Genomic DNA, 1,153,433 nt, shown 5'->3' with positions numbered 1-1,153,433 from the left:
ACTACCAATGGCACTATTCACAGAATTAGAACAAAAATTTTACAATTCATATGGTAACACAAAAGACCCCGAAGAGTCAAAGCAATCATGAGAAAGAAAAACGGAGTTGGAGGAATCAGGCTCCCCAACTTCAAACTACACCACAAAGCTACAGTAATCAAGACAGTGTGGTACAGGCACAAAAACAGAAATATAGATCAATGGTACAGGATAGAATGCCAAGAGATCAACCCATACACATATGGTCACCTAATTTATGACAAAGGAGTCAAGAACATACAATGGAGAAAGACAGTGTCTCCAATAAGTGGTACTGGGAAAACTGGACAGCTACATGTGAAAGAATGAAATTAGAACACTACCTAACACCGTACACAAAAATAAACTCCAAATGGATTAAAGACTTAAATATAAGACTAGACACTGTAAAACTCTTAGAGGAAAACATAGGAAAAACACTCTTTGACATAAACCACCACAAGATCTTTTTTGACCCACCTCCTAGAGTAATGGAAATAAAAACAAAAATAAACAAATGGGACTTAATTAAACTTAAAAGCTTTTGCACAGCAAAGGGAACCATAAACAAGACAAAAAAACAACCCTCAGAATGGGAGAAAATATTTGCAAATGAAACAACAGACAAAGGATTAATCCCCAAAATATACAAACAGCTCATGGAGCTCAATATCAAAAAAACAAACAATCCAGTTAAAAAATGGGTGGAAGACCTAAATAGACATTTCACCAAGGAAGACATACAGATGGCCAAGAGGCACATGAAAAGATACTCAACATCACTAATTATTAGAGAAATGCAAATCAAAACTACAATGACGTATTACTTCACGCTGGTCAGAATGGCCGTTATCAAAAAATCTCGAAACAGTAAATGCTGGAAAGAGTGTGGTGAAAAGGGAACCCTCCTGCACTGTTGGTGGGGCTGTAAATTGATACAACCACTATGGAAAACAGCATGGAGGGTCCTTAAAAAACTAAAAATAGAACTACCATATGACCCAGCAATCCCACTACTGGGCATATACCCTGAGAAAACCATAATTCAAAAGAGACATGTACCACAAAGTTCATTGCAGCACTGTTTACTATAGGCAGGACATGGAACCAACCTAAATGTCCATCGACAGATGAATGGTTAAAGAAGATATGGCACATATATACAATGGAATATTACTCAGCCATAAAAAGAAATGAAACTGAGTTATTTGTAATGAGGTGGATGGACGTAGCTTCTGTCATACAGAGTGAAGTAAGTCAGAAAGAGAAAAACAAATATCGTATGCTAACGCAAATACATGGAATCTAAAAAAAGAAGGGAAAAAAAAGGTACTGGTTAACCTAATTGCAGGGCAGAAATAAAGAGGAAGACATAGAAAATGGACTTGAGTACATGGGGTGGGAGGATGAAGCTGGGATGAAGTGAGAGTAACATCGACATATATACACTACCGAATGTAAAATAGTAGGCTGGTGGGAAGCAGCAGCATAGCACAGGGAGATCTCTTCGGTGCTTTGCGATGACCTAGAGGGGTGGGATGGGGAGGATCGGAGGGAGATTCAAGAGCTAGGGGATATGGGGACATGCGTATGCATATGGCTGATTCTCTTTGTCGTGCAACAGATACTAACACAGTATTGTGAAGCGATTATACTCCAATAAAGATCTATTTTAAAAAAATGTAGAGCTTGTGTATATGTTTTGAAGTTAAGTTGTTATTTTAAAATAGGCTGTTAAAATATACCACATATCTGATAAGAGATTAATATCTAAAATATATAAAGAACTTATACAACTCAACAGTAAAAAAAACAAATAACCCAATTAAAAAATGGGCAAAGAACCCAAATAGACATTTTTCCAAAGAAGGTATACAAATGGCCAACTGATATGAAAAGGTGCTCAACATCACTAATCATCAGGAAAATGCAAATCAAACCACAACGAGATATCACCTCACATCTGTTAGAATGGCTATCATCAAAAAGATCACAGATAACAGATTACGGCAAGAATGTAGGGAAAAGGGAACACTTATACACTGCTGGTGGAACTGTAAACTGGTACAGCCACTATGGAAAACAGTGTGGAGGTTCCTTAAAAAATTTAAAATAGAACTACCATATGATCCAGCAATCCTACTTCTGGGTATCTATCCAAAGTAAGCAAAATTACTATGTTGAAGAGATATCTGTACTCCCACATTTATTGCAGCATTATTTTCAATAACTAAGACATGGGAACAACCTAATTGTCTATTGATAGATGCATGGGTAAAGAAGATGTGGTATAATTTTACATATATAATACATATTATATATATAAAATTCAGCTTTAATAAAGAAGGAAATCCTGCCATTGCGACAACATAGATGAACCTGGAGGGCATTATGCTAAGTGTAATAAACCAGGTAGTATAAGACAAATACTGTATGATATCACTTATATGTGGAATCTAAAAAAAAAAGTTGAATTCATAGAAATAGAGAGTAGAATGGTGGTTGTCAGGTGGGAAAATAGGGAGATGCTTCTTAAAAGGTACAAACTTTATAATTGAAAAATTTGCTAAGAAAGTAGAACTTAAGTGTTCTAACCAAAAAAAAAAAAAAAAAAAAAGGGAGATGATAGATGTGTTAATTAATTCAATGATGGGAATCCTTTCAGAATGTATACTGCAATTTTGTCAGTTATACATCAATACAGCTTAAAGAAGATTTCACTCATAACACTCCTCCCTTCCCCCTTTTTCTTCTTTAATATTAAAGCATTTTAGTTTTATACTTTTAAATATATTATTGTGCTTTATCAATGATTTTAGAGAGGTAACATTGATAATAGTATAATTAAAATGTTTTTAAAAGTGTTTATTATCTATATTGGATTACCTGCCATATGTTAAATTCATGTAATCATTTCATTTGATCTTCATAACAACTGCAGGAGACATTTTTAACTTAATTTTACAGATGAGGAAACAGGATCAGAGATTATAAGTAACTTTCTTAAAATCACACAAATAATAAGTGGTAGAGCATTATCTAAAGCCGCTGAGTGTAATATCAGAGTTATTTTGATTATATCATTCTTTATCACAACCATCTCTGGAAGTACAAGAAATCAAATTCTGTAAAAGCAGATTTTCTGACAAATTCTTGCCACATTTTGCTTATAATCTCACCTCTCAAAAGGTCAAAAGAGACTAAGGGGTATTGCTAGTCTGTGATTAATTCTAAATAAGAAAGTATTGATTGATGATGTGGAACTGATGTGCAGCTTGAGAGAAAAGTCTGTGTGACACTGAACATAGTCAAGTATATACAGTGGATTCTAGGAAAGAAAATTTCAAAAACTTCAGAAAAAAAGATAGGCATGAGACTATGGTTAGAGACTTAAGTGAAAATGTGGTTCTAGATGGTTGGGGAAGTATGAAATTAAATGCAGAATGTACCATGTACTCTACTGATAATGAATAGGGAGCTGCAGTGGAAGAAACCAATGTGAACAAGATGCTGAACACAGAGTTTAAAGACCACATACAGAAGATGGGAAGAAAATAAATACAAAAAGAGTGGTATGGGCCTGTAACAGTGGTGGTAAATTGGATAACTAAAGTTCATGAGTTAACTTTTTGAAATATGCTACAAATAACTAAAAAATGGAATTAAAACCTATTTTGAGACAGGAAGAAAGAGCGGGAGAATGAAGTAGAGACAGGTTTGCTGTTTGGAGCAGTTAGTGTAGTGTTAACAGATGTTAGGAAAAAGCCCAACTACTCAATGTGTATTTTACTCCTATTTTACCTATTAAGAGGGAATGGGCTTCAAAATATGACACAATCATAATTAAGAATAATTGAAGTCCAATATCAGGTGAGAAGAAATGAAAAGTATCATCATTTCAATGAATTCATCTCTTTGGGTTGGGTGAATTACATTTTTTTACAAATACATAAATAGTACTATTAATGTATGTGATCAAAGAACCATCAGAAACTTTGTAGGAATGCTGAAAAACTTGAGAAATAAAAAAAGCCTAGGTATAATCAACTTTGATTTTTAAGATAAACAACTATAGACAGACAAATTTGATTTCCAGGAAGGGAAAAAGTGAATCCTAGAAATTATAATCCGATAAATGAATTCTGAGAAAAATGTTGAAGGAAGTGTTAATCAAATCATGAAGAGAAAACATATTTGTGCCAAAATGAATTCAAGCCAAATTAGTCTTTCTTCTGCCCCTGCCACTTGCTTTTCCATGTTGAGAAAGATATTCCATGATACAAAGTGCATAGTGAGGTATACAAAAGAATCCTGAAAGCATTGAAACTAGTCTCTCCAATACTGAAAAAACAGAAGTAACATGATAACTGCAAGGTTTTGATTGTGTATAAACATATGACAACAATAATCATCTTCAAGTTTAATTTGAATATAGCCTAATGACCACACATTCTTTTCATGGAGTCTTTTCAGAGGAGAGCAAGTATTTAAAATAACAACCACTTAATGATATTTGTTTTTGTCTTATGTTGATTTATTTACTCAACATACCTTTATTAAATTCACTTCTTAGGTGTCAGACTCTGCTACATGCTCAGAATACAAAGATGAATAGAGCCACAAACCTTGAAGGTTCAATACATAGTGGTGGGGATAAAAATGTAATTATGGCAATATTATAAATATTATAATAATATAATTAATATACTATATTAACAAAATACTTGTATAATAAGTATTATAATAGGACTATAAGTGACCATGGGAATACAGAAGAGGCAATAATTAACTTTGCCTTGATAACTTGAGAATTTTAGAAAAAATTTCAAAAAGTTCAGAAAAAAATGATAGTCATGAAAGTATGTGGGAACATTTATATTGAGTCTTGAAATGTAAATGGTAAAAGGAAAATTGTAATTGCAGGAAAAAGGACTAGGCTATGAAAAGTCACAGCTTGAGATAGAATTGTGTCCTCAGGCACCTACAAGTGGCTTAGTATTGCTGGAAAATAATGTGCATGTAAAGGAGAAAGTGTGATGGGAATTGTGGTAGGAGAGTGGGTACCAACTAGTAACGAACATCTGACATTAAGCATGTTAACAAGTTGCTGGGCTGGAGAAATAATGATGGAAAGATAGGATTACTGCCTTTGAGGGCAAGCTAGTAGAAAGCCCTTGCATACTAAGGATCTTATTTTATAAGAAATAAGGAGCCATTGAAGAATATTAAGTAGAGGAAAAACATCATTTGGTTTCTTTTATAGAAACATCACTCTGACTGCAGAGAAGAGGTTGGACTAGAGGAGGCCAAGAAGGAAGGTAGGGAAACTAATAAACTTTTATAAGAGATGAGTTAAACTAAAACAGTGGAAGGTGAAGAGGGAGGGATGAATTCAGTTTGGAAAATCCACTGGTTTTATTAACTAATTGGAAATGATGTATGATGGAGAGGAAAGAGTCTAAGATAACCAGTAGATTCTTGGATTAAGTTACTAGTCAGATGGTGATGCCACTAACCAGGTAGGGTACATAAAAGAGAATCCTATATTTGGAATAAAATAATAAATTTATTTTGAAAATGTTGAATTTCAGACAGTTGTGGGAAATTCAGAAGGAGATGTTCAATACTGGGAAATACAGGTCTGGAGCTGAATATAGACTTGGGGATCATCACCATGTAAATCCCTAGAAGCCCTGTAGAACAGTATAAAAATCAAAGTTAGAATCAAGGTGAGTGTGTCCATCTGTTTGGTGATAATATTCTAAAGTCTAATATAAATGTTTAAAATATGTATATTGCATTTTGGATGTGTCTCTTTTTCTTTAATATGGAGCTACCTATTTTATTTTAGTTTTAACTTATTTATTTTATTTGTTTATTTTTGGCTGCATTGGGTCTTCGTTGCTGTGTGTGGGCTTTCTCTAGTTGTGGCGAGCAAGGGTTACTCTTCATTGCGGTGCGCGGGCTTCTCACTGAGGTGGTTTCTCTTGGTGTGGAGCACGGGCTCTAGGCACGTGGGCTTCAGTAGTTGTGGCTCGCGGGCTCTAGAGCACAGGCTCAGTAGTTGCGGCACACGGGCTTATTTGCTCCTTGGCATGTGGGATCTTCCTGGACCAGGGCTCAAACCCATGTCCCCTGCATTGGCAGGTGGATTCTTAGCCACTGCGCCACCAGGGAAGGCCCGAGCTACTTTTTTTTTTTTTTTTTTTTTAACCCAGATTTATAGAATTGCCATTACATGATGCTATCTTTTTCTTTTTTTAATTTAATTTAATTTAATTTATTTATTTTTGTCTGTGTTGGGTCTTCGTTTCTGTGCGAGGGCTTTCTCTAGTTGCGGCAAGTGGGGGCCACTCTTCATCCGGTGCATGGGCCTCTCACTGTAGCGGCCTCTCTTGTTGCGGAGCACAGGCTCCAGACCCGCAGGCTCAGTAATTGTGGCTCACGGGCCCAGTTGCTCTGTGGCATGTGGGATCTTCCCAGACCAGGGCTCGAACCCGTGTCCCCTGCATTAGCAGGCAGATTCTCAACCACTGCGCCACCAGGGAAGCCCCCAAGCTACCTATTTTAAATAGTAAGAAAGTCAATTTGAAAAAGTATCTGAATGTGAATAATATAATCTTGTTTTAAGACATATTTTATAACTGTAAATTGAAAAATGAACTCTAAAAAAAAATATGTGGATAAAAGTTATCATATAACTTTTTTTCTTAATTTGATTAAAGGGCATGTTAGTGTAGCTTGTGAAGTCTTAATATTTAAGTAGTATGTAAAATATGTGCATATTGTAAAAATATTTCTAAGAGCAGTACTTCAAAAATTTTTTACATATTTAGAATTTTATATCACAAATAAGGTCATGTTGTTAAATAGTATAACTGATAGATACTTACATTTATTTCCTTTTTAAAGACTCCTGTTTCTTTATAGGCTGGCTTAAATAAATGCCTTTTCTGCAGTTTCCATACAACCCTGAATATAATTTTATCATAGAACCTATATTATTACCTTGAAATGTTATCTTTACATGTCTATCACCAAACATTCTCCTCTGACCCAACCACCACCCTGGACTGTGAGATATTCTAGAACAGTAACTTTCAAATCTTTTTGCCGTCAACCATAGTAAGAAATACATTTTATGTGAGTTATGCATAAAACTGAAATTAAATTTCACAAAACAATATTTATATTTACTATGGGAACTGTACTCTGCTATTTTCAATTCCATTTTTTAAAAACATTGGTACAACTCAATATATTCATTTAACAAATCTCTAATTGGTCTCAAGCTGTGGTTTGAAAAAAATTACTCCAAGGCATGTCTTCCTGATGCTCATATCTCTGGTGTTTAGCATAGGCTCTGGCACTACTGATTGAATGTAGACCCATGGAATTATTTTAGATTGCACCTCTATGTAAATTCTAATATAGGAAAAAAATACTACTTGCACTGTGCCCAGCACAGGATTTTCTAAATTCATATTTTAAGAGGTAGCATATGCCATGAGCCATGAATTGTGTTAAAAATAAAAAGCTATAAAGCCTTACTGCATTGCATTTTTGTGATTCCGCTAATACCAGTGTGATCTATCCACGTGCACCCAGGGGTAGCATACTGACAAATTCTCAATTAATACAAGCATTTCTGAGCTTCTAGCAGGCAGCTCTAGTGTATTAAAAGCTTTATCTCTTTCAACATGAAAAGAACATAAAAGCTAAATGATTAGCGTATATAAAGGAGTTCAAATTTTTAATATTGCTTAAATGTAAGAAAAGTTGTACACTTTAAATTACTAGCCAGAGATAAAATAATAAATCAAGAGAAAATTATTCTTTTTTGGTGTGAATAACACAGTCTTAAAAAAACTGATGAAATATTGAATAAATATAAAAATATTTGTATTTATATTCATAGTGTTTTTATGAACCTGAGTATACATAGGCAAATGAATAATACAAGAATCTATTATGGAATTCATAATATAGACATTTACATTTATATATATTTTTCTCTAGCAGCCTCCCTTACTCTTTTCTCACTTTCACAGCTAAATTTCTAAATTTCAACCTGCTTCAGTTATACTTACTCCCAGTTATACCACTAAAAATGCTTTTGCTTCAATTACCAATAATCTCATTATCACCCATTTCAAAGGACACTTTAGGACCTTATCTTTCTTGCCAAATCTGTTCAGTCTGATACTTCGGTCAGTCTTGAAATTTTCTTCTTCCTTGGCTTCTTTGACATCATTCTTTTCTAGTTTTCCTTCTACACTTTATTGGCAGCTCCTCAATTTTCTTTCCAGGGTCTCCCCATTAGCACCTTCAATGTTTGTACCTACTCTAAATAGTCTTCATGGAAAATCTTATCCAGCTTCAAATATTTCTGGAACTCATATGACTACTAAATCTATGTCATCAGTCCCAACAACTTTTCTGAAATGTATAATACACTCATACATCTATCAAACTACCTCTCAAATATAATTCCTATGTAGGTATCCTAAAGTCTCATCAAACTCTACATGTCTGAAAAAGAATTATCTTCCTCTCCTTGCCCCTCACTCCAACTTGAACACATCTGCTCCATATGTATATCCTATTTTGCTTGCTATAGATTTTCCCTCTTTCACCTCCTCCCCCAATCCAATTATTGACCAAGGCAAATTTTCCTATTAACTATTACTTGAATATCTCCACATCTTTATTCCTATATTGCCCCTCTCAGCTAGTGTGGTGAGGAAAACAGAAACCATTTTAGGTGGAAGGTATTTGATACAGAAAATTAGACACAACACTGTTGGAAGGCTGAGAGAAGGAAGATCAGAAGAAAGTGTTTCTGATAGTTAGGAAATCCAGAAATGCAGGAATCACAGGGAAGTTGTGATTGCAATGCTGAAGCAAGTCCTAAGAGCTCTTCCCTCATTGTAGACGTTGGCTTATCTTGAACACCCCTTGAAACTTTGTAGGATCAATTTCTGTGTATTTAGATGTTGTGTCTCTCTGAGGGCTTTATCTGGCTGTAGGGGCATACTGTATGTGGGACAGGCTATAGGTGGCAGGAAGTGAATGCCTCAGGAGCAACCCTGAGGGACAGCAGCTTCCTTGCCTTAAGTGGGACAATTAAGGCAATTTTGCCTTAAGTGGGACAACTTTGAAATAAGTTCTACCTAGTCCCTTGGAGGGTTTCCAGCAGGATCGAGCCCTAGTTGGCTATAGTTGTAATCCACATGTCAATGTCCTTTTATTGCCTTTCTTTCCTTTCTTATTTTACTTCTGCACTCTTTTCTCCTGCTTCTGGATCAATTCCAAAACAAGCTATTTGGACTCAAAGTCTTGCTCATGTCTAAGACATGTTTTGTACACTGCTTCTGGAGGAGAACAATACTTTTATTTCTCTTCAATCTTCTACGTTTTCTGAAAATGCTCCTCTTTGAAGAATTTAAACCAGAAAATTGCCTGCAAAGTCTTCTGAGAAATGTATTTTTTAGGGTTTTAGTCCTTGTGGTAATGAGGAATGTTTTTTAGAAGGGCAAGGATGATGCTGAACATCTTTGATCACATATTCATAATACAACTAATATCTGTTTAAAAATATAATATGTATTACATTCACATGACACTTGATCTTATATATTATTCTACTGAGTATCCACACACTGTCTAGCACAGTCCACATCATCCATATTTGAACTATACATATTTAGACAGTAGCAACTATATCATGCAGTATAATGCAACTATCCCTTGTGTATAAAAATATCCTCACTATTTCCCCTAAAAGGAAAGACACCAAGTATTTCTTATAGATGATAACTTCTCTTATAGCTTACTCACAGTCTCATCAGGATATCCTGTAAACTAAATATTAAATTGAAACACTCCATTTTGTTAGATGTTAATCCTTAAAAAGGCCTACAGAGTCTTACATATTTTCTTCCTAACCCAGTTTTCCATTCTCATCACACACTGTGCTTTCCCTTTCACTGCCTACTGCAGACACAGAGGCTTTTGTTGACTCCAAAGTATTCCCCAAGCTTGCTCTCACCATACACATTACTTATGGTCTTCCTGAGGTTTCGAATGAATATAACCATCTTCTTCTTCTAATTAACTCATATTCATCTTTCAGATTTTAACTCAAGGGTCATTTCCTCAGGAGATCTCCTATGACCTTGTGATGAAGCCAAAATCCTTTAGTGCAGTGTGTGTGTGTGTGTGTGTGTGTGTGTGTGTGTGTGTACATAAAGCATTTACATGATTTCACAGTTTCTATTTCCTATTTATTTATTTCCTATTTATTTGGAATTGATTGATTGATTGACTGACATGTTTCCTCAGTTAAAGTGTTTGTACCATGATGGCACGATCATTTATTTTTGCTATTTTTTTGCTCACCATTATACTCCCAGCACCTAGCACATGTAAGACCCTCAAAATAATTTTTTTAATGAATGAAAGCAAAGGATTGCTTGTGAGATGAGTTATAAAGATTGCTGAAATTTGCATCATAAACTCTATCACGTTATTATTACATATTATATTCTTCTTAGAATTCTTTTCCTTTCCCAAGCAATGTTTGTTAGTTGTAATTTTCAGTAACTTCAGGAAGGATACTTTTACAAGTTCATCCTCTCTTAATTGTGATTTCTAAATTGCTGCTATTCTTGATTTTAAATTAAAAATCATGATATTTTCATGTCATTTTATCAATGATTTATCAATTTTGGGTTGTTTATTTAATCCAACAGTATGTAGCAATGCATACTTGCATCAACAAAAATATTACAATATTATAGACTTTAAGGCACAGATGGATTCTAGTTTAAGATAACACAGTTATAGCTCTCTTGTTAAATAAGATTAATACATAGTAATGCTCCCCAAATTTGTTTGTAAGTCAAGAGTCAGGTAGATTGGCTATGGGTCATGTACCAGTTAAATTCAGAATTCAGAAAATTCAAATTCAGAATATTTGATAGCTATTTCAGTTTGAGGGTTTAGGTTGCCTCATTCATCTTTGTATTCCCAAAGCCTAGCAAAAGTCTGGGCATTTACTCACTATGTCAGGTTTCAAAGGCTGGTTGAAGTTCATAGATTGGTACACATTATGAATCTACTTTGGATCATTCTCTTTGATTTTCTGCTGAATCAGCAATCAAGATTGCAAAGGATATATATGAATGGACACAGTTCCTCCAAATTTCCAGTTTTTCATGGAGATGAGCACTTAGTTTGATGATCAATATCGTACCCATAGTGTAAGAAACTATAGGCTAGGAGCTACATCAGCCAGGGAAGCAACCAGGCCAGCACTCAATGGTCTACCTACTGCCTTATAAAGCAATACCTTGTTGCACACTCAAGTTTTATTTCTCTTTGTGTCAGGCCAGGCTATAGCACATCACACTTTCCCTAAAATCCATACAAGGTGTAGTTTGTATGACAGAATAGATTTGGGCAGTTTTTTGTGTAATTTAAATAATTAGGCAAAAGGCATTTTAGAAACAGATGAGTATCTAACATAATTTCAGCATGGTGCTGGACTGAAAATACGATATTGGTGGGACTGTTCTATTGAGGCTTTTTTTTTTTAATATTGTATTTATTTATTTATTATTTCTGGCTGCGTCGGGTCTTAGTTGCGGCACGCAGGATCTTCATTGCAGCATGTGGGATCTTTCGCTGTGGCGCACGGGCTCTTAATTGTGGCGCTCGGACTTCTCTCTATTTGTGGTGTGCGGATTTTCTCTCTCTAGTTGAGGTGCAGGAGCTCAGTAGTTGTGGCACGCGGGCTTAGTTGCCCCCCAGCATGTGGGATCTTAGTTCCCCAACTAGGGATCGAACCTGCATCCCCTGCCTTGGAAGGTGGATTCTTTACCATTGGACCACCAGCGAAGTCCCTCTATTGAGCCTTAGCACAATTTTTCTTTGCCAATAGAATGTCGTCTGTGTCAAAAATATTTTTTATTTTTTATTTTTAAGTTTTATTTTAAATGCTCTATATTGTCTGTTGTTATAGTATATACAAAATTGAGAAAGATATCATGTAACTTACTTTTCCTCTGGATCAAACTTTAGGACATAGTATTTAAAGCAAGAAAAAAATTGACATTTGTAGCTATCATTTGTGCACCCCCAAAATGGTCTGCTCTAGAAGTGGGAGTTAATGTTTTCAGCAGCCTTTGATAAATCCTTTATTTTTAAAAATACCCACTGAAGAAGACACCTGAGCAGTCATTACAAACAACCTTTTGTATTTGAGGCTCTACAAGGTAAAGAAAACATAGAGAATATCTTTGCAATCTTGGGGTTAAAGATTTCTTAGACAAGACACAAAAAGCACACACCATAAAAGGATAAGATGATAAATTAGACTTCATAAAAATTGAAAACTTCTGTTTATCAAAAAGATACCATCAAGAAAATGAATAGGGCTTACCTGGTGGCGCAGTGGTTGAGAGTCTGCCTGCCGATGCAGGGGACACGGGTTCGAGCCCTGGTCTGGGAAGATCCCACATGCCACGGAGCTACTAGGCCCATGAGCCACAACTACTGAGCCTGCGCGTCTGGAGCCTGTGCTCTGCAACGAAAGGCCGTGAGAGTGAGAGGCCCACGCACCGCGATGAAGAGTGGCCTCCGCTCGCGGCAACTGGAGAAAGCCCTCGCACAGAAACGAAGACCCCACACAGCCAAAAATAAATAAATAAATAAATAAATAAATTTAAAAAAAAAAAAAGAAAAAGAAAATGAATAAGCATTCACAGATTTGAGAAAATACATGCAAGACAAACATTTTAAAACAATTTTTATCAGAATATATAAAGAATTCCTAAAACCCAATAATAATAGCTTTTGTATTTCTATCTATTCTCCTTCTGAAATTAATTTTTGAGCATTGTGAGAGACACATTTGAAGTTAGTTGTTTTTTTTTCATATGGATATCCAGTTGTTCCAATACCTTTTGCTGAAATGACTTTCCTTTCCCCATTGAATTACTTTAGGCCTTTGTAAAAATCAATTGACCATATAACTGTGTGTCTATTTCTGGACTCTCTATTCTATTCCATTGATCTATTTGTCTACCTTAAGCCAAAATCAGTGTCTTGATTTCTATAACTTTTATAGTAAGCTTTGAAATCAGGTATTGTGAATCCTCCAACTTTGTTTTTATATTTCAAGATTATTTTGGCTATTCCATATCCTTTTAACTCTCATGTAAATTTTACAACCAGCTTTGTCAATTTCTACAAAAAGGAGATTCTGTGCTCTGCCTGGCTTCCACATTTTTGTGCAGTGGTTCGGAAAGTGCTTCCAGACCAAAGTCTGAGCAATTGTGAGACTCACCTGATGAGTTTCCTTTCTCTCATGGATTACGGTTCTTCACTACCTGTCACCAAAAATGTAACATCTGATGCTTCATATATTTTGTTTAGTTTTATAGTTATTTAAAGCAAGATAGTTAATTTAGTGCCAGTTATTTAGTGATGGTTGGAAGCAGAAAACTTAGATAGAATTTTAACCTAGAATTCTACACAAAATATAGGAGAATATTACATGGGAAATGTGACCATTCTTATTTTCTAATTACAAAAGTGCAGAAATGTTAATTAGAACGTAGGATATATTAGTATGTAATCAGGTAAATACTACGCAAACAGAAGTTTAAAAAAATCAAGTGAACTTTTTGGTTGAATAAACTGATATTGTTTTGTATGATCAAGATTTAATTTTTTGCTATTTGACTAGCTGAGTCAGTTAAGTCATTTCTCTTTGATTTAATCAATCAATTAATTAAAAGTAACAATTTCCTTTTTTGTAAAGCTTTGGAAATGTGTGTGGCAATTTGGCTAAAAGTCTATTTTGAATTTGCTTTAGATAAATGCTCTGTTTTTTCTTGTGTTTAACACCAATGACAGCAGGCAATTATTTAATGAATCTACCAGTTTGAGTTTGTAGTGGATGGGCCAGCTGGATAACAGTTTGTACTTTACTGTTGTAAACATGGGGGGGAAGTCTCCCACTTGGGAGAGAAATTTAATTCTATCATTTGAAGCTACGAAATTAGATGTTTCCTATACATCATTTAAAATTGTATAATTTTAAAAAGAAGAATATAGGGTTCTCTGGAATTTGCCCCTACGTAAGTTTTCATGACATCATTTGTATCAACACATTGAATATATTTAATGGTGTTAGGCATACACACAAATTTACCAACACATAAACACAAAGAGTTATGATGAGCCATCAAACATTAAGAAGTTGGTTAAAGTGGCAACTGATTTGGTTTGAAGTATGGTCAAAAAGGTGTCGTTTGAGAGTGCTTAAAGACATGATAGTGTAGTCAATTTAGGGAAATGATGAAACTTCAATGTATTAGAATAACTAAACATAAAATATAATTGCATATCCAGTTACTAGATAATCCAGAACTTCCTATGGGCCACAAAAATACTATCCTAAGATTCTAATGATCATTTTATTGTTCACTTAATTTTGATAGGCAAATACAGAATCCACCCAAGTAAAAACAAAAATAAACAAATGGGACCTAATGAAACATAAAAGCTTTTGCACAGCAAAGGAAACTACAAACAAGACCAAAAGACAACCCTCAGAATGGGAGAAAATATTTGCAAATGAAGCAACTGACAAAGGATTAATCTCCAAAATATACAAGCAACTCATGCAGCTCAGTATCAAAAAAACAAACAACCCAATCCAAAAATGGGCAGAAGACCTAAATAGACATTTCTTCAAAGAAAATATACAGATTGCCAACAAACACATGAAAGGATGCTCAACATCACTAATCATTAGAGAAATGCAAATCAAAACTACAAGGAGGTATCACCTCACACCGGTCAGAACGGCCATCAACAAAAAATCTACAAACAATAAATGCTGGAGAGGGTGTGGAGAAAAGGGAACCCTCTTGCACTGTTGGTGGGAATGTAAGTTGATACAGCCACTATGGAAAACAGTATGGAGGTTCCCTAAAAAATTAAAAACAGAACTACTATACGACCCAGCAATCCCACTACTAGGCACATACCCTGAGAAAACCATAATTCAAAAAGAGTCATGTACCGCAATGTTCATTGCAGCACTATTTACAATAGCCAGGATATGGAAACAACCTAAGTGTCCATCAACAGATGAATGGATAAAGATGTGGCACATATATACAATGTAATATTACTCAGCCATAAAAAGAAATGAAATTGAGTTTTTTGTAGTGAGGTGGATGGACCTAGAGTCTGTCATACAGAGTGAAGTAAGTCAGAAAGAGAAAAACAAATACCGTATGCTAACACATATATATGGAATCTACAAAAAAAAAAAAAGGTCATGAAGAACCTAGCGGCAGGACAGGAATAAAGATGCAGACCTACTAGAGAATGGAGGTAGGGGGAAGACACCGGGAGGGGGAAGGGTAAGCTGGGACAAAGTGAGAGAGTGGCATGGACATATATACACTACCAAGTATAAAACCGATAGCTAGTGGGAAGCAGCTGTATAGCACAGGGAGATCAGCTCAGTGCTTTGTGACCACCTAGAGGGGTGGGATAGGGAGGGTGGGAGGGAGACGCGAGAGGGAGGAGATATGGGGACATATGTATACGTATAGCTGATTCACTTTGTTACACAGCAGAAACTAACACACAGAAACTAACACAACATTGTAAAGCAATTATACTCCAATAAAGATGTTAAAAAAAAAAAAAGTATCCACCTAAGTTTCAGTGTTAAGATACTAACTCTTTTCTTCCCTGCCCTAACTCCTGTGTTAAAAAATATTGAAAACCCTTTTTTGCATAACTTGCTTATACAATTCTGTATTCCTTTGCATCCAAGAGTTTCTGCAAGGCAGTGAAATTGCAGGAAAGAAGGAAGAATGGGTTGAGAAGACAATTTGAAAGTAAAATGAATAGTACCTGTGACTAATTTAATGCTGAAAGAAAGAATGAGAAAGAGAGAGAAGAGCTAGTGCATTCAAACTTTCATTAATTCAGTAATTCATTTATTAATAAACATTGACTGAATTCCTAGTAAGTCTCATTTAGCATGCTCAAACGCTGGGAATAAAAGATGACTAAGACAAGATTTCCTTCCCTAGGAAGGTCAGGCTAACAGATGAGGTAAAAACACATCCAACGAATGACAACACAATGTAATACATTATGTTTTAATACTCTACTACTGGTATATTTAATGTGCTGAGGGAAGACGGATAAATGAACAACTAATTATGCTAGGGAAAGCATCTGTGAACACTGCAGAAAAGAGACAATGTTTATCCTTAATATTAAAAAAATGATCTTTCAGGGAAAGATACGTGGCACAGAAGATTTGGGCAAAGGAATGGAGTAAACAAAAGCAAAAGGTGTGGAATGCAAGTCATGGTTGGAAAAGAAATAGTTTGGTACCAGTGAATTTAAGGAATATATTAGAGAGTAGTGGGGGCTGAGCCTGAAGAGCTAAATTGTGACTGGGTTGCAATGAGTTTTCCAAGTAAAGCTTTTTGAATTTTATTTTATAGACTACTGATAATCAGAAATTTTTAAGAGGGGAGTGATAGGAACAATTTATATTTCTGTTAGATAACCCGAGGTGGGTTAGATTGGGGAGGACTATTCAATTGTATAAGGCAAGGTGATGGGGAAAGAAATGGTGGGGAAATAGGGGAGGCATGGAATATATCTGAGACAATTTGACAAGAGAGTAACTATTTATTCCTTGCTGTGAAAGATGAGACAATTAAATTTCATACATTTATTTCCATCTCAGCTCCTCTTATCCTCCAGATTTTAGTTTTGTGTTATTTTATATTGTAAAGACTAAAATATGTATATTGTGTTATATAACCATAATTCCTACTTAAAAAAAAAAGGCTTGTTTCCACATTGGGTTCTTAAAATGTGTATGTGTGTGTTTATGCACATTTTAAGTATTTAAGATACTTCTTCTCTGATTACAATAGTGGCAAAAATTTAGGAAATAAGTGCTATACTGTTCACTCTCCTCTTGTTCTCCTAACATGCATATATCATCTATTTAAGGTTCTTTGGAGATTATTTTTCACTCCTGCATTTAACAGCTATACATATATGTATTCTCTCTCTATATGCTCCTAAATTCTCACTTGGAAATACCTCTTAGATACTAAATCATTCTAAGGGAGAAATGATGAAACATATTTAAAGAAATACTTATTTTCAAGTGTAAAATTGATCCCATGTTCTGGAGGCATCTCTCAATACTTATACACAAATCTAACTGAATGATTGAGGTCATGCCATCCTGCAATAAAAGTATTAACAGGCTTTTAGCCACATTGAAATGTGCATTGTTCAGATGCTTTCAGGCATAATTGTGATGACGTTGGACTCTTATTCTGAATTGCCAATGTGATGCAATTATCTTAAGTCAGCAGCGTTTAACTGATGTGAGGATTATTCCTATGTTTGCTATTTGGATGAGACTGATAAATGTCTCTTGTCCAGAATATTTTAATGCAAATTTCACGACAGAGTGTTCTGTGATGCCAAATGCTACTCTTAGTTATTTTCTACAAGAGAGCAAAATTATGATATTTCCATCAGTAAAATTATTTTACATTTTTGATAAAAGTTAGTTTGATTTATGTCAATGCAGTTGAAAAAACAACTTTATTGATATATTGTAAAAATATCTCAACTGTTCAGTGTTTTCATAGAGAAATTACCAAATAAAGCAATGTCAGTGAAGACTATATGGGGCAATGAAGTTCAGAATATATCTATACACCTTTTTCAACACACATAATGTCATTATGATAATCACAATGGTTTATTAAGGAGAGACTTTTATGATGTTGTGTAAAGAGAGTGGATTAAGACAGAAAAACATGAGACCCAGTACTAGATCCATTGTTTATTAGCGTGATATTGAGTAAATCACCTAATATCTTTATTTTCATTTCTATCATGTGTACCTTGGGGTTATTTATTTTTTTTAACATCTGTATTAGAGTAAAATTGCTTTACAATGGTGTGTTAGTTTCTGCTTTATAACAAAGTGAATCAGCTATACATATACATATATCCCCATATCTCTTCCTTCTTGCATCTCCCTCCCTCCCATCCTCCCTATCCCACCCCTCTAGGTCGCCACAAAGCACAGAGCTGATCTCCCTGTGCTATGCGGCTGCTTCCCACTAGCTATCTATTTTACGTTTGGTAGTGTATATACCTCCATGCCACTCTCTCACTTTGTCCCAGCTTACCCTTCGCCCTCCTGGTGTCTTCCCCCTACCTCCAATCTCTAGTAGGTCTGCGTCTTTATTCCCGTCCTGCCCCTAGGTTCTTCATGACCTTTTTAAATTATTTTTTGTAGATTCCATATATATGTGTTAGCATACGGTATTTGTTTTTCTCTTTCTGACTTACTTCACTCTGTATGACAGACTCTAGGTCCATCCACCTCACTACAAAAAACTCAATTTCGTTTCTTTTTATGGCTGAGTAATATTACATTCTGTATATGTCCCACATCTCCTTTATCCATTCATCTATCGATGGACACTTAGGTTGCTTCCATGTCCTGGCTATTGTAAATAGAGCTGCAATGAACATTGTGGTACATGACTCTTTTTGAATTATGGTTTTCTCAGGGTATGTGCCTAGTAGTGGGATTGCTGGGTCATAGGGTAGTTCTATTTTTAGTTTTTTAAGGAACCTCTATACTGTTCTCCATAGTGACTGTATCAATTTACATTCCCACCAACAGTGCAAGAGGGTTCCCTTTTCTCCACACCCTCTCCAGCATTTACAGTTTGTAGATTTTTTATAATGGCCATTCAGACTGGTGTGAGATGATATCTCATTGCAGTTTTGATTTGCATTTCTCTAATGATTAATGATGTTGAGCATTCTTTCATGTGTTTGTTGGCAATCGGTATATCTTCTTTGGAGAAATGTCTATTTAGGTCTTCTGCCCATTTTTGGATTGGGTTGTTTGTTTTTTTGATATTGAGCTGCATGAGCTGCTTGTAAATTTTGGAGATTAATCCTTTGTCAGTTGCTTCATTTGCAAATATTTTCTCCCATTCTGAGGGTTGTCTTTTCGTCTTGCTTATGGTTTCCTTTGTTGTGCAAAAGCTTTTAAGTTTCATTAGGTCCCATTTGTTTATATTTGTTTTTATTTCCATTTCTGTAGGAGATGGGTCAAAAAGGATCTTGCTGTGATTTATGTCATAGAGTGTTCTGCCTATGTTTTCCTCTAAGAGTTTTATAGTGTCTGGCCTTACATTTAGGTCTTTAATCCATTTTGAGTTTATTTTTGTGTATGGTGTTAGGGAGTGTTCTAATTTCATTCTTTTACATGTAACTGCCCAGTTTTCCCAGCACCACTTATGGAAGAGGCTGTCTTTTCTCCATTGTATATTCTTGCCTCCTTTATCAAAGATAAGGTGACCATATGTGCATGGGTTTATCTCTGGGCTTTCTATCCTGTTCCATTGATCTATATTTCTGTGTTTGTGCCAGTACCATACTGTCTTGATTACTGTAGCTGTGCAGTATAGTCTGACGTCAGGGAGCCTGATTCTTCCAGCTCCGTTTTTCTTTCTCAAGATTGCTATGGCTATTCAGGGTCCTTTGTGTTTCCATACAAATTGTGCAATTTTTTGTTCTAGTTCTGTGAAAAATGCCAGTGGTAGTGTGATAAGGATTGCATTGAATCTGTAGATTGCTTTGGGTAGTATAGTCATATTCACAATGTTGATTCTTCCAATCCAAGAACATGGTATATCTCTCCATCTATTTGTATTATCTGTAGTTTCTTTCATCAGTGTCTTACAGTTTTCTGCATACAGTCCTTTTGTCTCCTTAGGTAGGTTTATTCCTAGGTATTTTATTTTTTTAGTTGCAATGCTAAATGGGAGTGTTTCTTTAATTTCATTTTCAGATTTTTCATCATTAGTGTATAGGAATGCAAGAGATTTCTGTGCATTAATTTTGTATCCTGCTACTTTACCAAATTCATTAATTAGCTCTAGTAGTTTTCTGGTAGCATCTTTAGGAGTCTCTATGTATAGTATCATGTCATCTGCAAACAGAGACAGCTTTATTTCTTCTTTTCCGATTTGGATTCCTTTTATTTCTTTTTCTTCTCTGATTGCTGTGGCTAACACTTCCAAAACTATGTTGAATAATAGTGGTGAGAGTGGGCAACCTTGTCTTGTTTCTGATCTTAGTGGAAACGGTTTCAGTTTTTCACCATTGAGGATGATGTTGGCTGTGGTTTGTCATATGTGGCCTTTATTATGTTGAGGTAAGTTCCCTCTATGCCTAATTTCTGGAGGGTTTTTTATCATAAATGGGTGTTGAATTTTGTCAAAAGCTTTTTCTGCATCTATTGAGATGATCGTATGGTTTTTATTCTTCAATTTGTTAATATTGTGTGTCACATTGATTGATTTGTGTATATTGAAGAATCCTTGCATTCCTGGGATAAACCCCACTTGATTATGGTGTATGATCCTTTTAATGTGCTGTTGGATTCTGTTTGCTAGTATTTTGTTGAGGATTTTTGCATCTATGTTCATCAGTGATATTGGCTTGTAGTTTTCTTTCTTTGTGACATCTTTGTCTGGTTTTGGTATCAAGGTGATGGTGGCCTCGTAGAATGAGTTTGGGAGTGTTCCTCCCTTGCTATATTTGGGAAGAGTTTGAGAAGGATAGGTGTTAGCTCTTCTTAAATGTTTGATAGAATTCGCCTGTGAAGCCATCAGGTCCTGGGCTTTTGTTTGTTGGAAGGTTTTTAATCACAGCTTCAATTTCAGTGCTTGTGATTGGTCTGTTCATATTTTCTATTTCTTCCTGGTTCAGTCTCGGAAGGTTGCGCTTTTCTAAGAATCTGTCCATTTCTTCCAGGTTGTCCATTTTATTGGCATATAGTTGCTTGTAGTAATCTCTCATGATCCTTTGTATTTCTGCAGCGTCAGTTGTTACTTCTCCTTTTTCATTCCTAATTCTATTGATTTGCGTCTTCTCCCTTTTTTTCTTGATGAGTCTGGCTAATGGTTTATCAATTTTGTTTATCTTCTCAAAGAACCAGCTTTTAGTTTTATTGATCTTTGCTATCGTTTCCTTCATTTCTTTTTTTATTTCTGCTCTGTTCTTTATGATTTTTTTCCTTCTGCTAACTATGGGCTTTTTTTTTGTTCTTCTTTCTCTAATTGCTTTAGGTGTAAGGTTAGGTTGTTTATTTGAGATGTTTCTTGTTTCTTGAGGTAAGACTGTATTGCTATAAACTTCCCTCCTAGAACTGCTTTTGCTGCATCCCATAGGTTTTGGGTCGTCGTGTTTTCATTGTCATTTGTTTCTAGGTATTTTTTGATTTCCTCTTTGATTTCTTCAGTGATCTCTTGGTTATTAAGTAGTGTATTGTTTAGCCTCCATGTGTTTGTATTTTTTACAGATTTTTTTCCTGTAATTGATATCTAGTCTCATAGAGTTGTGGTCAGAAAAGATACTTGATACGATTTCAATTTTCTAAAATTTACCAAGACTTGATTTGTGACCCAAGATATGATCTATCCTGGAGAATGTTCCATGAGCACTTGAGAAGAAAGTGTATTCTGTTGTTTTTGGATGGAATGTCCTGTAAATATCAATTAAGTTTATCTAGTTTAATGTATCATTTAAAGCTTGTGTTTCCTTATTTATTTTCATTCTGGATGATCTGTCTATTGGTGAAAGTGGGGCGTTAAAGTCACCTACTATGATTGTGTTACTGTCGATTTCCCCTTTTATGGCTGTTAGTATTCACCTTATGTATTGAGGTGCTCCTATGCTGGGTGCATAAATATTTACAATTGTTATATCTTCTTCTTGGATTGATCCCTTGATCATTATGTAGTGTCCTTCTTTGTCTATTGTAATAGTCTTTGTTTTAAAGTTGATTTTGTCTGATATGAGAATTGCTATTCCAGCTTTCTTTTGATTTCCATTTGCATGGAATATCTTTTTCCATCCCCTCACTTTCAGTCTGTATGTGTCCCTAGATCTGAAGTGGGTCTCTTGTAGACAGCATGTATATGGTTCTTGTTTTTGTATCCATTCAGCCAGTCTATGTCTTTTGGTTGGAGCATTTAATCCATTTACATATAAGGTAATTATCAATATGTATGTTCCTATTCCCATTTTCTTAATTGTTTTGTGTTTGTGATTGTAGGTCTTTTCCTTCTCTTGTGTTTCCGGCTTAGAGAAGTTCCTTTAGCATTTGTGGTAAAGCTGGTTTGTTGGTGCTGAATTCTTTTAGCTTTTGCTTGTCTGTAAATATTTTAATTTCTCCATCGAATCTGAATGATATCCTTGCTGGGTAGAGTAATCTTGGTTGTAGGTTTTTCCCTTTCATCACTTTATATATGTCCTGCCACTCGCTTCTCTCTTGAAGAGTTTCTGCTGAAAGATCAGCTGTTAACCTTATGGGTTTTCCCTGGAAGGTTATTTGTTGTTTTTCCCTTGCTGTTTTTAATATTTTGTCTTTGAATTTAATTTTTGAAAGTTTGATTAATATGTGTCTTGGCATGTTTCTCCTTGGATTTATCCTGTTTGGGACTCTCTGCACTTCCTGGGCTTGACTGACTCTTTCCTTTCCCATATTAGGGAAGTTTTCAAGTATTATCTCTTCAAATATTTTCTCAGACCCTTTCTTTTTCTCTTTTTCTTCTGGGCCCCCTATAATTTAAATGTTGGTGCATTTAGTGTTGCCCCAGAGGTCTCTGAGACTGTCCTCAATTCTTTTCACTCTTTTTTCTTTATTCTGCTCTGCAGTAGTTATTTGCACTATTTTATCTTCCAGGTCATTTATCCGTTCTTCTGCCTCAGTTATTTGGCTATTGATTCCTTCTAGCGAATTTTAAATTTTATTTACTGTGTTGTTCATCATTGTTTGTTTGCTCTTTAGTTCTTCTAGGTCCTTGTTAAACGTTTCTTGTATTTTCTCCATTCTATTTCCAAGATTTTGGATCATCTTTACTATCATTACTCTGAATTCTTTTTCAGATAGACTGCCTATTTCCTCTTCATTTGTTTGGTCTGGTGGGTTTTTCCCTTGCTCCTTCATCTGTTGTGTGCTTTTCTGTCTTCTCATTTTGCTTAACTTACTGTGTTTGGGGTCTCCTTTTCACAGGCTACACGTTCGTAGTTCCCGTTGTTTTTTTTTTAATTAATTTATTTATTTTTGGCTGTGTTGTGTGTTTGCTTTTGTGCGAGGGCTTTCTCTAGTTGCGGCGAGCGGGGGCCACTCTTCATCGCGGTGCGCGGGCCTCTCACTGTCGCGGCCTCTCTTGTTGCGGAGAACAAGCTCCAGATGCGCAGGCTCAGTAGTTGTGGCTCACGGGCCTAGTTGCTCTGTGGCATGTGGGATCTTCCCAGACCAGGGCTCGAACCTGTGTCCCCTGCATCGGCAGGCAGATTCTCAACCACTGCGCCACCAGGGAAGCCCTACAATTCTTGTAATTGATAAAACTTGTGTGATTTTCTCTTGGCTAGTTCTTTTACCTGTGCTTTTTTGCTGCTCTTCCTCTTGACTCACTGTACTGGCCACACTGATTTCCTTACTGTTTTTTAAGCATCCCAGGCCCACTCCTACCTCAGGGCCTTTGCACTTGCTGTTCCACTCCCTGGAATATGTTTTCCCCAGATATTCACAAGGCTTACTCTTTTACTTCATTCAGGTCTCCGCTCAAATATCATCTCTTCAGCAAAGCTTTTCTTGTTCACTCTAAAAGTGAAAGCTTTCCTTCATAATTCTCTATTCAATTCTAGTTTTATTTTTCTCTGAAGAAGTTATCACTGTCTGACATTCTGTTATTTGTCTATTTACTTTTTGCCTGTTTTTCTTACGACAGAAAGCTCTAAGAGGGCAGGGATTTTTGTCTGTATTGTTTCCAGCTCTATTTTCAGCATCTAGAATAGCACAAAGTAAGGAGCTAAGTAAATATTTGTTAACTGACTGATCCAGTGAATGAACCAGCTGTTAATGAAAGTAGATTCTCCTGAGATAAGAATTAATCATCTTGTGTCAGAATAATCTGGTATAGTTTCTTATTATTAGAAAACTTGTTAACTATGATATGGAAAAGTCATTATTTTTAGTCTTGTACCTAGACTTATCTTGATATGCCCTCTTAAGTGAATTTCCAAGCAATGTGGCAAATTATTCTTAGTCTTATTCTAATAATTAATCTGGTATTTGAAGTAAAATAGGAAACATTAATTTTCCTTTGTTTTCTCAGAGTTTGACTTTATAATATACCCAATAGTTTTTCTCCTCCCCCTTCTTTTTCTACTACCCCTTCATCATAATAATGACACGTAAAATACAAAGGAGAGGTGGGAGCAATCAGTTAGACTCCAGTGATACATTCAATGTTCTACATCACATCAGTGGATAAGTCTTTTTTCTTTTTTTTATAAATTTATTTATTTATTTATTTTTGGCTGCATGCGGGCTTTCTCTAGTTGTGATGAGCAGGGGCAACTCTTCATTGTGGTGCGTGGGCTTTTCATTGAGGTGGCTTCTCTTGTTGCGGAACACAGGCTCTAGGCACACAGGCTTCAGTAGCTGTGGCATTTGGGCTCAGTAGTGTGGCTCGCGGGCTTAGTTGCTCCATGGCATGTGGGATCTTCCTGGACCAGGGCTCGAACCCGTGTCCCCTGCATTGGCAGGCGGATTCTTAACCACTGTGCCACCAGGGAAGTCCCATCAATGGATAAATTTTAAATGGAACACAAGATATGCTGTATTCCTCAAAAACTGACTAATAGGTTGAGCTAATCCGAGAAAAATGATTTGGCACACACTGTAAAGTTTAGCTGACAAAGTAGATGGTTGAAATGGTTTTTTAAATTTTTCAAGATGTCACTTTTAAAATTAATGCTATACATAATAAAATTCTGAGTTCGGAGGCTTATCTTTTTCATGAAAATCTGAAACACGAGCCACTTATTTCTACAATTGTAAACATAAATCGCCATGGCACATAGTATGTTAGTAATCAGAAATGGCCCTTTGAATAAGTGCTCATGCATCAATAGACTTTGAGAAATGTGCTATTTGTGTGTTTTCCCTGATAAAGAGGAAAGGTGACAAGGAGAACTAAATGCATGAAAGTGAGTAAAACTTAGAAAATAGTAAAAACATTTACAACAGGGAAACAACGACCTATGTTGTGTTTACATTTCTAGTTTGTATTTTCAGATTTATAAGAGTACGGTTTTATTTCCAAATTAAACAGCAAACACTGAGTAATGTAATATAAAATTGATTTCATTCATCAGCTTAACTGAGAAGTATTAGAGGTGCCACAATGATATATAGCATTTAATCAAAAGAAAAGCACCCAATTGTTGATTTCAATGGCTCATATGATAATAAATCCTCAATCCATGCTAGAATTTTATGTTCCTAAGCAACAGTAGTCCTCCAGTGACTTCATTATGATCACATTAATGTGTGTTTTTTCTCAAGGGTAGTTTGAGACACAAACTATAACTACTATGAATACTGGAATTACAGGGGAAAATCCCATATATGTTGTTATTTTGATACTATAAATAGTTCTATCCATAACAACAAAGTAGATGAGGTTTACAATAATATCTAGGGCTTGGGGGCTCTTTTGGTATTGTAATTCATGAGCTTTCTAACCTCGGGCTAGGGACATATTTGTAATTTACTTCATTTCTTGTAATTCATTTTAGGCTGGAAAGACTCTCAGGGTACACTTTCAAGGTTTCACAGGTATAATAGCTTGTGATGTATTTGCGATTCTGGTGATGACTTTAAATATTAAAACTGCAACTTACTTATTTCAATGAGTCTGCCATTATTCAAATATTAGCCCTGACTAAAGAAATCCTCTTTTTTTCTTTTCTTTTTTGAATTGTAGTATAAAATACATGAAATCTACTTAACTTTTTAAGTATACAGTATTATCAATTTTAAACACAATGTTACACAGCAGATCTCTAGGACTTTTTCATCTTGCATGACTAAAAATTTACACCCATTGTTCAGTGTATTAGTTAGGGTTCTCCAGAGAAACAGAACCAATAGGGTGTGTGTGTGTATATATATATATATATATATATATATATATATATATATATATATATATATGTGTGTGTGTGTGTGTATATATATATATATATGTATATATAAAATATATATATATATGTATATATAAAATATATATATACATATATATATAAAATATATATATGAAATTTATTGTAAAGAATTGGCTTAGGAGACTATGGAGGCTGAAAAATCTAAAGATCTGCAGTTGGCAAGCTGGAAACTCAGGAAAGCAGATGTGAAGCCTTCAACACCCAAATTATTAATATTTTCTTGTTAAGGATTTTAGGTAACCACAAAGGAAGGAAATGTCTCATTACACTAAGATTAAATAATATTTATCAACAATTCCTGGATAATTTCTTTCAGTCTGTATGTTTCCAGGTATTGTTATGTAAAATGAGTATACAATACCAGTTATGTATTAGTTTTTAGATAGCATGGCTAATTTCTAGACTATCAGAAGAAGAAGATATTTTTTAAAAAATCCAATAATAGATGGCTAGGAAAATTATGGAAGCAAGATTTAAGTTAGATGTATTTCTCTAATATTCCAACTATACGTCTCCCTTTTCTCCCCTACCTACCATAAATTATAATTTTTAATACGTAAGTATTGTAGTGCTATTTGCCAACCCTTGGTATATTTAGTATATATGACCCTGAACTTGCTCAGGGAGAAATATTATATCTTACAGTATCTGTCTGTAAGGGGAGAGCACTCTCTACTGTACATCAAACTTGTCCTGTGAACTGTCCCAGAGTTTCAAGTCCTCAAAAAATCTATCTTTACTTGAACATATTAACTAGCATCGATACTCACCAAACAGCAGGAGAAAAATTCTACTTTTAAAATGTACAATGTCAAATGAAATTAGGAGAAATTTAAGAAAGAAAAAAAAAATGAAAAAGTGGTACCAGTAGTTTCTTCATGACTCTGGAAGTCTTAATATATAGTAATGGCAATCAATACATATTTATTTGTTAATTGGTTGAAAATAATTTTACAGTTCCAGTTGAAGTAAAATAAAGAACTTAGAGCTATGGATGAAATCTGAAAAAAAAAAAAGACTAGAGTGAAAGTGCTGAAGCATGATCAGTAATTGAAATACTTAAGGAATGCTCTACTACTCTGCTAATTTGCATATGCGCATATGTACGTGTGTATATATTTGGGTCTGTGTAACTTCTTATACTTGTAAGAATGTACTGTTACTTTTCTCTGCTTCATTAAAAATGTTAATACGTTCACACTAGGGTGGTAAATAATAAAAACACATTTTATTTTAACTATTAATCAATTTGTTTGTTAATACAATTAGAACATGATTCTCAAAGTGTGGTTATTTTGGATCACAGTAGCATGACCATCATCTGGGAACTTGAAAGAAATGTAAAATCTCAAGCTTCACCCAAGATCTACTGAATTAGAGCCTTTATTGTATGATCATATTAACAAGACTGTCACATGATTTACATGCATGTTCAAGTTTGACAAGTACATTTTAGGACATTTAATTTGGCAACAGGGAGAAGGATGGTGATGAGACACCTTGGGTGGCTTCTTGGCTGGGTCACAGTCTAGATAAATGATACTGAAGGTCTGAACAGCAATAGTGGTAGTGTGAAAAGGGATTGATGAGAGCTATAAATTTAAAAAATAATTCTCCTGTGGGGTCCACTCTCAAATATTCTTTTTCAGTGGATCTGAGGTGAAGCCTAAGTATAAGTATTTTAAAAACCTCCCCTGATGATTCTAAATGTGCAGCCAAGGTTGAGAACCATTGCTCTATGGATTGGAAACTTTAAAATAAGCACGGTAAAAGTAAATAAAGATGTGACATGATAGTAACACAGAAGTATATTAGCTTCTTAATTTTACAAAAAAAACCCTACTTCATTAAAAAAAACTATGATTTAGCTTTTATTATTTTTTTAAACAAATAGTTCTTATTCATTTGGGTCAAATTATCAAATAAGATTTGTCTTCTTCAGATTTTCATTGTATGGAATTTTGGCTCATGCTTTCAGCCTGTCATGCCTTAAATTAATTTTCTTAAATATATTGCCTGAGTTTTAAAAAACTAAACATCCAGAATTAATTGTTTTCTGTGGGGAATCACAAGGCATGAATATTATGTATCTAATTATGAAGTTCAAACTTCTTGTTAACAACCATTTCATTAAAAAGTGAATAGGGGACTTCCCTGGTGGCACAGTGATTAAGAATCAGCCTGCCATTGCAGGGGACACGGGTTCGAGCCCTGGTCCGGGAAGATCCCACATGCTGCGGAGCAACTAAGCCTGTGCTCCACAACTACTGAGCCTGGGCTCTAGAGCCCGTGAGCCACGACTACTGAGCCCACGTGCCACAACTACTGAAGCCAGAGAACCTAGAGCCTGTGCTCCACAACAAGGGAAGCCACCACAGTGAGAAGCCCGCACGCTGGAACAAAGAGTAGCCCCCGCTCGCTGCAACTAGGGAAAGCCCATTCACAGCAACGAAGACCCAACGCCGCCAAAAATAAATAAATAAATTTATTTTAAAAATGTTAATTAAAAAAGTGAATAGGATGTAAGAAATATACTTAGGCAGCTGATTCATGCAGTCAAATAATTTTAATACAAAAGTATTTTTCTTGCTCATTTTAAGATTTCGATTTATTATAAATTGTCAGCGTTACTCAATATTAATATTGGGGCTCAGTATTATTACTGTCTTTAAATATTTTGCTGCACATTTCTCAAACCCAATTAGTACATATCAGCAAGCACTTAGGTTTAGCATTGCTCAGAGTTTGAGTTTGTAGGCTACAAATTTAGAATTTCTTGGCTATTACTTTCACAGGGTACAATTGTTCACAAAGGATATTAGCAATATGAAGTAGTTTTCAGGTTCCAGAGCTTCAACCAATTCATTGTCTCCTCCTCTGGTTCTCAAACTCATGCTTTCTATTTATTTTGTTGTTCAGAGAAGAAAGAAAAGAGCAAATTTTTTCCTTTGAACACATATTACTTTGTCAGACATTGTGCTGGCAGCTTTACATACAAACTATCTAATTCTTATAACGAATTTACCAGGTAGCGTTAAACTCAGGTCTGCCTGACATCCAGCCCATGCACATTTGATTAACTGCATCATCCTTCCTTGTTTAACGTCACAGAGCTCAAGACAGTTGATATTTAACAGTATTTAGCAGAAAATCCTTTTGCTCTTACAAAACATCTTTCTTGCTGTTGCCTAAGTTGTATTGTAAAACCCCTTTTATAAGTTTATACTTTTGTTTATAATCCTCTAGCCCCTCATTGCCTTCTTCGTGTAAAGTCAAGAGAAATCTTACTGTCAGATTCCTGCCTGTATTTGCAGATTCTTCTTCGGTGCACCCACACCCACTTTGGGTCCTGTCAAAACAAATCTACTTTAGTTCTCTGAATCTGCCTGAGTTCTTCTCTGTTCCCCTGTATATGTTGTTGGCTGTGCCTGGAATGCTATTATCCCTTCTTAATCCCATGACAAATTTCTACCCTCTGTATTAGTCTGGGTTCTCCAGAGAAATAGAACTCAAGGAAATATACATATAAAGAGATTTATTGTAAGAAACTGGCTCATGTGGTTACGAAGGCTGAGAAGTCCTGGGACCTGCAGTCAGGAAGCTGAAGACCTAGGAGAGCTGGTGGTATAGTTCTAGGCTGGGTCCGAATACCTGAGAACCAGAAGAACTACGGTATAAGTTCCAGCCGGGGTCCAAACGTAGGAGAAAACATGTCCCAGCTTGAAGACCATCAGGCAGAGAAAGAATTCTCTTTTCACATTTTTGTTCTCTTCAGGCCTTTAGTGGATTGGATGTGGCCCACCCACGTTGGGGAGGCAATCTACTTTAATTAGTCTACCGATTCAAATGTCAATCTCATCTGGAAACACTCTGACACACCTAGAATAATGTTTAACCAAATATCTGGGCTCCCCTGACCCAGTCAAGTTGACACATAAAGTTAACCATCACACTTCCTATAACATTTAACCCAAAGGTGCTCTGTGCCTTCAAGCCTTTTCTGAGCATTATAGGCTGAGTTAATTGCTTTCCAGAGCACCTGTGGCAGAGATCGTTAGCTGTTCAACCAATCCATTTTCTTTTCCTGCTGGGCACTCACCTAGACTACATTATCCAAACTCCCTTGTGCTTTGGTGTGGTCATGTAGCCTTACACTTAAATTTCTCCCACACAATCTGCTCTTCTTTCTTCTCTTGTCCTAGTTTTTTGCTTATACAGACAAGTTATCTTTGAAAGCCATATGTTGAAATGCCAGAGCCTGTCAACTGGGTTCCTGAATGACGGAAGGAATACATCTGCCACTCTTCCGTCCTAACTCAGTCCCACAGTCCTATTGATTGAATTTTGTGTGAGAAATAAAATTTTATTGTATTAAGTCATTGAGATTTGGGGATTTATCTGTTACAACAGCAAGCCCTACCTCATCTAATACACACGATGTAACAGATGTTCTTAATGTCCCTTCCCATATTGTTACATCCTCAGCTTTGAGCTACCTGCACCTGGAGTAGAGAGTTTCTGGCACACTGACCACTTTGCATCTTAAACATCTTCACTTCTCTGCTTCAATGTCAGGGATTTCTCTGGCACCACATGAAGCTCGCCAGGCACAGTGGCAACTAAGAAGAGTGGGAGAGAGCCTTGGCCAATAGGAGACAGATGTCAAGTGCATACAGTGTTTCAGCTTTTCCATCTACTTGTGGGACAATTGTGAAGTATGTTTCATATGGTTGTTAGCGGGTCCACAGTGGGATTTAGCCCCAGTGCCCATAGTGATAACCTGCTTTCCTTTTTTTAAAAAAAAATATGTATTTATTTGGCTGCGCTGGGTCTTAGTTGTGGCACGTGGGATCTTTTAGTTGCTGCATGAGGGATCTTTTAGTTGCTGCATGCAGGCTCTTGGTTTTGGCATGCGGGATCTAGTTCCCTGACCAGGGATCGAACCTGGGCCTCCTGCATTGGGAGTGTGGAGACTTAACCACTGGACCACGAGGGAAGTCCCTAACCTGCTTTTTTTTTTCTTTTAGTTTTTTTTTTTTTTTTTTTGATGTGGACCATTTTTAAAGTCTTTATTGAATTTGTTACAATATTGCTTCTGTGGTGTTTTTTTTTTTTAATGTTTTGATTTTTTTGGCCACGAGGCATTTGGGATCTTAGCTCTCCAACCAGGGATCAAACCCGCATCCCCTGCAATGGAAGGTGAACTCAACCACTGGACCGCCAGGCAAGTCCCCCTAACCTGCTTTTTAATGCACCTTTTATATTGGCCTTTCTACTTTCACTATCTCACTTATGCTTCCTGGTTCAAAATAGACTGCACTCAAGGTCTTCTATCTGGGTCACCTTTTGGGGGACCCAAACAGGGACACACATCTAATATAGCTCATCTCACATTGCTTTAAACTGTTGGTCTTATGTCTATGTTTTCTACCAGATTATAAGAGCCTTGAGGTACTGTGGTATGTAGAGTTCTGAGGCGGCTCCCAAGGTTCCTGCCTCCTGGTGTATTTGCTGTGAATAATCCCCCTCATCTTGAGTGTGGGCAGGATCTGTGAATATGAAGAGGTAGTCACTCCTTTAATTAGATTACATTATATAGCAAGATGATAATTATGTTACATTGTACACAACTCTGCCTTAGCTGACTGCATTCAGAAGTTCTCCTGCTGAATCTTGAAGAACCAAACCACCATGAGTTCTACAGATGCAAGGAAATGAATTCTCCTAACAATCAAGTGACTCTGAAAGAAGACCCTAAGCCTCAGATGAGACTCTAGCCCTTGCCAACACCCTGACTACAGCCTTCTGAGAATCTGATTACCCAGCTAAGCCATGCCCTGACTCCTGACCCATGGAAACTGCGAGATAATAAATGTATGTTGTCTTAAGCCATTAAGTTTGTGAACAGCATAGAAAACTATTACAGACATGTATATATTCTTTTAAAAATTACATAATATTTCAATATACAAAAATATTGGAGAATAATGTAACTAGTATCATGTAAGCAGTATGAAGGTTGAACATAAAATTCATAAAATTATGGATAATGTTGAAATCTTCTGTGTAGTCTTTCTTAATTCTGGTCCCATTACTTCCTCTTGAGAACCCACACTGTCCTGAAGATAGTGTTCAGCATTTTTTAAAACTTTATTTCACTACATATGTCTGAAAATATGTCTGAAAATAACATACTATTGTTTCTTTTTGCTTGACCTCTCCTTCTCTAAAAGAAGTGAATTAAAACTCATTATGATTTTTTGGGTTAATTTTCCTTTGTAATATTGTTCAATTTTACATTGTGGACAAACTAACAAATATTTTGTTAGTTGCTACGACAGGAACATGTAATACTTACTGAACAAGCATGTACTCCATCACACCTGCTAGGCCCTAGCAGTTGGGTCATGCCATGTGACAAATTCTGGCCAGCTGCCTATTAGTGGAAGTCAAGTGTGTCATTGCTGGGCTAAAGTACTGAAGAACTTCTTCAGGATGCTCAGCTTATCTGTTCTCTGTCTTGGTAACCAAGGAAGCTGCCTGTTGAGATGATTGAGCCCAGGATGGAAACAGCCTGAATTTCTGAGTTACCACATGGATGACTGCTGATCTGCACACTTATGAAATTTGCATAGGACTTTTTGTAATAAATAAACCTTTACTGTGTAAAGCCAGTATAATTTATTATTGTAGCATACATAGCCTAAACTACTCTGTCTGATACAGAAGTATAGAAGTTCATGTTATTTTATTCTCATGTTGTGTTCCTTCTTATAGTTTATTCTTATTAAACCCTTTGTGTAATACTGATATTGCTATACCAACTTACTTTTGATTAGTATGTTCCGCTATACTTCTAATCATCCCATTATTTTCAGTCCTTTGTTTTATTTAAGGCATGTCTCTTGTAAGTAGGTGATAACTGGGTACATTTTAAAATCAGATCTAATAGTTTTCTCTTCTTTTAGGTAATTTAATCCACTTATACTATTGGGATTACTAATAGATTTAGACTTATTTCTATGATGGTATTGTTATCAAGCCTTTTGGTTTCAATTTTAAAGAAACAACCACAATTAGTTATCAATTGATATTATAGTCAGTAGCTCATGTAATTTGCTAGCCTATTTTTAAAGAATCATTTCTGTATTCAGCGCTGTTTTTAATTCAAGACCTTTATTCAAGAGGCTTTTCCCTTTGGGTTCACCATTCATCTTGATGAGGTACATACACTGCTTTCATAATTTTTTTTTTAGGTGAAGGAAGGTCTGTAGATAGTAAGCTCCATTAGACTCTTTTATGTCTGAAAATGTCTTTATTTTGCCTGTTACCTTTGAATGATAGCTAGGTACAGGATTAAGTTATTTTTCTGCAGCATCTTGCTGATATTACCTCGCTAACTTCTGGCGTCTATAATTGCTGATGAAAGGTTTGCTCTTAGTTGAACAACCATTCCCTTGTAGATCATTTGTCTTTTCTTTACAGTTTCTTCCAATATTTTTCTTCATCAGACATTCTGAAATTACACTACAATATGTCTAGGATTTTTAAAAAATCTAGTATTTGAATTTAGCTTTTATTCTGAGAGTTCTGGTCTTTAATTCTTGAAAATTCTTTTTTTTTTCAGCTTCATTTCTCAATGAAGCTGAAAAAAAATATAGTTGACAAATATAATTGTAAGATATTTAAAGTGTACATGGTGATGCTTTGATACATGTATACATTGTGAAAGGATTCCCCCACATCAAGTTAATGAAAACATCCATCACCTCATGTATTTGCTTTTTATTTAAAAAACTTTTTTTGGTGAGAACACAAGTTCTACATTCTTAGCAAATTTCAATTATACGAACAGTGTTATCAACTATAGTCACCATGTTATACATTAAGATTCTCTTTCTAAAAATATTTATTTATTTATTTATTATTGTTATTTTTTTGGCCACATCGTGGCTTGTGGGATCTTAGTTCCCTGACCAGAGATTGAACCCAGGCCCTCGGTAGTGAAAGCACAGAGTCTTAACCACTGGACCACCAGGGAATTCCCATACATTGAGATTCTCTTAAAAGTGAAGGTTTGGGGGACTTCCCTGGTGGCACAGTGGATACAACTCTGTGCTCCCAATGCAGGGGACACGGGTTTGATCCCTGGTCAGGGAAGTAGATCCCACACGTATGCTGCAACTAAGAGTTTGCATGCCACAACTAAGGAGCCCACGTGCTGCAACTAAGGAGCCTGCTGGCCGCAACTAAGACCCAGTGCAACCCAATAAATAAATATTCAAAAAAAAAAACTGAAGGTTTGCTCCCTCTCCTTGATGGTGGGATATCTACATAAATTATTTGGAACAATTCTCTGTGGGAGTTTAGTCTCTTCTCCGCATTTAATTATTCAATCATTTTAATAAATAAATGGACTCGATATTTATTTTGGACTTCGTGTGATAATCCAATTATTACTTTATTTCGTTACTCAAATTGTTCCCATGCACTGAATTTATTTTTATCTGAGAAATGGTGACTCGGGGCATGAATCAGATCTCCTTTGCCTTGGCTTCCAGAAAGCTTAGAACCACATTTGCGGCCTTGCAAAAATTGTTTAGAAATTTATGCATTTTTACATTAATCTGATTTGCTACTCTATCCTCTGTCTGTAGCCTCGTTTCCCTCCCCCCACCACTGCCACTCCACTTTCTTCTAATTCATAGTATCTTGCTGTGTTTTACGAAAGTGTCTATATAAGCCACTTTACATTTTTTTTCTGAAATAAGGCCAGAAGTAGCTACCTGTACTCATTTACCTTCCTTCTTTCCACCAATCATCACCTGCCTCTTCCATCCATTCCCACATATTAAGTGACCACTGCCAATGCTCTCTCTGGGATCCCAACGCCAGGATGCTACTTCTGGCAGCTGCTGGGCCTTGGCTTGCTGTGAACGGGCCATGTAGAGCTGCACCAGGTGTTGGGCATCTCCCTGGCTAGGCTCCACCTCTGGCTGGTCTCTTGCTGGCAGGACTGGGGGTTGTGGGGGGGTGTTAGAGCAGGATTTCATCTTCAATTAGGCTCCTTTGGATTTCATGGTCTTTCTTTCCTCATTCTTTCTGTTTTTAAGAAAAATTTATTTATTTATTTATTTTTGGCTCCATTGGGTCTTCGTTGTTGCACGCGGGCTTTCTCTAGTTGCGGCGAGTGGGGGCTACTCTTTGTTGAGGTGCACAGGCTTCTCACTGTGGTGGCTCCTCTTGTTGCAGAGCACAGGCTCTAGGGCGCACGGGCTTCAGTAGTTGTAGCACATGGGCTCAGTAGTTGTGGCTCATGGGCTCTAGAGCGCAGGCTCAGTAGTTGTGGCGCACGGGCTTAGTTGCTCCACGGCATGTGGGATCTTCCTGGATCAGGGCTCGAACCCGTGTCCCCTGCATTGGCAGGCAGATTCTTAACCACTGCGCCTCCAGGGAAGCCCCATTCTTTCTTTCGTAATAAAACATTTTATTGAGGTATGCTAGACATCCAAAAAGTGAACATATTTAATGTATACAACTTGATGAGTTTGGAGATAAATATACATTTGTGAAACCATCACCAAGGCCATGAACTCATCCATCCTCCAAAGGTTTCCCCTCATCCCCTTTTATTAAAAATTATTTTTTCTTTCGTGATAAGAGCACTTAAGATTTACCTTCTAAGAAAAAATTTTAAGTATACAATTCAATATTGTTAACTATAGGTCCTGCGTTGTACAGTAGATTTCCAGAATTTATTCACCCTGCATAACTGAAACTTTGTACCCTTTGACTCACACTTTCCCATTTCTCCCTGCCCTCTGCCCCTGGTAACCACCTGCTTCTATGAGTGTGACAATTTTAGATTCCTCATAATGTGAGGATCATTCAGTATTTCTTCTTCTGTGATTGGATTATTTTATTTACTCAGCTTATGTCCTCCAAGACCATTTGCCATGTAAATGGCAGGATTTCCTTCTTCTTTATGGCTGAATAATACTCCATTATATGCATATAATGGAACATATATGTATTATATATGTATAATGGAATATTTACATGAATTTATATTTATATGAATGATGAGCACTTAAGTTGTGTCCATATCTTGGCTACTGTAAACAATGCTGCAATGAACGTGGGGTACAGATTTCTGTTCAAGATAGTGATTTCATCTCTTTCAGATATGTACTCAGAAGTGGGACTGCCCGATTATATGGTAGTTCTATTTTTAATTTTTGAGGGACCTCATAGTTCTCCATTTCTTTAGGGTCAGTTATTGGAGCATTACCCGATTCTTTGTGATCCTTGTATCCTTGCATTCTTGCTTTGGTATCTGTGCATTTGAGTAAGTGGTCGCGTCTTCCAGACTTCACAGGTGCACTTCAGCAAGGACAGACCTTCTACAATCAGCTCAGTTTAGGTACTGGATGAGTCAATTGGTAGCATCTGGAGGCAGGTGGGGCCTGCTATTCGGTTTCTTGTTGGGTGAAGACACTGCCCTTGCTCTGAGGCGAGGAGATGCCACTGGCTGGGCCCCGGGTAAGCTTCCGAGCCATGCTCTGTATGTATGTGGGGCTGCAGGGTGGGCTCCCCCGTCAGGTTGGGGCCACTAGCTGGGCTCCGCGAACATGTCGGGAGGAGTTGCAGGCCGTGTTCCCTTGCAGGGCGGGGCCACGGGCTGGATTCTGCCTTTGGGCAGGGCTTGGGGCTCCGCGCTCACTCCTGGTTGGACGAGGCGTCAGGCGTACTCCTTGATTGGATGATGCGGATGGCGGGACGCTGCGTTCAGGCGGCGTCACGGGCCGGCTTCTCGGTTGCTGGTGGACGGAAGAGCTGTGCTCTGAGATCAGGTGGAAATGCAGACGGCACCCGGAGTTGTGCAGAACCACAGGTGGGCCATTGGCTGTGCTCCTTTGGTGAGCGGGGACGCTGTAGTGCCTCTGTAGCTGGGTGGGGCTAGAGACTGCTCCCCACGCAGCAGGCTGGGTCCTAGTTCTGGCCTCAGTGTTAGGTGTGGCCGCAGGCCTTGCTCCAGGGTTGGGCGGGGTCACAAGCTGGGTTCTCTATCCCAGCCAGGCTGCAGGCTGCGTTCAGTCATCTGGCAGGGGCCCAATGCTGGGCACCGCTGCTGGGTGCGGTTGTAGTCTGGGCGCCCAGGCTGCTCAGGGTCACTGTTCAGACTCCCTGGTTAAGTGGGCCCAGAGGCCACGCTCAACAGCTGGGCCTGGCTGCTGGCTTGGCTTCCTGCCAGGGTGGCAGGATGTGTTCCACAGCTTCCAGGTGTGTCCCAGAGCGGGGGGACTGGAGACTATGCTCTGCAGTTAAGCAGACCTATGAATCTAAAATGTGGTATAAGTGTAGCCGCTCCTCTTAACCCTTCCAGTGCGGCTCTTCTTGGTCTCTGTGGCCCATGGGAGTGCTTCAGCTTTCCCCTGACCCTTCTGAGATTTTCATAATGGTGTCTTGTCTATGGATGGTTGCTAGGAGGTCTTGTGAGGGGCACTGAAGTTGGAACACCTGTGTCTCCATTTTGAGGATGTTACAGTGACATAGAGTTGTGGATTCAAACACTACCTCAGTTGTTTAGTAGCTGTGTGGTCCCGGGCCAGTTACTTAACCTCTCTGAGGCTCAATTTAAAAGGGGGATATTTAAAATGGAGATAATGAGGCTACCTTAGAGAATTATAATAAGGTAAAGGAAAGTGTCCTGTGGCACATGGCTCTCAATAAGTCATAGTTTCTAAGGAAAGTTGTATTTAATTTGAGTGACTATCAATCAGATGGAAGAGAAAGTTGTTTAGCTATTTAAAAGTCGTTCTCATTTTGCAGATGAAACTTTACAACTCAGAGAGACAGAGTAACTTGCTCAGGTTACTTTCTCACAAAGCTTATAACTGTGACATAGATGTGAGAAGTTGAAAGACATGAGTATGTGTTTCTAAACTGGAAGCCCCTAAAGGAGGCAGGCAAGGGGGGAAATACACTTACTGATGGGGGAGAAATGCCTGATTTGATGAACATGAACATGATGATCATTTCTCTCAAGACTCCTTCGATCCCCTGTGTGGCTGGGACTGTGGTTCTTGACCTTTCTTTTCATCACTGAGCCTTTTGGGCCAGGCTTTGACATGTTCAGATGGAATGAACATGAGGGAAAGAAGGAGATGTCAGGTGAGGCTAGAAGTGGGCCTTGAGGCAGGTCATCTAGGATGCTGAAGGTCAATCTCATTAATCTGGGCCATTGAAGATTTTTGAGGATGAATGGAGATGTTTCTGATTCAGCCAACACTATGTTTCCATGATAGAGATGTGACTCTGGAGGTGGAGAAATTGTGCTGATATCTTCCCCTACCCCAGAGTCCAGACTGGTCTCTCCCAGGAGCTCAATGTCCCACCTGTGCACTGGCAGTTTCCTTCTCTGGCCTTTGCACTAAATGATAAACACACTTCACGTGTGAGCTTTTACAGCCTTGAGGATACATTTTTAGCAGAAGAAGATGTCCTGTGATGGCTGGAAAGACTGGTGAAGTTTTGGTCATGGTTTCTTAGGATCAGTGATCCTGGAACAGCCTAGCTGGGTGGTTCTTGCTTGGGGCATTTCACGAAGCTGTATTTAAGATGGTGGCAGGGGCTGCAGTCTCTGAAGGCTTGGCTGGGGTTGGTGGATCCGCTTCCAGGAAGGCTCCCTCATATGGCTGTTGTCAGGAGGACTTAGTTCCTCACCATGTGGCCTTTCCACAAGGGCTTCTCACAACATGGGAACACACCTTCCCCAGAGCAAGCAAGTGAACAAGTGAGAGAGAGGTGATAGAAGGTTTTAAAAGACATTTTTTTTTGTCTTTTTCTCCTGTGTGTTTTTTCCTTTAACGTAGAGCGGTTTGCAAATGTTTCTCCCTGGCTCCTTGATCCCAAAGATTATTTTATTAACAGGTTGGGGCTCCTTTTTTGTCACATTGAGGATATTGCAGGTTAGTCACCCAACCTGTGGGTGGCTTGACTCATCAGTAGTCAACAGTCTATCCTCATCTTCCTCCTAAGATCACAGTGTCACAGAAGCCATAGCGTCAGCCAGTGTTTTGGAAGCAGCTTTTATCAGCATCATTTTATGAATAAGAGAGTATCATCTAAGTCTCTGTCTTCCATCAGGAATTTTGGCTACACTACCCCACTTAGTGTTAAGTTCCAATGCACCCATGTGCTCTTCCAGTTTATGCATTAGCCATTCTCTTTGTTTGGAAAAGTCCTTTCCAGAATTTCACATGACTTTTTGTTTCACCTCTCTAGAGAAGCCTTTCTTGACTGTTTTACCATTTAAGGTAAAACACTACTGTTCTGTATCTCCCACCAAAGTGTAAATTCCATGAGACAGGAGCTTTGCTGGGTTTCTGTACACCTCTGTTGCCCAGTGCAATGCAGAAAAACTGATCCGTAGTATACACTTAATAAATACTTTTAAAAATAAATGAGTGACTGAAATTATGGCATTGTATGTAATAAGGTTGTATGTGCTTGAAAAGGGAGAAAGGAGGAAGGAAGGAAATTAACACTGGTTGACAGTCTATTATGTGCCATTCATTGTACTGGGTACCTTGAATATATTATCCCATTTAGTCTTCATATACCTATGAGGCCAAGATCAAAGTCATACTGCTAATTGGTGACAGAGATAGATTTCAAGGTCTGAGTATACTGAATTTATATAGCAAATACTTTTGAGTATACAAAGATCACTGACTATTTAAAGTAAGAAAGCAATAAATTCTATTGTGTTATGAATAATATTTTATGGATTATGATTGCAAGCTGTAGACATGGTCCGTTTTTTAGTTTTCAACATTCAGCTACCAAGAAATAGAATCTTGGAAATGTAGATGGTACATGGAGCCCATGCTGGGACAACTCCTTGCCCTCAGTCTATTTTTTTTTCCTCACAGGACCAGTCATAGGAACCACAAACAGCCCTTTGGGGCTGAAAACTTCTTTGGATCAAGTGAATTACTGCTGCCTTGAATTTATCTTCTTTGTAATAAATGAAGAAACAAATTAGCTATCCCATCTTCAAGATAGCCATCAAAAATCCTGGTAGAATTCCCATTATTCTCTGAGCATCAAGGCTTTAAAAGTGCAAATGTTTAAGTGTTTAGGGTATTTAGTTATATACCTTCTGGGAAAATATATCGAAATGAAGTTGTCAGAGGCCTCTAAAAATCACTAGTGAACAAATAATCCTCGAGGCTGTCAGGGTCTAAGGGGATTTTTATTCAGCCTAGGGAGTTATCTTATTGACAGGGGGCTTACTAAACACTGAATAGAAGAAAACCCATTTACAAGAAATGGGCCAGTTGGTGCATCAAATCAGTGGATAATCTAAACCTAGCAGAGAAACACATGGCTTGTGTTAGCTTTGTAGAATGCACATGGGTCATACATTTTCTTTCTCATTTGTTCCAATCACAAACCAGTTCAGCTCCATGGACTGTGTAGTGAAGAGAAATTGAGAAATACTGTGCAGAAAATTTAGATTATATCATCTATTTGGGGAGATACTTAAATATAGCAAATTGTAATCAAGCCCTCTGCACTGCTCTAGCAATGGGAATATAAATTAGTTTTCTTTATGAAAAGTTGTGAAAAGTTTGACTATATGTGTATTATTTTCAGCACTCTGAAAAAGTAATTACTGAATTTGAAATTTCAAAAATTTTATAAGAAATCAAGAATATGGTAATTACTTAAATCTGAAGTAACATTTGGATCTTTTGGAAAGGCAATGCAAATTGAACTCAGTTATGCCACTAATGAAGAGCTGTGCGTGGAGAAACCTTGGCCTGGAGTGGGGAGAGCTCAAGTAAAAGATTGAGGAGCCTTGAATTCCAGCCTTGGTTTTCTCAAACTGTCGTAATTTGACCTGGGTTAACTCACTTCATTTTTCAGGACTCAATCTCCTTGTCTGTGAATGGGGATTTACACCAGATCTATAGTACAAGTTTTTAGGTTTCAGATCTTTCTTCAAAATATTTATTAAAGCATTATAGCTAAGTCTAAAAGAGAAAACAAATTAAAAAATAGGGCTGCTTTGTGTTTGCCGCAGAGTGGTAACTGAGCCCTTACATTTCCCTGGTCCTAACTCACGTTCCCTTTGCCTATGAGGGGTATCCGTGGAAGATAATGGAAACATTTTATTTTTGGTACATAGTTTCTAAAGTTCTTTCTAGCTCTAATGCTTTGAGATTCTGTGCTTTTTAATAATGACAGACTCTTTGGATCAGATTTTGATTTTCAATTATGTAAAATGATCTCTTCGTTCCACAAATATTTATTGAGTTACTATTATATACCAGGTGTTGTTTAGGTGTTAGAGAAGTGAATGAACCAACAAGCAAACAAACAAATATTCTTATACTCACAGAGCCTGTATTTAATGAGGAATGACAAAATAGAAAAAAAAGTATGTCATATAACAGATGATAAGCAGTATAAAGAAAAATAAATGCATGAGGGGGCTGGGGCTTCTGGGATGGTGGCTGTATTTTGATTTCATATAGGGTGGTCAGGGAAGTCCTCACTTGAGTGAAGTAGTGGTGACTAAGGCCTTGGTTTCAATGATGGCGTTCAATAGAAGAAAAAGCATTAGGGAGTACAGTAAATTTTTTGATGAGTTTTGCTCTAAAGGTGAGCAGAGTAAAGGTCATATGTGGTAACAAGAAGTTATTTGTAAGATGGAATATATTACTGCGTATTTGTGTGCAAATGAAGGGGATGATGCCTTAAAGAGAGGAGTGTTCCTAGAAGTTAAGTAGGTAGGTGGAGGATAATGGGATCTAGGGCACAAGTGTAGAGGTCAGTCTAAGACTGGAGAGAACGTGGACTGTTTTGGCAGGGATGCAATATGTGCATAGGTGTGGTGATGGGAGCCTGTGGGAGTTCTGTTTGCTTCAGATATCTCAAGGAAATGGAAGCCAGGTCATAATTTGAGGGTGGAGGTGTTAAAGGTTTGAGGAAAGTGAAAAAGCTGTGAAATACTCACAAGGAAAGTTAGTAAGGTAGGAAAATATACTATGATTGCTTGGGCAAAATAAAGGACCTAATTGAGATTAATGCTCTTGAATTTAAAGTGAGACCAGTCAGCATGGTTATGTGTTTTTCTCCAGCTACTTGTACCTGTGTGAATATAGGTGCAAAGAAAATATGAGGTTGAATTTAATCACAATGGGCAAAATGGTTGAGATGAGATTGTGAAGATGGACTGCAGAATCTGAGGTGTGTAAGGAAAGGGGTTAGAATATAATGGGGACAGTAAGCTGTGAAAAAAATCAAGATTGTAGTTTCCAGTGGGTAGAAGAAATATTGAAAATCTGGTATCAGAGGGAATGGGGAAACATGTAATAGGGGGTGGTGATGAAAGAGAATAATGTTTCAACTTGAGATTGTGAAAGGAATGCAGTTTAGGGCAGCGTGTGGCTTAAGAAGGGTGGAGATCAAAGTTACTGAAAGAGTAGAGGTCAAGGAACTGCATGAATATTAAATCACCAAGAACTATGATAGCAGTAGAGTTGGAGAGAATGATAGTGACTATATCTCAATTACGTTATCAAAATCATGGTTTTTTTTTTTTTTTTTTTTTTGATTTATTTATTTATTTTTGGTTGTGTTGGGTCTTCGTTTCTGTGCGAGGGCTTTCTCTAGTTGCGGCAAGCGGGGGCCACTCTTCATCGCGGTGCGCGGGCCTCTCACTATCGCAGCCTCTCTTGTTGCGGAGCAGAGGCTCCAGACACACAGGCTCAGTAATTGTGGCTCACGGGCCCAGTTGCTCCGCGGCATGTGGGATCTTCCCAGACCAGGGCTTGAACCCATGTCCCCTGCATTAGCAGGCAGATTCTCAACCACTGCGCCACCAGGGAAGCCCTCATGGTGTTTTTTAATTCAACATTCAAAATAGGAATTAAAATAGAAGGACAAAAATCTTTACTTTATAGTGCAGTTTTCACTGAAAGGATAGATTAAAAATTACTGCTCTAAACTACATTTTATTGAAAAATGATTTTACATCTTACAGGTTGTTTGGGTGGAGATACTTAGTAGAAATGACTTCCATACATATACCCTCAGGGCTCCCACATCTTTGTGCTTGGCCATCACCTCTCAAATGACAAAAAGTTACAGAATCCTATTGTGCAAAGAATTATTAAAAAAGTCAAATATTTATTTGAGGAGCGATTTCTGCTAACAAACCATTTATTTTATCATTCTAAATGGATATATTTCAAGTTTACCTGATTTTTCTTGTAGATGAATCATACCCATAAGACATAAATTTATGTTTAGAATTAGACATAATCTGAACAATAATATATATACTAACTATGCATTTCTTGCATTTAATTTTTCAAACAGAGTTATAATTGGACCCCACAAGTGGAAGTTAAATGTCTGTGGTGGTCTGATTTTGGCTTGGCCCTGGTGATAACAGTAGAGACATTTAAACTTTGATCTTCCTACTTCTCAGCTACATTTTGAGGGAAAAAAGAAAGGTCCTTTCAGATTTTGGCATGCAGAAAAAATTCAGAGATATCACTGGGGAAAACTCACTGTCCCGAGAAATTACCTATTATGCAACTTGGACAAATTGCCATTCAGCATCTGTCATTGGCAGTAAAGATTATATGCTAAATTGGTCCCCAGTAAAAGCAATAAACACGCCACATCTTGTCCTATTTCTCCTGCAATTAGTGCCATTGTGTCACTTTTAATTTGTCTCAAGTAGTGTCATTATTTCACCTTCAAAATAGAGAAGAACGTTCTAGGCATTTTCTACTTGGAAGTGATCCTAGAATTCAGTTCAAATCATCTCATTTTACCAATAAGAAAACTGAAGACCAGGAAAGCACAAGGGTCTGTTCAAGTTCACATTATTAATGGGAGTTTGCAATGAGAAATATAGATCTCCTGTATGTACCTACTATATCCAATTGACATTCAAATATTAGTTGTAAATAAAAGTTGGCAAGTTAACAACTTGACACTTGAAAATGTTAATGATTCTTTACCTTAAAAGAGCTTCCTGGGGCTTCCCTGGTGGCGCAGTGGTTGAGAATCTGCCTGCTAATGCAGGGGACACAGGTTTGGGCCCTGGTCTGGGAGGATCCCACATGCCACGGAGCAGCTAGGCCCGTGAGCCACAATTACTGAGCCTGCGCGTCTGGAGCCTGTGCTCTGCAACAAGAGAGGTCGCGATAGTGAGAGGCCCGCGCACCGCGATGAAGAGTGGCCCCCGCTTGCCTCAACTGGAGAAGGCCCTCGCACAGAAACGAAGACCCAACACAGACAAGAATAAATATAAAAATAAATAAATAAAAGATTACTTAAAAAAAAAAAAAAGTTGAAAGAAGTAGGGAAAAAAAAAAACAACAAAAAAGAGCTTCCTAAATTTAGACAGATATTCTGTTCTGTAACCACAGCACTATAGAAGCATAACTGGAGTCTGGGGGAATCTAAGCATTAACAACTATAACAGAGACATTTCTAAATAAAATCTGATTGCAAGTTTCTAAATATGTTGATAATTATGATATAGCATTACTACTAGAAATATGTAAGTAAGGTTCTTTTTCTAAAATATTTGTTTCTATTCTAGATTATAAAAGCATGAGAAGATGCATTACTGCTTTTAAAAATTCATACTAAGGCTTTTAATAGTAGTTATAATATATTCAAAGGTGAAGTATAATACTTCCTTGTAAATAAAAAAGAAGGAAAACTGTATTATGAGTTTCTTGATTAACTTTCATCCTGTTATTCTACATCATAACTCTGATATTAAAACCTTTCAATTTCAAAGGAATATCTCTTTTAAAACATTTTCAAGTTTTTTTTTTAAATTAATTAATTAATTAATTTATATTTTTGGCTGTGTTGGGTCTTCGTTGCTGCGTGCGGGCTTTTTCTCGTTGTGGCGAGCAGGGGCTACTCTTCATTGCGGTGCGCGGGCTTCTCATTGTGGTGGCTTCTCTTGTCGTGGAGCATGGGCTCTAGGCTCACAGGCTCAGTAGTTTTGGCGCACGGGCTTAGTTGCTCTGCGGCACGTGGGATCTTCCCGGACCAGGGCTTGAACCTGTGTCTGCTGCATTGACAGGCAGATTCATAACCACTGCACCACCAGGGAAGCCCCTATTTTCAAGTTTTATTTAGTTATAATTGACAAATAAAAATTGTATGTATTTAAAATATACAACATGGTGTTTTGATATAGGTATAAATTGTGTGAAATGTATTTCACATTGTGTGAATTATCAAGTTAGTTAACATGTCCACCACCTCACATACTCGCATAGTTACTTTTTTTTTTTTTCTTTTTGGTGAGAGCGCAAGATTTACTCTTTTAGTGAATTTCAAGTCTACAGTACAGTATTATTAACTGTAGTCACCATGTTGTACATTAGATCTCTGGGACTTATTAATCATGGATAAATTAAAATTTATACCCTTCAACCAACATCTCCCCCATTTTCCCCACTGCCCCAGCCCTGGCAACCACCGTTCTACTTTCTGCTTTTATGAATTCAACGTTTTTAGATTCTTTATATGTGAGACCATGCAGTATTTGTCTTTCTGTGTCTAGTTTATTTCACTTAACATAATGTGCTCCAGGTTCATCCATGTTGTCACAGATGGAAGGATTTCCTTCATTTTAAAGGCTAAATAATATTCCATTGTGTGTGTGTGTATATGTAGTCCATAGTGTGTATGGAAACATTTAGGTTGTTTGCATATGTATATTGGGTATTGTGAATAATGCTACAATGTACATGGGAGTGCATTAATCTCTTCAGGATACTGAGTTCTTTTGCTTTGGATATATCCCAGAAGTGAGATTGCTGGATTGTATGGTAATTCTATTTTTAATTTTTTTTAGGAACCTCCATACTGTTTTCTATAGTGGCTGCACCAATTTACATTCCCTCCAACAATGTACAGGGCTCCCTTCTCTCCACATCCATGCCAATACTTGTTATCTGTTGTCTTTTTGATAATAGCTATTCTAACAGGTGTGAGGTGATATTTCATTGTGGTTTTGACTAGCATTACCCTGATGATTGGTGATTTGAGCATCTTTTCATACACCTGATGGGTTAAGTTTTATGAATGACACAATTTCTAACAGCCTCAGATGCTTTCCAGAACCAGGTTAACTTCATTGTCTTGAATGAGTTGGTGATTTTACCTACATGCAGAATGTTATATTCAGTATATCCAAGGGAAAAAGGATATTTTTATTAATAACATATGGTCAGTGTGCTTTGGCAGCAATAGCAGTGGTAGTTCAGGTAGGCGTGGCTTTTCTGTTCTCTATATTTGTCACTCTGCTTATTAAAGGGGATTCATCCATAAATATTCATTAATGATTTTTTGCTACATGGCAAAGCACTAAACAAAAAATAGTCTTTTTCTTTTCTCCATAGATGAATTCTTACCATCTACCACAGTTTTAATATATGTTTATTGAAATAAATTAAACCCTTTATGTCCCTGCTCTCTAAGATCTTAAAGCCATTTTCTTTCTTGGGGCAACGTTTGCTCCCCAGTGGCCTCCTATATCGTACACTGCATCTGCTAGTTCCCAGGTTGCTTCCACCTTATTTGTTCATTACTTTTATTAGCACATGCTTTTTAAATTTGGTATTATTTGCTCATTACCACAACAGTTTTGTTTTTATCTTTCACACTCTAGATATTAGTGGTAGGGACTGGGGAGTTTCTTTCCCAGTTCACTCCTTTATGCAATTTGCTGATCTTACAGTAACAAACCAAAAGAAGATATTAACCTCTCTGAACTGGTTAATCTCTGTATGTTGACTACTCTTGGGTATAAGTCCTTTGTGCGTTCACTAAAGCTTCTCGAACCTCATGATAGTCTAACTACAGAACCATCCACCAAACAACAACAACAACAAACCAGGAAACAAACAAACAGCCACACAAAAAGCATAAACTTGTTAACCCTGGTCCGTGTCCATGAAGGGTGACCTTTGCTATTGAGGTGTGGTTCCCCAAGGGCTTTAAACTTCATCATCCTGTGGCTACAAGATCACTTGAAATATTTTGATCACTGTCTTGTTCTCAAAAGGTATTGACCACATATTAGTAAAATTACTCCGTGGAGAGAGGAGTCTGGGACATAGTAGGAAGTCAGTAAGTGTCTGGGTTAAATACTAGATTTTTCATTTTCTATTAGCTATGAACAAATCATATGAGTTATATGTTTATAGCTATGAATGAAGCAGTTATTTTGTTTTTTTAAAAAAAATTAGTTTATTTATTTTTGTCTGCGTTGGATCTTTGTTGCTGCACAGGCTTTCTCTAGTTGCTGTGAGCGGGGGCTGCTCTCTTCATTGCAGTGCGCGGGCTTCTCATTGCAGTGGCTTCTCTTGATGCGGAGCACGGGCTCTGGGCGCGCAGGCTTCAGTAGTTGTGGCACACGGGCTTAGTTGTTCCGCGGCAAGTGGGATCTTCCCAGACTAGGGCTGGAACCCTTGTCCCCTGCACTGGCAGGCGAATTCTTAACTTCTGTGCCACCAGGGAAGTCCCAGTTATTTTGGAATACAGTAATAATTGTAGTAATAGTACCGGTTATAGCGTCCTCATGTGCTGGAGAGTGTGCTGAATACTTTAATGTATAATATCTCTTTTGAGATTCAAGACAGCTTCGTGATAGTTTGTGTTATTTCTTATATTGAAACCTAAGAGAACTTGCACCCATAGACCTCGAACAATGATACTCACTGATGTTGTAAAGAATGCCCTCAAAACATTCCTGTTGTGTGTCAGGCTGTTCTAAGGACTGACCTGCTATCTTGTACTTGGCCCCTCAGAAAAAAGAAGAAGATAAGTAAATCTTTAATTATTTCTTCTATTTGTCAGAATTTTGTTGTTTTAAGAGTTGAGATGATTCTGGGATAATTTTCAGGTTTTTTTCTATGCTATTAACATTTTCCTTATTTCCCCTTAAATCTGGGAGGGTTAGCCAGGAAGAATCCTGAACACTGTAAGGGGACAGTGCACTTTGCATTAGTAAGTGTTGCCGTATTTGTGGTGGAAGGAAAAATACTGAAAAATATAATTCTGCTATGCTTTTGTCCAGTGTGAGGTATCAGACCATGCCTATAGACCTGTGCCTCTTGAAGAAAACCTGTAAACAATAGTCAATGTGTAGGATCTGACTAGGGAAAAGGCATTTCTGTAGCTCTGCTAATTGGTTACAATTAACCACTCTTGTATTTATTGAGCACAGAGTGTTCAGATCAACAAATACATATTGCACAGTAACTATAGTAAACACTATAGTAATTAATTCAGAGTATAAGAAGATGATTTAATACTATGCCTTCAAGAACCTTGCCATCTTGTATTGGGGATGAAAAATATAAAAATATCTTCAGGTAGCTGTTTTTGTATTTTATATATATACACACACACACACACACTCTGTGTGAGTCTGGTTTTAGCTTACTCTTGTCATTAGCAGAAGTCCAGTTGAATTTATTTTATGCTTGAAAAGTATCACGTTTGTTGGAAGGCCGATGTCTGGCTCACTACCTTTGCGGAACATCCAGCTCCCCATAGACATATAAGATGTATATATTAATTCAATTTTTTTCTTTAGAAATAAATTCCTGTGTAGAGAATAACTAAAGGTATACATTTGAGTAAATATTTGTTCTGAAGCTTTGTATTTGGTAGTGTGTGTGTACATATATGAAGGTGTATGTTTAAGGATCGTTGAGGGATCCCACCCCAGTGAGACCAGGTTTGGAGAAAGGGGAAAATTGCTTTGTGGCAGAAATAGAAAGAAATGAATCACAGTCCTTCAGCCAGAATGTTTGATTCTTTGAAATTTTCTAGAAGAGAGGATCCAGATGATATAGTAATATAACTTGTTTTCATTTGGAAAACATTTCATTATCTGTTTATTCTACAAACAAGATGTTTTGTAAGTTAATACCTTAACCATATTGTATTTGAATACAAGTTGATCTGAGCAGCTTTATATGATTATAATGAAACACATAGTCATCTATTGAACACATTACTCTCAGTAACTACTCACTGAAGTCACTTTTGTCTTCTGACGTTTTATTCCTTTTTCATGTATGTTTTAAATAGAAATGCTTTCTGTATGGTTCCAGGGAAATGAAGCTATTACTGTGCCTGACAGCAGAGGCATAGAAAATTGGTCTACTAGATCTTGCAATTTCATTTATTTGTCTTTTTATTTTAAATTGTGGTTTAAACTTTTCATTTACCTTCAGAGCCTTATTATTAAAGGGTAGGAAAATTAAGGGTGGGATGGATGTTGTCTTGTAGAATTACTGAATGTATTCATATGGATTTATTTCTGAGGAACCTATAAGAGGTTGCGTGGGGATTACAAATTACTTTTTGTTAATTACCTTTTCAGGCTTTTTCCTCCATGTAATATTTTTGTCTTATATTGAAAAGATTATGGAGAGAAGATTGTGTTTGGATTTGCTAGAGAATATAGAGTAGGCAGAAGCCTGTGAGTAAATGTGAATGTGAGTGTGTGTGTGTATGTTTGTGTGCATGGAAAAAGGTAAACGTTTACAATTATTTGATATAGGAATATATGTAACTTCCTGAAATTGCTATGCAAGATATATTGGTTTTCTCCTTTTAATCTTTGAGACAAGATAATTTTTTCTGTATTCCATAGCTTGTAGTATGTTAGACTTTTGGCCCTCTGCCATTTCCAAAAATCTGGGATTCAGACCAGATTTAGAAAAGATTCATAGGCTACCTAGCAATTCATATGCTGACCAGTACATTAATCTTCAGTGACTGCCAGGTGTTAAATCATGTGATGTTGGACACCTTGGCAAGAAAACAATTAAGAAGGAAGAAATATGGGAAAGGAAGACCAAAAAAAAGCAGCATGTAATGTCATAATGGTTTGTGATATTAGAGTGCCTAATGTCATCCAAAGCCAGGGGCTAAAAATGGAGGACTTGTGAACTTAACCCTGAATTTCTTTTACTGGTGAAAATTTGATGTACTTAATTTTAGTGTAGTTGTAGAATGTTCATGTTAGAAGAGATAGTCTAATAAAAATGACCGTTTTCAAGATAAGGAAATTAAGATCCAGAAGCACTGTTTTTCTCAAGATAACTTAGCTATTTGGGGACAAATTATTGGTTAAAAAGCAGGTCTCTATGTACTTACTATTAATTCAGGCACTGAAAATTGTATTTTTTCCTGACTATAATTAATAGGCATAATAATCATGTATAATATTTGAGATAAACTAATTTACAGTTTTTATCTAATGTACAGTTTTCCTGATGAAGTTTCTGCTGGCCATTACTTCCTCCCAGTGTCTACTCTAGTTCTTAGCTAACACTCAATGTCATTATGACTTGTGTCCTATCCTTATACTCTTTTATTGACTGCCCTATCTCCTTTTCTTAATCTAGGCAATCTCACCTTTCTTCGGCAGCTATAAGAGACATGAGAAAAGTTAGTTGACTGTCAGGATTGCCACAAAGCCAGTCCTATTCCCAAGTACTCAGAGAGTTACCTCCTCTGATTCTTAGTCTAAGAATTTGCACAGGTGCCAATAGCCAGAAGAGTAGAGGAAGAGAAGCAACAGGAAATCAGATAATACTGATTTATTCACACTGGCTGGCTACTGGCTCAGTGGCAGCACTGAAAGGTCTGCAACCCTGAGATGTTCTAAATAAGCACGCCAGGGTTTGCATACTTTTACAAATACAAATCTACCCCCCTTCATTGTTCCTTCTTTTGTCTCCACAAAGTTTCCCACCATTTCTGCCCTAGGAACAATATGTGCCACTTCCTGGATAGTCCTCAAAGAGCTACTTATTTTATGCCATTATTAGGCTTGGGCATCTACTTTATTATACTACTACTATCATGTCAGTATACTATGGGAAGAGGTTTGGGGTCCCAGGCTACCTTGCTTGGTAACTGTATAGTACTTTCTAATCCTGGCTGGTTTGCTTCCAATACATGGAAACAGTATTATGCATTTTTAGTCTTAACTGTACACAACAAACAAACAAACAAAGCCCAAGCTATTTAAGTTTATCCTAAAGACACCAATTAGCGTTAAATTGACCAATCTATTTTATTCTAGTGTCTTTGTTCTTTGGTTCTGGTTTTGGTACAAAGGAATTCTTCCTTTGATGATTATACCTACTTATCTCTAAAATGTTATTTGAACTTGAACCTATCTATGTAATATATTTTTACAATCATGATATTACTTCCAAGTTTTCTAAATAGTCTTTGTCTTATAATTTATGTTTCTGGACTTCTCTAGAATTCAAGGTCATTTCAGGTATTTATGCCCTTTTTGATATGTAAGGTATTGGTGAAACAAAGCCACATATTATACTGTGTTGGGCTCCAAATAATGGCAAATGATGAGGAAATGTGAGGTTTTACATTGAAAATCCTAGTTAGATTCTACAGGAGGGTGGATTCAGGGTGAGATTTTTCTATCAAATTCTAACTTCCTGGAGATTAGGGTTATTTCATCTTTAGTTACCTTTCTGGATGATCTGAGTTGTGAATAAGGACACTTTGTGTATATGGTAAATTTGGAGCACAGTGTAGATAATTTGTCTTTGTATTATGAGCATTTAACTTCATTGAGTTAGAAATCTATTTAATGAGGACAAGACAAATTTTCAGTGTGACAGAAGGACCTAGTTCTCCTTAAGTAGAGCATAGACCATACCTACCATGTGTTATGAGGTCTAAGAATGGGAAAATAAATTGCAAAAGGAAAGAAAATAATAGTAAATAATGATGAGTATTTAAGCAAAAGTAGTAGAACAAAATGTAAGGTAGATTTATTTATATAGGTGATATGGGAAGACAAACAGTTCAAGGATAGTACTGCCATTGTTAATAGTAAAGTTAACTTGGGCCTGAGGTGAGAGAAAGTTCATGCTCTAATACCATGAAATACTAACAGACAGAATGTTTTGCTGTTACATGTGCTTCATCAGGCTCAAAAGTTAAAATGCCATTGCTTTCTTTGAACTTGCCTGTCATGTTTTATCTAGTGATGAATCACACAATATTACCTTCATAAACAGCATGTGAACTGTGGGGAACCTCTTTTCTCTAGTTATTTGGAAAGATGAACAACTCTTCATGCTCTAAAATAAATGATACTTCTTTAAATTCCAAGGTTTTAATTGTTGAATTGTAATCACGAGGTATAGATGATATATTTGTTTAATTAAGAAAGTCTGATGTTCAGGAGGAAATAAGAAGATGTGTAGCAGTGACATACAAGAGTCAACACCGAGGGCTAAGTTTTTCACGACTGAGTTATCTTTGCACGTACAATTAAATACAGTTCATCTATCATGTCTTATTTAAGGGAGATAGTTTAAAACAATTTATATGTTTATGAACTTACAGTTTACTTGGTATTCATCTGAACCCCTAAAAAACTTGACTTTGAGGTAATTTTCAGTTGTGTAATTTATCAGCAGCTTAATTTTTTTGTCTTTCAATCCATTTTAGTATTTGAATTTAAAATGAATTCAATTAAAGGGCAAATAAACAATGATGAAAATAGAACAGATGTGAGAGCAAATTGTTGCCATTTGATAGAAAGGCAAGAGAACGGAAATGGCTGTCAGATCATGTAAATTCCGGTCCCAGGCTGACTCTCACTCACTATGTGACCTTTATTTCCCTGGACTCCAAAAGACTTTTATTTAAATTAAAACGTACAGATTAGAAAATTCCTGGGGCATGAACTGGATAGTTGTTTAACAAATAGATTCCCTTTTCCTATTGGACATGCAGCCTCCTTTGCATTTACAGGTGCCCATGTGACTGAATTATGGCCAGTGAAATCTGATATAAGTGATGTATATAATTTCCAGTCCTGGCCCATAAAAATTCCCACAGGCAAATGTCTCTTTATCTGTCTGCTGAATGGAGACAACTATAATATAGCACTGTACAAGGGCAGGTCACATGACCTGAATGACTGCATGGACCAGAACTACTTTTGCTGTCTCACATTTGGCTACTGTCTAAGTAAGAAATAAAACTTTTATTGTATTGAGCCACTGAAAATTTGAGGTTATTATTAAACAATTAACCTATCTTACTAATACAGTAGAGAAGTTTCCTTCTAGTTTTAAATTTTGTGATTTGCGAAAAATCACTAAGAGTAAGTTAATACATGTGAAAACACTTTCAAAAGTAAAAACCTTCGTAAGTGTAAGTAAACTTTTTCTTATAGTCAAGGTAGACACACAGAAGTATTCAAAATAATTGAAATTTAACACTTATTTCAATAAGGAAGTTCTTGTTTTACATAATTCCAATGTACATGATCTTTAATTACCATGGTTTAGTTAAATGATACCAGTTTCCCAACAACACAGCTCAAATTTCAGTTACTATAGTATATTAGGTACATAAAATACAGATTTCACTGTTACCTCTTCAGTCCACAAATTACTACATAAATAATAGATGCATATTATGATAAAGTGACTAATCATGGCACTTTTTTCAAAGTCTGTTGGTGATTGTTCAGTGTGCATGTTATTTGATTCATGCCAAGTGTGAAGTTGTGTAACCTCTTTGTAACCCATTGGTAAATCAAGGTGACATTTTACGCACAAATAGATATTTGAAGGAGGAAATAGGCTAATCAAGATGAAAGTGGAGCAAAGAAACAAGGTGATAGTGTTTGACATGAAATTCCAGTTGAACGTAAATGACATTATAGAAGTAAAAGCTGACTGTGGGAATGTTAACAGTGGTCCATTGGAGAGACTCTAGATATGCAGCCAGAGGAACCTGGTAAAGGTAAACTTATCACCATAAATGAGGAAAGTGGTTGTGATGAAAAGATGTCCCAGAGAAAGTGACACTGACAGAAAACAACATTATAGGAACATTTGGAAATATTTTATGACACTGGAAATACAAAGATAAAAAGTTGGAGGTGGGGGGTGGGAATGGGAAGCCAAGCTGTATCTCCATTTTGAAAGTGAAGCCAACCCAGTTTTCTCATTTCCTTTTTGTTTTTTTGGAAAAAAATATCTAGGAATGCTTTTTGAGTTCTTTTCCAAGTTCATATTGAATAAAGATCATATAGTCTCATGTTTTACAAAGTGCTTTGAGACATACATAATTTCATTTGCCTCTCATACTAATCCTTTTAATTAGGTAGCCCAGGTACTATTATGCCCATTAAACAGATGATCATTGGGTAAACTGAGGCCCAGAGAAGTTAAGTGTCTTGCCCAGTGTCACAGAGTGGTACAGCTGACTTTTTTTTTTTTATGTTATTTATTTATTTTGACTGTGCTGGGTCTTAGTTGCGACATGCAGACCTCTTAGTTGTGGCATGCATGAGAGATCTAGTTCCCTGATCAGGGATCGAACCTGGGCCCCCTGCATTGAGAGTGCGGAGTCTTACCCTTTGGACCACTAAGGAAGTCCCTAGAGCTGACTCTTGAGTCCAGAACTTCTAACTCTAAGACCAGTGTTCCTTCACCAATGACCATAAAACCTTGACCTGACTAATAACCTTTATGAAAGAAGAACCTTGGCCACATTCATGGGAGCCGAGATGGTTCTAAAAGAGTGAACAGAACTAACAGGAGCAGCTATTACACAGAACTTTTCTGTTGAGAGCACACCCTGGTCTTTGACTCATTCTTCTCTTTAATTAAATGGGAGAGTGGTGGGAGAGGCCACCGCTCCTGCCCTGTCCCTTCCCAGGGAGTCTGCCTTCTGGAAAAAAAAAAAAAAGAAAATACAAAGATAAAATGGTGGAAGCCAATCCAAACATAGACAGGAATATGACAATTTTCATGGCACAGAAAAGATGCTTGCTCTGTATTGTATTACATGACAAGAAGTAGAAGGAAGCACTGTTCATACTACTTTTGTTAGTACAGATCTTCCTTGACTTATGATGGTGTTATAGCCTCATAATCCCATCATAAGTTGAAAATATTGTTAAGTCAAAAATGTATCTAATACACCTAACCTACTGAGCATCACAGTTTAGCCTAGCCTACCTTAAACGTGCTCAGAACATTTACATTAACCTACAGTTGGGCGAAATCGTCTAACACAAAGCCTATTTTATAATAAAGTCTTGAATATCTCATATAATTTATTGAATACAGCACTGAAAGTGAAAAACAGAACGGTTGTAAGTGTATTGATTGTTTACACTCATGATTGTGTGGCTGAGTGGGAGCTGTGGCTCTCTGCCACTGCCTGGTATCAGGAGGGAGTATCGTACTGCATGTTACTAGCCTGGGGAAAGATCAAAATTTGAAATACGGAGTACAGTTCCTACTGAATGTGTATTGCTTTTGTACCACTGTAAAGTTGAAAAATCGCGAGTCCAATGATCATAAGTCGAGGGCCATGTGTATTATTTTATAAAGAAAACACCTCCTTGGGAGCTTCCTGGGGAACCTGAAATGGGCCCCCATAAACAGAGGGTAGGGAGAGACTGAAGAAGGAGGCAGACCACTCTAGATTGGTAGGTGGCAGGTTTAATAAGCAAGAGAACTTACATCTGAGGCTTGTCTTGGGTGGCCACAATACAAGTAGATCTCCACACCTGTCTGCCAGAATCTTAATAGTATATATAGAGGCTTTAGTTAGGCTCAGTCATGTACACCATCCAGAAGGCCTCAACACCACCTTACTAACTCAAGGCTGTGATCTTGGGCAGCTTCTAGCATGGGGAAAGCAAGCGGAACGCACATTCCGTGGGCAACGGACGGGGTGAGGGAACTCCGAGATTGCCTGGATCCAGCTCACGGGTTATCTGGTGGTCATGTTCTTTCCATTACCTCTTCCAGAACTAATTTATAAATTATAATATGTTGAATAAATATCAGTTTCACTTAAAAAAAATTCCCTATATATTTATAACCAACAGTCAGAGAGTTTTTAATGTTATAACAAACATTTGTAAAGGTCACAAAATAATCGTTTTTTTCCAATTGATTTTTAAGATCACTTACCACAGTTTCAGCTTGCACAATTGTTTTATATGAGTGGATCTTTTCTACAGTTCCATTGATCTAAACACCTAACACCAATACTACACTGTCTCGATTACTGTAGATTTACAGTAAGTATTGAAATCAGGTAGTTTGTCTCCAGCTTTGTTTGTTTTTCAAAAAATTTTTGGCTATACTACGTTCTTTGCATTTCCATATAATTTTTAGAATCAACTTGTGAGTTTCTACAAAAGCATCCTCCTGAGATTTTCATTGGCATATTGTAGAATCAGTAGCTCAATTTTGGAAAAATTCATATCTTATAGTTTTGAGTCTTCTGGAACTTGAAGATGGTTCATCTCTTCATTTATTTAGGTCATATTTAATTTCCTTCAGCAATATCTGTAATTTTCATTTTATAGCTCTTGCATATGTTATTATCTCTAAATGTTTCCTTTTTTATTACATTAGTTTATATAAAATGGTTTCAAACATTCACATAGAATTTTTTTTAAATTTTGTGTTTCACATTAGATTTTCCCCCAGTTTTATTGGGAAGTAATCAACATACATCACTGTATAAGTTTAAGGTGTACAGCATGATGGTTTGATTTACATGTGTCGTGAGATGATTACAATAGGTTTAATTAACATCCACTATCTCATATAGGTATAATAAAAAGAAAAGAAAAAAATTTCCTCCTTGTGGTAAGGACTCAGGATCTACTCTCTTAAAAACTTCCCTATGTATCATATAGCAGTGTTAACTGTAATCATCGTGTTGTGCATTATATCCCTAGTACTTATTTATCTTGTAAGTACTTATAACTGGAAGTTTGTACCTTTTGACCACCTTCCTCCACCTCCCCCTCCATCCACTCCAGACTCTGGTAACCATAAATCTAATCTATTTTTCTATGAGTTTGGTGTTTTTTTGTTTTTTTTTTAAGATTCCATATATGAGTCAGATCATACAGCATTTGTATTTCTGACTTATTTCACTTAATGTCTTCAGGGTCTATCCATGTTGTTGCAAATGGTAGGATTTCCTCATTTTTTAATGGTTGAATAATATTCCATTGTCTTTATATATATTACAACTTCTTTATTCGTTCATCCATCAGTGGACACTTAGGTTGTTTACATGTCTTGGCTATTGTAAATAATGCTAAGATGAACATAGGGGTGCAGGTATCTTTTTGAGTTAGTGTTTTCATTTCCTTTGGATATAGTCCCAGAAGTGAAATTGCTGGATCGTATGATAGTTCTGTTGTTAATTTTTGAGGAACCCCATACTGGTTTCCACATTGGCTGTACCAATTTACAAGCCCACCAATACTGCACCAGGGTTTCCTTTTCTACACATCCATACTAGCATTAGTTATCTCTTCACACACAGTTTTTGAGTGGATCTATCTATCTATCTATCATCTTCAATTCTTAGGGTAAATACATAGGAATAGAATTTTAAGTCATATGGTAAGTATAAGTTCAAATTTGTGAGAAAGTGCCAAACTCAGTACTTTTGAGTTGTATCTTAGAAATTTTGATATGCATTTTTCATTTTAATTAAGTTCAAAATATTTTAAAATTTCCTTTGTAATTTTCTCTTTGAACCATGGGTCCTTTAGAAATATGTTGTTTCATTCTCTAATGCATGGAGATTATTCAGATTTCTTTCTCTTACCGATCTGTAGTTATTTCCATTTTGATCAGAAATCATGTTCTATATAATTTCAGTATATTTTTTATCTCAGTAAGTTTGTTGAGACTTGTTTTATGGCCAATATGTGGTCTTTTTCAATTAACATTACAGGGTATTTTTCAAGTCTCCTATATTTTTTGTCTGATTGTTTTGTCTATTTGTCATACCAATTGCCAAGAGAGCAGCATTGAAATCTCCAACTGTAGTTGTGAGTTTATTTTTCATTTTCGTTCTATCAGTTTTGCTTCATGTATTTCAAGCTCTGGTTTTGGGTGTATATATATTTATATATTGCCACATATTTTACTTATGTTATAAATGTCAAAATACATTATTGTTTTTGCTGTGAACAATGAATTATCTTTACAAGGTTGAAAAATTTAAAACATTTTCTTTTATATTCATCCATAAATGCACTATTTCCATCTGGCATCACTTTTTTTCTGCCTGAAGACTTTCTTTAACATTTATTCTGTTCCAGGTTAGGAGTTAGTGGCATTGCAGTGAAACCATTTATTTAGCTTTTGTTGGTTTCAAAAAAGTCTCTGTTTCATCTACATTTTGGAAAGATATTTTTGCTGAGTCTAGAATTTTAGATTAAGCTTCTTTCATTTTTTTCCAACAATTTAAAGATATCATTCTATTGTCTTCTGGGTGGCATAGTTTCTAATGAGAATTTTACTGCCAATCTTATCTTTGTTCCCGTGTATGTATTGTCTTTTTTCTGTTGCTACTTTTTTTCACTTTATGCCTGGTTTCCGGCAACTTAGTTATGTGCTCTGGTGTGGTTTTTGTTTATTATGCTTGGATTTTGTTTAGTTTCTTGGATCTGTGTCTTTATGATTTCTATCAAATTGGGAAAATTTTGGCCATCATGTTGTCACATATTTTTTCTCCCCCTGCTCCTTCGGAGGCTCCAGTTATATACATTGTAAACTTTTGATATTGTCCCACATTCCATTACCACAACTAACAGAATTAACTGTAATTCTCTAGTATCATCCCTAACTAGAGATACCATATACCAAGTTCCACATGTTATATTTGGTTGTTATATTTCTTGAGTCTTTTTTATTCTGTAAAATCTTCCTCACCCCCTTTTTTGTCTTTGATTTATTAAAGGTTTCAGATCATATGTCATATAGACTAGTGCTTCTTAACTCTAATATTTGAGATATGAATTGTATAGAAGTCTTGTCAAGATGAAGATTCTTTTTCAGCCCTGAGATTTTGCATTTTTAACAAACTCTCAGATGATGTGTATTTTGATGGGCTGAGGACCACACTTTAAATAGCAAGGTTTTATAGGCCATCTAGACTTCCTGAATTAGAATCTGCATTTTATCAAGATCCCTAGTTGATTTATATGCGCATTAAAGTTTGAGAAGCATGGCTATCAAGTGAGAAAGTAGGACCATATATGGTAAGGAAATGATCATTATTTTTACTTTTCTTGTCCCTTCAGAGTAGAGTCTGATTCTTCATAACGAAGAATAATTTTTCCCTGTTGGCAGCAGGTTTGAGTATCTTTGCTTCCTTTAAACACAAGTAGACTAATATGTATTACTGTTATTAAATCATCATCAGATAATTAATAAGTACCTCACGGTTTACACAATTACCTTCTATTACTGATTATAATTCCCTTTCATCTGCCAGTGCTTATAGATAAATTTTAATTTCCTCAGAACATTAGAAGAGAGTATCAACTAATGATGAGGAATTTGATTGCATTTCTGTCTTCTCAAAACTCATACAAGTTCTTGGCTTTTATTTTCTTATTCTCACTGTTCAGGATTTTTCATTATTTAGAAATAAAGAAAATACTTCATGGAATACAGTGGGGATATTTGTTGCAAAATAAAATAGTAATTTCATACATCACCATAAAAAGAGCTAGGCAAATCTTAAGAAACCTTGACATTAACAGCAAAGAGAGATTTTTAACTCTTGAAGATTTTTTAAAACACCAAGATAAAAATATAATTTTAAAGCAGGGCATATTTTAAAAATAACTAATCTAAATATACTTTACTTGCCTAAATTATGTTGTTTGATTTTCTTCATTATAGATATTCTTCTTTCCAGGGGAAAGCACTTTTAAGAACTAATTGTAGTTTCATTTTTGCATACTATTAATTACATTTATATATGTCCATAAGCAGCACATACTGGTTTTTTCATGTGTGTGTTTAACTTCTTTAATATGATCTCTTACTTGTAGGCATCATTATGAGCCATGTCTTTTCTTCATTTAATATTTAAATGTTTCTGAGAAATAACCATGTTTTTATATGTGGCTCTAGTTCATTTATTTTACCTGCAGACTAGTGTACCATTATGAGTATATCACAACATACATGTATATATTTTCCTGTTGAAAAACATTTAATATGTTTCCAAGTTTTGCTATTGCAAAGGATGCTGCAAGAAACAGTCAGGTGTATTACTTCTTATAATACATTTGGGCATTTCCCTATTACAGATACCTAGAGTTGGAATTGTTGGAGCTTATCTGTGGGCAGTTTCAGTTTCATTAGATGATGCAAAATTGCTCTTTGCTCCCTGAGGTGATTTTAACACTGTGACACTAGCAGCATATGAATTCTTATTTTTCTTTAGCCTAGCTTAAAATTGCTGTTTTTTTGTTTTGTTTTGTTTTGTTTTTTGTTTTTGTTGAGGTTAAGAAAATAGTGTTGTCTGGTTATGGTGTCTTGAGACAAGAGACTCTGATGATTAGTTTATTAATGTTTATTGCTTAATTCCATTCTCCTGACTCAATTTGGCAGTCTGTATCTTTCTAGGAAATTATATTTCAAATTTGTTGACCGTCTTTAATGTCCCTAAGGTTTGTTTCATTTTTCATTCTCAATATTGTTTAGTTTCAGCTTTCTCTCTTTTCTGTAAGTCTTGCTGGAGATATGTTGCTTTTGTTAATTAAAAATTGTTTTTTTCTGTGTTTTTTTCCTCTTTTTTTCCTATATAATGTCTTTCATTGTCTTTTTAAAATTTCATCCTACCGTCATGTTGCAGATTTACTTTCTTGTTCTTATTCTAGCATGTTGAATTGAACACAACTCACTTATTTTTAATCTCTTGTTTTAAAATATATGGGTTTATGGCTGTAAATTAAACTCTAATATCACTTCAGCCGAATCCCATGGGTAGTGCTTGCATTGTTTGATTCTTAATATTTTGTAATTGTCATCAAACATATATATGTATGTGTCCCGCCCCCCCCCCCCCGCACCCCCTCCCCCCCACCAGGGCTGTTTTTACTTGCTGACTTCTAATTAAATTCTGTGATCAGAGAATATAGTGCATGTAATTGAATTCTTCGACATCTTTTGACTTTTCCTTTGTTACTTTTTATGAGATCATTTTTGTAAATGGTTCATGTATATGGAAAAAAAGCTCATTGTATGTCTTAGATCACATGTGCTAATTTTGCTTTATAAAACTTTATATAAAATTCGTCCTATCAATATCTGATCTATATGGGTTAAAAATGTCCCCAACTGACTGAGGGCTTTTAAAATTCTCCTTGTATTTGAGTTCATTTTTGCTTTCTCTAGATATCAAGACTGAATGTTTTAGGTATATGTTAGGTATAACATAACCATTATCATTTTGTCTTCTTGAATTGTTCCTTTTCTTATTATGTAAGGCCTAGGAATGTTTTTCTTTTTAAAATCCCTGTTAATGTTTTCTTTTTTGCCTTAAGTTCTGCTTTAGACTCATATTGATATTAACCGCAGTCAGTTTCTTTTCATTTGTATTGTTTGCATATTATGTTTTATTTCTTTTGTGATCCTGCCTGTGAAGGTATTCAGGCTAACAGATCCAATCATTGAGCCAGTGTGCCCCTCAGTACATTCTTAGTTATAAGGCTTGTGCCTGTGACCTCTACCTACTAAGAGAGGCTACCAGCTAGAAGCAATCACTTTGCCAGTCTGGTCCCTGAATCAACTCCAAATGTTCCTGTTGGAATCTCTACTTTAAATCTCTTCTATTTGATATTAATATTTCTTCTTTTTTTCTTAAAAGTTTCTTTTTCTATATTCCTAGTAGAGTTCTAGAATTTCTTTAAGGTTTTTTCTCCTTCCTTCTCCAGCTCTACTGTTTATTTTAGGATGGTGGTTCACAGCCTTGGCTGTGTATTGTATTCACCTGTGGAGTTTTAAAAACTTGAAGTCTGGGTCCCCTACCCTCCAAAGATTATGATTTAATTAGTTGGGGAGGGTGAGGGCTGGGCATCGGGACTTTAAAGTGTTCCCCAGGTGATTCTAATGTGTAACCAGTATTGAGAACGACTATCTAGTTCTGGGTGCTCTCTCTAGACAAACCTCTCTTGTTGCTAAAGCCATTGCTGATTCTGGCTTGGCAAGGGGAAAGAGGAGACTAAAGAGTCTTTTGGTTTAGCTGTAGAATTTACGAAATTCTTTACTTACTTCAGGGCCCCTTATCTTTATATATACTGTTTCTGAGATTTGGATATCTCTGAAATTGCTCTTACCTTTGTATAGTTTTGTCCTGCATTCATTTGGCTGTGGATTGTCTTTGTTTTCCTTTCCCTGGCAATTTATCTTCCTGGAATCCCCTAAATATTTGATCTGTCAATATCACTATTGTTTTCTAGTACTATAATATATTAATATTATATAATAATTATAAATTATTATATAATATATAGTATAGTACTGTACTATGTAATATATACATATTACACATACATTCTGTTGTTCAGGGGACTCTGAATTTGCTCAGACTCTTTCTTGTTCTGATCTTTGCCTCTTCATTAAATTATCTCTTGAATCATTGTATGAACTAATTGAATCCTTTTTTAGTTCCTTATAAACCATGCTCTACCCCTCAGAAACTTGCCTCCTTTTTGAGTTGACCCCCAGATTAGTTATAATTTCCCTGGACTTTCTTCCCTGGGATTTTGGACCAGAGTTGGCCCTGGGAAATTTGAAAAGATAGGGAAAAGATCATTTCCATGGCTCCTGCTGTCACACTCTTGCCACTTTGAGTTCTCTACTCAGAGAGCATAAGATAAATGATTTACATGAAAGGGGGAAGATCTTAAAAGGCCTAGTGTACCATTTAAACAGCTAATTTAATGCTTTAGTTGAAAAGAGAAACCTTCAATCATGAAGTTTTAAACATTAAGTAAGAGGTCAACTAGGGAAGGTAAAATCATCCAAGTAAACTTACTCCTCAGGCAGGGTTAGGGGTCTCCTAAATGTGGGGGTGAAGATATACTTCTAAGGTAATAAATATGTTTTACCTAAGAGTGTGACTAGGGCTAATATGTTTTATTAATTTTATATTATATATTTCTTGCTTGCTCTTCTATTTTTTTGTTTCCTGTTGTGTTAATACCTTAAGTTGCTGTTTATTGTGCTTGCAGAATATATCTAATCCTAGATCCCAGGGAATGTATTTTGATCACTATGGGGAACCATATGATGACAGGTTTATGGATTAATATTGGGAAATAATAAATATTTACTAGATGAAATACACAAAGCAGATAAATAGATTTTGCTCAGTCTTCCTTATAATAGTCACCAAGAGACCGGCTGAAAAATATTAACACTGAAGTATTATTTTTTTGAGAAAATTTATAACAATTGAAAGCAGAACTTTAAGATGAAGTTGCCAGTGCAGTCTTAGAGCATCATCCCTAGATACTGTCAGTAAGATTGAAATTTTTGATCTCCATCATTATTTTCTACATAGTACATTCACAGACTGAGCACAGGTAAATAATATTCTTCAATGAATTCAGTTCATAGTGCCGCTATCTTGAAAGGCACTTTACATCAGTGCTTCCTATTATATGTCAACAGGGGATTACTAGTCTCAGCTCTTCTGATTGTGTTCTGAAAACTCTGTTATTTATCTTAATCCTCTCTCTTTTCCCTTACCCAAGATATCTTTTTCATATCTTTCAGGCAATTTTGCCTCGGCATTTTCTTTGGGGATTACAGTTTCTTTTACATGTCCTGGGGTCTCCTCTAATACTTAGTAGGAAAGGAATTAGGGACTCCAACTTTGTTAATTTGTGTGTGTACACTAGTCCAATCTTGCAGCAGTTTTTTAATATTCCTAATAAACATATCAAGAGCTTTCCTAATTGTGGTCACCTCTCAGATGATTGAATTCTACCAATCAACGGCTGGTAAATGACTTTACTAAGGAAAAAGAAATCACATTTGCTTTCTTTTGGTAGGAGGGAGCCATGAAAACAATCCTACCATTGGAAAATTTTCTGAATAAAACATTAGGGGGAAAAATCCTACTGACTATTAAAAGGAACAAAGTGAAATTCAGTTTGACTGGTTAAGACATAATTATCTTTTATAGCATGAGTCTCATGATAAATTTCTTTATTTTTATGCTTCAATGATTAAAAGTTTAATTATAAAATAAAAGAAATATTTATCTGTAAAATGACCTATTTTTAACCAATAACTTTATTGTGACAATTTAATAAGGGTACCTTAAATTATCTTATTTGTTTTACGATGGAAATTGGACACAATTTCCCTCTCACTTTGTTCAGGATACCCTTAGGCAAAACTGTAGCTAGTCTCTCTCAATATCTTGTTTTTCTCTTCTCTCCCCTTGTTCTTACTTTGTGGTATTGATCCTTCTCAGGAACTTAAAGTTCTTAGGTTTTCTGTTCTTTTGTTTTCTCTTTAAAGCTCTATCTCAAGAAAGTATCTCGTTGATTCATTCAAATTAACACATTTTATTAAACTATAAATTTGCATTTTTAACACAGGACAAAATCCTAATTTTGCTTACACCCATAAATGAAATTCAAATTAGTCATAATTTAGAGTGGGTAAATTTGGAAAAAATTTAAGCTTACCATTGTGATTGAAAATCATCCAACAAATGACTGCTTATAACAGCTTGTGCTGGATTGTCTGTTGTCAACTCAGCACCATCATCATTTCTTCTGAGGTTGGGAACTACATTTCCAAGAATGCTCTGTGTTCCCAACCTCCTTGGAAGCTTCCTGGGTGTAATCTGAGACCAGCGCCCATACTCCAGGGCAAGGAGGGAACAAAGAAAAAGGCAGACCACCCTAGATAGGTAGGTGGTAGGTTTAATAAGTAAGGAAACTTACTTAACAAGACTTGTCTTGGGTGGCCACAAGATGAGAACAGGCATACCTCAGAGATATTGTGGGTTTAGTTCCAGACCACTGCAATAAAGTGAATATCGCAAAAAAGCAAGTCACATGAATTTTTTGGTTTCCCAGCGCATGTTAAATTATGTTTACACTATATTGTAGTCTATTAAGTGTGCAATAGCATTATGTCTAAAAAAAAAAAGTACATACCTTAATTTAAAAATATTGCTAAAAGATACTGTCGTCTGAGACTTCAGTAAGTCATAGTAACATTAAAGATCATTAAAGATCATTGATCACAGATCACCATAAAAAATATGTTACCGAGTCTAAGCTCGTATGCCACACGACAGGCCAATAATTGAGAGGCAAGTTGTTGGGGCAAAGAATAATGACTTTATTGGGAAAGCTAGCTAACCGAGAAGATGGTGGGCTGTACCCCCAAAGAACCATCTTGCCTGAGTTAGAATTCAGGCTCCTTTTATACTAAAAGGGGAGGGAGTAAAATCAGCACTTCCTGGTTCCCATCAGCCTCCGGAGGGGATGTGTTAATTTCTTCCTCTCTGCAGTCATTCACAGGTGGACCTGGTCAGGATGTTTCCTATGAGCTAAACAAAGGTATTTTAGCTTAATACTCATTACCTGGGAAGCAGGGTTCCCAGAGATGGACCATTATGTACAATTTAAGCTTACAGGCAACATCCCTTTAGTGATTAGCTTGTAACAGTATAGGAAAGGTTCTTCCCTATTACAATTCCCCACTGTCAGTGTCCATTCCACGATCTTCTGGGAAGAGGAATGAAGACCATTCTGTTGAATGGAGGTGATGAATATTCCTTAGAATCCTTAGTCAGTCCTTTTTATCCACAGCTATTTGAACCAGATGAAACCTCTTAGCACTGTGTTGTCTAATTCATAATTGAACTTGGGGTTTTGGTTCCAGTTCCCAGTACATATACTAAATTCCTGTGCTATTTATTTGGACAAAATTAAACAAATTGGTTGCCCCTTCTCCGCTACAATGGAATTCCCATCTACTTCAGTTGGATAGGAAGACCTGTTGGAGGCAAACTCATGAATAGTATAGAGCCCAAAGTTTTAATATAGTTGGCAACTGCTAGGTCTTTTAGCATTTATAGATTCTCCTATCTGGGCAGACACCTGGAATGGCCTGCCATACAATATTTTAAAGGGGTTAATTTAAGCCTGCTTCTTCCTGGGAGCCACTGATCCATAACAGGGCAACTGGCAAGGCCTTATCCCAAGTTAAATGTCTCTTGACATATTTTAGCGACTTTCCTTTTTAATGTATGATTCATTTTCTTGGTTTTTCCTGTTGGTGGTGAATGTTGTTTTAATGCCTTAATCCAAATCAGGAGATAATTTCCCTAAGGAGGGCTTTAACCACTTTAGAGATTTTCTGTCTGTGGGATATGCTTCCACCCATCCTGGAAAAGTGTCCACACAGACACTAGCAGGTTATCTGAAATTTCTTGCAATTCAAGGCATTTAAGTAAAGTCTAATTTTCAGTCCTCAGTGGGGCAGGTTTCTCTGTGTTGAGTCCCCATCTGGGGATGTCTGACAGCAGTCTTTGGGTTATTTTTAAGACCTTGGGGGAAAGAGCTCTGTCTCCTTCTCTGGGATTTTCATGAGCTCCATCTGTAGACTTAAAGCATTCTGGTGGGACTCTGATGTCAAGCTATACTGGTGAAAAACTTCAGGGCGAGGTCTGTCAGAAAGTTAATCAGCTCATTCCCCACTGTCAATTTTACCCACGGCTCCTGTGGGGAATTAGGTGCCTCAAGTCCGAGGGAGGCCCTGGGCCTCTTCATTCAGTGTGTTCCTCTCTTTCTACCATATGAGAGGCTCTCATCTTTTATCATTCTTCTTCTGTTTTAGCCTAGGGCAATCTTTTCCAATGTTCCTCCTCCTTACAGTGAGCACATTGTTCCTTCCCCAATGGGGGCTTACCTCTCTTTGAGTTAGTAAGATGTTGATGGTCCAAGGAGAGATTATCAGTGTGAATTTTAATTAGTGATGACGTACGTCAGACCAGAGTGGAAACATAGTTTGGAATGGCTGGTTAAACCATAACACTGGGCATTTAAGGCACAGCATTTTCACTGTGTTTTGCTGTAAGACACCGTAATATATACATTTGCACATAGCATGTAGGTCAATGATTATGATTTTAATGAATTAGTTATATTTACCTCAAGCATTTAATGTTTCATGGATAATGGTTATTCAAAGTAGTTTTGTTGATAGGTAGAAGTTTTGAATTGACAAAGGACATTTTATTCATAATAAGTTGAAGGTATCATAATGCAAGAGAAGCTTATGGGATATAAAATTGATTTTTATTCTTCACTCATACTATAAAATTGAATATGAACCATGTAATGAAAAAAAGGGCTTGGGATAGATTTATTTAAATACCAGGAATGTTATTATTCTAACAAGAGAGGATCCATTCAACTTCTGTGTTACAAAAGCCTACTGAGTTCAGGGCTTTAGAGATCTTTTCTTGCATAATGTACAAAGATGAATTCAAACATTTCTATGTGAACAGTTTTAAGGAGGAAATGATATTTAGGAAGGCCTTGAAGCATGAGTAGGAGTTATACAAGAGGCCATGGGAAAAGGGAGTCCCAGGCAGAAAAAATGAAATGAGGAAGGAAGTGGAAATTCAGTGTATCTGCATGAGGCTGAGATGAACTCAGTTTGACTGAACATCTGTGGGTGTGATAAAGATGATAAATTTGGGAAAATATTATGAGCAGACTTGAATTTCTGGCTCTCAAGTTTGGACTTCTGGAGATAGTGGACAACGATAAAATTCATTTGAGTTTGGTGGAAAAATAAAGGGGTCCAAGCTTTAGAAAATATAACCTGACAGTGGTGTGTCAAATGCACTGTTATCTAGAGAGGAAGGAGATGGGTAATCGGTTCTCTTGTAGTTGTAGCCTATGTGTGTGGTTAGGGTACCATGGCATTGCTGCATTCCGTGTGGTAGGAATGGCTGCACTTTGCTCAGACCTGAGGCTCCCATTTCCTGTGTGAATCCTATGTGAGCTCAGCTATGTGCCACATTTTTTCTATGGGGCCCTTCCTTCATACACAAATTGAAGTTTCTCTTTGCGTGTTTTTAACTTCTTGTTGATGGCAAAGCAACACTGCCTTCATTGTTTTCTAGCCATTTATTGTCGAAGCCAGGAAGTTTACCTTTCTCATTTTGCATTTTCGATTAGTGCATGAAAATTGTTAATTTTCTGGGAATCTTGGTTTTTCTGTTTCTCTAAAACAAGAGTTTTAGAGCCAGGCAGAATTGTGTTTGATTTCCTTTTCTCGCCCTTATTAGGAAGGTAACAATTTTTGAGCCTCCAGTTCCTGACTGTGAGATGGGTGAAATAATACATAACTCAAGGTTTTTGAGAATTGTCAATGAGATTAGTTATGTAAAAAACATAGCTTATTGGCTTGTTCATATGGGTGATCAATAAATAATGCTAGCTTTCCTTCTCATCTTAATTGACTGTTTGTAGAATGGGCATTATTGATGATTTCTTTTTTTTTTTTAAAACGTTCCTTCCTCTTTCCTCTTCTGTAATACCTACTTATCTGGGGGTCTTCTCACACGCCTCTTTGGCCTCAGCATACTCTGCTTTTTCATTAGCTTGTCCCTTTTTAATATATAGCATTTCCTGGAGTCTCATTCTCTGCCCTCTTCTCTCTATGCATATATTCCTAGGTGATCTCCCTAATGCCCACAATTTCAACTACTTTGTGAAAAATGATGTTTTTCAGGTTTTAATATTTAGTAGAATCTGTCCTCTTAGGTTTCATATCCATTTTTCCTACAGCAGGCTAAATGTACACTCCTAGATATTACACAAATATTTGAAACTTAACAAGTCTAAAACGTAGTATATTATCTTCTTCGCTTTCTTGTGTATTTCCTCTTACATTCCCAGTAAATGGTGTCACTGTTAACTGACATTTGCAAGCCAGTATCCTAGGAATTTTTCTAGACACCTCCCTCTGCCTAACCTTCTGCTACTGATCAATTGTCATCTCCTAAATTCTTTTCAGTATGCCTCTCTTCTTTCTGAAAAGGCTGTATTTCAGGTCCTCTCTGCACAGATTATTATATTATCCTTCTGACATGTTCACCTGCATCCTATCTTTTTCCTCTGCAGATTCTCCCAGAGTCATCTTTCTAAATGCATATATGATCTCCATATCCATCAGAGTAAAACTCAAACTTCTTATCTTGACATACAAGGCCACCAGTTGTCAGACCTTTCCTATTTCGTTGGCTTCATCTATCTCACTAAACTATTACACATCTCAGGGTACAATGTTAAAAACTTTTTTGCAGAAATTGTTTTCCCTATTTACCATGTCGTTCCCTATCTTGTTTTCAAGTGTCTACATATCCTTTAAACACTCAGCTCAAAACTCAACTCATTTAATATTCAGAAATTCTTATTAAGCATCAACTATGTGCCAGGCACTATGCTAGTCAATTCTTTGTGAATAATTCCTTGACTCCCAGGCACTTCTCATCCTGCCCTGTGCACATCTCTGTTATCAAATTGAATTGTCAAGAACTGCATATTTATCTGCCTCTTTCACTGAGCCATGTGCTTCCAGAAGGCAGGGAATTTATCTAATTCATTTAAGTGTCATTAGCTCTTGACACAGTCATAGATAATCATTAAATGTTGAACAAATGAATGAATGGTTACTTTAAGCAAAATGTTAATAACAGTTCTTAGGGAGATTTGGAAAAACATAATTTTCCTTGAGCTTAGTAGAACACAAATACTGTTTCCTGAAATTCTAAACCTACTGGGCTAGGAAATGAGTGTTTTAAAATAAATGGAACACCTCAGCATTCTGGTTAATTGGCGTGAATAATTTCTTACAGAAGGTTGAATATAAAACAGCTATCTACTTTGCCTCTCTTTTGTATTTATCATATATGTTCTGATAGAAATTAGCAATAAACCAAAGAGATATTTACTCACAGATACCATTGCTTTTCATTTGGCTGTGGATAATGAACACTGAGAAGGCAGGCAGAGTTTACAGGGAGTAATTGATGTTGATGTTTTGTGCTGTCATGTGGATATTATTAAAAAAAAGAGGCACTAAACTATCATTACATGCCCAATAGTTACAAGCAAGGGCCATGCGGATCAATGATTCTTTAATGAAATGCTGTGTAGCACACACTGTCATTATCTTGTTCTTACAAATAAGAAACAAGAATGAACTTTTCTATTGAATTCTTGGGCAAGGAGGGCTGTTTGGATTGTGTAACCCCAACTCCTCTTTTTATAAATGAGGGAATCGAGGGCTAAAGTTGTTACAGTATCAACTTGAAGTGACAAAGATAACTAGTGTTAGAGGTAGGATAGAAATTAGATATCCTAACTAAAATCTCTTTCAGTTGTTTTAAGTTCTGACAGAAGCTCATCCTCTGTCCACCATGTGGGTCTAAGATTCGTATCGTATTCCTTTTAAACAGTCACATTAATCAGTCTTTAATTATATGCATGTATTTATTGCTCATATGGTTAATATTTATGTGTCAAGTAGCTCATATTTGGTGTTAATTTTATATCATGAACCAAGATTTCACAGATGTTATTTTCCCTTTGTTAGCTCTTGAAAAAAATCAAGATAATGTCAGCTTTTCCTTCATCTCTTCACAGATAAAAGTGATTTGCAGTGTCTAATGTAGTTACTCACCTCAGGGCCTATGGAAGGTCAAGCCTAGGTTCCAGGTTTTATATTTCCATTGGATTTCCTGTATGTCCTGGGAAAGTTGTTAGGAGGAGTTTGTAACAGATGGCCAGGTCCTCAGGAGCTCTGGATTAGAACTTGCCAGGAAAAGAATGTGATATGAAGGCTGTCTGATGGTCTGGGAGTGGACGAAGAGCAGGAGAGAGAAAGAAAGGGAAGGAAGCAGTAGAACAGAGGAGCTTAAGAAAAAAAAAAAGGAAGTAAGGAAAGAACCAAGAATGGAAGGGCAGGAAAGTTAGGCCTGGAAAGGTTTATTGAATTCCTACCTGTTAGGTTAAGATACTGTGCTAGAAAATTTCACTTAGTTAATCCTCACAACTTCAGAACATACAGGTGAGGAAATATGACCAAGTCACCTACTTAGTAAGTGTCAGGACTAGAATTCAAACGCAGATTTAGAATCTTCTCCTGCTGCAGGAGGAAAAGCTCATTAAATGCTTCTCAGAATGCAAATTCATGGCTGGTAAGGACTGCCTTGAAAATTCAGTCCTCACTAGGTTGATTCAAATGGCCTGGTAGTGCCTGCTTTTAGGAACTTCAGTGGGTTCCTTAGCAGAGGACCCTGAAAAAATGAGGCCAGTTGATAAGTCCTGAATGGTCTGATTACTGAATATTATCTGAAAGATGGAAGGGAATTCTTTCATTAGCAGGAGCAAAAGAGTGAGAAAGCTGAAATAGTAGAAATTACAGTAACACAGGACCTCCCAGGAATTAGGGAGTAATGGTTTTCCCTCTTTGGCTGCAGAAATCACTCCTGTAAACAGAGTGGAAACCAGTCCCCAAATGTGGGGGAGGGTGTGTGTGTGTGTGTGTGTGTGTGTGTGTGTGTGTGTGTGTGTGTGTGTGTGTGTGGCGGCTATGGTAGCAGTCCCATTCATAAAACTGGGCTGGGATTTGCAGCCCTATAGAATTAAGATTGTAATTACACTTTAGCTCTTTATTGTCCCCAAATATGGTGTAACTTGGGAACAAGGTTACTAGCAGGTTAAATTGCATTGCACACATTTAAGCACATCCAGATGCCCAACATCTGCATTAAAATATTTAAAAAATCTCAGCTTGAAGTTGATTTAAAAAGAATTATGTATCATTTTCATAAGAATGGAACAGTTTCAATACATATAAAGAACTAAAAATGAAAAATTACAAAGAAGAAAGTAAAAAAATCAGTCAAAATCTATGTAACAGAATGATCACTTTAAATATTTGCTGAATAGCGTTTAAGATATCTCTTTGTGTACATACAGGTAGAAAGATAGATAGCTAGGTAAAAATAATTTTGGAGCAGATGGGATAATACTTTATATGCAATTTTTTTTCCTTTAATCATTTTTATTTTTTTTAACATCTTTATTGGAGTATAATTGCTTTACAATGGTGTGTTAGTTTCTGCTGTATAACAAAGTGAATCAGCTATACATATACATATATCCCTATATCTCTTCCCTCTTGCGTCTCCCTCCCACCTCCCTATCCCACCCCTCTAGGTGGTCACAGAGCACCAAGCTGATCTCCCTGTGCTATGCGACTGCTTCCCACTAGCTATCTATTTTACATTTGGTAGTGTATATATGTCCATGCCACTCTCTCACTTCGTCCCAGCTTACCCTTCCTCCTCCCTGTGTCCTCAAGTCTTTATATGCAATTTTAAATTAAAATGTGACATTTAACATGCATTTAATAAAAACCTGAAACTGAAGTAATTTTTTAACTTTACACTAAGTATTTGTTTTAAATCACAGAACTATATTAGGCCTTGGAGTATCTCTTAGAATTAAAAAAAAATTCTAAAAATTTTAAGAAATTGGGTCATTGCATTTTGTCAACAATATTCTTTCAACATTAAGAGACTACAGATTTGCAGCTATGAATAAAGACATTAGCATACTTAAACTTTTTTCCTTCCTTGATTCCCCTTATACCTGGTTCTTTCAGACATTTCTGAGTTTACTTTTGCCCCATTTTTCTTAAAAACTTTAAATTTCTGCTATCTGGTTATATTTTATGTATTTTTGCACGTCACCCTTAGTACACAACAGGAACAAGTCGGAATATAAATAAATCACACATAAACATAAAATGTTGGAACTTATTATAATTCAAAATGTCGATAATCCTCAATCATGATTTACCAGTAATTTTTCTGTGTTCAGTATGTGTAAAGGTTACCTCTAAATTATATATTAATTACTAAAGGCACAATTTAGAACAATGCAGAAGTATCTCTTTTTAAATCAATATTCACCTATTCACTAATAAGTCTCTTCTAAATTGTTGTGTCTTCAATTTACCATTTATAAGCAATAGGAAAAACTTGCTTTGTTTTGCTTTGCTTTGGTATTGAAATTTTGTGTTCTAGTATAGTGAGGCCATGAGGTGAGTGCCTCCTGGCTTACTGTTTTTTAAATGATAGGTTGTTAAGTAAGACCTGCCAGAATCGGGTCCTAAAAGTGAGTTATTTTTCACATATCAAAATCTAGGTTGAAACACTGGCTTGCTTATTAAGATTAATTAACTAGAGGTAATACTTGCACATTGGCTCATTAACAGAAGAAAAATTGGCCCGCTCTAATCACTCACAGAATTTTAGTAGAAAAGTTAATGATGAATGTAAGCAAACCTCATGTAAATACAACCCTTTTACTGTTTAGGAAAAAAAGAAAACATAATTCCCCCCCCCACCCCATGGTAGAGATAATACCCAGTGTGCAGTTCTCCTGCAGCTGTTTTCTCTTCTTCATATGACCTCTCTTTCTTAGTGTTAGAAATCACAAACTTAACCATTTCTGATCTTGTATAGTTGAGCAGTATTGGATGTTAAAACAATAGTGAAATTAGGCACAGTGGCTCTGTCGTAGGTAGACTTGAACATGGACAAGTTTCTTAGTCCTATGAGCCTCAGTTTCAGCTGAAAAAATGATGCGGGTGAACTAGTAGGTCTTTAAGTGCCTTCTTTTTGTAAAATTTTTCTTCCTAAATGACCTATGTTGAAAATATAAGAGTGCCTTTTTGGGTGTTCCTTGTGTCAAGCAGCATTGCAACAATTTCAAAAATATACTTGCAGGAAAAATATACCGACTTGCTCTAATTTAAGCTTTAAGTGGTTTTGTGAAATAAAACAATTGTAATTGAATGTCCAGTCTCAACAAAGAGGGCTGTCACTGATCATGTTTCTGTGATCAGCAACACATTGCATCTCTGAAGCCCTGTAGGGCTTCAGTCTGTTGGATTCATGGTTAATCTTTTTCAGTTTCCACTATGGTGGCCCTCTTTGAATATTTGGAGAAGGTAAAAGACTAATTGTGGTAAATGAGCCAATCTAGTCATCTCGTAAAACAGTACCTATCTGCATGCCCACTCTATGGTCAGTACAAATCCTAGGACTTTCAGCCGGGGTACACAATCAATGAGACCAAGTATCTTCGACTAACTTTTAGTAGAATGTGTTTTGTTGTTGCTAACAAAGTTAGCAATGATAACGCATGTGTCAAGTTTTGATCATGGTTACTAATTAAGTACCATATATCCTGTATGAAATTTCTTTATAGATCTGTCCGTAGGTTAAATGTAAGTTTTGCAGTGTTGAGTTTTCATATATATTCTGTGTCTTCATAAATATTTCAGTGAGAATATTGTGTTATACTCTTCTAGTCAGATGTTTTATATGTAGAAAACCATGTTGGGTTTTTTAGTTAAATGCTATCTTAATCAGAAAATAGTTCCATGAGTCTTACTTTCTCTTACTAGGTAGAAAATATCAGGCTAGATCATCTTCAGGGCCCCTTAACTCCAAACTACTGTATTTCTTTAACTTATGCTCAGAGAATTTCTCAGTTAAGGGTAATGCCACTCATTCTGAGTCTGTCCAAACTGCTAGATACACATGCTACATGCTAGCAACTACTTCGAGATTACTTTAGAGATGTTAGTAGATTGATACAAACAATTATATATAAACATTTGAAATGATTGAAAGTTACATGTAGTTAAGTCATCATTAGAAAAATAGATTTTAAAAGTTCTCTTCATCATCTGAGTTTAGCAGGCACAGTTATTGTGTCTAGCCTGGAATTTGAATCCTTTAATTCACTGCTTATCATAGGACTGGGCCCAACAGGAGTCATGTGTTTGTTTCTTCACTGAAAAGCTGTGACAGCTTCTTCTGGCAATCTTAGTACAAAGTGATTTCAAGATAATGTTAGTCTGGAAACTGTTGTTCTTCCCTGCCTGATGAGTGAGGAAAACTTGGGCATGTTGCTTCCTGCTGTTGCATTGCTTCCAAAGAACATTGTAATTGTAAAGAAGAGAAGGATTCATGACAGTGGTGAAATCTGCATCTCATTTTAGGGGTTACTTTTTCAAACCCAATCTTTGTTTCAGAAGCTTAATTTTTTGTTTTTTTTTCTTAAGATTCTACTTTTTTGTTGATGGAGCGGTAATATGTGGCATAGTCAAAAAGCATAAGCAGCTTTGAGTTCACCATAAAACTCTATCTACCTATTAGTTTTTTTCATTTTCTTTTGAAAATTATTTAAAAACTCCAGGACTCAGTTTTTCCCTTTGTAAAACTTCGTAATATATGTAATATTTTTAGAAAATGACATAGAGCTTATGAGGAAGTGTTCTTAGATTAGACTGGCTGATTTTGAATTTTGGCTCCAACCCTTAAGAACTGTGTGATTTTGCTTGGTCTACTTAGTCTAAGACTCAGTTATTTCAATGGTAAAAATGGGGAAAATAGTACTAATGAGCTTGTTCTGATCACTAAATCAGATAATCCATGTAAAACATTTAGTACAGTACCTGGCACAAATACATGCTTATTAACTATTGGATGTTATTATTAACTCTTACTAAATACAATGCAGACCCTTGTAGAAAGCACTCAAACTATTATTACTGAGCATGTAAGAGACTCAGTAGGTGTGCTATTAAGCAGTAATTATAGTTAGTCTCTTCTCTCTGTGTATCTATTATCTAATGGCTTCTGAGAAGGTATTGCTGATAGAACATCTATTCAGGCATTAAATTATGGTGGAGATCACTCATGTTTAGCCTGTTCTGCTTTTCCACATCCCTGGATTCTACATGATTTTTCTCAAATTGAATTGTCCTTTTTATTTCTAACCGCACACCAGGTTGCTGTCTAATGCCAGTATTTCTTAACTGAGAAACATCCAATTGGTTCTTATTCTGATGAAGGAACATCTTTAATATTCTATCGTGGGTCTTTTATCTGGGATATTTAACAAGTTCTATGTTTTTTCTAATTGCAAAGGCTATAATGATACTGATTTCATTATCAGTATAGATTTGCGAGCAGCTATAATATAGTAAATAGGGCATTTCCCTGCTTTTTCTAAAAATGAATGCAGTTTAAGGGAAACCTTTTCTCTGAGTGATGGGTGATTTCAGTTATTTAAAGCAAATGTTTTTCCATGGAGTATACACAGCAGTAACTAGTAATATAGCTAAATAACACATAATTTTGCTTACATATTTCATAGCCTAATAGAATTTTTTAAAAGGAAAATGGTGTAATCTGTTTTGGAAGGAATATTTGTCAGAACAATTCCTCTTATTGTCATATTAATGTGGTAATTAAAATTTTTTTTTTAGCTAAGGAAAGAGGATTAAATTTTGCACAGTGTGCATGTATGTATTGAGTTGGCCAAAAAGATAGTTTGGGTGTTTCCATAACATCTTCCATAAGATCTCACGGAAACACCCGAACGAACATTTTGGCCATTATATATATAATATATTATAAAACATGAGGATTTTGACTTTTAAAATGTACCATTATCCATTTTCTCAATTCTCACTCTTAATCACGGAATGTTGTATGTACTGTCATTGTACTTAGGTACTTCACTAGAGACCTTTTCAGGGTGGTTTAGCTCCTGAACTGCAGTTGATTCTTCTCCTGCAGCCACTGGGAACAGGTACTCAGAAGCTCCAAAGGGAGCTGGGAGGAGAACACCCAGACAGGCTCAGATCTTTAACTTCCATACTTGTGACTGTGGATATCACCACCTGTAGTACTGAGATCCATCAAAATGTACTTGCCCTTCATACTGACTTCCTGGAGGGAAGACTAAGGAAGGGAAGAGGCAAAGGGGAGGGTCTTAAGACCCTTTTTGAGATCAGTAAGCCTCCGACATCTTTTTATGTATTCTTTTTGTTTTGTAACTCTAGAGATTTCCCATCCAAATGCTCTTTTAAAAGTCTCATGGTATACTTTATATCATACGTTTATCATTATGGCTTTGACATATAAAAGTGAGCTTTTAAGTATTTGTTTATTTATTTATTTATTATTATGGCTGTGTTGGGTCTTCGTTTCTGTGCGAGGGCTTTCTCTAGTTGTGGCAAGCGGGGGCCACTCTTCATCGCAGTGCGCAGGCCTCTCACTATCGCGGCCTCTCGTTGCGGAGCACAGGCTCCAGACGCACAGGCTCAGTAATTGCGGCTCACGGGCCCAGTCGCTCCGCGGCATGTGGGATCTTCCCAGACCAGGGCTCGAACCCGTGTCCCCTGCATTGGCAGGCAGATTCTCAACCACTGCGCCACCAGGGAAGCCCAAAAGTGAGCTTTTAGAGACTTTATTACTAAAGATAAATCATTTTATGAAAAAAAGGGGGAAAATAGAGAAGTCATTTATCCTCTTTTGAATAACATAGATTTGTTTACTATGTACTTATTTTTTGGTATTACAAAAAGAGAAGATCCTGAGACTTCCCTGGTGGCACAGTGGTTAAAAGTCCGCCTGCCAGTGCAGGGGACACGGGTTCGAGCCCTGGTCCAGGAAGATCCCACATGCCACGGAGCAACTAAGCCCGTGCGCTACAACTACTGAGCCTGCGCTCTAGAGCCCATGAGCCACAACTACTGAGCCTGCGAGCCACAACTACTGAAGCCTGTGTGCCTAGAGCCCATGCTCTGCAACAAGAGAAGCCACCGCAATAAGCCCGTGCACCGCAACGAAGAGTAGCCCCCGCTAGCCGCAACTAGAGAATGCCCGTGCACAGCAATGAAGACCCAATGCAGCCAAAAATACATAAATAAATAAATTTAATAATTAAAAAAACATTAAAAAAATGAGAAGATCCTGCATTGTCCATGTTAATCTCTACTGGTTTATCTTGTGCCCTAGATTGTAGAATAAGATTTATCTTCTGTTTTAGATACATACAGAGATATTTCTCTGGTCTTGGAATGTATTGCTATTTCCCAGGGCAATAAATCAAGGAGGCTGACTGAAAGCTCTAAAATAACTAAATAACTAAGTTGTTGAGCCACTAACAGGCATGTGCAATTCATCACATAAATGATACATGCCACAATAGGTAAGAGTTTGTGAATGATATGCTATTGCCCTCTTTTTGTTTATTTATTTTTAGTTTTATCAGAGTAGGTCACTGGGGCAGAGAATATGAAGAGGAGGATATAGAGAGGAGAGAAAAAGGAAGGAAAGCTTTATATTTTATTGATTTCAGAGGATAAAAGTTTGTTATTTATAGGGCTGGAAGGGGATATTCAGGCATTTTCTCTTTATATTATAGCACCATGACTATGCTAAGGATGTTGTTTTAACCAAGGATCAAGAAGAAAACTTTTTTTTTAAGAATAATACTTTATTTTTTGATGTGGATCATTTTTAAAGTCTTTATTGAGTTTGTTACAATATTGCTGCTGTTTTTCATTTTCTGGTTTTTTGGCTGCAAGGCATGTGGGATTTTAGCTCCCCGACCAGGATCAAACCCGCACCCCCTGCATTGGATGGCGAAGTCTTAACCGCTGGACCACCAGGGAAGTCCCAAGAAGAAAACTTTTAACTGCTGTTAATAAAACGTGTAAGAGCTGTTTCAGTGCATCTTAAAAAATTCAGCTTGGCTAATTGTTCTTAAACTTAATTTGCATAGACATCAGTGCAAGGCTGTTTATTTTTTATTTTTTTTAATATCTATTTTAAAAATTTATTTATTTGGCTGTGCCGGCTCATTGGTGCTGCATGCCAGATCTTTGTTGCGGCATGCGGGATCTTCAGTTGTGGCATGCAGAATCTTTAGTTGTGGCATGCGGGAATCTTTTAGTTGCACCACGCGGGCTCTTCATTATGGCATGTGGGATCTAGTTCCCTGACCAGAGATCGAACCCAGGCCCCCTGCATTGGGAGCACGGAGTCTTAACTACTGGACCACCAGGGAAGTCCCTGAAAGGCTATCTAAAATTCAGATTCTCAGGCTGCTTCTTAAGATTCTGATTCACTCCTGGAGTGGGCTCCAGAAGCTGCCTTTTAAACTAGCGTCCCATGAGATTCAGATGTGGCCGGTTGGCAGTTCCTCTACTGCGTCCTGCCAGAACTTTGGAACGTCTGAAAAATAGGACAGTTACTCTTAACCAAATATTAATAATTACTATAAAAAAATTAAAATTCAGAGCTTGATACCATCTCTCGTTTACTATTAAATCCCTGGTGTGGTGATTGCTTGTGTAACTTTGATGGCATTGTGTTTGAGGCATCTTGGCATTCCTGTTGTTTGAGTCATGGGGTCTGTCTTTGTTGCTTAGAAACAGTAATCAATTGTGATTAAGCAAAAAAAGAAATCAATTCAAAATCGTTCCAAGCTCAGAGAATTGTTGGGAGTTGGAAGAACCAATCTTGGAAAAGGAGCGGGCCTCAAGGCAGTTGTGGGTGGGACTGGGGGACCTGGCAGGAAGAAGTGCCTGTGAGGTTGCCCTGCAGGCAGAGTTTGTGCCATGTCCTGCTGCCGATGCCCATGCCAAGAAGACCCCACTGCAGACATCAAAGTTTGGGGGCGAGTGTTTACAATTTGTTCTGCTCCCATTCCTGGCTGGTTACAAAGACAGGAGAGTAATCCTCAAAGCAGATTTCTGAGATTGTTTTGAATCCTTACATTGGGCATTGCTGATCTCTGCAACTTTATTTCATATAGGATTATAGGTGAGAAAGCATAGATATAAACTACATGATTAATTATTCACACTGACTAGTGCAGAGTCAGTGGAAAAAGCAAAAGGTCATCTGTGTCTAGAAATTCAATTTTTAATATTCTCCTTCATGACATTATTCAAAACATAATATTTCCCTTATTTTAAGATATATATTCATGCAAGTATAAAAAATTCTATTCCATATTATATCCATGTTGTTTCTTTTAATTTTTTTAAAATAAAATTTATTTATTTATTTATTTTTGGCTGCATTGGATCTTCGTTGCTGCACGCGGGCTTTCTTTAATTGCGTTGAGGGGGGCTACTCTTCGTTGCGGTGCACGGGCTTCTCATTGTGGTGGCTTCTCTTGTTGTGGAGCATGGGCTCTAGGCATATGGGCTTCAGTAGTTGTGGCACACAGGCTCAGTAGTTGTGGCAGGTGGGCTCTAGAGTGCAGGCTCAGTAGTTGTGGTGCATGGGCTTAGTTGCTCCGCGACATGTGGGATCTTCTTGGACCAGGGCTCGAACCCGTGTCCCCTGCATTGGTAGGTGGATTCTTAACCACTGCCCTGCCATGGAAGCCCCTCCATGTTGTTTTAATATGAATATAATGTTTAAAATGACTTACTTTCAAAGAAAAGGAATACAGCACTAGAATGAGACATATCTATTTTATTTCACGTATTTCTTTGGATAGTACTGGATATATCTATCCTCGTTTAGGAAGCATGTTCTTAAAGCATGGTATCTACTAAAAATGTATGGCCAAACAGGTACATGAAAAGAGTACCTGCATTGCTCAGCATTGCTAAGTATTAGAAAAATGCAAATCAAAACTACAAACTACAATGAGGTATCACCTCGCACCAGTCAGAATGGCCATCACCAAAAAGTCTACAAATAATAAATGCTGGAGAGGGTGTGGAGAAAAAGGAACCCTCCTACACGATTGGTGGGAATGTAAATTGGTGCAGTCACTATGGAGAACAGTATGGAGGTTCCTTAAAAAACAAAAAATAGAGCTACCATATGATCCAGCAATCTCACTCCTGGGTATATATCTGGAAAAGACGAGAACTCAAAATCAAAAAGATACATGCACCTCAGTGTTCATAGCAGAACTGTTTACAATAGACAAGACATGGAAGCAACCTAAATGTCCATTGACAGATGAATGTGTAAAGAAGAGGTGAGATACACACACACCCACGATGGAATATTACTCAGCCATAAAAAAGAGTGAAATAATACCATTTGCAGCAACGTGGATGGACCTAGAGATTATCACACTAAGTGAAGTAAGTCAGACAGAGAAAGACAAATATCATGATATCACTTATATGTGGAATCTAAAAAAATGATACAAATGATCTTACTTGCAAAACAGAAATAGACTCACAGACATAGAAAATAGACTTATGGTTACCAAAGGGGATAGCAGGGAGCAGGGAAAGGATAAATTAGGAGTTTGGGATTAACATATACACCCTTATATATAAAATAGATAAACTACAAGGACCTACTGTATAGCACAGGGAACTGTATTCGATGTCTTCTAAAAACCAATAATGGAAAAGAACCTGAAAAAGAATTATATATATATCTGAATCACTTTGCTGTACAACTGAAACATTGTAAATCAACTATACTTCAATTAAAAAAAGAACTTAAAAAATATATGGCCACCTTTTTTCCCCCTGTTTATTCATTATATATGAATAAACTAATCAAGCTATGAACCAGAACACTTAGATAACAAAGTGTGTTATTTATTTGTTAAACAGAAAACTCATTTTTTATTTTTAGCCTCATTAAAATTTTTTTTGAAATATTTTCTTGACTTAGACAATATTGGCTGCATGAAATAATTGAATATTTTTTGGTTGATTGAAAACTGGAAGTGCCTTAAGATCCTTGTTTGACTTTATTCAGGAAAGTAAGCACTCCCTGAGAACTTCTGATTATATTTCAAAGTCCAGAGCTATGCCATGTGGCCACACCTAGGTGCATGGTGGGCTGGCAATCTCATTATTTTGAATAGGTGTTGAATGAGCCAATGTACTCCATCTACTGTACTGATAGTGGTGGAGAGCATGTGCAGGAGAGAGACTGAATAGGTGAGACAGAGGGAGGGAGGGCTGAAGGAAGGGAGAGAGAGAGAAAGAGGAAGAGAGAGAATTATTTCAGTGGTCAGTAATCTAGACAAAGGAGTGCACAGGGGGCAGGTGGTGGTGGTGGTAATAAGTGAAACAGCCAAGCAGCATTCTGAAAAAAAAATGTTTTTTTAAAAAGAATTTGTCAGGAGAGAAAGCCTCAACAGGAATTAAATGGGACTGTGTTGAAGGGAATTTAGAGCTGCTGTACAAGCAAACAATAGTCTTTGAATGACATTGACACAAGAAAGTGTTATTATTTTATCTTTTTCTTTTTAACTAAAGTTTTAAAAATACTACAATCAGGTTAGATTTTTATGTTATAGTAGAACTTTGATTGTATAGCTACAATTGTGTTTTTGACCCAGTCTCTTTATGCCAAGTATACTTGCTATTGTAGGTAGGTAATAATTTGTAAAACAGTTTAATTAAACGGTACCTAAAATGGAAGATGACAAAGAAAAAAAGAGTTTTTAAATGAATGCTTTGAAAAGACTCTATAAAGATTCACTTCAAAGATAACTTTTTGTCAAATTAGTTGTAGGCTAGAAAATTCTAAAAGAAAAAAATGTATAAGAATTACAGATTTAGTTGCTTTGCAGGGTTGTTTTCTCTCTAATTTGAAGAAACCATGAAAGGAAATAGTATATGATGCATTGTGAGAGTGATTAGAACAATAATTAAAAAAAAACAAATCCTACGACAAAACATTGAGAAATATTTTATATATTTGTATGTTTAGAGTTAAAAAGAAAATGTTTAAGATTTGCTTGTGGGACTTCTCTGGTGGCTCAGTGGTTAAAAATCCGCCTGCCAGTGCAGGGGACACGGGTTTGATCCCTGGTGCAGGAAGATCCCACATGCTGCGGAGCAACTAAGCCTGTGCACCACAACTACTGAGCCCGTGTGCCACAACTACTGAGCCCACGTGCCACAACTACTGACGCCTGGGCGCCTAGAGCTCATGCTCTGCAACGAAGAGTAGCCCCAGCTCACTGCAGCTAGAGAAAGCCCGTGCACAGCAACGAAGACCCAATACAGCTAAAAATAAAAAAATTTATATATAAAGAAAGATTTGCTTGCATTGGTATGTGTTATTTCTCCTTTTAACTGACATTTTGCTTAACTGATAAACTATCTGTTTTGGTTGTGTTAGATAAGAAGGTACTAGATATAAAGCTAAAAGATGCAACTGCATATAATAGGGCAGTTTAAAATAGGTGTCTATACTGTGTTTGAAAAATAAGAATATAGTATGCTTTTACACATGCACATATATATTTCTAACATTTCAACGTATAAAATTTAGTAAACTTAGCTTCTACCATTAGCTTTTCAGTATATTACTGTATTATAATTATATTCATCTATCACCAATCTGCCATTTTTTGATCCATTTTAAAGTATATTGCAGGCATCAGTACATTTCTCCCTAAATATTTTAGCAATGCATATCATTAACTATAGTTCAGTATTTTTTATAGTTTTTTTTCTCTAGAGGTAAAATGTACATGCAATAAAATTCATAAAGCTTAAATTATGCTTTCTGACTTCGTCAAATGCATTCACCTTCGTAAACCAAATCTCTATTAAGATGTAGACCATTACATTACTCCGGAAAGTATTCTTGGGTCTATTTGCAGTCAATCCCTGTCCCACTTTCCCCCCAAGAGGCAATCATTTTACAAATTGTTTTTCATTTTATAATTTTTAAAAATTATGAATTAGCTTTCTCTTTTCTAGAACTCCATGTAAATGGAATCATACACTGTGTGCACTTTTAGATAAGGCCCTTTCACCCAGCATAATGTTTTTGAAATTCATTTGTGTTGTGGGTATTGTTAGTTTGTTCCTTTATATTTCTGAGTATACATTCTATGGATACACCAGTTTGCTTACTAATTCTCCTTCTTATGAACGCTTGGGTCATTTCCAGTCTTTGGCTATTATTAATAAAGCTATTATGAATATATCTTTTCATTACTCTTAAATAAATACCAATACATAGAATTTCTGGGTCATAGTGTAGGTATACATTTAGTTCTATAAGGAACTGCCAGACCTTTTCCAAAAGAGGTTGTATCACTTTACACCCCCAGTCAACAATGCACGAGAGTTCTGAGTGCTCTACATTTCTGTCAAAATTTTATGTTGTCTTTTTAATTTTAGTCATTCTGGTGGATGTATAGGATATGCATTTTTAAAAAAGATTTTTGTTCCTGGGCATTCCAGCCCCTACTTTCATAGACAACTTCAATATGCCTAGATTACTTGACCCTTGCATGTCTTGCCCTATAAAAGTTGAGTGTATAATCCAACTGACAGTACTAAAGTGAATTTCTGATTGTCTTCTCTCTAAGACAGCCTGCGTGAGTCAACAGGATAAGTATGTTAAGTAGTTTGTGTAACTACTGTTGCACCTCATGAGAAAGGCAGGTGAAGGCTATTCTTCTAATTAGACAAAGAAAGCCCCAGTATCTTGGGGACCTCCAGACTGTTAGAATGGATGCACCTGTACAACTCCACGGTTGGCATGATTGGAATGCAGACTTGAGCAGTGAGAAACAGCAGCTGTTATAGTCCTTCTTTGGCTAGAATTTCTTCCCCACTGGCTCTCAAGAAGATGAGAGGCAACATTAAGGGTAGCTTATGTTATAGCCATAATTTGAAAGTGTGTGTGTCTCCTCTGCAAAGGCTAATTTATTGTGATAAAAAGGAATCTCTCTTAGCCTGATCTCATGAAGTAGGAAATCAATCCTTAGTTAGACTGATATGTTATGATCTACTCTTGGAGAATATATCTTTTGGGTCCTTTGGGAAGCAATGCTGAGAGTGAGTTAGAACTGCAAGAAGTTTGTATTACTCAGCTAGGGCTGCCGTAACAGAATGACAGAGATTGGGTGACAAACAACAGAAATTAATTTTCTCACAGTTCTGGAGGCTGGAAGTCCAAGATATAGGTGTTGGCAGTTTTGTTTTCTCCTGTGGCGTCTCCTGTTGGCTTGCAGATGGCTGTCTTCACCCTGTGTCCTCACATGGCCCTTTCTCTGAGCACACACTACCCTGGTGTCTCTTCCTCTTCTTATAAGGATACCTGTCATATTGGATTAGGGCCACACCCTTATGGCCCCCTTTAACTTTAATTACCTCCTTAAAGGTCCTGTCTGCAAATGCAGTCACATTGAGGGTTGGGGCTTCAATGTATGAATTTGGCGGAGACACAATTCAGTCCATTATAAGCCTTATTGATAGGTAATACCTGTAGAAGATAAAAAGGGAAAGAAGCATTAATTAGGCAAGGAAAGCTTTCAGACCATGATGCAAATCTAACACCTGTGAAAGGAATGGGGGAAGGAAGCAGAAGTAGGTAGGGAGAACCTTAGCCAATAATGCAGATCTTGGCAAATTCAATGGAGAACTTGGAGCAAATACTGTACTTGCCTATTAGGGTCCTGTAATGGGAAGAAATGGGCAGAACCTAGTACCCCTGCTGTGCTCAGTCTTGGCTGAGGGCTTCATGGGAAGAGTATAGCCTTTAGGTTATGAAATATATCCATTTAATACCCTGATGGTCACTTTGCTTATGTGATGTTTTTCCCAGTAAATTTATAGATCCTATGTTTGATTATTATAAACAATGCTAAATCATGTACATCTTCTGCATAACATTCCAGAGATAAGGACTATCCTTTTATCAAATATCAGTATTCTGTTTACCAGGTGGTCCAGTTATCAGCATTTTATAAGGAGATTAGACCAGGACCTAGGCCTTCTGTCTTTCCCCAGGACAGTCACCCCTTCCCAACCAAATGAGGAGGGGAATGAATCCCATCCAGTTGCTTTAACTCCTTTCTCCCAATTGATTAATTCAATTGTTTATTTGACTTATATGTTTATCTCAAATGTCCAGAAAAGACAGGTTTATAAGACAGAAAGTAAATTAGTGGTTTCCTGGGACTAGAGGTGGGAACAGGAATTAACTGTACATGGACATAAGAGATCTTATTGGTGGAATGAAAATGCACTAAAAATAATTTGTGATGGTGGTTTTACCACTTGGTAAAGTTACTAAAAACATTGAATTGTAAACTTGAAATGGGTGAATTTTACTATATGTAAAATATAGCTCTATAAAGTTATTAAAAAAATGAAAGCTGAAAGTAAAATCCTTGTTACAAAGACAGATAAAAACCTGTCAGATTTGGGAGAAAAAGCATATCTGAAGAACATGTTTAGTAAATGCAATTCAAGCTGTCAGGCTTGTAAATCACAAACTTTCTTAACAAACAGTTTTATCTTGAGGTAACTTATCCAGTTATTATATATTCTATACTTTTATAGTATGAATAATTTTTTTAATTAATTGAAAAAAGCTATATAAAATTGAAACTACCTTAAGTGAAAATTGCCCTCCCTACCCCAAATAACGAATGACAAAGATATAATAATTTTCTAATAGTGAAAATAGGTCATTTTGAGAAAAACCATAATAGGTATAAATAGCATCCAAAATTCAAATGATAACAATGGGAGATATTTGATATGTCATGATACACGACGGTTTGAAGAAATGGTCTGGAAGTATTCCACATATATGCAGTACATAGGAGATATATTTGAATCCCACACTGAGAGGATGTTCTGCATTGTTGATCATAAATTGGATTGGTTAAGTAATTAAACTGTGAATTTCTGAAGGTCAAAGACATTGTTTCCCTGGCATGTTTTACTTGTACTGTTCTGTATATATTTAGTAATAGTACATACTGGGCCAATTTCTTAAAGTAATTCAATTATAGTAAATGATAATACTCAACTAAGAGAGTCATTAATCACTTTTCATCTATCTCTTGCAGGCATTAGGTTCTTTTTATGGTATAGACTTTGTAATGATTTAGTTTTAGGCAATAATGCACAAAAATATTTAGTCTTAATTCATAAAGTACTAAAATATTGAACAACTTAAATCAAATCCACAGTAAATTTATTGACTGGAAAAATATAGCATAGTTTCACATATTTTAATTTGAGACTGTAAAGTTTATGATATGTTAAATATTTGGAATTAATAATTTTTCATTCACTGTTACAATTTGTAGGTCTCAGGAGAAGCCTGTTATAGATGCCCTGTTCTCTGTCACTTTTCTACTCATCTCTGGTAGCAAAAACAATTTTTGTAGCACTGGGAATTTTTTTCCTTATGTACCTGCTTGCTATATCACCATCATCATTATCATTACTTTGTTTATGCCATTACAGAATATTGGCTTCAGATTTTTTCCTATTCTCCCTGTTTCTCAGGGAGATTTGAAGTAAGCATCAAGCACCTTATTTTCTAGGCCTTCTAATGTCCTTCCTCACTGTCTTCCGGGTCAAGAAGGGAACGGTGGCAGAATCACTTGCATTAATCGACTTTAGACTCTCTGCAATTTGCTTGAATTCATTTGTTCTGCTTTTCAGTGCCAAATGTTTGAGAGAAAATAGAGTTTGGGGATATAATAAATTACATGGGTAAGTATATACACTTTGAAAGGTATCAATTCATGATTACTTTCATGGCTTGATTGCTGGGGGTCCATGAGCTCCCCTATTCTTTTATCCTTTGCTTAGGAATCTTTAGACCTCCAGTGGACTTTAACTGAATCTTCATCATGGGCATAGTTATCTGTAACCAAGTGTGTTGGAGGGTAAAATCCTTCAATAAATAATGACAGGATCCTTTGTTATGTGGCAGTTTAAAAAAGAAACCAACTTAGCTTGAGATATAGGAAAATATACTGAATCAGGAAGGAATATTTAAAGTCTTTGCTTGGAACTTTCTGGATCTGAAAGCCATATTAGCTCAGACATATTAGGAAAACATTAGCTATATGGGAAGTCTTCAGAATATATAGTGTGTTTAAAGAAAATTCTTATAGCATGGAAGGCCAAATTTAAAATTGAAGGTCAAACTAGACTTTAAAAAAAATCTAGTTTTAAAAATCTTGTTTTTAAGAAAGAAACTGGAAAATAGAAATAGAGATAGACTGCAACTGTGGGAAATAGAAATAGAAGAATTAGTAATAGCATAGTGAGGCCAAATTGGGGTACATTTAATAATTTATAACCCCAACTGAACTTACATAAAGTGCAGGTAGCATGGCAAAACTTGAAGAAAGGAGATCTAGGTCTTATGTGATGGTTGCAGAGGCTATTTCGGGAACTATGAAAGTAGAACGGACACCTAAGGGCAAGGAAAAGCAAGAGCTGAAAAGAGACTTTAAAAAATGGAAAGGGAGGCAAAGACTTTTAAGGTAGATCTTAGAAAGCATTTTAAGAGCAGGTCTAATTCAACGATCTAGGAGCCAAAGTGGTGTGCAAACGTAAGAATCTAGTGAGACTCTTCTGTAGGAATAAGGAGCTAGAGGCCCAAGGAATTCCAAAGCAGGCAGTAATGACAGAAGTCAGGGTGACAGAAATCTGACATAAAAAATAAATATGTGGCACATAATAAATTATGTGGGGAGGGAGATCCTGTGAATGTTTTTCAGATGGCTGCCTGTATTGTCACTATTCTTCACAATAGTGAAGAATCTTTCTCAGAAAAAGAACAGAGGCTGTATCTCTTGCCTGAGTCCACATAATTCAGAATTGAGGTGCAAGAATGTAGGAATAAAGGGGGACATGGAGAGGCTCTCAAACACATTGAAATGTGATGTTATAAGGAGACCTGGGCTTGTTGTAATCATCGTTACAAAAATCTAAATATTTTCAACACATAGTCTTCCCAATGGCAGTATCTAATCCAGTTTTACATTGAGGAACTCCAAAAAATTGAAAAGGATTTTTTCAAGACCCTAAAAAACCTGAAACCATGATGCTTTTCTCTTTTTCTTGCATTCTTGCCAGTCAAATGGAGTCTGATCAGTCAATGAAAAAAAGTCTGTTATTGCATTAGAGAATTGTGCATGATTTGTAAAATACTATAGTATTCATTTGGGTCTTGGATTCAATTCTGTTTTTATCTTTACTGATACGTTGAATAATTATGAATCTTGTATTGTCATTTGTGCCTTGATATCAACCTTCCATCTATTCTAGGAATTTAAAAGTTGGACATTTAGGAGACAACAGGTGAGAGTTTCCACATGGGACTTAGGTCCAGGATCTATATTTAAAGTGAAAGATAAGTGCCTAGTTTGGATGGAGCTATGATGCTTTTGTTGAAAACCTTCCCAGGACAAAGCTTAAGCTCTGGTTTGATTCTGGAATGAAAGGCTTATGGCTTTGGCTAAGCTATGAAAGAAGAAAGGAGAGATCTTTCAATTACCTGAATTAATCTGTGGGAATAAAGGATTTATAGTATTGTTTTATCCACAGAAGAAAAAAGATTTAGTGCCCCAAGTGTCAAAGGAAAAACTAAAAAGATAAATTAAAATGCCTTGGCACGCTTTCTCTATTCCCTTTGGAGTTTTGGGGTAGAAAGAGTGAGGCTACTATAATAGTTTTTTTTCTTTTTTGGAGTTTTTGCTCATTTTTGATTTCTTGAAGTAGTAAAATATTAAAGTATTAAATAATCTACTCCAGCATTTCTCAATTTTTACTCATCAGATTGCAGTAACCTAATGCTCAGTACCTAACACAGAAACAAGCAAACCAGCAAACAAACAAAAGTTTACATGTCAAAAACCTTTAGAAAATAGGAAACACTATACCCCACCTCTTCTTTACATGGGTTAAGTGATGATTTTAAAATCACATTGTTGGTCTGTGTCTTCTCTTAGAAGAACATTTAAGATGTTTAAGTTAGTAAAACTCCTCCATTAGTAGCTTAGCTTGCTCAGTATACTCACACCTTGTCTCTGTTTATAGGAAGAGAGCAGAACTAACTAAAAATTCCCCTCTGGCTAAATATACTCTGGCTAAGTATATTCTCTCTGTTCCTTTCCTCTCTCTCACTAAAAATTATTAAGTACATAATTAGCTGAATGATTTTAACAAGATAAAAATGATGCTCTTAAATTAAGAGTTGTCTTCCTTCTTCCTGGTACAGGAGAGGAAGACACCTTTACAAATGGAACTTTCCTTTGTAAATTTAAATTTCCTTTACAAAAGGGAAATTTATGTTCTGTTTTTAGAGATTTTCCTGCATCTGCTGTTTCTCAATTGCCTTCAGCTCAAAATAATGTGAGAGTTATATTCGAGGTGGCATATTTTGTTTCTCTTCAATATATTTATATAACTATATAATTATTTATATATATAAAGTACAGATACATATATCTGCTGTAATGTGTAATATGCATCTATGCTATCTATCAACAATCAACAAAATTCATTTTGAAACAGAAAATAAATGATTAAATAGTTCTTATCCTCTTCAAGTTTTACTTTTTTTTTTTTTGGTAGAGATTTAAAAAGTTCTTTGGCTAGCTTTTGTCAAAGCAAAAATTGCACTGGATAAAGATAAACAGAGAACGTTATTCAAGGCTGTTGCAATAGGACAGTAAAAGCAAAACTAAGTCTCAACTCCACTGAAACAATGGGCAGGAGGACTAAGGTAAACTAGTGGAAAAATACTGAAGGGGAGGTTGATCAATGGGATCTGTGAACACATTCAGTTATTTCCTGAGTTTGCATCTATTTTTTCTGCTGTGATTAGGCCATCTGTGTTTGCTAATTGGTGCTTATCAAAGAAGTTAGGCTCCTGCCCTCTTCGAGACTGGGAGATAGGGGCACTGTCTTCCTTGTTGATTACATTTCAAAAGGACGGATCCCAGGTCCTTGAGAAAGGTGTTCCTGGGTTATAAAGCAGCCAAGAGGCCTTTAAAAAAAATCTACATCTCAAAGGGGCAAAGAAAGAACTTACAGTTACAAGTTTTCTAAAGCAAATGCTAAGAGAGGCCAGGGCCCAGAGTCAGGAAGAAGCCTGTCTAAAATTTAGCCAGGTCAAGGGGATTGTTAAGGCTCTCTTGGTCAGTTATTTAATTAGAACTCTTTGCTTATAAACCCGAAGTTCCTAATTATACAGAAAATTTTTTGATATTGAAGAAGCATATGAATGGTGTTTTGATCTTCAGTAAGTTTTCTTCTTGTGCTAGACTAGATGATGTAATCAAGTGATAATTAGGGATAATACAGATAATAGAGGCTTGCTTTATGTGAGCTTTTTTGGAATGAACTTTTTTTAGACCACTCCTATGGTGAGGTTTTGATGTATTAATTGATGTGGGTATTTCCTTTGCCTTTTTAAGTTTTTGAGACTTTCCCCCCAATCTTCATCAATTAAATATCTTTATTAGCATGTAGTTTAATTCCTTTTTAGTTGTCATTGAAGTAAATAGGTTGCTTTGATGTGAGAACTCTTGAGTTTCCTTTTATTAACCTACAGAGATGGATTTAACTAAGACCAAAAGCTCTGACTTTCTGAGCTTTTCAAGCTCTGCTTCCGAACATCCAGTTTATAGCACGTTAGTTCTACAATCTTTGTCCTTGCCCCAATACAAGTACATGGCATTTACTCCATTTTTAATAGACAAGAAACATGTTCAATGCCTTAGTCTGGTTGTTTTGTTTTATTCAGTCTTCTTGTTTTAACACAGCTTAGTCTTTCTCCTCAACTACAAGTTTATAACAAAAACTAATTATTTAAAAAAATGAGTGTATCTGAATCTTACTGAGGAAATATAATTAAAAATAAAATCTCCTGCCAACCCAGTGAATCCTCTCCACGAAATGTAAAAAGAATGAAACAGTTTTTTTATTATAAAATCATTAAATCAGACTGTGATGTTCATTATAGGCAATATGCTAAAGAAATTGAAAAGACAAAAAGAAATCATACTCTTTTTATGTAGCCAGGCAGACATAATCCATTATGTACATGTTGATTGTCTTTATCCAAGGAAAAAGAAAACTTCGTTTATCTTCTTGACAAGCAGGAAGTTATAACTCGGAGCCAGGCACCTCAGCTAAACTCCCGAGGAGACAGGGCAACAGGGCATCATCCTCCCTGATGTTCACATTTCAAGGGGATCTATTTCAGGTCCCTAAGAAAGACCTTCCTGGGGATGCAAAACTGGCAAAAGGCTCATTTAGCTTTTAAAAAGATTTACATACATCTCAAAGAGACAAAGAAAGCATTCGTACAGATAGGTCTTTTTTTTTTTTTTTAACCACAAACCTCCTCATTTATGTTTTTTGGGGGTTCATCAATTTCTTTTATTTATTATTTTTAATTTTTTTGGGCTGTGTTAGGTCTTAGTTGCGGCACACAGGATCTTTTGTGGTGGTGCATGGGCTTCTCTCTAGTTGTGGCGTGTGGGCTCCAGAGCACAGTAGTTTTGGAGCTCAGTAGTTTTGGCACGTGGGCTTAGCTGCCCCGTGGCATGTGGGATCTTAGTTCCCCCACCAGGAATTGAACCCGCGTCCCCTGTGTTGGAAGGTGGATTGTTAACCACTGGACCACCAGGGAAGTCCCACAGATAAGTCTTTCAGATAAAAAGTTAACTCTGGTAATAGCTTTCTTTCTGATAGGCCTCCTTTCTTTAGATACGCTTCCTGTATAAATTCTTTTAGATAGTTAAGGGAAAGATAAAAGCTTTTCTTGAGTCTGCCAGGTCTTGATTGCCTTCAGCTGAAAATAATCCATATGCCAAAATGACACATTTTGGGGACTCGTATTCTCCCCTCACTCCCAAACAGGTGCTTCCTTAACTAAAGGCATCCGCTGTGAATTAATGAGAACACTTTTACATTTCACCAGAAATTATTCTTAAAACCTCACAAAATCTGTTTCTTTAAAACACCATAGAGCCGGATCAAGATGGTGGAATAGAAGGACATGGAGCTCACCTCTTCCCACAAACACATCAAAAATACACCTACATGTGGAACAATTCCCACAGAATATCTGTTGAATGCTGGCAGAAGATCTCATAAAACCAAAAATGCAAACACGATCACCATGTAACTGGGTGGGATGAGAGAAAAAAAAAAGGAACTGGGATGGGATCTTGCCCCTGGGGAGGGAGCTGTGAAAGAGGAAATGTTCTCTCACCCTAGGAACCCCCTTTACTGGCAGGGAGATCAGCAGGACAGAAAGGGAGCTTCAGAGGCTCAGAGGAGAGTGTAGCAGCTGGATTGTGACAGGCAGAACAGAGAGAGACCAGCACAAAGGGTCTTGGCCAACTCCCTGCACCCCCCAGCCTGAGACGTGCACCTGCTGGTATGGGCAGGGGCTGGTGCAGAAGTTCAGGTTTCAGAGGACAGACCTGGGGAGAGGACTGAGGTTGGCTACATGGAGACAGCGTGAAGGGGCTGGAGTGTGCTCTGGGCTGCAACCAGGAGTGTGTGCGGGATGGAGCCCGGGTCCGCTATTGAAGCCCCATTGTTAACCTCTGTGCTTGAAGGGAGGGCAGGGCCTGCCACAGCAGCCTCATTTTCACCTGCTCACAGGGGGAGTGGCTTTGCCTCTACCAGTTCTGGCTGCTTGCAAGTGCCAGTGGGTTGCCCACTCGTGGAGGTGGGGCTGAAATCCGAGCCAATCCCCAGGGGCTGTGTGACTTAGGAAGCAGGGCTGAAATCTGAGCTCTCTCCCAACGGCTGTGCAATCCTCAGATTTACACCACCACAGGCTTTGTAAACTCAGCACCTGTGAGGCATCCCAGCAGAATACTGGTGCTTCTGTGGCTGGGTCAGGTCTGGCATTAGCACCTGTGGGCTTTGTGGGTGCAGCCACTCATACACTGAGGCAGAGCCAGGGTCTGGGCTATTTTCCTAGCTCCCACAGTGGGTCCAGGTATGTGACTGCTGTATCCTGGTACCTGACTTCAGTGGATCTGTGCCTACAGATCTGCACTGGTGGCTTTGTGAACACAGTGCCTGAGGGACACCAGGGCCTATTGCTTGCGTTCCCATGGCTGAGGCAGGGCTGAAGGCAGTGCAAACAATAGTGTACTTTGTGAGCCTGCACATTGAGTGACAGGTGACAGCACAGAGTGCACTTCCCAGTGGACAGCTCCTGCGGAGGAATACTCAATGGCTCATCTCCCAGGGGGAGTGTTTGGGTACCACCTACCTCACACCACAGTTCAGAAACAGATCTGGGGGCTTCTACTCTGACATCTGGGGAGCAGACCTTGCCCCTGACAGGGCTGTGACAACCACAGAGCAAAGAGGAGGCCCTGCTCAACATCCAGTGCAGGCTGTGGTCACCACAACACAAATCACACCCCCTATCAAGGGGATAACGGCCAACACACACCAAGGAAAGACACTGCAGGCATCCATATTAAAAACAGCCCTTGAACCAAAAACCGGAGACTCACGCAGGCTACAAAGGGATGCTCCCACATAAAAATAGCCCTCTAAGACCACAGTAGATAAGTGTTTCTCCTAAACTCAGAGTCAGAGAAATATAAGTAAAATGAAGAAGCAGGGGAACCATTCCCAATTAAAAGATCAAGAGAATTCCCCTGAAAGAACAAACAATGAAACAGATCTCTCTAGTGTAATAGACTCTGAGTTCAAAAAGGAGGTAATGAAAGTATTGAAGGAATTAAGAAAGGCCATTGATAGAAATGCAGATTACTGTAAAAAGGAACTAGAAACTATAAAGAGGAAACAAATAAAATTAGAAGACTCATTTGCCCAGAAGAAAGCTGAGCTGAGCTAAAGGCAATAAATAGTAAACTGAATAATGTAGAAGAGCAAATAAGTGATCTGGAAGATAGAATAATGGAAATCAACCAATCAGAACAGCAGACAGAAGGACAAATTTAAAAAATGAAAGCAGTATACAAAACCTATGAAATAATGTAACGCATGCCAATCTATGCATAATAGGGATCCCAGAAGGAGAAGAAAGAAAAAAGGGGAGGCAAAATGTATTTGAAGAAATTATGGCTGAAAATTCCCAAACCTAAAGAAACAGATATCCAAGTAGAGGAAGCACAGAGGGTCCCAAACAAGATGAACCCAAATAGACCTACACCAAGATATATTCTAATTAAAATGGCAAAAGTTAAAGATAGAGGATTCTAAAGGCAGCAAGAGGAAAACAAAGAGTTAATTACAAGGGAACCCCCATAAGGGTATCAGCTGATTTCTATATAGAAATGTTGCAGGCCAGAAGGGAGTGGTAAGATATTTTCAAAGTCCTGAAAGGGAAAAACCTGCAACCTAGGATACTCTACCCTGCAAGATTATCATTTAGAATAGAAGAAGAGATAATTTCTCAGACAAACAAAAACTAAAAGAATACGGCGATACTATACCTATCCTAACAGAAATATTGAAAGGTCTTCTCTAAATAGAAAAGAAGCAAGAATCTATAGGAAAGAGAAAAATCACAATTGGAAAGTAAATCACTTAAGCCAGTACACAGATTAAAAAAATTTTTTTTGTGTGAAAGTGATGATAGCTACAATGGACAGCAAAAGGATAAACATGAAAATGTAAAAGAAGACATCAAAATTATAAAATGTTGGGAAGGAGAGTAAGAAAATGCAGATTTTTTTTTAGAATGTGTTTGAGCCTATATGACTACCAGTCTAAAGCAAGTAGATATAGTAATTGGTTAACGTACTTAAAAAAAACAGGATAACCACAAATCAAAAACATACAATAGATTCACAAAAACCAAAAAGAAGAGAATAAAAACATAATATAAAAGAAAACCACCATACAGCAAAAAGAAAAACAAAAAGAAAAAGAAAGGAATGAAGAAGAAACAGAGAATCACCTGGAAAACAAGTTTAAAAAATGGCAATAAATACATATGTATCAATATTTACCTTAAATGTCAATGGACTGAATGCTCCAATCAAAAGACATAGAGTGGCAGATTGGATTAAAAAACAAGAGCCTACAATATACTGCCTACAAGAGACCCACTTTATACTGCAGTGGACACACATAGATTGAAAGTGAGGGGATGGTAAAAGATATTTAATGCAAATGGAAATGACAAGAAAGTGAGGGTAGCAATACTCATATCAGATAAAATACACTTTAAAACAAAGGCCGTAAAGAAAGATAAAGAAGGACACTATATATAGATAAAAGGATCAATACAGGAAGAGGATAAGACACTCATTAACATATAGGCACCCAGTATAGGAGCACCTAAATACATAAATACTATTGTAGTAGACATAAAGGGAGAAATTAATGGAAATACAATATTAGGAGGAAACTTTTAACACCCCACTCACATTAATGGACAGATCTTCCAGACAGAAAATTAGTAAGGCAACAGAGATCCTAAATGATACAGTAGAACAGTTAGATTTAATTGATATCTTCAGGACATTACATCCAAAAAAGGAATACACATTCTTTACAAGTGCACATGGAACATTGTCTAGGACTGACCACATACTAGGACATAAACCCCAACAAATCCCTTGAGGAGGATAGAAATTATTTCAAGCATCTTTTCTGACCACAACAGCATGAAACTAGATATCAACCACAGAAAGAAAAACAAGAAAAAAATGATTACGTGGAGACTAAGCAACATGCTACTAACAAACAAATGGGTCAACGATGAAATCAGAGAGGAAATTAAAAAATACCTCGAGACAAATAACAATGCAAACACACCATACAAAATCTGTGGAATGCAGCAAGAGCAGTTCTTCAAGGGAAGCTCATAGTGATACAGGCTTTCCTCAGAAAACAAGAAAAATCTCAAATGAACAACCTAATTTACCACCTAAAACAATTAGAAAAAGAAGAACAAACAAAACTTAAAGTCATCAGAAGAAAGGAAATAATAAAGATCAGAGAGGAAATAAATATAATAGAGATTAAAAAAACAATAGAAGAAATCAATAAAACCAAGAGCTGGTTCTTTGAAAGGGTAAACAAATTCGACAAACTTCTGGCCAGGCTCACCAAGAAGAAAAGAGAGAGGACCCAAATAAATAAAATAAGAAATGAAAAAGGAAACATAACAACCGATACTGCAGAAATACAAAAAAACCATAAGAAAATACTATGAGTAATTATATGCTAAATAATTGGACAACCTAGAAGAAATGGACAAGTTTCTAGAAATATACGGCCCACAAAAAAACTGAATCAAGAAGAAACAGATAATTTGAACAGACCGATCACTAGAAGTGAAATAGAATCTGTAATAAACAAAACTCCTGCAAACAAAAGTCCAAGACCAGATGGCTTCACTAGGGAATTCTACCAAACACACAAAGAAGAACTTATACCGATCCATCTCAAACTCTTTCAAAAGATTGAAGAGGAGGGAACACTCCCAAAATCATTCTGTGAAGCAACCATCATCCTGATACCAAAACCAGACAAAGATACTACCAAAGAAGAAAATTACAGGCCAATATCTTTGATGAATATAGATGCAAAAATTCTCAACAAAATATTAGCAAACCAAATCCAACAACGCATGAAAAAATCATACACCACAATCAAGTTGGATTCATCCCAGGGTCACAAGGATGGTTCAACCTACACAAATCAATCAACATGATATACCACATTAACAAAAAAAAGACAAAAACCACATGATCTTCTCAGTAGATTCAGAAAAAGCATTGACAGAATTAAACATCCATTCGTGATAAAAACTCTTAACCAAAGTAAGTATAGAGGGAACATATCTCAAAATAATAAAAGCTATTTATGACAAACCCACAGCCAACATAATACTCAACGGTGAAACGTTGAAAGCCTTTCGATGAAATCTGGAACAAAACAAGGATGCCCACTCTCACCACTTCTATTCAACATATTATTGGAATTACTAGCCAAAGCAATCAGACAAGAAAAAGAAATAAAAATATCCAAATTGGAAGAGAAGAGGTAAAATTGTCATTGTATGTGGATGACATGATACTGTATATAGAAAACCCTAAAAATTCCACACAACAATTACTAGAACTGATAAAAGAATTCAACAAGTTAGCAGGATACAAGCTTACCGTACAGAAATCTGTTGCATTTCTTTACACTAACAATGAAATATCAGAAAGGGAAAGTGAAAAAATAATCTCTTTTTAAATCACATATAAAATTACTTAGGAATAAACCTGACTAAGGAGGTGAAAGACTTATATGCTGAGAACTCTAAAACATGATAAAGGAAACCGAAGATGATTCAGAGAAATGGAAAGATATCCCATGATCTTGGATTCGAAGAATTAATATTTTTAAAATGGCCATACCACCCAAAGCAATCTACAGATTTATTGTGATTCCTATCAAATTACCCATGAGTTTTTCACAGAACTAGAACAAATAATCCTAAAATTTATATGGAACCATAAAAGACCCACAGTTGCCAAAGCAATCCTGAGGAATAAGAACAAAGCAGGAGGCATAACCCTCCCAGACTTCAGACAATACTACAAAGCTACAGGAATCAAAACAGTGTGGTACTGGCACAAAAACAGACATACTGATCAATGGAACAGAATAGAGAGACCAGAAATAAACCCACACACCTATAGACAATTAATCTTTGACAAAGGAGGCAAGAATATACAATGGGGAAAGGACAGTCTGGAGATTCCTCAGAAAACTAAAAATAGAGTTGTCATATGATCCAGCAATCCCACTCCTGGGCATATATCCAGACAAAACTGTAATTTGAAAAGATATATACACCCCAATGTTCATAGCAGCTCTGTTTTCAGTAGCCAAGACATGGAAGCAATCTAAGTGTCTTTTGACAGATGAATAGATAAAGATATGGTGTACACACACACACACACACACACACACACACACACACAATGGAGTATTACTCAGCCATTAAAAAGAATGAAATAATGCCATTTTTAGCAATATGGATAGATCTAGAGATTATCATTCTAAGTAGAGTAAGTCAGAAAGAGAAAGGCAAATACCATGTGATATCATTTATATGTAGAATCTAAAATATGATACAAATGAACTTATTTACAAAACAGAAAGAGACTCACAGACATAGAAAACAAACTTATGATTACCAAAGGGGAAAGGGTGTGGGGGAGAGATAAATTAGGAGTTTGGGATTAACAGATACAAACTATTGTATATAAAATACATAGACAACAAGATCCTACTATATAACAGAGGGAACTATATTCAATATCCTATAATAAACCATAATGGAAAAGAATAGGAAAAAAGAATGTATATATATGATAACTGAATCACTTTGCTGTATACCAGAAACTAACACAACATTGTAAATCAAGTCTAACTTAATTTAAAAAATTAAAAAACACCATAAAAGGACTTAGATGCCTGTTTGGAACTGTGTAGTAATTTCAAATGAATGAGATTTAATAAGTAATTAATTGTGAGAACTTTTATTTGCTGTAGGACTCTCTTTATTCTAGCTGTACACAAATTACAGAGCTAGATTTTCAAAGCCTCACTTTTATTTATGAAATGGGAAAGTTCTAATGGACACATTCCTTTCAAACAGAATCATGTTTAGACTCCTTAAATTCATTCTTTTACTAATTCAAAATTGTTGATGGGTCAAAGCTGTAAAAGGTTTAAGAGTGAGCAGATTGGGGAGTAACAATGGCATTGGTGGTTCAAATTAGGGTAAAGGAATCCAAAGGAGAAGAAAGATCTAATGGAAGGAACAGGAATCATTGCTTTTTGTCAGCTACCTTGCTCAGAGAGAGATGATCCACCTAGGAATAAAATAATTGGAACTTTTTTTCTTTTGTTTCGTTCTGTTTTGACTGCAGGAGATCATTTATCATATGGATAAAATATGCAAAATCTCAATCATTCTGAGAAAAAAACTATGCTTTTATTTAAAATAGTTTTATTCTGTTCAGTGAGTTATTAAAGTTTGCATAAAGAAGGTTGAGTTGTCTTATTAATATATTGCTTGTTACTCTTTAGCTTCAGACCCTTCAGTTATTTTTTCACTGCTTTTATAATAAAGTCCAAAGTCCCCAGTGGGAAAAAAAAGGCCTTCTGTGGTAAAGCCCTCAGCAACTTCTCTTGACCTGTGTGTCCCAATTTATGCTTCCCATTCTTCATCCTAGAGACTTGCTGAACCTCCTGCAGTTTTCTGGGCCTCATTATTTCAGGCTACTGTGACTTTGTTTATTCTTTCCCCATCCTGCCCTCCTGGGAGTGAGTCGGACTTTGTTTATTCTTTCCCCATCCTGCCCTCCTGGGAGTGAGTCGGACAGGAAAGGTTTCCTGAGTGATATGACACCTTAGCAGAAAAGCAGTTGGAACGAATGGTTCTCAAACTTTTGTGTGTTTCAGACTCTCCCAACAAGCTAGCTTGCTAAACTACACATTCCTAGGCCTTCAGGGGATTTCAGATTCAGTAAGTGTGGGAGGTGAATACCAGGAATCTGAATTTTAACAAACACTTCAGGAGATTTCATGCAGGTGGTTCATGTTCATAGTTCTTAAAACCCTGCCTTGTTAGGGTGAGTAGCCCTCAGCTAGGCAGGAAGCAGGCTTCAGAACTGAATAAGATATTGCATAAGAACACCTTGAGCAAAGGCATAAAGGCAGTGAGTGTGCTGGGGCCTTTCATTCTGGCTTGCAAGCATTGGTTGTTAAATCTTCAGGAATTTTGTGAGCTGCTTGTTAAACACAGTCATTATTAAATTATATGAACTTGCAATTAAGTAAATTATATTAAAAGCAAAAGTAATAAACATGGAAAACATCACTTCCTAATTATTTTACTACATCTTATTATTATATATGTGCTTAAGATTATTTATGTTTATTTTATCTAGGTGGTGGAAGTGCTATGTAATTATATACTACTGTGCATCTCTTCCCAACTTCATGTTCAGTGTTGCCATGTTAGTAGCTTGAAATTGGCCATGGTGGGAGTATTTACAATATGGAACTTGGCAAATGTTATAAATCAGTGTTCCACTTACATCCCCTGCCAGCCCCAAGGCAATTTATACCACATCACTGCATAAGGATGAAAAAGAGTTGGTTGCGTGAAGTGGAATACAAGCAGTGTGATACTTCTGGATCTTTAGCTGGATTTAGCTAAATATGAGGCCAAAGAAATAGATATTGGCTGTATCATGGAGTTCTTTGTGGCCCAGTTTTAAGAAGCATGGACTTTATTCTAGTGATGATGGGAAACCATTGTGTTAGTTTGGCCAGAGAGCGCTATGGTCAGATTTAACTTTGGAAAGGTGGCTCTGTGGAGGATAATTTTGAAGGTGAAAAAAGTACAAACCAGGTGACCATTTAGGAGGACATATTCCATATGACAGATGATGATGAGTTGGACAATGGGAGTGAAAATACAGATGGAGGAGAGCGGACTAATTGGAGATATATCTAGAAGTTAAACTTGACAATGATTAGAATTGTGATGAGAAAGAGGAGGGGGTCATGTATGATTAATAGTTCTAACCTGGGTGACTGAGTGTGTGGTGATACAAGCCAGTGAGATAGAGAATACAGTATTGTGGCCCACATATAATCTGTTGGAGGCATGCCACTGGGAAACTTCCATATTGTATTCACTGTCTTCTTCTATCTCTATAAACTCGTAAGAAAGGTTAGGGAAGAGGAAAGGGGGGTAAATATACATATATATTATATACTACATAATATAATGCATGTTGTAAAATGTTCACAGAGCTCGGTTAAGTATTACATTTAATACTGATGTGACTTATTGGAAGTGGGAGAGTTGAAAATGAGACGAAATAAAAGAAGTGGTATAATATAATGAGGTGCTCAACAGATTAGGCCAATTTAGTTTTACGAAGAACATGTGTTCAAATAAAACAGTGTGCCAGAATGGATAGGTTTCAGTTAACATAATGCAATTGGGGGAAATAAAGCTATTTTTATTTGTAATTTTGCGATCTATATGCATTTCAAATTTTAATATTTGCAATGCATTGGACTTCTTTTGGCCATTGATAGTGTTTCCTGAAGAGTAGAGAAATTAAATAAATCTTATTAACTTTACTGTGAAAGTATGGATATTTAACTAAAAAATTGGGAAAATATGTAAATGATATAGATATACTGTGCCTGTAATACATATCCTAATGCATTAGGTCTGTAGAACATTTCTTCAATTTATGATTATATCTATAATATGCAGATAGAAGTTACTGAAGTGAACCCCTTGTTCATAGTGGGAACCAATCAATGAGGAATGAAAGCAACCTTTTTTTGTTTGTTTTTAATCATTTCATATCCTATTTAATGGATCTTTTAAAGTATTATTAGTGTAAAAGAGTAAATATTCCTCTCCTAAAAATGGTCATGTTTACTTTTTTTTTTTTAATAATGTGAGTTTTTTTTTTTTTTTAATTTTTATTTATTTATTTATTTATTTATTTTTGGCTGTGTTGGGTCTTCGTTTCTGTCTGAGGGCTTTCTCTAGTTGCGGCAAGTGGGAGCCACTCTTCATCGCGGTGCGCGGGCCTCTCACTGTTGCGGCCTCTCTTGTTGCGGAGCACAGGCTCCAGACGCGCAGGCTCAGTAGTTGTGGCTCACGGGCCTAGTTGCTCCGCGGCATGTGGGATCCTCCCAGACCAGGGCTCGAACCCGTGTCCCCTGCATCGGCAGGCAGATTCTCAACCACTGCGCCACCAAGGAAGCCCTCATGTTTACTTTTAATTTTGGACTCAGAACATTTTTCTTATGAACGTATTGGGTTAGAAAGGATGTTCTTCATTAATTTTGAGGAAATGTTATATTTAAAAAATTCAGCAGTCTGTAGGTATGATTGCCAAGGTCAATGAGAAAACATAAGGAAGATTAACAAGAAGAATCACACTAAAAACCTATATAGGAACCACAAAGACCTGAGGCCTAATGATATGTCTGCGTGCTCTTACGACAAACCAGCACAGAATGCCTTTAAAGCAACAGGATGTTGGTATGAAGTAATTACTGAGAAGCAGGTTGAGGTGTTAAGTCTGATATATTGTGGTCTTTTCTAACTGTTCCAGTTTGCCTCCATGGTAACCATTGCTACTTCTCCAGCCTGACTACCATCTATCTAGCTGTCAGCATTTTCTTTTAATGGAAGATATTCTTCGTTTGGATGCAATTTCATTTACCCATATGTAGTTGGCTTTTTAAAAATAATAATTCAAAACTTAATTATTGATCTTCAGAGTATTAAGCCACAGAGAAGTTCATGTTGAGACTTGAATTTCTGGCCCCTTTCACTTTATTTACTTTGCTGGAATATTAATTCAATTAAAAAATAATTTCATAATAGCTTTGAACACTTTAGAGAAAACAACTACCAAAACAACTACCTAATGGTCATGCCATTGGCATTATGCGTCACTGGTTCCAAATTTTGCCTTCAGAAAGTTGAGAGGTAAAAAACCATGAAGAATATTAATTTTTCATATTAATCTACTCAGTGTTTTACTTCTTTAATAATATGTCAATAAAGTACTTTTAAAGTTAATTTCTAATTTTTCTCTCATCCTTCCCACATATATTGAAAAATAAATAGTATGCTTTCTTCTGTGAAGAGAACCTGGACTTGCAGGCACGTGATTGAGGTGTGAGCTTTGCCTTTGCCAGATGTTACCTTGGTGACTCTGGTTAAGTTACTCAACCTCTCTGTTCTTCACCTTTGTCATCTGCACTGTTTCGAATGTTTTGTCAAATAGTATCTGTGACATTTCCTAGCACAAAGTAAAAGTTGAGCACATGTTACACAAACTGTAGTTCTATTTTGGTTCAAAGGACAGGGAGCAAAGTTATGATTATCCAGGGTTCTTCAAAAATCATGTATTACTTCCCATTTTATATATTTTATATAGTTTCAAATTATGCAGACACAAATGATTTGAGACTGTTTATGAACACATTGCAATAAAGACAATTCTTTAAAAATTTTTAACAAGGAAAAATTTTAGTTATACTTTCAATGTCACATGAAATTCAGAAAAACTATTCTGTGACAGAGTTTAACAAGAAATAAAATATAAAGTGATGCTTGCAGTATTCAATTCTGATAAGATTTTCTTTTCTTAGAAGATATGAAATCATGAATTTTAGTATTTTTATTACCATTACCATTAAAAGTAAAGCATGTGCTACATGTTGCAAAAAAGAATTGAGAATACTCACTGCCTTTGCTAGTATGATTGAAAGAGAAATGGCACGTAAATCTAGATCAATGTGAAGGGAATTTTAGTTCTGTACCAGTCAAGAAGAAAAATTGTTTTCCACTGACCCAAAATCTCTAGCAGGAAACTTAGATTCCATTTTTTTTTTCATAGTAATTGAATGGCCCATGTAATTTCAGTTTTACCCTGTAACTACATAAGTGAATCTGGGTTATGGGATGGAAAAAATTGAAACTATTTAAGCTTTGCTTCTATTTAATTTCTCCTTCCACAGACAATTGTATAAAATGTATTTTTATGTTGTTATGGAGGAAAATGCAATATTAATTTTTTTTGCAATATTCAAATTTAACCTTTATTCAATGCAGTATTGTATACAAAACTTCTAATTTTTAAAATTTAATTAAAATATAAAACATTTTATGTAGACTATATAACAAAATTCTTGAGGGGGTTGGAAAGTAGAGGAGGAAAGCCCATTAACTAAATAATGATTGTTAGTAAAAAATACTTTAGGTAACTGAACAGAGGAAATAAATATATTGATGTCTGCTCTTGCATATCTTAGAATGATTGAGGTATCCCTTACTGCACTCTTGATCTTCTCTACAAAAATCCATCTCCAGTTTTTTCTATCTTTAAGTGAAACGCCATCCATTTGTTTGCTTAACAGATCTGTGAGGAATCCTTAACCCCATTTTCTCACCTCTCACAGCCTATTAATCAAGTTGTTGATTCTAAGGTTAAAATGTTTCCCTCTCCACATCTGTCCATTTCCATTGCCACTGCCCTAATTCAATTCCACTTTTTTTTTGCTATTATGAATAATACTGTATGAAATTTGTATACACATTTTTGCATGGACATATGTTTTCATTTCTTTTAGGTATATACCTAAGAGTAGAATTGCTTTGTCATATGGTAACTCTGTTAAACATTCTAAGCCATCAAACTGTTTTCTGAAGAGATTCCATCATTTTACATTTCTACCGTCAATGTATGAGGATTCCAATTTCTCCACATCCTCACCAACACTTGTTACTGTCTTTTTGATGATAGCCATCCTCATAGGTATGCAGTTGGTATCTCTTTGTGATTTTGATTTTTGTTTCTCTAATGACTAATGATGTTGAGCATCCTTTCATGGGCTTATTGGACACTTGTATGTCTTCTTAGGAGAAATGTCTATTCAGGGATTAATTCTTAAATATTAACATTCAACCAAGCATGTGTAGGTACAGAGAAAAGCCTAATCCACAAGAATTGAGATAAACATATAGAAAAAAAAGACCCTAGGAAAACAGTAATAATTCAGGAGAAAGAAAGAAAGAAAGAAAACTCACTCTGATAAGCAACCTCAGAGACATATGAGATCTTTTGCAGTCACAAAAGAGGATGCTCCTGAAAAGAAAGTTTGAGCAGCAAAGACTGTCTAGGACTGTAGCTCTAAAATCTCTCAGTGGGGAGAGGGGAGCTCTGAGACTTGCATCTGGAGATGGGAGAGGCATAGGACCTCCTGGCTGCTGGATTGGACCAAAAGCATGTGCTTTCCAATAAATGTGTGTACTAGTGCATAGAGTTGGTTCTGTCTGTGACTGACTAATCTTGGAGGCTGAGATGACAGCAGAGGTCAGCCTGTATTTTGGGGTTTTTCCTGTGCAGAATGTGGTTATAATTTTCTATCCTTGAAATAGCCTATATTCTATATTAACACATCCTATATTAATGTCAAGTATTCAGATAATAAGCATGTTTTGGTTTAAAATGTAAAATTTATAAAGTAAGTTTTATATATATTTGCACATTGGATAAAGAGCTTAAACAATGAAAAAGTCCTCAGCTTCTTATACAATACAGTACAAATGGTGCGGGACTGGTGAGCAATTAGCCTTTTTCTGTTGGTCAGATAATAAGAGAAGGGGCAAAGCCCCACTCAGGGATTGGATTTGCTGTGAGACATTAACTTGTTTGATTATAAGAAGTTTAAATACTAAAAACAGTTAATGTTGCAATTACTTTTTCTGTCTTCCAGATTACCTCTCTGTGGTCCATTCACTAATTTATCCTAGGCATACAGCTAGGGCTGAGATTAGAACCTAGGGAGTCTGATTCCATTTACCATTCTCCTAGTACACTCTGCCGCTTATTCTTTTCCAGGAAAAGCAATGGAGCAATTAAAAATGGTAGCCTTTCAGGGACTGTGTCTTGGTCTAAAAGAGTGGTCACTTAACATCAGTTTTTTGCTAACATATCTATCCTGTGGAAGAATGTCTGCCCTAAACCTAGCAGTAGAGATTGGGGGAAAGGGCACTTGATTTCTCTTTTTTCTTCTTTTTATTCACAACACACAATTAATAGGCCTTTTCTCCTTTTTAGTGCTTGGTAGTATTGAGTGGACTGGGGAGAAATAAAAGGAAGCTCTGTGAAGTAAATAAGTGAGCTCAGAAACAATTTTCTAACACTGCATGATAATGATTTTACTCCTTGGTATCAGGAATATCTGCCATCACCGAGGGTTTTTATAGCTATCAGGGAACTAATAAGAGAAAAAAAATAATCACTTGACTTTGGTGTATAAAATTAATACTAATGATAGTCATCAATAAGAATAATGAAAACTGCATATCATCCATGGATAATTACCTTATGTGTAACAACTATGATGAATGTCATTAATATTTGTCAGATTATTACTATAGATTTTATTTGATTACAACACTAAATTATGTTCAGATATGCCCAGGTTCTTCAGTTCTATGTCTGAAATCTTAAACTTGAATATCCCATTCTTTCATCATCATCTCCTTTCCTTCTAGGTTAATAATCTGGGTCAAACTCACTTTAATTCTTTGAACTTCTGTTTATCCATCAGTAAAATAAACACTGTTACAAAAGGTTATTGTGACAGCTGAATAACAATCACAAAGGCAAAGTGCTTGGCAGCGTGGCAGGCTCATTGCAGACACTGCATAAACATTCCCTTCTGCATTTTTCCTGTTTTTTTGGTCTTCAGATTCTTGACCTTTCAAGTTTCCTTCAGTTACCCTCTTGACTATATCCATAAGCTCCTCATCTCCTTGTTCTTTTAATAAATTACTTCATACTTCACACACTTTTCTGCTCCTATGCCTGAGTGCTCAGTGCAAATAAAATTACATGTTGATGGATTGGTCCCCTACAAGTTCAGTTTTTGTATCATTTGAACTTCCAATACCCTTTATCTATTCTCATATTTGTCCTTGTTTAGATCCCTCTCATTTGCACTTATTATTTCAAGAGTGTCCTCTCAAAATCCTCAATCTAAGATTCACACCTTATCATTCTCTATGGTCTGAGTGTTTGTTCCTCCTTCCCCCCAAATTGATATGTTGAAATCCTAAACTCCAAAGATGATGATATTGGGAGGCAGGCATTGGGAGGTGCTTGGGTCTTGAGGGTGGACCTTTCATGAACCAGATTAGTGCCTTACAGGGGAGGCTCTGGAGAGATCCCTAGGTCCTTCCACCATGCGAGGACACAGTGAGAAGGTGTCAGCTATGAAGCAGGAAGAGGGCCCATATCAAATGTGACCATATTGGTGACTTGCTGTTAGACTTCTCAGCCTCCACAACTATGAGCAATAAATTTCTGTTGTTATAAGGTACCTAATCTGCTATTTTGCTATAGTAGCCTGAACAGACTAAGTCACATCCTAGACAATGAATAACCTCACTGCCTATATCACAGAAAAAGTGTGATGCCTTCAAATCTGACTGTCGTTGACCAACATGGCTGCATTTGCAGAATCCTGTACTTTTTTACTGGTGTCAGGGGAATACATGTTCATCCTTCTGTTCAAGGCATATCTTTCAACTTGTGCTTTTGATGCCATGTTCTGATCATTATTCTTTAGGACCTTGCTCTATCAATTGCTCTCTTTCAGTCTTCTCTCTTTTTGTCTGTCTCTCCTGCATCTTGAGTTTCTTCTTGTCTCTTAGCATGTTCATATTTATTTTAAAAATTTTTATTTTATTTTTAATTGAGGTATAATTGATGTTTAACATTGTATTAATTTTAGGTGTGCAACATAATGATTTGGTATATATGCACATACAGGCATACCTCGTTTTATTGTACTTTGCTTTTGCTCTATTGCATTTTGCAGATACTGCATTCTTTACATATTGAAAGTTTATTGCAACTCTGCCTTGAGCAAGTCTATCGGTGCCATTTTTCTAACAGCATTATTTTTTAATTCAGGTATATACATTTTTAAGACATAATGCTATTGCACACTTAATAGACTACAGTATAGTGTAAACATACCTTTTTTTTTTTTAAAACATACCTTTTATATACCCTGGGAGACAAAAAAATTTATGTGACTTGCTTTATTGTGGGGGTCTGGAACTGAACCCCTGAAATATCTCCAAGGTATGCCTGTATGTAGGTGTGTATATATAAATATATACATATATGTATGTAAAAGTCATCACCACAACAAGTCTAGTTAACATCTATCACCACACATGTTTACAATTTTTTTCTTGTGATAAGAACTTTTGAGATTTACTTTCTTAGCAACTTTCAAATATACATACAGTATTGTTAACTGTAGTCACTGTGCCATATATTACATCCCCAAGATTTATTTCTTATAACTGGAGTTTGTACCTTTTGACCACCTTCACTCATTTAACACCCTCTCTGACAACCGTCAGTCTGTTCTCAGTATCTATGAGTTTGGTTTTTTTTTTTTAGATTCCACATATAAGTGAGACCATACAGTATTTGCCTTTCTCAGTCTGATTTATTTCACTTAGAATAACGCCCTCAGGGTCCATCCATGTTTAGCAAATGGCAGGATTTCTTTCTTTTTTATGGCTGAATAATATTCCATTGTATACATATATATATATATCTATATGTACACGTATATGCATATATTATATCATTCACAGTTTCTTTATATATTTATCTGTCAGTGGACACTTAGGTTGTTTCCATGTCTTCGCTATTGTAAATAATACTGCAATAAACATGGGGGTGCAGATATCAGATATCTTTATGAGTTAGTGACTTTGTTTCCTTTGGGTATATACCCAGAATTGGAATTGCTGGATCATATGGTAATTTTATTTTTAATTTTTTGAGGAGCCTCCATACTGTTTCTGTACTGGCTGCACCAAGGTACTTTCCCACCAACAGTGCACAAGACTTCATTTTTCTCCACATTCTTGCCAACATGTCTTTCTTTTTTTTTTTGCTCTTTCTCCGGATTGGCCACTTGCATTGGCATAAAGGGTGGCCATTGTGAAGTATATAACAATTCTTAACGCCATTAAAAAGAATTTTCTAGAACAGGACAGTCATCTTGGATATCCTTCATTACAAATTGTTACATCTTTTTTTTTTTAAATTTTTAAAAATTATTTATTTATTTATTTATTTATGGCTTTGTTGGGTCTTCGTTTCTGTGCGAGGGCTTTCTCTAGTTGCGGCAAGTGGGGGCCACTCATCATCGCGGTGCGCAGGCCTCTCACTATCGCGGCCTCTCTTGCTGCGGAGCACAGGCTCCAGACGCGCAGGCTCAGTAATTGTGGCTCACGGGCCCAGTTGCTCCGCGGCATGTGGGATCCTCCCAGACCAGGGCTCGAACCCGCGTCCCCTGCATTGGCAGGCAGACTCTCAACCACTGCGCCACCAGGGAAGCCCTGTTACATCTTTAATTACAAATTATTAGAAAAGTAAAACTGAAATTTAGGTTTTCTGTTGTGAAATGATCAAATTATTTTATGCCTAGATAACAAAGGTTCCTTCTTACTGTCAAAATGTTATGTTAACTCTGTCCTTATGGCAAATTTTTAAGACATTTTGATGAATCAGTCCTTATTTTTTATGTTATGTTCCTAAAAATCAGTTACATATTGCTATGCTTTTAAATATTACTTATATTAGTAATTATATCTTGTGCTTAAAAAATATACTTATATTCATGTCTTGTCTCACCTGACAATTTTCTTTACTTTTTTCTTTCCCTTATCACATCCTAAATTCTGAATAATAAAACTGTTAAGATGTCTTGAATTATCTGTGTGTTTTCTGGAGTGGCCACAATGGAACACAAAGATTTGCTCCCTCACCTTCTAAAGAAGAAGGATAATAGAAATAATTAAGTTTGTTTTGGTCTTCTCCAAATATAATTTATTCAAAACAATTGTGATTACCAAATTTGAGATAAAAGAAAGACTGGTGAATCACAAGAAAAGTAGTCTTTTTAGTTTAATTACGTTTGAGTAAAAAGTATGTATATGAATATACTTCGCTGATTGTAATGTTTAAGTTAAAGGAGGCATACTCGTGTTCATGCATAAATACTGGTACAATATCTACCTGTAAAGTGATTTTCTTTCTAGGTTTCCTCAGCCAGGGATAATCACAATACTTCCTAATACAAACCAGAAGTCCTAACAGTTTTTCAAGGTCGCCACTGATCAAAATATGTTCTTACTCCCACCGTAATCTTTGACTTCATTCTTATAAATTAATCGTGTGTTGTAACTTGAGAGAGAATGCTACTCTTCCATTCTGCCAGTGCTGATTAACATAATGCATTAGCCAGAGCTGTTAGGGTTATAACCGTGGCAGGGATAAATTGACTACATTTAAAAACCTGCATTGATGAGAACAATTTACAGAAAACTTAAAGGGATGTTTCTAGTGCCTGCCTACTGATGTAAGCAGGATGTCTTACCTGCCTGCAACGTAATCCTGGCAGAACTATGAAGCTGAGGTAGGACTGAAACCAAAACCTCATTGTTAGATTTAGTCCTAGATATCTTACAAATTTTATGTTATTTTTAAATAGGATTTTCCTTTCACTTTTTCCAGAAGACTGTGGTGATAAGAACAATGTAGTTTCTGGCTAACAGATAAGGCTCTGCAGCATTCTTTATGACTGTGAAAGGAAAAATGGCCTTATAAAATGCAAACTTCCGAATTCTCCAGAGAGCTTCAACTGTTTTGGCCCGAGGTACTCACTTTAGCGCTGGCTGACAATTCATCCTATTCCTTCAGGATCACAAAGGTTGTCTCCATATGAGTTTGTGGCAGCTCACACTTAATGAGATTGAGAATCTCAGTTTTCAGGGTAGATTTCACCCTAGTCTATGTAGACATAGCTAAATATTGTCAAGGTAATATTCTCAGAATATCATCAATATATGGGAAACTAAAAAATATAACTGAATGAAAATGAATGTACTACATGTTGATATTTGTGGGATGATGTCAAAATGGTACTTAGAGGTAAATTTAGAACCTCAATTACTTAGACTAAAAAAAGAAAAAAAGTTATGTGCTAAGTCAGGAATCTAGATTAGAACAACAGACTAAACAACAAAGAAGTAGGAGCAAAGCAAAATAAAAATGAGTAGAAAAAAATTAAAAAGAAATATTAGAAGTAATAGGTTAAAAAAACCAGAAGATGGTTATTGGAAAATATAATTGTGTATAAATCTTTAGCTAGAATGATCAAGGAATGAAGAGAAGAAGCATAGATAAATAATAGTTGCATCACAAAAAGGCAACATGACCTGAAATATATTAACATTAATAAAAGAAATCTTAGGAGAAGTCTATGAACAATTTTATGCCAATACATTTCAGAACTTGGATGAAATAGAAAATTTTGTAGTAAATGTAAATGAAGAGGTTGAACAAAAAATAGAGTAAATCAATAAAATCAATAAAATTGATAGAGTAAATCAATAGAAATTTATAGAATAAATTTACTCTATAAAATTTATAGAGTAAATCAATAAAAATTAAATAAATTAACTCAATAATTAAAGTCTCCCTTAACAAAGGACATCATAACTAGATGGTCTTACAGATTAATTTTATCAAATGTCTTTAAAAAAGATATTTCATATATATATATACACAAGTATATATATCTATTAATTGATATAATTGACATATAACATTGTGTAAGCTAAGATGTAAAATGTGTTTATTTGATACATTTATATAGTGCAATATAATTACCACTGTAGCATTAGCTAACACCTCTATCACAACACATAATTGTCATTTCTTTTTTGTGGTGAGACTATTTAAGATGTAGTCTCTTAGTAACTGTCAAGTATATAAGACAATATTGTTAACTATGATCATAATACTGTACATTAGATCCCCAGAACTTATTCATCATCTAACAGCAAATTTGAAAAAGATACTTCTAATATTTTTATTATGAATACCTATCTATATGTATATGTATATATTCTTTTCAGAGTAGAAACAGCAAAAACTATTCAAGTCATTTAGGAGATTCCTATTATTTTGATACAAAAACTGAATAACTATAGTGCAAGGAAATAAAATTATAGACCAATTTCATTTATGAACTGAAATAGTTTCTAAGTATATATTTACAACTCAAATTCAGGATTATGTAAAAATCAGTAATATGTCTCAATTCAATGATACATACCAGAAATGCAAGAAATTTTCAACATCCATAGATTAAAGAGGGTGAGGGATCATTTCCATAGATGCAGAAAAATGAATTGGTAAGTTTACCATTCATCAGGAGAAAAACCATTAGCAAATTAAGAGAAAAGATTTACTAACCTTCAAAAGTATATCTAAAATTTTTTTGTATCAAGCATAATGATGGTGAAATTGTACACAAATTCCCAGTAAAGTCCAGAACAAGATAAAATGCTATCATTTCTTTTCTTCATCATTGTAAGAGAGGTCTTAACCAATGCAATAAGGAAGCAAATGAGGTATAACATTGGAACAGAAGTGTGTCCGCTTCTTTTTATTCTGATGCTATAATTATTTCTATAGAAAATCCTAATCTATTAAAACTATGGGCTTAGTAATTTCCTGAAGACAAAGCAACATAAAAAAAATAACATCTCTATACACCAACAGTTGCTAACCAGAATATATAATGTGCAAAAATATTCCTATAAAAAAACATATAATTTGTAAGATATCTAGGACTAAATCTAACAATGTGCAAGACCTATATGGAGAAACATAAAATCACACTGAAGGGTGAAAAAGAATAAGCAGTGTTTACCCAGTATGTTAAATAACTCATTCCTTCTCAGTTTATAATCAAATGCAATTACAATGAAAAGTTTCTCCATGAAAGGTGTCAAGCTGTTCCTAAGTAACATGGAAAAGAAAAACGTCAAGAATAGACAAATGTTGTTACAAGAATAACCTAAAAATCCAATAAAGAGAGATCAGAATCAGTACTATGCATAAATATGTATAAATTGATATTGACAGAGATGTGGATATAAACGCATCAGTGGAACTACAAATAAGTAGAAAGAAGAACATCTAATCATTATGTGGTGCCTGGATAATTGATCATCTAAGCTTAAAAAAAAAGACACAATTATCTCAAGCTAAAACAAAGGAATTTTCCAGGTGGAGTAAAGCTTTCAATGTGAATATTTTTTTCTTCAAAAATTTAAAAGAAAATATAAGTGAATGTCTTTCTGACACGAAATTCTGGAGATTGGTTACCTCTGAGAGAGATGGATGCAAAAGTTTATGTGGAGAAGCATACAAATCATTTCAACTAAGTTAATATTCTTTTATTCTTTAAAAACGTTTTAACCTGATCTAATATCTAACATCAAATTATAGCTCAAGCTTTGATAGTTTTTTCACTGTATTATTTGCATTTTTTCTGTATGTTTGAAACACTTAAAATAACAAAATAAAGAATGTACCAATCTGGGATTACTTCCTAGACGAGAAGAATAATTTTACTCTTTCTCCAGTTGGGTAATTCTTTCTGACTAGTGAGATATAATTAAGGCCAAAGGTGAAAAAGTGGGTAGAAGCTGTAGATTTAAAATCGTCCACTTTTTTTTTTTTATAGAACAAATACATATGTATCATATAATTACAGCTTTAAGAAAGTGATAGCATTGCCCTATTATGTTTCATTTAAAATATGACCTTTTAATTATTTATTGAATAGACACAAGAAATAGTGAAAATAGGAAAAAGGTATATGTTTTGAAGGAAATTGTAGCAGATAAAATTGAAATATGAGAAGTACTTAACAATTCATAGCTTATAAATTATATAGGCTGATGTTAGCCACTGAATTGTAACTCCATGAATACATTAATGTTTCTTCTGTCTTTTCACTCAGAAATTTAAGGTGAAATAATATTTTGTTTAGTGTAAATTGTATGTGCATGATACGGATGTTAATTTTCTTTTCAACCATTTCCTCTGAAGTGGATTATAAAATCTATCTCATGAATTTTCTCTTTAAAATGTATTTTTCTGGATCAAAAGAATTTGATCCAAAAATATAGATATTAGATATTTCAGATAAACACTATTCAAATAACAGTTTATCACACATTATTTTTAATGCAACCTTAATTTTTTTTGATATTTATGAACAAAATATTGGTAAGGATAGAAAGCAAATCAAATTTTAGGGAAATAATTGCACATTCCAAGGATGGTGATAGTTATTGTATTACTTTTGTGTCTTCCAGTTGAAGGTGCCAAACAAAAATCTTTATATGTGAATATATACGTTTCCGAAGAACTTTATAGGTGCAGCAAAAAATTGTGAGGATTCTGGGTTCTCATTCCGTTGGTTAGATACCCAATGCACTTTGTATGTTTTTGTCAGTTTACTTTTTGCCTTTCGTATCAACAACTTTATCTGACTTGTCTCCTACAAGATATAGTATGGTTTGTATTTGTTTTCCATTGCTGTGTAGCAAATTACCACACACTTAGTGGCTTAAACGAACACAAATTTACTATCTCGCAGTTTCGGTGGGTCAGGAATCCAGCATGGTTTCACTGCACCCTCTGCTCTGGGTCTCACAAGGCTAAACTCACGGTGTTGGGTGGAACGGGGTTCTCATGTGGAACTCAGGGTCATCTTCCAAGCTCGTTCAGGTTATTGACAGAATTCAATCTTTGCAGTTGTAGGACTGATGGCAACTTGTTTCTTCACGCATAGCAGGAGAATTCTGACTTAACGTCTTCTAAGATGAAGTCTAATATAGCCTACTCAAAGGAGCGACTATCCCATCATATTTACGTTCTACCCACACTCAAGGGAGAGGGATAATCTATGGTGTGCCCACCAGGAGCAGGAATCTTGGGGGCAATCTTAGAGTTCTGTCTACCACTGGGTGTTTTATGTCCTGACCCTGACTTTAATATAAAAACTAATACAAAAACATCAATTAACTGATAATCTTTCTTTTCCTGTCTTTGTGTTATTGTGCCTGAGCAATTCAAAAAACTGTTTTCTGATAATAACTTGCATGGCTAGTGGTAGGTATGTTTCTGATCTTCTGAATTAAATTTGGAGAAGCAGCTAGCTATAGATTAGCTCATGTTGCTTAAGGATGGTGAAATTGTTTCTGCATTTATTTAGAGGTATATAAAATGCTGTGAACCTCATCTGTCAACAATAATAGATCACTTGATAGGAACTAGTATTTATTGAAGTAAGTAAAATTTGCACTTTTAAATAAAATTTTTGGTAATTATATTTGAAGAGCAAAATTAGTAAAATAAATAGTATATTGTCTAGGAGAGATATTAAAATTGGACTTTAAAATTTTATGGAATATTAAGATGAGAAACTCGGGGGAAATTCTTATTGTTAGACTGGATGCCACAAAAATTTATGTTCTTCTCACCTTCTTAAGTGATATCAACCTTTGGTTTAAAAAAAAAAAATGATCGTGAAGTGGATTAGTCATGGAAACATAATGCCTTTATCTTTTTTGTCTTTCTTTTTTGAAGAGCATAGAATTGAAAGTTTTATTTTTTAAACTAGAATTATTTTAGTCAGCAGTAAAGATGGTGAATTGACATAAATCACAGCAATATCTTTTTTGATCCACCTCCTAGAGTAATGGAAATAAAAACAAAAATAAACAAATGGGACCTAATGAAACTTAAAAGCTTTTGCAAAGCAAAGGAAACTACAAACAAGACAAAAAGACAACCCTCAGAATGGGAGAAAATATTTGCAAACGAATCAATGGACAAAGGATTAATCTCCAAAATATATAAACAGCTCATGCAGCTCAATATTAAAAAAACAACCCAATCCAAAATTGGGCAGAAGACTTAAATAGACATTTCTCCAAAGAAGACATACAGATGGCCAAGAAGCACGTGAAAAGCTGCTCAACATCACTAATTATTAGAGAAATGCAAATTAAAACTACCATGAGGTATCACCTCACACCAGTTAGAATGGGCATCATCAGAAAATCTACAAACAGCAAATGCTGGAGAGGGTGTGGAGAAAAGGGAACCCTCTTGCACTGTTGGTGGGAACGTAAATTGATACAACCACTATGGAAAACAGTATGGAGATTCCTTAAAAAACTAAAAATAGAGCTACCATATGACCCAGCAATCCCACTACTGGACATATACCCAGAGAAAACCATAATTCAGAAAAGACACATGCATCCCAATATTCATTGCAACACTATTTACAATAGCCAGGTCATGGAAGCAACCTAAATGCCCATCAACAGACAAATGGATAAAGAAGATGTGATACATATATACAATGGAATATTACTCAGCCATAAAAAGGAACGAAATTGGGTCATTTGTAGAGACGTGGATGGATCTGGAGACTGTCATACAGAGTGAAGTAAGTCAGAAAGTGAAAAACAAATATCATATATTAACACATATATGTGGAACATAGAATAAAGGTACAGATGAACTGGTTTGCTAGGCAGAAATAGAGACACAGATGTAGAGAACAAACATATGGACACCAATGGGGGAAAGGGGGGGTGGGTTGAATTGGGAGATTGGGATTGACATATATACACTAATATGTATAAAATAGATAACTAATAAGAACCTGCTGTATACAAAAAAGTTAAATTAAAAAAAATTAGTGAAGATCACAAAATACAAATGGATAAATAAAAATTCTGTATTTTGTGTTATTGGCCAGTTTCAGGACCTGGTGTGTTAATGGGGAGAGACTTCAAAGAAAAACAATAGAAAAATTCAAGTCTATTTCGAGCATATGTGGACCCTTCAGACATAATCCTGTAATAGGATAGAAGTATGGTCAGAAGAAATGCGTTAAATAAAGAAAAAAAAATTTAGAATTACTTTTGAGGGACAGGGAACCCAGGTGCGAACTCTTGTCAGTCTGGGTAGGTTATTAGCTCTCGTCACATTATCAGACCCATAAAATGCAATGAGTATGACGTCTTCACACCTCTAACCTCGATGCCCTCCTCCTCTCATTCCCAGGAGGGATTAAAAAAGAAGTTGAGATATGAAATTCTAGATGTAGTTCTACTGTCAATGCAGATCCTCTTGCATTTAGTGGCCTCTACTGTAATGCAAATTATAATTTTGATCTGAATGCTTCTAATTTTTAACCAGCATTTATACTTAAGCTGACATGATTTTACAAAAGATTTTAGATTTACCTAACTTCCAAATTTAATAGTATAATTTTTGTAAGGAATAGAAGAAACATCCTTTATCAATGGTGACACAAAAAAGGGATAGTACGTGGAGGGATAATGGATAATTCTACCCAAATAAATTCTCAAGAGTTTGAGATATGCTTACATCCTGATAAGAATGGAAAATGTTGAGATTCTTACTTTTAACACTTTTTATGATGGATGTTATAGACTGTGGTCAATTTTTTTCTTTCACAAAGATTTAGATATCCATTTATATCTGATGGCTATATATGTTTTCACTTTACAGCATTGTACAGAACCTGAATCAGAACTTTACTTTGGTACATTAGTACAGTTCTTTTTGGCACATTATTGCAATTAAATATTTTAGTTAATAGGTGATATAGAGGCAACTATAGATATATTTAGAATCATCTTGGCAAAAAAAAAGTCGAAGGTTTTAAGGAAAATCATATCACTCATCTCTTGCATTATGTTGAAATGACACTGAAGCCATTTGCTAGAAATATAGTAGGTATTATTTATAGATTTCAGTCAATTTTAAGCAATTGATCTTAGTTTTTGTAACAATGACATTTGGGAAGTGTATCATGTATTTTCAGAAATTAGAAATAATGTCTTAAATTAAGCCAAATTCTTTTGAGATATACCATGCTAACAAGGAGACAGGGAATTAATGTTTGAAATAAAATGAACATATTAAAATGTGCTAAGCTGAGTTTCAGTTAAAATTAGAAAAAAGGAATAATAAGGTTACAAAAAAGCAACTACTTTCCTACATATTGAATAATATCTTCAGCAACCCAAACTAATTGGTCTAAGTAACAAACTAGCTAATAAGTAGTTTAAAGATAGAATACAGAAATGCAGATAATTGCTCGTGTTCCTTTGAAGAAGTGAGTGGTATTCTTTTTCATCTTTTTCATTTCCAAAAGGAAATATGCCAAGCTACTTATGTCTGGTGAATTAATCTGAACTCAAAATTAATCAAGCTTTTTTTTCCTTCTTAGCATATTCAATTGTTAAGTGTAAATGACTGGAGTCAATTTTTAAAACCCCTGGAATTAAAATTGGGAAAGTGGAGGAGTATTAATGATAGTGCAGTAGACTTTGATTGGGGCAAAAGTTCAGAAAAAGAATAGCAAGTCCCTGAATTAAGCACTATAACTGGAATGTTTATATTAGCAAGCTATAATCATTCAGAAACATATGAAATCAAGCAAAGTATCTATAAGTTAAGATGTAGTCAGTTAAAATAGCAATACAACTTCTAATGGATTCATTCTCCATTCCACTGCCAGCTCTGTTAGTTATATTTGACAAAGCTTAATCCACCAAAGCAATGTAGTCTCCACTTTTCCTATCTTTATTTTCTGTTATATTGGGATATTGATTGACAAAAGATATATTCCAAAGAATATTTTGTCAAAAATTTTATCATGAAGAGTAGATATGTTTCTGATTTTGCCACTTACCTGCTATGAGATGTTCAGGAAAGGTCTCTCTGGTAAGATGACATTTGAACTGAGACCTGAATGGTGCAAAGAGGCCAGTCCTACAAAGGTCAGGAAGAAATAGTTATAAGCAGAGGGAAGAGACTATGCAAAGTTGAGAATGAACTTAAAGTGGTGAACTGGAAGTCAGGGGCCACATCATGTTGGCTTTTGTGCGTCAAAGTTAGGATTCTGAATTTTATTCTTAGGGTAGTGAGAAGGGCAACCACTGAAAATTTAATGTAGTTTTTCATGTAAAATATATAATGCACATCAAAGAGTGTGTATCTACCACTTAAATTAGGAAATAGAATGTTGGCAAATAATGCTGAAGCCCACTTATTTGCTTCCCAGTGGGACACAACTCCCCATCTCCCCACCAGCCCGAATTTTTTTAAAATTAATTTTTATTGGAGTGTAGTTGCTTTACAATGTTGTGTCAGTTTCTGTTGTACAGCAAAGTGAACCAGCTATATGTATACATATATCCCCTCTTTTTTTGGATTTCCTTCCCATTTAGGTCACCACAGAGCATTGAGTAGGGTTCCCTGAGCTATACAGTAGGTTCTCATTAGCTATCTATTTTGTACATAGTATCAATAGTGTATATATGTCAATCCCAATCTCCCAATTCATCCCACTCCCCTCCCCCACCTGGTATCCATATGTTTGTTCTCTATGTTTGTGTCCCTATTTCTGCTTTGCAAATAGGATCATCTGTACCATTTTTCTAGATTCCACATATATGCGTTAATATTTGTTTTTCTCTTTCTGACTTCACTCATGGACCTAAAGACTGTCATACAGCCTGAATTTAAAATTTTGCATTTCCTAGACTTTCTTCCTAGTTATTTCATATGCTATAATTCGTGGTTTAGTTTTCCATCTTTTGAACTATAAATATTGGATTCACACTGTATATATTCTTCTGTGACTTGCTCTTTTAGCTCAACATTATATACTTGTATTTCATTCATTTTTCTTGCTGAATAGTATTTCATTCTATTACTACACCACAATTTATTTATCCATTATATTATTGATTGATATATGACCTATCCCCTTCCTTTTTTTGCTCTAAAAAAATGAATAAACTGTGTACTGTGCTATGAGTAAACTTGTATACTGATGCACATACATAAGAGTCTTCCTAGAGAATTGTTGGATGTAGCCTATGTGCATCTCCAATTTTATGAGGAAATACCAAATTGTTTTACCAAGTGAATGTATCAATTTATGTATGCATCAGCAGAGGATGGGAGTCCCATTTATCAAATTTTAATTTTTTAAAATGAATTCAATGAAGTAAAATATTAACTGTTTATGGTTTTACACTGGATTTCTCTGAATGTCAATGAGGTCAAGCACATTTTTAATGCTTTTTTTTGGGGATTCGTCATCTTTTCTTAATTTGTAGATACATGTGGTTTTAAGACATATTCTAAATATGAGCCTTTTTAGTTTTATTTGCTGCAGATATCTTTCACTCGTGTGTCTTTTAATTCTGTAAATGATGTCTTTTGGCAAATATAAATTTTTATTTTAATTAAGCCTAATTATGAACGATTTATCTTATGATTAAAGCTTTCATAATCTTGTTTAAAATACTTTTAATACCCCAAGTCATGAAGTTTATTCTGGTATATTACCTTCTAAAAACTTTATTATTTTGCCTTTTACACATATTTACTATGAATCAATTTTAGTGTTTGGCATGAGTGTAACTTTTCTTTTTTGCATGTGGATCTGCAGTTATGTGGCTTTGACTCTTACTCATAATTGATTATTTCCTTGTGTGTTTAGGGATATATTTAATTCAAAAATCACTGCTCTGTTTTCCCATATTTGTTGTAATTCAGTGGTCCACACGCTCAATAATTGTCCCTCCTTTGTAGATGCTCTCTCTCATTTCTCATTTTTTTAGTCTTTACTTTTTGAATTATTATTTTAAAATATTAGGTGTATGTTTCCTTTTTTCTTTTGGAGGGAGGCTTGGGATGGGTTCCCTAAAACTCAGAAAGGATTTGTTATATCAGTTCTGGACAACTTTTGGTCATTACCTCTTTACATAGTATGTTCTCTCATTCTGTCTCTCATCTCCATCTGTCCTCCATTGAGATGTATGTTGACCAATCTCACTTGATCTTCTATATCTTCTAACCTATGTTCAGTTTTTCATCTTTGTCTCTTGGTGAATTTATTCCAATTTGGATTCCAGTTTACTAGTTTCTCTCCACATACGACTAGTCTAGTTAATACAAGCATTGTTTCTATTATCTATTATATGCTTTATTTCTAGATACATATGTATCTGGTTATTTTTCTAATATGCCTGGTGTATACTGATAATCTTTTATTCTTTGGTCTTCTTTTCAACCTCTTCTTTTTATTTGTTTAAGCATATTTATTTCATATTATTTTTCTCATAATTCTAATATCTGCAGTAATTGTGAGTCATTCTATACTGCATGGCCTTTGCTAAATCTTATTCATGATTGTTTATTTCTTTGTGAGTTTAATGATTTTATATACTGTAAGTTTATATGGTAGGTAGAATAATGGCCTCCAAACATGTGCATGTCCTAGTTCCCGGAACCTGTGGCTATATTACTTGACATGGCAGAGGGACTTTGCAGATATGATTGACATTATGGACCTTGAGATGGAGAGATATTCCTGGATTATTTGGGTAGTCCAAGGCTAAGCACAGGAAATTAATAAGCCAAAGAGAAAGGCAGAAGAGAAGGAAGGAGAGATGAAAGATAAGAAGGGATAGAAGCACAATTACTGACTTTTAAGATGAAGGGAATCGTAAACAAAAGAATGCCAGTAGTCTCTAGAGGCTGAGAATGGACATAAGCTGACAACAGCAAGGAATTGTGTCCTTGGTCCTAAAAGAATAACACTATCCTGATTTTGTGTTTATATTTACTTTGGTTATTAAAAGATAAATTTATCATTTATTTTATTAAAGGTAAATTGCTTGGCTTTAGTTCTGTTTTGTTTTTAACTTTTAAGAAAAGGTTATCAGACTTTCAGTTTCTGTTTTTAAAAAACATGTAAAAAACTTGAAAGACCACTTCTACTCTCATAAGAAGAAAAACACTGAACAAACTGAATATCAACAACTATTCTTAGATCCATCATTGGCAAATTTCTGCTCTGTAAACTGGAGAGACAGGTGAATACAGAGAATCATAGCTTATGTGGAGTAAAAACCACAAGAGCCAGTTACTGGTAGGAATATATAAATAGTAATTAACAAATTGCTAGAGGCTAAACATGGACTATCTTAATAAAAAACTCCTGGGGCCCAGCCTTAGGGGTACTTCCACACTTTTGTGAGTTTTACATCCAGGAACCCCATCAAGTGCTCATAATGAAGATTTGAGAAAAATGCTTCCTGCTTCTGACAGATGGAGGTGAAAAGTAACCAGTTAAAAATATGCCCAGAAAGTTCTGTTCTCTGTAACAAAGGCCTGTCCTCAAGGGAAATAATCTACCAGAATCTAATTAACAAAGGGAAAGAGGAAAACCCAACTTTATCCCCATCTAGCCTTTCTGACTCAACTAGGGGGGACAAATAACTGAGAAGCACTTGTGAAGGTCATAACTCAGGGGCCTAGTAAAAGGATGACATCTAATCATATGACTAGAGAACATTTCTCTTCCCCCAAACTTTACCACCACATCAACAAGGCTTCTGTATAATGGAATTATAGCTGAAACTGCAAGGCTCAGACTGTTTAAGACTAGAATATGCATTCTTCTCAAGCTCACATGGAACATTCACCAAGATAGGCCACATTCTGTACCATAAAACAGGGCTCCCCAACCCCCAGGCTATGGACCGATATCTATCCGCAGCCTGTTAAGAACCGGGCTGCACAGCAGGAGGTGAGCAGTGGCGGGTGAGCAAGCGAAGCTTCATGTGCCGCTTCCCATTGCTCTCCATTGCTCGCATTACTGCCTGAACCCTCCCCTCCTTCTGGTGCGTGGAAAAATTGTCTTCCACAAAACCGGTACCTGGTGCCAAAAAAGTTGGGGACTGCTGCCATAAAACACACCTAACAAACATAAAAGAATAGAAGCTATGTAACGTATGTTTTCAGACCACAGTGGAATTAAAATAGAAACCAATAACAAAAGGATAGCTGGAAACTCCAAAGATATTTGGAGATTAAACAACACACAACAATAACACATGGGTCAAAGGAGATATCTCAAAACAAATTTAAAAATATTTTGAACCAGATGAAAATGAAAATACAACTTATCAAAAATTTTCAGATGCAGTGAGAGCAGTACTTAGAGGAAAATTTATAGTTAGAAATGCATATATTATAAAAAAGAAAGATCTAAAAATCAGTAATTTAAGCTTCCACCTTAGAAAAGTAGAGAAAGAACAACTAAATCCAAAGTAAGCAGAAGAGAAATAATAAAAGAGCAGAAATCAATGAAATAGAAAACAGGAAATCAGTAGAGAAAATCATATTTATGAAAAGATCAATAGAATTGATAAATCTCTAGCCCAGTTAATCAAGAAAAAAAGAGAAAATAATAATTACTAATATCAAAAATGAAAGAGGAGGCATCTCTAATAATCCCATGGACACTAAAAGGATAATAAAGGAATATTATGAACAACTCTATTTGATAACCTAGATGAAATGGATCAACTCCTTGAAAGACAATTTACCAAAACTCACTCAAGGAGAATTAGATAATCTGAATAGGCTATATATCTGGCTATATCTGTTAAATGAATTGAATCAACAATTAATAACGTTTAAAAAGAGAAAACACCAGGTCTAGATGGTTTCACTGGTAAATTCTACCAAACATTTAAGTAGGAATTGATACCAATTCTCTATAATTTCTAATGGAAAATAGAAGCAGAGGGAAAACTTCCTAACTAATTCTCTGAGGACAGCATTATCCTAATACCAATACAATATAAATATATTGTGAGACAGAAAAGCTACAGAAAGGTATCTCTCATGAAAATAAATGTAAATATCTTCAACAAAATATTAGTGAATCAATTCTTACAATGTATAAAAAGAATTGTACATCAAAAATGAAAGCCCATGATCAGATGGCTTCACTGGTGAATTATGCAAAACATTCAAAGAAGACGTTTTCTTTCATAGATCTTGCTTTTGGTGTTGTACCTAAAAATTCAACCCTAAATGCAAGGTCACCTAGATTTTCTCCTATGTTATCTTCTAGACGTTTTACGGTTTTGTGTTTTACATTGAATCCTATGACCCCTTTTGAGTTAATTTTCGTGTTAGGTGCAAGGAATGTGTCTAAATTTTTTTTTTTTTGCATGTAGATCAGCTGTTCCAGCACCTTACATTGAAAAGATTATCGTTTCTCCATTGAATTGCCTTTGCCCTTTTGTCAAAGATTGGTTAATTATATTTGTGTGGGTCTAGTTCTGGGCTCTCTGTACCATTGATCTGTTTGTCTATACTTTTCTTTAATGGTACACTGTCTTGATTACTGTGGCTTGACAAGGAATTTGAAGTTGGGCCTTGTCAATCCTTCAACTCTGTTCTTCTCCTTTAATATTGTGTTGGCCACTCTGGGTCTTTGCCTCTCCATACAAACTTGAATATCAGTTTTATAATATCCACAAGATAACTTGCTGAGATTCTGGTTGGGATTTCATTGAATCTGTTGGTCAAGTTGGGAATAACTGACATCTTAACAATATTGAATCTTCCTATCCATAAACACGGTATATCTCTGCATTTATTTATATCTTCTTTGATTTCTTTCATTAGAGTTTGAAGTGTTCCTTGTACAGACGTTGTACATATTTTATTAGATTTATACCTAAGTATTTCAATTTTTGGTGCTACTGTAAATGGTATTGTGTTTTTAATTCCAAATTTGAAATGTTCATAGCTGGTAGAAAATCACCTTGTGATTTTCTACCTGACAGTGATCAGGTGTGTATGATTCCAACCATATAACATTCTGGAAAAGGCAGAACTATAGAGACAGTAAAAAGATTGGTAGTTGCTAGGGGTTCAAAAGGATGAAGAGCAGTAAGGATGCATAATTAGGGTGGAGAAACTATTCTGTATGGTACTATAATGGTAGATACATGACATTATGCATTTTTCAAAATGCACACAACTATGCAACACAAAGAATAAACCTTAATGTAGTCTTGGACTTTAGTTAATAACAATGCATCAATATTGATTCATTAGTTGTAACAAAAGTATCACACTATGCATAACGTTAATAATAGGGGAAACTTTGTGGGAGTGAGGGGGTATGTAGGAACTCTCTGCACTGTCTGCTCAGTTTTTCCCTAAATTTAAAATTACTCTACAAACAAAGTCTATTAAGAAAAGAAGGCAAAAAAGAGTTGCCAGACTACATCTTCTAGAGTTGTTTTTATTCCATGTTTTGCATATGAAAGCAATTCATATTTGACTATTAGATACTATTCCACTGGTGACTGAACCACAGTTTACTCATTCTTCTGTGTTCTTTTGGAAATGTTTCTAGGATTTTTATTATAAATAGTGCTGCTATGAACATTCTTACGTATGTCTCCTGGTCTGTTTTGTGAAGAGTTTCTCATTGTCATATCTAAGAGTTGACTTGCTGGAGTACTATCCTAATTTATACTTCTGCCAGCAAAGCATAAGAAATACTGTCTTCAATTCCTGTAATGTTAGACATCTTCGTTTTTGACAATCAAGTGGTGAAAATGTTTTTTTTTGTTCCATTTCCCTGTTCATTAATGAAGATGACAATCTATACATACATTTATCAATATGTGCTTTTTTCCTCTTCTTTAGAATGACTGTTCATATCTTTAATTAGGTTGCCTTTTTAACAAATATTGTTTTATATGTTCTTAATTCTGTTTTTTAGCATTTGTTGTAAATATCTTACACCTTAGTTTTTAAGTCTTTAAATTAATAGTTCTTAATTTAAAATAAATTTACATATTATTTATTTTAGAGTTAGCACTCCTTTCTGTCATGTTTAAGAAATACCTCCTTACCACAAAGCCAGAGAGATAGTTTTCGCTAACAGTTTTAAACTTTTGTTTCTGACATAGTCATCCCTCAGTATTTGCAGGGAATTGGTTCCATGACCCCCTTGGATACCAAAATCCAAGGATGCTCAAGACCTTTATATAAAATGAAGTAGCACACTCGGTCTTCTTTATCTGTGGGTTCTGCATCGGTGGATAAGAGGGCCAACTGTATAAGTAATTGATTCATCTGGAATTTTTTTTGTGTGTATATAAGGTAGGGATACAATTTCATTTTTTCCCTTATTTATTTTCAGCCTCACTTATAATAGATCCTTCTTCACTGATGTGGTAGACCATCTCAGTTATGTATCAAATTACATATATGCTTATTTCTGCTTTATTGCATTGTTCAATTTGTCTATGCCTAAAGTAGTACTACAGTGTCTCGATTACTATAGCTTTAGAAGAAGACCCAAATCTTAGCAGGGTAATTCCCCCTCTGTGCTCTTCTTCAAAAATGTTTAGCTATTCTTGGTCTTTGCATATCCGTATAATTTAAAAATTAGTTTCTCAGTTCCAGTTAGAAAATACCCTGTTAGGATTCAGACTGGAATTGCATTGTGGGTAGAGATGAGTCTGGGGAGAATTGACAACTTTATAATATTAAGTATTGCCATCCATGAAGACTGTATATCTTTCTTTAATTTTTTTCAGTTTTAGATTTTTCCCACAGTTTATAAACATCTTTTGTTAGAGTTATTCATCAGTATTTGATCTTATTGTAAATGATGTCTTATTTTTGCCTTCTAGATGATTCTTGCTTGTATTTAGAGATGCAGTTGATTTTTGTATTTTGATCATATGTCTAGCCACTGTGCTAAATTCTATATGCACTGTTTTGTGTGTAAGTATGAAGGAAGGAGTGTGCACAGAATGGGAAGCACAATAGAGGTAACTCAATCCATTTTCTTGAAAAAATCCTTCTGAGGTAAGACTTTTAAAAACATTTTTAAATATTAAAAGGAAGACAAGCTAACAAAAATTCAAATTATGGAGAAGCACGTAAAGGAAAGGGACTCTGTATTATATAATTCACTCTATGGAAATAATTATTTACAGTGTATCCTTCTAACGCTTATTCTTTTTCTCTCCCTTACTACACCTTTTGTGTATATATAGGTTGTTAGTAAACTGGGATAACAATTTACAGATTATTTTATTTCAAATAGCTATTTGGACTGTTAAAATGTCAAACTGATGTGCATTTTTATTATGATTCAAAACTGTGATCCATTGCCTTATTCAAAAGCACTCTAGTTTAAGGATCGTAAGTTTTACTATGATCCATAATATGATTCATCATAAGTCTTAAATCATCTACTCTAGTTTCTACTTATCCTATAAAAAGGGAAAATGCTTTGGACAACTGCATCAATCTTGTCTGAGCTGATATATTAGACACAGCTCACCACAATATTATGAATCATTTTATTCCAAGGCAAGACGTTTTTTTGATGCTATGTTCAGAGAGTCACCTTGCCAAAAATAACATAAAGAGAGTTATCTTAATTACAGCCTCAGCCTTTACTGAACATGCCTTCTGGTGCTAATAGTTGCCATGCATTTACTTCTCATCCGATTTGTATCTACCATAACTAAACTGCTTCATGGTTGCCTACTAGTTTTTCCTTTTCATTAATATTCCCTCTTTTCAAAACTAGATTTATCTCACTATAGAATTTCTATTTTCTACTATCTTGTATTTCATATCTGTACTTTTCTTGCTTCACTCTTCTTTTAATCTGGTTTGATTTTTTTGATACTGCTTTGCTTGTGATCATCTGATATAATCTAGTCTGAGTTTGTTTTTGTTCAAACTGAATGCAATTTTTAAAGATTTTTAAAAATGAAAAGCACCAAATTGTATTATTTTAATTGCTCCAAATTACCATGATAATGAATTCTCTCAAATTGGTTTTCAAATATAAAACATTAAAAATATTAATTGTGGAATGATATTCAGATTTTTTTCTGCATTGAGGCACAGAGATAGGAAGATCGTAATTCTTCTTTTTCATAAGAGATTTTTAAAAAAATTACCTATGTTTTTATCTAAAAATATATGTAGACTTTTATTGCAAATGACACTGTTTCCTTTTTCCTGGCAAATGTCAAGAAGTGCATAGAGAAATTTAGAGAAAGACGAGTTATTTATTCATGTGAGACGTTTTAGTTTGTTTTGGTGATATTTTTCAATTCCTGGTGTATGAGAGGCTTGAATGATTTTTTATGACTTTTCTGATCAGATACTAACCAATTAAATACAGAAGTCAAAAGTTCAGCTCACGTTAGATGCTTTCAGTGGTCATAATAGCACTTCCTCTAATTTTAGAGAGCTCAAATCAATACGTTATTTCTTTTATGAGTACTAATTTGATATATATTTACCACTGTATTTTTCTCTTCCTTTTTCAGAAATAGGTATTAATTTACTCTTCGATTAATACATAAATTTTTAATTTTTGAATGTTTATTATACAGTACCAGTTATTAAATTTTCATGACTTTGCTTATGAATATAGGGCATAAATCATTTAGCAATTCATTGTTTTTCTTTTTTGATTGAACAGTATGCATTTATTAAAATAACTGTGCCAGCAGGAAAATACAAAAAGCAGAACAAAATCATATGCCTACCTATCATTTTAATCTTGTAAAAATTTGTATTTATAGAGACAAAGACTAGAATATGAAAATAATTATTTCAAGTTCAATTATGGGTGTTTTTCCCTCTGTTCTTTTATTATAATTATAAAATATAATCATAATAGTGCTATTTCAGAACCTTAAAGCTAATTGAGTTATTTTACAAGTGTGAGAAGCTAAACCTGAATTTTATCATTTAGTAAAAATCAAACTGTCCACATTTTTAAGATGCTGTGTTTTCTTTCTTTCTTTTTTTTGGGGGGGGAACTGATTCTTTTCATTTATTATTTTTATTTTTTTAAACATCTTTATTGGAATATAATTGCTTTACAATGGTGTGTTAGTTTCTGCTTTATAACAAAGTGAATCAGTTATACATATACATATGTTCCCATATCTCTTCCCTCTTGCATCTCCCTCCCTCCCACCCTCCCTATCCCACCCCTCTAGGTGGTCACAAAGCACAGAGCTGATCTCCCTGTGCTATGTGGCTGCCTCCCACTAGCTATCTATTTTACGTTTGGTAGTGTATATATGTCCATGCCACTCCCCCACTTTGTCACAGCTTACCCTTCCCCCTCCCCATATCCTCAAGTCCATTCTCTAGTAAATCTGTGTCTTTATTCCCGTCCTGCCCCTAGGTTCTTCATTACCTTTTTTTTTTTCTTCTTAGATTCCATATAAACGTGTTAGCGTACGGTATTTGTTTTTCTCTTTCTGACTTACTTCACTCTGTATGAGAGACTCTAGGTCCATCCACCTCACTACAAATGACTCAATTTCATTTCTTTTTATGGCTGAGTAATATTCCATTGTATATATGTGCCACATCTTCTTTATCCATTCATCTGCTGATGGACACTTAGGTTGCTTCCATGTCCTGGCTATTGTAAATAGACCTTCAATGAACATTTTGGTACATGAGTTTTGAATTATGGTTTTCTCAGGGTATATGCCCAGTAGTGGGATTGCTGGGTCATATAGTAGTTCTATTTTTAGTTTTTTAAGGAACCTCCATTACTGTTCTCCATAGTGGCTGTATCAATTTACATTCCCACCAACAGTGCAAGAGGGTTCCCTTTTCTCCAAACCCTCTCCAGCATTTATTGTTTGTAGATTTTTTGATGATGGCCATTCTGACTGGTGTGAGATGATATCTCATTGTAGTTTTGATTTGCATTTCTCTAATGATTAATGATGTTGAGCATTCTTTCATGTCTTTGTTGGCAATCTGCCTATCTGCTTTGGAGAAATGTCTATTTAGGTCTTCTGCCCATTTTTGGATTGGGCTTTTTGGTTTTTTGATATTGAGCTGCATGAGCTGCTTGTAAATTTTGGAGATTAATCCTTTGTCAGTTGCTTCATTTGCAAATATTTTCTCCCATTCTGAGGGTTGTCTTTTCATCTTGTTTATGGTTTCCTTTGCTGTGCAAAAGCTTTTAAGTTTCATTAGGTCCCATTTGTTTATTTGTGTTTTTATTTCCATTTCTGTAGGAGAAGGGTCAAAAAGGCTCTTGCTGTGATTTACGTCTTAGAGTGTTCTGCCTACGTTTTCCTCTAAGAGTTTGATAGTGTCTGGCCTTACATTTAGGTCTTTAATCCATTTTGAGTTTATTTTTGTGTATGGTGTTAAGGAGTGTTCTAATTTCATACTTTTACATGTAGCTTTCCAGTTTTCCTAGCACCACTTATTGAAGAGGCTGTCTTTTCTCCACTGTATATTCTTGCCTCCTTTATCAAAGATAAGGTGACCATATGTGCGTGGGTTTATCTCTGGGCTTTCCCTCCTGTTCCATTGATCTGTATTTCTGTTTTTGTGCCAGTACCATACTGTCTTGATTACTGTAGCTTTGTAATATAGTCTGAAGTCAGGGAGCCTGATTCCTCCAGCTCCGTTTTTCTTTCTCAAGATTGCTTTGGCTATTCGGAGTCTTTTGTGTTTCCATACAAATTGTGAAATTTCTTGTTCTAGTTCTGTGAAAAATGCCAGTGGTAGTTTGATAGGGATTGCATTGACTCTGTAGATTGCTTTGGGTAGTATAGTCATTTTCACAATGTTGATTCTTCCAATCCAAGAACATGGTATCTCTCTCCATCTATTTGTATCATCTTTAATTTTTTTCATCAGTGTCTTATAATTTTCTGCATACAGGTCTTTTGTCTCCTTAGGTAGGTTTATCCCAGATATTTTATTCTTTTTGTTGCAATGGTAAATGGGAGTGTTTTCTTAATTTCACTTTCAGATTTTTCATCATTAGTGTATAGGAATGCTAGAGATTTCTGTGCATTAATTTTGTATCCTGCTACTTTACCAAATTCATTGATTAGTTCTAGTATTTTTCTGGTAGCATCTTCAGGATTCTCTATGTATAGTATCATGTCATCTGTAAAGAGTGACAGCTTCACTTCTTCTTTTCCGATTTGTATTCCTTTTATTTCTTTTTCTTCTCTGATTGCTGTGGCTAACACTTCCAAAACTATGTTGAATAATAGTGGTGAGAGTGGGCAACCTTGTCTTGTTCCTGATCTTAGTGGAAATGGTTTCAGTTTTTCACCATTGATGATGATGTTGGCTGTGGTTTGTCATATGTGGCCTTTATTATGTTGAGGTAAGTTCCCTCTATGCCTACTTTCTGGAGGGTTTTTATCATAAATGGGTGTTGAATTTTGTCAAAAGCTTTTTCTGCATCTATTGAGATGATCGTATGGTTTTTATTCTTCGATTTGTTAATATTGTGTATCACATTGATTGATTTGTGTATATTGAAGAATCCTTGCATTCCTGGGATAAACCCCACTTGATTATGGTGTATGATCCTTTTAATGTGCTGTTGGATTCTGTTTGCTGGTATTTTGTTGAGTATTTTTGCATCTATGTTCATCAGTGATATTGCCTTGTAGTTTTCTTTCTTTGTGACATCTTTGTCTGGTTTTGGTATCAAGATGATGGTGGCTTCGTAGTATGAGTTTGGGAGTGTTCCTCCCTCTGCTATATTTTGGAAGAGTTTGAGAAGGATAGGTGTTAGCTCTTCTCTAAATGTTTGATAGAACTTGCCTGTGCAGCCATGTGGTCCTGGGCTTTTGTTTGTTGGGAGATTTTTAATCACAGTTTCAATTTCAGTGCTTGTGATTGGTCTGTTCATATTTTCTGTTTCTTCCTGGTTCAGTCTTGGAAGGTTGTGCATTTCTAAGAATTTGTCCATTTCTTCCAGGTTGTCATTTTATTGGCATAGAGTTGCTTGTAGTAATCTCTTATGATCCTTTGTATTTCTGCAGTGTCAGTTGTTACTTCTTCTTTTTCATTTCTAATTCTCTTGATTTGAGTCTTCTCCCTTTTTTTCTTGATGAGTCTAATGGTTTATCAATTTTGTTTATCTTATCAAAGAACCAGCTTTTAGTTTTATTGATCTTTGCTATCATTTCCTTCATTTCTTTTTCATTTATTTCTGATCTGATCTTTATGATTTCTTTCCTTCTGCTAACTTTGGGGTTTTCTTGTTTTTCTTTCTCTAATTGCTTTAGGTGTAAGGTCAGGTTGTTTATTTGAGATGTTTCTTGTTTCTTAAGGTAGGATTGTATTGCTATAAACTTCCCTCTTAGAACTGCATTTGCTGCATCCCATAGGTTTTGGGTCATCGTGTTTTCATTGTCATTTGTGTCTAGGTATTTTTTGATTTCCTCTTTGATTTCTTCAGTGATCTCTTGGTTATTGAGTAGTGTATTGTTTAGCCTCCATGTGTTTGTATTTTTTACAGATTTTTTCCTGTAATTGATATCTAGTCTCATAGTGTTGTGGTCAGAAAAGATACTTGATACGATTTCAGTTTTCTTAAATTTACCAAGGCTTGATTTGTGACCCAAGATATGATCTATCCTGGAGAATGTTCCATGAGCACTTGAGAAGAAAGTGTATTCTGTTGTTTTTGGATGGAATGTCCTATAAATATCGAGTAAGTCCATCTTGTTTAATTTATCATTTAAAGCTTGTGTTTCTTTATTTATTTTCATTTTGGATGATCTGTCCACTGGTGAAAGTGGGGTGTCAAATTCCCCTACTATGATTGTGTTACTGTCGATTTCCCCTTTTATGGCTGTTAGTATTCGCCTTGTGTATTGAGGTGCTCCTATGTTGGGTGTGTAAATAGTTACAATTATTATATCATCTTCTTGGATTGATCCCTTGATCATTGTGTAGTGTCCTTCTTTGTGTCTTGTAATAGTCTTTGTGTTAAAGTCGATTTTGTCTGATACGAGAATTGCTACTCCAGCTTTCTTTTGATTTCCAATTGCATGGAATATCTTTTCCCATCCTCTCACCTTCAGTCTGTATGTGTCCCTAGGTCTGAAGTGGGTCTCTTGTAGACAGCATATATACAGGTCTTGTTTTTGTATCCATTCAGCCAGTCTATGTCTTTTGGTTGGAGCATTTAATCCATTTACCTTTAAGGTAATTATCGATACATATGTTCCTATTACTATTTTCTTAATTGTTTTCTGTTTGTTACTGTAGGTCTTTTCCTTCTCGAGTGTTTCCTGCCTAGAGTAGTTCCTTTAGCATTTGTTGTAAAGCTGGTTTGGTGGTGCTGAATTCTCTTAGCTTTTGCTCGTCTGTAAAGGTTTTAATTTCTCCATCAAATCTGAATGATATCCTTGCTGGGTAGAGAAATCTTGGTTGTAGGTTTCTCTCCTTCATCACTTTAAATATGTCCTGCCACTCCCTTTGGGCTTGCAGTGTTTCTGCTGAAAGATCAGCTGTTAAGCTTATGGGGATTCCCTTGTATGTTATTTGTTGTTTTTCTGTTGCTGCTTTTAATATTTTTTCTCTGTATTTAATTTTTGATAGTTTGATTAATATGTGTCTTGGCATGTTTCTCCTTGGATTTATCCTGTATGGGACTCTCTGTGCTTCCTGGACTTGATTAACTATTTCCTTTCCCATATTAGGGAAGTTTTCAACTATAATCTCTTCAAATATTTTCTCAGTCCCTTTCTTTTTCTCTTCTTCTTCTGGGACCCCTGTAATTCGAATATTGGTGTGTTTAATGTTGTCCCAGAGGTCTCGGAGACTGTCCTCAGTTCTTTTCATTCTTTTTTCTTTATTCTGCTCTGCAGTAGTTATTTCCACTATTTTATCTTCCAGGTCACTTATCCGTTCTTCTCCCTTAGTTATTCTGCTATTGATCCCTTCTAGAGAATTTCTAATTTCATTTATTGTGTTGTTCATCATTGTTTGTTTGCTCTTTAGTTCTTCTAGGTCCTTGTCAAACGTTTCTTGTATTTTCTCTATTCTATTTCCAAGATTTTAGAGCATCTTTACTATCATTATTCTGAATTCTTTTTCAGGTAGATTGCCTATTTCCTCTTCATTTTCTAGGTCTGGTGGGTTTTTGCTTTGCTCCTTCATCTGCAATGTGTTTTTCTGTCTTCTCTTTTTGCTTAACTTACTGTGTTTGGGGTCTCCTTTTCACAGGCTGCAGGTTCATAGTTCCCATTGTTTTGGGTGTCTGTCCCCAGTGGCTAAGGTTGGTTCAGTGGGTTGTGTAGGCTTCCTGGTGGAGGGGACTTGTGTCTGTGTTCTGGTGGATGAGGCTGGATCTTGTCATTCTGTTGGGCAGGTCCACGTCTGGTGGTGTGTTTTGGGGTGTCTGTGGCCTTATTATGATTTTAGGTAGCCTCTTTTCTAATGGATGGGATTGTGTTCCTGTCTTGCTAGTTGTTTGGCATAGGGTGTCCAGCACTGTAGCTTGCTGGTCGTTGAGTGAAGCTGGATCCTGGCGTTGAGATGGAGATCTCTGGGAGATTTTCGCCGTTTGATTTTACGTGGAGCTGGGAGGTCTCTTGTGGACCAGTGTCCTGAACTTTGCTCTCCCACCTCAGAGGCACAGCCCTGATGCCTGGCTGGAGCACCAAGAGACTTTCATCCACACGGCTCAGAATAAAAGGGAGAAAAAATAGAAAGAAAGAAAGAAGGTAAAATAAAATAAAATAAAATAAAATAATTAAAATGAAAAATAATAAATAATTATTAAGAAAAAAATTTTTTAAAGTAAAAAAAACCAAAACAACAACAACAACAAAGACACGGACAGATAGAACCCTAGGACAAATGGTAAAAGCAAAGCTGTACATACAAAATCACAAACAGAAGCATAGAGATACACACTCACAAAAAGAGAAAAAGGGGGAAAAAAAAAAATCTTTGCTTCCGAAGTCCACCTCCTCAATTTGGGATGATTCGCTGTCTATTCAGGTATTCCACAGATGCACGGTACATCAAGTTGATTGTGGAGATTTAATCCGCTGCTCCTGAGGCTGCTGGGAGAAATTTCCCTTTCTCTTCTTTGTTCACACAGCTCCTTGGGTTCAGCTTTGGATTTGGACTTGCCTCTGCGTGTAGGTGGCCTGAGGGTGTCTGTTCTTCGCTCAGACAGGACAGGGTTAAAGGAGCAGCTGATTCGGGGGCTCTGGCTCACTCAGGCCGGGGGGAGGGAGAGGTACGGATGCGGGGCGAGCCTGCAGCCGCAGAGGCCAGCGTGACGTTGCACCAGCCTGAGGTGCGCCGTATGTTCTCCTGGGGAAGTTATCCCTGGGTCATAGGACCCTGGCAGTGGTGGGCTGCACAGGCTCCCGGGAGGGGAGGTATGGAGAGTGACCTGTGCTTGCACACAGGCTTCTTGGTGGTGGCAGCAGCAGCCTTAGCGGCTCATGCCCGTCTCTGGGGTCCGCGCTGATAGCTGCGGCTCGCTCCCGTCTCTGGAGCTCCTTTAAGCGGCGCTCTTAATGCCCTCTCCTCATGCACCAGGAAACAAAGAGGCAAGAAAATGTCTCTTGCCTCTTTGGCAGCTCCAGACTTTTTCCCAGACTCTGTCCCAGCTAGCTGTGGCGTCCTAATAACCCCTTCAGGCTGTGTTCACGCCGCCAACCCCAGTTCTCTCCCTGGGATCCGACCTCCGAAGCCTGAGCCTCAACTCCCAGCCCCCGCCCGCCCCGGCGGGTTAGCAGACAAGCCTCTCGGGCTGGTGAGTGCTGGTCGGCCCGATCCTCTGTGCGGGAATCTCTCCGGTTTGCCCTCCGCACCCCTGTTGCTGCGCTCTCCCCCGTGGCTCTGAACCTCCGGACTCCGCCACCCGCAGTCTCTGCCCGCGAAGGGGCTTCCTAGTGTGTGGAAACCTTTCTTCCTTCACAGCTCCCTCCCACTGGTGCAGGTCCCGTCCCTATTCTTTTGTCTCTGTTTTTTCTTTTTTTTTTTTGTCCTACCCAGGTACGTGGGGAGTTTCTTGCCTTTTGGGAGGTCTGAGGTCTTCTGCCAGCATTCAGTAGGTGTTCTGTAGGAGCTGTTCTACATGTAGATGTATTTCTGATGTATTTGTGGGGAGGAAGGTGATCTCCGCATTTTACTCTTCTGCCATCTTGAAGCTCCCCCAACCACAGTTCATTCTTTTAAACTTTAATTATATAGCATGTTTGATAGATAATGCTCCTTTATTTTTATCATAGTTAAGGTCTAACCATATTAAAAATATAATATGCCTTTATTTTTTCCTACTTCTTACAAATTACATATGAGGTTTTGAAAGACTTTAATGTCAGAAAATTTTTTCGTATGAATTAATATATTGGCTTTTTCTGAGCAAGAGGTTTCAGTCAGGTATTACCTCAATCATATTGTCCTAACTTGGTGGCTTAAAACGATGCTGCCTCTTACACTTAGAGCTATGTGCAATTGCTGTGCTTCTGACTGTGCTCTGGCTGCAAGTGTGTGAATCAGTCAGGGAAGCTCTGGTCCAAATGCCTTTTGGTTCCCAAAATGCAGGGAAGTGGCTACCTGGGGCCATCTTTTTTGTTTTGTTTTGTTTTTTGTTAACGGTGGTGGTGGAAAGGGTGAGTGGAAGTATCTTAAGCCCTGGGCTTGAAACTGGTACTCTTTCACTTCTGCCTACATTTCAATGGCCAAAACAAGTCACGTGACTTAGTCCAATATCAGTGGAATGGGAAAATGTACTCTTTCCATGGAAGTTTAGGATGAGGAGTAACATTTGCTGAACATCATGGAATTTACCACACTGCCTTTCTACTGTTAATTAATAGCTACATTATTTACAGTAAATGTAATGGTATGCTTTTGTGACCAAATAAAAGTTTACATTTAGAAAAAATATCCAGTTATATAATTCACAAAGAATGCTTTTATTTTCATTTCTTTGTGTTGATACTTGGAACAAATGTTTTGCTTTTCCTGAAATCATGTTCACCAGGATTTTCTCACTAAAATGTATGCTATGTATTTTTAACCTCATACAGCCTGAATTTACAACCTGATCTGTGAGCTTTGTGCAGAGATTAAAGTTGTCATGAAAATAAGATAAAACTGTCAGCGCTTTGTAAACATTGTGTGAAAAGAATTAGTTTTCTAATGTTTTATAGGTCATATAACTTCAGTTTTGGTCTGTGATATCATATTATTTGCTGGGGAAATTATAGACTCAATCACATATACTTTATATATACATTACTTATTCAGTGCAAGTCCTAAACAGTTTTGTGTTGATAAAGTATTTCATCATCTTGTAATTTTAGCGTGAATTCAGTCATATGTGACAGTATCACCAGTTCTCCCCCTGTCCAAATCCTAAAATTTATACAATATTGCTGTGTAAAAAAGAACAGTGTTTCTTTCTTTTCTCCATTCTCAATGATAGGATACATTACTATTTGAAAGTGGAAAATGATAGTGTTTAATAGGATTGTGTCAAAAAGACCTTTCTTCTCTGTTCATCTTTTAATTGTTGGTATTTCTCATGGCTTTCTTTTGGAACTTCTCTTCTTTATAAATTCTCTGAGTAATATAACTACCTCCCATGGCTTCAATAAATATCTGTCCATATCCTGATGACTCTATTATGTACAGCTCATATCTCCTTCATAAGTTCAAAACTCTATATTTACAAAATCCATATTAATCATCACATATGAATATATTATAAACAACTCAAACCCAACATACTAAAAACTGTTTATTTTATTTCTTGGTCAACCATACTCTTCCTCTTGTAATTCTGTTTGGTTAATGGCATTGCTGCTCACATTGTCTCTTAACCAGGAAACTTCACTGGCCCAGAAATGAATAGCCAGGTCACACCTGAACTTTGAGAACGGAGTATCTGCTTTCCCTATTATCAGGATTTATTAACCTAACCACTCTGTGATTCAGTTAATTTCATCATACTTCAAATATCCTTATTTATCAGCTAGGAAGCCGCTCTGTCTTTCTTAATCTTTTTGTTCTAGGTAACTATTGATGGTTACAAACTAACTCACAACTTAATGGCTCAAAACTGTAATGTATTACTATTGCTTAGGTTCCTATAGGTTGATGGACTTAGCTGGGCAGTTTGTCCTTGGACACTCTCATGCAGTTCCAGTCAGATTTTGAATTGGAGTCACCTGAAAGATTGACTTGGCTGGACATCCAAAATGGCTCAGTCACGTTGTTGGCAGTGGATGTTCAGCTGGAGCGGTTAAGCAGAGCACCTACCTGTTGCCTCTCTGAGTAACTTGGACTTCTCACAGTATGGTAGTTGCTGTATTATATTGATCAAAGCAGTCATCAGATGGTGGAAAAATAAACTCTGCTCCTCAATGGGGACAAGATCACTTTGTAGAAGAGCATAGGCCATGGGAGATAGTTCTGCAGCCATCTTCGGACAATACAATCTTCCAGACTTACAAATCTTAGGCTCCAGATCAGTTTACCGAAAGCTTAGTTGTTGAGAGATAGATTCACCAAATGATATGTATTTTATTTTAACACATTCACCAATTTACCTAAGACCTACTTATTTTAAATTATCTTCAAAGTTTATAGTAATATTTAAGGGGCCCTTGGCAGGCTTTGGAAATCCAGGGTTCAAGAGCCTTCAGTCTCTTCCAGTGACTCTCAATCTTACCTTTTTATGCCCTCCTCTACTCTCTTCAGTGGCCTCCCTGTCTACTTTTTCTTCATCTCCCATCTTTTCTGCTCATTTCTTCTGTTTCTCAGCCTGCAGTTTGTCCTTCTCTGCAGCTGTAGCTGCAGCTGCAGCTGCAGCTCAAGCTTGTGTTCAGTGTTGATTGTATTTTCCATCCTTCTCCCAGCAGCTACTCATTTGTTTTTCAACATGGAACTCCTACAGTACTTATCACATTGCTTATTTATATTATTTACCTTTTAATGTCCCTTCCTAGGCTGAGCAACTAGAGGTCAAAGACAGTGTCTTGTTCATCTTTATAGCTCCATTACCAGGCTTGACTCCGAGTAGGCCATCAATAAATGTTTGCCTATTGAATTACTTATGATTCAAAGCATCTTGATAGCTTTTAGTGCAGGTCCAGATACAAGAAGATGAAATTTAACAGCAGTAAATATAAATTTCATTATTTAGTCTCAAATGGTTTGCTTTAGTGCGTTTGAGAATGACTCTGCTTGTTGGCAATTCATGTGAAAAAAGTTCTCATGGGATTTTGGCAAATACAATTTCAATATTAGTCATGCATTAAAAAATATAATACAATGTTAAGCATGATGAAGACCCTAGAAATAACTTCATTTAAGGAAATATAAAAAGGAGTGAAAACAGATGTCTTGGAGAAGACTTGAGAAAATATGATAATTTTTTCAAGCAATTGATAAGAAAGCATGTGGAGATTCTGCCAGCTGCTGAGTATGTCTATTCTAATTATGCCTTTTGGAACTTGGTGGAATAACTACAGAATAGGTTCAGGAACCCACTGAGTTCACTGTGAGACCTTATCTGAAATGCCATTGATCGCCTGATCTCCATAAGCCCCTGCTCTGGCTGGTGGACCACAGTGATGTTTTGGATCCCCTGGAGTTCGTGTCAGTTCAGAGCCACTTTGTCCAGTAGTCCCTGAAAGGTCTGATTATGTTCTTTTTGCCAAAGTACAGTTACTTTGGTAAAAGGCTATAAGTCCCCTTTGGGGAAGGCTGGGAGAAAGATTAACAGTATACATTTCTGGCATCCACTTCATTTAAGAGAGTCTGAGTCTGTAACCTGGCTAATCTGGGAATTAACTGAGGCGTCATGACTCTGTTTTTATGATTCAAGTTAGCCGTTTGTTCACTTGACCTAAGAACTTTTCTCCTTATACAGAACAAGTAAGAATTTAGTGGGCTTCCTATCTATTTCAGTTTTAGCACCACGATGATCAATTAGCCACCGCCACCGGTTTGTGCAAATCAGATTATTCTGATTGTGGCTTTGACTCTGCCGTCCATAATGGTAACCATGCCCACCTTACCCTTGACAGTTGAGTGCTGCCATTGGCCATGCTACCCTGGGATCCATTTACTCCCATTGCATTTAGGTTTCTTGTTACAGTGACTGTAGTTCCCACTGTAAAATCTGGCTTACAGAGGAGAGTGATCACAGAGCTCTTCAAGGATTCCAGGACTCCCCTCACAAATTTATTCCTCATAGCTGTGGTGAAAGGTATGTCTTCTTGACCCTCCCAGTATGGTTGAATAGATCTAAAATTATAAGTCCACTCTCACATTTCAATCTCCCTAAGCCTCTGAATCCCTTCCTCTACGTTAAACCAAAGAAAGTCTGGCATTTCTAACTTGCTTATCATGGGCAACTTTTTGGCCCATGTTTCAGCCAATCAACCAATCAAATTGTTAGAGACCTTTTTGACTCTCCAAGCTGTATTAAATGCAGAATCTCTGCTTAGTGAGTCCATGTCAGCAAATGTAGCCTGATCCAACTTTATGTTCTTTTTACCATTATCCCACACCCTAATATTCATTTCTACACGTTTCCAGATTTCTGTCTATATATTAGAAAATTCAAGTAGTTCTTTTGAAGTGTAGTACACCTTTTCACTGATCACACTTTGTATTTCACAAGAGCCAATAGCATAGTTCCAGTCTGAATGCCAGCAAGCTCAAGACCCAGGAGAGTCAATGTTTCAGCTCAAGGCTGAAGGCAGGAAAAAACAGACTAAATCAGTGCTGGAAAGAAATGAAGGGTGGACTCTGAAGAGAGGCAAGTTTCAGTCTAGCATTTGGAAAAACTTCTGCGGAGTTATAGTTGTAAAAACAAAATTTATTTCTTAAGACTAAATTAGTAAATTCACTTTTATAGAAAGTATTCAGAAGATGAAGACATATGCCTGGGATTTTTAGGATGGATGCCTGTGTTCAACTAGTCATTGTTTCCTCTAACAAACATTTTTCCAGTAGTATGTGCAAGACATACATTATAATGAAAACAATGTGTTTTGCTTCATTATTGCTTTTCATAGGTTTGAGGATTATAGCCTAGAGGATCATATAAAAATGATAATATGATAAGTAATTTAGAGTCAAGAACAGGGGTGGAAGTAATAAGAGCACTTCCTTAGAGGATGAACTAGATGATCTCTAAGATTCTTTCAAATTCTAAGGGACTCTGGTTCTTAAAAATGATATTGGAATGCAAGTAAATTTGTTTTCTTTAATTCCCTTGGCTCGTTTCTTAATTCCTATAAGTTGACACTTTAAGAAATACTTACTTACTTTTGTAACAAAACACGAATTAGTTATGAAAACACTTATGAATGATGACAGAAGTGTGTTGCATTTATAAAAATACCTAATTCATCTTTTAGGCATAGTTTTTTTTGTTTTATTTATTTAATTTATTTGATTTGTTTATTATTTTTGGCTGTGTTGGGTCTTCGTTGCTGCGCGGGCTTTCTCTAGTTGCGGCGAGCGGGGGCTACTCTTCGTTTTGATGTGCGGGTGTCTCATTTGTGGTTGTTTCTCTTGTTGTGGAGCACGGGCTTTAGGCACGTGGGCTTCAGTAGCTGTGGCACGTGGTCTCAGTAGTTGTGGCTTGTGGGCTCCAGAGCACAGGCTCAGTAGTTGTGGCGCACGGGCTTACTTGCTCTGTGGCATGTGGGATCTTCCCGGATCAAGGCTCGAACCCGTGTCCCCTGCACTGGCAGGCGGATTCTTAACCACTGTGCCACCAGGGAAGCCCTAGGCATACTTCTGGTGTATCTAAGAAGATTCATATGTTTTCTTTTCCAGACAAATAATATTTATGAGACTTAGTCTTTCTTTCAGGTTTAATAATTAAAAAAAAGTTAACTGAAAGAGCAGACCTGGGAGATGATGACTTAATTACATCAGTTAAAAAATGGAGTATTTCTTTATTATTTGGGAGTCACAGCTGGCCAGTCCAATAAAAGTCTATAAACTAAGATTGGAGATTGCATTCTGTGAAATCAATTATTGGAAATATTAAACTTCCAGGTTAGAATGGTGGCATAATAAAGAGCTGATTTGCCCTTCTCAACCTCTGAATGGAATTCTAAAAAAGACGTAGGAAAGTAAAACCTACATGGGCATTGGAAAAATGGAGGCAAGAGTTTACTACAAGAAGGATAGGAAATGATAATTCCATGTTCTTTAAAACTGATGAAGATGGCTTCAGAAACATGATTTAAAAACTTCATCCTCTGAGCCAAAACGAAGTTTTTCTGTAGAATAGTTGAGAGATTTCTGTGATCATCTCCAAGGCTTTAGCTATGAGAGAAAGAATCTTAGATCAGGTAGAGGATCAAAATTCTTGAAATTCTTGAAAACTCAAGAATTGTAAGTTATCATATGAAAGGACTTGCGGTGAGTGAAATCGTAAAGTGCAAATATTATCACACAATTAAAGGCACATTTTAGAAATTATTATAAAAAAGGATGATTATATTTTAAAAGGTGAAAATAATAAAAAACATAATCTGGGTCTATATTCCCCAAGTCAGCCAATAGAAAGAAAGAATGGAGTGAGGTGATAAAAGTACTGTAAAACTTCCTCGTATATACTATGTAGACAGGAGTAACTGTTTCATTTTTTACTTTATACTTAAACAACATAGAATGGCATGCATTTCTAAATGTACACCCAGGGCTAGTTTTTGCCTCTTTGGAGAGTTAGACCGTTGAGTTTTTTATTTTGTCCTACTTGAGTTGTCCACTTTTTAGTTTTCCTTATGGTAACACACTCTTTCCTATACCTACTGTCTCCTTTGGAACCCCATTTTACTTGGTGCTGGTTACTGAAAATTCATGAACACAGATATTCCAGCAGTATGCTACTGTATATTCCTTTACTATGTTATATATTTATTCTCAACAATAGCCCAGAAGAGTTTGGGTAATTAAAGAATATTACAATGTGGGAGGGGAAAACTAAACCTGTATGCTAAATATGTCTGTTCTATGGGAAAGCACACAGGAATGACTCTTTATACTGGCTTTCCATTGGTCTAGGCTACTTCCTTACCTCAGTCTTCTTTGCTCAGATCTGGGCCTCCCTGACAGGAAGAAGAAAATCTCATATTGATTTTTCAAATGTTTTCAAATATAGTAACTACAAAATTACTAGAAATTTGGAAATAAAATAACCAGGCAAATATAAATCAAGAAAACAGGAGTTGTAAATTTAATTTCAGGCAAAATACAATTCATGGCCAAAATGTCATACAGGATATACAAAGATATTTAATATAGTTGTGAACATATTTGCAGCCAACAATATATTCTTAATATAAATAAAGCAGGAACTGACAGAACTACAGAAATAAGTAAATAAGCCAATAACAAATATAGGTGGAGATTTTAACATATTCCTTTGAAAATTAGTAAGAAAGAAATAAGTAAAACTGTTTGAATAATACAGGTAGGATACTTTTGCTTTTACATAAATTTATGCCCAGCAAGAAGATGAAATTCTTTCCAAGCACACACATGAGATATTTATAAAAATTGACAGTAATCTAGTTCGCAAAGAAAGGTTCAATAAATTCCCCGAATCAGTTTCATGGAGAGTGTACTGTTTTACCAAGCCCACTGCTGCTGAACTACCCTGGCTTGAAAAAGGAGCTGAGAAGAAGAGTTATGAAATTCTTAGAAGAGTGAGGCACAGCTCAGTCAGATATACTTAGGATCTGTGTACTTTCTGTTATGTGTGTTATAATTCAGTAAGCATTTATTTAAAGAAATAGAGGTCACCCAAATTTAAAAAGAGTAAAATTAAATCCTGTGGGAGCTTTGGTTGGAATTACATTAAACCTTGCAAATAATTTGGAACAGATAAACATCTTTTAAAAATTAGCATTTAATTTTATTTTGAAAAAGTCAATATTTTGACTAAAAATAGCTATTATAAAACGTAGTGTATAGAAGCGATCTAGAATGCCATTCTTGGTAATCATGTAACTTGATTATTTTGAGTTTTCTTGATATTGTATCATTTAAAAGTTGTTTTGGTTAATGCAGTTGTTTAGATAGATCGTGGTACAGATGAGTTCAATGTAGCTTGCATTGATCCATCTGAACTCTTATAAATTATATAAATGGCAAGTTAATATTTGCATTTTATTTACCTAATAAATTTGAGTAAAATTGCTAAGAGACTCTACACTTTGTGTCTAAAGACAATACTTATTTTTATATTTTCTGCCTATCTTACATGGAATAATGTCGATTTTATTGTCAAGCAGATAACAGCCCATACCTTTATTTTGCATATTTTACTACTGTATACTTGAAGGACATTGAAAATTCTATTTGAAAAATGTTGTAGTAGGCATATTTGTTCCATGAGGCTTGTTTATTTCTCTACAGAGAAAATATTTTTTTTTTACATCTTTATTGGAGTATAATTGCTTTGCAATGTAGTGTTAGTTTCTGCTGTATAACAAAGTGAATCAGCTGTATGTATACATATATCCCCATATCCCCTCCCTCTTGCGCTTACCTCCCACCCTCCCTATCCCACCCCTCTAGGTGGTCACAAAGCACCGAGCTGATCTCCCTGTGCTATGCACCTGCTTCCCACTAGCTATCTATTTTACATTTGGTAGTGTATATGTGTCAGTGCTACTCTCTCACTTCGTCCCAGCTTCCCCTTCCCTCTACCCCTACCGTGTGTGTCCTCAAGTGCATTCTGTACGTCTGCATGTTTATTCCTGTCCTGCCCCTAGGTTCATCAGAACCATTTTTTAAAAAAATTCCATATATATGTGTTAGCATACGGTATTTGTTTTTCTCTTTCTGACTTACTTCACTCTGTATGACAGACTCTAGGTCCATCCACCTACAGAGAGAACATTTTTGGAAATGAGATTAGAACTCAACTATGCTTGTTGTAGTAACAATACCAGGAAAAACAGCATAGCTTTTATAGATTAGGTAAGGAAATGAATCAATTACTTATCTATGTCACTTTTGAGAGTATAATTTTTTATGAATTCAGAAATATATTCAGCATATAATCCTGATAATAGTAAATTCCTATTAATCATAATAGTTTATGCATCATTTAGGGGATAATTACACATTATTTATAGCTTTTTTTAGGTCAACTTCGATTTGCAATTTCAGATAACGTAAATGTCTTAATTTTTAAATGCAAAGAATGTGACCTATATCCTTTAATATATTTCCTGACATTGAAAATGTTCATGGTCTTTTTTTTTTAAACCTTTTATTATAAAACAAAATACAGATACAGAAAATTTTCTATACAGAAGCTACAAAACATTACTGTTGATATATTACTAGTCAATGGAAAGAGTCCATATTGTAAAGATGTCTATTTTCTCCAAATTATCTGTAGAGTCAGTGTTATCCCAATAAAAATCTCATGGTCTGTTCCTTACAAATATCTATTTACACTTATAGTAGTAAGATTGTGAAGTGCTGTTATTACCAAGAGAGATACTAGTTGATCCAGATGATAGGATAAATATAAGTAATATAATTTTAATAATAAGCTTATCTGGTTTATTGTTATTTAAACAACTTTAAATCACCCTGATCTGCACATTTTTTTCTTCTTAAGATTAAATTCTCTTTTCAAAATATGTGACTAGAATTTGTATTGTGCATTGTTGTATTGCATTCATGAACTGAAAGAATAATATTAATTCAGTTTCTCTTAAGTTTTTACATCTCTTACAAGTAGCTGCTGATATGAAATTGTTTGCTTTAGTCTTTGCTTAGAGTTTGCTGGTGTTGATTATTTAATTGATTTATAATAAGTATACATGGTGCTTTTCATCTTTTCTAGTGAGAGAGGTACAAGAAAATCACCTTGAAATTACTGAAGTCACTCTTCCTCTGTTGTCTGAAGAAAGGGGTCATAATATAAACATGTCATGTATATCAGCCTTATGCCAGGCTCAATCCTCATGGAAGGGATTGGAATTCTGGGTCCTTGCTATCACCAGAATCAGTCTAGACCCAACGCTGCTCTGGGGTGGCTGCCTGCGCTAGGACAGAGCTGCATCAGTGAAATGAGAGTTCAGTGTTAAAGATAATTCCCTTAGCACATGCTCAGGGGACCATGGTGCTCTGCACAGGGATAGAGTCTTCTGAAAAAAGTCAGAGGAAAGGAATGTCATTATCATTAGGACCTTCCTTCTCTCAAATTCCCTAAATCTCTCATGTCTTACTAAAAATAACCTGAAAATATCATCTTCTTGAACTTTTCTCTTTTTTATTATTTTCTTCAATTGTTATTGAACTTCCTAAAAAGTGAAATTTGCCAAGCAGATGCTTAAACTCAGGCTTGTTAATTATGTCAAATGAATTTTTAATGTCAGTTAATTTTGCACTTAACCTGTTTTAAATTTGTTTTGAGGAAATAAGTATCTGCTTTTCTATTATGTTTTATCTTAAAAAACTTAAATTGGAATTTCGATGACATATTTAAAGATGACTTGCTTCTAATTCAGGAATATTTAATATAGTATTTTAATGCAGAAACAGGTGTGTTTTGATGAGTGATCAGAAAAGAAGTGGGACATGGCTTCAAAGCTTTGGTCCAAACGTCAATATTCCAGCCAACCAGAAGATGTCACTATTGTGTATACAATGTGTAAAAGAAGAAGAAGAAAAAAAAAAAGCCAATAACTTTTCTATAGTCCCATTGTGCCTGTCCTAATCTTGGTAAATTTCCTCTGGAGCTCTTTGAAAGAAAACACTGGGGTGAAATACTGTCTTCAAGCTGACAGGCACCGAAAAATTACTACCTTCATTGGACAGGCAGGCCAGCCAGTCACACTCCTACATCTTTTCATCTGGATAAGAGAAATTAAAGTACATTGGCAGAAAAATTCCACCTCAATTAATAATTTTGTATGGGGCAAACTGGGGATTAATAACCACACACCAGATCTGTTTTACCTCTAGCAAAAGAGTGTGTCCATCATAAGTAATTTAGCACACATTAATTAATAAAAATCAAACTGTTTTGCAGATGCCTGTGATTAAAATAATAGTTCATTTAAAACAGAGAAAATAAGCTGCCAAATATACATTTCTTTGGATTAATTTTGGATTAATGGATGTCACTAAGAGAATACATTTTTAAACAATACATTAGTCTGTTAAATTAGAGGTTTTTTTTTTTTTTTTTTAAAGAAAATGATGTTGACATTCCTGTACATGGTGTTATGTGAGACATTACAAAAGAAGTTTACTTCAGTTCTTTCACGGTTATTTTCCGGTTTAGGCAAGGAACCAAGATTGGTGGGGTAGCTTCTCTGTGGGTGAAGAGCTTTCCTGGACATATCTACTCCAGGAGCAAACAGTGAGGGAAGGCAGGAAGACATGAACTGGATCCCAGTAGCCTGAAAGGCTTAGCAGGGTGATGTGGTCTGAATAGCTGGACTTATTTCGGGTTGCTGGTGGGTTTGACAGGCAGGATATCAGAAGAAAGGCAGCTAGGCAACATCAGGAATGTTTCCCACTGAGTTATTTATTTATTTATTTTCATGAAATGTTTTGTTATCTTACCCTTCTCTTCATTTAGCGCCCAATTGAAGTCTACCTTTAATACATATATTTACGCATTGAGAGATAGTGACTTATGCGTTGAGACATAGTGACTGATGTTTCTGAAATTAGAAAGTATTCCTTTTTCTGGTTTAGGTAGTGAAAGCTACTCGCTAAAAAAAAAAATCTTTTTAAAAAATAAGGATAGCAAATTCTAATTTGTATTTAGCCAGTACTTACTATATATCAGGCATTATTACAAGTCCTTTGCATGCAGTACCTCCTCAATAAATCTGTGAGATAGGTTCTACTAATATTGAAACCCAGAGAGGGTCAGCAAACTATCCAACGTTGCTATAGGCTAAAGAGAGGCAGCGCTGGCATTCAAACCCTGACAGTGTAGCGTTAGAGACCAGTTTTAACCCCACCATTCTATATTGCTTCTCTGAAGTATATGTAATACACCATTTAGCTGAGGTTATCTCTTTTGTAAAATCTGTTGTTGCAACTTTTTGCTGAGAGCAAGTGGGTAAAGGATTTCATGATCCACCCTAACCTACCAACGTAGATGAAAGGAATTGATCCTATTAAAACCTAGGCACTGATTTCATTTTTTAATTCATTTTAACCTATCTTAATATTTAGAAGAGCCAGAGAACATTTAATCTTACTTCAGTGAATAATTTTTTATTCATAAAACAGATGGTCATTTTTAGTGAAGGATCATTAGAACCCAGAGGTTTTTGAACTGTGATCTCATTATTTAAGAAGGGAAAGAATTGGAGCTATTTTCTTTTCTAGCTTTGTGAACAACAGTGCCCATTTGAAAGTCTGTGATTAGGGTGAATATTTTAGCCCTAGAGAATTGCAAAATTTATTGACCCATGTACTACTACAGTGTATGACCTGGGACCTAACATAACGAATAGACACTTTATCAGTTTAAGGCTGAACTTAAAACAGTGTGCATTTTAACATGTATTTCTACAAAGAACTTTTTTTTTTTTGATGTGGACCATTTTTAAAGTCTTTATTGAATTTGTTACAATATTGCTTCTGTTTTATGTTTTTGTTTTTTTTTTTTTTTTGCCCCGAGGCATGTGGGATCTTAGCTCCCTGACCAGGGATCAAACCCACACCCCCTGCATTGGAAGGCGAAGTCTTAACCACTGGACTGCCAGAGAAGTCCTTCTACAAAGAATTTTTATTGTAAAAGAGAAGAGAAACACTTTAAGATAAATATCTGTGCTATTTTTTATATGGTTTGTTGACTCTAACAAGAATTTGAGAATCTTTTGAGATTTCTTAATTGAGATTAGAGTTGATGAATTATTTATTGCCTCAAGGCCAAAGGGATGCAGTAGAGTTTGTACTGACAAATAAAATAGAGATTTCCAGATTATAAACTCACTAGGCAGTTCACTTGAGCCATTTTACTTTTATTGAGATATTATTGACATGTAACATTGTGGAAGTTTAAGCCTACAACGTGTTGATGTGATACATTTATAAATTGCAGTATATTACCAGGGGAGTGTTAGCCAACACCTCTATCATGTTATAATTATCATTTCATTTTTGTGATGAAAACATTTAAGAAGTATGTAATGCATCTTTGAAGTATATAATGCAGTATTGACTAAAATCACTAGGCTGTACATTAGATATCCAGAACTTACTTATCTTCTAGTTGCAAGTCTGTTTCTCTGACATGTCCCCAGTTCCTCAGGCCCCCTACCCCTGGTAGCCACCATTCTCTCTTGGTTTCTATGAGTTTGGCTTTTTTTAGACTGAGTTAGGCTTTTTTTCGATCCCACAGATACAGCTGACCCTTGAGCAACGCAGGGGTTAAGGACGACGACCCTCTGCTCAGTGAGATTTTTGTATATAACTTACTCTACCCTTTGTATAAGAGGTTCCTCATTATCCGTGGCTCCACATCTGTGGATTCAACCAACCTGGGTGGTGAAATACTCTAGTATTTACTATTGAAAAAAATTTTTATGTAAGTGGACCTGCACATTTCAAACCCGTGTTGTTCAAGGGCCAACTGTAGGTGATATCATATAGTAATTGTCTTTCTCTGTCTCATACCTCACTTAGCATAAAGCCCCTAAGGTTCATTCATCTTGTTGCAAACGGCAGCGTTTCTTTCTTTCTTATGGCTGAATAATATTACACGTGTGTGTGTGTGTGTGTGTGTGTGTGTTTGTGTTATTTCACATCTACTTTATCCATTCATTTGTGGATGAACACTTAGGTTGTTTCCACATCTTGGCTATTGTGAATAATGCTTCAGTAAGCATGGGAGTGCAGATACTTTTTCCATACCTTGTTTTTATTTCCTTTGGATATACACCCAGAGTGGGATTGCCGGATCATATGGTAGTTCTATTTTTAATTTTTTGAGCAACTTTCATACTATTTTCCATAGTGACTGAACCAATTTATTTTCCCATCAACAGTGCACAAGGGTTTCTTTTTCTCCACATCCTTGCCAACACTTGTTATCTCTTGTCTTCCTGATGACAGCCATTCTAACAAGTGTGAGGCGATATCACATTGTGGCTTTGATTTGCAGTTCCTTGATGATTAGTGATGTTGTGTGCACTGATCAGTAGCTCAGCAGGCAGAGTAAAGGACTGTGTAGACTGGACATGTTTGAGCCATTTGTTTTAGTCATGTATAACGCCTAGGAGGAGGGCAGGAAAATCCCATCAGAATGCCTTAGTTCTTATGAAATTTATACAATGAGGGAGTGATGCCATTTTGAATAAATAGATCAGTGTAACAAATATTTATTAGTCATTTTACTATCAAGTCAAATAACTTAATGAGGGTTATATGTGACAGGAAAAGTCCTGCTCTTATAAACTGAAATAAGGGAGCAGGGATTGTGCCTATTTCTATCTTGTAAATTTACTGAGTATATAATTCCTCTTATTATTGCCTGCTGTCTTTAGTAGATAATCCTGGCTATAGAGTCTGGTTTCTTATTGAACTTTGGTCTAGTTAAGGAAACAAGTCATAAGCTCTATATTTGTATATCTATGAGTTATATAGACAATCAGATCCATATGCATTCAGGGATGAGGGAGAGATTGCTGTAGACTGCGGAGACCAGAGAGGACTTCATGGGTGATATGGAGCCTTAGCTGGGCCTTGCAAAATTGATAAGGTTTAGAAAGAAGAAATGCCCGAAGGTGCCTTCCAGACAGAGGCAAATGTAGAAAGGCAGGGCTGAGTAGGCAATAGTGTTACATGAGTATCCTTAAGTCAGAAGTTCCTGGAAGATGACTTTTGGTTGACTTAACACAAACCAATTTCTATTGGTAGAAATTCCTTAGAATACACATAATGCTGGTAATCAAGGTCCAGGATTGCCTTGGGTTGAAGAATTTCATATTAATTCCAATTCAATATGACTGAAGGGAAAAACTTCTCTTTTTATTTCATCCTCCTACAGGTGAAGAATATATATTTCCTATTAATTAAATTATGCTGGTATTTAATTTTATGTGTGTGCTCAATAGTATATAGCTCCAGTATTCTGTGATTAAATTTGTGATAAAATTTGCTCTGAAATAGAATCCACTGGAACGATCATGGCTTAGGAATTGATAAGGCTAATGCTCTTTCCTCTGTATTGAGGATATTGTTTGAACAGTGTCTTACTGGAACTGGAGGAAATATTAAAGTACAAAGTGTGAAGATATTTATGGGGTTTTAGTGAAAAATGGGATTTATTAACCTAATGCTCTTTTTTTTATAAATTTATTTTATTTATTTAGTTTTGTCTGCATTGGGTCTTCATTGCTGCATGTGGGCTTTTCTCTAGTTGGTGGCTAGCGGGGGCTACTCTTCACTGCAGAGCGCGGGCTTCTCATTGCGGTGGCTTCTCTTGTTGCGGAGCGCGGGCTGTAGGCGCGCAGGCTTCAGTAGCCGTGGTGCGTGGGCTCAGTAGCTCCGCGGCATGTGGGGTCTTCCCGGACCAGGGATCAAACCCGTGTCCCCTGCATTGGCAGGTGGATTCTTAACCACTGCGCCACCAGGGAAGCCCTCTAATGTTCTTCTTAAATACTATAATGACAAAATAACATCATCCTCTGAATGAGGGAGTACTCGATATAAAAATAGAATTAATCTAAGAAGTAGAAAAAAAGTTTTCAACTCTAACTTGAAATTTGATATTTATCTTTCTGTCATAGGGAACAGTTCCAAGTTTATTTCATAATTACATAATTAGAACATATATGGTGGAAATAATTTTGATAAATAACAACATTGTGCTTGTTACATTCAGTGCACATACTAATAATAAATAACTAAAACTTGAGAGCAGCTGATAGATTGAAATGATTTTAAAATAGGTGAATATATTACAATAAATTTTTTTGTCAGAATAATTGCAAGAATAGAGAATGGATCTTTTGTGATGGAGTAAAAAGATTTCATCTGTATCTCAAAAGCAGACTTCAACAAACTATCACTCTCTGATAGAATTCAATAAAATTTAATTATTTAGTTGCTTAGATGAGAGCTGGGATGAAGGTTACGAAAACATATTTTGAGAAATTGGGTGACGTATTGCAATTTAGGTATGATTACAAGCAAGCATGATTTTAAGTATATTTTTCTTAGCTAAACATTGGTAAAAATTTAAATATTTGAAGACTTTTATCAATATTGAGTCAGGGAGTTATTCTTAAAATCATATGTAGCTTTAAGGTAGTTGCTGTGATAAGTCACAGAACCAATTCTGTCAAGTTATACTCTGCTTAGGACATTATGATGGCCATTAAACATTAGCAGCTCTGGCACTTCCAGGAAGTATCCTTTTGTGTTTCAGGGACTGTTACAGTCCTTGATGTTCAACAATCACATGAACAGAGACTTTGACCAGAAATAGAAATCAGATCACCATTTTTTCTTGCTGTGTTGGCAATATATAAAAAAGGTTATCGGGAATCTTGGCATTGTGATAGTATTACAGGTTTACACACACCCTCAGTTTAAATACAGCAGCCATTTCTCTCAAATGTAGCTTATTCAACCCTTTACTGAAATCTCTGTAATTTATTTAATTTGAAATCTCTGTAATTTTTAGGCCTGACCAAATAGTCTTCATCGTTTGAAATTTTTATTTGACCCTACTGAATCTCTTATCCACAACATTCTGATGGTTTTCGCTTTATGGCCTATGGTTCCTATCTGTTCTCATATTTAATTATTTTCCTTAATTACATGACTATTTATTTTCTTATGTCTGTAGTATATAAGAATTTCAATAAAAGTTATTGAATTTACTTTCTGTCCATAGGTCCCTGGGAAAACAAAAACATATGCACAAGCATACAAACATTTCCTTTCCTTATGAAGTGGTTTACTGAAATTTGACTAAAAATAAAAAATTAAAACCATTTTAATTTTAGTATAAGTTGGCACTTCCTAGGAATTTCCCCAGTATTCAAATAGGAATTGTGAAGCACACATCCCTGAAGGAAATCTCTGTATCCTTGGCCTTTTGTTTCCATGTGGAGGGACTTCATGGAGTATAATGTTCCAGTTTCTATCTCTATCTTCCATTTATTTCTCTGAGAGAGAATGACTCACCTGGTGAGTTTGGGAGGAGGAACTGAGTCACTTTATTCTCCTTCTTTCCCTTTGTCTTGTGTTCTTCAGCCTTCAGCCTGACTGCCGCAGAGTGCTTGAATTTCGGTCTATTTCTGCCTGCCTTTGGGGGGAATCTTGGACAGTCCTGTAGTGCTTTTGCCTGAAGATATGTCTGTCTTACTCAGGGAAAGTATTAAAATTCCTGGCAAAGTTGCAGATCAAACCATATACTCCAACCCATTTCATTAGAAATAAGAGTGACATTTTGTGTGAAATTTGAATCTATCTCTCAATTATTTTCAAAGGTAGGAAGGGAACAAGCAAATATTATTGATTTGACTTCTTAAATCCCCAACAATCATAACATACCCTTTTTTGTTTTATTTAACACAATAACCACTTAAGCTCTTATTTTCAACTTACTGGGGGGAATGTCTTGTTCATTCAGCACTTTCCCCCTGGTTCCAAATGATAAATTTAACTTAGTAGAAATGAAGTACTACTAAAAATCTCGAATCTTTTGCCTTGGAAAATGAAGCAATTCCAAAAGAATCACATTTTAGGTTTATCACCAAGTGAACAAAGAATGACTCCTTAAAAGTGATTTAAATCTTTTGGGATGTTATTAATATTTTATTAGTTCAACTCACAAATTGTAGCAAAGATTGTACATGTACTTTTACAAAAAGATTTTGGCACTTGGAGAAAATGAAAAGTGACTGTGATAATTTAGAATATTTTTCTATGCTTTTATAACTACTTTTAGTTTTGTTTTTTTTTTTCTGCACTTCTGCCGATATTTATCTTATGGCTGGAGATTTGAGGCCTCTCCTTGTGCTGAAAAAAAATGTGTGAGAGAGGTAAAATGACCACATATTTCAGTTTTCCAGATGTAGTCCTGGTATGCTTGTTGTCTCAGTGTAATTATTTTTTTTTTCATTATTTAAAAAAATTTTTATTGAAGTATAGTTGATTTACAATGTTGTATTAGTTTCAGGTGTACAGCAGAGTGCTTCAGATATATATATATGTATCTGGGGCAGAATCCAACTGGCCTGCTCCTTGTCCCATCACACCCCTGGGATGAATCTTAAAGCAATACTGTATCTAGGATTCAAATTCAGAGCCTTGAGACTGGCTTCTTCCATATTCAGGAAGTCTTCCCTCCCCCAACATCATTTTTGTGTGTGTGTGTGTTCCAATAAAACTTTATTTATGGACATTGAAATTTGAAGTTCATATAATTTTCACATGTCACAAAATATTATTCTTCTTTTGATTTTTTCAACCACTTAAAAATGTAAAAATCATTCTCAGCTCACAGGCTCTACAAAAACAGGCAAGTGGGCCAGGTTTCATAGTTTGTCCATTCCTATACTATTCCATGAATTTTTTTTTTTTTCAGTTTACACTGGTTGTCACTATTTTTTTTTTCACAGTACTGTGTTAGTTTCTGTCGTACACCAAAGTGTATCAGCCATATGCATACATATATCCCCATATCCCCTCCCTTTTGAGCCTCCCTCCCATCCTCCCTATCCCACCCCTCTAGGTCATCGCAGAGCACTGAGCTCATCTCCCTGTGCTATGCTGCTGCTTCCCACTAGATAACTCTTTTACATTCAGTAGTGTAGATATGTCAATGCTACTCTCACTTCGCCCCAGCTTCCCCCTCGCACCCCGTGTCCCCAAGTCCATTCTGTATGTCTGCATCTTTATTCCTGCCCTGCAACTAGGTTAACCAGTACCTTTTTTTTTTTTTTTTTAGATTCCATATATATGTGTTAGAATAAGGTATTTGCTTTTTTCTTTTTGACTTACTTCACTCCGTATGACAGACTGTAGGTCCATCCACCTCACTACAAATAACTCAATTTCATTTCTTTTTATGGCTGAGTAATATTCCATTGTATATATGTGCCACATCTTCTTTATCCATTCATCTGTTGATGGACATTTAGGTTGGTTCCGTGTCCTGGCTATTGTAAACAGTGCTGCAGTGAACATTGTGGTACATGTCTCTTTTTGAATTATGGTTTTCTCAGGGTATATGCCCAGTAGTGGGATTGCTGGGTCATATGGTAGTTCTATTTTTAGTTTTTTAATGAACCTCCATACTGTTTTCAATAGTGGTTGTATCAGTTTACATTCCCACCAACAGTGCAGGAGGGTTCCCTTTTCACCACATCCTTTCCAGCATTTATTGTTTCTAGATTTTTTGATGATGGCCATTCTGACTGGTGTGAGATGATATCTCATTGTAGTTTTGACTTGCATTTCTCTAATGATTAGTGATGTTGAGCATCTTTTTATGTGCCTCTTGGCCATCTGTATGTCTTCCTTGGTGAAATGTCTGTTTAGGTCTTCTGCCCATTTTTTAATTGGATTGTTTGTTTTTTTGATATTGAGCTCCATGGGCTGTTTCTATATTTTGGGGATTAATCCTTTGTCTGTTGTTTCCTTTGCAAATATTTTCTGCCATTCTGAGGGTTGTCTTTTTGTCTTGTTTATGGCTTCCTTTGCTGTGCAAAAGCTTTTAAGTTTAAATAAGTCCCATTTGTTTATTTTTGTTTTTATTTCTGTTACTCTAGGAGGTGGGTCAAAAAAGACCTTGCTGTGGTTTATGTCAAAGAGTGTTTTTCCTATGTTTTTCTCTAAGAGTTTTATAGTGTCTGGACTTACATTTAGGTCTTCAATCCATTTGGAGTTTATTTTTGTGTATGGTGTTAGGGACTGTTCTAATTTCATTCTTTTACATGTAGCTGTCCACTTTTCCCAGCACCACTTATTGAAGAGGCTGTCTTTTCTCCATTGTATGTTCTTGCCTCCTTTGTCATAAATTAGGTGACCATATGTGTATGGGTTTATCTCTTGGCATTCTATCCTGTACCATTGATCTACATTTCTGTTTTTGTGCCAGTACCACACTGTCTTGATTACTGTAGCTTTGTGGTATTGTTTGAAGTCAGGGAGCCTGATTCCTCCAACTCCATTTTTCTTTCTCAAGATTGCTATGGCTATTCGGGGTCTTTTGTGTTTCCATACGAGTTGTAAAATTTTTTGTTCTAATTCTGTGAAGAATATCACTGGGAGTTTGATAGGGATTGCATTGAATCTGTACATTGCTTTGGGTAGTATAGTCATTTTCACAATGTTGATTCTTCCAACCCAAGAACATGGTGTATTTCTCCATCTGTTTATGTCATCTTTGATTTCTTTCATCAGTGTTTTATAGTTTTCTGAGTACAAGTCTTTTGCCTCCCTAGGCAGGTTTTTTCCTAGGTATTTCATTATGTTTGTTGCAATGGTAAATGGGATTGTTTCCTTAATTTCTCTTTCTCATTTTTCATTGTTGGTGTATAGGAATGCCAGAGATTTCTGTGCATTAATTTTGTTTCCTGCAACCTTACCAAATTCGTTGATTAGTTCTAGTAGTTTTCTGGTGGCATCTTTAGGATTTTCTATGTATAGTATCATGTCATTGGCAAACAGTGACAGTTTTACTTCTTCTTTTCCAATTTATATTCCTTTTATTTCTTTTTCTTCTCTGATTGCCGTGGCTAGGACTTCCAAAACTATGTTGAATAAGAGTGGCAAGAGTAGACATCTTTGTCTTGTTCCTGATCTTAGTGGAAATGCTTTCAGTTTTTCACCATTGAGTATGATGCTTGCTGTGGGTTTGTCATATATGGCCTTTATTATGTTGAGGTATGTTCCCTCTATGCCCATTTTCTGGAGCGTTTTTATCGTAAATGGGTGTTGAATTTTGTCAAAAGCTTTTTCTGTATCTATTGAGGTGATCATATGGTATTAATTCCTTAATTTGTTAATGTGGTGTATCACATTAATTGATTTGTGTATATCGAAGAATCCTTGCATCCCTGGGATAAATCCCACTTGATCTTGGTGTATGATCCTTTTGATGTGCTGTTGGATTCTGTTTGCTCGTATTGTGTTCAGGATTTTTGCATCTATGTTCATCAGTGATACTGGTCTATAATTTTCTTTTTTTGTAATATCTTTTTCTGGATTTGGTATCAGGGTGATGGTGACTTCATAGAATGAATTTGGGAGTGTTTTTCCCTCTGCAATTTTTTACAAGAGTTTGAGAAGGATTGGTGTTACCTCTTCTTTAAGTGTTTGATAGAATTCGCTTGTGAAGCCATCTGGTCCTGGACTTTTGTTTGTTGGAAAATATTTAATTATGGTTTCAGTTTCATTACTTGTGATAGGTCTGTTTATATTTTCTAATTCTTCCTGGTTCAGTCTTGGAAAATTGCACCTTTCCAAGAATTTTCCATTTCTTCATGGTTGTCCATCTTATTGGCATATAGTTGTTTGTAGTAGTCTCTTATAATCCTTAGTATTTCTGCGGTGTCAGTTGTGATTTCTCTTTTTTTAATTCTAAGTTAATTGATTTGCGTCCTCTCCCTTTTCTTCCTGATGAGTCTGGCTAATGGTTTATCAATTTTGTTTATCTTCTCAAAGAACCAGCTTTTAGTTTTATTGATCTTTGCTATTGTTTTCTTCATTTCTATTTCATATATTTCTGCTCTGATTTTTATGATGTGTTTCCTTCTACTGACTTTGGGTTTTCTTTGTTATTCTTTCTCTAGTTATTTTAAATGTAGGGTTAGATTGTTTATTTGAGATTTTTCTTGTTTCTTGAGGTGAGATTAAATTGCTATAAACTTCCCTCTTAGAACTGCTTTTGCTGCGTCTCATAGGTTTTGGGTCATCGTGTTTTCGTTGTCTTTTGTTTCTATGTATTTCTTTATTTCTTCTTTGATTTCTTCAGTGGTCTCTTGGTTATTTAGTAGTGCAGTGTTTAGCCTTCATATATTTGTGCTTTTCACAGTTTTTTTCCCGTAATTGATTTCCAATCTCATATTGTTCTGGTTAGAAAAGATGCTTTATATGATTTCAATTTTCTTAAATTTTCCGAGGCTTGATTTGTGACCCAGGATGTGATTTATCCTGGAGAATGTTCTGTGTGCACTTGAGAAGAAAGTGTATTCTGCTACTTTTGGGTGGAACATTCTATAAATATCAATTAAATCTATCTGGTATATTGTGTCATTTAAAGCTTGTGTTTCCTTATTTATTTCCTATTTTCTGTTTGGATGATCTGTCCATTGGTGTAAGTGGCTTGTTAAAGTCCCCTACTATTATTGTGTTACTGTCGATTTCTCCTTTCATGGTTGTTAACATTTGCCTTATGTATTGAAGTGCTCTTATGTGGGGTGCATAAACATTTTTAATTGTTATATCTTCTTCTTGGAGTGATCCTTTGATCATTATGTAGTGTCCATCCTTATCTCTCGTAACAGTCTTTATTTTAAAGTCTATTTTATTGATATGAGTATTGTTACTCCAGCTTTCTTTTGATTTCCATTTGCTTGGAATACCTTTTGCCATCCCTTCAACTTCAGTCTGTATATGTTCCTAGGTCTGAAGTGGTTCTCTTGTAGACAGCATATATATGGGTCTTGTTTTTGTATCCATTCAGCCAGTCTGTGTCTTTTGGTTGGGGCATTTAATCCATTTACATTCAAGGTTATTATCGATATGTATGTTTCTATTACCATTTTCTTAGTTATTTTGGGTTTGTTTTTGTGGGTCTTTTTCTCCTCTTGTGTTTCCCACCTAGAGAAGTTTCTTTAACATTTGTTGTAAATTTGCTTTGGTGGTGCTGAATTCTTTTAGCTTTTGCTTGTCTGAAAAATTTTTGATTTCTCCATCGAATCTGAATGAGGTCCTTGCTGGGTAGAGTAATCTTGATTGTAGGTTTATCTCTTTCATCACTTTAAGTACATCCTGCCACTCTATTCTGGCCTGCAGAGTTTCTGCTGAAAAATCAGCTGATAACCTTATGTGGGTTCCTTTGTATGTTAATTTTTGTTTTTCCCTTGCTGCTTTTAATATTTTCTTTGAATTTAATTTTTTTTACTTTGATTAATGTATGTCTTGGTGTGTTTTTCCTAGGGTTCATCCTGTATGGTACTCTCTGTGCTTCCTGGACTTGGGTGATTATTTCCTTTCCCATGTTAGGATAGTTTTCGAGTATAATCTCTTCAAATATTTTCTCAGTCCCTTTCTTTTTCTCTTCTTCTGGGACCCCTATAATTTGAATGTTGGTGCATTTAGTGTTTTCCCAGAGGTCTCTGAGATTGTCTTCAGTTCTTTTCATTCTTTTTTCTTTATTCTGCTCCTCAGCAGTTATTTCCACCATTTTGTCTTCCAGCTCACTTATTCGTTCTTCTGCCTCAGTTATTCTATTATTGATTCCTTCTTGTGTATTTTTCATTTCAGTTATTGTGTTGTTCATCTCTGTTTGTTTGTTCTTTAGTTCTTCTAGGTCTTTTTTAAACATTTCTTGTATTTTCTTAATCTGTGCCTGCTGTTTCTGAGATTCTGGATCATCTTTACTATCATTAATCTGAATTCTTTTCCAGGTAGGTTGCCTATTTCCTCTTCATTTATTTGGTCTTGTAGGTTTTTGCCTTGTTCCTTCATCTGTGACATATTTTTCTGCCCTCTCATTTTTTTTTTCTTTTTTTTAATGAGTGGGATTGTATTCCTGTCTTACTGGTTGTTTGGCCTGAGGCTTCCAACACTGAAGTCTGTAGGCTGTTGGGTAGGGCTGGGTCTTGGTGCTGAGATGAAGACCTCTGTGAGACCTCACTCTGATGAATATTCCCTGCGGTCTGAGGTTCTCTGTTAGTCCAGTGGTTCCGACACGGAGCTCCCATCGTAGGAGCTTCGGCTTGACACCTGGCTTGTGAATCAAGATCCCGCAAGCCACGTGGGGTGACAAAAAAAGAAAAGAGAGAACAATAACAAAGTAAAGTGCTTCCCTGGTTGTGCAGTGGTTAAGAATCCGCCTGCCAATGCGGGGGACACGGGTTCGAGCCCTGCTCTGGGAAGATCCCACATGCTGCGGAGCACCTAAGCCCATGCACCACAACTACTGAGCCTGCGCTCTAGAGCCTGCGAGCCACAACTACTGAAGCCTGAGTGCCTAGAGCCCGTGCTCCGCATCAAGAGAAGCCACCGCAATGAGAAGCCTGTGCACCACAGCGAAGAGTAGCCCCCGCTCACTGCAACTAGAGAAAAGCCCACACACAGCAACGAAGACCCAATGCCGCCAAAAATAAATAAATAAAATAAATAAATTTAAAAAAATGACAAAGTAAAAATAAAATTAGACTAGGAAACTAACAGATATGTTAGAAAGAATATAAAAATAAAAATATAGATGATTCAACAATTGGAAGTTATAACAGTACCATAATAGTAAAAAAGAGGAGGAGGGAAAAGGGAAAAAAAAAAAAGGGGGGAAAGGCCTTCACTGTGGAGGGCGGGGCCTAAGCAAAGGAGAGGTTTGGGTGGTGGGCGGAGCCTATGCTTAGGACCCACAGGGCTGGAAAAGCCCCTTGGGGCTGTGGGGGTAGGGTCTTAGGCTCAAGGAACAGAAGGGGCCCAGACCTGGTCTCAGAGGGCAGGGGACCTCACCTGGGAGCCCAGCAGCCTTCCTGGGCTCGAGCGGGTGGGGCAAACGCCCTCCTCTCCTCTCCTGCCCCTCCTGCCTACCTCTCCTGCACCTCCTGCCTACCTCTCCTGATCTCCCCGGCCTCAGGGGCTCCGATTCTGTCTGGCCTCCACTCCTCCTCCTCCCCTCTGTCCCCCCATCATGTCCTTCCCATCTCCTTGGGTGTCAGTGTTTTTCACCAGTGGCCGGCAGGCGCCCTCATTGTGGGGAGATGCTAACTCGGGGTCTTCCCACACTGCCATCTTGACTCCACCCTCCTCAGTATAATTATTAATAACAATTCTCTTCACTCTGAAAATGTCCCATCAGGATGATAAATTATATGATCACCCCAAGAACAAAGTACATAGTTACTGGTATTTGTGCATGCAATCATTATTTTAGGTGTTTTAATGTTATTTGCTTCATCAATTTATGTTCAGAATTTACCTTAAAAATTTCTGTATATTAACTTGAACTGAAATTTAATGTTTTTAGTTTAATTTTAATATTAATTTTTAACTTTGTTTTGATTAGGAGTTTATACTTATTTTTGTTAGTATATATTTAAGTGGAAATAATAATAGTACTTGCTGCCTAAGATTACTAGGAGGAATTAGCACAAGTGTTTGTGCATCCTCTAGGACAGTTTGTAAATTGTCTATGATGGTGAAATTTTTTAATCAGTGCAAATTCTGCATTAGCTGAACCTCACCTGTAAGTCATGCTGTTTCCGTGCCTGATTTTTGTGTCCAAAATTGCATTGTATCAAATGACATCTAATGTTATTTGACTTTCAGAGTGCTGGTAAAAATGTCTGACCCTTAAGGTGATATGTTCTAGTGTCAAAATAACACAAGTTATCCCATTTCTGCTCTTGTACTCATGTTGAATTTTTAGCCATTATTAAGAAAAAAAATTATGTTTTGCAGTAAGCAATCAAGTCACATGGCATTTTAATACAAGAATTCTTTAAGTTGTTTAATAAACTGTGGCTTTAAACTGACAAGAAAAAACATGGAATATTGGAGAAATGTGCTACTTTAGTTATTTTACGGTACTGAGAAAAGAATACTGGTAGAAGTTAATGTATAAATGATGTTTCTTAAGAGATGGTCAATTTTCATCTCAATCTCATTTAAACATTTCACAGTAGTTCAAATAAAGAAAAGTTTCGGGAGAATAAATTTATCATGGCATTCCAGATTCAAAAGAATCAACTATATAGTATTCATGTGCGTGTGTATGTGTTTACTATATTTTATCGTGGATAGATGTTGCTCAAAGGTTCTGTCTTTATATTTAATGACTTGAATCAATTCATTAGTAGTAAATGTTTAAAAAATACATAATAAGAAATTATTTTTAAATGATTGTTTTAATGTTAATGTTTTTTGGTATCCACTGTTAAGTAGAGTAGCCTATCAAAATAATGCTTTAGTGGTTTAAGTTCAAAAAAAAGCTATGATAACACTAATGTTGAATGAAATCCCATTATGCTCAAAATCGAAGTCAGTTTAATAATATCTATTTACAACTAAACCCATTAATGACAATTTAGCTTCAGAAAATGTTTAATATATCAATCTATTGTTGTTTTTTTTTTAAGATTTAATTTAAGTTTTATTTTTGGCTGCCTTGGATCTTCCTTGCTGCCCATGGGCTTTCTCTAGTCGAATGGGAGCTTCTCTTGTTGCGGAGCACGGGCTCTAGGCGTGCGGGCTCAGTAGTTGTGGCACGTGGGCTCTAGAGTGCAGGCTCAGTGGTTGCGGTGCACGGGCTTAGTTGCTCTGTGGCATGTGGGATCTTCGCGGACCATGGGTTGAACCCGTGTCCCCTGCACTGGCAGGTGGATTCTTATCCACTGCGCCACCAGGGAAGTCCCCAATCTATTGTTTTTCACTTTAAATATTAATTTTAAAATTTGTTTTTGATTAGCCATGTATAACTTATGTGGATGTATTTAAGTCTCATGTTGATGAAATTATTTGTCAACAAAAGGATTTAATATATATTATTTTCTTTGAAAAAATTTTATTATATTATGGATGTTTGATAAACTTCCCTGAAAGACATGAGATGGCCTCTTAATAGAACTGAAATATATGGATTACAGTAGGGACAATACAGTAGACAGTAGAGGCTTCCAGATGTAGGCCTTCCAATTTGAGTTTATGTTTTTTGGCTTCTTTTATTGTTATTTTTAGGGGGGTGGGCTCAATTCATATAATAAGGTGTACTACACTTAAACCAGTTTCTATAGACTCAGGTGGCAATTTTTGGCTTGAATTAAAATGTCTGTCTAATTTACCAAGGATATTGTGTTTCTTTTAAAAAAGATGTCAATTGCTCCTTATATTTTGTGCTTCTAATCTTCAGGCTGATGGAGGCACTGTGTATTTTAAAGGTTAAGTGATTCTGGGTGTGATTACTAGGAAAGACATTATACCAATGGTCTATAATCTAAATGAATATCAACTTGCCAAAGTAAAGTTTAAGACGGGTATTTTACTTCCTTAAGTACTGTTTGGGCATCTCTTTTATGTACATGCATTACAATTGTCATCATACAATATATATGATGTGGTAAAACAGAGACTTAGAGAACACTGTTCTCTGATAATTATTGCTTCTTTTAATTCAATATAGCCCCAGGTTACTGACTTGGAATGGGTTTAATGTATAGAATGCCAGTTTGAAGCTCTTTTAGTAAATGCTTAAAAGTTTTTTCATTGCTAGATATTGAATCTAAAATTTCTAAATTACTTCCTCTGTTGGGTTTAGAAGGTTGAACTAATTCTCTTAACTGTTGGAATACCATTTTGGTAAATGTTAGTGAAACTTCATAAGATACCTGGTGGTTATTAGATTCTTTATAACTGACAGTGACAATTAACATACTTAACATAACTTTAAATTTATGATATATGAATGAATATATAATAATTTGAACTAATAAAGTGATGTGAGTTTTACAAAATCCACAAAGATGATATCTAAGAATGTAATTAGTAAGCATGAGTATTGACTGGTAATTTATCATATTTTTTCCAATTATTACATTGTCCTTTGCTTGGACTTGAAAATAAAATTACAAAAAGCAAAAGAACTAGGAGTAGGACTAAAATTCTTGATCTGTCTGTGGGGCAGAAACTTCTTGCTGTCTGCTCAGTGTTTACTCTCTCCTTTTTCTTTACTAGTAGAACTCTGGTTGTGTGTCTAACAAAAAGTTCAGATCTTCCCATATTCCTCTGCAGCTAGAGATGGATAAAGGCCTAAGGCAGAGATTACCAAACTTTCTTAGTCACTGAGCTCTTGGGCCTCAGTAATTTTTCCACACTGTCCTGAAGCCAAAAGAAACGCCTAACAGTTTTGTTAAGTGGTTCCATCCAAACAACTTAGTAAATATCTATGTTCTAACAAGGTAATACCTATTTGAAAAAATAATACATATAAATTAAAAGAAAAACTATTTTTATTCCGTTCTTGACCAACCAAGATTACATATTAATGGGGGGGCTTGTGCCTTGAATGCTACACAACTTTTCAAATTTTGGAATCAGATTGGACCCGGTTGTCTTCATTTCCTGTTCCACATTGATTTTCGTATGGTACTTATATTTTTTTAAGCAATAGTATTGTCAAACTCCCAGCTTTTCAAAGATATGTCATTTCAGTATAGCATGATAAATGTTGAAACTGAATTTGCTCAAGTTAGTAGTTCACTCAGTGTCTGATAGATGTTGAATATTACTGTGCTTTCCTCAAAAATTTAAAATATCCTGTTATGCCCCAATGAATTTGTTATGACACCATGAAGTAGTTCGGCACATGGTTTGGAAACTATGAGCGCAAGGAAAAATTGCTGAAAGGAACTTCAGGGAACATTTGGAAATAGGCCAAACTCATCTGGCAGGTACCTTCTGCCCTCCATCCTCCTGCTTCTTCCTGCTTATAATGTAGATACAATGTCTCAAGATGGAATAGCTGTCATATAATCATGAGAATGAGACCCTAAAGATGACACAACAGTAAGTTAGAAGGAAAGTGAGTCCTAGATAATTCTTCTGTCAGCCCTGTGGGTTCTGGATTGCTCACCAATGGACCTTTCGTTGCATATGAACCACATTGTGGTACGGTTTCTGCTGAATGCAGCTGACTGCAATCTTAACTGACTTTATCTAAATTTTTAGCGAAGCATCAGATACCAGACTGAACTTGAGGTTTCCATATATACGATTGCCATTTCAAAAGAACAGTCAATATTTGAAAGAATAGAATTTATCTGAAGGCTAAGCAAATTTATTGAGGATGATGCTTTTAATATTCTCAAGGGAAGAAAATGCTCCAACTTTCCCAGTCTTGACAGTGAGTTGGCAAAACTGTGAGGTGTTGCTGCAAGAAGATCTGAGTTTAGTAGTTGAGTTTAGGAATGTTTGTTTAGAAACATGCATGTTTAAAAGACAATCTGACTAACCCTATTAACAGCAACCTTTCCAAACTTTTTCTATGGAAGGCATGGCATTGCAAAGACATTGGGCTGTTGCCATTGAAATAAATAAAAATGCCTGTATCCGTCCATTTGATATTAGCAATGCTGCTTGTCTTCAGTTTCACTTTATGTCCTCCTTCCATGCTCTCTTGCTGTCACCCAATATGAAAAGTCCAAGGACAAATGCTCTTACTGTTATTTTAAAATGGAACTTTGAGTTTGACTTGCATATCGATTGAAAAAGAATACAATTCATTTACAGGCAACGGAGAATCTTTTTGGGACTGTGGGTGAAAAAGGAAAAAGAATCAACTATTTCAAACACAAAAACTCTATTCACAGGTTATCAAACATTTAAACATTAAAGATGTGTGCAGAAGTTCTTAAATTCTTCCTTTTATGACCCTCAATTCCAAAAACCATTTTATATCCTTACCCCTTACCTGCCATTCACCTCTCTACTCCCTCTACCTTCAGTCCAGAGAAATAGATGCATATTATTTCATTTACAAGGAACAGGGAAGGAACTTTATTGTACATGTTCAGAAAGTTTTTGGTGTGTGTTGTGTCTTAACTACTTTCCTTTATTTAGACCCTTTTCTCTTTGTCATTAAGCTTAAGTGGAGAGCAATAATCTTCAAAAATTAAGGAAGGAAATTAATATTTACTGATATCCACCATGCACCAAGTTCTAGAAAGTGCTTTCACATGTATTATTTTACATAATTTTCAGTTACTGCAGCATAAGAATGAGAATAGGCAAGGTGGTATGGTGGAAGGCTTGTAAGTCATCAGACTGGGTTTGTATCCCACCTTTTTCGTTTAGTAGCTATTCGATCTTGCTCAGTACCTCAATGGAGGTACTATTTCCATGTTAAAGATAGAGAGATCGAGTCTCAGGAGGATTTAAGGTTTTAATTGTTTATTCTTTAATAGATGAGCCAAAATTTTTAGGAAAATCCCTCAACTGTCTGAAAGAACTCAAATACTTCATAGAAACCTGCAGCCTAACACCATCTTTTGTAGCACTAGTTTTCTGTTTTTGTAAGACTTCCAAATGAGCTTTAGAATTCTATTCTTACCATTGAGAGTTGAGACCACTTACATCCACATTACTAAACAATTAGGGGTGAGAACTGAGATTGCCTGTGTCAACATGCCTAAATATTTGTTTCAGGAAATTCTTACCCAGGAAGAGGTTGCTCACCTGGGCAAATAGCAAATGTATCAGTAGCAGTTCACTTATGAAGATGTGTTTCATCTTCTTGTGAAGAAAGAGCACAATGCACTCCTCATGTGCCCACCAATCCTAAACTACTATATCATGAACTTTGCCCAATCCAAATTAGTTTCCTGCCTTGAAAGACCAGCCTTAAACCACTTTATCCTAGACCCCCAAACTCTATAAATAGTATTCTGTCTTGTCCTCTTCTTTTTGAGACACTATTATGACTTTGTTAATGGTGATGTTCTCCCTTATTACAGTAGGTCTAAACAATTTAGCTTTGTTTGTTTTCTGGTGGTCTTTCGAGGAGTTGTCAGTCAACACCACCATTGATAACTCTGTGTTTTACACTCTATCATTTGAAAAGTGCTGTGTAGTATAGAATTAACGTTACTCACAGAGAGATCTGGCCTTTGTTCTTGGGAGATACCTCTAAGCCCTTGGATTGATCTGCCTGATAAGAGTGTCTTTGTTTACCTGGGATCTTGGGCCACACTGTGTAATCTAACACTATGATTTATGGTATGGGCTTTTGGCCAACAGTGTCAGCTCAACTTCCAGAGGGGCTGCAAACTTAGGGTCAGTCATGTGGGTGGTCAACCATGTCTATGTGCCTAAACCCCAATGAGGACTCTGAATACCAAGGCTTGGGTGAACTTCCCTGGTTGGCAATATTCCATGAATACTGTCACACATCATTGCCTGGAGGAGTTAGCACTGTCTACAACTCCACTGGGGGAGGACAGCTGGAAGTTTCAGATGTGGAACTATCTTGGACTCTGTCCTTTGTGCTTCTTCCCTTGGCTGATTTTAATTTGTATCCTTCTACTGTAAGAAACCATAACCATAAATGTAACAGCTTTTGGTGAATTCTCTGAATCTTTCTAGTAGATTATGGAACTTGAAGATGGTCTTGGGAACTTGCAATTGGTGTCAAAAGTAAGTGTTGTTTTGGGGACTGCTGAATTTTGTGTTGGTGTCAAGATGATATTAGTTTTGGGGACTCCTGAACTTTGTAAGCAGGTGACTCAGTAGGAATATAACACACTCCAGTTTTAAAAAGACCCTCAGGAATAATTCTAACACTTACCAAATTTCCTTCTTTTCTATGGTAAGAGAAAAGAGTGGAGAAATGTTGAAGAGCAAGGTCATCTAGTTATAGCTTTACTCTCTTAGGATATAAATGAATACATTCTATTTATAGGCTGGAGAGTGTAGAAGAAATCATAATAAGATTATTACTCTACATGTTTCTGATTCCCCAATATTTCTATAAGGAATTTTTATTTCACTAATGAGGAAATTGCGGGCTCAGAGAAATGAAGTGCTTTTCCTAGACCCATGAAAATAATAAAGCCTTTACACCTAGGTTTTCTCATTAAAAATTCAGGGTGGTTTCTTTTAAATGTGTCATGTCTTATCCAAGTTACCCCCATAGAAACTGCAGGTGCACATATACTTTTGTGAAATAAGATTCTCTGATACACATTGCTCAGCAACCTCAGCAGTATATCATTGTGGCACAAAAATGTTTGACGCATTCATATGTGTTTTCTTTTGGTAATTTCCCATTTTCCTCATCCTACTCAAGCAGGCAATCAATTTTGTAATTTTTCTACTGGACATTTTCTGGCCGTGTAGGAGTGGCAGTTGTACACCAGACTTATTTCCTGGATTTTGTTTCCGAAAGCTTCAGCCCACTGAAAAGAATAGGGTCCAGTGAAAGAGAGCCTACAGAGAGGGATTTCCCACAGATTGCAAAGAATTTCCTTTTCTTCTGGGGATAGGAGGGAAAGATCTGTGGGTTTCATGTACCACAGAAATCTACTCCCTGTTCCCTGGTAATGAACCTCAGATGTGGAGGTCCTCAGAGGGAATGGCCACTAGGTACATCAGGGAAACTGATTTTAGTCCAGGAAATCCTAACTTCATTAAAGACTTGGTACCCAGTGTGAACCACAGAAGTGAGAGAGTGAAGAATAGATCTGAAAGGTCCATGTGGGCTGGACTAATGGAAGACTAAGTGATATTCAGTATAAACAAATGATGACTAAAGTAGTCCACCCCCCAATATCCTAGTATTGACTAGGACCCCAAGACCTTAATTCAACCCTAAAGAGGAATCCCAAGAATGGCTGATGTCTGAATTTCATTCCAGCCTGGCAGAATGTAGGCTTGGGGTTAAAAATAAATAAATTTATACAAAAAAGTAAGGAATCATTTAAAAATTTCTTATACACCTAATGTTGTGAACTCAATTCATATATGCTCATCATTCCTTTTCTTCTGTTTCTAATAAGGCTTTATTTAGTATATCTCAGACCATTTGTTTATTTCAATTTTTGGTAAAAATTTAGATGCATCTTTTAGGAACACACATTTCTAGATTTCTAACAAATTTAAATGCCTCTGTCTTTTTTAAAAGACAAATTTTTTAGAGAAGTTTTAGGTTGACAGCAAAATTTGAAAAGAAAGTACAGAGATTTCTCATATACTTACTGCCCCTAAACATGCACAGCCTCCCGCATTATCAACATTCCCCTCCCCCCATAATGGTACATTTCTTACAACTCATGATCCTACATTGACACATCATAATCACCCAAAGTTTACATTATGATTCACGCTTTGTGATGTACATTCTGTGGGTTTGGACAAATGTATAATTTCATGTATCCATCATTATGGTATCATACAGAATAATATTTTCACTGCCCTAAACATCGCCTGTACTTCACCCCTTAAGCCCCGATCTTTTTACTGTCTCCATAGCTTTGCCTTTTCCAGAATGTCATATAGTTGGAATCATATGTAGCATTTTCAGATTGGCCTCTTTCACTTAGTTATATACATTTAAGTTTCTTCCATGTTTTTTCATGGCTTATTAGCTCATTTCTTTTTTGCACTGAATAATATTCCATTGTCTGGATATACCACAGCTTATTTATCCATTCACCTACTGAAGGACATCTTGGTTGCTTCCACGTTTTGGCAATTATGAATAAAGCTGCTATAAACATCTGTGTTCAGGTTTTGTGTGGACAGAAATTCATTTTCAATTCAATTTAATTCATTTGCACAAATACCTCCTTGCTTAGGTATTTTATTCTTTTTGATGTAGTTGTAAATGGAATTGTTTTCTTAATTTCTCTTTCTGATAGTTTGTTATTAGTGTATAGAAAAGCAACAGATTTTTGTATATTGATTTTGTATTCTGCAACTTTACCGAATACGTTTATTAATTCTAACAGGTTTTTTTTTGGTGGAGTTTTTAGTGTTTTCTCTGTATAATATCCATCATCTGCAAGTAGTGACAGTTTTACTTTTTCCTTTCCAATTTGGATGTCTTTTATTTTTTCTTGCTTAATTTCTCTGGCTATGACTTCCAGTACTATGTTGAATTAAGGGTGAGAGTCAGCCATCATTTTTTAAAATAAACTTTCTGTCCCTTTCTCCCTCTCATCTTTTCGGACTCCAGTGATACATAGATTGTTTTTCTTAATGGGGTCCTGTAAGTCCCAGGTTCAGTGGTTAGGGATCAGGGCAGACAGCAGTGGTGGCCAGAGCCAGTGGTATACACACACTTAGCTGAGAGGGCCAGCTGCAGGTGCCTCAGTAGGGGTAGTGCTGGTTGCAAACACACAAATAATGGTGGGATCTAGTGCAAGCAGCAAAGGCTGGGGTCAAATGCAGGCACACTAGCAGTTGCAGTGGCCCTGGCTGTCAGTGTACACTACCGTGGGTGCTGAGTCTTGCTATGGGTGCATGGCAGTAAATACTGTTGATGGGAGTCAGGCTGGGACCATTCAGTTGCACAGCTCAGGGAGCTAGCTGCAAGTGAGCCCAGTGGTAGGAGGGAGCTAGCTGCAAGTGAACCCAGTGGTAAGAGAATGGGTCGAACTGGGGCTCACAAGGAGTTGTGAGGACTTTGGCTCTTGGTGAACATATCTGTGGCTGCAGGATCTTGAAGGCTGTTGACAGGCATCAGGTCAGCATCGTGCAAGTGCACAGCTTGAGAGCCTAGTTCCAAGTGTGCATACAGTGGTGGGGGTCAGAGTGGAGGTCGAGGCTGGTGTCTCGTACTCATGAAACTGTAGAGGGCTTGTTTGGCTGCTGGTGTGGGTCCCGGGCTCTGGCAGGGGTAAGGTAGGGGAGGGATTGTTGAGGAGTCAGGCAGCTGGCAAACATGAAGACTTGTAGGGTAAAAGCTGGTAGAGTCTGCAGGAGGTCCACAGGGTGTGTACTGGCCATTGATTTCTTCAGTGGTGTAACTGTTGGGGCCCTCTTCAGAACTGGCCGCTGGAAACCATGATTGCTTCTACTGCATGGTTGATACTGGTAGTCCTGGCTCTTCTTCCTTGTTCTTAACCTTCTCTATACATCTCAGCTTTGTCTCTGGGTGGGGTGAAGCCAAAGCTGTTCCTTCATATAGTGCCCTGAAAGGCTGGGGAAGCTGGTCCCTTGTCTTGCTTTTCCTTTCCCAGGAAGGGAAATTCTTTCTAGTTGGGGAATTTCCTCTTGGCTCTGAGGAATGCTGGCTTGGGGAATGGGTTGATGCAGCCAAAATGAAGCTGTTCTTTCTTCCCTTTTTGTGTGGTTATTGTCAAGTTCCTTCTCTGTTGAAGTTTCTTAAGTGGACTTCAGAACTCTCGCAGAGCTGTTTTGTCCATGGATAGCTGTATAATTGTTGATCCTTGCGGAGGGACAGGGGTGAGGGTTTCCTACTTTGCCCTCTTGGTGACCTCACTCTTAAGTAATTTGTTTTTGTTTGCATCCAAATTACTCTCTATTGTTCCCAGTTTCTGTTTCTCTGATTCTGGGACTTCCAAGATGCTCAGTGGGAGAAATCTACCCATTGTTTTCTAGGCACTCTTCTCTTTTGCCTGTGTTGAATCTTAGGCTGATTCATCCAACTATCAATCCCTTACATCTCTAATATTCCTGGAATTCCTGAAATCCTGTGGTTGATTGAGGTGAATCCTTGCTGTGTATATATGTGTGTGTGGGTGCACGTGCGCACATGCATGTGTATGTGGGTGCACGTGCGCACATGCATGTGTGTGTTTTATCTACAGATAGTAGATAACAGATAAAAATCTTTTTTACTTTTCTTTCCTTAATTTAATGATAGCTTAGAGGTGGAGGATATAGTCCTAAGTGGCTTAATTCACTCAAGTATCTTCTTAAAACCACTAAATTGAATTTTGGTCAGGCGAATAGCATCTACAGGATTTAGAAGGTATATAAGTGCTGTGCTGTTCTCAAAGGATTTATTTTTCAATCTTTTAATGATTACTACTTCTTTGATCTACTTCCAAATTTCCTACATGCATCGCATATATTTTAAGGTCATAAATTATCTGTATTACTTTAGCACTTTTATTTTGTAGCTTTAAGAAATAATTGTATCAAAATGTTTGGAAACAATTTTCTTGATGTAAACACAGCCTAAATTCATCCCACTTGGGCTACTCTTTAATGACTTGGATTTCAGCTAGATTGACTACACTTAAAAGAATGGCCTGTGTAGCCTCTGATGATCCACTGGTAACTTAAAAGTCAAATTAAAGACCTACAAATCCAGTCATCTGTGACAGTGACTTTAATCACCTCTTGGAGGAATTTACTAGGAACCTAAATTTTTCTAGTTCAGAAAAGAGCTTTCTTATATCAAATGGAAATCTCAGGTAAAATGTTTGATAGTGAAGAAGGAAAACTTAAGAATGTGTCATGTCTATGTTTTCTCATCAGAAATATGATGAGATATAGTTTTTTTCAATTAGTTTTTAAAGAAAGGATATTCATAAAATGACAAAAAGTAAATGAAATACAGTTTATTCATAATATAAAAGTTTCTTGATAAAAATGATTTTCCATTTTAACCCAAATGGTATGGAATGAGTACAATAAATGATAATGCTAATATAAAATGTGTGTTGAATTTTCTCTTTTATTTTTAAATAAATGAGATTATTTATACACAAAGCAAAGCTATTATTAGTTATTAAAATGTAAACAAAAAGAACAAAGAGTGTTGCTCATCATCCCCTTGTACAAAAGGTTATGTCCCAACCCACCAACAGTGTGCCCTGAGGGGAATCCAGGATGGAAAAAACAGGATGAAGCATTCTGTGTTTTGGATATTCGGGTACCTAGATAATTAAATTGCATATCTAAGGAAAATTTCAATGACCCCAGATTTGTGCATACATAGAAAAGCACTAAAATCATTAACTTGAGATATCTGTTCTTTGTGAATAGCAGTAATCTTTTTATGTTTGACTACATGTATTTCACAGCCAAAAAGTGTATATATATATATTGGCTTGTCCCCTGCCTCTTCAGAGCTGTTCCTCAGAGCTGAGAGGCTGTTTCCCGAGCTGTAGTCCTCATTAAGGTCCCCACATAAAACTGAAACTCATTGAACTTGCATTGTATGTTTTCTTTCAGTTGACAAGAACAAGAGCTAGTATTTACTGAGTGTTTATTATGTGGCAGGCCCTGTCCTAGGAGTTGTATAAATATTATCTGAGTTAATCCTCACAACATTTCTATGAGGTAGGATTCATCATCATTCCAGTGTTAGGATAAAGAAGTGGAGACTTAGGGACTTCCCTGGCAGTCCAGTGGTTAAGACTTTGCCTTCCAATGCAGGGGGTGTGGGTTCGATCCCTGGTCGGGGAGCTAAGATCCCACATGCCTCGTGGCCAAAACACCAAAACATAAAAAACAGAAGCAATACTGTAACAAATTCAATAAAGACTTAAAAAAAAAAAAAAAAAGATAACATCCTAACTTATTTATTTATTTATTTATTTATTTATTTATTTATTTATTTATCTTTCTTAGAAGTCAGATTTACTGAGATATGATTTATACACAATAACATTCACTCTTTTAAGTATACAGTTCAATGATTTTTGACAGACACATACAGTTGTGTAACCATCACCACAATCAAGATACAGAACATTTCCATCATCCCAGAAAGTTCCCTTGTGTCCCTTTATAGTCAACCCATAACCCTACTCCTAGACCTTGCCACCAGTTATGTTTTACGTCCTATAGTTTTGTCCTTTCGAGTATCACAGAAATGGAATCAGATAGTATGTTTTGTTGTGAACACATATTTTCATTTTTTTTTTGGTTAAATACCAGGAGTGAGACAGCTGGGTTGTATGGTATAATGTTAATTGTACCAGGAATTCCCAAACTGTTTTCCAGTGTGGTTGTAACATTTTACATTCCCATCAGTACTGTGTGAGAATTCCAGTACTTGGGCTCAGGGCTTTGTTTTCAGCAATTCAAATAGGTGTGTAGTGGTATCTCTTTTTTTTTTTTTTTTTTAACATCTTTATTGGAGTATAATTGCTTTACAATGGTGTGTTAGTTTCTGCTTTATAACAAAGTGAATCAGCTATACATATACATATGTTCCCATATCTCTTCCCTGTTGCATCTCCCTCCCTCCCACCCTCCCTATCCCACCCCTCTAGGTGGTCACAAAGCACAGAGCTGATCTCCCTGTGCTATGCGGCTGCTTCCCACTAGCTATCTATTTTACATTTGGTAGTGTATATATGTCCATGCCACTCTCTCACCCTGTCACATCTTACCCCTCCCCCTCCCCATATCCTCAAGTCTATTCTCTAGTAGGTCTGTGTCTTTATTCCCATCTTGCCACTAGGTTCTTCATGACCTTTTTTTTTTTTTTCCCTTAGATTCCATATATATGTGTTAGCATACTGTATTTGTTTTTCTCTTTCTGACTTACTTCATTCTGTATGACAGACTCTTACTCCATCCACCTCACTACAAATACCTCCATTTCATTTCTTTTTATGGCTGAGTAATATTCCATTGTATATATGTGCCACATCTTCTTTATCCATTCATCCGATGATGGACACTTAGGTTGTTTCCATGTCCTGGCTATTGTAAATAGAGCTGCAATGAACATTTTGGGCCATGACTCTTTTTGAATTATGGTTTTCTCAGGGTAAATGCCCAGTAGTGGCATTGCTGGGTCGTATGGTAGTTCTATTTTTAGTTTTTTAAGGAACCTCCATACTGTTCTCCATAGTGGCTGTATCAATTTACATTCCCACCAACAGTGCAAGAGGGTTCCCTTTTCTCCACACCCTCTCCAGCATTTATTGTTTCTAGATTTTTTGATGATGGCCATTCTGACCGGTGTGAGATGATATCTCATTGTAGTTTTGATTTGCATTTCTCTAATGATTAAGGATGTTGAGCATTCTTTCATGTGTCTGTTGGCAATCTGTACATCTTCTTTGGAGAAATGTCTGTTTAGGTCTTCTGCCCATTTTTGGATTGGGTTGTTTGTTTTTTTATTATTGAGCTGCATGAGCTGCTTGTAAATCTTGGAGATTAATCCTTTGTCCGTTGCTTCATTTGCAAATATTTTCTCCCATTCTGAGGGTTGTCTTTTGGTCTTGTTTATGGTTTCCTTTGCTGTGCAAAAGCTTTTAAGTTTCATTAGGTCCCATTTGTTTATCTGTGTTTTTATTTCCATTTCTCTAGGAGTTGGTTCAAAAAGGATCTTGCTGTGATTTATGTCATAGAGTGTTCTGCCTACGTTTTCCTCTAAGAGTTTGATAGTGTCTGGCCTTACATTTAGGTCTTTAATCCATTTTGAGTTTATTTTTGTGTATGGTGTTAGGGAGTGTTCTAATTTCATTCTTTTACATGTAGCTGTCCAGTTTTTCCAGCACCACTTATTGAAGAGGCTGTCTTTTCTCCACTGTATATGCTTGCCTCCTTTATCAAAGATAAGATGACCATATGTGCATGGGTTTATCTCTGGGCTTTCTATGGGTTTATCTCTGGGCTTTCTATCTTGTTCCATTGATCTATGTTTCTGTTTTTGTGCCAGTACCATTCTGTCTTGATTACTGTAGCTTTGTAATATAGTCTGAAATCAGGGAGCCTGATTCCTCCAGCTCCATTTTTCGTTCTCAAGATTGCTTTGGCTATTCGGGGTCTTTTGTGTTTCCATACAAATTGTGAAATTTTTTGTTCTAGCTCTGTGAAAAATGCCAGTGGTAGTTTGATAGGGATTGCATTGAATCTGTAGATTGCTTTGGGTAGTAGAGTCATTTTCACAATGTTGATTCTTCCAATCCAAGAACATGGTATATCTCTCCATCTATTTGTATCATCTTTAATTTCTTTCATCAGTGTCTTATAATTTTCTGCATACAGGTCTTTTGTCTCCTTAGGTAGGTTTATTCCTAGATATTTTATTCTTTTTGTTGCAATGGTAAACGGGAGTGTTTTCTTAATTTCACTTTCAGATTTTTCATCATTAGTGTATAGGAATGCAAGAGATTTCTGTGCATTAATTTTGTATCCTGTTACTTTACCAAATTCATTGATTAGCTCTAGTAACATCCTAATTTAAAAAAAAAAAAAGAAATGGAGACTTAGAAAGTTTCACTTTTTTGCTATGTTCCCAAATCAATAAGTGTTGGAGTATTAGAATCAGACAGCCATACTCTGAAGATCTGTTTTTCAAGAATATTTAATTTTCTTGGTCCTTGGAATACAACGATGGAACTATTGTGTCTGTATCCTCAAGAACAGTACAGTTTGTTTCAATTAAAGATAATTGTTTTATAGGGGTAATCTGGTTGAATAGAAATGTGAGTATGAGTCTGCCTAAGTAGTTTATGAAGATACAGAAAAGGTAGAGTTTGCACTAAATGTTCTAGAATGAGTAAAATTTTTTTAACTGCTAAAGTGAGGGTTGGCATTCAGGGTGAAGAATTAGTGGGTGATATTCTAAAGATTTATGAGAGCATTGTATAGCTGAGAAAGAAAAAATAATTGATATTAAAGTTTCGAAGCAGAATGTCTTATTAAAAAAAGAAAGTCCTGTAGTTTTGACAACTCTTTCTCTCTCTCGCTCTGTCTCTCAATTTTACACACACACACACACACACACACATGTTACCTGAGAAAAGATATGTTTCAGACTCCTAAATTACTGAGAAATGACACCTCTGTTTTTTCCACTGTTTCTACTGAACAAAATAATTTGGTCTTTATTGGACAGCCCTAAAGGGTTAGAGTGTAGACTTCATCCAGCCGAGCAGCTGCAGTTTTCTCCTATTTTCACTTATCTTCATCCTAAACAACACAATTACAAATAAATGCTGACGCCCAGGCTGTTGCTGACACGGATGTGAGGATAAATACGGCAGCAGCCTGGTAGACTTAAGCATTTAAAACTGTGAATCACCTAAGGTAAGGAATATCCAATTTCAATGGATTCAGCTAAAAAGCAATAACATTTTCAGTGGAAGACTAAAGTAGCTTTAGTCTGGGAGAAAGTTAAACTGTATTGTCAACAGATTATCTTTTGAAAGTCTCTTTCTAGTTGTAAGAAAATGTAAAACTAGTAAGAAGACTGATATATACTGATTCTTATTTGGAAATCTCACAGGAGCATAGCCTTAGTAATTAGAATAATCATGGAACTATTGTAGATATGCATTTATCTCCAACTACATTCATATAATTAAGAATGTTCATGAGCAATTAAAAATTGTAATTTGTTTTCTAGTACAAAATAAAAATATTCTGAAAAAAATTCCATATGGATGGGGAGAAGGGAGGCAAGACATTTCTCACGGTCTTACTATCCAGAGAAAATAATGTTAATGCTTGGTGTTTCTTTTCAATATCCTTATAAATGAAGTATGAGTATTGCTATATTTCTTTAATCTATTAAAAGTGGGCATAGATTTTTAGGATTATAATATGAATAACTTGATAATTATGGCACTTTATGACAGAATTCTTTTTTTTTATTGAAGTATAGTTGATTTACAATGTTGTGTTAATTACTGCTGTACAGCAAAGTGATTCAGTTATACATATATATACATTCTTTTTTATGTTCTTTTCCATATGGTTTGTCATAGGATATTGAATATAGTTCCCTGTGCTATACAGTAGGACCTGGTTGTTTATCCATTCTGTATATTAAAGCTTACACCTGCTAACCCCAACCTCCCACTCCAGCCCTCCCCCCTCCCCCTCCCCCTTGGCAACAACCAGTCTGTTCTCTATGTCCATGATTCTGTTTCTGTCTCACAGATAGGTTCATTTGTGTATAACAGAACTCTTTATATATTTCTGCTTTGAGTGGGCTGGTAATCACCATCAAATCCATGGGATTTTGCCCATAAGCCATCAAATTCTATTCCCACTGTGGCTCCCCTTAGATAAATATCAAATGATGTATCCTTTTTTGATATGTAGCAAATACCCACTTGGGCCAATTAGCATTTGGTAGCTGTGAGAAATTTTTGGAAAGCTAAGGTAGTCTGATTATCAGCTGGGGTCTCCCTGCTGCTTCAGAAGTAGGTATGTTTAGCTTGAGCCTCCATTTCAGACCCTTTAGAGGTTCACAGCCCTCTTCAGCACTTGTGTAAATTCCCTTAGGACTTTCATTCTTCAGTAATCTCTTGCTTTGAGCCTCTGGTTCTGTTGACTTGGTTCAGGTTATAGATTATCTCACCTCCTCTAAAGGTTGGCTCAGACTTGGAATTCATCTCTGTTCTGTGACTTACATCAAGTGAACAAACAAACAAACAAACAAAACTGTTACTCAAGCCATAAGTTTGCCTAAGTTTAGGAGAGAAGTGTGTGACTGAATGAGTTTGGGGGTTTAACATTCTCACAGCGTAACCAACTTATAATCAGATATTTCTGTCTTAAAAGTTCTTTGGCTACCCTACAACAGGGGATTATTAATGGGCATCTCACCTCATACAGCACTTTTGCCTCAAACTAGTTTGCTAAATTCTTTTCCTCTTGTCATTTTCCTAATTTTTTTACCTTATCCCCTTTTCCTCTCTTGCCCCAAGTAACCCCAACTTATTCTCAGTTTTTGCAGAGGAATAAATTCATGTCTTTCCAGCTCCTAAACTCAAAACACTGCATATGCAAACTCATGAAGAAGCTCAGAAGAATGGTGTCTTTCATTTATATGTAGAAAGAAATGCCATAAATAGCATTATTTTCTTTCCATTACACGTTTTTAAAATAAAATAATTCTCATTTTTTTCATAAATTATTGTCAAAACCAAATATCTAGGTCTAGCAATTAGAAAATTAATAAGTGCGACTGTTCTTCTTTTTCTTCTTCCTTTTCCTCCTCCACTTCTTTTTCTTCATCTTACTTATTTTACTTTTTCTTATACAAATAATTCTATAAAGATATTTGTATTTTAAGTACTTTTAAAATATTCTGAAATTCAGAGTTTTGAAGTAAAATACAAATAAAATCATGTGAATTTCTTTAAAAATGTAACTACTTGCTCAGTAACTACGACTAGTTAGTGTATCGTATACTCAACATGATATGGTGTAATATTAATTTTATAGTTATTTCATTGTTCTTATGGATGAAGACAGTTTAATGTGTGATAAAGTTAAGAAGGTACAGATTCCAGATCCAGCAGCAAATTTGGGAATTAGGAGCAGAAATACAAAATATTAGCTGTGGTAAAGATAACTAAGGTTAGGATAAGGTGGATGAGCACGAGGCCTCTGAATTCCATTATTTTGTTACAATATCTTGCAGAGAATGTTCTTTTTTCACCAGTGGCTTGCACTGTATCAATTTTAGTGCCCTCATTTTAAAACCTATACGTTTACAACTACTCTTGGGGTTCTAAAATAGGAGAGACAGTCAAGAATTCAGAGAAGTTCAAGTGGTTCAGTATGGCTGGAACATAGATTAGGAATATGGCAAGAGTCAAGGTTGAAGCTATGGGCAGGGCCCCGTTAAGGGAGTCAGGTTATGCGGAGGAGGAACTTACATACTTCATTAAAGAATGCATACTCTATTCTGTAGACATGAATTTATTCCTCTGCAAAGAGCAGTGCCCTTGGCTTGGAATTACACAGTACCCCTGGCCTGTCGTTTAACTACTTGGACCTTTGAAAGTAACCATTATTGAGGTACTATTGATAGTTATGGCCATGAATAAATTACTACTATTTGTACATGCTTTTTTTTGCAGTTTCATTAAAACCTGGTTGTATACTTGTCAGCATCTTTCATTATATTTCATTACACTTCTCAGAAAAAAAGCAGATTGAGAGTGACTAATGTAGAGAGTGTAGAGAGGCAAGTAGGAATACCAGCTGGAGATCTCAGTTATCTTCACGAAGGATGATGTGACCTGAACTAAGAAATCGTTTTTGTGGATGGAAATTTGGGGATGCATATGAAAATGTCAAGTGGTATAATTAATAGAAAATGCTCAGCAATAGTATGTGGAAAATGAAGAAGAGAAGGGGAGGTAGATAGTTACAACTGTTTTTGTGTGTGATTGATTGCATACTGATATGCAGAGAAATCCAAATAAAGGGTTAGACATTGGTAGAAAACTGGTGTGAGTGGGTTGGCAAACGTTAGTTTTGAACACATTGAGTGTAGATGTTCTGATTCTCGATGCTTTGTGTTTCAGAACCCTCTACTACTTGCTTTAAATTTATGTTGAATTTTCCCTAAAAGAGGAAATTTCATCTTTACAATTTAGCAAAGACAAATGATATCTATGATAATATAAATAATAATTGCAACAGTCTAAGAATAACCTCCAACTAATCTATGCTTCTCAGTGACAGCTGGAAAGATTTTGGCCCATGCCTTCCAGTCATCCTTTATTCTTATTTTTTACTAGCATTATATTTGTTAAGAAATGAGACCTTGTATCTAGTTTAAGGAACTAGGTAAATTTAACAATGTTAAAATTATAAAACTTAATTGTCATTAATTACAACATTCTTTTTTCAAATTATTTTTCATTATGGAAATTCTGAAATATATGCAAAATTAAAGACAATTGCTTAATAAACCTCTTACGCCCAAAACCCAGTCTAAGCAATTATGGCTAATGTTTCATTTAATTTCCACCTACTCCCTTCTTTAACCCTCTGGAATGCTAAAAGCAAAACAGCTTTACTGGATCATAATCATAACCATTTTTAGTGTAAAATTCAGTATCTTTTAGTAAGTTTACAGAGTTGTACAAATATCACCACACCCAGTTGTAGAACATTTTTAATCACACCAAAGAGATTCCTTGTACCATTTTCCTTTACTCTCTTTCCCACCCTGAGCCCTCTGCAGCCACTAACCTGCTTTCCATCTCTATAGATTACAACATTCTTTTATTGGTAATGGGAATGATATTTATTATAGAGCTGTTTTATCTGAGGAAGTTTCTCAAACCATATTTATATCATTTTTGGTAATCTTATGATGTAAGTAGTCATTTTCACCATTTTAGAGATGAGGAAACCTAGGATTAATTGATTAACTGATATACTCAAGATCACATCTTGGAGATGGTGAAGAAGTCATTCGATCTAAACCTGACAGAAACCCAGGCTCCTTTTTCTACACACACTGCTTTATAGCTTATGCCATAGTGCTTACAAATATTCATAGTGTTTCATATATTCAATTATCCATCAAGCAATCATTAGCTAAATTTGTGTATCAGGCATTGGGGTCTCAAACATAGCTTTGTTTCTATTGTTAAGGAACTCATAGTATGTGGAAGAATATGACAAGTATGTGGGGGATATTGACAAATTAGTGTAGTATATATATATATATCTGTGTATCTGTATACGTAGTATATGTGTATGTGTCTGTGTATGTGCATGTATATGTATATGTATGTGTGTGTACAGAAGTGATCAATTCTGCCTGGAGATTCACAAATGGCTTCCCATCAGAGATGGTGTTTAACTTCATGAAAGTGTTCACAAGTTGAACGAGGGGTCTAAGGTCATTCCAGTTAACAGGAAAGGCATTGCAAAGGCACACTGGTATTATTTTGCCCATCTCTCTTCTCATTTTTTTTCTCCTTTTCCTTCTCATTCATGCTCTTCTTTCCTCTCCCCCTTTCTCTCTGGCATATGCTTTGCTCTTCAATTTCTTTTCTCTCTAGTGCCTTCCTCTAGACTTCTGCAAACCCATAGGTAACTTTGTACAAATTTTTAAAAAAGATGTCCTTTCCTGGAAGTATGTAACCCTGTACCAAGATGCAGGAGACAAGTGAGTAAATCTGGGGTTCATCTCCAGTCCCCACTCTCTAGAGGCACATCCTGCACCACCTTATGAGATGAGGTGGCTCTAAACTCCTCTTGTTGCACGTGTCTTCCCTTCCTTTAGTCTCTTGAGATATCTTTCTTTTCTCCTCTTATTCTTTCTTTTTTCTTCCCTTTCTCATTCTTTTTCTGTCCTACTATCTTTTTCTTTTTACCATTACCTCTGCTCTACTGATCATAATATGAAACTTAAGTAGACATTTAGAGATTTTTATTTACTTAACTAAAAATAAATGAGAGTTTCATGCTTTCATTATGTACACGAAAAACACATAAGTAAATGTGCTTTTATATGTGTCCCTGAAAAAAAATCCTTACGATGATTTTCCGTAGAAAAATACTTTCCCTATCTGTATGTTTGATGCTACTAAGAATGGCTAGTTGTTTTCTTCCTGACAGAAAATGTGCTGCCATTTGTCGTGAGCTATGGAAAAATCTGTGAGCAATAGTGTTGCATCAGTCGAAACACTTTCCTTCAGATTGCTAGAAATCATTGAAATGAAACCTGTAATGCTTTTCAGTAGGCTCTGGCATAACATTTTGTAAGTTAAGGCAGCAATGATACGCTTTGTTGCAAAAGTCGGAATGATCTAGGTAGGACTTTTTAGGCAGTTTGGGTACTAGAATGGGAAAAACTGAGAAATCAGTTACCTGACAGTCAGCAAAAATGAAAAGTATCTCTGTAAGCATGCTGCAGAGGGCGAATTGAAATGATCAAATAATGTATACTCTATCAATAAAAAAATCTACATGAAACTCTGGACATGGGGCAGTGAATAAAAAGTTGGGAAGGAGACTCTGGCAGAGAGTGCAGAAATCCATAAGCAAATGGTTATGTTGGATTTGCAGGTTACAACTTAATTCTGACTGCACATGAGAATTACTTGGAGTACTTCTAAAAAAAAAACACCAGCGCCAATGAGGTGCCTGAACAGGGTTTGTCTTGTCTTGGTTTATTTTGCTCTCCAAGTGATTCTGGTGATCTCATGAGGGCTGAGAACCACAATATTACACGACTTGTCCACAAAACTCTTTCCTGTCATTTTTTAGTGAGGAGCAAAAACTACTAGATTAACTGCTTTATATCATCTGTTATAAAACAACAGGCATTAATGGGGAACCAAACCAAAAATACTGAAATTTAACTACGATGCACCTCGCCCCGTCTGAGCTTCATTATTTTAAAACCAGAACGGGAGGAAATTGTGGACTCTTTTCTCTGAATCATACTAATACTAATAGAGAATTACTGTTTTTCTTCATTTTGTGGCATTCCAGGAGGTGTTGTAAAAATATCAGCTATATGTACCTCTAAAAGTTATTGTTCCTTTAAAGAAACTTTAAAAATCTAGTTATTGAAATATTGTTTTGAGGAAGTCCATGTGGGGGAATCATGCATGTGAGTTGTGAACGATAAGGGAGAGACCATAACATCAAATTTGTAGTTACTCATGTCGATGTTCATATTAGTTGTCTAATCTCTGCCAGAAGAGGGACGGTCTCTGTCTTGTTCATTGTCAGAGACATGCCTGGCTCTGAGCCTGGAAAAGAGTAGGTGTTCTGTAAATGTTTACTGAATGAATAGAATTTACTAGAAGGGAAGGAAGAAGCTGATGGTAGGAAACCTGTTAGAGAAAACATCAAGTGCCGAATATATCCATGGCTGTCGGAGAGGGGAAAACCTTACTTGATGTAACAATCTTGGGTGTCTCATAGAATTAGACCCCAGATTTTGGTGGCAGGAGAGGGGCATCACTAGGGTTGGATGAGTCTTGGTGAAGGGGTGTATATATTGTTTGGATTATCAGGCTGATGCCTGATCCAACTCTTTGGGTTCCACCTCCTGCAGAAGCAAGAGAAGCTAGGCCCCAGGAACAGGCAGTCACGATCTCAGAGGAATCACTATTATTTCATTATTTTAATGTAGTATTCATTTTAAGGTAGGAAATACCACAAGAGAATGCTCTGACATAATGAAGAGTGAGAGACTTGGGGGCAAGGGGAAGTTGGAGTTGCTCTTTAAAGCATTGTTTTAAGATGGATAATTTCATTAAATCTTTGTGACTTGGTTGGGATAGATTTGGATAAGCTTCTTCTGTTTTCTCTGAATTCTTACAGTTAAGGGAATACCTGTAACCACACACCACCTAGAGAAATTGTACCTTCATATCTTTCATACATTTCATTTGTATTATGTTTTATTAATTGTATTATATCATACATATTACCTTGCAGTTTGATATATATTACCTCTTCTTGTTCAATTCTGTTTTTTTTAAATGGATTTTTCTCTTTTCAGCAACACAGGGTGAGAGTGAACAGGAAGAGCAATGATAGACTTTTAACGAAAGTTACTGAGCAAACACTATCCAAAATCTGATAATATAAATATAGGAAATGAAAAGTAACAGAAAAGGAAGACAAAAAACCCCCCACATTTTAATCAGAGGAACCTATCATATTAAACATCAACTTTTCCTTATTTACAGACATAATAATTTTCTGTATTTATAAGAAACAGATTTTCCTGCCAGTTGGGTGATAGAAGATACCACTTCAGCTTTTTTTTTTAATTTTCAAAATTCTGACAAAACTTTTGTCAAAATTTATGAGGGGAATTTCAAAAGAAAGTTATTAAACTGTATTAGACAATCATTTAATAATAGAGAAAAAACTGTCAATGTCAGCAGTTAACGTTAGCCAAGTCAGCCAGCATTATAACTCAGTAATTCCAACTTAGGCTAGATATGAAATAGAGACACAAAAGGAAAAACCACGTGTTTTTGTTGTTGTTGTTGTTGTTGTTTGGGAAGTCTTGCCCTTAATTTGAACTCATTTGACTCAAATATAAAATCTTAGGAAATTCAAGCCAGTAGTAATTCCACTTATTTCTTGGGCAACAAAGTAGCACTGTGGAACAGCTGAAAAACACATTTTCATGTGTTTGTAATTTAATTCTCTTCTACCACCTGCATGTGGCAAACAGTTTCCTCACAGTTGCCAATTATAGCTTTGCCAGCTGCTGCACAAAATGGAGGATAAATTTAACTCCTAAAAAACATTTTGATTCACTAGTTATGCTTACATGTCAGTCATATAGACTGGCTGTCATTCTCATTGGTCATCTAGAATTTGCTACTGCATAAGTGAAGTGGGTACTGTAGGCTCAGGCAGTTGGCACTGTGCTGAGATAATAATTGCTGTTTGAAACTGTTCATCAAAGCTATTTAAACTAAAGGGAAAGGATGGGCAAACCTGTCGTAAGTTTCTCTGTGTATCTGATTAGCTGAGACAGTTAAAATAAAGGGAGTGGTTCAGTTGAATAAGTGAATCGACGTTAGAATTCTACATACTTGGATTCGAATTCTGCTTCTTCCTCCTTATTGCAGTGTGACTTAGAAGCAAATTTTATTATCTTTCTAAGTTACAGTTTCTATATCTATAATATAGGGATGTATTTCTACGTTAAATATTTATTAAGCCTTTATTATGTACCAGACACAGAGTAAGTGCTAGGGTTACAGTGCCCAGCAAAACAGCTATGGTTATTGATTTAATGGAGCTTAGAGCATAGAGAGGGAGATGCATTAAGAATATCCACGAATAAATCTATTATTTCAAATTGGGAAACTGTTGTGAAGGACAGTATTGTGAACTATGAAAGATCATAATATGAGAGCCTAATTTAGATTGAATAGTTAGTGAAGTTTTCAACAAAGAAGTTATGTTTGATTTGAGATTGGAGTAATGAATATAGATACTTTGTAAAATGGTAGGAGCAAGGAAGGAAAAAAAAAATTCATTTTACTAACAGGAAACAGCATGTGCAAAGGGCCAGCACTTTCAAGGAACTGACTTTAGATAAAAGAGTGATAATGGTGTGACTCGAGGCTAGAGATGGAGATTATAGAGGGACTTGGCCATATAAGAATTTGAAATTTCATCTTAAAAGCAATATGAAAAAAGGTTAAAGCAGAAAAATGATAAAATCAGATTTGTGTTTTTAAAAGGTCAGCTCATGTACTGTTTTGAGAATGGACTAGGGAAGGGAGACAGTGTAGATGAAAGGAGAATGGCATAAGCTGGGTGGGTCTAGGTATGGTCCTGGGGAAATATGATGGTAGCTTCTAATAAGGTTGAGATGAAAAGAAAGGATGGAATTCACAGACAGTTAAAGAAAACATCATTAGACTGGTGATTAATAGCGCATAGAGGAAGGGGTGGTAAAGATGAGAGACTTGTCAGTGTTGATTCTTGTTCAGTCTTGAGGAACTGAATATATGGTTGTACCATTCAATGAACAAGGAAACATGGAAGTAAACTAGCTTAGGAGGAAAGAACTTCTGGACATGTTGAGTTTGAGGCAACTTTGATCCATTTGATCCATCCAGGAGATCTTCAGATATGTAGATCTGAAGCTGTAGAACAGGTCAAAAATAATGATATAAAATTGGGACTTATCAGTGATTGGATGCTTATTGAAGTCATAGATGTAGATTAGATTGCCTGGGTAGAAAGCACAGTATAGGAAAGTAGAGTATAAAAAGAGAAGAGGGACAATAACTGAGGCTTTAGAGATATCAGTGTAGTCTAGGTAGAACACCAGTTGCGGGTGAGGGTAACTGAGAAAGAGTGATTGAAGATTTAGGAGGAATGTGGTGCGTATATATTTCACTCAGTAAAAAACACTGCTAAACTGTTTTTGAGAATAGCTGTACCATTTCGCATTTCCTGCAGCAAAATACGTGAGTTCCAGTTTATCCACGATCTTGACAAGCACTGGGTGGTGTCAGTTCTTAGCCTTAAATTTTTTTCCCATATTATTAGGTGTGTCTAGTACTATCTCAGTGTTTTAATTTGCATTCCCTAATAGCTAATAAGTTTGGGACTTTTTTTATATGCTTATTAGTTATACATCTTCTGCATGTCGTCTTTGGTGAAGTATTTGTTCAAATATTTTGCCCACTTAAAAAATGGGGTTATTTATTTTTTACTGCTGAGTTTTGAGAGTTCTTTATATATTTTGGATATAAGTCCTTTGTTGGATATGTGATTTGCAAAGTATTTTTCCCCACCCTAAATAGCTTTTCCTTCTCTTGTCAATATCTTTTTCAGAAGAAAAGTTTTTTGATCTTGATGATGTCCAGTTTATCGTTTTGTTTTTTATAGAATCATGCTTTTGCTGTTTTATCTAAGAACTCTTTGAAAAGACCATCATTTCTACACTGAATTTTCTTTGTACCTTTGTAAAAAGTAATTATCCATATAAGTATGGGTTCATTTCTGGATTCTCTGTTCTGTTCCATTGATCTATTTGTTGATCTTGATACCACATTGCAACATTACATTAGATATTGAAATCAGGGGGTGTTAGTCTTTCAATTTTGTTTTTTATCAAGATTGTTTTGCCTATTGTAGGTCTTTTCCATTTCCATATGAATTTTAGAATCAGCTTGACAATTTTTATATAAAAGCCTGCTGGGGTTTTATTTGGAATTGGGCTGAATCTCTAGAACAACTTGGGGAGAAATGGGACTAGATAAGCTTCAGTGGGGGAAGAAATAAAATTCACATTTTGCCTGCAGTGGTTATGCCATTGAGTGCTGGTGTTTGGACTGGTGGGCAGAAGAAAATGTGAAGTGGGCTTTGAGAAAACTAATTGTGAAAAGAGGTAAAATATAGGAAAAGTATATTTGACTATTAGGAATGAAAATCTTGGTAGAATCGAATGAGTGATTATTGATTACTGTGGATTCAATACACATGCAAAAGACATTAGAAAGATATTGAGCGATTTAAATTTGAGAGAAAAGCACACTCTTTTCACATAAAAGGAACATTCAAGTCTTAATGGCTGCTCTAATGGATGCAAAGCAGAGTAATTATTTTAGCTGGGTTGGCGAGAGATTATACCAGAAGAGTTGAACTGAATTTTTGTGCACTATAATTTCTGTCTTAAATAACAGTAACCACTGTGATGCTATCCATTTCCCTAACTCAAATGTCTGTAATTAAGCAACTGAATTCACCCATCCCTACTTACTATGAATGTCAGAGTTTTTAAACCTTAATAGCTTTCACAATGCTCCTCAACTGAGCAAAATTTCACAGACTAGAATAAAAATGTCTCAGGGATATCCAGGAGCTAATGAATAGATGACTTGTTTCCTTGTTCTCAATGTGTTTATTAATAGATACAAAGAGAGCTATATTAGGTGCTTCTCCTCATAGACCTTAAAGTTCCTGCTTTCTTGGCATATTTATTTCTTTTACTATTTTCGTACTCAATACCATTTGAAATACTTAGAGAAGTGCCTTACGAGGTATGTAATGATGCAGAGACCAAGGAGTAAGGGGCTAGTCAAGGAATTAGTATAGGAAGATGCCCATGAGGGTTAGATATACAAACAAAATCCTTTCCTTTTAATATGAAAGTGTGTCAAAGCAGGCTTTGTTGGCTTATCAACACCTCTCCCTCCTGCAATAGCAAAATAGGAGTTAACATTCCAAATGTTTACTTTATAAAAGTCAGGTAGCTAAGGTCAGCTCTAACCCTGTGGAACACTAATTGCTTTGTTTCCCTGCATTTCTCAGGGACACTGTGGTTATGTGTAATAGTTAAAATCAAGGCTTGAGATGAAGTAGAGTCTATACTTTGCAATAATCATCCTCTAAATGTGAGTCATTTTCCTGAAAGGGAGTTTCTAAAGGTCTGACATCACCTTATCATCAAGGGTTTAAAATTATGTGGAAAACCTGTAAGCTTGTAGTGTAGATAATTTGATCTTTCTTCCTAGGGAGTGATCTTGTTTGCCATCCACTTAACACATCTGTAATATCTTAGCACAGGGCTCTGAGGTGTTCATTAAGTGTTTGTTGAATATATTGAATGATTAGAACTGGGACTGGGATCTCAGTTCCTTAATTACTAGTTCTTTTTTCTAATTACTTGAAAAGTAAAATTTAAGCTCCAACAAATTAGACACAGTAAATAAATTCCCATACAAGAATCTGGTTTACACGTGTTTTTTTAAAAAACCTAAGTAACAACCCTACAGCCAACAAACTTACTATCCTTAAGAGTTTGGAAAAGTAGTTAAGATATCCCGCTAAGCCTCCAACAACTGACAAGTTTCCTTCCTCATATTTTGAGTTGCTTCTTCATTGACTCACTGTGACGCCAATATTGCATTAGCCTGCTTTACAAAGGAGTAATGGAGAGATTAAGGAGGTTAAAACTTTTGGAGACATATTTGACAATAAAAATATCAAATCTTTCACTAGGCTACGACAGCATTTGGACCACGCACAGATCAAATCTTGAGGCATTTTGAGTCACAAAATTGAATTAAAAGGGCCAAGAAGCAATGTAAAATGAAACTCTGGGTTTCAACACACGTGGGACTTTTTGATATCTAAACATAGCAGTCTCCACTTTTTTTGCAATACAAAAAATTCTAAATGTTGCCATCAAGATAATCTGGGAGTCTCAAATGATAGAATTAGTTATAGCACAGGAGCTCATTAAAGGGAATTATGAATTTTATTTTAGTCTGTATTTTCACAAATTCTCAAAGGCCTCCAGGGCTGTATCTGTCATCACAGTTCTCGAGAGATGAGTAGTCTTTTTTAAAAATATAAGTTGTGGAGAGTTGTTCGTATAACAGTGGTGAGTTTCCTGTAGGGGTGTTACATTTACCTTTATAATTTAAAAATATTTTAAATTAAATAAATACATAATCATGGTTTAAAATGTCCAATAATGTCCAACATTATTAAAAATGGTCATGCCTGCCACCTCCCCAACACTATCTTACAGTGTTTTGGTTATTACTTCTGGCATTTACTTCCATGTATTTAACCAATTAAATACTGCATTATTTTGCTTTGTCATTTTTGAACATTATTTATTGACTTCCTCCTGCAGTGATTGTAGATTTTACCTCTTTTATGTCCCCCTTTTCTGCTTCTTTAACTGTGTATGGTGATATTAAAATTTTCTGTTAAATCCATAGTCATTCTTTCCATAGTATGATTACGTAAAAAAAGTTAACTGCCAAGCCAAGTAGTGTGCCTTGTTTACATTTCTGTTCTTGTACAACGTTTTGTTTTTCAGCTAAGAATCATATTTTTTCTGCTTTGAGAATTACCTAATTTTCTTTTCCTTTTGTTTATATATTTTTCTTTCATTTGCTTAATTTTCTTTAATCTATGACATCTTGGTTCTTTTATCCTCTCCAAGAGCTCGATAAAATGCCTTTCATTACAGTTTTCCACAGTCAGTCTTATCAGTTACTATATCTGCTCCAGTTTTGTTTGTCTTTGCTAAATTGCTCATAAATCTGACACAATTCCGGTCTCCTCAGCTATAGTTGCTTGCTAAGATCTGCAGAAATGCTATTTTGGGAATTCCTTTTTCCTCTCCCCTTGGATCTCTAGTTTTCCAAATTCCATATCTTTCTCTTCCTTGCTGTATTTCCTCTGGTAGCTTCATGATACTGAATTCATGAGAGGTAAAATTTTGATATGCTTAATGTCAGAAAATGTTTTTTTCTCTACCCTATTTTTTGACTAATAATTTGGATTGATATACACATTAGGTCAGAAATAATTTGGCCCTAGAAATAAGAAAGTCATGTTCCACTGCCTTCTAACCTTCATGTTGGTGTGACTTTTAGACAGATTGATAATGTTATTTCTCATTCTTTTTGTGTGACCTAATCCTTCTAGGATCATCTCTTTTTTCCTGTTGTTCTCAAATTGTATAAGGATGTGCCTTGGTGTAGATCTTTTTACATCCATTTTGCTGGGCACTGTTCAAAGGAGACTCATTTCCTTCTGTTCTAGGAAATCTTCATGTAGTTTTTGTTTAAAATTATTTCCTTTCTTCCACTTTCTCTGTTCCTTTTTTCCAGGAGTGCTTCCTCCTCCCAGCTTAATTGAGATATAATTGACACACGTCTTTGTGTAAGTTTAAGGTGTATAACATGATAAATTTGACATATGTATATATTGCGAAATATTACCACAATAGAATTTCTGGAAATTTTTTAATTCACCTTTGGGATTCCTTGTGCCATCCCATAATTCCTTCATTCTTTTCTTTATTTTCTCTCCCATCCTCTTCCCTTCCTGCTCCTCCTCTTCCCTCTTTTCCGCTTGTTCTCTCTCTCTTTCTCTCTCTTGCCTCCGTCCCTTCCTGTCTTCCTGCCTTTCTTCTCTTTCTGACCATCATTTTCTTTCTCAATACACTCTGTGAGATATATTTGACTTTATCACCTAACCTTTCTTTACTCATGGAAAAAAAAAACAAACTTCATCTGCCATATTTTTAATACCTGAGAACTTTATCTTGCTCTATATTCATTCTGATCCTCGTAGTATTTTTTCTTTAATAGATGCATTGTCATTTTTTATGTCACTGAGAATATTATTCATAGTTTAAAAGTTTCTTCTGTTCCCGCCATTGTCTGTGTCGTCTGAATTTCTTTGTTTTCTTCTTGTTGATTTGGTATGTATTTCCATATGGAGATTTTGCTTGTATGTTTAGTATTTCTTGTCTTTCCATGGATTTTAGAATGAGTCACTAAAACACTAGTGGAAGTTATGTATTGGGTTGGCCAAAAAGTTCGTTCGGGTTTTTCCTTAAGATCTTATGGAAAAACCTGAACGAACTTTTTGGCTAACCCAATACACTGGTGGGCATGTTTAAATCACGGGTTTTTCTCGAGGATCATCAGGTAACCAATCAATATTCTTTTTTTTCTAAAACTCTTGACCTTCAAATGTCGGTATATAAAACCAGGGATTGACTAGTTTTTTCTATAAAGGACCAGTACATATTTTAGACTTTATGAAGGCTTTACAGTCATCATCACAACTGCAGATGGTCCCCACATTATGATGTTTAACTTACGATTTTTTGACTTTATGACAGTGTGAAAGTGATATGCATTTAGTAGAACCCATACTTCAAATTTTGAATTTTGATCTTTTCTGGAGCTATGATATGCAGTATGATACTCTCCTGTGATCCTGGGCAGCGGCAGACAGCCACAGCTCCCAGTCAGTCACACGATCATGAGGGTAAGCAATCCATACACTGACAACCATTCTGTACCCATACAACCATTGTTTTTCACTTTCAGTGCAGTATTTAATAAATTACATGAGATGTTCAGCACTTAATTATAAAATAGGCTTTGTGTTAGATGATTTTGCCCAACTGTAGGCTAATGTAAGTTATTCTGAGCACATTTAAGGTAGGCTAGGCTAAGCTATGATGTTCGGTGGGTTAGGTATATTAAATGCATTTTTGACTTGCAATATTTTCAGCTTATGATGGTGTTATTGGGAAATGACCCATTGTAAGTTGAGGAAGATCTGTACTCAACTCTGCCCTTATAGTGAGTGAAAAGAGCCACAGGCAATATGTAAATGAATGGGTGTGGTTGTGTTCCAATAAAACTTTATTTATAAAAAAAGTAGTGAGCTAAATTTGGCCTGAAGGCTGTAGTTTGCTGATCCTTGTCTGAGAACATTACTTTTAGGGGTTCATTTTCTTTAGAGCTGGTTTCTCCAAATTTTTAGCAGGAGTTGAGGATAAAGCAGGAAATCAGTCTGCTGGTGTTCTAGAGCTGGGTAGGGGAAGGTAGCTGAGGGTTGTACCAATTAATACAGAGATCCTCCCTTAGTGTCTCACCTTTACCCTCTCCTGCTTGATATTCCACAATCCTATGCTCCTGTAGGTAAATTTCTTGATAACAGTGTTTCTCAAACTAATGTGCATGTGAGATACCTGGGGATCTTATGAAAATGCAAGTTCAGATTTATTAGGTTTAAAGTTGGGCTGGAGAGTCTATATTTCTGTTAAGCTTTTGAGTGATGTTGATGCTGCTGGTCCTCATAGAACATTCTGAATAAATAACAGGGGAATAAATACCACATTTCCTATGGATAGAAGAGAGAAGATAATCTAGTTTTCTCTCTAGAGACTTTCAAATAATCCTTATGTTTCCTGCCCCATTTCTCACTCCTGCCTTCCATGGCTCAGATCCCTGAGTCTTTCCAGTCTTCTGTGGGTAAATTGACTAGCTTTTTGTCAGTGTCCTTCTCTGTAGGAAGCTAGATTTTCAATTCCTGTTCTAAGTCATGTTCAACTTTTTTCATTTATTCTCCAATTTTATGTCTATATTTGGGGTTCCTTTCTTGGCTTTAGTGAAGATGGAGTTTGTACTTTGGGCTTTTAAAAAAGCATTTGGAATAATATTTGTGAGGATAAAGAGGAGAACATGTTTGAAATTGAAATTTAATTAGAAAGTAGACCATGATAAAGTATTTTCTTGAATTATGTTGTGGCCATCAGACATAATAACAAATCAAATTTTTATTATATCCAACCTGAAATGTTAAAGGAATTTAAATGTACTTATATAAGTAATTTCTGGAATAATACTTCAAAATGTTTGCTGAGGGACAATCATGATTATTTATTATTTGACTTTGGATTTTGCCAGTTGCTAATTTGTTATTAAAAGGATCCTTGAGAAAAGCTTCATTCCTCCCATTTCTATTGTCTGAATTTATCCCTTGAAATATTTATATTCATAATAAAATGAATTAGAGAAATACACACCTTTCTGTCATGGAATTAACGTATGGCCAGCCTGAAGCAAACTTGGGAAATAGCTGAAATTTGTTTTCATTATCCTAATTCCAAACAAAGATAGCATGCCTTGACGTATCCCTGAAGTTCCACCTTTGCCTAAAAAACTTCTCCTCTACTTTATGACTCAGAGTTTTATGTTCTGGATATTTTCTCTCTATCATTCTTTGGTGTCCTTCCTCATGAATTATGGATTCTGAATCATAATATAATTTACCCGTTTAATAGATTATGGATAGCACATTGTTAATGTAAAATAATGGATCTTTAAATAGTATTTGAGGAGTTATTCTCAAAATAGGCATATTATTGTTCTGCTAGTCCAGAATTATTATCTGAATGCTTCAAATCATAACACTTAATCTGCTCTAAAGGAGTATTAGATTGAAAGTCATGAAGATTGCCATAAACAATAAGACATTGGATAAGTTACTAAATGTCTCTAAAGTATGGCATTAGGTTAGATTCATTTTGAAAATATATGCTATTCTAACTTTATGTCCTTCTAAACATCATATTATATTAGTCATATTAAGGAGATATAAATAAATAAATAAATATATATATATTTATGTATGTGGCTTTTGTACTTGGAAAAACAAAAGCCAAACTGCATTCATATGTAAACTCTTTCTGAGGATTATGTGACTATTGTGTATACTAGGTAGGAAAATATCTTAAAAATTACATTTTTTATGCAGAAATTTTATAAGAAAGTATTACTAGTTTAAAATATTTTATTTTCATGGACTAAAGCTATGGAGAAGTGATACTAGTTGCAGTATATTTCAAAATATACAGGTGACCAAAAGTCCTTTTTATTTCCTCAGATTATCTTTATTATTTCTGCCAATAATAAAATTAATGCATTCTTATAAAAATTCCAACAATATGGATGATTATTTGCAGTGTGGAACCTTTCCTTCCAGAAGTTTTATCCATATAAAAGATCTATGTATGAATTTGTTTACTTTAATATTAAAGGATAACACCATACATAATATTCTGTAATTTGATTTCATAGTTTTTTGAATTGTAGGTAGTAATTCTATAGAGGGCAATAAAATAGTTCACATTATAGAATCTGATTACATAGCTATATCAATAAAACTCTTGTTAGTTATAGAAATGTTACACCCTAATGAGTAAAAGGAATGGTAATAAATTTTGTCTCTGATCCTCTAATTTATCTCTTATTTTGACAAGCATATTTTAATTTTAATCATTTATGAATTTGTTTAATAACAAACTACTGTATGTGAATATTTAAAACTTATTATCTTAACATTATGAGATCTTACTAAAACTGTGCTGTTTTTGGTGAAATGTATGAATTACAATTTGGTGAAATTATGATACTATGGATTAGTAAAAAATCATTAGATATGTGAGCACTGACAGAATTCTACAATTTGAACAAGGATGTCTCTATATTTTTGTGCAGAGGAACTACTTTTCACTTTACTTAAGACTTGAGCTCTTGAGGGGGATGAAAAATTCAGAGCTGAGAGTGAGCAGCAAATTATGCTACCTGTGCATCCCCCCATTGATTGGGAATTCCAGGGATCCACAGAGAAAACTGTGAAATTATCCAGGATATTCTGGTTTCCTGTTTGGGGGCCCATGGGTGGGCAATGGACTGGTGACCAAGGTCCAATCACTTCAGCCTTTTCTAGGGATGTTCCTTTTGAAGAGTTAGTAGAGTGTGTTTGAGAAGAAGCAAAAGTGTATGTTAAAATTATACCACTTGGAAACATCTGGAAAGTATTTCTGAGTTGCTATTTTCTCTTACCTTCCCATTCATATCTTCCTCCACCAGACTCCAACCTCAGCAAAGATAAAGGGTAGTATTTACTGGCAAGAGATTTCACGAAGAATTGATGACATGTCTTCATGGCAATTTTCCATGCTAGAAACATAGTGGCTACAGAGTTGATTGTAATATTTGACTTTATGTTACTCTCAGTAACTTTTTTCATGATGATCCTCTGACCAAGTTATAGAATGGAGGGGCTACTTTACCACTTGCAGACATCTCCAAACATTTGCTGATGATTTGTCAGTTGGTCTCTTGGATCCTAATGGCTTCTAGTCCTACACACCAGGCAGTACTTCATGCCAGGAGAGCTATGTATATATATCAACCAAACAGTAGTCCAAGTCAGGGTTGGCAATTATGCAGCAACCATGCTTCCATTCTCGACTCCTGCACCCATGGCAGACATTGCTAATCCACCTTGGCACTCTTTCTCACTGGGCTTAAATGTGACCTCAGAATTCTTTTCCACCAAGTGTTCAAGAATCTAGTCCCAATTTTTTGAAGTTTGTGTATAAAATGAAAATGAATTTGGTCTTAGGTCCAAGCTAAAGAGACAAAATTCAAAAGAAATTAAGATCACTTCCTTTGAGATCAGTCACTTTAGTATGCCTTCTCTTTCCTGGGTCTGGATTTTATCCTTATGATCTCAGCCTCAGATACTTTGGATTTTAGACTTTATGTGCTTTGCCCTCTTCTTTTTGGTTACTCCACTGATGCAAGCATGCCTCTCTAGTGGAGGAGTACTGTGGTAGTCATTCACAAATGGTCATTGGTTTGAGTCCTGGCTCTGCCCTTTACAAGCTATGTTATTTAAACCTCTTAAGTACGGGTTTCCTTCTTTCCAAAATAAGTGCTGTGATACATGATATATAAGGTACTCTGTGTGAAAACATGTTTCAACTTAACATTACATAAATGTTGGGTATGTTTATTATTGATGAGGATTCAATTTCAATATTCAACTAAAAAGTGGAAACCTTGTACATTATGTTGAAAATAGTGAAATTATATTCATTAGAATACAGCGTGCACCTGTTATTGTTGGTCAGCTAGATTAAGTTTGAAATACTTTACCAAAATATGATAGTCTGATCATCTTGAGTGGCATAAAACTATATGAAGACATACTAAAATTGCTCACTAAACTCAGTCGATCCTGGACTTCTGCTAAAATAGCTGCAAATGTTTAAAGAGATTGTCTTCTGATTTCTTAGCTCTAATTGCTCTACCACTATTTAGACAGCACTACCAATTTAATTCCGGGTGGAAATACTATGCCAGTGTCAATGGAGAAATAGTCTCTCTCTTTTCTTAAATGATAAGTTTGGGAAAGTTACAGTACGTTTTCCTGATACTCACATATCCAAATTCAAAATTGATTGCTCAGTCAGATTTGCAAGATTTGAATTGTTATTGCAAGAACTCACTTGAATTCATTCCTAGACAAGTTTTGTTATGGAATGCCGTATTAAAATAGTCATTCAAAGTAAATGTATTTATATATGGCACAATAAGGATGTCAGTTAATATTTGCTCACATGTTTCTAGCTAAAACATATTCACACAGTCCCTTCTTCCTTGGTGGCCATTTTTATACCTCAAGATCCTATCTCTTGGCTACAGTTAAGTGGACTAGGAATGAGAATTGATGGTAAGAAAAGTACAGCCAATAGATTGGCTTAATAGCAGCCTGTGACTTGTTCTGCTGTAAACAGGTGCATTAGGTCAATCAGATTCTCACTCTTGGGAATTTGAACTGGAAAGCACAAAGTCTGTTAGCAATAGGCATAGCAGCCCAAAGGATGCTTTTAGGTAGTTGCTGCATCGAAGTCATGTACAAACTGAAGTTATGAGGGAGCAAAAACTGGATAAACAGAGGAAACCACATAGCAAAGATGAATGATGTAGGTAAGGAGAGAGAACAGTGACACTAAGAAAGCTAATTTAGCTATTGATGGAGAGAGAGGTTAGCCAGCCCTTAAAGCTGATTCTGGGCCAGTTCCTGTATCATTACAACAAATTCCCTTTAGTTGAAATAAAGTGGATCTCTTTTCCTTGCCTAACCAATCCATGTGCTAATAAACATACATAATTCAGTTTTGTCTTGCAATCACACTTTGTTCTGATGCTTATTTTGAATACTTCCTTGGTAAGAAATATGCGATAATATGGACATGAAATAAAGTTTTACTAGGATCTATGACTTTTAATACTTTACTGTTATATTACTGTTTGGTAAATTTATGGTGGCAATCATGCCTGAGAGATTAAAAAGATTGTTTTTGTTTCATTATAAATAAGCTACAGAAAAGTAGCTTGTTTTCTGTAACATATCTTGAAAGTACAGGGCACCAATTTTTGAAGTGAGCCTTGGGCAGACGTTAGGAATGCCACAACATGATGAGGAATATGTGTTCATTTAGGAATGGCACTGAGTCTGGAGGGAAGGTCATTAGAGCAATAAAACAGATGTGGGGAACATATTAAAGGTGCTGATGGGGTAACTTGAAATGTCCTGGATGGTCATTTTCACTATTCTATTTCATCAGGAAATTATCATGGCTTGAAAATATATTTTTAAAATTGTTATCCAGAAAAAGTAATTTATTTTCTATAAATAGCAAAAGTCACAATTTGAAAATAGCAAGTATGTTACATTTAAGGTAGTTCTAAGAATATGTTGCAATTTTGTTTTACTTTATAAATACATTGCAAAAATATATTTAAAAAAGGGAGACAGACTTCTGTAAAAGCATGCACACATGTGTTAAGGGTAGGCATCTATCAAGAGATATATTCTGGCTCTAATACCAGGGATGTACATATATTTATATTTTTCAACATCTTGGATGTGATTTAAAGGATGTTATGCACTGTGGTTTGGAAATGTAAATTGTTCTGTCTTCTCTAAAGAGAGCTTATCTTTTCAAAAATCTTTCATTCACAATATTTATGACTGATTTTATCACATCTGATTTATGTTATTTTCATAAATTGTTTCTTGGGGTAAAATTGTACTTGGTTAAATAGTAATTTAAAATCTGTCTTCCAAGACTATAACAGAACTGTGCTGGCATGACATATTTTTTAAAGTGTGTTTTACTTGAGGACTATCATATTTCTGAAACTGGCAGTTCTAAATGAAATAACTGTTTAAACTGCTTGCCAGTAGAGAGCTTACCTGGTAAGAAAAATATTGGAACTAGCCAAGCAGGAAGGTGTTTTAATTTATATTTCATTACAGCTACAAAAATGTGTTTTGCTCTTTTAGGAATATTTCTTTTCTATGTTGCCTTCTCCAAAGTTTGAGTCACTTGCTTGCTTTATAACCCTATGGAGTTTTGGTCCATTTAATTCCCTATAACTGATGAAAATTGGGAAGGACAAATGTACCAACTTGTTGCAATTATACATTAATTGATTTTCTTTTTAAGTCAGGAAAACCCCAAATATAATACTCTGGAGACTGCCATCTTAACAAAGGTGGTAAAATAATGATATAGTGTTTTTGCTTTTATTGTTACCTGTATATAAGAAAGTCAGAAAATAAAGAATCCATTTCTATAACTAATGTATTGAGGACATTTAATGAAATTATTTGACTAAAGAAAACATGTTTTTACCAAGTGGAAACATTTATGATTCGACTTTGAGAAGTATTGGATCATACAGGTGTTTAAAAATTTAGATAATATTTTTTTCATATATTGTCTCTGCTATATTTTAGTATATTTTTTGGTAATGAAGTTATGAAATTATTTTCAAAACTCAGGAGCTTTTTAGAAATACTGTGGAGAGCTGGTGAGGAATATAACCTATAATCTATGAATATAGTCTATTTTGAGTTCTGTTTCACCCACCTTTTGATGTATTACTACCAACTTGTGCTTATGAAGAAATAAAAATAGCTGTATTTGTAGACATTATAGTAAGTAAAATTGTTTGAATAAATTATATGATTTGATCATTACAAAAACTTATTGAGGTGGTGGGCAGTATGTTCCCACAAGCTGAAAAAGGAACAATTAACTAGTCTATCCACAAATTTGGGTTCATAAAACTGGAGCAAATCCAGTGTCTTGGGTTCAGATGGAGTACTCTTTTCCTAGAGGTCATTGTCTCTTAACAAGGAATGAAGGCACATTCAGGTAAAGTACTACTTATTTTCTTGGCTTGAGAATAATGTAAATAAAAAATGAACTAAGAACTCCCCAAAGTAAAAGATGTTTTTAATGTCATTAAATAGTGGAAAGAGCAATGCAGTACAAATCATATATTAATTTAAGACATTTTTAAGTTGATCAAGTTTCATAAAAGTCCCACCCTATTACATAAAATTAAAATGTCTTGGGTATAGCAGCAAACATTTGACTTAATATTGAAATTGTGTTGATAACCTTTCCTAGTTTGAAGTTTCAGCCCTTTATGAGTAAAATTTGAGAATTAACTGCTATTACTGGTTCTGTAATTAATCCTAAATGGGGAAGATGGAGGCAGATGGGTCAGTTTCCTTTTAATTGAACACCGTCCTTTATTTGCCATAAATATGTTTCTTAAGTTACAAGGCGAAAAAGTATCTTGAACGAGAATCCTACTCTTCGGTGAATTCGAGCATTTAGTCCAGAGGCAGTTCCAAGAAAAAGTTAAGAGAGAAATTTACTTTTAGAGAACTCATCTCACTGTTAACAAGAATAATGAAAAGAGTGAATCATAGAATGCAATTGGAGCCTGGTTCTGGCAATTATGCAGCCATTTACCCCTCAGTGACAACTTGGAAGCTAGAGCTTCAGCACATTCTGGGTGTTGATTTCCTACAGGGGCATGTTTATGTTGTAGATGAAGCACAGGCTGCTTGGAAGGCTTCAGATGGTTCTATGGGTTGAGGATTAATGAGGTTAAATTAACTCAGTCACTTAATGCACATTTTATTGAAGTTCAAGCTGTTAAGACTGTTGCAGTTAATATAAGTAACCCAGAATGTTGCCAGTTAAATGTAACTTACACATCAGGGATGCCAGGATCATTACTGACAGGAAGAAAGCAATTTTATTTGGTCATAACATTTATCATAAAGGCATTCTCATGTTTTTAAAGATATATGTATATATATTTTAAAAATTTGTTATGTAAAATGTATCTATAGCTATCTTTAAAACATGAGACTGCCTATATGATATATATGTGAAATATATGTATTTATATATATGATATATGTATATTTTCTCCAAAATGTCATTCATTTAGGGGTTTGATTGTCACCTAGGGCAAGATTATGATCTTAGCTTTAAATATTTTTGTCCTGATTTTAGAGAGCAAAATGTTGACTTGAGAAAGGTAAGTGAAATGAACAAAGTTTCCTTCCCCCATGAGTCTGCATAAGAGGAACATGTTGGGATAGGTGTTTTCTCAAACCCTATGGTATCATAAAAACAATGTCCTGAAAAGCTCCCATGTTGAGAAGATATGAGTCAGACACATAATGCAAAACCCAAGCATCCATTCATTCACTAATTCATTCACTCATTGTTTTTTGAGCACCTAATATGTACTACCTCTTATGCCAGTGCTGGGGATAAATAGTTCTAGCTTCCTTACATTTAATATGTGTATTAGCTTCTGCATTTAAGTATGCATATCTTATGTTATCAAGGGCTTTATGACATCCTGTGGAACGTCCACAGGTATACTATTGGCTTTCAAAAAATAATTACTAGATGCTCATAAAGTAAATAAGCCCCCTAGGTGATGGAATCTGATATTCACATAAATTGCTCCATTTTCACTCTAGACAACAAAGGGAGACTTAGAACATCATAAATGACAACACCCTCCTCTACCAAAGGACTGCAAACAGATGCTTTACTGACCTTTTGTGCAGGTACTATAGAGCTCTCACAATGTATAGAATCTCATGACCTATTCTACTTCCTGTTGGCTGAGCTAACACTTGAAATGTCCATTTTACTTTCAGGCCAAGCATAATGACATTGGAAAAACTAATCCAGAGTGCATCTGCAGAAAAGAACACACACACGCACACACTCTGAATAAAGAGCTCATGGCAAGGCTCCAGGAGTCTAAACGCAGACTTGCCTAGCACAACTGGCGCACCACATGTTGCCACTTCTCTCCACCCCTGGCACAGCACTCCCCTGGTTTGGAAGTAGGGCTTTGCCATTCCGACTGAGAACAGGGCACTGGGAAGTGATTGCTAGAGGGAAGAAGCATTACAGTTGCCAACCACCACTGCAGTTTTATTGTTCTTCTTGTCATTTCCCTACTGTTATTTTCTGCTAACTCTCCAGCTTAAAGGCACAAATGGTATTTATTTAATACAACAAATTCTTTTTAACTGCCAAGTGCTTTGTAGTCTCTTTAAGGAATATACCTGACTTTGACCCTTCGGGCATTTGGGGGTGGGGAACAGTAAAAGAGCTAAAGATCACATGAAATCATAGTGATACAAAGCAGTATTTAGTGACATAGCGAAGACACATGTACATCAGGTACTCAAGACCTGATCACAGGTACTCAGTACATTTTAGTTTCTTCTTTGCTAATCTTCCATATCTGCTTGGAGTAGGCTGGGTGTACATAGAGCTCTGAAACAGCCAGAGGTGTTTGTCTTTAACTTGGTCGGCTATCAGAAATTACTGAAACCTATTTCCCTAAGAAAATAAAACCATTGGTATAAAAGGAAAAATTTGGAAATTAACTACTTTTGTGCAATATATGTGATATTATATAAACCTAAATTTAAAATATGCCTGGAGATGTTTAATGTTGAATCATTTTTTCTGGCACATTCTGTATGCCTGAACTTAAGGGTAATGCCTCTAGATGAGTTATTCATTAAAAATGAAAAACATATTTATTCAAGGTTGAGCATTAGAATTTTTAAAACCATATATGTTACAAAGTTAAGATAAAAGAATTCTAAAATAAGAAAAAGAAAAATGTCCAGAGATTGGTGAAAGTTTTACTTTCAGAATATGATAGAAAGAGATGAACAAGATAGACATGTGTTGATGTGTTCAGTTTTCAGAATAAAATATTGAAGTATGTTATAGACATGATGATGGTAGATGTGATATCTCTTCAGCATGCTGAAATTGACACTGTAAAGAAACTTCAGACACATCGAGATCTGGGGACAAAATCAGCAGATTTTTTTTTTTTAATTTTATTTTAACATCTTTATTGGAGTATAATTGCTTTACAATGGTGTGTTAGTTTCTGCTTTATAACAAAGTGAATCAGCTATACATGTACATTTATCCCCGTATCTCCTCCCTCTTGTGATTTATAAGCCTGTGTTACTTTGACATGACAGAAGTACCCTTTATCATTTAATATGGAGCTGAGGGACTCCTCTGGTGGCACAGTGGTTAAGAATCCACCTGCCAATGCAGGGGACACGGGTTCGATCCCTGGTCTGGGAAGATCCCACATGCCCTGGAGCAACTAAGCCCATGCACCACAACTACTGAGCCTGCGTGCCACAACTACTGATGCCTGTGCACCTAGAACCCGTGCTCTTCAACAGGAGAAGCCACGGCAATGAGAAGCCTGCTCACTGCGTCGAAGAGTAGCCCCCGCTCAACACAACTAGAGAAAGCCCGCACGCAGCAACGAAGACCCAAAGCAGCCAAAAATAAAAATACATAAATAAATTTATTTAAAAAATAATAATATGGAGCTGAAATAGAGCTTTGAAAGAAATGGCACATTTTCTTTGATATCTCAGGTTGATTCCCATGAAAATGTATAAATATAAGAATTAATTTTTCCCTTATTATATAAAGTACATTATATATATTATACATATGAATACATATATACTTGTCCTTTATTATTCAAGTAATATTTATGAATTTATTGTTAGTCTCATTGTAGGAAAGTTAAGGAATGAGAGTAGAGTGTTTTGTTAGAAAATAATTGAAAGGAATAAAAGAATATATAGAAAACAAATTAGGAAGAAGTAGAGTATTTAGTGTCAGCTAAGTCCAAACACTTCATTATGGCTTAGGTTTTCAGAATATATTACCTATCTTCCACCTGGTTTTCTGAGCCTCCTCTCCTATATTAAGTATCTTGCTACAGTAAGCTGAATTGTTCATGTCAGTTGTCACTAATACAAAAACAAAAAGAATTTGGCAAGAATTTCAGCCGATAATTTTTGGAGCTACAACTTAAGATCCCTAGTAAAATATTTGAATGATACGTAGGACAACCTAAAGCTGAAAGCTGGTATATTCTAGTATAAGTAGAATTGTCCTGTTACATGCTGAGGTAATGCAAGACTATGAAGATGAATGTTTACTGGGTACTTTCAGTAGACAATCTGATGTGCTCTGCATTACTCAATTGTATTGACAATACAATCTTGGCAAAATAACGTCTAAGCACAAGGGAGGAAAGTGATAATATACTAAATGCAAATCATAGATTGAAATCAAATTGTTTTGGTAGTTCTTCATATAATCTCAGATTTTTAGTTGATTTTGACACTTCATGGGTATACATTTTACAAAAGGGTTACAAATATCCATTATCTTTTTTTTTTATCTCCTGTCCGAAATATGTAAAACTAAAATAAAATCATGTTATAAAAGAGAGCACAGGATGAGACTCTGGAGTGTTAATCATGCAACTGGTACTAAGAAATTAGTTAAGAGGAACAGAATAAGAATAAAAGCTCCAAAAATATGGTTAAAATTTGGAACTTAAAATAACTCCAGAGTTTACTAATTCCTGTGTTCAGGACTGATAAGCTACAAGGTGTCAAAATGTAAATTTTTCTAGGCTAATTTATATTGTCAGAGAAATTGCAAGTCCTCATTTTTGTTCATTCCTTCATTAATTAAATTGATAGATAAATATACTGAGTTCCTACTTTGTGCCAGGTACTCTGCTAGGCCATGGGTTAAGTAATAAATAATAAATTCTAAGTAAATAAGTTCCAAAACAGAAATAGAGTCATGGATGTAGAAAATAAACTTATGGTTACCAGGGGATAAGGTTGGTGGGGGGGGAGGGATACATTGGGAGATTGGGACTGACATATACACACTACTATATATAAAATAGATAACTAACAAGAACCTGCTATATAGCACAGGGAACTCTACTCAGTACTCTGTAATGACCTATATGGGACTAGAATCTAAAAAAAGGTGGATATATGTGTATGTATAACTGATTCACTTTGCTGTACACCTGAAACTAACACAACATTGTAAATCAACTATACTCCAATAAAATTTTTTTTTAAATGGTAAGTAATTAGTAAAAGTATAAATGTGATAATTCTTATGAAGAAAAGATTGGTGGTATAGAGTGCATCATAGGGGAAGTTGACTGATAGTCTGTGCCAGGAAAATCTTCCCCAAGGACGTGACATTTGAGTTGACGTTGAATGATGAATAAGAATCAACTAAGCAAACAGGAGGCAGGAATGTTTCCTGTGGAGGGAACAGCTTGTACAAAGAGTCTTGGCTGAAGGACATACAGCATGTGTTCTGGTTTAAGTTTTGTTCCCCCAAAAGATATACGAAGTCCTGATTCCAGTATCTCATAAAAGGACCTTTTTGGGAATAGGGTCATTGCAGGCATAATTAGTTGTTAAGAGGAGGTCATTCTGGAATAGTATGAGCCCTTAATCCAATGTTACTGGTGCCATAATAAGAAGAGGAGAAGAGTCACCTGAGGGAAAATGTTATGTGACAATGGAGACAGAGCCTGAAGTGCTGAAGTTGCAAACCAAGACTCACCAAGGCTCCTGGCAACCACCAGACTCCAGGAAGAGGCCAGAAAGAGACTGTCCTGATTTACAGCTGTTCGGCTAGCCTAATTATTAATAGCATCTACTTTCACTCTCAAAGGCACTCTGGTCTGGGTGATAAGCTAATTGATTACTCTGGTTATAACTGGCTAGTTACTTCACTTAGAACTTGAAGGAAACCAGAATATGTCACCCTAAAATATACCTCTTTGACCTAAAAATTATTTTGAGCTGAAAGTAATTAAGAAGTAGCAAATGCAGGAAAAGCTCTCTCTACCTTCCTCTTTTTTACCTAAAGGCAGAATGACTCTAGACTCTTATCAGCCCAGATAGGCACCAGAGGAGCCTGCAAACAAATCTTACTCCATTAGTTTCCTCTCTTACATTTACCTTCTCACAGTTTGCCACCCTCGGAAGCCTAAAACCACTTTCCTTTGTTCTGTCATTTCTGTACAAATGTATTCTTCTTTGTTGAAGATACTATTATCTCTGGAGTACTAAACCACCTCTTTGAATTGCTCATTCACTGGTTTCTCCTAGGAATATGTAAGATGCACATGTGCATTTGTTTTTCTCTTTAATCAGTCTTTCATCACAGGGGCTCCAGCTGAGAACTTAGAAGTGTAGATGGAAAAGGACTTTATCCTCCCATATACCTCTTTCCATATTCTCATATTTTATGCTTTGTAGGAGAAATGTATTTGTTCTTTCCCAGGACTCATTCCCTTCTTTCTCACCAGTAGTGCCCCAATTTTCCTTTGAAGAGTTCATACTACCTTCATTTTCATTTATGTGGGTTGATTCAAGGGTGGGTCTCTGTTGGCTTTACCCTATTGTTAAATCCTATTCCATTAGGCACAGTGGTTGGATTGGACATATTTAGGGATATTAAGGGGCAGTGAATTCCAGGACCTTGTATGTGAGGAAAAGAGACTCCATTTCCCTGGATGATGAATTGTTAGTATGTGAGGGCTGGACCAGTGGCAGCCATTATCAATCATAAGTGAATAATTTGAAGCTTGTGTTGGTGGGTGATAAGAGGCAGTGTGTGGCTTCAGGATTAAGGATACCAGTGAGGGCTGAGTAGAGAGTGAAAGAGGAACTGGTTTTATGGTAACATTGTTTGAGCCACTGGATCATGACTAGCCTGAATCCAGACCTGCTACTGGAGCTTTATTCATGTGAATTAAAATTTGTCCCTTATTGTTTAAGCCAGCTCGATTTGAGTTTTGTCACTTATAAAATGTTAAGTCCTAAGTGGTAGGCTATTCTTCCATAATTGATTTTATGTTGTACTATTAAATGTATGTCTTCTTGGGTAGTGGGGTAGGTGGATGGATGTTAAGTAGAATTTGTTGTTGGTTGAATGAAGGCAGAAGATCAAATATTATGCCTTCTGCATTTTTCCCCTCTAGTTGCAGATTGAGGAGGGAACCCTGTGACTTAAGGAGTCTTCAAATTAACTGTATTTGAAAGGAATGAAGATGGAATTCTCTGGCAACCATGCAGAGCAATGCATGCAGAGATATAGCAACTAAGATAAGATGTACCAAGTTACTCAAGTAGCATTTATTTATTTATTTATTTATTTATTTATTTATTTATTTATTTATGTGTTGGGTCTTCGTTTCTGTGCGAGGGCTTTCTCTAGTTGGGGCAAGTGGGGGCCACTCTTCATCGCGGTGCGCGGGCCTCTCACTTTCGCGGCCTCTCTTGTTGTGGAGCATAGGCTCCAGACGCGCAGGCTCAGTAGTTGTGACTCATGGGCCTAGTCGCTCCGCGAGCACAGGCTCCAGACGCACAGGCGGCATGTGGGATCTTCCCAGACCAGGGCTCGAACTCGTGTCCCCTGCATTGGCAGGCAGATTCTCAACCACTGCGCCACCAGGGAAGCCCTCAAGTAGCATCTTTAGGGTGCTCATCCTTTGGCATCATGGGTATTTGGCTCATTTTTGGATCATTATTTTGTCTTACTGTTTATTCACTTCTACAAATATGGACTCCATCTCTAGTATATCAGTGTCTTTTCTTCTAGTATTTAACCAGTCTGATATATTTGGAAATTTAAATATATTCTCTAGGTCCTACCAGAGCATCTATTCGTGCTTATGTTACATTTCCGTAAATAGGGGCGATTTTGAAGGTTTGATTCTGGGATTTCTATATCAGGAATCTATTTACCTTGTATCATATGCCTCTAACCACTGGGTTTGGTACACATGTGGCTAATAGTAGTGAGGATGCTAGATTTATTTCCCCTTCTTTACCTCTTGCATTTCAAGGTAATATGCGTTTTATTATTATGCTTTAGACAGATGCCACACTCAGGCTGGATAATTAAGGAACATGTAATAAAGAAAATATTTATGGTTTAGAGAAAGCAACAACGTATGGTGCAGTATCCTGAAGCTAGTAGCAGCAGTGAGCCTTTAAAGGTACCAGGGGGGAGTGGTTACTAGAACCTGGAGAAAGGGTTTTATGAGGAGGATTCCCTGATGGGGGTTAAAAGGAAATATCAGCTTTCTAGGGCACAGAAAAAGCAAGAAAAGTATAGAGTGAATCTGGAAGTGTAAACAGAAGATATCTAGCTTAAAAGTTGTTGGGGTTTAGGCAGGATTTGAAGCTATGAAACTAAATGAAATCATAAGGCAATGAAAGGAAATAGGGAAGAGCTCCAAGAACTGAGCCCAGAGACTGTAATGTAAAGAAGAGAGAGAAGAGAATGAAGGCACAGTAGATATGGAGAAGAGCATCTAGTGATGTAGAGGAACATAGGGGAGTGTGAAGACCCGGAATCCAAATGAATAAAGTATTTACAGGAGGAAGGAGTGATTAACTGTCAAATGATGCTCACAGGTCAAGTAAGAAGGGAACTGGGAACTGATAATTGAATTAGCCATGTGGGGAATCACCAGCGTCTTTGAATTGAATTTCAGTGGCCGGTCGGGTAGAAAGTTATTGGAGTTGTTTTAAAAGAAGATGGAAAAATAAGAGTTTGAGATGGAAAATATAGACAAATATTTCCAAGAATTTTGCTTTTAAGGGAGCAGAAAAATGGTGGTAGGTGGGGCGAAAAGCAAAGTCAAGTCAAGGGAGTGTTTAGGATTCAAACAATAGCATCCCGCTTATTCACTCTCCTATGTATGGTTCCAGTATTTCACACTGTCAAACAATGTTGCAGTAGAGTAACCTTGTGCATATGTGTTTTTGTGCTGTGTCAGTTTGCATTTTCAAATATGGCCAATTTTTTAATGCTGAGGGAGATTATCTATCATCTATCATCTATAATCAGCAAAATGAATAAACTCCAATTAGCTTAAAGAAAATGTTTCAAAATTGAAGAAAAAAGGAATGCTTTCTGCTGTGTTCTCAGCAGAACAAAGCAACATTTCAGCTTAGTTTAAAAAAAAACAACAAAAAAGAAAAGAAACAGACATGGATTATGCAAAGAAGTGAGAGGATAATGAATCATGAGAGGTAAGAAACATGGAAAGGGAAACTAGGATTGTCACTTCTAAAATGTTTCTTTTGTTTAACTGATGCTTTATTAGCTTTTCTCCTTTCTCTTTCTCACTTCCCCATTCCTATTCTTTGCTAACTGAGATCTCTTCTTAAATAAACCACTTGCAGTTAGTCCTATCTTAGATCAAGTTTTGATGGCAGACCACACACCACAGACACAAATTGGAATTCTTTTTTTTAATTTACCTTTTTTTTTTTTAGGCATCAAATGGCTTCCTCCTAATTTATTAAGTTTATTTATTTATTTTTGGCTGTGTTGGGTCTTCGTTGCTGTGCACAGGCTTTCTCTAGTTGTGGCGAGTGGGGGCTACTCTTCGTTGCAGTGTGTGGGCTTCTCATTGCGGTGGCTTCTCTTTGTTGTGGAGCATGGGCTCTAGGCATGTGGGCTTCAGTAGTTGTGACACACAGGCGCAGTAGTTGTGGCGCACGAGCTTGGTTGTTCTGCGGCATATGGAATCTTCCTGGACCAGGGATCAAACCCGTGTTCCCTGCATTGGCAGGTGGATTCTTAAACACTGCGCCACGAGGGAAGTCCCTTCAATGTTGCTGGACAAAACATTTCCCCCCCCTTTTTTTTTTTTTTTTAAATACACGTATTTATTTATTTGGCTGTGCCAGGTCTTAGCTGAGGCATGCGGGATCTTTAGTTATAGCATGTGGGATCTAGTTCCCTGACCAGGGATCGAACCTGGGCCTTCTGCATTGGGAGCACAGAGTCTTAGCCACTGGACCACCAAGGAAGTCCTGGAATTCTTTAAAAGGATTTTTTCTCCTCACAGTTATAGATACTGATACAAAATAAGAATCCAGTTGTATTCTGCTCTTTCATAAATTTTCATGGGAACAAGAGATTTCTGGGCCATCTTCTTATTTGGAGGGGAGGAACTGGTCCCAGTTTGTTGGCATCGTAATGCACATGAGGTTAGAAAAACAGAGCTCCATTCATTTCTTGTACCGTTCAGGTTTTTAATGGTTTAGATTAGAACTTAGATTTCCATATGTTGTATACAACCTTCCCAAAATAATAATGAAGTCCATTAGGGATGTTTTAGACCTTACATTTAATGTGTACATTTAACAGGTACGATATTTTAAAACTGGGAGTCTTAGTCATTTGAAGGGAATATAATGAAACCTCTTTCAAAACCAAGAGAAATAAGTGCTTTTTGATTATGAAACCAGATTTCTTTAATTGATGAGAGAGATTGAGAGAGGAGAGGGAGAGAGAGAAGGAGATAAAGAGGGAGAGAGAGAGGGAGGCAGAGAAAGGGAGGGTAGGGAGGCAGGGAGGGAGTGGGGGAGAGGGAAGGAGGGAGAGATTCCTTTGATTCATACAGCTTAAAGTGCCTTGACATCATGGGCATATATTATTTCAGAATGTATGAATCTGAAGAGGATGCTATTTGTTTGTAGGGCAGCATGTTTTATGTTATATTTGAGCTTAGTCCCACTCGGCTCACCCAAAGTTGAAGTATAAAAACAAATTCTAACTCTATTCTCTTTTTTCCTCTTTTAGTATTTTGCAATATTTATTTCTGCTGGATTATCTAATTGCACCATGTTTGTTTGTGTGTTGCTTCTTATGGAATTCAACATTTTGTGTGCTTCCTTTGAGCTATTTAGTGCATGGCACCTTTTTTTTTTAAACTCTTGAGAGGATTGCTGCAAAGGCCCCTCTTCAGCCAACATTCTGGATATGTTTTTTTTGGCTTCTATTTAAAATATATAAATCCATTTTTTTCCTATTTATTGTGGCATTCTTCATTCAAGTCGTGCTCTCCATCAAAAGATGCATTATTCATCCAGCAACTATCTAAAAATATTTAGTATGTGCTGAGACCTGTTTGAAACATTGGTAATACACTAATATTCAAATATTCAAATAGTCATTGTCAAAATGGAAAATCTCTGTTATATTATAGAGAATGCATATCTTCTAGAACAGGTCTATTTTAAGCCAAAATGAATTAAGCCTATTTGTAGCAGAAATTGTCAGTGCCCTGCTCAAAGCCCTTCAACCCACCTGAGATTTCACAGGGAAACAAACATGCTAAAATACTGCTGCTTCCTGCATTCTTCTCCCCAGGAGGTGGGAGTTGTCATGATAAGGAGTTACTGTAGTCAAAGAGGAATGGGAATTGGTGAGTAAAAGCCTCAGCATCTCAGTAGGCAAATTCTGAGGTGCATTCTACATGGCCCTCAGAGAGGTCCCCACAGGAACTGAGCCCCAGTTGTCACATTAGCAACTAACATTCTTCATTAACTTTCTCCTTTGTCTTTCTCACTTGCCCATTCCTGTACCTTGTTCATTGGGATCATTTCCCAAAGAAACCATTTGCAACTTAAATCCTATCTAAGGATCTGCTTTTGGAAACCCACACTAAGATATTTAAACTATAAAGTTTTGGTATTTCTCTTTTCAGGTGTTTTTTATTTTGACTATTATTTAGTAGAACAATTTAGAAATGAGACGTTTTGTTGGCTCTCTTTGCAAAAAAATTTTTTGCATTATCTGACTCAAGGCTTCTTCCTGCCTTTGGCAAATTGAAAAATGACTGTCTCTGAAGGGCCAACAGTCACCAAAGATAAAGTATCACTTAACATTCTGTTGCCCCCACCGTATTTCTGTCTCAGGCAAGTGCCAGAATGGAGGGGACAACTATCTTGATTACTGAAATAATAAAGCTGACTTTATTACTTTTCAAGATTATGTATATATATATGGATTTATTTCTCTAGGCCCTGCTTCTTATTCCCCTTTCAGATTTTGTTCTAATAGTAGACTTCTTTTGATACTATTTTTATCCTTATTTGTTCTGTTTTTGGAGTATTTGACTCATTAGATGGGACTGTAGATATTTTTATTTCTTCTCAATGAGAAAGAAAGTGTGATGTGTATTACTGGCAAAATATATTTTCTTTAAACGTTTACAAAATTTTATATATGTGTCCATATACTCATAAATATATACACATGTATTCAGTACTGGTATACATATATATATATGTATCCACACATGTGAAATAGAAAGGAGTAAAAATAAGAAGAGTAAAGAAATATGAAGAATATCACAGTTTCAGTTTCATTTTTCTGTCATTGACACCTGCAGTTAGAACTGGCCTCAAGTATAATGGAGTATCCAATTATAGGAAGAATATTGAAATGCCTATTTTAACCTCAAATATCTTCTTCCTCAGTGCCTCCAAGTTGCTTAAAACTCTCATGAGTATCTTATAATTTAGAACTTATTAAAAACATCTTAAATGTCTTAGAAGTATCTTATAATTTAGAAATTATTAATAAAAAGTATGTGATAAAGTTCAAAGAAAGTAACTTTTCCTTATATTTCATCAAAAGGAAATGGTTTGTATTAAACCATTAATTGGTTTATATTAAATTACATATGCTTATCATTTTAAAGTACATTCTTATAAATGTAATTTCATTATCTGCATGTTCAGGATTAGCTAGTTAATGTGCTAGCATGAGCAAAACAGAACGACAGGCTCACTAGTTCCCATTTCCGAGAGGTCAAGGTTTTCCTAGGAGGCAGTCAAGGGAGGTGGAGTGAATGTCAGAAACTTAAGATGGGGCCAGTACAATATATTGTGGAGTTGAAGATGGTTGAGTGAGGAGGATAATTCCAGATATTCAGGAAAACTGAAAAGAAGAGTGGAAGATAAAAATACCATAAATTATTGAAAACAGATCTATTACAGATTTGTTTCCAGAACCAAGCCTGATGAAATATTAAAGTAGTAACTTATAGAGGGGTGACTATAGTAAAGACAAGGAAATATGAAATTTTGGTACGCATGATAATAGGAATCCTTTGTTTTTTTCAAAACTCTCTTCCTTTTTACCTGTTTTCTTTTCTTCCTCCTTCCCTCCTCTTCCCTCTTCCTCTTGTCTGCCCTTCGTTCCTTCCTTCCATATACTTTTTTTTCTATTAATGTATTATTTTTTAATTTTGCCGAATACAAAAAGGGAATAGAGACAATTGGAAATTTTAAAATGCCATGGATCTGTAAAGGCTGTGATGAAATTTTATCTGATCAATTGTCTAATATTCACAACTTCAATGAAAGAACTTAAGAAGTCACAGATAATACTAAACATTATACAAAGAAAAACCAAAATTTACAGTAAACCTATGACAAGATTTTGGGAACAATTGTCATTAATGGCATGACTAGTGGAATTTATCCATGTTATCTGTACTTTACTGCCAGGACAGAGCAAAGCTGCCAGTTCAAAGGAAAGTGGCACTATGCTTTTTCTGATACTGGTAGAAAAATCCAAAGTTTATATTAAATGAAAACTTCTTTCTCCTGCATGAATGTTATTTTTCTGAGATAGAGAACTAAAAACTGTGGTGCCCCATTTGATATTAATGCTAAAAAAACTGTGGTGCCCCATTTGATATTAATGCTAAAAAAATCTACATCTTGTCAGAGACACCAAAGTTTCAAGAAAGACTACAGGAAATTGGGATATGTGAGAGCAGCAGTGATTTGTAGAGTTACTGGAGATGAAGTCTCCTCAAGTAATGTGGTGTAGGTGGGAGCTGAGGTTTGGAATTGTGTCTTTGTATATGCCCTGTTTATTCTAAGTACTGGATAACCGGTAGGTGGGTATAAGAGATGATCCCAGTTTAGAGCTACATCACCACTCTCGGTGAATGCTCCAAGAGTAGTGGGACTTAGGTTGAAAGCTGAGCATATCAATCTGTCATCCTGCTGTAGATTAGTGAAGTACGATTCAACCATACCTCAAATTATCAATGATTAGGGCCGGAGACATGTGCACACTCTTCATTAGCAAACCCTGAATATAAATAGAAGTCTCCTCATTCAAGGGCACATAAAAATGTACTGACAACTGGTTTGGTTATGTATTGCTGTATAACAAACCACTCCCAAAGCTTAGTAACTTAAAAAACCACAATTTTGTAATTTCTTGTGATCTATTGTTGACTAGACTCTGCACCCTGTGTGTTGTCTGGGGCTGACTCCATCTAGGGGCTTGACTGGGCTTGAACATTGAAGATGGTTCACTCACATGCTTGGCAATCTATGCTAACTACTTTCTCCCTGCCTGTATAGTAATTCTACGAATTTGGTGGCTTGATCCCACTCCTGGCTTCCTAGGAGGGCCTTTCTCCCTTGCCAGTGATTGGTTTAAGCCTGAGCCAGTTAGTTCATGGCTTCCCCATTGATCATGGTGACTAGTTGAGGGATGGTTTAATAAAAGTGACTCTGAGTACTTTTATTTGATGGTTGTAGGAAACAATCTGCTATACCTTTCTTTGGAGCCTTTGTTTGGTGATCCTAAACATCTCACAGTCACTAGGGAAGCCAGTCTAAGTAGGGAGCCAACCAAGAGACAAGTGTAGAGCTGAAGGAACTACAGAGAAATGAAGCTGGAGCCCTGATCAAACATTGCCTGAATCTCCCCTATCTCTAAACATTTCAGGAACAAAAATGAGCCACTAAACCCACTCATTTGTTTAAACTAGTGTGGGTTAGATTTTCTGACATTTGCAAGAGAAAGCATTCTTTTTTTCAGCAGAAGTTCTGGGAAGTACTCCTTGGCGTGAGCCCTCCCAGAGTCCGCCATTAGCCCCACCAAAGAGCTCAGGTAGGCTCCAGTGTTGGGTTGCCTCAGGCCAAACAGCCGACAGGGAGGGAACCCGGCCTCACCCATCAACACTCAAGCGGATTAAAGTTTTACTGAGCTCTGCCCACCAGAGCAACGGTCAGCTCTACCCACCACCAGTCCCTCCCATCAGGAAACTTGCATAAGCCTCTTAGATAGCCTCATCCACCAGAGGGCAGACAGCAGAAGCAAGAAGAACTACAGTCCTGCAGCCTGTGGAACAAAAACCACATTCACAGAAAGATAGAGAAGATGAAAAGGCAGAGGGCTATATACCAGATGAAGGGACAAGATAAAACCCCAGAAAAACAACTAAATGAAGTGGAGATAGGCAACCTTCCAGAAAAAGAATTCAGAATAATGATAGCGAAGATGATCCAGGACCTCGGAAAAAGAATGGAGGCAAAGATGGAGAAGATGCAAGAAATGTTTAACAAAGATCTAGAAGAATTAAAGAACAAACAAACAGAGATGAACAATACAATAACTGAAATGAAAACTACACTAGAAGGAATCAATAGCAGAATAACTGAGGCAGAAGAACGGATAAGTGACCTGGAAGACAGAATGGTGGAATTCACTGCTGCTGAACAGAATAAAGAAAAAAGAATGAAAAGAAATGAAGACAGCCTAAGAGACCTCTGGGACAACATTAAACGCAACAACATTCGCATTATAGGGGTCCCAGAGGGAGAAGAGAGAGAGAAAGGACCATAGAAAATATTTGAAGAGATTATAGTCAAAAACTTCCCTAACATGGGAAAGGAAATAGCCACCCAAGTCCAGGAAGAGCAGAGAGTCCCATACAGGATAAACCCAAGGAGAAACACGCCGAGACACATAGTAATCAAAGTGGCAAAAATTAAAGACAAAGAAAAATTATTGAAAGCAGCAAGGGAAAAACGACAAACAACATACAAGGGAACTCCCATAAGGTTAACAGCTGATTTCTCAGCAGAAACTCTACAAGCCAGAAGGGAGTGGCATGATATACTTAAAGTGATGAAAGGGAAGAACCTACAAGCAAGATTACTCTACCCGGCAAGGATCTCATTTAGATTTGATGGAGAAATCAAAAGCTTTAGAGACAAGCAAAAGCTAAGAGAATTCAGCACCACCAAACCAGCTCTACAACAAATGCTAAAGGAACTTCTCTAAGTGGGAAACACAAGAGAAGAAAAGGACCTACAAAAACAAACCCAAAACAATTGAGAAAATGGTCATAGGAACATACATATCGATAATTACCTTAAACGTGAATGGATTAAATGCTCCAACCAAAAGACACAGGCTTGCTGAACGGATACAAAGACAAGACCCATATATATGCTGTCTACAAGAGACCCACTTCAGACCTAGGGACACATACAGACTGAAAGTGAGGGGATGGAAAAAGATATTCCATGCAAATGGAAATCAAGAGAAAGCTGGAGTAGCTATACTCATATCAGATGAAATAGACTTTACAATAAAGAATGTTACAAGAGACAAGGAAGGACACTACATAATGATCAAGGGATCAATCCAAGAAGAAGACAAAACAATTATAAATATATATGCACCCAACAAAAGAGCACCTCAGTACATAAGGCAACTGCTAACAGCTATAAAAGAAGAAATCGACAGTAACACAATAATAGTGGGGGACTTTAACACCTTACTTACACCAATGGACAGATCATCCAAAATGAAAATAAATAAGGAAACAGAAGCTTTAAATGACACAATAGACCAGATAGATTTAATTGATATTTATAGGACATTCCATCCAAACACAGCAGATTACACGTTCTTCTCAAGTGCGCATGGAACATTCTCCAGGATAGATCACATCTTGGGTCACAAATCAAGCCTCAATAAATTTAAGAAAATTGAAATCATATCAAGCATCTTTTCTGACCACAACGCTATGAGATTAGAAATGAATTACAGGGAAAAAAACGTCAAAAAGACAAACACATGGAGGCTAAACAATATGTTACTAAATAACCAAGAGATCACTGAAGAAATCAAAGAGGAAATCAAAAAATACCTAGAGACAAATGACAATGAAAACACGATGACCCAAAACCTATGTGATGCAGCAAAAGCAGTTCTAAGAGGGAATTTTATAGCTATACAAGCCTACCTAAAGAAACAAGAAAAATCTCAAGTAAACAATCTAACCTTACACCTAAAGAAACTAGAGAAGGAAGAACAAACAAAACCCAAAGTTAGCAGAAGGAAAGAAATCATAAAGATCAGAGCAGAAATAAATGAAATAGAAACAAAGAAAACAATAGCAAAGATCAACAAAACTAAAAGCTGGTTCTTTGAGAAGATAAACAAAATTGATAAGCCATTAGCCAGACTCATCAAGAAAAAGAGGGAGAGGACTCAAATCAATAAAATCAGAAATGAAAAAGGAGAAGTTACAACAGACACCGCAGAAATACAAGGCATCCTAAGAGACTACTACCAGCAACTTTATGCCAATAAAATGGACAACCTGGAAGAAATGGACAAATTCTTAGAAAGGTATAACCTTCCAAGACTGAACCAGGAAGAAACAGAAAATATGAACAGACCAATCACAAGTAATGAAATTGAAACTGTGATTAAAAATCTTCCAACAAAGAAAAGTCCAGGACCAGATGGCTTCACAGGTGAATTCTATCAAACATTTAGAGAAGAGCTAACACCTGTCCTTCTCAAACTCTTCCAAAAAATTGCAGAGGAAGGAACACTCCCAAACTCATTCTATGAGGCCACCATCACCGTGATACCAAAACCAGACAAAGACACTACAAAAAAAGAAAATTCCAGACCAATATCACTGATGAATATAGATGCAAAAATCCTCAACAAAATACTAGCAAACAGAATCCAACAACACATTAAAAGGATCATACACCATGCTGAAATGGGATTTATCCCAGGGATGCAAGGGTTCTTTAATATACACAAATCAATCAATGTGATACACCATGTTAACAAGTTGAAGAATAAAAACCATATGATCATCTCAATAGATGCAGAAAAAGCTTCTGACAAAATTCAACACCCATTTATGATAAAAACTCTCCAGAAAGTGGGCATAGAGGGAACCTACCTCAACATAATAAAGGCCATATATGACAAACCCACAGCAAACATCATTCTCAATGGTGAAAAACTGAAAGCATTTCCTCTAAGATCAGGAATGAGACAAGGATGTCCACTCTCACCACTATTATTCAACATAGTTCTGGAAGTCCTAGCCACGGCAATCAGAGAAGAAAAAGAAATAAAAGGAATACAAATTGGAAAAGAAGAAGTAAAACTGTCACTGTTTGCGGAAGACATGATGCTATACATAGAGAATCCTAAAACTGCCACCAGAAAACTGCTAGAGCTAATTAATGAATATGGTAACGTTGCAGGATACAAAATGAATGCACAGAAATCTCTTGCATTCCTATACACTAGTGATGAAAAATCTGAAAGAGAAATTATGGAAACACTCCCATTTACCATTGCAACAAAAAGAATAAAATACCTAGGAATAAACCAAAAAAAAAAAAAAAAACTGGTAAATGAAAACAACATTTAAAATTGTGTTGTCATTAGAGTATACACAAAGTAATTGAAGCTGTAGGTATAGAAGTGATTGCCTTGAGAAGACATGTATAATAAGGAAAGGAAGCAAGGAAGGAAAGGAAGGAAGGAGGGGAAGAAGGAAAGCAAGAAAGAAGGAAGAGAAGGAAGGGAAGGAAAGAAGAGGTCTTCAAAAATAGGGAGATTTAAGTGGCATTTAAGTAAACCTGCCAAAGGGAGCAGTGGCAATCAAGGGACCTGAGTATTAATTAGGAATGACTGATCACGTGAGTCCCATGAAGGTAGGGATCACATCTGCTTCTCATTTCTGGAGCAGAGCACCTAGCACAGTACCTGGCCAGTAGATGCTCCATTCACAATTGTCCAGTGTTGTCCGTGGGGCAGGAAAGCTACAAATACCATTGGCTGCGGCAACTGGGTGACTGGGGATGTGTGCAAGCTGCATGGCAGGCAGTGAGTAAAGAAATGAATAGGGAACAGAAGTGCCCTTGACCGGTGGGGAGGGCCGCGCTGTGCACCCCTCTGCTCTCGCTGCAGGGAGATGGCTTAGCGACTTCTCCTGGGGAGGTTCCTGGCCTCCATAATCTGCAGGAAGCCCTCTCAGAGTCAGTGGGCGCCCCTTGCCTCCAGGGCCCTGCAGACCCCACAGCGCAGTCCTAATAACCTGACAGTAACACCCAGCCAAGCCCAGTCAATATACACCACCAGAGTCTGTACAATGACCTTTAACATCCAGGATGGACCAGACTTTCAAGACTGAGTTGTCAACAGTGAGACACCAGTGGTTGTGGATTTCCATGCACAGTGATGTGGTCCCTGCAAGATCCTGGGGCCAAGGTTAGAGAAGGTGGTGGCCAAGCAGCATGGAAAGGTGGTGATGGCCAAGGCGGATATTGATGACCACACAGACCTCGCCATAGAGTATGAGGTATCAGCTGTGCCCACCGTGCTGGCCATCAAGAATGGGGATGTGGTGGACAAGTTTGTGGGCATCAAGGATGAGGACCAGCTGGAGGCCTTCCTGAAGAAGCTGATTGTCTGACAAGCAGGGAAGCGTCCTGACTGCCCCTGCCCACCTGGGCCCCGTGGTCCCGGGGGACCCAGATAGAACTCATAGCCCTTCTGTGCCGGCCCTTCCTACCTCCTCCCTCTGCCTGGCCCCTGTGGGTCCGTGCTTTGGAGACCAGGCCTCCAAACACAGGAGCCTCAAGTGCTCCCAACCTGGCTGACCGCCAGGGTGGCCGCCCAAGGAGCGGTGCCGCCACCGAGCTGGGACAGCCGTCTCCTCACCCACTCTCTGCTCCTTCTAGGGCTTGTTGCCGTGCTCCCAGGATGCTGGGACAGAGTCCCGGGGCCAGCCTGCAGTAACAGCTTGGTCTCCCTGCTCCCTTCTGATCTGAACCCCGGTGCCTGGCTCATCTGCCTCCTGCATTTTTCTTTCCTGCTGCTGTTTTGTAAAAAAAAAAAAAAAAAAAAAAAAAAAAAAAAACAGAAGAAGCAAAAAAGAAACCCAGGGCTTCCCTGGTGGCGCAGTGGTTGAGAATCTGCCTGCTAATGCAGGGGACACGGGTTTGAGCCCTGGTCTGGGAAGATCCCACATGCCGCGGAGCAACTGGGCCCGTGAGCCACAATTACTGAGCCTGCGCGTCTGGAGCCTGTGCTCCGCAACAAGAGAGGCCGCGATAGTGAGAGGCCCGCGCACCGCGATGAAGAGTGGCCCCCGCTTGCCACAACTAGAGAAAGCCCTCGCACAGAAACGAAGACCCAACACAGCCATAAATAAATAAATTAATTAATTACAAAAAAAAAACAACCCATAGAATGCAGTACCAGCAGCGGACCCTAATACAATCCACGGTCATTGGTGATAACGATGTGTCAATGTAGGTCCATTTATTGTAACAAATGTACCACTCTGGTGTGGGATGTTGATGATGGGGAAGGCTGTGCATGTGTGAGGGCAGGGGGAGTATATGAGAAGTCGCTGTACTTTCTACTCATTTTGCTAATGTTTTGTTATTTGTAATTTCTTCTTCTAAAAAAAAGAGGATATTAAAAAAAAAAAAAGAAATGAGTTATCAAGCCATGAAAAGACACGAAGGAACCTTAAGTGCATATTGCTAAATAAAAGAAGCCAATCTGAAAAGGCTGCATACTGAATGACTCCAACGATATGACGTTCTGGGAAAGAAAGTAAAAAGATGTGATAGTCAGGGGTCAAGGGTCAAGGCGGGGTGAGGAAGTGATGATTAGGTGAAACACAGGAGATATTTAAGGCAGTGAAACTATTCTGTAGGATACCGTATTGATGGATACATGACATTATTTGTCAAAACCTACGGAACTGTATAACAAAGAGCGAATCCTAATGCAAACTATGGACTTTAATTAGTAATGGTATATGAATATTGGTTCATCAATTGTAATAAATTGTAACTGCACTAAGGCAAGAGAACTAAGAGAGAACTAAGAACCGCACTAAGGAGAAACTGTGAGTGGGAAAAGGAGAGGATATATGGAAACTCTCTGTACTATCTGCTCAATTTTCTTTTTTTTAATTTTATTTTACTTTATTTCTTTATTTCTTTATTTTTGGCTGTGTTGGGTCTTCGTTGCTGCACGCGGGCTTTCTCTAGTTGTGGTGAGCGGGGCCACTCTTTGTTATGGTGCACAGGCTTCTCATTGTGGTGGCTTCTCTTGTTGTGGAGCACAGGCTCTAGGCGCACAGGCTTCAGTAGTTGTGGCACGCGGGCTCAGTAGTTGTGGCTCACGGGCTCTAGAGCGCAAGCTCAGTAGTTGTGGCACATGGGCTTAGTTGCTCTGTGGCATGTGGGATCTTCCCAGACCAGGGATCAAACCCGTGTCCCCTGCATTGGCAGGAGGATTGTTAACCACTGCACCACCAGGGAAGCCCTATCTGCTCAATTTTCTGTAAACCTAAAACTGCTTTAAAAAATTGTTTATTAATTTTGTAAAAAGTGCAACCCATGGCTTGACCAGTTCTGTATATACCACTTTCCTAGGCAGTAAATTATCTTTGCAGAGCGCCTTTGGGCAACAAGCAATGATGCAGCATAGCCCACATAGACAGAAGGGTTTTGAAGACAACAAGCCTTCAAACTCATCCCCCCACTAGAGTGTGAGCAGGAATGACAGAAGGGGGAACAGAAGGTGGTGTGTGGAACCCTGGGTCCCCCTTTTGGCTACAATCAAGGAGTCACTGAGCACATGAAGGCAGCCTCGCAGGGGTAGCACCGCTCTAAGAAACAAGCGACACTTCTGACTTGTTTTACCCAAATAACTTAAATAAGCAAATAATAACCAAGTGATTCATCCTACATGATCTTCAGTTTTCCCATTGATACAACTGACAGTATTATGCATTATAGATGCTGCTGTGTTGTTTTCAAGCCTTCCTTGAAAGCCTTAACAAAAACGTCAAAACATCCTCGCATATGATACTGATGATAAGGAAGTGGGTATGTGTGATCACATATGAGGTATCTTATTAAGGAAAGTGTGGGAGGGTTCTTCTTTAGAATATTTTCAAAAAGCTCTTCTAAACACTAGATATATTTTTTATTACTTTTACTGCTGTTATTCTCCTACTTGTTACCTGAAGTTTTGTCTAAGGACCGCAGGGGTTTTCTTAACCTTACAAGTAAGTTTCTGTTGAGTAGAACCTCGTCATGCTACTTGTTGCTGTTGATAGAGTTTGTTAAGCCAACAGTGAAAGCAATCTGTCCTCTCAATGCATGGTAGCACTTCAATAGTGGAGATTCTGTAATGAATTTTAAAATCAGAGATGAGAAGCATTTCCCCCACCCACCTGGGATTGGAAAGAGAAAATTCAGTAAGACAAAACAGGATGCAGAGCTTAAGAAGTGGGTTAGAGCCCACGAAGTTCTAAGAATCACAACTGTTGAAGAAATATTAAGCAGACCAGAAAATTAGTGAAATGAGTCCAGGTTGAGTGAGACTGAATGCTTTCCCCAAGTCCCACATGGTAACTGCCTTTTTTCTTCTGTAGGGAGAGAAAGAATTGGGAAGAGATTTCAGATTTCTAGAGATTCCCTTGAATAGTTCCTACTGCACTGCTCACTGGGACAATATTCTTTTTCCTCCCCAAGGTGGCCATATGCAGCAGCAGTTCACCCCATCCATTCACTCTCATCACTTAGAATGGAGTTGTCCCCATGCAAACATCGAGCAATGGCACCATGAGAATTGATAGGCTCATGAAAGCAAGGCTGATGGGAGCCCTGGGGTGCACCCCCAAACTAAAAGGACTCAGGTTGCAAGACCTGTCACTTAACAGTCACAGCAGGATATATTTTTGGTAATTGAAGCCTAATTTGGATTGTGTTTTTGGAAAACGATAACATTAGTTTTCTACAAACTAGAAAATTTATTAGGGGGGAGTGGTGGTTCTCTCCAACTCCACTTTGAAGCTAGAATGGCAAACTGTTTGGAATACAAACTTTTTCTTCCCGTGGATTTATGTAGTAGATGTTTCAAAATGACTGGCAAATACATAGAATTCATACAAAGTTAGAGGCAAAAGGGTGCTCCAGAACCCTCTGGTTGAATCTCTTCACTCTATAGTTGAGGAGAATGAGGTCCAGAGAGGCTAAGTGTTATGCCCAAGGGCACACAGCTGGCTCACAAGATGAGACTTGAATCCGGATTGCCTATGTACTGGCCAATGCTCTTCCCTCTCTACTGTGCTCTACTTCCCAGCACCACAAGAGGACACCTACTGTGTCTTGCAGAATCTAGACTATTTTTTGAAAGCTTGGAACTAAACTTGTGACTAATTAGAATACAGTGTTCCACCACCTTTAAGTCACCAGCTAAAATCCACTGCTCCCCGTCGCAGCACGCCCGAGGCCTTCTGGGTAACCAAAGAAAGATTATTGTCTCAACTCAGTTCTCTGTGTCTAGGTACCCACAAAATGGAAATCACTTTACTTGGGGAAGAGCAAGAGGACAAGATGAGATGAAAAGGAAGCATGTTTAAAATGGATAAAAGGAGGCACTTTTTTCCCACTACACACAATTGAACTGGGGAACTCACTGCAGCAGGATATTAAGATCAGTGGTGAAGATTTGTGTTTTAAAAGATTAGACATTTCACATGCATATCATCAACAGCGACACTCAATGGGATGAAAGTAAGATGGTGAAAGTTCTCAAGCTTCAGTGCATAAGTTGATCACCAACTGGGTCAGGTGAAAAGAAAAAAAGTTGTCTACTGGATTAAAATTTCACAGAAAGGCAGATCTGGGGGGTTCCAGTCATTGCTGCTGTGTAACAAACCACTCCAAAGTAGTGGTGTGAACCAACAGGCATTTTATTATGCACATGGATACGGTGGATCAGGAATTTGGAGAGGGCACAGCAGGGATGGCTTGTCTCTGATTCATGACATCTGGGGCCTCAGTTGGGAAGACTTGAACAACTAGGAATGACTTGAGGTTGGGGGCTGGAATCATCTGGAAGCTTCTTTACCTAACCTGGGATGACTTGAAGGCTCACTCAGCTGGGACTGTCAAGTGGAGCATCTATATGTAGGTGTCAAGAGGGAGTGTCCCAAGAAAAAGCACTTCCAAAAAACAAGTGTCCCAAGAGACCCAGGTAGAAGCTACACGGCCTTTTATGACCTATCCATGGAAGTTTTAGAGCATCACTTCCAACACAGTCCATGGGTCAAAACCGTCACAAGCCCACTGAGATTCAAGAGGAGGAGACTTAGGACCTCCTACATCCCTCCCCTATGGGGAATGGCAAGATCACATTGCAGAAAAACCTGTGGGATGGGAGAGGTTTTCGCAGCCATCTTTGGAAAATGCAATCCCCCAGGGAAGTGGTGGGTGATGTGAGGTTACAAGAACACACAATCTAGTGGAAAAAACTGACATATGAACAGAGAATCACAGTACAATAAAATAAATTTCAAGGTAGTTATTTCCCCCTCTTTTACAAGAATTCTTTTTTTTTCCCTTTGATAAGAGTCATCACATTAAAATTTTTTCATTCATTGTCTGTCTTCTACTAGATTGGAATCTCCATGCATTTAGTTTCCTACTGTAACCCCTGTGCCTAAAACACTACCAAGCCCAAAATAGGCACTCAATAAATATTTGCTGAAAGAGTACATGAGTAAAGTGCTGTAATAGAGAAGTAGTGGGAGGGCTGTGGGAGTACAGGCAATAATAAAGCACTCAGCTTGACAGAAATGACATTTGAGTGGGTCTTGAATGCTCTTGAAGGATAAACAACAATTTTTCTGGTGGAAAAAAAAGGGAATAAATTTTTCTCCTTAAATCTCCTCCAGAGACTTCATTAGCCAAGTTTAAGTGGGCAGATCTCATCCTAAGTGTACAGACTGCATGTAGTAGTTACAATGTTCTTGGTTGCAAGTGAAAGAAAACAGGGACTCAAATGTATTAAAAAATAAGCAGCGTATCGTATCACATAACAAGTCTGGAGGCCAACAGTTCAGGCAGCCTCAATGCCATCCTTCTTCACTGGGTCAACTTAGCTCCTTTGTGGTTGCAAGATGGTGCCCACAGTGGTAGGCATCACAGGCAGACAAAACAATACCCAGCAGGGGAGAGGACTGCTTCTCCTTTGGAGTAAGATCTTTCCCATAAGCCCCTGACAGACTTACCTCACACTGGCCCCCACACCACGCCTTATTGGCTAGAACTGTGTCCCATGCATGTATGTAACCTAAACGCTGATAAGAAGAAGGGGAGAAACACGAGCAGTTAGACTAATCACGTGTTACTCCTTGGGGCTTGACCTGAAGCTCCTGCCTCTCCTGAAGCACAGGGCTATGCAGAAAAGGGTGGATTCCCCAACAAAACAGAACAAAACAAATAACGGGGGTTTTGTTAGGAAGGAAAAAGGGGAGATGACTCCTCGGCACATAATCAACAGTGTTTGCAACATTAGGCTTGGGGAAGGTTAATGTTCTGTTTTCTTTGTGGATGACTATTACCTAACAATTTTATTTATTCTTTTTCATGCTTTTTGCTCCTTTCCTTTCTCCTCTGCACTAGTAGCCAGTTGAATAAATCAAGCGCTGTATCAATAGGAAAGAGTGTCATGTGTACAGTGTACATACGAATCTAATTAATCAAAAATATGTTGATTAGACGTGAGTGCACTTTCAGATAAAAACCTTGATTCAGATGCTTCTGATAGCATAGCCATGCCCAGCTGTTCACCACTTGAATCGTGCTCTTTCATGGCCTTGTGCCCGTTACTTGTGCTGATTCCTCTGTCTAGGAAGTCCTTCTCAGTTTCCTTACCTATAGTGGATACTAGTGATTGCCTCTCCAGCGTCCATTCTATCCTTCTAGTAATTTGCTTGAAGAGATGGCAAACTGCCAAACTACTTTTTTCAGACTCCCTTGCAGCTAGGGTCTTGATCTGAAATAAGTTCAGTCAATCAGGTGCACTTGTGTAAGATTTGGAGGCAGATGCAAGGAGAAGGCATCATTCTGTTGCTGTTGCTGTTGGCCAGCAAGGTTTGAGCAATAATGTTAAGAGGCATTTAATGCTGTTGGACTCCATGTCCTGTTTCAGTGTCTAGTCACCAGTTTCATGGGTGTGAAGCGCCCTTGCTGCAGCACCAGCCCAACTTCTGGAACATAGCTACTGTGGTAGGCCCATGAACTCAATAGCCCAGGGGTACCCCCCTGACTTCTGCCCCTCCAGCTCATCAATTTTGTAAGCCTCTGTTTGATTCTCAGTATTAAATATTTCTCTGTTTGAAACACCTAGAGTGGTTTCTTCCTGTACTAAACCCTGACTCATAGATCACCTAATTCATATTCAGCCTTCCAGGCACAGCCTGGGTCTTCCCTGAGCCACCAGGTTGGGCCAGGTGCTTCCTCTGTGCGCCCACCACGTCCTGCCTGGTAAGCCCATGCCTCTTCATCTTTGCACCCCTGGCACCAGTGTTTGGCTCACAGCATGTGCAGCATCAATATTTACCGAACTGAAGCTCCCTCTGCCAAGATACCAGACAGGTCCTGAAATCTAGTCTAAAGGGTGCCCCACCTCATGCCTGGTCTGCAAAGCCCAAAGAACAAGTGGCTCTAGACTTATACTGGATTCTAGATGAATCCAGAGCCCTCAGCTTTTCCGTACTTTAGTCCCCCACACAAGAGGCCACACCAGAATTGAAAAATTGACCTGGTCCCCAGGAAAAGGATGATAAGGAACAAGGGAAGTTGCTTATCTCAAGAGTTACCATCTGGTGGTTTTCAGGACCCTCTACTGCTGGGCCTACAACGAGGCCTGCAATCAATGGCAGCATAGCCTTTGGAGCGAGGAAAACCCAAGTTGGAAGGTGTGTGCCGTTGTGTAGCAAGTTACTTTCTGAACCTCAGATTCTTAATCTATAAAATGGGGTTGATAATATCAACCTCACAGGATTCTTGGGGGTAAAAGAGATTATATATGTAAAATGCTTAGCACAGTGCATGCACATTGGAAATGCCCAATACCCATCAGTTACTGTTACGGCCACCATTGTTGTTGACTGTGCCATCACTGTACCACAATTCTGTTACATATTTTTTACTTCATATACATATACTTTCCTTCAGCCCAAACAGACTCACATGCAGTTAGACTAGAACGTACTTCTCTATACTTTCTCCCGAGGTGTTCCATTTTACAGCATGATGTGATTAACCCTTTTCTGCAGAAGATCCAGCTAGGCCCAAGTTTGGGGCTGTGCTGAGGAAATAACAAAACCATCTATGTCAGTGGCTCTCGACCCTAGCTGAAAATCAGGATCACCTGGAGAGCTAAAAACAAAACGGCAACAAAAAGAAACAAATAAAACGAAACCAAGAAACAATGTCTGGGTCCGTCAGCCAGAGATTCTGATTCAGTAGGGCCCAAGCATCAGTATATCTTAAGGCTCCCCAGGTGATTGTAATGTGCAGCTGAGAGCCATTGCTGAGAGTGGGAAAGATTAGCGCTTCCATCGCCTCTGGGAAAGAAGAAAGAAGCTCTTACTTTTCTATAATCGCCACCACAGTGGAGGAGGGGAGAGGACTAAAGATTACAGTTGAATGATTCCACTTATAATGTGAACAAGGCATTCTTATTATGAACCTGGATAAATGACTCATCATGTTAATCCTCTGATTAGTGTCTGGGTTTCTCATCTAGATGAGAAGAGGAGTTATCAGAAATGCTCTAGGACATGGAAAAAGCTAGTCTGGAAATACCTGTGAGGGATTTCAAGTTGGCTTGTGGGTGTCTGTCCTGTGCCAGCCCTGGGCACACTCGCACACTTGCGGGCTGGTTGCTGATGTCAGGTGTACGCACTTTGATCCAGGGCAAGTGAAATGATCCCTGCTTTGGCATAAAATCTAGCTAATATCTAAATGCTAGAGATAGCTGGTGACAGCTGGGAGTGTGCTCAGACATAAAGTACAGGCATACCTCATTTGATTGCGCTTTGCAGACTTTGCTTTTTCACAAATTGAAGGTTTGTGACAACCCTGAGTTGTCAGATGATGGTTAGCATTTTTTAGAAATAAAGTATTTTTAAATTAAAATATGTACTTTTTTAAAAGACAGAATGCTCTTGCACACTTAATAGACTGAAGAATAGTGTAAACATAAGTTTTATAGACATTACTGGAAAACCAAAAAATCCATGTGACTCACTTTATTGTGATATTTCCTTTATTGCAGTGGTCTGGAAGCAAACCCACAATATCTCTGAGGTATGCCTGTACATCTAAAAAATGTAACTTTTTTCCCATTATTAAAGTGATACACAAAAGAAAATAGAGTGGGAAAACAGAAAAATAGCATGAACCCAGTAGAAACTAATAACAGACTTAAATAGAGTTACGAGGTGCTAGACATGGTTTTAAGCTCTTCACCATATAAATTCATTTACCCCTCACTACAACTCTATGAGGGGTAACTCCACTTTACAGATGAGGAAAGAGGACCTGGAGCTGTTGTGTGACTTGTCCAAAGTGGCAGCTAGTAAAGGAAGAGCCAACGTTTGGACTCATGCTGCATTTAACAGGGTAGGGTCAACCTCAGAGATATATATAGCTCATAAGGTAAGCTTTATCCAAGGATTCAATGCCACTTGCTAAAGTTTAAAAAGTTAATCTCAGTTGCCATTTATTCATCCATTTATTTCACAAATATTTACCAAAGGCATCTATGGGCAGCACACTGTTCCAGGCTTGATTATCAAGATACTGAAGAGTATACAGAGGCTACCTGTCCAGTCATTCCTATAGCATTGAACTCTCAAGTGTCTCAATATGTATAATCAATACAAGTATAGTAAGATTAGAAATGCAATAACTATTCTCTGATTACAAAATCCAAAACCAATACTTCAAAACTTTCAAAATGTCACAGTCTTACTAGATGGAATGTTTGGCATGATCCTCCGTATTTTCATCAATTAATAAGTACACCTTGGACAATAATTTAAGTTGAACCTCATGAATTCCACTTTGTAGCAACACGTTTAATATAACAGTAGTGTCTTCAAGTCAGAAATTTGGTGTTTTTGGATGGATGGATGGATGGATGGCTAGATGGAAGGATAGATGAGTGAATTAATAGCTAAGAATGCCTGGCAATGTTCTAGTTGCTTAAAAATTGCATCTTTAAAAATAATTCAGTGTTTTCCAGTTTGTTAAACAATAACTATGACTCAGAAGAAAATTGTGATTTCTGTCCTTTTCATGGACTAAACATGTAACTTCAAGGAAGCCATTATGATGCCAGTTCCATCTGATTGTTGTGAGGATCAAATGAGCTAACTGAAATGAATTATGTAGCACCCTGCCTAATACATGTTAAACAGCATATTTTAAACTGCCTTTAAAGTGAAATACTATATGCAGAAAAGCAAAAATTCAAATGATACAAAAAGCTATACAATGCAAAATACATTTCTTTTGGCCAAGTTTTCCCGCTATTATTACTACTATTATTAGAGATCTCCAAGCAAAAATAACATCTCCCTGTTGATTAAGAAGGGAGAGGTTTACAGACTAGGAGATAACATCCTTTGAGTCAGAACCAAGTGAAATAACACATGTATTCTGGTTAAATTCCAGCATGAGTGATTAACATTCTCCAACTTCAAATAATTTTTATTATTAGCCAACACTTGTCCATCCCCAATAATACACATGTTGCATACAGGCCACAGAATGAGGCAGCCTCTCTTGGCATGTTCACAATCTGTGCATACTTTCCACTGAGGGTTTCCCTTTCTTTTTGATTGCTATTCCATAGCTTTTCAACTCCCACTACTTTCAACCCTGGGATGTTTGCCAACACTGAGTGCCAAGTAGTTCCAAAAAAACCAAAAAAATATAAGCACCTGTAGAATCCCAGGGAATGAAAGAGGTAAAGTACATTTTAAACGTATTTATTAACGGTTTTGATGTTTGTGAAGAGATTTATATTTATTTCTTTTAACTTTGAGGCTGGGATTAATACACGTATTCCTCATTATTTCTCACAAAGTCTTGTTGATAAGCAGGAGGAAGAGGGCTATTCTGCAATTTTGTCTCCCAGTCTGTGTAAGTGGGATCCAGGACACAAGAACGACTCAGCCCTAAAGTGCAGTCCTGAGTCCCTCAAGAACTCAGGCCCGCCTGCCTTTTTCCCGCCTTCTTCCAGTAGAAGGAAGGGGTGGGGGGAGCGGGAAACAATTCAAACCCTCTTTGTAAGGGGCGGGGCCGGGGCGGAGCCTCCCGGCGGGCATTAGAAGCAGGTGACCCAGGCTGGGCGGGAGAGGCCAGTCAGCCCGAGGCCGTGACTCCACTGCGGCCAGCGCCGCCACCGCCGCCGCCGCGCGCAGTTCAATACCCGCCGGAGGTGGGCCAAAGGGTGCTAGAGCGCGGGGGAGGAGCGGAGCCTGGCGCGTCCCGGGAGAACCGCCACCGCCCCCAGGAGTCCGCTGGAGCGCGGATCCCCCTGCAGGGGAGGAGAAGAGCGGCGGGCGGGACGCGGCGGCGGGCGCGCACCATGCAGTCCTGTGAACAAACACTGGCAGCGATGGGGGAAAATAAGTGTCCCTGGACTTTGGAGTAGATTACAGCCAGATATTCCAAAAGCATCGAGACACTGCTCTCTGCGGCCTCTGAAAACAAATGAGACCCATAACACCCTTGCATAAGCTTTTAAAACATGGATCAGTGCAGCAAAAGGAAAGCTGTTCCCCCCCCCCCCACCTCAATATATTTTTCTCTTCCTCCTCTTCTGAGAAAGCCTATATAGTGATGAGCACACACTTTACTGTTAGAGAATTCTGTTTGCTTTTCTAATCTGTTGAACCATTCCCTCATTTATATATGAAAGCCTATGTATTGATGAATACACACGTACACACACCACGCATACATACTTTACTGTTAAAAATTGTTTGCTTTCCTAATCTATTTAACCATTCATTCAAGAAGAGTGTGAGGCCATTACTGGGGAAGGGGGTGACAGTGCATTGGCCAGCAGAATACCAGTGACCAGGACTGAGTGGGGACTAAATTTAAGAAGCTAAAATGGCAAAAACAATTAAAATTTGAGGATGTCTCCCTAGAAAAACAGCAAGTGTAGGGATTTGCGCTTCATTTATACCAAAGTTGGAAAAGTCAGATTTAAGCCCAGGTCAGTTTTTACATTATGGATATTAAGTAAACAAGTGTATAGTTTCCATAGTGTATTTAAGCACTTTGCTGGTGGAAAGAAGCCTGGTGTTATAGTTTTCATGGACTTTCAGAAGCTATTCACGTTTATAAAAATGCACTGCTCTTACACACTCATCCTCTGAATCAAAATTTCAGTATATTCGACAAAACCTTGTACACAGAGCTACAGAACTTTTTGCACATCTAATTCCTCTACTTGTTCAGAAGCTTCTTAGAACCTTGAAATAGATCCCCTGCCTGAGGGCCAGTTCCTCTCTTGTTTTTCAAATGAGGAACTTTTCTGATCACCTTGACCTCTTCCCTCAGTTAACATGTCTTCCCAGAAAGTACATAGATTATTCTGCTGCCTTAGGTCATTGTGCCTAATTTGGGTTTTTCCTCTTCCTTTTTTTTTTTTTTTTTTTGTGGAGGAGTGTAAAGATGATGCAGAATGTATCTAAAAGTTGTGGGATGATGTGGTTGAAGTGATTTAATTCTTCCTGTTAAAACAACTATTTTTCATTTTGGCAACATACCAAACCTAAAAAAAACAACCAATTTACTTTAAAAAAAAAAAAAGACAGTTAAGACAAAGGATACTAAGCCAAGGAGAGGCAATACAGGTAATGCATTTGGAGGTCTAGGTCCAGGCCAACTCTCAGAGCTGCCTCTGTTTTCAGCCTCTGTTCTCACCGCTGCTCTCCCCCTCCCTTCCCTCAAAGATGAAGCCCACCTGCTTCCCTCAAGTCTTACCTCAGCCACCCCTCCCGCTACCCAGGGCAGAGAAGCCCATCTATTTATGGTCGCCCCCTATTTCCATCTCATATGCTGTTTTCTTCTGATTTTTATTTTTATTAGGCAGACAATCCACACTCATGAAAACAATTATAAACTGGAAGGTTGTGGGGTGGTTTAGCAGCTTCTTCACAGCCAGCTCTGTGATTTTAGTGAGGATTTAAGGCCCAGTTTAGTTTCACATGTACAGCTTTTGGGCTGTCCCTTTCATGGTTCAATTGTAAGCAACGTCTCCCATCACAGATTAGGGGGTAAAGATTTAGAAGGAACTAATATGTGACCTCTCAGTAAATCAGTTGATAAGACTTAGGAAGTCATTTTAATTTATATTATTAACCTCACACTTTGAAGTTGTCTAAATTGGCTGAAAATAAGTATTCTTGGTGCCTTATTGGTTTATCCTTGCAAACCTTTGTCATGTTTTCTCGTAGTCATTTCCAGTGATAAGCCTGTGTGTGTGTTGTGTGTAATTGTGAGCAATGTACAAGCTTAAATAACGTGCTGACACCACTGTTTCCAAGTTGGTATTCATTAGGCCGTTTCCTCCTGGGCTAGGGCTGCACTAATCCCGACACCGGCTGCCAGGAGAAAACCTCATGGAGCCCACACCGCACCTTAATAACAGCATCCGTGACCTGCAGTCTCAAGTACAGAATGGGAACCCCAGAGCTAGGAAATGTAGTTGTATATTTTAATGAACTGCTACCCCTGCTAAAGAGGCTTCTTTCATTTTTGTGCTCTACAGAAAGACCAAGGGGGGTAGGAGGGACAAAGCTTTGAATAACTGCTTTCTAACACCGAATGTGGCCAACAGGACAGAGAACATCACAAATCTAGGCAGGTGTGAGGTACAGTGGCTGAGGATTTCCTGCTCCCCCTGCATGCCCTTTCTTGCCTCCAAAGTCCGATCAAGTGATCCTGGGAAAGAAATACGCCTGGGTTGAGGAGGGTGGTTTTGAAAGAAAAAGCTACCAAGACATTAAAGCAGGGTGAATGAAGGGTAGGCAGGATGAAAGTAACTAAGTAACCTGGCTCAGAACTCTCAAAAGCTTCTAGCAGCTTGATGACAATTACAGGATTTATGTCAGTCTGTGGTACATCATTTGAAGACAATATTACTTCATGTTGTTACAAACTGTATGTATAGCGTGTATGTGTTGTGGGTGTGTATATAAATAATATATATATGAGAGATTTAGTGACTTTTGATACGGGTTTGGTGCAGGTGAATTTATTACTGAGCCAAGTGAGGCACATACTGAGTCAGTAGTTCGAGTCCAGGGCATTCAGTACTTTTTCTGATTTCCATGTGTGTATAGTGCCTGTCCCATGCGGTATTGTCAGTGTCATGTCAAATCCAGAACTCACAAAGCAGAGCCAGCGATATTTTATTTGTAGACAATCAACTAGAATCTATAAAATTATTACTGGCAGATGATTATAATTCCAGATCCCTAACACTAGCAAAAGGAAACCCAGAGCATCTTGATAAGAAGTTTTCTGTTTTTGTTTTGTTCCTGGAAGTCAGTAGAATAGCAGTTGTATGTGGTTATATTAGTGTCAAGATACTTAATTTGCTGACCTTATTATGTCAGAAAAAAAAATTGTATGTATTATATTTGTGGGAAGTTAAAATAATGCTTTGAGATTTTTATCAAATATGGAGAGTAGTTATTTATGAAAAACAAAGAAATGTCTATTTTTGTTTCTTTGTTCCCAATTAATGTAGCTAAATTTTAAAGTGCATTAAAGCAATGGTAAAGCAAATAAGATGCTGTTACAAGTATTTTTCTCATGCTTTCATGGAGAGACACTGTTTTCTAAGAGTATCTGAAGGAGGTATGTGCATTCTAACTTCATGATCAGATTTCTCGGATGTACTTTGAATATAAGTGGCAACGTTTTTATTGATAATAAAATCAAAGAAATTCCAATCACCAGAAGGAGAACTAATGAAAACATGTTTTACCTGAATGAATATACTTCATAGGTTTCTCCTGCTGATCCTGTGATTGTTTCATGATTCACTTGAAGAAATGAAGGAAAATACACATAAGAACAGAGACATTACCTGAGATTGTGTTCTATTTTATCAACCCTCCATCTATACTCTGTACTGAAGCAATTTGGATAGAAGTGCTGCTGTTGTTGTGTGTGTCTGGTTTGCAGTCAGAAACTCCCAAAACTTCATCATTCAGCAGTTAGATCCACAACTTTGTATTAAGGTCTAAATACAAGTCAGGGAACCCAGCTAAGATAAGAGGATATATGGTTCTCCCTCTGTATTTGTGGGTAATTGGTTCCAGTAGTCTCCCTCCCCCCCGTGCCACCCCATACCAAAATCCATGGATGCTCAAGTCCCTTATATAAAACGGTGCAGTATTTACATATAACCTACGCACAATCCTCCCATCTTCCCCCGCACCCTCCTTTATACTTTAAGTCATGTCTAGATTACTTATAACACCAAATACAAATCCTAAGTAAGTAGTTGTAAATACAATGCAAATGGTTGGTGGTGTGCAGCAAATTCAAGTTTTGCTTTCTGTAACTTTCTGAAATTTTTTTCCCTAAATATTTTCAGTCCATGGTTGGTTGAATCCACTGATGCAGAACCTGTGGATACGGAGGGCCAACTGTAAATTGATTTAGAGTTGGCACTTCCCTGACAATCTGGACAGATGCTTAGTAAACCTGAGATAATTAATTTAGCATCAAAGTGAGTACTATGAGCATTATTAGATTGGTACATGTTAGGGCATTTGGGAGAACAGAAAATACAGCAGTTGAGCTGGATCCTGGTGCAAGAGCCACTGTGCCTTACCCGTACAGGTCTCTAGTTGGCACATCTTCCCAATGCTTTCTCATTGTTCATTCCCCCCAGTGGAAAAGGGGGGCACTGTTGGACTTAGGAAGTTGGAGAAATAGGTAATAATGCTTCTTTTAGTGATTTAGTTACAGAGCTCTTACGTGCAACAGAATGAGAGGAAGTAGAATGGTTCTGTGCGTAGATTTGGGAGCTAGACTGATTAGGGATTCAACTCCCAGCTCCATCATTCATGGGCTGTTGATCCTGAACAAATTACTTAAGCTCTTAGTACTTCGTTTGTGTACTGCATCTTAGTACTTTCTCATCTGTGAAAGGGGGATAATGATAGTACTTATATTTTAGGGTTGAGAGGATCTAAAAGATGAAATCAGGTTAAGGTAAGTAAAACAAGGAGGAAGCAGCCATTCAGGCATGGAATGGAAAGGGAATTGAAAGACTAGTTTTCAAATTTGTGTCTGCATAAGAATCATTTGGGGTTCCTATTAGAAATGTAGATTCCCAGGCTTCAGCTCCAGGAATTGAGATTAATTTGGGATCCAAGAATTAGGTCTTTTTGTTCTGTTTTAGTAAACTTTTAGAATTATTTTAGGTTTACAGAAAAGTTGCAAAGATATATCCATTTTGCCCTAATATTAACATATTATCATAGCACATTTGTTAAACTAAGAAGTCAACATTAACGCACTACTGTTAACTCCAGACTTCATTTGGATTTCACCAGATTTTCCACTGATGTTCTTTATCTGTTCTAGGATTCCACATTGCATTTAGAGAAGCTTCCTTTCTTACAGGGACTTTCAGCCCATGAGAGGCAGGTGGTCTGGAGACCACATCTTGAGAAACACTAGGACATGTCAAGGGCTGAGGAAGGTCAAATTGCCCCATCCTCACCACCATCCTGGTGGTGGGGGTGTTGGATATAGAAATTTGATTTGAAGAGTTGGGATGGAATCCTCTCCCTTAGATGAGAGGGGTTACCTTAAGAAGTGAGGCATCTATTCCTAATGCCAGATGAAATGAGTTTTGGAGTTTGGAAGGTGGGGTTGCTGCCTAGCCTGAGGAGATACATCTAGGGTTGTGGGCAGATCAGGGGAGTGAGTGCAGCAAATTGGGAACAACTACTTTGTGGGAACACAGGAGGGCTCAAGTAGTTGATTAAAGGGGATTACAAGGGGCCAGTTAGCCCGTGAGCCATAGAAATCCTGTATTTCCTGGAACCTGGTGATAGTGTTTTAGAAATGGCTCATAGTAGTAACCAACATCAAGCACTGCCACATTGGACACGAGCAGAGAGTCAAAGGGTGAAGCTGAGATGACCTTGTTGAGAGAGGGCAGTGGGAGGTGGACAAAACACTGATGCCCTGCGTTTGGAAGAGTCGGTTCCCACAGTGAGGAGATAAAGGGCCACCATCTGGGGAGCTAGAAGTAAAGGTCAGCAGAATTGAGAACGGTAAGATGAAGGAATAGATGTTGTAAGAAAAAGCTAACAGAGTAATTTGAGGTCTTGAAGTAGAGATCGACATATTCTTGAGGACCTTAGGTTCTGAGGCTGTCACTGACTTCCTCTAATCACATTCAAATTATTTAGCTGCCCTCACAGCAGTTAAGTAATCACCTAACCTGTTCCTTTTTTTTTTTTTTTTTTTAAAGAACATTAACCTCTTTTCATTTGACTCTGGATTTCTCTTAATTTCTATACTACTTCACTTTCCTGGTTCTTTCTGCATGTTAGCGATCCTAAACCATAAACTGGTATTCATAACATTTCTTTCACATGAAGTACATGTTATCTCATCTGCCAAACCCATTTAAAACGGACTAGTGGAAATTGCCTCAGAAGCCAAACAGATTGCACCTGTGTACAAGGGACCAGGTGTCTCTGAAGGGCTCCTAGATCTTTTGTATTCTTGCTGGCACGGTGTCAGGCTGGCCAGGCTGGTGAGTGGCTAACAGTTAAGATTTTAGGTGATCTAATCCTTAACTTGATAGATGCTGGGTGTAATCTACAGATTCTGCATAGAAATTAGCACTTACCCCTGGGAGAGCCCCTACCAGCTGTCAAGTGCTTTACCAAATAGCTCTATACTCAAGAATGCGGCTTCTGGGTGAGGGAACAGTCGTAGTCATTTTACATGTGGTTAGAGAGAAGTCTTGGGTGATGAAAGATTTTAGCTAACCTACACGCTATAGGTAAACATTTCCAAAAACATTGCATAACCTGAATACAGAGTGAATTGTTTTCCAGTAAATACTGGCTTCAGCATTTTTCAAAAATCAAGGAATGGTATATTTTATAGAATGGGAAAACTAAGAAATGAAATTTGACCTGTTGTAAAACTAGGATTTAGTGCTGTTGAATTTCAAGAATGGGCATACAGGGTACATTAGGAGTAAATGTGAAAGCATAGGGTCATGATGGAATCTGATACAGGGTGGAAAAAATTTCTCTTAACCAGAAACACTGGGCCCTAAGAAGTTGTCTTAGGGTCAACCACATGAATTTAACATACAAAAATGGCAATTTAATTTGGTTCAAACATACATTTCAAACTTTTGTCTTTTCCTTGTAAAGAATAAAGTTCAGTTCACGGTATACCAGAGTTAAAATTGCACAGATGTCAGTATTCCAATAGAGAAAAATAATTTTTCTTAAAAAGCGAAAAAATAAAATTTGAGTTCAGGTAGTCAGATATTCTTTTATAGTCTTACTACTTTAGGGAACAAACCCTTCCTCGGTATAAAAATCTGGAAAAAAATGCCATAGTTGCCACCCTATTAATAACTAGTTTCCATGCCCCATATTTGTTGGAGAATCTACTTTGTGATGTTTAAATTTTTACCTTAAGTTGCCTCAATTTCCCATTTATTAAAATGGCTGTATTGCCTCTAGAATTAAAGCTGAAGGGGAAAAGCAATTTTTAGCGATTCCCCTTATTCTACCAACTTGTTCTTGAAGCTACAGTCATGCCCAATGTTCCTACCCCCAATTTTTTTTTTTTCAAACCTTCGACCACTCGAGATATGTCAGCATTTCTGCTTAGTAACTGGCATATTACTACGCGGTGCAAACTATTGATATAAACAGTGACTTGTGGTAGATTTTTTTTCCCTTCTGTACTAAATCAGATCATTTCTCCTCATCAGCAACTTAACAAGAACAAAGTTAAAGATGTGACCTTAGGAAGGTAACTAAGGTGGAGGAAATACTACGGCAATACTATCAGGACTGATGGAATATTGCTCAAGTGCAGTGGCTAGGGTCTAAAAGAAACTTTAGAGATCTGGTATATTTCCAACGGAATGTTAAGTGAAATAGCATGTTAAAGTCAAATTACGTGGCTTGTTTAAAAGTCACCCTCTTAACAGCAACCACAATTCTACTGCTTCCTGTTCTTCCATTTTCTTTCCTGTTCAATTGCTTGAAACCCTCAAACAACAAGTTCTGATTCTACAGTATTCCTGTAATTCCTTTCTCTGTGTATTTACCTACTTTTATCTTTCAATGTGCATTTCCATCTTGGCACCATAACAAACAATTCAAAAATGCCATCTAATGCATGATGCCACTGAGCACTGTAGCCAGTGATTTTAAGTGTACTAGATTATCTTCAGGTTGAAAAGAGTGTAAGCTGAAGAAATAAATGTCTACATCTTAACTAAAGGCAGGGGTCAAAACAACTTATGAATGGTTAGTTGGAAAATGCTTTAAGGCCCGACTATCAGAGCTGACTGAAAACATTTGAGTTAGGCAGAGTTGTAATGTTATGTGAACAGTGAGAAGTGTTACAAACACAGTAGCCATATATATTTTAATTAAAACAGAGTTTATTAGCTTTTCTTTTAATATAAACATGAGGAAGAAAAACCACATAAGTTGTAGCATTCTTTTCAAAATAAAACTGCAATCAGTACTTGAATTTCCAAGCTCCAAACTCCATAAACAATATTTTTTGAGGTGGTAGATTGTAGTATTTTATACACCATAATTTATCATTTATGTCTCTGTCCCTTAAAAATGATGGAACCTGCAGCACTCAGTATAATGTGAAGCCTTGCTATAAAGAGAGAAAGTACTTCTGGCCCAGAAATGCTTTGTTTACAGGCAAAATTCCTAGGATTACATTTGAGAAGGTAGGAGGAGAAAGATTTCACATAGTTGAGAACACTTTTTTTTTTTTTTTTTTAATATTTCAAGTTTAGGTGACATCGTTACCAATCTCCAAAAAGACTGATTACTGGACCTGCCTGCCTTTTAAAGCCTGAGGTAAGGGTTCCTAAGGTTTATATGTTTCCTCTTAAATAGAACTTGAAGTGAGACACCTACAGCCAGGTTAACACACAGGATAGAAAAGCTGTTTCGTATCACTTACTCTCCTGTCACTACTACTAGGGTCCAGTTCTTTTCAATTTATTACATGTGAATTAACACTGTTGTTCATAATTCCTTTACCAAATCTAGAAAAAAGAAACTTAGGTGATCAAGCAGGTAAGCAGCCCAGCCTTGCAAAGGACTATTTTAAAAAGAGGAGGGGAGGTATCCCCTCAAGTCTTAGTGCAATTTTAAGCTTTGATACTTGTAGAAGTATAAATGCCACAAACTTACGAAACATCATTTGAAAGTTTAATCGAATTTCTTCTAAACTCATTTAGTTTTGTAAATTTTAAACGTTAAGCGTTTATTGTTTTATTTTTTATTTTTTAAAATTTATGTATTTATTTATTTATGGCTGTGTTGGGTCTTCGTTTCTGTGCGAGGGCTTTCTCTAGTTGTGGCAAGTGGGGGCCACTCTTCATCGCGGTGCGCGGGCCTCTCATTATCGCGGCCTCTCTTGTTGCGGAGCACAGGCTCCAGACGCGCAGGCTCAGTAATTGTGGCTCACGGGCCTTCCCAAGCCAGGGCTCGAACCTGTGTCCCCAACAAGAGAGCCTGCGACAGTGAGAGGCCCGCGCACCACGATGAAGAGTGGCCCCCGCTTGCCACAACTAGAGAAAGCCCTCACACAGAAACGACCCAACACGCCATTAAATAAATTAATTCATTTAAAAAAATAAAAAATAAAAAAATAAAAGCTTAATGTTTAAAATGTACAAAAGTAAATGAGTTTAGAAGAAATTCGATTAAAGTTTCAAGTGATGTTTTGCCAGTCTAGCATTTATACTTCTGCGACAGTGTTCTGGAGTATCCAAGCACACTATATTAAAGCTTAAAATTGTTGTAAGACTTTTGGGACACCTTCTATTTCATCACCGGCTTGTTAATTACTGGACCACCATGTTGGCTGGAATTATGAAAATATCCTTTAATACAAGTATATAACAAAGAGGAAAATCATCACAAAATCAGAAGCACCATTATAGTTAACAAGAAATGCAGCACGGACCCAATAGAAGGAAATAACCTACTTTCTCTGTTTATGATCGCAAACATGCTAATATGCTAATAAGTACTGCCTGCAAAGAAATTGGATGACATGTGTTATTCAGCAGCTTTTTGGTTTAAATTGATTGCCAATAATGACTAGCAGCTTCAATGATATAGTAGGGAGGAAGAACCCTGCAAAACCTAACGATGCTACAACAGTCTGTTCCGAAGTTTGGCTTTATGAGTTGTTAGGAGTCCCATGGTTTTTTTTTGGGTTTTTTTTTGTTTTTTTTTCGTTTTTGTTTTTTTTTCTTGTTTTTTTTTTTTGTTTTTTTGTGTTTTTTTCTTTTTTTTTGTTTTTTTTCTTTTTTGTTTTTTTTCCTTTTTTTGTTTTTTTGTTTTTTTTGTTTTTTTCTTTTGTTTTTTTTCTTTTTTTTGTTTTTTTGTGTTTTTTCTTTTTTTTATTTTTTTTTGTTTTTTCTTTTTTTGTTTTTTTGTTTTTTGTGTTTTTTCTTTTTTTTATTGTTTTTTTGTTTTTTTGTGTTTTTTTTCTTTTTTCTTTTTTTTCTTTTTTTGTTTTTCTTTCTTTTTTTGTTTTTTTTTGTGTTTTTTTCTTTTTTTATTGTTTTTTTGTTTTTTTTTCTTTTTTTTGTTTTTTTGTTTTTTTGTTTTTTTCTTTTTTTATTGTTTTTTTGTTTTTTTGTGTTTTTTTCTTTTTTTATTGTTTTTTTGTTTTTTTTCTTTTTTTTGTTTTTTTTGTTTTTTTGTGTTTTTTTATTGTTTTTTGTTTTTTTTGTTTTTTTGTTTTTTTGTTTTTTTGTGTTTTTTTCTTTTTTTCTTTTTTTTGTTTTTTTGTTTTATTGTTTTTTTGTGTTTTTTTCTTTTTTTTCTTTTTTTTGTTTTTTTGTGTTTTTTTCTTTTTTTGTGTTTTTTTCTTTTTTTTATTTTTTTTGTGTTTTTTTGGTTTTTTGTTTTTTTTTGTGTTTTTTTCTTTTTTTTATTTTTTTTGTGTTTTTTTGGTTTTTTGTTTTTTTTTTGTTTTTTGTTTTTTTTTGTTTTTTTTTGTTTTTTTTTTTCTTTTTTTTTTTTTGGAGTCCCATTTTTTGATGTTAATACTGCATTGATCCTAAAGGAATATGCAGCAGTATGGGACAGTGAGGCAAGAAAAACATAGAAGTTATATAGTTAGTGTCTTTAAAGTCTAAAAATTTAAACTATTAATTAAAAAACCTCACATAGCTCACAGCTATCAGATATCTGTGCGTGGATTGGGAGCAGATATCTGTGCGTGGATTGGGAGCTTTTAGCTTTGGAGTGGTGTTTGTAACTCTGTTTACAATAAAAAGGACAGAAGAGCGTGTTACATTGACGAGGTCCCGTTCTTTCCTATGAGCATAATCTTCGCTTGTCCATGAGTCTCTTGAATTCAATGTCTTTCTTTAAGGTGAAAATACTAACTTTGCTGGTTTCTGAGCAGGAGAGGTGATATTTCTCCAGGCCTTGTTTCGAGGGGTTTATGATGTTACAACCCCTCACTTCTCCCTTAAGAGAGGATGGCATTGGAGCGCCGAATACCAATGAAATGATCAGCGCTGAAAGACCTTCTCATAGCAGCTCTACACACGTCTTTGTATTTGTCGTCACACAATCTGGAAATGGCCTAGGAAAGTCAATCAGGTAGAACATAGGTATAATTAGGGGGGAAAAAAAATGTTCGGACCTTAAAAAAACAAAAAAAGCATCATTGATAAGCCACACATCTACATTCGTTTAGATAGTTCATAGTTACTGCTACTTTGGATAGCTGATATCTACACTAACTGACAGTTCCCTAAGGTAATAACCTTTAAGGGCTATGATTAGATTGCTGGGGCAAGGGGTAACTTGCCCTAATAACTTAGAGTTACTTAAAAATTGGGTTCCTAATGATAGGCTCCTAATAGCAATATCATCTGTTACCTACACACGTGATCCTTAAACGTAATGGACATACACTTGGGCAAAATCAGTGTTTACTCAGCTATTCAACTTCTCTTCAGTTTTCATTAGTTATTACATACTCTAAGAAAATTTTAATCAGGTAGGTATGTGCTGAAGGTAGGAGAGGTCTAATGACAAGCGTTGAAAGGTGCTATTTCACTTGCACATAAATTATGGTAGAAAAACATCTTATTCTAAAGTACCACCAAGGTACCACAGAAAGTATCAATTTTAAATGTGTTCATTTCAGTTGTGAATTTTGCTGTATACCCACCAAAAATCATAAGCCATAAGTATTACTTTGTTCCATGTACGTTACCATTTATATTAAAAACTCATGTACTTTCTACATCCAGTATCTGAATCCACATTATACCTTCCAAGTATAGGTCTCTCAGGTTAGCCACGGATGCTTTGTCTAATAAACTCATGGGACTGAACTGTGATACACATACACACACACACACACACACACACACACACACACACACACGAACTGCAAGCTGAGTAAAAAACAGTTAAGAGGGAATTCCCTGGTGGCGCAGTGGTTAAGAATCCATCTGCCAATGCAGGGGACACGGGTTTGAGCCCTGGTCCGGGAAGATCCCACATGCCGAGGAGCAACTAAGCCCGTGCACCACAACTACTGACCCTGCGCTCTAGAGCCCGTGCTCTGCAACAAGGGCAGCCACTGCAATGAGAAGCCTGCGCACCGCAATGAAGAGCAGCCCCCGCCCGCCGCAGCTAGAGAAAGCCCGCGTGCAGCAGCGAAGACCCAATGCAGCCATAAATAAATAAATACATTTATTTATTTATTAAAAATATCAAGACAGTAGAAATAGTCCAAAACATCAATTATATAAAAAAAAAAAAGACAGTTAAGAGTGGTAAGTAGATTATGTAGGTACATATGATTAGGGATACAATTTTAAGAAATTATTCATGTATGGTTATATGTAAGTGTAGAGGTTCAAATGGAAAACCATTAAGAACAGATTAAATATGATTTAAAGTATTCTGAATTATGGTTACAGAAGAGACAATTTTTTTTTTTATAATGTGGGATCCCTGTATAAACCATAAAAGACACAGGAAATATGATGCCAACGGGTCAATAAGCTCTTCAAACTGTTAACAGCTTTCCATTTTCCTAATCACTGCTTAATATAATTTAGCTACAGGTGTGGCTTCGGTGGCTGACAGAAAACCCCAGTTAGTGATTTCACAGCCTTACCTCTAAGTTCTGTGCTCTTTCTTTGCTAAGAGGAGTGAATAGAACATTCAGGTTGTTGTCATCTGCTAAGGAGCGAAGGTCAAAGTAGTATTTGGCATACACGCTGAAAGGAACATTAATATTAAACTGAAGTAGCTCCAGGAAGTGCCTTTCCATCTCATTCCTGGGGGAGGAGGAGAAGACAAAACCAACACAGGACAATTTTAGTCAACTGGGCTATCTTCAAAAATACCATTCTGAGCTACTAGGATGGCTCTAAATACTGTTTTGAAACAAATAATGGCTACCCAGCTGGATTAATACCCTAATGTTCAAACAAGGTACAGCTATTTGTGGTCCTTTCTGCATCCCAGCACTTTGAGTCTGGGACAAGGGGGAAGAGGTTATGGCCCTCTTATGCACTCATGCTGCTGACTCAGGGGCTCATTCTTCAGAGTTCCATTAGCGCAGCTGTACGATTCATGCTCCACACTCACTCACGAGGCCCCGCTCTAGTGATCAGATGAAAGGAATGATGTATGCTGTTTATTAGCTCTGAAGAACTTGCAGACGTTTTCACCGGGCTGATGACAGGAAGGGGCTTACTGAAGTAGAGACGAGCCAACAAAAGGAGTGGGCACATCACCACGGCAACAAATGGATCCATCGAGAGCCACTGCTATTATCTCTGAGGGGGGAAAACTCTTGAGGCAACAAGGATTCATCTCAAGTAAATAAATAAATAAGCTACATTCGATGGGAAAGGGAATCCCCCCACCCCCACCCCGTGCATGGGGCTGTGTCAAAGGGCATAATGCAAGTTTCTGTTCACCTTAAAACCTTACTAGGGTGAGTTGTCATCACCATGACAGGACAGGATGCACTTTTTAAGCTTAGGAAGGCAGTAAGATTATGTCTCAGCTAGACTAAACCCACTTTACGATACGACCTCTGATAGAGCAGTTGTTGCCCCCGGTGTTAGGAGAGCAGCCCAGAATGTTCAGACCTACCGCCCCTTGCCAGGACAGACTGCACACGCCCACAGAGGGCGAATTCAATGAAGTGGGAAAGTAGAGTGCTGGGAGCAGGCTTCTGCTATATGACCATATCCAGCCATTTGCTTGCCAAATGTTTAAGTAAATAAATATAAAGTTAGAGTAAATCTTACCACTTTTCACAGCAATCACTTTAGAGAGTTGATTAGATAAAAATGATAAATACCCAAACAAACATGCAAGTGGCTTATTTTACAACACATTTGGTTTCTTGGTTTTAAAGTGTTAATATTTTATCCATTGGATAAATCAACAAATGCTCCATGTTCTCCTGTATGGAGAGCAGAGTATGAGCAGAAATGAGGTTTCTCATTTGTTGAACTTTAAACCTAACTGAACCTACTTCCAAAATTAATTTCCTGTTCATACGGCCAGAAGTCTATAGAAATGTAAATCAGATAATGTTTTGATAATCAGCTAATCAGGACTTAATTTACTACAGGAATAAATGCACTTCACTATCCCTTTTATATTTTCTCCACTAATACATTTTAATTGTGTGGAAATACAGTACTTCATAGGATTAACATGTCTATTAATAGAGCTTTAATCACTGAAGAAAAGCATTATGCCTACAGAATATGCATCTTCTGTGTTTTTTGCTGTTTTTAAATGGCTAGGTGGCTGAAGAGCCTACCACTTACAGGCGCAGCAAACTGTCTGAACAGCAGCTGCTCAGTTTAACTTACTCTTTTGAAGGGAAATATATATTTAACAAGACACAGAGATGTTAGAAAGTTTTAAGGAAAAGCTGATAGACAGCAATTTTTCAATTCAGACTCAAAATGAGACCATTACAAATAGTAGTCAACAGCAGAGGGATGAAACAAATGTGTATTAAACACTTTGTTGTAATGCTTTCCAACTCCCAAAGATCATAAACAAAAGCAGCCTATTATAAACATAACTCCTGGTGATTCTCCGTTCTACACAGAAAAGCGTTGTTTAGAATTAGTCTCTTCATAGCTGGACAGTGCCGCCAATGCTCCTGGGCTCAATGTCTATGAACACCCACACGTTTCCCTGCATGTTCTCGGATGTTGTACCTGGAACCAGAGCCCCAGTCAGCTCAGTTGCAGATTCTGAGAAAATTTCAGCTGCCATCTTGGCAGGGATGGTGTTCACGATTACAAATTTTCCTTCCTTCAAGGGACCAGTTTAAAGACTGATGATAGTGTTGGTCAACGTCACTTTAGTTTCTGCAACTTCCAAAAGTACTTCTATTCATTTCAAATTCATTATCTGCTGTTACACTGTTTGCTAAGATTGCTACCAGCAATATCACCACGACCACCTGGTTTACATGATCGCCAAAGTGGGCATTTTCACCAAAAGCCACTTTGACAGCTACTGACAGTCACTGGTCCCTTCTCTTAGTCACAACTTTCCTCTCTTCAGCTGTAAATATGCACTTTGGTAATTGTGAATTATCTAGAGTAAGGGGCAAAGGTAACAAAAACAAACTCTTGCCCCTGCCTGCCACCTTGATCGGCCTCTGCTGTCCAATATAATCAAGAGGTGTCCTTTCACATTTTCCTGAATGCCACCCACAAAGACAGGTTCACTGTCAAGCGGGCACTTCGAGAGTCTGCTGGAATTACCTCTCTGGCTCATCCTGCTTCCCACCCTTGGGGCCCTTCACCAGAGCCAGATTGGAAGCCTGGCGTTTCATGCCAATGTGAGCGTGCCATCTGTGAGGAGAACCTGCCTAGTTAACTCAAGGCCCCACAAAGTGCCGCTATGTTTGCTGAGTGCCCTGGGTGAGGCCCCAGGGATGCTTCCCGGACTACCTGAGAGGTAGGTGTTTCCTAACTCAGCAGACTTTAGGGGAGGAGACAGGAACACAGGGATCTGAAACCTTTATATGTGGCTACCTGTACATCATAGTTTCTGTAACAACAGAACCTCAGATAAAAAGGAGAAAAAGACCAGCAAAAGCAAATACACAATGTGTGACTCAGGTTGAAATTATAACCTGTCAGTAGTCTAGAGGCCCTAAGACCTTAACAGTGGCCACTTGCTTCAAAGACCAGGCATGTGCCCCTTAAAAATGGACTGGACCTGGTAGACAGCTTTAAGAAAGCTGTCAAGTTACTTACTGTACCATGTTGTTCTGGTAGTGAGCTTGTAAAACGTTTGGCAAAAACCACCAGAAAAATAATTTCAATTTATCAAGCAGAATATTACAACAATAACACATCAAGACCTACCAATTAATGAGGGGAAATACAAATTGTTATACTACAGCTAGATAGAAAGAAGGCTGTAATTTTATGTCTATTTCAGCTCTCTGCACAAGGTAACCTTTCTTAAAATGTAACATTTCTTAAAAATGTAAACTTTATGAGAGCAAATGAGGTATTGGAAAATGGTTAGAAAGTTCACGGTAACCTTACAAACTCACATGTCCTCAACTGTAACGTCCTTGAGGATCTGGCAGTCGTCCACATTCCGTACAGCCCGATCGTCCCAAAACTTGGAGGCAAGAAGAATGGCTCCCAAAACAATTCTTTTCCAGTTAGTGGGGCAAATGTCGATCTCAGCATAAGTTAAAAGCCTTTCTAAGTAAACCTGCAAAAGTAGAGCACTGATCTTTGATTTTAGTTCAGTTTAAGTGCTGTGATAAGAATTGTTAGGAATGACAGATTTCATCTCTTTTTGACACCCCTTTTATTCCTAGGTTCTACAAACACTTTGCTCAGCCAAGCCAAGGCCAGAGGCCAGGTCACAGTTGTAAGTCAGATATTTCTGTTAGTCTGATATTTCTACTCTGCCCGTGTGAATTTCCAACCCAATTTTGGTCACAGGAATGAAAGAACATCTCAGCAAAGGGCATTCTAAAGACACGCATTGTATTATTACCTTCCCACTTGTCAAGGGCAGCACATACAGCCCAGTGTCGACTTCAACTGTTCAGTAAATGCTTGAGTGCCTATCACGTGCAATGTTAACTACAAGACTGGTGGTGGTTGCATGGCGATTTTACATAACGCTTGAGTGTGTAAAATTCTGGTAAGACTGAGCACATCTTTACCTTCTCTTCAGTCACCAGTCCTTTTGTGGCATGAACTTGAAGATAAAAACTGGTGGTCAAGAGAGCCTCCCGGTGGCTGCTGCGTGGCACAGCAGGACAGGCAGTACAAAGGGGCTTTACAACTGTCAAGTATTCCCATATTTTAGTGCCTTTTTAAGGAACACGCATACAAAGGGTAGTCCTTTTCATATCCCCAATTTTTCACATCTCCATTATCATTTCATTATTCATTTCTGTCTTACATAATCTGCAGCTTAGTCAATTCTTTTGGTTTTAAGGTGGGAAGACCTGCCTGTGTCTGTATCCCTGGGGCTCCTCTAAACCTGCCGGTTTGTGAGATGATTTCATGGTTTCTTTTACATGTATCAAATGTCTACCCTACAAAGAACTGGATGGAGTTAACAGCTGAGCAAAGATTAGAGAGGTAAGCTGTGATTTATTGTTACCTCTGTAGAAGAGTGTATATGCCATTTGACAAAAAGAAAAATGTCCAGTTTTAAAGAGTCTGTTTACTCTCTGAAGGGTTATCAGATTGACAGCTCAGATTCGCCCATGCCCTCCAAACTCTACTGTGTTTTCAAACACGGGTATTGAGATTATATGTTCTTAGTGAAATTCGGCTCCCATTCCCCAAAGAACTCAGCACTCTCTAGTACCCTAAGAACGACTCTCCCCACAAGGTTCAACTCTCTACTTTATGGGACTAATCAGAGGCACTGAAACGACACTGGCAATCTCTCAACTTCCTCTCACCTTTGTACTGGCAAACTTGGTACACGTGCCGATATTCATTTATCCCACTTGCCCTCCTGTCTCGGAGGAAGCGAGATTTCTTTCTTTTCACTGAAGCTAACTCTCCTATGAATGAAGTTGATCCCACCTCACTTCTGCAGAGCACTGTGCCCACAGTTAGTCTCTTTTTGAACAACTTCTCCCTCTCTGTCAGAGGCTTCCTCCGGTGTGAATGCTTCCATGTCCCCAGCCTGTCCCCCACTGCCCCTAGACGGCGTCCTCAGGGCTGAGGCCAGCTCCTCATCTCCCATCCTCTCCTTAACCCACTTCAGTCAGCCTCCTGCTGCTACCACTCTACAGAGACTACTCTTGCCGTGGTCACCGGTGCCTTCACACAAACAACCCAGAGCTCTTCGTCCCAGAGCTCCACTCCCCAGGCCTTCCCTCATAAATGAAAGAGCACTGCCACACGCCCAGTCGCTGAGACCAAAAACCTGCACTTGAGTGTATCCTGCTCCAATCTGTTAGAACTTCTTGTTACCTCTACCTTCACTGGTACCCTGACCGCTTTTCTGTCTGTCACTTCTGACTTGTATCGCTGCCACTGCCTAACTTCTCTGCCTCCCAACAGACTACAGTCTGTTCTCCCCAAAGCAGCCAGGAGAGCCTCTTAAATTAAGAGTACTTTACGCGCCTGCTCCAGATCTGCCAGAGGTTTCCCATCAAACAAATACCTTCTTCCCGTGGCCTGCAAGTTACGAGGCCCTGTGCGGTACGGCCTTGTCCTTCCGTGACCTCATCACCTATGCTCTTTCCCTCATTCCCCGCTCGGATCACAATGGCCACCTTGCTTTTCCTTGAACACACAGAACAAGTTCCTGTCTCAGAGCCTTGCACTTGTCCCCTCTGCCCGTAATGCCAGCGTACCTGATCTTCCTCAGTTCAGCCAGGTCCTGGGTTCAAACATTACCTCTTTAAAGAGGCTCTTCCTGAGCTTTCTAGTAAGCCCCTCTAATCACTTTATCCCTATACCTTGCTTTCTCTTCATGGTTTTTTACCACTACTTGAAATAGTCATCTTTTAAAAAACACTCATTAAAAAAAAAACACTTATACTTTGCTATACACCTGAAACTAACACAACACTGTAAGTCAACTGTACTCCGATAAAAAAAAAAAAAAATTTACGTCTTCCACACTTGCTCCATAAAGGCAAGAACTTTATTTATCCAACTTGTTCTCTCCTCCACCCCCCACATGTAGAAAAGTGACACAGAGTAGGTATTCAGTGACATGGTATTTATGACATGAGCAACTTCTTGGTAGCATTTAGCGTTTGGACCATACTCTCCTTCTTGAACCTCTCCTGGTGTCTCTTAGGGTTCTCTGCTGGGTTTCCTACCACTGTAGCCACTCCTCTGGGGATCTGTCCCTTAAGTGCTGACAGTCCCTAGTAGGATCTATCTTCTACCCACTTTTTATTTTACATACTTTCTCTGCATTTGAACAGCTACACTTAATTCCCTCCCTCTAGCTCAGATTCATGCTCCAATCCCATATATTCAAATGATTACTAGACACTGCCATTCTGCTGTCTCGCAGGTACATCAAGCTTAACTTGTCTACAAAGAAATGCCCCTCTTCCAACCCAAATACTCTCCTTCCTGCATTTCCTAGCTCTCCATATGCAAGCACCATTCCTGCCTCTCTCAAGCATGTGCTAAGCACTCCAAGTGGCCTGTAGCTCCAAGAAAAGGCCTGTGTCTGATCCAGTACCCACTGAGGGGTCTCTTTTCAAAAGGACAAGCCTCCTGTCCTAAATTCTGCCTTGATAGGAGCAGGCAGTGAGTGGCCTAAGTATTCCTTCCCTGCAGACCACGCAGCTGACTTTCCCCCCTACAGGTTTGCTATAGGGAGGAGTAAAACAATCCCAACTACCTCTCACTTGAATATGATTTATTATTCAAATGATAAAATCTTACCATAGGAATTAGGAATGGATGACAAAAAGGTCCTTACACAGCTGTAGCTTAGCAGGCTAACTAGAGTAAAGCCTTCTGAAGTCCTACTGGCACCCTAGTCCTGGGCAACTTCACATGCAGGGATGGTTAACACCATTATCCATTATCCAAGGAACAGAGAACTGAGGGCAGTAGTCCTCAGTCAGGACACACATCAGAACTGCCTAGGCAGTACAGTCTGGGACTCAGCTTCAAACTGCCCGGAACCTGTTTCTGCCTGTGGACCAGAGCGCTCAGTAATTGCCCCGCCCCACCACCACCACATGCGTCGTCTGTGTGTGCGTGTGTGCACTGTGCGTGCGTGTGTCCCCTCAGGTGTGGAAGGAGAAACCGGAAATCTCTCCTGCTGCCTTTAATAGCAATTGTTTTGTGATGAGAAAAGCAATGGCAACGTTTTAAATCATAATGATGATTAAAGCTCAAATGTGTATACTTTACTTTCTTTTGATAGGTTTCTCTTAATAAAGTTCTAATGATCATTTCAGGAACCTACTTTCATTTGGGAAAAACAGGACCATACCATGTGTACAAGACAGAAATTTCTACAGATGCTTTATGAGAGAAAAAATATCTTACCAAAGTTACTACTGCACCTTCAGCAGTTAGCTGTGCGTCACTAGAAAGAGCATGAACAAATCTGTAAATGAATTTGTGTTCAGGATCATGCTCGAAGTATTCCTCTGGAATCTCTTCTCGCTGAAAGGAGAAAAAATGCAATTTAAGTATCCATGGAAGAAAAATACTTAAAAGTACCCTTAAGATATAGCAGTCTTCACACTTGGGCCCACGTGCCCCTTAAAATAATTTTGATTGGGTGACATGTCTTGTAGTCTTTTAAATATAAACAATGGGATCCTAAAATACCACAGTGATCCAGTACTCACCACCATTCATTAAAGAAAAATACAGGCACAACCGCAGAAAATTTATGTATTTCCACGTTCCTCCCCACAGAATTCTAACCAAATGTAAACTATTGGGTTGGCCAAAAAGTTCATTTGGTTTTAAGTAAAAATAAAAGACACAGTTTTCATTTTCACCAAGCATTTTATTGAACAATATATTCACTAACCAAACAAACTTTTTGGCCAACCCAATACTTTTAGGCTCAAAAGTCTTGCTGATCACCATATGTCATACTTTTCTGTAATCAACTTTGAAAACACATTTCCAGTGTCCTGTAACCATAAGGCTCTAAGAATGTGCTGTCCTGTACAGCAGTCGCCAGCCACGTGTGGCCACAGAGCACCCGGAGAAGTGAATTTTAAAACTTTGTCATTTTAATTCGTTTAAAATGTAAACAGTTTTCTAATTTTCTTCTTAGAGGCCTTATCATATTAGGTTTATTTACAAATATTTATATTGTTTGATGCTATGGAAAATCATCCTTTAAAAAGATACATTTTCTGTTACTTGGGTATGTTTACTTACCTGCTCACTATTCACACAAAGTGCAACTCGGTTCATATCCATCAACCCCTTATACAACACGCCTTCGGGAAAATGACTAGACACAACATGGCGTGGGGAAGAAGACTTAAAGGAAGATGAATTTGACTTCGAACTGGAGGAAGTAATTTTCTTCTAGTAATTAATTTCAAAGCAAATCAGCATGAAATAAACACAACTGTATAAGAGAAAAATACCACTTCAATAAAACTGACACTTACTGTGAGTGGATGTAATCTCTCATCAAAAATATCCAAGGATCTATCTGCATCTCTATAAAATAAGAATGTGCATTTAAAAAATTAATTCAGGAGTTACTATCTTAGTAAAATATCTGCTAGGAGTAGAGAGAGGGGTAGAGGAAGCTTAACCTTCAACAAAGCAAACAGTTTTATAAATTCTTCTCCTGGATTCCACCCTTAGAAAGGTTTCCTGACCTATTTTTACTCAGCACATCAAGTTCTGTGAAATCTTTTCTACAACAACCAGCCAGAGTTGCCTCTATAAGCACTGACCCTCCCTAACAGGCAATGCTAGTAAACCAATATATTTTCACTCCTCTAACCTCACACTGGAATATGCAAGAACATTTTATAAAGCAGTGGTGGTGGGCAATAAATTCTTCTAACTTCAATCAATGTGAATATGAGATTCATGGTTTTTTCCCGTTTTTTTCTCTTTAGTTCTTTATATTCTTATTGTGTATTTCTTCTTGTCTCTTTTAAATAGTTTGAGTTAAAAATGTAATTGTCTTTTTATTTTAAAAGAAACCAGGCTTTTTAATTTAAAATTTCACCACACTAATACACTGCGCTCATTTGAACAGCGGTTCTCTAAATGTGGTCTGCAGGCCTCTGGGATTCTCCCCTATCCCCTCCTTCAGGAGGCCCAAGAGGTCAAAACTGCTTTTATAAGAATACTAAGACACTACCTGCCCGTCACATTGTGTGACATTTGCTATGGATGTATAAAAGCAAAAGTGGGTAAAACTGCTGGTTTCTGAGCATGAATCAAGGCAGTGGTACCAAACTGAATTAGAAGTCATTCAATTATTCACTGCCACTTGCAGTTAAAAAATCTGCTTTAAGAACATCCTTGATAAAAGAGTAAAAATTAATAGTGTTCTTAAACCTTGGTCCTTCTTTTTAATATTCTGAATAAGTGGAAAGTATGCATTAAGCACTTTTACATACTGAAATATGGCTGTGTTAAGGAAAAGCACTTGTGACTTGGCAGTAAGTCATTTTTTTCATAGAACACCATCTTTATTTGAAACACTTTTTTCATCGAACACCATCGTTATTTGAATGTACAACTGGCACAGTCATTCTTTCAAAAATGAACAAAGTGAGCCTGTCACTTCAAGGAAAATAACTCTAAAGTTATTTGTTGCCAATGATAAAATTCAAGCCATCAAGCTAAAAATATCAGGATTTTTGGGAAACTTCTACCTTCGATTGTGAACTTGACAACTTCTCAACACTTAAAAGACTTTTCTGGTAAGACTGGTGGTGATACTAACAAAAGTGAGTTTTTGACACTGTCTAAAGAAATGTGAACCAATACTTTCCAAATGACCAATGTATATTATAAAGTCAGGTACAGGTAAAAAGATCTACTCAGTATGCATGACAGATCAATGGGTATTAATTTAACATAGTATTTATTACAAGTTCATTGATATGATTTAGAATTCCATTTTAACTAATTTAAGAAACTAGCACATGCAGACTTTTGGTACAGTATCAAAGAATATACCAAATTATCTGAAGGCTTTAAAAATACATCTTTTTCCAACTATATATCTGCAAGCGGCTGGATCTTCTTCATATTGTTTCTTCAAAACAAATGACTGAAGACAGAATAGATATGAGAATCAGCTGTCTTCTATTGAGGAGATACTTTTCTCTCAATATTTTTTGTTGTGGAAAATAGTTATTTTTCATTAAAAAAAAAATGACTTATGTTGAACACTGGGGTTCCCAATCAGGGGTGATTTCGTCCCCCAGGGGACTTCTGGCCATGGCTGGAGACAGTTTTGGTTGTCGTAATGTGGAGGGAAGAAGGTGCTACTGGCATCTAGTGAGTAGAGGCCAAGGGTGCTGCTATATATCCTATAACACCCAGGACGACACCCCACAACAAAGCATTATCTAGCTCAAAATTTCAGTAGTGCTAAGGCAAACCCTGTTTTAACATACAATGGATTTAATTTTTTAAATTCTCAATTTCAATTTCTAATACAGTAAATTATCAATATAACCCATATAAACAAATACTCTTTGGGATGCTCAGTAACCTAAGAATTAAGGGTCCTAAGATAAAAATAAATGATTCACTTCTATATTGTAATAAAAGCACTCTAATAATAAAAGCTTATGCCAGTAACATCTATAGTTATTACCTAACACTAAACTTGATACCTTGTAAATTAATTAGCTGGAATAACAAGATAGGTTTTAAAAGAGCTCACCTGTTCTTTATGTGGTAATATATTGCTAAGGTCATACTGTGGAGGAAAAAAAATACATTGTAATAACTGATTTTTATCATATCAGGCCTGAAGACATTTTTAAAAAGGGGTTAGCAAGGAGGGAAGACCTTCCAGAGGCCCAGTGGCCCCGAAATCCTCGAATTCAGAACAGTACCGCATGGGTGCTTTCCCCCTTGTTTTAGGTTCTTCAGCTTTTAGCAAAATTAGGAGACCCAAAATGCTAGATATGCTGTTAGAAGGCATGTTTTGGTTGATTATTATAATATATAAATTATTACATATTTCCCCTGTCATTTGTCCTTCTACCCACAAAACCTTCTGTCCTGTACAAGTTATATCTATCTATACACATGCTTAAATTTAAGCCATATAGTAGTTTGTGTGTGGGGGTGTGTGTGTGTGTGTGGTTTTTTTGTTAGCCCCTGCATTTCAGTTGATTTAGTTCGCTATCCACCTACCCATCCGTTTTCCATTATTTCCCTAAAAGTAAATAATAAAAGTGCTCTATACCAAAATGATTTCAAATCACTTTTACATAATTATTAGAAAATTTAATAGCAAAATTTTATAGCCACAAAACTGATGATAGGTCTAGCTATCCTGAAATAAGCAGTGCTAATAAGACAGCATAATACTACACAGTATCCTATTAATGACAGGTATTTCCAAATTATTTTAAATAAAGTATTAACGAACAGATAGATACAAGTCCTTAGGTAGTCTTTTTTAAGTTACTGTATTCCTAAGTTATTCACAGATGTTGTATATTAGGCAACAAAGGGGTTCTCTGGTTAAGTTATATGCTCCCCTTTGTTCTCAGTGTCTAAAATGAAACTCAAAATAATTGAGGGAAGGCAAATCTGAATTTTATAATAGGTCTATAGAATCTTAGCACTTGTATAAAGGCCTGTAACACCGTTAGCATCAAAGATGGATACTTCTATAGTGCTTCAAAGTTTCATCTTCAAATTGATTTTAAAATCACAGCATTAGAAGTTTTATGATGGAAAGGACCACTGAACCGTAGATGACATTTAATTAAACAACCCATTTTACAGATAAGGGAACCAAGGCTTAAAACTGACTTACCTAAGGTCCCACTAATTATCAGAAGCAGTTCTCTTTCTCCTGCTCTCTAACCAAATAGTGGCTCCCAAGCTCAGCTGCACACTGGGATCATCTGAGAAGCTTTAAAAACTGCCTGGCTTCTGCTTCAAGATGTTCTGATTTAACCGGCACTGGGTATGACTTGGGCATCAGGACTGTTTTTAAAGATCCCCAGATGACTGCAGCGTGCAGCAAAGTTTAGGGATGAATGAGTTAGGGTTAAGATCGGAGAATCACTCGGGATGCTTTTGTCCATATAATCATGCTTCACATCATTCCCCATCTTGTCAACAGGTGTGTGTGCGTGGGTGAGAGAGAGAGAGACAGACAGACAGACACACAGACACTGTGTCTTGGAGGCGGGGGCAGGCGGGTGGACTTTGTGCATCCAGAAACATATATCTTGAAAAGTTGCATAAGTGATTCTAATAAGGCTCACCTACCCCACTGAGAACAACTACCCCACTGAAAACTAACCCCATGATAAACATTTTCAAAATCATTCCTAAAAGCCAATTGGCCCTATTAATTTTCTCAGTAAACCTTTATTTCACCAATAATGAATGTGATGAATGATCATTTTTAAAACTTCATGAGAGCAAATTAAAATTTACTGTACTTCCAAAAATTAGACTAGGTCGGGAAAAAAAAGGATGAAACCTACTTGTCTGAGCAAGGTTAATCTTTTTTTTTTTTAAATTTTATTTAATTTTACTTATTTTGGGCTGCATGGGGTCTTTGTTACTGCGCGCGGGCTTTCTCTAGTTGCCAAGAGCGGGGGCTGCTCTTTGTTGTGGTGCGCGGCCTTCTCACTGTGGTGGCTTCTCTTGTTGCACGGCACGGGCTCTAGGTGCGTGGGCTTCAGTAGTTGTGGCACACGGGCTCAGTAGTTGTGGCTCGCGGGCTCTACGGCACAGGCTCAGTAGTTGTGGCGCACGGGTTTAATTGCTCTGCGGCATGTGGGATCTTCCCAGACCAGGGCTCGAACCTGTGTCCCCTGCGTTGGCAGGCAGATTCTTAACCACTACACCACCAGGGAAGTCCCTGAGCAAGGTTAACCTTCAAAGTACTTTTGAATTATATACTGGACATCAGACTCTTTTGAATTCAAAAGAAGCTGCGACTCTAGCCAAAGTAGAGTGGTTTTTGTACCCACAGATTCAGTGTCTTGGCTGAATAAAAACATTCAGTGATTATGTGATAAGTGCCCAAACTCAGGACTTTAGAGATGGGGCTCAGTTTTTGCTGAAACATGATTTGACTGCAACTATTATTGTAAGCAAGAGAGGAAAGTTACATTATTATGACTGTGAACTTGCTGTCTTTAATTAAAGTAGAAGTTACTGATAATTTAAATAGCTAAAAAAAAAGCTGGCACATTAAAAACCAATTAAAAATATAATTAGCTTATAAAATTAAGACAACAAATAAAATTAAGGATAAGGACATTAATATTTTCAAATAGCCTTTCCCAAACTGTGTTCTGGAAAATCAACATTCATATCCTAAGGAGATGTTAATGTTTCGTGGACAGCCGCGAGGGAGGAGGCAAGAAGCTCTGCATCCCGTTTGGTTTTTTTCTCTTAAATAAGCTTGAAAGGTTCATCATTAGGGTGTTTTGAAAGTGCATCTCCAATTGTGGACTATGAGGTGCTCCCAGAAATTAAAGAATAGTTTCCATCATCATGACACTGTTCGTGTCTCCTTAAGTATAAGCCTGACCACAGCCATGTTTCCGAAACCTCACCTCTTTTATTGTTCTCTGCTGTGACTGATACAGTGTGTTGGAGATATATTTATATATATAAACAAAAATTAAATGTGTCTATTAAGTTAAAACCTCAGTTGAACAAATTTCATCTACAAAGAAATTAAGCTTGAGTGTGTATTTCTTAAGACTGGTTTGATATATTCTCCCCCTCTTTGGGGGACAGGAAGGAGAAGTAAAATTTCATACAGAAAGAGTGCAGGAAAAAAAAAAAAGCACAGTGGGATAAATCTGACAAACTCCAATTAAATTTAAATGCAGATTCGCTTTGGTGCCAGTGGGGGACAAGCTGTTCCTTCTTCTAAGAGTAGCTTCCAAAGTAGTGCACATTGTTTGAGGACTACAACTCATACAGAAATAATTGTCTCTAGAAACAGCCAATCAAAAGTACCTCTCTTTCTCATTGTGTTCAACAATGGCTTAACAACAGAAACGCGTCAAATAAAGATTTATACTTTTTCTGGGATTTCTTATTTGCTAACTGGCTTTCCCTTCTATCATGTGCTCTAAGATTAAAGTGGAAACTGAAAATTCATATTTAGGTCCTTGAAATCAATCTATAGTTGACACCAGTTTTTTAACCTGATCACTGAAAAGGACAATTCAAATGAATGAAATTATGTATGGCTAGGATGCTTTTAGCGATAAAGGGGTCTGTCACTCAGCCCTTGGCAACCTACTTGTACTCACCATTTTACTGTGGTTCTAAGATTAGGCTGGCTGACCGTGCTGTCATCTAGAAATATTGTTGAGCATGAGCTATACTTTTTAGTAAGCTGCCCTGGAGATACCTGAAGGGGAAGGGAAATAGAAAAAAATGTCACAGTAAGTTAAACCTATAAAGTGTGTTTTTTTCCTTGGTTAAAATGTCAAACGATAAAGCATTAAGATTTTTCTTACACTCCATGAACTGCCTGAGTGTGATATCATGTGCAGCTGTATGGGAAACCTCTATACTCTGACTTCCACAGACGAGCTTTGAGAAATGGGTTATAAAATGCTGCCTTGATATAGTACCTATAATCAAACCTGGCAAGCACCTATTATAAATTACCTTTATAATAATGTAAAAAGTTTAGAATAAGATTTCAGGGTTTTTTCCTTAAGCAATGAAATGCAGCTGAGATTTCCTATTTCTATTCATTTACTACAATAAAACGTAATGCTTTATATAATACCGATGTAGGAGCATTTCACTGCAGTAAATGAACACCAATAATAAATGTATTAGGTTCAGGAGACAGTGTGACGAAACAAACGTTTTCCAATCAGAGGCTGGGCATGCCAGGGCTGCTCTATCACTAAAAAGCTGGGGGCCTTAAGTCTCTCTGGGCCTCAATTTCCTTATCTGGAGGACAAAAAGGTACTGCTTAAAGATTCTCTCGCATCCAAAAAAAACGGATAAAACAACTCTGAGAATTTAACTTCTCACTTCATGTTTAAGTAAGACTGCCGTTACATTACTCAAGTGAGAACCTCAGAGAATACTTGCCATTCATTTCAAAATTGTACTAATTCTGTTCTACGTGTTATTTGACACTCCTGCCTCACCCATGCTGCTCTCTGCCTGCAATGCCTTTTTCTTCCTCCTGTCCCAGCAAGCTTGACCCCATCTTCCTCTAGGATCCCTTTGCCAGCAGGCACACCACAAAACTTCTCACTTTCTGCACACTCACACATCTAATTTACCAACTGTTCCATGGTCTCAGCTGCTTGCATAGTACCACCCTCTTAAGTAAACAAGCTTCTCCAGGTTAGGAAGATTCTTCTCCTACCTCCAGCTACTGAGCACAGAATCTGGGACAAATTAGGATTCGACAAGTGTTTGAGAAATTATTTAAGATCAGTTACAACTGGGGGTAAATCTTACTAAAGGTACAAATTCGTGAGAATTTATCTACAGTGGTGTTGGATAGGTGACAAAGAACTTTTTGAGACCCTCTAGAGAATGAACTATCTTTAAAACACTTTAGAAGTATCCATTTATTTGTGAAGAGCCCATGAACACGGTAATAGTCAAATACTAAAATGGCCTAAACTATGTTAGGACAACTCTCTTCCTTAAAGTAAGGCCAATAACCAAATCCCAATCACTGAAAGCCACTGGAAGGAAGAGTAGCATTCTTTAATACCACAGAATACAAACAATTTTAAAGCTGGGTTTTGTTTTTGGTTTTTGTTTGTTTACTAATTCAGATGAGCCTTCCTTCCTCCTATTAATATAAAATAGTTTTCACCATGCTGTCACACTCTCCCATCAATGTCCTCCACAAATACATGAAAGGTGAGGCAGGGAGAAAATCTAGTTGATGCTTTTTAAAATACAGAGCATTTAAATAAAAATTGCCAGTATCCAATAATCAGAAATATCCAAATGGCATATATAAAACACCATTTTGCTTGTTTCAGATGCTTTATGCAAAGCCACTTACTCCTTATTAACAAAAAGTTCTAGATGTAACATATTTGAAACAGTATCACTATTTGGAAGACTAATTTCTCCTTCAAGCTAGAAATGTTTTAAACTAAAACTCTGATATGGTCCTTAAGCTATTTGGTTAATGTGTAATTTTAGAATCTCAAAAAACAGATACAGCATGAAAAATGAAAATTCACTCATTCAAATACTTTGATTCTAAACGAAGCAGGTTATCTTTTAAGGTCACTACTATTAGGGTATAATATGACATACACTACACGTAATAAAAGTCAATTCTGACCAAAAATCTATATATATGAGGGGAATAAAAATAGTAAGGAAATGTACCAAAATATAGACTAGTTGGTAGAGCTTTGGGTGCTATTTATCCTGTTTTCCTCTATTAAAAACTTTTTTTTCTATTATGAATGTATATTGATTTGTCTTTGGAAATATTACTGCTAAAACATTTAAAATTTTTAATTAGATGTGCTCTATAGTCCTATGGGGGCTCATTTAAGTTGTATCAGCAACTTACAGTCTACTGGCTCGATCCTACAAAAGAAACACTTCCACAGGCCTACTCCTGAAACTATTCAAACTTTCCAGCATCTAGTGTTCACTAAAGGATGGCAGAATTGAAGCCTCTGAGCAAAGCCTAGATATGTTAGCTGCCAGCAGATTACTTTCCTCTCATCTTGCTTGAAAATTTAAGATAACTGTCCTTTATGATTAAAGCCTTACCATTGCTGGCTCACAACCTCAATAAACTGCACTGACACACATAAGGGTATAAAATGCAAATACAAAAAAAAAAAAAAGTAGCAAAAAACACTACTGACAGTTTAATGTTCACAGGTATTATTTCAATTGGTCACTGAAGAAGAGTATTTATCTTCATTCAGCACTAAGGACAAAATACATGGACTTTTACAATCTTTATAAGGGGAAAGGTTGCTTAGTAGACTGCAGGTTTAATGGTGAAGACTAGAAAATAATCATACCTAGGAGGCTAGTAAGTAACAACCCTCAAAGCTTATCATTAAAGGTCAAGTACCTGTTGAAATCCTGCCCCCACCCAATGACTCTTCCCATTGTGCCTACTGCCTCTGATTTTAACCCATTAAAAGAATAAAGCTGGAGAGAGCGAGAGTACGAAGTGCGGCAACCCGAGTCATGGCCGGACAGGCATTTAGAAAGTTTCTTCCCCTCTTTGACCGAGTATTAGTTGAAAGAAGTGCACCCGAAGTTGTAACCAAAGGAGGCATTATGCTTCCAGAAAAATCGCAAGGAAAAGTATTGCAAGCAATGATAGTAGCTGTTGGATCAGGCTCTAAAGGAAAGGGTGGAGAGATTCAACCAGTTAGTGTGAAAGTTGGAGATAAAGTTCTTCTCCCAGAATATGGAGGCACCAAAGTAGTTCTAGATGACAAGGATTATTTCTTATTTAGAGATGGTGACATTCTTGGAAAATATGTCGACTAAAATAAGTCACTATTGAAATGGCATCACGTGAAGCTGCCCGTTCCCCCAATGGCATCACGTGAAGCTGCCACTGAAGTTCTGAAATCTTTCATCCTGTAAATAATTTCCGTGTTTCTTTTATAATAAAGTAATGATATCCAAACTAATGATATTCAGAAATTTCGTTTTCTCTGTATTGATTTAAACATTCCCAAATAAAAGTATATAAATGAAAAAAAAAAAAGACAATAAAGCTGAAGTTCACTTTTTTCTTCCCCCTTTTCACAAGTTTTGGATACGTTTATTAAGAATCAATGACTTTAACTGAAAAGTCTGTAATACTCCATCTATGTTGCACATTAATGGACAATATGGTAGGGTGAGTGGTTTGAATAGAATTCATACTCAAGGCCTTAGTAGAAAAGTATAATATTCTAATTATAGGTATAATCAAAAATATTGTCTGAATTAATATCGTTAATTATATTGAATTAAACTTCAAACTCAGAACCTATATTCAAAGAATAAATCTAAGTTTGAGTAGACTGACCACAAATCTATTTCCTCTTCCCCTTCTTTCAGATATCATCTCATTAGAATTAAAGGCATTTTTTAAAAAAGCTATACATAAGACAGGATAAACAGCAGATGATTTTTAATGTTTGAAAGGTGAAAAGACTAGATAAAGGAGTGGTAACTGACATGGCAGAACAGAGGAAGCACAACCTTGGTACCTACAGAGAGTGACTAGGACAGGAACAAGAAAACCAGTTTGTCTTACAGAACCCAAGGCAGGCTCAGAGTTCAGAGGCGTGGTCCCCAAATCCTTGCAGTGAGGCCCATCAGTTAACGAGTTGTCCAAGTGATGCTTCCAATTAGATCTTAACAGACAGCCAAGGACCATCACACGTTTGAGGGAAGCCCCCAACAAGTAAGAGATCAAAACAGGAAGAAGGAATGGGACTTCCCTGGTGGCGCAGTGGTTAAGAATCCACCTGCCAATGCAGGGGACACGGGTTCGAGCCCTGGCCCAGAAAGATCCCACATACCACAGAGCAACTGAGCCCATGCGCCACAACTACTGAGCCTGTGCTCTAGAGCCCATGAGCCGCAACTACTGAAGCCCGCACGCCCTAGAGCCTGTGCTCCGCAACAAGAGAAGCCACTGCAATGAGAAGCCCATGCACCCAACAAAGAGTAGGCCCAGCTCACCGCAACCAGAGAAAGCCCACGTGCAGAAACCAAGACCCAATGCAGCCAAAAAATAAATAAATAAAATAAAATATAAGGATGCTTTAAAAAAACAAAACAAAATAGGAAGAAGGAATTGATGGGAGTGATAAAAACTCAGGAGCAAATGAAAACTTGAAATTGCATCAGTGAAAAAAAGAATGACAGGATATAAGAGAACTCTATAAATTGAAAATAAGGTAGACAAAACAATATATTCAATAGAAGGATTAGAGCACAGTCAAGGAAATCTCCAGGAAGCAGGACAAAAAGACAAAATGCAAAGCAGGAGGGGAAAAAAGTTAGCGATCTGGTAAGTCTAACACTTCCAACATCTGAATAATAGGAACCTGGAAGAAAAAAACAGAATATCAAAGAAACACACAAAAAAAGTCTATACCAAACCAAATTATGAAATTTCAAAATCCCAGGGAGAGGGAAGGTACTAAAAGGTTCCCGAGAAGGAAGGGATGGGGGAAAATGACTAAAATAGTTAATGTACAATGTACCATACAATGTCAACAGGTTTAAGAGCAACAGTGTAAATGAGAAGATGAGAGGGAAATGTCTTTAGAACGGCAAAAATTAGTTTCAACTGAGAATTCTATACTTTATCAAATAGAAGGAGTTTCAGAGAGGCTAGATCTCTATAAACTTTCTGCCCATGTGCCCTTTTCCCAGGAAAATGTGCTCCAGTAAAACAAGGAAGTATAACAAGACAAGAGGGAAACAGAATCTAGGACATAGGGGATCTAACATAAGAGAGCAGAGTTATGTGAGATGCCAGATGACTTCACACAGATATCCCAGGAAAAGAGGCATAGAGCAGGCCTAGGGGAACACTAGTCTATATGGGAGTAGGAAGACAAAAGATTGGGGAAAAGTGTCTCCAAGAAAAAAATGGAACAGATGTGGCTTAGTAGACGGAAAATATTTTTTGATAGGCATGTGACAAATGTTAAAACATTTGGGGAAAAAAATAGCTGTTAGAAAACAGGCAAGTGAATATAGTCAGGAAATTAATTCCACAGAAAAAATGAAGAATGTGAAAGCAGGGAGACCGGGCAGGGAGCTACTTACTGCATTTGGCTGTGTGAAACCACGTTGGCTAGGAAAAGGGGGATTGGGTTATCCTAGAGAAGTGCAGAAGTGCTCCAATTTCATTAATATTTAAGAAAAAGAATGAAGGGTGTACAAGGAGGAGGCACAGTCAGAGAACTATATGGCTCAGCAATGCACAATATTTGCAGAGTCGTAGTAATGTAAACATTGATTCTGATTTAATAAAAACTGATACATGTTGAGGGAACACAGGGAGGGAAATAACGTCATGGTGGAGCGAAGAAGCTAAGCTTTCACCTGCTATGACAAGAAGTCAATGGACAGTGCTAAAAATTAACTTACCTGTTATACTTTTATTACTTTGGTTAAAAAATAAGATCAAAAAAATAAGGCAAAAGAATTTAAGGCAGATCTTTATACTACAACCGTATTAGTGAAATTTAACATAAATGTCAGAACCCTTAAAAAATGGGCACTACTAAGTCAAAGACTTTCCTGAATACATTTGATAATTAGGAAAATAGAGATTTAGAAAATCTACAAAAAAGAGGTCCATGCTAACAGTATTGGATCCATCATATTTTTAGGAATCATGGCAGACATATTTTTAATTCAAACTATTAATTTCTTAACTTTTCAACTGTTTACTTACATGGTTGAAATGGTTGCTCCTCCTCTTTTCCCGCACTAAGAATAAAAAAAATTAACTGATGAATTCTGATACAAATGCCATAGAAAAATAAAAGTAGTCACTAATTATCTGATGGATTACCAATAACACGAGATAAAATTCCATTCTATTTTTTAAAATAATTTCCAACAAAATATATAATTTAAATCACCCAGCAAGATGAGTCCTATAAATAAAATCTAAAAACTTAGTTTCACTTTTTTGACCTAATAGATATTCTGTATTAGGTACAAATGAAAGACTCCCCATTTACAAAAGAAAAGGACAAAGCAAATTAGGCCAGGTGAGAAACTTAGCTAATAAAAAAATTTACCTGCTGCATAGCTGAACTACTAGCCAGGAGTATTTTCTAAGTCTTCATTTACACACAGCTTACTTTAATTACCACAATCTACAGATGACAACTCTAAGAAGCAGTTTCTGGCCAGGCACTCATCTCCCAACGCACCAGGATCTCTGGAAGCATCCTGAACCACTTAATGGTAACCTACTCAAATACCTTACTGAAAAAATACACAACTGGAAAGTAACCTATGTTAAACGTAAATTTTAAAATGAGTGTGCTGACCTAAATGAACATATCTACAGCACACAAAACGGTTTTGCTCCAACAAAGGCCAGAAGAATAAAAGCCTGAAGAGGGTCTTAGGCCACACTCTTGCTCACATTGCCTCCTTTAACTCCAGACAGGCATCACAGGCACGGATTCCTTAAGGCTGAAGAGAGAGACAGGCATGGGACAGCTTTTCTTTTACTATCTCCAGAGCCCCTCTACATGTGAGCAGCTCTGCAAGAAACTGAGAAATAGAGCAATCCTAACCAGAAATGAGTGGCTCAAGTACACACACTAGAAAAATGCAAGTTAGAAACCCCAGGAGCTTCCAGGTTGGTGAACATGTAGTACCCTTGCAGAGGGCATCAAAGCTCTGTGCCCTGTCCCCATGCCTGGCCCTATGCATCTCTTCCATCTGGCTGTTCCTGAGTTATATCCTTTTATAAAAACCAGTGATCTAACAGAAAAAAACAAAAAGCAAAACAACAACAACAAAAAACCAAACCTCCGTTTTTTATTGTGCTGCATCACTTTAAATATTATGGAATGTTCACTTCTTGTATTCCTGCTCTCGTAATCAACTGAAAAACTTGGTCACGTATGGCTTTTTAGCAAATAAACTAGGATTTAACGTAACATTCAGGAAGACAAGCAGGCAAGCAAGAGTGCAAAAAATTCTACGGTTCTGATTCTCATCTTAAAACAAGGAGGACACAGGAAATTTATATGAGTTTCACATGCTGAGGATAATCTTCTGGAAAACCCCATATGGCATGTTGCTCTTATTACCCTGGCACAGCACTACATTAGGATGAGAAAGTTTTGAATAGCTTAAAAGTTCTGAGTAGCATAAATCTGGATGTGAGATAGGCTCGTCTGGTTGAACACTGTGTAAAACAGGGCCAAAATCACAAGGCTCAATTCCCATATATAACAACTGATTTTTCTGATTTGATCAAATGAAAACCTAACTGTGACCTAAACCCTATCATTTGTCTTTAACATATGTGCTCTTCGGAGCAAGGGGAAAAGGACAAAGTAGCATGGAGAAATAGACCACATCTAAATCATGTGGCCAGTTGACTATGTTGATAAAGAGGTGGCAAAATGTATAAACAGATAGTCTAAGTGTTCTCCTCCCTAAAACACTGACAACTAAAGGAAACTGTATCATCAACAGATTAAAATAAGACAAGTGAATACATAAAAAAGTGAAACATTTAAACCACTGTAAGAGTTTTTCTAAATACCTCCTATAATACACAAAACAAAAACAGTTTTCACTCTTTTTCTCAGGGAAAAAAAAGCATTGCCTTACCATCTGTTTGAGATTTGCTCGGAAAAATGGTGCTTGCCCTTGGGTGGTCAGAAGGGTTTGGTTCCAAAGCTAAGTCTGTATAGGAAGAAGAGAAAAAGGTGTGGTGACTTAGTTGAGTAGAAAAATACATGATTTTAAAGATAACTACACATTGATTGAAACCACTTATTAATAGTCTTGAGAAGAGCTTTTAGTAATGACAAAAAGGCAATTTTAGTAAAGGCACAATATAAAAATTCTATTGGGAAACAGCAAAATTGTAGAAACTCTCCATACATGTGGAATAAAACCATGGCTATGTCTTAGACTTCTTTAACTTGCACCTAAATAATCTATGCCATTTTTAGATGAATCATATATGTGACTCCCCTCCTATTTATCAATTAAAAATTCAGTCACCCTCTTTTAAAGCTGATATTACTAGCACATTCCAGGAACAGTCTCAAGAAGCAAGTTATGCTGTGGCCAACTACTGTCAGATACCAGCTCAATATATCAAATATGCCAAAACGAAGTGAGTTGCTTTTGGCAAATGTTCTTCAGACAATCAAATGGCTAATTCTAACTCCATTCAACAAATGAACTCATTTAATTGGCTGTGGTTTATCTGGGGGCTATTCATCATGGCAGATTTAAGAGGGCTACATAAAAGTTCAATGTTCTAATCTAGAGGAACACTTCCATGAGAGTGATTTTTAACTTTGCCCTCTATTTCCAAAGCTAAACTCACTTCTTCATTCCACGTTGCATGATTAATTTGGGGCTTCAATAAGAGTACTTTCTGGAGCAGATCATAGGGCTACCAGAAAAAAATTTTGGCCATACCTACACGAAAAGGTGGGTCTGCCTGTAGCCCACCTTGCACCAAGGTGGGATAGCGTCTTCTATTTAGGCAGAAATACAAAACAAGCACAAGCTACCACACAGGATAGTAAGGTTGTTGTTTCAAACAAACAAACAAACATAAAAGCCCTATGACACTTCCTCAGCAAAGTCCATCTCAAACCATTTAACCAATCTTCTAAGAAACTGGACCAAGATTCAGATAAAGAGTAATGGTTAAGGCAATTATTTCCCAAACCACATAATAACTGATCTGTTTTTGAAAGATGGCTTTGATGGTCAAAGTGAAATACAAATATATCCCTGCCTCTTAGAGAATCCAAAGAATACACACATTGATATGTTAAAAACTAATTAGTCTAGTAGTGAATTCTGTCTAACCCAGCATTTCACAAATGTATCTACCTAGAATCCCCTTTTCCCACCCAGAAAGAATTTTGCACGAACAGTAATTTTGGACTTCCCGTTTTAACAGGAATCTGAGCCATCCATTTTAATGTCATTGCCAGCACTAGTAATTTACAGAGCTAAACCAACTGCTTTGTTCTTCATGAAAATTCCTTCACTGAATTTGAAGTTTATCAAGCTGCTTTTGGAGAAAATATTCTATTCAACATTTTTATGTAAAAGACCCATATAATTATTTTAAAGTTTTTTTCTCCTACATATTTGAAAAACTAAGACAATGGGAAAATAAATTATTTCAGCTGTACACAAAATGGCAGGCAGAGACTTTCACAGCTGCCTCTAACCTATAGCTTCCGAAAGAATTCATGACTACTTACCTATACCAAAAAGAAAGTAAATAGGCTACATCTGAATCTAAAAAATAAGCAGAAATGTTTGCAAAGTAGCTGTCTTATTTATCAGTGTCTATGGCATGGTAAAACTTAACAATTTTCAATGGAAGTCCAGGAAAATTAAGTGCCAGAATCAAAGAGAAGCAAGCTTTAACACACACACACACACCTGCCAAACCAAGATGTGCTACTACAGATCTAAATACAAAAATCAAGAAAGCTGGGATAAAAGAAATGACAACATGCAAAAAAAAAAAGTAAACTTAGCCCAAGTGACCAGAAAAAAGCTGGCACTCTCCCTACTCTATCCTAGGGGGTTCAAAGGTAGGCACAGGACCCAGGACCGGCCAATCAATCACAGCTGTCCTGGGACTTGCCAAGAAAAGAGAAAGGCAGAACTGTACTCTAGGATCCTTAGCTAGTCTTGAGCTGCTGGACACTCCCCTTGCTATCATGAGGGGAAAGGCTTTTCAGGAGACATCAACAGAGGAGAGCAGAACTGAGGAGATCATTTAACTCCTGGGTCAAGTAGTGCTTAACTCTGTGATGTTCTTTTAACTTGCAACTGAAGGAGACCTGGTTAATCAGCAGTACTGATGATCACACTAAAGGTGGGGAAAGGTAAAAGTCACTTGCTCATTCCTTTAACAAATATCATGAACAAAAATCTGCATGAGACAAAACGATGCTCTGTTTAAAAATTACAACCATTCACAATCATTAACACACAATGATTCACAACCGTTACTTTTAGTTGCTTTTCTTATACGTTAAAAAAAGCTCTAATTAGTGTACAATTTATGTCTTCTTGTTACTAACAAGCGCTCTCCACCCCACTGTTGCATATTTATTGTTTAATGAATACACACTGGCCCATCAAGTGTTATTCCTATACTGGACTTAGCCAATCCCCTATTGCTGGGGATTGGTGCTTACAAAGTTCTATTCTTAAAATATTATGAGGAAAATCTTCATGTACATAGTTTTTTAAAATAATGGTTTTATCTCCTTAGCAAAGATCTTCGGAAGTGGAATGACTAAGCCAAAAGTTTAGATCACTTTCACGGCTCCATGTACAATGCTAAATTGCTTCCTAAAGAAGGTGGGGGGCACATTAGGGTATAATGCTACCAATCATGACATTTTGAGTTCCTACCCTTGCTTTGGATACTTGAAAAAAAAAAAAAAAATTCCTACTGATATGAATGAGGAACCTCACTGTAGATCTAATTTGTATTTCTTTTGATTACACAGTTTGACCATTTTCCCACAGTTATCAGTGTTATTTCCACTTTGGTGAGTTGGCCTATCATTTGAATGTACTGTAAACACCAGGGCCCTACTGCTGTCAGTTTGCATGAGGTTTTCAGAAAATACTAATCTTTTGTTTATAGCCTATATAACTAACAATTTTCTATATAACTTGCACTTTTTGCTAATGAAAAATACCACATCACTATCTTATAGAATGGACATGTGAGCCATTAGACAGTAAACTCATACATACACACAATATTTCTGCACTTCCCATGAACTATCTTCCCAAGAGCCTAAGGAGACTATGATAAAACCTACCACACTCTTCACTATCACAAAGGTAAGACTGCCAACTATTAAGCAAAGCTTTACCACCCACCATCCCTCTCATCCCTCTCCCCACCACATGCACACACAGTAATTTAGAGACTTCAGGAAATTACTGTGCATTCAGGAAATTACATGGATTCTTCCGAAAGTTATTTCTTTAGAAACCTCTAAGAATGTTTTACCCAGGAGAAATATTCTTGAGCTCATGATTAGGGGTTATGATTAAAACTATATTTTAAGACCCATCATTTTTGTATTATCAATTTAAATTGCAACTTATTTGACAGCATGATAGGTCGATGTAGAAAAAGTATGATTAAAAAAAAATTAAACTCGGTCTTAATGTAAACATTCCTCAGAGGAAACCTGTAAAACACCACCGACACTGAATACTGTTTTTCCTCCAATCTAAGATTCTACCAGTTGTTAAGATCCATCTCAATTGCAGTTGTTAAAAGTGTGAAAACATAGGCAACTTAGAACAAATGAAATGCATTACTGAAGGCTAAAAGTGTTAAAACTATGCTATCAAACTGTCGATAAATGATTTTTCCTTGTTAAAATATTAGAGGGAGAGGGAAGTGACCAAGAAAGCATCTGACAGAAGCAGCATATTTCAGAAAGCGATTAATATCGACATATTGATTTCAATATATTCCAAATAAACAGGAGATGTCAGCAGTTTCTGGGCCAACTGCTGAGCACCAGTTTACTTAACGGTAACCACTGCATTTACTGAACTGCCCTAGCATCCCTATACTGTACAGTGTATTAGTTTTATGGCTCATAATACAAACATTACAATCTTTACAATTACCATGTAAACTGATGATTTAATCTCTTTGAGTCCACACTTTCCACCGCAGTCAGGGAGTTCCTGCCAGCCAGCCCTGAGCTGGGCTGCCTCACCAGCGGGTACACAGCAGGCTCCTGCACCTGCCAGGCTACTGCTCACCCAAGCCTTGATCCTGCTTTCCTAGCTTCTGACAATCCTGGCTTCCAAACTTCCCAGCTCTGGTTTCCAACTGCTTCTGTACCTGCCTCTACCCTGGTTCTCAGTTTTGCCTTATTTTAATCCTCAATCAGTGTTACAGTGATCATGACTGAGAGGTGACACATAGGTAAGTACACCTGGCTTTATATATTTCTAAAGAGTACTTTACTCAGTTTCTTGGACTTTTAAGAACCTTTCTGGGTTGCAAGTTACCTTCATTTCATTTCACATTACGCAGTGTTACTGTTTTAACTCTTAAGTTTTATTACTTTAATACACTAAAACAACAACAACAAAAAAGGCTGAGAAAAAAGGTAGTATTCCAAAGAAGCTCACATAATGTCAACAATAAATTCTGTTCCTATATGCCATGCATTTGGAATTTACAGTCCTACTCTCTATCCATACTCATTTTTAAAACTTTGGACAACTCAATTTATACCTAAGAGAAGAATTCCTACACTACCTAACTCAGAACATGGTGAGAATCAAATGAAATGCAAGAGCAGTCTATATACTACAGCCTATTTTAGACCCTTATTAATATCGCTTTTTTGTTCAAGCCACTGTTGGCTCTCACCTGAGCTACCGCACCAGCCTCCTAACTGGTCTCCCTCTCTGCTTCCTTCCACCCTTACAGTCTATTCTCACACAGTAGCTGGTCTGATCTCCCTCCACCCTCTCTACCCCCCTTCCCTTTTTCTAAGAATTAACATCATTCCCCTGCATATAATCCTTCAATGGTTTCCCATTACAATTAGACTAAAATTCATATTTTTTTGTCAAGGCCCACTAGGCATACAAGGTCTTAATCCCCCATATTCCTCCTGGCATTCATTCACTCAGCTGCAGCCACCCATCTTTCTGTCCTTGGCACGCATCAAGCATATTCCCTTCTTAGGAACTGCACAGAAGCCTCTTCTCCCACAGCCTCACATGGCTCTCTTAGGACTGCTCATGGGTCGCTTAAGGAGAGAAGCTGTCTTTAACCACCCCTTGTAAAACTGTCCTCCTCCCCAGCCCATTACCTTCATTTTCTTTCTTAGTGTTCTCACTACCTGATGTTATTCTTGTGTCGTCAGCCCCCAGGCACCTCTAGAAAGTAAGGACCTGAGTTAGGATACAGGTTTTGTCTTGTCTAACCACTGTTTGTCCTGCCTCTGGAATGGTGCCTAATAATCATGTTTCAGTGTACCCAAAACCAGTTAAGTTTCTCCCAATTTTCCCACATCATCTAAGATTTCTTCTAATGCTGTCTTTTGATGTGTCTGTCACCTAAGACCAGAGTTAATTTCAGATCTCTTAGAGTAGTAGTTTAGTTACTCAGAATCAAAGACACAAGACAGGTTACCAAGAACCACGAAAACCTAAAAGAGGAAATCTAATGTTCAGTGAAAAATCAATGGTAACTTTAATTTGGGAAAAGAACATTTAATGTTAAAATACCTTTACTACAAAATGACTCACCCTATGAATTTAATTAAGTCGTAAGACAAAGTGTACAATCAGAATGCTATAGGGAAGTATCAATACAATGCATCAGTTTTTATCTGTGTCCCCTGAATAAAGCATTATAATGGGATTATAAAAGATGCTCAACCATAAAGGCTGGGTAAATGAATTATGCTCCAACCATTCGATGGCACAGTAAACAGTTGGTAAAAGGCAGGCTGTAGAGCTATGCGCAGTTGCATGGAAATACATCACCCTGGAGCACTCTCTAGGTGTCAGCACAGTTCCAGGAGCTTCATGTCGTTACTTTTCTTTATAACAAAAAGTTACAAAGTGGCACATAAAGAACAATCCCATCTTTGTAAAATAAACACAATGTTATGTTTATATGCATACAAAAGGTTCAGGAAGAATCAACACCAAAATATTAATAAAAATTCTGGATATTCTGAGTGTGAGTGAAGGACTTTTCTGTGTTTTCTAAATCTTTTACATCAAATGTTCATTAATACTGTCACCAAAAAAAGGAAAGATCTGTTGCTCAGAGGTTTTTCCACATCATATTGCCAATTCCTTCCCTACCCACTCTTCAGGGGGATGGGAGGTAGGGGTCACTTGAGAGAGCACCTTTCACCAGAAAATTAGCAAAGCTCCTAAGGTCAGAACATAAAGGCTGTATGAAAAGTTGATGAATAAAAATAAAATCAGATAATAGGACCGTAGCATCTTCTTTTCTATTATGACACTACCATCAGTTATATTAGATATACTGTTAAAGACAAAGTAGTAAAAAATTCTTTTGAGTCTATCTGAAATCTATACTACGTTCTTAGGAGTTACTTTTTTGAGATGGCTTGAAGAAATCATGTTCTTCTCCAATGTTTCTGAAGAACAAGACAGAGCATCATTTATGTACGATTTTCTCTAAGTAACCAAATAATTCTTCACTGTAGAAAAGCCAAAATGTTTTATATCTGAGTAGGTATTTCTCAGTTTCCAGGGAAACTGATACAAAATTGTCTGAAATAAAGACATTAAGAGCAAACTTCCAATGTGCCTGTACTTTATATTTGGTGTTCTGACCTTGTTTCTATGGAAACTTAATTAATAGGCAAATGCTGAAATTGAGGTTTCTCTTATCACTTTATCGAATGCCCCCCCAAAAAAGACAAATTGAAATGAAATTTTAACAATCATGTTAAACATAAAAAGGTAAATTCTGTACTCATGAACTCTATTTTTCCAGTTCCTGATTTAGCACTCCTTCCTTATCATACATAGTCGTATGCTAAATGCTTAGTACCTTACCTGCCCGCTTACCAGCTTCCCCTAATGTCCCTCTGTCCAGGGCATTCTCGGCTTCAATTGGATTTCACCAGAACAAACTCTTTAAATTATATCAACGTGTTTACCTGACTGATAAATTTAGGCTATTTCATGACTTCTACTTTTATTCATATCCATTGCAATGTATGTACAGACAGAGAATGGAGAGGTAAATGTTGCTTCTGAGTTGTGTACAATAAACTGGAATGGCAATAATCAAAACTGGAGTATGCTGAGATAGGCCTAACTTATGGATAAATTATAAAATATAAGGTGCACTCTAAACAGTTTCTTAAGCATCCCAAGAACTGAATTTGGCATATCTACCACCTCCCAAGTCTGTCTCTTTTGTTCAGTAGCTGTGTTACACAGTCATTTCAGATCTCTAAGTCTTGGCTTCTTCATCGGCAACAGAGGGAGAATATATACGGGCCTTATTTGTAGATGGAAGGGCCGAGTGAAATACACAAGAAAATGCATTGTAAATCTTAAAAGAATTCTATAAAGGTCCAATTTTCGTCTCTCATCCTACACTAGCCAACTACTAACTGTTTTTAAAAATCATTTAGAGGCTTACCTTATAGCAACAAGCAGAGCAGTTTTCACAAGTACTTACATGCTTTGTGTTTAAAGCTACAATTAATTCACATAATTTGTTCATTCTTTCACAATATCTAACGATTCTGAAAAGGGAGTACTTTCCACTTACAAAGCCACGTCCATCATAAGGGTGAATCCACAGGCTTAATTATTCTAACTTTTAAAGAAATTAAATAAACCCAACTAAAATTTAAATAGAAGAGCTGTAAGACATTTCGTCTATGAAATAATGAAATAATCTCTGGCATTTAAATGAAACAAATGGGCCAGTGGGGCTTTAACATCTTTATGATACAATGTTTTATACTTCAAAGAACAGTCTTTATTAAAGTGCCACTATGCTACCCAGAAATTTTTTTTTTTAACCTAGAGCCATCCCTTTCCAAAATTCTAGAGGCAAAAATCAAACATTTCCTCTCTTCTCTCTCTCCTCTCCTCCCCGACAACACCCACCCCCAGCCACTTAGTCTTCAGAACTTTTACCTGAACATTCTTAAAGTTAAATAGCATTCTACTGGGGCGGGGGGGGGGGGGGGGGGCGGGGCGGAGGAGGGAGCCATGGAGACATTTTTCTGCAGGATGGATGTGGTATGTTAACTCCCAAACCTTTATATTACAAATTACAATCTGAATTTGTTTTTTCTCCTTTGAAACTTCTGTCCAGCAGTCTCAGGAACCACCTCACCCCTCCCTTAGAACAGGCAACGTGCAAAAGAAGTCGGTTAAGGCTGTGCAGCTGAAGACATACTTGTGTCAAAGTGGGAATTTAAAAGTAATCAGAACTCCATGGGGTCTCCTTTGGTAAAGAAAAAAAACCCAACAACTATTCTCTGCAGCCGTGGCAGTAACGTTTCACACCGTTCACAGTTATTTTCAGCCCCTCTCCCACCATTTTCTTTCCTATCGTGTTCAAATTATAGTTAGAAGGGATAAAGTAGCTTCTATCAGGGCGACTGAAAACATTAAAATCCAAAGAATTTTAGTTAAGAACACCACACTGACTCTGTCCATCTCTATTTTGAATTTAAATGACAAATCCTCTAATGTTTGTCTTAATTGTCTCGAGTATCAACTACCTTAACAAATAGAAGTCTATCATCAGGCCCTTACCTAGTTCCTTCGCTTAGGTACCATCTGGATAGGGAGACGGGATGGATACGCCAAAGTTAGAGTATTTAAGTTTGCATTAAGAAAAGAGAGAATACACCAGAAAGTCTCTGCTAAGTCCCACGAGATGTTAAATAGAACCACGAACAGGAAGGGCCGCGGATTGGAGGGTCTCAGGCCGGGCTGGGAAATGGGAACGGGGGAAAGAATTGGGCATTCGGGTAGGGAAGAGGGAAGGAGACTGGCCGGACGCGACTGGTAGAGAATAAGGGGTGGGGACGCCAAGCAGAGCCAGCCTTTGTCCCCGGTGCCCAGCCCTGGGAGAGCCAACTCCGGGCAAGAAGGAGCCCTAGGCGGCGTCTCCCTCCCGGGGGACCCTGGGGCCGGCGGAGGCCAGAGGTAAGCCCGAGAGCAGACGGCGCCGACCCCGGGAGGGGCGAGGCGCGTCAGCCGCTTCTTACCTTCGGGCATCTCCCGGTCGCTGATGTGCTGCAGGTGGTGGCCTTCGCCACCTGCGAAATCCAACTCGGCGGGTTCCACGGTAGCCGCCGCCGGAGCTACTGCCACCGCGTTCCCGGCCGCCGCCTTGTAGACCTCAGACTCGCAGTCCGGCTCCGCTGACCCCCTGCGCCGGCCCGACTTGGGGCTGGCATTGGGGGACAGGCAACAACACAGCGAGTTCCCCATGGGGCGCCTTCACTCCTCGCCGCCGCCGCCTCCGCTCGTCCCCCGACTCCGCCGAGCTCAGAAGCCGCCCCCTCCCCCAACAATGGCGCGGCGGGCACTGGCAGCCGCGGGCTATGCCGGGGCTGTGCCGCACATGCAGACACGACTTCGCCTGCCGCTCTCCTGTCCGCCCAGCCGCCGGGGCCCCGGGCAGGGGTACGGCCCCGGCCGCACCCCCGCCCAGCCGCTGGGCCCCGGGCAGGGGTCCGGCCCCGGCCGCACCCCCGCCGCCGCCTCCCCGGAACCAACTAGTCTGTGAGGGCGGTGACCAGACCGGCTTATTTAAAAGGGCTGGGAACCAGACAAGTGCTGAGACGCGCAGCCACTGAGGGAGAGAGCGCAGCTGGAGCTCCTCCTCCTTCCGCTGCTGCCTCCCGACTGAAAGTAGCTAGCCCGGCCGGCCCTTGCCTACCGGAATGTGTCCTTCGGTTACCTGGTTACGACGGACCAATCACGACCAGAGTTCCCTCCACGCGCCCTCCTCAGAGCGCAGGCATGTGACTCACAATGCCCCGCCCCCGCCCACGGCTGCCCCGCCCCCCGAGCGGCGCGCCCCGGACTCTGGTTTCCATTCATCTCTCGCGCTCCGAGCTTTCCGGTCCTGCGGGAAGCGCTGCGGGAGTTTGTTAATCGAAGCCGTCCTGAGTCAGTGGGCTCTGTAGAAAGCCCCTGTTCGTAAAATGCCAGTTCAGTTAGCAACTCGGTTTCACCGGGTCCACAGTTGACTCATTTGATGTATTGCTCAACGAACTTAGTTTCACCCCAATTTTTGACCGTTTTTTATAACTGAATGCTCCTCCTGTCTTGCCTTCCAAAGAGTGTTAGTTTCCGCCTACAGTTTAACCATAGCAACCCCCGGGGCCCTGGTCCTATTCTCAATAAAGAGCTGTGGCTGTGTCTTGAGTGAGACTCGAGGACACGTCACCCCTCCACTTCCTCATCAGCAAATTAGGGACCGAACTCCTCCCTCCCACCTCTGAGGCGCTGGGATTCAGCAACTCGCTTTTCTCGCCTGTTGCTCTCTTCCACGGCAGGAGTTTCCAGGTTTCCCTACTTTAGCCAACAACAACGCATAAAGCACGATTTTCTCATACAAACTTGAGAGTCACAAAGTGAAGTACCACGGTCTTGATTTGATGAAGATGATAACGATAGTTAACATTTGGCAAACACTATGCGCCCGCCCCCGTTCCAAGTGAGGTACTCATTTAACCCTCGGGAACAAAATCCTCAGAAACCTTCATTTTACAGATTTTACAGACGCTAAGTCACGTTCCCAAGGTCACATGATTGCTCAGGGGTGTGGCCAGGATTTGATCCCCGATTGTGTGGATCCCCAAAGGCACCTTATTGTGATCATCAGAAAATAAAGGTCGAAGTCAAATTTGGTTGGAAGTGGCATAGTGTATCAGGATTTTCTTTTTTTAAGGAGGAACAATTTTTTGATGTGGATTTTAAAATACTTTCCCTTCATTCAACATTGATTAGTCCCTCCTACATGCCAGGCACCCGTGTGTGAAAAATAGTCCTGCCCTCAGTGACCTCAGGCACGGTGAGAAAACAAAGGCTTAGAAAGCCCAATAGTCTGAGGTCACACTGCTGCAAAGTACTTAAACCTGAAATTCAAACCTAGATCTATTAACCCCAAGTAGATGCTGGGGTAAAGAGCTTGGTTTTCTTCCCAGAAACATGAGAGCCATTGAATGTTGTGAAGTTAAGGAGTCACTATCAGGTGGTTTGTAGTGAGGTCACGCTTGAGAATAAGTAGGACTGATGGAAGCAACAAAACCCATTAAGAGACTTTATATTCATCTAAGAGAGGAGTGAGGGCTCAAACTAAAGGCAGTGGCAGAGATTGGAGTGGAGGGAAAGGATCTGAGGTCATCTGGGAGGTAGAATAGAAGTGCTCAGTGACTAGATATGGAGTGGGAAGGGGAAAAGAGAAGCAAAAATGGCTGCTAGGGTTCTGGCTTAGGGAACTATGTAGAGTGTGGTTACTTTTTCTTAGATAGTGCAGGAAAAGGAAGAGGTTTGGGAAGGAAGATCATTTTGGGTTCTGTTAAGCGGAACATGGAAATGGAGCTCTCTGGTTGAAAGTAAGCCTCTGCAGGCTAAGTCCATTTTGTGATATCCCAACTTATGTTTTCAAAAATAACACATTAAATCAATTTAAAAATGTGATTGGGGAAATTCCCTAATGTTGACAGCTAAGAATATCACATTTTTCATGGAGCAACTTGGAATCTATGGTTTTAGTAAATGAGGCATCCTATGTAAAATAAAACTGGTAAATGAGAGCTCTACCCACCACCAGAGCCTCCCATCAAGCCTCTTAGATAGCCTCAACCACCAGAGGGCAGACAGCAGAAGCAAGAAAAACTACAATCCTGCAGCCTGTGGACCAAGAAACACAGTTAGAGAAAGATAGACAAGATGAAAAGGCAGAGGGCTATGTACCAGATGAAGGAACAAGAAAAAACCCCAGAAAAACAAATAAATGAAATGGAGATAGGCAACCTTCCAGAGAAAGAATTCAGAATCATGATAGTGAAGATGATCCAGGACCTCGGAATAAGAATGGAGGCAAAGATTGAGAAGATGCAAGAAATGATTAACAAAGACCTAGAAGAATTAAAGAACAAACAAACAGAGATGACCAATACAATAACTGAAATGAAAACTACACTAGAAGGAATCAATAGCAGAATAACTGAGGCAGAAGAACGGATAAGTGACCTGGAAGACAGAATGGTGGAATTCACTGCTGTGGAACAGACTAAAGAAAAAAGAATGAAAAGAAATGAAGACAGCCTAAGAGACCTCTGGGACAACATGAAATGCAACAACATTCGCATTATAGGGGTCCCAGAAGGAGAAGAGAGAGAGAAAGGACCAGAGAAAATATTTGAAGAGATTATAGTCGAAAACTTCCCTAACATGGGAAAGGAAATAGCCACCCAAGTCCAGGAAGCGCAGAGAGTCCCATACAGGATAAACCCAAGGAGAAACACGCCGAGACACATAGTAATCAAAGTGGCAAAAATTAAAGACAAAGAAAAATTATTGAAAGCAGCATGGGAAAAACGACAAATAACATACAAGGGAACTCCCATAAGGATAACAGCTGATTTCTCAGCAGAAACTCTGCAAGCCAGAAGGGAGTGGCATGATATACTTAAAGTGATGAAAGGGAAGAACCTACAACCAAGATTACTCTACCCGGCAAGGATCTCATTTAGATTTGATGGAGAAATCAAAAGCTTTAGAGACAAGCAAAAGCTAAGAGAATTCAGCACCACCAAACCAGCTCTACAACAAATGCTAAAGGAACTTCTCTAAGTGGGAAACACAAGAGAAGAAAAGGACCTACAAAAACAAACCCAAAACAATTCAGAAAATGGTCATAGGAACATCCATATCGATAATTACCTTAAACGTGAATGGATTAAATGCCCCAACCAAAAGACATAGACTGGCTGAATGGATACAAAAACAAGACCCATATATATGCTGTCTACAAGAGACCCACTTTAGACCTAGGGACACATACAGACTGAAAGTGAGGGGATGGAAAAAGATATTCCATGCAAATGGAAATCAAAAGAAAGCTGGCGTAGCTATACTCATATCAGATAAAATAGACTTTAAAATAAAGAATGTTACAAGAGACAAGGAAGGACACTACATAATGATCAAGGGATCAATCCAAGAAGAAGATATAACAATTATAAATTTATATGCACCCAACACAGGAGCACCTCAATACATAAGGCAACTGCTAACAGCTATAAAAGAGGAAATTGACAGTAACACAATCATAGTGGGGGACTTTAACACCTCACTTACACCAATGGACAAATCATCCAAAATGAAAATAAATAAGGAAACAGAAGCTTTAAATGACACAATAGACCAGATAGATTTAATTGATATATATAGGACATTCCATCCAAAAACAGCAGATTACACGTTCTTCTCAAGTGCGCACGGAACATTCTCCAGGATAGATCACAATTTGGGTCACAAATCAAGCCTCAGTAAATTTTAAAAAATTGAAATCATACCAAGCATCTTTTCTGACCACAACGCTATGAGATTAGAAATGAATTACAGGGCAAAAAACGTAAAAAAGACAAACACATGGAGGCTAAACAATACGTTACTAAATAACCAAGAGATCACTGAAGAAATCAAAGAGGAAATCAAAAAATACCTAGAGACAAATGACAATAAAAACACGACGACCCAAAGCCTATGGGATGCAGCGAAAGCAGTTCTAAGAGGGAAGTTTATAGCTATACAAGCCTACCTCAAGAAACAAGAAAAATCTCAAGTAAACAATCTAACCTTACACCTAAAGAAACTAGAGAAGGAAGAACAAACAAAACCCAAAGTTAGCAGAAGGAAAGAAATCATAAAGATCAGAGCAGAAATAAATGAAATAGAAACAAAGAAAACAATAGCAAAGATCAATAAAACTAAAAGCTGGTTCTTTGAGAAGATAAACAAAGTTGATAAGCCATTAGCCAGACTCATCAAGAAAAATAGGGAGAGGACTCAAATCAATAAAATCAGAAATGAAAAAGGAGAAGTTACAACAGACACCGCAGAAATACAAAGCATCCTAAGAGACTACTACAAGCAACTTTATGCCAATAAAGTGGACAACTTGGAAGAAATGGACAAATTTTTAGAAAGGTATAACCTTCGAAGACTGAACCAGGAAGAAACAGAAAATATGAACAGACCAATCACAAGTAATGAAATTGAAACTGTGATTAAAAATCTTCCAACAAACAAAAGTCCAGGACCAGATGGCTTCACAGGTGAATTCTATCAGATGTTTAGAGAAGAGCTAACACCTATCCTTCTCAAACTCTTCCAAAAAATTGCAGAGGAAGGAACACTCCCAAACTCATTCTATGAGGCCACCATCACCCTGATACCAAAACCAGACAAAGACACTACAAAAAAAGAAAATTACAGACCAATATCACTGATGAATATAGATGCAAAAATCCTCAGCAAAATACTAGCAAACAGAATCCAACAACACATTAAAAGGATCATACACCACGATCAAGTGGGATTTATCCCAGGGATGCAAGGATTCTTCAATATACGCAAATCAATCAATGTGATACACCATATTAACAAACTGAAGAATAAAAACCATATGATCATCTCAATAGATGCAGAAAAAGCTTTTGACAAAATTCAACACCCATTTATGATAAAAACTCTCCAGAAAGTGGGCATAGAGGGAACCTACCTCAACATAATAAAGGCCATATATGACAAACCCACAGCAAACATCATTCTCAATGGTGAAAAACTGAAAGCATTTCCTCTAAGATCAGGAATGAGACAAGGATGTCCACTGTCACCACTATTATTCAACATAGTTCTGGAAGTCCTAGCCATGGCAATCAGAGAAGAAAAAGAAATAAAAGGAATACAAATTGGAAAAGAAGAAGTAAAACTGTCACTGTTTGCGGAAGACATGATGCTATACATAGAGAATCCTAAAACTGCCACCAGAAAACTGCTAGAGCTAATTAATGAATATGGTAAAGTTGCAGGATACAAAATTAATGCACAGAAATCTCTTGCATTCCTATACACTAATGATGAAAAATCTGAAAGAGAAATTATGGAAACACTCCCATTTACCATTGCAACAAAAAGAATAAAATACCTAGGAATAAACCTACCTAGGGAGACAAAAGACCTGTATGCAGAAAACTATAAGACACTGATGAAAGAAATTAAAGGTGATACCAACAGATGGAGAGATATACCATGTTCTTGGATTGGAAGAATCAACATTGTGAAAATGAATCTACTACCCAAAGCAATCTACAGATTCAATGCAATCCCTATCAAATTACCAATGGCATTTTTTATGGAGCTAGAACAAATCATCTTAAAATTTGTATGGAGACACAAAAGACCCCGAATAGCCAAAGCAGTCTTGAGGGAAAAAAATGGAGCTGGAGGAATCAGACTCCCTGACTTCAGACTATACTACGAAGCTACAGTAATCAAGACAATATGGTACTGGCACAAAAACAGAAACATAGATCAATGGAACAAGATAGAAAGCCCAGAGATAAACCCACGCACCTATGGTCAACTAATCTATGACAAAGGAGGCAAAGATATACAATGGAGAAAAGACAGCCTCTTCAATAAGTGGTGCTGGGAAAACTGGACAGCTACATGTAAAAGAATGAAATTAGAATACTCCCTAACACCATACACAAAAATAAACTCAAAATGGATTAGAGACCTAAATGTAAGACTAGACACTTTAAAACTCTTAGAGGAAAACATAGGAAGAACACTCTTTGACATAAATCACAGCAAGATCTTTTTTGATCCACCTCCTAGAGTAATGGAAATAAAAACAAAAATAAACAAATGGGACCTAATGAAACTTCAAAGCTTTTGCACAGCAAAGGAAACCATAAACAAGACGAAAAGACCACCCTCAGAATGGGAGAAAATATTTGCAAACGAATCAACGGACCGAGGATTAATCTCCAAAATATATAAACAGCTCATGCAGCTCAATATTAAAGAAACAAACACCCCAATCCAAAAATGGGCAGACGACCTAAATACACATTTCTCCAATGAAGACATACAGATGGCCATGAAGCACATGAAAAGATGCTCAACATCACTAATTATTAGAGAAATGCAAATCAAAACTACAATGAGGTATCACCTCACACCAGTTAGAATGGGCATCATCAGAAAATATACAAACAACAAATGCTGGAGAGGGTGTGGAGAAAAGGGAACCCTCTTGCACTGTTGGTGGGAATGTAAATTGATACAGCCACTATGGAGAACAATATGGAGGTTCCTTAAAAAGCTAAAAATAGAATTACCATATGACCCAGCAATCCCACTACTGGGCATTTACCCAGAGAAAACCATAAGTCAAAAAGACACATGCACCCGAATGTTCATTGCAGCACTATTTACCATAGCCAGGTCATGGACGCAACCTAAATGCCCATCAACAGACGAATGGATAAAGAAGTTGTAGTACATATATACAATGGAATATTACTCAGCCATAAAAAGGAATGAAATTGAGTCATTTGTTGAGACGTGGATGGATCTAGAGACTGTCATACAGAGTGAAGTAAGTCAGAAAGAGAAAAACAAATATCGTATATTAATGCATGTATGTGGAACCTAGAAAAATGGTACAGATGAGCCGGTTTGCAGGGCAGAAGTTGAGACACAGATGTAGAGAACAGACATATGGACACCAAGGGGGGAAAACTGCGGTGAGCTGGGGACGGTGGTGTGCTGAATTGGGCGATTGGAATTGACATGTATACACTGATGTGTATAAAATTGATGCCTAATAACATGCAGTATAAAACAAAGAAACAAACAAAACAACTAACAGTAAACTTTCATTGGGTTATTTTTATGGAAATATGTTAATATAAATGTTTCAGACATTACATGAAATTTCTAAAAATCTTACATATTCTGGTATAATGTTATAAGTCATAATCCTAGTTATTACTTTAAAATGTATATCTCAGAAATAACTAATTTTCTTGTCAACTGCATTATTATGAACTTTCATCAAATCTTTAACTGTGGTCATTTTTAAGTCCTTTGACATTTACAGACAGTTCTGGGTGTACTCTGATGCTTTTGCAAATATGTTCCTATAAAAGGGTTTCATCTTCAAGAAATTCATGGAAAAGACTCTGACAAGTACAGGTTTCTGGTAACTGACTGTACTGCTGAACTGAATGAATAAGCATTTTCAGAACTCTAATGAAAAACTGATGAACTCATAAAAGTGCTAACAAAAGATCAAGATGAAAAAAAAAATTACATGGGACTGAGTGAACTGATGATGATGAGTATAATTTTTGTGACTTTGTCTGAATTAAAAAAAAAAAAATCCCACAAGGACTCAGAGGCAAAGAACATACAAATCAATTTTCACTGCAAAGTAAAGGAGCTGTTACAGTGGAGGATTACTGGACTGAATGTCAGTATTATGACATAGTATGAGTGTGTTTCATGTTTGGTAATTGCAATCATTGTTGCTTTTGTTGTGGTCATCCATGTACAATGCTTGGTGTCAGTCTATTTATCTCTTGTAAAAATAAAATACAGTGTGTGTGTGTGTGTGTGTGTGTGTAAAAAAAATAAATAAATAAATTACCAAAAAATTATTTATTTATTTATTTATTTAGTTTTGGCTGTGTTGGGTCTTCGTTTCTGTGTGAGGGCTTTCTCTAGTTTCGGCAAGCAGGGGCCACTCTTCATCGTGGTGCGCGGGCCTCTCACTGTCGCGGCCTCTCGTTGCAGAGCACAAGCTCCAGACGCGCAGGCTCAGTAGTTGTGGCTCACAGGCCTAGTTGCTCTGCGGCATGTGGGGTCTTCCCAGACCAGGGCTCGAACCCGTGTCCCCTGCATTGGCAGGCAAATTCTCAACCACTGCGCCACCAGGGAAGCCCCGAGAAAGCATTCTAATAGATAGCCACAGCTTTAAAAAATGACCCGAAAAGGATGAAATAAAAGGTTGGGCATAGTTATGGCTACTTAAGGGAAAATCAATCGATCAATCAATCAACCAACCAACTAACCAACCATAATGTAAATCAACAAAAAATGAGAAAAATAATAAAGGTGATATGATAAATGCAGAGGCATTTGTATCTTAGGAAAGGATAATAATAGCAATAATGATAATAATAACAAAGTTTAAGTGCATACTGTGCTTGCTGTTCTAAGAGTTTTGTGTGTTTTAACTCTTTTTGCCTTTTAAAAAAACAGTATAAAGTAAGCACCATTTTAATGCTTATTTCATGAATAATGAAGATTATGAGGCAAAAAGAAGTGTAGTTACTTATGTAAGTCATCGCAACAGAACCCATATTTTATTATGTGTAATTTAACAAAAATACTCTAAAATTCTTGGTGAATTGAGAAATGTTCTTGGATTATTTATATTGCCAAAATCAATTCAAGAGGAAAGGAAAACTTAGACTAATAATTGTGAAATTTGAAGTTACTAAAATATTACTTCCAAAAAGACTATGGAATCAGATGATTTTATTAGTGAGTTATTATAGAAAACAGATAATCCATTCACAAAGCCATTTAATTTATGTTATGTTACCATAATCCTGCTGTTCAAAGCTGATATCATATAACAATGATAGACTGTTTTATGAATGTAGCCACAAGTGTCCTAAATGAAATATTTTCATATTATGTTCAACTTTACATTTAAATGAATTGCCAGTACCAAATGTTACACTTTCTCTCCTCTATCTAGGTTATGTCAGTCTTATTTTATTTTCTTATTATTCTGTATTAAGTAGATTTCCAGTTTTAAGATCATCTGCTTACATTTCTGAAATGTAATCCACCTTGATTTTTCACGGTGCCCTTCTTAACAGTAGCTATGGTCAATTCATGATAAAAGCATGGCACTTGAAGACATAACACAAAAGGGAAATGTAAAAACAAAGGGAAAATGATCTTTCCCAGAAGGCAATTCCACAGCTTCCCACTGATCCAAGAATAGTGCCTTTATCTTGAATTTCACTAGGTAGTATAACTGCAATGGAGATAGGATGGAAAATGGGAAAACCTGCACTTTCTATGAATATTATATCCCATGCGAATGATTCAGAAATAGGCTCTAAGGGGCACCAAATGGAAATGACTTCTTACACGTATTCTAAATGTAATAACTTGAATTTTTCTTTATATATGCTGCTTTTTAACATGTGAATTTTATGAAAATGCCATGTATTTTAATATTTAAGTCATTATTAAAAATATTTCCTAGGGATATACCTGGGTAATTTCCTTGATATACATCACTGCAAAGAGTAATCTCTGAAAAATGAGCAATAACTAATTACTCCTCCAAGATTATGCTCTAAACCGTAGTTTACTACCCTGTGTATGAGTATCTTCTGAGCGTTACAGTCCAAAGCCCTGTGAAGCCAAGATATATGACTTCATTTGTTCCCCCACATTTATAAGGCTGTCACTGGGTAAAAGGGAATTCAATTGGACTGACATGATTTGTTGTCCACCAAGTCATGTTGGTTATTACTCTGCCTCCTGTACTTTCTAGAGCTTTGCAAATTGCTTGCTGGGGGATTTGTTCCAATATCAGGAAAGATATTGAAGTTAAAGCAAACTGATCTCTAATTTCAAAAGTGTTGTCATAGCCTACCTCTCATCAACTGCTCACCTTTGAACTTTCTCAGTCTCTTAGAAAAGAAGAGGTATACATCACCTGTTCCAGTCCCTTGAAACATATATAGCTCATAGCTGTGAAAATTTTAGTAAAATCCTTAGTTAACCTAAGTCCTATATCACCGATAGTTCATACCTCAAAGTATCTGGCGTTTTGAAGTAATTTTGGACCATCTTCCTCTGTCTTTTGTTACATCACAGATATTTGGCACAAATTTCAATCTTTTTGAGTAATTGTGATTGACCTTAGGTAGTTTTTTTGGGGGGGGGATGCACTTGAAAATCTTCCTAAAATTTGACTATATGAAATGAAATATTTATTGTCACAATCCCCACCCACCCACCTTGGCTTGAAGGTGTGTTCTTATGTATAATTATTAAAAGCAGCATTTTCAAATGAGAAGATGAGCATTCTTATTCTCTGAAGTCAGAATAACTATAGTTACTATTTGTTCCATGAAAAGAACAATAATTCAGCTCACAGCTCAAACAGTCACACAAGTGCTTTTTCTCGAGGCCAACATTATATTATTGTTTATTGAAGTATAGTTGATTTACAATGTTGTGTTAATTGCTGCTATACAGCAAAGTGATTCAGTTATACATATATATTTTGTGTATGTATATATATATATATATATATATATATATATATATATATATATATATATATATATATATATATATACATTCTTTTTTTATATTCTTTTCCATTATGGTTTATTATAGGATATTGAATATAGTTCCCTGTGCTATACAGTACGACCTGGTTGTTCATTCATTCTATATGTAAGCGCTTACATCTGCTAACACCAACCTCCCACTCCATCCCTCCCCCAACCCCCTCCCCCTTGGCAACTATCAGTCTGTTCTCTATGTCCATGATTCTGTTTCTGTTTTATAGATAGGTTCATTTGTGTCATATTTTAGGTTCCACATATAAGTGATATCATATGGTGTTTGCCTTTCTCTTTCTGACTTACTTCACTTAGTATGATAATCTCTAGTTGCATCCATGGTGCTGCAATGGCATTATTTCATTCTTTTTTATGGCTGAGTAGTATTCCATTGTACAAATGTACCACATTTTCTTTATCCATTCATCTGTTGATGAACACTTAGGTTGTTTCCATGTCTTGGATATTGTGAATAGAGCTGCTATTTACATAGGGGTGCATGTATCTTTTTGAATTATAGTTTCGTCTGGCTATATATACCCAGGAGTGGGATTGCTGGATCATATGGTAATTCTATTTTTAGTTTTCTGAAGAACCTCCATACTGTTTTCCAGAGTGGCTGCACGAACTTACATTCCCACCAACAATGTAGGAGGGTTCCCTTTTCTTCACACCCTCTCCAGCATTCCTTATTTGTAGACTTTTTAATGATGGCCCTTCTGACCAGTGTGAGGTGATACCTCGTTGTAGTTTTGATTTGCATTTCTCTTACAATTAGCAATGTTGAGCATCTTTTCATATACCTATTGGCCATCTGTATGTCTTCTTTGGAGAAATGTCTATTTAGGTCTTCTGCCCATTTTTGGATTGGGTTTATTTTTTGGTTGTTGAGTTGTATGAGCTGTTTGTATATTTTAGAAATTAAGCACTTGTTGGTTGCATCATTTGCAAATATTTTCTCCCATTCTGTATGTTGTCTTTTCATTTTGTTTATGGTTTCCTTTGCTGTGCAAAAGCTTGTAAGTTTGATTAGGTCCCATTTTTAAATTTTTGTTTTTATTTCTGTTCCCTTGGAGACTGACCTAAGAAAACATTGGTATGATTTATGTCAGAGAATGTTTTGCCTGTGTTCTCTTCTAGGAGTTTTATGGTGTCATGTCTTATGTTTAAGTCTTTAAGCCATTTTGAGTTTATTTTTGTGTATGGTGTGAGGGTGTGTTCTAACTTCATTGATTTACATGTGGCTGTCTAACTTTCCCAACACCACTTGGTGAAGAGACTGTCTTTTCCCCATTGTATATTCTTGTTGAGGCCAACATTATAGAGTGGGTATTGGCTAAAATTTTTCTATCTTGCTCAGCTGCCCCTTTCCTGGCCTTTCAGCAAGAGAGAGTGGCTTTTCTGGGGCTCTTTTAATCTATGCCTGCTGGTGTTTCCAGGTTCCTCAGTCTGGGATATATGAGACACAAAAGAGAACAAAACCCAGGAAAGTCACTGCCATGTCTCTTTTTGGGTCCTGAGGCCCCTAACCCATCTGTCTTCTTTTCACCTTTCCCCATCTCATGTTTGTTTTGTACATTATGTCCAGGGGATATAGCTGTTAATAGTGGGAGGAATAGAAAAAAGTACAGTTGTTTCTTGTTATTTGTGGTGGTTATTTCTATTAAGTCACCATGAACACTGAAATAGAAAATACTCAACCACTGTACCTACAGGAAATTCAGGGTTAGGATCCTGTGAGCCTCTGGTCTCATTATTTTCATCAAGTGATCTATACACAAACTAGTTTGGTGTTTAAAGTCAGATTACTTAATATATATTATTGATTCTTAACATTCAGCTCAGGGCCAACAGCACTATAACTCAGGTCTGAATAGAGCTTATCTAACACATGTGTTTTCTCCATAAGGGGCACATCATGGCTTCCTTGAACTTAGGAGCACTAGATAGTACCAGCACTATACCCGGTGGCCATTTTAAGTAGTAAAATAATCAACAAAAAGCATAAAAATGCAAAAAGAGTGTCACTAAATAGTCTGTGAGAAAGGCATTTGTTTATAGTATGAGAGCTGAGACAAGAAGGCAGAGCATCATCTTGTTTGATCTCAGCTGGGAGTGTGCACACTGGGTGGCTCAAATTTTTGGCTGCTCTGCACATGTCTGCAAATGACTGCAAGAGTACCATGAGTATTGATTTTGGGGTTACAAATAAATTTTAGAGAGTAAGCCAATTCATAAATAGAGAATTGGCAAATAATGTGGATTGTCTGAAAATCTACTCCATCTTTCCATAAATGAAAGTCAAATCTCACTTTTATAATTTTGTATTTACATTTAGCTCTTTAAACCAAATTTTCAATGTTGTGATTTTAACTTTTCTTTTCTATAGAGAGCCAATTGACTCAACACCTTATAATGAAGAGCCGTCTTCTGTGGACATTTCAAGTTGTTTTCTAATTTCTTTATCACTTTTTTTCTTTAGTAGTAGGAGCGTTATTTTTAGTTGAATATATAGCTGCTTAGAGTAAGACTACAGTTCTCAGTCTTTGGATTAAAATTTTTTAGACTTTTACTTAAAGTAGTAGGCATGCACCCTTCTTTGTTCATTCCTCTTTTGTGCTGGCAGAAATGCGCATGTGTTTTTGGAGCTTTAGTATCAGTCTTGGGCCATAAGTGAGAAACATGTGCTGAGCACACCAGAGCAGCAAGATACAAAAGCCCGGATCTCTGCTGATTTGATAAGATCTTGTATAAGTTTCTGATTGTCTGCCTCTAAATTCCTTTTATGTGTAAGAAAAATTAGATTTTATCTTATGAAAGCCACTGTTGTTTTGGGTTTTGTCACTTACAATCAAACCTAAGCTGACACTCTAGCCTGTGTGTAATGACTAAAAACAAAACAAAGCAAAACAAAAGAATTGTTTTATTATACTAAACTCTACTGTGTATATATATGGTGTAGTTTCTGAACTTCCTATACTGTTACATTCATAATTCTGTAAATGTCTTCCCAAATCTGATACTGTTTAAGATCCTTTATACTTACAGCATGTTTTGTTTTGTTTTTTTTTTTTTGGTATCTGGTAAGATAAAATTCACATAATATTCTTTCTCAATATGTCTTTGGCTAGACTTGTGAATATTCTTTTCATAAATTTTGGAATTGACTTGATTCATTTTCAGAAGAATGGAAGGATATATATTCTTATATCAGGCAACCATATGTTCACCTAAAAGAAAGATGAAATTTTGATTAGATTACATTGAATTGATAAATTCAGTTACAGTAATTGACAGCTTCACAATTAAAAGTTTTCCCATTCAATAAATATACTGCTTTATTTATTGAGGCCTTCTTTTTTGACCATAAGTAAAGTTTTATAGATTGATTTATGTAGATCTTATACAATTCTAATCAGGTTTCCTAGTTATTCTTTAGTTTTGATTGAGGTTAGCCATGGAATGCTTTTCCCATGATCCTTTCTAATTGCGTATTATTCATGGAATAGAAGGCAGCTATCAGTTTTTGTGTGTTGAGTACGTATCAGTTTTTTAATTTACCCTAGTTGTTTTTCATTTATGTTTCAAATACAAATAATGACCACCTTGTTTCTTACTTTCAAATATTTACATTTTGTTTATTGGAGTTAGAACATTAATTGGGATTTCCTATTGATACTTTCAGTGCACCATACCTTGCACTAAGTACTTAGTACAAATTATTTGGCTTAATCTTAACATAAGCACCTGAGGTAGATACTGTGATTATTATTTTTACAAATGAGGAAATAGAGGGGAATTGCCCAGGAGGAGACATTTTGCATGTGGCACAGCAGGCATGTGAAGGTGGAATTTTAACCACTGCACTTGAAGAGTTAGCATAAGAGTGGGAGTCACTGCTCGACTCCTCACTTTAATGGATCTGTGTGAAGGTTTCTCTGTGCATCTGGGAATTGCAGTGAATAAATTGCTTAACTTCAATACATTCCACTACATTTCTTAAAAAAAAAATGTCTAAATAAGCATAAGATTCCCACTGAATTTTTTGCATTTGTTGGGTATAATATGTCTTTTGTCATTTTAATTTGCATTTTTTGATACCTAGTTACTATCTTTTCAGAGTCTGCTTAACTTTTTGAATCCTTCCTTCTGTGAGTTTCCAGTTTGTATATTTAGCCTACTTTTTCTAGTTGGGTTTTCTGTTAATGCCAATTTATAGGCATTCTTTGTTTGTTCTAAACAGTAAATTCTTGTCAGTTTTAGATATTACAAATATCTTTTTTCAAGTTCTAACCTGGCTCTTAAATTTATTTATAGCAGTGGTTCTCACATCTTTGGTCTCACAATTGCTTTACATTCTAAAAAATATTCAAGGCTCCAAAAAGTTTTTGTTTATGTGGTTTCTATTTTATTTATATGTACTTATTACCATAATAGAAATTTAAATGGGAATTTAAAAAATTATTAGTTCATTTAAAAATAAATTATATGTTAGCATTTTAACAAAAAGTAACTATATTTTCAAAACAGACAAATAAAAATTATTGAGAGTAGCATTGTTTTATATTTTTGCAAATTTATTTAATATTTGGCTTAATAAAAGACAGCTGGATTCTTTGATTTCATTTTGCATTCAATATGTTGCCATGTATCAGTTTAGTTGAAGCATCTGAAGAAAGTCTGGTTCCACACAGATATGTAGTTGCAAAAGGGTGGTGTATTTGCATAGTATTTTCAGATAATTTTTGATATTACTTTTAATACTGTACCAAAACTTGACAATGTAGTTTCTTAAAGATCAGTTGTTTTGTGAAATATGAAACCATACTAAAGAACATTTTGTATTTTATTTTATTAAAATTCATTGATTTATCTTGCAGTTAGAATTGGTCTTTTGCCCAGCGCATGATTTTGTGACAGAATTTATTGATCACTTGCAAAATACTGGGACACGGAGACCCGAAAAATGTGGGTCTCCCAAATGTTGATCTATTACTTATAAGATGTCCAAAATTGATTTATTACTATCACTACTAATCTTGTCAGATTATTAGGAATCTAACTTTCGCTTGAAATCCTGTATTTTATTATTGATAACAAATACTGTTGTTTTTCTTGGCTGCACCTGGTCTCAGTTGCAGCATGCGGGATCTTTGTTGCTACGTGCAGGTTCTTCGTTGCAGCATGTGTGATCTAGTTTCCTGACCAGGAATTGAACCCAGTCCCCTGCATTGGGAGCGTGGATTGTTAACCCCTGGACCACCAGGGAAGTCCTGATACTGTTGTTTTTCTTGAAGTGAAGGTTTACTTGGTTCACTTTTGAGAAGATGTCTGCCAGATACTGAAGTCAGAATAACTGTTGGTACTATTTGTTCCATGAAAAGAACAATAATTCAGTTCACAACTCAAACGGTCACACAAGTACTTTTTCTTAAGGCCAACATTATACTTTGGTGTGTAGTAGAAGTGCCTTATACATACTTCCTACTTAGTCATGAGGAATATTTAAAAGAGGTATATGTATGTGGGTAGGATACAGAGAAAAGCTTAAAAATCTTGTTTGTAATTGAAATCTTACTCTTGTTATTTTCTGTGTATCCTTTTTGTGCATGCTGAATAGTGGGATAATGGAAATCAATCTGCATGTGTTTCCTGGTGATACAGTGGGAGATTTTCCAGTTCCACACATGAAGTCATCAATAGTCAATTTCCCACAATTCTTCACAGACTGTGCTTAAAATATGGTATTGTGTTAAGGTACCTTTTTTGTGTTGAGTCAAATTAGTGCATTTAAATGATTTTCATTACCAGTGATCTTGATTTATGGACTAAATATAAGCTTCTCTCATTCCTAATTTTAAAAGAACTACCTCTAAGCTAAAGCTTAATTGCACCTTGAAAAATATGGGGGCATTTTTATAATGCCTTTGGGAAGGTGGCTGTGAATTAGAAGTAAATAAATAATGCTGTTAAATGATGTAAATATACATTTATTTATTTTGTTTGTATAATAACTGTCTCGCAGGAGTTCAGATTTATATATTGTTAAATTCTGATCCTTGGAAAATACTTGTAAGATAGGACTTTTAATTTTCAATTTATAGAGGAGCAAATGTGAGAATGGATATTGTAAAGCAATTTATTTCCCACTAAGGAGATCATCAGTCACCTCCACACTGCCAAAGGCAGTGCATTTGTGTTCATCCTTTTCTTACCAGATCATTCTGTGACAGCTGGCAAATTTTACTACTAATTCATTGAAACTCTCTTCCCCCTCAGCTTTTGTGTAACTGTTTTTTAAAATAATACTTGCCTCATAATTCCTTTTTAGTATTCTTTGTATCTTTTACAAAAATCATCCTTTTAAGTGTCTGTATTCTTGTGGCCTCTGCCCCTGGCATTATGCTCCTTTGAATCCATGTACTCTTCCTGTGTGGCCTCATTTGGAATACTCATGCTCCTAGTGACTTGCTACTTGATGCTGAGTTCTATATTTATGTCTGCAATCTAGAACAGCAGACCTCCACTCAGCTGCTTTCTGAATATCTACATATGATCATCCCTCTGGTGTCTCAAATTTCTCATATCCCAAACTGAACTTATTATTCTCCTTCTAAACTTGCTCATCTCTTTGTATTCCCTGTCTTGGTGAATGATGTGGAGCTGTACCAACTACCCAAGAGAGAACACTGATGGTAATCCTGAACCCCATTCAACCAAATCCAGAGGGTCACCAAGCCATTTTGATTCTACATTCTTAATCTCGTTCCATTCCCACTGCCACTGCCTTCCTGCTGCTCACATTATTAATAATGCTCTCATAATAACAATGATATTTAGTGAACAAGAACTGTATTTGGAAAACTTTACATGTATTATTTCCTTTAAGTTTCATGATAACCTTATGGTGTAGGTACTATTACTATTTCTGTTGTCCAAAATAAAAAAGCTGAGCCTCAAAGAAGTTATGTACTTGGTCCAAGATCACACAAGTAAGTTTGTCAAGTAAGTGGCAAACGCAGGATTTCATGTTGCATCAGTACATGCATCAGTGTCCAAGCTCTTAACCGGCTTGGTAGTTGGCATCTCTCTGCACTGTCAGAACTGAGTCTAACCTAGCCTCTACCCTACTTCACAGAGAAGCTTCTAAAATCTGATGAAATTTGATGAAAAGAAATCACAGCATGATTAGAACCTCCAAAGAGTCCCATTGCTTCCAAGATAAAGTTCAGACATAGTCTTTGATGATGTGATTCCTGTGCATGTCTGTAACATTACCTTCAGTTATTTATTGTCGCATACATTCTCCCCCAGACATACTGAGTCCTAAGGAATCCCTGAATGTATAATGCCACTTCACATTTTTCTCCCGTTCTAATATGCTATTTTCTCTACCTGGAATGTCTTTTCCTTGTTAACTAGCTAATGTCTGTTCATTCTTCAAAGCTCAGTTCATATATCGCTTCTGGTAGGCTTTCTTTGACCTCCCATTATAATTTACATACCCCTCCTGTCTGTTTCCAGTACCTTCCTAGCATTTACCAACTGATACGTAATAATTGATAGACCAGATATTTAAGGGTAAGAATCATGTTTATTTTACATTTACTTCCAGGGCTAGTGTGCTTCCACAAGGCACTAAAATATTTTTTGAATGAATGAGTGATTAAGGTTATTTCAGAATTTGCCTAGTTTAACTTACCTCCACATATTTTGATCAAATTTTGTAACATGTTTTAAAGAATTAAATTAGGTTTAAGGTTTAAAATCCTCTAAAATTTTGTTAGTAAACTTATTCTTTTGCTTTGCTCTTCATTTCATTTTTAACAGTCTATTTCATAAAGAAAATGTAAATATAAGTGCAAATGTAAAACAGTGCTAAAACACTGATAAACTCTAATAAGTTGGGGGGGAATAGAGATGGGTCAAGGCCAGTGGACAGCAAATAAATATCACACAAGAAATTTTTTGAAATTGGGATATAGTTGAACTTTTCCTCAAAAATATCTGTCATGATGTTTTTAGGAGGAAATAATATTTTATTACAGGAGAAGACTAGAGTGCATGGCAATAAATCTAGGTTTCTTTCCAGATTTTAGATTAGTTATCTGAAAACCTTGTGATTTCTCACATGCAGAGAAGTGCAAGAGTGTATTAAGCAAACAATAAATAAAATCACGGAAACAAATAAATAAAACATATGTTCTGTTTGCCTATTTCACAAAATAGAATAAATTTATAAAAGTTTAGCTTTGTCATTATAAAACAGAATAGCAAGAAAATGATCTTTGACTTTAACCCTATTGGAAGATGCACAAATTGTCATCTTGAGGCCTGAATTTACCTTCGGGTTATGATTTGTTTGCTGGCACAATTTTTTTTTTTAAATAGTAATCTTTTATTTATTTATTTTTATATTTATTATTATTATTTTTGGCTGTGTTGGGTCTTCGTTTCTGTGCGAGGGCTTTCTCTAGTTGCGGCAAGCGGGGGCCACTCTTCATCGCGGTGCACAGGCCTCTCACTATCGCGGCCTCTCTTGTTGCGGAGCACAGGCTCCAGATGCGCAGGCTCAGTAATTGTGGCTCATGGGCCCAGTTGCTCCACGGCATGTGGGATCTTCCCAGACCAGGGCTCGAACCCGTGTCCCCTGCATTAGCAGGTAGATTCTCAACCACTGTGCCAGCAGGGAAGCCCTGGCATAATGTTTAAAACCCAGTTTGTAAAGAAGGCATTCTGACTGTGCATGTAGCCTCCAATTCAACCACAGATTACATCACCTCCTGTTATGTTACATCTAGACTTTTCCATGCATTTTAAAAAATTGAAGTATAGTTGATTTACAGTATTATATTTGTGTCCAGTGTACAACATAGTGATTCAAAATTTTTATAGATTATACTTCATTTAAAGTTACTATAAGGTATTGGCTACATTCCCTGTGCTGTACAACATATCTTTGCAGCTTATTTATTTTGTACATTGTAGTTTGTGCCTCTTACTCCCCTGCCCCTATCTTGCTCCTCTCCCCTTCCCTCTCCTCACTTGTAACCAGTAGTTTGTTCTCTACATCTGAGTCGGTTTCTGGTTTGTTATATTTGTTTGTTTTATTTTTTAGATTCCACGTATAAGTGATAATGTACAGTATTTGTCTTTCTCTGTCTGACATTTCACTAAGCATAATACCCTATAGGTCCATCCATGTTGTTGCAAATGGCAAAATTTCTTTCTTTTTTGTGGCTGAGTAATTTCATTATATATATACCACATCTTCTTTTTCCATTCATCTGTTGATGGATGACATTTAGGTTGCTTCTATTTCCTGGCTATTGTAAATAATGCTGCTGTGAGCATTGAGGTACATATATCTTTTCAAATTAATGTTTTTGGTTCTTTTGGGTATATACCCAGGAGTGGAATTGCTGGATCATATGGTAGTTCTGTTTTAGTTTTTTGAGGAACCTCCATACTGTTTTCCATAGTGGTTGCACAAACTTACAATCCCATCAGCCTTTTCCCTACATGCTCACCAATATTTGTTATTTGTAGACTTTTTGATGATAGCCATTCTGACAGGTGTGAAATGATATCTTATTATGGTTTTGATTTGCATTTCTTTGATGATTAGTGATGTTGAACATATTTCCATGTACCTTTTGGTCATCTGTATATCTTCTTTGGAAAAATGTCTATTCAGGTCTTCTGCCCACTTTTAAATTGGATTGTTTGTTTTTTGATATTAAGTTGTGTGGGCTGTTTATATATATTGGATATTAACCCCTTAGTGGTCATATTATTTGCAAATATCTTCTCCCATTCACTAGGATTTTTTTTTGTTTTGTCAATGGTTTCCTTTGCTGTACAAAAGATTTTAAGTTTAATTAGGTCTCCTTCATTTAATTATGCTTTTGTTTCCTTTGCCTTAGGAGACAGACCCACCAAAATATTGCTTTATGTAAAAGAGTGTTCTGCCTAGGTTTTCTTCTGTGGGTTTTATGGTTCCTGGTCTTACATTTAGGTCTTTAATCCATTTGGGGCTTATTTTTGTATTTGGTGAGAAAAAATGTTCTTAATTTCATTCTTTTACGTGTAGCTGCCTAGTTTTCCCAGCACCACTTATGGAAGAGACTGTCTTTTCTCCATTGTAAATTCTTGCTTCCTTTGTCATAGATTAATTGGCCATAGGTGTGTGGGTTTATTTCTGGGCTGTCTATTTGTTCCATTGATCTTTGTGTCTGTTTTTGTGCCAGTATCATACTGTTTTGATTACTATAACTTTGTAGTATAGTTTGAAGTCTGGAAGGGTTATACCTCCAGCTTTGTTCTTTTTTCTCAAGATTGCTCTGGCTATTTGGGGTATTTTGTGGTTCCATATAAATTTGAGAATTATTTGTTGTAGTTCTGTGGAAAATGTCATGAGTATTTTGGTTAGGATTGCATTGAATCTGTAGATTGCTTTGGGTAGTGTGGATATTTAAAAATATTAATTTTTTCAATCCATGAACATGGGATATCTTTCCATTTATTTGTATTGTCTTTAGTTTTCTTTATCAATGTCTTATAGTTTTCAGAGTATAGGTCTTTCACTTTCTTAATTAAATTTATTCCTAGATGTTTTATTCTTTTTGATGCAGTTGTAAATAGGCTTGTCTTCTTTTTTATTTATTTATGTATGTATGTATTTATTTATTTATTTTTGGCTGTGTTGGGTCTTCGTTTCTGTGTGAGGGCTTTCTCCAGTTGCGGCGAGCGGGGGCCACTCTTCATCGCGGTGCACGGGTCTCTCACTGTCACGGCCTCTCCCGTTGTGGAGCACAGGCTCCAGACGCGCAGGCTCAGTAGTTGTGGCTCACGGGCTTAGTTGCTCCGTGGCATGTGGGATCTTCCCAGTCCAGGGCACGAACCCATGTCCCCTGCACTGGCAGGCAGACTCTTAACCACTGCACCACCAGGGAAGCCCCTAGGCTTGTCTTCTTGAATTGTCTTTCTGATAGTTCATTATTAGTGTGTAGAAAAGCAGGAGATCTCTGTATATTAATCTTGTATCCTACGACTTTACTGAATTCATTTATTCTAATAGTTCTTTTGGTGGAGACTTTAAGATTTTTCTATATATAGTATGTCATCTGCAAATAGTGACTGTTCTACATCTTTTTGGATGCCTTTTATTTCTTTTTCTTGTCTGATTGCTGTGGCTAGGACTTCCAGTACTATGTTGAATAAAAGTGGCAGGAATGGGCATCCTTGTCTTGTTTCTGATTTTAGAGGAAAAGTTTTCAGCTTTTCACCATTGAGTATTCCACTTATTTATATTACATGCTTGGTCTTATAAACATTTGGACTAGAGCCTGAAATTTGACTAAAATCTAGCTCTTTGCTTTGAAAACAAAATCCTTAATTAGTGTGAGGTAGACTGAACTCGAGAATGGTGGTAAGAGTTTGTGTTTGATTGGTTGTTTTTTTAAAGAGGGCCAGAATTTGGGTCCGGCTTTTCCATACCAAAATTAATGAGCTTGCTACATTCTTTAACTTCTCTAAGACTTAATTTAAAAAAATCTTTAATGTGAAACTATAATTCTTTACAGATAATTGTGGGAAGATAGTTACAGAAATGCTGTATTGTAAACTATAAATTATTTTAAAATTGGCAGTTGTTTCAAGTTCTAACATAATTCCTGGAACCAGGTGCTTAATAACTGTTGAATTAAATTTCATATAAATGAAAATCCATTTTCACTTCCTGATATACATTCTCTGACCAAAATTGTATTATATTTAAAAAGCAACTTAGTCTTCATTTTATGGGTTACTGTGTTAGTTTGCTAGAGCTGTCATAACAAAATACCACAGATTGGATGTCTTAAAGAGAAGTGAATTTCTCACAATTCTGAAATTGGAAATCCAAGATCAAGTTGTTGGTAGGTTAATTTCTCCTGAAGTCTTCCTCTCTCCTTGGCTTACATCGCTGCCTTCTTGCTGTGTCCTCACATTGCCTTTTCTCTATGTACACTTCCTCTTCTTATAAGGACACCAGTCCTATTGGATTCGTGCCACACCCTTATGACCTCATTCAATCTTTTAATAACCTCTTTAAAAGAGCTATCTCTAAAGTCACATTGGGGTTTAGGTTTTCAACATATGAATTCTGGGGAGACATGATTCAATCCACAATAGTTACTACAGTTTAATGAATGCCTAAGAGGTAATAAAGAGTCAAACATGCACCCCAATGTTCATTGCAGCACTATTTACAATAGCCAGGTCATGGAAGCAACCTAAATGCCCATCGACAGACGAATGGATAAAGAAGATGTGATACATATATACAATGGAATATTACTCAGCCATAAAAAGGAACGAAATTGGGTCATTTGTAGAGATGTGGTTGGACCTAGAGTCTGTCACACAGAGTGAAGTAAGTCAGAAAGAGAAAAACAAATATCGTATATTAACGCATATATGTGGAACCTAGAAAAATGGTACAGATGAACCAGTTTGTGGGGCAGAAAATGAGACAAAGATGTAGAGAACAAACGTATGGACACCAAGCGGGGAAAGTGGTGGGGGTTGGGGGTGGTGGTGTGATGAACTGGGAGATTGGGATTGACATATATACACTAATATGTATAAAATGGATGACTAATAAGAACCTGCTGTATAAAAAAATAAGTAAAATAAATTCAAAATTAAAATAAATAAATAAATAGTCAAAAGAAAATGTGAACTCTGCCAAATTCATGAGTTGAGAGAGTTTAATGTGTAAACATCCAAATATGCCACTATTTTTTTCTCCAGGATTTTCTAGCAGTGTTATGAAACTAAATCAAATTTTCCCTCCCAAATAATAGATTTCTGAGGGAGAGACATGGCATAATTCATCATCTTCAACATGAGAAAAGTGCAGTCCTGATCAAGCTCTAATTCCATACCTAAAGCACCCTCTAATTCAGTCACACCATTTGCCAAACTCTCCATGCCCTCTCAAAACTCTTTGCTACTGTCTGTCTCTGCTGGAATGCTTACTTTCCGTTCCTGGGTAGCTAGCTCCACTTTGATTTGCTTAAATTTAACCTAATCTGCTTCTCTGTGGTCCTCACTATCTTGTTCATAACTCTATAAATGTGTGCATCACACTGCTTAGTAATTTTTTTGCTTGCCTGTCTCTTCACCTTGAGGCTAGGATTGTGTTCCAATTTACTGTTTTCTACCAGTCTGGTATAGTATACCTCATTCATGAAGATGCTCAATGAATGTTGTCAAATAAATGGATTACCTGTTATGAGTTGGAAATAGCTTTCTTGAACACCAAGTAGCTTGTTTTTTTCAGGGAGGTCACAATTTTATAGTACGTGGTGCAGGAAGGGAACTCTCATGGGTCAGAGACAAGGACTTTATTACTCGTACCAGAACAAGCAGCATAAATTGCATGTTTGTGTCAGTCCTCTTTGACTCCTGAGTCCTGCTGGGGAAGCAGAGGGGCTCCAGTGGTTGCTACACAGGCTGTGAGCTTACATTTCAGCTGAGGTACCACAGCTTAGACCACTTCAGTCTTTTACAATGGACTGCAACCCAGCCTGCCCAAACTCCCCAGGGGGAGGCATTATCTTTAGTATACTGGACAGTAAATAAATCTGTTCTTTGCCCTGGAGGGAGACAGTTTATAAGTATCCTTGAAAAAATAGTCATGAATGTACATAACTGTGAGAAACCCATGGAGAATTGTCTGTCAACAGAGCACAGCCAAGCAAAGATGTGGGTTGAAAGCTTTCCAGACAAGAGGTACAGAGAGACACACAAGCCTGGCATGTTTGAGGGAGGAAAAGAAGGTCAGTGTGGATAGAGTGTAGTGAGATAGGAACAATGTGTAGAAGAGGAGATCTGAAGGGTACACGGGGGCCAGGACTTGAAGGGCTCTATAGCCATGGCTTTGTATGAAAAACCAATCCGTGAATCTCTGGCTAGAAAAGTTTAGCTAATTATCTGTAAGAAGAGTTGTTTCCAAAAAATAAATGCAAACATATGTATGTAGTGGGTTTGAAATTATTTATACTTCTTCAAATTTTATTATGTATTCATATTGTGTGATTAAATTTTTCTCAAGCAAATCTATTTCTATACAGAATTTAACTTATGTGTATATAGAACTCTCTATACGTATATGTATATATATATATTTTATAAATGAGAAAATCGAAGATATTGGCTATATGTAAATATATTCAAATCATACTGTTCCCTTACATAATTATCTTACCCATGAGAGAAAGGAATATTTCATGATTTTGAAGCCCATGATTTTGTACCCCAACGATTTTTTTTTACATGCAAATGTATAATCCTGGTAAATCCTGATATATCAAAGACACTGGCCATGGCTCTTTTTTTTTTTATACGCCTAAATTCTTTTTCAGATAAAATTGACTTACTGATACTTCCACATTCTTGAAAAGACCATCTGCCATCAGTCCTTTCCAAACTCTCTGTAGCTTTGAAAACTGAACATAACTTTATGGATGCCTGGCTTTTTGGAGTTGTAAAGAAACTGGGAGATGATTTGCTTTATGACTTCTTTCAAATAAATGAATATTTTCTAAAGCATTCATTCACTCATTCATTCAACAAAGAGTCACAGAGGGCCTGTCTTGTGTCAAGCAGTGTGTCAGACACCAGGGATGATACCAAGATTTAAAAACACCACAGGTTTCTATCCTTAGATGAGCAGATTTTATGCAATCCATCACAGAGAGACAATAGAATAATCAAGGTGTGAATGAAGACCCAGGGGAAGCCAGAGAAGATGAGTGCCTTATTTTTATTGAAAGGTTATGAAAGACTTCAAAATAAAGCTAACAGTTACTTTATCTCCTCAGAGGCAGCTATTTACACTGATGAAAGGCCTCAGTTAAAATTAAGTTTGGTCTAAATATTAAGCTATTATAGACTTCCTTTTAAGTTTCACTCATTGGGCAGAGTTTAGCTCTCTGGAGCATCATCTAAACTCCATTGTGTGGAGTTTAGCTCTCTGGAGTATTACTCCCCTCCATCCCAAAAATGCCCGTCCCCATGGCAGACCTTCTAATTAATATCTGATCACTCCCTTTATATTTGATTTTTTTGTTCCTTATTTATAAAGCTATACAGAGTTTTGTTAAACTTTGCTTTCTTCCTTTATCCCACAACAGTGGAATCTTTGCTCACAATAAAAATTTATTGCTGTAATTTGTTTTACTTTTATATATTTTGGACCATCCTTCTAATAAATACTTTCTTATGTTTCTCCCTCAGAGCCACAGTTTATAAATACTTAGAGTACTGCAGTTAGCGCTCAGTGCTATACTTTAAAAGGGTTGTAAACAAAATTAAATGGTCATAAGGTAACAACCAATGTGCAAAGTAATGGGGAATTACTTCTCTTGAGAAATAAGTGAAGAAGCTAGAGATATTTAGCCAGGAGTAGCAAAGACTAAGGCAGAATCTAAGAGGCCTCTTTAAATATTGGGACCACTGTTACTAGAAAAAAAACTGGTTAGATGTGTTCAAGACCCTCCCAGCACCTCTATCAATCTGTGTGTCAGGAAGGGAGAGGAGAACTGAAAATACTGATGAGCATTTGTAAAGTTTATAAAGATGCTTAGACATATGAATAGGAATTTAGCATTGATCCGAAGGATAGGGCAAATCAGAGAGATTAGGGAAATAATGTAGTTAACTTTTAATATTTATTTAGTATTTGTGTCTGAGTTGTATTTGAGGTAGCGGAGAAGTCATATAAGGTGTGAAAGTGATTTTAGCTTGGCTAGGATGATACACTTTGAGTTGTGCAAGTAGACAACAGAAGTCTCAGCTGGATTACCTATGAAGAAACTCAGGCACTGAGGCTAAGTAAGTGCCAAGGTTAAACAATTAGCATGTAGTTGAGTCAGGTTTGAACCTAGGTGGCTGACTCCAAAACCTAGACTCTTAAGAATTACACCATGCAAAGAAAAATAACAATATACTGTCAAGTAAAAAAAATCAGTTTTCAAAAACTAAGATCTAACTTTTGTAAATGAATTACCTGTCTATGCCTGAAAACTTTGGGTAGATTAACCCTAAAATGTTAATAGTAATGATCTCTGGGCAGTTTGATATGGGGCCTTTTAAAAAATTTCCTCTCTATGCTTTTAAATTTTCACAAGAAACAAGTATTTTCTTTATATCTTTTATGTGCTGAATGAAAATACGTGCCAACCTAGAATTATGTACCAAGAAAAAATATCCTTCAAGAATGTGAGCAAAATAAAGACAAATATAAAAACAGAGTTTGTTACCAATAGACCTTCAAAAATAAAAATTCTGAAGCTTATATATATAGACAGAAGTTAGCGATACTTGATAGAAATTATGAGTTTCCAAACGTATATGAACAACAAGTAAAATGGTAAATCTGTGGATAAATCTGAAGAAACATTAACTCCAAAAAGCAATATAACAATATCTGTGAGGTTAAAAGGAGAAAGCGTTAAAGCTTTTTCTTTTTAAGAAGAAAAATTAAAAAACCTAATACAAATTATCTACAAAAAGTGAAAATATTAATAAATGGATTGTAAAAATATTATCCATGGATAGGGAGACATAATATTGTATTGATATCCATTTCATTCCCCCTGAGCCAGAGAACAATTAAAATCCACTCAAAATATTGATATATTTTTTTGGGGGGTGATAGTATTTGGTAAGCTGATTCTAAGGTTTAAATAAAAGTTCAAAGGAACTCTCTTGAATTGGAAGAACAATGTGGTAGGATTTGCTGTAGCAGATATCCAGATTCATTATAAAGCTACAGTTGTAATTAAAATGGTATGATATTGGCACAAGAATAGACAAATACACCCATAAGACAGAATGGAAAGCTTGAAAACAGACATAATTAGAGACTTATTTGGTTATATCTGTAACAGATGAAGGCAGGTAGTAGATTTTTACAATATATGGTTCTGGCAAAATTGGTTATCTATATGGGCAAAAATTGGATCCATAGCTCACATTGTATAGAAATAAACCAGTTGCAAGTGTATTATTAATCTAAATATGAAAAACAAAACTATAAACATTTTAGAAAAGAACAGAGGGAATATTGTCATGAACTTAGGGACAGGGAAAGATTTAATTCAGACACAGAATGAAAACTTAAATGAAAATGTGATAAATTCAACTGCATTAATATTCAGAATTTCTGTTTTAAAAAATATGTCATAAAGAGAAAGAAAAAGGCATGGCAAGCCAGAGACGTTTGCCATACATATTTAACTAAGAAGTCATATCCACTATGTATAAAGACTTCTAAAATTCAATAAGAAAAAAAGACAGTTTATCTAAATTTAAAAATATATGAAAGAGATACTACAAAGAGATGGAAAATCAAATGGTCAATAAATTTGTGAAAGACACTCAACTTTAATCAGAATCAGGTGTGTAGTAAAGAGTTAACCTTTCCCTCAAGGAGGCCTGACTTTTGCCCTCCACTTCTGGGAGTTAATCTTTAAGCTCTAGGAATGTCATTCCTGATTGAAATGTCTTTGTTTGCCTAGGGGCCTTGTGTTGGATAGTCTAACATTGTCATTTGGGTTGGGAGCTGGCTAAACCAGTTAATAACAGTGTGATTTAGAGTAAAGACCACAGACTAAGCCAGGTGATCACAGTATGATTTAGGGTGGGGCTTTTGGTCATGAAGCCTGACCTCTGAAGCGGTAGAGCCTGAGATCAGCTTGTGGGAAGTCTACCGTTCCTATGTGATGGAGCTCCAGTAAAGCCTCTAGACACCAAGGCTTGGGTGAGCTTCCTTGGATGGCAATAATATTCCACGCCTATTGCCACAAATCAGTTAGTACTGGGCAAGTAACGCTGCCCTGACTCCATGGAGAGAGTGTTTTTCCCTGGATTCTGTCCTATGTGCTTCTTCCCTTGGCTGATTTTAATCTGTATCGTTTCCCTGAAATAAACCGTAATCATGAGTGTAACAGCTTTCAGTTAGTTCTGAGTCTTTCTAGAGATTTATCAAACTCGAGGTGGTTTCCAGAACCCTCAGACTTGCCACTAGTGTCAGAAGTGAGGGCCTTCTTGTGTGGACTAATTTCACAGTTGTCTAAAGTCAACATTATTTAAAAGCCACATGAATATTTATTGCACACCCATTGATTGGCAAAAATTTGCAGTACTGACTTTTGTTGAAAATTGGTATTAATTTGGAAAACAGTAAGGATGGAAGTAAAGTTAGGATTGTAATTACAGCTATGGTAGAGAAAGGTGGATGCACAACATCTGGGAATGGTACCCTAGTAATAGGTTTTATGTACCTTTTTTCTTTCAGTTTATTTTGTATTTTAATGTAAAGGCAAGAATTTAAGTAAAATTTAAAAAGACTGGATAGATAATAACACCATAATATCAATAGTGATGTGTTGGATTATTTAAAAATCTTCCTTTGTTCTTTTCAGTTTTTTGCCACTGAATTGTATTATTTTTATCATAAAAAGAATAATTGAAGTGTGTTTTAAGGAACAAAAAGTAAGGTTTTTGTGAGGTAAATGTGGTGCAAGGGTTAAAGAAAAACTTTTTTAACAAGGATAAACAAGGTCCTACTATATAGCATAGGGAACTATATTCAATAGCCTGTAATAAACCATAATGGAAAAGAATATGAAAAAGAATGTATATATATGTATAACTGAATCACTTTGCTATACAGCAGAAATTAACACAACATTGTAAATCAACTATACTTCAATAAAATAAATTAAAAAAAACAGCAATGAGGTCAGGTCTCCAGCGTTGGGACCCAGAAATAGTTTTGTGAGTGCTCTCAAAGTTGATCTACTAGTTGGGGACAGGTGAGTAACTGGCATGGATCTCTAAATTCCAGTTTTTAAATTCATAATTGGAGATATTTTCTTCCTTTGTAGCCTATCAGAATGCTTCCTTCCCTGAGTATGGGAATGTGGACAACTGAAGGGGTCATCAGAAAGTAGCTTTGGTATACATTCTGCAGGCTGTGGCAACGCCTGATGATCAAGATTCTCTCTAAATAGAGACCTCCAGATATAGGTTGTCACTGCTTTGGAGAATCCTGGATAAGCCCTGGCAAAATACTTCCTGGATCCGTTTTCTAAGACTTTATGTGGAATCCTCTTAGTCACAAATGACTTTGTTTCCTTTTTTTTCTATGTATTTTTCCTTCCACGAATTAAATTAACACCGTCTTTCAAGTCCTATTAGGCATAATTAGATTTGTAGGCTTTGGTCTTCGAATTTTGTCCTAGGCGACATCCCTTCTTGTTAGGAGGCTCCTAGAGACGGTTAATACCATCCATTATGTATTGATTTTGGGAGGTTAACTCTCAAAGGGCCAGGTCCTGTTCTTTTCTCTTTGCTATGCACTCTATCTCTTTCCTTACTCACTATGTGTGATGTGTGATATTTTAAAATTTTTATTTAGCAAGGTAGGATAAAACACTTACTTGTTAAAATACCTTCTCCCTAAGTGGGATTTATTACTGAGTGAGATAAATGGACGTGTTGTTATCATTTCTGCCCCATGTGCTTATAAAGAACATTCTTCTTTTGTGTTAGAAAAAAGGAATGTATTACTTGGTTTCCTTGAAGCTTTTTTTTTGCCCCCAAAATATTTTCTAGGCTACACTAATATGAAGATTTTTCAGCAATTTACAGAAATGGTGCTTCTGAGCATACATTTTCTTTTTACTATTGAAAGGAAACCATGGCAATGCAGTATCCAATTTTGTTTGACAGGATTCTGGTTAGCAAACCACATGTGGTGTGTTTTTGTTTTGTTCTATAGCTGTTTCCATTGTGTTGTGTAATTCATCACAAGGATTTTGAGAATGGAAAATGTCACAAACGAAATATACAAAATTAATGAGCAGTTTACTCCATTGCAAGGGGCAGGTAGTGAACAGTCAGGCAGAACAAAAGCAACAAGAATCCCGGGACATAAAACTGTTTCACCTAATGAAGTTCATGTTTCTGTGTGTGATATGAAGTTCTCAGGGCACTGATAGCCATCTTGCTTAATTTTTAAATCTCTGAAAATCATAAATGATTATTCTTGCATTCTCTTTACATGACTTATCAATTAAGTCTAATCACATGTTTAAAGCAACTAAGAAAAACAGTTGCATACACAGCTATTAGTATTTTCAGAGCAATTTTAGAATGAACTTGTTACTAGCACCCAGATTCATTTCTTTTTAAAAAAAAAAAATTTATTTATTTATTTTATTTGGCTGCGCCGGGTCTTAATTGTGGCTCGTGGGATCTTTTTTTAGTTTCAGCGTGAGGGATCTTTAGTTGCGTCATGCCAGATCTTTAGTTGCAGCATGTGGGATCTTTTTTTGTAGTTGCGACATGTGGGATCTAGTTCCCTGACCAGGGATTGAACCCAGGCCCCCTGCATTGGGAGTGCAGAGTCTTAACCACTGGACCACCAGGGAAGTCCCCAGATTCATTTCTAGTGAGTCCTGTGTTCCTGTGGCAATGTATAAAATGTGGCATCAGGTTTGTTACACTTATGAGCCAGTGGTGTTATGATTATGTTTGCAAAAAGTGAGTTATGGATGTCTCTTACCTAGCTCATTTTGACCGAAACATACAAACAAAAGGAGAGCAATAATAACCAGAGACCCTTGAACTCCAAACTCCTGCTTCTTCACTAACTGCAACATTTTATAATTCTCTCCCAGTTACATCACCCTTCCATTACGAAGACAACTATGTTTTTTTTCCAAGATAAAGTCAGCTTACCTCTGAGTTCTCTACTTCACGTTCAGAAGGGTTTGCACTCAATGGTCTCTTCCTATACTCTTCAGAGCTTTTTGGTTTCTTGTGACTTGAAGCTACAGCTGTTTACCTTGATACCAAAGATGTCTCCTGAGCCTTTCTTCATTTCCATAATCAATGGATTACTTCAAAACCCAATTACTAAAATCCTACATATGATTATGAAAGGATGAAACATTTTAAGACAAGAGGAGCACAGGACGTCATATCTGTTCAAAAGATAAGGAAATTTAGGATGGTATATGGGCCAGATGTCTTCATTTCCTTTCCAGATCGTCCCCACTCCCCCACCTTGCTGTTTCCTGTGGAGAATGACTGTCACTCAGATTTCCCTGCCTTCTGGCTTCCAGCTGGGTTCGGTCCTGGTGAGTTCCAGCAGGAAATAGGGAAGGATGAAGAGTGAGGTTCAGGCATTCATTCTCCCTGGGGTTTGTCAAATCCCTTAAACAAAGATTCCTGATCCTTTCCAGGTCACCTGTTCTGCATGAATTTCTCTTCTTTCAGGTTCCAGTAACTTCTCCCCTCATCTCCTGAGGCTGAGCTCTGCTGCTGCTAGCCCCGGGTCCCTGCTATCCCCTGCCGTTCCCTGCATCCCATCACACTTTGATGATTTAGCCTCTTTTCAGTAAACTCTTCTCGAGTTAACTCATTTTTAGTATGAAATCTTTTCACCATTGAGAACCTGACTGAAACACCCCAAATGGTAATAATGCCTAAATCTGAAGCACAAAGTAAAAGAAATAATAACAAGGCCAGTCCAAAGTCCAAACTCTTGTTTTCTTAATCTAAAACATTTCCTCCAATTTTAACTAGACCTACCCTCAACTGGACAAGTAAAAAAAATGAAATCTAAAAAAGTGAAGGCTAAAAGAAAATCTATAAATGTGCATGGAGTTGCTCTTTCCCTAGAACTTTCCCTCCCACAGCAGTGTATTCTCCTGTTCAAAACTGGACCTAGTGCCTCCCAGCCCCCCACACATGTGCTACCCCAGGACTTTCCCTTTACTGCTTTCCTTCAGTGGATCCACTGCTTCCTGTATTTTATGTCTTTGGTCTTTCACTGGTTTTGTTTTGTTTTGTTTGGTTTGGTTGTGACATGGTGAGATGACTGGTTTTCTGAGACTCTGGAAAGTAGTAGGCAGCGATATTTTTCAGGAACACCTGGGCACTGACTCTGCTTGCCTCTGAGAAAAAAATACCTTTCTAGTATTAAGTTTGGTTTAAAATTTAGGAAAGCTTAGTTTTTCTAAAGACTTCCTTGAACAGAAGTACATGGGTGGTGAGGTTAAGATCTGAAATGGAACTGAAATCATGGTATAAAAGAAGAGTGGCTTAGCAGGAATTTTGAGTTTTACCAGCAGCTGTGTGCCCTGTAGGGATACAGGGTCCAGGAAAAAGTCACACAAAGATATGCTGCATCTTCTTTGTGTGGATATTTCTGTTGAATTCTGTTTCCTTTTCTACAGAAATGAAAACCTTACAGGTGGTCTGAGTCTGTGGTTTATTTCTGTTGATCCCTGACCCAACCTTCAATGCTGCTGTAATATCCACGCCTCCTAAGGAACTTTTAAGAAAAGATGCATGGAAAATTAACTTACTGAGCCTTTGTACATCTGAAAATACTTTCAGTCTTGATGGATGTATTGACTAAACATTGCATTTTAAGTTTCCTCTGTATTTTGAAGCTTTTGTCTCCATTAGTTTCTTAACACAGTATTTTTGGTGAGATACTGGTTTCCATTTGATTCTCATTCTGACTCTTTTGTAGAAATTATAAAAATATTTTTTTATTTTTAGTATGATCTAAAATTGTATGAGCTAGTATCAAGATTTGTTCCTTTTTTATAGCCTATTTTAGTCTAAAGGCTTATTTTTCTTTAGGGCTTGGAAATAATCTTCTATTATTTCTTTATTCCATCCATTCTCTCTGTTTTTGGAATTCCTGTAAGATGAATGTTGAACTCCCTGGATTAATTCTCTGTGTAATTTCCCTCATATTTTCTGTCTCTTTGACTTTTTGATTCATGTTCTGAGAGATTTCCTTGGCCTTTCTTCTAGCCCCTTTCTATCATTTAAAATTTTAGGTACTATCCTCTTACTTTCTTCAGACTTTTTCTTGTTATGATTGCTTCCTCTTTTTAGTATCCCATTCTTCATTTACAGAAATAATGTTTCCTTACTCTTCTCTGAGAATATTATTATACTGTATTCTCTCTCTTTCTCTCTCTCCTCTCTCTTTATTCCTCCCTCTCTCCTTCCCTTGGAATTAGGTTTTCATTTTGCATCATCTTTGTCTTGCATGCTCTTGATTCTCCTCATATACTAGTGACTCCTTGCCCATTCATATTTTAAAAAGAAAGAAGGTAGGTTTTTACTGTGTGTGTGCGTGCATGTGTGTGTGTGTGTGTGTACACATATATGCACTCTGCGTATAGGTATCACATTAGTTTTATTCCCTGAGTTGGCATTTTGACCACGAACTCTATGTATGTGAGTTGAGTGGGGCATGAGGACCATCAGGTTTTGCCTTCAGATGTAGTCACCAAATGCTAGAATGAGAAGAGCTCTACTTTGAGGTGCCAATATTTTCCTTAGAAGCATTAGAGTTCCTCAGGTGATTTTCTGTATTCCTTGAGAGATGAGCCCTCTGTTCTTTGCCTGATGGTAGATGACTGATGGTGGGAATGCTGAGAGCTGGGAGAGATTTTTCCTTCAACATCTTTCCTGATGTCCCCAGACTGCTTCCAGCCCCAGTCTGGGCTAGATGATTCCTCAGCACTCATATTTCCAGATGCAGTTATTGCATTCTATTGTCATTTATCTATGTGTCTTTCTCCTGCATTAGCTTATGACCTCCTGAAGGGCAAGGGCCATGCATTATTATTCTATTGATATCACTTACTTTTCTATTCTTGTATTGTTAGAAAGAAAGAAGGTCTTTGGTGGGGCTAATGGCGGACTCTGGGAGGGCTCATGCCAAGGAGTACTTCCCAGAACTTCTGCTTTCAGTGTCCTTGTCCCCGCGGTGAGCCACAGCCACGCCCCTCCTCTGCAGGAGACCCAGCAACACAAGCAGGTCACCACGGAGTCCTGAGAAGAGTTCCCTGTGCTATAAACCATGTGATTGACAGGGTCTTGGTGCTCTGGCCGGGTGTCAGGCCTGAGCCTCTGAGGTGGGAGAGCTGAATTCAGAACATTGGTCCACCAGAGACCTCCCGGCCCCATGTAATATCAAACAGCAAAAGCTCTCCCAGAGCTTTCCATCTCAACGCTAAGACCTAGCTCCACTTAATGACCAGCAAGCTACAGTGCTGGACACCCTATGCCAAACAAATAGTAAGACAGGAACATAACCCCACCCATTAGCAGAGAGGCTGCCTAATATCATAATAAGGTCCCAGACACCCCAAAACACACCACCGGACGTGGTCCTGTCCACCAGAAAGACAATATCCAGCCTCATCCACCAGAACACAGGCACCAGTCCCCTCCACAAGGAAGCCTGCACAACCCACTGAACCAACCTTACCCACTGGGGGCAGACACCAAAAACAATGGGAACTACGAACCTGCAGCCTGCGAAAAGGAGACCCCAAACACAGTAAGTTAAGCAAAATGAGAAGACAGAGAAATACACAGCAGGTAAAGGAGCAAGGTAAAAACCCACCAGACCTAACAAATGAAGAGGAAATAGGCAGTCTACCTGAAAAAGCACTCAGAATAATGATAGTAAAGATGATCCAAAGTCTTGGAAATATAATGGAGAAAATACAAGAAAGGTTTAACAAGGAACCAGAAAAACTAAAGAGCAAACAAACAATGATGAACAACACAATAAATGAAATTAAGAATTCTCTAGAAGGAATCAGTAGCAGAATAACTGAGGCAGAAGAACGGATAAGTGACCTGGAAGATAAAATAGTGAAAATAACTACCGCAGCGCAGAATAAAGAAAAAAGAATGAAAAGAATTGAGGACAGTCTCAGATACCTCTGGGACAACATTAAACACACCAACATTCGAATTATAGGGGTCCCAGAAGAAGAAGAGAAAAAGAAGGGGACTGAGAAAATATTTGAAGAGATTATAGTTGAAAACTTCCCTAACATGGGAAAGGAAATAGTCCATCAAGTCCAGGAAGCGCAGAGAGTCCCATACAGGATAAATCCAAGGAGAAACATGCCAAGACACATATTAATCAAACTATCAAAAATTAAATACAAAGAAAAAATATTAAAAGCAGCAATGGAAAAACAACAAATAACATACAAGGGAATCCCCATAAGGTTAACAGCAGATCCTTTAGCAGAAACTCTGCAAGCCAGAAGGCAGTGGCAGGACATATTTAAAGTGATGAAAGGGAAAAACCTACAGCCAAGATTACTCTACCCAGCAAGGATCTCATTCAGATTCGATGGAGAAATTAAAGCCTTTGCAGACAAGCAAAAGCTAAGAGAATTCAGCACCACCAAACCAGCTTTACAACAAATGCTGAAGGAACTTCTCTAAGTGGGAAACACAAGAGAAGGAAAAGAGTTACAATAACAAACCCAAAGCAATTAAGAAAATGGTAATAGGAATGTGCATATCTATAACTACCTTAAATGTAAATGGATTAAATGCTCCAACTAAAAGACACAGACTGGCTGAATGGATTCAAAAACAAGACCCGTACATACGCTGTCTACAAGAGACCCACTTCAGACCTAGGGACGCATACTGACTGAAAGTGAGGGGATGGAAAAAGATATTCCATGCAAATGGAAATCAAAAGACAGCTGGAGTAGCAATTCTCATATCAGACAAAATAGACTTTAAAATAAAGACTATCACAAGATACAAAGAAGGACACTATATAATGATCAAGGGATCGATCCAAGAAGAAGATATAACAGTTGTAAATATTTATGCACACACCATAGGAGCACCTCAATACATAAGGCAAATGCTAACAGCCATAAAAGTGGAAATCGACAGTAACACAGTCACAGTAGGGGATATTAACACCCCATTTTCACCAATGGACAGATCATCCAAAATGAAAATAAATAAGGAAGCATAAGCTTTAAATGATACATTAAACAAGATGGACTTAATTGATATTTATAGGACATTCCACCCAAAAACAACAGAATACACCTTCTTCTCAAGTGCTTATGGAACATTCTTCAGGATGGATCATATCTTGGGTCACAAATCAAGCCTTGGTAAATTTAAGAAAATTGAAATTGTATCAAGTATATTTTCTGATGACAATGCTATGAGACTAGATGTCAATTACAGGAAACAGTCTGTAAAAAATACAAACACACAGAAGCTAAACTATACACTACTAAATAACCGAGAGATCACTGAAGAAATCAAAGAGGAAATCAAAAAATATCTAGAAACAAATGACAATGAAAACATGATGATGCAAAACATATGGAATGCAGCAAAAGCAGTTCTAAGAGGGAAGTTTATAGCAATACAATCCTACCTCAAGAAATAAAAAACATCTCAAATAAATAACCTAACCTTACACCTAAAGCAATTAGAGAAAGAAGAACAAAAACCCTCAAAGTTAGCAGAAGGAAAGAAATCGTAAAGATCAGATCAGAAATAAAAGAAAAAGAAATGAAGGAAACGATAGCAAAGATCAATAAAACTAAAAACTGGTTCTTTGAGAAGATAAACAAAATTGATAAACCATTAACCAGACTCATCAAAAAAAAGGGAGAAGACTCAAATCAATAGAACAAGAAATGAAAAAGGAGAAGTCACAACTGACACTGCAGAAATACAAAGCATCATGAGAGACTACTACAAGCAACTATATGCCAATAAAATGGACAACCTGGAAGAAATGGACAAATTCTTAGAAAAGCACAACCTTCCGAGACTGAACCAGGAAGAAATAGAAAGTATAAACAGACCAATCACAAGCACTGAAATTGAAACTGTGATTAAAAGTCTTCCAACAAACAAACACCCAGGACCAGATGGCTTCACAGGCAAATTCTATCAAACATTTAGAGAAGAGCTAACACCTATCCTTCTCAAACTCTTCCAAAATATTGCAGAGGGAGGAACACTCCCAAACTCATTTTATGAGGCCACCATCACCCTGATACCAAAACCAAAGATGTCAAAAAAAAGAAAACTACAGGCCAATAGCACTGATGAACATAGATGCAAACATCCTCAACAAAATACTAGCAAACAGAATCCAACAGCACATTAAAAGGATCATAACACCATGATCAAGTGGAGTTTATCCCAGGAATACAAGGATTCTTCAATATACGCAAATCAATCAATGTGATACACCATATTAACAAAATGAATGATAAAAACCATATGGTAGTCTCAATAGATGCAGAAAAACCTTTTGACAAAATTCAACACCCATTTATGATAAAAACCCTCCAGATAGTAGGCATAGAGGGAACCTACCTCAACATAATAAAGGCCATATTTGAGAAACCGACAGCCAACATCATTCTCAATGGTGAAAAACTGAAATCATTTCCTCTCAGATCAGGAACAAGACAAGGTTGTCCACTCTCACCACTATTATTCAACATAGTTTTGGAAGTTTTAGCCACAGCAATCAGAGAAGCAAAAGAAATAAAAGGAATCGAAATTGGAAAAGAAGAAGTAAAAGTGTCACTGTTTGCAGATGACATGATAATATACATATTGAATCCTAAAGATGTTACCAGAAAACTACTAGAGCTAATCAATGAATTTGGTAGAGTAGCAGGATACAAAATTAATGCACAGATATCTCTTGCATTCCTATACACTAATGATGAAAAATCTGAAAAAGAAATTAAGGAAACACTCCCAGTTACCATTGCAACACAAAGAATAAAGTACCTAGGAATGAACCTAACTAAGGAGACAAAAGACCTGTATGCAGAAAACTATAAGACACTGATGAAAGAAATTAAAGATGGTACAAACAGATGGAGAGATATACCATGTTCTAGGGTTGGAAGAATCAACATTGTGAAAATGCGTATACTACCCAAATCAATCTACAGATTCAGTGCAGTCCCTATCAAACTACCAATGGCATTTTTCACAGAAGTAGAACAAAAAATTTCACAATTTGTATGGAAATATAAAAGACCCCAAAAAGCCAAAGCAATCTTGAGAAAGAGATACAGAGTTGGAGGAATCAGGCTCCCTGACGTCAGACTATACTACAAAGCTACAGTAATCAAGACAGTATGGTACTGGCAGAAAAAGAGCAATATAGATCAATGGAACAGGATAGAAAGCCCAGATATAAACCCATGCACATATGCTCACCTTATCTTTGATAAAGGAGGCAAGAATATACAATGGGGGAAAGACAGCCTCTTCAATAAGTGGTGCTGGGAAAACTGGACAACTACATGTAAAAGAATGAAATTAGGACACTCCGTAACACCATACACTAAAATGAACTCAAAGTGGATTAAAGACCTAAATGTAAGGCCAGACACTATCAAACTCATAGAGGAAAACATAGGCAGAACACTCTATGACATAAATCACAGCAAGATCCTTTTTGACACACCTCCTACAGAAATGGAAATAAAAACGAAAGTAAACAATTGGGACCTAATGAAACTTAAAAGCTTTTGCACAGCAAAGGAAACAAGATGAAAAGACAACCCTCAGAATGGGAGAAAATATTTGCAAATGAAGCAACTGACAAAGGATTAATCTCCAAAATTTACAAGCAGCTCATGCAGCTCAATATCAAAAAAACAAACAACCCAATCCAAAACTGGGCAGAACACCTACATAGACATTTCTCCAAAGAAGATATACAGATTGCCAACAAACACATGAAAGGATGCTCAGCGTCACTAATCATTAGGGAAATGCAAATCAAAAATACAATGAGGTATCACCTCACACTGGTCAGAATGGCCATCATCAAAAAATCTACAAACAATAAATTGTGGAGAAGGTGTGGAGAAAAGGGAACCCTGTTGCAGTGTTGGGGGGAATGTAAATTGATATAGCCACTATGGAGAACACTATAGAGGTTCCTTAAAAAACTAAAAAATGAACTACCTTATGACCCAGCAGTCCCACTACTGGGCATATACCCTGAGAAAACCATAATTCAGAAAGAGTCATGTACCAGAATGTTCATTGCAGCTCTGTTTATAATAGCCAGGACATGGAAGCAACCTAAGTGTCCATCGATAGATGAATGGATAAAGAAGATGTGGCACGTATATACAATGGAATATTACTCAGCCATAAAAAGAAACAAAAGTGAATTATTTGTAGTGAGGTGGATGGACTTAGAGACTGTCATCCAGAGTGAAGTATGTCAGAAGGAGAAAAACAAATACCATATGCTAACACATATATATGGAATCTAAATAAAAAAAGAGGTTCTGAAGAACCTAGGGGCAGGACAGGAATATAGACGCACATGTAGAGAATGGACTGAGGACACGGGGAGGGGGAAGGGTAAGCTGGGACGAAGTGAGAGAGTGGCATGGACATATATACACTACCAAATGTAAAATAGATAGCTAGTGGGAAGGAGCTACGTAGCACAGGGAGATCAGCTTGGCGCTTTGTGACCACCTAGAGGGGTGGGATAAGGCGTGTGGGAGGGAGACGCAAGAGGGAGGGGATATGGGGATATACGTATACATATAGCTGATTCACTTTGTTATACAGCAGAAACTAACACACCATTTTAAAGCGATTATACTCCAATAAAGTTGTTAAAAAAAAATTATGCCCAGTGAAAGAAGCCAGACACAAAAGCCACATACTATATGATTCCACTGATATGGTAGTTCAGAATAGGGATAGAAGGTAGGTTAGTGGTTGTGTAGGGTTGGGGGTGGAGATGGGAAACACAGACTTGATAGCTAATGGGTGAAGAGTTTCTTTTTTAGGGAGATGAAAGTGTCCCAGAATTGACTATAGGTATGGTTGCACATATCTATGAATATAATGAAAACAATGAATTGCACACTTCAGGTAGATTGTATATGTGAATTATACCTCAGTAAAGCTGTCAAAAAAAGGAAAAAAAGAAAAGAAATATAATTTTTATATTATGTCTAATTCTAAGAAAAACTATCCCATAACTAACACTTAAAGAAGTCTTATTTTGTTCCAGAGTTTGTTCTATGCATTATACAAATATTATCTTGATAATCTTCACACTTCCTCACTATTTCCTGATTTTCAGAAATGATAAGGCACAGAGAGATAGTTACTTGCTGATAGTATAATACATAACAGATGATAGAGTCACAATCTGACCCTTTGCGATCTGGATCCAAAGGAAGATAAGGAGCTTGCTCTTTTTACTTTCAAAGCAGACATCATCACATACCTTACGATAATGACTGATTCATGTCTTTGTATGATTATGAATAAACTGTTTTCCTTTTGCAAAAAAAAACAAAGTTTTGTGACATTAAAACCACTTTTCATTGTTGTTCAAGTAGATATTTTACAATGTCAATTAATATTCAGTGAGACACTCAAATTATGTTTTGTTCCTTTAATGGTTTTCCTTGCACTATTTTTTCAGAATTCGGTATCTTCGATAAAACAAGTATTCCTTGATTTCGTGGATACTGACTTTCCTCCATGTGATTTGTCTTTGTCAAATGAGTCAGTTTTATATGGCTCATTTAGTGCATTTTACTTGTGATCACCTTTGGGGGGAGAATTATGTAAAATGAATTTTTCTCCTTTTTTTTTTTTTTTTACGAAGGAGGAAAATAAGTATAAATTAGCTTCATAATACAAAGACCTAGACATTAGAGTACAAGGATTGTTTTGGGGAACTGATTTCTGGTCTTGGTGTGGTAGACACGGGGGTGCACTGCCCAGATCCCCTTCAAAATAAGACTTACTGCTCAGATGTGGGTAAGGAAGCAGCCTCTGACTGTCACTTTTTCAGGATCAGCCTGTACTGCCAAGTGCTGCCTTATTCTACCTGAGGTCCTGCACTTCCTGGGCAGCCCACATCCCTTGATCGAGGAAGACAGAGGTAGAAAACACCCAGCCATTTCAGCCTATCACGGGGATTTTAGATGGCAGTACTTTCTCCAGACTGGAGCTGGGTTGGCTGAGGCTTTGTGGCATCTACATTGTAGCTCAGCTTCTTCTTCTACCCAGTGCTTCTTTTTCTCCCTTCCTTTTGTAGATATTAATCCCCAGTAAACCATCTTTCACTCCAAACTCCATTTCAGCACCTGTTTTGGGAGAACCCAACCTGTGACACCTATACTCTATAGACTATAGTTCCTTCCTATTGTAAAATGATGGGGTTAGACTTTACTCTTTATTATGTAAACATATTATTGTGGTAATCATTATCAAATTTTCATATATTTTAGGTAAAGAAATCAAGACATAGTTTTGTGTTTGTAAATATGATAAACCACTTGGCTTCTAGCCCCCTCAACTTTCTAATCCCCATACGTGAACTCTACCTTTGTTTAGGTCTAGCAGCCCAGTTCTGTTCATGGCCAAGGAGACTATAAGGAACATGGTCTTAGTCATTGAACAGCTTAAGAAGTTGCCTTCTTTGTTGTTTTCATAACAAGTAGAGAGTGCTTTCCACATGCCCGTCAGCCTCCCCTTCCCTAGCTGTTATTGGGATCTTGCAAGAACACCAGCTCTGTTAGTTGGCCTTACCTCTGACCTCAGATACAAATAATTGAAGCTAATGGACTGACTAAATCAGTTGATTCTTTTTCATGATGTTGACTCATACTGAAATTTGTCTTTTTCTTATTGCTGGGGTTTTTTTGGCTTCTAACACTTCTTGAAACTTACACACACATATGTGCATGCACACACGCGTGCACGCACACAAACTTTTTGCCAAATTTTTATGCATAAGGAAAAGCTTATAAAAGTCTGACAGAAAGCCTGTGTATCTCAAAAGAACTAACAAATTGCAAAGTGCCTGCAAAAACAACTTCCTCTCCACCCTCAATTCCCTGAGTGCTACTGTGATGGGGATTCTGTTTCTCTGTAATCCATCTATGTCCTTATACTTGAATTCCTTAGAGTTATCTAGAATTCAAGAGATAAAGTAAAATCTTCCTTGCATATTTTTACTCTTTTGTACTTTTGTTTCTGTCTCTTTATTTATTTTGTGGTATGTGTGAGTTTTTTTAAACAGAATCGGAACAAAATACCACCCTTTTTTTTTTTTTTTAACAAAAGCCAAATCTCGTGGGTGGTAATTTATTGTTGAGTTCAACATTTTGTTTTATGAGAAACAGTTTATATAACTGAGAGATTAAGTATTACAGTGTGGTTATAAATAGGTAAAATCATTTTTCTGCTTTTTATTGATATAAAAACAATGACAGTCTTTATTAATTTACCAGCTAATGTCTAGACAGTTCTAATAAAAAGATAAATGGGAGTATTAAATATCTCATCATTGTAATACAGAAGCATTTTAAGGGAGATCCTCAAAATACTAAATGAAATTTAGATCTAAGCATCCTTATGGATCATCAGATGTGATCCTTGTATAAAATGAGTGTTCTACCTGCTGAACCAGAATATTTTAAAGCCCAACAACTTCACTTTCAAGTTTCTTTCTGCTCTACTAATGTTAAAGGTTACCTTTTCTTCCTAACCATGAAAGCTATTACTCCCCAGTGGCAGGGAAAATGCTAACTTGTTAGTTCCAGTACAAGTGTATTCAACAGCACGTTTTTTCTTCATAATAGCATATCTACTTTTCTTATGTCATCCCACAGGGAAGTCATCATAGGGAATTTGAGATACCGTTAAAAAAAATAGGGGCTTCCCTGGTGGCGCAGTGGTTAAGAATCCGCCTGCCAATGCAGGGGACACGGGTTCAAGCCCTGATCTGGGAAGATCCCACATGCTGGGGAGCAACTAAGCCCGTGCGCTACAGCTACTGAGCCTGCGCTCTAGAGCCCACGAGCCACAACTACTGAAGCCCGTGGGCCTAGAGCCCATGCTCCGCAATAAGAGAAGCCACAGCAATGAGAAGCCTGCACACCACAACGAAGAGCAGACCCCGCTCCACGCAACTAGAGAAAGCCCGCGTGCAGCAATGAAGACCCAACACAGCCAAAAAAATAAATAAATTAAAAAATATATATGTAGTAGTCCATCTAAGATCACAGCAAAGATAGAAACCTGAATGGACCTTGATTAAAGAACTAGGTAACTTCCTGTAGATATTAGCTATTGAACTTTTAGTGTGAGAATGTTGGAGTCCTGGGATGCCGTAGGTTGGTGTATATCTCAATGAACAAAATTTAAGACTTCCATAATGTAGCAAATGGTTAGACAAAGGCTAAATGTTAGTAAAATAGTTGCTTGTCTTCACTGGCAAGCAGTGAAGACAGTTTTCCTCTGCCTGGAGAAGGCAATGGGAGGGAGGTCTGTGAGGGAGAATTTTAACACCTCCCCCAACCTGTGAACCCTGACCACTGGGAGGAAAGGTGGACTAGGGGCTTCTCAGGGCTATAATCAGGGAGAGGGAGTTTAACTGGTTAGACATGCACTTGGGGAGACTGCTTCATTTATATTTGATTACATTCCCCAAAATTCAGGTAATTCCTACCAGTGAACATGCTGATGCCAAGCTATAGACCAGAGAAAAGATGTTTAAATTTTCCTCACTTATTTCCATCATATAAATATGAATGTAGCACTGTTTACACATACATAAAGTTATAAATATAAATATTACTCAATGAGTCATAAAGTCTTAGATTTAGAAAGACAGAGATCTTCTAGTGCAGCTTCCTATTCACTATGGAAAATTCTTTCTTTCTGACAGATGTTCAATAGATATTTACTAAGCACCAACTTAGTGAAAGAATAAAATATAAATAGGCACATTCTCCTCCCTTTGAGAACAGAAAACCTAGTTGGGCTTGAAGTAAGATACCGAAGATAGCAACAATTTGGACCTTCAAAATTATGGTTTTTTTCCTTATAAATTATGCTCTTAGATGTTGATGTTTAACTCTATTCACCCTGAATTACAGATTTGGTTCTCTTAGAGAACTGATAGCATTTAATGTGAAAATATATTGGGCTAGTCTAGCTTTTGGCTTTCAGAAAAAGCCATTCACAGGACATCACCTCTGCTAAGTAGGACTTTTTGTGCTTTTCAAACGTTAATGTACAAGCAAATCACCTAGGATTTTAGTAAAATGAAGATTCTAATTTATGTAGTTGGAGTGGGACCTGAAACTCTGCATTTCTAATGAGCCCCTTAGATGCCATGCTGCTCTTCAGAGGGCCATTTTGGACAGCCTACTGCTCTTGAGCTTTTCTCTTTACCCAGTTATATTATTATTTTCCAAAGAAAGATAATGGTAGTGATAAAATTCCAATCCCATCAATGATTTCTCTAATCATGGCAAATCAAACCTGATTCTAGCATTCTAGTCAGTTTTATTATTGCTTATAAAGTTCTATAATTGATTTGTAACTTGTGGGAGCATCTTAAATTTACTTTCAAATGTTCTGGTCTTTTAACATCTCAAGCACTGATAGTTTCCAATTTAGTTTTCTGTGAAAGGCAAATAGTTTTCCTTTTCCTTTTTAAAGGAATAAATTGTGGAATTTTAACTCTTAGGCACTTTTAACAAGGAGGTCTTTAATACATGGTTATCTATTGAGAAAAATGATTTTCAATATGATAAATATTATGAATTAAAATAAATTAATTCTTTTTTCTGCCTTGCACTATTTCATTGGTGTCTAACTGGCCTTTAACATGGTATTAATAATTTTTATATTTACTTATACTTTTGAATTTTTACATATATAAGAAAGAGCACCTGCTTGTTATGTGGAGAATGAATTCCTCCAGCATTGCTGCTTCCTTCCAAGTGAAGGGAGCTCCTCTTAGATAAACCTTCTGTTTTCTCTCCACACCATCACTCATTCCTCTGGAAGGAGGAAGAACACCTTACTTTATTGATGATTTAGGGTAGATAATTAGCTGTAAGCCAAGCCCTTTTTCTTTTCTTCCTCTTTGTTAGCTGGCTTTCAGCAGAGAGCATATTATCTGCTTTGTCCCTTTAGGCCATGAGATTTATAAGGCCACACCCCCCTTCCTACCATAGAGATGTGACCAGATGGATATTTGTGTAATTGTAGAGGTCAGTATCAGAGAGCTCACTTAGCCACAGGTATGAATTATGTCCTGCAATATTGGCTGATTGGTAATACAGTTGATATTTTAATTTCTATAAGCTGATTACTTTGTCTGAATTGGTTCAGATTTGGGTAGAAAGAGAGGTACATTTAAAAAAATATATTGTCATACTGTAATGTTACTATCTGCCTTTCATTTATGTAAGTCATGCCTAAGTAAAAACAATATGAGACAAAAATAATTGCTATAGAAAATGAAAACACTAGCTTGAAAAGATATATGTACCCCCATGTTCATTGCAGCATTATTTACAATAGCCAAGATATGGAAGCAACCTAAGTGCCCATTGATGGATAAATGGATAAGGTAGATATGGTATATATATGCAATGGAATATTATTCAGCCATATAAAAGAATGAAATCTTCCCATTTGCGATAATACGGATGAACCGGATGCATTATGCTTAGTGAGATAAGTCAGACAGAGAAATACAAATACTGTATGATATCACATGTGGAATCTAAAACCAAAGCCCAAAACAAAACCCAAGCTCATAGATACAGAGAACAAATCAGTGGTTGCCAGAGGTGGAGATTCAGACATGGGCGAAATGGGTAAAGGAAGTCAAAAGGTACAAACTTCCAGTTATAAAATAAATAAGTCGTGGGGATGTAATGTACAGTGTGGTGATTATAGTTAATAATGCTGTATTGCATATTTGAAAGTTGCTAAGAGAGTACATCTTAAAAGTTTTCATTACAAGCAAAAAAATTCTGTAACTGTGTATGGTGACAGATGTTAACTAGAATTATTGTGGTGATCATTTTGCAATAAACACAAATATGGAATTATTATTTTATACACCTGAAACTAATATAATGTTGTATGTCAAATGTAACTCAAGAAAAAAAAATTGCTATAAGACAGTCAGAAAAACAAGAGACACCTTCTGTATAGGGGAAGAGTTAATGGAAAATTGAATTGGGCCTTAAAAATAGTTTTTAATAGTGTTAAAAGGTGGTAATAAAAAGTCATAATATTTCAAAGGAGATAATTACATGAGCAATCACAGAAATATAAAATTAAAGTTCTAATTTAGAGAATGATAACCTTTAGCTAAAAGATAAGTTATATGCAGGGTATGTGTGTGTGTGTGTGTGAAGGGCAAATTCCAGGAAAAGAGTAATTGTACTTATATTTTTAGGTGTCTTGAAAGTCTGCTGAAAATTTTATTTTGAAGAACAATTGAAGATCTGAGTAAGAAAATGACTTGATCTGATCTGTATTTAAAGGAGATAACTCTAGAAACTTTAGGAAGGCAGAAATAGAGTGGAGGAGATAAAAGATCAATTAGAAATAAAAATTAGAACAGGTTAAGAGTAATTGGAATTTGACCCAGGGCCTTGGAAGTGGGAATATAAAGGAAGGAATGTTTATGAGAGACTTTGAAGAAGTACAATCTTTATTGCGTAGCAACTGAATAAATGTGGGAGAAATGGGGGAAAATGATAACCATAAATAAAATTTTATGCGTAGTTATGAGTGGAACTGTAATGAAATTAAATAGAAATATGATTTCAGAAAGACTAATGTTTAATGGAAAGTTAAAGTTAAATGTTTAATGGAAAGTTAAAGTTAAATGTTTAATGGCAAGTTTAATGGAAAAGATAAGTGTAGTTTTAGATATGATGAGTTTTTAGTGCTCTTGAGACATCTAAGGCATCTACAGAATAAAAACTGAATTTGAGGTTGTAGTCAATTGACACTTCAGACCTTTGGATTTTGAGAATTACTGGTAGTGAAGGGTGAAGCTGTGGAGGTAATGACTTAAAAATAGAGAGTATATTAACAAAATATTAGGAAGAATGGCTGTGGAAACAAGCTTAGGGAATATATTTGAGTAATTGGACTAGGGAGAGATAAACAATTATGGACTATAGAAATGAGCTTTGCATACACGTTTGTCTATATAATTAATGAAATTTGAGGTTGGTGTTTATGTTAAGAAACTTCTAAATGTTACTCAAACTTTATGATTTACCAAATACAATGGGAAGATGGAAAAGACTATCTCTTAATACCTCAAACAAAAGTACTGAATTCATTGCTTGGTAAGCAATGGCAAGCTATACTTGGAAGGTTCAGTTTCCCCCCAGAAAGCAACAACTAACCTCATAGGGGATTTTGGGGGTGTGGCTTTAAGAGATTAGCAAACATCAAAAAGTAGGAGGGTTTATAGATTGATTACATGATTACTGGTGGCTTGCTTTTATAGGTTTGGGGACTGATGTAAAATGGTCTGAAATTGATTCTGGGTCAGCAGGTGTCTTCGTGGAGAAGTTCCAGCACACTGTTGGAGCAAAAAAGATACAAGTTTGGACTCATTGGAGAGGGTAAGAGGAACAGTTTGATTTTACTGGCATCATTCCTCCCCTAAGGTGGCACAACTTAGGTCCAAGAGAGATCTTCTTGGACCTTGATTTCTCCCATGGGGGAAAGTGAGAGTGTGTGAGTGAGCTCCCAGCTTCCCAAGCTATGTGGAACACTGACAAAGAGACTCACTTCTCTTTCATCCCATCCAGGGTACTGATTCATGAGCTGTATTACTAGGGATTGGGACGAGTCTGAGAGAGTGGCAGCTAGGGCTCTCAGAGGGCATTAAAGAAGCACAGATCCTATTAAGTAATGACATCAACAACTCCATCAAGAAGCCGATCAATGAGCCTTTAGGGATGCCTCACCTGCATTTTCCAGTAACTGGCCCACAAGCATCCCAAGCACTCTGTGCCTCACATACATGCATTCCCATCCTCTAGCTGACTTGCTGTGTGCACTCCCAATGGTGGTGTTGAGAGCAAGCTTTGGGAGACAGCTAATGAGCAAACAGAGAATGCCAGCTCAAATCTGCAGGCCAGGAGAGACCACAAACATGAGCTTTAGCACCACCTTTGGGAAAACAAAAAGGTGTGTTGCTGGATTGAGAGGAGGCATACTTGCTTACAAATTTTGCCACAAGAGGGAGCAAAAATTGCAGAGCAGGTGAATTCAAAGAAGGTCTGAGAAAGCATCAGAATACTTAACAGGGATGAGGGAAAATATTTCTCTCCTGAGGCAGTTAGTAAAGACTGGAGAAGGTGACTGCTACTTAAAATGTGAAGAGAGCAGTGCAAAACTTCAAGGAACATGAAAAATCAAGGAAACATGACACCATCAAAGGATCACAGTAATCTTTCAGTAGTCAATCCTAAAGCTATGGAGATCTGTGATTTACCCAATAAAGAATTCAAAGTAACTGTTTTAGTGAAACTCAATGAGCTCCAAGAAAACACAGAAAGGTAATCCAACAAAATCAAGAAAACAATACACAACAAAATGAGAAGTTTAACAAAAAGATAGAAATCATAAAAAAGAACCAAATAGAAATTCTGGAGTTGAAGAATAAGATGAATAAAATGAAAAATGCAAATGAAAATGTCACCAGAATGTTTTCAACAGAAGAAAGAATCTGTGACTTAGAAGAAAGGAACTTTGAAATTATCAAGGAGAACAAAGATAAAAGAATGAAAGAGTGAAGAAAGGCTATATGATCTATGAAATACCATAAAAAAAATTGCAAATTGTTGGGGTTCCAGAAGGAGAAGAGAGGGAGCAGGGGGCAGAAAGCTTATGTAAAGAAATAGTGGCGGGACTTCCCTGGTGGTCCAGTGGTTAAGAATCTGCCTTCAAATGCAGGGGACATGGGTTTGATCCCTGGTTGGGGAACTAAGATTCCACATGCTGTGGGGCGGCTACACCTGCGTGCTCTAGAGCCTGCGCACCACACGGAGAGAGCCCACGTGCCGCAACTACTGAGCCTGTGCACCACACTGGAGAGAAGCCTGCATGCTGCAACAAAAGATCCTGTATGCCTCAACGAAGATCCCACATGCTGCGATGAAGACCCAATGCAGCCAAATAAATTAAAAAAAAAAAAAAGAAATAATGGCTGAGAGCTTTCCAAAGCTAGGGAGAGATTTAGATATCAAAGTTCAAGAAACTCATAGGTCACCAAACAAACTCAACTTAAAGAGATCCTTTCCAAGACATGTTACACTAAAACAGTCAAAAATCAAAGGCAAAGAGAGAATCTAAAAAGCAGCAAGAGAATAGGAGCTTATAACATAAAAGGGACCCCCCACTAGGCTAATAGTGGATTTCACATAAGAAACCTTACAGGCCAGTAGAGAGTGGGATGATATATGTAAAGTGCTAAAAGAAAATTAAAAAAACAAAACACTGCCAACAAGAATATTCTATACAGAAAAGTTATCCTTCAGAATTGAAGGAAATGATCCAGCAATCCCACTTCTGGGAATATGTCCAAAGGAATTGAAATCAGGATTTTGAAGAGATATCTACACTCCCATGTTTATGGCAGCATTATTCACAATAGTCAAGATACGGAAACCACCTAAGTGTTTGTCTATAGATGAATGGATAAAAAGATCCTGCCGAGGAAATCCTGCCATTTGTGACAACATGGGTGAACCTTGAGGACGTTATGAAAAATGAAGTAAGTCAGAGAGAGAAAGACAAATACTGTATCATATCACTTATATATGAAATCTAAAAAGCCAAACTCATAGAAACCAAGAGAAGAATGGTGGTTGCCTGGGGCTGGGAATTGGGGGAAGTGGGGAGATATTGGTCAAAGGGTACAAATTTCCAGCTATAAGATGAATAAGTTCTGAGGATCTAATGTAATAGCATGATAATTATATTTAACAATACTGTATTATATACCTGAAAGTTGCTGAGAGTGTAAATCTTTAATGTTCTCACCACTAAAGAACTAGTAATTATGTGACGTGATGGAGGTGTTAGCTAACACAACTGTGGTCATCATTTTGCAATAAAAGTATATCAGATCAACGTGTTGTACCCCTTAAGCTTACACAATGTTGTATGTCAATTATATATCAATAAAGCTGGAGGTAAAAAGTACACATGGGAGTTGAGGAGGCAGTTTTGGAAAGATAATGATTTTTGGAGAGAGGAAGGTTAAAAAAAAGTGAAATGGATACTACATTTCAAGGAAAAATAAATCTGGGGGAAATCTTAAAGTTTGTGGAAGGCAAAAGAAAACAACAGAATTTGGAAGGACAGACACATACACTCCTCAAAAGGCCACCTAATAAAGAAAGTGCAGTTTTATACACTAACAGAAGAGATTTCTCTTGAAATAAGAGTCTTGTGAGCTACTCCAAACCACCAACTATGTTTATCAAATGTGGCAACCGGGCAGTCTTCACACAACTCTACACAAAACTACTACAAGAATAAAACTGAAGAGAATAAAAATATTTTACCTAATAAAAATTCCCGGGCTTCCCTGGTGGCGCAGTGGTTGAGAGTCTGCCTGCCAATGCAGGGGACACGGGTTCGAGCCCTGGTCTGGGAGGATCCCACATGCCGCGGAGCAACTGGGCCCGTGAGCCACAATTACTGAGCCTGCGCGTCTGGAGCCTGTGCTCCGCAACAAGAGAGGCTGCGATAGTGAGAGGCCCGCGCACCGCGATGAAGAGTGGCCCCTGCTTGCTGCAACTAGAGAAAGCCCTCGCACAGAAACGAAGACCCAACACAGCCAAAAATAAATAAATTAATTAATTTAAAAAAAAAATGATGTTCTGAACAATAAATGGAAAGACAACATTTAAAAAAAAAAATTCCCTTCCCTGCACAAAAAACAACTATGAAGCAAATGGCTGTTTTAACACAAAATACCAAGCTGAATTAAATATGTTCAAACAAAAATTTGAGGATATAAAAACAAGCAGGATTTAACCTTAGTTTTTACTAAGAAGAAAAAATGGACAAAAAGAGGAAAAAATTAAGAGTTTTGTATTCTAAAAAAATAGAAAAATCATAACAGGAGAAAAATCATAACAGATTTGAAGACTAAATTACAGATGCTCAAGTAAAAATATACGCCAATGAAATTTTAAGAATGACTTTAAAGGAAAAAAACTGAACTGTGATCATGTTGTACACCTTTATTAATGGAAAGACCAATGCCCTGCCATATATAGGCCCACTGGGTCTTTGCTCACATGGAGGAAGAGCACTCACCATGTGGCATGCTGATTTCCACACTCTTAAAAGATGGTGGCTAACTAGAATCCTCTAAAATGCCTTTGCTGCTGCTGCCTTTGCCTCTGTTTCCAAAAATGGTCCTCCTTCTCAGGGTTGTAGGTAAAACACACCCAAGACATTATTGTGGTGTAGTCAAGGATAAACCCAGCATAAGCCTGTGATTCTAAGCCCAATAAAGCCATGGGAACACCTTTAACCCGGACAATAATTATTTGAGACTCTCTGGAGTGGGAAACTTGTAAATATTAGCAGTATAGAGAGGACACTCTCTCCCTTAAGTATATCCATGAACTACCGCAAAAAATTCAAACAACAATAACAACAACAAAATCCCCCAAAACCCTAGGTACAGGAGGAGGAAACTCAGCATTCAAACAGAAGCCCACAGTTTGACCCAATTGGAAACCAAAATTTTCTAAAATAATGCCCACAACAAAAAGGTAAAAGGGCACTGGTTGGCATTTGTGCCTCTACAACAGTTTTTTTTTATTTGTGTTTTTTTGTTTTTTGTTTTTTTGGCTGCGTTGGGTCTTCGTTGCTGTGCACGGGCTTCCTCTAGTTGTGGCGAGCGGGGCCACTCTTTGTTGAGCTGCACAGGTTTCTCATTGCTGTGGCTTCTCTTGTTGTGGAGCATGGGCTCTAGGCGCAGCGCACGGGCTTCAGTAGTTGTGGCTCGCGAGCTTAGTTGCTCTGCGGCATGTGCGATCTTCCCAGACCAGGGCTCGAACCCGTGTCCCCTGCCTTGGCAGGCGGATTCTTGACCACTGCGCCACCAGGGAAGCCCTACAACATAGGTTTTGAATTAACTTTAACATATGCTGAAATGCACCAATTGACAAAAGTTAATGGTCTTAATTATGGGCCTCCATCTTTCCTGGAGATGTGACTAAATTTAAGTGAGATGCGAACTAATTAACTAACATTCACAAACACTCTGTCCCCAGACAGTAGAATAAATATGTAAGGAACAAATACTAAGACAGAGACAATATTCTGGGCCATAATCCATGTCTCAATAATTATTAAAATATTCACATCATAAAAAGTATGTTGTGTGAGCATAGTGGAATTAAATTAGAAGTAAATAATAGAGAAAATCTAGAAACCGTCAACATATTTGGAAATTTTTTTTTCTGACCAAAACATTTAATTAACCAAAAAATTACAATGGCAGAGAAAATAATAACAATAAAGAGAAATTATAAGAAGTGGGAATCAGGGTAGAAAAAATGCAAAGGCCTTGCTCTCTAGGAAACCAGTACTGCAGCTGGGCTGGCCTCAGCCCCAGCCCCTTCTGAGCTTTCTTTGGCTGCTGGCGTCTTGTCTTCCCCCATGAGACGCATGTTGTGCTTTTCCCGGAATTCATTTAGTTCCTTTCCCTTTGCCAGAAACCGCTGTGTCAGTGCCTCAATAATCTTCTGTATCTGCTCCTGGTTGTTCTCCAGGGCAGGCAGCACCTCTTTGACAGTCCACTCTACCAGCACCCTCCAACCATGCGGTAGCACTTGCAGGTTTCATCTGCCTCCTTCAGAGTATCAATCACTAGACGGTGCTCATTCAACTCCGTCTCCAAGTCAGCTGCTTTGGAGGCCAGGCCCCACTGTTCCTGCCGCAGGCGATTGAAGCCAGCAATTACCTGCTCTGCTGACACCAACCCCCTTCCCCGAGCTGCTCCGGCTGCTCTTGCCAGTGCAACCACTGCTCTCTGCCATCTTCATTGCTTGCTGGGCTTCCGATCTGCCCATATTTGGAAATTTAAGTACGTAATTCTGAAAAGCCCACCAGCAAAGAAAGAAACAACAGAAATTTTAAAGTATTTTAAGCTGAATGAAACAAAAAAAATTTATGCACCGCAGCTAAAGAGTGCTTATATAGGAGTTTATACCACTAAATATTTAGATTAAAATATAAATCTTAAGACAATAATATAAACTTGATCTTAAGAAATTAGAGAAAGAAAAATGCATTAGGCCAGAAAGTAATCATAAGACAGGAAACAATAAAGATCAGAGCGGATATCAATGAAACAGTAAACAAATCAACAGAAAAAACTGAAGAAACAAAAATCCATTTCTTTGGAAAGATCGTTGAATGTATAAACATTTGCTACAACTGATGAGGAAAGCTAAATAAGACAGAATTACCCATACCATAAGAGAGAGGGCATCACTATGGATTCTGCAGTTTTTAAAAGGAAAATAAGGGGGAAATTATGAACTATTTTATGTAAATAAATTTGACAATTTGTATGAAATGAACAAAGGTTTTGAAGAATAGAAACTATCAAATCTCACTCAGGAAGAAACAGCCTGAAAAGCCCCAAATAAATGAGAGAAAATGAATATGTAGTTAAAAAGCTTTATGCAAAAGAAACTCTAGGTCTAGGTGCGTTAAATGGTAAGTTCTACTAAAGATTTAAGGAACTAATAACTCCAATACTATACATACAGACAATAGAAGTGGAGGGGACATGTCCCAGCTCATTTTTTGAGGCCAGCATAAATTCTGCAAGACACAAAAATATAGATCATTAGCTGTTATCAACATACACACAAAAATTCTTAATAAAATTTTGTCCAATTGAATCCACCAATATATAAAAAAGATAACACATCATGATCAAGTGGATTTTATGCAAAGAATGCAAGGTTGGTTTGATACTAAAAAAATCAATCAGTATAATCGTATTAACAGGTTAGAAAAAAATATAGGTTAGATAAACCAACCTATATTTGTGAATAAAAGTCTAAGTCATTTAGGAATAGAATATAACTTCCCCAATATGATGAAGAGCTTTTAGAAAAGCAAGAGCTAACACCATATTTAGTGGGTAAAAACTGGTTGTTTACCTCTAACATGGAGACAGTGGCAAAGATATCCTTTCTCCTCACTTCTTTTTACTCTTTTGCTGGAATTCCTACCTATTGTAGTAAAGTAAGGAAAAGAAATATAAGACATATAGATTGGAAAGAAAGAGGTAAAACTGTTTTCTATTTGTGGAATATCTAATTATGTAGAAAATGCAAAGAAAGCTATGAAAAACCTACTAGAACTAATTTATGAGTGTAGTGAGGTTCCAAGATATGTAAATGTATGAAAATCTCTCCAAGATATGTAAATTTATGAAAAGGAATGAGAATGTTCATTGCAGAATTATTCGCAATAACCAAGATGTGGCAACAGCCCAGTGTCCATGATGGGACAAGAAAATGTGGTATACACATACAATGGAACATTATTCAGTCAGAAAAAAGGGAGATCCTATCACTTGCAACAGTATAGATGGATCTGGAAGACATTACGCTATGTTGAATAAGTCAGTCACAGATGAACAAACATTGCATGGTACTGTTTATGTGAGATATCTAAAATAGTCAAATTATAGAAGCAGAAAATAGAATGGTGGTTGCCAAGGGATGGGAGGAGAGGGGGAAATGGGGAGTTGTTGTTCAATAGATATTAATTTATAGTTATACAAGATGAATAAGCTCTAGAAATCTGCTGTGCAACATAGTACCTGTAGTTAACAATCGTTATGGTGCACTTAAAAATTTAAGTGAGTAGATCTAATGTTAAGTGCTCTTACCACAAAAAACCAAAAAGCACCCCCCGCACCAAAGGGACACAAGGAAACTTTTGGAGGTGATGGATGTTTATTACCTTGATTGTGGTGATGATATCACAGCTGTATGCATGCATATTTCTGAAGTCATCAAATTATATACATTAAATATGTGCAATTTAAAAAATATCAATTATACTTCAATAAACCTGTAAAAACTAAAAAATCTATGTGATTCTATATACTAGCATTGAAAAATTCGAAACTGAAATTAAAATAAATACTATTTGCAAAAGCATCAAATAGAGATAAATATGAAAAAGATATGAAACTGAGAACTACAAAACATTGCCGAGAGGTATTAGAGAAGACCTAAGTAGAGGAATATATCATATTAATGTATTGGAAAATTCAATCTTATAAGACCAATTCTTCCTGAATTTTTCTAAAGTTTTCAGCAATCCTATTTAAGATTCCAGTAGTCTTCACTACAGAAATTGACAAGCAGATTCTAAAACTTACATAGAAATGCAAATATAATACAGTAGCTAAAATGATTTTGAAAAAGAATACCAAAGTTACTCGTCACACTGTCTGATTTCAACACTTATGAAAAATCTGCATTAGTCATGACAGCTTTGTATTGATATAAAAATGGACATATAGACCACACATATATGATCAATTGTGGTTTGACAAAGGTATCAAGGCAACTGAGTGGAAAAAAGAAGATAAACTTACAACAAATGATGTTAGATAGCCATAGAAAAACAGATAAAAGCCCAACCCTTACTTTACACTATATTCAATAATTAACTCAAGGGCTTCCCTGGTGGTGCAGTGGTTGAGAATCTGCCTGCCAATGCAGGGCACACGGGTTCGAGCCCTTGTCTGGGAAGATCCCACATGCCGCGGAGCAGCTAGGCCCGTGAGCCACAACTACTGAGCCTGCACGTCTGGAGCCTGTGCTCCACAACAAGAGAGGCCGTGATAGTGAGAGGCCCGTGCACCGCGATGAAGAGTGGCCCCCGCTCGCCGCAACTAGAGGAAGCCCTCGCACAGAAACAAAGACCCAACACAGCCATAAATAAATAAATAAATAAATAAAATTTAAAGAAAAAAAATTAACTCAAAATGAATAATAGATCTAATTGTGATAGATAAACCCTTTAGAAGAAAGAGGAGAAAATTTTAGTGAGCCTGGATTTGACAAAAATATCTGTACAAAAAGACACACAAAGTACAAAGTACAAAAAGAAAAATTGCCAAACTGGATTTCATCAAAAATATAAAAAATGCTCTTCAATAATCATTGTTACAAAAAAGAAAAGACAAGTTACTGACTGGAAGAAAATATTTGCAAACATTTATCTGACAAAGGACTTCTTTCTAAAATATATTGTACAGCAAACTTACAACTCAAAAATAATACATACAACCCAATTAATAATGGACAAAAGTTTTGAACAGACACTTCAGCAAAGAATATGTATGGATGTAAATAAGCACATAAAAAGATGCTTAAGATCATTAGTCATTAGAGAAATGCATATTAAACCACAGCGAGACACCACTGTATCCCTAGGAGAATTGTCAAAAATCAAGTTTGGACCATACAAAGTGTTGGTAAGCATGCAGAGCAACTTGAACTCTCATACACTGCTGGAAGGAATGTAAACTATTATATTGACTTTGGAAAAATGGTTTACAGTTTCCTGAACATTTAAACATATGATTTTTGTATAACCTAGTCATCCCCTGCCCATTGTATATCGAAGAGATATAAAATGTATGTGCACACAAAGACTGGTGCACAGTTTTTTGTGATGCTTTATTTTTTAGTAACCCCAAACTGTAAGCAACCCAAACATCTATTAACAGATGAATGGATAAGCAAATTGTAGTATATCCATATAATGAAATACTACTCAATAATTAAAAAAATATTGATTCAGGCAACAAGGATGAATCTCAAAATAATTATGCTGTTTACAACAAGCCAGGTGAAAAAAGGGAACATAAATATATGTACATTTATTTAAAATTCTGGGATATACAAATTAATCTATAGTGACAGAAAGCAGATGAGTGGTTGCCTGGGGAAGGGAGTGGAGATGGTTTAAACTTTTGGGACAATTGATATGTTCATTACCTTGATTTGCAGTGATGGTTTCATAGGTATAATGATAAATCAAAAATTTTCAAATTGAATATCTATCTAGTTTATTATATTATACTTCCATTATACCTTAATACAGCTGTAAAATATGAATGATTCCCCACGAGTAATTTGTTATTGTAAGATTTCTTCATTTTTTTTATATTGAGCTTTTAAAAATTTAAGCTTAACTTTGATTCTAATCAAGTAAAAGGTATAAAGAATTCCACAAAATTCACATTATATTGATTCAGTATTTAATTTGTTGTTTCATTCATCCATAAGCTATGTGTAATATTTGTTTCATTCATCCATAAACTATGTGTAAACTATGTGTAATTTAATGATTATTTCCATACTGTCACATGATATAGGAATTAGAATATTTTCAATAAATTTAGATTATTTGATGAATAAATCTTTTAGTTTATCAAAAAATATTCTCTTAAAATAAATGAGCAACTAGATTATTGCTTTTTCCTAAAGAGGAATTTGGAAGGAGCCCTGCCGCCTTCTATATTTATTTTCTCCCAAGAGATAGCATCTAGTTTTAATTCATCAGAAGGAGGTTCCTCACAATTAGGGACTCTCAAAGCTCTGGGGACAGAAAGAAGAATTTTCTAAACGAAACTAATTCTGATATTTGAAGGCATTTTAATTCAGTTTTATTTTCTTATAGATACATTTATTTTGTACATAACCTGCATCTTCTTCAGTGTTACTGTATCTTTCCTCATGAACAACAAAACTGTTTGCCCCTCTTTTAAGGGATTTTAGAGCAAATTACATTTATATCTCTTTTATGAGCTGCCTGTTTGCCCTCCCCCCTTCCTTCCTTGCTTCCTGTCTTCCGCCCTCCCTCCTCTTCCTTCCCATTCCCTCCCCTCTCTTCTCTTCCCTTTCCTTCTATTTCTTTGCTTTCTTTTCCTTAATTTATTTCTTGTCTTCAGTGTATGAGAAAGAGGAAGCTAGACAAAGACTGCAATATTGCATGTTTTGTTACTATAAAAAGAAAATACTCAGCTGCACTACAGTGATGCCAGTATACCACACTATTACAAATGCTGCAGCTACACAATGTTGATATGCTTTTCCCGATGAGCAGAAAGCTCCTTTTGCTTTGAAGCAGCTTTAAGGCATAAAAACTCACAAACAAAATACAAATTACTAGACTAGCACAGAACACAGTTCTACATAGTGATAATACTGAAAACCCAAGTCACAATGTGATAGTAATAATACTTCATTATACATCTCTGGAAATTTCTTAATCCGTTTCCTGGGAAGAAGTTGAAATACTGGACTCTTCAGTTAAAAACTAGATAATTGCCAATCTTATCATCACCTCTGAATGGGCCACATCTGCAGAGGATTTTGATTGTTAGGATCTGGACTTTAAAGGAGCTCTGATGTCATTAACTGACTTTTCTCAACTCACTAAATAAATTCTGCTCACATACTGTTCACAGTTTCTATTTTGCTGTGCAAATGGAATGGTCATCTGCTTTAAACTTTAAAAAACATCAGAAAGAATATTGGTCGTACATGGCTCTCTGAATTTGGTCAGGGTCCATCTGGCGTAATTTGCAAATGGACAGGTTTCCACATATTGGCTATAATACTTTTGAAAGCCAACCTGTAGATGATTTTACAATCTGCAGATGGGAAAGCCAATTATTGCCACCTGTTCTTATCTACAGCATAGCGTATTTCTTAATGAAATATTTCTCTGAATACTTGAGACTCTTTTTTTTTGCTTTTATTTAATGGTTGTTTGCTTTACTGTACCACTGTTTTTATTCCAAGAGAAATATTTCATTAATAACATTTCAATAAGTATTCTTTCATTTATGTATAAAAATAATTGCAGCAGCATGTCCTTAGCTTATTTAAAACTTAACATGAGAAACAATCTCATGTAATTATGGAATTCTCTTTGTTAATATGAACTCTATTTTTTAAGATTTGCTAGAACTCCTGATAAGTTATTCAGGGTTGCAATTAAGTGATTATTGTGATGACATTTGGATAGTGAAAGTACAATTTATAGCAAAATTGTCAATAAGGCTGGTGTCAATAATTTATTTAATGTTTTTTCCTATGTACCCCAGAACATGTTTCAAACTATTTTTTAAAATGTAGAACACCATATTTAAAATTAGTATTCAAAAGTTCAGTGCATAAAATAAATGAGTGTAACAGCTTTTCTGCCCAGGGTCTTCCCCACTCACACTACCCATTCCATGTCTTACCTCCATGGCCACCTGGAGTTATCCCCGTGATATTTCTGATGTTCAGTGGACTCTTAGTTTCAAGTTATGGCACAAGATCAGGGTGAGAAATGGAGATTAGTCCACCATGTTGTGTAGTGGCAATTAAGTGTAGTATTTTAGAGTTTGATATCCTCAAGTTGCCTTTTCAGTATTTTCCTTGAGTATCAAGGATGTTTTGAGAAATATAGAGCCCTGGCAAAGTGCCTTAGGGATTAGGTTATATCCCTAATATAGGAGCCTAGGATGGTGGGAGAGACATCACAGCCCCTCTGGCAATAAGAAACAGCAGCATTTGTTAGGAAAGCAGACAGTAAGGTTGAAGTCATAGGAAACCCCTTCCTCAAGCCACTCAATCTAAGGTAATTTATAGAGAGTTAAAACATTTAAACAGAGGCTACTCAAATTTTTGCTCATCTGGCATATGAGGAATCAAACTGCTTTCACCTTAATCTGGTGAGGTAAAAAAGATATGATCACACATGCAGTAAACTTTATGAAGCAGTTCATGCTCAATTGCGCCAGCAAACTTTCTAAGTGACTTGTAGCAGCAAATAAACTGAGGCTTGCTTTAGGATTCCAAATGGTTGAGGAAAAGTTTTTCTTTCTGTTAATTCATAGTAATAGAAAAGTACTTCAGTTTGTGAGGCCACAGATTCAGAGTCTTTTCACATTCATTAAATCATTTTCCATTAAAGTAATGAAATAATCCAGTAACAAAAGCCTGTAGATGAGGGTGTAAACAACTTAGTATAACTTTTCCACTGTTCATCTCATGTATTCATTTTCTTGAATTCCCATTTCTGTTTGTTGCCAGGATCAGATCTTTATTCCACGTTTTGCTTTCAGTTTGTGATTTAGGTGAACAAACAAAGTTTGGGGGAAAAAAAAGCAGTTGCCATTTTGATGTAATTTAAATATTTAAAATTTCTTGGTAAGTTGCTTTGGAGCTCTTTTAAGTGCATGAGGATTCCTTTCCTCCTAGTCAACAGAATGCCTGCTCCTTTCTTTTTCTGCTTGCTGGAAGGAGTAAACTCTGAGAGCACCAAGAGTGCCTTCTATTCCCCATGACACACTCCCTCATATCGTTCCTGCCTTGGTTGCTGTGTTAACTGTTCCAGACAGATGAGGGAGCCAAGGCAGGCTTAGGAGGATCTTGATGTTTGCCCAGGTACTCTTCAAGCAGAGCTTCCGATTATTTAGCGCCCAGCACCCACCTTACAACTGTTACATTACTGCATTGTGAATATTCAGGCAGCAGAAAACTCTGCCTTTTGGGGCACTGTGATAAACACTGTAGTAAGTCACCTGCAGTTCTAGTCAATTAAGTTTTCTGAAATCTCTCTGTATTGTGTTTTCCGTCATGAATCATATATTACACTGTCACAAAGTTATGTAGTGCAGTTTCGAATCTCTGAATAACCACTGAACAAAACTGCAGGGTTCCTTGTTAGGAATCACAAAAATGATTTCTTGTTCAGGGATATCACTCCTTGTGAGGTAAAACATGTTGTTAAATAATATTGAAAGTATGAAGTGATTAATGACAGGGAAGATTTGCTATTTGATGTTTTCATGCAGGATTTCTTTTTGTTTGTTTATTTTTAAGGATTATAGGTTTAATATTCTAGATTTGAGTCTTTTAATGTAAAAATGTATAAGATTATATGATGACTATGATACTTAAGAAAGGTATATCATCAAAACGTTAGATCACAGCAGTATGAAAAATAATGAACTACCATCTCTATAACAATCTAAACAAAATGCAAAATGTGTACTTACTAAGAATATATTGGCATATATTACCACAGAAAGATATATCATAATAGAAAATGAGCACAAAATTTCCCATTTATTCATCTATTCACTTGTATATTAGTTCAGTAAATATTTACAATATATGATGGTGGTAATATTAAAAATTGAGACAGTCTTGATAGGGTCATAGCAGTGAATTTTTTTTTTTTTTTTCGCTTAAACAACAGAAATTTATTTTCTCACATTTCTGGAAGCTGGAAGTCCAAGACGAAGGTGTTGGCAGGTTTGGTTTCTCTATAAACCTCTCTCTTTGGCTCGCAGATGATTGCCTTCTTACTGTGTCCTCATAAGACTCTTTCTCTGTTTATACATTCCCGGTGTATCTCTTCTTGTAAGGACATCAGTCATATGGATTAGGGCCTCACCCTAATGGCCTCATTTTAGCTGAATCACCTCTTTAAAGACCTATTTCTAAATATGGTTACATTCTGACATACTAGGGGTTGGGACTTCAACAAATAAATGTGATGGGGATGGGGGGGTGTAATTCAGCCCATAACACCATGTGTTTATTTTGTATTACATAATTGTGGAGATAAAATTAGGGACTTATGGGGAGAGAAAGATTTTAATTTTTATTAAGATCATCTTTCATTGTTTATAATCCTTCTAGGTAAAATTGACAGGTTTATTTAACAAGAGGGCAAAAATATATCTATTTAAATTATGTTTGGAAGATTGACAAACATACCTTTTGATCCAGCTACTGTGCACACTATTTGTCTGTCTACAAAGGGAAGGAGAGGTCTGTAATATTTAATGAATACTTTGTGAGTAGTACTATGAGAGTTCAGTGTTAACCAATGCTACTATCTGCCAGGCTCATAGCAGTGAATTTTGAAGGAGGGAAATACAATGAATGATATGGCAGTCAACTGTATTTCTTCTTAACTAAAGAAAAATTGTTCTTCCATGAGTATAGGAAAGCAACTGATTTACTTACCTCACTATATTCTTAGGTTGTGAGCTATATTTTTATATAAATTTAAATTGCTCACATTTGTGAATTCAAACTCTATTAATGATTCTGAAATTAGACAGTATAATAGAAGAAAAAAATAGTTCCAGTGATGATAGCAAAACTTTGGCTTTCGTCTCAAAGGGATGTAGTAGTGTTACAAAATGTTGGGAGTGGATTTAGAAGAATATTAGATCAGTGGGGGAGATTGTCTAGTCTGCTGGTGAGTGCTTGTGAATATAGGTAGGCAGATAACCTATAATTTTGCTAAATTTGAAGCCCTGTCACATCTTCTTTTTTATATTCTGTAAAATAGGTACTACTTGCTTTGATTTCAACTCAAACAAAAAGGTCTTTTACATAGAAATATAAAATTTCAAAATTGGCAAAAGGGCCCTGGAAACTGTCTAGTAAACCTGTTAAAGCAAAAACTGCATTGGATGTTGTTAAACAGGCAAGGATGAGTTTATTCAAGGCTGTTTTAGTAGAGGAGAGGGACCAGAATGTAGTCTAAATTCAAATCCACTGAAACAAAGGGTGGGAGAATTTTAATGTTTGCTAATTGGCTTTACCCAAAGGAAAAGTAAACTTTCATATCTTCATGATAAGAGGTAGTTTCACATCTTGAATAAGTCACCCCTGGAATTAGGATCCTCCCCTTCCGCAGAGACTGGGAGATAGAGACACTGTCTTCCTTGATGATTCCTTTTCAAAGAGATGTCTTCCAGGTCCTTGAGAAAGACATTTCTGGGTTGTAAACTGGCAAGAGGGTTTTTAAAGATTTACTTCTCAAAGGACTGAGAAAGAATTTACAATTGCATGTTTCCTATAATTGCTCTAAGAAGAGGGAAGAGGGGACTCCTGTGGTTAAGTCATCTGGGCACATAAGGGCAGGTGTTGGAGGCAGGTCAAGGAGTTTAGAGTCAGGAGGAAGGCTGTCTAAAGTTTAGTCAAGCTGAGGGAAAATTTGAGGCCATCTTGGTCAACCTCCTTAACTTTAAAGGTAAAGATAATGAGAACCAAAAGGAGAGGGGAATGGCTTTGGGGAATGTCTTGGTCATGTTACAGGGCAATTGGTATGAAAAACCAAGGCTAAACCCAAAGCTTCCAGTTTAGTACTAATGGGGCTCAGTTGATTTTAAAATTCAGTTAATGAAAAGGAAAAAAGATCAAATTGCTTGCTGGAATTATGAAATCAGAATAGAAAGATACCTTGAATATTCTTCTCACTTTAGCAAGGTCACACCTAAACAATTCTAGAGACAGGAGTTTCCTGCTTCTTTAAAAATCATCCAAGAAATGAGATTTCAGTTTCCTTTACAATCTGCTTCTCAATTCCAATCACTATTTTCCAGTAAATTTAATCTTAATTGTTTCATGCTGGAGATGAAACCCTTTCTTTTTTACTCCTAACAAAATAGAAAATAGTTACTCAAAAATCTATAGTTAGAAATTTTAGGTTTGAAATAAACCATTTTATCCCCAAGGTAACTGAATAGGTAGAATAGGTGACTTTTCTAAATTTGCACAGTGAATTATGGACAGAGATTGTTGCATGCAAGTACTCTATTAACATAATTTTAAAATTCTCTCTCAGAGCCTTTCTCATGAATGGATTGAGTCAGGTAATATTAAGCAGATGAGAAGCAAGTTAAAAAGTGAACAACTCTGAGCTTATCCTATCCTAGGTACTTCTGATGGTCAACTACAGGAATTAAAAGAAACAAAACCCATTATTATATACAACAAAACCATCTAGCATATATAACATATCACCTCCCTTAGCTAATGTAACCCTTTAATGAACAGAGAAGCTTATCTGAGGCTGCTGCGGAGTTACTATAGTAGTTATTTAAATAGCGCGTGACCCCTTTTCATCTTTCGGTTGTAGCTGAAAAAAACAATGTATATATGTTAGATATTTCTTGAGAACTTGCTTCTAATAATTTCATAGTTTTAAATCATACTTTTAGAAATGCCTTTGAAAATGATTTACATGGCAATGGCACTGGTCCATATGCACTATGGATTCTATATGGTGAAGGTCCTATGACATAATTATGGTAGAAGTAAAAAACAGCTAATTTGAGATTATCTCGTGATTCTTGGACATGATCAGCTTTGTGATAAAAATGAGCAAACGATATTTACAAACAGCGTAAAAATGTTCATATTTAACTTTTTTTGTTACGAATAAAACTGTATGACTTTTTTGATAAGAGCTTTTTCCTTCCAGTTTTATTGAGATATAATTGACATACAGCACTGTTATAAGTTTAAGGTGCATAGCATAATGATTTGACTTACATACATCATGAAATAAGTACACAGTAAGTTTAGTGAACATCCATCATCTCATAAAGATACAAAGTAAAAGAAAAATATTTTTTCTTGTGATGAGAACTCTTAGGATTTTCTCTCTTAACAACTTTCATATGTAACATCCAGCAGTGTTCGTTGTATTTGTCACGTTGCACACTACATCCCTAGTACTTATTTATCTTGTAACTGGAAGTTTGTACCTTTTGACTGCCTTCATCCAATTCCCCACTCTCCTAACCCCAATTCTGGTAACCACAAACCTGATCTTTTTTTCTATGAGTTTATCTGTTTGTGTTTGAAGTCTAATTCACCTACAACACTATTTTTGTTCCTGAATCACAAGTAGTGATTCAGTATTTCTATACATTACAAAATGATCACCGTGACAAGTCTAGTTATATCTGTGACTTTTATGTCCTCAGTAAAGTATAAATAAAGTGGTTTAGGTGGGCATTGGCATGCAAATACACTTAGCAGCTATTACTTCTGTTGTTTTTCTCTGGAGGGGCAATTTGAGCAACTGGAAAATTCCTTGGCTAGTTCTCCAAAATTCCTTCTTAAAGCACTTTTGGTCAACCAGTAGGAATTATTATTTCAACCTGGTCATTTGTTTAAAAGGTATTAGGTAAACTCTCAAAGGCCATGATAAGATTCTTTACATAACTACCTTGTACCCAAGAAATTAAATGGGGAGCCATTACGTATACATGAGAAAGCCTGGAAATTAGTAAGTTGCTCATAACTGAAGCCAAAGTATCACTGTTGCAGTAGAGGCTTGCGAGGGTGTTAAAAACATTCTAAGGCGTTTTGAGAAATTCTCTGAATTATGTAGAATAGGCTTGCTTGTGCTGCAGGAAAAAAAAAAAAAAGATCAAACCCCGACGCCTTTGTAAAACAGAGATTTGTATCTCACTCCTGTGAAGTCTAATAAAGTTTGGTTGGCCCTTCTCTGTCTTGCAGCCAGGCCATCTGGAACACATGACCTCCAAAGTCTACATAGCAGGATAAGAGGAGTTGTAAGATTGTTCAGGAGGTTTTTAATCACCAGGTCTTGAAGTGGCTTACTTTACATCCACCATTATCCCATTGGCCAGAACTGTCTCAGGCTCAGCCTTCCAGGGGCGAGAAGTGGGGAAATATGGTTTTTCTATGTGCCTAGGAAGAGATTACAATGTGATAAACTCCTATCATTGAATCTGCCGTAATCCCCCCACAATAACATTCTTCCCTAACTTCACCTCCCAAATTGTGTCACGAATCAGTATTCATTAAACATTCAGTGCATTTGTATAAATATGTTCAGTACCTTGACTTGAAGTACAGTGATTTACAGTAGTTACAATATCTGCGTGTATTCTGTCTACTTGTAAAACATAATTTATTGAGTTTTTCCAGCCCTACTGCCAAACTATTTATTAAATCGGGCTCTTCCTCTTAAATATCAGGTTCTCTAATAGGCTGTTGCAAACACTCAGTTGTGTTCAATTCATGGTTGAATTCAAGGATGAATACTATAAGAATCTATATCCTGGGTTATTATTTAAAGATAAGTTAATGTGTACAAACCAAATATGCAGCTTGTAAGGATGACGTGCTTTTATTATGGTGCGCTAACTCTAACAGGTCTATCCCAGTATGTTATGAGTAGGGGTCCATTTTCCTTATAAGAATTATTTCTAGTTATAGGCTCTGGTGAATAACTTTCAAATACATAATTTCAGGACATGTGAAATATAATTCTCTCAAAAATATATTGATTGCCCTCTGGAATGAAAGTGTGACTCTCACATTTAAAAGCCATTCTTTAGCACCAGATTCCTCACTTAGGTAACTTGTGCATAATTTATTCCCTTTATTCATATCCAGTTCCAGGAATAATTCACTATAAGGCCTGCATAGTTAGTACAAGTCCAAAGTCTCTTATTTGATACTCTTGGGGACAGATGTGATTGGAAATTCAGAATTTTTACTATTTTTTGGCGGGGGAGGGGTGAGTTAGGGCTTCTCCAATTTTATATGTATACGCTATGTGAATCTGTCTTACTCACTGTTTTGCCTTTTACTTAAATGTCAAAATCTGGGTGTTTGGGGCATTACTAAGCATAAGTAGTTTTATTCTATGAATAAGCAGGCAAGGAGAAATCCTGTGCTGCTTTGGGAATAAGTTCCTAAGTAGCATGGACCCATCACATTGCAGGCTCTTTGGTAAAAGAGCATAAGTTGCCTTTTCCATGTTATATCCACTGTGTCACACAATGCAATGCAAATGCAACCTGAGATTCTCTTCAACTATCCTCTTAATTCAAGCTGCATGAAGTGAACAGTGACTTCATAATAAAAACTCCCAATGGCATTCTTCTCTGGGGTTTGGGTTTAATAGGTGGACCTAAAATATAACACATGGGCCTAATTATTAATCTGAATAATGGCCATTGTGGATGTTGTGGTTTCCTAGATCCCTGTTCCAGTGGCTGGGAGAACGTCTCCCCCTTCACTGTCTATTTCTTCATGCATGCCTGCTTTGACAGCCTTCATGGGATTCACCAACACACAGATGGTCTGTGCACAGGTCCCTCAAGCACAAAACAACATTTCTGTACTTGTTGTCAGGACCTTAAGTTGCACAGTATTCTATCTGATTATTTTCAAATTCTGGATTTGCTGTAGGGAGTCAAATGAAAACTGTTTGCATAAAAGAATTGAGAACACAGGTTGAATTAAAGGGGCAAACATTTGGGCTGAAACTAAATCTTATGTAAAAGTCACTTACACTGGTTTTTTTTGTTTGTCATTGATATTATTTCCCCATGACCTCTGATAATATTAGGCAATGCTTGAGGTGTGCCTGTTGATAAAACAAAAAAAATAAATATGAGGGCTTTTTTTTTCTTTTTCCAGTTAGAATAATACACCAAAGAGCAAATATTTACCTTCTAATTTAAAATTCATGTGATTCATGGAGATAACAATAAGCAATTAAAACTGATGTAAAACCATAATATTTAATTTGATATTTAATCTACTTATTGCAGTAATTTGTCCACAGATTTGTTATGAGAGTTATTTCTATCCAGATATTGCGATAGTGTCTGGGCAAGGTTTGTGGATATTTGAAGAGCTTTTTTATTCAAAGGAAACAGTCCACAAAGCTTTGAAAGAAAGATACATAAACCTATTGGGCTTAAACAGGTTGTTTAATTTGGATTTTCTACTTTGCTCTTGATTTCTAGCCTTTAACTTCTCACTCTCTCGAAGTACTTTGAAATGGAGTAATGTGTTCAACATGCAGAGAAATTAGAAATTTGGCTCCAGCAAAGAAATTATTTCCAGGGGAAAAGAAAGTTGTGAAGAAAATGTTTTAGAAATGAGGAGAACAGCATGTAATGGGAATGGGAGAAGTGAGCGTTTGAGCTCTCATTACCCTATGAATTTTAATTCTGGCCCGAATAGCCCTCCTCTAAGTGCAAGGCCACACTCCACCAGAGGACTTGGTTTTCTGAGTCGTTGCCCTTTCATGGTAATGTGGGAATTACCACAGTAAAACGCATGGCGTTATGAGTCTTCATTGGGTTCCTCACATTACTGGGACTAGATTCACTTTTTCACTTTTACAAGGGGTGTGATGGAAGAAAAGATTTTCAGTTAATTGATTGTATAGGTTTCACAGGTACAGTTTTGACTACTAATGGGGATAGTCCATATAAATTTGGTGAATGGTCACTAGGTCAGCATATGAGAAGACCTGAGAAGATATGGGCAGTGTAGTTCTCCATGTCTTTAGAAAAACTAGCAATTAACTTCTACCAACTACTTTTTATGTTTTTCATTTGTCTTCATTCATCTCTGACTGTAATCAAAGTTGAATTGGATACTAATTGTCTAGGTCTATGCTGTCCAATACACTAGGCTCTAGCAACATGTAACTATTTACATTTTAATTATTTAAATGAAATAAAATGAAACATTCAGTTCCTCGGTCACGCTAGCCATATTTTACATGCACAATAGTCACTAGTGGCTAGTGGATACAATATTGGACAGTTCAGAATGAACATCTCCATCATCACAGAAAGTTCTGCTGGGCGTCGCTAATCTAAATGCTAAATACTGAAGATTAATTATCTTGCTTCACAGAGAAACACCTGAGTAAGTACCTGTTTCCTAGTTATATTTACTATGGAACTAGCTGAGCATATTCTTGGGAGATACATTATTGTAAAATTCTTATTAGATGGCATTAGTTTTTAGCATTTTTATAAATATTCTAAGAGTGCACCATTGGTTTAAATGGGTCAACTCTTTTGCCTAATATGCAATTTTTAAACTTTGTTACAATATCATCATTTATTTTGAAATAGAACATTTGCCTTATTTGGAATAAAACTAGTCCTTGTGGGATGGCAAAATGATCTGTCCTCTAAAGAAATTCACAAGAAGGATGACTTAGAGGCAGAGTAACTGGGAAATTTTTAAGCTAGTCATCTCTCCCCTTTCATTCCTCCCTTATCCAATAATTCCCTGCATAGCTAGGAAACCCACAGGGATCTCATTGTACTGGGGACGGATTTAAAAATGAAATTATTTGTATCCTTTTATTTCTCCCCATCTCTCTTCAATCAAGAAATAAGATTTTTAATTAGAAAACTCACTTAATGTAAAACATTTACTCATTTCACTGGTTAACTACTATTTTATTTTTCTCATTCTTTTCACAGCCCTGTAGTATATTTCTAGAGTTGCCGCTAAATATCCTATCATGGCTATATTTACCTCAGCTTTGCTGTTTAACAATATTATGCATGCATATAGTAAGCTTAATTTACTCAAATAAAATTTACAAGTCTAAAATCCTCAAGATGAAATTCAAGGCTTTCCGTCAAATGAACCTGCCTTACCGCTTAGCTATTTTCTTCACAGTGCTCCCAAAGAATCCTCCATCCTAATGTCACTGTTTAGATTATCATTTTTCTATGACTATACTCAAGTCTCTCACCTGTGCCAAAGACTAAAGGATTGTTACCTGGAGCCATGTAAAGGCATAGAGGTACTCACACTCGTTGCTTGCTCACTGCATCATTCTTAATTCTCTGATGTCTGGTGGATGGCAGCCTTAATTTGTCAACACTCTTAGGAAATCACTACAAAAACTCAAAGTTTGAGAAGCCATATCTGTTTCCTAGACAGACGGACAGAGACTAATATCACCCAGAGTGAAATAAGGATTGGCCTTGGTGGAGGGTTCAGTTTGGTATGTGCTATTGTTTGATGCGGAAATTAGAACATAAAACATTTACCACCCTGAAAACCTTCTTTACAGATCACTGTACAAATACTGACCACTAATATTTCAATAATGTGTTGGAAAATACCAACTCTTGATTTTATACGTTTCCTACTGTCATTTTTTTGCAGAGTAAGATATTTTGAAAAGCATACAAGAAGGAAAGGAGAATAATAAACCATCACGTATTTACACCCATCTCTATCAGAACCTAATAATGTTTTAATTTCACTGACTTCTTGTTTGGTTAAAACATTTTTTTTTTCTTTTGGTTTTGGTTCTTTTAAACTTTTTAAAAAGAAATAGAACATTACAAACATGGTTAAAACCCCCAATAAACATTTTCCAATACCTTTTCCCATCATCTCCCCTAGTTTCAATTTGGTATTTATTAAGTTAGGCCACTTTGAGTAGGTGACACTAAGCAAAGACTTTAAGAAGGTTTTGTTGCTATTGATATAAAAACTTTATTCCAGTACATTTTCTGAGGTCCCTTGTCTGAACAGCAGAATCTAATATTTAATCATTCTTTTCATGAAAGTCTATTGCTCTCATTATTTTGTTCCTGCTTTTAAATGATATATTATCTGGGTATAAAATTTCACACTAACAGGTTTTTCTCTTGGCAATTAGAAGATATTATTTTACAGATTTATGGCTTCTTATAACAGATGAAGCCATCTGTTATATTGCTTGCTAATATAACAGATGCTAAGTTTGTTTGTTTGTTTGTTTTGAATAGTGACATCCCCATAACAGATGCTAAGTTTTTAAAACTTAGCATCTGTTATACTGATTGCTAAGTTTTTAAAAAATTATCTATCTTTTCCCTCTGGCATTTTATACGATTTGTTCTATATTCTTAATGACCTGCAATTTCACTATAATGTGACCAGCTATGGATTTGTATTTATTTATTTATTCTGCTTAATACTGAGAATATATTTTTTATCTGTTGATCACATTCACCTTTGTGCAAAATTCTCAACTATTACCCATCACTCCTTTTGTAACATTTTTTTCTGTAACACCTATTAGATATCCATTTATTTCTTAATTACTTTTATGACATTTCTATCTTTGTCTCTCTGTGCTGTATTTTGAGTGATTTCTTCAATTCTGTTTTCACTTCAAAGATTGGTTCTTTGTTTTTCCTGTCTCTTTTTATTTTTAAATTGGCTTTTCATTTCAGTGATTATACTTTTCAACTATAACACTTCTCTTTTTCCATAGTTCTTGTTTCATTTCTTCCTGTTTTATTTCATAATTTCTTGTTTCCTTTCATAGTTTATAAGCTTCCATTTATCTCTGAGTATTTAAAATCTTTATGTTAAAGTTTGCCAAATTGTTCTATGAAGTTAAATTTCTTCTGGAGTGCACACCTACTTTGATATTGATGTTTGCTGCCTTCCTTAACATTGAGTTTTTCCTTTTTTTTTTTCTGGAATTAGTTTTGTGGTTGCCTTAATCCAACACTCTGGCAACTGGTTGAGAGCCTGATCTTATAATCTGGGTCAGGGAGTGTTTTTAGGTCTGTTCCTAGTCATGTGGTTTAGTTTTGTCTTTTTTGCCTATAGCTTCCTGTCTGTCATAGTTACATTCAGCAGATTGGAAGCAGTTTGGATTAGCCTTCTTTATAGAGTATGCTGGCCCAATTCTAAACCTACCCACCTCCTGGCATCAGGTCATGAGCCTGACTCCAATCCATGTCCCTCTTGGAGTAAATATTGATGTTCATTAGCACACCAGAGCCAAACTTGAGACATTTCCTATCTCTGGATCCATAGGGTAGCACACCTGCTGCTTTGGTCCCATTAGCCAGTTAAGCATTGTTTTGTTTCTGGCTCTCAAAAACATATGTCTTGTATTTGAGCCCAGTCAGGACAGTTTTTCTCTTTTTATATTTTACCTATCATTGTTTTGTTTTTATAGTAGAGAAGTAAATGCTTTAAAACATGAAATCCCTGCCATCTTGACTGGAATTTGCCCTTCTAACAGATTTTTAATCTCAAAGTATTGTGTTTAGAATACTAGTCTCAAACTATTGCACTTAAAAATGTTACAAAGTGTGTTACTTATTGAGACTATGCTCAGAGAGAGGAATTTCTCTCTTTTGTCACTCCCAAATTAAGCCTAGAGTATAATAAGAAAGTTATATTCTCTTAGCTCTATCTTCTGGTTATCTGGGAAGCTATAATAATAGGAATCCCAACTCACACCAATTAATATTGTTACACTGATTATTAGTAGTGCATATTTTAGTACTTCACAGTTTTGTTGTTGACACTCTTGTTTACATAAAAATGCAGTTATTTTGGGGACCTTTTTAGGGTATGTATTTGAGACATTTTTTTCTAATTCTCCCTGATATAGAAGTGAGCACACAGATAAAGCTTTTTAAATAGTTTCTAAGTGAACCATAACTCTTCTAAGAATGACTTTAAATATGATCTAGTTAAACTTTTCATTTATAGATGAAGAAATTTGACCTTGGATAAGTTAAGTGATTTTCATAAACACACACAGATAATGAAGGACAGATAGAAGTTGTCTTAGTTTTCTTGTTTCCATGACTAGATTTGAAGTTCCTGAATGTAATGAACTGAGACACATCTTTGAATGCGATACTACGCATAATAAAAGTATTGCTCATAATAGTTACTCAAAAATTATTAGGAGATAATGATAATGATAAGAAAATTAGTAGTAAAATAATGTGGCTTTGTTACTATTATTTATATTATTGATACTATAATTAACTCTATTCATCCACAAAGCGTGTACCATTTTTTTTTTTAAAACATCTTTATTGAAGTATAATTGCTTCACAATGGTGTGTTACTTTCTGCTTTATAACAAAGTGAATCAGCTACAGATATACACACGTTCCCATATCTCCTCCCTCCCGCATCTCCCTCCCTCCCACCCTCCCCATCCCACCCCCCCAGGCGGTCACAAAGCACCGTGCTGATCTCCCTGTGCTATGCTGCTGCTTCCCACTAGCTATCTATTTTACATTTGGTAGTGTATATATGTCCATGACACTCTCTCATCCTGTCACATCTCACCCCACCCCCTCCCCATATCCTCAAGTCCATTCTTTAGTAGGTCTGTGTCTTTATTCCCATCTTGCCACTAGGTTCTTCATGACCTTTTTTTTTTTTTTTTTTCTCCTTAGATTCCATATATATGTGTTAGCATACTGTATTTGTTTTTCTCTTTCTGACTTACTTCACTCTGTATGACAGACTCTAACTCCATCCACCTCATTACAAATACCTTCATTTCATTTCTTTTTATGGCTGAGTAATATTCCATTGTATATATGTGCCACATCTTCTTTATCCATTCATCCGATGATGGACACTTAGGTTGCTTCCATGTCCTGGCTATTGTAAATAGAGCTGCAATGAACATTTTGGTACATGACTCTTTTTGAATTATGGTTTTCTCAGGGTATATGCCCAGTAGTGGGATTGCTGGGTCGTATGGTAGTTCTATTTTTAGTTTTTTAAGGAACCTCCATACTGTTCTCCATAGTGGCTGTATCAATTTACATTCCCACCAACAGTGCAAGAGGGTTCCCTTTTCTCCACACCCTCTCCAGCATTTATTGTTTCTAGATTTTTTGATGATGGCCATTCTGATCGGTGTGAGATGATATCTCATTGTAGTTTTGATTTGCATTTCTCTAATGGTTAATGATGTTGAGCATTCTTTCATGTGTCTGTTGGCAATCTGTATATCTTCTTTGGAGAAATGTCTATTTAGGTCTTCTGCCCATTTTTGGATTGGGTTGTTTGTTTTTTTGTTATTGAGCTGCATGAGCTGCTTGTAAATCTTGGAGATTAATCCTTTGTCAGTTGCTTCATTTGCAAATATTTTCTCCCATTCTGAGGGTTGTCTTTTCGTCTTGTTTATGGTTTCCTTTGCTGTGCAAAAGCTTTTAAGTTTCATTAGGTCCCATTTGTTTATTTGTGTTCTTATTTCCATTTCTCTAGGAGCTGGGTCAAAAAGGATCTTGCTGTGATGTATGTCATAGAGTGTTCTGCCTATGTTTTCCTCTAAGAGTTTGATAGTGTCTGGCCTTACACTTAGGTCTTTAATCCATTTTGAGTTTATTTTTGTGTATGGTGTCAGGGAGTGTTCTAATTTCATACTTTTACATGTACCTGTCCAATTTTCCCAGCACCACTTATTGAAGAGGCTGTCTTTTCTCCAGTGTATATGTTTGCCTCCTTTATCAAAGATAAGGTGACCATATGTGCGTGGGTTTATCTCTGGGCTTTCTATCCTGTTCCATTGATCTATATTTCTGTTTTTGTGCCAGTACCAAACTGTCTTGATTACTGTAGCTTTGTAATATAGTCTGAAGTCAGGGAGCCTGATTCCTCCAGCTCCATTTTTCGTTCTCAAGATTGCTTTGGCTATTCGGGGTCTTTTTTGTCTCCATACAAATTGTGAAATTTTTTGTTCTAGTTCTGTGAAAAATGCCAGTGATAGTTTGATAGGGATTGCATTGAATCTGTAGATTGCTTTTGGTAGTAGAGTCATTTTCACAGTGTTGATTCTTCCAATCCAAGAACATGGTGTATCTCTCCATCTATTTGTATCATCTTTAATTTCTTTCATCAGTGTCCTATAATTTTCTGCATACAGGTCTTTTGTCTCCTTAGGTAGGTTTATTCCTAGATATTTTATTCTTTTTGTTGCAATGGTAAATGGGAGTGTTTTCTTAATTTCACTTTCAGATTTTTCATCATTAGTATATAGGAATGCCAGAGATTTCTGTGCATTAATTTTGTATCCTGCTACTTTACCAAATTCATTGATTAGCTCTAGTAGTTTTCTGGTGGCAGTTTAGCGTGTACCATTTTAATGACACTTAATATGTAGGAAAAAAATCATAGATTGGTCTCTTTTTCCTCAGAATATCTTCAGGTATTTATCATTTTTACATATAATTCAATTTTTTAATCTGTAAAGCTATTTCCATAGTAATCATTTTGCAAACATTAGAAATGCAAATGTACTTCCACTGTAAGCAATAATAGTGTAACAGGGACTCAATATACTCTCCCACTGCGAATAAGCCACTAGAAAACTGAACAAAATTTACAAAAAAATGATTTTTAAAAATTGGGCAACAAACAGCACAGGACCATGGTCCCTGACCGAAAGAAAATAAGAAGTTTTCTTGTTGAAATGAGCCTTACAATTGTCCCAATTTCATATTACCTGCAAGCAATTTCCAGGTCACAGAGCAGGAAACAAAAACAGCCTGGTGGTCTCCTTGAATTGAAGAGACAGAATGGAATTTGGGGATGTGAAAGTGGTCAGAATTTATGGGCAGAGGACAGGAAAGATGGTATCTGAACAGAGAGTTTCTGGAGATATGTGGAGCTATCCTCCTTAGTCTTTTGCTTTATACTATTAGTATAATCTGCACATGCTTTAGAGGAAACCACAGAGGCCAGGTAAAAAACCAGTGGTAAGCAGTAGTTTGAACAATTGCCAGAGTTCACACAGGACTGGAAGTAAAGTTGCTACCAGCCAGAAAAGAAGATCTTGTAATGTTTATTGGGTAGAGTCTCCTGAAGGGTATTACCTTTGTGGTGGTGGTCAGCGTGGGGTTGTGGGGGGGGGGTTGTAAATTAGTAGTAGGCTAAAAGCTGCTCTAGAACCAATCTAAAAATACTTAAAAGATAGCCAGATACAACAGATTTCAAGTGACTTAACTGGATAACTAACAGATACAAAGCTTTTAAAGGAATGTCAAAACATAGCACCAAACAATATAATACTCACAATATAGAGGATTTGATAAAAAATGACAATGCAAGAAGGAAAGATTGTGATGTGCCCAATATGAAAAACATTAAAGGATCTCAGATTTTGCCCTGATTTCAAACTAACAAGTTAACTTGCTACAGTTTCATAGATATTAGTAGAAGACGCAATACTCCTGGATCAGAGACAATGAACTTTATCGCTCATGCCACAGCAGCCTGCAATGAGCTTTAAGTTCACATTATTTCCCTTGACCCTGCCAAGTCCCACAGGAATTGGGGATTGCAGTAGGAATTGCAGAAGTGGATCCAAGTAGATGCTGTACACACAGTGGGTTTGTGTCAGAGCTGAGGAACACCCAGGGCTTAGGAAACTCCCAATTTTATAAGGCAATGTTAGCAAACCTGCTCAATCTCTATCCCAGAGGGAGACATAATTTATTATAATGGTCAGGAGATAAATCTGCCCTCTTCCCTGGAGGGAGACACTATCTCTATCTTCCAAGGCTGTTTGCTATACAGACGTTCTTGAAAACATAGTCTGGAGCAAAAGCTGATACTAGAAATGTAGAAATGCCATGAATTATCTCTCAACATCCTGAACATAATAGATAGTAAAAAATTTTTGGCTTACGTAACCCTTATAAATATTTCCCCGTACTCTTATGTCTATCTTCTACACATGTATACAGTTTCTTTAATATGGAATTGTTATACTTTATCTGAAAAAAAAGCATTCCTTGAAATCGATGTAAATCATATGTTTGCATAAAACTTTATGTAAACAACTTTTTAAAATCATCCTATTTGGCTTAGGTGCTAATATACAGGATGGATTTCATTAACAGTAGCTTCTATTACTTTCTAGTGGAAATTTGGAAATGACAATATGATAAGACTATGATATTCATATTTAGTCAGAATGACCAAATACAGACTTAAAAATTATTATAAGTATATGTAAATCAAACATAATTTACAAATACTTTAAATATTTTCACTATGGAGATCATCTCAATGAATAATTATATCATAGAAATGTAGCAAAATTATATTAGATATCATCTATCTTACTAATTAAGATGGGTTTTCAAGATGAAAACTGTAATAACCCACAAGTCTGGGTTAATAACCCACAAGTCTGTTGAATAAAGGCTTTGATAGGTTACTCAATGAAACTTTTTTGTAATGTTCAAATTACTGATTGATGATCACTGCTGAAACAGTTAAATCTCCTTTTTATTGTGTTTTGCCCACTAGCATAGCTTAAAAGTATCTGGTTTATATAAGTACAAACCATTCTAGGTCAGGCATGGAACTGAGTCTGAGGCAAGTTTAATAGAATTGGAAATAATAATGGTTATAATCCACAAAATTAGAAATGTCATTTTTATAATTTTTATTAAAAAATTTTCTCTTTAGACTTTTTACATACATTCTTTATCTCATTTAGTATTCACAGAACATCACAAGGTGGGAAATATAATCTCCTTTTAACATATGATAAAACAGACTCAAAGGAGTATTATGACTGACCCCAAATTGTATATATTGCCAGAGCCAGGATTTGAATACATGTTGGTTTGATTTCAATAACCACACTCTTTCCCCTATGCCAGTCTACATTCTTGTGTGCTATTAGTTAGTTTAGAACAGGGGTTAGCAAACTATATTCCATGGGTCAAAGCTTGTACACCACCAGTTTTTAAAAATAGTTATTGTTATACAGCCACACTCATTCACTTATGGATTGTCTATGGCTGCTTTTACTACAGTGGCAGAGTTAAGTAGTGGTAGAGTTGAGTAATTATGACAGAGACCATATGGCTTATAATGCCAAAAATATTTATTAGCTGGCTCTTTTAGAAAAAAATTGCTAACCTCTAGTTTAGAATAGTTACCTAAGTTTATGGATTCATGGCAAAAATAAATGTATCTTATAAAATGAGGATGAATATGAGCCAAAATTCTTCATTATCTCTTGGAGCTTGGAATTCATAAGAAATTATTTTGGAGAGAAATATCTATGAGTATCTTACTGGGGATTTATGCGTAAAGAGCTGAAATCCTAAACAATTGGGCAGCAGCACTTTTTATAAACGGGGAGGTGTGCTCGAGTGATCCAGAGAGGAGAAAGGGCTAAGGAAACCCAGTTGGTGACGGTTTGCAGGGCTAAATTCTGAGGGTTGGTGTATGAAGTAATCTGAAACAGTGACTGGGCACCTGGCTGGGGGAGAAGAAAGTGTTAACAAATGGTAGTGGGTAAATAGAAAAGTTTAGCCACCTGATAATCTTGGCATAAGCAGTACTCATTTTGATATTGAGTCAGAGAGCATCTGCTCATTTAAATAGAGAGTATTTCAGTAAAGGATAAGTACTGATGACTTTGTAAAAATAACCATGAAACTGACTCAAAGGTAGTCTTGCAGTGGCTTCCCAAGAAACAGTATTATTTTGTCAAGATAAAAAATCTCTGAGAAAGTCTATGAATATATTTGATGCCTAAATATTCTTCAGCTAGTATGTCTTACATGAATAGCACAAAGTCTGTGCTAAAGTTAAATTTTCATCAGCTTGTAAATTTGATATTAAAAGCTTTAGTACTCTCCCATCTCCTCCCCAGAGTAATGGGAAAACTAAAGGGATAGCATGAACCCTTACCATTTTATCTTAGAGTAAAAGAACTTAACCCTAAATTAATTTAAATGACACATCAAATCAGAAAGTAATTAAATAACATGTCACAGTTATGCTCTTCTTAGCTCTCTCCTAAAGAAAAATTAAATGAAGATGCTGGACTTATAATTCCTTAGACCTCTAAAAGAAAGGACAGAATTTGAAAATGATGAAGTAGCACAAATATTTCATTCTAATTATTCTCATTCTTCTTTCTTGGCATATTCTCACTGAACCAAAAAGTCATTGCCAGTTCCCTTTGTCAAACATTCATTCATTCCTTCACTTATGTAAAGAAGATCTAAGAAAGATGGGGGCTGAGTAAGTAGGAAAGGTTATAAGCTAAAAATTATCGCAGAGTTTATAAGTTTTCCCACTTTCCTAGGGCCTATCCTTCTTAGAAGATGTTTTATTTGTGCTGCCAGAAGACTAGATTTCTATATGTAATAAAGAGGTTGCAGGATAATCAAGGTAAGATAGGAGAAGGATAGCTGATGAGTTGGAGGTAGAATTCAGACTGTTCTAGGCAGGGAAGAATGAGAAAAGCCATTAGAGCAGTTGCATTGTTGAGCGAATTTTTAAGGGGTTAGTTGCAACACACAGATTTCTTTTTACAAATTTTGCTGTGTATCAGTAGTATTACTGTCAATACTCAGTAATGCTTCTGGGTGAAGATTTTCCTGTAGTTGTATCATCATGGGGAGATGTGCCTGGTAGCAACAACAAAATAAGTATTGAATTACAAGCTATGATAGATGCTAAGAAGACTAAGTACAGAGTGCTTTGTACGGTTTCACATGGATACGTATCCCAGACTTTACATCCAAAATTATAGTACTTGAGAAGGGCTGTACCTTATCCCTAATACATATATTGGCCTGCCTATTTCACCAAATTATTGTGAGGATCAACTGTCTAAAAATTGCATAAATAAATTTCTCATAGAGAGGCAGTGGTAAGATAAAAGCAAAACTTTTATTATCACTTGGAAAGTTACATTTGTGGACACCTGCATCCTATATTTCAAGTCTAATTTGGTGGTAATATCTCTGATAATGAAGTTTGAGAATATGGTCTCTCCATTAGGTATAGGTATTTTTTTAAAGCAGCTGTACAAGGATTCTCATACAAGCAGAAAAATAATACCAGAGTTCCAAACTGGCCGCTGAATAGCAAGAGGAGGAAAAGCTCTTCACATAAGGTAGGCAGGTGTGCTTTCAGACTGAATAAGCATTATGTTGGAACAATACAGGAAAGATGATAGTATCTGGAAACGTACTGTCCAGTATCATAATTAGTTTTCAGGTATTATGAAGTGAAAAGGATACATGGATTCCAAGATGATTGTAATGAAAGACTCCATGCTTAACTTGGCAGCTCGTAGCCACAATGATATTACTAAGAATGGAGACAGAACTACATGATTTTGGATAGCATTTGTTAAAGCGTAGCTCAAATCAGACAAATTACTAAGTTATTATCTTTTTCTGTAATCCTTCATTGGCTACCAAATTAAGTACATCCTCTTCCAAGGCCTTCTATAATATGTTCCAAACTAACTCTCTGACTCTTTTCTTTAAACTTTATGACATCTATCTTGCTAAACTTTTTATAATTCTTCAATCATATTTTGTTCTTCATGCTTTCTTCATTCTTTTTACATAAAATACTCCTTTAACTTTTTTTTCTTTGCCCATTATTCAAGGTCCATTTCAAAATACAAATCTATCTTCTGTATATTGTCTTTTTTTGATCCATCTTTAACTGAATGTGCTCTCCCTTTTCTAAACCTCTCCAGGACTATGTGTCTTTTTTCATCATGTCTTTAGTGAGTACTTAGCATCTACAGGGAGAAACTGCACCCAAGAATTATAAGTAAATTAGCCCTTAGAGTTAAACTTTAAAATCAATGCTAAAGATTCAGTGCAGAGCTAGAAGGGCTCCCAAAGGAGGAGAAATAGTTCCCAGTTCTAAAAGACTTGATCATAATCTGATTGAGCCTGTTAAGATATTGAAAGAATGAATTAGACAACCATATTACATCAGACTTGGATGCAATAATTCAGAGACGTGCCTGGCAAACTTTGGCAGTGACATCCAAAGGAAGTTTGAAGAAGAAGCCTTAGGATCAGTGTTTGTATATTTTAGCAAGCAAGCATATTTCTAAGGTGTTTAAGCATTCTGTGAAGTAAAGGACTTTTAGTAGTATAAACACCCTTTTGGAAAATCATCTCAGTAGTGCGATTCTTGCTACCAAACACAAACATGTGCATACATTTGCATTCATTCTTCCCTTCTTTCTCTTGCTGTCCTGCTTTAATAGAGGAAGTGTCTCTTCTCTTAGCTAAATCAAATCTTTGCACCTATGCCCTGGATCCCATCCCCTTTCTATATTCTCATACATTGTATCCTATCCATTATTCCTCAATCCCTGTATATTTAAATGTTCAATTGCAGAAGCCAGAAAAGTAAGCATCATCCTTGAGATTTCAGTTTAGCGTTATCCAAAGGCAGAACATAAGATAAGGATTCAATAGCGAGAAGTTTATTTAAGACTTCCAAGGAACACCAGTAGAAGAATGAGAAGTGATACAGTGTAGGGAAAACAGCCAACAAAGGGTAGCATTTAAGTCTGCTACCCCTGTGTGCAACCAGGCCTTGATCAGGAAATGGTGGAAAACACATGCCTCAGGATTATCCTACCTAAAGGAGGTACATCAGTGTGATAATGTGAGCAATTTTGTGGTCTCACTCTCCAGTGAAACTGGTGAAAATGATAAAAAATTCCAACCATTTTAAGTCTCTGGACATGGTCCCAAGGGCATGCAGAAAATGAAGAAACATTTATTCGAGAAAATCTACTAAAGTTCGGAAGGAACAGGGAGAGTAAGTGGTATTTGAACTGAGACCTACTTTCTCCCTCCCCCTTCCCAACTCAGTGAGGTGGAAACTCTAGACTGTTGCAGTCAAGAATGCAGTGCTCTCTCTCCCCCCACCTCCCAAGAAAGGAAGCATGTCTTATCCTGCCTCAGTTAGCTGTTATATCTAAGTTCTGGATTAGCAGAGCTGGGGTGGGGGGGCGCTCCCTTTTTCGGTCCATCCCCACTCATAGGATGGAGACTGTACCTTGTGTGTGGAGTGACTGAGAATACTGGGGCCTCAATTGCCCTTGCTCATAAATTTCCATGTTGGGAGAGGCAATCTGAGAAGATGTGAGGCTACTTCCCGCACCCTCCCACCCCACCCTGGTCCACACCAACTAGGGGGTCAGCTCCTAACATGGAGGGTGCCACTCACAGAGATGTGTGTAAATGTCCCTATGCCCAGCTCCAGGGTCATGGTTCAGGGAATCTTCCTGGGTAGAGAAGCAGGCTATAAAACTGGTAGCTCCTAATCTCTTCCCAAAGGAAATGACTTCATTTGTGACCCTCGATGGAAAAGTTCAACACTTGGTGTGCTCTCAAAAATAGTAGAAGTAGTTGTGAAAGACAATTTGGAGGAGATTGGTAGATTCATTGGAAATACAGGCTAAACTTTGGGCCAGTTAGTTTACCCAAGAGCACCTAAGAAAGAGACAGCTGGCTGGAGCCCACTTGGGATCAAAACAAATCTCAAACACTGACCTCAGGAATTAATCCTTTCAAAGGAGCCCAAAATTGTTTATTTTAATTTGTGGAGCAATTTATGCCACACTGCATTGTTGAAAACAATAGAGCGCTCAGCTAGAAATTAGTGGAATTTAGCAGCTTCATGTTCTCAGGGAAAGGGACAATCAGAGAGAGCCCTGCAAAAACCACCATCATCTCAGTATAACTGTGGACATATGCAAAGCTGTACCTTCTGAGTAGCAACATCAGAGGCTTAACACTCTAGGGGTAATACACACTTAACTAAAATAATCCAATCTTTAAACAAATTAACAAGCAAATAAAAAGCCCCAAAGAGAGGTGACCATCTTCCACTCTTGCTATAATATAATATCTATAATGTCCAGTTTGCAACAAAATTTCTGAGACATGCAATGAAACAGGAAAGTAATGACCCATATACCAGAAAACAGCAGGCAACTAAAACTGCCTGTGACCAGATGTCATATTTAACTGACAGAGCCTTCAAAGTCGTCATTATGAATATGATAAGAAAAATAAACGAGACCATGATTAAAGAGAATAAAAGAAAATGTGATGACAATGTTTTGTTAAATAGAGAGTAGCAATTGACTGAAATGCTAAAAAAAGAACCAAATGGGAATTCTAGAGTTGAAAAGTACAATAACTGAAATGAAAAATTTACTAGAGGGGCTCAAAGGAGATTTTAACTGGCAGAAGAAAGATTATTGAACTTGAAGACAGATCGATAGAGATTATGCAAATCCAAAGGACAGAGATTAAAAAGAATGAAGAAAAATGAACAGAGCCTCAGTGAAATGTGGGATAGTATTAAGTGCACAGGTAATTGGAGTACAAGAAAGAAAGGAGAGAGAAAGGAGCAGAAAATTTTCAAAGAAATAATGACTTAAGACTTTCCAAATTTATTTAAAAACAATAGTCTACACATCCAGGAATCTCAATGAATTCCAAATAAGACAAACCAAAAAACATCCACAACGGGCACATCATAGTAAAAATGCTGAAAGCCAAAGGCAAAAAATCTTGAAAGCAGCAAGAAAAAAACCCAAGTTGTCACTTACAAGAATAGCCCTTTAGATTAGATTAACAGGTTTCGTCCCCTCAGAATCAGTAGAGGCCAGCAGGCAGTGGCATAATGTATTCAAAGTGCTCAGAGGGAAAAAAACCTGTCTACCAAGAATCCTATATTCAGCAAAGCTATCTTTCAAAAATGAAGACAAAATAAAGGCATTTGGAGATGAACAAAAACTGAGAGGAATTGTTGCCAATAGACACATCTTAACAAGAAAATCACTGAATTGTACATTTTAAATTGTACACTTTAAACAGTAAATTATACCTCTCTATATTAAATAAGTACATGAATTACATTTCAATAAAACCTTTTTGTTGTTTTTTTTTTTTTAAAGAAGAATATCTCACCTGAGTGGTGGGGATGATTAGACATTTATAACTAATTCCCAATAGTTGAGGGTGCTACTGGTGGTAAATTTCCTGGCACATCCAGCCTTTGCAAATGGGCAGAGCAGCCGTGGTAATGATGGCCATTTGCCTCTGATGGTTACCTGCATCCTAAAGACCCTTGCTATTCCAGAATCCTGTCATTACCAATCATAGTAATTAGTTCAGTTACATCATAGTAGTTCCCTACTGTCCACCACTGTCTGCAAAGGACAATCACAATTGAGCTTCTTACCCGTGCCTGTGCCCCTTACTAACTCATTTCTTATTGTTTTATTAAAGCATCCTTTGGGATTTCAAAGGAAATATAGTCAACTGGTAGGCTCTCTGGTGATATGTATGAATTTATTCTAGCATGCCCACCTCTCTGCTCCTGTCACCAATACTCTATAAGCCAGTTCTGGCATCTCTACCTAATTTACTATGGGCCAACAAAACAAATAAGGATATAAATATAAATATATATATGTATCTATATATCTATATATATATCTATATAAAACTGCCATTTAAAATCGGTTGCATTTTTATTTCCACATACCTAAGTTTGGGATAATAAATCCCGTATGTAGGGTTAACTTTAAATTATCTCTGCCGCAAATTTTAGATGCAAGTTGCCAGCCTCGTGCCAAGGAACAGATGGTGTCTGGACCACCTTCCCCTCTGTCATTGGATATGTGTTTTCAGAATATAAAATCATGCTTTCATTAGCCTTCTCAGTGGATATAGATGTCCATTTGATCCACATATTTTATACAAATATATTAATTCATGAACTTCAAAGTTAAATATGATTCATATCTAAATGTTCTGCTAATTTAAAACATCTGCGCATGCATTCCTTAATTTTTCCATTGGGACATGTAAATGAAAGTTGGCTATTACATTTATAATGCAACTCTTTTTTTTTTCAGTGCTTAAATTGTCATTTGTAAACGTCCTATTTGTATAAGAAATTTTAACATCCTCTGGCATCACAAGTTTCAAAAGAAGTGCTATAGCTGGCAACACATCTCTCAGGACACGTGATATTTAACATAACAGTCAGTGTGTGTCGTTAGTTTCTCTTGGCCAATTGCTTCCTCACATGCGAATAACTTGTGGACCAGCAGGCAGTGAGCAATGTCAGGCTATTGTGCTAAGATTCCTTTTTGTCTAGAAAGAAGTAACCTGCTTGTGTCCCTTCCAAGTCCTGAGCAGTGTGATTTTAACATGTTGGCTTTCTTTTTGTGTTAGGTGAACTAGGAAGCTGTGCATATGTCACAAAATTGAATGCTGAAGAGTTAAGGGCACTGTTGTTTAAAAAAAATGTAAAGGACCCCAAAACCAAAAAAACAGTTTCTGCTCCAGTTGAATGTGAATACTGATTTCAGAGGAGTTGAAAGCTATGTTTTATGGTCTGTTACCAAAATAGCATTTGCTAAAGTTAGGGATAAAACCTCACTGGAGTAATTCAAATTTAAATTTTAGAAACCAGTTTAGACCTCAAAAGTGAGATTCCATAAAAAGAATTATTCATAACGAAGAATGGCATAATTCTTTAAAGTTTATATGTAACTGTCACATCTCTAGGATTTAACACATGATGCCAAAAAGCCAGTTGTTAGTTTTCTAACATTAAATCAAACAGTTAAAACTTAAAAGTGCCAAGATAATTTGGAACAAAAAATATCTGTGACATGCTTAGTTAAAAACACAAGAGCAGGGCCAAATGGAAACTATTTTTTTGTAGCTTAAGGTTTTTAATACTTAACTCCACCATCTTATTCATTACATAAGGATGAAATTAAAATAGAATATCAATCTAAATTGCAGGTAAAAACATGACTATATTTCAGGTATTTAGATACGCTGACATTTAAGTTAGTTCAGATATTTCTGCAAATGAGTGAGAGTTTTGAAAGAGCCAAAGGTTCTGTTTGATAATTTTGGTGATCTATTTAAATTTGTGGTGATCTTAACTGGAAACTTCCCATAAAGTGAAAGGTGATACATGCAAAAATCAAAGACTTATTTATATTTACCCACTTACCCACTTTTGTCTTTATCCTTCATGTTACCTTCATGTTGTGTTAACTAGCACAGTAAAGCAGAAAAAGGAGAGAAATTATACAAAACCATGATCAACTGTCTTTTAAAAGATTAATATATCTGATTCACACATGCAAATTTAAAACGTCCCTGACTTGACCAAAAACAAACCTACAAATAAAAATAAATTCTGTAATCTGGAATTTGATAGGATACTATGCCAAGGTCTACTATCACATATTTAAAATTTACTTTCATAACAAAATCTATATAACAGTGTCACAGAATATTTGGAATTTAAAAATAAATTATGCTAAAATAGCAATTATCATTTTTCTTTTCCATTCTTATTTTCATAAGTGGATTTTCATAATTATGCTAATAGATTTGAACTATTATTTAGATGCTTAAACTCAGTAATTTTTTCTGTTGCTCCATAGATTTGTAACTGTATTATTAAAGGCTGTATAATATTTTGTAAAGTGAATATTTAATAATTTACTTAACAATTGTCATATGATTGTATTTAGTCTGAATTCTCTGATTGGTATAGGTAATGTAATTGCAGCAGATATTAAAGTAATCACCTTTAGTGACTCATATCTTCCTGTGTTTATGCCCTTGCTTAATTTCCCCTTCATGAGGGACTCTGAGTTTGGCCATGTGACTTACTTGGCAAATGGAATATCAGTAAATGTGATGCAAGCAGGGGCTTGAAAAATGCTTGCACATTGGGACTTGTTCTCTTTAAAAGCTACCACTATGTGCAGACGTCCAGGCTAGTCTGCTGGAGACATGTGGCCTAGCCAACAGCCAGCAACAGACTAAAGACATGTGGGTGAGTGCCTTTTAGATCATCCAGGTACAGTAGATCCAACAGATTGGTGCAGCTGCATGAGTGACCCTGCTGCAGACAGCAGAAAAACCACTTAGTTAAGCACAAAGCAAATTGATAACCCACAGTTACAGATAAATGAAGTGGTTGTTTTTTATGCCACTACAGTTTGGAAGTGGCAGTAGAAAACTGACAAAAACAATTGCCTGACTTCACCCTTTAGGCCAAAGTTAGTGAAAGGGAGGACATCAGGATTAATGTCTACACTGCACAGAGGAGGTGGCACGGTGCTGGCTGATAGCAGCATATACAAGAAATTGATGAGGTAGTCTCTGGAAGCAAGGCACAGTCCCAAACATCAAGTCTATAGGAGTTGGCAGAGAATGTGTGCCAGGCACAAAACCAAGGGTATATAAATGCACTTATGGATCAAGGAGTGAAAGGGTTTGTGCAGGGAAAAGTTGGTGATACCCCTTGAGGCAATGGATGAAGTAAGATAGGAGTCTTTTTCTGGAACAGCAGGGCTTTAGCTTGTAGGAAAATTCAGGTTAATAATTGACTTTGACTTGTTATTTTTGGGGGTTGACCCTTGGTAATGAGATCATAGGGTCAAAAACTAGAAATATTCATTATTTTTGGTATATAATATATCATTCTCATTCATTGTTAAATCTTTCTTTTTAATTATAAATACTTCAAACATACAAAAACTAACATAGTAAACATCTATATAGCCCCATGTTAATGTTTTGACTTTGGCTTCATACCAATATTTTTTGTTTTTTGAAGTAATATCATTGATACAGTTACCCTCTATATCTTTCCATTCCCTTTATTGGTCACATGAGTTACAAGCAAGGGTGATAATCAAAATAATTAGCAGCAGTTTGCTAAGAGTGACTTGAGGCCCTCTGCTGGATCATGCAGGTGTCTGGGAGCTCCTGGAAGGGCTGGGAAGGGGTCTTAGGGGAGCTCAGAGCAGCTGCTAATAATCATAACTGGTGCTGAATTATTTTAAATATAGCTATGACTTTCCCAGTGTGTACTAGCTGAAGATCAGCGTTGATTATAAATATCCTCTCCCAGTCTGGTTGCCTTTTTACTTTTTAATGGTGTGTTTGGTGCATTTATTTGATTTTGGTGAATAGAAGCTTTTATATTTAATGACATCAAATGTATCTATCTTTTTCCTTTATAATCAGTGCCTTTTTTGTCTTTGTTCAAAAATTCTTTGTTAAACAAAATATTTCCTTCTAAAATATATGGAAGTGCTCTTCATTTTTAGATCTTTAATCCATGTAAATTTTATTTTTCTTTCCTGTGAGGTAGGGATTTAATTTTATCCTTTACTGTATAGATATGCGAACTCTGCCACTTATTAGAAGTGTGTCCTTGTCCAAGTTACCTGATATCTCTGTGCTGTAGTTCCCTCATCAGTGAAATGGGGTTAATAATAGTCTTTACCTCATAAATTACTGAAGAGATTAAATAAAATAATAAGTGTAAAATATCTACAACAATACTTGTTACATAATGGCCATCCTGCAATTATTAGCTAATAGACCTCCAAACTTGTTTAGCAAAATTTGTTGAATAGTCCCTACTTTACCTAGTGATTTGACAAGCCTCATAGATATATGTGGGTTCATTTCTAAGCTCTGTATTATGTTTCTTGATATATTTATCCCTCTTTGAACTTTTGATTGTCATAATTTTATAGCAATTTTTGATATCGGTGGAGTGCTCCCTAAATATTATTCAAAATTGTCTGTTTTTTTTAACTCTTGATGAATTTTATGTCAAAATTGTTGATTTCTATGAAAATTACTGTTGGAATTTTTATGGGAGTTGCATTGAGTTTACAAGTATTTCGTGTAAAACTATCATCTTTATGATATTAATTCTTATGAATAAACAATACTTCATTGATTTAGGTCTTCTTTTATTTATTATTTCAAAACCTACTTGTATTAACTAATTATACCAGGAGGATATGGAATCTTTGAATCCTAGTGTAGGCTGCTCATTCCCCACACTCCAGAAACCAACAGGCTAGGAGGCAGAGTTGTCAGAATTAGAATTGTTGGCAAATCTCCTCTCTGCTTAAAATTCTTCCATAGTTTCCCACAGCTCATCAAATTTTCAAACTCTTTAATGTGATAACAAATACATTCCATGTTTCCCAGATTTATATCTCTGGTCCAGGCTTCTTCACTAACGGTCCAGAAATGGCCTGCTTTTCATTTGCATTGGATATCTAGGATACACTGGAAACTGAACTCGTCATCTCCTTATACACATGATCTCCTCACTGACTCTGAATGCTCATGAAATGGCATCTTCATCCACTCGGTTGTTCAGGATAAAAATCTTAAAATCATTCTCGACTCTTTTCTTACTCTCACATTCTAGATCAATTCATCATCTTGGTGGCAATTTCTTCGAAACATATCCTGAATCCAAATTTTTCTGCCCCCCCCCACCCCCCCAGCTACCATGCTACGACAAGTCATCATCAGCTCTAATCTGGATTAATAAAGAACCCTTGAAACTTGTCCCTTCTTCTATCCCTTTTGCTCTCTTCTGATCAGTTTTTCACCTAACAGCCTAAGCACTCTTAAAATAAAAACCGTGTCACTCCCATGCTCAAGCTCTCCAATGGCTTTCCATTATACTGCAGGGTAAAAACTCTGCTCCTGTCCAAGGCATCCTTCAAATTCTGGCCTGTGTCCGCTCTCAGACCTCATCTCTGATCACTTTCCCTTTTGGACAATCTGCTTTGGACACACTGGTCTTCTTGCTGTTCCCTAATCAGGCAGACTTATTCCCACCTCAGAATCTTTGAACTGTCTGTTCTCCCTGCCTAGAATGGTCTTGGAAACAGTTAGACTATTGGTGAAAAGTGAGAGCTGGGGAAATGTACATTAGTAATTTGATGGTCAGACTGTTTTCTGATTTTGGTTCAAATTTTGCTAGCTTTACAAAACAAATTCAAATGCTTTTCACTCAAAAGTGCATCCATCTATCTAACAGTTTCAATGGCATAGGAACTAGCTTGTTTTCTTAATTATCTTATTATAGAAAAGTCTAAGTATATATAAATGTAGAAAAAATTTAGTGTAATGAACCGACTATAACTGTCAGTGTTATTAAATATCCAATCACATTTCCTCAGCTGCTACTATTTTTAATACTGCTTGTTTAAATCAGGGATAAATAAGGTCCATATATTTGTACTCGATGAATTTATCTCATTGATCTGCTTTAATTTCTCTCTCTCATTTTTCCTTGTACCTGAATTGTTGAACAACTTAGGTCATTTTCTTTGCTGTATAGTTTCCATTTAACACATTCCTCTTAACTGTGCATTTCTTGTAAATTCTTAGTTAAAGATAGAGGCTGGCTCAGATTCAGGTTCTATTTTTTTCTGAAGACTACTTCATAGATAGCATGGTGTGATTCTAGTGGAAGTACAAAATATATTTTTTTGTTGTTGTTACCACCCATTGATCACCATTGCTTACATCTATTATTTCATTAAGACTTTCAAAATGGTAATATTCTAATTCCATAAACCTTTCATGAAAGAAATTTTTCCTTAACAGCAATTTGGTTACTTTGAGGTAGAGTTTTATAGAAAAGGCAGATATGTTAATCCCAAACTGCCAATTTATCCCTCCCCCTCTGCCTTTCCCCTTCGGTAATGATAAATTTGTTTTCGAAGACTGTGAGTCTGTTTCTGTTTTGTTAATAATTTCATTTGTATCATCTTTTTAGAGTCCACATATAAGTGATATCATATGATATTTGTCTTTGTCTGACTTACTTCACTTAGTATGATAGTCTGTAGGTTCAAAAATAGTAATCAACAAGGACCTACTGTATAGCACAGGGAACTCAACTCAGCATTCTGTAATAACCTATGTGGGAAAAGAATCTGAAAAGAATGAATATATGTATATGTATAACTGAACCACTTTGCTGTACACCTGAAACTAGCACAACATTGCAAATCAACTATACCCCAATATAAAATAAAAACTAAATTAAAAAAAGAAAAGGCAGATAAATGTTTGATTTTCCCCTTATTTAGCAATTTTCAGTAGCATATGTTGGTTCCATAGCATTTTCCATGGGTTGCTACTTATGTTTTAATTCATCCATGTTGTTTAATAACTGGATGAATTAATATAAAATCATTGACTGTGATAGCATAATCGAAGCTTGACAATAAAGGTGAAATCTTTGAAGGAAAGATCACCAGATTTGAATATATAAAAATATTTATGTTGTTAAATATTTTAAGAAATAAAAAATGTGAAGAATAGACTAAGGAATTTATTGGCAAACGACATGGCAAACAATGGGCAAATGGCTCCTGGGCTTTTTTTCAGTTGACGTCTTTTAGTTCTCTGCATTTTTATCTTTGTAAATCCATCTGTTTAAATACTTGAAAACTTTAAAAGAAAAAGAAATGTCTGTGGAAGTGCAGTTATTTAGTAAACGTGAAAAAATAGAAGTGTCAGACATCACTCAATCTTTATTTTCTTCCTCTTAACATCAGAGTGAAATATTTTCATTGTTCAACTATTCTTTTTCTTGAGATATATATTGTTAATCAGTTATCCTGTACTGTGTCTTAGTTTCTCATCTTCCTAATTTTTATATAACCAGTAGAATGTGATTTTCTCAGAGAATCATCTAAATACAATGGGTATAAAGCAATCCCGGAAGAAAGAGGCTATAATTAGGCTTATGATACTTTATAATATGATCCCCACCCTCCCACCCCACCTCCCTAGCACTTTTACCCTAAAACATGATTAGGCTGTTCCTGGTTCTTTCTTTACTGTAGATGTTTGGGAAGTATGTATGTGTATGCTTGTGGGGAGTATGTGGGGAAGGTGTGCATGTGTGTATCAGGGAATGCAGGGGTGCAGGTAGTAGGGTAAGAGGCCCTAATTTTCATTGGTTTATTATTATTTTTTTCTTAAAAGCCTATTAAGTTAGTAGAGTCGTACTCACAAGTGGCTCAACTTTTAAAAAATCTTTAGGGATAGATATTTAATAAACCAGAATCTTCTGGCTGGTTGATATTGACATGTACAGCGATATCTTAGCTTCACGAGATATTTTAGGTCTAAACACAGTTTCTGACACCTACGTGTTTGTATTGCTTTTGCTTCTCTTTTCCAATGGAAGAAAGGTCAGGAATGTTCAATGTGAGGAATTTTCCATACCTGATGCTTTATTTTTGCATCTCAGGTCTACACATTTTGATAATCACAAACAGAACTTTGAAAGTACTAAAATTCACCTTATCTTTCAGTGTTTATTCAGGAGAGTGGAATTATTATTATTTTTATTGGTGTTGCTATTTTCTGTTATTTTATTGTCAAAGAAAGAAAGGGCTCTCAGACCAAATATTCGCCGAAAGTCAGAATGCCGGTTTTCAGTTCACCTGGGGCAGAATTGAATACACTTGTTTGCCAGAAAAATATCAGGAATACACATTAATGTTCACCGCTCTTAGTCCAACCTAAGAATGCATTCATCTAGTATAGTTATATTAGACTCGTGTACTATCGTATCTCTCTTTTGACTGGCTTTATGACACTTACATGAGGAAGGGTGCATGAAAAACTATAATCTGTAAAATGTACTGATGACACTGAGCTTTCTAAGTTCCACTCCTTTGTCATTCTATTTAAAAGTTTTATGTTTAGGATCTGTTCTTTAACAGAATGGCCTGTGCTACCTCCATCCCCCTCCTCATGTATACTTACCACTCTTTGCTAAGAGAATCCATCTCAGAATGGATGTAGAAATATAAGACAAAAGTAATTATAGAGGAGGTGGGTGACCAGTTTTCCAGTTGCTTAGAAGAAATGAAAGAGGTGAACTGTTTTATTGTTTGCAGATTTTGCATTTATCTGCCCAGGAAAAATTGAGTAGTCAAGAAAACATACTTCTAACATTGATTCTGGCTAGCAACTTTGCTCAGTTTCTGGCAAATATAATGATTGCTTCCTGGTCCAGTTTATCATGTCTTGGTGTAAATTATTTTCAGATTACTGTTGTAAATTGATTGTCGGTCCTAGTTTTTGAAGTGGTAAGAGTTTTTTGTTTTTTTCAAGATCCACTGTATTTTATATTGGGGTGTTCAGATACTGCATCAGGGTTGACTCCTGGAGAGTTCATATTTTAAAACCAAACTAGTTCTTGTTTCTTTCTGACAATATAGTTTCTGAAAACTGACTTTCCTTTATACTGTCTCAACTTTATATTTCTTTCTTATGTTTCCCCCAAGGGCCTAATTACGAATCCCTACTAGGCTTCTGAGCGCTAATAGTGTTTAAAGTTTGGTGAGCTCTTTGTTAATGCTTTTCCCAATTGGCTGGAAAGAAGCTGTTTACTTCCTGATCTGTGTGTTTCTACTTCACCTTCGTGGAATAAACCATATTTATGTTTTTTTTTTTTCTTTCTATAGTAAAACATGAAATTCTGAGCTTTCACTGAAGCTACTTATTTGGCTAATTAAATGCTTTTTAGATTTAACATACTCTTTGTATTCATCAATATTGACTAATTAAAATTTGTAAAGCTCAAAATAGACCTAGAGATATATTCTTGATAGAGATCTACCTGCTAGAAGCTAAGGTATGCATCACAATGACAGAAAATTTCAATGACAATAAATGGAATTCATACTGTTATTTCCAGTTTTTTCAGTCAGCATCATTGTGCTCTACACAAGGGGGATGATACTCAGAAACAAAAGGACTGAAACATCTGGAAAATCCCAATGTGATTTGGTATTTGATAAGTAAGGAATGTCAAAAATAGAAGAGTTTCTAAATATGAGAGTTCTATATTGCTGGCGTGCATGTGGTGTTTTCTTGTTGGGAATGTGCAGGGGAAGGAAAATAAATAATTCTATCCAACAGCCTGCCTCTGCTGAGCCTAGGTTTCATACTGAGGGAAGACTAAGAATAGCAGCAACTAGTCTAGAAAGCTTCCACTGTCCCAAGCAGTTCTTTCCCACAGAGAACCACTTTCGTCTGCAACTTTCCCACAGAGATCCCCACTTTGACTGCTACACTGCACATCTTGCTCAGAAGTGTAGTTAACTTTATTATCCCATTATCCTTTTTCACGTATTTGACCTGCCTGTCAAAACTGCTGTGGGAATGAGAAATACTTTGTGCACATTCAGCCTCTCATCGCACCTCTCACGTGTGCGGGGCCTCCTTCTGAGTGAAGTCACAGCAGATACACTCTGTCTTAGAAATAATAGACGAATTGCCTACCCTCATTCGTGAACTTCTGGTATTGCACAAAACAAACTGAAGAAACAATGTAACCCCTCATTTTAAAATTTAATCTTTTACAGCCTGCTGTCTGAGGCAGTTCCTCTATGAATCTGCTGACATTTTAAATTCTACTTTGGAAATTTCCTCTCTATTTCAAATATCCACTCTACTCATAATTTTATATAAAGTTATCCCCTCCGTATACTATCAATATGAAACTTCTTCCTTTCTTTCTTTCCTAAGGCATTCTAAGTCGCTTCAGGAACCAGCTCCCTTAAGAGAAAACCACTAAATCTTGCTGCTTACGCTGCAGCCCCAAATCTTACCGTAGTGCTTTTCAGAGTGAGAAATATTTTCTGTGTAAGCTCCTGCAAGGTTCACAGACTTACTAGATTGTGCTTTCTAGCTAATAGGAAAGAAAAGAAAACTGCAGAAGCCCCTAGAGAACCTTCTGGCAGAAAGTAGATAACACAAAATAAAATCACTCTTTTATTTTATTAAGGACCTTTGTGAAGGTTCATTTAAAACAATTTAGTCTGTCTAACATAATTAAGTCACTAAGCAGCATCAGATAGTAGCCAGTTACAGTCTTGGATTGGTAATGTTTAATTCATTTATAATTACTCTAATACATGTCTAGGAAGCAGGCACAGGATTTTACAAAATGAAATATGATGAGTAAGGACAGTTGAATGATGAATCATAAAATAGATTAAATTGTAGTCATTTGAGCTGCTATTTGAAATGTATGGCTGCCAACTGGCAACCAGAGGTTTTTTTTCTTTTGTTTGTTTTTTGTTTTTGATAAATTAAATAAGTTCAATAAAGCTATCCAGATAGGAAATCTGGAGCTGGAGTATGAGAATTATTTTTTAGCCTTCACCAGTAATGAGTTTTTTGAGATAGGAGCACTAAGGAATGTTCAGGCAGAGTCACTGTGGAAGCAATACTGTGTCCAGCAAGATCCACTCTGGTAAATCCCCAACCCATGAGATCTTAATAATTGATATTCCTCAGTTGGGTTGAACTGAGCTTAATCAATTGGAGTAGGAGAGAAAGAAGGATAAGGGTCAGATTTAGATAGAAGATTTTTGCTGCAGTACAGATCTAAAATTGATCAGGGTTTGAAATGGGTTTGTTGAAGGGGTTAAGAAACATTATGGATGAATAGATGGTATAAACTGAATTGCAGCCCCATTTCTATATTTACACTTGAAATTAAAAGATTTTTTTTTTCCTCTAGAGTTTGAGTAGGAAAGCCCTGCTTGAGCAGAGTAGAATCTTACAGCTTTTCTGATGGAAGAGAAGACAAATTAGGTATTGCAGTATTTCATTGACTGGACACAGGGTTAAATCTCAAGGTAATTCTAGCATCTGGAAATTTGTAATCTCTACATTTCAGAAGCTATAAATGTAGAGCGACTTCAGGATTGCTGAATTCTTACTGATATACTCAGCAAGATTGAAGTTGTTAAGAAATTCCATCTACTTGTCTAGAATCTGCATTATAGTTATTGGTTTAAAATTGTTTAAATGTGTTTTGTGACAAATTGTTATAAACATAGCATAGATGTTACATATTTTTTCAGATTACATAGATTTGAATTTGTTTGATGTATTCACCTATACATTCTTTTGAACTTGGAACCCAAGGGCCTACTATTTTGCAGAACGTTGAAGGATAAGGAAATATAAAACAAAAGAAAACACTGTAAATTATTTCCTTGTTGTGAGTAACAGAAATCTGGAATATACCACTATTTCTGGTTATGTGACAATTAGAAAGATTGAAAGACTTCTGGGAAGAAATAATCCTGGGATTTTAGATGTATTTGGATCAAGATAACAACTGGAGATAAACTATATAAAGAAGTTACATGATTGCTCGAAGTCACAAATTTCATTTATTCATTCAGCAAATGGTAATGAGCCATGTCCCAGGTACTGATTTGGTGCCTGGGATGTGGCAGTGAAATAACAGAAAAAGTCTGTGCCATTGTTTGGACTGAAACTGAGAATAGGCACACCTTGCCAAATTGTGTCATAATTAATGCAGGAGAGAATGCAAAACCTAAAATGCCAATACAAATAATGGAATTGAAATTTACTTTGAGACTTCATGAACTTTGAGAAGCATATGAGTACATAATTTACATTTGCAGGGTTCAACTAGTGTTTGTTGAAGGATCCATTTATAAGGATCCATGGGAGAAATATGCTTAGTACACTGCCAGGGATATCTTGTTTCCCTTAAGAAAAGATATATATATATATATAGCATATAAACACTATAAATTTCATTTCCCTTTCTGCATTGGATGCTGAGAATATCAGTAATAAATTTGAGGGTAACATCTAGCAATCCAATAGGAAATGAATGTGTGTTTTTGTTATTATCTTCCTTTGTTTGTAGAATCTATTTTTAGAAAGACACAGGACATTAAACAAACATAAAAACAATGACAGTCACAATCATGGTTCCATTTGTAAATCCAGCTGAAGCTTTTTGAAGCACTGGCAACATATTAATCTTTTCAATAGATAATAGGACCTGAGCCTACCTCTGTAGAACAGTTTCCTCAGTGTTTAAAAAAACCCTACTTTATTAAGATCAGCCTCCAGGTCCCAGAAGAATATTGTTCCTATCATTGAATAAAATCAGTTTAAAGCACAATCTGTCAGTGTAGACAGATGACAATTGCAAAAGCTATTAGAGGGGTGGATGATGACACTATTGCAGGACATCTTGAGGGAGAGTTTGAATTGAAGCAAATGGAAGCTCTGGGAAACAGAAGCAGAAAATCAGCCAGTTATCATCCCAAAGATCCCCAAACTCTGCAGATATCAACCGGTGCCACAAACCAAGACACTTCTTTTATGCAGTGTGTAAAGAAATAATCCTGGTTATAGATATATTTGGATGAAGGGTAATAAATAGAGATTGACAATATAAAGAGATAATATGATTGCTCTGAGATACAGATGTCATTTGTTCATCCAACAAATAACATCAAATAGCTATGACTGGCAGTAGCATTTTATCTGGAATCAAAAGATAATGGTGGAATTTAAAAATGTACTGAATTTATTTTACATACTTAAAAGTTGCAATGGTAAGAAATAGAGTTTAAAAAACTCTTAGGATTTTGTAATCTACTCCAAAGTCAGCATGAACAGAGAGAATTAAATAGGAATTTCTGTATTTTATATATTTGTTATTCATTGTGTTTGAGTTAAAAAAAAGAAAATACTTTCCTACATGATTTGATCCAACTTTTTAAAAAATAATAATTTTTAAGAAGAATTCAGTGGTCACTGTGGTTATCACTGGCTATACCACCAGTGGGCTGAAACTGCTTCTCCAGGTTTAGTATGTGGAAATCTGTTCAATAAATGATTGTTCAGTTAAGATTCTTCTAAGGTAGAAACTGACAGAAGCAGAAACCAGTGGCTGAGGTGGTGGGTGTATTGACACCTCTCTCTTTTGCTGACAACTGGGGTGGAAAGGGCTATTCTGCATCCTTTGGCAATTTACCAGCATCTTATAAGCAGCCGCTTGGCCAGCTCTGAGCTATGTTTACTGCCAGCTAACATAAGATTTAGAATGAGTGTAATTTTCAGCTTTTGTAAAGAGTATCAAATGATAAATAGAAGAATCAGATCTTTGCCTGTATTGCTTACTGCAGTGAAACATGGATTAAATGTGTAGTAAAAATATCAGTTAATCTGTCCAGGGAGCTAGATATATTCATTTGCTTCCTTTGATCCAGCTTAGTTGTTTCATTGGAAGAGAAGGGAGAAGAGAAAAGATGTCCTAATTATTTATATGTTTACAAGCCTCCCCCTCCCCTTAGGCTACTGCTAAGTTGTCTCACTCCATACACTCTGTGCCACAGCAATTTAATATTTCATTAAAAAAGCATTAATGATAGATCCAGTAAATTTCTCCTATCCAGGCTCCACAATGATAGCGATTCAAGTTAGTGTTGATCTCTGAGTGATGCTCATGAAAACAAAGCCCAAAAAAGGGACAGTTAGAGTGCTACTCATTTTCCCTGCATCTTGAGGTCAAGTTGGAGACCTGAGTCTGACCTGTAATTGTAATTACTGTCATGTTGGCTCTTTTGGAAGAGTTTCAAAGGCTTCTGCTTCTCGGCTTCTGGTTTTAATTTTAAAATAAAAATCAAAAGTTACTCCATGAGAAAATACCCTGTTGCCTTTGAAGCATTGGATCATTTATTTAATGAAACAACACACATTTATTAAATGCCTGTGTGTTTTCAAGTTACTATGGCCTCTACTTTAGAGAAGAGGAAGAGTTCTTGTTCTTAAGGATACGCTTTTTTTTTTCACTTAGAGGAGAAAGGAAAAATTAAAATGAAAGCATAAATATGAACAAAAAACTTTAAATGATGAGGGTCAAATGATTTGTTCTCATAAATAATTAAGTTTGTGTATATAGAAAGGAATTATTTCCAGCAAATATATTAAGAAATTTACATATGATTGGGATTTAAGTTAAAAAAAATTCAAGGATGTAATTTTCATGGTTTGAAAGTGGAGGGAGAGAGAACAGAAGTTTTATTTACTGGAGCAGTGGAATAAGAAGTGCAGAAAATGTTGGAAGCATATTGTAGAGGTCACTAGAATTTTAACTTCTAGGTAATTAATTTTATTATATGAATCACACAAATGAACACTGTAAAAAAAAATGTAGGATTTAAAAAGAAAAGCAAAATTAAAAAGTAACTTGGCCCTGCATCCCTTCCCAAGCAAATGATCTATTTTCATTTTTCTGTGTTCTCTCTCCCTGAAGATCTTTGAACAGTGAAATGACATAATGGAAATTGTGTTGTAGGCCTTTTAGGAAGATTAATCTATCAGTAGTAAGCAAGATGGAAAGTGAAGTGTCTGAAACCTAGAGACCAATTATAATTGTATTGAAGTAATCCAGGTGAGAAGTGATAAGGGCCTGAACAGAAATGGAAAGCAATGGGAAGTTGTAAGAGGTATTGAAATGGATAAACCACTGATTGGAAATGGGACATTAGAGAAAGGTAATCTTTAGAGATAACTGGAGCCTGAGTTAACAGCAATAGTTCCAGAGATAGAAAGCAGAAGTAGAATGATTAAAGTAGGTGTCTGGCTATGAAAAATGATTTATATACATTTTTTAACATATTATATTTGAAAAAAATATGGTCACACAGAAATGATGCTAATATATTTAAAGATGGACAATTGGGATATATATGCATATTTCTAATCTTGAGATCTTTTCCATATTCCAGTCCCTCTTAATCATATAAAAGGGACATTTGGAGTGAAATCAGCATCACGGTGGTGTGAATCATTCCTTTTTCTCTCTCCTTTGATTTACAACTAATCAGACAACCATAACCAAAAAAAGTGCCTTTGCAAAGCACACCAGGACACCTGAGAGATCCATCCATCTATACACCCAAAAGTGGGTGGATTGGATCATGGAGGAGGTGGCAGAGCAAATGAAGTTGCAGTGAAGCCAGCAGTGGCAGAGGTAGTGATGGCGGAGAAGGTGGTAGCCAGTCCAGCAGGGAGACAGCACAGTTTTTCTGGCAGAGGAGGACAGAGGATGAAGGTAGTGAATGGGGGTCTACTTGGCCACGTGTGTGCAGCTGCAGGGACCAGGTGCTGTCTCTGAGGAGAGACTGCAGTGACTAAGGGGGAAGAAAGGAAAGGGAGATAGACAGAACAGAAGGAAAGTGTCTCCTGTTGTCTGCCTTGGAAGGCAAGAGGACTGCCCACTGGCTTCTGGGACCCCCAACTTGAGGATCCTCCTACCAAGCTGTGGGCATACCCAAAGTCCCAAGTGTTAAGTACACATTTCACCCTGCTCTGCCACCACCCTTTGCTTTTTTTTAAGTGCGTGAGCTCCCAACATTAGCCGGAATCAGCTCCAATAAGAAAAGCCAAAAACTTGTGCGACAACACCTCATTCTAGAAAACAGAAGAAAGGCTCCTAACTATCAATCTGTTGAACTATTATAATCGAAGTGAACAAAGCCTTGTCTAAGTAAGAGAAGTGTTTGCTATGTCAAATGCAGCGGCGAGGCACTTCTCATCAAACACCATGAAAAATCACAGTAATACAGTGTCACAAAAATAAAATGACAATTTCCAGCAAACAAACCCAAAGACATGGAATATTGTAATCTATATGATAAGGAATTTCAAATAGCTATTATGAAGAAATCCAACAAACTAAAGAAAATTCAGAAAGGCAGTACAGTGGCCTCAGAAATAAAAACGAACAAACAGAGGAGTACTTTACTAAAGAGATTGAAATTCTAAAAAAGAAACAAATAAATTCTGGAGCTGAAGTACTCAATACATGAGGTGAAGAATGCATTGGAAATACAGCAGATCATATGGAAGAGAGAATTAGAAAGCTCAAGGAAAAAAATATAGAAATAATTTAGGTGAAAGAGGAGTGAGAACTAAGATTTTTAAAAAGTGAAGAAACTCTATGAGAACTGACTCCATTAGAAAAGCCAACGCAAGAATAATGAGTTCCTTAGAAGTAAAAGAGAGGGATAAGGAAGCAGAGAGTGTATTTAAAAACTAATAGCTGAGAACTTCCCAAACCTGGGAAGGAACTGGATATGCAAGGCTATGAAGCTAATAGAACACCTTATTATCTCACTGCAAAAAGATCTTTTCCAAGACACATTATATATATATTAAAAATTTTTTATTGGAGTATAGTTGCTTTACAACGTTGTGTTAGCTTCTGCTGTACAGCAAAGTGAATCAGTTATACGTATACATATATCCCCTCTATTTTAGATTTCCTTCCCATTTATATCACCACAGAGCACTGAGTAGAGTTCCCTGTGCTATACAGTAGGTTCTCATTAGTTATATATTTTATACATAGTGGTATATATATATGTCACTCCCAATCTCCCAATTCATCCCACTCCCCCTTTCCCTCTTGGTATCCATAAGTTTGTTCTCTACATTTGTGTCTCTATTTCTGTTCATTACATTAAAATTATCAAAAGTCAACAATAAAGGAAGAATTTTAAAAGCAGCTGGGGAAAAAAAGACAATAACCTGTAAATGTACCCTCATTAGGCTATCAACAGATTCATCAGCAGAAATGCTACAGGCCAGGAGAGAGTAGAATGACATATTCAAAATATTAAACCATAAAAATTGCCAGCCAAGAACATTCTATCCAGCAAAGTTATCATTCAGATATGAAGGAGAAATTAAGGCTTTCCTACATGAACAAAAACTGAAGGAGTTCACCACTAGACCTGCCTTACAAGAAATGTTGAAAGGAGCTCTTTAAGCTGAAACAAAAAGACAAAATCACACAAAACTCTGATTAAGGTGGTAAATAGAATAGAATACTGTAACTCTTTTTTTAGAATAGTATATTAAACTCTTAACTGTAGCTTAAAAGTTAAAGGAAAAGAACATTAAAAATAACTGTAAAAAAAAGTAAAAAAAAAAAAAAACTGTAGCTGCTACAACTTGGTAATAAAATCACAGCACAAAAAGTCATGATTTGTGACCTTATAGGCAAATGAAGATAAATTGCTATCAGCAGAAAAAAGACTATTTTATCTACGAGATGTTTTATGTAAACCTCATGGTAACTGGAAAGCAAAAATCTAGAGCAGAACACAAATCATAAAAAAAGGAGAGACTGAGCAAACCTCCATAGAATACCACCAACATATAAAGGTGGACAGAAACAAAGGAAGAAGAAACAATGAAGAGACAAAATAACCAGAAGGCAAAATATAAAATGGCAGTAGTGAATCCTTAAATATCAAAAATCATCCTAAATGTAAATGGATTGAACTCACCAGTCAAAAGGCACAGAGTGACTGGATGGATAAAAAGACAAGACCCAAGTATATGCTGCCTAAAGGAAACTAATTTTAGCTCTAAAAACACACATAGGCTCAAAGTAAAAGGATGGAAGATGATATTTCAAACAAACAGAAATGAAAAGTAGGTGAGGGTAGCCATACTAATATCAGACAAAATAGACTTAAAAAAAAAAGAGTAACAAGAGACAAAGAAGGTCATTATATAATGATAAATGAGTCAATACATCAAGAAGCTATAATAATCCTAAATATATCTGCTCCCAACACCCAAGCACCAAAATATATTAAGCGATTAATAACAGATCTTAAGGAAGAAATAGACAATAATATAATAATTGTAGGGAACTTCAATATGCCACTATCAGCAATAGAGAGATCATCTAGGTGGAAAATCAACAAGGAAACACTGGAATTGAAACACACTTTAGAACAAATGGACTTAATAGACACATACAGAATACTCAATCCAACAGCCACAGAATACACATCATTCTTAAGTGTACATGGACCATTCTCCAGGATAAATCATATGACAGGCCACTCAATAAACCTTAGCAAATTTAATAAGATTGAAATTATACCATTTTCTCTCACCACAATAGTGTGAAACTAGAAATCAACAATAAGAGGAAAGAGAAAATCTACAGTAATGTGGAAACTAAACAGCACACTACTAAACAGTCATTGGGTCAAAGAAGAAATAAAAAGTGAAATAAAATTCTCAAAACAAATGAAAATGGAAACATGACATATCAAAGACTGTGGGATGCAGCAAAAGCAGTTCTGAGAGAAAATTTTATAGCAATAAATGCACATATTATGAAATTAGAACGATCTCAAATAAACAACCTAAATTTTTAACTCAAGAGCTAGAAAAAGAACAAACTATGCTCACAGTTACCAGAAGGAAGGAAATAATAAAAATAAGTGTGGAAATAAGTGAAATAGAGACCAGGAGAGCAATTAAAATGATCATGGAAACTAAGAGCTGATTCTATGAAAAGACAAATAAAATTGACAAAACTTTAGCTAGATTAACTAAGAAAAAAGAGAGAAGACTCAAATAAATAAATATAGACATGAAAGAGGAGACATTACAAATGATACTACAGAAATACATAAAATCAGAAGAGACTGCTATGAACAATTATATGCCAACAAATTACATAACTTAGAAGAAATTGATATATTTTTAGAAGCACACAATCTACCAAGATCAGGAAGAAAAAGGAAATCTGAACAGACTAATAATCAATAAAGAGATTGAGTCAGTAAGCAAAAACTTCCAACACAGAAATCTCCAGTAGCAGACAACTTCACTAGAGTATTCTACCAAACATTTAAAGAAGAATTAACACAATCCTCCTCAAACTCTTAAAACATATCGAAAAGGAGGGAACACTTCCAAATTACTCTATGAGGCCAGCATCACTTTGATACCAAAATGAGATAAGGATACCACAAGAAAACTGTAGACCAATATCCCTGATGAATATAGATGCAAAAATTCTCAACAAAATCTTAGCAAATTCAAGAATTCAAGACACAGTAAAAGGATTATACACCTTGACCAAGTGGGACTTATACCTGGGATGCAAGGATGGTTCAACCTATGCAAATCAATAAATATAATAAATCACATCAATAAAATGAAAGATAAAAATCACATGATAGTTTCAATAGATGAAGAAAAATCATTTGACATCCTTTCATGATAAAAACCCTTAACAGACTGGGTATAGAAAGAACATATTTTAATATAATAAAGTACATATGGGACAAACCCACTATATACTAACATTATACTCAATGGAGAGAAATTGAAGTGTTTCCTTTAAGATTAGGACCAAGGTAAGAATGTCCACTCTCACCTCTCCTATACAATATAGTAGTGGAAGTCCTAGCTAGAAAAATTAGGCAAAACAGAGAAATAAAGTGCATCCAAATCGGAAAGGAAAAGTAAAATTGTCATTAGATGATATGATCCCATATGTAAAAAATCCCATAGAATCAGTCAAAAAACCTGTTGGAATTAATAAAGTGGCAGGATACAAAATCAACATACAGAAATCAACTGCATTCCTTTACACTAATGATGAAACATCAGAAGGAAATAAAACCATCCCATTCACAATAGCAGCAAAAAATACTTAGGAGTAAATTTGATTGAAGAAGTGAAAGATTTGTACAATGAAAACTACAAAACTACACTGAAATAAATCAAAGAAGACACAAACAAATGGAAAGATATTTGTTCATGGATCAGAAGAATTAATATTGTTAAAATGGCCATACTTCCCAAAGCCATGTACAGATTCAATGCAATCCCCAACAAAATACTAAAACATTTTTCACAGAAATAGAAGAAACTTCCTAAAATTTATGTGGAACTATAAAAGACCATAAGTAGCAAAACAATCTGGAGGAAAAATAACAAAGCTGGAGATATCACACTTCCTGATTTCAAACTATACTACAAAGCCATAGTAATAAAGAAGGTATGGTACTGCCATAGAAATAGACACATTGACCAGTAGAACTGAATAAAAAGCCCAGAATTAAACCCCAGCATATACAGTTAACTAATATTTAACACAGGAGCTAAGAATACTCAGTAGGGAAAGATAGTCTCTTCAACAAATGGTGTTGGGAAACTGAATAAACACATTCAGAGAAGTGAAATTGGACCCCTATCTCACAAAACTCACAAAAATTAACTTGAAATGGATCAAAGACTTAAACATAAGAGCTGATATGATAAAAACTCCTAGAAGAAAGTCTAGAAATGGAACTCATCAATATTGGTCTTGGCAATGACTTTTTGGGCATGGTGCCATAAGCACAAAAAATGGAACAAAACAAAAATCAAATGGGATTACATCAAACTCAAAAGCTTCTGCACAGCAACAGAAACAATTAAAATGAAAAGGCAGTGTACAGAATGGAAGAAAATTTTTGAAACCATATATTGGATAAGGGGTTAATATCCAAAATATATGAAGAAATCAGTTAACTCAATAACAACAACAACAACAAAATCCAGTTAAAAAGTGGACAGAAGAACTAAATAGACATTTCTCCAAAGAGGATATCAAAATGGCCAAGAGACACATGAAAATATGCTCAACATCACTAATCATTCAGGAAATACAAATCAAAACCACAATGAGATATCATGTCACACCTATTCGAATAGCTGTTCAAGAAGACAAGAGACAAGTGCTGGCGAGGATGTGGTGAAAATGAAACCTGTATATATTGTTGGTGGGAATGTAAATTGGTCCAACCACTATGGAAAACAATATGGAGATTCTTCAAAAAATTAAAAACATATCTACTATACAATTCAGCAATTCCACTTCTGGGTATATAGCCAAAAGAAATGAAAACAGGATATCAAAGAAATATCTGCACTTTCATGTTTATCGCAACATCATTCATAATAGTGCTGGTATGGAAACAACACAAATGCCCATCAGTGGATGAATGGATAAACAAGATGTGGTAGACATATACAATAGAATATGCAGCCATGAGAAATGAGATATCCTCCCATTTGCAACAACATGGATGAACATTGAGCATGTTATGCTAAGTGAGATAAGTCAGATAAAGACAAGTACTGTATGATCCCGTATATGTGTAATCTAAAAAAGTTAAACCTGTAAAAACAGAATAAAATGGTGGTTACCAGTGGGGGTGGGGACAAGAGTGACGGTGTTTAAGGTACAAACTTGTAACAACTAGTAAATAAGCCCCAGAGATCTAATACACAGTATAATGAATATAGACAGTAATTATGTAATGTGATAAATACCACATCAGCAATATACAACATATATATGTATCAAAGTAACAAGTTGTACACCTTAAACTTACACAACGTTACACATCAAACTTGTTCAATTAAAAAAAAGCAGACATCAGGAAAATGCATATCAAAACCACAAATGAAGTATCACCTCACACCTGTCACAATGGCTATCATCAAAAAGACAACAAATAAAAATATTGGCCAGGATGTGGAGAAAAGGGAACCCTAGTACACTGTTGGTAGCAATGTAAATTACTGCATCCACTATGGAAAACAATAAGGAGGTTCCTCAAAAAACCAAAAATAGAACTACCATATAATCTATCAATTCTACTCCTGGAAAAAGAAAATAAAAAACACTAATTCAAAAAGATATGTGCACCCCAGTGTTCAAAGCAGCATTATTTACAATAGCCAAAATATGGAAACAACCTAAGTGTCCATCAACAGATGAATGGATAAAGAAGATGTGGTATATTTATATACAATGGAATACTACTCAGTCATAAAAAGAATGAAATTTTGCCAGTTGTGACAACATGGATGGACCTGGAGGGTATTTTGCTTAGTGAAGTAAGTCAGAAATAGAAAGGCAAATACTGTATGTTTTCACCTATATATGGAATCTGAAAAATAAAACAAACGAATATAACAAAACAGAAATGGACTCAGATAAATAGAAGAAACTAGTGGTTACCAAGGTAAGAGGGATGCGGGGAAGAGCAAGATAGGGGTAAGGGGTTCAGAAGTACAAAGTACTATGAATAAAATAAGATACAAGGATGTAATGCACAGAACAGGGAATATAGCCAATATTTTATAACTTTAAATGGAATATATTTTATAACAATATTGAATCACTATGTTGTACACATGAAACTAACAATATTGTAAATCAACTATACAACTTTAAAATAAATGAATAGATAGATTCAATAGATAAATAAACAGGAACATTTGAAATCACAGATGTGAATTAATTGTGGTGTGTTAAGGAAGTAGATGAGATTATTAATAACTTTTTTGAGAAGAGGAAAAATAATCAGTGAGGAAAGGAGTGGTCAGTGAAGTGGATTGAGAACCCACATGATGATTATCAAAATTAGAGAAGAGAGCAAGAAAAGAGAGAGAAAAAACAAAACAAAACAAAACAAACCCACAACCATATTTAGAGTAGTAGTATAGGGAAGACAAGGAGAATGAGAACTGAGAAAAGGGCATTATATTTCATAACTAAAAGTTCATTAGTGACACTTTAGAAATCAGTGAAGAATTAATGTTTGTTAAACCATTTTCTAAAAGGTTAATTTTTCATTCGACACATTTTTTTAATGAAAGGAGAGAGGGAAATGGAATGGAAGCTAGTAGGTGGTGAAATTAAGCAAGATTTGTTTCCTTCATGCCATTAACTTATAATGTAAAAAATATTTAAATATAAAAAAAGTTTTTTCAATTTTTAAGGCTGAGTAAAGGGAGCAACAGGTAAGTCAAAGAATAGATATGTGAGTATTAGGAAGATCTACAGGGACAGACAGAAAGGGTTTATGGGAGAGTGAAACTAGAGAGGCCAATTAGGGAACTGTTTCAGTAGTCCTGGCAAGGGATGTTGCAAGGTCACTTGAATTAGGTTTGTAGTTGTGGAAGTGGTGAATATTGGTTGGATCCGGTCAATATTTTGAAGATAGAGCTGATCTGATTTGATAATGAATAAGATATGAGATGTGAGAACAAGAAAAATAAAAAATGATGTCGTTTTATTGGCTTAAGCAACTGAAAGAATGGGGGTGCCATTTACTGCGATGAGTGAGACTAAGGAAAATGCAGGACTTTTTTTTCAATGTGTTAGTACTGGTTTTACTCTTAGACATCCACGTGGTGATGTTGTCTAGAAAGTTAGACACATGAGTCTTTAACTAAGAGTGAAGTTCAGGACGTGTAAGTTTGATATTCATCCGTACATTAATAATATGGAAATAAGGAGAAATCAGCTATGAACATTAAGAGTAATCAGTAAGGTATGAGGATCTGGAGAGGGTGATGTCTGCAAAACAAAAGAAAGGATGTTTCAAGAAAGGGCATGTTCAGCTGTGTCCAAGTCTGGTGAGACGTAGAGTAAGATGTGTACACAGAATTAGGGGAGATTTGCACCTCTGGTAGTATCTGAAGTAAACAAAATCATTGATTAGTTGGTTAATCAACTCTTAATTATCTTTTTCTTGGAATTGATTTTTTAGGCAAGACTCTAGGTATTTTGATGTGGAGGAATGGGGTAGTGTTACATGAAGTAGAGTCACAGACAGTGGAGGGATGGCATTAGAACAGGCAGCTCTGGAGGGGGTATTTCTTACATATAGGTCTCTGTGGTGTTCCTAGATTTAATTTATAGAGTGTTAGGTGGTATCACTGCTGGGTGATTTGGGGGCCTGCCATAAACTTTGCTGAAAGGGTATCAGTGCCAGTATAGAGGGGTTGGGCTTATCAAAAGCACTTGGAGATCTGGAGGGTAGACTTAAAGGACACCATTTTTTCTTTATCACTTTTAGTAGAAATACGTGATACAAAGTGTAGCAGTTTAGATCTGTGCAGAATAAAGATGTTATAACAAACACATTGAAAACAGAATTCTCATAAAATTCAACAATTATCTTCTCTTGGTGTCTCTTAAACTCAAGTAGACAGCAAGAGACAGGATGAGGGTTTTCACTGAGGATGAAAGAAATTTGTATGTCTTCTCTTACATTCTTTTTCATATCCCTTTTGCCTGTGGTCATATAAATCTTTTTCTTACTTTAAATGATGAAATCTTCAAAGTCAGAGAGTTAATAACAAAAATAATTACCAATAACTGTCCTATAAGGAAAACCTAAAGATATTTAGTTTTTTCTTGTTAATGATTGCACTATATTGCCAGAAATAGCAGTTCTCTATTTTATCTCCAACACACATTTATGGAGGGAAGGTGTAAGTTAAAAAAATTTTTTTAAATGCCCTATTTTGTTATTTTCATTCATTGTACTTTACAGTTACTTTTTGTTTTTCTTCTCTTGCTTGTCAGTCAATGACAGAACCCAACAAGTCTAAGAAAACTTTATCTGTGTAAATATTGTACCTTGAATCCTACATCTTATTTTTGTCCTTTAATTTTACTATCTGCCTTGCTGAATATAAATACATACAAATATAATGCCTATAGAACTATCTATTAATTATATACTTTTATTATGATAATGATGATGATTATTATTTTGCTGCAAAGTGGGTAAAACAAGGTGGGTAGAATAATGGATATTTTGCCTGATTATAAGAAAATATTGTACTATTAAAAATGGATTCCATGGTTACTTTATATTGTTATACAATTACTGATGAACAAGCTCATTGGCATCTTCTTATATTATTTTGGGAGTTTATTTGCCACTTCTACTATTGCCATGATTTGTATGTCACCACTAACCTGAATTATTTACTGTTTATACAATATACCCACCTTTCCTACAAATTTGTGTTCCTGTCATTGTAGTTCCTAGATGTTTCTCCCTCTCATTTACCTATGACATTCCATTTATTCTTCAGGTTCTGCCTCAAATTTGTCCTTCCTTATAAAAGTTTACTGATGATATAACCAAAAGACCTCACCAATTCTTACTTATTTGTACATGTCCTCTGACAATTATCCCATGTGGGCTTGATGTTTGTGTAAATGCTTTATCTTCTGTATTCCTTGAGGGGTGTCATTTTTTACATTTTATCTTCCACAGTTTTCTGTACAGACCACCAGTTCAATGAGAAGTGAATTTAATTGAGTCTTTGTGTTCGTACCCCTTTCTGTTTCCATGGTAAGGTAGTTGTTACCTCCCTTTTGCATGTATCAATACCTCACACCTGCCTATGTTTGTAGTCTTTAATGAAAATAATGGCTACCGTTTGGAGGGTTTACTATATGCTGAGTATTGTCTTTTAGTACTTTATACACATTAATTTATTACTCCTCATAAAAAAATGGAGTTAACATGATGATAATCCCCACTTTACAGATGAGGAAATTGAGGTGCAGAGAATTTAAGTAATTTATCTAGAGCCATGCAGTTGGTGGAATCCATTTTTAGAATTGAGAATTTTTGCATCTATAAATTCATCAGGGAATTTGGCCTATAGTTTTCTTTTAGTACTCTTATCTGTCTTCGGTATCCTGGTAATGCTGGCCTCCTAAAATGAGTTTGGGAGTGGTTCCTCCTCTTTATCTTTTTGGAAGAGTTTTAGAAGGATTGGCATTAATTCTTTAAGTGTTTGCTGGAATTCATCAGCAAAATCATCTTGTCTTGGGCTTTTCTTTGTTGGGAGGTTTTTGATTATTGATTCAATTTTGTTAGTCATTATTAGTCTCTTCAGATTTTCTAATTCTTCATGATTCAGTCCTGGTAGGTTGTGTGTTTCTAGGAATTTATCCATTTCTTCTAAGTTGTACAGTTTATTGGCTTGTAACTGTTCATAGTAGCCTGTTACGTCCTTTGTATTTCTCTGGTAATAGTTACAATGCCTCCTCTTTCATTTTTAATTTTATTTGAGTCCTCTCTCTTTTCTCTTGGTTAATCTAGTTAAACATTTGTCCATTTTGTTTATCTTTTCTAGAAACCAACTCTTAGTTTCATTGATTTTTTTTTTCTATTATGTTTCTAGTCCCTATCATTTATTTCTGATCTAATCTTTATTTTTTCCTTCTCTCTACTAAATTGGGCTTAGTTTGTTCTTCTTTTTCTAATTCTTTGAGATGTAAAGTTAGTTTGTTTATTTTAGCTTTTTCTTTTTTTTATAATGTAACATTTATTGCTATAAACTTCCATCTTAGAACAGCTTTTGCTGCATCCCATCTGTTTTAGTATATCATGTTTTTCTTTACTTTCATCTCAAGATACTTTCTAATTTCCCTTTTGATTTCTTTGACTCATTGGTTGTTCAGTAGTGTGTTGTTTAATTTCTACATATTTGTGAATTTTCCAGCTTTCTTCCTGTTAGTTATTTCTAATTTCATACAATGGCAAACAAGAGTGACAAGGTGCCTGACCTAATGAAGGAAACAGAAAAATAAACAACACAAAAAAATTTTCAATTGTGATATTTGTCAGAGAGTCATGAGGTAGGAAATAATGGAAGATAGAAGATAGGGTAATCAAGACATTTTCTGAGAATTTAACATTAAAAATGAAGGATGAGAAGTTTGCTGTACAGAGGTCAGAAGGAGGAAGAGGAAATGAGAAAAAACATTCCAGGGACAGAAAACTCCAGGTGCAAGGGCCCTGGGTGAGAAAAGGAATATTTCCTTTCATTTTTTTAAAAAATAAATTTATTTATTTTATTTATTTTTAGCTGTGTTGGGTTTTTGTTGCTGCACAAGGGCTTTCTCTAGTTGTGGTGAGTCGGGGCTACTCTTCGTTGTAGTAAGTGGGCCTCTCATTGCGGTGGTTTCTCTTGTTGCGGAGCATGGTCTCTAGGCATGAGGGCTTCAGTAGTTGTGGCTGGCGGGCTCTAGAGTGCAGGCTCAATAGCTGTGGCGCACAGGCCCAGCCACTCTGCGGCCTGTGGGATCCTTCCAGACCAGGGCTCAATCCTGTGTCCCCTGCATTGGCAGGCGGATTCTTAAGCACTGCGCCACCAGGGAAGCCCCTCCTTTCATTTTTATTATTAGCATGTTCTTTATAATTTGACCATAGTGCTCTTTGTGATTAAACTACAGTAAAATTAAGGAAATGGTCATATGGCCTCATTAATATGCTATCAGTAGTATATATTTATAATAATTGTTTTTAAATCATTTAAAAATACCTGTTCTGTTTCTTAATATAAATTGTACCTGAGAATTGATATCTTCAGTTCCATTTCTCTGTTTTTAACTTACTGATTTTACAAAAAGGTTAAAAAAAGTCGTTTAATTGGCATATTTTTTAACTTATGCAAGAAATTTTATTTTAGCTAAAGAATGTGCATTTAAAAAATTTCAGCGTTATTTTCAACATGAAAATATCTAAAAAGACAGGAGCTGCACAATTGTTTAGTTTTTTTTTTTTCTCTTCTCACTTTGCAGTTTGTGTATAGATATCACCATATAACCTAAAAAAAGATGAATACTATTTTAACAATATTTTATACTTTCTGTACAAAGCAAGGTGAAATTATATTAAACCATTGACTTCTTGTGTATTGACCTTGCACTGGCTCTTGAAAGGGAATGAAAATAGAGACATTCATTGCTAAGAATAAATTTCTTGCCTGAAGTTGTGGGAAAATAAAAGCCCTGACAACCGTGACAGAGAGTCAAAGGTTCTCATCTTTGGAGTAAAAAGGTGTCCACACATCAAGGGCAAAAAATGCTAAAATCTCAGAGGCAGAGAGAACGCGATAGAGAGCCTTCCTGGACCTACTGAGGTTAAATCATTTACTTCATCATGTATTTTCATTCTACCTCCTTCCTCTAGTATTTTAGGGCTGTGAATGCTTTTATTAATCTTAAGCTGTTAAATTGTCCCTTTTAAATTTGCTATATGAAAGCGTTCCCTGTGGGAAAGCATTTTATTGAGCAGAGTTTGAACATTCAGGCTTGAAAGGGAAAATAGTTGTGTCCTTAGTCCATTTGTGTTTAATCTCCTCTTTGTTTCTCCTCCTTGTCCAAATTAAGAAAAACTCATACACAGGAGAAAAGTACATTGAAATGTGTTTTCTTTCATTTTTAATGCTTTAATGGCAGGCAGAATTATCTCCTTTTGTTTTAACGAAATATTTGTTAAATCACTCATCCTTCTATCATTTAGTTCACCTCCCAGAAGTCTTCACAGTTCTTCCAAATGGAAGAAATATTTCTCTTTTTTGTATTTCTATGGTGTATATTGTCTATAGAATGATTTCACAAATACAATTTTTATATTATAGATTCCTCCCCTAGAAGGAACACTCTTCCCAATTTGATCATAATCTGAACATTAGAGTGTGCACTGTGCATCTACTGATATTTCCACAGAATCTACCTCAGTGCCTTGCACATAGCAGACACTCAATGACTATTTCTTGAACTGATTTTTTCATGCTGCATCTAACAAAAGAGGCTTTGTTATTGTTCTTAGAAATCTGAGCAAATTAAATTCATTATAAATTTTAGATTTTCTAGGGGTTCCTTGCCAATTTCCTGTAATAATTCTTGGGTTTTGAATATTTTCTTTTTATTTATTAGTCTTTTTCCTTTATTAGTTCTTTATTAATCTGCTAATCAGATAACTATCTTATCAGGATCACTTAATATTTTTATGCTGGAATTTTATTTCTTTTAAACGGTCAGTTTATTATTAGTTATCTTCCTTTTCAGAAACATAGACCATGGAATCATTTATATCTTTATTGATTAAATCAACAAATATTTATTGAGTGCCTACTTGGTGTCTGACATATATGCTGATTGCAAAATTGTGAATAAGATATTCACAGCATCTGTGGAGAAGGTACATGTGACACATTGAGCTTATAAGTACTATAATGATGGTAGGTGCAAGGTATTGTGGACGCACTTAGAGGGGGCACAAAAACAGTGTTAGGTGTTTAGGGATCTAAGTCATGAGTAGGAATTAGCTTGAGCAAGGTAGTAAAAGAAGGATCTCTGCACTTAAAAAGTGCTTTGTTCTTATTTGCTTGTTTTGATATCTTGCTCTGATCAGGTTGTTGGTTTTAACCTTGGTTCTTATAAATGCTTTCAGATCACTTGATTATATTTTCTGAATGCAGCTTCTCATTGTTTCTTCTTCATTAACCATTTCTTTCTCTGGGTCAAAATTAAATGGAGAGAACCAGTTCCCTTTGTGGTTTTCTCAGCTTCTTAACAATGATATTTTCCCCTGGAAAGCATGTTAAAAATATAATGCCTATGTAACGAATTTTCCAAAGATAGAAATATTTTTTAATACTTCTGATCTCTCTTAATTTTAAGACATCACATAATAGAGTTGTATGAACCTGTACTTCTCCCTAAACTACTTATCTCTCTCAGTGAATAGCACTGTTACCAGATACTTGGCCGAGCGGTAAACTGATTGAAAGTAGATTGGTAGAAATCTGGGAGATATCACAGATACTTCACTTTCCTTAACCTCTAACATGTCACTCCCACAGTCCACCATCTTTACAATTTTTGTTTTATTGTAAGAACACTTAACGTGAGATCTACCCTCTTAGCAAATATTTAAGTGCAGAATACATTATTGTTGACCATAGCTATAATATTGTACAGTAGATCTCTAGAGAAAGCCTGAATTAATCACAAAACTTCTCAATCAGTGGCCTTAATCAAACTAAATACTGACCAAAAGAGAGTAGATCTTATCAACGGACTATCTCATACCTATATCAGCAATTTTGTGAAAGTGTTTTCAACTAGAGGCAGCAAACATGCATTGGAGTCCTAGAGGACAGCCCTACCAGCCAGAAGTGTGCAGGGTGCCATGGTTATCAGCTGTTGCTTGGGTATCTAGAGTTTGTAGAGGTCAGTTAGAAGACGACCTATTGTACTACCAAAGGAAAAAATATGTTCCTTAATATAAATATTGAGCGTCATTTTTAAATGATAGTTCAGTTTCTTTCCTTCCTAATTTAAGCCTTCACACTATATATTAAACTCAGTTTAGTTCAACAAAGGATTACTGATTACCTACTATATTTCAGGATATTTGAGAATACAAAAAAGAATAAGGCATCCAGTCCTTTTATCATCAGAGATCATAGTCAAGTTGGGGAGACCTAAAGGATAGTTTTGAAATGATATGATAAATTCAAGTAATACAAGTATGTATAGGGTGCTATGGTCATATTATTAATAAGGCAGACATAGATAATGAAGACTTTTCTCTAAACCCTTTGGAGTTCAAAAATGAAAACAAGATAATTCAGGAAAGGAAATGAACAAATATTCAAATTCTTTGGGTAGAAAGGACCTATTGACTGTCAAAGATGATTATAAAACCACTTTGTATCTAGACACATCTGATGAGATTTCAGAACTCTAGGTCTAAAGGTAAATGATTTAAGCATATACAGGAAAAAAATACAACCAAATGAATGCAGTTGAGAATGACTTCAAATAACTTATCAACAACATGGGACTGGAAAGTGCAAAGTTCTGAGGGAAATTGAACTTGGATTTTTAATTCTGTTCACAGCCTAAAAGAGCAGAACATGAGATACAACAATGAAGGGCAGCTAAGTATGATCTGATAAGGAGTAGAGAGGGTCAACAATAATTCAGAGTGGATCCATTGAACTTGGATGCTTACAGCACTTGCCTTTGAGCAGGAAGAGTTTTTAAGGGAAATACAACTTAATTTACTTCTGTAGTACATAATAATCTCAGTATTATACTGGCTATTTTTTTCTACAACAATGCTCACAACAGATTTGTTTGTAATAGCCAACGCTAAAAATAAACCAAATGTCCTTAAATAAGTGGTTAAACAAACTAATACTACTCAGCGGTAAAAAGGAGCACACTGTTGACACACACAATGACTTAGATGGCTCTCAAGGGAATTATTCTGAGTGAAAAAGAGCCAATATTGAAAGATTACATAATATATGATTCTATTTATACAACATTCTTTTTAAAAATTGAGGCATAATTGAGGCATAATTGATATATAACTTGTAGCATATTAATTTCAGATGTACAACATAATGATACAATATTTATATATACTGTAAAATGATCACCACAATGTCTAGTTAACATCCATCCCCATATATAGTTAAAAACATTTTTTTTCTTGTGATGAGTACTTTTAAGATCTACTCTCTTAGCCATATTCAAATATGCAACACAGTGTTATTAACTATAGTCAGCATGCTGTGCATTACATCCCCATGAAATTCTTTTATAACTGGAAGTTAGTACCTTTTAACTCCCTTTACTCATTTCGCCCAGTCCCCACCTCTGGCAACCACCAATCTGTTTTTTATATCTGTGGGCTTTGTTTTTTGTTTGCTGGCTTGTTTTTGATTTTAGATTCCACAAGTGAGTGAGATCATATGGTATTTGTCTTTGTCTGACTTATTTCACTTAGTATAATGCCCTCAGGGTCCACCCATGTTGCTGCAGATTGCAAGAACTCATTCTTTTTTATGGCTTCTTCATTCATATCTATCTATCTATCTATCTATCTATCTATCTATCTATCTATCTATATATATATATAGATATATACATATATATATCTCACATCTTCTTTATCCATTCGTCTATCAGTGGACACTTAAGTTGTTTCCATATCTTGGCTGTTGTAAATAATGCTGCAGTGAACATGGAGGTGCATATAGCTTTTCAAATTAGCGTTTTTATTTTCTTTGGATAAATACCAAGAAATGGGATTGCTGAATCATATGTTAGTTTTATTTTTAATTTTTTTTGAGGAATCATCATATTGTTTTCCATAGCGGCTGCATCAATTTACAATCCCACCAACAGTGCACAATATAATGGCTACTTTATCAGCTTTAAAATCATGGAGTTTTTCTATTGACAATACACAGAAATCTTATAGTTAGAGAACCAAAATAAATAGTATAACTGACAGAAATCAGAAGGATAAGGAGAAGTAAAGGTAGGTTCTTTAGCTTTCTAGATCAGCCAATAGATCAGCTTAAAGGTGATAGAGCAAGAAAGAGAGGTTTAAATCGATTATTTTATATTATAAACATAACCACAGTTAGAACTACAAATTATAACTAATACACATCATGAGTTAGGTGGGGAAAATGAGATTTATGAGGAAAATTATAAATTATTCTTTTTTAAGAAGAGGTCTGGTAGAGGATATAAAAAAGAGAAACTGAAAAGTGGTTATATTTTTTTATTAAAACTTTTCTGTATGGCTTGACTTTATTCCTCTAAGTGAAAATATTGCTTTAGAAAAAAGATACTTAATGCATAAAACACAAGATGAAATACCAAAATACTACTGGGTAAGCATTTTAGGAATGACTCCCCTTCCACTTTAGGTTTTATATTTTTCCCCAAATTTTCTATGCACATTACTTTTATAATCTAAAATTCTATAAAATAAATTTCATGTTTAAAAAAATGGTAACATCTGATGTAACACAATGTATTTCAAATAGACATGCAAGTTATTGCAAAAAATCAGATATATCCTTTACAAGGCCAAGTTGCTCACGTATGTTGAGTACCTATGACATAGTTGCAGTGTAACTGTTGATGGTTTTTTAATCTTGTAAGTACTGACTTAAGTCCTGTGCATCACAGATAATATGACAATTCCAAAAATTAAGCTGTAGAGAAAAATTCCTTGTTACTACATAGAAAATCACTTGATAGAATTAAATGAGTCACTCAACCGTGCTGCACAAATTTATAGCCATTATCTGTGGAGAAATAGAGTTAGCACTGACATTAAATGTACCATTTGATTCCTTTATTATAAATTTCATGTTCTGCTCAAATTCTTTAACCACTACCATATGGTTTTCATTATGTTCGTTGCCATTTGTTATGCCCGGTAAGTTAAAAACTTTATTATATATTGATTTACTGCTGTGAATGCCTGAAAACCTTTGTGCTCTTAACACCATCATTGATCAGATATCAATTGTGTTTTACTCTCAGACCACAGAACATATTAAACTGATTCTGGATATATCTTTACATGCTAAAGGGCCTGACCCCAATTTTTCTGTTAAAGGCCTTTTAGCTTCAGTTTTAAGAGCAATTTTGTTTTTTGCAATATTGTGGTGTTCTTGACTAGGATTACTGCTTTTTCATTTATTTGGCTGGAAAGCAGGACTAAAACAGTGTTTCAGATAATTTGTAGAGATGTGGCAGCTGTTCTTGATTTAATCAATGTCCATAAAAATGATTTAGGAATGTCTTATTTGGAAAATGAGTTGTACAGGTGGTCATAAATTAAAGTGCTTTAAAAAAATATACCAGTTAAAAGGAATGAATATGGACTTCCCTGGTGGTCCAGTGGTTAAGACACTGCACTTCCAGTGCAGGGGGTTCGGGTTCGATCCCTGGTCAGGGAACTAGATTTCGCATGCCCCAACGAAGATCCCGCACGTGGCAAACGGAGATCCCGCGTGCCTCAACTAAGATACAGCGCAGCCAAATAAATAAATAAATAATTTTTTTTTTTTTTAAAAAGGAATGAATGCTTTTTCCCATCCTAGATTCTGTTACATATGGTTTTAATATGCCTCTATATGGTGGGATAATCATTGTCCAAAGAATGACAAACTGCAGCTGAATTTGCAAGATAATTTTCTGATTATTTTCCTATTTTTTCTATTTGCTTTGAGATACCTATTCAATTATCTAATACATAGTTGAAAATAAAATGCTGTATTCTAAGTGCAGAAGTCTACAATAATATATAAATATTAAAAAATTTAATCATTGTGACATATAGAACATTAAAAGGTTAACTGAATAATTAATATTAAATATTATCTGAAACAAATTGGTGAATCTGAGTGTTAGAATTCTTCTAAGCATTATTTTCTATTAAATGTGATAGTTTAGCCTACATATGAGTGAAATAGAAACAATAAACTTCTATACAAACAAATGTTAGTGTCTCATTCTATATGAAAATTAGGGATGTTGAAGGGCATTTTGTCAGCCTGAACTCTGAAGTCAGGCAAACCTGATTTTGAAACAAAGTTTTACATGAATTTACTACCTATTGAAAAAGGAATATTACTTTCCTTATCTGAACTGAGGATTAAATGAGATTATGGTTGCATATGAGAAGTTCCTGGTACATAGTATGTAATAAAGGAAAAAAGCTGCCAATTATTTCATGAGATTGATTTACACTAATGATTGTCTAAGCATCTCAATTTATCTACCTTCCTGAATTAGCTGATTGACAGATAAAAATAATCTGATATGCTAAGAAAATAGCTAAAATTTCCTTATTTAGAAATGATGAACAAGGAATTACCACGTTATTTCGAAGTTAATTAAATTTGATTCCTTTTAGCTATTTTGTGTGTGTGTGTGTGTGTCGATTTCAGTTGGCTTTAAGACAGTGCTTTTCAAAATTTCAGTGTACATGTGAATCACCTGGAGATGTTGCAGAAATCCAGATTTTTGGTCAGTAGGTCTGGGGTAGGGTCTGAGATTCTGTTTCTAAAAGCTTACTGGTGATACCAAAGCTATTGGACCACAGTGTGTGTGTGTGTGTGTGTGTGTGTGTGTGTGTGTGTGTGTGTGCTGGTACCTGGGGTAGCGAGATGCTACATAATATATCCACCTGCTCTTTCCTATCATATGCTTCCATAGCACCCTGAATGTACACTCTCGAAATTATTTGTTTTTGGTGTTAAAATCTTTTAAATCTTGTACTCCCTTCCATATATTGTAAGCTCCTGAAAGTGTGTCTTTTACTCACTGCTCTGTCCCAGAACAGCACAGTGCCTGGAGCTTGGCAATGAGTACTCATTTGCTTAGCGTTGGTAAACTACATGCCGGAAATGAAGTCCATGGCTGAAAAGATAATAAGAAGCCACAGATTGAAAGGTTCTGCATAATGGCTGGGTTACAAAATAGTTTTGCAAAATGGACTACTCCACACCCGTAGGTTTAGTTTAATTTCGTCCCCCAGAAATGTATGTATGTGCGTGTGTCTAGTGGGCATGGTCAGAATTGCTGTTTGAAAGACATATTGTATCATCCTGGTAATTAGATACAACATAACGAAATTTACTGCTTTATAAATTTACTTTGACATTGATTCAAGAAGGAGCATTTGAAAAGAGTAACTGAAAACAAAGTCAAAAGAGGGCTAGGTCGCTAAGTTTCTTTATGGCCAAGATGATGCTGCCACCTAGTAGAGTTTTGAGAAGGTATAATACTGTATTGTAGACTGGAAATTTTCTAAGAGAGTAGATCTTAAGTGTTCTCACCACACACACACACACACACACACACACAAATGATAACTATGTAAGATGATGGTGTGTGGGTAAACTTGGTTGTGGTAATCATTTTAAAGTGTATACCTATATCGAACCATCACCTTTTTTCCCTGTCAATTATGTGTCAGTAATTTGTCATAATAGATTAGTTTGCATTTTCTGAGATTTTTATATAAATGGATTCATGTAATACGTACTCTTTTTAGTCTGACTTCTTTCACTCAGCAAAATTATGTCGTTGTGTGTATCAATGGTTTGTTTCTTCCTAAATGGAGCAGAATTCCATTTAATGAAGAGAAAGTTTACATTTTGAAGTAGATGCTATCCAGGCATTCATTTCTCTGCAGGGTGTATGGAAAGAGAAAATTACAAACTTTCAGTTCTGATTGTGTTGTTACGTAGAGTATAGAAGTGGGTGATAAATATAAAATTTTGCCATTCTAGTACTTCACAAGCTAACTTTAATGATTTTATACGTAGGTATTAATGTGTGCATTCATTTTACTTGAAAATAACATATACAGTATTCATATGAGCTAACATTAGCCTGTCAAGTCTAGTTAACTCATGCTCTCAGCACATCCTTACAGGCAACAGTGAACTAATGGGGATTGGGACTGAGAACGTTAATGTTGATTTGTGTCTCTTGGAGTTTTCTTCTTGTACAATCCTTCGTAACAGGTTAATTATGCATGGAGAGACATACCTTGAAAGATGGACAGAAATTTCAGTTTGTTTTCATCTATTGTATCATATTCCTCTTTTGAACGCCTTCAGTTTTTCTTGTTCTCACTGTCTCTGGGGCAGCTGGCCACTTTTCCACTTTTTCGGTTCACACTGCAGAAACAGTATGTGTGACTCTGGTCAGCTTCAGGCAAACACACATGTCCATATTCAACGCTTCTTGCCTTCTGCCACTTGGGATTAATCTTTGAACCAAGGAGTCTGGAGCAGGAAGAAAACATAGAATCATAATGGTACTGTTTTCAGTAAACTCTCAAATACTGCAAATATTAACATGGAATTAATCATGACAGGAGAATGTAAAGGAACAAATTTGAAATTTGAGTAGGTATTTCTTAAAATTCCTAATATGACCATTATGAAATATATTAGAGTAGCTTATAAATTTGCATTTAAGATAAAATAGAAATATTCTTAAATTTTTAATGTCAAAACTTCCAACTTTTCATTTATTTGATAATTACATATATACATATATATCTTTACATATAAATATATTAATAAAAATTTTAAGGTTATTTGGGACTTTTACCCAAGAACTGAAAAACTCTTTTGAGTTTAGGAAGTTTGGTTTTTTTGTTGTGTTGTTGTCCTTTTCCTTGATTCGCATCTTATCTCAAGTGTCTGAACAGAATGCCGTATTTAGGGGATTGATTGCATTTCACATATTAAAGATGAAGAAACCCCAGAAACTCAGAAGTTTTTACTATTACTTTTAGATAGATGAAGAGTGTGAAACGGTAGATATCCTTAGTTAATATTAGGGAACTAAATCTATCTGAGTAAAACCAATTGGAAAGAATTTTTTTTTATCTCAGGCTAAGGGCCTTTGTTCTGCAGTAACGGCGGCCATTTAAAGTAAATTGTCCATTAAAGTACCACTCCAGCTTTTGACAAATTGCATCAAACTGTTTTCTTCCTCCAGGGAAACACAAACCTGAGAACGGTGGTTTTATTTTTTCTGCTTGACATATAGGTTTCCTGAACCAGCGGGCTAAAATGCTTTTAGGTGCTCTATAAGACAACCCAAAGAGGTTATATATGGTCCAGTAGAGCCCAAGTGAGGGCATTGAATACTAGCAACTTATCTTGTGCGATGACAAATAATTGGTCATGCTCTTATATCATTTATCATTTTGAAAACAGTTCTCACTTTTTAATCATGTAATATAAGAACAATGGAACAGAACTGACAAAAGCTATAAATCCTATTTTTGGCTAAAAAGCCATCGAACCATACAAAAATAATTCAAATGACTGTCAAGGTACAAAATCAAAGCACTGCTGTTGTAGGCAGCTACTATCTTACTTTCAGGGGACAAAAGTTCAAGTTGCTAATTATAACTGAGCAAAATCAATTTTGATAGAAATAGTCTTTCAAAAATTAAATTAGCTGTAGTAAAGATGCAAAGATAACTATACAACTGTGGTTTAGATGTTAATGGCATCAATATTTTACTGTCTTTTTAACTTAGATTATTTTAGCTATGTGAAGACAATATCTGAATTGTTATTATCAGTAGTAAAAATAGTTATAATATTCTACCTTTACAGTATATAATAAGAAAAATAAACATTGCCTGTGTTTCTAAAACAAGCTATTCACTTTAGCTTTGATTATCTATATGTTGTGGTTATATAATTTATTAGTAAAAAATCCTTCATTGCAAACTAAAAATTTTAATTCACAAATATGAAAAGAGCATTATGCTAAAATAACTGAAATTTGCTTAAATCCTTTGATTTTAGGGATAATTTTCTAATGTACAGTATTTTGTGGAAAGTATAAAATTCATTATCTCATACTGGATCCATAGACTGGAAAGTTCTGAGTAGTATCAATTTCCTTGACTCTCACAACTTTGACACTTTTGAAGATAACAGGTCTGTTATTTTGTAGACTGTCCCTGAATTTGGGTTTTTCTGATATTTCCTATTGATTAAATTCTAGTTATGCACATTTAGAAAGAATATCACAGAAATGGGGTTATGTTCCTTTCAGGAGGCCCATGATTTTGATTTGTCTCATTATTCATAATGTTAACTTTGATTATGTATTTAAAATTATGTCTGCCAGACTTATCCACTGTACAATTACTCATTTTACTTTTGTAGTGATTAAGAATTTTGTAGAGAAGTGTTTTAAAATGGTGTAAACATTCCATTCTTTACTAAACTTTTGATACATTCATTTATTTGTTTGATTAGTAAATTTACTTATTTTGATGCCCAAATTGTCCTACATTTAGCCAAAGGGAGACTCTTCAATATGGCTTCTGTGTCCTTTTGACATGTCCAAATTGTCCTTTAAGCACTTTATTTCTTTCTGGCATTAGTAAGATTTTCCAGGCCCTTTTTCTACTTTCCCTGACTCAGTCAGCTAGTCTACCAAAGATCTTCAATTCCATTCCAGATGTTTAGAAACTGAGATCTGCTAGCACTTATTAATAAGGTACACTCTTCCTAGGCTCAGTAGACAGTTCTAAGGAATATGTGTATGTACATCCATGGATACATACATACATTTACATCTATATTAATTCTATATTTCCACACATACATTTGTATCTATATTTCTTTCTCTGTCTCTCTCTGTCTTTGTCTCTTTGTATGTATTAAAATACCTGAGTTAACATCAGTGTCTTCAATTCTATTGAAGGATTTGTCCTTGTTTTCTCCCTTTCCCTTCTCTGAGTGTGAGAAACCCAACTCCTACTAGCTTCAGTATATGTACTGGATTTGGTCAATCCCTCTGTATGTAACTAATCTCCTGTTGCCACCACTGCCCTCTGCTGCATAGATGCCTGCCTCATCCTGCTCAGGCTCAGGTACCGTATCTCCCCTCGGCAAGGATGCTCCATTGACTGTTCCTGCTCCGACAGCCCAGGTGAGGCCACTGGCTCTCCTCCACAAGGACACGCTCTCACACAAGTTGGTCTCTGGCATTCTGCAAATGTGCCCTAGTGGCTTCTCCTTTCCCTTGTGATAACGCATTTCCTCTTTTCCTCTGATATCACACACACATACACACCTTCCTGGATTTCTTCTATCTTTGTTTTATTTACAATTTTGTTTTTCTTTTCATGCCCGCTCTCTAGAATTCAAGTTCCCTAGAGCTTCTTCCTTGCTGCCTGCATGATGTGGATCAGTCTCATAGTTTTAAGTTTCTTCTCCATGTCAAAAACTCCCAAATCAGTATCTGCTGAGTTTAAAGCTGATACACATGACTGCCTACTTGGCATCTATGCACGGGTCTCATGCATTTAGATATAAGATGGACAAATGAGAACTCTTGATTCTTCTTGTGCCACTCTTCTTCCTCCAATAAATGACACCACTATTGTTGTATAAGCCAGAATACAGGCATAGTCCTTGATTTGTTTTCCTGACCCACACACATGCAATATATTAGCAAATCCAGCTGGTATTTTCTTCAAATGTTTTCCTTATCTGCTGATTTCCATCAATCTTCATTGCTGCCACCGTGGCCCAAGCCATACTTATACCTCATGTAATTGCCTCCTAACTATTTTCTCCTACTTCTATAATCAATAATCTATTCTTCTGTAATCTGTAATCTATTCCTCTAAAGAAGGTAGAACTATCTTTTAAAAATTAAATCAGACCACATTGTCTCTCAACAGAAATCCTCGCTGCTTTTCCGTTGCACTTATAATGAAATGCAGTCTTCTTGACCTGGTCTACAGTGCTCCATCTGTGGTCTGGCTCCAGTTTATCTCTGTCATGCCATCCTTTACCACTTTTCCCCTCTGGCTTACTAAGAGCTATCTTGTCCTTCTTGTTTTCCAACAGGCCAAGTTTTCCCCAACTCAGGCATTTGGATTTGCTCTCTAGTACACACTTTCTCCAAATCTTCATTTAGCTGACCCCTTCTCATTTGGATCTCACTGAAATATCACCTTCTTAGAGAGGTTAAATTAATTGACCAACTTGAGACCAAAACTCTCAAGTCTGTTAGTGAAGTTCTTGAGTTCAGCAAGGCACTTAGTGATCATTTACAAGTGGCTGCTGAAAGTCTCAGAAGGGGGTTTGGAGTTTGTCCCACATATACGGTTCACAGGAGGCAGCTGAGATTTCATGAATCATGAGAGAGTTTGAGTGTTAAGAGAACCTGTGGAACAGAGGAAGTCAGGAGCAAGAAGATGGAGAACTTTTGATAGATACGTAGGGTCTTGACTTTATGGCCTAGACTGTAGACTTCAGCAGTGGTCACAGGTACCCAGTATTATCTGGTAAAACCATCTACTACAGCACAAGAAGTGCAAAGGAAGGTCAGACAACCAGGAACTAAAGCTATCCTGCCACCCCCCTTAGATACTTCTGAAATACCCAGAAGAGATCTCCCAGATGTGAGGTTTCTTTCCTCAATAGCCCAGAAGACCTATAAATATCTCCTTAAACATATCCGTAGGTATCGTCTTGGGGGAAGGGGTTAGGGGTGAATGAAGTGCTAAAAGAATTATCACTTGGTTTAAAAAGACTGAGGTAACCTGAGAAAATATAAATGGAAGAGATTTGGTTTATGAAACCTAAGCCCACCCAAGTTTCCTAGTGGACTAAGGGTAAATGGGCCATATGATCATTTTCATGTGTACTGCTCATTTTATTCACCTGGAGGAGCTTTAAAACGCTAATGTCTGAGTCTGTCACCCCAGAGATTCTGATTTAATTGACCTGGGGTGTGGCCTGAGCATCATGATATTTTGAAATTTTCCAGGTGCTTCTAATGTACAGCCAAGGTTGACAGACTGAGAACCAGTGTTTTAGACTAAAATAATCTCTATACACATTTCCAGTCGCATACCAACATTTCGTATATGTGTATATATCCTGGTATGAGTGAGATTTAGCTAGGACCCCTAATCCCTGACTCACTAGACAGATTCTGATTAAAAAAGTTTCCAAGGGGTATAAGTACTGAAATATTTCTAGAAAATGAATTACTTTAATCAAGTTAGCTCCATTAAAAAATTTATTAGCTTGAGGTCTCTTTTTGCCCCAATTGGCTTCAGTGGAGTCTGGGAGCATGTCAACTGGCCTCTTTGGACACCTTTCCCCTAGGTTCATACCATCACCTCGACCTTTTACATATTACTATCCTCACCTTGAGAGGAGATGTGGAAAAATTAACTTAGTAAAACTTCTTCCCAAAGGCTTAAAGCAGAGCCGACCTTTGCGATACTTTCTCTTCCTTTCTCCTAGGGTTTGTGAGCAATCATCCTTGTGGTCAGGATCAGTCCAAAAATTCCTAGTTTTATACATTTGGCAGAACTGCCTGGTTATCCTTATTAAAGCAAACAATAATACTAACAATAAAAATCAGATCTTTCAGCTGCATCCTACCTAGTCTAAGAAACACAACTGCGTTAAGTGTTGTGATTAATGGGGCTCAGGAAAGCACCATGGTAAAGCTTGCTAACCCAGCAGTCTTTCGAAATGTGCCATGACATCCTCAGCAATGACATCTTCATAATGTTTCATGAGGGTATGTATTGAGTCTAATGAACTTTTGTTAGCTCTGCTGTTTCTCACTTTGTTCACTTTTGCAGCTGCTAAAATGGGAAAGATTGAGATCAGCAAGTTTCTGTGAGTAAGCTAAAAGAGGAATAATTTTTTTCTACCTACTTAGCAAATTTCTCTTGTGACAATTGGATGTTATTTGGGGTTTCATACTTGGAGGAAGAAGCACAAGCAAATTTCAGTCATTTTAGAGAATAAATATTCTCTGTATATATATTTGTAGCGGTTATTTTCTTTCTTTTTGAGGTTTATGACTGATCCTGGGCATGTGGCCCCTTGTGTATTGCTCTTTTGAAACAGCCTGAAAAGAATTTTCCAAGAGTTATGTGGAGCTTCTCTTTAGTTAAAATTCTGCTTTTTTTTCCTCACTGGAGTATCAGTCTTCAGAGAACCAACATAACAAAGGAGTAAATACAAATCGATACAAAAATATCTATGAGAAGATCACTGAATTAGATTTGTGAAAGCACATTAAAAGTAATTTTCTACTGAAAAATTTAATCAAATTTATTAATCATATCTCTGTTTGCTGGTGTTAAATAAAAATTTAAAAGACAGAAATCAATAAACAGAGATAAAAGCTTCTCAAGAATAAGTGAAAGGAAGTAATAGAAAGACTAACTAAGCTGAAGTGCCTCCTATCAACGGCAGCTGATAAAATATTAAAAGATTTGCCTTGTGTAATGTCTCTGGAGAGCCATCTTGCTGATCTACTAGACCATGATTGACAACTTTGAGACCTTGCTGGAAGCCACAAAAGTATATCTATAATATTATGCTCAATTGCATAGGTCTTTCTTGCTAAATGGGGCTGGAAATAACATACCACCGAACGATGGGCTTTTAAGAAATTGAACATTCTCCTCAGTCCTAGCTGAAGTTTAATTTGCTTAGAATTAGATGTTACATGGTATCTGGAATGCAAAAAACAAAAAAACCAGAGCATTGTACCTAAGCAAGTGTAAAACTGTTTTGGAGGAGTTAAGAAATCAGTGGAGGAAATTTTATGGGGGTGGGCAGGTGATTTCAATGTCAGAATAAATAATTAGTACTATTCACTGACATTTCATGTGCCTGGTACTAACCTCACTGATTTATGTTCATTATCTTAATTAAGTCTCGCAAAAAAAGCCTCACCTATGAGATGTGTAATGATACTTCCTCTTTTCTTGAGATAAGAAATTGAAACTCAGGAAAATTAAGGAACTTGCCCAAGGTCATAGTAAATAGTGCCTTAACTTGTATTTGAACCCACATCAGAGCAACTCCAAGTGACATGACAAACTGAAATTGACTATGAGGCTGGTTACACCATAGGCATCTATTCACAAGAGTGATATGCCTTTTCAATTTCTTGATTGTTTCCTTCACTGTGCAAAAGCTTTTCAGTTTGATGTAGTCCCATTCGTTTATTTTTACTTTTTTGCCCTTGCCTGAGGTGACAGATCCAGAAGATCGATGTTAAAGAGTTTACTACCTATGCTTTCCTCTAGGATTTTTATGGTTGCAAGTCTTACATTTAAGTCTTTAATACATTTTGAGTTTATTTTTGTATATATGAAAATGGTCCACTTTCATTCATTTGCATGCATCTGTCCAGTTTTCCCAACACCATTTATTGAAGAGACAATCTTTTCCCATTTTATGTTCTTGCCTCCTTTGTTGTAGATTAATTGACTGTAAGCATAGGTTTATTTCTGGGCTCCCTATTCTGTTCCATTGATCGATGTGTCTGTTTTTGTGCCAAGACAGTAGTGTTTTGATTACTATAGCTTTGTAATATTGTTTGAAATCAGGAAGTGTGATGCCCTCAGCTTTGTTCTTCCTTCTCAAGATTGCTGTGGCTATTCAGGTTCTTTTGTGTTTCTATACAAAGTTTAAGATTATTTGTTCTAGTTCTGTGAAAAATGTCATTGGTATCTTTTTTTTTTTTCTTTACATCTTTATTGGAATATAATTAGTTTACAATGGTGTGTTAGTTTCTGCTTTATAACAAAGTAAATCAGCTATACATATACATATACATATATCCCCATATATCCTCCCTCTTGCATCTCCCTCCCACCCTCCCTATCCCACCCTCTAGGTGGTCACAAAGCACCAAGCTGATCTCCCTGTGCTATGTGGCTGCTTCCCACTAGCTATCTATTTTACATTTGGTAGTGTATATATGTCCAAGCCACTCTCTCACTTCATCGCAGCTTCCCCTTCCCCTTCCCCATGTCCTCAAGTCGATTCTCTACATCTGCATCTTTATTCCTGTCCTGTCCCTAGGTTCTTCAGAACCATTTTTTTTTTTTTTTTTAGATTCCCTATATATGTGTTAGCACACAGTATTTGATTTTCCCTTTCTGACTTACTTTACTCTGTATGACCGACTCTTCCATCCACCTCACTACAAATAACTCAATTTCATTTCTTTTTATGACTGAGTAATATTCCATTGTATATATGTGCCACATCTTCTTTATCCACTCATCTGTTGATGGACACTTAGGTTGCTTCCATGTCCTGGCTATTGTAAACAGAGCTGCAATGAACATTGTGGTACATGACTCTTTTTGAATTATGGTTTTCTCAGGGTATATGCCCAGTAGTGGGATTGCTGGGTTGTATGGTAGTTCTAATTTTAGTTTTTTAAGGAACCTCCATACTGTTCTCCATAGTGGCTGTATCAATTTACATTCCCACCAACAGTGCAAGAGGGTTCCCTTTTCTCCACACCCTCCCCAGCATTTATTATTTGTAGATTTTTTGATGATGGCCATTCTGACTGATGTGAGATGACATCTCACTGTAGTTTTGATTTGCATTTCTCTAATGATTAATGATGTTGAGCATTCTTTCATGTGTTTGTTAGCAATCTGTATATCTTCTTTGGAGAAATGTCAACTTAGGTCTTCTGCCCAGTTTTGGATTGGGTTGTTTGTTCTTTTGATATTGAGCTGCATGAGCTGCTTGTACATTTTGGAGATTAATCCTTTGTCATTTGCTTCATTTGCAAATATTTTCTCCCATTCTGAGGGTTGTCTAATCATCTTGTTTATGGTTTCCTTTGCTGTGCAAAAGCTTTTAAGTTTCATTAGGTCCCATTTGTTTATTTTTGTTTTTATTTCCATTTCTCTAGGAGGTGGGTCAAAAAGGATCTTGCTGTGATTTATATCATAGAGTGTTCTGCCTATGTTTTCCTCTAAGAATTTTATAGTGTCTGACCTTACATTTAGGTCTTTAATCCATTTTGAGTTTATTTTTGTGTATGGTGTTAGGGACTGTTCTATTTTCATTCTTTTACATGTAGCTGTCCAGTTTTCCCAGCATGACTTATTGAAGTGGCTGTCTTTTCTCCATTGTATATTCTTGCCTCCTTTATTAAAAATAAGGTGACCATATGTGCGTGGGTTTATCTCTGGGCTTTCTATCCTATTCCATTGATCTATATTTCTGTTTTTGTGCCAGTACTATACTGTCTTGATTACTGTATCTTCATAGTATAGTCTGAAGTCAGGGAACCTGATTCCTCCAGCTCCATACTTCTTTATCAAGATTCCTTTGGCTATTCGGGGTCTTTTGTGTTTCCATACAAATTGTGAAATTTTTTGTTCTAGTTCTGTGAAAAATGCCATTGGTAGTTTGATAGGGATTGCATTGAATCTGTAGATTGCTTTGGGTAGTATAGTCATTTTCACAGTTTTGATTCTTCCATTCCAAGAACGTGGTATATCTCTCCATGTATTTGTATCATCTTTAATTTCTTTCATCAGTGTCTTATAGTTTTCTGCATACAGGTCTTTTGTCTCCTTAGGTAAGTTTATTCCTAGGTATTTTATTCTTTTTGTTGTGATGGTAAATGGGAGTGTTTCCTTAATTTCTCTTTCAGATGTTTCATCATTAGTGTATAGGAATGCAAGAGATTTCTATGCATTAATTTTGTATCCTGAAGCTCTACCAAATTCATTTATTAGCTCTAGTATTTTTCTGGTAGCATCTTTAGGAGTCTCTATGTATAGTATCATGGCATCTGCAAACAATGACAGCTTTACTTCTTCTTTTCCGATTTGGATTCCTTTTATTTCTTTCTCTTCTCTGATTTCTGTGGCTAAAACTTCCAAATGTATGTTGAATAATAGTGGTGAGAGTGGACTTCCATGTCTTGTTCCTGATCTTAGAGGAAATGGTTTCAGTTTTTCACCATTGAGAACGATGTTGGCTGTGGGTTTGTTATATATGGCCTTTTTTATGTTGAGGTAAGTTCCCTCTATGCCTACTTTCTGGAGAGTTTTTATCATAAGTAGGTGTTGAATTCTGTGGAAAGCTCTTTCTGCATCTATTGAGATGATCATATGGTTTTTCTCCTTCAATTTGTTAATATGGTTTATCACATTGATTGATTTGTGTATATGGAAGAATCCTTGCATTCCTGGAATATACCCCACTTGATCATGGTGTATGATCCTGTTAATGTTCTGTTGGATTCTGTTTCCTAGTATTTTGTTGAGGATTTTTGCATCTATGTTCATCAGTGATATTGGCCTGTAGTATACTTTCTTTGTGACATCTTTGTCTGGTTTTGGTATCAGGGTGATTGTGGCATTGTAGAATGAGTGTGGGAGTGTTCCTCCCTCTGCAATTTTTGAGAAGAGTTTGAGAAGAATAGGTGTTAGCTCTTCTCTAAATGTTTATAGAATTTGCCTGTGAAGCCATCTGGTCATGGGCTTTTGTTTGTTGGAAAATTTTTAATCACAGTTTCAATTTCAGTGCTTGTGATTGGTCTGTTTATATTTTCTATTTCTTCCTGGTTCAGTCTTGGAAGGTTGTGCTTTTCTAAGAATTTGTCCATTTCTTCCAGGTTGTCCATTTTATTGGCATATAATTAGTTGCGTGCATTAATCTCTCATGATCCTTTGTATTTCTGCAGTGTCAGTTGTTACTTCTCCTTTTCATTTCTAATTCTGTTGATTTGAGTCTTCTCCCTTTTCTTCTTGATGAGTCTGGCTAATGGTTTATCAATTTTGTTTATCTTCTCAAAGAACCAGCTTTTAGTTTTATTGATCTTTGCTATCGTTTCCTTCATTTCTTTTTCATTTATTTCTGATCTGATCTTTATGATTTCTTTCCTTCTGCTAACTTTGTGGTTTTTTTGTTCTTCTTTCTCTAATTGCTTTAGGTGTAAGGTTAGGTTGTTTGTTTGAGATTTTTCTTGTTTCTTGAGGTAGGATTGTATTGCTATAAACTTTCCACTTAGAACTGCTTTTTATGCATCCCATAGGTTTTGGGTCGTCATGTTTTCATAGTCATTTGTTTCTAAGTATTCTTTCCTTTCCTCTTTGATTTCTTCAGTGATCTCTTGGTTATTTAGTAGTGTCTTGTTTAGCCTCCATGTGTTTGTATTTATTACAGACTTTTTTCCTGTAATTGATATCTAGTCTCATAGTGTTGTGGTCAGAAAAGATACTTGATATGATTTCAATCTTCTTAAATTTACCAAGGCTTGATTTGTGATCCAAGATATGATCTATCCTGGGGAATGTTCCATGAGCACTTGAAAAGAAAGTGTATTCTGTTGTTTTTGGATGGAATGTCCTATAAATATCAATTAAGTCCATCTTGTTTAATGTATCATTTAAAGCTTGTGTTTCCTTATTTATTTTCATTTTGGATGATCTGTCCATTGGTGAAAGTGGGGTGTTAAAGTCCCTTACTATGATTGTGTGACTGTCGATTTCCCCCTTTATGGCTGTTAGCATTTGCCTTATGCATTGAGGTGCTCCTATTTTGGGTGCATAAATATATACAATTGTTATATCTTCTTCTTGGATTGATCCCTTGATCATTCTGTAGTGTCCTTCTTTGTCTCTTGTAATAGTCTTTATTTTAAAGTCTATTTTGTCTGTTATGAGAATTGCTACTCCAGCTTTCTTTTGATTTCCATTTGCATGGAATATCTTTTTCCATTCCCTCACTTTCAGTCTGTATGTGTCCGTAAGTCTGAAGTGGGTCTCTTGTAGACAGCATATATACGGGTCTTGTTTTTGTATCCTTTCAGCCAGTCTATGTCTTTTGGTTGTAGCATTTAATCCATTTACATTTAAGGTAGTTATCAGTATATATGTTCCTATTACCATTTTCTTAATTGTTTTGGGTTTGTTATTGTAGGTCTTTTCCTTCTCTTGTGTTTCCCACTTAGAGAAGTTCCTTTAGCATTTGTTGTAAAGCTGGTTTGGTGTTGCTGAATTTACTTAGCTTTTGCTTGCCTGTAAAGGCTTTAATTTCTCCATTGAATCTAAATGAGATCCTTGCTGGGTATAGTAATCTTGGGTTTTCCCTTTCATCACTTTAAATATGTCCTGCCACTCCCTTCTGGCTGGCAGAGCTTCTGCTGAAAGATCAGCTGTTAACCTTATGGGGATTCCCTTGTATGTTATTTGTTGTTTTTCCCTTGCTGCTTTTAATATTTTTTCTTTGTATTTTATTTTTGATAGTTTGATTAATATGTATCTTGGCGTGTTTCTCCTTGGATTTATCCTATATGGGACTCTATGTGCTTCCTGGACTTGATCGACTATTTCCTTTCCCATATTAGGGAAGTTTTCAACTATAATCTCTTCAAATATTTTCTCAGTCCCTTTCTTTTTCTCTTCTTCTTCTAGGACCCCTATAATTCGAATGTTGGTGCATTTAGTGTTGTCCCAGAGGTCTGTGAGACTGTCCTCAATTCTTTTCATTGTTTTTTCTTTATTCTGCTCTACAGTAGTTATTTCCACTATTTTATTTTCCAGGTTCTTCTACCTCAGTTATTCTGCTATTGATTCCTTCTAGAGAATTTTAAATTTCTTTTATTGTGTTATTCATCATTGTTTGTTTGCTCTTTAGTTCTTCTAGGTCCTTGTTACAACTTTCTTGTATTTTCTCCATTCTATTTCCAAGATTTTGGATCATCTTTACTATCATTACTTAGAATTCTCTTTTAGGTAGACTGCCTATTTCCTCTTCATTTGTTTGTCTGGTGGGTTTTTACCTTGTTCCTTCATCTGCTGTGTGTTTCTCTGTCTTCTTATTTTGCTTAACTTACTGTGTTTGGGGTCTCCTTTTCGCAGGCTGCAGGTTCGTAGTTCCCGTTGTTTTTGGTGTCTGCCCCCAGTGGGTAAGGTTGGTTCAGTGGGTTGTGTAGGCTTCCTGGTGGAGGGGACTGGTGCCTGTGTTCTTGTGAATGAGGCTGGATCTTATCTTTCTGGTGGGCAGGACCAAGTCTGGTGGTGTGTTTTGGGGTGTCTGTGACCTTATCATGATTTTAGGCAGCCTCTCTGCTAATGGGTGGGTTTGTGTTTCTGTCTTGCTAGTTGTTTGGCATAGGGTGTGTAGCACTGTAGCTTGCTGATCATTGAATGGAGCTGCGTCTTAGCGTTGAGATGGAGATCTCTGGGAGAGCTTTCACCGTTTGATATTACGTGGAGCCGGGAGGTCTCTGGTGGACCGATGTCCTGAACTTGGCTCTCCCACCTCAGAGGCTCAGGCCTGACACGCAACCAGAGCACCAAGACCCTGTCAGCCATATGGCTTAGAGGAAAAGCGAGAAAAAGAGAAAGAAAGCGAAGAAGAAAAAAATAAATAAATAAAAGTTATTAAAATAAAAAATAAGAAAATATTTTAAAATTTAAAAAAATTAAAAAGCAATTAAAAAAATAGAAAGAAAGAAGAGAGCAACCAAACCAAAAAACATATCCACCAATGATATGGTGGATAACAAGTGCCAAAATCTATGGTAAAAAAAACCCCCAAAAACCCAAAAAATACAGACAGACAGAACCCTAGGATAAATGGTAAAATCTAAGCTGTACAGACAACATCACACAAAGAAGCATACACATACACATTCACAAAAAGAGAAAAAGGAAAAAATATGTATATCTATATATATAAAAAATGGAAGAGAACAACCAAATCAATAAACAAATCTACCAGTGATAATAAACTGTAAATACTAAACTAAGATAAACATAAAACCGGAAACAAATTAGATGCAGAAAGCAAACCCCCAGTCTACAGTTGCTCCCAAAGTCCACTGCCTCAATTTTGTGATGATTCATTGTCTATTCAGGTGTTCCACAGATGCAGGGTACATCAAGTTGATTGTGGAGATTTAATCTGCTGCTCCTGAGGTTCCTGGGAGAAATTTCCCTTTCTCTTCTTTGTTCGCACAGCTCCTGGGGTTCAGGTTTGGATTGGCCCTGCCTCTGTGTGTAGGTCGCCTAAGGGCATCTGTTCTTTGCTCAGACAGGAGAAGGTTAAAGTAGCAGCTCATTAGGGGGCTCTGGCTCACTCAGGCTGCGGGGAGGGAGGGGAACAGAATGCGGGGCAAGCCTGTGGCGGCAGAAGTTGGCATGATGTTGCATCAGCCTGAGGCGCACCATGTGTTCTCCCAGGGAAGTTGTCCCTGGATCACAGGACCCTGGCAGTGGCAGGCTGCACAGGCTCCTGGGAGGAGAGGTGTGGATAGTGACCTGTGCTTGCACACAGGCTTCTTAGTGGCTGCAGCAGCAGCCTTAGCATTTCACTCCTGTCTCTGGTGTCTGAGCTGATAGCCGCAGCTCGCGCCCATCTCTGGAGCTTGTTTAGGCGGTGCTCTGAATCCCCTCTCCTTGCACACCCCAGAACAATGGTCTCTTGCCTCTTGGGCAGTTCCAGACTTTTTCCCAGACTCCCTCCCGGCTAGCTGTGGAGCACTAGCCCCCTTCAGGCTGTGTTTACCCAGCCAACCCCAGTCCTCTCCCTGGGATCTGACCTCCGAAGCCCGAGCCTCAGCTTTCAGCCCCCACCTGCCCCAGCGGGTGAGCAGACAAGCCTCTCAGGCTGGTGTGTGCCGGTCGGCACCGATCCTCTGTGTGGGAATCTCTCCTCTTTGCCCTCTGCACCCCTATTGCTGCACTCTCCTCCATGGCTCTGAAGCTTCCCCCTGCCACCCCCTGTCTCCGCCAGTGAAGGGGCTTCCTAGCTTGTGGAAACTTTTCCTCCTTTACAGCTCCCTCCCAGAGGTGCAGGTCCCATCCCTATTCTTTTGTCTCTGTTTTTTCTTTTTTTCTTTTGCCCTACCCAGGTATGTGGGGAGTTTCTTGCCTTTTGGGAAATCTGAGGTATTCTGCCAGCATTCAGTAGGTGTTCTGTAGAAGTTGTTCCACATGTAGATGTATTTCTGATGTATTTGTGGGGAGGAAGGTGATCTCTACATCTTACTCCTCTGCCATCTTGAAGGTCTCCCCGTCGTTGGTATCTTGATAGGAATTATAATGAATCTGTAGATTGCTTTGGGTAGTATGAACATTTAACAATATTAATTCTTCCAATCCATGAGCACGGTATATCTTTCCACTTATTTGTGTTGTCGTCAATTTATTTCATCAGTGTCTTATAGTTTTCAGAGTATAAGTCTTTCACCTCATTGGTTAAATTTATTCCTAGGTATTTTCTTCTTTTTGATGCAGTTGTAATGGGGTTGTTTTCTTTCTTTTTAATCGAGGTATGATTGATTTGCAATATTAGTTTCAGGTGTACAGCGTAGTGATTCAAAATTTTAAAGATTATACTCCATTTAAAGTTATTGTAAAATATTGGCTATATTCCCTGGGCTGTACAATATATTCTTGTAGCTTATTTATTTTATACATAATAGTTTGTACCTTTTAATCCCGTACACCTTAAACACAGGACTATGCTATTTCTCTTTCTAGTTCCAGGATGTTGGTCTAACAATGGAGAGGATAAAAGTAGATAGAAGCCGCAACATAATTTGAGATTTATGTACAAGCTGTGTGATTTTAGTGACCAGGCCACACAGAATTTGGGAGTGGAGCATTTTCCTTGTTTACTCATCTGTCACAACATACTTTATCTAAGTTTACCTTCCAAAAACTTCTACCACTTCAGAAATGTAAGATTTTTTAGACCATATGTTCCCATTTTATTCTTTATTGTAATTGGTGCTTTTTTTGTAACACATTCTACTTCTACGTGTATTATAAACCCCACCTAATTTTTTAACATTTTTGATTTACACATAATTTTACTTTAAAAAAATTAAAAATGAAAAAACAGTATTTTATATTTACTACCATGTTTACTATGTCTTGTGCTGTTCGTTTCTTTGTAGAAATCTTAGTTTCCATATGTAATCATTTTTATTATTCCAAGGAATTTTAATTAACATTTCTCGTGGTGTTATTCTGATAGCAAAGAATTCTCTTGACTTTTGTTTTTCTGAAACCATTTTTATTTTGCTCTTTTTTTTAAAGCACATTTTTTAATGGGGGGTATAGAATTTTATGTTGACAGGTTCTTTTAATTTCAGCATGTAATGGTATAATTTTGTGATCTCTGACTTGCATAGTTTCTAATTAGAAGTCTGTGTTAATTGTTACCTTTATTCTTCTGTGCATACTCTTTCCCTGACACAAGAAATATACGAAATGAAAAACACCAGGACACAGGGCACTGATGGTTTTTTTTTCTGCTTTGTTGTTAAGACTTCAAGTTCAATGATCTTTTCTTTTTCAGTGTTTAATCTGCTTTTAATCTCATCCAAGGGCAATTTCATTTCAGACATTGTATTTTTCATCTTTATAATTTACATTTGATTATTTTTTATTGTTTCTATTTCCTATCATATTAATCTATTTCTCTATCTTCTTAAGTATATAGAATACATTTAAAATAGTTTTTTGAATGCCGTTTTCTTCTAGTGTCATTCCTGAGTCTGTTTCTATTGGCTTATTTTTCTTCAGGTACTGGGTTACATTGTTTGGTTTTTGGACATGAGTAGTAATTTTTTTATTGTATGTTAGACATGTGAGTTACCTTATTGAGTGTTTGGCTTTTGTTGTCTTCCTTTAAAGAGTGTTTTATTTGTTCTTGTTTGGTCAGGCATTTTAGTTATTGTAGATCATTTTGATCCCTTCAAAGCAATTCTTTAGATCTTTGAGGGCAGAGATATTCCTCACTCTAGGGATAGTTAAAACTTACTACTAAATCTTGACCCTGTTAGGGTTCCATAAATATGTCAGACTGCAGTCTCTATTTCCCTACCTCAACTAGGCCACTAGGTTTTGTTTGGGTTCCCCCTGCATGTTTTCCTGGTCTAGAAATTGCCTCTAAGCAGAAAGCCATAGTAATTTTATAGTTCATCTCATTTATTTCTCTTGTCTCAGAAATCATAGTTCTGAGTTGTCTCTTTTCTGGTCTCTGAAAACAGTTTTTAAATAATTGTCTAGCTTTCCAGTTTTTTACAGAAGAGGTTTTGCCTAGGTTGTTACTGCTCTCTAGCTTGAAGCAGCAATTAATAGATTTTTTTTAAGGAAATGTTTGTTCAGCAAAGGCCTTTTAATGAAAAAGGAGACCATATTTACACATGTGTGAAATATACCAATTTTAATCTCATGAGAATGAAAAAGATATAATGGTAAATCCAAAAAATAAATTATAGATTCATAGACATGGAAGGACTTTAAGAAGTCATTTGATCTAGTTGCCTGAATATTGACATTGGCGAATGTGTCATTAAGGTTAAGTTGACTAAGACTTAGAATTGGCCTGATATATGACAGTATTCCATAAGAACATTTTATTATCAACATGGTCACGATGTTTTTACCCCATAAAATCAGAATATTCCTGTTTTAATTTCATTCACCTCCACTTATTTGGATACTATTATCCTCCCTTTTTCCATTCATATGCAGAAGAGCTGAGGTGAATCTCTCATGTATAAAATATTTAATGGCAAAAGAAATTGTGCATGACAATAGACAAGGACAGGAGAAAATACAATATTGGTTGAAGAGGTGGTTTTTCTACTTCCTAAGGTAGCTATACAGGGACATATTCTAGAGCTATGAGAAAAGCTATACAAAAGTTAGAAAGACATTAAATTTACTTTATAATGATATACATTCTTCATTTCAGAGGTTTAGAGGACATTTTTTTTCCTGTTCCTTTGTATGTATTCACATTTAAAATGATGTAAATAAATAATATCAAACCTATCTTAATACTCACAGTTGTGGTTAGCATAATTAATCTTGATCATATCAATATAAAACTATGAGTATACACTAATAAATATTATAATTACAAGTAAATCACCATACTTAAATTCCTCTTCAATGCTTCTACCTAAAATTTTTTTGTTTTTAAGTAATTACACATTTTTATGATGTTTCAGTATTTGTAATATATTTTATATTTCATTATAACTATATTATACATTGTGGCAAAAGTTTATTTCTTCAGACTCTAATAATAAACCCCATGAAAATTGCTTTATATTATTTTTTGTTATTTGGTAGAAATAATTCTATATCTGAATTTAATTCAACATTTACAAATTCATATTTGTTTTTGTGTATTAGTTGAAGCATTCCATTTATATAAATGTTTCATGGGTTGTTTCCAACTAAACGTCAGATTTTTAAATGTTGTATAGATATGTACCTAAATATTAAGAAATAGCACTTTTTAAGTACAAAACCAAGAATTATCACTCTAAATATATATGAAGTACTTTGATACATCAGAATAAAAATTTGAAATAAACCTTGTTTCTGTTGAACTCTTGAGGAGAAACAAATTCACTTAAGAACGATGAGAAAGGATATGTCAATGGAAAATAACAAATAGCACCACAAGCAAAATAATTTGATGAGATGTGATGAAATATACAGCAATAAAATATTTCCACTGAGAAATCTCACAAAGGTATAGAAAGTTTCTTAATACTGTAAAGAAAAGTAAGTTTACTTAAGTCTCAGATTTGGTCAAAGGTCAGCTTATGATTTTGATGCACGGCTGCAATTTATTCAGTATCAAGGTTCACAGAAATTGCAAATCGGCTTCACACATTGGTTATGAATATTCTTTATCTGTTTCTTCTAGTTCCAGGTAACAAAAAAAATCACAGGTACCATGGAGGGTTTGCTGTGAATTTAATGTCTAATTTTGATGTGTATATTTACATCCAAAGAGTTTTAACCATGAAATTATAAATAGTAATCTAAATATACAAACCTGTATCTACCAAAATTGTATAAAAAATTCCTCATTCTGTTCTTTAGAATTCTCTTGTAATTCTTCCTTTTCCCCCTTTAGTTCTTTTTATTACAGATTTGCAGACAAAATTAAATTCTTGTTGTTATGTGGTCAGAAATTGAGATGAAAAATACAAAGCCCTCCCTTCCCCCCTTTTCAAAATTCTAAGTGACAAAAGAACAGGCACACTGTTGTTTGTAAATTTTCTAAATGTTGCTTCTTCTTTATATGTATAATCTTCATACTGCTTATTTCTTTCCATCATCCTATATAATCAAAAGACATCTAGTATAGTGCCCTGTCCACCAAGGTGTCAGATAGATGCCTCACTAACTGAATATATCACTTGTATTCAGCTTCCTGGAATTAAGTTCTTAGTCATTTTTCTTATTTAATTGTTTAATCTTGAGTTATTTGGTATAATCATATATCATTGTTCATGAAATTGTCTCTTTATGTTATATGAGAAATCTGAGATTGGTAAAATAATTAACAAGTGTTATGCATCATTGCAAGGAGTGTGCAGGTTTCAATAACAGGTTTATTGAATGTCAATAAAAAAGTAATTAGCTTTCTAAATTTTGCCAAAGCAATTTATATAAAGATCTCAAGGCTCTTAAGAAACAAGAGATAAAAGAAAGAGCAACTCTCTTCTGGAGTTGCTGAACTCCACAAGTTGATGAACTTGTGCCTGTAATTTTTAAGAAGAACACATCTACTGATAACTCAATTTGGAAAATAATTTTTTAAACTGTTCCGTATTTTCACTTTCTATAATCAATTTTTAGTGATAGTTTTGGCTTATTTCAGCAAAGTATTAGATGACAGAACTTCCTCTACAATTTGAAATGATTACATCTCTGCCTGTAAAGTGTATTTACAAAAATATCTTCCTGCAACTTGCTTAAAACATTTTTTTTCTTTAAAGCAGTTTTAGGTTCACAGAAAAATTGAACATAAAGTACACAGTTTTCATATACCCCCTGCCTGCCCGCATGTGCAGCCTCCCCCATTATCAAAATGCCACACCAGAGTGGTACATTTGTTATAATCAATGAATCTACATCAACACTCTATTACCACCCAAAGCCCATAGTTCACATTAGGGTTTACACTTGGTGTTGTATATTCTATGAGTTTTGGCAAATGTACAGTGACATGTATATACTATTATAGTATCAACCAGGATAGTTTTACTGCCCCCAAATCCTCTATGTTCTGCCCCTAAAGCCCTGGCAACCATTGATCTTTTCACCATCTCCATAGTTTTGACTTTCCTGGAGTATCATGTAGTAGGAATCATATATTATATGGCTTTTCGTATTGGCTTCTTTCACTTAGTAATATGCAGTTAGTCTCCCTCCATGGCTTTTCACAGCTAAATTGCTCATTTCTTTTTAGTGCTGAATAATATTCTGTTTCCTGTATATACCACAGTTTGTTTATTCACTTACCTATTGAAGTACATCTTGGTTGCTTCCAAGTTTTGGCAATTGAGAGTAAAGCTATAAAATATAAAATCCATGTGTAATGTTTGTGCAGACTTAAGTTTTCAACTCCTCTGGGTAAATACCAAAGAGTGCAACTGCTGAATCATATGGTAAGAGGATGTTTAGTTTTGTAAGAAACTGCCAAACTGTCTTTTAAGGTGGCTGTACCATTTTGCATTCCCACCATAAGCTGTTTTTAATAATGTAAAAATAAATATCCAGAGAACATGAGGTAATTCTATGGAATATGTAATCTTTCAGTAGAGATTCTCCTTGGAACTCCAGGTTAAGGTATCCAATATTTTCATTTAAATTTCTCATGCCTACTTCAGAGCAAAACAGAGCTCTTGATATCCCCACATTTCTACCACATAACTGGTGGTCCTCAAACCTGTTTCACTATCTCAGTAAATACACTCATCCACCAAGATTTCTACCTTGCTGTCACTATTCACATTCTGTGCGTTAGCAAATACAGTTATCTCTTTAAAATGTTTTATACCCATCTATTTTTCTTTAATAATATTCATTATTATTATGATACTGAGATTTTCTTTTCATTAACAAGCAGATGCTATGAGGGCAGAGATCTCACTTTTCCTATTCTTGATTTTGTTTCTGATGTTTAATTCTTAATGCCTGCAACATGGTAGACATTCAATAAATATTTACTTAATAAATAAATTAAATGATCAATGTAGTAGATGTTGTATAATGCTCACATAACATTTAGTGGAATTTCCTCAGTCCCCATTCCTTTCATACAATACCCTCATTTTGTTCAGATAATCCACTCTCCTTCCCAAGGTCCTGTGCTTCATGTAACCAATCATTTAGGCATATGACGTCTTTCTGTACAATGAGATGTGAAGTGATATATGTTATTGGCTTCTAAGAATTGTTTCCTTACTCTTAGTAAGAAACATAAGATTGTCATCTGTCATATTCCCTGCATGTTGTCCTATCTGCTTGGGACATTTGGGCCTGTGGAAGCCATTCCATGGCCATGAAGAAAATGAAACTAGCAGAGAAAACACTTTGAAAATGCCTGAGGAAATGATAGAAAGAATATGGGTCCTTGAAATGTTGAGTTAATGAAACCTGAGTTGCTGATGTTGGTATCTTTTGTGTGGAGTATTCCAACTTACTCATTGTTAGCAAGTTGAGCTAGAATTCTAGCTACTTGCTGCCCAAACCATCACAATACATACATTTACATCAAAAATTTTATAAGAGATATAAGCAAATATAATCTAAAATATATTTTCTTTCTAATATCTGTGCCTACTTATATTAATCCAATAATTTTTAAATAAATAATACTGAGTTAAATTCTGAGATATTTAAAGTTTTCTTGTTTTATCACCTGAATGAATTTCTAGTGCAAGAATAGATTAAATACAAAAAAAAAAAAAAAAAAAAAGAATAGATTAAATGCCTGAATTGTTATTATTATTATTTGGTATTTTATTTTATTACTTGTCTTTTAAAGTTAAAAAATTATTCTTCATTTAAAAAAATATTTTTACCTGCCTGGTGAGAGATTCTGACAGTTTTTTTGTTAAGGAAGAACAAAGAACCTTTGGACCTACTTTCAAGGACAATTAAGACCTTTGGAAGTTTGAGAATTTTGCCATCTTCTGAGTTATTCTGAAACCTTGGCGCTGACTTGTGGTTTAGTGTATGTTGTGACTGATCTTTTCCATTTATTACCACTCCAAAAGTATCATATCTAATGGTCAGTCTGTTGTATACCTAGAGACTTAGATGTTCCTCGAATGAATTTTTCTGTAATGTTATCATTATCATCAAATACGTCCCACAAAAGTGAATTTATGGCCTAAAATTTTTGTTCTAGGGACTCTTCTATGCCAATTTTTATTACCTCAAATCTTCTAAAATAGCCATATCTTAAAGGTCATTTCAAAGTAACCAAAATACTTGTTTCTGAGAATGAGAGAAGAAAAATAAATGATGAAGTCATTATGTACTTTGAATAACAGTGGTCATAATTAAACTAGCATGTCATTTTATCCTATAATTTAGATTATGCCAAATGATTTTTATTGGATGATCTGTGCTTGTTAAATTCAGCAGACACTATGACAACCTATTCCCCTGGTGTAACAGAGTTCGAAGAAAAAAAAATTATCAGTGATTCACAAAAACACTCCCACAGGATTAGATGAAACACCTATCTACTTTCTTTGAAAGCATATTGAAATGATTTATAATAACCAAATCACTAATACTACTAAAATTAGATATCGAATAAATGGTCAAGTGTAGACCATTTGTTAAACTTTTGGGTCAATGGGAACATATGAGACTAGAATGAGAGGTTATTTTTGGAGGCTTAAAAGTAACTTTTTGAGACTAAGTAGAAAAACGAAGGCATCAAAAGGTCAAAGTGTGAAGTTCATTAATTCATTTATCCAACAAATAGTTTTTAAGTGCTTACTATGTGACAAACATTGTTCTCGACTCCACACAATATAGGAAAATATTTTTGCACTCCTCACTCATAGAACTTACAGTATAGTAGAGAAGGAAAGGAAATATCATACATAGAAAAATTGTATGCTAGATTGTGATAAATGCTATGGAATAAAAAGATCAGGGTAGATTGTGAGTGTGGGGTACAGGGTACATTCTTTGAGTTGCAGTTTAAAATAGGGTGATCAGAATAGACCTACTTTGAAAGTGATATTGTTCAACTTGTATCAGATATTTCATTATACTTTAGAACAATCCAATAATAAAAGGTTGACTGATTGATCTTCCAGGCAAATGCACCATGGAAAAGTGAGCATTATAACACCTTAAATGTGTATGACAATGTTTACACATACATACACACAATTCTCTAATGTATATGATGAGGTTGTTACTATTAGCCCATTTTACATGTGACATATTTTAGACAAAGAGAAATTAAATGACTTGCCTGAAGTTAATTAACTAGTTCTTTCAGCCCTAAATTTTGTATTTAAATCATGTTAGTTAATTCACTCTTAAGTTATCCAGTTCTCATAATCTATTTTTTTACCCTATTGGATGGCCATTGTGAGAAATCACAATTTATAATGTCCAGACTTGGTTCAATGTTTTGTAATTACTTTGAACAATGAATTATGATTCTTAATAAGAAGAGTCAAGATGTCATTATTACTATTACTATGACTATAGAGATTCATTTTTATATAACCACTAATACCTTTACCATTTAATGTGCTGATTATGTTAATAAGATTTGGCATACGTAACCCAATTAATTGGCACAGTGGAGAGTCAGCATAGGTATAGAAGCAAGGTGAGTTTCTCTTGATTAAATTGTACAGGGTGCCCCCAACAGAGTCAAGTGTCAGATGTAATAACAATCTCATATTTCTGACTTACTGGCTTATGGACATTATTTAATAGCTTGTCAAAAGTCATTTAAGTAAACTGATTTGAAAAATGGAATTCAGTACAGATTATTCATGTAGAAAGCAACATTTAAATCAGAGTAATAAGCATTTTTGTTTTGTTACACATAATGAGTGAATTTACGTAAATTCCACTACAAGGTCTTATTAAAAGTATTCAGTTTTGATTCCTAGGTGTTTAGCAAGATTTTTTGAAATACATGAAACAGTTAGATGCCGTCTTAAAGATTATAATTGTATGACACCACACAGTTATCACATAGGATCTGACAACCAGAAAATACATATTTTGTTTGTAAATTGAAATGCAAGAAAGCAAAGTTGTGAAACTCACTTTACATAAACAGTTTGTAAGAGAACTTTTTCTAACTAACCTTTTCTAATATATAATTGGTGATCATGTCCTATATGTGAGGCAGGACATAAAAATTAAGAATCAGAGTCTCCATGTTATACTGATAAGAAGTTCTGGTCAAAAATTATTGGTGAGAGAAATGCATGGAGTATGATATGAAACGTCCATCAAGATAGTATAAAGTGAAAATAAAGGTAGGAATCAGACCCTACAGAGCCTTGAAACAGTGTCAAAAAGTTTCACATTTGCCTTAAAAGCCAAGGAAAGTCATTGAGAAGGAGTTTGACATAATCAGATTTGAATTCCACAAGATCCCTTTGCCTGCAGTGTTAAAAATAAATTTAAAAGATATGCAATAAAAGGTGGAGGACCACTTAAGACAAGGGATTAGCAAACTAGGGATCTGTGGGCTAAATCCAGCCTGCCACGTGCTTAGTTTTACAGCCCAGGAGTTAAAATTTGTTTTTACATTTTTAAATGTTTGAAAGAAAAATAGAAGAATAAAATTTCATATCACATAAGAATTATGTGAAATTCAAATATGTCCATAAATAAAGTTTTATTGGAACACAGTCATTCTTATTCATTTCATTAATTTACTGCCTATGACTGCCTTTGTCATTACAATTTCAGCATTAGTAATTGCAATAGAGATCATAATGCTCAAACACCCTAAAATATTTATTTTAGGGCCTTTACAGAAAAAGTTTACTGACTACTGATTTCAGCTGTTGAAGTGATCCAGGTGAGAGCTGATGGTAGCTTACAAAGATAAACAGTAATACATGAATCCAAGAGGGATAATCATACCTCCATTTCACAGTACACTGGGTATAGAAATAAGGGAAAATGTAACGTCAGAGAGGCTCCTGAATTTCTGAATTTCATGTGCATGTTGATAGCATTCATGAGTTAGTTAACACTGGAAGAGGATCACGTTGGCGAGGGAGTGGAGTGAAATAAAGATCTCAGTTTCATACATCTGAGTTTTCAGGTACTTTGAAATTTATAAGAACGTATGTCAAGTAGATAGTTGAATATATATGGAGTTCAGATGAGTGATTCATGTGGGAGCTATAAAGATGTGAGTAACCAATGGGCCATATATAGCAGTTAAACTCATTAGTTTTGATGAAGCATCCAAGGGTGAGAGTGCAGAATGATGCCAGAATATGTTCTAGCACCAAATCTTAAGGAATTGCAATATTTATTGTTTGGGTAAAGTAGGATGGCCCTGTGAAGAAGACAGAAAAAGAGGCGCAAGAGAGGAAAGATGAAAACCAGGAGACTTTAATATCATGGAAAATAAAGAAAAAATGTCAAGAAAGAAGGAGTGCTCAACCATGTACATCCTGCCAAGAACCAAGAAAAATGACTAACTAAATCTCTACTGAGATTGCCAACTTTAGCCATGCTTTTTTTTGGATGGATGTTTATTTCTATGTTATCTATAATAAATATTCTGAATGGTGATCAGGCCAAATAAGTCAATAAAGACAAAAAAACTGATAGTTTGAATTACACAAATATTTAAAACTTCTGACAACTAAAAAGCAAATGCCAAATCAAAGAAAAACAAAAAATTGGGAAAAATAGTGGCAATGCATATGTAAAGATTTATGATACAAAATTATTAAAGGTCAGTAATAAAATGTTGAGTACTGCAACAGAAAAATGAGACAAAAATTGAATAGGCAATTCAGAAAAATAGCAATGCATATGATTGGTAAACTTGAAACAAAATACTCAGCAAATGAACATCTCATTTCTGTGCCTGTAAGGTTGAGAACTAGACCTTACAAAGTGGTAACGCCTCCTCATCTAGGAGATTCACTTCTGCCTTCTAGCTCCCAAACCAATATTAGTTAATTAATTGTACATTCAGGTTTTATAGATTGACTGAACTTTACAAACAGTGATAACATCTGTCTAAAAAATTTTTTTTGAGTGTTCATAATACTTAAAAAATTATAGCCACAAAAGCGTAACAAATGCTATTGAAATTCAGGGTTATACAGTGTAATTGAGGGAAAGCAAGAATGTCTCCCTTTCTTACTAACCAGAAGGAATGTGCAGGTTTTATACTGTACAAAACATAGATGAATGCTTAAATAAGTGGGAAGGGGTGGCCTAGGAGTTGAGAGACTTGTATGGTTCTAGCCTTGTAAATAACATCTCTGTGTACCTTTCCTCATATAAAGAGACTTATCACGAGGAATAAACAAGTTATTTTGATGGAGAAAAATTATTACACATTTATGTTTTTTCTCTGGGGTCAAATTGTATTGTTGGTCAATATGTTATTTACATATTGCTAATTTTCAAGATCCTCTTCCAATGTACATGGAAACATAAACAGAATATCAGCAATGACATTTAAAATGCATTATCTTTATCAATAGAAGTTTATGCTATTTTAGTCATGTCAGGATGATGAATGGCATATAATTCAGAGAAAAATGGCCCAGAGCAGATACACAGAATTCACATAGGATGGATTCATCTGGCAGTAAATCAAATGAAAATTTCAGTTTTATGGTCTTCAAGAAGCTAATCCTAATTTACAATTTATTTGCATGATTTGAATATTTTGACCCTTTTATTTAAACTCAAATTATGTCATCTTTACCTAAACGACCATCATTTTTGTATTATTAAGAGGTTAATTAGTTTTCTAATTTATAGAGCTGAAAGATATCTTTGAGATTGAGATAAATGCATTTTTCTAAAAGAAACAGTTTGCTATAATTCCAGTGTCCCAATTCCATCCTGTTATTCAATACTTCTAAACATAGTTCAAACATTTGATACATTCCTTTGAAAGCATGCTTAAGTCTTATTTACATATGCATGTCCAATATAATTAATGAAATCTAAAATCCCTGGAGTACTGCATTACTGTCCTTTTCTTTTATATTTCCCTACAACAAATAGTATAGTTCAGTGGTGTTCAACCCTGGCTGAGCATCAGAATGATCTGTGAAGCTGTTAAAAATATCTTGAGAGAGGCCAGCCTCCCCATGCATTCCCACTGAGTCTTAAGCTGAGACTGAATCTCCTGGAGTTAGCCCTGTCATTTTTATTTTGAAAAATCTTCACAGATGATAGTGAGACTGAATTAATTAAGACTTTTCAGGTTATAAATTAAAAAATTCCTCTTGAGCTATCTTATAAAAGGGGGACTTATTTTAAGGATACAGAAATCACTCACAGAACAGAGTAGGGATGTGGTTCAGCCCCAGAAATAGACTAGAGCCAGGGCCTGGGAGCATGGAAGGGTACCCCGCAGGGGGCTTTGCCTACAGCCTGCTTTCTGATCCCCCCTTTTTTTTCTTTGCATGTCAACATTATTCATCTCTACCCTTACAGGCAAGCATCCACTGTTTCCCAGATTCTGAGTTTACACTTTCTCTTTTCGAGAAAGCAGTCAGACTGATCCTTGAATCTCTTGGTTCCGATTCTTGGTTTTTGTTTGTTTCATTTTTTAGTCACGTTGTATGGCATGTGGGATCTTAGATCCCAAATTTACTCAGGATAGGGTTCATCTGTTGAGTTTGAGTCATTCCAAATCTTAACACAGGCCATATTCTACAACCATTACTGCTCCCACCGAGGATGGTGTGAAGGAGCTGGGGGGACAAATCTACAAGGTGTGGCCAGGGTTCGGGATCGCTGGATAATTCATTTAAACAACAGACATTTTATAAGCTCACAACAGGTGCCCCACTGGACTGAGAATACAAAATTAAACAGGAGAGATATGCTACCTGCTTTACAAGGTGCTTCAAATATTCTGTTTAATTTTTTCCCCAGGGGAGAGATAGTAGCATCCTGAAGCGACGGTAGTAGCATTGAAGAAGAAGAGATGTGGGCAAAATTGAGATACATTTAAGAAGTAGAATGAAAAGACCTGGTGTTTATTCAGATACAAGTTGAAAGTGAAAGAGAAGAGACAAAGATGATCAAGGTAATCCTATAATTTATTGTCCAAAAGAATATACTTTTGAGAGCGAAAGGGGACACTAATGAAAAATGAGAATATATTATCACCTTAAAGTTGAGGCTCGGGTTTCTGGCCTGGGAAACTGGATGATGATGCTAACATTTTATTAAAGATCGCAGAACAGGTTCAAGTGGGGAGGAGGGCTTCAGTTTTAAACCCATTGAGGCGGAGGTGCAAGTGTGCCATACCAATGGAGCTACCCATCTGGCCTGTAGGCATATGGGTCTAGAACTCTAGAGACATTTTTTCAGCAGAGATATTTATTTGGAGAGTCAATAGTCCATTGAAAATAAATGAAAGCGATGGAGTAGAAAATATCACTCTCACCAGAAGCTTCTATCTTTTAAGTCTTCCTGAGGCAAAACAGTTATTTATTTAAGATCTATATGTTCCTGTCTCTTTACCTCTTTCAGATGTTAACATAATCTGAAGCTACAGATCATATTACTGTTAGTAAACTACCTTTACATTATAAAAGTTCTGCCAAAACTAGATGGACATTTCTACTTTCAGTTTGGTAATCAAATTCACAATAATGATTTGGAATTCACCATGTCTATTTATTTCCAGTGCCTTCTTAATTTTTATTTGTAAAAATATTATGTTTAATTCTTGATGACATTTGGAGAATTATGTTCAATTATAGATTGAGTGACTAAAGAACTAGTGAAACCAGATGTTGAGAAGGGAGGATTTGAGGTTTTGAAAGCCTTGTTCTCTTTGTAAGGTTAAGAATACAGTAATAGCATCTTCTTTTATTTTACTCTCAGTGAAGAACAGTTGATGAGGATAGTGTGGTGTGTGTGTGTGTGAGGGGAGGGGGGAGATAAAGGGAGGACCTAAAAAAAGGAAAGGGAAAAAGGAAGAAGCAAAGGGTTTTATGAGCTTTGCTAAATTCTTCAGCATTCTTATTATCTCATTATATTCTTAGTGGTTCTCACGGTATAGGGCTCTTTCCTTCATTTTATTTTCTCACTTCCCAAGGCTGTGCTTAGGGCCGTAAGTTCTAAGGATTCTGAAAGGCAGTCATCTTTGTCAGTACCAGTGGGCACTAATGCCTGGGGACTTAAGAAATTATTGATTTCACACTGACATCATCTGTTCCTCATTTTGCTGAGTATACACACTGATTCTGTATTGTCAAGACTGTGTAATCTAAGAAACACCACAGTAACTACTTTATGTGACATTAAAACAATTTTTACCTATGATACAAATGTTTTCCCAGGTGTAGAGACTGACAAATAAAATGTGTAATGCCTGAAGAACTAGTGAAAAGCAGAATTTCTAAATCAGAAAAATCTGTCTTTGGTGTATTCCAAAATTATCTTTCAATATAGTCTCATTCCTGAGATTCCAATTTTCAGGTGTCATTTTTATTGGTTTTAAACTAATAACTGATTAGACTGGAAGTGTGTGACATCTTTTCAGGCTCTCTTTAACAATCTAAAACATAAATCTCTAATGGTAAGCTCTAATATCTAAATTAATGTTATGTATCCTGTTGCTATTTTAATCAAGTTATATAAATATAACAATCATATAAGTATTTATTCTAACCAGTTTAGTAATCTGGACACATGTATTCCATTAAGGTGTATTTTATATTAACATGGAACACTTTCAAGACCAGTCAAATATATATGTACTTTTTCTTCTAGTTTTACTGGGATATAACTGACATATACCACTGTACAAGTTTAAGGTTTATAGCATAATGATTTGATTTACATACATCATGAAGTGATTATCACAATAAATTTATTGAACATTCATCATCTCATACAGATACAAAATTAATATTATGACATAGTGTGAGTGTGTTTCGTGTTTGGTAATTGCAATCATTGTTGCTTTTGTTGGGGTCATCCATTTACAATGCTTGGTGTCAGTTTATTTATTTCTTGTAAAAATAAAATACAGTGTGTGTGTGTGGAAAAAAAAAAAAGAAAAACGTTCTGGAGGTGGATGGTGGTGATGGTTGCACAAACAATGTGAATGTACTTAATGCCACTGAACTGTACACTTAAATATAGTGAAGATGGTAAGTTTTACGTTATGTATATTTTATCACTATTTTTTAAAATAAAGAATAATACCTTTTTAAACTCAAAAAAAAAAAATTCAAAAAATTTTTTCTTGTGCTGAAAGCTTTTAGGGTTTATTCTCTTAAAAACTTTCATATAGGACTTCCCTGGTGGTGCAGTGGTTGAGAGTCTGCCTGCCAATTCAGGGGACAAGGGTTTGAGCCCTGGTCCGGGAGGATCCCACATGCTGTGGAGCAACTAAGCCCGTTTGCCACGGCTGCTGGGCCTGCACTCTAGAGCCCGCAAGCCACAACTAATGAAGCCCGCATGCCTAGAGCCTGTGCTCCGCAATGGGAAAAACCACTGCAATGAGAACATGTGCACTGCAGCGAAGAGTGGCCCCCGCTCACAGCATCTGGAGAAAGCCTGCACGCAGCAACGAAAATGCAACACAGCCAAAAAAAACCTTTCATATATAACACACAGCAGTGTTAATTATATTTATCATGTTGTACATTACATCCCTAGTATTTATTTATCTTATAACTGGACGTTTTTTAACTTTCTTTAATGCATTTGTTATTCATTCTATCAAGAAAGCCCTCTTTTTTCTTCTCCTCCCCTCACATCCCAATATCCAATAAGGGGCTCTATAAGTCTGCTTGGGTTTCCATAACAAAATACCACATCCTGGATGGCTTAAACAACAGAAATTAGTTCATCACAGTTCTGGAGGCTGGGAAGTCAAAGATTAAGGTGCCAGTCAGGTATGTTTCATTCTGAGGCCTCCTCTCTTAGCTTGTAGGCAGCTACCATCTCACTGTGTGTTCACACCACCTCTTCTTTGTGTGCTTGCTGAAAGCAAGTGAACTCTCTGGTGGCTCTTCTTGTAAGGACACTAATCCCACCAGATCATGGCCCCATCCTTATGACCTCATTTAACCTTAATTACTTCCTTAGAGGTCCCCTCTTCAAATATATCTACACTGGGGTTAGGGCTTCAACATATGAATTTGGGGAGGGGACCCAAATATTCAGTTCATAACAGGGACCAAGTCCAGGAAGATTGGTAAAGATGATATTTCCATATCTACTATCTTATTTTAGATTCTTTCTGTTTCTTGTTTGAATAATGTTGAAGTCTCTAATCTCCAATCTTTATTTCTCTATTTTATCCTTCTTATAAGTGCCTTGTGTTGATTATAATGTTTAAACTTGGTGATTTTACTTCCATGACTAATACTTCAATTTTTCTTTGGAGTAAAGTATAAGTTGCATGGCACATAAGGCCCTCTATCATCTATCTCTTTTTGCTTTACTCTACAGCATAATACATAGAGTCCTCCTCATGCTACATATGACATAATGTTATTGATTTACAAATAACTCTTCCAAGTATCAGGGTTTTATTCCTTTGTTTATTATTTTTTTCTTCTTGGGAGACCCTTACCTTCATTGGAAAATGGCTACATATTATTATGGTCCCAGCAGACGTGTCAAATCCTCTATGAAGTCTCACTTTTTTCTTGTTCCTATAGAGTGTGCCTAGAAAAAAATAATTTCTACCAATCTGAAACAAAATATATATTAAAAAAGACCTAAAATACCTCTAAAAAACTTTTGGGCCACGCAAGAAATCAAAGCTGTTATTGCAAAAGACTTAGAATAAATGAACAACATAAGCATTCCATATTCAAATACATGGGAATTCATTAAAGTAATGCTTGAGTGAAAATTTGTAGCTTTAAATGCTTATTTTAATAAATAATAAGCTTACTTCAATCAGAATTATACAAATTAATTTGAAAACCTGGTTGGAATGAATGAATTTTTAGGAAAATATAAAACATACATGCCAAAAGAGATACCAAATCCATACAGAACACTTTACATATTAAAAAAATGAGAAAAAGAAAGAGAAAATCTATTTCTGAAATAACACCAGCTCAAGACATTTTTAAACGATTATTCAAAAGCAAACAACAACATGAAAGGAAGAATATCAAAAAGAAATCCAAATTCCAAATCCTTTCAAAGAATACCAAGGCCTGTGAAAGATAGCAACAAATAAGAAAAGCAGAAACCAAGACAATTTTTTGAATGTTGCTACAAAAATGGGAAAAAAATGATAGCACGTGAAAGAATAATAAACTTTGAACAAGTCAAGTTTATACAATAATGAAAAGATGATCCAGCATTAGGAAATCCTAAATCATCTCCATAGTTGCTAATAACATAATTGCCTACATTTAATGAAATTGGGATAGACAGATATTTATTATCATAAAATATATTTACATGTGACCCAATCCAAAAATCACAATTACACTTAACACAAAAATATAGATATTCTTCTGTCATGTCAGGAGTGTAAAAATTATGTTTATTTGGAATATCTAAGAGGATAAGAGAATTTAGAAAAATGTTGGGTATAATATTAATGTTCAGAAATCAATTTTATTCCATATAAATGATAGGCAGTTAGAAGCTGCACTTGAAGACCCCAATAACAATTACAATATGCTAAATGAAATATCTAATCATTGCATAACTTGTCAGTTACAGAATGGCAGCTATTTTCTCCATGTGGGTGGCTTGTTATTTCATTTTTTTATGGGTTAATTCTTTTTCACTTTTAAACATGGAAAAATTCAAATATATAGTGAAGTAGAGAGAGTAGTGGAATGAACCTCTTTCACCCAGCTTTAATAATAATATATGGCCAATCTTCTTTTATCCAAATGCCAACCCATACTCCACACTTCATTGGTTTTCTTTTGAGTTAGGTCACTTAATTTTATATGTAAATATTTCAGCATGTATTTCTAGAAACTTCACAAACAATTTGGACTAGTAATTATATGTAAAATATAGTTAAAAATAATATTGGATTCACCAAAATGTTTGTTCTTTTTTTCTGTAAGATGGCTGTAGTAGCACTTAGTTGACTTTAACTTCATTTGAAACAATTTTGTTAGATTGTATTGTGACAGCTGTCATATCAGCGTGCATTAAAAAAAAAAAGTATCAAAATCGGTGAATTTTTGTATAGCCATTTTACTATTGCAGATGGAAGAAATAAGCAACATTTTCAGCAGATTATACTTTATTATTTCAAGGAAGATTACAAACACAACTGAAACGCAAAAAAGATTTGTGCAGTGTATGGAGAAGGTGCTGTGACTGATCAAATGTGTCAAAAGTGGTTTGCGAAGTTTCGTGCTGGAGATTTCTCGCTGGACAATGCTCCATAGTTGGGTAGACCAGTTGAAGTCAGTAACGATCAAATCGAGAAATTAATTGAGAACAATCAACATTATACCATGCGGGAGATAGCCGACATACTCAAAATACCAAAATCAAGCGCTGAAAATTATTTGCACCAGCTTGGTTATGTTAATCACTTTGATGTTTGGGTTCCATATAAATTAAGCGAAAAACACCTTCTTGACCATATTTCCCCATGAGATTCTCTACTTAAACATACTGAAAACATTCCGTATTTAAAACAAATTGTGATGGGCGATGAAACGTGGATACTGTACAATAATGTGGGACAGAAGAGATTGTGGGACAAGTGAAATGAACCACCACCAACCACACCAAAGGCCAGTCTTCATCCAAAGAAGGTGATGTTGTGTATATGGTGGGATTGGAAGTGAGTCCTCTATTGTGAGCTCCTTCTGGAAAACCAAATGATTAATTCCAAAAAGTACTGCTCCCAGTTAGACCAACGGAAAGCAGCACTCAACAAAGAGCGTCTAGAATTAGTCAACAGAAAACGCATAATCTTCCATCAGGATAACACAAGACTGCATGTTTCTTTGATTGATGACCAGGTAAAAACTGTTACAGCTTGGCTGGGAAGTTCTGATTCATCCACCTATTCAGCAGACATTGCACCTTTGGATTTCCATTTTTTGGGGTCTTTACAAAATTCTCTTAAAGGAAAAAATTGCAATTCCCTGCAAGACTGTAAAAGGCACCTGGAACAGTTCTTTGGTCAAAAAGATAAAAGGTTTTGGGAAGATGGAATTATGAAGTTGCCTGAAAAATGGCAAAAGGTAGTGAAACCAAAGGGTGAATATGTTGTTCAATAAAGTTCTTGGTGAAAATGAAAAATGTGTCTTTTATTTGTACTTAAAAACTGAAAGCACTTTTTGGCAAACCCAGTAATTCTTTTAATATCATCAGTGTTCAAATCCCCATGATTGACCCACATAACTCTCTTTCTTCCTGCCTCCCTTTCCCAATTTATTTATTAGCCAGTTTTGTCTCATAGTTCCTGTTGTTTGAACTTTTTGGATGATATCCTCTAGTGTCATTTAATGTATTCTTACAGATTTTGTAATTAGTGGTTAGATCTAGTGACTGTACAATTCAGGTTTATATATTTATATTTTACTAAAATACTTCAAATATGGTGCTGTACACGTCCATCAGGAAGCATGTATGTCTGGCTGTCTCTTTTTGTAATGTTGGCAGCCACTGATAATCACTGTTAGATCCATATTTTTCATTACGAATGACAAAATAAGGATAATCCAATTTTATCAATTTATTCCAATTAGATAGGCTAAATGTTGTCTGTTGAATAACAGAAATACCTTTATTATTGCACAAATTTTTAATATTTTTGTAGCTTTCATTTTTTGTTGTGATTAAAGACATATACTTAACTTCATTTTTCTAAAAAGCCTATTGTTATTTAGTATTTTCATACTCTGCCCAGCCACTATTGCTTGACATATTTTAACATTACACTGAAAGATATTCATCCTAATCATGCAATTTAACTATTGCCTTAGATTGAATTATTCAGATATAACACTCTGAGGCAGAAATTTTTATGCAGGAGGTTTCTTAGGAGGTGCTTTTGGTAACAATATCTGTGCGCAAGAGAAGCAGACATGGGCAGGAAAGATGTTAAACTCTGATGCAAAAAAAAATTATATGGGAGCCAATTATATGGAGAACTCTGGAGCTGGACAATTTCCAGAGTTGTCTTGGACCAATGGGAGGAAACCAGATCTTATTACCCTGCAGGGACCAATTTTTGGAAGACAAAAGGAGAGGAAGCTATCTGTGGTTAAGGACAATTCCTGGAGAGCAAATCAGAAGTGAGATGTCAACAGGTACTGGCAACTGAGGGAAGATGCCTCAGGCCTGGAGGGCAATTTTGGTGGGGCACCACAGCACCCAGTACAGCCTATTCTGTGCATTCACATCCACTTGCTTCCTGTAGTAAGTTCAGCTCATCGAGAAATAGCTTCTGTAGGATTTGGGGGATGCTTACAAAAAGCAGGTTAGTGGAAAGGACTCAAATCCCAACAACTGGTCTTGAGGACACAACTGATGCTCCTTATGTCCCTCATCTATAACTCATTCTAAATTCCCTAATTCCCAGCCAGGACCTCCTCTAGTCTAGGTGACGTATAAGATGGGGTGAGCCAGACCTTCACACCAGAGGGGTCCAAGCACCTGTTATCATGACCTTTTCAAGCGGGGGCTCCTACACTTGTCTATTTGCTGCCCCAAATAGGCAGAGTAGGGGTACTAAGAAACACCCTGGTGGATCCCAGGGAGACAAATGTATTCTTCTCTGCCTCCAGTGTATAATAACATACCCATCTCCTCTTGATAATCAAGGTTAATTCACCAGCCAGTGTGGTGACTCCTTTCCTTGCTTGATGTTCTCTTGGAACAAGGAACCTGAAGAAACCTATCAGCAGCCATCATTTAATGAGAATCTTGCTGTTTCCTGTGTTATAAACAATCTTTCTGAGAACTGGGACCTCTAGACCAACATCACCAAGAATGGAAAGCACAAAGTCCCCAAGTATTTCAGTACGGTAAGCAAGGCCACTTCCACCCCTTGGTTACCTGACTCTCATAGTCTGTGCAGGATATACCACCATACAATGGTCTTTGAGGATGGAGAGTTGAAACTTTCTATTATTGGCTTGCCACAAAAAAAATTTTTTTTTAATATTTTGGTTGCAAAAGTCTATAAAGTAAGGGATTAAATGTTTATTTGATTCTATTTTAAAAATAAGTCTATATGAATCATTTTTCTCAAAAGCTTTCTTAATTATATATAGCAATATTCTTGGTATTTAGGTTTTCAAACCAGAGCAGAAAATGTTTATTCACAATTTGTAATCAACTAAATGGCTAACTTGCTAATGTCATTGAAATGTGGTATGTGAATAAATTTTTCCCAACCTATTTTATGAAACAGTTTGTGCAGGGAACATAAAGTATGAAAAATTAAGCAAACATGAATGCAGTTAATATAAACATATACTAAATATTAACATTTTATTGTGGAGATAAAATGTGGTAGCAATTGGATTATAATAATACAACAAAGAAAGGCTATCTCAGCTATGTACTTCTAATTATTTTACCAGTTAACTCATTAGGTAGCACTTTACATGTCTAAAATACTTACCTAAGCAAGAAATAAACATAGGGGATAGATGGCTGTAGTTAAGGTGTAGTTTTTTTTTGTTCCATAAACTGAAATTCTTTATGATAACATAGAGTTTTTGAGATTTAAGAGTAAAATAAAATATTGGGACTATAACTATGACCCCCCTTTTTAATAGACATACTTCTCCTTAATATAGCCAAGGAAATATTTTAAATTATTGTCATTTGGGTCAGTCAATAAATAACATCCCAAAACACTGAATAAAATGAAATTACTCATCAAAGTATATGATGGAATAACTTATTTCGTGAGTTGACATTGGAAACAGACCACAGAACTATGTATGATTTTTCACAATTTAAAAGGCATGAACAGGGGACTTCCCTGGCAGTCCAGTGGTTAAGACTTTGCCTTCCAATGCAGGGGGTGCGTGTTCCATCCCTGGTCGGGGAGCTAAGATCTCACATGCTTTGGGGCCAAAAACCAAAACATAAAACAGAAGCAATATTGTAACAAATTCAATAAAGACTTTTATTTAAAAAAAAATAAATATAAAGACTTTAAAAATGGTCCACATCAAAAAAATCTTTAAAAAAAACATAAGCATGAACATATGATAAATTTTTGGTATACAATTGTCATTCTCAGTATCATGAAACTGTAATGAAACAGGAAGCTTCATTATGTGTAAAAATGAATCATTTAATAGAGAAAAAAAAAATCCAAGTAGGTCTCTTCCCATTTCACTGTGTGTAAGTTGGTCACCCTGGTCCACCATCTGAAACTGGAGTTTATAGGGGACCATATGACATTCCATGTATTTATGTCATTTCCGGAATGTATTGGAGAGCCATATTGTGGTATAATTGCATTTGTAGATGTGAAATACTTACTTTTGCGTATTCAAACAATATTTTAGTTTCTTACCCTTTTTATTTCCTTTGTAATAGTCAATCTACTGTCCTTTTGATTTGCAATGATTTTCCTGTATTAAATGGCTTTAGTTATTATGCTATAACTTATGATTCAAGAGACTAGAATAAAAAAATAATGATTTTTTATTTTACAAAGTAGATACATTGCAGGTAGAAAAGTGAGCTGATTCTGTAGCTATTTTCTATAAACCATGACAGCCAATAAAGAATGATTAGCTATTGGTATAATAACTTACAATTTATACCAAATCAATGTTAGGTTTCAGTGTAGTTATATACAGGGAATTTGAACACTCATTACTTTGCCAGAATTTTCTCCTTGGTGCATTAGTCATAAGGGTGTCTATATATATAACGTACTATCTACAGTTTAGCAGTATTCCTACATAGCACATGTTAATACCCCATTACATACTCAAATTGCCATTTTAAACAGTATTTTCACAGGTCATAATTTATAGTTTTTTGTTTGTTTGTTTTTTAAATTAATTAATTAATTTATTTATTTTTGGCTGTGTTGGGTCTTTGTTTCTATGCGAGGGCTTTCTCTAGTTGTGGCACGGGGGGGCCACTCTTCATCGCGGTGCGCGGGCCTCTCACTATCGCGGCCTCTCTTGTTGCGGAGCACAGGCTCCAGATGTGCAGGCTCAGTAGTTTTGGCTCACGGGCCCAGTCGCTCCGCGGCATGTGGGATCTTCCCAGACCAGGGCTCGAACACGTGTCCCCTGCATTGGCAGGCAGATTCTCAACCACTGCGCCACCAGGGAAGCCCATAATTTATAGTTTTGATTACTTCATGAGATTATGCACTCATATCAGCATTTCAGAAACAGAACATTTCAAACTGCAAGGATGTAAAGTGTTTTATTTTTTTAAAACTATCAAAGAAAATTTTGCTTTATTTCCTCATTGGATATTTTCCAGTGTCCATAACTTTGACATGCTCCCAATTTTCTTGACATGCTGAGAACACTAAAGTCAAGCTTTTTATCTCTCTGATATGTATCTTGGGTTCCTGTGGTTGAAAAAAAATTCCTTGAAATCAAAATGTCACAATAAGATTGGTTAAAATGACAAAGTTTTTACTTTAAGGTAACTTATTTTTGTCAAAGCCTTCTACAACTTTTTCTTTTCTTTTTCCTTTTCTTTCCTTTTTTAACTTTTTCTATGTTCTCTCTACTGAAACATATTAGAAATCTTGCTATCTTCATGTATAGGTTTCAAATTGACCTATATTTTACTTCTGTGGAAAAAATTACCTTTCAGAGGCTTTTTACACTTTTCACCTTTTAAAAAAAAAATTTATTTATATTTATTTTTGGCTGGGTTGGGTCTTCGTTGCTGCACGTGGGCTATCTCTAGTTGTGGCAAACAGGGGCTACTCTTCGTTGCAGTGTGCAGGCTTCTCATTGCAGTGGCTTCTCTTATTGCAGAGCACGGGCTCTAGGCGCACGGGCTTCTTTAGTTGTGGCACACGGGCTCAGTAGTTGTGGTTCGCGGGCTCTAGAGTGCAGGCTCAGTAGTTGTGGCGCACGGGCTTAGTTGCTCTGCAGCAAGTGGGATCTTCCCAGACCCGGGTTCGAACCCGTGTCCCCTGCATTGGCAGGTGTATTCTTAACCACTGCGCCACCAAGGAAGTCCTTTCACCTTTTTTTAAATTACTTTATAAATAGCCTTTTTTTTTTTTTTTTTTTAGACAATTTGAAATGCATCCTCTTTCTTTCTTTCTTTCTTTATGGCTGTGTTGGGTCTTCGTTTCTGTCCGAGGGCTTTCTCTAGTTGCGGCAAGTGGGGGCCACTCTTCATCGCGGTGCGCGGGCCTCTCACTATCGTGGCCTCTCTTGTTGTGGAACACAGGCTCCAGATGCGCAGGCTCAGTAATTGTGGCTCACGGGCCTAGTTGCTCCGCGGCATGTGAGATCCTCCCAGACCAGGGCTGGAACCCGTGTCCCCTGCATTGGCAGGCAGATTCTCAACCACTGCGCCACCAGGGAAGCCCTGTATACTTTCTTGATGGTACAGTTTGAAGTGCAAAATTTTAAAATTTTCATAAAATTTAAATTATTTACCTAATTTTTTCTCTTGTAGCTTTTCTTTTTCATGTTATATCTAAGAATGTCATGTCATTGCTGGATTCAGAATCATGAAAGTTTTCTCCTATGTTTTCTTCTCTTAATTTTTATAATTTTAACACTTACATTTAGGTTCCTGATGCCTTTTGAGTTATGTTTTGTATATCGAGTGAGGTAGGGGACCATCTTCACTCTTTTGCATGAGGATATCCAAATGTTATAGAACCATTTATTTGAAAAGACTATGATTTACCCATGGAATGGTCTGGCACCCTTCTTGAAATCAACTGATCATTAATGTGCGGGATTTTATTTCTGGTTTCTCAATTCTATTCCATATACCTGTGTGTCTTTTCTTATGCTAGTACCAGGCAGTCTTGATTACTGCAACTTTGTAGTAAGTTTTGAAAATGGAAAGTGTGAGCCTGCTGACTTTGTTCTTTTTCAAGATTGTTTTGGTGCTTTTCTGAGTCACACGTTGCTGTTTATTTGCACGTGTTTTAGTTTTGTTTTGTTGAGAATTGGACACTTAAGATTATATATTGGAGCAGCTCCCCTCTCCCTGGGGTTTGTTGTTGGTTTATTTGTTTAGTGACTAGCTGGATTATTTTAGTGACATCTACTTGCCCGGCAGCGTGAAGCCTCTGACTCTTGCTCAGAGGTGCAGTCTTGGGTGTGTGTATATTCACCCTGGAGTGACAGTGTTTTGAGCAGGGTTCTCTTTGTCTCCTTTCCTGATTAAACCCAGCTGTTAGACTCCACTAATTGCGCTATTGTTTTGACAGTGCCCTGGAGTGTAAATTGCTCCATTGTCTGATATAATTAAATTCGGCCCCTTTACAGGGGTAGTTTTGGAGGCCAGTGTTTGAGGTTCCAGCTTATCCCATGAAAGTTATTAGTTGTCTGGATACTCGGTTTTATCTGATTAACTTGGTTTTCTATGGCTTAACTTGTTACTCTTGTGAAGCTACCGTAATTGCTTACCGCCAAAACCTTCACTGTTTTTGAGAGGACCATTATCTTTGACCTTTGCCACCCTCTGTTACACTGGGGAGAACTTCACATTTCCCTGCTCTTAAGGACTGCCTCTCTTCTGGCCAAATCTCTTGAGCCCTGGCTCTGGGTCTGGGGGTGGGACAGTGGCCTACTTTTCTCTTAGTGATGCCTCTGCTTTAAGAGCAAGGTGCTGGGCAGGGTGGTAGCCTCTGGTCTTCTCAGCTTGTGTCTCGTGGCGTGGGACCTCCACGCTGTGTATGGGCCTCGGTAAGGATAGACTGGAGCCCAGTTTTCCTAGCCTTTCATGCCTGAGGTTGATTCTCTACCCTATGTGTGGAGACTGGTGGACAAAGAGAGCCTGTGTTATCTTGGCCACACTCACCTGAGATTTAGTTTCTGCAACTAATAGCTGGCAGAAATGAGAAATCCCGGCCGCCGGTTCCTCCCGGGAGGATACTGTAGGGGAGCAAAATTGGCCACCCTGAAATGTCTCTGGCATGTGGTTTATTTTGAGCTGAAAACAATCAAGACCCAAAAGACTCAGGAAAAAGCTTTGACCTCCCCCTTAGCTGCCTAAAATAATTTAGATAGAGGGCTTAATCCCCGAGTAGGGCTATCACCAGAGATACCTGCGAAGAATATGGGCTAGGTGGGGTGGAGGAAGCTCAGCAGGGCCTAGAGATTGGAGTCCACTCTGTGTCCCAGTGTCTCTGCCTGGCCCAGCAAACATTTGTTTACTAAACATGTGCTTTCCCATCTCCATGTGCATTGCCTTCTTCCCCTTTGAAATCCCAAACTACTAGCCCCAACATCCTCTTTGTCTTTAGCTGAAGATGGTGTTCAAGGTGAGGGTTTTGGCCTTTTAAGTGAGTTACTGAGTTTTTCTGGGCTTCCCCCATGCGAACATGTTATTAAATTTTTGGCTTGGTTTTTCTCTTGTTAGTTTGCCTCCTGTCGATTTAATTCTTAGACCAGCCAGAAGAACCTAGAAGGGCAGAGGAAAATTTCTTCCTCCCCAACAATACCATAGCCCTTGACTGGGAGAAGGAACCCTGTACTCTTGGCTGTAGCCACCTTCAATGGAGTTTCCATTAGGCTGAGCTAGGAGGGGAAGGAGGAAGTGGATCGTGTTCAAATACCACAGACTCTCCCTGTTCTTACTGAGTTCTAATAGATTTTCTTAAATGTTTGCTATTTACTTTTTGCCCTTGGAACAGTTTCCAAAAACTTCATTAAAAATTATTTTTCCTACCAGTTATACTTGTTTTGCTAGGAAATATGTCTTTGGAGGTCCTCCCGTTGCCATTTCAGAGGTAGAGTTTCCCTTAATTTTTTTACATAGTTGTTTCAACAGGGTCATAGGGAGATTCTTTCTCTCAGAAATCAGATGACCAGGGCTTTGCAACAGCTTTTTTTTTTTTTTTTTTTTTTCCTGCCACTCAGCTCTTTTCTCTATTAACACTCTTAGTTCCAATGCCTGGAATTAACAGATATGTGATATTTAAAAACAAATATAGTCTAAAGTCCGGGAACCTGATTCTCCAGAATCCGTTTTTCTTTCTCAGGTTTACTTTGGCTATTCGGGGTCTTCTGTGTTTCCATACAAATTGCGAAATTTTTTGTTCTAGTTCTGTGAAAAATGCCATTGGTACTTTGATAGGGATTGCATTGAATCTGTAGATTGCTTTGGGCACTGTAGTCATTTTCACAATATTGATTCTCCCAATCCAAGAACATGGTATATCTCTCCATCTGTTTGTATCATCTTTAATTTCTTTCATCAGTGTCTTATAGTTTTCTGCATACAGGTCTTTTGTCTCCTTTTATTTGTAGTGAGGTGGATGGACCTAGAGTTTGTCATACAGAGTGAAGCAAGTCAGAAAGAGAAAAACAAATACCGTATGCTAACACATATATATGGAATCTAAAAAAAAAAAAGGTTCTGAAGAACCTAGGGGCAGGACAGGAATAAAGACACAGACATAGAGAATGGACTTGAGGACACGGGGATGGGGAAGAGTAAGCTGGGACGAAGTGAGAGAGTGGCATTGACATATATACACTACCAAATGTAAAATAGATAGCTAGTGGGAATCAGCCACATAGCACAGGGAGACCAGCTTGGTGCTTTGTGACCACCTAGAGGGGTGGGATAAGGAGGTGGGAGGGAGACGCAAGAGGGAGAGGATATGGGAATATATGTATACATATAGCTGATTCACTTTGTTATACAGCAGAAGCTAACACAACAATGTAAAGCAATTGTACTCCAATAAAGATGTTAAAAAAAAAAAAAAGACAATGAAATATTTCCAAAAAAACAAAAAAACAAATATAAAATGGCAAGGACAAAACAAATCATTAAAAAAAACGAGGCATTAAAAATTGACTACTATATATCTCAGAGTCTATTCTACTTGAAGATGTTTAGTTTTGTTTATAAGCTATCACCCTTTTTAGAGGGAAATGCTCCAATTTACAGGTTCTGCTGAGACTTTAGTACCATGTGATCCCAAACCTTCTTTTGTACGTTTTGACCAATTTTAGTCTGTCTAGGCACTCATGATTTGTGTCAGTCTCACAGAGATGAGTTGGGATAATTGGATTTATTTGGAATTCTAAGAGGCAAAAAGGGAAGTTTCAGTCGTGGTGGCATCTTGGGCAGGTATTATGAGCTTCATGGATGATTAATAAGCAGAGAGAGCAGACCTATCACAAAAGGAAAAAAAAAAATTCTGGGAACAATACTTAGGAAGAGAGCTTCTGAGAAAGAGTGAAGACAAAATAGGGTAGCTACCTGAATCTTCAACAGTCTTTCATCCTCCTGGGGCCTGGGTGTTGAGTTTTCCTAGGGTTTTTTGTTTTTTTGTTTTGTTTTGTTTTTTTGGCAGATTCTTTTGTTCTTTCAAATAAACTTTCCTTTTTCTGAGTTCCCTTAAATGTGTTTTCCTTTCATGTAACAAAAAGATTTCTAGCTAGAAATCCTGGAATGAAAGTGAGCTGGTATGTTATCAAAATTGATAAGGTTTTTAAGAATATTTTACCATCAGTAGAATATACTCTGTAGTTATGTACTTTTTTCTGTCAGAAAAATCACTTCAGTGGATGAACCCTTATGGGTTTAATTCAATTTTAATTTGTCAGTCCTATTATAAAGTACTTTAAAAATTAAAAAGAAATCCTATACTTTCTCTATCTAGTCTTTTGATTATGAGCATTTACTTATCCTGAATATAATACCAATAAAACTGAAATCAGTGATTCATATGCTATTGGAAAAGAACTACTTTTGTCTTTAGCATATTATTTTGCCTTTGTAATATAGTGGCAATTTTATATAATGTATATTGATAGGATTTTTTTTTTGATAGTGACAAATTCAGAACAAGTCATATTTATAAAGGAAAGATAATTGAATATTGATACAATAAATGGAAATGTATTTATTTCTTTGTATTGTAATTGCTTTGAAAAACAATCAGTTATAAAGGTTTTGAATTAACTATAGACATTTAAAAAAATATTCTCTTTGGGATTAACTGCTTAATCATAAATCCCATCATTTATCAGTTGATTTTAAAATAATTGCAGGTTTCTAAATGGAGATAATAAAATTTCTTTTCTCACTCAGCAGATATGAAAAATATTTTAAATTTATATAAATTTATAAATGTTTTCTAATATGGAAAGAAAAACCACCTAGCCCTGTACTTCATTTTCTTATTTTATGCATATATTTTATGCATATATTAATGGATAAACTAGAAAATTAATAACCAGGCTCTTTAGCTTTTAATGTCAGAAGCAGAACAAAATGATTTCCTCTTTACAGTGTCACTATATACTCAGAACTGCCAAATCCAGTGGTGTTTTCTCAGTCTTTATTTTAGGCGAGGTTCATGGGAAATAGACTCTGAAGTGGAAATTTGTGTGCATGACCTTACTGGGATAGTTCTCTAGAGCACGATGGCTGTTAGGGTGTGAGGAAGGCAAGACTGGGAAGAGGCAGAAGCTGAAGTGCAGCTATGTAGTTACTGCCGGGCCTCGGCCAATTGTACCATGAGCTCTGAAGCTAGAGCCAGAGTTTGTACTCACTCATAAGCAAGTGATTGGATGTCAGATGCCTCTGGAGAAAAGGCATAACCTTGGGTAAGGTAACTCTTTCTGGCCAAGGACAGTTCCTGGGGAGGCACTCAGGTGTCAGCCAACAGTAGGCATCCCTCCCAGCAGCTGGGGGAATTAGTGCCTTGGTCCTAAGCAAAACCTGGTTAGCACATGGCAGCATCTGCTCCTGACCACACTTGTGCCTTTCAGATCCGTAAATTAACTTCAATACATCTGGGAACAGCTCTTCCATTATTCTAGTTGGTTTCTTTTCTTAAGGAAATGTAGAAACATTAGTGGGAGTAACTACAGCCCTTGTCACTACTATGTGGTTTCTGGGCCATGACGACACTCCCTCTACTGCCTTCCATAAGCTAATACCTCTGCTGGACTATATGTCTCACTTGGTGGGGTAATACATACCCTCATCTTTGAAAGTTCTGAATCACCATGTCCTTGCGTTAGTATGCTCTAGCAAACATTTTACATCTGGAAAGCATCTGCCATTGAGAATACTTCTTAGTTGAGTTTGTGGTAACACATTGTTATCCTCCAGGATCTTTCTGACTTTTACTGGAGAGAGGTGTATGAATTTAATGGGGGACAATATGGGGACCGCCACCACTGCATTCTTTTAGATCTTTAAGAGTTGCATTAATTTCTGCTGTTTTCACCAGATGGTGATATTTTTGGTTTAGTAACTTGACAGGAGGGCAGTTTCAAAGGTGCATACTGGACTTGTGCACTATAATAGAACTTCCCCCACAGGCCAGGTATCCATGTGGATATTCTGGCAAACACCAAGTATATCTATTCCAATCACACATTTGTGAATTGATTATATGGCCACTGGGTGGGTCTGTAGACCCTGTGGTTACATTCTGTACTGATCCTGAGTCAAGATTACATTTAAGACATGCTCCCAATAAGTCCCCATTATAACTGAAATTTTGGATCTCTGGGTATTGATGTCAACTTGGACCCATTGTCCAACAGTTCTCAACATCTCCAGGTATTTTCTTTTCTCCTAGTACACTTACCCTTTGGAGAAGACAGGGGGAGTGCTTACCAAATATGTTTTTTATGATTTTATAGGGTTCCTTTTACTGGGGCTTAAAGTAAGCTTGGATCCAGAAATTAGGCAAGGCATCATGACTTTTTATTTTGGTGGTTTTTCCAAGCCTTCTGATCATTGATCCTTCATTTCTTTTTCTTTTTAATTTATTCTATTTATTTATTTATGGCTGTGTTGGGTCCTCGTTTCTGTGTGAGGGCTTTCTCTAGTTGTGGCAAGCGGGGGCCACTCTTCATCGCGGCGCGTGGGCCTCTCACCACCGCGGCCTCACTTGTTGCGGACCACAGACTCCAGACGCGCAGGCTCAGTAATTGTGGCTCACGGGCCCAGCTGCTCTGTGGCATGTGGGATCTTCCCAGACCAGGGCTCGAACCCGTGTCCCCTGCATTGGCAGGCAGACTCTCAACCACTGCGCCACCAGGGAAGCCCTGATCCTTCATTTCTTTTGTAGTAAAGAGTGAGAAATATACTTGTTGGCTGCCATCTATATTGACACTACAGATGTCATGTTCTGTTAACCATCTCTGTAGCTCTTGACCATTCAGGTCCACCTTGTTGCCATTCAAATCTTGCTGCTATTATTGTAATTACACCCACTTTGTTTCTGACTGTTCGGTGCTGCCACTTGATCTCTATTATTTCAGGATTCTATCCTCCACGTTGCATTCAAGTAAGGCAGTTTGGTAGGTAAGAGCGTCTTTCATAGTCATCCCTTGTCCAAAGAGTGTAGCCAACATTGACCTTGTTGGAGGGATTGATGCCCCTCTCACAAGCACATTCTTATTGCTTGATAATTGGAGTTATCTTGACTTTCTCTAGTCTTTCCTGAAGAACATAACCATTTGGTGGGTTTTCCAGTTTTGTGTACTTTATTCCCTTCTCTGCATCTTTTCACCCCTTCTTTCTCCATCTCTCAAGAGTATACTGGCATTTCTACTTTACTTGATGTGGAATATCACTTTCTTCAAGTTTCCAGGATCCTTTCTAGCCGGCACTATTCACCAGGGTCCTTTTCAGGGTGTTTAATCTTGTTTTATGGAAGAATGCTGCCATATGTATAGACTCTCTTTTTCTGGCCTTATAGAGCTTTATGGTCTACCAGGGTCCAATTGTACACATACTACTGGATTCCTTGGGTTCATGCTGTCTAGATTCTGCAGATATTTCAAAGTATAACCCCTTTCCTCCCTTAGGAGGTCTAACACTTCCTTGGTTTGGTAAATTTTTGACTTTATCCTCTTATTTCTATGGTAACCAGAAGAGGATGGTTGGAGGAGATTCCTGAGAAGGTACAGAATTGAAGATGAGATATTTTTCAATGCTGCTAAAGAGGTCCTCTAGCTTTCACACTTTGCCCTGTATTTGTGATTAATTACCCTCCACCATCCTGGGACTTCCTTCAGAGCCTCCATAACACTCAGCAGTCACCATCTTCTGACTACATTAGATCACTTGCAGAAAGAAAATGAGTAGTTCAAGTATTTAAATTTCCAGTCAGTCCCTCATACAGCTAAGACATAGGAAGATAACAAAAGCTAAAGGGCTGTAACAGTTGAATATCAAATCTGAAACTCGACTGCTACTTGTAGAATTTAAATGACAGTTGAATTCACCTTAATTAAAAAGGAGCAGTCGTTTGTTTCACTGAAAAAGAAATTTATCCAAGAGAGAGTATTGCCTTTTTTGGCTACAGTGCTTCAGCTAGCAGCACCATTCAATCACTTATAAAATACTTATTTACTACCATGTTGCTTCACACAGCCTTGCTTCTGATAATGGTTAGCACATCAGCAAAATATATTTTACAATAAGCTTATGTTGACTGAGTTCACTGATCTTGCCACATACTCTATCATGGAAAAGCAGCTGGGGGAATTCCTGGGCCGTCCAGTGTTTAGGACCCCACACTTTCACTGCTGAGGGTGTGGGTTCAGTACCTGAGCAGGAAACTAAGATCCCGCAAGCTGTGCAGCACGGCCAAAAATAAAAAAATAAAAAAATAAATAAAAATAAAGATAAAAATAAAAATAAATTATTTAAAAAAAAAAAGCAGCTGGCATTGCATAACACAGCATCCATTTTGTAGCCCGTGGGTCAAGAAGTAACTTCAACTTTCAAGCCTTATTATTTAGGAAAGATTTCATAGGTTATAGCTGCCATAGATAGTGAATTCTTTGATGGATCTGGGCAAAGCCAATAGAAAACCCTCTAGAAAGGATTCACCATTCCATTCTAAATACCATGAAGAATATTCATGATTTGTGGGAAGAAATCAAAATATCAACATACACAGAGAGGAGTTTGGAAGAAGCTGATTCCAGCTCTCATGGATGACTTTGAGGGGTTCAGGACTTTAGTGGAGGAAGTAAACTGCAGATGTGGTGGAAATAGTAGGAGAACTAGAATTGCAAGTGGAGCCTGAAGATGTGATTGAATTGCTGCAATCTCATTGTAAAACTTTGACAGATGAGGAGTTGCTTCTTATGGATGAGCAAAGAAAGTGGTTTCTTGAGATGGAATCTACTCCTGGTGAAGATGCTGTGGAGATTATTGAAATGACGATAAAGGATTTAGAATATGACATAAACTTAGTTGATAGAGCAGCAGTGGAGTTTGAGAGGATTGACTCCAGTTTTGAAAGAAGTTCTACTGTGGGAAGAATGCTATTAAACAGCGTTGCATGCTACTGAGAAGTCATTCGTGAAAGGAAGAGTCAGTCAATGTGACAAGCTTAATTGTTGTCTTATTTTAAGAAATTACCACAGGGACTTCCCTGGTGACACAGTGGTTAAGAATCTGCCTGCCAATGCAGGGCACACGGTTCGATCCCTGGTCCAGGAAGATCCCACATGCCACAGAGCAACTAAGCCCATGCGCCACAACTACTGAGCCTGCGCTCTAGATCCTGCGAGCCACAACCACTGAGCCCGCGTGCCACAACTACTGAAGACCGCTTGCCTGGAGCCCGTGCTCCATGACAAGAGAAGCCACTGCATGTGAAGCCTGCGAACCACAATGAAGAGTAGCCCCCGCTCGCTGCAGCTAGAGAAAGCCCGTGTGCAGCAACAAAGACCCAACACAGCCAAAAATAAAAATAAATAAATAAATTTATTTAAAAAAAAAAAGAAATTGCCACAGCCACACCAACACTTCAGCAATCACCCCCTGAGCAGTCAGCATCCATCTTCATCGAGGCAAGACCCTCCATCAGCAAACAGATTACAACTCGCTGAAGGCTCAGAAGATGGTTAGCACTTTTTAGCAATAAAGAATTTTTAAATTAATATATGTACATTTTTAAAGAAATAATACTATTATTTGCACAGTTAATACACTGTAGTATAGTGTAAACATAACTTTTATATGCACTGGGAAACCAAAAAATTTGTTTGACTCACTTTATTGCTGTATTCACTTTGTTGTGATGGTCTGGAACCAAACTGCAATATTTCTGAGGTACGCCTGTACTCAGTGAGGTTCCTGCTACATAATACAAGTAGGGAAGGCTATGAATGGAATTCAAGGCATTCTCTGGTGTGTCACTTTAGTGATTCCATGTCCGGCTGTAAAAGTTAGTAGAAGATTAAATGGTTTGGCAGTATCTACTATAACTAAACGTGTTTTCCAAGATCCAGCAATTCTACTTCTTATACATATTCAACTGAAATGAATACATATGTTTATCAAAAGCAATATACTAGAATGTATATATAAGTACTATTTTAATAGGTAAAAATTAGAAATTACCCAAATTTCTATCACCATAGAATAGAAAAGCGAACAATCTAAAACTCCATGAATAATATTGATGAATCTCACAAACACAATGTTGAGGAAAAGATGCCAGGCACAAAAGAGTACTGTGGTGGTTAATTTTACCTGTCACCTTGACTGGCTGCTGGGCACCCAGATTATAGAGGGTGTTTTTGTGAGGGTGTTCTGGATAAGATTAGCATTTGAATTGGTGGATTCAATAAAGTAGATTGTCCTCCCCAATCTGGGTGGACATCATCTAAATCATTGAAGGCTTGAATAAAACAAAAGGTGGAGGCAAAAAAAAAAAAAAAAACCCCAAAGGTGTAGGGAGGAGGAATTATCCCCTTCCTGCCTGATTGCTTCAGCTGGGGCATTCTGTCTTCTCCTGGTCTTGATGTACCTGGTTCTCAGTCCTTCACACTCAAACTGGAATCTACATCATTGGCTTCCTTGCTTCTCAGACTGAATCACACTATTGGCTTTCCTGAGTCTCCAGCTTGAAGACGAAAGACTGTGGGACTTCTCAGTCTCCACAATTGCATGAGCCAATTCATCATTATCTATCTATCTATCTATCATCTTACTGGTTTCTCTGGAGAACTCTGACTAATACAGATTTGTATTAAATTGATTCTATTCACGTAAAGGTTTAAAGTAGGTAAAAGTAAAAAAGTTTGAAGTGTAAAATCAAGTAAAAATTGAATTCAAGATAATGAGTACTCTCAGAGGGGAAGATAGTGAATGGAAGGGAGCATGAGAGAAGCTTCCAGACTGCTGGTAATGTTGATTTTTATCTGTGCTGATTATACAGGTGTGTTCAATTTTGAAAAATAATTTGATCTGCACATTTATTATATGAGTACCTTTGTGTATACATATTTTGCTTCAACGAACAGTTAAAATAATCTATTACAAGGTCATGGAGGATTAAGGCAACACAATAAGACAGGACAATTAATGATTCAGTGAGGATTAGGACAGTCCATTAGTAAAGATCCTTGGCCATATGAGGTTCTTGCTCAGGTTAAAAAAAACAAACCTGTAATATCGCATGGAAATTATAACTATCATGTATGATCAACAAATTATACAAATAGAATTGTATGCACTTATTATTTCCATATTTGAATATCGTAATTATTTTCCTGTTTTACTAACATTTTGTATAAAGTGCATTGTTGATAGATAAATTTAAAATGTAATCTTTGGGCTTCCCTGGTGGCGCAGTGGTTGAGAATCTGCCTGCCAATGCAGGGAACACGGGTTCGAGCCCTGGTCTGGGAAGATCCCACATGCTGCGGAGCAACTAGGCCCGTGAGCCACAGCTACTGAGCCTGCGCGTCTGGAGCCTGTGCTCCGCAACAAGAGAGGCTGCGACAGTGAGAGGCCTGCGCACTGCGATGAAGAGTGGCCCCTGCTTGCCACAACTAGAGAAAGCCCTCGCATAGAAACGAAGACCCAACACAGCCAAAAAAATAAAATAAATAAGTCAGGAGCTCTTAAAAAAAAAAAAAAAAAAAACTAATTAAGAAAAAAAAATGTAATCTTTAATTCTAGAGTATCCAAGTGGACCGAAAGAAGAACTAACATCTTTCATAGTTGAGTACAATGACTGATGAGATTTTGTTTCCCCTTTTTGGGGAGAGGATGAACTTATTTTCATTTGTGTGAGCTATTGTTGCATTTTGCTAGTTAAAGTATTATTTACACTGCTTTTATTGTTGTTGAATAGAAATTTAAATATGAGTAGTGTCTTAGTCCAGTTGGGCTGCTGTAACAGAATACCGTAGACTGGGTAGACTGTAAGCAGCAGAAATTTATGTCCCACGGTTCTGGAGGCTGAAAAGGCCAAAATCAAGGCACAGGAAATTTCAGTGTCTGGTGGGAGCCTTCTTCCTGGTTCATAGATGGTGGTCTTTTTGCTGTTTCCTCACATAGTGGAAGAGGCAAAGGAACTCTCTGGGGTCTCTTATTAGGGCACATTCATGTGGGCTCTGCTGTCATGACCTAGTCACATCCAAAAGGCCCCACCTTCAAATACCAACACATTGGAGATTAGGCTTCAATGTGTGAATTTTGAGGGGGGACACACACATTCAGTCTTTAGCAAGTAGAGAAATGTATATGGATGCTGAGTTGTGGAAGGGGTAGACTGTAACATCTAGTCTCCCTCCCACATTGGTACACCTATACAGGTGTCCCCCACTTTTTGAAAGTTTGCCTTATGCTTTGTTTTTACAAAAGACCTACAATGGTACCTACATGTAGTACCTACATTAGTTTTCACTAACTGAAAGAAGTGCAAAGAGGATTTTCACTTTTACAAAAAAGGTAAAAAGTGAAAATAGCATTCAGTGGTTGTTTTGCAGCCAGCTGTGATAAAGGCAGCCTGTACCCTAAGCGGCAGGAGTGGCACCACCAAGCTCCTTCCCCTGGAAATTCACTCAGCATCTCAGCATCAAGCCGCTGTAACTTTGAACTGTGTCTATGCTTTATCTCATTTTATTTTGTGCATCTGTTAGCAAGATGTGTCCCAAGTTAATTGCTTCTTCACTTTAGGCCATTATGAAAGTTTTCATGGGAATGCTCTACTTTCCGATAGTGGGGGAAACCTGTACTTTCTTCTTCATTGGGGCTGGAAGCCTCAAATTACACTTTCCAGAGTTGCCTAATACTTGACCTCATGTTAGCTTTTGCCAGTGGGAAAGTATAGATGAAAGATTGAAAGGCAGAAAGAAAGCAGGAGCTATTTATATTCTGCTTCTATCAGTGATTGCTGGCAATGAGAGCAGCAGTTGACTGAAAATAGACCCATGTTGCCTTAGGATCAGGGGCAATTCCAACAACATCAACAAGATTGAGGGCTTCTGAATCGTCAGCAGTCCAGTTTTAAATGCAGAAAAAACAAAAGCATCACTTCTGTCATTGCAGTGACACGTGCAGGCTCATAGCTTCCTACCTGAAAGAGGAAGCAGCTTCTAGATATCTCTTTTCCTTTTGTTCCTCCTGTCCCTTGTGCATTTTCTCCTTTTCCTTTTGCTCCTCCAGTTCCTTATCCAATTCCCTGCATTAAGTCTCTCATGCTTGAAATATCTGGAGAGGTTTCTCTTTTCTTGATGGGATACTATACAATTCAACAAGGAAGCATTAATCCAGAATAAGAAGCATGGATACATGCTAGCGCATGTGGGGACTGTGTAGACATTGCAAAAAGGCAACAAATCTAGGTGAAGGAGTTGCAAAAAACTAACATGGTCTTTGGGTAGAATTATAAGAGTTACCCTTTTCTCCAGGGAAATGTTTGTTGCATGGAGCCTGGGTTGGGTTTCCTCTTGCTACGCTAGTCAGGTACTTCAGTGGTATTAACCCCACAAGATAATCTGATGATCCTAAAGAAAAAAGTCTTCAGATTTGGCATCTTTCCTCTTGATGTTTATTTTTGATGGCCTAGCCCCTTAGTTTTAATAAGCCACTTCCTTGGGGACCAGGAAACAAAGCCTTGATTTTAATGAACTATTCTCTAAGGGTCAGGATGAGGTTGGGAGGTTATATAAGAAAATCTCACATAAAGCAAGGAGGGAAAACCTGGATTCAGAGAAAAGAAATATAAATTCAGTAATACAAAGGAAGTCAGGAGGAAAGAAAAAAGATGTATAAAGTATACTGAACAGAAAAAAAAACCCCAATGTACAAAGGAGATTAAATAAAAAACACAAGATATTAGAAATGAATTCAAATACATCCATCAACAGTCAATCCAAATGGACTAACCCTCCAATGAAGATAAAAATTGCCAAATTGGATGAGAAAAAAATGTGATTTTTGCACAATTTACTAAAATCATACCTGGAATATAGGCAGAGAAAACTTGACAGTGAAGGCATGGCAAAAATATATATATATATGTATATATATATATACAAGGAAAAGACTAACCAAAAAGAAGTTTGTACACCTATAGACTTTTTCACAAAAAAAAAAAAAAAATTATTGCTAGCAGTTTTTTTAAAATCCAGTTTATGCTTTTGAAAGATCCAAATTTCCAGGAATATGTAACAACCATAACGTTGTATGCGCTTGATTATATAGACTGAAAATATATAAAGCAAAAACTGACAGAATTAAACAGAAGAAATCAACAACTTCTTAGAAGAGATTTTCACACACTTTTCTCACTAGTTTATGGATTATTCAGACTCAAAATCAATATGAATATAGAAAATTTTAAGAAACCTTCAAACATAACTAGTCCAGTATATGCATATTATGTATATATCTATCTCTGTATCTCTGTATCTGTATGTATCTATACTTACATTGATCTACCATCTGTGTATGTATCTCTCTCTCTCTACCCTAGAACTGGAGAACACATATCCTTTCCAAACAAACATGTAACATTTAAAAATTGACTGTTGGGCCCTAAAAATTTCTCAAAAAATTTGAGACCAATTTGCTGGCCACAATGAAATTAAGTTACAATTAAATAATAAAAAGATAACTGAAAATCCCCTTAAAGTTGGAAATGTAAATCCTCACTTTTTTATAACACATGTGCCAAATAAAAATGGAAATAAAATATTATGACTGAAATGAAACATGAAAATTAGAAATATTTAGTACTGAGTGCTAATGAAAATACTTTTACCACATTTGTGGTATACATAAAAAGGGATATTTGAGGAGAGATTTATAATATTAAATGCTGACATCACAAAAGAAGAAAAGTAGGAAATGGACCAGTTAAACATATCTACACAAAAACAAATCTGAATAAAGAGCGGGTCTAACCAGAACCCTTCCTCCAGTTATGACAATTATGTATTAAAACTCTATGCAATTTATGATAAATACAAGAATTTAAAGGAATCATTCTTTTTCTCTCTCTTATTATTTTAAATAGAAAAAATCTATAAAATAAAAAATAGAACATTAAAAATATATTCTACTGATATAACTTCTTTCTTCATTTACTGAATGGTTTTGTTTTGTTTTTTTTTTTAAAGATTTATTTTTTTATTGATTAATTGATTGATTGATTGCTATGTTGGGTCTTCGTTTCTGTGCCAGGGCCCTCTCTAGCCGTGGCAAGCGGGGGCCACTCTTCATCACGGTGCGCGGGCCTCTCACCATCGCGGCCTCTCCCGTCGCGGAGCACAGGCTCCAGACGCGCAGGCTCAGTAATTGTGGCTCACGGGCCCAGCTGCTCCGCGGCACGTGGGATCCTCCCAGACCAGGGCTCGAACCCGTGTCCCCTGCATTAGCAGGCAGACTCTCAACCACTGCGCCACCAGGGAAGCCCAACTGAATGGTTTTTATAATTTAAAAATGTTATTCTTTTCAGAGGGAAAGAAGATGACGTAGAATTCAGCACTCAGCTTTTCCCTTAAGTAGCTAAAGTAATACTTTTATTTTTGAAGCTGAGCTATTTAACAAATAGGAGACTAAAATCTGCTATTCTCACCTGAGCTACGTGTAAGAAATTGTTGTCTTTAAAAAAGCATGGCTAAACATGATTCGTTTTCTACTGAATCATTTTTAAAATTTAAAGTATTTGTTAAAAATATTTGTCCTGTGTTGAAGTCAATCAAGAGAAGATAATTTCCATCAATATGAAGACAAGTAATAATAGCCTCTTCCTCATTCACAAATGAAATATAATATGAAAATTTATTTTTTCTCTGAGATCTTCTCAATCTTGGTTAGACTAAATTTACTAAGTGATAGGAATATAATTTTATTATACCAAATTTATAACCTTAGTGAGGAATAATTTTTCCTTCCAAATAGACATGCATTTCTCAATGTCAAAGATAGGCTTAAAGGAAATTAAGTAAGGTAAGTCATTTGAATTTGTGATATATTTATAAACAATAGAGTAAATTGAAATAAGGAGGTCTTTATTGTTTCTGATCTGTCAGTTGTATGACAGGTAGAATATAAAGACAATTGTGGTCAGTATGTGTATATAACATAAAGTATACATTTACCAATTTTGTGTTAAAATTATTTTGTGATGTAATCCTTTTCTAGTAATAATTTTTTGATGAATTTTTATTTAAATTTATTTCTTTTTTCCTTAAGAAAACAATTCCTCTAGATAGTTCTTCAAAGCATAATAGCAAATACCATCTAATGATTCACATATCAGCAATTCTTTCTTTGGAAAAGCATTAATACATTCCTGAAGACTTACAAGTGTTTTCTTTCAGGTAGTTTACTCTCTAACCATTACTCTGATCTGAGCTCTGCTCCCTAGTATCAATATTTACCCATTACAGAGGTTCATTAATCACATTTAATAATTTCTTGTCAAACACTTTTGTTTCCTGCAACTTTTAAAAAAATCTATTGCACTTTTGTTGCAAAACTCCCACCTTATTAAAACTAAACAGTTCATCTACACTGAGCCTACCTAACAAGCAATAGAACATTATGAGAAAACATATTATGCTGACTGGTTGCACTTTAAATTTATAACTAAGAATAAGTGGTTGCTTAATATAGCATGGCAATCCTACCATATATCCTGTTTTCTTCCCATTCTCCAAGAATATCACATATATTCACTCCTTCCCACAGAAATCTAATAACTTACTTGCCTTACTCAATCTCAGCTGATGACTCTGCTTTATATTGAGGAAAAAAGTGAACTACCTTTTACAACAAACTCTACTGTTCTACCTGCATGGAAACTCACATCTTGCTGAGGTCGGTAGCCTCCAAAAATGGTCCCCAATGATTCTAACTTCTGCCATTACACCTTTTTGTATAGTCCCTGCCCAAATTGTACCAGGATTGTTCTATGTGACCAATAGAATACACTTTCAAGATTGAGTTATAAAAGATTACTTTCTTCTTTCTCTCTGCACTTGTCCTAGAGAAAGCCAGCTCACGAACAGCCTTATGAAATGACCTGCACTGTGAGGAACTGCAACTTCTCCGGCAAACAAACATGTGAGTATGCTCAGAATAAATTCTTCTTTAGAGACTGTATCCCTGGCTGACAGCTTGACTGCGAACTCATAAGAGACACTGAGCCAGAGAACCCCAGAAAAGAATGCTCCTCAATTCCTGTACCTTGAACACTATGTAAAGTAATAAGTATTTGTTGTTTTAATCTACTAAGTTTGGGAGTGATTTTTGCACAACAATTACAAAGTAGATTTGGTACCAGAAGTTGGGTACTATCATAACAAAAACCTAAAATATAGGAATGATTTGGAATCAGGCAGGGAATGGAATTGGGGAAAGCTGTAAGGATTTTGAGAAGACTTAGTTAAATCATTAAATGTCTTGAACACTGTTTATAGAATTTTGAGCTCTGAGGAGGCTATTGGTGAGGTCTTAAAGTGAGAAAAATGCTACTGGATATTGGAAGAAAGGGGATCCTTGTTATGTTGTGGCATAAAGTTTATCAGCCCTGTTGCCTGTAGTAATGTGCAAATTAGACAATGTGCCCAGTGAACTGTGTGATAATAGCTAAAGAAATTTATAACTATAGGGTTGAAAATGTCATCTTGTTTCTTCTGGCAGATTGTAGCAAAATGAAAGAAGAGAAAGATAAGCTAATAGAAGGATCATTAAATAATGAAGCTGGGACTTGCTGATTTTGAAGGTTACCAACCTTTTCAGGTGGCAAAGAAAGCTAAAATTAATAAATTGTTTCTAAGCAAAGATCAAATTTAACAGTATCCATTGTATGCCAATTATTTTCCATCTTTGAGGAAGAATGTCCATAACATTTATCCTATTCCTGTCTCAACATGTTGAGTGTATGAGACATATAACTTTCTCTTTAGTTTTCAAGACTTCAGATAAAGAGGAACCATACGCAAGTAGCTGTACGTAAGGAACAACACCTATGGGATCTCATTCACACTCAGATTTGATTTAGATGATGAGATTCCAGACTGTGAGCTGACTGTCATGGGTCATGGGTTGAGATATTTAGGGGTCTTGAGAAGGTGTTCATGTATTTTGCGTGTGGAGTGGATATCAATCACTGAAAGTCAGAGGCTAGATTATAGAAGACAGCCTCCAAGATGGCATCGTGATTTTAACCTTCCAGAATTCACACCTTTGTAGTCTCCCTCTCCCACCCACACTGATCAGATATTTTGTAGAATGCCCCTCTATTGGGATTTGTCTGATATTTTTCTGATGGTTAGACTGGGGTTATAGGTTTTGAGGAGGAATACCACAGAAGTAAAGCACTATTTTTATCACATCATGTCAAGAGTACATGTTATCAACAAGATTTATTACTGTTGATCTTGACCTTGATCACCTGGCTGAGCTAGTAGTTTTTCAGCTTTCTTCACTGTAGAGTTACTCTTTTTTCCACCCACTTCCCATATTGTAGTAATGGGAAGGAAGTCACTCTGCACAGCTCATGCCTGAGTGAGGAGTTCACTCAACCTCCTTGAAGGGGGAGTATCTACATAAATTATTTGGAGTTCTCTTACATGGGGTCTTATCCCCCATTTATTTATTAATTCAGTCACTTCTGCATGTCATTGTGGAATCATGGGTATTTAGTTTACACGTTGAGTTGTAACCAATAATTCATTACTTTCTTGTTCAAATAGTTTTAGCTTTGGCCATTGGAAGCACTTTAAATTAGCTTTTATGTCCCTTTGGCAAATCCCCCATCAATGTGTTGCTGTTATTGTTGTTGTTTTTAACACTTCTTTACTTTCTGACACTACAAGATGTTGCATGTTCATCTTGTTTATTTTTTCCCTAGTCCTAGGATCAGCAATAATATTCCTATATTATCCTTTTAAAGTACATGGGATCATCAGTGATGGCACCTCTTTCATTTTAATATTGATAATCTTGTCTTCTTTCATTTTTTCTTTGTTAGCCTGGCTAGAGGTTTATCAATTTAACTGAAATTTTAAAAAATATAGATTTTTTTAGTTTTAATTTTTAAACTAAAAAAATTTAGTTTTAAATTTTGATTTAAATTTAATTTAAAAAATTTAAAAATTTCTCATGAGAGGGCTTCCCTGGTGGTGCAGTGGTTAAGAATCCTCCTGCCAATTCAGGGGACATGGGTTCGAGCCCTGGTCTGGGAAGATCCCACATGCTGCAGAGCAACAAAGCCTGTGCACCACAACTACTGAGCCTGCACTCTAGAGCCCACGAGCCACAACCACTGAGCCCACGTGCCACAACTAGTGAAGCCCGCGCGCTTAGAGCCTGTGCTCCACAAGAGAAGCCACTGCAATGAGAAGCCCGCGCACTGCAACAAAGAGTAGCACCCACTCGCCGCAACTAGAGAAAGCCCGCGCACAGCAATGAAGGACCAACACAGCCGAAAATAAAATAAATAAAATAAATAGATTAAAAAAAAATTTTCTCCTGAGACTTCTTCATTGACCCATGTTTTGCTTAGAAGTGTGTCATTTAATGTCCAAATATTTGGAGAATTTTCCACCTTTCTTTTATTGATTGTTATTGATTTATAATTCATTTTCATTGTGGTCTGAGAATATATTTTGCATGATTTTTGTCCTTTTAAACTGGTAAAGGGGTATTTTATTGCCTATAATTTGGTCTGTTTTAGTGACTGTTCCATGTGAGTTTGAGAAAGATGTGTACTCTTTTGTTGTTTAATGGAGTATTCTGTAAATGTCAATGAGATCAAGTTGATTGATAGTTCAGGTCATCTATATCCCTACTGATTTTCTGCCTTCTTGATTTATCAGTTACTGAGAGAGGATTGCTGACTACAGTGGGTCTCCAACTATAATGGTGAATTGTCTATTTCTCCTTGCAGTTCTATCGGTTTTTGTTTCAAGTGTTTTGACACTTTTTAAATACACACATTAAGGGCTGTTATGTCTTTATGAAAAATTGACTTCCTTGTCATTCTGAAATGCCTCTTTATTCCTGATAATATTCCTTGTTCTGAAATCTATTTTGCTTACTTCAGCTTTCTTTTGATTATTATTAGCATGATATGTTTTCCCCCATCTCTTTACTTTTAATCTATCAGAGTCCTTATATTTAAAGTAGGTTTCTGTAGACAACTTACAATTCGGTCTTTTTTTTCTAGTCTGCTCTGACAATCTGTCTTTTCATTGGCATATTTAGACTATTGCATTATTGATAGTTACATTAATATCTACCATATTTGTAACTGTTTTCTAATCACTGCATTTGTTCTTCATTTCTTTTTCCTTTCCCTCTTTTTCTGCCTTTTCTAGTTTTCATTCAACATTTTATATAATTCCATTTTTCTCTCTCCCATTTTCCCTAATGTCTGGAAATTACTAATCAGTTTACTGTTCGTAATTTTACCTTTTCCAGAATGTCCTATAGTTGGAATCATACAGTTTGTAACCTTTACAGAGTGGCTTCTATCACTTAGTAATATGCATTTTAGGTTCTCTCATGTCTCTTCATAGCTTGATAGTTTCTCTTTATTCCATTGAATGGATTATCACAGTTTGTTTATCATTCATCTATTGAAGATCTTGGTTACTTCCAAGTATTGGCAATTATGAATAAAGCTGCTGTAAATATCCATGTGTAAGTTTTTGTGTGGAGATAAGTTTTCAGCTCATTTGCATAACTACCAAGGAGCATGATTATTGGATCATATGGTAAGATTATATTTATTATTTTTAAGAAACTGCAGAACTGTCTTCCTAAGTGGCTGTACCTTTTTGCATTTCTGCCAGCAATGCATGAGAGTTCTTGGTTCTCTATAGCCTTGATAACATTTGGTATTGTCAGTGTTTTGGATTTTAGCCATTCTAGTAAGTGTATACTTATATCTCATTTTTGTTTTAGTTCACAATTCCTTAATGACATATGATGTGGAGCATCTTTTCATATGCTTTTTTTTTTTTTTTTTTGCCATCCTTGTATCTTCAGGTGAAGTGTCTGTTCTAACCTTTTCCTCACTTTTTTGATTGGGTTGCATTTTTTATTGTTGATTTTTGAGTGTTCTTTGTATATTTTGGATACATGTCCTTTATCAGATATTTATTTTGCTAATATTTCCTCTCAGTCTGTGGCTTGTCTTTTCATCCTCTTAATAGTCTTTTGCAGAGAGTAGTTTTAATTTTAATGAGATCCAATATATACTTTTTTTTAAGGATCATGCTTTTGCTGTTTTACCTAAAAACATTTTGCCATAGAGATAGTCACCTAGATATTCTCCTCTGTTATCTTCTATAAGCTTTATAGTTCTGTGTTTTACCTTGAGGTCTATGCCCCACTTTGAGTCAATTTTTGTGAGAGTTGTAAGGTCATCTTGCACATAAATATCCAGTTGTTCCAGCACTATTTGTTGAAAAGAACTATTCTTTTTCTATTGCCATTGCCTCTGCCCCTTTTTCAAAGATTAGTTGACTATATTTGTGTAGATCTCTTTCTGGGCTATCTGTTCTGTCACATTGATCTATCTCTTCTTTCACCAATACTGCACTGCCTTGATTGTTGTAGCTGTATAATAAGTCATGGAGTCATGTAGCATCTGTCCTCTGACTTTGTTCTTTTTCTTAAATATTGTATTGGCCATTCTGGATCTTTTGCCTTGCCATATAAACTTTAAAATCAGTCTGTTGATGTCCACAAAGTAACTTGCTAGAATTTTGATTGGGAATACATCCAATATGAAGAGAAGTTGGAAGATTTGATATTGTAACAATATGATTTCTCTCTGAAAACTTGTTTTAATATATCTTACGATTCAGGTCTACTAGTGACAAATTCTCTCCATTTTTGCTTTCTTCAAAAAGCATTTCTCCTTCAATTTTGAAGAGAATTTAATTTGGTCAGAATTCTAGTTTGATGGTTTTTTTGTTTCAGTGCTTTAAGTATTTTACTCCTCTTTCTTCTTGCTTGCATGGTTTCTGAAGAGAGGTCTGATCTATTTCTTATTCTTGTTCTTCTATAAGTAAGGTGCTATTTTCCTCTGGCTTCTTCCAAGGTTTCTCTGTTTTGATTTTCTGCAGTTTGAATGTTATATGCTTACCTGTATTTTTAAATTTTTAAAAAATTTTAACTCAGTATTCTCTGAGTTTCTAGGATCTTGGGTTTGGTGTCTGTCATTAACTTTGGAAAATTCTCAGTCATTATTACTTAAATATTTCTTCTGTTCTTTTTTCTCTTTCTTCTCCTTCTGGCATTTCCATTATGTTACACCTTTTGTAACTGTTTTTTCTTTACTCTTTTTCTCACTGAATTTTGATTTGGGAAATTTATATTGACATATCTTCAAGTCTATTGATTCTTTCCTTAGCCATATCCAGTCTACTGGTGAACTCATCAAAGAATTCTTTATTTCTGTTACAATATTTTACATTTTTACCATTTAAAAAAATTTTTATTTATTTATTTTACTTATTTATTTTTGGCTGCATTGGGTCTTCGTTGCTGTGCACAGGCTTTCTCTAGTTGTGGCGAGTGGGGCTACTCTTCATTGCAGTGCGTGGGCTTCTCATTGCGGTGCCTTCCTTGTTGCAGAGCATGGGCTCTAGGTGCGCGGGCTCAGTAGTTGTGGCTCGCGGGCTTAGTTGCTCTGTGGCATGTGGGATCTTCCTGAACCAGGGCTCGAACCAGTGTCCCCTGCATTGGCAGGTGGATTCTTAACCACTGCACCACTAGGGAAGCCCTACATTTTTACCATTTTTGGATTCATTAAAAAGATTTGTATCTCTGCCTACATTGGGTAATGTACCTGATCTTTTGTGTTTTCCACTTTTTCCATTAGAGTCCTTAACATATTAATCATAGTTATTTTAATGCTTACTTTATGTCTTCATACAGTGTTTTCTCTTGCCTTATTCATGCCTTATAATTTTTGGTTGAAAGCAGATATGATGTATTAAATAATTAGAGCAGAGGTAAAGGCCTTTTTTGTGAAATTGTATGTTATTCTTGCTAGGAGTTGTACTATGTTTAGTGGTTGCTGTACCTGCAGTTGCCAGAGGATTTGAATTCTTCTAGTGTTTTTTTTTTTGTCTCTCCTGTTGTCTTTGGACTTCTCTAAAAACTCCTTCTTAAATAGAAATGGGAATTGGCTCACATGATTATGGAGGCAAACAATCCCATGATTTGCTGTTGACAAGCTGTATACTCAAGAAAGTAGATGGTGTAGTCCCAGTCTGAAGGACAGGAAGCTTAAGACCCAAGAAAAGCTAATGCTTCACAAAGGCAGAAATAAAACCTATGTTCCAGCTCATGGCTGTCAGGCAGGAGGGAATTCCCCCTTACTTGTGGGAGAATTGGCCTTTTTCTCTATCCAGACCTTCAACTGATTAAAAGGGGTCCACCCACATTATGGAGGGCAGCCTGCTTTACCCAGTCTACTACTTCAAATGTTAATCTCATCCAGAAGCACTCCTACAGACACAATCAGAATAATGTTTGACTAAATATTATTCAATATTATTCAATATTTAGTCTAGTCAACTTGCCACATAAAATTATCCATCACAGCTATTGCCTGATATGTGTCACTCATTCTTTCACATTGATTGTTGAGGGTCCATTGGTCAGATAACTTGTCTTTTAGTTCATAAGATAATGAATCAAAAGTTGCAACATTCATCTCAGATAGAGATTGTCAACTTTCACCAAAGGATTCTGGACCCTGAACATGATTGCAGTATTGGAATAACCTTTGGGAGTATTTCTTTTGAGCAGGAGTAGAATGCATAATGAGTGTAGGTAAAAGAGTGACCTAATGTTTGGTCACCAGAAGGATAGACTTCTGGCTACTTGGGAGAACTACATCACTCTGTTTCCTTGAGATTAGACATGATCATATCACTTGGTTTGACCAATAAAACGTGAACATGAGTGATCTGTTCCACTTACAGATGGAAGTAATTAACTGAGACTGTGCTTCCACTATCGTCATGGTAAGGGAAGTGAAACTGAAAGTTGAACAGCAGCAATTAAATAGCGGTGTTGCAAGTATTAAGCGAGATACAAAGGAAAGCTATCCAAGATTCGTGTTTTTCCATTATTAATATTAGTAAAAATATATCTCATGTATTATTCTAAAAATGATTGACTCTGAAAGATAATAATTTTCTCCAACAAATATTTACAGATTTCAATATATTAGAGGCAATTTTTAAGGACCAATTTTTATTTGCACAGAACTGAAAAAAGTAATAGATTAAAAATCAAAAGTAAATAGGGCTTCCGTGGTGGCGCAGTGGTTGAGAGTCTGCCTGCTAATGCAGGGGACACGGGTTCGAGCCCTGGTCTGGGAAGATCCCACATGCCGCGGAGCAACTGGGCCCGTGAGCCACAATTACTGAGCCTGCGCGTCTGGAGCCTTTGCTCTGCAACAAGAGAGGCCGCGATAGTGAGAGGCCCGCGCACCGTGATGAAGAGTGGCCCCCGCTTGCCACAACTAGAGAAAGCCCTCGTACAGAAACGAAGACCCAACACAGCCATAAATAAATAAATTAAAAAAAAAAAAAAGTAAATAGTTAAAAGTTGTAACACAAACTCTTACCTAAATTTTGAAATGGACTTTAACTCAAATTAAATTTAGTTGAATCAGTAGATTGATAATAAATCATCCCAGTAACTCTCCCCAGTTGTTAGTCTTCCATGAATAGACTTTTAAGTATTAATAATTTGTAACTTAAAATTTTTTCCTTGGAGAATTAATGTATATCTCAGTAATTAAATGTTCATTTCCCAAAATGAGCAATTTCTAAATAACCATTGCTTTCTTCAAATGTTATCAAAGATGATCAACTTTTAAAAAATTGTCCAATTTTCTAGTTTTGTGCCATCAATAATAAATTAAAAATTTAAAGTAAATCTATGAATATGGGATATAAATAATTTGCATTTCCTTGCAAATTGATCTTTATGATTACTATTTTATAGGCCTGATAATTTTTTAACAAGGAGTATGATATTATATACATTAATTTTATTGTGTGTGTGTATGTGTGTGTGCATGCCTCTGTGTGTGTGCTGTAAAGCATTCTTCTTTAAATACTCCAGAAACCAAGGCTTAAATTAATTTTTCATATTCATTTGACTTTCATATAGATGCTTTTGAAAAAAAGTTTTATATTATTTCTATAATAATGCCTCCCTTTCATATAAGAGAAGATACTTAGAAATGAAATTGATTTAGTGTTTGTAACATGCATTTCTGATTCATGAAGCTTTGAATGGGAATGACTCAAACAACATTAGAGCAAGATAAAATGCCATCAATTTAGGAAATTAAAATGTTTTTTCTTTTTAAAAATTATTTACCTCAGAGCTACAAGCTGCATACTTTTCATAGGTTGGAAATATTCAAGCGTAAGTAAGGCCAGTGACAGAATGTGGATTAAGAACACTTGTACTTCTTCATCTGTACTCATGGCACCAAATATGGCCAAACTATGGTACATTTATTATTGCCTCCAATTAACTGCCTTTATAAAAAACAAGAGATGTAGTCTAGGTCCAGATCCAGAGAGCCTGGATTCTGGAACACATTCCAACATTAAAATTAAAATTAAATATAGATAGTTTTTTAATAGTTCCAAAATTGAAAATAGAACTACCATGTGATATAGTGATCCCAACTCTCTCTCTATATATATATCCATGAGAATCAAAATCAGGATCTTAAAGATATTAGTACTCTCAATGTTCATTGCAGCATTACTCACAATAGCCAAGGTGTGGAAACAACTTAAATGTCCGTTTGCTGATAAATGGATAAATAAAGTGTGGTATGTACATACAGTGGGATACTATCCAGACTTAAGAGAGAAGGAAATTCTGCAATATGCAGGAACATGGATGGATCTTGAGGATATTATGCTAAGTGAAATAAGCCAGACATAGATAAGTACTGTATGATTCCACTTATATGAGGTACCTTAAATAGGCAAATTTATAAAATCAAAGACTGGAATGGTGATTACCAGGGGCTGTGGGGGGAGGAAATGATGTTACTAATCCACAGGCATATAGTTTCAATTAAGTAAGATAAAAGTTCTAGAGATGTGTTGTATAACATTGTACCTATAATCAACAATAAATTTTTTAAGTGGATATATCTCATGTTGAGTGTTCTTAATCACAATTAAATAAGACATCACAAGAAAATAAAATTAGAAACCAATATCTCTTATAAGTACAGGTGAAAAAAATCCTCAATCAAATCTTAGCAAATCAAATTTAATAGAACATTTTTTTAAAGATTTTTTTTTTTGATGTGGACCATTTTTAAAGTCTTTATTGAATTTGTTACAATATTGCTTCTGTTTTGTTTTTGGTTTTTGGCCACAAGGCATTTGGGATCTTAGCTTCCTGACCAGGGATCAAACCCGCACCCCCTGCATTGGAAGGCGAAGTCTTAACCACTGGACTGCCAGGGAAGTCCCAATAGCACATTAAAAGGATTACACACCATAACTCTAGTGGATTTATGCCAGGAATGCAAGGATAGTTCAACATAAGCAAATAAATAAATTAATCTAATAATCACATTACTTGAATGATCTCAGTTGATTCAGAAATGGCATTTGACAAATCCAATACACTTTCATTAAAAACAACAACAACAACAGCTCTCAGAGAACTAGGAATAAAGGGAAAGTTCCTCAACAAGATAAAAGGCATTTGTGAAAAACCCATAGCTAACATCATACTCAGTGGTGAAAGACAGATGGTTTCCCCTCAAGATCAGGAACAAGAGAAGGAGGCCTGCTTTCACCCTACTATTTGACATTGTACTGGAATTCCAGACAAAGAAATTTAGACAGAGAAAAAGAAATAAAAGGCATTCAAATTAGAGAGGAAGAAGTAAACTCATTTCACAGATAACATGACCCCAAAATTGAATATCCTGAAGAATTCACAAGAAAGCTATTAGAGCTAATGCATAGATTAAGCACAGTTGTAGGGTAGGAGATCAATGCACAACAATCAGTTGTGTCTCTATACACCAGTAATGAACAATCAGAAAAAGAAATCAAGAAAAAAATTCCATTTACAATAGAGTTTTAAAAAATAACATACTGAGGATAAATTTAATCGTGGAGGTAAAAGAATGTATGCTAAAAATTCCAAAACGTTGCTGAAAGAAATTAAAGAAGACTGGAATAATGAAAAGACCTCTTATGTTCAAGGATGGAAAGACTTAATATTATCAAGATGTCAATTCTACTCAAAATGATCTACAGATTCAACAAAATCCTTTTAATTTCAATGGTCTTTTTTGTAGAAATGAAAAAATTGATTCTCAAATTCAAATAAAACTGCATGAGGCTCCAAATAGCTAAAATAATCTTGAAAAAGATGACCAAATTTGGAGGACACATACTTCCCAATTTTAAAACTTACTACAAAGCTATGGCAATTATAATACTGGCATGAAGATAAGACATATAAATCAATGGAATAGGATTGAGAGTTCAGAAATAAATCTATACCTCCATAGCCAATTAATTTTTGACAAGGGTGCCAAGTTCATTCAATGGAGAAAGGATATTCTCTTCAAAAGATGGTGCTGGGACAAGTAGATTTCCACATGCAAAAGAATGATGTTGGATCCCTAAATCATGCCATATGAAAAAACTAACTCAAAATGATCAACAACCTAAATATAGAGTTAAAAACCACAAAATTGTTAGAAGAAAACGTAGAAGTAAATCTTCATGACCATGGATTTAGCAATGGATTCTTAGATATGACACCAATCACAAACAACAAAATTTTTAAAATATAAATTGTGTTCATTGCAGCATTATTCACAATTGCCAAAAGGTGGAAACAACCCAAGTGTTCATCAACATATGAATGGATAAAACGTAGTATACACAAAAAATGGAATAATTTTCATCCGTGAAAAGGAATGAAGTTCTTATACATGCTATAACATGGTTGAGCCTTGAAAACATTATGCTAAATGAAACAAGCCAGTCACACAAGAACAAATATTGCATGATTTTATTTATATGAAATATCTGAAATAGGCAAATTCAGAGACAGAAAGTACATTAGAGGTTACTAGTGGCTGGGGGAGGTCAGGTGTAGAGTTTTTGTTTAATAGTTACAGAATTTCTATTTGGGGTGATAAAAAGTTTTAGAAATAGAGACTGGTAATAGCTGTATAACATGGTGACTGTAATTAATGTCATTGAATTATATACTTAAAAATGGATAAAATGGTAAATTTTATTTTATATATATATTTTCCACAATTAAAAAGAATAATGCAATATACCTAAGCCATGGATGTGTGAATTATGTAGTATGTGAATTATATCTTAATGAAGCTGTTAAAAAAAAGTCTGGACTTTGGCATAAAAAACAAATGATTCAACTCCATTTCATCACTTAACTCAAAGACTTTGGAAAATTTACCTAACCACTCTAAAGCTTCAGTGTCTTTCTCTGTATAATGGGGATAAATTGCAGCAAATTTCCAGAGTTATTATGAGAAATAATTAGGTAATGATTGTAAAAAATGAAAAAAACCGAAGAGAACAAAAAGACCCCCCAAAAAACCCACTGTGACTGACACATAGTTAGAAATCAGTAACCAGTAAGTCCTGACTGTGGTGGTAGTGGTGATGATGATGATGACGAAGATGGCTGGGGTCGGATAGGGTAGCAGAGGAGGCTAAGATAGAGGAAGACGCTGATGAGGATATGAACAAAGGTGCACATTTAGGGTGGTACACTTACAGTCAGAAGATGAAGTTGGAATCCTAGTCCTCCAGATTCTAACTATGTAGCTGATGTGTTTCTTAATTGTCTCATTTTCTTATGTGAAAACTGGCTAAGTTCAGATGAAATATTGCTTATCTGAAAACTGGGAAATAACAATAGGTACCATACAGGATTGTGTTTCCACAATATTGTTGGTTAGCCTTTTATCAATATTCTTTGTCAGTGATGATTAACATTTAATAAGGTTATACTATGTGTTCTACGATGCAGGTGCAAGTCCTTTTTTGAGTTTTGCTGATGAAGAAATTAAAACAGAGAGAGTTTTAAAAACGTATCAATGAACAGCCAGCTATAAATGCCAGAGCTGCGATTCAGACCCAAGCCATGTGGCTCCAAAGCCTTATCCCTCACCACAAAACATGGAAACACAACTCTTGATAATAGCCACACTGGATTACCCTCCTCTGCTGTTGCAAACTGAGCATTTTGCTTAAAATATGAAAATTGTGGTTGCATTAAGCAGCTAACATCAAACACAAGGGATTTTCATTTTTTATTTCTTTTTGCGGGGAGGTGGTAGAGGAATTGATTGCATACCTTTACTAGGTCTTTTTTTTTTTTTTAATTTTATTTATTTATTTATTTATGGCTGTGTTGGGTCTTCATTGCTGCGCAAGGGCTTTTCTCTAGTTGTGGCGAGCGGGGACTACTCTTCGTTGCAGTGCATGGGCTTCTCATTGCGGTGGCTTCTCTTGTTGCAGGGCACAGGCCCTAGGCGCATGGGCTTCAGTAGTTGTGGCACGTGGGCTCAGTAGTTGTGGCTCACGGGCTCTAGAGCACAGGCTCGGTAGTTGTGGTGCACGGGCTTAGTTGCTCCGCGGCATGTGGGATCTTCCCGGACCAGGGTTCGAACCCGTGTCCCCTGCATTGGCAGGCGGATTCTTAACCACTGCGCCACCAGGGAAGCCCCTTTACTAGATCTTTGTTCTCATTAGGAAAATCATTTTAGCTCTGAAAACAAAATCTCCTAAAATAGTTTCCAAGGCAACTTGTAATAAACCAATACTACATATTTAGAGGATTATAGTAGAATGCTGTTAATCAGTATGACTTTTTGTGCATTTATTTCATTACGTATTGTTATTATATGGTATTCATTTTCATAGATGATTCTTCTCATCATTTAATAGCTGCATCTGCTCAACACCAGATTATATAAGTAAAAGGTAAAAACCAACATCTTTGTGTCTTGATTGCTCAGAATCTAGATTGTAGTTAGGTTAACATATAGTTAGGTTAGATAATAGTATTTAACGTAAAAAGAATTGAAAGATAAAAGGAACTGCTTCCTCCTATTAATTTTCTCATTCTGAAAACTGCTGTCTGAAGCCCTCTTTTTGCATGTCTTTTGATACTAAGGGGCTTTTAAAAAGAGGTGAAGTACTTCTAGACAAATTACTGTTTGCTAAAGTTACTGTCACTTGAAGACTGAGTTTATTTTTGTTTCAGAGCTTTTGTTAATATACCTCAAAACTCACTTTTCATTTATTCTTTTTTTAACATTTTAAATCTTTTAAGTTGCAGTGTTTTCAAATACTGTTAAGTTAAAAGCAAAGACAGAAAATAATATGATTTGAAGATTTAAGTAGAAAGGATTTATAAAATAAGGCCAGATACAGAATAAATAAAACTCTAAAAAAAAAGTCCAAACAGAATCCTCAAAGGGTATACTAATCCTGTATTGGTTCTACCTAGTGCTTGTTGGTAAATTATTTTTCCAATAATATTATTTACCCCTTTTTAGAAAGCAGTGATCTGCCTAAGATGAATTACCCAGTTATATGTAAAGGAATTGGGCCATGCCAATTTGCTTTTCAGTTTGTGAAAAACAGGGCAAATAAATTCTACATAAATTCCAGATGTATTGACTATATACTACCAATCTATTAATCTAAAATGTATTATTATATATTTTTGGACACCTGTTTATGAAATTTCATCTGAATGCATAGGGATGTTGAATATAATCCTTCATTCCTACATTTGCTAGAGCCTTTATAACTAAATTGTAAATATTATTTTACAAGATCCTAGAGGCAGGGCCCTATTAAATTATCTTTTTATACTAAGGGTTTGGAACAAATCTGGGCATAAAGCAGAAGCTAACATATATTTATCAAATGACTAAACAGTTGACTTAGGTAATTCAGCCTTTTAGAAGAGGACAGATAAGCCCTGAAAGAAGAATGCCTCAGAATTCAGGAAGTACCGTGGGAACATATTATATACAAAATGTGAGTTGAATATAATATTGGGAGTTTGTGTATGTCTCACACAATTCAATATTAAACTTCTACTGTTAATTTGTTTTCAAAAGAATTTCTAATATATTGTTCTTTCAATAATATTTGAGAGCTTTCCAGTGGAATAAATTTGAAGTTTTATTTTGATCTTTACTGTCAAGATTTTAGATGCTCTTATAACTTTGCTTATTAGAAAAATGATGAAAAAACTAACACTTTTAGAGAACAAGAGCATTTAGAATTTTGAGAGCTCAGATCAATTGCAAAAACTTAATTACTATTTTGTTAAAGCTGCTCTGAGATTAAAACTCAGATTTATACTAAAACTCGTTAGGTTCACCTATGATTTAAAAACTGTTTTTTTTTTTCAGATCAAGAATGTGTATATATGCCATACTTTTACATGAGGATGGGTAAAATTATTTGGTCTTTATATTAAATTATACTAAAAATATATATTATTTTTCTGATTGAGGCATAAAATGTATCTTTAATTATAAAAGTAATGGATGCTTATGGGTAGAAAACATGAAAAATAAACAAGGGCAGAAAATGAAAATATCTTATAGTGATGTCATCCAAAGATACTTAATCATTTTTTTAATGTATTTCCTGTTAGGCTTTTTCCTCTCGTCTCTTGCTGGGTACCTTCCTTCCTGTTTCTTTCTTTGTCTTTATTCTTTCCTTGTCTCTGTTTTTTTCTGTCTTTGTTTATGTTTGTCCCTCATTCCTTTCTCTGATTCCTATCTCTGTCTTTTTATTTTTTTGTGTTATTTTCTCTGCTGGTCCCTTTCTGTTCTTTAATTAAAATGTCCACAGTATTTCATATTTGTCACTTTTAGTTTTATTTTTACCTTATTGCTATAACTGTTAAAGACTGATGTAGAAAATAGCAAGTCAACTATCCTCTGGAAACATTCTGGAAGGTATCACATAAGTGAAAAATTCTATTGCTGGAGCAGGGACCACTAAGGGCAGGAACTATTTTTAAGGTCTGTTTCATTTTTAACAGTCTATGGTAAATTGATGAAATCTCATGCTCTATTTCAGTCAGTTTTATTGAAGAAGAATTTTGAACTGGATAAAGTGAAAGCTGGTTACTGAAGTGATGATTTAAGTCATGGACGTAGTTGGAGATAAATGGAGGAATGTTTTAAGGAATATAGCAACACTAAGAGAACCAGGTGTGGAAGTAAAAGTAAGGATAAAAGAAAGAGTAAATCTATTAGTGAGAAGTTGATAGTAAAATCCTGAGGATGGTAGGAGAACGGTCACAGGAAGGGGAAGGTTCAACTTGTAAGGGATAATGGGAAAATAAAAGGAAAATAAAACTGAGACAGGAGAAATGAGAAGATAAAGCAGATAAAATAGAGAATGGATAAGGATTGTTTGTTGAGTGAAGGAATGATAAAAATTTCCAAATCCACTTCTGTACCAAGGGACTGTTTTGTCTTGTTTGTTTTTGTTTGTGTAAGTGTTTAAAGAATAAACTTAATCTTAGTTTCCAGGTTATTGTATAAATCAATATGGACATGATATTTTTATCTTTACTACATAACTTTGTATAAACATGTCAGGGTTCTAAAAACCATATGGGAAATTTACTATATATAAATCTTGAGGCCCAAGTCCAGTTCCATTGAAATAGAATCTGTAGGAGAATTCTATATGATTAACAAGAGGCCAGACTATCTTGTGTGATCACAAAACTTTAAAAACTTATTATAAACTACTCAACCACTAAATTAGAACAATCATTTGACTACTGCAACATTTTTCTCTATGTATGCCCCTTCTAAGTTTATGATGTCTTTGGAAAAACACCATAAAATTTTTCTTGTTAAATATTGTTGGGGAGGAAGAAATTTTTCTCTACTTTTCTAGGTTCTTCTGGCTAGTCTAAGAATTAAATTTATGTGAGATAGATTAACAGGAGAATATCGAACAAAATTTATTAACTTGTATAGGTGGGAGGGACTTGGGAAAACTGAGTAACTCAGTTTTCAAAGACCTCACCTTAAATGTCATCTTCAGCTAAATTCAAAAGAGGATATTGCGGGTAGGGGTTTGGGAGTTCAGAGGGGAGAAAGGCAATTCACATGGAGATGGAAAAGCAAAGGTTTGGTAAACAAATGTTTGCTGGACCAGGCAGAGACACTGGGACACAGAATGGACTCTCATTTTTAGGCCAGGCCTGGAGTTTCCCCCACCACAACAAGCCCATATTCTTTGCAGATCTTTCTGGTAACAACTGTGTTCTGGGAAGAGTCCCTTTATCTAAATTCTTCAGGCAGCTAAGGGAGAGGTAAAAAGAAAGACTTCCCGAGTCTTCTATTTCTTAATAATAATCAGCCTAAATTAATCCTCCCGCCAGAGACATACATTCTGGGGTGGCAAATTTTTCTCCTCTAAAATATCTACCAAAACTTTAAATTCAGACCTAATATAAGAGAAATTGAACTGGAAAAGGGTCGCTTGAAATAGGTTTTGGGTAGTATTTCAAGTTGTTTGCATTTTCTGCATACTCTCAGACTGTGCTGTCCAGTAAGGTAGCCACTAGACGCATGTGGCCATGAAGCACGTGAAATATGGCTAGTCCAAACTGAGACGTCCTGTAAGTATTAGATCACACTAAATTCTGAAGTTAGTACAGAAAAGGAAAAGAATGTGAAATATCTAGAGGTAGTTTAAAAAAAGATATTATTTAGATACACAAAAGCATGTAGAATATAGTAATTTTATAAGAAAATTACTTAAAACAATTTTATGTGTTGACTATATTTGAAATGATAAATGTTGGATATATGGGTTAAATGAAATATAGTATTAAACTTAATTTTACCTGTTTCTTTTTATTTTTTTAAATGAGGCCACTAGAAAATGTAGTATTTTGATGCGTGGCTCATGCTTTTCTAGGTGACTGTGCTGCTCTAAGGCAGCAGTCAGCAAACTACTGCCTTGGGCCAGATCCAACCAATGACCCCTTTTGTACAACAATACACCCATATGTTTCCATGTTGGCTATAGCTGCTTTTAGGCTACAATGACAGAGTTTAGTAGTTGCAACAGAGAGCATGTGATCTTCAAAACCTACAATATTTACTACCTGGATCTTTAAAGAAAAAGTTTGCCAACCACTGTTCTAGAGTAAAAGGAATAATCGGGCAGATTTATTTAATGTTAATCTTTAGATTTTTCTCATCTGCACAAGAAGACTCTGTAGGTGAGAAGAGAAGCTAGCAAATGGAAAGGTATCCTATTTTAGTAAGGGAACCTGCCCATCATTTAAAAAATGTATACATCCCAGGGCCTGAAATTATAGCTAGTTCATTTAAAGAAAAGAAAGCAATGATAATAATATCAACCAGAAAACTTCAATAATCTATACTTCATTAATTTCTCTTTCTAGGCTAGGATGAATATATTTATGCTCCCTTCCTGCTCTAACAACTCCTGTTACATTTTCTTGCTGCCAAACTTCATTGCTGACACTTTTAAGAAACATGGATCATCAACTCTTACTGACTAAAGGGCAAGAAAATGCGTGACCTGGTGATCTCATTGGTGGTTGTAGTTGTTACATGGAGAGGAAAAGTTTAAGACAAAGTAAAACTGAGCTGAGCATTTTGAGAAAAACAGGAAAGAGTAAGATGATGTGGAAAATAGCAATGTCTTTATTTTTAGGGATGGGCTCTTATTTCATTACTTGTTGTTTTCATTATATATGACTAGTTTTACACTGACAGGGAACATTTCCCTCTAGACTTCTTTCAGCCACAGAAAAAAAAGAAAAGAAATCCAGTTTGTAAAACCTTTAAAAGGATAATGCTCAAGGAGCCTGATCTGCGTCTCATAAACTTTGAGCCTGAAGCCATGATCGGTGAGACTTTGAGGGTCTTGAGAGAGGGGAATGAGTTTATTTTGCATGTGGTATGGATATTAGTTAGTGAGACCGAAGAGCAGACTGTGTTGGATTGCTTTGAAAGGTGTTTGAAACAATTCCTCCCATGTCCTCTGCAATGTAATTTTCTGCTCCTCCCATCAAGACTTGGAGTTTATTTCCCTACTCCTTTGAATATTAAGCTGACTTCTGACTTTCTCTGACCAACAGAATGTGATTAGAGTGATGTTACTTGATTTTGGAGGCTAGACCTTAAGAGATCTTGCAGCTTCCACTCTTATTCCCTTGGAATGCTTCCTCCAGGCTATTCTGTGAGAAAGACGGTGTGTCCGTTATCTATTGTTGCGTAACAATATTACCGTAAACTTGGTGGCTTAAAACCACACATGTTTATCACAGTTTCTGTGGTTCAGGAGTCCAGGCACAGCTATGCTCAGTCCTTGATTAGGGTGTCACACAGCTGAAATAGAAGTATTGGCTGGGACTGCAGTCTCATCTGAGGTCTGACAGAGAAAAGATCCACTCCTGTGCTCACACAGGTTGTTGGAGGAATTCAGTTCTTTGCTCCTAGAGGCATACTGTCATTCCTTGCCATGTGGGGCTTCTCCGTAAGGCTGCTTGCTTGCTACCTTAAAGCCAACCAGAGAGAAAGAAACTGAAAAGATAAGTACTGCATTCTTATGTCATGTAATCTCATATGCATAATCACATAACATACCACCCCCTTTGCCATGTTCTATGGATTTTGAAGCAAATCACAGTTCCAGCCCATACCCAACGGGAGGGAATCCCATAAGGATGTGAACAGCAGGGGGTGGCAATCATGAGGCTGCTTCTAGACTCTGTTCATCACAACCAGGCTACTTTACTGGAGGACGAAAGTTATCAAAAACTGAGAATGGTCTGAGATTTTACCCTACTTGTAAGCTACCAAGTGCACTTGCCACAGTTTCATGGACACACAACTTCAGTGTCATAGATAAAGGATATTAGATTCCATAAGATCCCACTCATGGAGTGTGGATGGGGGTGGATTGAAGAAAAGGGGAGGTCCCTTGTAACAGGAATCAGGTTTTATTACATTGTTAAACAAAGAGTCATTTTTACAACACATTTTGTACACACATTACAAATTTATATAAAGAAGTAAATTAAGGCATTTCCCCCAATGTATGGAAACAAACTATAATAACAACCAAAAGTAAAATAGAAGACATAAAAAGAGAAGAAACAAAACCTTTCATTATCAAAGGAAACATCTATCTTGTATTAAAAATTACTTTCAAAAATTGTCAATTTGATAATGAATGCTTTGTGCAAATGTCCAAAGAAAAATCAGAGGTAGGATTCAATTGAAAACTACCTTATTCTCCCCAAATTGACCTCTCAAAACTGTGTGTTGAGGCTAATTTTTCCTTTCTCTCTGTGTTGAAACTTGAGCAAATATGTAGCTTATTTCTTGACTTTTTGCTGGTGTCTTAGTCTCCTTGGGCTACCATAACAAAATACCATAGAATGAGAGGCTTACAAACAGAAATTAATTTTCTCACAGTTCTGGAGCCCAGAAGTCCAAGATCAAGGTTCCAGTTGATTTGGTTCTTCCTGGATTACAGATGACCGTCTTCTCACAATGTCCTACCATGGCCTTTCCTACTTGCGTGTACACGGAGAGGGTGAGAAAGCTCTCCGCTGTCTCCCCTCGTACAGACACTAATTCTATCAGGGTCCCAACTCTTATTACTTAACTTAACCTTAATTACTTCCTTAGAGGCTCCATCACCCCAGAGTCACACTGGGGGTTAGGTCATCAACACATGAACTTTGGGGAGACATTCAGTTCATAACAGCTGGTAAACCAAAAGTTTTGTTTTCTCTTTAGTCTCAAACAATATCAGTTCAGTAATTTTTATGTCTATTCCAGTATAAAATTTAAAAATTATGAACTTCTTTTAAAGTTGTGGCAGCTTCTCTCTGGCTGCATTGCTCTCCTTGTCTTTCTTCTAGCTCACTGGCTAGAGTGAGGGAGGTGTAGAGGGAGGAGAAGCAAGGGACAGGAGTGGTCCAGCCAGTGCCTCGATCAAGGGTCAGTAAACTCATTTCTGTTCAGCTTTGCCAGACATATGGTCTCTAGCGCAGCCACTCAACTCTGCCATAGTAGTATAAAAACAATCACAGGCAATGAGTAAATAAAAGCATGGCTGTGTTCCAGTAAACTTTTTATTTACAAAAATAGGCAAAGGTACACAATTTGCCATTCTCTTTCCTAGAGCCTAAGTTAAATCAAAAAGAGAATCCCATTTTTATTACCCTGTTGCTTGGTTAGGTGTAGTGACACTTGAGAAGCTGCATACCTTGGGGGATGGGATAGGTGCCTTTATTCTAAGGGTGCCTGTCTCACTCAGCATATCCTATTTCAGCATTTGCTGCATGTTAGAAATCTCTGAGACACTTTTAAAAAATCTGATGCACACACCACACTAAAATGAGTTAAATCAGAAAGCTGGGTGGTGATTTGGTACCCAGTACTAATCCAACAAGCAGTCAAGATTAGAAACCACTGCTTCAGTTGCAGTTTATTGAAAAGAGTCAGACACACATAGATAGCATCTTGACCATATAAAAGTTAGTAGGAGTACCAGGGTTTCCATATAGTATTCTTCTAGGTTTTACATAATCTGATTTGGCCTCTCTTTTGGTTCCATTTCTTGAATCTGTGAGGTCACATGATTGGCAACGTATTTTTTGAATATTTATCTCAGTTTTGACCTGAAAACATTTCTTATGCAACACGTGGAGTATTTCTTTTAGGTTCACACTCTGCTGAGGCAAGTAAGAAGCTCTTTGCACTCATGCCTTGCTGCAGCCCATACTTGACAGGGGAACAGGCCAAAGTGTTCTGAAACCCCTTACCCTTAGTCAGGTGTGTGTGTGTGTGTGTGTGTGTGTGTGTGCGTGCGTGCGTGTTGAGGGTTGTTCTGTGATGACTGGAGAGCAGGATCTGAAATTCATCTCCCGTGGCCTCGGCCTGCAGCGGCTTGAAGCAGGGTTTCGGTTCCTGGCCAGTGATTGAGTTCGGGTCGCGGCGGTGAGAGCACCGAATCCTAGCCACTAGACCACTGGTCAGTGACAAGGCCCTGGCCCTATGACTTTGCAGAAATATGTGGTCTCTTATCTTTTATCTGGGCAGGGCCCAGCCTCCTCTCTCAGTTGTCCTGTTATTCCCGTCTCGGAGTGTCGGTCCACAAGGAACAAACTCAAACTGTTTGCCCTGGGGGCCCATCTGTCTCCTGCCTCAAAATGACTTTCTATTCTGTGTCTATTTCCCCTGCCTACCCACTCTGATGACAGCATTCCTTGGACACCAAAGAGAAATTGGACAGGGGGTCAGGTTCCTGACTTCCCAGTACGCTGCCATGGTCTGCTACTGTAGATCCTGCCCTAGATATTTATCAGTCATTTCTCAATGTTTCTGTATTATTCTGTTGTTATTATTTTTAGGTGAAGATATTTGTAGACTCAGCCGTAGCCTCATGGGAGGGAATTAGCAAAATTGAATTTCAAGTCTCTCCATTGGCAGAGGGAGAAGAAAAATGGACAGCTTAATGACAACTATGTTGGTTTAGACTAGTTAACTCCTAGGTGCCTTGAGCTATTGGTTCTGGAGTATTTCATGCCACAATATTTACAGTTACGGCATTCATGGAAGCACTGACAACACCTCATTGTTCACTTTTGAAACCAGGGGGTTGCTGAAGAACATATTAAGGTCATTTTGAAACTTGTCCTTAGTTATATAGTGGTATATTCTATTTTTTCATGACACTAAGGTATTCTTTCTGATCAAGGAAATAACACATTCAGGACATCAAAGAGCTTCCAGGATTAGGCCTATCTAAATAAAGGCAAACTCAGTGTGAGGAGGCTGGTGCTGCCTTTGATCAATTTCATTGTTTCCTTGATACCACTTGGTTGAATCCCATGACTCTTACGCAGTCTGGAAAATTAATACTCTTTACTTCAGCATTCTGTAACTGACACTTTATTACAATTCCCAATACTGTCTCTCTGGTCTCAACTTTATATTTTGCCTTGGACCCTGAATATAAATGTTACCTAATGCAAGTTCCGATACCCGAGACACAGTAAGGCCAAACAAACTCAAACGATGGAGTTTGGAGCAGAGATAGGTTTATTGCAGGGCCAAGCAAGAACAGGTGGCTTGTGCTCCAGAAAACCCCAAGCTTCCCAAAGGGTTTCAGCAAAGCATTTTTAAAGGGAAGTAAGGGAGGGGCGCCCCAGGGTATGTGATCAGCTTGTGCACAATTCTGATTGGTTGACCGTGATCAATCCTTAGGCTATGAAGGTCTGGGGGCTCTGTGCTCTTGATCATCAAGTAGTTAATTTCTTCCATTTGGTGGTGGTTTTAGCAGCTGAAAAACTCAGGATATATGCCTCAGCTACTATTATCTAGGTATTGCAGAGAAGAGCTAAAGCAGGGGATATGGGGGAGGGGTCTGTCTCAGGGAAGGCCCCGTAGGATTCTGCTTGATTACACAAATAGTTCAGAAAATGTTTGAGTTATGTGACACAACTGAGTTTTAGGATAGACTATGGTTACTTGAATTTATGGAGGGTTATAGAATATAATCAATTTCTTTTCAGTAGATTGTCATCTCATCTCACCTTGAATTGAGAATGGATAAATTTAAGATTGTTTTTTCCCATATGATTTAAAATGTGTGCTCCTTTTTATTTTGCATGTTTGTGCTTTTTGTCTTTTTCTCTTGATTAGGTGAGCTAATGGTTTGTTTATTTTATGATTTGCTTTTGTAAACAACCAACGCTTGGTTTTAAGGATTATTTTTTCTGTCTTCTAATTTATTAATATTTGCATTTTTCATTTTAATTCCTTTCATCAAATATTTTTGTTGTTTTCCTTATAATTTCTTGAATTGAGTGTTTAATTAATTGATGTTCATCTTTCCTTTTTATAAATGTAAATATTTAGAACTGAGAATTTTCCTCTGCACTACTCTAGTTGTATCTCAGTACATTTCAGTAATGTTATCTGTAACTTCTGTTTTCATTGTTTCTTTGAACTTACATAGGAATAACATTTTAAAAAGGTTACCTTATGTTAGACAACACCTGAAATTCTAATGAATCTTAAACAGTACAGACACCATTTTGATTATAACATAATAAAACAGAATACATCAAGAAAAAATGAAAGCACAGGCAAAGGCACATATGCAGAATCAATCTCTCTCTTTCACATACGTGTACACAGACACACACACACACACACACCTGTGTTCCTTCCAAACAAGGACTTAAAAGTAATATATAAATAAAATATTGCAAACATTTCTTATGGAAATTTGAAAAAACTTGAACTTAATTGGAAAAAAACTTTTAAATTCCTTGAAAAGCCAAAAATATATATATTTAGCATAAAAGAAAAAGAGAAAATGAAAGATTCTTTTATACTTTCTATGTGACTTGTTCCCAGTGTTTTGTAAATGTTGAAAAAATATTGTAGTGGGACATATAAAATCACCAATGCCTCTTAATTGTTAACAAGGAAAGGAGATAGTAGGAATCAAAAGAAATGTAACACATTTTAATAACTAATATTTTAGTTTTTAAAACTGAAAGAAAATTCTATTCAAAAGAAAGGCTAACCAAGCAAAGATATAATCTACAGGCAACTATTCTGGGATAGTGATAAATTCAACTGAATAATATTTTTGGAAGTTGAACAAAACATTCTACCATTAGGGAAAGAAAATAAATAGTAAATAACTAGATTTAAGAAACCCATTCAGAAAAACATTTAGAAGTAATATAGAAGGGTGTAATTTTTCTCAGTGGGATAGATAGAGATATTAATTAAAAGTAATACAAAATATTAGAGGAGACTGGAACTAGAAAACCAGTGGGAATGAGAAATAAATGTTTCAAGAATTCCTGACAGTACTGAGATATGAGTTAATGATTTTTACAGAGTATCTTAAACATCATTATGCAATAACCTCCAGGCCAATTCAAGCTGATCCATTACACAAAGAAAAGCAATATGAGGTACCCTTAGGTGCCTGTTTACCAAAAGACATTGAAAAAGAAATATAATGAAGATAATCTCAGACATTATAAAGTAAAAATAAATGCCATAAAAATGAGAATAGTAGGAATGTGAATTATGAGAAGAAAATATATTTCTACTTATGAAACTATGATTTAGCTTGGAATTGAAGTAAATTTTATTTCTATAAATGGACTATTACATTAATTCTTTTAATATCCAGTAGAATACTAGATAACAAGGTGCTTAAAATTTCTATTATTTTATCCTTATACCACAAAAATTAAGAGCCCTTCAATAAGCCACTTTATCTGGACTAGAACATTTATTTCTGGATAAACTCAGATTTCTGGAAATTATTCAAAATTTCCAAATGCTTAATTTTATAACATCTTGGAGAGGTTAAAATTTTATATATATATAATATATATTTATATATTTCTATCTACCCATATATTTTTTCTATCCATATATTTTTTTATTATCTATCTATCTATCTACATCATCATCTATCTACCCATCTTCATGACTCTGTATCTGTATCTATCCCCTCTATGAGACTAAATAGAATACATACATTATTTAAATGAAATATGCAATGTACAGAAACATCTATTTAAAAATTTTAATCATAATGTCAGTAAATTAAAAGTGCATTTTTATTTCTTGTAGTTCAATAACAGGCAAAATTATTTTTAAAAGATAAAACTTTTAGTGGATAATTAATATTTTTCAGCATAATTTTTTTTTGTGGATTTAAAAAATAACTAATTTTGAACATCTCTGAAGCTATAATTTTATTTAAACTCTTAATAATTTCTTCTGACTTCAAAAAGAAAAAAACTTCCATAGTAAATTAAAAAATCCCTTGATATTTATAAAAACACATTTTCCAAATCCATAGCAGTTGAAGGATAATGAAACCTGAAACAATTGCATGCATAATACTTTAAGATGTTAACCAAAAATTTCAAAAATGGGTACCTGTTTGAAATAAAGAGGCATTTATTTGCTGTTTGTTAGGCCTGCTGTTTGGGAGAGACAGATTCAAGAAGCACTTGATTTATGTGCTGCCTGACTACAAATTGGGGGAGGTTTATAAAGGCAAAAAACTGTCCCTTATATAAGTTGTTTGTCAATAATTAGAACTGGAGCTGGTAAGAAGTATGGGAGCTTGTTAAGCAAGGATTGGTTGGGGTATGAAATTATTACATAGTTTCAAAGGGGGGGAACTGTCAAAGTACAAGTTTGCAGCTGGTAGCTGCTAGCAGATAGTGTTTTGAAAATGGTTAGTGGTGTCCTAGAGTTTGATACAGTTCAGAGAAAACTCAGGTTCTCGGTGATATAGGAATGTGTCTAAAACCACATCCACAGTGGCCACCCGGCTCCCTTTTGGATGCCTGAACCATAGTTACTCCAATTTGATTTTTAAATGATCTTAAGTATGTCATTGAAGAAATGCCTTGATGGCTTCTTATTTCTCCTCCAAGTTTAGTGGCTGGTGTTTAGCAGTTGATCATCCCTTTGGCCTTCTGCATGATGATTTAAAGACCAAGCTATCCCTTTGAACTTAGAGTCTTCTGTTAGACCCTTCACATCTGGTTACAAAAGAGAGAATGTGTAGATGATGCAAGTACTTTTCATGTAAGTGTGTTACATCCCTTCTTCCACATTTGTTTTTCAGAAATTAATCATGTGGTTATACCTAACTCCAAGGTAGTGTGTGTGTGTGTGTGTGTGTGTGTGTGTGTGTGTAGGTGTACTGTGGCTGGGAGGTGTTTACTGTGTGTTCAGGAGGAAAGCAAAACAAGTGTTAAATACAGTGAACTATATTCTATAGAGGGGAGCTTTTAAAATTAAAACACAAGTCAATGATTTTCTCATTAAGAAACTTCAGTAGAGCTAGAAAATGTACTAGAAAAAACATACAGTGTACAAAAGCCTCAAAAATGAAAATAACTTAATAAGCAATATTTTAGATCTATATGAAAAATTAAGGGATAGTTAGGAAGAACTGAATAATTACAGTCACAGTGTGATCTTGAGATGACTCACTATCAGAAAGGCACTATCTCTCCCTATTTTAATCTATAATTTTAACATGTTTCCAATAATATATCAGTGTGAATTTTTAGTTAGCAAAACTTATTCTAAATTCACATTAAAATAAATAGACAAAGATTCCCAGGAAATTGTGTAAAAATAAAAAGTTGTGAGGAGATACTATCTCTACTAAGTCTTAAAACTAATTTAAACTTTGCTTAATAAAAATAGATTTATCCAGTAATTTCATTCTTGGAAATTTGTCATATAGATTAATACAACATATAAAACTTCTAGAGCCAGTATTTTAATGGAACTGATTCATCAAATTATATGCCCAGTCTTTTAGAATAGATTACCACTGTAACCAACTATTATGAATGTGCTGTGATAAGCACTTGCTGATATCACATACTATTTATATTTATTTCAACAATGTTTATCATACCAAAAAGTCAGAAAAAAACAAAATATCCAACAATACCAGAATTTAAAAAATTGATATAGTAAATAGCCATGATAAAGAAATAGGTAGCATGGTATAATCTCTAAGACAAATTTTTTTTCCAGATGCAAAGAAATATGTACATTATGCTGCTAGTTTTCTTAAAGTCCTTTTATTTTGACATAATTGTAGATTCAAAGGAAGTTGTAAAGCTAGGACCGAAAGACCCCTTGTATCCTTTACCCACTTCCCCCAATGGTTATATCTCACATAATTAAAGTACAATAATATCAAAACCAGGAACTTAGCATTGGTACAATGACGTTGGTGTGTGTAGTTCTTGTCCTTTTATCACATGGGTAGATTTATATAACAACCACTGCAGTAGAGATACAGACTGTTCCATCACTCCAAAGTTCTCCCTCATGCTATACATTTTTAGTCATTTCTGCCTTCCACCCTCCAAACCTGGAAACCACTAATCTGTATTCCCTGCCAACCCCTGGGAAACATTCCTGATTTCCAACTCTTTAATATTGGCATTTCAAGACTGTTATATAAATGAAATCATAATGTATGTGACTTTTGAAATTGGATTTTTTTCACTAAGTCTAATATCCTGATATCCATCTAAGGTGTTGTGTGTATCAGTAGTTTATCCCTTAATATTGCTGAGTATAGGGTATGGGGGTACTGCAGTGTGTTTAACCATTCACTCATCAAGAGGTGTTTTGGTTGTTTCCAATTTGTGGCCACAATTTTTTTAAAAAGCCACTATGAACAATCATGGGCAGGTTTTTGTGAGGGCATAAATTTTCATTTCTTTGGCATAAATGCTCCAAAGAACAGTTGCTGGGTTGTATGGTAAATATATGTTTAGGTTTTTTGTTTTGTTTTGTTTTGTTTTAGAAACTGCTGAACTAGTTTTCCAGGATGGTTGTACCATTTTACATTTTCTCCACCAATGTATGAGAGATCAGATTCTCTGCATCCTTATCAGCATTTGGTTATATTATTTTTATATTTAATATTATTTAAATCATTTAAATATTTTTATATAGGTTGCTATTCTTAAAATGTAAAAATTATCACTTTTTATTTTAGCTATTCTAGTAAGCGTGTAGTGATATCATTTTGACCTTAATGAGTAGTGATATTGCACATCTTTTCGTGTGCTTGTTTGCCATCCACATATCTTCTGTGAAATGTCACTCCATATCTTTTGCCCCTTTTTGAATTAGATTTTTTTACAGTTGATTTTAATAATTATTTATATATTCTAATATGAGTCATTTGTCAGATATATGGTTTTGCAAATATTTTCTCTAAATATATAGCTTATCTTTTCATCTTATTAACAGAGTATTTCTCAGAGCAGAGTTTTAATATTGGTAAAGTCCAATTTATCAAAATTTTTTAAGGATTGTTCTTTGGTGTCATTTCTAAAAACTGTTTACTGAGCCCAGAGATATTCTCTTATGTCATCTAGTAAAAGTTTTTTAGTTTTATGTTTTACATTTAAATCTTTGGTTTATTTTGCATTGATTTTTGTACAGGGTGTGAGACCTAGGTTTTTGTTTGTTTGTTGATGGATATCCAAATGTTTCAGCAGAATTTGTTGAAAAGCCTATCCTTGCTTCATTAAATTGCTTTTGTACCTTGTCAGAATAAGTTGACTGTAATTTTGTGGAGTTATTTCTGGGTTCTCTATTCTATTCCATTGATCTATGTATCTGTCCCTCTGCTAATACCTTACAGTCTTGATTACTGTAACAATAATAAGAATTGAAATCAGGTTGAGTACTTCGTCCTAATTTTTCAGAATTATTTTGGCTATTCTAGTTCCTTAATTAGTTCCTTTGACTTTCCATATCATATGTATATCAATTTGGGGAAAATTGACATCTTAACTATTTAGAATCTTCCAATTCACGACCACAAATATTTCTCTATTTAGAACTTGTTTTTTGATTTCTTTCAACAGAGTTCTGGTGTTTCAGCACTCAATGTTTTCAGCATTGTACTCGTTTTATTAGATTAACATCTCAGCATTTCATTTTTCATGAGTGATTGTAAATTTTATTGTATTTTTAATTTCAGTTTCCATGTGTTCACAGTTAATGCATACAAATACAATTTTTGTGTGCATATATATTGCATTCTGCCAACTTGATGAACTCTCTTATCAGATCTAGGATTTAAAAATTTTTTTGGTAGATTCCTTGGGTTTTTCTATATAGGCCATTGTGTCATCTACAAATAGGGGCAGTTTTCTTTCTTTCTTTCTAACCTGTATGCCTTTTACCTCCTTTCATTGCCTTATTACACTGGCTAGAAATTTTGGTATTATGTTGAATAGTAGTGGTGAAGGTGGACATCCTGGCATTTTTTCTGATCTTAGGGGGAAAACATTCAATCTTTCACCATTAAATGTAATGTAAACTATAGGATTTTTGTAGATACTATTAAGTTGAAGAAATTTTCTTGTATTTTTAATTTCTGAAAGTTTTTATTATGAATGAGTTTTGAATCATGTAAAAAGGTTTTTCCTCATCAATTGATATGATCATGTGACTTTCCTATTTTAGCTTGTTAGTATGATAGGTTACATTGATTGATTTTTGATTATTAAACCAGCCTTGAATTCCTGGAATAAATACTCTGTTCATAGTATATAATTCTCTTTCTATATATTGCTGAATTCTACTTGGTAAAAGTAAAGAACTTTTGCATCTATATTCATGAGGAATATTAGTCTAGTTTTCTTTTTTTGTACTGTCTTTGTCTGGTTTTAGTATCTGTAATACTGGCTACATAGGTTGAATTGGGAAGTGTTTCCTCCTTTTCTATTTTCTGGATGAAATTGTGTAGAATTAATATTAATTCTTCTTTAAATATTTGGTAGAATTCTTCAGTTAAACCATCTGGGCTAGGGATTGCTTTATTGAGAGATTTAAAAGAATAATTTAAATATACTTAATGGTTATAGGGCTATTAAAATTTTCTATTTCGTATTGGTTGTGTTGTGGTAGTTTATATTTTTTGAAGAATTGGCTTAATTCATCTAATTTGTCAAGTTTGTATCTGTATTATTATTGATAGTATTTCCTTATTGTCCTTTTGTTGTCTGCAAAGTCTGAGATATCCCTTGTTTTATTCCTTATTTTAGTAATGTGTGTCTTATTTCTATTTTGTCAGTTTTTATAAAGGTTTATCAATTTCATTGATCTTTTCAAAGACCCAGGTCTATTTTTTATTGATTTCCTGTATTGTTTCTCTGTTTCACATTTTGTTGATATCTGCTTTTATTATTTCCTTTATTTTACTTGCTTTGGGTTAATCTTCCTGTTCTTTTTTTTAGGTTCTCAAGGTGAGAGTTTATATTAACTGACTCAAGACTTTCCTTTTTTCTAATGCAAGCATTTAGTGCTACAAATTTCCCTCCAACACTGCTTTAGCTGCTTCTCATAAATTTTGATATATTTTATTTTCTTTTTCATTTAATTCAAGGCATTGTTTTATTTCCCTTGAGAGTTATTCTTTAACCTATGGATATTAAGAAATTCACTGTTTAGTTTTCATGTATTTGGAGATTTTTCTGTTTTCGTTCTGTTATTCATTTCTTGTTTGATTCCACTGTGGTCAGAGAGCATATGATTTTAAATATGTTTGTTTTGTTTCATAGCACAGAATATAGTCTATCTTGGTATATATTCCATGCTGGGAAAAAAATGTCTCTTCTATTGTTTTGGAGTGGACTGTTCTATAAACATTGATTGGATCCTGTTGGTTGACAGTGTTGTTGAGTTTTTCTAAATCTTTGTTGATATTCTGTCAATAGACAAATATGCTCTATCAATTGTTGAAAAAAGGATATTGAAGTGAAGTCTCCATTTATAATTGTGCATTTGCTTATTTCTCCTTTCACATCTATCAGTTTTGCTTTACATATTTTGCAGCTCTGTTGTTTGGTACATACACATTTAGGATTTCCATATCTTCTTAGTAGATTGGCCCTTTTAGCATTTCAATATGTCACCCTCTGTCATTAATAATTCTCTTTGCTCTGAAGCCTACTTAACTAATATAGCCATTCCTGATTTCTTTCAGTTGATGTGGTACATGCTGTAACTTTTTCCATCCTTTTATTTTCAACCTAAGTATTTTTGTTGAAATCATTTTGTTTGAAATCATTATATTTGAAGTAAGTTTATTTTAGCTAGCATATGATTGGTCAATTTGTTTTGTCCAGTTGGCCAAACTGTCTTCTAATTGGTATATTTAGACCATTGATATTTAATGTAATTATTGATATGTCAGTGCCTAAGTCTGCCACTCTAATTTTTGTTTTCTTATGGTTTGTTCTCACTGTTTTTTTGTGTGTGTATGTGTGTTGTTCCTCTGTTGTCTTTTCTTGCCTTCCTATAGGTTACACAAACATTTTTAAAGAATTCCATTTTGATGTATCTATAGTATTTTTGAGTATATTTCTTTGTGTAGCATCTTTAGTGGTTGCTCTAGGTATAACATATATATTTAACTTATCAAAGTCTACTTGTGTCAACATTTACCAAAGTATAGAACCTACTGCTCATTACATCTTTCCCTCACTTGTAGTTTAGTTGTCTTAAATATTTCCTCTACATGTATTGAGAACATTAGATATGTTAATAAGTTTTGCTTCAGCCAAGAAACATAACTCAAGAAGAGAAAGGGCATTGTATTTTCCCATATTTTTGCTCATACTATTTTCTTTTTTCCTTTCTGTTGTTCCAGTTTCCTTCTTTTATCATTTCATTTTTGCTTAAACAACTCCTTTCAGTTATTATTTTAGGGTAGGCCCGCCAGAACCAAATTCTCTTAGTTTTCATTCATCTAAAAATGCCTTGATTTCTCCTTTATTTTGGAATAATATATTTTCGGCATATCAAATTCTAAGTGGACAGATCTTTCCTTTCAGCACTTGAATTATGTTGTGTCACTTGTTCCTGACGAGATAGCAGCGGTCATTAGGATTGTTTTTGTCTTATAGGTAATGTGTCAGTTTCTTTCTCTGGTTAAACAATTTTTCCTTTGTCTTTAGAGTTCAGAAGTTTGACTAGGATGTGTCTTGGCATAGATTTCTTTGGTATTGTCGTGTTTGGGGTTCACTCAGATTCTTTAAATTGTAGGTTTCTCTGGGGAATTTGGGGGGGACCAAATCTGGGAAATATTCAGCCATTATTTCTTCATAATTTTTCTGCCCCTTCCTCTTTATCTTTTCCTTCTCAAACACCTATGACACCAGTAGTAAATCATTTATTATTGTCTGACAAATTCCTGAGACTTTGTTTTCTTTTCCCCCAGTTTATTTTTATCTGTTTTTTGGATTGGATGATTTCCATTATTTTATCTTTTTTAAAAAATTAGTTTTTATTGGAGTATAGTTGATTTACAATGTTTTGTTAGTTTCTGTTGTACAGCAAAATGAATCAGTTATACCTATACATATATCCACTCTTTTTTAGATTCTATTCTATTCTGTTTTCTATTCTATTCTCTGTTCTTTCTTCTTAATTTTGCTGTGAACCTAAAACTGCTAAAAAAAAACCCTAAAGTCTTTTTAAAATGTAATGGTCATTCATGACGCAAAATAAAATCACATTTAATAATAACATGTAAAATTACTAGAATTACACAACATTACAATAGTAGTGAAGAGATCTTAACACTAATATATTGATGCCTGACAAACTTTTAAAAACCTGTAAGTACAAATAGTCAATATATAAGCAGGAAAGTTAATTAATAAGGTTGTCCTAGTACATACACACTCACACACAGACACAGATACAGACACATATGTCAAATGATTGCTGTACTGGGTCTGGCTCATAGATTGTAATAGCCAATTGTTAGATTAATCTTGTGAGTCAGTTGTTAAATACAGCTATTATTTATTTATATATATATATATATATAAATGTACAATTAAATCATTTTAAAAAACAAAGGTAATAAAAACTGAAAACTCATTACTTCTAATTAGTTACTACATTTTACTATTATTTATGCTTTTGAGTTCATGTTTATTGTATCTTTAGGGCAGAAATACTATATAATGGTGTATTACTACTTATCTCTTTCTACTTCATGTTCAGTGATATTACTTTGGTTGCTTGAAATTGGCCTCCATGGGAGAATTTATACCACGAATATTGACAATGCTACAAATTAGCATCTTTCATTTAAATCGGAGAACTAATTGTTAAATATTTATCGGCACACCATTATATCAAACTATATAATGATTTCAACAGTAAAAATAGAGCAGCTGAACAGAAAAATGGACCAAAAAATAAAGAAGCAATTCAGACTACAAAAAAGAGAATTATAAAAGGCTAATGTGACAGATATTGTTAACGTATCTAATTTCAATTCTCCTTTTTCCTTAGTAACAAAGCTTCAGTTTTGTTTGGGGCAGTTTCTTAGTCTGTTAGGGCTGCTATATAAAAATACCACAGACTGGATATCTTATAAACAAAAGAAATTTGTTTCTCACAATTTTGAAGGCTGAAAGTCTGAGATCAGGGTGGCAGTATGGTTGGGTGAGGGCCCTCTTCAGGGTTGCAGACTTCTCATTGTATCCTCATGTGGTAGAAGGGGTGAGGGATCTCTGTGGTGTCTCTTTTCTAAAAGCACTAATCCCACTCATGAAGGTTCAACTCTCATGACCCAACCTTCTAATACCATAACATTTTGGGGTTAAGATTTCAACAAATGAATTTTGGAGGGACACAGACATTCAGGTCATGGCATTCTGCTTTTGCCCCACACCCCCCAATTCATTTCCTTCTCAAATACAAATACATTCATTCCACCCCAGCAGCTCCAAAAGTCTTAACTTGTTCTAGCATGAACTTAAAAATCTAAAGTCCAAAGTGTCATCTAAATATCACCTAAATCAGATATGGGTGGGGCTCAAATTATGATTCATTCTGAGACAAATTCCTCTCCAGTTTTGAGTTTGTGCAATCAAACAAGTTATGAGTTATGTGCTTTCAAAATACTATAGTGGGGCAGGCATAAGACAGATATTCCAAATTTAAAAGTGAGACATAGTAAGAAGGAAGGGGTGATAGGTCCCCCAAGCAAATCCCAAACCCAACAAGACAAGGCTTGAGAGTAAATCTTCTTTAACTTGATGCTCTGCTCTCTGGGGCAGAGGCCATGCCTTTCAGACCTACTGGGATGGGGATTCTGCCTTCTGGACACACATTCCAGTTCCCATGGCTTTGCTGGGCACAGCCCATGCAGCATCTCTCCTGGTCTGGAAACACAGGCCAGTGGTTCTACTGGTCTGGGTTTGTGGGGGTAGACCCACCCCTGGGCAGGGGTCCAGCACCCATGGCTTGGGTGTTACCACCCCCACAGATTCGGCCGTGGTCTTCCAGTCTGTTGAAACCTAGGCAATGGCTCCTACTTTTGAAACTGAGGAGGCGGCTCTGATGATTTCTGAATCACCTTTGGAATCCTTTTTTTCTTGTCTTGAAGAATATTGCATGTTTGCAGGTGAATAACTCCATGGTCCCTTCTAGTAAAATCTAGGAAATCCAACAATTTCCAAATTCCTTCCTGTCTCCTTCCCCTTCCGTTCAAACTGGCTGTTTTCCTGTTGGGGTGGCTGATTAAATCCATGGTTCCTAATCCCCTTTTCAGAGGTTCGCTTGGCCACACCCAGAGTGTTCCCTTCAGAACATGCTTTCTCGGGTTTTTTTGCAAAACAATGGGATAGGAATTTCCCAAATTTTAGATTTCTGCTTCCCTTTTGATTAACAATTACCTCTTTAAGTCATTTCTCTTCTCACATTTTACTGTACGTATTCAAAAGAAGTCAATCTTTACTTTTAACACTTTGCTTAGAAATAGCTTCAGTCAACTATCCAAATTTTTTCGCTGCTCACAAGTTCTGCCTTCCACGAAACACTAGATTATGACAAAATTCAGGCAAGTTTTTTGACACTTTATAATAAAGATTGCCTTTCCTGTAGTTTCCAGTAACATGTTCCTCATTTCCATCTGAGACTTCATCAGAATGGCCTTTACTGTCCACATTCCTACCAACATTCTGTTCACAGCCACTTAGATATTCTCTGAGAAGACTGAGGCTCTCTCTGCAGGTGTCCTCTTCTGAGTCCTCACCTGAATTGCCTTTAGTGGTCTGTTCACAGCACTATAGGCTTTTTCTAACATGCAGCTCAAAACTCTTCCAGCCTTTGGCCATTGCCTAGTTCCAAAACTACTTCTACATTTTTAGGTGTTTGTTACAGCAGCACCCTACTTCTAGGTACCAAATTTTGTCTTAGTCTGTTCAGGCATATATGACAAAATACCACAGACTGGGTACTTATAAATAGCAGGAATTTATTGCTCACAATTCTGCAGGCTGGAAATCTGAGATCAAGCAGTGATGAATCCAGCTAGATGTTTTTCCCAGGCTTCCTGTCAGTTAACCATATGACAATTCTTGCCAATTAGACGTAAGCAGAAGTGTTTGGCATTTGGAGAAAGATTCACTTCAGGTGCCACACATGCTTTTTTCTTTATACCTGAAAGAGGAACTTGTTTCATAAAGCTATCTATTTCCTGATTGTTATGGCAAAGAAATTAACATCTAAATTCCTCATTTGTTTATTTAACTGTACTGGGAGTTCTCTGTTACATGCTGTCAAATTCGAATCTCTAATACACACACATTAAGAAATAGTGAAGTTCAACTGAAATGCTTGAAGACCTGGAAAATAAGGAGAAAATAATCTTGGGAAAATAAAAAAAACAAAGCCATTGTTTATGAGTATGTGTAAAAAAAAAAAGCATTGTAATTCTCATATGTTTTTATAAGGAGTTTAAATTGGCTAAAACTTTTTAAGATGAAAAGATTTAGATCCATAATTTCACTTACAAAAATTGATCCTCAAGCAATATTTGCATGGGTATGGTTTTTCCATTATATATTTGTAACAATAAATTTTGTAAGAACAAAAAATTTGCAATAGAAACGAAAGGAAGAAAATGTTTCATGCATGTAAAAATACTATTTTGTTGTAAAATATAAAATAATAATAATAAACAATACCAACAACTAAAAAACAACTGAACATATTTAACATTGTTCTAAGAGCTTTACATGTATTGGCTCATTGAATTTTTATTAGAATCCTATGAGTCAGAAAACATTATCAGCATTTTATATACTAGGAAATTGGGCTTTTGAGAGATTTACATAATTTTTCTAGGTGACACAGCCAGTATGTGGTAGAATTTGAATGCAGTGTTTATAATTACAAAATCCATGCTATTGGCTATGTTAATAGAATTTTAGATAGATTTAGATATATAGATATTATATATTTTTTAATGAAAAAGTCCTTTTATAGTTTCTATAGCAAGATCCAATGATATAAACTAATGAAGAGAGAGAAAGAGAGAGATCTAGAAAGACATTTAGAGGAAAAAACGTGAACTATTAATAATGGTTATCCTTTGTGGATAATTTTAATGGAGACCTTCACCAGAACAATATAGTAGGTTGGAATGGTTGGAATTTGTTCTTCTATTAATTTATATTCAAGGAAAACAACAAAGAATATTAAAGTTCAATGAAATGGCATCATTACTCTAGAGAGTTAGAAAGAATGCACTTATAATAATCTAGGACTTTAATGCAGTCAGTCAGACATAGTCTCACAGTGTTCATATTATGGATGCTGCTATGTGGGAGATATAAGTTCCTACTTTGCTCCTGAGGGTGAAAGGCTCATATTGTTTGCAAAATTGACAGGTAATTCCTGGCTTGTATAACGCAAGAGATTGCTTTAAGCCCTATTGTGCTTTAAAGTCAACATGGCAAATACCAAGCTCATCTTTGTTCAGTAAATATTTTATTTATTTCCTCAATTAGATTGTAAGTTCCTTATAGGCATGCTGCTGAGCACAAAATGTATAACAAATGAACAGACCAAGTTTTTGTTTGTTTATTTTGCTTATAGTATCTGTTGCTTCTCTCTTTTCCCATATAATTAAAGTATTACTGCTTATGGGTGAAAATTTGAGAAAATATATTTAAAATTTTAAAGAATATCATCTTAAAAAACTATGATCTTCTTACCCAGAAATGAACGTTATGCTTTATTTTTCTACTTTAGGAAGTTTTAAAAATTTGGTTGCAATCATATTGCATCCTGATTTTTTGTCATTTAACATTACTTTGGAATGCCATTACAAATTTTTTATAAACATAATTTTAATATTTACATACTATTGTATTAAAGCAATGTGATATAATTTGAATAATCATTGCTTTTTCAATTATTTGCCCTTTTAAATAAGACTAGAGTAATTTTTTGTTTATTTGGTTTTTTTGAGTGTGCCTGTCTGATTATTTTCTTAAGAAACGATCCATTTCACAGGATACTGTTCAAAATCAATTATTGTTACTTGAAAAGTAAAGAAAATATTTTGCTATCCTAATAGGTTAATTGTGCTTCATTATTATTTTAATTTGAATAATTTTTATTTTAATGATAAGAAACACCTTTTTTTCTTTGACATTTTTAAATATTGTCTGCCTCGCTACTGGGTTCAAGTCTTAGTAACTTTGTATTAAGGTAAATGATGACTGTAATAGTTGTTTTGATTTCCATAACCACAGTCATCATTGTCATCATCTTCACCACGATATCAAAATTCTGAGAACCCAATTCCTGAATTATAGTATACTACGTTTTTTTTCATTGTAAGCTAATTTAATCACGTTCTCTACAGACCATTTTGTAAATGGATTTGCTCAGGATCAGTGTTAAATTCTCCCCTTTTAAAAAGCTACAGGTGGAAAAGTTGAAGAATATATCCTTTTCCTTCTCTAGCATACACAACTGGTTATTAAGCAATTTTCTCATAGACTACGTAATACGTGTACTAGTCAGGGTTTTCCAGAGAAACGTAATCAATAAGATGTTTGTTAGTTTGATTGCTCATTTATTTAAAGGAATTGCTCATGCAGTTATAGAGGCTAACAACTCCCAAGATCTACAGAGTGAGTCAGCACGCTGGAGTCCCAGGAGAGCCAATTGTGTAGTTCCTGTCTGAAGACCTGCAGCCTCAAGGCTCAGGAAGCACTGATCTTTCAGTTCAAGTCCAAAGGCAGGAAAACGCCAATGTTCCAGTTTGAAGGTAGTCATTCAGAAAGAATTCTCTCTTACTCAGAAGAGGGTCAGCCTTTTTATCCTATTCAGGCCTTCAACTGATTGGATGGAGCTCACCCACATTAGGCAGGGCAATCTGCCTTACTCAGTCTACCAATTTCACTGTTAATCTAATTCAGATACCCCCTTTTAGAAAAATCCAGAATAATGTTTGGCCAAATATCTGAGTAATTCATGACCCAGTCAAGTTAACACAGAAAATTAACCATAGCAATATTCATATTTACTGATTACTGTATGACAGTTACTTTTCTTAGGATTTTACTTGTATTATTAAATACTCATAACAAATCTATGAGTTCATATTACATTCTTTTTTTCTATTTTGGAAATGAAGAGCAGGTAAATAATTTGCCTCAGAGCAAAAAAGCTGAAAAAAGATAGCATTAGAATTTCATTACAGTTTTCTGGTGACAAAAATGGCACTCCTTATCACAATTTAACACTGCCTCTTTAGATTGAACACTTTGGGTTATAAATGCAGTTGTCAAGAATTATCATTTATATCTAGACACTTTCTAGAGTAAAAGGATATGCTAAAAATTATGCTAGGACAACAGACATAAATTGAGACTATCACTCTCAAATAAATTTTCAGTAAAAGAGCTACTGTGTAACTATATAAGATTGCAGGCATATTTTCCCTCCCTTTTCCTACTACTGGTAAAAATTAAGAATAAAAACTCACATTTGGGGCTTCCCTGGTGGCGCAGTGGTTGAGAATTTGCCTGCCAATGCAGGGAACACGGGTTCGAGCCTTGGTCTGGGAAGATCCCACATGCCGTGGAGCGACTAGGCCCGTGAGCCACAATTGCTGAGCCTGAGAGTCTGGAGCCTGTGCTCCGCAACAAGAGAGGCCGCAATAGTGAGAGGCCCGCGCACCACGATGAAGAGTGGCCCCCGCTCGCCGCAACTAAAGAAAGCCCTCGCACAGAAACGAAGACCCAACACAGCCAAAAATAAATAAATAAATAAATAAATTTATAAAAAAAAAAAAAACACAACTCACATTTGCCCCAGCATGCAGAGATGACACGGCTGACTTTTAGTATGAGTTCAAGATAAAAAAAAAAAAAAAAAAAGACAGACTGATTAGTTACAGAAGGAACTGCAGGGCCAAACAGATAACAGTCATTCCCAAGGTTAACAAGTAAAGTAGAAAGCTGGCATTTTGTAAAACACATTAGAAATAGACTCTGCATTGAATATCAACTGGTAAAGATTCACTTCTTAAGTGGTACTTGCAGCATTGAACATACAAAGGCTAAGAACTTAATAGTAAGGTCACTGTAACAAATAAGTAGAATTCTAATAGTGATGATATGAAGAAATAAAAGAATATTAGATCCACTAAAGAGAATCAGCAAAAGTGAACAACATATATAATGCAAACCAGACCAGAAAAGATATCCTTCCCTTGAAAAGGCTGGTAGGTTTACTTTTCACTTGCTTTGTAGAAGACCTAAGATACTGCTATTAGAACCACAGTCTGTATCTCTTACAATTCTGTTTATTCATTTTAGCAGTACTATATTAGTTATATATTGTGCCACAAATTACTCCAAAATTTAGCAGTTTAAAACCGCAAATATTATAATTCTTGTGGATCAGGAGTTCAGGAGCTGCTTAAGTGGGTAACTCTGGCTCAAGGTTTCTCATTATTTTAGTCACATTCTGAGCTGGGCCTGCATTCTCATCTGAAGGCTTGACTAGAGTAGAATTTGTTTCCAAAGTCACTCAGAGATTTTTGGCAGACCTCAGTTCCTTGTGGGCTTTTGGACTGAGGGCATCAATTCATCCCTGGATGTTGGCCTCTGTATGTGGACCTTGCTATAGGAATCTCACATGGCTACTGGCTTCACCCAGAATAAGTGATCTTGGAAGAGGTAAGAATGCACCTCAGATATTTATAACCTAATCTCAGAAGTAAATTATCACTTAACCTTATGTATTAGATGTGAGTCACTAAATCTAGTCCACACACAAGGGGAAGGGATCATGCAAAGACTGAATTCCAGGAGGTAAGATGATTTGTGCTCTCTTGGATGCTGGCTTCCATAATCTGCCCTTTGGGGCCCAATAGTTCACAGCCCTCCCACATATGAAATACACTGTCTTCCTCCCAAGAGTGCCCGAAGTCTCATCTCATAGCATCAGTTCAAAATCCATAGTCTTGTCCTTTAAATTGGGTCCCGGCATGGATGAGGCTCCTCAAGTGTAATTTCTTTACAGCTTTTTGAGCACACTTCCTTTTGATCTGTGAAACTAAACAGATGAGTTATCTGCTCCCCATACACCTAACATACAACGGTGGGGCAGATATAGAATAGCCACTATAGACATTCCTGTTCAAAATGTGGGAAATGGGAGGCTAAAGTTGATCACTGGTCCATAGAATTTCTAAAGTCCATATTGAATAATGCTGGAAGTTTGAATTTTCTTAAGGCTTTGGAATAATTCTCCATGGCTTTGAGCTCCACCTTTTGGGCTCTTTTGAGTGAAGTTTCTTTCTCAGAAAATGTAGCACATGTTCACAACCCAGCGGTTCTCTCAGCCTAATTCAAGTTTCCCATATTGGAATCTGTCCTCTAACCCCATTACAATTGTCAGAATCTCATTCCTTCCCAATTAGTGTCCTAACTTTAACAAAAGAGACCCCACAAGTTTAGGAGTTCAATTTGCTTGTTTCAGTTTTCAGAAGTCTTGGCCCTGTAGCTACAGAAATAAGACTTTCTTCAGGAAAGTCATAGAGGCTTTCACATCCCTTACTTAAGGCCTTGAACTAGGAATTTAAAGGCCCGAGTGCATAATTGTCTTTTCTCAAACCCTCCAGCACAGTTGGAGCAAGCAACCACAGACAAGCAAGCAACCAACCATCTGCCCTATTCTGTTTATGTTCACTAAAATATTCTATGGGAGTGAATACATAATCACACAGAGCCTTGCCTTTCGACACTTGATTACAAGCATCTTAGCATGATAATTTGAGTAACTGTTTTCCTATGCATGTCATAGCTATCATGCCTCCTTTACCATTGGAAGCAGAGTCATTAATGCTTTTATATCTAATCAGATCAGAGATCTCATTCCATAAATCTTAGAACAAATTCATAGAACTTATCCTTATGAGTCTGATCCTCTGGAACCACTCTCAATGTATGTGTCTGTCAAGGTTCAGTCAGAAAAGTGGAACCAACAGTAGGTAACAGAGGAGCCTCCTTGGACCACTAACATTCCCCAACCACAAGCTTCAAAGTCTATACATCATCTTTCCCAAATCAAATCATCTGTAAGAGGACCTCTGTGTCCTTTTGTTAAGGTCACAAAATTCTAACTCTCTCTTCTCTCATGGTCAGTCAATTAATGTCATTTATGATGGTAAATAGCAATAAATGATCCCTTGATCAAAGATACTGAGATCCATCTGACAGATTTGCAGAACTCTGAAGCCTAGGGAGAGGGAGACTGAGTGATTTGCTTCCTTGCTTAATCTTGCTACCAAGACTTCTAGTTTTCTTATACCCTGTATACATAGGTCCATCCTCTTCAGATTCCTGAATATTAATAACAAGGCATAATGCAGTTATGCTGTATTGAGAATTTGTCTTTTTGCACAAATTATTTATTTTATTTAAATTTGTGTAAACTAAGAGCTTCTCAAAGGTCTCTAAAGATTAAAGATCTGTTCCAATATGATCATCTTTTTCTGCTTATGTAGAGAAGTGGCTGGAGGCTTTACCAAACTGAGAAAGAACAATGGACTTCATTACATTTAGTGCAGCAGGAAGAGAGGAAAACATTCGTCCTTCCATGGTCTTAATATTATCAAAACTTCCCCTAGTTCCTTCACAGTATTTATATGATAGCTTTTGTTGTTGTTGTTAGTGTTCTAGAAACAGGTTTTAGAATCACAATCTATATCACTTATTATTCCGGATATTTATTCTTCAGTTTAGTTATTATTAATAACTTCTGCTAATTTCATAAAACTTGAGTAAAAGTCTGTATCAGATAATGGTATACAGAGAAATCTGTATCTGCCCAAACGCTAGAGCCCAGAATAAGTAAAACCAAATATGGAGACCTACTTCAATCGGGTGTCCAGAAAAACCTACAAGATCCATGGAGGGTCCTTCACTTTAAAAAAAATTTTTTTGACGATAGAATATATAATTTGATAATCCACATATATACATATATGTAATAAATATGTGGACATATATGTGTATATGTGCACATGTATGTGTCTCTGTGCACACATATATTTCCTTGGGAGAGTCAGTTCATACTTTTGTCACACTCTCAAAAACATCCATGAGCCCAAAAATTATTAAAAACCACTGATTTAGAGAATTCTGTCTGGGTTGAGCTTATGTTACAACTACAAATAGGCAGTGTAAATTTCTGGATACTAATTAGATGACATGAAGACTGAATTATAAATGAGTGGTGGCAACAAATTAGAATATTGCAAATTAGAATATTACAGGGAGTTTGAAATTGTAGAACACAGGTGATAAATAACGTGAAGGAGAGACAGGACCCACAAACATTTGGTCTGATGCACCCTCCTCTGGGGTCAAGCTAGGGTTTTCCAACTTATATTTGAACTGATTTCTGTCTTTCACCTTAAAATACAAATATAATCTTAAATTTAGAGAAAAAGAAAAATGTTACATTAGGTTGGAGGGGAATTATTGGTTTGTAAACATGTTTTCAAGACTACTAAATAAAATGGAAAAGCGCAGCACAGGAATCTTACAAAAGAGATAGACATTATCTGCCTAGTAATTTTTATGTCATCATGAGTAAAAGAAATTTAAACAGTTGATAGATTGGAGCTCCAATTTAGCCTTTAGTTATAGTTATGGGCAAAATTCACTCTCAAGCAGCAAAGGCATAGATGCAGGCCACTGAGCTGCATGATTAGATCTTGATATATAAGACAATAGGTTGCCTTTTGAAGCTGACTCTGAAAATGTCAAGCAAATATTGTACATTGATATTTTGTTTTCTTTTAATTTCTATGAGAGATAGTAAACCAATATATTCAGTTATAAGAGGTTTTCTGTCTTTGTATTACTTACATATTTCCATTCAAACATTCAAATCATTCATGTTTTCTTTGACTAATGGAATTTTTCCTTCCTATTCTCCTCAGTTTTGAATTTATTGTCAGAGAACTTGAATTTTATGCTGAAACATCAGTTAGTTTACATACTAGTTTAAGACTACTAAAAACATAGTTTGAACTTTTATTGTATTTCTTTTCAAAGACATACATCCATAGATATGTATGTTCCTGTTTATCATTGAAGTATAATTAGCATGCAAGAAAATTTTAAAATTTTTATTGTATGTTTAACAAGCTTTGTCAAATCAAGATATACAACATTCCCATCATTTCAGAAATTTATGCTTTTCCCTTTTCTATCTAATCTCCCAAAACCACCCCAAAGCAATCACCATTCAGACTTTTAGCACCTTAGCTTTGTTTGCTGGTTTTAGAAATTCATGTTAACGCAATTATACATCACGTGCTCTATTTCTGGATTCTTATACTCAACACAGTGTTTTTCAGATTTATCCAACTGTTGCATGAATCAGTACTTCATTCATTTTTTATCCTAGGAGTATTCCATTATATGAGTATACTCCAAATGTTTTATCCATTCTTTTGTTGATGGATATTTGGGTTGTTTTCAGATTTTTTAAGTCAATTTTACCAAGGTAAAGTTTACATAAATTAAAATGAGCAGATTTGAAGACTACAATTTGATGAGTTTTGACAAATTTATATACTTGTGGAACCACAATCTCAAGATAAAAATTACTTCTATAATCATTGAAAGGTCCTCCTGAACTTTTGCTTTCAATGCCCTGGCCTCTGGATAACTGCTGATCTGATTTTTAACACTACAGCTTTGATTTTTCAGTTCTGGAACTACATATAAATTGTGTCGTAAAATTTTTTCATCTGGCTTCTTTCACTCAGCAATGTTTTGGTTTTTTAAAAAAATTCATCCATGATATTTTTTTTTGAATTTTCTGTGGTGTTTCACAAATCAGTAGTTTATATCATTTATTACTGAGTACTATCACAATGTAAGAATATGCCAAAACTTTCAAATTTATTCTCTTGTCAATGGACTTTTGTGTTGTTTCCAGTTTTTAGCTATTATGAATAAAAATGTTATGAATATAAGTTTACAAATCTTTTATGAGTATATACATTATGTACTCTTGGGTATATATCCATGAGTTGCTATCTCTGGTACATGGAATGAATATATGTTTAATTGTATAAGGTTTTCCAAAGTAGTTGTAACATTTTACACTCTCATCTAAAATATATAAGAATTACAGTTGCTCCACATCCTTGTCACCACTAGGCATAGCCAATCCTTTTTATTTCAGCCATTTTATTGGGTATGAAGTGCTATCACACTGTGGTTTTTATTTGTATTTCCTTGATGACTAATGACAATTAGTGAACACATAAAGTGCCAGGCATTCTTCTAAGCAATTTGCTTATATCTTATACTCAAAATAATTCTATAAAGTAGGTATTGAAAGGACTGATAATCAGAGAGAGCTACTTTCTTTTTTTAAATTTTCATAAGATTGTGTATTAGCTGCAACTCTTCCCACAGTTTCCTTCACAAATAAACTGGGCATTTTTCAAGGCAAAGTGCCATATTTATTATAGTATTTATGTGTTTCTTAATCATTTAATGTGTATAAAATTGTACTACTGTTTTATTAGAGTTCCATGTTGGTTTTTTTTTTTTAATGTGTCACTGACAAAGTTTTTGAATGTTGTGCCTACAGCCCTGTTGACCCATAATTCCTGTGGATTTTATTATGTCATTTTGCGTAATACAATGATTTATAGGAACACATATGTCTCATTATAGCAGAACTATCTTTTTTGTCCTTGCTGCATTTAAAATCTTTTTCTTTTTTTTTTCCAGAAATTTTATTATGATGCCCTAAGTATGGTTTTTATCATGTTTTTCCTCTTTGGTGTTCCTAGTTCTTATAGAACATATAGGTTAATGTCTTTTATTGGTATTACAAATTCTTAACCAAAAACCTTCAAATATTTCTTCTGCCCCATTATCTATCTCCTCTCCTTTTACTGTTTTACTTATACTTTATGTTGTACTTTTCCACCATAGCCTGTGTATTTCTTAACATTTTTTTTCTGTAATTCTCTTTTTCTGCTCTGTGTTTTAGTTGGTATATTTGTTTGTGACCTCTCTGCTTGTTCACTAATTCTCTCTTTAGCTATGTCTCTTTTACTGTTAAACTATAAACATTTTTCTTAATTTTAATATTTTCTTAATTCTAGAATTTTTCTATGTAGTCAGTCCTATGGCTACCCTCCCAAATGCAAACATGGTCATATTCATCCCAAAGTATGCACACTCCTGTCTTAGTGTATCTTGAATGTTGATGCAGAGAAATTTTATACTAGCCATAGTCCTTTTTTCTAAAATATATGAGTTGATCTTTTGGCCTAATAACCAAAAATTATTATTTTATTTTAAAAATCTAAATATTTCTCTAACATTTGACTTGGTGTTCAACACTCTTGGTTAATTTTCTCTGTCACAAAAAGTGCCCTTTCAACATCAGATTCTAGTCTATTATTATAGGAGTTTATTGAATTGTATGACTAAACATTTGTTCTCTCCAGTTGTTTTAATATTTTTCTTTGGAAACTCCAAGTATGCATACAGTGGCTATCCTTTCCCTATTCAGTGATAGATTTCTTACTAGTAATTTTTAATGTTTATTTTTGTTTCAGTTTGCTCACTATTTTATTTCTGTCCTTTATGTTCTCTACTTAACTATTAACCAGGTCTGTCATCTCCTGTGTGCCTTAAAATTTTGACTTTGTTTCTGTAAATGTTTTATTTTTCTAAGAAACTGAGTTTTGCCTGTTTCTTAACAGTTAACTTAGTCCTAGAATCTGCTTCCAAGTTTAATTTTTCTATACCAGCTTTTTGCATAAGGGGAGAAGGCAAGAAAGTCACCCCCAGGGAACTTTGTGGGGGCAGTTATTCTCTTTAAGTGCCATGCCAATTGGTAGCTAACCTGCTTCTGACTTTTATGAACTCAGTCATGTTCTGGGGCGCTTCCAGTGCTCTCTAGTTCCTTCCCTGGCTGTTATCTCCAAAATTCCAGCCCCTCCTTGTAAGCTATGTTCCTCTGTTTTAGAAGATGTTTATTCCTCATACCTTATGAGGTCTGCCAACTTTGTGTCACTGGGTTATTTCTACACTTTCTCTCTATCCCTTCACATATGCTCATATCCTGTGCAAATGCAACATGAGGTGAAAGCTCACTTTTGCTTCTGATTTTGGGTATCTGCCATTCAATGCCTTTCACTCTTTCCCCATTCTACTGTCACTCCCATTGCTGCTTCCTGATGTCTCCAAAGTTCTCTGTTGTTTCTGTTAGCATTTAGAATTTGAGGATTTCCTCTTAGCGTGTTCTAGTTTCAAGTGTGAGTGTTTTCATTCTTTCTTTGTTTTTTTTCCCCTGAGAAAGTGATTTTTGTTTGTGTGTGCTTGTGTGTTTGTTGTTAGGTGTGTTGTCCTATGCACTAAGAAAGAACATCAATATTTTAAATGGGAGATTTCAAAACAAAGCTGCTACTTTGTTCATATCAGTGACAATTTTTAAAACTTTGTCTATATTTAGGTCAAGAATTTGTGGGGGAAATTTGGGGAGAATGATAGGAATCATCTGAAAGTTTTAGTTAGGTTGTACTCTATAAGGATACTTTTTCACCACATCTACTGGGTCCTCTCCCTGCGGTAACATGTCTGCCCTCAGGTTTGGTGTCTCCTTTTTTTATCTGCAGGAGTTTTTATTGCTTTCATAGTTCTCCCAAGTGGAAATTTATTTATCTGGTTTCAAGTGTCTTGGGTCAGTAGTTACAAAGGTGCTTCTTTCTCAACCTTTTTTCTCCATTCTGCAACATCTTCAGTCCAGAGTTCTGGTTTGTACAACTAGGTCTCAGAAAATTAAGAAGCAGATATCCTACTTTATTTCTTCCTTCCTGACTACTGTACAGTCTATAATGAGAAACCTAGGGATGATTCACATCTTACCTGCAACAGGCCTGTTCTGAAACTTACATTTACTTCAAGATTTTGTTATTTGGTTACCTAAGAGATGTGCCAGATTCTCTTAGAAAATTCTACACACTCCATGGGAATTGTAAATATATTTATATATCCAGTTCTGATATTTTCTACTAGTTGGTTTCAAAATATTCTCTATTTGGCAGTTATTCATTTATTAACTCTCTGTTTCTCACTTTCTCTCTAATGGACTTTAGTGAGTAACATGATTATCTAGATATTTTTTGCTTTGAATTCATTTAATTTTTACTAAATGAATATACATTATTTATGGACTATAAAATTATTACAAAAAAGATTCTTGTTATATTTTCAGAATCAACATGATTTTTGAATGATTGTGATAACTTAAATAAGCATGCCAGTTAAAATGTTGAACTACTTAATACAAAACAAAAGAAAATATGTGAAAGAGTGCTTTATTCTATATATATTTTACTTATTAGTACAGTTCTTGGAAGCTTAATAAATTTACTTACTATCTGATAATGGGTTTCATTTCCCATTTTTTTGAAAATAAAAGACTAAAAGGACTAGGATAGCAGGACAAAAAAGAAAAAGAAAGAAAGAAAAGCCACAAAAGGCAGATGCAATAGATAATAGAGAAACTGCAGTAAGAAATTATGTCAAAAGTTTATCACAACATCCATCATGTTTTTCCTGTCTGAGCCAGTCATGCAGACTTTTTAATATTTCTTTGAATGTGTCATATGTTCTTGTCAGAGGGTCTTTGTCCACATTGTTTTCTCTGCCTAAAACATTTTCACTCTTCTGTTGATCTTATCCTTCAAACCTCAACTCAATATCACATCCCCAAGGAAACATCTCCTAGAGGTTCTCCTGTTTTATGTGCTCTTTTTTTACACCATCATTTCATGGCAATATTGTAATGTGGGGTTCACCTCAGGGGGATATTCCACTTTGGATATTTCCTCTTTGCAGAAAATAGAGCTTTGGAAATGAGAAAAAGAAATGATGAGTTCTTCTGTTCCTCACCAGTCTTAGGTGAATTCTAAGAGATGAGAGGCAAAATTTTATAGCTAAGAGAGAGCTATTTCTCTGGTAGGTAACATGTTTGATATCTGGAGCAGAACCAGGCATTTGAAAATTTTCAAGCATGCTCAAGTTGCTTTTCATAGCAACTAATTCAATAATCATTAGACTGTTTTGAATTCTATCCTTAGAATTAATAATTAGTGAGCATATGTGCCTTGATTATGACTACTAAGTAACGAAAACTCATTTTAAGAGGAATTATTTATAATAGAACATGCCTTGCCTTTAAATTCAGAAGATATGGTTGGATCTAGACTTTACTATTTACTAGTTAAGTAGCCTTAAGAAAATCACTTAACCACTGAAGCCTGCAGTTCATCATCTATAATTAAGACTAAATGCTTATGTACTAACAGGGTCATTCATATGATAAAAAGTAGACTATAAACATAAACTACAAGCTCTAAAGTTATATTAGAAATATAAAGCAGTAAAAAAGTTAGTTTATGCTTCAGTTAAGTACTCCATTAGCTTAATAATAGAAATGGCCACAAATTAGCAACTATTTCTTTCTTTCTACATTAACTAGTTTTATATATATATATATATATATATATATATATATATACACATATATATATATATACTCTTTATGTAAGGATTTTAAAGAATATAGGCTTCTCAAATGTTAAATATGTAATAAACAACCCTCTAATATTTTTTCTGCTTTCATCATTTCACATTCTGAGCATTTATAACCTGGTATCAAATTATTAAAAACATAAAGGTCATAAAACCAAATTCATAATCCAAGAATTTGTGATGTCTAACTTTCTTTCTCTCTTTCCCTTTCTTTCTTTTTCTTGTTTCTTGCTTGCTTGCTTGCTTTCTTCCTTTCTTACTCTTTCTGTCTTACTTTCTATACTCTATTCAGTGGTCATTGGTATGAAATATTACACATTTTTCAGTAGAGGAAGGGAGTGAACTTGTTACCAAGTCCAAGCTCATACTGCTTGCCACACGACCGGCCAATAAATGGAGGGATGGGTTGTTGGGGCAAGAAATGACTTTATTCTGAAAGCTGGCCGATGAAGAAGATAGTGGAATAGTGTCCCAAAGAACCATCTTGCCTGAGTTTGGATGCTAGTTTCTTTTATAGAACAAAGGCAGGGAGGTGAGTCAAAAAAGGTGATAAGTTGTTGCAGATATTTCCTGGTTCCCGCCAGACTCCAGAGGGGATGTGTTAATTTCTTCTTTCTTGCAGCCATTCACAGGTAAGCCTGGTCAAGATGTTTCCTGTGAGCTAAACAAAGGTATTTTAGTTTAACCTCATTTTATGGGAGGCAGGGTTCCCAGGGATAGGCCATTATGTATACTTTAAGCTATAGGCAACATCTCTTTAGTGATTAACTTGTAGCAAAAACCATAGAAAGTTAAAGAAACAGACCAATATGGAGTCAGAGTCATTCTTCCCTATTACAAACCTTTTTTTACTTTTAAGAACTGGTGTATATTGATAGTTCTGTAAATAGGAATATGACTACTTAAGTATAAAACACTTAAAAAGTATGAAAAAGGGAAAATAGGTTAATTCTATCATTTGTCTCATAGCAGCAGCCTTTGTGAGTCATTATTGACTATTTATGAATTTATTTTTTATTAATTCTATATGTTTCTTTGTCTATAATATAAATACAGGGATTAAAATTAATAGTGTAGGATAATGTATGCAATAAAGGTTACATAATTTTTTCTCTATTCCATAACTCATTTCTGGTCTTCAAATATATTCCTTCTTAGATTATCCTAGTAATAAGTATTTATTTAATAGGGAAATGTAGAGAAAAATTGATTTATCTTTTAGCTATATAATTCAAATGTACTGAAGTTTTCAAAATGGTTATTAACATTAAATGTCCAATTAACAGTGGTAGAATTACAACATATTGGAAAATTCGGGAAAAAAGCAAATAAATTATTACTTCAAACTAATTTGTCTCACATTTTGAAAAACAAATTTCAGATCTGAATGATTAGGTTATTAAGATTGTGAGTTGGCATTTCTATTACCAGATCCAATTTTTGTTACACAAATCAGGCACAGCATCAACTGTGATTGTTTGCTTCAGGAAATGGTATCTGAGCTGTGATTTATGCAACACTATAGTAGAAAAGCACTGGACTTGAAATCAGAAAACCTATGGTCTAGTCCAAGTTTAGGCATTTTTTAGCTTAGCTGACTTGAACACATTAATTGCCTTTCTAAATCTAAGCTATTTTAAATACAAAACACAAAAAAATTAAAACTAAATTAGAGATATTTCTAAAAATTAAATTATGTAGTTATGTAAAAAGAAATTTAAGTGTAAAGCAATGCAAGATTGCTTTCTTTCACCCAGTTGTCCTTTTCTTTGCTCATGTTACCATTCTAGCTAGCAATGCCTTCTCCATTCTCTTTAAGTGTAAAATGTAAACACTATCTGAGTTGCTGACTTAAAGCACTATGTCTCCCCCTGTGTATTCCTTTAGTCTGCATTTAGTCATGAAGTCCCGCTTCCCCAACTTTATTTGAAGCACCATGGGACCTGATACATGTACTCTACCATTATTTCTTTCTCATAATATCAAACTGTAAGGGTCATGATGGGAGGAGGCATACCCATTTTGATCACCATTGTTCGTACTTAGCCCAGTGGCTGGTAGATTCTTTAAAATGTTTTTTGATTGTATAATGAATGTTCAGAACACAATTTAATTGATTGAAATAGAGAGTGTGATATTGTAGAGGGGGAAAAAACCTTTCTCAAGGGTAAGAGAATTGAGGTTCTATTCCTGAATAGCTTTGTTTCTATCTATATAACCTTGGATATGTCACTTAAACTCTGGCTATCTGCTCCTCATCTGTAATACAAAGGGGTTAATCCACAAATTCTAAAATTGTGAATATGTACTTTTTTTAGAAATGTTTACATCCTTTAGAAATGACAGTAAATGATTCAGACAAATGCCTTTAAAATTTTCTTCTTTACTCCCAAACTCCCATAGATATAATTCTTCTCTTTTTTTGGTAAAAACTAACAATTTTTAAGGCTTCTTTAGTAGCTTTCCAGAAGCCCAACATTGTTTCCCTAGAGTGCTTAATTTTCATCTATCATTTGTCTAAAACTGCAGTTTTCCTGACTTCAAGCTCTCACTCCCACACAGCTTTCTCTTCTGTCCTCATTGCATGATAACCTAAGTCATTAACTGCAATGCAGTTTAACCTAAGTCCATTTTATTTTAGAGATGATATGTGCCAGTATATGTTCATGAGGGTTGTGCTTTTTGAGACATTCGATGGGAAGAAGCAGCCATGGCTCTCAGGATACCTGTGAACTCTATATATTGCCCATTGGTGAAGGTATGGCCTCCCTAATAATGAGTTTCATATTCCCTTAAATGAAAGAAATAAGCTTGTATATTCTCCCCAACCTCCACCCTCTGCTGGGATGGACACTTGAATTACTAAAGACCTAATGCCAGTAATTACTGACTTTCCTCAAATCTGGTTGGACTCTATCATGCTTGGGCAGGATTACCAGCAACTTTACATCTGTTAGGGAACTAAGGCCAGGAGAAGTCCCATCAGTCCTATCCTGTTTCTCTCTTAACTCTTCTTCAATGTTTCTGAATCCTTAATTATGGAAAGTAAAGAGTTGGCATGTGGTCGTCTCGCATTAACCCCAACTGTTACCCAGGCGAAAGAGTGCAGTCCATGTGGCATATTTGAGACACAGTGCTATAGACAGTGTGTGAGCAAAAAGGCAGTTTCTGAGCCTGGTCTTTCACTTGAATAATCCTCACATTTTTTCCCAAGAGTAGTTATGATGATTCCCCCAAATAATTTATTTCCTGTTAGCTTTCTTTCTCCATGTGGCTCAATTAGAGACTGAGATAGAATTTTGGTTCCTAACTATCCTTATTTACCTTTAAGTGGACACAAGTGCTTATGCCTTTTGAGCTTTTGTTTCACTTTGTCTTTAAATAATTTTTATAATCAAGATGTGTCAGAATGAAGAGAGAGTAGATCCCAAGATATAAAATTTCTCTTCAGGTGTTAAAGGAAAATAAGTTTCAAGCATCAAATATAATTTTTTCCTAAGCTTATGGTCTATTCCTTTCTGCATCATACCTTATGCACCAAGAATCTTTAAGTCTTAGTCTCTCAAATTACTCTTAGGGATTTTAGTTTTAATTTCTAATTTCTAGCTAAGAACACAGACTGTAAACAAATACATAATATATTATGATGACAAATGTTAAATACTAACCTCCCCAAAATACCACTGAAAAAATTTGTTAATAAGACAAAGGTGAGTCCATTACTTTCTGTGATAAGAGTGAGCACTACCTAGATAGAGTCTTAGCATCTCCAAGGGGCGACACAGAGTTGTGAAATTTATGAATTTTTTGATATTATAGTCTGATGAGGATTGGGTAAAGATTATAATATGATAGTTTAGGCCTCATGGGTACAGCAAAGTGAGAGTTTTGAGGAAAGGGATTGAAAGAGTCTAGGAGATCATATGGTAGTTCTAATTATTCCACTTCTGGGTATTTATCCAAAGAAAACAAAAGAACTAATTTGAAAAGATATATGCACCCCTATTTCATTGCACTATTATTTATAATAGCCAAGATGTGGAGGCAACCTAAGTGTCCATTGATAGGTGAATGGATAAAGAAAATGTGGTATTATGCTAAGTGAAATAAGTCAGATAGAGAAAGACAAATACCATATGATTTCACTCATGTGGAATCTAAAAAACAAAACAAATGAACAACAACAACAAAAAAAAACAAAATCAGACTCATAGATACAGAAGACAAATTGGTGGTTGCCAGAGAAGAGGGCAGTTGGGTGGTGGGCAAAATGGGTGAAGGGGATCAAGAGGTACAAAGTTCCAGTTATAAAATACATAAGTTATGGGGAAGTAATGTACAACATATGAGATATAGTCAGTAATACTCTATTACTTTTGTATGCTGACAGATGGTAACTAGACTTATTGTGGTGATTAATTTGTAATATATATAAATGTCAAGTCACTATGTTGTACACCTGAAACTAATATAATATTGTATGTCAATTATACTTCAATCAAAATAAAACAAGAGTCTGGGAAAGAAAACAATCATTTGAGATTATTGATTAAAATGCTCAGTAATCTGATGTTCAATGAAATAGGTCTCTCAGGAACTGTTCCTGAAATGAATAATAAAATTATTTGTAACTTTTTTCTTCCTGGGCAAGAATTTCCTGGAAAACACACACAAAAAAAGCTCAAAAGCCGTAACTACTTTATGACCACTTGGTTGTGCCGATGAAGATGGTGGAAAACTAGAAGTCATTTTAATATAGATGGTAAGCTCTGTGCGTGTACTAGTAAATGGTTTCAGTTCTCATACATCTTAAAAGTGAAAGAGGGAAATGTAAATAAATTATAGAGAAGTATTTTCTTGAAGTTAATGTGACTGTTCCGTGTGTGTGTGTGTGTGTGTGTGTGTGTGTGTGTGTGTTTGTGGTATGCTGGATGCCTATTGATGTTTATAGCAGAGGAAAGTATTTGTGAGGTCATCTGATATCTATTTGGGGTTGATAAGCACTTGAAAGCAGGAACAGTATTTTATTCATATTCCATATTTGTCTCTGCACTATAAGGACCAATTATCTTTTTCTGCAAGACATATACATGTGAATTATAGTAAAATAAACCAATAAATATCAAAACATAAAATAACACTATGAGAAAATATACAACACTACACGAGGAAGTATGCTTTGTCAGTATTTCCGACTGTACAGAATATGGGTTCTTGGCTCAAGTAGAGATGACTGAGTTTAAGCAGTTAGGACAGGTATCATGGTACAGATGGTGTCTGTTCTGGGACATGAAAGACCCATAGACTTTTAATAATTAAAATCACCAAAGGATGTCGTATTACACAAGAGATGAACAAGGGTGCTAAGGTGGTACCTGGCACATAGTAGGTACTCAATGATTTGAGTTAAATTACAAGTGAGTTATGTGATGGTAAGTAGACTCTTGATCTTTAAATGCAAATTTCCTGTAAGATAGTATTGGGAAATTCGATTGAAAAACTATTTGGGCAAGGTTATAAAAGACATTAAGTAAGATAATGAGTGTAGACATTTTTCTATAGGCAGTGGAGAACTGATGACTCTTGAACAGAGAAATCATTTGAGGGTGCTTTTGAAAGAATAAGCAAGCAGCACTATGCTGGGACAATTCAAAGGAGAGGAGCTGGTGGTGGAGAGTACAGTTAGAAAGAATGTCAATCTGAAATGGAACCAGAGAGTATAAAATGGAAAATGTCATGCATGTGCCCTAAGGAAAACAAAACTTAAGGACTGAGAGACTGATTTCCTATAAATGCCTGATTTACAGATGACTGATAATATTGGAATTTTCTTAAATGATAGGGAGTTAGTTAAGGGTTGCCTCATATCAACTTTGGGAAAGTTTGCTTATGGTTTCCAGAGGCATGAACAAGAAATGAGCCAGGTGTCATTCGTCTTGAAAAATAAGCTGAATTGAGCTTTGTTTATATGTCTGGACTGGTTTTGTCTGCTCAGGGAATTTTCACACCTGGTCTCCATTTGTTTTTGATTCTAACAGACTCCAACTGCACTCTCCCTTCTTTATGCTCCCCGACCATATATAGAGCCCACCCTAAACCCTCAGCGGATTCGCCTGTTTGCATGTCTGGAATTGTAATTCCTCTGCTATTCCCAAATAAACTCATCTTTTTTGATAATTTTGAGCTTCATTTTACCTTAAAAATAACAGAAGGTTATTACAATATTCCACAAATGAGTACATGTTATCTTTGTCGTAAGAGAAATGACAATAAATGGGTATTTAATGAACATTTAAAATATGTGATTCATTATGTTGTATGTTTTTGGAAAATTGTGGTCATTTAACACACAGCACCCACCAGCTTATACTTGAATATGACAGAAGGGATATTACCTGGTAAGATTTTGACATCACTTTTAGGTTATTTACAGATAAGCTGAAATGCATATTAAAAACATAATTTTTCTGGAAATAAAATTATAAACCTAATTCTAATTTATTAGTTATTTACCATTCTATTCTCATAACTGGACATGGGAAAAGGGTGAACATCTTTGCCAGGTTAAAAGGGACTATAAAATGTTTAATTAAATCTAAGCATTGCATTTGATAATTTTGTGGCTAACTCAAGATGCAGTGGTTGTTGTTGGCATTAAAGTCCTAATTAAAGAGAGGAGTACAGCCTTTTATAACATATTAAATAAATTTTCTCTAGTGTGGTCCATATGGTATATGGCTTAGGTAGATATTTTCATAATAAAATCATGAGGGAGAAAAGCCTTTACAGTTTTAACAACAGTAATTAAAACACACAGATTTGTTAGCCAAAAAGCTATTGTAACCTAAGGTATTTAGGTTAGGTTAAAGTTAAGTGGAAATAGATTCTTTGAAGCAGTTTTACAAACATGTTAGTAAGTTTGACTGGTACTATCATAAATGAAAACATAAAAATTATTGAATGTATCATTTATGCTGAATTCTCTGAAATAGGGAGAAGATAACACATACAAATTATGCTTTAAAACATACAAGGTGGGGGCTTCCCTGGTGGCGCAGTGGTTGAGAATCTGCCTGCCAATGCAGAGGACACGGGTTCAAGCCCTGGTCTCGGAAGATCCCACATGCTGTGGAGCAACTGGGCCCGTGAGCCACAACTACTGAGCCTGTGCATCTGGAGCCTGTGCTCCGCAACAAGAGAGGCCGCGATAGTGAGAGGCCCGTGCACCGCGATGAAGAGTGGCCCCCACTCGCTGCAACTAGAGAAAGCCCTCGCACAGAAACGAAGAACCAACACAGCCAAAAATAAATAAATTAAAAACAGAACAAAACAAAACATACAAGGTGGGAAAAATGATCAGTAATTTGAGTTATCTTAAAAAAATCTATCAAATTCTACTTGGAATTTTAGTTATTATCCATGCACATGTCAACTACTTGAAAATAGAGATTTTTGTCTTATTTACTTTTTATATTCCCAATAGTACTTTCTATATTTTAACTTATTAATTACTTAATTATTATTGATAAATTCATATGGGGTATGGAGATTATTCTGATCAAAGCTATAGTAGCTAAGTAAAATGTATTTATCTTTATATTTTGTAGTAAAATTCATTAAAAATTATCTTAGAGCCTGCGTTTTAGGCCCTGTATAAGAAATCCTTCCCACTCCATATATCATCTTAGCTTTATCTTCCAGGGATTTATAATTTTGCTTGTCATATCTGGGCATTTAATCCACCTGGGGCTTATTTTCATTTATGATGTGAGTTAATGATAATAACATATTTTTTTTCTTAAAGTGAGTTAAATTTCCCCAAATAACTTATTGGACATTCTATTATTTTCACATTTATTTGTGATGATACCTCTACATAAATCATACTTATTTCTGGATTCGATTTGGTCTGTTTGTCTATATCAGTTCCTTATTGTCTTAATTGCAATGGCTTCAGCTAGCTTAATAGCTGTTACGGTGCATTTTCCTTGACTTCTCTTATGTGTGTTCTTTTCAATTGCTTTTGCTCACTGTGGGCATTTATTTTCTCATGTAAATTTTAGGACCCCTTTATGAAATTGCATATTTTGTTCATATTTCTTTACATTTATAAATTAAATTTGTTTATTTAAATATATACTTAAATTATTTTGGAGAGAATGGCATGTTTACAGTATTGATATTTTTCATCACTATGAAAATAGTATATGTCTGCATTTATATAGGTATTTTTTTCTGTTCTTTAATTGAATTTAAAAAATATGTATAAAGGTGTTATGTATTTTTTGTTAGGTGAATTAATTAATTAATTTATTTATGCCACTGTGTTATAATTGATTGTTTTTTATATTGAAAAATTTATAAACTCTTCTTGGATCCAACAACCTTTCCTCTTTCTATTAATAGTTATAGCAGTTTGTTTCCATTTGTATCACAGAATTTAAACATTTTAAGAACTTATCCATGTATAGCTTTAAGCTGTATAATATTTTCATAAATAGCACAGTAGTCCCTGACTTCTCATTGATATGGGTCACCCATAAAGTTTCTTAAGAACAAAACTTCAGTACTGAGCCTGTTGCTATTTTTTTCTATAAAAATGTTGCACTTTTCTTCTGTTTTGTTATATTCATTAGTTTATTTTCAACATTTCACATATAAGTGATAACATACAGTATTTGTCTTTGTCTGCCTTATTTCACTAAGCATAAGATTCTCTAGGTCCATCCTCATTGTTGCAAAAGGCAATATTTCATTCATTTTTATGGCTGAGTAATATTCCATTGCATATATATACCACACCTTCTTTATCCATTCTTCTGTTGATGGATTCTTTATGCTTCCCGTACCTGGATATCTGTTTCCTTCTTCAGGTTTGGGATGGAAAACATTGCATTTTTGTTCAGAGTAGAAATTCTTGTTATAGTGAAAAATGCAGAATTTGGCAAATGCTACTAGCTTCCGTATCTTATCATCAAAAGTGCAAATATACAATATCATAGCAAGATATCAGAGAATTTTCCTCTTCCCATTGTGTAGCATCCTTCCCTTTGGGGAATTACTGTCTTACCTGTTATGTCATCCTGGTAAGGCACTTCCAGGTTTTAGGGGAATAATGATCCAGATCAGGCCAATTATGATTTTTCTTTCTTCAACAGTGTTTGTCAAAGAATTAGGCATGTAATCTAAACAGTGCCAATGAGATATAATCTCAAATATTAATTTTAAGAAACAAGGAAAGAGGGAAAAAAAAACCCTCTAAACCTGCTAAACTATGAGATGTGATGTTGAGGCCTCTGATGGTCATCTCACCTATTTGAATGGTGGAAGCCCATCTGTAGAGCTCACAAAAGGAGCCCTGCACAGAAGGAAGCGAAGCCAAGTCAATAGGAGAAGAGAGACCTGAATTCATTTTCCCCTTTCAAAGTCTCAATTTAGGCACTATATTTTCTTTTCTTAGAACTAGTCTGAGATGTATTGGCATCATTTGCAGTCAAAAGTTTCCTAATACTTAATCTGATACTTGCAATTAGGCTGTTACCTCTGACAAGCTCTAAAGTATGAAATTTTTGGAGTTGTCAGAAGGATGGGAATATATTGGGTTAGTCAAAAAGTTCGTTCAGGTTTTTCCATAAGATGTTATGTTTACATAACATAATGAACAAACTTTTTGACCAACACAATACATTCACTAATAAGTGGGAATTTGGCAATCCTTATTTGGTAATAAAGCACCTGGTTAAATTATCTCTTTGTGTGTGTGTGTGTGTGTGTGTGTTGGGGAAAGACATATATCATAAGCCTACAGAGTTTGGATGTTTAGAGAACTAAGTAGAAAAATGTCAGACTGTAGAATTATGTTGACTCATTCTTGTGGCCTTTAATACTGTCTTGAGAGAAGCAGGGAAAAAACTTTACTGAGAAGCACAGACCTTGGAGGGTCATTCAGACCATGTGAGAACTTTGGCTTTTGCTTTGAGTGAGATGGAGAGGCATTGAATGGTTTTGAAAAATAGGATAAGATGATCTGGATAATGATTCTAAGCCTCACTCTGGCTTTTGAGTAGAGAATAGGCATAGAAATGCGAGGAAAGACCAGTTAAGAATCTATAATAATGATCCAGCTGGGAAATGGTGGTGGTTGCTCACAGTGGATGCAGTAAGAAATGGTCAGAGTTTCAGATAATATGTGTCAGTCTAGATATGCTAACTATGAAAGATGATTAGCCAATGGGAAATCTCATACTGATCATCCAGAGAAACTGAGTGACAGATAACCCAACATACCTATAAACACTGACCCCTTCCAGCTCCCTAAAGACCCTTGCCTGACCTTTTCAGCTCACTCAGTGGGAACAGTGCCAGACTGAGATGTTTCAGAGCCTTTGCTCCCTAGACAGCAGAATACTTAAGCATATTTCTCTAGGTTCCACTCAACATGATTTCCTGTTGTCATTCCAGCCAGTAAAGGTACAAGTGTTCAGTGATGCTGTTCTATTAAGGCTATATATTATAATTGTAGACCAAAAGAGCTGACAGATATGTTGTGACTGTTTATAAATGTATCTACTTAAACCTAAAAAATGTTTGAAGTATATTGTCAAATTGGTATTCTATTACTTAAACAGAATTTAAATGTTTATAAGAACTGCATGTACTTTTCAGTCTATGAAAGAGATAATCTATTTAAAGAAAATTTGCTTTTAGCCACACAGCACTATATATTTCTCTCTCTTGAGAATTGCATCATCAAACTCATTCAGTGGGGCATCTGAGAAGAATAAGAGTGCTATATGTTTATAATGAATATAATAATATATAAATAAAATGTGTTGATGTCTCATTAATGAATAATAAGAAAATTAAGAAGGGTTTATGCCACATCTTCTTTATCCATTCATCTGTCGATGGACACTTAGGTTGCTTCCATGTCCTGGCTATTGTAAATAGAGTTGCAATGAACATTGTGGTACATGACTCTTTTTGAATTATGGTTTTCTCAGGGTATATGCCCAGTAGTGGGATTGCTGGGTCATATAGTGGCACATATATACAATGGAATATTACTCAGTCATAAAAAGAACCGAAATTGTGTTATTTGTAGTGAGGTGGATGGACCTAGAGTCTGTCATACAGAGACAAGTAAGTCAGAAAGAGAAAAACAAATACTGTATGCTAACACATGTATATGGAATCTAAAAAAAAAAAAAAAAATGGTTCTGAAGAACCTAGGGGCAGGACAGGAATAAAGATGCAGACGTAGAGAATGGACTTGAGGACACAGGGAGGGGGAAGGGTAAGCTGGGATGAAGTGAGAGAGTGGCATGGACTTATATATACTACCAAATGTAAAATAGCTAGTGGGAAGCAGCTGCATAGCACAGGGAGGTCAGCTCAGTGCTTTGTGACCACCTAGAGGGGTGGGACAGGGAGGGTGGGAGGGAGATGCAAGAGGGAGGATATATGTATACATATAGCTGATTCGCTTTGTGATACAGCAGAAACTAACACACCATTGTAAAGCAATTATACTCCAATAAAGATGTTAAAAAATAAAAAGTGTTTACGCTATGCTTAGTATAGCAAGCATTGTTAATTTGCACTAACATTTTGATTTTCACCTGTAATCTAGTGAGAAAGACATCTTAATGATGTAAAGCTAGATACAAAAAGGGAGTTAGACAATATTGTATTTCTTTTATTTAAGAAGACAATATTGTATTTCTTTTATTTAAGAGTTATTGCTGGATTTATGTATTTTAATGAAGAAAATTATTAATTGATTAAAAACCTATTGGCCAAATGTTTTCCATATTACTATCTAATTAATCATTTGCATTTTCCTTGAGTAAGCACTTTTGAAAGCTATTTTCTTCTGTATACTACTAATTTTTAGCAAGCAACCATATGTAAAACATGGCAAACATTAATTCCATCAAAACCTCACTGGGAGTTCTCAGAAATTGACAGGCTGATTCTCAAATTCATAAGAAAATATGAAGGACCTAGAAAAGCCAAAACATGGTTTGGAATCTACATATATTTTTAAGCATTAAAGCTTTCTGTTTACATATATCCAAAACCATAAAAATAGTTTTTTATTCAGAAGGTAACTAGCAGGGGGTTATCATTTTGAGAAATGAATTAATTATTTACTATGTAAAATTATCCCTTTTATTTTAAAATCTAAAGAGAATGAATTAGACTTTTTGTTTGCTTCACTTTGCAAATCCTATTACTGCTGGGTATACAGCTCAGGTGCTATTTTGCAAGGGCCATTCTCAACTAGTCATTTCCAACTCCATGACTTAGTAATAAGCTTATTCAAAAGTTGCAGCGAAAACTCTGATGTTCAGATTAGAAGATGCAAAGTCTAAAATAATCTTAAACCTGGCTGAAATAGGTGACAAGATCTAGGGAAACCTATCATATAAGAATGTCCCATTCTTCACAATGTTCACTTTGAGGACTAAAAGTGACTCCTTAGAGATCTGGAGTTAATCTTCACCTAAGAAATGATGTGCTTTAAACACAAAGGAACAGATATGCTATATTGTTGCCAATTCTACAAGATTTCTTTATGTGAATATTTTATATTGCAATACCAAATGAAGCAATTCAATTTTTATAAGAATTTTGGTATTATTTATTATACCACATGTGTATTTAAAGCATTAGAATATATTAATATGGCAAGATTATTTTAGGATTGATATTATTCCAACAATATTTATAAGTCCATTCCAGTTATATTTAAATATGTATATGTAAATATGAGTTTATGTATGCTTTTGGATCAGTGGGTCTTATGCTTTTGGATATGGACATGTATGGATGGTTTGAATATGATGTATGTGGGAATGAGAGAAGATGGGAGGTGTCTATAAGTGGATCAGTGTTTACATAGTTGATATAGTTATTTTTAACACTGTCCCCTATGCCTGCAATTATCCATATTTATGCATGTCTGCATGGGAGTGTATGTATGTGTTTTTTAAATCAAATTCTATAACATTATTAGATTTAAATTAATGTGTGAATTTATAGAATTATAGATGAATAGATTTAAATTTAAATATAACATTAATTGGTTTAAGTTCTATTTAACAGGTGTAGTGACAAGTTTTAAAATCATTGTGCTCGTCTGTATTTATTTGAAACACTGAAGGAGATTGAAAAAAAGTCTGATTTATTAGATGTAAAAGAGTTTTTCAAACATTTGGAAGTAGGTATTGCAAATGGTTGAGAGAAATAGATTAAATTTTCAGATGTATGTAGTTTGAAATATCTTAAGGAATTGATAAAATTAAGTTTGTAAACATTGCTAGATATTTAGGGAAATTTACTCATGGAAATGAAAATGAAAATTAATTGGGCATTAAATTTGATTCCACTTATCTAAGGTTTCTAAAATAGTCAAACTCATAGAAACAGAGAATAGAATAGTGGTTGCCAGGGGCTGGGGGGTTGAGGGAAATGGAGAGTTGTTGTTCAATGGATGCAAAGTTTCCGTTATGCTAGGTGAGTAAATTCTAGAAATCTGCTGTATAATAATGCCTATGGCTAACAATAAGGCATGGTGCACTCCAAAATTTGTTAGGAAGGTATACCTCATGTTAAGTGTTCTTACTAAAAAATTAAACAACAACAATAAAGGGACACAAGAAAACTTTAGGAGGTGTTGGATATGTCTACTACCTTGATTACACTGATAGCATGCATCACAGATGTTTGCTGTGTCTAAACCCATCAAATGGCATATTTAAATATGTGTAGTTTTTTGTATACCTCAATAAAGTTGTTAAGAAAACAAATTTTCCAAATAAAGGTATTTAATGATAACCCACATTACTATATTTATAATTGAATACACCAGATTATAAACCGTGTTTAGGAGTTTAAAAGGAAAACAGATTTTTTAATTTGTAAACTGAATAAATTGAGAACTAAAGAAAATACAAGCAACCATAAAAGTTCTTTACCAAACACAGAAACCACACCTCCCCGCCCCCCATACCATAATCTCAAATAATGAGTAGGTAGAAAGCCTGGGAAAATCCTCAAACAACCATAGCCGTGATCAGATGAAAGGTGATTTCTTTGTCTATAAATGGTTTCTTTTTCCTCGCAGGCCCTCCCCAACCCCTATCCTGGATAGCAGGCAAAGGAAAATCAACAAAAGAGCTAGACTTAGTATAGATGATAACTGATTCAAGAATCTTTCAAGGAAACATTCAGTCTCTCTAGGTAAAATGCTTGGTCTCTCAGGCTTCTCAGACTTTGTCTACAAATGACGAGAGGTGTGTGGAAATATGGTTTATGAGATCTCTTATTAAGGTGAGGCACAGAACACGTCTGTCATTCGTATCCTCTGGTTACTGTTTGCCCAGATAGCCTTTGCAATAAAAGTCCATGCCAGAGTAACAGAGAACCTGATCTCCACGTCTTAACAAGTGCCCACTGGCAGCTCTTGTCCCTCTCAGTCGTCCTTTCGTCCTGAGTGGAAGAGGAGCCCTCTCTACTTCTCTGTCAGATTTTTCTTCGGGCACCTGCTTTTTGGGACCCTGCTATTTCAGGGTCCCTGACTACAGACTTGACTCTGAACCAGTCATGTCCACATCACATGGGACTCATGGGAGGCTCTGTTATATAAACAAGGCAAAGATGGCCTCTGTCTATTGGCCCTATGTTGATTATTTCTTCATAGCAGACTGGGGCCCATTAGCTCCAAAGCCCACCGGCACCAAACTCAGATTTTTTTAGATTAGGCCATTTAGAGACTGTTTGCTTTGCATACCCTGCAAAACTGCACTCAACACCTGCTAGCCATCTGTATGATAAACCTCAGTCTATAACAGACCTCAGACTGCTGCTGTCCTTCAGATACTCTGACCTGGAGACTCTCCACTGTGCTGCTGAGCAAAATTACCTCCACTGACACAATTCTACTAGTTAAGTTAGAATTTAAAATATTCTTTTAGAGCCACATGATGTTTGGCCAATCAAATCATTTTTCTCTTTCTTTTCTTCAATAATAATAAGAATAAGAACTCATATTTATTAAATGCTTGTTATAATTGCAGGCATTTTCCTAAGCATTTTACGTATATTAACTTAATCCTCAACAACAAAAAAATCAACTTTGCTATAGGTCCTAGCATTATTCCAATTTAAAGATGAAGAAACTGAATCACAGGGAGGTTAAGTAATTTGTCCAAGGTCACAGAACCAAGATTCAAACTGAGGCATACTTATCTTAGATCCTTACAACCTTGCTTTCATTGAATTTCACTTTACCAGGCCCTCATCTTTTTTAAAAAATAAATTTATTTATTTATTTATTTATTTATTTATGGCTGTGTTGGGTCTTCGTTTCTGTGCAAGGGCTTTCTCTAGTTACGGCAAGTGAGGGCCACTCTTCATCGCGGTGCTTGGGCCTCTCACTATCGCGGCCTCTCTTGTTGCGGAGCACAGGCTCCAGATGCGCAGGCTTAGTAGTTGTGGCTCACGGGCCTAGCTGCTCCGCGGCATGTGGGATCTTCCCAGACCAGGGCTCGAACCCGTGTCCCCTGCATTAGTAGGCAGATTCTCAACCACTGCGCCACCAGGGAAGCCCCAGGCCCTCATCTTTTATTAAAATTATAGCAAGACAAACAGAAAACAAAATCCAAAGCAAAACAATACCCTCTATTTACTTGTTTTAAAAATTCTCTCCAAAAGAGTTCTCCTTATATCACCTTGGATGAACAAGGTAAATATAATAGTTGGTCTTCTTTTCTACATACAACATATGTATATTATGTAATATACTCTAGATAGATAAATAAATGAATGGATGGATGATATATATGGGGGAAAGGTGGGGGAGACATTGACAAAGATAATGATCTTTCTTCTGTCTTGCCTCCCTATAGTTCATGCTGTTAAGAGTAGCCAGTATAATACTTTCAAAATAAAATCAAATCATTGCTCTGCTCAAAGCATGTTATGGTTTCCATTTCACCAATATGGCCTTGTTGTTTTTGGAACATGCTGAGAATGCATTGACATGTATTTGACACTCCACGAAGTTCCTTCTGTCAAACACACTCTTCTACCTTTCCCTGTGACTTTTCCCCTCTCTGTTTTCAGGTCTATGTTCAAAGGTTACTGTGTTGAAGAAGTTCTTCTTGGGCTATTCTATATATAGAACACTTCTCTCTGCCGTATCGCTAACTCTTACTTTGCCCTAATCTTCTTTATAGCATTTATATGGCTCCAGAATGCAACTATAAAACCAGGGACCGTGTCTATTTGGTTTACTGTTGTATCCCCAGTGTTTAAAATAGTGACCAGACAGTTTTCAGCACTCAATACTTATTTCTTATGTGAATAATATATTTATAGCTAACTTTGAAGAGATATTAAACAAGGTGCTAGGTGTTATGTTTAAGTGGTTTAGATATATGATACATAACCACGACAAGAATTTCATGTTATAGAGAGAAACAACCAGCTTATAAGTGGCAGAGATAGGACTTGATCTGAGGCAGTCTGATTTTAGAGACTACACTATTTATCATCATATCAAAGTACCAGACTATGAGAAATTTAGTGTTTAAAACATTATTCTCTTCTTTGAGGTTTTGGTATTGTTCATTCTTTCAATTAAAGAGAGCAAATGCAATTAACATTTATTTTTACCCTGGCTGAGAGACAGTTTAAAATTTGGTTTGTTCTCCAGTCATTAATTTTATCAATGCCTTGGAATATATGCCTGTTCTAAATACTACTCCAAGTCGTTGTTTTTTCTGGAAAAAAAAGTGGTAAATTAAAAAATTATAATTTGCCTTTAGGCTCTCTAATCTGCTGATCTCGTGCTATGCCTTATTTGTGACTTACATTGCATTCGCTGTCTTCTGGGAAATTCTGGGCTTTGATTTTTCCTCCTCAGTATCTTATAGTACATTCATGGTTATGTCACTTAATTTTGTGCTTTGTGAACACTTTTCCTACTTTACAATGTAATTTTAATTCTAATTACATATTTAATGTTAATGTTACTTTCAATTCCATGTATAAACTCCAGAAAAAAATGCAAAAGAATATATGTTACTTGGGCTTTATTCAGGAATTGACAGTATAAGTTGGTCATAAAATTCTGCACTAATTTTTTACTGCTTTCTCACTGAGAGATTGAATATATAAATGGACAATAGCCAAAGCGTTACCAACCTGGGTCCTTGGACTCTATAATCAAATAGAAATTGATAGAGGCCAGACGAGAAACTTAAGCAAGGCTTTACTGGGACTCATGCTTCAGCAAGAGGGAGTGAAAACAAGTAACAGGTGCCCTTGCTTGCTCCCCCAGGGTGAGGCGAGCTGGTTCCTTAAATGGTGTGAGGATAGGGGCAGATGAGTGGGTCAGCCAGAGGGGTAGCTTAGGTGGTCTGCGTACCCCCGTGGTGGTGCTGTGTGCAGGCATCATGTGCTTGCTTTTGCTCCCGGAACCTCAGACGTGTCAGTTGGTTTTTGGCCTTTTTATATCTTACTGTTCATAATTTGCCCCAACTGTGCATGCATGCAGTTATTTTTAATCCCTTATAGTTTCTTTGTATTCTGTTGTTCAAGAAGGAGACGTTTGTCCAGGTGCAAGCACTCCAGTAAAGGGTCCCGGTCCCAGCCTATCTCAAAACCATATATAGAAGTAGAATTCTGACCCTCAACCTGCAGCAACCAGTCCAGGAAGCTAAACAACAGCCTCAGTAGCCATTGGCCCAAAACAGCCAGGACTTGATCAGTAACTGAGGCTTCTCTAATTTTTGCCCCTGCTCCCAACTTAGGATCAACCAGAGAAAGCCAAGTGTGCTCCCCTAACCAATCGTATAGAATACCCCACTTCCAGTTAGTCTGCTTACGGCTTCTCCAGGGCAACAGCCTCCAATCAGAGGATACTGAAGCCTTCCTTTTTTTTTTCTTTCCATATAAAGCTTTCCCATTCATCTGTCTGCCTTTGAGTCTCTGCCAACAAAAGGGTTGATGGCTGACTCCCTTGCTATAGCAAGCTCTGAATAAATCTCATTTGCTCATTCTTATTTGGGTAGTCTTAGTTTATTTCCACAGTTCCTTTATCAGTACCCTGACAAATTTATTTTAATTGCTTCTAGAGTATGTGTTCCTAATCTTATATTTAAAATGTAGACTTCCACGTATTTATACACTGTATTCATGAACAACCATTTTTGAGACTGTAACTATGGAGAGAGTGGCAGTCAAGGACAAAGCCCCCCACTTCTGGGCGAGCCATGTTCATATGCATACCAGCATTCCTAAAGTAGGTGCCGCCATTCAGAGCCCACAGCTGAGGCATATTTTAGGCGCCTCAGCTGAAACCTTGTTAAGATATTTTCTCCTCTCTGACTCAGCACTTTTTCACTCCTACCACATCTCCCTCCCCCTGCTCCTGGCCACCTGGGTCTATAAAAGGCAGGAGGGTGGTTTTGTTTCTTTCTTCTTTTTCAGGATCCTCAGCCTTGAGATGATTTCCCCCACTGCGCTGCATATCATCTGACTGACCCTCTCCCAGTACCCTTCCATGGGGAAAAATGGAACATTGGCTAGCCTGTACTTCTCTTTTTCTTTGCTTCTTGCCTGCACTATCACAGTATCATGGGGAAAATTGTGTCCCCGAACAATTCATATGTTGAAGTCCTAACCTCCAGTACCTCAGAATGTGACTGTATTTGGAAATACGGACTTAAAGAGGTAATACGTTTAAATGAGGCCATTGGCATGGACTCTAGTCCACTATGACTGGTGTCCTTATAAGAAGAGAATTTTAGGACAAAGACACACAGAGGGAAGATCTCGTGAAGACATAGGGAGAAGATGGTTATCTACAAGCCCAGGAGAGAGGCCTCAGAAGAAACAACCCTGCTGACATCTTGATCTCTAGCCTCTAGAACTGTAAGTTTAAACCACCCAGTCTGTGGTACCCTGTCACGGCAGTCCTACAAACAAACAAATACAAACAGTAAGTGAACAAAGCCTTGATTGTTACTTTTGGTTTGGTTCATTGTCCTAATCTACCACCTTGATACCTGGCAGCTCAACAGTTTTTCTCTTCATTGTATAAATAATGTCTTTTGAAGAACACTTTAAAAAAAAAATATTTATTTGGCTGCGCCGGGTCTCAGTTGCGGTATGTGGGATCTTTTAATTGAGGCATGTGGGATCCATTTCCCTGACCAGGGATGAAACCGGGTCCCCTGCATTGGGAGTGCGGAGTCTTAACCACTGGACAACCGGGGAAGTCCTTGAAGAACACTTTTTTTAATGAAGTCTCAGTTTATAGTTTTTTCTTTTATGTTCCATGTTTTGTTTAATTTATCTAAAACATCTTTGTTAGATTACAAATAAACTGTTTTGTTTTCTTTAAGAAATTTTATCACTTTTAGTTGAATATTTAGGTAGGCTTTTCATTTTGAGGTCATTTTTTCTGCATGGCATGAGAAAAGGGAGAATGCTCAATCTTTATGCATACAGATTAAATTTAATTGCTTTGGCATCTTTGTCAGAAACAAATTGGCCCTATATATGTGGCCTATTTCTGGATGTTCCATTTTGTTACATTGATGTATATATCTATCTTTTCACTAATACCAAACAGTTTTGATTTTGTAGCTTTATTCTCAAAATTAGGTGGAATAAGTCTTCCAGCTTTTTCTTTTTATTCAAAATCATTTTTGAATCAGCTTGTCGACTCATATAATTGGAATTGTATTTAATGCATAGTTGAAATGGGGGGAGTTACTATCTTAAAAATACTAAGTGTTTCAGTCCATGAGTATTGAATATTTCTCCATCTAGTAGTCTTTTTTTATTTTCTATCATTAATGATATGTAATTTACATTGTTGAGAAATAGTGCATCTTTTGTTAGACTTTTTCATGAATATTTTATTTTGTGTATAGTGAATGGAAATTTAAATATTTTATTTTTTTAATTGTTGCCACTAGTTAGCAAAAGTACAACTGATTTTGGTATTTTAATCTTTTATCCTTGAATTTTGCCATATTAATTCATAAATTTTAGTAGTTTTTATGTGGATTCCATGGAATTTTCTATTTAAACAATCATACTATCTGCAAAAGGTTTACTTCTTACTTTCCTGGCTTTATCTTTTATTGATTTTTTTTGCCTTATTGCAATGGCTAGGGCCTTCAGAACAATGTTGAACAGGAGTGTTGAAAGTGGGAATCATTACCCTTTTCCTGATTACACAGGGCAAATATTCAGGTTTCCTTCATTATTGAATATCTAGGCTGTAGATTTTTTTTTTAGATTCATTTGATCAGATTGAGGAAGTTTCCTATTTTTTAACAGCCTTGTTGAGTTATCATTTATATGTATGCTGCATGTATTTAATGTGTACAGTTTGATGAATTGGGACATATGCAAACACCTTTGATACCATCACCACAATCAAGGTAATATACATAGCAATACCTTCCAGAGTTTTCTTGTTTATTTATTTATTGTGGTGAGAACTTAACATGAGATCTACCCTCTTAAATTTTTAAGAGCACAATACTGTATTGTAAACTATATGTACTATGTTGTACAGCATATATTCTAGAATTTATTCATCCAGTGTAACTGAAATTTTATACCCATTAAATAACAATTCCCCATTTTCTCCATCCGCCCCAGCCCCTGGCAAACACTGTTGTATTCTTTGCTTTTGAGAATTTGACTCTGTGTGTGTGTGTGTGTGTGTGTGTGTGTGTGTGTGTGTGTGTGTATATGCTATCAATATAAGACACCTCTCTCTCCCTTTTTTTTTTTTACCAAGCGTGAACAAGTGTCTCAATTTTATTTAACATTTTTAATTGACTATACAACTTTCTATAATGCACAGTACAAAAAAAGTGCAAAATATTTACCAAAAGCATGTGGTTATGAAAGTGAATACCCACAGCGGTTGCATCATCAACCCAACTAAGCACTTTTACTCATTTAAAGAAGCCACAGCGTTTTCTGAAAGTTTGTTGGATGTTAACAGCTGCTCTACATTTTCTCCCACTACCGTCTTCAGAACTGGTTCATATTGCTCAGCACATACACTGGGGGTTAAGAAGGCGGTAAAAAGCACCACGAGGGCAATAGCCACCTCTACGGTCGACGCGGGGCGCTGGCGCGGAGGCTCCGAGTGGGCCAGGCGCTGAGCAGGCTGCAGGACAAGCAGGGTCACGCGGCGGCTGAGAAGTAGGCAGAGAACCGGCAGGCGCGGCATGACTTGTTGGCTGAGGCGCAGCAAGGCGAAGACGCGAGGCGAGGTGAGGTAAAGCGAAGTGACGTGAGGCGAGGTTTTATGATATAAGATCTAAGATCTGTAGTTAGCAAACTGGAGATGTAGTAGAGCCAGCCAGTGGTGTAAGTTCCAGACTGAGCTTGAATGCAGGAGAATACTGATGTCCCAGCTTAAAGACAGTCAAGCAGTTAGAAATAATTTTTCTTATTCAGTCTTTTAGTCTATTCATTCCTTCAGTGGGTTGGTTGAGGCCCATTCGCATTGGGGAGGACAATCTGCTTTACTTGCTTTTAACAATTCAAATGTTAATCTCATCTAGAAACACCCTCACAGACCCATAAATATGTTTGACCAAATATCTGGGCACCCCGTGGCCCAGTCAAGTTGACATAAAACTAACCACATCAGGAGCTCAGATGATTTATTTGAGGCAGTTGCTTCTTCATACCTGCAAGGGAATCACAGTGTTGATATTTTAATAGATTGCTTTACATAGTGCAGAAAATGTTTCAATGCATGATTTTATTTTCTTTGCTATGGTGCCCTATCTATCCTTACAACTAAATGAATAGAAGAGCACTGGTTATTGTTAGAGAAGTATCCTTTATTATTAGCATGGTTTGCTTAAACTCTTTCCCAATGCAAGACAACTAGGATTAGCTAGTTTAACTAGATTGCTAGATTTTCAATGTATGAGCTCTAGTAATAATTCCTAACTAGTACAATTGCAGTTGTATATGCAATTAGTTTCATAAATTAGGATGTTTATTTAACTATTGAAGCATAAGCAGGCGGTTAGGTTAATAAAGTAGTGTAGCCAAAAAACTTTAATTTAGGCAGTGGTGATAAATTTAGTTTTACTATTATGATCCATGATAAAAATTATATAATATATAATTTTCTTCCAATAAGAATAAAACAGTTGAATATGGACCAAAAGTTGGTGCTGAAACAAAGTAAACCAAGATAGAATAAAGGTTAACTTTTAGACCAAGACAGGCAGAACTAGCATAACTCAGATCAAGCTAGTTTTTTTAGATTCCCTTGGAAGAATAATAAAACAAACCAAATATTCAATTAAATTTAATAATGAAATGAACCTTCAAAGTTCATGCAAAATGACCAGCCATCATAGTATTGTATCAGAACTTCAGGACCCACAGTAGACTGATAGAACCCCTTAGTCTATTTCAGGTCTTCCCAGCTTCTACATAGATTAAGATTTTGTCTTTACACCCTTTTATACCTATATTTATATCTATATCTATGTGTATGTGTGTGTATATATATATATCAATAAAACTTAACAAATAATATACATATATACTTTTCATACCAAGAGACTGGAAATTTTGTAACATCTAATCCTGAGACATCCATCTTAACTTCGTGTTCCAGTTTTACTCACAATTTGTGACACATAATATGTGTTAAATAAGTTTTCTAAGTGAAAATGTAATGTCATATATCCATACTCTAGAAATTGTAAAAGACAGAATTATGGGATTATTCAGGTAATCTAAAATATGCCAATCTACATCCCATAGTATACTTTCAAATTACTTTAGTTTTAACTTTAGCATTCTCATTTTATAGGTTGTTTCTAACTTCTGATTATTTTAAATATTTTGTGTTATAAGGGAGGACAATTACATTCATTGAAAAAAAATTTTCTAATACTTATGTGCTTTTGAGTGGTTCTCAAAATTTGCAGGCAGGAACCTTTTAGATCTATTGTTTTGAACACCAAAGAAGAGAGTGCTATTACTGAAGTCATTTAACATGATCCACTTTGACCATTGCCAAAATACTGTTTACATGTTTTCTCTCTGCTTCAAAATATACTACTCCTTATACAGATAAGTTTTATAGACACTCACCAATATAATAATAAATTGTCATGACTATGACAAGGAAAATTCTTTACCTATAATGATAAACTATCAAATTAAATAACAAATTTTGACCCACATCCTTAATATGAATTTTTATTTCATTTACCTATGCTTAATGATGATTTACGAGTATTTAAAAAATATTCCATAGAAAATATTTATTCTAAAATTTTAAATTAGTAGACCAGACAAAAAGAACTCATTATATTATATGTAGCACAAGCAGAACTCTTTGCCCATTTGAAAAGATGAATATATTAGTTATGTACCTGGTGTAACACACTCTAAAACATAATTTAAGGGAGTGGCTCTCAAAATTTGCTCTCAGAAACTTATAAAATTCTTAAAAATTGTGGAGACCCTTAATGTGGGTAAATTCTATCTATATTTTTCATATTAGAAATTTAAATGGAGAACTTTTAGAATATTTATTTAAAATAGGTATTGTATATAATATAAAACAATATAATTAAAACAAATATATTATGAAATATTTACAAAATATTCTATATATTTATATAACTATAAAAATAACTTTAAAACACAAAAATAGCAAGAAGAGTGGCATCTTATCATTTTAGAAATCTCTTTCATGTTTGGTTCAATAGAAGAGAGCTTATTCATTCAGTTGTAATATACATCATGTGGTCTGGAATACTTAAGAAAGTCGCATGAAAAAGGCAAACTTGTTCTTCTCTTCCCCCTCCCCCTTCCCTTCTTCCTCTTCTTCCTCCTCTTCTTTTGCTTCATATTACTGTTATTATTATTGAGAAAATAATTTTTACTTCACTGACCATTTTATGAAATATAGAAAACCAAGAAGTGGCCTTTTAAGTTACCCATTAGTTTTCTATAATGTTGTACTATTCGACAGCTATGGAAAAATTCTCCAATTTGTCCTCAGTGTCAGACCTTTGGGGTATAAAAATTCTTACCAGTATGTACCTGCTGGGCATTTAGTAGCTCAAGCAAGTTGACAAGATTGTCAGCACTCTCAGAATACAGAATTTCTCCACAAATAATATATAATGTGGTTTTATATGCAGAAATCTATTTCAGGTGATACAGTAAAAAGATATAGGATAAAATACTGATGAAAACATGCAAGTTGACAGAAATTCCTTTGTAATCATCTCCTTTCTCCGTTAATTATCTATTATAAGCTTTTTTTCACCTATCATTAACTTATTTCCCAAACTTGGTGTGTTAGTGTAATGATAATGACTTTGACAGTTATTCTGTGGAATTTTCCCTTTTCACAGTCTAGCAAACAGATTGCAAATGATTAGCTATGTAGCATTAGGCTATTATTTAACCTTCTGAAATTCATGGTCTCATATCAAGTGGGGCAATAATTCCTTTTTTACTGAGTCCAAGATCATACTGCTCGCCTCATGACAGGCCAATAAATGAGAGACAAGTTGTTGGGGCAAGGACTAGTGTCTTTATTCGGAAAGCGAGCAGACGGAACCAAAAAGATGGTGGACTAGTGTCCAAAAGAACCATCTTACCCGAGTTAGAATTCAGGCTTCTTTTATACTAAAAGGTTGCAGACTTCTTGGTGAAGAAATCCTTTGTTCTTGCAGCTGTCCATATAGGACTCCTCACAATGTTCTTGTAAGCCTCCAAGAAGGCAAATGTTATTCTCTGTTCTGCAACTTTTTATCTCTATATAAATGGAAAAGTGTTATACCTTTAAAGGTCGGAGCCCATCATGTATATTTCAGGCTAAAGGTAACATTCTTTTACAAAGGGGCACAGCCAGCATGACTAAGCGCAGGCAACAGAGCACAAGGGTTAGAGCTAAAGGAATAGATCCAATGTGGAGTCAGGTTTGTTTTTCTCTGTTACACTCTCATATCCATCTTACATAGTTATTAAATATATTAACATACAAAAAATATAATGTAAACTATAAGGTGATATCCAAATATAAGCTATGGTTATTTCAATGAAATATGAACACAGTGCAAGTTCTTAGTCGTTGACATATGTTAATTCAAGACACATACCTGGATCCATGACTAGATGATGCCTTGATCTCTAATATCCAAATATTAGTGTGAAAATATGATTCCAGGTCGATGGTTGAGAAATAACTGTTGGGTAGTTGCCTGGTTTCTCTAGTGAAAATGACATTAGAAAATTCAGTCTAACCATAGATCGTTATAGATTAGTGGTTGCTCGAAAATACAACTAGTTCTGAAGCCCCTTTGGGAAGTTTTAATTTTGTCATAGTAGTCTAATTTGTGATAGTTGATAACTGGGGAAGTGTGTGTGTGTGTGTGTGTGTGTGTGTGTGTGTGTGTGTGTGTGTGTGTAAACTGATGAATTACCTGAAAGCTTCATATTGGAACATACTCTATTTCCACAGCCCCTAGCTGTTCTAGAAACATGGCAACCTCTGGAGATGCAACATAATTTTATTTTTTTGCATCAATTTTATGACTTTAGTACATTTCTTATTTATCATTAAAGGACACTCTGGACTCTTTGCCTACAATGGGAAGTGGAAGTTAACTGCTTTGTGGTAGCAGCAATGGACTGCATTCTGTCACTCAATTGTTATCAGTGACCTAAGTGAAATAAGATAGTTTCTTGGTAGTGAATTCAAAAGGAAAGCACTTAAATGTTTTCCACAGGAATCTTAGTATGCCTTTGTGAGCATAATATAGCTGATATAGTGGCAACCTAATTTCCCTGTGAGTACTCACTTTAGCCATACCAGCTGCTAGTCTCTACCACTAGCAACAGCTTTGATATTAAATAGAGATAGTCATTTTTGTAAAGAAGTAAATTGCTTTATTTATTACTGATGTTGCTTGCCTCATATATTGAAACACTTTGTCACAGCTGGAGAATGCAGCTGCTTTCTTTTTCCTTATACTGCAATAAAAAATAGATCATAAGTGAAATACATTAGAGAGTAAAATAGTTTATTCATTGTTTAAAATAGGCTGTCAGCAAGTTAGAAATATAAAATTTTCAGAAAATGAGTATATAATTTATAGCAAAACATTGATAATGATCAATTATCTGACTGTGTTATAGTATTATTTTGAAACTCTTATTTCTTAGTTAAGACAATACCCTATTTCAAACTTTTAAAGAAATTGAAGCTTGTGAATTTTGGAATCCTTTGTGCAATCATCGATAAAAGATGATCAGATGTAAAATTTTTATAAATATATAATATCATAGCCTGGCACATATTAGCAACGGGAGTCTTAAACACCAAATATAATTGTTCTGAATGATGTGATGAAACTGTTTAGAACGTCAAAATGTGATTTATTGAAACCACACTTCTCAAGTCAATAAAAAACTAAACTCATACACTCTTAGTTGTTCTCTAAGGTCAGGGATATTTAGACTTGGTGTTCTAAGCTCAGAGGAAATTCATGTGCTCCACAAGGAATGTATATAAAACTGTCTTGATCATTAACTGAACTGATTAAACTCTAGTGTATAAAATCTTGTAGTTGATCTGGTAGGAAGTTTCCAACTAAAACTACCTAATAGTTTTCTAATAAAATAATTTTAAAATAAGAGTAAAAATAAAATAATAACTTCCCTTTCCATCTATGACAGAGTAATGAACTGGATTTACCCTTTCTCCTTCGGCAAAAACAAAATCTAAAAGCAGACAAAAAATATGAAATAATTGTTTTTGGACATTGGACAAAATGCAGTGTAAGTCTGTGATCCTTTGAGAAGAGAAAAGCGAACAACATGATCCTGTGATTTTTTCCAAATTATTAGCTGGAAATAGTTTTCTCACTGAAAGGCAAAAAGGGCTTCTAGGTGTGGAGTGGGGCTAGGTGAAATTTTTACCTTTTCCTCATGTTTTTATAGATTATGGAACATCTGCACAAGACTCAATAGTGGAGTGAATATTTCTGGCCTGTGAAGGAATATTAGGGCATTGAGGATATTTGATCTGAATGAAAATTATCTGTGAATTATACAATTCATTAATTTTAGAAAAAAAATTGAGGTAATGGTAAATTTAACTAAAATTCATCAACATACAGCAAAGTAGCTGTTATTTAGAATAAATAGTTGTAAATCTGGCTTTAAATTTTATGATCTATGACCTTGGGTAAGTCTATTAACTTTTTTCGATCTCAGTTTTCTCATCTGTAAAGTGAAATTGCTAAACAAAGTCAGTAGTTGATAATAATTGAGAGTAATAACAGTTATTGAGCATCATCTACATGCCTCAATAATTCTTCACAACATCTCTGTGAAATGGGAATTCTTAGTATCCCATTTTACAGCAAGGATAAGTAACCTGTACCAGGTAGTGGGTGACAGAGAGAAAATATGCACCCAGGTGTGTTTGTTTCTCAACTCTCTGTCATTATTCACCACATTATAATATTTAAATACGGATTAACCAAAACCCATGTGTTTTGACATGTACTCCATAATAGATAATGTAATAACAGAAGTAGTAGATAATTAACATAATAGCAGAAAGGAAGATCACTTATTAATAAGTGATTCACTTATTAATAAGATTCACTTATTAATTTTAACCCCAAGAATATTTTATAAAAGAAAAAAATAAATGCTCCTCAGAGCTAAAACAACTGTTTCAATTTCCCATATCACTTTCCAGACTTCTACTTATATACATGCATATTTATAAATGTTTCTTTACATGTTTTTATATCTGACTTCCAGATTCTTTTCTATGATGGTGATATAATACAGTTCTTTATATTGCTTATATTTCCATCAGTTGTACAGTTATCTTTTTTTTGTTACAGAATACATATTTGTATTTCCATTTTCTGCAAATTTATTTATGTAATTACTATGGAACTGAAAGTTCAGTGATTTAAAAATTATGCTATTTGGTACCTTTAGATATGTTTTTCATTTATCTTTCATGTTTTGTTTATGTTAGCCATACTACCTATTTTACATTATTGTGATTATCAGTTAATATATATTCCTTGTATACTATACTGAGCCAGAGGCTGCAAACTGTTTTACTTATTTCTGTATTACCCAATGTGAGCAGTGCCTGAGACGTAGTAGAAGCTCAGTAAATATTTGAAGCCATCCCTCTTCGTGGCATTCAAGAGCATCAGGATATATATCTAAAATCCTGTGTGCAATTTAATTCAGCTTTTGAGATCATCATCATAGCACTTGTAGTTTGCATATATTGAGGTGAAAAGTCATAACTACCTCTTGTCTCTCTTAACTCAGATCTTTCTGGATGCAAGTGGCAATATTCTCTAAGGAAGCCACTGTGCCCAATGGGAGCAATTTATCTGACTGACATAACATCTTTACATGTTTATTGGGGTAAAAAGAGCTAGTTAACTCTTACAAGAACCAAATTTAACTGATATGAGCACTTCCTAAGTATATTTATTATTATTTTTTATCCCTAGAACTCTTAGCACATTTCCAAATCTAAGATTTTACCTCACGTGAAAGTACCACAAGACTTCCTTGCCATAGGTCCCTCGGCTGTCACCAACTGCCTTTGAAAAAAATCGTATAACTGTTAACTCTGCTTTTGGTCTAAAGTAAACTAGGTGCCTTTCAATATGATTTCCTGGATTGTTTTAATTCTCCAGGGAAGAAATTAGGAATGAGAGGTTAGTTGGGAATATATGTTAATTACTTCATTTGAGCACTCTTAAATTTACTTTGTGTCAGGCTGTTCTAAGAGCTTTACACATTGCAAATCATTTAATTCTCATAACTCTTCCATTTTCATCATATCACCTCTCTAGTACAACTTTCTTGGAATTTCAGTCAGTAAGAATTTTTTTTTTTTTTTTTTTAAAGAACCAACTTTTAGTTTTATTGATCTTTGCTATTGTTTTCTTTGTTTCTATTTCATTTATTTCTGCTCTGATCTTTATGATTTCTTTCCTTCTGCTAACTTTGGGTTTTGTTTGTTCTTCTTTCTCTAGTTTCTTTAGGTGTAAGGTTAGATTGTTTACTTGAGATTTTTCTTGTTTCTTTAGGTAGGCTTGTATAGCTATAAACTTCCCTCTTAGAACCGCTTTTGATGCATCCCATAGGTTTTGGGTTGTCGTGTTTTCATTGTCATTCGTCTCTAGGTATTTTTTTATTTCCTCTTTGATTTCTTCAGTGATCTCTTGGTTATTTAGTAACGTATTGTTTAGCCTCCACGTGTTTGTCTTTTTTACGTTTTTTCCCCTATAATTCATTTCTAATCTCATAGCGTTGTGGTCAGAAAAGATGCTTGGTATGATTTCAATTTTCTTAAATTTACTGAGGCTTGATTTGTGACCCAAGATGTGATCTATCCTGGAGAATGTTCCGTGCGCACTTGAGAAGAACGTGTAATCTGCTGTTTTTGGATGGAATGTCCTATATATATCAATTAAATCTATCTGGTCTATTGTGTCATTTAAAGCTTCTGTTTCCTTATTTATTTTCATTTTGGATGATCTGTCCATTGGTGTAAGTGAAGTGTTAAAGTCCCCCACTATTATTGTGTTACTGTCGATTTCCTCTTTTATAGCTGTTAGCAGTTGCCTTATGTATTGAGGTGCTCCTATGTTGGGTGCATATATATTTATAATTGTTATATCTTCTTCTTGGATTGATCCCTGGATCATTATGTAGTGTCCTTCCTTGTCTCTTGTAACATTCTTTATTTTAAAGTCTATTTTATCTGATATGAGTATAGCTACTCCAGCTTTCTTTTGATTTCCATTTGCATGGAATATCTTTTTCCATCCCCTCACTTTCAGTCTGTATGTGTCCCTAGGTCTAAAGTGGGTCTCTTGTAGACAGCATATATATGGGTCTTGTTTTTGTATCCATTCAGCCAGTCTATGTCTTTTGGTTGGGGCGTTTAATCCATTCACGTTTAAGGTAATTATCGATATGTATGTTCCTATGACCATTTTCTTAATTGTTTTGGGTTTGTTTTTGTAGGTCCTTTTCTTCTCTTGTGTTTCCCACTTAGAGAAGTTCCTTTAGCATTTGTTGTAGAGCTGGTTTGGTGGTGCTGAATTCTCTTAGCTTTTGCTTGTCTGTAAAGCTTTTGATTTCTCCATCAAATCTAAATGTGATCCTTGCCGGGTAGAGTAATCTTGGTTGTAGGTTCTTCCCTTTCATCACATTAAGTATATCATGCCACTCCCTTCTGGCTTGTAGAGTTTCTGCTGAGAAATCAGCTGTTAACCTTATGGGAGTTCCCTTGTATGTTATTTGTCGTTTTTCCCTTGCTGCTTTCAATAATTTTTCTTTGTCTTTAATTTTTGCCACTTTGATTACTATGTGTCTCGGCGTGTTTCTCCTTGGGTTTATTCTGTATGGGACTCTCTGCGCTTCCTGGACTTGGGTGGCTGTTTCCTTTCCCATGTTAGGGAAGTTTTCGACTATAATCTCTTCAAATATTTTCTCTGGTCCTTTCTCTCTCTCTTCTCCTTCTGGGACCCCTATAATGCGAATGTTGTTGCGTTTAATGTTGTCCCAGAGGTCTCTTAGGCTGTCTTCATTTCTTTTCATTCTTTTTTCTTTAGTCTGTTCCGCAGCAGTGAATTCCACCATTCTGTCTTCCAGGTCACTTATCCGTTCTTCTGCCTCAGTTATTCTGCTATTGATTCCTTCTAGTGTAGTTTTCATTTCAGTTATTGTATTGGTCATCTCTGTTTGTTTGTTCTTTAATTCTTCTAGGTCTTTGTTAATCATTTCTTGCATCTTCTCAATCTTTGCCTCCATTCTTATTCTGAGGTCCTGGATCATCTTCACTATCATTATTCTGAATTCTTTTTCTGGAAGGTTGCCTATCTCCACTTCATTTAGTTGTTTTTCTGGGGTTTTTTCTTGTTCCTTCATCTGGTACATAGCCCTCTGCCTTTTCATCTTGTCTATCTTTCTGTAACTGTGGTTTTTGGTCCACAGGCTGCAGGATTGTAGTTTTTCTTGCTTCTGTTGTCTGCCCTCTGGTGGTTGAGGCTATCTAAGAGAAGAATTTTTGAAATAAGATTTTTCTTAAAAATTCCAAAGGTGATTTTATTCCATCAAAATAAAGACTTAAGTTATATGTACTATCAAAAATAATCTCCTTCACAAAAGTATATTTCACTATGCTTTTTTCAACTTTTGAAATGCTTTAAATAGCATTATTAAATTAAACGGCATTCTTATAAGTGCTATAGCATAGAAATGTTTGAGAGCACATTTTTTCTTTGTGATACTGGAAATTTTATAATTGAGTGTTACTTTTGAAAACATGATCAATTTGTAATAACATGATTAATTTGTAATTTAGCTATATTTGTTCCAGTTTTTTTTTTTTTTGCCAGTAAAAGCACTGACATTAAAGTGATAACAAATGATCTATGAAATTTGGGAAGATTAGTAGTTTTGTTCTCTAATATCCTTTTAAGTTAGTAATTACTTTGAACATCAATTGTCTAAATTTACCAATTAAAAGACAAGTTGTCAGATGGGTAAAAAAAATAGACTAAATATATGTTGTCTACAAGGAATTGCATTAATATGAAGACATATATAGGTTAAAGGTAAATGGATGGAGAAAAATATAATATGCTAATACTAATCAAAAGAAGACAGGAGTAGTTATATTAATTTTAGACAGCGAGGACTTCAAAGCAAGGAAAGATATCAGAGATAAATAAGGGCATTACATAATAATAGGATAAATTATCCAAGAAGTATAACAATCCTTAACATGTATGCACTGAATAAGAGAATGACAAACTACATGAGGCAAAAACTAATAAAGTTGCAAAGAGAAATAGATAAACCAATTATCACTGGAGACTTCAACATCCCCATATTATAAATGGGCAGATTCAGTAGGCCGAAAATCAATAAGGACAATCAACTGGATATAACTGACATCTATAACCACTTTCTCCAACAACAGCAGCATATACATTCTTTTCAAGCACACATAATATATTCATCAAGGTTGACTACATTCTGAGCCATAAAACACACCTTAATGAATTTAAAAGAATAGAAATCATATAGTGACTGCTCTCAGAACACAATGGGATTAAACTAGAAATAACAGAAACAGAATAACAGAAAAATAACTAGAAAATCCCCTTTATTGAGTCATTTTTATCCCATTTTAATTCTTTAAACATATATATATGTAAAATAGTTGAAACATTTATCTACTAAATCCAACATCTAGGCCCTCTGAAAGTCCATTTATAGTGCCTGCTTTTCTTCCAGAGTATGGATCATGGTTTCCTTATTCTTTCATATTTCCTAATTTTATTGACAAAATTGTGCATTTTAGGTAATATGTTGTAGCAAGTCTGAATTCTGCTTTATTTTTTGTAACTTTCCTGCATCTCAAAGAATATATCTGGTTATATCTCTTCTCATATTTTTTATTCTAATTATTTTTTAGCCTGGTGTCTAAGAGGCTAAGACTGCAAAGCTGTCAGCCAGTGATAGGGGAAAAGCATGTGCTCCTACAACTCAAGTCCTTAAGAATTTAAACCTTAGCCTAATTACCTGCATGTATGTTGAAATGCATTCAAAATACAGCCAGTCTTCCAGTCTTTCTAGGCTTCCACTTCTCAGATATCTGAAATATCTCAGGGATGAGAGACCTCAGGATATCTCAAGTATCCCTTATGCATGTACATAATTTTTTTGTCAGCCAGGAATGTGTCAGCCAGGACAACTTATCTCACCCTTACATAGTTCTCCAGTATCCAGCCTCTCTGGCTAGGGCACTCTGTACCAACTAGGACTACAAACTATTCCTAGCAGAGTTACAGGTTTTGCCCTTTATTTCCCACTCAGTTCCCTACTATTAATGAAAAAAAATCACCACAAGTTTTTAGCTTTCACCCCAAATCAAGTGTGCCTTTCTGGAAGCAAAGCTTCTGGTTATGGTGGTCAGCCATGCTCTATGAAAACTGTCCTAGCTGATCAAGATGGGAAGAGAGAAGGAAGGGAGCAGCCTCACACCGCTCCCCCCACCGCCCATGCAAAAAACAGACTCTGTTCTTACCTGAAATTATGAATAATCCCTTCCCAATTTTTTTTTGCCATTGGTCTATTTCCAGATTCCTAATATGGTTTGTTTTGATAATTCTGTCTAATTTTATACGTATTTTTGAGGAGGAGGATTCATTAAACTCCTGAAAGCCATAGCCAAAAGTCCCAGCCACAACTTTTGCACATTAACCCAGACAATACTTTGGTATTCAGAGAAAACAGTTTCTTCGTCTTTCTGTAAGTGTTCTAATATTCCTTCCCTTCGCCTTCCATGGGATCTCACTCTGCTAATGGAAAAATAAACTTCTTAATTGACAACATCCTGTTATTCTTGTTTAAATAATCTCTTTTGGTTACATGTTCAGTTATTTAAGCAGTATCAGAGGACAAATAGTCTTTTAGGGATGACTGCTTCAATTGAGCAAATATTGACAGTTGGGTTTCCTCTCTGATCATTGCTCTTAGCCTTAGAGTGGTGAGTTGATCCTGGTAATCTTCAGTCGTTTCAGGCCCTCTAATGACACCCACCAATGAAATTCATCACCCCAAACTTTATTTTTGGTCACAAAGCTTAAAGCTGCCTTACAATTATAATAATGCTTAAATATTCATATATGTGTGTGGGTGTACTTGAATGGGTGCATGTTTATAAAAAATCCATAGCATTGCTAATTTATTTGATATATTTAAGAATCGTAGTGACAGATTTTATAATCGCTATGCTTTTCTTCATGCTTTGTTTGAAATACTTGAGTGTTTGCTTTTTTAAATTTAAAAGTCTGATTTATTAAATTTAAAAGAGTTTTATAAGTGGTAGGAAGCCTTTGTTGTCTAGATTGAGATGTAGATATTTTGAATGCTTGAGAAAAATAGACTAATTTTTTCATATAGCTTGAACCATCTTAAGGAATTTACCTAATGAAATTTGTAAACTGGTAAATATTTAAGGTAATTCTCCACTGTCAAAATGATAAACTAATTAAGTATTATTTGAACAAAGGACACAAGTAAAAGTTAGTGCCTTTAATTTTAACACAAATTTACTATATTTACAAGTGACTATTATAAGTGACAGGTTGTGTTACAAGTTTAAGGAGACTTAGATTTACAAATTGAATAATTGAATACTAAAAACAAAAATGCAAGCTTTGAATCAGTGAATTTTTGGGCCTATAGTACAGGCACTGTATTATTGTTAACTCAGTGCCTGTGTCCCAATTAAATAATCTAACACATTCCAAAAATTTGATCCATTGCATCACTGTGCAACAAAGATGGTCTCAAGAAAAAGAAATAGAAATCAGGGAAACAGGAGTAGGGAAGCAGATGGAAAAGGGAGGTCTAGGAACTGACCATAGAAGATAGGGAATGGAGGAATGGTCAAGAAGTCAACAAAGATTGAGGGCTGATCACTGTTTTCCTCAAAGTTTTATCAAGGGCTCCATCTTGCCATATGCTTAATTTACATCTCAGATTCGTAGTTTTTAGTTGCTTTAATTGAATGTAAGCAGCAAATGAAATTAGATCCTCTTGGATATATGAGGGTGAACTCATAATTCTATGTATGAAGTAATGTGTTAGTTCAGTAATTGGTCTCCTTTCTTCTTTAGGAAAAAATGCAAGTCCAGTATTAGAGTTTGGTATAAATTAAGGAAAAAAGCCACAAAATTTCCTTAGAAATGCTATAGGCCAGCATTTCTGACCATGCTGCAGTGGGAAACTGCACATTGCATTTGGTCATGATATCTCTGTTTTCCAAAAAATAGAGTATGTGATAAAACTATTGACCTGATAAGCTCCTTATTGAAACTGATGCATAAGATTAGCAACATTGGGATAGCTAGCTTTAGGACAAGGTAAAAGAGGGAAGAAGTTAGTTTTATTATGAGGATGTGAAAATATATGAGAAAGGTTTATATAATGCAAATATAAGAAAAAGTGAGGGAAACCTAGTATTTAAAGTCTAATTAATATTGTTAAAATAAGAACAGTGCTACTGTAGAACACTAGTTTGAGGATTTAAAACTATAGTAGAGGTTAGTTTTCCATTATTCTATTTATTGGCCCTTTTGCATCACTACAGTGTATGATAAAGAATATCCATAATAAAGAATTGCAGAAACTGTAAAAGATTGCATTTCTTCTGAATGGTCAATGAGGATTACAATTTCAGCCAGTCAGTTTTACTGCATTTCCATTCCCAGAGTCCAGTTTAAGAGGGTAACAGAAGAACTGTGTCTCACTGCCCACTCATTACTTCTCATCATTGCCTTTTTCACTTACCTTTAAAAACGTTACATCCAGTTGTCTAGGTTTATCTAATGAAATAGGTCTTCCTGTTTTCTGCATTAGATGTGCCTAGTAAGTAACTCTTTTCATTTATTGATGCTTTTCTCAGTTCAGTTATTCTATGTACAGTTCTAGGTAGATATAACATCTTCAGTTTTTCTAGAAGGGTGAGGGTTTTAAATTTCTTTTATTGTGATAGAACATATAATGTTTTTCATTTTAAACATTTTTAAGTGTAAAATTCAGTGGCATTACATTCACAGTGTTGAGGAATCATCACCACTATTTCCAAAAATTTCTCAGTACTCCAAGTAGAAACTGCAACAATTAAGTAGTAATTGTAAGCAGTAATCTCCATTCCTACCTTCAACCCCTGTTCCTGGTAACCTTTAATCTACTTTTTAGGTCTATGCATTTGCCTATTGTATACAATATATAATTTAAGTAGAATAAATATTTGTCCTGTGTCTGGATTATTTCACTTATTTAGTATAATGTTTTAGAGGTTCATTTCTGTTATAGCATGTGTAAGGGCTTCATTCTTTGATGGCTGAATAATATTCCACTATATGTGTATATCACATTGTTTTTGTCCATTCATCTGTTGACAATAGTTGTTCCCACCTTTTGGCAAATAATACTGCAATGAATGTTATTGTATAAGTATTTGAATTCCTGTTTTCAGAGTGGAATTTCTAAGTCATATGGTAATTCTATGTTTAGCTTTTTGAGGAAACACCAAACTTTTCCACAGCAGCTGCAATTCCCAACAGCAATTTAAGAGTATTCTAATTTCTCTATGTCCTGGCCAACCCTGTCATTTTCCTTAAAAAAAAAAAAAAAAAAAAAGTCATCCTAGTATGTATGAAACAGTAACTCATTCTGGTTTTGATTTCAGTTTCCTAATGGTTAATGATACTGCATGTCTACAAAAGCTTATTGGCCATTTTTATATCTTGTTTGGAGAAATGTCTATTCAAGTCTTTGCCCATATTTTAGTTGTTTTTTATTTTGAGTTGCATGAGTTCTTTATATATTCTGGATGTTACACCTTTATCAGATATATGATTTGAAAATATTTAAATATTTTCATCCATTCTACAAGTTGTCTCTTCACTTTCATGATAATATCCTTTGATGCACAAAAGTTTTTAATTTTGATGGAGTCCAGATATGTTGCTCACACTTTTGGTGTCATATCTAGTAATCCATTGCCAAAAATATAAGAACATGAAGGTCTTTTCCATTTATTTAGTCCTTTTAAAATTTCTTTCAGAAACGTTATGAACTTTTTATTGTATAAGTCTTTCACCTCCTTGATTGATTGATTGATTATTATTATTTTATTTAGGTATGCTATTATAGTGGGAATTGCTCTTAATTTGGGGGGTATTATTTATTTTAGGTGTATAGAAATACAATTGACTTTTTGTGTTTATATTCTGTCCTGTAACCTTGCTGAGTTCACTTATTAGTTCTAGTAGCCTTCTTGTGGATTTGCATATTTGGGGATGTCTATTCACATCTGCAAATAGAGATAGTTTTACTTCTTTCTCTCCCACTTGGATGCCTTTTATGTCTTTTTATTGTCTAATTGCTCTGGTAAAAAAAAAAGGTTCTATTATGATGTTGAATAGTAGTGATGAAACAGGGCACTAAAAATCTCCCAACAAAGAAAAATCCAGGACCAGATGGCTTCAGTAGTGAATTATACTGAACACTTAAATGAGAATTAACACCAGTATTCTCAAACTTTTCCAAAAATGGAAGAGGAAGGAACATTTCCTAACCTGTACTATGAGGCCAGCATTACCCTGACACCAAAGCCATGTAAGGACATCACAAGAAAAGAAAATTAAATACTTATTAGTATTTTTATTAGTATTTTAGTATTAGTATTAGTATTTAGTATTTTAGTATTATTAGTATTTTTTATGAATATAAATGCAAAAATTCTCAACAAAAAACTAGCACACTGAATTTAATAGCATATTAAAAGGATTAGACATCATGACTCAATGGGATTTATCCCAGAATGCAAGGAAGGTTCAACATGAGAAAACTAACCAATATGATACACTGTGTTATGGTTTGAATTGTGCCCCCTCCAAATTCATATATTGATTTTCTAACCTCTCTACCAAATAAAGTCACTTTATTTGGAAATAGGGTCATTGAGGATGTAATTATTTGTTGAGATGAAGTTGTAGTGGAGTATGGTGGGACCCTAATTCAATATGACTAATGTTATTGTAGAAGGAACATCATGTAAAAACCCAGACATACACAGGGAAAATCCAATGTGAAGACTGGAGTTATACTGCCCAAAGCCAAGGAACTACCAAAACCTAGAAGACAGGCTTAGAACAGATCCTGTTCTAGTGCTTTCAGAGGAAGGATGGCCCTGCAAACTCTGATCTCAGAATTCTAGCTTCTCAATGGTGAAAAGTGGAAAGTTTCCTATTTTTTGGTCAATCTAGCTAAAAGTTTGTAAATTTTCATTTTTTCAAAAACACAAACGTATGGCTTCATAGATTCTATTGTTTTTCTAGTGCATATTTTATTTTTCTTCATTCTAATCTTTATTATTTCATTTTCTCTGCTAGCTTTGGGTTTATTTTGCTCCTCTTTCTAGTTCCTCAAAGTGTGAAGTAAAGGTTATTGACTTGAGATCTTTCTTCTTTTTTTAATGTAGATGTTTACAGCTATAAATTTCCCTCTGAGCGCTGCCTTTGCTGCATCCCATAAGTTTTGTTATGTTGCATCATTATTTTAATTTATTTTTAAGTATTTTCTAAACTCTTGAGATTTCTTCTTTGACCCATTGGTTAAGAGTATGTCGTTTAATTTCCACATATTTGTGAATTTTCCAGTGTTCCTTATTGATATCTAGCATTACTCCATTGTGGTCAGAAAAGATACTTTGTTTGACTTAGTCTTTTAGAATTTATTGTGATTTGTTTTGTGGCCTAACATGGTCTATTCTGAAGAATATTCTGTGTGCCCTTGTGGATTCTCTTTCTGGGTGGAGTGCTCTATGTGTCTGTTAGGTCTAATCAATTTATAGTTTTATTTTAGTCTTCTATAATACTTATTGATATTCTATATAGAAGTTCTATTCATTATTGGAAGTGGTATATTGAAAAACTGTTTCTCCTTTGAATTCTGTCATTATTTGCTTTATTTATTTTGGGGGCTCTGCTGTTTGGTGCAGATATGTTTATAATTGTTTTATTAATGAATAGACCCTTTTATCAATATATAATGCCATTTTTTGTCTTGTAACATTGACATAGTCTATTTTGTCTGATATTAATATAGCACCCCAGGCCTCTTTTGGTTACTATTGGCATGGAGTGTCTTTTTCCATCCTTTAAATCTATTTGTTTCTTTGGATCTAAAATGCATCTCCTGTAGGCAGTATATAGTTGTATTATTATTTTTTTTATTCTATATGCCTCTGCCTTTTGATTAGAGAATTTATTCCATTTACATGTAAAGTAATTACAGATAGGGAAGGATTTTTCCATTTAACTATTTTCTATGTGCTTACAGCTATTTTTGTCCTTCACTTTCTTCATCACTGCCTTCTTTTGTGTGTTGTTGCTTTTTTTGTGGTGAACCATTTGACTATCTTTTTATTTTCTGTATATTTTTAGATGTTTTATTAACATCTAAAATGTTAATAAAATAACATTATTTTATTACCATACCATGGAGAGAATACATTTACAAATTTATAACATAATTTGAATTGATGTCAACATAACTTTAATGGCATGGAAAATCGCTTTTCTTATACAGCTTTATCTCCTCTTCTCCCCTGTACTTATTGTATGTAGAATACAATAAGTATTGTAAAAAATATATACATGATGTGGCCAATACCATTGAATTATAATTTTAATGTATTTGTCTTTTAAATCCTATAGGAAAATATGGAGTTACAAACCAAAAATTAATAACATTGTCTTTTATATTTGCCTATGTATTTACCTTTACCAGAGAACTTTACTTTTTCACAAAGCTTTGAGTTACTGTCTAGCATCTTTTCATTTCAATCTGGAGGATTCTTTTTATAAATCCTTGTAGGGCAGGTCTAGTGATAACACATTTCCCTCAGCTTTTACCTGGGAATGTCTTAATTTCTCCCTATTTTAAGGACGGTTTTGTTTGACACAGAATTCTTAGTTGATAGTTTTTTTCTTTCAGGTCATCCTACTGTCTTCTGCCACACATAGTTTGATGAGAAATTACCTGGTAATCTTATTGAGGTTCCTTGTAAATGAATGTGAGGTGTCACTTCTCTCACTGTTTTCATGATAGCTTGTCTTTTGACAGGTTGATTATAATGTTTCTTGGTGTGAGTCTATCCAATTTTGAAACTTAGGTTTGTAGATTCATGAGTTTCGATAAATTTGGGATGTTTTGGCCATTATTTCTTCACATATTCTTTCTGTCCTTTTTCTCTTTTCCTTCTGGGATTCACATAATGCATATTTTGGTCTGCTGGACAGTCTCACATAGGTCCTTATCTCATATATGTTCTTTAGGCTCTGTTTATTTTTTTTCATTTTTTTTCCTGCTTCTCAGACTAAATAATTTCAATTTTTCTATCTTCAAGTTCACTTATTATTTCTTCTGTGTGTTTAAATCTTCTGTTGAATCCCTCTAGTGAATTTTCTATTTCAGTTATTATACTTTTCATCTCCAGAATCTGTGTGGTTCCATTTTTTACAAGTTATTTATTATTATTATGATAAGAATGCATAACAAAATTTACCCTTTTAACCATTTTTAAGTGTGTAATTCAGTACCATTAAGTACATTTACAATGTTCTGCAAACATTACCTCTATCCATTTCCAGAACTTTTTCATCATCCCCCAAAGAAACTCTGTACCCATTAATCAATAACTTCCCAATCCACACTCTCTCCAGTTCCTGTTAACATCTATTTGACTTTTCTCTGAATTTTCCGGTTCTGTGTAGCTCAGATAAGTGAAATCATATATTAACCTTTTTTGTGTCTGGTTTATTTCACTTAGCGTAATGTTTTCAAGGTTCATCCATGTTGTAGTGTATATCAGAATTTTATTCCTTTTTAAGGCTGAATAATATTTTATTGTACATTTATACTATATCTTGTTTATCCATTCACCTATTGATGAACATTTGGGTTGTTTCCACCTTTGGCTATTGTGAATAGTGCTGTTATGAATATTGGTGTACAAGTATCTGAATCCCTGCTTTCAGTTCTTTTGGGTATATACCTAGAAGTGGAATTAATGAAATATGTAGCAATTCTATGCTTAACTTCTTGAGGGACTGTCAAAATTTTCCATGGTGGCTGTTTGGTTCCCTTTTATAATTTCTACTTCTTTATTGATATTCTCATTTAGTTCACATATTTTTTTCCTGATTTCCTTCAATCTATGTCTATGTTTTCCTTTGGCTTTTTGAGGATATTTAATATAATTGTTCTATGGTCTTTGTATAATTACTCCAAAGTCTGGACTCCCTCAGGGAGGGTTTCTTAATGTTTATTTTGTTCCTCTAAAGGGGCTATATTTTTCCTGTTTCTTTGTATTCCTTGTGGGGTTTTTTGGGTTGTTTTTGTTGTTGAAAACTGCACATTTGCATATTATAATGTGGTAACTTGGAAATCAGATCTCCCTCTTTTCCATCTTTTTTGTTTTTTTTATGTTTTTGATTTTTGAAGGCTATAGTAGCCCATTTGTTTAGTGACTTCCCCAAACTACATTTTCAGAGGATGTGTTCCTCATCTTCTGTGGTCACTTAAGTCTCTGTTCCTTGTGTTAAGCTAGAGGTTTCATAGAGATTCCCTTGAACACCAGGAGCTAAAAAACATACACACCCTCGTCTGTGAAGATTGGATCTATGAAGGGAACTGCTTCGAATACTTAGGTAGGCTTACACTGAGCCTAAGGATTGGTTTGAGGTGAAAATTTAGGGTGTTTTATATCTTTTCTGAGCATGAGTTTTGTTCTGGGCATGTCCATGGCTTTCTAAATTCCTCTCGTGGGTGCTTTTGAATGCCTTAATTTCTTAATGAAACTCCCTAACTTTTGTTCCAGGGCTTTTGGCATCTGTTTTATGTTTCCATCACATTTTTTTTCCCCTAAGCATCTGTGGGTTGTTAATTTGGCTTGCAGTTTTTTTGAGCTATGCCTACTGCTTTTCTGGTCTGAGTTCCCAGTTAAGCTGAACAGGGACAAGTGCTTTTCTACATTTCAGGCAGCTCCCAGTTTGTAACAGACAAACACAATAATTTTCCAATGAAGTCTGCTCTGCTTCCTCAAAAGCAGGGACCAAGGACTTACACAAGGAATGCAAGTTTCTTTCTTTAAGACTGCTACTGTGCTGGGGAGGGGGTGGGGCAAGGGCAAGTAAAAACATCATAAATCTTTGCTACCATTTGAAAGTTACCTTTTTCTTGATTCAATGTTTGATTAGTTACTATAAACCTTTAACTGTTTTCCAGAGTTCTGAAAAGGTGGGTTTGACAGTTTTTGCTTGTCAGTGTTTCTGTGGGGGGATGGGAACTTCGAGGTGTATACTCCATTTTGCTGCAATCTAGACTAATGGTGAGGTTTTCACAAATGTGACTACCACGTGTTCTGAAAATATGTCTGGATCCATTTTGATTGGCTATTTCTAAGGTAATAAACAATTTTTACTGGAAATTCAACCTCACATTAAGTCTTGATCTAACTTTCTTTTTCCAACTTTCTTTTTCTAACTCAAGGTATATTTTAGCAGAATGCTCATGTGCCTTCTCAGCAATGTATTCAATAACCAAATTACTAAAAAGACGAACATTTGAACCTTATGTATTAATTTTTTGTAATAAAATTTGAAACTTCCCTAGTAAAATTCATTGCTTTTGTTTGTTTGGCCTCACTGCACGGATTGTGGGATTTTAGTTCCCTGACCAGGGATTGAACCCAGGCCCTCAGCAATGAAAGCTCCAAGTCCTAACCACTGGACTGCAAGGGAACTCCCAAAGTTCATTGTTTTTAGAAATATATGTGCCTTTAATATCAAACTCAGTTAGTTTATGGGTCCCAAATTTTCATAGTACATGAGTCAGGAAACTACCACCCATGGGGTAAACCTGGCCTGCCATCTATTTTTGACAAGCCTGCAAAGTAAGAATGGTTTTATAAGTTTTTAATCACTGGAAAAAAATGATGTTTTGGGGTATAAAAATGTAAAAAACCCTCAAATTTTACTTTTCATAAATATTCATTGAATTCCAGCCACATTCACTTGTTCATATATTGTCTATGGTTGCTTTTGTGCTAGCAAGGCATAATGAAATAGTTTTGACAGAGACCATTATGCCCTGCAAAAGTATGATGTTTACTATCTAGCCCTTCACATAAAAGGTTTGCCAGCCTCTGTACAACAGAAACAGAGTCAACAACCTGAGAACTCATTCCCATGCCTTATGGATTAAGAGGTATTCTTCAGAATCAAAAGCTCGTTACTTATAGAAATTTAAGCTACTACAGATTTTATCAGGTAATATGCATTTTTTCCCACTAAGTTATCTAAACAGTCACAAAGTTTCATTTAACACATGACATATAACAGAAGCTTTTCGGGATTAAGGTTTTTCCTAGAACTTAAATTTATCAATAATTTAAACCACTTTTGCCATAATTTTGACAGCTTCAAGAATTCTGAACTTTATGCTTCTTTCTCGAGTTGGAGAAAATTGGAAATCTCCTTTATCATTAAAAACCTTCTATCAGAGAGTACATTAACTCTTATATGTTAAATCTTTAATTAGAGACATATGTGAACCAGCATGCCTTAAAATCAGAATGCATTTCAGCTGCTAAAGATTTGCTTATTTCCTTATCAACTTTTGAAAACATGGATGAGAACTTTGATAAAAAATTTTACACTAAAATCTTCTGTTATGTTAAAAGGCAACCTAAAAGTATGTGATTTCTGAAGCTGGGGAGCATCAGTGGTTTGGACGACATCTGTAAGGATACTTTCAATACCACTGTCAATTTATGCACACTGGAAGAATTAGTTCTCCTGAAAATTTTGATCTGGACCGCCAGTCGTTTCTCATCAACTATCACTTTTGAAAAGGTCTACATCTATAGGGTACATCATTTTGTATGATCTTTGAGATCAAATAATTTATAAGATTATTATAAATAGACTACATTACTAACTGAGTAGCTTCATCATCACTGGAATGTAAAAATTCTTTATAATTACATTTTTTCCCTCTGGAGCTATCTGTCATAACCTCACTGACTAACTTTATTAAAGGAAATTCAATTTGGTAAAACAAAATTTTCTCAGATATTTCTGCTTTAGCACTGGCTACTGTCAAGAAGATTATAGATAAAAGGTACCACGTTCTCTAAAAATGTATGACTCAGCATTAGGGTAGATAGTGATGATGACTGAAATTCTTTACAGTTTGGTCCACCTTTTTTATCTTTTAAACAAGACTTTTAGAATCCAGAGGCAAACATGCTGAACGAAGTTGGATCCATGTCACAAAGTAGCAAGTTAACTGATTTTGAAAAAATAGATAGCACTAGCTATCCATCTTGTTAAGTTTTCCTCAGTGCTTTTTATGTTCTTACAAATAGAATCTTTGTATCTATATTCATATAAGGTATCTATATAAAGGATTTAATAACTTTATTGACCAACAATTTGTGTATTGATGGTATTTTATCCACAGAAGGTACCTTGTCAGAAAAGGGTTTTTTAGTCATGGGGTCATTTTATGTATATATAATATTTTATGCACAATAATTCTTTACTTCTTGATGGTGCTTTATCCATAGTTGGATCTTTTTGGGAGGTGTTTTATAAACTGATGAAATTTTATCTGCAGGTGGTATAGATACTTTTATTTGAACATTCAAATACATCTTTTATAGTGAACCAATCAGTTTCATAGCTGTGTCATAGAATTAAGCTTGAGTTTCATCTCAGTTTGCTAACTATTCTGGTGAACATACCCTCTAAAAATTTAACAGGAAAAATTGAAGTTCATTTTCTGATGGGTAATGAGGGCTAACTGGTTTACTAGGTACACTTTTTGTGGCTTTATCTTCATGGCATGTATGTATTGAATAATACTAGCACTCAGCATCTTCTTATACCAAAATGCTTATCAAACGCATTATCAAAACTTTCTCTCACCCAGGTCTCTAATATACTTCTCTTGCTTTTAATATTTTGCTCAGCATTACAAGAATCATCTTACAGGACACTATGTTATGTTTTAAAAAACATTTTATTTTCTAAGGGAAGTAAGCATAGTTACATCAGGTATAGAAACTTCAGTGCTTGTCCTGGTGAGGTGGTGAGGAAGATTTGGAAATATTGGTGTTAGTTCGAGAAAACACCTTTGACAGAGCTGAAGATACCTTTGCCAGCATTTTAGATCCTTGTTTAGGAATACTAGGCTTGGGAGTTTCTGTGGACAAAGCAAAAAAAGTAGTATAGATATTTATTAGACATTCTAGTTGAGGCAGCCATACTATACAATTGATGATTTAGAATTCAAAAACTGACATTTATAGAATAATTTATGGGATTAAAAAAGAAAGATTCTTTTGATTTGATTCTTCCAACACTCCTGTGAAGGAAACAGGAAAAATATCTCCATTTTTGTATATGAATCTTGGCGAGGTCAGAAACCTTGCCTAAGGTCACATGAAGAGTGGCCAAGCTTGGACAGGGAACAGCGTTCTGACTCTCATGGCATTATTATATGCTGCACTCTGATACTTCGTTAATCAGGTGTACAAAGAATACCTTTCTTTTTCTAGCAGAAACACCTCTGAAAAAGTCTGATGAGCTAAACTCACATGGGAAAGTAACTTTCAACGCTATACAGTGAGGGTGTCTATTTCAGAGTGCTCACTTGAAAACAGAAGTGCATTAAAACTGCTATAATTTCTCACCACTTTGGGTAAATTTTTAGTTGACTAACTTCAAGTGTTTTTTTTTTTTGTCATGTGACAGAAGGCTGTATAGATAATAAAAATTTCCATTTGGATTCATTTTTCTATACCACTTCTTCAGGGCATGGACTCTCAGAATATCATATTATAATTTAACAAAATGAATATTTTACATGTAAAGACAAGTAAATATGTACTTTTCTGAAACTTTATGATAGGATGTGATAGGACATGAAAACACACATGATAGTAAAAGCCCATCTTTTCTTAATTCCAGTACATGCCAAAGTTCATGACTATACCTCTTGCAGTTACCTAGATTTGTCTTTTCTAGCAAGGTAATCTTCTATTGTTAAAGCTAAGATAGCCAACAGCAGATTTAAAACTAAGAAAGCCAACAGAATAAAGAATAAAAATGTATGTTTAGGTTTTTACTGTGCTATAAAAAGGAAAAAGCCAAAATCTGCAGCAGACAAGACAAAAGCATGAATGAAAGAGAAAGATGTATATTCTGAAAAGGCAAGATAAAAATTTTACTAACACAACTGAGGCATTGATACAAGGCTTCTGAAATTCTCATTGGAGAGGTAAGAGTTAATGTTCTGAAAACTTGGTGGCCTTGTTAAAAATGCATATTCCTGGGCATCATTACTCCAGGATGCTAACTTAGCCAGCTAGAGAGGGTCCATTGTACTCACATGCAGTTCCCCCCAACCCCTGTGCCCCTGAGGCACACACAGACTGCCCTGAGGGACCAGGCTTGTTGCTACAATGGGTGCTCTCTCTCAGCAGTGAGCACTGCCTGATGCTGATCAAAGACACCCTCTACTCAAGGCTCTGTTGTGACCTAAAGGGGAAGGAAATCCAAAAAAGGAGGGGATATATGTATATGTATAACTGATTCGCTTTGCTGTGCAGCAGAAACTCACACAACATTGTAAAGCAACTATACTGCAATTAAAAAAAAAAAGACAAAAAAAAAAGTATTCTGGGTGGTTCCAGTATAAAGCAGTTCCTAGAAACACAATGAAGACACTGCCCAAATCCACATTCACTATTAGATGACTGGTGGGTCGCTGGTGTCCTAGGTTAATAGCATCATCCCCAGAGAGAATAGTGAACCCTTGTGTTTATCAGTTAATAGCTCTTTTCACAGTAAAACTTTAAGCTATCTTTGTCATTGAGGATATAATTCTGGGATGTAATGGCAACTATATGGAACCACAATGTAGAGGGAAGAAAGAATGTTGGGTCAGAGTCAGAAGATATGTTTTTGAGCCCTAAAAGGTCTCCATTTGTTGGCTGTATAACCTCAGACAGTTATTTACCTCCATTTTCTCATTTGTAAATTAGGGCTGTAAGACTTGCAGAGGGAATATAATACGGTGTAGGAGATATGAACAAGTTTGGTTTGGTCCATAAAGTGTTTTGCATTACTTGATAAAACCTGAAAGTCAGGAATTTTCACATAGAACTTCCATTTCCAGTTTCTTTTGGAAAATGCTAGGACCTGAATTAGAAGGCCTGGCAACAATCCAGCATGCCAATGACTGGACCTGAGTAACAGCTCCCTTCTTTAAATGGGGCATGCCATCTCCAGTGGACCATGGACCCCTGCTCAACATACTGCTCTTGTTTGTTACCTATCTAGCTCCTGTGAACTGTGGTCATGTTGAATGAGCTTAGGCTTTGAAGTCAGGCAGATCTGTATTTGAATCCCAGCTCTGCAGCTTACTAGCTTGGGGTGACCTTGAGTAACCTACTCTCACTTTCTCTTTAGTAAAATGAAGATAGCTGATACCTATTCAACGTTAGTTCCGTTATCTATTACTCCTTTGGTTTAAGAATTGCATAGTAAACTGCAAATGGAAATAATATCTTACTATTTATATTTTTATATATAGCAATCTCATATTGATAATACATGTCAATACTGCAAGGAAGAAACTACCTATTCTAGGAGTAATGTTAAAAGGATAGTATATTTTGTACCTGAAATGACTTCTTTTGAGGAATTCACACTACCAGGAATATTCTTGTTTCCTTCAACTATGGTGATAAACTGCCAAGACAAAACAAAGTATTAACTGGATCTTTTGTTGGATACTACACACTAGAGATACCTAGAAATCCTCAAGAGATGTAGCATAATCATTACAGCATTTTATATAATTTCTGTGTTCTGCAGTCACAAATAATTATTCTCTGAGACTTAGACTCCTACTTTTTGCCAATTATGATGGCTAGGATTGACCCTTATCATAGATATGGGCCTTGGCTACCAAATGATGATTAAAGGTTCAGGCATGTTAAAAGTGACAAAAAATGTCAGCTCTGTCTCTCCCCCCTCCCCTTTTGGATGAATTGGAGTGAGAAGTAAGTTATAAATTCTTTTCTGATAATAGAGATAAGAGAAGGAAAATGGATGTTTACTATATAAGCCCAATTTCCTTTTATGGAAATTTTAGCGATTTTGGAATCTAGAGAAGTAAAGTGGGTGTGTGGAGCTAGGGCAGGGAACATGGCTCAGGTACTGGTTTTACTCTGTAGGTTTTTATTATATATTTGAATGCAAAGGGAGCAGTTTTCCCAGAAAGGCATAAAATAGCCTGGGACAGGTACCTGGGCTTCACTGTAACTATTCTATAATGCTAGCAATTTAAAAAGTAAAAAAGTCAATGAAGTAAGGCTAAATACATGTAACATAAAATGTACTGTATATAGATTATGTAAAGACTACCAGATATTAATGAGATTTACCACAATTCCTCCAAAAGTACTTGAGGTAGTTTATGTATTGAAATATTTTGAACAGGATGCCTAAAGAATAAAATGGAGCAGAGACTACCTAAAGAATTTATTCTCAGCATTGGCTTCACAGTAGAGTTATCTGTGGAAAATTTTTTAAAAATATGAATACCTGGGTCCCATACCACCACTGGAATTGAAATCCTTGAGGGTGGGGCAGATATTGATATTAAAAAAAAAATCATGGCTCTAATTTGTGAGAATTAGAGTTGATAATCCCTAATCTATAAGTAGGGAGCAGATGCTCCCTACTTATGAGATGAGTAATATGTTTAAGTTCTGCTAAGAACTTCTAGCGTTGCATTAGATTCAGAAGTATTTGCTATTACTTCGTGGAACATTGGTAAAATTACTTAAGGTTTTTGTCTGAAAATTTCAAAATCTTGGCTATGTTGGAGTTGGCATCTCTTGTCCTTTCCCTTGAAAGTGGTAGACATTGTCTTAGTTCTTTGTATGTTAAGTAATATTGGATTGTATCCTGAGCATTTTAAACTATTTATGTGATTCTAAGAACTGTTAAAATCCTTTGTAGAAGGTTGATTTTTTTAAAGTATGTAATTAACCCATTAAGTTTCAGACCACACATCCTACTCTGCCTTCTATGGCTGTGGTTCCAGTGTAAGTTCAGTTTTCAAAGTCTCGGTGGTAATTTTTAGTGCATACCACTATTAAGACTGTAGTTCAAGTTCTCATAGCCTTTTGTCTATAGAACTTCAGGTCAGTTCCTGGCAAGCACATCTCAGGAGACAATTTATAAACAGATTTGGAGGGATTCCTTTTTTGATATCCCTCCTCTCTTTGATTCCTTTTAGTGTCTCTGACTCTCAGCAGTCCCCATTTCTGGTTCTATGCTTAGAATGCTGTGTGCTTCTAGCCTTCCTGTGTGCTGTCTCACACATCCAATGACTGTATCCATGTCTGGGGTAAATTAACAAGAGAAAGCAGAGAAAAAAGTAGCGCGTTTCCCCCTAATGTTCTTCAGGTTACTGGAGCCTTTTTCCTAATTCCTCTGGTCAGAAGGATTTTCTTTCAGTCTTAAGTGCCTCACAGCCTTTGCTGCCATTGTTATGTAGCTTCATGGCTGAAACTTACCTTGTGGCAGGGGCAGAAGAGGGGGAAAAAGTGGGCTTCCCTATTTTCCATTTCATAGGAACTTCTTCCTAATTCTGGTAAGAGAGCAGTGGATTCTCTTGGAGCTTTCTTATTTTATCCATTTCCTCTATATAATTACAGGATTTGAACTGCCCTGTGTCTATGCTAGGAGATGTGAGAGGAAAAAACCCAGGAAACTCATAATGGTATTATTTTTTGAGTTTTGATTTCCCTCCTCAAACTCCTGATATTATTTACTTTTCAGAACCCTCAGTAGTTGTCCAAAGTTTTTAGTTTTAATCAGTGAGAGATACAGGTGGAATGTGCTTACTCCACCTTACTCAGAACTGGACTGAATAACAACTTTAGTTATAGTTTTACCATGGAAAAAGCAGTAAGCAAGGAAAAGGGCAAGAACCAAAAGGGTCCAGATTAGCCTGCAATTCACTTTGGCACAAGGAATGGCCTGTCATCAGACTAGAGATTCATTGTCTCCCCTTTAGTGCCATATGATTTTACTTGGAAAATATGGCCTAAGTGCAGCCTGAGGTTGTCAAATAGATGTTTATGTTCAAAAATGAAGATTAGGTTGAGTGAGGAACTAACCCAGCATCTTTAGATATGTGGCAAAAGTTATCTTAAGTATGGGTTGTAAGATATGGCTCTGAAAATTACTCTGATAATGAGAAGTGATTGGATAATCGATGGACTGTAATATCATGGGGTTGGGGAGATTTGCTTAAAAATGGGATTAAGTTGAGCCAAGAAACAAAACAAAACAGAAGAGGATTTGTAGCTTGAGCACTCATTGGAAGCTTTCTAAAAAGATTTAGCAAAGAGGACACTTTCTGAGTTTACACTGGAGAACAGCTGGGGCTTTTTGGAAAACTGCCTTTAGACAGTCAGTCCTTCGGAATACAGAGAAATAGATGGAATCAGCAATTATTTCTTATAAACTGCTCTCTTCCATTTTTGCTTTTATTTCCTCCCTGCCTCCACCAAGTCCCTCACTTGGGTCTACCTGCCCTAGGCAGGGCCAAGTGACTCACTCCCTCTAGGATTTCCTCTAGAGACTGCAGTAACAGAGTTAAGGAATGGAATTGCAGTTAGGTGCTAGGGAGGAACAGTGGCTTATCCCGTGCACTTAAGCAAGGAATGATAACTTAACCCTAAGGTGACAATTAATGGATTTCTTGGGTACCACCGACAAGTCTCAGCCAGGAGGAGAGATCTGAGCATGAAGAAATTGCAAATAGGGGAATGCTTCCTGATGCCTCTCAAATAGCACCACATAGTCCCTGGTTTGACCTTGAAAATTGGGCTGTGTTCACCTGGACTCCATGTATTCTAATTAGAGGATATTGAAAAATATTTACCTTAACATTGTTTGAATTTTCTGGCCTTCGTTCCTGAGAACTTGCTGTAGAGGGGGGAAAAATAGTATTTTTTCTGAGGCATAGTGTTGACACAAATCTGATCTTATTGTTTTTCACCAAAAAGTCATAGAATTTAGGCTGATAGAAGAAATTATTATTATTTTTAGTGTACAGACAATGTGAACAAAACTGAAATAGGTGAGATCTCTAGAATTCTGTGGCATATCTTAGCCCTTCTTTTAGAAATTATGAAAGATGAAGTGTGATGTAGTAGGAAAGGCAGATTCTGTAAACTTAGTAGGTATACATCTATGCATGGCCACTCAATCCCTACAGGCCTATTTATTTTACATGTAAAATGAGAAGTTACCCTGTAGGTGATTCCTAAGGGCCTTTCTAGCTTTAACACTCTTTGATTCTACATAGCTAATTAAAAGCAGATAATTGGAACAAAGAGGAAGGTGCTAGTCTTATGAAATACTCTGAGTGAAAATCAGGAGAATTTTGAGGCAATACCAAGAAGAAACCTTGTGGAGTTGCACAGAGCTAAAAGTTACCTAAATTTCAGGGGAGGTCAAGACACCAGTAGAAGAATTCAACCCAAGGAGGTAGAAATGGTACTGTGAGATAAGTTTCATAAAGACCCCAGCTAACGTGTTAGGGAGTCAGAAAACCCGAGTTTGAGTCTTGGCTTCAGTACTTAGAGCTGTGTGAATATTGGCAAATTTAATCTAACTTCTCTCCCAGTTTCCTCCTATGTAGAATGTGAATAAGACTATCTTCCTGCCTGTCTCTAAAGAGGACTCGAGATATCTCATACGTAAAAAGTATGCATTTTATAGACATGTGATCATCAAGAGTCAACACATGTGATTACTCTCTGAATTACCCTTTGGGTCAATGTAGGTTCTGGAAAAAAATAGTAAAACCTCAATTAACTCAAATATGATAAGAGCTGATTATCTGACTTATCTGAGAAAATTGGTAAAATTTCATTGTTGGTTGATAATATTTCTAAAGTATCTGACTCTATATCGCATATAGCTGAACTGACTTTTGCTTTTAAGTGACTGAGGACATTTGGGTTTACTACCAGGACTATTATTCCAAACACCAGTTTTTATGTTTCCAGGTTAGATGGCTATCAACTTTCCAGGATATACTAGGAATTGGTTTTGATGAAGAGTCACAGAAAAATTCCTGCTAATTCAGGATCTAACATACTCAGATTTATTTGAGATTTTCTCCCATATTCTATATAAAACTATAAACTAAAATTAGGAATGTATGTGTTCAACCCTAAGCTTGTCACTGAACTCCAGACTGAAATATCCTATTGCTTATGTGACACCTCAACTTAAATATCTAATATCTAATACCTTAACATAACCAAAACAGAATTCTTGTGCACCCTCCTTCGATTCCCATAGTCTCTCCTATTTTACTAACTGCCTCCTCCTGCTGTATGTCTGTTTTAGGCTCTTGGAAATATAGCTGTGATCTTCATGGAGCTTACATTCTAGAGGGAGGTAGTGAAAAAACAATTAATTAAAACATACAGTCTGGCATATAGTAATAAATGCTAGGGAGAAAAATAGCAAAGAAGTGGAATATGTAGTGCCATCTTGAGAATGAGGTTACAATTTCAAAGAGTGTGGTCAAAGAAGATGTCACTGAGAAGGTGACATTGGAGCAAAGTTCTGAAGGTGAGGAGTGAGCAATGTAGATACAGAGGGAAGAGCACTACATGAGGATCAGCAAGTGCAAAGACCCTGAATTCCTGGAATATTTGAGGAACAGCAAGAAGGTCAGTGAGGCCTGAGCAGGGTGAGCCAGAAAGAGAAACAGAGGAGGAGGTTAGAGAGGTAATAGGGGTTTGGAGTGATGTCCAGATAATGTAAGGTTTTGCAAGCCATTGTAAGTTCCTTGGCTTTTGTCCCAGATGAGATGGGAAATATTTATACCTGGAATTATCTTTGATGCCCTGCCTCAAGTTACAATGTAAATTCTTTGAGATCAAGGACTTTGTCAGTTTTGTTCACACATGGGATTTTAGAACACAAAGGAGGTGCTCAGTAAAATCTTTGAATGAATGAATGAATAAACGATTGAATTGGACAGCTGCAATATTACTGAAGGATATAAGAATTAAGCTGGATCATTGCAACAAGGTTGGAAAAAACAAAACACTGAATTTAGGGTCAGGAGCATTGGGATCTAGACTGTTCTGCTTCTGACTCAAAGTAATCTTGGACATTTTCTCACCTTGAGCTTGAGTTTCCTCATGTAAACAATGAGGGGCGTTATAGTAAGTATTTCTGTCCAACTCTAGCAGCCTAGGATTCCATAATACAGGAATCATACAGTGATTATTTTGACCCCTGGTTATGGTACATTTATAGAATTTTGGCATGCTTACTGTTACTCTATGAATCCCATCTTGATAAAAATGATTTCCACTTCCACGTTGAGAGAATATGTTTCTTAAGTAACAGCCTGAGTGAGTTGTATGTTTGAAATAGCCAGGGTAAACCTGTGGTTCAAATTTCAAGGCCACTTTATAGTAAACATGACACTTAACCTCTTGGACATGCTACCATTGTTAGAACCATGTTAATCATCTGAGGTTTCAACAGAGTGCCAAACAGTCCTCACACAAATGTTCTAAGCAGTCAGTACAATTATAGATTAAGAAAACAACAACAAAGTGAGGTCCATACTAGCCATATTTAAATGTAAGCAAATAAATTTTGCTTTAAAAGCCTTTTTTGGGGTACATTTTGATAGGGTTAAGCACAAATGAAGGATAACTTCTCAAAGAAATTGTTAAATCCTAGTATCATGGGTTCTGGTTCAGCTAGAAACTATCATATGATATACCCTGATTTTGTGAATATTTCTCACAGGAGCATGGTAAATATAAATTCATATTATCATACCATATTCTTGACCAAAATCATTAATAAGACAAACTAGCTGACTTATTTTAACACCTGCATGATGTAGTATTGGATCATTTCTAAAAGTAGATAAGCTCATAGGAAAAAAAAATGTATCAACTTCAGGTTTGATAACTAAAAAAACTGATCAAAGCAGTAGAGTGTCCTTTTGAATACTTTCTACTTTAAATTCAAGAAATACAAAAATCCAACCTTCCATAATTTTAGGACTTTTATCTGCCATACAGTCTTCAGTCTCACTAAAACAAAAGAAAAAAAAATTTAATTTTTTTGTGTATTTAATGAATCAAGAAATTACTGGTTAAGTAGAAGAACAATCTGTCAGTCATTCTTCATATGGAAGTAAACCTGGAAGAGTGTATCACTGAGTTTCCAAATTGAATGCAAATTATTTCTAAATTCACTCTTTTTTCCCAACTTTTAAAATTTTGGTTAAATACACATAACATAAAATTTACCATCTTAACCATTTTTAAGTGTACAGTTCTATGCTTGAGTACATTCACATTATTGTGCAACCATCACCACCATTCATCTATAGAACTTTTTCATTTTCCCCAATTGAAACTCTGTACTCCTAAATACTAACACCACATATTCCTCTCTCTCCATCCTCTGGAACCAATCTTCTACCTTCTGCCTCTGTGATTTGACTACTTAGGTATCTCATATAAGTGGAATCATGTAATATTTGTCATTTTGAGACTGACTTACTCACTTAGCATAATGTCTTCAAGGTGACATATAGCATGTGTCAGGATGTCCTTCCTTTCTAAAACTGAATAATATTCTACTGAATGTATGTACCATATTTTGTTTTTCCATTCATTCATCAATGGACTCTTGTGCTGCTTCCATGATTTGGCTATTGTGAATAATGATGCTATGAATATGAGTGTAAAAATATCTGCTTAGGTCCCCGTTTTCAATTCTTTGGGGTATATACCCAGAAGTAGAATTGCTGGATCATATGGTTACTCTATATATTTAACTTTTTAGAGAAACTCTCACACTGTTTTCCATAGTGACTGCACCATTTTAAATTCCCAGCAGCATTGTACAAGGGTTCCAGTTTCTTCACATTCTTGCCAATGTGTTATTTTCTGAAAATTTTTTTGATAATAGCTATCCTGATGGGTGTGCAATGGCATCTCATTATGGTTTTGACTTGCATTTCCCTAATGATTAGTGATGTTGAGGATCTTTTCACGTGCTTATTGCCCATTTGTACATCCTCTTTGTAGAAGTATCTATTCAAGTCCCTTACCCAATTTTTAATCAGGTTGTTTGGTTTTTTGCTGCTGTTGAGTTATAGGAGTTCTTTATATATTCTGGATAGTAATCCCTTATCAGACATATGACTTGCAAATATTTTCTCCCATTCTATGTGCTGACTTTTCACTCTGTCCTTTGAAGCACAAAGGTTTTTAATTTTGGTAAAGTCAAACTTATCTAATTTTTCTTTTACTGCTTGTGCTTTTAGTATCATATCCAAGAAACTATTGTCAAATCCAGTGTCATGGGGCTTTCCCCCTATGTTTTTTTATAAGAGTTCTATAGTTTTATGTAGGTCTTTCATCCATTTTGAATTAGTTTTTATATACAGTATAAGGTAAGGGTCTAACTTCATTTTTGTTTGTGTGTGGTTATCTAGTTTTCCCAACACTATTTGTTGAAAAGACTGTTTTTTCTCCATTGGATGGTATTGGCATGCTTATCAAAAATTATTTGACCATATATTAAGGATTTGTTTCTGGGCTCTTTATTCTATTCCATTGGTCTACATATCTGTCTTCATGTCAACACCACACTGTTTTGATTACCATAGCTCTGTAGTAAGTTTTGAAATTAGGAAGTCCAAGTATGTTCTTCCTTTTCAAGATTGTTTTGGCTGTTAGGAGTCCTTTGAGATACTATATAATTCTAGAATAAATTTTTTCTTTTCCTGCAGAAAAAGGTCATTAAGTATTTTTATAAGGATTCATTTAATCTGTAGAATCCTTTGGATAATATTGAAATCTTAACGGACTATTTCCATTAATCTGTGTCTCCTTTAATTTCCTTTAGGCATGTTTTGTAGTTTTCGGTGTACAAATCTTTTGCCGCTTGGTAAGTCTATTCCTAAATATTTTATTCTGTTTGATACTAGTGCGGATTGAATTTTTCTTAACTTCGTTTTTGGATTGTTCATTGTTAGTGTATAGAAATGCAATTGTCTTCTTCTGTGTTGATTCTATATCCAGCAACTTTGATGAATTCATTTATTTGTTCTAAAAGTTTTCTTTCTTTTTTGTATGGAGTCTTTAGGGTTTTCTACATATAAGATAATGCCATCTTTGAACAGAGCTCACTTTACTTCTCATCCAATTTAGATGCCTTTTATTTCTTGCCTAATTGCTCTGGCTAGGACTTCTGGTAATATACTCAACAGAAGTGATAAGAGTGGGCACCCTTGTCTTTTTCCTGAGCTTAGAGGAAAATCCTTCAGGATTTCACCCTGAGTATAATAATGTTAGTTGTAGTTTTTCCATATATGGCTTTTATTATTTCAAGGTAATTTCCTCTTATTTCTAGTTTGTTAAGTGTCATTACCATGAAAAGGTGTTGAATTTTGTTAAATGGTTTTTCCTCCATTAGTTTAGATAAGAATGTGTTTCTTTTTCCTTCATCCTGTTAATGTCTTGTGTTACACTGACTGATTCTCATATGTTGAACTTCCCTTGTATTCCTGGGATAAATCAACCTTAGTCATAGTGTATAATCATTTTTTTTTAAAGTATTTGTTTATTTATTTATTTATTTATGGCTGTGTTGGGTCTTCATTTCTGTGCGAGGGCTTTCTCTAGTTGTGGCAAGTGGGGGCCACTCCTCATCGCGATGCGCAGGCCTCTCACTGTCGCGGCCTCTCTTGTTGTGGAGCACAGGCTCCAGACACTCAGGCTCAGTAGCTGTGGCTCACGGGCCTAGTTGCTCTGTGGCATGTGGGATCTTCCCAGACCAGGGCTCGAACCCGTGTCCCCTGCATTGGCAGGCAGATTCTCAACCACTGCGCCACCAGGGCAGCCCAGTGTATAATCATTTTAATCTGCTATTGAATTCTGTTTACTAGTATTTTGTTGAAGATTTTTGTATCAATAGTTTGAAGAGGTTTGTTCTTGTTTTGTTTGGAGGAAGTTTACTTTACATCAATAGTTTGAGGAGGATTGGTTTTAATTCTCCTTTAAATGTTTGCTACAATTCACCAATGAAATCATCTGGTCCTGAGTTTTTCTTTGTTAGGAGCTTCTTAATTACTGATTCAATTTCTTTACTAGTTATAGGTTTCTTCAGATTTTTTCATTTTTTCATGAATCAATCTTGGTAGGTCATGTTTTTAGGAATTTGTCTATTTCATTTAGATTATCCAATTTGTTGGCATACAATTGTTAATAGTACTCTTATAATTCTTTTTATTTCTGTAAAATCATAGTACTCTTATAATTCTTTTTATTTCTGTAAAATCAGTTATAATGTCTCTTCTTTCACTTATGATTTTAGCTATTTGAGTCTTCTCTTTTTTTTCCTTAGGCAATGTAGCTAAAATTTGTCAATTTTATCAACGTTTTGAAGAACCAACTCTTGGTTTCACTGATTTTATTTTTCTATTCTCTTATTTTGTTTATCTCTACTTTAATCTTTATTATTTCCTCCCATCTAATAGTTTTGAGTTTAGCTTATTTTTCTTTTTCTAGGTAGGTATTTAAGATGTAATGTTAGGTTGTTATTATAAGATCTTTTTTCTTTTTTATTGGAGTATAGTTGCTTTACAATGTTGTGTTAGCTTCTGCTGTACAGCAAAGTGAGTCAGTTATACGTATACATATATCCACTCTTTTTAGATTTCCTTCCCATTTAGGTCACCACAGATCATTGAGTAGAGTTCCCTGTGCTAAACAGTACGTTCTCAATAGTTATCTATTTTATACATAGTAGTGTATATATGTCAATCCCAATCTCCCAATTCATCCCACCCCACCCTTCTCCCCTTGGTAACCATAAATTTGTTCTCTACTTATGTGACTCTATTTCTGCTTTGCCAGTAAGTTCATCTGTACATTTTTATAGATTCCACATATAAGTGATATTATATGATATTTGTTTTTCTCTTTCTGACTTACTTCACTCTGTATGACCATCTCTAGGTCCTTCCATGTCTCTGCAAATGGCACTATTTTGTTCCTTTTTATGGCTGAGTAATATTCCATTGTATATATGTACCACAACTTCTTTATCCATTCCTCTGTCGATGGACTTTTAGGTTGCTTCCATGTCTTGGCTATTGTAAACAGTGATGCAGTGAACATTAGGGTGCATGTATCCTTTCGGACCATGTTTTTCTCCAGATATATGCCCAGGAGTGAGACTGCAGGATCATATGGTAGCTTTAGTTTTAGTTTCTTAAGGATCCTCCATACTGTTCTCCACAGTGGCTATACCAATTTACAGTCCCACCAACAGTGCAGGAGGGTTCCCTTCTCTTCACACTCCCTCCAGCATTTATTGTTTGTGGATTTTTTTGATGATAGCTATTTCGACTGGTGTGAGGTGATATCTCCTTGTAGTTTTGATTTGCACATCTCTAATTAGCAATGTTGAATATCTTTTCATGTGCTTCTTGGTCATCTGTATGTCTTCTTTGGAGAAATGTCTATTTAGGTCGTCTGCCCATTTTTTGATTGGGTTGTTTATTTTTATAATAGTAAGCCACATGAGCTGTTTGTAAATTTTGGAGACTAATCACTTGTCTGTCACATCGTTTGGAAATATTTTCTCCCATTCTGTGCATTTCCTTTTCATTTTGTTTATGATTTCCTTTGCTGTGCAAAAGCTTTTGAGTTTAATTAGGTCCCATTTGTTTACTTTTGTTTTTATTTCCATTACCCTGGGAGATGGATCAAAAAAGATATTGCTGCAATTTATGTCAGAGAGTGTTCTGCCTATGTTTTCCTCTAAGAGTTTTATAGTGCCCAGTCTCACATTTAGGTCTTTAATCCATTTCAGTTTATTTTTGTGTATGGTGTAAAAGAGTGTTCTAATTTCATTTTTTTTTTTTTTTTTTTTACATGTAGCTGTCCTGTTTACCCAGCACCACTTATTGAAGAGGCTGTCTTTTCGCCATTGTATATTCTTGTTTCCTTTGTCATAGATTAGGTGACCACAGGTGTGTGGGTTTATCTCTGGGCTTTCTATCCTGTTCCAGTCATCTATATTTCTGTTTTTGTGCCAGTATCATACTGTCTTGATTACTGTAGCTTTGTAGTATAGTCTGAAGTGAGGGAGCCTGATTCCTCCAGCTCCCTTTTACTCTCTCAAGTTGCTTTGTTTATCCAGGGTCTTTTGTGTCTCCATACAGATTTTTTTGTTCTACTTCTGTGAATAATGCCATTGGTAATTTGATAGGGATTGCATTGAATCTGTAGATTGCCTTAGGTAGCATAGTCATTTTGAGAATATTGATTCTTCCAATCCAAGAACCTGGTATATCTTCTGTTTCCATCATCTTTGATTTCTTTCATCAGTGTTGTATAGTTTTTGGAGTACAGGTCTTTTGTCTTCTTAGGTAGGTTTATTCCTCGGTATTTTATTCTTTTTGCTGCAATGGTAAATGGAATTGTTTCTTTAATTTCTTATTCTGATCTTTTGTTGTTAGTGTATAGAAATGCAAGATAATTTTGTGTATTAATTTTGTAACCTGCAACTTTAGCAAATTCATTGACGAGCTCTAGTAGTTTTCTGGTAGTGTCTTTAGGATTTTCTATGTATAATATCATGTCATCTGCAAACAGTGACAGTTTAACTTCTTCTTTTCCAATTTGAATTCCTTTTATTTCTTTTTCTTCTCTGATTGTCATAGCTAGGACTTCCAAAACTATGTTGAATAAAAGTGCAAAACTGGACATCCTTGTCTTGCTCCTGATCTTAGAGGAAATGTTTTCAGCTTTTCACCACTGAGTATAATGTTAGGTTTCTCGTATATGGCCTTTAGTATATTGAGGTATGTAATCCCTCATTTCCTCCACTACTGCCTTCCTTTGTGTCACTTGAGGTTTTGCAGAGATGCATTTTGATTACCTTTTTATTTCCTTTCATTTATATTCTATAGATATTTTCTTTGTTACCACACAGATTCCATATAATGTCCTAAAGTTATGACAGTCTATCTTAAATTGATACCAGTTTAACCTCAACATCATACAAAGACTCTACTCCTTTATAGATCAACCCCCATCCCTTTGTTATTACTGTCCCAAATTATGGCTTTATATATTCCATGCCCATCAGCATAAATTTATAATTATTTTTTATGCATTTATTTTTTAAATCCTGTCAAAAATGAAAGTGGAATTATGAACTAAAATTATTATAATACTGTTTTTTATATTTGTCCCTGTGTTTACCTTTACTAGAGAGTTTTATATTTTCATATGGTTTTGAGTTACTGTCTAGCATCTTTTACTTTCAATTTGAAGAACTTCTTTTAGCATTTCTTGCAGTAATGTCTAATGGTAATGAACTTTCCCCGCTTTTTGTTTTATTTTTTGTCTTAGAATGTTCTGATTTCTTTCTCATTTTTGAAGGGTATTTTTGCTGGTTATAGAGTTCTCACTTGATAGTTTTCTTTATTTTAGCCCTTTAAGTATATAATCTACTGCCTTCCATCCTGCAAGATTTCTTCTGAAAATTTTACTGATAATTTTATGGAGATCTCTTGTACAAGTCATTTCTGTCTTGTCACTTTCAAGATTCTCTTTTTGTCTTTGGCTTTTGATGACTGTGATTATAAGATGTCTTAGGTAGTCTCTGTGTGCTTATGCTACTTAGAATTCATTGACCTTATTGTATTTGTATATTCATGCTTTTTCAAATTTGAGGAGGTTTTAGCCATTATTTCCTCAAATAATCTCCCTGCCCCTTTCTCTCTCTCTTCTCTGGAACTCACCATGGTGTGTATATATATATGTATATATATATATGTGTGTGTGTGTGTGTGTGTGTATATATATATATATATATATATGTATATATACTTATATATGTATATATCACTGCTTGATGGTGTCCATTAAGTGCCACAGAATCAGTTCACTCTTTTTTCAGTCTTTTCTTTTTGCTGCTCAGACTCAATAATTTCAAATGACTTGTGTTCAAGTTCACTGATTCTTTCTTCCACTTGATTGAGTCTGCTCTTGAACCCATCTAGTGAATTTCTGAGCTCCAGAATTTCTGTTATTTCTGTCTGGTTCCTTTTTAGTTTCTGTCTCTTTGTTTTTATTTATATGTATTTTATTCATATACTTTTCCCCTGATTTCCTTTAGTTCTTTGTGTTTTTCTGTAGCTTTTGAACATATTTAAGACAGTTATTTTAAAATCTTTGTCATGTATGTCTAATTTGTGTGCTTCTCCATGGACATTTTCTGGGAATTTATTTGGTTTCTTAAAATGTGCCCTAATTTCATTAATATGCATTGTGATCTTATGTCGAAATTTGAGCATTTAAAGAAATAGCTACCTCTTCCAGTTTTTGGAGATTGTTGTAGAAGCCCTTCACTAATTAGTAGGACTCTGAGCCTTGGGAACAGTCTGAGGTAAAGCCTTCAGATCTTACTTTTGTTCTGGGTATATGTCCTTCTGGGCCTACGTATGTACTTTTTTTTTTTCCTTCTTCCATTTTCCTGACCTGCTTTTAAATGTTTTATTTGCTAAGAGTCTCATCATGTTTCTTCTCAGGGCCTTAGCTATCTTATTGTTTTCCCCTGCCTGTAATCTCTTTCCCTCAGGTGTTTGTGCATCTGCAGTCCCTTGTGATTTTCATGCACCATGGCATCCATCTACTGACTTCTGTGGCTTCTAGGCTTAGACCCAAACAATGCCAGCATTCCCAATTTGAGCTCCTATTCAGGTGAGACAGAAAACATTCCCTCAGGCAGCCCACAGATAGGCCCAAACATTACAAACAAGTTCCAATCTGCTCTTTCCACCTCAAGAGAGAAAACTGAGAATTGGCCCATTTCTTCCCAACTGTGCCACATCATGTTGCAGAAGGGGGTTGGGCAAAAACAAGTAAAAGTGTGTGGAATTTCCTGCCACTTTGAATGTGGCTTTTCTTTGATTGGGCATTCCCTTGGTTGCTGCAGTTATCTGACTGGTTTCCAGAGCTCCTATTAAGTTGTTTTAGCAGTCTGTAGTTGTTTATTTTTTGTTCCTACAAGAAAATAAGGGTGTGCAGTTTCTTGGTCTGCTATCTTGCTCTAAATTGTCTTTTATTTGGTATTATCTGTGCCCTCTGTCTTCACTAATATAAACAATAGAGAGGTACCTGCATTACTAATTTTGTATGTTAATATAATCATTACGCAGGAAAAAAGAGGCAATGATTGGCCAGGAAAATATGTCCCAAAATAGTGTCAGTGTCAAAAAGAAACAATTCCATCATGCTGAGTGGGAAACAATTATAACCAGGTAGATTTTTCTCCTATTTATACCTATTGTTTCTCCCACAATAGAAATGCTACCTCTTCTAGGTTATGAATATTCTTATAAACTTAAGAATAATTTTAGACAAGTTCTGTTTTAGATAGTTATTGTTTTAGATATAGTTATTAATTAGATTTCAAGTCTACAGTGTACTTTTTCTCTCTGTCCTCTATAAATGCCATATAGTTCAGACTTTGCTCCTATAGTCATCCGAACTTGGGTTGCCTTCTCCTCATGTAAATGCTGTCCATCTTTACAGGCCCACATCAAACTCCATTGCTTTCTAGAATTCATCCCTGAATGCTTCAGCTTACACTGCTCCCTCTCTTATTTGGATTCTTCTTAGAGGCAGTTATACACACTGGAACATTTAGTTACTTAGAGTTGAGCAGGAACCCTTTGGGCTGAAAGGCACTGGGTCACAATAGAATCTGCACTATCTTCCAGGTAAGAAAAACAAAAAACAAAAACAAAACACACTAGCAAATTCTTCATCCAAGACACTGCTATACTAGGAAGAACATAGAGGCCAGGTAAGTAGAAATGCGGAATCAGATAGAAAGGAGAGGGTTTAGGGAATGTCCACAGTAGGGAGCCAAGGGAGAAAAGGATAAGGAGTGAGGGAAGGTCTAGGGCTGAATACTTGCCCAATCGTAGTTTTACCAGAGACCTCATTCTTCCCATAAGCATTACTTTCATCTCATATTTCTATTTTTATATTGCTTTAATCTCATGTACCCAGCAGATGAAATCAGATCTTCTTGGTTGTATGAAGATGAACTCATAATTCTGTGTATGAAGTAATGTGTCGGCTCAGTAATAAGGTTTCTTTCTTCTTTCTGGAAAAGTGCAAACCATATGTTACATAAAGTAGCGTTTGATATGCACTTTCTCATATACTTGGCATATTCTGCCCTCTAATCTACACTATTATTAGAAGAAGTTTCAGAGATTACATTAAAAATGGATGAACACTGTAATTCTAATTAAAATGTCTCTTTCTAATATAATTCTTTGGAAATGGCTAGTAAAGATGATCTATATTATAATATTGAAGTCTGAATAAACATTAAAGATTAACCTAGCACAAACTTTGAAGAATATAGTTTTCCATTTCTGTACTTAACAAATATTTTAATGAAAACTTAGTTCAAAAAGAAAAAGAACAGATATAATTCTGGTCAATTCAGAAGTTTGTCAAGTCAGTTATCTTAACCGTACTCTGATCTGTTTGTTGGGAAGTCATGTGTGATTTTATGGCTATAACTTTTGTAAGAATACCTTAACTGTTATGTCTATTAGAATCTTGAAAAAACAGACTACTATTATTGGGATTATTGTATATGAACAATAATCCATTATATGAAATCCATTTTGACTTTTGGTATTGTTATAACAATTCTTTAGTTATCTATGAAGCCAGCATTTCTGAGTATGAGGCTCAAGAAAGCTATTCTGCAGACTGCATTTGGTCATGTAATCACACATAGATTCCCAACAAATAGGTCAGAGTATGTGTTAAGATGATTTACCTGGGAAACTTCTGAATTGAAGAGCTGTATCTCTGTTCTTTTTCTCTGGTTCATCTCAGCTTTTGTGTTAACCTAGGAATAATGTCAAATGGATAATCAATAGAATTGTCTCATCAGGAAATCCTGTATCATATACACTTTTCCAAGACATGTTTTGGTGTGGATTTTTTAGACAGGAACCACCCAAAGGGTCACTGAAGTCTAGACCATTATGTTATGTGAGGGGTACGGTATTAGGGACAAGAGCTGTTCCCCATGACGAGAGTGGAGTTTATGGGCTGATTGCAAGGGTGATATTTAAAATATTTTGATTAACTTGTTAACTCTGGGCAAGTTGGCTAAGTAACTTGTAACAAAAAAGTTGGCTATGTAACTGCCCAAAAGATATATATATCTATTAAAGTGAGAGTCAAGATTCAAACTCAGACAATCTGAATTCGTGTGGATTCTTTTTTACCTCTTCCTACCTTGGCCTATTTTCTGGTCCCGCCCTACCTGCTCAAAAGGTATTTATCAGCCAAAATACAAAAGGGCCGGAATCTATTAAAAGATAGATGTAAATAATTAGCTTGCATTTCTCTTAAATAGCTTCCATTTTCTGTTATCCCTGGACTTCTAACTAATATATGTCTCTTTGCATTACCTGCTTTCCCTCAATTGTGTTTTATGGCTTCATCTGTTAGTTATTTCTCTCATACTGTAAATGTTGCCAGACTAAGGAAGAGACTATCTGGAACCATTTTAGTATATTTTTCTGCCCAATTAAGGTACATTCTTGGACAGAATTTCTGAAGATCTCTACTCTTTCCATAGATATCTGGTTATTGACAGTCATATTTCTCACTCACCTTCCTCTGTGGCTTTTCCTCCCAAATAGAATCTGTTTCAGTCAAGGTTCTTGAGCAGGTGGCCATGTCAAGTTTAGCAACAGTTCTTTTAACTTGTCCCTCCTTCGGTTCTATTACATGATTTGAGGTTGCTTCAGTATTTTCAACATTTGCATTGGATGTGGGCTGACAACATTTGCTTAGTGAAAAATTCTTTTTCAGGCTACTTGTGCTTCGTGTTGGCTTGGGAGAAACAACTTTGGTTTCTACTGGCTTTGTGGCTTCTTTCACTTGATCTTCAACTTTTTCTCTTAAGTGTTCTTCTTGTACAATCTCTCTTAAAACAACTTCATCTTCATCAGACATTAGTTCCTCTTCTATGGTACTTTCTGAAACTTCTTGATCAATATCATGAGCTACTAACCGAAGGATAAGTTCTTTTTTGTTCTGAACATCTTTTAAAAGCTCCACCTTGGTGATATCCGGCTTTCTTATATTCTGAAATGAATTTCTGCAAACAGCCTGGAATTGAAGGTATAATGAATATCAAAAACAAATGCCTCAATCACTTTTCCTGTGATTCTATTATAATACAGCTATTTTAGTATGGTTTCTAGTTTCAGTGTTAAAGTAGTATTATCTTCAGATGCCATGCTTACATTAGCAATATTTTAAAAAATAAACATGAAATTTGTAAGAAATATTTGTTGGTATCTATCATTTCTTTTACCTTCAGAGGTTATTTTATTAATCTACCATAATTTACTCCAGAGTTTAAAGGAAGGACTAAAATAGGCTCTTTTTCTTCTTTTTTTGGTTAAACTTCATATTTTGTTGCATCATATTTACTTTTTTGTTTTTCGGTTACTTTGAAAGTTTGTGACAGAAGTAGACATGATAATATATTTTTCTAAAATTGTAGATGAGTTATCATAGAGAAACTGAAATGTACATATTTTCAACAAGAAAGCAAGGTATTATCTGATCCTGACTTTTAAAAATGATGAATAACCAAGAATGTGAAGGTCTTTGACTCTTTAATCCCTATCATTCCACCCCTGATCCTTTGGATATATTTTCCAAAAGAATCTTGAAAACATAAATCTTCATTTTTTTCTCACCTCCCTAGTCAAATCTCACTTTCCATTTTCAATGTCTTAAGACAGATAAAAGACAGTTACAATTAAATAACAGAACTTCCACATTTCAGTAGCCTTTGATGATGCCACAGAACCTCCAAATTGTTTTGAGTTAATAATTCTAGACTTCAACATCCCTGTGTAACACTGTAAGCCAGTTTTTCAGATATTGGTGCCCTAAAAGAATATCTTCTGTGGAAACAAAATATAGAAACAGCCTCCTTAAGAATTTAAAACCAATCAGTTTTGATTTTCTGTGTTAGTGGAGGGGACCAGTGGTTTATAAAATCCAAAATCGTTCTATATGGCTTTGGAATTTGTGACTATATATGGTTTTCATATGTACATGTGTAGTGTGTTGGGAATTTATGGTATCTCAAAACAGAAAATAAAGCCCTTGGGTGAGGCCAACAAGTGTCTAGGTTTGCTGATCTAATCTACTGTTCTTTAGCTTCTTCTCTTGTCCCTATGCAGGAGATTGATACTCAGATTGGTACAAATCATATGTCTTATCAGAGTTGTCTAGGTCTGCTTCTTTGTGTTTTATTTTGAGGATGGATTTTCTTCCCCTTAAGAGGACAGTGGTAATTATGTTGGTTTAAATATTCCCATCCTGCTTTCCTGTGGTCTATAAATGACTTAATGAAAGAGAACTGGTAACTACGAGTAAGATTTGTGACAGACAATTCTACAGGTAATTAAAAACTGCTTTTGACTAATGTTATTCTGTAGTCTGTTCAACAAATTTTACTCCTAAGGGGTTACTTATGTATGAATGAAGACTACCAAATAATATGCTAATGCAAACAATGAGAATCCATGTGGAAGGATAAATTTTAGAGTTTGAAAGGACTGTCATCTGGTTCAAAAAATTTAGGGAAAAGAAGATTAAATTAGTATGTCAGCCCATAATAATCTCAGTATTTGAGTATGAAAACACAAAGTGCCAATTAACATATTTAACAGCCCTGAGACCTCGTTCAATGAGTTGCAGGATAGTGCTGGAGAAAATTTACTTCAAGTTTATACTCCAGGGAGAATGGTTCTATAAAACTTTGCTCATTGTCCAGGCCACAGATTATACCCCTAAGCACACTCAGTCCTCTTATGAGTGAATACCATCAGTAGTAGAAGGGGCTCTGATAAAAATCAAAATGTGTAGTAGATCAGTGTAACTATTGGCCAGACCACCCTTTGTCCTCAGCTGTATAGTTTCCTTGTAACAAGGACATCATTTTGTCATTTTAAAGTCTCAATTAGTTTAATATATTTGGGGCCTAAGTATGGAGCTGCAGGGCAGAGCTAGGGACTAAAGCACGAGGAAACAGGTTCATAAATATGGCAGCAATAAAGCAGCTAAATCTAGAACAAGGATAGAAGAAGAAAGAAACTTGACACTTCTTGAGAGTATAGAAGAACTTGAGAAAGGCTAATATAATTAAAGTGAAATAATAAGAAACAAGTATAACCTAAGAGTTTATAGAGTAGTAGTAATCAGAGTAGTCTGATGTGTGTTGATGAATGTTGTTAAAAGTAAAAAGAGTAGTATTACCGCTGTAGAGCCTTAGGTTTGAGAAATCTATTTTAGATAGTTTTTTCATTATAATTTCAGTCAGCCTGATTTTACTGTTAAGGGTATGTCCCTATATTCCCATTATTTTTTTAAAGCCCGTTTAAACTGATTGTCTTAGGAAAACTAGCCTGAGACCTTTAGAGTGAGCCACAGAGCTGATATGGCAAGTCCCAGTAAGTCATATAACTATACGAATGAACTTGTGCAACCAATTTTCCTATTGGACTAGGCAATAACAACAACAAAAAATACATTCCCATATACCTATTTGAGGAAGGGAATCACAGAACAATCATGGCTCACTTTTTTTTTTCTATTGCTTTTTCACTTACCTCAAAGGGTTTTACATCGAGTCGTCCCGTCTTATTCAATGAGGTACGTCTTTCTCTCTTTAACTGTCCTACAGTAGATGTGTCTGAGGAATAACTTCTTCTACTTATTGATGCTCTTCTCAGTTCTGCTATGTTATGTCCAGTGTTTTTTAAACATTCCACCTTAAGTTTCTCAAGAGGTTGAGTTTTTACAGAAATTACTGCTAAATGTTCTGAGATAATGTTTGGATCTATTTTGAGTGGTTTATTCCCAACATGTGGAACTATTTTAATTGTAGAGTCCTCTACAATTGAATCTTTATTTGACTCTTCTTTATCAAAGTCAGGGATCACTTTAGCATGCTTTTGTGCCTTTTGAACAATTCTGTTAATGTCTAGATCTCCGAAGAGACCAGCATTTGAATACTTTGGACTAACTGTATCTAAGGGAAAATTTGAAACTTCATTAATAATTAAACTGGCCACTTTTTTAGGGAAAACTCCATTTGTACTTTTTATATCATAATAAAGATCTTTATGGGTTCCAGGTTGTTGTAGTACATTACTATAAATAGAATCAATAACCTGAGAAATCATTTCTATACTTTCTGGATTTAAAAAGTGTTCTTCAGAATCAGCAGCAACAAGATTAATATTACTCTTAGAAATTTCAGCCGTCACAGATTTTGTCAATTGAGATGCAATTTTACTTAACTCGGGCTTTGGTAAGTTTTTTGCATGTTTGCTTGAGGCACTTGGCAACCTTACTATTCTGGCCAAGAACAAAGCCAATGCTTCCTCTAAAAACGTGGCATCTAACACAGAACGTTTTTTGGATGAAGACTTTTCCTGGGACTTAAATTCATCAACCATTTTGACCACTTTTTCCATAATTTTGACAGCTTCCAGAGCTAATTCTGAACTTGATAATTCTTCCTCTACTTGAGGTTGAAATTTAGAATTGGAAATTTCTTTCACCAATAAAAAACCTATTATATCAGAGAGAACATTACTCTTACCCATTAAATCTTTAAATATAGAAATGTGTGAGCCAGAGTGCTTTAAAATACTGGTATAAACAGAATTAACTACTTTTTCAACGGTTTCATTGTCAGCTAAAGGTACAGTAGGCAATTCCTTTGCTGGTGATACAACTTTAATCTTACTTTTGGAGATAAATTCTTGTATTGAATTTAATATTTTTGAGATAATTTTTTGAATTTCAGTTTCTAGGGATTTGGGTCTTTCATTATCTGCTTTCGGAAACATAGATAAAAGCTTCGACAAAAATTTTACAGCAATTTCTTCTATTATGTTATAAGGCAGTATACGAGCATGTGATGGTTGAGGCTGGGGAACATCAGCAGTTTGGATAACATCTTTAAGAATATTTTCAACAACATTGTCAACTTCTGCACACTGATATGGAGTTAGCTCTCCAGAAAAGTAGTTCTGCAACTGATTGCCAGTCACTTCTCGTAGAATTAAGTCAACCATGGTTTCTGAGAGAATTCTACATCCACTGGCTGCACAATTTTGTATAATCTCTTGTGATCCAAACTGTGACAAGAGATTATTATAGAGCGACTGAACCACTAATTGAATAATTTCATCATCATTGGGATGTAAGGATTCCACATACTGTATAATCATATCTTCATTTTTGGAGATCTCTGTTGTAACTGTACTTAATAACTTCATTTGAAGGAAATCTAGTTCTGTGAACCAGTTGTCCTCAAATGTTTCTGCTTCAGTGTTGGATACTGTTGAGAAAATTTTAGATGAAAGAGCATAAATCACATTCTCTAAGAATTCATGAGGCAGCATGATGGTATATGGCGATGATGTTTGACATTCTTTGCTGGCTGTTTGAACCACCTTTTGGACCTTTTTAACAACATCCTTAGTTTCCAGAGGCAAACATGATGAAGGTGGAAACTCATCACACGATATCAAATTTAGCTTATATTGAAAAATTTCACTTATCACTGCACTAGTTAGTTGTCTTGCTAAATTTCCCCCATTACTCTTTATATTCTTACAAATGGAGTCTTGAGATTTATATTCCTTCAAAATATTGCACACAGAGGAGTGAACAACTTTGTTGACCAATGTTTTATCAATTGATATTTTATCTAGGAAAAGTATCTTATTCAAAGAGGGTTTTTCAGTCATTTTATGCATATTATCCACAGTTATTTTCTTGACGTTGGATGGTGCTTTATCTATATTTGATTCTTTATGCCTGGGAGGTTCTTTAGGAACTGATGACACTTTATCTACAGGTGGAAAAAACTGATTTTCCTTATCTGGCCTAAATACCTTAATTTGAGCATCTGAAAACTCCTTCAACAGTGAATCAATAAGTCTCAGAGCTGTGTCATAGAGTTCAGCTTGATTTTCATCATCACTTACATTTTGACATCTATCATATGTTTGTGTTTCTGGTGAGGAAGAAAAGACCAATTTGTTAACCATTTCAGTGATAACATCTTCTAAAAATTTAGCAGGAAAAATTCCAGGTTCACTTTTTGGTGGGTACTGAGGACTGTCAGATTTACTAGGTTCCTTTTTAATATCCTTAACTTTTATTTTCTCTTTTTCTCTTTTTTCCCCTCTCTCTTTCTCTTTCTCCCTCTCTTTTTCTATTTCTCTTGCTTTCTCTTTTTCTTCTTTTTTCTCTTTGGCAGGGAGATTTTTGTTAATTGACAGGTATAAATCCTTTGTTGAAATGGACTGTGAAAAATCCTCGCCAACCTCTTGAACTAGAGGCAGTGATATACAACTTGGGAGAAGACTTTGTCGTTTTGAATAATCTGCTGATTCTTGAGAATGATATATTCCTAAGATATTATCATAAATATTTTCAGTGACATTTTGAACACATTCATAATCTGAGCACTGTCCTTCCTTTATATCTATTTGAGCTGGAGAGTCTTTCCTCTCCTCATCGTTTGGCTTTTGGGCAACTGTTTTCTCTATTGTGGTCTTTGTATTTCTTGCTTTGGTTGTCAAAGAAGATAACTGAAAGGGCTTGTCTTTTTTTAATGAATTTTCTCTTGTTTTGTCAATCTTCTTCTCAATGTCTATTGCAAAATCTGGTCCAAGTATTTCCTTTTCACATTCTGTACCATCAGTAGCTACTAGAAATTGTGTGTGTACCTCCTTACCTTGCCCCTCCTTATTTGAAGGTGATATGCTTTTCTTCTCAATTTCACTATTTTTAAGTGTTCCCTTCAAATACGGCTCCTGTTTATCTTTACTTTTCACACTAGTAGTTGGAGAAGTAACTTCTGATACATTATATTTTTGAATTGGAATTCCCATTTTATTTTCATTCTCTTTCTTTTTATTTGCCACATCTGCAGCTGACCCTGATAACAGGTTAACCATGTTGCTTTTCATAATTCTAGTTACAGAGGTAACTTTTGGATCTTGGATGTCACCTTTTTTCATTGATGCCTCCTTAGTTTTGAAACTTTTCTTTTTACTCATTGCACCTCTATCTATTTCCAAAGTATCCAACACATTTTTCTGGTCTGAGATTAGAGATGTGTGTTTATATGATTGTTCTGGTAAAGTAAGTTGGTTCCCTTTTAAGCATCTGTTTATCTGTGTAGAGGTTTTCTGTGGAAGGTGTTTAACCCTTTGGGTGATGTTATCTGGATTTAGAAATGAATAGAAGGTGGAAGACCAGTCTCCTGAAAAAAGTGGTTGAATCTTGAAAGCAGAGATGGCCTTCTGGGCTGAAGCAGCAATCATTTCTGTAACAATGTTATTTTTATCATCCATCTGAATAGCATTAGGTCCATACTTTCCTATGAACTGATCATACACAAAATTGGATATCTTATCAACTGTCTCTTTATCAATTGGTGGAAAAGAAAAAATTTCTTCAGCATTTGGTAGAACTTTAATTTCACTTTTCCTAAATTCTCCTATCAGAGAGTTTGCAAATTTTATAGCCAAGCTCACAATGTCTGGCTCTGGTGTTTCTTTTTTCTTAGAATCTTCAGTAATACTTGAAAGAGAGTAAAACTTGTGAACAAGGTCAACAATTACATCTTCCAAAAATGTAGCTGAATATAGAGAAGGCTGTCTCTTTTCTTTACCAGGTTTAGTATGTACAGAGACATGGTCATAATTAGATAAGTTATTGGAAGATGATTCTTCACCATGTAAAAATGGCCTCAGATGATGATCCATGATTTCCTTCATAATGAAACCAGCTATTTTACTGAGGAATGAGCCTCCTTTTTTGTCTGCATCTTTCTGGACTTCAGCTTGAAATTCAGATTTTTTCAAAATATTATTACATATAGAGTCAACCAAATTCTCAATCACTTCTAATTGCATACTCTCTGTGTTCTCCTCTGCCGGAGCAAGACGGATCTCATGTTCAGAAATTTCTTTGATAATTTCATCAGTTAATTTTGATGCTGCATCCACAAACTCATAATCTGGTGAAACCTCTTGCTCTTGTAGTTCACTTTCAGTGTCAGTTGAAGGAAAGATATGCACTAGAAGCTTGTAAATCATGTCTTCTAAAAGAGAACATGACAGCACAGTAATACATAATGGCAAGGCATGGCTATCTCTCATGATGACATTGAGCACATTTCTGATGATTTTATCAGCTTGAGGGGAAGAGTAGGAAGAAGATACTAATTCTCCTGAAACTAATGACTGCACCTGATAATCATAAATTTCTTCCAAAAGCAAATTATATATTTTTCTTCCAAAACAAGCTGTGTCACTTTGTATAGCCCTATATATTTGAATCAGAGATTTATATTCATCTAATATTTTTTCATAAATTAGGTTGACTGTTTTTTGAACCATTTCTTTATATCCTTCTGAAAAACACATATCATCATCAAAGTTTTCTGAAACTAAAATCTCCGATGTGGTGAACTCCAGAACAATTGATTTTACTAATGTTGTAACAATGCCAGTAATTTTGTCTTTTACTGTATCTGGGTTTTCAGCAGCCAAGACATTATGTGAGAATGCATAAAGAAGTTTACATAAAAGTTCAGAAATTACTTCCTCCAAAAAGACAGCTGAATTCACAATGAAAGACAACTCTTTTTGTTTAGGATCTACTACTTTCTGTTTATAAGTTTGATCAACTGTGGCTGAAAGGAGAGTTTTATCTCCAGATAAAAATAACTGAAGATGATGGTTAAAGATTTCTTTTATTATAAAACTTGCTATTTTTGAAACAGGTATATTACTTATACCTTTTTTATCTTTTGTAAGAGACTGGTATATATTTGAATAGGAAAGATCAGCATAAATGGAATCAACCATGGATTGGATATCTTTTTCTGAAATCATACTATGTTTTTCATTCCCATGTTTAATAATACATATTGAATGTTTTGAAATTATTGACATGATTTCATTTATCAGTTTTATTACTGTATTACTTAAGTCTGATTGAGAAGTATTTGGGTGTTCTGTACTGGAGGCCAATGGACTCATCTGAGATATAAGCTGAGACACAATTTTTTCCAAATGAGTATGTGATAACATAGTAGTATATATTGTTGAAGCCTGTCTTTGGAATCTTGATTTAGTAATGTCACATTGAACTTTCTTTATCAAAATATCAGTACTAAGTTTGGATTGTGATCCAAATGGAAACTTTTCTATAAGATTTGGATGAATTTGGAAATCAAAGGTTTCGGCTAGAATGGTTTTAGTTATCCTTGCAGCCAGTGTCTTTGTGTCATTTAGAAAATCTTTATCAGGCATCATATCCATTTCATATTCTTGCACAACTTTGCTGTACACCATGTCAATAATGTTTTTGACTACATCTCTCTCCACTGGAGGCAAACATAAATTTTCCTCAGCATTCTCTAAAATGCTAACTTGGGCTTTTGAGAATTCCTCTGTTATGAACTGTATGAGTTTTTCAGCTTTATCAAACAGTTCATCTTCTGAATCTGTTACTGATTTTGTTTGTACAATGCCTAACACCCTGTGGAATATCTTGCTTAAAACCCCAGAAATCACATCTTCCAAAAAAGTTGAGGAATAAACACTGGCATAAAACCACTGCCTTTTCTCATCACCAAAATATGTATATGATGAAGAAGGTAATGACTTTCTGTCCACAAATGGCTGAAGATGTTGTTGACAGATATGTTTAATGATAAAACCTGCTATTCTGTCAATAAAAACATCGTTACTGCTTGTGATGTTTTGCTCAACTGATTCTTGAGACTCAGAGTTTGAAATATTTTTGAATACTGAGTCCACAAGATGCTGAACATTGTCTTCTGAATAAACAAACTTGGTTTCTTCATCTTTTGAAAATCGAATTTCATGTTGGGAAATTTTCATCCTAATATCACTGATTATATTTGAAGCAATTTCATTGAAATTAACTTTTGATCTATCTTTTGGAGTTTCTCTGTTTGCAACAATGCTAGATGCAGAAGGGAAAATTCTAGATAATAGTATTCTGATCATGTCTTCTAAAAATGTGTATGGCAGCAAGGTGTTATATGGAGATAAACTCTGACTTGGCTTGGTAGACCTACTGATGTTACTAAGAACATCTTGAATGATATTCTCAGTTGTTGAAATAAAATATGAAGAAGATGACAAATCCCCAGAAAACAATGGATGAAGAAGGTAATCTGAAATAGCTGCTACAACTAAGTTGGTAATTTTTTCCACAAAAATATCACTGTCTTCAGACTCTTTATCAACCTCAGGGTCTAATCCATGCTGTTTTAAAACATTTCTATAAACTGAGGTGACGAGTTCATCCACAATATCTGTATCTACAGAGGGGTAAGACTGTTCTTTGTCATCATATAGAATGTGAACTTTAGCTTTGTCAAAATGGTTATTTACTGAGTTTACTATTTTTTGGGTCAAGTTTTCCAGCTCAATTTCAGTGTTATGCTTTGGACTGAAAATTTTTGATAAAAGTCTGGCAACAATTTCCCCTACAAATGTCTTAGGGTAAATACCTGAGGGTGACGGCATCTGGGGTCTGTGTGACTCTATGACTTCACTGAGAACCTGTTTAACCATACTCGATATTGTATCCGATGGAGTCTTTGGACGAGGTAAACCTTCTCCACACAAAAATGGTTGAAGATGATTTTCAATAATCTCTTGGATAATAAAACTGGCTATTTGGTCAACCATAATTGGGCTTCGACTGACTATACTTTTCTGTATTGAAAGAAGAGAGTCAGTTGTTTGCATAATATTTCTATAAACAGAATCCACCATCTTCTGGAGGTTTTTTCCTGTACATAGATATTGATTATCATATATAGTGAACCAAATTTTATGTTTTGAAATGGCTGATATAACCTTATTTATTATACAGGTAGATATTTCATTAAAATCTGAACTCATGAAATATTTTTTTCCCAAAGAGGACGCCTTACTGGGTGGAGGAATGAGTTGAGATAAAAGTCTTCTGATGATATCTTCTAAAAATGAGTGTGATAACATGGTGCTATAGCCTGCTGAAGACCTAGCTTGGGAAGTAAATTCTCTCAGGTTGTTTTGAAGTTTCTGTAATATAATTTCAGCGTTGAGAGGGTAGTATGAATTATGTAAGAGCTTTCCCTTGAAGCAAGATGGGAGTTGGTAGTCCAAAATCTCTAACAATATGCTTTTCGTTATTTGTTCTGCTATTGAAGTACTGTCACATGCCAGATTACCACCACAGGTCACTTTCAACTTATATTGCTGTGAAACATCATAATAAACCGAGTCAACGATCCTACTAAAAGTTTCTTTATGGATTGGTGGAAAACACAGCTTTTCTTCAGAATTCCGTAAAACAGTGACCCTTGCCTTATTAAACTCATTCACTACATTGTTGACAAATAATGCATTCATCTCATTGAGCTGGGCTTCAGTGATGTTTTCATTTTTGCCCCACAGTGAAATAGAGAGGTTAAAAAACAGTTCTGAAATTATGTCCTCTAAAAATGTGGCTGAATAAACACCCGTATTCACATCTCCTGGATATAGCTTATTATGGATGGCTGTTGTATCCATATCCTTTGTTCCCTGTCTTTTAAGAGGTGACACATTAGCAAAATTTACTGAATACTTCTTGCCAAATGGTGCTTGTATTTTGGAGTTAACTACACTGAGATTATTCAGGGGTCCTGTCAAAGCATTGCCATCATAACTCGTGAGTCCTAAAGAACCTTTACCTTGTCCTAATTCTGTTAACTCTGGCCTTTTTGTTTTTATGAAACTAGACTGTATTTCTCTCGTTCCATACTTCAAATGCTTGTTTGCAAAAGGTGGACTTTGGGGGAGTTGTATACTGTGACATAATTTATCCATCAATGATTTAACCAAGCTGTGGGAAAGAACAGTAAGAATAGAGTCTGATGACAGTAAATCTTGATCCATTTCTGCCAGATTTTCCAAAACGTCTGACATATAATCCCCTTGAAATTGTTCACAGTCCATCGTTCTCTTACAATATTCAAATTCTTCATCTTGTACACTTTGAAGTATTTTTAAAAGTTGACATTCTTCTGCTGATATCTCTTCAGAAAGAGGGCTATTATCAAGAAAGACAGAGTTTGTGCATTTTTCTAAAAGTGTTCTAATAAGTTTCTCACACACAACATTGAGAAGGAAAACTGATTTGGGGGTGAGCCCTAAGTTATTTCCAAGTATGTTATTACATTGCCAATCATTTGATGATGAGAAAAATATTCTTGCTTTTTTATCAGCATCCATAGCCTCATCTGGCTGTTCATCTGGTAAAAATAAATCCAAAACAATACTGAAAACTTTGTTGACTACTTCTTTGGATTCATGAGTTTTTAAGCTACCAGCCAGACTATCTAACTTATGGGCCAGATAACTTAATTTATTTTTTTGAATGATATGATCAGTTTTGTGAGTAGATAATTCCCAGTCTCTGGAAGCTTTCTGTCTTTGCATGGTATTTTTTTTGTTGCAAATGGGCACACTATTGCTTCTAAGCATGGAAAATGGTCTATTTCTTCCACTGTTTTCCAGGTGATGGTTTAACCCTATTTCTTTGGACAGTACATGAATCACACCTATTAAGAGATCCTGAAAGAGATCATCAAAGTCAGCAGCAGCTACTCCTGGGCAGCAAATATACTTTCTTTTTAACGAAAACATTTGCTGTGCAGTGTCATTCTCTATGATGTTACTATTTAAAAGGATTTCAGCAATGATTTCAGAAATACTTAAAGCAAGTTCTCCAACAGAAATTGACCTACTCTCAAACACTTGAGAATTAATTGAAATAATTGTGTTAAATACTGCATGGGAAGCTTTCTCCTTTTCTCTGCTGTCTGTGGTGCTATCAGAAATGCTTGAAATTAAATGGCAAATGACAGACTCAGTGAGATGTTCACAAAACTGATAAAGCGAAGAATCATTGTATATGCTTCTTAGAGGCTGTTTCGATTCATATTTTTTTCTTGACAGTGTGGAAACAATAGACACCTCCTCACTGGAAACTTAAAAAAGAAAACATTACCATTTTAGCATGCATTAAGGGACATATGGAAAATTCTATATATTGGTAGTTATTTACATATGAATTTCACCTTTGGAACACCTCACTAAAGAAAAAGAAAAATCTAGTCAAGAAAGATATTGGGTTTTCTTCAGATACTTATTTTCCCACCTGTGGAATCTTAGTTTTAGCCATAAAGTTGAGAAAATAACCCTGAAGAATTCAAATCTCTAAGTCTAGTGCTGATACCTGTCTTGCTTAGATGGGTTAAGGTGCTCGAAGAAGCTGGAAATCCTGGGGCAGAGAAATGATTTCCAAGTGTGGTGTTACATCTTAACATGTCTGCAGTGATCTCTAGAGACTTCATATAATTATTTAAAAAATATTTTTAGTCAAACATATAATGTTTTGTATTACTTTTAGGAAGCTAAAGAGTTGTGTTGCAATAACAACTTGACTGAAATAAAAGTGTGCTCACTTCAGAAAGGTTAGGGATGGACTGTAACATCAGCAGGACTTTAACCCCTAGATTAGTTTGTCACAAAGATGATGGGCCAACCCAGCCAGGCACAGGACTATATTCTGCTATTCAACAGAGTACTGCAAATCATATACCTACTTGGTATGGCTGATTTCTTGGAGTGGTAGCCAGAGCTACATACTCTTTTTTTCACAAAACTTTCTTAGAATGTAATAACCTATTATACCTCTGCATGTGGAATCAGACAAGACTCAGTGGAGAGGGGAGGCTTTAAGCTGAACTTTGACAGCTAGACAGGTTTTGGCCATGTTGAAATGAAGGGAGGGAGGAAAGAGTGCTCCACGTGGAAGGAACATGAGTGAAATTGCTGGAAGGCCCCGGACATGTCTGGGAATAGAGAAGAGATATGATAGAAAGAGCTGAATACAAATGGGAGGGAATCATGGATCTTCTCTTGTTTGCTTTGTTTTTCTTATTCTCTAAGTTCAATTAGGCTGTGCTTAAAGAAATTCTACTTATAAGCTTGCAATTTCAGACACACAACTGTCCACCTTGAAATCATACCAGTTTTAAGTATAGGAAATGGCCTCATTGTGCAGGTAGGTAGGACTGATAGTATGTGTTCTGCAATTTGAATGATGGGCAAGTGATGTATCTGGACTGGTAACGTAGCAACTAATTACTGGCAACTAGAATTACTGATTCAGTTCAAGGCTATAATAGATTATTAGATTGAATTTTATGAACTTTCCAATAATAGGTTTTCACATATGAAAGTAGCTATCACATATGGTTCAACCTCTAACATATACAGATAAGCATTTTTTAAAAGGGAATGAAAATATATATTAAAATATATGTTTAGAGTATTATACCTAAAAGGAATTTAATAACACTGGAATACAAGCAAAATAAGATGTTTAACATTACTGTTCTTATACACTGTGACTAATAATAGCAACGACTTCAACTGTACACGTTAAAGTTGAATCACAACCTTCAATCAGTTACCTGTACATTTGGTATGATTATAAAGAAGTCATGCATGAGAACTTTAAAAGATCTTTGGAACTCGTACCTCATGTTCAACCAAAATCCCCTGCTTTAAAAAATCACATTTTCTCTCATCTGCAGATATGGGAAATTGAGAGACAGACCTTTTCAGATTCAAATCATATGAATTTTTTTTTTTTTTGTATCTTGATATATTAAGAAGTAATTAAATACCCTCCTAAGGCTGTTTTCAGAAAAACAGTAAATGAAGCTTCTTGGACAGGAGATCTTTTAAATATATCTATTTTTTCTAAATTATGCCCACTTTTAAATATATCTATTGTTTTCTAAATTATGCCCATTCTTGCTTACCTCTAGTTTCAAAGTTCTTGAAATATGTGACCACAGATGTGGTGACATGTCTTGCTACCAAATGAATTTCATTTGGACCCAGTTCATGATCAGCAAAAGCAATGACTTCAACTTCCTTCAGAGTCTTTATCTTCAGGTAACTCTTATTTTCCCATTTTTGCATTAAAGAAAAATCTCCCTTGCTGGCTTCAGGTTTTTTGTTTTCTTCTTCAGGTATACAACTGATTCTTTTATCCCACATTCTAAGCAAACTTTTCTCCTCATTCTTTTGACCATATATTACAGACAAAGGGTTTTGCTCTGATATGAAAAATGGTTTCATTGTTTCTGTGCTTTCATTAATGTGTGGTTGACTTGGAAAGCCGTAGCTTGACAGCACAGTACTGACAATATTTTCTGCAGCTAAACAAATTTTGAGTGGAGAGACAGTTGTCTGAATTTGGTTTGGCTCAACAACTGGTTTGGAGATCTCATAATGAAATACTCTTGGATTTTCACCTTTTCTCATTTCTGTGAATGACATGAATTGCTGTAATGCTGTTTCTGTGGATTCATTTGCTTTCTTTAACAGTTTTTGTAAGACACTCCCTTCCGGGAGGGAGCTATTTCCTTTCATAGCTTGATCAAAATAGCCCAAGTCAGATTCCTTTGGGCTAAAGTCTTGTACTTTGTTTCTAGAGCATGATGGTATGTTTTCTGAATCAGGCCTTTCCATTGGCTCTGAGCTTCTAATTGTGTCTTCTGCAGAGGCTCTGGAATATAAGGGTAAATTTGATGAAGACTTATACCTTTTTTTCTTATCTTCCTCTGAATAAAACCCTAAACCTGGTACACTGCTTTGTGGAGGATGATTCCCGAATCTTACTTCCTTTAACTTTGACATGGGCATTTTCGTATTAGTTGCTAATTCAACCTGATTAACAATGTAGGTATTTTCTACTCCTTGGAACAAACTTTCCTTTGGAAGGTTTTTGATCAGAGACTCATTGAAATGAGTACACTGGTCCATCAGTGTACCAATTATCTCACTTGCTGCAAAATCTTCTTTCAATATGCTAATTGAAGATGGTTCTGCTTGGCTTATTTCTTTGTCCAGCTTGCTCTTAATTATACCAAGCATGTCGCTGACAATATTAATGGCATATGTAAGTAACTCTGAATGGAACGAATGAACCTGTAGAAGGGTATTCTGTACATTTTCCTTGGAAATAACAGTACTTGACTTGGATTCATCAGAAAACTTTTTTAGTGGTTGTAATTTTGGCAACATCTTTTTGCTTAATAGTCTCTGTTGGACAGGAAAAAGGTTTTCTACAGGCATTTTCGCTACTTCAGAAAACTCATATTTAGAGATATGTTTAAACTGTAAGTCTACAAATGACTCTAACAGGTTTAAAATCCTTTCTACAATTTCTCGAATAATTTGGTTGCTAGAGCCCAAAGGACTTTGGTCTTCGGTTTTAGTGTTATATATTGGTTCATTGCTGAGGATGTCCTTGGTTGGAAAACCATATTTACTTTTAGTAGTAATGTGTTCTTTCCTACTTGCTGGAGTTTCTTTACCACGTGGGGTGGGCATTTGGGATAAAAAGCACAGCTGTAATTTTTCAAATAGCATTTCAACAATTTCCTTTCCAAACATATTAATTTGTGCTTTGGTGTCTTCAGCTCTCATAGAAGCTCCCTTAAAACAACTATGAAACCTGTTTTCACAATCCTCAAGATGTGGCAAATTTAAAAGTGAAAGAGAATATTCTAATTCTTTTGCTTTTATTGAAATTTCAGTCAAACCATTTTCAGCTATCATCAAGAGCTTACATTTTTCATTTTCCATGTCATTTGATTCTGCTTGCCATTTGTTAAACATTTTTTTAAATATACCTTCTTTAGGAAAAATCTGTTCTAACTGTGAAGAAACATTTTCCAAGTAAAAACATGCTTGTGGTTTGGCAAGAGACTCTGCACCTATATTCCCCTGTGAAAGTTTGGGATCATCCAGATGACAGAATATAGGATTAGCCAAATTTTGGTTACTTGTAGCATATAATCCTTGCAAAACCGTACTAACTATTTTATTTGCTGCCATGATTTGATCAGATGGTAAAGCTTTATCACTTACCATTGCTCTAATTTGCATCACCTTTTCAAATTCTTTAACAGTTGTTTTCAGGATATTACTTATTATATCCTTGGCATACATTTTTAGTTCTGAAGTAGGCAACTTCACTTCCAGTAAGTTTTTGGCATCTCCCGTTGGTAGGATGTGTGGCAGCCCAATGGCAGTCTTGGACCAGGTGTCTTTTGGAGTCTTCTCTCTAGGACCTAATTTAGTCTTGCTTTTGGCCTTAGTACGACTAGGTCCTAGGTGTGGTTTTGCTCTAAATTTAGGCAAAGGAGTAACTTTTGATCTTGCTTTTAAACTTGTTTTAAAACCTGGCTTAGGGTTGCCCTTAGGGCTCAGTTTAGAAGTGTGTAGCCTTAGAGGTTGCAACTCAACAGAACAACCTTTATGGGACAGGGCCTCTTCTAGATAAAGTGAGGCAAAATTTGTGATCTTATTGAGAACCATTTGGACTAAATCCTTCCCCACTTTTAATGGTGAATATTGTAAAAAAGTTTTTTCCAACAGAGAGACATTTTGACTGCCTGCATAAGGATAAACCTGTGGTAGCATATAGTTAGTGAGATTACTTCCTATTCCTGCTTGTGTAGTTTCTCTGATGCATGATGATTTCTTTGGTAAAATATTTTTGTCAGTTGCTTGTACTTTATTACTTTCATATAACGATGTCACAACTACAGAGTACATTTTCCCCAAAACGCTTTCAATTATGTCACTTGCTACACTGTTAATATGGGATTGAAAGAAGTTTTTTTGTGTTATGTCTAATGTTTTAATTTTAGAGCTAGACATAAAGTGGGGGATTTCATTAAATGAAGGCAAATGACCTATGATTTCCATTACTCTTTGACACACTTTACTTAAAACTTCTTTCACTGCACTGAATAATACAGTTCTTTCTTTTTGTTTTGATTCTTCATTTTTCATTAATATTTCTTCTAGAACAATTCTCTGGCTTTCCCTTTCCAATGCCATTTGGTTTTGTTCTAATGGATACTTTGAAAACAGAGACAGTTTGGTGTGTGTTTCCTGAGCTCTTTGTCCCAGTGATATTTCATTTGATGCAGTTAGTTGTGAAAATAAGTTACGATTGTCCTTTGAGTAAAAACTGATTTCCTTTACAGATCTTTTATTATATAAAATCTTTAAGATACTGTTGACAATTTCACTCACAGTGGTGATTTCTTGGAATGAAATGTTGTTTGGGTATGGATGCATCTTTTGGATTTTGAGGTCTAAGTCATTTTTAATCAGCTTCAAAATGGCACTGGCAATGACGTCAGCATATTCCTTAAGACTAGCTTGTGATAGATGAATTGTAGATCCAAGTTTTTCTCTGTAACTGGTAAAAGTGAAATCTGTGAGCTCTTCACTGAGAACAGTTTCATTTGATATTTTCAGAATATTCACATTTGATTCCACCTGGCTTGATTCACGAAAGATGCTGTCATCTCGTCTACAGTTTTCCAATTCTGGGCTCAGAAATGACTTTTCTTTAGTCTGGAAAGCAAGAGTAATTAACAAATCCATTCTTTCTGTGGCAAATGATTCTAACCGATTGAAAATAGTTTTAGTAATGAAGTCAGCACTTTCCTCACATGGGTCAGGAACAGATTTCTTGGGGTCTTCTTTCTCAACTATAGTTATATGAGTATCATTAGCATAAGCTGAATTCAGATTTTTTGAAGATGGAAAATGCTCTGTTTTTCTTTCACTTTTTGACTCCATAAGAAGAGGCTGTTGACACTCTGCTTTTGGAAACATATCACAAAAGGTCAGAGGCAATCTTGTAGAAGTAGGATCCTTTGAATTTATGCTAAGTATGACAGCAGAACTGAGATTATGAAGAACAATATCTACTATATCATTGGATATCAAAATGACATCTGAGTTAGGAACTGAAAAATTTGGAAGAATTTTATTTGCATCCTCAATGAACATTTCAGAATTTGCTCTGGAATGTTTGCCAGCTATGCTACATTTCAAAGTGGATGTGGCAAATGAGAGATTATTCTGATACAGTAGTTTTTCATAAATATCACATAAGATACTTTCAATGGTATCTTGTATTTGAAACTGAAGTACTTTTTGATACTCAGTCTTAATAAACAGCTTTTCAATAATACCTTCTTGCTGATCTGAATTAATCTCTTTGTCAGAATTGTTTTTGTCACATTTTCCTTTAGATGATACAATATCTAACACTGTGTTAACAATTTGACTTGCAATACTTTCAGAAACCACAATGTTATGAGTTAAGAAAGAATTTTCCCTTTCTTTATCTAATTCATGTTTGATTCCTTGTAAAATTTTTCTGGCCACTTCTGTTGCGTATGTATTTAATTTATTCAAAGAGACTTGATATAATGAGTTGGTCTTTTCTGACATAATATGATCCACTGAGCAACAGGAAAATTGATCATCAGAATACAAATCTTTGGCTGATAATGCTTTGCTTAATGTACTCTTATCCTGCTGAATAGGTAAAGCCATTGGAACTGTGACGTTGATCTGGGGACAAAAGAGAGATTGTACTTTGGAAGTAGCAAAAGTTTCTAAACTTGTTAATATTGTCTGTACAATATCTTCAACTGTGTTTACTTTAGCCTGTTTGTCAACACTGAATCTGGACTGAAGAGTATATGGATTCTTGTTTGGCACAGTGATGGAGGGCTTTTCTCCTCCACTGGTGTGTTCATGAAAAGAAACATTTGTTGAAAAGGTGATGGTTTTATACCTGTTTTCACTTGCATTTCTCCCTGTCATAGCAGCTGAATAAAGTTTATCAAACACAGTTCTAACAACATCATCTGCCACTATGGTTACATCTGCTTCAGACACCATCATTTTATCTATAAATTGAACAGATGTTTGAGCAATTGTCTCTTCAACATTGTGAGGGATGCCACTTAAATAGGAGTGGGAGAGAGAAAGCACATTTAATTGACTGACCAAAGCACTTTGAAAAATTTCATTCAAAATATTTCTTATAATGGGAACAATTGGAGATTTCTGTGGTTCTTTGAGTTTCACTTCAATTTTGTTTAAGGTTCTTTCTAGAACACATTGTTGAAGAGAATCTGATTTAGTTTCTTCTGTAAGTGATCTTCTCTCTCCAATGAATTCTTTCTCTGTATTTGCAGCATCTTCTAGAAATGAATCTGATTCAGCTCCACCAGGAAGAAAATTTCCATAGGTTGGCCTGTATCTATAAGTTTGAATGCCTCTCTCTTCAGATTCAGTTTCATTAAGCATATCTGAGGATACTGCATCTAAAATTAAACTGACTATATTCTCGAGCATTTGTTTGTCAGGTGGTGGTGTTTCCATACTTGTCCTCAAATCTAATGAGTTCATATTTAATTCTGTTTGAATAGCTTTCAAAATAGCACTTGATACCTTCTTTGCATGCATGTATAAAGCAGACTGTAATAGTTCTTCATGTGTGTCCGTGAAAACACTGGGACTTTCACATTCCAAGTCCATCTTACTGCTTTTTTTATTTCCATCATTGATAGAAGCCCCCAGAGTTTCTAAATTTCCATTGGCAAACCCTTCTAGTTTAGCAAAAACCATATTAAGAATATCTGAAGCCACAGCTTTCAGTTTATTAGAATGAATTTCTTTTGTGCTCCCTGTTTTGGAAGACTTAGGAGCAATAGATTTTTCCTTGCTTTTAGTCATCTCTTTATTACCCTTCTGAACCATCCTGGAAAGTATGCTGGAGATTATGTCAGTGCACTTGGCCATTTCCTCAATAATTGAAGTAAACGATAGGCTGTCAATATCAAGAGACTCTGAGACAGCTTTAAATCCTGAACTTACAGAACTACTATCCATGTCAACACTACATAATTTTGCAAGGATATATTCCAAAATTGTTGTGGAAATGAGCTGAATATTAGACTGCATTTCAGTGGCTGTTTGCTGATTCTCATTTGTCTTCTCTCTGCTTAGGTTACTACAAGATGGTTGACAGTGAGGGTGGGCTCCTATGAGCTTGCATAACATTTCATAGAGTGTTTCCCCAATATTATCTAACACTTGCAATCTGGAATTCTCTTTGAGATCTTTTTCACTAATGACACTATGGAGAGCACATGGAGTAGCTAAAAATTTGTAAAAAGTTTTCTTATCCTGTCCACTTGGCAAAATGTTCCCTTTATCAACATTATCAGATCTGCATGATGTCATAGGCTTTGGATTATCTGAAGGGAGTGAAATATTGCTTTGATCTGAATGTCCACTTGATAATATTTCACAAATGCAAGTTAATAATGGAGATGCCATAATGTCATCACTGAGATTTGAGACAAGAGATTCTAATTTATCAGTGTCAGTAAAAAATCCTTCACCTGTAAGGGATTTGGTATGGTCTGTTTCCCTAAGATTTAGGTTTTTCTTGAGTTCCAGTTCATTCTGGATAGCATGCAAAACAATGTTTACCACTTTAGTTGTATAAGTACTAAGTTGAGATTGTAATGAAGATTGCTCTGCAAGTGAAGGTTTGAAGCCCATTTGCAATTTTGGACAAACAAATAACTTCAGCCTTTTAAAAACTGCATTAATGATCTTATCAGTAATGTCATCTATAGGCTTAGGTTCACTTTCTTCAGATTTTAACAGGGAAGGCTTTGCAGGATCTACATCGAGTGAAGATAAATATTTCATTTTCTTTTCACTCTTGAACCATATTTTTAATGGCTTTTGATTTGGTGCTTCTTTGACCATGTGGAGAGTGTCAGGACTCTCTAGAGAAGTTTGATGAACTGATGATGAAATGGAACTTTTGGTGGTATTGGGAATGCAGCTTGCCTTATGAAGTATATTTAATACAGCATCTGTTATTTCTTGAGCCACTGCACTAATTTCTGACACAGAAAACATCTGGTCCATCCATTCTTGATGTGACAGTCCTTGAGGTTTTTCTGAAACAAGAACTGAAGCTTCTTTGCCAGTTTTACTGTCTAAGTGACCAGGAGGAATAGAAGATACGTCCTTGAGCATTTCCGTTAAAATACTTTTAACTATGTTTTCTGAAGCCTTGTGTATTTGATGCTTTTGATCTTGGCTGAAAAACAAAATGTCTTTATTTAAACAGGGATTTTCCTTTAAAATTTTATTCTTAAAAAATGGTAGCTCAGTCTTTAACTTCTGATCATGAAATGCAATTTTGCTTCTTGGAGAAGCAGGCTTTGTAGGTTGTTTGCTATTTCTTTTGTATTCAAGACAAGTGTTTCTTTCTGTAAACCAATGCTCAGGAATCTGTTCTTGTGATTTTGCTTTTTCATCTTTAAAAGATGAATCGAGCACATTTCCCACAATTTTGTCTATTTCTTCATTATCATCTTCAGAATAAAGGACCATGCCAGGAACATTAATAGGTGGAAATGGTCTTCCAGACCCAGGACCATTAGATAATCTAGTGCCAGTGAGTCTGTACTTTACTTCAGTGTCAGAAGGACTTCTCAGTCTAGAGTGTCTACATTTTTGATTATCTGCTTTTACTGGTTCCTGATGTAACTGAGTAAAGATATCATCGAGCAGCTTAAGGAGTACTACTGTTTCATCAGATGCAATAAGTCTCTCATTATTAAGTTCGGTTTGTACATGTCCTAGTATAGTGCTGATTGCTTCCTCTATATAGCCAACCAAAGAGGACTGGGAAAAAATATTTGACATTAAATTTTGTATTTCTTCTTTAACAATTAAATTAGCTGCATCAAGTTCAGGACTACATTTCTTTTTGTTGGCTTTTATAAGGCGCATATATGTTGGGTCTGCCATATGTTGCTGATAGGAAAGTTTAGAAGCATCTTCAAGATGAGGAAGTTCATATTGCTTGCAAGATGCAAGAGTCATCAGTTTTTCTAAAATGGCATGCACCATATCCTCTGCAATATCACACATGGGTTCCACAGTATGAGGCAGTGAATCTATTAAAGGTTTTCCATATGATGGAGTGAGAGATTCTCCACTGGATGTTAAGCTTGGTTTAATGTTGACTGACAAATCTTCTTGTGAAAATATCTGGATACATTTTTTCTCAACTGCAGACTGTAGCTTCTCAAGCATATTTTCCACGATCTCTGAAGCTACTGAGCAGATATCAGCATTAGAAACCAAGTCTCCTTTTTCAGGCTCACTTTGGTCAACAAAAACTTCAGCAGTAACAGAAGAAATAGAAGGAATGCCCTGTGTTAAATCAGACATTATTTCTTGAAAAATGCTTTTCAAAATCAATTCAGTTTCCCCTTTTAAGCGACACTTAAAGTTAACAAAAACATTCTTTAAATTCTTCATTTCATTCATGGCTTTTGTTTTTTGATCAGAAAACAATGGACTCTCTAAGCCATCTGTTTCAGTGGTAGCATCCTTTGACTTTTTTGTGCCCGTTTCAAATGATGCTAGAAGGTGACTATCAGATTTACAACTTCTGAGCTTAGGGTATGTATATATCATGCTTGTTTTATTATATTTTAGTTCAGATGTTATAGGTTGTCCTTTAATGTGATATGTTTTTCCCACAACTGTTCTTTCCACATGGGCAGATGGTGGTTTTGAAGGTGTGGCTGGTCGCCTTACTGATACGTCAACTGCAAGTGAACAGGGCTCTCCCTGAAATGTTTTAGTTGTTGCAGATGTGTAGCTTCCATATGTAAACTCTTCACTGCATGTGCTACAAAAACTCGAACTATCTGAAGAGAGGATGGAGTCATCAGACACTGGGTATGCATTATTTTTCAACCTTTCTTCATACTTTGTGATGGCTGGGTATAATATACTGGTCACTGTAGCCACAACCCAGGTCATTATATTCTGAATTATGCTATTCAGTTCCCCAGAAGTTACCTGGAAAAGAGGCAAGCAGGAATGAAAAGAAAATCATGTTAACAACTTACTCTATTCTGGAACAGAGGATAACATTTAATTTTTTATGTCAAACAATGCATAGCTTGATACCATCATCATTATATAAAGAACACAGTGAAAGAAAATCTATTTAGAATTTCAAATTAATTTCAAGTTGGTTTATTCTGTGCTACAGTAAAATACTTTTTGTATAAGTTTCCATTTGACTCCCATTCCCTCAGAAGTTTTTTTCTCCCCCCCCAACATTTATTGCTAGGATAAATGAATTTCTGGTTTAAAAAAAAAAAAAATCACTAACTTGCTATCCAGGCACATTACAGGCAAGTATTTTGGCAAGAAGAAACATGGCGTCTACAACCCAGCAAAATTACTTTAAAATGAACCAGATTATTTCTAACAAAGCATTTCTCAAACAGATGCAGTCAAAACATTTGGGTGCCTTCAGAGGCATCTGTCTAGCTAAGATGTAAGGAAGGAAAAGAAGCCATCTCTCCTCCCCTTCCCTGCTGCAGGGGTAAGCCTGTGATGTGTATATATGGAAATGACTACAGCTAATTGCTAAGAATCATTTGATAGGCAACAAAAAAGTTCATGCTTTACAGAGATTGAATGGCTTTGTATACAACAAAAAAGTATCAGTGGACACTGTCTTAAGAAGGCTGAGAAAAGGTGATGCACTGAGGGAACAAATGAATTTAGATTGAAAACAAGGGCAATCTAGAACTGAGTCTCAAAGAGTCAGGAAGGCTGAGCAAGAATAGGTGTTGGAGAATCCCTCATTTTGAGATGCAAATAAGAACTCAGGGACCAGATTTGTATGACAGTTTCCTTAGTGGTCAGTGGTGCTGTCCTACATTTAAACTGGACCAACAGTAGAAACAAAATCTATCTATCTGTTTCTCTATACCTCAAATTATGTACTGAAAAAAGATATTTTTAAATTTATTTATTTTATTTATTTATTTTTGGCTGCATTGGGTCTTCATTGCTGTGTGCGGGCTTTCTCTAGCTGCAGCAAGTAGGGGCTACTCTTCATTGGAGTGCGCAGGCTTCTCACTGCGGTAGCTTCTCTTGTTGCAGAGCATGGGCTCTAGGTGCACAGGCTTCAGTAGTTGTGGTGCGTGGGCTCAGTAGTTGTGGTGCGTGGGCTCAGTAGTTGTGGCTCACAGGCTCTAGAGCGCAGGCTTAGTAGTTTAGTTGCTCCATGGCATGGGGGATCTTCCCGGGCCAGAGCTCAAACCTGCGTCTCCTGCATTGGCAGGCAGATTCTCAACCACTGCGCCACCAGGGAAGCCCCTGAAAATATATTTTGGACTCGCAAAACATCCTCTTGCCTATAATAAACTAATAGTATGTTTTAAATTGTTATTACTCTTAAAACATAAAAAGCAATAAACACAAGTAATTGGCAGCAAAGCCTGGAAGGCTGGCATGTAGACAGGAGGATAAACAATAGGATTCCTGTAATGGGGCTGTTCACACCCAAAATATTGCCTTAAGTTAGTTAGAATTATTCCCATTTCAGGCCAACATTGAAAGATAAGTTAACACCTATGTAGCATACTCTCTCCTGACACATTAAAGACTGTTTAGGGGCACCCCAAGGAAAGCCATTTTATTCTGCTCTAATCCCTGAATCTCCTAATACATTTTTGCATTTATTATACAGACAATGGCTAGTGGTCTGAAAAACATATTTTGGGTGATAGCATATGTCATATAATACTTATATAATCACATCCAAAATCAAATATTTTAAGAACAAAGCAACTGTTCTAATCTACTATGACAAATAAACTAAGACATTTAATATATATTATTTTTCTTAGTACCAGAGATAATAAACAGTAGACCTACATTATTACTCTTAGGCTAGGTATGAGAAAAAGTTTCCAACCTTGATATATGAAAGATATTCCTAAAATTTTCTATGTAGTAAAATACGATAAATAGAACCTAGTTTGCAGTTGCTTTCCATTATAATATTAAACTGAGAAATATTCTCTTGAATCAAAAGTTTTCATTTTGCTACATTTTCTATGAATTGAGTTCATGTGAAAAAGTATGTCAGAATATATGTTGTTTTCAAACCTCTCTCTCTTTCCTAACTGGTCTGACTGGATCCAGAATTAGGCCTTATAAAAATACCCTCTTATCCAAGTCTCAGCTCATAGGTGACCAGGTCCTTTTTATGTGACTGGGGTGCTTCCCACAAAACTGGCTAGAGACAAACCCAGGCATCCCAACTCATCAGCCAAGTCTGTGAAGTGATTCTATTAATGGCTTCCCATGACAGACTGGGTTTATGATTATTTGATGGCTAGGTCCCTTAATGACCCTTCCCTGACTTCCTGCTCATCCCCATGAGACATCTTCCTGAAGCGCCAAAATTATATTTTGATGAGAACTTTAGACTACTGTAAAATCTAAGAATTAACTTAAAGTAAACTTATTAAAGAAGAAAAAAAGGGCAAAGAGGGACACTAATATCAATAAATGATTACTCATTGTTTGATTCATAGTTTTTTTCCTATTATGACACATACAAGAGTATAGTTAATATGCTGCTTTATCAATGAGTTTTATGATACATACTTTTTCTTGCAAGCAGTTTTGTAGGAGATTCTGTTGTCTGTAAAGTCAAGAAAGGTTGATGATTTAGTTATTACTTAGGGTCAAGAATTTATGTAGCTTTTTCCAAAACTTATAATCAGTGAATCAGTTTCTTCTCTTTGTATCTAAGATTTTTAAAAGAAATTCAAAAGAATAAACTTTTTTATTGTCCACCCCCACCACCTATTTCTCTTCCTTCTTTGATTTTGGCCCACATGATTCATTACTCAGAGGAGTAGAATTGTGGCTGCTGCATAAAAAATATGTCTATTTGAAAATTCCAATTCTGACCCATGTTAACCATTCCTGCTTTGAGGTTCTCTGGGGAAGGACACAGACTTGGAGGGAGACAGTGAGATAGTCCTTTCTGTTTGCTAAAAGGAAGCCTGAGGTGGCGAGACAATCTGACCAGAGCTTCTGGATAATCCTTAACTTACCCTTTCAAATCCCACAGTCATACCCACACTCTCAACAGTAGTAAGGAATTAAGGTGACTATTTAATAACTATGGGTTAAAATCATAAATTTCGAGCCATATTAAATACCAATTTAGAAGTAGCCCTTTTCTATGTATGACAATATTCTATCATGTGTTCTAATTAGAATTTTTATCATGATACTAATGAAATAACATAGTTTTCTGAATTGTAAAAATTAAAGAACTCAATGAAAAATATAGAATAACACACAGTTAATAAAACAAGATCTGAGACTTTAGTTCTGATTTATTTTTGTATATTTCAGATATTTATTTTCATAAATTTCAACATAGGGCCTTTGCTTATCTTCTTCCTGCTTTCTTAAGAGAAAATTGATATACCTTGTTTACTTTTTCTAGGCCTGTACTTTACTTTACATTATAAAATTAGACACTGAGTTTGTGTTGTGCAGTGATGAGAGCTGGGATCCTGCTCCAATAGCAGTGAGCACCACTGACCTGTGAAGAAGACCACACGCAGAGGAAACAAACTTGGACTGAAATCAGTGATAGCTTACTCATCAACTGTGTTCTCCCAAGATCTCAGAAGAACATGTATACAGTTAAATGGGTTCCTTCAGAAGGGTGGCAAGATGGCCGAGTAGAAGGATTTGAGCTCACCTTCTCTAATGAAAACACCAAAAACACAACTAATGGCTGAACAACCATCGACAGAAAAGACTGGAACCTATCAAAAAAGATATTCTACATCCAAAGACAAAGAAGAAGCCACAGAAAGATGGTAGAAGGGATGCTTTCATAATATAATCAAATCCCATACCCACCAGGTTGGCAACCCACAAACTGGAAACTAATTATATCACAGAGGTTCTCCCACAGGACTGAGAGTTCTGAGTCACACATCAGGTTCCCCAGCCTGGGGGTTTGGCATCAGGAGGAGGAGCCCCCAGAGCATTTGGTTTGAAGGCCAGTGGGGCTTGAGTGCAGGAGCTCCATAGGACTGGGGGAAACAGAGACTCCACTCTTGGAGGGTGCACACAAGGTTTCATGTGCACAGGGACCCAGGGCAAAGCAGTGACTCTGTAGGAATCTGGGCCAGACCTACCTGCGGGTCTTGGAGTGTCTCCTGGGGGTCAGCTGTGGCCCACTTTGGGGGCAAGAACACTGGTGGCAGAGGCCCCTGGGAAAATTCCTCAGCATGAGCTCTCCCAAAGGTCACCATTTTGGCACTGAGACCTGGCCCCACCCATTAGCCTGCAGGTTCAAGTGCTGGGATGCCTCAGGCCAGAAAACCAACAGGATGGGAACACAGCCCCACCCACCAACAGACAGGCTGGCTAAAGTCCTCCTGAGCCCCTTGACACAGGCCTGTCCACCAGAAGGACATGACCCAGTTCCACCCAAAGTGGGCAGGTACCAGTCCCTCCTGCCAAGAAGCCTGCATGAGCCCCTGAACCGACCTCACCCACCAGGGGGCAGACACCAGAAGCAAGAACTACAATCCTGCAGCATGCAGAATGGAGACTACAAACACAGAAAGTCAGGCCAGAAGGGAGTGGTATGATATATGTAAACTGAAGAAAGGGAAAAATGTACAACCAAGAATACTCAAACTAGCAAGGCTTTCATTCAGATTTGACAGAGAAATCAAAAGCTTTACAGACAAGCAAAAGTTAAGAGAATTCAGCACCACCAAACCAGCTTTATGACAAATGCTAAAGGAGCTTCTCTAGGAGGAAAAGAAAAGGCTACAACTAAAAACAAGAAAAGTACAAATGGAAAAGCTCACCAGTAAAGGCAAACATACAATAAAGGTAGGAAATCATCCACACACAAATATGATATCAAAACCATCAGTCGTGAGAAGAAGAGAGTATAAATGCATGATATATTGGAAATGCATTTGAAATTGAGACCAGCAACTTAAAACAACCTTGCATATATATAGACTTCTTTATCAAAACCTCATGGTAACTGTATCTACAATAGATACACACAAAAGAAAAAGGAATGCAACACTAAAGATAGTCATCAAATCACAAGAGAAGAGAAGAGGAAGGGAAGAAAAAAACCCTACATAAACAAACCCCCCAAAATTAAGAAAATAGCAAGTAGAGGTAAGACAGGACTCGTGCCCCTGAGAGGCTGGGGTATGGGGGCAGTTCCCATGCTCGGAGGGGCCCACACATGGAGAGGGGATCAGCAGGGATGGGGAGAGACTTTTGGGGGATCAGAAGGGAACACGGCCAGCATTTTCCCCATTGGCTCAGGGCCCTGGGGTCCCAAGCCTAAACCTTCGCCCTCTGGCTGCGCTGAGCCTAGGCTCTGTCCCCCAATCCCCCAAGGCCTTTTCTGGCATGCCAGTCCTGAGCCTATGCCCTGTCCCCCTTGCCTAATCCCCGACCCCCCACCGAGGTCTTTTCTGGCCCTTTTTTATTTTTGGTTGCTGTTGTGGTTTGGTTTTGCCTTGTTGTTGTTTCAGTTATATTTTTATTTTTTCTAATGTATTTTTTAATTCTAATTTTATTTTTTATTCTTTGTTGTTCTCCTTTTTGTTTGTTGCCAATTTTTTTTTTTTTTTGGCTGTGCCATGCAGCTTGCAGGATCTTGGTTTCCCAGGCCAGGGGTCAGACCTTAGCTCCTGTGGTGGGAGCACTGAGTCCAAACCACTGGACTAACAGAGAACCTCAGACCCCAAGGAATATTAATTGCTGTGAGCTCTCCGGGAGGTCCTCATCTTGGCACCAAGACCCAGCTCTACGCAACTGCCTGCAAACTCCAGTGCTGGATGCCTCAGGCCAAACAACCAGTAAGAGAAGAACATAGCCCCACCCATCAAAAAAAATGAGATGACAAAAAAATATGTTACTGATGAAGGAGCAAGGTAAAAAACTACAAGACCAAATAAATAAAGAGGAAATAGGCAAGCTACCTGAAAAATATTTCAGAGTAATGACAGTAAAGATGATCCAAAATCTCAGAAATAGCATGGAGGTATGGATCAAGAAAATACAAGAAATGTTTAAGGACGTAGAAGAACTAAAGAACAAACAAACAGTGATGAACAACATAATAACTGAGGTGAAAAATACACTAGAAGGAATCAATAAGAGAATAACTGAAGCAGAAGAACAAATAAGTGAGCTAGAAGATAGAATGGTGGAAATCACTGCTGAGGAGCAGAATAAAGAAAAAAGAATGAGAAGAAATGAGGACAGTCTCAGAAACCTCTAGGACAACATTAAATGCACCAACATTTGAATTATAGGGGTTCCAAGAAGAAGAGAAAGAGAAAGGGTCTGAGAAAATATTTGAAGAGATTATAGTCGAAAACTTCCCTAACATGGGAAATAGGCACCCAAGTCCAGGAAGCACAGAGAGTCCCATACAGAATAAACACAAGGAGATACACACCAAGACACATATTAATCAAACTAACAAAAATTAAATTCAAAGAAAAAACATTAAAAGCAGCAAGGGAAAAGCAACAAATAACATACAAGTGTATCCCCATAAAGTTATCAGCTGATTTTTCAGCAGAAACTCTGCCAGCCAGAAGGGAGTGGCAGGAAATACTTAAAGTGATGAAAGGGAAAAACCTACAACCAAGATTACTCTACCCAACAAGGATCTCATTCAGATTCGACAGTGAAGCAAAAGACAAGAAAATTCAGCACCACGAAACTAGCTTTACAACAAATGCTAAAGGAACTCCTCTAGGCGGGAAACACAAGAGAAGAAAAAGACCTACAGAAACAAACCCAAAACAATTAAGAAAATGGTAATAGGAACATATGTATTGATAATTACCTTGAATGTAATGGATTAAATGCTCCAACCAAAAGACATAGCCTGGCTGAAAGGATAAAAAAACAAGACCCATATCTATGCTGTGTGTAAGAGACCCACTTCAGACCTAGGGACACATACAGACTGAAAGTGAGGGGATGGAAAAAGACATTCCATGCAACTGGAAATCAAAGCTGGAGGAGCAATACTCATATCAGAAAAAATAGACTTTAAAATAAAGACTGTTACAAGAGATAAGGAAGGACACCACATAATGATCAAGGGTTCAATCCAAGAAGAAGATGTAACAATCAAATATTTATGCACCCAACATAGGAGCACCTCACTACACAAGGCAAATGCTAAGAGCTGTAACAGGGGAAATTGACAGTAACACAATAATAGTGGGGGACTTTGGTTTCCCACTGAAACCAATGGGCAGATCAGCCAGACAGAAAATAAGGAAACACAAGCTTTAAATGATACAACAGACCGGATAGAAATGATATTTATAGGACATTCCACCCAAAAGGGACAGAATACACTTTCTTCTCAAGTGCACATGGAACATTCTCCAGGACAGATCACATCTTGGGTCACAAATGAAGCTTCGGAAAATTTAAGAAAACTGAAATTGTATCAAGTGTCTTTTCTGAACACAGTACTATGAGATTAGAAATCAACTACAGGAAAAAAACTGTAAAAAAACACAAACACATGGAGGCTAAATAATACACTACTAAACAACCAAGAGATCACTGAAGAAATCAAAGAGGAAATAAAAAATACACAGAAACAAATGACAATGAAAACACAACAACCCAAAACCTATGGGATGCAGCAAAAGCAGTTCTAAGAAGGAAGTTTACAGCAATTCAATCTCACCTTGAGAAACAAGAACAATCTCAAATAAGCAATCTAACCTTACACCTAAAGCAACTAGAGAATGAAGAACAAAGACAACTGAAACTCAGTAAAAGGAAAGAAATCATAAAAATCAGAGCAGAAATAAATGAAATAGAAATTAAGATAACAATAGCAAACACCAATAAAACTAGAAGTTGGTTCTTTGAGAAGATAAACAATATTGATAAACCTATAGCCAGACTCATCAAGAAAAAAAGGGAGGACTCAAATCAATAAAATTAGGAATGAAAAAGGAGAAATTACAACTTCCACTGCAGAAATACAAAGGATCATAAGAGACTGCTACAGGCAACTATATGCCAATAAAATGGACAACCTGGAAGAAATGGACAAATTCTTGGAAAGGTACAACTTTCCAAGACTGAACCAGGAAGAATTAGAAAATATAAACAGGCCAATCACAAGTAATGAAATTGAAACTGTGATTAAAAATCTTCCAACAAACAAAATCCCGGACCAGATGGCTTCACAGGCCAATTCTATCAAACATTTATAGTAGAGCTAACACCAATCCTTCTCAAATTCTTCCAAAAAATTGCACAGGGAGGAACACTCCCAAACTCATTCTGTGAGGCCACTGTCACCCAAAACCAGACAAAGATATCACAAAAAAAAATTAGAGAGAAGATGGCAGAAGAGTAAGATGCGGAGATCACCTTCCTTCCCACAGATACATTAGAAATACATCTACACGTGGAACTGCTCCCACAGAACACCCACTGAACACTGGCAGACAACGTCAGACCTCCCAAAAGGCAAGAAACTCCCCCCGTACTTGGGTAGGGCAAAAGAAAAAAGAAATAACAGAGACAAAAGAATAGGGACGGGACCTGCACCAGTCAGAGGGAGCCGTGAAGGAAGAAAGGTTTCCATGCACTAGGAAGCCCCTTCGTGGGCGGAGACTGCGGGTAGCAGAGGGGGGAAGCTTCGGAGCCACGGAGGAGAGCGCAGCCACAGGGGTGCGGAGGGCAAAGTGCAGAGACTCCCGCACAGAGGCTCCGCGCCGAGCAGCACTCAGCAGCCCAAGAGGCTTGTCTGCTCAGCCGCCGGGGCGGGCGGGGCTGGGAGCTGAGGCTCGGGCTTCGGTCGGATCGCAGGGAGAGGACTGGGGTGGGCGGCGTGAACACAGCCTGAAGGGGTTAGCGCACCACAGCTAGCCGGGAGGGAGTCCGGGAAAAAGTCTGCAGCTGCCGAAGAGGCAAGAGACTTTTTCTTCCCTCTTTGTTTCCTGGTGCGCGAGGAAAGGGGATTCAAAGCGCCGCATAAACAAGCTCCAGAGACGGGCGCGAGCCGCGGCAGTCAGCGCGGACCCCAGAGACGGGCGTGAGACTCTAAGGCTGCTGCTGCCGCCACCAAAAAGCCTGTGTGCGAGCACAGGTCACTCTCCACACCGCCCCTCCGGGGAGCCAGGGCAGCCCGCCACTGCCAGGGTCCCATGATCCGGGGACAACTTCCCCGGGAGAACTCAGGGCGCGCCTCAGGCTGCTGCAATGTCACGACGCCTCTGCCGTCGCAGGCTCGCCCTGCCTCCTCTGTACCCCTCCCTCCCCCCGGCCTGAGTGAGCCAGAGCCCCCGAAGCAGCTGCTCCTTTAACCCCGTCATGTCTGGGCGGGGAACAGACGCCCTCAGGCGACCTACACGCAGAGGCGGGTCCAAATCCAAAGCTGATCTCCAGGAGCTGTGCGAACAGAGAAGAGAAGGGGAAATCTCTCCCAGCAGCCTCAGAATCAGCGGATTAAAACTGCACAAACAACTTGATGAGCCTGCATCTGTTGAATACCTGAATAGACAACGAATCATCCCAAATTCAGGAGGTGGACTTTGGGAGCAGGATATATTAATTTTTCCCCTTTTCCTTTTTTTGTGAGTGTATATGTATATGCTTCTGGGTGAGATTTTGTCTGTATAGCTTTGCTTTATAATAGCTTTACTTTACTTCACTATATTATATCCTCTTTCTTTCTATCTTTTCTCCCTTTTACTCTGAGCCGTGTGGATGAAAGGCTCTTGGTGCTCCAGCCAGGCATCAGGGCTGTGCCTCTGAGGTGGGAGAGCCAACTTCAGGACACTGGTCCACAAGAGACCTCCCAGCTCCACGTAATACCAAACGGCAAAAATCTCTCAGAGATCTCCATCTCAACATCAAGACCCAGCTTCACTCAATGACCAGCAAGCTACAGTGCTGGACACCCTATGCCAAACAACTAGCAAGACAGGAACACAGCCCCATCCATTAGCAGAGAGGCTGCCTAAAATCATAATAAGGCCACAGACACCCCAAAACACACCACCAGACGTGGACGTGCCCACCAGAAAGACAAGATCCAGCCTCATCCACCAGAACACAGGCACTAGTTCCCTCCACCAGGAAGCCTACACAACCCACTGAACCAACCTTAGCCACTGGGGACAGATACCAAAAACAATGGGAACTACGAACCTGCAGCCTGTGAAAAGGAGACCCCAAACACAGTAAGATAAGCAAAATGAGAAGACAAAAAAACACACAGCAGATGAAGGAGCAGGGTCAAAACACACCAGACCTAACAAATGAAGAGGAAATAGGTAGTCTACCTGAAAAAGAATTCAGAATAATGATAGTAAGGATGATCCAATATCTCGGATATAGAATAGACAAAATGCAAGAAACATTTAACAAGGACGTAGAAGAACTAAAGAGGAACAAAGCAACGATGAAAAACACAATAAATGAAATTAAAAATACTCGAGATGGGATCAATAGCAGAATAACTGAGGAAGAAGAAAGGATAAGTGACCTGGAAGATAAAATGGTGGAAATAACTACTGCAGAGCAGAATAAAGAAAAAAGAATGAAAAGAACTGAGGACAGTCTCAGAGACCTCTGGGACAACATTAAACGCACCTACATTCGAATTATAGGTGTCCCAGAAGAAGAAGAGAAAAAGAAAGGGACTGAGAAAATATTTGAAGAGATTATAGTTGAAAACTTCCCTAATATGGAAAAGGAAATAGTTAATCAAGTCCTGGAAGCACAGAGAGTCCCATACAGGATAAATCCAAGGAGAAACACGCCAAGACACATATTAATCAAACTGTCAAAAATTAAATATAAAGAAAACATATTAAAAGCAGCAAGGAAAAAACAACAAATAACACATAAGGGAATCCCCATAAGGTTAACAGCTGATCTTTCAGCAGAAACTCTGCAAGCCAGAAGGGAGTGGCAGGATATACTTAAAGTGATGAAGGAGAAAAACCTACAACCAAGATTAATCTACCCAGCAAGGATCTCATTCACATTTGATGGAGAAATTAAAACCTTTACAGACAAGCAAAAGCTGAGAGAGTTCATCACCACCAAACCAGCTTTACAACAAATGCTAAAGGAACTTCTCTACGCAAGAAACACAAGAGAAGGAAAACACCTACAATAACAAACCCAAAACATTTAAGAAAATGGGAATAGGAACATACATATCGATAATTACCTTAAATGTAAATGGATTAAATGCTCCCACCAAAAGACACAGACTGGCTGAATGGATACAAAAACAAGACCCATATATATGCTGTCTACAAGAGACCCACTTCAGACCTAGAGACACATAGAGACTGAAAGTGAGGGGATGGAAAAAGATATTCCATTCAAATGGAAATCAAAAGAAAGCTGGAGTAGCAATTCTCATATCAGACAAAATAGACTTTAAAATAAAGACTATTACAAGAGACAAAGAAGGACACTATATAATGATCAAGGGATCGATCCAAGAGGAAGGTATAACAATTGTAAATATTTATGCACCCAACATAGGAGCACCTCAATACATAAGGCAAATACTAACAGCCATAAAAGGGGAAATCGACAGCAACACAATCATAGTAGGGGACTTTAACACCCTACTTTCACCAATGGACAGATCATCCAAAATGAAAATAAAAAAGGAAACACAAGCTTTAAATGATACATTAAACAAGATGGACTTAATTGATATTTATAGGACATTCCACCCAAAAACAACAGAATACACATTTTTCTCAAGTGCTCATGGAACATTCTTCAGGATAGATCATATCTTGGGTCACAAATCAAGCCTTGGTAAATTTAAGAAAATTGAAATCGTATCAAGTATCTTTTCCGACCACAACGTTATGAGACTAGATATCAATTACAGGAAAAGATCTGTAAAAAATACAAACACATGGAGGCTACACAATACACTAGTTAATAACGAAGTGATCACTGAAGAAATCAAAGGGGAAATCAAAAAATACCTAGAAACAAATGACAATGGAGACATGATGACCCAAAACCTATGGGACGCAGCAAAAGCAGTGCTAAGAGGGAAGTTTATAGCAATACAAGCCTACCCCAAGAAACAGGAAACATCTCGAATAAACAACCTAACCTTGCACCTGAAGCAATTAGAGAAAGAAGAACATAAAAACCCCAAAGCTAGCAGAAGGAAAGAAATCATAAAGATCAGATCAGAAATAAATGAAAAAGAAATGAAGGAAACAATAGCAACAATCAATGAAACTAAAAGCTGGTTCTTTGAGAAGATAAACAAAATTGATAAACCATTAGCCAGACTCATCAAGAGAAAAAGGGAGAAGACTGAAATCAATAGAATTAGAAATGAAAAAGGAGAAGTAACAACTGACACTGCAGAAATACAAAAGATCATGAGAGATTACTACAAGCAACTCTATGCCAATAAAATGGACAACCTGGAAGAAATGGACAGATTCTTAGAAATGCACAACCTGCCGAGACTGAACCAGGAAGAAATAGAAAATATGAACAGACCAATCACAAGCACTGAAATTGAAACTGTGATTAAAAACCTTCCAACAAACAAAAGCCCAGGACCAGACGGCTTCACAGGTGAATTCTATCAAACATTTAGAGAAGAGCTAACACCTATCCTTCTCAATCTCTTCCAAAATATTGCAGAGGGAGGAACACTCCCAAACTCATTCTACAAGGCCACCATCACCCTGATACCAAAACCAGACAAAGATGTCACAAAGAAAGAAATCTACAGGCCAATATCACTGATGCACATAGATGCAAAAATCCTCAACAAAATACTAGCAAACAGAATCCAACAGCACATTAAGAGGATCATACACCATGATAAAGTGGGGTTTATCCTAGGAATGCAAGGATTCTTCAATATATGCAAATCAATCAACGTGATACACCATATTAACAAATTGAAGGAGAAAAACCATATGATCATCTCAATAGATGCAGAGAAAGCTTTCGATAAAATTCAACAGCCATTTATGATAAAAGCTCTGCAGAAAGTAGGCATAGAGGGAACTTTCCTCAACATAATAAAGGCCATATATGACAAACCCACAGCCAACACTGTCCTCAATGGTGAAAAACTGAAACCATTTCCACTAAGATCAGGAACAAGACAAGGTTGCCCACTCTCACCACTATTATTCAACATAGTTTTGGAAGTGTTAGCCACAGCAATCAGAGAAGAAAAAGAAATAAAAGGAATCCAAATCAGAAAAGAAGAAGTAAAGCTGTCACTGTTTGCAGATGACATGATACTATACATAGAGATTCCTAAAGATGCTGCCAGAAAACTCCTAGAGCTAATCAATGAATTTGGTAAGGTAGCAGGATACAAAATTAATGCACAGAAATCTCTTGCACTTCTATACACTAATGACGAAAAATCTGAAAATGAAATTAAGAAAACACTCCCGTTTACCATTGCAACAAAAAGAATAAAATACCTAGGAATAAACCTACCTAAGGAGACAAAAGACCTGTATGCAGAAAATTATAAGACACTGATGAAAGAAATTAAAGATGATACAAATAGTTGGAGAGACATACCATGTTCTTGGATTGGAAGAATCAACATTGTGAAAATGACTCTACTACCCAAAGCAATCTACATATTGAATGCAATCCCTATCAAACTACCACTGGCATTTTTCACAGAACTAGAACAAAAAATTTCACAATTTGTATGGAAACACAAAAGACCCCGAATAGCCAAAGCAATCTTGAGAACGAAAAATGGAGCTGGGGGAATCAGGCACCCTGACTTCAGACTATATTACAAAGCTACAGTAATCAAGACAGTTTGGTACTGGCACAAAAACAGAAATATAGATCAATGGAACAGGATAGAAAGCCCAGAGATAAACCCACGTACATATGGTCACCTTATCTTTGATAAAGGAGGCAAGAATATACAGTGGAGAAAAGACAGCCTCTTCAATAAGTGGTGCTAGGAAAATTGGACAGATACATGTAAAAGTATGAAATTAGAACACTCCCTGACACCATACTCAAAAATAAACTCAAAATGGATTAAAGACCTAAGTGTAAGGCCAGACACTATCAAACTCTTAGAGGAAAACATAGGCAGAACACTCTATGACATACATCACAGCAAGATTCTTTTTGACCCAGCTCCTAGAGAAATGGAAATAAGAACACAAATAAACAAATGGGACCTAATGAAACTTAAAAGCTTTTGCACAGCAAAGGAAACCATAAGACCAAAAGACAACCCTCAGAATGGGAGAAAATATTTGCAAATGAAGCAACTGACAAAGGATTAATCTCCAAGATTTACAAGCAGCTCATGCAGCTCAATAACAAAAAAACCAACAACCCAATCCAAATATGGGCAGAAGACCTAAATAGACATTTCTCCAAAGAAGATATACAGATTGCCAACAGACACATGAAAGAATGCTCAACATCATTAATCATTAGAGAAATGCAAATCAAAACTACAATGAGATATCATCTCACACTGATCAGAATGGCCATCATCAAAAAATCTAGAAACAATAAATGCTGGAGAGGGTGTGAAGGAAAGGGAACACTCTTGCACGGTTGGTGGGAATGTAAATTGATACAGCCACTATGGAGAACAGTATGGAGGTTCCTGAAAAAACTACAAATAGAACTACCGTACGACCCAGCAATCCCACTACTGGGCATATACCCTGAGAAAACCATAGTTCAAAAAGAGTCATGTACCAAAATGTTCATTGCAGCTCTATTTACAATAGCCAGGACATGGAAGCAACCTAAATGTCCATCGACAGATGAATGGATAAAGAAGATATGGCACATATATACAATGGAATATTACTCAGCCATAAAAAGAAATGAAATGGAGGTATTTGTAATGAGGTGGATGGAGTTAGAGTCTGTCATACAGAGTGAAGTAAGTCAGAAAGAGAAAAACAAATACAGTATGCTAACACATATATATGGAATCTAAGGAAAAAAAAAAAAAAGGACATGAAGAACCTAGTGGCAAGACGGGAATAAAGACACAGACCTACTAGAGAATGGACTTGAGGATATGGGGAGGGGGAGGGGTGAGATGTGACAGGGTGAGAGAGTGTCATGGACATATATACACTACCAAATGTAAAATAGACAGCTAGTGGGAAGCAGCCGCATAGCACAGGGAGATCAGCTTTGTGCTTTGTGACCACCTAGAGGGGTGGGATGGGGAGGGTGGGAGGGAGGGAGATGCAAGAGGGAAGAGATATGGGAACATATGTATATGTATAACTGATTCACTTTGTTATAAAGCAGAAACTGGCACACCATTGTAAGGCAATTATACTTCAATAAAGATGTTTAAAAAAAAAAAAGAAAATTACAGACCAATATTACTGATGAACATAGAATGCAAAAATCCTCAACAGAGTACTAGCAAACAGAATCCAACAGCACATTAAAAGGATCCTACACCATGATCAAGTTGGATTTATCCCAGGGATGCAAGGATTCTTTAATATATGCAAATCAATGTGATACACCATGTTAACAAATTGAAGACTAAAAACCATATGATCATCTCAATAGATGCAGAAAAATGTTTTGACAAAATTCAATACCCATTTATGATAAAAACTCTCCATAAAATGGGCATAGAGGGAAACTACCTCAACATAATAAAGGTCATATATGACAAACCCACAGAAAACATCATTCCCAATGGTGAAAAACTGAAGGCATTTCCTCTAAGATCAGGAACAAGACAAGGATGTCCACTCTCGCCACTATTATTCAACATAGTTTTGAAAGTCCTACCTGTGCTACTCAGAGAAGGAAAAGAAATAATAGGAATTCAAACTGGAAAAGACAAAGTAAAAGTGTCACTCTTTGCAGGTGACATACTATATATAGAGAATCCTAAAGATGCTACCAGAAAAGATGCTACTACTAGAGCTAATCAATGAATTTGGTAAAGTTGCATGATACAAAATTAATGCACAGAAATCTCTTGCACCTCCTGTACACTAACAATGAAAGATCAGAAAGAGAAATTAAGGAAACAATCCCATTTACCATTGCAACAAAAAGAATAACTAGGAATAAACCTAACTAAGGAGGCAAAAAACCTGTACTCAGAAAACTATAAAACACTGATGAAAGGAATCAAAGACGACACAAACAGATGGAGAGATATACCATGTTCCTGGATTGGAAGAATCAATATTGTGAAAATGACTATCATACCCAGGGCAATCTACAGAGTCAATGCAAGACCTATCAAATTGCCAGTGGCATCTTTCACCGAACTAGAACAAAAACTTTTACAATTTGTATGGAAACACAAAAGACCCCTAATAGGCAAAGCAACCTTGAGAAGGAAAAGCAGAGCTGGAGGAATCAGGATGCCTGATTTCAGACTATACTACAAAGTACAGTAATCAAGACAGTATGGTACAGGCACAAAAACAGAAATATAGATGGAAGAAAGACAGTATCTTCAATAAGTGATGCTGGGAAAACTGGACAGCTACATGTAAAAGAATCAAATTCAAACTCTACCTAACACCATACACAAAAATAAACTGAAAATGGATTAAAGAACTAAATGTAAGGCCGGACACTATAAAACTCTTAGAGGAAAACATAGGAAAAACACTCTGACATAAATCAGAGCAAGATTTTTATTGTCCCACCTCCTAGAGTAATGGAAATAAAAACAAAAATAAACAAATGGGACCAATTAATCCTAAAAGCTTTTTCACAGCAAAGGAAACCATAAACAAGACAAAAAGACAACCCTCAGAATGGGAGAAAATATTTGCAAAAGAAACAACTAACAAAGGATTAATCTCCAAAATATACAAACAGCTCAATATCAAAAAAACCCAAACAACCAAATCCAAAAATGGGCAGAAGATCTAAATAGACATTTCTCCAAAGAAGACATACAGATGGCCTGGAGGCACATAGAAAGCTGCTCAACATCACAATTATTAGAGAAATACAAATCAAAACTATAATGAGGTATTACCTCACACCGGCCAGAATGGACATCATCAAAAAATCTACAAACAACAAATGCTGGAGAGGGTGTGAAGAAAAGGGAACCCTCTTGCACTGTTGGTGGGAATGTAAACTGATACAGCCACTATGGAGAACAGTATAGAGGTTCCTTAAAAAACTAAAAATAGAACTACCATATGACCCAGCAATCCCACTACTGGGCATAAACCCTGAGAAAACCATAATTCAAAATGAGACATGTGCCCCAGTGTTCATAGCAGCATGATTTACAATAACCAGGACATGGAAACAACCTAAATGTCTACTGACAGATGAATGGATAAAGAAAATGTAGTACATATATACAGTGGAATATTACTCAACCATAGAAAGGAACAAAATTGGGTCATTTGTAGAGATGTGGATGGACCTAGAGTGTGTCATACAGAGTGAAGTCAGAAAGAGAAAAACAAATATTGTATATTAATGCATTATGTGGAATTGAGAAAAATGGTACAGATGAAACCTATTTGCAGGGCAGGGATATAGATGAAGACATAGAGAAAGCAGGTGTGGACACGGGGGAAGGGGAGGGTGGGCTGAATTGGGAGATTAGGCTTGACATAAATATACTACCATGTGTAAAATAGATAGCTAGTGGGAACCTGTTGTAGAGCACAGGGAGCTCAGCTCAGTGCTCTGTGATGACCTAGATAGGTGGGAGGGGTGGTGGGTGGGAGGGAGGTCCGAGAGGGAGTGGATATATGTATACATATAGCTGATTCACTTCATTGTACAGCAGGAACTAGCACACTGTCAAGCAATTATGCTCCAATTAAAAAAAAAGATTAAATAAATAAATAAATAACCTAGGGGTAGTAGAAAGCATGTAGAAGGTACTCAATTAAGATCCACTGACCAATGAAGGCTTATTAATGAACAGACTCCAGTGGAACTTTTCTGAAATAAAACAATGAGTAAATTAGTATCACCCACATTCAGTGCCCTCTGTGTCTTCAGGTCAACAAGCCAAGCCCTGGGGACACAAATATGAACAAGATGTAGTCCCTGATCTTAAGGAGTGTACAGACTTGTGGGGACACAGATGTGTAGACAATTGTAATATTTACAAAACACATGGACATGTCTTATCTCATTTACATCATGAGAACCCAAGGTAGCTGGTATAACATGTGACTTTATACTCAATGTTTAGAAGAGAAACTGAGGTTAAGTGAGTTGTCCAAGATCACTCCAGTAGTACGTGGAGTTGTAACAAGAACCCAGTTCTGCTGACTCCAAACCAAGGGCTCTTTCTGCTGCACGCTAATGTTCTAGTATAACATGCTTATTTCCCAGTGCCAGTGACGCTGGAGAAATCCAGCTCATGAAAAGCATTGATATCTAGTGAGTGAGAGGCAGGCATTGATGGCATCAAGGAAGGCAGGCTTTGAAAAGCACCTGTGAATAGTTAAATATTTTTCTTCTCATTAACTATAATTTTTCAAATACCAAAAAGAATTTGAGGTTACTTTTGACAAAGCATGATACCATATATATTTTTTTATGTTTAAAAGAACAAAGTAATGAACGGAAATAGAGATGAAATCCCTGTGTCAGAAAATTGAGGGTAAGAATAGGTGGGCATAACTCTTAGCTCTGAGCTTCCTGAGAGACAAAGCAAACTGGGAAGTGACAAGGTTCTTGTATACAAAAGGAGGCGGACTAATTTTAATTTTAGCATATATTATCACCATTTGTCCTCTGATTTCTGAATCACACAGCAAAAATTAGTATTCTTATAGAAAACATTGATTTGAAAGTATAGCATTTTACCAATAAAAAAAGTGAATTTGTTATATTTGTAAATTCTGTGGGTTGATCAGAAGATTTGGAAATTTGGTAACAACATACTCAATAGCACATGATTGCCAACATTAATGGTTTGGTCTGTTCTGTAAAGGAAAATGGGAGAATTGGCATCCAGTTTAGAAGGATCATGCAGCAGAGTATCGGAAATGTAATGGGGCTACGGGGGTGGGAAAAAGATTGCCCTCTTCATAAACAGTACACATTTCAAGTTCTTAACTGAGTGAACTATAGCCAAAATGGCACATCAAACACAAGATGACATTCACCAGCTATGAGGATATTTCATCATTCATTCACTCATTCCACAAACAGTTACTGAGTGCCCAGAGTGGGCATTCAAGCCCTGTCCTTAAGGATGAAGACAGAGCAGTGAACAACACAGACAAAAATGCCTGCCTTCACCAAGCTTTCATGAGGCAAAGCCTAGCATGTAGCACAAATTAAAGATGGATGTGTACTTTGTCTGTGAGAGAGCTGGAGTTCCCACAGTCACACTGGCATCCAAATGAGACATCCTAAAAAGGCTACAGCCCTGTGTTACTGTAGACTGAAACACATGCTTGGTTTTTGTCACAGAACTATCTAGAGCCTAGGGGCAGCTAGGAAGGGAGGTGCAAACAGTGATCCTAACTGCCGTAAAACAGGGCTGAAGAGTAGGTCCCACCTTTTGAAGCTCACAACGGATGGAGGGTGGGCCAACCTTCCCACTGCAGAAGGAGCCAACAAGCACCTCCTTCAGTTTAAGGAAAAGGTCCTCTCCTGCTATAAAAATGGCTTTAAGAAGCAGCTGGGCGGGTGGGGGTGGGGGGGGAAGCTACAGCAGCCACAGAAGCTGTTAGACAAGGTAAAAAATATATATATATATATTTATATATGGTTTTTAAGACCCATGCATGCATTTATTCAACTAATATTTATTAAATCCTCACTACATGTGCAAAAAGCACTGTGGTAGGAACTAGGGAAAGAGAGAGGGGAGTGGGTGGAGACATGGTTCCTGCCCTCATGTCTCTTACCTTCTAGAAAGAGAGTCAGACATTGAACAACTAATCAATTAATTAATTAAAAGTAGAACATCTACTAGGAAGAACGATTGGAGTCTGTAAGAACTTTAAAAGGGCAAATTAACCTAGTGCCAAAGATAACAGAAACCCTTTACACAATCCCACTCACTTTCTTACTCTCTCCTCTCCCTCTCCTCCATTCCGTCCCCTTCCCCATCCCTCCTCTCTCAGACACACATGCACACACACTTGTGTGCACACAGGTGCATACACAGGCACACATAGCTATGATGTAATCAGGTACCTCTTTGTCTTCCTTTCAAAGAGACAACTTTTGAGCTATAAATACTAAAGATATTCATTCTGGCTCTTAGGCCAACACGCTGCAACCCTGGCGAAACCATGCCAAAATTCCTACTCTGAGTTAAGCTGCAGTCAGGTCTAGATGAAAAAAGGAACGTTTCAACTGATTACGTCTTCATATGTTTCCTAGATATTTGAGTTTATGGTTGTGCTTGTCCTTCTTGATACTTAATTAGAATGTACAGGCCTCAGATATGAGCTTGCAGGAGACAGACAGTGTTCAAAATGAAAATGACAGCTTTCCATTGGCTTGTGTGCTGTTCTATAGCAGCTCACTGTCAGGTGTTGAAGTTAAGCTAAACTACATAAAAACAGAAGATGTAAAAGCTAAAGTTGAAAAATTAAAAGTTAGAGTCTACATATACTGAACTTTGGCTATTCAATTATAAAGTCAAGTTGGAAAAAAAGCATAAGAAAAACAAATAAGGAACAGAATTTTGGACAAAGCACTGAGCTGGGCAGATTTTAAAACTTTCCAATTAAGTTATATAACTACAAAACATTTGTGGTAGATAAAAATTAGAAAATACAGGTATATAGACAGAGATAAAAATACAGCCATATTTAATTACCAAAGCACTTTCCATAAAATGACTATATCAAAGTATTTAACCAATTCTTTATTATTGGGCATTTATGCTTTTGCCTAATCTTTATTAACACAAATGTTTTGATGAACACCTTTATATATGCATTTCTGCACATCTCTCATTATTTTCTTATAACAAATTCTTAGAAGTTGAATTTCTTAGCTGGGCAGTATTCAGATGTTTAAAATCAGAATTAAAGCAACAGCCAACTTTAGAAAAAAGAAATCATAAGTAACACAATAACAGTGGGGGACTTTCACACTCTATTTTCACCAATGGACAGTTGATCCAGAGAGAAAATCAATAAGGAAATACAGGCTTTAAATGACACATTAAACCAGATAGACTTAATTGATATTTATAGGACATTCCATCCAAAAGCAGAATACACATTCTTCTTAAGTGCATATGGAACATTCTCCAGGATAGACAATATGTGGGGCCACAAAGTGAGCCTTGCTAAATTTAAGAAAATTGAAACCATATCAAGCATCTTTTCCAACTATAACTCTATGAGATTAGAAATTGACTACAAGAAAAAAAATTATAAAAAGCACAAGCAAGTAGGCTAAAAAATATGTTACTAAAGGACCAAGGGATCACTGAAGAAATCAAAGAGAAAATCAAAAAATACTGACAGTTATTGGAGATTGGTTCAAGATGGCAGAGTGGAAGGACGTGCTCTCAACTCGCTCTTGCGAGAGCACCGGAATCACAACTAACTGCTGAACAATCATCAACAAGAAGGCACTAGAACTCACCAAAAAAGATACCCCACATCCAAAGACATAGGAGAAGCTGCAATGAGATGGTAGGAGTGGTGCAATCATAATAATATCAAATCCCATAGCCGCTGGGTGGGTGACTCACAAACTGGAGAACACTTATACCACAGAAGTCCACCCACTGGAGTGAAGGTTCTGAGCCCCATGGCAGGCTTCCCAACCTGGGGGTCCGGCAACAGGAGGAGGAATTCCCAGAGAATCAGACTTTGAAGGCTAGTGGGATTTGATTGCAGGACTTTGACAGGACTTGGGGAAACAGAGACTCCACTCTTGGAGGGCACACACAAAGTAGTGTGTGCATCAGGACCCAGGGGAAGGAGCAGTGACCCCATAGGAGACTGAACCAGACCTACCTGCTAGTGTTGGAGGGTCTCCTGTAGAGGTGGGGGGTGGCTGTGGCTCACCGCAGGGACAAGGACACTGGCAGAAGAAGTTCTGGGAAGTACTCCTTGGTGTGAGCCCTCCCAGAGTTGGCCATTAGCCCCACCAAAGACCCAGGTAGGCTCCAGTGCTGGGTCACCTCAAGCCAAACAGAGAGGGAACCCAGCCCCACCCATCAGCATACAAGCGGATTAAAGTTTTACTGAGCTCTGCCCACCTGAGCAACAGCCAGCTCTACCCACCACCAGTCCCTCCCATCAGGAAACTTGCACAAGCCTCATAGTCTAATCCACCAGAGGGCAGACAGCAGAAGCAAGAAGAACTACAATCCTGCAGCCTGTGGAACAAAAACCACATTCACAGAAAGATAGACAAGATGAAAAGGCAGAGGGCTAGTACCAGATGAAGGAACAAGATAAAACCCCAGAAAAACAACTAAATGAAGTGGAGATAGGCAACCTTTCAGAAAATGAATTCAGAATAATGATAGTGAAGATGATCCAGGACCTCAGAAAAAGAATGGAGGCAAAGATCCAGAAGATGCAAGAAATGTTTAATGAAGACCTAGAAGAATGAAAGAACAAACACCTAGAAGAATTAAAGAACAAACAGAGATGAACAATACAATACTTGAAATGAAAAATACACTAGAAGGAATCAATAGCAGAATAACTGAGGCAGAAGAATGGATAAGTGACCTGGAAGACAGAATGGTGGAATTCACTGCCACAGAACAGAATAAAGGAAAAAGAATGAAAAGAAATGAAGACAGCCTAAGAGACCTCTGGGACAACATTAAATGCAACAACATTCACATTATAGGGGTCCCAGAAGGAGAAGAGAGAGAGAAAGGACCCGAGAAAACATTTGAAGAGACTAAAGTTGAAAATGTCCCTAACATGGGAAAGAAAATAGCCACCCAAGTCCAGGAAGCGCAGAGAGTACCAGGCAGGGTAAACCCAAGGAGAAACACATCAAGACACATATTGATCAAACTGACAAAAATTAAAGACAAAAATTATTCAACAAGGGAAAAATGACAAATAAAATACAAGGGAACTCCCATAAGGTTAACAGCTGATTTCTCAGCAGAAACTCTACAAGCCAGAAGAGCATGGCATGTTATATTTAAAGTGATGAAAGGGAAGAACCTAAACCAAGATTAGTCTACCCAGCAGGATCTCATTCAGATTTGAGAGAGAAATCAAAAGCTTTACAGACAAGCAAAAGCTAAGAAAATTCAGCAGCATCAAACCAGCTCTACAACAAATGCTAAAGGAACTTCTCTAACTGGGAAACATAAGAGAAGAAAAAGACCTAAAAAAACAGACCCAAAACAATTAAGAAAATGGTAATGGGAACATACATATCAATAATTACCTTAAAAGTGAATGGATTAAATGCTCCAACCAAAAGACACAGGCTCACTGAATGGATACAAAAACAAGACCCATATATATGCTGTTTACAAGAGACTCACTTCAGACCTAGGGACACATACAAACTGAAAATAAGGGGATGGAAAAAGATATTCCATGCAAATGTAAATCAAAAGAAAGCTGGAGTAGCAATACTCATATCAAGTAAAATAGACTTTAAAATAAAGTCTGTTACAAGAGACAAGGAAGGACACTACATAATGATCAAGAGATCAATCCAAGAAAAAGATATAACAATTATAAATATATATGCACCCAACATAGGAGCACCTCAATACATAAGGCAAATGCTAAAAGCTATAAAGGAGGAAATCGACAGTAACACAATAAGAGTGAGGGACTTTGACACCTAACTTACACCAATGGACAGATCATCCAGACAGAGAATTAATAAGAATGTACAAGCTTTAAATGAAACAATAGACCAGATAGATTTAATTGATATTTATAGGACATTCCATCCAAAAACAGCAGATTACACTTTCTGCTCAAGTGCACACGGAACATTCTCCAGGATAATTCATACTTTGGGTCACAAATCAAGCCTCGGTAAATTTAAGAAACTTGAAACCATATCAAGCACCTTTTCCAACCACAACACTATGAGATTAGAAATCTTTTATGGGGAAAAAAATGTAAAAAACACAAACACATGGAGGCTAAACAATACGTTACTAAATAACCAAGAGATCACTGAAGAAATCAAAGAGGAAATCAAAAAATACCTAGAGAAAATGACAATGAAAACATGATGATCCAAAACCTATGGAATGCAGCAAAAGCAGTTCTAAGAAGGAATTTTATAGCAATACAATCCTATCTCAAGAAACAAGAAAAGTCTCAAATAAACAATCTAACCTTACATCTAATGGAACTAGAGAAAAAAGAACAAAGAAAACCCAAAGTTCGTAGAAGAATTCATAAAGATCAGAGCAGAAATAAATGAAATAGAAAAAAAGAAAACAGTAGCAAGATCAATAAAACTAAAAGTTGGTCCTTTGAGAAGATAAACAAAATTGGTAAACCTTTAGCCAGACTCATCAAGAAAAAGAGGGAGAGGACTCAATAAAATTAGAAATGAAAAAGAACAGGTTACAACAGACATTGCAGAAATACAAAGCATCATAAGAGACTACTACAAGCAACTCTATGCCAGTAAAATGGACAACCTGGAAGAAATGGACAAACTGTTAGAAAGGTATAACCTTCCAAGACTGAACCAGGAAGAAACAGAAAATATGAACAGACCAATCACAAGTAATGAAATTGAAACTGTAATTAAAAATCTTCCAACAAACAAAAGCCCAGGACCAGATGGCTTCACAGGCGAATTCTATCAAACATTTAGAGAAGAGGTAAAACCAATCCTTCTCAAACTCTTCCAGAAAACTGCAGAGGAAAGAACATTCTCAGACTCATTCTACAAGGCCACCATCACTCTGATATGAAAAGCAGACAAAGATATCACAAAAAAAGAAAATTCCAGACCAATATCACTGATGAATATAGATGCAAAAATGTTCAACAAAATACTAGCAAACAGAATCCAACAATACATTAAAAGGATCATACACCATGATCAAGCTGGATTTATCCCAGGGATGCAAGGATTCTTCAATACATGCAAAACAATGTAATACACCATATTGAAAATAGAAGATTAAAACCATAGGATCATCTCATAGATGCAAAAAAGCTTTTGAAAAATTCAACACCCTTTTATGATAAAAACTCTCCAGAAAGTGGGCATAGAGGGACCCTACCTCAACATAATAAAGGCCATATATGACAAACCCACAGCAAACATCATTCTCAATGGTGAAAAGCTGACAGCATTCCCTCTAAGGTCAGGAACAAGACAAGGATGCCCACTCTCGCCACTATTATTCAACATAGTTTTGGAAGTCCTAGCCACGACAATCAGAGAAGAAAAAGAAATAAAAGGAATACAAATTGGAAAAGAAGTAGTAAAACTGTCACTCTTTGCAGATCATGATACTATACATAGATAATCCTAAAGATGCCACCAGAAAACTACTAGAGCTAATCAATGAATTTGGTAAAGTTTCAGGATACAAAATTAATCCACAGAAATCTCTTGCATTCCTATACACTAACAACAAAAGATCAGAAAAAGAAATTAAGGAAACAATCCCATTCACCATTGCAACAAAAATAATAAAATACCTAGGAATAAACCTACCTAAGGAAGTAAAACACCTGTACTCAGAAAACTATAAGACACTGATGAAAGAAATCAAAGATGACACAAACAGATGGTGAGAGATATACCATGTTCTTGGATTAGAAGAATCAATATTGTGAAAATGACTATACTACAAAAAGCAATCTACAGATTCAATGCAATCCCTGTCAAAGTACCAATGGCATTTTTTACAGAACTAGAACAAAAAATACTAAAATTTGTGTGGAGACACAAAAGACCCCAAATAGCCAAAGCGGTCTTGAGGGAAAAAAACGGAGCTGAAGGAATCAGACTCCCTGACTTCAGACAATACTACAAAGCTACAGTAATCAAGACAGAATGGTACTGGCACAAAAACAGAAATATAGATCAATGGAATCGGATAGAAAGCCCACAGATAAACCCATGTATCTATGGTCACCTAATCTATGACAAAGGAGGCAAGGATATACATGGGAAAGACAGTCTCTTCAATAAGTGGTGCTGGTAAAACTGGACAGCTACATGTAAAAGAATAAAATTAGAAAACTCCCTAACAACATTCACAAAAATAAACTCAAAACGGATTAAAGACCTAAATGTAAGACGGGACATTATAAAACTCTTAGAGTAAAACATAGAAAGAACACTCTTTGATAGATCACAGCAAGATCTTTTTTGACTCACCTCCTAGAGTAATGGAAATAAAAACAAAAATAAACAAATGGGACCTAATGAATCTTAAAAGCTTTTGCAAAGCAAAGGAAACTATAAACAAGACGAAAAGACAGCCCTCAGAATGGGAGAAATTATTTGCAAATGAATCAACGGACAAAGGATTAATCTCCAAAATATATAAACAACTCATGCAGCTCAATATTAAAAAAACAAATAACCCAATCCAAAAATGGGCAGAAGACCTAAATAGACATTTCTCCAAAGAAGACATACAGATGGCCAAGAAGCACATGAAAAGATGCTCAACATTTTTGCTAATAGAGAAATGCAAATCAAAACTACAATCCTATCACCTATACTGGTATAGGTGATAGTATCACCTATACTGGTCAGAATGGCCATCATCAAAAAGTCTACAAACAGGGAATTCCCTGGCTTTCCAGTGGTTAGGAGCTTGCGGTTCCACTGCAGGGCACCTGGGTTCAATCCCTGGTTGGGGAACTAGAATCCCACAAGCTGTGCAGCGCAGCCAAAGAAAAATGTCTACAAACAATAAATGCTGGAGAGGGTGTGGAAAAAAGGGAACCCTCCTACACTGTTGGTGGGAATATAAACTGGTACAACCACTATGGAGAACAATGGAGGTTCCTTAAAAAACTAAAAATACAACTACCATATTATCTAGCAATCCCACTCCCGGACATGTATCCAGAGAAAACCATACTTCAAAAAGATACATGCACGCCAATGTTCATTGCAGCACTATTTATAGTAGCCAAGACATAGAAGCAACCTAAATGTCCATTGACAGAGGAATGGATAAAGAAGATGTGGTATATGTATACAATGGGATATTACTTGGCCACAAAAAAGAATGAAATAATGCCACAACATGGATCAACCTAGAGATTATCATACCAAGTGAAGTAAGTCAGACAAAGACAAATATCATATGATATCACTTATATGTGGAGTCTAAAAAATGATAGAAATGAACTTATTTACAGAACAGAAACAGACTCACAGACTTTGAAAACAAACTTCTGGTTACCAAAGGGGAAATGGGGCGGGAGGGATAAATTCAGAGTTTGGGATTAACATATACACACTACTATATATAAAATAGATAATTAAGAGGGCCTACTGTATAGGACAGGGAACTCTACTCAATATTCTATAATAACCTATATGGGAAAAAAATCTGAAAAAGAATAGATATATGTATATGTATAACTGAATCACTTTGCTGTACACCTGAAACTAACACTGTAAATCCACTATACTCCAATATAAAATAAAAATTTTTTAAATAAATAAAATAAATAAATAAAATTAAAAATTTCCCAAAGTCTAAAATTCAGTTACGAGAAACAGCAAGACAGAGAATTATATCCTATATCTTGGCAGAAAATGAAAACCTCCCTGGTTTCAGCTCAGACATGAGCTTTGTAGCAACAGTCCATATTCAGACTAGTACCTTTTGCAATATGGAACCTGGAGCCTGAAAGGTAATGTCAGTGACGTGTTTTTATATTTTGGCCTCCTTTATTTTTTCAGGATCTGTTTTCTTAGGTCAACCTAAGCACAGTTTTTGTTTTTTTTTTTCTTTTTGATATTCTGCAACCTAACTCTCCCAGATTCATTTTTCTATTCTCTTCACATTATACTGTAGGCACCAAATGGAACTCAAGGAGTCCATTGTATTAACTGATACCTGTACCTGACTCCAACAGACTTTCTGCCTCAAAGGCATGCAGAAATATCCAAACAAAGAGAAAAGACCTAAGAATAAAAATAATCAAATAACTGGGAAAACTTCAAAGAAGACCACTAGAAAACAACTGTGATAACCAGATAAAGGTTGACATCAGTGAAAATGGCAGAGTAAAGAGCTCTGAAAATTTACTCCTTCTTAAAAGCAATAGGTAAACTAACAAATTTTTTTTCATTATTTTATAGTAAATGGTTTTCATAGTCAATTTTTTTCAGTTTTCAGAACTCTGAAAATTAACCAAAGGCTTTCAGCATTCCAGAGAGTGTTTACTCAAGAAAAATAGCTGATCTAGGTAAGAACGGTGAGCTTTGTGGTGTTTTAACTTGTCCTATTTCCATCCTCTTTCTCACCAAGAGGGTATCTTTGAAAAAGAACAGCTCACAATCACAGTGGCATAGGTTTCTTCCTTGTGGTATCTGCCCAGTATCTAGCATTATGCTTTGAACATAAATAAATTCCCATTTAAAATCATTTGGATTTGGGCCTACTCACTCTAACACAAAATGAAGCCTTTGTGCAGGCCACTAATGGACTTCTATAACTGGTTCCTAGTTTCTTGCCATCAATTTTTCTTATATAATTCTGCTAGAGTTATCCATCATGTATGCTCATTTGACCATACCATTCCCCTTCCAAAACATCAGAGTATTGCCCAATAAGTAAACTATAAATTTCTGACCACAGTATGAAAGTAGCAAGCAGACTTACTGTCTTCTTCACTCTGTTACTTCCTACGTCTTCCATCCCAATAATATAAATATATTCATTATCTAAGTGTAATACGTAATTATTGAAACTGTTTATACCCACTGCTATCATACTTGCTTTGTCTTCATTCTCTTGGTCTTGAATTTCCATGTCTATTTTACAAATGTTTCTGTCTTTTGTATTAACATTAGAAAAAATAGAACTAATCAATAGACGAAAGAGAGGGAGAGATAGGGTGGATGGTAGAATACATGTAATGATTCCACAGTAAAGTCTTACGAAATCTGGAATTAAATCAGAATGAGAAGAATGTGAATGTGTATGATGGGCAGAGTCAGACCAGAAAGTATTGTTAGCTGTGTGTTGTTTGTATTCTGACAGGATGTTAGGCTGGTTGGCTGCAACTAAAAGTATTTTTCCCTGTCAATTTGGGAGGGCATGGTGAAGAATCTCCAGGTAATACACAGAGTTACTCATCTTACCGAGTTAAGATTTTTAATGAAAAAGTATCCAAAATATTTGCTATGGAAGATCCAAGTGACTCTGTAGTTCTATAATGTTGGGTGGAGAAAAATAAAGAGGCAGCACTCAAGACTTTATTATGATCTTCCTCTAACCACTTCTATAAAGAGGCAGGTATTTATATTTAATAAACATTTATTAAATAACCAAAATAAAAATGGCCGTTTTGTACAAATGATCACCATTCTTCCACCTTGTTCTATTTCTTTAAACCAGACTAGTCCAGTTTCCTTCTTTCTGCATCTATTATAGTGCTGTGTATCCTATGAACTCTCAGTAAGTCAGTTAAACTGATGTTCATCAGTCCTAAAGTCAAGATCCTTCCTCCAAGAAAGCTTGGTCTGAATATGTCAACAGCATTTACCACCATATACCACTTAACTCTATCCAACCATTTTCATAGGAATTTGGGGTTTGTAAAGTCTTTCCTGGACCTCAGTTGAGTTATTGATTTTTTTAAAAAAGGTGACGGTGTTGGGTCTAAAATGATAGTCTCTCTGCTCTAAAGTTGAGAAAGCCATATATAGACACCAACAGAAATAGGCTGCCACCAGTTTGAGGAATAAAAATCCCTTAGGCTCCCCAAATTTCTTCTCCAGAGACTTGCAAGTTCCATCATTAGAGATTATTATTTTGGATTATATGGCAAATACACTTTAGGATAGGAATGACTAATGAAAAATTTAAAAAGTAAAACTAATCTAAACTAATCTGTCCTTAGGAAGCCAGTAATCTCAAAAGGTTTAAGGAATGGTAAGTGTTTCAAAGGGGAGAAAGGCAAAGAGACAAGTCCAGATCCTGGAAAGCTACCTGAAGAGGAGAAGACATGGTTGGATATCTTGAAAGTGGCATGAAGACTCTGAATATAGGGCAAGTGTAGAACCACAGCGGGGTAAGGAAATAAGGAAGAACATTAACTTTGTCTACTTTACAACTTAAGCTTAGTGAGGAGAATTTGCAAAAGACAAACGTTTCACTAAATCTAAGTAGAAGTACAAGAATGGAGGATCCCATGTAATTATTTGCTTTTTAATATGACCCACATACTTATTAGAATATTAATTTATCATTTATCATTATACATTAATTTTCTTAGATACTTACGTATTTGAGAAAACACAAGAAGGGAAAATACCCTGGACTGTGGCAGGAGCCCGAGGTCCTATTTACCAGAAAAAGAAAATAATTAGTTTGCATCCTTCCCCAACAACTTGTAAAATGATAATATCCTCTAATAGTTCTTTATTCTCTATTGTCACAGTCTTGTTTAAAAGCCTCCAGAGACTCTCGACAATGAAGTCTAAATTTCTTTGCAAGGCATAAAATATACCATACAATCGATGTTCTTATCTATCTCTCTAGTGTCTTCTCTGGCTAGTCTTCCGTGTGTATTCTATGGATCAGAGGCACAAAATAACTTATTTCCTAAATGTATTATCTTTCCCATGCCTCTGGGCCCTTGTTTTTGCCATTTCCTTTGTCTGGAGCACCCTATGCCCTCTTTTAACTTCTTATCTTTTAGGTCTCAGTCAGCTTGTGTTAACTCTTCTAGAAAGCCTTCCTTGAAACTAAGTAAATATTCTTCTCTAGTGGTCCTAAAGCATTCTACCCCTTTCTATTATAAAACTCATTATGCTATACTGTAATTAAAGGTTTACTCTTCTGTCTCCCTGATTATGATGTAAATTTCCCACTATATCTCCAACATTTATTTTTTGAGAATACTACATAATTAATATGTTTCCTCAACATTTATTCATTGATTTATTGGCCATTAATCTCTTCCCACTCAAACATCATCTCACTCGCTTTGTATGTAATCTAGCTAGATTTCATTACTGGATTTTAGTAAAGATTCTGGATACAGATGACATAGAAAGTTTTTATGCACAACACCTCCACACTGGATTTGGTGTTTGTTAATTATGCAAATACACAAATGAATAAAAATTTTAGACAAAAAGAATGTCCTGTTTACAGAAAGTAGTGTTAGTAATTAGAGCCTGTTCAGTCAAGTTTAAGTGGTAACTCTTGTTTCTCCCAATAAATGACTAACCAATAGGTACCAGTGATGTGTAAAAAAGTCTTACTTAAATCCTATGAACCTTTTTGACTTTGTTTGTGTAGATATGTTTTTTTGTGTGTGTTTAGATTTGGAGAAGCAGTACCTGAAATTAAGAATTCATAGACCTGAGAAATTAAGTGTGAAGATAATATAATTTTAAAAGCAAAAAACAAACTCTTCTGTGGTTTCATTAATATGCTGGAGTAAATATTCTAAAAATATTTTCCTAGAATTCTGTATAAAATATTAAAACCATCCTCTTAAAGACAGCTAAGCTTTCAAGGAGGTAAGAGAAATCTTTGAGAGTAAAAAATTGGGGGGGAACACACATATGGAATTGTAAGCAAATGATGAAGCTGATGCCTGCCCTGTGCCCATTGGCCATAACTGCAAACTTAATGGATAGCCAGGGGATTTAAAACCATATATCAGGCTCAAACCAGATGGGAAATAAAACCTTAGAGCTTGTGAAAATATACTTTATTCCACAAAACTACACCCTTGGTGAAAGAGCTGTCTTAAAAAAAATCATGCCACAGAGGTAGCAGCACAAACAAATTATGCCTTGGCATCAGCTGTGGATAGAGGAAGAAGAGCAGAAAAGAATAATATCTCTGAAGAATTCATAACCACATATTATCTCTTATGTGACTTTGAGGTTCAAATTCACTGTATGGTCCATAAAATTCCAAATGAGAAATTTAAAATGAACCTGTTTTTATAGCTCTCCCAGATGCCTAGCAGTAGCATATGAAAAAAAACTTAACAGCTTTACTGAAGTATAATTGATATTTGCAAAACTGTACATATTTAACGTGTTCAGTTTGAGTTTCTACATAGTAATACATCCTATCAAAGTATGGAATTCTGTCAAAAATGATGCATTTCTGTCAAAAACAAGCTAACATATAACAACACATCCCTGCCACACACACATAGACAAATATGAAGAAACAAACCAACATGCCAGTTATCAGGAAAAAAAAAACATTAAAATTAGACCACAAATATTTCAGATATTGGAATTATCAAATATAGAATATAAAATATGTGCATTTTATATGTTTAAATAAAGTAGTAATTGGAAATCACAGGAATGGAACCTATCAAAAAAGTCCAATCAAATCTGAATAATAATGAGAAATTGTATAATATATATTATATATATATGTTTAATCAAACAAATTTAAAAGTGTATTAAATTTATAGAATAGTAAAATAGATACAACTGAAGAGAGAATTGTTGAAATTGAAGACAACCTCAAAGAAATTAACCAGAATGCAATAGAGAGAAATGGAAAATGTGGTTTTTAGACGATGTATAAGTAGACACACACACCCCCCCCCCACACACACACATGTATATAACTGGAGTTTCAGAAGAAAAGAATAAAGAAAATGAGGAGAAGCAACATAGGAGAGAAAAACAGCTGAGACTTGGCCAGAACTGCTCATCATAGTGATACTAAAGTAAAGCAGATGAAAGATCTTAAAAGCAGCCTGTGGTGTGTGTGTGGCGGGGGTGAGAAGGTGGGGAGGGGGATGTGGGAGGAAGGACCACTTACATAGGAATTAAGTAGAACAGAAAGCAGATCATTTAAGTAAAACAATATTTTCAAAGTGCTAAGAACTGTCCCTGAGAACTGGTATATCCAGCCATAATTATATCCCATAACATGGATAAAATACAGTTTTATTAAATAAAATCTGAGACTTTACTCCCAAAATACATTCATTAATGACATTTCTAAAGAATGGATGTATTTTAGGAAAAATGAAGGTGATTCTATAAAGTATGAAATGCAAAAAGGAATGATGAACAACAATAAAATGGTAAACGTGAGAAAATATAAATAAAACTTGAAAAATAGAATAGTAATTTAATAGAAAAATAGAAACATAATTTCTATAAAATAGAAAAGTAATTTAATTTTGAATTTTTTTACCAGATAAATTATTAGTTAAATATGATATGAGATAGTGAGTAAAAGTAAATTATTCTAACTTTGACTTTTTTTTTTTTTTTTTTTTTTTTAATTTTTATTTATTATGTTTATTTTTGGCTGTGTTGGGTCTTCGTTTCTGTGTGAGGGCTTTCTCCAGTTGCGGCGAGTGGGGGCCACTCTTCATCGCAGTGCGCGGGCCTCTCACTATCGCGGCCTCTCTTGTTGCGGAGCAGAGGCTCCAGACGCTCAGGCTCAGTAGTTGTGGCTCACGGGCCCAGTCGCTCCGCGGCATGTGGGATCTTCCCAGACCAGGGCTCGAACCCGTGTCCCCTGCACTGGCAGGCAGACTCTCAACCACTGCGCCACCAGGGAAGCCCTGACTTTTACTTTAAGTACATGTTAAAATTTAAGGGTAATTGTCAAAAGAAATATACACATAGTAAAAAATTTCCAAAACAGTAGAAGGAAAGCTGAATTAAAAAATACATTTAATATTCTAAAAGAAAGGAAGAAAGGAGAAATTAAATATATATATATATATTAAAAAGGAGAACAAACTGAAAGGAAAAATAAGGCAGCAAAAATCTTCCAAAGATCTGTAATTAACATAAATGTAAGCGGTTTAAATTCAGTTAAAAATCAGAAATTCTAATACTGAATAAAATAAAGCAAAATCCAAAGTCAATCATTTATAAGAGCTACAATTAAACATCTAAAGACTCTAAGATTGAAAGCTGATACATCTATAGTAACATCAGGCAAATTGAATTTAAGAAAGAAAGCATGGCTCAGGATAAAAGTCACTACATAATAATAAGATTAAGTTATTACCTTGGTAATAAGTTACCAAGATAACCCTAGATATGACTAATAACCTCAATCAAGAAATAAAAAAGCAAAAATGGATACAACTACATGGAGGAGCTGAAAAACTGTCTTATCATTCCCGATAATTTTTTGAACAAAGAATTTAAAAAGTAAGAATATAGACTATTTGAACTACACAACTAAACATCTCAGTTGAATGGAAATATTTAGAATATTGTACTTCAAAGTTGACAATATTCATTGTTTTCAAACAGGACATTAAACAAATTAATCACATACACTAAGCCAATAAAGCAATTCTTCAGATACTTCAAAAGGCTGGTAACGTAAAGGTCATGTTCTCAGTCTACAAAGCAATTAGAAATCAATAACAAAAAGAAAAACAAATCCAATATACTTGAACATTTTAAACTCATATATACAAAATAACACACAAAATTGGAATTTAGATATGATTTAGAGAAGAATAAAAATACTGCACATCAAATTTTGCAGTACATTTCAAAATCTCTTTTGTACATATCACCAATTTAGAGTCATACACAGTTCTAAGCACTTGACAAATATTAAGTTATTGAATTGCCATAGCAATCATATGAACAACGTACTATTATTATTCTCATTTTATAGTTGGAAAAACTAAAGCACAGAGAAGTTGAACAACTTGGCCAAACATAAATTTAAGTGTGGGAGTGTGGATTCAACTTAACTAGTCTGGGGTCAGAGTATGTGTTCTTTCCCACTATGCCATACTACCTTTCAATAATCCTATCCTTTCAATATGTATGGAGAGGATATATGATAAATTTATGTCAATAAATTTGAAAATTCAGATGAATACATTTTCAAGAAAAGTCTAACATGCCCAAAAAATCTGAAAAGAAACGAAAAATAGGAATAGTTCTGAATCACTAAAGTCATTGAATCTGTAAAGTTTTTGTCACATAGAGAGCCAGGACCAGGTTATTTTGCCAGTAATTTCTACCAAGCATTTATGAAATATATGATTCTAACTTTAGAAACTTCCAGAAAATAATAAAGAGGTAATATAACTCATAAAGCTAGTGTAAACTTGTACAAAAACCACACCAGAAAACTATGAAAAAGGAAAATTACAGCCGAACTTCTCTCAAGAACCTGGATGCTAAAATCCTACAAAAATTACTAGAAAATCTAATCTAGAAATGTATAATACATGATGAATAAATTTGATTTAATCAAGGAATGAACGATTGTTCTGAGAATAAAAAGTGATCATCTCAACAAGAGATGCAGTAAAAAGTCAACATTTACTGATAAACCTTAGCAAATTAGAAATAGAAGGGCATTTTCTTAACCTGGCATCTACCAATATATTACAGTGCGCATCATATTTAATGGTGAATAATTTTAAAACATTTTAAATCAGAAAGAAGACAAAAAGCCCACTTTCATCATTTTATTCACCATTTCTCTGAAGGCCCTAGAAATGGGAAGAGTACAAGAAATAATTTAAAAATATTAAGATTGCAAATAAAGTAACTAATCTGTCATTATTTATCGGTAATATATTTATATTAAAAAACAAAAGAATCAACAAATAAGGAATAAAAATTAGAGAATTTGAAAAGGTTGCTGGACACATAATCATATAAAAATCAATCACATTTCTATACATTAGTAACAAGTAGTTAGAGAATATATCATTTTTAATAGCAATAGAAATAGTTAGTACCTAGGAACAAATCTAACAAAAAGATGTGTAAGATGCTTCTGGCGAAAATACTAAACTTAAAGAAATGAAATTTCCATAAAATGGAGTGAAAGACCATTTACGCTCATAGGGAGAATCAGTATTGAAAAGATATCTCTTCTCCCCTTATTAATTTACAGTTTCAATGCAGTTTCAGTTAACACCTCAGCTGTGTGTGTTTGCGTGTGTTTCTGACTGGCAGGTCAATTTAAAATTTATATGGAGGAAGATAGATTTACCCAAGGCACTCCCAGAAAAGTAGAACAAAGTGGTAAAAGTGGTAGCAGATGGGAGCTGGTGGATGAGATGTCTTCTTACTGATGTCAAGACATTGTGAATCATCAACAGTGTGATACTAGTGCAATGACAAACTGATCTTTTGGAACAGAATAGAGAAATCAGAAACAGATCCACACATATATGGTATCTGCATATATTAGCAAGCTGGCATTCCAGATAAGTGGGTGAGGACAGGTCTTTCAAAAGAATAGTTCTCAGGCAGGGAGTCAATAGCAATTGCTGGTATACCCACGGTTAAGCTGGGACTGAGAGCAGTACCAACAAAAGTGTACTTTGTGAGCCCCCACAATAGGCGAAAGGGGACACAACAGAGCACACTCACAGGTGAACAGCTCCAGAGGTGGAATACTCAGTGGCTTCTCTCCCCATGGGAGTGCTCCAGTCCCACCTACCTCACATCATAGACCAGAAACACAGCTAAGAAACAGATCTGGGGGCCTCTATGTGGACAACTAGGGAGCAGACCCTGCCCCTGACAGGGCAGTGACCACCACAGAGCAAAGGGGAGGCCCCACTCAATATCCAGGGCAGGCTACAGTCAGCACAACACCAGTCAAACTTCTATCAAAGGGATAGGGCATACACTGAGAAAAGAGGTGGCAGTCATCCATACTAAAAACAGCCCTTGCACCAAAAAAAAAAAAAAAAAAAAAAATTAAACCCAAGCAGGCTACATAGGGATGTTCCCACATAACAATAGCCCTCCGAGACTCCAAGACAGTCTGAGGGTCTGGCATCGGGAGGAAGAACCTCCAGAGCATTTAGCCTTGAAGCCCAGCAGGGCTTGAGTGCACGTGCTGCACTCTTGGAGGGTGCACACAAGGTTTCATGTGCACTGGGACTCAGCATAAAGCAGTACGTCCATAGGAACCTGGGCTAGATCTACCTAGGGGTCTTGGAGGGTCTCCTGGGGAGATGGGGGTTGGTTGGCTGTACCTCAGCGTGTGGTCAAGAGGACTGGTAGCAGAGGCCCCAGAGAATATTAACTGGCGTGAGCTCTCTTGGAGGTCCCCATTTCGGCACCAAGAACCAACCCCACCCAACAGCCTGCAGGCTCCAGTGCTGGAATGCCTCAGGCCAAACAACCAGCAAGACAGGAACACAGCCCTACCCATCAGCAGACAGGCTGCCTAAAGTTGTACTAAGCTCACAGACACCCCAAAACACACCCCGGACATGGCCCTGCCCACCAGAGGGACAACACCCAGCTCCACCCACCAGAGGGCAGGCATCTGTCCCTCCCACCAGGAAGCCTGGACCAACCTCACCCACCAAGGGGCAGATACCAGAAGCAAGAGGAACTATGATCCTGCAGCCCATGGAAAGGAGACCACAAACACAGTAACTTAGATAGAATGAGACAACAGAAATATGTTGCAGAAGGAGCAAGATAAAAACCTACAAGACCAAATAAATGAAGAGGAGATAGGAAATATACCTGAAAAAGAATTCAGAGTAATGATAGTAAAGATGATCTAAAATCTCAGATAAAGAATGGAGGATCAGATCGAGATGATACAAGAAATGTTTAACAAAGACCTAGAAAAACTAAAGAACAAACAATCAGAAATGAACAATACAATAACTGAAATGAAAAATACACTAGAAGGAATTGATAGGAGAATAAATGAGGAAGAAGAATGGATAATTGAGCTAGAAGATAGAATGGTGGAAATTACTGCTGTAGAATAGAATAAAGAAAAAAAGAATTAAAAGAAATGAGGACAGTCTCAGAGACCTCTGGGACAACATTAAACACACCAACATTTGAATTATAGTGGTGCCAGAAGAAGAGAAAGGGCCTGAGAAAATATTTGAAGAGATTAGAGTCGAAAACTTCCCTAACATGGGAAAGGAAATCGTCACCCAAGTGCAGGAAGCACAGAGAGTCCCATACAGGATAAACCCAAGAAGGAACATGCTGAGACACATATTAATCAAATGAACAAAAATTAATACAAAGAAAAAATATTGAAAGCAACAAGGGAAAATCAACAAACAACATACAAGGGAATCCCCAATGGTTATCAGCTGATTTTTTAGCAGAAACTCTGCAGGCCAGAACGGAGTGGCAGGATATGTTTAAAGTGATGAAAGGGAAAAACCTACAGCCAAGAATACTGTACCCAGCAAGGCTCTCATTCAGATTTGATAGAGAAATCAAAAGCTTTACAGACAAGCAATGGCTAAGAGAATTCAGCACCACCAAACCAGCTTTACAACAAATGCTAAAGGAACTCTAGGCAGGTGAGGTTAAAAAAAAAAAAAAAGGCCACAACTGGAAACAAGAAAATCACAAATTGGAAAGTGCACTGGTAAAAGCAAACCTACAGTAAAAGTAGGAAATCATCCATACACAAATATGATATCAAAACCAGCAAACATGAGAAGAGGAGAGTACAAATACAGGAAATGGGAATTACATTTGAAATTGAGAGACCAGCAACTTAAAACAACCTTGTATATATATAGACTGCTACATCAAAACCTCATGGGAAATGCAAACCAAAAAATAGATACACACACAAAAAAGAAAAAGCAACCCAAACAGAACACTAAAGATGGTCATCAAACCACAAGAGAAGAGAACAAAAGAAGAAGGGATGAAAAAAGACCTACAAAAACAAACTCAAAACAATTAAGAAAATGGTAATAGGAACATACATATCAATAATTACCTAAAACGTAAATGGATTAAATGCTCCAACCAATAGACACAGAATGGCTGAATAGACACAAAACAAGACCTGTGTATATGCTGTCTATAAGAGACCAACTTCAGACCTGGGACACACACAGACTGAAAGTGAGGGGATGGAAAAAGATATTCCATGCAAATGGAAATCAAAGAAAGCTGCAGTAGCAATACTCATATGAGACAAAATAGACTTTAAAATAAGAGACAAGGAAGGACACTACATAATGATCAAGGGATCATTCCAAGAAGAAGATATAACAATTATAAATATATATGCACCCAACATAGGCGGACCAATATATAAAGCAAATGCTAATGGCCATAAAAAGGGAAATCAAAAGTAACACAATAGTGGGGGACTTCAAGACCCCACTTACACTAATAGCAGATCATGCAGACAGAAAATTAATAAGGAAACAGAAGCCTTAAATGACACATTAGAGAAGACAGACTTGATATTTATAGAACATTCCATCCAAAACCAGTAGAATACACTTTCTTCTCAAGTGCACACAGAACATTCTCCAGGATAGATCACACCTTGTGTCACAAATCAAGCCTCGGAAAATTTAAGAAAATTGAAATCATATCAAGCATCTTTTCTGACCACAACACTATGAGTTTAGAAATCAATTACAGGAATAAAAACTATAAAAAACACAAACACATGGAGGCTAAACAATATGTTACTAAACAACCAATGGATCACTGAAGAAATCAAAGAGGAAATCAAATAATACCTAGAGACAAATGACAACAAAAGAAAGAGAATCCAAAACCTATGGGATACAGCAAAAGGAGTTCTAAGATGGAAGTTTATAGCAATACAATCTTACCTCAGAAAACAAGAAAAATCTCAAACAACCTAACCTTACACCTAAAGCAACTAGAGAAACAAGAACAAACAAAGCCCAAAGTTAGTAGAAGGAAAAGAAATCATAAAAATCAGAACAGAAATAAATGAAATGGAGATAAAGAAAACAACAGCAAAGATCAATGAAACTAAAAGCTAGTTCTTTTGGAACAACAAAACTGATAAACCTTTAGCTATACTCATCAAGAAAAAAAGGGAGAGGGCTCCAATCAATGAAATTAGAAATGAAAAAAGGAAGTTACAACGGACACCACAGGAATACAAAGGATCATAAGAGACTATTACAAGCAACCATACACAAATAAAATGGACAATCTAGAAGAAACAGACAAATTCTTAGAAAGGTACAACCTTCCAATACTGAACCAGGAAGAAATAGAATATATGAACAGACCAAACACAAGTACTGAAATTGAAACTATGATTAAAAAACTTGCAGCAAACACAAGTCCAGGAACAGATAGCTTCACAGGGGAATTCTGTAAAACATTTAGAGAAGAGTTAAGACCTACCTTCTGGAACTCTTCAGAAAATTGCAGAGGAAGGGAAGGAATACTTCCCAAGCTCATTGTATGAGGCCACCATCACTCTGATACCAAAACCAGACAAAGATGTCACAAAAAAAGAAAATTACAGGCCAATATCACCTATGAACATAGATGCAAAAATCCTCAACAAAATACTAGGCAACCAAATCCAACAACACGTTAAAAGGATCATACACCATGATCAAGTGGGATTTAGTTCAGGGATGCAAGGATTCTTCAATATATGCAAACCAATCAATGTGATACACTGTATTAACAAATTGAAGAATAAAAACCATATGATCATCTCAATAGATGAAGAAAAAGCTTCTGACAAATTTCAACACCCATTTATGATAAAAACTCTCCATAAAGTGGGCATAGAGGGAAGCTACTTCAACATAATAAAGGTCATATACAACAAACCCACAGCAAACATCATTCTCAATGGCAAAAACTGAAGCATTTCCTCTAGGGTCAGGAACAAGACAAGGATGTCCACTCTTGCCACTACTATTCAACATAGTTTTGGAAGTCCTAGCCACACAATCAGTGAACAAAACGAAATAAAAGGAATCCAGATTGGAAAAGAAGAAGTAAAACTGTCACTGTTTGCAGATAACACGATATTATACATAGAAAACCCTAAAGATGCTACCAGAAAAGTACTAGAGCTTATCAATGAATTCTGTAAAGTTGCACGATACATAATTAATACACAGAAATATCTTGCATTCCTATACACTAATAATGAAAGATCAGAAAGATAAATTAAGGAAACAATCCCATTTACCATCACATCAAGACAAATAAAAGGAGGCAAATGCTTGTACTCAGAATAAGTACTGAGTTTAAGCTACTGACAAAAGAAATCAAAGATGACACAAACAGATGGAGAGATATACCATGTTCCTGGATTGGAAGAATCAATATTGTGAAAATGACTATACTACCCAAAGTAATCTACAGATTCAATGCAATCCCTATCAAATTACCAATGACATTTTTGACAGAATTAGAACAAATATTTTTACAATTTGTATGGAAACACGAAAGACCCTGAATAGCCAAAGCAATCTTGAGAAAGAAAAATGGAGCTGGAGTAATCACACTCCCTGATGTCAGGCTATACTGCAAAGCCACAGTAATCAAAACAGTATGGTACTGGCACAAAAAAAGAAATATAGATCAGTGGAACAGGATAGAAAGCCCAGAAATAAACCCACGCATCTGTGGTCACCTAACCTATGGCAAAGGAGGCAAGCATATACAATGGAGAAAAGACAGTCTTTTTAATAAGTGGTGCTGTGAAACCATAAACAAAATGAAATGACAACCTACAGAATGGGAGAAAATATCTGCAAATGATGCGACCAACAAGGGGTTAATTTCCAAAATATACAGACAGCTCTTGCAGCTCAGTATCAAAAGCACGAACAACACAATCAAAAAATGGGCGTAAGATCTAAATAGACATTTCTCCAAAGAAAACATGTCAATGGCCAAATAGCACATGGAAATATGCTCAACCTCACTAATTATTAGAGGAATGCAAATCAAAACTACATGAGGTATCACCTCACACTGGTCTGAGTGCCCATCATCAAAAAATCTGCAAACAATAAATGCTGGAGAGGAGGTGGAGAAAAGGGAACCCTCTTGCACTGTTGACGGGAATGTAAACTGGTACAGCCACTATGGAGAACAGTATGGATGTTCCTTAAAAAACTAAAAATAGATTTACCATATGATCCAGCAATCCCACTCCTGGGCATATATCTGGAGAAAAACATAGTTCAAAAAGATACATGCACCCCAATGTTCACTGCAGCACTGTTTACAATAGTCAGGACCTGGAAACAACATAAATGTCCATAACAGAGGAATGGATAAAGAAGATGTGGTACATATATACAATGGAATATTCTCAGCCATAAAAAAGAACAAAATAATGCCATTTGCAGCAACATGTATGGACCTAGAGATTGTCATACTGAGTGAAATCAGACAGAGAAAGACAAATTATCATATGATATCACTTATATGTGGGATCTAGAAAAAAAAAAGGGACAAATGAACTTATTTACAAAACAAAAAGTCACAGATGTAGAAAACAAACTTGTGATTACTATGGGGTAAAGGGGGGAAGGGATAAATTGAGAGAATTGGATTGACATATACATACTATATTTATATACACAGCGTGTGTATATATATATGGATAACTACATATATATATAAAATAGATAACTAATAAGGACATACTGTATATGACAGGGAACTCTACTCAGTACTCTGTAATGTATAATGGCCTATATGGGAAAAGAATCTAAAAAAGAGTGGATATATGTATATGTATAACTGACTCACTCTGCTGTACACCTGAAACTAACACAGTATTTTAAATCAAGTATACTCTAGTAAAAATTAAAAAAGAAAAAAAAGTTCTCAGGCAAACAGTTATTCATGTGGGGAGGAAGGCAAGGGAGATAACAGTTTTACACTGAGAGGACCTGAAAGGGAGCTCTACTGGTAGACTGGTTTGCTGTAGGTCCTGAAGGTAAGAAAGGGCTACAAATTATACCTGAGGGGAGGTACAGGAATTTTCTCTTAACAGAGGGTTATTTATGATTCTATTCATCCTGTTCCCCTTATGCAGAAATAATTGTGGTTTCCTCTACTTGCTGATTTCCTGCTAATACATAGGCCTAACAGCTAAGGTCATAAAAAACGTATGACCAAGTAGAGAAAATTAAAAACTCACTTAAGAGGAACCCAGCAATCATAGGGCTGAGAACTACATGTGACATTGTCACAAGCAAAACTGATGAAAGACTCAAGCTATGCCCATTCACTGCATATTGCCTATGGCTGATTTCCAGCTACAGTGGCAGAGTTGAATAGTTGCAATAGAGACTTCATGGCTGGCCAATGCATGAATTAAAACCTTAGATCTCTCAAATAAAGAATAGACATTTTTTTGGTATATCTGTGGAACATTAAAAAATATCGATACATATTTGGCCACGAAGAAAACTTAACTTAAATGAAGAGAGATTTAAAGGCTATATTTTCTGATGCTAATTCAAAGAAATTAAAAATAAGAATGTTACCAAAATTATTTATTAGAAATTTAAAAATATACACAGATACCTGTTTTGAAAGAGAATTTAAGAGGGGAAGTAAAATCTATGTGTAAACCAATAAAAAACAGAACAATTTACATCAAAATCTACAGTTGTGAGCTACACTCACAGGAAAATGTTTAGCATAGAGGGTATTATTAGAATAGAATAAAAAACAAAACAAAATTCCACAGTTTTGGAAGACAGAGTTAATAGCTTGGCTGGGAATGCTCTGTCCTTATCTCTATGGAAAAATGGATGTTTGACTTTGACTTTTTTATTAAACTTACTTTTTGCTTACTTATTTTTTTAATTAAATTACAATTGATTTACAATATTTCCTTAGCTTCAGGTGTATAGTAATTCAGTTATATATATATTTTCAGATTATATTCCATTATAGATTACAAAATACTGAATTTAATTCTTCATGCTAAACAGTAAATCCTTGTTGCTTATGTATTTTATGTATAGTAGTTTGTATCTGTTAATCCCATACTCCTCTCATTTGTCTCTCCTTCCCTCCCTTCTCCCCTTTGGAAACCATATATTTGTTTTCTATCTCTGTGTGACTGTTGTAGTTTTGTATATAGAAGTGCTTCTGCTGTATCCCATAGATTTTGTATGGTTGTGAGTTCTTTTTTGTTTATCTTGAGTTATTTTCTGATGTCTTCCTTGATTTCATCATTGACCTATTGGTTTTTTAGTATCATGTTGTTTAGTCTCCATTAGTGTTCATTCTTTTCCCATTTTTCTTTCTGTGGTTGATTTCTGGTTTCATACTCTTGTGGTCAGAAAAGATGCTTGAAATAATATCTAACCTCTCAAATTTGTTGGAGCTTGTTTGGTTACCTTAGTATATGGTCTGTTCTAGAGCTTGCCACGCATGATTGAGAAGAATGTGTAGTCTTTTTTTTTTTTTTTTTTTTGGATGTAGTATCCTGTAGATGTCAATTAAGTCAAACTTGTCTACTGTGTCAACGTAGGACCTCTGTTGCATTACTGATTTTCTGAGAAGAAAAATATCTGAAATAAACACCTTAGCTTTAACAGCTCAAGGAACTAATTGAAGAAGGACAAACTAAGCCCAAAGATAACAGATGGAAGGTAATAATAAAGATCAGAGTGGAAATAAATAAAATAGAGACTAAAAAGAAAATAGGAGAGATTAATAAAAATAAGTACTTTTTAAAAAAGATTAACAAAATAGACAAACCTTTAGCTTGACTTAACAGGAAAAAAAAGGGGGAAAGACTCAAAACTAGAAATGAAAAAAGGAGACATTACAGTTGATACCACATAAAGTCAAAGGATAATAAAAAACTACCATGAATAATTATATCCCAACAAATTAGATAACCTAGAAGAAATGGATAAATTCTTAGAAACATCCAACCTACCAAGATGGAATTATAAAGAAGTAGAATATCTGACAGACCAATTACTAATAAGGAGATTGAATCAGTAATCAAAAACCTTCCACACAGGGAACTATGTTCAATATTCTATGATAAACCGTAATGGAAAATAATATAAAAAAAGAATGTATATATGTGTATAACTGAGTCACTCTGCTGTACAGAAGAGAGTGGCACAACACTGTAAATCAACTATAGTTCAATGAAAAAAATTAAAACCTTCCAGCAAAGAAAAGTCCAGGACCAGATGGTTTCACTGGTGAATTGACCAAACATTTAAAGATGAATTAATACAAATCATTATCAAACTCTTTCAAAAAAAAAAAAAAAAAGCTATAGGCCAATATCCCTGATGAACATAGATGCAAAAATTCAAAACAAAATATTAGCAAACCAATTCAGTAGTACATTAAAAGAATCATATGCCAGGATCGAGTGGGATTTATCCCTGTGATGCAAGAATGGTTCAACATATACAAGTGGTTAACTGTAATACACCACATTAACAAAATGAAGGCTAAAAATCATATGATCATCTCTAGATGCATAAAAAGTATTTGACAAAATTTAGCACCATTTCATGATAGAAATTCTCAATAAATTGGGCATAGAATGAATGTTCTTCAACATAATAAAGACCATACAAGTCCCCAGCTAATATTTCAGTGGTGAAAAGCTGAAAACTTTTGCTCTAGGTCAGGAACAAGACAAGGATGCCAATTCTTGCCACTTTTATTCACACAGTACTGGAAGTCCTAGCCAGAGCAATTAGGCAAGAAAAAGAAATAAAATATAACTAAATCAGAAACAAAGCAGTAATATTATCTCTATTTGTAGATGACATGATATTATAAAGAGAAAACCCTAAAGAATGCACCAAAAAAACTGTAGGAGCTAATAATCGAATTCAGTAAAGACATAGCATACAAAAATCAGTATATAAAAATCAGTTATGTGTCTGTACACTAATAACAAACTATCAGAAAAAGAAATTAACAAAATAATTCCATTTAGATAGCATCAAACAGAATAATATATTTAGGAATAAATTTAACAAAGGAGGTGAAAGACCTGTACACTGAAAACTACAGGACATTGATGGAAGAAATTGAAGATACAAATAAACGGACAGATATGCCTTAACATGGATGGGAAGAATTAATATTGTTAAAGTGTCCAAATGTGATCTACTGATTTAATGCAGTCTATATCAAAATTCCAATGGTATCTTTCACAGAAATAGAACAGTCCTAGAATGTATATCAAACCATAATAGATCCTGAATAGCCAAAGCAATCTTGAGAAAGAAGAACAAAGCTAGAGGCATCACACTTCTTGATTTTAAACTAAATTACAGACCTACAGTAATCAAAACAGCATAGTACTGGCACAGAGGTAGATGGGGGAGAGTATAGAGCTCAGACGTAAACCCATGCATACATGTATATGTATATATAGACATTCAATTAACTTATAACAAAGGAGTCAGGAATATGCAATGCAGAAAGCATAGTGTTTTTAAAAAATAGTGTTGGGAAAACTGGACAACTGCATGCAAAAGAATGAAACTGGAGCCCTACCTTATACAGTACACGAAATTCAACTCAGAATAGATTAAAAACTTGAACGTAAGATCTGAAATTATAAAACTCTTAGAAGAAAACTAAGCCCCCTGACATTGGTCTTGGCAATGAATTTTTGGATTTGACAGCAAAACAAAGAAAATGAAAGCAAAAATAAATGGGATCACTTCAACTAAAAAGCTTTTGCACAGCAAAGAAAACCATAAACAAAATGAACAGACAATCCATGGAATGGGATAGAATAGTTGCAAACATCGTATCTGATATGTGACTAACATCCAAAATACATAAGGATACAATTCAATAGCAAAAAACCCATAATACCCAATTAAAAAATGGGCAGAGACTGAACTGACATTTTCCAGTTTAAACCTACAAATGGCCAACAGGTATGTGAAAAGGTGCTCAACATCAATAATCATCAAGAAAATGCAAATCAAAACTACAATAAGATATACATCCTAATAGGTGTGAGGTGATATAAAAAAGACAAGAGATAAATTCTGGTGAGGATGTGGGTTAAAGGGTACACATATACACTGTTGGTGAAAATGTAAAATAGTACAGCCATTCTGGAAAACAGTATGGAGGTTCCTCAGGAAATTAAAGATAGAACTACCATATGATCCAGCAACTCCACTTCCAGGTCTATACACACAAAAAATGAAATCATTATCTTAAAGAGATATCTGTACTACCATGGTCATTGCAGCATTATTCACAATAACCAAGGTATGGAAACAATGTCAGTGTCTGTTGATGAATGAATGCATAAAGAAAATATATTATCTACACACACACTCACCATCTGGGAAAACATGGATGAAGCTGGAGGGCATATTATGCTAGCTGAAATAAGTCACACAGAGACACAATGCTGCAAGATTACACTTTTATGTGGAATCTTAAAAAAAATGTTGAACTCATAGAAACAGAGCGTAGAATGGTGGTTGCCAGGGGCTGGGATAAGAAGCAAATAGGGAGAAGCTGGTAAAAGGGTAAACCTTTTCTATATAAGATGAACAAAGTCTGAGGATCTAATGTATAACATAGTGTCTGTAGTTGATAATATTGTACTGCATAATTGAAATCTGCTAACGGAATAGATCTTAAGTTTTCTCACAAAAAAATCAAAGAAATAACATTGGCTAGGAAAAGATTTCTTACACAGGACACAGAAATAACTCATCAAAAATAAATGGTAATTTGAATGATAATAACCTGTTCTTCAAAAGCCTTAATAAAAGAGAGAAAAGGCATATAGTGTGAGAATATATTACACCATTATATACAACAAAGGATTCATTTTGCAGAATATTAAAAAAAACCTGCCAACAAATTAGTAAGAAGCAGAGGCACAAACTCATAGAAAAATAGGTAAGGGGCTTAAGTAGAACCTTCACAAAACGAGATATCCAAGTAGCCAATAAAGATATGAAAATTCATTACTAATAAGAGAAATGTTAATTAAAACCTCAAAAACATAACAATCTACTGGAATGGCTAAAATTAAAGACTATAATACCAAAATGTTGAGATGGCTGGATATGAAATCACAAGAACTCTCATTAACTGCTGGTAAAACTTTAAATTGGTGAGACCCCTTCAGGAAACTCTTGAGCATTATCTACTAGTGTATATACATATCCAATGGCCAAGCAGTTTTATTCTTAGATATATATCCATAGAACACACCCACACACAAATGTGCTAGAAAGTTCATAAATATTACTCATAACAGTTCATATCTGGAAAATCCATATATCCATAAACAGAATAAATTGTATGTTCATAAAGTGGAATACTATATAACAATTAAAATGAATTACAATGACACACAAAAATAGTATGAAACTCAGAAACATAATATTGAGAGAGGCAGCCAGAAACAAAGCATACCTTGATTTCATTTAAATATAAAGTTCAAAAACAGGCAGTACTAATCTATTGTGGTAGAAATCAAGAGAATGGAAAGGAGGCAGGATGTTTTGATTTGGAGGGAAAAGAATGAGTGTTTTTGCAGTGCAGATAATATTATTGTTCATATCAGGGGTTACATAGATTTGTGTGCTTTGTGATGATTTACTGAACACAAATTTGTATTTTCTGAATGCTTTTAATTTTAATTAAAAAATTAAAATATTAGTATTAGGATACGTACACAAGATATTATGAATAATTTTATGCTAATACATTTGGAAACTTAGGCAAATTGATAAATTTCTAGAAAAAGATAAATTACTAGACTAACAACTAAATGATCCTATATTTTAAAATGTTTAATTGTAATTAAGAACTATCTAACAGGGGCTTCCCTGGTGGCGCAGTGGTTGAGAATCTGCCTGCCAATGCAGGGGACACGGGTTCGAGCCCTGGTCTGGGAGGATCCCACATGCCGCGGAGCAACTGGGCCCGTGAGCCACAACTACTGAGCCTGCACGTCTGGAGCCTGTGCTCCGCAACAAGAGAGGCCACAACAGTGAGAGGCCCGTGCACCACGATGAAGAGTGGCCCCCACTCACCACAACTAGAGAAAGCCCTCGCACAGAAATGAAGACCCAACACAGCCAAAAATAATAAATAAAAATTAATAAAAATTTAAAAAAAAAGAACTACCTAACAAAGTAACTCCTAGCCCAGATAGTGTCACCAGTAAATTCTACAAAATGTTTAAGGAAAAAATTACCCCAATATTCTACCTAGGTCTTCCAGAAGAAAATAAAGGATGGAACACTTATAAAGATAGTACAACCTTTATGTTAAAAAAGATATTATGAGAAGGGAAAATTATAGGCCAATTGCTGTTATGACTAAATAAGGAAAAAATGTAAAACAAAACAAGCAGATTGAATCAAGGTGCATAGAAAAAGAATAATACATAACGATCAAATGATTATTATTTGAAGAAAAGTCTATAGCAACATTTTAAAAAATGACCATAATTCATTAACAGAATAAAGGAGAAAAGTCATATAATCATCTCAGTAATTGTGAAACAAAAACAAAATCCAATTGAACAAAACTCAACATCCATTCATAATGAAAGATCTTAGCAGGGTAAGGATTTAAGACAACGTTCTTAATATGTTGAGACCTATAAAAAATAATCAGCAGGCATTCTGCTTAATTACAAAATGTTAAGTATTCTCTCTCAGATTGGGAACAAAAAAAATGTCTTATTCAACACACACTAATGATACTAGACAGTTTAAGAAGTCAAGAAAAATAGCTATAGGATTGGAAAGGAAGAAATAAAGCTGACATTTGTAGAAAACATTATTATATATGTAGAAAGTCTAAAATAATTTGTAGATAAATTATTAGTAATAATAATTGAGGTTACCCAGGTTTCTGACCAATATAGAAAACTTAGTTTTATTTCATCAGAGCATCAATAATTATAAAATACAAATTTAAAAGATATTCTTTAAAATATCATAAAAAATCAAGTTCCTAGGAATAAATCTAATGAAAAATATTTAAGACACAAAAGTATAAACATTAGTGAGAGAAATTAAAGGAAAGTTACGTATGTTCTTGGACTGGAAGATATAATACTTTAAAGATGTAATTCTCCTGAAACTGATCTCCAGATTAATGCCATTCCAATAAAAAGTCCCAGTAAGATTTTTTTATTTTTGGAACTCAACAAGCTCTTTTTAAAATTTATATGGAAAGGCAAAGGGCTAAGAATAGTCAACTAGTCAATACTCTAGCTGCTCTACTGGATATCAAGATTTACTACAAGGCTTTTGTAATTAGGACAGTGGAGTATTGGCTTGATAATAAGAAACTGCACAAATATACACAAATGGATATATAAACTATAATATCAGAAATCAAGATAATGACAGTATCTGTGGAGGAGAATATTGATTGGGAGTGAGTATAATGAGGCCTTCTGCTGGATTTCCAATGTTCTATTTCTCAATCTATATTGTGGTTTCATGGGTGTTTTGCTTTGTGATAATTCATTGAGCTGTATATTATTTTGTAGTCTTTTCTGATTATATGTTTTACTTCAGTTTAGAGAATACACAAAAATATAATATGACGAGTGTGATTTATTTCTGAAATGGGAAAATAGTATATGATAGAATCTATCAACATAATCCTTATAAATCAAAGAACATATCATGATTATATCAATAGGTACTAGAAAAGATTTTTCAAAAATTAATAATTTTATTTCATAAATAAAATTCATAATTTCATCTTCAGCCATAAGATAGGAAAAAACACTATTTAAAGATAATAAAGTATTATTTACCAAAAACAACAGCAAATATCCTAAATGGCAAAACACCAAAACTATTTCAAGTAAAACCCAGAATTTAACAGTCATATTGTTAACTACCATGCCACTTAATATTGGAAGTTCCAGTAACTATATTTAGACAGATTATTAAAATTAGTACAAACATTTGGGAATTTAAAAAATTCTCTCATGTAATTGTTTATTAAGAAAAAATGAGATATTAGCAAAAATATTAAAATTAACAGGAGATTTTGGTAAGGTAATTGGATACAAGATGAAAAACTTTACAGTGTTTCTCTAGCATTAGGAATCTATTTATACATGAATGTGGGAACATATTTATAAAAGTGGCAAAAGTGATAAAATTACTTAGGAATAAACTTAAGCACAAAACCAATATTTATCCTGAATCACATATTTATGTGTCATATATATATGTATATAATAAAACAATATTCAAGACAACTTCTAAACAAATAGAAAGGCATTCAATACTCAAAGAAAGAGAACAATTAACATTAAAAAGTATCAATTTTCTCAAAATTGAAATAGCAAATTCCTTCTCATCCTTCATGTCTTAAGTATGACCTATTCTGTAAAGGCTTCTCTGAGGACCCCAGGCAGACCTAGGCACTGTCTTCTCTATATTTCTTCTGATTTGTACACACACCTACTTTCTTTATTGTACTTATCGTATTGGGTTGTGGTTATTGGCATGATTATCTCCTTACTACACTGTAACAGCCCTGGGTAAGAACCATGGGTTTTCTTTGTTCAGTCTTTAGCACCATACCTGGCATGAATCAGGAGCTCAATAAATGTTAGTTGAAAGAATGAATTAATAGACTGCACAATTTACTCAATAGCTGTTGCTGATGTTTACCTGATTCACAGAAGTAGCTTGGTCTCTTTGATCTTTCATTCCAATCAGCATTTATCTCCTTCTACATAATCCAAACAACAAAACAGACATTCTCAAAGGATTTTTTTTTTCCAGGATCTGAACATCAACTATTATTTATATATTTAAAATACAGAGATTTAAGATTCTGAGAACCCTTAAATGTCAATTTTTTAGAAATGCACACATTTTTGATGGTTATAGTACATCTATTATTTACAGAATTCAAAAGTTCACAGTTATATTATAGGAGGGCCACAAGACTATGCACACATAAGGTAATTTGCTAAGACTCATGGGACTCAGAATACAGTTGTACTCACATCTAATATTTATTACAGTAAAAGGATACACTATAGGATAAATAAGGGGGAAAGACATAGGAGGAGTCTGGAAAAATCCATGCATAGTCTTCCTTATGTTCTCTCCCTCCTGTAAAAGGACACATTTGAACATGCTCTTTTCTCCAGCAATCAAAAATGCAGCAACATGTGTGCAATGTTTCAGCCTGAGAAATCCATTAGAAACTCAGCACTGAAGGTTTTTATTGAAGGCTGGTCATGAAGACATCCTCTGCCTAGTGCATATCTGAAATTCTAGCCCCCCAAAAGGAAATAAGATGTTCAACAAAAATCACATTGTTTGCAGAATCTACATACATGCACCCACCCATTCAGTTAGGGAAGTTTCCATATCGGTTAGGGAATGTTAGTAAAGCCAAGTTCCCAAACACTAGCCATAGGCCAATCTTGCAAGCAGGCCTCTACAAAGACAGCAGTCCCAAGCCTGCTATGTTAACTCTTTTCTGTACAATATTATTTATTGTTAAATTATCTTTGGAGTGCACTGATCAGTAAGGAAGTTAACTCAGTGGGACAAATGAATAGGTGTATTTTTAAACAAGGCTAAAAAGAATAAAAGACTAAGCAGAGCTGGAAGGCAGAGAGCAGATTCTCTGAATATATGAGGATTTGGCTCTCAGAGCAGAAAATCCAGTGCAATAGACTTCTTTTTTTCTTTTGGCTGCACCATGTGCTTTGTGGGATCTTAGCTCCTAAACCAGGGATTGAACTCAGGCCCCCAGCAGTGAAAGCACCAAGCCCTAATCATTGGACTGCCAGGAAATTCCTGCAATAGACTTTTTTATTCCCAGATCTGAGAGCTGAACACAGGCCACCAGAAATACATTTTCTGACAGTGGTAGGCTTTGTACAACATGTTGGAAACAGGATGATACTTATCATAATAAAATTCTCATAGTATTTATCATAATAAATTAGATATTTGTGGACATTTAATATTCATTTTAGAGAAATATGGATGGCAAATTTAAGAACATACATATTACTCAAAAAAGGTCAATAATAAAATTTATAGACAGTTTTTAAAGAAGTTTTTCATTTTTTTGTTGTTTTGGTTTGGTTTTTAGTACATGACATAGTCTTTGACATCTGTTGGGCAATATGAGGACTTTAAATGTCAGAGTTGTTAAGAAATTTCTTTTTCATGCTTAATGTGGATATTAACATAGTAGAACACTGAAACGTAAAATACTTGTTTATAATAAAACTGTGCTACAGAGAAGCATATTATAGTAAACATACTACATTTATGAGGTACGTATAATGTAGTCTGTCAATCATTACGCATTAGAGGACACAGAAGATGCCACTTTCTACCCTAATCAAATAGAATTCATTTGGAAAGAATTTAATAAATTTCCAGTTTACTGAAATCTCTTTCAAACCATGTTAACTTTTTAGCACAGTTGATACAGTTAACACTGTGTTACTAATGGAATGGAAGATGTGCTTTTGACTCCTATAATAGCAAGCTGGCAATGCACAGAGAAAAATATCTATATATCTATGTTATATTCAGGAGCCGCACCTGAATTTTTGCTGGTAACTTTTCAACAGCAAGTAACTGTTCACTGGTCAAAAGGAAATGGGGAGAGACAGTATGTCTGTCTCTGAACAATCCATCAGTACTAGTCAAAGCCCAATCAGAGAAGTCTAATTTGATACTTCCTCTGAAGGCTGCACGTATGTACTGTAAACAACATGTTGTAGCTTATATTTGGGAAGACTATCTTAGAGCTATTAAAATTTTATTATGGTATGATTAATTTCAGGGACTGAAGTTGTTCTGTATTGTCATTTCATGAGTGAATTTTTTATACCAATGATGATCATATGATTGTACTTCATTTATTGTTTGCATTTGGGGCAAAAGAAATATATACCTCATCCTTTGAAGGACCCACATAAGACTGTGAAGATCTGGGAAAATTTCTTGTAGCTGAATTCTGAGCTGAAATCATTGAATCTTGAGCTGAGACATGTATCTCTCCTGGAGAAAGACGAGATACTTTTACATATGAAAAGATAATATTGCTGGAACAAGGGTGAATGTTAATGAATAGAACTGATCCAATGTTCTCCCTGCTGAGCTGCCACAATCAGTGGAATACACCAATCAGGGATTTACCTGAGTTAAGGAAGTATCTCTAAGAATAACATGACCTTTTTTGATGTTTAGTGCCCACAAATTTCCAGTGTTCACCACTGCCCTCAGGAACAAGTCTGAGATTCTTAACCTCTGATCCTAATTTATTTAATATTATGCCAGCTTAATCCCTATAACTAACCACAAACCACTGGCAGATTTAACTGTTTGCATTTCACTCAGTCTGTGACGGAAAACCATTCACAACTTGAATACGGGAATAACCAAAACTGTGTTGTAGAAAGATTGCTTTACACCAAAATGTAGGGTGGATTAAAAAGAGGAAGAAGAGGTTGGAGGAAGGTTACTGAAATAGTCAAGGATGGAGGAAAGAAAGGCAGCAGTTGTGGGAATGCAAAAGAGAGGGAAAGAGGAATGAAGGAGGTAGATTAGACAGAGAGTGGCAACTTTGGGATACAAAATTCAAGAAAGAGGAAGAGTCAAAGATAAGTCAAGTTTTGTCCCTGGGTAAAAACAGAAGGATCAAGAAGTTGAAAAATTTGATTTTTGTATTGAATTTGAGGTGGTCATTGGCCACTGGATGGAGGTGTCTAGTATTTTCTATGTGTGTATATAGGTTTTGCATGAGAGTGTTTTTAGTGACTTCCAAAAATCTAACAAGGTGCAGAAAAACTTAGCTATTGTATATTCCACTCAAGGGGAGATGGGAAATAGGATGTATTGTCTGCGGGGAATAGATGGCAGTGCAGTATGAGGACCTTCCTGGGGATATTTCTCTGTATTATAAGCTACTGAACCATAGTATGTCAGTATCTTACTCTACCTATCACTATAAACAGCTACAGCAGAGACTCTAACTTTTCCACACTTTGCAAATTTCAAAAGTCATACTTATCAAGCAATCATTCAAACATATAGGCTAATTATAACATCAAAATTCAAAAACAGTTTTATACCATGCTTTATTTTCCAAAATAACCATGGTTTTTATAATCAGGTATAACAAGTAACTTGAGAAACCATATGGTGAAACCATAATTAGGTACTTAACAAACAACAGAACAATTATGAATGTTTTTTATTTTCTTACCTCTATTATCAAAAATACTTGATTTTTTATTTGTCTCTCCATCTTTCTATATGGTACAACATTAAAGATAAGAACATTCATTAGTAACTTCACTTCTGAAAGAGATTTTACCTTCTACCAATCAACCAAATTAATACAGATTTTCTTCCCTTTTATCTTCTAACTCTCTCATGAAAATTGTCTCAGGGACAATACTTATTACCAACCTCCTAGGACACCTTCCACAGGGATCTCAAATTTCACTAGTTCAAAATTGAGTTTAATATGCAGCCACATACAAACTTTACCCTCTTCTAGTACTCCATATTTTGTTTAAAGACATGGTAATCTATTTAGTGGTTGGTTCTAAAACGTTTAGTCATTCAGTCTGTTTCAGGGAAATACAATCCAACCTATTCTAATCCAATCTAATGCTTTAAAAACACATTGCTTAGAATCAAAATAAAATTTATCATCCCAGACTCTCAATTTACTGTAATAACATTTTTGTATCTGTCTGCCCCATTAGACAATGAGTCCTCAAGGGGAAAGATTATGTCTTATTCTTCTTTGTATCCTATGTGACCAATTTATTCATCTTCCCTTCCTTCAGGAAAAAGTCACAGGGCTTTGGCCAACAGTAGATGCTCAATAAATATTAGATATTGCAATTGCTAAATGTTTGTTTGGATTAGTTTCTGCTAATGAGAGTGAGTTTAGCACAAAGGTAACTCAACACATCTAGGGAAAGGGATCAGTTCTCATGAATAGATCCTAATATCCCTAACCAATCCGTAACACGCTAGAGAGGGAGATGGTTCACAGAAGTAAAAGTTAACTAGATAAATTAATAATCACATACAGAAGCTTGAGACATAATTTCATACCTTTTGTTCAATACCATTATCTTGTACATCTGGCTGACAAACAACAGAAGGTACTGATTTTTTGGCAACATTCTTTGAACTACTTAGAGACCGATGAATGGTGTTTACAAAGGGTCCTAAAAGTAAATGAAAGAAACAGTATATTTTTTAAAAGAACTCACTTAAGTATAATTTAATGGTTTAATTATAATTGTTTGGTTTAATTATAGTGGTTTAATTATAATTAATTATAACTTAATTATTTAAATTGAATGGTTTCCTCAATTTAAAAATACATCTATAACTGTGAAGCCATCACTGCAACCAAAATAAAATTTCTAATACCCCTGAAAGTTTTCTCATCTACCTTTGTAATCCATTTATCTCTTTCTTCCCATCCTGAGACAACACTGCTCTGTACCTCTTACACAAGATTAATCTGAATTTTCTAGAATTTTCTATGAATGGGATCATATAGTATGTGATATATAGTATTTTTTGCCTGGCTTCTTTCACTCAGTATAGTATGTTTTAATAATTCATTCCTTTTTTTAAAAATTTCTGAGAAGTATTCCATTGTATGGATATGCTACCATTCTTTATCTATTCACCTGTTGTTTGGGTTGTTTCCAGTTTTGGCAACTTACAAATATTTATGAACTTACCTGCACAAGTGTTTGTGTGGGCATACTTTTTCATTTCTATTGGGTAAATACCTAGTAGTAGAATGGCTGGGTCATATGGTAGGTATATGTCTAACTTTTAAGAAATGCCAAACTGTTTTCCCAAGTGGTTGTACAATTTCATACCATTCAGCAGTGTGTCAGAGTTTTAATTCTCCCATATCCTTGTCAACATTTAGTAAGCAGAAGAAAGGAAATAAGTAAAGATCAAAGTGAAAAAGAAATAGAAAAACAAGAGGGAAAATAAACTAACAGTTGACTCCTTGAGAAGTTCAATAAAACTGATAAAGCCAGATTGATCAGGAAAAAGAGAAAACACAAATTTCCATCATCAGGGAAATTAGAGATAACAGCATAACAGTCTATAGATAATACTAAAAATAATAGATTATGAAAATGTATAGCAATAAATTAAACTTATATGAAAGGGACAGATTTTCCTCAAAAACAATCAGATCTCACTCATGAATAAATAGAAAATATGAAGAACCTCATATCTATTAAAGAAATGGAATATATAGTTAAAAACATTTCTACAAAGAAAACTCCAGGCTCAAAAGACTTTACTTCTGAATTACACAAAATACCAAAGGAAGAATTTACACTAATTCTACACAAGTTCATCCAGAAAATTGAAGAGGAGTAAACTCCTCTCCCAACTCATACTTTGAGACCAGAATCACTCAGATATAAAAATCATTACATTACAAGAAAAGAAAAACTCAGTCAATATCCTCCTATGAATAAAGATGCAAAATCTATAAATAAATTGAATCTAACAATATACAATAAAAGATAATACATAATGAATAAGTGAGGCTTATTCCAAGAATGCAGGGTTAGCTTATCATTCAAAAATAAGCCAAAGTAATGTACCACAGTAAGAGAAAAGAGGAGGAAATGTAGACGATTATCTCAAAGATGAAAGGAAAAACATGATAAAATTCAACACCCATTCATGATGAAACTTCTTAGTGAACGAGGAGTATGAGGGTATGCCCTTCCTTTGATAAAAGCTATCTTCAAATCTCCAGAACTATATTCTAATTTATATTGATCACTTAGCCTTATATTTTAGAACAAGATCAGGATGTACACGATCACCATTTTGTTCAGCACTGTTCTGGATGTCCTGGTCAGCAAGAAAAAGAAATGAAAGGTGAACCCAAATAAAATCCCAGCTGACTATGTTGTAGAAATTGGAGAGCTGAAAAGATACATACATGCCAATGTTCACAGCACTGCTATTTACAATAGTCAAGACATGGAAATAACCAAGTGCCCATCAACAAATGATTGGCTTAAGAAGATGTGGTGTATCATGTATGTGTATACACACACACACAGAATATTATGCGACCATAAAAAATAATGAAATATTGCTGTTTGCAGTAACATGGATGGGCCTAGAGTATATTATGCTTAGTGTGTTAAGTCAGACACAGAAAGACAAATACTATATGATATCACTTATATGTGGAATCTAAAAAATAATACAAATGAATCTATACAAAACAGAAACGGACTCACAGACTTAGAAAACAAACTTAATGATTACCAAAGGGGAGAGGGAATAAGGAAGGGACAAATTAGTATGGGATTAATGGATACAAACTATATTCATAAAATAGATAAGCAACAAGGATTTACTGTATAGCACAGGGAATTACACTCAATATCTTGTAATAACCTATAATGGAATATAATCTGCCAAAAAAAACCCTGAATCATTATGCTGTACACCTGAAACTAATGCAATATTGTAAATCTACTATACTTCAATAAAAAAAATAAAATTTCTATGGAAATGCAAAGGCCCTAGAACAACCAAGTCAACTTAGAAGAACAACAAATGTTGGAGAACTCAAACTGCCAAATTTCAAGACTTATTATAAAGCTACAGTAATTAAGAGAATGCTATTGAATATACTCACATAAGGACAAATAGACCAATAAAAGAAAAGAGCATGTCCAGAAATAGGTCCAACTATATATGATTACTTCATCTTCTCAAAGATACCAATGAAACTCATTGGTGTTGAAACAACTGAATGTGTACAAGATAAGCTTGGATAGTCCAGTCTTCTCAGATAGCAAGGAAGCTAACAAAAATCACTAGGGTTGTGTCAAAAAGGACTCGAGAGTTATCTTGAAGGGGCTCTCACTGGCCAGAGCTGTCACAATTTCAACATTAGTAAGCACAGTAATAGCAATTTTTAAGTGCATAAAATTTATATAAATCTGTGAATTCATAATGAAACAAAACTAATTGCTCACTGTTAGAAGATGCTACTGAAACAATTCATTATTTTGAAAACTAATAAATGATGGTAAAATATTAAGCATCAGTCTGCTTTTCTCAAGTATCCTGTATCACAATGTAACCAAACAGTTGTTGGGGGAAAGTTTCTTTTTATTAGAAATTTTCTAGCTAGTTTATGAAGAAGGAAAAATATCCCAATTTTGTAACCCATAATTAATTTGTGGATCAAGGCCTTGAACATAAATGGCTGCTAATATCACAAAGAGAAAGACAATGCAATATTATGAGTCTCCTGATGGAAAGATACACCATCATGTATGCATCAGTCTTGCTAAAGAAACTGAACCTGAAAGTGCACAGATTTAACTAATACTTTACAGGAAATACAGAAGAAATAACATATACCATATAGATGCAATCAGCAAAAATTCAGTCACTGAGGAGCTCAATAAGACAAGCAACTCAATTTCTTCAACAAATAAACTAATTTTAAAGAAGAGGAGGGAGGGAAGGAGAGGAATATATGGAAGGAGAACCTATAGATTAAAAGACTCAAAAGACATACAAACTATCGCAGTATGTGTCAATGTAGATTCAAAGTAATGTCAAAATATTTTTGTGACATTTATGAGATTACTGGAAAGCTGAATTGTGATTAGATATTTGATTACATTAAGGAAATATTATTTGTGCAATGTGATCATGGTATTGTGCTTACGCATTAAAAAAATAATCCTTATCTTTTAGGTACATATTGATATGTTGATGGATGAAATAATATGTGTGGGATGTGCTTTAAAACAATATGGCAGCAGGGAGAAGTTGAGAGCATAGACAAAACAAAGCTGTCCATGAGTTGTTGAAGTTGAAAGAAAGGCACATAAGGATTCTGTTGGTTTTTGCTTATGTTTGAAATGTTTAATAAGGCTAAAAAAAGTCATTAACAAAATTATGGAAATATGTGCCACAAATAAGACAAAAGATTAATGTCTTTGCCATATCAAAGAGAACTCATAGAAATGAACCTCAAATAAAAAGTAACAAAGTATACAAACTATAAGGAAAAATGTAAAATTTTATTATACTGAACTAAGAACTTCTGTACATCAAAAGATAAAAAGAGAATAGAAACAAATTACAAATTGGAAGAAGATATTGCTATACCATATATATGTATATAATAGAGTGTGTAACCAAAAAAATCTTTCAAATTTGTAAGAGAAAGAAAAATAACCCAATAAGAAAATGGACAAGAGATTTGAAAAAACAATTTCTCAGAAGAGGGAACATGACCCAGAAATCCCATATCGCGGCATATAACCCCTAGAGAATCACCTGTCCATGAATACCAGGAGATATATATGTATAGAATGTTTGGTGAAATATTGTTCAAATGACAGATACCTCCACCAAAAGAAAAACATATTAAATTGTGGTATATTTACACAATGGGATATTCACACAATGGGATAGGATTAGTACTGAAAGGAAGTAAAATGTCAGACAATACATAGGTAAAACTTTTGAAATATAATGCTGAGTATAAAAAGCAAGTCACAAAACACTGTATACAATATCATATCAATTATATTAAAATATCTTAATAATGGTATCTATATCCATCAGAACCATGGAGAACAACAGTTTTAAAGTTTTGGGGAAAAAAAAAAGCCTGACAATTTATAATTCGATATCAAGGGTAAATAGTATCATTCAGGAATGAAGGTAAAATAAAAATACTCTCAGGTGAAGGAAAACTAAGATAATTCAGTGCCAGATAATTTGTTCTAAACGAGATGCTAAGGGAAGTTCTACAGACTGAAGGAAAATGATACCAGAAAGAAACGTGGGACCAGAAACATCAGGAATTAACGGGCGACCAAAATGTTAATTATTTGAGTAAATATGATAGGCTGTTCTTCTCCTATTTAGTCATTTAAATGATGATTACTCTGAGTGGCTGTTTGGTATATGTAGATGTAATACATAAGATAATTATAACAAAGGAGAGAGGAGTAAGGAGACATATATAGTGGTAAGGTTTCCAAATTCTACATAAAGAGGTAGAATATCTAGTTAGGGTTGACTGTGATAAGCTAAGTAAGTACACTGTTACTTAGAACAACCACTAAAAAATCTGTATAAAGAGACATAGTAAAAACAATAGCCATGGACAATTGGAAATCAAACTTTAAAAATACCATATACAACAGTACCAAAAATGAAGCACTTATGTATACATATAACACAACATATACAAGATTTCTATGCTGAAAACTACAAAACACTTGTGAAAGAAATCAAGGACGACCTAAACATCCTTGATTGGAAGGACCCTGTGAAGATTTCTTTCCCCCTTAAATCGATCTACAGATTGATTTAATATACTTTATTAAAAAATCCTGGCATAATTTTTGCAGTAAAGCTGAGTATAAAATTTATACTCAGGTAAATGAATTAAAATATCCATAAAAATTTTGAAGAAAAATAAAGTTGCTGGAATTATACTACATTTTAATAACAAGCTACAGTAATCAAAAACAGTGCAATGTGGGCAAAGGGGGAGACACACTGATCAATCAGAAACAGAAAAAAGAAAATTAAAAGGCAAGTTACAGACTGAGAGAAAATATTTGCAAGTCACACACCTGAAAAATACTTATATTCAGAATATACAAATAACTCCCAAAACTCAACAGAGCAAAAAGCTTCAACAGATACTTCACCAGGCAGGATTTACAAAAGGCAAACAGCATATGAAAAGATATTCATCATCATTAGCCATCAGGCAAATACAAATGAAAACCACAATGAGATACCATTACATCTATTAGAATGACTAAAATAAAAACTACTGATAATACCAACAGTTACAAGGATGCATAGCAAATAGGGAATGCAAAATGCTATAGCCACTCTGGAAAACAGTTGGGCAATTCTTTATAAACTTAAACATATACAACAATTCCTTGTTCACACAAAAAGCTTAATGTATACTTCTCATCTTTCTATTCATAATCACCAAAATCTGGAAACAAGCAAATTTCCTTCAACTGATGTATGCATAAATAAACCTGGTACATACACACAATGGACTACTACTCAGCAATAAAAAGGAGTCAACTATTGACAAATGAAATAATTTGAAAGAATTTCAAAGGCATGCTGAGTGAAAGGAGCAATTATCAAAAGGTCAAATACCATATGATTCCATTTACAAGGCATTTTCCAAAGGAAAAAGAACTATAGTGATGGAGAACATATCAGTGGTTGCCTGGGCTTATTAGTGGGAGGGAAGATGGTGTGACTGCAAATGGACATTTTTGGGATGTTGTAAATGTTCTCACGTGATTGTGGTAGAGGTCATACAAATTCATACGTGTGTTAAAATTCATGCAATTATATAAAAAATTCCATTTTGCTTTAGGGTAATTTAAAAACCAAAATAAATTACCCCAGGATCTTTTTATGAGAATGAAAAAATACAGAGACAAGATCAGAAGCAGGAACTACAGAGAATTCTGGCCTCTGAACTCTGTTCGGATAGTTGCCAATTACGAAACGTGGGGGCAAACTGCCCATAAGAGTGTAAAGGTTGTGACACTGTATGGAGTTCATACTCAGTTCAGTGATGAGATGGAAACTGAGGAGGTTTGATTATGGTGAATGGGAAAGAGGGGCACTTTTAATATATAATGAATTGTGATATCACTACTGTACATTTCTAAAATTCACAAAAAACAAGAATGATTCACTTGCCAATCTCTTAGAGGGTAGAAATAGATCCTCTCCCCCCCAGATATGTATTAATATAGTTTTAGAATTCATCTTTGTCTCCCAACTATGCTTAATTAAATTTATAGTTTTGACACCTGGACAACTGTCACAGATAGACTGGTACCTTAGTGAGGCTGAAAATCATATTTTCCATCTATCATCCTTTCCTCCAATAACACTGAGATTTTTTTGACATTAGTAAGACCAGTCTGGCCTGCATTCAACATTAGACTTTTAGAAGATCATTCTGCATGAGATAACTGCTTTAGAGACTGAGAATTTAGTTTTATTGTCTACATTTAGTAGATATGTGGCTGGTGTTGTCATAATTGTATGTGTTGTAAGTAACTCTTTGATATTTTATTAAAAAAATCTTTGGACTTTAAAGATGGGACCAAAAAATCTTTGGACTTTAAAAATCTTTCTTTGGTCTTTAAAGCTTAGAGCTGAATTAAGTAAACCTCAGTAGTCCTGAGTGGAAGACAGCCTCAGCTAAGGCAACCCTGTCTTATCCCAGAGACTTTATGAGACTAATCAAATTACACACTCATGGAAGGAAAGATTTTAAACTTTTTCTTTAGAATTTAACTGATAAAGACAAAGGGATTTAATTTTTATACTTTAATTTTTCCCTGGAAATTTAATATGGGAGAAGAATTCATATTGCTCAATTTTTAACAGTCTTATACTTTTGATAGTATATTATTTGGAGGATATTTATGCCGTTGTTTGGGTTCCTGGTCTAATCCAATGAGCTCTAATGGACAACATGAAGTAACATAGAATGATATAAATAAAGAAAGTGATATTTCACTGGGGTCCATAGTGGGTTGAGTGAATGTACATAAACTTAATTTCTGACTCACTTCAGAGTTTTTTTCTTTTTTTTAACATCTTTATTAGCATATAATTGCTTTACATTGTTGTGTTAGTTGCTGCTGTATAACAAAGTGAGTCAGCTATACGTATACATATATCCCCATATCCCCTCACTCTTGCGTTTCAGAGTTTTTAAAAATCAATTTGAGCAATATAAAAATTATCTTGCAATTTGTTACGTTCATGTATTTTTCATTCAGCAGCAATAGATCATTTAATTTGTCTAAAATGATGATAAGTTCAGAACACTAAATCTGTAACTTGAGATGAAATTCTGAAAGCAATAGAGGTTATATCATTGTTTGTAAGCATCACTCTAAATCTGTCATTTGACAACAAAGAACAGAGGAATTATCTGAATTTAAGCAAAAAAGGCCATCCAAATTCAGTCTTTCCCAAAAATACTATTTAATATTTCTTATCACAATACTAAATTACCATATGCTCCTTTATTTGCTTTCTGGTCACCAACAGGATAAACTATCTTTATGTCATCATTACTCTTCTTTTTCTTCTTTGGAGAATAAGCTTAAAGAAATGCAACAAAACATTTATTTTTAATAATGATGATGACAGAATTACCCAAGACAGGCTCTCTTTTCATGCCCAATAGGAAGTGAGCCTACATGCTAATTTCTATTTAGGATTGTGGAGAGGTATTGGAGAAGATGGAGGAATGCGAAAAACGATTACTCTTCAAATATTATCCCTTCAAGTTAAAAGATAGAAGGACAGAATTTTCCTCTGACAGAAAAGCTATACCTGGCTCAACTGTAACACGCCATTTTGTCTATGTAGGGATGGATACCAATATAGCTACTGGCTGGAGACCCACCAGCCCACAGTGACAATTGCAACTCTTGAATGTACCTCACAGCCTAGCATAAGCAACCAAATACATATTCCTCCTTTGCGATAAAGGAAATTATAGTTCCTGTTTCTAACCATTTAGCAGGGCAAAGGATCCTCACAGCATGTGCACTCAATGGGCTTTCATTAAGGCTGTCAAATGTGAGAGTGATCTGTCTTCTCATTGGAGCAGGTTCACCCAATATTACTGTCCTCTCTTACTCTCTCTGTCCCTCTGGAAGCTGTCTACTTAGTGGAAGATGACAACATTATTATAGAGGAATAATTCAATTTCATTTGTCACCTTGATAAAATAAATTAATTTATATCCCACTTCTTCAGAAAAAGGGATTTGAGGCAACAAGTGTTTAAAAATGTCTTCTTGAAACTCTTTTCCTATTAAATGAGAAAGTTAACGGTTGTTGATGCAGGGATGTATATAGTTTCTAAAGTGATTTCTTTTTTGAAGGATGAAATTGCTATCATTATCTCAATGAGCTGAAGAGACTGAATTGGTCCATTCAGTAAGCATGCATGTATACAAACACACACAAAGATATACATATATACATACGATACTAGGTGCTCTGTGAAACAGAAAGGTGGGAGTTACAATATAATAGGTAATTAAGACAGTGGGAAGTATGGAATACATGTATTAAGAATAATACAAAGTACTATAAGTGATTCGAAGGACAGGTATCTTCCAATTACAGTTATCAAGAAAGACTTTTTGTAGTGTCCCTTACAGTGGAGCTTAAAGAATTGCAGGAGTTAAAGAGATGGACAGTGAGCATGTCAATCCAGGCTAGAAACTTGGATAAAGAGAGGCCCAGAAGTATACAAGTTCACTTGTGTTTTAGGAACGGTCAGCAGTCTCGTTTGATTAGACAATGAAATTAATTGAATGCTTACTATGGGCTAGAACTTTTGGGCTCTTTATGGGATTTAGGAGTATTTTCTTCTCAGATGATGAAACTGTGATTCAAAGAGGTTAAATAATTTGTTCAAGCTATTTACATGGCTAGGCAATGGTAAAGCAGGACTTCAACTTCAGCAGTTTGGCTCCAGAGCCTAAGCATATCACCCCTAGATCATATCTGCCTTCTTCAAGGAGGTAATGTGAAATAAAGTTAGGTTTGGGTTTGACCCTAGATGGTGATGAATGGTTGTCTAAGAAGTCTGAGCTTCGTAATGGGGATCTTTAAGTTTTGAGGCCAGGAGAAAAAACTAGCAGAACAGAGTTTTACGTGTAATTATGTAGCAGTGTAAAAAATGGATCTGAGGTAGGTAAAAATAAGAGCCAATGGAGACTAGTTAGTAATCTACTTAAGTGACAAAGGGAGGCTCTCACATAGAAACAGGATTGATGGGACAGAGATAGGATTGATGGGATGCTATGATGATAACTCATGGAAGATTATTATTTTCTTTCCTGATACATTTAGTCACAGATAATTAAAAAAAGTCTACATTTTTGTATTCTGGCCATGAAATTTTAATATCATTAATTAATTTAATAAATCCTACTACAGTCTTAAAATGTTAAAAATAACAGGAAGCTGGTTATACTGGGCATAACAAAGTAATGACTTGATGTTCTTCCTTTAAACTTTCATTTCTTCCCGTTTTTCCTTTCTTTGTTCCTTTCTATCTTTCTCTACCTCCTCCTTTCCTTCTTCCCTGTGTTCTTTTCTGGTACTGTCTATTCTTTATGGCTGGCAAAATAGTAGAACACCATGTTGGTATGTGATAGCAATTATCTTACAAATTTTTAAGGTTTCAGTAGCAAAAAATACATTAAGTATAGGGAAGTTGGTTAGAACTGCAATATAGGCAAGCCTGTCTGCTGAACCACTTGATAAGGTTATTTTAATTTTTACGTGTATGTCTACTTTTCAACTTGAACTATTGATAGGGAAATGCCTAGAACCCTTCCCTGGCACAAAGCAGGTAGCAAGCATGAGCAAACAGAGTTGTGTAAAAGGATCTTTTACATAAATACACAGACAAGCACTTTCTACATAGCTACATCAGCCCATAATGTTCTCACATTCATAATGTGGTCCATCTTGTTCTCTGTAATCAATTGTATTTTTCCTCGTATCTTCTCTTTTAATGCCATTTTCTTGCATTTTTTGTAAATGATAAGCCATTTTTTTCTCTAGAAGGGCTTGTTTCTAAAATATTAAAGAAGTATATTGGTTAACATCAACTTGCTGTTTAGAAATACAAATAAATATTTAAAATGTGATAGTATGTTGGAAATGAGCAAGACTTGTGACTTGTAAGGTTATTCTGAGTACAAATTTGGGAGGGTAGTAAGGGGTAAATTTCCACACATGGTCAAACATGAAGAATATATTTAACCCTTAGATGCAATTTATCTCACTGCACACCTTCAGGGTGTCTAGTTTCAGATCAGATAGCATCTCAATGCATTGCTCTCCTGGTGAATTTAGACAATTTCAAATCATCTTCAGCTGGAGGATTCCTTAACCAAGAGTTACTCATGCCTAACATAGGTAAACATAATATCATACATGAAATTTGACTTCTGTCTGTAAATCTCTGGACTAATATTGACACTGGATGTGCCGGAAAAGAGATAGCTGCACAGAGGAAAACACCCAGAAATCCTCAGAGAATTTCCTAAAGTAGTCAGCAATGGAATGGATCACTATGTGTATGTGAGGAAACTATCCAAGACCAAAGACAGGATCATCCCAAAGGATTAAGAAAACAGTACTTGGCACCTACCTATGATGCCTATTCTCACCAGCCACCCCAGAAAAACTTTGTAAGTCATAGGGCACTGGGTAGAGTACTAAAATGTCTTTCCTCAGTAGTGGGGAATAACTAGTCCCAGATTAAACATGGCTCTGGCCCCATCTAACAACTATTAAAAAGCAAGACCTATAAAAATCAAACCATTTCCGAATAAACTACCTATCTACATTCAAGAAAAAAAGCTAAGGAGTATTTATAAAAAGCTGAAAATATTCAGCACACACAATATAAAATTCAAGATATCTGGCATCTAATCAAAGAATACCAAGCATATAAAGAAGCACAGAAATATGACCCATAAAGTGAGTAATCAATCAAAAATGATCCAGAAATGATACAGCTGTTAGAATTAAAGATAACATTAAAATAGATAAACTAAAAATAGAGTTATCATATGATGCTACAATCCTACTTCTGGGCATATATCTGGAGAAAACTCTAATTTGAAAAGATACATGCACCCCAATGCTCACTGCAGCACTGTTTACAACAGTCAGGACATGGAAGTAACCTAAATGTCCACCAACATAGGAATGGATAAAGAAGATGTGGTGTATATATATATATATATATATATATATATATATATATATATATACACACAATGGAATATTACTCAGCCATAAAAAAGAATTACATAATGCCATTTGCAGCAACATGGATGGACCTAGAGATCATCACATAAGTGAAGTAAGTCAGAGAAAGACAAATATCATATATCACTTATATGTGGAATCTAAGAAAATGATACAAATGAACTTATTTACAAAGCAACAATAGACTCAACAGACATAGAAAACAAACTTATGGTTACCAAAGGGGATAGCAGGGAGTGGGTGGAGAGATAAATTAGGAGTTTGGGATTAACATACACACACTACTATATATAAAATAGGTAAACAACAAAGGCCTGCTGTATAGCACAGGGAACTATATGCAGTATCTTGTAATAACCTATAATGGAAAAGAATCAGAAAAAGCATCTATCTATATATACCTATATATGTACAACTGAATCACTGTTGCACACTTGAACCTAACACGACTTGTAAATTAACTATACTTGAATTAAAAAAAAACAAACATAACTACATTCCATATATTTACAAGGTAAACAAGAGACACGGAAGATATAAAAAGGGCCCAAATCAATTTTTTTTTTTAATGTGTGAGATGAGTAATGCAATGGATGCATTAATGGCAGAGTAGATATTGCAGGGAAAGAGATTAATTAATACGTGTTCAGAAAAAGAAACCATCTAAAACGAAACACTGAGAGAAAAAAAAAATTACAAAATGAGAGGCTGTGGCCAAGATGGCAGAGTAGGAAGACCCTGAGCTCACCTCCTTCCATGGGCACACCAAAATTAAAACTATCTGCAGAGCAACTGTGAGAATGACATGAAGACTAGCAGAAAAGATTTTCCACAACTAAAGATATAAAGAAGTAACCACAATGAGATGGGTAGGAGAGGAAGAGGTGAGGTATAGTCAAGAGCCACACCTTGGGGTAGGTGACCCACAAGAGGATAATCACAATTGCAGAGGTTCTTCCCAAGGAGAAAGAGGTCCAAGCTCAACATCAGGCTCCCCAGCCAGGGGGTCCTGCACCAAGAAGACGAACCACAAGAACATCTGGCTTTGAAGGTCAGCAGGGCTTGTGTATGGGAGAACCAGAGGGCTGTAGGAAATAGTGACTCTGTTCTTAAAGGGCACATGTAAATCTCACATGTTATAAGTCCCAGCACAGAGGCAGTAAGTTGAAAGAAGCCTGGGTCAGACCAACTTGTTCATCTTGGAGAGATTCCTGGAGAGATAGGAGGCAGCTGGCATTCCCTCTGGAGATGGAGATGCTGGTGGTAGCCATTTTGGGAGGCTTGTTCTACTATGAAGACACCAGTGCTGGTAAGTGCCATTTTGGAGTCCTCCCTCTAGCTTATTAGCACTGGGGGATGATCTTCTCACCAGGGAGCTGGCACCAGTCCTGGGATCCACCTGGGCCATACAACCAGCCTCACTGTGACCCACCATATCCCAACAGGTGACTAGTTCCTAACCCAGCCACCAGAGGCCCCATAGCCAGCCTTACCAGGACATGTCTTGCCCACCAGTTGGCTGGCACGAGACATGGGACCCCCTGGGCCTTGTAACCAGCTGCACCAGGACCCAGCTATGTCCACCAGTGGGCAGGCAGCCATCACATGAGGCATGGCCTGGCAGCCAACCAGACCAGGGGCCAGCCCTGCCTACCAGCACACCGAAGTAGTCAGCCCTGCAACTGCAGAAGCAACAGAAGGGCCCATGCAGCCCCCATAGGGGACACCCCTAGAGCATAGAGCTCTCATGACCAGAGGGGAGTGTGCTGCTGGGGGTCACAGGATGGTACCTACATAAGGACACTTCTTCGAGATTGGGAAATGTAACCAATCTACCTAATACACAGAAATAAACACAAAGAATTAGGCAAAATGAGGAGAGAGAGCAATATGTTCCAAACAAAAACAAAACTTCAGAAAAAGAACTAAATAAAGTGGAGATAAACAATCTACCTGATAAAATTGAGTTCAAGGTAATGGTCATAAACATGCTCAAGGAACACAGAAGAAGATGGATGAACCAGTGAGAAGTTCAACAAGAGTTAGAAAACATAAAGAAGAATCAAACAGAACTGAATAATACAATAACTAAAATTAAAAATACACTAGAAGGGGGGCTTCCCTGGTGGCACAGTGGTTGAGCATCTGCCTGCCGGTGCAGGGGACACGGGTTTGAGCCCTGGTCTGGGAGGATCCCACGTGCCATGGAGCAACTGGGACCGTGAGCCACAACTGCTGAGCCTGCGCGTCTGGAGCCTGTGCTCCGCAACAAGAGAGGCCGCGATAGTGAGAGGCCCGCGCACCGCGATGAAGAGTGGCCCCCACTTGCTGCAACTAGAGAGGGCCCTCGCGCATGGATGAAGACCCAACACAGCCATAAATAAATAAATAAATAAATATTAAAAAAAAAATACACTAGAAGGAATCAACAGATTAGCTGATACAGAGGAACAGATTGGTGAACTGGAAGACAGAGTAGTTGGAATCACCCAAGCTGAACAGAAAAAAGAAAAAAAGAGTTAAACAAAATAAGGAGAGTTTAAGACATCTCTGGACATCAACCACACTATCATTTGCATTACAGGGGTCCCAGAAGGAGAAGAGAGAGGGAAAGGGACCGAGAACTTATTTGAAGAAATAGATGAAAACTTGTCTAACCTGAGAGAGAAAACAGACATTCAGGTCCAGGAAGCACAAAGAAACGCAATCAAGATCAACCCAAAGAGGTCCACACCAAGACACATTATAATTAAATTGGCAAAAATTAAAGAAGGAATCGTAAAAGCAGCAGGAGAAAAGCAACTAGTTATGTACAAGGTGACTCACATAAGACTCTCAGCTAACTTTTCAGCAGAAATTTTGCAGACCAGAAAAGAGTGGCACAATATATTCAAAGTGTGAAAGGGAAAACTATAACCAAGAATACCTGGCAAGGCTATCATTCACATTTGAAGGACAGCTCATAAGTTTTGTAGATAAGCAAAAGCTAAGAGTTCAGCACCACTAAACTGGCTTTACAAGAAATGTGAAAGGGACTTCTCTAAGCAGAAAATAGCACAACTAGAAATATGAAAAACACAAAAGGAAAAATCTCATTGGTAAAGGCAAGCATACAATAAAGGCAGTGGATCAACCACTTATAAAGTTAGTAGGAAAGTTAAGACAAAAGTGGTAAAATCATCTATATCCACTATAAGTAGTTAAGGGATACATAAAACAAAAAGATGTAAAATATATCAAAACATTAAAAGTGGAGGGGAGAGTAAAAATGTAGGGTTGCTAGAATGCATTTGAATCTAAGAGATAATCAACTAAAATAATCATATATATATATGGGTTTTTACATATGAACCTCCCAGTAACCACAAACCAAAAATGTATAATAAAACACACAAAAAAGAGAAACAAATCCAAGCATAATATTAAAGATACTCATCAAGTCACAATGGAAGAGAGAAAAAGATTAAAGGAATGTAAAAGAACTACAAAACAACCACAAATCAATGAACAAAATGGCATTAAGTACATACATATCAATAACTGCTTTAAATGTAAATGGACTAAATGTTCCAATCAAATGACAGAGTGGCTGAATGAATACAAAAACAAGACCCATATATATGCTGCTTACAAGTGACTCACTTCAGATCTAAAGACACACAAACTGAAAGTTAAGGGGATGAAAAAAGTACTCCATACAAAATCTGGGGTAGCAGTACTTTTATCAGACAAAATAGACTTTAAAACAGACTGTGACAAGAAACAAGGAAGGATATTACATAATGATAAAAGGATTGATCCAGGAAGATATAACAATTGTAAATATCTATGTAGCCAACACAGGAGCACCTAAATACACAAAGTAAATGCTAACAAACATAAAGGGAGAAATTGACAGTAACACAATAATAATAGGGGACAATAACACTCCACTTACATCAATAGATAGATCATCCAGACAGAAAATCAATAAGGAAACACTAGCCTTAAATAACACATTAGACCCAATGGATTTTATATATACATATAACATTCCATTGAAAAGCAGCAGAATACACGTTCTTTTCAAGTACACATGGGACATTCTCCAGCATAGATCAATCACATGTTAGGCCACAAAACAAGTCTAAATAAGTTTAAGAAGACTGAAATCATATCAAGCATCTTTTCTGACCACAAAGAAATCACCACAAGAAAAAAACCTGTAAAAAACACAAATATGTAGAGGCTAGACAACATGCTACTAACCAACCAACGGGTCACTGAAGAAATCAAACTAAACATACCTGGAAACAAAAGAAAATAGAAACACAATGATCCAAAATCTATGGGACACAGCAAAAGCAGTTCTAAGAAGGAAGTTTATAGCAATATAAGCTTACCTCAGGAAACAAAAAAATTCTCAAATAAAGAACCTAACCCACACCTAACAGAATTAGAAAAAGAACAAACAAAACTCAGAGTTAGTAGAAGGAAAGAAGTCATAATGATCAGAGCAGAATAAATGGAATAAAGACTAAAAAAAAAAAAGGTGGAAAAAAATCAATGAAACTAAGAGCTGGTTCTTTGAAAAGATAAACAGAATTGATAAACCTTTAGCCAGACTCATCAAGAAAGAGAGAGCCCAAATAAATAAATCAGAAACGAAAAAGAAGAAGTTACAACCAACACCACAGAAATACAAAGGATAAGAGATTATTATGAACAATTATATGCCAATAAAATATACAACCTAGAAGAAATATACATTCCCAGAAATGTACAATCTCCCAAGACTGAATTGGGAGGAAAATATGAACAAACCAATTACCAGTAATGACGTTTAACCAGCAGGAACTGAGGGCTTCACTGGTGAATTCTACCAATATTTAAAGAAGAGTTAACACCTATTCTTCTCAAACTATTCCAAAATATCAAAGAGGAAGGAAGGGTCTTCTAAACTCATTCTAGGAGACCAGCATCACCCTGATACTGAAACAAGACAAAGACACCACAAAAAAGGGAAATTACAGGTCATTATCACTGGTGAACCTAAGATGTAAAAATCCTCAACAAAATATTAGAAGTCAGAACTTGACAATACATTATAAGGATCACACACCACAATCAAGTGGGATTTATCCCAGGGATATAAGAATGGTTCAATATCTGCAAATCAATCTATGTGATACACCACATTAACAGTCTGAAGAAAAATCATATGATTTTCTCCATAGATGCAGAAAAAAGTTTTGACAAAATTCAACATCCATTTATGATAAAAAAAAAACTCTCCACAAAGCGGGTACAGAGGAAGCATACCTCAACATAATAAAGACCCTTTGTGACAAACCTACAGTCAACATCATACTCAATGGTGAAAAACTGAAAGCATTTCCTCTAAGATCAGGAATAAGACAAGGATGCCCCATCTCACCACTTTTCTTGAATATAGTATTGGAAGTCCTAGCCATGGCAATCAGACAAGAAAAGTAATAAAATGCATCCAAATTGGAAAGGAAGATGTAAAACTGTCTGTTTGCAGATGGCATGATACTATATATAGAAAATCCTAGAGATGCCCCCCAAGTTATTAGAACTAGTAAATGAATTCAGTAAAGTTGCAGGATACAAAATTAATATACAGAAATCTGTCCTGTTTCTACACACTAACAATGAGCTATCAGAAAGAGAAATTAAGAATCACATTTACAGTTGCATCAAAAAGAATACAATACCTAGGAATAACTCTAACAAAGGAGGTAAGAGACTTATACTTGAAAACTATAAGACATTAATGAAATAAACTGAAGACAAATGGGAAGATATACTGTGCTCATGAATTGGAAGAATTAATATTGTTAAAATGACCATATTACCCAAGGCAATATATAGATTCAATGTAATCCCTAACCCTAACCAATGGCATTTTTTAGAACTAAAACAAATAATTCTAAAATTGGTATGAAAACACAAAAGACCCTGAAGAACCAAAACAATCTTGAGAAAGATAACCAAAATCGTGGTTCCTGATTTCAAAGTATACTACAGAGCTACAGTTCAAAGCAGTATGAAGCTGGCACCAAAGCAGACACATATATCACTGGAACAGAAGAGAGCCCAGAAATAAACCCACACTTATATGGTCAATTAATCTACAATAAAGGAGGCATGAATATACAACAGGGAAAAGACAGCTTCTTCAATAAGTGGTGCTGGGAAAACTGGACAGCTACAGGGAAAGGATCAAACTTATTTACTTTCTCATACCATATACAAAAACAAATTCAAAATTGGATTAAAGACTTAAATGTAAGACCCCAAACCAATAAACTCCTAGGGGAAAACGGGCAGTATGCTCTTTGACATTGATGTTAGCATTATTATTATTACTTTGATCTATCTCCTCAGGCAAGGAAAACAAAAGCAAAGATAAACAAATGGGATTCCAACAAACTAAAACGTTTTCGGACATGTAGACTATTGGCAAAACAAAAGGCAGCTTACTGAATGGGAGAAGATATTTGCAAACGATACACCCGATAAAGGGTTAATATCCAAAATACACAACAGAATCTTACAACTCATCAAAAACAAAAAAAACAAACAAAAAAAACAAGCCAACTTAAAAATGGTCAGAGGACTTGCTCAACATGACTAATCTCCAGGGAAATGCAAATCAAAATCACAATAAGTTACCACCTCACCCCTGCCAGAATGGCTATCATTAAAAAGACAACTAATAACAAATGGTGGGGATGTGGAGAAAAGGCAACCCTCAAGGCACTGTTGGTAGGGTTTTAAATTATTAGATGGTAGCAGCCACTACGGAAAGCAGTATGGAAACTCCTCAAAAAATTAAAAATAGAGCTACCATATGACCCAGGAATTTCACTTCTGGGTATTTAACCAAAGGAAATACAAACACTAATACAAAAGATACATGCACCCCAGTGTTCACTGCAGCATTATTAACAGTAGCCAAGATATGGAAGCAACCTAAGTGTCCATCCATAGCCGAATGGATAAAGAAGATGTGGTCACACACACAATGGAATATTACTCAGCCATTAAAAATATGAAATCTTGCCATTTGTGACAACATGGATGAACTAGAGGATATTATAGCTAAGTGAAATAAGTCAGAGTAAGACAAATACTGCATATCACGTGTAGCATCTAAAAAATAAAACCACCACCACCAACAAAATAAAACAGATTCAGATACAGAGAAGAAACAGGTGGTTTCCAGAAGGGAGGGGGTGGGAAGTGGGTGAAATAGATGTAGGGAATTAAGAGGTGCAAACCTCAAGTTATATAATAAATGAATCACAAGGACAAAATATATAGCATAGGGAATATGGTCAATAATATCATAATAACTTTGTATAATGACAGAGGATTACTAGACTTATTGTGGTGATCATTTTATAATGTTTGCAAATGTCAAATCATTATGTAATACACCTGAAACTAACATAATATTGTACACTGACTATATTTCAATTTAAAAATTACAAAATGAAAAGCATATCAGTGAAGTCTGGTACAATGTCAAGCAGCCTATTATGTCTGTAGAGAGGCAAGATAGGACAAAAAAAAATTTGATAATAACGTCCATTAAAATTGTTTCTGTTCTACATAATACTGGAGGTTCTAGTCAGTGCAGTCAGGCAAGAAAAGGAAATAAAAAGGCATCTGTGTTCAATGAGAAGTTAAACTACTTTTATTTGTAGCAACATGATCATTCATGTAGAATATCGACTGGTACCTAGAATAAAACAACTAGAACTAATAAGTGTTTTTATCAATACAAGATACGAAATGAATATTAAATATTGTTTTTCTATATCCTAACCTCATTGGAATTTTAAATTAAAAATACAAATTGCAATAGCATAAATCATGAAATACATAGGGATGAATCTAGCAAAAGATGTGTAAGAGCTGTACACTTCAAATTACATGAGTACACGAGAAGAAAAATTAAGAAAACCTAAATAAATGGAGACAGGTATTTGGTTCATGAGTTGGAAGACCCAGTATTATCAAAAGATCAATTCTGCCCAAACTGACCTACAGATTCAATACAACTCCAATCAAAATCTCAGCAAAATTTCTTGGCAGAAATTGACAAGATGATTTTAAAATTTACACAGAAATGTAAAGGGCTTAGATTAACCAAAACAACTTCAAAATAGAAAAACAAACTTGGAAGGCTAACATTACTGATTTAAACAATTATTAAAGGTATAATAATCAAGGCAGTATAATAGACAAATAGGGCAAAGAGCAGAAAAGGAGTAAATTTAGACTAATACAACTGATTTTTGACAAAGAAGCTAAGACAGATCTCTTAAAAGTTTTTGACAGCCCTGTAACTTAAGCACATAAATTGGAGTAAAAATACAGATAATATCAAATCTGAAAGCAAAAAATATAAATATATTAAACACATACAAATGAATTGAAAACCTCTCATATTAAAACATGATTCAAAAAAGACAATTTAGAATAGCTGCATTGGAAATATCAATAATTCAAATAGCTCTGCCATTAAGATGCCTCAGGTAGCCTGTGGTGTTACCATGCCTACCATCAGTGGTCATGTTTAATGGACACTCCCAGTGCCATAATTTGATCCACTGCACTAGATGTCACTAAAATTGGCCAAGACTCCTTGAAAAGCAAATGTGATCAGGCAAAAATTAAGAGGAAACCTAGGGCATGCTGTTGCTACACGTCAAAGAGTGAAATTAGAACACTCTCTAACACGATACACAAAAATAAACTCAAAATGGATCAAAGACCTAAATGTAAGGTCGGACATTATAAAACTCTTAGAGGAAATCATAGGCAGAACACTCTTGAACAATATGGTACTATAATTGCAGCAATATCTTTTTGATCCACCTCCTAGAGTAATGAAAATAAAAACAAAAATAAACAAATGGGACCTAATTAAACTTAAAAGCTGGACAGCAAAGGAAACCATAAATAAAATGAATAGACAAGTCTCATAATGGGAGAAAGTATTTGCAAATGAAGTGACCGACAAGGGATTAATCTCCAAAATATACAAACAGTTCATGCAGCTCTATGTCAAAACAAAGAAACAACCCAATCAAAAAATGGGCAGAAGATCTAAATAGACATTTCTCCAAAGAAGACATACATATGGCCAAAAAGCACATGAAAAGATGCTCAACATCACTAATTATTAGAGAAATGCAAATCAAAACTACAATGAGATATCACCTCACACTGGTCAGAATGGCCATCAAAAAATCTACAAACAATAAATTCTGGAGAGGGTATGGAGAAAAGGGAACCCTCCTACATTGTTGGTGGGAATGTAAAGTGGTACAACCACTATGGAGAACAGTATGGAGGTTCCTTAAAAAACTAAAAATAGAACTATGACTCTATTTTTGATCCAGCAATCCAATATAATCCAGCAATCCCCCTCCTGGCCACATATCCAGAGAAAACTATAATCTAAAAGAATACATACACCCCAGTGTGCGCTGCAGCACTATTTACAGTAGACAAAACACGGAAGCAACCTAAACATCCACCGACAGAGGAATGGATAAAGAAGATGTGGTACATATATACAATAGAATATTACTCTGCCATAAAAAAATGAAATAATGCCATTTGCAGCAACATGGATGGACCTAGAGATTATCATACTAAGTGAAGTCAGAAAGAGAAAGACAAATATCATGTGATATAACTCATATGTGGAATCTAATTAAAAAAAATAAGAAACAAATGAACTTATTTACAAAACAGAAACAGACCTACAGATATCGAAAACAAACTTATGCGTAACCAAAGGGGAAACGTGGTGGGGGAAGGGATAAATCAGAAGCTTGGGATGAATACACACACACTACTATATGTAAGAAAGATAACCAACAAGGACCTACTGTATAGCACAGGGTATTCTACTCAATATTCTGTGATAACCTATATGAGAAAAGAATCTAAAAAAGAATGAATATATGTACATGTATAACTGAATCACTTTGCTGTACACCTGAAAACTAACAATGTTGTCAATCAACTATACTCCAATAAAAAAGTGGTGAAAAATTAAATACTAGAAAATAATTATAGTAAATTAGAATAAGCTGAGCTTGCCATATGGGTAATGAGTCCCTGACAATACTTAAAGGTACATGTATGAAGGGTAGAATAAAAGATTACCAACATATTTCAATTTCCAATATTTAAAAAATTATATAGCAGTAGATAGCAGTATAACCAAATTATGTAAATCTTACACTTACATATAGGTTTGTCAACAACATACTACCTAAAATAATCATTTAGATTAGATTATTTTAGGTTAATATTTATTGACATGAAGAGTTGTCAATGTTATTTCGTTAAATGAAAAAGCAGTCTACAAAACAGCCTATAAGGAACAATAACATGAATTTATTTATTGCAATATATAAATATTCATGGAAATATTATGCAATGTATGTGTATGTAGTTGTGTGTGTATGTATACCAATAAATAGGGTGGTGCTGGGATTACAAATGAATTTTCTTTCTCTTTATACTGATTTATACTCTAAATCATAAAATATTACATATTATTTAAGGTTCAAAACAGTTACTCTAAAAAAATTAACTGGTGGGGAAAAATTGAGAACTTTCTCCAAGAAATTCTGATTCTAAGAAAAACAATCAGTTATGTCATTTTTTTCTATAGGAATTACAAGTGTAGTTTATGGTGTGAGATAAAGTCAAAAGTAGTTATATCAAAAAATAGAGAAGTACTTTTTATATTATGGTTGCAATATGACCAAAATATAGCAAAAATTTTTATAACTTTCAGTTCTGTATAATACAAATCATTTGGGGTAACTATTCTATCATCTCACAAAGTGAACTACATTCAAAAATCAAAACTATCAAAAGCTTGTCCTCAAACAGCCCCAATTAGAGGTTAAAGCTCATCTTACCTTCCTGTCACTCTCTTCTCTGCTTTTACGCCGTTGTTCCTCTATCCTAGCTTCTCTTTTAACATCTTCTCCGATCCTTGTTAGAAGTAACATCTCTTTTGTCTTCCATTCCTAAAGAGCACGATGTTACTGTATTCAGTATGTATTCACAATAAACCAACAAGCAAGTTAGAACAAGTCAAGAGCCTAACAGAAATCAGGTCAAGCGTAACTGAAGTCATACGTTGGCTTTAGAATGTGCTTTCTTCACTGCACTCCTATTAGGAATGCAGGGATGGTTATTTTTAACTAAAGCTAAATTTAAAATTTTTGCCTTTCCACACTGAGGGCTATAGGAGAGTTAAACAGTATCTAGTAACTTTCACCATCATCACTTTAAGAGCAGATATTAGCTCATATATGTAGTTTGTGGTGTCATTCTCATTTTATGTAACAACATGCATATAATAGCTATGAAGAAAGATCAATGCGGGTAAAATGCTTAGACTTGAAATGACTTCAAGAAGTATGATGGACAGCTCAAATTATTTACAAATGAAATAACTGTACACAATTTTTCTCTCAATATTTTAAATTTGTTGTCTCTCACCTCTTCAATTTTTCTACGAAGACTAAGTTTTCTTCTTGTGTGTTCCCGCTGTTGTCTTTCTTCTCTATCCATCTGGATTAGGCGTTGCTCTTCTGCTGTGTGCTCAAGATGTTCTAATTCTCTACTTATCATATCCAAATATCTAAGTAAAAAATGAAAATGTAAGTGAAGGTGAATTGGGAGTTTTCCTTATTATGGCATCATCTGCTTTGATAGTCCAAAACTACTTCCTTTCTTGCTTTTTATTTCTTGAGCTACAGGAATTTAACTGTTTTTCTATCAGCTCTGTTCATGGACTTTAAGCCAGCCTGACCCATGAACTCACCATATTTTATTCATTATACAGATCTCCCTACTATATATATAAGAATCTGTTGTTATGGCCAAGACAATGATAAAATGTGGAGTAGACTGATTAAAAACATTTTGTACAGTACATATTCACAATAGGCTTAGGAACATGAGTTTGCGAAGAAGACTGAAATAACTGAAACACTGACTTCAAATCTGGAAAAAATCAGATTTGAATTTCCTTAGAAAAGATGTGTGTTGAGCCCCTTGTAATTTATAAGGCCTTGAATAAATCTTGCATCTATAGTCTGGGTCTCTGGTATGTCAATCTGTATTATGGAACTACCATGGAACATAAAATCAGGTAATGCAGCTTAATTTCTCACCTTAATAGAGGAGGAGGAAAGAACTATACTAAGAAATGGTCTTGACCATGGAAAGGTAATGATTGAATGTAAGTAGATAATATCTAAAGAGCTTGCAGGTTTTTTGTTTTTTTTTGAGATAATGCATGTTTATATTAGTATTAGATAAAGTTATACCAAACCTCCTTTTTTGACTTTGCATTAATTTCCTCAAACTTAATGCTGTCAGCCCTTAAAGAAGACCCATAAAAAACTATTATTAGAGGCATGTGCTAAAGATACTTTCCCACCATCTCCTACTATAGGAAGGATTTTGGATTTGATTAATTCTTCAGTTATCAGCTTGGATTACCTCTTGGACTCCCAGAAACTCTATCTTCTCTAATAGAAATTCATCTTTAGCCTTGGCACCCAAGTTTCCAATTCCTGTACTTCTTGATCTCCCTTCCTCTCCACACTGAAAGAGTGGAGTTAAATAGCATCCAGTACTTTAAAAAATTTCCTACCATCAATTATTTGTAGTATTTTGCAACTTATTTGGGTCCACATTATATACATAAAATATGCATTAACTTCAATCTCACCTGTGCCTTATTAATCGTTCCCGGTCCTTAATAGATGGGGTGCCCTCCTGTAACAACCAATTTTGGAACTGTGCAACATCAGAACGTCCAGGTATTTGATTGTCTTCCTGTAGTTTATTTACTTGTTTTGCAAGCATTTTCTATTAAGAAAAAGTGTGTATCATATATATGTATATGTATGTATATGTGTGTATATATGTATACATAAATTTTTTTAAACATTTCCCAGAAAACTGTCTTTTGATATGCCTTTTTCATACTTAGCGTTTAGTAAAATTCCCATACTTTGTAAATAACTAATTCTGTTTAACTGTATTTAAATCTTTTTTTTTTTTTTTTAAAGATTTTTTTGATGTGGACCATTTTTAAAGTCTTTACTGAATTTGTTACAATATTGCTTTTGTTTTATGTTTTTAGTTTTTTGGCCCTGAGGCATGTGGGATCCTAGCTCCCAGACCAGGGATTGAACCCACACCCCCTGCATTGGAAGGTGAAGTCTTAACCACTGGACTGCCAGGGAAGTCCCTAACTGCATTTAAATCTATTTTGAATCCACTGCAGACATGGACAACTGAACCAAAGTAAAGATTTCTCTCTCTGAAAATAAACGATAAATATTTCAGCTTATTTTTCTACCCAATCTGAAGAAATTTAGAAAAATGGAAGAAGCGGAGGAGAAACTGTAGGCATAGAGGAGGAAATGGGAGGAAATATAGAACACTTAAAAGTACTGGGGAGTCATCCTCATTTCTATACAACTCTCTTGACCTTAGAACATAAACTTGTAAAAGTACATATATGAGCACCTTTCTCATTTTTACCCAACTCTCTTGACTCTAACGCCTGAATTCACTCACACAGGCACACACGTGCACACACTCTCACACAAACTTTGAGTGAAAATGTGAAAGGAAGTCACTAACTTTACCCACTCACTCTATACCAATCATTCCACTTCACCTTTAAGGACATTTTTTACTGTATGGACACAGCCACATGTGTGTGGGTACAAACATACAGTGTACATGTTCTTTGAGTCACCTTTAGGATGTTATAACTATTCATACTGTTCCTCTCCTGTTACTTAAGCTGTTTTGGTTTCCAGCTTAAGAATCTTGCTACTACAATGGACTCTTCCCATTGGCCCCAGCTTACGTAGAAGGGACACATCTGAGTAGTAATTTAATTACTAAATTTTGTCAGCTACCACTGGCATATTAATAGATGACTTGGTCCCTTTCCTTCTCTTGGCACAAAATATCAACCTCAAAATATTATTTACTACTGCTCTAAATTTTTACTTGGAAAAATTAAGTTATCAAAATTCAAGGTAAAATATTATAAGAAAATACTTTGTATACAAACCTTTCTTCCAAACTCTATGTAAAAAATCCAAATTTAAGTATTTAACTTACTTGTTCTCTTATATAGTTTCTTTCAAAGTCTAATTTTAAACTGGTAAGATATTGCCTGTACTTATTCAATTCCCTCAAGGTACATACAATCTAAAAAGAAAATACAAAACAATAATAACAATAAAAATATATAAATACAAATATTTTAAAATCAAAGCAATTACTTTCCAGAGCAAAAATGACATTTTGATATCAAGTAATAAATTACTAACAATTTTGTAAGTAATAGCTCTCTAAAAATTGTTAATCAATAGGAAACTGTTATCCAAATAACATTACTTTATTAATATGACTTATGCCATGATAAGGAATTGACTACACATAATTGGAGCTATTAAAATACCAATGTAATAATAATATTCAACCCCAATAAGAATAGAGTCTATCAGGACTCTATCAGGCTGATTTTGCTAGGTTCTTATTTTGTCTAAAGTTTTTAAAAAGTATACGGGACATAATCCTTGACAAGCATACATGCCATTAGAGACAGAGAAAGAGGACTATGATACAGTTGGGAAAATTATTTGTATATCCTCAAATTATTTGGTAATCATCTTTTGATATTACAAAGAAAAAAGGTAAATGAGAAAGTAGTTTCACTTAGAAAACAACTGTTGTCCGATTTCCTTTGATCCAAATACTGAATAATTTATGGACTTTTCCATTAAGTATCTCTTATGACCAAGTTAAAGGTGATACAGGTCACCCAGTGAGGTACAGAAGCAAGCTTATACCAAGTCTTGGAGGTTTTCAATGATTAAAAAGAAATTATCTTCAACTCACTCTATTATTGCTGGTGATGTAGCCACCTTTCTTTAATCTCCTCAAGATGTCTTTACGCTTATGGTAGGCTCTTAAATGTGGATCATGGAGACTTTTATATTGGTTTTCCAAAAGTCGACAATAAGGATCAGTCAGGTTAAAACCATAAGAAGGTCGGAAAAGCTGCAAACATAGATTTAAACATATTATAAACATACAATTAATGAATTTTACTTTTAATATCAACCTATTAAAACACCAGATTGTTCACTGAAAATAAAGCATGCAAGAAGAATGTGAAGTGGGGAAAAACCAGCAATAGAAGAATTTGGAATGGGTAATGTTAATTGCTCATCCCTACCTCTTTTCTTCACTGACCTGAATTATTCTAAAAATCCACCCTCACTCAATTAATCCACCCCCCCCCATCTCCATCAGCTCCTGACCCAAAGCTAGAAAATGGAGGAGGAAAGGAAAAGAAAGGGAATAGGATAAAATTTGTTTTTAATGTATAAAGTTAATACTAAGATTCTCCCTTTTCCTCCTCCCTCTTCCAGATCAAGGCACTGCATTAGAAGGATAAAGGGATAATATCAATTATCATGATTATATCTCAATAATCTGAAAATGAAGGAAAATAGAAAATCTTTCACAAAGATGCATTGAAACAACTCTGACAAAAAATAGAAGTAAAACTCAGATGTTAAAGATGATGAATTAAAGAGTTACTGTATTTTGAGTTCTTATCTAACACAAGAAACCCAATGATTTCTGAGCACTACAGTCTGGAAAAAATTCAAGGTCTATATTATACAGTTCAACATATTGAAGAACCAATTATGAAGGATATTGATAGGGATTGAGGTTTCTCCATATGTGTAAAGACCAAATACAACCTTATGAAGTAGTCATTAACATATAAAAGAAGGAAAATATGAGCTAATAGTCATATTGCTCTATCTGTTACTTTAGAGGAAGCAGATGAATTATTTAATCTCATCTGTAAGTTAAAACATTACAAAGTGAGGGGGTTTAAAATTTTGGGGGGGATGTGAGTACTCAGTCCCTTTTTCAAAAATTTTTCAATAGCAGGATGGTGATAATGGGTAATGGGAGAACCTCTGAAAGGGAAAAAGTAGAGGATGGAAGCAGGTGTGGAAGTCGTCCAAACGTTGTCTTTGCATCCTATCTTTGTGCTTTCCTCTAGGTTTTCTTGGCCAGAACAACAGAAATTTTAGTCTAAAGTGATGTCAAAGCAGGAATTGGCTCAAGTGAGAGGCAGTTGGAATGTGTGGGAGATGTGGCAAACCTGAGAGCACATGCCCTGTCTGCAGGCATCTAATTCAATTTATATGACCCCACACATTGTGCATCAATCCAGAACTGTCTGGAGGTACCTATTTGTGCTCAGTCTGTGTTCTGTCTGGCGGTAGCCACCTCAGTCAGATTCTGAACACTAAGGAGCCTGGGTTGGGACCCTAAAAAGAGCTCCCTCAAGGTAAGTATGAGGATTCTTCTTATGTCGACAAAAGGGGAGACTGGGGAACCTGATAGGACGCTAGTGTTCCTTATCCATTTAAAAGCTTCCTGGTAAGTTTCTGACCACTTGCTTAATACCAGACTTTAATCTCTTCCAAACGGTCTAAGTTGTAACGTAGAATTCCCTAATTACTAAACCTTCCCTGAGAAGGCAAGAAAAAAAAAAAAAAGGGGAATTCTATAGGGCAATGTCTTAAATTCAGTGAGACCAGATAAGAAGTTCATATCTTTCCTGTAAGGGAAATAGTCAAAAATCATGAGTCAAGGAGTGGATTGTTTCTTTTAGATGTTGATGTTTAGCTGTCAACTTCTTTTAGATGTTGAATTTTAGCTTTGATGGCCTATGTTTCTCAAAACCAGCCCTGGACTAGTGACCTGTAAACAAAGAACACCTTTCATATTGGGTTGCCCAAAAAGTTCGTTCGGGTTTTTCAGTAACATCTTACCGAAAAACCTGAATGAACTTTTCGGGCAACCCAATACAAACCCATTTATTAGTGTCAGGGTAACCCATCTGTTGTCGATTAAAATAATTGGAAAGAAACAACTAAAAGTGTAAATATAAAGCACTACTTCATTGAGGAGATTGATATCCTTCTTTTTCTTTCAGTACAAAGTCAGTCTTCAGGGAAATTGGGCCTAATTATGATTAAATGAAGAGTTTGGGGGAAAATGAATGTAATAAAGAACAGAGAACATCTTTTTAAAAAGTAGTTGACAAGTGAATTATTATTTGACAGAGAAAATGGTAATACAGCAAACAATATTTGAGGAAGCAGACAGAAGACAGGGCTAAGTTTACATAATAAAAAGGAGTGATATAGGTTTCAAGCATGCTTTAGGAAAGCTGGTTTGTGTGTATATGACTTAGTCAAATTGTGTGAGGTTGGCATATTTTTAGTTAACTTGCTGTATTCTAGTAGAAGAGATTTCTTTTTAAAAAGGGAAATTATGTATTTTCCAAAAACAAAATTTACTTTAAGAAATCATGTTTATTAGGCAAGTATCAAATATGAAGGGCCCCTACTCATTTCTGATGACATCATAAATACTAGATGAGTAAGGGGGTAACTCAGAATTCTTCCTTGTAGAATTTTTTGCAATACTGATCAAAGCAACTGCTCAAAAAGAATGTATTGAACCTCCTTCAGTGTTAAGTACTGAATCAAGGAATGGGGAGGTTTGAGAGAGGGGGTCGCACTGAGGACTAAAAACATGAAAGAGTTTGAGGGCAGTATACACTATAACCCAGTAAGATTTGGGAGTTGAGGAGAAGAGCAAAGGGTATGCCAGGTTTGGGAGGCAAGGTGAACAAAGTCACAGAAGTATTAACATGGTCTGTGTGAGTAGGTATAAAAGACCCCAACTAGAAAAAGCAGAGGCTCTGCACTGGAGAAAAGACTGGATGGGGAGGCTGGGGCAAATCACGGAGTCTCCTCAGGGTGACAGAGCCTTGTTTTCCTAAAGTGAGGTTAAAGGACTAAACACTTTAATTCATTTCAACTCTACTCTTTTTCGCACTTCATGTGTGAAACAGAATTCAGCTCAAAACAAAGAGAGGTGTTCTGTAATGAGAGTTCTGTCCAAGTTATTATTGGTTAAAATCATAACATATAATTAAATGCCAGCCAGTACAGATAACCTTCCACCTTTCGACCAAACATATTTCTAAGTGAATTAAATCTCAATAAATAGGTATAAATGAAGTGTTATTATAAAGTTAATTTATAATTTATGGAATCATATTAAGACAGAACTAAGAATCTAAACTTTCTAGCCCATGATTCTGTCCAAATCATACTAGATGAACTTACTTGGTACGCATCCTGAACAATACCTTAGGATAGGATAGGTACGGAACATTAGTGCAAATTCCCTCAATGCACTTCACGTGATGTAGCTAGCGTCTGAATTTAACAGCAGTCGAAAAGGACAAAGAAACCAACGTAAGACAATTAAACATCACTTTACCTTTTCACTTAATTTCGTGGTATAGTATAAAGGGTTGCTTCCTGGGATCACAGGCAGCTTCACCCCAAGAGGCAGATCCAGTAGTTGAGCTGCTCCGACCCCCGGAAAGTGGGTTTTGTGCGCGCCCTGTCAGGTACAATTGGAGAGTTTTGTCTTTCCTTTAGGTATGTTAGTTTAGGCCAACCTACTGTTACTCCAACCTAAGGAACTGAAGGGTCCAGCCCCGCCAGACAGCCGGGAAGACCTCCGCTTCCGGGTTACCAGCTCCCTCCCGCCGGCGCCACGGCCAGTTGCGGCCAGTGCCGCCCGAGCCCCGCCACCTGCTGCGCCGCATGAGGGCGCCAGAAGCTGGACGGTTACGGACCACACGGACCGCACGTGACCGTCCGCGGCACCGCCCCCCCCTACGCCCTCCCGGCCGGAGGCCTGGTAGAGGACGAGGATGACCAGTCTTCGCTGACACTCACGTCTCCGCACTGCTGGCTGTCCGCGGCCAGGCCGCTGGCGGCCGTCTTGGTAGCGGCGACGTTGGCAGCCCTGGAGCAGGCGCTGAGGTACAACTCCATAGCCGGCCTGGGCCCCTCTGCGCCGCCACCGCCCTCCCCTCTCGCTTCCCCTCGCACCCCTTTCCCGTCGTTGTCCCTCAGTCCCCACCGGGCCGGAATGGCCGGTACCCCGCGTTCCGGAGGCCCACCCTCGCGGCGTTACAGGCTCCGAACGTGCGGGCGCCGCAACAGCAGTGCCCTCCGCGAGGGCCGGCCCCTTGCGCCGGAGGCCCGGGCGCCTCAGAGCTGGGGAAATCGGTAGTAGGGGCCTGGTCCCAGCGCGCCAAGGTCGAAATATCTTTTCTCTCTGAACCCTACAGCCCTCAGTCAAACCAACTCAGAATCAAAATGTATAAAGCTTTGCTGGCCTGTTAGCTGGCTAATTTCTCCTGGCCTCCGGGAAGGTTTGGTTCCATGCAAAAAACAAAAGAGAGTGACTGTGCAGCCCAATTTAGGGCCAGAGGCCTGGCTTTCTACATGCCCCGCCCCCCCTTGTAGACTGTGACCATACCGCATCCCCAGGCTCCCATAACCTCTCCCCACCCCACTCCAGGTCCCACAGGACGTACTGTCCTCCTACCCTCCTATAGTTTTCCTCTTTCATTTCTAGCTCTCCTGTCTCTCTCTCCCAATCCCTCCTCTCCACCTCTCTTGCCCTTCTCCTATATGCCTCTTTCTCCTCCTCTCAACCATCCAGCCAAAATTTATAAAGTGCCTGACACCTTTGGGCCAGTCATCTGAGCTGGGTATTAAAGGATACAGTGATGAGAAAAAAATATGGTCCCTTTCTTCAAGGAGCTAACTAGACTGTGGGTACTTTGAAGGCAGAGACTGTATCTGATGTCAGGAATTTGGACTTAGTCTCTTAGATTCCTTGGCACACTCTTATCCTCTTATTTTGGGGCCATTAGTAATAATACCTACCATTTATTGAGAATTTGCTATCTCCAGATTCTGTGCTAAACACTCTCTACATTAACCTTTATAACAGCCTTGTCAAGAAATACCCCATTTTTTTCAAAGATTAAAGAAGAATGACAATCACTATTAAATAGTGGCCCCAGAGGCAGTTTCTTAAATCAGTACACTCTACTTTTACATCTGCTCTATTTGTTTTAATGCCATGCAGATGCTTAGGACTCCTAAATTTGAACGGATGTCACACAATCATCTCAAATTCAATATATTCAAATCTCAACCCACACCTTCCACCATAGAACAAAACAAAGGCCCTATACTTCCTGCATTTCCCATCTCAGTGACAATATCAGTATCTCCCCAAACGAGAAGCTGAGAAATTCTAGATACTTCCCCTTCTGAGCCTGCTGATTCAAGACTGACTGTGTCTTTGCTATGCTGTTTCCTCTGCCTGACAGCCCTTTGCACTTCATTGCTTGGCTAATTGCAATCAGCCTTTAAGACTGCTTAAGTATTCTCTCCTCTAGGAAGCCTTTCTGACATTTCTAAGCTTTTGTCAAATTCTCTTCCTCTGTGCTTCCCTCCATTTTAGCACTTTTCCCAATACATCAAAAATGTCTATTTACCTGTCACTCTCCCTTTAATAGAATGGAAACTCCTTGAAAGCAGGTATTTGCTTATTCAATTTTACATGTACAGTACTTGGCATAGTACCTAGCAAGCATTTAGTGAGTCCTAAGTATATTTTTGTTGCTACATACTAATGATGGCCCTACCCACACAATAGCAATAAAGGTTTTTGCTAGCAAAAATCTTTTTCTATGGAATGCTTTGAGCAGGACGTTCCTAAATTGTCTAGAATTGCTTATGGTAAACAAACTGGAATATAAAGATTTATGCATAATGGTTGGTTGGAGAATGTTATATAATCTGTGTAACCCACTGTAAAATATAAATGTCTCATAATCTAACTGGCTCCTTCTATCAAAGTGAAGTAATGCATTCCTCACAAAAACCTCATCTGTTAACTTGGGCCAGAGTGCATCTGATGTGGTGTAGTAGGACTTGGAGAACGGTGCTAGAGGTCTTGGACCTTTTTTTAAATGTTACCTGTGCCTTATGATTACATATATCCTTGAAATTATTAGTAAAGCTTGATACTGGGTATGAGTCCCTTGAATCTGAATATTCAAGCTAATCCTTTATGTTATCTTAAATTCCAAGATGCATTGATTTCTATGATAGCCCTTCTCAACTTTCATCCTCTTGATTGATTTAATCATTTGATGTCCCTCAGAAGGCAGAAGATGAAGAATTTTATATTGGTAAAGTAATAACTTATGTGGGTAAAAATCTGAACACTAAAATTAATTCACCCTTATTCTCAGATCCCAAGACTCTCAACCCAGAAGCAAACTATTGATATAGTCTGTGTATTGTTATGTATATGCAAACATATCTTATGAAGCATTTAGTGTTCATTTTTACTGAGCAATATGTCTTGAAGATCATTCCATATGAACAACTGTGATTTAATTTAGTTTTTAACTACACATGTAGAGTGTGTAATGCTGTAATTACCATAATTTATTCAACTAGTCTTATATTTATGAATTTTTAGATTTTTTTCTGTTATAAAAATTCTGTAATAAGCATCCTTTTAAATAGATTCCTAGATTAAAGGGTATGTTGTTTTTTTTTCTTACAGATATTGTCATGTTTCCCTCAAAGCAGTTATACTAATTCATCCTACCACAAACAGAGATTTGGTAAGGTACGTGCCTGATGTTATTGTCTTTTTTCTGTCCTGAGTAGATATTTCTCATAGGTTGTGGTTTCAAGTAACGGCTATAACTAGTTTTTATAATTTTTTTTTTGTTTCAGAGACAATATAGATTCTTTTCCCTCAATTTTCATGCTCTTTTTTTTTTTGTCTTGTATTTTGAAACCTTTACTCTGCTAACTTTAAGCAAAATCACTGGATAATTTTCTGTTAATGTATTTAAAGTTATATAAGCTTAGGGAATGAATAAAAGGAAAGTAGTGGCCAAATTGCTTATTATAGACTAACCGGCAAAATATATTTTTTGTCTCCTTTAAAAATCAAAGCAACATTTAGTAATCATAATAAACATATGTGTATATTCAGCCCAAAATATATCACAAGTTAAAAATAAGCTTGAGCTTGTCAGCCTGTGTACAAAAGGGTTAATACACTAGACCTGAGCCTGCTATCTTTTTAGAGAAGCCTGCTTGCAAGATTCTCTCATGACTAGCATCTGGGAACTTGGCAGTTGAACCACTCACAAACTGATTACATGGGTTCACTGTGCCTAGACTGTTTGTAAAGATAGTGTTTATGCTGGACACATGCTTTCTATCTGGGCGTCTGGGATTTTGATATGTGCTAGGGAGCAGGTGCTACCTAATCATCCACCATAGAAACCTTGGGCTCTGTTATGGGCTGAATTGTGTTCCCCTAAAATTCCTATGTAGAAATCCTAACCCTTAGTACCTGAGAATGTTGCCATATTTGGAGGGAGGGCCTTTAAATAGGTGATTAAGTTAAAATGAGATCATCAGAATAGGCCCTAATCTAATATGACTGATATCCTTATCAGAATGGGAGGTTAGGATATAGACAGGCACAGAGGGACGATCATATGAAGACATGGGTCTGTCTCATCACTATAAAATGAAAATTCTTTAGGGAAGATTTGTCTGTCTTGTTCAATGTACTCTTCAATAACTAGATCAGTGCTCAGTAATTATTATTAAATAGAAAAGACAGTAGGAGGTAATCAATAAACACCATTTCAGTAAATGAGTAAATTTAAGAAAAGGGAAATTTTTTTTTCTTGGTTATTGCTTAAAAGGACATTACCAGTCAGGATATTTATGCTTTTGTTTTCATTTTATTTTATTGCATCCATTTCTGAGCAATGATCTTTCTAATTGACACTATCTTCTTTAGATAGCATCCCACATTTTTAATCCCTAAATTATTGTTTTCCTACACGGTGTTAAGAACATGAGCTATGGACCTGGAGATTATCACAGTAAGTGAAGTATGTCAGACAGAGAAAGACAAATATCATATGATATCGCTTACATGCAGAATCTAAAAAAAATGATACAAATGAACTTATTTACAAAACAGAAACAGACTCACAGACTTAGAAAATAAACTTATGGTTACCAGAGGAGAAAGGTGCGGGGGTGGGAGGGGTGGTGAAGGATAAATTGGGAGTTTGGGATTGATATATACATACTACTGTATTTAAAACAGATAACAAGGACCTACTGTATAGCACAGGGAACTGTACTCGATATTCTGTAATAACCTAAATGGGAAAAGAATTTGGAAAAGAATAGATATGTGTATAGCTGAATCACTGTGCTGTACACCTGAAACAACACTGTAAATCAACTGTACTTCAATATATATTTAAAAAAATGAGCTATAGGGTAGTAAAAAAAAACTGTTATAGCTTGTCATTCCTCTTTTTCTCTCATTTAATTATTTATTTAAAGAATAGGTACATCATTAAATTATAGTAATAACTTTCTTGCATACTTTGATTGCATCAGAATATTTTGATTGCAATTGTTCGGCTTTCATACAGTGATACTTATAAAACCTATCAGTATCTGCAGATTAAACAAAGTTCAGGGGCTTACTGATCTGGGTAAAGGTATAGTTATTTTGTTAAATGGAGGATCAAAAACTGTTAGCTACCTATGAAATTAACTCGGTGGATCAAGGCAATATTTTTAAAGATAAACAAAAGAGAAAAGACCAAAAAATAGTTTTTCAGATTTAGCATAAATATTACTTTATGCAAATTTTTTTTAGTTATAGGTTTATAATTGACATATTTTCCTTATATATATGTAATGTGTGTATTATGAATTTAAGGAAGGACAGCCACAAAGTAATAGATTTTGAGCATTTATACTTCAATAAAAAGATTCTAAAACATGAAAATCCTTCAGAATATTAGAACAGAAAATGGTATCGGACATTTAAATGAATACTTTTATTTTACAAATAAAAATGCAGGAAATTAATAAAATGAAATCTTCCCAAATTACCAATAGATTAATGGGAAATTTAAGGTTGTAACTCAAGGCTTATGTCAATTTTTCAAATTGTGGCGCTTAAGAGAATATAATGCTTTATGCTGTTCAAGAATATAACTTTGGATCTGTTCTACTCAGACTGAAACTGGAATCAAGTTAAGATTAATTTTTTTTCAATAAGCATATTTGTTTTATACTAGGCAATCACCATAGAAATGTGGTTGTTCTTTTCAACTTTGTTAAAAAATAGATATTCATTTAAATGTATAACCACAATTAGAGGCATTTATTAATTTCTTAACTTTTTTATCCTTGTAATAATGAATTGAGAAATTTTTGTTAACATGGAATAATTGTCACCTTTTCATGTAGTTGGTATTAAAACTATCCTAATATAAGTGTTCAGAATAAGCACCAGTTAAAAATATTACTACGTCCTATCGTCTTCTGCCAGTTGGTCATTTATATTAATGTTGCAGGGAATCACAGGGTTATTTCCCAGGAAGCAGCTTATCAGTTGCAGGGCTTTTTGTTTGTTTGGTTAATTTTCACCTAATTAGTGAACAGTCTGAAAAAAACTTTTATCTTTAGTATGGTTTCAGAAGTAATGAAGGTGGGAATAAAAAAGACCTTAGAGGACATTGGTAGAAAAAAAAAAATCTCAATTCTTTTTTATTTGACTTTTCTGTCTGAATTTTACCTTGTCTGATATAGGAGCTTATTTCTGTTTTATTAGTGGTGGCATGACAGACATATGCAGTTGCCTATTTCTTTATTGTAAATTCTTCTGAAACACTTTTAGATATATCTGTGACATACAGAAAACAGTTGGGTTTTGTTTTGTGGGACAATTTGAAATTTTTAAAAAATTTAATAAACCCATTTTTACTTCTTAACATAAATATATGTTCTGCTCTGTCAAATTATTTTATGCTGTATTTACTAAGATTCCTTTGGTGACTTTCTTGCTCCCTTTCTTGTTTAACTTTATTAAAGATCTTAACTGCCCTATTAATGCTTCTAGATTTCTTTGATATCTTTAAACAGAAAGTACTAATAAAATTATTTTGAAATTATTAGGAGAGGTTTATATTGGAAAAGATCTTCAAATCATGTAAGTCTGATTTGGAAATGGAATCCTTTGTGTTATCTCAGGGTTAATAACTTGCTCAAGGTTACAGAATTAGAAAGTGATTCCTCCTTCACTCCAGAACACACTATATATTAGCGTGCTCACAGGAATAAAATTTACCTTTGTCACACTAATTTAAAAAAATTCCAACAGGCTTTTGTACAAGGTAGTCCTAAGTTCACGTTTACCAACTCTTAACTGAATGAGCTATGAATCACAATGCCTTAATTCATAAAATGGCAATGATAATAATATCTATCTTAAATAATTATGTTATTAAAAGGTGAAATAGCGTATGTAAAGAAGCTGTGCAATGGTTTGTAGACAGCCCTCAATAGATGTTATTTTCCACTTCTTCTTCTTTATATAATTTTTTCCTCTTCCCTTTATGGAAACAAGAATTATTGTGAGAACTTGAATATATAATGCCTGCCTGTGATCATAAGATTCAAATGCATATTCTGTGTCTTAGGCAACTTTCACTTTCCTCATTAATTTTTTACTCAAATAATGCAGTTTTCTGTAAGTGAGTTTTATCAGATTTCATCAAAAATTACTTCAAAGATAGTATTTTCATCACATCTATTTGGAGACTATTTTATCACTAAGGAGGAAACTCTTATCAATGAATATTTGATTGTCCAAAGGTATTCAGATAACACATTTAAATTCCTACTTTATTTGCAGCTAATCATAAATAAGAACACTTTTTGACCTTTGCTAATTATCATCTTTCTACCATTGCAAAATGCTAACATTGCAAAATCTTAGTCTCTATAACCATTATGCTTCATAAAGTATATTTTAAAACCAAAATTATTACAAGTAACCCTTCCTTTAACCTTCACGAAGTGCAAGAATTTAAAAAAAATCTTTCTTGTTTCAGTAACTCAAGTTTGTTAACTACCTGGTAAAGTTTCCAAAGACTTTTAGAGTGATAAAGGAAGCAGCCTACCTTTATAAATAAGAAGATTGTTACATTAATTAAAAGTTAATAAAGTCTAAGTTTTGCATGTAGAATATAGAAAATATGCTTTCACTGCTAACATTCGTATATTTTGCTTATTATTATAAATTACATCTCTTTAAATTGTTTTGAAGTACTTAAATAACATGTCAGTAAGTTATCCTGTTCTTTAATTAAAAAAATGTGAATGTGGCAGTAAAGTTGGAAAACTTCAATATGTAAAATATCAAAGTGGCTTCTCAGTCAACAAAACTGAGCCATTCAACTTTTATATGAGTGAGGGGTTTAATAAAATGAATTAGAGCTTATACAAAAGCAGGAAGGGCTAGTATGAACATCTGAAATGCTACAGCTGGATGATCAGTGAAACAATAACAACTAGAGCCTAAAGCACTAGAGCAGGAGGAAAAGCAGGTGTTCAAATAGAAATCCAGTTATGCGATGTGTCTAGCCAAAAGGTGGGAGCATGAAGAGAGAGCTCATGAAGAATTCTGCAAAGTCTGCCACAACGGGACAGTGTGAGCTTGTAAAGTCATCTGCAGCTTCACTCTGATTAAGGCACTATGACTGATCTCTGAAAACAATGGCTTTTGCTTCACTTCTCCCTTCCGTATCTCACACAAATTACTTTCACTGGCAAATTCTGACCTAGAGCTTAGGGTAAGAAGATTCCAGAAAAATTAGTTTTTATCCTTACCAAGATTATATTAGAAGACAGGTATAGAAGAGATAATCTAGCACAGTTATAATGTTTTCTTTATATTTGATAAAATAAACATTTATCTTCCTGTTTCTAGAACAATTGATCTTTTATGTGTATTATCATAAAATGAAATGTAAACAGTCAAACAGTAAGTGATCAGAACTTTAATATGACACTCTGTGATTCCTTTCCAACTTTTCCCCCTGGATTTCTATCTTGTGTATAAAAACTCAGTCCAGGTTACAGCCTCTCTTTGAGTATGAATATGCTAATCTTAAAATTCTGAGACAAAATTTTAAAACTGTTTTCTTAGATAAATGTTGAGCATCACACACTGCTGTCAATTTGTGTTTTATCCTTTTGATATTTGTTTTCAAAAGTATTATAACAGCTTCTTTAACTTATTAAAAGAAATAGAAGATTTCTACTGGCTTAGTTCTGTCAGTCTTCTTGGAGCCACAAATTGCAATGAAGCTGACCAAACTGCATGAATTGGGGCTTGATTTCTTGTCTATTTAATTTTTTCTATTGAAGCATACTCTATATCCAGTAAAATGCAAAAATATTAAGCATATATCTCTATGAGTTTTACTAAGTGAACTCACCTATATAACTGTCACCTAGATCAAGATCTAGAACATTATCAGCACACCAGAAGTCTATCAGTGATGTCTCCAAGCAAAATATTCTGACATATATCACTATAGTTGAAATTTGAATGTTTTATATATTACATAAATAGAATCTAACGACATGTATCATTTGTGCTTGGTTTATTTTATTCAATATTATGTCTGTGAGATTCATTCCTGTTGTTGCCTGTAGGAGCAGTTCATTGAATGGTATCCACTATATGGATATAGCAAACTGTACTTTTGCATTTCATTATTGATGGGCATTTTGATCGTTTCTAGTTTGGAGATATTACAAATAATGATGCTACAAAAATTTTTGTACATGCTCTTTGATGCACATGTATATGTATTTCTGGAATAGAATTGATGAGTGGTAGCATGAATATTTTCAGCTTTAGTAAATACTGCAAACTATTTTCCAAAGTGGATTTCTAATTTGCACTCCCACCAGTAGGACAGAAAAGTTCTAGCTCTCCACATCATCACTAATAATTGGTATAATCAGTTGTTGTTGTTATTTTGTTTTAGCCCTCTGGTAGATGTGCAGTGGTATCTAATTTTCATTTCTCTGGTGACTAATGATGCATATTTTCTCATATGCTGCCTGTCATGCTGTCTGTCATTTGTTTATCCTCTTTTGTGAAGTGTTCGAAGTTTTTGACTTTGCTGGCATGTCTGCTTTTTTATTATTGATTTGTAGCAGTTTTTATGGACTTGCATACATCCTTTGTTGTTTTCACATATTGCAAATATATGTCATTTTGTGGCCTAACTTTCACATTCTTAATGTCTTTTGATGGTCAGAATCTTTTTTTAATAATTGTATTTATTTATTTTTTGGCTGAGTTGGGTCTTCGTTGCTGTGTGAGGGCGTTCTCTAGTTGCAGTGAGTGCGGGCTTCTCATTGCGGTGGCTTCTCTTATTTCAGAGCACACGCTCTAGGCATGCGGGCTTCAGTAGTTGCGGCATCTGGGCTCAGTAGTTGTGTCTCCTGGGCTCTAGAGTGCAAGCTCAGTAGTTGTGGCACATGGGCTTAATTGCTCCTTGGCATTTGGGATCTTCCCGGACCAGGGCTCAAACATGTGTCCCCTGCATTGGCAGGCGGATTCTTAACCACTGAGCCACTGGGGAAGTCCCAGAATCTCTTAATTTTTGACATCCAATTAATCTATCTTTTAATATTTTGTTTCTTATATACTTACTCATAAATTGTTGTCTATCCTAGGGTCTTGAAGATAATTGCCCATGTTAATTTCTAAAAGCTTTATTGTTTTAACTTTCAAATTTAGTTTTATAATCTATCTGAATTGCTATTTGTGTGTTGTGGAGGAAAAGATGTATTTTTCACACAGATTCCAACTGATCCAGTACCATTTATTCAAAAAAGAACACCTTTCCTCATTTCAATGCAGTGACACTTTGACGTAAACCAGGTGACAATAGGAGTCAGTATGTTTCTTTCTTTGCTCCATTGAGCTATTTGTCTATCCTTGCACCTATACCACATTCTCTTAATTACTACAGATTCGCCTGTCATTGTACAACATCCAGCTTTCTTTTTCATCTTCAAACCAATCTTAGATTTGTGTACCCTTTCCATTTATATATAAATTTTAGAATAAGTTTGTAAATTTCTACAAAAACAAAAATGTGCCATAATTTTGATTGGAATTGTGGGAGATAGTTAAAGACTATATAGTATATTTCTCAACACATTTTCATCCATGAGTGTTAGTATCCATTGAGGATAGTTGCCTGAAAAAATGGAACTGTTATGTTTACCAAATTTTTATTTGTTTCTGATTCTACAATTCATTCTATTTATGTAGAACTTCTTAGTTGTGATTATACTGTAAAAATGATTCTTCCCTACTTTATTCATTCCCAATATTAGTTCCTGTTTGTTATTACTACTTTTGAAACTTTTATTTAAAAAACCTAGACATTAAATGTGCTCATAGCTTCCAGGTATTTTCATTAGACAGAGCTAAGATACACACACACGCACAAAGAGACCTATATCTGTTTCTTTGTTTACTCATATCCCTTTGTTAACACACAGCTCACACCAATTTATCTAAGTCCAATCAAATGCCACAGGCTTCATTCTTGTCTTCATCTTTCTCATGTTTTAATTCCCTGCTGGTATCCATTATCCTTAACAAATTTACTTAGATTTTTTCGTGACCCCTTTGTTTAACCATTCCCCAATCCTGCCAGTTACTTCTGCCTCAGTCATGTTTGCCTCTTCTATCTTGGTCACCTTGATAAAAGGAAAGAAAATGGAAAGAAATTGAAACAGTTTTCTTTTCTCTTTTTTGAAGAGAAAAGATAGAAGACAAAATGACAGGAAAGAAAAATAGATGAAGTGAGCAAGATGGAGGAAAAAGAGCTTCTCATTGATATCTCACCTCAGCAACAATAACTTGGCAACCATAAATGGGCAAAAGTGCCTTTGTAGGAACTTTGAGATCTAGGTAGGAGGTTATGAAACTTCAGTGGAGTCCAAAACTTAGGAAATCCATTTTGAGAAGGCATGCCTGCTCCCAAGAGGCTGACTTGCCAACTGTGGTCTCAATTAAAGACCCAGAAACAGCTCTGTACCCCTAAGGAGTAGGCTACAGCCCCATTAGCCATGGTCCTGTCACCAACACTGTTTACTAAGGGCCTGGGAGGAGTTGCTCACCAATGCAAGAGTGCATTGATCATGAAGAAACAGGCAAATATACTGCCAAAGGAAACTTTTAAGCTTTAGTAACTTACCCTAAAGAAATGGAGATCTACAAATTAACTGTTTTGAATTCTTTGTCAGACGTCTTAAGGAAACTTAATGAAATGCAAGAGGACACAGATGGACAACTAAATAAAATCAGGAAAAAATGCACTAATAAAATGAGAAGTTTTATAAAGAAGTAGAAACCATAAAGCAAACAAATTCTGGAATTGAAGAATGCAATGAGCATCTAAATATAAAAAGCAAATATTAACAGAACTAAAGAGAGAAATAGACAGTAATATAATAATAGTAGGGGATTTCAATACCTTGCTTTCAATATTGGATAGATCATCCAGACAGAAAATTAATGAGTAAACAGTGGCCCTGAATAATACTTTACACCAAATAGACCTAACAGACATATATAGAACATTCTATCCAACAGCACCATAATACACATACTTATCAATGCACACAGAACATTCTCTAGATCATATTTTAGGCCACAAAGCAAATATTAATAAATTTAAGAAGACTGTAATCCTATCAGTTGTTTTTTTCTGATCATAATATGAAACAAGAAGTCAATAACAGGAAAATGGAAAAACGTACAAATACATGAAAATTAAAACACAACCTTGAAAAACTAGTGGGTAAATGAAGGAATCAAAAGGGAAATCAGAAAGTAACTTGAGACACATGAAAATGAAAACAATAAAATTGCTTATGGGATGCAGCAAAATCAGTTCTAAAAGAATAGTTTACAGTGATAAATGCTTATGTTAAGAAAAAGACCTCAAATAAATGATCAAATTTTATACCTCAAGGAATTTGAAAAAGAAACTAATTCCAAAGTTAGCAATAGAAAGGAAATAAAAGATTAGAGCAGAAATAAATATAACCAAGAAAAAAAGAACTCAAATATATAAAATTATAAATGAAAGAGAAAAAAATTACAATTTACACCACAGAAATACAAAATATCATAAGAGGTTACTATGAACAACTATATGACAATAAATTGTATAACCTAGAAGAAATGGATAAATTTGCTAAGACTGAATTATGAAAAATACAAAATCTGAACATACCAATAATGACTTAGGAGATTGAGCAGTAATCAAACCCTCCCAACAAAGAGAAGCCCAGGACCAGGTAGCTTCACTGGTGAATCCTATCAAACATTTAAAGAATTAATGCCAATTCTTCTCAAACTCCACCCCAAAACTGAAGAGGTGAGAAGTGTTCTCAAAGTGTTCTCCCAAAATGTTCTCTGTTCCTAAAGACAAAATTTCTGTGACACCTGAGTCAGATAAAGACTACAAGAAAAGACCAATATCCCTGGTGAATATAGATGGAAAAATTCCAAACAAAATACTAGCAAACCAAATTCAATGGCATATGTAAATGAGCATACAACATGATCAAGTGGGATTTATCCATGGAATGCAGGGATGGCTCAACCTATATAAATCAATAAACTCCAAACACCACCTTAATAGAATGAAGTATAAAAATCATATGATTCTCTAAATAGATACAGAAGTAGTATTTGACAAAATTCAACACCTGTTCATGATAAAAGCTCTGAACATATTGGGAAGAACATACCTCAACATAGTAAAAGCTGCATATGACAAACCCACAGCTAACATCATACTCAATGGGAAAGTTTGAAAGCTTTTCCTCTAAGATAGGTACAAGACAAGTGTGCCCATCTTTATTCAACATAGTGCTGGAAATCCTAGCCAGAGCAATTAGGGAAGAAAAAGAAGACATCGAAATCAGAAAGGATGAAATAATATCGTTTCTCTTTGGAGATGACATACTATTACATGGAAAACCCTAAAGATTCCACTAAAAAACTGTTAGAACAAATAAACAAATTCTGTAAAGTTTCAGGATAATTCCTCTTATATGGTAGTTCCTATATCAGATCACTTCTTCAGGGCAAGTCATCCTACTGAGAGCTAAAGCACTTTTTAGTTCTGTTTCTTACTCTTCTTTCATATAAATCACTGAAGCTCTTAGATTTTGGCCTGGAAACTTCTGGCCATTATATTACAGAAGCTAAATAAATCATATAGCTACTTACTATTTCTTAAAAAAATCCAAGATTAGACTTTGAGATCTACAGTTGCAGTACTTCTTATAAGCCAGACACCTGATATAATAGTTTACTCTTTAAATTCTTGCTAAGAGGCAAAAAGCATACCTGGCATGTTTCTAAAAATATATTAAAGCTAACAAGTAATTATAGATATGGACAGTTGAGTTGTCATATTTTTAAGCTAGTGTGTACTTGTCAGGACTCATCCAGAGAAACAGAGTCAGTAGGAAAGTGAATATATATATTTGTTTGTTTATTGTGAGGAACTACTGTATGCAGTTGTGGGGGCTGGCTAAACAAGCCCTAAAGTCTACAGGGCAGGCAGCCAGGAAGGGTAGATCATGAGCAGGATGAAATGCCATGAGATGAGCTGAAGCTTACTGTGCACAGATGGGCAACCAGAAAGGAAGATCCACTGAAAAGGAGAGAAACTGCAGATCCAGCTGCTGTTTGTAGTCTTTGATCAGGGAAGTGCTAAGCCCCCTTTTAATGTTCTTCCAACAGAGGGCAGTGGCCAAGATGGTGGAGTAGGAAGACACTGATCTTACCTCCTTCCATGGACACATGAAATTTAAAACGATTTACAAAGTATCAATGAGAATGACCTGAAGACTAGCAGGAAAGATCTTTTACAACTAAAGATAAAAAGAAGGAAACACAACAAGGCAGGTAGGAGGGGTGGAGACACAATACAGTCAAGGCCCATACCCCCAGGTAGGCGACCCACCAACAGAAGGATAATTACAATCGCAGTGGCTTTCTGCAAAGACTGAGGGGTTCTGGCTCAACATTGGGCTCCCCAGCCCAGCAGGTCTGCATTGGAAATATTAGCTTCCAGAATGTTTGGCTTTGAAGGCTAGCAGGATTTACTTTCGTGAGGGCCAGAGGACTGTAGGAAACAGAGACTGTGTACTTAAAGGGCATATGCAAAGTCTCACACACTCTGAGACCTAGTGCAGAGGCAGTAATTTGAAAGGAGCCTGGCTCAGACCTACTTGGAGATCTTGGAGAAGCCTCTTGGAGAGGCAAGAGGCCAATGGGACCCTTTGGAGACATAGACACTGGTGGCAACCATTTGTAGGAGCTTCTTCCAATGTGAGGACACTGGTACTGGTAAGCACCATTTTGGAGTCCTCTTTCTAGACTATTAACGCTGGGACCTTAGCCCACCTACCAGCACACCCACAGTAATCATCCTTGCCACAAAAGAAGAGGCCACACACAATCCATATAGGGAACACCCCTAGAGCACAGGGCTCTGGTGACCAGAGACGACTGTGTTGCTGGGCTCCATAGGATGTCTCCCACATAAGGCCACTTCTCCAAGATCAGGAATGTCAGTAACATCTTTCTAAGCAGAAAAGACCATGACTAGGAATATGAAAATTATGAAAGGAAAAATCTTATTGTAGGGTGGTTAGAATGTGTTTGAATTTAGAGAGCATCAACTATAAATAATCAAATATATTTAAGAAGTTATATATATGAATCTCATGGTAACCAGAAATCAAAAAACTATAATACATACAGAAAAAAAGAGAAAGTAATCCAAACATAACACTAAAGATAGTCGAATTATATCAAATTACAAGGGAAGAGAGTAAAATAAAAAGGAAAAAAAATGATCTACAAAACAACCAGAAAACAACAAACAAAATGGCAATAATTACATGCCTATTGTTACTTTAAATGTAAATGGAATAAATACTTCAATCAGAAGCATACAGTGCCTGAATTGATAAAAAACAAGATCCATGTACATGTGAGTCTCCAAGAGACTCACTTCAGATCTAAAGACACACACAGACTGAAAATTGGCAGATGGAAAAAGGTATTTCAAGAAAATGGAAACACAGGTGGGGTAACAATACGTGTATCAGACAAAATAGACTTTAAGACAAAGATGGTACAAGAGACAAAGAAGTACATGATATAAAGGTAAAGGGATCGATCTAACAAGAAGATATAATTGTAAACATATATGCACCCAATATAGGAGCACCTAGATACATAAAGCAAATATTAATAAACAAAAGGAGGTGTTGATAGTCATATAGCAATAGTCAGGGATTTTAACACCCCACTTACATCAATGGATAGATCATCCAGAGAGAAAATCTGTTAGGAAACCCTGGCCTTAAACAACACATGAGATCAGATTGACTTAATAGATACATAGAGAGCATTCCATCCAAAAACAGAATACACATTCTTTTCAAGTGCACTTGGAGCGTTCTTCAGGATAGATCATGTGGTAGGCCACAAAATTAGCCTCAATAAATTTAAGAAGATTGCAGTCATCTCAAGCATCTTTTCTGACACACTGTGGGCCTAGAAATCAACTATAAAACACATAAACACATGGAGGCTAAAAAATGTGCTACTAAACAATCAGTGGGTCACTGAAGAAATCAAAAGGAAATTTTAAAGATACCTGGAGACAAATGACAGTGAAAACACAATGATTCAAAATATATGGGACACAGGATAAACTGTCTAGGAGGGAAGTTTATAGCAATAAAAGCCTATCTCAGGAAACAATCTAACTTTATACCTAAAGGAACTAGAAAAATAATAAAATGCAAAGTTAGAAGGAAAGAAATGTTAAAGTCAGGGCAGAAATAAATGAAATAGAGATTTAACAAAAGAAGAGATGAATGAGACTAAAAGCTGGTTCTTAGAAAAAATAAATAAAATTGATAAACCTTTAGCCAGACTCATCAGAAAAAGAGGCCCAAATAAAATCAGAGAGAAAAAAGAAGTTGCAGTATGTACTATAGAAATACAAAGGATCATAAGAGATTATTACAAACAAATTAGTTGATTTATACACCAATAAAATGGACAAACTAGAAGATATGGACAAATTACTAGAAATATACAATCTCCCAAGACAGAATCCGAAAGAAATAGAAAATATGAACAAATTACTAGTAATGAAATTGAATCAGTAATCCAAAAACTGTAAACAGACAAAAACCCAGGACAAGAAGGCTTAACAAGTGAACTCTACCAAACATTTAAAAAAGATTTAACACCTATCCTTCTCAAACTACTCCAAAAAAAGGAAGAGGAAAGAATGCTTCTGAACTTAGTCTATGAGGTTTGCATCACCCTGATACCAAAACCAGAAAAAGACGCCACAACAAAAGTTACAGACCAATAATCACTTATGAATAAAGATGCAGAAATCCTCAAGAGATCAGCAAACCTAACTGAACAATACATTAAAAGGACCATAAAACCTAATCAAGTGAGATTTATCCCAGGGATGCAAGGATGGTTCAATATCCAAAAAATCAATGTGATAAAACACATTAACAAATTGAAGAAAAATCACATGATCATCCTAGTAGATGCAGATAAAGCGTTTGACAATTAACATCCATTTCATAAAAACTCTCAACAACACAGGTATAGAGGGAACATATCTCAACGTAATAAAGGCCATATATGACAAGCCAACAGCTAACATCAGACTCAATGATGAAAAGCTGAAAGAATTTCCTCTAAGATCAAGAACAAGACAAGGATGCCCACTCTCACCACTTTTATTCAACACAGTATTGGAATTCCTGGCCACATCAATAAGACAAGAAAAATAAAAGGAATTCAAATTAGAAAGGAAGAAGTAAAACTGCCACTGTTTGCAGATGACACGATGCCATATTGAAATTCCAAATATGCCTCTGCTCAAAACTATTAGAACTAGTAGAAGCATTCAGTAAATTTACAGGATACAAAATACAGAAATCTGTCACATTTCTATACACTACCAACAAAATATCAGAAAGAGAAATTAAGAAGCAATTTCATTTACAATTGCATCAAAAAAAATACCTAGGAATAAAACTATCCAAGGTGGCAAAAGACTTGTGTTCAGAAAACTATAAGACTTCATAAAATACAGACAACAAAAACATGTGAAGCCACACCATGCTCATCGATTAGAAGAATATTGTGAAAAATGACCATATTACCCAAGGCAATCTATAGATTCAATGCAATCTCTATCAAAATACCAATGGCATTTTTCACAAGACTAGAACAAATAATTCTAAAATTTGTATGGAAACACAAAAAACCTCAAAAAGCCAAAATAATCTTAAGAAAGAAGAACAAAGCTGGAAGTATCACACCTTCTGATTTACTGAATGGGAGAAAATATTTTCAAATGATATATCTGATAGGAGATTAATATCGAAAATATACACAAAACTTCACACAACTCAGCATTAAAAAACAACCTGTATAAAAAATGGGCAGAGAACCTGAATAGACATTTTTTCCAAAGGAGAGATACAGGTGGCCAACAGACACATGAAAAGATGCTCCACCTTAGTAATTATCAGGGAAATGCAAATCAAAGCCTCAATGAAATATTACCTCACATCTGTCAGAATAGATATTATAAAAAAGATAAATAAGTGTTGGTGAGGATGTGGAGAAAAGGGAATCTTTGTGCACTGTTGGTAGGAATGCAAAATTGGTGCAGCCACTATGGAAAACAATAGAGAGGTTCCTCAAAAACTTAAAAATTGATCCAGAAATTCCACTTCTATTTTTCTGAAGAAAACAAACACACTAATTTGAAAAGATAAACACACCCCAGTGTTCATCACAGCATTATTTACAATAGCCAAAATATGGATGCTACCTTTGATAGATAAATGGATAAGGAAGATGTGGTATATTTATACAGTTAGCCATAAAAAAACGAAATCTTGCCTTTTGCAACAATATGGATAGATGGAGAGGGCATAATGCTAAGTGAAATAAGTCAGAGAAAGACGAATATGGTATGAAATCACTTAAGTGGAATTCAAAAAAAAAAAAGAACCAACATAATAAAACAGAGTTGTAGATACAGAGAACAAACAGGTGGTTGCCAGAGGTGAGGAGGATGGTAGGATGAGGGAAATATTTGAGAAAAATTAAGAGGTACAAACTTCCAGTTACAAAATAAATGAGTCACAGGGATGAAATGTATGGCTAGGGGAATATAGTCAAACTAATCTCTTTGTATGGTGACAGATAGTAAGTAAACTTACCATGGTGATCATTGTGTAATGTATGGAAATATCAAATCACTATGTTGTTCACCTGGAACTAACAGTGTTGTAGGTCAATTATACTAAATAAATAAATACCAACAGATTAAGTTTGGTGTGTGCAGGATGCTCTCTTTTGATTCACTTAAAATCAACTGATTAGGGACTTTAATATTTATAAAATCCCTTTACAGTGGCACATAGAATAATGTTTGATTGAATAACCAGGAGAAGGTGTGCATATGGTAAAAAATTACTACTGTCACCTTTCTTTTAACTATGTCAAGAAAATATTCCCTGTAGCCTACTCTAATTAGAAATATACTAGGAAGAGAATTCTGGGGAATATTGTTCAGCCAAGTTGACACATCATAAAGCCATCACACAGTCACCCAAAACACCTTAAAACAGGGGAGAGAGGACACATTTCACTAAAACATTTTATTTTCCATTACTCACCTCAAAGTTTGTATGAATGAGTCCAGCTGTCACCTTGATATTCTAGAATCAACAATCAATTGAATTCTAGAATTCTCATATGAATTTAGACCTGGGATCTTTGTGTCAATCTTACTGGACACAAATCTGTGTGAGTTCACAGTGGTATAACGAAGAGATGGTCATAAATATGGTACAGAAAAATTAAATGATACGATGTTTGCTTATTAGTATACAATATGGGATGTTGTATAAAAATTATAACATAAGAATATTGAAGAATGAATTTTCATAATATGCTGCCAGAATACATATGACTTCCTAGGTCACATCCAAAGTGTGAGCAATCTGTCACTCACAAGACTTTCCCTTTGTCTTTCTTATGAGGTTTGTATACCTCTTGGTTTACAGTTCTGCCTGAATGTTTCAGATACTCCAGAAAAGAGTGACTAGGTTTTGTCCAATATGTTTTTGGATTTGTATTTTTAATATTGTATTTGAGATTCAGAAGTTTGACATAAATGATGGAAAATTAAGTTTAGCATATACTGTAATACTCAGGTGATCAGGACTGTTCAATTATTCTTTACTGAGATTCTATTGTCCCCATACTTTTATTAAACACTTTACATGTAATTAATACTAAGGCACATTGTCTATTTTCAAGGAGCTTATTTTCAAGAGATGAGACATTTTAGTCAAGTACTTACAATACAGTATGATGAGTGCTCTTCATGAATACTATGGGAGGACATAAGAGTCTTGACAAAGCATTAGGTAAAAGGGAGATCTTAGCCAGAGAAGGCGTCTAAACGTTTGCAATGGACCAGTAATGAGAAATAGTAAATTAATGAGGAGATAAATAATTTAAGTAATTGGATTTCATAGAAAAAGATGAGCTCATTGAAGAGTTTTAAAGAAGATAATAATATGATTAACTGAGTTTTAGAGAGATTAACCACACACACAAAACAGTGTCTGGTCCCACAGTATATATTAAATACTAGATAAATGAATGAGTGAATGAATGCAATACAGAGAGTGAATCAGAAGAGTTCATTTACAAGAGACAGGTAGCCCAGCTCATAGGCTGTTGAAGTAAACTAAGCTAGAGATCATGGGCTTAACTAACTATTGGCTTAAAGGAGAAAAGGTATAGATTCCAGAAATATTAAGAAAGTAGAACAAGGAATATTTCATTATTTAGTTGTTTAGTATGAGAGTAGATGAAGGAAAGAAAGGAATCAAAAGCAAATATGTGGCTTAAATTACTGAGACTGGAAATGCGGGATGAAGAGAAGATGGGCGTATCAGTGAAGAATAACTCCAATAATATTTTCATTAAAACAAAACCTGTGAGAGGTTTTATAGGATAAAGACACTTCTGTTTTATAATATTCAAGTTTCAGTTAGCAACTATGAAGACTTTAAACACAAGCAGTATATATTTAACAGTACACTTATAATTCAGAATTTAATATGCTGTTTTTACATATTATAAAGAATCAACAAGGTTCTTCTGTGAGTTTCAGAGTACAGCTCTCTATGTTATGTCTGTACATATGGCACAGTTCTAAATGGGATAAATATGAGGACAGATCTTGTGTAATACACACATACCTCTCTGTTATGCATACTGTAATTTAACCAGCTAGTAAATGCAACTAGTAGTTATTTTCATAAGGATTTTTTTTGAAATAAACTTTGTATTTCTAAGAAGTTAGATCAAAACAAAATATTTTTTGTGTTCTCTGAACAACAGTGATGCCTTAGTCTGGAAAATATATAATGCTGTTGTGAACAATTGGTGACTGAATATACTCATGAAAAACCATATTTAGATCTCTCCATTTATATTGATCATCATCATTCTCTTGTAGAACCTGATGTAGGGAACTGACTCTAAATGGGGTCCTTGTTTTATGATAGAAAAGGGTTTTCAGAAGAAAGATTACTCAATATCAAAAGGATAAGCCATTTTTCTTAAAATGTCATCAGACACTTTTAGAGAACAAATATCTTTACAGTACTCAGGTTGGCAGCAGATAGAACCAATATGTCCAAATCATCATGTTTTGTTTTGTTATTTAAAGAGGTAAATTTTACAAAATGTCCATCAATGAGATCTCTAAAATTCCTTTACAGTGTTAACTTTATATAGGTAACTAAATAACATAAGAAATAAATTCACTTAAAATAATTGTTTTCCAGACATTTTGAGCATGGAACCCTTTAAATACCAAAATATTTCAACCATTTACCATGCTAGTATTTGAATTTTCAGACTCAGCTGATTGAAGGAACACATTATGAATAATAAGTATATAGATTCAGTTGTTTAAACATACTATATATTAACCAAAATATTCACTTAATATTTCAAGACTAGTAATACACTTATAATATATATAAATTCATGCAACTCTTGCTGAATTACCATTACCATTAATTACCATTAACCCATCTGGCAAATGCTGAAATAGAAAATAAAATTAAGTCTGTAAGATATTCAAAAGACAAAAACCTTAAAATTACCTTGTACTTTATCCTACTAACTTCTCTCCCAGGGAAATATCTATTGGATATTGAGCTTGCTGCAATACTATGGAATAGGACTAACATCTGTCTGTGGATCTAGATATGGTTCTTACCTTCTTTGAGTCTTTTCTCCAGAAATGACATATTTTTGTCTCTTTGCCCTATGTCATGTCTAATCTGACCTTGACTTCTAAACTGTTACCTCAGCTTACTACCAATTCAACGTTAACAAAACATACTGCTAAATGAGATAAGTCAGAGAAGGACAAAGTCTGTATGATATCACTTATATATGGAATCTAAAAAAGCCAAACTTGTAGAAACAGAGAGTAGAATGTTGATTACTGGGGGCTGGAGAGGGCAGGGAAATCGGAAGATGTTGTTAAAGGATACATAATTGCAATTAGAAGGTGAATAAGTTCTAGAGATTTAATGCATAGCATAGTAATTATAGTGAACAATACTGCATTATATACTTCATAGATGCTAAGAGACTAGATATTAAATGATCTCACCACAAAAAAGAAGTGATACATACATAATATTATAGATGTGTTAGTTAATGCTTTGATGGTAATCATATTGCAATATATAAATTTATCAAATCAATACATACACCTTAAACTTATAAAATATTATATGTCTATTGATCTGTACACGTGAAGGTGGGTGGATTGGACCTCATGGAGGTGGTGGAACTGGAGGAGCAGTGGTGGAACTGGAGGAGCAGTGGTGGTGGTTCCCACAATCCCAGCAGTTCCAGGAATAGCAGTGATACCCATGACCCTGGCGTCCCTGGCAGCAGTGGCAACACCTGCAACCCTAGCTCCCCCAGCAGTGGTTGTGGTGCCTGCAACCCTGGTGACCCCAGCAATGGTGGTGGTGCCTGTGACCCTGGCAATTTTGTTAGCAGCAACAGAACTGGTGACCTCTGTGGTACAAGCAAGGACAATGGCACCCACAACCCCTCTGGCAGAAGGAGTAGAGGGTGGAAAGTGTGCACTCACAAATATAGCTGGCAGCAACTCCTTTAAAAACAAGCAAAAGAAAACATGTGCTATAGTGCCACTTGCTAGAAAACAAAAGAAAGGCCTCTAATTCCCAAGGTAAAGAAGCTTTACCTGGAGGAAGAGAAGATGGCGGAAGAGTAAGACGCGGAGATCACCTTCCTTCCCACAGATATAGTAGAAATACATCTACACGTGGAACTGCTCCCACAGAACACCCACTGAACGCTGGCAGAAAACGTCAGACCTCCCAAAAGGCAAGAAACTCCCCACGTACTTGGGTAGGGCAAAAGAAAAAAGAAATAACAGAGACAAAAGAATAGGGATGGGACCTGCACCAGTGGGAGGGAGCCATGAAGGAGGAAAGGTTTCCACGCACTAGGAAGCCCCTTTGCGGGCGGAGACTGAGGGTAGCAGAGGGGGGAAGCTTCGGAGCCACGGAGGAGAGCGCAGCCACAGGGGTGCGGAGGGCAAAGCGGAGAGACTCCCGCACGGAGGCTCGGCGCCGAGCAGCACTCACCAGCCCAAGAGAGGCTTGTCTGCTTACCCGCCGGGACGGGCGGGGCTGGGAGCTGAGGCTCGGGCTTCGGTCAGATCGCAGGGAGAGGACTGGGGTTGGCGGCGTGAACACAGCCTGAAGGGGTTAGTGCACCACAGCTAGCCGGGAGGGAGTCTGGGAAAAAGTCTGCAGCTGCCGAAGAGGCAAGAGACTTTTTCTTCCCTCTTTGTTTCCTGGTGCGCGAGGAGAGGGGATTCAGAGCGCCGCCTAAATGAGCTCCAGAGACGGGCGCGAGCCACGGTGATCAGCGCGGGGCCCAGAGGCGGGCGTGAGACGCTAAGGCTGCTGCTGCCGCCACCAAAAAGCCTGTGTGCGAGCACAGGTCACTCTCCACACCGCCCCTCCCGGGAGCCTGTGCAGCCCGCCACTGCCAGGGTCCCGTGATCCAGGGACAACTTTCCCGGGAGAACGCACGGTGCGCCGCAGGCTGCTGCAACGTCACACCGGCCTCTGCCGCCGCAGGCTCGCCCCGCATCCGTACCCCTCCCTCCCCCAGGCCTGACTGAGCCAGAGCCCCCGAAGCAACTGCTCCTTTAACCCCGTTCTGTCTGGGCGGGGAACAGATGCCCTCAGGCGACCTACACGCAGAGGTGGGTCCAAATCCAAAGCTGAACCCCGGGAGCTGTGCGAACAAAGAAGAGAAAGGGAAATCTCTCCCAGCAGCCTCAGAAGCAGCGGATTAAAACTCCACAAACAACTTGATGTGCCTGCATCTGTTGAATACCTGAATAGACAACGAATCATCCCAAATTCAGGAGGTGGACTTTGGGAGCAGGATATATTAATTTCTTCCCTTTTCCTTTTTTTGTGAGTGTATATGTATATGCTTCTGAGTGAGAATTTCTCTGTATAGCTTTGCTTTATAATAGCTTTATTTTACTTCACTATATTATATTCTCTTTCTTTTTTTCTTTGTATTTTTTCTCCCTTTTACTCTGAGTCGTGTGGATGAAAGGCTCTTGGTGCTCCAGCCAGGCATCAGGGCTGTGCCTCTAAGGTGGGAGAGCCAACTTCAGGACACTGGTCCACAAGAGACCTCCCAGCTCCATGTAATACCAAATGGCAAAAATCTCTCAGAGATCTCCATCTCAACATCAAGACCCAGCTTCACTCAACGACCAGCAAGCTACAGTGCTGGACATCCTATGCCAAACAACAAGCAAGACAGGAACACAGCCCCATCCATTAGCAGAGAGGCTGCCTAAAATCATAATAAGGCCACAGACACCCCAAAATACACCACCACACGTGGACGTGTCCACCAGAAAGACAAGATCCAGCCTCATCCACCAGAACTCAGGCACTAGTTCCCTCCACCAGGAAGCCTACACAACCCACTGAACCAACCTTAGCCACTGGGGACAGATACCAAAAACAACGGGAACTACGAACCTGCAGCCTGTGAAAAGGAGACCCCAAACACAGTAAGATAAGCAAAATGAGATGACAGAAAAACACCTAACCTATGACCTAACAAATGAAGAGGAAATAGGTAGTCTACCTGAAAAAGAATTCAGAATAATGATAGTAAGGATGATCCAAAATCTTGGAAATAGAATAGACAAAATGCAAGAAACATTTAACAAGGATGTAGAAGAACTAAAGAGGAACCAAGCAACAATGAAAAACACAATAAATGAAATTAAAAATACTCTAGACGGGATCAATATCAGAATAACTGAGGAAGAAGAAAGGATAAGTGACCTGGAAGATAAAATGGTGGAAATAACTACTGCAGCGCAGGATAAAGAAAAAAGAATGAAAAGAACTGAGGACAGTCTCAGAGACCTCTGGGACAACATTAAACGCACAAACATTCGAATTATAGGGGTCCCAGAAGAAGAAGAGAAAAAGAAAGGGACTGAGAAAATATTTGAAAAGATTATAGTTGAAAACTTCCCTAATATGGGAAAGGAAATAGTTAATCAAGTCCTGGAAGCACAGAGAGTCCCATACAGGATAAATCCAAGGAGAAACACGTCAAGACACATATTAATCAAACTGTCAAAAATTAAACATAAAGAAAACATATTAAAAGCAGCAAGGGAAAAACAACAAATAACACATAAGGGAATCCCCATGAGGTTAACAGCTGATCTTTCAGCAGAAACTCTGCAAGCCAGAAGGGAGTGGCAGGATATACTTAAAGTGATGAAGGAGAAAAACCTACAAACAAGTTTAATCTATCAGCAAGGATCTCATTCAGATTTGATGGAGAAATTAAAACCTTTACAAACAAGCAAAAGCTGAGAGAGTTCAGCACCACCAAACCAGCTTTACAACAAATGCTAAAGGAACTTCTCTACGCAAGAAACACAAAAGAAGGAAAACACCTACAATAACAAACCCAAAACATTTAAGAAAATGGGAATAGGAACATACATATCGATAATTACCTTGAATGTAAATGGATTAAATGCTCCCACCAAAAGACACAGACTGGCTGAATGGATACAAAAACAAGACCCATATATATGCTGTCTACAAGAGACCCACTTCAGACCTAGAGACACATACAGACTGAAAGTGAGGGGATGGAAAAAGATATTCCATGCAAATGGAAATCAAAAGAAAGCTGGAGTAGCAATTCTCATATCAGACAAAATAGACTTTAAAATAAAGACTAATACAAGAGACAAAGAAGGACACTGTATAATGATCAAGGGATCGATCCAAGAGGAAGGTATAACAATTGTAAATATTTATGCACCCAACATAGGATCACCTCAATACATAAGGCAAATACTAACAGCCATAAAAGGGGAAATTGACAGCAACACAATCATAGTAGGGGACTTTAACACCCCACTTTCACCAATGGACAGATCATCCAAAATGGAAATAAATAAGGAAACACAAGCTTTAAATGATACATTAAACAAGATGGACTTAATTGATATTTATAGGACATTCCACCCAAAAACAACAGAATACACATTTTTCTCAAGTGCTCATGGAACATTCTCCAGGATAGATCATATCTTGGGTCACAAATCAAGCCTTGGTAAATTTAAGAAAATTGAAATCGTATCAAGTATCTTTTCCAACCACAACGCTATGAGACTAGATATCAATTACAGGAAAGGATCTGTAAAAAATACAAACACATGGAGGCTACACAATACACTACTTAATAACGAAGTGTTCACTGAAGAAATCAAAGGGGAAATCAAAAAATACCTAGAAACAAATGACAATGGAGACATGACGACCCAAAACCTATGGGACGCAGCAAAAGCAGTGCTAAGAGGGAATTTTATAGCAATACAAGCGTACCTCAAGAAACAGGAAACATCTCAAATAAACAACCTAACCTTGCACCTGAAGCAATTAGAGAAACAAGAACAAAAAAACCCCAAAGCTAGCAGAAGGAAAAAAATCATAAAGATCAGATCAGAAAAAAATGAAAAAGAAATGAAGGAAACAATAGCAAAAATCAATGAAACTAAAAGCTGGTTCTTTGAGAAGATAAACAAAATTGATAAACCATTAGCCAGACTCATCAAGAGAAAAAGGGAGAAGACTCAAATCAATAGAATTAGAAGTGAAAAAGGAGAAGTAACCACTGACACTGCAGAAATACAAAAGATCATGAGAGATTACTACAAGCAACTCTATGCCAATAAAATGGACAACCTGGAAGAAATGGACAGATTCTTAGAAATGCACAACCTGCCGAGACTGAACCAGGAAGAAATAGAAAATATGAACAGACCAATCACAAGCACTGAAATTGAAACTGGGATTAAAAACCTTCCAACAAACAAAAGCCCAGGACCAGATGGCTTCACAGGTGAATTCTATCAAACATTTAGAGAAGAGCTAACACCTATCCTTCTCAAACTCTTCCAAAATATTGCAGAGGGAGGAACACTCCCAAACTCATTCTACGAGGCCACCATCACCCTGATACCAAAACCAGACAAAGATGTCACAAAGAAAGAAAACTACAGGCCAATATCACTGATGAACATAGATGCAAAAATCCTCAACAAAATACTAGCAAACAGAATCCAACAGCACATTAAAAGGATCATACACCATGATCAAGTGGGGTTTACCCCAGGAATGGAAGGATGCTTCAATATACGCAAATCAATCAATGTGATACACCATATTAACAAATTGAAGGAGAAAAACCATATGATCATCTCAATAGATGCAGAGAAAGCTTTCAACAAAATTCAACACCCATTTATGATAAAAGCCCTGCAGAAAGTAGGCATAGAGGGAACTTTCCTCAACATAATAAAGGTCATATATGACAAACCCACAGCCAACATTGTCCTCAATGGTGAAAAACGGAAACCATTTCCACTAAGATCAGGAACAAGACAAGTTTGCCCACTCTCACCACTATTATTCAACATAGTTTTGGAAGTGTTAGCCACAGCAATCAGAGAAGAAAAAGAAATAAAAGGAATCCAAATCGGAAAAGAAGAAGTAAAGCTGTCACTGTTTGCAGATGACATGATACTATACATAGAGAATCCTAAAGATGCTACCAGAAAACTCCTAGAGCTAATCAATGAATTTGGTAAGGTAGCAGGATACAAAATTAATGCACAGAAATCTCTTGCATTTCTATACACTAATGACGAAAAATCTGAAAGTGAAATTAAGAAAACACTCCCGTTTACCATTGCAACAAAAAGAATAAAATATCCAGGAATAAACCTACCTAAGGAGACAAAAGACCTGTATGCAGAAAATTATAAGACACTGATGAAAGAAATTAAAGATGATACAAATAGATGGAGAGATATACCATGTTCTTGGATTGGAAGAATCAACATTGTGAAAATGACTCTACTACCCAAAGCAATCTACAGATTCAATGCAATCCCTATCAAACTACCACTGGCATTTTTCACAGAACTAGAACAAAAAATTTCACCATTTGTATGGAAACACAAAAGACCCCGAATAGCCAAAGCAATCTTGAGAACGAAAAATGGAACTGGGGGAATCAGGCTCCCTGACTTCAGACTATATTAAAAAGCTACAGTAATCAAGACAGTTTGGTACTGGCACAAAAACAGAAATTTAGATCAATGGGACAGGATAGAAAGCCCAGAGATAAACCCACGCACATATGGTCACCTTATCTTTGGTAAAGGAGGCAAGCATATACAGTGGAGAAAAGACAGCCTCTTCAATAAGTGGTGCTGGGAAAATTAGACAGATACATGTAAAAGTATGAAATTAGAACACTCCCTGACACCATGCACAAAAATAAACTCAAAATGGATTAAAGACCTAAGTGTAAGGCCAGACACTATCAAACTCTTAGAGGAAAACATAGGCAGAACACTCTATGACATACATCACAGCAAGATTCTTTTTGACCCAGCTCCTAGAGAAATGGAAATAAGAACACAAATAAACAAATGGGACCTAATGAAACTTAAAAGCTTTTGCACAGCAAAGGAAACCATAAACAAGACCAAAAGACAACCCTCAGAATGGGAGAAAATATTTGCAAATGAAGCAACTGACAAAGGATTAATCTCCAAGATTTACAAGCAGCTCATGCAGCTCAATAACAAAAAAACGAACAACCCAATCCAAAAATGGGCAGAAGACCTAAATAGACATTTCTCCAAAGAAGATATACAGATTGCCAACAGACACATGAAAGAATGCTCAACATCATTAATCATTAGAGAAATGCAAATCAAAACCACAATGAGATATCATCTCACACTGGTCAGAATGGCCATCATCAAAAAATCTAGAAACCATAAATGCTGTAGAGCGTGTGGAGGAAAGGGAACACTCTTGCACTGTTGGTTGGAATGTAAATTAATACAGCCACTATGGAGAACAGTATGGAGGTTCCTTTAAAAAGTACAAATAGAACTACCATACGACCCAGCAATCCCACTACTGGGCATATACCCAGAGAAAACCATAGTTCAAAAAGAGTCATGTACCAAAATGTTCATTGCAGCTCTATTTACAATAGCCAGGACATGGAAGCAACCTAAGTGTCCATCATCGGATGAATGGCTAAAGAAGATGTGGCACATATATACAATGGAATATTACTCAGCCATAAAAAGAAATGAAATGGAGTTATTTGTAATGAGGTGGATGGAGTTAGAGTCTGTCATACAGAGTGAAATAAGTCAGAAAGAGAAAAACAAATACAGTATGCTAACACATATATATGGAATCTAAGGAAAAAAAAAAAAAAGGACATGAAGAACCTAGTGGCAAGACGGGAATAAAGACACAGACGTACTAGAGAATGGACTTGAGGATATGGGGAGGGGGAGGGGTGAGATGTGACAGGGTGAGAGAGTGTCATGGTCATATATACACTACCAAATATAAAATAGATAGCTAGTGGGAAGCAGCCGCATAGCACAGGGAGATCAGCTTGGTGTTTTGTGACCACCTAGAGGGGTGGGATGGGGAGGGTGGGAGGGAGGGAGATGCAAGAGGGAAGAGATATGGGAACATATGTATATGTACAACTGATTCACTTTGTTATAAAGCAGAAACTAACACACCATTGTAAAGCAATTATACTTCAATAAAGATGTTTAAAAAAAAAAAAAGAAGCTTTACCTAAATAAGAAAGGTGTCCCTAGGGACTTCCCTGGTGGTGCAGTGGTTAAGAATCCACCTGCCAATGTAGGGCACACGAGTTTGAGCCCTGGTGTGGGAAGATCCCCCATGCCACAGAGCAATTAAGCCCTGTGACACAACCACTGAGCCTGTGCTCTAGAGCCTGTGAGCCACAACTACTGAGCTCTTGTGCCACAACTACTGAAGGCCACGTGCCTAGAGCCCGTGCTCCACAACAAGAGAAACCTGCACATCAGAATGAAGAGTAGCCTCCCGCTTGCCGCAAGTAGAGAAAGCCCACATGCAGCAACGAAGACCCAACACAGCCAAAAATAGATAAATAAACATAAATAAATTAAAAAAAAAAAGGAAAGGTGTCCTTAGTTCAAATGTGCCAGCAGAGGCACATCTTATCAAATACCATGAAAAATCACGGTAATATGGTATCACAGAAAAGTGAATGGCAATTTTCTAGCAGCCAAACTCAAAGTCATGGAAGACTGGCATCTAACTGATAGAGAATTCAAAATAGCTGTTATGAAGAAATTCAGTGAGCTACAAGAAAACTCAGAAAGGTAATTCAGAAAGGTAGTTCAGTTAACTCAGGAATAAAATTAGTGAACAGATGTAATTTGCCAAAAATATTGAAATTGTAAAGAACAAAAATTCTGGAGCTGAAGAACTCAACATATGAGATGAAGGATGCATTGGAACACATGGAAACAGATCAGGTGGAAGAGAGAATAAGCAATCTGGAAGATAGGAATCTAGAAATGATTCTGGTTGAATAGGAGAGAGAACTAAGACTTCAAAAAGGTAAAGAAACCTTATGAGAACTATCAGACTCCATTAGGAGAGCTAACTTAAGAGTAACAGGTATACCAGAAGAAGAGAGCAGAGAGGTTATTCAAGGAAATAATAGCTGAGAACTTCCCAAACCAAGGGAAATAAGTAGACATATAGTCCATGAAGATAACAGATCACTATCTCAATGAGAAAAGACCCTCTCCAAGACACATTACAATGAATCTGCCAAAAGTCAATGATAAAAGACTATTAAAGGCAGTCAGGGAAAAACCTACAGATGAACCCCCATTAGACCATAAGCAAATTTCTCATCAGAAATTCTACAGACTGGGAGAGAGTGGAATGACATATTGAAAGTATTGAAAGATAAAGACTTCCAGCAAAGAATACTTTATTCAGCAAAGTTATCCTTCAGGTAGGAAAGGGAAATAAAAGCTTTCTCAGATAAACAAAAACTGAGGGATTTTACCACTACTAAACTTGCCTTACAAGAAATGTTGAAGGGAGCTTTTCTGCTTAAAACAGTAAGACAAAAATACACAAAACTTTGAGTAAGGTGATAAAGACAGAATCAGAAAATTGTAACTATTTTAGAATAGGATGTTAATTATAGCATAGAGGTTTAAAGGGAAAAAGCATTAAAAATAACTATAGCTACTGCAGTTTAGTAACAAACTCACAGCATAAAAAAGGATAATTTGTGACACCAAAAATATAAAAGGGGGGGGAAAATGATGGAGCCTGTATAAGCAAATGAAGATAAGCTGCTATCAGTAGAAAAAGGACTATTTCATCTATGAGAGTTTATTCAAATCTCATGGTAACCACAAAACCAAAGTCTAGAACAAAAGCACAAAAGGGGAAACTGAGCATATCGTCATAGAAAACTACCAACCCAAAAAGGCAAACAGAAACACAAAGTAAAAACAAACAATAGAGATACAAAACAACGAGAAAACAAAACATAAAATGACAGTAATGAGTCCTTGTATATCAATAATCACTCTAAATATAAATGAGTTAAACTCACCAATCGAAAGGCACAGAGTGGCTTGATGGATTGAAAAGCAAAGAAGAGCAAACTATATGCTGCCTTAGGAGACTCATCTCAACTCCAAAGACAGACAGATTCAAAGTGAAGGGGTGGAAGATGATACTGCAAGTAAATGTTAACTGAAAGAAAGCAGGTATAGCCATACTTATATCATATAAAATAGATCAAGCCAAAAATGGTAATAAGAAAGGTAATTATGTAATGAATGATAAAGGGTCAAGAGAACAAGAAGCTAACAAAGTAATACACTGTGCACTTTAAATATGTAAAATGTAACATGGCAAATTTATCAAAAAAATCAAATCAAAAACAGCCAACAACCTAAAATGTATACATAATAAAATCCTAGGATGACATAATAAAAAAGAAATATATATATATATCTAGTTAAATTCAGCTGTAGACATTCTGGAATGCTTTCACCATTCATATCTTCAGAAATGTAACATTTCTATTAAATCTTATTCTATTAAGACAAAAATAGATATTTCATGTTTTCAAACAGGTATATTTCATGTTTTTTGTATGTACTCAACAGATTATGTATATATATCTTTTGAGTTTCTTTATAGGAACAATTTAAAGTACAATGTAATCTCCCTGGATTGTTTATTTAGGGCAATAGGACATATGGTGTGAAAAATAAAACTAATGCTACGGTTGAGGTCACAGGATAGCACATGATTAATACCACTTGAATAATGTTGCGTGGTATCAAAGAAGTAAGGATATGTGAAAGACTTTGTGAAAGTAGACTGAACCATAAAGAATGTTTGGATTTCATTAAACAGAAGGACTTTATCAATCTGTATTAAGTTTAGTGTGATTTTCAATGTATCAGTATAGTAATAAAGTAACTCAAAAGAATTGCAGTTTTAAATTCAACCTATTGCAAAATATATAACAAAAATGATATACCTATAAAATAATCACAAGGAGCCTAAGATTCATTTATTATTTAAGTAGAAATAATATACAGTATTTCTAAAATCTGGAGTAGATGGGCCATTATTAATTCATAAGTTATAAAACCCATTTGATACGAAAATGAAAAGAAAGAAAAATTGACTCTTGAAACTGATGTTAATCAGCAGGTTAGAGAAAGGTTCATAAAATATTAACCTGTGTCAAAATTTAAGGCATATTTATTCTTGATGCCATATTATGTACAAATGAAGAAAATCATTAAGTCTATTTTTTGCATGTGGAATTTTATATATTGTACTTATTTTATGCACTTATTTCATCTCCCATTCTGTCTCCATAATTATATCTTAAACTTCCAACTTACTTTGATTAAAAAATACTAATTTACCATGAAAACTTTAAAATTTGACAACTACGTAGTAACTGGATTCTATTTTTTACTTATACTGCTTAAGTTATATTTGAGCACTTAAAATCTGAGGTTTTTGCTATCAGAGCCACATGGAGAAATACAGTAGCTGGGATAAGCTTAGGCAGGACTAGATATGTAGGATTCACTTCTCTAGCAAACTATTTACTACATAGTAGACACAATATTCATTTTTCCAGTTTCTCTACCTACATATCCTCTATTAAAATGCCTTACTCGTCTAAACATTTATAAGAATTGTAGAAATGAAAAGGACTACTGAAATAGTTGGACTAATAGAATGGTTGCCTATAGCAGATACACAAATACCATAAATTCATTTGATACCGGTTCAGTAATATAGTTCAAATGAAAGATAAAAGGTCCACAAAAATACTTTTAGGAAGGCTAGCCCCTTTAGTAACTAGCTGATATTTGTGACACTTTAAATGACAGGGTTTTAGTCTGACATAGCAAAGTCTTCATACATAATTGCTGCCAGAATTTGTTGTCGGCCACAGAGGACTAAGCATTGGTCTTTTCACAAATAAGTTATTAATAATTTGGGAGGAAAACAAAACAGAACACTCCCTGGGGGCTCTATAGCTTTAAAAGAGTAGGCTTTTTTTTTTTTTTTTTTCTTTTGAGAGGAGGCAAAAATCGGGAGAATTGATCAACATGGAGTGATTCCCACCATAGTTGCAAAAGTGGCAGCACTGGGTTCCAAAAGCCTAATAGAAATATGTGAAATCTTTGAAGCTAGAGGAACTTTGTGAAGGAACTCCAGGAAACCACAGCTGCTATAAAGTGAGGAAGGAGTCCCTAGTAAGGGAAAAGACAGGAGAAACCTGATTCCTTCATTAACTTAGTCCGTGTTCACTGAATGGTCCCTGAACAAGGCACATGAAGGTCAAATTGAAAGCACATTGCAACCGAAGATTAAGGAATCAAGTGGAAATCTATACTGCCACTCAATGCAGGCATGAGTCAGCAATTTAAGTCTAACAAACTAAAACAAAACATTTGTGTTCTTGGAGAAGTATAAGAGAATCTAGAATGTACCAAACATAGTATTCACAATGTTCAGGACAAAAATCAAGTTAATCACAGGAAAATGTGACCTAGTATCAAGAAAAAGCTCTCAACAAATGGCGATTGCTAATTAACTCAGATGCTGCAATTTTCAGACCAAGATTTTAAAACAACTTTCTTGACTATGTTCATTGAAGTAAAGGAGAATATGCTTGTAATGAGTGAAAATACAGGAAATATCAGTAGAGGAATAGCAAATATGAAAGAAAATTCAATTGAAATATTAGATCTGAAAATAGAGGTGAGGAGCTCCAAATTCTATGTACAAATTCTGATAAATCTCTGACTGACTCTGAAACCATGCATACATGAGGTAGACTCAAAGCACCACAGTTAACGTGATTAGCCATTAAGGAAATGCAAATTAAAACTGCAATGAGACACTACACACATCCATCAGAATGTCTGTTAAAATGACTGCGAACATCAAATGTCAACAACAATGTGAAATATCCAGACCTCTCTGGTTATTGATTGGAATAACCAACCAATATATAGTTGGTTGAATGTAAAATGGTAAAACAACTCTGAAAGACAATCTGGAAGCTTTTTTTCCCCTTCTTTTTTAGTAAAAATAAACTACCCTTTGACCCAGCAGTCCCCTTCTGGGTATTTATTAAAAAGAAATAACTTATTTTCACAAAAAAATAAGTGTAGATGAATGTTAATAGCAGCTCTATTTCATAATAGGCAAAAACATGGAAACATCCCAGGTGTCCTTCAACAGGAGAATTGCTGAACAAATGTGGTACATTCCTACAGTGGAATACTACTCAGAAATGGAAAGGAGCAAACTAGTATTTCACAAGTTTCCAGTAGCTAAATATTCCTCTAAAGTCTAAAACACTTTATCAGCACTTCACAAAACTGTGTCAGCATGACTAACAAGATTTTTCTCTTGTTTTAGTTGGTTTTTTCCTAAAGAAGCTACAATATAAATATTGTGAACCAAAGAAAGACAACCAGTCTGTCTGCTTACCTTCCGTATCTCTTAAGGTCCTGATGAAAGAGCAAAAAAGAAACATAAAGGGAAACCAAAACAAGGTTGGAAAATATGAAATGGAAAAACTACAGTCCAAGATGTTGAAAAACAGACTGACGGAAAAAATAAAAACCAGGGGAAACACTCACCAAAGAGAGCAGAGGAAAGCGTAGTTCTTCCTGAAAGAGCTCTGAACAAACTGCAGCAGAGAAGCAACCAATATAAGGAGCAGGTGTGGACCTCGGGCCCCCAGGCAGGTTAACTACTAACAACATTTATTCATGACAGGTGGCCATGTGGATGCTCCCTCTCCGCATTCCCGGGTTCTGTAGAGTAGAGAAAAGCTTTAACTTCTTGAATAAAACTTGAGAACCACTCTCAAAAGAAAGTTGTTTGTCTAGGTAGCAAACCAGTGTGGGTTGTCAAGCCCAAGATAAAAGAGCAAAGCTTGAGGAAACTCTGGACTTTATATCAGATGCTGAAAAAAAATACCCGTGTAACAAAGTGTTGAAGGCGACTTTACCCAGGAATAAATGCAGGTGTTCTCCCTGGAGATGAGAAGAGCCTTTATTTTGGTAGTTGTGGGGATCCACAGCCTAGCTCCCTCTGTATTCTACCAACACCAAGACCCACTTCCAAAAAACACCCTATTGGTCCTTACGTTAAAAGGAACAGACGGTTAGGAAAACAGGTCTCCAGCAGCAAAGGAAAACCACCCAAGACAGCTACTATATTCATCAACCTAATTCTTCATGGTAACCAGTTGTAAGGGGTGATCATCGAGTTTCTAAGGAAAATTAATAGAATGTGTTAAAAACAAGACAACAGACCCAAAATGGAGACACTTATGCTAAGCCACACGTAGCCAGCCAAGACTTAAACTTAATTACAGCTTCAGCTCTCTGGGAAATGGAATCTTAAACCAGTCAATCAGGAATCACCTGATCAGCACTAGTTAGGTAATCTGTCTGAGTTACTCCTGCCATCTCAAGGAAAGGAAAGGAAAGTAACTTTGTAATAACCAACCTACTTTTTTTGCTTAGTATAACTTCCTTGTTCCCATTCCCCTCTGCCTGTAAAACTTTCATTTTGTACAACTCTTTGGAGCTTTCTATCTGCTATATTGGATGCTGCCCGACTTGAATGAATTTTTGCTCAAATAAATTGCTTAAATTAAAATAAATGAATAAATAAAATAAAATTAATCAGAAATAAAAGGAACAAACTAGTGTTATATACTGCAGCACGGGTACATTGTAAAAATCCTTTGTTGAGTGAAATATGCTTTCTCTAAAGAATGCATATTGAATGATTCAATTTATATGGTTTTGTAGGATGCATGAAACTAATGCTTATGGGGAAGATCATAGCAATACTTACATTTGGAGTGTGGGTGAGAATTGAATGGGAAGGGAAAGAAAGGAAATTTCTGAGGTGATGATAATGTTCTTTATCTTGGATAAGGATTTCGCTTTCATAGGACTATTCGTTCATCAAAACTCAGCCAATGTACACTTAAGATTTGTGCATTTTATTGTATTTGAATATTACATTAAAAAAACCTAAAAACTTGAACAAAAACTTGAACAAATTTTGTACTCTGTCCATACTGCAGTATTCCGGGGTAAATGTAATAATGTTTGCATTTACTTTGAAACATATCAAAAAATATGAAATTAATTATGGGAAAACTAGTTAAAGAGCTGCAGTCAAATAGCCAATTGATTAAAAAATTACAGACAAGAAAATCTATAAATATTTGATTCAAAAGTTTATTTTAGTTTGATGCAGTTTGCTATGTCAGTCCCCCCTGCTCCCCCCCCAGAAAAGAGAAAAAGTTGGTGATAAGATACTGGAGAATTATAAATAATAAAATCATAAGCAAATATTATACATTTTGAATAATTTATTAAAATATATCATGAATTTTTCTTAGCATAACTTTAGAATATTAGAAATATCTATGTATAAGGTAAAAATAGTTTTATAAATCCTCATGATATAGCATACTGGCAGATTTAATACTTTTTTTTTTTTTTTTTTGGCCGAACCATGCAGCTTGTGGGATCTTAGTTTCCTGACCAGGGACTGAACCCCGGGCCCTCGGCAGTGAGAGCGTGGAGGCCTAACCACTGGACCACCAGGGAATTCCCTTAATACATTCTTTATATAGATAAAGGGTTTTATAGTTCAGATCTGTGAGGGAGGGCTCTGGAATGGACAAAATGTATTTGGCTAGAGGAAAAAGGGTCTGGGAAATTGAATTATCTGGGTTCTGATTTCATATCACCTTGAGGTTTCTTGAAGAAAGAAAGTGCTATAGGACTACTGAGTATGTGCATGTCCTCAGGTGGAAGAGAGGCACGCTTGGTGCCCTTTCAAATATTTTAACGAGAGAACAATGTATACGTGAAATTGGTTGCTTTGTTTGCTTTGGAAAGAATAAAATATTGATGTAGATAAAAAAATAGATTTTACTGTAATTATTGTACTGAGGAATCCAGAAAGAAGTTATGGAAGAAACCTTCTGACCTAAGGTAGTCTATGCTATTTGCATCCTGATTTCCAGCGTCTCTGCTCTTTACTACTCATAATCTTGTTGAGAAAGGCAATGTGTCCATTTAAATATCCTCACTTCCTCAGACTCTCCTGCAGCTAGTGTGGCCAAGTATTACAGTTCTGGACAAAAAGATGTCAAGTCAGTAGAAGCGGATTTCTGGGAAAGGTTTTGCTTCCTCCTGCCCTTTTCTTTCTCCTTGGAATATAGATAGCATACTAACAGACTGAAGGCAGAACAGTGTTATTGTACCATGAGGGGAAAAGTCACAGAGGCTCAAATACTGAAAGATAGAAGAAACTCTTTTTTGGCAGCTAAATAAGCTCTGGACTGCCTATACCAGACTTCTAACTGCATGAGAAAAATAAACCCCTATTTGTTAAAGCTTCTATGGGCAGGTCTTTCTTTTGTTTAGCTAAATCCAATTCCTAAATAGATACTGAAAGGATGAGCAAATATCCAGAAATAAGTCCTCAGAAAAAGAAGGGGAGTATAAAGTCTGGATTCCAGAGACTACGAAAAACAGGAATATGATTCTAAGAATCAACACAAAAAGAAGAATACCACATATGTCTAAATGGAAAGTAGTTTTAAAATAATAACTCAGAAATAACTTTCAAATTTACCTCTTGCATCTCGGGAATTATGGTGTAAATACTTATTAGAGGGGAATGTAAACCTAAAAAAATTTTTAAAAATATCTAAGAACTGGATGAGATGAGCTGTACATAGAGTGAGATAATTCAATGTTAACATAAAGATCCATTTCATTGAGAAGGAAATTATTCCTTTACAGCTAAAAGAGCTGAATCCTAAGTTCTTGAGAAGTAGGGTGGGTTGGAGATGTTGACTAATATTAACCAAAAAAATGATCAGCCCTACTTGAAACTGAGATAACTGAACATATCTTGAAAGAAGCAACATTAAGGCTCAAGGAAGAAACTGGCTTGGGACATAGCATATCTGGACCCACTATCTTGCTTTGATTTTCCATTTGCCCCCTCTATTATTTGTTTTTTCTCCTTTTTGAATATTTTCAGTATTCTATGCTATCTCCTCTGTGTATTCCTATCTGTATCTCTTTGATTTATTTTTAGCCATGCTCTAGAGAATGCAATTTGCATCTTTATCCTACACAGTCTACCTACAAATACCGTTAAATCACTTCACTTATAATGTAAATTCTTATAAGGGTATATTTTCATTTCCTTTTTTTTTTTGCTGTTGTCATGTTTTTTCCTGTATGTTATGAAACCCACGATGATTGCTATTTTTCCTTTAAGTGTCAATTGCCTTTTAATGAAATCATAAACTGAAAAACATCTTTTATTATACTTATCCACAATACTTTGGTATTTACTTTGAGTAGATCCAAGTTTCAATGCAACGTCATTTTCTTTCTTCCTGAAGCACATACTTTGATAGTTCTTGTAGTTCACATTTGGTGGCCATGAATTCTTTCAACTTTTTTTCCATGTAAAAAATTATTTTGCCTTCGCTTTTGGAGGATGTTTTTCCTCAGTATGGAATTCTAGGTTGAAAATTTTATTTAAAAATCTTTTACTTTTTATATTACAAATATGTCATTCCATTTTCTCTAGGTATTCTTTTTTTTCTCACAAGAAGTCTTTTAGACATTTTTTTTTTTAGACATTTTTTAACCTTTATTATTCATATGATAGACTGCATGATATTGTCCTACATATAACAAAAGAATTGTTTGTTTTCTACTACCAAGTGAAAGTTTCATAAATTATATTTCATAAATTATATTTTTCTGCTATAGAGTTAACATTTGGTTCTTTTCTAATAGCATTTGTTTCTATTTTCATATTTTCTTTTAATTCTTTATATCTATATTTTTATTTCTTAAAGCATATTTATTTATTTATTCTTAAATATTTATTTATTTATTTATTTATTTTGGCTACGCTGGGTCTTAGTTGTGGCACATGGGATCTTTGTTGCGGCATGTTTAGTTGCAGCATGTGGGATCTTTAGTTGTGGCATGCAAACTCTTAGTTGCAGCATCTGAACTCTTAGTTGCGGCATGCATGTGGGATCTAGTTCCCCGACCAGGGATTGAACCCGGGCATCCTGCATTGGGAGCGCGGAGTCTTACCCACTGGACCACCAGGGAAGTCCCTCTTTAAGCATATTTATAATAGCAGTTTTAATGTTTGTCTTCTAATTCCACCTCCTCTCTCATTTTGATTCTGTTTTTATTGACTGATTTTTTTCCTATTTATGAATCTACTTATGCTGCTTCTTTGCATGTAGTAATTTTCCCAACATTATTATTTAAACAACTTTATTGAGATATTAATTTACATAGCATACAATTTACCCGTTCAAAGTGAACAATTCAATGTTTATAGTATAGTCACAGATATGAGCAATCATCCACAGAGTCCATTATAACACTGTTTCATCACCTGAAAAAGAAGCCCATATATTTTAGGTATCATATCCCTATTCTCTCACCCTCCTCAAATCTACTCAACCACTAATCCTCTTGCTCTGTCTATAGATTTTCCTATTTAAGATATTTATAATTGACATCATACAACATTAGACATTTCATGTTTGTCTTCTTTCACTTAGTGTAACATTTTCAAGGTTCCTCCAGATGGTAGTATGTATCTGTACTTCATTCTTTTTATGGCTACATAATATTCTCTTGTATGGGCATGCCTCATTTGTTTATCACTCATCAGTTAATGAACATTTTAGTTATTTCCACTTATTGTCTATTAAGAATAATGCTGCTATGAAAATTGATGTATAAGTTATTGTGTGAAAATATTTTCTGCTCTCTTTGTTACATACTTAGGAGTAGAATTTTTGGGTCATATGGTAATTCTGTGTTTGACTTTGTGAGGAATTGCCAAAGTGTTTTCCACAGACCGTTTCATGTTCCCCCAAGCACTGTAAGAAGGCTTCAATTTCTGTATATCTTTATTAATACTTGTTTTTTGTTTTTGTTTTTTCATAGTAGCTATCCTATTGAGTGTGAAGTGGTATCTCATTGGGGTTTTAAAGGGTCCTTAATGACTAGTAATGATGAGCATTTTTTCATGTGCTTATTGGCCTTTGATTTATTTCCTTTGGAGAAATGTTTGTTCAATTCCTTTGCCCATTTAAAAAAATATATACTTTATTTTTTTTTCAGAGCAAATTTAGGTATGCAGAGCAAAAAAATTGAGTGGAAAGTACAGTGAGTTCCCACATACGTTCTCACTTGCCCTATTATCCCTCTTTTATAACATATTGCATTACTGTGGTACATTTGTTAAAATAGATGAGCCAATATAGATACATTATTATTAACTAAAGTACATAATTCACATTAAGGCTCACTCTGTGTTACACTTTCTACCAGTTTTGACAAACGTGTAATGACATGAAGTCACCATTACAGTCTCATCCAGAATAGATTCAATGCTCTAAAAATCCCTTGTGATCCACCTATTTATCCCTCCTTTTCTCTATCTCCTCCCCACTAAACCCCAGGAAACCACTGATATTTTTTACAAAATATATAGTTTTACCTTTTCTGGAATGTCATATAGTTGGAAACGTGTAGCCTTTTCAGTTTGGCTTGTTTCACTTAGCCATATCTGTTTAAGATTTTCTTATGTATTTTCATGGTCTGATAGCTCTTTTCTTTTTATGCTGAATGATATTCTATTTTCTGAATATACTACAGTTTGTTTATCCATTCACCTTATTGAAGTTTATCCTGGTTGACAATGATGAATAGAGCTGCTATAAACATTTGTGTGCAGACTTTTGTGAGGACATAAATTTTCAATTCATTTGGGCAAAGTAAATACTAAGCAACTCAGCTGTTGGATCATATGGTTAAATGTATGTTTGGTTTTGTAAGAAACTGCCAAAGCATCTTCCAAAGTGGCTGTAAAATTTTGCATTTCCAACAGCAATGAACAAAAGTTCCTGTTTCTCCATATCCTCACCAAGATTTGATGTTGGCACTGTTTTGGATTTTAGCCATTCTAATATGTGTGTAGTGGTATCTTATTGCTTTAATTTGCAATTCCCTAATGATACATGATGTTGAACATCTATTAGTGTGCTTACCACCTATATATATTCTTGGGTGAGATGTCTGTTTAGATCTTTTGTCCATTTTTTAATTGGGTTGTTTGTGTTCTTATTGTTGAGGTGTTTTTTTGAATTTTGCATATTATTGAGTTTTTTGCATATTTGGGTTACCAGTCCTTTATCATATATGTGTTTTGCAAATATTTCTTCCAGTGTCTTTCACAGTGGAGAAGTGTTTAATTTTATTAAATTTCAACTTACAAATTTTTTCTTTGCTGGCTCACGCTTGGTGTGGTACGTAAGAAGTCATCACCCAACCCAATGTTAGCAAGATTTTCTCTTATGTTATCTTCTAGGAGTTTTACAGCTTTTTATTTTACATTTATGTCTATGATTATTTTGAGTTGATTTTGTGAAAGGTGAAAGGTTTCTGTTTAGATTTCTTGTTTGTTTTTTGCATATGGATGTCCAGGTGTTCCAGTCCATTTGTTAAAAAGACTATACTTTCTTAATTAAATTGCTTTTGATTCTTTGTCAAAAAGCATTTGACCTCTGGAATTCTCTTTCTTTGTAATTACCTTCCCTATAGAACTTCATTCTGGGTAAATTTTGTTGTGGTCAAACTAGATTTCTTGTAGAGATTCACTTAATATCAATCTTCAGGGAAAAAAAGAAAGCTGATTTTTGCATATTTACTTTCATTAATAAGACAAGTTCTCAAATTTATCTATTCCACTAGGTAAAATTACTTGGAGGAAAGGAAAGTGAACTTACAGGACTAATATAGCATCCAGAAAACAAAAAATGTGCTTTTTCTACATAGATCCTAACATTATAGAAGATCTTCAAAATAGATTTTCTATTGTGTTTTTCATTTTAGTTATTTTACTCTTCAGTTCTGATGGGCTCTTTTTTCTATTTCCTAATTCCTTGTTAAAATTCTCACTGTGTCCATCTACTCTTTTCATTAATTCAGTTAGCTTTCTTATTACAGATGCTTTAATAGTAATAGCCCACTCCAGATCACACCTGAAGCCAGGGAATGTCACCATCATTTCCTAGCTCTGAAGTTTTCTTCCAGAAAACAATGGCAAGATAGAGGATGTAAACGTATAGATGTCTTAATATTTAGTTTATTTACACTGATTATAACTCACGCCAGTTGGGAAAACTATAGGGTTGTGATGTTCCATAAATGCTCTAATGCATTTCATTATAGTATAATCTACTTAAAAACCCAAGTCCCCACAATCTTACTTCTATCCCTTGTTCATTACACAATCCCGTGCAGAACACCCTAATTCTTCCTCCGAGTAGAGGTAGGTAAATTGTATGTTGATGTCCATAATGTTGGGGTTTTTTTTGTCCATTGTGTTTCTAATCATCATACAGAAAGAGAAAAAATTGATAAAACCTTGAGATAATTAAAATTAAGTAAGAAAATGTTGTGTATTGTTAGAGAGGGAAAAATCTTCCTAATGAAAACTACAAAGACAGAAACTAAAAAAGGAAATTATAGACAAAGATTTATATGAATTTTAAAAATGTATGGTCAAAACAACAATGAAAAACAAAGATAAAAAGCAAATGCATATCTAATTCAAGATGGCAGAGTACATAATTTACCCTTTCTTTTTCATAAACTCTAATTGAAGTGAGAATTGTTATATACAAAATAGTGATCACAAAATATGTCTGTATCAAAATAAGAAATAGTACCATCAACTGAAGAGAAACACTGACGAATTCCTGAGGGGAGAGAGCAGATGATTTATTGACTGAGACATCTGAGGAGTAGAATGTGTAACTCTAATTTTGCACAGAAGGGAATGCAGTAGAAAATCTGAATGCAGTGATAGGCTTTTGGAGAAGAAATCACTGTAATGAATTAAAGAACTGTCTTTGAAAATGCATACATTCTGTGTACAAGGAGTAACAAGCTGTAGCATATGCCCTTAGCTGGACCCAAGAAATACTTTCTTATTAACCATTCCACAGAAGGGAACTAGTGTGGGAATTGGAGAACAGAGAGAAGTTAAGACAATTTTCAATCCCCAAAATAAACAAGGGAAAAAAAAAGTAGAGGAGCTCAGTGCCACTTAGTTTTGAAATAAGTATTAAATATGCCAACCCCAGAGCAGCTTCCTTGTGATTATAGTGAGTTGGAGAGTCTTAAGCATCTCCCTAATAAATAATTTAAATGGAAGGCTGCTTCTACTTAGAACCTGCCCATTTTGCAAACCTTATACTATTTGCATGTTGTTTGCAAACTTTCACCCCTGCAAAGGAATAAAACGCCAATACCAATACTAAGCAACATATTTCTTTATTCATAAATATGAAATACTAATCAAGGGTGAAAGCCAGGAGCAGAAAGAGAAATATCAGGATATAAAAACTGAACCAGAGATTCCAAAACATACGATAATGTAAAGAATGGAAGAGACATTTTAAAAAATGTAATTAATATTCCTTAAAAGGGTTAAGAGTACAGTATGTCCAGTTTTTTAAGGAACTAAAAAAAAACCTTGAAAACAAAAAGGTTAAATAATAGCAATATTGTCACAGGAAAAATTATAATATATATTACGTTAATTAAAATATTTTAAACTACTATTATAATTTGTTCAATAAAATGAGAAATTTAACAGAAGTACATGTTCATTTCATATATTATCAAAACATCAAGTAATAACTTGAATTTAATAGGCAGTAATATTTGATAAATAATGAAATAGCATGTTGAACAGCAACATAAGGTGAGTGATATTGGTGATATAGAGAGCATGATGATGATGAGAGACAGGCAGCATGCCTCAATGGAAAGAGGATTAGACTAGGAATTATGAGGCTCAAGTTGTAATTTCAGGCCTGCCTCAAATTTATGGTATGAGTTGACACACAATTTTCCCTCACAGGTGACTGTATTTCTCCTCTACAAATTTAGTTTCCATCATGTTAGAGTTTCTATATTATTATCATACAATTCATGACAATGTTTGCATAATACCTTATAGTGTATTTAAATACACAAACTTTATCTAGATATCTAAGAAAGTGAGTTTTAGTTTTTGCCTTCAATGAATATTTTATGCCTTTTAAATTTTCTTTTGTTTTTGTTTTTTTCATCTTTGTGTATTCTTCTGGTACAGCATCTGCAGTTCACATTTTTGTAGTTCATAATTCTTTCTGGCTACTGTGCCATATTTACCTTGGTGCAGCAGCCAGCTTTTCTGCATCTGCAGCTCTCACAGGGGTGGTGGACTGGAAAGGATGGATGAAGTGCCTGATTGCAGCCTTGGCACACTCAAGCAAGCAAGCTTCTCATATTCTTTTGTTTGCTTAACAAATCACAAAAGACAAATTAAAGCAGCCGGCCAAACATGCCTCAGTACTACCCCAGGGTACAGTCCCCATATTCATGCATGGGCACACGCTCCATTGTGACCCTTTGCAATTTGTCTAATGAACTTATTTTCCTTATCCTATGTGCCAGATGTGCTCTAAGCATTTATGACCAAAATTCAAATTCCCTGCAGAAGATAAACAAACTCACATACTTCAAAATAATCCAAGTTTCAATATTCATTTTCTCTCAGTTTGGGGGAGGATAAATTAGTAAATTTTCAGCCCCACATCTTGATTTCAACCAATTATAACTATTCCATGCTGGAAGGTAAATTGAACGAGGCACAGAGAGTGTATTTTTCAGTTACTTGGTGTAGATGACATTTAATGAGTATTTATTGTAAAATAACAAGCTGTCAAATCTCTCCCATTCAGAATCCACAAAATCATTTTGAATTGATATATCATTTAAGCAATTGATGATCAAACTGGTTTCCCAAATAGTGATGTCTCTGGTTCATTAAAGAGTCCCCAGGAGAAAGGAAAGAATCCATGAGAATATTTAAAGCAATTTTTCCATTGTCTACAGAAATAACAAAAAAATCTGCCATGGATTATGAAGTTTATTTTATTTCAGTATTAAATTTCTGGAAACTACCATGCTTTTAAATAGGACACTGATTTAGCTACTTGGGCCATTAAAATATAAGTAAAAAGCTTTTGAAATATGATAGACTTATTGGAATAATTTCTCTATTAGGTATTCTTATGAAAGAAAAATGTTTTTCCTGTCTCTACTTAGACAGTGTATACTCTATATCATCTTAGTTCAGCATTAAATATAAAATAACTGAGAGTTGATGGTCAGTCAGATGGAGTAAACTCTCTTTCCTTTAAAGTCACTTTCAGCTAACCTATCTGGAACAGAATACTTTTATTTTTATTGGACCATATCCCCAAGTCAGTGCTACTTAAACACTAGTGTGACCAAGAATCCGCTGGCAATCTAGTTGGATATGTAGATTCCCATAGACTCAGATTAGTCAGTTATCCCATTAGAATGAACCAATTGTATACCTGTAGAAACATTTTCCCCCTTTCTCATCAGCATTACCTATTCATAAAGATATAACCTCACTCAACTTTTTGTTTATGTGGAAGAAAATTTATTCTAAAACAATGGCTTTAAAACATATTTTGAAATCTGTCATGGCAATTCCAATTCCTGCTTCATGTAGCCAGAAAGGGGAGCTACATGGGTATAAAAAAAATCTACCCTCTCCAAGATCTATAGCTGATTCAAAACTATAGCATCTTCTTACATCTATTTTTTTGAATTTATTTATTCTTTTTTGGCACTTGGTTGTTTCTCTTTATTTTTATCTCAGGTGTATATTGAATATTTTATATTTTATTGCCTCTCAATTCAGTGGATCTGGGCTGGATACTTCATTTCTTATCAAGGTATAGGTAGTATACAACTCACATTGTTTTCTCCCAAAGGTTTCAACTGCTCAATTTTCACTATAATCCAAACATGTATTCTTCATAGAGCTGGTTGTTGCATAGGAATTTTACAGTGTATCCTTATTCTTCTCCATTTATTTTTTCCGACTTGTCTCCATTATATATCCATCTGCAGTTAAAGCAACTTCTATGTTATTTTGTATTTGGGAAACTTTATTTGATTTATTTTCACTTCTTTCCTCTTTATATCTATTTCTTCTTAATAAAATATAGTTTTATGTTTTGAAAATACATCACATATTATCTATTTAAAATATAGTGTTTTCATATGAGGACGCATATGATCTAGATTATTCAGGTGACCTGAGGAATCCTGTCTGACCACATTTTCAGCATCTGGCTTGTTGTATGTGCCGCGTATGTGTGTGTGTGTGCATATAATTAAAACAATTTTGTTAAAGTGTTGAATAATGGTGGGCCCTTGGAGCAAGAACAAGTAAATGTACAAAAATATTGTCTAATGGTTAACATATCCAAAATTATTTTACTGAAAATAGAGCAACCAGTCCTAAGATTGGATGAAAGCAGGAATTAGGGTTATGTATCTACTATAGGCCTGACAAGTATTGTACAGAATATAAAAAAGAAGTCATGGATGTCTAAATGTAACACTTGTATTAATTAATCGTCTTATTCAGTATTTGAAATTACTTCTCACAAGATTATCATTACATTATACATGAGCACAAACAACAAGAAAAATCAAATTATAACTGAATGTATAGTCGATTTTTTTAGAGTCAGGAAACGTTCCCTTTATCTTTGTTTTCATTTGTTTTTTGTACACTAGAAATACCTTTGTATTCATCCATCATTCTTAAAACAATTTGATGTTTGTCATGAGACACAGTTGTTTTTCTTTTTAATCCAGAATGAATAACTTTTCATAGAGTTTAGTGTGGGATCACTTTTAAACTACTTTTTTTCTCATGCTGATTTTCCCTCTTCTTTTTAAAACGTGAGGTGAACATATTAGAACAAAACAAATGATAAAGACAATTCCTTAATTCTTGCATGGCATTTGTTTACAATGAACTATTTTCAAATCTAAGTTCAAAATTATTACATTGTTTATTTACAGCCATTTTTGATAGTAATACAAGCTGCCCATGAATGTAAAGACTAGAATATTTTGTACAGTTTATTTGATATGAAATAAATTTATTTGAAGCCTGAAGCTATGTATGGTGTACTGTCTTTTAGAGTTGATCTCTCTTATTTTTTCCTCATTAATATGTTTGTCTAAAAAGTGGTGAATCATTTATAAAATATAATTTTATATATGTATATTTTCTTTTTTGGACAGGATTACAGAAGTTTATCATTTACCAATCGTGGTATCTAGTAAACATGAGTATATATTCTCAAATATATGTTGATTGATTAAATTATCTCAGAGGCTCAATAGGTATTGCCTTAGAAGAAATCAGCAAATACTGCATTTCTTCATCAGATACAAAGGTATATCAGTGCTCTTAAATGATTTTCTCCATTTATAGCATAAAATTATTTTTGTGTGTGTATTTTGGTTGGTTTAAACTTTATGTTTGAGAAAATAAAACGTATTGAAAAGAAAAATGGATGCGGAAAATTAACAGAATAAATATATGTAGCGTTTTCATGCTTATACATAATTGCTTGCTAATCATCAACTTAGAGTAATAGAAAAGGGCCATCCTGATTTCCTTGACGTCATCATATTTTGGGACAATTGAAAATTATTCCAAATGCATATTCTGATGTTTGGATGCTTACGTATTTAACTTCATGATGTGACTATGTCTATAAAATAGTTTTATAGTTTTTAATTCAAAATACAAAAATTGTTTGTGTTTTATTTAAGAAGACTAGTTTGCATGTGTTCCATCTATTACAGTATCTACTAACCAAAGTAATATGACAACTATATTATTCAACATAATTTCAGACAGTTCATAAAATGACATAAGGAGCAGCATAAGGAATAAAAGACAAGTAAGATGTATTTTTCTTTTTTTAGAAGTGGGCCATCATCGTTCTTTGAACAGGACATTTGTTTGCACAGCTCTAAATTAGCCATGTTGTGTTAATTTAATATTCAATGAATAAATATATGTAAATGAGCATAGAAAAAGGATGCTTCTTTCTCAGGTATCACTGTGTATTGATTAGAAAAAAATGTCTTTGAAATGATGCTGAGTGTGTTGGATTTCTAGAGACAGTGCTGTAGAATGTAAAACTTTTAGATTCTGAGTTCACGTTGTACTTTTTTCTAATATTCCTACAAGATTCCTTCAATAGCATTTACAACTTATTCCTAAAATATTTGGTTAAATTAACAAAATTCACAAATTTAGTTAAATTAACAAAATTCAATTTGAAATAAACCAAATTGAATAATTATACAAGATATAACTGTTTGTAAAACATACAAATACCAACATTTACTTTCCTTTGTTAAAAATTTTATAATGTTCCATGTGATTATATCTTTTCAGTAGAATAAAGCCATATTGATACAAGGAGTTGCATACTTTATATTACATTAGATATTATGAGGCACAATGCATGCTTGTGTTTGGCAATGCAAGTTATACTTCTAAAAAATGAATTAGATCTTGTAGTATGGGGAGAAAGAGTAGATGTAAGAGCAGTATTTCTTTATGGACATCTGTTAAACATATAATACTGTCATGTACTATGATGGGGCTGACGTTCTACCCTACTTGTAAGTTAACAACTTGGCTTCATGGAATATAGCTTGAGACTCCTTTGTCAGAGATGAAGGATTTATTACTCACAGCACAGAAGGCAATATGAATTTTATGTTTGTATTAGTTTACTTTGGCCCCAGTCTCCCAAGTGAAGTGGAAGAGGACAAAGGTGGATGCTGAATACACAGTGGGTTTGTGTTACAACTGAGTAACCCTTAGCTTAGGAAACCCAAGTTCATTATCAGGTTCTGCAAGCAAGCCTGCCCAAACTTTGCCCTGGAGAAAGACATTATCTCTATTATACTGAACAGGAGACAAGTCTGTCCTTTATTCCAGTGGGAGATAATATCTCCATCTTCCAAAATTCTTTGCTATATGGACATCCTTGAAAGGGTACTTTGAAGTTGTCAGTGTCTCTGCAGAAATGCAAGAGACCCCTGAAGAAATGTCTTTCAGCAATATCCACCTCTCATTTCTACACTGTCTTAACCTCTGGTGAATCTTTCATGTGAATGTGAATTACTCTGATTAATCTGATTGACAGGGATTGGGACCAAATTTGTTTCATGCAGTATATAATTAAGGCCACTATCAACAAGACTAGAACCAGCAAGATGAGTCAACCTGCAATGTTGACTTCAACCTTGCCCTGCAGAGTACCAGTATCAACTTATTGAACAAATGCTATACACTATTAGGGTCTAACTCAGAGAGAAATGTGATTATCTTTTTAAGTTTCTGTATTGGCCTTTCCATTTAGCCTAAGGCATTCATCTAGTTAGAGCAAGATGTATTAGTCATTGTACAGGGTTTAACTTGGCCCATGAAGAGGCCATCTGAGCAATACTATAATCTCTATCTATATTGTCTAAGCAATCAAAGCTGACCTGAATAGCTTCCACGGTCAAAACTGTGTCATTGATTGCTTCAGCTAAAATCAGGGACAAATTTTCTGTTCACTTTCTTAATTGAACGACTTCTATTGCAGGGAAAACTGCCTGCAGCATGCACATAAATAAGGGCAGCCTCATCTCGGAGAAATTTCTTCAGTCATTTGAGAGCTACATAATCTGCTTGTAAGTTGCTTATGAGCAACTATATACACACAGAACCTGTATGCACCATTAGAGTAATTATAACTTTACCTTTTGTCCACTTATTTTCTACTGCCACACAGACGTTTCATTCAAAAGAGTGAAGTGCAGGAGACAAGGGCATTTATATAGAAATTAATGAAGTGTTCTTGGATGTAGAAATATGTAAAATAATTCTTCATCTTTGAGAACGTAGAATGGGGCAGCCATTCAGGTGAACAGTTTGGCACATCTTAGTCTAATTAATTTTACTGATACGCTGTATCCTAGCAGTTGTGATCCTAGATATATATTCCACTCTCTACTCTCCTCTCCCACCAAACTTCTTTTACAGTTCAATAATGGGACATGCACTACAATGTCTATTAAAGTGTTACCTGTGCTGTCAACAAGATGGAGAAAATGTCTGTGTCTATTACTGGATTAGAGGATAGTTAAATGACATGTAAGTACAACATGAGTTCTATGCCCCAAATAGAAGCAGTAGATTAGATGGACAGAGGAACATAGATAAATATTTTTAAGTTTATATTAAAAAAGAATTATATATATATATGAAATGTGTAGTTATATATAAGACATATATGTGTGTGTGTGTCACAATACTGTTTCCATGAATCAAAATATATACACATAAAACAGGGAAATTGGAAATAATATTAGGGATATCTAAATCTATACTGGATGCAAGATATAAAGGAGTGGAAGAGGAAAAGTTTAAGTTTACACTGAAACTGAATTTTAAAGGAATAATATAGGCTTTGTTCACTCATTAATCCGTAGTCCACCTAATTCTTAATAAGAATGAGAATGATATAAATAATTAAGTTTTAAAATGCACTATGAGACTTGGGACAATTCTATTGTTCCCACTTCCTTTGTGGATTCTAAACTGACACTCTAAGATTTGCTATCTAATACATAAAGTATAAATTCTATTATATTTGTGCACAAAACAGATAATGCAAGCAATTACAGTGGATATTAAGGGGGCAAAATTTGTAGAGGATTGTGTTTCTGTTGGATTGAACATCCTCCGGAGCTTCCTGAGTGTAATCTGAAACCAGCCTGCATATACAGAAGGCAAGGAGAGACCAATGAAAGAGGCAGAGTACTCCAGATTGGCAGGTGGCAGGTTTTTTTCTAATTTTTTTAAATTGAAGTATAGTTGATTTACAATTTTAAATTAGTTTTAGGTGTACAGCATAGTGATTCAATTTTTTTATAGGTTATACTCCATTTAAAGTTATTGTAAAATATGACCAAATTCTCTGTGCTTTACAATATATCCTTGTAGGTTATTTATTTTATACAGCATAGTTTGTACCTCTTAATCCTCTACCTCTATCTTATCCCTCACTCCTTCTCTCTCAGCACTGGTAACCACTAGCTTGTTCTCTGTATCTTTGAGTATGTTTCTTTTTTGTTTTATTTATGCATTTGTTTTATTTTTTACATTCCACATATAAGTGATAACATAGAGTATTTGTCTTTCTCTGTCTGACTCATTTCACTAGCATAATACCCTCCAGTTATATCTAAGTTGTTGCAAGAGGCAAAATTTCATTCTTTTTTGTGGCTGAACAATATTCTATTGTGTGTATATATATATATACCACATTCTCTAATTCATTCATCTGTTGATGGACATTTAGATTGCTTCCATATCTTGGCTATTGTAATTAATACTGTTATGAACATTGGGGTGCATGTATCTTTTTAAATTAATGGTTTCCTTTTCTTCAGATATATACCCAGAAGGGGAATTGCTGGATCATATGGTATTTCTATTTTTAGTTTTTTTGAGAAACCTCCATACTGTTTTCCATAGAGGCTGTATCAATTTACATTCCCAGCAACAGTGTACTAGGGTCCCTGTATCTCTGCATCCTCACCAACATTTTGTTATTTGTGGTCTTTTTGTTGATAGCTTGATGTGGTCTTTTGATGTAAGGTGATATCTCATTATGGTTTTAATTTGCATTTTTATGATGATTAGTGATGTTGCACATCATTTCATATGCCTGTTGACCATCTGCATGTCTTCTTGGAAAAATGTCTAATCTATTCTTCTGTGCATTTTTTAATTGGAGTGTTTTTCTTTTTTTGATGTTGAGTGTATGAGATATTTATATATTTTGGGTATTAACCCCTTATTGGTCATATCATTTACAAATATCTTCTCCCATTCAGTAGGTAGTCTTTCTGATTTGTTGATGGTTTCCTTTGCTGTGTAAAAACTTTTAAGTTTAATTGGGTCCCATTTGTTTATTATGCTTTTGTTTCTTTTGCCTTAGGAGACATTTCTAGAAAAATGTATTGCTATGATTTATGTCAAAGTGTGTTCTGCCTATGTTTTCTTCTAGGAGTTTTATGGTTTCTGTGCTTACACTTAGGTCTTTAATCCATTTTGAGTTTATTTTTGTATATGGTATGAGAAAATGTTCTACTTTCATTCTTTTATGTGTAGCTGTTCCATTTTCCTAGCACTAGTTATTGACGAGAATGTCTTTTCTCTATTGTATATTCTTATCTCTTTTGTCATAGATTAATTGACCATAACTGTGGATTTATTTTTGGGCTCTTTATTCTGTTTCATTGATCCATGTGTCTATTTTTGTGACAGCACCATACTGTTTTGATTACTGTAACTTTGTAGTATAGTCTGAAGTCACAGAGTGATACCTCCAACTTTGTTCTTTTTTCTCAAGATTGCTTGGCAATTCAGGGTATTTTGTGTTTCCGTATAAATTTTAGGATTATTTGTTCTAGTTCTGTGAAAATGTTATGGGTATTTTAATAGGGATTGTATTAAATCTGTAGATTGCTTTGGCTAATATAGACATTTTAACTATATTAATTCTTCCAATCTATGAATATTGGATACCTTTCCATTTTTTGGTATCATCTTCAATTTTCTTCATCAGTGTTTTTTTATAGTTTGAGATCATAGGTCTTTCACCTCCTTAGTTAAGTTTATTCCTAGGTATTTTATTCTTTTTGAAGTATTGTTATTTTATTTTAAACATTAATTAATTAATGTACTATTTTTTATTGAAGTATAATTAATTTACAGTGTTGTGATAGTTTCAGGTATTTGGCAAAGTGATATATATATATATACACACACACATATATATATATATATATATATATATGTATATATATATATGTCTTTACCATTATAGGTTATTACAGGATATTGAATATATTTCCCTGTGCTGTATAGTAGGCCCTTGCTGTTTATCTATTTTTATATATAATAGTGTGTATCTGTTAATCCCAAACTACTAATTTATCCCTCCCCCACTTTCCCCTTTGATAACCATAAGTTTGTTTTCTATCTGTGAGTCTATTTTTATTTTGTAAATAAGTTAATTTGTATCATTTTTTTAGAATCCACATATGTGATATAATTTGTCTTTGTCTGACTTACCTCACTTAATATGATAATCTCTAAGTCCATCCATGTTTCTGCAAATGGAATTATTTCACTCTTTTTTTTAAGATTGAGTAATATTCTATTGTGTGTGTGTGTGTAGACACACATATATATATATCACATTGTCTTTATCCATTCATCTGTCGATGGACATTTAAGTTGCTTCTATGTCTTGGCTGTTGGAAATAGTTCTGCTGTGAACATTAGGGTACATGTATCTTTTCAAATTAGTGTTTTCATCTTTTCTGGATATATGCCCAGGAGTGGAATTGCTGGATCATATGGTAACTCTATTTTTAAAGGAACCTCCATACTGTTCTCCATAGTGGCTGTATCAATTTACATTCCCACCAACAGTGCAAGAGGGTTCCCTTTTCTCTACACCCTCTCCAGCATTTACTGTTTGTACATTTTTGATGAAGGCCATTCTGACCAGTGTGAGGTGATACCTCATTGTAATTTTGATTTGCATTTCTTAGAGGTACTTTTGACATATTTCATAGATATTGGCAAGCTGTGTTTTTATTTTCATTTGTCTCGAAGTGTTTTCTGATTTCCTCTTTGATTTTTTCATTGACCCATTGGTTTTTTAGCAGCATGTTGTTTAGTCTCCACATATTTGTGTTTTTCCCATTTTTCTTTCCATAACTGATTTCTAGTTTCATACTGCTGTGGTCAGAAAAAAATGCTTGATGTAATTTCTATCCTATTAAATTTGTTGATACTTGTTTTGTGGCTTAGAATGTGATCTATTCTGGAGAATATTCCATGTGTACTTGAAAAAATATGTATTATGCTGTTTTTGGATGGAACACCCTGTCTATCTATTAAGTTCAAATGGTCTAAAGTGTCATTCAATACTGCGGTTGTTTATTGACTTTATGACCGGGTTATTGTCTATTGAGGTAAGTGTGTTACCTCAATAGACAATATTGTGTTAAATTCTGTTAAAGTTCTCTACTATTGTTGTATTATTGTCAATTTTTTCCTTTTATGTCTGTTAATATTTACTTTATATATTTAGGTGCCCTTATATTAGGTGAATATATTCCCTTCTTGTATGGATCCCTTTTTCACTATATAATGCCCTTATTTATCTTTTGTTATAGACTTTGTTCTAAAGTCTATTTTGTCTAACAAAAGTATTGCTATCCCAGCTTTGTTATCATGTCCATTTACATGAAATATCTTTTTCCATCCTCTCACCTTTAGTCGATGTGTGCCTTTTGGTCTGAAGTGAGTTTCTTGTAAGCAGTGTATGGATGGGTCTTGTTCTTTATCCAAACAGCCACTCTCTATCTCTTGATAGGTGCATTTAGTCCATTGACATTTAAAATAGTTATTGATAGGTATGTACTTATTGCCATTTTGTTACTTGTTTTCTGTTGTTGTTTTTTTTTAATAGTTCTTCTCTGATTTGTCTTCTAATTTCTTTCTTTGTGGTTTGATGGGTTTTCTCTAATTAATGCTTGTGTTCCTTTCTGTCTAGTTTTTGTGTATCTATTGTACATTTTTGATTTGTGGTTACCATGGGTTTCATATATTTTAACCTATAACTATATCTACTTGTTTTAAACTGGTAGTCGTTTAAGTTTAAAGACATTCCATGAGTTCTGTGGTTTTTAGTCCCGTCCCCATATTTTGTGTTTTGATGTCATATTTTACATCTTCATATTTATTCCTTCACTGTTTATTATAGTTATAGTTGATTTTTCAATTGTTTGTCTTTTAATCTTCATGCTAGCTTATTTAAGTGGTTGATCCTCAGCTTTTACTCTATATTTGCCTGTATTAGTGGAATTTTTCCTTTCCTATACATTCTTACCGCTTTTTTCAGGTTCAGGAAGTTTTCAGCCATAATTTCTTCAAATACATTTTTAACCCCCTTCTCTCCCTCTTTTCTTTCTGGGACCCCTATAATGCTAATGTTAGTACACATGATGTTGTCCTAGAGGTCCCTTAAACTGTTCTCTTTTTAAAAAATTTGTTTTCCTTTTTTGCTGTTCTAATTGGGTGATTTCCATTATCTATCTTTCAGATCACTCATGTGTTCTTCTTTATCAGCTGGTCTACTTTTAATTTTTTTTAGTGTGTTTTTCATTTCAGTTATTGTATTCTTCAGTTCTGACTGGTTCTTTTTCATATTTTCTAGTTCCTTGTTAAAATTCTCACTGTGTTCATCTATTCTTTTCCCTAGTTCAGTTAGCATTCTTATCACTAGTGCTTTGAATCTCTTTATCTATTAAATTACTTATCTCTGTCCATTAGTTATTTTTTCAGGGCTTTTTTCTTGTTCTTTCATTTGAAACAAATTACTCTGTCTTATTTTGCTTAACTTTCTCTGTCTCTATGAAATTAGGTGAAATAGTTACATATCCTGGTCTTGAAGGGGTGTCCTTGTGTGAGAGCATTTCTATAGAATGTGCATGGGCCCAGAGCTTTGGTGGCAAAGCAGGATCTGAAGTAAGCATGTCTTCCCCTAGGGTGTGCTGGTAGCTATCACCTTGGTGGTAGTTGGGGCTAGAGATGGAGTGGCTGGAGTCAGAGCCAGGTATGAGCCAGGGCTCTTCTTCTGCTCATTGGCCAACACCACCCTATCAGGGGCAGGTTTGGGTCCTACGTTTCTGGAGTCCAGAGAGTCAGGTCTGAGCTGGTTCCATTCTCTCTAAGTGTGCACTGTCATCCTTCTCAGCATTGGCACCTTCTCCTCAAAGGGCAGCAGATAGTAGCAAGATGGGCTGGAGTGGGCGCTGGTGCAGGCCAAGGCATGCGCTGATGCAGTCTGGGTACTAGAGGCCCAGACTGCTCCCCATCTGCTGCCTCCATGAATTCCAGTAATGGCTACCCTCACCCTGCTGAGATGCTATGTTGTGTCTGAGCCAGCTTCATCCCCCACAAAAGTACACACTTCTCAGCAATGGCACCTTTGCCTTAGTGGGGAGCTGCACTGTGGAGCAAGAGGGGCCAGATCAGCTCCCTTGTGTGGGTCGGGGCTCATGCTGGGGTGATCTCAGTGTACCAGTGTTCCAGACTGCTCCTGATATGCTGCCCCCATGAACACCAGTAATGGTTGCCCTCAACCTGTGAGGATGCTGCACCAGTTCTGAGCTGGCTCTATTGTCCACAACTGTGCACTCTCCTCACATGGCAGCCTTCACTCTAGTGTGGAGCTGTGCTGTGTAGCACGAGGAGCTGGAATGGACACCCAGTGTGAGTTGGGGCATACACTAGTGTGGTCATGGGAAACTGACCACAGTTCTGAGCAGTGTCAGTATTCTTCCTCCACCTTGTTTTGGGAATAAGCAAGCATGTGCACACTTGTCATGAGTAGAATATAAGTTTCTTACAGCCCTGCTGTTAGTTCCACTGGTTTTCAAACCACCTAAAGGGACTTGTCTATCCAGTGTTGGACCCCAGGGCTGGGTTGCCCAATGTGTGGTTTGAACAGCTCACTCCCCAGGGAGGATATCTGAGCCCATTTAATCCCTTTCCTCTTCTGTGCTCCCTGCTAGTGGTGCAGGTCCCAACATGATTGCTTCTCTTCCCTTCCTACCTGACTCTGTGTGGACCTTTCCCACAGCTTTGGTTGTCTTAGAGTCTTTCTGCCAGTCTCCAGTTGTTTTCAGTGAGAATTGCTCCACGTGTAGGGGTATTTTTGATGTGTTCATGGGGGGAGGTGAGTGCCATGTCCTACTCTGCCATCTTGATCTCTTCCCAGTGGCCGGTTTAGTAAGCAAGGAAACTTACTTATCAGGCTTGTCTTGGGTGGCCGCAAGATGTGTTGATTTCTGCACTTGCTTGCCAAATCTTAAAAGTTTATATAGAGGCCTTAACTGGGTTCAGTCACATACACAGTCAGGTTGGTCTCAACACCATATTACTGTCTCAAGGCTGTGTCCTTGGGTAGCTTCTAGCTCAGGAAAAGCAAGTGGAACATACATTCCAAGGACAGGAATGGGGGTGAGGAGCCTCTGATTGCCCAGGTCCAGGTCCAATGGGCAGGCACATCTTATTAATGACCTCCTCCAACAGTTTTATGTCCACTTAAGGTATTCAAACATAATTTTTAAACCTCCCATACATGGTAGATAAAACCCATCTATTGCTTGAATTGCTTGGATTCAGCCCTTGCCAAAAATTTGCAACTGTTGGCAATCAAAATGAAAATGCTTTATTAAAATAGAATGTTGAGTTTATCATTTGAGCCAACAAGGGAAATTGAACCACTTGAGATAATCTCAGACTACCACAAAAGGAGACTTTAAGCAGATTAGGAAAAAAAAAAGAGAGAGAGAAGCTACCTGCATTTAAAAAAACTTCCAACCAGCGAAACATCCCAACCCTAGAAGGAAGCCTTGGTAATTAGAATCTGAAGTAGCCAAGAGTTAATTAGGGATTTTAATTTTGGATGAGGAAGTAGACTGCTTAAATTAAGCTATGAAATTAAATATGGGACTTTCAATTTCTGACAGGATGACACACTTAGCAAAGAGTTGTTCTCCTCTCAAATAAGCAGCATTGGATATTCTATCAAAGAAATGGTATGGAGAGGCACACAGGAGATTCTAAAACTATTGTTAATGTTCTAAGTCGTAAACTGGATGTGAGGTACATGGGTGCTTTACTATTAATATTATTGCCATGATATAAAGTGTATACATACATACACATACTTAAAATAAAAATACATAATATGAAATATATAATATTTAGGAGATAAAAGTATACGTGTTTCAGAAAGAGTGAAAAAATGAATGTAATACAGGATATTTTGCATAAATAATGTGCAAGAATTGTCAAGAATTAAAGACAGTTGTAGTACTTTAGGTAGAAAAATAATTGTAGTTATCAAACATAAGTAAGTTAAAATAGGGAAATATTTTGAAATTAAAAATATCAAAAAAGGAGATATTCTAAAATATCAGAAAAATAATGAAAGAAGAATTAAATTGACATCAGACAGCTTCCCAAATCTGGTATATTTGTTTCTTATTGTGATGTAACAAATTACGACAAATTTACTGTAATAATTTTCGAGAACTGTTGTAACAAAGTACCACAAACTGGGTAGCTTAAAACATGTAAATGTGTTGTCTCATAGCCCTGAAGGCTAGAAGTATGAACTCAAGGTGTTGGCAGGGCCAAGCTTTCTGAAACTTGTAGAGGAGAATCTTTCCTTGCTTCTTCTTAGCTTCTGGTGCTTAACTGGCAATCCTTGGTGTTCCTTAGCTTGCAGGTATAGTACTTCAATCTCTGTCTCCAGGAAACATGGTTTTCTTTGTGTTCTTCTCCTCTCTCTGTGTACACATTTCTCTCTTATAAGGACACCAGCCATAATGACCTTATCTTAACTTGATTACATCTGCAAAGATCCTATTTCCAAATAAGGTCACATTCACTAGTATCAGATTCCAGGCGTTGGGACTTCAGCACATCTTTTGTGGGGGCACCATCAATCTCTAATATCTACTACCTTAAAAAATCACACAAACTTATGATCACGCAGTTTCCAGGGGTCAGGAGTCTGGGCAAGGGTAAGTTGTTGGATCTTCTGTTCAGGATCTCACAAAGTTCAAGCTGTTATCCAGACTATATTCTCATCTGGAGCTCAGATTTCTATCTGAAGCTCATTCAGATTGTTGACAGAATTCACTCCTATGCAATTGCCAGACTGAGGTCTCCATTTTCTTGCTAGCTGTTGGTCAGAGATTGCTTGCAGCTCTTTTGATGCCACCCTCAAGTCTTTGCTGTTTGGCCCCCTCTTATAAGATGGTAGTTAATTTCTTCTAGGTCAAGAAGAAAATCTCTAACCAGTAGGTTCTCTTTGAAAGCGCTCACTTGATTAGTTCAAGACCACTCAAGATAATTCACATTTGATTAGCCTGAAGTCAATTGGTTAGGGACCTAATCACATCTTCACTTTTGCCACACAACATAGTCTAATCACAGAAATGACACACATAATGTTCACAGGTCCTGCTGAACTCAGGAATTATATAGACTATGTACTCCTGGAAGCAGGAATCTTGGAGATAACATTATAATTCTGACTACCACACTTAGGTTCAAGAAAATGTATGATTAATCATGTTTATATCCAGGTAAACTGCTAATTAAATGAACAGGAGAAATAAAAGTATCCCTTGGCATATACAACCTCAGAATGTTTATCACATGAAGGCTCCTTTGAACGAATTCTTGGAGAAGTATTCTGGTAAAAGAAGAAACAAATCACGGAGAACACTAGAATTATGGGAAGGATGGATGAATAATTCTAAATCAAGTTTACTGATAGCGTGATAAGCAATGACATTAAGAAAGAAAATATCTAAAGCATTCCTAACTAAAACCTTAAAGTAAAATAATGCTAGAGAATGGGCAAAGTAAAGTAACAGAAGATATGTCTGTAGTTTTCAGATGAAATGTAAACATTGCTAAGCTTAAGAAATGCATAAGTAAAAATAACTTAAAATGGGTTATGTTAGGAGTAATCAGAATAAACAAATAATAATGGAAGTTTTCAAACCAATAAAATATTATATAAATCTTTTGATATATATAATTGAAAACCAAAAGAAAAGTGTAATTTTGGTTAGGTATTAAGTAAACATTTTTCTATTCTTCATAAGAATTTGACTCTTAACTTTCTAGCTTTTCCGCCTGTAAACCTGCTAAAATTGGAATATCAACTAGGCAGTATTACTTATGGTAAAATTAACTACTGGTTAGTAAATTGAAACTGAACTTGGAGGAACTATAAATATCAAGAGGTAACCTGAACTTTATGTTTTCCTGATGATGGAGCTCATGCCTTTCTAAGAGCTATTCTTCTGGACTTGTTACAAGAGATACCAGCTCATGTGTGACTTGAAATTTCCAAGCTAAATGAATCCATTACCACTGGTGGGATTCTGGTCTCCTTACACCTGAACTTACTTGAGAGCTCAGAGAATATCTCCTGGATAGCTATATAAATGCTGCAAACACAATTCTTAACGTAGAGGAAACGATACTTTCCTGATGACAAGCGGTTTTCTCTTACCCTATATACTTTTAAGTAACTCTGATGCAAGATGTGACCTATTTAGTCTTGCCAGTTTGAACATTTGGTTGATACTGAAAAGATTCCCTAGTGAGCATTGTAATGGTAAAGAGAAAATAGATAATAAAATTAAAACTTAATATAATGTTAATTAGAAAATGCAAATTATCAGATTCAATTTTAAACATCTAATAATATATATTATATAACAGATATATAGAAAATGAAAAGGCATGATTATGTAGAAAATTTCAAGGATGGTAAATAAAGACCATAAAAATTGAACCAGGACTACCCTGGCAGTCCAGTGGTTAAGACTCCATGCTTCCAAGGCAGGGGGCACGGGTTCGATCCCTGGTCGGGGAACTATGATTCCACGTGCTGCATGGCGTGGCAAAAAAAAAAAAAAAAAAAAAAAAACTGAACTAGAAGATAGCCAGAGTAGCGATTTTTCTTTTTTTAACATCTTTATTGGAGTATAACTGCTTTACAATGTTGTGTTAGTTTCTGCTGTATAACAAAGTGAATCAGCTATATGTATACATATATCCCCATATCCCCTCCCTCTTGCTTCTTCCTCCCGCCCTCCCTATCCCACCCCTCTAGGTGGTCAGAAAGCACGGAGCTGATCTCCCTGTGCTATGTGGCTGCTTCCCACTAGCTATCTATTTTACATTTGGTAGTGTATATATGTCAATGCCACTCTCTCACTTCGTCCCAGCTTACCCTTCAGAGTAGCAATTTTAATAAATGTCTAAAAGTATTTAAGGCTAAATATCCTAAGGAATGTGAAGAATATTGATAAAATGATTCATAAATTTTAAAAGTATTACTGTGGTTTTCAAAATATTTGTACCTAACAACATAGCCTTAAATATTTATTGACAAAACTGCAGGGAGAAATATAATGTATCACTGGAGATTTTAACACACCATCCTCAGAACCTGCTCGGTAAAGAAAACAAATAATAAGAGCTATGAATTTTTGTATAACATAGTTAATAAGCTCTTGGGGGAATCACGGGGGCCATCCTAGAATTCTCCTACCACAGTCTTACTTCTGGCCATAAAAAATTCACATTCCTCCCACATGTAGCATACATTGACTCCCTCCCAAGGACCCAAGAATTTAGTCCCATTATAGCATCGACTCAAAGTCCAAAATCTCATTTAAATCATCTAAGGTTATGATGAGGCTCCTGAGTGTAATCTATTATGATCAACTCCTGGGACATAATCCCTAGCCTTATGTAGGACTGTGAAACTAAAGAGATGTGTTATCTGCCCCCAAGATTCCCAATGTACAATGGTAGGACAAGTATAGAATAATACAACAGGCATTGATCAAAAAAGAGGGGAAATAGAAGCACAAAAATGTGACTGGTCCAAAATAGTTCTGAAATCCAGCCAGGAAAATGTTGGAATTCTCTTCATTAGGTATTAAGGCCTAGGAATAATTTTCCTTTGCTCTCAGCTCTGTCATCTTGGTTCTAGCTTCCCATTTCTGAGTCATCCTATTTTATCAAAAAAGTTACTGTATCTTTGCAGCTGAGTTGTTTTATCAACTTGCTTCCTGCCAGTAGAATTTTGATGGTCTAACAGCCTCCCTTCACTTTGTACTTTCTCTGTCTCTTTTAGTCCAAGTTGGGAGTGTCTCTACTGAAGCAATTTTCTCAAGAATTTTGGGGGTCTTCCATGGATTTATCGTGTATTTACCCCATTTGGTAAAAGTCAGATCCACAGATCTTTTAGAGTTAATTCCTTCTCTACTATGGCTTCCTGTCGAGATGGCTAAGGGTCAGCACCCTTAAGCTTTAGAGATCCTCTGGTTTGGTTGAGGTCTGTAAGACACATCCTTCATTCCTGGAAAGAGCCCATTGTACACTGAATATCTGACCTTTCATGTTTCTGGGGTTTTAACAAAATGTTATATAGTCACATACATAGTCATTTCTGTATGCCACACTTTCAGTAGCCATTTCTGACTTTTGGAATATTTTGCCACTTGGAGGCACTGCACATTTTCAAAATCATCCAGTCCTGGTTCTTTTTTTTTTTTTTTTGTCATACTATTCTTTTCTCAATTTACCTTTCTTCTCTCACATTTTATTATATGCAGCAAGAGGAAACCAGACAAGCACCCTCAACTTTTTGCTTAAAAAGTTCTGAAACTATATATCAAATTTGTCACTTTCAAGTTCTGCTTTGCACATAATTGCAGGATACAGTTTCACTAAGCTTACTGCCATTATGTAACAAGGATCTCCCCTTCTCCAGTTTGCAAAAGCATATTCTGCACTTCTTTCAGAAGTCTTACCAGCAGCGTTTTTAACAGTCTGTTAGAAGCAATATAAAAAGCCTTCTCTACCACGCTCCTCAAAATTATTCCAGCCTTCATCTTTGCCAGATCCAAAGCCACTGCCACATTTTTAAAGTATTTGTTAGAGCACCACCCCACAGATACCAAAATCTACATTAGTTTTTATTTTAGTGTAGCAAATTCCACAAACTTGATTTAAGAGCACAAATTTAGGGTTAGGAATCTAAGTGTAATTTGGCTGGTTCCTCTGCTTAGGGCCTTGCCAGGCCGAAATCAAGGTATGGGCCAGGATTGTGATATCCTCTGAAACTCCAAGTCCTTTTCCATGTTCAGTTGCTGATGGAATTCATTTCTTTTTGACTGTTTTTTGGTCACTGTTTTCTTGCCAGCTCTTGGGCAAGCACGATTCTTAGTTCTTGGTGACCTAGAAAGGGTGAGAAAAATAAATAACAAAAATTAATTATATTAGGATATGGGAAAATCTAGAAAAAGTTAGAAGGGAACGTAAAGCCAACCTGGGGATATTGCACAGAATACTTTAGTAGATGTGGAAAGCTTAGCAAGAATGGAAACGCAAACTGTTAGAAGCTCAGTAGTGTCTCTTAGGTAAAAAACAAATGTTTTTCCTTGGATTTTGTCATTTCTTGGTATAAATTCCAAGAAAAAAATCTCTTTGTTTTCTTTGACAGAATAGTGTAAAATATAGTGGTAAATCCTTACTTAATTATACAAAAATGAATATAATAGTTAGTTACATTTATTTCTTAAACTATAAGAATTAAATCAACAGAAAGAAAGAGGTCAAGATATTATAATAAATAATATAGGAAAATTAAGGGAATAAAACTAAAAGGAAAGAAGAAAGCAACTGACCTGGAAAAACTTTTTCTCCTATGATGAGGAGAGGGTGTAGAGGGCAGGTGACTCAGTCTAATATTCTTATAAACATTCTCGTAAACATTTACTTGGAAAATAAATTATTTTTCTTATTGGGAAAATTAAAGTTAGGGAATGTTTTTTAGCATGATGCCCATGGACTGATTGCTTGTGTTAAACAAACATGAAATTTTAGATTTATGGGAGATTCTTTCCCAGGAAGACATCAGATAAGCTACATAACTATCTAAATATTAAATGTAGATTTTCATAACTGAGTTAGTTCCTTCTGTGTAAATAAAGTAAACCACCTTCATCACTTAGAAACCTCATCTGGCAAAGAGAAGCAGGACCTGGGAAGATGTGTTAAGAATCCTCGACTACTTCCTGCTCCACCTGTGGCTCTTAATTTCCTCTATCCTTGAAATTATAGTAAAGCTTGATACCGGGTAAGATATCTGATACATGAAAGTGTGATTTAACAGTTTAGTCCTTTGTAAAAGTTCAGAGACCATGGAGGTTTAGAATTGGTGGGATTTTATCACATTTGTATTCTGAAGGTAAAATATCAGAGGAGATGGGAGAAGAGCAAAGAGGATATAATTGGTGCAGCATATTACAAGGGAAGTTAGAAACAACTTCTGTATATCTAATGAGTGAATCTCAAATAAATTGTATCATGTATTGAGAAGTTAATTAAAATGTAAGTAGGGAAGACAGATGCATTTAGATTTTGTGTCATTATTCTCAATTAAATAAAAAAATTGTATTAAACACTAGCTTCCAAAATATTACCTGGAAAAAATGGGAAAAATTCACATTCCCAGGTGATATCCACCCCACTCCCCCAAATTCTGATGCTATAAATTTGAGGTAGAGCCAAAGAAACTTACATTGTAAACAAGCATTTGAGGTGATATTGTTGCAGTTAGTCTACTGAACACAATTTTGAACCTCAACTATGGAAAATTGTGTGAAATACTCCTGGAAATCAAAAAATTTTGTAGTAATTCTGTTACCTACACTATTTTATTTGATAATTTTTCTTGTCTGATAATTTTTGTTAACATTACTGAACTGTAGACTTAGTCTATTTGTTGGATAGTCTAGTGTATTTATCGTACAACAGATAATGAAACATTTATTTACTGTCTTAGGTTTTATAGTACACAGATCCATAGAGATGCCGTTAGTATACTGAGTTTATCCTTGTTGTCTAAATGTGTATTGTTATCATTATAAACTATATATTTCTAAACTTTGAAAACAAATATTTATTGAGTACACACTTAGTACCAGATACTCTTTTAGTCATTTGGGATATATCAGTGACCAAATCAAACAAAAATTTTTGCCTGTCTGAAGCTTATAGTTCAGGGATGAGAGGCAGATAACATGCAATAAAGATAATAAATAATCTAGCATGTTGTAAGGTGATAAGTGTTGTGGAAGAAAATAAACAGTAGAGCAGGAAGAAGGCTCACAAGTTTGTGGAATGAGATATTGCAGATTACAGCATTAAATTTGGTGGTAAGAATAGAACTTACTGAGAAGCTGACTGTTGAGAAACTCCTTGAAAAGAGTAAGGGACTTCTATGCAGATATCTGAGGCTGGAGTGTTGCAGACAGAGGACAGAGCTAAAGTAAAGCTGCAAATGTAGCAGTATACCTGGTATACTCAGAGGCAATGTGGATGGAATGGAGAATGTGAAGAGGTGATATATGGTGGAACTGAGGAGTGGGTGATATCATATGACATCACAAATATTTTGGCTTTTATTTAAGTGAAATGGGGACTGAAGTGGCATATTTTAAAATGATTTTCTGTTAAAAACAGACTGTGGTAGGGGAGAGTGTAGCACCAGGAAGAACTTTAGGGTGCTCTTTTTGTATTTTAAGTGAGAAGTGGTGGTGGCTGAGTGAGATGATAGTTGTGAAGGTGGAAAAAATGGGAAGGAGTTTGCATATATGTTCAGGTAAAGTCAGTGGATTTCCTGATTATTGGATATAAGGTGTAAGAGAGAAATAAAGGAGTTAAGAATGACATTAAGGTTTCTGGCCAGAGCTGTTGGAAAAAATGGAATTGCCATTAACTTTGATGTCAAACATGGAGGGAAGAGTTTATGTTTGGAAATACTGTGCTTGATCTGTCTAACAGACATTCGCATGAGGATGTAGAGTAGTCAGTTGGCAATACAAAATCAGAATTTGGACAGGAGGTCTGGAATGAAGCATATAGACAGTATTTCAAAGCCAGGAGGCCAGATATCTCTGCAACAACAATATTACTAATCTGGCAGTATTAGCCATGCCCCAATTATAGTTTCAGGAACTATTTTTGCAAGGTTACATTTTACCTTGTGCCTTCTGAGCTTTGTGTATTCAGTCTTTTAATTTATTCATTGCAGAGAGCTGGTAATAACTTACTAATATAGTCTTTCCCTAGAATTATTACCATTTTACCCCTCTGTTCAAACATTGCAGTTTTGCCAGCTCATATCCATTTTAGCATCTTGTTTAAAATTTTCCACTCTGATTTTAAAACTCCCCTTTGTTTCAGTTCCTTCTGCTTCCTAACCCTAATGTATATTTCCATGTTTACATCTAATTTATTAATTTTTTAAAATTAATTTTATTTATTTTTGGTTGTGTTGGGTCTTCATTGCTGCATGCGAGCTTTCTCTAGTTGGCGGCGAGCAGGGGCTACTCTTCACTGCGGTGCATGGGTTTCTCATTGAGGTGGGTTCTCTTGTTGCAGAGCACGGGCTCTAAGTGCGAGGGCTTCAGTAATTGCAGCACGCAGGCTCAGTAGTTGTGGTGCGCTGGCTCTAGGGTGCGCGGGCTTCAGTAGCTGTGGTGCATGGGCTCTAGAGCGCAGGCTCAGTAGTTGTGGCACACGGGCTTAGTTTCTCCACAGCATGTGGGATCTTCCCAGACCAGGGATTGAACCCATGTCCCCTGCATTGGCAGGCAGATTCTTAACCACTGCACCACCAGGGAAGTCCCTAATTTATTAATTTTTAAAACATCATACCAGAGAAAAGAAGTTTATAAACACATGCCAGGTTCAGAGTAGATTTTAATGGTCCAGATGGAAAACAGAGTTACATAAACATTCCAGGTTCATATCTGAGTTTTATATCAGAAAATAAAATGCAAATATGTGAATAAAACCCTTGTGATTTTTTTAAGAGAAAATAAACCAAAATAAAAAGGAAGGAAAACACACTTTAACTTTCTATCATTTTGAGTTGTTAGAAAGGATGCAATAAAAATATTGTTTCTGGCGAACAATTTTCCTTAATCAGGTAATTTAAAAGTGCATTTAAATATAAACTAATGTTAAGAAGTTATAGTAAAATACGTCCTATCTGTTCACACTTAAAAAACATAAATCATGTAAGCAGAGCTGAAAAACTCTACTAAGGAATAGGGAATAGTTGAGTAGACATCAAATGTTATTAAAAGCAGAATATATTTGTTTTTCTATCTTTTTTGGGGATGGAGAGATAGATGTAAATACTAATAAAAGTTGGTCCTATTGTAACTACTTGTTAGCATTCACATTTCTACAATTTAATAAACTTTATATATGTATATGTAGAATACACATATGTATATTTTATATGTGTATATGTATAGATAGATACAGATATAAAACCATCATCTAATACTTCAATTTATAATGTTGTGTTAGTTTCAGGTGTACAGCAAAATTATTCAGTTATATATCTGTATAATTCATGTTTATATTCTTTTTCAGATTCTTTTCCATTATAGGTTATTACAAGATATTGAATATAAGTCCCTGTGCTGTAGAGTAGGTCCTTGTTGTTTATCTATTTTATATATAGTAGTGTGTATCTGTTAATCCCAAACTCCTAATTTATCCCACCAAGTACTTTTCATTATCGAATTTGAAGAGTAACTAACATACATTACATATAAACTGAATCATTATTGCATTTTTAGTTTAAACCAGTTTTTGTGCCATCTGTCTTACTTATGGCTGCAATATTGATGTGGTATCTGAACAGTTCCTTCCACAAAAACCAGAAAAAAAGCAGCAACAGTAATGGAGGCAGTGGGGCTCAAAATCAGGTGTTCTTGAGATTTATCTCAGATATTTTCTTAAGGCCTAAAACACCTGGGAATCCCTGTTTTCAAAGGTGACTAGAGTACTTACAACCATGCTGAGAATTTTAAGTGGTTGAATAGACTATCTCAATAATTCCTCAACATTTCTTTTACTTTATTAGAGACACTCCTGATGAAAAAGATGAAAATTCACAATAAACCAAATTTAAAGCGTACTTTTTTGGGGGAGTGTTAAGTTTTATAGAATAAGATTTCAGAAAAATGTGAAAGTCAAATGGATGCCCTTTCTGGATTTGCACCAAATCATGGAGAACTCCTTTGATTAAAAACCCAGACAATGAAATATTCACATTGCATTTAATAAGTTCATATTGATTCATAAATAAAAGTTCATGTTGATTGATAGTTGATTCTAAAATGTAATTGTATGTATACCCATTTTACTGTTTTATTTTGCTGATTAGGAAGCTCAGTCAAGCCAGCAGGAAGTAGAAAGATATTGAGAAAGATAAGCTGTGTAGATACTTGCAGTGAATATATTTTCATTCTCTCTTTACGTATCTGTACTATGTGCACTTCAAATATTGTGACAGATGAAATTATAATGAAAATATCCAAAGACTAATTTAGAATTTCCTTTTGTCTGTATGACATCTGTCATAATCAAAATGAAATCAAACTTCATTTTTGCTGTCTCTTTTTAAAAAAATATATTTTTATACATCTTAGTATAGCAGTTAAGAATCCCTGTGGGAAATATAATTTTGATCTTTTATGGAAGCAGTAAAATCAATATATTCTGAAAATGTTAAAATTATCTATGACTGTTCAGACAACACACTAAATTCATACCAAGTGTCATCCCCCCAGGGGTCAAATGTCATGTTATGGAACTGGCATAAGAACAGTGGAGTAAATGGAATGTAAAATAATAAATGTTGACTTTTAGAAATGTATTTATATCCTTACTTTTTATAGTTTTCTGCTTTATGGACATAAATCAAGTGCTGAATTATTCTGTTAGATTATGTAATAAATATATTGTGATTATAGAAACCATTTTGCTAGTGATAAGGACTTAGTTTTCCACTCCTTGAGCAGTGACTATCTGGGCTTCAAATACAAAGAGGCATTGTACCAAGACATTAATTCCACCCCCCTTCAAATTATAAAAGCTTTTCATCAAATATAACGTTATTGAATGCTCCATAGAAATGATGTCATTTGGTAGTCGATGAATATATAAACTCCATGGGTGTTTCTTAACAGAAATAAATTTCAGTCTTCATTATAATCTATTAATTTATTAATAGGCAATGACAAAATTCACAGATAAAAACTTCTTAGCACAGAGAAAAATACTCTAAGACCTTGAATATACTATGCACATGTTTGAACATACATAGTTATTTTGCAAACAGATCAACTTATCTGCAAATGTTTATATGATACAATAAAAGTTTTATAAGCAAGGGAAAAATATATATGTAGCATTGAAGGCACTAATGTTAAAACTGTTCAATACTGATATTGAGTTTGGGAGATTTGCATGTAAATATCTAGTTAATATTTTGTTTTTGATTAACAGAGTAATAGTAATAAAAAAACTACTAGTGTGAGTCACTTTCTCAATTTGGCCAAAGATTTAATTTCACTTCTTTAACTCCATGGAATTTTCTATTGTATTAAAGTGATTAAAAATAGTATATTATTTTTTAAATCCCTACACAAGATTTTTCTCTTAGCTTGTTAGATTCCTTCATCTAGTATTCTATTTTTGTGCCCATTTGTAAATGAGTCAGTAGTTCATGCTAAGTAATCACTAGCTGAGATATGTATCTGCTAATGTCTTTACCTCATTTTAGGGGTATCTTTGTAGTGACATTCCCAACTTAGATAGAGTTACATGGAACAGCCTTATAAATGAGACCAAGAGATGGAATCTCAGAACTAAGAGTACAATTGAGTGATTCTTTATCATGAGTTTGTCACCACTTAAGTCTTAAGGGACTAATTCTCTGGGCAGTGAGTTTCTTTGGAAAGAGTGTATTTCATCTGACAAACCCTTAGAAAAATGATCTCTTTAAGATCAGATATCTTTTGAAACCTCATGCTACAATTCTATCCACTTCTAGGGTCTTCAAAACTCCCTCACCATTATTAGAGTTGGAATACTCATGAATCTCACCTGACCTCTGACATTTCCTGGGGTGTGCATATATCTGTTCAAAAATCTTGGATCTAGGTAAACCCATGATTATGCTCATTCTTCAGCATCAACCATTCTCCAAAATGTAAACCACTTAGGTCAATTCCAGTCAATATTATCACATAATTTTACATATGACCTTGTATTTCTTTACATGCCCCTTTATTTTATTACTGACATCTCCCTCCTTGTGTCCTACATAAATTAACCCCCACACCTCCCCTTCAGGATTACTTCACAAAACAAGCTTCATCCTTATTCTCATACCAAACCTGGCTCCCCTAAGAGAATGGTAATTTCTCAGAAATCTCTCATGGGTGTCTCGCTCACTGACCTCATATACTGCAGTCCTTAGGTACAGAACCAGCATCAGCACACACCTTGATTTTACCATTTGAGGACACTGAAGATGCCTTGACTGCCACTATGATTTTTACACTCTTTATATTCCTCTATAAAATCTCCTTTTCATTTTGTATTTGTATTTGGTTCTTCCTTTCTCTTTACTGATCCTATTGATACCATCTACTTACGTCCTATCCCCCATACCCACACTTTTCTTTCTTTTGATAAATACCTTTGGAACCAAACTGATAGCTTTTCTTTTAAATTTAAGTAAGGCGGCTTCTCTGCAAAAGTGTAACATTCAATTAAGTGACCTATCTAGTGGCTCAGCCACAATAATTTTCTCTCATTTTGGGTGGATTGCTTCTTCTAGTATTCTAATTGTGTGCCTATTTGTGAATGAGTCAGTAGTTCATGCTTAACAGTCACTGCTACTGTGATTAGACTATGTCTACACGTTACTTCATTCATCCACTCCCATTAATGTGGTTACTTAATGACTTTATAAAAGTTAATAAACCTTCAAACTGGATCCTTTTTAAGAACTCTTACCTAACCTACTCTTCTGCCTCTAGAAGCCAGTCTTCTTATTGTCTTATCTCATTCCCTATGTAGCCTAAATTCCACTGTGCAACACTGTACACAAGTTCTTGCCAGCATCCTTAACATTCTAAATCCCTTGTTTCCATTCTACTGCTTTGCACCAGCAGCCTGGAAGCAATGCAACTACCTTCTCTGCTTGATATCTGGATTATCACTAGCTAATATTTTAGGGAATCTTTTCAGGCTCTGTTTACAAACTTTTCCAAAATCACTTTGCGATCTGTAATTTTTGGACAATTTTTTGGATATTTTTCTCTCTACTTCTCTTTGTGTTAATACTTTTTCAAGTATTTTATTTGATTCTCAATGTACCTTCTTCCATGGGTTTTCTACTTGACTCATTCTGCCAACTTTTATCTCAGGCTACAAACTGGCTCCAATTTGCTTGTAAATTCAACAACTAGCCGGCCTGTAAATGTAGCTAGGTGAAAACGCTGTACATTCCAGTTGTTAGTAATTATTGTATTTGTCACCACCACACTATAACAATTTTTTAAGATATCAGTTTTACTTAAGAATATTCTTGATAAAGCAGAAAAAGATTTTATTAAATCTTAACCCTTGAGTGAAATTATTTTCAATAGGCTGTATGACAAAATGGAAAATATGAAAGAAGCATGATATTTCATGTAAAAATATGGTGGTTGTCTCCAGGAAAATAATTTGATTGTTTGAGTTGTGAGCTGACCTAGTTGTTTATTCATGGAACAGCATTTTTCACTAGGCAAACGATGGCTATTTAGATCTCAAAAATGGATGTAACTTCAAGGAAAACAGTGAAGATATTTTGCCAGTGATAAAATGTAAGATTTGGTTAAAATTAGAACTTTGGAAAACTTCTGTTCATCACCATGACTTTGACAGCCTCCCAATACTTCAGTATACTTGTATGATGAGAATAGTAGTGATATAAATGAATGTAATTAAAAATATTGTGTAATGAAATATATTAACAATTGGAAGGTCTTTATTATTCAGTGAACTAATATTTTCCAAATGACTAATGCTTGATGCTACAAAATTATGCTTGGGTAAAAGATCCATTCAAATTACAAAACAAACCAATGGATTTGTTTTTTCTATTGGAGTATAATTGAGTTACAGTGTTGTGTTAGTTTCTGCTGTACAACGAACTGAATCAGCTATATATATACATATATCCCCTTCCTCTTGGACCTCCCTCCCACCCCCCCATCCCACCCATCTGGGTTTTCACAGAGCACTAAGCTGAGCTCCTTGTGCTATACAGCGGGTTCCCACTAGCTAGCTATTTTACAGACCAGTGGATTTTAATGTAACATCAATAAGGTTTTGGATTCTGCATTGGGAATACATTTCATGAAATCACCATTTATTGAGTTTTGGAGTAGTATCAAAGAATAATATCTGCATAATCGGAAAGACTTTTGAAATACTCCTCTTGTATCCTACTACATAATCTGATGCTGGATTTTCTTCATTTATTTCAAATGAAACAACATATTTGCAAAAGATTGAATGCAGAGCAGATAAACAACCCAGTTGTCTTTTACTAATTTAGATATTAAAGAGGTTTTCAAAAATGTAAAACAGTGCCCTTTCCCTATTTTTTATTTTTCACAATGTAGTTTTTTCACAAAAATGTTATTTAAATGAACATGCAGTTGGTGTATGATTTTATTTTTTAAATGACTTAATAGTTTAAAACTTTTCCATTTTCAATATACTAAATATTAGTAGATGTAGCCCATACAAATTAAAGCTCTTTATGGTTTTCAGTAATTTTTATGAAAGTAAACGAATCTTTAGCAGAAAATGTTTAAGAACTGAATAGTTTCGTTGAAGGTTAAAGAAGATCTTGGGGTTTAAAAGAGGAATTTAGAATTTATTAGTCTAAAATACAAAATTTATCTAAAAGAAAAAAGTACCTGTGAATACCTATAAAGAAAATAATGAAGGATTAAATTAGCTAACATCTGTATATTTGTGTACATGTATTTACATATACTGGAAATTGTATATATTATACTCAATATATCAATCAATATACAAAATTTAAAATTCAGAGCAATACCTCTGAGATGGAATTTTCATCTTATTTGATGAGTTAACTGAATCCTATAGTATTTATTTAATTTGTGAAAATTCACAGCACATGTATGTGACGTACCAGAGACCAGTTATTCTCACACAAAAATTTGTTAATTAATCCATCTTTTTACATTATATGACACTTAATAAAATATACGATAAAATTTCCAAAAGATTTAGAAACCTCTTTCAGATGTAGACATTGAGGTGATAAAGAATGGCATGTTCTCGCCCTCATGGAACTTTGAGGGTTGAAAGAGAAGGGAGGTGAGGAAGACACCTGTAAGATGTAGAAAGTGCTTTGAGGAATGCAAATATACTATGGAACATCTTCCTGAAGACATTGACATATACACTGAGTTCTAAAATATATTTAGCAAGGATATGTGAAGAGAGGGCAGATTAGAGATAGACCAGAGGTAAACAACACCATGAAGAAAACAACTAATTGTAAATAATCAGCAAGATCGGAGCAAAAGAATGGCTGGTGAGAAGGTTGTGGAGGTGATTACTGCACAGTAAACATCTTTGTAAGTCAGATCCAAAGGGCTGTGGAAATCCAATTTATATGTTTTAAGGTGGATTTTGAATGGAAACTCTCACTGCATCGTGGATGGGTCTAACCCTGAGTTTAGGGAGATCTGTTAGGGACTGATAATTCAGAAAAGAGAATAGACATGGACTAAACTAGGTAGTTTCAATGGAGATGTAAAATTTTGAAATATCTAAAAGTTCTTAAGAAGGAAATTTTCAAAGACCCAATGAGTGATTAAGTTTGGATAGTAAAGGAGAGAAAAGATTGAAGTATTGTTGGAGTCCTGGTGCAAAGAGCACCAGGAACACATTGACTATATTCAAACACAGTGGAGTGTATTAATTTTCTGTAGCAAGGAGAATGCATGACAAAGGGAACCATGGAGCATCTTGGTATGAAAGAAATAGAATGGATTTTTTTAGGTGATTTGGGGGAGTGTTCAAAGATTCAGTACTGCCAGAAAGTAATAGCAATTCAATGACTTTATTTCTTAATAATTTACATGTAGGAGGTGGGAGTAAGGTCATGGAGCGAGAGCTGTCTGGTAAAGGATTAGCAGTCATTTGTTTTAGGTGACAGAGGGGACTGTTTGATTATTTTTGTGGCAGCATAGAATCCTTCTCTTTGTATTATATTCAGGCATAATTACAGAAGTTTGTATTCCACCATAGTCATAAAATGATCTTGTTTAATTTTTCTTGACTTTTGTTCAGTAGAGAATACCATAGCCTATTTGATAACTGCTTTCAGGGCCATTTTATTTTCTTTGTATTTTTTTCCTCTTTCTCATTCCTCTCTATTTTGTCCAAGACAGGCCACAGTATATCAGTCTTGTGATCCATTGCCAAGATTCTGTTGATCAGTACATTGTCTGGAAAATGTTAATTGTAGCTAGTTTAGAGTGGTTGCCTCCTGTTCCTTTTGTTGTAGGATCAATTGTTAAATCTTATGACATAATAATGATTGTGAGATAGCATTTAAGATTCTTGTAAGGACTCATCATCCAACAATAATTTAGGCAATTTCCAGAGATAAAATGATTATCAGTCCCTGTAATTAGATTTTGGTGTCAAGGACTTAACCCAGCTCACAAATATGTTTTTGAAATCTGTCTGATTCTCTTTTAGAGAGCCATGTGGCTTTTTCTTTTGGCCTAGGGAACAGTATGGAAGTACTTTTGCCTGTAGATAACAGAAAATCTTTGGAGAATTTTTTCATGTGTTGAAATCCTAGTGATGGTGCGATGGTATTAGGAGATGGGGCCTTTGGGAGGTGATTAGGTCATGAAAGTAGAGCCCTCATGAATGAGATTAATGCCCTTACAAAAAGACACAGAAAGCTTGCTTCCTCTCTCCCGTGCTGTCCTCCATGTGAGGATACTATGAGAAAATGTCCATCTGCAAACCAGGAAGTAAGCTCTCACCAGACACTGGATCTGCTGATGCCTTAATCTTGGACTTCCCAGCCACCAAAACTGTGAGAAATAAATTAAGCCACCCAGTCTATGGTATTCTATTAGAGCAGCCTGAACTGACTTAAGTTAAAAAATATGAACCAGTTGAGTGATTATGAGCATAACGCTTCAGACTCCCTGAGTTAAATGCCAGTTCTAACACTTGTATCTTGTGTGATATTACACAATTTTTTTTAAGTTTTCTGTGCTTCAAGTTCTGTATCTGTATAAAGAAAATAACCATTGTAAGGATATTGTGAGGATTGATAAAATAAATCTGAAAGGCTTGAACAGTGTGTGATGCATAATGAGCATAATAGAAATGTTAGATGATGATGATGATAATGATGATGACTGCCTCATAATTATTTAAATAAGTAATGCTGTCAATTTGTATGATATTATCCTTGTTTACGGCAATAATGCATTCTTTGTATTCTGATGATTGCAAAACTACTCTAAGGAAAAAATGTTTTGAAACATTTTTGGAACAATACTCTTTTTTACATCCTGTCACATAAGTTAACATATGCGATTTATAAATTTTCATTATCATTGCCTTCAGAATAGAAGTACAGATATATCGCCCCAGAAATTATAAGTGTTTAGGCAAATTCCTAACTTGAATAAAATTCAATATCTATTGAAAAATAAAAAATATGTGTTTATATGATAGTGCACAGCGACATGTAATAGATTATCTGCTTCTTAATGTAGAAAGAACTATAAATTCTCTACATTTAATTTCACAAACAGAAAGAAAGTAGAATTGTGGATACATCTGTCAGTCTTCTTTAATGCATTTTTTAAAAAATGGCTAACTGAAAGATATCAAGAGAGATGAGAGAATGACAAGAAAACTGATATTTTTTTAGCTACCACTGTATGGTAGAGGTTATCATAGTCATGATGGTTATTTAAAGCCATTTAATACACTGATATTGTTCTATAAGATGGAAATTAAAGTTTTCGTCCGTCTCACTTATCACTTAAATTCTTATAAAATTATATTGTGTTTCAAATTCTATTCCAATTATATATCTGATTGACTACATTGGACTTTAGATTTTAAATTCCAAGAAATAGTATAACAATAGGAGCTTTTAGGATCTGTGTTAGATGCCATTCATTAATTTTGCAAAATCTCTGCCATTATCTCAAGTTTTTTATTTACCTCTTTCTTTTTCTTCTTCAAAGATTTGAACTACATACATGTCATGCCTTTGATATTGTTCTATGGTTTTTAAATACTCTGTTCTGATTTTTCTTCTTTATTTTTTTCTGCCTGCTTATTTCAGTTTTGATAATTTCTGTTGATCTATCTTCAAGTTAATTGATTCTTCCCCAGCTATGATCATTCTGCTGATGAGTCCATTAAAGGAATTCTTCATCTCTTACATCATGATTTCCCTCCTAGCATTTTTGTTTAATTATTTTTATAGTTTTCAAATTCCCTATACATTAATGTGTGTTTCCCTTATTTTCTGCTGGTTTGTTTGACTTAAAAATCATGGTTATTTTAAAGTTCCTGTGTGATAGTACCAGTAGTAGGATCATCTTTCAGTATGGCTGTATAGTTTACTTTATCTCTTGAAAATGGTTTGCTTTTCCTTGTTACTGTGTCTTTGTAATATTCATGCATTATGCATTATACATTGTATGTGAAAGAAGACTGAGATTACTAATGTTTGTATCCAGAAATGGGCATGCCTCTTCTGTCAGGCCACTAGCATGGGCGATTGATTCTATATAGTAGTACTTGAACTGAGTTTGAGTTTTGTTTTTGCTACTGTTACGTTCAGTTCACTACAGACTTCAGATTCCTCAGCAGTGGGCTGCTCTTATCCTATGCTTAGAGAAGCATCTATGGTGCCAGAGCATTTTCCTCAGTGCTTCGGTTCTTCATCTTCCAGTAGTTCGTATAAGTCTGTGCCACAAATGGGGCCTGGCTCCATGCTCTTGTCCCTCTCCCAGTGGTAGACTGGTGATGTTTGTTAGCTGATGCTTCATTTTCTCTGTAGTGCCTAAGAATTAGGCATATGTGCCTGATTCTTGGGGGTAGGTCTTTCTCAGTATTCCTTCCCTTCTCTCCATGAAAGCCAAGCTCTGTCCTGTATCTGTGGTGGATCTTGGGTGGGAAACAGTTTCCTTCACCTTCCTCAATGGCAGCAGACCTCTACTTTGTACTGACAAAGAATCTGGGGCACAAGAGGGTCCAAGTGGGGAAGAGAATTTTCTCCGTCTCCATGAAACCATGGATCTGTCTCCGGGCATCTGCTCTGCTCTGAATTATTTTCATGAGTACTCAGAAGAGGCCATGGAAAAAAGCCTATAAGTGATTGTGAACTCTGTTTACAGCTGGAGTTATCAGCTAGTCCAAACTGACATGCTATCTCATGCTACTCCTTTATGAATTTGTTAAGATTTTACCCAATTTCTTTTTTTCTGCCTTGTGTGGCAGCCACCTTTCCCTGCTGTGCTTTCCCAGAGCTGAAAAAGTTTGTGGGTGATGTCTTTCTTTTGGAAGGCTTATCACTCTCTGGAATTTAATTCAGTTGTTTGTCTCGTCAGTTCCTGTTTCTTCTGTTTTAATAATAAAAGAGAATAACAAATATTGGTGAGGATGTGGATAAATAGGAACCTTTATACCTTGCTTGTGGGAATGTAAATTGTTTCAACCATTTTAGAAAACAGTTTGGCCATTCCTCAAAAAATTATACATAGAATTACTGTATGACCCAGGATTCTATTCCTAGGTATATACCCCCCAAAATGAAAACAAGTACTCATCAAAAACTTGTACATGAATGTCATAGCTGTACTCTACACAATAGCCAAAAGGTAGAAACAACCAAAGTGTCCATCAACTGATGGATAGATAAAGAAAATGTGATATATATGTACAATAGCATGTTTTTCAGCCATAAAAAGGAAGGACTGACACATGCTACAGCATAGGTAAACCTCAAAAGCATTATTCTAAGTGAAAGAAGCCAGACACAAAAGATCATTTATTGTATAATTCCATTTATATGAAATACCCAGAATAAATAAATACATTGAGACATAGTGCAGGTTGGTTCCAGGGGCTGAGATATAGATGGGGAGAGCAAAGAATGGGGAATAAATGTTTAATGCATAGGGAGTTTTCTTTTGAGGTGATGCAAATGTCTCGGAACTAGATAGATGTGATGATCGCACAATATTGTAAATGTACTAAATACTACTGAATTGTTGACTTTCAACTAACTAATCTTATGGCATGTGAATTTCACTTCAGTGAAAACAAAATATGCAAGTGCTTAAGGAGGTTGGTGTGGAAAGTAAAAGTCATTGATTGAGGAACAAGCTTCTAGAAGAATCAGAAGATGGAAACAAAAGTGTTGACTTAAGATGTTAGACTTGGACAGGAGTGATGCTTATGCCTTGGTATGTGGAGGAAGGTAGATAGGGTTGTTGACCAACTCTGAGATGACTAATGCTGAAGAAGTTTAGATTCAGACACAAGTACAAAGTGTGAGGGCAGGGGTATAGTTCAGGCTTCAAAAAATTTGAAATATTTTTATTAATTAACCTAGGTTCTCAATTCTCTTGGTTCAATATCTAAATAATAAGATTTCCAGAAAGAATTCAAAGGTTGGAATAGTAATCAAAAAATTTTAAATCTTCATAAAGGACAGAAATTATTCTGCAGATTGATATTTTATGCCAACTTTTAATGTCTAACATAAGACACATTCTTGCAAAATTATAAAATTCAAAGGACCGAGAATCACGTGGACTGATTTAACTATTGGAAGCAACTATTTATTCATTGGAAGAATTAAAATAATGGGAAAATGTATTTAAAATTCTGTTTAATTGTATAGTATTCAATACTGACATAAACTACCAATCAAAAATGGTGATGTAATAAAAATGTTTTCAGACACGCAAAGCTTCAAAGTATTTTCTTTCTGTTGTAAATATTTTAAAGTACTTAACAATATTAGACTCCCTTCTTTTTAAAGGGCACCCAGATGACTATACTTCCTACCTCCTTGCAGTTACCCAATGAGCTAGTGGTGGGAATGACATTTGCCACCTTTTGGATTATAAATTGAAAAGCAGATGGTGAATTTCTAGACTTTTCTCTTTCTGTGGATTTCCACTTTTCTCTTTCTCTGGACTTTTCTCAGAGTGCTATTACAACTCCTGGGAAACTTCAGAATTATTAATCTAGCTACATTTAGTGTCATCTATTCTCAGTTGTTTTTCCCAAGCTGTGACTACTACTAACTCCTCTTCTTGATCTCTCAATATAATTTTTGAGCCAATTAATTTTTTTTCAGTGTTTTGCTGCCCTTAGGGGAATGAGCCCTCAGAAAACAGTGTTTCCAGGGACATTTTTTACTTTTAGATTCTCTAGCCTTTTTGATCAACAATTGCTAGACCAACGATAGCTTCAGCACCAAAACCCTTTTTAGGTAGAAGGGAAAATGTTTATGCTTTCCCATTTTTCTTTTATTAATACTTATGATAATATCAAGCTGAGCCTCACTCACATTAAATAATTCACTTGAAATATATAGAGAAATTATAATTTTTTAACTTTTATTTTTAAGAGACTAAAGTAACACTTATCTACTTATGTAAATTATAGATCCTAAATTCATGCACCCTGTGGGAGCTCAATAGTATCACCTCACACCAGTCAGAATGGCCATCATCAAAAAATCTACAAACAATAAATGCTGGAGAGGGTGTGGAGAAAAGGGAACCCTCTTGCACTGTTGGTGGGAATGTAAATTGATACAGCCACTATGGAGAACAGTATGGAGGTTCCCTAAAAATCTAAAAATAGAAGTACCATATGACCCAGCAGTCCCACTACTGGGCATATACCCTGAGAAAACCATAATTCAAAAAGAGTCATGTACCACAATGTTCATTACAGCTCTGTTTACAATAGCCAGGACATGGAAGCAACCTAAGTGTCCATCGACAGATGAATGGATAAAGAAGATGTGGCACATATATACAACGGAATATTACACAGCCATAAAAAGAAACGAAATTGAGTTATTTGTAGTGAGGTGGATGGACCTAGAGACTGTCATACAGAGTGAAGTAAGTCACAAAGAGAAAAACAAATACTGTATGCTAACACATATATGTATGGAATCTAAAAAAAAAAAAAAGGTTCTGAAGAACCTAGAAGCAGGACAGAAATAAAGATGCAGACGTAGATGTAGAGAATGGACTTGAGGACACGGGGAGGTGGAAGGGTAAGCTGGGACAAAGTGAGAGAGTAACATTGACATATATACACTACCAAATGTAAAATAGATAGCTAGTGGGAAGCAGTTGCATAGCACAGGGAGATCAGCTCGGTGCTTTGTGACCACCTAGGGGTAGCATAGGGAGGGTGGGAGGGAGATGCAAGAGGGAGGGGATATGGGGATATATGTATACATATAGCTGATTCACTTTGTTATACAGCAGAAACTAACACACCATTGTAAAGCAATTATACGCCAATGAAGATCTTAAAAAAAAAAAAAGGATGTATTGAATTGAAAAAAATTTATATTTCCTACTTTCCTCTCTCTCTCCACTGTGACAAAGAAGACCTCATTTGGAGATATCAGGGCCACAAGAATAAAGCAGCCCAAATGACTAGTCATTTCTACCTTGGTGACCCGTAGTAGAAATGACATGAGGGATAAGTAAACTTGTGTTGTGTAAAGCCACTGATATTTTTTTATTACAGCTTAACTAAACCAGTTATGACTAATAGAATATATATTCTATTAAAATCTCAGAAAAGGAAAGACAGTTGATAGAGGAAATGAGAATTCCAACAGAGAGGAGTGGGGCAAGGAAACCAGTGGTAGTTGACAACTAATATTGTTTCAAGTAGATTTTTCAAAGATTCTGTATAAGATCTCTATAAGGGAAATTACACATTTTGGCCTATATTATTTGAATACACTGATAAGCATTTAAGAAATCTGTTGGAGAATTTGAAGAGTAATTAATGATAAGTGAAGGAAACAAGAAATTTTTTTAAAAATTGAAAAAATTATTAATTCCAGAGAAAACACAAAAGTATATGGTAATCCCAACTGACCCTGTCATTTATCTATAGGCAATACTTATATTGTCATACAATTGTAAAAATTAAATACTTATTTACCCAAATATTTTGGTATAACTGTATTGGGTGGAAGGAAGGCAGTGAAACTTATTTAGACATTTAGATGTGTGGAGAAGAGGAGATATTTCACATAAGCTAAATAATTTTCTTAATCGAGAGCCAACAGATACATTTGAAAGATAAAGAGCAAGATATACCAGTCAAGTGTTATTATTTAGAAATGTGAGTCTAATAATTGGAATAATAAAAATATTGAGAGTCTATTCTGGGGAGATGGCAGTAGTGACTTAGGAAAATGCTATTTTCCATTATAAGCCTTGAAAACTAGGTGCAGGTGTTGTTATTCTAATAAAAATTTAAAAATTTAATTAAAAAATGATTCTCAAATAATTTTTATGGCTATTTTTTATTGATGTATAATTAATTTATATTATATTAGTTTCAGGTATACAACATAGAAATTCAATATTTTTATAGATTATACTCTATTTAAAGTTATTATAAAATATTGGCTATATGTCCATGCTGTACAATATATCCTTGAAGCTTATTTGTTTTATACATAGTAGTTTGTACCTCTTAATCCCCTATTTTTTTAATGATCACTGGTATCTAGGATTTTCCCTGTATAAACACACTGCTTAAATATGCCAAACCCTGCAATAGGAGATAAATTTTCTGGCAATGCCTGGTCATTAACAGGTGAAAGTATGAAGTTGATATATTAAAATAATTTTGCCACCACATTTTTATGCTGATTCTTTGAGGCATACTGTAGTATCAAGAAAAAACATTTCAATTATAATCTTGCGTCTAGAAAGATTAGTATTTGAAACTGATGATAGTGAGAAGATAGAAGGGTAATTATTTTGTATATATGTCTTATCTACCTTTTTCCTATACTACAGTTTGTAAGGTTAAGGTTAGCGGCTTATTTATCTTCCAGTGTTTAAAAGTGCCTGCCACAGAAATTTAGTAAAAAGTTAGTATCTCTTAGGAAAAAATAAAACAAAACAACTCTTATATATGTTTTGCAACCGGGTTTCTTGGTAGTATAATAGGGCAAATTTATTTGTCACCTATAATTTGAGGCTATTGGGAAAGAAGAATGAAAGGAAAATGCATGTTGTTAAGATCATCACAAAGTATCTGGAAAGCTATGAACAGTTAAAAAACACACTGCAGTTAAAAACAAGCATTTAATGTTACTTAAAAAATAGTTTTTGCATTAAGTTCATGAAAGTCAGAATTATTTCAATATATTTTTATATGGGAGAGGGTTTTTTTGTTGTTTGCTTGTTTGTGGTCTCAGTTCAAACAGATAATGCTAAGAACTAAAAATTTCGCCATCTAATTAGGGAGGGGGAAACTCAGCATGGCCTTTTTTCCTAATAACACATGTAGCTTGAAAATGATTCGATGAAGGCTTTCTATAAAAACCCTTGCTTTTTTTGATACAAGGACAATTGCAGTGAAAGTTACTGCTACAATGCAAGGGGCACAGAAGGAGGGAGAAAATGTATGCATAACTAAAGGAGCAAAAAAGCAAGGACAAATAAAAGATCAGAAAAAGAATGAAATTGAAGATTTCAATAGGAAACTTAGTTCAAAAAGAGAGAGAGAGAGAGAGAGACGCTACCCAACATCTCTTTCAGAGGGTCTAACCTGGTATGAATACCCAGTTAATCCTGGTAAGAGGACGTGACGATGGGGTTGGGAGGGCATGTAGCAAGGTTGAAGGGGGAAAATAAGGCCTGGAATTAATGCACGTTTGGGTGCTTATGTGTTTTTCTGAGGATCCACTCTTCCATAGTTTTCATTACCTCCTCAGACTGTCCCTAATCCAAAGAAAGGCCAGGAACATTGTTCTAAAGATATTTATATCTATACAGGAATATATATATATATTTTTCAGAAGCTACCAGTAAACATTCCCAGACATACAACGTATTGTTTGCATCAAAAATAATTTTAAATATTTAATATTGAAATAAAATTCAGAAACTCGGAAATTTAAGTCTATTTCAAAATGATTCGTTTTGGGAAGTGCAGTTTTTTCAATGAACTTTTATTTTTAATTTATTTAAAATTTTAAAATTTATTTTTTTTCATATTAATGACATTGTTTTCTTTAATTTTATAGGCAATACATATTCACTGCAGGTTTGATAATCATTTTATTCACATGCATTTTTACTGAATTTTTTAGGTCTAGTTTTCTTGTTTTAATTTTGCTTTTCTTTCTCTTTTTATATTTTGGTTCTAGTTTCTGAAAGATTTTTCTAACTTTATCTCTTTTTACTTCTGTTATTTTCTTTATGCCATCATAATGTTTTTTCTAATAGCTTCAGAAATGTTATATTTTATCATGTCCTTTTATATTTCAAAGATCCCACATCTTCTTTTAATTCTGAGGTTATTAATTAAAGGTCGTTTAAATTTTCTTGGCTTTTATGCTTAGTCTTTTTCACCTGACCTTCATCTTCTTCCCTTTTTTTCTCCTATTTGATTGATTTAAGGGAATTTTTGTTTTTTTTTTGTTTGTTTGTTTGTTTTCTTCCCAAGTTGAAGGCCTTGTCAAAATGTCTGGTCCATGACTATCCATTTATATTTTAGAATGAGGGACAAAAGGGCATGGGCTGGCCTAATCAATTGGTGGCTTTTACTGCAGAGTGATCAAGTGGGGGATAAAGATATTTTGATGAATCCCACTGCCAGTAAGTATAGATCCTTTCTTTTAGGCCAGTCAGTTTCTGCAGAGAGAAATCCTGCACACTTCTACTGGGAGTACAGAAGTATAGCTCCAGTTTTTGGATTAAGACAGAAAAGGGAGATGATGGGCAAGGATGATGGGTCTTTATCTTGTAGTCACCTTTTTTTCAATTCAGCACTTCTCCCCTGATCACTATTGTATTCAAAATTTTTAAGTCCAGAATGTGTCTGGTTCAGAAGCTCTGAAGAAAACATTTAACTCATGACAGAGTCAGGAAATAGTAGGTATCTGTTTGCCAGGGTTTGGGAACATACTTCCAGGGATATAACTACTCTCACACAGCACTCTTTTTCTTCAGGATTCAATTCTTATTAACACCTAAGGTATGATTACTGCAATATATCAAAAATATGCCTGAGACTTCAGGTATAATGGTAAACCACCATGCTCCAAATTTTATCAGAACCATATCAGATGCATTTAATGAGTGGCAGACACTTAGAAAATGGGCCTTTTCCTATTTGAGATGCCATGTAAACATCCATAGGAAAAAGACCTACAACAAACTCACATTTGCCTATGTCAAATCTTAGAAGCTATGACCTATTTGATTTTCTGTTAGACAGCATTTACCCTATCCTTCTTCAGAGAGCTAGAATGGGGAAGTTAATCACAAACAAACTTAGACTAAGCTTATACTAGATGGCATTGCACTTTTAGAAAGCTCAGTCTTTGTCTTGTTAATTGTAATTCCTATGGTGTGAGTCTCCAAGCATAACTACTGCAAGCTTGGAAAGTTTACCAGTGCCCTTCTTTCTTGGTGGATCCTAAATTACAGTCTTTCTCCTCAGTATCTTGAGAGTGCCAAAAACTGTTCTGCGTTTCAGTGGCTTTTTCTTGACTTGTTAGCCTCTTGCTCTGCTTAATAAGAATTCGACAAAAGCCTCAAGGGGAAACCTGTTATGTGCCATGCTTACTTCTGTTCACCTCCATTCTCTCAGAGATCAAACCTCTTTCCTTTTCAAGCTCTTGATCTCTTATGTCCTGGTTACCTTAACATTGACCCTCACCCAGCCTATTCTCCTACCCAAGGGACTTTTATATATTTTAGTGACGTCTGCTGTCAGAAATTCCTGAAGAGAAAAGTTGTACACAGAAAATTGGGTTTACCCTGAAAAAAAATCCCCTTCTTCTCAAGATCTTGGCCGTTCAAGCCCTGGAGGCCTCTGAAGTTCTCTGATTCCTTTAAACTAAAAATATTAAATAATAAATATTAAAAAATATATTATTGCTGTTCTTGATCTGAGCATTGTCCTGCTTACACAGTATTCCATCATAGTTGGAAGTTAGGGTAAGTGGTTTGGTTGAAGAAAGAACATGTTTCTGAGCAAAGAGGGTTCGGAAGAGGGGCATGTCTGTGATTTACAGTGGAAAGACCTCAAGGAAGGGGAGAAGAAAGTATAATACGATCTTTGGGAGAAAAGAAAATCAATTCATATCAAAGTCATCACACCTAGGTGTTCCTTGGACTATGCTACTCATTTCATCTCACGTGCTGGGGAGAAATTTAGGAAGACTAAAGTCAGGGACCAAAGGTTATCTATCCTTTGTTTTCTCACCTATAGGAAGAAGTAAAGAGGATTGGGTTAATGATGCATTACAGAACATTTGCCACTTGAAGTAACATACAAACATGCATAGGTCTCCTGATTTATTACAAATATGATATCTCCTCAGAATTCTTTGGTTTAAATGATTGTATCAAGTGCTTTTTGCTTAGCTTTTCTATTGCTTCCTGATGTCTCCATGTGAGGCGAAATTTATCTGCAAAAAGCATAAAAATTATTGTTGTTGCTTCTTTATCTCTTCCATGACCAGAACTCTCTGACATGTTGGGGTTGCTATGGTCCTAAAACTTAACTGAGACTTATTAATTTCCATGAGTGTGGATATTAAGAATAGTATGAATACTTTGTATGGGTTGAGATATTATAAATATTTTGACTAATTGGGGCAAATATCAGATATGATTGTTATAGTCTCCTTGTTTTCAAAAATATGTCTTTATCTTGATACTTTGTGTACCTGTTTTGGAATTTCTTACCTAACCAGCTTAAAAGAAAGAAATCTTGGAAGTGTTTCTGGTTCAAGCTGGTATTCTGGCCTTGTGTTTGTACTTCATCAAGCATAACACCTCTGCATTGGTAAAAGTACAGGCTAAACTGCTATACCAAAACTCTATAAGTCCCTAACAAGCTATTACAAAACTTGGTTAATTCTTGCTTAACAGTTGAGGAATATTGAGAAACTACATGCAGACATACTGTTAGGCTGTTCTGCTTCACACGGTCACCCAAATACCCAGGTTACTTCAACTTGATTGGTCTACCATCTGTGAGGTTACATATCTACTCCATCATCTGCATAGTCAGTGAGGATTAGAATCTATCTCACTAGCACAGTCTTATATTGCAGCTTTGTGAAGGCATAAATAAAAAAATCAATAGAAAAGGGATTACCCATCTAATCACTTTATGGGCAAGACTCATTGTATACATTGCTTTTGCTCCTATTTCATTGCTCAGAACTTAGTTACATAACCAAATGAATCTGTGAAGGGGGCCGGGAAATATAATCTGTAGGTGGATGACATGGGCTTGGTGAAAGCTTAGGGAGTTCTATTCCTAAAGAGTTGAGGGAAGGACTTTATACTGGAAGATAACTTGCAATCTTTGGCCCAGGGTTTATCAGGAATTCTTAATTTTCTTATGTTATTTAGGTGCTATAAAGATTTTAAAGGACTGCTAGACTTTTTGCTTGATCTCTGCAACCAAGAACCTCTCTATTATACCCTCACTGTTTCAGTGGATTTGGGATTTTAAATTTTTATATTTTCAGTCACTTCTGATTCTTACGTGGCAGCAATAGTACTGACTGATAATTTTGGTTTTGTGGTAAAATTGTAAGATTTCTCTCTCATACGGGTCTAAGGCAAACCTGAGTAATTCATTGCTGGCCAAGACCTGTATGGGACTCTGGGTCCTAATGCTGGCTCACAAAAACAGGAAAAGTGAAGGGGGTTTTTAAACTATATGAATTATTGCAAGAATGTCATCAGAAGTTAGATTCCACCAAGTCCAAGTTTCAAATGTACACTCAGACTTGGTCAGCTATTCTGTGAGTACTGGGTAGTGAATAAAATGATTAGGTTAAGACACACATGGTATGCTTGCTCATGAATTTAGTGGAGGAGGCAGATATTAATTAGATTACTGTTAATGGATATATTATTGGAGAGGGACACACTGAAAGAAAATCGCGAGTTTATATGAGGACATAATAAAGGAAGCTGACTTAGACTGGAGGATCTGGGAAGGAATCCTTGGGTAAAATTCATAGCATGGTAATAAGGCTGGCCCAGGCAGCTATCTTGTATGCCGTGTGTGCCACAGAATAGTACCTGTTTATCAGAAATGCATTTCCTTTTCTGCCTGGCAACAGTACTAGACTATGTCCTCTGGTTTCCCTGTAGTTAGGTATGGCAGTGTGACTCATTCCAGCCAATCAGATGTGCGTAGAAATCCTGTTTGCCATTCTGGGCTGATACTGCTAAGAGAGGATGTGGTGCTTCTTTGTTAACTTTTATCTTTCTCCTGGCTAAATACAGTGGCAATGAGGCCATAAGGGATAATGGAGCAATACTATAGAAGGAATTCAGGTTCTTGAATCATCATATAAATAAGAAGAAACTTCTACTGTGTTTTACATTTGGGTGTATTTGTTAAGGCATCTAGCTTTACTCTAAACAATACACCATGTGACCATACTCTTTCTAACAGATATATATTGGTACCTGCACTAGATTAGATGCAGAAGCAGCTCATCCATTAACTGGCCAAAAGCTATGATTTGGTTGGAATAAAAAGAACTTGAGTAATTTAATTGTATTCCTGGGTAGGGCCAGTTTCATAAGTATGTGACCTTTATAGTCCTCATTTAGAAAGACTCCTTCCCTGGTTTATATTCTGCCTCTTGAGATTCTTAATAATTTTTGAAGATGGAGCCCCTCATTTTCACTTTTCACTGGGTCTTTTAAATTATATAGCTGGTCATGCTACTGAAACTGAGTGAATGAGAATTCCCTGCTATGCCAGAGGAATTTAAGTAGAGTATTGATAAGAGAGGGAGTAAATATCATAGTCAAAGTCATTGTAAATTCCATGCATGTTGAGAAAAAGGGAAGCAGAATCAGAAGTCAGTTAGGTGACAGGGGAAATGATAATGTGAAATGGAGGGCCATGAAAGAGAAAAATTAAGAAGTGGCCAACATCTTGAATAAGTTTAGTTTCTGCTCTTCCTGTGGCCTGGGTTCTCAGCTACTTGTTTTTAATAACTTCTTTACTTCCTCAGAAAATTTGACTGCTTCTTATGATCGCAAGAGCTTGATAAATACATGTATCAGGCTATCTTATGTGTTAATTTCCTATCCTACCAAACCATGCTTGATGCTAGGAAATATCATGACTGGAAAGTTGGAAAAACCCAGTTTTTTTAAAAATTGGGGTATAGTTGTTCTACAGTGTTGTTAGTTTCTATTGTACAGCGAAGTGGAGTTCTCTGTGCTATACAGTAGGTTCTCATTAGTTATCTATTTTATACATATTAGTGTATATATGTCAGTCCCAATCTCTGAAATCATCCCACCCCTCCCTTCCCCCCTTGGTGTCCATATGTTTGTTCTCTACACCTATGTCTCTGTATCTGCCTTGCAAACCGGTTCATCTGTACCATTTTTCTAGATTCCACATATATGTGTTAATATACGATATTTGTTTTTCTCTTTCTGACTGACTTCACTCTGTATGAAGACCCCAGTTTTATATCCATAGCCCCAAAGTGAACATCATCATATTCTGGCTACCAATGGAACCGTGCATTGTTAGAGCTACATCCAGATCTAGGAATTTCATGGCTTAAGGTAGAGTGATAAAGGTGGTCCTGGTTGAGCCTGTGTAGTTTTTGAGTTAAACGAATTGTTAGTTCAGATTTGAAATTTAGGTTCCTCATTACTTATGAGAGTGACACATTTAGTATGTGAAATTATGTTAATTGCTTCTTGGGTTCAGTATTCTTAAATTTCCACTGGTTCTTCAACTTATTCATAATATTTCTGTATTTATAGTGTTACCCCTAGTAGTTACTGTGAGAGATCACTCTACCCATCTCCTGATGCCTTGGGTCCCCACCCAAAAATTATCAGCAGCTTATTTAATTAAGACACATTTACCACAAGAAACAGCAGAAAATTAAAGGTTCTTAGAAATGTCACTTATATGCCAAGATATGACTTCCTGTAGTTTTCCAGATTATATCAAAATAATATTTTATTACTTTAAATATAGTAACATACATAGTAGTTTAAACTAAAATAAAATAATGAAATACATATTTAGGGTCAGCTGTATGTATTCATTGGTGTTGTGATTGTAAAGAGTGCAGATATTCTGACTCAATTCTGTTTTGTGAAATATTTTCATTAAACTTTTCTTTCTAATACTTGTTAAGAATCGGGCTTTGCCTACTCATTTTTTTTTTGCCATTTTTTTCTGCTTCTTTATTGGCAAGAAGATTTTGATGGCAACACTTTCAGATGTTCCTTTTGTACTTAGTCGAAGATGGCCTGCTTTTGTATTTGTTATGTATTTTACATGTTGAAGTCTTTGAAATCCTAAACAAAGTGAAGGCAAAATCCATGCCTAATTAATTGCATGGAACATCCTTGATTTCACATTTACCCACAGGAACCCTCTGGCTTAGATTTAGGAAGTACCATGAACTTTCTGACACCTGTTCATTTTTCTCCTTGATCATATTCTTAACATCAGTGTAGTTCAAACCAAAAGTTCTAACCCAGGCTATTTTACCAACTTCAGCCCTCATTATTCCTTCCATTGCTCAATCTGCTCTAACATTTACCAAGCTGGCTAATTATTCATTGATTAGTGCAGGGATATTTCTACCTCAGAAATCTCACACTCTCTGTTCCCTCTGTTTGGGATACTTGTCTTCCATTGCTTTCACCCCAGGTCTGTGTGCAGATATCTTGACATTGAAACTTTCCCTAATTACCCTGCCTAAAATATTTTCTATTCCCTCACTGCCACCCAAACTCTCTATTTCTGTTTCCTGCTTATTTTTCAACATAGTGTTTATTACAACCTAATAATACCTTGAATGTTTATTAATTTCTTGTCTTTCCCCCCAACATAGTGTAAGCTTCAAGAGAACAGGCACTGTGTCTTTTCTCCCCCATACTCCTGAGTCCCTAATAAGTAGAACGATTCATTTTACATAGTAGATGTTTAATAAATATTTCTTGAATGAATGAATAGGTTTTGGTTGTTCCTTGATGTAAGGAATTGTCAAGGAGTTGGAAGGATCCTTTCTAACAAGACTCAGAGCAAACACTAGGGTTGAAATAGAATAAAAAATGCATGATTAAGACAGAGTGAAGTGGTAAATAGGTGGAAATATGAAAAGAATGGGGTCTCCTTAGGAGAGGTATAATTTCTAAGAGTGAATAGTTATCCTACTTAAAGATATCAGAGAATCACTTTATTGTAATGTGCAGGAAATACTTGGGCCTTGACACTTTGAAACTTTCCAAGTCATGTTTCCTCTATAGAAGACTTGCATCATGAGTAAAAAAAAGTTCTAGATAGAATGTGCCTGAAAGAAAAGAAGAAAAGAAAAAAAGAAAAGAAAGTGAATTGTATAAATCAGAATTTACCACAATTCAATTTTTGTAGCTAGGACTTTCTTTTTGAAGTGGACTTTCAACTGCACCAGATTCAGAGTCCAAGATCTATATTCTGATGGGTTTATTAACTTCCAGTCCCACACAGACTGGAGAAATTGTCTTAATGGGATATAGCATCCATGATCTTGAAATGTAAGAATATCTATTTAGAGTCTTGTCAAGATAAATGATGAGTCTCTTCATTTGCTAGACCCAAATATTGCTTCTTTTATCAAGCAAAGAAAAAGAAAATCTTAAGAATATCAGGAGACAATTATAATAGAAAAAAATTTCTTCAGTCCTTTATTTCTACCCAAAATAATTTTGAATAATAAATAAAACATGCACTGATTTTCAAATCATTTTGAAATATTTCATATGCTTTGTCAAATAGTGACAGTATATAAAGCCCAATTTATCACAAATAAGAAAGAATAATTACATGGCAAACATCCAAAATACCCCATACTCTTAAAATAAGATTCTCAGTTCTCTTGAATACCACCAGCAAATGGAAAATTTGCAAAATATCCATAAATAACCTCATCCTTTATATATGGGAAAAGACTTCCCTGTGTCCTTACTGTTTTTTGTTCGGTTGTTTAATAACAAAATTCTCTAAGCCTCTGGATCCCAAGACGACTTTGAAAGTGTTCAGCTTTCAATATTATCCAGAGAAGATTTTTCTTTTCTTTTATAATCAAATAGTGTACATGTTTTGTGCTACAGCTGTTGTATGTAAACAACATTTGGTTTGGCATCATGAGACTTGCATTCAAATGGCAACTGTCCATATTACTGCTATTTGTGTGACCTTGGTCAAAATATATCATTCCTGTATCCATGAGCTTCATTTTCCTCTTTCAGAAAATGAGTTAAACTTGCATAGAATTCATGGGAAACATGAAGGCAATAAAGTATTTGGAAACATACAATACATTTTCTGTGTCATTGCAGATACTCAATAATAGTTAAAATGAATTTATTTCGTTGCTTTTTGTCAACATTAAAAAGTTAGCTTACACTCTGAAATTCTGAAGTTACTCATCCTTTGTTCTTTTTTGCTTTTTTTGGGCCGAGGCCATGCGGCTATCAGGATCTTAGTTCCCTGACCAGGGATGGAACCCACACCCTCAGCACTTAAAGCACGGAGTCCTAACCACTGGACCGCCAGGGAATTCCCTTATCTTTTTTAATTAAAAATTTCAGTGTAGTAATGAAAGCTCTCTTCAACACAAGCATCTTTTATGCCCTCAAAAATATTTCTCCTAACTTTATCCAGGGTCAACCCAATGTAGAAAATATTTTAACATATCGTAATAAAAATAAGCCCAGACTTAAAAAAGGAAAGATTTTATTCAGAAAGACTATGGTAGAGGGAGAATGCTCTGACCATAGAATCTGTGTCTATTAGTAAAGAAAGAAGGGGATTCTTTCTTTTATAAGGAGAAGCAAAATCAGGCTAGAAAAGGACTAGGTGTAGAGGAGTGGGGTGAGCAGGTAGCATTATCAAAGAACTGAACAAAAAATGTTTTCTTTGTGGTCAGCTGATTCTCAGAAGGTGCCGTTAGCAGGACCTTGGTTTTCATTGCAGTGCTTAAGCTCAAGTGTGGGACAAAGTTCAGGGGTCTGGTAAGAGGACAGAAGCCTGACTGAAGTTTGGTCAAGTCAAGTTAGCAGGTGTTTGGTGAGCGTTTGGTCAAACACAAAAATAAGAAACAAAGCACTGAGCAATAGTGTCTTTTTCATAATACTGAATGTCCTAGGGCTGCTGTGGTAGAATAACATAGACTGGGTAGCTTAAACAACAATCATTTATTTCTCGCAGTTCTGGAGGCTGGAAGCCTAAGATCAGACTGACAGGGTGGTTGGATTCTTGGTGAAGACCCCCTTCCTAGTTTATAGATGGCCATCTTCTCATGTCCTCACATGGTGGAGAAAGAGATTACCTCTCACTTGTCTCTTCTTGTAAAGGCACTGACTTTATCATGAGGGTTCCACTCTCATGACCTAAATACCTCCCAAAGTCTCTACCTCCTAATGTTGAGGGTTAGAATTTCAACATACGATGTTGGGAGAATGTCAATACATCATTTGCCACAGTTTTCTCATTTGAAATGGGTAATATTGTGTAAAATATAAGAATTATTCAAATGAATACTCATGAATAACCTAATTTCAAAATATTCTAATAATAAATACAGTCATGTTAGGTGTTCTAATAAAAGTTAAGTTTTTAAAAAAGGTATGGGTATTCTAGAAACTGGCAGCATAAATGTGCCTTACCTAGGCTCCTGCCCTAACCCTATTTCAGTCCTCTTCCATTCTTGGTCCAAGCAGCCGCTTATACCAGTATATAGGTCAAATCTGGGGGATGTGATCAAGAGAACCCCTGAAGGATACTTTTCCCTCTAGTCTTATGAGAGACTGGAGAATAGGATAGGACGCCTACACGACTAGGATCAGAAAGGAGTAAATCCTCCTTGGGAGAACCAGAGAGGTCTTAGACACTTTGGGAAGGGCCACAGTGACTCCTCTGGTTGTACTCATTCCCCCTGACCCTCAAAGGCATGTATGTATGATAAAACTAGTTGTATCAGAGCCTCTGATACTTACACCACTTTATCATCTATAATCATGCTTAAGAATAAATAGGTATGGTAATGAACAAGAACGTTATGTTTATGTTGTGAATAATATTACTAACTTGTCATTTTACATATATAAATGCTCCCTGTTTTCATTTGTATTTATGATTAGAATTTTTACTACATTTTTTCCTGCTTCAGTTATACATAGGATGTTTTTATACCAAAAAATAACAATTGTAGTTATATACAGGAATGAAATTATTTCAGATGAAGAGAATATTGTGTGTGCACTTGTCTGGTGTATAAGTTGTGAAAACTATAGATCCATCTGGAGATCTTTAGAATGGTAATACACTAATCAAACTAAGATATTTTTATGTTAAATTATTTATCCAAGCTCTTTTATTTTAGCTGAGCTTTTAAGGAAAACTGCGTTGTGAACAGTACTTACCTTTAGGTTGAATCTTTACATAAAAGTTGGCCAGCATTACATACAATACTGAAACTCTTCTTGCAGAAGTCAGCAGTAACTGCCACATTGCCAGAGGCATGGCCTGTTTTGTCCTTCATCTCCCTGGTATCCCTGACACGGTTTGCTCATTCGTCCTTCCTGAAAGTTTTTTCTATCCTGCGGTCTGTGAAACCCACCGTACTAGAAATTACTCCTCAGTATTTTAAAGCTTATTTTTATCCTTTTCTTACATGTATGACTCCTCTTACTTAGATAAGCCTTACACAGATAACTCCTATAAATTTACTCTTGGCCCTGTTTTTCATACTCTCCTTTGAGAGACTTTACCTATCTATATATCTTCAGGAGCTACAGCACTTATCCAAGTTTCTATTATGGAGGAGAACTTTTGTTTAGGAAAATACAATTGATATTCACTTGGGATAAAAGATGAGTGCCTTATATAGAGACAGACACACACACAAATATCGTTAGATTTCTAATTGACAGAACGAACAGGAAACTGGGGGTGGGGGGGAGAATAGAAGAAAGGAGAGAGAAAAGAGTGGGATATAGTTAGGACAACATAGATTAGTTGAAGAACCCTCAAGGACAAAGATATGTAATGTTTGACTAATGTTCATTTTGTTTTGAGTTAACTCTCTTCTCTTTCTCCTCTCTTTACCCAGTTACCTAGTTTGACATTCAGGATTAGGCTAGTGTTTTTTTTTAAGTTTAGTTTTGTGTGTAGTAATATAAAGAAAAGAGCTGAGTTCCACATTTGTGTCACTGAAGAAACCAACACTTGCTAGGAGCTGAACAAAGAAATGAGCCAGAGATCACCATGTAAATGTTTTTCCCCGGAAATTTGCAGGAGCTTGTTGAAATCATTAGATTCTTTTTTCACAGGCCTCTCTGCATACCTTTACCGTAACATTCATAATTTTCCAGAACTGTATCACCTATCTATTGTCCCACTGGACTCCAAACTACTTTAGCACAGAAGCTGTGCCCTTTGGTACTAAAATAATAACCCACTTCTACCAAGTGCTTAAAAATGAGTGACTACAGCAATGAAGGACTTAATGTTGGCTGTCACTGGTCTTAAGGGAAAAATCAAGAAGTAGACCCAGCAGCACTGACCTAGTTAAAGAATTGGATGTCATGAGGTGAGCCTTCAGTCCAAATTTCCATGTTCAAGAAATTGTGAAAAACCCAGTTTTCTGGCAGGCAGTGTGATAAAGAGTTAAGAGCGCTTCTTTTGGAGTTATTCAGACTTGTGTTTAAGCACTCGTTCTATCATTTACAGGCTGTGTAATTTGTTTTCACTTACTTAGCTCCTGTGAATTAAAATTTAGTTCATTTTAATTCACAGTGTTATGGAGAGGATTAAATTGTTTAGCACATGCAAAATGAGTTAATGTTCAACTAAGGTAAATTTAATGCCTGGGATGTTTTTCGCAGAAGTGGAAAATTATTACAGCAACTGTAGACAAATTTTGCTTACTCTACAGTTTCACCTGGACCCAGTTGTGCCGTGAGGCAGTCACTATTTATTTATGTCTGAAAGAGTATTGCTGAAGAACTAGAATCAAATTTTATTTTTGTTTAAAGAGCTCAGGTTTTGCTACCGAGGGCATAAAGCCAAATCAAATGGACAAGTGGGAATGGATGCGGTTATGCTCATGCCTGCGCTTGGTGATAGTAGTGGATTCTAGGAACAGTGCAACCTTGGATTCAGCAGAAGTACTCTAACATGCCTTTCCCCCAAGACTTCATGAAATCAACTGTTCATGAGAAAAACAACTTAATTCACTTTCTTAAAAACATTACTTTGTATTAACTTACCCTCTAACTTATAGGAGATGGTGTAATGAAAAAGTCTAATATTTACCTGAAATGTAATGTTTGATTGTTGCTCGTACGAGAATATATCTGTAATTCATTTTGCAAAGCCCATTTCCTCTTACTTGCTACAGAGATTGCTACCACATCTAATTGTGTTTGTGTACTTCCTTAATTTGAATGAAAGAAGATAACATAAATGAAAAACTCAGGAGGACAACTAATTCAGATTACTAGTCCAGGCAAGGTAATTTGTTATTCATTAGATGCTAATGAACCCAGCACCAATATTTTATTTGTTTCACTCTATTTGAGATTTGAAAGGTCTTGTAACATAGTGAAAGTCTACAATAAACAGATATGTGAAAGTAAAGGATTACTTTTCTCTTGTTTCCGTTTGGTAGATATGCAATTATTTCTGGACTAGGAAAACCAAGTAAATCAATATGGAAAAGCATGTTTTCTTTCTGTTTAAGAAAACAAATTTAATAAAATTAAGCTCTTTACATGAATGTTTTCTTCAGTTCCATAGGATCTAGACGTTTTATATATCAGCCTGGAGTCAACCCTACTTTAAAAGAATCTAAAAGTGAAATAGAGTGTGAGTGAAATGAAACCTATTATATGTATGCATATGTATATCTGTGTAGGTATATATATATATATATATATATATATATACGTTACCATTTAAACATTATTTGTTAACAGGTTTTTTTCTCACTATATTTTCTATGACTGATTTCTTTAAAATGAAGCATTTAGAAAGTGATGATTGGCATATGTAATCAGGGTAGGTTTGTTGTTTATTTTTTGGCTTAGTGTTTATATTAATTAGGCGGAATATTCATTGGTGAACTTGGCCATTATGTAGAATTACTGAATTTACTTACTTTTTTTTTTTAGCATCTTTATTGGAGTATAATTGCTTTACAATGGTGTGTTAGTTTCTGCTGTATAACAAAGTGAATCAGCTATAGATATACATATATCCCCATGTCTCCTCCCTCTTGCATCTCCCTCCCACCGTCCCTATCCCACCACTCTAGGTGGACAAAAAGCACCAAGCTGATCTCCCTGTGCTATGCGGCTGCTTCGCACTAGCTATCTATTTTACATTTAGTAGTGTATATATGTCCATGCCACTCCCTCACTTCGTCCCAGCTTACCCTTCCCCCTCCCTGTGTCCTCAAGTCCATTCTCTACGTCTGCATCTTTATTCCTGTCCTGCCCCTAGGTTCTTCAGAACCATTTATTTTTTCTATTTTAGATTCCATATATATGTGTTAGCATATGGTATTTGTTTCTCTCTTTCTCACTTACTTCACTCTGTATGACAGTCTCTAGGTCCATCCACCTCAATACAAATAACTCAATTTTGTTTCTTTTTATGGCTGAGTAGTATTCCGTTGTATATATGTGCCACATCTTCTTTATCCATTCATCTGTCGATGGACACTTAGGTTGCTTCCATGTCCTGGCTATTGTAAATAGAGCTGCAATGAACACTGTGGTACATGACGCTTTTTGAATTATGGTTTTCTCAGGGTATATGCCTAGTAGTGGGATTGCTGGGTCATATGGTAGTTCTATTTTTAGTTTTGTAAGGAACCTCCATACTGTTCTCCATAGTGGCTGTATGAATTTACATTCCCAACCACAGTGCAAGAGGGTTCCCTTTTCTCCACATCCTCTCCAGCATTTATTGTTGTAGATTTTTTAATGATGGCCATTCTGAATAGTGTGAGGTGATACCTCATTGTAGTTTTGATTTGCATTTCTCTAATGATTAGTGATGTTGAGCATACTTTCATGTGTTTGTTGGCAATCTGTATATCTTCTTTGGAGAAATGTCTATTTAGGTCTTCTGCACATTTTTGAATTGGATTGTTTGTTTTTTTTGTTATTGAGCTGCATGAGCTGCTTGTATACTTTAGAGATTAATCCTTTGTCAGTGGCTTTGTTTGCAAATATTTTCTCCCATTCTGAGGGTTGTCTTTTCATCTGTTTGTGGTTTCCTTTGCTGTACAGTAGCTTTTAAGTTTCATTAGCTCCCATTTGTTTATTTATTTTTTTATATCCATTTCTCTAGGAGGTGGGTCAAAAAGGATCTTGCTGTGATTTATGTCATAGAGTGTTCTGCCTATGTTTTCCTCTAAGAGTTTTATAGTGTCTGGCCTTACATTTAGGTCTTTAATCCATTTTGAGTTTATTTTTGTGTATGGTGTCAGGGAGTGTTCTAGCTTCATTCTTTTACATGTAGCTGTCCAGTTTCCCAGCACCACTTATTGAAGAGGCTGTCTTTTCTGCATTGTATATCCTTGTCTTCTTTATCAAAGATAAGGTGACCATATGTGCATGGGTTTATCTCTGGGCATTCTGTCCTGTTCTATTGATCTGTATTTCTTTTTTTGTGCCAGTACCATACTGTCTTGATTACTGTAGCTTTGTAGTATAGTTTGAAGTCAGGGAGCCTGATTCCTCTAGCTCCATTTTTCTTTCTCAAGATTTCTTTGGCTATTCGGAGTCTTTCATGTTTCCATACAAATTGTGAAATTTTTTGTTCTAGTTCTGTGAAAAATGTCATTAGCATTTTGATAGCGATTGCATTGAATCTGTAGATTGCCTTGGATAGTAGAGTCATTTTCACAATGTTGATTCGTCCAATCCAGGAACATGGTATATCTCTCCATCTGTTTGTATCATCTTTAATTTCTTTCATCAGTGTCTTATAGTTTTCTGCATACAGGTCTTTTGTCTCCTTAGGTAGGTTTCTTCCTAGGTATTTTATTCCTTTTGTTGCAATGGTAAAGGGGAGTGTTTCCTTAATTTCTCTTTCAGATTTTTCATCATTAGTGTATAGGAATGCAAGAGATTTCTCTGCAATAGTTTTGTATCCTGCTACTTTACCAAATTCATTGATTAGCTCTAGTAGTTTTCCGGTAGCATCTTTAAGATTCTCTCTGTATACTATCATGTCATCTGAAAACAGTGACAGTTTTACGTCTTCTTTTCCAATTTTGATTCCTTTTATTTCTTTTTCTTCTCTGATTGCTGTGGCTAAAACTTCCAAAACTATGTTGAATAATAGTGGTGAGAGTGGGCAACCTTGTCTTGTTCCTGATCTTAGTGGAAATGGTTTCAGTTTTTCACCATTGAGAAACATATTGGCTGTGGGTTTGTCATACATGGCCTTTATTATGTTGAGGTAAGTTCCCTCTATGCCTACTTTCTGGAGACTTTTTATCATAAATGGGTGTTGAATTTTGTCAAAAGCTTTTTCTGCCTCTATTGAGATGATCATATTGTTTTTCTCCTTCCATTTGTTAATATGGTTTATCACATTGAGTGATTTACATATATTGAACAATCCTTGCATTCCTGGGATTAACCCCACTTGATCATGGTGTGTGAACCTTTTAATGCGCTGTTGGATTCTGTTTGCTAGTATTTTGTTGAGGATTTTTGCATCTATGTTCATCAGTAATAATGGCCTGTAGTTTTCTTTCTTTGTGACATCTTTGTCTGGTTTTGATATCAGCGTGATGGTGGCCTTGTAGAATGAGTTTGGGAGTGTTCCTCCCTCTGCTATATTTTGGAAGAGTTTGAGAAGGATAGGTGTTAGCTCTTCTCTAAATGTTTGATAGAATTCCCCTGTGAAGCCATCTGGTCCTGGGTTTTTGTTGGAAGATTTTTAATCACAGTTTCAATTTCAGTGCTTGTGATTGGTCTGTTCATATTTTCTATTTCTTCCTGGTTTGGTCTCAGAAGGTTGTGCTTTTCTAAAAATGTGTCCATTTCTTCCAGGTTGTCCATTTTATTGGCATATAATTGCTTGTAGTAATCTCTCATGATCCTTTGTATTTCTGCAGTTTCAGTTGTTACTTTTCCTTTTTCATTTCTAATTCTGTTGATTTGAGTCTCCTCCCTTCTTTTCTTGATGAGTCTGAGTAATGGTTTATCAATTTTGATTTTCTTCTCAAGGAACCAACTTTTAGTTTTATTGATCTTTGCTATTGTTTCCTTCATTTCTTTTTCATTTATTTCTGATCTGATCTTTATGATTTCTTTCCTTCTGCTAACTTGGGGTTTTTTTTGTTCTTCTTTCTCTAATTGCTATAGGTGTAAGGTTAGGTTGCTATTTTGAGATGTTTCTTGTTTCCTGAGGTACGATTGTATTGCTATAAACTTCCCTCTTAGAACTGGTTTTGCTGCATCCACAGGTTTTGGGCTGTCATGTGTTCATTGTCATTTGTTTCTAGGTATTTTTTGATTTCCTCTTTGATTTCTTCAGTGATCTCTTGGTTATTTAGTAATGTATTGTTTAGCCTCCATGTGTTAATATTTTTTACAGATATTTTTCCTGTAATTGACATCTAGTTTCATAACATTGTGGTCGGGAAAGATACTTGATACGATTTCAATTTTCTTAAGTTTACTAAGGCTTGATTTGTGACCCAAATATGATCTATCCTGGAGACTGTTCCATGAGCACTTGAAAAGAAAGTGTATTCTGTTGTTTTTGGATGGAATGTCCTATAAATAACAATTTAGTCCATCTTGTGTAATGTGTCATTTAAAGCTTGTGTTTCCTTATTTATTTTCAGATTGGATGATCTGTCCATTGGTGAAAGTGGGGTGTTAAAGTCCCCTACTATGATTGTGTTACTGTCGATTTCCCCTTTTATGGCTGTTAGCATTTGCCTTATGTATTGAGGTGCTCCTATGTTGGGTGCATAAATATTTACAATTGTTATACCTTCCTCTTGGATCGATCCCTTGATCATTATAGAGTGTCCTTCTTTGTCTCTTGTAATAGTCTTTATTTGAAAGTCTATTTTGTCTGATATGAGAATTGCTACTCCAGCTTTCTTTTGATTTCCATTTGCATGGAATATCTTTTTCCATCCCCTCACTTTCAGTCTGTTGTGTCCCTAGGTCTGAAATGGGTCTCTTGTAGACAGCATATGTATGGGTCTTGTTTTTGTATCCATTCAGCCAGTCTATGTCTTTTAGTTGAGACATTTAATCCATTTACATTTAAGGTAATTATCGATATGTATGTTCCTATTACCATTTTCTTAATTGTTTTGGGTTTGTTTTTGTAGGTCTTTTCCTTCTCTTCTGTTTCCTGCCAAGAGAATTTCCTTTAGCATTTGTTGTGAAGCTAGTTTGGTGCTGAGTTCTCTTAGCTTTTGCTTGTTTGTAAAGGTTTTAATTTCTCCATTGAATCTGAATGAGATTCTTACTGAGTAGAGTAATCTTGGTTGTAGGTTTTTCCCTTTCATCACTTTAAATATGTCCTGTCACTCCCTTCTGGCTTGCAGAGTTTCTGCTGAAAGATCAGCTGTTAAACTTATGGGGATTACCTTTTATGTTAATTGTTGCTTTTCCTTTGCTGCTTTTAATATTTTTTCTTGTATTTAATTTTTGATAGTTTGGTTAATATGTGTCTTGGCATGTTTCTCCTTGGATTTATCCTGTATGGGACTCTCTGTGCTTCTTGGACTTGATTGACAATTACCTTACCCATATTAGGGAAGTTTTCAACTATAAGCTCTTCAAATATTTTCTCAGTCCCTTTTTTTTTTCTCCTCTTCTTCTGGGACCCCAATAATTTGATTGTCGGTGCATTTAATGTTGTCCCAGAGGTCTCTGAGACTGTGCTCAATTCTTTTCATTCTTTTTTCTTTATTCTGCTCTGCAGTAGTTATTTCCACTATTTTGTCTTCCAGGCCACTTATCCGTTCTTCTGCCTCAGTTATTCTGCTATTGATTCCTTCTAGAGAATATTTAATTTCATTTATCGTGTTGTTTATCATTGTTTGTTTGCTCTTTATTTCTTCTAGGTCCTTGTTCAACGTTTCTTATATTTTCTCCATTGTATTTACAAGATTTTGGATCATCCTTACAATCATTACTCTGAATTCTTTTTCAGGTAGACTGCCTATTTCCTCATCATTTGTTTGGTCTGGTGGGTTTTTACCTTGCTCCTTCATCTGCTGTGTGCTTCTCTGTCTTCTCATTTTGCTTAACTTACTGTGTTTGGGGTCTCCTTTTTGCAGGCTGCAAGTTCATAGTTCCTGTTATTTTTGATGTCTTCCCCCAGTGGGTAAGGTTCATTCAGTGGGTTGTGTAGGCCTCCTGGTGGAGGGGGCTGGTGCCTTTGTTCTGGTGGATAAGGCTGGATCTTTTCTTTCTGGTTGGCTGGACCGTTTCTGGTTGTATGTTTTGGGGTGTCTGTGAACTTATTATGATTTTAGGCAGCCTCTTTGTTAATGGGTGAGGTTGTGTTCCTGTCTTGCTAGTTGTTTGGCATAGGGTGTCCAGCAGTGTAGCTTGCTGGTCATTGAGTGGAGCTGGGTCTTAATGTTGAGACGGAGATCTCTGGGAGAGCTTTCGCCATTTGATATTATGTGGGTCCAGGAGGTCTCTGGTGGAACAGTTTCCTGCACTCAGTCTCCCACCTCAGAGGCTCAGACCTGAAACCTGGCCAGAGCACCAAGACCCTGTCAGCCACACAGCTCAGAAGAAAAGGGAAAAAAGAAAGAAAGAAAGAAAAAAAAGAATAAAATAAATTTATTAAAATAAAAAATAAAAATACAAATTAAAAATTTAAAAAGTAATAAAAAGGAAGAAAGAAGAGAGTAACCAAACGAAAAAACAAATCCACCAATGATAACAAGCACTACAACTATACAAAAAAAAAAGGACGGACAGAACCCTAGGCAAATGGTGAAAATAAAGCTATATAGACAAAATCACACAAAAAGCGTACACTGCACACTCACAAAAAGAAAAAAAGGAAAAAATATATATATATATAAAAAGGAAGAGAGCGACCAAATCAATAAACAAATGTAGCGAAGATAATAAGCTCTAAATACTAAACTAAGATAAACATAAAACCAGAAACAAGTTAGTTGCAGAAAGCAAACCCCTAGCCTACAGTTGCTCCCAAAGTCCACCGCCTCAAATTTGGGATGATTCATTGTCTATTCAGGTATTCCACAGATGCAGGATACGTCAAGTTGATTGTGGAGATTTAGTCTGCTACTCCTGAGGCTGCTGGGAGATATTTCCCTTTCTCTTCTTTGTTCACACAGCTCCTGTGGTTCAGGTTTGAATTTGGCCCCGCCTCTGTGTGGTCACCTGAGGGTGTCTCTTCCCTGGCCAGACAGGATGGGGTTAAAATAGCAGCTGATAAGGGGGCTCTGGCTCACTCAGGCTTGGGGGAGGGAGGGGTATGGAATGAGGGGCAAGCCTGTGGTGGCAGATGCTGGCATGATGTTGCAACAGCCTGAGGCACGCCATGTGTTCTCCTGGGGAAGTTGTCCCGGATCACAGGACCCTGGTGGTGGCACGCTGCACGGGCTCCCAGCAGGGGAGGTGTGGTCGTGACCTGTGCTTGCACACAGGCTTCTTTGTGGCTACAGCAGCAGCCTTAGCATCTCATGCCCATCTCTGGTTTTTTAATCACAGATTCAAAATTTCAGTACTTGTAATTGGTCTTTTCATATTTTCTATTTCTTCCTGGTTCAGTCTTGGGAGATTGTAACTTTCTAAGAATTTGTTTATTTCTTCTAGGTTGTCCATTTTATTGGTGTCCAGTTGCTTGTAGTAGTGTCTTATGATCCTTTGTATTTCTGTGTTGTCTGTTGTAACTTCTTTTTTATTTCTCATTTTATTGATTTGAGCCCTCGCCCTTTTTTTCTTGATGAGTCTGGCTAAAGGTTTATGAGTTTTACTTATCTTTTCAAAGAACCAGCTTTTAGTTTCATTGGTCTTTTCTATTGTTTTATTAGTCTCTATTCCATTTATTTCTGCTCTGATTTTCATGATTTCTTTCCCTCTACTAACTTTGGGGTTTTTTGTTGTTTTTCTTCCCTAGTTGCTTTAGGCATAAGTTTAGGTGGTTTATTTAAGATTTTTCTTGCTTCCTGGTGTAAGTTTGTATAAACTCCCCTCTTAGAATTGCTTTTGCTGCATCCCATAGGTTTTGGATCATCATGTTTTCATTTGTCTCTAGGTATTATTTGATTTCCTCTTTGATTTCTTCAGTGATCCATGGGTTGTTTAGTGGTATATTGTTTAGCTTCCATGTATTTGTGGTTTTTGCAGTTTTTTCTTATAGTTGATTTCTAGCCTCATAGTGTGGTCAGAAAAGATGCTTGATATGATTTCATATTTCTTAAGTTTATGGAGGCTTGCTTTGTAGCCTAGTGTGTGATTTCTCCTAGAGAATGTTCCATGTGCACTTGAAAAGAATGTGTATTCTGCTTTTGGGTGGAATGCTATATAAATATCAATTAAGTTCATCTGGTCTAAGGTGTCATTTAAGGCCTGTGTTTTCTTATTGATTTTATGCCCGAATGATCTGTCCATTGATGTAGGTGGGCTGTTAAAGTCCCCCACTATTATTTTGTTAGTGTCAAATTCTCCTCTTATGTCTGTCAACATTTGCCTCATATATTGAGGTGTTCCTGTGTTGGTTGCATATATATTTACAATTGTTATGTCTTTTTCTTGGTTTGAGCCTTTGACCATTATATAGTGTCCTTTGTCTCTTGAAACAGTATTTATTTTAAAGTCTATTTTGTCTGCTACAAGTATTGCAACTCTGGCTTTCTTTTGATTTCCATTTGTGTGGAATACTTTTTTTCATCCCCTCACTTTCAGTCTGTATGTGTCTCTAGATCTGAAATGAGTCTCTTGTAGGCAGCATATGTACAAGTCTTGTTTTTGTATCCATTTATCCAGTCTGTGTCTTTTGGTTGGAGGACTTAGTCTGTTTACATTTAAGGTAATTATTGATATCTATATTCCTATTGCCATTTTAATTGTTTTGGATTTGTTTTTGTAGATTTTTTCTACTTCTTTTGTTCTTTTCTCTTGTGATTTCATGACTATCTTAGTATTTTAAAGATATTCAATTAGCTTCATATTGATCATGAAATTTTGCTCTAGATGTAGTTTTATCTCTTGCCTATGATTATTTTTGAATTCTCTTTTTTATAGTATTATGGAACTTCACTCAGATGTGTTCAGCTGTGAATTTTTATTCATTTATCTTACTTGAAATTTTATGCTTTTTTGCATTGAAAAATCTTATCTTCTATTCTGGTAAATTTTCTCTCTGAGTGGGAGTGTATCTCCACAGTGGGTTTTGGTTTGCTTTCATTAGACATATTAGGAATTCAAATGCCAATAACCGACTTTTATGTTAATTTCATGGCTTGGGGATATCCAGGGCATGTCTAGGCTGAACTGAGAATCCTATTTTTTTGGTTTGTTTTCACCTACAGCTTATGCAGATACAGAGAAGTTTGTAATAGTCTCTGCATTTCTCTCTCCACTTACTTTTCCTGGTTTGCAGATAGCTGGGGTTCCTGGTTTATCTTCAGTGATCTTATTTTCTACCCTCTGCCCTACATGGGCACAAGGCCTAGTCTCTTGGGTTTATGTGGATGGAACCCTTTCCTGCTGTGCACTCTTATCCCCGAGACCTCATGCAAGAGCAGTAGCAGCTCATCTGCTTTCCTCACTAGGTTCCAGTGTTCCACCTTATACTTGGAAACTGGAAATTTCTTCTTCTTTAACGTAAGATCAGATTTGAATTTGAAATATGTTTGTTAGTTTTTACCCATGATTTCCAGACGTTTATGGCAGGAGAATACTTACATTTCTTTAATCCACTGTCTTACAATAACCACAAAATATTCTACGTATCAGTCTCTTTAAGCAGTTCAGAAAAGTTTTCTACTTTATTCAAATAAGAGACATTTCACAGTTGTAATTCACAGGAGAAAAGGAAACAAAAAATAATTCCATTAAATCAACATTGGAAACTCTAATTACAGACTTAAAAAGGTATTTCATTTTTAAAATCACTCCAGATAAATACCTTGCCAATCCTTGGCAATTACAGATAGTGCGTATTTTTTAAAATATATTTTTTATGAGAACCATTAGTGTTTATTTATGGCCTTATTTTTTATTATATTTTTCTAGCTTGTTGAGGTATGCTTGATAAATAAAAGTTTTTTATATTTAGGTTTGGCAGTGTGATTTAAGATTTAGGATGCAAATGTGATGATTTAATATACATATACATTGTAAAATGATTACCACATTCAAGTTAATTAACACATCCATCACCTCGCCAAATTTACTAAGACAGTAAGCATTTATTGAATAAAAGAAGAAAGGACACCATAGGTATATGCTTCATGACTCTAAATAGTTAAAAATAATTTTGCTTATTGTGTGGCTGTTATATATGTCATGATGACAATATTCAGTGTTACCTAACTTTTATTAATCAATTCTTCTCCCTTCATATTTTGTAGACTTATAACGGTAACATCTTGTAATTTTGGAAGTTACATGCGCAAGAAGCTTCCATTATGCTTCTAGGAAGAAGCTTCCACGAAAAGCTTCCTATTAGCTAAGGATCATGTAGTGAACTCCTATCCTCTATGGCATTTCCTTCAAATATGAATCGTTGCCTATGAATGCATAATTCTGTCAAGTTGCAGACAGTGTTAGGAAAGTACAGAAAGACCTACTCATCTGAAATAGGAATCACTGAGAATAGAGAAGTGTTCTCTTACTATAAACCTAATATTTAATTAAGTGGAGTGCATAATTGAGAGAAGAGTATAAAGTTCAGCATCACTTCCTATTATAAAATATTTTTTATTTGCAAAATGTGATATTTTGATTCTTTTTCTTTAACATAAACTTCACTCAGCTGAGTTAAATCAATTGATATGCTTATAGGTACTGCTTTATCTATGCTTTCAAATCTTTTGTAAAAGAAATAAAATTAGAAAAACCATCTTCCCTATCTGGAAAAGTTGAACATACCTTTTGATATGACTAAAGCATATTTTCTTTTTTTAAAAACTTAGAAAACTACTTAAGAAATGTTAAAAATGTAAGGGAGCACATTAACTCACATCATTCACTCTATAATTTAAGGGATTTAAAATGGGTCATTAACTATAATTTGACAGTGCTATTCTGAGTGCAGGAAGAAAAACAGAAATGTTACTACAAAGCTTGATACTGTATTCCTTTTGAAAATGTATAGTTATTATACTAACAAAAGCATTTGAAAGGCTTTTTCCTTTGACTGTGAAATTTAATTATATATGGCATCTGTCATAAAAAAACTTTCAGTGAGAGCTTGTAGGCAATTGATATTTCTAGTTTATTACAATCCATCAATTTTATATTATTGAAATTACATTACTAATTGAAAGCTACAGATATTCAGTTGCAATTGTTTTAGGAAAGAAAATATTCATAATTTTAAAGTCTTCTTCTACTATGTGTTGAACCCAAAATAAAGTTGTCATTTTTAGCTCTAATAAAGTCAGTCTGTTTTATCAGAACCCATCTAAATAATAACTTAGACTATTTCAGGAGTTCACTCTTAAGAGAAACATCACATAGCTTTAATAAAAATGGATATTTTACATTCAGATATAAACAATTTATTTTTAATGATATTCCAGCATAGGTTAAACTCTATTTTTGAGATATAAATAATAAAATAATTTATTATTTTTCAGATCTATGGTTAAATCTAGTAAAATTACTTTCTGTGAGTCAATCATTCTGGTAGATATGTAGTGTATTAATTTAGTTTTAATTTGCATTTCTGTAATTACTATGATATTGAATACCTTTTAATTCATTAGTCATTTATATATATTCTTTTGTGACATACCCATTCAAAGTTTTAACCTGTTTTCTATGCAATTCTCTATTTTTAAAATTGTCATGATGTATATGCTGGGTACAAGTCATTTATGCCTCTTATGATCTATAGATAGCTCTTCAAAGTTTATACCTTTCCCCTTCACTCTCAGCACTATTTTTTGATAATTAGACGTTTTGCTTTTTCTTCGGGATTAATCCTCTTCATTTTCTATTTGAAAAACAGCCTTTGCCTGCTTTAGGTTTAGGAAGATATTATCCTACTGCCATCTAGAATTGTTATTGTTGTAATGCAGGTGCTATAATCTGTAATGTTTTATCAGGATATGTGGGAGGCAATAAGAAAACCCATGGAACTCACCATTGTGTTATCCATCATGTTTGGAGATCCCTAAGTTGATTTTCTTCTTCTTTCCATCTATCATAGTCTTCCTGTGCTTGCTTGTGGCAAGAGTGTTTTAGTTGTACAGGGTCTCGAAGAAATAATCTTTGTAGAATCAGAAATCCTCCAGTAATATTTCAGTATTTTTCCCTGTTTTATTTGTACCTATGTCACTGGAATATTAAGAATTATATCTTGAACTGGCTTGTAAAGGACGTGTTTTGCCAGTATTCTTTTCTTAGTTATTTATCTCAAGATGTGCATGTCTTCTTACATTGAACTTAGTTGTTAAGTGGTAGAATCAGTACAACTCTGCTTTTTTAGGCTTGTTGTGGTATATATGCCTATTTTTTTTAGAATTAATTTGCTTGGCAATGAATGTAATATGTTATACTTCAGCATTTATATTCTATAGGCCGTAAAAAGATCAATCGTCATTTTGCATAAAGAGATTTAATACAATGAGCATCTGTAGTGTGGTATGAAAATTTTATCAAATGAATCTATACATTTTTAATATAGGTGCCAACAGTTCTTTCTCATTATTCCTACAAAATGTAATCCTATAAGTCTCAACTATGGGAGATAACTCATAGGGGAACTTTTCTCCATCTACTAACAAGCTGAATTGTTGAAAGCAGGACAATACTGAGAACAGATGTTTTAGTATTCATCCAAAAACTCTGACCATTTAATAGCCATCTGGCCAAAACAATTTTTAAAAGTCCCTGAAAACATAAGTATTCTTTCTCTCCAGGGAATGAATGTGGCTGCTAGGATAGAAAATGGGTTATAAATATAATGCAACATCAGTCAATAATAGAGAATCAGGTTAATTTTATTTAAAAAAATTATTATGTAATAGCACAGTGATAAATATCATACAGGATTTACCTTATGGGTGATGCTCTATATTACTAAAATTCCTGCATGTTAATACTCAGTGCTGGAGAATTCTGCCTGACTTCAGTGCCATCTGTTTTCAGATCAATATGCTGTAATTGACTGATGGGAACTTTAAAACAGAAAATACAGCTGTTCTACATTTGTCCTCTTTGACCAAAAGTAAAATTATCATATTATACGTGTACATAATTACATTTATTTCCACTATAATGTGACCTTGTAGAAGGTAAAGTCTTTAATAATCAGATGACACTTTAGTTTCTGTTTATAGAAATTATATATTAATACTAGAATATCATATCACAAACAAAACAGTGGCACAGATTTAAATCCAAAAGCAGTCCAATTTTAGACCAGTCAGGACTACTGGAGACACTAACAACATCTCATACCTGGAACTAATTTGGCAGTAAAGGGAAGGTTCACCTGCCGCGATGGTAATATATGCGGTCAGCTATTCCTGTGCAGCAAGCTGTACGTTTGGTTTTATCTGTGTTTGTGTTTAGCATATAATGTGTATAACAATACATGGGAAGTGATTCTCACTGTCCCCATGAGGCTGTATAGTACATGACTTTTTCTTTGAAAGAATTTTCCATGAGATACAGGTAATAAAAGATTTAATTCATTTTATTTATTCACTTATCTATATAGTTGTAGTAGTATCATATTTTTATTTTGGAGATCTCCCAAAATGTGATATAACTGACTAAATTTGAAATTTCAGCTATTGATTTTTTTTGGTTATTTGGATGACAAAATTAGGACCAATTAAGGGTAATTTCATGGAAGTATTTCTCTACCACAGTATACATGTTACTATGAGCAACAAGTATTTCACATACACATGCACATGCATACATATACATATATAACAGCAAACCCATACCTAAGGCAATATAAAATGCACTATGTGCTAGAGAGCATGAGGCATTGTAATTGTTCAAAATAACTAAAACACAAGCAACAAATGGAGAAATGGCCAGAGACAAAGCAAAGATTAGCAAGAAACAACTGAAAAAGTTTCATGAAGCAATAACGAATCTGGATTTTATTGAAAGAGTAATAGAATGCTTTTGGACTATTACAAAGGAAGAGTAACATGATATGCCATATATTTAGATATATCACTAAAGATAATGTTAACTGGGGATGCAGATGGAGTAATCAACTCTGGAGGTGATGTCAGTGAGTCAAGTGGCAAGCTGAGACTCCACACACAGTTGACATCAACGCAGAACAAAGTTCTTCAAGATGAAATAGTCAATGCTCTAGTCCTCTTGGTATCAGTGGGATCAAGTGGATATCTGAGGTTCCACAACCAACCAGCATCAGTGAAGCAGAAAGATGTGGAGTGAGGAAGGTCTAGTTGGCACTCTGTTTCTTCTACACTGTCTCCTGGTGTCAGCTGGTCCCAAAGGAGACAAAAGCTTCTGCTCCCAACCTGCAACAACAAAACAGTGTGAGCAATCCTTCCACTTCCACCTTCCTTGTTGATGGTGATATTACCCCACCCCCACAACTAGGAGGCACTGAAATGATATGAGTTAGTGTCCTCTCTCACCAGGAAGGTGTCAGGCTGAACCAAAGGGAGCTGAACTTCCATGTACCCATCTGCAATGAAACAGTATGGGTAGCTGCTCCAATTTTGATGAAGTGGAGTTGGTGGGGTCTAAGGGAAAGCTGAATATACACAACCACCAGGCCAATGTGCTACACCTCACCAGGGAGATGTCCTGCTATAAAAACAAGATAAATAAGAATCAGAGTGTCATACTATCTAAGATATTAAGGATGAAGTTAAAGTCATTTGTCATATCAAGAATCAGGAAAATGACAGCATGAATGACAAAAGACAATCAATAGATGCCAGTACTGATATGAGTTAGATGTTGGAATTATCTTACAAATATTTTAAAGTAATTATCATAATAATGCTTCAACAAGGAATTAGGGATTTTACAGAAGCAAATTAAAACATAGAAAATCTCTCAAAAGAAATAAAAATTGTATATAAAAATAACCAAATGGAAATAATGAGGCTGAAAAATACAGTAACTAAAATAAAAACTCACTGGTTGGGCTCAATAGCAGAGTGTAGATTACAGAGGACTGAGTCAGTGAACTTAAGGACAAATCAATAGAATGTACCAAATCTGAACAATAGAGAAAATAGTCTGAAAAAATATGGACATCTCACAGAATTTTGAGACAATAATTTTTAAAAAGTTAACCTTTTAATCATCAGATTCCCAAAAGAAAGGACACAGTGTTGAACCAAAAATGTATTTAAAGAAATTATGACTGAAAACTTCTCAAATTTTGGAAATGACATAAGCATAGAGATTTAATAAACTGAACAGACACCAAATGCAATACTCAAGGAAATCCACACAAAAATATATCACAATTAAATTTCTGAAAACTGAAGACAAAAAAAAAGTTTTTGAAATCAACCAGGAAGAAAGGATATGTGACTTATAAGAGAAAACCAATTTGAAATGCATTCAGTTTCTCATTTGAGACCATGGAAGCCAGAAGTACTCAAAGAAAACACCTATCAACTGTTTAGAACTCTGGAAAACAGTCAAAGGTTTATAGCTGAATCAAGAAAAAGGGAACTTTAGAAAGGTAGAAAAATGTGGTAGTTTTACTTGACCTTGCCCTAATTCCCTCCCCTTCATTGTGGTGGCTTGGAGATGGCACTCTTTGTTTCTAATGTAGAATCCTGGTCCCTGAAAACAGAGGGATCAGAGCAGAATTTATTATCGAAGAATTATGTCATTTATTCCATCTGGGGCTGCCTGAAGGACTGACTCAAGGTGCTTACCTTTGTTTTGCCTAAATCAGAATTCACTCAGTGTAGAAATGTGGTGGGTGTTTCTCAAAAATAGTTTAAGGTAAACAAACAACACAGAAACCTGCAATTTCCTGGAGCAAAAGGTTACAGTTGAAGCAAACAATGGAACAACTAAAATCTGGGAAAATAAATCTGGGGAAAGAGTTTCTTTGGAAAATTAGAGAATTCAAAAGTGCCCGTGTACACTGAGAAATTTGGAAAGTCATGTGTATGCCCTGGGCAGGGCACATACCCAGAAGAAATCTGAGGGGACCCTAAGATTTTACCTCTTTGCTAGTCTCAGTGCCATCAGGAAGTAAAAGCTAAGGCAGAGTTGTAAACAGCCTAGCTAAGCATCAAAGGAGTCCCACAGTACAGAGCAAAAGTCTGCAATGACTGAGAGTTCTCTCTCTCTCTCTCTCTCTGCATTCTATCATTCAATGAAATATCTGTCAAAACATTAGCTGAACACAAGCTGAAGTAACAGAGAATTCAGAGATTATACATGACAAAGCTCATACATTTACAGAAATAGTTTTGAAGAGTCACTAAATAAACAGAGAAATTAATGAAAAGTCTAAGGAAGAGAATCTACTTTTCATAGGTAACACATTAAAATGTTAAAAATGTCGATTTTTTAGTAAAATATTATAAATCATGTAAAAAACAAACAAACGTGTGTCCCATTTATAGAGGAAACTTTCAAAAAGTGTCCCTGAGGAAACAAAGATGTTGGATTAACTAAATACAGACTATAAATTGACTTTTAAATAGGTTCAGAAAGTTAAAGGAAACCATGGGCAAGAAGTAGTGGAAATCAGGAGAATGATGTATAAACTTGAATATGTCAATAAAGAGATAGAAATTGTAAAAAGGAACAAACTAATTCAGGAGCTTAAAATTGCAATAACTAAAATAAAAATTCATTAGAGAATCTCAATAGCAGATTTGAGCAGGCAGAAGATAGAATCAATAGAATAAGGTAGGATTAATGAACTTGAGGATAGATAATTGAAACTATTTCTTCTGAGGAACAGAAAGCATAAAGAATAAAAAAATTAAACAGACTCTTTTTGAATTATGGTTTTCTCAGGGTATATGCCCAGTAGTGGGATTGCTGGTCATATGGTAGTTCTATTTTTAGTTTTTTAAGGAACCTCCATACTGTTCTCCATAGTGGCTGTATCAATTTGCAGATCTATTTACAATAGCCAGGACATGGAAGCAACCTAAGTGTCCATCATCGGATGAATGGATAAAGAAGATGTGGCACATATATACAATGGAATATTACTCAACCATAAAAAGAAACGAAACTGAGTTTTTGTAGTGAGGTGGATGGAGTTAGAGTCTGTCATACAGAGTGAAGTAAGTCAGAAAGAGAAAAACAAATACAGTATGCTAACACATATATATGGAATCTAAGGGAAAAAAAAAGGTCATGAAGAACCTAGTGATAAGACAGGAATAAAGGCACAGACGTACTAGAGAATGGACTTGAGGATATGGGGAGGGGGAAGGGTAAACTGTGACAAAGTGAGAGAGTGGCATGGACATATATACACTACCAAACGTAAAATAGATAGCTAGTGGGAAGCAGCTGCATAGCACAGGGAGATCAGCTCGGTGCTTTGTGACCACCTAGAGGGGTGGGATAGGGAGGGTGGGAGGGAGGGAGGTGCAAGAGGGAAGAGATATGGGAACATATGTATAAGTATAACTGATTCACTTTGTTATAAAGCAGAAACTAACACACCATTGTAAAGCAACTATACTCCAATAAAGATGTTAAAAAAAAAAAAATTAAACAGAGACTAAAAGACCTGTGGATTATCATGAAGCATACCAACATATGCATAATGGGAATCCTAGGTGTAAAAAAAAAAAGATAAATGGGGCAGAAAGAATAAGTGAAGATATAATAGCTGAAACTTTCTGAATTTTATAAAGAACATTAATCTACACAATAAAGAAGCTTAAAAAGTCAGAGGAAAATAAACCCAAAGAAATCCACACAAAGACATATTGCAATAAGACAAAGAAAAAACCTTTGAAAGAAGCAAGACAGAAGTGATTCCTCATGTATAGCAGTGTATCTTCAATAGGATTAATAGGAGATTTCTCATTTTAAACCACGGCAACCAGAAGGGAGTGGATGATATTTTTTAAATGGTAAAAGAAAAAATTGTCAACCAAGAATTTTATATTTGACAAAACTATCCTTCAAAAATAAGGAAGAAATTAAGATACTTCTAGGTTAAAAAAAAAAAAAAAAAACCTGAAAGAGTTTGGTACTAGTAGACCTGCTCTGCAATAAATGCTAAAAGGAGTCCTTCAGGCTGAAAGAAAAGGATACTAGTCGGTAACTCAAAACCATACAAAGAAATAAAGAACCAGATTAAAAGTAACTACATAGGCAAATATAAAAGCCAGTATTATTGTTATTTTGGTTTTTAACTTCTCTTTTTATTTCCTGTATTATTCAAAAGGCAAATGCATAAAACAATAATTATAGAATATATATTTATAAGTATACTATAGAAAGATGTAATTTGTGACTATCACAACATAAAGGGGAGGTGGAACTCTATAGGAAAAAATTTTGTATGCTATTGAAGCTAAGTAAATATCAATTAAAACTAGATTTTAATAAATTTAGGATATTAATTCCACTCTCCATGTTCTCTATTAAGAAAATATCTAAACAATAACACCAAAGGAAATGAGAACAGAAGCTAAATTGTACACCACAAAACTCTTAGAAAAAGAAGTCACTAATGGAGGTAACACTGATGGAGGGACAAAAAATCTGAAAGACATGTTGAAAACAAATAGCAAAATGACAGAAATAAATTCTTCCTTTATAGTAATTACTTTAAAGGTAAATAGATTAAACTCTCCAATCAAAAAGCAGAGATTGACAGAATGGATAAAAAAAATTATCCAAATACATACTGTCTACCAGAGATTGACTTCACATCCAAAGACACAAATAGATAAAAGTGAAAAGATGAAAAAGACATTTTATACAAATAGTAACAAAAAAAGAGCAGGAGTGACTATACTAATATCAGACAAAATGGACTTAAAGTCAAAAACTGTTACAAGAGACCAAGTCATATATTACATTTTGACAAAAGGGTCAATTCATCAGGAAGATATAACAATTATAAACATATATGCACCAACAACAGAGTCCCAAAATATATGAAGCAAATATCCACAGAACTGAAAAGAGAAACAGAGTTCTAAAATAGTTGTTAGAGTTTTCATTATCACATTTTCAGTTAGGATAGAATATCTAGACAGAAGCTTAGTAAGGAAATACTGGACTTGAACAACTCTGCATGTTTTCTAGACATGTATAGAACACTTATCCAACAAAAGCAGAATACACATTCTTTTCAGGTGTACATGGAACATTCTGCAGGCTAGACCATACTTTAGTCCACAAAACAAGTCTCAATAAATTTAGAAAAGTTGAATTCATATAGTGTCTTTTTTGATGACAAAATTATTTGAATACATAGTTCTCAAAAAACAATACAAATGACAAATAAACAAATGAAATGATGGTCAATATCATCAGTCGTTAGTGAAATGCAAATCAAAACTATAAAAGACTACTTCCTACCAACCATGATGGCTATAATTAAAATGAGAGAATAACAAGTGTTGGTGAGGATGTGAAGAATTTGAAACCCTCATATACTGCTGGTGGTGATTTAAAATGGTGCAGCTGCTTTCAAAAATAATTTGGTGGTTCCTTAAAATGTTAACTATAGTTACTATATGACCCAGTAATATTATTTCTACATGTATACCCAAGGTAAATAAAAACCTATATCCACACAGAAGCTTATGAAGAATGTTCATAGCATTATTCGTAATAGCAAAAAAAGTGGAAACAATCCAAATGTTTATCAATTATTGGATGGATAAATAACATGTGACATATCCATACAATGGAATAGTATTTGACCATAGAAAGGAATGACGTAGTGAGTCAAGCCACAACAAGGGTAAACTTTGAAAACATTATGCTTAGTGAAAGAGCCATTTACTAAAATCTACATATTATATGGTGTAATTTATAGAAAATGTTCAGAATAAGCAAATATATAGAGATAGAAAAGAAAATTACTGGTTGCCTAGGCCTGGGGTATAGGGAGGTAAGGAATGGAGAGCGATCGCAAATTAATGTGGTGTTTCTTTGGAGATGATGAAAATGTTCTAAGATTAGATTGAGATGATGTGTGCATAACTCTGTGAATCTAGTAAAACCCTAAATTTTACACTTTAAGTAGATGGATTTTTATGGTATGTGAATTATTCCTCAATACAGCTGTTAAAAAAACAAACAACAACATTTAGAACTAAATTATGAAGATGCATTTGACTAATTATCAATTAAAGTTTTTTCTTTGTGTAGACTATGAAAAAGGAATTCTATCTTATAACTGCTGATTAGATGAAAGGGTCTAGAAAAAGTTGTTGGAGATAGGGCTGAATTCTGCTGCTTGATGTCCAAACTTTCTGGTGATTGCTTACAACTTTCAAACTCTGAATGTCGTTCATATATTTCAAGTTTCATGATTCACCCATTTGGATTGTCTTGGACTGACCTCATTAATGCTCTCTGCCTTATTGGATGATCACCTGTTCTTGTGCCTAGCTGAATCTTGAACTACAAAGATATAAAAATGGACAAAATTATTTGCTAAAACAAACCACTCATCATCTCTATAACTATCTTTGATCATAGTACTTGAAAAATTAGAACCTTATGAAATTATTTCATATCAGTTTATATATCTAAGATTCAGTTTTTTAATTAAGATACAAGATATTAAGAAATGTAAGTAGTAGATGAATAATGAAAGCATTTATAACTCTATACATACTTAATATCTTTTTCTTTAAAATGTAACATTTTTTCTTTTTTGTTAAAAAAAATTTACATGTCATTTGGCATCAAATATGTGGCTCAAGAGTACTCTATGAATAAAGTAAAACAGGAAAATTCCCTAAAAGAACGAGCCTATTTTTTAATTTGACAACTCAACTTATAAAACAATCAATCTTACTTTCTCATGAAGATTTATCCATGAGATGGCAGTATCATATTAACACTTTCATAATTATTTCCTTTATTGTTTAGCATAAACTAATAAAATTTTGCTCTAAGATTGCAAACACACACACACAGATTAAATGCTATGTGCATATTAAATTTTTATTTATCATTATATGATATTTATAAATGGCCATTTCCTATTGATTACAGGGTCACAAATAGATAAGGAAAAATCATTATCGTCATTACTTGAATATATATTTAAAAAGTTGTCATCTTTAAATATATCTGCTTGGAAATATTACTCTTATAAGTAGCTGAAAAATAAAATACATCTGAAACTTTTATATATAATTACTAAATATTAGAGTTGTTTATTTTTGGAATATATTACAATTTAAAATCAAGAGGCAGGTATCAAGAGTTTTGCTCCACCAATAATATTCTTTCCCTCTCCTTCACTTTCTTTTTATTTCCGAAAAACAGAACCTTAAAAAAAGTCATACTGTAATTCTAGCTTTAAATTATATAATTGATATAAAATAAACACTAATATGGAAAGTATTTTCATGAATTCCATAAATACATGTATAGTTATGATGTCTCATTTTATTATTTTTGCAGATATTTGAGCGAATTGGACAGTAAAATAGAACTTCTGAGGAAACTTTTCCAAACTATGTTTAGCACCCTCTCATTTTGCTATATTGAATGAGGCAAGTTTGGGGTTGTAGTTTGAAAATTCTACACATTTTTAAAGCATATCCCTGATTGAGGTACACTGACATGGACGGACAGTAATAAACTAAAGATATTTTGGTGTCTGTTTCATACTTGTAGTTCTATAGTGAAACATTCTTAGAATGTGAAATGGTATAGAAAGTATTCTTCTTAATACACACAAACAAACTGTAAAATAAAGATTATGATCCCCATTTTATACAAGTAAAAACTGGGTCACAGGAAGTTCAATAGTTAGGTCTCATTCTTTATATCTCTCTTTCTTTTTCTTCCTTCCTTTCTCCCTCCCTCCCTGCCTCTCCTTCCTTCCTTCCTTCCTCTTTCTTTCTTTTTCTTTCTTTCTTTCTTTCTTTCTTTCTTTCTTTCTTTCTTTCTTTCTTTCTTTCTTTCTTTCTTTCTTTCTTTCTTTTTTTCTTTCTTTCTTTCTCTTTCTTTCTTTCTTTCTTTCTTTCTTTCTTTCTTTCTTTCTTTCTTTTTCTTTCTTTCTCTCTCTCTCCCTTTCTTTCTTTCTTTCTTTTTCTTTCTTTCTTTCTTTCTTCTTTCTTTCTTTCTCTTTCTTTCTTCCCTCCTTTCTTTCTTTCTCTTCTCCTTTGTCTATTTCTTTTTCCTTTATCCTTCCTCTTTCTTTTTTTTCTTTCCCTTTTATTCTTTTCTCTTTCTCTGCCCTCTTTTCTTTTCTTCCCTCCATCCTATTGAACGCTTACAATTTTCCAGGCACTAGACTGATGCCTTTTCCAACTTTCTTCTTTGCAATCCTAAAAGCTTGCTTTTGAAGAAGGAAATACTATTAAATCCACTGACAGAAAAATATACTGATTCAAAGAAAGTTTATTCAAGACTATGGATTTAGTACATGGCAGGTAGATGTGCTGTTGAAACTCAATTTGGTCAGACTCCAGAGAGTATGGTTTTTAGTATTTTACCATTCTCCTCAGGTAGTTATTTCCTAATGAGCATACTGCTTCATTAACTAATTAAATGCTCATATCCTTATTCACTATTCACACTCCATCATGAATCAATGGCAACCACTCATCTGTCCCTGTAGATTAGTTTTGCATTTTCTAGAATTTTATATAAATGGAGTCACAGAGGATGCACATGTTTCTGACAGACTTCTTTGGCACAGCATAGTGTTACTGATATCCACTCATTATTACATCAATACATTTTCCTTTTTATTGTTGAATAGCATTCCATTATAGTATATACAACAATTTGTTCATACATTTATCTTATGATGGTATTTGGGTAGTTTACAGTTTTAGGCTATAGTGAACTAAGTTACTATGACCATTTGTATCCCATCTAAGTGTTTGTGGGGAATAGGTTTTTTATTTATTTTGGGAAGATATCAAGGAGTGGAATTGCTAGATCTTATCCTAAGTATACATGTGTTTAACTTTACAAGAAACTGCCAAATTGATTTCCAAATGGTTTTAGTCCTTTACATTCCCAAAAGCAATGAATTGAAGTTCCAGGTGTTCAGCATCCTTGACAGCACTTGATATTTAGTCTTTTCCCTAATAACTATTCTAATGAGTATGTAGTTTTAATATGCATCTCCCTGATTAAAAATATTTTTGACATATTTTTATGCCCTTATAGAACATTTGTTTATCATCTATTTGAGAAGTATCTGTTCAAATTTTTTGTTCAGTTATTATTGGGATTATAGAGTTCCAAGTGTTTATTTTGTATAAAATTCCCTTGTTTTATATATATATATAGTGAATATTTTCCAAGCTGTGTATTGCCTTTTCATTTACTTAATGAAGTATTACAAATAATAGTAATTTTTAGTTTTTATATAGTTCACTTATCAATTATTTTAAATGCATCCCATTTTGAGTTCCTATGTAAGAATTTTAGCCCAATCCAGATTGTGAATATATTTTCCTACTTTCTTCTTTTTCTTCTAGAAATTTTATTTTTAGATTTATGATCTATTTCTGATTATTTTTTGTTGTGATGTAAAGCGTCAATTTTATATTTTTCCCACAGAAGCAGTAGTTCCAGAGCCATATATTCATATTAATGTCCTTTCCCAGTTAAAATTAAAATAGCCATTTATATGGCAATATATTTCAATAATTTATTCTGATCCATTTATCTATATTTCTATCCTTATGCAAATATTGCTCTGTCTTGATTACTGCAGTTTTAGAGGAAGGGTAGAAACCAGGTAGTTAAAGCCCTCAAACTGTGTTTGCCCTCTTCAAACTTCATTAGTTTATTATAGGTTCTTTAATTTCCATATGAATTTGAAAGTCAGCTTACCAATGTCTATACAAAATTTGCTGGGGTGTGTATTGAGATTGCTTTAAATGTACAGATCAATTTGACAGTAGCTATCATCTTTACAACATTGACTCTTTGAAACCATAAACAAGGTATATCTTTCCATTCATTTAAACCTTCTTTAATTTTTAGCAGAGCTTTGTAGTTTTCAATACATAGTGTTGGAAATATTAAACTTTATCATTCTCTTTGTAATTGTGTTTACATTCTTGAATTTCATTTCTAATATTGTGGCTAGTATATAGAAACAAATGTATTTTGTATGTTCATGTTGCATCCTGAAACGTTGCAAAATTGACTTTTTTAATACTTGTAACTTGTTTGTAGATGTTTAAGTAAAAATTTTTATGTTTTATGTTATATGCAGATAAGCGGATTTTGTTTTTTTTTACAAATATGTATGCCTTTTACTTTTTTTTTTCTTCTCTTACTTTTCTGGCTAAGAACTCTAGCCCAAAGTTAAATAGAAGTGGTGAGATCACATATTCCTGTCTTCTGATCTTAGGAGGAAAGCATTCATTCGTTCTCAATTAAATATGTTGTTAATAGCTATACATTTTTCATGAATACCTTTTCTAGTTTAAGCAAAATCATTTTTCCCCTAATTTGCTGAGATATTTTATCATGAATGAATCTAGAGCTTGTCAAATGCTTTTCCCTGTACATATTGAGATGATTATGTTGTTTATTTTCTTTATTCTGTTGATATAGCGAATTAAATGGATTTTTTAAAAGTATTAAATCAAACTCAGATTCCTTGGATAAACTCCGTTGGGTCATCATTTATAATCATTTTTATATATTAGTAGATTCAATTCTTTTGTATGTACTTAAACATTTCCATATATGTGTTAAAGAGAAATACTGGTTTGTGGTATTGTAGTGTATGTATGTATGTGCTTAAATAAAAATTAGGTTGGTCTTATAAAATGAATTAGGAAGCATTGCTGTTATTCAACATTCTGAAACATTGTTGCAGGATTAACATTACTTTTATTTTTAAATATTTGAGAAAATTAGTCAGTGGAGGCATCCTGGCTTGGGATTGTTTTATAGGAAGATATTAATTATGAATTCAAAATCTTTGATGAGATCATCACATTTATTGGCATATTATTGTTCATATGTTCCCATAGTATATTGTTAAAATCTGAATTATTTCTAGTATTGCTTCTTTTTAATCCTGATCTTTTAAATGTGTGTTTTTATACTTTTTTATTAATTAGCCTAGCTGGAATTTTGTAAACTATGTTGATCTAGTAAAAGAACCATCTTTTGTTTTTATGAATATTTCCATTTAACTTTTTTTTTCATTAATTTTGACTCATCTTTATTTTACCTTCCTTCTACTTTCTTTGGGTTTTATTTGCTCTTCTTTATTCTAGTTTTCTTAAGTAGAATCCTACATATTGATTTGAGATATTTTTTCTATTTAAATTTTAGAGCTGTAATTTTCTTCTGAGCACTGCTTATTTCAAATATTTTTCTATTTTTACTTCAGATTTATTCTTTGACACATGATATTTAGTGATGTATTGTTTATTCTGCAAACATTTGAATATTTTAAATATATTTTTCTGGTTTTAAATTCTAGTTTAATTTCACGGTCATCTGAGATACTTTGTATGATTCCAGTTCTTTAAAATGTACTGAAACATATTCTGAGCCTGTTAAATAAGGAGAATTTAAAAAATATATTTAGGGATGCAGATGTGGAAAACAGACGTGTGGACATGGGGGGAAGGGGGGGTGGGATGAACTGGGAGATTAGGATTGACATATACACACTACCATGTGTAAAACTGATAACTAGTGGGAACCTGCTGTATAGCACAGGGAGCTCAGCTCACTGCTCTGTGATGACCTAGATAGGTGGGATGGAGGTGGGGGTGGGAGGGAGGTCCAAGAGGGAGGGGATATATGTATACATATAGCTGATTCACTTCGTTGTACAACAGAAACTAACACAACATTGTAAAGCAACTATACTCCAATAAAATAAAAAATATATATTGGCCAACATATTTATGATTTACATCACTCTCCTTTCTTTTGTGTAGATCCGTGTTTTCATCTGACATTTTTTTTTGTTTTACTACATTTCTTGTAGTGCTTGTCTGCTAGAAGTAAAGTCTATCAGCTTTTTGTTGTTGAAAACGTCTTTAATTTGCCTTAATTTTAGCAGAGTATTTTCTGTGGACATAGAATTGTAGAGTGACATTTTTTCTTCTTTTAATTCTTTAACAATTTCATTCTATCGTCGTCTTGGTTATGATTGTATTAGTGAGACGTATGTGGTATTTTTCTCTATGCAATGTGACTTTTTCTTAGACTATTTTTAGGTATCACTTTTATACTGAATTAGTAGTCAGAAACCCCCTAATAAATGAGAAGCCCAAGACCGTATGGTTTCACTGATAAATTCCACTTAACATTTAAAGATATAATGCCAATCCTTCTCAGACTCTTTCAGAAAATTGAGGAGGGGGAAACACTTCCAATTTCATTTTATGAAGCCAGCATTATCATGGTACCAAAACCAGAAAAAGGCATCAGAAGAAAACTAAAAAACAATATTCCTGATTAATGCAGATGCAAAAATCCTCAATGAAATACTAAGAAACAAATTCAACAGCACATTAAAAGGATCATATATCATGATCTAGTGCGTTTTATCCATGGGATGAAAGGATGGTTCAACATATGCAGATCAATCAATGTGATACACCATATTAAGAGTACTAGGTTAAAAATCACAGTACATCTCAGTAGATGCAGAAAAAGCATCTAACTAGATTCAGTACCCTTTTATTATAAAAATACTCACTGGATTAGAGGTAAGTTTTCTCAACATAATAAAGAATATATATGAAACAACCCACAGCTATTATCACACTCAGTAATTAAAGACTAAAAGCTTTGCCTCTAAGAACAGAAAGAAAAAAAATTTTATTCACAGTAGCATCAAAACAATGAAATACTTAGGAATAAACTTAACCAAGGAAGTGAAAGATTTATACACTGAAAACTCCAAAATACTGCTGAAACACAAATAAATTGAAACATCCCATGTTCATGGACTAGAAGATTTAACATTGTTAAAATTTCCAAAGTGATCTATAGATTCAATGCAATCCCTGTCAAAATCCCAGGGGGATTTTTACAGACATGTAAAAGACAGTTCTAAAATTCATATGTAACCAAGAATGATCTCAAGAGTCAAAACAGTCTTGAGAAAGAAGAACAAAGTTTTTTGAAGTCTCACACTTCTTGATTTCAAAACTTATTACAAAGCTACAATAATCAAGACAGTATAGTACTAGCATAAAGATAGGCCTATAGACAGAATAGAGAGCCCAGAAAAAAATCCATGCATACACAGTCAACTAATCTTCAACAAAATTGCCAAGAATACACAATGGGAAATGCATGGTCTCTTTAACAAATGGTGTTGGGAAAACTGGATATACACATATGAAAGAATGGAATTTGGATCCTTATCTTACATCATACAAAAAATTCTCAAAATGAATCAAAGACTTAAACATAAGATCTGAAAAGATAAAATTCCTTGGAGAAATCATAGGCACAAAACTTCATGTCATTGGTCTTGTCAATGAAACCAAAAGCACAGTCAACAGAAGCAAAAATGGACAGGTGGGGTTACATCACACTAAAAAAATCTTCTGCCCAGCAAGGGAAACAAGCAAAAGAGTGAAAAGGCAACCTCAGAATAGGAGAAATAATTTGCAAACCACATATCTGATAAAAGAAAATATTTGCAAACCACATATCTAATACGATGTTAATGTTCAAAATATACAAGACACTCCAACTCTATAGCAAAAAAGCAAATAACCCATTAAAATGGGCAAAGGACTTGAAAAGACACTTTTCCAAATAAGACACACAAATGGCTAATAGGTTTATGAAAAGGTGCTCAAGATTACTAATCATCAAGAAAATGAAAATTAAAGCCACATGTGATATCATCTCACACCTGTTAGGATAGCCAATATCAAAAACAAAAAGGAAAACAAAATAAGTTTTGGAGAGGATGTGGGGAAATTAGAACCCTAATATGTGATTTGTGGGAATATATGGAAATTTTTCCCAAAATTAAGATAGAACTACCGTGTGATTCAGCAATCTCACTTCTGAGTATATATCCAAAAGAACTGAAATCAGGATCTTCAAAAGATATTTGCTCTCCCAGGTTAATTGCAGCATTATTCATACTAGCCAAGAGGTGGAAACAACCTAAATGTCCACTGACAGATGAATGGGTAAAGAGTATGTGGTATGTGCATACATACAGCAGAGTATTATTAGGCCTTTAAAAAGAGAGAAATCCTGCAATATGCAGCAACATGGATGACATGGAAGATGTTATGCTAAATTACATTAGTCGGTCACAAGAAGGACAAATACTGCATGATTTCACTTATAAGAGATATCTAAATTAGCTAAATTCATGGAAGCAGAAAGTAGAATGGTGGTTGCCAGGGGTGGAGGTGGGGAAGATGGGAGTTGTTCACTGGGTATAATAGGAGTTGCTGTTCAATGGGTATAATGTTTTGTCGTGCAAGATGAAAAAGTTCTAGAGATCTGCTGTACAACATTTTGTGCTTATAGTTAACAATATTGAACCGTTCACTTAGAAATTTTTAAGAGGGTAGTCTCATGTGTTTTTTATTACAATTTAAAAAAATGTATTTACACACAGACTCGATTGTCACTTTATCACTGTGTTTTAGTAATTTGATTAATATATGCCTTGTGTGAGTTTCTTTGTATTTATGCAGTAGATACTGATTGTACTTCTTGGATCTGTGGTTTTATTGTGCTTCACACATTTGAAAAAAAAATGCTGGTCATTATTTCTTTAAATATTTTTCTCTGTCTCCTTCCCTTATCACTTTTCTGAGCTACCAGTTACATGTATGTTAGATTGCTTGCTAATAGCACAGATCAATTGGTTCTGGATATTCTTCCCCTTGTGCTTTTGTTTGCTATGTCTTAAATTTAGTGAATTACAGTTTCTAATCCACTGTTAACTAAAATAAGTTATTTCCCCTATTTTATCTATTTCATTTTTCATATCTAGAAGTATTATTTATTTATTTTTATTTAATTTCTTTTCACACTAAATTAATAATATACTTTAAATATATGGACATATTTAAAATAAATGTATTGAAGTCCATTTCTAAGTCTTTTCTAATTCTTTTCAAATTGGGGATTCATTTTATTTTTTCGTTTCTCCTAGTGATATATTTCTCTGTTTATTTGAATGTACAATTATTTTTAATAAGATGGTCAGTTTTATTGTTGTATATTTTATATTTTCAAGTGCCATATTATAAGTATTTCTTTAAAGATTGTTGACTTTTTTTTGGGAGTTAATTAACTAATGATTGACAGACTTGATACTTCTGAGGCTGTTTTTAAGCCTTTTGTTTTTCTGGGGAAACAAAAACTTTTCTTTATTCTAGGGCTAGCTTAATTCTATATTAAGGTATGAATCTTCTGGAATCTCTGTTGAATGCTCTGGGTTTTCAAAAGGACCCTTAAATCTGGTTAGTTGGAGCTTCAGTGTCTCCCAGCCCTGTGTGAACTCAGGATTACTCACCTTACTTCTCCAAAGTCATTTCTCAATATTGTGAAATTTCATTCTACATATGCATATTTGTATTCTGCTAAGGACCCAAAGTGATCCATGTGAAGATTTATTGCATGCTTCCTCTGCATAGCTTCCTTTTCTCCAGTAGTCTGTCCTGCAAGATCTAGCTGCCTTAGCTTCTCAAAACTCCCATCTTTGTTTTCTCAACTTAGTGAGATAACTGGCTCATCATCGCTATAAATAAATATGTATGTATGTACCTATGTATATGTGTTGTACACACACACACACGTGCGCACACACAGATGTGCACACATACACACACTCAAGGGATGTAGACCTCAGCATCTTCCTTTGTTTTGATACAGGAGTAAAGCATTTGACTTCTGTATGTCACAGTTTGTGATTGGGAACAGGGCTTGTGCTAGACAGCATTTGACATAGCTCCCAGTGGTTCTCACATCCGGGTTTTCCAGCTCCTGTGTAATCCTCTCTTCCTGAGTGTGCACTGAGTGTAGACTTGCTTCTAAAAAATAGAATATGACAAAGGTGGTAGAATTTACCTCTATGATTACTCTATCAACATACTTTTTATGTTGCTAGCACTATTTCTTGCTAGCACACACTCTCTCTCTCGCTGGCACTCTCTTACCTTTTCATTTGGTCACTCTGATGAAGCTAGGTGTCATGTAAAATAATCTATAAGGAGGCAAGCCTAAATAGACATTTCTCCAAAGAAGACACACAGATGGCCAAGAGGCACAGGAAAATATGTTCAACATCGCTAATTATTAGAGAAATGCAATCAAAACTACAATGAGATATCACCTCATAGCAGTCAAAATGGCTATCATCAAAAAATCCACAAACAATAAATGCTGGAGAGGGTGTGGAGAGAAAGGAACCCTCCTACATTGTTGGTGGGAATGTAAATTGGTACAGCCACTATGGAGAACAGTATGGAGGTTTCTTTAAAAATTAAAAATAGAGCTACCATATGATCCTGCAATCCCACTCCTGGGCATATATCTGGAGAAAAACATGGTCCGAAAGGATACATGCACCCCAATGTTCATTGCAGCACTGCTTACAATAGCCAAGACATGGAAGCAACCTAAATGTCCATTGGCAGAGGAATGGATAAAGAAGATGTGGCACATATATACAATGGATTATTACTCAGCTATTAAAAAGAATGAAGTAATGCCACTTGCAGCAACATGGACGGACCTAGAGATTGTCATACTGAGTGAAGTAAGTCAGACAGAAAGAGAAATATCATTTATAAGTGGAGTCTAAAAGAAATGATACAAATGAACTTACTTACAAAAGAGAAAGAGACGGAGTTAGAGAATGAACTTATGGTTAGCGGGGGGCGGGGTGGGGGGAGGTGGGGGAAGGGATAGTTAGCGAGTTTGGGATTGACATGTACACACTGCTATGTTTAAAATGGATAAACAACAAGGACCTACTGTATAGAACAGGGAACTCTGCTCAATATTATGTAACAACCTAAATGGGAGAAGAATTTGAAGAATAGATACATGTATATATATAACTGAATCATTTTGCTGTACACCTGAAACTATCACATTATTAATCAACTATACTCCAATGTAAAATAAAAAGTTTAAAAAAAAGAGGCAAGGAATTAGGGGAGGCCTCCAGAAAATGGCTCTTGAAGAATTGAGGCCTCCGTTTAAAAGCCTGTGAGAAACTGAATTCTGCCAACTATCTCTGAATTAGTTTGGAAAGAGATCATGCGAACTTTGAGACAACTATGTCCGTGGCCCACATTATGTGCAGTCTTGTGAGAGATCTTGAAGAAATGGACCCAGCTATCCTGTGTCTCGATCCTTGACCACAGAAACTATGAGGTAATAAGTGCTTGTTATTTTAAGCTACTAAACTTTGGACTAATCGTTTATGTAGTAAGAGATAGCTAATATAGGACAACACCTTTGTTCCTTGGAATGTGGAATTAATTTTTCTGATTTTATTTTTTCTATGTAGTGTTCTTAATTTTTGGACAGGGCAATGCGTATGAATACCATTTTTACATCTGCTTTAACTGGAAAACAAGTCTTTTTTTAGTTTCAAATAAGTAGAAAATTATTATTTGCATACCAGCAAATGCAAACATTATTTAGTTAATCACAGTAAAATGTTATAGTATGATATAATCAAAATTAAAAGTTTCTAAAATTCAATTTTATTTATAAGGACTTAAAATATCAATAATAGCTACTCTTTCCATGTTTAGTACACATGATATACAAATAAACTATATAAAACCAATTTTTACAGAAGTATATTTATAGCATATCATTGACCAGACCATTTATCAAAAGAGCAAAGTATAGAAACAGGAAATATTTCTTTCACAGTATATTAATTAGACTAGAATAATAAATACAAAATATCTTTTTGCATGATAACCATGTCCAGCATTATTGTGATCTTTGTCCTTTCTTTAAAGTTAAGAAGCCAAATATGTACCTTATGAGAAGATTTTAATCACAAAGCACTTTTAAAATTAATTTTTATTGGGGTATAGTTGCTTTACTATGTTGTGTTAGCTTCTACTGCACAGCAAAATGAATCAGCCATACATATACATATATTCCCTCCCTTTTGGATTTCCCTCCCATTTAGGTTACCACAGTGCATTAGGTAGAGTTCCTTGTGACAAAGCATTTTTTTATTCTTATGGGGATTTAAAACTGATGCTTGCCTTGGTTAAATTATCAACAGCTCTATATTTACATTTAGAGGATACATAATTATTTCAGCATTATTAACAATTAAACACAGAAGGTGTTTTTCAGAATTATTCATTTTATCCAAACATTTCCTTTTGCTCTCCATAGAATTTTTTATGAAACTGCCTTTGGCTACATAGGAAACAGGAAGAATTGACATTTTAACAATTAGAAGTATTCAAATATTTGATGAGATTAGTATTTTATTAACTAGAAAGTTTTAAATTCTACATGACATATTCAAATATATTTTTGCTAACTTTACAATGTATATATTAAACCATTTCCTTTTCAGAGAAGTGGCTAAAACCTATAGTCAAGAAGGAAGTTATTAAGATTTATGTGTGAGTGTTAAGGAATTAAAAGGCTCTGTGGCTATAGCAAATGCTTTTGAAATTTGCTTCAAGCATAGAGTTTATCAAGAGTCTCTTTTTATTAAAAAATAGATTTCCTGTTGGATATAGAATCCCATAGTTCTCATCCAGACTCTTGGCAGCACTTTACTTTTAATAAAGAAAGAAAATAAAAAAGATCTTCAATCTGGGATTTTTATTGCACTTGATTAAACTTCTTTAATAAAACTTAAAAGACATTAAAATTGTGCATAAGTAATATTAAAACTCACTAAGGCACAAACATAATGAGAAGAGAAATGAAATAATCTTGTTGAAACAAATTACTGATATGCAATTTCAATGAGGATCTAGAGAATCTTTGAAAAGCTTATAAATTTTAACATTTGTTTGCTATTGATAAATTTATTCTTCTTATGAACTTAAAATGCAATTGTACATTAAATCTCTATTATTTAGAAATGATTGTGTCCAGGTGTTAGCATGATAACTGCTCTCAGGCTGTCACATAAAGTAGATTAAAAAGAACATCAGGGGAATTCCCTGGCGGTCCAGTGGTTAGGACTCTGCGCTCTCACTGCTGAGGGCCCGGGGTTCAATCCCTGGTCGGGGAGCTAAGATCCCACAAGCAGCACACCGTGGCCAAAAAATAAAATAAAATAAAGACTATCAGTTTACAATAAAGAGTACCTATTTTTACAAGATGCAGTCTTTTTGTAAAAGAATGTTTATGGAGATTTATTTGAAAAGTTTAAGGTAAATTTAAAACTTAAAAATTTTAAGATAAAAATTCAAATTTTTGTAACAAATGGACTTAGAAAATAACAACTCTTGGACTTTTAATATCAGGATATCAGGATTATGATGTAGACATTTGAAATGTATACATATACCATCCTGAAGTGGCTCCCAATGGCCAAATCTGGAACAATTGGCACTATATAATAAATAAATAAAATAAATAATGATAAATAATGGATTATAACCTAACCCATAGAATTATATAAATATCTATGTAGTGATCTAAATAGTGTAAATAATCGAATAAATAAATGGGGAAGATAGACAAACTTTCCCTAAAACTAGAATTACACTTAATATGTGAAAAAGAGAAACAAATGCATAAAGAATGAAGGAAATAGAAAAACCACTGTGGCATATATTGGAATAGTAATGGCTTCAGAAAAAAAAAATCATCAATAGATGAGAAAAGTAGTGGGTGGAAGTATCATGAGGAACAGGATGCTTATTTTGTCCCATAATATCTCAAAAAATACTTAGCAATTACAAAAAGCTCTGGCAGATTTATGGATCCTGGGATAAATGGGAGGCTGAGAGATAGGACTAGGAGTGAAGTACTGAGTTAGAGTGGGGAAAAGTGTCCAAGTTTTCTCTCTCTTCTTCTTGATAAGGAGGTCTTGGCAGAGGTACCTGAAAGAAGACAAGGCCTCAGATAAAGAGACTTAAGAATGAAGCTGCCAAGGCAAGGAATGCAAATATGTGAAGAGCATAACTGGCCAGAGATGCCTGAGACCTTGACTATAACTCTCTTCAGATACTGCAGTGCACCGACTGTGCACTTAGTCTGGTGTGTGGAGGGCAGCTTTTCCCTGAGCCCTGGTAAAGCCTTTGTAATTGTCTATAGACAGGCCTGAAAAATTGCAAATAGGTTTTTAACCAGAAGATGGACTGCTCACCTAGGAATAGAAGTACTTGCATGTAGAGCAGGGAAAGCATTTTCAATATTTCACCGTTACTTATGCTATCAGATGTAGATTTTTGTAGGTGATCTTTTTCAAATTGAGAAAATTCCCTTCTGTTCCTAGTTTACTATAAGTTTTTACCATGAATAGTGTATAATTTTGCCAAATACATTTTCTTTTTCAATGGCAATGATCAAATTATTTTTCCTTTATTTTGGTAATATGGTTAATTATAATACATTGATTTATAGCTGAGCACCAAATATCCTTGCATTCTTGTATAAACTTTTTGTTCATGATGTATGCTATGTTTTATATATTTTTCTATTCACTTGCTAATATTTGGTTAGTGATTTTTGCATCACTGTTCATGGGGAATACTTGGTCCATAATTTTCTTTTCTAGTAATGTCTTTGATTAGATTTGGACAGAGTGAGACTGTCCTTATAAATAATTTGAGAATTGTTCTTTCTTATTCTATTTTATAAAATAATTTTTATTGATTTGGTATTTGTTTTTCATTAGGTGTTATAAAATATTCACAGGTGAATTCCTCAAGTCTTGGAGTTTACTTTGTGGGAGATTTTCATTTACAAATCTAATTTCTCTATTAGATAATAGGCTATTAAGATCTATTTCTTCTTGTGGCATATTTGATAACATTTGTCTTGCAAGTCATTTGCCATTTTATTTAAGTTGTCAAATACGTTACAATAAAGTTTATACACACACACCTTTTTCTTTATAATATCTGTACAGTCTGTACTAATATAGCATTTCTTTTCCTTTTCTTATCCATATAATGTATAGTAGTGACCCCTTTTTCATTTCTAATTTGGGTAATTTGTGTTCTCTCTCCCTCTCTTTAGGATCAATCTACCTACAGGTTAAAAAAAAAAAAACTTCACTGTAGTAAGAACACTTAAAATGAGATCTATCCTCTTAGCAAATGTTCTAAGTATATAACATAGCATTGTTAATTATAGACACAATTTGTAGAGCAGATGTCTAGAATTTATTGATCTTGCATGATTGAAACTTTATGTCCACTGATTAGCAGTTTCTCCTTCCACATACCCAATTCCTGATATCCACTGTTTTACTCTAATTCTATGAGTTTGACTATTGTAGATACCTCATATAAGTAGAACCATGCAGTATTTTTTCTGTGACAGACTTATTCTATTTAGTCTAATGTCTTCCAGGTTCATCCATGTTATTGCGTATTGCAGGATTTCCTTCTTTTTTAGCATGGAATAGTATTCCAGCGTATGTATATATCTCATTTTCTTTATCTGTTTGTGTGTTCATGGACAGTAAGGTTGTTTCCACCTCTTGACTATTGTGAATAGTGTTGTAATGAACACTGAAGTACTGGTATTTCTTCAAGGTGCTAATTTCAGTTCTTCTTGAATAAATACTCAGAAGTGAGATTGCTCAATCATGTGGTACTTCTATTTTTAATTTTTGGTGAACCTCCATACTGTCTTCCACAGTGGCTGCATCATTTTACATTGCTACTAACAGAGTGAAAGGGTCCCAATTTCTCCACATTCTCTCAAACACTTGTTATTTTTGTTGTTGATGTTGTTGTTTGTTTTTCTTTCTGTTTTTGTTATTTTGATAATGGCTTTCCTAACAGGTTTGAGGTGGTAGCTCATTGAGGTTTTGATTTGCATATCCCTACTGATTAGTGACATTTAACATCTTTGAAAATACCTATTGGAATATCTTCTTAGAATAAGACATTGCTATTCATGTTATAGTCTATTTTTTAGCTGGGTTATTAATTATTTTGCTGTTGAGTTTTAGGAGTTCCTTATGTATTTTGGATATTAACCCCTTGTCAGATAAGTGGCAAATATTTTCTGCCATTTCATAGGTTCCTTTTTCACTCTGTTTATTATTTCCTTTTCTGTGCAGAACTTTTTAGTTTGATCTAGTCCCATTTGTCTGTTTTCACTTTTGTTGGCTGTGTTTTTGGTGTCATCTCAATGAAATTATCTAAGTCTGATGTCATGAAGCTTTTCCTCTATGTTTTCTTCTAGGAGTTTACAGCTTCAGGTCTTATGTTTAAGTCTTTAATCTATTTTCAGCTGATTTTTCTCTGTGGTGTAAAATATGGGTCCAAATTCATTCTTTTGCATATGGCTATCCAGTTTTCCCAACAACATTTGTTGAAAAGACTGTCTTCCCCATTGTGCATTCTTGGCACCCTTGTAGAAGATCATTTGACCTTATGGGTAAGGATTTATTTCTGGGTTCTCTATTCTATTCCATTGCTCTATGTGTCTGCCTTTATGCCAAAACTATAATGTTTTATTTACTATTGCTTTGTAGTATGTTTGGTCAGGAAGTGTGAGGTCTTCAACTTTGTTCCTTCTAAAGATTATTTTGGCTATTTGGGTTATTGTGTGTTTCCACAAGAATTTTAGAATTTTTTCTATTTCTGTAAAAAAATGCCATTTGGTTTTTGATAGAAATTGCATTGAATCTAGATCACTTTGAGTAGTATGGAAACTTCAGTAGTAATGTCTTCTTCTTTTTTTAAAATTTATTTTGGCTGCATTAGGTCTTCATTGCTGCACACGGGCTTTCTTTAGTTGTGTCGAGCAGGGGCTACTTTTTGTTGCAATGTGCTGGGGCTCATTGTGGTGGCTTCTCTTGTTGCAGAGCACGGGCTCTAGGCGTGCAGGCTTCAGTAGTTGTGGCACACGGGCTCAGTAGTTGTGGCACGTGGGCTTTAGAGCGCAGGCTCAGTAGTTGTGGCGCATGGGCTTAGTTGCTCTGCGGCATGTGGGATATTCCTGGACCAGGGCTCGTACCTGTGTCCCTGCATTGGCAGGCGGATTCTTAACTACTGCACCACAGGGAAGCCCAGTAGTAATGTCTTCTAATCCATGAACATGGGATGTCTTTCCATTTGTGTCTTCTTTTATTTCTTTCATCAATTTTTTATTTTTCAGTTTATAAATCTTTCACCTCCTTAGTTAAGTTTATTACTAAGTATTCTATTCTTTTTGATGCTATTGTAAGGGAATTTTTCCCTTAATTTTCTTTTCACACAGTACATAGTTGGTGTATAGAAATGCAAATAATTTGTGTATGTTGTTTTTTTGTCCTGCCACTTTACTGAATTCATTTATTAGTCTAACAGTTTGTGTATGTCTGTGTGTGTGTGTGTGTGTGTGTGTGTGTAACCTTTAGGGTTTTCTAAGTATAAGATGAGGTCATCTACAAACAGGTAATTTTACTTCTTTCTTTCTGATTTGGATGCTCTTTATTTCTATTTCTTGCCTAATTGCTCTAGCTAGGACTTGCAGTACTATGTTGAATAGAAGTGCAAGAGTAGGAACCCTTGCCTTTTGCCTTATCTTAGAAGAAAAGCTTTTAGTTTTTCACTGCTGAGTATGATGTTAGCTGTGGCATTTTCATATATGATCTTTATTATGTTAAGATTATGTTAATTTATTTTTATTTCTAGTGTTTTGGAATGAAAACATGTTGAATTTTGTCAAATGCTTTTTTTGCATTTATTATGATAATATTTTGATTTTAACCTTGTTCTGTTAATGTGGTGTACCACACTGAGTGATTTAGGTATGCTGACCCTTCCTTTCATCCCACAGATAAAGTTCACTTGATCATGGTGTATGATCCTTTTAATGTCTTATTGAATTTGTTCATAATATATTGTTGAGGAACTTTGCCTGTATATTTATCTGTAATATTGATTTTTAGTTTTCTTATCTTGTTTGGATATCAGATGAGGGTAACACTGACCTCATAAAATGAGTTTGCAGTTGTTGCCTCCTTTTCAGTTTTTTGGAAAAGTTTGATAAGGATCGGCATTATTTCTTTTTTAAATGTTTGCTGTAGCTCATTAGTGAAGACATCTGGTCCTGGGCTTTTCTTTGTCGGGAGGTTTTTGATTATTGTTTCAATCTTCTTGTTAGTTATAAGTCTGTTCAGACTTTCTCTTTCTTCATGATTCAGTCTTGGTAAGTTGTAGTTTTCTAGAAATTTATGCATTTTTTTCTAGTTTATCCAGTTTCTTGGCAAATAATTGTTCATATCAATATCTTATGATTCCTTTTACTTCTGTGGCATCAGCTATACTGTCTCCTTTTTCGTTTCTGATTTTATTTGTTTGTGTCTTGTCTCTTTTTTTCCTTTGTTAATCTAGCTAAAGGTTTGTCAATTTTGTTTATTTTCTTCAAAAAACCAACTCCTGGGCTTCCCTGGTGGTGCAGTGGTTAAGAATCCGCCTGCCAATGCAGTGGACATGGGTTTGAGCCCTGGTCTTGGAAGATCTCACAGGCCATGGAGCAGCTAAGCCCATGTGCCACAACTACTGAGCCTGAGCTCTACAGCCTGCGAGCCACAACTACTGAGCCTGCGTGCTGCAACTACTGAAGCCCATGCGCCTAGAGCCCATGCTCCACAACAAGAGAAGCCACCACAATGAGAAGCCCATGCACCACAACGAAGAGTAGTCCCCACTCATGGCAACTAGAGAAAGTCCACGTGCAGCAATGAAGACCCAACACAGCCAAAAATAAATAAATAAAATAAGTTAATTAAAAAAAAAAACAGAATAGGTTTAAAAGAAAAAACTCCTAGTTTTAGTGATTTTTCTATTTATTTTGTTTAGTTCTGCTCTAATTTTTATTGTTTCCTTTCCTCTGATAATACTTGACTTAGCTTTTCTTTTTGTAGCTCCTTGTGGTGTAAAGTTAGATTGTTTATTAGAGTTTTTTTCTTTTTTAATGTAAGTGTTTATTGCCATACACTTCCCTCTTAGTACTGCTTTTGCTGCATCTCATAAGTTTTGGTGTGTTGTATTTTCATTCATCTGAAGATATTCTCTAATTTGTCTTTTAATTTCTTCTTTGACCTATTAGTCATTCAAACTGTACTATTTAATCTCCAAATATTTATGAATTTTCTAGTTTTCCTTCTGTTGTTGGTCTCTAGTTTTATTCCATAGTAGTCAGAAAAGATAATTGGTATGACTTAAGTCTTCTTGTTTGTTAAGGCTTGTTTTGTATCTTAACATGTCAGCTATCCTGGATAAGGTTCAATGCGCAACTGAGAAGAACATATATTCTGCTCCTGTTGGGTAGAATGTTCTGTATATGTCTGTTAGATTCATGTGGTCTGTAGTGTTGTTCAAGTTCCCTGTTTGCTGATTTTCTGTCTGGTTGATCTGTCCATTATTGAAAATGGGATATTGAAATCCCCTATTATTAATGTACTTCTGTCTGTTTTTTTCTTCAGTTCTGTCAATGTTTGCTTTATATATTTAAGTGTTCTATTGTTGGATGCACATATATTTATAAATATTATATATTACTGTTAAATTGATTTCTTTATCATTATATATTGTTCTTTTTTCTCTTGTGATGATTTTTGGCTTAAAATGTATTTTGTCTCATATTTCATATAAGTATAGCTGCTTCTGCTCTCTTTTGGCTGCCATTGCATAGAATATATTTTTCTACCCTTTCACTTTCAGCTTGTGTGTGTCCTTAAATATAAAGTGAGGTTTTTTGTTTATTTGTTTGTTTTTTTTGTAGACAGCATATATTTGTATCTTTGGGTTAAATTTTTACCATTCTTCTAGCTTCCCTCAGTGGAAGCCTATTTTTTTTATTTCAAAACTTTCTTAATGTACACTAAAGCTATAAATTTTCTTCTAAGTGCAGCTTAAGATATGTCCCAAAATTTTTAGTAAGTTGTGCTTTCATTGTCATTGAATTTCTACAATTTTCTAATATCCTTTGCAACTTCTTCCCTAACAATCGGTGGTTTAGAATTAGATTGTTTAATTTGCAGATACTCATTGCCTTTATAGATGCTTTATTGATGTTTATTTCTAATTTAATTACATGCTAATCAAAGGACATATCTATGATATTTCTATCTTTTAAAATAAATTTTGTTTCATTTTATGTCTATTTTATAAGAAATTTGAGAATAAATGTTACTTGTTAAGTCTGGCAAACCTACCATTAAGAAACATGCATTATATTTCATATGAAAAGCCAATTTCCACCAAGCCTGCCCAGCAAACCTATGTGATGTCTGTCTAATGGTTTAGAAGGCTCAAATGTTTCAAGTAGTCAGGAAGGTCACTTTCTGCCAGGCCAGGAATCTTACACGTTTTGTGAGACATCAAAGAGAGGAATTCAGCCTCATTTATAAGTAGAGCAGGTGAAATCTGCTGGAGATAAATTTCTTAGTTACTTTTCAATCGCCAAAAAGTAAAGCAAACAATAATAACAGCAATAATAAAGGGAAGATCCATGGACATTCACAATATACTTATAAAAGCTCCAAAGTGAAGTTAACGGAATGAAGATGAAGAGGCATATATATGTATTAAAACCTCTTGTTGCACTTATTAAAAACAAAAACTAGAACAGGCTAACCATAATGAAAGCAGCCTGTCTTTGTGTGATCAAGAATAACCTTTGCAGATTATTTATGATCACAAGAATTACTGTTAGGGAAAAGTTGCCCAAGAATTGGTGATAGACAAGAAGAATTACGGGGTCTTCCTTTGGGGTCTATTGGGTGTGTCTAGCAGGCTCATCTGGGATTATCTGATTCTGTACATGTGTGAGTATCTTTGACTTACTCTTTGCTACTGATTAGTGCATTTTATGATGCTGTAAGGATAGATATTATCCTGTAGAAAACTGATATTTACAAATAGTTTTTGTGTGAAAGCAAAGAAAATTAATTTTGTTTAGTAGAGATGTTAGGAGTTTCTGGGTTTTGTCCAGTTTAGAAAATTACAACCTCAAACCTATGGTTTTATTTTGAATGTAAATTAGAAATCTTACTTGAATATTCTTTTCCTCAACCTTTATATAGGCATACCTTGGAGATGTTTCGGGCTCAATTGCAGACCACCACGATAAAGCAAATTCACAATAAAGTGAGTCAGACAATTTTTTTTTTGTTTTCCACTGTATATAAAAGTTATGTTTACACTATAGCCTATTAAGTATGTAATAGCTATGTCTAAAACAAGTACATACCTTAATTAAAAAATACTTAATTGCTAAAAAATGCTAACCATCATCTGAGCCTTTGGTAAGTCATAGTAGTAACATCAAAGATCACTGATCACAGGTTACTGTACAAATGTAATAATAATAAAAAAGTTTGAAATATTGTTAGAATTACCAATATGTGATACAGACGTTAAAAGTGAGCAAATGCTGTTGGAAAAAATGGTTCCAATAAATTTGCTCTAAGCAGGGTTGCTGCAAACCTTCAATATGTAAAAAATGCAGTATTTTCAAAGTGCAGTAAAGTAAAGCACAGTAAAATGAGGTATGCCTGTAAATACTTCCATTTATCTAATTCCCTTTGAAGGGGGTTTAGTATCCTGCTGGTTCCTTTATATACTAGTTAAGCAAACTTTTTGATGAAGCTTTATTCTAAACAAACAAAAAATGTGGTATTTGACAAACAACTGATGGAGAATCCTAAAAGTAATTTTTAAAAAATAAGAATAGAAAATAGATTTTAGGCAAATGGAAAAAAACAATTTTACCAGATAACAATTAAAATATCAGAATAAATTACAATACTTTTAAATATAATACAGTTTAAAGCTCAAGCTTTTAAAAGGAAAATAATGTCCATAATTTCTAGTGTGGATGTATGGTTTTGGATGCTTGTTATTTTCAATTTTTTTCTTTTATGGAGTTTCTAAATTTTCTATTATGTGAATTTGTTCTGTACATAGTCAGAGAATATTGTTTTAAATCGAATAAATATGGGAAAATGGACAAAATGAAACAGAATGCAATGGAAAGTCTTTATCTTTGACTTTTTTGTCTATGATGTCATATGTTTATTTAAATAGCAACATAGAATGGTAATATAAGTCTATAGTTTATAGGACTTACAGAGTAATCTACTATAATTACTATTGATCAGGTCTTTATTGAAATTTTATTGTCATGATGGATAACTTAGAAACCTAAGAGTGAAAACAATTGATTAAAAGTTAGGGGAAATAGCTCTCTGAGGAGACATTATAGTTTGTAGTTTGACATGATGGAATGCTTTAAATAAATACTGCCTTTCATCAACATCACAGCTGTCTATTTTATCCATGTGCTTATACTGAGCCTATTTCACAGATGAAAAGATTGTAGCTTGGAGGAGTCTTGTGCTAAAGTCATATAGTAAATGAATCACCTATTAGTTTCTGTCAGCTTCATGAAGGATATTCTCATTCTTTTATAATTTTTATATCATTATGCCTTTGAATATAATAGAAATATGTTTATATTGACATCTGACTTCAAATGGAAGCTATATTTTCCATGATTCTGAACCGTTTTGCTGGCCATCAAGTCTCTAATGAAATCAGGGTTATCTTTGGAAAGTCCAATAAGCACAGCGGCTCCCACCCTCACCTGTCTCTGTCAGCCTAATTGTTGGACAAGAGTGGGTCAGGCTGTGAAACCATTTCAGCTGCTTTGCTTTTGCTGCTAGGAGAGGCTCAATTGATGTAGAGCACTGTCAGTTAAAGTGTGATCTTAGTGACAAGCAAACAGGAGAACTGTAGGCTCCACTAGCCTGAGGTTGTGGTTTTGTTTGGTGAAAGCAGTGGACATGTGGATTTGTTGGGGAATTCAAAAGGGAGTTCTAGGTGTGAGATAGCCATATCTTAGCCAAAATTGATGTTATTCCCATATCCTGAGTTGACCAAAAATTGTGTATATACACAACATAGACTATAGTGGGCCCAAGCTACCCACATGTTCTTGGCCAACAGAGACTGTGTGCTCACACAAAGATGTGAGAAAACCCCATGGGAAATAAAATCTCAAGCAGACTTGAGAATGACATGTTGGTCCTTTCTACAACTATATAAAGTAAAATGTTTTTATAATGTTTATAGCTATTGTGAAATTGGGTTGAGAATATTTTGCTTTCCTAAAGGGTTACATTTGGAATAATTATGTTTAAAAAAGTTGATCCTTACTAAGAAAATATCTGTTTCTCCTGAACTTGAAGTGAAAGTGATGGGTGTGTTAATTATATATAATAAAAATATGTTGAAAACGTATTAAAATAAGCCTAATCCCTACTTAACCATTAGCTTCATTTATTTCACTTTAACTTTTTATGTTGAATTTTAAGCAGTTATGGCAGACTGACATTACCCTTGGTGGACAGTCCAAAAACTGCTGCTCACATGATTTCATTACCTCTGACAAGACAAAATGTCTGTTGTAAATAGTTATACCATTCATTCATTACATTGTTAAACATTTAATATAAAGACTATTGATGTATCAAACTGTGGCTAGAATTCTCTGGTTTTAAAGAAAAACTGAGACTGGGAGAACCCAACAAGTGCCAAGAATCAGTAGTAAAGTAAATAGCCAATTATGGAGGCATGGTTGGATTTCAAGTAACCCAAACATGAAAATAATGCATTTTTCACATTTACATTTGTACTAACTCCTAGTGACTAGGACAATGTCTTCTCAGATAGATGTTGTCTTTCTGAGGTCTAAATGTGGAAACTTTCACTGCCTCATCGTGTTTATTTGCATAGGTAGAATAGGTGAAACACCTTATAGGGCTATTCAATTTTCATTCCTATTACCTAGACATTTTTACCTGGATTTTCTTTAATTAGTTTCATTGTTTTGGTGTTTCAGTATAAAATTGCAATAATAATGCATTTAAAGTGATAAAAGAGGAGAACAAAATTAAATACAACAGAAAAATAGTAGACAGTGGGAAATACTATGACAAATAACCAAATACTTTTTGCCATGCACACATATTGCATAAGTGAAAAATGACTCAGATTACTCTTAATGTGGATCAAATCATAAATTGTCACCGTAAGCAGCATCACTTCTAATATTTGTCCAAATCATCATACTGATTTCTCAATTAACTGTAATGAATGTATGCCCTCCTGTGGTACACAGTTGAGGAACACCAGATGAATATTAACTATGATGTTGATTAGAAAGTAGTAACAGCAGAAGCAGGGCTTGTCAGTTTGTCAGCACACTAGTAGAACAACCTTTCCTGTGTCAAAGCAGATCAAATAATGAAATTTAGGAAGAAGTGCTGTACAGATACCCAAACTGTCAACCATGTGTGCTGTGAGCTAATGAAAAACATGTATGCTGATCTTGATATGCTTGGATGAAGAATTGCCAAGAAAAACCACTGTTGCAATTACTCTTCTGTTTATAACAAATCAATTATTGGTAAATAGATAACAAAATGTGGACTGAAAAACTAAGGTAATGAGATAAATGTACTGAGGAATTATTCTAGACTGTAGTTTGAATACAACTATATACTTTCCTGGAACTGAAAAGCTATGTTTTCTTAATAGGATAACTATAAAAATATTTGAAGAGATTTACAAGTATTTTAGACTTCAATCAGTATACTGCTGGAATGCTTTGACAGGTAGATTTTGCTTGTTTTTAATCAAAGGAAATATGTACATAGTTGGATCTTCGATTATGAATGCCAGAAGCATTTTGCCACATAGCAGAATATGTTGAAGAGACATTATGTTAATCTATCAAGGAAGCCTTAACAGACATATAGTACACATATGTAATGCAAGCAGTAGTCATATTCTAGAGTTGTTATGGAATTTGCATGGTATTTTTTCTCATGCTAAAATGAAATAGGATGAGGTTACCTGTGGTATCAGCTTTGTATTGGAATAGTTAAGTCTTCCATAATTTGTGTATAATATGAAACTAAACATTGAAAACCAGTATGTAGCTTTTATTTAATTATTGCCAAATATATTACTTTACAATGAGTTTGTGTTGCATTTAATTATCTATGGGTATAGTGTTCCTAACCTCTTAAAAAATAAATTCTAAGTAACACTTAAAAGGATTTTTCTTTTAAGACCCCATCAATTATTTTTACTCTATTATAAAAAATTTTCAAAGTCTATATAATTTTAACTAGTCTATTAAATCATCATACTTCTTAAAGATCACAGTCCCTTAATTCTTCTCTAACATACAGTTATAACTATCTTAGCTTGCTGCTTTGTTGAACCTCTGGAACTAGATGTCATCTGTCTCCTAGGTTCAATCCTGTTTCCAATATCAGGTTTACTTCCCTGTAAGCCTAGTAAAGGTCATTTAGACTGTAAGATTTTGCATCCTAGAAACCTTATTCTGTTGTCATACTTGATAATTTATTTGAGAATAGGATTCAAAGGTGAAAATAATTTTTTACATTTACATGTTATTCAGAGAGCCCTCTCTATGTGAATATGTGTTTCCTCTGGCTATAAGAAACTTGCATATTGTCCATTTAAAATTTTTCTTTGCTCTATTTTCTCTATTCTCTTTTTGAGATAGGTGCTCTATCTTTTAATTTTTTAAAATAGTTTCTGGGCTTTTTTGTCTATTCTGTGAGATTACTTTTGGATTTTATATCAGTCTTTGATTTTTTAATGTTACTAAGCAACAATTACTAAGCAACAATTAGTAATATCTAAATTTATTTATTTTATTTCAAGTTAATTTTTATAAAATTTGGGGGGTTTTTGGTGGTTGCAAATATTTTCTTTAAGATGTCAGATAATTTATTTTAAATTGCCTTCTGTTGCCGAAATATCTCTTTCCTTGATGTTTTTGTTCTTTCTTTTTTTAAAACCACATTCCTTATCTTTTATGTTGTAGGTTTCCTCAGATTTCTGGTGATCTTTCTCTATTTTCCTATAAAAATAAAATGATATCATAAAAAGTTTAGAGTTCTGTATGTGTATGGGGACTGTTGACCAAAGAACTTGACTTCTTTAAACTGTGGGGGCTGAAGGCTCTGACCTTTAAACTGTGGGATTCCTGCATGCTTCTGTGCAGATTCCTTTCCTCTAGATCACCAGTGGTATCACTTTCAGTCTTAGGTTTCATAGAGCAAATCATTCCAATATTTTGATAGTAACCCTCAAACTTTGAGTCTAGGGCAAGGTTCAGCACACTGTGAAACACAGGCAAAATCTGACCAAACACCTGTTTTTGTCTGTTATTGCTTTCATGCTACCATGGCAAAGTTAAGTAGTTGCGGACTGTGTGTATGGCTCACAAAGCCTAAAATATTTATTATTTCGCCTTTTATTTATGCTACTCCTTGTCTAAAGGAAAAAATGCCTCATTGCTATGTTTTCTATGCTTAGTTTATAAAGGACAAAGATAGTGGGAAGCAATGTTTTACAAATTAGAGATCAAGCTAACTCTCTTTGATCCTATATCTAACTCTCCCTTCTTTGAGTATCCTGGAGTATCCTTATCCTGAGTCAGGTTTTCAGAGAAGATCGATCCCCTTATTAGTTAGAATTCACTCAAGGTAGTAAGTTTTTCTTGTATTCTACAAGTTCAAGGTTCATCAGCTATGACACAAACCACTGGAAGCATAGCATGCATTAGGGCTCCTCTATATTGTCTCGCTGGCTTGGGAGACAAGTAGAACTCATGGGAAAATGCTGATGTTCATGCTGCTTATTGTGCAAAGAGTAATAAAAAGCCGTTTGCCCAAGTCTGTGTCTTCTGCAAGCATCCATAAAACAATAACAGGTTAACATTAGCTTTTAAGTAGAGTAAAATCTCTGACCTTAACAGTTGTGGTGATGAGAATAGGATGCTGACAGAGGGCTTTATGGATGAGAAAATACAAAGAACCCCACAGGGCAGATGAGGGGAATATGAGAAGACTCTCTAGGATCCAGTAGTGAATACTTTTACTCGCGTAGTGTGGAAAGTGGGTAGGATAAGTACCCACTTTCCTACCTCATAATGAGACTGAACAAGCAAGAGGTAGAATTGAATCAAGCTGTCAGAATAGTGCTTTGGTTGTTTTTCAGTCTCCTCTGTGTAAGAGGAGGAAGATATATTATCATGACAGTGGGTCAGAAAGCCCCACATTCCCATCTGAAAGGCGATATAGCTGTGGCTTCTGAGTAAAGACGTTCCTAATGACAAATGGTGTCAGCAACAAAGACTTTGGTATATGGTATAGAACTTTGTGTGGACCAGAAACATTGGAAATTCATTTAGTTGAAGCCAGTCATATGCTGCTGGAAACCAAAAGTAAATTCATAGCCTTGCTTACTGGTGTGGAACTAATCTCTTCTTTCACGTATCTGCTTGTTTTTGTTTTTTGTTTATTTTCAGATTCTACATTAAATGTGAATTCCGTGAGGTCAAGGATTTGTGTCTGTTATATTCACTGCTGTATTTCCAGGACCTAAAATACTATCAAGAACAAAGTAAAAGATCTGTATATATTTGAGGAACAAATCAAAAGAGCATGCTGCATAAAAACAACTGTTAAGACAATATGGCAGACTTAGCCAACATGAAAACTACTCACCTCCTCTTTCCCCACCCTTGCTATGCTACCGCAGACTAAATAGTTATATATTTTCCAAAAAATAAACTAGTTTAAAATGCATTGCCAAGGAAGCAAAATCATTAATGCCAAAGAAAAAAAGGAAAGAATATAAAAATTCAGAGCAGTGAATCGGAACTAGAGATAAAAGAGCTCAGGAGATTATTATAAACAAATGAAAGTGTAAACATCTGGGGCTTGTGTTTAAAGTCCATGTGAGGAGGGAACTTTAGCATGGAGGTTCTATGTATTTAGGTAATTGGAAGTAAGTCTACTACTACACAAAGCAAACAGTCATAAAATCTCTTAAGACATGGACTATTTGACTTAGAGGTACAGTAAAAAGGGATCACCTACAAAAATAGGAATCCTGGTCTTTCACTGTACATAGAAATGAGTTAGAGGTTCACACTAACTGTTTGGTGTTTGGATGCTACTCTGAAAAAGCATCATAAACGCTGGTTTAGAACCAGTGAAATCCACTGGATCCAGGCAGAGGCAAATGTACTGTTGCCTGTGGAAGTATACCCAAAATGTAGAGTCCTCTAAGTTAAAGGAAGCTTCCCTCAACTGAAAAGTAGCTTGCTGTAAAGAAGTACATGAGGAAATAAGTTCTCCTAGAAGAAATACATAATGTATTCTCTGAAGGAATATTTAAAGTAAATAGGATTAAAAGTTCAAAAATAAAGTAGTAAAGAAAGAACAATATGAAAGAAGGCCACATATATTTAGTAAAGAATTCTGGGAATAAAAGGTATATACAATTTATTGTACAGCTGGTGGTTGAGCAACACTGCCAAAGAGAGAATTAATATATAGGAATTTAAGTGTGAAGATTTATCCCTTAATGGAGGGCATGGAATAAAAGGAATGAAGGTAGGACAACAAGAAGGCAGGAAGGAAAGAAGAAAGAAAAAGGAAAGAAACATAGTTTAAAAGCCATGAAGTATAAAAAGACAAGATCCAGCATTTATCTAATAGAAATTGCAAGAAGAAAAAATAGTAGATTAAGGGAAGGGAGTGAGGCCGAGTTCAATATTCAGAGAATTAATATTTATAAAAATGACAAAATTGAAGAAGGTATGACTCTTCAGATAGAAAGAACTTATACAGTCTTGAGCAGCATAGATAGAAATATTTCTATACTTACACTGTAGTGCAAATGCAGAACATAAAAGCAAACAGAAAATGTAGACAGTTGTGAGGGAAAAATATATTGTTTACAAAGATATGACACAATTACAGTAAGCTTCCCATCAGTCACAATATGTGACAGATGAAATCAGTCAATTTAACCTTCTGTACCCAGATAAACTCAAATTATTTAAGATTGAAAGTGCTGTATGTATGCATATGGCTGATTCACTTTGTTGTACAACAGAAACTAACATAGCATTGTGAAGCAATTATACTCCAATAAAGATGTATAAAAAATAAATAAAGTGAAATAAAATGTTTTCTGACATATATACTAAAAATATAACCTGAAAGAAGTATGAAATGATGAATTTGAAAACAAAATGTGGACACTGGCAGGAAGGAGTTGATTAAAGATATTAGTGAAACTGTCATTAAATCTAAATGCATATTGACTCTAAACAATATTATTAATAATTAGGACTAATGAAAGTGTATTTTAAAAAAGAAGATTAGACTCAAATTGCAGATCACAGTAACAGAAAATTGGTGGGGATCAGGAAGAAAATGGGTTCAGGTGGACTTAATCAACTGAGAAGGATGATAGGGGTATTAATTATGGGCTTTGGTAATCTAAGTCTTCAAGTAAAGATTAAGAGAGGATTACTAAATCATAAAAATAAGGGGTAAAACTCCCAGAGCAGAAGAAATAAAGAAAATAGATAAATCCTAAAGAAGTAAGGAAAGAAGGTTTAAAAAAAAAAAAATAGTATGATATCAATACATAGAAAACAAAATTATGTAATTATGTAAATAAGTCCAAATATATCTATAATCATAATATATGCAAACTGAATGAGTAAATAAGTTATGTAAATAAGTCTAAATATATCTGTAATCATAATATGTGCAAACTGAATGAGTTATCATATTAAAAGATAACTATAACTTTGTATAAATGAATATTTTAAAAAAGAGCAGAGGAGCAGAAAGAAAGAAAGAAAGAAAGAGGAGCAGCAGCAGTGGCAAACATAATGAAGTCAAGTTATATGCTATTTACATGAGGCACTAAATGACACAAAACGGTTCAAGAGAGATAAATCAGGGAAATATAACTAAAATGTAGCTTAGATGCTAGTATTTCTATCAACAAAATTTGAATATAGAACAAAAACTTGTATAAAGGTAATATTATTCACTGAATAATAAAAATGTGCCTACCCTATTAAAATGTGCACCAATTCTGAATTTGTAACCCCCTAATAATATAGCAAGATATAGTTAATAACTAACTTAAAGGAAAATCTAACGTATTTTATAAGGCTACTGTGACATACAAACTACAATATGAAGATGTCTTTATTGGAAAATAAAATTATAGACCAATCCAATAAATGCAAAAGTCCCAAATAAATTATTAGCAATTGGAATAATAAGTATCACAAATAAGTACAGCTTGACCAAGGAATTAAAATAAGGATTATCGTAGTAACTTTATCAATGCAATTCCTTACCTTAACAAATAATATAAGAAAAGAAAAAACCTTACACATATCCCTCAGTACATGCAGAAAAAATGTATTTAATTAAATTCACACCTTAGCACAAGAAATGGACAATGAAATGTATTGAAATATTATAGCTAACTCTGATTAAACTTGTATAATTGAGAATTTCATTTAATTTTACAAACATATCTAAGAACACATGCTTTGCTCATTATAGGATGATGATTGGTTTTAAGATAGCACCTTTATTGGTTTCGTTCAACCAAGTACACAAAAAAGTGCTCATTTATGGTATTTTGGAATATGATAAAGAGAATGGCATGTTCCGTAAAGTTTAACAATTTTTTTTTAGTTTCAGTTTGTGTGCTTGTTTTTATATAAATAGAACATTACAAATATGTTTAGCCAGAGTAAGTTAGAGCATTTGATTCTACAGTAGCCCCCTTTTATCCATGGGGTATATTTTCCAAGAGCCCCAGTGGATGCCTGAAATCTCGAATAGTACCAGATGCTATATATACTATGTTTTTTCTGTACGTACAACCTATAATAAAGTTTAATTAGGCACAGTGAGAGAATATCTGAATTGCCAGCATCACTGTTCTTGTACTTTGGGGCCATTATTAAGTAAAATAAGCGTCACTTGAACACAAGCACTGTGATACTGAGACAGTTGATTGTCTGATAACCGAGATGGGTACTAGGTGAATAGTAGGCAGGTAATGTATACAGTGGGTATATGCTGGGCAAAGGGTTGATTCACTTCCCAGGTGGGACATATTTCATCAAGCTACTCAGAACAGTGCACAATTTTAAAACTTATGGATTGTTTATTTCCAGAATTTTCCATGTAATATTTTCGGCATGGTTGAGCACAGGTAACTGAAATCGTGTTTTTTTTAAATTACTCTTAAGTGGAAATATTTTCTATGAGTAATCAACCATTTTTTAATTGAAATTTTATATAACGTTACTTTAAAATGTGGACAAGATACATACCTCTATCTCAGATATATATATATATATATATATATACCTCCCTAGGCTACATGGTTTTATTGGCTAATGTTATGAGTATTTGGTCAGATAATCATATGCTTCTTAATTTTTAAGGTGTGATATAAAGATATTTATTTCATTCTTAATGTAATATTCATTTTATTATAGTGGAACTGTCAATCAAACTCTAATGAATTATCAATTCCAGTGTCAGTCAAGATCTATCTTAGGTCAAGCTGCCATAACAAAAATAAAATAGACTGGGTGGCTTAAGCAACCGAAATTTATTTCTCACAGTTCTGGAAGCTGGGAACTTCAGAGTCAAGGTGCTAGCATGGTCAGTTTCTTCTGATAATTAATTAATAAATCAAACTCTAACGGTTATATTTTAAAACTATAGCTACAAGTGCTTTACTCTTTTAGTGCATGGTACCATTATGCATTCAATTGCCTGTCAGAAAAATTGAGTCATTATTGAATCTTTCTCTTCCTCCACCCATATATTGGCAGTGAACCAAGCCATATTGCTTCCATCTACTCCTTTCCATCCCCGCTGCTACTGCTTACTGGATCATTGAAATAAGATCTGAATTGGTCTTTCCTCTTTTGCTCTTAATGCCATCCCTTCTTCTGCATAGTTGTCAGAATAATAATTCTCAAATCATATCAGATCATGTCAGCCATCAGGTTTAAAATACTTTTGTAACTTCTCTTACATAACATTATAAAATTCAAAAATCAAAATTCTTTAGAATGACAAATATAATTTATGCCCACTTTCAGCCTTTTTTTCCTCTCCTTATATGTAACATGACTCTGCCTTTTTATATGCTTTTCTCTATATGTAATATTATTTACTCCCTCCCCTACTGTGAAAATTATATTCGTTCTTCTTGTTTTCTTAAATATCATTTTTTACCATGATACTTTCACTAAGCAGTTTCATTCATAATCTACTTTCTCTTTAGGGCCAGTCAGTGATATATGTTTAAATGTATTTTTTCTTCTATTAGGATCAGTTTAGTTTGTCTAACAAAATGCACTTGAGTTGTTGATTACCAAAACAGAATGATGCTACTCATTTAAATATCAAAACAAATAACTTTGTCATACTTATCTGTCAAGTTTAAAATATTGTCAAAAACATCTGTCAGATATTGCTATTGGTACTAAATGTAGCATAGAAATTATATTTCCTCTAGGATTCTAAAAACATCCAGTCATTTTTCTTATATCCTGATTATTTGATATATTATTATATTCTTAAAATGTTTGGTAAATGGTATCTTAAAGTAATTTTTAAAAACTGCATTTAAGAAATATTTTGGAGTTTATGACATAAACCTAATTTACAGTTTAAAATCTCTTAAAATGAGGTATTTTAGATACTAAATTTATTTCAACTGGATTTTCAAACAGTACAGCTTTTCTTTATGTCTTTTCTGCCTGATGTTTCAATAAGATCAAAACTACTCAGTTAATTGTAGAATGGATAAAGAAATTTCTCTTAAATAGTCCAAGATTTTGATGATTGTAATGAACATGAATTTTCAGGTTTATTCTCTTATTCATTTATTCAGGATCATTTTTGATCATCTACCTTGTGCTGGGAACTGAGTGAGTTGCTAATGATACAAGGATTAATATGTTCTCTAAAATCAAATAAACATACATGTGAAAGAGAAACAATGTGGGGTGGGAGGTTGTATGATGATGGTAAAAATAAGACAGTATTCAAATCTGCCCGTATAGGTTACCAATAAATTTATACGTAACATGATATGTAGAGTGGACCTTGACTGTATTAATGTATTGTATATGTAAAGGAAAGATTAAAGTTTCCTAAGTAGAGAGACACACACCCACCACACTTAAATATGACTTCCAGTTTTGCCTATGATGAAGTAGCTTACATTGGGTTAACCCTTCTTCTGAAGCAATTATAAGTGTTGGACAGAATTTTAACAAAATATTGTTTAAAGACATTGAAAGAGCATCAATTTAAAGCAGTCTTGAGGGATTACAGTACTTGAAAAAGGGAAACATCAGTAAGGACCACACTCATTTTGGATTTTTTGCTGAGGGCAATTTTTTACAGCTCCAAATTAACTGAAAGGGATGCAATGTTTTTAGACTGAGGGTGCCCAGGTCAGAGTTTGGGCTGAAAAGTGGTAGGAACTCAGAAAAGTGAGTCACACAATTTCCAAAATATTTCCCTCAACTTTTTGGCCAACTCCTAAGCTGCCCATGCCTGGGGGAGGCACCAAGAAACACAGCAGAAAATAGTAGCTGGGAGGCTGAATACCATATTTGAAAAAAACATTTAAAGGTTGGATTTTCAAATTTTGTAAGAATTTCTGAACATGCCTATTAATTGCTAAAAGGAAACCCTATCTGATTTTAAATTAAATGAGTAAATTATAGCAAATAATTTCAAAAGCAATATTATAATCCTGTTTAAACTTACAAAAAACATTTAATTTAATATGGGATCCATAAGAGTCTTCATGCTTTGTATGAAGCAAGATGAAATCTCTAAAAGAAAGAATGTCTTGAACCTTAAGAGTTCTCAAGAGTTCTCATTAGTCATCCCTAATTTTTCTCTGCTAAATTAAAAGATGTATGAGGGAAAATGCAGGCTTTGCTCCTTGAGATTGTAACAATATTGATCTAAAGGAGAATAACCTGTGCTCAGTGAAGGAAAGGTTATGGAGAAAATATAAAGTGGAGGCCTAATTTGTTTATACAAGAAAGAATACTCCAATGGCATTAAAAGGGCAGAAAGATATTATGGTGAAGAAGATGTGTATGATAATTAGGACAAGGAGATAATATTCTGAGACTGTTGCCTATGTTTTGGGCAAAGATGAAAGGCACAGACAGAATGAATTGTCACTCTGTACATTCTTTTTCTGTGCTAGAATGTCAGAAGGATGCCAAGCAATGCCAGGGCTAGGTTTCCACAGTTTATAATTTTCTAGAGATTTCCTCTATCAGTTTTGTGCTTCCTATTTTCCTATTCTGGTATTTTTCATTACATATAGAATGAGGTTATATCAATAAATAAGTTCCAAATGACTATACACTCCTTTACCTATAAATTACAATATGCATATATATAAATGTATATATATATACACACATTTGTAATTTAATTCAATTTTGACTTCAGTGACATTGCTTGTTTTATTTTGGATTCCACATAGCCCCAGATCATTCAAATAAATATGTATATCTCAGCTGTCAGGGAACAAATGATGGGCATCAGCCATCAATGTTCATTAAGTTGAAGCTTTGGCATGCCTTGTATTAGAAAAAGCCAAAATTAATAAATGTCATGTAGCCTGCCAGATGTTTCATTGTAAAATATGATAGATTTTACCAGAATAATGTTTCATAAGCAAGGTCAATTGTATTCAATTAAATTGTCTTCATATGTTCTTAATATCAATTTATGAGAATGACAGTGTTTGATAATTTTGAAACTATAATTTCAATTTTCTATATGTAATTTTCAACTTCCAATTGATCAAAGACAATTTTAGTAGTAAAATGGAGGTTTAGTCTAAGCAATCTAAGAAATAAATGTACTTTAGTATTAGTTAGTTTTTAAAGAAAGTTACCCTAGAATACAGAAATACTTTTCTTCTCTCACCACATTATATTGTTAGTTCCTATGTTCCCTGCTCCTTCTAAACATACAAACAAAAAAGAAAGAAAATATCATTTTTATCTGCTTTAAGTAGCTTTGTTAAGAGCTCAGACAAAAATTGATCATTGATTTGATTCTTTTTTTCCCAGAAATCTACTTGTTAACTATATGAATAACCACTATCAAATTAGGTCTTAAACAGTTATGTAGGAATGCAAAATACAGGTTTAAAAAGTGTCACAGTTTTATATATACATATATGTTATACACACATATTCTACATACTTAATATAAAGTATTTCACAGAGGAATACTCAATTAACTATTTGTTGACTGAAAGAGTGAGTGAATGGGACAGGTATTTTGACTCTATCAATATATTAACTGGTTAACTGAAACTAAAAATTACAAGAAATAATGAAAAATATATGTGAGGAGGGTAAAATTATTAAGAAAGGAAAATCATTTTCCTGAGAAAGAGAAAGAGCTACAATATGTTGATTTATGAAACAACAGATTCCATTCAAGAATCACTTGAAGTTAGGTCCTTTTGCACTCAATTTTTCATCATTTATTTTGTTGGAAATAATTTTGTGAACTATTCAACAATAAAATCAGGAAAACAAATAAACAAAAACAACAATAGCAACGAAAAAAGCAACAGTTTAGTGCTTAAATTCACAAGATTCTGGAATCAGATGGTATGACATTCCTGGCTTGTCTGCTTACTATCTTTCTGATATTAGGCAAGTTACTTAATGCCTCTGTTCCTCAGTTCACTTATCTGATAGTGTTAATAATAACTCTATTGGGAGGAATGAATAAGTTAACATGCGTAAAGTGCTATGAGCAACACTTGGAAAACTGATGTCAGTATGTATAAATTATTGTTAAGATTCCGCATTACCAATTTTTTAAAAGTCTCTTGTATCTTCTTGGATTTGAATTAGTTTCAAGAATCATCACCATTGTTAGGCTTAGGAGGTTATGAAACAAGATGTTAAGCAGGTTAAACAGGAGTTGGTCATTATATTGTCACGTCTTAATCACTTATTCTCTGACTTCACACTTTTATAAATCAACCATGCTCTCCTAATTATCAAAACCCGGATACATATTACTCAACCTTGCTTCAGCGTTTGACTGTGCAATCTACCTTGAACTGCTTGTATCCATCCAATGACACTTCAGTCTCCAGATTTTCCCCTTCTTTTTCTGATTGATTGGGTTTCCGTCCATCAGTCAACTTTCTCCCCATGTTCATTGAAAGGTCTTCCCAAAGACTAAATTTTATCTCTACATTTTCTTGTTTCTAGTATACTTTCTTCTCACCTCTTTTGTTAGCATATCATACTGATACCTCTCAATCTCTAAGATCCAGGCTTAGATGTCAGCTTCCTAATTCACATAATTTTCTGAATATTCTGGAAGTACATATAACTCAATCTGTATAAAACCCAAACTAGCTCTCATCCTTCCTCACTACCTCTTAAAAACATGTCTGTTCTTTTGGTCCATTTCACCTTTGTAAGCCTATCCTGGCCACTATACTCAGAATAATATTTTTCTAAATTCGTATCTTTTTTATGTCAAGCTTGTTCTGCTGCTATGGCAATTACTCAACACTTATTTAAATTGTAACTATTCTAGCTCATGCTCTACTTTTCCTGTTAAGATATTTTTAAAGGCATGAGCCATGCCTTATATGAACTTACACATATCAAATATTTAACACAGTGTCTGGAATATAATGAGTATTATTATTTTTTAAATTTTAACATGATCAAATGCAGATAAATAAATAGTCAAGTGGAGAAAGATTTATAAGACTTATCGTTTAAACATTCACAAAATAAATATTTATGTGTTATTGTATATAACAGAAAATTCACTAATGAAATGTTTAGGTCCTACTTGTGCGTAAAATAGCAAAGCAATAAGTCCATGAGGTAGTGTCCTGAATAAAGTGTAAGCCAAGGGGAGTTGCCAGTTGTAGTAATCACCATTTCCTTTCCAATAAGTTGAGTCTCTAAGTGGCCAGACAATAATTAAACTAATAACATAGCTCATTAGTCAGTCATGAAAGGCTTTGTTGTTGCTGTAATATGATAGTTGTGCAGATAGATGAACCGAGGCAGTATTGAGTGGTACAGGAAGTAATATAGCACTGAGATTTAACTTCTAGATGTACACTTCTGTGCATTATGATTGTATCCAATACTTTCATGTCTTGCATACGTTATTCCTTAGGTTTCCCTGTGTCACTTCAAAATTAGTCTCTAAACACCCACCCTGGCTTTGGACTCACTCTCTAAATTAAAATGACTATTATTAATAAAATATATACATTTGCTTTTGTACACTATGAGTCTAACCCTTCAAATAAAACAAAATTACCAGTAGGTTATATCAGAATTTTAAACTAAAAGCCCAAGAAAAAATGGGTCATTAAAAGTTAATAGGATTGTTCTTACTCTGTAGGAATATAATTCTCTATACTCTTGTCACCTTCATTCTAATCTTGAGATCCAGCTGTTGAATAAATAGACTTGAGATTATCACACAGTATACGTTCATGTGTAAAATAGAATTCCTCTTAAAGTTCATTGCTTCAATAGAAATACGCTTTGTAGCATTTCCTGTGAAGAACCCTGCTGTGGTCTGTCATGATACGCTGAAAACACACTTTACTCTTTCAACTTACTCTTTAGTGCCTGGGGAATGTGTTATTTATTTTATTTTGTTTATTTATTTTTGGTTATGTTTTGCAACATATTAACAGAAATGATACCAATTTTAGCACTACTTAGTGATTACCCTAAAGGGCAACATATAATATTTCTACACTATTTAAACGTGTAAAACCATAGCACAGGCAAATCAATGTGTTTGTGCTGCTGCAAGGAATATTTATGTTTATAAGAATAATTTTCTGAAGCTTCCCCTCTGTCCTGGCTGATCTCCCTGGGGGTGAGGGGGTTTGCCAGGGTGCAGGAACATTTCCTCTTTCACAACTTCCTCCCAGGGGGGCAGGTCCTGTTCCCGATTCCGTTCTCACTTTCTTTTTTTCTTTATTCTTTTGTCCTACCTGGTTAAATGGAGATTTTCTTGCCTTCCCAAAAGTCTGAGGTCTTCTGCCTGGGTTCAGTAGGGATTCTGTGAGGATCGTTATACATGTAGATACATTTTTGACGTATTTGTGAGAAGAGTTGAGCTTCATGTCCTGTTACTCTGCCACCATCTTGATCCACTCCTCCAAGAATACTTTTCTATTCTATATTCTTATAGTAAGAATTTCATTGAGAATAATTTTGATTTTAAGAATTTACTCTAGACAAATTTTAATCATAGTATGGAATAAAGAGACTGTATCCTCATCACAAGGAATAAAGGATTGTTTTATTCAACATATAAGTTCATTCAGATCAACATATAAGTTCATATTTTTTCCCTGATTCCTCTTCTACTTTCCCCTTAAATTTAGACCTCTATCATTACTTACCTGACTTGTGAGAAACATTTTAAGTGTTTTCACTGACTTCATTGATTAACACAACTTTTTTCCTCAATGTTACCAGTAAAGTATTCTTTTTAAGATGTAATACTAAGAATATCATCCTACTGCTGAAAACGTTCATTAGTTTTTCAATATCCATGGTCACAATTTACCCATATATTAAACTTGTACCAGTGATGGGTTATTGTAACAAAATATTCAGAAGAAAGAAGAGTTGCCAAAAGAACAATTCAAAAGATTCTTTGAGAGAGAAGTGAGGATTTTTTTTTTTCCATAAAATTTACCTCCTGAGGAAACAAGTAGGAGAGCTGTACAAAATATTCTTAAAAATCTCTAAGATTTCAGAGGCAATATTTGAAGAGAATAGGGCTTACAATACACCCAAGCTGAGAAAAGATATCATACCCACTACAAAGATTCTAGGATCCTTACAAATTTTAAGAGAGATAAATACAAGAACAAGTACACTAAGCATATAATAACACTGTTAACAACCAGAGTAACAAGAATCATAATTACAGTTTAACTTCAGAGGAATTACAGTAAGAATGTTCCCTCTTTCAAAAAAGCAATGGGAGCCAAAAGACAATGAAATGATATAAAGTTGGCCCAAATGTGAAAGATAAAATAATAAAAGTTTTAGGGAAAAAATTGAATATAGCTTCATGATTTGGGATAAACAGTGATACTTGAATCAGAAATAAGAATTTAAAATGATAAAGATAAAATATAAAATGGGATATATTAAAATTAAGAAATTCTACTCAAAGGACTAAAGATTCAAATCTAAAATATAAAATTCCTAAAATTAGTAATAAAAAGACACAAAATCCAATGGAAGAGTAAGTGCCTCAAAAACATGGTATCTAAATGGTTTAAAATTTTTGAAAAAAAATGCTAAATTTTTAATAGTCATCAGAAATATTGAGTAAAACTAAAATTTAATATTATAAACCTAACATAAAGGTTAAAATGAAGAAAAGGCTGGTAAGGATTTTGAACAATTTGGATTTTTATACATTGCTGGTAGGAATATAAATTGGTAAAACATAAAAGAAAACCATTTGTGTTTGCTAAAGCTGCATGTAGTACCACCCTTAGACCTGTGCAAGCAGTACCCCTGCTATGGTCCCTGCATCTCAGGGGTCACCACACTTTAGAGTACATACTTTATATTTCCAAGTATGCCTTCTGTTCTTGGAACTTGCCGTGATTCAGCATTGCCATCTGCCTCAGCAGCTGCAATGAGGACCCAATCACTCGCTGGTTAAAAGTATGATAGAACACAGACAGACAATGGCAAAAGGTGACAGTGCAATTGTTAAAACTTTCACCAGTGATGAACTGGGATAGTATGGTGTACTGGTTAAAGGAAATGCATTGGCAAGTACAAGACTTCAGACTTCTGAGAGGTCCAGAAGAAATAGTAATTATGGAAAAAGGAATATGAGGACTATTTTTGAAAGACAAGAATCACTGAAGGTGACTAATTACCTAAGTAAATTAAGGTGTGAAAACCAATATATAAAGACACTCATCTCCTTTAGACAGAGAACAGAAAGAGCTGAGGATAAGGCCTGGAGCATATTATAATAATAGCAGTGCTCTGTTGAAGGTTGAGTTATCATTCCCAGCAAGTCTGCTATGCCAAGTATGCCATTTCTGATTGGGAAGGAATAAGACCCTAAGACTTGGCATGTGGACATCTGGGAATTATACACTAAAATACCTTGAATCCCATATTTTTCCTCAATCCTATGAATCCTCTGAAGTGACCACTTCTAAAGACTTGTGCTTTCTTCCTTGCTTGAAAATGATTCAGATATCTGTCTTGCAAGAGAACATTGCCTGCTCAGAATCCAAGTCCTATTCCCCTACTGGCCCCTAGATCAATAAGTATTGTTAAGTTATAACACAACCCAGCCAGGCAAGTTCTGGAACTGCTAAGGGAAGAGATTATAGGTCGAAGGAGCTGAGTTGGAACTATATTCATTTCCAAGAAAAAATATTATATATACAGTTGAACCTTTAACAACATGGGTTTGAACTAGGCAGTTTCACTTATACATGGATTTTTTTTTTCTTCAGTAAATAGATGCTGTAGTACTAACTGCACAATCCTTGGTTGAATCAGCTGATATACAACTGTGGATATGGAGAGTATTGATATATAACCGTAAACTTATACATGTATTTTCAACTGTGCAGAGGGTCAGCACCCCAACCCCCATGCTGTTCAAGGTTCAAATGTATATATAAATATTTTTTCTTGGAAGTGAATATATATATATACACATATGTGTGTGTGTGTGTGTATAGCAAATATATATATTTATCAGGATCTTGGTGCAGGAAAAGTATGCGTGTGTGGGGGAGAGGTGAAACACAAATGTGTTTAATCACATATTGTGTCACTCCCTTGTAAACAGTTTTGATATGAAATGGGCAAGTACAGGAGTTCCAAAGTCTAGGAAGGGATTGTGACCACAGACTCAGATCCCTTTGAGGGGAAGGTCTGGTTACCCCACCAACGATAAGAGGAATCTCAAGTGGTGGCGAAAGATGAAGATGATGAATATCACTTGCAGCTCCAAGATCCCAGGCCCCCCCGCCCCCACTTGAGAACCAAAGTACACATTCTCTCAGCTGCAGAGATTGCTAGGTAGCCGATGGCTCATAATCTTGTTCCTTTCTGTGAAAGCCTTCTGCCAATGGTGCTGCCTCACCCAAAACCATTTTTCCTCCCTGGGAGCATCTTTCTTTTAAAGACTGATAGATGCAGGGACACAAAGGCATAACCTACCCCAATTTGTGACACTTCCGAAGGGCCATCCCTGCTTTGGAGCCCTTGGTGAGAGCTTAGGCTTCTGTCACAGAAGTGTTAAAGTGTGATTTCTCCCTCTACCTAACCCTGCATTACTCACTTCTCTATGGTCTGGTTCCTGAGAACTGTCTCCAATAAACTACATGCATGAAAATCGAGACTAGACTTTCTCCTACAATTTTTTATATACTTTTAAATAAGTATGCTTTATTTATCTTTATAAGACAAGTGGCTAGTGTGATGTTGAGTATATAGTGAGCACACAGAATATTTTTTAATGACTACATTGATAAGAAAATACCTCTTTAAAAATAGATTTATGGAGCATTTCTATAGACTTCTAAAGAAGTATTGATCTTATGAAATAATTTTAAACCAGTACCTATACAAAGGATTTATATAAGATTGTTTAAATTCCCCTGTGAAAAGAAGTCCATTTCCATCCTTTCCAGTTTAGTGGTTTATATCATTACTTGACAATAATGCCATTCTACAGAACAGTGGGAAAAGGGGATTTTTCTTTCAAAAGGAACTGCTCAATTGTAATTTGTTATTAAAGGAACAAATATATCTTTTCCTGACCGTAGACAGCATAAGAGCAACATTGAAGACCTTTTAAAATATGAAGCAACTTGGCTGATCTTTGATGAAATAGGTGATATCAGAGGTGACTATTTTGTTACATGTTATGATACTGTGTTTTGAGTCGTCTGTGGATTTTCCTAACTTGGATGGTTAAGATTATAATTTATTAAAATAAATGTTTATGTATTTTATGTTATTTTTTAATGTAATTTTGGAGTCAAATTGATAAACCTTAAAATATCATAAATTATAACAGTTTTTCTACCCATGACTAGGATGCAGCTTGCATCATATGCAGTACACCTTGTGAGTTTTTCTACACCTGAATTGGTCTATATCCTGTTCACCAAGATGGTTCCAGTAATTGTGTGCTGGGATGCCCTGGTAACAGTTCACAGACCTGAAGTAATAAACCTGCACCATACTTTGTGTAGCACTGTCCTAAAGAAATCAGACATAGAATCAATCACAATCTCCACCAAAATGAAAGTGTCCCTGCTGTCAATTCAACATTTCCTCTAGTCACCACAGTTGCCAAAACTCTCTGTACTGAGCCTTGAAAAACCATGGTCTATTCATCCTCAAATACTGTATAAAAGAAGAATCATCTTACCTATAGTATCCCTAAAAACTAGCAGATGCTGTGTGCAGGATGAAAGGGAACTCTGTGTTCTCTCTGCAACCTTTATCCAAGTTTAAAATTATTTCAAAATAAAACATTTTATAATTATTTTTCAAAAAATTAAGTTCCAAGAATAATAAGAATTTACTACATGTAGAGTACATAATTCCCTATAAGAAGGCTCCATTTGTTCCTGGTTTACAACCACCTCAGATGAAGAAAAGGAATTGTTATGAATCAAGTTATTAATTTCATTTTAATATCATTCTGAGTGTTATCCTAAAATGCATTGAATCTCTGGTCTCTTCCCAATATTTTTCTAGTTAAATTTTCTTTAGTTGTTTTGAATCGTTGTGACTTTCTGCTTGACAAACATAGCTTTGTCAAGTTAGCTAATAGTAAACTATACATAAAAATTTTCCCTGCAGAAATTCATTGTCAGCTAATGAACCAGCCAAAGTGACATCAAGTTGACTGATGTTCATTTTCAAACACAAGTCAGGGTAGTTTATCAAAGCCATTGCAGTTATAGTATCTATGGTTGAGAACAACCAGAAGCCTTGCTTATCTGGCTGTAAATCACAGAGAATCAACATACCCTTTCTATCACTGTGTACTCTCTGCAAATTTCTTATTGTATATTAAGGAATAGAATAATATATCAAAAAATTGAGTGACTTTAACATTAGTAATATACTATACTTGACATTGCACAGCAGCAATATCCTGAGTGACAATTTTTAGTGTGTCTTATATTAATTTGTTTAGGCATTTGTACGTTGATAGAGAATTTAAGGAAATAGGTTATTTATTTTATTCTTTACAAGATGAGTACCAAATGTATAGATTCTCAATAAATAGTTTGTAAATACAGTGTATTAGTCTGATTGCTCAGGATTGTGATTTATTTTCACGTTCTATAACTGCCAATAAATTGAACTCAAAATCTTGGATGCTCTTTAAATATTAAATAATGCTGAGCCTAGAAAAATTTTGAGAAATTAGAGAAGGAAGCTTTCTGGTCAAACATATATAACGTACATATTTCCTTTCCATTAGGGTTTTCATTCTTTCCGCCTAACACTCAGCCCAAGATATGCCAGGTGTTTATGATATGCATACCTATAGACTCCTTTTTAAAAAATCTTTATTGGAGTATAATTGCTTCACAATACTGTATTAGTTTCTGTTGTACACCAAAGTGAATCAGCCATATGCATACATATGTCCCCATATCCCCTCCCTCTTGAGCCTCCTTCCCATCCTCCCTATCCCACCCCTCTAGCTCATTGCAAAGCACCGAGCTCATCTCCCTGTGCTATGGTGCTGCTTCCCACTAGCTAACTATTTTACATTCAGTAGTGTATATATGTCGATGTTACTATCACTTCACCCCAGCTTCCCCATCCCACCCCGTGTCCTCAAGTCCATTCTCTATGTCTACATCTTTATTACTGCCCTACAACTAGGTTCATCAGTACCATTTTTTTTTTTTTTAGATTCCATATATATGCATTAGCATATGGTATTTGTTTATCTCTTTCTGACTTAACTTCACTCTGTATGACAGACTCTAGGTCCATCCATCTCACTACAAATAACTCAATTTTGTTTCTTTTTATGGCTAAGTAATACTCCATTATATGTGCCACATCTTCTTCATCCATTCTTCTGTTGATGGACATTTAGGTTGGTTCCATGTCCTGACTATTGTAAATAGTGCTGCAATGAACATTGTGGTACATGTCTCTTTTTGAATTATGGTTTTCTCAGGGTATATGCCCAGTAGTGGGATTGCTAGGTCATATGGCAGTTCTATTTTTAGTTTTTTAAGGAACCTCCATACTGTTTTCCATAGAGGTTGTATCAATTTACATTCACACCAACAGTGCAGGAAGGTTCTGTTTTCACCACACCCTTTCCTGAATTTATGGTTTCTAGATTTTTTGATAATAGCCATTCTGACTGGTGTGAGGTGATACCTCATTGTAGTTTTGATTTGCATTTCTCTAATAATTAGTGATGTTGAGCACCTTTTCATGTGCCTCTTGGCCATCTGGTGAAATGTCTATTTAGGTCTTCTGCCCATTTTTAATTGGATTGTTTGTTTTTATGGTATTGAGTTCCATGAACTGATTGTACATTTTGGAGATTAATCCTTTGTGTTTCATTTGCAAATATTCTCTCCCACTCTGAGGGTTGTCTTTTTGTCTTGTTTATGGCTTCCTTTCCTGTGCAAAAGCTTTTAAGTTTCATTAGGCACCATTTGTTTATTTTTGTTTTTATTTCTGTTACTCTAGGAGGTGGGTCAAAAAAGATCTTGCTGTGGTTTATTTCAAAGAGTGTTTTCCCTATGTTTTCCTCTAAGAGTTTTATAGTGTCTGGTCTTACATTTATGTCTTTAATCCATTTGGAGTTTATTTTTGTGTATGGTGTTAGGTAGTATTCTAATTTCATTCTTTCACATGTAGTTGTCCAGTTTGCCCAGCACCACTTATTGAAGAGGCTGTCTTTTCTCCATTGTATGTTCTTGCCTCCTTTGTCATAAATTAGGTGACCATATGTGTGTGGGCTTATCTCTGAGCATTCTATCCTGTATCATTGATCTATATTCCTCCTTTGTGCCGGTACCATACTCTCTTGAATACTGTAGCTTTGTGGTATAGTTTGAAGTCAGGCAGCCTGATTCCTCCAACACCGTTTTTCTTTCTCAAGATTGCTTCAGCTATTTGCGGTCTTTTGTGTTACCATATGACTTGTAAAATTTTTTGTGCTAATTCTGTGAAGAATGCCATTGGTAGTTTGATAGGGATTGCATTGAATCTGTAGATTGCTTTGGGTAGTATAGTCATTTTCGCAATATTGATTCTTCCAATCCAAGAACATGGTATATTTCTCCATCTGTTTATGTCATCTTTGGTTTCTTTCATCAGTGTTTTATAGTTTTCTGAGTACTAGTCTTTCGCCTCCTTAGGCAGGTTTATTCCTAGGTATTTTATTCTTTTTGTTGCAATGGTAAATGGGAGTGTTTCCTTAATTTCTCTTTCTGATTTTTCATTGTTGGTATATTGGAATGCCAGAGATTTCTGTGCATCAATTTTGTATCCTGCAACCTTACCAAATTAATTGATTAGTCTTAGTAGTTGTCTGGTGGCATCTTTAGGATTTTCTATGTATAGTATCATGTCATCCACAAACAGTGACAATTTTACTACTTCTTTTTTAATTTGTATTCCTTTTATTTCTTTTTCTTCTCTGATTGCTATGGCTAGGACTTCCAAAACTATGTTGAATAATAGTGGTGAGAGTGGACATCCGTGTCTTTTTCCCGATCTTAGTGGAAATGCTTTCAGTTTTTCACCATTGAGTATGTGGGTTGTCATATATGGCCTTTATTATGTTGAGGTAGGTTCCCTCTATGCCCATTTTATGGAGAGTTTTTATCATAAATGGGTGTTGAATTTTGTCAAAAGCTTTTCCTGCATCTACTGAGATGATCGTATGGCTTTCATTCCTTAATTTGTTAATGTGGTGTATCACACTGATTGATTTGCGTATACTGAAGAATCCTTGCATCCCCAGGATAAATCCCACTTCATCATGGTGTATGATCCTTTTCATATGTTGTTGAATTCTGTTTACTAGCTTTTGTTCAGGATTTTTGCATCTATGTTCATCAGTGATGTTCGTCTATAATCTTTTTTAGCGATATCTTTTCCTGGTTTTGGTATCAGGGTGATGGTGGCCTCGTAGAATGAATTTGGGAGTGTTCCTCCCTCTGCAATTTTTTGGAAGAGTTTTAGAATGATCAGTGTTAGGTTTTCTCTAAATGTTTGATAGAATTCACCTGTGAAGCCCTGTAGTCCTGGACTTTTCTTTGTTGGAAGATTTTTAATTACAGTTTCAATTTCATTACTTGTGATAGGTCTGTTCATATTTTCTAATTCTTCCCAGTTCAGTCTTGGAAATTGTACCTTTCCAAGAATGTGTCCATTTCTTTGTGGTTGTCCATTTTATCAGCATATAGTTGTTTGTAGTAGTCTCCTATAATCCTTTGTATTTCTGTGGTGTCAGTTGTGATTTCTCTTTTATCATTTCTAATTATATTGATTTACGTCCTCTCCCTTTTTTTCTCAATGTGTCTGGCTAAGGGTTTATCAATTTTGTTTATCTTCTCAAAGAACCAACTTTAGTTTTACAGATCTTTGCTATTGTTTTCTTCATTTCTATTTCATTTATTTCTGCTCTGATGTTTATGATTTCTTTCCTTCTACTGACTTTGGGTTTTCTTTGTTCTTCTTTCCCTAGTTGTTTTAAGTGTAGGGTTAGATTGTTCATTTGAGATTTTTCTTGTTTCTTGAGGTGAGATTGAATTGCTATAAACTTCCCTCTTAGAACTGCTTTTGCTGCGTCCCATAGCTTTTGGGTCATCGTGTTTTCATTGTCATTTGTTTCTATGTATTTTTTTAATTTCTTTTTTGATTTCTTTAGTGATCTCTTGGTTATTTCATAGTTCACTGTTTAGCCTCCATGTATTTGTGTTTTTTACAGTTTTGTTTTTTTTCTGAAATTGATTTCCAATCTCATAGCGTTGTGGTCAGAAAAGATGCTTGATATAATTTCAGTATTATTAAATTTTCCAAGGCTTGATTTTTGATGCAATATGTGATCTATCCTAGAGAATGTTGCATGTGCACTTGAGAAGAAAGTGTATTCTGCAACTTTTGGGTGGAATGTTCTATAAATATTGAGTAAATCTATCTGGTTTATTGTGTCATTTAAAGCTTGTGTTTCCTTATTTATTTTCTGTTTGGATGATCTGTCCATTGGTGTAAGTGGGGTGTTAAAGTCCCCTACTGTTATTGTGTTACTGTCGATTTCTCCTTTCATAGTTGACTGTTCATAGTTGACTCTTCATAGTGACTATTTCCTTTTCCATGTTAGGGAAGTTTTCCACTATAATCTCTTCAAGTATTTTCTCAGACCCTTTCTTTTTCTATTCTTCTTCTGGGACCCCTACAATTTGAATGTTGGTGCGTTTAGTGTGGTCCCAGCCGTCTCTGAGTTCTCTTCAGTTCTTTTCATTGTTTTTTCTTTATTCTGCTCCTCAGCAGTTATTTCCACCATTTTGTCTTCCAGCTCACTGATTTGTTCTTCTCCCTCTGTTATTCTGCTACTGATTCCTTCTAGTGTGTTTTCATTTCAGTTATTTTATTCTTCATCTCTGTTTGTTTGTTCTTTAATTCTTCTAGGTGTTTGTTCTTTAATTCTTCTAGGTCTTTGTTAAACATTTCTTGCATTTTCTCAATCTTTGCCTCCATTTTTTTCCTGAGGTCCTGGATCATCTTCACTATCATTATTCTGAATTCTCTTTCTGGAAGGTTGCCTATCTCCACTTCATTTACTTGTTTTTCTGGGGTTTTATCTTGTTCCTTCATCTGGTACATAGCCCTCTGCCTTTTCATCTTGTCTATCTTTCTGTGGATGTGGTTTTTGTTCCACAGGCTGCAGGATTGTAGTTCTTCTTGCTTCTGTTGTCTGCCCTCTGGTGGATGAATCTATCTAAAAGGCTTGTGCAAGTTTCCTGATGGGAGAGACTGGTGGTGGGTAGAGCTGGGTGTTGCTCTGGTGAGCAGAGCTCAGTAAAATTTTAATCCGCTTCTCTGCTGATCATGGGGCTGGGTTCCCTCCCTGTTTGTTGTTTGGCCTGAGACGACCAACACTGGAGCCTACCTGGCTCTTTGGTGGGGCTAATGGTGGACTCTGGGAGGGCTCATGCCAAGGAGTACTTCCCAGAACTTCTGCTGCCAGTGTCCTTGTCCCCACAGTGAGCCGCAGCCACCCCCCACCACTGCAGGAGACACTCTAACACTAGCAGATGGGTCTGGTTCAGTTTCCTATGGTGTCACTGCTCCTTCCCCTGGGTCCCGATGTGCACACTGCTTTGTGTGTGCCCTCCAAGAGTGGAGTCTCTATTTCCCCCAGTCCTGTCGAAGTCCCGCATTCAAATCCCACTAGCCTTCAAAGTCTGATTCTCTAGGAATTCCTCTTCCTGTTGCCAGACCACCAGGTTGGGAAGCCTGAGGTGGGGCTCAGAACCTTCACTCCAGTGGGTGGACTTCTGTGATATAAGTGTTGTCCAGTTTGTGAGTCGCCCACCCAGCAGTTATGGGATTTGATTTTATTGTGATTGCTCCCCTCCTACCATCTCATTGTGGCTTCTCCTTTGTCTTTGGATGTGGAGTATCTTTTCTGGTGAGTTCCAGTGTCTTCCTCTAGATGACTGTTCAGCAGTTAGTTGTGATTCTGGTGCTCTCGCAAGAGGGAGTGAGCGCACATCCTTCTACTCCACCATCCTGAACCAATCAATCTCCTGGTATATCTTTTTGCCTTCTAGATTCCGAGCAATATGCCAGAGATTGCCAGAATTCCCTACGGACTTTTCATTCTTCAGTCTTTAATTTATTATTATTACTTTTGGTCAGCTTGTCTTTTGGTCATCTTGTTATTTTTTTTTTTTTGCTGGCCTCACTTTATTTTATTTAGTTATTAAAAAATACTCTTTCCTTTTGTAGAGAGCCCTTAGGATTTACCATCTTAACAACTTTACTATATAATGTACACAGTATTAATTATATTAACCATGTTGTACATTACATCCCTAGTACTTATTTATCTTTTAACTGGAAGTTTGTACCTTTTGACCACCTTTATCCAATTCCCCCCTCCCTCCCCACCCCCTACCTCTACTAACTACAAATCTGTTCTTTTTTTCTCTGAGTTTGCTTGCTTTTTGAAGTATTATTGCCTACAACACTATGCAAGTTCTTGGTGTATAACATGCTGATTTGATATTTTTATACATTACAAAATGATCACCACAAAAAATCTAGTTAATATCCCTTGCCATACAAAGTTATTAACTTATTATTGATTATATTACCCACACTGTACATTTCATCCCTGTCACTCATCCATTTGCAACTGGATGTTTGTACCTCTTAATTTTCCTCACCTATTTCACTCATTCCCCTACCCCCTCCCCTCTGGCAACCATCCATTTGTTCTCTGTATGTGTGAATCTATTTCTGTTTTGTTACACTTGTTCATTTGTTTTGTTTTTTAGATTTCACATATATGTAAAATCAGATGGCATTTGTCTTTCTCTGTTTGACTTATTTCACTTTGCATAATACACTCTAGGTTGATCCATGTTATCACAAACGGCAAGATTTCATTCTTTTCTATGGCTGAGTAATATTCCATTGTGTGTGTGTGTGTGTGCGTGTGTGTGTGTGTGTGTACACATACATACACATACCCCACATCTTCTTTATCCGTTCATCTAACTAGGGACACTTAGGTTGCTTCCATAACTTGGCTATTATGGGTGCAATGAACATTGGGGTGCATATATCTTTTCAAATTAGTGCTTTTGTTTTCTTTGGAAAAGCACCCAGAAGTGGGATTGCTGGATTATATGGTAGTTCTATTTTTAATTTTTTGAGGAATCTCCATACTGTTTTTCATAGTGGCTGCATCAATTTACATTCCTACCAACATGGCACAAGGGTTTCCTTTTCCCACATCCTCACCAACACTTATTATTTGTTGTGTTTTTGATAATAACCATTTTGACAGGTGTGAGGTGATATCAAATGTGGTTTTGATTTGCATTTCCCTGATGATTAGTGATGTTGAACATCTTTTCATATGTATGTTGTCCATCTGTAGGTCTTCTTTGGAAAAATGTTTATTCAGGTCCTGTGCACATTTTTTTAATCAGGTTGTTTGTGTTTTTGATGTTGAGTTGTATGAGTTCTTTGTATATTTTGGATATTAGCCCCTCATGAGATATATGATTTACAAATATTTTCTCCCATTCAGTAGGCTGCCTTTTGTTGGTTTCCTTTGCTGTGCAGAAGATTTTTATTTTGATGAATTTTGACAAATAACAAGAAGATAAGCTGTTATGTTCAGAGTGGCTCTGAATCAAGTCAGCTAACGAAAACCATGGGAATGGAGCTTTCTAGTGAGCAAGGACATCAGATGTTTATAATTCCTTGGGAATGGGGCTTTTGTGGACCTCCAAATCTGTTTTGCCTCCTCCAGTGGCTGCAAAGACTGTTTCCACACATGCCTCAAGTTAGGGAGAAGGGGAATAAGAATAGTGTAAATAAATTTTAAAAGCTTGTTGTTCTTACGGAGATTTGGCTATTTTTCTTACATAAGTACTACTCAGATTTTTTTTAAAGTATGTAATTCATTTTCAGTGTTCTGAAAAAGTTGATTTTGACAGTTTTGGCAGTGTTCATTGCTTTTATCGAGGAGTGGCTTTTCAAGGTCTTACTATGCAATTCTGGTAATATTCCCTCCTAAATGTACTTTAAAAGTAAATGTTTATTACACACCTTCTACATTAGAGATAATATTTTAATTAATAGAGTTAAAAGCAAGCTAAGACTTGAATTCATGATAGTTAGCAATTACTAAGTGGAAATGGAGTTTCTGGTAAAATGCTAAGTGCATTATTGAATGGTCTCATTGAATTTACACAATTAATCTATAAGGTAGTTTTTATTATCTCCCTTATCTGGATAAGGAGGCTCAGGTTTAGTGATATTAAATTACTTGGCCAAGGTGTTATAGTAGGTTTGGGGCTAAGACACTGCTTGATACTAAGATTAATACTCTTTAAAATATTATATAATAAGGGTAACTTCAAATGCATACATTATGTTGTTTAATTAACAGATTTATGTATACTCAACATTTATATTTCATAAGCTGCTTTCATAAGAAGTTTCGTGAAAAAACTTACCTAGGGATACCCTAGATCAGGTAATATTTTGAAATCCTCATTTAAATAACTCTTTAACACTGTCACACTAGACATACATCAAGCTGTTATCCTCCTGATCTCATTTAAAACAGTTGTTTTGAATGTTTAAAATGTGTTTAAAATGAGTTTAAAATGTGACCTAAAATCCTTTCCTTCATCAATAGGGAAAGATCAAAATTATCTTCTAGAATTTAACTAGGGAATAAAGGTGGATGCCCTTCATAACCTCACTTCTATCTCAACAAGGAAGACTAGAAAATTCATTTTCTGAATTTCATTTGTCTTGGAATTTTTCATTTGCCAATGTTTTATTTTATATATGTTTTTTAAAAATTTTCCCAGATTTTTAATATCAATTTTAATCTAAGGAGCCATAATTCAGAAACATTTAATACTTATGCCTTTCATGATACGTGATAAAAAAAGTGGTATCTTTGGGCAGGGGAGGAAAGACCTGGGAAGTGGCATGTGACAGCTTTCTGAGATGCTGAAAATATATTTTATCTTGACAGGTGATGGTTACATAAAAGCATCATATATAAAAATCAGGCTCAGTAAATTTAAGATTTATATCATGCATTTTATTGTATAGTACTGAAGGATATTTCAAATAAGTATAACAAAAATGTAATTTGTTTTGTGCACAAAACAATAATCTAACTTTCCCCTGTTCCTTTTTGTAAAAGTTCTAAACATCATTTTAAAATTACCATCATTCTTCAAATGTCATATATTCTTTTAGCATAAATCCTGATTTAAAATACATTGTATGGCCACCATGTCCTGCGTGCCGTCTGCCGCACACGGTGGGGTGTTACTACAGGACATTGCTTCAGACAGGTCTGGACTCAAAGAGGGCTAAAAATCCTCAACAGAAACTCTCTGGTAATTAAGCAGCATGCAGCAACAAATGAGCACAGCCATGTGGCTGACAGGGTCTTAGTGCTCTGGCCGGGTGTCAGGCCTGAGCCTCTGAGGTGGGAGAGCCGAGTTCAGGACATTGGACCACCAGAGACCTCCTAGCCCCACATAATAACAAATGGGAAAAGATCTCCAAGAGATCTCCATCTCAACGCTAAGAACCAGCTCCACTCAATGACCAGCAAGCTACAGTGCTGGACACCCTATGCCAAACAATTAGCAAGATAGGAACACAAATCCACCCATTAGCAGAGAGGCTGCCTAAAATCATAATAAGTTCACAGACACCCCAAAACACACCACCAGATGTGGTCCTGTCCACCAGAAAGACAAGATCCAGCCTCAACCACCAGAACACAGGCACCAGTCCCCTCCACCAGGAAGCCTACACAACCCACTGAACCAACCTTACCGACCAGGAGCATACACCAAAAACAACAGGGAACACAAACCTGCAGCCTGCAAAACGCACACCCAAATGCAGTAAGTTAAGCAAAATGAGAAGACAAATACACAGCAGATGAAGGAGCAAGGTAAAAACACACCAGACCAAACAAATGAAGAGGAAATAGGCAGTCTACCTGAAAAAGAATTCAGAATAATGATAGTGAAGATGATCCAAAATCTTGGAAATAGAATAGAGAAAATACAAGAAATGTTTAACAAAGAACTAGAGGAACTAAAGAGCAAACAAACAAGGATGAACAACACAATAAATGAAATTAAAAATTCTCTAGAAGGAATCAATAGCAGAATAACTGAGGCAAAAGAACGGATAAGTGACCTGGAAGATAAAACAGTGGAATACCTACCAGAGAGCAGAATAAAGAAAAAAGAATGAAAAGAATTAAAGAAAAGCTCAGAGACCTCTGGGATAATATTAAATGCACCAACATTCGAAATATTGGGGTCCCAGAAAAAGAAGAAAAGAAAAGGGGGCTGAGAAACTATTTGAAGAGATTATAGTTGAAAACTTCCCTTATATGAGTAAGGAAATAGTCAAGCCCAGGAAGCCCAGAGAGTCCCATAAAGGATAAATCCAAGGAGAAACACGCCAAGACACATGTTAATCAAACTACCAAAAATTAAATACCATAAAAAATATTAAAAGCAGCAAGGGAAAGCAACAATTAACATACAAGGGAATCTCCGTAAGGTTAACAGCTGATCTTTCAGCAGAAACTCTGCAAGCCAGAAGGGAGTGACAGGACATATTTAAAGTGATGAAAGGGAAAAACCTACAACCAAGATTACTCTACCCAGCAAGGATCTCATTCAGATTCGATGGAAAAATTAAAACGTTTATAGACAAGCAAAAGTTAAGAGAATTCAGCACCACCAAACCAGTTTTACAACAAATTCTAAAGGAACTTCTCTAGGCAGGAAACACAAGAGAAGGAAAAGACCTACAAAAACAAACCCAAAACAATTAAGAAAATAGTAATAGGAACATACATATCGATAACTACCTTAAATGTAAATGAATTAAATGCTCCAACCAAAAGACATAGACTGGCTGAATGGATACAAAAACAAGACCCATATATATGCTGTCTACAAGAGACCCACTTCAGACCTAGGAACACATACAGACTGAAAGTGAGGGGATGGAAAAAGATATTCCATGCAAATGGAAATCAAAAGAAAGCTGGAGTAGCAATTCTCATATCAGACAAAATAGACTTTAAAACAAAGACTATTACAAGAGACAAAGAAGGACACTACATAATGATCAAGGGATCAATCCAAGAAGAAGTTATAAAAATTGTATATATTTATGCACCCAACATAGGAGCACCTCAATACATAAGGCAAATGCTAACAGCCATAAAAGGGGAAATCCACAGTAACACAATCATAATAGGGGACTTTAACACCCCACTTTCACCAATGCACAGATCATCCAAAATGAAAATAAATAAGGAAACACAAGCTTTAAATGCTATGTTAAACAAGATGGACTTAATTGATATTATAGGACATTCCATCTAAAAACAGCAGATTACACTTTCTTCTCAAGTGCTCATGGAACATAATCCCGGATAGATCATATCTTGGATCACAATTCAAGCCTTGGTAAATTTAAGAAAATTGAAATCGTATCAACTATCTTTTCCAACCACAACTCTATGAGACTATCAGTTACAGGAAAAATCTGAAAAAATACAAATACATGGAAGCTAAACAATACACTACTAAATAACCAAGAAATCACTGAAGAAATCAGAGAGGAAATCAAAAAATACCTAGAAACATATGACAATGAAAACACAACAGCCCAAAACCTATGGGATGCAGCAAAAGCAGTTCTAAGAGGGAGGTTTACAGCAACAATCCTACCTCAAGAAGCAAGAAACATCTCAAATAAACAACCTAACCTTACACCTAGAGCAGTTAGAGAAAGAAAGAAAAAAAAGAACCTCAAAGTTAGCAGAAAGAAAGAAATCATAAAGATCAGATCAGAAATAAATGAAAAAGAAATGAAGGAAATGATAGCAAAGATCAATAAAACTAAAAGCTGGTTCTTTGAGAAGATAAACAAAATTGATACACCATTAGCTAGGTTCTTCAAGAAAAAAAGGAAGGAGACGCAAATCAATAGAATTAGAAATGAAAAAGGAGAAGTAACAACTGACACTCCAGAAATACAAAGGATCATGAGAGATTACTACAAGCAACTCTATGCCAATAAAATGGACAGCCTGGAAGAAATGGAAAAATTCTTAGAAAAGCACAACCTTCTGAGACTGAACCAGGAAGAAATAGGAAATATAAACAGACCAATCACAAGCACTGAAATTGAAACTGTGACTAAAAATCTTCCAACAAACAAAAGCCCAGGACCAGATGGCTTCACAGTCGAATTCTATCAAACATTTAGAGTAGAGCTAACACCTATTCTTCTCAAACTCTTCCAAAAGAGTTAGCAGAGGGAGGAACACTCCCCAACTCATTCTACGAGGCCACCATCACCCTGATACCAAAACCAGACAAAGATGCCAGAGAAAAAGAAAACTACCGGCCAATATCACTGATGAGCATAGATGCAAAAATCCTCAACAAAATACTAGCAAACAGAATCCAGCAACACATTAAAAGGATCATACATTATAATCAAGTGGGGTTTATCCCAGGAATGCAAGGATTCTTCAATATATGCAAATCAATCAATGTGATAAACCATATTTACAAATTGAAGGATAAAAACCATATGATCATCTCAAGATGCAGAAAAAGCTTTAACAAAATTCAATACCCATTTATGATAAAAACCCTCCAGAAAGTAGGCATAGAGGGAAATTACCTCAACATAATAAAGGCCATATATGACAAACCCACAGCCAACATGTTTCTCAATGTGAAAAACTGAAACCATTTCCACTAAGATCAGGAACAAGACAAAGTTGCCCACTCTCACCACTGTTATTCAACATAGTTTTGGAAGTTTCAGCCACAGCCATCAGAGAAGAAAAAGAAATAAAAGGAATCCAAGTCGGAAAAGATGAAGTAAAACTGTCACTGTTTGCAGATGACATGATACTATACATAGAGAATCCTAAAGATGCAACCAGAAAGCTACTAGAGCTAATCAATGAATTTGGTAAAGTAGCAGGATTCAAAATTAATGCACAGAAATCTCTTGCTTTCCTATACACTAATGATGAAAAATCTGAAAGTGAAATTAAGAAAACACTCCCATTTACCATTGCAACAAAAAGAGTAAAATACCTAGGAATAAACCTACCTAAGGAGACAAAAGACCTGTATGCAGAAAATTATAAGACACTGATGAAAGAAATTAAAGATGATACAAACAGATGGAGAGATATACCATGTTCTTGGATTGGAAGAATCAACATTGTGAAAATGACTCTACTACCCAAAGCAATCTACAGATTCAATGCAATCCCTATCAAACTACCAATCGTATTTTTCACAGAACTAGAACAAAAAATTTCACAATTTGTATGGAAACACAAAAGACCCCAAATAGCCAAAGCAAACTTGAGAAAGAAAAATGGAGCTGGAAGAATCAGGCTCCCTGACTTCAGAGTATACTACAAAGCTACAGTAATCAAGGCAGTATGCTACTGGCACAAAAACAGAAATATAGATCAATGGAACAGGATAGAAAGCCCAGAGATACACCCACACACCTATGGTCACCTTATCTTTGATAAAGGAGGCAAGAATATACAGTGGAGAAGAGACAGCCTCTTCAATAAGTGGTGCTGGGAAAACTGGACAGCTACATGTAAAAGAATGAAATTAGAACACTCCCTAACACCATACACAAAGTCAAAATGGATTAAAGACCTAAATGTAAGGCCAGACACTATAAAGCTTTAGAGGAAAACATAGGGAGAACACTCCATGACATAAATCACAGGAAGATCCTTTTTGACCCACCTCCTAGAGAAATGGAAATACAAACAATAACAAATGGGACCTAATGAAACGTAAAAGCTTTTGCACAGCAAAGGAAATCATAAACAGGATGAAAAGACAACCTTCAGCCTGGGAGAAAATATTTGCTAAAGAAGCAACTGACAAAGGATTAATCTCCAAAATATACAAGCAGCTCATGCAGCTCAATATCAAGAAAACAAACAACCCAATCCAAAAATGGGCAGAGGACCTAAATAGACATTTCTCCAAAGAAGATATACAGATTGCCAACAAACACATGAAAGGGTGCTCAACATCACTAATTATTAAAGAAATGCAAATCAAAACTACAATGAGTTGTCACCTCACACTGGTCAGAATGGCCATCATCAAATAATCTACAAACAATAAATGCTGGAGAGGGTGTGAAGAAAAGGGAACCATCTTGCACTGTTGGTGGGAATGTAAGTTGATACAGCCACTATGGAAAACAGTTTGGAGGTTCCTCGAAAAACTAAAAATAGAACTACCACACGACCCAGCAATCCCACTAATGTGCATATACACTGAGAAAACTATAATTCAAAAAGATTCATGTACCACAATGTTCTTTGCAGCACTATTTACAGTAACCTGGACATGGAAGCAACCTACGTGTCCGTTGACAGTTGAATGAATAAAGAAGATATGGCACATACATACAATGGAATGTTACTCACCATAAAAAGAAACGAAATTAAGTTATTTGTCGTGTGGTGGATGGACCTAGAGTCTGTCATACAGAGTGAAGTAAGTCAGAAAGAGAAAAACAAATACCGTATGCTAACACATATATATAGAATCTAAGAAAAAAAAATGGTTCTAAAGAACCTAAGGGCAGGACAGGAATAAAGATACAGACGTAGAAAATGGGCTTGAGGACACGGGGAGGAGGAAGGGTAAGCTGGGACAAAGTGAGAGAGTGGCCTGGACATATATACACTACCGAATGTAAAATAGATAGCTAGTGGGAAGCAGCCACATAGCACAGGGAAATCAGTTTGGTGCTTTGTGACCACCCAGAGGGGTGGGATAGGGAGGGTGGGAGGGAGACACAAGAGGGAGGGGATATGGGGATATATGTATATGTATAGCTGATCCACTATGTTATACCGCAGAAACTAACACACCATTGTAAAGCAGTTATACTCCAATAAAGATGTTAAATAAAATAAAATACATTGTGTGTTTCAACTTGGTACTTTAAGATATAATTCTGATTTAATTCCCATAAATATATAAAGTGATTTCAATGAATCATAACTTTAAATGTTGTCAAATATATATAGGCTTTTATTTTTTGGGGGGGGCTTTGATTTTTTGGGGGGGGTATAGTTGTTTTACAATGTTGTGTTAGTTTCTACAGTACAGAGAAGTGAAGTAGAGTTCCCTGTGCTGTACAGCCGTTTACATTTGTTATCTATTTTATGCATATTAGTGTATATATGTCAATTCCAATCTCCCAATTCATCCCACTCCCTCTCCTTGGTGTCCATATATTTGTTCTCTATATCTGTGTTTCTGTTTGTGCCTTACAAACAGGTTCATCTGTACCTTTTTTCCAGATTCCACATATATGCATTAATATATGATATTTGTTTTTCTCTTTCTGACTTATTTCACCTGTAAGACAGTACCTAAGTCCATCCACATCTCTACAAATGACTCAATTTCATTGCTTTATATGGCTGAGTAATATTCCATTGTATATATGTACCACATCTTCTTTATCCATTCATCTGTCGATGGACAATTAGGTTACTTCCATGACCTGGCTATTGTAAATAGTGCTGCAATGAACATTGGGGTGCATGACTCTTTTTGAATTATGGTTTTCTCTGGGTATATGCCCAGTAGTGGGATTGCTGGGTCATATGGTAATTCTATTTTTAGTTTTTTAAGGAAACTCCATACTGTTCTCCATAGTGGCTGTATCAATTTACATTCCCACCAAAAGTGCAAGAGGGTTCCCTTTTCTTCACACCCTCTCCAGCATTTATTGTTTGTAGATTTTTTGATGATGCCCATTCTAACTTGTGTGAGGTGATACCTCATTGTGGTTTTTCACTCTTTTGTGATAACTTCTTATTTCCACCTGATATTATAAATGTCTTTTATGCTTTTTACTGCAAAATCAGTTCCAACACAATCTTCTCAAATATGTTTGCTATTCACTGCACTTAGGACCCCTTTGTGATTTCAGTTCAGTCCAGTTAGATTAAATCCAATTAAATTTCACGTTTATGGTGCATCTGCTAGATACTGAGTTCCCTGTTAGGAACTGAGAGATCCATATTTGGGGAGGCATTTTCGGTACACCTGGGAATTTACCATTGTAAAAGGAGAGTGGTATATACATAAATGACTCTAATGTATGGAAGTCTTTGGTTAATGCTGTATAACAGCTGTGAACAGAGTGCTATAGTGAAGCAGAAAAAGCAATTAACTTGACTGAGAAGAGGAACAGGAAGGCTTCATTTTGAAATGACATGTGTAATGAGTATGATATAATATGCCATACATCATACATACAAAAATATTTTTTAAATAACTGTACATAAGTCCTTTCCAAAACCCCAATATACCATCCAGTATTCCCAGTAGTGGATATTTTAACTTGATAATTAGGCCTGTACACTGGTTTGTATGTGGGTCAGGTGAGAATGTGGGGAAGGTGATCTGTTATATCGGTTTGGTTGCTAAATTTTCATTAGAAACATTCAATGATTTGCTTAAGTTATTTGTTTTATATTCTGTTTAGTAAGACTGCACCTTTTCTTTAGGTGCATTTTGTTTTAAACAAGTTGGCAGTTCTTCATGGTAGGGGCCTATTCCTTTAAGTGTGATTCCAAGTTATCGAATGAATGACATGCTTCTTAAAATAATACCCTTTGGAAGTCAAATGGTTGTCAAATGAATTCTTTTACCATCTAAATAATATATCCTCATAATTTAAGTATTTATTTCAGTTGCTAACCATAAGACACATGTTAATTAATTATTTCAATATTTGAAATGCTTGAAAAAATTGCTCTGCTGAAGGTCAAGGAAGCACAAAACCATATCCTTTGGAAGAATCATTAAACAAAACAGCTGGCTCTATTATCCCCTTCTCCCATGATTCCATTTATTATGTATTTATAAACTAATTTTAAGCTAAAATTGCTCCATGAGAAATAGTAATTCATTTTAACAAAGATACTAGAGAGAATTAAAAATAATATAATATACTAAATTATATATACTTAAATATATCTGAACATATAGAACACATTTAAATAGTTAAATATATATTTATATAATTATCAGACTTACATTTGTAGAATCTTCTGCTTTTTATTCTATGCATATTTTACCTATTTTAGTTATCAATATTCTCTTTTAGAAATATTAAATGACAACTAGCCACTGCAATTTTTTTTCACATGGCTTTTCTTATGCTGCAGCTAGGCACCAAAGATTTTACTACATTTTTGAAAGAATTAAATGGATGCTTTGGCATTCACTGAGAAAAAAAAATGATTTCAAGAATACTTTTGCTTTGATACTCAATTGTGTCCAAATAAATTCATAATTCTAGAGAGTCAAACATTCCCCTCTTCCAGACAATGGAGATATTATAAATCCACCTAATAAATTCACTATACACTTTGCAGTACACATAATATGTGGGAGTTACTAAAAGTTGCATACAGAATTACTATGCTGAGTTGTATATGCAGTCATGATGGAGCGCAATAAAATCAAAACAAGCAAGTTATAGTTGAAAGTTTATTTAAAACACATTTGTCTTAATCAAAAGGCACACCAAATCCACAGATGCTCAATACATAGACAAATACAAATACACACGTCCATGCACACACAATGCACCCTTCCTGCACATTATCTTTAAACACGTTTTTGAATATTTATTGACTAATGTTTGTCTTGTAGACAAACACTAATCAAAAGGGGATGCAACTAGTTCACTAAAGGCAAGATTAGTAAGGATATGTTAGTTGTATTGCCATCAGTAAAGAGTTTACCAATTTTAAATAAATGAATATTTCAATGTGAATTCACTTTCCATTTGCTCACATAATTTTTTACTTAGATTGCATCTCAGAGTTTCACTTGGACAAATATGAAATGCAAAACGAAATGAAGATGTGCCTAATTACATATGCAGTCTTACATATGCAATAAAATTAAGTAAGAGAGAAAATATATTGGTTAAATAATAGTGTAATACCTAGTCTGGGAAATTTGTGTTTTAGCTCAGGGCACCAAAGCAATTTAGAAGTAATAACATCTTTTGTGCAGTTTCTATGTAGCTAAACAGACTTAATAAGATGTAAGATATGGCAAACTTCACCAACTGACTGGTTCTTATAACAGATAGCAGAATTAATTAGAATCTGGATAAACTTCAGTATATTTTGTTTTTTTAATTTCAAACTTTTATCACTAATTCTAACAGGCATTACACTCACAATGTCATGGAGATTTCTATTCTTAAAAGTGTTATGCCAAGACCAATACGCATTAAGTATAGTGTTATGACTATTAAAACCAATCTGTAAACTATGTTACATTTGTATGTAATTCAGTGAACCAGACTCAACTAGCTTTAACCATCCGTTAATCAACATAATGCAATTCTGGCAGAGCTTCACCAAGGGAAAATGAATTAATAAATTTTTGTCTGGCAATGGTTCCTTCTATAGTGTTTTTAATTTCATGTTTCTCAATACCATAAGTTTTATCATAAGTCCAGATTTTATTTTTCCTTACATTTCTTCCTCAGTTCACTTCAATGTGTCTTGTATCTTGGTTTGTTGACTACATGTAGATATAGATAGAGACATAAAAATACTGGTAGAATTGTATTCTAATTAATATTGTAATATTTTTATAGTAAGAAAATAGAAATAGAAGAAACATCATGTTACAAACCATTGTATTTTGTAGAAGTAAATATTATATATATTCCTAAAAGTAATTTAATGATAAAGGAAAATCTTTACCAAAAATGCTAGGAGAAAAAAAACGGAACAAACAGCACATAACATTTTGTGTACAGTAGCATATAAAATTGTGTTATTTTGTATACATGTATATACACACCTATGCAGCATACATAATGTGCTGGAAGTCATAGATAAAATAAGTAGTGGCTTTTCAGTCCTAGCTGAGTTCTTTGATGAATTAATTTAGCCATCCTGATCCTCTTTGCCATCTTTGCTTTGATCTCTAAATTCCTTTCAGAGTTATATTTTTATACTCTTCTAACTCTAATCATAGTTTCTCCCTTCCTGCCTTTACACAAATATTACTTACGTCCCTTCTATGTTTTGGAAACATTTGTAGTCCTATTATAGTGGTGAACGAGACAGAGTATGTGTCATCGTGGAACAAGTGCAGGGATCGATAAGCATTTTGTATTAGGGCCAGATAGTAAGTATCTCAGCTGCACAATCTTCTTTGTTTTGTTTGTCTTCTTTAATCTCTTTACAAATGTAAAACCATTCTTAGCTCATGGGCCATGCCAAAGGGGCTGTAGGTCATATTTGGCAGAGCAGGCCATACTTTCCCAACCCCTGTTCCAGGTCAGTGGTATCCTTAGAGGTGGTTTGGTTGTCATAATAAGGACTGGGGCACTTTTTGACAAAAGGTCAAATATGTCAGACATATAGCAGAACAGTCTGAAAAAGTGAAAATTAGTTCTGTGTGTCCAATAAGATTTCTAAATATCCTATGAGTCATATAGTTGAAATACTTGATCACAGTGACCTGGGTCTAAAACCTAGCTTCATCTTACAAATGAACATAAACTATATTTGTAAGATTTTAATTGTTACTAAAAATTTTAAGAATAAAACCAGTACATTAAAAAAAGGAGGATAGTACATTTTTGGTGCTGTTATTGGGGGTCATTACTAAAAATTGTTAATCAGAAACCCTGCACATAGAAATTGAATTACAAATACAGTGTACTTTTATCAGTCTGCATTTATAACTATCACATTCATTAATTTTTTATAGGAGCAGAAATCTATTGCTTTGTTACTTCTAATGTAGGATTGTTTTAAATGATTCTTGTTTTATTTTTTATATTATAGACAAGGAATCATATATTTGCACACCCACCCTTACACACACAGATGTAATTATGTGTGTTATATTATTTCTGAATTTAATTTCACAGTGGGGTTCAGTATTTTAATGTAAATCAGATCCTATCCTGCTATACTTTATTCTAAAATAAATGGTTTTAGTGGAAATTAAAAGGATATAAATTTACCCATCATGATCAGTGAGAAAAAAAACTGATTTCATATTTAATCATTAGATCATTATTTAATATGATCTAAACAAAAAAGTGATCAAATCTCTCAATTGTCTATTCATTTAACAATAAAGCCTCACAAAATATTTTATTCTTACTGTATGCCCACTTTTTTTTTTAACCTCTCTGATGTTAGGTCTCTTTACTCATTTCACCTATTCACTTATTTAAAATTTGTTCGCTTTCTTTCTAGCATTTGTGAAACAAACATACAGTTGTAATGTTTTATACATTAGGGACACTATCACAGATTTTACCATCTTAGAATTATACATGGTTTACTAGGTATCTTTCTTTAAATCATCTCTAATGAATGACCAATAATTTGGGTTGAGAAGAAAAATCATTGACTTTGATATGTAAGTGGTAACTTTAACATTCTTTTTATCTTTAACTCATTAAAAACAAACAAAAAAACAGCTGCTTCCCCAGACCAGAATAAATAAGATCATCTAACAGTAAATTCAACCTTGTCTTTTTCTACCTCTATATTTTATTACTGGGTTGTATACTTCCACTTGAAATTGTGGGGTTTTGGTTGGGATTAGCTTAATATCCTAGCTTGAAGCCTTCTAGTGACCTCAAGAAAGATGAAATTACAAGAAAGCTCAGAGACAAAGAGTCATTAGGTGAAAAAGGACATCAGCTAACGAGACTCATGTGGTTAAAATATACCCACTACTATGAAATTTATGAGGTTAGATTCTTTTTAGAATCCTTCTCTGCTTCAGCTCAGATTGGAAAGAGAATAGTACTGTTCAAGGTACTCTTGAAATTATTCTTGTAACTCATAACTTCTAAATGGAGTCAACTTAATATACATTCCAAAAATTTAAATCATGTTTCTTCTTCCAATAATTCTGTCAGACACTTTTCTAGGTTTCAGCTACACATCAGGGAACAAGAAAAAAAGGGTTCTGATCTCGTGGGACTTATAATTTAGTGTACATGGTAGGAGATGGAGATGGAGAGACATTTAACAAATAAAAATATAATTTAAAAAATTAAGTTTAGCAGTAAGTCAGAAAGAGAAAGACAAATACCATATGATATCATTTATATGTGGAATCTAAAATATGACACAAATGAACCTATCTATGAAACAAACAGTCTCATGGACATAGAGAACAGACTGGTGGTTGCCAGTGGGGAGAGGGTTGGGTGAGGGATGGAGTGGGAGGTTGGGCTTAAGGCAGGTGTAAATTTTTCTACATAGCACAGGGAGCTAGCTATATTCAGTGTCTTGTAATAATCTAGAATGGAAAAGAATCTGGAAAAGAGTTGTGTGTGTGTGTGTGTGTGTGTATATATGTATGTATATAAAACTAAATCACTTTGCTATACAGCAGAAATTAACAAAACATTGTAAGTTAACTATATTTCAATTTAAAAAATAAGTTTAATGGTTTGTGCTAAAAAAAAGTAAATATGAGAGTCTGGAAGGCCTAATAATTGGTCAAGGAAGTTTTCATTGAATTAACAATGTTTGAGCTTAGACCCGAAACACAGGAAGGAACCAGGCCATAGCAAAGCTTCCTTTGCAGAGAGAAGTGCAAGTGCAAAGGCCCCAAGGCAGAAAGAAAAAAAAAAAACTCACAATATTCTAGAAACACTAAAACCTATGAGGTTTCAGGTCACTGACTAAAGTTGAGGGGGGTAGATAAGAAATTTATTTGGAAGGGTGGGACCACAAAGGGCATTGACGAGCAAGGTAAGAAGCTTGGATTTTAAGTAAAATGGAAAGTTATTAAAGTACTTTGAACAGTTGAGTGTCATAATCCAGAAGTGGTATGATGACATTTTTATAGAAGAATCAGAATGGGAAAGGAAAAGCATTTAGTAGTCTCTTGTAGTTATCTGAACAAAAGAAAATTGTGACTTAAGTGGAATGATAGCTCCATGAGGGAATGAATTGTAATTTTGGTCATAGAGCCACTGAAATCTACACATACACAAAATATATAAACTCCATAAAAGAGAAAATACATTAGTTTATAAATATTTGTTAAATGAACAAGTAGTTTAGATACGGGTAATGAGGAAAAAGAAAATTCAACACTAATTCCTACGTTCGGGACTTGAAAAACTATGTGGATGTGGATGATGATGCCATTTACTTAGAATACTGGACTCTTGTAGTTCTTTCATTTTAGTAGTCTGTCGCCGTTATTCCATTGTCTTCTGAATTCCAGAGTTGAAGATACTGGAACTGAGAGACTATTGTATTTTAGTTTTAGAGATAATTTGTTCTCTTGGATGAAAGCTCCAAAGATTTTAGCTTTTTTTCGAAGTTCATGAATTTCATCAGGGTATGGTTAGTTCTAAAACTTTTCACAACAGTCCTGTCTGAAACTAGATTAACCCTTTAAACTGGAAGACTCATATCTAAAAGTAGTTTATTCCATAACTTATGTATGAGAATTAAGAATGGAAAAATTTCAACTAAATGCCAAAATAACTGAACAAATTAACATGTATTTTTACTTGAAGAAATAGATGAACATAACATTTATGTAGTAAACTGCGTGTAAATGAAAAACAATGAGAAATTTATCTTAACAGTATTTTATATATGTATTTAAAATTTTTGAGGCATAAAATTCTTATATAAATCTAAACACTATTAATAATATGAACATAAAACATTAGTAAGATCTTACATATTAAATAAGAATACGGAAGCTAGCATATCCATGTAAAAATGTTTATATATTTACAGGATCTTGTAATTCCATATGTATTGTATAGATGTGAGAAATAGCTGTTTTACAGTTTAAAAGTTTATTTCCCTGAATGAGTTCTCAGAAAACATATTCCCTGGAAGTAATAAGTAGAGACAGGTTGCAGTAGTATAAATTTAATTTCTCCATTCTTCTATTTTTCCTCCAGAAATCCCTTAAATTATTCTCTTTGTTAACGTCAACAAATTGCATGCCTGAAGTTTAGACTTTATGAAACTATTTTGATAGAATATGTTACGCTTTTGCATTTGTTTTTACATATGAAAAATTCCTCCCATATTTTCCTGTATTCTTTTAAAAGAAGCAGTCTTTGAAGAACTCCCCTGTGAAGACAAATTAACTTAGAGATGTGTGGCTTATTTCCTTATTATTAGGTGTATTTAAGTTTATATAACTGGGGAAGACCAATCTGATATTAAGTGTAGCACCTTGGAATGTTTAGCCACATGATTTCATAGAAAACATGGATAACATTGTTAAGTTTTAGAATAGCTGAGACTATGAGGTAGAACAAACATGGAAACATATGTTAGAGAGCAAAACAAACCAGGCTTCTCATTGAAATTGAAGAATTAAGTTGGCAGTTTGGAAATGGAAAGAAATAGTACAGTAGAAGAAAAACAGTTTGAATTAAGAGAAAGGTCATAAAACATGGGCATTTGTTGAGTTCTTCCCTAGCATTTATTACCATTGATTTCCCTTTGAGAAAGTCAATCCTTCTCCACTGTGTCAAATTCAGAGAGTGTGTTGGGGGTGGGGATTGGTGCCGAGCTCAATCAGAGCTACATTGGTTAGCCCCAATTGAGAGAAGAAAATCAATTATTCAACTCTCTGGCCATAAAAATCATTTCAGTTATGGGAAAGTGACCTAATTCAGGTCAATGAGACTAATGGAATCCCACTATTTGCACAGAAGACACCAGAAATATTACCACTTATCCTTCGGATAAGAAAGAAGAATATGCCTCTTGACTGAGGCAACATTAAGATAAAGACAAAAATCATAGAAAGCAGAGCAGAGATAGAAATTCTTTCTCTCTAATATCTTTTAACAACTGTCTCAAAATTGTCAAGATCAGGAAAAGACCTACAATAATAAACCCAAAACAATTAAGAAAATGGTAATAGGAACATACATATCAATAATTACCTTAAATGTAAATGGATTAAATGCTCCCTCCAAAAGACATAGACTGGCTGAATGGATACAAAAACAAGACCCATATATATACTGTCTACAAGAGACCCACTTCAGACCTAGGGACACATACAGACTGAAAGTGAGGGGATGGAAAAAGATATTCCATGCAAATGGAAATCAAAAGAAAGCTGGAGTAGCAATTCTCATATCAGACAAAATAGACTTTAAAACAAAGACTATTACAAGAGACAAAGAAGGACACTACATAATGATCAAGGGATCAATCCAAGAAGAAGATATAACAATTGTAAATATTTATGCACCCAACATAGGAGCACCTCAATACATAAGGCAAATACTAACAGCCATAAAAGGGGATATCAACAGTAACACAATCATAGTAGGGGACTTCAAAACCCCACTTTCACCAATGGACAGATCATCCAAAATGAAAATAAATAAGGAAACACAAGCTTTAAATGATACATTAAACAAGATAGACTTAATTGATATTTATAGGACATTCCATCCAAAAACAACAGAATACACATTCTTCTCAAGTGCTCATGGAACATTCTCCAGGATAGATCATATCTTGGGTCACAAATCAAGCCTTGGTAAATTTAAGAAAATTGAAATCGTATCAAGTATCTTTTCTGACCACAACGCTATGAGATTAGATATCAATTACAAGAAAAAACCTGTAAGAAATACAAACACATGGAGGCTAAACAACACACTACTTAATAACCAAGAGATCACTGAAGAAATCAAAGAGGAAATCAAAACATACCTAGAAATAAATGACAATGAAAACACAATGACCCAAAACCTATGGGATGCAGCAAAAGCAGTTCTAAGAGGGAAGTTTATAGCTATACAAGCCTACCTTAAGAAACAAGAAACATCTCAAATAAACAACCTAACCTTACACCTAAAACAATTAGAGAAAGAAGAACAAAAAACCCCAAAGTTAGCAGAAGGAAAGAAATCATAAAGATCAGATCAGAAATAAATGAAAAAGAAATGAAGGAAATGATAGCAAAGATAAATAAAACTAAAAGCTGGTTCTTTGAGAAGATAAACAAAATTGAAAAACCATTAGCCAGACTTATCAAGAAATAAAGGGAAAAAGACTCAAATCAATAGAATTAGAAATGAAAAAGGAGAAGTAACAACTGACACTGCAGAAAAACAAAGGATCATGAGAAGTTACTACAAGCAACTCTATGCCAATAAAATGGACAACCTGGAAGAAATGGACAAATTCTTAGAAATGCACAACCTTCTGAGATTAAACCAGGAAGAAATAGAAAATATGAAGAGACCAATCACAAGCACTGAAATTGACACTGTGATTTAAATTCTTCCAACAAACAAAAACCCAGGACCAGATGGCTTCACAGGCAAGTTCTATCAAACGTTTAGAGAAGAGCTAACACCTATCCTTCTCAAACTCTTCCAAAATATAGCAGAGGGATAAACACTCCCAAACTCATTCTACAAGACCACCATCACTCTGACACCAAAACCAGACAAAGATGTCACAAAGAAAGAAAACTACAGGCCAATATCACTGATGAACATAGATGCAAAAATCCTCAACAAAATACTAGCAAACAGAATCCAACAGCACATTAAAAGGATCATACACCATGATCAAGTGGGGTATATCCCAGGAAGGCAAGGATTCTTCAATATATGCAAATCACTCAATGTGATACACCATATTAACAAATTGAAGGAGAAAAACCATATGATCATCTCAGTAGATGCAGAGAAAGCTTTCAACAAAATTCAACACCCGTTTATGATAAAAACCCTCCAGAAAGTAGGCATAGAGGGAACTTTCCTCAACATAATAAAGGCCATATATGACAAACCCACAACAGCCAACATCGTCCTCAATGGTGAAAAACTGAAACCATTTCCACTAAGATCAGGAACAAGACAAGTTTGCCCACTCTCACCACTATTATTCAACATAGTTTTGGAAGTTTTAGCCACAGCAATCATAGAAGAAAAAGAAATAAAAGGAATCCAAACTGGAAAAGAAGAAGTAAAGATGTCACTGTTTGCAGATGACATGATACTATACATAGAGAATCCTAAAGATGCAACCAGAAAGCTACTAGAGCTAATGAATGAATTTGGTAAAGTAGCAGGATTCAAAATTAATGCACAGAAATCTCTTGCTTTCTTATACACTTATGATGAAAAATCTGAAAGTGAAATTAGGAAAACACTTCCATTTACCATTGCAACAAAAAGAATAAAATATCTAGGAATAAACCTACCTAAGGAGACAAAAGGCCTGTATGCAGAAAATTATCAGACACTGATGAAAAAAATTAAAGATGATACAAATAGATGGAGAGATATACCATGTTTTTGGATTGGAATAATCAACATTGTGAAAATGACTACTACCCAAAGCAATCTACAGATTCTGTGCAATCCCTATCAAGCGACCACTGGCATTTTTTACCGAAGTAGAACAAAAAATTTCACAATTTGTATGGAAACACAAAAGACCCCGAATAGCCAAAGCAATCTTGAGAAAGAAAAATGGAGCTGGAGGAATCAGGCTCCCTGTCTTCAGAGTATACTACAAAGCTACAGTAATCAAGACAGTATGGTACTGGCACAAAAACAGAAACATAGATCAATGGAACAGGATAGAAAGCCCAGAGATAAACCCACACACATATGGTCACCTTATCTTTGATAAAGGAAGCAAGAATATACAGTGGAGAAAAGACAGCCTCTTCAATAAGTGGTGCTGGGAAAACTGGACAGCTACAAGTAAAAGAATGAAATTAGAACACTCCCTAACACCATACACAAAAATAAACTCAAAATGGATTAAAGACCTAAATGTAAGGCCAGACACCATCAAATTCTTAGAGGAAAACATGGGCAGAACACTCTATGACATAAATCACAGGAAGATCCTTTTTGACCCACTTCCTAGAGAAATGGAAATAAAAGCAAAAATAAACCAATGGGACCTAATGAAACTTAAAAGCTTTTGCACAGCAAAGGAAACCATAAAAAGGACGAAAAGACAACCCTCAGAATGGGAGAAAATATTTGCAAATGAAGTAACTGACAAAGGATTAATCTCCAAAACATACAAGCAACTCATGCAGCTCAATATCAAAAAAGCAAACAACCCAATCCAAAAATGGGCAGAAGACTTAAATAGACATTTCTCCAAAGAAGATATACAGATTGCCAACAAAGACATGAAAGGATGCTCAACATCATTAATCATTAGAGAAATGCAAATCAAAACTACAATGAGATATCATCTCACACGGGTCAGAATGGCCATCATCAAAAAATATACAAACAGTAAATGCTGGAGAGCGTGGGGAGGAAAGGGAATCCTCTTGCACTGTTTCTGGGAATGTAAATTGATACAGCCACTATGGAGAACAGTATGGAGGTTCCTTAAAGAACTAAAAATAGAACTACCATATGACCCAGCAATCCCACTACTGGGTATATACCCTGAGAAAACCATAATTCAAAAAGAGTCATGTACCAAAATGTTCATTGCAGCTCTATTTACTATAGCCAGGACATGGAAGCAACCTAAGTGCCCATCAACAGATGAATAGATAAAGAAGACGTTGCACATATATACAATGGAATATTACTCAGCCATAAAAAGGAACAAAACTGAGTTATTTGTAGTGAGGTGGATGGACCTAGAGACTGTCATACAGAGTGAAGTAAGTCAGAAAGAGAAAAACAAATACCACATGCTAACACATATATATGGAATCTAAAAAACAACAACAACAACAGCAACAAAAAAGTAAATGGTCAGAATAACCTAGGGGCAAGACGGGAATAAAGATGCAGACCTACTAGAGAATGGACTTGAGGATACGGGAAGGGGGAAGGGTACTCTGGGACAGAGTGAGAGAGTGGCATGGACATATATACACTACCAAACGTAAAATAGATAGCTACTGGGAAGCAGCCACATAGCACAGAAAGATCAGCTCGGTGCTTTGTGACCACCTAGAGTGGTAGGATAGGGTGGGTGGGAGGGAGGGAGGTGCAAGAGGGAAGAGATATGGAGACATATGTATATGTATAACTGATTCACTTTGTTATAAAGCAGAAACTGACACACCATTGTAAAGCAATTATACTCTAATAAAGATGTTTAAAAAAAATATTTGTCAAGATCACCCTTATGTATAATTTTCATAGCAGTAAATGTCTTTCTTTCAGTGTTTAAATATATTTGATTAGGTTTCTACTATTAAATGCATTCCATTTTATTCTGACTTTCAGGGAAGGAATATATATATATCCATATATGTACAATACCTATCATCTGTCAGTCTATCTGTCTATCTATCTATCTACAGAGAGAGAGAGAAAGAGAGAAAGAGAAACAAACAGATTCAGAGAGAGACAGAGAGACGGAGACAGAGAATAGTGTGAGGGAAAAAAAAACCCAGGTCATATGTGAGAGAAAAAACATAGGCATAATAACAATGCATTATAGAAAAGAAATAAAAGTGAAAAGTAGAAAGATACAGTAAAATAGAAAGAAGAGTTTAATACACATCATGAAAGATACAAGAAAGATAAATATGGAATAAAAGGGAGTTAGGGTGTTTTACAAACAAGATAGAGAATCCTTCAATATATGTACTCCTTGGAATAGTCGGACATGTGCCTCCAGGACTACTTTGTTTAATGAATTATATCTTAGTTTTTTGAAAAACCTTCATGTCTGATAATTGTTCCAGCTTTTTTCAGTGTTCAAACTAGTCAGATGTTGATTTTTTATTATCTCAAATAAAACAAGGAATGAAACATACCTTCAAGAAGACTAAAATTATTCAAACCTTTTACTGTATTTATTTCGATGCAGTCTTGAACATTCAATAAATATGACTTGTTGTTTATTAGGGTAAGATGTCCAAAGAAACTGGGGTTTTGTACAAAAATTTATCTCAAATTAACAAGTATACCTTTTCTTGATTTGGTAAGCTCCCTATTACAAGAAATATTCAAGATTGATGATGAGTAGAAATATTTATATGTATATATGTGTATGTATACACACATACATATGGGCTGAGCTAGATTGCATATTGTAGTAAAGTATTGAAATATAGTTGCCTACAAGATTTTATTCTAAATAAGAAAGTGATAGAAAAGAAATGCCCTTCACTAACAAAATACCAAAATACCACCGTTCTATTCTGGGCATTAACAGACACCATTTTCCATATCAAGAATAAAATGAGTACAAAGTGCCATATTTTCCAAGTACAAAAGATAACTAGCATGACTCCAGAGCAACACTATCTTCTTTGCTGTCAGCAAAATCAACAGGGGTGTCAGCCAAGAGCACTGTAGCTAGTTAAAAGCATACATGTTTCTAGAAAAGAACATATTCTGAAGTGAGATATTTTAGTTCATCCTGCAAAATTTACCTTCTAAATATGGACTTGAGTAAGTTTGGCTTCACAGAATACTAAATAAAATATGGCAAGGAGATTTGAGACTCTGCATATGTAGGAAAGTTATTAATGACAACAATTAAAATCATTCTAGCAAGGGAGTAATATCTTAGGTGTAGCGCAGAAATTACACTTCAAGGTATGTTGTGTCTTGCTCTAAATTAGAGGTAGCCTTTTAAGTATAACCAAGTGTATTTTATCTGAGGAATCCTGATTGAAAATAAAGGTATATGTGCATATGTATATTTGGACATACATAAATATGCATACATATATAGATATACACATATGTAAATGTACATTATATTCAATATAGTGTTTTATGGAATAACCCACATTTTAATAATTATCTAATCTTATTTTACAATTCATGAATCATCACAAAGTTTATAAAAGGCAGTAGGACAATTAAAATACTTGCCTTATATAGTAATTTTTTAAATATCATAATTATCATAGAGGAAAATATTTCATACAAAGGGAAGAAAATTTTTCAGAAAGATTGATTACTATCATCTTGAGATCGAAAGCACCCAATACTCACTATTTTATATTTGTGTTAAAGCAATTTAAACATTAGTAAAATATCATTATGATTGTAAGTAATAATATGTAAGCATCTATAAAAATTGGCTAGGGACAATAAAAGTGAAGGGAATGGGAAATTTTGAAGAGTCTAAAATAATTTGGGCAATTAAATGTAAGTCTGTACACCCAGATGATGAATTACTTTTTCATGAAAAAAAAAAAACTGGTTGTCTACTTCATACAGCAAATATTTCCAATGTCATAAAACAATATTTTAGATTTCTGTCATTTATATTCTTATTTACTTTTGTGACAGGTCAGTATCTCCAAATTTTTCAATTCTTTCTATATACCTGTATCAGAAATTATACCAAAATAATGGTATAAATATTATCAGTCATTTACTGTTCACTTTCTCCTTATATGACAGTACTTCTTAGTATTTAGTACCAATAAATATTATCTCTTATTACTACTATCATCAGTACTATAAAATAGGCACTTTATGAGGTGCAGTGGGAGGTTAGGGTAAGGAACACACGAATCTGCAGAAGTGGGGAGGAGTGTAATAAGTATATATATGTGTACATGTGTGTGATATATATGTGTATGCATAGGTATTTATATGGAGAAATTGGTCAGGGATATTTATAGAGGGGAAAGATCACTTGGACTTGACGTTATACAGTAATTTCAGAGAAGAATTATAACTATGATAAATAATACATAAAATCAAAAATCTCAAAAATGTGTTAGGGCATTGTAGATCTTACTCTCCAACTCTCCCCCCACCCTCACAACACATACCAGCTATAAAGTTTCAGGTTAATTATGGCAAAGATACAGAATGTACAGACTCTAGGTTGTTATACAGAGCAGAGGCTGCTGCAGATTATATTTGTGAGACTCCCTTGACCTGTTTCCATCTAAGTTACTGTGCTGCAGATTACACTTCCTGCTAGAGTTAAGAAGGAAGCTAATTTTTTGCCTTGCCCTGACATTTTAGACTCTGGGTAATTTATATACTATTGGAGTACTTCACAAAATTCCTCCTTGGACTTGCTCTACCAATATGAACCTCTACTGGCTTATCAAAGCAACATCTTCATGATTGAGAGGATAGGAAGACATATGGACATAGTCAGTGACCAGGACTCCTGAACTATACCTCAGCCTCCACTCTCTAACAGACTCAAAGCTGATTTCCTCACACACAGTGTGCTGCTGGAATGTACAGAATTAGGGGTTGTAATAGCTGAATAGGCCAAATGAGTAATTAAAAGGGGTTAAGGAATTGTTTGAATCTGCACATGATGGGAGCTAGTGTATGTTTTTGAGAAAAGGAATGGAAGGATAAAGTATTCAAAATTAAAAAAAACAAAAACTTTCTCTCATTGTAGTATAGAGGATAAAATGAAAGGAGAGATTAGAAGTAGGGAGAGATTTGAAATCTGTTGATGCTGTTCAGGGTGAGGTGGTAATAGTCTGAACTAAGGAAAAGGTGATAAAGAGAAGGTTATGAATTTGTCAAATTAACACTCGTTAAGTGGAACACAAGGTGCCGGATGGTGAGCAGCGGTTAAACAACAGACCACAAGAGAAGTTGAAATAGAGAATTTTATTACTCACAGGTCCTGGAGGAAGTACCTGGCATGCCTTGAGGGGTCACACAGGGAGGTCAAGGCAGAGTGCAGACAGAGAGACAGACAGGACCTCAGGTACATGCCTTTATTAGGTTCCATGGGTGGAGTACTTGGGGATTCCTGGGCTAAGGACAGATTGGTCAACTCAAACCCAAAGGTTTTGGTAAGCCCCATGGGTGTCTTAATCAAAGGAGCTCATGAGGGGAAGGCATTGATGGCAGGGGAGACTACTCATCCCAAGACTGTTGGAGAAGTCATATCAGGAACTTACATTTACTTGTGACTGCGGGTTGCTATCTAGGGCATTCATAAGCAGCTAGTGTCAGTTTAAAGTCACTGCAGGCCAGTTGACCAAACAAAATGAATGCTGAGGCAACAATACTGTGGAGTAATTTAGCTAAACTCTCTTCAAGGGCAGGGAAATATGTCTGGGTGGGTGTAGAGAGAAAATGGGATAGGCAGTGTTTGGAGGGACATTGGCAAGAGATTTCATTGATCATATAACACACTGGAAAGGCTATGGTGAAAGCTGGGGTAAAGCTGATGATAAAACTTGTTTAAAATTTCAGAGTCTATACTGAGGTCTACGTGTAATGTGCATAATTCTGGCCAAATTAAGCCTTCTTGAAATTGAAGTTCACAATCAGAAGTCCATTTATTAGGATCAATGTCAATTTTGTTTTATTCCTTTTATGAACAGAGTTTTCTTATGTACGGGAATCCAGAAGCTTGTAGTTTTTTTTGATGCAAGAGTGGATTTGCTGGAATTTTATTTTCTGGTACACATTTATTCAGCTCTGGACAAATATCAGAGTGCTGGACAGATTTCAACAGCAGTCACTGGGACCATCAAATTCTCCCATGAAAATGACCCTAGAAATTGACTTGGCTTGTCAAAGACATAAGAAAAAAAGATGTAAAATATGAGACAGTCAAGTTGCTCAATTGGCTTGTGTGCAAAATCTTGGAATAGTCCCAGAATGCTTACATTATAATTTCCCTAGTCCTTTACCTTCTGGCATGTGTCTTTGTATTTTACTATTTATTTAACAAAGTCATATCCTTCATATTTACTTATGGAGGCTCACGGAATGTGTGTGTGTGTGCATATATATATTTGTTTGCTCACTTAGAGTATCAGAAATATAAAAGATCCTGAAATTGAAATTAGGAATAAAATGGGAAATCTTACTTAGATATCTAACCTATATAATTTTCACTGTAAATCTGTGTTTAGAACACTGGGGTCTGATACACAATTGTCTCCCATTCTACTCTTATTTATTGTTTGTACCATTTGTTGAGACTCCTACCTTAGTTGATTCTAATTTGGTCTTTATTCACTCTAATTCTCATACTTTGTTTTTCTATTGCACTTTTAATTTTTGTAATGTTTAATAGTTAAGAATTCTCTCCACAGACTATTTGATCATCCCAGACTTATGTTAATTAAAAATAATCTGTATTGTATTGATGGATCCAAAATTTATTTCTCTAGCCTTGAGTTTCATGTTAATATATCTAATTACATAACTGGGTATTCAAAACTTATTTGTTAAAAAATTATCTCATCATTTAATCCTACAAGAGTTCTGATGGTCATATATGCCCCTAATACTGTATTTTGTCCTTTAATACTAATTGCTCAAATCAGATTTCAGAATACAGTTGACCCTTGAACAATGTTAATGGGTTAATCCACATGTAATTTATAGTTGGCCATCCATATCTGCAGTTCTTCCAAATCCTCAGTTTCAACCAACCACAGACTCTGTAGTACTGAAGTATTTACTATCGAAAACTGTCTTCATATAAGTAGCCCTGTATGCTTCAAAACCGTGTTGTTCAAGGGTCAACTGCTGTTCTAGACTCTACTGGCCTATGTCACTCTATTCAATCAAAATTTTCTGTTTTTAGCTTAAAAAAAATTTTTTTTTTTGATGTGGACCATTTTTAAGTCCTTATTGAATTTGTTACAATATTGCTTCTGTTTTATGTTTTGGTTCTTTGACCACGAGGCAGGTGGGATCTTAGCTCCCGCACCAGGAATCGAACCCACACCCCCTGCATTGGAAGGGGAAGTCTTAACCACTGGACCCCCAAGGAAGTCCCTGTTTTAAGCTTTTATATTGCTTTAATGTCACTAGTTTTACTGTAGTAACTACCACTTTATTTGTCCTTTAACTGTGTTTTTATTAAGAAAAAGTCCAAAATGTATAATAATGTGAAATATAATAAAACTTCTTTCCTAGATAAAAAATTAAAATAGTTGTTTTGGATTAACACATTTTTTTCTCCAGGTTCTAATTTGAGTTTCCAAGTTCCTTACATTTTTTTCTCTCCACAATTTACATCTGGCTTTCATGGTGATTGTTCTCATCTACTTCATGGAAGTGGAAAGAGCATGAAGAATCATTGTGGTATGACCAGAAATGGTGCACACCATGTCAGTTCACACATAAAAAGTGATAGGTAACTAAATATATATGTCTGGGTTTGAAAAGCATAACTACTTACCTGTAGATTTGAAGCATGAAAGAAATATAAAATGTTAAACCAGTGTTGATGCAATAAACTAGCTAGATGTTGTATAGGAAACTGGTATTCATGGCCAGAAGTAAGGCTTCTTCTGGATAAAGAGAACTACAAACATTTTTTTTAGACAGCAAACCTGAGCAAGCTTCATTGATGATGCTAGGGGTATAGATGAGGTTCTCCCACTCATTAAAGTGTTTATTTATTTATTACCTTTTAGTATTATTGTTATTTTCTAACTGAGATTTCATTTTAATTCAAAATTGTTGCCTTCAGAAGGCAGGGGGAAAAATCAGCTTCATTACTAGAAATTAAATAAAACCACTTATTATCACTGCCTCCCTGAATGTTTCTCCATGCCCTTAACAAGGGGAGAGTAATTCTTAACTGTTATAAAGGCGTAATTTTGGATCCAGAGTCCAGAAGGACAGGTGGTAGCAATGGCAAAATGAGTAAAAAATGAAGAATGAGTGAAAGGAAGATGGGGTGAGAGCGAAAAGTTGAGAGAACTTTTTGTCTCAAATAAGCAAATCAAATATACAAAATATAGGAATGTATCTAATAAATACTGAGCCAGTAAAATCAACAATTAGAACAGTAACTGCTCTTAGAGAGAATACACTTTGCATAACATTTGAAAAGATTTTATTTTATTTTTATGGTGTAATTGATATATATAGCATTGTGTAAGTTTAAGTATACCTTGTGTCGATTTGATGCACTTATATATTGCAAAATTATTACCGCTACAGTGTTAGTTAACACCTCCATCATTTCACATAATTACCATTTCTTTTTTGTGGTGAGAACATTTAAGATCTACTCTTTTAGCAATTTTCGAGTATATAATACACTACTGGTAACTATAATCACCATTCTGAACACTAGATCCCCAAAACATATTCACCTTACAACTGAAAGTTTGTACCTTTTGACCAATGTCTCCCCATTTCCCCTATCCCACAGCCCCTGGTAACCGTCATTTAACTCTCTGTGTCTATGAGTTAGGCTTTTTTAGTTTCCACATGTAAGTGATAACATACAGTGTTTGTCTTTCTTTATCTGACATATTTCACTTACCATAATGCCCTCAAGGTTCATCCATGTTGTCACAAATTGAAGAATTTCCTTCAGTCTCAAAGCTGAATAATATAAGACATATTCTTTATTTATATTTAATATAAATAGATGGTCTTTATCCATTTATCCATCGACCGATACTTAGGTGTTTCCATATCTTGGCTATCCTGACTAGTGCTGCAATAAACATGGGAGTGCAGATATCTCTTTGAGGCCCTGATTTCATTTCCTTTGGATATATATTCAGAAGTGGGATGGCTGGATCAAAAGATTTTAAAAATTAAATGTGGAAAATATTGGAAGCATTAAAAGAAACTAATTGTAAGACTTAGAAAACAGTGATTCCTGAAATTAAAAATACAATATATGGAACGAAGTATAGCTTGGAAAAATTAGAACTGAAACTTTCACTTATAATTCCTTGTAGTTATGGGGTAAAGAAATAATGAACGAGCAGTTAATAGAGTTTTTTTGAGACTCCAGTGATTTGTGTTGTTTTCATTCTTTTGCAGTAACAACAATGCTGATGTGAACATTCGTATGCATATCTTGCTGTTTACTTGTGTGAGAATTTCTCAAGGATTTATATTTAGAAATAAAATCAGTGTGTTGTAATATATACTTTTTTCCAAAATTTATAGTATGTTTCTAAACTGCTCTTTAATATGTACACACCAAATTTACATCACCATAGAGAGTGAGATTTTTTTCCTACATTTTAACAGCAATCTGTAATATGAGGGTCTTTTCCTACCTTTAGCAATTTGATGGGTTTAAAGTGGAAGCTCAAGGCTTTATTTTACATAGTCCACATAGGGACCATTAACAAGAATGTGCCATGAATCAAAAAAATATGATTGTTGCAATTCGATGTGCTTGAGGTCCAAAAAATAAATGAGTGAGTTACATTTTCAGCACCAGAATCTAGGAAAAACAACCAGGTAAATCTGAATATATTGAAGGAAATAAATAAAGGTAAGTAAAGACACTAATTAAAAGGAGCAAAGACACAATAAAGCAGTATAAGCAATCCAGAAAACCAAGAGTTGACTCATTGAAAAGCTAATAAAAAATAATAAACATTAGAGATTGATAATTTTAAAAGAATAGAAAAAAAAATGTACTTAATATTATAAACAAAATACTGGAAAACAGTAGAGATTTTCAAAATTTCTTTGTAAAGATTTACAGCAAATTCATGCAGATGAATTTGCAATAAATGGATGATTAAAGTCACTAGACCCAAGCTAAGTTTTACCAGACTTTCACAGAACAGATGATCACTCCATTTAAAACTGTCTCAGAAAGTAGACAAGATAAAATATCATTATATTATAGAGTTATTATAAAGTTGATTATAAGATTTTCTTCACAAGGAAAGCACAAAGGATATTGTAGACAAATCTTGTGAACATAAATATAAAAATTAGCCAGTTGAACCCAGTAGTGTTTAAAAACAAACTATCTCATGTTCAGGAAAGGAAGAAGTAAACTGTCACTATTTGCAGATGACATGATATTAAATATAGAAAACCTTAACCAATATCAAATCACTGGACCAAATCAAGGTGGGGTGGGGGTGGGAGGGAATACATGCAGATTCATAGAAGCCTGTGAAAACATGGGACTTTCAAGAAACTCATCAAATAGAAGGCTGATTAACCCTTGAGAATGAATAGAAATAACTTCTCTGGCTAGCTATCATATCTCAGGTCTTCCTTCTTAGTATTTTTGTAGCAAATAAAAAAGACAAGTGTGGGCACATCTGCCACCTTTACTTAAATCCTCAAGATACCTATTTCTCATTTAGCTATGTTTCTTTTAACGTTTGTCTGGCATATAGCAGGAGTTCCAAAAAATACAGGTAGCATGAATTAATTGATGCTATCAGACAAAACAATTACAAATAATACGAATTACAACTTATATAAGCTTTTTCAGGAATTTTGCTCAGTTCGGCATTTTCTATAGGGCCACCCTGACAGTACCATTTAAAATTTTAAGCACGACATGAGTGGTGGGTACACAGGTATAATCAATTGTCAGATTTAATTGAAAAGAACCCTGGTGAATTTTACTTTATGTTAACTATGCCTCAATATAAAAATAATTAAGAACAGATCGCTATGTCTAGGCCAGATTTTTGTACCCTAAAATACAATATGCAACATGTGTCAGATGTGAGAAACTCTGGACTGCATGAAGAAAGATGTGACTTTACACAGACCCGTCAGCATTTTTTAGTTCCGTTATGTAAAAAAGCTAAAGTTTGGAATCACATCCTTTGCAGTTTGAGAATTGTAGTTTTGCCTGTGCTTTGATAGAATATATCAAATTCTGGTTCTGACCATTTTGTTGCTGGTTCAGCAAAGCCACTTGTTAATATTGAGCACTGGTCTGAGAGGTGTCAGGGAAGCAAGGACCTGAGTCAGCTCTCATATAGGTATTTCTGGCTATGCAGAAATGCAGCTCTGAGGTGTCTTGCCCACTCTTGATTTTGAATACAAGTACATAAATCTAGAAGGGAAAATATGCTGTGACTTATTTCTCTTTTTAAATCCACAAAAAATGCTTAATAAAAGTGGTAGTTGACATTTTAATTATCTTGTAGTTTTAGACATTTACTGAAAGCATTTGATGATTTGAAAAGCTGTGACTGTTTTCTTAGCTGTGTATGAGAGCTGATTGATTTTCAACACTGTTTTTCTTTGATGAAATCAACACTACTTTTCTCTTCATAGACTATTTACATGTCAGAGTGAACAAACATTCCATCAAATGATTGCATCACTTTTCATTTCACTCTTAGTAGAAATAATACATTGTTGAGCGATAAGGTAGGAAAATATTCTAAAAACAACTGTCTTCAACTAAGAGTGATTGAATATATAACTCCATTACCTGCTTTATCCTCTCAATCATATATAAAACTACAATTTCATTCAAACCAGCACTTTAAGTTCTTTATCCCATGTCCTGTTTTTGGAATGAGTTAAAGAATAATGAATATTTGAGAGAGGAAAATAATCAGTTGAAATCATTTGCATAGCTAAGAGCACAGTGACTGACACATAGTAAGCATTACAGGTTTTAAAATATATCCAAAAATATGCATGCATATAGGAATTTATACATATACAAATGCATTTTTATATAGGAACATGTATGTACATATAGATGTGGATATAATCCACATCTGTAGTCCACATCACTGTATTTACATACACATACATATAGTGTACACAATATATATATGTGCACCATATACATGTGTGTATATATATATATAGTGCATATCAGTGTGTTTATAGATATGGTGCATATTAACGTGTGTATATGTACATACATACTCTATACACACATTATACACACACACACTTTCAGAAATAGTAATAACTAGATTTTTATTTTTTAATCAATTAAAAATTGCTATTAACTGTCATTTAAATATAAACAATGTTATTGTTATTAAGGATGATTTTAAACATTTTAAAATCCATAATTGATATTCTTTCTAAACATTGAAAATTACCTGTATAAATTTATAAATTTCTTGGGAGAAATGTATCACTCACACTATTTGGAATGTGTGTGACAATTACATATTTAACTTAATTCCCTGAAACACAGTATTCTCTAATCTATTTAAATAACAAAGTTTAATGTGGCCACAGATTAAATGCATACATACTACACACTTCTTTAGTCGAATTTAATGTGGAGCTAGTCATGACTAGTTGCTCCAGAAATAGCAACCGAGGAAATATATATAATGTTGCAAGAATTAGCGGTTGGAGAAATTACATTTTGGAATGGAAATTTGATTTTAAAGTAAATGCTAAAACCCTTGCTATGACAGATGGACTCAGCAGCTATAGAGTGGGCCCCTGCTGTCTCTGTCACACTCTTGGCTGCCTCGTGTAGGCTCCAGCCCTTAAAGCAATAATGATTCCTGTGGAGGCAAAAGGATAATGCACACCTTAAATAGCTATAAATAGTATGAGCCCAACTAATTAATATGTACTCTCAGATTCTTAACCACTATGAATTCACCTGAAAGTTGTGTCAGCTGCTTAAAAAAAAAAAAAAGACTACAGTAGAATGTCACAAGAGAAAAAAAATTCTGTAGCTTTTATACATATATTACATCTTCAAGTAGACTTCCTTTCTCTGGTTTTCCATTTTTATCTGTAGTACTTCCATTCTTGATAAATAATAGTTCTTGATAACAGTGGAATGTGTGTGTTGCTGTTACAGTGCCAGAATAAAACCATAGTTAACATTTTGGGAAATAAGAGTGATTGTATATGTATATTTCTGAGGGAAAAAGGATTAGAATATAGAAAATAGATTTGTGTTTTGGAGCAATTTAAACCTTTTTTCATATTTTCTATCATATTTACCATCTATAACATAGATACACTACCTCTGTATATATGATAACTGAAATGGTGCCTATACAATGTCAAAACAACTAGCTGATGAATAGAAAAGGGAAAACTAAAATAAGACAGAATAGAATTCTTGACATCTTTGTAGACAAAATAACTGGGTATCTAGATAGAATTTATCTTGTTACAAATAGTTGCCTACCATTAAGTAGACATTTTCTAAGATGTGAGAGACAAAGTTTAGGGAGAAAAAATTAGCCTCTCTCTGATATAAGTATTTAAGAGTACTTTAATTGATCTTTCTTTACTTTTGCTATTTTAATCAATTATGATACAATATGGTCAGAGCAGATACCTAGAATGTGACGCAAAATGATAGATACACATAATAGATAAATATTAGTCATGAATCAGATATCATGGTCTAAGCACTCATGCTTTGTACAAAGGTAGAGGCCCCTCAATCCTCCCAGCATCTCACAGAGAAGTGTGCTGAGGGTGTGCAGTGAGAGGACATGTGTTCCAGTGGCAGATTCTGTGCTCTCTTCCTCTCCTTCTTACAGGGCATTCATATATTTCTATAGGTCATTCATAAGAACCATATTACCAGTGGAGAGAGAAGTGCCCTCATTGGTATCAGACAACGTGGGTTAGATAGCAACTGTTTATAGTAGTTGTCTGAAAAATATCAGACAACTACTGATATTTTGTCAATCCTCCAACCATCTGGATGATTTGATGTATGTGAAAAGCTGAGTTCAAATGAAATTCCTTCACAAGGAGAAGTCAGAAGCCTCTTGTCCAGGTACCCAGAGTGAGCTTCCTGGGTCAATTTCAGGCAACACTGACACCCCTGGAGTAATTAACTTAAACAGTTTAAGCAATGACATCTTTATCATTTATAATTCTACACTACTGATTAAATAATACATTTAAAATATATAAATATGTATAATATATACAATAAATATAAATTTATTTTGCCCTAAGGATATTTGTTTATTTTAACTGCAAGCAAGCCTAAGGCCAACTTGGAAAAGTAATATAGAAGCCCACAATTCATAAAGCTGAGAACACAATGAACAGTACTCTCAGGGAAAAAGTTAAACAGAAATAGCCCCTTTTCCACCCAGAAGAAAGCAGTGAAAGTTACCTTCTCACTGAGCAGAGGAAGGGGGAAATTAACTTACCCCTGAGAATTTTTAATCAGAAGCCAGCCTTAACACAGAGATGCACCCTAAATTCAAATCCCCTGAGTGACCCCCCTCTTTCACCTAAAATCTCAAACTATGAATTTTGTTTAAAGGTGGTAGGGAGTGTTTAAAGGTGGTAGATTCCTCAAGTCTCTGGCAGAAGTAAACCAAATGTTTTCTGGAGGAAGATTGTAATAAGCATAATGATAGACTAAAAGAATGTCTTCAAATAATTCTACAAGGTATATGAGTAGTTCGAGTGTATAAATTAAAGACAACACAAAAAAATAATAAGGCATATGAACAAGAACCATCAAAAACATTCTTAACTATAGCTCTACGAATATTTTATATGCTAGAATTTTAAGATACAGAAAATAATGCATTCAATATTTTAAAAAATAAATAATAAACATGAAAGAAATGGTTGTACAGTTAATAAGAAATAAGATGATATAATGAATTAACCAGGAGCCTGAAAAATAGCTAGATTTATAACTATATAATCTATTTAAATATAATATTTCTATATAATATATGTGTATAATAACTAAACAGACTCCACAATAGGAAAACATAAGAATAGATATTAAAAATTCTGGATTTAATAGCACATTAAATTGAGAATTGGTGAACTGAGAGTAGAGGTTAAGAAACTTCACCAAATGCAGCGCAAAGTGATTGATAGAGTATAGAAAAATGTAAAGAGAAAGCACAGAGTGAAAAATTCTATCTTCAAACTAATCAAAATTCTGTAAAGAGGAAGGAGAAAGAGAAAGAGACAAGACAATGCTCACTCCTGAGTTGGCAGCACTTATGGTGATAGCAAAGTATACTCAAGGGACTACTTGTAAAATAATTTTAATTGCCCAGTTTTAAAGTTAAGAATATCTAACATGGCCTGGAATAGAAAGAGATAATTTTTTTAAGGAATACATTTAATTAATATGGTAAATGAGAGACCTAAAATACTTTTAACTTGAGCTGACTGAATAGTTATTGTATGATCTTGAATAGGAAAGTTAATGGAATGGAAGTCAGTGGGTCCTACCTTGAGGGCATTATGCTAAATGAAATAAGTCAGAGAAAGACATTGTATCACTTATATGTGGAATCTAAAAAAGTCAAACTCAGAGAAACAGAGAGTAGAGTGGTGATTACTATGGGTTCAGGGTGTGGGGGAAAATGGGGAGATACTGGTCCAAAGGTACAAACTTCCAGCGAAAACAGTAACAAGTTTGGGGATCTAATGTACAGCATGGTAAATATGATGATTAACAAGGTGATTATAGCTAATAATGCTGTATCATATAATTGAATGTTGCTAAGAGAGTACAATTAAATGTTATAATCATTTTGTAATTTATAAATGTATCAAATTAACACACTGTACACCTTAAACTTACACAGTGCTATGTATCAATTATATCTCAATAAACCTGGGCGGAGGTGGGGAGGAGTCAGAGTACTGAAGGTATGGGTAGCTCTTGATTTCTTCTGAGGGTATGTTCATGCTAATGAATTTATCGTCATTTTGTAATTTTTAATATTAATCTCAGTTTGTATCCTGAAAATATCCTTGGTTTTAGAAGTTAGATTTATATCAAATTTATCTAATATGTTAATATATATTATGATAATGTACATAATGTTTGTTTTCTTTCCTTTCTCATATTGTTAAAGTGCAGAGACTAATAGTTGATATTTTATATATTAATCTATGTATCAGTAGTACAGATATATTTAGTTGATTAATAGTTCTTCTAACTGTACTGAGACAGCTATTTTGTTCATGATAAAAAAAAAGTAACAAAATAAATAAAGCTTATTATCAGATCTAGCTTTTTTCAGAAATATATTCAGCAGTGTTCAGGTTGTGTTTGAAAAGCAACCAATCTAAAACATATTTTGTGATAATTTTCCCCAGTGTGTGCAATTATAGGATTTTGAGAACTTTGTACAGTAACTTACACTCATTAATTTATGCAACAATAACAATTTTGGCATGAGGTTAGTACTGCAGGCAGATGAAACAGATGAGCAGGCAAATTTTCACTGCCTGTAAAGACAATAAGCCTCAGAGGATTTAAGGGAAAGACTATACTGATAAGTATTTAAACAGAGTGATTTTGACTACAGTTTGTTTATCTGTCCTTTAGGTCGTTTGTGCTGGAAGATTCTCCAAAATAGAATTTACAATTTGTAAAAGTGAAAAAGTTTATATAAAATCATATTTTATGCACCTCCTTTTATTCAGTTTGAGTTGTTTTTTCTCTCTCTAATAATACCAAAATTTCAGTAGAATTGAATAGTAAGTTCCAGAGGAACAAAATTTCATTATAAAAATGTTACTTTTAAACAGTTTCTTTCTTTCTTCTCACCAGGAGGCATATATGGAAATAACAAGTACTATAGAAAATTAACAGTTAAATAAGAATGTATGTGGAGGCAGAGTCAAGATGGTAGTGTGCAAGACGTGGAGTTAGCATCTCCTGACAACTAGGGCACCTGCTGGCCACTGGTGGGGGACTCTGATGCCCAAGGAGATGGGAGGAACCCCAAAGTGAACCGGTAGGATGGAGGGGGACATAATGGGGAGGAGAAGTGAAGGCCAGACAGGATCAGCACCTCTGAGGCCAGGGAGATCAGGAGAGGCAGGCGGGAGAGACTCTCCGGGAAGAGTGGGAGAGGAGAGGAGGGCGATCACCTGGCCCACTCTGGCTGGGGAGCCCACTGAGCTCCCAGGCCGCTACCCCCCCTACAAAGACCCATCCAGGCCGTGTGGGTCCTGGGGGCATAGGAGGGGGGCCGAGGAGATCAGGAGAGGCAGGAGAGAAGGACCCTCCCAAACTGGAGGAGCAGGAGAGGAGAGCAGGTCATTAACCCTGCTCATTCAAGCCCAGGAAACCTGCTGAGCTCCCAGTTGAGGTCCCCTGCCCTCTAAGACCAGGGGTGGGGGGCACACCTGGGCCCCTTCTGTTCCTTGAGCCTAAGCTCCACACCCCACAGCCCCAAGGGCCTTTTCCAGCCCTGTGGGTCCTGAGCATTGGCCCCACCCACTGCCCAAACCTCAGCCCCTGCTTAGGCCCTGCCCAGCACAGCCAAGGCATTTCCCCCCCACTTTTTCTTTTTTTATTCCCGCCTCCTCTTTTTTTACTATTGTGGCACTGATGTACCGTCCAGTTGTTGATTCGTCTATATTTTTATTTTTGTATTCTGCCTAACATATCTGTTAGTTTCCTAGTCTAACTTTATATTTCACTTTGTTTTTTTTTGTTTTTTGGTGTTTTTTTTGCCGCCTCAGGCTGCTTGCAGGATCTTGGTTCACGAGCCAGGGTCCCGCCGAAGCTCCTGTGGTGGGAGCTCTGGGTCCGAACCACTGGGCTAACAGAGAACCTCAGACCCCAAGGATTATTCATCGAAGTGAGGTCTCCAGAGTTCCTCATCTCAGCACCAAGACCCAGCTCTACCCAATAACCAACGAACCCCAGTGTTGGAAGCCTCAGGCCAAACAACCAGTAAGACAGGAACACAATCCCACTCATAAAAAAAAAATTAAAAAGAGATGGTAAAAAAATATATCACAGATGAAGGAGCAAAGTAAACACCTACAAGACCAAATAAATGAAAAGGAAATAGGCAATCTACCTAAGAAATAATTCAGAGTAATGATAATAAAGATGATACAGAATCTCAGAAATAGAATGGAGACACGGATTGAGAAAATACAAGAAATGTTTAACAAAGATCTAGAAGAAATAAAGAACAAACAGAGATGAACATCACAATAACTGAAATGAAAAAGACACTGGAAGGAATCAATAACAGAATGACTGAGGCAAAATAGACTTTAAAATAGACTGTTACAAGAAATAAGGAAGGACACTACATAATGATCAAGGGATCAATCCAAGAAGAAGATATAACAATTATAAATGTTTATGCACCCAACATAGGAACACCTCAATACATAAGGCAAATTCTAACAACCATGAAAGGAGAAATCCACAATAATAGTATGGTAATTTAAAACCCCACATACACCAATGGACAGATCATCCAAACATAAAATAAATAAGGAAACACAAGCTTTAAATGACACAATAGACCAGAGAGATGTAATTGATATTTATAGAGCATTCCACTCAAAAGTGGCAGAATACAATTCTTCTCAAGTACACATGGAACATTCTCCAGGATAGATCACATCTTGGTTCACAAATCAAGCCTCAGTAAATTTAAGAGAATTGAAATTGTATCAAGCATCTTTTCTGACCACAACCCTATGAGATTGGAAATCAATTAGAGGAAAAAAACTGTAAAAAACCTAAATACATGGAGGCTAAACAGTGCACTACTAAATAACTAAGAGATCACTGAAGAAATCACAGAAGAAATAAAAAATACATAGAAACAAATGACAATGAAAACACGATGACCCAAAACCTATGGGGCACAGCAAAAGCAGTTCTAAGAGGGAAGTTTATAGCAATACAGTCTCAACTCAAGAAACAAGAAAAATCTCAAATAAACAATCTAACCCTACACTTAAAACAACTAGAGAAAGAGTAACAAAGAAAACCCAAAGTCAGTAGAAGTAAAGAAATCATAAAAATCAGAGCAGAAATAAATGAAATAGAAACAAAGAAAACAATAGCAAATATCAATAAAACTAAAAGCTTGTTCTTTGAAAAGATAAACAAAAGTGATAAACCCTTAGCCAGACTCATGGAGAAAAAAGGAGAGGATGCAAATCAATAAAATTAGAAATGAAAAAGGAGAAATCACAACTGACACCAGAGAAATACAAAGGATTGTAAGAGACTTCTACAAGCAACTGTATGCCAATAAAATGGACAACCTGGAAGAAATGGACAAATGCTTGGAAAGGTACAACTTTCCAAGACTGAACCAGGAAGAATTAGAAAATATAAAAAGACCTATCATAAGTAATGAAATTCAAACCGTAGTTAAAAATCTTCCAACTAACAAAAATCCAGGACCAGATGGCTTCACAGGTGAATTGTATCAAACATTTAGAGAAGAACTAACACCTATCCTTCTCAAACTCTTCCAAAACATAGCAGAGGGAGGAACACTCCCAAACTCATTTTACAGGCCACCATCACCATGATACCAAAACCAGACAAAGATGTCACAGAAAAACAAAACTGCAGACCAATATCACTGATGAACATAGATGCAAAAATCCTGAACGAAATACTAGCAAACAGAATCCAACAGCACATTAAAAGGATCATACACCATGAGCAAGTGGGATTTATCCCAGGGATGGAAGGATTCTTCAGTATACGAAAATCAATCACTGTGATGCACCACATGAACAAATTAAGGAATAAAGACCATATGATCATCTCAATAGATGAAGAAAAAGCTTTTGACAAAATTCAACACCCATTTATCATCAAAACTCTCCAGAAAATGGTCATAGAGGGAACCTACATCAACATACTAAAGGCCATATGTGACAAACCCACAGCAAGCATCGTACTCAATGGTGAAAAATTAAAAGCGTTTCCACTAAGATCAGGAACAAGACAAGGATGTCCACCCTCACCACTCGTATTAAACATAATTTTGGAAGTCCTAGCCACAGCAATCAGAGAAGGAAAAGAAAAGGAATACAAATTGGAAAAGAAGAAGTAAAACTGTCACTGTTTGCTGATACATGATACTATACATAGAAAATCCTAAAGATGCCACCAGAAAACTACTAGAACTAATCAGTGAATTTGGTAAGGTTGCAGCATACAAAATTAATGCACAGAAATCTCTGGCATTCCAATACACCAACAACGAAAACTCAGAAAGAGAAATTAAGGAAACAATCCCATTTATCACTGCAACAAAAAGAATAAACTATCTAGGAATAAACCTGCCTAAGGAGGAGAAAGACTTGTACTCAGAAAACTATAAAACACTGGTGAAAGAAATCAAAGATGACATAAACAGATGGAGAAATATACCATGTTCTTGGTTTGGAAAAATCAAAATTGTGAAAATGACTATACCACCTAAAGCAATCTACAGATTCAATGCAATCCCTATCAAACTACCAATGGCATTTGTCACAGAATTAGAACAAATAATTTTACAATTCATATGGAAACACAAAAGACCCCGAATAGCCAAAGCAGACTTGAGAAAGAAAAACGGAGTTGGATGTATCAGGCTCCCTGACTTCAAACTATACCACAAAGCTACAGTAATCAAGACAGTATGGTACTGGCACAAAAACAGAAATATAGATCAGTGGTACAAGATAGAATGCCCAGAGATAAACCCATGCACATATGGACACCTAATTTACAACAAAGGAGGCAAGAACATACAGTGGAGAAAGGACAGCCTCTTCAATAAGTGGTGCTTAGAAAACTGGACAGCTACATGTAAAAGAATGAAATTAGAACACTACCTAACACCATACACAAAAATAAACTCCAAATGGATTAAAGACTTAGATGTAAGACCAGACACTATAAAACTCTTAGAGGAAAACACTCTTTGACATAAATCACAGCAAGATCTTTTTTGACCCATCTCCTAGAGTAACAGAATAAAAACAAAAATAAACAAATGGGACTTAATTAAACTTAAAAGCCTTTGCACAAGGAAACCATAAACAAGACGAAAAGACAGCCCTAGAATGGGAGAAAATATTTGCAAATGAAACAACAGACAAAGGATTAATCTCCAAAATTTACAAACAGCTCATGGAGCTCAATATCAAAAAAACAAAACAATCCAGTTAAAAATGTGCGAAGACCTAAATAGACATTTCACCAAGTAAGACATACAGATGGCCAAGAAGCACATGAGAAGATGCTCAACATCACTAATTATTAGAGAAATGCAAATCAAAACTACAATGAGGTATCACCTCACGCCAGTCAGAATGGCCATTATCAAAAAATCTAGAAACAATAAATCCTGGAAAGTGTGTGATGAAAAGGGAACCCTCTTGCACTGTTGGTGGGAATGTAAATTGATACAACCACTATGGAGAACAGTATGGAGGTTCCTTAAAAAACTAAAAATAGAACTACCATATGACCCAGTAATCCCACTACTGGGCATATAACCTGAGAAAACCATAATTCAAAAAGAGACATGTACCACAATGTTCATTGCAGCAGTATTTACAGTGGCCAGGACATGGAATCAACCTAAATGTCCATCAACAGATGAATGGCTAAAGAAGATGTGGCACATATATACAATGGGATATTACTCAGCCATAAAAAGAAGCAAAATTGAGTTATTTATAGTGAGGTGGATGGACCTAGAGACTGTCATTCAGAGTGAAGTAAGTCAGAAAGAGAAAAACAAATACCGTATACTAACACATATATATGGAATCTAAAAAAAAAAAAAAAAAAAAAAAAACGGTTCTGATGAACCTAGTTGCAGGGTGGGAATAAAGAGGTAGACATAGAAAATGGACTTGAGGACATGGGGTGGGAGGGCGAAGCTGGGGCAAAGTGATAGAAGCATCGACATATATACACTACAGAATGTAAAATAGTTGGCTGGTGGGAAGCAGCAGCCTGGCACAAGGAAATCAGCTTGGTGCTTTGCGATGACCTAGAGGGGTGGGATAGGGAGGATGGAAGGAAGTTTCAAGAGGGAGGGGTTATGGGGACATGTGTATGCATATGGCTGATTTGCTTTGTTGTGCAACAGAAACTAACACAGTATTGTGAAGCAATTATACTCCAATAAGGACCTATTAACAAAAAAACTAATATAATGTTATATGTCAATTATATCTCAATTAAAAAATAAATTAAAACCTAAAAAAAAAAAAAAAAAGAGGTCCCAGAGAGCTTCCTCCACCCTTCTACTATGTGAGAACACAGCAAAAAGACAGCCATCTATGAATCAGGAATTTTGCCCCCACCAGACACCGAATCTGTTGGCTCCTTAATCTTGGACTTGCCAGCCTCCAAAACTGTGAGAAATAAGTTTCTGTTGTTTATAAGCTGCCTAGTTTATGACATTTTGTTATAGCAGCCTGAATGGACTTAATACAATATTCAACCACTTAGAAAACAGTGACAATTTCTTAAAAAGTTAAACTACACCTACCATAAAATTCAGCTATTCCACTTCTAGGTATTTATTGAAGAAAATGAAAGCATTTGTCTGTACAGAGTCTTGTACATGAATGTTCAGTACAACTTTATTTGTAATAGCCAAAAGCTGGAAACAACCCCAATGTTTCTCAACAGGTGAATGAATAAATAAATTGTGTTATAGTCATTGAAAAAAAAACGTATGTGATATACATATATACATATATATATATAGTTAATAAAGATGGGTGATAAGCCCAAAGGTTTTTATTATATTTTATTCTATGATTTTTCATATAGTAAATGTATTTTTTATATTCTTCCAGCTTTATTGAGGTATAGTTGACAATGTATATATTTAAGGTGTACAATATGATAATTTGATATATGTATACACTGTTAAATGATTACCACAATCGAGCTAATTAATATATCCATCACCTCACATAGTTACTTTTCTTGTGTGTGTGGTAGGCACACTTAAGATCTACCCTCTTAGTATATTTCTAGCATACAATACAATATATTCACTATGCTGTACTTTAGTACGTAAGTTCCCAGAACTTATTTATCTTACAAGTGAAAGTGTGTACCCTTTGACCAACATTTCCCCATTACCCCCACCCCCTCACCCCCAGTAATCACCACTGTACTCTTTCCTTGTCCCTTTTCCAATGAAACACTGATGAGGTAGCAAATATCAACTGACTGAATATAACATTTTGTTTCTCCCACAACTTTCTCTATGATTTATATCTAACTGTTTACCTTCTTACCTATGTATCCATAATATATTTATATTAACAGTTAATTTTTTTCTTTTATAATAAAATATATTTGTATGCAGTCTTTGAGAAAATGTCTCTTCAGGTCCTTTGCCCATTAAAACATTTTGTAGCTATTAACTGCAAATTAGTTAAATGAGTTATCTCTACAACTAGGTATAAATGCAAAGTCATTTCTGCAGAATTTTGGTCATTCATTCATTGGGAGAGTATTTGTTAAACCATGTGTTGACCCTTTATTAAGTACAGGCAGTATGGCCACTCACTTTAATAGGCTTACATCTGTATAGGAACTAAAAGTTCATTAACACATACTTACAATAAAATGTAGTAAATGCAATGATAGAAATATGTAAAGGTCAGTTAAGGTAATGTAAAGCAAACTTCTGGAGGAAATTGAATGAGTGAAGAGAATAGTGGAATTCATACATTCCAAATGGAAAAAAATATTGAGTTGGCCAAAAGGTTTGTTCAGGTTTTTCTGTATCTTAGGCAAAATTATTAAAGGCACAGTAGTTTGTTCCTGCAAGATAGTATGTAGTATGAAGTGAGTCAAGAACCCATATTGCTGGGGTTGGCATACAGGGGTTGCCATGATACAACCTACCTGTATTTTCTAGGCTGGCAAAGACTTCCTTCAAAATCTGAAGCTAATATTTCTAGATTTTCACTCCCCAGTCATCCCTTGCTTCCAAGATACTCATGAGATTTGGAGCAATGAGAAGCAAAAATTCTTTGAGCAGGGTAGGGGGACTCCTGGTAAAAATTTTCCTTCCAGATAAAATTGAAAGATACCTGAGAAGCGCTGTCTCACCAATTAGGCTGTCCTTCTTCTTTCATTCCTTTGTATATTATTATGTAGGGGCATTATTTGTAGGTTTTGTAACCATGTTAAGACCATGAGTTTGGACACCATGCTGTAGATGGCAAAGCGAAAAGAACACTGTCCTTAATAATAACATCGAGCCTCACATCCAACCTTGCAGCTGTCTTCCTGCAGACTTCTTGCTACATAGGAAAACTAAATGTCATTCGTGTTTAAGCCACTGTGAGCCAGACATTCTTTCATTTCTTACTGAAAGCATTCTAGTTAATACAGAAAGTAAATGTAAATACCAACAGTCTTAACTCAGTGGAGTATAAGCAAAAGATAATTGAAATGGTTTGTTAATACTACATTTAAACATAACTGTGTTTAATCTCCATTTCATATCACTCAGAAATATCTTGGATTAACCCATTCTATTGTCAATTAGATATTTATAAAGTCCAGATCAATTTAGTCCAATTTAAAATGTTAATTTTCTATTTTTTTTAGCCCTAATTTTTCCCCATTCTACCCTCATCTCCCTCACCTACCACCCCAAACACAGGCCAGACTTTGAGAATCAGTACTAGTCTGGGGAGTTGGGCAGTGGGGATTTGTCTTTCACTCCTCCTCTCCTTCCAACAACTCTGGAGGTGAGGCCTGGACAACCAGCTTTGTTACAGGGACAAAGTCCTTTTCACTTCAGAGTGCCCTGAGAGGCTTCACTTCATTGCAAGGGGAAGAAGCTTTTCCAACAGCAATTGCTGGGTGTGTCAAATAAAATCAGGTCCAGGCATAGTTTAGTTGGAAAGACTATTGCAATAGAGACAATCCTCAGCATTCAGGAAGTATCTCAAAATCAAACAGAAAGATCTTTTCTTTCATAGAAAATAGCAAGCATAAAGTAATGCTAAGTTGGGAAAACTAGGGGAAATGACCAACAGAGTCTGAAAAATTGTGTCTGGCCCTATCAGCCAGTTCTCAGGATAGCTAATAAGGAAACATGCTCTGCTTTGAGTGTTAGGTTAGGCTTTGAGGTAAGCAGAATTCAGGGGCCTATGGGGAGGAGAGAAGCCTGACTAAAGTTTGGTCGAGGGAAAGCAGAAGTTACCAAATAGGCAACTGTGAACACTTGGTCAGGTAGGATAGCAGTTGGGGAATCATACATAATAGTTTGCTTAGTTCTCTCCCAGCTTATGCCTTTTTTGTGAATTTTTAATAGTGACTCATTTTGCTCTCAAAACTGTCCCTTGTAGGAAAATAAATTGTACAATCATCCAAATATCAGCAAGTTTGCTGATGCCTTGCTACTAGGCCCTCTGCCTACTTGATTCGCAGGAAACACACAATGGTACCAAAGTAGATGCTATGAATGGACTCAGATTCATTGAGGCCCTTTTTCTCACCCTGCCTTCTCTCCCTAAATTGCCATTTCCTTTATCAAATAGGCACATAGTCGGTCAGTAATTTTGCTTCCTAAGTAGGCAGACATCTAACTCAAGAATAACATACTCCCGTTTCCTTTGTGTCACTCTCTCCAATTCTTATTAGTAGTTTTTTGTTGTTTTTGTCCCTTGTTTTGTTTTTGATTTTATGTCATTCTTCGGAGAATTCTAAAAGTTCTCCTCTCCTTTCTTTTCTAGAATTCTGCATATACAACTTCAGGGGGCTTTGTGGAGATGGGGATAAAATTTCTGGGTAACAGAGCTAATATAACTGCTTTTTATTTAGCCCCATTTAGGAAGTCTGGCTTCCAGTTTTTTAAACCTCTTTTTGGTGTATATAGTGGTTTTTTGCCCTGATTCAGGCACATGTTTTCAATACAAATTAATAAAAAAATACCATTCAAAATTATATGGAAATATACTAGTTATTAGATTATGGATTTTTCAAATAACTTATTTTAACATTATTTTTGAGGATTATTTTGAGGATCCATAAGAAGTTGAAAATATAGCATATTATCAGTTAACAAATAAAAATCAGCATTAAATGCATTAAACTAGATTCTATATGAATTATTTTAGTTAGAAAATTAAACCAATGAAAATAATTATGTGATTGTGTATGTGACTGTGTGTGTGTGCATTAGTGTTTTTGTACTTTAAGGGAAAATCATTAATAATAACTATTAAACCAAGTATATATCCAAGTATCATCATTTTCATTGCATGCTTAAAAACGAATGCAGTTTAGTGACTAGTACTAATTTAATCAACTATAATATTTGATTACTAAAACACAATGTTTGCAACACATTATTCCAGTTGCTTTAAAAAATGTAAACCAAGAATAAACAATTGGCATAACATACTTGTAACTCTTGAAACATGTGCTATTTTCCTGGCAGGTTCAAAACACACCCTCAAATAAGCAGGATGAGTTAAGAGAGAAGCAAAGCAAATAGTATCTTCTAGGGGAGCCCATTCGTCAGCCATTAGCAGGAGACAACCAGCTAAAACCCAGATTCTTCCTTATATTCTTCAGGAACCCACAAAGGAAAGAGTGCAGAAAACTATTAAAGAAGCAAAGAGCAGACTCAGCACCAACAGCTGAGTTAGGCAACTTATCAGGTAACTAGGAAAATCTTGAGTGGTATAAATTTACAAAAGGTTTCTAAATTCATTGTGCTGAGTAGAAAAGATCCCAGTGGCCAAATCCAATCCAATTAGGATGAAAACATTTTCCTCCTTAACTGCCAGTCTTTGTATGAAAAATTGCTTCTTCTCAAACTCAGTCAATTTTAAAATGTCTACTAGCTGGGTTTGCCCAGAAGGAGGCTAAAGCGTCTATTATGCTGACAGATGCTCCCTGCTTTAAGAGTGTACAGAATTTAAATAACTTTTACTTTCCATTTATAACCATTTCAATTAAATTAATATGAAAATAAAACTAAAACTTTGCCAATTAAAACATCCCTTTTTAGATTGTACTTTAAATGATTGCAGACATCACTAATAGTCTATATTTTTGTTAATATGCCAAATTATATTTTTCTGTTTTATATCAGTAAAATGCTTTTAAAAATGTTCATTGTTAATACTTGTTACAGCTTTATATTTTACAGTTTTGAAAAATTTGTGTATTATTGTTATGACAATCAGATGAAGTGGATAGGTGGGTATAATTATATCCAATTAATTATTGAGGAAAAATAATCTTATTTATTTGTTTGTAATTCACTATTATTGTTAAGATGTTGAGTGGTAGAACTAGGACTATTACCCAGAATCTTTCCTGTCTAGCTCAGATTACATCATATTAAGCTCCCTGCCATTGTAAAAATTCAAGTGAAAACATATTCATTATGTTGCATATTCATAAAATGGATAAAAAAATAAATAAAATGAAAGATTTGAAGCAATTGTCCACATACCTAGGAAAAAATTTAGCCTTTTTGGGGAGGGAAGGAAAAACGTTGGACATTTTCATAAATTACTTAAACAGAATCTTTTAATTTATTGTTTTTTACCTATGTATTATTATTTCTGTATATTAGTTTGCTAGGACTGCCTTAACAAAGTACCACAAACTTCAACAGTAGAAAATTCTTTTCTCACAGTTCTGGAGGATAGAAGTCCAAAATCGACAGGGTTGGTTCCTCCTGAGGATTGAGGGCAGCATCATTCCAGGGCTCTCTCCTTGGCTTGTAGATGGCCATCTTCTCCCTTTGTCTCTTTACATCATCTTCCCTCTATGCATATGTCTCTGTGTCCAGATTTCCTCCTTTTATAAGGACACCAGTCGTATTGGATTAAAGACCACCCTAATGTGCTCACTTTAACTTGATTTCCTCTGTAAGGACCCTGTTCCAAATAAGGTCATATTCCAAGGTACGGAGGATTAGAAAATATAAAGGAATAAATGATTTAACCCTATCATCTGTTCCCTAAAATATCATTTTTTTCTCTTTTCCTAGTACATGATCAGTTGTCCCTACTCTTACTGAAAGCCATCTTTACAGTGACCTTGATTTCGTCACTCAACTCTGCTTTTTTTTAATCTTCAAATTTCCCTTTGCAAACTTCATACGTTTTAATATTTTCTTGGTTATTATTGTTTTTTTGGGTTGTTAACCTCTAATTATTCACTAGTCACTGTCCTATCATCTCTGTCATTCTTAACAGTTGAGCTTCTTGAAAGTCATTTCTTATCCCTCATCTCATTGCCATTTAGTTTGTACCCTCACAGTTTCACCAAAACTACTCTGAATAGTCAGCCATTAAAAAAGAACAAAATTAATGTAAATTTTTATTTTTCTTCTCACTTTAACCTTTCTTCGATATTTGTTATTATTGATCCTCCTTTTTTGAAATTTTTTCTCCTTTGTCTTCTACTTTTCTCTTTTTACCTTCCACTTCTCAAATTATCTTCTTTCAATCATCCAGTTACATGGGTTTTCACCCTATCTCCTTGGCATCATGCTATTTTCATTCTAAACAGATATTTTATTTAACTTAGTTCAAACCTTTGTTTGAAGTGGTATCTATGGGCTTCTCACCCCCAAAGTGATATCACCAAATTTATATATCCAATAACCTACTACTAGATATCCACATTTGAAGTTGCAACAATTCCTCAAAATCAGTGTAAAAAAAAGAATCAATCATCTTCCATGCTCCTTTCCAAATCTTTTTCATTTGTTTTTCTTATCTCAGATATGTGTATAATCTTACACGGTGCATGACTCATAACTCTTGCTTCTTATAACTCTCAAGATAGTAGAAACCAAAGTTATTTGATATTCTAAATTTCTTATTCTATCTACCTAGCAGCTATTAAGACATGACCTTTAGTACTGATCCTACTGATAAGGATCTTTTACACTCACCATTTCAAAACCCATAGGAGTCACTTGAAGAGTAGATAAAGTGCATTTTGGAGGTGCAGTGTGGGGAAAGATAATTACATAAAGGAAACGTGAGCTCTCATGGATGATAAAGAAGTAGAGCTCTTCCTCTGCCTCATCAAAATATAGTTTTGCCAAACCATATATCCAAAATATAAAATATATAAAATTATGCTATAGTAAGAGAATAAAGAATGAAATAATCATGTCAAAACTGACCAAAGAAACTTGATAATAAACATTTGGCATTTTAAAGTTGCTAATAGGAAAGATTTTCCTATTAGATTTTCCTATTAGGAAAGTATTGATAAAAACACTCTAGCAGGTAGAATTAGATGGCATATAATTGCTATTTTAAAATTCTGATATATCCTAAAATAACCATGTATCATGTATCATGTATAGAATTTTGAAATCATGTAAAATACTCTATATTGCAGTGAAAAGTGATTTTATTTTTACTTCCCAATCCAAATATGAAAAAAATGAAAAAAATGCTACAACTAAAGCTATGTATTTAAAAACTGGTCTATATAGCGTCATTTATATCTTAAATACTGTTCTTTGCTCTCAATTCTTTTAAGAATAGCAAGTTTGACTCAATACTAGACTTAAAATCCTTTTTTAAATTCCATGTTTTATTGTTTTTTAAAAATCATGCAATTTAATTGACAGTCACATAAAATTAATGCCTAATAAAGGCTATTTACTGATCTGTTTTGTATACCTTTCTTTGGCCCTAGTATTTTTTTTTCTATAAAGTGTCAATTTTCCCTGTCTTTTACTTTGACCCCAAAACATTACCCTGCTTTTCATAATAGATGATGACTAAATGAATTTCAGTACCTGCAGTATAAGTTAAAACTAATAAGAACCTGCTGTATAAATAAATAAATAAAATTAAATTAAAAAAAAGAAAAACTTGTGGTTGCCAGTGGGGAGAGGAAAGGAGAGAGGAGCAAGATAAGGATAGGGGATCAAGAGGTACTCACTATTAGGTATAAAATAAGCTACAAGGATATATTGTACAACATGGGGAATATAGCTATTTTATAATAACTATAAATGGAGTATAACCTTTAAAAATTGTGAATCACTATAGTGCACAAAAAAAGAAACTTAACAGCATTAATCTGTGTTTACAGACTAAAATGTCAAATTAAAACTCTTATTTTGATAAATCCAAGTGGCAAAAGAGCATAGCATCATTTAGTATCTTAGATATAAAGTTGGTTATCCTGGAAATTATTCTATTTTTTTCAGTAATCTTTGCATAATTTGGGAAGCAATATTCAAAATCCAATGCTTTACCCTATGGTCATGTCTACTTTTGAGGTATGTCCTCTAAGTCAAAAATTTACAATTAAAATTTTATTTTATGATATTTTCACAGAATTGTTTAGATTTGGAAATACATATTTGTTTTCTTAGGGGTAAATATTTACTTGGCGGAATTAGGATTTTCAATTCTGGAAGAACAAGAAAAAAAAGATTACTCTGGTTACTCAAAGCAATTTTGCAGAAGAATTTTTAATATTTATAATTTCCAGTAACTCTTGAAAACCAACTGCCTCTTGGTTAACTTTTTTTTTAATTAATTAATTAATTAATTAATTAATAGATCCTTATTGAAGTATAATTGCTTCACAATACTGTGTTAGTTTCTGTGGCACAACAAAGTGAATCAGCCATATGCATACACATGTCCCCATATCCCCTCCCTTTTGAGCCTTCCTCCCATCCTCCCTACCTCACGTCTCTATGTCATCACAGAGTACCAAGCTAATTTCCCTGTGCTATGCTGCTGCTACCTAGTAGCTAACTATTTTACATTCAGTAGTGTATGTATGTCAATACTACTCTCACTTTGCCCCAGCTTCCCCCTCTGCTCCCCCCGTGTCCTCAAGTCCATTCTCTATGTCCACGTCTTCATTCCTGCCCTGCCACTAGGTTCATCAGTACCTTTTTTTTTTTTTAGATTCCATATATATGTGTTAGCATACAGTATTTGCTTTTTCTCTTTCTGACTTACTTGACTCTGTATAGCAGACTCTAGGTCCATCCACCTCACTACAAATAACTCAATTTCGTTTCTTTTTATGGCTGAGTAATATTCCATTGTATATATGTGCCACATCTTCTTTAGCCATTCATCTGTTGATGGACATTTAGGTTGGTTCCATGTCCTGGCTATTGTAAATAGTGCTGCAATGAACATTGTGGTACATGTCTCTTTTTGAATTATGGTTTTCTCAGAGTATATGCCCAGTGGTGGGATTGCTGAGTCATATGGTAGTTCTATTTTTAGTTTTTTAGGAGTAAATACTCCATACTGTTCTCCATAGTGGTTGCATCAATTTACATTCCCACCAACAGTGCAGGAGGGTACCTTTTTCACCACACCCTTTCCAGCATTTATTGTTTCTAGATTTTTTTTTTTTAAGACACAAAGAGCTTTTTAATTATTATTTATTTATTTATTTATTTTTGGCTGTATTGGGTCTTCGTTTCTGTGCGAGGGCTTTCTCTAGTTGTGGCAAGCGGGGGCCACTCTTCATCGCGGTGCGTGGACCTCTCACTGTTGTGGCCTCTCTTGTTGCGGAGCACAGGCTCCAGACGCGCAGACTCAGTAGTTTTGGCTCACGGGCCTAGTTGCTCCATGGCATGTGGGATCTTCCCAGACCAGGGCTTGAACCCGTGTCCCCTGCATCGGCAGGCAGATTCTCAATCACTGCGCCACCAGGGAAGCCCATCTAGATTTTTTGATAATGGCCATTCCGACCAGTGTGAGGTGATATCTCATTGTAGTTTTGATTTGCATTTCTCTAATAATTAGTGATGTTGAACATCTTTTCATGTGCCTCCTGGCCATCAGTATGTCTCCTTTGGTGAAATATCTATTTAGGTCTTCTGCCCATTTTTTAATTGAGTTGTTTGTTTTTTTGATATTGAGCTCCATGAACTGTTTGCAGATTTTGAAGATTAATCCATTGTCAATTGTTTCATTTGCAAATATTTTCTCCCATTCTGAGGGTTGTCTTTTCGTCTTGATTATGGTTTCCTTTGCTGTGCAAAAGCTTTTAAGTTTAATTAGGTCCATTTGTTTATTTTGTTTTTATTTCCATTACTCTAGGAAGTGGGTCAAAAAAGATCTTGCAGTGGTTTATGTCAAAGAGTGCTTTTCCTTTGTTGTCCTCTAAGAATTTTATAGTGTCTGGCCTTACATTTAGGTCTTTAATCCATTTGGAGTTTATTTTTGTGTATGGTGTTAGGTAGTGTTCTAACTTCATTCTTTTACATGTAGCTGACCAGTTTTCCCAGCACCACTTATTGAAGAGGCTGTCTTTTCTCCATTGTATGTTCTTGCCTCCTTTGTCATAAATTAGGCACCCATATAGTCATTCAAGCCCATCTCTGGGCTTCCTATCCTTTACCGTTGATCTGTATTTCTCTTTTTGTGCCAGTACCATACTGTATTGATTACTGTAGCTTTGTAGTATAGTTTGAAGTCAGGGAGCCTAATTCCTCCAGCTCCGTTTTTCTTTCTAAAGATTGCCTTGACTATTCGGAGTCTTTTGCATTTCCATACGAATTGTAAAATTTTTTGTACTAATTCTGTGAAGAATGCCATTGGTAGTTTGATAGGGATTGCATTGAATCTGTAGCTTGCTTTGGGTAGTATAGTCATTTTCACAATATTGATTCTTCCAATCCAAGAACATGGTATATCTCTCCATCTGTTTGTATCATCTTTAATTTCTTTCATCTGTGTTTAATAGTTTTCTAAGTCCTTCACCTCCTTAGGTAAGTTTATCCCTAGGTATTTTATTCTTTTTGTTGTGACGGTAAATGGGATTGTTTCCTTAAATACTCTTTCTGATTTTTGTTGTTAATGTATAGGAATGCCAGAGATTTCTGTGCATTAATTTTGTATCCTGCAACCTTACCAAATTATTGATTAGTTCTAGTAGTTTTCTGGTGGCATCTTTAGGATTTTCTATGTATAGTATCATGCCATCTGCAATCAGTGACAGGTTAACTTCTACTTTTCCAATTTGTATTCCTTTTATTTCTTTTTCTTCTCTGATTGCTGTGGCTAGGGCTTCCAAAACTATGTTGAATAAGAGTGGCAAGAGTGAGCATCCTTGTCTTGTTCCTGATCTTAGTGGAAATGCTTTCAGTTTTTCACCATTGAGTATGATATTTGCTGTGGGTTTGTCATATATAGCCTTTATTATGTTGAGGTAGGTTACCTCTGTGCCCATTTTCTAGAGAGTTATTTTCATAAATCGGTGTTGAATTTTGTCAGAAGCTTTTTCTGCATCTATTGAGATGATCATATGGTTTTTATTCCTTAATTTGTTAATATGGTGTATGACATTAATTGATTTGTGTATATTGAAGAATTCTTACATCCCTGGGATAAAACCCACTTGATCATGGTGTCTGATCCTTTTAATGTGCTGTTGGATTCTGTTTGCTAGTATTTTGTTCAGGATTTTTGCATCTATGTTCATCAGTGATATTGGTCTATAATTTTATTTTCTTGTGATATCTTTTTCTGGTTTTGGTATCAGGGTGATGGTGGCTTCATAGAATGAATTTTTTTTTTTTTTTGGCTGTGTTGGGTCTTCGTTGCTGCATGGGGGCTTTCTCTTTGTTGCTGCATTCGGGCTTCTCATTGTGGTGGCTTCTCTTGCTGCGGACCACGGGCTCTAGGCCCGCGGGCCTCAGCAGCTGCTGCATGCAGGCTCAGTAGTTGTTGCTCACGGGCTCTAGAGCACAGGCTCAGTAGTTGGGGCACACCGGCTTAATTGCTCCGAGGCATGTGGGATCTTCCCAGATCAGGGATTGAACCCGTGTCCCCTGCATTGGCAGGCAGATTCTTAACCACTGTGCCACCAGGGAAGCCCCATAGAATGAATTTGGGAGTGTTTCTCCCTCTGCAATTTTTTGGAAGAGTTTGAGAAGGATCAGTGTTAGCTCTTCTCTAAATGTTTGATACAATTTTCCTGTGAAGCCATCTGTTCTTGGACTTTTGTTTGTTGGAAGATTTTTAATTACAGTTTCAATTTCATTACTTGTGATAGGTCTGTTTATATATTCTAATTCTTCCTGGTTCAGTCTTGGAAAATTGGACCTTTCCAAGAATTTGCCCATTTCTTTGTGGTTGTCCATTTTATTGGCATATAGTTGTTTGTAGTAGTCTCTCTTAATCCTTTGTATTTCTGTGGTGTCAATTGTGATTTCTCTCTTTTCATTTCTAATTTTATTGATTTGCATCCTCTCTTTTTTTCTTGATGAGTCTGACTAAGGGTTTATCACTTTTGTTTATCTTCTAGAAGAACCAGCTTTTAGTTTTATTGATCTTTGCTATTTTCTTCATTTCTATTTCATTTATTTCTGCTCTGATCTTTATGGTTTCTTTCCTTCAACTGACTTTAGGTTTTCTTTGTTTTTCTTTCTCTAGTTGCTTTAGGTGTAGAGTTAGATTGTTTATTTGAGATTTTTCTTGTTTCTTGAGGTGAGATTGAATGGCTATAAACTTCCCTCTTAGAACTGCTTTTACTGTATCCCATAGGTTTTGGGTAAACGTGTTTTCATTGTCACGTGTTTCTATGAATTTTTTTTTTAATAAATTTATTTATTTATTTATTTGGCTGCCTTGGGTCTTCGTTGCTGTGCACGGGCTTTTCTCTAGTTGTGGCAAGTGTCGTTGTGTTGCGTGGGCTTCTCATTGTGGTGGCTTCTCTTGTTGCGGAGCATGGGCTCTAGGCAAGCGGGCTCAGCAGTTATGGCTCGTGGGCTTAGTTGCTCCATGGCATGTGGGATCTTCCCGAACCAGGGCTCGAACCTGTGTCCCCTGCATTGGCAGGCGGATTCTTAACCACTGTGCCACCAGGGAAGTCCCTCTATGAATTTTTTTATTCATCTTTGATTTCTTCAGTGATCTCTTGGTTATTTAGTAGCACACTGTTTAGACTCCATGTATTTGTGGTCCTTACAATTTTTTTCCTGTAATTGATTTCCAATCTCATAGTGTTGTGGTCAGAAAAGATGCTTGATATGATTACAATATTCTTAAATTTTCCAAGGCTTTATTTATGACCCAAGATGTGATCTGTACTGGAGAATGTTCCATGTTCACTTGAGAAGAAAGTGTATTCCTCCACTTTCGGGTGGAATGTTCTATAAATATCAATTAAATCTCTGTGGTCTATTGCGTCATTTAAAGCTTGTGTTTCCGTATTTATTTTCTGTTTGGATAACCTGTCCATTGATGTATGTGGGGTGTTAAAGTCCCCACTACTATTTTGTTACTGTCGATTTCCCCTTTCATGCTTGTTAACATTTGCCTTATGTATTGAGGTGCTCCTATGTTGGGTGCATAAATATTTATAATTGTTATATCTTCGTCTTGGATTGATCCCTTGATCATTATGTAGTGTCCCACCTTATCTCTTGTAACAGTCTTTATTTTAAAGTCTATTTTATCTGATATGAGTATTGCTACTCCAGCTTTCTTTTGGTTTCCGTTTGCGTGGAATATCTTTTTCCATCCCTTCACTTTCAGTCTCTATGTGTCCCTAGGTGTGAAATGGGTCTCTTGTAGACAGCATATATATGGGTCTTGTTTTTGTATCCATTCAGCCAGTCTGTGTCTTTTGGTTGGGACATTTAATTCATTTATATTCAAGGTTATTATCAATATGTATGTCCCATTACCATTTTCTTAATTCTTCTGGGTTTGTTTTTGTGGGTCTTTTTCTTCCATTGTGTTTCCCACCTAGAGAAGTTTCTTTACCATTTGTTGTAAAGCTGGTTTGGTGGTGCTGAATTCTCTTAGCTTTTGCTTGTCTGAAAAGCTTTGGACTTCTCCATCCAATCTCAATGAGATCCTTGCTGGGTAAAGTAATCTTGATTGTAGGGTTTTACTCTTTCATCTCTTTAAATATATCCTGCCACTCCCTTCTGGCCTGCAGAGTTTCCCCTGAAAAATCAGCTGATAACCTTATGGGGATTCCTTTGTATGCTATTTTTTGTTTTTCCCTTGCTGGTTTTAATGTTTTTTCTTTGAATTTAATTTTTGTTAGTTTGATTAATATGTGTCTTGGTGTGTTGTTCCTAGGGTTTATTCTGTATGGGACTCTCTGTGCTTCCTGGACTTGGGTGACTATTTCCTTTCCCATGTTAGGGAAGTTTTTCACTATAATCTCTGCAAATATTTTCTCAGACCCTTTCTTTTTCTCTTCTTCTGGGACCCCTATAATTCGAATGTTGGTATGTTTAGTGTTGTCCCAGAGGTCTCTGAGATTGTCTTCAATTCTTTTCATTCTTTTTTCTTTATCCTGCTCCTTGGCAGTTATTTCCACCATTTTGTCTTCCAGCTCACTTGTTCATTGTTTTGCCTCAGTCATTCTGTTATTGATTCCTTGTAGCGTATTTTTCATTTCATTTATTCTGTTGTTAATCTCTGTTTGTTCTTTAGTTCTTCTAGATCTTTGTTAAACATTCCTTGTATTTTCTCAATCCATGCCTCCATTCTATTTCTGAGATTCTGAATCATCTTTATTATCATTACTCTGAATTCTTTTTTAGGTAGATTGCCTATTTCGTCTTCCTTTATTTGGTCTTGTAGGTGTTTACCTTGCTCCTTCATCTGTGACATATTTTTTTGCCATCTCTTTTTTTTTTTTATGAGTGGGATTGTGTTCCTGTCTTATTGGTTGTTTGACCTGAGTCTTCCAACGCTGGAGTTTGTAGGCTGTTGGGTAGAGCTGGATCTTAGCGGTGAGATGAGGAACTCCATGAGAACTCACTGTGATGAATATTCCCTGGTGTCTGAGGTTCTCTGTTAGTCCAGTGGTTTGAACTTGGCTCCCACCACAGGAGCTTCGGCCTGACCCCCAGCTCGTGAACCAAGATCCCGCAAGCCGCATGGAGCGTCAAGAAAAAAAAAGAAGAATGGAGAACAATAACAAAGTAAAAAATAAAATTAGACTTGGACACTAACAGCTATGATAGAAAAAATATAAAAATAAAAATATAGATGAAACAACAATCGGAAGGTAAAATAGAACCACAATAGTAAAAAAGATGAGGAGAAAAGAAAAAAAGAAAAAAGGAGAACAATAAGAAAGTAAAAAATAAAATTAGACTAGCAAACTAACAGATATGTTAGAAAAAATATAACATAAAAATATAGATGAAACAACAACTGGAACGTAAACAGGACCACAATACTAAAAAAAGAGGAGGAAAAAAAAAAAATGTGGAAAAGGCCTTGCCTGTGGAGGGCAGAACCTAAGCAGGGGCGAGGTTTGGCAGTAGGCAGGGCCTATGCTTAGGACCCACAGGGCTGGAAAAGGCCCTGGGGGGTGTGGGGTTGTGGGGCTTAGGCTCAACAGAACAGAAGGGGCCCAGGTGTGCCTCTGGTCTGAGAGGGTGGGGGACCCCACCTGGGAGCCCAGCAGGCTTCCTGGGTTCAAGTGGGCGGGGCAAATGCCCTCCGCTCCTCTCCTGCTCCTCCAGTCCTTGAGGTGCCCTCTCACCTGCCTCTCCTGTTCTCTCCCTGCTTCCCTCCTATGTCCCCAGGACCAACCCAGCCTGGAGGCAACCTCTGAAGGTGTAGGACCCAGTCTGAGAGCTGGGTAGACTTCCTTGGCCAATTGGGCAGTGGAAACACTGGGCCCACATCGTCTCAGTAGCCCCACGTCCTACCGATTTGCTTGGGGGTTCTTCCCATCTCCTTGGTCATCAGGGTCCCCACCAGTGTCCAGCAGGCGCCCTAGTTGTGGGGAGATGCGCCACCTCTTGGTTAACTTTATCTCATAGAAATGAGCAGGTTGGAGAAAGTGATATAAGAGAATAGAATTTTTCCTTGTTGGATGGTTCTAATTTTATGGTGATAAATGCCAGTGAATAAAGTGGGTAAGGAAGAAGTGTGTTCTGTTGTGGGGGTTTAAGATTTTAAAAAAGATCCTGAAGCAGAAAATAACTGCTAGAGAATAGTAGAAGAGGAAGCAGAAGTATTGTTTGGGGGTATAAATTAAATTGTCTTTATTATTTACTGAGGAAATATCAGAATTCTTTACATATGTATTTTTGGAATATGTTAGTTTAAATCCAATATTATTTAAACAGAGGATCCTGAGATTACACACATTGCTTATGAATATATAGTAGAAGTCACTAACCAAAAGATTAGTACTGATGAACTGCAGATAAATAAGATTATCTTGTGAAAACGCAGTTTTTCTGCCTTTGAAGTAGCGAAACTATAGTGCAGACCTAATAGTCTACTTTGTAAACAGTTATCAAGATTTTTATCAGCCTGAAAATTTCTATTTGATGGAGAAATTCTGCATTAAGCGCTCCAATATGCCTATTTACCTTTGATTTTTGCATAACTTGATTAAGGAAAGTGGTATATCTAAGTTCAAGGAACTATATGGGATACATGGATACATTTGCATAAATATGTGAGCATTATCAGTACTTGGATGTTGCAATGAAAACTTTCCAAAAGTTTCGAGTAAGGAGAACTGGAAGGCCACCATAAAGGTGCAATTTGCTGTATTTGATGATAGGCTGATTGAATGTATTTGCATAGCTAGAGACATGGTGTTCTAATCAGATATAAAAGGTTATTTCAAAAGTAGCTTCACCCACAGAAACAGTATCCATCCAAGCCTTAATCAGGGGATATGAGGTCTTTGCCAGTAGTCTTCAATTATGCTAGTCCAATATTTCAAAACCAAAGAGGAATATCGTTGTATGGATACCATCAGACATATTGATCTACTTAGTTTTATTTACTTTTATCCTATGCTCACTTAAAACTTTAGGAGTAGGAACTGTCTTTTCATGTAATCAGCTATGGGAAGTGATTGAACTGCCTATGGTGAGAAGAATATACTGATAGATTTTGGTTACATTTATAATAATAAGTCTAGTAATTAAGCAACTTCATGAATTTTAGTTATGTTAATCTGTGCCAACAGGTCTTAACAATGTCAGGCTTCTGAGTGTGCAAGCTGGAACAACAAAAATCAAATTACGGTAATTCAATAAAACAGTGAATTTCAGTTTCTGAGATCTCCTGACAAACAGCCTCCCTAAGTGATCCTCATGTTAAGAAAGCTTTATTTTTTAAAAATTTCTCTTTAAATTTTGTAGAAAAATACTGGAATATTTAGTTCAAGATTTTACAAACCACTGAAAGTTCATTTTCCAATGACAGGATTTCCTCTAGATGCTATATTTTGGGATGTTGAACTCTTTTTTATCATTCTTATCTAGGTAACAATATTAGAGTTTCCATAAAACAAAGCAAATCAATTAAAAATACAAAAAAGAAAAAGTAAACAGAGGACCTTTATATAGGACCATTCGATGACTCATCATTTTCTCTTGTGCTTTTATGAACTCACAATTTTTATCTCTCTTGAGCTGGTGGTTTTAACTTGTCTTGTCTTTGGACAGCACCTTAAAATGTTTCCTAAAAAAAGTTTGTCAAGTGTCTGTGATTTAGGAAAAAAATTGTCTAACAACTATTTCCCCTTCAAAACACACTAAATTGAGATACCAGTCCCCAAATTCCATAAGTATTCAAACCTAACAGTTAGCTTACATTTACAATAGTGTAAGTTAACATCATATATTAATAATGTAAAAAGATGTGAAATATGAATACTTTCTAAAAAAATTATAATGTGAGTGTATATGTTTGATCTCCTTGAATGAAACCATATATAAATCCATTTATTCTTGCAACTTATATATTGATATTTATTCATTGAAAGTTTGTCTATCGATCTATCTATCTATCTGTTGATATCTATGTATAATTATCTACCTATCACATTCAAATAGCATGAACAGCTGAATCAGACAAACCAATGATGTAATATTTTTGTTTCACTGTTCATTCAGTCTTTTAAAGTTTAAAAGAGTAGAGATCAAAAAGTATTTGTTGTCATCATATGGATAATTTTCATAAGACTATCTAAATACTCTATGCAATCCTGCTGTAATGCATGTCATAAATCCTGTATTGGATTTGTATAGAATTATTTGTTCTATGTTCAATATGTTTCCTTGCTTAGAACTAGTGATTTTTTTAAATAACTGATATAAACAATAAATAGTAAACTTGAGATTTGAGGGTAATATTGGCCAGGGAATTTCCTTTTCATACTTAGCCACAGATGACATCACTAAAACTCCACAGTATCTTACAAATGTGAAATAGCCTGCACAATAAAAACTGGAAAAGATAATACAAATTGATTAATAGAAGTCCACTGTAATCTTTGGAAAAAATATATTAAAGTATATACTTTATTGAGTGAATAAACATGCTATAATTTTTTCTTACAAGAAAGTTACTTTATAGTCCTTCATATTATATAGTCATAGAATTCTCATGTTATCATTAAAACTTGATAAAAGTCATAAGCTCAAATAATAAAAATTTTGTAACAATGTCAGAAATATTTCACAACTGTGTTCCCAAGTTTTCTTTGTCATTTAATGTTATTTCTTGGTAACAAAATGCTAACATTTAAATGCCAAGTTTTGCTATAATCATTGAAAATTGATATTTAAAAGTCACTCAAGAATTAGATCTAAAGATCAGAATAGTATCAAATTATAACATTAAAAATAACTTTTCCCTACTGACCTTCTAAGAGATATTAGGGAATAACAGAAGCACAAACAAAGAGAATATGTGTCATTGAATGATTTCAAGCCCTCAAAGGGGTGCTAGTTTTTACTACTAGTAAGTACTACTAGTTTTTAAATTAAAGTTTCTCACAAAATTCTCAGCTGTTTTAAATGTCCCAAGCTACCATATCACCCATTATTTTTATCAATATAATGAAGTGTAAGTATGATATGACTTTCAAATACCAACCATCTGGTTTAGCATATTTTTTTTAAATATGAGAATTAATCTCTTGCTTTTCTAATCTGGCAAATTCTTCTTTACTGTAATTCCATGTTGCACATGTAAAATCATTTTCTATGGGCTTCTTCTAGGTATTGGAACCCATTTAAGTTCTCTAGGACAAGAGTAGATTTTATTACTTGTCCACCTCACTAGTACCTCATTACTGAAGCTGTCACATGCATATAATATAGAAATTGAACACAATAGTGGCATACCTGCTGCTGACAGCTGTGCTTATCTGTGCAGCATTCATCGTGACATCTTCACAATTGCTACCTCATCTAGTCTTCAATTAATGTAATCAGGAAGGTGTACAATTCCCAGTGCACAAATCATTGAGAATTGTAACTTTTACCTGTCTTTTCATTGCCTAAAATTAGTAGTGTGCTCTTCACATATTCAATACATCTGCATAAATTTCCATATTATACCCCTCTGGAGTTGCTTTCCTAACATCTTCCCTAAGGGGGTGAATATAAATGCCTTTTCTTTATTGAAATTAGCCATAAGTGTTAGTTAAAAATTTTTTTTATTCTAGAATAAATTAATTTCAGCACCTAGTAGCATCATTCACATTACATGTACTTAATGAAAATTCCAGTAATTAGTAACATATAACAAAGCAATAAGTGCTATTATGTACGTGTAAACTGTAAGTTTTATACTTATTCACCTAGGTTTGCCCTATCTTTTAGTTTCCTTACCTTTTCACATTGCACTTCATCTTAAAACATGAAGAATGAGTTTTGTATATTCTGAAATATCTGGTAATTATTCTAAGACTCATCCAATTCATCTCATTTTTAGAGACAAAAACACTGGAAATTTGCTTAAATCTCTGAAAAAATATTACCTCTCTAATAAACTGATTTGAGTTTTAAGAATATTTACATTTTCAATCCCATAACTATAATTATGAGATTAGCATTATAATGATTTTAAATCTTATGTAAGATGGTACTCTATTTTATTTAAGACACTGTAATTTGTATAAAGACAGGGTTGCTCAATGTAGATCAGTAGACCAAGACTGAAATATAATCAACTTATGTGAACATTTTTTTCTTAATTGTTTCATTTTCAAGTAAAAAAAAATTGTCAAAAAACACTGCTGCTAGAATTCACTATACATTCTAATTCGGAGATTACATTTAACTCATATTTTTATTATTTTTTGCAAAGTCTTTGGAAAATCTTAATTCTAAGCTATTAAAACAAATCTTTGTTCATTGTTCTTAATATTAACAATAAAAAGTTGTGTCCAAAAATAGGCCATTCAGTTAGCTTTCCTTTTTGTATTCGATCTGTTAGGTGTCAGTTGGAGGTGACACCTAACAGGTGTCACCTGTTAGGTAAGGAAACAAGGAAATTACACAAGTAAAAGATTTTTTAAGTACAGTTTGAGGGTTAGAAAAATAAAATAACAATATCTTTTTGTTGAATTTAATCTCCTTTTATCCCTTGCTTCTTTGGTGGGTGGAAAGTGAAGGGCAGGGAACTAAGGTGAAAATAAAAGAAGACATCTGGAAGTGAAGGAGGGAATATGACAGAAATCTTTGGAAAGTGGAAATAAAGCCACCAAAAAAAGAAATTTTATATCATATCCTCATGAATATTTCTATCTCAAGAAATGGAAGAAAAAGAAACAAAATAATTTGCATATAGTAGTGTCCTATAGGTTTAAAACGTGATAACATGGTTAACAGAGAAGAGTCAACTGAAAATGGCTACAATTTCAAATTAATTAGTTATTAAATGTACCTTTGAAGAATAGCAAGCAATGTTTTGAAAATAATAAAAAGACTGTATTTTTAAAAGTACCTTCTTCTAAGAAAAAAACAGCTTTGTATCAGAGAAAGATGGCTAATAAACAAACTGAATTACCTCCAAATATACCCAAAATAATTATTCCATGTATTAATTTTTGTTATTCAGATATTCAATAACAAGATGTTTTAATGTTACTTTTTTATACTGAGATACATGTTATGTTTATCCTTGAAAAAAAGAAAAAACAACACTTTACATTCTGGAATGATTTAGACTTACAGAAAAATTCCAGACACTATAGACAGTTTCTGTACATTCCTCACCTATTGTAATGGTTAATTTTATGTGTCAATTTGACTAGTCCATGGTGTCTAGTTGTTTGGTCAAACATTAGTCTAGATGTTGCTATGAAGGCATTAGGTAGATGTGATTAACATGTACAGTCAGTTGACTTTACTCTGAGTAAAGTAGATTACCCTCTATAATGTGTGTGGGACTTATCCAATCAGTTGATGGTCTTAATAGTAAAAACTGAATTTTCCCACAGGTGAAGGAATTCTGCCTTAATATCTATCATAAAATAAAAGTTGCGCATTAGTGTGATATAAACAATCACCTGCACATTTTGTGTGGGCATGAGTTTTCAACTCATTTGGGTAAACGCCTAGTAGCGTGATTGCTGAATGACATATAAGACTGTATGTGTAAGAAACTGACTATTCAGTGTGTAGTATTATCTCGTTTTAATTTGCAATTATCCAATACATATGATGTTGAGCATTTTTTCATATGCTTATTTACCATCTATACATCTTCTATGGTGAGGTGTCTGTTCTAATCTTTTGCCCACTTTTAAATTTTTAATATTATTATTATTGAATTTTAAGAGTTCTTTGTATATTTTGGATACAAGTTCTTTGTGAGATATGTGTTTTGCAAATATTTTCCCCAGTTTTCTCATTCTTTCAATAGTGACTTTCTCAGAGCAGAAGTTTTGGTTTTTAATGAAGTTCTACTTATCAACTTTTCTCTTTCATGGATCATGCTTTTGTTGTTGTATCTAAAAATTCACCACCATCATTAGGGAATCCAAATTAAAACAACAATGAGATATCATTGCACGACTATTAGATTGGTAAAAATCCAAAACACTGACAACAGCAAATGCTGGTGAAGATGTGGAGCAACAGGAGCTCTCATTCATTGCTGGGGGAGTGCAAAATGGTACAGCCACTTTGGAAGACTGTTTGGCCTTTTCTTACAAAACTAAACATACTCTTACTATAATGAGCCAGCTGTCACACCCCTTGGTATTTACCCAAATGAGCTTTTAAAACCTGCACTTGAATGTTTAAGTGGCTTTATTCATAATTGCAAAAATGTGGAAGCAACCAAGATACCTTTCAGTAGGTTAATGTATAAATAAACCGTAGTACATCTATAAAATAGAATATTATTCAGTGCTAACATGGAAATGAGCTATTAAATCATGAAAAGACATGGAAGAACCTTAAATGCATATTACTAAGTGAAAGATATCAATCTTAAAAGACTACATAGTGTATGATTCCAACTCTATGACATTCTGAAAAAAAAAAAAATAGACCCAGTAAAAAGATCAGTGGTTACAGGGAGTTGGGTGAAGGGAGAGTTGAATGGATAGAGCGCAGAGACGTTTAGGGCAATGAAACTATTCTGTATGATACTTATTATAAAGTGGATACATATTATTATATATTTGTCCAAATCCATAGAATGTATAACACCAAGAGTTAGCCTTAATGTAAACTTTGGACTTTGAGTGATGATGTGTATATAGGTTCATTAATTGTAACAAATGTACCAGTTTGATACAGGATGTTGATAGTGGTGGAGGCTGTTATGTGTGGAATCAGAGGTTATATAGGATCTCTCTGTATTTTACATCCAATTTTACTGTGAATCTACAACTTTACCAAAAATAAGCCTATTTGGGAAAAAAAAAGTCATTACAAGGCCGCCTAGGTTTTCTCTTATGTTATCTTCTAGAAATTTTATGGTTTTGTGTTTTACTTTTAGGTATATGATCCCTATTGAGTTAATTTTTGTGAAAGATGTGAAGTCTGTGTCGAGATACCTTTTTTTTTTTTTTTTTTGCATGTGGATAGCCAGGTGTCCTATTACCATTCGTTGAAAAGAATATTCTTTCTATATCAAAATGCCTTTTGTTCTTTTGTCAAAGTCAGTTATCATGTGGGTCTATATTGTGTGGGTCTATTTCTAGGCACTCAATCCTGTTAAAAGGATGTATCTGTCTTTTCTTTTGCCAGTACCATGCTGTCTTGATTACTATGGCTTTATAGTAAGTTTTGACGTTGTCAGTCCTCTTTGTTCTTTTACAAGTTTGTTTTGACTTTTTTGAGTTTTTTGCTTTTCCATTTAAACTTCAAAATCAGTTATTCAATAGCCAGAAAGTAACTTGTTGGGATTTTGATTGGAATTGCATTGGATCTTTATAACAGGAAAAATTGACCTTTTAATATTGAGAGTCCCTATCCACGAATATGGAATATCTTTCCATTTAGATCTTTTATTTCTTTTATCAGAGGTTTCTAGGTTTCCTCATACAGTTCTAATACATTTTATGTTACAGTTATACCTAAGTATTTAATTTTGGAGGCGTTAATGTATATGGCTTTAATTTAAAATGTCAGTTGTTCATTGCTGGCATATAGGAAATCAATTAAATTTTGTACATTAACTTTGCATCCTGTGATCTTGCTAAACTTCCTTATTAGTTCTAGGAATTTTTTTATTGTTCTTTGGAATTTCTACATAGATAATCATGCAATCTGGAAAGAAAGACAGTTTCATTTATTCCGTCTCAATTAATATTAATATGTTTTATTTTCTTATTACTTTATACTTCCAGTATGATGTTCAATAAGAGTGGTGGAGGGGACATCCTTGCCTACTTCCCATTCTAGGGGGGAATGATTTGTTTCTCACCATTAAGTATGACATTAGCCAGTAAGTAAGGTTTTGTAGACGTTCCTTATCAAGTTGAGGAAGTTATTCTTTATTTCCAATTTGTAGAGTTGTTTTTTTTTTAAATCATGAATTGGTGTTGGGTTTTGTAAAATGCTTTCTCTGTGTCTATTGATATGATTATATGACTTTCCTTATTTACCCTGTTGATGTGGTCAATGTAGTTATTGATTTTTGAATATTTTTGCATTTTACATCTCTTTTATACTAATATATTTTTAATTTTAAAACATACACTAAAATTATCCTAAAATTTAAATTTAAATGTATCAGATTAAAAAATAGAAATGAAAAGTAATTTCTTTTTCCTACACATTTTCTTCCTTTTTTAAAATATAATTGACCTGCACCACTATGTTAGTTTCAGGTGCACAACATAGTGATTCAGTATTTTTATACATTACAAAATGATTACCAACATAAGTCTAGTTACCATCTGTCACCATACAAAGGTATTACAGAATTGTTGACTATATTCCCCATGCTGTACACTTCATTCCCATGATTCATTTATTTTGTAACTGGAAGTTTGTACCTCTTAATTTCTCTCACCTATTTCATTCATTCCGCTCCCAAACCCACCCCATTACCCCTGGCAACCACCTGTTTGTGCTCTGTATCAGTGAGTCTGTTTTAGTTCATTTGTTTTGTTTTTTAGATTCCACATCTAAGTGAAATGATACAGTATTTGTCTTTCTCTTTCTGACTTATTTCACTTAACATAATACCTTCTGGGTCCATGCCTATTGTCTCAAATGGCAAAATTCAGTACTGTGTTTTGAATTAAGCTATTACTTGAATGGAAATTTATTTAGGGCTTATTTCTATTGAGGTGTATCATTCAGTAAGAAGAAATTTCTCAGAACAATTATTGGGCTTCTCTAATAGCTATACAGCGAGTCTTTCTACTACTAAAGTTAATACTTTTTGCTAAAATTATTCTTCATTAAATAGTATTTTATTAATATTATAATCCTCACAGAGCAATCTAATTGTTTTTCAAAAATAATCCAAACAAGTTGCTCAATGCCCTAATGAATCATACTGAAGCTCATGAAATATTTAGGCTTTTAAGATTTTGATGTGTAATCAATTATGTAAATAGCGTGTATCTTGGGTATTCTTCAGTATTAAGTTTTATTACATACAAAAACATTTCTTTAGATTTAATTTATTAGTACAAAAATGAAAAACACCACCTGCTTTAGTTGTGACAGAAATTTGGCCTAAAATGGATTTAAAAAAACTTCATATTACATGTCATAGTAAGAACCCACATGTTTCTGATTTCAACCTCAATTACTCAGTTCCTCAAGAAGAGAACAGTAGCTTATGAAACATTTTCTGATAGTGAAAAACTAATAAACAATAAAAAATGTACCTCAGAAACATGGTAAATAATAATTGGACCTGGCAGAAAATTATATCACTCTTTGTGTCATGAGTACATTTAGACATTTAGATCCAGGATAAGGTGAGATATTTAAAAGTTGTGAATTTAATTTGTCTTTGAATAGGATATAATTTACCTTAGTATATTTAAAATAATATGTCAGACAATTTTAGGGTCAAGCAATACCCCATTGATTATCATTTGAAGATATAAGTAAAACCAATTTCCAAAAATACCCAGGATTTGGGAAATAGTAATTTCTGACCTAAGAAACAATGTTCAAAATGTAATGGAGAAGAAAGAATAAGGGTAGAATGTTAAACTTGGAAATTTTCAAAGGTCTGTAGACTGATATAAAATTCAACATCAGATCAAGTCAGATTACTTTTTCTAAAAATCAGATGAGAGTTCATGAGGTTTAATGTGATTAGAAATATAAATACTATTAAAAGTTATAGTAATATAGTCATTCATTCAACAAATATCACTGAGAATTAAACTCTGTCCTGGGTTTGGCTCTCTGACCTGAACAAGAGAACAAGAACAGAGAACAAGACAGGCAAGTTCCTGTCTTCATGAACCATATATTATGATTGAGGATAAATAAACATAAAATATAACAAATAACTAAAAACAATAGAGGCTGTTATTATGGAGAACAAAAATAAACTCAATACCTTAATGCTGTGTAAAACAATAAAAGTTAAAAGACCATTTAGATCACAGAATGATTTAGATAATCAAAGATTTGAGAAACCTTTGTTTCAATTGTAGAAGAGAAAACATGAAGGTTGTGAGAAGAAAAATGGTCTGCTCTGTTGGAAGGACTGACAGGAGACTCAGGTAAGGAGCTTAGTCACAAGTGAAATGGGGAGACTTGCAAAGATGCCACATAGAACTGTACTGACTGGTCCTCCTGGATTACAAGTATAACATTTATTTTGATTAACTTAAAGATACATGTGTACCAATTTGGAATGATTTTCTTACTATAGTTGCTTAATGAAATAATGTACTTAATATATCCTATATTTGATATATCCTGTATATGAATCCCAAACAAAAGTTTGATAAATAAATATTGTTTATGCTGCTTAAATATATTACTTCATGGACTATAAACAGCTGTGATTTAGTGGATACCATAAGGAGGATAAATAGAAGTCATAGGTCATTATCACAGTAATTAAGTACATGTAAAAAGAGTATTAAATTCTCTTCCTCACAGTATCATTTATCTCTAACTATTTAGGGGTCCCTAAAAATCAAAATGGTGAGAAAAAGGAAACGAAACAAATCCACTCCAGATTCTATTCAGGATGAGTCTATGTAATATATGAATTTCTTCTGTTCATGAACTCCCCAACAGTAGTATTAGCTTTTGATTCAAACTGATGATTACAGATAAGACAACTAAATGAGTCTAATTCTGCTACTCACAGATGCCAAAGTCTCCTGTCACTGGAGATCCAAATTTACTTGGTTGGGATTTTCTAAAGATTGAATTTTAAAATTGAGATATAACTTAAGTTATATAAACCCCAGCTGTGGCAAAGGAATCTTTAATTCAGATTGCACTCAGCATGCAACAGGAGTCTGCCCTAAAGAGTGAAAATTTGAATTTCACTAATGGGAAAGATAGTGAACCATGTAGTTTGTAGCATTGGACTACATATCCCCTTATCAAATTAAAGACTTGTGTCAAGAAAAGTACAACTATTATAAGTCTGAAAATGCATGCTGTATTATTAATACTGAAAATTTTAATTCTATATTTATAGATATAAAGCCCACACCAGAATTACTGTAAAACAAATTTCTAGATTAGTTAATAAAAATAGTACACACATAGTTAAGAATATGATGATGTGAAATGAATACATACCTGTAAGAGAATAAATATGGCTTATAGGTAGAAATACTGCAAAAATTTATATTGCTGATCTAATTATCTAAGCAAAATTAATGAATATTCCACCCAAATATCCTCATTAAAAATTCTTTTTTTCCTACCTTTGGGGTTAGTAAAGCACTCTTTTTTTCATGAAATCTGGTATATTTAGTACTGTCTATGTTTTGGTATGGGAATCTGCTTTAAACCTACTGTTGATTTCTTTGTTCCCAACTATGAGTCATATGCCTAGCACTTCCACAGTTGTTCACACATCATACCAGCTTTGCTTTAATTTATTTTCTTATATCAACTCACTATTCTATGTACCATTTTAGCTTAAAAGGTAAGAGTTATCACTATGGTTAAAAATACAATGTTACTTACAGTGTATAAAAGCTAATTCTAAAAAAGCATAGTGGAAAAATTATGTTATTAAATTCTTCTTAGACATTGCTGTCTGCCAAAGCTTTGAACTTAAAACCTATTTTTCCTTTGTTAAAACGGAGTTTAGAAAACATTAGAAATTTCTCCTTGGTTCAATGTAAAGAACAGAAAAATAGTAGAAATGGATTAAATAGAATTTTGATTCATTACACACTACATTTAAAAATACATAAATATCTGTGACTACAACTGCCAATATAAGTAGAATATTGAAAAGTATTTACCTATATGCATCCCTGATCCCAGTGCTCCTCTCCATATAGAAGGACAAATAAGAAAGAGGGGAAGAGAGAGAGAGAGAGAGAGAGAGAGGTTGAGATTGAGATTATCATCAATAAAAAATTATACTAAGGTATTTTTCAAATTTGGTTGTACTAATTTATATCCCAACCAGTGAATTATGAGGACAGCTATTGATATACATCTGCAACATTTGGTATCATCAGAACTCTAATGTGTTTTAATCAAATGCTTGCAAAATATGGTTTAATTTTGGTTTGAATTTGTCCATATTTCTATTGGGTTGTCTTTGTAAATTGATTTAGAAATATGCGTGTGTGTGTGTGTGTGTGTGTGTGTACATATGTATATGTGTGTATAGATGCTATTCTTCATATTATACCTTTTGTCTGTTATGTGTGTTGTAAATATATTAACAGAAATTTTAATTTTAAATTTAAATTTTAATTTTTTATCCAAAACTCACAAAATTTTTAGAGGTGGTACTTCTGGGTCTAGTTTAAGAAATTATTTCCACCACATACATCAAAAATATATTCACATTTCTTTTTTCACTGCAAATTTTCAAATTTTATAACAAAATTTAAATAATTGATATCATATGTCCTATACAATGTTAATTTAGGTGCTGATAATAAAAATAGATATTCATTCATTTTGAAATTTTAAGAAAACTATCACTTTTCACACTTATGAGTCAAATCAATAATAATGGTATTTTAATAACGCAACTGGGTATTAAAAATATCACATATCAAAATATGTGGAATGTAGTACAAATGAAAATTGAAGAAAAATGGCATTAATTATTTACATAAGAAAAAAGAATGATAGTAAATCAAATGATTGTCCATAGATCCAAGTACCTCTGAAAACATCATTCATAATTCATACCAAAACAAAGTGTGTCAGCGCACAGACACATACTCACGCACTCCTTAGATATATTATATTCAAATTGCTGACACCAAAGACAAAGGAAAATTTTAAGCCAGAGAAAATTGCGTGTTACCTACAGAGCAAAAACTGGATAAGAATTACAGTAGATTTTTCTCAGGAAAAAATGCAAGTAAGAACAAATGAATGATATTTTTAAACAACTGAAAGAAAAAAATTGTCAACTCAAATATAAATAATAGTAGAAATCATCCTCAACAGTAAATGAGAATTAAAGACTCTAAGAAGCAAACAAAAACTGAGTAATCCATTGCCTGCAGAGCTAATCTACAAACAATGTTAAAGAAGTTCTTCAGGCAAGAGGGATATCATAATAAAAATCTTGGATCTTTAAGGTATAATGAAGAACATTTAAAATGGAATAAATAAAAATAAATGAACTTTTAAATTTTTAATAACTCTAAAAGGTAACTGTTTACAGCAAAATTAATAATAATGTATTGTATATTTAGGCAAGGGGTTATAAACTTTATTTCTAACAGACCAGATAGTAAATATTTTAGTCATATGGTCTCTGTTGCAATAAGTAAGCCTTCCATTGTAGCACAAAAACAGTCATGGATAATATGTAACATGAGTGTGGCTTTATTCTAATAAAGCAAAGCCTTGTTTCTGAAAATAGGTGGCAGGCTGGTTTAAGAACTTCTCTTTGAAAGACACTACTAAGAGAATGACTGGGAGACAATACCTAATAAAGAACTTTTATCTGATAAAGGACTTATATCCAAAATATATAATGAAATTTCTGTATTTATTTTTCTGTATATTATTATTTCTCAGGAGTTGGCTTTGATATTCCGTGATAACAAAAGATTTTAAGGCAAGTGTGTGCTTTGAAGAGATAGCTGCCAATAGTTTCAAATATAATCTTGGTTTGGAAAAGACCTTATAGGATGATGTAATATGTTGGCCCTTTGTCATTAAATTAGTTAGCAGATTTGGGCAAATCCCACATTACAGTTGGTTGAGAGGTAACTAGAAGGTAGGGAAATATAAGAAATGTGTGTAAACAATTCAAGCATGACCTTTGGCTGTGAAGAAGAGGGAAAAAAGGCAGTAAATGATGGGGAAGATGAGTAAAACAAAATGTCTTGAAATACGAAATAAAATTAACAATATGAAAAGGAGGAGGTGAAGATATAAATGAGTAGGAGAATAATTGATAATGAAATTTCCTTTGGGAAGAAACAGAGGTTGAGATAGAGTGTACAGTTAGAATATCAGCATGTAGACTATGATAGAATTTTCCTTATAAAATGAGGGAAAAAACAGCATGTATAAAACATATATATATAGTATTCATATATAAATAAAACATATGTGTGTAATGAGTTTGTGTGTCTAGGTGCAGATATAATTTTTTTAGATTTGATGTAAGGAAGTTGTTTTAGTAAACATCTGATGGCATTTTTTCTGTGAAGTGAAAGGCAAGGTCTTTTGCTAAAAACCATTGGGAGTATTGGGGCTTTGCAGAAGTTTTCAGAAAGGGAAAATATTTTAAGACGATTATTATGAAAATTGGAAAACGCTTGAGTGGGACAATAGTAAAAGATTTCTGGGCATTGTTTAGTCACCAGATGAGATTTCTGACAGTAATTTCATGTAGTGTTACTACAGACTTCTGGGTGATTTTATCCAAAACATTCAGCAGTTTTATCATGGGGTAGGGAAAGTAGATATTTAGATTTGTGAAGTGTTTGAGATTTAAGGAGGGAAATGTTAAAATATAGATATGAACAGGGTGAAAGAACGGACCATGTTTCAGAGATGAGCAGAAAGAAGAGGCAACGGATAGCTTATGCATGAGGAGAAAGAAAAGACATTGGCGGCAGAGGAAGAATCACTGTATAAAGAAAGAATTTTCTGGGCGACAAAAAGGAAGAACATTTGAACACTGGAGATTTTAAATTGAGCTCCCCGCTTCCACCCTCAGATTGAGGGGAAAACACTTGTTAAGTATACATTAAGGAAAATACTTGGACATTGGAGCAAAATGAATCCAATAATAAGTGTACCAATTACAGATTTAATAAAATACTTGAAAAAGTTAAATAAATTTCTATTAAATAAGGTTTTAACAACAGAATTCACTCTGGTCGGAGAAAGTATAGTTTAAAATTCTGTGTGTCTTAGTAAGCGATATGCTATATTAAGAAACTTAATTTAGCTGAGGTTGCTCTCTAATAAATGTGAAGAAAACAAAAGACTGAGAATTTTGCCCAGAGTTTTTGGTGAGATATTCAGCTGTGTGAAAAAGACAAGGTTAACACTGAGACATCTGTTACTTCTGTCCAGTTGTTCCCACAACTCCAGTAATTCTTTTGTGCTCTTTTCTGTAGTTGGTCTAAGAGAATCTTCAAGGGGCTTTACTTACAACTTGCTCCTTAAGCTCACCTCCAGCCTTTTATTTCCCCCCTGTGGCCAAATGGTAGGAGTGAATGCTCAGATTTCCAGTGGACTCCCAGTCGTGATGATCTGCCTAAGTGGCTTACCAGTGGTGGGGAGGTGAGAACAGTCAGTTCCTGATACAGTCAATAAAGGAATGCATTTTCTGCAAAGAATTTAAAAACAATTTTAAAATCCAAATAAAATGCCTGCTTTGGCAATTCTAAATAAAGCGATAATAAACCATTCCTCCCTGAAAAATAATTGATGACCTAAGTTCTAAACAGTTGCTGCAATTACTGATTTCTAATACAAGCAGTCCTCATTTTGTATGTTTCTAATACACACAAATTTCAGTTACCATGTTTTAGTAAAATGATACCAGTGTCCCAACAATGCAATTCAAAGTTTAGTTATCAGACTACATTAAGTCTGAGTAGTTGCATGAAGTATAACTTCACTGGTAGCTCTTCAGTCCACAAATCATCATGTAAATAACAGATGCACATCATGATAAGTGACAATTATGTTACTTCTTTCAAAGTCTGTCAGTGATTGGTCATTGTGCAGCTATCATTCAGTTCATGCACAGACAGCAAGGCCTGTAGCTGTGCTGACTCCTTGTCTCACAGAGACAGGCCAGGTGGCATTTGCAAAATTGGGTATTAAAATGAAGCCACTGGCCAACAAAGATGAAAGTTCAGCAAGAAATGAAAAGAGATAATGCTGAAAAAAAGTGAAATCTGAATCAAATTTAAATGCATATATTGAAAAAATAACTGACCGTACGAATGTTGATACTGCCATCATTCTTGAGACTAGATATACAGCCAGAAGATCTCAGTAAAGGCACTTTTAGAAACATAAGGAAGAAAGTGGTTGCAACCAAAAAGATAAAGAGTTCCCACAGGAAGAAACTCTGGCAGAAAACTTCATTTAAAGGAAATCTTGAAGATATTTAACAATATTGAAAGCAAAAATATGAAAATATTTGAAACTGATCGAAAACTAGAATGGACGATGATAATTCCTCAATCTATAGAAAACATGCTCACTTCATATCATAAATTATACGATAAGGCAAGTAATTTTACTAAGAAATAAAATACTTTGATTCTCAATGTTTTAAATTATAGTTAAACAATTTTCTTCTTTTTCTCTGCCTTATACATTTATCACCAACAGTAAGAGAGCTTTTAATGTTTTGACAAAGATTTTAAAGGTCATGGAATAATTGTAAATTTTTCCCATTGAGTATTAACATCACTTTTCACAATTTCAGCTTGCAAGGTCTTTTTTTTTTTTTTTTGTCTCCACTACTATGCAAAGTGAGGACTGGCTTTATTATACCCACAAGTGTTAAATTAAGGCAATACCATTACTTATTATGTAGTAGACATTATAGTTTATATGGAAGTTAATATGGGGAACCCACAGTTATACACAATTACATGTGTTCATTTAAACAAAAAATTCATAAAAGTTTAGAATAATTCAAGCAATATTTTGGACTAAATTTGTTTCTTCTACCCCCATGGCACTACATATTCCTGCAATTAAACAGTAAATTTGAATTTAACAATAATGGCACTATGTTACTTCAACTTTGTCCTTCTTTGTGATCACTTTTAGTTTCTATTTGTGTTTAAATGTTTTAATTGCAGAAATTATCAGATTTTAACTTTTTATTGTTGTAACAGAATATTATATAGGCATAAATTTTTATCTATATTTCAAAAATATCTTTAGTAAATTACTGTTTAAAAATACACATACATGCATATACACATGCACATATGTATTTTTATGTAACATCTTATAGTTTTAATTTCAATAAAATTTAATGTCAATAAATGTGATTTATATCACTTTTGTTAATTTCTGCATAGTATCATATATTATGAATATAGAACATTTTATGTTAAAATCTTTCTATTATTGAACATTTAAATTGTAGTCAATTAGAAAAATCCCTATCTTCAAGTTAAAAAATTAATTTCAACTCTAAATAGCAAAACTAGCTACTTTAAAGTTTACTACCACTTCCATTTCTGTGCTCCTTTAGTTTCCCCTATAATAAATAAATAACTAATAAAAATTAAGATACAAAAATATTGTGCAATTTATAAACAAACCAGCAAGTGAAGCATTAACGTAAATTAAAGGCAGGGAATTTTATTCAAAGGATCTTATTATAAAGAGACTGTGGGTTTAATGCCTTTACCGGTGTTTTCTAAGTGAGTAAAGTGACACAGTAAGAGAGTCTCCATAACTATCAAACAATGAATTAATTGTCACACACACACACACAAAACCCACAAAAAGTGTATTTCCCAAAGTATCTGTTTTCCTAAATATCAAAACTAAAATCAAATTTTATAGAGTGTATTAGTGTAAGACCACTAGTATATGAACATATATGTGATGACTGTATAAAGGTGAAGCAGGAAAGAAGGGGTTTACTGCGGTGTTGCTCTTGTGAGGTTGAGAGGGAGAGTATATTTATAGTAGAGTAGACTTTTAAACTTTGTATTAGTTGCTTGTGGTTTGGGAGTGTCATTTATTTTCTAGTGTGACAGATATGAATTTGTTTCAGATCAAATTATATAATGTAGCCTAGGAAACATAATTTTTCTATAACACACTGGAGCAATATAGAGAGGTTAATGAGGAATTAAAAATAAACTGCAACCAGAGGAGAGAACATTATCAGGGAACAAGTGAGATTAACTCCACTGTAATATCCATTTAGGACTGGATTGGATGGCTCTCAGTCCTTTTTATAACTTTTCACATGATTGATGCCTCTAAAAGTTTTACTCCAGTACAAGATTTAGTTACCAGTAGCCAATTATACTCAGACAGGTATTGAATGTGTTGTATTCTATCATCAGTTGGACTCTGGTGATAAAGAACATATAGGAAGGCAAGATTTAGTCTCAGATCATATATGTATAAGTTTTTTGTATAAGCAACTTTATCTTTAATAGCATAGAAATAATTAACATAACTTTGTAGAGGGACATAAGAAATGTGGAAGAATAGGAAACTAACTACAAATGATTATTAACATAAAAAAGAAGAATCTAGAGATGATTTCTGTCATGTCAGTAGAGCTCATATCCAATAAGATAAAAGCAGTTGGCAGGTGGACTTGTATGTGTACAGATGGAATTCTATGTGATTTGATTAGTAAGGTATCACCAGATCTCTGCTTCCTAAACATATCCTATTTTGGCCTAGAACTATAATAAAAAATTAATCTAAATCACAGGGTTTCCTACATTACACATAAATTATTTTGAATATTCTAAACATGGTGATATATTTACTATTTATATTTATTAAAAATTTATATACAAACATAAATTGTGAAATGATTCATAATCAAGTCTCAGGATGAAAGATCTGAAAAGTGGATCATGATATTAACCACTTTAATGACTAGATCATGTTTAAAAAGGATTAATTAGCATTCTGCTATTTAAATAATGCAAGGAATCAAGTTTATAACAATTGGCACTGTTTAATTGGAATTAGTAATGCTGATTCATTTTTTAAATATAATATCTTTTACACATTCCTTATTTTACAAAAGCAAACAAGTCAATGTTAAAATTGACAAAACAAGTTACTAACCAATAAACTATTTGTATCATTATTTATTTTCTATTTTTCACTATAAGATTAAGTCCCACAACTTCACATGGACTCACATATTATAACTTCATGTTTCCTATTTTATCTTTTTTTTCTGTGGACCATTTATTTTAAAGTCTTTATTGAATTTGTTAAAATATTGCTTCTGTTTTTTTTTTTTTTTAACATCTTTGTTGGAGTATAATTGCTTTACAATGGTGTGTTAGTTTCTGCTTTATAACAAAGTGAATCAGCTTTACATATACATATATCCCCATATCTCCTCCCTCTTGCGTCTCCCTCCCACCCTCCCTAACACACCCCTCTAGGTGGTCACAAAGCACTGAGCTGATCTCCCTGTGCTATGCGGCTGCTTCCCACTATCTATTTTACATTTGGTAGTGTATATATGTCCAGGCCACTCTCTCACTTCGTCCCAGCTTACCCTTCCCCCTCCCCATGACCTCAACTCCATTCTCTACGTCTGTGTCTTTATTCCTGTCCTGCCCCTAGGTCCTTCAGAACCATTTTTTTTTTTTTTAGATTCCATATATATGTATTAGCATACGGTATTTGTTTTTCTCTTTCTGACTTACTTCACTCTGTATGACAGACTCTAGGTCCATCCACCTCACTACAAATAACTCGCTTTCATTTCTTTTTATGGTTGAGTAATATTCCATGGTATATGTGTGCCGCATGTTCTTTATCCATTCATCTCTCGATGGACATTTAGGTTGGTTCCATGTCCTGGCTATTATAAATAGAGCTTCAATGAACATTGTGGTACATGATTCTTTCTGAATTATGGTTTTCTCAGGGTATATGCCCAGTAATGGGATTGCTGTGTCATATGGTAGTTCTATTTTTAGTTTTTTAAGGAACCTCCATACTGTTCTCCATAGTGGCTGTATCAATTTACATTCCCACCAATAGTGCAAGGGGGTTCCCTGTTCTCCACACCCTCTCCACAATTTATTGTTTGTAGATGTTTTGATGATGGCCATTCTGACTGGGGTGAGGTGATACCTCATTGTAGTTTTGATTTGCATTTCTCTAATGATTAGTGATGTTGAGCATCCTTTCATGTGTTTGTTGGCAATCTGTATATCTTCTTGGAGAAATGTCTATTTAAGTCTTCTACCCATTTTTGGATTGGGTTGTTTGTTTTTTTCATATTGAGCTGCATGAGCTGTTTGTAAATTTTGGAGATTAATCCTTTGTCAGTTGCTTCATTTGCAAATATTTTCTCCCATTCTGAGGTTGTCTTTTCTTCTTGTTTAGGTTTCCTTTGCTGTGCAAAAGCTTTTAAGTTTCATTAGGTCCCATTTGTTTATTTTTGTTTTCATTTCCATTTCTCTAGGAGGTGAGTGATAAGGGATCTTGCTGTGATTTATGTCATAGAGTGTTTTGCCTATGTTTTCCTCTAAGAGTTTTATAGTGTCTGGCCTTACATTTAGGTCTTTAATCCATTTTGAGTTTATTTTTGTGTATGGTGTTAGGGAGTGTTCTAATTTCATTCTTTTACATGTAGCTCTCCAGTTTTTCCAGGACCACTTGCTGAAGAGGCTGTCTTTTCTCCATTGTATATTCTTGCCTCCTTTATCAAATATAAGGTGACCGTATGTGTGTGGGTTTATCTCTGGGCTTTCTATCCTGTTCCATTGATCTGTATTTCTATTTTTTGTGCCAGTACCATACTGTCTTGATTACTGTAGTTTTGTAGTATAGTCAGAAGTCCAGGAGCCTAATTCCTCCAGCTCCATTTTTCTTTCTCAAGATTGCTTTGGCTGCTTGGGGTCTTTTGTGTTTCCATACAAATTGTGAAATTTTTTGTTCTAGTTCTGTGAAAAATGCCATTGGTAGTTTGATAGGGATTGCATTGAATCTGTAGATTACTTTTGGTAGCATAGTCATTTTCACAATGTTGATTGTTCCAATCCAGGGTCATGGTGTATCTCTCCATCTGTTTGTATCATCTTTAATTCCTTTCATCAGTGTCTTATAGTTTTTTGCATATAGGTCTTTTGTCTCCTTAGGTACGTTTATTCCTAGGTATTTAATTCTTTTTGTTGCAATGGTAAATGTGAGTGTTTCCTTAATTTCTCTTTCAGATATTTCAATATTAGTGTATAGGAATGCAAGAGATGTCTGTGCATTAATTTTGTATCCTGCTGCTTTATCAAATTCACTGATTAGCTCTAGTAGTTTTCTGGTAGCATCTTTAGGATTCTCTATGTATAGTATCATGTCATCTGCAAACAATGACAGCTTTACATCTTCTTTTCCAGTTTTGATTCCTTTTATTTCTTTTTCTTCTCTGATTGCTGCAGCTAAAACTTCCAAAACTCGGTTGAATAATAGTGGTGAGAGTGGGCAACCTTGTCTTGTTCCTGATCTTAGAGGAGGTGGTTTCAGTTTTTCACCATTGAGAACAATGTTGGCTGTGGGCTTGTCATGTATGGCCTTTATTATGTTGAGGTAAGTTCCCTCTATGCCTACTTTCTAGAGGGTTTTTATCATAAATGGGTGTTGAATTTCATCAAAAGCTTTTTCTGCATCTATTGAGATGATCATATGGTTTTTATCCTTCAATTTGTGAATATGGTTTATCACATTGATTGATTGGTGTATATTGAAGAATCCTCTCATTCCTGGGATAAACCCCACTTGATCATGGTGTATGATCCTTTTAATGTGCTGTTGGGTTCTGTTTGCTAGTATTTTGTTGAGGATTTTTGCATCTGTGTTCATCAGTGATATTGGCCTGTAGTTTTCTTTTTTTCTGACATCTTTGCCTGGTTTTGATATCAAGGTGATGGTGGCATTGTAGAATGAGTTTGGGGGTGTTCCTCCCTCTGCTGTATTTTGGAAAGTATGAGGATAGGTGTTAGCTCTTCTCTGAATGTTTGATAGAATTCACCTGTGAAGCCATCTGGTCCTGGGCTTTTGTTTGTTGGAAGATTTTTAATCACAGTCTCAATTTCAGTGCTTGTGATTGGTCTGTTTATATTTTTTGTTTCTTCCTGCTTCAGTCTCAGAAGGTTGTCCTTTCCTAAGAATTTGTCCATTTCTTCCAGGTTGTCCATTTTATTGGCATATAGATACTTGTAGTAATCTCTTATGATCCTTTGTATATCTTCAGTGTCAGTTGTTACTTCTCCTTTTTCATTTCTAATTCTACTGATTTGAGTCGTCTCCCTTTTTTTCCTGATGAGTCTGGCTAATGGTTTATCAATTTTGTTTTTCTTCTCAAAGAACCAGCTTTTAGTTTTATTGATCTTTGCTATTGTTTTCTTCATTTCTTTTTCGTTTATTTCTGATCTGATATTTATGACTTCTTTCCTTCTGCTAACTTTAGGGTTTTCTTGTTCTTCTTTCTCTAATTGCTTTAGGTGTAAGGTTAGGTTGTTTATTTGAGATGTTTCTTGTTTATTGTGGTAGGATTGTATTGCTATAAACTTCCCTCTTAGAACTGCTTTTGCTGAATCCCATAGATTTTGGGTCATGGTGTTTTCATTGTCATTTGTTTCTAGGTATTTTTTGATTTCCACTTTGATTTCTTCAGTGGTCTCTTGGTTATTTAGTAGTGTATTGTTTAGCCTCTATGTGTTTGTATTTTTTAGAGACTTTTTCCTGTAATTTTTATCTTGTCTCATAGTGATGTGGTCAGAAAAGATACTTGATAGATTTCAATTTTCTTAAATTTACCAAGGCTTGATTTGTGACCAAAGATATGATCTATCCTGGAGAATGTTCCATAGCACTTAAGAAGAAAGTGTATTCTGTTGTTTTTGGATGGAATGCCCTATAAATATCAATTAAGTCCATCTTATTTAATGTATCATTTAAAGCTTGTGTTTCTTTATTTATTTTCATTTTGGATGATCTGTCCATTGGTGAAAGTGGGATGTTAAAGTTCCCTGCTATTATTGTGTTACTCTCAATTTTCCCTTTTATGGCTCTTAGCATTTGTATTGAGGTGTATTAACGTGCTCCTATGTTGGGTGCATAAATATTTACAATTGTTATATCTTTTTCTTGGATTGATCCCTTGATCATTTTGTAGTGTCCTTCTTTGTCTCTTGTGATAGTCTTTATTTGAAAGTCTATTTTATCTGATATGAGAATTGCTACTCCAGCCTTCTTTTGAATTCCATTTGCATGGAATATCTTTTTCCATCCCCTCACTTTCAGTCTGTATGTGTCCCTAGGTCTGAAGTGGGTCTCTTGTAGACAGCATATATACAGGTCCTGTTTTTATATCCATTCAGCCAGTCTATGTCTTTTGGTTGGAGCATTAAATCTATTTACATTTAAGGTTATTATCGATATGTATGTTCCTATTACCATTTTCTTAATTGTTTTGTATTCGTTTTTCTAGGTCTTTTCCTTCTCTTGTGTTTCCTGCCTAGAGAAGTTTGTTTAGCATTTGTTGTAAAGCTGGTTTGGTGGTGCTGAATTCTTTAGCTTTTGCTCATCTGTAAAGTTTTCAACATCTCCGTCAAATGTGAATGAGATCCTTGCTGGGTAGAGTAATCTTGGTTGTAGGTTTTTCCCTTTCATTACTTTAAATATGTCCTGCCACTCCCTTTTGGCTTGCACAGTTTCTGCTGAAAGATCAGCTGTTAACCTAATGGGGATTCCCTTGTGTGGTATTAGTTGTTGTTCCCTTGCTGCTTTTAATATGTTTTCTTGGTATTTAATTTTTGATAGTTTGATTAATATATGTCTTGCTGTGTTTCTCCTTCTATTTATCCTGTATGGGACTCTCTGTGCTTCCTGGACTTGACTAACTATTTCCTTCCGCATATTAGGGAAGTTTTCAACTATAATCTCTTGAAACATTTTCTCAGTTCCTTTCTTTTTCTCTTCTTCTTCTGGGACCCCTATAATTTGAATGTTGGTGCGTTTAATGTTGTCCAGAGGTCTCTGAGAGTGTTCTCCATTCTTTTCATTCTTTTTTCTTTATTTTGCTCTGTGGGAGTTATTTCCACTGTTTTATCCTCCAGGTCACTTATCTGTTCTTCTGCCTCGTTTATTCTGCTATGTATTCCTTCTGGAGAATTTTTAATTTTATTTATTGTGTTGTTCATCATTGTTTGTTTGCTCTTTAGTTCTTCCACGTCCTTGTTAAATATTTCTTGTATTTTCTCCATTCTATTTCCAAGATTTTGGATCATTTTTACTATCATTTCTCTGAATTGTTTTTCAGGTAGACTGCCTATTTCCTCTTTATTTATTTGGTCTGGTGGGTTTTTACCTTGCCCTTTCATCTGCTGTGTGTTTCTCTTTCTTCTCATTTTGTCTAACTTACTGTGTTTGGGGTCTCCTTTTCACAGGCTGCAGGTTCGTAGTTCCCATTGTTTTTGGTGTCTGCTCCCTAGTGGGTAAAGTTGGTTCAGTGGGTTGTATAGGCTTCCTGGTGGAGGGGACTGGTGCCTGTGTTCTGGTGGATGAGGCTTGATCTTCTCTTTCTGGTGGGCAGGACCATGTCCGGTGGTGTGTTTGGGGTGTCTGTGAACTTATTATGATTTTAGGCAGCCTCTCTGCTAATGGGTGGGTCTGTGTTCCTATCTTGCTAGTTGTTTGGCGTAGGGTGTCCAGCACTGTAGTTTGCTCGTTGTTGAGTGGAGCTTGGTCTTAGCCTTGAGATGGAGATCTCTGGGAATACTTTCACCATTTGATATTATCTGGAGCCAGTAGGTCTCTGGTGGGCCAATGTCCTGAACTCGGCTCTCCCACCTCAGAGTCACAGGCCTGACACCCGGCTGGAGCACGAAGACCCTGTCAACCACATGGCTCTCTTTGGGCTTAAGGCATGTGTTTTTATCATTTCCCAGAATCTCTCTGTGAGATTATGTTTCAGTAGCTCACTATGGCATATTTTTCATCTCCTTCCATTTTCTATATTACCTCACCACTTATTTGCCAGTTTTACTCTAATCCTTGTCTCAGAGTGTGTTTCTTGGGAAAGCCAAAATAAGATGGACATACGTGTAAATCAAAATGAGATTCCAAATATGACAAGGATGAAATAAACCATCATGGCAGAAAGAACATTATTCTGAAAAAAGCTTCTTCATGGATACTCCTGAAGTGGGCAATGGATGATGTATAAAACAACATCTATGGTGTCACTGCTCAGGCAATGTCTCTGACTCTTATGTCCATAACAGCTTCTCACTTTTCGAATAACATTTGTCATGCATGATCCCTGTGGAGATGAGCAGCCTTTCCTTTGTTTTCTCCTAACATGGGGCATTAAGCTCATTGCTTTTCATGATGTTTTGCAATCATTCAAAGATTGTTTCAAATCTCAGCTTTAATTTGACCATGTTGGTAAGAACAGAAAACAACAGAAAATAGCTTTCTTTTGCTATGTAATCCAGGTAAATGAAAAAAGTATCCAGGAATCAAAACCACAGCACATAAAGTGGTACACGCATTCCAGTGTTGGAAGAGGAAGTTGCCACCCAGGACAAAGCTTTTCTGAAATGGCCCGGTTCTGTTCGGGGGCAGCACGAACGATTCCTCTTCCTAGCGGTGTGGTGACCTCTGTCAAGGCGTGCACGTGGGTGTGGGCACAGGGGCCACCTGCCTCCTCACGGCCCAACAGGCAAGGCTTCACCCACTCCTGGGCCTGGGGGCTAGTGGGAACCCCAGACCGCCGAGCTGGGCACCAGGCAGGACCCCCTTGGGTTGGGGCAGCTGTACGTGGCCCTCGGGGGCAGTAGCCACAACCTCCTAGGTCTCGTGGTCTCCAGGGCCAGCAAAGCACACCCTCTAAAACCCTTGGCTTAATGGGCCTTTTACAGGAAGGTTTGGATAAAAAAAAATGATTGCTTCTGTTTTATGTTTTGGTTTTTTGGCTGTGAGGCATGTGGGATCTTAGCTCCCCAACCAGGGATCAAAAGCACACCCCCTGTACTGGAAGGCACAGTCCCAACCACTGGACCACCAGGGAAGTCCTTCCTATTTTATCTTATATTTTATTTTTTCCAGCCTTGTCTTTGATCCTGGTACGTGCTCAGTGATGTCTGTTGATATAGGAGGATTCCATGTTAAGTTAAGTTGAGTTAAAAGATACAGCTGTCTACCAAATAACTGTTACTAAATCAGAAGAAATGTCACTGAATACAAGGCTAGAGAAAAGAGTAAAGTACTGTCCTGAAAATATTTGTCTGTCTCTAGAAAAGTGCATTTTTTGAGGCTTTTCCATCATGAACTAACCTTACATTTCTATGGGAACATTATTTTCTTAATGGAAATTGGAGCTATACACATTCAAATATCCAAGGACTTCAATATATAAAATGTTTATTATCATATTTGCAGTCTTTCTGTTTTTAAGAGGGATTAGGCTCTGAACTGCAAGGGACTGAAAGAAAGTAAAAAGGTATAACAATGCAGTCAATGCTGAAAGTTAGTAATTGATTAAGAAAAGAAAATCAATCATTATGATTTTTAACATCATAAACCTACCATTTCAGAATTGGATGCAAACTCCAATGACCCAACAACACTTGGAAGGGGGAAGGGTCAGACTAGGTTCATATTTTGAAAATTTATTTTCTTTGTTCTCTGCATTCATAAAATTGCTTGTGTCCTTTCTTCAACTTTGAGCACTTTTAGCCCTATTTGGCATTAAGAAAAAATTTCCCTGGGACTTTCTCCAAATGACTTACTTTCTTTAAATCCTTTCTTTAAATCCCTCTGATCTGAAAATCATTTTCATAAGATGTTCTTGAGTCTTAGTTTTTTTTTTAAATTTAAATATACCAGATTAAAATCTGATGATATCTGAGTTAATATTTAATACCTTGCTGTGGGTCTGACATCAGACTAGTGTTTAGAGATACAATCCATGAATATATTTAATGTTACATGTAGTTTGATCTCATACATCTCTCTATCACACATTCTATATATCAATCCTCTCTTCTGCCGTTTTAAAATCACACTTCAGAAAGAGCATTCAATTAACCCAGCAATCCCCTAAATGTAACTCAATCATGTCTCCCTTCTTACAGCAATAATCCTCACATGAATAATTAATATTCTCATCCCTAGTCCCTTTTTTGTTTTCTGTAGCTGGCATTCTAACCTCTACCATTAAGATACTCCTCTTAAATATCACTACTGGTTTTCTACTAGCTAAGTTCAAAAGAAATTCTTCTCAAGCTTTCAAATTTATTTAAAAGATTGATTATCCCTCCTTCATTAAACTATGTATTTTATCTTCTTAATTTCCTAACTTATTTGTCTTGTTTATTTGTCACTTTGCGTTACTCCTCTGTCCTTTAACTGTAGACAATCCACCAACACTCCCAGTTATTTTTTTATAATTTATTTTTTGGAAAGATTCAAGTCTCAACTAAGTGTAAAGTAGTATCGTTCCCTAACAGTCTCCATTTGAAAATATCTTGCTTATATCAATACTAGCACAGTATTCATAGCTTCCCATTTTCTCTATCTTGAAGTGACTTTTGATGAATTTCTCTCATTTATCCACTGTATGCATCCAAGTATAATTTTCTCACATTCATGCCTCTATTTAGTTCTGTTTATGTCACTGCCTAAATGCTATTTAAGACGTTCGTCATCTTACACTTGCTGACTGGATCTTTTTTTCTCCCCACTTCTATCTATTCTATTTGTCACTATACAGGATACTGATTATGAAACATGCTTATGATGCTTAAAAATAGGCAATTTCTTTAATCTGAGTCTTGATTTCCCCAAATAGGGATAATAATATCTACCTCATAAACTTGTTTTTGTGTTAAATAATTTATATATGTAAAATACTTCAGAAATTGCCTAACATATATTAAGTATTCAATAAATATTCACTTTTAAAATTACCATTGAAACTTTAAAAGAAATAGCATACTTTCTAAGATGCCCATTCTACTTTAGCATAACCACATTTTTCTGGAATATTCCCAAGTTCCTAAACTGACAAGGGAAACCTATGATACTGCGACAGCTTTGTGGCATGGCAACATGGTTAAGCTTCACTATGGTCCACAATTATTCAAGCAAACAGTAATCTAGGTGCTCCTGTGAAGGGATTTTGCAAATGTGATTAAACTCCCTTATTCTGGATGGCCTGACCTAATCAGGTGAAGTCTGTTGAAGAGGGCTTAGGCAGTTCCTGTGCCAAAGAGTCAGATTACAGCCTACTCATGATCATCTCTTCCTGACTGCTTGCCCTATGATTTTATATTCCCTTAGCCAGCCTCCATAGCCCATTCTTTGTAATACATTTTTTAATGTATACATACACATATATACACATTTTGGAACAGCTAGCATATTAACACAAATAAATCATTCTCTAATGATATCATATACTTAATTAAGGGCCTGACATACAGTAGACACTCAACTAATATGTTTTAATGAACTAATGCCAGTTATATTTCTCTAATCAGCTTGCAAACTAATGAGTCTGTTTTTTTTTAATGTGGCTCTGTATCTCCAACAGTCTTAATACAATAATCATATTTATACATATGATAATTTGTTGTCTGTTGGTTATAATAAAATATCACTGACAGAGCTGGTTGGCTAATTAAAACTGAAATAAATTTTTCATTGGAAATTTTATATGTGGGGCTTCTTTCCCCTTCTTTAGCTGTTAACATTTTATCTCAAAAACCTCTAGTTACCCACGAATTAAAAACCAGGATTGACAACTGCAAACCTTTAATTGAAAATATCCTATTACGTGTCAGTATTTTAAACTTCTACACAATCTGATAACATGTGACTAAATTAACTTAATTAGGGCATTAGAAGTTAGTCATTCAAGAATATAAAGGAAGAAAATTGAATCCTTCAGGAGAATGTTCACATTCTAGTATTATCAGTACATTCTCTGAAATAAATTGGTAGTGCTTAAAAAAAAGAAATAAAATTATTGGTGATTTTGTATATAAGATATTTAAATCCACTAAGTATTGTTTTAGCTTTTTTAAATATCATTTTAGAAATACTCTAAGCCTATGAATTTTTAAAGTAAAATCATAATTTTATTAACATTTTATAAACTAAGATACATGTTTTGATAACTTACATTTTTAATATAAATTAAATCTATACTGTACCTTTATTTCTCTAGAATCTTTAATTCTTCACACCTAGTTCTATCAGAGATAAACTGTTTCTCTTTTTCTTTAGGCTATTTCATTCTCAGGAGTTACAGTGTATTAGAGAGTGACTAAGCTCTGAAACACAGACATGTAGGTCACAAGGGAGAAAAAATATTAATGGAGAGAGATTGAGAAATGCCACTTCCTCAGAACTAAAACCAATCAAACACAAAAGAACAGTGTCTCCAGTTTATGCAAAGACCTACCATCCATAACTTTATAAAAAGGACAGGATACAGAGGTACAGAATGATAATTATTCTCTCATTGTTGATGCAAATGAATATGAAAATTTCATAAAGATGACACATATATTTTATTTCCCTTTTGCCTATTTCACCTTTTGATTGTCAAAACATCAAGCTAATGACATATTTTAATGAGTATTTAGCTGCCTATATATGCTGTCATAATCTTGGCAACCTGCCTTGACTGTCCCATTTATTTCTAGTATTTATGCTTTTTGAATAAATGTATAAAAACATGTTGAAATAAAGAAAATCTTCTTTCATCTAATTATAAGAATGTTAAATATAAGAAGTGTAAATGTGCATGGAGATTGCATAAATGAATCTAATTTGTAATTGCATTATCCTGTATTATTAGAATTTTGAGCATATTCTTACAGTTTAACACTGTGTTAATTTGCAGTGTATTATTTTGCTAAACATCAAAAAAGTATATGTAGGTATCTTACCAAATCTTATTTTTCTTTACTGCATTCTTAAAATTTAACAATGTATTATTTTACTAAAGCACTAAGATTCTATTACTTAGAAATAGGGATGTTTGTCTCCATTATTATAGAATGGCTTCTACAGGTAAGTTAAATTATAATTCTACCTAACCCATGATTATGTTTCCAGTGAATGAAACAATAAACATAGATGATTAAAAAAGAAAAAGAGTACAAATTTGTTGTAGTCAAATAAGAAACTATAAGAATGTCACCAATTCCATTTAATCTTAAACTCCTGTCCCCAAAGTACAAGATGCTTACCATAGATTTTTCTCCTTATGATTGCATTAATTGTATATGAGTATGATACTAGGCCCTTTTTCTAGTTGCTTTTCATTGTCATGGAGTATGTTGACAGGGCAATATTCATGGCAGTGAAAATGAGTGGAGGATTTACACGTAACATTGGAAATCATCAAGGTTAGTTAGTAGAAATATATGCATAAAAATCAATGAATTCATGAAATTTGGAGAGTATATCAAGACCTGATGAGAAACTGACATAAATAAAGAAGGAGAAATTACAGAATATGTACATATTTGCCAACACCACTGTGAGATGAGAGAAACAAAGGAGGAGTTTGTCCAAAGTGGAGGTTATTTTTAAGGAGGGAAGTGGGGCTTTCATATTATGCTACTGACATTATACTGAAAAACATACTTGTAAATGAAATAAAAATATTGCCAATTGTGATCCCAGAAATAGTACCAGGAACGAAACTGGGAGGGGTTTTTCTTTTTTTTTTTTTTAACACTTTATATATATATATATTTTTAACATCTTTATTGAAGTATAATTGCCTTACAATGGTGTGTTAGCTTCTGCTTTATAACAAAGTGAATCAGTTCTACATATACAATATGTTCCCATTTCTCTTCCCTCTTGCGTCTCCCTCCCTCCCACCCTCCCCATCCCACCCCTCTAGGTGGTCACAAAGCACAAAGCTGATCTCCCTGTGCTATGCGGCTGCTTCCCACTAGCTGTCTATTTTACATTTGGTAGTGTATATATGTCCATGACACTCTCTTACCCTGTCACATCTCACCCCACCCCCTCCCCATATCCTCAAGTCCATTCTCTAGTAGGTCTGTGTCTTTATTCCCGTCTTGCCACTAGGTTCTTCATGGCCTTTTTTTTTTTTTTTTTCCCTTAGATTCCGTATATATGTGTTAGCATACTGTATTTGTTTTTCTCTTTCTGACTTACTTTACTCTGTATGACAGACTCTAACTCCATCCACCTCATTACAAATACCTCCATTTCATTTCTTTTTATGGCTGAGTAATATTCCATTGTATATATGTGCCACATCTTCTTTATCCATTCATCTGTCGATGGACATTTAGGTTGCTTCCATGTCCTGGCTATTGTAAATAGAGCTGCAATGAACATTTTGGTACATGACTCTTTTTGACCTATGGTTTTCTCAGGGTATATGCCCAGTATTGGGATTGCTGGGTCGTATGGTAGTTCTATTTGTAGTTTTTTAAGGAACCTCCATACTGTTCTGGGAGGGGTTTTTCTAATGTAGAATAAGATTTAGTGAATGAGAAAGAGCATTTGATTTAGGTATAAAAAAATTACTGAGTACTGACAATTTCTTCAGGCACTGACTATTCCCAATTCACTGTCAGTAATATAATTTTTAAACTTATTGAAGTATAATTGATGAAAAACACTATGTTAGTTTCAGGAGCATAACATACTCATTCAGTATTTCTATACATTACAGAATGATCACCACAATAAGTCTACCTACCTCATCCGTCACCCTACAAAACTATTTGTTATTGATTATATCCTCTATGCTGTAAATTTCATCCCCATGACTCATTTATTAAGTAACTGGAAGTTTGTACCACTCAATCTCCCTCATCTATTTCATTCATCCTCCTACCCCTCTCCCCTCTGACAAACACCTGTTCTCTGCATCTGTGAGTTTGTGTCTGCTTTGTTTTGTTTGTTGTTTGTTTTGGTTTTTAGATTCCACTTATAAGTGAAATCATACAGTATTTGTCTTTCTCTGTCTGATTTATTTCACTTAGCATAATACCCTCTAAACCCATCCATGTTGTTGAAAATGGCAAGATTTTATACTTTGTTATGGCTGAAGAATAGTCCATTGCATGTACATCACATCTTCTTTATCCATTCATCTGTTGATGGACATGTAGGTTGTTTCCATGTCTTGGCAATTATAAATAATCCTGCTGTGAACATTGGGGTGAACGTATATTTTTGAATTAGTGTTTTTGTTTTTTTTCCAGATATATACCCACAAGTGGAATTGCTGGATCATATGGTAGTTACATTTTTAGTTTTTTGAGGAACCTCCATACTGTTTTCAATAGTGGTTGCACCAATTTGTATTCCCACTAACAGTGTACTAGGGTTCCCTTTTCTCCATGTCCTTGCCAACATTTGTTATTTGTAGACTTTTGGATGATAGCCATTCTGACAGTTGTGAGGTAATAGCTCATTGTAGTTTTGATTTGTGATTCTCTGATAATTAGTGATGTTGAGCATCTTTTCATGTGTCTGTTGAGCATCCATATATCTTCTTTGAAAAAATATGTATTCAGGTCCTTGGCCCATTTTTAAATCAAATTGTGTGGTTTTTTTGATGTTGAGTTGTATGAGGTCTTTGTATATTTTGTATATCAACCCTTTATCAGATAGACCATTTGCAAAATTCTCCCATTCAGTAGTCAGCCTTTTCGTCTGTTGATGGTGACTTTTGCTGTGTAAGGCTTGATATAGTATCATTTGTTTGTTTTTGCTTTTGTTTCCCTTGCCTGAGGAGACATAGCTTTAAAAAAAGCATTACTAAAGACCAATGTCAAAGAGCATACTGCCTATGTTCTCTTCTAGGAGTTTTATGGTTTCAGGTCTGAAATTTAAGCCTTCAATCAATTTTGAGTTTATATCTGTATAGAGTGAGAAAGTTTGATTCTTTTGCATATAGCTATTCAGTTTTCCCAACACTGTTTATTGAAGAGGCTGTCTTTTCCCCATTATATAATCTTGCCTCCTTTGTTGTAGTTTCACTGACTATATAAATGTGGGTTCATTTCTAGATTCTCTATTCTGTGCCACTGATCTATGTGTCTGTTTTTGTGCCAGCCCTGTACTGTTATGATTACTGTAGTATAGTTTTTATTATAGTTTGAAATCAGGGAGTGTGATACCTCTAGCTTTGTTCTTTCTTAAGATTGTTTTGGCTATTCAATGTTTATTGTGTTTCCATATAAATTTTAGAATTATTTGTCCTAGTTCTGTGAAAAATGCCATTGGTATTTTGATAGGGATTGCACTGAATCTGTAGATTACCTTTGGTATTATGGTCATTTTAACAGTATTAATTCTTACAATCCATGAGTGTGGTATATATTTCCATTTGTTTGGGTTGTCTTCAATTTCTTTCATCAATATCTTATAGTTTTCAGAGCACATGTCTTCTACCTCCTTGGTTAGACTTAGTCCTAGCTATTTTATTCTTTTGTTGTGATTATAGATGGGATTGTTTCCTTAATTTCTCTTTCTGCTAGTTTATTATTAGTTTATAGAAACAACAGATTTTTGTGTATTGATTTTGTATCCTGCAACTTTGCTGAATTCATTTATTCTAATAACTTTTGATGGAGTGTTTAGGGCTTTCTATATATAGTATTATGTCACCTGCAAACAGTGACAGTTTTACTTCTTCCTTTAAATTTTGTATTTCTTTTCCTTGTCTGATTGCTGTGGCAAGGACTTCCAATACTATGTTGAATAAAGTGGTGAGAGTGGGCATCCTCTTCTTGTTCCTGATCTTAGAGGAAATGCTTTCAGTTTTTTACCATCAAGCATGTTGTTGCCTATAGGTTTGTCATATATGGCCTTTATTATGTTAAGGTATATTCACTCTATGCTCACTTTGTTGAGATTTTTTTTTATCATAAATGGATGTTGAATTTTGTCAAATGCTTATTTTTGTATCTATTGAGATGATAATATGATTTTTATTCTTCAGTTTGTTAATATGGTGTATCACATTGATTGATTAGTGGATATTGAACCATTCTTGCATCTCTGGGATAAATCCCACTTGATCATAGTTTTCCACTCTTTTAATGTATTGTTGAATTTGGTCTGCTGATATCCTGTTGAGGATTTTTGCATCTGTTCATCAGTGATATTGACCTGTAATTTTCTTTTTTGTGGTGCCTTTGTCTGGTTTCGATATCAGGGTGATGCAGGCCTCATAGAAGGAGTTCAGGAGCATTCTTTACTCTTCAATTTTCTGGAATAGTTTGAGAAGGACAGGTGTTAAATAATTTAAAGATATTTGGTAGAGTTACCTGTTAAGCCATCTTGTCCAGGGCTTTTGTTGGTTGGGAGTTTTTGGATTACTGATTCAATTTTGTTGCTGGTAATTTGTCTGTTCATATTTTCTATTTCTTTCAGATTCAGTCCTGGGAGATTGTACATTTCTAGCAATTTGTGCATTTGTTCCAGGTTGTCCATTTTATTGGTGTATAATTTTTCTTAGTAATGTCTTATAATTCTTTGTATTTCTGTGATGTTGGTGTTGGTTTTATCTTCTGCTGTTTGTGGATATAAAGTACTGTAGATATCTATTAAGTCATCTGGTCTAATGTGTTGCTTAAGATCAATGTTTCTTTATTGATTTTCTGTCTGGATGATCTGTCCATTGATGTAAGTGGATGTTAGAATCCCCTACTATTGTTGTGTAACAGTCAATTTTTCCCTTTGTGTCTGTTAATATTTGCTTTATGTATTTGGATGCTCCTTTGTTGGGTGCATGTATATTTACAATCGTTATACCTTTGTTGGATTGATCCCTTTATCATTATGTAATGTCCTTCTTTGTCTCTTATTAAAGTCTTTGTTTTAAAGTCTATTTTGTCTGACATAGGTATTGTTACTCCAGCTTTTGTTTCTATTTCCATGGAATAACTTTTTCTGTCCCCTAACTCTCAGGGTGTGTATGTCTTAGATATGAAGTGAACTATTTGTAGGCAGCATATATATGGGCCTTGTTTTTCTATGCATTCAGCCACTCTATGTCTTTTGATTGGAGCATTTAGTCCATTTACATTTTAAAAAATTATTAATATGTATGTACTCATTGTCAGTTTGTTCATTGTTCTGGAGTTGCTTTTATTGTTCTCTTTTGTTTATTTTTCTTTTGGGCTCTTCCTTTGTGATTTGATGACTATCCTTAGTGTTATATTTAGATTCATTTCTCTTTTCATGTGTGTATCTATTATAGATCTTTGGTTTGTGGTTAACCATGAAGTTTATATATAGCAACTCATATATATATAAGTGATTATTTTAAGTTGATGAGCTCTTAAATTCAAATGCATTCTAACAACCCTGCATTTTTACTACCCCAACCACGTTCAAATTTTTTTTCATTATACTTTACATCTTTTTGTTTTGTGTATCCCTTAACTATATATTGTGGGGATGTTTTTACTACTTTTGTCTTTTAGCAAAAGTTTTGTAAGTGGTTGATCTACTTACTACATATACTGTATATTTACCAGCGAGATTTTTCCTTTCATAATTTCCATATTTCTAGTTATGGTCTTTTCTTTTCCACTTAAAGAAATTACTTTAACATTTTTTGTAGAACTCGTTTGGTGATGCTGAACTCTTTTAGCTTTTGCTCATCTGTAAAACTCTTTTTCCCTCCTTCAGTTCTGAACGTTAGCCTTGCTGGGTAGAGTATTCTTGGTTGTAGGTGTTTTTCTTTCATCAAGTTGAATATATCATGCCACTCCATTCTGGTCTGTGAAGTTTTTGCTGAAAAGTCAGCTGATTATCTAATGGGAGCTCCCTTTCACATAACTAGTTGCTTTTCCCTTGACGCTTTTAAGATTTTCTCTGTTTTTAATTTTTGCCATTTTAATTATGAGTCTTAATGTGTATCCTTTGGGATTGATTTCATTTGGACACTCTGTGCTTCCTGGACCTGGATGGCTGTTCCATTTCCCAGGTTAAGGAAGTTTTCAGCTATTATTTTTTCAAATAAGTTCTCTGCCCCTTTCTCTCTTCTCCTTCTGGAACCCTTATTATATGAATGTTAGTACACTTGATGTTATCTGAGAGCTTTCTTAAATGGTCCTCATCTTTTTAAATTCCTTTTTCTTTTTTTTATGTTCAGCTTAGATGATTTCTACTACCCTATCTTCCAGTTCACTGATCCATTCCTCTCTATCATATAACTTGCTGTTATATTCTTCAGCTGTTTGATTCTTCTTAATATTTTCTAACTCTTTATTAAACTTCTCATTGTGTTCATCCATTCTTCTCCTGAATTCATTAAGCATCTTTATGATCATTATCTTGAAGACATTATTGGGTAGATTGCTATCTCCACTTCCCTTAGTTCTTCTTCTGGGGTTTTATCTTGGTTCTTCGTTTGGAACATATTCCTCTGTCTCCTCATTTTACCTAATCCTCTATTTTATTTTCTATGTATTAGATAAATTGGTTACATTTCCCAGTCTTGGAGAAGTGGCCTTATACAGGAGAATTTTGGGGGGCCCAGCAGCACACTCCCCACTGGTCACCAGAGCTGCATGTTCTAGGGGTGCCCCCTACATGGCCTGCATGGACCCTTCTGTTGTGGCAGGGTCAACTACGTGGGCATGCTTGTAGGCAGAACTGGTCCCCAGCTTGGTTGGCTACCAGTCCCTGCTGCATGGGAAGGTTGTTGGCCACTGACGGGTGAAACTGGTTCCTGGTATGGCTTGCTGCGTGGCCCAGGGAGTCCTGGGGCTGGGTCTCCAAGTGGTTGGTTGCTTGGCATGCGGGGGTCATAGGACTGCTGCCAACTGATTGGTGGGCAGGTAAGCCCCCTGGCTATATGATGCTACAAGGAGAACTCTAGAATGGTGTTTGCCAGTGCCAGTGTCCTCATGGTAGATGAGCTCTTGAATATGGCTGCCTCTAGTGTCTATGTCCCCATGGGGAGTTTCAGTTGCCTCCTGCCTCTCTGGGAGGCTCTTCTACATCAGCAAGAGGGTCTGACCCAGACCCCTTTCAAATTACTGCCTCTGTCCTGGGATGTGGAGCATGTGAGATTTTGTGTGAGTCTTTTAAGAGTGGAGACTCTCTATGTAACAGCCCTCTGGCTGTCCCATACACAATCTCCACTGGCCTCAGAGCTACACATTTGCAGGCTCATATTCCTGGTGCAGGACTCCCAAGCTGGGGAGCCTGATGTGGAGCTAAAACCCCTTTCCCCTTGAGGAGAACCTCTGCAATTGTGACTATCCTCCCTTTAGTGGGCTACCTACCCAGGAGTGTAGGTCTTGACTATACTGTGTCTCCACCTCTTCCCGCAATCTGGCTGTGTTCTTTCGGTATGTGTTTAGTTGCAGAAAATCTTTTCTGCTAGTCTTCAGTTCATTCTCATCAATATGTGCTCTGTAAATAGTTGTATTCTTTGTGTGCCCATAAGAAGAGGTAAGCTCAGGATCTTCCTACTCTGCCATCTTGGCCACTCCTCTGGTAATAAATCTTGTAGTTGAATATTCATGTTATTTTGTATGTTCTGCTAGCTTCTATCTCCAACTGAAAGAAACCAGATTCTCAGAAAATTATAGCTCCCTCTCTTGGTTCCCTATTTAACTCAGCCTTAGAGCTGCAGTTTAAAGGGCACTTCACCCAGGTTTGTGCATTTGTGCATTTGCACATGGAGAAGTAGAATAGGGTGAGCAGAGGGGATCAAAGAAGTCCTAGTGGAGAACAAAATATCATCTGTAAATGCAAGATGTACACATGGAAACGGAAGAAATTACTCTCCTGTCAACAACTCCTACTCATCAATACAGGATGGGAAGGGATAAAGACATTTCTTTTAAGATGTGGAAAGTGAAATAAAAAATCAAATATCAATCAGTTAAGACCATCTTTATTTTTTGGTACGAGGATACTAAGAACCAAAACATTTTTCTTTGGATTCTTCTGACCAAAACCAAATTTTCCCTGACCTATTGTGTGTTTTAAATCAAAATATACTTACTGTCTGAATCTTGAAAAAAAAAAGTATTAATTCTATTTCAATTATCCTTTATAGTGGAGTGGTGTGCATGACAACATATATCATCCAACAGATGTAATAGCTTTCCTTATTACAACTGAGGTTAAATAAATATGAAGATTACTTTAAGAAATTTCCTCTACCTACATATATTTCAAAGACAATATTTGAGATGAACTAAGGTAGTTATTTTCTAATGATTATTCACAACACAGTGTCATCTAGGAATTTGTGACAATTTGAAAATTCAAAAGTAAATTAAAAATACAAATACAAGAATCTATTCAATGAGAGTGATCAAACAATCTGTTGGTAGAATTCTCCACTTTTCATTTCAGTGGAGGCATGATCTTTTCTGAATCTTCAGGTTCTCTAGTCTAGTACTCTGTAGTTCAAGTCAGTTGGGAGCTATTGTGGATCAGTAGCTAAGCAACAGATTTAAAGTCCAGAGGCTATTCTATATTTCCTCTGCCAATAACTTTGCATGAGATAGTGAGCAAACCATTTAACCTTCCAATTTCACTATCCCTCATCTTTTCAACAGGGAGATAATATAGCTTACTTCCCACAGCTTGGTGAAATATCTCTTAAATAATTCCTTAAATATGGTGGAAAAGATGCTCTACTGTATTGTCATAAAGTAAAAGCAGATCCTTCCTGCTTTTTCCACATTATGTGTTAAACATTGGAGCCAATATTTTCTAATAAAGAAATATTTCCTCACCATGCCTTGAGGTTTCTTCAATAACCCTTTATAATTTTTCTGATGTTTCAACCACTACCAAGTCATGGACGCATTTATACATAGGCTACACTTATTTAATTCTCTTAATATTTATGGTTATATATAGACTCTATTTAACTGTCCTTAATATTTGAAGATTATTTCTTACTAGGGTGAATTCGGGGGAATAGTGCATTTGAATTCTATAGCATGTTGATATAGACATAGAATAAATGTCTTTTTTACCTCCTATTAAAACCTTAGATTTGCCTGTGATCCTAGTTTTACACTGAAGTGCCTGCTTAAAATGAAAAAATAAAAAGAAACAGATATGAGATTAAATGTCAGGGAAAAAATTCTACCTCAGTGTTTTTTCAGTAAAAGTAACCTTTACTTCTTTCTATTCATAGAGCTGCTTCTAAAATACACAACATGAGCTGAGCAAGGTGGGAGGTGAGAGAATGATATTGGTGGCAGGGGATATGCTTCCAGGATCCAAATGACAATCTTTGGGTATAGAAGAGTGATGATTTTACATAATGCCTAATTCATTCTGTGTGTACGTGTGTGTTTATCTTCAAGTCTTAGTAGAAGAATGTACAAAGATAGCTGTTTATAAATTTACTCATTGAACCCCAATTTCCCTATTTGAAAAAAATCAGAAATGTTTTAAGATTATCGGAATAACCTCCTCACACACCTTTCATTAAGATGCATATATTCAGCAGAGGCTTACACATCTGTTGTGGGGCCAAAGATAATAGCATAAAAAAGTATTCTGTGCGTTTCCATTACATGACAAATTCGTAGTTTGTGTTTTATTTGTATTTTATTTGTTTTTATTTTGTTTTTTAAGAACTTGCCAAACAAATGAAAAACCTAGGAAATATAGATAGACATAATGTAATATTCCATTTGAAATATAGCCAGGCTATCGTGAAGGCCTGAGAAAGTTGGTGTCTCTTTAATTATTAAAAATTCTTTAGAATCATATTACTGTACAGATATTCTAGAATTTGGACATATTTTAATAACTACCATTAGTTGCTGATGTGGCTGTGTGTCACCAGTAGTTTAGAGAAGATATAAACAGGTTGAGACAATGGAGAAGAAATACCCTTGCATAAACCAAGGTTTTAAAGATCAGCACCAAAGGAAAAATGTAAAGCTCCCTTGCACTCAAAATGTAGTTACATTTTTCTATAATGACACTGAAACCACCTTTCAAAAACTGACCAATGTTTCTTTTATAATTTATATCACTTCCTCCTTTCTTGTTCAGAATTTCTGTCACTATAAGGCACATCATCTGTCTTAAGGCATATCATTGTTTTCAAAATTTAAATATGTATCTTGCTTCAATCTCTGCTCCTGAAAGACTGAAAGTATGTAATAAGCTTCTTTCTTTTTGCCCTGAGATATAAAATAGCTGTTACTTTATTTTGATATAATTGCCCACATAACAGTTTTAAGATTTCTATTTAAATTTACCTTTTATAACAGTGGCAGATTATTTTCGTAAAGAAAAGGCCATATACCCCAACTGTAGAAAATTATACACCATCGTCCTGAAACTTAAAGTGCTCCATCAACCTGTCAAAATAACCTCTCTCCTTAAAACAAAATAAAGAGTAAACAAGCAATTTGGTGACTCTTGATATCTCCAGTCCTATTTCAAAAAAGTTCAGATATCTAAGATATTAAAAGATCTTAGATTCTGAGTAAATTGTCTCAATTTAGAATTTACGTATGACTGGACACATCAGTAGAACTAGAATTTGTTTTCAACACCAGGGAAACTTCTAGAGAAAGAAATCATCCATAGAATAAAGTACATTTAAGTTTGATTAGAGGCAATTGACCTATATCTGAGGGGGGAATAATTCTAAATAAAATGCAATTTCTGTCACTCATATTATGCTCTGACTACCCATTTTGGATTCATGGTTTTCAGTTCTAGGGTAGAGGAGCTTCCGTAAGAGATAGAGAATAAGCAAACATACAAACATTACTTTAACACACAACATCAGCATCATTGATTAAGTAGTGTCTAAAGTGTGATAGGAGATGGTATTATGGTTGCTTTAGCAGTGGCAGGACAATGCCCTAGGAGCAAACACCAGCGTTATTGAATCAGCCCATGTGGTACTAATAACATGCACTCGCCCTGTGGCAGTAGATTAGTCATTGGCTTCATACATCCCACTTTTGTCATCTAATCCAGTTCTTTGCAAACTTTAACATACCTATGAATCACCTGGGGATCTTATGGAAATTGAAGATTCTAACTCAGTAGGTCTGAGGTAGGGTTTGAGATTCTGAATTTGAAAAAATGTTTGTTTCTACATAATATTGACACTGTTAGTCCATAGATCAAACTTTAAATTGCAAGCCTCTGAAGCATCTAGAGTTAACCAAAGTGAACTGGAGCAGGAAAAAAGAAAACTGGTATGTGTTATTGAGACAGAAATCCCTGGTGAACAACCAAATGATTTAGAAGAAATTTAAAGCGGTCTCAAGTTCCAATAAGCAGGAGGATGCAGCTTTTCTGATAATGTTCTGACTTCTGTAAGGCTAGTTAGACTAGGAACATCTGTTATATGTGGTAAATATCTAATCTTAAAATATAACACTTCTTCCACTTGAGCTTGATATATAAAAAGGGTGCTTTAAATTGCAGATGCAAAATTATTATATTGCTTTCTTCTCTTTTTGTACTATTTCAGTGGGGTTCAATATTTACTGAAGCTATTCAAGAAAGAATACAAATTGCCAAATATATGTTTTGTAATCCAAATACTCTTAAAGGTTGTAGAACTTGTAACAACTTATCACAACTTAATCACAGTTCACATGAGCTAAGTTAATTAAATTATATCACATAATGGTACAGTTAGGAAAAGATGAATGGGGGAAAGATGTGGCTAAATCTAGAAAACACAATAGCCCAAAAGCACCTTAACAAACCCTGCCTCTGTTTTTGCTTTGATTAGATTTTTGTCAGAATACTCTATCAAGTAGTGAGAAGATTCTTGGAATGGGTTAGAATCTAAGCAGTCCCTAGAATTACTTGACGGAGACCATAATTCTGGTGGAGAAAGTGACATCCAGCATGGCACCAAAGCAATAGAGAAGCAATGGCTATTGGGGTATATGGGAAGAAGGGATCTGAGAAGACTCACATGCCTGTGTTCCACTGGGTTGTGTGGGGAGGTCAGCCAACATTTCCAGTGTTCTAAGGAAGTTTTTAGAGGCTTAACTAAAGGTAGTTAGACCAAAACGGTCCTTGAACTTCTGACAGGAAGAACTCAAGGTTTAAAGATGTACTGAGAAGGTGCAATAGATGGACCAGTATCTTGGCTCTCAAGGATTGATGCCAACTGAGGGCCAATGAGGATTACACACCACAGTGAAAGAAATCATGCACAAATTACAACTGAGCATTGGATACCCCTATACCATACGCAAACAGCCCTCCCCAGTGAACATAGATGTTATTCCAAGGAAATAGAGGGTAAAGGAATTGGATCTTCAGTAGATGAAGTTTAAACCTTGAATTGATCTAGTAAATCTAAAAATAACCAAGGAAACACAGAAATGATGAGTTAATCATAAAATGGCTAAACTCGTTTGTTTGCATCTATTGAATGGAAGTGTAGGACTAAGCATAAATGAAGGAAAATTATTTACTGTTTTGTTCACCCAAGTTATGATTGTGAAATTTGTCTCTGTACTATTTTGTTTTTACATGAACGTGCTACTTAGTAATTTTCAAAATTTTAATCCCCTTGTGATTAGGACATTTGGAAATAGAATTTCACACCTGATGCTTTCATTTTATAAGCTTTTGCAAAATACATATACTGTATTTTTCCTACCTCTTACCAGTGTCTTCTATTACCTTTGAATTTAAATTACCCCTTCTATATATAGTCTCCTATTGATAAAATGCTAACTATAAGCTAATCTCTGTGTGAAGTGCTTCCATACATTTTCTCATTCATTTATCATAAAACCTCATTAAATAGGTACTATTGAGATCCCCATTTTACAGAAAGAAAACCTTGATTTAATAACTTGCTGAGGGACTTCCCTGGTGGCGCAGTGGTTAAGAATCCGCCTGCCGATGCAGGAGACACAGCTTCAATCCCTGGTCTGGAAAGATCCCACATGCCATCGAGCAAATAAACCCATGAGCCACAACTACTGAGCCTGTGCTCTAGAGCCTCTGAGCCACAACTACTGAGCCCACGTGCCACAACTACTGAAGCCTGCTTGCCCTAGAGCTCGCATGCGACAACTACTGAGCCCACGTGCTGCAACTACTGAAGCCCGTGTGCCTAGAGCCCGTGCTCCGCAACAAGAGAAGCCACCGCAATGAGAAGCCCACGCACTGCAACGAAGTGTAGTCCCCGCTTGCCGCAGCTAGAGAAAGCCCACGCCCAGCAACAAAGAGCCAAAGCAGCCAAAAAAAAATTTAATAAAAATAATACTAACTTGTTGAAAGTCAAATCCTTAGAAAGTGTGAGATATAGTATTTGAGTTTAGCTCTAGAGACTGAGTAATTAATTGTCATATAATACTTCTCTTGAGGTAAACTAATAACTAGAGATATCTAATGGCAAACTTGAGAAGTAAAATTGTTGATTTTCCATTCCTGGGCTTACCAGTGAGACGCAACATTAGACTTTTGATATCTGCCTCTCCAACATGAAATCTATTTTTTGTGGAAAAGACCTGTATGATTATTTTGAAAATTTTTTCTCTTTATCTACTCAACTCTAAATCAATGCATTTTGGATGAGAGAGGCCTGGCCCAGGAGTAAAGCATGTGACCCAAGCCTAAGCCCATCTGTGTATCACATCCTTAACAAGGACCATTTCCCACTGGAGCCAATAAAGAGTGAAGAGATTTGTCTTGTACTTCTGGAATGGAATCAGGCGTTCCTCCTCATTATGTGTGAACTTGAGGGTGAGAAAGAGCTGGAGCTAAGAGAGAGTCTGTCAGCCCAGATACAAGTAGCCATGTTGTCTGGGCAACTGAGTCAGCTATAGTTTTCATTTTCATTACATGAAATTTTCATTACATTATTTAAGGACCTTTGGATTAAATAGTTTGGTGGGGATTTTTGTCCCTTGCTGCTTAACAAATATGGGATGGAAGAGATGCCATTTGATTTCAAATGAAACATTCAGTTGTGGGTAACACTAATTCCAACACTGAAATAACCATTTGGTTCCCAGTATATACAAGACAGTACTGTATGTGGCATGCATCTATGTTTTCATATACTGTGGTATATAGGAATTCAGGAGAGGGGAAGCTTCTCCTCTAGCTTTTCTCTCTTGATTTTTATTCCATTTTATTTTGGAGATTTTGCCAGCTTTAACCACAGGATACTATTTCCTCCCCAACTAAAGTTGTTTCTTTCCTGATTCTCGTATTTTTATATTTCTTTTTTGGCCTTTTTCTTCCCTTTACAGTTGCACTCAAGCTTTCATTTCTGCCTCTTGCATGTGTTCTTTTGTTTTGCCTAACCTTTCAGAAACTACTTTTCACTTATTTCAAAATGCTCTCAATCTTTTGAATGACTTTGACAGGACACTTCCTGAAATTCCAGTTTAGGTCAGATTTTAAAATTTCTACCAAGCTAAAAACATCTAATTCTCAGCTTTGATCACCCTGAACCTTGAAAGACAGGACGCATTATTGAGAATGCATCTGTCTGTGTCAATTTTGGTTGGATAAAAAAATCCAGATGAGTTATTTTTTTGTATTTTAACAACTATTTTACTGATTTTCCTCTGATACTTGGTTTTTGAACCCATTTCTGTCCCTCCTCCCTTTTTGTTCTCTTATATGTTTGAGAAGTGACTATTTTATTGTAATCTTTTCTCAAAGTATTTCGAGTTTTGGGAAACAGTAGGTGCAGGTGCCCCTTCAGCAATATCAAGAGCATATAAAATGCTATCATTTTAAACCTAAAAATATGTTATTACAGCCTGTCTAATAATACAAAGTTAGATTATCAAAAGGATGGAATTTCTGACTCTTTTGATAAGAGGTCCAATGTAAACAAACACACCTTAAAGAATTACAGAATTAAAAAAAAATGAGTTAAAAATTACTCTTAGAAATAAAGCATGTTATTTTTTTATAATGTGGTATTATCTACATAATGCCAAATTCTCACCAAAAAATAGTATCACTTACTTGGATATTTTAAATTATTTCTTTCTCGTGTGTGTGTGTGTATGGCTGTGTGTATTCCACATCAGTAGGTTAAAAAGCTCTACTTATTTAATATGCAAACTATCTCTGACAGAATGATTACTGTTGTTTTTATTATGGTCCACACCCTCTCTTCCATCTTCAAGGTTACCACAATAATTTAAGACCTCTGACTTCCAAAATAATTGCTGCTTAGGCCTCTTCATCTCCGGATTTCTGGCTTCCTGCATACACCTTCTTTTCCATCCTCTAATCTCATCTCAGTTTAAAATTTTAAGTTGCAACCTCACTCATTACATGTAAGGCTTAGGCAGAGACTGTAAATAAGTCAAAGTTTTATTTCTTTGTTTATTTCAGAAAAATTTAAAAGTTGGCACTTTAAAGACATGAAATTACACATATAAGTCCTGTGAGAAGGGCTTAATACTCCAGAGGTTAAGCAGACCAGTAGTTGGTCAGTGTTTAAAACATACCCCTCAGGACAGAATTTAAATTATTCTGTTGTACACATCAGACACTCATCACAATTTTAAGTTCTTCATCTTTTATAAAAAGAGGTTAAATATATCTGTAATGAGTCGGCTATCCATATAAAACACGAAAATTATCTTAAGGCTAAAATGCTGATGGTAATAAGTTAGAATATGCCAGTAATATTGCGTTTTCTTTTACAATAAGTGGCTGAACTGTGAAAAATCTATATCCCAGCCTCTACAATATTAGTTCTGACAGCTAAGCTTCAGGGCTTCTCCTGCAATTTATATAATCCAGTTGCTCTCAAAATAAAATAATCTTATAAAGTATGAACATAATACATTTGTGTGTGGCATATTCAGTAGTCCACATAAGATTTTTGTCTTGGTTATCTTTGAAACTTACAAATACTCCTAGAGAAGTGACAATTTACCATTTCACATTTTATGTACCTGGACGCTTGGCAGTGCCCCTGCCAAATATAGTGTTAATATCCTTAAAACTAGTATATCACCTCAGCAATATACTCACCTCATAAAATCAAGGATTTTCAAATTGAGACAGACAAGTAGCTTTAGGCAGAGAGATATGAGAACCTCAACTTTTGATTAACGTTTCTGACCACCACATGGAACATTAAGAGCTGTATAGACAGTATAGGCATACACATATGAGTTCTAAGTGGTCACAGTAAGCATGCAAATCCAGCAGACCCATCATGTATCCCCTCCATAACTTTTCCTTCAAGGAACTGTTCAACAGTCCTTTGCTGATTAAGAAGTGTGCAAATTATTTACACTGCCATTCAAGTCCTTTTGTAATATGATTCTCAAACTATATTAACCAGACTTTCTCCTATTGTATTACTATTAGATCCAGTATTCTGGAGCAGGGGCCTGCAAACTTTTTCTGTAAAGGGCCAGATAGTAAAATTTTTAGGATTTGCAGGCCACAAGCACCCTCTTCCTCTTTCTCCCCCTCCTCCTTTTTGAAATTCCTTTAAAGATGTGAGAAAGAAAAAAGAAAAAAAAATTCTTAGCTCACAGGTCATACAAAAACAGACCAAAGGCCAAATTTTGCCCTTTCAATATTGTGAAATATCTCCAAGTGTTCCTTTAATGTGAAGATTTTTGTTGGTGTTACATGTACTGGGACATTATAATCGTTTTTATTTCAACTTCTTTTCTCATTATGTCTCTAAATTTGCCTTTACTAAGATCTTCTGGCTGCATAAACAGAGTCTTTAGAATGGTGGCAGCATCAACATCCCCATATTTCTTCTATATTTCCATTTCCATTCAATTCATATTTCCCCTTTTTTCAGTATTAGCACTTTGCATTTCTTTGTGGCATTTTCATTTTTGTTAGCCAATTACCTCATTCTATTATCGATTTTTCTAAATTCTCCATGGGCTTGTCACTGTGAGACAGGGAGTCAGCACAACTATAGGCTTTGCTGTCTGAATAACAGATTTATAGTGACCAACCGTTGACAGACTTTGAAAGAAGTGGCATGATTAGTCACTGATCATGATGTACATTTATTACTTACATACCGATTTGTCGACTGAAAAGCTAGCAGTGAAGTTCATACTTTATGCAACTACTCACACTTAATAAAACATGGTAACTAAAATTTGAACTGTGTTGTTGGAACACTGCTATTATTTTACTAAAACATGGTAACTGATGTTTGAAGTGGAAAATTGACAGTTAAAAAAATTATACAATAGAGGTACAAATTTTATTTGGTCTCTCACTACGATCCCACTCTTTCTGCTTCTCAAAAGTAATTTTTCTTTGCTTCCTTCCAGATCCTTTCAATTTAAAACATGTGAACATAAATATATTTTAAAAATTAATTTTTTTAAAATTTTCTGTTCCAAAATAAATATGACACTGGAGCCTAGAACAGCATCCGGGACATAGATAGGTGCAATAGATACCTGTTGGACAAATGTCTGCTATTTGCTACCACCTCTTTCACTGGACATTAATTTGTAAAGATTTTCTCCCAAAAGCACTTATAGAGTTGCTCCATTCATTATAATGGCTGCATAATATTACATTGTATCAATGAAATTATATTTAATGTATGTTTCCCTGTTAATGGGCAATCATTTTAATTGTTTTTTTTTTGCTATTATAAAATAAATCAGCAAACACCCTTGCTTATATCTTTTGTGTATCTATTGAATATTTCTCTAAAATGGTTAATTGCTGCAGTTTTCTTTCTTTTTCCTAAACCCAACTTAACTTTTTATTTTATATGGTGTTAATGTTTTGAAAAGTTTGTCTCTTATCATTTAACCTGGTTTAAAGTGTAGATTTACATAAATGAATTTTTAGCCTATGAAGTTACACATAACATATCAAATTTGAAAATCTTTTTTTCTCAATAAATTGATGATCATAACAAAATATACTGCATATCCTGATTGTGGGTCCTAGATAAAATCGTTGTTTAATTTACAGTAAGATGTTATGCAGATCTTTGTTAAGAGCTACAAATTTAACAGAAATTATATGATGAAATATACTCTTGTACAAATAAACCACCTTTGATTTTTTGTTTTGTAACTCATGGAGTCAATATTTTTATTAGCAGTAATATAATAACTCCAAAATTTTTATCTCTTTAATTAATAATAGTTTTTGATAACTTTTGGTATAGTAAATATCACTGTATCACATTTATATTCTTTTTTTTTGAATTTTATTTTATTTATTTTTTTATATAACACGTTCTTATTATTTATCCATTTTATACATATTAGTGTATATTTGTCAATCCCAATCTCCCAATTCATCACACCACCACCACCACCACCCCCACCAATTTCCCCCCATGGTGTCCATACATTTGTTCTCTGCATCTGTGTCTCAATTTCTGCCCTGCAAGCTGGTTCATCTGTACCATTTTTCTAGGTTCCACATATATGCGTTAATATATTTGTTTTTCTCTTTCTGACTTACTTCACTCTGTATGACAGTCTCTAGATCCATCCACGTCTCTACAAATGACCCAATTTCGTTCCTTTTTATGGCTGAGTAATATTCTATCATATATCTGTACCACATCTTCTTTATCCATTCGTCTGTTGATGGGCATTTAGGTTGCTTCCATGACCTGGCTATTGTAAAGTGCTGCAATGAACATTGGGGTGCATGTGTCTTTTTGAATTATGGTTTTCTCTGGGTATATGCCCAGTAGTGGTATTGCTGGGTCGTATGGTAGTTCTATTTTTAGTTGTTTAAGGAGCCTCCACAATGTTCTCCATAATGGCTGTATCAATTTACATTCCCACCAACAGTGCAAGAGGGTTCCCGTTTCTCCACACCCTCTCCAGCATTTGTTGTTTGTAGATTTTCTGATGATGCCCATTCTAACTGCTGTGAGGTGATACCTCATTGTAGTTTTGATTTGCATTTCTCTAATAATTAGTGATGTTGAGCGCTTTTCATGTGCTTCTTGGCCATCTGTATGTCTTCTTCAGAGAAATGTCTATTTAAGTCTTCTGCCCATTTTTTGATTGGCTTGTTTGTTTCTTTAATATTGAGCTGGATGAGTTGTTTATATATTTTGGAGATTAATCCTTTGTCCATTGATTCGTTTGCAAATATTTTCTCCCATTCTGAGGGTTGTCTTTTCATCTTGTTTGTAGTTTCCTTTGCTTTGCAAAAGCTTTGAAATTTCATTACGTCCCATTTGTTTATTTTTGTTTTTATTTCCATTACTCTAGGAGGTGGGTCAAAAAAGATCTTGCTGTGATTTATGTCAAAGAGTGTTCTTCCTATGTTTTCCTGTAAGAGCTTTATAGTGTCCAGACTTACATTTAGGTCTCTAATACATTTTGAGTTTATTTGTGTGTATGGTGTTAGGGAGAGTTCTAATTTCATTCTTTTACATTTAGCTGTCCAGTTTTCCCAGTAGCACTTATTGAAGAGACTGTCTTTTCTCCATTGCATATCCTTGCCTCCTTTGTCATAGATTAGTTGACCATAGGTGCATGGGTTCATCTCTGGGCTTTCTCTCCTGTTCCATTGTTCTATATTCCTGTTTTTGTGCCAGTACCATACTGTCTTGATTACTGTAGCTTTGTAGTATAGTCTGAAGTCAGAGAATCTGATTTCTCCAGCTCTGTTTTTTTCCCTCAAGACTGCTTTGGCTATTTGGGGTCTTTTGTGTCTCCATACAAATTTTAAGGTTTTAATATTAAGATTTTAAGATGTCATTTAGGAACTTCCTTGATGGTCCAGTGGTTAAGACTTTGCTTTCCAATGCAGGGGGTGACGGTTCGATCCCTGGCCTGGTCAGGGAGCTAAGATCCCACATGCCTCACAGCCAAAAAACCAAAACATAAAACAGAAACAATATTGTAACAAATTCAATAAAGACTTTAAAAATGGTCCACATCAAAGAAAATCTTTAAAAATAAAGATATAATCATTCAAATTTTATTTTTAATATTTGCTTTATTATTAAAAAATTTCACTCTACATTTTCATTCTTTTTGTTCAGTGATATTCTAGAATGATGATTCTTTCCATGTTTTTGAAGAAATGAATTATAAAATATTTAAAGTCTGTCAAAAGCAACATATAGGGTTCTAACAGATTTCATAAACTTTCCTCAGGATAGACATTTTGAATGTTTAGTAAAGTATAATTTAAAATGATAAGAAGAAATATTTACTTATTTAATATTTACAATTAGTCTGTTTAGGATTTTGAAAGCCATTTTAGATGAGCTGTAAAATGAAAGAAAATAAAGGGCACAACTATAAATAATACATATCTTAACTTTTTTGAAAATAATGTATTTTTGCTCTTGAACTGTCATCCTACCTAACACTGGGAAGGAAGAACTCTCCTAAACAAATACTGCTTCACCTCTTTGCTCCCAAAGGCCTGTTCAGTTCAGACTAAGCTGTGGTTTTGAAGACCTGTGTCTGGGAAGGTACAGAGATTATGATCCCCACTGAAGCAGCCACAAGAGTCCAAATAGTTTTATCTTTCAGCAGACAAGGCCTAAGACTGATTTGCCCCATACAGGAATGTTTTAGCAACAAATTCACAAATTCCTACAGTAAATAACTATAATTTGAGTTTAGGTGATAAATATATTATCAGAACACTAGGTAAAACAGCATTATAGTCATTTTATATGTTTACATGATATATTAATCGTTAGATTAATCCATATAGTATTGCTATTTTTCAGGGTAAAAAATGTTGAACATTAACGACTTCATATGGTTCAAATCAGCATAAGTGAAATTAACCTTTATGTATTCCTTTATAAATTGAAATCAGAGTCCTTAGGATTTCTTTAAGGAAAATGTTTTCAAAGAAAAATCTTGCCCTAACCTATTTTCCATATTGAGCCAAATAATAATAATCAATAAAATTGAAACAACAAATTATAAGAGTAATTGTTATGTATCATAAAACAGTTATTAATTCAAATCTTCTCTCCAATATTGAGATTGCAGGAGCAAACTCCTGCTCCAGAACAAGCTTTGAAACCTACTTGAAAGTATTACTTTTGTTCCAAAAAAATTACTTAGTAAGCTCTAAAAAAGTATTTAATCATGAAAATTAATTTAATTTTGATTTGCTTTTCCCTCATCTTCCCAGGGTCCACTGGGGCATGATTACAGAGAAACCTGTTTAGAGATTTTCCATTTTCCAAACGTCCCTTTTTCTGATTCTTCTTTGGTCATTACTTCTACCTGGCTAGTATGAGGAATAAGAGTTTGAGTGGTGCATGTATATGTGCATGTGCTGTGTGTGTGTGTGTGTTCAGTTTTGAGCACACATCATGACAATTGTTAAAATTTAATATTCTTTTTTCCCCAAATCTTCATGCTGTATAATTGCTTAACTAAGTGCCACAATATAATCTTAATATTTCATTTTATCTTTTTTCTTGTTTAAAAATTCTAGAATCTGCACTAATGTACTTTTATGATCAAAGTATTTTTATATATTCCTTTACTCAATCTTTATTCTCAGATCCTTTAAACAATAGCTTCTAAATTATCATGGTTTTTTAAAAAAATGCACTTATTGATCTAAAAATGAAAAGTGGCTATAGGCTTTTTTGTATGAAAGCACTCCACTGCATGGTTATCTGTTTATATGCAAGAAATGAATAGCCATTTCCTTCAGGTAATAAGTCTACATTCTTTCTGTTATAATTTATTTATTTATTTATTTATTTTTGGCTGCATTGGGTCTTCGTTGCTGTGCATGGGCTTTCTCTAGTTGCAGCGAGCGAGAGCTACACTTCATTGCGGTGTGTGGGCTTCTCATTGCGGTGGCTTCTCTTGTTGTGGAGCATGGGCTGTAGGCGCGCAGGCTTCAGTAGTTGTAGCACACGGGCTCAGTAGTTGTGGCTCACGGGCTCTAGAGCACAGACTCAGTAGTTGTGGCACACGGGCTTAGTTGCTCCACAGCCTGTGGGATCTTCCCGGACCAGGGCTCGAACCTGTGTCCCCTGAATTGGCAGGTGGATTCTTAACCACTGTACCACCAGAGAAGTCCTCTACATTCTTAAGAATGCTTAATTTCCTCTGACAACCAGTTTGCTTTTGAAATATTACCCTACATAATAGCAGCAAAATGTAATTGTTATAGTAAACTACAATTAGCTGAGCATATTAACTGGTAAACTACTTTGACGCTGTTAGGATTTTTGTTTTCCAAAATAAAGATCTCAAGACCAATGCTCTTTGACTCTCACAATAAATTAAGGAAACGAGGTTTCTTGTTGGAATGTGTCTGTCTGTTTTCTGGTCCCAAATGTGCATATCTTGTATATTATTTGATTTTCCTTGTGCTAGCATATATAGGAGAATCAGTGTGAACTCAAGAGCAATAGCTTAATATTGAAGTAGAAAAATATTTTATTATGTATTAGCTGTAGCATCTAGGTGGTGTTGAGGATGTCCCAATGTGCACAATTAGAATTTCATGCTTCATGCCAGAAATAATAGGAATTCTACTTAATCCAGATGATTCCTAACAGCAGCTTACTTAGTGCGATATTACACTTCACTTAATTTTTTTTTTCTTTCTGTACCTGCATTTTCATTGACTTTAGCAAAGATATGCAAGGATTTATCTATGTTTGCAACATGCTATGATAGTTTAAATGTCAGTTAAATCAATAACCATGACAGAATTTTGGAATAAGAACCACTTTAAAGTCTGATTCTTCCATCAATATAAAGTTTTAACTGACATGAACATGAATAGTAATTACAGCCCTGAAACAAGGAATAGATTGCTATAGATTGCACCATGGCTAAGAAATATTTATAATCAGCATGTTTCCTCATTTCACCCAGGTAATCGTTGCTTGATTGTGTGCTTGGAAATATTAAAACAAACAGAGTATAGAGAAATGGTAATCATTAAAGAGACAGGTGATATTGTTCATTTTATTTGATGGTTTTATTGATAATATACACTAGAGGGTACTGGCAGTTTGCAGAGACTGCTGTAATAATATTATCATGCCAATATGTCAAACTCCTGCTCCAGAACAAGCTTTGAAACCTGGGATTCTTATTGGAAGACTAAAATTGAAGTTATGAATCTGTTTTTTTATAATATTGTATAATCAGATTTGAGCTAATACCTGTTATCAATTCTGATACAATGTAGATTTTTTCGTACCATTTATGTGTTAAAAATTAGAATGTGAATGGGAGTTAAGAAAGTGTATATTTTTTACCACATTGAATTGCATCCAAATAAATTTGAATACTCTTTTCTAATTAATGTAGTTGTTTATACCTTATTGATTGTGTGTGGAAATTAGGCACTTCATACAAATGCAAAAATACAACTAAACTGAAGATATTTCCTCTAAAACAAAACAGAAGTAATGGTTCAGCAAAAATTGGAAGTAAACTATACGTGGACTAAAAGGGAAATATTTGGTGAATTTACTGTAGTGAATATTACAGAGCATTAAATGTACAAGTGTAAATACTCTATGGTCAGGAACCAGGAAGTATAGGAAAATTTGAAGACACAGTTTTTTTCTTTTTTTTTGATAGTGTTGTTTCTTGTTTTTTGCTGTCTTTCAACATGTTTTGATCCTAAAGAACTGATAATGTTTTTAAGAGTATTTTCTTCCCATGAGTGTTTCCCTTGTCTTCTAGCATTTCTAGGTTTCTAAAATTTAAATTAAAAAAAAAAAACAGTAACTCCATGTGCAAAATAGAACGTCATTGCCATATCATTAACTTAGTCTTGAACAACTTGGACAAAAAAAACCTAATCAAAGTTAAAAATAGGCATTGAACATCCTAGAATTAAGGAAGAAGTTAGGTATCAGCTTCAATGTACCACCAAATCTGCAAATAGAATGGTAGGAAGATCACAAATACAGACATTCAAAGATGGGAAAATATAGGAGTGATAAGTTAATCAAATGTTTTTAGAGATGAGACATATCAATTTGGTTTTGTCACTAAACAGATGGCCTACTCAAAAGGGATGATTGAGGAAAGTTTAATGAAGGATCCATTTGCAAAAGTACAAACAGGAAAAATGAAGCATCTGGGTTTAGTAATAACCACTAAACACCTAGACCTGAAGGAGAAGGAGGACCTGAAGGAAGTTGCTTTTAACTCTGACTTATATTTTATACATTTTAATCATTTTTAGTTATTAATAGTATACTTGCTGTATTAAAAAATTGAAATATTTTATAAATTTACTATGCTCTGGAAAAATTATGTGGCATAACATTATCTGGTCTTGCTGGACCTAGCAAGACCTGCAGCTCAAGGAGGCAACTCAGAGATTAGTTATTCTCTCCTCTATCCCTTTCCCATTCCTACCCACCCCTCTAGGTAACAAATTCATAAGTTTCTGATTCACCCTTTCTGTGGTTTTATTTTACAAAAATTAGAAGACACCTGGATATTTTCTTATGTCCCCCTTTTTTTTTTACACAGAATAGAACATAGTATGGATACTATTTGTTCCTTATTGTTTTCACGTGACAAACTATCCAAGAAATTATAACATATCAATTTTTAATATCTACTCTTTATTTTTATATAGCTACGTATTACACAGTTGTGAGGATGGACTACATTTTATTCAATCTGTGCAAAGGCATTTAAATCATTTTCAAACTGTACTGATCAGAAATAATGCTGCAATGAATAATACTGTGTAGATGTATTTTCACATTGTTAGAAATGTACCTTCAAGGTACATTCTTAGAAAATGAATTTCTTGGGCCAAAAGGTAAATTTTGTAATTTCTTAAGGTATTGACTAACTACCCTTCTTAAAAGTTGTACAATCTCAACATCAATGATATGATATGATAGCCCTGCGAAAAGAGTATATTATCAAGCTTTTTAAATTTTACCAAACTAATAGTTGAGATATTGTATCTCTGTCTAGTTTTATTTGCATTTCTCTTATTCTCTTATACTACGTGAAAATGAACACTTTGTAAAATATGTTTACAGGTTATTTTTTTAAATCTTTATGAAGTATTTCTATCAGATTTTTGTCTCATGTTTCCCAATTTTGACATGCTTATATATTAGGAATGTTTGCTGTTTACCCATGATTTATATCACAATTTTTTTCCAGTTTTCACCTGTCTTTCATTTTGCTTCTGATGATGTAGAGAAACACACCCATGTTATCTTCTAGTGTTTGTATGGTTTCATTTTTTACATTTAGATATCCAATGTGGTTGAAGTTCATTCTTGCATGTGATGATGGTGTGGATCCATTTTGTTTATTTTTATTTTTATTTTTTGGCTATACGTTTACCTCTTCACCCTTTATTTTAAAAGAAAGTTATTCTGACCGGTGTGAGTTGATACCTCATTTTAGTTTTGATTTGCATTTCTCTAATGATTAGGGATGTTCACCATCCTTTCATGTGTTTGTTGGCAATCTGTATATCTTCTTTGCAGAAATGTCTATTTAGGTCTTCTGCCCATTTTTGGATTGGGTTGTTTGTTTTTTTGATATTGAGCTGCATGAGCTGCTTGTAAATTTTGGAGATTAATCCTTTGTCAGTTGCTTCATTTACAAATAGTTTCTGCCATTCTGAGAGTTGTCTTTTCATTTTGTTTATGGTTTCCTTTGCTGTGCAAAAGCTTTTAAGTTTCATTAGGTCCCATTTGTTTATTTTTGTTTTTATTTCCATTTCTCTAGGAGGTGGGTCAACATCAAAAAATCTACAAACAATAAATGCTGGAGAGAGTGTGGAGAAAAGGGAACCCTCTTGCACTGTTGGTGGGAATGTAAATTGGTACAGCCACTATGGAGAACAATATGGAGGTTCCTTAAAAAAACTAAAAATAGAACTACCATATGACTCAGCAATCCCATTACTGGGCATATACCCTGAGAAAATCATAATTCAAAAAGAGTCATGTACCACAATGTTCATTGCAGCTCTATTTATAATACCCAGGACATGAAGCAACCTAAGTGTCCATCAACAGATGAATGGATAAAGAAGATGTGGCACATACATACAGTGGACTATTACTCAGCCATAAAAAGAAACGAAATTGAGTTATTTGTAGTGAGGTGGATGGACCTAGAGACTGTCATACAGAGTGAAGTAAGTCAGAAAGAGAAAAACAAATAACCGTATACTAACACATATATATGGAATCTAAAAAAAAAAAAAAGGTTCTGAAGAACCTAGGGGCAGGACAGGAATAAAGATGCAGTTGTAGAGAATGGACTTGAGGACATGGGGAGGGGGAAGGGTAAGCTGGGACGAAGTGAGAGAGTGGCATGGACATATATACACTACCAAATGTAAAATAGATAGCTAGGGGGAAGCAGCCTCATAGCACAGGGAGATCAGCTTGGTACTTTGTGTCCACCTACAGAGGTGGGATAGGGAGGGTGGGAGGGAGACGCAAGAGGGAGGAGATATGGGGATATATGTATATGTATAGCTGATTCACTTTGTTATAAAGCAGAAACTAGCACATCATTGTAAAGAAATTATACTCCAAAAAGATGTTAAAAAAAAAAAAGTTATTCTATTTCCTAGTGATTTGAAATGCCAGTTTGGGTCATATACTAGAAACTCCTATGGACTTGGATCTACCCATTGACTTTTTATGCTAAGCATTGGTCTGTTTGCCTATTTTCTGTTCTTGGACCACATTTAATTATGATTTAATTATGCTTATGTGTGTTTTAATCACTGTTAGGGAATTACCCATCTTCATAGCCTTCAGTGATGTCCTAGCGAATTTTCATATTCATTTTTCATCATGAACTTTAGTATTGATATGTCTAGCTCCATTGAATAAATAAAAAGAAAAAAAAAACCCTAACCCAAGATATTTTTTATTTGGATTATGTAAAATTGATAAATATTAACTTAGAAACTTAGAAAGAATTGACCTGTATAATGTTCAGTTGTTTTACCTGATAATAAGAGACATCTTTCTATTTTGTTCAGTTGAATTTTAGTATACTTAGTAGTGTTTTCCTCATATGGACTTTGCACATACCTTTATTATTATTATTGAATCTTACCTTTATTGTTGTTATTATTAAATCTTTTTTGTTATTTTATTTATACATTTTAATCATTTTTAATTATTAATATTATACTTGCTGCATTAAAGAATTGAAATATTTTCTAATTTACCATGCTTTGGAAAAAATATGTGGCATAAGATTATCTGGGCTTTCCAAACTACAGAGACATTTTTGGGGGAGCTAGAGATAAATTCTGTAGATTATTTTGTGTGCTATTAGATTAAGTGACTTAAGGTCCCATTCAATTAAAAAGTGCAAACATTCTGTGATTCTTCGAAAATTCGTAAATATAGTTAAACTGTACTTACATATCCATGAATGTTTTTGAATATTCTCTTAAGTCAGTAGTATGAAACTATCGTTGACTTCATTACTCTTTTCCATTTTTATTGTGCTTTTCCTCTGTGGATTTCTCTGTATTTTCTGGAATCAACACTGTCAGTCTTCCTGAAATCCTGATAAATTCCCTGTGAAATATAATAAGCTCTGAAGACATTTTAGGGAATCAGATGCTGCTTACGATACAGTTTAGTAGAGTTGTCATATTTGGGCACAGAATTTTAGAATGCTGTGGGGGTCTGGTTTTCAGTTCAGAAAGAGAAACTGTCAGCAGTCTGTATAGTCTTTTATTTGTAATTGTTTATGTGATTTCAGAAGTAATGTGCTTAATCTAATGGTTTTAAAGCTAGAGAGTCTGAAAAAAGGACGCCTGAAGGAAAAGTGTTTAAATTGATCTCTCTTGAATTTAAAAATGCATATTAAATAAAACCAGAACATAAAATGAAGAATTTTAATCCTCATCTTATTGAGAGAATTATGCATGTAATAGCTGTCATTACCTATAACAATTCATATTTTAATTTAATATGGAACATAATCTCTTCTGTGAGATGTATTGAGAGGTTAGATTTTAGGTTCTGGGAAGTTAAGGATAAACTCCTGTAACTTCTTGATGTCAACTTAAGTGTAGTAAGTGACACAGCTTGAGACTTCATGTATTTGTTGCATTTAGACTTAAAGTTCATTTTCTGTAGACGAGCCATAGGAATAAGTCATTTAGTTTAATAAACTTCTTCGTGCTCTTTAATAATTTCTAGAAATCTTAGAATAATTTAGAGGAATGGTGTTATGAAGTAGGGGAAGAAGTATGGTACAGAAGGAAAAGTGCATTGATAATTGGAATTCAAGTGTAGTCCCAATATTGCCATTAACTAGCTGGGTGACTTTGGGCAAGTTGCTTATCTCTCTGCTTCAGTTTCGTAAAATGAGAAATACAGAGCTGAAAGGGACCTTGGAAGCAATTGGGTCCAAACTTCTCATTTTACAGATGAGGAAACTTAGATAATTTGCCCAGGCTTTTACTGTAGGAGAGTTGGGACCAAGATTCAGTTTTCTGAGTTTCAACTTAGTGCTTTCTCCATTATACTTTGTGGCTCCTTTTCATCTGTAAAATGAGGGAGTTGAATTCGAAGCCCTCAGAGTTTTCTAACAGCTCAAAAATATTATTCTTTTGACATTAGTCCTAATTATAATTTACTGGACAAAAGTTTGTAGCTTTTATTTATTGGTGAAAGAAATGTTTCTTGAAGAAATAATGTGACCTTTTCAAGGTTATGTTATAATTTGTTAAGAGAAGATACTCATCTTCATTATTACCAAAAGATTTTTAAGTTTATTTGTGAGCATGGTAAGCAGTAGTGTGCTAGGTGATCTTGTCTTTTTAATGATCTACATTCTAAAACACTGTTATGAATATATTTTTTTAAAAAAGATTATCTGGGCTTTCAAAGTTTGGTTGAACTCCCTTGTGAAAACGTTGAGGCATGCTGCCTTGTTTTAGGAGTTCATCTAGTGAGGATGAATTCTGACTATCTGGTGTGCAGTGTTGATAGGGATAGGTCACTTTTATTCAGTCTAGGATTGTGTTGACTTGAGACTGGATTTAATATTTCCTAAGGATTGTTTCTTTACCTCACTCAAGAGTGTAGCTCTTCTGGAATTCTAACTGCAAGTTTGGAATGTTTACTAAGTCCCTCTTTCTTTTTTTTCCTCATTTTTCAAACACTGGCTTCTGCCTCTTTTTGCTTGAATTCTAAGACTCTCTATTCTGTGCCATTTACAGAAAAGTGCTGTAGGAATCAGACTTGTATTTTCCTTTATCCCAGGACATTGTTTCTGAAGTCTTCAGTTCTGTGATAACTTTATAATGTCTTCAAATAAATTTTTATTTGGAATACACTCCAGAGTTTTTAAGGTGATCTTGGTGAGAACAGCAGGAATAGCAACATGCTATTTTTCCATTAGCAGATACAGAAAAATGACCTTTGGTATTAATAAAGTGTTTATATGAGAACATTCTTGCAATTCTCATTATGAAGGTTTTGTCAAAACATTATTAGCTGTCCTTTATTTTTATTATGATCTATGAAAATATCTAGAATACAGTGACTGGAAAAATATCTACAGTATTCTTATTTTTCTTCTAACAAGAGATGAGATTTTTTTTTTTTTTTTTTTTTTTTTTGCCTTGACTACTTGAAAGGTCAGAGACTGGCTTAGTGGAAATGTTTTATTACTTTTTGGAAGTGTGTTAGTTTTCTAGGGCTGCTGTAACAGAGAATGACAAACTAGAATGCTTAAACAATAGAAATTTATTGTCTCACAGTTCTGGAAGCTAGAAGTTCATAACCAAGGTGTCAGCAGTATTGGTTTCTTCTGAGGACTGTGAGGAAAAAATCTATTCCAGGCCTGTCTCCTTGGCTTGTGGTTGGCTTTCTTCTTCCTTTATCTCTTCACATCATCTTCCCTGTATGTGTCTATCTCTGTGTTCAAATTTCCCCTTTTATTATAAGGGTACCAATCATGTTGGATTACGGCCCACCCTAATGACTTCATTTTAACTTGATTACTGCTATAAAGACCCGTATCTCCAAATAAGGTAACATTCTTAGGTTTTGGGGATTAGGACTCCACCAAACCATTTGGAGGGGACAACTTCAACCAATAACAAAAAGTAAATGCAGCATAAATGAAAATACACATACATATGCATTAATTCACTTAAAAATAGTTATATTTACAAAATAATAGCTTATGGATTTCTAGTATGTGAAAAGATTAACTTCTGGGAACTTCAGTTTACAGTAAGCAGCCTAAAGCAACAGAACTATTGGTAAAAAGCTGAGATCAGCCTTTTAGATTCTCCTAACAGCTAGAACAAACAAACAAGGTATATTATTAGCTCTTCCTAGGCAATTTTTTTCACAATTGGATTAATAATGTGGGAACATTGTTGAGCCTATTGAGTCTACTTTTGTGAGGATTTCAATAAATACCTTCAAATCTCTTACCATAAAACCATAAAACTCATACCGTCATGGGTTATTCAGGCTATTCTATAGTTCATTATGGAAACATAAGATTAAACCGCATAGAAAATTTTAATAATATCAGAATACTACTGGAAAATCTACCTACAAAAGAATATCAAAAACTCTCATTAATCAAGCATCCTCTGCAGTGACAAGGTCACTTCATGAGCTGAATGAAGTAATTTTTACAACATTTCCTATTCTGCAGTTAAATCTGAACTAAATAACAAATCAAGTTTGTGCAGGAATCATTTTAACACCAAATTGGATATTAAACTTTTTTACATTTAATTTATCAATCACTTCTGGATGTATATATTGTTAATAATCTGTTATTAAGAGCTAAAGTAATCATGTTCACATACCATTTACTGAATAATTATTAAGTATAATTCATATTTTATAATGATCTATATCTGTCAAGGTCACAACAGGAAAGAGATGGCATAATCATACTCAAGTGAGGTTATTCACAAGGTGAATGTGTCACTTATTGCCCAATCCCTGCCAATCTACTATTAGTAAGTACAGAGAACAAGAGGCATAAAGTGGAACTTTACTGAGCAAATCATGGTACATTGTCACTTTAGTAATTGAAAAAATTTAATAAAGAAAAACTTTTAATAAATATGTACCCTTTCCCGTAGAACTTTGTAGAAATTCTGGGTTCTGTGTCGATAGATAAGAAGACATATGGATGTGAATAAATGGATCAAACCAGGCAGATCTCTCTGCATGTACTTGGCTGGCATAGAGGAGGTTCAATGTAGTCAACATGTAGACACTTCTGTTATTCTTCTACTGCAGTCTGTCTTGATCTCTGTGATACAGGATGGGGTGGGGGGGGGTGCTTCAGCCTCACCCCATGTTCTAGGATTCTCTCAGTTGTGTCTTGTTCTTGAATAGTTGTTAGTTGTTTTTCTTGTGAGGGTGAGTGAAGTCAGGAATGACCTATTTGGCCATCTTGGTCATGTCATACTCCCCACAATCTACAATTCTTGAAGAAATTTCTAGAATGAGAGAAACCAATTAATACTGGTGTTTTGACAATTTTCTTTGCTTTTATGAGTTTTTAAAAGGATTTTTGGAGCAGTTTTAAGTTTACAACAAAATTGAGAAAAAGGTACAGAGATCTCTTATACAGACCCTACCCCTACCTATGCACAGCCTCCATTATCAACATCCCCAATCACACTGGTACATTTGTTACATTTGGGTGCTTCCAAGCTTTGGTAATTGTGAATAAAGCTACTATAAATATCTTTGTGCAGGTTTTTGTGTGGACATAAGTTTGCAACTCCTTTAGTTAAATACCAGGGAGCACTATTTCTGGATCGTATGGTAAGAGTATGTTTAGTTTTGTAAGAAACTGCCAAGCTGTCTTTCAAAGTGGCTGTAACATTTTGCATTATCACCAGCAATGTATGAAAGCTCCTGTTGCTTCACATCCTCACCAACATTTAGTGTTGTCAGTGTTCTGGATTTTGGCCATTCTACTTGGTGTATTTCATCATTATTTTAATTTGCATTTCCATGATGATTGAAATGTGGAGCATTTTTTCATATGATTATTTGTCATCAATATATATCTTCTTTGATGAGGTGTCTGTTAAGCTCTTTGGTCCATTTTTTAATCAGGTTGTTTGTTTTCTTATTGTTGAGTTTTAAGAGTTCTTTGGATATTTTGGGATACCAGTCCTTTATCAGATGTGTCTTTTGCAAATATTTTTTCCCAGTCTGTGGCTTGTCCTCTCATTCTCCTGATATTGTCTCTCACAGAACAGAAACTTTTATTTTTAATGAAGTACAGATTATCAATTATTTCTTTCATGGATTGTGTCTTTGGTGTTGTACCTAAAAAGGCATCACCATCTAGGTTTTTTCTTACATTATCTTCTAGGGTTTTACCTTTAGATCTATGTCCATTTTGAGTTAATTTTTGTGAAAAGTTACAAAAGTTATGCGTCTGGATTTATTTTTTTGCATGTGGATGTCCAGTTGTTCCAGCTCCATTTGTTGAAGAGTCTCTCTTTGCTCCATTGCATTGCCTTTGCACTTTTGTCAAAGGTCAGTTGACTATATTTATGCAGGTCTATTTCTGGGCTCTCTATTCTGTTCATCAATACAGCACTGTTTTTTTTATTTATTTTATTTATTTATTTTGGGTCTTCGTTGCTGTGTGCGGGCTTTCTCTAGTTGCAGCAAGCAGGGCCTACTCTTCCTTGCGGTGCACATGCTTCTCATTGTGGTGGCTTCTCTTGTGGAACACAGGCTCTAGGTGCACAGGCTTCAGTAGTTGTGGCGCGTGGGCTCAGTAGTTGTGCCTCACGGGCTCTAGAGCGCAGGCTCAGTAGTTGTAGCACATGTATTTAGTTGCTCCACGACATGTGGGATCTTCCCAGACCAGGGCTCGAACCCGAGTCCCCGGCATTGGCAGGTGGATTCTTAACCACTGCCTCACCAGGGAAGCCCAATACAACACTGGTTTGATTACTGTAGCTTTATAGTAACTCTTGAAGTTGGGGACTGTCAGAGTCCTACAACTTTGTTCTTCTCCTTCAATATGTGTTGGCTATTGTGGGTCTTTTGCCTCTCCATATAAAGTTTAGGATTGGTTTGTCAATATCCATGAAATAATTTTCTGGATTTTTGATTGGAATTGTATTGAATCTATAGGTCAAGTTGGGAAGATCTGACATCTTGACAATACTGTGTCTTCCTTTCTATGAACACAGGCTATCTTTCCATTTTATTAGTTCCTACTTGATTCCATTCATCAGCATTTTGTAGTTTTCCTCATATAAATCATGCACATATTTTGTTAGATTTACACTTATGTATTTCATTCCTGGGGGGTGCTACTATAAAAGATATTATGCTTTTAATTTTAAATTCTACTTGTTTATTATTGATATATAGGAAAGCAACTGACTTTTGTATATTAACCTTGTATCCTGCAATCTTGCTATAATTACTTATTAGTTCCAGGAGTTTATTTGTCAGTTCTTTCAAATTTTCTCCATAGATAATTATTTCATCTGTGAACAAAGACAGTTTTGTCTTCCTTCCCCATCTGTTTACCTTTTATTTCCTTTTTTTTTTTTTTGCCTTATTACATTAGCAAGGACTTCCAGTACAATGTTAAAAAGGAGTGGTGAGAGGAGACATCCTTGCCTTGTACCTGATCTTAGTGGGAAAGCTTTGAGTTTCTCACCATTAAGTATGATGTTAGCTGTAGGGTTTTAGTAGATAGTCTTTATCAAACTGAGAAAGTTCCCCTCTACCCCTAGTTTGATGGGAATTTTTATCATAAATGGATGTTAGGTTTTGTAAAGTGCTTTTTATGTATCTATTGGTATGATCATGTAATTTTTCATGTTTTAGTCTGTTGATGTGATGGACTACATGAATTGATTATCAAATGTTGAACCAGCCTGGTATACCTGGGATAAATCTCTTGGCTGTGATGTGTAATTCTTTTTGTACTTTTTTGGACTCATTTTGCTAATATTTTATTGAGAAGTTTTACATCTATTTTCATGAGAGATATTTATCTTAGGGACTTTTTTCTTCCTTGTAATATCTTTGGTTTTGGTATTAGTGTAATGCTGGCCTCATAGAATGAGTCTGAAAGTATTCCTTCTGCTTTTAGCCTCTGAAAGGGATTATAGGGTATTGGTATAATTTCTTTCTTAAATGTTAGGGAGAATTCACCAGTGAACCCATCTGGACCTGATGTTTTCTATTTTAAAAGGTAATTAATTATGGATTCAATTTCTTTAATAGAAGTAGACCTATTCAGACTGTCTGTTTCTCCCTGTGTGCATTTTGGCAGAGTTTTTCAAGGAATTCGATCCATTTTATCGAGGTTATCAAATTTGTGGGCATAGAGTTGTTGATAGTATTCCTTTATTATTATTTTTTTAATTTCCATGGGATCTGTAGTGACATCTCCCCTTTCATTTCTGATATTAGTTATTTGTTTTCTTTTTCTTTTTTTCTTAGTCAGTCTGGCTAGAGGCTTATAAATTTTATTGTCCTTTTCAAAGAACCAGTTTCAGTTTTGCTGATTTTCAATATTGATCTCCTATTTTCAATTTCATTGATTTCTGCTCTAATTATTATTTCTTTTTTTCTTTTTTTCTGGTTACTTTGGACTTAATTTGCTCTTGTTTTTCTAGTTTCCCAAGGTGGAGACTCTGATTACTGAATTTACATCTTTCTTCTTTTGTAATATATGCATTCAGTGCTATAAATTTCCCTCTAAGCACCACTTTCACTGCATCCCACAAATTTTGATATGTTGTGTTTTCATTTTCATTTAATTCAAAATACTTTTAATTTTTTTCGAGATTTCATCTTTGTCCCATAGGTTATTTTAAAGTGTGTTTTCTAAACTCCACATATTTTGGGATTTTCTAGTTATCTTTCTGTTATTGATTTCTAGTTTAATTCCATTATAGTTTGAAAGCAGCCATTGTATGACTTCTATTCTTTTAAATTCCTTAATGTGTGTTTTGTGGCCCACAATGTGGTTTACCTTGGTGACTGTTCCCTGTGAGCTTGATAAAAATGTATATTGTGTTGTTGTTGGAGAAGTAATCTATAGACATCAATTATATCCAGCTGATTGATGGTGTTGTTGAGTTCATCCTTACTGATTTTTTGCCTGCTGGACCTGTCCATTTCAGAGAGAGGGGTTATGAAGTCTCCAACTATGATAGTGGGTTTATTTATTTCTCCTTGCAGTTCTACCAGTTTTTGCCTCATGTAATTTGATGTTTTGATGTTAGGTGCTTTTATGAGCTTTTCATGTGAAGATTTGTGACAACACAAAACAAACTGATTGACATTTGACAAAAATCAAATGAAAGCATTAATTATTGATTATTTACTACTTATTGAAACCTAATGTCAGCCAGGCACTGATAGAGTAATGAAGAAGACAGACAAGTGTTCTGCTCTAATAGACCTTACATTCTAGCTGGGAGACAAAGAGGAAAGGGAAAGGAAAAAACAACAACTCAGCAACATGCACTTGAAAATAATTTAAGATGGTAAGCTTATGGGGAATAACAATTTCATCTACAAGTTCATCTCAGCAGAAAACTCAATGGCTCTTTTTAACCAACGTTGAACTCCACTCTTCCTAGCCACAGGCTGCATTTACTAAATGGATCTGCCTGAGGCCTTTTAACATGTTTTCCTGTGAAATTAGCCTGGAACGCCCATAAATTATTTTACCATGAGTAACTGGATGATTCTGGTGAATTAGGGCCATTCAATTTTTCTGATGTTTATAATTCTGTCACTATATAATCACATAATATTAAAACGTAGAAAAGAAATGCAGGCATCTGCTTTGATCTAGAGGGTTTATGAAAGTACATTGTAATAATGAAATATTTTAATGTAGAAAGTGAAAGAATCTAAACTTAAATGCAAAGTTTTAACATCAGAAACTATTAGTGAGGTTTATAATTACTTTTATAAAATATAAAATTAATTTTATATTGTTATTGATGCTTCTTGTTTTCTTGGTTTTGTTTTCTTTAAAATCATTTCTGTGGTAGGCTGAATAATGGCCCCCAAAGATATCCATATCCTAATCCCCAGAACCTGTGAATGTTACTTTACATGGTAAAAAAGGACTTTGCAGATGTTATCATGTTAAGAATTTTGAGATAGGGAGGTTAGCCTGGATTATCTGGATGTGCACTAAATGATGTAATCACAAGGCTTATTATAAGAGGGAAGCAAGAAGGTCAAAGGAGACAATAGGAGATGGGACAACGTAAGCAAGTATTTGAAGTGATGCAAAGAAGGGACCCAGAGCCAAGGAATGCAGAAGACCTCTAGAAGTTGGGAAAGACAAAGAAACAGATCTCTCCTGAAGACTTTCATTGACTAGAACAAAAAATAATTTATCAAATGGAAATTAAATCAAAATTTTAAAAGAACACTTTATAAACAAACTGAAAATAATATATTGAATTGTAAATCAAGGCCCCCGCTTGCCACAACTAGAGAAAGCCCTCGCACAGAAACGAAGACCCAACACAGCCAAAAATAAATAAATTAAATTTGTTTAGAAAAGAACTATATTATAAGGTGTTATATTGAACATAATTAGTTCAAATGTATTTAGAACACAGTGTACTCAGTGAAGGTTTGAAAATATTTTTTTGAATCTTAATGAAAATAGCAAATATAAATATATACACCATTTTCATTTTGGAGGTGTATGTGCATGTATAATATTCTTTTGACTGCTCATTCAATAGCTATATAAATGGATAAATAAATCATTTTTTGGAGAAAAAAAAAAGAGTTAATCAAACCTCATGTGTACCAGGCACTAAAGGGAGCTATAAAAATGTATATATAGGCCACAGACGCTGATATCACAGAAAATGGCAAGGAGGGAGCTCAAAAAATTGGTTCCTCCACTGAAACAAAAATAAACTAGCAAAGACTGGCAGAATTAACTTTTTCAGAACTCTGAAAATTAACCCCAAACTTAACAGCAACGAATGTGAATCTCTAGGCTCTGAGCTCACAGGTAGTAAAAGTTGATGCAGAGTTGTAGGTGGCCTGGTTTAGGCAGTGGAGGTACCTAATTTAGTTGGAAGCTGCAAAGACCTGGAGAGAAGTGTGTTTTGTTCTGTTTTGTTTTCTTTTTTTTTCTGCAGGCATTTAGGATAACTAATCTAATTGATCATATTCCAAGACACCGAGTATGAAATTTTTGCAGGCATTCCCAGAAAATAGCTGGGTTTGACGTACTTCTGCTTCCTCCTTTCACGTGATCAGATGCTTCCACCTTCTGTGGATCTCCAAAGGATTGTAAAATTCTATGATTCAGATTTGAGCATGGGAAGCAGGATATGCATCCCATTACTGTTATGCTTCAGTCTATTTTTACCAGATTTCTGGATTGGAACATTAGACTCAAAGTTCAACAACCAATAAAGTGGCTTTTCTTCCCTTGCCATTCTTTCATGTAGGTCTCTAATCCATTAAGAACCTTTGGAAAAAGTAGAGGATGGTATTGGGCAGTATTCTCATATATCTGGATTCCTAGACCATATTACCATCTAATAGAGTTTCATCTTTTTCCTATCATCTGGCATATTCAAATCAAAGAAAAAACAAACAAAAAACTATAAAAATTGTACAAGTATTGAAAGTAATTGCTTTTTTGCTAATCTCTAATGTAAAATTAAGACTGGCAGAGAGCTTAAAAGAAATGCTATTTATAAAATTCAATCTAAATTCTTATGTATATGTATTTTTTCTTTTTCAAGGTATTTGTTTATTTGGGGTAGTCTCTATTGGCAATAAGAATACAGCTTTTAAGATGGTTTATTAATATTTTAAGAATCGAATTAGTATACTTTCAGGTTAAGTGTACCAACTCTGGGGGCAACTGCTTGTGTTTAAGTCCTGACCCAATTATTTTCTAGCTGTACTGCTTTGATCTAGTTACTTATCCTTGTACCTTTGCTTCCATATATTTGAAATGGAGATAATAAAAATATCTACCATGTAGAGCTATGAAGAATAAAAATTTTGTGGGTTGCAAGGTGCTAAATAAAGGAGATGATCGGTGATAATATAAGATTGAAATTATTTAGAAATAATTTTAAGTTCAATATATTTCATATTAAGAATTTTCATAGAAATTGATTCAATACTTAGTACAAACTGATTTATACTCAGTACAGATTGTCTGCTTATAGTTCATTAAGGTCGCTTGTTGAGTAAGAGGGCATATGGTGTACTTTGTACCCATTTCTCCCCACCAAAGAACTGAGAGATTGACAATATGTTTCACTGTAGATCCATGTGAAGTTAATGCATTTGAAAATGAGGCCACAGCATGAGAGAGTGGGGAAGACGTTTTGCACATGTAAAACAATGATTGGGTTATTTACCCTCTCTCTCTCTCACACACACACACAAGCACAAACACACACAAAGAAACACACACAAAGGAGATCCTGAAGAACTTTAACTCATTCATATCAAATTTACTATTTTTGTAGGTTGTTTCAAAGTCCAAGGTTTAAATTAAAACTTCACATTCATTACTTAATTTGAGAATCTTAATCAGTACAGGTAATTTTATACATTTTAGTCCAGAACATTTGTAGGAATAATAAATTTAAAAATTGGCTCGGTGTTACAATATCAATGTGAAATATAGTCTAAATACATTCTCTAAGTCTGTGACTCTGTTTCTGTTTTGAAATAAGTTCATTTGCATTATTTCTTTTTCGATTCTTCATATAAGGGATATCATACGTTATTTCTCTTTCTCTGTCTGACTTACTTCACTCAGTATGACAATCTCTAGGTCCATCTATGTTGCTGCAAATGGCATTATTTCATTCTTTTTAATGGCTGAGTAATGTCCCATTGTATATATGTACTACATCTTCTTTATCCATTCCTCTGTCAGTGGATGTTTAGAGAACAAACTTATGGTTTCCTGGAGGGGGGGAAAGATGGAGGGGGAGATAGGGAGTTTGTACACATGGCTGTATTTAGAAAGGATAACCAACAAAGACCAACTGTATAGCACAGGGAATTCTGCTCAATGGTATGTGGCAGCCTGGATGGGAGGGGAGTTTGGGGGAGAATGGATACATGTATATGCATGGCTGAGTCCCTTTGCTGTGCACCTGAAACTATCACAACATTGTTAATCGGCTCTACTCCAATATAAAATGAAAAGTTTTTAAAAAGTTCTCTTTTTAGGATCATCTCTCTTGGAAAATTTATTCTTGTTTATAATTAGGGTAGCACTACAAAGTCACCAGAATGGCTAAGAATAAAAAGAATGGCAATACCAAGTATTGGTGCACATATAGAACTGGAGATTTCACACCTTTCTGGTAGGAATGCAAAATAGTACATTCACTTTGAAAACTATTTAGCAGTTTCTATTTTCCCTTTTTTTTAAATTGAAATGCAATATTTACATGCAATATTACGTTAGTTTCAGGTGTACTACATAGTGATTTGATATTTGCAACCATTATGAAATAATCACCATGATAAGTCTAGTAACCATCTCTCCCCATACAAAGATACTACAATATTATTGACCATATTCCTTATGCTGTATATTACATCACCGTGGCTTATTTATTTTATAACTGAAGGTTTATGCCTCTTAATCTCATACATGCAGCAACAAGGATGAAGCTCAAAACATTATGCTAAATGAAAAAAGCCAGAGGTAAAAGACTACATTCTCTATGAAAATGTTTGCATAAAATTCTAGAAAAAAACAAAGATTTAATGACAGAAAGAAAATCAACCATTGTTTATGCTGGGGGTCAGGGAGAGTGCTAGGGAACTCTCTAAAGTGGAGAAAATGCTCTATGTTTCAATGAGCTCATTGTTTTATTGCTGAGTAGTATTAGATGTAATAGATGTAATAAATTTTATATGTAATAAATTTATCTGCTCACCAGTTGATGGGCATTTGGGTCGTTTTCCGCTTCAGGCTATGATGTATAAACAATTTTTGGTTAAAGTGTTTACATGGGCATGTTTTCATTTCTTTGGGGTAAATACTTAGGAGTAGAATTGTTGGGTTATATGGTAGTTATAAATTTAACTTCATAACAAAATGCTATTGTGATCACATTGATGGATCTAGGCGGTATTATGCTAAGTGAAGTAAGTCAGACAGATGGAGAAAGACAAATACTGTATGATCTCACTTATATGTGAAGTCTAAAAAACAAAACAAACAAAACAAAATGAAAACAGATTCATAGATACAGAGAACAAATGGGTGGTTGCCAGAGGGGAAGGGGGTTGGGGGGGGTGAAACAGGTGAAAGAGATTAAAAAATGTACCAGTTTTGCAAAATATACTCTAAATGCCGCAAACAAAAGGCTATCATAAGGAAAGAGAATAGTAAATATACGATGAAACAAGGCAAGAAACAATATATTAGTTGACATAGTTGTTGCACATTGCGGAAAAAAAACTCTTTTCATTTTAAACTTATTTATTTTATTTTTTAGGTAGGTTGGCTCATCTACCCTAGTAGATCATGGCCCATGAATTTCCATGGATGCAAGGCATTCTCCATAAGAGTATTTCCCAACAATATGTATTCCTAGTGTTTCAAAATCTCTTTAAAATTTTTTCCAAACTCAGAATGCAAATGTGTGCATTGTGTTAGAACCTTCTACTCAGATGGATGATTAGCCAATTCCCAGGTGAGTAAGAAAATGACTAAATTCTTTCATTCTTAAAAAAAGGAACAATTTCTTTTATCTGAGAATTAGAAAACATAGCATGATTACTCTAGAAAAAATGTTACCTAACAGTAAGGCTAAATGTAATATTTCAGTATTCATCTTGAAAATAGCCATGTTTACACTGGCTAGTCCTTATACTGAATATCCTAGACATGCAGTCTTAATATCTGTTTTCTATGGAGAAACCAGAATGAAAATTATTTTTCAATTCTCAGGTGTCAATTGTAAATTGTTACATGACAATATACAATTTCCAGAACTCATCACACTGTACACTTGAAGTTGTTGAATCTCATTGTATATAAATTATACTTTAACAAAGTTGGGAGGAAAAGTGGTAAGAAGTTATACAGTGTTGCTATAAGATTAAAAGGGAGATAAATGCAAAGCTTTTAGCACAGGACCTCAGAAATTGTAGATGTTTGATACATGTAGTCATTTTTTTTTTACTTAATTTACTTATCCTTTATTTTACTTGATTATTAAGCCCTTTACCTCATGGATTGTGCACTGTAAAGGTTAATTTCAGTAGACCTGGAATTGGCCTGAACTGTTTTGCTAAAATACTGCCACAACATTTACCTGTAGTCAAGGTATGAAACACACTGTTTTATAGTGTTGGTTTGTAATTATGGGTCTGAGAAATTTTAGAGTGGTTTGTGTTAGGTTGTAGGTATTATATTGATAATTTACTGTGGTAGCCAGTCAATATTTTATCGATTTATTTATACTAAGTCTCCTTTGAATTTTGAGATAAATACTATGTGGCTATTTGTATTATACCTCAATATAAGGTTTAGCTTTGACTTCTTTAGGTTCTTTCAGAATGAACATGATAGGGGCCAAAAGGCCTATAAAATAATTTGCAAACTGAGGGCTGAGGCTTAAGTTATTCTTCCAGGTTCACATCATTCAGTCTTTTATGAGATTGCAAGGTCAGAGTTATCTTATAGCTGGACTGGGGCAGCTTCATTCTTATCTCTGGGGAAGTCTGATATTTATCGTTTGGCCAAGAAAAGAATGAGCTGTGCTAGCTAATGATTTATAATGTGCTGTTTAAAATTCAAAACTCTCCTGGGAGCACATGGTACTAACTTGTCTCCATTGTTTACAGAAGTAGACATTGATAGTTTATTCCTGGTTTAACAGATACTGAGCCCAGCCTTAGCCAAGTGACAAATGGGGTATAAAAGACCCCTCAGTAGAAGAGGGAACCTCATGCACTGTTGGTTGGAGTGTAAATTGGTGCAGCCACTATGGAAAACAGTATGGAGATTCTTCAAAAAATTGAAAATAGAACTACCATAAGATCCAGCAATTCTACTTCTTTGTATTTTCCCAAAGAAAACAAAAACATCAGTTCGAAAAGATATATGTACCCCTGTGTTCATAGCAGCATTATTTACAATAGCCAAGATTATAGACACAACTATGGGTCCATCAACAGATAAATAGATAAAGGAGATGTGGTACACACACACGCACACACACACACAATGGAACATTACTCAGCCATAAAAATGAATGAAATTTTGCCACTTGTGATGACACAGATGGATCTGGAAGGTATTATACTTACTGAAATAAATCAGACATAGAAAGACAAATACTGTATATTCTCACTTATATGTGGAATCTCAAAAATAAAACAGATGAATAAATATTACAAAACAGAAATAAACTCACAGATACAGAGAACAAACAAGTTGTTACCAGAGGGGAGAGAGGCAGTGGAGGGGAAAAAACTAGGTAAAGGGGATTAAGAGGCAGAAACTACTAGGTTTAAAATAACTAAGTCGCAGGATATAATGTACAGCACATGTAATATAGTCAATATTTTATAATAACTTTGTATGGAATATATTCTATAAATATGGAATTACTATGTTGTATGCGTGAAACTAGCATAATGTTGTAAGTCAACTATACTTCAATTAAAAAACAATTAAAAAAAAAGACCCCTTAGTAAACTCCTGTATGGGCTCCTCTGGAACTGAGAAATACTGCACATACTTTGGTGGTTCCTAATCCAAAACCAAAGTATGACCTGTGTGATGGATAAAGGACTTTGGAGAACTGTATTTGGAAATCTTTGGACTTCTCTGCTATTACTTGTGCTTTTTTTTTTTCCTACTGCTCCATACCCATTACCTTTACTAAAGCCTTGCATGAGTATACCCTGTGCAATCTTGCCTTTTCAATTATTTGACCCTGTCATATTATTGCAATAAGTATTCCCATGCAGAATTTGTTTTCACTTCCTGAATTTTCATCACTCAATTTCTTGTTTTACCTTTATTTTTATCCTCAATAGTATTTACTAATCCAATTTCCCACTATTAACATTAGCGTTCACTCAGAGCCTTATAATATTGCCCTATTCAAGTGTTCTGGATACAGAGAGAGAGTGTAGCATGGTCTTGGATAAGCCCTTGACTATTATTTTTAAGCTGATAAAAAATAGCAGTTAATAAAAAGATGTTATGCTGAATTTGAAGCCACTTCAACGCTCATTGCCTTAAAATTGCAAGTATATGGCAGGATGTAAAATAAGAACTCATACTACCTTCCTGTAGAAATACAGACAATAACCAACCAATTAGCTTTAATTACAGTTTAGTTTGCAAATGTGGGGAAAAAATCAGGGAATGTAATTGAATGAATAATCTTTATAGCTAAATCGAAGAAGCTAAAATTGTAACAGTTGTCTTTATGTTAGGGACATGCTTGCCACATTAAAGTAATATTCCTATTCTTGAGTTGGAGCCCTTTCCACTATCCAGTGAAGGCTAAAATACCATCAACATTTGTTTCTTAGATTCCTTTCACAATCTTTGGGATTTTTTTCCCGTGGCATTCAAACACCTCATTTTAATGTCAAATTCTTTATTTACGCATAATAATGACTTCAAACAACTTGCATTCAAGTCATACAACCAAAGATTCTTTACATTTCTTTTAAAGTCTTGTGTAACATTGTTTTGACCCATTAAGTACTGATTTTATAGTTTTGTACTCAGAAAAGAATACTTCCATTTTAAATTTCCAATTTCTTGAAGCAGACAATAATAATATAAGGGTATTTCTCTATTTGTGGAAGGACTCAATGGGCTTTTAACATGTATCTAGATGCCTGGGTTATATGATACATTTTCCTAAGAAGCCAATAGAAAATGCTAGTTATACCAAGGGAGAAAACCAGAAAGGAGCTTTTTGCATAATTGGTCCACTGATAAATGTGAAAAAAAGAACAAAAATATTTATATCTGAGAGAGTATAGCTATTGCGTTGGCCAACCTTTCTTTTAACAAGTTATAATGTATTTTAAATTATCTTTTGAACTATCTTCACAAATATCTGTTTTCAACTCCTTTTACATTAAAAATTTGGGATTTTTAGAACTGTCTCAACTGCTTCCAATTAACTCCTCAAGCTGAAGTTAATATATCACTTAGCATGTTGGCTACTTAAAAACTAAGGTGATTAGACCCTATAAAATGCTGTTACTCAACAATTGTAGACAAATGGCTTTGTTGAAAAAGCTTTTCTTTAAATCTCTGGGTGCCCAGAGAACACTTTAGCACATGTAAAATATATTGCAGTCTAACACATTTCTAAAATTTTACTCCCTTCTTTTCCGCTCTGGAAACTTGAGTCACAGACTTGGGGGGATATAGATAGGTGAAAAACTGAACATATACTCCAGAATCACTAAAGGGAGTCTTGAGTTTTCCTTTATAAAAGGCAGTTGTTCTATAGAAACATGGATATTAAAAATATAGTCATGTCTGGAATGATTTCATGTGAAAAATTTATACTGTGTGGTGTATTTGAATTACTGTCAGTTGAACATTTTTAACGTTAATATGTAAAATCGTGAGACTTCCCTGGTGGTGCAGTGGTTAAGAATCTGCCTGTCAGTGCAGGGGACACGGGTTCAAGCCCTGATCCGGGAAGACCGCACATGCCGCGGAGCAGCTAAGCCCATGTGCCACAACTACTGAGCCTGTGCTCTAGAGCTCGCGAGCCACAACTACTAAAGCCCGCGTGCCTAAAGCCCATACTCCACAACAAGAGAAGTCACTGCAGTGAGAAGCCCATGCACTGCCAGGAAGAGTAGCCCCCACTCGCCACAACTAAAGAAAGCCCATGCACAGCAACGAAGACCCAATGTGACCAAAAATAAATAAATAAATAAATAAATTCATTTAAAAAATTAAGTTAATATATAAAATCATGTAATAGTCCTCTTGATACATCAAATGCTTTTAGATAGCACGCTGATAAAGCATTAAATAACGTTAAATATAAATCACATTTTAAAGAGTTACAAATAATGACCTCCTTTTTAATCTTTCAGTTTTTCTGATAAGTCAAGGACAAATGACCAGATTCAAAAGCAACTTTATAAAACTTGATATTTTCCTTTCAAAAAGATGAAAACTATGATATCAGGTCAGATCCAGTTGAATAACTTTTCTTGTTACACTTTTTTTTATAGCCAGAAATATTAGTTTTATATTTACAGCAAGATTACAAAGTTTCTTTTAAGATAAATATACTTAAGTAAAAACATGAATCAATATAAATCAGATATTAAATAAATCATACTATACTTGTTATATATAATGCGTATATGAAGAAGGCAATATATGTGTGTGACAGAAATTAAGAAAACCCAGGCATAACCTGACTTCTGTAATACTGATAGGTTTGTGCTAAGTCCAATCAATATTACTGTAACAGGGAAGAGCCAATCCTGACTCCATGTTTGATCTGTTTCTTATACTTTAACCTTTGCTTCCCATTGCTTTTGTTCACTAAAAGGATACTGTCTATACATGATGGCCTGCCTCGGGGAACCCTGCCCCTCTGCCTGAATGTTAAACCAAAGTGCCTTTTGTTCAGGGAAGTATCCAGACCCTGTCCACCTGTGAATGGCTGCAAGAAAGAAGAAATTAACACATCCACATCTCCTCTCCTCCGGGCCATTCCAGGAGATATTTGCTAGATTTAGGACCTTTTTACTTTACTTCCCCACCTCCTCCCACTCTCTGTTCTATAAAAGAAACTGGCATCCAAACTCCGATAAGATGGTTTTTTGGACACATTGGTTTGCCATCTTCTCTGTCTGCTGGCGTTCCGAATAAAGCTGTACTCCTTGCTTCAAAACCTTGTCTCCCGATTTATTGTCCTGTTGTGCAGCAAGCAGAGTGAGCTCCGACTCAGTAACATTATAAAATAAAATAAAGTACTGAGAGAACTTTACTGAACAACTGAAGCTGTTATGCTAGCCACAACAGACTTTGCAATCAATTGGGAAATATCAATATGTAAACACAAAGATCTAGATAAAATTAATAATAAATGATTTTTATTTTATTTTTTATTGGAGTATTGCTTTACAACATTGCTTTACAATGTTGTGTTAGTTTCTGCTGTACAATGAAGTGAATCAGCTGTATACCTATATTCCCTCCCTCTTGGACCTCCCTCCCACCCCCCACCCCCCACCCCCCCATCCCACGCATCTAGGTCAACACAGCACCAAGCTGAGCCTCCTGTGCTTTATAGCATGTTCCCACTAGCTATCTATTTTATGCATAGTAGTGTATATATGTCAATCCTAATCTCCCAATTCATCCCAACTTTCCTTCCCCCATCCACATCCACATGTCCGTTCTCTATGTCTGCTTCTCTATGCCTGCCCTGCAAGTAGGTTCATCTGTACCATTTTTCTAGAGTCCACATATATGCATTAATACACGCTATTTGTTTTTCTCTTTCTGGCTTACTTCACTCTGTATAATAGACTCTAGGTCCATCCACATCTCTACAAATGACCCAATTTCGTTCCTTTTTATGGCAGAGTAATATTCCATTGTATACATGTACCACATCTTCTTTATCCATTCATCTGTCATTGGACATTTAGGTTGTTTCTATGTCCTGGCTATTGTAAATAGTGCTACAATGAACATTGGGGTACATGTGTCCTTTTGTAGATAAAAGTGATTAAATCACGTTTCATCATGCTATGTCTTGAACTGGTCCTTTAACAATTAGAAGGATTTGGGTTATTAGTGAAGGAATTGGAGAGAATAATTAGTCCAGAGAAAGCATAAGACTAGACTCAGAGACCCTGAGCAGCATGTTGTGGTTGAGAGTGTGGATAGTTTATAATATGCAACTAAACTGTAAAAATAATGAGGAAGAACATTATATTTCTATGGATTGGGGACTTCAAACTCAAATCCAGTCATTCTCCACCCTGCCCCCTCATTAGGGAGATTTTAGAAAATACTTTACATGGGCTTTACCTCAGGCCAAATAAACCAGAATTTCTGAGATTGGGCTATGGCTTACTGTTTGTTTTTTGTTCCTTTTTAAGTTCCCATGGTGACTTTAATAAAATGCAACGAGATTGGCGAACCGTTACTTTCAGCAGTGAGCCACCATTACAAGCTTCTGATGAAGAATCTAACATAATTGGAAAGGTATTTTTTATTGTAATGTCTGTTTTTCAGATACTGGCTTCTCAGAGAGGTTAAAGAAACATTATAGAGTAAGAGGTTGGAGTTTAAGAAATAAATTGTGCAGGGCAGAAATAGAGACACAGATGTAGAGAACAAACATATGGACACCAAGGGGGGAAAGTGGTGGTGGAGGGGGTGGTGTGATGAATTGGGAGGTTGGGACTGACATATGTACACTAATATGTATAAAATAGATAACTAATAAGAACCTGCTATATAAAAATATAAATAAAATAAAGTTCAAAAAAAAAGAAAAAAAAGAAATTGTGATGGTCCAGGTAAGAGATACTTTCTCTTGAATTAGGATAGTGGGAATAGAAAAGTTTGGATGAAAGTTTAAAAGTGAAGATGTAAGTTTACCAACTCAATATTTAGAAGACATTATGCTTTGTTCTTGCTGTAGAGGTGATGCTTTTGTGTTGATAGCCAAAACTTCCTATCATCACTAACATGTTGACACAACTTTTTCTGAGAATGGACTGCTATTGAAATAGATGTGGATATATAATCACATTGACTTTAGTCTGTATTTGTGGTGTGTTGTTAAGATTGTATGTGGCTTTACGTAGAAACAAAGCTTACAAATTTAATCTAGTAATCAAATTTTTCCTGACCTTATCATCTCATTGATTCAAGCGGTATCATTATTAACACTGGGTCATTTTAGATGAAAAAGATATATGATCTGATGTGAATTTTCACACCTAGCCTTACTATTTTTATGCATTGTAATGTAATATTAAATATTTATATTTTTATTTAATCATTTATTTTGGCATGTCTTCAGGTGTGAAAACAGAAATGACAGTAATATTCAACCTGAAGGAGGATGATATTAAAAATTAATATTTTTTTATTCATTTGTAATCATTGAGAAATTTATACATCTTGGAGATTAATAATACAGTAGCCAGGCAACTTGATCTTATTTGGATCATAATCTTATAAAAATAGGCACATATAAAGGCTGTGGATTATTTTAAGGAAAGAAGTATCATGGCAAGTAAGAAATAGTTGTATCATCATTTTATTACGGTTTCATTTACAGTCTTTTACATGGTGAGCTTCTCCTGATATATATGGAAGAAAAAAAGAGACACTTTGAGAAATAAATATTTGCATTCCCAACTATTAATGCAGCCTCATAAAGAATAATATGAATTCACTTGTTTAATAAAAACAAAAGGGAAAAATGCACCTAGTTTGAAATAAACCATCCTACTGATTATTCCACAGCATTTTAGTACCACTAGAGAATATAGATATTTACCAAAGAAGGTTAATCTCCTTATCTAATTCCTTAATTTCAAAGAGACAGTATTTGGAAAGTTAAACTTAGTGGCATACAGTTTCAGTACTACATTTGATTATACGATGTGTCATCGTATAATATGTTGAATAAAATAAACACTAATTTAAAACTATATTTTATAGAGATAGATTTTTAAAAATTATAACTCCAATTTTTATTGCTAGTATATTAAGCATATATATACTTTTTAACATTACTGATATATAAAAATAAATGTCATTTAAAAACCTTTTTAAATATTGCATCTTGCTTTTATATAAAATTTGTATATTATTTCTATAAATAGTTTAATAATGATACTTTTTGTGCTTATGACCAACCAAATCTATTATTAGAGTCATTTACAGTCAAAAGCCCTGAAACAAAATTGTGATGTGATCAGGGTCACTTAGCGCTGCTAATGCTCATTACTATGTAACATTGCCCAATTTCCAGTTCCTATTTTCCTGTCTTTTAAAGCTCATGCAACTTGCGTTGCAAAAGCATCTTATAAAAATATTGATTTAAGCTAAATGCCCCATTGAGCAGGAGCTCCAGAGGTACTACGCAGAGAATGACTCAAACATGGATATTTGTGTGGAAAGGATTACTGTTTCAAAATGATAGATGCAACACAGCCACCTTCCCCGCCCCCACCAGCCGTTCCCTCCCATAGCAAATACCCAAAAATCACAGGAGAAGTGTTAATAATATAATATATGGAATACAGTTGAACAGTGACAAGCAGATGAGATGTAATTGAAGAAGCAAAGTTACATCAGCATGGGAATGAAAGAGGACTGCCATAGAAGTTAGAAGCACTACGAAGTGTGTTCTGTATCACAAAGTGATTACAGGGGAAGGAGGGGTCTAGAGAAAACCAAAAGATTGAGAGCTTTGGTATTGCAATAGTAGTTTCTAGGCAATTCATTCTCAAATATTCACCACTGCTCCTATATTATTGGAAGTAACAATGGGAATTGATGTCTTCCTATTAAAAGAGAGGTTAGATTGGCAGTAAAGGGCATTGCTCTCTCAGATCACTAGAGATGCATGGGAGAAACCAAAAACGGTTGGGTTCATAAGACAACTGCTGAGATTGCTTTCTTTAGCAATATATCTCCTCCCACTTCTGTAGGAAAACAGGTTAATAAGAAGGTTAATGTATCATACCTAATTTAACAAAGCATATTCATCATTTCTTCTTCTAGGTTCCTTCTTAATAATGTAAGAATGTTTGAACTCTTTAAACCTGACCTCCTTTTTCTCCATTTTCAAAGTTAGAGATGTCTAAATTTTTATTTCTACCCTGTTTATTTTTTAGTAAACTTATTATTATAGGAGAGTTTTAGATTTGCAGAAAAGCAGAAACAATTGTATAAACTTCCTACACACAGTTTCCCCTAGTGTTTACATCTTACGTTAGCCTGGTACATGTGTCTCCACTAATGAACCAATATCGATAAATTGTTATTAAATAAAGGACACACTCTTTAATTTTCTTTAGTTTTTATCTAACGTCTTTTTTTTTTTTTTTAGGGTGCCAGCATGGTCTGGTTCTCTTTATTTGTTTTTTATTAACATCCTTATTGGAGTAAAATCGCTTTACAATGCTGTCTTAGTTTCTGCTGTATAACAAGGTGAATCAGCTATACGTATACATATATCCCCATATCCCCTCCCTCTAGCGTCTCCCTCCCACCCTACCTATCCCACCCCTCTGGGTGGTCACAAAGCACCAAGCTTCTCTCACTGTGCTATGCAGCTGTTTCCCAATAACTATCTATTTTACATTTGATAGTGTATATATGTCCATGCCACTCTCTCACTTCATCCCAGCTTACCTTTCCCCCTTCCCGTGTCCTCAAGTCCATCCTCTATGACTGCATCTTTATTCCCGTCCTGCCCCTAGGTTCTTCAGAACCATTTCAGTTTTTTTTTTTTTTTAGATTCCACATATATGTGTTAGCGTACAGTATGTGTTTTTCTCTTTCTGACTTACTTCACTCTGTATGAGAGCCTCTAGGTCCATCCACCTGACTACAAATAACTCAATTTTGTTTTTTTCGTGGCTGAGTAATATTCCATTGTATATATGTGCCACATCTTATTTATTCATTCATCTGTCAATGGATACTTAGGTTGCTTCCATGTCCTGGCGATTGTAAATAGTGCTACAATGAACACTGTGGTACATGAGTCTTTTTGAACTATGGGTTTCTCAGGGTATATGCCCAGTAGTGGAATTGCTGGGTCATATGGTAGTTCTATTTCTAGTTTTGTAAGGAACCTCCATAATGTTCTCCATAGTGGCTGTATCAATTTACATTCCCAACAACAATGCAAGATGGCTCCCTTTTCTCCACACCGTCTCCAGCATTTATTGTTTTTAGACTTTTTGATGATGGCCATTCTGTACTGTGTGAGGTGATACCTCATTGTAGTTTTGATTTAAATTTCGCTAATGATTAGTCATGTTGAGCATCCTTTCATGTGTTTGTTGGCAATCTGTATACCTTCTTTGAAGAAATGTCTATTTAGGTCTTCTGCCCATTTTTGGATTGGATTGTTTGTTTTCTTGATATTGAGCTGCACGAACTGTTTGTATATTTTGGAGATTAATCCTTTGTCAGTTGCTTCATTTGCAAATATTTTCTCCCATTCTGAGAGTTGTCTTTTTGTCTTGTTTATGGTTTCCTTTGCTGTACAAAAGCTTTTAAGTTTCATTAGGTCCCATTTGTTTATTTTTCTTTTGTTTCCTTTTCTCTAGGAGATGGGTCAAAAAGGATCTTGCTGTGATTTATGTCATAGAGCGTTCTTCATATATGTTCTAAGAGATTTATAGTGTCTGGCCTTACATTTAGGTCTTTAACCTATTTTCACTTTATGTTTGTGTATGGTGTTAGGGAGTGTTCTAATTTCATTCTTTTCCATGTTGCTGTCCAGTTTTCCCAGCACCACTTATTGAAGAGGCTGTCTTTTCTCCATTGTATATTCTTGCATCCTTTATCAAAGATAAGATGACCCCGTGCCTGGGTTTATCTCTGGACTTTGTATCCAGTTCCATTGATCTATATTTCTGGTTTTGTGCCAGTACCATACTGTCTTGATTACTATAGCTTTGCAGTATAGTCTGAAGTCAGGGAGCCTGATTCCTCCAGCTCGGTTTTTCTTCCCCAAGTTTGCTTTGGCTATTCAGTGTCTTTTGTGTTTCCACACAATTTGTGAAATTTTTTGTTCTAGTTCTGTGAAAAATGCCATTGGTAGTTTGATAGGGATTACATTGAATCTGTAGATTGCTTTGGGTAGTAGAGTTGTTTTCACAATGTTGATTCTTCCAATCCTAGAACATGGTATATCTCTCCATCTGTTTCTATCACCTTTAATTTCTTTCATCAGTGTCTTATAGCTTTCTGCATACAGGTCTTTTGTCTCCTTAGGTAGGTTTATTCCTAGTTATTTTATTCTTTTTGTTGCAATGGTAAATGGGAGTGTTTCCTTAATTTCTCTTTCAGATTTTTCATCATTAGTGTATATGAATGCAAGAGATTTCTGTGCATTAATTTTGTATCCTTCTACTTTACCAAATTCATTGATTAGCTCTAGTAGATTTCTGGTAGCATCTTTAGGATTCTCTATGTATAGTACCATGTCATCTGCAAACAGTGACAGTTCTACTTCTTCTTTTCCGATTTGTATTCCTTTTATTTCTTTTTCTTCTCTAATTTCTGTGGCTAAAACTTCCAAAACTATGTTGAATAATAGTGGTGAAGAGTGGGCAACCTTGTCTTGTTCCTGATCTTAGTGGAAATGGTTTCAGTTTTCTACAATTGAGAACAATGTTGGCTGTGGGCTTGTCATACATGGCCTTCATTATGTTCAGGTAAGTTCCCTCTATGCCTACTCTCTAGAAGGTTTTTATCATAAAAGGGTGTTGAAATTTGTCGAAAGCTTTTTCTGCATCTATTGAGATGATCATATGGTTTTTATCCTTCAATTTGTTAACATGGTGTATCACATTGATTGATTTGTGTATATTGAAGAATCCTTGCATTCCTGGGATAAACCCCACTTGATCGTGGTGGATGATCCTTTTAATGTGCTGCTGAATTCTGTTTGCTAGTATTTTGTTGAGGATTTTTGCATCTATGGTCATCAGTGATATTGGCCTGTAGTTTTCTTTTTTTCTGACATCTTTGTCTGGTGTTGGTATCAGGGTGATCGTGGCCTCATAGAATGAGTTCGGGAGTGTTCCTCCCCCTGCTGTATTTTGGAAGAGTTTGAGAAGGATAGGTGCTAGCTCTTCTCTAAATGTTTGATAGAATTCACCTGTGAAGCCATCTGGTCTTGGGCTTTTGTTTGTTGGAAGGTTTTTAATCACAGTTTCAATTTCAGTGCTTGTGATTGGTCTGTTCATATTTTCTATTTCTTCCTGGTTCAGTCTCGGCAGGTTGTGCATTTCTAAGAATTTGTCCATTTCTTCCAGGTTGTCCATTTTATTGGCATAGAGTTGCTTGTAGTAATCTCTCATGATCGTTTGTATTTCTGCAGTGTCAGTTGTTACTTCTCCTTTTACATTTCTAATTTTATTGATTTGAGACATCTCCCTCTTTTTCTTGATGAGTCTGGCTAATGGTTTATCAATTTTGTTTATCTTCCCAAAGAACCAGCTTTTAGTTTTATTGATCTTTGCTATTGTTTCCTTCATTTCTTTTTCATTTATTTCTGATCTGATCTTTATGATTTCTTTCCTTCTGCTAACTTTGGGGGTTTTTTGTTCTTCTTTCTCTAATTGCTTTAGGTGCAAGGTTAGGTTGTTTATTTGAGATGTTTCCTGTTTCTTGAGGTGGGCTTGTATTACTATAAACTTCCCTCTTAGAACTGCTTTTGCTGCATCCCATAGGTTTTGAGTCGTCGTGTCTCCATTGTCATTTGTTTCTAGGTATTTTTTGATTTCCCCTTTGATTTCTTCAGTGATCACTTCATTATTAAGTAGTGTATTGTGTAGCCTCCATGTGTTTTTATTTTTTACAGATCTTTTCCTGTAATTGATATCTAGTCTCATAGTGTTGTGGTCAGAAAAGATACTTGATACAATTTCAATTTTCTTAAATTTACCAAGGCTTGATTTGTGACCCAAGATATGTTCTGTCCTGGAGAATGTTCCATGAGCACTTGAGAAAAATGTGTATTCTGTCGTTTTTGGGTGGAATGTCCTATAAATATCAATTAAGTCCATCTTGTTTAATGTATCATTTAAAGCTTGTGTTTCCTTATTTATTTTCATTTTGGATGATCTGTCCATTGGTGAAAGTGGGGTGTTAAAGTCCCCTACTATGATTGTGTTAATGTCCATTTCCCCTTTTATGGCTGTTAGTATTTGCCTTATATATTGAGGTGCTCCTATGTTGGGTGCATAAATATTTACAATTGTTATATCCTCTTCTTGGATTGATCCCTTGATGATTATGTAGTGTGTTTCTTTGTCTCTTGTAATAGTCTTTATTTTAAAGTCTATTTTGTCTGATATGAGAATTGCTACTCCAGCTTTCTTTTGATTTCCATTTGCATGGAATATCTTTTTCCATCCCCTCACTTTCAGTCTGTATGTGTCCCTAGGTCTGAAGTGGGTCTCTTGTAGACAGCATATATATGGGTCTTATTTTTGTATCCATTCAGCCAGTCTGTGTCTTTTGGTGGGAGCATTTAATCCATTTACATTTAAGGTAATTATCGATATGTATGTTCCTATTCCCATTTTCTTAAATGTTTTCGGTTTGTTATTGTAGGTGTTTTCCTTCTCTTGTGTTTCTTGCCTAGAGAAGTTCCTTTAGCATTTGTTGTAAAGCTGGTTTGGTGGTGCTGAACTCTCTCAGCTTTTGCTTATCTGTAAAGGTTTTAACTTCTACATCAAATCTGAATGAGATCCTTGCTGGGCAGAGGAATCTTGGTTGTAGGTTTTTCTCCTTCATCACTTTAAATATGTTCTGCCACTCCCTTCTGGCTTTCAGAGTTTCTGCTGAAAGATCAGATGTTAACCTTATGGGGATTCCCTTGTGTGTTATTTGTCATTTTTCCCTTGCTGCTTTTAATATGTTTTCTTTAATTTTTGATAGTTTGATTAATATGTGTCTTGGCATGTTTCTCCTTGGATTTATCCTGTGTGGGACTCTCTGTGCTTCCAGGACTTGATTAACTATTTCCTTTCCCATATTAGGGAAGTTTTCAACTATAATCTCTTCAAATATTTTCTCAGTCCCTTTCTTTTTCTCTTCTTCTTCTGGGACCCCTATAATTCGAATGTTGGTGCATTTAATATTGTCCCAGAGGTCTCTTGAGACTTTCCTCAGTTCTTTTCATTCTTTTTTCTTTATTCTGCTCTGCAGTAGTTATTTCCACTATTTTATCTTCCAGGTCACTTATCCGTTCTTCTGCTTCAGTTATTCTGCTATTGATCCCTTCTAGAGTATTTTTAATTTCATGTATTGTGTTTTTCATCATTGCTTGGTTCCTCTTTAGTTCTTCTACATCCTTGTTAAATGTTTCTTGCATTTTGTGTATTCTATTTCCAATATTTTGGATCATCTTTACTATCATTATTCTGAATTCTTTTTCAGGTAGACTGCCTATTTCCTCTTCATTTGTTAGGTCTGGTGTGTTTTTACCTTGCTCCTTCATCTGCTGTGTGTTTTTCTGTCTTCTCATTTTGCTTAACTTACTGTGTTTGGGGTCTCCTTTTCACAGGCTGCAGGTTCGTAGTTCCCGTTGTTTTTGGTATCTGTCCCCAGTGGCTAAGGTTGATTCAGTGGGTTGTGTAGGCTTCCTGGTGGAGGGGACTAGTGCCTGTGTTCTGGTGGATGAGGCTGGATCTTGTCTTTCTGGTGGGCAGGTCCACGTCTGGTGGTGTGTTTTGGGGTGTCTGTGGCCTTACTATGATTTTAGGCAGCCTCTCTGCTAATGGATGGGGCTGTTTTCCTGTCTTGCTAGTTGTTTGGCATAGGGTGTCCAGCACTATAGCTTGCTGGTTGTTGAGTGAAGCTGGGTCTTGGTGTTGAGATGGAGATCTCTGGGAGATTTTTGCTGTTTGATATTACGTGGAGCTGGGAGGTCTCTTGTGGACCAGTGTCCTGAAGTTGGCTCTCCCACCTCAGAGGCACAGCCCTGATGCCTGGCTGGAGCACCAAGAGCCTTTCATCCACATGGCTCAGAATAAAAGGGAGAAAAAATAGAAAGAAAGAAAGAAAGAAGATAAATAAAATAAAATAAAGTAAGATAAAATAAAATAAAGTTATTAAAATAAAAATTAATTATTAAGAAAAAAAAATTTTTTTTAAGTAAAAAAAAAAAACGGACGGACAGAACCCTAGGAGAAATGGTGAAAGCAAAGCTATACAGACAAAATCTCACTTAGAAGCATACACATACACACTCACAAAAAGAGGAAAAGGGGAAAAAATAATATATCTTGCTCCCAAAGTTCACCTCCTCAATTTGGGATGATTTGTTGTCTGTTCAGGTATTCCACAGATGCAGGTACATCAAGCTGTTTGTGGAGCTTTAATCCGCTGCTTCTGAGGCTGCTGGGAGAAATTTCTCTTTCTCTTCTTTGTTCCCACAGCTCCCTGGTTTCAGCTTTGGGTTTGGACCGGCCTCTGCGTGTAGGTCGCCTGAGGGCGTCTGTTCTTCGCTCACACAGGACAGGGTTAAAGGAGCAGCTGCTTCGGTGGCTCTGGCTCACTCAGGCGGTGGGGGAGGGAGGGGTACGGAGGAGGCGGGGCGAGCCTGCGTCAGCAGCGGCCGGCGTGACGTTGCACCAGCCTGAGGCGCGCCCTGCGTTCTCCCGGGGAAGTTGTCCCTGGCTCACGGGACCCTGGCAGTGGTGGGCTGCACAGGCTCCCAAGGGGAGGTGTGGATAGTGACCTGTGCTTGCACACAGGCTTCTTGGTGCCGGCCCCAGCAGCCTTAGCATTTCATGCTCGCCTCTGGGGTCTGCGCTGAGAGCCGCGGCTCATGCCCGTCTCTGGAGTTCTTTTAGGCGGCGCTCTTAATCCCCTCTCCTCGCGCACGAGGAAACAAAGAGGCAAGAAAAAGTCTCTTGCCTCTTCGGCAGCTCCAGACTTTTTCCCGGACTCCCTCCCGGCCAGCTGTGGTGCACTAACCCCTTCAGGCTGTGTTCACGCCAGCCCAGTCCTCTCCCTGCGATCCGACCGAAGCCCGAACCTCAGCTCCCAGCCCCGCCCGCCCCGGCGGGTGAGCAGACAAGCCTCTCGGGCTGGTGAGTGCTGCTCGGCGCCAAGCCTCTGTGCGGGAATCTCTCCGCTTTGCCCTCCGCACCCCTGTGGCTGTGCTCTCCTCCGTGGCTCCGGAGCTTCCCCCCTCTGCCACCCGCAGTCTCCGCCCGCGAAGGGGCTTCCTAGTGTGTGGAAACCTTTCCTCCTTCACGGCTTCCTCTCACTGGTGCAGGTCCCATCCCTATTCTTTTGTCTCTGTTGTTTCTTTTTTCTTTTGCCCTACCCAAGTACGGGGGGAGTTTCTTGCCTTTTGGGAGGTCTGACGTCTTCTGCCAGCGTTCAGTGGGTGTTCTATAGGAGCAGTTCCACGTGTAGATGTATTTCTGATGTTTCTGTGGGGAGGAAGGTGATCTCTGCGTCTTACTCTTCTGCCATCTTCTCCTAACCCCCCTACTTTAAAAACTTTTAATAATGAAACCCTCTTGCAAACTCTTTTTTTTTTCCTCTCTTTTTCTTTGTGCTTCCTCTAGTTTCACTTGCTGACAGGATGCCACACGCAGAGGCCTTGCACCCGGCTGGCCCTGCAGGCCACAGTTCCTCCAGTGAAATGGCTGCTCCAGACACCTCAGCTCCTCGGCCGAGTGCAGATTCAAAATGGCGGAGGCAAGCTGCACACAGAGACGCTGCATCCACACTCAGGTTTGTAGTTCTTGTTGTTTTTGGTGTCTGCCTCCAGTGAGTAAGATTGGTTCAGTGGGTTGTGTAGGCTTCCTGTTGGAGGGGACTGGTGTCTGTTTTCTGGTGGATGAGGCCGGATCTTGTCTTTCTGGTGGGCAGGACCACATCCGGTGGTGTGCTTTGGCATGTCTGTGAACTTAATATGATTTTAGGCAGCCTCTCTGCTAATGGGTGGTGTTGTGTTCTTGTCTTGCTAGCTGTTTGGCATGGGATGTCCAACACTGGAGGTTGCTGGTCATTGAGTGGAGCTGGGTCTTAACGTTGAGATGGAGATCTCTGGGAGAGCTCTCACCCATTGATATTATGAGGCGCCAGGAGGTCTCTGGTGGACCAATGTCCTTAACTCAGCTCTCCCACCTCAGAGGCTCAGGCCTGACACCCAGCCAGAGCACCAAGACCCTGTCAGCCACATGACTTAGGCTTCTAAAAATGCATCAAGCATCCACTGCATAGAAGTCTGATTTTTCTCCTGTTGTAATTCACTCAGGAAAGTCTCTAGAGGTCCAGTGGTATGGGCCTGTCAAGCTCTCCCTTTTATAGCCATGAATAAGTTGCTGTATCTGGCCCTTCCTTTCCAGTCCTTGCAGATTGGCTCTATTAGGTCACTCGTCTGATGCTCAGCAAGGCTGCTCACTGCTCCAGTCGACAGCTCATTTCTCACCTTCTCCTCTGCAATCAGGATGCCCAGTGCCTCACAGGGCCTATCTAATGTCATTTTTGTGTTCCAGGATCCCATCCAGTCTACCACATTAGAGTTAGTCATACTTAGGCAACTTTTGATTGTGAATGTTTCTCTGACTTGTCTTGTTTTTGATGATTTTGATGGTTTTGAGAAGTACTGACAAAGGCATTAAAGTCTCCAATTATTAGATTTATCTGTTTCTCCTTTCTGTTCATCAGTTTTTCTTCATGTATTTCAACACTCTGTTAGATGCCTACACAGTTATGATTGTTATGTCTTGTTGGAGAATTAACTCATTTGTGTTTACTTAACAACCTTTGTTCTCCCTCATAACTGTCCCCTTCTGCTTTGTCTGAAATCAACATAACTACTCCAGCCTTATTTTGATTAGTGTTATCATGTATTATCTTCTCCCATTTTTTAACTTATGTTGAGTCTTTATATTGAAACTGAGTTTGTGGACACATATAGTTGGGTCTTGATTTTTTATCTACTCTGACAATTTTTGTCTTTTAATTGATGTGTTCACTCAGTTCACATTTAAAATGATAATTAGTATAGTTGGAATAATATTTTCAATTCTTTTGTTATTTATTTAGGAGCAGAATTTCTAGGTCATGTGATAATTATATGTTTAACTTTTTGAGGAACCACCAAACATTTTCCCGAAGTGACTATGTCATTTTACATTCCCACAAGCAATGAATGGGGTTTCCAGTCTCTCCACGTTTTTGCCAATATTTGTTGTCATTTTAGTCTTTTTGATTATGGTCATTCGAACCGGTGTGAATTGTTGTCTAATTATGGTTTTGACTGGCATTCCCCTAGTAGATAATTAGGTTGAACACATTTTCAGGTGCTTACTGGTTATATACCTTCTATGGAGAAATGCCTAGTTTGCCCACTTTTTAAAAAATTAGGCTGCTTACATTTATATTATGAAGTTGTAAGAGTTCTTCATATATTCTAGATACAAGTTCCTCATCAGATATGTTTTGCAAATAGTACTGTTTTTTAGGCTATCTTTTCACTTTCTTGATGGTGCCCTTTGAAGCACAAAAATTTTCAGTTTGATGAAGTTTAATTTATCTTTTTATTTCTTTTATTGTTTTTGCCTTTGATGTCATATCTAAGAAGGCTTGCCTAATAAATGTCACAGATATTTACTCCTGTGTTTTCTTCTAAGAGTTTTATAGCTCTTGCTCTTATATTTTGCTCTATCATCCATCATTGTAGCTTAGTTTTCATGTATGGTGTAATGGAAGGGTCAACTGTATTCCTTTGCATATTGACATCCCCTTGTCCTAACATTATTTGTCAGGAAACAAAGAGTGATTTTTCCCTCATTTGTTGTAGAATCCTTGTCAAAAGCAATTGACTATAAATGTAATGGTGTGTTTCTGGACTCTCAATGCTTTTTCATTGATCTTTATTTCTATCCTATGCCAGTACCACATTATCTTGCTGATTGCATCTTTGTAGTGATTTTGAAATGGGGAAGGGTGAGTCCTTCAACTTTATTGTTCTTTTTCATGATTGTTTTGACTATTCTTTCATTGTTTCATATATGCAACATTTTTCTTCCTGGTTCAGTCTTAGCATATCATTAAGTGGCTCTTTCAGGAAAACCTGAAAATAGAAGTTTACATCTTATTATCTGAAGACCTCAAAGCTATATGTGTTTCTTTTGAATTCAGGAGCCTCTAGACTTTATGTAACACTTCCAGCAGAGTCTGAATCAACATACACACTCAAAATGGTAACTTTTTTCAGTAATATGTGTAAATATTCATACTAAGTGAGATGAATAAAGGCTATGAATAGTTTATATCATTTCAGATAAAATTTTGCTGCCAAATGATTTACTTAAAATCTTTGGAATTCATGAACACTCTCATCTAGAGCCCTTCAGCTTCTGAAGTTGCATCTGATGTTCCTCATCACTTGTTCCTTCCTCAGACTGTCAGGTACTACCAAACAATATGATCTCTCACAGCACCTAATTATCTTATAAGTGTAATTAAAATACTAATTGTATAATGAATTGTCTAATGTCTGTCACAACCAGTAGATTTCAACTCTGTGAGTTCAGAAGCTAGCCTTTCTTGTCTACTTTACTCCTTTCTTGTTCAGGGCCTTGTAGAGTATCCCTCAGACAGTTATTTCTCACCACAGGAACCTTGTACTTACTAGTTCCTCTGTTAGAACAGTCTTGGGCCAGTTCTTGATATGACTAATTCCTTTTTACCCTAGTGTCTCAGTTTAAGCACTATTTCCTCCAAGAGTATGTGTGTGTGTGTGTGTGTGTGTGTGTGTATATATTTCATATATATATATGATTATTATGAAGTTTCTAAAATATTTAATATAATGCATCTAATTTACCTTCTTAACAAAGTATATTGCAAAAGCAAATAATAAAATAAAAACTAAACACTGAATTATTTTCTCTATACCTTTCCTCAATAATAATCCTAAACAACCTTATAACAATAGATGCCTCCAACTAGTAAGCACTTAATATCAAGATCAATAAAAAGGTGGTAGGTATCACTGATTAATTCTTTAAGATATTCTACCATCATACATGTTCAAGTAAGCCAATACATTTCTTATTATAAACTGTGAATAAATGAATCATAGAAGCCTCAAATATACAAAAGTTAAATATATCATAATGACAGATATTAATATTGTTAAACCACTGAAAATGTGCTGCAGTCTTTTAAACAGAGCAGTCAGGATCTCTAAAATAATTCCTGCTCAGTATGCAACTGCAAATAATTACAATAATATAGTAAGGAAGAAAATATTTAGGTCACTTTATGTGTCTATGTGGATGTTCTCAGATGTCCTGGAATTTAAAAAATACATTTATGAAATTATAAGAGAAAGTAGGTAACCACATAAACTATATAAAAAACAATGGTCATTGACTTTCAAAAAGTGTCAACCATAAAATTACTTTAAGAAAAATAAATTTATTAGGCTGCTCATTCTGGCAGGTAACTTAATGTTAATGTTAGAGAGTTTGTGAATGTGAGAATTTGTGACGTATGATATTAGGCTTTTTGTTAAGAAGACAGCTATTAACTTGGAAATAATTCAGTTTATTTGGATGATAGAGACAAAAAATATAAGTTAACAATAAAGTGAGAGCAACTATTTTTTTTTTCTACTACTGTGTTCAGAATAAAGATGAATGAGTCATTATTTCAGCCCTCAAAGGGCTTTTGACTTACCGTAGGAAATAAACGTGTAAAAAATTAACACAGAACGTTGATTACTCTAAAGAGTATGATAGAAATGAGGAGATCTTAGTTTGCTTATGTCTAGAAATAATGAGAATCAAGTTTCCAAAGTTAAATATTAGTATTGTGCCCATGCGGTTTTTGATGTTGTCAATTTTTGAATGATGACCTGCTAGGGACAGGTGAGGAGCCTGTACTGTGGGAACCACATATGTAGGCTAGAAGGAATTCACTTTTAATTCCTATTACAGTGGCATAGTTGATCTTGTTATTTCTCATTGGTCTGTGGATATGCAAGGGGACAGAAGCAGGAAACCTTGAGTTCCCAAAATAACCCTAACTTCCTTGCCAAGGTTGTTATTTATAAGAAATGTGTGTGAAGCTTAATATGGTATAATTTTGGGAGGAAAAAAAGAAGAAGCCTTGAAGATCACAGTGGCCAAATGCTTCCAAAATTTATAAAGACATAAAAAATTAAATGTTCCAAACTCTAGCATGTGGTCTTGATAAAAATAGTAATGTGGAACCCTTGGAAGCATTATGAAGGAAAAAATATAATAATAGTTTCTTTGAAAACAAATTATCATGCCTGGTGAGCAGGGAATGTTAAAAACATGGTGTTTAATTTTTCAACACTATCCACGAAGAAATTGCAATATATGGGCTCAATGAAAACAGTCATGCAAATTCTAAAGTTTTAATAGCTGATGACGACTTGTGTGAAGGCATGTCTTTAAAAATATATCACAGAGCACATTATTTGTATTATCAGTATGTTGGAAAAACCTTAGAGGTAATGGTTATCACATTTTCTGATGACAAGATTCTAGAAGGGATGCAAACACAATAATTCAAATGATATCCAGAGATAGAAATGATGAGCTGAATCTATCCATACTGCATATAAAATATACAAATATTTTTGATAAGGAGAATTTGAACTAACAGTGGGACAAGTTTGAAATCTAATACAGCTAACACAGTAAAAATTAAACAAAAAAAAATTTAATAATATAAAAGTAGTACAGGTACAGATAGAGAGGTTAACTTACTTTGACATTGAAAGGAATTAGAAAGTCCATTTCTTGTTATATTTTAATTTTGTTTATTCCACAACTACAAGAATCTATGAATTGGAGTATTTCATAAAGGAACATCAACTGAGAAACAACTAATAAAACCTATCTTGCTTTTCCTGAATATTTCATTAAATGTAATTTTTGTAGGTAATTTTATTTTATATTTCGGATGCAGTAGAGAACTGATTGTGACAAGCCATCTCTCATTGTCATTCACAGCTCAAAATAAAAGTCTACACAACATTAAGATGAGAAAATTAAATGTTCCAGAGAAATATTTGAGGATTTAATTTTAACATTATATAAAAATTTGTTTGTTTCTTACCACTCTATAAAAGAAAAATTCAGTTACAATTTATGGAAGATTTGTATCCTTCTTGAAATGATTGCACAACTATACCTTTTAAGCAGCAAGATCAAAGGGGAAGAGAGGAGTATGTGTTTTCTAGAATGGAAAATCCCAGCCTTCATATTTTTGTCAAAAATTGCAACACCTTTGACTTGAAAACTAAAAAATGATAGAAACCAGGATTTATCCATTTTTTTGAAGACTATTATACTATAATACCTCTGAATTATAGTTATAGTAAGAACTAATCTACTAGCCAAATGACATGCAAAACTGTACCTAAACCTTAAAAAAAAATACATGTTTCACTGAAATCAGAAATGTACATTTTAGCTGTTTCCATCACTGCTAGTTTTTGTGAAAAACATTTATGTACTGTCATTGTATTTTTCTTTCTTTTCATATTTCAATATCTAAACAGTTACTTTTTATTCTGTCAGGCTCCTGCTACCATAAATTTTATGATCCCATACTGACCAAACAAAAAGAGAGTTATGAAGATAGTTTGTTTTGTATATTAATATATGGTAAAACTTTATAAATTATTTATATCTATTAATTTTAAATTATATTTTCTATGTAAAATATAATTTGAAATAATTTTATTTTACTGATTCTTTAGTGGAAAAACAGAAGTTTTAGAGTCTTTGCCCCTTACTTCATTTTGGAGCCTTCTAACTCAGTTATTTTGCACTTGATAAAATTGGAGTTCAGAGAGCTTTATATAATTTTTTTTTCCCCAGAATGTAGCATGGCAGCACTAAAAATGTGCTCACCTACAATTTAGGTAACTATGTAAAAATATTTCCTGAAGGTCCCATCAGAAGTATCAACCCCTATTCCCTGAGTCTGAGCATCCATATATGTGTTTTAGCAATATAAAGATCATATTAGTCAGGGTCCTCATGAGGAACAGAACAAATGTGATATACATTTAAATGGAGAAAGATTTATCTTATGGAATTGGCTTACATGATTGAATGGGCTGGCAGCTTCAAAATCCTCAGAACAAGCTGCTAGGCTGTAGACCCAAGGATAAGTTGATGGTGCAGTCTTGAGTCTAAAAAACAGCCTGGAGCAGAATTCCTTCTTCCTCCAGGGACCTTAGTCTTTTCTCTTAAGGCCCTCAACTGATCTGATGAGACCCACCCACATTATGGAAGGAAATCTGCTATACTCAAAGTCTACCAATTTAAATGTTAATCATGTTTTTAAAAATGCTTTCACAGCAAAATCTAGGCTGGTGTTTGATCAAACATACGGGTATCGTAGCCCAGACAAGTTGACACATAAAATTAACCATCACAAAGGCAAATCCATTTCCCTGGGCAGGAGAAGGTCCTGATTACCACTGTAGCATATTGTATTATTAAATTGATTTACTTAGTAAAGAAGATAGTTCCTCAAATTTAAATATACGTAGGACCTTCTTTGCAGTCAGAGACTAACCCACTTTGGGTGTTATCGTCAGGTTTTTATGATGAGAGTTGTCTGAATCTAAGAAATTTTTATTCTATACAATTAAAAAAATGTTACTTAATAAACTGAACTATATTGGATGATACAAAAAACAATAGACAGCATGTGGACAAAGAAGTTTTTGAAGTGCCTATGGCAATTAATATCTATTGCTATTATGTTTCAAAAAACACTTGGGTTTTTACAATATAAAACTATTATTAAACTTCAAAGCCCTATATTCTTGAGGCTAAAAGAAATCATTTCTATTAAGTTTATTTTTTTGAATCTTCTTCCAAACCATTGTGGTTATTCTCCAAATACATGTTATGTATTAAATTTAGGTGTCCAAAATTCTAATAAAACTCTGGTGGATAGTTGGTAAAACTTTGTATATCAGTTTGCAAACATTTTCTTTGCTGACTTCAATATAGGTCTAGTATGTTTTAAATATGAGAAAATATGTTTAATTACCCTTCCTAGGAAATAACCCAGCAGGTATGTGTGTGTTTGCATGTGTGTGTGTATGTATGTATGTATGTGTGCGTGTTGGGGTATTGTCCATCAATCCCGAAACTATGTGAATTAGTCTACAATACACTACAAAATTCAAAAATTCCTTTTTTTTCAATATAAGAAGTTGTGGAAACATAGTACCTTTCTAGATTACCTTTGTCTATGTATTATTACTGCTTCCAGAGGCTATAGCACCAGAGGCTGAAAGCACATTTACACACACACACGCATGCACACACATCCTCATACACACAGCCACATCATATAGCTGTGATGTTGGAATGATGTTATACTCTCTCTGACTTGACCTGAAATGACTTAAAAAGGCTCAGTTAGACGAAAACAAAATAAATCCAAAGTCTAATTGTCAATATTGTGACATAAATAAAATATGGTGGAGTGTTTTAGATAAAATCTCAAAAGCCAGTGACTCCATGTATTTTCCCTTTCATTACTCTTTGCTATTAAGCCTAAGAGAAAAAAATGCCTATTGTTCCCTCTCTTTCTCTCTAATAGCCAATACTGATGTTTTGATGGTCCTGGGGTTATATAGAAAATCAATTCCAAAAGGGAAGAAGCTGGAAAAGTAGCTGATAAATATAATTAAACATTATTTCCATTTTATTGTATATGTATATATTCTTGATTCATGATAATAATAATTACCACAGTATATTCAGAAAGATTAAATTAATCAATATTTATAAAGCACTTACAACTATTCATGGCACATTGGTGTTTTAAAAGAACAAAAGGCAGGTTGTCTTTAAAGAGGGCAGCCAGCAATCCCTTCCCTCTTTGTACAGACATGCTGTTCTAACCATCTATGAGGTAGAGTCTGTTTTCCTCTTTTAAGATATGTATGTTCCTAACTGAACCACTGGGCTCTTTTACTCATTTATTGACATTAAGAAATAATTAGGAATTATTCCATTTAGTTGGATATAACATAAACAAACGAGATCATTTTTCAATAAAAGAGCATGTTACATTCTACTGCCACCGACTCTAGGTCACAATCTGTGTTGACATAGAGTAGCAAAAAAACGGGGAGGGGGGGCTTCCCTGGTGGCGCAGTGGTTGAGAGTCTGCCTGCCAATGCAGGGGACACGGGTTCGAGCCCTGGTCTGGGAAGATCCCACGTGCCGCGGAGCAGCTGGGCCCGTGAGCCACAATTACTGAGCCTGCGCATCTGGAGCCTGTGCTCCTCAACAAGAGAGGCCGCGATAGTGAGAGGCCCGTGCACCGCGATGAAGAGTGGTCCCCGCTTGCCACAATTAGAGAAAGCCCTCGCACAGAAACGAAGACCCAACACAGCCATAAATAAATAAATAAACAAATACTTAAAAAAAAAAAAGTAAAAGTCTATAAAAAAAAAAAAAAACGGGGAGGGAAGATAAATTGGATATAGCTATGTTTATGGTGGTGAAACAATAGAAGTCATTGAACTTCTGTAATTAGAATTGGAAGTACACCTCCTTCTGGCTTAGGAATGACCAGATGTTAGGATTACTCTTAGGAAACACCTAAACATTTTATTTGGGGTAAGCATCTCTTTTATAGTGTACCCAAATAATGCACTAGATGTCTATCAATTAAGCACAGCTGGTGTCAACCTGAAGCAGAAGTAAAATCAATGGAGATACATCATTAGCACACATCCAAAACCAATGCAATTAGAATATTTCATTTCTCAATATTGTTTGGTCTGTAGGACATCGCAAGCCCAAACAAAGCAAATTCAACTCTATGAATTGTTACGGAAAGCTGAATTTACCCATGAGGTTGCCACTCAGTTGTGAGCAAATTGACACCAAAGGAATTTTCAAAGATTGCAATGAAAGGGTATGATAAATACTGGACAGAAAGGCAGCAAAATCTTTACAGTGGTTTGATTGTGGATGATTACTTTTTCTCAATCTCTCTATTTTCCTCAGAGAATATAAAATACATATACTTTGTTTTTTTTTTAATTAAAAGAAAACCACGAGAAGAAGCTGAAAATAAAGCAATGTAACTACAGGTGCAAAATTAAAAACTGAGTGGAGTCTATGTTGATTTTATTTTTATTTTGGCTTTCTTGGACTATTACATATAGTTATATATAATTTATGTGTATATATTCATGTATGTATACATGCATTTGCTTACAGCTGTCTATTTTTGTTACTTGATATCAAATATTGTCATTACGAAAAATATTGCTTGGGAAAAAACAAAGCTGAATAAGAATGAGCTTGAGGGATAATTTTGAGTAACAGTAAGATAAAGACGAATTTAACTATTCCTTCTTGGTCTTAAGTCAAAGAGAAATTTGGCGAGGAGGTGGCAGAAAAGTGGGTATTCAGGAGAAAAATATATCTGCTATAGCAATACAAACTACTATAACGATACAAACTACTGTAGCAGTAAAAACTAGCCTTTGTTCATCAACAATTCCAAATTCCAAAATTGTAAACTTTCTTTCTTCATAAAATATTAATAAATATATTCGTTTTTCTGATTCTGACCAAATAACTGGAGAAGATGGAATTTTTAAAAAATATATTAATAATATAATAAAATTTACTGCTAACTGTAAACTTATTAAGATCTCTCCCACAGTTGAGAAACAAAATAATCTCTACATTTTCTGAGTTTGTCAATTTAATCATTTTTTTAAAATAGCATTTACAGAAATACATAAATTATGAATATCTTTATATCTTGCTATATACTTTTTTTAGTTTACAGCACTCTACTTCTGACAATTTTATAAATTATTGACAGGAAGCAGAAATAAATCTATAACATTAATTCTTTTTTCTTAGTTTTGCTGATTTCATTCTGATATATGTGCTAGGGATTGTGGTGTCTATTTGTGTTGCCACTGAGTGACAACCTAACTTTGACCTACTTATAATGAAACGTCGTGTTGTCACTCAGGCTCAAGAAGCCATTAAAATTTGACAGCATTGCCTCCTGTCAGGTTTTCCTAAATTCGACTGAACAAAACATCTACCAGAATCATGAGTTTGTTTCACAATTTTTTTAAAATGACATCTTAACTAATGAAAAGTAACCTGTTGAATTTCAGTTCTGGCCCTCCACAAACTAAAGGTCAGCCTATTAAGAATTTTCTTATTGACAAGGCAGCTTTGCTTCTTTAGGATACATCATCATAGCAAAATAAGGTAGTTTGGAAAAAGAAAAACATCAGTTCATCATAAGCCCTGAACTTTGGCTTAGTTTATTTTTTTTTCTAGGATTGTGGTTTTCTGTCCAATAATCCATTAAATCGGAAAAGGAAAGCAAATGCAAGTCATAACATGAAGCTAAAGAGAAGTTTTCAAGTAATTTAATTATGTTTATAACACAGATCCTAAAATTGCAGGTATTCATAATTACAATCTAAACACAATACTGCAAGCTTGATCTTGTTCATTTTAGAAGATATTTAAGGATATAAACAAGGTCGGTATATCAAAGAAGAAGGGATGTGTCAAATGGATAAAATGAGTTTAAAAAAGAGCAATTTAAATAAATTTGCCATTCTTAAGGATCAAAGAAAGATGAAGGAAGTCACAATGAGTGTCTGGGAATCATAAACTAAACTACAGTTTTTATTCATTCGTTAGTCTCATATTTTTAAACATAAAAGAACTAGAGAGAGAAACAAAGGGTATCTGACTTAATTCCTCAAGTAGCATTTTAAAATGCTTTTCCCACTGAGACTTCAAATTTAACTTAATATTTTCTGGGATTTGCCTATGAATATGTCTAAATGGCACAAATAAAATAAAATATAAGAAAGTAAAAAAAATTGAAAAAGCTATCAAAAATTTTAAATGTATTCTTTCTAACAATAGCTATATAAATAGAATATATTAATGAGCTATAAATTTAAAAATCCACCATACAAACTATTGTATTGCTTTAGCAACCAATTTAAAGTTAGTGGGGAGAGGGTATGTTAAATCATGCCATATTTGACAAAAGATGATAGCATTACTGAACAAAAACTAATTTGAATTTAGAATTAAAAAGAGAAAATGTTTCTTTGATAACAAATATGCAATTATTATAGCCTTGGCAACTGGGTGGGAAAATAATTCTACTTTTCTTGAAGTATAGTTCACTTGCAATATAATATTGGTTTTAATTGCACAATATAGTGATTCAATATTTTAATATGGATTATACAGAGTTATTACAATATTATTGACTATATTCCCTGGGCTGAAAATGACTTACCTGTGACTTATTTTATAACTAGTAGTTTGTATCTCTTAATCCCCTTAACCTATTTTGACCATCCCCATAAACCGCTCTCCTTTGGCAAACACTAGTTTGTTCTTAGTATCTATAAGTCTATTTCTGTTTTGTTATATTTGTTCATTGGTTGTATTTTTAGGTTACACATATAAGTGAAAACATAGTATTTGTCTTTTTTTGTATGTATTTGTCTTTATTTCACTTAGCACAATACCCTCTAGGTCCACCCATTGTTGCAAATGACAACGTTTCATGCTTTTTTATGGCTGAGTACACACACACACACACACACACACACACACACACACACACCCCACTTCTTCTTTATCCATTTATTTATCAATGGATATTTAGGTGGTTTCCATATCTTGGCTGTTGTAAATAATCCTTCAATGAACGTAAGGGTGAATATATCTTTTCACATTAGTGTTTCATCTTCTTTGGATAAATACCCAGAAGTGGAATTGCTGGATCATATGGTAGTTCTATTTTGAACTTTTTGAGGAACCCCCATAGTGTTTTCCAGAAGCTGCACCCATTTACATTCCCAACAACAGGAAGTTTCCCCTTTCTCCACATCCTCACAAACACTTTTTAGTTGTCTTGATGATGATAATTCTGGCAGGTGTAAGGTAATATATGATTTGCACTTCGCTGATGATTAGTGATGTTGAAGATCTTTTCATGTGTTTGTTGGCCATCTGTATATCTTCTTTGGCAAATGCCTATTCAGGTCCTCAGCCCATTTTTAAATCAGATTATTTGTTGTTTTCATATTGAGTTATATGAGTTATTTATATATTTTGAGTATTAACCTCTTATCAAAAATATCATTTGCAAATATCTTCTCCTCTTCAGTAGAATGCCTTTTCATTTTGTTGATGGTTTCCTTTGCCATCCCAAAGCTTTTTCATTTGATGTGGTCCCATTTGTTTATTTTTGCTTTTGTTGTCTTTGCCCAAGAAGAGGGATCCAAAAAAATTTTGCTATCATCAATGTCAAAGAGTGTAAAACCTGTGTTTTTTGTTTATTTCTGAAAGTTTTATGGCTTCAGGTCTTACATTGATGTATTTATCCACTTCAGGTTTATTTTTCTATATGGTGTGGGAAAATGGTCCAGTTTCATTCTTTTACATGTAGCTGTCCAGTTTTCCCAACACCACTTATTGAAGCAATGGTCTTTTCCCCACTGTATGTTCTTGCCTACTTTGTCATTGATTAATTTACCATATATGAGTGGGTTTATTTCTGGACTCTCTATTCTGTTCCATTGATTTATGTGTCTATTTTTATGTTCCAGTATCATACTGTTTTGATTACCATAGCTTTGTATGGATAGTATAGTTTGAAGTCAGGGAGCATGATAGTATTCTCTTATGATTGTTTGCATTCTGTGATATCAGTTGTAACTTCTCCTCTCTAATTTCTAACTTTATATATTTGGGTGCTCTCTCTTTTATTCTTGATGAGTCTGGCTAAATGTTTGTTAATTTTGTTTATCTTTTAAAACAAACAGCTCTTAGTGCCATTGATCTTTTCCTTTGTTTTTTGGGTCTCTATTTCATTTATTCCCTCTCTGATCTTTAGTAATTCTTTCCTTCTACTAACTTTGGGCTTTGTTTGTTATTTTTCTAATTCCTTTAGGTATAAAGTTAGGCTGTTTATTTGACATTTTTTTTGTTTCTTGAGGTAGGCCTTTATCTCTATAACCTTCCCTCTTAGAACTGCATTTGCTGCATCCCATAGATTTTAGAAAGTTGTGTTTCTATTTTCATTTGTCTCAGTATGTTTTTTTATTTCCTCTTTGATTTCTTCATTAACCCATTTTTTGGGTAGTATGTTGTTTAGTCTCCAAATGTATTGTTTCTAGTTTTCTACTTGTAGTTGATTTCTAGTTTCATACCATTGTGCTCAGAAAAGATGCTTTGATATGATTTCAATCTTCTTAAATTTACTGAGACTTGTTTTGGGGCCTAGTGTGTGATTTGTTGTGGAGAATGTTCCATGTACACTTGAAAAGAATGTATATTCTGCTCTTTTTGGATGAAATGTTTTGTAGATATCTGTTAAGTTCATTTGGTCTAATATGGTATTTAAAGCCAATGTTTCTTTATTGATTTTCTGTCTGGATGATCTATCCATTGATGTAAGTGGGGCATTAAGTCCCCTACTATTATTGTATTACTGTCAATTTCTGCCTTTATTAATATTTCCTTTATATATTTACATGCTCCTATGTTAAGTGCATATATGCTTAAGAATGTTCTATCCTCTTCCTGATTTGACTTTTATTGTTATGTAATGCCCTTCCTTGTCTTTTGTTATAGTGTCCATTTTAAAGTCTATTTTGTCTCATATGAGTATTGCTATCTCATCTTTCTTTTTTGTTTCCATTTGCATGGAACATCGTTTTGCATCCCTTCACTTTCAGTCTGTGTGTGTCTTTAGCTCTGAAGTAGGCAGCATAAAAATGGGTCTTGTTTTCTTTTTTTCCCATTCATCCACCCTATGTCTTTTGATTGAGGCATTCAGTCCATTTACATTTAAAGTTATTGTTGATATGTATGTACTCAGTGCCATTTTGTTACTTTTTATCTGGTCGTTTCTGTAGTTCTTTGGTCTTTTTTCTTCTTTTTTTAGTCTCTTCCCTTGTGGTTTGATGATTTTCTTTAGCATTAGTTTTGAGTTACTTTCCCTTGTTTTTCTGTGTATGTATGGTAGGTTTTTGATTTGTGGTTGTGGTTACCATGAGAAAGAAAGATAGATAGATAGATAGATAGATAGATAGATAGATAGATAGATAGATAGATAGATAGATAGATTTGCTTTAAGTTGATAGTCATTTACACTTAAACCTGTTCTAAAGCTCTACATTTTTTACCCTACCCTCCACATTTTGTTTTTGATGTCATATTGTGCATCTTTTTTGTGGATCCCTTAACTACTTAATGTAGTTATAATTGAATTTGTCACTTTTGTCTTTTTACCTTCATATTATCTTTTTAAGTGGTTGATCCAATGCCTTTACTATATATTTGCTTTTAGCAGTGAGATTTTTTTTCTTTTATATATTTTCATATTTCTAGTTGTGGTCTTTTATTTCCTCTTGGACAAGTTTCTTTAACATTTCTTGTAAGGCTGGTTTACTAGTGATAAGGTATTTTAGTTTTTGCTTGTCTGGGAAACTCTTTACAGCTCCTTCAATTCTGAATGATAAACTTGCTGAGTATCCTTGAGACTTGTTCTGTGGCCTTGCATGTGATCTACATGGACAGTGTTCCATGTGTCTTTGGTTTTTCCTTCAGGACTTCAAATATATTTTGCCATTCCCTTCAGGCCAGAGTTTCTGCTGAAAAATCAGCTGATAGCCTTATGGGAGTTCCCTTGTATGTGACTTTTTGTTTTTCTCTTGCCATTTTAAAATACTCTCTTTATCCCTTACTTCTAACACTTTAAACATGATGTGTCTTTGTGTGGATCTCTTTGGTTTTATCTTGTATAGGACTCTCTGTGCTTCCTGGACTGGGGATCTGTTTTCTTCCACAGATTAGGAAAGTTTTCAACTATTATTTCATCAAATATGTTTTCTACTTTCTCTCTCTCTTGTCCTCTTGGGACCCTATAATGTGAATATTAATACATTTGATGTTTTCCCATAGGTTCCTTAAACTATTCTCAAAATTTTTAAATTCTTTTTTCTTTTTGCTCTTCTGACTGGGTGATTTCCACTATTCTGTATTCCAAGTTGCTTATATGATCTTCTGTATCATCTAATCTGCTAATGATTCACTCTAGTGTATTTTTCATTTCAGTTATTGTATTCTTCAGCTCTGATTGGTTCTTTCTTATATTTTCTATTTGTTGTTGATGTTCTCATTCTGTTCCTTCATTCTTCTCCTGAGTTCAGTAAGCGTTTTTATGACTGTTGGTTTGAACTCTTTATCAGGTTAATTACTTACCTCCATTTCATTAAGGTTTTATTTATGGGGTTTTATCTTGTTGTTTCCTTTGGAACAGGTTCCTCTGTTTTCTCATTTTGTTTGACTTTCTGTGTTTTTTTCTATGAATTAGGCAAAACAGCTTCAGTCTTGAAGGTGAATTCTTATATAGGACTGTACCTATGCACCACGTGTGCTCAATGGTTTTGGTGGGAGGGCTGGAGCTGAAGCAGGTGTGGGTCAGGACCTCTTCCAGGGTATGCTGGGGGCCATCACCTTGGGGTGGGGGCTGGAGCCAGAGCTTGGGCTGGCGGGTATATTAGGGTGGTCTTTGCAGGCTAGCTAGATTATGAGGTGTTTTTCATTCTGCTTCCTCTGTGCTGGAACTCGGGATAGTAAGTTTGTGTGCAAGCCCTTTCAGAGAGTTGTCTCTGGTCCTATAGCTCTCCAGCTCTCCCAGTCATAAGCCCCACTAGTTTTCAAAACCAGTTAAGGGGGCTTATCTTTCCAGTGCCAGTCCCCAAGTCTGGGGTACTCAATGTGTGCTCAATCCCCTCACTCCTTAGGTAGGACCTCCAAATGTGTGATATCCCCCCTGTTTATGGGTTATCTGCTGGAGGTGTGGGTCTTTACTCGATTGTGTTTCTGCCCCTCCTACCCATCTCAATATGTTTTTCTCTTTATATTCTTAATTCTAGAAAAGTTGTTCTGCTAGACTTCAGGTTGTTCTCAGAAAATTGTTCTGTATGTAGTTGTAGTTTTGGTGTGTCTTGGGCAGGAGGTGCGGTCCGGATCTTCCTACTCCACCATCTTTGTCCCACCTCTGGGAATGTGATTTGAAATCCTCACCAAACATAACACTGAGAGAAGATTTTTGGATAATTGCTTACTGTGAGTTGTATTTTTTTTAATAGCCAAGATTTTTCAGAGGTTCCCCACGGTCCATGCTGGTTCTTAATATTCATAAAATGTTTGTCTTATGCAATTACACTCCTAAAGTATACTTTTCTGATACTAAGTATACCTCCAATGCCCCTTGTAAACTATTCCTATATTACAGGTGTTCTTCTGAGTATAGAGAGTATCCAGATGGGAAAGACCTAGTCCTGACAGCACCACAGGATTAAGAAGAACTGGTAGGGCTAGTCATTTAGGAAAGCAATTCTGGTTACTCAGAGGAAATTTATGTAAGGGTGCAGGGTTTAAAGCAGAGAAAACAATTAGAAGGATACTACTGGAGAAAATGTAAAGATTTGGTGATTATTTGATTGTGTTGTATAAGATGAGAGGGAGGGAAAATGGGTCAAATATAAGTAACTTTCAAGGTTTCAAGATTTGGTGTCTAAGGGTAAATGATGTTGTTATTCATGATGTCAAACACAAAAGAGAAAAGAAGTAGTTGGAGATTTAAAATGACTAGATTCAATTTGGGGTATGTTGAATTTGAAGTATCTCCAGAATATCCAGCAAATAAGACATTATGAAGAACATAAGCATATAAGTATGTGGTCTGCCTATCAACATATAAAGAGAGATTGTGTGGGAACATGGGCCTAAGTACATTCTTGAGGTATAGAATTTTAATGAGAAATTGTAATCATTGTTTCTGAGAAACTTAGATTTTAAACATAGGCTAATATCAACCTAACTTTTTTCTATAGAATTGGTGAACTTAGCCAGTATCTACATTTACATTCATGAAAGAAGTGAATCAACTTAATGGAGGCCAGATATATATTAAGTTCACTTATACTTTGAAAAGAATACCTCATAAGGAAAGTAAGGGTCAACTGATTTTGGAAATTGTCATGCTCCATGTATGCCATTGCCAATATATTAGAATTACCTTCAGTTTTTTATATCTTTTAGCAAAATGCTGCACATATAGCATGGTGTGCTAAACAAATATTAGTTAGTTGATATCTTAAAGGGAATAGGCACTACTTAAGGGTAAAAGAATGTCGCTATTGGTTTTAACAAAAGGGGTGATATTTTATTCAGGTTTGAAAGATGAGTAGCCTTTTGCAAGCAGAAAAGAAAGCTGTAAATGGGTTGTAGTAGATATTTTAAGCAGGGGGAAGACAATGTCCAAAAACATGGAGTAGCATTTGCACATTTTGGAATGATATTATATGTATCATGTTTGCTATATAGGGTACAAAAATGAAATAATATTCTCCAGAGAGGTAATTGAATAATCATATTGTGAAGGACCTTACATTCCATGTTAAGAGATAAGCCCTTTGGATATTTATTCTTTGGCTAATGAAGAGCCAATGGTGCTATTACATTTTGCCCAGAGGAATTAAATGATCTGATTTGATTTTCTAGAAGTTAACCCTCCTAACAGTGGGAAAAGTCAACATGTGTATAAACAGATTTGCAGCAAGAGAGCAGTTGGCATATTAGCAATGGGAAATGATAAGAAGAAGATCTCATGTAGGAATAGCAGATTGAAGAAAACAGAAGCAATAGAAGAAATATTTGTAACATATCAAAATTATAGAAAAATAAAGTTTGAAAACCCAAACAGTGATGTCCCTGCTATGCCAGACACTAAAAGTATTCTAATAGATTAAATATTTAATAAAAATATATATAACTAAATTAAATTTGAAGGTAGAGGACACTTTTAGTGAAAATTTAACTAAATATAGAATAAGAAATTATAAGGATTAAAAAATACTCCAAACTAAAAAATGATGGGTTAACTATGTAAAGTGAAAACATCTCTAGATTAAGCACCATATAAATGATTAAAACAGTAAATGATAAATAGTAAAGTGGCAAATGGAAAGATACATACTAGAAAAGTATCATTACTAGATACTTTCTAGAAATACTAGAAAAGTATCATTAATGATCTTAGTATTACAAGAGACATGATAAATCAATTAAATACCCTTCAGTCACCCCAACAAAATAATTTTTAAAATATATAAAGACAATTCTTGAAAGAGCAATAAATAACCAATGAAAAGGAAAAAAATATTTCATCATTGCTAACTGATCAAAATTTTAAAATAAAAACAGTATTGATTTATTCTTTAAACTATTAGTCTATCATAATTTAATAAGATAATATTTCATGGTAAGACTGTAGTTTACATACTTTCAAATAAGTAGTATTAAATCACTATTTAGTAATATTCATATAAATATTATTATATTTTTTCAAACTGCATTAAAATAATTTAAACTGCAATTTCTTTTCATGTATATCAGAATGTTTAATGAGAAAGTTATTTTTAAGGCTTTTAAAGTCTATACAAATCAAAAGTTGTAATTATAATGCAAACTAATCAGAAACAACCTCTATATTTGATATATGCTGAATAAATTAACATAAATTGATAAATTGCATAGTACATATTTTCAGTCAAATGCTTTCAGATATCACGCAAGGAACTTCTTTCACAAAAAGACCATTACCCTATAAATTTGTTAGTTTAAAGAGAACTTACACTAATTACCTCTCTTGGCTTCTGCCAAATGATTTTTTAGCTTTAACAAAACAATATCTTGATTGTGTCATTCTATAGAGATACCAAAATTACCAGCCACTTAAAAAAAACTGAATCACTTTACTATACACCTGAAACTAACACAACATTGTTAATCAACTATACTCCAATATAAAATAAAAAGTTAAAAAAGTAAGTTCTTTCTCTTTGGACTTAAAAATTCACCTATTTTTCTAAGTTGTGCATCGAAAAAACAGATTCTTATTCTAATGAAGTCATCCAAATACTCAAAATAAATACTTCCTTTTCAGTCCACGTTTCCACCTAGATTTCAGGAACAGACAGAGAATTAAGTGTAACTTATCTTGCTAACTAGGATTTATAAGAGAGAGAAAATGAGTCAGGATTAATAAGAAATGCTGTCTTTATAAACTCAATATTTGTCCAGTAGTTCTTAAACATTTCCTATATTTATCAGATATTTTATTTATCAGTTGAATTCCAGGTGGAATGAGAGGTAGTGGGGGAACTTGTACGTGTGTAGCATTTCATTGAAAATTGATGCCAATTTATTTGTTAAAAAATTAGACTTACTTTCTGTTCTCCAGCAGATGTTTTTAGCTACTCATCTATTTGTGTTTATTCTTTTATGGTTCTCATCACACTGCATTATAATTATATATTAACATTTCTAATTCCTCTGGAACAGAAGCTAATACTCTTCTGTTTCCTTTAGTATATCATGATAAATTGGGTAAAATATAAAATTAAGTGAATGCATAAACACTGAACATTGAATTCATAAATGTTTTCCATAGATTCACTGACTCACAAATGAAATGCTGACAAAGAGTATCTGCAGATCCAGTTTTACACGTACTTAACTGAAGACAAGTTTGGATGAAAGGTAACATTCCAATAAATGCACTACTTCTAGATCAACTAAACCTTTTGTCTGTAGTACATCCTATTGATAAAATGGTTTATTCATACAAGATCAAATATATTCTCTTCTGGTGAAAACATGATGGAAAAAATAAATGATCAGGGAGGAGATAATTAAATCAGCTAGGATGTATTGTCTAATGAACTGTAAAACTTGTTGTATGGCACTCATTCAATTGGAAACACCGTTGGAAATGCCTCCCCTTTCACTTGTTCAGTACTCACTGTTCATAAAGGTTTCCCAGGTTTGTTCCTAGTACCTGAAACTATGCTCTGTCTTGTCTAATAGGAGAGAACACAATACAGTTACTAGTTTTGCAGGCTCTGAAGGTAAATTGCCTGAATTAGAAACTTGACTCCACTACCTTCTAAAAGAGTGATCTGTGGAAAGTTTCTCAACCTGAAAGCTTCAATTTCCTCAAACTAAATATAAATAATACATTTACTATCTCAATTATTCTTACAATAATATAAATGTCGAGTGTTTAGTACAGAGCCTAGCTACTAGTTAAGTGCTTGCTAACTGTTGTCATTTTTGTTTAGTGTGTAAGTTTTGTTTTTGTAGATTTTATTGATTTTCTTACTAAAAGCAAAGCTGACCACAACAAAACTGTTAAGATAAACTTCTTTATGGGAGGTGTGCAGGAGCTATGTATGTGTATTTACTTGCATGTCCCCTGGAACTTTGCAATTGAAAAACCCTATTTTGAATATCAGATTTTCATGTTAACTGGATTCCAAATCAGTTTTGAAAACAGAGATTCCCCAAGACAAGAGACAAAGATACAGTAGAATCAAGAAGAAGACACCTACCCCTCCTCTAGACTTAAAATGCTTTCCCCTGCCTTGAGGATCACCACATTCTATATAATCATGTGCACACACACACACACACACACACACACACACACACAAACACAAACACACACATCAAGGTAGAAGGTGGCATTTCAAAATACACACAGATTTAATTTTTACAGTATTGGTTTTCTTATATGTAGTATATATCCTAGTACCTGAAACCAGTATGAACAAATGTGTAATTAAAGAGATGAATCAAAGAATCAAATTCCTCTCAAATGTATTCCTTAGTTCATGCAATGAAAATTGATTGACATTGAACCCCAACTTAAGATTTTATTTATAATTATAGTTGCTATTGTTATGGAGAGAAATAAAAATGGAAACAAGAAATTATAATTAATGCAGGGTTAGGGCTACTACAGGCTTCTATGGAAACATATGCTTTAAGTTAGATATATAACAATGCTGATTCCAATTCCAATGTGTGAGTTTTTTTCCCCACACCACCAAGCAAGTCTCCATCACCAGCTGGGTGCCCTACAATTCAACTCAATTTGGACACTATCTACCTGGAAATAGCATCATATTTCAGAGGTTAAGCGCTCAGTACCACAGGACTGTCTTCCACTTCAGTTACTGTTACCCAAAAACTGGGTTTACCTCTTGGTGGGTGTTGAGCCAAAAGACATAACCAAGCCAAAGATCAGGATAAGGAAGGATGTATTACTTGAAGTAAGTAAGGAGAACACTGGGAATCTTTCCTAAAGCAGTGTCTCCCTGAACAGCAAAATTGGAGAAGTTTAAAGCTAAAGGTACATGCATATTCATGGAGGGACCTGGGCTGTGGACAGAGTCCAAGCTTTAGTTGATTGAAGTCAGGAGGGTCAGAAAAGGTCAACATCATCATCCCTTAAGTTCCAGTTGATCTGGTGGTTGAGTGCTTCAGGCTAATCTTTACCACTGAAACAGAACTGAGAGTCTTTACAACTGATATATTATCTTTGCTATTTTTACTTCTCTTGCATGACAACAGTTGTTTGTTTCTGCATTCTTTTGTTCTCTTAAGATCATTAATTACTGAGACCTGTCCAAGGACAAGCATTGTAGGCAGGCTTAGATCACAAAATGGCTTAGGCCAAAAATGGCTTCTCTTCTGTCAAGAAAGCCATACCTGGTTCTCTTTCTCTGGGGACCCCCTACCCTACCCTATCTGCTTACAATATCAATCTCAAGTCCATGTGTTTCTGACTGGCTATAAATCAGAGGTTCCCATGACTGATGCTGAAAACTCGACCTCTGTGCAATGGTGCCTAATCAAATCTCAGAGACAGAGTTTTGGGTGAAGTGGAAAAAAATATCTTTATTTCTTTGCCAGGCAAAGAGGGACACAGTGAGCTCATGCCTCTCAAAACTGTGGGTCCCAATCCAGGAGGATGTGATGAGGAGTTTTATAGCAATGGTTCAAGGGCGGGGTTGCTTATAAGGATCAGGGTGTGGGCAGGGCCTGCACTCCTTCTTTAATCTGGTCTCAAGTAGTCTCCTGATGAGCTTTTCTGGTTCCTTTAATCTGTCCTCAGGTCATCTCTTGATGAGCTTCTTTGATTCTTGAGGCTATCAAACTGTGACCTTTTCTCTGGAATGAAGAATGCTAACATCCTCCATTTGATAGGGGTTTTAGTTATGCAGAAGAGCTTAAAGATATTGTTACGGGCATCACTTGAGGAGGAACCAGGACCCTGCCCCAAGGCTGCACTGTTGTTTCTTGGCTGCTCCTCCCTTGTCTCTGCATCCCTCCCTTCCCTGATTAGCAACTGTTCAAATCTGCCCTTCAGAACTCAGGGAAGTTCATGGAGACTGGAGTCTATTCCCTACAAACAAGAAACAGAGAACACAGAAAGGCTTCCATGTCCAGGAGCCCCACAGGTTTCTGCTTGGTTTCATGACCACCTCCTTAGGTTTGATTAATCTGCTAGAGCATCTCAAAAAACTCAGGAAAGCAAATTACTCACTAAATTACTGATTTATTACAAATGATATTAAAAGATACAAATCAACAGAGAGATGGAAAAGATGCACAGGACAAATTATAAAGGGAGGGACGCAGAGCTTCCATGCTCTCAGAATATGCCACTCTCCCCAAATCTCCACTTGTTCACCAACCCAAAAGCTCTCAGAACCCCATTTTTTTTGGTTTTTATGGAGGATTCATTACACAGACATGATTGACTAAGTCATTGGCCACTAGTGATTGATTCAACCTTCAGTCTGTCTCCTCTCCTCAGAAATTAGAGAGTGGAACTGAAAATTCCAATCCTCTAATCACTGTAACCAACCCCTATCCTTAGGTGCATACCAAAAGTCACCTCATTAACATAAACTCAGGTGTGGTTGAAAGGGGTTATAAATATCAAGATACCTTCATAGCTGTTATCACTTAGGAAATACAAGGGATTTAGGAGCTCTGCAAAAAATGGGGATGAAGATCAAAGATATATTTCTTATTATAAATTGCAATATATAAATTGTAACTTTAGGGAGAGATAGGAATTATAGAAATTAAGCATGATGGCAGAGAATGTAATAAGGTTAGCATTCGAAATGTATGGCAGGTGGTTTATAGCAAGTTCATAGAACAATTGAAAGAATGGGAAGAAATTGATTTTGATATATATTTTGGGCAGCAAAGTTTAAGAGCATTGAAATGTCATTTTTAAAAGTTTGGTTTTAATCTTAAAATTAATGGGAGTCATTGAAGTATTTTAATACCTGAACAATATAAAGTTTTTCAGATGAGTGTGTGTAATTAATTCCTAATCCTTAAATTTACTCTTTTTGTTGTCAGTTAAACTGAGTTCAGGAGAAAATAGAAGAAGATGTATCAGGAACAGTGAATGCAGACAACTATTTCAAAAAATATTTTTCTAAAGAGGAGCAGAAAAAGGGAGCTGTATTTGAAGGGTGGTGGGATTAAGAAAGTAAGAATAAATATGTTGAACAACTCCAGCCCTTAGACTAAGAAGTATTATTATGTGAAGGGCCAAGAATATGAAGCTACATCTCTACCAAAATTTAAACTAAAAATTTATTATATTCTGGGAGTGGGGATGGAGAGAAGCAGATTGGGAATCACAAATACTAGTGCCAGCATTAAAGATTCCAGATCTTCAAGGGTGAGGATCCTTAGAGCATCTCTAGTTAAAATCCAGTTTGGATTTTGGTTTTGAGCAAAATGATACCCTCTTTGACAATATACTGCTTCACCTCTGAGGAATGTTCTTCCTCTGTTTCCAGTTAAACAACAAAGATCTGATTATGGAAATTCAGGTGACCGTATAATCCAAGTTTCTATTATAAACTAGTGCTTTTTTATCATCAAGCCACAAAGTAGGGCACACAAGCAGATTCCATTATCACAAAGGGCCATGCAAAAGAAGGTGCACAGACATTGGGCTTAACTATTGGTATGCTTACATCTGCTATACTGCTACTGCGTTTTCAGCATTTATCTATAGTCACATGGGATGTTCCCTCTATGAATATCTGTTAGAGAAGAAAAAAAAAAATCCAAGCCTGCTTTACAGAGAATTCTGTAAATATGCTGGCATACTCAGATGTGGAGAGGTATGTTAGTGTGTCGGTGTTATGGCTAACCTCAAGAGTGGCCTTGAGGGACAATTGAAGAGGAAAATTACTAGTACTACCTACAGCCTCCTAACAAATACATAAAAACAAGGGCAGCATTATCTGAATATATTTCCTTCCAAAGTGTGTAATAAAAATATATTTATATATTTAAAATAAATTTCACTTTTCTTTCCTCCCATTTTTATACACAGTTTTATATAAAATATGTTCATGGTATATAAATTACCAATTTTGGCTTCCTATTCTGCACCCAGTGCCAATGGGCGTGGGCAGGGGTAGAGAGGAAAGGGGGGGTGGTTCCAGCACATCCAACAAGCAATTCTCTGACACCAGCTGGGTATCCTACAGTTCACTCCAGTTCTGATGTCATCTGCCAAGAGATAGCATCAGATTCCACAGGTTAAGGGCTCAATTATACAGGACTGCCACTACTCCTCCCTTCAGGTGCCAGTTGCAAGTGCAGGTTGTCACCTGTGCTTCTGACCAACCCACCTTGGGTTCTATTAGTTTGCTAGAGCAGCTCACAGAGCTCAGAGCAATATTTACTTACTAGATTACCAGTTTATTATAAAAGGATATAACTCAGGAATAGCCAGATGGAAGAGATGCACAGGGCAAGGCATGGGGAAAGGACTCAGAGCTTTCATGCCCTGTCAGGGGCACCACTCTCCCCAAATCTCCATGTGTTCACCAAATCCCCAAATCTGGAAGTTTTTCAAACTCTCTTTGGGGTTTTATGAAAGCTTCATTATATTTGCATGATAGATTAAATCATCGACCATTGGAGATTGATTCAATCTCCCTGTCTTCTTCCCTCTCCTCCCCAGAGGTCGGGGGGCGGGACTGAAAGTTCCAAGTTTCTAATCATGTGCTTGGTTCTCCTGGCAACCAGCCCCCAACATTTAGTCACCTCATTAACATAACAAAAGATACCTTTGTCTCTCTCAGTGCTCAGGAAATTATAAGGGATATAGGAGCTTTGTGCCAGAAAAGGGAACAAAGACCAAATATGTATGTCTTATTATAAATCACAATATCACATGGCTACTGTTTACAGATAATCCACTTGAAATCACGACAGAATGGGAAAAGGACTTTCCTTTACCTAAAAATACGAGATTTGTTTCTAGATACTGAAAGTAAGGAAATTTTGAATATATTTTGTTGGGAAACATATTTTCTGTTAGATAATGAAGCGTAGACGTGAGGTTTAGGGAAAAACTATTTTTTGATAAGGTGGGAAGCAGAACCTCTTTCATTTACTACTGATATTGAAAATTCCAGGTACTTCATTTTCAGTCTTGCTTGCCCCTCCTTCATGTGAACCTGACCTAGTGAAGCCTCATCCAATCAATAGCATTAATTGTAGGTTATGAATAAGGAGCCAGAAAGCCAAGGAAGTAAATTAAGCAAAGGATTCATTCTCCAAGTGATTAATTTGAGGGGCAAACTGTTAGGGCTTTAGCAGTTGTGCCAGTATCTTGGACTGGCACCAGTGGTACCAGCTGTAGCTGTTTGGGTTTAGTGTTGACAGCAGCAGAATCGAATCTGTGGGCCTGCCTGCTATCTAGACTCTTCTATCCCGTTCATTTCTAAGTCTTGTTCTTTTGTGCTTTAAGTAAATTCTGTGAACTCTCCCATATTTTTCAATGTATATTTTATACTTAATTCATTCATTGTTAATTTCTCATCCTTGCAAAAACAAACAAAAAAGGCAACTCTGATACATGATTATTTCTTCTTTTTTTCATTATCAGTCTTGCCAAAGATTTATTAGATTTTAAAGAAAAAATGTTTTATCACATAATCATTTTTTATTTTTTAAATTATTCTCCTATTTCATTTCTTCTTATTTATTTGAATATGATATACTAATCTTTTTAAGTTTTTTTTAATGTGCACTATTACTGCCTTTATTTTCATTCTTCCTTTTCTCATGAAAGCATTAAAATCAATTTCTCTCTCTCTCTCTCTCCCTCCCTTTCTCTCTCTCAGTATTCTTCAATGACCCCTTTGGATTCAGTCTGGAAATTTGGAATTTATTACTTTTAATATTTTTTGTTTTAAATATTTTATAATTTCTCTTGCTGTCCTGTATAAGCTATGAGTTATTTAAAAACATGACACTAGCATATCTATACATTAACATATATTGCAAGCTATTATGTTTCTGCTTATGAGTTCAGTTTCTTTGTAATCATTGATTATAATGATTTTGTGGGATTTATTGAGACTTTGTGTTTCTTATACAATGTTTTTATTTTTAATGTCAATGTTAATAATCTATGTGTCCAAGGCAGTACATAGTACGTATCATATTAAAAAAACAGTTCTTTTATTTTTATTCTTTTAGTCACATTTTTAACACCTTGATTATTCTGATCAGTTACATCTATCAGTTCTCAAGATAATTATGATGAAACCACTATTTTAGGATAATTAATTTCTGTATTTCTAACAAATTTTGTCTTACAGATATCAAGACTATGTTATAAATGTAATATATTCTTACTAAATTATTCTTTTAGCTATTTGTTTTTAATCTTCTATGTTATTCTTAATCTTGAGTTATATTTTATCTGATATGAAATTGCCCTCTTGGGGTATCTGCTCCACATTTGCCTTATATCTCTGTATACATCTTTTTAAGCTTAATTTTTTTTCCTTTTGCTTTGTGTCACTTCCAAACAACACATTGTTGAATGCTTTTTGAAATCCAATCTAAGAATTATCTTAAGCTTAAATATGTGTTCTGTCAATTTAGATAAAAGTAAATCTAAAAATCTTTATTAATCTTGCTTCCCATATAATGTCTTCCTCCTAGATTAATTTTACTTCAGCTGAAGTACTTTTTGCAATTTTTTTCAGAGCATGTTTCTATGAGATAATGTATTTGAGTCTTGTGCACTTTAAAGAAAGTATGTATCCAGTTTAACATAAGATTTATTATAGAAACTTATGTTCAAAGTTGTTTTTCTTCAATATTTGGTTTATATAATAATCTTCTTTCATCCAGTATTTTAGATAGATGATTGATGAAGTATAATTCTTGATTTTTATAGGATATACATTTTGCCTCTAGAACAGTTATTTTCAAGTTTGAATTTTTAGAATTATCACTAGGGGACATTTTAAACATGTTTAGTCCTCATTCTCATGGAATCAATGTATTTGATTTTCAGTGCATCCTTTGAAGCAGTATTTCTAAAATTCCCTAGGTGATTCTAATATAAAGCTATGCATGTAAAACAATGCATGGAAGCCATTAACATTGTGTCTCCCTCGTACACTAGCTGTGCTTTTTTTTTTTTCTTATGTATCCTATTGAGACCATTTTATGCTCTTTCATGTGAGGTCTTTGGACTTTCCTCCAACCCATAAAAATGTCATTATTTTTGTGTTCTTATAATATGCCAAGTACAGAGTTAATTTCTTCACCTGCAATTTTATTTTCATAAAATTAATTGTTAAGTGCTGGCATGCCTACAAAGATATATTTGTTTGCCAACAATAAAATATTGGTATATGATCTAACATTAATAAATACATACTGCCACCAATTCTTTGCATCAATTGAGTGTCCTGCAAGTCAATTCAGTTCTGACACTAAATACCTCAGAGTTAGTGTCAGGTCCTACAAGTTAAATGGCAAAGCATCCAACAAGACTACACTTACTTTAGACTACAAATTCTTGGGTTCCCATGACCCTGCTTCAGGTGATAAAATTTACTAGAAAAATTCACTAAAAGTGCTACACTTATGACTATAGTTTTATTATAAAGGATACACTCAGGAACACCCGAATGGAAGAAATCAGTAAGGCAAGGTCTCAAGGGAGGAAGGTGGTGCAGAACTCCCATCCCCTCTGCTTGTAGCATCCAGGTATGCCACCCTCCCAGCACATCAATGTGTTCAGCAACCCAGAACCTACTGAGCTTCAGTATTCAGAGATTTTATTTGGGTTTCATTAATTAGAAATGATTGATGAAATCATTGACCATGTGATTGAACTTAATCTCTAGTCCCACTTCCGTATTTACAGTTTGAGGAATAAAAGTGAAAGTTTCAACCCTCTAATGAAGTGCTTGGTCTTTCTGGCATGGCCAACCTTTCCCTCAAAACTATTGAAACTAAGTTTCACCATGAGTCATCTCTTAGCATAAATTCAAGTATGATCTCAAGGGGCTCATTATGAAAAACAAAAGAACTCCTATCACTTAGGAAATTCCAAGGGATTTTGAAGCTCTGTGTCAGGAACTAGGGACAAAGAACACATTTATTATCAATATTTATTATATCACAATGAATAACATAATAACCCAAGAAATTCCAGCTTTTCTTTATACTCTGCTTTTGAATAGTGCTTGTATGAAAATATCAAATAATTGCAATTAATCAACCATTATAATGTTATTAAGTCTTTGTTCTACTGTTCTGAATACAGAACATAAAAGATATTATATGACTAGACATTCATTTCCTTCATAATCCTCCACTTTAAGGAAAATGGATTGCATAGATATAATTGAGGCTTGTTCATTTTACTTTGCCTATATATAAAAACACAAATTTGAGTAAAATGTCCCTTTTACTGAGAGCAGCTGACATAATTCATTTTTTAAAATGACATGGATTGATGGGAATGTTGCTCTATTTAAATGATTAGTAAGTTATACCTTATGAAGAATGGAGCATATCTAAGAAAGTATCTTAACTTTTTATCAAAAGGAAATTTATCATTGCATATTCAATTGGTAAAAATGTTAGATGGCAACCTGAGTCCTTTATATTTATTGATGTTGGAAGTTCTTTGGCTAAGTCAGGATATAAAAATAACTCAAAAGCTATTTTAATGTAGCCGAAGGTTTTTATTTTTAAGAAGTCATTTCATGCCTTCTCTAGACTTCAATTCACAATGATTTTCTTTTAACTTGGAGTCAGTCCTGCATAATGCAAGAATTGAATATGCCCTTTAAAGACATTTCCAAACCTGAAGTTCTTTGATTTTAAAATATAAATGTGTTATTTAGTGTCAAAGATGCTTGTTTTCTTCTCCTTGCCCTATCTTACAAAGGATACCAATTTAACTCTTAAACAAAACCCTAGCTCTACAAAAATATGGTCAAAATTCTGGCTCTTGGAAAGGAGCCTTTCTTTATACTTCACTGACTCTGAATCAACTCGACTTTGCTGTTTATCTGATCTGGCTCTTGTGTTGTAAACTATCAGAGGTTGGGTTTGTGACATTTGTAATCTCATGTATAAATTCCTAGTTCATTAACTGCATTGTCCAGATTCTATGTTTTCTAATTTCTCTTGCATGCTAAAATCACTGCCCTGCTCAGACTACAGTGAAATTACTATTCCATCAGGACATTTATTTTATCATCATTTAGGAACTCACCATCACACTAATAGTTTATATGTCCTCTGTATGTCAAGTTTACCTCTTTCTTTAAGTCCTCCCTATCTTCCTCTTCTACCCATGACTGGATTGAAATAATGAACTTGAGTTTTGCTTTGATCTTGGTTTATGATACTAATGTTCTACCAATTCTTTCTCTTGTGTCTCATTTCCTGTTTCATTCGGCTATTTAATATATATTAGTATGTTTTACTTCACTTTGTAATGCTGATCTGATTCTTACATATGTGAAGTGACTTGAAAATTCCCGTTTTTTAATAGATGGCGTGCTTATTCCCCAATTCTGCATTTTCCTAACTTGAAGAGTATTCCATTCAGGGCATCTTTTTTAGAGGAGAAGGAACAACTTTTCTGACTGGTGAATGTGGGGGAACTCAGCCTGCATTGTCAGCCCATTTTTCCCATTCCTCTCTTTATTTGGAGCAGGGATTATCTACCCTCTCCAGTAAGGACATTCTCTAGGCTACTTTAGTTCTTTGGGGAGAAGGTGGAGATAGTTTCCTTTGTCTAGACTTGACTATGACTAGCTATTTAATGAGCTATTCACATTTTTCACATTCAGTGTCTATACAAATTCCAGTTCTCCATTTGCTTCATGTAAAGGTTTCTCATCTCACCAATAAAATATTTTCTTTAAAACAGTGACCACCTCTATACTGTCAGAAGTCTTTCATAAATAAAAACACTCTGATAAATGATTTTTTTTCATTTAATCTTTACAACATGATTTTGTAAAAGGACTATATCATCTTCAATTTGTAAATAAGGTTCAAAGAGTATATATAGTTAAGTGGGTTATCTAGGATATTATACCAGATATGAAAATGCCATAGCGTGCTGTACCCACCTATGGCAAGGAATTCTTCTGCTAACCTGGGTCTATGCCAGCTTCCTGCACTTATTAGACAAGTCATTTTAGACAAGTGTTGAATTCATTTGCTGCCTTTTCCTCCCTCTGTAAATAATGAACAGCAAAACCTGTCCTATGTAAATTTTAAAGTCGTATATACTTAAGAAAATACATAGATGCACTTTGTATATATGATCAATGTTATTAAAAAGATGAACCAGAGTCCTTTAAAAATTACCTACATAATAAAAATTGCCTTAGAGTGAGCAATGTTAAGTTCTTTAATAGTATTAAAGTTTATATCAACTCATGAGTTGGTTTGTTATGAAAATCAAATAGTTATTATACCAGGAGTTTTTAACTTAGAGTTCCACAGATGGAATTCAGTGAGTCCATGAAATTGGATGGGAGTAAAATATTTTTAGTTTTTCTTAACCTTGATCTTAAATTTAGCATTTCCTTCAATTACAAAAGTAGGTAACAAACCACAGTAGCATAAACAGCAACTGTCACATTTTTCCCTATATAATCACAAAATTTTCATATTTATATATTTGTTTTAGTGCTTATCTTTTGATTTTTTTAAGCCTAGATTCCCATCAGAAATTGGCATATAAAACAAGGGCTTCCCATGCAGGTTTGTTTTGGAAATTGATCCTAGGGAACAAGAGTGGGGGTTTGGGAAGAGTGAAACAAGGAGTGACGGGAAGAATACACACAGCTATGGGCAGTGATGCTCAATTCCTCCAGGGTGTTCTGAAGATACATCTAGTAGCACTCAAACCCTACTGGTCAGGCAGTTGCTTCCGGGTGTGCTAACTGTTAACCTCTGAACACTTCCAGATTTTCAATGAGTGAGAGTCCTGTGACTTCTCAGGAGTCCCAACCTGTTGAGAGTTTAGTTAAACTACTCTATAATATTGTTGCCTTGGCATCCACTCTGTGTGGCCAAGAGTAATGCAGGGGCCTTGAATGGGAATGTGGGACCTTCCCACATTCCCTAGATAACAGTTGGCAGAGCCATAAGTAAATGTAAATTCCTGATGTGAGTTCCACAGCACACCTGGTGATAAACAGTCTCTCCTGCCTTCTGACTCCTTCCTCTTGTGCACCCCTTAAAGAAGACCCTCACTCACAAAATAGATTTGAGATAAAAAGATCTACAAGAATATCTAGTTTAAGTTTAAAACATGAATGTGAATTAAAACACAAGTAACTGTCAATGTTCCTTTCTGAACGTTCTTGAAAACACCCAACAGATACTTAAAAAAAAAAAAAAAGACCCCCACTGAGCTTACCAAAACCCCACTCTTTGGGGCTTGAATTAACCAATTCACTCTTAGTCAGAAAACTCCAAATCACTCCACCTAGGGATCCTAATAAAGATGTGTGCCTTAGGTACAGCTGCTAGCTCTCTGTCAGCACCCTGCCTTTACCTTCTGTGTGGTCCTTTGAGGCCATGGACCTCCTCCAGGACCTGTGAGTAATAACCTTCTCTATTTTACTTTCCCTTGTATTGAAACTTGGCTCACCCTCCACCACCTCAGGGTTCTACTTAATAAATGTTAGTTTAACAAAAAATCACAACACAACTGTAGATTTCAGAGACAGTGCTGGAACAGAAAGAAAGAAATAGTTGTAAAACTGAGGAAAAGGCCCTATCTGGTTACAACGGCATTAAACTAGTTGTCATAGCAACAATTAGAGTAAAATATAGGCTCAGAAAGTGTGAGACAGGGCAAGAGAGATGTCTTCCATAACTTTAGAATTAGGATTTTATATATCTACTTTCTTCCTTTTTATTTACAGTAGCTATCAGATCCTTGCTACAAGAAAAATAAAATTAGCTTCGTCTCCTAATTTTTGCCGCTAGTATTATATTTCTTAGAGTTTACTTCTGTATTCTTGAATACGTTTAGATTTCTACTACTTGTTTTGTCAGCTTTGACTCAGTTATTATAAATGAGACATGCATTAAGCATTTTTATTTTTTCCTATATATTTTTCTCCCTCTTTCTTTTAGACGTATCATTTCCACATTGTCAGTGTGTAATGTATGCATTTCATTATTTCATCCTATCCCATTTTGGTTTTAGAACCTAAGATCTTTTTTTTTTTAAATAGATCTTTATTGGAGTATAATTGCTTCACAATACTGTGTTAGTTTCTGTTGCACAACAAAGCGAATCAGCCATATGCATACACATGTCCCCATATCCCCTCCCTCTTGAACCTTCCCCTCCCATCATCCCTATCCCACCCCTCTAGGTCATCGCAAAGCACTGAGCCGATCTCCCTGTGCTATGCTGCTGCTTCCCACCAGCCAACTATTTTACATTTGGAATGGGACTTGAACTTAAAAGCTTTTGCACGGCAAAGGAAACCATAAACAAGATAAAAAGACAACCCTCAGAATGGGAGAAAATATTTACAAATGAAACAACAGATAAAGGATTAGTCTCCAAAATATACAAACAGCTCATGGTACTCAATATCAAAAAAACAAACAATCCAGTTAAAAAGTGGGAGGAAGACCTAAATAGACATTTCACCAAGAAAGACATACAGATGGACAAGAGGCACATGAAAAGATGCTCAACATCACTAATTGTTAGAGAAATGCAAATCAAAACTACAATGAAGTATCACCTCACACTGGTCAGAATAGCTATTATCAAAAAATCTAGAAACAATAAACGCTGGAAAGGGTGTGGTAAAAAAGGAACCCTCCTGCACTGTTGGTGGGAATGTAAATTGATACAACTACTGTGGAAAACAGTATGGAGGTTCCTTAAAACACTAACAAAGAACCTAGGATCTTTAATTATATGTATTAAATAACCTGTGGCATTTATTTTGCTAAAATTTCCAAAGTTTTACTTGAATGACAAGAAATACTCCTTTTGTCTTTTCTTAGAAGTCCCATATTAACAATATTCTCTTTGATATTGCATGTTCAAGTAATTTGTCTGTAGTGATTTTATGTAAAAGACAAATAGCTTGGATATTAATTTCTTTATTCCCATGAGAATGCTGTAGATGTTACTCCACTAATTTTGGTCATTAAATGTTGCTGAATTCATTAGCTTTTGCTTTATAACAAATCACCTCAAAATCTCAGTGGCATACAACATTAAATAGTCATTTTTCATGCCTCTGCTGATAGGTGGAGAGTCTACTGATCTAGTCTGAACTCAGCTGGGCAGCTCTGATGATTTTGGTTAAGATAATTTTCATACCTACAGCTGGCTTAGGTCACCTGATCTAGGGTGATCCTGGATGTCTCTTTCATCCACATGTCTCATTCCACATGTCTTTATTCCGAGGAGGATCCATCCATACCGGGAGAGATCAGGCTGCTAGCCCAGCCGTGTTCTGCTCATGGTGATGGTATAAGTGCAAGAGCAAATAAGTGCGATTGTTACCAACCCTTTTGAGTCAGGCCCCAAAAAGTGTCCTCCTGCTTGGTGTCTTTCGAACCAATAGAATGAGAAAGAGTTTGGTTCAGAAGGAAAGCTTTATTCTTTGATCAAAGAGTGGAGAGGTGCAAGCCTGAGCTCTAGAGGACACACTCTCCCCGAAAGGCTGTGAGCAGGCTGCTTTACAGGGTTCTTGTCAGAGGGGAGAGGAGGGAGCGGAGTTCTCTCCTGATGGGCACCGCTGCACTGCTCACATTCCACTTGGCGGTGCCAGCACGGCGTCTCTGACGTGGCCTGCCACCGCCATCTTGAATTGCCGTGCTGTGCTCAGCACTTTTGTACAAGGTCCCGGCCTGAGCTGACGTGTCAGCATAGTCGTTTCACACTAGGAACCCTGTCTGTGGTGCCAGGTGTGAGGCCTCTGCATGTGGCCCCCTATGAGCAAGTGAAACTGGATGAAGCACAAAGGAAAAGGAAAAAAAAAAAGGTTAGATTTTATTACCCAGATTCTATTTTTATTTCCCAGGAATTTTAATGGGCTTTGTTGGTGAAAAGTCCCTCCTGTGTCTTTTGTCCTGCTCCTCATTCTTGAGGAGCTCTGAGGGAGCGAAGTCTGTCTTCTGTATCTGCTTCTTGCTGATCTGGGGCGTCCTCATAACCTCGGGTAGAGAAGCAGAACTTCTCTCCAGCTACTTTTAGATATGTTTGATTGTCACCAGGCCTCAGCCCTAACTGTTCTTACCCCTGAGGGACTACCATTTGTCTAACCTTTTGGAGACAAAGGACACCAGACAATTTAAGACACATAGCCCAAATACTAGCAAGAGAATAATGGTCATATGTCAAATTTTTCTTAAAAATGAGGGTATCTAGATCTTTTGCCTGTAGGCAAAAGTGTGCCCTGATGTTGAGGCTCACTGCCAAGGACTGATATCTCTGGTGACACTTTTGTTGTTTTTTGGAAAAGAAGCTTCAGGCCAGAGAGAGGTTCACATGAGTAGTCAAGGGAGTCCATTGCCCCACGTTGTCACTCCGGAGTTTGGGGCTGAGGGGCCCCCTTCACTTGAGTGTGATGTGCCCATGGAATAATCCCCTGCGATTTCAGGGCAGAATGGGTGGTTAGGATCGCTAAGTGTGGTCCGTTCCACTTAAGAGTGAGCTGACTGTGGGCTGCCGGTTTTCCAGGTTTTTTGGTACACCCAGTCTCCTGGCCAGAAGGGGTGTTGGACCAGGTCAGTGGGTGCAGGCAGCACTAAGTTACCATATTCTATGAGAGCTTTCATGGTTTCACCTACCTGGTAGGCATACTTGAGGTATAGGGGGCTCAAGGGGGTTAAGGTGTCCCTTAGGCTTGGGGAATGGGTCTACCATACATGAGTTCAAATTCACTTAGATTTAACTTATCTCTTGGGGCTAACTGCATGCAGATTAGGACAATTGGAAGCAACTTAATCCAATTTTCTTGAAGTTCCTAACATAGCTTGGCTAAGGCCCATTTGAAGATCTCATTGCATCGCCCTACGTTCCCTGATGTTTGGGGTCTTCAGGCTGAGTGAAAGTTCCATTTTATTCCCAGGACACTCATTATCTCTTTCATCACTTGAGACACAAATGCTGGACCATTATCATTTTGTAGGGACTCTAGGAGCTCAAACCTGGAAATTATTTCTTTTAAGGCTTAGCCACTTCTTTTAATGCCTTAGCCACTTCAGCTGCCATTTCAGTTCTAGCAGGGAATGTTTCTGTCCACCCAGAAAATGTGTCTACTAGCACCAAGAGATACCTGAAATTGACTGGTACTCTCAGCATGATGGTGAAATCTGTCTGCCAACCTTCTCCAGGATATGTCCCTCTGGTTTGAATGGGCCTTATCTGAGAGCTTCTGAGGGGGTGGGGGTGGGGGTCTGGTGTTGGAGTTGGTCATTATGCAGATGAAGCACGTCTCAACTATGCAACTAATTATACTTTTCATGACAGGAGTTACGATGACCTCAGCTAACCAGTTGTTAAGGGCTTGCCTCCTATACTGAGTTCCTTGATGAGCTTCCCTGATGGTTTGACAAGCTTCAGTTTGGGGAAAGAATCATGGCCCATGTTCTTAACTAGCCATCCATGGCCTTTGGGGGCTTTGTCTAATTCTTCCTTTGTGTAGACTGGGGAATAATTGAATGGATCCGGCCTTCGAGGTATGAGGGTAGTTGACAAGTTACTGACTGGTTCTAGGGCCACTTTTTTAGCAGTTGCTACTGCCTTGTTTTTTCCCTTTAATAACTCTGCATCCCCCTTTTGAGACTCCTACAATGAATCACTGCCACCTTTTTTTTGCTGTGCTGCATCTAAGAGCTTAAACTTAAGCTTAATCCATGCTTAAGCCATGTTATACCTGTTTATTCTCTTCAGTAAGCATACCTCTTTTCTTCCAAATAACCCAGTATATGTGTAAGGTGGCATAGGCATACCGAGAACCTGTGTAAACATTTAAGATTTTCTTGGTCCAGAGATGAGACCTCTGATCAGATGAGGGCTATCAGCTCCGCCTTTTGGGCAGAAGTCCCCTGGGTTAGGCTTCTTGCCTCTGTGACTTGGGTCTGGGAGGTCACCATGTATCCCACCAACCTTTTTTCTTCCTTCATAAAACTGCTCCCATCTGTGAACCATTGTTCTTTGGCATTCAGGAGAGGCTCACTTCCTAGTTTGGGCAACTGGAATAGATCATGTCTGTGGTTTCTATACAGTCATGCTTCAGGGGCTCTGTTTCCATGGGTAGCAGGGTGGCAGGATTTATCATGTGACATATTTTTATTGTAGCCACTGGGTTGTCTATAAGCATAGTCTGAACTTGAATAGACCTTCCAGGGGATGGCCTTCTGCTCCCTTAGAACTTACTCGATCCTGGTGGGGAGTCCATATAGTGACTGGCTGACCAAACATTAACTTTTCAGCCTCCTTTAGCAGGGTTGTAGTAACAGCTACTTCTCGTAGGCAAGGAGGCCATCCCTTAGTGGTTCAAGCTAACTGTTTAGAAAAATAAACACCACCCAAGTTAAGAGGTCCCAGTTTTTGAGCTAATATTCCATGGGCGATTCCCCTTCTCTGATGAATGTAAAGGTCAAAGGGTTTAGCTAAATCTGGGAGGACCAGGGCAGGGGCCTGAAATAATTGCTTTTTGAATTCTTGAAAAGCCCCTTTGCCTTCTGAATTCCATTCAAAAGGATCATCATCCTTCCTTTTCAACTTTTCGTATAGAGGCCTAGCTATTATACCATACTTAGGGATCCAGATATGGCAAAACCTGGCTATCCCCAAGAAACCTCTAAGCTGTCTTCTAGTTTTAGGAGGGGTGAAGCTACAAATGGCTTCTTCTCTTTTCTGGGGTAGGCTTCTCTGACCTTCTGTGAGAATGAAGCCTAGGTAGGTCACCCAAGTCTGGATATTTGAGCCTTTTTCTTGGACACCTTAGATCCTTTATGGGCTAGGTGTTTCAGAGCAGTTATAGCATTTTTGTCAAAGACCTCCTTAGTAAGGCTGACGATCAGGATGCCATCTACATACTGATGGAGGGCTCCCTCTTCCAGATGTACCTCTTTTAGGTCTTTAGCTAAAGTTTCCCCAAAGATGGTAGGGGAATTTTTGAAACCTTGGGGCAGGACTGTCCAGCAGTATTGTTGTTTTTATTGCGTGTAGGGTTCTGCCACTCAAAAGCAAAAATCTCTTTTGACTCTAGGGCTAAGGAAATACAGAAGAAGGCATCTTTTATTTTTTAAATTTTATTGAAGTATAGTTGATTTACAATGTGTGAATTTCTGATGTACAGCAAAGTGATTCAGTTATACATATATATATTCTTTTTCATATTCTTTTCCATTATAGTTTATCACAGGATATTGGATATAGTTTCCCGTGCTATACAGTAGGACCTTGTTGTTTATCCATCCTATATATAATAGTTTGCGTCTGCTAATCCCAAACTCCCAATCCTTCCCTCCCCCACCCCTCTCCCCCTTGGTAATCACAAGTCTGTTCTCACAAGTTTGTTCCTGTTTTGTGGATGTGTTCATTTGTGTCATATTTTAGATTCCACTGTCCAGTTTTCCCAGCACCACTTATTGAAGAGACTGTCTTTTCTCCATTGTATATTCTTGCCTCCTCTGTCATAGATTAATTGACTGTAAGTGCATGGTTTTATTTGTGGGCTTTCTCTCCTGTTCCATTGATCTATATGTCTGTTTTTGTGCCAGTACCACACTGTTTTGATGACCGTACCTTTGTAGTATAGTTGGAAGTCAGGGAGCCTGATTCTTCCAACTTCCTTCTTCTTTCTCAAGATTTTTTTGACTCTTCGGGATCTTTTGTGTTTCCATATAAATTTTCAATTTTTTTGTTTTAGCTATGTGAAAAATGCCATTGGTAATTCGATAGGGATTGCATTGTAGATTGCCTTGTAGATTGCACTGTAGGTTGCCTTGGGTACTTTGGTCATTTTAACAATATTGACTCTTCCAGTCCAAGAACATGACATATCTTTCCATCTGTTTGTGTCATCTTCAATTTCTTTCATCATTGTCTTTTAATTTTCAGAGTACAGATCTTTTGCCTCCCTAGGTAGGTTTATTCTTAGATATTTTATTATTTTTGATGTTATGGTAAACGGGATTGTTTCCTTAATTTCTCTTTCTGATATTTTGTTATTATTGTATAGAAATGCAACAGATATCTGTATATTAATTTTGTATCCAGCAACTTTACTGAATTCATTGATGAGCTCTAGTAGTTTTCTGGTAGCATCTTTAGAATTTTCTATGTACAGTATCATGGCATCTGCAAACAGTGACAGTTTTACTTCTTTTCCAATTCAGATTCCTTTTATTTCTTCTTTTCCTCTGATTGCTGTGACTAGGTCTTCCAAAACTATGTTGAATAAAAGTGGTGAGACTGAGCAACTTTGTCTTGTTCCTGATCTTAGAGGAAATGTTTTCAGCTTTTCACCATTGAGTATGATGTTAGCTATGGGTTTGTCATATATGACCTTTATTATGTCAGGATATTTTTCCTCTATGCCCACTCTCTGAAGATTTTTTTATCATAAATGGATGTTGAATTTTTATCAAAAGCTTTTTCTGCCTCTACTGAGATCATCATATAGTTTTTATTCTTCAGTTTGTTAATGTGGTGTATCACATTGATTGATTTGTGGATATTGAAAAATCCTTGCATCCCTGGGATAAATCCCACTTGATCATAGTGTATGAGCCTTTTAATGTCTTGTTGCATTTGGTTTGCCAGTATTTTGTTGAGGATTTGTGCATTTCTGTTCATCAGTGATATTGGCCTGTAATTTTTTTTTTTTGAGATATCTGTGTCTGGTTTTGGCATCAGGGTGACGGTGGCCTCATAAAATATATTCAGAAGTGTTCCTTCCTCTGCAATTTTTTGGAGTAGTTTCAGAAGGATAGGTGTTAACTCTTCTTATCTTCCTTCCTCCTGCTGGTTATGCAGCCTGAAATGAGTGGTATGTGCATGAGAGCTCTCCCTTCAGGGGTTTCCTGACTCCATTTTAAATGAGGTTTTCCTTTATTTATTTTCACATTTTCCCTTTTTTATCAAGCTTTTTCCTGGAAAGCATTGCTTGTCAAGAGTTAGGTTGTACATATTTAGTGGGTTTTATCCCTTGGTGCCAGGAATGACCTTTCTTGGTTTTCATGTCTCCCATCTGAGGGAAAGCGCATTGTGATTTGAAACCATTTTAGTAACAAGGAGGGACAGGAGGGAGAACTTTCAGCTGTTTCCCATTTAAGGTCTATATCCTTTCAAGGTCATAAACATTGGAGATCATCTCGGAAGTGTGAAGCTAGCATCAATCTAATGAGTATGTCATTTCTACAAAGGATAGACAGGCAACAGGTACAGAACTTAAAAATAATTATGCAAAGCAGAGTTAAAATTAACATGACTAGTCCAATTTGTATTGTGCTTGTTTCTTTATCATGTGTAATTAAATTTTTACCTCTCCAGAGGTATTTATTCGTGTGCAACTTGTGGTATTTGCTATTGTATAAATGCCTTCTTGTTCAGCAAGTAGGTAATCAAGGGCTACACAATTGTCCAAAACTACTTTAGCCAATGAATTAAGTGATTGTTGTTGGGCTGCTACTGCTTTGGCTCTGGAATCGTCCAGCTCTCCTGCTGTCAAAAAGAGATTTCTGATCATGTGTTCATTGGCACTTATTCTGACCCAAAGGAGAAAGGCTCTCCCTGTGGAGGCAAACTCAGAGTCATATATTCCCTTAGTATTTCCCATTTAAGGGACTGTGGAGGCTTAATGGGGTGGATCGATGGGAGGTTTCAAAAGCTTTACTTTGTAGCTGATATCAAGGGGATGTTGGGTGAAATTAGGAAGCACTTGAGACAAGTGAAATAATTTATTACAGGGTGGACTGAAGGGTCACCACTGTTGTTAATGGATGGGAGTTTCTGGTGGCAAACCCAACAATTAGATAAGTATCCTCCTTTTGTAATAGATTGAGAAATGCAAATGAGAGCATTGTCTGTCCGAGAAAAGGAGGGAGAGAGACTAGGGTAGGAAGTAACCATGGGAAAAAAATAAACAGGCCTGGTAAGGTCATATTGAGAAAGCTATCTCATTCAGCGGTCATGTGCTTCGATTCCCGGTAAATTTGATTTGAAGGTTCCCAGTGCACATAGGACTGTATATCAGATGGAGCCTTCTTTAGCTATATGCTGTGTATCTAAGGCTTGAGTCTCTGATGTTTGGGTGCCATCTGGGTAGTGAGGAGGACCTTGTATAGTCCCTTCCAAGGAGATATAGGGCAGCATTTTTTCTTATTGATTCCAAAACAGAAAGGTGTGAGAAAATGGGGAACTGTTTAGTTTGGGAATCTGTAGTCAGATACTTGAGGAAACCGAAAAGCTTAGGGTCTAGTTCAGCTTACAGATGTATAACAAAACCTTAAAGACAATTAACAGGACAAGAATCTAATATTTACAAACGTGCAAACAATTTTTCTCTCCATAAGTATTCCTCCTTTTGTCAAAGATAATCAGAGTAGAACTAATTTGTTTGAATTAATTTTGGCCTGATTATTGACCCAAATGCAGCAAGAATAGTAAGTGACCACATAAGCTCTTTTAAAGAATACTTTCCTGGAATCTTGTAAGCAAGATACTAGAGTGATTTTTCCAGGCAGTTTCTTAAAATTGGTCGTATCTGAGTGTATGTATAGCTTTCTCAAATATGACATTCCAGTCAAAGATTTGATAATATAGCCAATATTTCCAATTGTTTCCTGTTTCAAGGAGAACAGATTCTTATTAAACTCATGCAAACAACTATATTGGCATTAAAAGAAAAATACTCATTGACAGTTTCTGAATATTGAAGGGATCAGGAAGAGAGAAAAAGTAAATGCTTCATATTTGTTTACAAAGGTACATTTTATCAAATTGCTGAAAGTCATAGATAGCTTAAGAGAAAAAGCTTTCTTAAATCTGATAAATCAAAACATTAAAAAAATCAGCAATTTCAAATAAAAAGTCATACAAGGAATTATAACCATCTTCCTCAGTTTATTTAGTCCCATGTAACTAATTCTTGTTGATTTCAATCTTTTGTTGGAAGTTTTATGAAGCCATCAGTTTCTCCATGAGAGTTCCAAAAATTTTTACCTAGTTCAGTGGTATGATTAGAAAAGTTATCAGAAAGCTCTATTCCAGAATACCTGTCAGAGCCCTTTCCATGAATTTCTCTGTAGATGAAGCACTTGTGCAAGGACACTTTTGTAAAAGCATCAGAGTAAAACAATAACTGTAAGGAACAAATAACTTTAAAATAGCCACAGTTAAAGATCTGATGAGAATTGCAATTTATGAAGAAATTTGGTTATTTCTGTGACACATAACACTTTAAGATAATAACTAGAATTACAAGTGATAATAGAACATATCAGATTTCTAGGACTTTCATACAATTCTGGAATACTTATATTAATAACATGTCCACACAAATATAATCTAATAAAGGTTTAGCATCACTTATTTGACAATGTTTCCCACATAACTTAACAAATCAATTAAGCCTAATTAGTGTAACATCTCTCCTTTTATAAGGAGAGAGAACACATCTTTTGAGATGTTCCAGAGGCCCTCTGGAACATCCCAAAGTTAGTTTGAGGTCAAAAAGACTTCATTTACAACTTGATTTTTTTGGGGGGGGAGGTATTTGTCAAATACCAAAAGGTTTCAAAACACCTGGTCAAATAGGATCATAAGTCATTGTGAAACTATCCTTAGTTATCTAGGTGACCAAAACAACAATTAAAGACTTCACAGGAAAACATAGAAGGTTGCTCCACAGAAATGTAGAGCAAAACTTAGCTCTTTTATTATCAAGATGACTAGTTTCCTTAAGTAATCAAAGACCTGTGTAAACAGTGTGAGGCACAGTTGGTAAAACATAAAATCTTTGCTTTTAAGCAGATTACTTATAAAGGTAGGGAAAAATCTTTCATAAGATTTTCTTATATCAGGAGCAGACCAATAATAGTCCAACGAAACTTTGTTCTTTAGCAGATGAAAGAAAATTAAGTTCCGGTTTTATCTAAGTACACTATTGATATTAAAGGTTAATTTAAAAACCCTTATAACCAATTTATTCAATCTTATTCAGCTTGATCATACATAAAATTCCCTTCCCAGGATTCTTTTTACACAAACCTTCTACAACTTTCTATATCCATTTAGCTTTTGTCCTATCTTTTTTTCTTTTCTTATTCTGGAGCAATCATTTTATTTTAGGACAAATTTTTTTTCCCATATCAAAAATGCATCTCCATTATTTATACCTTCTTTCACTGAAAACTCATATCCTACTTTTCATATACAGTCATTTTCTTTCATCCTTATTATTTCTAGTAGTTTTGTAAAAGCAAACAAACAAAACAAAAACCTTTTAGCTCTTTTACAAATCAGGTTTGTATTTAACATTTTTTTCCTTCCTTTTCTTTGCTGACAATTTCAATTTCATTAGTTCAAATGTTATCTTCTCAATTTCAAAAACTTACAAAGCTTATCTAGGAAAGAAATGATGCGAGGTAGTTGTTATAGAATAATTACAGATTTACTCTTATAGGAGAGAATACCTGTCTATTCACTATATTAAATGAATGTAAATTCCTTCTACATAATATAGTTAAAATAAAGCATATACTTTTGGAAATTACAGTATGAGATTCACTGTCTTACCTCTGTCTACAGTTTCATCCTGACATTGCTCTGATAGAGTGTGAATGAATGAACAGACAGAGGCAACAGGATCCCCACATTACTGCCAAAGAGCGTTGTTCTAAATTGAGTAGACAGAATAAAGATTTGAAAAATGGGAAGACAACTTCCAAATTGATGGCAGATCTATAAATCTGGGAAACCACTACCAGAATTCCCAGCCTTGCAAGTAATTATAAGAAATGGGAGAATTTCTTTTATACAAAGGTTGCTGCCTGGCTACAAATCTGAAAAGACCAGGTAACAAGTATGAGCATATTAAACAATTATTGCAGTCTGACCTTGAGGAATTATCACTGAGTTTGAACAGGGCAGAAAGGGTGGTTGTTTTTGAACTGACCTTTTCAGCTGGCTGCACAAACCATTTTGTGGCTCAGTTCATTGTGGTATAAGAGCAGTAGCTTTCAATCATGCTGAATCATTCCTTAGTAAGAAACATAGTATATATTATGTATATACATACATATGTGTATATATACTTACATATATAAAACCATCTAAGTAACAAAAATAAAAGTTTACCCTCTTGCACTGTTGGTGGGAATGTAAACTGATACAGCCACTATGGAGAACAGTATGGAGGTTCCTTAAAAAACTAAAAATAGAACTACCATACGACCCGGCAATCCCACTACCAGGCATATACCCAGAGAAAACCATAATTCAAAAAGAGTCATGTACCACAGTGTTCATTGCAGCTCTATTTACAATAGCCAGGACATGGAAGCAACCTAAGTGTCCATCAACAGATGAATGGATAAAGAAGATGTGGCACATATATACAATGGAATATTACTCAGCCATAAAAAGAAATGAAATTGAGTTATTTGTAGTGAAGTGGATGTACCTAGAATCTGTCATACAGAGTGAAGTAAGTCAGAAAGAGAAAAACAAATACCGTATGCTAACACATATATATGGAATCTAAAAAAAAAAAAAAAAAAAGGTCATGAAGAACCTAGGGGCAAGACAGGAATAAAGACGCAGACCTACTAGAGAATGGACTTGAGGACATGGGGAGGGGGAAGGGTAAGCTGGGACGAAGTGAGAGAGTGGCATGGACATATATACACTACCAAATGTAAAATAGGTAGGGGGAAGCAGCCACATAGCACAGGGAGATCAGCTCAGTGCTTTGTGACCACGTAGAGGGGTGGGATAGGGAGGGTGGGAGGGAGACGCAAGAGGGAGGAGATATGGGGATATATGTATATGTATAGCTGATTCACTTTGTTATAAAACAGAAAATAACACACCATTGTAAAGCAATTATACTCCAATAAAGATGTTAAAAAAAAAAAGATCACAAACTAACCAAAAAAGTTTAATAAATTGACATATATTTCCTATTTTTAGTGTATGCCATGTATGTATTCTGTTTTGCACCTTATGAAATTGCTCTCTTTTATTTATATATAGATAGTAAATAAATCTATAACAAATCTATTTATAAATTATAGATAAAATTTAAGATACATATTATCAATTTATTTATATAGACAAATACAGGTAATATGTGTATCATAATTAACCAGTAGTATGTGAACACAGTTTGAAAAACAAGAAGTTATAGTAAATCCTCTCACAGGAAAAGTTATAGTAAATCCTCTCACAGGAAAATGCTTTCATGGGAGTTCCACTGTTTCTCATCTTCCAAAGCGGCACTAGCTGCTTTCTTTGAATTCTTTCATCATCAGTACATACAGTTTATGTGGAGTTAATTTACGCTTATTACTCTATATGTTTTGACACTTTCTCTTTGTGGAATATTTTGTATTCTGAGCTCTTTTCTCAACCTTTTAAATTATTTGTAATTTTTGCTTTCCAGTGAAAACTAGGAAGCAGGCAACTGTGAACTATCTCTCATATATTAGGATCCTGCAGTAGATTAGAAAAATTATAAATACGTTAAAAAATTTTTAGAAGTATGTTCTTCCTCATAATAATCTTTTTTCAATGTGGCATAAAACATGTTTATTAAGAGCCCCAAATAGCCCTTGTCTCTGCAAAAATTAAAAAGCCAAAACTAGACAAATTTATGTTTAGCAATCAGTATCTCAGTATACCATCCTATCTGGAAATGATTTAGATATTCAATGAATATCCATTATTTAATGTAACTTAGTATAAACTTTTATCTTATTTATAATTTTTAAAACACTTGTTTTTAGCGACTATGCTTCGGTTAGATATTGAATAGTTAACCATCATCTTAAGTTGTTTTTCTTGTTGACAAATTCTGTGACAGAAATAGCACAACCTAATTTTATCAGTAAACCCAGGTAGAAAAAGTTGTATATTTGCATTATATTCAATATTGATGACTCTGAAGACATGCCTTTTTCATTAAACCAACAAATTTAAGCTAACTTTTATTTCTCAAAGATTACCTCAGATCATATGAACTCAAAAAAACATTTGGGTTAGTTTCTATGTTTCTGAGTATACTTGATTTATATAAACACTTAATGTTTCTTTAGGCCAATTAAATAGTGTTCTTTACAAATGAATTTTGACAATGCCACCTAGTGGTAGAAAAATATTATATACTTATACACATATAGACTTACATAATATACAGACAGACGCATACATCTTACAGGTTTTGTTTTTAATAACTTTAGCCATGTCTCAGGTAGAAAACTCAAAGGAATAGTTGCATCCAAATTGTGTTTCTGGCAGATACAGTAAGTTAAGTTTACTTGCTCAGATGGCCAAAGTTTTTTACTAAAGATTTTTTATTTGCATGCTGTAAGTCATTTTGTCTTAGAAGCTTCTGTGTACCAATCAAAGAATGTATTCCATTGTCTCTGAGAGGTTTGGGATACTCTTTTTTAAGGGTGCCCCTTATAAATTTTATATAAAATAAAGATTCCCCAGGATGGCCATTATAATTCCAAATTATCCAAAAGTTCATCCATTTTTTCAGAAAGGCACAAGATCCTGGTCCAAGGACTAGGTGGATCCTATCTTGCCTTTGGATTCCCTAAAGCACCTTAATTATGATGGGTCCTGTTTTCCAGCAACTGTTCTAAAATACCAGGAATCACATGTTTTTCCCTGTTTTGAACAGAATGAGTGACTTACCAAGAAGGTTCATAAAAACAGATCCCAAATAAAGCTGGCGAGCTCAAAATGCAAAGAGAGTGGAGCTCAGATCCAGGAGAGACCCTCACACTCCAGGATTAGGGAGAAAGCACTGAGCTCAATGAGCTTTGTGGTTACTAGCATTTGTTTGCTCACGTGCCTAGGAGTTGTTGGGGTCTTCTTTGGCTCTCACTTTTGATTACCAAATAATATCAACCACAGAAATAAAGTAGCCCATTATTTTACCAGCAAAATGGATTTATTCAGAAATAGCAGAGAATTGCAATTCAAGACAGGCAAGCTGGTGAGTCAGGTAAATCTGAAGAGACAGAGGGAAGGTCTACTTTTATTAGGTTTTGGAAGGAAATTAGGGAAGGTTGTTGTGAATGAAATTTCATTGAAGAAGAACAAGAGTTCAAGATTGCAGCAGTTTCTTATTGGCTGCAAGTGGTGGTTAGTGCGTTCCTGCTGGGGCAGGAAATGCTGCTGGGGCATTTCCTTCTTTTTCTTAAAAGCGGGAGATTAAATTCCCTTGTGAAAAATGTTCTCCCTTGTACCAGAAGAAAAGTAACATTCTTATCATCAAAGTTAAGAAGTTGAGACTGAGAAAACTTTATACGGAGAATTCTATACGAACAGACCTTGTTAAAGTCTTATTTTCCTTCTTCCTACTGGTTATGCAGGCTGCAGTGAGTGGTATGTGCATGAGAGCTCTCCCTTCAGGGGCTTCCTGACTCCATTTTAAATGAGGTTTACCTTTATTTATTTTCACAATATCTACAAATGATAATTTACAGAACTGTTTTGCCTCTGCATATTGTGGACTATAAATGTCCCTTCTGAAATTAAAACTGACATATACACACTACTATATATAAAATAGATAACTAATAAGGACCTTCTATATAGCACAGGGAACTCTTCTCAATATTCTGTAATGACCTATATGAGAAAAGAATCTAAAAAAGAGTGGATATATGTATGTGTATAACTGATTCACTTTGCTGTGCAGCAGAAACTAACACGACATTAAATCAACTATACGACAATAAAATTTTTTTAAAAATCTACACAACCAGAGGGGAAAAAAATAAAATTCAATTCAATTAAAATTGAAAACATAGGTATTAATATATTTAAATCTAATAAGATCAGAGACCCAATTACAGGTAACATAGAATGAATTAAGATTATGTTTCTTTGGAACCACTCTTGATACCAAATTCTGTACTGGTCAGTGTTCAATCAGAGAAATAGAATCACTTGTGTTGCTACTTAAATGCATACATATTTGCAGGAATTTGTTTCAGAGATTTGACCTCACACAATTCTGTGAGCTGTTTCAACAGTGTGATACTTTCCTATTTTATATGTGCTTAAAGTTCACAAGGCAGGCAGTTAGGAATTAAAAATGAATGTAACGTGGGTGAAAGCCAGGATAAGCTGGAACCCACAAACAGAAGAAGAACCCATGAGAATAGACTGGAACCAAAGTCAGTTCACACGGCCTTCATCCTTGATGGAGACAGTATCTTAGAGAAGAAGCTGATATCTTTTATCATATAGATAAATGCACATGTGACCCAGAAGTAGAGAAACTAAAGGAGGATTCTGGGAAAAGTGGATTTAATTTCAGGCCAGGCAGCTGCCACAGGCCAATGAGGAAAGTCAACAAATAGTCTCTGTCCTGACCTCTTGAGTACAAAAACAAAACGGCTGCTGCTTCACTTCTGCCCTTCAAATACTGTGGAGAAACACCTTTGGTGGCTCATCCATTTTTTTCTTTTAAACTGCTCTTCTTCTTTTTTTTTTTTTTTTTTTTCTAATTTGGCTGCACTGCACAGCATGAGGGATCTTAGTTCCCCAACCAAGGATCAAACCTGGGCCCACACAGTGAAAGGGCCGAGTCCTAACCACTGGTGGGAATTCTGGGAAACATAGGTCAGTCAAGCCAAGTTGACAATTTGCAAAGTTAACACAAACACATTACTATTTGTGTAGCAAAACATTAATATCTACAAGTGACATAAACAAAAACACTAAATAGGTTCACATTAAATACACGTCAGGTTTTGCCATCCAAAGATTTTTGCATTAATCTGACAAATACATTCAGTTTTAAAAGATTTTTGGATTTTGTAATTGTCAAGAGATTCAAGATTTACTTTGTTTCCAGGTAGAACAAATTTAAAGTGATGGTTTTGGGCAAAAAAGAATGTGAATAAAAAATGATAATCAAGAAAACTGTTGTTCTGCAACAGCATCCAATAAAGCAGATACTTTCCTTGACTCTAAATAGTGACTTTCTGGACTTCCCTGGTGACACAGTGGTTAAGAATCCGCCTGTCAAAGCAGGGGACACGGGTTCGAGCCCTGGTCCACGAAGATCCCACATGCCGTGGACCAGCTAAGCCTGTACGCCACAACTACTGAGTCTGCACTCTTAGCCTGAAGCCACAACTACTGAGCCTGTGTGCCACAACTACTGAAGCCCACGTGCCTAGAGGCTGTGCTCCGCAACAAGAGAAGCCAGCACAATAAGAAGCCTGCGCACCGCAAGGAAGAGTAGCCCCCACTCGCCGCAACTAGAGAAAGCCCGTGCGCAGCAAGGAAGACCCAACGCAGCCAAAAATAAATAAATAAATAAGTTTATTTTTTAAATAAATAAATAAATAAATCGTGACTTTCAAGTAACTCTTCTCAGTAGACATATAACACATATAAACGATAAACTAAATATCTTCAGGGCACAAGTATTCTTTCAACTATCATTTTTTGGACTAATCAGATTAAAAAATCTGGCAATGAGAATAACCTCTATCATGGAATCCAGATTCCCAAGCCTAAAAAATATATAAATGTTCAAAGGATTTTCCAAAATGGTATGAAAAATGAATATATGAATGCTGTGGCCATGAGAATATGCCTCTCAGATCTCTGACCACAGCAAACATCATTGAGCAACGTTCCAAACTATTGCATTCTGAAATCCATTACCATGTTTGTGCCTAAACTAGATTTCTGATGAGCTATTCCAAGCCAGTGCCTGAGCATGGTAGGAATATTATGGTAGGCCTGTCCGAGGAAATCCTGTGACCTCATAAATGACTTTGACTCCAAGATTCCATGACAATTCTTTAGCACTTGAGGTCAGTCTAAGATGCTTGCACCCAAATTTTCTTCCATCTTTCACTCACTCCTGCATTTGAGATCAGACTTGCATCTCAGAATCATGGCTCTCCAAGCTCCTTCCTTTTTTTCTCACATTCATTTTTTTCTAATAAATTTTTGCACACTTAATCTTATCTTGGTGTCTGTTTCTTGAAGGAGCTAGTGTAACACAATGTTATGTTTTGGTCTATGTGTTTGTGTGTGCTTGTGTGTGTGCCACAAGAGCAAATACAAATAAAAATGAAATGCTTAATTCTCCTGTTATAAATAAGAGACTTCTCCCCTCCTTTTTCTGAGCTCATTTACTTTAGAAAATGTGTAAACTCTTCACTGTCTCTTTGAAATATAGATAAATCTTGTAAAAGCTAATTAAGCTTATTGCCAGTTTTAAGATCCAGGAATGCCTTCTCAAGGACCTGGGAGCCATCTGTTTGAAGTGTAATCTTCAAGGAAGCTAGCCCCACTATCTCCAAGTTTCTGTGAGAAGGAAGGAGCCTAATTTGGGTAGATGCCTCTCTCCAAGTTGCAAAACTACTTAGGTATGACATTAGTGTCATAAAGATATGAGAAATTTATTTTTCCTTTAGATAAAGCCAATTTCCTAACACAGATGGTCATTCCAATTACCAGATGAATTATGTGTGACCTATAGTGCTGTTAAATCCTTTTACTTGAGGACTATTTATTATTTATCTTGAGAACATATATGTGATGGTTGGCCATTTGGCTATATAAAAATTGTCTCTAAAATCTCTTAGTGGATTACCTGTGATGTACATCACATTCTGATTTAATTCTTATTCAACAGTAAAATTGTTTTCTTTCTCTTTACATATATGGAAGAAGTTTTCTAGGTTGGGAAGAGATTTTTTAAAAATTATATGTCCCAACAATATGTATATGTATATATATATATACACACGTATACATGTATATATGTATGTGTGTGTGTGTATATATATATATATGCCCCCAACAGAAGTATATATATATATCTATATATATATATGTATATACATATCTGTGTATATGTATATATATACATACATTTCCCCAACATGTATATGTACATGTGTATGTATATATTTATATACATATATGTTTATATGTATACACATACTTTTGAAAACATTGTGTTTCAGAAATGTTTACATAGTATTAATTTCAATTGCTCTAAAAATATTCTATGGTAATATTTTCTTCAAAATATTAAGCAAATTCAGAGGTATTCAACAAGTCATTAGATATTTCTTGCCCTTGTAAGACACAAACTTGTGACAAAAATATTTAGAAAAATAAGAGCTGGGATATATTTTATAATGCAATATGAAACAAGTGTTACAGAAGTGTGTATCTATAGAATTTGGGAAAATTTCATAGAAGAAATCTTCTTGGCTTTATTGTCCAAACATTTACAGTACCACTATTCTTCATCTTCCCCATTATATCCAAGATATCTCTCTTCTTGTGGGGGTAATGGGACTTCTTGATTATGTCAGTAACTTCCTAGCTCCTCATACCTTACTGCTTCTACCTGCCTTCCTTTCCCCAAAGAATTACATAGAAGCCTACATGATCCCTTAAATATATAACTCAGATAACTTCATTCCTTTGATAAATCTGTGCATTTGTCCCCATTTCACTCATTGGTCTGTAGATTTGCACTCCTACCCCTCTGGCTTTTTCTTTTAGTACCCTGGTAAGCTAACTCAACCCCAGATTCACTGGCCTATATGCCTTTTCTTGCATTCCAGGCAAGCTCCCTCCTCATGGATACGGTCCCAGCTCTTCCTGTGGCTAACATCCTTATTTTCTTCTGTATTTTATTCAAATGTCTCATTTTCAGTGACCTGCGTTGAACATCCAGATTTAATAATTCCATCTGCTTCCTCCCTCCCTCAGCACTCCTTCTCCTACTTATACTTTTCCCTTATATATATATAAATCCATAGTGTTTTTTTTGGCTGCGTTGTGTGGCTTGTGGGTGATATTTTCTTTAAAAATCAACAGCTAATTCAGAGGTATTCAACAAGTCCCTGACCAGAGATTGAACCCAGGGCCCCATCAGTGAGAGTGCCAAGTACTAACCACTGGACTGCCAGGGAATTTCCATAGAATTTTTTTTACCTTCTTAATAATTATGATTTACTTGTTTATCATACCTGTTGTTTATTCTCTGTTTACTCTAGCCTGAATATCAGCTGTTCAAATCCAGGTATCTTTGGCAATTTTGCTCACTGATGCATCTAAATCCTAACCATTTAGGATGGTTATGGTGCCTGATACATAGCTGGTACTCAGTAAGCATTTGTGTGATAAATGAATGCATGCATGCATAGAAGAAGCCATGTAAGATGGCAAGTGAAGGCAAAATGGATTTCAGTTGGCCAATGTAGGATTTTATGTAAATTACTGTGTGCTGAAGGAAAGCAGCAAGTCTGAGAATTGATGGGTATGTTTGTGGACTTTGAATAATGCAGAGGAGAAGAACTGGGTTCAAGGAAATTGAAGAAATATGTCTGGAAAAGTAAGCTGTTGCTATATACTTTTTCCTTACTGGTTCTTTGTACTTAGGTTTCCAGTCACTAGAAAACTACTCAGCATCTACAATAGTCAGTGGTATAATGAGCACTGTTTCAGAAGATAGTATATAAAACAGGCTGTAGGGGGAAAAGCCATTTGAAAACTGCTGCAGTTGTCCCTCAATAATCTTAAGAGGATAGGTTTGAATGAAATGCCTCAAAATTCAAATATCACTAGTCCTAACATTTTTGTGATAACTGCCAATTTCTGTATCACCAGTATGATTGATTCTCTTTGTCCAGCAGTACTGTATTTCTGTTATCTGAGTTTTTTTTAATAACCTTTTACAAAACTTTCATATAAGTTATATGCTTTACATACCCTCCACAGAATTTATGTTCTATAATCATAATCAGAAGAGAGAAACAGAACAGAATTTAGACAAGTTAAAGCCTAAAACTTGATTTAAAAAAATTTTGTATTAGTTAAGGCTTTGTAAATTATTTAAGCATAATATTTATAAAATTACTATTCAATTTTATTTTAAATGTCTATTTGTTTGAGTTAAGTACACTGTGACAATATTTGGATAACTTTGAAGAGACATAAATATAGAACAGATATGCTGAGACTATCTGCTGTGTATACATCCTAAAATAGACATATTAGAGTCAAAGCTCAACTGCTCATATTAATAAAAGGAAAAATGTGTCTTCATCTGATAGGAGGTGATAAAAACTCATTTTTATACTTGAGCATGATTATTTGAAGTCTAAAACATAATGTATTTATTTCATGAAGACCAAACTAATGAATTCCTGGAATTTCTTTACTGGTATTTGCTTATCTGTAAAAGCCATTTCAAGTGAATATTAGAGGGAATAATCTCTAAGATTGATGCAGCGCTCACACCCAAGAGAACTGAGCTAGCCGTCATCTCTCCTCAAATAGATATAGTTAAGTCCTTTGGTTTAAAGTATCTTCCACTTAGATTGTAAGATGAATGAAATGATTAAGCAAACTAATAAATAAAGTACTTAAACTCAGTAAATTTGAAGGACAAATTATTTGGAAAATAGAATGTGCTAATAATAATTTTCCTGTAGAAAACTTGGAAAAAATAATTGCTCAGAAATAAGACACTATGTTGTGCTTCAGTAATCTAATTTACAATGAGCATTTAAATGCTGAAACCTCTTTAAGCACATAATTTAAGGCCAAGGTCAATCGAAAAAGGATCCAATAATGGATTTTTTTTTCTAGAATTGATGGATTAACTTAAGAAACTCAAACTCATAATTCAGAAACCATATAATATTTGGAATAAAAATATTGATGTTAACTTCTTAAAATAATTTTTAGTTTAAAAATGTATTTTGTGCTACTTGAGCTATAATTATCAATTTGCATTTGAAATTACTCATTCCATAAACACTGACTGATAACCTCAAATTTTATCCATGATATTACTTAATGAATTCCTGAATATTTAATGTTAAAATATACCTACATACCAATATTTCAACAAATTTAACACCACTGAGTCTGATAATGAAAATAGAAGGTTTTTTACATGTGCTGCCAGATTGATAGTAATTTTTAAATACCTTAACTTGTAAGATGCATTGCTCTTTTAAGTAAAATTAATGTGAAAAAAATGGATACCTCTAAAGATGATAAACTGGAGAAATACATAGACAAAAGTAAATATGGGAAACAACCTTCTGAAGACAAGATCTATATTTTAAAATAATTAATATCACAAAATTTATAAAATGTTGGAAAGAGAAAATGATGAAAATCATTACAAGGAACACTTTGGTAAAATTATTTTGTGCTTTTTCATTACATGTACTTAGTACTGCTTTTATGCTTTTAACTATTAAATTATTTGATTTTTTCATATTATTGACTAAGTTACTATTTTATTTAGTTCTCAGCATCTCAAACATGTGGCATTTCTAGGAAGGACTATGCCATATTACTAGTGGTAAGTTTGAGCATTTTTAATAATTGGTGAAGCTATTTCTCAGTATAAATTTCTTTAAAACCCTTGAGAAATGAAAGCTGAGTGTCTGTTTTAACATTACTGTCCAACAGTCTGCATTAACATTATTTTGCTCTTCCAGGAAACTCTTACCCAAGAAGGTTAATTTACAGATAAGTTTGTTCTAAGTACTTTATGAAAATCCAGACACACAAAGCATAGAATATTTCACTAGCTCTCCTGAAGTACAATTCTCTTCTCACAGCCATCGACTTCTGAGATGGGCTCATCAAGGCTCACTTCGACAATCCCAACTGAGTCCCTTACTAATAAATTATTATTTTACAAATTTGACCCAATTTCAAGTATACCCTCTCACTGAAAGGACCCCCTTTAATTGGATCCCCCAAATCTTATAAATATCCTGTCCTGACCTTTCTGTTCCAAGTACTCCTAAAACTGTCAAGATAGTTCACTGCCTTTCTGCAGTAAGCAATAAATCTATATTCAGTCAGTGGGTTATTTTGGTAGTCTTTCTGGAGAGGTGACAGGAGACACCCCTTCTACTTAAAGAATGCCTAAGATTATTATTGACTTATTTACTGTCAGATTTCTATAAAATAAAAGAGCATTAGCATCACTGTTTTGTTATACTCAGCAGCTTGCCATATGGTAAGCATACATTAGAAGACAATTAAGGGTGAAAAGGACTGCTTTTCTCACACAACACAATTACATAGTGTGAAAACATTCAGGAGGTGTTTATGAACTCAGTGGATGCTGAAACATAAGGTATTTCTTCACGAGACATAAGGAATTTTGCAAGAAAAATATAACCAGTATTTTAGTTCTTTTTTAGAGATCTAATTAGTATGTCTTTTAAAGAAAAACTGTCTAAAATTTAAATTATTTTTAAGGGAATTTTAGTCACTTGAAATCTTCAGTTTATAAATCAGGAAAAAATCTTTTAACTCTTGATACTCCTACGTAAGATCATGCAGCTTTAAGTTAGGTTAACAGTAGATTGCTGTTTATATTAAAATCTAACCCTTGAGTTAGTTAAACATGCAGTTCCATGAGTCTGTTATAATGCCTGGAAGATTTGAGTCTTTATTCATAAATATGTGAAAAATACTTTTGTATAGAAAAGAACTGCACAAAAATAGACATTAAGATTCAAGTAAAGAAAGCATAGGGATTGAAGACAAATCAGAGCATAATTTTTGAAAATTGAAATATAACATACACTAGAAAAAAGTGCACAAATCATCAGTGTTCAGTTCAGTGAAACTCTACAAAGGCAAGTATGCAGTCAACACTGGATGAAGAAACAGAATAATATCCATATCTTGGAATTTCCCTGCATGTTCCTTCTCTATCACTATCTCCCCTCAAAGATGATGTTTTCATGGAGGAGTTTTGGCGTTTTCATAGGTGTATACCTATGTCAAAATTATACTTTAAATATGTGAAATTTATTTTGTTAATTATACCTCAATAAATTATTTATAAAAAGTAAGTATACAAAATTATTTCCAATAACAGTAAGTACAGTAAGTACTGTAAAGTAGTCAAATGGAAGGAGGAGGACGAATTTAAAAACATCTCCTTTGAAATCACATCTTTTCATGATAGACCTGAATGATAAGAATGAGTCAAGCATGAAAAGACTATGGCAAAAATAAACAAACAAAACATTCCACATAGAACAGTGACTACACTTAAAAATATGGATGGGGCCTCACAAACATAATCTTGAGTTAAAAGGCCAGGTACAAAAGAGTATTTATTAATAATTATTTATTTATAATGTACAAAAAGTGTTGTAATTAATCTCTACTCTTAGAATTCAGAAGTGATTATCCCTGGAGAGTTATTGGATAAGTATGTTGACTTAAAGAAAGACACACAGCATAAGAGTTTAAATTCTATTCAGGGTGTAACTGAGGACTATAGCCCAGGAGAAAGCCACTAAATTGGCTCTGATGTGTTTGTGAAAATTCTGTGAGTCACACAGTTATATGAACACTATGTATTCACACATATGCTGTGGTATGCAGACTTGAAATTTAATTTAAACTAAAAAATTATATTAAACATATGAAATAGATATATTATATCCCAGCTAGATACTTACCCAAGAGTTAACTTTTGTTAAAAAATGATGCCACTCTTCTGATCCAGAACTATAAATGGCACACTTTAAATATATAAAATATATCAACCTATCTAAATTTCGTATCATCTGTTATAATAATTAAAGCCCTTCTTTATTATCCCCAGGATTAAATTTCTATTTATATTGCTTTGCATCTTTCTAATATGTACTTAAACATGAATCAAACAACATTTTAAAGCTATATTTGAAGATTTTAATGTTTTTTCCCACTTTTTTAAACATAGCATGCAAAGAAGACATTGAAATTCACTCTCAGTTTAAATCTAAAGCACTATGAAACTTTATTCCTAAAAACAAAACAACACACAATACCAAAATGTGAAGTATCTACACTGAGAATACGCTAGAAATTATTGAGATGAGACCAAGGTGAGAAAGAAGGGACTAATATATGGTGCATTTACAGTGAGATTCACGGTACCCAATAATTAAAATTTAATTGTGGACTAGTTATTCTCATTTCAGGTTTAGAAAGTATAAGCTGAGTTTAAGTAACTTGTTCAAGACTACATGACTGCGTGGTAAAATCATGTCTTTCTAACATATGTTTCCCTAAGACTAAAGATAAAGCATTTAAAAAACAATAATATAAAAAAGTTTGAATACAGCAGAAATACAGCAGATACTATCTTCCTTATAATTTCCTTTAATTAACCAATAATTTATCTTTAAAATCTACAGAGAGCTAAAAATAAGTTTAAAACATTTTAAATATACTTTTATTATGTTGGAAGAAAAATGGTTAAGCAGCAGGTCAGGAATCTCTTCTATCCCTTTGCTGGGAGGAAAAGCTCTATCAAACCTTGTAAACATGCTAATGACAGAGCTGCAGACAAACTGTTTAATGGTTTTGCCAGTGGGAGAGTTGTTATCTGTGGAATCGTTTTAGCAGGGTTTACCTAGTTTGTCTAGTGTGCCTGAAGTAAATACACTTGGAATCCATGAATTTATGTGGCATGGATCCCTGGAAAATCACATTAGCTATTTAAATATTTAAGTATAAAATGGAGATGACTGAGGGGCTCCCTTCTCTTTTATGAATGTGGCTCCATATATTTCTTAGATACTTCTATATTAATCTGGTCAAAGTGTGTCTGATATGGAAAGAAAAGACCTGGAGTGCTACAGTACCTGACCTGGACTTATCTCTATTTGCCTGTGCCTTGTGATTACTAGGATCCTTGAATTCTTAAATATAGCTTGATAGTAAGTATATTAATTTCCTAGGGCTGCCGAAGTACCACAAATTGAATGGCTTAAAACAACAGAAACATATTCCAAAGGTAGATGTCTAAAATCAAGGTGTTGGTAGAGACATAAGGGAATCATTCCTTGCCTCATCCTAGCTTCCTATGGTTTGTGGGCAGTTCTTGGCATTCATTAGCTTGTAGCTTTATTGTCTTCCTTTATTACTACATGGCATTTTCTGTGTGTGTCTTCACATGCCATCTTTTATAAGGACACTCATTATGTTTGATTAAGGGCCTCCCTACTCTGGTATAACCAAATCTCAATTAATTACATTTGCAATGACACTGTCTCTACATTTTGAGGTACTAGAGGTTAGGATTTCAACATATTTTTTTTGGGGGGTGGGCACAATTCAACTCATAACATCAGGTAAAGTCTCTGATATTGTGTGAGTATGACTGACAATCAGATCCCTTTTGTTATCTGATTATAGGCCAATGGGGTGAAAATAATCTGGTACAACCTTAATTTAATTTCTAAACTGCTAAGAGGAAATACTAAATGTCTTTCAACAAAATATATATAAATAATTAGTATGAGATACATGGTATCTTATTAATTTAAACAAGTATATTCCAACCACTTTTCTAACCTCTTGAGGCAGAGGTCAAAATAATAAAGTACCTAGTACTAGGTAACAATTTAGACTACATGAACTATAAATATGATCAATTTGGGGAACAAATCCTTATGTTTTATCTTAATTTGGGTTCTTCCATAAATAGATACTAACACAGGAATTTAGATACAAGAAATCTCTTTGTGAGTTGAACCCTGGAACTACTTGAGAAAGAAGGGAAGTGAGAAATGAATGGAGTAAAGTCAATAGAAGATGAGTTAATGAGCAAGTTACCCCTGTTGGCAATTGGGACTAATATCACCAGAAGCCGCTAAAAGACTGTGCAAAACATGCCACAGAATTTGACTACTGAGGGGCAGGGAATTGAAGAACTTATATATAACCCCTTACCCTGCAAATAAAAGTTGGAGAAATTACCTACAACCCCTGGGACTCCAGGAGCTCCAGTGAATTATCTTGCATGCACTTTAAGCTTGCCTTGTGTGATTGCCTAGCATCTTCCCGTGGCCAGAGATATCTCCAGAGCAGAGATGCAGGAAGTTGTTGGTATGTTTAAGTCCTCTATGAAAACTACCTGAGGTGTAGGCCAAAGAGATAGAGTGTGAAATTGACAGATTGCGCTACATACATTACCCTTTTTTTGTGAACAGTATCCCTGACATTCTTAATGGAACTCTGGCTTTGTAATTAAGACCTAGGGTGAACTCAATTAAGACCTAGAGTGTTCCTTCACAGAAGCAGTATAAACCTAAAATTGTTCTCCTCTTTTGGGTATGCTCCATGGTGTTTCATGGTCTTTTCAGACTCCACATTTTACCCCATGAATTATAATCTACAACATTTCTTGTGAAATATAGATAAAAATCAACCACATTAAAAAAAGTGGACCTTGGCAATAAGTGAAGGTGAATGGAACTGATCGTGTCAGGATAAAGTAAATAATCCAAGTAAATAATCAAGTAAATACTCCAAACTAGTCCAAGTAAATAAGATAGTCGCAAGTTGGGTGTAGTGAACTAGGATGTCAAGTGGCTTAGGCCACTTAATATCTGACAACAGAGCAAGAACAAGTGTAGAGATAGATTCCATAAACTGTGTCAAATAAATAGAAGATAGCTCACAAGGGGAAAATAGAGAGCTAAGAAAGAAACTAAGACATGAGGATATTTTCAGGAAACTATGGCATAATGGTCTACTACAGGGGTACTTGGCAATTGTTACTCTGACATCTAATAAGAGCTCTTCTGTTAATATTCCTGGCTCTACATGTCTAATATCCGTGGGTATAAATGGTGTTCATTTAACTCAGATGATGTACATATTGCCCATATTATTTAAAAGATATACATCCCCCTATAGTGCCTTACAAACAACCTGGAATTTAATGGCAAGGGTCTTAGGCCTTCTCATGGCTGACATATTAATACTTATCAAGTGATTGAGTAGGACTCCTAGTGGTAGAATCTCTGCCTCAAGCACAAGGAGCAGTATTTGCAGCATGAAGTCTCTGGTATATGCACAGGAGTGATGCTTGTGAAAGTCACTGGGGGAGTGTATATGAAAAAGCAGTTTAGCAGATGTAAAAAATAAATCTAACTTTCACACTGTTAAAGATATGATCCAACCACTTTTGATCAAAGTCTCTTTTGAGTCCTATAAATAGATTATGAGAGAAGACTTAGATGAATAAGCCTTTAAAGAGAAGCTTTGACATGTCAGAAGAATCACCAGATCTAATGTTCACCTACCTAGTAACCTATATGTGTTCTGAGAGCCTGCTAATGTGTCAGAACTAGCTTAGTCTCCAATATATTAATAAAGTAGGGAAAGGGAGGCTGGTATATGGTATATCATCTTCCACTGCCATATAATCTGTTCACCATGACTATAAAATGTGGATGATAGCAGGGTTCCTGATGGGCATTGAAGTATACGTAATGATGAAAGAAAAGACAGTTTAACAACAATTTCAATGAGAAAACGTTATTTGAGTATGACTTTATTAATGATATCAAGAAATCACAGAATTTTTAGGGCATGGTTAACTATCTTCTAAGTTGGATGTGCATGTCATTAAAAATTGAAACTCAATTTACTCTTTTATTTTTTTCTCTGTGTATTTATTATTTTGTGGAATTGACTTGTTGAGACCTCTGCTAATGAGTAAGTATATTCAACAATCTGTTTCTGTGAAGCAACCTGAAAATAAGTCATAGGAACCATGAGTTCTAGGAGAACTATGTCCCTATAATTTATGGCAAGGAATAGCTCCATTTCACCCTAGATTTCATTTGGAGATGTATCTAGTTAGAGCAATAATTATCCTTCTTACTTAACTTCAAAGCTGTTGATACTTCTGCACATATGAATGGCTTTCCCATATTGGAAATTTCAGAGTCTGCCATGGGTCTTGTTTGCACTATTTCTTGACCTTTTCCAAAATGATCAGTTTCTGCTTTGGCTTTTTTTCCCTTTTCAGAATTTTCCTTTTTTTTCTCATTTTTAAAGCAAAATATTGTTTAAATCTAGCAGCCCTATGTCTGATGCTTTGTGTTAATACAGTTCCCCACATATCAATGTTTTCCACATATCAATATTTATGTCAAATTATTTTCTATATGCCCTTTAAGCAAAACCTAGTGCATGTAGTGCTCAGATTTTCTTCACTACTCTTATTTTTCATGGCAGTTTGACATTCATTTTTCATTCTATCAGACTGGGCTACTGCACAGAGGGATTTTGAGGAACATGGCCTAGATATCATTCATAAGGAAGAGGCTATCATACCACTGAAAACACACATAGTTGATGTCACAAGAGATATTATAGTTTCTACTGAAATTTACCTCTTCATTGATATGAACTTTACTTAATGGGGAAATTACTTACTTTTTCTTTTCCCCACTGCTACATTTATCGCTTGCTAGCATAGAGAAGTGTTGTGAAGAAATATGTTTAAAAATACAGTTTCATCATATTACTACACAGACTATGCTAGTAAACATTTCCCAACCTAACACAATGTCTTATTTCCATTAAAAATATGTTAGCCTTTATTCTCAACAAACCCAGTGCTAAGTAGTTTATGTATTTTTTGTCTTTGACTCTTCACCACAAATCCCAAAAGTACGTATTGCTGTTTTTCCCATATTATAAATAAAAATCCTGAGGCTTAGAGAGATTAAATAATTTGTCCAAAATCACAGAGCTAGGGAATTTGGGGCAAATATTTAAAACTAAGTCACCAGACCTCAGACATCTTGTTCTTAATCATTGTATTACGCTGAGTTCAGAAATTATAACACTATTTTTATTCGATTCTGTCAACTGCTAATAATGAGTACCTAGTAAATATGTGGGTTCACTTCTTTTTAGGTAAAATAAAACTTTAATTAAACATTTCTATTATCCTCTGTAAATCTCACTACCCTCTCATAGATATAATCCTGTCTTTCATTTGCTTTAATGTCTTGTGGAAGACTCCTTTGTCTTTGAAATTCCATTTTTAAAAAAAAAGAAATTTCTACCTGATATTAGTCTTCCTAAGTTTATACTACACAGCGATTTTTTAACAATTAGTATATTATTATTTTTAATTTCATTTAGTTAGTTTTCCAGTAATTTCATATATTTTTTCTTATCAGTTTTATTGAGCTATAATTAGCATAAAATAAAATGCACAACAGTAAACTATGCAATGTGTGTGTATACATATATGTAAGTATTTCTAGTTGAGTAATTGAACAATTCTATTATTGGCACAAGATGACTAAGTGTTCAATTTAACTTTAGACAATGAAACTACTAAAAATGTTTCCTGGCATATTACTTTTTTAATGGCCTTGCAGCCACACCTGATGCTGTTTTTGTGATAGTATTTCCTTAATGACATTACAAAATCAGATTCATATTTTTCATAGGACTTACCACATTGCATCTTTATTGGACTTGTGTAAATTTAGCATTTTCCATGGTTTTAAATTTGAGTGAACGTGCTGTTTTGAAGAGAGAAATTTCTTATATATTTTCAAATAAAAGCAGTAAATGTCTTAGTAGTTAGAGAGGTTGGTATTTACTTAAGCTATATTCTAGGTCAAATATGTAGCAAGCAATAAAAGGATTTAAAAACAAGGTACATGAGAAAAAAAATATAAGATGGTGTAGAATAGATGGACAATCTTAGATATCATGGTACAGTTCTTAAAGATTAAGAACCAAAATCTTCAACCAAAGATTATAGAAAAGAAAAAATCATAAGATTAATGAAGATTTCAAAGTAGTACATAAGGGGGGAAAATGCAAAATTTGGAGAAAGATGGGAGGGAATAGTTAAGCATGCAAATTAATTATATAGACTTATCTAGTCAATATTAATACTATTAATAAAACAGGCATTTATGACCTAAGGTTGCAGTTCAATGGAGGGAAAATTATGTATACCAGTAATTTTCCTATAGCCTAATATGAAGCAAATTTTCTAAAATGTAGAAGCTAATATTTCTCCTTTTATTCCTAAGAAGTTTATTATCAAGGATCTCAGAACCTCAGAATGCCTTAAACAATAAGAATAGCTCAGATGATTAAATGTAGCTTTGGATTTTGGATGATTGTACTCCATTTTAATTAGAACCAAGAAATTACAGTAAAGTTTATATTCCTATGGATGATAATAGAAAAAACCCTAACTAAATTCATCTAATATGATTCTTGTCTAAAGATAGTAAACTTAATCTTTCAGATTAGTTATTTTGACCTATGTTAACCTATCTTTCAAGCCTGTCACAGTGCATTCATTTGTTTATAAAAGCTCTTTTATTTATACTTATAAAACTTCCACCAATGCTTCACAATTCATTTAATATTACTTTGGAATTATAAGCTGACAATGTGCAGAAACTTCTCCGTGTAACATTATCACATATGCCGTATACTATGGTGTTGATAAGTTACATTCTTTGAATCTGTTTATGAAGTGTGTTAAAACATAAGGGTTATATTTTTATGGTCAACTCAAAAATAAATTTAAAGCTAAAAAATATAGACCATTTACCATAATCTCATTTTACAGTAGGAAACTAAAGTCCTGAGAAATTAAATGTGCAGGAACTTACACAACTAGTTAGATGATGATCAGGGAGCTGAACGCAGATTTTCCTGCCTCCCAGTCCAGGGCTTATGCCACCATGTACCTCCTGTGCATGTGCACAGAATACAGTGTTCTCTGCAGAACGTCTGGATTCCTGGATTCTTTCTCTTTTTCTCTGTCTCCATCCAACCTGGAAAGGCAGAACCAGAGAAGAAGATTTGGAATAAATGTTTCCTGCTGAGACCACAACTATCCTGACTTTCAAAAGAGCTAGCAGTTAGTCAACAGCATGAGAAGGAAGGAGTCACTGAGAAATTGGGAACCATAATCGATATTATTCAAAATACTTAGCTTCCTTTGGCCCCTGGATCAGGGAATGAGTCTTACTGTGAATATGGGTGTATAACTCCTACTCATAGGCTTCTGTCCATAATTTTTATTTCATATAATTAGAAATTAGTCATTTGTATAGAACAACATAGTAAAGTGAATCTGAAATTCAGTGGGATTATTGGTTTTAAGGGGAAGTAACTCCATACCTCAAATACCAGTACATGTGATTGCAGTCCCTGAGAATTATCAAAATTTACAAATTATGAGTAATAATGAATGACAAGTACTGACTCTTCAACCATATTAAATAAGTCTTGAGGCATAGATCCTATTCATTTCTCTCAGTACAATTTTCGGAATACAGTAGTTGCTCAAGAAATCTATATATTTACACAAACTGTAAATTTATCCTTTTGTGTTTATTATTTTAAAATTAACCATTAACATTCCAAGAACTTGTGTAATAATAACTGAATTCTTCTTTTTAAAATTTGCTGTCTTCTGTTGTTTCAAGTCTCACAATTAAATTTATCTGATTATTTTTAAAATCCACATATACTTATAGATACTCCCCAAAGTATTATTCTACCTTTTCCTTCATTTTCCTGCCAAGTACTTACTTTCTAATCCATGGTTTAAAAATTGTTTTTTTCTATAAAAGAACAGATAGTGAATATTAGGTTTTACAGGCTGTGCATTCTCTGTTATAATAACGCAACTTAGCCACTGTAATGCAAAAACTGCCATAGACAGTATGTAAATAAAGGAGCCTTATTGCGTTCCAACAAAACTTTATTTATGGAATCTAAAACTAGAATTTCTTATAATTTTCACATGCCATGAATATTATTCCTTTTTTGTGTTTTGTTTTTTGTACCAGCCAGGATATAACAATGATTTTCAAATGTTTTTTATTTTGACCCCACAATGAAAAAGATATTTTACTTTATGACCAAGTATACATTTATATCCATATATCTAAATAACTATATATAGACATATATATATATATATATATATATATATATATATTTATTTATTTATTTATTTATTTATCTGTATGTATCGGTGTAAGAATATCATCCATATTGTAGTTTGTATAAGTACTTCATTCCTTTTCATGACTGGATAATATTCCATTGCATCAATATACCACATTGTGTTTATATATTCATCAAGAGATGAATATTTGGATAGCTTCCAGCTTTTGGCTATTATTAATAAAGCTGTTATGAACATTTGTGTACATGTTTTTGTGTGGCTATATGTTTTCAATTCTCTTGGGTGTATACCTAGGTGTGGAATTGTTAGGTCATTTAGTAACCCTATGCATAAATTTTTTTAGGACCTATCAAACTGTTCAAAAGTGGCTGTTGCATTTAAAATTCCCACCAGCATATATGAGGGTTCTGATTTCTTCATATTTTAGCAAACATTTGTTATTTCTGACCTTTTGATTAGAGCTATAGTAGTAGGTGTAAAATGGTGCTTGTTGTGGTTTTAATTTACATTGCCCTTATAACTAAAGATATTGAGTAACTTTTCATGTGCCCGTTGTTTATCTTCTTTGGAGAAATGTCTATTCAAATCCTTTGTATATTATCTTTTTATTGTTTTGTTTTAAGAGTACTTTATATACTCTTGATACAAATCCCTTATCAGATATATGACTGGCATATATTTTCTTTCATTTTTGTGGGTTAACTTTATACTTTCTTGAGAGTATAATTTAAAGCACATGTTAAAAATTTTTTTGATGTGGTCCAATTTATCTATTTTGTTCTTTTGTTGTTCTGCTTTTGGTTTCATATCTATGAAATCATTGCCTAACTCAAGGTCACAAAGATCTGCATTTACATTTTCTACAAATTGTATAGTTTTAGATCTCACATTTATGTCTTTGATCTGTTTGATATATTTTTGGTAAATGCTGTGAGGTATGGGTCCAAATCCATTCTTTTTGTATGTGGAGATCTGGTTTGCACAGACATTTATTAAATATTCTCTGCTTTCCCTTGAATTGTCTTTATACTGTTGTTAAAAATCAGTTGACTATAAATGTAAGGGTCTACATCTGAAATCTCAATTACATTCCATTAATCTATATAAAAATACCACATCCTATTGATTATTGTGTGTTTGTAGTAATGTTTTAAAATCAGGAAATGTGAATTCTATAACTGTTCTTTTTCAAACTTGCTTTGGCTTCTCAGTGTTCCCAAAAATTCCATACGAATTTTAGGAACAGTTTGTCAATTTCAGCAAAAAAGGAAGCTTGGATTTTGATATGGATTGTGTTGAATCTGTAGATAAATTTGGGGATTATTGACATCTTAACAAAACTAAGTCTTCAGGTCCTTGAATACAGGATGTTTTTCCATTGACTTAGGTCTTCTTTAGTTTCTTTGAACAATGTTTTATAGTTTTCAATGTATAAACCTTGGATTTCTTTTATTAAATTTATTTCTGAGGATTTTATTGTTTTTGATTCTATTGTAAATGGAACTGTTTTCTTAATTTCAATTTTGATTGTTTATTGCCAATGTAAGAAATACAGTTGATTTTTCTATCTTGATCTTGTATCCTGCAGCCTTGTTAAAATCTTTTATCAAATAGTTTTTTCCCGTGGATTACTTAGGATTTACTATATACAAGCTCACGCCATCTTTGAATAGAGTGTTTTAATTTCTTCTGGCCTATCAGGTGCCGTTTATTTCTTTTTTTTCTGGCTAATTTCCCTGGCTAGAGCCTTCAGTACAATGTTGAGTAGAAGTGGTAAGAATGGACATACTTGTCTTGTTCTTGATGTTAGGAGGAAATCCTTAAGTCTTTCATCATTAAATATGATGTTAGCTATGGATTTTTCATAAATGTTTTTGTCAGGTTGAAAAGTTCCCTTCTATTCCTGGCTTAGTTTTAGTGTTTTTATCATAAAAATGTGTTGGATTTTGTCAAATACTTTTTATTTCCATCAAATTGAGATGATCATTTGTTGTTTTTTTCCTTCATTCTATGAATATGGTATATTACATTGATCAATTTTCTTAGGTTGAACTAATCTTGAAGCTTTTATATACTTGAAGCTCTTTTGGTCATGGTGGTCAATTCATTTATACATTGCTGGATCTGTTTTGGTAGTATTTTGATGAATTTTTTTGTTTTTGTTTATTGGTTTTTTCATTTTTGTTATTTTTGTGTGTCTATATTCCTAAGGGATATTGGTCTGTAATTGTAGTTTTGTTACATCTATTGTTTTTCTCTGCTTTTGTTTTTAGGATAACACCAACCTCATAGCAAGACTTTAGAGTGAGCATTTATGCAAATCATGAACTTTAGTTAATACTAATGTATCATTATTGGTTCTTCAGTTATAACAAATGTACCATACTATTACAAGATATTAATGATAGGGAAAACTATGTGGCGTGGGGAGGGTGGAGAGCATATCAGAATTCTCTGTACTATCTGGTTACTTTTTCTATAAATCTAAACTGTTCCAAAAATAAAGTTTATTAATTAGAAAAAGTCAATTCATCATTGTTGGGAGTACTCCTGAAATTTATATTTTGTTCCACTGATTTACATATCTATGCTTCACCAATATTAACCTATCTTGATTAGTAGCTTTATAGTAACATTGAAATAAACTAGTGTGAATTCTTAAACTTTCTTCTTTTTCAAAATTGTTCTGTCTATTCTAGTTTCTTCACCCTTTGAGAAAAATTGTAGATTCAGCTTGTCAACTTCTGCCAAATAAGCCTGTGGGGTTTTGGGGGTTTTTTGAGAGTTTCAGTTTCAATGAAAATAGGAAAAGTTATATATTTTTTTTACCAAAGTTATATATACATTATCAGCATGAAGTTTTGAAAAAGTATTGACATTCATTCATTTATAGATGCCACACAAATTTACCTACCTATCTAATAAACAGTATAGATAAAACTCAGAATTTTAGTATATGCGTATTTCTCTTTGCTTGATGCTCACAGTAAATACTTTATGAATGGGTAGAGTGGTACAGTTGTTTAATCATTGCTCAACTATATACATTTGTATTTGAAACAGTATGTTATTGAATCCTTTTCAAAAGCAATTGTGACCAGCTGCAACCAATTTGTCTGTTAGTACAATAGAAATAGAAATGAATAAAGTTTTCAACTAGCTAAATTAATGTGACAAAGTCCATCCTTAGACACACACACACTCACAGGCATACACAGCTCAAAAAGAAAATGCAGATGTCAAGGATTAAACATGTAGATATTATATGTGATAGTGATTGTTCATACTTCGGAAGTAAAGAAGACCAATTTGCAGTCAAGTAAAAGTTCTCCCTGAATAATCAAAATGCTGATGTGATCTGGTAGCTGAACAATTACTTTATTCCTGTCTTTAAATTTTTATTCTGCTTTTGTTGAATGAAGTATGAATCAGTCATTGGGAAATTTGCATCACTACAGCTTTTTAGTTAGTTTTAATCCCAGTTCTTAATTGACTATACTTCTAACATTGATGCTTATAACAGTTCATATCTATTGGGACCTGACTAGTCAAAACCAGTTCTTAAAGTTTTACCAATGAAGGAATACACAATTTGGGGTGCATACTCCAAATATTATAAGATAGCAGTTGAAAATAGGAAACCTAAAAGCTTAGTCATGGTCATCTCAAAAATCCTTATACTCTAATGTTCCTTTATAATTGGCAGTTACATGAAATTTTCATTCCCTAAATTATTTCTATGGAGAAATGTATCTTTAAGATAAATTTATCTTAAGAATGTATTTGATATGTAAAGTTAAAGTAGACTGCCAAATAGTTATGAAGTTCCCAGAGAACGAATATAATTTTTGGAGATTGTTATTCTTTACAATGAAAATAAAATATTTAGATATTACTTTGAATCTTTTAGATGCAGGGTCTATAAAGTTTCATAGATGAAGGAATGTGAGTGACAGACACATTTATTTTTTGAGATCCAATTTATGTAGACTAAATTGCACAGACCTTATATATTCACAGGAACGTATCAAGACGCATAATATTCCATCATCCAAAGGAGTCCTTTCTGTGCCTTTCCTGTCAATCTGAACCTCACTCACTGTAGGCAAATAATGTTCTTTTTTCACTCACCAAAGATTATGTTTGCCAGATCAAGAACTGTACATCAATGAAATGTTATATCATGTATTCTTTGGTGTCTGGATTTTTTCTCTCAGCATAATTTTTAAAAAGATTCTTTCAAGTTGTATGTATTGGCCTATTTTTTTTTAATGCTAAACAGTATTCCATTACATATATTATACCACAGTTTTTTTATACATCCTCCAATTAATGAAAATCTGAGCTTTTCTTTTTTCAAGTTTTAGGCTTCTATGAAACTTTTTGTACAAGTCTTTTTATTAGCTTGTGTTTTCATTTCTCTTGTGCAAATACTTAGATATGTAATTGTTAGATAGAGTGTAGGTAAATGTTTAACATTATAAAAGACTTGCAAACCATTTTCTAAACTGGTGATACCATTTTGCAATCCACCAGCAGCATATAAAAGTTCTTATTGCTACCAATCCTCACTAGGTTTTGATGTTGTTGTTAAATGTCATTTTTGCCTTTCTACTATGTATGTAGAGCTCAGGAGCTCAGGACCTCAGCTAGGCTGAGAGAGAGAGAGAGAGAGAGAGAGAGAGGTGAGAGATGAGTTCTTAGGTGCTGGAGTAGCCCATAAAGGCAATAAGCCAAAAGAATTACGCCTTTACTCACTGTGATGGTGTTTTTAGCAAGAGGCTAAAACCAGAGAAAGCACCCTGACTCTCCCTGTTACATTTCCCTACCTGAAACTGCCCACCACCTGAGGGTCCCACAGCTCAGCATAGATGTGGAGATTTTCTCACTATTGAGGGAGCCAGAACAAAAGGCTCTGGTAGTTTTATGGACCCTGAGGAGGAGGGGTGAGGAGGACAAAGGGGAAGGGCTAGGAGTGGAAAACACTGGGTTCTGAGTCAGAACGGAGAGAAGTGTCTTCTCAGTTTCCCCTGGTCTCCCTGCTGTCCCCCCTACCCCCCTCCATAAGTAGGTCTCAGCAGATGTACCTGAGGAAGACCTCTGCCCAAGACATTAGATAAAGAGGTCTAGGAATTAGGGTACCAGGGCTAGGAATGCAAATATATGAAGAGCATGACTTACCGGAGGGGTTTGAGTCCTTGCCTGCTTCTCCCTTTATAGACTGTGATGCATGGGCTGTACATGAAGTCTGATGTGGGGAAGGCAGCTTTCCCCCTGAGGCCTGCCAGATAAAGCCTTTGTAACTGCCTATGCTCAGACCTGGAAAATCACACATGGGTTTTTAACCAGGAGCCAGACTCTGGACCTAATGGTATCACACTGATGTATTAATTTGCATTTCTCTCATGACTAATGATGTTGAGTATGGTTTCCTGTCTTTATTGACTATTTCTTCTTTTACAAACTGTCTCTTTGAAGATCTTGCCTATTTTTAACTGAGTTAATCTTTTAACTTTATTGTTGAATTGTAGGAGTTCTTTACATATGAAAAGTACAAGTTCTTATCAAATATACATATTGTGAATACTACATGGTCTATGCTTTTCCTATTCATATTCTTAATGATATCTCTTTCTTTTGAGGAGATACAATTTGATAAAACTTTGTGGCTTCTCTTTCTGTATTCTACTATGAAATATTTGCCTCTTCTTTAATATTTATAGTGTATCTTTTGAAAATAATAAATAGCTGCATCTTGGTTTTTTTAATCCAATTGGACAATATCTGTTTACATATAATCCAGTTGCAGTCAGTTTCAAGTCTGCCATTTTAATAGATGCTTTCTCTTTACCTCATCTGATTTGAGTCCCTTTTTTCTCTCTTTTCTTTCCACATTGGAATTGAGTAGTTTTAAAATATCTACTGGCTTTTTAGGTATAGGTTTTCCTTTAGTGATTGCAATTTATATACTAATCTCACACAATATCTCTTGAATTAGTATTATACAATTTAGTTTATAAGAATAATACCACAATATAAATCCATTTAGTCTTGTTATATTTTTTGTGCTCTTGCTGCTTATACCTTTGTTTATATACAAACTCTTAAATATCCTGTGATTATCTTTGCTTTCAACTTTCAATTATCTTTTAAAGAAATAAGAAAAAAATAAAAGAATTTAAAAAATATTTATCTACATATTTACTATTTCCAGAATATTGTTTTCTTTCTAGTGGTTTTGAGTTTCCACTGGGTGTCATCTTACCTTTGCTTGAAGGATAGCTTTTAATATTTCTTGTAGTCCATAACTATTTCTGTCAAATTCTCTGAGTTTTAATTTATTTTCAGTTGCCTTTATTTTGTCTTTATTTTTAACAAACATTTTCACCTGGCAATGAATTATAGTCTGACAGATTTCTCTCTCAGCACTGTGAGGATGCTGTTCCATTGTGTTCTCTCAGGCATCAAGTCATGCACTGCTTGCTTTCCAACATGTGAAAAAAGTTTCTTCCTCTAATTTATCCAGTTTTATGGTTTTACACAAGAGTTTAGTCTGATAAGAGATACTGTACATTGTTGTGGTCAAATGCCTAAATTTGGCCTTACTGACAGCAAATATTAGACTTTCTTTGAGTGGATTCATTTTTCTTTCTATCAGTGAAAAGTCTAGTACATATAACACTATACTTGGCTTACTAGTAATATTGGAGCAATGTTGTCAAATGTATTTCTCTTGCCTATCTCAACAATATAATTGTATTTTGTTCTACACTTCTCAATATTGGACAATTATAATCTTTGATAATTATTAGTTACTGAAGAAGAACAGTTACGTTTTGTGAGTATTGTTCAATTGTCATCACCAATAGAATGATATTCAGATGTGTTATTTCTGGAAAACTTTATAAGTAATAAAAGCAACATGCCTAGGTGATTTAACTTTTTCTAGAGTAATTGCTTTTTGGCATCATTATTGTGGGATAGTATGTTATTATACTGTCAGTACAATAGGTGTTGCTTCCAGGTGTATTAGCAACTGCTTCAGTTAAACTTGTGGTAACTAGTTCCTGATCATTTTGAAAAAAATAAAAATTAATAAACATCTTATATTTCTTAATGTTCTGAAAATTATGATCTTGAGCTCAACTAAGTTAATACTACTTCTTTGAATATTAAAAATTCCTCTGAGTTTTGTTGGCCTGTAGAACATTTGCTGACTACATATTGAGTAAGAGCTATGGAAGTAATATTCTGGAGTTGAAAATGATCAGTTCTTTACACTCTGAAAGAAATCTTCCAGAGATCAGAGCAGCTTTTGCCATAGTAATAATATTTTAGATATTGTTTATTTTCAAGAGAAAACTTACTGGAGATTTATATGAGCTAAATAATTGATGGGCTTGATTGTGTCAGTTTCTCCAGGATATTATAGACTTATTTGCATTCTTAATTTCCAATCACACAGCATACTCCTTTTAATACTGAACTGTTCACAATTCCCTAAAATTGTCTAATTCTTTCAAATCTGTGAAATTTGTCCTATTAATACGTTTCTTTGGAATTACCGCAACTAGTTACTACTGTTATATACCAATGGACCTTTAAGGCTTAACTCAAGTATTACTCCCTCTATGGAGTGTTCCAGTCTCTGAAGTAGAGTTGACCAGTCCTTACGTTTTGCCATCAAAGCAATTATGACATGCTCATGATTTTAAAAATATTTTTCTATTTCTCTTTAAAGACAAAGTTTGAGGGGTCTGGAAAAAAAGAATCTGTGTAAAATAATTTAAGTGCTGGGGTCTGTGTAGGTATTCAGTCTCTAGCCATGACCTTGCCAACTTACTATATCTCTGCAAGTCTCAGTTTCCTCATCTGAAAATGAACACTAACTTCCATGACTTCTTTTGGAGTTGTTGGTAAGATAACCTGACCTAAAGAAAATAAAGCACCTAAATAAATAGTAGGAATACAACAAGCCCATGGTAAATGTTATTGCAATGTTTCAGAAACACACTAGGTGTCCCTACTTTCCAACACAGATTTTTCCAAAGTGCAATTAAGCAGACTCTTAACATTTATCTCAATAATTAGTTAGTCAAAAAAAAAAAATACTCAAAAGATATTTAAGAGATATTTGATCACATCTGCAGTGACCAAAATAAATCATTCAGTCTTCATGAGGTATTGCTGGATTGTCAAATATAAATTATTTCAAACAAACAGAGCTCAGATTGGAACTCATAATCATCAATCATTTTGTCATGATTTCTGAATATATCCAACAATTGATTCAAGGAACAAGGTGAAATACTGCTAATGCAAACATATAAATAAGGCTGGGAAAACAATCATCATGGAAATTTAATTGCATTTTCACATTTATTTATAAAATATTTCAAAACTTATTATGTGCAATTATTTTTAAGTAATTCTGTTCCATAAGTGTTGACATAATTATAATTATTAAAGAAATAATTGAGGAAACTGGATTTAGGTTAGTTACTTATGCTAAGTTAGGAAAAACTGTCATACTTGTTGAATGATGAGCAGGAAAAAGAGAAAACAGTCCTACTCTTTAAAGAAACTTCCTAAATAAAATTTTACCTCAATGCACATATAAATGTCACTTTGATTTATAAAATTGTTTAATGCTTCCTGGAAAGTAACGGGGCTAATGCTTTTTTTAAGTGAAGCAAAAGATCTATTAAGTAAATATTAGTGTTATTATATGAGGGTTTGGACTGATTGATATTTACTTTATTTAAAAACCAATGTTAATTTTCTAAAGACACAAAAAAATAATACATCTTTTTCACTTTAAAAAACAGAATTATCACATTTAATTATTTTGTGATTTGGTATTAGGTTCATAATGAAAGGCAAAAGGTAAAGCTCAATTACAAGTAAGATTTTTCCCCCAAGTAGAGACCTTCATTGGCAAACATTCCTTTGGAGTAAAATGGTAGCCAGTGTCTACTGAGTTATACCAAAGCACAGTTCAGAGGATAGTTACAGCACTTTTCGGCTTGAATAGATTATTTTAGACTGCTTCCTTCGTCTCAAGTGAATGTGATTAACAAGATGAAAGACAACAACACTAAACATTGTTCAAAGGGCCTTAAAAGTCAATCATGAGAACAAATTAACTGATTATATAAAGTAGCTAATTTCTGCCATCATAAGAATCACTCCTCTTAAGTGGGATCTATTGATTTATCAAGTATATATTTGGGGATTATCTTTAAAAGTAGATTAGAGGAAGTAATTGAGTAAATTTGAGCTTTTTATGGGAAAATATATTATTTTTAATAATCTCCGTATAGATTTATTTTTAGGCTTACTTTCCTTGTAGTTTAACTAATGAGCAGAAGGATATGTAATTTAGAGCAATAATTTTTAGTCAGAATGTATTTTCTAATTTCTCAAGTCATGTTTTCTCAAGTGGATTTCTAAAATAGCTAAAATATGAATAAAATCAAAGACATTGTTAAAGATCTGGGCATAGTTAAAATAATCAATGCACTTTCTTAAGTCCAAATATTGATTCTAGCTGTTTACTAGGACAGGATCATTTTTTCGTTCTGTTCTTACAGTTCCATCTCAGGGCCCTGGGTAGAATACCATTTCTCACAATGATTATACTGATTTATTTCCCCCACATTCCACTTCGTGTATTTAACAAAACTGACAGGGTACAAGTATAAATGAATATAATCAAAATTGACCTAATGAACCTGGTCCTCAGAAATTTTTCACCATGTATGACATTATTATATTGATCCTTAATTACATTAATGTTATCTCTAGTAATGTTACCTTTGCTACTATTTAACTTATCTTTGAATATTTTGACTCCCTGGTGGAGAATGTAGGTTAGCTCACTTGGCGTCTGTAACAGATGATGTCGTTGCTCTGCCAGTAGCCCCTTGGACGTCTTTACCATTTCATGTCCACAGGCTCTTGGTATGCTTTCAATCTCAATAGCTAGCACTTGTATCTCTTTTTCAGAGGGCTTCCCTCAAACTGGCAGAACTCAGATATGGAGTATAGGAATTGCTTGAGCAATTACTCTCTCCAGGAAGCTGCCCTGAACCAAATGACCTGTGGGTGTGGAAATATAAATATTTCTGCTCTCCTCTCTCAAACAAGACAATGATGTGGCCCTGCCACTGACTCGAAAACTCCTTTATGAGACTGAGTCAAAATCATCCACTGGGATATCTGACTGGATGTTTTATCTTTGCTTGGCTTTCTTCCTTTCTTTGTCTCACCTGTTTATCTCTATTAGATTTTCCTGTAAATAAATCACTTTCACACAAAACTTCCAGGTCTGATTCTATGGAACATAATTTAAAGCAATATCCAATTCCTACTTTCTTCTCCTTTTCTTGATTTTACTAACAGAGTTTGTAAAAGCTAAATACTCAATTTCCCTACCTTCCTTATAACTCAGCTAACCTAGAGACTCTGAGAATCCTGGCCCTGACTTCATCGAGCCTCTGAAATAAAGGAAGCAGCAACCTAACTATAGTTCTTGTTATATGAGACAAATAAACTTTCATTTGTGGTATTTTAGCTGTATATTCCAATATTTCCTAATAGATTATGGTTTTTAGAGGAAAGGCACCATATTTTCTACCTCTTTAGATCCTTTTATTGCTCTCTGTAATGTAAAAAAATGTTATCATATGTGTATAGAGAGAATATTATGTACAATTTTTATATATTGTATGTTGATAATTTAAAAGACACTCATATATTATAAAAATTATTTGTTGATTTTATACATGTATAATATTTTTCCCTTCTCATCAGAATATAGCTCAATGAGGGCAAGGAAATAGATTTCCATCAATTTATCCCTAATGTCTAGAAAAATGTAGAATGCATAGAATAAGTTCAATAAAAAACTTGTATAATTAACTTAATTAAAAATAAAATATATGCAAAAACAATGTAAATGATACAGTATTTTTAGGGTTTTTAAGGTAATAATGCATTTACTGTTTTGTTCCTCAAAGAAAACTTAGAAAATATGTTGATAGATTATTATATCAAATATGTTGTCAATATATTTTATGGATGCTACAATATCTGTTGTAGTGGTTAGATAAGGATATAGGTGAATGGATGGATATAAGAATGAATAAAAAACAATAATTTTAACTGCAGTTTTATAAAGGATTAATTCTGACTTCATGAAAAGCATGTATATTATATTTTAGTTCAAAATTCAAGTTTTCTTTTTTTTAACTTGCAAGAACTGGTTGGATAACAAGCAGCAAATGAGTAGCAATGTGGCAGATAAATGAATGTGCCCTGGACCCAAATCAGAGAATCTCAGTTTACCATTCATTAGTTACATACCTTGAATATATTTTCAGGCTCTTATAAAGTAAGGGTAAGCATGATCTTACAAAGCTGCATTGTCATCCAACAGTATCTATTCCATGCTGCCCATGCCATATTACTACCAGTTACACTACCAATGGATATTTATAAGACATCTTCTATTAGATTGAACAATATGAATTTACTGTTTTTATAATTTTAAAAACCTGGCAGAATATTGGCAATTTACAGTTCAGCCTAATTTAGATGAGAGATATTTTAGAAGGTATAAAAATTAACAAGACTCTGCCCTGCTGTCAACATTCTATTAAAGGACCTGGTGAGCAAATGTCATTTTATGTAAAGTGACCTAAATGGTAAAGTAAATCACACAGTTGACTCAAGTTTGTTTACAGTCACTTATTACAGTTGAAGCTGGCTTACAGTATATACTGCTCAAGGCCACAATGTAGGACCTGGTCCTATTTTTATTATTTATGTAATTGATATCTTTCCTCTAGCTTGGTGATTTTAGATTAGTGTTTGTTCATATGCTCTTATGCATGTGTTAAATGTGCCTACCTCTAATACAAAATATGTTGACCACTTAGTTTTTATAATAATCTTATGACAACAGTGGAAACTGAGCAATTAGGCCCTATGTCTTAGGCAACCAACAGGTGACCAAGAGGTCCTTGGAATGAATTGGAGACTCTAGGTCACATCTTTACCCCATTACTAACCTAATGATACACTGTCTTTCCTTAATTAAATGAAAATTTCTTTGAGGCATTTTTAGTCATAATTTCAACTAACTTCATAATTTCAATATATTGCTATTTAATTGCTTTAGGATACTTTATCAAATGAACTAATTCAGCAGGAAACACATCCTTGAGAGAACACATTGTCCATGACTTACTGAATATTCTCTGACCTAACACAGCTAAATTATCAGTGAATTTTTTTAGTCAAAAAATCCTTACATTTGTATTTTAGTTATATCAAATATCTAAAATAATGCATATGTACCGTACATGATTAATTCATAAGAGCTAAAGGAAAAAGGGAATAAAAAATCCCTTTTAAGTTCCCTTGTGGAAAGGGCAGTTGCCAGTTTAATTACCTTTTATTTTTTTACATTCACAAATTAGATCCATAAAATTAGACAATCTTTATTACAATGGTTCAACTGAGCTTTATATTTATATCAGCTTCTAGAATCAGGCAAAATTAGTGCTGGAAGAGAACTTAAAGGTCATGTACTCCAAACAGATAAGGAATTAGTTCTGTGAGGTTATGACTAATCGAAGACTGCATGGTTATTTAAAGGTAGACACAATATTTGAATACAGGGGAATGAGTAAGAGAGAATAGTCAAAGGAGAGGAGGTGTCGGGCTATAAATTCCAGAAAGAGGAGTCAGGAGGCAAAGATGATTTTTTAAAAGAATGAAGAGCTAGCTTTTTAGATGTGTTTGAATTTTAAATGGAAATGCCTAGCAGGCAATGAAGGGATCCAGGATAGAAATTTAAAGTAGAGAGATTAGATAGAGTTTGAGATGTGGATTTTAGGATCAGTTTCAGAGAGGTGATTGTTAAGCACTAAACTCTATGAACTCTCTGGGGAGGGTTAGGACTGAAGACTAAAATTTGAAATTAGAGTGTATAAGGGGTGAAAGAATGGAAAGATATAAAGTGATTCAGGGGACTTTCTCTCATCTGTCTCTCTCTTGCCTATTTATTCAATTGCTCCTTGTATTCCAGTTCATTTCCAACACTATTTAAAGATTATTAAGAATCTGCCATCTTAAATACAAAAAAGAAATTATGCACCATCTCTCTCTCCAACACGCTTACATAAGCCTGTCTCTACCCATTGTTTCACAAACACCTTTCTTGAAAGGTTATGTATTCACTGTCTCCATTCCCTTCTTTCCCATTTTTTTTCCAACTCATACAATCTGGCTTTAGCTCCCACTGCTCTACTCACTCAGCTTAATAAGGTCATCCATCCATGGCTCCTTATAGTAACAACAATGGACTTGTTACTTCAGTACTTATTGTGCTTGACTTCTTGGAATAAAGTGATTATGTTAACCACTTTACCCCATAATATTATCTTTCTTAGGTACTATGTCAACCTCTTTGTCCTATCTTTTTCAGTCACCATTTTACTGATTTTTCTCCCTCTTCTATAAGTGTTAGTGTTCCCTGAATTCTGTAAGAGTTGTACCTCATTTCTTACCCAAGAACCATACATTGATAATCTTACTCACAATCTTTTGTTTAAATGAGTTAACATCCATGGGGGCATTTAGAACAATGCCTAATACAGAGTAAGTGCTATACAGTTTCAAAAAATTATCACCTGTGTGTTAATCACAAACTATATCTCTGTTTTCCTTAGGATTTTGTACTTGAGCAAACTCAAGTTTCCAACAATGCAAAAGTCCTACAAATTACACTTAGAAAAGGTGGAAGCCCTAAGTATACCACATTAAACCCACAGGCAAGTCACTTGGCACTTAAGACACAACATGCTTAAAACTGTCCTGAGTGCCAATCCCATTCCCTCAGCCTGCTCTCTATGGAATGCCGATATCTATGTGTAGACACTTAGGCTATGTGTAATTACATGGCCTTTTGCATCGTGAATTGCTTACAAAATAAAATAAACTTCCTATCAATTTGTAAATAAGGCTCACATTATGAATGCTTCAGCTGAAGTTGATATATTAAAGGTAATTGCCATTTTCCAAATCAAGCCATGAATATCTTGATATAAAAACAGTAGTGTGTAAAGTGTAGAGAATGAAGAGCAAATATAAATTTAGAATGTAGTCTTTTTCATTTGCTTGTGTGTGGTTGAGGAGAGAAATAAACATTTACATTTATCAGGATTATTATCATCATATTCAAGTCAGTGTTGATATTTTTCTCTTTCACAATAACATAACCCAAAGGAGAAGATGTTTCAAGTTGAAAACCAGTTGTATCTCCATACATGTCTATTTCTGCCACTGTATAGTAAAGTCCCAAAGAGGCTTTAAAGTGTTTGGGGCACTCAGTAAGTTTCTGTTTCATTAAGAAGAACTAGAAATTACAACATTATGGATATAAAAAAGAAATAACTTCTAGAAGGGTAGTCAGTGATTCAAAGAACAAAGACAATTAGGAAGTAATCAGTGACCTTTAAATTAAATGGTGGGATAATGGAATTAGAGTAGGATAAATGAAAGGATAATAGTACAAAATTATGCTGAAGAGAGGGTCTGATTAGGACAGGTATGATATTAATCATGATAGGCTAGGTAATACAAAAAATAATAAAACTTTGTATGACTTCTTACATCAAAGGTTGAATTCATTCTTATAGTTGGCAGAATTCTGCTACACACAGTCACTAAAGAATCTGGCTGACATAGCTTTACCCATTTTGTAGCTGCAATATACCTTGAATTTTTATATTGTAACATTGTAACATACAGACTCCTTAATACTGGTAGCAGGAGAAGAAAGCTGAGGGACCACACGTGGACTTTTTCTGCATCACTTTGGAAGGTTTTAGACTCACATCACTAGTCAGAACTAGTGTGGATCTGCCTCACCAAGTGTTGGTCTGGGAAATCAAGAGCTGCTAACAGAATATTTGGTGAGAACTACTGTGATTTCCATGGTACTGAATTGCAGAGAAACTTAACATAGTTAAATTCAGTTTTACCCTCTCACAAGAGATCGCAAATCCAAAATAAAAGTAGTTAAAAAAAATATGTTACAATGGCTAAAAACAGATTACATACAATATACAAGATTTGACTAAATTTTTGGCCTAGCCACTGCTTGCTATTTACTCTTTTCTTTACTCTTTTATTATTTTTTCCTTTTCTTTTCTTTTTTTTTCTTCCTTTCATTTTTTATTCATCTTTTCAATTTCTGGCTGCTCCAATCATAACAGTTTACTGTCATGACAATCCTGATTGTCTACTTTTTTTTTTTAAACACTTTGTCCTCTATTCAGTAATGAACCACCTCCTTCTTGGGACCAGACTAGCTTTCAATTACCCTTCTGATAAAAAACTTCTTAAACTTTTTAAATTTTTTTTCCTTTATAAACAGCCTCAGTAAGCAGCCCCAAGTAGACTATAAGTAAATGCAAAAAATAAGAAATCAATATCTTGCTGGAAATAGCAGAATCAGACTACACAGAAACACTCTTCATTAGATTTTTAATCCGATGTGTTAATTTGATCTGGGTCTACATTCAGTCATGCCTATTATATGATATACTCTTTTTAAACTCTGGGAAATTGATATGAAATAGTAAGGTTGCTTCAAAAATCTTGCTTTTATGTTATTCCAGTTTCCTAAGAGAATAAGCTTACTTATTATCCATTTTAAAAATTGTTCTTTTTTGTTTGTTTGTTTTTTTGCTTTGTTTTGATACAAACCCAAGTCAGAAAAAACAAACAAACAAGAAGCATTCACAGTATTATTTATATTTTAAAAACACACAGAGAAATGGAATTCAAAGAAAAAATGTAAAAAAATAAACAGTATGTAATCACTCATAAAACGGTTGCCTCTGTGTAAGAAAGATAGGAGGAAAATGTGATTGAAGATTAGGATTTAACTCAATCTTTATTTTCTACAGTAAAGAGATGGGATATGATTTTGATAAAATTATATTTGTTACTTCTAAGTAGTATATACATACTTTTACAAACTGAAGTATAGTTGATCTACAGGGTTTCAGGTGTACAGCAAAGTGATTCAGTTATATATATTTTTTCTTTTTCAGATTCTTTCCATTATAGGTTATTACAAGATATTGAGTATAGTTCCCTGTACTATAAAGTAGGTCCTTGTTGCTTATCTATTTTATATATAGTAGTTTGTATCCGTTAATCCCCAATTCAGTATATACATACATTTTTTATCATTATGTTTTCATTTGTGTTTTATAGTGTAGTTTAAAAATAGCAAATATAATTTTTAAAAGAACTTTCAGTACTTTAACCTATCACTAACTCTTCTTGTCAAGTAATGTTCTTTACAACTTTGAAAGGATAGTCTATTTTAGGTAATTTGTTAAAGTAATAAAAGCAAGTCTTAACTCAGACTATGAATGGTTGACAAGAGATTCTGGAAAAGTTGATTTTGAAAAGTGAGATAATGCAAATCATGCACATTTGGTTTATTACATTTTCCTCTTACCTTATGCAAAATAATTAAAATCTATGGCAATATAATGTACATAAATAATATAACAACAGGGACTTCATTATTCTCTAGAGAATGTATTCATATAACCACTTTAAAAATATTTCTCATGCTTTATTTGCATATATGAGATGTTTTGAAATATTATAACCAAGTTTAAAAGATCATGTAGAATATTTGATAAGCCACTGATTTTCCCACTTTAAAATATTTATCCAAACAGCTAAGAGAGAGGGACTATTTACTGTCCTTTTAAGTAAAATTTGGTGTACTGTCCTGAGAATTCAATACATCTAGTTGTTAAATTCTCATTCTCGTGTAGAACAAAATAACATTTACTTATAAGATATTAGATCAGTCATGTTTTGGCAAAGTCACAGGTTTTCCATTTGGTTTTACACATATTAGAAAGCAAAAACACTTTTTTGTTGTTATTGGTTTGATTGGTTGACTTTTGCAAATTTCAGAGACAATTGGAAGGGAAAGATACCATGAGAATTAAGTTACAATAAAATCAATATAATAGAAATTAGGAATGAAAGGGAACCCCAGATGTCACTATTTCATTCTCTTATTCAGTAGAATATTTTTCACAACTTTCCTAACAAGTGGTAATTCATTTATTTTCAGCCCTTCCAGAAAAAAAAAAAGCGTAATATTCCTATGAAACAGAGTATTTGTTCAATGCATCCATATGTCACAAAGCACTCGTAGTCAGCAAAATATACCTTCTCTAAATTTCCATTTATTGATCCAACCAAATCTTGAAATTAGTTGTGCAAGAAATAACCCATGATTTTGTATGGAGCAGCTTAATATCTACCATTGAGAACCATCTGGCCAAATTTATGAAATGCTTAATCTAAATGATTCTTAAGTTTCCCCCTTTCCTCAGTCATTCAAGACTCTAGAATCTAATGCTGAGCATTATATGTTTGAACAAGGGAAGGTAGAAGAATGTGAGTGTCATTAATCAACTGGAAATTGCTTTCCTAGCATGCTTGGGAAAAGTTAACTGCTGAGGCTGGTCATCCCATGCCAAGTCTCTTCCACACTAGAGGATCTTCTCTGGAATCCCTCCACTTCCCAGATATGATGCCGACCAGTAGGGTGCAGGTCCTCATTGCTCTAAGACTCACAAATTTCTCTCTCTCTCACCTATATTTCCCCCAGATTATTGGATGAGGAAGTGTTGTTAGACCCCATGATTTTCCAAGACCATTTTCTCTTTCTTTTTCTTTTTTGCAAACCCTCTAATGTCACCCAAGCGTTTAGGATTTTGGAATACAAAAAGTAGAAAAATAGTGAAATCTACTTGTGCTTTCTGCCCATCCACATACTTCCTCTAAGGTTATAAGAAACATTGAATTTGTGGAAATTTAATAGAAGAGTCATGGAGGAATAAAAGCAAAAACCATAAATCAGTATTCCAATTTAGTATCAACTACATGAACAATCCACGTACTATATACTCTCCGTTCCTAACACGTAAAGATATCACTCATATCTACTCCACAGTCCTTTTCTTTTACCACCTTAGATATTTCAGCATATGATGTAATTTTCTGTTCTCCTACTTCCTAATTTATGTTCTGATACATTCCCATGAGTCAATATCCAGTTTTAAAAGAGGCCTCCTCCCTGAACATAACCCTCCTGATAAGATGTGACAGTGGAACATTACAGAGGGCTAGATGCCACATTTGTGCATGATTGTACTGTCATAATGACACAAAATTTTTTCTTAATTTTCTCATCACTGAAACCAAATAATCTCTTTCTATATTAACAAATTCTAGGACTTATATTCAATAATCTATACATGTACTATTGTGTGTGTGTAAGTGTATTTTAAGCATGAAACTTTCCATTTGTCTCTATTAAATTCATTGATATTTTGTTATTCATTTTAACATCTCAGTATTAATATTTTAGAAAGTAGTAGAAGAGACTTCTAGTTTATCACACCTCATGTTGTTCTCATGTAACAAAAATTCACCAATTTGGGCTCTACTATTTTCTGAATAATTTTTCCATTAATGTATCAGAAAAGAATCTGTCAAAAATAGTTTTGAAAATCCATGGATTTGACTTAGTCTGTCAGTTGAGCAGACACATATATTAAATATACATTATAACTTATATGTTTTTCTTAGTTAATTTATACTAATCTTTCACTAATTCCTTTTCCAAAGACCTATAGAAATAATAACCATATTTTATAATAATATGGGATAAGTTTTAAGTTATTAATCTATAATTTTGAAAATGTATCTTTATATAAATTAGGTAATATATATCAGTCTCAAGACTTAATGACATCTCTCATTATTCATTAATGACTATTTTAATGTACATAGTACATAACAAAATTCCTAATATATAATATTTGCACAAACATTTTTCAGCTGGAGGGAGAGAGGAAGAAAGAAATTATATTCAAATAACTGAGTTGGCAGGAATCCTTCAAATAATGTATTCTTTCCTCTTTCTGGAATTAAAAAATATAATCAACAGAATACTTGAAAGATAGTCACAGGGACTCTGTTTAAGACTTAAATAATGAAGAATTAAATATCTCATTTCAAAAGAACTTGGAATGTTTCCAAGTAAAAGAACAATGTAACATGCTACTCCTCACTGATTTAGTTATAAAAATGTCACTTTTCTATCACCATCATTTGTGTTCTGTTTATTTAAATAATTTAATACAGTTCAAAATTATTTAATTTTTCATTCAGTGGTTTCAATTTTATGAGTATTGGTATATGCAATTGTAAAGGCCTATAAACATGCAGCTTGGAACTGATTAGACAACTAAAACATATTTATAATATAAATGAACACAGAGTCTACAAACGGGCTTTTCAGAAAATCAACACTGTAAACTCAAGCAAGTCACTTAATATATTAATGACTCTGCTACTTTGCTGAAAAGGGAATACAAAAACACCTATTTCAAATAATTTTTGTGAGAATATAAATAAGTATGTGAAAGTACTTAGAAACAAGTTTAAAAGAACATTTTTCAGGATATTTGTTATATTACCACTCTATATATTTTATAGCCAAACTTCTTGAAGGAATTGTCTAAATTTATTGTCCTTTACACCTCAAACCACTCAAATCTATTCTTTCCTTTTAAGTTATTTTGCTCAATTTCTTTGTAAGCTGCTTATCATCATGCTAGCTGTTAAATGATGGCATCCATTAGGCTCTCATTTTGGCCCCATTCTTGCTTCATATTTAAAAAAGTCCTAAAATAAAAATAATGCCATAGGTCGGGCAAGTCTGAAGAATGTTGGAGTTGCAGATCAGTCTGATGTTAGAGACTGTATAGAGCAATTTATTCATTCAGTTGATATCTCAGAAGTCATGCCACATGAGGTACTTCCTAAACTGAGTCATGGTCTGCAACAAAGGACAAAAGCCAAGTATTCTAGCCTATCTATTTGGAATCCAAAGTTTCGGAAAAACATAATTTATGTCTTCCTTTTAATTCTTCTATTAAAATTATTTTGTTCTTTAAACATCATATTCAGCAATTGAAGAGAATCATCCAAATGTTAAGAAATGTTTTATTGTTAATCACTGTGTTTACAAACAAGTGTACTGAATTCAAAGACCTCCCAGTAATCAAACTACAAAATTATCTTCCAGATAAATATGTTGAAAATCAACACTTTCATATATATTTTTCCAAGTTAATAGTCTTCTAACACACTTTTCACATAATTTGCCAATTTTTTTTTTTTAAATCCAACTTTTGTATGCTAGTATCCCTGATGCCTATTTTGGATGACTAATAGGTATTGTTTATCTTTGTCTTTCTTATTTTTGGGTGGAAGTAGTTTTTAACACACCAAAGAGGATGTTAACGTGGTGGGTATTCATAATCTAAGTTTTCATTGTCAGCTTTATTTCCAAATATAAGCTACTGTAGGGAAGCAAAACTTATGATAACATGAAAAATATTTGCTAATGAACTTGCCACAATAAAAGCTAGTTTTTATTAAAACACACTTATTATTTAACATTTGTACCTTTTTTATCTCTCTAGAGAATTTTAAAAAATTAGTATTCTGTCAATTGAAAAAAATGCAAATCAATTACAGACTGAAATAATTTATTTTTTAGCAGATGAAACATTCATTTTATAAAGTCAATTAACAGTGTTTTTGAAAATATACCATGTGCAAACCCATGACTGATAATCAGTTGATATGTACTGGTTCAATACCTGCTCAGATGGTGTGTCTTCATGTCATACCAGTTGTAAATATTTTGCATAAAAAAATATCAAAAGCTTTGGCACCTAGAGATCTGGCAGAGATAGACCAGTTATCAATTGAAAAAGAGAAAATGGACAAAGATGATGATATACTGCAAAAAAAATGATTATCATATCAATGTAAGTGGTCCTTACAAAAAGTGATAAAGCTTTGGGTAGTTTGACATAAATGACCCTTTTATTTAATCGTGTTTTCATAGCCTCCTAAAAAGTGAAGATGCTTTATTTTATAATGATACAATTTTGTCTGAAAAATTATCCACAAAAAATCAACTCAGTTCATTTTTATTAATTAATTAATTCATTCATTCATTCATTTACTCAGTATCCAATTATAGTTTGAAGAAACGTTGTATTAAGTATGTACATTTCTGAAATGATACTCATCACATTTAATTTCATTCTGTTTGTTTGTTTTATTATTTATTATAAAATTTTGACCCCATGCTAAACGATTTACTTTAAGTAGACTTTTTCAAATAACAATTTTCCATAATTGGTAAGAACCTCCAATTGACAAACTGTGATAAATAAGATGAAGGAAATTTAAGAATTCATGGAGAAGATTCTTAAGGCAGTGACACTACTCTGTATGATGCTGTAATGGTAAATAAATGTCATAAATTTTCCCAAACCCACAGAACATACAACACCAAGAGTGAACCATAATGTAAACTTTGGACTTACATCATTGTGGACTATGATGATGTGTCAATGTAGGTTTATCAATTGTAACAAATGTACCACCTCTGGTGGGAGATGCTGCTAATAGGGGAGACTATATGCATGTGTGGGGCTAGAAAGTATATGGGAAATCTCTGTACATTCAGCTCAATTTTGCTGTGAACCTAAAACAGCCATAAAAAAAAATAAATTCAGTTTAAAAAAAGAAAAAGAATCCATGAAAGCTTCAAACAGAGTAACCACTCTTATTCATGGAGGATTGGGAGATCGTACTAAGAACGTCTTCATTAGGCTAAGATATCTATGTTGAAAAAAGCAGAACCGGCATTCAGGAAGATGCAGTGTGCTCCACAGAGACATAAGAGCTTATTAGAAAGCCTGTTGGTAGGACTAGATACAAACACATTTAGGAAATGGAAAGAAAACAACAATAACTTGGCTATAGTACGTAAAACAAGAAGTATATAATAGAGGGAATCAAGAGGTACAAGAGTAACCAGGTTTAAAGGGGATTTGTAATTTATATTTTAAAAGTTGGTGTATCGGTTTGGTTCTCCCGAGAAAACATAATCAAATATAGATATTGATATCAATAGCTATAGATATAAATAAAGACAGATTTTAAGGAATTGACTCGACAGGATCGTGGGGGCTGGCAAGACTGAATTGTGCGGGGCAGGCTGGTAGACTGGATACAGGAAAGAGTTGATGTTTCAGCCTCAAGTCTGAGGCAGTCTGGAGGCAGAATTTCTTCTTCCTCCAGATGATCTCATTCTTTTCTTCTAAGGCCTTCAACTGGTTGGATGAAGTTCCCTATCCACATTAGGGGAGATAATTTCTTTACTCAAAGTCTACCGATTTAAATGTTAATCACAGCTTAAAAAAAAAAACACCTCCACAGCAACATCTAGACTGGTGTTTGACCCAACAACTGGGCATCATAGTCTAAGTAAATTGACAAATAAAATTAACATCATAATAGTAATGGAGAGCAGGGGCTATAACATGATACTGTAGGTCTGCAATCTGAAATCAGAATCCTTGGGCCATATATGTTTAGGAATTCAGAATGAGGGAGAGGTGGTGATTTAGAGAGATAATAAGTTGCACATATTGCATATTTTATTACATTTGAAAGAGTCTAGGCATGGAAACTCGTAAATATTCAAATTAAATTGGATAAATAAATATCATCACATCAGTTAAAATAGTTTCATTGCTCATGGGTTTGGCAATAAACTTATAAAAGATGTGCCAGATCAAGATCATAAACAAAAACTCACAGTATTAGGCCAACTTTTTTGCTTCCCTCTCTCTTTTCCCTTCAAATGTATTTCTTCTCTTCTCTGTCCCATACTATGACCATAAATATTAAATTTTACATAGCCACTTCTCTACTCCTTTGAACTCTTGACACCAATTGGCATTTGTCAACTCAGTCCTTTCTAACTACTGTCAACATATGTCTTGCTTTGCCCAGTGGAGTTCTGGTTTAAAATTGTTCCCTCTTTCACCCTCCATATGTTATATAGTGACACCATTACTAAGCCAAGTAATTAATCAAAACATTTTTCCCAAGTAATGACATATTTTTATAAGTGGAATTCTGGTTCTATTGATATGTTAATTCAGTTTTCTCCTCTTTATTAAAGTGGCTGGAGTAGCTGGTAATGGAGATAGAATTAGAGGTGTATTTGCAGTGTGAAACAGAAGGACCTGGTTAAAGCTGAAGGTGTTGCAGTCAGTAGGGGAGGAGATCCTTTTTCTTTTTAAAGTATCATTGAGGACAACTTGGGAATTTGCCCCTGCTGAGAGGCCTGAAGCTCTATTGTGCCTTCAGCATAACTCCAGCAGATCTTTTCATAATCTTAGTGCACTCAGCCTGCTCTGCCAAAGCTGCTTCTATTGAAGCATTGAATTGAAGGTGTTTCAATTATTTTTAGCCACTCTGATGAGGATATCTTTAATTGTAGATATATATTCAGGGAATTTCTTTCAGTAGCTTTCAAGATATTTTGTTGATTGGTAAGAACTTAACATTGTGAGATGTATTACAGCATCTTGCTGTCATTGATGAATGGCTTTAAATATTTGATTTACACAAATTAATTGTATTCTTCTCATCTGGTAACAAGAAACTGTCTTTATAGTTCAAAAGTAGCTTACTTAAACCCAATAAACATATTTAAGGTTGTTAAGAAAATGACCTTATTTAAGATTTTAGAGATATTGAAAACAATACTATCAGATATGAAATCATTTCCCTCAATGTTATGCAAGTATCATGCACTATTAATGAATTTTTAATTCAATTCTGCCTAACTTCAAATGTGCAATGTTTGAAATTTATCATGATGTCTCCTAGGAGATAATCAACTGGATTTCAACAGGTAGAGAACAGATAGCATGAAAAACATCATTTTTTTTAACATTCTATTTTTTTTTTTATTGGATAAATTTGATGTGTAACTTTGCGTAAGTTTAAAGTGTACAGTGTGTTACTTTTATACATTTATATATTCTAAAGTGATTGCTAATGTAGCAATATTTATCACATTACATAATTACAGTACAATATTGTTGTCTATATTCTTTATACTGTACATTAGAGCTCTATGGCTTATTTACTACTTGTTACAAGTTTGTACCTATAAACGTCATTTCTCTTATTTACCACTCCTCTTCCCCTGACATCACCCCTGGTAACAGCCATTTTACTCTCTGTTTTTTACAGGTTTTACTTTTTTAGATTCCACATACAAGTGATATCATATAGTACTCGTCTTTGTCCAACTTATCTCGCTTAGCATAATGTGCTCAAGTTCTATCCATGTTGTTACAAAAGGGAAGATATCTTCCTTTCTCATGGCTGAAAAATAGTCCATTGTGTATATTACTGTATCTTTTTAATTCATTTATCTGTTGATGGCCAATTCGTTGTTTCCATGTCTTAGCTATTGTGAATAATGCTGCAGTAAACATAGGAGTACATATATATGGTCAGAATTCTGTTTTCATTTCCTTTGTGTATATACCCAGAAGTGGAATTGCTGGATTATATGGTAGGTCTATTTTTAATTTTTTGAGGAAGCTCCACATCGTTTTCCATAGTGGTTGGACCAATTTACATCTCTACCAACAATATATAAGAGTTCCCTTTCACTACATCCTTGCCAGACCCTGTTGCCTCTTGTCTTTTTGATGGTGGCCATTCTAACAGGTGTGAGGTGATATTTCATTGTGGTTTTGATTTGAATTTTCTTGGTGGTTAGTGACACTGAGCATCTTTTCATGTGTCTGTTGGCCATTTGATGTCCTTTTTGGAGAAATGTCTATTTAGTTCTTCTGTCCATTTATTAATCAGATTGATTTTTTGTTGTTGTTATTGAGTTTACTGAGTTCTTTTTATATTTTGGATTGGTATTTTTCATGTTGATTGCATTATATCTGTAAATGGCTCTGGGTAGTTTGGCCATTTTAACAACATTAATTCTTTTGATCCATGAACATGGGATGTCTTTTCATGTTTGTGTCTTTGATTTCTATCAGCAATGCCTTGTAGTTTTCATTGTACAGATCTTTCACTTCCTTGGTTAAATTTAATTCTAAAAATTTTTGTTTTTGATGCTATCGTGAGTAGGGTGGTTTTCTTTATTTCTTTTTCTGATGCTTCATCATTAGTTTAAAGGAATGCAATTTGTGTCTGTTTGTTAATTTTGTATCCTGCCACTTTACTGAAATTTTTTATTAATTCTGACAGGTTTTTTTTTTTTTTTGGCTGATTCTTTGGGATTTTCTATATATAGGATGGTATCATCAGCAAAGAATGACAATTTTACTTTTTATTTTCAACTTAGATCACTTTATTTCTTTGTCTTGCTTAATTGCCCTAGCTAGTTCTTCTAGTATTATATTAAATAAGAGTGGTGAAAGAGGGCATCCTTGCCTTGTTCCTGATCTTAGGGGAAACAATTTCAATTTCTCTCTACTGAGTATAATGTTAGCTGTAGGTCTGTTGTATATGGCCTTTATTATGTTGAGGTATATTCCTTCTATACCCAATCTGTTAAGGGTTTTTATCATGAAAGAATGTTGATTTTGTCAAACGTTTTTCTGCATCTATTGAGATGATCATGTGATTTTTACCTTTCATTTTATTAATATGATGTATTACATTTATTTATTTGTATATGTTGAATAATCCTTGCGTCCCAGGGGTAAATCCCAGTTGGTCATGATGTATAATCCTTTCAATATGTTCTTGAATTTAATTCACTAGTATTTTGTTGAGAAATTTTGCATCTATATTCATCATGGATACTAGTGTATAGTTTTCTATTCTTGTGGTATCTTTATCTGGTATCAAGGTAATGCTGGCTTCATAGAATTAGTTTGGAAGTGTTCCCTTCTCAATATTTTATAAGTGTTTGAGGAGAATTGGTGCTAATTCTTTACATTTTTGGTAGAATTCACCAGTGAAGTCATCTGGCCTTGGAGTTTTCTGTGCTGGGAGTTTTTTGATTACTGACCGAATCTCTAGATTCCTTATTAGTCTGTTCAGATATTCTGTTTCTTCCTGACTCAGTACTGGTTGGGTGTGTGTTTCTAAAAATGTATTCACTTTTTCTAGGTTATGTGATTTGTTGGTATATAATTATTTATAGTAGTCACTTATGATTCTATGTACTTTGGTAGTATCAGTTGTAATGTCGCCTCTTTCATTTCTAATTTTATTTATTTGAGTCTTCTCTCTTTTTTTCTTAATCTAACTAAAGGTTGTCAATTCTGTTTTTTTTAAATTAATTAATTAATTTATGGCTGTGTTGGGTCTTCGTTTCTATGCGAGGGCTTTCTCTAGTTGTGGCAAGCGGAGGCCACTCTTCATTGCAGTGCGTGGGCCTCTCACTATCACGGCCTCTCTTGTTGCAGAGCACAGGCTCCAGACGCACAGGCTCAGTAATTGTGGCTCACGGGCCCAGCTGCTCTGCGGCATGTGGGATCCTCCCAGACCAGGGCTCGAACCCGTGTCCCCTGCATTAGCAGGCAGATTCTCAGCCACTGCGCCACCAGGGAAGCCCCATCAATTCTGTTTATCTTTTCAAAGAATCAGCTCTTAATTTTGTTGATACTTTCTATTGTTTTTCTGGCCTCTGTTTAATTTACATCCACTCTGATTTTTCTTCTTTCCTTTCTTCTGCTAACTTTGGGCTTAGATAGCTCTTCTTTTTCTAGTTTCTTGAGTTGTAAAGTTGTTTACTTGAGATATTTCTAATTCATAATATATGCATTTGTTTCTATAACTTCCCCCTCAGAAATGCTTTTGCTGCATCCCACAATATTTGATACATTGTTTTTTTTTCATTTTCATTTGTTTTGAAATAATTTTTTATTTCCCTTTTGATTTCTTCTTTGACCCAATGGTTGTTTTAGAAGTATGTTGTTTAGTTTCCACATATTTGTAGATCTTCTCACTTTCCTCCTGTTGATTTCTAGTTTCATACCATGTGGTCAGAGAAGACAGTTGGTATGATTTCAATCTTTTTAAATTTGCTAAAATTTGATTTGTCACCTATCATATAATCTATCCTGGAGAATGTTCCCTGTGCGCTTGAGAAGAATGTGTATTCTGCTGCTGTTGGATTGGATGTTCTGTGTATGTTGCATCCAGCCTCCCTGTGCCTTTTGATTGGTGAATTCAATCCATTTACATTAGGATTTACTATTGCCATTTTATGTTTTGCCTTCTGGTTATTTTGTCTCTCTGTTGTTTTCTTTTTCCTTCCGTTTATACCTTTGTAAGTTGGCAATTTTCCATGGTAATTTGCTCAGTCTCACCTTTGTGTTTTACGTCTCTGCTCTAGATTTTTACTTTGTGGTTACCATGAGGTTTACATAAAACATACCAGATGAAATAGTCCTATTTCTGATAGCAATTTATCATTTGCCTATAAAATTCCATCTTTTTATTCTTCCCCTTTTATGTTTTTGATGTCACAAATTACGTCTTTTATGCTGTGATTTTTGTTAGCAAGTGGTAGTAGCTACAGTTATTTTAAATGCTTTTTTCCTTTAACATTTATGCTATAGTTAAGAGTTTAATATACTATTCTAGGAATGAGTTACAGTATTCTAATTCTGACTATTTATTACCTTAATCAGAGTTTTATATAGTTTTATTTTTTGTTTCAACTTGAAGTGCTCCTTTCAACATTTCTTATAAGGCTGGTCTAATGGTGATAAATTTCCTCAACTTTTGCTTATCTGAGAAAGCCTTTCTTTCTCCTTCATTTCTAAAGAATAACTTTGCTGGGTAGTGTATCTTGGCTTACAGTTTTTATCTTTCAATAATTTGAATATGTCCTTCTGCTCTCTCCTGGCCTGTAGATTCTGTTCAGAAATCTGCTGATAGCTTAATGGTCATAACTTTGTAGGTTACTGTCTTTTTTTCCCCAGTGGCTGCCTTTAAAATTCTTTCTCTATTGTTGACTTTGACAGTTTTAATATAATGTGTCTCGAAGAAAGTCTTTTTGTGTTGAGATACTAAGGTGTGCTATGAGTTTTATGGACTTGTATAACCAGTCCCTTTTTCAGGTTTGGAAAGTTCCCAGGTATTATTTCTTTAAATATTCTCTCTTCCCCCTTCTCCCTCACTTCTACTTCTGGGATACCCATTATTCTTATGTTGGATTTTCTAATGGAATAAGATAGTTCTTATATGGTTTCTTCACTTTTAAAAAATTTTAGTTCTCTCTCCTCTTCTGCCTTCATCATTTCTATATTTCTACCTTGAGCTCTCTAATTCCCTCTTCCACATGATCTGCTCTATTTCCAGTGCATTCTAATGCATTTTTAATCTAATTTATTAAGTAGTTCAGCTCCAGAAATTCTGTTTGGTTCTTTTTTAGAATTTCAGTCACAATGGTAAAGTACTTTTGTTTGTTAAGTATATTCCTGAGATCATTGTATTGCCTTTTTGAATTTTTCTTGTAGTTCTTTGAATTTCTTTATAATAGCTATTTAAAATTCTATATCAGTTAGATCACAATATTCCATGTGTTTGGGTTTGATTGCTGGAAAATTGTTACCATAATTTTTACCATGATTTTTCATGATGTTTGATGAGAAGTTCCTCTTCCTCCACATTTGAAGTAGCAAATACCTTTCTTATTTAGGCAAGGACTTGTTTACTTTGATTTTAACAGTTCAACAGATTGATAGTTAGTAGCCTTCCTTTTGTTTTCCAGAAGGTGACGACGTTATATCACAGGTTTTTGGTTTCTCTTATGGGTACTGACTTGCCTCCAGGATTAGGGACACACACATTAAAAAATAATTTAAAAAAAAGCAAAGGATGGTGACTGAGCAGGAGAAAGGTGTGTACTTAGCAGCTGGGGCTTTGGGCACAGTCCACTGGCCTGGTAGAGAGATCCTCAAGTTGCGGGGTCCCAGAGGTCCATGGGCAGTTCTCTTGCTTCCTGGGCAGACAGCAGGAGACACTTTCCTGCAGTTCTCTGTGTCTGCCTACTTCTCTTCCTTCCCCCACATCACTTCTGCCTCTCTTCAGAGAGAGAAACTGATCCCTCCAGTGAAGGTGGCTGAGCTGACCCCCACTCACTGCCTTCACCCTCTACCTCTTCTGCTAGAAAGGTCTGCTGGCTTGCTGCTGCCTTTTCTGCAGTCACTGCCTCTGCCACCCCTGCCTTTACTGCAACTTCCCTCACTCTGCTACATCCTCCACACTCTAATCCACCTACTTTTGGGTACATAGCTGGATAGACCTCTCAGATGTCCTGCTATGCTGTGCAGAGGTGCTTTTTCTTTTTCCCCTCCAATTATGGATGTCAGATTAGTTGTAAATCAAAGGGGAGAGAAAAAAAAAAAAAAAACAGTCATGATGTTCACCTAAACATCATTTTTAAAAATTGAGGTTTAAAATCCAATAAACAATTGGATTGACTTTCTTTCAAAGATGGCAAATTAAGCACATGCATTTGCCCCAATTTCCTTCTAAAATTTTACTAAAATGACAGTAAAATGTTCACATAAATAAATAATCCTTCCTTAAGTGCAAAAATAATAAAAGAGGAATCTATAAGAACACAATTTTGGACATTGAAAAGTGCATGGATTAGTGGAAATTAGCAAATTTGAGAAACATAATCCTTGAGTTATAGCAGGAGAAGCACAAAAGTAACATGATTTTCACTGTGGAAGCCATAAAAACCTCAGAAATTGGTAGCTCTAAACATGGGGCAGAATTGGCTCAAAAGCAAAATGGTTTGTTGAATTCTTGAGCTTTAAAAAAAAAAAAAAAGTGGAAAATCTTTACACTAGCAGAAACCTGAAAATTTGGTCTTTGGAGAGAGTGATCCAGAGACATCTATATGGAGTACACCCAGGACCATCTAACTTCAGGAAAAGAGTACTGAAAACAAAAGGATAAGTTGAAAACCCACACAACAACTGACAAAATCCAGGCCCCTTCCCACCTTCATCTCTCTCTCTTTTTTTTAAGTTTAAGAAACTATTTAGTTTAACGTTTTTTAAAGGCAGTACATTCTGATTTATGTAGAACAATTGTATGCCATGGAACAGGACTCATCTCTAAGTGAAAAATAAAGTTGGACTCATTGTCATCATCAAAAGAAACAGTGAGCTCCATTACGTAGGGAGGGAACTTGGTTTTAACAATGGAGAAGTTCTTTTCACCCTTAGAGTAAAGCTTGGTGAAATGATAAGGGAGAGGCCATGTTACAGTAGAGGAACAATCAGCACCATGGCACATAGATAGCACTCCAGTGCATCCTTTTTGGACCTCGTCTCTTATTGGCAGCCAGCTTTATATCCTCTGGGCAGGGAATAGGAAGATTTTTATCTGAGTATTATAACTATCCTGAAATAAATCTCTGAAGATGCTGCCAGATTATCAATTTAAAGTTTTCACTTGATAATCCTTGCCTAAAAATGCCAAGCTTCTGCTCAACATTTTAGTGCCTCCTTCTTAAACATGAGTGCACAGCCATGAATCCCCAAATATTTGATGAAAACCCCTAAAAATAAAATCTGATACTGAAACAAACCTGCAGGAAACAATTAGCTTGGATGACCAAAGATAATTTCCTCAGAGAGATGAGAAAGATATTGTTATGGAAAGGAGTACTCAGAGAACAAAACAGGAATTGTTTGAATTAAACATACTATAGCAGAAAAATTTTTTAAATTAATAAAATTTTTGGATGGTAAAGTTGAAAACATTTCCTTAAAAAGGAAGAAAAACATATGGAAAATAAAAAAGATGGGGTTATGAAATTTGAGAAGAACTTTGGGTGTCCAATACTAAATATTAGAAATCCCAGAAATAGAGAAAAAATTAGATCATGGTACATGCAGACTAATTTGCCTGATTAAGCTGGAGGATAACAAACATTTTCAGGGTTGTATGTGTTCTATTACTATGTGATTGCAAGTTTTCCCCAATTTTATATCTGCATTTCTTGGTGCTGTGACAGTTTGTCTGTGACCCCTATGCATGACATCATTTTAATGGTTATGACTTAAAAGCCTCATCATCATCATTTATTCCTCCCCTTTTTTATACATAACATTCATTCAAACTTACTCAGTCCTTCTGATTTTACCACCTTCTAAGTATTTTTCAACTCTGTCCACTTTTCCATCACCGTGACGTTTGATTAAGATTTATTCATTCTTTGCCTCATTGCAGTGGCCTCCGGAAATGTACAGTCTAATGTGAAATCTTTAAAATGAATAGGCATTGATTCTTGTCACTGGGTTATTTTGCAGTGACATTTGGTTCTTGATTTTTTACTGCTGTTTTTAGCTGTTTGAAATTTTTTGATGTGAGTGAATTTAGTACTCAGAACTGTCTGCCTTCTGGCGCCTTCTACAATAAATCATATGTGTGTGGCTGTTTCTTTTCATTAAGACCAGTAGAAAAGATCAGATTGAGATTAGTATTTTAAAAATTAAGCTTCACATAAGTATTCTATGCTTTTTTTAAAACATCTTTATTGGAGTATAATTGCTTTCCATTGTTGTGTTAGTTGCTGCTGTATAAAAAAGTGAATCAGCTATACGTATACATATATCCCCATATCCCCTCCCTCTTGCATCTCCTTCCCACCCTCCCTATCCCACCCCTCTAGGTGGTTGCAAAGCATGAGCTGATCTCCCTGTGCTATGCGGCTGCTTCCCACTAGCTATCTATTTTACATTTGGTAGTGTATATATGTCAATGCCACTCTCTCACTTCGTCTCAGCTTACCCTTCCCCCTCCACGTGTCCTCAAGTCCATTCTCTATGTCTGAGTATTTATTCCTGTCCTGCTTCTAGGTGCTTTTTATCACATAAACTTACTTCTACCTAGCGCTAAAGCTGGACTTTATCAGTATGTAATGGGGCAACAAAAATAATCTACATTTGGAAGTTGGGGAAAAGGACCTTTCAAAAGTAAATGTTCTACGCTATTTTTCTGCACTAAGTGTTATCAGTATAAATGCAGAGGAAATTTTATTTAGAACATAAATTAAAATCAACTCCCTTAAACAAAGATTTGTTGACCCCCTTAAACAAAGATTTGCTTGACTTCAAGAGAGGAGCAAAAGCACTGGGTTTTTGAAATTGAGTAGAGAAGGCATGTAGACATGCCCTTTAAAGGATCAATACCTCAACTGTAATGAGAAGTAGGGTTTATTTCAAGAAGTCCAATACCAAAAATCATAGATTAGGAGTTCTATTATATTTAAACTTTCAAACTCAAACAGAACAGCTAAAGAGTTTGTAAGAGAACAAGAGAGAGTAAGTGGTCTTTATTAAATCACCCTGTGACTTTTTCTACCACCAATAACAGTTCTATTACAAAGACTAAATTAAGATCTAGGTTTCGCAGCTTATTCTGAAGGTGTTTCCAGGGGAAGAAGCTGAGGCAATCAATTTTCCTTTTAAAAGAATGACACAGGCAAATACTCATATGCCAAAAAGCTTGAGTATCTTCCTGGATAAAACAGTCCTTGAGGCAAGAAAAATCAAACAAAATCTATCTTGACCTCTGATGAGTCTTGCTCTTTTAAAGTTTTACTTCTTAAGCTTGAGGAAGGTTTTGTGAAGTTTGCACTGTATTTAGGGTTATTTTAACGATATGCAATATATCTTGTGCCTATAAGTGCCACCTAATTTTTACATTTATCTTAATTATTTTATTCTAATAGAGCATTAGATTGTGTTATTATTTTTCTGAACCTGGAATTCCTCATTTGGATTTTAAGCCATGGGTTGTTCCCCTTGTTCAGTTATAATTATATTTCTTCCCCAAATTCTTATATTAGTTTCTAAATATGATGAAACATTCTAATCAGCTAAAGATTATCATAAAATTATGTAGGATATAGGAGTTCAATATAAATGTCAGTGATCCAGTCTGTTTCAAGAAAGAAATAGGATACCTTTTCTAATTTACATTTTGGGATTATATAATTTTCTTCTTTAAAAATACCCCTTTAAGAAGCTTTCCATCCTATCCCCAGGAAGAATAAAAGCACGCCCAACCCCCCACCCGCACCCACACAGAGTTTTAATTTTTTTTAAGCTTAGAAAAAGATAATTTAAAAGTATGTAATCATTGCTGTATCTATGACTACTGTGCACATAGTACCTGCCTAAGAATCAACTTAACTTGAAGTAATAATGCCAACTCACAAGACAATGACTATTTTCCAGACTCATGGATTCAAGTTCAAGAGATAATCTCATTTTAAATTTTTGTATGCCAAACTGGTTTGTGATAAGAAGTGTATAGATTTATCAAATTTTTGAACTTTGTGGCTGGAAGTTAAAGTTATTACTGTGGTCTTAGCATATCTATTTTCTTACAAATTTCTGCCTATGAATTTCATAAAGGTGCTATCCCTTAATAATTGATTTTCAAAACTTTTGTACTCTTTTCTAGTACTTTGACCTTAGCCAAAGTTATTTATCTCTCCCTCTGACTCAATTCCCTCTTCTGTAAAATTTAAAAGTAGAATTACTTTTCTATAATTACTGAATTACTGACTATAATTCCCTGTGCTACTGTCAACCTAAAAAAATGCACAGTGTGAGAGTTCTGAGTCAAGTTTTATTTGGGGCAAAATGAGGACTATAGCCTGGGAAACAGCATTTCAGATAGTTCTGAGAAACTGCTCCAAAAAGGTAGGGGGGGGGGGGGGGAAGGTCAGTATATATGTGATTTTTGTGAAGGGGGAGTACATACAATCAAGCACATATTTTTTTGCAGAAGTTTTCTGCTAGTCACGAGGAGCAGATGTCACCATGAAGGATTTTAGTGCTTTTCTAGATATGAGGAGATACAAGAATTGGGCTCATAAAATCGGCTCCTGAAAGTATCTAACTATCTGAAGACCTGTTTTGCCAGTTTTTCCCAGAGCACAGAGGGCCTCATTTCTGCTCTCCACCTGAACTCCTTTCAGGGGGTGTTGAAGGTCAGCAGCTGCAGCAGCACATGTTTTATTCCTTGTAGAGGTAGCTGGCAAGTGCCAATGGCAAGTGCCAATTTGTTGTTGTCAGGGCCCCTCATGGTCATAAATTCAACCATGCTTTGGGAGGCATTTCATGACCATTTCATCCCATGGTGCTAGGAAGGCTCATTCTTAGGTCCGGCAAAGATTTCCCTGATAGGCCACTCAATGTGCTATTACTGGACTAGGTCTTTTAACAGTAACTAAGAACTCTGGACCACCTGTCTTACTAATTTGTTATGGTCCAGGAAAATTCCCTCTTGTTGTATCTTCCCATATCTAGAGTTACACTATCACAATCATTGATCTCATATAAAGCTATATATTTTATCGGAGGCTCAGTCACACATTTAGTGATGCAAGAAACAACAATCTTGTAAAACAGGCAAAATACAAATAACATAGCTAACAGTATTATTAAGTCGTACGTAAAAATTAAGCCAAGAACTTCAGTTAGGTGCAGCCCAGTATATCCTCAGGTCATCTGACTTTGTCTGTTCTGTACCAATCCTTATCTTTCAGGGAAATGATATATTGGCACTGTCCATAAGGTTCCCAGCCCGATTTCCTAATGTTACTAGGCTGGTTATCCTTAATATAATTTAATTGTTCACAAGATAAAGGGATGCCTTAAAACTTAAATGACCATAGCCTGGTGTTAATCACATAAATCCATCCCATAATTGTGGGAGTTTTTATTCCTTGACAGAAATTTTGCTTGTTGCTCTGTTTGAGCTTGAGTAACTTTAGAGGAAAATTCATTTTTATGGCCAGGGTCAGAGCAGGTATTATTAACTGGCTAGGTGAGGGGATTCCATCTAGTAATATCAAGAGTAGCCTGAACAGGACTGAACTTTCTTCTAAAACAATTGTGCAATTAGAGCCTTGGAGTGGAGAAATCCACCAAGGTAATCCAGAAGTCCTAGACACAGGTAATTGGCTGCAAACCCAACAACTGGATTGATTTTTTAAAACTAGCCTAGAATCGTGTCCATGATAGAAAAACATTTGATTTATATTCAAAGGTCCAAGAAGTCAAGAGAACATTGTAAATGATCATACGAGTCAGATCCAGCATCTTGGGTAAGCTGTCTACTTCTGATGTCATCCTCTAGTCCTGGTGTGAGTGTAGTTTCCTCTGTTTGAGTGTCATTTTAAGGTGAGTTTGAGGTCAACAGTCCTCTCTATAGACCAGTCTGGTGCAGGGGCCCCTTGTAATTGGAAATTAATCCAAGAGTCAATTCCCTTCAGTTTCTCTGTGCATGAGTTAGTTAAGAGTACCTGATAAGGATCCTTCCATCTAGGTTGGAGATAGTCCTTTAAATTATGTGTTTTCCAGTATGCATAATCCCCTGATTGCAGGTCATGGAGCATCAGATCTTCATCCAAAGATAGATTACTGAGATAAGCTTCAGAAACAAACTTAGAGTATCCTTTTAATAATTCAATTAAACCTTACATTAATATAACATAATAGCAAGGAACTATCCGGGAAGTGAGTCTAAGTAAATACAGACCTCCATTAACAAGACTGGGGTTTAGCATTCATTGAAACATCTTTTCCTTTCTAAAATTACCCTCATTTCTACCAAATACAACCAAATTAAGACTAATTTGTTTGCAAAATAAGTCTGGTCTCAATAAACTTGGCCTGATAATTTATATAACTATAATTGATCATATAGGCTTTTTGCTTTGCTGAAACTTTTATAAGGAGTCTCATACTGAACTTTTAAAAGACCTCTCAAGGCTAGGAAAGTCATGCCAAGGGCTTATCACAGATCTCACCTAACAGATCTAGGTGAATTCCTCCCTTTTTAACGTCCCCCAAATACCTTGAGCCTTCTGTACCTGTTAGTGAGTGGCCTTCCTAATTGATCTGATAAAGCTGCTGGGGACCTAAGAGTTTACAATCTCTGGAAGGAGCAGATAGAGAAAAAAGATAAATGTTTCAATTCTGCTTACAAAGGTATAATTTACCAAATTACTATAAGTCATAATTAGTTTGAAGGAAAGGTTTCCTTATACCTGGAAAACACAGATTTAAACCAGTAATTTTTCAGATAGAAACCATGAAAATTATAACCATATTTACCAGTTCACTCAGTCTTATGTAACTAACTCTTTTTGTTAACAGTTTATGAAGCCATCAGGTTTCTCATTAGGATTCTTTAATTTCTTACCCAGTTCAGCATTATGGTCTGAAAATCAGAAACTTGTATTTATCCAAAAGTCCTTTTTATAAATTTTCTTGAAGAGGAAACATTTTTGCAAAGGCAACAGAATAAAACCATAACTGTCTATAATGACAAAAGATTTATGAAGACACGTTTAAAAACTGATTACAGTGCAATTGACAAAGAAACTTGGTTACTACTGAGACATACAACACTTTAAGATAATAACTAGAATTATGACTGATAACATTTTACCAGGACATATCAAAATTTTAGGAACTCCATATAATTTCTAGGATGTCTATATTAGTAACATTTACCATACAATATAACCTAAGAAGATTTATTACTCATTTGACAATACTTCCATGTAATTTAACATACCTAATGAACCTAATTAGTTTAATATCTCTCTTTGGGATGTTTCAGGGGCCCTTTGAAGCATCCCGCAGTTAGCTAGAGGTCAAAAGGACTTCATTAGAATTGGATTTAGGAAGTTTTGTAAAAAAAAAATATCAAAAATATCAAATATCTGAGTTTAGAACACTCAGATAGGATCACAGGTCATTATGAAACAGTAGTTATTCACTTACCAAAGTAACAATAAAAGATTTCAAAGGCAATTACGGAACAGATCACTTAAAAGGTAAAGAAAATTGAAATCTGTTATCAAAGACAATTCAACATTTTAAGAAATCTTGTCCTCTTAAGAGAGAGAAAAACCAAATTCAAGTTTTGCACCCACTTACTTTTAAAATTCATTTACTCAATTAAATTTATTTTAACCTTAGTCAATCCTGACCATGCACAAAATTCTTTTCTTGGGGTCCACTTTCCACAAACCCTTCCTCACTTTCTGTATCCATGACTTTATTTTCCCATTCAGAAGCAGCCACCTATAAGTCAGACCTACTTCCTTTTCCCTTAATAAAATGTGATTCCATTCCTCATACCTTCTTTCCTGAAAACACACATCCTACTTTCCTACTGCATACTGAAATGTTTTCTTTATTATTTCTGTTAGCTTTAATTACATGTTTAAATTAGAATCCTCAGCTCTGAAAACCTTAATTTCTTGTGAAAACTAAGAAGTAAGCAATTATGAACTGTCCTTTACGTTAGCATTCTGTAGATTGGTGAACATAAATACCAGTGATATTTTCTAAAAACATTTGCTTTCTTTAGAGAATATGGCACCAAACATATTCATCAATAGTCCTAAATACCTTTTGTTTCTCTGTAAAAGGAAGCCAATGTTCAGTAATTAATGCTTCAGTATCTTATTTTATTTGGGAATGGCCTAGCTATTCAATCAGCTTCTATCACATAACTTAATTTAGCACAACTCTAGAATTTCAAATTACCAGAATCTGGAGAGACTATTTTAGATAGACATTCCTAAAGCATAATTATTCTTAATAGAGCTTATCTAAAAGCTCTTATTTCATTTACGTTTTCTTTCCTTAAAAGTTTCTTCACATCGAGTTACTTTCCTTGCTAACAAATAAGTAACAGATATAACAAATTTTTTATATTAAACCTAGGTGCAATAAAAGTATTATACTTAATGTTGATGACTCTAAAGACATGTCTATATTAATTAGATCAACAAACAAACATTAATACCAGGTAGTAATTTAATACTGACTGTTTCCCAGTTCATGTGAACCTGAAATTAATTCTGACCAGGTACCTTCTGTATTTTTTTTTTTTGAGAATTTATATAAGCACTTAATTTCCTTTAATCCAATAGTAGAGCTCACTTATATGTTAATTTTTGATAATACCATCCAAAAGTAAAATCAAAGATAATGCACACATGAACATACAGACAGATACAACAAGATATGTCATAGCTTCATTTTCTAAACTTAGTCATGAATCAAATATCACAATATAAAACACTAGTTGTAAATAACAGTTGGAATAAGTTAAATTTTAAAAAAAATTTTTTTTCATCCCCCCCCCTTTTTTTTTCTCAGTATCAGAAATTTAGAGATGATCTAGATAAGATAAGTGATCTGAGAGCTCTGGTCTCAAGGCACAGGGAGAGAAAATCAGGTTCTCCTAGTAGGACTTATTCCCTCAGGGTCAGAATTCTGAAGAGACATTTTTTTTCTTTATTTTTCTTCAAACAATCTTTCTCTACTAGTTGGGAATTAAAACAGGGGTCTGTTAACCTTCGACTGGCATTGTGTACTTAATTGGCGCAACTGAAGGTTCATAATTTTTGTAGATACCCCCTTTTCTTTTTAATGGTTTTGAAAAGTTGGTCTGATGTAGTTTCGAGTAATTAATTATTGGTTTCCTGCAAAGAAGTTACTCTAGCATTTCCTTTTTTAGAAGTTTCTAGATACCAAAGTAAGCATTCCATTCAGTCTGTTTGATCTAACGGCTGGCTTTTTCTAACTGTGGGCGCAAAAGTATCAATTTTGAAATATCAAAAGAACCCCAATTTGGCCATTTTAGGTTGAGATCTCCTTTAGTATAATTTCCCCAATTAAGTAGGTACTTTTTGTATGCACATAAACCTGGCTGGAGTGTTAGTCATAGGCTGGCTTTCTGATTCTTCTTGTTTCTGTGTTTGAGAAGCTCTATTTCCCATTTTAAAGTTGAATTTGTCAGGGATAAAATTCACTAGTGAAATTGTGTCATGGGCCAGTGTGCTGCTTGTGAGCTTAGCTCCTCTAGGTGTCACCCTAGAGTCGTTTCAGCCCTCTTACGTGTCTCAGTTTCTCCTTTTGGTAATCTAAGGCCACCACGGGTGCTCGGATCGCTGAATGGCCAATTATTATCCGCAACCCCTGGACGAGCAAGTGTTTTAATTAATGAGTGGGTTTCCCTGTGGGACCACTGCATAGTATGAGGACTCTGCCTCCACCACTCCTGTAAATTTCTCAGTCACCTGAGAAAGCCGTAACCCGCCGGCAGGAGTCTTGTCCCTTTTCTTTGGAGCAAAGCTCTCATGTAATATCTTCACTTTGATGCCGACAAATTTTATTAAGGCTGCCGAATTGAGGGAAAGCAACAGATCAGCCTCTTACCTAACCACTCAGCGCAGACTACTCAGTCTCCCACAACTGAGCAAACCCTGGTATCTTTCAACCAGGTACACCCCCGACCAAATATCTTTCACCTGGGTGGGTATTCCCTGGTATCTTTCAACTGAGTCCCCCTCCACCCCACCCCCCCAGCATTATCTTTCAAGTGGGAGGGGGCAGGTACCTGCTATACACTGCCAAATAAAACTCAGGATCATCAACCAATACGAGAGATCCGAGAACCAGGAGTGACTTACCCAAATTCGTCTGGACTCTCTGAGGAGGTGGATGGGCGCAAGGGGCCTCTGCTGGTACCAAGGTTCCAGTTTCTCCTAGAGTTCAGGTGAAGAGGAGAAGTCCACTCTGGATCCCTTCTTCATGGTCGCCATAAAACTGTCAACTTAAAAAAAAAGGTACAACGTGAGAGCTGCGAGTTTTATTTGGGGCAAAATGAGGACTATAGCCCAGGAGATAGCATTTCAGTTAGCTCTGAGAAACGGCTCCAAAGAGGCAGCGGGGAAGGTCAGTATATATGTGATTTTGGTGAAGGGGGAGTACATACAATCAAGCACATATTTTTTTGCAGAAGTTTTCTGCTAGTCACAAGGAGCAGTCATCACCACGAAGGATTTTAGTGCTCTTGTAGAGGTAGCTGGCAAGTGTCAATTTTTTGTAGACACTCTACAACGTATATACTAATGTAAATCAACTATATTTCAATTTAAAAAGTAGAAATGAATTAAGTCTCCTTCCATCCATAGCATTCTAGATTCCATATTCAAACTGATGGTCATCTGATAATACGTTGTAGTAATATGCATAAAAGCTATTATTTTCTAAGTAACTGTCAGACACTGGGTTAAGAACTTTGTATTATCCTATTTAATCTTTACAGCAAGCATATAAGGTATTATACAAATTACATAGTTCAGGAGAAAAAAGGTTAAGAAATGTCTTCAGTAGTGTATACAGTATAAGATTCAGAAGACCTATGTTTAATGCCAAAATTAGGCCCTTCAACACTATCCTATACTGAAATTATAGCTTGTGTTCTAAGTACAAATTGTGCTTCAAAATTTAACGTTTACTACGGGAAATCCATTTCCCACATTTAACCTTCATTATTCTTGGGGTAGAAATACAAGCAAACTGTTTCTTTTCTTTTCTTTTTTTTTTTTTCTCTACCTGTATCAAGTGTTAACAAGATTCCCAGCCTCTCCTTATAAGTACCTAACTCCTAACAAAACTGGAGACAATTGGTGACTGGCCATCTGGAGATATCCAAGAAATTCTCTGGATTCCAGACATAGTACTTCCAGTCTCCATTGTGTGGCAGGCTGAAAGACAATTTCCACTTGGTGCTTGGAATCAGTCACCACAGCTGTTACAGAGACCCTTTTCTCTATCGTATTTCATTGGCATGAGATGCCCAAAATAGCCAAATAGTAAATTTCACCTTCCAATTCAATGTGAATATTACATTCTTTTGTGGAAATATTCTTCTCAGCCAGATCTAAAGTTTCAGAAAGAGGAATAAAAAAACTATTTCAGGGGATCTTTAGGTATATTAGTGAGAAGGGCCACTCCTGCACCTTGATTCCCAAGATCTCTGTATTCTGACTTCAGGAAAATGAGGCTCATGTATAGTAGTCACTGCTTCAAAGCTTAGGGCATACTTTGCAAAACAGTACATTAGGCTTTCAGGGTATTGTCTTCCAGACGGTATCATAAATAAATCTTAGCAAGTATTTTTCAAAATGATAATGATTTATTTAAATGAGTAATTCCAGACTGAATTGTACAATGCCCAAATTACATCTGACTTGGTAGGGCTAGTACTATTCAAGCTACCTCATATATTGATGCCATTTGGCATTCATGGCATTGGTACAGGTTAGGTATGCAGTATGAACCAAAATACTGTGTGCTTCATGAAACCATCAGTTGGTCATGTTCCACCCCAAAGCTCAGTCTGGATGTGCCATTCATCCTTTGACAAGTGTTTTGTCTAAAGTGTCAAAGGACAGTCATTGGTGGAATGAGGCAATACCACCCTTGTGTCCACTGCCCTCAAACTAACCAGGTTCCACAGCCACTTTCTATAAAGGCATTTCATCCAGTTTATGTTCAGTGTAGATGAAGAGCAAGTCAAATAATATTTCAGGTATGTGGTAGCAATCTGCTACCCGTCACACACACACAGCCGTCTTAGCAATGTGTCATCTTGATTCATAGTCACACAAGCTATAGATGACTGGCTGTTCAGCAATTTCCACCCTGTGCAAATCAAAGGTAATCAATCTCTCAGATTATCAGAAAAAGAAAGAAATTAGTAAATATAGCCCAGAAATTGTAAACCAAATAATAGGTCTGACTTGCTACCTATCAGTTGAGTGATCAGGGAATTCTGTGTAAAATCTTTTCTCCAAATTATCCAGATTCGGTCTTTAGTCTGAGACCATAAATCCTTAGGGGTCCTGTTTCTCTTTTGTCAGGATCTGCTGTCCATCAGCAACTGGTGGGGAGAAATAGCTAAGAGTATTCTTTTCTTGCTCTGGGACACTCTCATTGCAATAAAGTTACTGCATTTCTTCCATTTCCCAGCTGGTTATAATCTAGTATTTGTGTCTTCTTCCCACCCACTATAATCTCTTTCCATGTCCACTTATTACCTGTTTTAGCCCATATCCTTCCTCCCCTGGTGACATTTGCTTGCTTAGAGAATAGACAGATGCATTAAGTTCATCAGGCCTTCCTCCTTAGCTTAATCTTAGGAAGATTTAGAATGTGATAGGAAAGTAACTAGAGGTATGATTCTGCCACTTAGTAACATGGCCGTATTCAAATTTACTTCTAATTTAGCTTCATGGAGAAGTTATAATCCACACTTAATCGCCTGGAAATACATGCATACAATTAAATTTAGTAGTATGGATACCTGTTCCTTTGGATTGGTATCTCTCTCTAATGGTAATGAATGAAGTGATATCAAATGATAGTTTTCGGGGGTGGGAAAGTTATAAAGTTGTGTTGTATGGTTGTAGCATTCCCCAGCCCCTTATTCCCAAATTCTAAAAACATTTCCAGTGGAACCTCAGCCTTTCATTTGTGAAAACATCCATTTAGTCAATTTAGGCAGCCATTCAAGCCTTTATACCACTTATTTTAAATTGCAAATATTTAATTGTCTATTTCATTTTCAGTGAGACCAATAGAACCAATGTTCTGAAGGTGATAAGGACTGTGAAATTTTTATGTAATATTATGTTACCTTGCCTATGTATACTAATTGCTTTTGTACACTAGTAACAGTAAAGTGCATACTTTGATAACAGGAAATATACGCTTGTTAGTAAATTGATAGACTTTGAAGCTACATTCCTTTAATTACGCTCACTATGGTTGGTTCTGTTACAGAATAGTTTTCAATTCAAGTCAATGCCCGTTTGTATCTCCTGTAGGGCTCCTAGTAGGGTCCAATGTAGTCTACTTGCCAGCTAGTAACAGATACTTTTCTTCTGGAAATTTTGTCTAAAGCCATCTTCAGGCCTTTTCTTTCCTGCTGATAAGGAAGTACAGTCAGTTACCCCACATTTGTTACTTCAACATGTGGAAGCAAATATATAATCATTTGACCCATCCTTGTGTTGCTTAAGTCCATTTATTTCAAGAACCCAGATCTGAACCCAGTTCTAAGGATCTGACTTAGTCAATAATTTAAGTATTCCAATCCACTTCTGAGCTGGCTACCAGGTTTTGTTGATGAGTCTTCATGATTCACCCCAATTTTTCCTTCAAATTTCCACAGATATTTTCAGAATTGAGTGTGTGCATATGGAGATGCTTTTATCACACAATCATCTAGGACCCATTTACATGACCATACTGCCAGCTTAGTTATGGCTTTAGGATCTATAAATTTCCAATCCCCCCTCTGAGGACACTAGCTTAAATTGTATTACTAAATAGTGTCTCTCAGCTTTAGCGATGGTGTAGATTTGTCCTTATTCTCTTCCACTAGGCATCTTACCTTCTTTTCCCAGAGATTTACAGTCTATAGGATATTATACATCCCATTTTCAAATAGCAATACTACACTCAATGAAAACAAAACAAAACAAAAACCAAAAAGCCTGCACCTTGTTTTCCTTTGGTTTGGAGGGAATCATAGAATTTCAACCAGCTAGCAATGGCTGTGGGAAGATCTTTGGAGGGCTCTATCATTAAACATACAGGCAGAGAAGCATACTGCATATGTATGGTTTGACCTCCCTGAACTCCTCTGAACCCATTATATTGCATCCTCCTGATTATATCAATTTTGCTTATTGAATGAGATCTGCTAAGCAGCTCCTTTTATTATCTATATGTTTTACTAGCATTACCAAAGACGTGATAGGTATTTTTGGGCTGAGGATTACCTGATGTATGTCTGTAGTATAGTCTCAACTAACACCTGGTAGCAAGTTAACAATAATTGTCTTTAAAAAGGGATCTATTGAGGAACTGCATCAGGCAGTTTTGTCCAAAAATTCAATTCTGCTTGTATCCTAACTATAGACACTTCTAAAATCATTTGAGTAATTGAATTAAATGAGTAAATGGTGCAGCCTGAGCAATAGCAGTTTATGAATCCTTTTTTAGTTAAAAAAAACTTTAGTGAGGTATAATTTACATGCAGCAAACTGCACATGTTGAAACTGTACAATATGATACGTTTTGATACATGTAGACACCTGTGAAACCAACACTGCAATCCATATAATAACCATATCAATTATCCTCAAAAGTTATCTCGTGCTCCTTTCTAAGTTCTCCTTCCCATCCCTCCCCACCACTTCCTGCCCCACACAACAACTGATCTGCTTTATGGCATGATAGATTAGTTTGAAATATATAGAATTTTATATAAATTAAACCATAAATTGGATATTCGGTTTTATTTGGCTTCTTTCACTAAACATAATTAGTAATTCATCCATGTTGTATACATTAAAAGTTCATTACTTTTTATTGCTGACTAATAATATTCCATTAGATGTACATATCACAATATTATCCACCTTGCTTTTTTATAGGTTTTGGTGGCTATCAATACAACTGCTATCGGCATTCACATCAAAGCTTTTGTGTGAGCATAAATTAACACTGCACTGAGAATGGGATTGCTGAGCCATATGGTAAGTTTATGTTTAACTTCATAAGAAACAGCTAAACTGTTTTCTAAAGTGGTCGAACTGTGTTGCATTCATACAAGCAAAATTAGAAGGACCTATGTCCTCCATATCTTTATAGCATGTGGTACAATCTGTTTTTTATATTTCAGCCTTTTTAAGAGACGTGTTGTGGTTTTACATTGTGGTTTTAATTTCTGTTTCCCTAATGATAGTCCACGTGTTTATCTGTCATCTTTATATCTTCTGTGGTAAAGCATGTGTTCAAAATCTTTACTAGTTTAAAGAACTTTTTTTTTAATTATTGAGTTTGAAAAAAATTTTTAATATATTCTGGATAGAAGAACTTTATCAGATATGTGTTTCAAATGTTTTCTCTTTATCTGTGGCTCATCTTTTCATTTCCTTAACAGTGTCTTTAAAGAGCAGAAATAAATAAAATAAAATTCAAATATTCAAAAAAAAAAAGAGCAGAAAGATTTAATTCTTCTGAGGTCTACTTTATTGATTTAGTCTTTTATGGATTATGCTTTTGGTTCTCAATATCTCTGCAAAGTATTTAAAATATTTGTGTAACCAAGGTCACAGAGGTTTTCGCTTATGTTTTATTCTAGAAATTTTATCGTGTTGTGACTTACAATTAGATCTATGATCCAGGGTCAGTTAATTTTTGTTCAATGTTATGTGGTATAGATTAAAAATTGTTTTTTCCACATATGGATAGCCAATTGTTTTAGTACCCTTTGTTGAAAAGTGATAACTTCTCCTTGAATTGCCTTTGCATTTTTGTTGAGCATGAATTTTCCACTTAGTGTTGGCCTATTACTTGATTCCCCTTTGTGTTGATTGATCAGCTTATCTATCCTTATGCCAATACCTCTTTATGTTGATTACTGTAGCTATATAGTAACTCTAGAAAACAGTGTTCCTCCTCCAGTTCCATTCTTTTCCAAAGTTGTTTTGACTAATCTAGGTCCTTTGCATTTTCATATGAATTTTAGAATCAGTTTTTCAATTTCTACAATTGAAGGTTGCTGGAATTTCAATTGGATGGTGTTGAAATTATAGATCTATTTGGAAGAATTGACATCTTAATAACACTGAGTATATCAACCAATGAGCATAGTGTAGTGCATTCTTTATTTAGGTCTTCTTTAATTGCAGTCAGCAATGTTTTATAGATTTCAGTGATAAACCTTGTGTATGTTTTGTCAAGTTTATCTCTAAACTTTTCAGTGTTTATAATAATGTAGTATTTATTTTAATTTCAAGTTACATTTTCTTGTTGCTTAAAGAAGTAATGCAATTGATTTTTGTACGTTGATCTTGTATCTTGAATTTTTTCTGAACCAATTCATTCATTATAGGAAGTTTTTAGTAGATTGTGCCAGTTTTCTACAGAGACAATAATGTCATCTGTGAATACTTTTTTTTTCTAAACACAATGCTTTTTTTCCCCCTTGTCTCAGTGAAATTGTTGAGAACCTCAAGTATAATGTTGAATTTGTGAGAGTGGAAATCCTTGTTTATTCCTTATTTGGGGGGAAATATTCAGTCTTTCAAGATTAAAGGTAATATTAGCTTTAGTTTTTCCACAATTGATCACAATTAAGTTGAGGAAGGTCCTTTTTCCTATTTTGCTGAGAGCTTTTTCTTTGTCTATTTGTTTGGTCTATTGGTTAATGTAATGAGTTACATTAACTGATTTTCAAATGTAAAACCAAATTGGACTCTTGGGATAAATAACACTTGGTCTTGGTGTAGTTTGGTTTTAATATGTTGTTGGATTCAGTTTGCCAAAACTTTTACAAATTTTACGTCTTTGTTTAAGGGGGACATTGGCCATTAGTTTATTTTTCTTTTGAGGTCTTTGGTTTTATTACTGCCCTCATAGAAAAAGTTGGGAAACATTTCTTCATTTTTCAGTGTTGTGGAAATTTGATTATTATTAGCTCTATTTCTTCCCTAAAGGTTTGGTAATCTATCAGTGAAGCCATGTATTCATAGAATTATTTTTTTGTGGGAAGATTTTAATTACAAATACAATTTCTTTAATAGATGTAGCTCTAATCAAATCTCTTGATTCTTTTTTTGCCTTAAATTTGTGATTGTGTTTTCTCTTTCTCTTTTTTTTTGTTTTTGTTTTTGTTTGGTTTGGTTTTCATTATGGTGTCTAATGGTTTATCAATTTTATTGTTCTCAAAAAATCAGCTTTTGATTTCATTGATTTTCTCTGTAGGTTCTTTCTTTTATATTTCATTGATTTCCACTCTGGTCTTTCTTACTTCTACTTACTTTAGATTTTATTTGCTCTTTGTTTTCTTAAAAAGTGGAAGCTGTGACCATTGATTGAATCACACCTTTCTTCTATTCTAATATAATTTATATATGCTGTAAATTCCTCCCAAAGTGATGTAATGGCATCTCTCATATTCTCAAATATTATGATATGTTGAGATTTAATTTTCATTCAGTATAAAATATTCACTAAATTCTTTTCTGATTTCTTCTTTGATCCAGAGGTTATTTAAAAGGGTATTATATAGTTAGCTAATGTTTGAGAGATTTTATTTCAGACACTTTATTATTGATTTTAGTTTAATTTTATTGTGATTAGAGATGAAAATTTGTATGACTTGATTCTTTTAACAATTATTGAGACTATTTTTATGTAAGATATGGCCTATCTTGGGAAATATTTTGTGTACGTTTGAAGAGAATGTGTCCTACCATTATTTGCTGCTCTATCCTAACATCTCAGTTAGGTCAAGTTAGTTGTTAGTATGTTTCAGATATGCTATACCATTACTGATTTTTGCTACTTATCCTATTAATTATTGAGGGAAGAACATTAAAATCTCTGAATATAATTGTGGATTTATCTATTTTCATGTTTAGTTTTGATCAGTTTTTAAAATTTATTTTGAAATTGTTATGATATGGAAAAAATATTTGGAATTGTTATGTTCCCTTGAGGAATTGATTCCTTTGTTATTATCAGATACCATGCTTTATCACTGGTAATACCCTTTGCTCTGAAACCAACTTTTGATTTCTTTTAATGCTTTTCTAGTCTCAATATCATTGATTTCTGCTCTAATTTTTATTATTCCTACTCTTTGCTTTGGGTTTAATTTGCTCTTCCTTCTCTAGTTTTTTTTTTTAACCTGTGCTTTAGTTTAGTTTTAAAGTACAGGTTACTTACTTATTATTGCTATTTCTTATTTTCTAATATAAACATTTCTTGCTATAAATTTCCCTCTAAGCATTGCTTTAGTTGTACTTCACAATTTTGATATATTTTCTTTTCATTTTCTGTTCAAAATATACATTATTTCCTTTGAAACTTCCTCTGTGACCCATGGTTTACTTATAAATATGTTGTTTAATTTTCTAATTATTGGTGGTTTTTTCCCGATATATCTTCCTGTTATAGATTTCTATTTTATTTTATTTTTGTTTAATTTTATTTTCAATTATTTTAAATGTGTGAATATTTGTTTTATGACCCAGTATGTGCTCTATCTTAGTGATTGTTCCATGTGCATGAAAGAATAATATATATTCTGCTGTTGACTGTAATATTTTCTAATATCAATTAGGTCAAGTTGATTGACAGTACAGTTTATGTTATTTACATGTTTACTGATTTTCTGCCTTCTTATTCTATCACTTACTGAGAAAAGAGTTTTATATTTCCAAGTATAATTATGGGTTTGTTTCAACTTTTATATTTATCAGGTTTCATCTTATGTATGTTGAATTTCTTCATTTTGTTTACCTTTTCTACTAGATCCGTTTTGCATATTTAATTATTTAAAATTTTGAGTCTGATAATTATAGCATCTTTTTCATGTGTGGAGGAGTCTGGTTCTGATAGTTGCTTTGTCTGTTCAAAGTGTGTTTTAGCTTTCCTTTTTATGTATCTTATTTTTTTGTTGTTGTTGAAAGCCTAGTATGTTGTCTAGACCAGTGAATACTAATATAAATACTTTTATGCTTGTGGACTAGCATACTTTTCCTTCTCCTAGATCTTTAGTGTGGGCTTTTGTGAGGTTTGGGATGAGTTTGAATCTTGTTGTTATGCTTACCTTTATCACACCTCAGGGTTCTAATTCCTCTAGTGCCAGTTTGTGTTTATTGTGTGAGCTAATTTGCCAGAGAGCTTTTCTCAGTATCTCCTTCCCACTTGCCTTAAAGTCTTCCTACTTGTCTTTGCATCTTTTCTTTACACTCTTTCCCAGAGAGAATCTTTGTCTTGTAGCATTTCCTGATGCATCTTTCCCACTATTAGTTTTACTTGTTAGCAATGCTTGTTAGCATTGTGATGTGGGGTGGGGCAAGGCAGCACTCACCCATCCTCTGAGGAAGGCTCAATGTTAGGCAAAGGCTATGTATCTGGGTCTCTGGGTTCTGGGCTCCACAACTATTTCTGCCCCCTTCCAGATGTAACTCTGGTCCTAATAGTATCTTTGGCACTCCTCCACTAGGAGGAGTTTAAAACTTTAAAAATATTTTTGCTGTTTCTTGTCTCTAATTATTGTGGATCTCCACCAGTTCCCTCAGGATATAGGCTTACCTTGGAGGTATTGTAGGTTTGGTTCCAGACCACTGGAATAAATCCAGTATCACATTAAAGTGAGTCACACTCATTTTTTGGTTTCCCAGTACATATATTCAAATTATATGTATACTATACTGTAATCTATTAAGTGTGCAACAGCATTATGTCTAAAAAAATGTACATACCTTCATTAAATAATACTTTATTGCTAAAAAATGTTAACAATCATCTGAGCCTTCTGCATGTTGTAATCTTTTTGCTAGTGGAGGTTGTGTCTTGATGTTGATGGCTGCTGACTGATCAGGGTGGTGTTTCCTGACTGTTGGAGTGGCTGTGGCAGTTTCTTAAAATAAGACAACACTGAAGTTTTCTGCATCGATTCCTTTCGTAATTTCTCTGTAGCATGTAATGCTGTTTGATAGCACTTTACCCACAGTAGAACTTCTTTCAAAATTGGGGTCAGTCCTTCAAACCCTGCCAGTCACTGCTTTATCAACTAAGTTTATGTCATATTCTAAATCCTTTGTTGTCATTTCAACAATCTTCACAGCATCTTCACAGTGAGTAGATTCTATTCCATTTCTTTGCTTATCCATAAGAAGCAACTTCTCATTAACATTTTGTCATGAAATTGTAGCAATACATTCCCATCTTCAGGTTCCACTTGTAATTTTAGTTCTCTTGCTATTTCCACTACATCTGCAGTTACTTCCTCCACTGAAGTCTTGAATCACTCAAAGTCATCCAAGAGGGTTGGAATCAACTTTTCCAAAACTCCTGTGAATGTTGATATTTTTACCTCTTCCCATGAACCATGAATGTTCTTAATGGCATCTAGAATAGTGAATCCTTTCAGAATGTTTTCAATTTACTCTGCCCAGATCTGTCAGAGGAATCATAATCTATGGCAGCTATAGCCTTACCAAATGTATTTCTGAAATAATCAGACTCGAAGTTCAAAAGTACTCCTTGATCCATGTAAAAACAAGTCCCCCTAAAACTTTGTTCCCCTCCCAAGTTTATGATTAACCTCTCTATCTAAAACTTTATTCACTTTCTTATCCCTCTCCCTTACCCCTCAAGATTAAGGAGTATCAAAGAAAAGGGAGGCTGAAAGCAAGCAGGACCCTGAAGGGTCCTCCTGGGTACAAGCCCCTCTGTGTCCCTGCTTCTTGTTTATAGAAAAAGTTTTGGTCTCCTAGTCCTTCCCAAGCAAACCCAAACAGTTAATAATTAGAGAAGTGGAAATGCAGAAACAAAAAAAAGCAGTTCAGAAAGAAAAGCAGTAATGGCTTAAACAATGGAATCACAGGACTCCTAGTTCCTCATAAAGGTATATAGATAACAATCTGATGCATTTCTTTGAGTTGTTATGCAGAAACTAAGACTCTTACACAGTGGAGGATGGTGTCTAAGGCTGACCACAAGCACTAGACCCCAAAGTGATTGAAACTAAAAGTTGATAATTAAGATTCCTGAAACATCATCCTGTTACCTCACCACCAACCAATCAGAAGAATGTCCACAAGCTGATCATGCATCCTGCAACCCTCACCCCTAATGTTGCCTTTAAAAATACTTGTCTGAAAGCCATCTGGGAGTTTGGGTCTTTTGACCACTGGCTGCCCATTCTCCTTCCTTGGTGCCCTGAAAATAAATACTGGATTTCCTTCACCACAATCTCATGTCTGTAGATTGGCTTTGTTGCCGTGTCAGGCAAGTAGACCTGAGTTCAGTTTGGTTAACACATGGACTGCAGAATGGATGTTGTGTTAGTAGGCATGAAAACAATATCATTGTACACCTCTATCTGAGCTCTTGGGTGACCAGGTGCATTGTCAATGAACAGTAATATTTTGAAAGGGATCTTTTTTTCTGAGCAGTAGGTCTCAACAGTGGGCTTAAAATATTCAGTAAAGCATGTTGAAAACAGATGTGCTGTCATCTAGGCTGTCTTATTCCATTTATAGTGCATAGGCAGAGTATATTTAGCATAATTCTTAAGTACTTTAGGATTTTTGGAATGGTGAGTGAGCTTTGTTGGCAAGGATATGGAGAAAAGGGAATCCTAGTACACTGTTGGTGGGAATGTAAATTGGTGCAGCCACCTTGGAAAACAATATGGAGGTTCCTCAGAAAATTAAAAACAGAACTACCATATGGTCTAGCAGTCCCGCTCCTGGGTATATACCTGAAGAAAACAAAATCACTAATTCAAAAAGATACATGCACCCCAGTTTTCACAGAAGCATTATTTAAAATTGCCAAGGTATGGAAGCAACCTAAATGTTCATCTACAAATGAATGGATAAAGAAGATGTGATATGTATGTATACAGTGGAATATTACTCAGGCATAAAAAGAATGAAATTTTACCATTTGCAACAAAATGGGTGGACCTAGAGAGTAGTATGCTTAGTGAAATATGTCAGACAGAAAGATAAATACTATATGTTATCACTTATATGTGGAATCTAAAAAATAAAAAAAAGAATGTATGTAACAAAACAGAAACACTCACAGATATAGAGAACACACTAGTGGTTACCAGTGGATACAGGGATGAGGGGTTCAGGCAAGGCAGAGGTAGGGGATTAAGAGATACAAACTACTATGTATAAAATAAATAAGCAACAAGGATATATTGTACAGCACAGGGAAATATAGTCATTATTTTGTAATAACTTTAAATGGATTATAATCTATAAATATTAAATCACTTTGTTATACACCTGAAACTAATATAATATTATAAATCAACTATACTTCCATTAAAAAATATAAATAAAGCTGCAAGTCCCTTTCTGATCTTTTTGTTCTTTTTTACTATTTTTAGTTTATATTTAATTTTCTTAGCTTTTCTTATTTCTATATACATCTGTGTTTCTCACTACGTTTGCCATAGCCTCAGCTCTCCATTAAAATCCCCTTATTTTTAATTTTATGTGGTTTATTTTGTTCTTGTATTTATTACATCTTCTCATATTTACTTTCCACATTTCTTTCCTGAATTCTTGTAATTTATGTGTGTTTTTAACAATAATAAATGCTTTAATAATAAAGCAATTATTAAAAAACATTTCAATTCTTGACAAAAGGCTTGAACCCTCTCTTTCTTACTTGGTGGCAATATTTTTCTTATAAATTTTTCTTCTTGGTCAGTGGGTTTCTGCTGTTTATTTCCTCATTTATTTATAAAATGCATTTATTGATCCATGCCACTTTTTTCTTTCTTTTTATTTATCTTTAAATGAACTAGAGTTTTCAGGACATGATATTTGTAGGAAATATCTGACACAGGAGGGCAGAAATGAGTAACATCATAGTTTTTCAGACCAGCTAATTTTCACAACCTAAAGGTTCTCTTTTTCTTTACTGACACAAAGATATACTTCTTCATGCAAATGTAGCTCATCTTCAGCAAGTGGTGCTGGGAAAGTTGGACAGCTGCATGTAAATCAATGAAGTTATAACACACCCTTATATCATGCACAAAAATGAACTCAAAATGACTTAAAGACTTAAACATAAGACATGACACCATAAAACTCCTAGAAGAGAACATAGGCAAAACATTCTCTGACATAAATCATACCAATGTTTTCTTAGGTCAGTCTCCCAAGGCAATAGAAATAAAAACAAAAATAAACAAATGGGACCTAATCAAACTTACAAACTTTTGCACAGTAAAGGAAACCATAAAAACAAACAAACAAACAAAAACCAAAAAGACAACCTATGGAATGGAAAAAAATATTTGCAAATGATGCGACCAACAAGGGTTTAATTGCCAAAATATAAAACCAGTTCATACAACTCAACAACAAAAAAACAAACAACCCAATCAAAAAATGAGCAGAAGACCTTAACAGACATTTCTCCAAAGACGACACACAGATAGCCAATAGGCACATGAAAAGATGCTCAATGTCATTATAAGAGAAATGCAATCAAAACTACAATGAGGTACACTAGTCAGAATGGCCATCATTAAAAAGTCTACAAATAACAAATGTCAGAGAGAGTGTGTAGAAAAGGGAACCCTCTTAAACTGTTGGTGGGAATGTAAGTTGGTGCAGCTACTATGGAAAACAGTATAAAGGTTCCTCAGAAAACTGAAAATAGAATTACCATATGATCTAGCAATCCCACTTCTGGGCATATAGCCAGACAAAACTATAATTCAAAAAGATACAGGCACCCTTATGTTCATAGCAGCACTACTCACAATAGCCAAGACTTGGAAACAACCTAAATGTCCATCGACAGATGAATGGATAAAGAAGATGTGGCACATATATACAATGGAATATTACTCAGCTATAAAAAAGAACTAAATAATGCCATTTGCAGCAACATGGATGTGACTAGAGATTATCATACTAAGGGAAGTATGTCAGAAAGAGAAAGACAAATACCATATGATATCACTTATCTGTGGAATCTAAAATATGGTGCAAATGAACCTATCTACAAAACAGAAACAGACTCACAAACATAGAGAACAGATTTGTGGTTGCCAAGGGGGAAGAGAGGAGAGAGAGGGATAGACTGGGAGTTTGGGGTTAGTAGATGCAAGCTATTACATTTACATTTAATTTCACATAGTGAAGTGATGAAAAATAAGTACTTTGAACTAGATGAGATGCATTTATAATGTTTGGACCTCGATAGTAAAGGGAAAATAATCATTTCAGTGCTATCATATTGTGCATCTATTCCGTCAACTTCTAGTGTTAAACAACTTGAAAATCCTTATTAAGGACCAGTAGTGAAATATTGTTGAGTTGTGAGTAATATATTCATCCACATTTTATTTACACAAAACTTTCAGGATGTAATCTTGCTTATTTCAGGTTCTTTTCAGAGTAAAACTTGGCTCATGGGTTTAAGTTTTTATGCATATTTTATTTACAAATTATTTAAATTCACATGTCTGATTTAGAGATCAGTAAAGTGAAACATTATGGCTTTAGTTGATTTTTAGTATTCTCTAGAGAGGACCTGGTTTGTGGAAAATACAATTTTGTAAGTATTTAGGTTTTAATGTTGGTATGTTGAAGTAAAAGTGCCTCTAAAATCTGATCATACTTTTAAACATCAAAATTTATTGCTGAGCATATGCAGTGGGTGATTTTATTTTTTCTTTCAAATCAACATTGGCAGCATATTAGACTTTTGTAATGGCATAATTAACCAGATTATTTTCTCTGTTTCATATTTTAGCTATTCTTAAATACATTAACTTCAAATAAGATATTTAAGTACATGGACACAGGGATATCATGAGTTGTTTTTTTTTTTAAGTCATAACAGTCCAACAACATAAATCCCATGTGTTAAAAATCAAATACATTGCTATATCGTATATAATGCCATTTTTAAAAAATGGAGTATATTGTATTAATATGTATATGTACTTTTTTCTACAGTGTTATAAAAGCCATATATATGTGATTATTTATAACCATGTTGTCCGAGAGACTCACAGAAAAAAACCCACACTTCTTGCCTTTCCTTATAATTTGGAATGACGCTCCTGTAAACATTTTCCCCACTGTATCATATTCCTGGCCTTTCTTTACCCCTCTATGCCTGCTTCCAGTGGGTCTTTGGCTTCAGGTGGAAGGTAGATGGAGTGCAGCACTCCTGCAGCCAAACCAATCCTTGGAGAGAGAAAACTTCACAAGTTGTTGGCTATCTTTGGCTTGCTACCTCAAGGTTTGTCCCAAGGATGCCGTAGCATAAATACAAATGGTAAAGAAGTAACAATAATATGAACTTTTATTTCTATTTTAAACCACTTATTTTCAGATCTAGTAGAAATTTATATTGACTTCATGTCAGTGTTAGACTCATTTACTTTGTGAATATAAAAAAAATAAAATGATGTTTCCTTCTAGTATGGAGGTTCACTGTAATGAAATATGGGGATATACTGATATAATGAAACATGGGCAAGCGTGGGGATGTACTTCAGGCATAGGGAACCCTATTATATTACTGAGATAGCCAATCACCAAATTGCTCACCCTTCTTGATAGAAATGTAGAACTGGCCTTGACTTTCCTCTTAAAAATCATCCATAGAAACCTAAATCCTTTAAGAAGGTGCCTCTTGTTCACCTAATTAACTTGGTCTTAAATTTCCCTTTGGGTGCTTTTTCCTTTACTTCAGCAAGCTAAATAAATCAGTTTTTTTTTTTTTTTTTTTTTTTTTTTTTTTTTTTTTTTTTACTTTATCTAGAGAAAAGTATGTTCTTGATAATCTTTGTTGGTGGGCTTTGACAATTCTGGAGCTTCCACTGACATTTTGTTGAGACTCTTGTTGCCACAGACTAATACCTTTATCTTAGAAGCAGTGTACTCATCTTATATCTAAACCTACTAGAGGCAAACTTGCCAATAATAGTAAAGGAAGTTAATACTGAAACTATGCTCCAAATCCAAATAAACAAGATTTTCTGTTTCCTCCTCAGAATGAAGGACTCAAAAGCTCTTTGCATATCTGGTCTGTTTATACTCCTTTTCCTTGATGAAGGACTGACAAATCATTTTCTGGCCATTAACCATCCTCTGTTTTTTGTTCGTTTGTATGTTGCTACTGCCTTGTTTATTAGAGGAAGTTCCAGATCCCTATAAGTCTGATAAATGTCTTTCCAACTGAACCTGAAGACTAAAAGCTCTCCTTAGACATTTCTTTTTTGGGGCAAACTTTGCCTTGTGTCATTAATCTACGCAGTACCAACACTTTCCTCAGATTTCCTCAGAATTGTTAATGTATACAAAGTTGGCTTTTAAAGATATTTTCTCTCCACAAATTCCACCTGCCAGGGGAACTGCTGATTTCTCAAGTCAGCAGGCAGAAGCAGCTTGACCTTAAGGTTGAGGATCAAAGATATGCACAAGATGTACTTTCACTTTTGACTGATTGTCAGCCAGCCACTAATGAATTGGCTGCTGATAAATTTGTTACCTCCTGGCACTTGCTTTTGTATTATCCTTCTTGCATTTATCTTTCTAAAGGGCATGATTGTGCCAAGGACAATTGAAAATTGCAGTAGTAACTTTGGAGAACTTTAGATATAACCAAAATTGTGTTTTTGAGATGCACCTTGGAACAAAATGTGGAAAAAAAGAATCCCACTAAAAACTCACAAAGAAATAAAATCTTGTTTATATAAAATAAAGATTACTTTGTTTAATAGAGAAGACCTCCCTCTTTCTTTTTCTGTACCGTGAGGATTAATAAGTACCAAATTTTGATCATGAAATCGCGATGGAATTGTGAAGGACCCAAATTATTGTTTAAACCAGCTACAGTGACAAGCTCTCTCTCTCATCAAAATTAATTTTCCTTCATAGATGCCTTCTTCCCATCTTGCAAAGAGAACACAATTAGCCTCTACACTGAACTTTAACTCTCTTCATGTCTGTCTATAGCTGGGGCACTCTAATTTGCATTTTTTTCTTCCTCTCCTCATTTTTCCCCTTCACTTAGGAAATTAATTCATCATAAAAATATACACATTCTAAGAATATCTGCTGTAGAAAATAGATCTAACACAAAAGGGGTCAAATTATAGGAGAACATTTCCTACACTGTAATTATGTGAGCTTTTATAAACAATTTTGGTACGTTAAAGGTTTACATACATTTGACATTGGAGAATTCAAGAATTTCCAATAGAAAAAAGAAACAACTCTCTTCTCTTCAATTTTGTTGTTTCTAGAGAAGCAGCTCTACAAAAGAAAAATAATTAAGCTGCTATATTATTGGCCTTGTTAACTACATTATATAGTAAAAGGGAAAGCAGGATACTTAGTTTTAAAATATGATCTAAATATTCTTTAAAATTTGATATTTAAATACCAAAATTTCTAAATTATATTAGAAAATGTTATGTAATATTTTTATCAGAATGGGTATTTGTGTACCTTAAAATGATTTAAATGGCTTTAAGAAAAGATTTATGTCTCCTCCTTGATTTTACCAAAGCATAAATTATTTTATTTTTATACAGTACAAGACCACAGTATTTTATTTTGTACAAGATTAAGGTTCATTTTCCTGTGATTTAACATTTAAAATTTTTTACATTGGTTTTAAGGATCAGGAAAATTGTAATTGATGCTACAAATTGTTTAAGTCTGCAAAAACATAAAATTATATCTATTTAAGGAAATTTTAATACTGGAAGTCTTTTATAGGAATTTAATCTTCTGAAATTCTTACAACCTTACAAATCATAGAGACTTAACATGTGAACTTTATATTGCAATTTCCAGATCTTTGATTAGCTTTAAGATTTTAAAGTGATATAAATAATAGATAACAATATTATATCTCCGTATGACAAAAGTTTAATTTACTGTGCTGTTTTAAATGCATCATAGAGTAGCCATCAGTTAAAAGGTTAAGAAGGATGCATAAATGCCTTTGATTTATATTAACATCAATGTTCTCTTTTGAAAAAAAATGTAAAATAATGTGTATAACAATACAGCAGATGTTTACAGCAGATCATAGATAGACACGATTTGGTTTATCAAAGAAACATTTTGTCTTTAAAGGAAAAATTTCAGTTCATGCCAGGGGATTAAAAAAAAAGGGAGGATAAAAGGTGAATTTGAAGAGATACTTTAAATAAACTTTTATCCTTCTATATAATGCATACACGTAGTGAGTTTGATGGGAACAATGAAATATGTTAAAGTAATACAATTGGTTGAATTGTATTACTGATGTTGGTGCTTGTAAAAATGAAAAAGCATAAGGATCTTTTATTGCAAATTTTTGCTTAGATGATATAAAAAAAAAAGCTAAACTTTTCAACTTTTTTAGTTTAAAGTGACCAAATATTCTGTGCCCAGTTGTTCTTTTATCACAAAAATACTCTGTTGTTTTACTGTACTTTTGATGTAATCTTGCTGTATTCCTGAAACTAACACAACATTGTAAATCAACTAGACGCAAATAAAAATTTTTTAAATAAAATAAAATATAAGTTCATTGTTCAAGAAAAAATTTTTCTGAAATATAATTGATATTTTTTGCTGAATTTAAAATATAGTCTCAATCTTTTCTTTATAAACTTATGACTTATGTTCTTGTATTCTCTGAAAATTTTTACTGATTTTTGTCCTTTCCTAACTCAAATACCAAATTCAGAATAAAAAAATCTGTGAAAATAACTTTTACATTGAAACTATCTTTGCGTTACCTAAATAACAATTAATATTTGACCTTTCACATTCTAAAGGGAAGGATAACAAGAATAATTTTGTTTGTAAGTCTCTACATTTTAATTAACTTCCAAATATTTTGAGAGCTTTTATTGTTTACAAAACTTTAGATTCCCCCTAAAATCTGACAAATCAAAAAGGAAATTTAGTCTCTCTAGATTAATTATTTTTAAAAAATATATCAATATAGAAATGCTTCAATGATAGTGCACTTTTCAGATTAAAACAATATGCCCATGTTTGTTTACAGAAGGGCACAAACATTGGCAACAAAATAATTAGAAAAAAAAGAAGACTTGTCTCTGGGTTTTCATATTTTGTAAATTTCTGATATTCATAATATACTTATGGAATAAATTAAAAGCCTAGAGATTTGTTCATGCCTTCACTGTTCATATTATTTTCCTATTGTCAGAGTATTCAATGAAGAAATATATTTATTGTCTGCTAAAACACAGGAGAGGATTCTACTACCTTCTATACTGGTTAATATAAAAAAAAAAAATTCCAGAAGTATCTAGGGCTATTGCCAACAACTACTGACTGTCTTCCCTTGCCAGAGAAGCACTAAATGATCCTAAATTAGTAGGCTGGTGTATTTTGATAGCAGAATAATCCTCAGAAAAACAATCATAAGAAAAGCACTGCACTTGAAAATCATTGGGAAAGGTCTTATCAGTAATATTAGTTGATATCAAATTGAAGTAAACCTTCAAGGGATTGATTTTTGAATGCTTATTTCCTGCTAAAACAACAGTGCCTGGTACCCAGCAATAAATATTAGAAATTCTACAATATTGGAAACTGAAAGAAAGGATTCTTAAGAATCCTTTAAAAGCAGACAATTCTTAAGAATCCTTCAAAAGCAGACAATCTTCAAAATCAGACAATCTTAGGAGACTGCTAACCCAAGATCTTTTAATTCAACAGATGACAATAAGAAGTAGAAAGCTTCCACCCAAGACAAGAGAAGGATTATTTCTCTGAGAACTGTTTTCTTCTAGCTTTATTTTTAGTTATCTGTACTGTGATTATACTCCTAACCTCCCACAACATTTCTATAGCTTCAAAGAGAATTTCATTTTCCTCTTATATCTGAAAGCTGAATTGGTCACCTCCCCTATATGATCTCATTGACAAAATATTAATAAGAGTTCGCTTAAATACCACAGAACATAGATAGCCTTCCATTAGTCTTTTCTAGCACTGATTTTTCTCACTTAAAGGAAAAAAATTAAAATTTTAGTTAATAAAAAAACAAAAAACAAAAAAAAATTTGTGATGCTAAGATAACAAAATACTTCCACTGAAATCATTGCATTGTTGTCATTGGAACCAAGCTCACCAGGAATTAAAAAAAAGATAGTGCAGCAGTTGTTAGTCTGTTTTCTTCGAATACTCTCCAGACTGTTTGCAGGAATTATTCAATTCAACATAAGGAAACTTTCTATCTCAAGAGACCAAGAATCAGTTGGGATAAGTTTGGAAATTTAGAAGCAGTTTTTTTTAATATGGCAAAAAGATGAGGATACTTTTACTTTCTTGCCCAGAGCTAAGTGAACTCTCCTGCACTTTTCTTGATATCCTCTTTAGGGACTTTTGTTGTCTTGAAATACTACAGATCTATAATGTTGATCTTTTTTATTACTGACATTATATTCACACTATTGAGCAGAAAGTAGAAGCACCCTGTATTCCTTGATAAGACATATATATGCCAGAGAATACAAGACAAATCTTGTGAATGTTTTAAGGCCTGGTTTTGGGCATGCAGAGATATCCTTTTTGAAGTGAGAGACAAAATACTGCACATTACTGCACAAATACTGCTAACCATGAACATAGAACTAAAAACACCTGGTGGCCTCTTTGGATTTCAGAGGTAGCATACATCATATTAGCTTTAACCGTTTTACTGGTAACTCAGAGGGCTGCCAGTTTGAAGTGTTATCTAGAACAAGAAATAGCTTTGCATCTCTGGCTCTGGTGCAATCTTTCCTGTAACTTTGACTTTATGACCCAGCAGACTGATAGAATCAGAAGTGACTCTGGCAGACAGAGATGATGCACAGATCCTCAGGAAAGCCCCACTGTCCCAGGAAATCTCAGCTGAGACCACTCAGATTATGGAAAAATCGATGCCATTTTCTGATGAAAGTCATTGAAAAGTAGTTCTGGGATTGCTGCTAGACCCTGGTGGAAACTGAAACCTTGAGCCTGTGGCCACTGAACCGTAATATTGGACTTGCACAGAGTCTTTCCATTTTAAAAGGGAAGTAGGATATTCCAGACTAGGTCACGTTGCTCATAATCTTTATATGAATAAAATGTGATCCTATACTTTTACTGCTTATTCCTCAATCCCCAGCTATTGCTTTTTGGTGATTTGCTGTGGTTATTTAACAAAGAAAAAAGTACAGGTTGAGTCATGTTTGGGTCTGTAAGATGGACCACAACCACTCAAGTTGTCGGGCTTCGATACAATAACCTTACCGACGAGTGACCTTGAAGACACTGACAAAATGAAATCCTCTGTGTGAGAGGTCTTTAGGCAGTACATCTCATTGTTTACTTCATATGGCCTGAGGTATGGTTCTAAAATGAATTATGGGTAGTAGCTATGGGGTTGGCTTGCTACTCAGGGACTTGGGAAGTGCAAATTTGGAATAAATGGTCATAAGATTATGTGGGTGGGCCTTCCAGAATATGAAGATTTTTGTGTTCTCTGTAAATGCCCACCAGACAGCATCCATGGGGAAAATGTTCTTAATATTTAGATAGACAAGATGGTCTATTCTAGGAATATTGATCAGTTTTTCTCAGCTATCTTAGTGTTTACTCAGTGAGAACATATCTTAGTGTTTACTCAGTGAGAACATATCTTAGTGTTTACTCAGTGAGAACATATATGGAGTAGCCATAGTGAAAGTGATGTTGGCTAAGCATGGGTTCAACTACCTGTTTTTCCCAGGTCATGGCTAATTTGGCTATTCCTGCCAATAAATGCTAATATAACACTATATCTTGGTGGGCCAGAGAGCTACCTGGTGGAAGATAAAATTTTATACAGCTCCAATAATGGAGTGGGCAAACTTTTGTCTTCATAGAATTGGTCATATATTCCAGATAAGGATTTGCATTCCTGGACCAGAATAGTCTGCAATTTCCATTATTAGTAGATTTGTAGACTGCCTCATTCAGCACTTTGGCATTGTACACGACATTGCATCTGTGCAAGGACAAAGATCATTTTACTGGGCAACACAATCTGTCACTGAGCCATTTTGTGTCTCACATGGCATTGAACCAGCAAGCTTGGGGGAAGGCGGTCACTAAATTGCTTTGAAAGATAAATCCCAATTACCAGTGGTAAATTGGATTGCTACTTCAAAATGCTGGTGAAGAGTACTATATTTAAAACTAAGTGGATTAATTAGTATGCTTTTATTTGTAATATCTTTCTCAAATGTACTAGTGAATAGCAAATTGTAATAACCCAGATTGAGTTGAAAGACACAAATTCTGAAGTTTTTAAGACTTGGACAAAAAGCCCTGTGCAGCTGAGCGGCTGGCAGAAGGTGAAAAGAACATAGAATGGGCAATGAAAGAAGACAGCCATGATAACTCTCTTTAGCCTCAAGAACAATACTGAGGTGGTTAACTATCTTTGTCTTTTTAAAAATCAGTTTTTCCCTCATCTTTCTGCCTATAAATTATATGAAGAACACTTGTGGGGGCTAATAGTTCAGGTTTAAGTATATATATGTGGGAGTTGACCTTGCCCCCCAACAATATGGTGCATGATGGAATATGTGTGTGTTGGGACAACCTGGTGAGGAACAACATCGATGGACTATGACAGATAACTTTTATTCATCTTTCTTACCCCTGTTCTCTACTTGAACAAGATAGCTTTTAGGGTTGTACAAATATCACATGTGTCTTCTGGCTTCCAACTGAGTTGGGCCAATGGGAAATCTGGATGAGAAATAAAAGGAAGGTAGGAGGGTGAGATCAGGCAATCTATTCCTCTGGTTCCTTCCCTGTGAGATCAGCATGGACTTGCCATGCACTTTGACTCAAGTTCAGTGATTATCTCAAGGAGGTCTACTCTACACAAGCCATGCTTTCTGATTCTGATAATCACTCCCTCCACTTATACCTTCAGGCTTAAGATGAAAAGAGCTCTCCTTCTCTTAGCTCTGGGTTACTCAATTAAACTGTTTATTTATCTTTCACACCTTTCCAAAAAAACCATTTGTAAATAAACAGTCCTTTCAGTTTTCTAATTTGAGTATTCCATGTATTTTCAGATGGGACCTAGGTTGAAATAGTGGCCTACTTTAAAATACAATATTAAGTTATTGCATTGATAGACTAGTTTTAAAAATGTATTTATGAAATTAGAGACAGTAATTTAAATAAGCTATAGAGACCTGATACTGTAAAAGGTTCCCTAAAAGCTCTAATGTCCTACTAACTAGAACATCTTACTTTTGATATATGCTATAGTAATGTTAGGGGAAAGTTTAGCAAGAGAGATTTGCTAGGAAAGAGAAAGAAGAATGGTAGTAAACATAGGGACAGAGAATTCACAAAGGGACCTTGACGAAGGGAATGTCTTACTCTACATGGAAAAGACAAGACACAGTGTGTTATTCATAGCACATCACAACAAGAGGAAAAATAAATTATACATATATAAAATCAGAATAATATAAGCTATTAATTCACCTGTAATGCATAAACTTAGGCGAAACTGATTTTTTATGTGATATTAAAAACAAAAAAGCTACAATATAAGTTGTTAGAGTGAGATAAATTTATGCTTCACCATATATCCATAAAAAAGATAGGAACAGAATCAAAAAGCTATGGCCGTTATTTCAAATTCTCATCTCTGGGTAGAAATATGTGAATAATTAAGCTGACAGTAAAACTTAAGAAAAAATAGTGCAAATGTAACTGCAGAAAAATGGTCACTCTTTGAGTAACAATCACAGGTAACAAAGAAAATCCTCATGTGACTACAAAAAGCAGAAACCGCTTTGTGAAGGAGTTTAAATCATGAGATCAGAATTGTGACCAAAATGCAGGTACTTTTGGGACAGCCCATAAGCAGACAATCTTAGGGAATTAAGGTATAATATCTGCTATACCCTAAAGTTATCTCAGGAAGGAGTCTTCTGTCAGAATTAAGTAGCAGTAAATAACATTTATATTGATTATCAAATTATAGAATACCTTTCACGTATATGGTTTTATTTAAACTTTACATAATCTGTGATGTAGGTATTAGGTTTCAGTTATTATATTATCCCCTTTTTATAAATGTGGGAAACAAGGATAACAAGGTTAAATGAGATACCAAATATATCTGGTAAATAGGTAATTGAGCTGAAGCTAGAATTCAGGTCCTGAGAAACCAGGTTGTTTTTCACAGTATCATGCTTTTCTATATAAAGTTTTTATGTTTTTTAGATGCACAGTAGACCCTGGATAGATGATAACTCTGGTTCTGGATTATGTTTTCAAGATATCCTCTAATTGCATTAAAACTATTTCTACATATCATCATGTTTATTCAAACTATATAGGTCTATAGTCATAGGCTCCACTGATCCTAACAAGTATTTCATGAGAGCAACCTTGTGTGTTTTCATGTCAATAAACAATTGTTTGTTGACTTAAATGTGGACTGGGTATAATGCAGTTTTGGGTAATATCAAGAATTTCATACACCCTAATCTATGAGATCTCTCTAAACTGAAGGGAAAAAAAAAACTACACTGTATAGAGAAGATGCATTTTTCACTTGCTTTCCAATTAAACAGACAGGATTGGATTTGAAGATCTGACTTACCAAAATAATCAAAGTTATTAGTTCATAACTAGAGGCAGAGTTGTGAATTTAGAACACAATCAGGGGCATCAGTCAAGCATAACAGGAACAGTTCTGTTCACATATGTTCTGTTTTAAAATGGAACATCCATAACAGTTCAGTGGAGCTCAAAATTACAGCTGAGAAGTGATCAGTTAACTACCCCCAAAAAACTGCATATGGGAAATAGACTGAAAAATTAGTTTCTTAACATTGACATGTTGCTGCAACATTATATTCATGGAAAGATCTAAAGAACATTCTCTTCAAAATAAATAGTGTATATACTTTAAAGGAAATTTTTTTTTAAATTAGAATAAGCATATATTTTAAAGATCACATTTTTAAAAACAAATACAAAAAACCAATGCTAGGAAGATAAACTAAGAAAATTTATAGTGTCTTACATATTATGATAGATACTGAGGGCAAGAAAGATAATCTAGGAAGTTGTTCCATTATTACCAGAAAAAAATTTCATATAGGTTTATATTTTGGAGTTTCTTGTTCATTGATTTTCCAAAAAAAATGATTGGATGTTCACAGTAGTACAGAAGCAGAATTATGCATCAAGAAAAGAAACTGTGCTATGTAATCTCACACTTAAAATTTTTTTTCCTCATGGAAGGCATCATGACAGTAATGCTTGTTCATGCTATTGCTGGTTGGGTGTTCCAATTAATTGGAAGGTACACAATCTGTAGGGAAAAGCAGATAAGAGTAGAAATGAGGATCAGTGGTCAAGCTACTTCTTTTTGTAATTGCCAGTCAACAGCAACAAAAATAACTCTGTGAAGTAAATTCACATGGAAGAGAGGCAGTAGAGTAAATTGGTCAGGAATACAAACTCTATACTAAACTGTCTAGGTTCAAATCCTAGATCAACCATTTACTGAGTGACTACAGAAAGCTAATTAACTTATCTGTGCTCCCAATTCCTATTTATAAATTGAGGATAATAATAGTACCTGATCCAAGGAACTGTTGTAAAAATCATATTTTAGTTACCCGATAAAATGTGCTAAGAATGGTGCTCAGCATGTTGTAAATATTGTATAAATATCAGTGTATTATTATTTTTTATTATCCATTAAAATACACACCTCCAAACAGTTAATACTTTTTTTAAACAGACCTACTGGTGTCTGCCCCCTGGTGGGTGAAATTGGTGCAGAGGCTTGTGTAGGCTTCCTGGTGGGAGAGACTGCTACCTGTGCTTTGGTGGGTGGAACTGGGTCTTGTCCCTCTGGTAGGCAGGGCCATGGAGGTTCCTTAAAAAACTGAAAATAAAGCTACCATATGATCCAGCAATCCCACTCCTAGGCATATATCCAGAGAAAACCATAATTCAAAAAGGTACATGCACTCCAAGTTCATTGCAGCACTATTCACAATAGCCAGGACATGGAAGCAACCTAAATGTCCATCAACAGAGGAATGGATAAAGAAGATGTGGTACATATATACAATGGAATATTACTCAGCCATAAAAAAGGAAAGAAATAATGCCATTTGCAGCAACATGGATGGACCTAGAGATTGCCATACTGAGTGAAGTAAGTCAGACAGAGAAAGACAAATATCATATGATATAGCTTATAGGTGGAATCTAAAAAAAGGCTACAGATGAACTTATCTACAAAACTGAAATAGAGGTACATCTGTAGAAAATAAACTTACAGTTACCTGGGGGATAAAGGAGGGAAGGGATAAATTGGAAGATTGGGATTGACATATACACACTACTATATATAAAATAGATAACTAGTAAGGACCTACTGTATAGCACAGGGAACTCTACTCAGTACTCTGTAATGACCTATATGGGAAAAGAATCTAAAAAAGAGTGGATATATGTATTTGTATAACAGATTCACTTTGCTGTACACCTGAAACTAACACAACATTGTATCAATTATACCCCAATAAAAATTAAAAAAAAAAAAAACAGACATACTAGTGGTCTGCTTATAACATAATAGACTTAGACTGACACAAGTTGTATTCTGAATTAGGACCTGGCTCCCCCATCTTCCAGCTCCCTAGAGCTGGATCCCAGAGCAGAGGTTTTTCACATTATAGGGAGAAAGTTCCCAGCAACAAAGCCCCTTGAATGCACTGCCTGTGGCCTTGGCAAGTGTTATTCTTATCGGATATTTAGATCATTAATTCCTGTCCATTTTTAATTTCTCATATTGTCACCTTCTAATTGAGGTCTACTTTGGTACCCAGTTTAAGAATCTTCTCTCCTACTCAGCTCTAGAGTCAGTCTCCCCCACCCCCCCGTAAAAAAAAAAAAAAAAAAAAACTGATTCATTTAGTGGAGAATGGGACTAGCTGTGCTTCCTACTAACACTATGTCATTGTTTCTACTCCAATCTTGATTCAATACTATGTGCTGCTGTCTAGACTTTTCACTTTCTGTATCTGTGATTGCCTTTACAACAGTGAGAAACCTGACTTTCATTATCCTCAATGTATGTATTCATTTGTTCAAACAGAATATGTTTGAACAGATATTAGTTTAAGAATTGATACCTTGTATCACTACAAAAATCAAAGCTATTAGCTAGAGTTCAATATTGATTTACAGTTCAATTTTTAGGTAAAATATGCATACAGTGAAATGTACAGATCTTAAGAATACAATTTGATGTGTTTTGACAAATGCAGACATTCACTTAACCATACTCTCATTAATATATATGTTCATATCCTCAGAAAGTTCCTTCATGTTCCCTAGTCAATTCTCCCAAAAGGCAATCATTTCTTAAATTTTTTTTTCACGATTAGTTTTTTCTCTGTTCTACAACCACAGATAAATGGAATCATATGGTATGTGCTCTTCTGTGCCTGCATTCTGTCATTCAGCATTATGTTCAACAGACATATTTAACATGCTATTTCAAAGGTGGCATTATTCACAAAATGTGTGCAAGAAGGAATTAAGTGGAAGGTCATGTTTTGTAACATGTTTTGTTACATTATAAAAGTATTCCCTGAGGCAGACTGTGCTTCTACTGGCTCACCTGCTATCTTTCCCCTTTGAACCATGTCTGTAAGTCTTCCACACACATCAGAAGTTTAACATCATTGGTATCTTTTCTATATTAAGCACATACATTTGTTAACTTGATCCCAGACTACTTGTCTTGCTAATGACAAGCCTTTTGTATTCTAAGGATATCTTATAGCTACAGAAGATTAAAATATTTTCCTTAAAGACCAATAATAACATGGATTCAGTGAAGTGTCATGTCAAGATATAATAAAATGTACCTAATACCTAATATTATTGCAAAATATATACTTCAGGCAATGTTTTATTTTTAAGAATATATGAGTCATATCCTAAAAAGATAGACAATTGAAAACTAGGAAAACAATGGAAAACAGTATATAGGTTCCTTAAAAAACTAAAAATAGAGTTACCACGATGCTGCATCCCACTACTGGGCATATGTCCAGAAAAAACTATAATTCAAAAAGATGCATGCACCCCAATGTTCATTGCAGCACTGTTTACAATAGGCAGGACATGGAAGCAACCTGAATGTCCATTGACAGATGAATGGATAAAGAAGATGTGATATATATACACACAAGGAACGTTACTCAGCCATAAAAAAGAATGAAATAATGCCATTTGCAGCAACATGGATGGACCTAGAGATTATCCTACTAAGTGAAGTAAGCCAGACAGAGAAAGACAAATATATTATATCACTTAAAAAATGATACAAAACAGTAAATAGACTCACAGACATAGAAAAGAAACTTATGGTTACCAAAGGGGATAGTGGGGGTGAGGGGAGAGAGATATATTAGGAGTTTAGGATTAACATATACACACTACTATATATAAAATAGGTAAACATAAAGGACCTGCTGTATAGCACAGGAAACTATACTCAATATCTTATAATAACCTATAATGGAAAAGAATCTGAAAAAGAATCTAGCTAGCTAGCTAGCTACATATATATGTATAACTGAATCATTTTGCTATACACTTGAAACTAACACAACATTGTAAATTAACTATACTTCACTTTTAAAAAACTAGGAAAACAAACTAATTTTGTATTTTTTTATCTACAAGAGGAAGAAGATAGAATAAAATAAAACACTGGAAATGCTTTAACAATTTTGAAAAGGTAGATGATAATTTGAGTGCTTACTGAAATTAATGAAGACATTTTTTAAAGTAATATTTAAGAACCCAAAGAAGTATATAAAAATTGGAATTTAATATGACTGTCTTTGGGTTTCAGAATCAGAGGTCCCTATAGATAGTAATGGTAATTTTTGAAGCAATTACTTTTCAATTTCATTAAATCATTCTTACTAACATATCCAGTTAAAACTAAATGTTTTCTGACTCTGTATCTATTTCCTCTGTCAGTAAATAAGATAATAGAAATACCATTAACAAATAAAAGGGGATTATTACCTTCATAATACTTATGCTGCTGTAAATTTTGAGGCTATAAGCTTTAAAACTTTAAAGGTGGAGTATTCTATTTCAAGCTGGGCCAGTCTTTGAGTTTCAAAAATTCACAAAGATGATTTAAAGGAAATGTTAGAACGGGCTGAAGCTGCTAATCGTAATTACTAAATCTCTGAAGATAATTGATTATGAAAGTCCTCTATGCTAGTTTTGACATCAGTAACATGTCTGCTATTTTACTCTACAAAGAATTTATCTTCAAAATGAGCTATTTTTTTAAATTGACACCCTGTAGGACACTGTATCCAGAGAAATTAGTGATATTGCTTGTTATATTACTAAATGTTCCTATATTTGGGCATGCTTCTTATAAACTTTCAAAATTTACATATGCTAAATTTTTCAATATTCCCAGAGTTTATTCCTATATTTTAAACACAATCAAAACCATTTACATGTGAATACAAGTAGCAGAATCATCAGTATTCCTCAAATTATGTTAAGATGTGCAATCCCTTCTGTCTGGAATGCACGTCCACTGCTCTTACATCCAGAGAGCTTTGAAACAGCGATACTCAAAATGTCTTTGGATCACTAAAATGTCCTCATGCTGTTAGCTCTCCATCCATGACAAGATAAGGAACTTGAGTCAGACAGTTAATCTATCACATGACTAAACACATGGTTTAGTTGGTCCTTCCTTTTTTTTTGTAGCAAGACTTTTCCCATGTAGGAAGTAGCGTGTTAATTCACATATTGGCACAAGCTCCTGAGCTTATTTGCAGATTGGCACTTTGAGTAGTATTTCTCTCTAAATCAGAGTTCAGCAAACTTTTTCAGTAAAGGGCCAGAAAGTAAACATTCTAGACCTGTGGGCCATATAATTTCTGTTGCAAATAGTCAACTATGCTCTGCAGCATAAAAGCAGCCATCGACAATATGTAAGTGAATATGTCTGGCTGTGTTCTAATAAGACATTTTTATGGGCAAAGACATTTAAATATACATTTTTACATGTCACAAAATATTATACTTTGGGTTTTTTTCAACCATTTAAACATGTAAAAATCATGCTTAGCTTGTGAGCCATAGAAAAATAAGTAGTTTCTTAACTCCTGATCTAAACTATCCTCTAAGTATCAGCTAAATTGCCACTTGTAATTTGAAATTTTCCCTAGTTTATGTAAAATGTTCTCTAACTCAAGCAGATTTAGTATTTCTCCTACACTTTCTTTAGAATTCATGTGCAACTATAAAGGTTTATTGAGTTTCATTTTTGTGACAATCTTTTTTTTTTTTTTCTCTCCAGAAGACTGAAGTATCCCAGGTTCTACATCTGTTAAGTGTAGTTGGGATTTGAACGTAAGAGTTTGCAGCAGAGACTGTTATTAGTCACAATAGCAAATGTCAATTCTTAAGTAATCTCTCTGCCATCTGTTACAAGCAGGGGCTGAGGAACAGAACTCAATAGGTGGAGAAAAAGCATAATTTGGGGATTGAATGAGTAGCATTTAAGGAGATCAGTGTGTCAAGTGGTTTTGCTGGACTCTGGACAAGTTATTTAGTTTTTGAGTTTCTGCTTCTTCATTTTAATATTGAAAGGCTATGATGAGATGTTCTTTAAGTTTCTCTCATTTCTTTCATTTTTATGATTCTAAGACATCAGGACAGTATACAATCAGGAAATAGTTTATATAGTGAGTATCCAAAATACACAGATTTACGTATTGAAAGGACAAGAGAAGGAAAATGTTAAAGAGGTTACACAAACAAACTAATATTTTTAAATGGCTCATTAATCAATGAGAGTACTGGAAAAAATTCAGTAAACATGTTAGTGTATGCTACACTGAATTTACCATCAAATTAATGAAGCTGGAGTCTGGTCCAGTGCTGGATTACAGCATTTACAGCATTAAAAAAATTTTTTTATTATTTTATATTTATTTTTGGCTGCATTGGGTCTTCATTGCTGCACGTGAGCTTTCTCTAGTTGCGGCGAGTGGGGGCTACTCTTCTTTGCGATGCACGGGCTTCTCACCGCGGTGGCTTCTCTTGCTGCGGAGCACAGGCTCTAGGCACGTGGGCTTCAGTAGTTGTGGCACATAGGCTCAGTAGTTGTGGCACACGGGCTTAGTGGCTCTGCGGCATGTGGGATCTTCCTGGACCAGGGCTTGAACCCATGTCTCCTGCATTGGCAGGTGGATTCTTAACCACTGCGCCACCTCTGCATACTTGGGAATTACCTATGCACCAACCTGGGCACCTTATGACAAACCCTGCAATCATGCGATGCTCTGCCTAAGCTAATCGATAGCATCAAGAGCCAGAACCAAAAATTCTAGTTTTGCCAGATCTCTGGCACTAACTCTTCTGACTTCAGTTTACATTATCATCAATAGTGCTATTCTGTTTGAAATTTTGAAGTCCATTTATTGCATCTTGCCTAATATTCCTGTCATTTTTGGCCACACTCACAATAAAAGCCCCTTGATTTCTATTCTCATGTGGATGCTACTCAGAAACTGTCTATTTACCTAAGCCAAGTTCCCCACTACCTTTCTCCAAAATTTTTCCACTGGGGTCTCTGCATTCCTTGGTTTCATAGTCATCTAGGATATCAAACCATTCAAAGAAAATCTAGCAATAAATGATATCTGAATTTCCTCCACAGGAAGTGGAGAAGCTGCTAAATTCTCCAGCTACCATATTCTTTGAGACGGGAGATAAAGTTGGCTGACTTCTTATTATTTAAAAAACATACCCCCTGATTACTTCTCCTTAGACTATTTTTTTTAAAAAACAGTCCAACTTTTTCACTTTATTGCACTCCTCATATGCTATATATTGCCTTTGTGGGCATGGACACATCCTCTACTGATTTTAATACTTGGTGAAATCTTCTTCACTACTTCATTTGCTGCAGACCAGAAAAATCATTGCAATGATATTATATGATACTGTCTCTCTAGTAGGTAGACTACATGGGTTGCCGGAATTATGAAATAAAAAACAGAACATCCAGTTAAATTTGGGTTTCAGATCAAAAGCAATTTTTAAAGTATCCCCCATGCAATATTCAAAATATATTTATACTAATTATTTGTTGTTTATCTGAAATTCAAATGTAACTGAGCATTTTGCATTGTAAATGACAATCCTAATAGATGGTATATAAGGCATATTATGAAGTGAAATATACATTTTTTTAAATAAGGAAAATCAATTATATGGATGTATGTGTGTATGTGTGTGTGTTTGAAGAGCAAGATGGATACCACTTTTATTTCCCATTCCCAATGATGGTAGGATCAGTGGAGCCTATGACTATAGACCTGTTGCCACACTACCTTTATTATAAAGTGAGTTTCTTTGTCTGAGGCAATACTATGTGGAATACCATATTAATAAATCAAACATACTGTGAACCCTCAAATAATGATGCTAATGGAAGTCCTGTCAGCAAGAAAGGCAAGTCCATATTCAGAATACATGTTAATCCTGAAAAGGATAAATTATTGTCCTTTCCATGATGAAATGGGTATTAAGGAATCAACACCAAGTGGATAGTTGGCCTCCATTACAGATCATGGTATATAGGGGCCTCAGAGTCATTAGTGTCCACTGCTGACAGGTTGGATATTTAGCCCCTCTGGTGGCTAGATCAGCTTTAGCAAGAAAGAGACCTTGTGGTTTGGCTTATACATAGTCTCTGTATCTGCCACCGCTGGAGTGGTGGAGGGAAGAGGCTAGTTGACATCTACTGCATATCATCCTTACCACGTGGTTACTGAGTTCTACTTGTGCAGTGGATGCTCTCTTGGGTGCATTAGTGAGTGCTACAAAGGTCTTCACATTTTGTGCCCACTCCTGTAGTTACATTAACATACTTCTTTTTCAGACCTCCTTGTCTATGGACTTCTAATCTCTCTCATTCCAAGTCCCAGACCAAAACATTTGTTACATCCCAGGGGTCAGTGTATGTTCTTACTTGAGGCCACTCTCTCTCACACAGGTGGACGGCCAGATGCATAACCCAAACCTCTTTCCCAGGAGTACTACTGTCTTTCCAAGATAGCCCGTGATGGATTGTAGTTAAAAAGCAATAGATATTGTGATCACCTAGAGGGGTGGGATAGGGAGGGTGGGAGGGAGATGCAAGAGGGAGGGGATATGGGGATATATGTATACATAGAGCTGATTCACTTTGTTATACAACAGAGACTAACACACCATTGTAAAGCAATTATACTCAAATAAAGATGTTAAAAAAAAAAAAGCAATAGATTATTGGCTCACAAAATATACTGAATTAACCAATTAATCCAATAAACCCAGGTGTTTTTCCCTCTTTTTTTCTCAGTTGATTATCTATAAGACATCACATATGAGGTCCTATGTGTAAGCTGAAAATAACAAAGACAAGACCCTGTGGGAGTGGGATGCAAAAGTAAACTTCCAGGCAGTTCTGCTTGTGCACATGTGTGAAGTATACAGCTCTAGTAACCTAGTTGTAGCCCTGCCAAATAGATCACAAACACTGGCTATTGAAAGCAAAAGCACACAGAAGCCAGAGAGGTGTGTATAAAGAGGGTAAAATGAATCTGAGACGTATCAGAGTGGAACACAGACAGTGTCTGCACATTTGGTAACCTTGTTCTTTCTTAACATTTGTTCAGCAATTCAACAACATGAAATTTAATACAGGCAAACCTCGATTTCAGACCACTGCAATAAAGCAAAAAGTCACACTTTTTTTTTTGATTTCCCAGTGCATATAAACTTTATGTTTACACTACACTATAGTCTACTAAGTGTGCAATAACACTGTGTCTAAAAAAACAATGTACCTATCTTGAATAAAAAATACTTTATTGCTAGAAAATGCTGACCATCATTTGAGCCTTCAGCAAGTCCTAATCTGTTTGCTGGTGGAGGGTCTTGCCTTGATGCTGATGGCTGCTGACTGATCAGGGTGGTGGTTCCTGAGGGTTGAGGTGGCTGTGGCCATTTCTTGTAGAAAGACAACAGTGAAATTTGCCACCTGGAGTGACTCTTCCTTTCATGAGTTATTTCTCTGTAGCATACAATGCTGTTTGATAGCATTTTACCCACAGTGAAACTTCTTTCAAAATTGGAATCAAACCTCTTAAACCCTGCTGATGCTTAATCAACTAAGTTTATGTCATATTCTAAATCTCTTGTTGTCATTTCAGCAATATTCACAGCATCTTCACCAAGAGTAGATTCCAGCTCAAGAGATCACTTTCTTTGCTCATCCATAAGAAGCAACTCATCCGTTAACATTTTATCATGAGATTGTAGCAATTCATTCCCATCCTCAGGCTCCATTTCTAATTCTATTTCTCTTGCTATTTATACCAGATATGCAGTTACTTCCTCCACAGAAGTCTTGAACCCCTCAAAGTCATCCAAGAGGGTTGGAGTCAACTTCTTCCAAACTCCTGTTAATGTTGATATTTTAATCTATTCCCATGAATCATGAATGTTCTTAATGGCTTCTAGAATGGTGAATCCTTTCCAAAAGGTTTTCTATTTTCTTTGCTTAGATCCGTCAGAGGAATCACTATCTGTGGCAGCTTTAGCCTTAAGAAACGTATTTCTTAAATAACAAAATTTGAAGGTCAAAATTACTCCTTGATCCATGGGCTGCAGAATGGATGTTATGTTAGCAGACATGAAATCAAAGTTAATCTCATTGTACATCTCCATCTGAGCTCTTGGGTGACCAGGTACATTGTCAATGAGCAGTAATATTTTGAAAGGGATCTTATTTTTCTGAGGAGTAGGTCTCAACATTGGGCTTAAAATATTAAGTAAACCATATTGTAAACCTATGTGCTGTCATCCAGGCTTTGTTGTTCCATTTATAGTGCACAGGCAGAGTATATTTAGCATAATTCGTAAGGGCCCTAGGATTTTCAGAATGGTGAATGAGCATTGGCTTCAGCTTAAATTCACCAGCTACATTAGCCCCTAACAAGTGCTTTGAAGCTTTGAAGCCAGGCATGTACTTCTCCTCTCTAACTATGAAAGTCCTAAATAGCATTTTATTCCAATAGAAGGCTGTTTCCTCGCATTGAAAATCTGTTGTTTAGTGTAACCACCTTCATTAATAATCTTAGCTAGATATTCATAATAACTTGCTCTAGCTTTTACATCAGTATTTGCTGCTTCATCTTGCACTTTGAAGTTACAGAGATGGTTTCTTGCCTTAAACCTCATGAATAAACCTCTGTTGGCTTCAGACTTTTCTTCTGTAGCTTCCTCACCTCTCTCAGCCTTCATAGACTTGAGCAGAGTTATAGCCTTGCTCTGGATTAGGCTTTGGCTTAAGAAAATGTTGTGGCTGGTTTGGTCTTCTATCCAGACCACTAAAACTTTCTCCATAACAGCAATAAGGCTGTTTTGCTTTCTTAACATTCCTGTGTTCACTGGAGTCACACTTTTAATTTCTTTCAAGAGCTTTTCCTTGGCATTCACAACTTGGCTGTTTAGCACAAGAGGCCTGCCTTTTGACCTATCTCAGCTTTGGCATGTCTTCCTCACTAAGCCTAATCATTTCTAGCTTTTGATTTAAAGTGAGAGATGTGCGACTCTTCCTTTCACTTGAACACTTAGAGGCCATGGTAGGGCTATTAATTGGCCTAATTTCAATATCGTTGTGTCTCAGGGAATAGAAAGGCCCGAGGAGAAGGAGAGAGACGGGGGATGGCTGGTCAGTGGAGCAGTCAGAGCACACACCACATTTATCAGTTAAGTTTGCTGTCATGTAGGAGAGCTGCTTGTGGCACCACAGAACAATAACAATAGTAACATAAATGATCATTGATCACAGATCACTATAAGAAATATAATTATCATGAAAAAATTTGAAATATTTAGAGAATTATGGAAATGTCACACAGACATGAAGTGAGCAAATGCTGTTGGAAAAATGGCACCAATAGATTTGCTCAATGCAGGGTTGCCACAAACCTTCAATTTGTAAAGAATTCTGTATCTGTGAAGTACAATAAAGCAAAGAGCAATAAAACAGGATATGCTCGTAAGTTTTCTAATCCTTTTAGCTAAGCAAGTTGGAGAAAAATCAATGAACTATGTAGATAGTGGTCATTACAACTTAATTACAAAATTCACCTGAGTCTTCACTGTGACTGTTCTTGGTTGAGTCACATAATAAACATTCCAAATCCACGATCATTATTTTAAGTCTTGCCTTCATCATTTCCAATAGACAACTTGAAAAACTCTTGTGGTCATGGGTATTCTTCTCAACTTGTGCTCAGGTTCAAACATTATTTCTGTCTGTGACTTTTAGTCACTACCTTTTTTCTGGTCTCAGATAGTGAGGTATTCATCCTGCTCAGGACTAACCTCTCTACTTGTATCAGCTCCATCTTTTACCCATTCATCATACATTATTCTCTAGCTCTCTTTACCTCCTTTTTCTTAGCTTAAACTTATATCTTTTTATTAAGAAAAAAGTCCTTGACCCTGGGAACATTCTAGTGACTAATACTCTTACCTATGTTTACATTAAAACTTTTCAAGAAGAGTCCTCATTAGTCATTGTGTCTACTTTGTTGCATGTCAGTCTTCAGTCTGTTATAATCTGTGTAGTTATTTCTCTTCCAGGTCCTGAAGCTACTGTGGCTAAGGCCCCTGTGATTTCTTAGTATTCAAAACAAATATATTCAGTGACTGTCTATCTGGATATCTCCTAACCATTATTATGTTTATATATTTCCACCTAGGCATAGATACTCCCTCTGCAAATACAACACTGCATTTTCTTTGACTCTCCTCTGATTGCTTAGATAATTGTTTTTCATGTCTCCTCTTTTCCTGTCCACGAGATACTACAAATTCTCCCTTGATGGTCCTATTTACTCTACAGGTCTTGAACACCATTGATATCTGTATTTCAGACAGATTTCAGGTTCATATATCCAGCATCCTCTGGTACACATCTACTTTATACTCATAGCTAATGCAAAATTATTCAATACTGAAATCATAATCTCTCTATCCAGTTATCTACCTTAGTAACCAAGGGGTCATCCTTAACTTCTTTTTCTAATTCCACTACATACATTCAGTTTCTATAGCTACATTCAATTAATTGTCAAGTCCTGTTGGGTCTATCTCTTATACATTTCTCAAACCTACTCTAACTTATCCATTCCTACTACAACTATTCTCATTCAAATATTCACTGTTTCTTATTTAAATTACTACAATAACCAATAACTCTTTTCTAATTTCTAATTCATCATGCTTAGTGATTTTTCTATGTTTCTGCTTGAAATATTTATCTAAAACATAAACTTAACTGACTTTGTTTGACTTCCATCAAATGTAGACCAGGTACAAGGTTTTGAGTACAAGTAGTTTACATGGGAGGTGATCCCAGAAAGCATCATTTTGAAGTGAAGTGAGACAGGAGATGGAGGAAAGTCAATAAATGATGTATTAATAAGTGAGTTACCACCTTGAAGCTCAATCCTGTTGAGGACCTATTAAAAGAATTGTATATCATACTTCAGAAATGACTGCTAGGGCATAAGAAAGCTATAAAGTTTATTTCTCAATTCCTGTCTCACTGGTTGAGGATCACTCGTAAGGTGAGTTGACTTCCTGGCACTTCCACCTGCCCTTTGTGAAGGCCTAACACGGTCCAATAGTCAGGGAAAGCTGTCCAACAGAGAGAATCGGGTGCTTGAGGTAGGAAACAATTAATGTATATGGGAACTGTAACTGAAGCTACAGATTACCTCCAGTTTGGGCTAAGAGCATTGGAATGAGGCTGTGGCAGAGTCTGCTGCAATACCCACATACTTTTCTATTTCAAACACTTTAGTGTCTTATTAGTACATATAAGATGAATTCTGAACCTCTTGCTGGGTTATACAAGGACTTACACTAATTTCTCTAAGACGAAACAGGTCAATTCTTATCACTCCCTGCCTCATGTATTTTATTCCAACACAACCAAATTGCTTGTAGATATTAAGCACATATTCCTGTGTTGCCCCAAACTCATCCTCAACTTTTACCTGACTAATAATTATTGCTCATGATACAGGTAAAGAATTACCTCTTACTGGATGCCAAACTGGAAACTTCCAGACTTGTATAGGAACTTCTTTTTATCCTCCAGTACCATTACCATAGTCATGTAATATGTCTTTTCCCCCACATGTCCATTATAGGAAATTTATCTATGCTTGTTTCTTTTACCTCTACTTAACTTTGAGCTCCTTGTCTGTATCTATCTTATTTATTAATTTTTTTGTAGTCCTAGTATATGGCTAAGTGTCTGACATAGCAAAATTCTTCATACTTACTGAATAAAACATTAAGCTCTTGATGTCTCATATGCAGAGGAGTAATTCAATCCAAGCAAGTCATATTTTAGAGCACAATGGGCCATAACTCAAAAGTATATTAATTTTCTTTGTGAAAACTTTTTATGGTTTTAGTTCCATTTATATCAAAACATCTCTTCTATATTCAATCTTAAAATAAAGTATGCATTGTATAAGCATTTCAAGTGTTCACCTAAGATAGAGGAATAAATCGACGCTACTTTAGCTGTCAGTAAAATAAAAAGTATTAAAGGCAGATTTCTACATTATTTATTGGCCCACTGTTAGATGACATGACACTAGGAGATAAAATGTAGAATTTGTATACCTGTGGCTCATTATCATTAATTTTCTTGGAATTGAAGAAAATTCTTTCAGCTTAATTTCCCAGACATCTATTTTGCTGAATTCTTTCTAATAGCGCTATCAGAGATGAAGTGCTCTGATAGTGCTTACTTGAAGCACTTACTTACTTGAAGCACTATGGAAGACCAATACTGCACTTCCCAATATCTCTACCAAATAATAATTCTATCTTAATGACTGAATATAATTTCACTGAAGACTCATAGTTGCTAAACCAATAAAAGTACACATTACCAAATGATTACAGATCATAGTATATATTTGAAATATACATTAGTTGTTATGAAAAAGTTTAAAGAAACGAGATAATTTAAGAAAATAACAGTGAAGTAGTTGAAAGCATTTTGTTTAAAATGTAATATGGCCAGGTAGAACCTGTATCAATAACATGTAACAGGAAGAAAGTGGCCCCTCCTAATTTTATTTCTCCTGCCAGTCAGTAAAATGATGTTTCTTGAATTACTAGCATCTCTAGTCTTTGTTCTTTCTGTTGAGATCTGACAGTTGGGAGCTCAGCAGCAGCCACACAGAATGGGACATGTGTACAGATCAGATAAGACCTTCTTCTCTAGGAGGTTCACTTAGTCCTCCTCAGCACTTTTGACCCACTTCATCCAATACTTCCTCACAACAGTAAAATTACCAGGCATTCGTGGAATGTTCTGTGAATAAAAATAAGCCTTGGACATATACCATAGGAAACTTTTTTTCTAGATCCCTTTAGTATATGTGAATAAAAAACATGTTTCCCCACATAAACATTACATTTTTTTATTAAGTATTGATAATTTTTCCTTTAAATGTTATCATTAAAAAAAATTGTTTCCACAAGGAATTTTGGGCTCTGTATTTGATGACAGATATGCAAACCTAGTTAAGATTAAAATATATTCAAAATATGCTGAGTCATATTTAGGTAGAGCTTTAAAATTTTAATAAGCCTTAATATTAGTCTATTTTAAACTCACTAATGAACAAATAGTGTCTTTAAAAAGCTTTCGAGTGGTTTGTTTTGAAATGCAATTTGGATAGAAATCCTTAATGTTTCTTCTTCCAACTTCTCACTAAATGAAAACACAGGAAAACAAAATGAAACACAAACAAAAGACTCATAACACTGAAAGTCAAGACTGACAGAAAGTATTATGCTGGAACTGACAGTAGTTTTAAAGCAATCAAAGCTGGACTTAGAAAAGCTTAACCAGGGTTAACAAATTATGGTTTCACATCATGAAAAGGAAAGCCTAGAAAAAGATAGTTAATTTCTTTGTGGCTTCCTAGAATGCCCTCTGACTCAACGAATCAGGACTTGCCATCAACAGACAGTGAGCAACTGTCCCACCCCACTTCTCACACGCTGCTGTGTTCCACAGTAGCAGTCATGAGTACCCTCACCATTTGTCTTCTCTGCCACTCTTGTAAATCCAAGTCAGTTAGAGATTGAAAATTCCAGAAAACTCTGGCAAATTATAAAGGAACATGGTTTTCTGCATTTAAGGGGATGAGGTGCAAAATAGTCTATTCCTTCAGGAGAGAGTCAAAAAACTATAATCTGAGAACTAATAATAAAAAGTCGTGCCATGAAATAACAGTATTATTGCCCTTAATCGATAGATACAAATGTCAAAAATTAGGCAGAATACATAACTTTCCCAAGATCATGCTGTCATCTTTAGTAAGTATAAATAATAATGCTGAATGTGAACTCTTTGAGTCGAATTTCAGAGGGTAGAGTCTTAAAAACAACAGTTATAGACACAGTTAAATTAATAGTAATTGGATTTTTTTTTTAATTAATTTTTATTGGAGTATAGTTGCTTTACAATGTAGTGTTAGTTTCTGCTGTACAGCAAAGTGAATCAGCTATACGTGGACATATATGCCCTCTTTTTTGATTTCCTTCCCATTTAGGTCACCACAGAGCACTGAGTAGAGTTCCCTGTGCTATACAGTAAGTTCTCATTAGTTGTCTATTTTATACATAGTAGTGTATATATGTCAATCACAACCTCCCAGTTCATCCCACCCCTCCTAACCCCCCTTGGTATCCGTATGTTTGTTCTCTACGTCTGTGTCTCTATTTCTGCTTTGCAAATAAGTTCATCTGTTTAATTTTTTAGATTCCACATATAAGCGATATTATACAATATTTGTTTTTCTCTTTCTGAATTAATTCACTCTATATGACAGTCTCTGGGTCCATCCACATCTCCACAAATGTTAATTACCGCTTACTCTGTGCCAAGTATTGTGCTAGATGGTTTTTTATTTTCTTTGTCTTGCAGAAGTTTTATTGAGGTCTAATTTATATACCATACAACTCACCCATTTAAAATGTACAATTCAATAGTTTTTGGTATATTCACAGAATTGTGCAACCATCACCATCAGTTTTAGAACATAATCATCACTCCAAAAAGAAATTCTTTACCCTTTAGCTGTCAACCCCCAAACCCATCATGTCCTCCAGTTTTAGGTTACCACTAATATTTATTTTCTTATTCTTTAAATAAAAATTGTATACATTTAAGGTGTACAACATGATTTGATATACATAGTGGAATCATTACTATGGTCAAACTAATCAATGTACCATCTCTTCACATAGTTACCATTATTTTGTGTGTGTGAGAAAAGCACCTGAAATTTACTCCCTTAGCAAATTTCCAGTATTCATTACAGTATTATCAACTACAGTCATGATGCTGTACCTTACATCTCTAGACTTATTCATCCTACATAACTGCAACTTTGTATCCTTTGACCAATATCTCCACTTTCCTCCACTTCCCTAACCTGGTAACCACTGTTCCACTCTCTGCTTCTATGTATTCAACATTTTATTAGATTCCACATGCAAGTGATATCATGAAGTCTTTTTCTCTCTGTGTCTGGCTTATTTCACTGAGCGTAATGCCCTTGAGTTCCATCCATGTTGTTGTAAAGACAGGGTTTCCTTCTTGCTCATGGCTGAATATTTCATTATATCAATATATATATGTACATATGTAAAATATCTTCTTTATCCGTTTGCTCATTGAAGGACCCATAGGTTGTTTCCATATCTTGGCTACTGTGAATAATGCTGCAATAAACACAGGAGCTCAGATATATTTTCAGCATGCTGTTTTAATTTCTTTTGGCTATATACACAGAAGTGGGATTGCTGGATCATATGGTAGTTCTATTTTTAATTTTTTGAGGAATCTCCATACTGTTTTCCATAGTGGCTGAGGGTTCTCTTTTCTCCACATCCTCACCAACACTTGTTATTTCTTGTTTTTTTGATGACAGCCATTCTAACAGGTCTGAGCTGATATCTTATTGTGATTTTGATTTGAGTTTCCCTGCTGAATGGTGATGTTGAGCATCTTCTCATGTACCTCTTGGACATTTGTATGTCTTCTTTGGAAAAATGCCTATTCCATTCCTTTGCTAGACTCTTTAAAAGCATAATCTCATTAGGTCTTGTGAACAATTGTATGAGGAATGACTACCCATTTTATCAATCAGAAGGAAGACTGTTAAGTATAATGACTTGCCTAATTTCATATCTCTGCTGCTAACGCTGTGACATAATTCATTCAAATTTAATACCTCTGCACCTGACCCTGTGACAAAATTGATTCAAACTCTTGGGGAAACTTTATCTAGGCTGAGCCAATCTGATTTTCTTTCTTTGGAATTCTGAACTGGGTAATAGAGCCGGTTAATTTCTATACCTTGATGGACTATGAGGTAGCTGAGTGGCCATATCCTGCTATACAGAAATAAAGATAATGAGGGGAGCAAGAGAGAAGAGAGGTAGCAATGAGACAAAAGAAGAAAGAAACAAGAATGAGAAAATAAATCTGGATCTATTTCCTATCTTGTTGTTGCACCTACTTAATACCAAGTTGCCTTCTAGTCTTGCTTTGTGTATACCACTTCTCTGATTATATAATGCATTTTATTTTAGTTAAATTTAGATGGAGTTGTTTTATATAATAGTTATATATGTTAATAAAAAATAAACCAAAAGATAATCTTTGTTGTTATTTTGAGGTGGGATTTAATTCACGTTTTCTTGTGTTTTTTTTTATTGCATTTGCCAAGTATTCTATTATTCTAATGAAGTAAATTAAACATTAGATTAAGTGAAGAGAAATTTAACTACTTTGTCTGTTAAATACACATTCAGTTGTATGTTAAAATTAAGGATTTACAAAACCTGTTTGATAGTGATAGAGAAATACTGAGCTCATATCAGAAGTCTTTATGACATAAGCTTTGCAGAAATGTTCATCAAAACATTTATACTAGTCTTTTTAATGTATATCTGTTTTTAAGAGATGCTTTAGAAAAAATTATTTATATGTGCATATGTATGTATGTGTACACACACACGTATTCAGCTTTAACTGAAAAACATATATTGTATAGAAATGTTTATTTCTTCTTAAAGAAAAAGCAAAAAAAACTTCAAGACAAGCCCTGGAAAAACGTGACACTAATATTAATGGGCAATAAATAAATACCATGGGTAGTTTTATGTCTAGAAATATCTAAATATGAACCAAATGATATCCAGTAAATGTCAAGTGTAGTGCTGTAGACTTACTGAAACCTTATGTTCTTAACTTGTAACTATTAATAATTAAAGATAATTCTTCAAATGTTATTTCACAATACCTACCATAATGTGAAAGCTCAGCCTAAGTCTTATCATTAAAAGTATAATATCTGATTATATGGCTTAGCTTTCTTAAATTAGTAGAAGCACATATTTACTATACTAGTGAGAGAAATGTAGTGCTTGGAACTAATATGTATTTTCATGACAGAACAATTATCTATTTCAGTTTCTAAGCTTCCATTACTTAGTATCTCCAGAGTCAAGACATCATTTTTATTTTACATTAAAAGGCAAAATCTTAATAAATTGGTTGCAGTGGTTTTCAGAGAGAGTAACTGATACATTATTTTATCAAGCTACATGTTACTATAACTTGCTTTTAATCTCAACAAAAATAAATAAAATGCATTTTTTCCTTTTTTAACTATCCAGAAGTATCTATTTCAAGTATATCAATATTTCCTACATGAATTCTCAAATTTGATGTCTTTTAAAAAATATTATTTTGTATACCTGAATCCTATTTCTTAATGGACAGCTATAGCAAGTTTAAAATCCACTGTATGTAAAATTTTCTTTTTAAGAAAGAATTTATAGACATTTTTTGCATTCTTCTCAATTAGCAATTGCAAACTGAGACACTATCTTTCAGTCTACCTTTCACTTATTATGAAATACAATGCAGGCAGATTGGCTCCTGGCTTCCTTGATATAAACCATGGCAAAATCATCACTTCTCCCATGTGAACCAATTAACTTCACGTGGAGAAACACTTATTTCTTGCCTCAGAGTAAAGATATATTTCTATTGACTTACTGAAAAAATCATATGCCATTAGGTTCAAAGTATAGTGGCTCAAATACCATTTCTGAGTACCTGACAGTGTACAGTCTATTTATTAAGTTCAATCCAATGATTCATCATTCAGTGAAGGCATGCACCTATGAATTAAGAGGGACGCAGAACCACATTTGTGAAGGCTTAGGTTCTCAAGCCATTTGAGTCTGTTAGAATTTTTATTGACCAAGATTCTTTTTAAGTCCTGTTTTTCCTTCCTAGAGTAATAAATGTTTACTTCTACTTCTGTAAAGGAAATATTTTTGTTTCACACATAGAAGATAATGCAGAGTATTACAACATAAAATACCCTTAAACCCAAATTACCTTATTTGAGAAAAATTATTAAGTTAATAACTTATATGTTTGTTTATTTATATAAAATGCATTGTGTGGCTCCCTGTCTCCTATACATGGGTGGCGATATTTGATCTCCCCTGGCATGCTCTGGACAGACATATTTTCAGTAAAGTTGGAAGTAACTCGTCTGGCAAAATTTAGAGAAAACAAACAAATAAGCCCATATAATTAGCATGAGGAGAGTTCATATATTCTTACTGGAACCTATATCTAAGCTTTGACACCTGAAATTCTACTTAATATATAAAATTTTTGAAAAGTCACACCCTATAAAACTAAAAATATAAGCACAAATTAAACTGAGTTTAAGACAAAAAAAGAGAATAACATAGACAGAAACAGTTATAAGCAGGAATAAATGAAACTGTAAACAGGAAGACAACAGAGAAAATCTAGAAAATCAAGAGGTTTTTCTTGGGGAAAAAATGAACAGTTATAAACTTCTGGTGGGATGGATCAGGGAAAAAAGACGCAATTTACCAATACAGGAATGAAAAAAAAAGGGGAAATCACAACAGATTTTATAGACATTAATAGGATAATAAGGGGACATTATGAACAACTTTATGCCAATCAATTCGGTATATGAAATGGATACATTCCTTGAAGGATAAAAACTATCAAAGCTATCTTAAGAAGCAATGGATAATGTAAATATTACTGTAGCTATTAAAGATACTGAATTCAGTTTAAAACTTTCCAACAATCTAAACCCCAGGCCCAAATGTCTTCACTAGATAAATCTACCAACCAAAATAAATAATACTAATTCCACCAAAATATTTCCAGACAACAAGAGAGGAGAGGTATTTTGTTACTCATTTTAAGAGGCCTGCATTATGTGGATACCAAAACTAGAAGCAGACTTTACAAGAAAATACAGCTATAGCACTCATGGACATAGAAAAAAGCATCACCACCATCATCATCATCATTCTCTCTCTCTCTCTCTTTATCTCTCTCTCTCAAATAAATTCTTTCAGAGTAGAATTTACTTCAGGAGGCTTGTTCAACTTTCAAAAATCAACTAATGTACTGTAGCCTAAAACTAATAATCAAACACAGGTAACAACATAGGTTCATTTTGATAGATGCAGCAATGAATTTTGCAAAGTTCAAGATCCATATGTTATCAAAATATTTGCACAAACTAATGAAAGGATAACTTCTTCAGCTTGATAAAGGGTATCTCATAAAAATCTAGAGCTAACATCATATTAAATGCTCAAAAATTGTATGTGTTCTCCTTAAGATCAGAAACAGGGCAAGAATGTCTTCTCTCACCACTCCTTTTCAAAGTTGTACTGGAGATTCTTGCCAGTAAAATCATGGAAGAATATGAAATGAAAGGCATTTATTTTGGAAGGGAAGAAATAAGCTGTTTCTATTTGCAGATGACCTAATTTTCTATGCAGAAAATCTCAAAGAATCCAAAACAAGCTGCCAGATATAGTGAGTATGTTTAGTGAGGTCACAGGACACAAGGTCAGTATATAAAAATCATTTGTATTTCTTTGTAGTAGCAATCAACAATTGGAACTTGGAATTTTAAATAGAACTACTTACAATAATACCAATAAATTTGAAATATCTATTGATTAGTTTACCAAAATACGTGGAAGATTTTTACACTAAAAACCATTAAAACATGAGAGAAATCCAATAAGATAAAAATTTATTGAGAGATATATGTGTTCATGGGTTTGATGATAAAAAAAGAATTGCCAAAATATTATTCTCCTCCAGCTGATCTATAGATACAAGGCAATTTCAGTCAAACTCATTTTTGTGTAGAAATTAAAATGCTGATAGCATAGCAAAGATAATTTTGAAAAGGCAGAGCAAATTTACACTGTCTGATTGTAAAAATGAGTATAAAGCTACAATAATCAAGATATTGTGGTATTGCCAAAAGTATAAACACATAGATCAACAGAACAGAATAGAAAATGCAGAAATAGACCCATGCAGATATGGTCATTTGATGCTTGATATAGTTGTCAAGGAAATTGTATGACGAATAGATGATCTTTTCAGCAAATGAAGCTGAATAAATAGAATATCTATATGTCAAAAAAGTGCACTCTACCCCTAATTGCATCATACACAAAAATTAGCTCAAAATAGATCATAGACATACAATTATAAAACTAAAAAAACCATAGGAAAATAAATGTTTGTGACCTTGGACTAGTCAGAGATTTATTATATAGGACACAAAAAATAAGAACAAAAAATTGCACTTCATTAAAATTAAATCTACTTTTTCAAACATGCTGTGAAGAAAATTTTTTTAAATGCCACAAATTGGGAAATGTAAATTAAAACCACAATAAAATGCTACTGTACATCATTGGATTGTTTCAAATAAAAGACAGTACTAAATATTACCAGAAATATAGAGCAATTGAAAATTTCATATATTCCTGGTGTGGATGCAAAATGATACATCTGTTTTAGAAAAGAGTAAGGCAATTTCATAATAAGGTAACAGGATTACCATGTGGCCCAACACTTCTACTTTTAGATACTTACCAAAGAGAAATGAAGACATGTCCAAACAACCCCTGTATGTGAATGTTTTTAGCAGATTTATTCAGAATCACCAAAAGCTAGAAACAACCCAAATGTTCATCAACTGGTGAATGGTTTAAAAAATTGTCATTGATGCATATAATGGCATATAACTCAGTGAAAGGATGAACTACAAATGCATCCAACAATAAGGATGAATCTCAGAAGCCCTATGCTAAATGAAGCAAGTCTGTCTCGAAAGGCCATATACTGAAGGATTCCTCTTAAATGACTCTTTGAAACTATAATGATGGAAAATACAGGGACAGAAATTAGATCAACAGTTGTCAAAAGCTCGGGATGATGTAAGGGAATTGGCTACAAAGTTATAAGGGAACTTTTAGTGGGGGCAGAAAAATTCTCTATTTTAATCATGATGATGGTGATGCTTGTTTCAATTTGTTAAAATTCATAGAACAGTACTCCTAAAAAGGTAAATTTTACTTTATGTAAATTATACGTCAACATACCAACAACCAAATAACAACACCAACAAGGAAATACAGCATAGGACATTGGGGGGAAAAAATCAGTATGTGGGAAGCCCTTTTCTCAAACTCCTTTCTTTCTTTGGAAATAATCTTGATAATCAATGGTATGCCTAAAACTTATGCTTGTCAGATACTTTCATAAATATTTGCTAATTTAGGTGAACATGGACCTTCTGTTTTATCCACTAACCTGGTGCCTTGCTGACCATGCTTTCCAGGTATAATGCTCTTTTTGTCTGGCTGGACAACTTTTCATTCCCTGAAGCCCTATCTATCCTATATTACTATAATATCTAGGATACATGACCCTTTAGATTCTGATTCATCAACCTGCCAAATGAGCCTTGAGTGATTTTATTTTTCAGATTATTATTAATTCTAAAGGCAAGTTATTATTATTATTTTTTTTTCCTGTAGCATGCTGTTTCAGTGATTCTTATTCAGCTGTGCACAGCAATACAGTGACAATTGTATTATCACTGATAATACAATAATATTGTTTCTTATTAATGCAGGTATAAGGCTCTACTCCAAACCTACAAAATCAGAACTTATGAGAAAGATTTCTGGAAAGTATATGTTTCAATGTCCATAAGTATTTCTAATATTCATTGAAGTATTGTGAGTGACCAGTTTTGTTCTAAAATATAACTTATTAATAGTTATTGTGTATTACAAAGCCTGAAATTTAGATTCTTTTGATTCTAGTTAATTGCATCAATGAGTCCACAAAAAGGCAGATTACAACTAGACATATATTTACATCTAGGCTGAAATATGTTACACAACCTATGAAAAATGTCAAATCAATTTTCCTTTACATTTCTAAAGTTAACATGAATAACATGCCTTGTGCTACTGAGACTGATATTTTATAGATAAAATTATACTTCTTATCTAATTTAAAATGAGAGCCTATGCACATTTTTTTCCTGACACCATGTATATGTGTATATTTATTGATGGTTAATTTTATGTGTCAATTTAAGTAGGCTACATGATCAGATATTTAGCCAAATGGGTGGATGTAGCTGTGAAAGTCTATTTTTAGATGAGATTAACATTTAAATCAGTGGTGTTTGAACAAAGAGATTACTCTCCATAATGTGGATGAGCCTCATCCAATCAGTTGAGGCCTTAAGAAAAAGACTAACCTTTCCTGAGGAAGAGAAAGTTCTACCAGACTGCCTTTGGACTAATGCTTCAATTTCAGCTCTTCCCTGAGTCTCCACAGCAGTCTCTGCTGATTTGGGATTTGCCTGCCCCCACAATCACATGAGCTGATTCCTTAAAATCTCTCTCTGTCCAAAACCAGCAGGATGTGTGTGTGTGTGTATATATATATTTATTAGAATACACATTATATATATATATTTACTAATATATACATCCTATTGGTTCTGTTTCTCTGAAAAACCCTGACAAATAAATACATAAATTCATATGTGTTTGTACCGAAGCAAATCTATTTCAAAAGATCTCAGTATGAATTAGTGCAGAACTGGTAAGCTATTTAATATAAAACTTTGTGTATTGACTAATTAATAGTTATTTGCTAACAGTCAAATAGTATTAATACCCTATATAACATAATGTATAGTTTCAAATCATTTTCAAAAATATTTTCTTTCCTTTTTTTTTTTAACCTTTATAAGCTTGTGAAATAGATATAGAGGCATTATTGGTGAGGATTTCAAGCACATATTTAAAATAAATATAAAATATAAAGTTTTGAGGGAAAAACTTTCAGGATAGAATCAAGAACTCAACTATGCAGAATACTCCAGTTAATCCTAAATCAGATACTTAAAAAAGACTAACTCAGGCTGATACTGGATTACTAACTAGGCACATAGAGTTCAAAAGTCCAAAAAAACATAGAGTAACTATAGCAACATTGGGATATTCAGGATGCATTAAATCAAATTCCCAATAAAACAATTGTACTATACCTCTAGATTTTCAGCAGATCTAAACAGAGGTCTTAATTACAAGCAGAGAGGATAGGCAGAGGTCTGAATTTTACCTATTCCCAACTGAATGAGAAGTTACAATTTAAAAAATATCTCAATATATTTCCCTTCTCACAAAGAAGTATACACACCTTATTTTCAGACGTTTAAAAATAGCTGTAATAGAAATTCAATGCTTATGGGAGAGTGGTTTTATTTTGAAACACTGTCAAAATTATTTTGGGGGTATCCAATCAGATTACAGAAGTTCCCAAACTATCTTTTTTTTTTTTTAACATCTTTATTGGAGTATAATTGCTTTACAATGGTGTGTTAGTTTCTGCTTTATAACAAAGTGAATCAGTTATACATATACATATGTTCCCATATCTCTTCCCTCTTGTGTCTCCCTCCCTCCCACCCTCCCTATCCCACCCCTCTAGGTGGTCACAAAGCACCGAGCTGATCTCCCTGTGCTATGCGGCTGCTTCCCACTAGCTATCTATTTTACATTTGGTAGTGTATATATGTCCATGCCACTCTCTCACCCTGTCACATCTTACCCTTCCCCCTCCCCATATCCTCAAGCCCATTCTCTAGTAGGTCTGTGTCTTTATTCCCGTCTTGCCACTAAGGTTCTTCATGACCTTTTTTTTTTTTTTCTCCTTAGATTCCATATATATGTGTTAGCATACTGTATTTGTTTTTCTCTTTCTGACTTACTTCACTCTGTATGACAGACTCTAACTCCATCCACCTCACTACAAATACCAAACTATCTTGAAGTTGAGTGATTCCTGTAGATAATATCCTATTACTGTCTATCTCTCCTTGGTTTAATATTGACAAAAAGAAATAAGCACCATAATAGACTAGAAAGTGCTCAGTTAAGCAGTCAGAATTCTAACCCAAGTTAAATATTAGAAACAGAGTGGGCTAAGACCTCAAAACAGACATAGCTCCCACAAGTGTGATGAATCAATTCTAATATTAGGCAAGCAAAAGGAGTGTATCAAAAAATAAGGAAACCTGATAACTACATTGTTTTTCATTGTTGTGGACTATAGACAACAGCTAATCCAGGTCAATGTTAAGATTAACACAGAGTTGCAGATTGGGTTATCTGGAAAATAGATTCTGAGACAGAATTTAGTGTGCAGGATGTTTACTGAGGAGTGCTCTTGGAATCTACAAATATGGAAGGGAGGGTATAAAAGCAAAGCAAGATGGGGTACCAGGAAAAGTTGGCTGACCTGACAGAGAACTCTGGAGCTAAATATGACCTAGAGTTTTCCTGTTTCACTAAGATGGCCAGACAGCTATACTCCCATCTTCTTTGGTCATTAGATTTAAGCTACCCTAAGATAGGTGTCCTTAGGTAAGACCATTCTCTGCAGCTGAGGCAATCCCAGGGACTGATAGCTAAAGCTTTTCTCCTGACAGTAGGCCCAGCAGCTGGATAGACAATTCCTTCCTAGATGGAAGACCGAGGTGTATGAGCTCCATGCTCATCACTGTCATAACTTGAACCCTTGGATTCAACTTATATTTTAATTTTAATTTTTTATTTTTTTTAACGTTTTCATTGTAGTATAATTGCTTTACAATGGTGTGCTAGCTTCTGCCTTTTAACAAAGTGAATCAGTCATACATACACATATATCCCCATATCTCCTCACTCTTGCATCTCCCTCCCTCCCACCCTCCCTATCCCACCCCTCCAGCCGATCACAAAGCACCAAGCTGATCTCCCTGTGCCACGTGACTGCTTCCCACAAGCCACCCACTTCATACCTGGTAGTGTATATATGTTCATATATACACTACCAGTCTCTCACTTTGTCCCAACTTACCCTTCCCCCTCCCCATGTCCTCAAGTCCATTCTCTAGTAGGTCTGTGTCTTTATTCCCATCTTGCCCCTAGGTTCTTCATGACCTTTTTTTTTTTTTTTTAGATTCCATATATATGTGTTAGCATACAGTATTTGTTTTTCTCTTTCCGACTTACTTCACTCTATACGACAGACTCTAGGTCCATCCACCTCACTACAAATAACTCAATTTCATTTCTTTTTATGGCTGAGTAATATTCCATTGTATATATGTGCCACATCTTCTTTATCCATTCATCTGTTGATGGACACTTAAGTTGCTTCCATGTCCTGGCTATTGTAAATAGAGCTGCAGTGAACACTGTGGTACATGACTCTTTTTGAATTACGGTTTTCTCAGGGTATATGCCCAGTAGTGGGAATGCTGGGTCGTATGGTAGTTCTATTTTTAGTTTTTTAAGGAACCTCCATACTGTTCTCCATAGTGGCTGTATCAATCTACATTCCCACCAACAGTGTATGAGGGTACCCTTTTCTCCACACCCTCTCCAGCATTTATTGTTTGTAGATTTTTTGATGATGCCCATTCTGACTGGTGTGAGATGATATCTCATTGTAGTTTTGATTGGCATTTCTCTAATGATTAATGATGTTGAGCATTCTTTCACGTGTTTGTTGGCAATCTGTATATTTTCTTTAGAGAAATGTCTATTTAGGTCTTCTGCCCATTTTTGGATTGGGTTGTTTGTTTTTTTGATATTGAGCTGCATGAGTTGCTTGTATGTTTTGGAGATTAATCCTTTGTCAATTGCTTCATTTGAAAATATTTTCTCCCATTCTGAGGGCTGTCTTTTCGTCTTATTTATGGTTTCCTTTGCTGTGCAAAAGCTTTTAAGTTTCATTAGGTCCCATTTGTTTATTATTTCTTTTATTTCCATTACTCTAGGAGGTGGGTCAAAAAGGATCTTGCTGTGATTTATGTCATAGAGTGTTCTGCCTATGTTTTCCTCTAACAGTTTGATAGGTCTGGCCTTACATTTAGGTCTTTAATCCATTTTGAGTTTAATTTTGTGTATGGTGTTAGGGAGTGTTCTAATTTCATTCTTTTACATGTAGCTGTCCAGTTTTCCCAGCACCACTTGTTGAAGAGGCTATCTTTTCTCCATTGTATATTCTTGCCTCCTTTATCAACGATAAGGAGACAATATGTGTGTTGGTTTATCTCTGGGCTTTCTATCCTGTTCCATTCATCTATGTTTCTTTTTTTGTGCCAGTACCATACTGTCTTGATTACTGTAGCTTTGTAGTATAGTCTGAAGTCCAGGAGCCTGATTCCTCCAGCTCCGTTTTTCTTTCTCAAGATTGCTTTGGCTATTCGGGGTCCTTAGTGCTTCCATACAAATTGTGAAATTTTTTGTTCTAGTTCTGTGAAAAATACCAGTGGTAGTTTGATAGGGATTGCATTGAATCTGTAGATTGCTTTGGGTAGTAGAGTCATTTTCACATGTTGATTCTTCCAATCCAAGAACATGGTATATCTCTCCAACTATTTGTATCATCTTTAATTTCTTTCATCACTGTCTTATAATTTTCTGCAAATAGGTCTTTTGTCTCCTTAGGTAGGTTTATTCCTAGGTATTTTATTCTTATTGTTGCAATGGTAAATGGGAGTGTTTTCTTAATTTCACTTTCAGATTTTTCATCATTAGTGTATAGGAATGCAAGAGATTGCTGTGCATTAATTTTGTATCCTGCTACTTTACGAAATTCACTGATTAGCTCTAGTAGCTTTCCGGTAGCATCTTTAGGATTCTTTATGTATACTATCATATCATCTGCAAATAGTGACAGCTTTACTTCTTCTTTTCCAATTTGGATTCCTTTTATTTCTTTGTCTTCTCTGATTGCTGTGGCTAACACTTCCAAAACTATGTTGAATAATAGTGGTGAGAGTGGGCAACCTTGTCTTGTTCCTGACTTTAGAGGAAATGGTTTCAGTTTTTCACCATTGAGGACGATGTTGGCTCTGGGTTTGTCATATATGGCCTTTATTATGTTGAGGAAAGTTCCCTCTATGCCTACTTTCTGGAGGGTTTTTATCATAAATGGGTGTTGAATTTTGTCAAAAGCTTTCTCTACATCTATTGATATGATCATATGGTTTTTCTCCTTCAATTTGTTAATATGGTGTATCACATTGATTGATTTGCGTATATTGAAGAATCCTTGCATTCCTGGGATAAACCCCACTTGATCATTGTGTATGATCCTTTTAATGTGCTGTTGGATTCTGTTTGCTAGTATTTTGTTGAGGATTTTTGCATCTATGTTCATCAGTGATATTGGTCTGTAGTTTTCTTTTTTTGTGTGACATCTTTGTCTGCTTTAGGTATCAGGGTGATTGTAGCCTCGGAAAATGAGTTTGGGAGTGTTCCTCCCTCTGCTATATTTTGGAAGAGATTTAGAAGAATAGGTGTTAGCTCTTCTCTAAATGTTTGATAGAATTCGCCTGTGTAGCCGTCTGGTCCTGGGATTTGTTTATTGGAAGATTTTTAATCACAGTTTCAATTTCAGTGCTTGTGATTTGTCTGTTCATATTTTCTATGTCTTCCTGGTTCTGTATCGGAAGGTTGTGCATTTCTAAGAATTTGTCCATTTCTTCCAGGTTGTCCATTTTATTGGCATATAGTTGCTTGTAGTAATCTCTCATGATCCTTTGTATTTCTGCAGTGTCAGTTGTTACTTCACCTTTTTCATTTCTAATTCTATTGATTTGAATCTTCTCCCTTTTTTTCTTGATGAGTCTGGCTAATGGGTTATCAGTTCTGTTTATCATCTCAAAGAACCAGCTTTTAGTTTTATTGATCTTTGCTATTGTTTCCTTCATTTCTTTTTCATTTATTTCTGATCTGATCTTTATGATTTCTTTCCTTCTGCTAACTTTGAGGTATTTTTCTTCTTCTTTCTCTAATTGCTTTAGGTGTAAGGTTAGGTTGTTTATTTGAGGTGTTTCTTGTTTCTTAAGGTAGGTTTGTATGATATAAACTTCCCTCTTTGAACTGCTTTTGCTGCATCCCATAGGTTTTGGGTCGTTGTGTTTCCATTGTCAATTTTTTCTAGGTAATTTTTGATTTCCTCTTTGATTTCTTCAGTGATCTCTTGGTTATTAAGTAGTGTATTGTTTAGCCTCCATGTGTTTTTATTTTTTAGAGATTTTTTCTTGTAATTGATATCTAGTCTCATAGTGCTGTGGTCAGAAAAGATACTTGATACAATTTCAATTTTCTTAAATTTACCAAGGCTTGACTTCTGAGCCAAGATATGATCTAACCTGGAGAATGTTCCATGAGCACTTGAGAAGAAAATGTATTCTGTTGTTTTTGGATGGAATGTCCTATAAATGTCAATTAAGTCCATCTTGTTTAATGTATCGTTTAAAGCTTGTGTTTCCTTATTTATTTCCATTTTGGATGATCTGCCCATTGGTGAAAGTGGGGTGTTAAAGTCCCCTACTATGACTGTGTTACTGTCGATTTCCCCTTTTATGGCTGTTAGTATTTGCCTTATGTATTGAGGTGCTCCTATGTTGGGTGCATAAATATTTACAATTGTTATATCCTCTTCTTGGATTGATCCCTTAATGATTATGTAGTGTGTTTCTTTGTCTCTTGTAATAGTCTTTGTTTTAAAGTCTATTTTGTCTGATATGAGAATTGCTACTCCAGCTTTCTTTTGATTTCCATTTGCATGGAATATCTTTTTCCATCCCCTTACTTTCAGTCAGTATGTGTTCCTAGGTCTGAAGTGGGTCTCTTGTAGACAGCATATATACGGGTCTTGTTTTTCTATCCATTCAGCCACTCTATGTCTTTTGGTTGAAGCATTTAATCCATTTACATTTAAGGTAATTATCGGTATGTATGTCCCTATTACCATTTTCTTAATTGTTATGTGTTTGTTATTGCAGGTCTTTTCCTTCTCTTGTGTTTCCTGCCTAGAGAAGTTCCTTTAGCATTTGTTGTGAGGCTGGTTTGGTGGTGCTGAATTCTCTTAGCTTTTGCTTGTCTGTAAAGGTTTTAATTTCTCCGTCGAATCTGAATGAGATCCTTGCTGGATAGAGTAATCTTCGTTGTAGGTTTTTTCCCTTTCATCACTTTAAATATGTCCTGCCACACCCTTCTGGCTTGCAGAGTTTCTGCTGAAAGATCAGCTGTTAACCTTATGGGGATTCCCTTGTATGTTATTTGTTGTTTTTCCCTTGCTGCTTTTAATATTTTTTCTTTGTATTTAATTTTTGATAGTTTGATTAATATGAGTCTTGGTGTGTTTCTCCTTGGTTTTATCCTGTATGGGACTCTCTGTGCTTCATGAACTTGATTGACTCCTTCCTTTCCCATATTAGGGAAGTTTTCAACTATAATCTCTTCTAATATTTTCTTAGTCCCTTTCTTTTTCTCTTCTTCTTCTGGAACCCATATAATTCAAATGTTGGTGCATTAAATTTTGTCCCAGAGATCTCTGAGACTGTCCTCAATTCTTTTCATTCTTTTTTCTTTATTCTGCTCTGCAGTTGTTATTTCTACTATTTTATCTTCCAGGTTACTTATCCGTTCTTCTGCCTCAGTTATTCTGCACTTGATTCCTTCTAGAGAGTTTTTAATTTCATTTATTTTGTTGTTCATGATTGTTTGTTTGGTCTTTCATTCTTCTAGGTCCTTGTGAAACGTTTCTTGTATTTTCTCCATTCTGTTTCCAAGATTTTGGATCATCTTTATTATCATTATTCTGAATTATGTTTCAGGTAGACTGCCTATTTTCTCTTCATTTGTTAGCTCTGGTGGGTTTTTACTTTGCTCCTTCATCTGCTATGTGTTTCTTTGTCTTCTCATTTTGCTTAACTTACTGTGTTTGGGGTGTCCTTTTGGCAGGCTGCAGGTTCATAGTTCCCATTGCTTTAGGTGTCTGTCCCCATGCCTAAGGTTGGTTCAGTGGGTTGTGTAGGCTTCCTGGTGGAGGGGACTAGTGCCTGTGTTCTGGTGGATGAGGCTCGATCTTGTCTTTCTGGTGGGCAGGTCCACGTCTGGTGGTGTGTTTTGGAGTGTCTGTGACCTTATTATGATTTTAGGCAGCCCCCTTGCTAATGGGGGGGGGTTGTGTTCCTATCTTGCTAGCTGTTTGGCATAGGGTGTCCAGCACTATATCTTGCTGGTCATTGAGTAGAGCTGGGTCTTGGCATTGAGATGGAGATCTCTGGGAGATTTTCACCGTTTGATATTACGTGGAGCTGGGAGGTCTCTTCAACTTATTTATATACATTTGTAGACAGTTCTTTTGACATTCTTCCAGGATTCTGGTGGACCTCTCTTTCTGGGGGAAACATAGAAGAGGAAGATTATTGGGAAGAACTGTAGCTCCCACCATTGCAATTGGTCTTGGGGGTGTAACTGATACTCATCATCTTTCTCTTCTACTCTTTCTACATTCCCTTTACTCTCAGCTACCACCCCTACTGGCCTTATCTAGACCCTCATCCCAGAGAGATATGAGTCCCTAGTCAACATGGTCTCAGGTCAGGGGTGCTGTATCTGTTCATTTATAGTCACAATTGCTCAAGGGAGTAAGTATCAAGAGACAACCAAGCAGGTCACCTGGGTTCAAAACATATTTCTCTTTGTCTCCACTGTGAAAGCACTCCTTGCTCCTTCTGATAGGCTCAATTACTCCTACCAAAATAGTGTTTTGTTTTGTTTTTTAATCTTCTGGTCCCCAGATACAAGGAGCACAAAGTGACCTAGGAGCAGACATAGTTTGTAGTTCAATAGTTAATTACTGTGTCCTAGGAAGAGGTGTTCTGCCTTTTATGTCTAATACAGAACCCAGAGTTGGGTAGCACAAATCCTCCAAGAAGGTCATTGAGAGTGATGGTAAGTATAGTCATTCCTAGTCCCAAACTTTGCTTCCAAGATTTATGGGATGTAGTTCTATGTAAAAATCTTTGATACAAACTATACACTTTATGTATGATAAGTGTATAGTGGATTATCCTTGCTATCCTTTTAAAAGACCTTCTCTAAGCTGGTGCTCAAGCTGTGTATTCAGCAGATTGTTCTGTCTCGCTAGCAGCTCCTAGTTAGTGGAGCATGTGATACAATCAGTGGATCTAATGGTCATGAAAAAAACTTGTACTTCCTCTTCTCTAAAAGGGATCCCATGATGTCACTTAAGGTTATGTTGGGATCCCGTGACAGTTCAAAAGCCATTTGGTGGTGCTCGTGCTGCCTTGCAGACAGGAAAAGAAACCCCATACCTGTAAAACATGCCTATTCTTATAAGAACATATTTCTCTCTCTTTCATGTTGAAAGGACCTATTGTAGCAATACTAAAACATCTGGCATGGTGGTTGTAATTGATGCTATTATTTAGCTGACTTTTCTAAATTTAGTCTTCTCAGGGCCTCCGAAATCACAAGAGCCTCTTTTGCTACTAATGATACCTCTGGCTTTCACACTTAGCTTTCAATTGTCTGTTAATTGATCTCAGCTTTTTCTTTTTTCTTTTTCTTTTTTTGTTAGAGCATCTGTTGATCTAGCAATAGCCCCTCTATTTCATTGTTCTTGAAATTACTGCTTCCTTCATGTTTCTCCAGTACATAATATATTGCACCACCTAAACCTAACCTTAAGACTGAGATGCCTAGTAGAGTTGTCAGTGTTGTTAAGTAGGAACCAGTATTTATGAGTATGGAATTATGAGCAAAGATTCACATGGGAGCAGTCCAGTGGTGGATGGAAATAAGACTTTTTTTTCCCACAGCCAGGAAAGTTTATCTTCTCTTTCTGAATCTGATTTATTTTCTCAAACTTGTGGAAAAAGTTGAAGTGCAACATACACATACATAACCTGGTGACAACAGTTACCCGTGTTACAAGATATGCTAGGTTAGAAATTATAAGAAAATTCAAAGGGAATGGGAATAAAGGATGTGGGGACATAATAATATGAGGGATCTAAAAAGAGAAGATGAATTCACACTGAAATCCAAAGAAGTATCTGAAGATCTACTTGGGCATTGCAAACATCCTCTCAATTAATTTTTATTGGTGTAGATAGTTACAGGTTCAGTAAAACTTCATATAATTGGGAATTAACCTCAGAACCAAAATTTGAGATTATGTCATTAAATAGTTCATGTCAACACAGAATAGCATTTAATAGAATCCTGTAGATTTGAGAGAATATTCAGAGCATTTTATGTGGGAATGACATGGAGAAATAAATGACTATCAAAATAATAATATAACCACTCAATGGTGGAATATCTGATTTAAAAATCTAGAATGATTTATTTCATGACTAGAGAAAAAGTAGATTGGGATAGCTCAAACATGGCTATGAAATATTGATTTTACCTGAATTTTGCATAATATTATGAAGGTTTTTATACCCAATAAATGAAGCATAAGTACTTCAGTCTTTAAATTTATGGTCAAGTTGCTTGAATATTCAATTTCTTTGAGGTGTAAGAAAAGGAAATATCTTCAGAAAGGCATTTTATAGGGGAGGAAAAATAATTTTCCCTCTACCCTTCTAGGGTCTTGGATGAGATATCCCACCCCCATAATAAAAGGTAAATTAACAGGAGAAAAACAAACAGAAGTTTAATAACATATATACCTCTTGTATATATGGAAAATATCCAGGAAAACTGAGTAGCTCCTGGAAATGGAAATGGCCTAGCACCACCCTAAATACTGTCTCCAGCTAAAGACAAAAGATGTTGGGGGTTGGGGAGACAGTTATGGAAGGTTGTCAGGCAAAGCACAGTAAACAAGTGTATCGTTGTTATGCAGATTTAAGTCCAAGCCATCTCCATTGATAAGTTTCTAGAAATGTATCAACCTCTTTTTCCTGGTACAGAGAGGGAAACACCTTTAAAAATGGAGATTTCCCTTTCAAATATAAATTTTTCTTACTACAGGGTAACTTCTACTGATTTTCAGAGCTTTTCCTGTTTCTCCAATTTCTTAAAAATAAATAGCTCAAGATAATCCTTACACCAATGTGGAATATTTTGGGATGGCAAATTCTGCTCCCCTTCAAGTTCATATGTAATTATAATACTTCTGAAGAAGATAAAAGTTAGCATCCTTTAGGGTTTCCCATTGTTATAAAATGTTTTTACCTGCCCCAAGAAGCACAACAGGTGATATGGCATGGTCATAACTACTCAGGTTTGGAGCTGAGCACAGCTAGAAGTAGGGTTTAAATGATGCCAAGCTTCCTGAGATGCAAAGTCATAAGTGGATCTGAATATTGAAATGTTAAAATTAGATATTGAACTATGTTCCAGTTTCAAGTACTCAGACATCATGTGACACTCATCAACATATATTGAGACTGAGCAGGACCCTGTGAAGCCTTCTCAGTGTCAAGACTACTCTATGCCCCTCATTTTTTGTTTGTAGGAAAAAATGCTTTAGTCTCGTAGGTATTCCCTGAGTTCCAAAGAGCAGACTCAAGCAGTTACTAAATAGAGAAGTGAAGGAATGCAGAACCAAGCAAGATAGCATGAACAAGAGCTCAGGGATAAAACAGAATCCTAGTTCCTCCTCAAGGGATATACATAACAATCTGATGCCTATCTTTGAGTTGTTATGCAGAAACTAAGACCCCTGCCCAAGTGGAGGATTGTGATGACATGCTGACCACAAGCAAGTAGACCCCAGACTGGTTGGAACCAGATGGTTGATGATTAAGACTCCTGAAACATCAACCCTGCTACCTCACCACCAATTAATCAGAAGAAAGTCTACAAGCTGCAACCCTCACCCCAAATGTTGCCTTTAAAAACCCTTCCCTGAAAGCCACTGGGGAGTTTGGGTCTTTTGAGCATGAGCTACCCATTTTCCTTATTTGGTACCCTGCAATAAACGCTGTACTTTCTTTCACCACATCCTGTGTTAGTAGATTGGCTTTGCTGCATGGCAGGCAAGTGGATTCAAGTTCAATTCCGTAACAATATCAATATATTTTATCTACACATTTCTCACTGGATGCTGAGGCAGAACAAAATATGCCATCCCAAAATATGCCACTTTGACATACTGATTATTTTGAATTAAAGTTACTTCAGAAACAGCTGGTGCAAGAAGGACATTCCGACCCTCCCTTGTTCCCCTGAAAGCAGGAAATATATTCCCCATGTGAAGGGCACCCTCCCTGCACCTGGTGGGTAGAAAGCATCCTTATTACCAGAGATAGTGAATTCAGGTAATAAGGTATAAATAAACTTTGTTATTTCTTCATTAATTTGCTACCTCAATCCCAAAACCCTTAGTCAATTCTTTGCATATAATTGTTTCTTTGTTTAAAAGTATAAAAGCTGCCTGCTTTGGTCACTTCTTTGAGTCTCATATTTTTATGAGCTCCCATGCATGCAAAATTAAATTTACTTTTTTCCCATTAATTTGTCTCGTGAGTTTATTAAATCATCCAAAGAACCTAGAAGGGAAGAAAAGAGAAAAATTTTCCTCCCCTACAGTGCCCTCATGCTCTATTCGATAAGCCTATGATTAATTTATATAAGTAGAAGCAGTGTTCTCAGTTCTGAGCAACCTATATGACACAGACATTTTCAGTAAAATTTTTGTCTTAAAGTTTAATTGTACTGAAAGTTTAATGATGATGAGGCAATCTCCCAAGTCAGAATGCTGGATTTTATAACAGAACACTGGACAAGAGCAAAGAAATCTTATACAGTCTCTCACTGGCTACATGTTTTAGGGAAACACAAATATCCTATGCTTCTTGTTCTGTTGTTTATTTCAATGAATTGAAGAGATTTATCAAAATCCTATCGAAGCTTTTTCCAAATCTTATATATTATGACATGATCCTTAAATGATTAATTTTTCTAAAAATAGCACTCACATGATATTTTTATGCTAAAGAGTAGGTCATCCTGTGTTTGACTCATTAGTGACTTTTATTTTACATGAAATATGTTTGGCATTTGTACTTATTTATGTAGGAGAACAACTATGAAAGTAGAAAATTGACTCAGAAAATAGGTATGGGTTTCTTGCGTATGAGAAAGAAAATAGATAAAATGAGTTGGTCTATGATGCATAGCAATTGGTAACATTGGTGCTGATTTTGATGTTTATTGGGAAGAAATTTTGATTAGATTTCATTTAGCATGGAAAATTGGACCCTGCTACAAACTCTATAGTATTCCGTGCTCCAGACAGGCTTACAGACCTCTCCATCTGTCAAATATCGTGCTCTTTGGTTTGGAACATATTCCTTAGTTTGGAGCATTATGTTTGAACAGATGGAGTGGCCTGTTTGTAGATAAAATTAACAATGCATTTCTGTATATATTAGTTTGTTCTAGTCTTCATGATTTTTTCTCCTGTGGTATTTAAAACCCAAATTATGTGTGTTGTCTAAAAGAGAGAGAGCGAGTATGAAAATGCTGAGCTTGAGCAACTCAAAATAACTCTGCTGGAATTGTGGCCAACATTGAAGATTTTGAAAAATTACTTGGCATGTAGGGGGTGTCTTTTGAATACTTTTAGAAATATTGAACAGCAAAAATTCTTATGTACTAAATCTCTAAAACTGTAAGTTAGAATTATAGAATCAATATGATTTGATACTTTCTACTAAAATGCCATTCTCAGATATTGAAATCTATCACTGCTCTATGAATAGAGAATACAAGAACTTAAATGGTCAATAGAAATAGACGACATTATGATACCTCAAAAATGAAAATGATTTCCTACTGTGACAAATGTATGAACAGGTAAAGTCGTAATTATCTGTTGTCTAATTTTCATTGTCTTCATATTTTCTTATTGATTGTAAAACATATGTATAAATATATTTACAGATACAGATATATTATAAATAAAATTCCAAATGTTTTGTTATTCTGGTTTCTTTTTTAATGGCAATATTATATGTGTGTATATTTTATATATAACAGCAAAATAGCAAAAAAATAGTCAAAACTATCCTTCCTTCTGTTTATAGTTTCTTTTAACATTTTGAGAAGTTCTATTCCATAAATTTACATAAATATTTTCTTATAATTATATTTTCTTCCACTAGTTTTATATTTGCAGGATAAATGTTTCATAATGACTATTCTATCTCACATTTACTTAATTATTCCAGATTATTTTTGTACTTATATTGTTAAATTCCCACCACTCCACCTAATTTTTTTCATTGTTTTTGGATTTTGTTTTATATATATATAAAACTTACAGAGAATTATTGACATTTCCAATTGATGAAATAAAAATTCATGTTTTAGGCAAGACAAGAAAAATTTAAACATAAAGCTTTTTCTCTGCCCTTTGGCCTCCTCCTTCCCCTCCAGTTGTCATTCTGCATGTACATTATGTATTAACCAGACGCCCCAAAGGCAGAAATACCTGCTCAACCATAAAGATCAATTTTTCTCCTTCTGGTGCCAGCCATGTTAACTCTTTAGAAAACAACATTTCCTTCTCAGTCCTGTAAGGGTCACAGTGACCCACCACTCGCCTTGCACCTACAGATATCTTTGGTGAACTTTATGTACAATGCCAATATATAGTTTCCCTTAAAGATAGCGATTGGTGCAGAACAGACTAGTCAGACAACCTGGGGAGATACTGGGCATTGCCTAATGGAAGTTCTTAGCTTAAATACTTACTTATGATCTTATTAATGTTATTAGCTATATTACTATATTATATATTGAATTCTGCCTGTTTTACAAGAATATTGTTTCTTGCATTACCAAATATATAACTGAGCCTCAGTAAAATTATTGATGACTAGGTAGCTTGAAATGACAAATATATAGTTCTATAAGATCAATGATTATAGTAGTGTAACTCTAGATATGGAAAGAAGGAACAAGAGAGAACAATTTCCTGGATCATAACAGACTAGTATGACAGGTGTTCCAGAAGTTTTTAGTTACTGTTAACTGGGCCTAGTCTAGTAACAACACATTGAGTAGCCAATCAATGAAATCTTCACCTGACCTGGGAATGAACATTCCTAGCACCATGGGACACATTGGTCGCACAGTGCCTCCCAAATCTTGGTCAAAATCAAGACTAAAAGGGAAGGGATTGTAAAATAAAGAATGTTGCCCAGCATTCAGTTCTACAACAATCAGATTATTAGCCGCTGCAGTCACTGACCTACAAAACCGCTGAAAGGAATTAAGGGTAGAGATCAGGATGAGGCACTCTATGCTCTGGAAAAACTGACAGAACTGGCCCTTGGATGGTTTGATATTTTCAGGAGAAATTTTTTATGAACCTGGATTCTTGCATCTTCCTATACTTAGAAAAGCACTAAAACTATTAACTAAGATATCTGTTCCTTGTGGCCAGCAGCAACCTTCTACTGAGATGTGTGCTTGATTGTAGGTATCCTCTAGGCCAAAATCACATATATACTGACCTCCCTGCTTACCTCTTCAGAACAGCTCTCAGAACTCTCTGAGAGACTGTCTCCAGGTTATAATCCTCAGTTTGGTTCAAATAAAATTTTCCATTTCTTTCTTAGATTGACTATTGATTTTTGTTGAGATAATTCAGAAATGACACGTGTTCCACTTATTTAATATTTTTTCATTAAATTGAAAGAGTGAATTTTCTATTTTATATCTCTTTTGAGTTGGATTTTTGAGGGATCCAGTTTACAGCAGAACTATTGTTATTTCAACATGTATTTTTAGTTGATCAATTTACTGTTTTAAAATTACTTTTATTAGTTTCTTTGTGTTTTTCTGGAGATTTCCAAATAATCATATCATGAATGAATGGTAACAATTTTATAAATATACTTATTAATATTTTTTTCCTCTCTATTGCTTAAAATTTTTCTATCAATTTTGAAAAAAGTTGAAGAGCAACTGTGATAATAACCTTTTTGTTTTGTTTTGTTTTGTTTTACTGGGAATGTCTCTAGTATGAGATATATACTAGTAATACACATACTTCTAACTATATTGAATAATAGTCCTATAATTCCTGTGTGGCAGAAACTGCCTAAACTGTTTTTCAGTATCCACACTCCTTTTGCCTTGGTGAACTGCTAGACTGTATTTCCCAGGCCCTTTGCATTAGATAAGGCTATGTAACTACCTGTCACATAAGCACAATT

General features: G+C 35.3%; 3 protein-coding genes, 1 long non-coding RNA gene and 3 pseudogenes across 8 annotated transcripts; 4 read left to right on the top strand and 3 right to left on the bottom strand.

Annotated features, from left to right (window-relative positions):
* The first annotated feature begins 106,443 nt into the window (after window positions 1-106,443).
* LOC309663239 lies at window positions 106,444-256,703 on the top strand. The gene is made up of 2 exons (XR_014265169.1): window positions 106,444-109,817; window positions 254,079-256,703. It is a non-coding gene; the product is annotated as an uncharacterized lncRNA (long non-coding RNA).
* LOC309662907 (thioredoxin, mitochondrial pseudogene) lies at window positions 217,946-219,188 on the top strand (annotated as a pseudogene). Its single transcript has 2 exons — window positions 217,946-217,972; window positions 218,242-219,188. The product of its transcript is annotated as a thioredoxin, mitochondrial pseudogene (transcript).
* LOC309663223 (cyclin-Y-like protein 1) lies at window positions 239,426-274,385 on the bottom strand. Of its 2 annotated transcripts, XM_082466846.1 has the most exons (8): window positions 274,145-274,385; window positions 264,975-265,049; window positions 263,065-263,099; window positions 253,342-253,377; window positions 249,996-250,115; window positions 246,038-246,204; window positions 242,600-242,762; window positions 239,426-241,045 (listed from the first exon to the last, which is right to left on the bottom strand). In XM_082466846.1, the coding sequence occupies exons 1-8, from the start codon at window positions 274,368-274,370 to the stop codon at window positions 240,929-240,931; spliced, it is 939 nt and encodes a 312-aa protein (XP_082322972.1). In that variant the 5' UTR covers window positions 274,371-274,385; the 3' UTR covers window positions 239,426-240,928. The 2 variants fall into 2 exon arrangements, 1 of the variants encoding a protein (XP_082322972.1); XR_014265153.1 differs by lacking the exons at window positions 246,038-246,204; window positions 253,342-253,377; window positions 263,065-263,099; window positions 264,975-265,049; window positions 274,145-274,385 and having other exon boundaries at window positions 239,426-242,762.
* LOC309663217 (10 kDa heat shock protein, mitochondrial pseudogene) lies at window positions 259,186-263,174 on the top strand (annotated as a pseudogene). The gene has a single exon. The product of its transcript is annotated as a 10 kDa heat shock protein, mitochondrial pseudogene (transcript).
* Window positions 274,386-326,035: 51,650 nt separating the features above from the next.
* LOC309663208 (prefoldin subunit 2 pseudogene) lies at window positions 326,036-329,558 on the bottom strand (annotated as a pseudogene). Its single transcript has one exon. The product of its transcript is annotated as a prefoldin subunit 2 pseudogene (transcript).
* Window positions 329,559-544,544: 214,986 nt separating this feature from the next.
* FSIP2 (fibrous sheath interacting protein 2) lies at window positions 544,545-674,557 on the bottom strand (the record flags this gene model as incomplete). Its single annotated transcript, XM_082466842.1, has 23 exons — window positions 544,545-544,717; window positions 547,200-547,269; window positions 550,484-550,527; window positions 553,636-553,682; window positions 562,697-562,797; window positions 564,339-564,839; window positions 567,362-576,843; window positions 578,689-587,662; window positions 590,279-590,315; window positions 618,123-618,180; window positions 639,256-639,316; window positions 641,519-641,625; window positions 642,833-642,878; window positions 643,699-643,814; window positions 651,718-651,807; window positions 654,182-654,308; window positions 666,476-666,586; window positions 667,065-667,206; window positions 668,305-668,444; window positions 669,720-669,809; window positions 670,503-670,664; window positions 673,992-674,117; window positions 674,459-674,557. The coding sequence occupies 23 exons, from the start codon at window positions 674,555-674,557 to the stop codon at window positions 544,581-544,583; spliced, it is 20,868 nt and encodes a 6,955-aa protein (XP_082322968.1). The 3' UTR covers window positions 544,545-544,580.
* Window positions 674,413-1,033,769, top strand: LOC309663215 (uncharacterized protein). Its single transcript, XM_082466839.1, has 5 exons — window positions 674,413-674,545; window positions 677,163-677,228; window positions 974,260-974,365; window positions 984,457-984,625; window positions 1,011,045-1,033,769. Exons 3-5 carry the CDS (start codon window positions 974,282-974,284, stop codon window positions 1,011,125-1,011,127), a joined length of 336 nt encoding a protein of 111 aa, XP_082322965.1. The 5' UTR covers window positions 674,413-674,545; window positions 677,163-677,228; window positions 974,260-974,281; the 3' UTR covers window positions 1,011,128-1,033,769.
* The last annotated feature ends 119,664 nt before the right edge of the window (window positions 1,033,770-1,153,433 follow it).

This window comes from Balaenoptera physalus (genome assembly GCF_965194825.1).
Source record: "Balaenoptera physalus genome assembly, chromosome: 6".
Taxonomy (NCBI): domain Eukaryota; kingdom Metazoa; phylum Chordata; class Mammalia; order Artiodactyla; family Balaenopteridae; genus Balaenoptera; species Balaenoptera physalus.
The sequence above is the reverse complement of the archived record's forward strand: the minus strand, read 5'-3'. Positions and strand labels throughout refer to the sequence as shown.

Coding starts and splice junctions, on each gene's coding strand:
- LOC309663223 (XM_082466846.1), bottom strand. CDS start 274,370: ATGGGGAACTCGCTGTGTTGTTGCCTGTCCCCCAATGCCAGCCCCAAG. Junction 253,378..263,064: donor GGAGCAACCATTTCAACCAT/GTAAGTAAACAG, acceptor TTTCCTCCACAG/TATGACCTTAGCAATATATT. Junction 250,116..253,341: donor TATTACCACATAAAGAACAG/GTGAGCTCTTTT, acceptor TTCTCCTTTCAG/CGAGAAGAGATTCCAGAGGA.
- LOC309663215 (XM_082466839.1), top strand. CDS start 974,282: ATGCAACGAGATTGGCGAACCGTTACTTTCAGCAGTGAGCCACCATTA. Junction 974,366..984,456: donor AATCTAACATAATTGGAAAG/GTATTTTTTATT, acceptor TGCTTCCTCTAG/TTTCACTTGCTGACAGGATG. Junction 984,626..1,011,044: donor GACGCTGCATCCACACTCAG/GTTTGTAGTTCT, acceptor TCTCTCTCTCAG/TATTCTTCAATGACCCCTTT.